Genomic DNA, 1,153,433 nt, shown 5'->3' with positions numbered 1-1,153,433 from the left:
TCCACTACTTCCTATGCTCTGTATATATATGCTCCTTCTAACTGCTCTTATAAATGAGAAAATTCATATGAGTTATCAATATCTTCTTCCCTTGGAGGAATACATGCAGTTCAACATCATTAAGTTCCTCATAGTTAGTCTTTCTTGTCTACCCCCCTCTATGGTTCACCTAAGAGTCCTGTACTTGGAGATCAAACTTTCTGTTCAGCTCTGGTTGTTTCAATAGGAAAGTTTGAAAGTCCCCTGTTACATTGAAAGTCCATCTTTTCCCCTGAAACTGGATGTTCAGCTTTGCTGAGTAGTTCATCCTTGGTTGTAAACCAAGATATTTTGCCTTCCAGAATATTATATTCCAAGTTCTTTGAGCCCTTAATGTAGATACTGCCAGATCCTGTGTAATCATGACTATAGATAGAGGCACGTATTTTTGGCAGCTTTTAATATTTTCTCTTTGGTTTGAGAGTTTAGGAATTTGGCTATAATATTCCTGGAAGTTTTTCTTTTGGGATCTCTTTTAGGAGGTGATTGGTGAATTCCCTCAATTTCTATTTTATCCTTTGCTAGGATCTCAGGGAAATCTTGCTATATTATCTCTTTAAAAATGAAGTCTAGGCTCTTTTCCTAGTCATGACTTTCAGATAGCCCAATAATTTTTAAATCATCTCTTCTGTATCTGTTTTCAAGGTCAGTTGTTTTTCCAATGAGATATTTCATATTTTCTTCTAATTTTCCTGAGTTCTTGCAAAGTCATTAGTTTCCATTAGTTCCATTCTGCATTTGAAAAAGTTACTTTCTTCTGAGAGCTTTTTTAAATCTCTTTCAGCTGGCCAATTCTGATTTTTAAGACATTCTTCTCCTCATTTGTCTTTTATGTTGTTTTTTCCATTTGCCTAAACTGGTTTTTTCATATTATTTTCTTCAGTATTTTTTTGTATTTCTTTCACTGCTGATTTGGTTTTCATGATTTATCTGCATCACTCTCATTTCTCCTCCCAGTTTTTCCTCTACCTCCCTTAATTGCTTTTCAAAGTCTTTTTTGAGTTCATCCATAGCCTGAGAGTATTTTCTCATTCTCTTGGAGGTTTGGGGTACAGAATTTTCAAGTTTGTAATATTTTCTATGGTCACATTCTTCTTTTTCTTTTGTTTGCTCATTTCCTCAGTCTATCATTGATTTACTGCACTTCCAAGGCTTTGGGGGGTTTTGGGGACACCCCATTAGGACCTTAATTTCTCCAAGGTCTTATGAGAGGCTCTTACTGCTCTCTTGCCCGTGTTCAGGCCCTCCTCCCTGCCTTGCAGTTGTGACCTGGGTAAACAACAGAGTCCTGCCCCAGGGAGAGCAGAGAGACCTCTGCAGTCTCCCCTGACCCCCTTAACATTTGTGAGCTGCACTCTGGAAGATACAGGCTGGCTTCCCTGATTCTTGCTACAGGTTCTCACCACAGGGCTGCTCTCTGGTGCTCCCTCCACACTTACTCTGGTGTGGCAGAGTTTTCTCACCATCCCTTCACGCTGTTCCCTGTGATTCCTGGGCTGAGCTGCGCTGTGACTGTGGCTTTTTTCCAACCCCCAGTCCAGGTAAAACAGATCTTTCCTGTGGAACTGCTAAATTGTCTTGGACTGAGATATTGTATCACTCAGTCTTTCTGTGGGTTCTGCCCCTCTAAATTTTGGCTAGAGTCATAATTTTACACCTTTTGGAGTTTTTTAAGGAATGACTTTCCAGGAATTCCTGCCTTCATGCCATCATCTTGGCTCCTTATAAAAAAAATTGTTCCCTACTCATTGGTTTGATAAAGGGATGATGCTGAACTTCTCTAGTACATCAGAGAACTATTATGGATTGAGTTTGTCAAAAAGCATTCTATTAAATGCACCTCAGAGAATTCAGTAAATATTTCAACTGGGATAATGTCTCATTAGGACATACTTGGGTAGCAATTCAGATGAGCACATGGGAACTTGGACTGGGTTTGCTCCTGGGTATGAGTGATAAATCCTTCCCCCTTCTTACCCTACTCGAACCACCATAATTTCATAGCATGAACAAAAATCCTCTAACTCCTCCTGATAACCATTTGATGACTTAAATTTATGTGGTGTGAAGTAAACCTATTATAATTGGCTGCTGAGCCTGAATTTTGTGAGTGATTGATGCCTCTCAACTTTCCCCTTCTGGCCTCTTTTAAGTGAGCATTGGCCACCTGGCCTCAAAGCTTGAGGTCATGGATTCCTACATAAGATTATGCCCAGGATGAGATTGTTTCCCATTTATGGATTCTTTCCTTGGGTATAGGGCCCTAGAAGAATTCAGAAGGTCTTTTCTGGCCCCTGGGAATCATGTTACCAGAGTAGTTTCAGGGTCAAGAGCAGGAAAAGTAGACAGCCTGAAAGTCTCTCACCGAGACTCCCTTTAGAAAGAAAAGAGCACATCAGATTGCACTTAGGAAGGGAAAATATTAAAAAAAAAACTAATTAACCCTTGCTATGAAACTATTTGCAAATATACCAATGAGTCTTAATATCTACCTCTCAATTCATTATTCTATTAGAAATATGTCATTAGAATATTTCATTCCATGCTATACTATTGTTTACTATCCCCTTTTCTGTGTGAGAATAAAATCACCTATTCCATATCTTATTTATGTTTGTACTCATGTTTATACTTTTTTATTTTTAACTTTTCCCTCTTTCAGGGGAAAAATCATAGTCTAGAACCAAAAATAGAACTGTCCCAAAGAAGTCAGAGTAGGATATGGTAGAATAAAAAGTCTACCTTCCTTATTGAGGGATCCCAGACTTCAACTCGGCAAATCACAAAGTATGTAAAGAAAGGGATTGACATATGTTACCAGTCCCTGGGACTTCAGTCCAGTGATACATGTCTATTTGCCACTAAATACTATCAATAATTTCAGATACTATGGTTCCCTACTTATATTTTATGTTGCTGAACTTATACACAGATTCCTTTGCCTTAACAAAAGATAGTCACATTTATCAAAACTTGAATAATAAAACTACCTTTGCCAAATTTAATGCTAACTTTCTAACATCCACAATATTACTATTACTATTACAACATTAAAATTTGTGATGCAATTAATTTATTTTACATTTTTTTACATTTTACATTATTTACATTTTACATTATTTACATTTTACATTATTTACATTTTACATTATTTACATTTTACATTATTTACATTTTACATTTACATTTTACATTTATATTTTCCTCCCTAAAGTCATAACAATGCTATGTATCTATAGGGAAATGTCTTCATAGGAGAGTTAATTGGCACTCAAGAAATGACTGAGATATGACCAGTCACAGTTAGAATCATGAATAGCTGAGTTCAAATCCTTCTTTGTACATTTACTGGCCACACATGTTTACCCTTGGGAGGTCACAACTTCTCTGAGACTCTTTTCTCTGATCTGTATAATGGGAATAATGGTACCTACTCTCCAGACTTGTTGTGTGGGTCAACTGAGAGAATATTCAAAGCATCCTGAAAATTTCAAAAGACTCCCAAATCTTCAGATATGATTTATTGAATTTAATTTGTTAAGAAATTGTTCTTTCAAGAAAGGCTTATGGATAGTACAGTCACAGTGATACTAAATATACTTGTCACTATTACATAGAATCATTCAAGTTGAAAAGAAATAATTCAATCCTTTGGGTAGAAGTACAGAAAAAGAAACTTCATGCTTTTGTCAAATGTACCTTTGTTAATATCTTTTTCCAAATTTGCAGCATGTTAAGGTTGGTGCATTCCTTAGTCTTCTAAGGACCAAGAATGCCTGATCGTTGTTCACAGTTAGTTTCCACTGGCATATGACAAAAACAGCTAGCTGGCTAGTCAGCCTCCGTCAGTGTCTATTTATGGCAAAATGTAAAAAAAAAAAAAAAGAATGTCTTGCATTTATGGTTACAACAATAAAGAACATGGTTAAATCTGAAAATTTAACAAAAGAAAGTGAACAGCTTTTTAAATTCTGAAGAACATTAGATTCTGGTGTCCTTTTTGTTCTGATTGTTGTGGCTTTAACACTTTGAAAAGACCACCTGTTGGGCAGCCATTTTGTGATTGTATTAAATGCAGTGATTGCATAAAAGAACACTTTTCAAAATAACCCAGCATTATTATTCACTTATTTTATAGTAAATCTACATTCAAAACCTGTAGTAGAGTCTGAGACTTTTTTCTTTAGTGAAATTTAAAGCTGTAAGTTTGCTGCAAATGGATATTTAACTGAAGATGTAGGATTTTGTGGTATTATACTTGCACTCAAAAAAATGAGATCAAATAAACTTTTGATAAGGCAATAATTAGGGTATCTGCATGTCAAAGAAAAATAAAAGTATTAAAAATGATGTGTAGAGGATAAAATCCCATAGGAAGTAACACAAATTGATAGCTAATGATAATCAGACTAGAAATAATATTATATTATACATACATATGTGTGAGTGTGAGTGTGAGTGTGAGTGTGAGTGTGTGTGTGTGTGTGTGTGTGTGTGTGTATGCATGTGTTTAGTTGTCCATTAAAGAACAGATTTCTCCTCAAGGACTATTTTTCAATATGAAAAGACTATTTAATTTAAATTTTTACTAGTAAAATAATGTGGAATTTGTGAATAAAAGAAAATCCATGTTCAAGCACATAGGCTTAGATAATCATATATGTTAGAACTTCATACTGATTCCAATGTAAGTAAAAATTTCCAGTCAATTTTAGTTGATTAAAGTTAATGAAAATTAAAAATAAATTAGTAAAAGAAATAATAGGAACAGAAGATAAAAAGGCCTTGGAACAAAGAATATGAACCATGTTAATGAGTTTAAAAATAAACATGGTAAATATTTATATTTTCTTAATCATTAAAATGAATGTACATATTTGTCATATGATTTTCTCTATTTTTAGACTAGATTATTATAAAGATTAGCATTAAAAACTAGGATTTGTAATAGGCTCAAAAGTAAAATCAATGGGATAATGTATATAGAATGCTTTGCAATCTTTAAAGTATAATCTACTTTATAATTATCAATAAAACATTTTCTGAATTTTGATAAAATAAAGAAAATTATTATCCATTACTTTTTTGTTTTAATATACTTTATCACACCTAAAAATAGACTTTATCATAATCATTCCTAAGTTTTCTGAGATGGTTTAATATTTTTTTTAGTGATGTTCACTTTCTTCCCTCTGTAATGAAGAACTGTGAGCTTTCTTTCAATTATTTTACAATTGCATTGTTTAATGGTTAAAAATATAGTTGGATTGACAAACTAAAGCTGTTTCTATATATTATATTATATTATTGGGATCAGTCTAAAGAGAGATTGTTTTATTTTGTTCCTATCAATTTGACCTTTATATTTCTTTTGATTTTAAAGAATAATGCATTTTCTACATTGTTATATTAAATGAGAATGACTAAAAAAATGAAACAACAACTGTAAGCTTTTTAAAGTAAAAAGACTATTTAACTTATATATGTTTTAAAAACATCACATTTGCAAAGAAAATCTATTTTGATACTTGTAAAATTCTTGGCCTAGTCTTTTTCATGATTGGGGATGCAGGAGCAGGGATACATTCAGACCTAGAATGTTTCTTTGTCACAAATTAAATCAGTTTTCAGAACTTCAAAAAGATTTGTTCAGGATAATTACAGATCTTACATGTTATAAATTCTGAAAATTGATTCTAGTCTTGAATAAAGACAATTAAATGCAGGAGACATAAATTAAGATTTTATTTCTAATAAAGCTATAGATTTCTATATCTTTTCAAGTTTTATCTTAGTAAAATAGCATTGGATGCCTTCTGTTTTTTTGCTGTCATCATAAGAAATGGGAGGCAGGGGTGGGGCATAGCAAACCTTAGAACTTGAAAATCTGGATTCAAGTCTCATTTGATACACAATGGTTATGTGAACCTGGGTCCATTTCGCTTCTCAGTACTCTAGGTAATTTTAAGTACAGAGAAGATGTTAATCTGCACTAGATACTAGGAAATTCCTCTATTGGTAAAATCATAAGTCAAATCATTTTCCCTGTCATAAGAGAAAATATTTCTGGATTTTTTAGCAATGTTATAGATTTTTTTTCATGCTTCAGAATTACTAACAGAGAATGATAATTTCAAAATATGATCAAGTGAAATAAGTGCAGAGATAGAAATGAATTAGTAGAGGGAGAGGGAACTAGAGATTAATAACTTCACAAATATTCAAAATTTTCAGAGCATCAGAAAGGCATATAAAATGCATATAAAAGTAATGAGCATTTTCTCAGCCAGATTCAGATGCTCAAAATGCAAATCTTTCTCTATTCCCACATATATGGAATCATAGAGATTTGTTTATATTTTCTAGTTATAAATGCCATTTAATAAAATAGTTCTTATATTTAAAAGACAAAAATAAAAATAAAAGGTATAATTCCATATTGAAATCTTGTTATAAACTGATGCTAAACAGTCCTCAGAAATCAGTGACTTTGTCAAGAAAATATCTAATTTTGCATATATATATATATATATATAGTTATTTCAAAATATAAAATGCAAAACATGTCTTCTGCAAAGGAAAAAATTTCTTTGCAAATAAAGACAAAATTGAAATAATTTAGGGTAAATTAATTCATGGGATAGTTATTTTCTAAAATGATAATGGTACAATCTAATCAGAATAATAGAAACTTAAGTCTATAAGGTTAAAATGACTCAGGTTCAAAAAAAAAAGAATTATATTTTCAAAGACTGACACAATATACCTGGAGTCCCAAGGGTTAATGAGAGGTAAGCAGGTGAAGGGGAAGATGAGATAAAAGAAATAAAAGAAACTGAATAGATGAAAGAAATGATTCAGTGGGAGGTATTGTTGGTCACAGATAGTTATCAAAAACAAAACAAGAAAAATGGGAACTGCTTTATCATGAGAAGAAATTTTTTTTAAATGAATGTATACCACATACTAAAAAGAAAAAGAAACTAAGAAATAATAAAAAGGCTTTCAGGCTTACTACAGAACATGTCTATGAAGAAATAAAGCAAGCAATGAAGAAAGGAAACAGTGAAATTGAAATTTCCTCCAAAGGTATCTCATGTAGAGGCGTCATTGTATCTTCCCTTTCACATCAAAAATTTAATTTTGCATTCCCTTTGTCTGTCTCAAACTCAAGACACACTTCTAGTTTATTCCACATTGATTTCTTTTTCTTTAAAGTCACTATTATTGGCTAAGAAAAAAGGATAAAAAAAAAAGAAGTCCTTGCCTAATCTCATTTTTGGCCTTAAATTGAGGCAAATATGGAGACCCAAAAGAATTTCGATTGTTTACTTATTATCTTTTCCTTTACCACACCAGTAGCAACTATCTTCACATTGGATTCCTAGATGAATGCAAAGTATGGAAGTAAATAACTCTATTATAGTTTATCCTCTACCATAAATTGAAGTAAATAGGCCAATTTGTAGAGGGAGGTCAAACATTATCGTCAGTCCATAAAATAGAATCTAGAAAGTTGAACTGTTCTTATATCTGCAGAATCATGAATGTCTAAACTGGAGATTTCTCATTTCTGCTCCAAAAGATGCCAGGAAGATGAGATTGACTCTTTGGCTAAACAAGGATCCTATTCAGGGTAAGTTTATTGGTTTAATTAAATCCACAACCAAAGACCTATCCCTAATCTACATTTTAGTAGACTTGGTCTTTAGTTTCATTGTCATAACCCACTCAGGATCCTTCAATTTACATCAGATGGTCCAAGATTCTTTAATTCTAAAATCTTGGGTTTGGACCAGAACAGAGTTGGACAGGACAGATCATTTACCTCTACAAATATAGAATATACAATGCTTTTTTCAGCTCAATTATTACTTATTGAAATTCTCTGTGCGAAAAATGACAATCATAACTGGAACTAGAAGTAATTATATTTGCTTAGAGGGTAACTCTCTGGCTGTCATATTACCCTATTGGAATCTCACTTTATTCACTTATAAAATGGGAACAACAACCGTCAATTACTTCAGAGGTAAACTGTCAGGATTAACTGTCAATATAGCAGGTGCTAGTGACCTAGACTTTGAATTACATGTAGTATTTTTTGATTCCTGTGGAATGAAACACTATAATTCAGTTTTTTTTAAGAACAGAAAATTGTATTTGTACCCATCCTCCACAAATTTCTCAGGTCGTATTCCCTACCCTACTCTAAGTTGCTTTCTGGTACCCATAGCAACCTTATCTGAATGTTGAAATAATACTGTAGGATTTTTTAGAGTTTGCACATCCACTTGTGCAGAATTCTCAATCTGAGCCACAACATTGGAATTAAATCAGGTGCACCAAGACATCCTGATTTTATTAACCATTTTTACTGATTAAACTCAACCCTTCCTAGAGGTGCATTACAGAAATAATATTCTTGTTTTTATCATTTTCTCCAAAGTGGTAAAGCAGCATACTACATTTTGGGAAGGGCAAAATAGCCATATGTTCTTTATAAGTCATTTTACTATTTTTGTCTATACAAACATAAAGCATTCATCACATAAACATATCAGCAAAAACTATTTGCAGAATTATATATATATATATATATATATACACACACAAAATTATAATAAACCTTTTCTTTTTAAAAATACTCATATCTTAGACCATTTTATTTATTAAACTGAGGGATCTTCATTAAAACATTAAGGTATATTCAAGTTTAATATATTTAATATTTGTTTTTCATACTTTGTGGATGGCTCATAGATGGAGGTTCACTGATACGAAATATAAATTGCAGTTCTAAGGAAAATCACTTGGGGGGGTGAAATAGCTAAGAATTTAAACTGGTTCTACTTTGATAATAGTTTCTGCCTCAACTTTCTTTTCTTCTCAAAAAAATCATCCACACTGTACCTTGACATTTTCACCTTATCTCAACATCTCTATCAGTATTTTTTACCATTCACTTTACCTCTTACATCTTTTCATTCTAATGGGGATCTTTGAAAGTTAAAATTGCACTTGTCCCTTCATTTGCATACTAAGATTTAAAAGAATTGCTCTAGAATATCAAGTCAATTAGAAGAACTATTCTCTATTTCAGCATCCCTGAAATACAGTTTCTTTTTGAATGAAAAGCAATGGTTATGGGATAGCATCAAGCAGCTAACACTACATACTTTCTTAGGATTGGGATAAAGGAACACTTTTTAAACTATAGGGCAACTTGGAAATAAAGGATTTAATTGACCAAATGGGAATTTGTTCCCCAGTCTTAGGGCTTTACATCTGTTTCATGAAAAAAAGAACCCTGTCTTAGGTAAAGAGATAGTAAAGACCTGGATTTTATTCCTTTTCCAAAAAGTAGACTAAGACTTGAAAGAGGGGAGTAGGAGAAAAGACAGAAGCTACAGTATTTTATTAGAGGGTATTGAACAATCTCATTTAAGTCCTGAGCCAGGTTGGTGAGGGAAGGCACTATCACTTTGTCAATGAGCTCCTGTTCTCCTTATGAAAACAAGCACAAATGCTATGGGGAATTTAGGAATGAAATATAAAATTTATCAGTTTCCTATAAGAACTCTGGGTTATGGTAACCCCATGCCCTTTTCATATGAAGTGTTAATTATCTCTGAGACCATGACTTATTTATCCCAAGCAAATACTAATGTAGATATTCAAACAGTAAATGAAATTCTCCCTTTTCAAGTGCCAAAGGCATTAGTTCAAGACATTTGGCTTTAAAAACAAAACCCCACCATCCATCTCTCATTCTTTGACACGTACTGGGTATGTGACCTTAAGCAAGTCACAGTGACCTTTCTCCCAAAGCAACTCTCTAAAACTATAAATTTCAAATTCTTGTAGATCTGCATTGGCAAATGTGAATTTGTCTACTGATGATTCCTTACACCAAGGAAATCAGAGATGTGGTCCTTCCCCATCCTCTTCCTTCCCCTCACCCCCCCCCCCCCCAAATAGACAAAAGATATTGTAGCGTATATAGAGAGAAAAGATTCTAGTCTATCATTAGGGCAGTGAAGAGAACAAACTAAGAAACTTGGGTTTATACTAAATTATATGATTTCACATCAATTCTAAATATATTCTCATTTGTTGCTTATGCTAGGACCTTATCTTGATTGATTAACAGTATCACTTGTCATGAGAGAGGGTGATATGGTAAATAAATGATAATTCATTATTTACTTACATAACTCTTTGGAGTTAATTTCTTCATCTGTAAAATGGAGGGAATAATACATTGTCCTATATCATCTAGCTAATGTCAGAAACAAATGAGATAAAAGGCTTGAAAGAACTTTGTAAAAAGCTTTATACAAATGTTATTTGTGTTATCATGAAATGCATCACACCAAGGCTTTTCTGTGATAAAAATAAACCTCCGATTCTTTCTTAACTATTCCACCTGCCCAGTCCCATTTTACAAATTATTGTATTATTGATGCACTAACAAGGTGTCTAGGGTCTTGCCTCTAAATGGTGACTTTCCCTGACAGGTGTGATATGTACTAATGAGGAAAGAAAGCCATCACTCAGCAGGAAACTTTTGCAATATGGCTGAAAACAGAGGTGGTATGAATTGAATTCTTTGATGAAGCATTGTTTGTTTACTAGCATTTTATTGGGTTTATGAGGGGGGGGGAAATTAGGAAAATTTTAAACATTGGAAAGTGAGTGAACTTCCATAGGGGAGTGAACAGTTCAGGACTTTCTCTTACATTACAGAAGATTGACCCTGATCCACACCTGGGAAAGGAAAATATCAGTAAGCATTAATAGAGCTAATGAGCAAAAGCAGGGACACCTGGTCTATAAAGACTTAAGAACCCCCCCCCAACAAACTACCTGTTAGTCTGGTGGCATGTGATGACTCAAGAAGTCTAAACAGGTTTTGGGGTTTGTTTTTTTGTTGTTGTTGTTTTGTTTTTGTTTTAAAGCAGACCCTAGGAATTTTCTCATGCATTCTTTTCTTTAGGTTGCCCCCTCCTCGTTCCCTCCCACGCCCCTACCCGCTTTGTACTTAATGGAGATCTTGAACTGCAGCAGTGTCAGAACTCAGATGGTTAACATTCACTTCGTGCTGTTTTATTGCATATTACTGCGCGCTCCGGAGCAGCAGGAGCAGATTCAGGCAATTACAATCAAGTCAGGGCACACGCCGAGGCTGAGCAACACGATCATGATGAGGATACTGATGAGGCACTTATCGGAAACCCCACATCATCCACACTCATCAGCCACAACATGTCACCCCAAATGAGGCATCAGCTGCCTTCAAAAGGCTCATTGCACAGTGTTTATCGCTTCCCTCGGACCCACTTTTTATTTTACGGTCAGGTCTGAGTTCAAATAGCAGCTGACTAGCAAGAGGCAGCTTCCCCTGGAATCAGGCTTTTGTCCCCTGGGATCTTGGGGGTGGGGGGTGGCAGGACTGCAGGGAATGGGCTGGCAAAGCAAGTATCCGATTCTATCCCTCTCAAAAAGGATTCTCCTTCGGAGAAGGGGCCATTGATTAATTTCAAGCACTAGAGCACACAAACAGTATTGAGAAATGGGAAACACAAGGAGCATTCCACAAATATTTCATATTCTTAAAATAGCAACAGGGTGGGACTAGTATACCTTTCATACCTCAAACTTCCAAGAAGGTCAATCTCAGATCCAGCCCACAAGAGAAGCCAAGAACCATTCAGCTGATGACACTGGTAACACTTTTTTCAAGCTTTGATTTTTAGTTATTTCTTAAGCATTGTGAGGGAAATGGTCTTTAAGGATTTAAAATCAGATTTAATATTAGCTTGGAAGGCTCTGATATTCAGTCCCTTTGCTTCAGGAGGTCATAGTACATTGGATTAATGAAGCTTTCGAAATAGTCCCCTGCTTAGATCATCTAATTATTTTTGGTATTTTTTTTGGATCCAAAATATACCAAAAGTGAATATTCCCCTCCTAGTGCATATTTTATTCTATGAAGTTTTTGTCCATGTTTTTCCATAAATCTTTCATAAACAACTCAACAACCTGGAGTTCTTCCAGTTTATGGAGAATATCATTCTATTCACTATGTTTATCTTTTGTTTCTTATTCAGGACACATGACCAGCCTATCCATATTTTATTCTGGTATCACTTGTCCTTGATAATGTTCTATATATCACATCTTTTGCATAAGTCATTGTTGGTAACAATTTGCAGCTTACATGAACCATGAATTGTTATTGCTCTTTGTGTTAATTTGTAATAGCTCTTCTGAGATGGTGGTGAATCCTCATTCATAACCACATAATACTGGAAGAATGTTGGCATTCAATATATGGATTTTTGTAGCAAGGAACCCCCTAAAATGAACATATTATTTATTCTGACCAAATTGTATGCAATATTGAAGCTGGGAAAAACACCTTTTTTACTTTTATGGATCAGCAGACTAATGCATATTTTGTATTTATTAGCTTAGTTCATTTAAGCAACATGAAAGTCATCTAAGCATACTAAAAATAAGTTTTTTTCTCTTTGATTTTTTTGTAATTTTGAACTTAAACATAGACGTGTTCATATACAAAGAACAGAAAAATGTTAAATATGAAAGTATGAATCTCTTTAAATAAGCTTTTAAAATATATGTTAAACACACTAATTCCAAATCTGTCCTTTCCTTCAAATTTTCTTCTATTCTCTGTGCATTTTTAAAACTGTGTCAATGTCATATTTTCCTTTCTATTCTTTTTGTTGTCATCACTATTACTAATCCTATATCCCACATCAATTTCCTCCATAAAATTTTTTAAAAGACCAACCTTTCTTAAAGACAAATTAGCATTGTCAAGAAAACAAAACCACACATTGACTATGTCAGAAGGTCTAAGTCCCCTGTCAGTAGGTGAAAAACATGGGTCATCCTGGTCTTTTGAAATAATGGTTGGTCAAGAGTGAATTAAAAAAAAAAACTAAGCTCTTATCCAAATGCTTAGAAAACTAATACAATACCAAATGCAATTCATTTATTCAAGGAAATCATTCTAAAAGCAGAAGAAATCACATTTAGGGTACTAGTGTCCAATAAAGAATATTTTGGTCACTAAAGTTACAGTGGCAAAAAGAGTAAAGCAATAGAAGTATATATTGACATACTTTTCTTAGTAACAGCTACAGAGTTCATTTGACTATGGTTCTAGAATTGAAAAGGGGAGGGAGGTGTAAGAAGTGAATTACACAAAGTATTGCCTAGCCTCAGGGTAGCTTATGAGAAGTGGACATGTCAGATAAATGAAGTGAAGGATGAGTTGTCCTAGATGTAGTGGACAACTGGAACAACCACTAATTGAGACAGTGGGGCCCCAAGGAAGTCCTTCAGGTCTTAGTTTATAAAACAGGTATAAGAAATGTAGAAGTTGGGGAAATGAAGGTGTGTTATTACATTAATCAATTCTCATCTTTCAAAGTTATTTTCTTTACAATATTGTATTCACATAAATTGAACTGGTTCTATTTACTTCACTTGGGATCAATTCTTATAAGTATTCAGGTTTGTCATTACTTTTGGTGCAATAATCTTCTATTATATTCAGATATAATAGTTTGTTCAACATTTCCTCAGTGGATGGTACTCCCTTGGTTTCATTCTTTTCTTTTTTTTGGAAATATAAGGAAATGCTTATGATTTATGTGGATTATTTTATATTCTCTTCTCTGTTGAAGTTACAAATTGTTTAAATAAATTTTTAATTGAATCTCTATGAAACTTCAGATTGGCTATTATATTTTTCTGTAAAATGTTCATTTGTTTTCCTTTTGCTTTTTTAGTTTCTCCCTTTTCCTCTCCATTTTCTTTCTTCTCTTAAGACATCCCCAGGCCCTGTGATCTTTGAAGACATTTGGATTTTGAGACATTTCCTTTCTATAATGTAAGTACAGAATCATTGTATAATCCCTTCCCATTGGTCATATATATATTGATCAGTTTAGGTTTCCATTTTCCTTTTTTTCTATGCTTTCATTTTAGAATTTCTACTGAATTCTGGTCTTTTCATCAGATACTTTAAAATTCTTTTTTCTATCAAAAATTCAATTATTTCCTAGGAGGATTACATTCAGTATTGCAAAGCAAGTTATTCTTGGTTACCTTTGGAAATATTATATTTATTCTCCTTTAGTTTTAGATGTCAAGTTTTGTGTAGTTTCTTGGCATTTAAACTTTTTCTTTTTTGCTGTTGGCAATATTGTTTCTTTTACTTGTTTGCTTTGGATTTTGAATATGACTGTCTTGGGACTTTCCTTTTGGTAATTTACTTCAAGAGATGACCAGTAGATTTTTTTTCTATTTTCACTTTGTTCCCAGGTTCTAAAAGATATGAGAAGTTTTTATTTAAGATTTCTTGAAGTCTAATATCCAGGCTTTTTTGATCTGGTGTTTCAGAAGTATAGTGATTCTTAAATTATCCCTGCTAAACCAGTTTTTTTAGGTCAAATTATTTTTATTGTCAATATTATGCATTTTCTTTTGTATTTTCAGTCTTTTGATTTTGTTCAAATAATTAACATTATTTCATGAATCCATTGATTTTCTATTTGATCCATTACGATTTTCTTTTCTTTTTTGGTCCCTTACCTGGGTGAGTAAAATTTACTTTCCTGTGTTAAGCTATTTCATTTCCTAGTTATTGTCTGTTGTAGATGAGAATTATGGGTCGCCAATAGAGATACAAGATTGAGAGTTTCTTTGAATAGAGAATGAATTCACATGCCCCCTGGATTTTAAAACTGCTCAGAATTTATTATAAAATTTTGCAAAGTATACAAAAAACTTTTCTCCTCCTGGAGAAATGATAGGCACTTTGAGGACAGAAGTGAATAACAAAAGACTAGGTGAGGTTGCTGGGAGACAGAGGGAGATAAGGAGAGAGAGAAAGGGAAAAAAAGAGACTGGGCAGAGCTGACAGCCTGAGAAGAGACTGGCCCCCACCCAGAATTAGTTCTGTTTTTTTTATAGCTTTGCCCATTATCTGGGCACTGAGGGCAAAGAGGAAATCCTCCCCCCGCCCCCTTATGTGACCAAAACCATCTGGAAGGTTGGAAGCTGGGGGTTGGGAATAAGGAGCCTGATACAAATTTTACATTTAACAATGGAAACATAGGAGTCAATTTATATCTCAGGAGCACAAAATTTAACAGCCATAAAAGATTACAAAAATCAGTTTCCACCACAAATGTCCCACATTCACAATTCTCTGCATCAGATCCATGTAATTTCTTCCTGTGGATTTAGGGAGTTTATTTTAAACAAAAGTTAGAAATAATTGCTCTTGGCCACAATTAGGAAAACTCCTAATATTTAGGAAGATGTTTCTGCTTTAATTTATTTTTACATTTATCTCTAGATAATTCTTCACTCCTATGTGGTTAAGGCAAGATTCCGGGTGCAATAAATGTTTGAAAAATGAAATGCCAGATTATGAGTGTCATTGTATTGTCGGTCTCTGGGAAGGGAAGTTGGGGCAACATTTTTTCCTTCTTCCTTGAGTAGGGGAATTCAGTTGGTAGCATCAGTCTTTTTTCAGATGCCTTAGAGCCAATGGCTCTTCTTAATGACTCCCTTCTTTGTCACAGCTATCTTCTACTGATTCTTTTGCTGGTTTCCCTGAGTTACTGGTTCATTTTGACTCAGTTCAGAAGCTCTGCTTTGAATCTTGGAATCTCTACCCATTTTGAAATAGCTCCTTTTATTACTAATTTATTAGAGTATAACTGGGTCTCCCTCACACAGACTGTGTGATTCAACTGAGTTGTACATTTGCTATTCACTTCACTGATTGATTAAATCAAGAACTATTTTTTTATTTAACAAAGTTAATTACTTCAAGGTGGGCAGAATAATCAATGTAGTTCCATATTTAAAACTGCTTTAAAAAAAAATCTTTTGCTTCATTGAGTCTTTGGGACCATGCAGGTTTTGGCCTCTTTGATCTGTCAGGGTTCAGAGTTCTGCTGCTTTTAAGGCCTTCTGTAAGTCTCTCAGGTCGGAGTGCTTCCTTTACTGGTTCCAAGGCTAAGTTCCTGATCAAAGAGGTGAAGGCTTCCAACCACCTCAAAGCTCTGTCTGGGTCTGGCAGATTTTTTTGCCCTTTTACAGAGTGCTGCATATTTCAATTTTTCCAGAAGTAGTTTTGTTCATCCTGGGAGGATTCTGATTTGTTTGAGCTGTCTTTTCTGGTGGAAAAAGAGTTTGCCTCATAGGTTTGTAATCTTGATATAATTTTGGATTCCTTACTCTCCCTTACTCCACTTATCTAATTCATTGTCAAATGTTCTTTCACATACTCTTTTCCATATTCAAAGAGTTACCTGCTTGTTTCAGGTCTTCTTTACTTCTCACCTATATTACTGCAATAGCCTCCTTACCTCCTACTTTAAGTATTACTCACTCTAGTCAATCCTATACACTGTTGTCAAAGTGATTTTCCTTATGACTAGCAACTCCTCTACTCAGCCAACTCCAGTGGCTTCCAATTTCTGTTTCCCTTTTTTGCCTCTAAGCTAAATTTTATTCTTCTTTATAGCTTTTGAAGCCCTATACAATCTATATCTCTAACATGCCTCTTTAGACTCATTGGACATTACTATTCCACTGTCCCCTTTACATATTCTCCAGGCACTCTGCCATCTCTAATTCCTTATTCATAACACTCCATCTCCTATCTGGAGTGCATTCCCTCCCTTTAACTTCCAGAATTGATTGTCGTGTCCTTTAAAACACATCTTAGCCACTATATTCTTCATGAAGTCTTTCTTGATCTCTATTTCCCCTCACCCTCCTCCAAGTGCTACAGCCTTCCCTCTCAAACCATTTTGCTATTTTGTATTTATTCACTATACATACATACATACATATATATATATATGTATATATATATATATACATATATATATATATATATATATATATATGCTATACTTGTCTTCCCTATTAAGTTATAGGGATTGTTTCAGTTTTAGTATTTATATCTTCAATGTCTGTGACAATGACTTGTACTGTGCTTAATTTAAAAACTTGGTATTTGATTCATGACTGTTATTTTTAATTAAATTCCTTTGGCCTGGAAATCTTTATTGATCTCCCTTGTTGGGAATTATCTTTCTCCATTCTTGGATCCTAAGTAGCATTTAGTTTGTACCTCTTTTATTCACTAATTTCATCTCATTTCATGTAAAAATTAACTGTGTATGCATTGTATCCCTATTACCTAATTGTAAGATTCCTGATTCCAGAGAATATTTTATTTAATCTTGTTGTCATTCTCTTCAGTCTGCCTTTACATTTAATATGTGCTTAAAAAAACAGAAAACATGTGGATCCAAAGATTACATATACCCACAAACATATATGTATACATATATGTATGTATACATGCATGCACTATGCATCTTATATCTATAATGTATGCATAGATGCACATGTATGCACATTTAGGTCACATACATTTACATATACATAGCCACATGCTGATAATATAATTTGCTGCACATGTCAATACTCCTCAACATACATGTGAGGACACAAGTATCACCTAATGAACATATATTACAATGCCCTGGCTTAATGAAACACCTATACATATATGTGTAGACATATATTATGCACACCATGCATAAATAGTCATATAGGCATTTACATGTATATATTTTTTGTGTTAAAACCTGTGACTTTTATCCATGAATGGAAACTTCCAAAGCAGAAATTCTCTCCATTGACTGGTAATTTCTTTGTAACTTAATCTGAGAGTTGTCAGTTTCACTCAATGTTTAAGTGACTTACCCATGATCAGATAACTTGTAAGTCTTAGAGGTTTGAATCTAGGGTTTCTTGAGTCCAAGACCAGTCTTCTAAATCATTATGAAATAGTGTCACATTAATTGCCAATGCTTCCTCTTTTGATGTTTTTTTTTAAATCTCACTTCTGAACTTGAAACTTGGGTCATCAGTCATCTTTACCCCTGCATGTCATCCATAGGCCACTTAGTCTAATTCAAATCTCTATGGAAACCCTTATAATATTTCATCAAGGGGCATCTAGGTGTTACAGTGGATAGAGCACTGGCCCTGGAGTCAGGAGTACCTGAGTTCAAATCCGACTTTAGACACTTAGTAATTACCTACCTAAGTGCCTTGGGCAAGGCACTTAACCCCATTGCCTTGCAAAAAAACCTTAAAAAAAAATAATATTTCATCAAAATGGAACCCAGTGTTTGCTTGAAAACTTACAATAAGGAGATGTTTTTCTTTACTTCCAAGAGGCAGTTCTCTTTCAGACAGCTTTGATTATTGTTTCTTGACACTGAGCTGAATTTCTGCTTGTTTAAAATTTTTACCCATTGAACCTGGTTTTGGGGTAAAGTAGAAAATGTTTAATTATTCTTCCCCTTGACATTTTTCCCTAATCAACTGAGAAAAAGGAGGATGTCTCTCATGTCTCTGTTTTCTGTAAGTTAAATATCTTCAGTTCTTTCAGCCATTTCTTACAAGTTATTTTCCTAGTTCCCATTTTCTGGAAAAAAAAAAACTATTTTTTTATGATCTTATTCCAAGGGATAGTAGGAAAGACATAAAAAGGGATCAGGTAGCACAGAGGATAGAGTGTTGGATGAGGAGTTAGGAAGAGCTGAGGTCAAATATGGTCTCAAATACTCAATCCTACCTGTATGATCCTAAGCAACTCACTGTTTTCCTCAATTCCTCATCTGTAAAATGCTCTGGAGAAAGAAATGATAAATCACTCCACCATCTTTGTCAAGAAAATCCCAAATGAGATCATAAAGCATTGGATGACTGATTTGACTAAAACAATAACAAATTAAACTTCCAACTAAAGTTGGAAGGAATGTTAGAAATTTCCTAGTCTAACAGTCTTCTTTTGTAGATAAGGAATTAGACTTAAATAGTTTTACTCAGAATTACACCAGTATATTTGAACTCAGGTCTTCTGACTCATATTGGCAATAATTCCACAATATCACATTGTCTTTCTGTTTCTCACTGTGTATATAATGTATGGTCCAGGTTACTCCCAAACTCTCACATAGATAAACACAATCTTTGGGAGCTTACCCATAATTCTCTTTGGATCATCTGTCCCCACCAGGAGTTTGCCTTGGGAAATCAGTGAAAATAGCTTATGTCTTTGAGTCTGGTAAATGTGGGTTATCGGGTTCTCAGAATCTGTACAAGCACTCAAGGAAACAAATGCATGTCAGTTAGAAGACTGATTATTATATCTCACAGAAAATATAAACATTGAAAATAGCTCATAGGATCCTTTGTGTTTACATGCATATGCGTACATAATCTACAATCAATAACATAATTTTCTTTCCCCTGTAATGGATCTGCTTTTCAACTAGAGTTACTGGTAACAAAGTCCTTCTTGCTTGAAATAAAGTCTTTTTTTTTCATCATAAGCGAAAGCTATGATCTGTTGTGTGTGTAAAAATTCAGTAAAAAAGATAAGGGGAGCAATAATGTAATCATCTGTAGCCCTAAATGAAGAAATACATCTGTGTGAACTTAGTGGGAACTTATTAGATGTTATAATTAACAGTGTTTATGCTCTTCCTCCTAATTCTTTCTAGCAATAAATTCATCATCTGCATTTTCTTCTTTTTCTTTTTCTCTTTCTTCTTATATATTCAAGCTACTCTCCAATGCCCTGAGAAATCCAAAAAAAATGTTTTGGGGGTGGGGGAAGGGAAAGAGGATGTGTGTGGAGTATATAATATATCAAGATGCAGCATCATAATGTCCAACCAATTGCCCTAACTAAATAAAAAAGAATTATTCATAAAGAGAAGGGGAAAAAAAAATCACTAAATGGTCAGATGACTATTGCAACTCCAGCCATCATTATGTTTGCTTTATGCAAATGCACTAAAGATGCATATAGAAAAGGTACTGTCCACAATTCCCTTCTGGTAGTTCTGGAGGGATCCTTGGTCAAAAAGGAAAGGTTTACATTTGTGTCTATGCACTGCATATAATCTTTTGGTGTGTGTGTGTGGGGGAGGGTCATCATCTAATGCTCTTTGTGATGCACATTCTAAATTAGGGAAAAGGGATGCATCTTTCAAATGCAGATCATGTTTGCTTTAGAAGAGCAATGAGAACACTTGTCACTTTCAGAACATTTATGTGCTAGAAGTACTGTTAGCAGAAGAGCAGTTTAGATAAATTCAAGACTTTTTTTTGCTGATCACAAACATTAAGCTTCACACCTGAAGCCCTCAAACCCCTGCTGTGCTCTAATCCTAGCACCATTCACCCTTAGAGACTCAAAAGTGCTGTGTCTCAGCTCTCAAACATTTGATTGCCCTTAGTTTGAATGCCACCACCTGCAAAAATGCCTTTTTATTCCCTTTGAGCCTCTTGAGAAGGAAGTAAAAATGATAATTCATGACAGACATTAATTAATTGTTTACAAGATGATCTTTTCTTTTTCTAACTTCTGTTCAGCAGACATGTTGAACTGCAAGATTCCACTCTGATGCCAGGGTTAGTCAAGAGGTTTGCATTGTTGTTTAGCACTGAGGCATAGGATATAGACTGCAGGTCATTGTTTCTGCAGTTCAAGTAGTCCTGTCTGGCTTTTGCTTGAAGAATAGAAGTGACATGCATGAGTTCCTAAGCATAAAAGGACTATGGGTTCTAGGAAGGAACAAGAGTTTAGCCACTAATGCATAGTAAATAAATATTTTTCACCACCTCTTGTTCTATGTGATTTTTAAAGGTCAAGAGCTACTATTACAGTATTTTAAAAGCTTCAAATTATGTTTAAAGACCATATCACTAAACTCACAGAAATCTTATCAGAATTTAGGAACCTACTGTGATTGTTTAGGTCCTTGAATTTATCATCACTGAAAGGTGTATTTCTTTAAAGGAATGCAGATCCCCTGTTGTTTCTGATGTCTTGCAATTTGCTCTTCTATATTTTTTCCAAACTAGGAAAAATGTTTGATCCTCTTAGATTTTAGAGTCTTCCATAATTCATATTGCAAATAAAATCATTCAGATAGACATTTAAGTAATACAAAGAAGCCATTGAAAATTCTAATCAATGTGAAATCTCCTGTCTAGAATGTATACATGTTTATGTATATCCATATCTATAGCAACATTATCCATATATGTCATCTATAGCTATGTCCTCTTTGTTCATAACATTTATTTTTATTTCATCTGTGTGTTAAAGAAATAAAAAGCTTACTACTAGGAAATAAAAAGTAATAGTGGCAAGATTTCATCAGCAACTGAGGCTTTCAGATTATAAATTAGAAGCCCTTAGATCATGGCTGCTAGACTAAAAATCAATTCTATATTTTCTGAGTTAATACTAAGTATTGCACTTAACAGACATGGAGACTAATAAAGTATGCAGAAGGAGTAAAAGCCACACACACACACACACACACACACACACACACACACACACACACACACACACACACACACACGGCCTTAGTCTTGGCCATGATCCAGCACAATGATGTTTCAACCAGATTTGAAAAAAAAATCAATAACATCTGTGGTATAATGGTTAATTAAAGAAGCTCTTCAGTAGAGCTCAAGATGAGAGGCTCGGCCTGAAATTCAGACAGCTGAAGCTTGATTATCAGGAAAGAATGCTTTTTTAGCTAAGAGTGGATAGGCCAAAAGCTGCAATGTGCCGAAATGGGGAGAAAAATGGCTTTTATTTTAACTTTTTTTTTAATAATCAATACATGCCTTTCACTAGCATTAGGACTCTGTTCAGCACCAAAGTCTATTTTTTGCACTTCAGCACAAAATTCTAGTCACCACCTTTCGAACCTGTAAGTACTAAAATGAAATTTAAAAAAAAAAATGCAAAACAAAAAGCAGAAGACTTGTCCTGTCAAGTTTGGGTGCATGTTTAGGCTTTCCAGACAGTCACTGGGAGAATTTACCTGCAATGTGCCATAACCTTAGGATGTTCAAAGATCATGTCAGAATACAAAAGCTACATTGCAGCACTATTAAAATTTTCTCAAGATGTTTAATGAATACCAAGGATAGATTTTTTCCCCCCTTATCTTCTTGGTTCAATCACAATAATGATGATGATTCCTCTCTTTAAAAGGAGAAAAGAAGTCAATTTATGTGACTACCTCAATAGGTATGGTTAGTGAATTTTCATGGAGATTCAGAAAAACACATTTTTATTACTATTTATAACACATCTTGCATTTTAAGAAATTAAAAGAGAATTAAAACCATTATTCTTCAACATATTTATTTTTGAGAAGAATTTCTCTCATTTTAAAAATGAGAGAAAACTAAAGTACAAAGTACAAAGAGATACTTGATTAGAAAAATTTCTGATATGCTTAAACTCATATTTGGTCTGGTGCTATGTTTTGGTGCAAACATTTCCTTTTACTCAATCATTTCTTCACCACAATCTGATTCCAACCTACCTTTGCAGTTCTATTTCATATAATTCTTTTTCACAAACTTAAACTCCGGCTAAACTGCATTCCTAGCCATTCCATATATATAATATATATAACATCAACTTTCATATCTGAGTAGTCACATAAGACAATTCTCATTTCAGTATATGGTTGCTCCTCATTTCCAGCTCTCAGAATTATTTCTTCCATTAAGACTTAACCTACTTTGGTGATACAGATATGGTACTAAAATCAAAACAAAGAAGAGTTCAAACAAAGAAGGAAAATTATAAACCAATTTCCCCTATGAATGCATTTTAATGCAAAAATTTTGAATAAAATATTAGCAAAGAGATTGCAGGATTTTATTACTAGAATAATTCACTATGATCAGGTAATATTTATACCAGAAATGGTTTAATATTAGAGAAACAATAACAGTTGACCATATTAATAGCAAATATAACAGAAATCATATGAATATTTTAATGCTGGAAAAAAGCTTTTGACAGAAGATAGCACCCACTCCTACTAAAAGAAAATATTAGAGAGCATAGAAATAAATGGACTTTTCCTTAAAAAGATAATCAGTATATCTAAAACCACTAGCAAGCATGATATGTAATAGGGATAAACTAGAAGCACTCCTAATAAGAACAGGGGGAAACAAAGATGCTTATAATCACCACTATTATTCAATATTGCATTAGCTTTAGCAATAAGAGAAGAATAAGAAATTGAAGGTATTAGAATAGTCAATGAGAAAACAAAACTTTCTTTGCAAATGAGAACCCTAGAAAATCACAATTAAAAAACTACTTGAAACTTTAGCAAAGAAGCAGAATATAAAATAAACCCACATAAATCGTCAACATTTCTATATATTACTGACAAAACTCAAAAGCAAGAGATGGAAAGTTTAATTCAATTTAAAGTAAAGTAATAAAATACTTGGGAGTCTACCTGCCAAGACAAACCAGAAACTATATGAAAACAATTCAAAACACTTTTCACCCAAATAAAGTCATATCTAAACAGCTGAAAAAAAATGCCAATTGCTTATGAATGAGTCAAGCCAATATAATAAAAATAACAGTTCTATATAAATTAAATTATTCATTGTCATACCAATCGAATTTTCAAAAAAATTATTTCATAGAACTAGAAAAAGTAGTAATAAGATTCATCTGGAAGAACAAAAGATCAAGAATGTCAAGGAAATTAATGAACACAATACAAAAGGAAGGTGGCTTAGCCCTACCAGATCTAAAACTCTATTTTAAAGCAGCTGTCATTACAACTGTCTGGTACTGGCTAACATTAGGTACAAAAGAAACAGTAATAAATTACAATAGTAATTTTCTGTTTGATAAACCCAAAGACTCCAGCTTCTGGGATAAGAACACATTATTGGAAAAAAGTTGCTGGGAAAACTGCAAAATAGTATGGCAGAAACTAGCCATAGACCAACATCTCATACTTTACACCAAAAGTGTGCTAAGATCAAAATGGGTACAGAATTCAGTTGTAAAGTATGATACCCCAGAGTGGAGTTTAAACAAAGACCAAAGACTATTACCTTCAATTTTGGGGAAAAAAATTATCTTATTATGTAATTTTGCTATTTCTTATACTTTATTTTTTCCATTAAGGATATGATTTCTTTCTCATCACACTCAACTTGGATCAATGTATATATACCATGGAACCAATGGAAAGGTTAACAGACTATCTTCTGTTGGGGGGTGGGGAAAGAAGCAAGAATCGGGGGGGAAATTGTACGATTCAAAATAAATAAATAAATAATATAAAAATATGAAAAATAATAAAAGAAAAAAGAAAATGTGATACCATCAGCAAATTTAGAGAAAAAGGAATAGTTTTTTGTCAGATTTATGAAGAGGAGAGGAATTTATGAACAAATGAGCTAGAGAACATTATAAATTGTAAAATGGATAATTTAAATCAATGCAACCAAAATTAGAAGAAATACAAAAAGCTGTGAGACAATTCCCATAGCTAATGTTTCTGATGAAGGACTCACTTTTAAAATACATAGAAAATTGGGACAAATTTATAAGAATACAAGTCATTCTCTAATTGATAAATGGTCAAAGAATATGAACAGGTTGTTTTTAGATCAAAAAATTAAAGTTATCTATAGTCATTTGAAAAAAATGTTCTCAATCATTATTGATGAGAGAAATGCAAATTAAAGCAAGTGATGTATCACTTCCCACCTTTCAGATTGCCTAAAATGATTTAAAATAAGGAAACTAATCAATGTTAGAGAGCATGTGGGAAAACTTGGATACTATTGAGTAATTTGGAACTATGTCCAAAGTGCAATAAAACTGTTCATAGCCTTTGATCCAGCAATACCACTATTAGGTCTGTATTCCAAAGAGATCATAAAAGAGGGGAAAAAACTAATATGTACCAAAATATTTATAGCAGGTCTTTTTATGGTGGCAAAGAATTGGAAATTGAAGGTATGCCCATCAATTGAGAAATGACTGAACAAATTATTGTTCTCTTTCTATTTTTCCCCTTTCTGATTCTTTTTTTTTTTAGGTCTTTGCAAGGCAAATGGGGCTAAGTGGCTTGCCTAAAGCCACACAGATAGGTAATTATTAAGTGTCTGAGACAGGATTTGAACCCAGGCACTCCTGACTCCAAGGCCAGTGCTTTATCCACTACGCCACCTAGCCGCCCCTTCCGATTCTTCTTGAAATAATTCACTTTATTAATATAAAATAGGTTAAGGGGGCGGCTAGGTGGTGCAGTAGATAGAGCTTCCTGGAGTCAGGAGTAGCTGGGTTCAAATCCGACCTCAGACACTTAATAATTACCTAGCCATGTGGCCTTGGGCAAGCCACTTAACCCCATTGCCTTGAAAACTCAAAAAATTAAAATAAAATAAAATAAGTTAAGCAGGATTGTTCATGTATAACCTTTTTCATATTACACTGTCATGGGGAGGGGAGAGGGAAGGGAAAGAAATATAAAAATGTGGACTTCAAAATCTTACAAAAATGTATGTTGAAAACTTTTTACATGTAATTGGATAAAAGAAAAAGAATTAAGGAAGAAAAATAAAGAAATGATGAGCAGGCAGAGTTCAGAAAATCCTAGAAAGACCTATATGAACATCATGATGCTGAATGAAGTGAACAGAACCAGGAGAACATTGTACACATGAACAGATGATTTATGTGATGATCAACTATGCTTAACTCCTCTCAGCAGTTTAATGGGCAAAGACAATTCTAAATGACTTGTGATGGAAAATGCTATACAAAATCAGAGAAAAAATAATGGAGCCTGAATGTAGATAAAAAACATACTATTTTCACTTATCAAAATTTTTTCTATGTGTTTTTGTTTCTCATGGTTTCTTCCCTTTCATTCTTATTCTTTTCTCACGACATGACCATTACAGAAATATGCTTAACATGATTGTACACATATAACATACATCAAATTACATGCTGCCTTAGGGAGAGGGAATGGGAGAAAGATAAGAAGAAAAATGTAGAATTCAAAATTTTACAAAACATGTATGTTGAAAACTATAATTTTGTCTAATTGTAAAAATATATTAAAATAAAAAATAAGTAAAACTACTTGTATTGCTCATCCATATATGATTTTAGTGTTGACTTATTTCAACAGGTGAGCAAAGCATACCAAGTAGAAATCAAAAAGTCAGAAAGCCTTTCTCATTTATATTTATCTATCCCTGAACTTTTTGTGGTTTAGATAAAACTCAATTTACTGGAAACACCAGAATTTATTATTGTGCCTGTGGATAAACATACATCTGGAGGGAAAGTTAGGAAAAGAGGAACATCTCTTTGGGACTTTCTGGAGCCAGGATCCTCCACTTCAAAATATTTGTAGAACCAATATTTCCAGCTAAGTGGAGACTGGGACAGAGCCCTGGTCTTGGAGTCAGGAAGATGGGAGTTTGAATCCTGCCTCAGACACTTGACATTTACTTAGCTGTGTGACCTTGGGCAAGTCACTTAACCCTGATTGCCTCACATTCAGGGCCATTTCCAGTCATTTGATTTATATCTGGCCACTGAAATCAGATGGCTCTGGAGGAGAAAGTGAGGCCAGTACTTAGTTCAGAACCCCCTCACTCAAATCCAATTCATGTACTTGTCATGTCATTACCTCCCTGATATCATGATCTTTGAGAATAAAGGGCAAACATCATCAGAGTTTTCCCTCTTCTGTCATTGCTCATTCTGCGGTTTGTCCTCAACAATGTGTAGACATGCCATACTTGCTCCAACATCTGGAATCTGTATCACAGAATTTTTCCCCTGGTCCTGAGATAGTTTCTTCTTTTCATGTAAGTTGGTTAGGGCATTGCCCAGTTTCTTATACAGTGGCTTTCGAGGTGGAGAGACTATTTAAATAATCAAAAAGTGTTTGCATATTGTCAAAGTTACCAGAGTCAAAATTGGGTGATTTTAACCTCAACTTTACAAAGGAATTCTATCAAGGATAGAATAGGGGAAGGAAGTAGTAGGGGATAGTAGGGGAAATGAAGACTTTCACAAGAAATATTCCAGGGTAAATCATATCTTTATCATCATATAATTGACTGAAAGGTCCCAAGAAAATACTTCTTAATTATATATATTAAATTTATTCACAATTCCTTGAATTACATAATAGAGGCAGTCAGTAATCTTTAGATTATAAATAATTGGTAAAACATCAAAAAAGGATTCATATGTGTTCCATGGATGACAAGAAAACTTCAAGTTGAGAGATTCCCTATAGATAGTGAGGCTCTGGAAGAGATCTATAATCATTCAACCCTGATCTCTGTCTCCCTTTCCCTCCCCCCCCCCCCCCCACCAGTTACATTGCTAGTTCTCAACTTTAGATTCACCCTTTGTCCTGAATCATTTTCACTCTGGTTACCTCCACTTTCATTTCAGTTTTTTGTTCCCTTAGGGATGTCTAAACTCTTAGGTCAGCTTAATGGCTGGTAAATCCCTCCAAGTAATCTCCGTATTATAAGAAGGTACAATCACAGTTTCCTCTCCTTCTAGTTCATTCCTATCACTCCCTGCTTTCTAGACCTCCTCCCCTTTTTAAATGATCTTTCTTCTTCTAATTAGAATGTAAGTTGCCTGAGAGGAGGGATCAGCTTGTTTTTATTCTCCATTCTTTATACAATGAATGCTTGGTATTTAGTAAGAATTTAATAAATGCTCCATCATTTATCATATCAATATTCAATAAGCCATTTTGTTTGGACTAGTTGCAAAGAAACACCAAGTGTATGAAGAATATATTGCTCAGATTTCAACCTGTAGTTAGATGGATAATTTATTAAGCTCATCTACCAAGTATATTTATTGGAGGCACAAAATTCAAATTGACAATAAGTTGATCTCAGAATTAAACAGGAGAAAGACAATTGACTTTACTGCCTTTGAAAACTGCAGACTTTCTTTAATCACCCTAAACTTTCCCCAGGGTATCCTACTATCATTGGCTAATATGAAATACAATAATTTCATAAGAATTAAAAATTTGTAGCATTCACAGGACAATGGAGAGGCATATAGTGAGTGTGGAGAGACCAAACATATAAAACTATAAATATAATATATAAATATATAAAAATATTCTACCAGAATTCTTTATAAGATAAAAATAGTCATAATGTGGAAAAGGGGGGAAAATAAAGCACAAAGATTCAGAAAAAAGAGGATATATTATGGAAATTGATGAAATGATAAAAATCATTTAAAATCAAATGTATAATATAAAAGGAAAAGAAGAAAAAAGGTAGAGACAGCACTTCCACACTTCAAGCTATATTTTAAGGCAACAATTACCAAAATTATCTTGCATTAGTTAAAAAATAAAGAGATAAATTGAACAGATTAAACAAGGGGGAATTAGAAATAATACAACTCAGTAATCTTGGTAAAGTAGAAAACATAAATAACCTTAGGGAAAAAAAACAACCTCCTTATTTGATAACAACTTCTGGGAAATCTGTAAAGCATTATAGCAGAAATTGGGCTAATTTCTAAAGGTATATGTGATTTTAATGTTAAAGATCATACTATAAAATAATTAGGAGAGAAATAGATCATATATGTATTCTTACCCAATCAAGAGATAGAGGCAATTACCAAGGATTAAATAAATAACTTTGTTTACTTAAAACTGAAACACTTTTGCACAGATAAATTTAATGAATCTGGAAGAAGGGAAGTTGTCAATTTTCTGAAAGGATTTGGTATCCAAGACACAAACACATGTATGTATATGTATACATGTGTGTGTATATGTGTGTACAGATATATTCATATATATATGAAAGTAGTACTAATTTTCATATGTACTACAAACCATTCATCATTAAAATGATTTAGTACTGTTTTGTAAAAAAGAAAGGTCAATCTTTAGAAGATTAGGTATACAATATATAAAACAAATAAATATAAACAACATAGTATAGTGGCCAATAAACCTAAAAACCTTAGTTAATTTGACAAAAATTGCTGCTAAAACAATTTAACAGTCTGACAGAAAGATTATTTAGACCAAAAGCTCAACAAATAAAATTTTGACAAAAAGCAAGCAAAAATTTAGAATATATACCAAGATGATAATAATAATTAATAATAATAATAATAATCTTTTGTCCTTTATTTTTGAAGAAGACCACAATATCAGATAGGTGATGTCTATATATATAGATATATACATATACATATATATAGATGTATACATCTATATATCTATATATCTATATATCTATATCTATCTATCTATATATATATATATATATATATATATATGTATGTATATGTGATGACAGGCACATGAATTGGATTTGAGTGAGGGGGTGCTATGCTAAGTCACCAGGCTTACTTTCTCCTCCAGAGTCATCTGGGTCCAGTGGCTAGATATGAATTAGGACATCTGGAGATGACCCTGGATGCAAGGCAATCAGGGTCAAGTGACTTGCCCAAGGTCACAGAGCTAGTAAGAGGCAAGTGTCTGAGACCAGATTAGAATTCGTATTCTTCTCACTCGAAGGCCAGTGCTCTATCCACTGTGACACCTAACTGCCCCAGAATGACTTGCTCAGCGTCACATAGCTAGTATCTGAAATCAAATTTGAACTTAGATCCTCCTGATTCCAGGGCTGATGTGCTATTCACTATACCATCTAGTTGCCCCTACACACCAAAATAACCTCCAGATGAATATCTGTCCAGGATAGAAAGGTCACACCATAAAACCAATTGGAGAATCAAGGAAGAAATTGTTTTTGAGATCTGTATATAAGAGGAAAATTCATAATTTAACAAGTGTCAGAGAGGTTGGCACAAGATTAAAATGGAAAGTTTTCATTATATAAAATGTCAATTTTTGTTTTGTAAAAACACATTAAATGTAGAAAATATATTTGGAACAAGTTTATCTGATAAAAGTCTAATCAAGATACATGCAGAATTCATTCAAATTTATAAGAAAAGCTATTCCCCAAAGGTTAAGAGATACCAGTCTGTTTTCAAAGGGGAGAAAATTCAGATTATTAAAAATCATTTTAAAATGTTCTAACCCAGTAATAATTAGAGAAATGAAACTGAAGTAAAATTGAGGTTCTATCTCAACATATATCAGTTTGACAAAAATAACCAAAAAAGAAAATTCCAAATAATGGAGGGTTGGCAATTTCCAATTCTGGAAAACAATTTAGAATTATATCCAGAAAGTTGCTAAACTTTGAATATCTTTAGACCAAGTTATGCATCTACTAAACTTGTGCCTACCTCCCAAAAATCAAAGAAAGAGTAATTTTAGTAAATATATATATATATATATATATATATATATATATATATAAAGAAAGAAAGAGAGAGAGAGAAAGAGTCTGTAATATTTATAGCAGTTATTTTCATGTTAACCAAAATTACATATTGGCATGGTGTTCTCATATTTAAGGAGACCAAGCAAATTGTAGTATGGCCATAATAAAGAAAATAATTGCATAAAATTATGGATAATTTTAGAGAAAATTGGGGAGACCTCTATGACCTCATGAATAACAATGTGAGCAGAATTAGGAGCAGAGTTTATATAAAAACAAGAAGTTAAAGAAAAATAAAAACTTAAAAAATAAAGACTTAAGAATTCCAGGAAGGGGCAGGCAGTGATTAGAACACCAGCCCTGGAGTTAGAAGGACCTAAGTTCAAACCTAGCCTCAGAAACTTAATAATTACCTAGCTAAGTGACCTTTGGCAAGTCATTTTGCCTTACAAAATAAAAAAAAACCAAACCCCCCAAATTTTAATTGGCAATGATAAAACACAATTCCAAAAAAAATCAAGATGAAATATATTCAGGGATTCACCTTCTGACAGGGGACGATGACTTCAAGATGCCAATGTGGGCATTTGCTTTACTGAATTATGCAATGAGAGTCTTATTTTTCAGCTTCTAAATAAATTGTGCTCTCTCTCTCTCTCTCCATACATATATATATATATATATATATATATATATATATATATATATATATATATATGTTATAAGGGACAGATTAGTTTTTTAAAAATAAAGAAAACAAAGAATATTTATGATCATAATATGCTTGTTTATGTCAATAAAAGTATTGATATATGCAGATATTATTCTAAATTAAAATTTAGGAACTGAACAACACTTCTGAAAATAGTGAAAATATACTGTCTCATTTTGCTACCAAAAAAATAGTTTTCTAATGTCCTGTTTTAATGAAGAAGGCTGATAGTCATATTGGAATTGAATAAAAAAATATTAATTAAAAAACTAAGTGCATGGGATTTAAATCTGACTATTTGTATTTTTAAATCATGGTCTTGCTAAAACAATGGTCTGTAAATAAAATAAAAAATAGCAAAAATCAATAAACCATTTAATAATACAATCTAGAAAAAAGAGAAAGGATAATCAAATTACTAAATTAAAGAATTATTTAGACAAATTCACAACAAATAAAGAGAAAATAATAATTACTAGAAATTTTTCTATATAATCATACTTTTTAAAAAATTCCCGACAGTTCAATGGAATTTGAATATCTTTATTTTTTAGTAACTTAGACAAGTCTTTTATTTTATTATTTACTTACAACATTCATTGTTTTAAAAAGTTCCAAATTCTCTCCCTCTGCACTGAAAGAGCAAACCTTATATCAGTTATAAATGTGAAGTCATAAAATGTATTTGCACATTACTCATATTGAATTTGACTATCTTTAAAAACATAAAATGCTCTTTCAAACGAAGAATAGAAATTTCAAGCAATCCAATCTCATAAAAAGCAATTGAATAAGTCAAGAATAAACTGTCAAAGAAAAAAAGTAGTGGTCGCATAGATTTCCTAATGAATTTTATAAAATATTTAAAGAATAATTAATGCTTACAGCAAAAAATTAATTTAAGAAGAAAAGAAATAGAAGATAACTTTCTAAAAACTTTTTATGAAGCAAACATGGTCATATTACCCAAATTAGCAAAAAGAGAACTAGTGGCAAATCTCAGTGGATATTTATATAATCTAGCAAAATGCACATAAGAATGCTACAGCAATATAAACAGAAAAATTTACTATGATCAAGTTATATGTATATACGAGATGCAAAGATAACTCATCATTGGAAAAACAATTAGAATAATAAAACTTTATAAAGACAAAATGACCATGATTGTTTCAATGGATGCAGAATAATCCTGACAAAATGCAGCCTAAGTTAAAAATGTTAAAAATAATAGGGAGTAGCCTTCTTTAATATCATTAAAATAATGTTATTATAACTAAGAACTGATTTTTTTTGCAATGGAGAACATAAAAAATTTTCCAAGTACCATTGGGACATTAATGGACATGCCAATATAATTGCACTAACAAGAATTATTTATTCCACTAGCAAAATTTAGTACTAAGCTATATATTTTTATATATCTAGACAAATCAATAATAAAATTTGAAGAATAAAAGGCATATAATCTAAGGCAGATAATGAGAAAAAGTATGACTGAAAGGAGCAAAATATTACTAAATCTTTAATTATGTTATGTACATAGAATTCCTTTCTATGAATATTTGCTAAATAAGACAGAAATCTTCACTGAATTCTGATTTAAGTATAGAACAGGATCTGACTATGCTTCTAAACTCTTATAAATCCTCACACTGATAGAATGAATCCCCAAAATTTGGTTGCCTACTTATGCCCTCAGAATTTTAGGAATAGCTCAGGGGATGGAAGGCAGTTCTTTAGGATCATTATTTATGTATCATTACTAGTGTGTTTCTCTTACCATAGGGAAAATTAATATAAATTAGTGAGCCAGACTTTATTAACTTTGCTAAGGTAGCATTATAAGAATTGGAGGTACAAACATCCCCTCAAAAATATGAAGCACACTCTTCCACAAATATATGGTGAATTCAGGGGAAAATGGGCTCAAGTTTTGAGTACATGTGGCAAAAAAGAAGCATTTGGCTCCTGGTTGGATGGAAGACTTTTGTCCTTTTATGGAGTCCTTGCTGCTGAACTCCATGGAGAGTACTTTCTATTGGTTCTAGTTTGTGCTTGTCTCAACTATACTGTCAATCCCTGGTATTTTGGTGGCACTGCTAGGACACCTGTGGAAAGTCCAAAATCTTCTAACCCTTCAAAATTCACAAACTTATCCAGGTAGGGAAAGATAGTGATCCTCTTCCTCCTCTCCTTAAGCTGTTCTCTCTCAGGGACTTGGCCAGGCTTCTATCATAGAACTAATCTGCTACATAATCTGCTAATCTTATCAAGGGCTATCAGTCTAGAATGAGTCTTTTTTTCAGCCCCAAACAACTTGGAAGGTAGGCAAGGAAGGTCCTAGCAAACTAGGAGTAGGCCTTGGGAGCCACTGAATTGGAATCAGCAGCTGCTGCTGCTTGCAAACCTCTCTGCCCATAAATGGTAAGGGAGTTAAGCACCTGGTCAGAAAGAGATTATAGGGGTCTCTTTGCTAGTACTGAGGCAGGACTCTGTTGCTTTGTTGTAGTTTACCAGGAAGAGCAGTAGTTGTAGCATACCAGAGTTTACTGCCCCATGGGAGTAGGGACCCTGCCAGAAAAGTAGACCCTGCTTGTGGTCACTCACAGAACAGAACACAGATTAGGAGAAGAGTAAACACCTTTTCTTAGATCTTACCATTTGGGAAGAATTGAAAATTTGCAGTTTCCTAGGTAAATCTCTGAATACAGCTGCACAAAACCTCAGAAGCTTGGAACAGTGCAACCTCTCCCCTGGAAGTAGAGCCCTTATTTAACAAAGAATTAAAATCAAATCATAGACTGGGAAATTGAGCAAACAATAGAAAAAAGTCTGATCATACAATGGTGACAAGGAAAATCAAAACATATGCTCAGATGAACTTAGAAAAGTCAAAGCTCCTACTTTCAAAACCTCCAGGAAAAAATATGAATTAGTCTCAGGCCATGGAAGAACTCAAAAAGATCTTGAAAATCAAGTAAGAGAGGTAGAAAAAGGGTTGGGAAGAGAAATGAGAGTAATTCATGAAAATCATACAAAATGAGTCAACTACTTGTGAAAGGAGACACAAAAAAATACTGAAGAAAATAACACCTTAAACACACTAAGCCAAATGAAAAAGAGATCCAAAAAGTCAATGAGGTGAAGAATGCCTTAAAAAGTAGAATTAACAAAATGGAAAAGGAGGCACAAAAGTTTACTGAAGGACATAATGCCTTAAAAATTAGGATGGAGCAAATGGAAGCTAATGAGTTTATGAGAAACTAAACATAACCAAAAGAACAAAAAATTAGAAGACAATATGAAGTTACTTTTCCAATTCTTATTGGAAAAGCAAGTGACATGGAAAATAGATGCAGGGGGAGATAATTTAAGAATCATTATACTGCCTGAAAACCAGAATTAAAAATAAACTCAGGACATCATATTTCTTGAATTTATGAAGGACAACAGCCCTGATATTCTACAACCAGAAGTTAAAATAGAAATTGAAAGAATCCATTGATCATTTCCTGAAGAGATCCCAAACTGAAAATTCCAGAAAATACCATAGCCAAATTCCAGACCTCCTAGGTTGAGAGAAAATATTACAAGCAACCCAAAAGAAACAATTCTAGTATCATGGATCCATAGTGAGGATAACAGAAAATTTAGTGAATTCAACATGCAGAAAGTCAATTCCAAATCCCTAAGTCACTCAGTACCTCTTCCCCTTCTATCAGGGCTATACAAGCAGACACACATGCTTACAACAGAACTCAACTCTTTCCCTGTGTCCACTTCCTTGTGTAGCTGATAAAACAAATTTCTTCTGACTGGAAAACTAATGTGGCAGCCTCAGAGGTCAGACAGAGGAATGAACAACTGAGGGAACTGGAGCAGAATATCAGCTTTTATATGACAACAGGCATCTCTCTAGCTGTTGCTAATTCTTCCCACAGATGTCACCTGCATAGAGACCAAGACTAGGGAAATGTGACTACTTCCTCCTAGGTCAAGACTGAGAAAGTTTTGACATTCAATCCCTAGGGAAACCACCATCAAAGGAGAAAGTGTCAGAAATTGGAAGATAGAACAACATAAGAAAAAAAATTACAGGACTTCTGGTCAAAATGGTGAAGAGAAGACAGGCCAGTTCTAAAGTCTCCCAGTCTTCCCTCATAAATAATATGAAACAAACCTCTTAACAGAAATCCGATTGACAAAACCCAGAAAGAAAAGCCAGGAGAAGAACATCTACCTTAGGATTTGTCTTCCAAAGATCATGGGTAAGTCCAGCTGTAGAGGGAAGACTCTGCCAGGAGCATGGGATTCTGTGACAGCTTGGAAGTCTGGATTAACTGTGGATTAGCCTGATCAGTGGCGGGCTTGAGGGCCTGAGAACCGGACCAGCTTGATCAGCAGCAGGGCTAGAGCCTGGTCAACCACAGGGGCTTGGTTCAACTAGGGAACAGAGGCATTGGTGGTAGCCCTCATCCTCTGGAGCTCACCATCACGGCTGGAGGGAGAGTTCTGGTGTAGAAGAGCTGCAGACATTGATCCCTGCGCTCCTCTGGTCAGGAGGAACTCAGAGTTCACACCTCCATTTCAGCTGAAGCCTCTTCCCAGAACAAACACAATTACAGACTACTTCTGCCCCAGGCACAGGTGTGTGATCAGTAGAACCACTTCAGATGACAATAGGGAGAGTGATAACCTCACTACAGGGTATAGCCCACCACTGATCAAAGACAAAAGTATTTAACAGCTTCAATCACTCCCTCCAAGCCATGGGAGAGGGCCTCAATCAAGGTCACAGACACTCCAGAGAAAGCAACCAGAACTCCCTACTGGCCAGCTGGAGCTACAACACTCAGTGAGTAAAGAGTAGGAACCAAACCTCTGTGAACCAGCTCTTCCCCAGCACAAGGACTTAGTAAAATGAAGAAAGGCCAGAAGAAGGGGGATCCATAGAACAATTACTAGAAGGAGAAGACTCAAAGTCAGAGAGACCTAGAACCTCTGAGGATAATATGATCTGTCCTCTAACACAGAAAGACTTCCTTGAAGAAATCAGGAAGGAGCTTAAAAATCAATTGGAAAATTTAGGAGAGACAATTGACACCTTGCAACAAGAAAACAAATCATTGAAAAATACAATTGGACAAAGGCAAAAAGAAAATAATTCTCTCAAAAACCTCAATTGGTCACATGGAAAACTCTTTCAAAAATAGAATTGACCAATTAGAAAAGGAATTGCAAAAGGTAAATGAAGAAAACTCTTCTCTCAAAAAAAGGAGGAGTCTGTGGAAACTAATGACTTCATGAGAAAGCAAGAATCTGTTAAACAAAACAAAAAAAAATCAAAAAAATAGAAGAAAATGTAAAATACTTCAAAAGCAAAACCAATAACCTTGAGAATAGATCAAGAAGGGACAACCTGAGAATTATAGCTCTTCCCATAAACATTGAAGAGAAAAGGATTTAGTGATGGAAAATTGCCCTGATATAATGGAACCAGAGGACAAAATAGTTATTGAAACAATACATCGATCCCCTCCAGAAAGAGATCCTAAAATTAAAACAGCAAGGAATGTTAAATTCCAGTACTATCAGATAAATGAGAAAATCCTGCAAGGAGCCGGAAAGGAACAATTTAAATACCAAGGAGCCACAGAAAGAATTACATAGGACCTGCCTGCATCAACATTAAGGAATCAAAGGACCTGGTACGAGTTATTCTGAAGAGCAAGGGACCTTGGATTGCAGCCAAGAATCCAATACCCAGCAAAGCTGAGCCTTCTCTTTCAGGGTAAAAGATGGACATTTAATGAAATGGAAGAATTCCAACAATTCCTGATGAAAAGACCAGAACAAAATAAAAAATTTGGACATCAAATAGGAGGTTCAAAAGACACAGTTCACAGCTCCACCAACAATGCATTAGTGGCCCAGATTTCACACAACACTTCCAACATGATCATTGACCTTTCTGGTCATATTGGCCAGTCTGAGAGGTGTGAGGTGGTACCTCAGGGATGTGTTAATTTGCACTTCTCTAATAAGTAATGATTTAGAGTAATTTTTCATATGACTATGGATCTTTTGATTTCATCTGTAAATTGTCTTTGCATATTCTTTGACTATTTGTCAATTGGGAATGGCTTTTTTAAAATTTGAGTCACTTCTCTATATATTTTAGAAATGAGTCCTTTGTCAGAAATACTATTTGTAAAGATTGTTTCCCAGTTTTCTACATTTCATTTGATCTTGGTTACAGTGGTTTTGTCTGTGCAAAAGCTTTTTAATTTAATGTAATCAAAATCATCTAGTTTGCTTTTAAGTGATGTTTTCCATCTCTTCCTTGGTCATAAACTGCTTCCCTTTCCATAGATCTGACAGGTAAACTACTCCTGGATCTTCTAGTTTGCTTATAAAATTGTTTTTTATGTATAAATCCTGTACCCATTTTGATCTTAATCTGGTATAGGGTGTGAAGTGTTGGTCTAATCTAAGGTTCTTCCATGCTAACTTCCAATTTTCCAAACAGTTTTTATCGAAGAGAGAGTTTTTATAGCTGGACTCTTGGGGTATATCAAACAGCAGATTACTATAATCATTTCCTACTATTGCACCTAGTCTATTCCACTGGTCCACCACTCCATTTCTTAGCCAATACCAGACAGTTTTGATGACTGATGCTTTAAAATATAATTTTAGATCTCGTAGGGCTAAGCCACCTTCTTTTGCACCTTTTTTCATCAAATCCCTAGAAATTCTTGAATTTTTAATCTCCATATGAATTTACTTCTAACTGCTAACTTTTCTAACTCATTAAAGTAATTTTTTTAGAATTTTGATTGGTAGGGCACTAAACAGGTAGTTTAGTTTGGTAGATATTGTCATTTTTATTATGTTAGCTTGACCTATCCATGAGCAGTTGATGTTTGCCCACTTACTTAAATCTGATTTTATATGTGTGAGAAGTGTTTTGTAATTGTTTTCAAAAAGTTTCTGAGTCTGCCTTGGCAAATAGAATCCCAGGTATTTTATGTTGTCTGAGGTTACTTTGAATGGGACTTCTCTTTCTAGCTCTTCCTGCTGTATCTTGCTAGTCATATAAAGAAAAGATGAGGATTTATGAGGGTATATTTTATATCCTGCAACTTTGTTGAAATGCGAATTGTTTCTAGTAGTGTTTTGGATGATTTCTTGGGATTCTCTAAGTAGATCATCATGTCATCTGTAAAGAGTGAGAGTTTTGTCTCTTCCTTCCCAATTCTAATTCCTTCAATTTCTTTTTCTTCTCTAATTGCTGAAGCTAGAATTTCTAATATGATAATGAATGGTAGTGGTGACAATGGGCATTCTTGTTTCACCCCTGATCTTATTAGGAATGCCTCTAGCCTCTCCTCATTGAATATTCTAAGGAACAGTCCATTTATTCCTATTCTCTCCAGTGTTTTTAACAGGAATGGGAGCTGTATTTTGACAAAAGCTTTTTCAGTATCTACTGATATAATCATAGTTTCTGAAAGGTTTGATCTTGATATAATTAATTATACTAATAGTTTTCCTAATATTGAACCGACTTTGCATTCCTGGGATGAATCTTACTTGGTATTATCCTAGTGATAACTCGTAATCCTTTTGCTAAGATTTTATTTAAGATTTTTGCATCTATATTCATTAAGAAGATAGGTCTATACTTTTCTTTCTCTATTTTAACTCTTCCTGGTTTAGGTATCAGCACCATATTGGTGTCATAGAAAGAGTTAGGCAGAGTTCCGTCTTTCCCTATTTTTCCAAAGAGTTTATATAGAATTGGAGCCAATTGTTCCTTAAATGTTTGGTAGAATTCATTTATGAATCCATCAGGCCCTGGAGATTTTTTCTTTGGGAGTTCAATGCTAGCTTGTAGAATTTCTTTTTCTGAGATAGCATTGTTTAGGTATTTATTCTCCACTTCATTTAACCTAGGCAACCTATATTTTTGTAAATATTCACACATTTCACTTAGATTGTCAAATTTATTGGCATAGAATTGGGAAAATAATTCCAAATTATTATTTTAATTTCCTCCTCATTGGTGGTGAGTTCCCCTTTTTCATTTATGATACTAGTAATTTTGTTTTCTTCTTTCTTTTTTTAATCAAATTGACCAGAGGTTTATCAATGTTACTGGTTTTTTAATAAAATCAACTCTTTGTATTATTTATTACTTCAATAGTTTTTTTGCTTTTGCTTTTATTAATTTCTCCTTTAATTTTATAATTTCTAATTTGGTATTTAATAGAGGGTTTTTAATTTGTTCTGTCTCTAATTTTTTAGTTCATTGATTTCCTCTTTCTCTTATATATTCATGTAAGCATTTAAAGATATGATATATTCCCTGACAGCCACTTTGAGTGAATCCCATAGGTTTTGGTATGTTGTTCCATTATTGTCATTATCTAGGATAAAATAATTAATTCTTTCTATAATTTGTTGTTTGATCCACTCATTCTTTAAAATGAGGTTATTCAGTTTCCAATTAGTTTTGGTTCTATATATCCCTGGTCTAATATTGCATATGATTTTTATAGTATTATGATCTGAGAAAGATGTATTCACTATTTCTGCTTTTCTGCAATTGGTTATTAGGTTTTTATTTCCTAGTCCATGGTCAATTTTTATGTAAGAGTCATGTACTTCAGAAAAAAAAAGGTGTATTCCTTTCTATCCTCCATTCAATTTCCTCAACAATTCTATCATATCTAGGTTTTCTAACAATCTATTTACCTCCTTAAGTTCTTTCTTGTGTATTTTATGATTCAATTTATCTAAATCTGAGAGTGAGAGGTTGAAATCCCCCAAAAGTAGAGTTTTACTTTCTATGTCTTTCTGTAGCTCTTTCAATTTCTCTAAGAGTTTGGATGCTATCCCATTGAGTGCATACATATTCAGTATTGAAATTACTACATTGTCTATGGTACCTTTTAGGAGGATATAGTTTCCTTCCTTATCTCTTTTAACACTATTTTTGCAGCTGCTTTGCCTGAGGTAAGGATTGCTACCCCTGCTTTTTTCACTTTCACTGAAGAAAAATATATTTTGCTCCAACCTTTCATCTTTACTCTATCTGTATCTCTGTGCTTCAAATGACTTTCTTGTAAGCAGCATATTGTAGGATTCTGGTGTTTAACTCAGTCTGCTATTTGCTTATGTTTTAAGGGAGAGTTCATCTCATTCACATTCAAAGTCACAGTTACTAGCTCTTTATTGCCCTCCATGCTATCTTCCCTCTGTTTGTATTTTTCCACTTTTCCCCCTTTATCCGTATTCCCCAGTATTTTGTTTCTGAATACCACAACCTTCAGTGTGTTTGCCCTCCTATATCTACCCCTACCCTTTCTTTCCCCTTTCCCTTTTTCCCCTTTTACCTTCCCTTCCTTCTGTTAGCTTATTTTTTTCTCCCACACCCTGTCTCCATCCCCCTCCCCTTTTTTCCATTTTAATACTTGAAAGTTAAGATGCTTTTTAATTTAACTGAGTGTGTGTGTAAGTTAACTTTGCTCCAAGTCTGATGAGAGGAAAATTCATGTGTTTCTCATCTCCTCCCTTCTTCCCCACTATTACAATACATCTTTTGTACATCTTAATGTAATGAGGTTTGCCTGGTTCAGTCACCTCCATCCTCCCATCTCTCTAATAGTTACAATTCTTGAGAGTTACTAGAATCTTTCTCCCAAGTAGGGTTATAGCCAGTTTCATCCCATTGGGTAGCAGTCTCATGGATAAGTCATGAGTGTCTGTCACTTCTGGTTAGTTATATTCTCTCTGTTAGAGTTATAATTCTCAAGAGTTATGAGAATTTTTCCCATGCTGGGATATAGCCAGTTTCATCTTCCTGGATAGCAGTTTTTTTTACCCTTTTCATGTGTCTTTTGAACCTCCTATTTGATGTTGAAATTTTTTATTTCATTCTGGTCTTTTTCATCAGGAATTGTTGGAATTCTTCCATTTCATTAAATGTCCATCTTTTACCTTGAAAGAGAAGGCTCAGCTTTGCTGGGTATTGGATTCTTGGCTGCAATCCAAGGTCCCTTGCTCTTCAGAATAACTCGTACCAGGTCCTTTGATTCCTTAATGTTGATGCATGCAGGTCCTATGTAATCCTTACTGTGGCTCCTTGGTATTTAAATTGGTCCTTTCTGGCTCCTTGCAGGATTTTCTTATTTATCTGATAGTAATGGAATTTAACATTCCTTGCTGTTTTAATTTTAGGATCTCTTTCTGGAGGGAAACATAGAATTATGCCCAAAATGCAAAAAAGTATGCATACCCTTTGATCCAGCAATACCACTACTGGTTCTATACCCTGAAGAGACCATGGAAAGGGGTAAAAAATCACTTGTACAAAAATATTTATAGCATCCCTGTTTGTGGTGGCAAAGAATTTGAAATCAATAAATGTCCTTCAATTAGGGAATGGCTCAACAAACTGTGGTACACACACACACACACACACACATACACACACACACACATATATATATATGTATATATATGTATATCTATACATATATATACATATATATATATATATATATATATATGTATGTCATGGAACACTATTGTTCTATTAGAAACCAGGGGGATTGGAATTCAGGCAAACCTGGAGGGATTTTCCTGAGCTGATGCTGCTGGAGATGAGCAGAACTAAAAAAACATTGCTCACCCTAACAGCAACATAAGGGTGTTGATCAACCTTGATGGACTTGCTCATTCCATCAGTGCAATAATCAGGGACAATTTGGAACTGTCTGAGATGGAGAATAATACCATCTGTATCCAGAGAAAGTACTGTGGAGTTTGAACAAAGATCAAGGACTATTACCTTTAATTTAGGGGAAAAAACCTGATATCTTATTGTCTGATCTTACTATCTATTATACTTTGTGTTTCTTCCTTAAGGATATGATTTCTCTCTCATCACATTCAATTTGGATCAATGTATGCCATGGAAATAATATAAAGACTGCCAATTTGTCTTCTGTAAGGGGTGGAGGGAGGGAAGTAAGATTAGGGGAAAAATTGTACAACTCAAAATAAATAAAATCTTTAAAAAATTATCTTCAACAAGCAAAAAAGAAAAAAACAATTACAATTTTAGAAATTCTCAGGATGAAGAAAACTCAATTAACTTTAAGTGTGAGACAACAAACTACCAGGGAAGATATTAAGATGTGATGTTTACAACCAGATCAGATAATCTCTTCTAGATACCTATGAATAAATATTTTAAGATAAAAGAAAATGAATCAGCACTTGAGAAGGTGGAAGATTCTCTTGGTTCTCCAAAGAACATGGAACCATGGCTATATGTTACTAAGTGACTGAAAAGAGAAATAAGAGTGTGAAAAGAAGAATTTATCACCTGCACAGGAGAAATGATTGATAGAATGCAAAAACAAATCTGTGGTAGAAAATTTCACTAAAGAAAAAAAAGAAGGAACAATTGATTAGAAATGAAAATAAATAGAAATGAAGGACAATCTGGAAGAAGAGAGAAAGCTATAAAGTTAAAAGTTAATATGACCTCTAAACAAACAAAACATGCTAATCTCAATGGTAGGATGAATAGAGACAAGGGAAAGATTAGAAGTCTCAGAAGAACACATAAAAAAACAGAACATTAGGGGCAGCTAGGTGGCACAGTGGATGGAGCACCGGCCCTGGAGTCAGGAATTCAAATTCAGCCTCAGACACCTAATAATTACATAACTGTGTGGCCTTGGGCAAGCCACTTAACACCATTTGCCAGGCAAAAGACCTAAAAAAAAAAAGACAGAACACCATTATGCAAGATTTAATACAGAAAAACTTCTTAGCACTTGAAACCCTCATAAAAATATCAATTCAGGAGATTCTCCAGAAAACAGAGAAACAAACTATGCTAGAAACAGTTTTTAAATTTAAAGAGAAAGACTTTCACCCATAAATTCAAATAATATGTCATTCTGAACACACTAAAAACCTGTAGAAGGGAATGGAACAATATTTTCCAAAGAGGAAAGGAGTAGGAGTTCAAGATATAACTCAAATGGATATTCCCTGGCAATTATTTTAACTGTTAATGGAAAAAAATGAACATTCAATAAAAAAGAGGTATTTGAAGCATTTCTACCAAAAATACCACCCCCCAAAAAAAACAAATACCAGGGAAACACAGATAATGTAATAACTTACTTCTGGGGGAGGAGAATTAAAAACAGAGCTAGATCTATTTTATTAACAACAATTAAAAAAAACATGATATTATGAGATTTCTAAAAGTGCAAATGGAGACAATGGTGAAGGAAGAAGTGATGATAGAGGAATAGGCCTGAAATATCATGGGCTATAAATGATTCCTTATTTTTTGTGAGATTAAACTATAAAATGGATTGGCACATAATGGGAGAAGAGGAAGAAAGAATATAGAGTGGAATATGTGCTGTACCTCAATTAAATCAATAGTTTACAACGAAAGGTAAAAGTAATTTCTATAGTTTCTAAGAAGAGAGTCTGTAGGAAAATGGTCACAAGGAGAAAGAATGGATTGAAAAAGGTAGAAATGAAGGACATTTCACTGCAGAGGTTGCTGAAGGTCACAATGAAGAATATTTCCAAAGAGAAAGAGATAATTTTGTAATGGGGGTGAGAATGATAATCTGCAGAGGTATGGTGCTTATAGAAACCATGTATCTTGCCTCATGGACTTCAGAGTTGTTATGGTCGATAAGTTCCTAGAAAACTAGGAGAATATGGATCCAGAGAGTAGATTTCAGGGCAAAATGAGTAAAAGTGATTAGGGGAAGGGTAAAGGGTAGAAAGAAGTAAACAAACAGGGATAAAGGAAATGTCCTAGAATGGTGAAATTGTTCTCTATTAACTGTGGGGATGAGTATTTTAAATTGTAGGGCATAGCAGAAAACAAGGGTTCATGGGGCAAGAGGGATAATTATAAAAGCTATGAAACAATCTGAAAAAGCAATAACAATGAAGAGAAATAATGAATATCAAAACAAAATAAATCTGTTTAAGAGAAAGATAAAGAAAATGAAAAATTTAAAGCCAACATACATAACAAGTTCAATGGGAGAAGAGAGAAAACTTTGCTTATAAAAAAGAAAGATACAGGAATTAGTGAGTGAAGTAAAACTTTGAAACTGTAATTAAAGGGGATATGTGGGAGGGAGTTAAAAATACTAAATTACTGCCTTTAAGAAGACAAAAAAATTATAGTTAAGAAAAACAAGAGTTGGGAGTGGGAGAAAGGGAGAGAATTTGGAACTCAAGATTTTGGAATTGAATGTTGAAACTTGTTTTTGCATGTAATGGGGAAAAATAAAATCTGTATTCATAAAAACAGTATTAAATATTAATGTATGTGAATATAAACCTAATTCTTATAATTTTAAAGATGAATAAACTCCATAGTTCAACAAAATGAAAAGGAGTAATAGATTAGAAATTAGAAAATAAAATTCCATAACCTGTTGGTTATAATAAATATACTTTTAAAAAAGAAATAAAGATATATAGAGTATAAAAATGAGAGCTGAAATAAAATTTTTTATATGTCAATTTAATTTTTTGTTTTTTAGTTTTTGCAAGGCAATGGGGTTAAGTGGCTTGCCCAAGGCCACATAGCTATGTAATTATTAAGTATCTGAGGCCATATTTGAACTTAGGTACTCCTGACTCCAGGATCAGAGCTCTATCCACTGTGCCACCTAGCTGCCCCTGTCAATTTAATTTTAAAAAGCAGAGAGATCAAGCAACAAGGCAAAGAATTGCCAAACATTCATAATATTAAAAAAGGAAAAACAAAGAAATTATATTGCCATTTATATTAGCAGATTTCACACAAAAAAACAACATTATGCTTACATGATCCAAAGGTTTTAATATTTGAATCATATAGGAAAATTAATTGAGTTACAAGGAGATATAGAAGTTAAAAGAAGAGTAACTTAAGATTTTGCTGCTCCTTTCTCCATTTTGGAAAATCTAACCTATAAACAAAAGGGAAAATGTAAAAATTAACAAATTGCTAGAGAAAATAGAATTAAAAGACATGGCATCATCTAAATGGTACTACTAAGGAATCTGCATATTTCCCAGCACAATAAAAATTTTTAAATAAAAACATGATTATATATTGGAATGGTATATATTTTATTTATTATATTATATTCTTATGATGTATATAAATATAAAAGACATGTAATATAATAATATAAACACATCCTTTATAAACAACAATGCAATAGTAAATAGTTCAAGGAGCACAAATGAAAGCAAAATCATTCAGTTGTGCCCAACTTTAAGTCATCCCATGGAACATAGCATGCCAGGCTTTTTTATCCTTCACTATCTCCTGAAGTCTGTGCAATCTTATTTTCACCACTTCAATGACACTCTCTTCTATGACCTTCTAGATAATGGTCTGAATTAATTTCTTTAAATATTTACTGATTTGATATCCTAGCTGTTCAAGGGACTCTAAAAGTCTATTCCAAAACAACAGTTCAAAAGCTGAAATTTTGTGGAGTTCAGTTTTCCTTATAAGCTCTCATTGTTATCCATTGCTATTGGGGAAAAATAAAACAAAACATAGCTTTTACTATATAGACCTTTGACATCAAGGGGTCATGTCTGCTTTTTGAGATAGTATTCAGATTTGTTCTAACTTCTTTTAAGGAGCAAGTATCTGTTAATTTCATGGTGGCAGTCCCCATCTGCTGGTGATCTTTGCGCCCTCGAATAAAAAATCTTATATAAAATATCAGATCATGTTGCCATGACCTTCATTTTTTTCTTGTTAAGATTCAAGCCAACCTTTACATTCTCATTTTACATCCTCATCAAGAGATTTCTTAATTCTTCTTCACTTTCTGTCAATCAGAATGGCATTGTTTGCAAATCTGAGATTGGATTTATATTATATTATAATTATGTCATACTGTTAATTACATCACATTTATATTAATTCTCTTATATTTCTTCCCACAACTTAAATTATAGATTTTGATTTATCCAGCCTATCATTTTACATGATGTAATCTACACATAACTTAAATAAATCAGACATCTGCCTCTTTGAAAACCAGCCTACTATTCTGATAATGAAAGATATAGACTGAAATGAAGACTTAACAATGAAAATTTTTATAGTTGTAATGGAAATACCAAGAAAAATAATGAAAACAATTGGTTCTGATGGGTTCACAAGACAATTTTGTCAAACTTTTATAGAACAATTAGTAACAAAACTACAAAAATTATCCTCAAAAATTTATAAAGAAAACACTGTCAGAACCCTTTGGTGAAAAAAGACTTTATACCTAAATTGGGGAAGGATAATGCAGATTAGGGAATCAGAGACTAAGATTATTAATGAATAGCAATTCAAATATTTTAAGTGAAATCTTATCAAATAGACTGCTCTAATTCATCCAAGAAATTATTCATCATGATCAAATTGAATTTATAGTATTGTCAAAAGCATTCAATAAATCAGCATAATTATTCATACTAAAAGCAAAGGCTTACAAAATTACAATATTTTCTCAATTGGTACAGAAAAATTGTTGACAAAGTAAAACACTCATTCACTTGAAAAAACCTTAAAAATATTGGCAGGGAAGAACCTTTTAAAATATCATAAAAAGTATAATTAAAAACTAAAGTATTATTTAAAAATAAGCCTCGTGTGCAATGGAGATGTATACTAGAAGTTTTTCCAATAAATATGAGTAAAGCAAAGATGCACACTTTTGCCCATTATTATTTAGTAGAATTCTGGAGATGCTAAAAATACCAGTAAGGCAAAAAAGAAATGATATAAAATCATAAAGATACAAAAAAAGAGTAGTAAAAGTCATCCTTATTTGGTGATGATCTATTCCTTTATTTAAAAATTTTATGGAATCAAAAAAGATAGGGAGACAGTAGGAATACAATTTTAGCTTCAGTAAATTTGCAGGCTACAAAATAAAATCCTGACAATCAAACAATATTTCTTCATAACAATAAAATCTAGGAAGTCATAATATGGACATTTCATTTCAAAAATTACAAAATACATAAAATATTTATTTTAAAAAATCTTTTATCTGATAAAACCTACCAGGAAAACTGGAATGAAGTCTGGAAGAAATTAGACATCTTACATAATATTCTGGAATAAATTTTATATTGATACATGACCTTTAAATTAAAATTTATTATATAAAAGGTTAGAAGAGAAGTAAATCACATAGCTTTTTCAGCTTTTGGTAAGAAATATCTTCTTTTTTAATGACATTCTATTTTTCTCCCCAATTATATGTAAAAATAATTGTGATTTATTTTTTTTTGGTAAAGTTTTGAGTTCCAAATTCTATCTCTTTTTTCCTTTCCTCTACCATCCTTGAGGTAGCAAGTGATCTGATATAGGTTGTATATGTGCAATCATGTAAAATATTTCCATATTAGTCATTTTGTGCAAAAATGTTTTGTCCTTCATTCTCAAAGACCACAACATTAGGGAAGTGATGCCATGACATATGAATTAAATTTGAGTGAGGGGATGCTGTGCTAAGTCACTAGTCTCACTTTCTTCTCTAGAGTCATCTAGCTCCAGTGGCCAGATATGAATCAGGATGACTTGAGATGGCCCTGGATACAAGGCAGTAAGGATTTAAATGGCTCATACAAGGTCACACAGCTAGTAAGAGTCAAATGTCTGAGCCTGGATTCGAATCCCTGTCCTCCTGACTCCAAGGCCATTGCTTTGGGAAATTCAATCTGCATTCAGACAAGATCAGTTCTTTCTCTGCAGTCAGATAGCATTTTTCATCCTTTGAGATTGTCTTAGATCAGGAGATATGTTCTTAACCACACAGGACTTGAGGAAGTTACAAAAGATAAAATGCAAAATTTTGATTTCAGGAAACTGAAAAAACTCTTGTACAAAAAAAATAATGAACGTAGGTTAGGAGTGGAATTGATAAAATGTGAAAAAAATATTTTGATCAAATTTCTGTGATAGAGGTTTGTTATCGTATGTATCTGTGAATACACACTTTCATAAGCATATATGCAAAATTAATACTTGTTATGTTATGCATGTGTGTATATATGTAAACAAAAGCTATTCCTCTGAATTGTCAAATGTTGTTTGCTAATTGTTAACCACATGCGGACAAAATGCTCTAAATTACTAATAATACGATGAATGCAAATCTAAATAATCCTAAGGTTTTATTTCACATTGTGTAAATTGATACATATGAGAAAAAATGAAAAGTTATTGTTAAAAGAGTTGTGGGAAGTTAGGCTGTGGTGCATTACTGGTCAAATTGTGAATTACTATAACCTTTATGCAATTTAGAATTATGCCTATAAAGTGACAAAAAGTCCTCAAAGTATATATATATATATATATATACACACACACACACACATATCTCCAATATCTCCATCCAAATCTTTATAGCTGCATTTCTTTGTGATAATAAAGAATTGGAAATTAAGTAGATGACCAGTGATTGGGAAATAGCTAAACAAATTATGGTACATGAATGCAAAGCCATATCAATAGCAGACATAACAAAAATGATGAATACAGAGGATGGATTTACATGAATTGATGTAGTGTTATGCAAGCAAAACCAAGTAAATAATGATGTTAACGATAATACACAATGATTGCAACAATTTAAATGGAATCTCAAGATAAGTGAATGTTGAATTGTACAAAGTACAAGCATTATTCAAAAGAAGATATATGAAGAAATAGGAAAAGAAAGTTTTACTACTAATAGGAAAAGAAAGGTCCACAAGTGTGCTACTACATTCTCAATATTTTTCAAATTTTTTTGTGGAAAGGCTCAGCTTCACTAATCCCCCCCCCCTCAATTTTTTCTTTTTCTTTCTTTTACATTATTTATTACAAGGCAAATGTTCTCTGATAGAGAATTCTGGGGAAAATCATGGTGATATCAAAAAATCACTGGTATCAATATAAACTTATTTTTCAAAAATTCTAGGTAAACAATATCCAAGTGTTTCTCTTGTCTACTGTAATTCAAAAAGGAAATGAAGTTAGTCTGTCATGAATTGTTCTTGATGAAGTCATGCTCATTTTTTGAAATTACTGATTTCTTTCTTAGTTGTTCATATGCATCCTTCACCTTTTTTTAAAAAAACAAATTAAAATCTCTTTAGGATATATACCTAGTAGTCGTCTTTATTCTTTGTTTCAAGAGGACAAATGACAACATGACATGATGCCTTGGCTTGGGTGCAAGTTGGATTTAAGGGAGACAGAGTCATCAGCCTCACTCTTCTTTCATACTCATTCAAATTCAGTGATAAGACCAAAGTCAAAATGAGTGGGTAGGGCCCTGGATGCAGTGGATGACTGGGCATCTTTAATGTCTTTCCAAGCTCTAAGCACTTAATGCTTTAGCTGCCCCATGACCATTGAAAGCTCCTGGGGATAAACTTAATAGTATTGCTGGCTCCAAGCTGTGGCATTGCATAATTTCAAGGCACCTTCCAGAATGCTTCAATCAGTACACAACTCCACCAGTAGTGAGTTAGTGTCCCAGGTTTTTTCACATCTCTTCCAATATTTGTCATTTTCCTTTTCTGCCATATTATTCATGTAATGTATGTGAGGTTATACCTCAGAGTTGTTATAATTTTTCATTTGTCAGTTGTGATTTAGTGTATTTTTATGTGATTATGGGTAGGTTTGATTTCTTTTTCTGAAAACTACTTGTATGAGCATGAACTTGTATAAATATACTGTGGTCATTTTTCAATTGGGAAAAGGCTCTTATTTTTTACAAATTTGACTCAGTACTCTATATATTTGAGAAATGAGACTTTTATCAGAGAAACTTGCTGTCAAAAAATTTCAGTTATGTTTACTATGCATTTCCCTCTATCCTATTTCCTCCTGTTTATCCCCTACCCCCCTTTCTTCCATCTGTCACCTTGGCCATCCTCAAAAGTGTTTTGCTTTTGACCACCATCTCTTTTAGTCTGCAAAACCATATAATAACATTCCCTTCCCCCCCCCCCCATAGTATGACAGATCTCTTTACCCTACTAAGAGTAAGATTCAATCATTGTTCTTTCCCCACTTTCCCCTGCACTCTAACCTTTTGATACCTCTTTGACATGAGTTAATTTACCCCAATGTACCTCTGCCTTCCCTGTTCCCCCACCCTTTTTTCACACTCTTTTTATTTTTATAAATATAACATCTCATCATATTCCACTCACACCCATGTCCTCTCTCTGTGTATACTACTAACTTTTCTGATAATGATAAAGTTCTTAAGAATTACAGGTTATTATCTTCCCTTGTAGCAATTTTAACAGTTTCATCTTATTGAATCTCTTATAATTTCTCTTTCATGTTTTCATTTTATGCTTCTGATATTTGATAGATTCTCAATTTGGCTCTGTTCTTTTTTTTCAGAAAATCATGAAATTTTTTTTTTCATTGAATACTCATTGTTTCTCCTTAAGGATCATATTCAGTTTTCCTATATAGGTGATTTTTTTATTGTAATCCTAGATCCTTTAACCTCTGGAATATCATATTCCAAATCTATCACATTCTTTATCCTTTAATAATAAATCTTTTGTTATTCTGACTATGGGTTCACAATATTTGAATTGTTTCATTCTGCTTGCAACATTTTCTCCTTGTCCTGGGAGTTCTGGAATTGTATATTAATTGAATATTAATTCCTTGGAGTTTTCACCTGGAGATCTCTTTCAGATGGCAATGGATTCTTTCAATTTCTGTTTTACCCTCAAGTCTAGAATATCGGGGGAGTTTTTCTTGATAATTCCTTGAAAGATAGTGTCTAGAAATTTTTATGATGCCTTTCAGATATTCAATGCTTCTAAAATCATCTGGAGTAGGAGAAATTTCTAGTTGTTTTTCCAATGAGATACTTTACATTTTGATCTTTTTTATTCTTTTGATTTTTTTTTTAGGTTTTTTGCAAGGCAAATGGGGTTAAGTGGCTTGCCCAAGGTCACACACAGCTAGGTAATTATTAAGTGTCTCAGATCAGATTTGAACCCAGGTACTCCTGACTCCAGGGCCGGTGCTTTATCCACTGTGCCACCTAGCTGCCCCTTGATTTTGTTTTGATTGCTTTTTGATGTTTTATGAAGTCATTAGCTGCCACTTGCCCAATTATGATTTTTATTTAGTATTTTATTTTTTCACAATTACATATAAGAACAATTTTTAACATTTTATTTTTAAAATTTTGATTTTCAAATTCTCTCTCTCCTTTTTTCATATCCTTTATTGAGAAGGCAACCAATTTGATAAGAGTTTTACATGTGTAGTCATGCAAACCATATTTCTATATTTATTATATTTAGAAAGAAAACAAACCAAAAATAAATTTCAAGAAAAATAAAGTTTAAAAAGTATGCTTCAGGTAATGGTACAGTGGCACAATGAATAGAGCACCAGTCCTAAGTCAGGAGGATCTGAATTCAAATCTTGCCTCAGACAATAGAATCTTACTTGTGTGACCTTGGACAAGTCATTTAACCCTATTGCATTTTTAACCCCTCTCCCCCCAAATTTTCCATCTATATTTGACTCCATCAGTTCTTTCACTGGAGATGAATAACATCTTTCATCATATATCTTTTAGAGTTTTAGAGTTTTCTTGGATCATTGTAATGCTGAGAATAACTAAATCATATACATTTAATAATCTTGTAATATTGTTGTCACTCTATACAATGTTCACTCATTTCACTTTGCATCAATTCTGTCTTTCCAAGTTTTTCTGAGTGCATTGTGATCATCATTTTTTTCTTTTAGTTTTTGCAAGGCAATGGGGTTAAGTGGCTTGTCCAAGGCCACACAGCTAGGTAATTATTAAGTGTCTGAGGCCAGATTTGAACTCAGGTACTCCTGATTCCAGGGCCGGTGATCTATCCACTATGCCACCTAGCTGCCTCCATCATTTCTTACTGTAGAAGAATATTCTATTTTAATCACATACACATTATTCAATGATTCTCCATTTGATGAACATCCCTTCGATTTTTAATACTATGCCGTAAGAACAAAAGTTGCTATATTTTTGTGCATAGAAGTCTTTTTTCCTTTTTGTTTTTCATCTCTTTTGGATTACAGACCAAATAGTGGTATTGTTGAGTCAAAGAGTATTCATGATTTTAATAGTCCTTTGGGCATAGGTGCAAATTGCTTTCCAAATGAATCAATTTTCAAATGCACCAACAATGAATTAGGGTCTTTATTTTCTCACATGCCCACCAATTTGTCATTTTTCTTTTCTGTCTTACTAATCATTTAGTATGTTTGAATTAATACTGTTTTAATTTCCATTTTTCCAGTCAATAGGGATTTAGAACATTTTAAAAATATACAACTATTTATAACTTTTATCTGAAAATGGACTTAATATTTTTGATCATTTGTTAATTGGGGAATGGTATTTTTGTAAATTTGTCTCATATAGGTTCATATTTATAAAAAGAGACCCATATTAGAGAAACTAGCTTCAAATTTTTTTCATGTTTATATTTGATAACTGTATTTCCCTCAATTTTATTCCAATCTTGTTTTTTCTAGTTTCTCTCTCCCTCTCAAGTGTATTTGGCTTTTGGTGAAAACTTTCCCCCAATCAGCTTTCTCTTGTATCAAAAACTGCACTTTTTTTATATATCCCTCCCCTCCTGAAAGTTAAAAGAGGATTTCTATACCTAGTTGGGTGTTATTCTCTCTTTGAGCCAATTCTGATAATAGTGAGGTTTAAGCATTTCCTACCATATCCTTCATCTTCCCTTCTATTGTGAGATAATTTATCCATTCTGACTCTCCCTTTTCCTTTCTCTTTCCTCCCCCTTAATTTATTTTAGATATAATCCCATCATATAAAATTTACACCTACATGTTCTCTCTCTCTTTACATACATACATATATATGTGTATACACACACACACACACACACACACACACACACACACATTCCTACTGTCCTAGTAATGAGAAAGTTCTTAGGAGTTACATGTATCATCATCCCATGTTGGAATAGTTTAATTTTATTAAGTCTTTTATGATTTTCCTTTCCTGTTACCATTTAATGCTTCTCTTGAGACTTTTGTTTGAAAATCAAATTTAATACTCCATTCTGTTCTTTTCAGCAGGAATGCTTGAAAGTCCTCTATTATGTTGATTATACATTTTTTTCTCTGAAGGATTATATTCAGTTTTGCTTGGCAGGTGATTCTTGGTTACAATCCATTTCTTCTAGAATATCATATTCCAAGCTCTCCAATTCTTTAATATGAAAGCTGCTAAATTATGTGTTAACTTGACCATGACTCTATGATACTTGAATTGTATTTCTCACTGTTTGCAATATTCTCTCCTGGACCTGAGAGCTCTTGAATTTGACTATAAAATTCCTAGGAGTTTTGATTTAGGATTCTTTCAGGAGATGATGGGTAGATTCTTTCAGTTTATACTTAATTTCTTATTCTAGAATATGAGGTCAGTTTTCCTTGATAATTTCTTGAAAGGTGATGTCTAAGCTCTTTTTTTTTTCTGCATATGGCTTTCAGGTAGCTTAATAAGTCTTAAATTATCTCAATGGTATTATTTTCCAGTTGTTTTTTTTCAATGAGATATTTCACAATATCTTAAGGGTATTTTTTCCCTTTTGATTTTGTTTCATTTATTCTTGATGTCTCATTAAGGTATTGGCTTCCACATGCTTAATTTTAATTTTTAAGAAATTATTTTCTTCAGTGAACAAAAGCTTACCTGCTTTTTCATTTGGTCAGTTCTTCTGTTTTAGTTCTTCTCTTCAATGAATTTTTGCCATTTGACTGTCTTCTTTTCAATGTTATTTTTTCATTTTTTCAATTTTACTTATTTAATATTTTTTAAAATTTATTTATTTGGGTTTTTCAAGACAATGGAGTTAAGTGACTTGCCCAAGGTCACACAGCTAAGTAATTATAACATATCTGAGGCCCAATTTGGACTTCAGGGTTCATGTTTTATCCACTGAGCCACCTAGCTGCCCATACTTATTTGGTATTTTGTTTTTCCCCAGTTACATATAAAAACAATATTTTAATGTTCATTTTTAAAACTTTGAATTACAGATTCTTTCTTTTTTCTCCCTACTTCCCCATTCCCCAATGAGAAAGCAAGCAATTTGATATAGGTAAATATATGTAGTCATGGAAAACATTTTTGTAATGGTCATAGTAAGAAAGAATGAAGAATTTGCCACCCCCCCATGAAACCTCAATAAAAATAAAGTTTAAAAAGTATGCTTCAATCTGTATTTTTAAATTTATTTATTTATTTTGAAATTTACAAAATTTCCCCTAATCCCACTTCCCTCCCCCCACCCCCCTCAGAAGGCAGTCTGTTAGTCTTTACATTGATATACATTTATCTAAGTTGAATGTGATGAGAGAGAAAACATATCTTTAAGGAAGAAAAATAATGTATAACAGATAGAAAAATTGCATAATAAGATAACTTTTACTTTTTAAATTAAAGGTAATAATCTTTGCTCTTTGTTCAAATCCCACAATTCTTTCTCTGGATACAGATGGTATTCTCCATTGGAGATACCCCAAAATTATGTTGCCTGTTGTATTGATGGAATGAGCAAGTCCATTAAGGTTGATCATCACCCCCATGTTGCTCTTAGGGTGTACAATGTTTTTCTGGTTCTGCTTATCTTGCTCAGCATCAGTTCATGCAAATCCTTCCAGGCTTCCATGAATTCCCAACCTTCCTGGTTTCTAATAGAACAATAGTGTTCCATGATATACATATACCACAGTTTGTTGAGCCATTCCCAATTGAAGCCCATTTACTTGATTTCCAGTTCTTTGCCACAAAAAAACAGGGCTGCTATGAATATTTTTGTACAAGTGATGTTTTTACCCTTTTCCATAATCTCTTCAGGGTATAAACCCAGTAGTGGTATTGTTGGATCAAAGGGTATGCACATTTTTGTTGTCCTTTGGGTGTATTTCCAAGTTGCTCTCTAGAAAGGTTGGATGAGTTCACAGCTCCACCAACAATGTAATAGTGTCCCAGATTTCCCACATCCCTTCCAACATTGATCATTGTCCTTTCTGGTTTTATTGGCCGGTCTGAGATGTGTGAGGTGGTACCTCAGAGATGTTTTAATTTGCATTTCTCTAATAATTAGTGATTTAGAGCAATTTTTCATATGACTATGGATCTCTTTGATTTCCTCATCTGTAAATTTTTGCATATCCTTTGACCATTTGTCAATTGGGGAATTGCTTGTTATTTTAAAAATTTGACTCAGTTCTCTGTTCAATCTGAATTTTTAAAAATTGTTTTTCCAAATACATGCAGTGATAGTTTTTATCAATTATTTTTGCAAGGTTTTGAGTTTTACATTTTTCTCCCTCCCTCCTTCCCTCCCTCTGCCCCTGAGAGAAAGCAATCTACTACAGGCTCTGCATTTAAAGCCATTCTAAATATAGATCTATATTGGTCATATTGTGAGAGAAGAATCAAATCTAAATGGTATAAAGAAAATATTAGAGAGAAAAAATGACAATGCATAAGACAACTTTTAAAAATTGAAGATAATAAACTTTGGTCTTCATTTAAACTCATCAGTTTCTTCTTTGGATATAGATGGTATTTTCTATCACAAAGCTGTCTTTGATTATTGTACTGCTGAAATTAATAAGTCCATCAGAGTTGATCATCACCCATGTTGTTGTTAGTGTGTATGATGTTCTTCTGATTCTGCTTATTTCACTCTGCATCAATTCATCCAAGTCTTTTCAGGCTTTTCTGAAATCCCATTCCTCATCATTTCTTATGGAACATAGAATTTTATCACATACTTATACCTCAATTTGTTTTGGCATTCCCCAATTATGGCATCCCCTCAATTTCCAATTCATTGCCACTACAAAATGAGTTGCTAAGAATATTTTTGTTCATGAGGAATTTTTACCCTTTATCATTATTCAGAAGAAGTAGCAGTATTACTGGATCAAAAGGTATACACATTATTTATTCTCCTTTGGACATAATTTCAAGTTGTTCTCCAGAAAGTTTGGATAAGTTCATAACCCCATCAACAAAGTATTAGTGTTTCAGTTTTCCTATATCCCCTCCAACATTGATCATTCATTTCTATTCATATTGACCGATCTTAGAGGTGTGAAATGGTACCTTAGAGATGTTTTAATTTGCATTTCTCTATTCAATAATGATTTAGATCAATTTTTCATCTGACTCTAAATAGCTTTCATTGTCAAATGAAATTCCATATCCTTTGACCATTTGTCATTTGGAGAATGACTTTTTAAAAAAAAATTAACATGACTAAGTTCTCATTTATCAGAGATACTAATTGTAAGAATTGTTTTCCAACTTGCTACATTCCTTTTAATCTTGGTTGCAGTAGTTTTGCATGTGTAAAACCTTTTTAATTTAATGTAATCAAAATTGTTCAGTTTGTTTTTTTATAATGTTCTCTATCTCCTCTTTGGTCATAACTTACTTCCCTTTCCATAGATCTGACAAGTAAACTCTTCCTTGTTTTCCTAATTGACTAATTATATTACCTTTCATGTCCAAATCCTGTACTATTAAGACCTTATCTTGGTATAGGGTCTGTGATTGTTGGTCTATGCCTAGTTTCTACCATGCTATCTACTAGTTTTTCCAGCAGTTTTTATCCTGGAAGCTGGAACTTTGGGGTTTATCAAACAGTAAATACTATAAACATTTACTACTGTTTCTTTTGCACCTAATCTATTCCACTGATCCATTACCTTTGATGACTAATGCTTTATAATATAATTTTAGATTGAGTATGGCTAGAAAATCTTCCTTTGCATTTTTCTATTTATTCCCTTGATAATCTTGATCTTTTTTCCTTCATATGAATTTAGTTACTATTTATTCTGGATCACTAAAGTAATTTCTTGGAAATTTGATTGGTATGGCACTAAATAAGCACTTTAGATAGAATTGTCATTTTTACTATACTATCTTAGTCTACTCATGAGCAACTGACATTTGCCTAGTTATTTATATCTGATTTTATTTGTGTGAAAAGTGTTTTATAGTTGTTTTCTGAGTCTGCCTTGGCAGGTACATTGCCAAGTATTTTATGTTATCTGCAGTTATTTTAAATGGGATTTCAATTTTTTACCTCTTGCTACTGTATCTTATCAGTAATATATAGAATTTATGTGGATTTATTTTATATATGTTTGCTAAAGTTGTTAATTGTTTCGAATATTTTTAGAGGTTTTTCTAAGATTCTTTAAGGTATACCATCATATCTTTTTCAAAGAGTGAGAGCTTTGTTTCTTTTATACCAATTCTCATTCCTTCAATTTCTTTTTCTTCTCTTATTGCTAAAACTAGCATTTTTTTTTAGGTTTTTGAAAGGCAATGGGGTTAAGTGGCTTGCCCAAGGCCACACAGCTAGCTAATTATTAAGTGTCTGAGACTGGATTTGAACTCAGGTACTCCTGACTCCAGGGCCAGACCTCTATCCATTGTGCCACCTAGCCACCCATAAAACTAGCATTTCTAATACAATATTGACTAATTTCAGTGATAGCAATCATCCTTGTTTCATCCTTGATCTTATGGGTATATTTCAAGCTTATCCCCATTACATATTGTTGATGGTTTTAGATAGATACCACTCACTGTTTTAAAGAACATCCCATTTATTCCTATGCTCTCTAGTGTTTTTAATAGTAATGGGTGCTGTATTTTGTCAAAAACTTTTTTTAATCTATTGAAATAATCATATGATTTTCTGTTAGATTTATTATTAATATGATTAATTATGCTGATATTTCCTAATATTGAACCAAACCTCCATTCCTGGTATAAATCCTGGTGGATCAAAGTGTATCATCCTAGTGAGAATTTGTAATATTTGCTAATATTTTATTTAAAATTTTTGCATCCATATTCATTAGGAAAATTAGTCATTAATTTTCTTTCTCTGGACTTTTCCTAGTTTAGGTATCAGCACCACATTGGTGTCATAGAAGAAATTTGGCAGAACTTCTACTTCACCTGTTTTTTCAAACAGTTTATATAGAATTCAAACCAATTGTTTCTTGAATATTTGGTAGAATTCAATTTTGAATTCATCTGACCCTGGAAATTTTTTTCTTAGGGAGTTCATTGGTGGCTTATTCAATTTCTTTTTCTGATATTGGGTTAATTTATACATTTAATTTCCTCTTCTTTTAACCTGGACAGTATATATATTTAAAAATATTCCTCCATTTCACTTAGATTGTCAAATTTATTGGCATAGAATTGAAAAATAGTTCCTAATTATTTAATTTTTCTCCTCTTTGGCTGGGAATTCACATTTTTCATTTTTGAGACTGGTGATTTTCTTTTCTTCTTTTTTAAAATAAAATTAACCAAAGATTTATCTATTTTATGTTTTTTCATAAAAATCAATTCTTAGTTTTATTTATTAGTTCAATAGTTTTCTTGCTTTCAACTTTATTAATTTTGTCTTTAATTTTTCAGAATTTCTAATTTGTTATAAAATTGAGGATTTTTAATTTGTGCTTTCTCTACCTTTTTTAGTTACATGGCCAGTTCATTAACTCCCTCATTATTTTATTCATGTTAAGTATTTGGAGATATATTTCCTCTAATAACGGCTTTGACTGTATCCCTTAATTTTTGGTATGTTGTTTTCTTATCATTGTCTTAGATAAAATTATTGATTCTATGATTTGTTGTGTGATACACTCATTCTTTAAAAATTAAAAATCCATGGCCCTTTATTCTATGTCATTTTTTAAAAATTGCATCAAGATGCATTCAGTATTTTCTGCCTTTCTGTATTTGAGCATGAGGTTTTTATGCACTAATATATGGTCAATTTTTGTATAGGTGCACAGAAAAAATGTATATTCCTTTCTACACTCATTCTATCATATCTGTTTTCTTATATTCTATTCACCTCCTTAACTTCATTCTTGTTTATCTAATTCTGAGAGAGGGAGGTTGAAAGCCCCACCAGGGGGGGACTTGCTGTCTATGTCTTCTTGTAATTCATTTTGCTTCCCCTCTAAGCTATACCACTTGGTGCATCCATGTTTAGTATTGAAATTACTTCTTTGTCTATGATACCTTTTAGGATGATATAATTTCCTTCTTTATCTCTTTTAATGGAATCTCTTTTTGCAATTGCTATGTATGAGATAAGGAATACTAACCCTCCTTTTTTCCCTTCAGCTGAAACATAATATATTCTACTCCAGTCTCTTAGCTTTATTCTATGTGTATCTCTGTTTCAAATGTGTTTTTTGTAATCAGCATATTGTATGATTCTATTTTTTTTATCCACTTTGCTTTCTGCTGTTTTATGGAAGAATTCATTCCATTCACAGTCATAATGACTAACTCTTTATTACCCTCCATGCTATCAACCTTCTATTTGTATTTTCCCCCCACATTTCCCCTCCTCCCCAGTGTTTTGCTTCTGTATACCACCTCCCTCAATGTATCCCACTTTCTAACCACCATGCTCCCTTTTCTTTCCTTTTTTCCTTTTCCCCTTCTTTCTCCCTTATATAGGTCCCTCCTTCCCTCCCACCCTTTTCCTTCCTAATACTTAAAAGGTCAGAGAAATTTCTAAACTCATCTGAATGTGTGTGTTAATCCTTCTTTAAGTCAAATCTGATCAGGTGATTCCCACCTCCTCCCTTCTTTCCCTCTATTTCAGACAGTCCTTTGCACCTCTTCATGTGATATAATTTACCCCTCTCTATCTCCCCCTTCCTGCAGTCTCTTTATAATCCTTCCCATCCTGCTTTTTAATGTCTTAATTTACAAAATATCATTCAATCAAAGTCATATCATGAATGTTCTTACCTCCAATCTAAGTATACTTACAATTCTCAAGAGTCATGAGAATCTTCCTCCCAGATGGGGATGTAACCAGTTTAATCTTTTTGAATAGCATTCTTTTTATTGGTTGTAAACCAAATTTCTTTGTTCTCCAGAATATCATATTCCAGGGCCCTTTGATACTTTAATGTAGATGCAACTAAGACCTGTGTAATTCTTTTTTTTATTCTTTTATTTTTGAAAGTCAATGGGATTAAGAAACTTGCCCAAGCTTATACAGCTAAGTATAAAGTGCCTAAGGTCATATTTGAACTCAGGTCTTCCTGACGCAAGGGCCAGTGCTCTATCCACTGTACCACCTCACTGCCCCAATCCTGTGTAATTTTGACTAATTCTTCCACATTTCAATTGCTTCTTTCTGACTGCTTCCAGGATTTTTCCCTTGATTTGATAAATTCTGGAATTTGGTCACTATTTCTTGATGTTTTCATTTTGGGATTCTTTTTCAGTAAGTGATCAATGGATTCTTTCAATAAATATTTTGCCCTATGGTGTCAGGATATTAGGGCATTTCTCCTTAACTATTTCCTGTAAAATGTTGTCCTGACTAAGTAGTTCCATGATTTTTAGATTGTCTCTTCTGGATTTTTTTTTCAGGTCAGTTGTTTTACTAATGAGATATTTTACATCTTTTATTTTTTTCATTCTTTTTAATTTTTTAACAGGTTCTTGATGACGTATGATGTCATTAGTTTCCAGTAGTTCCAATCTATTTTTCAGGCAGGTATTTTCTTCCTTTAGCTTTTGCAGCTCCTTTACCATTTGGGCAATTCTGTTTCTATATGAGTTGTTATCTTTTTTCATTTACCCAATTGTATTTTTGAGAAAATTACTTTCTTTTTGCATTTGTCCAATTATATTTTTGAAGTATTTGTTTTCTTCTGAATTATTTTTATGATTCATTTACACATTACTATGATAATCTTGTTGTGAAAGTAAACAACCCTCCTGTACCCCCAGAAGATAGAGAAGTTCAAGAGAAATAAAGTGAGAGAAAAAAGTATATTTCAATCTGTGTTCAGATACCAATGGTTCTTTCTCTGGACTGGGTTGCATGATTTATCATAAGGACATCAGAGAAGTTCAATATTTTTTCCCCAATATATTGGCCACTATCCTATTCCTCCCCACTCCCATTTATTTAATTTCTCTCTCTCTCTCTCTTTCTCTCTCTCTCTCTCTCTCTCTCTCTCTCTCTCTCTCTCTCTTTCATTCTCAGAAGTGTGTAATGTTTGACTACCATTTTTGCTCTCTGTTACCTACCTCCACTCCCCTCCTCCCCCATCCCCTTTCTCCTATTCCTTTCCTCTCCTTTTTCCTCAGGGTAAGACACATTTCTATACCCTATTAAGTGTAAATGTTATTTCTTCTCTGGGTCATTGTTTTTAATAAAAGATTTTATTTACTTTGAGTTTTACAATTTTCCCCCCAATCTTACTTCCCTCCCCGCACCCCCTACAGAAAGCAATTTGTCAGTCTTTACATTGTTTCCATTTTGTACATTGATCCAAATTGAATGTGATGAGAAAGAAATCATATTCTTAAAGAAGAAACATAAAGTATAAGAGATAACAGGATCAGACAATAAGATAGCAGGGTTTTTTTTCTAAATTAAAAGGAATAGTCCTTGAACTTTCTTCAAACTCCATGATTCTTTATGTGGATACATATTATTCTCCATTACAGACAGCCCCAAATTGTCCCTGATTGTTGCATTGATGAAATAAGCGTATCTATTAAGGTTAATCATCACCCCCATGTTGCTGTTAGGGTGTACAGTGTTTTTTTGGTTCTGCTCATCTCACTCAGCATCAGTTCATGCAAATCCCTCCAGGCTTCCCTGAATTCCCATCCCTCCTGGTTTCTAATACAACAATAGTGTTCCATGACATACATATACCACAGTTTTCTAAGCCATTCCCCAACTGAAGGACATTTACTTGATATCCAATTCTTTGTCACCACAAACAGGGCTGCTATGAATATTTTTGTACAAGTGATGTTTTTACCCTTTTTCATCATTTCTTCAGGGAAAAGACCCAGTAGTAGTATTGCTGGATCAAAGGGTATGCATATTTTTGTTGCCCTCTGGTCATAGTTCTAAATTTTATGAGTTCACAACTCCACCAACAATGTAATAGTGATCCAGATTTCCCACAACCCTTCCAGCAATGATCATTATCCTTTCTGGTTATATCTGTCAGTTTGAGAGGTGTGAGGAGGTACCTGAGAGAAGCTTTAATTTGCATTTATCTATTAAGTAATGATTTAGGGCAATTTTTCATATGATTATGGATTGCTTTGATTTCCTCATCTGTAAATTGCGTTTGCATATCCTTTGACCATTTGTCAACTGGGGAATGGCTTTTATTAAATATGAGTCAGTTCTCTGTATACTTTAGAAATAAGTCCTTTGCCAGAAACATTAGTTGTAAAGATTGTTTCCCAGTTTACTACATTTCTTTTGATCTTTGCTACAGTGGTTTTATCTGTGCAAAACCTTTTTAATTTAATGTAATCAAAATCATCTAGTTTGTTTTTAGTGATGTTTTCCATCTCTTCCTTAGTCATAAACTGCTCCCCTTTCCATAGATCTGACACGTAAACTAGTCCTTGATCTTCTAATTTGCTTATAGTATTGTTTTTTATGTCTAAATCCTGTATCCTTTTGCATCTTATCTTGGAATAGGGTGTGAGGTGTTGGTCTAATCTAAGTTTCTTCCATACTAACTTCCAATTTTCCCAGCAGTTTTTATCAAGGAGAAAGTTCTTATCCCAATAGCTGGACTCTTTGGGTTTATCAAACAATAGAATACTATAATCTTTCCTGCTATTGCACTTAGTCTATTCCACTGGTCCACCACTCTATTTCTTAGCCAATACCAGGCAGTTTTGATGACTGATGCTTTATAATCTAATTTTAGATCGGGTAGGGCTAAGCCCCCTTCTTTTGCACTTTTTTTTTTCATTAAATCCCTGGAAATTCATGATTTTTATTTCTCTATATGAATTTACTTACAACTTTTTCTAACTCATTAAAGTAATTTTTGGGAATTTTGATTGGTAGGGAATTAAACAGGTTGTTTAGTTTGGTAAAATTGTCATTTTTATTATATTAGCTCTACCTATCCATCAGAATTTTATGTTTATCCAGTTATTTACATCTGATTTAATTTGTGTGGGAAGTGTTTTATAATTGTTTTTAAAAAGCTTCTGAGCCTACCTTGGCAAATAGACTCCCAAGTATTTTTTATATTGTCTGAGGTTACTTTGATTGGGATTTCTCTTTCTAGCTCTTCCTGCTGTATTTGGCTAGACATATATAGAAAAGTTGAGGATTTATGAGGGGTTTACTTTATATCCTGCAACTTTGCTAAAATTGCTAATTGTTTCCAGTAGTTTTTTGGGTTATTTCTTGGGATTCTCATCTGCAAAGAGTGAGAATTTTGTCTCTTCCTTCCCAATTCTAATTCCTCCAATTTCTTTTTCTTCTCTTATTGGTGAAGCTAAGATTTCTAATATAATATTGAATAGTAGTGGTGATAATGGGCATCCTTGTTTCACCCCTGATCTTATTGGGAATGACTCTAGCCTCTCCCCATTGAATATAATGCTTGTTGATGGTTTCAGATAGATACTGCTAATTATTCTAAGGAACAGTCCTACACTCTCTAGTGTTTTTAGAAGGAATGGGTTCCATATTTTATCAAAAGCTTTTTTCAGCATCTATTGATATGATCATATAATTTCTGATAGGTTTGTTATTGATATAATTGATTATACTAATAGTTTTCCTAATATTGAACCAACCCTGCATTCCTGGGATAAATCCCACTTGGTCATAATGTATTATCCCAGTGATAACTTGTTGTAATTGTTTTGCTAAGTTTTTTATTTAAGAGTTTTGCATGTATATTTATCAGGGAGATAGGTCTATAATTTTCTTTATCTGTTTTCGCTCTTCTTGGTTTAGGTATCAGCACCATGTTGGTTTCATAGAAATTGTTAGGCAAGTTCCATCTTCCCCTCTTTTCCCAAAGAGTTTATATAGTATTGGAACCAATTGTTTCTTAAATCTTTGGTAGAATTCACTTGTGAATCCATCAAACCCTGCAGACATTTTCTTAGGGAATTCATTGATGGTTTCTTGAATTTCTTTTTCTGAGATAGGGTTGCTTAGGTATTTAATCTCCCCTTCATTTAAGCTGGGCAGCTGATATTTTTGTAAATATTCACACATTTCACTTAGATTGTCAAATTTATTGGCCTAGAGTTGGGCAAAATAATTTCAAATTATTACTTTAATTTCCTCCTCATTGTGGTGAGTTCACCTTTTTCATTTACGATACTAGCAATTTGGTTTTCTTATTTCTTTTTTTAATCAAATTAACTAGCTACTTATCAATTTCATTGGTTTTTTCATAAAATCAACTTTTGGTTTTATTTATTAATTCAATAGATTTTTGCTTTTGATTTTATTAATTTTTCCTTTAATTTTTAGAATTTCTAATTTAGTATTTAATTGGGGAATTTTTAATTTGTTCTTTCTCTAATTTTTTTTCTGTAATATATTCCTGTAATCATTTAAAGATAGACTGTAGCCCCTGATAGCTACTTTGAGTGTATCACATAGGTTTTGGTATGTTGTTTCATTATTGTCATTATCTAGGATAAAATGATTAATTTTTTCTATAATTTGTTTTTTGATCCACTCATTCTTTAAAAATAAGCTCATTCAATTTCCAATTGGTTCTGGGTCTATATCTCTCTGTCCCAATATTGCACATGACTTTTATTGTATTGTGATCTGAGAAAGATGTATTCACTTTTTTTGCCTTTCTTCAGTTGATCATTAGGATTTTATGTCCTAGTACATGGTCAATTTTTGTATAAGTGACATGTACTGCAGAGAAAAAGGTATAATACTTTCTATCCCCATTCAATTTCCTCCATAAGTATACCATATCTAGTTTTTCTAACAATGTATTTACCTCCTTAACTTCTTGCTTGTTTATTTTATGATTCAATTTATCTAAATCTGAGAGCAGGAGGTTGAGGTCTCCCACTAGTAGAGTTTTGCTGTCTGTGTCTTCCTCTAGTTCTTTTAGCTTCTCCTATAAGAATTTGGATGCTATCCCATTGGATGCATATATAATCAGTATTGAAATCACTTTATTGTCTATGGTACCTTTTAGGAGAATATAGTTTCCTTCCTTATCTATTTTAACGCTATCTAGTTTTGCAGTTGCTTTGTCTGAGATAAGGATTGCTACCCCTACTTTTTTCACTTCAGTTGAAACAAAATATATTTTGCTCCAACCTTTTATCTTACTCTATATGTATCTCTCTGCTTCAAATGAATTTCTTTTAAGCAGCATATTGTAGGATTCTGTTTTTTAATCCACTCTGCTATTTGCTTACATTTTAAGGGAGAGTTCATCCCAATCACATTCAAAATTATAATTACTCATTCTTTGTTGCCCTCCATGTTATCTTCCCTCTGTTTGTATTTTTTCCCCTTTTACCCCACCTGTTTCCATATTCCCCAATATTATATTTCTGAATACCACCCCCTTCAGTGTGTTTGCCCTCCTATATCCACCCCTCCCTTTTATTTCCTCTTTCCCTTTTTCCCCTTTCCCTTCCCTTCCTTTTGTTAGTTCCCCTTTTTCCCCTCCCCCTCCCTTTCTCCAACCCCCTCCCTTTTTCCCCTTTTAATACTTGAAAGGTTAGATATTTTTTAAGTTAACTGAGTATCTATGAAAGTTGACTTTAAGCCAAGTCCGATTAGAATAAGATACATGTGTTTCTCATCTCCTCCCTCTATTACCATAGGTATTTTGTACCTTTTAGTGTAATGAGATTTAACCCCATTCAATACCTTTCCTCCTCCTGTCTCCTTCCTTTCCCCCTTTTTAAGGAGGCAGTATTTTTTAAAATGATTCTATTTCAGTCATAGAAAATTCTGAGTATCTGTCACTTCTAGCTAAGTACATTCTATCTAATAGATTTATAATTCTTGAGAGTTATTAGAGCCTTTCATCCAACTAGTTTTATAGCCAGTTTCATCACATTGGATAGCAGTCTCATGGATAAGTCATGAGTGTCCATTATATTTGGTTAGGCTTATTCTCTCTGTTAGAGTTACAATTCTCAAGAGTTGTGAGAATCCTTTTTCAACTTATTGGATAGCAATTATTTTTGTCTTTACTCCCCATTTTTTATACCTTTTTATGTGTCTCTTGAATCTCCCATTTGATGTCCAAATTTTCTAGTTAGCTCTGGTCTTTTCTTCAGGAATTTTTGGAATTCTTCCATTTCATTAAATGTCCATCTTTTCCCCTGAAAAAGAAGGCTTAGCTTTTTGGCATAGTGCATGCTTGGCTGCTTTCCAGGCTCCCTTGCTCTTCACAATATCTCATTCCAGGCCCTTTGATCCCTTTATGTTGATGCAGCCAGGTCCTGTATAATCCTTATTGTGACTCCTTGATATTTAAATTGTTTCTTTCTGGCTGCTTGAAGGATTTTCTCTTTTATCTGATAGTCCTGGAATTTGGCCACAATATTACTTGGTGTTTTCATTTTAGGATCTCTTTCTGGAGGGGATCAATGTATTCTTTCAATAACTACTTTGCCCTCTGGTTCCATGATATCAGGGCAATTTTCTATCACTAGATCCTGCAATATTAAGTCCAGGCTTTTTTCCTCTCTTCAGTGTTTTCAGGTTGCCCCTCCTCAACCTATTCTCGAGGTCAGTAGTTGTGCTGATGAGGTATTTTACATTTTCTTCTATTTTTCCTATTTTTTTTTATTTTGTTTAACAAGCTCTTTCTGTCTCATGAAGTCAATAGTTTCTACAGACTCCATTCCTTTTTTAGGGAGGAATTTTCTTCATTTACCTTTTGCAACTCCTTTTCCAGTTGGTCAATTCTACTTTTGAAAGAGCTTTCCATTTGATCAACTGAAGTTTTGAGAGAATTATTTTCTTTTTTGCATTTGCCCAACTGAGGATCTAAGAGAATTATTCTCATTTTATATTTGTCCAATTGAGAATCTCCGAGATTTAGTCCCATTTTGCATTTGACCAATTGTATTTTCCAATGATTTGTTTTCTTGTTGCAAGGTGTTAATTGCCTCTCCCAAATTTTCCAGTTGATTTTGAAACTCCTTCCTTATTTCTTCAAGGAAGTCTTTCTGTGCTGGAGACCAGATCTTATTGTCCTCAGAGGTTCTAGGTCTCTCTGAGTTAGGATCTTTTCCTTCTAAATATTTTTCTATTGATCCACCTTTTCACTAATCTTCCTTCATTTTGCTAAGACCTTGATTTGGGGAGGGGCTGATTCACAGAGTTTTGGTGTTGGGATCCCTAGAGGCTTTACTCACTGAGTGAAATTTCTCTGGCTGGCCAGTAGGAGGTGCTGGTTGCTTTCTCTGAAGTGTGTAGCCTTTGATTGAGGCCTACTCTCTTAGACTGAAGGGAGTGATTGAAGCTGTTGAATACTTTTTCCTTCAGTCAATGGTGGGCTCTACCCTGGGGTCAGGTCATCCCTCTCCCTATTGTCAGCTGAGTTGGTTCTTCTTTTCACACACCTGTGCCCCAGGCAGAAGTAGTCTGTAATTGTGTTTGTTCTAGGAAGAAGCCTCAGCAGCAATGGAGGTGTAGAGCCAGAGTTCCTCAGACCGGAAGAGCCCAGGGATGGTGTCCATAGTTCTCCTGTACCAGAACTCTCCCCCCAGCTCTGTCAGCAAGCTCCAGAAGATCAGCACCAACACTAATGCTTCTTCTCCCTAGTAGACCCAAGCACAGCACCCCACCCAGTTGAGCCCTGTCAATGATCAAGCATTTCTGGGTCTCAGGTCCTCAGGCTCCCAGGGCTCCAATCCAGCTCCTAATCAGGCTGATTTGCAGCTGATTCACCCTCTGCCCCTGGACTCACCCAAGGCTGCAGAATGTTCTTTCTACTGGCTTTTCTTTCTGGGTTTTGTGGGTTGGATTTCTGTTAAGAGGTTTGTTTCATATCATAAATGGGGAAACATCAGAAGACTTTAGAACTGTGCCTGTCTTCTCCCCATCATCTTGGCTGGAAGTCCTCCTCTGAGTCATTTTTGATGAGAATGAATGCTCATTCATTCCCCACTCATCTTGCCCCCTTCCAATCCACTGCAAAAACTTTTTCTTGACTTCTTTTTGGCAAAGCAATGGAGTTGAGTGATTTGTCCAAAACCACACAGCTAGGGGGCAGCTAGGTGGCATAGTGGATAAAGCACCAACCTTGGAGTCAGGAATACCTGGGTTCAAATCTAGTCTCAAACACTTAATAATTACCTAGCTGTGTGGCCTTGGGCAAGCCACTTAACTGCATCTGCCTTGCAAAAAAACCTAAAAAAAATCACACAGCTAGGTTATTATTAATTGTCTAAGGTCAGATTCAAACACAAGTCCTCCTGACTCCAGGGCTGGTATTCTGTCTACTGTAATATCTAGCTGCCCCTTTATTGTTTCTTTTACCTGAAATATCTTAGCCCATTTTTTCTCTCCTTTCTCTTTCTCCCAATACATAACTTTTTCACCCATTGACTCCATCTTGATAATATATTTATATGATTATGTTCGGCTCCCTCTTGTTCCTTGTCTATATATGTCCTTTCTAAATGCTCTTATAAAAGAGACTAGACTCCTACTCCCCATGCCTGGGGCAGGATCTAGGCTATGCCCAGACAACTCAGTCACTGCCATTAGGACTGGAAATGCCAGAGGTTCTCTCTAAATAGTCAGCACTAGGAAAGTCTACTCCCTACCCCTACATCTTTGGAAAAGGTGTGAATACCTAGGCCTGTTTCTGTGCTTTTTGCACTGGAGAACAAGAGTGCACAGAAACAACTTCTCTGGGAAAGCCGAGTATTTGTAGTTTGAGTTGTCTAGACCAGTTGTCCTGCTGGGTATCCTGATCAGGTAAGCTCTTCCAGTTCATACCTTGGAGCTCCCCAAGGCCACCCTCTATACATATCACAAAGGCTTCTTCTCTTATCACAAAGGTTCTCAGGTTAGTCCTTCATCTTTCCTTGCCAGTATGCTAAATCTCTGGTTTATCTCTGCCCTCTCTCCTGGGTATAGTTATGCTTTCCATGATAAACCTTGCTGGGAGATGTTCCATGCTATTAATAGAAACTTGATTCTTGTCAGTTCTGAGGGAAGGCCAAGGGAGCTCAAAACTGTCTGGTTTCTCTCTTGGCCAGAAGTCCCTCTGTATTTTGAAAACCATCGACCCTTTTGCTGAAGATGGGTAGCTTCATTATAAGTTCTTCAGAGTTGTCTTGGATCATTCTATTGGCTGAGAATAGATTAGTCATTCACTAGGTTGATCATCCTACAAAATTGAAGCTACTTTGTACGGAGTACCTTTCACTTTGCATCAGCTCATGTAAGCCTTTCAAGATTTTTTTCTGAGCGCATCCTTTTCATCATTTCTTATAGCAGAAGAGCATTCCAACATAACCACATACCACAGTTTACTCAGTGATGGACATTCCTCAATTTTTGATTCTTTGCCACCAGAAAAGAGCTGCTATGAATATTTTGTATATATTTTTTGTATATATTTTTGTATATATTTTTTGTTTTTCTTCTTTTGGGGGATTCAGATCATGTAGTGGCATTGCTAGGTCAGAGGATATGCATGGTTTTTAAAGCTCTTTGACACAGTTCCAAATTGCTCTACAGAATTTTTGAATCAGTTCAGAATCATTAATGTTTCATTTTCCATACATCCCCTCCAACATTTATCATTTTGCTTTTCTGTCCTATTAATCAATCTAATAGGTATAAAATACAATCTCAGAGTTGTTTTAATTTGCACTTCTCCAATCAATAATGAGTTAGAACATTTTAAAAGAGCTAAAGATAGCATTGATAACTTTTGTTCATTTATCATTTGGGGAATTGTTCTTATTTTTATAAATTTAATTTAGTTTTCTATACATTAGAAAAATGAGATCTTTGTTATCAAAATTTGTTTCAAAATTTTTTCACAATTATTGTTGCTGTTTGTATTTCCCTCCTATCCCCCCCCCCCGATTCTGTTTTCCCCAACTCTCATTTATTCTATTTTCTATCTCTTCTTTTATCCTGTCCCTCTACTTTTAAGGAATTTTTTTCCTTCAGTGAATTTTTGTACCTCTTTTTTCCATTTGACCAATTATGCTTTTTAAGACATTCTTTTTTTCATTGACTTTTAGGACTTCCCTCATCATTTGACCTAGTCTGTTTTTAAAGTGTTATTTCTTCAGCATTTTTGTGTTTCCTTTCACAAGTTTTTGACTCATTTTTCATGATTTTCTTGCATTACTCTCATTTCTATTCCCAATCTTTCCTCTACCTCTCAAATAATTTTCAAAATCCTTTTTGAGCTCTTCCATGGCCTGAGACCAATTCAAATTTTTCTTGGAGGTTTTGGATGTAGAAGTTTTGTCTCTGTTATCTTCTGAATGTGTAGTTTGATCTTCCTTATTACCATAGTCACTTTTTATCATGAACTTATTTCCTTCTCATTTTCAAAGCCTATGACTTCATTTTAATTCTTTGTTAAAGTAAGACTATGTTTCTGGGATGGAGGGTACACTGTTCCAAGATTTTGTGGACTTTGTGAATTACAGATACTTCTGGGGAACTTCAAGTTTTAGTTCTTCCAAGATGATATGATCTAGGAGAGCTGTTTACTATTCTCCAGGCCTGTATCTATGAGTCACCACAGGCACTCTTGTGAGGATGGTTTCTGTTCTCCTGTAGCCCCAATCTAATTACTGTCCTTTCTTTCCCAGGACTTCCAGCCAGAGTCCTAAGAAGGAGACCCCTGTAATCTCCTGACATATTCCCTTAATTTGTGTGCTCTGGAGCTTTGGAAGCATGTGCTGCTGCTGATTCATTGTCTCCAAGACCTGTTCCTCATTTGCTGGGAGCAGGCTGTGCTAGACTGGGCTCCTGCCCTATCCTGGCACAACAGACATTTCTGGCAGCCCTTCTATGTTGTCTTGGAATGAATTTATTTAGAATCATTATTTATAGAGATTTGGAGAAGCTTGTCTAAGTCCCTGCCTTTAGTCTACAATCCTGTCTCTGCCTCCACTAATTCTCTTTTTTTAATTGATATTTTATTTTTTAAAATACATGTTATGACAGTCGTTCAACATTCACCTATATGTATATGTATGTTTTTAAGCTACATAATTTACTTTTACCTTCCCTTCCCACCTCCCTCCCCTCAGAGGTGAACAGTCAGGTTAATATTGTACAAACACATTTGTGTTAAACATGATTACAGATTAGTCATTTTCAGTATGAGGAATTAGGATTAAGGGGAAGAAGCACAAAAGAGAAATCTTTTTTTAGGTTTTTTTGCAAGGCAAATAGGGTTAAGTGGCTTGCCCAAGGCCACACAGCTAGGTAATTATTAAGTGTTTGAGACCGGATTTGAACCCAGGTACTGCTGACTCCAGGACCGGTGCTTTATCCACTGCGCCACCTAGCCACCCTGAGAAATTTTTAAAAAGTGAATGTAGTGTTCATCAGATTCTGAAGGGTTTTGGTTTTGTTTTTGTGTTGCTTTGGTTTTCTTCCTCTGGAGGGGATAACATTGTTCATAGCCAAACTAATAGGGTTGTCCTAGCTCTCTGAACTGCTAAGAGGAGCTGAATCCATCAAAACTGATCAACTCACAATGTTGTTGCTTATGTGTAGAATGTTTTCTTGGTTCAATTTCCTTCCCTCAGGATTGGATCCTATAATTCATTCCATGTTTCTCTGTAGTCCAACCATTTATAGTTTCTTATATAACAATAGTATTCTATAATATTCATATACCATTACTTGTACAACTATTCCCCAATTGATGAGCATCCCCTCAATTTCCAATTCTTGGCTACTACAAAAAAGAGCTGTTGTGAATATTTTGGAATATGTGGGATTTTCCCCATTTTTATGATTTCTTTTGGATTTAAGCCAAGTATTGGAATTGCTGGATTAAAGGGTTTGAGCAGTTGTATTGCTCTTCACCAATTCTACTTCTCAAGGCACTCTTCTTTTCACTGGATTTTTGTTTCATTTTTATTAATCATTTGGCTTTTCTATTTTTGAAGATGTTATTTTCTTCAGTATTATTTTTGTATATTGCATCTTGTATCTTTTTCCATGATTTTCCTGCATAATTATTATTTCTCCTCTTAACCTCTATTTAATTTTTTTATATTTAACTTCCTTTTTTGGTTTATTTATTTTATATTATTACAATAATCTTTTTTTGTAAGAATAAACATAAACCCCTTCTTCCCCCAATAAAGATGAGAAACCTCAAGAATAATGAGAGAAAAAAAATGTACTTCAGTCTGTGTTCAGATTCCAATGGCTCTGTCTCTGAGATGAGTTGCCTTCTTTATCATAAGTCCACCAAGGAAGTTGCTTCAATATTTTCCCACAGTTGCTTTTTACTACTTCTATTTTCCTTTACTGTATTCCTTTCCACTCTCATTTCTTCTATTCTCTCTTTCCTTTCACTCTGTCCCTGTTCAAAAGTGTATTGTATCTGAGCACACTCTCCCACCATCTTCCCTCTCTTCTATCACCTATTTCCCCCCCCTTCCTTCCTCCCACTCACCCATATCCCATCCCTTTCTTCTCATTTTTCTCTAGGGCAAGATATATTCCTATACCCTATTAAGTGTGTATATTTATTTCCTCCCTGAACCATTTCTGATGAGAATAAAGACTCACCCATTACCCCCTCACCTTCCCCTGTTTCACTCCATTGAAAAGGCTTTTTCTTGACTCTTATGTGAAATATCTTAGCCCCTTCATCCTCTCCTTTCTCTTCCTCCCAGTACCTTCCTTTATCACCCATTGAATCCATCTTTTTACTATATTATATCATTATATTCAGCTCCTTCTTGTACCTTGTCTATATATGCTCCTTCTAACCGCTCCTATAAATTAGAAAGTTCATATCAGTTATTAGTTATTCCCATGCAGGAATACAAACAGTTCAACCTCATTAAGTTCCTCATAATTAGTCCTTCTCGTCCACCCCCTCTATGGTTCCCCTCAGTCCTGTACATGGAGATCAAACTTTCTGTTCAGCTCTGGTTGTTTCAATAGAAAAATTTGAAAGTCCCCTGTCTCATTGAAAGTCCATCTTTTCCCCTGAAAGAGGATGCTCACTTTTGCTGGGGTATTGATTCTCAGTTGTAAACCAAGATCTTTTGCCTTCTGGAATATCATATTCCAAGCCCTACAGGGCCTTAATGTAGATACTGCCAGATCCTGTGTAATCCTGAATATAGATCCATGGTGGTTGAATTTTTTGTTTCTGGCAGCTTTTAGTATTTTTTCTTTGACTTGGGAATGTTGGAGTTTGGATATAATTTTCCTGGAATATTTCCTGGAATTTTCCTTCTGGGTTATCTTTCAGGTGATTGGTGAATTCCTTCAATTTCTATTTTATCCTCTTCTTCTAGGATCTCAGGGCAATTTTGCTGCATTGTTTCTTGAAAAATGAAGTCTAGACACTTTTCCTGGTCATACTTTCAGGTAACCCAAAATTTTTTCAATTATTTATCCTGGATCTATTATTTTTTTAGTTTTTTTGCAAGACAATGGGGTTAACTGGCTTGCCCAAGGCCACACAACTAGGTAATTATTAAGGGTCTGAGGCTGGATTTGAACTCAGGGACTCCTAACTCCAGGGCCAGTGCTCTATCCACTGTACCACCTAGTCACCCCCAATCCTGGATCTATTTTCAAGGTCAGTTGTTTTTCCAATGAGATATTTCACATTTTCTTCTAATTTGGATATTTTTAGGGGTATAGTTTTATTTATTCCTGAGTTCTCACAAAATCATCACTTTCCTTTAGTTCTATTCTGCATTTGAAGGAGTTATTTTCTTCAGAGAGCTTTTTTTATCGCCTTTTCCAGCTGGCCAATTCTGCTTTTGAAGGCATTCTTCTCATTATTTACCTTTTGTGTTGCCTTTTCCATTTGACCTAAACTGTTTTTTTTTGTTTTTTTAGATTTTTGGAAGGCAATGGGATTAAGTGACTTGCCCAAGGCCACACAGCTAGGTAATTATTAAGCATCTGAGGCCAGATTTGAACTCAGGTATCCACTGCACCACCTAGCCACCCTAAATTGGTTTTTAATATGTGATTTTCTTCAGTATACTTTTGTACTTTTTTTACCAAGTTGATGAATTGGTTTTCATGAATTATCAGCATCACTGTCATTTCTCCTCCCATTTTTTCCTCTACCCCCCAATTGCTTTTCAAAGTCTTTTTTGAGTTCATCCATTGCTTGAGCCCATTTTCTATTTCTCTTGGAGGTTTTGGATACAGAAGCTTTGATTTTGTCATCACCTGAGTATGTATTTTAGTCCTCCATGTTACCAAAATAATTTTCTATAGTCAGATTCTTCTTTTTCTGTTGTTTGCTCATTCCCTCAGCCTATGCCTGATTTACTTCACTTCCAAGGCTTTGGGGGGGGGCTTTGGGACACCCCACAGGGACCTTAATTCCTCCAAGGTCTTATGGGTGGCTCTGACTGCTCTCTTGCCTGTGCTCTGGTATGTGGATTACCACAGACCCTCCCTCCTGCCCTGGAACTGAGAGAATGGTTCCTGCTCAACTATGGTGGTATGGGGTCTCAGACGGTAACCTGGATCTCAGTGTGGGCAGACAGCTGACTTCTGCCCCAGGGAGAGCAGAGAGACTTATGTAGTCTCCCATGACCCCCTTACCATCTGTGTAGGCTGCACTCTGGAGTTGCAGGCTGGCTGCCTTGATTCCCACTTCTCATCACAGGGCTGCTCTGAGGTGGGTTCTGCCCCTCTAACTTTTTCTAGTCATAATTTGATGGCTTTTGGAGTTTTGGGGATGAGTTTCCAGGAATTCCTGCCTTCATGCCACCATCTTGACTCTGCCCCCTTAAAATGCTTTTTTAAGCTTCCATGCCCTGAAACCAATTCACATTTTCTTTGAGGTTTTGGATGTTGGAATTTTAGTTTTGCTATCTTCTACTGAATATATTCAATGAAAAGCATCTATTCTGACCTTAGATACTTACTAGTTATGAGATATTGAACAAGTCCCTTAACCTTTTCTGCTTCAGTTTCTTCATCTGTAAATGAGAATAATAATATGCTTCTCTGGCATAAAAATAGATAATACTTGTAAAATACTTTCTGAACACCTAAGTGTCACATAAAAACTAGCAATATATACTCCCACTCAAATTCTTCAGAATCAGAGGGCTAAAAGGGAAAAAAAGGAATCCAACCACTTCTTGAGATAAGCCCCAAAGTTGAAACTTCTAGAAATATCAAACCTGAAACCCAGAGTTTCCACATTAAAGTATAAAATAATGAAAGAAACCAAAAGCATGGAGAACTATTGTCCTTTACTGAGAACAATACTATAAATATTATATGCAATGGATAACCTTCAAAAAATAATTTTAAAAGTTTAGGAAATAATTTTATCCTACATAATTGTAAATAGACAACAAATCAAAGAAAGAAGAGAAAATTTCATCGAAGAAAATTACAGCAATGAGACAAATTATAAAATCTTGTAGAATGTTGCTAAAACATTCCTTAGGGGAGAGTATATATTTCTAGACCTTTCATGAAAAAAACAAAAACAACAGATCAATGCCTTAGATATACAACTATAAATATGATTTAAAAAATAATAATCCTAAAACCCAGTAAAGAAAAAATAGAAATTCAGAAAATAAGAAATGAGATTTAAAAAATTGAAAGCAATATATACATGCATACAGACAAGCATAATAAATAATTTAGGGACTTCAAAATAATAAAATCAGCAATTTCTATGCTTTTTAAGAGATGGGAAAACACATTTTAGCAACATGAAAGAGAACAATTCAAAACAATTAAAAATATGAAACTATAGGGGAGTCAGGAGTACCTGAGTACAAATCCGGCCTCAGACACTTAATAATAATTACCTAGCTGTGTGACCTTGGGCAAGTCACTTAACCCCAATGCCTTGGAAAAATAACCCCCCAAAATATGAAACTATTTTGCTAACTAGCAGGCCCAGCCAAAAAAAATGCCACTTAAAAATCAAAGAACACTTATAAAAATGCAAAATGTCAAATAGAAAAAGCTTTGAAGTAAGCCATAAAATTTCCAAAGGGGAAAAAACTCAGAAGTATTAGTTTAGAATTGAAGTTTATCAAGTATTCAAAGCATATTTACAAAAATAGAAAAGATTTTTCCCACTCTTTTACCTATAAAAACAGGGACTTGAAACCTACACCAAAATAAGGGGAAAAAATTTATAGACTAAGTTCCATAATGAGCATTAAAACAAAAAAAGTACAATTTAATAATTATAATATTAGCAAAATACAACAAAGAACTTAAAAGATTAAATACTATGATCATGTTTTATTTATATTAGAAATAGAGGTTTATTCAAATTATCAAAGGATTACTTTTTAGTCTAAAATAAAAAAAAGAAAAAATGATCATGAAGAGGACTTTGCAATACCAAATTTCAAATAATATTACAAAAAACTAATCATTTTATATGTATTTGATACTGATTAAAACATAGACTTGGATTAGGTTCATAACATAGAGAAGGAAGCAAAAAACCCTGTGTTCAATAAACCCCAAGAGCTTCACTACTGGCAAAAATATTCATTAAACAAAAATTTGGAAAACTTGGAAAGTAGTCTGCCAACAAGGTGTGATACCACCTAAAAATATAATCAGATAAGGTTCAAAATGATGCAAAGATTGGATATAAAAGTTCATATAAACAAATCATGAAATATATATATATATATATATATATATATATATATATATACACACACATATTTTACAACTATGGATAGAAGATAAGTTAAAAATTTTTGATTATTTATAATTGATGGGTTTTTATGTAAACAAAATTAGTACATTAAACTGACAAAAACAATCATTGAAGTAAGTTGCTCTGACAAAGCTGTAAGATCTCTATACATAGAGATATATATACAGACATATCTATGAAGGTATAGATACACACACAGATACACACATACACATATTGAAACAAGAGCTATTCCCCAATGAATAAATAGTGCAAGTATATGAATCAAAGGATAACAACAAGCAATATACAAAGAAATACAAAATATTAATGGTCATGAAAAATTTCTCTAAATAATTAATAATTACAAAATGTTAATTAAAACAGTTCAAAGGTTCCCTTTCATACCTATCAAAATGGTGAAGGTGAAAATGTCATATTTTGGATGTTTGAGAAACTGTGAGAAAATATGGAGTTATTGGTGTATTTATGAATTTTTCCACCTTTCTGGAAAGAAATTTGAAAATATGCCTCAAAGTGCACTAAATTATCTATACCCTTTGACCCAACAATATCATTACTAGTCATATGTCCTAAAGAGATCAAAGAAAGAGGAAAAGGACATATATGGTCAAAAGTAATTGTGGCTTCTCCTTTTGCATTGGCAATGAACCAGAAAATAAGAGGTGCCCATTAGCTAAGGAATTATTGTACTAATTATGATATGTGAATGTAATATATCAATAGAATAATAATACATGATAAGAAATTATAAATATTGGAAAATGTTGTTTGTATTAGAAAATAAAATGAGCAAGATCAGTAGTTATTCAATAGTGTCAAGAAAAATGACTATGAAATTCTGAAGAACTGTGATGAATGAAATAACCATTTCCAAATAAAAAAGACTGATAAAGGAACATGCATACTTCTCATAACAAAGAGGTAGTGGACTCAGTATATGAAAAAGCCATACATACATTTTTGGACATGGTCAATGTGGAGATTTGTTTTGTTTAGCTATTCCTATTTGTTATAAGAATTTTATTTCTTTTTTAAAAAAAGAATATGAAGTTTGTGAGATGGGACTAGAATAGGGTTTCTCCTCCTCCTTCCTCAGAGGACAGAACAAATCTGAAAAGAGAATGATAACTTTGATGTTGATAACTAATATGGAAATGTTTCCATATATATGATAATCTGTATATATATATATATATATATAATATACATATACATATATATAAATAATCTGTATCAGATTGTTTATTGTTTTGGTGTGGGAAGAGGGATGGGAGAAATATTTGAAACTCAAAAGCTTATAAAAATGAATGTTGAAAACTAATTTTGCATATTATTGGAAAAATAAAATGTTATTTACAAAAAAGTTACATATTGAATTTATTATTTGCTTAAAAACTAATTTATATTACAGTTTTATGACTAACCCTCTCCTCCTTCATGTCTGTGGAAATTATCATTTGATGTTTGTAAAGTTCAGAATAAAAATAAAATTAATTGTAAATTAATAAAAACAAACTTTGATAATGAAAGCCTAGTTTGAAATCTTTAATTCCTTTTTATGAAGCCTATAAGCACATAAAACTAGCAAAATTACCAATTCAACTTCAATCCTCTTATTAAGGACTTTTTCAAGTACCAAGAACTTGTGAAAGAGGTTTTTTAAATGTCCATGTACATTTTTCTAATTATATATACACGAATCTATTTTAATTAGGCTTAAGATACTCTGAAAGGAAGTGATGACTATGTACAATAAATCTCTTAATAGAAATCCTTTTTACATGGAAATTTACTTGATAATATTCTCAGTCCCCCAAATTTCCAAATAAATCTTTTCCTTTCTCTGATTCCACTCCACTCACACAACTGATTGGGAATCTTTTCCCATCTGTGAAATCTGCCCCAATGACACTCTTCATACAATAACACTAATCATCCTGCCCCTCTGTGTAATTTTCCTACAAATGTCTTCCTAGTTGATGATTTTGACGGTCAACTAATCTCAAACTCCTCAGCCATAGACTATAATCAATTTGTGACCTTTTGAACTCTCCTTCTTCTCAAACAGAAGAAAGGAGAAAGCCTTTCCATTCCATACTGCTTTTCATAGCTTGGACATGTAGTTTCTACATACATTTTGTGAAAAAACTTTTCTTCATAATTACAGTAGACTTGAAGAATAAAACTCTTCCATTATACTGCTACTACCTTCTAAATCATGAACTATAATTTTGTTATATATTTTACTTTTATTCTCATTTGACTTATGAATGACAATCAATTTTAGTTGTGGGTATCACAAGAATGCTTTAGGATAATGTATCTCAAGCCTGTTATAAAACAATTATGTGGAACATCATAGTAATATGAAGAATGCTCATAATGAGTTAGTGTTACCACTAGACTGGAAGTTCTAGCCTTTTGTATGTTATTTATAGGATCTATCACCTTCAAACCATTCTTGACAGTCAGACCTTAATCATTCTTGAATTTGTTGAGAAAATTTCTTCATCAATTTATTCATTCATTGAAGAAATAGTTATAAAGTGATTTGTACAAGCAAGCTATTAATGTAAATTCAGGGTAGCCATAAATAAATCAACACAAATATTAGAATGCATTAGGGAGACTTTTGAGTTATGTGACCAGTATGTCACATTCTTCAAAACTAAAAAAATATGAATTTTTCTTCCAGATATAGAGTAATTACAGCTGAATACATAGGAAAAAGAAGACAATGTCTTCTTTACCTTAAAGAAATAAGTGAAGGGGGAGAAGAGGAGGTGGGGAAAGCTCTTTGAAAATTGAGAAGAAATTTAATTCAATGTCACTTATTTTAGAGTTCAAGCCTGCATTTTAAAAGATACTTTATCATAAGTGTGTCCTTCACAAATGTTTGGTTCCAAATAAAGAGATTTGTAGTGCTTAGGACCCTTTGATAATTGTTCAGAAGATAACAGCTGCTACCTAGGCTCATTGGATAAGGAATAAATTGCAACCTTTGGTGAACCAGAAGGAAAAATAGACACTAAAATATCAGATGCAAGCTAATCATACCAAAACTAAGAATATATAAGATTGCCAAAACACAAATTAATAAACCCTTCAAAATGCTATTTTATTATCAATAGAAGCTTCTGGAAAGCAGGAGAGATTTGTGTTTATGTTTAAGGTACTCTTCTTTCTCCCTGTTCTTATTACTCACAAACACAAACACAATCTCTCCCTACCTACATTATAACATACACATATTTTTTACTGACAATATGCTGACCATGACACCTCCCACATCTCATTTTCCTTTCAAGCCTTTCCACACAATACATACTCTGTATTCTACTTCAGAGTTCAGTTTTTCACATAAAGTGCAATTCATTTTCATTTCTGTATTTTTTAAATACTTGCTACCTGAGAATTATCCCTGTTGCAGTTACTCACAAAAATTTAATTTTCTTATTTTAAATAAGCAAAGATTTCCAATTCTATAGTTCTCCATATCCTATGACTTTACTAATGTATAAATAAGCCTAAGGCAACAAGTCACATTTGACTTATCTCCAATTCACTGTTATTAATCATACTTTGCATTAAATGAACACATTATGAGTACTGTTTTTGTTCAGAATGACAAACTTTCTCTTTGTTATCGATATAGGAAATACTAAAAATCACAATATCTCAAAAACTGGCTGTTAGTTTACTGACTGAATTGTTTTGGAACCCAGACTCATTATTGCTTTATAGAAAATGTGTCTTTGGCACTGAAAACATATCTGCCTACAAACCATACTTAGTTTTTGAAAAACATATAATAGGAACTTATAAATCCAAACAAATGTTAAACTTAGAAATAGAAATCACGGTAGGCTGATAATTAACCCAAGGGTGTGGCTATTTTCAAACTAGTTTCAGAACTTCTTCTTTTGGAATTGCTTTCACAGATAGTTACGAGCCATATGAGAAAATCCATGCTAATATTTTATAATTACTCCTACTTTTTAGCCTTAAACAAGATTTTTTTAAAGGAATTATTTTTTTATTCTCATTTTGTACAAATTTTTTTTTACATTAATAAAATATTCTTGTTTAAGAATAAACAAAATACCCCTCCCCCGATGAATATAGACTTGTATAGACTTGCTTGGGTGATAAAGTAAAAGGGAGAGAAAAAAATTAAAATTAAAAAAATAATAATAGTAATAATTGTAGGTATGGCCAGGTGGCCCAATGGATGAAGCACCAGCCCTGGAGCCATGAGCAACCAAGCCCACATCCAGCCCCATAGACCCAACAGTCACCCAGCCGTGTGACATGCAAGCCACCCAATCCCCACTGCCCTGAAAAAACCAAAAAGAAGAAAAAAAAGGACCTAAAATAAAATAAAATAGTAATCATAATAGGGGTGTCTGGGTGACAGAAAGAGCATTGGCCCTTGAGCCAGGAGCACCTGGGTCCAAATCCGGCCTCAGATATCCAAAGATCCCCCTGCTATGCGGCCCCAGGCAGGCCACCCAGCCCCATTGGCCCTGCACCCCCCCCCCAAATAATAATAATGAAAAATGTGCTTTAGTCTTTGGTCCAACACCAACAACTCTGTCATGGGAGGATCGCATTCTCCATGGTAAGTCCATCGCAAAAGTTGCTTCCATATTTTTCCAACATTGCCATTGCTGCTTGCAACTCCCTCCTTTCTTATTTCTTCACTACCATGTACTATATTTTCTTTCTCCTTTCACTCTGACTCTGCTGTAGGGTCGCTCAGTGGCCCAGCAGACAGATCCCTGGTCCTGGGGCCAAGAAGCCCTGAGCCTCCATATCACCCCTTAGACCCAGAATCCACCTGGCCCTATGGTCCTGGACAGGCCTTCCAATCCCAGCCCCCTGCAAGAAGTAAAAAAGAAAATGTGTTATATCTGACCACTCTCCCACCATGGTCCATCCTCTCCTCCATCATTCACATCCCACCCCTTCCCCCTGCTCCCCCCTCCTTCTTACTCCAGATGTCTATACCCCATTTAGTATATATGTTGTTTCCTCTCCTAGCCACCTCTGATGAGAGCAAAGGTTCCCTCATTCCCCCTTGCCTCCCCCTTCCATATCATTGCAATAGCTCATTGTAATAAAGAAAAAAACTTATTATATGAAATATCTTGGCCTATTCCCCCTCTCCTTTTTCTTTCTCCCATTATATTTCCCTTTTTTTCTATTGACTCCATTTTTACACAATATTTTATCTTCAAATTCAGCTTTCTCCTGTGCTTCAACTATAAAAGCTCTCTCTACCTGCTCTATTAACTGAGAAGGTTCATACGAGTATTATCAATGTCATTTTTCTATGCAGGAATACATGCAGTTCATCATTTTTAAGTCCCTCATGTTTCCCCCCTCTCCTCCAAGCTCCATACTTCACCTGAGTCCTGTATCTGAAGATCAAACCTTCTGTTCAGCTCTGGCCATTCCAAAAGGAACCTTTGAGATTCCCCTGGTTCATTGAAAGTCCATCTTTTTCCCTGGAAGAGGACATTCAGCCTTGCTGGGTAGTTGATTCTTGGATGCATTCTAAGCTCTTTTGCCTTCCAGTATATTATATTCCAAGCCTTACGAGCTTCCAATGTAGTTGCTGCTAAGTCCTGTGTGATCCTGATTGCAGCTCCACGATATTTGAACTGTGTCCTTCTGGCTGCTTGTAATACTTTCTCTTTGACTTGGGAGTTCTGGAACTTGGCTATAATATTCCTAGGGGTTGGTTTTTTGGGATCTCTTTCTAGGGGGGATCGGTGGATTCTCTCCATTTCTATTTTGCCCTCTGCTTCTAGAATATCAGGGCAATTTTCCTGTAGTAATTCTTTGAAAATGATGTCAAGGCTCTTTTCCTGATCATGACTTTCAGGTATTCCAATAATTTTTAAATTATCTTTCCTAAGTCAGTTTTCCATATCAGTTGGTTTTTCAATGAGATATTTCACATTTTCTTCTAATTTTTCTTTTTTTTTTTTTTGGTTTTGAAGTATTGATTCCTGATTTCTGGTAAATTCATCAGTCTCCCTGAATTCTATTCTTTGTCTGAAGGATTTGCTCTCCTCAGAGAGTTTTCTTATCTCTTTTTCCATCTGGCCAATTTTGCTTTTTAAGGCATTCTTCTCCTCAATAACTTTTTGAACTGTTTTATACATTTGACCTAAACTGGTTTTTAGCATGCTAATTTCTTCAGCATTTTTTTGGATTTCCTTGACTAAGCTGCTGACTTCATTTTCATGTTTTTCCTGCATCTCTCTCCTTTCTTTTCTCAGTTTTTCTTCCAACTCCCTCATTTGATTTTCAAAGTCTTTTTTGAGCTCTGTCATAGCCTGAGCCCAATTTCTGCTTTTCTTTGAGTCTTTAGATGCAGGAGCTTGTGCTTCCTCATCTGCAGACTGAGTGTTTTGATCCTTCTTGGGCTGGTATGCAAAATATTTCTCAATGGTCTTCCTCTTATTTCCCTGCTTGCTCATTTTCCCAGCCTGGGCCTGGTTTTGGGGTGCTTCCTGAGCTTTTGGGACACTCCCACAAGGGTCTCAGTGTGTGAGGCTCTGTCCTCCCTCCTGGTCTGTGAATGACCATAAGCACCCCCCCTCTGCCACGGGGCTGAGATGGGGGGGCCCTGCTGTTCTATGGGGGGGCCTAGACTGTGATCAGGATTTGAATGTGGACAGAGCCCCACAACCCTGTCCCAGGGACAGAGGACAGAGCTCTGCAGTCTCTCTTCGCTCCCCAACTCAGCTCAATGGGCTCATGCCCTAGGGGCTCCTGCTTACCAGCTCCCCCTGCTTCTGTTTCTGGATCTGGGCTGCTTAAAGACCAAGCCGCTTGCTGTGTGCCCTGAGGGCTGGGCTCCACTGCTCTTGCAGAGGTCCCCCACTGTTCCCCCACTTTGTGCCCAGTGCTCCCCAGGGTGCAGCTCAGGAGACGCCCCCACTGCTGTGAGCCTTGGCTCCCAGCACCCTGGGGCTGCCTCCGGGAGGCTGAAGTTCTTTGGCTCTGGCGGGCCACCCCTCTGGTGGTCTGCCCCTCTATCCCCGGGGAGCAGAGCCTTTCTGCTCTTTTCCAGGTTACCTTGAGTAGGAGAACTGCCTCACTGGGTCCCTTTGTGGGTTCTGTCTCTTGAAAGTTTAGTTAGAGTCCTTAGTTTCAAGTTTTATCAGAGAGCGCCTAAGACTCGACCCCTTCTTGTCGCCATCTTGGCTCTGCCCCCCCTTAAACAAGATTTTGAAAATTTTGTTTCTCTTTGTGCTTATTCCCCAAACATTTGCCAACTTAACTGAAGTACTCACCATTTCACATTGAATGATTTTTTTGGACTGTTTCCAAAGACCAAAAAGATCCAAAACACATCATCACAGATGATATTCCAAAAAACTGAGCTTTAGTTTCTACTGTTGCCAGAATTCTCAAGTTTCCAAATAAAACAAAAACCTTAGTCAGGGAAATGCTTGGCAGCTAAAGTTTGCCCAAAGGATCATGTGGGAACAGTCATTGAGTTCCTAAACATTAGACATTAAAAGAAAAGGGAGGTGATCATTAAACCAAAATGGAAAGTGCATCCCTCTTGGAAGACTTAAATATGTTTTAGATATCTGCTTCTTTGGATGCTTTCTAACTCTGGATTATGTTTTTTGACCATTAGTATCATGAAATTTCCAACTATTTAGACCAGATTTCCAAACATTGGATACCCCTGCTGCCTCTGTTTCCCTATTTCATTTTAACTTGAGGGTAACTGACCTTTGACCTCTGTTAACTCTTCACATATTTCTGACCCCATGAAAATAAACTTGCTATCATTATATCACATGCCACAATTCTTTTTTTTTTTTTTTTAGTGCTTCCACTCAAGGAGTTTACATTTTATTGCAGGAATATACAATGTACTTAGAGTATATATATATATATATATATATATATATATATATATATATATATATATATATATCATCATCATCATCATTTGAGGAGAGCGAAAACTACCTTCTAGGGAGATGAGGAGGGGTCTCCTGTAGGAAGTGATACATGAGTGCATCTCAAGCATAGAGAATGGCCTTTTAAAAGACTCAGAGGTTGAGAAGTCAAGTTCAGGAAACTAAGTAGGACAATTTGACTATAATATTGACTGCATGTAGGAGAAGAATATAGGAAGACTGGAAAAACAAGTTGGAATCATATAGTAGAGTTTTAGATAACAAACTTAGGAGTCTACATTTTATCTTCAAATCAATAGGGGAAACTGAAAGCTCTTGGTTAGGAAAGTAACCTAGTTACATCTATGCTTTAGGAATATCACTTTGGAATCTGAAAGGAGGATATATTGGATTGGCTATAGGTCTGAACAAGATTGGGGAACATGCCACAATTCTTAACCAATTTAGTCCACACCTGGGTCAGGAGGAATAACAACCTCATTAAAATGAGCAAATAACTTCATCAAGTAATACTTTGAAGACACCAAGACTAAGTTGAAGATATAAATACTGAAGGATTTTTAAGCAATAAACCTCATCATATGTTTTCTTTGGTGATAGTCATTGATTGTGCATAGTTTCTTTTCAGTGAAGAATTTATTTGTTCATAAGAAGCAACAAAGCTTCCAAAGCAAGTGACTTTTGACTATTTTTATAGCCCTTATCATCTTGGAATCCTTTACAATGAAAGATGACCAATAGTAGGTAAGTTCATTCTTAGCCAGGTGAGTTTGGAAACTGGGTTTTGTAACTTGACTTAAGGAAAAATATTTGAATTTTCAAATAGAATAGTTAATATTCCAGAGTTGACCCCCTTAGATAATTAATCAATCCAAAAATGAACTATTGTAAAATATTTCTGCCCTAAGATTTCAAAGAAATATAAGAAAACATTAATTTATTCATTCATAGGCTTTGGTCCTATTACACAAATTTTAATTTTAGCTCATATCTACTATGCACAGAATATCATACTATGCATTTGGAGAGATACAAAGATTAAGTTAAATAGGATCCCTCTCCTTACAGATTTCCTAAACTGGTTGAGTTTCATTTTGAGCACTTGTAGAACATTTAAATGTCTTGTTTAGAATAACTAAGGGAAAGTTGAAATTGTAGACCTAGAATTTAAGAGAAAGCTTGTAGATATTGATAAGGAATTCATATAAATGGAGATAAAAATTGAAGCCAATAGGACAAGATGAGATTGTAATTGTCAAGAGAAGTTTGAGGGCATAACCTTGGACAACACCTATTCTATTTAGGGGATGAACAAAGGAATTGTAGTCATCAAAGGAGATAAGAGAATGAGGAGGCAGAGTTGAGGTAAAAAACTGGAGAGAGCCCTATGACTGAAATCAAAGAACGAAGGAATTCAAAAGGAAAGAGTTGGTGACTAAGAGGTAAATGGCAAACTTTTTCATATCAAGATGACAGGAAACATAATATATCAAGGAATTGAGGAATAAGAACAAGATGAGAAAATAAGTTATCACTTTTAAGTTATTCTAATTAGTTCATCATTACATCTCTCATATTTGTGTTCACACATATGGAAAATATGTCAAGGCAACTAACACTGAAGGTTGGTTCTCTTGGTTAGGAAAGTAACCTAGTTACATCTATGCTTTTTTGGTGGGGTTTGTTTTTTGCTAGGCAATGAGGTTAAATGATTTGCCCAAGTTTACACAGCTAGGTAATTATTAAATGTCTGAGGCAAGATTTGAACTCAGGTCCTCCTGGCTCCAGGTCCGATGATCTATCCACTGAGCCACCTAGGTGCCCCCACCCCTATACTTTTTCTTCTTCTGGTTTCTTTATGCTGTTCTTCTTCAGGGTTGCTGTACCTTTGTACAGCTTAATTCTAGGTTGTCAAAGCTGGATCTTCTCAACTCACAGAAGTCACACCCTTCAGACTCCTTTTGTCTCCTACCTCTACCACCAGAATTATTTACAACCTAGATCTTCTGGAAGATGTTGAGGGATAGTCTATCTCAAAAGTTTTTTTTTCCTTCTAAACTTAGCTAGGTTGCATAGTCCAGAGTCAGATAGATCTGAGTTTGAATTTGACCTCAGATACTTAATTTGTGATCCTGGATAAAAACACTTAACATTTGTATACCTCTGCTTCCTCAACTATAAAGTAGGGATAATAATAGTACCTAGCTTTTAGGACTGTTGGGAAATAGCAGTTGTAAAGAACTTAGCACAGGGCTGCAAATCGAAGATATAAATGCTGGTTCATTTTCCTCGTCTCATGCTCCCTTCCCCACCCCCCATCTCTGTCCTTTCTTATGTCCTTTCCTCTCGCTCTTCTCTTCTTTTTTCAACTTGCAGAGCTCACATTCCTTAGAACATTCTTTGACTTGTGTGTTTGTTCAAATCTAACTTTTTAAAACAACATTGAGGATGTGTTTTTTTAACTTTTTTTTTCTTTAGCTAAACAATGGCAAGCCATCCTCTAATTGCATTCATTGTGATGAGAGAATTTCTTCATACTTCAAAGTACACATTTCAGCATAAATATTTACACTTTGTTGAAGAACTAGGTTTCTAGGTTACAGAGCCCTACCTTCTATTATTTCATCATCTGTTCTGGGGAGAAAACAACTCATCAGGGATGTCTTGCAAAAATCCCTTATTCAGCTCCCACATATTATTTTTAAAATTGTGCTTAGATAGGGAAACAATGACCACAAAACAATAACATGATTTCATTAAGTATAACCATTCAAGATTGACCTAATTTCCTATTTTTATTCAATTATTCAAAGATTCAATGATAATAGTATATATAATATAGAGTTTAGCAAATAGTTGAAAATAGAAGATTCTCCAGTATCCTTGTGGAAATATAACATGAGCTATGTATGACCAGACTCAAAAAATTACATTAATAATTCCATGTAAACTTGAAACAAGTTCTCCAGCGGATTGCTCAGGCATCTATACTTGACTACATGAGAGTTAAAATTTTTAAATTTTTTATTTTATTTTCCCATTACATGCAAAAACAAGTTTCAACATTCATTTTTAAAACCTTGAATTTTGAATTTTCTCTTTCCCACTCCAATCTTCCTCATTGAGAAAGCAAGTTATTTGATATAGGTTAGAAATGTGTAGATATGAAAAATGTTACCACATTAGTCATATTGTTGGGGTTTTGGGTTGTTTTTTTTTTTAGGTTTTTGCAAGGCAAATGGGGTCAAGTGGCTTGCCGAAGGCCACACGGCTAGGTAATTATTAAGTGTCTGAGACCAGATTTGAACCCAGGTACTCCTGACTCCAGGGCTGGTGCTTTATCCACTGCACCACCTAGCTGCCCCCACATTAGTCATATTGTAAAAGTAAATATAACCCACCCCTCAAGAAAAATACAGTAAAAAAAAAAGTGTATATCAATCTGTATTCAGACAGCAACAGCTCTGTGTCTGGCATGGATAGTATTTACTATAAGTCCTTTAGAGTTGTCTCAGCATTCCTGAGAAAAGATAAATTATTGATAGTTGATAATCTTACAAGACTGATGTTACTTTGTATAAAGCACATTTCCCCTTCTATCTGCTCATGTAAGTTTTTTACTGAGATCATCCTGTTCAGTATTTCTTATCACAGAAAAGCATTTCATCATAATCATCTACTAGAGATTATTCACCCATTTCCCATACAATGGGGGAATCCCAAGTTGCCTGCCACCTGAAAAAAATTGGTATAAATATCTATATACATAAAAGTCCTTTTCTTTCCTCTTTTTTTTATCTCTTCTGGAATATGAACCTGATAGTGGCATTATTAAGGTCAAAGTGTAGGCATGGTTTTATAAAACTTTAAGCATAGTTTCAAATTACTCAACAGAATTGTTGAATCACTTCATAACTCCTCCAACACTGCATTAATCTCATTCTCCCTCATCCCCTTCAACATTTGTCACCTTCTCTTTCTGTCCCATTAATAAATACAAAATGTATGAGGTAGTATCTCAGATTGTTCTCCTATAAATAATGAGTTAGTACTTATTTTAAAAAGGTGAAAGCACTGATAACCTCATCTGAAAATTATTCTTATCTTCTGATCATTTATCAATTGGGGAATGACTCATATTTTACTTGTTTCAATACTTTTTATCATAGTTACTAATACTATTTCCCTACATCCTATTCCCCCACCTCCATTTAGTCTCTCTCCTATCCCTGCCTTTCCTCAATAGTGTTTTTTATCTGACTACCCCCTACCACAATTTCCCTCCCTTCTATCACCTGCCATCCCCTTTTTTCCCATCCCTTTACCTTTGACATTCCTCCAGGGTAAGACAGATTTCTATACCCAATCAAGTCTGTGTATTATCCACTCTCTGAGTCAATGCCATTGAGAGTAAGGTCCACTCACTACCCCCACCCCTTACCTCAACCCTCTTCTATTCTACTGCAAAAGCTATTATTATTGACATTAGTGTTTTCCAACATATTTTGTTTCATTAACACCCTTAAATATATAGTCAGTCTCTAAGATATTTTAACATATTATTTGCAATATTCTTTTTAATTTATACATTAAGTAATTACAGCAACTCATAATTATATGCAATTATAATTTCTGTGCTCTGAAATGTTCAAGTTAAAATTCACATTATACAAGTAAAATTGATAAATTTAATTCTACTTGTAATTATGAAATTTCAAAGAGTAAAATTATATAACTATGAAATAGTCATCAATATTTTGTATATGATATTTTATGAGAATTAAAAGAAGAAATTCAGGGAGAGAGAAAAGTATAAACAGGAAGGAGGATAGGATGGGAGGAATATAGGGTTAGTAATCATAATTGTGAATGGGTTGAATTCTCTCATAGCAAAGTGGATTAAAAAACAGAATACTACATTATGTTTGTTTACAAGAAAAACGTTTGAAGCAGAGAGATAGACACAGAGTAAAGATAAGAGACTGGGTCAAATGATATTATGCTTTAGGCTGACCAAAAAAATACAGGGTCAGGAATCCCAGTCAATAGACCTAATTAAAAAGAGAAATAAAAAAAGGGAAGGCATCAATATCTTGCTAAAAGATACCATAGATAATGAAGTAATATCAATACTAAATATATATGGACCACTTGGTATAGCATCCAGATTCTTAGGGGAGAAATGAAATGGGTTACAGAATTACAGAAAGAAACTCATTAATTGGACACTTCAATTTCTGTCACTTAAAATCATAATTGCAAATGTAATCTCAAAATAAAAAAGAAAGAAGTTAAAGTGGTAAGTAGAAATTTGCAAATAGAATTTTAGATATGAAAGACCTCTGAAGAAAATTAAATGGGAATAGAAAGGAATATACATTTTTCCCTGTGGTATATGGCACATACACAAAAATTGACCTCATATTACGGTTTAAAACCTTGCAAGGAAATGCAGAAAGATATAAATATTAAACTTATCCTTTTCAGATAATAATGCAATAAAATTTTGTATAATAAAAGACCATGGAAAGATAAATTAAAAATTAATTGGAAGCTAAATGACTTAATTCTTAAGTGTGCAAATAATAGAAATAATCACTAATTTCATCCAAGAGAATGACAATAATGAGGCAACATACCAGAATTTAGGAATCATCCAAAGCACTTCTTTTTATTTATTCCAAAGATTTTATTTATTTTGAGTTTTACAATTTTTCTCCTAATCTTACTTCTCTCCCCCCCACCCCCACAGAAGACAATTTGCCAGTCTTTACAATGTTTCCGTGGTATACATTGATCTAAATTGAATGTGAGGAAGAAACATAAAGTATAAGAGATAGCAAGATCAGACAATAAGGTAACAGTTTTTTTTCCTAAATTAAAGGTAATAGTCCTTGGTCTTTGTTCAAACTCCACAATTCTTTCTCTGGTTACAGATGGTATTCTCCATTGCAGGCAGCACCAGATTTTCCCTGATTGTTGCACTGATGGAATGAGCAAGTCAATCAAAGTTGATCATCGCCCCCATGCTGCTGTTAGGGTGTACAGTGTTTTTCTGGTTCCGCTCATCTCACTCAGCATCAGTTCATGCAAATCCCTCTAGGCTTCCCTGAATTCCCATCCCTCCTGATTTCTAATAGAACAATAGTGCTCCATGACCAAAGGACTTCTTAAGGGAAACCTCCAAATATTTACATGAATAAAATGGAGAAAGAAAAATAAACTGGGCATGCAATATAAAAGCAATAAAAATAAATTGAAATTCTCAATTAAATACCAAATTAGAAATTGTGAAAATCAAAAGGAAGATCAATAAAACTGAATATAAAAATACTGTTGAAGTAATTTAAAAAACCCTGAGTTGATCCTTAAAAAATTAGATAACCCTTTATTTCACTAAAAAAATGAAGAAGAAAATCAAATTTCCAGTATCAAAAATGAAAAGGGTAAATTCACCAACCACGAAGAGGAAATTACAGCAATAATTCATAGTTATTTTGCTCAAATGTTTGTCATTTAATCTGACAGTTTAAGTGGAATGGATGTACTTTTACAAATATATAAATTACCCAGATTAATAGAAGAGGAAAAAAAATACTTAAATGATCACATTATAGAAAAAGAATTGAATAAGTCAAAGATAAACTTCCTAAGAAAAAAATTCTCCAGGATCAGTTGGATGTTTAAATATATTCTACCAAACTTTTAAAGTACAATTAATTCCAATTCCATAAAACTATTTAGGAATATAGGCAAAGAAGGAATTCTGACAAATTCTTTTTATGGCACAAATATGGTGCTGATACATACACTAGGACAATCCAAAACAGAGAAATAAACCTACAGACCAATTTTCCTAATGAATATGAATGCCAAAATTAAATAAAATATTAAAAAAGAGAATACAGCAATTTATTTCAGGTTAAAACACAAGTGGGATTAAAACAGGGATAAAGTACTGGTTCATTATTAGAAAAATCATCAGCATAATTGACCCTATCAAAAACAAAACTAACAGAAAGTATATGTTTATATTAATGATGCTGAAAAAACTTTTAGACAAAATACAATGTCCATTCCTATTAAAAACACTAGAGCACATAGTAATAAATGGAATTTTTCTTGAAATAATAAACACTATCTAAAAGCATCAGCAAACATTAATGGAGATAAGATAGAAGCAGTCCCAATAAGGTCAAGGGTGAAACAAAGATGTCCATAATGACCACTATTACTTAATATTATACTCAAAATGTTAGCTTCAGCAAAAAGAAAAGAAAAATAAATTGAAGAAATTAGAATAGGCAATGAAGAAACAAAAGTCACACTCCTTGCAGATGATATAGTACTGGACTCAGAGAATCAACTATGAAACTACTTGAAAGAATTTTTCAACTTTAGCAAAGCTGCATGATATAAAATAAGCCACATACAGCAACACCATTTTTATATATGTCCAACAAAGTCCACAGCAAGAGATTCCATTAAAGATACCTTTAGACATTAGAAAATATCTGAGAATCTTCTTGCTAAGAGAAACTCTTGGACTACATGAACACAATTATAAAATACTTTTCACACAATTGGAAAGCTATGGATGGCTCATGGATAGACCTAATATAATAAAAATGAAAATTTTCCCTAAATTAATATACTTAATCAGCACCAAAACAATCAAGCTACAATAAAATGTGGCTTTTCTATAATCATAAAAACAACGATAAAATTCAGATGGAAGTGAAAAGAATATCAAGAGAATTACCAAATAGGATGCAAAGGAAGGTGACCTAACTGTATCAGAACTAAAACTATATTTTTTATTTTTAAATTTTATTTATTTATTGAATTGATATTTTATTTTTCTAATTACACATTTTGAAAGTTTTTCACATTCATCAACATGCATATTTATAACTTACATAATTTCCTCCCACCCACCCTTGCCCCCTCCCCTCAGTGTAAAACTGTCTGGTGAACTGTGTTTAGCATGTTTACAGACTAGTCATTTTCTGTATGAAGAATTACAACTAAGGGAAAAGAAAGAAAACCATGAGATAGGAAGGAAAAAACATAAAAGAAGTTTTTAAAAAAATGGACATAGTGTTCATTCAGATTCTGTAGTTTTGTTTTGTTTTGTTTTTTGCTTTGTTTTTTTGGTTTGATTTGGTTTTTCTTCTTCTGGATGTGGATTGCATTGTTCATAACAGATCTCCTAAGATTGCCCAAGTTCTCTGAACTGCTGAGAGGAGCTGCTTCTTCCTTCTTGTTTATTTTATGGTTAGATTTATTGAATTCTGAGAGAGGGAAGTTGAGGTCCCCCATTAGTAGAGTTTTGCTTTCTTTGTCTTCCTGTATCTCATCCAACTTCTTCTCTAAGAATTAGGATTCTATACTGAATGGTGCATACATGTTTAGTATTGAAATGGATTCATTGTCTATGGTACCTTTCAGGAAGTTGTAGCTTCCTTTTTTATCTCTTTAAATATGAGATCTATTTTTTCAGCTTCTTTGTCTGAGATAAGGTTTGCTAATCCTGCTTTTTTTCACTTCAACTGAAGCATATCATTTACCTTTACTCTTTGTGTATATCTCTGCTTCAAATGTGTTTCCTGTAAGCAGAATATTGTAGGATTCAGGTTTTCAATCCACTCTACTATCTGCTTCCATTTTATGGGAGAGTTCATCTCATTCACATTCAAAGTTATGAAAAACTCTTTATTGCCTTCCATGCTATCTCCCCTCCCATTTGTATTTTCCCCCTTCTTTCACCTTATCCCTCCTTCCCAGTGTTTTGCTTCTGAATACCATCTCCCTCAATATGTTTTCTCCTTTTATCAACCACTCTCCCATTTCTTTCCTCTTTCCCTTTCCTCCTTCTTCCTTCCCTCCCTTCTCTCAATCCCTCCTTTCATCCACCCCCTTTTCCTCCTAATACTTGAAAGGTAAGATATATTTTTAAAGTCTACTGAGTATGTGTTAATCCCTCCTTGAACCAAATCTGACAAGAGTAAGGTTCAGGCAGTTCTCACTTCCACCCTTCCTTTCCTTCTTTCCTTTATTCTTCCTCATGCGATATAATTTCCCCCATTCAATCTCAGCTCTTTATAGTCTCCCCCACTCCTTTTTTAAATAAATTTTTCTTTTAAATCATCCTGTCAAAATCATGGACATGCTATGAATTTCATACCTTCAGCATCATTATATTCCCTCCATTTGAGTTACAACTCTCAAAAGTTATGAAGAATCCCTTTCGCACTGAGGACATAACCAGTTTGATCTTATTGGATCTTATTTCTTTTCCCCTATTTATCTTCTCATGTATCTCTTGAATCTTCTATTTATAGATCAAATTTTCTGCTTTGCTCTGATTTTTTCATCAGAAAAGTTTGAAAACACCCCATTTTGTTAAATGTTCATCTTTTCCCCTGAAAGTGAAGAATCAGTTCTCCTGGATAGCAGATTCTTTGTTGTAATCCAAGCTCCCTTGCTCTCCAGAATATCCTGTTCTAGGTCCTTTGATGTTAATCAGTCAACATTAATGTTAATCCAGTCAGGTCATGTGTAATCCTGACTATGAATCCTAGTATTTGAATTGCTTCTTTCAAACAAAAGATTAATTAGAAACCAAATAACCTAATTTTGAAGAATGAATGAATCAAACAACAAAAAATAGAAATAATCAATAATTTCATCCAAGATAAGAACAGTGATGAATCATCATACCAAAACTTATAGGATGCAGTCAGAACAGTTATTGGGGTATATTTTATATATTTAGATGTTTATTTAATAAAACAGGGAAAAGGGAGATCAACAAATTGGGCATATAACTAAAAAACTAGAAAAAAGAACACATTAAAAAATCCTCAATTATATACCAAATTAGAAATTCTGAAAATAAAAGGAAAAATTAATGAAACTAATTATAAATTCTGAAATTAATAAAACTAATGTATTGAAATAATACATAAAACTAAGAGTTGGTTTTATTTGAAAAACAATAAAATAAACTTTTGATTAGTCCAAGTTAAAAAAATAAAAGAAAACCAAATCACTAATATCAAAAATGAAAAGGATTAATTCACTACCAATAAGGAAGAAATTAAAATAGTATTTAGAGTTATTTTGCCCAAAAGAATGCCAAGAAATCTGAATTATATCAATATTAACAAACATATAAATTGCCCAGATTAACAACATTAACTCCATTTCAGAAGAAGAAATTGAACAAGCTATTGATAAACTCCCTAAGGAAAAAAATCCAAGTTCAGATGGATTTACAAGTGAATTCTACAAACTCTTAAAGAACAATTAATTCCAATTCTGTATAAACTATTTGAAAAAATAAGTGAATAAGTTTTTTTATGACACTAACATAGTGCTTTTATCTAAACTCAAAGAAAATTATAGATTAATTTTCCTAATGAATATTGATGAAAAAAATTTAAATAAATTTTTAGCAAAGAGATTACAGCATGTTTCACTAGGGTAATGTACTACTGTTGGGATTTATGCCAAATATGCAGGGATGGCTCAATATTAGGAAAAGAATTGGCCTGATTGGCCATATCAATAGGAAAAAGAAATGAAACCAGGTGATTTTTCTCAATAGAGGTTGAAAAAAACCCTTAAGAAAATACATCATCCATTCCTATTAAACACACTACAGACTACTGGAATAATTATAATTTTCCATAAAATAGTAAACAGCATCTATCTAATACCATCTTCAAGCATTATATGTAATAAGGACAAACTAGAATCATTACAGTAAGATCAGGAGTGGAAACAACCAGTGATACAACATTGAGCTAGAAATGTTATTTAAGAGAAAAGAAATTGAAGGAGTTAGGATAGAGAATGAGGAAATGACAGGCTCCTCAATTTGGAAATGACTATCTAAATTGTCCTATATAATTGTGATATAATACTATTTTACTATAAGAAACGATACCAGGATGGTATCAGGAAAAACCTGAGCTGACTTATATGGACTGGTACAAAATGAAGTGAACAGAACAATGAGAACATTTTCACAATGACAACAATATTGTTTGATGCACAATTTTGATCTCAGCTATTCTCAGCAGTATAATGATCCAAGACAATAATAAAGGATAGAAAATGTTATCTGCAATCAGGTAAAAAAAATGAAGGAATCTGAATATAGATCTAAGCATATAAATTTTCAGTGTCTTTACTTTTTTCATGCTTTCTTTTAGTCTTTAACTTCTTTTATGTCATGGCCATTATGGAAATATGGTTTTCATATTTGAATATGATAACATCAAATTATCTACTGCCTTAGTGAGTGGGAGGGAAGGAAAAGAGTGAATGAACTAAGAACTCAAAAAATTTTTAAATAAGAATTAATATTTGTCTTTACACTTAATTGGGATAAGTAAAGTATTAAAAAGCAAATATATTTGGCAATTTCTTTGACACATAAAATTAATTTTTCTTTAATACTATGAGCGTTACCATTTTTGCTTCTAATTTCATATCTTTGTAAATGTGTAACTTAAATTCCTTTTCTTCTCTCTTGTCTATTCACAGAAATAAGTGATTCAGACTTGCACAGTTTCAAAACTTATTTCCATTTAAAAATAAACAACAGGTTTATTTGGCTTTATATTTTGATTTTAAATATTGAGACAAAAGAGGATGTAAGAATTTCTTCACAAAATACACTTTGAAATCATGGATATTCAGTGTCTCCAAGAAATGAAAAAACAAATTGAATAATTTCTTATATTACTCTTTCTTGTAATTATAATACAGGTATTTGAAACACTTTTGTATGTGATTTCATAAATGTAACCAAGCAAATTTTGCTACATTTTGGATACCATGTATTGAATATGCAACTCCAAAGGGATTTTGCATCCATTTTTAGCATCCTTTTTACACACCAATGCACACTCTCACAAGATTATTCTTCCTACTACTCCACTTTGTTCATGAAATTCCTCTGCTTTTAAAAACAAACAAATGAAAAAAATGCGTCCGTCAGTTAGCAATCATTGTCCAAAAGAATGATCTCCAAATAAGATTCCCTGGGATTCAGGAAAATGTGAGACTTATTTATATATATTTTTTAATTAAAAATTTGTTATCGCTCACTTGTGTCCAACTCTTAGTGATCCCATTTGAGGTTTTCTTTGCAAAAATACTGGAATGTCTTGTCATTGGTTTCTACAGCTCATTTAAGGAAATGGAGGCACGCAAGTTTAAGTGATTTGCCCAGGGTTGCACAGTCTGATGTCAAATTTGAATTCAGGTCTTTATGACTCCAGATTTAGAATCTATTCACAGTTCTAGCTAGCTCAATTATCATTATAAGTTGTAATGCTTAGATTCTACTTCCTTATCTCAGTCTGTATGTCAAATGCTCCTGTCATGTCAGTCTTCTCTCAGCATCTATCAAATCACTCTCTCAGAAGTTATGAAAAACTTAGAGAAGTGCTGTGAAATACCGTGCTATTTCTTCATAATTTATGGTGGAACTGATTATCATCAGGAGGTGTTGGCAGGTTTGGGTTTGAATAGGGGGTCATTTTGCTAGATGTCCCACTGACCTAGGAAATTAGAGTGTCTACTTGTTTCAGGTAAGTTAACCCTATTCCCCTGGTCTCATTTGGCAAGAGAAGGAAATATTTCCAGGCATGTTGTTATTGATATTGCTGGATACATTGAAAATGCTTAATGAAGTTTTATTGGCTTAGTCTCATACTTGGGTCTCTCCTCTTTATTCATTCCCATTATTATTCCCTTTATTATTTATTCCCATTCATAGTAAACTAATCAGCTGAGGTATACTAGTCAAGACTGGGCTGACTCTGGGCATAATTCCACTTGCTTAGGTACAAACAACTCCAGTAAGGGAGGTACAGTAAGTCCTTTGGTCCAGAAGCATAGTTATTTGCAGTAGTAAAAATAAGCAGTTACATTTCACTTGGAGTGGGATAAAGAGGGGATATTGAAAGTTCTAGATATGAATTGAACTATGACACTCTTGTTTTTCCTGCTCCTGTCATTCCCTATATCAATACCCTTTATTCTTCCATCTTTCTTTCTCCTTCCTTCATTTGGCCCACTTTAATTGAATGTTACCTATTTAGAAAGATGATTTTGGATAGTCAAAATGATTTAATAACCCAAACCTATCACATTTCCTGAGCATGCTTAGTTTCACTGCAGTCTCATAGGTTTTCTGAGATCCATTTCCAAATTAACAATTTTTTTTATTTCAACATTAGAAACTGCATAACCTGAGGATATTTTAAATTCAGTATTTTTGATTTGTAATATCTGATTTCACCATTTTCCCCTTAAATCATCTTCTCTTCCTATTTCTGTGAAAGGTACCAAAATCCTCTTAGTGTTTAATATTACTTTCTCCCTCTCTCTCACCCTACATGTACTAGTAGCCAAATATTGCTGTTTATTTTTTGATTATTTATTTTATTTTTTCATTTTATTTAATTTTCAGTCTTGTGGTAAATCAAGTCATATAGAAAAACCTGAAGAAAAACAAAATAAGAGAAAAAAACCTTCCCCTTCTTCCACTCCACTGCAAAAGCTTTTCTTTGCCTATTTTATGTGAAATAACTTAGCCCATTCTACCTTTCCTTTCCCTTTCTCCTAGTACATATATTTCTCACCATTAACTCTATCTTTATATTTTACCTTAATATTCAGCTCCTTCCTGTGCCTTGTCTATATATGCTCCTTCTAACTGCCCTAATAAATGAGAATGCTCATATGAGTTATCAGTATTATATGCCCATACAATAATATGGTTCAACACCATTAAATCCTTAATTTGCCCTTCCTATCCACTCTCTTTATGCTTCACTTGAGTCCGGTACTTAAGACCAAACTTTCTGTCCAGTTCTGGTCATTTCAACAGGAAAATTTGAAAATCCCCGATTTCATTGAATGTCCATCTTTGAAAGAGCATGTTCAAATTTGCTGGTAGTGATTCTTGGTTGTAATCCACCCTCTTTTTGCTTCCAGAATATCATATGCCAAGTCCTACAAACCCTTAATGTAGACACAGCTAAATTCTGTGTAATCCTAACTGTAGCTTTGTGAATTTGAATAGTTTCACTTTAATTGCTTATAATATTTTCTCTTTGACTTGGGAATTCTGGAATTTGGCTATAATATTCCTGGGAATTTTTATTTTGGGATCTCTTTCAGGAGGTACTTGATATATTCCCTCAATTTCTATTTTACCCTCTTCTTCTAGGATATCATGAAAATTTTCCTGGAGAATTTCTTGAAACATGAAATCAAGGCAATTTTTCTGGTCATGACTTTCACGTGGCCCAATAATTTTCAGATTTTCTCTCCTGGATCTGTTTTCCAGGTCATTTGTTTTTCCAATGAGATAGTTCACATTTTTCCTAGTTTTTCATTCTTTTGGTTTTATTTTATTGTTTATTGATTTTTCACAAAGTCAACAGCTTCCCTTAGCTCATTCTACATTTGAAGGAATTATTTTCTTCGGAGAGCTTTTGTATCTCCTTTTCCATCTGGCCAATTCTGCTTTTTAAGGCATTCTTTTTCTCATTGATTTATTGGACTGCTTTTTTTTCTATTTGACCTAAACTGGTTTTTAGGATGTTGTTTTCTTCATTATTTTTGTACCTCCTTCACCAAGCTACTGACTTGGTTTTCATGATTTTCCTGTGTTGTTCTCATTTCTCTTCCCAATTGCTCCTCTACCTGTCTTACTTGATTTTCAAAATCTTTTTCGAGGTCTTCTATAGCCTAGGACCAATTCGTATTATTCTTGGAGGCTTTGGATAAAGAAACTTTGACTTTTCCTTCTTATGAGTGTGTATTTTAATCCTCCATGGGACTCAAGTCATTATCTGTGGTCAGATTCTTTTTCTTCTATTATTTGCTCACTTCTCTGCCCTATGATTTGATTTTAACTCTTTGTTAAGGTGGGGCTCTGCTTCCAGGGTGGAGGACACACTTTCCTAAGTTTTGACCCTTTTTGCTGTTGTTTTCAGCTCCCCCCACCTCAATTCCTTCAAGGTCTTCTGAGAAGCTCTGATTACTCTCCTGACTTGTGCTCTAGTCTCTGGACAAGATTCCCCTCTGCCCTGGAGCTGTGAGGAGAGTCCCTGATCCTCAGTGACAGTATGGGGGCTTAGACTGAATCTGGGTATGGGAAAAGCAATAGAGTCCTGCCCTAGGAATAGCAGAGATATCTCTGCAGTCTTCCCCAAACCTCTTACCATCCATGGACTGAGTACTCTGGAAGTAGATGCTGGGTGGCTTGCAGGCCTGTTTTTGGTTTGCTGAGGCCAGAGTTGGCCTGGGCTCCACATTCACTCTGGTGTGGCAGAGTTTTCCTGCTGAAAGATTTGGAAACCACCCTGCTGCCATGGACTCATGTGTCCCAGAGACCCAGATGCCCCAGAGGCTATTCCTTGATGGCTCCATTAAGTTTGCTTCAGCTGTAGTCCTTTCTAACCCCAGTGGAACAGATCCTTCTTGTGGATCTTCCAAGATGTCTTGGGTCAGAAAATAGTTTCATTCAGTCTTTCTGTGGGTTTGGGTTTGTTAGAGTCATCATTTCAAGGCATTTGGAGTGGGTTGGGGGAGAGCTTGTGGGATTTCTTGCCTTCACTCTTCCATCTTGGTTCTGTCTCCTGTTGCTGTTTCTAACACTTGTTTTTATGATCCTTTCTTTCCATTCTCAAAGCTATCAACTTAGTTTCACTCACAAAATTGCAAAAATTTCCTAATTAGGAATTCCTTGTTTCATCATTCCAGTCCTACACATCCAAAGTGAAGATCTACCCAATAGATTCACTCACTCAATCATCTTTATGAAGAATACAAACTATATTTTCTATAAGAGGAATATAAACTAATATAAATTCTTCTGTTTAGCTTTTAAAGCCCTATACCATATGGCTAAAACTTGTACTCTGTGAGCAAAGTGGCTTCTTTTTTTCTCATACATGACCTTCTATATTCCATCTCTGAGCCTTCAAATTAGTCATTTCCCATGCCTAAAATGTGCTCCATCCTTACTTTTACACCCCCTCTCTTAAAGCATAGTTCAAGCACCATGTTTTTTTTGGAACAGCAAGGTTGCATGTGATTTGCCCAAGGTCACACAGCTAGACAATTATTAAGTATCTGAGACTGAATTTGAACTCAAGTGCTCCTGACTTCAAGGCTGATGCTCTATCCACTGCACCACCTAGTTACCCCTAAGCACTTTATTTTGGATTAATTTTTTTCCTTCCCTGTGAGCTTTTTGAGGGAGGGATTTTATTTTGCCTTTCTTTGAATTCCTAGTGCTTGGCACAGAATAAATCAATATTTATTAATTTTTTTGGCAGACTGAGCTAACTCTCTCCCCCTCAAATGCTATTTTCTTTCCTTCCCCAAGTATCTTAGATTTAGCCTTGTATACATTTATATTTATTCACTTTGTTATATTCATTATTTGATATTTATTATTTATATTCTTATTTTATACTTTGGAATAGATATGGCCAGCCTACAACCTAAGGGCTGCATGTGGCTCCTAAAACCATTATTACATTTTAATATTATACTTATTGGCATTATGGGTTACATGGTAGTTATAAGTAAATATTAAATTCTATATGTGTCCCCTAACAAGTTTTTGTTGGGTGATACAGTCCAAAACAGCTAAAAGGTTGAACATCCATTATTTTAGATTATAAGCTTCTTGAGTTGTTTGATTTTTTTGTGCTTTTATTCCAAACATGTAGTATTGTGCCTAACACAGAGGTACTTAATGAATTGTTGATTGTTGTGGTAATGATAGGGTAATGGAGTAAAGGAAAGTAATAGATAGGGAAATGCAAAAGATTGAATGGAAAGAGATGAAAGAAATTGAGAATTAGAATTCTGACTTAGTGTGTGAGAGAAAAGAAAAACTGAAAGAAAAAGATAAACAATCAAACTCCTTAGAGATTTCAGCAAATGAATTGATCTAAAAGCCATGCTTAAGTGATTCAAGAAAATGGAAAATCTTGGAGTTAGAAGAAGAGATTCTAGTCCTATCCTTTTCCACTCACCATATAAGTCATAAAAACTTTGGGTCTCAGTTGTCTAGCTAAAAGGTTGGACTAGAGGATCATCAAGAATACTCCTATCTGGGGCAGCTAGGTGGTGCAGTGTACCAGTCCTAGAGTCAGGAGGATCTGAATTCAAATGTGGCCATGTGACCTTGGGCAAGTCACATTACCCCATTGTCTTGCAAAAACTAAAAAAAGAAAGAAAGAAAAAATAAAGAATACTTCTATCCTATGTTTCATAATTCCATGAAATCTTTTGACCTAACTGAAGCTGAGTGTGTGTATATAGTTTCTACTCAGATTTTCAGCATAATAAAATAGTTTCTTGCATTTTGTAAAGCAGACTAAATATGATGTGCTTTGTGATTCACTAGTGATTTTAAGTCCTAACATTTTATGTTATCATGTAGGGGAGGCAAGTTTTTTTTTCATCTCAATGTCTCCATATTCCTGATAGATTTCTCAATGTTTTTCAGACAGAGTTTTCAAAGAGATTTCTTATAATTCTTCCCCTGACAAGTTTAAGATATTTTTAATATATTATTTTATTTTTTTCAATTACATGTAAAGATGGTTTTCAACATTCATCTTTTTGTAAGCTTTTGAGTTCCACATTTTTCTACCTCCCAACCTTTGCTTCCCTTTTCTCATGACAATAAGCTATTTGATAACAGTTTGTACATATATAATCATTTTTGACATAGTGACATATGAGTAAAGGTGTGAAAGAAGAATCAGAACTAAAGGGGAAAAACAAGAAAACAAGAAAAAAAAACAAATTTTTAAAAAGTGAAAATATTATGCTTTAGTCTGCATTTCATAGTTTTAATGTCTGTATGTGGATGGCTTCTTCCATCAAGAGTCTCTTAGAATTATCCTTGATCACTAAGTCTATCACAGTTGATTATCACCCAATATTACTGAGTCCTTTTTCTTTATTTTTTCTATTTTTGGGGGGAATGAGTAGTTATGGGGCAATGAGGGTTAAGTGATTTGCCCAGTTCACACAGCTAGTAAGTATCAAATGTCTGAGGTTGGATTTGAATTCAGGTCCTTCTTCCTTCAGCACTGGTGCTCTATCCACTGTGCCAACAAGTTGCCTCACTTGGTTATTTTTAAGTTAAAAAATGTATGCTTCAATCTATATTGAGACAGTTCTCTCTCTGGAATTGAAAAGCAATCTTTATGTTAAGTCCTTCAGAATTGTTTTGGGTCATAGCACTTCTGAGAAAAGCTAAGGCATTTACAACTTATCAAACTACAACAATGCTTTTATTTTGTATACAGTATGGTTCACTTTGCATCTGCTCATTTAAGTCTTTCCAGGTTTTAGTGAGAGCATCCTGTTCATCATTTCTTATAGTAGAATAGCATTTCATCACATTCACATTCCAAAACTTGTATAGCCATTCCCCAACTGATGGGCATCTCTCTCTTTTTCTTAAATTTTAGGGCAATGGGGCTAAGTGACTTGCCCAAGGTCACACAGTTAGGTGATTATTAAGTTTCTGAGACTGGATTTGAACTCAGGAATTCCCAACTCCAGGGCCAGTGTTTTATCCACTGTACCACTTAGCTGTCCCCTGATAGATATCTCTTCAGGAATACAAAGCTTGTAGCTGCATTGCTAGGTCAAAGGTTTTTAAAGCCCTTTTGGGCACAATTCCAAATTACTCCACAGAATATTGAATAATTTCTCAATTCTCAATTTCTTAATGTCTCATTTTTCTTACATCCCCTCTAATATTTGTCAATTTCCTTTTCTGTCCTATTAGCCAATCCTATAGGTAAAATGTAGATTGTTCTCAGAATTGTTCTAATTTACATTTCTCCAATCAATAGTGAGTTAGTACATTTTTTTAAAAAATTGGACATAGGTAGCTTTGATAACCTCATTTGAAAACTGGTTCTTTTGATCATTTATCAATTGGGGAATGGCTCTTATTTTTTTTATAAATTTGACTCAGTCTTTATGTTTGAGAAATAAGGTCTTTATCAGAGAAACTTGTTTCAACATATTCCCCCCCCCCAGATTTACTATTACTAACTGTATTTCCTTCCATCCTATTCTCCCCCCACCCTGTTTATTCTGTTCTCTTTCATTTCACCCTGTCTCTCCTCAAAAGTGTTTTGCGTCTAACAACTTCCACAATCTGAGCTCCCTTCTATGCCCTCCCCTTTCTCCCATCTGCTTTCTTTCCTATTTTTCTGTAGGATAAGATAGATTTCTATGTCAAATTGATTCTGATAAGAGTAAGACTCACTCATCTCCTCACCTGCTCTTTCTTCCACTCCACTGCAAAAGTTTTTTCTTGCCTCTTTTATGTGAAATAACTTATCCCATTCTATTTCCCCCTTTCCTTTTCTCCTAGTACATTCCTCTCTCACCCTTTAGATGCATCTTTTTAATAGATTATCCCTTCATAATCAGCTCTTACCTGTGCCCCTATCTATATATACTCCTAACTGCTCTAATAAATGAAAGCATATTGAGATATCAGTATCATCTTCTCATGAAGGAATTTAAGTAGTTCAATATCATTAAGTTCCTTATGATTTTCCTTTCCTATTTACATTTTTATGATTCAGTTGACTCTTTTATTTGAAGATCAGATTTTCTGTTCCACTCTAGTCCTTTCATCAGGAAAGTTTGAAAATCCCCTATGTCATTGAATATCTGTCTTTTTCCCCTGAGAGAGTATGCTCAGTTTTGTTGGATAATTAATTCCTGGTTTAAATCCAAGCTCCTTTGCCTTTCAGAATGTTCTATGATCCTTTAATGTAAAAGCTTTAAATTTTGTATGATCCTGACTGTGACTCCATGATAAATGAATTTTTTCTTTCTGGCTGCTTTCAATATTTTCTCCTTGATGGCTACAATATTCCTGGGAGCTTTTGTTTTGGAAACTTTCAGAAAATGGTAAGTGGATTCTTTAAAGGTCTATTTTACCCTCTGATTTTAGAATATCAAGGTTATTTGTTAATTTCTTGAAAGCTGATGTCTAGGTTCTTTATTATATCATGGCTTTCGGACAATCCAGTAATTTTAAAATTATCTCTCCTGGATCTATGGTTATAGTTTTTCTCTTTACTTTGTTCATTTCCCCAGTCTATGAAGGGTAGTTAACTCTTTGATGAGGTAAGGCTCTGCTTCCAGGGTCAGGGGAATGCCCTATCTCAATCTTTCTGCTCTGCTGTGGCAGCAATGTCTGTGGTGCTATTGCTCTTCTTCTTCCTGGGTCTGTAACCTAGAACTGTGACCCAGGTCAGAGTATGGTCAAAACATAGAGTCCGACTTCAGTGATAGCTTCAGTGATCTCCATCCAACCCTTTATTGTCTATGGGATGAGAGGTCCAGAAGCAGTTGCCATTGTTGATTCATTCCTTTTGGTCTGCTGGGATCAAATCTGCACTGCTGAGACCTACATTGGACTCTACTCCACTGACCCTGGGTGAGGAAGACTTTTCCTTCCAAACTTCCTTGGCTATCTCTGGACTATAAGGTCTGAAATCTGCCACCCAGGGCCCTCACTTCCTGTTCATAGATTGCTGAGGCTAGATTCGTGCTGACTGGGGCCAAACACTGAACTATGTTTCTCTCTCATGGCTGGAGAAACAAACTTTTTCTGGCTAATGTTCCAAATTGTCTTGAACTGGAAAATTGTTTTGCTCATCTTTTCATGGTTTCTGCCAAATTGTCAAGAATCATTATTTGAAGGTATTTGGGGTGATTTGGGGGAGAACTCAGGCAAATAGCTGCCTTTATCATTTTGTCTCTGCTCTTCCCTGCTCTACAAGTTCCAGATTTTAATATAAGCTGAAGTTTAATGAGTATTTTAAAAAGACTCTATGAATATATAATTTAGATAAATCAAACTGAATTAAAATATTTGGGATTATATGAGTTTTCAGTTGCTTGTTACTTTTTTGCTGTTACTGAAGTAATGAGAAAGACTGAGAGACAAAGACAACTTCATTAAAAATCTAAGGCTACTGGTCAATTGATTCTGCTTTAACTTTACCTTCATTTATAGTAAACATTTGCTCAGAATACAATAAAATCTTTTTATCTTTATTTAGAGACAAAATCCATTATGAAAGTTCAGATAGCAAATAAGCAAGATTTAAAGAAAGTAGGAAACTGGCAGATGGCAATGAAGCAGGGAAGGGGGAAGATTCATGCATAGCAGCAAATTCTGCCCAAGCAGAATTCTGTCCAAAAGAAAATTAATGAATCAGTCAAGGTTGAAATTGTTCATTGTATTCAACTCAGAGTTAGCAGTTTATGTTCCTAAGCCCTAACTCTAAGTATTGTATAATTGAGGGAAGTTGCTATTACATTCAAATTCTTCCTCCATTATTTATTACATATATGGCATATACTCTGGTCTTACTCTATCAAATGTCAAGTCACAAATAGCAGTCCAGGTCACCAGGATGGAGGTATCTAATACTCATAAGATGTTATATGTGTGTGTTTCACTCCATGATTACCACTTGATATCAATTAGTCAGATAATTAGCAAGTAGATATAGGTTTTTAGAAAAGTGATATGTTGGTACAAAGCATACCCCCCAAAATTTGGTGACTAGTGCCATCTAAGTAATTTCTTCTCAGAGGTTGGGCTGGAAGGTTTCCATGCTAAGCTGTTGTAGGCTCAATTCTAAATTAGCTTTATATATGTCCCATAGGTAGTCCTTCAACCAAATAAAAAAAGATTTCTTTTATGGTGTCATTTCAATCTATCTACAATGTTTGGAAAGACTCCTAAAATGATCAAGGACTTTGGGAATCTGACTGATTCAGTGAAGATGTTAAGGCCTTGTTCACACCTATTTCAAATTTCTGTTTGAATGCAGGATTCAGTAATTTTTGTGGTTGGGTTATTGGAAATTCCCACTTATAAATTTTAGGTCTTTCTGGTTTTTTTCATCTATGAAATGAAGGGGTTGAATTTTTGTTGTCTCTAAAATTTCTTTTGACTCTAGAGTTATTTTTGCAAGTAGTATGAATGTGGAAATATCACTTGACCACTTTGACCCCCACAATGCCAAGCACTGATGAAGTTAAAGAAAAATTTTATGAAGACCTGGAGACCCTTTATATAAATGTACCAAAAGAGGACAAACTAATAATTCTGGGTGACTTTAATGCTAGAGTAAACCCAGATTACCAGACATGATAGGGAGTCCTTGGAAGGAATGGAATTGAAAACAGCAGCAGCAATGGTTACATACTACTTAAAGCTTGCATTTCTCATGACCTCATCACAAACTCTGTCTTCCATTTACCCAAAGACCTGAACTTCCTGGATGCACCCTTGTATCAAACATTGGCATCTATTAGTAAGGAGAAGAGATAGACAGGATGAGTGGTTCAGAGTGCTGAACTGATCAGACTGATCCTGTCTAAGCTAGATATTCATAGTCAACTAAAGTGGTGGCCCCAAGGCAAAATAATACTAGAAGAATAAATGTCAAGAAATTAGTGTCTCTCTGAGCAGGAACAGTTTGTTATTAACTTGGAAGGAAAACTGAGGCAATACACAGTCGACAACAGTGGAGCAGAAAAAGAGTGAACAACTTTCAGAGATTTGGTGTACAGCACTGCCTTTGCTCATCCAGGCCAAAGCATGTGCAAACACCAAGACTGGTTTTATGAAAATGACGGAGAAATACAGAATCTGCTAAAAGAAAAATGATAACTCCACAAGGTTTACCAGCAGGATAGTTCATCCATTTCTAAGAAGGCAGAATTTAATTCCATCTAAAGTTAAGCACAAGACTTCTGGCCAAGATGGCATAGAGAAGACAGGCACTGTGATAAGTGCTCCTCTTTCCCCTCAAAAACAACATGAGAGAAACCTCTTAACAGAAATTCGATCAACAAAACCCAGAAAGAGAAGCTAGGAGAATACCTACCAAGAGGGTCTATCTCAGGGCACTGTGGGTGAACGAGGCGGGGTGGGGGGGCAGCAGCTAGGGAAAGCCAGAGGGCCAGCCTCAGCTGTAGAGACTTCACTGAGTGGCGAGTGTGAGATCCAATTTTAGCTGCAGTCTTTGACTAGGGGGAGGGGAGCTATGGGAGGGTGAATTCCAGGCCAGAGTTTCACTGCATGCCTGGAAATCAACCAGCTGGGCTGGGGATCTGAGTTCCATACTTTCAGCAGAGCTTTTTGCCCAGAACAAACAATAAACAACCCCCTCCACCCCCTCAGGGAAACAGAGCTCCCGCAATGGGAAGATATTAACTCCCTCACCCAGGGCCCAGCCCAATGTTTAAGGTCAGCTCAGACCCTGCTGCTGAGGACCTCAAACAATCCAGAGAAAGAAACCAGCACCTCCTACTGACTGGCCCTTGGAATTACTAAGCCAAGTGAACAGAGCCTCTAGGATCTTCAAAAGCAAACCTCTGAGATCCAGCTTCACACACACACACACACACACACACACACACACACACACACACACACACACACATAGACACGATGACAAAAGGCTGGAGAAGAGGGAGGGCCCATGGAGAAATACTTAGAACAGACAGATTCTAACCCAGAGAGATCTAGCACTGCTGAGGAGAATATCAATTGGTCTCCAGTCCAGAAAGACTTCCTTGAAGAAATCAGGAAGGAGTTTAAAAATCAATTGGAAAAATTGGCAAAAGAAAACATGTTGCAAGAGAAAAGTAACATCTCACAACAAGAAAACAAATGCTTGGAAAATACAATTGAACAAATACAAAATGAGAATAATCTCAGAACTTCAATTGGGCAAATGCAAAAAGAACATGATTCTCTCAAAACTATACTTGAGCAAATGGAAAACTCCTTCAAAAATAGAACTGACCAACTGGAAAAGGAGTTACAAAAGATAAATGAAGAAAAATCTTCTCTTAAATAAAAGAAAGGAATTGGTGGAAACTAATGACTTATGAGATAACAAGATTGTGTTAAACAAAACCAAATGATTGAAAAAAATAGAAGAAAATGAAAAATACCTCATCAGCAAAATCACTGACCTTGAGAACAAATCAAGAAGGGACAACCTGAGAATTATAGCCCTTCCTGAAAACACTGAAGAGAAAAAAAAGCCTGGACTTAATATTACAGAATTCAGTGATGGAAAATTGCCCTGATATCATGAGACCAGAGACAAAATAGTTATTGAAAGAATACATCAATTCCCTCCTGAAAGAGATCCTAAAATGAAAACACCAAGGTATGTTGTGGCCAATTCCAGAAGTATCAGATAAAAGAAAAAAATCCTGCAAGCAGTCAGAAAGAAAAAATTTAAATACCAAGAAGTCTCAGAAAGGATTACATAGGATCTGACTGCAGCAACATTAAGAGATTGGAAGGGCCTGGAATGAGATATTCTAAAGAGCAAAGGATCTTGGAATGCAGCCAAGAATCCATTACCCAACAAAGCTGAGCCTTCTCTTCCAGGGGAAAAGATGGAAATTTAATGAAATGGAAGACTTCCAAGATTTTATGATGAAAAGCCCAGATTTAAATAGAAAATTTGAACATCAAAAAAGAGGCTCAAGAGATACATGAAAAGGTTAAAAAAACTGCTATCCAATAAGATTAAACTGGATATATATATATATATATATATATATATATATATATATATATATCCACCTGGGAGAAAGAGTCTCATAACTCTTGAGAATCATAACTCTATTAGAGAGAATTTACATAGCCAGAAGTGATAGACACTCATAATTTTTTTGTGACTCAGATAAAATGATTTAAAAACAATACCTCCTTAAAAAATGGGGACAGTAAGGAGAAGGTAGGTTGGAGGATGCCTGAATGGGGTTAATCTCATTACAACAAGAGCTAAAAGAGACTTATTGTAATAGAGTAGAAGAAGGGAGGAGGTGAGAATCACCTGAATCTTCCTCTCACCAGACTTGGCTTAAAGTTAACTTAGACACATTTAATCAGGTTAAGAAACTTATCTTACCTTTCAAGTATTAAAGGGGGAAAAGGGGAGGGGGAGAAAAAGGGGAACTAAAAGAATGAAGGGAAGAAGGGGAAAAGGAAAAAGGGAAAGATATAGGAGGGGTTGATATAAGAGGGCAAACACACTGAAGCTGTTGGTATTCAGAAATAAAACATTGGGGAATATGGATAAAGGGGATAAAAGGGGAAAAATTCAAATAAAAGGAAGATAGCATGGAGGGCAATAAAGAATTAGTAATTATAACTTTGAATGTGAATGGGATGAACTTTTTCTTAAAACATAAGCACATAGCAAAGTGGGTTACAAACCAGAATCCTACAATATGGTTCTTACAAGAAAGTCATTTGAAGTAGAGAGATACATATAAAGTAAAGGTAAAAGGCTGGAGCAAAATATATTTTGCTATAACTGAAGTGACAAAAAGCAGGGGTCGAAATCCTTATCTCAGACAAAGCAGCTGCAAAAATAGATAGCATTAAAAAAGATAAGGGAGGAAACTATATCCTCCACCATAGGCAATAAAGTAATTTCAATATTAAATATGTATGCACCCAATGGTACAGCATCCAAATACTTAAGAGGAGAAGTGGAAAGAGCTACAGGAAGACACAGATAGCAAAACTCTACTATTTAGAGACCTCAAGCTCCCACTCTCATATTTAGATAAATCTAATCATAAAATAAACAAGAAGGAAGTTAAGAAGGTAAATATATTGTCAGAAACCTGAGGTGTGATAGACCTATGCAGGAAATTTAAAGGAGAAAGAAAGGAATATACTTCTTTTTCTGCAGTACATGGTGCTTACACAAAATTCAACCATGTACTAGGACATAAAAACCTAATGATCAATTGAAGAAAGGCAGAAATAGTGAATTCATCTTCTTCAGATCATAATACAATAAAAATCATATGCAATACTGGACCAAGAAGATATAGATCCAGAAATAATTGGAAACTAAATAACCTCATTTTAAATAATGAGTGGATCAAGCAACAAATTATAGAAAGAATTGATTATTTCACCCTAGATAATGAAAGTAATGAAACAACATACCAAAACCCATGGGATACACTCAAGGCAGCTGTCAGAGGATATATTAGGTCTTTAAATGCTTACATGAATAAATTAGAGAAAGAAGAAATCAATGAACTAAATATGCAACTAAAAAAGAACAAATTAAAAACACCCAATTAAATACCAAACTAGAAATTCTAAAAATTAAAGGAGAAAGTAATAAAACTGAATACAAGAAGACTATTGAACTAATATATAAAACCAAGAACTGGTTTTATGAATAAAAAAACAATAAAATTGATAAAACTCTGGTCAATGTGATTTTAAAAATTGCTAGTATCATAAATGAAAAAGGTGAACTCACCATTAATGAGGAGAAAATTAAATTAATAATTCAGAATTATTTTGCCCAACCACATGCCAATAAATTTGACAATCTAAGTGAAATGGATGAATATCTGCAAAAATGTAAGTTGCCCAGATTAAATGAAGAGGAAATAAAAAACATAAATAACTCTATCTCAGAAAATGAAATTTAACAAGCCATTCTTGAACTCCCTAAGAAAAAATCTCCAGAGCCAGATGGATTCAAAAGTGAATTCTATCAAACATTTAAGGAACAATTGGTTCCAATTCTATATAAACTCTTTGGAAAAATAGGTGAAGATGGAACTCTGCCTAACTCTTTCTATGACACCAAATAGGGTGCTGATACCTAAACCAGGAAGAGTTAAAACAGAGAAAGAAAATTATAGACCTATCTCCCTGATGAATATAGATGCAAAATCTTATATAAAATTTTAGCAAAATGATTTACAACAAGGAATTCCCAGGAATCTAGGATTGCTTCAGTATTAGAAAAACTGTTAATATAATTAATTATATCAATAACATACCTATCATAAATCATATGATCATATCAATAGATGCTGAAAAAGCTTCTAACAAAATACAGCATCCATTTCTAATAAAAACACTGGAGAGTATAGGAATAAATGGATTGTTCCTTAGAATAACAAGCAGTATCTATCTGAAACCATCAACAAGCATTATACGCAATGGGGATAGGATTGGGATATGCCCAGTAAGATCAGGGGAGAAACAAGGATGCCCATTATCACCACTACTATTCAATATCATATTAGAAATGTTAGTCTCAGCAATAAGGAAAGAAAAAGAAATTAAGGAATTAGAATAAGGAAGGAAGAGACAAAACTCTCACTCTTTTCAGATCACATGATGGTATAGTCATCTAAAAAACTACTAGAAACAATTAGCAATTTTAACAAAGGAGCAGGATATAAAATAAACCCTCATAAACCCTCAACATTTCTATATATGGCTAGCAAGATACAGCAAAAAGACCCAGGAAAGAGAAATCCCATTTAAAGTAACCTCTGACAAAATAAAATATCTGGGAGTCTACCTGCCAAGGCAGACTCAAAAACTTTTTTAAAACAATTACAAAACACTTCTAACACAAATAAAATCAGATTTAAATAACTGGGCAAGCATCAACTGCTTATGTATAGGTCAAGCTAATATAATAAAAATGATAAATCTACCAAAACCAAACTACTATTTCAGTGCCCTACCAATCAAAATTCCATAAAATTACTTTAATGAGTTAGAAAAAGTTGTAAGTAAATTTATATGAAAAAAAGTACAAATGAAGCTGGCTTAGCCTTATCAGATCTAAGATTATATTATAAAGTATCAGTCATCAAAACTGTCTGGTATTGGCTAAGAAATAGAGTTGTGAATCAGTGGAATAGACCAGGTGCAATAGTGGAAAATGATTATAGTAATCTGTTCTTTGATAAAAACTATCTCTTCGATATAAACTTCTGGGAAAATTGGAAGTTAGTATGGAAGAAACTTAGATTAGACCAACACATCACACCCTATACCAAGATAAGATCCAAAAGGATACAGGATTTAGACATAAAAAACAATATTATAAGCAAACTAGAAGATCAAGGAGTAGTTTACCTGTCAGATCTATGAAAAGGGAAGCAGATGGAGAACATCATTCAAAACAAACTAGATAATTTTGATTCCATTAAATTAAAAACCTTTTGCACAACCACTGTAACCAAGATCAAAAGAAATGTAGTAAATTGGGAAACAATTTTTGCAACTAGTATTTCTGACAAAGGATTCATTCCTAAAATGTATAGAGAACTGATTTAAATTTTCAAAAAACAAGCCATTCCCCAATTGTCAAATAGTCAAAAGATAGGCAAAGACAATTTACAGCTGTGGAAATCAAAGCAATCCACAGTCATATGAAAAATTGCTCTAAATCATTACTTATTAGAGAAATGCAAATTAATACATCTCTGAGATACCACATCATGCCTCTCAGACTAGGCAATATGACCAGAAAGGACAATGTTCAAGTGGTAGAGATGTGTGAAATCTGGGACACTAATACATTGTGGTGGAGCTGTGAAGTCATCCGACCTTTCTGGAGAACAATTTGGAATTATGCCCAAAGGGCAACAAAAAATGTACATAATCTTTGATCCAGCAATACCACTACTGGATCTACACCCTTACAAGGTCATGAGAAAGTGTAAAAACATGACTTGTACAAAAACTTTTATAGCAGCCCTGTTTTTGGTGGCAAAGAATTGGAAATTAAATGAATGTCCTTCAATTGGGGAATGGCTTAATAAGCTGTGATATATGTATGTCATGCAATAGTATTGTTCTATTAGAAACCAGGAAGTTTGGGAATTCAGGGAAGCCTGGAAGGATTTGCATGAACTGATAATGAGTGAGATGAGCAGAACCAGAAAAACATTGTACACCCTGACAGCAATATGTGGGTGATGATGATCAACCTTAATGGACTTGCTCATTCCATCAGTGCAACAACCAGGGACAATTTTGAGCTATCTGCAATGGACTATACCATCTGTATACAGAGAAAGGTTTATGGACTTTGAACAAAGACCAAAGACTATTACCTTCAAATTAGAAAAAAAATCTTTTATTGTGTTATGTAATTTTGCTATCTCAGACTTTACTTTTCTTCCTTAAGGATATCATTTTTCTGCCATCGCATTCAACTGAGATCAATGTATACCATGGAAACAATGTAAAGACTCATGGAATGTCTTCTGTGGGGTGTGGTGGGAGGGAAACAAGAATGGGGGAAAATTGTAAAACTCAAAATTAATACAATCTTTCTAAAAAACCCAAAAAACATAATTGGAAAAAAAGTTAAGTAAAAGGAAATCTTATAAAGATGCAGGACTCTTGGCTCATTAAGAATGCAGATGACATTCTATTTTAGGCAGACAGTAACAAACCAAAATGCTTTTATGATTCCTTGAAGGTTATTTATGGACCAAAGATATATCAGCATCTCAACTGCTCAGTGTTGATGGATCCACATTGACAATAGGGGAATGCTTCTAGAGAAATGGGCTGAACACTTCCATAGAATTCTTAACAGATCATCTTCAATCAATGCAGAAGTCATTGACTGTCTACCTCAAATTGCAGTCAATCAGTCCCTAGTTGAAGTTCTAACTGAAGAAGAGGTTTTTAATGCTATTAAACTCCTTTCAAATGGAAAAACAACTGGTGTCAATTCTATTCCAGCTGAGACCTACAAAGTGGGGTCTATTGCTCATCCAAAAACTGACTGAAATTTTTGAGTTTATATGGCATGAAAAAGTTATTTCCAAAGAATTCAAGAAAGCTTCCATTGTCACAGCAAATAAAGTTTTGAGTGCTGTGAACAAGTTCACTTTCTTTGGCAGTGTCCTTTCCAAGGAGGTACACACAGAAAAGAGCTTTGTTATACTATGATATAGCATTGCAATAATCATTTATTTCTGCATCTTATATTCCTAACTTATATAGCTAATAAAAACACTCATTGCCATAGCTAGCTCAGTATTTGGGAGACACTGAAAGTGTGGAAAGTGGAAAGACCTTCAGTGAAGTTTCACAGAGCTACTATACTAACCTCATTGCTATATGCCCGTGAACAGTCTCCCAGCACCATGTCAGGGAACGGTATCACTTCCATTTAAATTGTCTTAGGAAGATTCTGAAGATCAACAGGAAGGAGAAGATACCGGACACTGAGGTCTTTTCTCGAGCTAAGCTGCCTAGTATTCCAACATTATTACAGAGAGTGCAGCTATGATGGGTTGGATATGTTGTTAGAATGCCAAATGTATGCTTGCTCCCCCCCCCCAAAAAAAAGAAAACCAAACTATTTTTATGGAGAACTCACACAGGGCAAGTGATCGTAAAGGGGACAGAAGAAGCTATATTGAGACACCCTGAAGGTTTCATTGAAGAACTTTAGAACTGATTGTATAGCATGGGAGACACTGGCACAGGAGCGCCCAGCATGGCATGCCCTCATACGTGAGGATGCTACACTCTATGAGGAAGAAAGAATTGAAGCAACTCAAAGGAAATGTGACATGTATACCCACCCCACATGGATTGTTTGAACATTCTAAGCTGATCAGTCATAATAGGACACACTATTTGTCTCAAGCATAGTGATGTCATTTTGGTCTTCTTCAATAACAAAGGACAAGAACCAAGCAACTAGAAATGATAGCTTTAGAAATAAGAGAAGAAAACTAAATTGAAGGAATTAGAATAGGCTATAAGAAAACAAAACTCTGAATCTTTGCAGATAACATGAGGGTTTGCTTAGAGAATCAGCTACAAAAACTAACTGAAGCAACAACTTTAGCAGGATATAAAATAAACCTATTTAAATCATCACTTCTATATATATAAAACTAACAAAGCCCAGTAGCAAGAGAAAGAGAAATCCATTTACTATGATATTAAAATATACACATATAAATATACAATATTGTTGTCTTAGGTAGGGAGAAAAAATTTGAGAGAGGAAGAATGCAACTCAAAATCTTACAAAAATGATTGTTGAAAGCTATCTTTACATATAATTAGAAAAAATAAAATACTATTAAGTTAAAAAAAAAGAAAGGAAGGTCACTTTTCCTTTATCATTCCCTCCTCTCCACCAAAAGAAAAGAGTTTTCCATCAGATAAAGGCTTGTTTGTCCTTGGAAACTATCCAAGTCTAGGTATGGCAATCATTACTATATGATTTATAATGTACCATACTTCATCATATTGCTGAAATTCAGCAATTATACAATCTGCTTTATATCTCAAGGAAATTAATATGAATGGAAAAAAACAACAATGACCAAACAATTGAAAATGAATGCCACCTTTCTCCAACTCTTTAGTGGGCTTGGGAGATCCATGAGAGTGGACATTACATGTATTTAAAGATTTTTTAAGCATCTTTAAATTAATTGATTTTTCCCCTTGATTATTTTATCTATTTTTCTTCTTTTTTCTCTTAAATATATTTTTGTAATTTATAAAAGACAACAATGTAAATAGATTAAACAATAACTGATGAAACATTTTAGTTACCCCAGATAGTAAAATTTTTTTTTTAAAAAACTACTATAGTAACAGAAGTTAACATTTTTAAAAATATAACTGTACTTTTTGCTCAATTATGGGCAAAATTATGATCAATTTTCATTGTGTAAATTTGGGTCACTTTTCATTCATGTCCACATCATGTTGCCTCCACTCTGCATTCCTCTCTCTTACTATTGCAAGCATGAAATCATTCCTAGGTCCTCCAGCTTCGAAAGGTGATCCTGTGCTTTACTTTGTCTCAGAATTAGACCTTCCACACCACTTTCCAGTCATTTCTATATCATATTCTTGTCCTTATCAATCTCATCCCAACTTTCTTTTGTCATCTCTCATTTGAATGTGTGCTCCTTGAATACAAAAACTTTTATTTATAATTTTATCTAATACTCTCTCATCACAGTCTGATATAGAATAAATAAATGATATATCATTATATAGTCATGATTGAATCTAGCTCTTACTCTCTCAAACTCAGACCTTTTACAATTCACCCTCAAGGTTTTCATTGTACCCTGAGGTTTTTGAGGAATCTTTTCCCCCCCACAACTTTAATGGTTTTCCCATTTTGAGGGACTAATGACTATCACTCCACTTCCTTAAGCACTTACAAAAGGTAACTTTTTGTAAAATATGATATATATACAAATCTTGCTCCTAATCCTTGAAATCACTGCAGTTGAGATAAAGAAGACAGATTTACCATTCAGCTCAGGTCCTACTTTGTACCAACTAGAGATTCAACTTCCTGAAACTACAACAGAAAAGAATAAACAAAAGGGAAAAGACCAAGAGCAGCTGCAGAGGTGGGGGTTAGAAGAAATATCAGGGAAGGGAGAGCCCAAATTTCTTACTCCTACATCATGGTCCTCTCATAAGATGTTATCTTGCTGTCTTAGACACAGATACAAGACCCACGTCCAGGTCAAACAGGCTACTTTGAAGATGATGAGCATTCCAGTTATCTTGGAAAAGGTACTTCCTATATTTGACATGTTTTAGTCCTCATGATTAGTCCAGAAGTATCTTCAGAAGTAGAAAATAATACTACCTCAGTAAACTGATAGTATTTGCAGTAATTTTTAATAAATATTTGTTTTATATTCTTTTGAATATTTTTTCTTTTGTCCTGCCCTGAATCTTTAAATAGAGGGGAATTTCTTTGAGCACTACAGTGTGTAATGTAGAGAAAAATTTCAATTTTCTGGAAATTATGTATAGTTTAATCATGGTATGGCCTCCCTAATTTCCCACTCTACTTTCTCATGCTCACTCAATCTGTGCCAGATCTGAGATTCCCAGAAAACTCATACTATTACTACGCATTAGTCTTTCTTAGACTCCTAAGGATAATGAAGATAAGGTAAAAAGGTAGAGAGCTCACCATTATACTACTCAGTTTACAAGGTTCTAACCAGCATGCTTACTATTTACACAAAATCTGTCGCTGTGCCACTATTAATTCAAAATATTTACTAAGTGGTAAGACAAAAACAACAATACTAATTAGAACATTTACTAAATAATGATGCATATATTACATTCATGAACTTGGGTCACAGTCACTTACAAATTATGCAATTTGAGGAAGAATAAGTATATATCATTATTTCTTACTTTATCTAGAAATGTATCATATGGAAGCATGTATGTGCACGTGTAATTGTATATTATGTGGTCATATGATGGTATTATGTATTAAATAATATGTATGAATCTTTACATACTATGTGTGTTTGTGTATATAGGTCTGTATCTGTATTTATATATTCTTATATATACTCTTCCTGTGGAAGGGAGACAAACAATAAGTGCAAAGCAATTAACAATTCAAGAAGTCTTTGATATTTTTAATCCCTTCTGGAAAAATTTGCACCACACAAAACTGCTTCTCTCATTCTTGTGACTCTCATGCCAAATAAAGAGTTACTCATTTTCTGCTCTTAAGCTGATGAAAAAAACAGTAAACTCTATTTGTTTCCAGATATCTCACTAGGTTGTAAGGAAAACTGTTTAGTGATAAGCAGTTTCTTTAAGCCAGAGAACTGTCATACTCCTCAGAACTGCAAAAGAGCAAGACATTCCCTTTTGCCAAATCAGGTTCAAACTCATTCTCAAAGCAGCTTCACCTCCCCCTCAGACTGGAAAGGGTAATAAAGGGTAATAAAAATTTTCCTTGCTCACCTATAGATGGTACTAACAGTTCTTCAAGCATCAGCAATATCCTTAAGGTCTTCCTTCAGCTAATCATCAAAAAATGCCTCCCTTCCAATAAAAAAAAATCTCTAATAAAGTAGTTGAATATTCAACTAGGATGGAGTCTTTTATGGACTTTTGTTGTTGTTGTTGTTGTTGTTGTTATGACCTTTCTATTCATTTCACTATATTGATTTTTCTGTCAAGGTGCTATCAGTTAGAAACATTAAAACTCTAACAAGTTGCATAAAAATTAGTTAATGAAACACATACTGAAACTATTGTTTCCACAGTTATTGTTCATTCTTAAAACAAGCCCTCTTCTTTTTAGTAGTCCTCATAGCAGTCAGTGTCTCTCCACTGTTAATTCACAAGTGAATTTTACTGTTTTTCTGTTAAACAAAAGATTTATTTTTTGCCTTTTTGGGGGCAAGCCAACAAATGAAAGAGGGAAGTGACCTATACATATTTCTAACTTTTTTTCCTCTCATTCTTCAGTCCTAGACACATAGTAGGCATTCCACAAATCTTTATTTTACTCAGGTTTTAACATGCAAGAAAAGGTAGAAAGAGTAGCTAAAGAAAGTCACTGCAGAACTTCAAGGACAGAAGCAAAAATACAGGATGTTGTCTTCTCAAGTAGATGACAAATATGTGGTTACATGACTAAAAGAGTTCATGAGCAGTTTCTACTATTTCTATTCCTGAAATATATTTCATCAAATGTTTGATCTTCCAGAGATTTAGAGGGCTGATAACAAAACTTAACTTCTTGACCTTACTTTGAAATAGAGAAGTTAATCATTACTCACTGGAATTCTTTTTCAGAAGTCAAAGAATGTGAACATTCAGTCAAGAGACATTAGGGACTATTTGCTTGTTTGTTCTTTTTATTCATTTAAATTTGCACAAATAAACTTCCATACTCTTCAGCAAAGGATATCAAATCTATACATCAACTTTCTCATGTAGATTAACTCAGTTGCAAGCCATGTACTATTCACCAAGGATTAATGGAATGATATACAAGCTAGTCATTTTGAAAATGAAAATCAGAGAAAGAAAAAAAACAGAAAAATAGAACTAAATTTGTGTGTATGTGTGTATTATACATAAAACACATCAGAAAAGCAGATCTAAATTTATATCTATGTATGTATATCTAAACATATATAAATACATGTACATTTATCATTATCAAGTCCCTTTATTATCCTTTAAAGAAATTTTATTTTTATCTAGGGATCTCAAAGATGTCTCTAACATTCATGTCTTAAAAATCTCTATTTTCTCACTACCTTCTCATCAGGCAAGTTGTTCTTCATTCATGAATGAAAACTATTCAAGATTCCTTGAGGATTATAACAGATAGTTTCAATGACTCTTTCTAATCATAAGCATTAGGGAAGGCATAAAATAGGCACATATATTTTTTGCAAAAATATATTCAGCATTAGAATCCAACAAGTTAAATAGGGATTGAGTTGTGAGGTCCTCCTTGGCAAAGAAATTATGATGGTTACATTAAGTTCTACAACAATGCGGATCTGGAAGAGATCTGTCATGCATTGCTCAAAGAAGTCTGCCCTGGCCAATTACATGGGGATGATAATATTTTCTCCTTTATTCTTGAAGAGGACCATGACAGCAGGCAGGTGATGCACTGACAAGCACATGAACTGGATTTGAGAGAAGGGTGCTGTGCTAAGTCACAAACCTTACTTTCTCTTCCAGAGTCATTTGTGTCTAGTGAATCAGATCAACTGGAGATGACCCTGGATGAAAGGCAATCAAGGTTAAGTGACTTATCCGAGATCACACAGCTAGTAAGTATCAAGTATCTCAGTTGGATTCAAGCTCCCATCCTCCTAATTCTGAGGTCAGTACCTTACCTACTGTACCACTAGCTGCACTTGAATAACAAATTCATATTACCTAGTTTACAACATATAGAGAGCTTGCAATCTAGGATAACAATACAAATTGGAAAGAAGTTGAATCCAATACTGAATAAAAGAAAAAGAATAGACTTCACTGCCTTTGGGAAATTGAAAAATCCCTTTAATGACTCTAAGTTCATGAAAAGAAAGGCCCACCATCTTAATACCCAAATTCTACCTCTCCTGCTTCATGGTTGAAAAAATATGTGAAACAATAATATTTGAGGAATTAAAAGTAAACATAATGCAGAAAGCAACCACAGGGGAAATTGCTTGATAGAATCTAGACAATTTAAAAGAGGAATAGAATAGGTAGCACATTCTAGTTATGGGGAAAAGGATAGAGAGGGGGAGAATGGACAAGAAACATCAACCAGGACAATATGCTTGGAACAATATTATGAAGAGAGACAAAGTTTAATGAGCTTTAAAAGTTAGACATTAATTTATAAACTGAGGAATTAAAATAATTGTACAATTTCCTAAACACAACCCCATCCATTCTCCTCCTCCTATTCAATTCTTATTTTCCATCTGCAGTCAGATTATTCTCCCTCTGCAGTGTCTATTTGGAATATAGTGATGAGCCAGGTTTATGGGCTCCTCAATAAATTATTTACCTTAGTTTAATAATAGACTTTCTTTTTCCATTTTCCCTCTGTGGATAATTAGTTTGAGCTCTTTTGAGTGAATTTGAATCTTATTTGTGAAACTATATAATATTCTAACATGATGCAAAAATTGTCATAAACAAACAAGCATTTTGAGAACTTTGTCATCTATGGGGAAATCTCTCATTTGGAGTCTATTACAGTTATTTTTGTACATATAAAATAGCCTATAGAAATTAATGTAGCTCATTGTTATCAAAGCAGAAAGTTAAAACAGATTAAACATGCAAACCTAAATTTGAAAAGTATTATGGCATATACTCATAGAAGATATGACTTTACTTATTGAAATAGCAAATTGAGGCAATAGACAACATAATAGTGTAGCTGCTGGCTACTTGGGTTCAGTTCTGCCTATGAGGAATAATTATTCAGACTTGGGAAGGCAAGGGTGAAAATAAAACGAAAAATTACTAAAAAGGTTACAAGATACAGGAAGGGCGAGAGAGAGAGAGAGAGAGAGAGAGAGAGAGAGAGAGAGAGAGAGAAAGAAAGAGAAAAGAACAGCCAAACCATTTGTCAGCAAAGATTGAGGTGGCCCTGAGCTGGATTCCAGATCAGATTTGTATGTCTTGCCTCTCATCCAGAGAGCAAAAGGTAAACTCCCTTTCTCTTACTAGAACTGGAATTAGGTAGAGGGTAAAGCTGAAGGAGATCAGGATACAAATTTTACATTAAACATTGAATCAATGTTACTTTAAGAATGGAAAGGGTCTCCACCCAAGATTACAATTGTTTGTTACAATAATAATTCTCTACTTCAAGTCAATTTATATCTCAAGAGTCTATTTACATCTCCACCCAAATTCTTTCTGTTACATTGAAAAGTCTCTTCATCTTTCCCCTGCATCAAGAGAATTACATTGTATGTACATGTATAATATATTACATGATATGCACATACATAGTAATGTGCTTATCAAGTTTATTCATAGTAACAAAGTACAAACTAGTCTAACAAAACACACATACATTGTAAATATATATATATATATATATATATATATATATATATATATATATATATATACTAAGCTTATATATACTTCAGCAATGAGCTTTATCTGGCTACATATGTTACTACTTTTGTAATTTTTTACTATTTCATACAGCATAAGTACATTTGTTCATTGGTCAGGTTATCCTGAAACTTCTATCATGTTCTCCTAAAATTGTGACTGGCACAGGCTATAAATCTCTATTTCCTCTGGATGTCTTATGTTCCTTAAAAATTTCCAGAAATGTATTTCACTCCTCCTCCTACCTTGGAACAGAAACTACATTTGGGTCATTAATAAAATGTTGTCAGTGTTGTAAATGGACTTTAACAGTCATGACTTGACAAGTCATTTTTTTCCTAGAGCCTTTCCAAGTTGAAGCTAAACCTTCTTTCGTTAAATATTTGCCTGAATTTGTTATGAGTCTCCATACTTTCTCCACTACCTAAACTAATATAAACAGACCAAGATGACTGAATGGATTGCTCAGACTAGATAATGATCAAGAAATCTAATGAGGAACTATAGAAAGTGACTTCTATTAAGAAACTAAGAAAGTGTAGAAAGCAATGACAATACAGGAGCCTGAATCTCAAAGATTCAGAGAGGCCTAACCCCAGGAGGTAGACAATAGTTCAAGAATCTAGGTGATTTCAGTTAATAGTAAGTAAGGCCAATTACATCACATAATAAGACAAAGTCAAAAGAATGAAAATAGAACAAATTGTGAAATATCTTATTGAAAAACTACTGACCAAGAAAATAGACCCAGGAGAGATAATGTGAGAATTATTGTACTATCTAAAAGACATGATTAAAAAAAGAGAACCTACACATCACATTTCAAGAAATTAACAAGGAAAACTGCCCCAATCTCCAGTAACCAGAGAAATGACTTACTGATCACATATTAAAAGAGTTTCTAAAATGAAAACTCCCATAAATATTATACCTAATTATCAGAGTTTCCAAGTCAAGGAGAAAATATTGTATGCGAGACAGAAAGAAACAGTTAAAATGTCACAGAAGCCACAGTCAGGATCACAGTCGGATTTGGTGACTTTCACATATAAATGACAAAATGAAATGAGATGCCTGGAGAAAAGAATTCTGGAAGACAAAAGAGTAAGGATTGCAACTAAGAATAATAACTTTCTCAGAAAAAGTGAGTGAAATACTTCAGGGAAAATTGACATTTAATAAAATAGATGACTTTCAATCAGTCCTGATAAAAAACCAGATTACAGAATATTTGACATACACAAGATTCAAATAAAATGTGTGAAGGTAAACATAATTATAAGGAACTCAACAAAGTTAAATTTTTCTTTTCTGTATAGAAATACGATAAAAGTAACTTTAAAAATTTTATCATTATTAAGGCAGGTATAAGACATAAACACAGGACATGAGTGTGATTTGATTATATTGGGATGATCCCCAAAATGAGAGGAGGGGAGATGCACTTTTGGAAGAGGGGAGAAAGGAGAAGAGTGGTGAAAACTATCTCATAGAAAAGAAGCATACAAAGAAAAACTTTTTACAGTGGAAGGACAAATATAAGGGAGAGGTTGCAAAACTTGAACCTCATTCTTACATAATTGATTAGAAGAGGAAAAAATTTATATACAAACTCAGTTGGTTATAGATAGCTGTCTTACCCAATGAAGAAATAGGAGGGCAAAGAGGATAAGAGAAAGTGGGACTGGTATAAAAGATTAATGAAGGCAGTAGTCAGAAGCAAATAGAGTTTTGAGGTGGGACAGGGTAAATAGAAAGAGAAAAGAATAAATAGAAGAAAAAGTATAAAAGAAATGCACAGTAATCACAGTTACGAATGTAAGTGGAATGAACTCACTCAAAAACAGAAACAGATAGAATGGATGAAAAACCAGAATTCTACAATACGTTGTTTACAGGAGAAACACAAAACAAAGAGACACACATAGAGTTAAAATAGAGGAAGAATTGAATATTCTTCAGCTGAAATAAAAAAGGAAAGGGTTGCAGGAAATCAGACCAAAAAATTGATCTAATCAGAAGAGATAATCATAGAAACTATATTTTTCCAGAAAAGTACCATAGACAATGGAGTGAAATATAAAAAAAATTACTACAAATTTCTCTGAAAAAAAATCATTTCTCAAATATATAGGGAACTAATTCAGTTCTGTAAAGGAAGACTGTGCATTGTCTTACCTACAATTTGATAGAGTGGATATGATAGCAATAGCAATTAGATGAGAAAAGGAAAATGAGGAGATAAGCACAGGAAAAGGAAAAAAACTACACTTTTTGAAGATGACATGTTGGTTTACTTGGAGAATTCTAGAGAATTCTAAGATTTCAAATAAAATTAATTAAAACAAGTAATGTAATCAAAATTTCAGGATTTTAAACAAAATCACATAAATCATTAATATTTCTCTATATTACCAACAGAACTCAGAAGGAAGATATAGAAAGAGAAATTCCTTTTATAATAATAATAATAATAATAATAATATGTATTTTATATTTGGGAGTCTATTTACAAGGTGTGTCTTCACAAACAGATACACATACATGAGTTTAAATATATATGCACATAACACTTTTTACTTTTGTAAAGACAGATCTAAATAACTAAAAATATTGTTCATGAGTAGACAAAATCAATAAAATAAAAATGACATTATTATCTAAATTAATTTATTAAAGGCCATACCCACAAATTAGGTATAGACCAATATCTTATACAATTTATCAAGAAAAGTAAGTCTGAGTACAGGATTTAGACATAAAAGTGGTATAAACAATGTAGGGAAGCATGAAATATTTTATCTGTCAAAGCTGTTGATAAAAGAATTTATGACCAAATATGACCAAAAATGGATAAAATGAATAATTTTGATTACATTAAATTTAAAAAGACTTAGTCCAAACAAATTGAGCACACTCATGATTAAGAGGAAAACAGAAAACTGGTGGTGGTGGGAATAGAGAACTGAATCAAATTTATAATTTATAATAAAAACTTATAATAAATTTATAATAAAAAAGTCATTCCTAGTTGATAAATGGTCAAAGAACTCTATTTATATAACTACATATGGAAAAATGTTCAAATTCATTAATGATTAGAAAAATTCAAATTTAAACAACTCCAAATTACCATCTCACACCAATCATATTAACTAATATAGAATAGTCGACTGTGAATGACTAATTTCAGAACTATAATGATCCAAGAAATTTCTTTTTTTATTAAAGATTTTATTTGAGTTTTACAATTTTCCCCCAATCTTACTTCCCTCCCCCACCCCCACCCCCATGGAAAGCAATCTGTCAGTCTTTACTTTGTTTCAATGTTGTACATTGATCCAAGCTGAGTGTGATGAGAGAGAAATCATATCTTTAAGGAAGAAACAAAAAGTATAAAAAAATAACAAGATCAGAAAATAAGATATCTGTTTTTTTTCCAAATTAAAGGGAATAGTCCTTGAACTTTGTTCAAACTCCATGGCTCTTTATCTGGATACAGATGGTATTCTCCATTGCTGACAGCCCCAAATTGTCCCTGATTTTTGCACTGATGGGACGAGCAGGTCCATCAGGGTTGAACATCACCCCCATATTGCTGTTAGGGTGTATGGTGTTCTTCTGGTTCTGCTCATCTCACTCTGCATCAGTTCATGAAAATCCCTCCAGGCTTTCCTGAATTCCCATCCCTCCTGATTTCTAATAGAACAATAGTGTTCCATGACATACATATACCACAGTTTGCTAAGCCATTCCTCAATTGAAGGACATTTACTTGATTTCAAATTCTTTGCCACCACAAACAGGGCTGCTATGAATATTTTTGTACAAGTGATGTTTTTACACTTTTTCATCATCTCTTCAGGGTATAGACCCAGTAGTGGTATTGCTGGATCAAAGGGTATGCTCATTTTTGTTGCCCTTTGGGCGTAGTAATGATCCAAGAAATTTCAAAGAACTTGTACTGAAAAATGTTAGAGAAAGAACTGATCAAATTTGAATGAAGTTCAAAGCATATGTTTTTCCATTTCTATTTTTCTTGTTATTGCTATTATTGTTTTTGTTGATGTTTGGTCTGTGTTTTCTTTCACCATGTAGTTAATATGGAAATATGTTTTGCATATGAGTACATGTATAATCTCTTTAAAATGTCTTTCTTAGAGTGGGGAGTACAGGAACAAAGGAGAAAATTTGGAACAAAAAATTTTTAAAAAGAATGCTAATGATCTTTTTTTACATATAATTAGAAAAAGTAAAATACAAAAATTTGTTAAAGGTTATACCAAAGTAACTTCCAAAGAATTACTTTATAGAACTAAGAAAAAAATGGCAAAAAAATAAGTTGAGTAAAATGTTAAAAATCTCAAAATAAATAATGAAAATATTTATTTTTTTCAGGAAGAAGTTCATCAGTACCACTTCTTTTTTTTTTAGGTTTTTGCAAGGCAAATGGGGTTAAGTGGCTTGCCCAAGGCCACACAGCTAGATAATTATTAAGTGTCTGAGACCAGATTTGAACCCAGGTACTCCTGACTCCAAGGCCAGTGCTTTATACACTATGCCACCTAGCCGCCCACCCACTTCTTAATTAAAATGATTTGCTGGATTGAAAATTAGGTAGGCAGCAAGGTGACCCAGTGGATAGAATGCTAGATCTTGAAATAGAAAGGCTGATTTTCCTGTATTTGAATTCAACCTTAGATACTTGTTAGCTATGTGAGAACATTACCTCAGTTTCTTCATTATGAGCTGGAGAAGGAAATGGCAAACTACTTCAACATCTTTGCCAAGAAAATACCAAAATGCAGTCATAAAGAATTGGACATGACTGAAAAATAACTGAACAACACAATAAAAATCAGTGAAATATTATGTACTCAATATTATGAAATAAATGAACCTAATAGCTTATTGTTTGATAAGCCCCATTCAGTACTAGTAAGTATTCACTATTTGATATATATTTCTGGAAAAATTGCGTAACAGTTTGATAGAAATTAAACTTAGTTCAACGTTTCATTTTATATATGAAAATAAATTCCAAATTACTGGGATCTAGATATAAAAGGTATTTTCATAAATTAGTGTAACAAAGAACAAAATATCTCTCAGGTATATGGGTAGAAGAATAATTGATAAACAAATAAGAACAAAGATCACAGAAGCTAAAATGGACTATTTTTATTGCATAAAATTAAACTCTGAACAGATCCTTGGCAGCTAACTTCATATGGAAGACAGTTAACTGGAAGAAAAATCTTTACACCAAATTTTTCTTATAAAGTTTTCTTTTCCAGAATATATGAAGTACTAGTTCAAATTTAAAAAAAAAAGAACTCTTTGCTAATTGATAAATGGTTGAAGCATATGAACAAATAGTTCTCAAGGAAAGAAATATAAGCTATCATAACCATTTGGAGAAAAAAGCATCCTTCAAATCACTAATAGAGAACTGCAAATTAAAGTAACTCTAAGATTTCATCTCCTATTATCATATGGATAATTCTGACAAAAAAAGGAAAATAAATGTTGAAAAGGTGAGAAGACTGTGGGAAAATAAGGCCATTGATGTATTCTCAATGAAATTGTGAATTGGTATGACTGTTCTGGAAACTAGTTTGATACCATGCCCAATAGTTGCTAAATTGTGTGAATACCTTAACATAGAACCAACTTACTTACAAAAAAAGATTAAAGAGGTAAAAGTCTTATGCAGACAGAAATATTTACAGCAACTCTTTTTCTGATGGCAAAGAACTTAAAACTAATAGAATGACCATTAATTTTATAATGACTGAACAAATTATGATATATGAATATAATGGAATACTACTGTACTGTAAGAAATGATGAAAGAGACTATTACAGAAAAAGTTGGGGTAACTTTATCAATTGATAAAAATTGGAATAGAAAGAGAAAAACTTATACAGTAACAACATTGTATATATGAGCAATTTAGAAAGTCTTAACAATGTTGAATGTTAAAAAAATGCTAGTCATCTGTTGACAGAGTTGATAGATTAATTTAAAGAATGAGATACATTTTTAGATGCTGTCAATATGGAAGTTTGTTTTGTTTGTTATTTTTGTTCATTTATTTGTTATAAATTACTGTTATTATATTTTTCTTGAAGAAGGGGAGATATCTGTTAAGATAGGAAATTCTTGATATTTGGATAAAAATATAATCACCAAAGACAAAACAAAAATAAATTTAGATCTATTAAAACCAGAAGACAATGTTAAAAATATAATCAACTTGTCACTTACTGAAATAAACTTCATAAAGGTAAATCCCAAGAACGTCTTGGTCAAAATATAGGGTTCCCAGATCAAAGCAAGAGTTAATCTTCCAGAAAGAAAGCATTCACTCTATCAAGATCAGAGATTAACAATTTCCTTGTATAAAAGAGATAAAATCTTAGAATACAATATTCTGAAATGAAAAAAATAAGATATAGTCTTTTAACTGAGAAAAATTTATGCTGAGAAGCTTATTGTAATTCTACAGCAGAGAAAAATAGAACTTTAATGGAATAGAAGATTGATAGTATTCCTGATAGAAAGCTAGAGCTGAGCAGGAACTTTTAAAATTAAAACAAAAGACTCAAGAGAAACACAGAATGACAAATTTATTTGAGCAATTGGAAGGAATTGCATGGTGCTTCAATGTTAACATTCATAAACTTATTTGTTTTGAAGGGGATTAAATAGGAAAAACAGAGGATCTGGTGAAGAGAAAATGAATTTGTTCTGGAACAAGAATTTTAAAAAAGGAAACTGAAATACCTTAGAATAGAATGGAGGAAAAAGGGAGTGTGAAGTGTATACAAGCATAAAGCATAAAGGAAGTGGTAGGAACAGCAGGAATCCTATGAATCTTAGACTTAAATGAAACAGAAAAAGAACACATAGAGTTTAGTGCAGAAATATATCCAGCTCAACAGGAAAAGAGACAAGTATAGGAAGTGGTGGGCAAAGTTCTGGGTCCGAAAGAAGGGATTTAAAAATTGAATAAATGATGAATAAAGAAATGGAAAACAAAAGGTACATCAACTGTTATATAAGCAGATATATATATATATATATATATATATATATATGAACAGAATACATTGTTATATATTGATATAATGATATGATTATTATAATTATCCTATATTATACTATACTATACTATACTATACTATACTATACTATACTATACTATACTATACTATACTATACTGTAAAAATTACCAGAGATTATTTCAGATAATCTTGGGGAAGAGAGTGACAAAAAATCATAACAAAATTTTATATAATGACAACACTTCAAAGAAACTCTGAAATATTAAGGAATTCTAATTTTTTACAAATGATCGTTCCTTTCTCTAATGTATCAATGATGAACTTTATTAACCACCTCCTGACAGAATGGTGATTATCTCAAGATGTGGATAGAAATATAAATTTTTGGTCATGCCCACAAGTGTAAATTTATTTTGCTTGGCTAAACCTGGATTTTGTTCAAATATTATCAAGTGTGAGGTGAATTCCATTCCATCTTTCTTGGTAGCTTTGTTATATAGCTGAATTCATTTGGGAGACTTGGTGAATTAGACCAACCTGTGAGTTGATATTCCTAGTGTTCCCAAATCCAGGGATCAGTATCTGTCCTTGAACCTGAATGGACTTGTGAGAAGGCATATTCCATGAGCTGTCACATTCCAAACGTTAACTGTAAACTAGACAATCTCTGTGGTTCACCAAAGCTAATCTGGACAGAAGAGTTGGTGATCTCTCCCTTACTTATTTCTTTTTTTTTTTCCCAGAAAGAAGCAACTGGCTACTGCTCATTTCCTCTCTCTCTCACTAGGTCTTTTTGACCCAGAGAAGATTTATTATTTTCTCAAAATTTTGTTTTCTGTTTTAATTTCAATACTTCTTGTGGTTTTTCTTTATGCACCTTCTTTTGGTACCAGTTACCTAATGACAATATTAATATTTCAACAATTTTCAGAAGGAATTTTACCTATTCTTAGCAGGGAAAGTATTGCATTGATTAACTCATTAATATGTGCATAGCTTTTCTTTGCAAACATTAATCAAGCTGGTCTGCTGGTCAAAAGTCTGAGGAAACTATCCTTTGTGCTATATAGGTCTAAAGAAAGCTATATCAAACAGCCTCAAGCTCAATCTGCATTTGAGTTTCAAGTTTGGTTCAATATCTTTTAAGAATAAAATTAGCATATCCTTCAAGATATTCTTAGGCTATTATTACTCCTACCACATCCCACTCCTTGGTTACAAAATCCTAAAGATTTTGTCAAGCAGAGATATTTAGACACATGGCACAAAGGCCATCTTGTGGAAACAACACTCTTGAGTATGGTCCAGATCAGATTAAAATGTAATTGAGAAATATCTAACAAAATAAATAAAAATACAATAGGACATTGATAGATGTCAACCTTCCATTTTCTAAGACAATTCATGACTTTGGGGATCCTTATTATGGTTTAATGATCCCCATTTATATTTTAGTGTAACATGTTCTAGAAAACTTCTTACATAGTGTTTATAACTGTTTCTGGAAACTCCTAATCACATGGAGTAAAGAGCCTGGCAGAGGCAACACTGGGGGGGGGGTGGGGGGGTGTAACTAACCCAGAAAGATAGCAAAATTAAAACTCAGAGGAAAAATAAACATCCATGAAGGAGTGACTAAGCATGAAATAGAACAAAGACCAGAAATTCCAGTCTTTTACTTTCTCTCCTTTTCCTCACCCATCAGTATTCCCAAATTCAAGGACCTTAATGATATGGTCCGTATAGTAGGTGATGCCAAATACTTGCAGTTCATAAAGATATCCCAATATAAAGTAGTATTTATGAACAGGAACAGGGAAGGATCCTCAAGACTATAGCATAGATGATGGCACTTCTTACACAGTCACCAGTTTATTATGGGTCAGTAATAATAATATGTCAATAAAACCCTTATATAAAGTTAGTCCCAGTGCCAGGCCAGTATTTCCCTAGCCTTAGGTGAGAAATATTCCATCTGAGTAGATGGTTTCATTCCATCCACCTCTTGTCATAAAGCAAGTCATTTGAAATTAGCAGTGATATCTTGGCCATCTCAGTCCTCTTGGGGAAGGACTTGTCAAGATGATATCCAGTATAATGGTAATGTATACGGACCCCATCAGTTCGAGTTTATAGTGATTCACTGGGTTTGCCATGGCTGTTGCCTATGTCCATCCTTAGTACTTTGAGGCCCCTGTTGTCTACTCTGTCAAAACTGAAAGATGCTTCCTTGTGGTAGGGCCTTAGAACTGCCATTGTCCTGTCTATGACAAGTGCTCCCATTGTTGGGATCTTAGGATTAACTTTTCTTCCCACCATGTCAAGTGTTTTTCTTTCCCCTTCACCCCCAATGTGATACCCATTGTTGTGTCAATGGTCAAGGTATCATTGACTTCTGTTCATCCATTACTTTAGGAAAAGCCATACAAGATAGCTCAGGTAACACTCAGAGGTCCTGTACAGTCAGATCATCATTTATGTGCCTCCTCACAATTTCAATCATCCTCTCTGATGCAGGAAATTCTTTTGCTGCTATTAAGTTCCAACTGGGGCTACCAGAATTTCTGAATATTTCAATCCTTAGCTATCAAGGCTAGGAATGTCCCATTTAGCATCACTTAGGGAAAAGAGACATAAAGTGTTTGGTGACTTGTCTTGGCTTGTGTATATGTCTTTGTTGCCATATAGTCATAAATGCTATTCCTGCCATAGTAGGTTTTAGCATTTAGGGCCCACTTTGCAGGAGCTCTTGTCTGGAGGTAACAGGAAGAGAGAAGGAAAGAGATGGACAATGGTGCTATACCTTTAAAACTGTGATGTGATCTATATAAAGCCATGAATTTTTAAAGATTCCAAAATAAAACAACAAAAGGGTCAGAGATTTTCATGGAATACTTTATCAATAGAGATAACAATATTAATAGTGATAGATAATTAGTTAAATTTTTAATAAAAATTTTACTGACATTTTACCTTTTAATTTCTTAAAGTCATTCAATACAACAAATAATATTTTAAATGAAAAAAATAAAAAGAAAGAAGAGGAGAAATAAAACCAGTAAAACTGATTAACATATTGAAAAAGTTTGAAAATATATGCAATGTTCTACATTTCTGTATCTCCAAACTCTGCAAAGGAAACGTTTTCTCTTTCTTTGGGACTATGCTTCTTACTCTAAGTCTATAGCATTCACTTTTGATTGTTTTGTGGTTGTTCTTTTCATTTGCCTTGTTTTAATTATTGTGAATATTATTTTTCTTTCTTCTTACTCTGTTTATTTCATGTCATTTCAATTCATTTGCCTCTCCATAATCTCCTATATTCACTACCTTCATTATTTCTATATAGCATAGTAATATTCTATTGCATTCATACACCACACTTTATTCTTTGCCACCACCATAAATGAACATCTACTTTGTTGTTAGTGATATTTCATTTATATATCATCTCTTCAATTAAATTATAAATTCCTTGAGTTTGACAATCCCATCTCAAACTCTAGATATTTTGTATTTGTTGTGGTCCCAAGCTCAGAACTTTGAAAATGCTCATGGTTGAGCAAATTTACTCACCATTTTATGGGGCTTGGGAAGGCTAATTTGATGGCTACACCCAGGGTAGCCTTCTCCAAATCAACCTTATTTGCCTCCCTGACACCACACTGGAACTTGCATTCAGGTCACTCAGTCTCCCACTTCAGCATGAGGGCAAAATATTCTACTTCCTAAAGGGTTGCTCTTCTGGATCTAAAAACTGGGTTTTATGACTCTGGAACAAGTGGCAAAGAGAAGAGAAGCTGGCTCAAGGACAAGTTCCTATCTATTCTCACCTTGAATGTCTTCTTTTCAGAAAGAAGTAGATTAACTGAATCTAGACCACAGAGTAGAAATAATACAGCTGAGGCAGAATTGGGCTGAGAAGACTGCACACATACACACACACACACACACACACACACACACACACACACACATACAAACACAGAATTCGCAATTTAGGGCTCTGTCGAGACAAATTTCCCACAATATAGAAGTCTTGATGTACACACATAGAACCACTAAGTTTAAAAAAAGGATTTTCAAGATTTAACTCAATGACTGACTCAAAGTTTCCATGCCAATCATTCTCCTGAAGCAAACTGAAAAATTCTTTTTTGATTTCTGCTTCATCCATAGAAAAAAATAATAAATACTAGAGATCTTCTCAGAGGAAACTTTCATTGACACCAAGCATAATAGAAACAAATTTTTAAATGTAAATTTCTATAGCTTGATGTGACCTTTTATCTGGCTAATCAGAGTTGTTAAAACTGATAAGCAGATTTTCTTTCCAATAAAATAAAATAGCTGAGACTACGTGGAAAATGTGATCTGCTTATCCTGTTGTTTAATCAAATAAGACTTATTTTTTGTTTCTCTCTCACAAAGCTGATTTTGATGTATTCTTCTCTTCTCATAATCAATTCAGCTTATTTGCCAGCAAACTACTGATCTGACAGCTTATACAGCTGTATCCTGCTGGCTTTCAATATTTACCCAAACAATGGTTCTTTGTGTAATTAAAACCTTATTATAGTGGTACCCAAACAGGGTATTACCATTGTCTAAAAGAGATACAAAATATTTTTCTTTTGTAACAGAAAAGGTTTCCTGCTTGACTTTCTTCTCTCCTATATTACCCTCTCTGTAGTCACTATAGGTAAAAATTTCTCTTTTTGTTCTCATTCTGTATAAGTTGAAGGTGTGTGTGTGTGTGTGTGTGTGTGTGTGTGTGTCTGAAATAAACACCCCCCCACCCCATACCAATGGATTAGACTTTCAAGCAGTTGCACTGAAAGCACACTCTATATTATAATGTAGCAATTGATTTCACTCTGAACATGTCTTCTGGAAAACAGAGAAAATGAATCTAGAAAGAAAGTTTAGGAATTACTGTTAATAAACTATTTCTATTCAGAAGATTTTGCTCTTACATTTCAAAAAAGGGAGAAATTTCAACCACTTAAAATTTAAACTATGAAGGTTGATAAGACTTCTCAGATTTTTTTTATAGCATAATTGCCTTTAAAAATTAATGGAAAATTGTGAGAAAAGACACTAATCTAGGAAAGGCTCTATAAGTCAAAAGTAACATCCAGGTGAACAGTAGCTCCTCAGGAATGACTCACATCAGCAGACAAAGCCTCCTAAACCAGCAGAAGAAATGGGGAAGATGTTATATTTAATTATTATGAGAAATAATTAATTATTATTCAATTCAACAAACAAGATTCTTTTCTAAGCAGAGTATAAAAAATGAAAAATAATGTTGCATCCTTGAGCTCAATTAGCTTAAAATCTAGAAGAAATGTTTGCAGTGTAGACAAAGATAAACAATTAATACTGTACTCTTCATTGAAGTTCAAGCTTACCATAAATATTTTTAAAGACCAAATAAAGATTTGAACTTTAAGTAACAGCTCAGTGAATAGCTATTAAACAGAACAATAGTCTTATAATTATGAGAAAACCTTTAAAGAATCATTTTCTTCCTTTGACCACTCCCTTCAAGGATTCTACTTTCCATCAATTCATGCAAGTCTTTCCAGGTTTCTCTGAAATCCCATCCCCCTTGGTTTCTAATAGAACAGTAGTGTTCCATGACATACATATACCACAGTTTGCTAAGCCATTCCCCAGTTGAACAACATTTACTTGATTTCCAATTTTTACTACCACAAACAGGGCTACTATGAATATTTTTGTACAAGTGATGTTTTTTACCCCTTTTCATGATCTCTTTAAGGTACAGACCCAGTAGTGGTATTGCTGGATCAAAGAGTATGCACATTTTTATTGCCTTTTGGGCATAGTTCTAGATTTCTTTCCAGAAAAGTTGGATCAGTTCACAGCTCCACCAACAATGCATTAGTGTCCCAAATTTCCCACATGCCTTCCAACGTTGAACATTGCCCTTTCTTGTCATACTGGCTAATCTGTTAGGTGTGAGATGATGCCTCAGAGCTTCTTTAATTTGAATTTCTCTAATCAGTAATGATTTAGAGTAATTTTTTGTATGCCTATGATAGCTCTGATCTCCTCATCTATAAATTGCTTTTAACCATTTGTCAATTAGTGAATGGCTTGGTTTTTTTTTTAAATAAATTTGACTCGGTTCTCTATATATTTTAGAAATGAGTCCTTCATCAGAAATACTGGTTGTAAAAATTGTTTCCCAACCCACATGATTTTTTTTACAGAAGCCTATTAGTGTTTCATATTGCACATATATCTTGGGCTTTTTCAATATATTGGTCACTTATACTAATTTTTTTCTTTTTTGTTTTTAAAAATGATATTTCTTATTTGAGATAGCTCTTTAGAAAGAGCAGGATACTGGAGGAAATTATGATGACATAAGAGCCTTTTTTTTTTAAAACATCAGTGTGTTATATACATCAAACAGGTATTACAGATCAATTTTTCCTAACGGAGATTTAAGTAAAACATCTAGAGAAACATCTAGAATCTGAATCTCTAATAATTATTCATATTTGTAAAATACTTCAAAGTTTGAAAAGCATTTCCCTGCTGAGAACTTGTGAGGCAAGAAGAATAAATAAACATTATTCCATTTTTATAGGTAGGGAATCAGAGTTTTAGAGAATTTAAGCATGTTATTGTACAACTAGTATATACAACTTATAAATCAAAGTCTGGGTGCTTATGACAACATTTTACTTATGTATTTGCCATTATGCTATATTTACTTTTTTTAGAGAGATTTTATTTATTTTGAATTTTACAATTTTTCCCCTAATCTTTCTTCTCTCCCTGCCACAGAAGGCAGTTTGTTAGTCTTTCCATTGTTTCCATGGTATGTATTGATCTAAGTTGAATGTGATGAGACAGAAATCATATCCTTAAGGAAGAAGCATAAAGTATGAGATATAGCAAAATTACATAATAAGATAACTTTTTTCTTGTTAAATTAAAGGTAATAGTCTTTGGTCTTTGTTCAAACTCCACAATTCTTTCTCTGGATACAGATGACATTCTCCATTGCAGATAACCCAAAATTGTGCCTGATTGTTGCACTGTTGGAATGAGCAAGTCCATTAAGTTTGACCATCACCCTCATGCTACAATGTTCTTCTGGTTCTGCTCATCTCTCTAAGCATTAGTTCATTCCTTCTTGGTTTCTAATAGAACAATAGTGTTCCATCACATACATATTCCACAGTTTATTAAGCCATTTCCCCAACTGATGAACATTCACTTGATTTCCAGTTCCTTGCCACCACAAACAGGGCTGCTATCAATATTTTTGTACAAGTGATGTTTCATAATCTCTTCAGGGTATGTACATTTTTTTTACCTTTTGGACATAATTCCAAATTGCTCTCCAGAAAGGTTGGATGAATTCACAGTTCCACCAACAATGTATTAGTGTCCCAGATTTTCCACATCCTTTCCAACATTGATCATTGTTCTTTCTGGTCATATTGACCAGTCTGAGAGGTGTGATGTGATACCTCAGAGATGCTTTAATTTTCATTTCTCTAAGAGTTAGTGATTTAGAACAATTTTTTATATGACTGTGGATCACTGATTTCCTCATCTGTAAATTGCCTTTGCATATCCTTTGACCATTTGTCAGCTGGGGAATGGCTTGTCTTTTTTTTAAATTTGACTCAGTTCTCTGTCTATTTTAGAAATGAGTCCTTTGTCAGAAATACTAGTCATAAAAATTTTTTCCCAATTGACTACATTTCTTTTGATTTTGGTTACAGTAGTTTTGTCTGTGCAAAAGCTTTTTAATTTAATGTAATCAAAATTGTCAAGTTTGTACACTTACATATTTTTAGGCTTTTTGCAATGCCATGGGGTTAAGTGGTTTGCCCAAGGCCACAAAGCTGGGTAATTATTAAGAGTCTGAAGCCAGATTTGAACTCGGGTACTCCTGCCTCCTGGGCCAGAGTCACACTGTGCTACCTAGCCACCCCCTGTACAGTTACTTTTAAAAGAAGTCAAGGAATTCAAGAGAAAGAGAAATATACATTATATTTATATAACTTATATGTTAATTATATATTATATATATATATATATATACACGTGTGTGTGTGTGTGTGTGTGTGTGTGTGTGTGTGTGAGATACATTACTTAGAACTGAAAAAAATATATAATCTGCTCTCCAGGCCCCTCCAGGAATGAATTATTCTAGATAGGCAAGTTATCTGGAGAGTCTGCCTTAAGTAATCAAACTTTGTTTTCTTCATCTTTTAAAAGAGATTTTCCTCAAATGAATGATTTATGTCCCTGTGATCTATTATTATCATTGTTATAAAAATGATTTTTGTTGTTCAGTATTGTTTGACTCTTGGTGACCCTCTTTTAGGTTTTCTTGGCAACAGGACTGGAATGATTTGCCATTTGCTTCTCCAGATCATTTTTACAGCTGAGGAAACTGAAATAAACAGATGAATTGACTCCCTCAAGGTAATACAACTACTAAGTATCTGAGGTTGGATTTGAACTCAAAAAGATGGGTCTTCTTGACTCGAGGGTCAGCACTCTATCCACTATGCCACCTAACTACTCAGTTAACATAAGAGGGATACATAATTGAGACCATTATTACTTTGGATTATTTGGGAGTATACAGGGTGTTCAAGTAGGACTAGTACCTCTGGTGTAAAATCTTGCCTAATCCTTTTCAGGGCTACCCATTCTATTTTCCTGTCTGCCTTTTACTCAGCTCTTACCTGTAGCTCCAAGAAACTATATAGCATGCTACAACCTCATCCTGGTAAATAAGGTTTCAAATCCTTCAATGGATTAGGGGAGTCTCTACTCAAGCATGTTAACACTCTTCCACCCCCACACTGAAAGAATGGGTGATTGAGACCAATTTTTTCAAAGACCATGAAGGTAGTTGAAGCATACTTTGTAGAGCACTTAGAGCTTGAAGACACCAAGATCATCCATTGCATCTGAGGTCATTGACAGTTGTCTTGATCTGTGTCTTTCCACTGGACTTTGATATCTCTGGAAGAGAGAGGCAATCTAATGACTATGCAACTCTTCCTTACTTAAATCCAATTTATCCAGGAATCAAAAAATCACCCCAAAGAAGAAACAACAGTTTTCATTTCTATAAGGGATTGCCTGGATGTTGTATTGCAAGTAATGTTAAAGGTCTGAAGAATTTTAGAGACAATTTTGACAAACTATTTTATTTAAAGATCAGAAAACTGAGGCTTGGAGAGGGCAATTATTTAATCACTTCTTTCGAGTCCAACAGCTTACAATATTTGCCATAATAACTTCCCAAGTCACTAGGAAATAACAATAAGAATTATATCCATTTTATAGATTGACTTCACAGGCCTTAGTTTGCCCAGGTTAATAAGATCAAGAATATAGCAAGTCATCGGTAGAGAAGATGCTAATTCAGAATGCCCCACAGTGGGCCATGTGATTTTTGGAAGTTTATTTTTCTCTCTTATTTTTCTCTATAGAACAAGCTTTAGGGAACAAACAAGCTAAACTTAAATATCTTAAATATTCATACCATATTATTTCCAATGTTCTATTTCTCAGTGAAAATGACAATATCTGGTAGACTCAAATTTTTCTATCACTTTGTGTTTGTCAGATTGTCACTCACCTTGTAATAAAATGAAATGATCCAATTAGAATCACTTTTAACATAGGGAGAGAGCAGCCATGCGAAAATTGCTTTTTGAAAATTCCATTAATCAAAGTTACTTGGTATATTTCATTTTGAAAAACTCTCAAATTAACTGCCCTCTAAAAATTACAAAAAAGAGAGTATTTTTTCCTTAATAATTGAGCCTAAGGGACATATCCACAAAATCCATTTACATCTTAATACTTTAATAAAAGAAATGTTGTTAAAAAAGAAAATACATTTTGTATTATTTACCTCTTCTGAGAGGGATTGGGCTTGTTTCAGTGATGGAGAAAGAATGGGAAATGGACAGTTAGTCATCTCTATGGTACCCTAGTCTTGACTTAGAATTATTGAGTTCCATTTCAGTTTGACTCTTCCCAAGTACCAGAGAGATGGTAAGAGTTTCAAAATGTGTGGGGTGGCTAGGTGGCTCAGTGAATAGAGCACCGGCCCTGAAGTCAGGAGTACCTGAGTTCAAATCTGGCCTCAGACACTTAATAATTACCTAGCTGTGTGGTCTTGGGCAAACCACTGAACCCCATTTGCCTTACACCATTTGACTTGCAAAAACCTATAAAAAAGAGTTTCAAAATGTGCTTCTTGATTTTGGCAATGAAAAACCAATGTACCTGAAAGATATTCTGAGATGAATCAATATACGCTGCTAATCTGAAACCATACTCCCAAGATATTTTCAACCATTGACCCAGCCCACACATTCATTTTATTTGTGCTTATATATTTGAAAAAAATCTGTTTACTTTCTAAAAACTAAATAACATTGCCTTGTGGCACTTATATTGTATCTATTACACATTTCACTTCAAAACCTCATCTCTCCTAAACCCTCTTCAATGCGTTTGAAGGAGCACAGTAAAAGGAAAGGAATTTTCTATTTAACTAGATCACTGACATTCTGTTACACAATTCGATTTTGTCTATTTATCTGCTCTCAAAAACACAAGGCACTAAACACAAAATGCTGAATGCATCAAGTCTGTGGTGCCATAGGTATCTGAATGCATCTGTAGCTTCCCTCTCACTCATCTGTGTAATTGTTGTCATGTTATTCCATTTTTTGATTATCTAGTCCCTCCAAGCTCGATGCTTTTTCTGGCCCAACGTTCTTCTGCTGGTTGTCATGGTGACTGAATTGTTGGAGAGGAGAAAGGCTCTGTTGTCTGTCATTGTTCTGTTGTGGTTTAGGTAACGCAGGAGGCAACACAAGTAAAGTGGATGGACCTTTTTAGCTGTGCATCATTTCAAAGTATTGAAAAAAATTACATAAAAAAGGAGCAAATAGGACCAAAGAAATAACCAAGCTCTTTCTGAAAGTGCACATTATTAAAAAGAGAAAAATCGGCACTAATGATGAACTGAGTGATCTATGAGAAATACTTCTGAATATTAGATTTATTATTAGAACAATTGCAGCACCTTAAACATTATATGCAATACCTATCATTTTATAATTTTAGAGTGAATAGAGTTTTTATCTATGCTGTTGGAACATCACCCCTCTTTGCCTACTTTGAAGCTGTACAATTTTAACCTTTCTGCTTAAATGACTATTTCACTGAAATAAGTAGAATTAAGAGTGTCCTACCCTGCAATTACCTGGAATAATTTTAAAATGGTTAGTGACTCTTATATGAATCTAACACACACACACACACACACACACACACACACACACACACACACACACACACATATATATATATATATATATATATATATATATATGAGACTTATTATAATAAGTTCTGGTTTCAAGTTACAGTGAATTTTGTGACACTTATACTTAATGATCAATACCAACCAGCATTTATACAATTATCCAATACCAATATCCATTATCCAATATATACCAGAATTGCTATCCTTACTTTTATTGAACTCTGTGTCACTTTATTTTTATGCACATTCAGCTCCAATATCACTATTTTGCCATTAAAAGAAAAGAAGCTGGCTAGGAGAGGGCTATTTCCCATCTGTCAATTCTCTATGAAATGAGTTATAGTAGTGCATTCATAAATGCCAGCTTTATCATTACAAGGTAGTTGATAGCAACTGAAGTCTATGAAACATGTTCCTCTTGCCTTCCAAGGGAACTAACCACTAAAGAGTGGTTGAAAGGGCACTTAGTATTTAGACCCCTGTAAATATATATTTTGTTTTTTTCTTTTATTTAATAGTATAATATTCAGCTAAGCTCTGTGAAAACCAACTAGCAATCACAAAAGAGACACTTTAAAGAAAAGTACCAACACTTCCTAAATTGTACTTCATTCCCCACATAAGAAATGCTGCTGACTGAATTCATCATCTTGTCAAATATTCTCATACTTGTATTCTAGTTTTGGTTTAATATATTACATTCACTCAGGTTGAAGTTGATTTTCAATAAAAGCCTATCTTTTTGACTTTCAAGATCAGCTTTTTCCCTCCCATTCCCTCCTTTATATTAACTATTTCAGTCCTAGAATGATTAATGTACTTGATATAAAACGATGACTTTTGATGTTAAAAATACCCAATAATCAAAAGTGACATGAAAAAGTAGAGCAAGTGATAACAATTCGTATTAGCATAACTGAAAAAAGGATAGATGATTCTGTCCTTTTGCTTAAAAAATGCCCAGATCATTCACTGAAGGCAGCATGTAGTTACTAATGATAGCTCTGAGACCTTTTATAAAAGGTTGGCACAATGGAAAACTCCCCTCCACAATTAATTCAGATTAAAATCAACTTTTACACATGGATCATTGCAGGATTTGCTTTTTTTCTGATGATAATACTATGAAAATACTTTTTTTTTCCAAATGGACTTTCCTATCCATTATTTGCCATGGTAACTTTTGAAAAACTTCTTAAGAAAGAAGGAAAGAAAAAATAAGAGAAGAAGAAGAAGAAGAGAGAGACAGACAGAGAGAGAGAGAGAGAAACAGCGAGAAAGAGACAGAGAGACAGAGACAGAGACAGAGACAGAGACAAAGGAGAAAAGGAAGGAAAGAAGAAATAAGCAATACAATAGACCTACCACCACATACCAACTTCAAGCTACCTAAACGCTTTCTTTTTAGACAAGCAGAAGGATAGTCTATGAAAGAGTATATGTAAGGAAAAAGGACAATTGTGATCACTAGGTGATTATACATGCATACCTTTTTGACTTTATCCTTGAGACTTGTTTTGATAGCCCTGTGCACAACTAAATGAGATGGGGGTTACATAAGTAGCTTAAAGCACTAAGTGACAAGAGATAGTTTACTTCAGTTATTCCTTAGCAATAATAAAGTAAACTCTATGTAATAATAAACTTCTAATTTGAAAATACAAGAAGACATTTGAGTCTCCAGAACAACCACTGTACTTATTATATGAATGAGAGAGAATTGAGAGTAAAGAGAGGTTGATCAATCTTTAGGAAGAGAGACAGAAGTAGAAACAGAGACAGAGAGCCAAAGAGATAGGAAGACAGTCAGACAGAGACAGAGGAGAGGACTTGGGCAATTTGGGGGTAGGGCAGGAGGGGGAGAAAGGAAAAAAAATTCTTTTTTTGTCTTCATTTCAATGATTTTTCTGTATTATTATTTTTATTTTTTTATCTGGACTTGTGATGTCAGTGAAAAGCACACTCATCAGAGGAATACTCTCTATTAATACAGATCATGAAATCTTATAGAGTTGGTTGGTTATCCTATTCAACCTCCTAATTTTACAAATGAGGAAAATAAGATACAAATTTGAAGTGACTTGTGCAGGACCATAAAGCCTGAAACAATAATTGAATTCTAGATCTTTTCAATGTAATACCTTATCTAGCATGCGTAACTGAATATCATGCACGAAATTGTGCTGGTGATGATTAAAGACTATCTCTGAAAACTGAAATAGCACCTGTGAAATTTAAATAACATAAACAGCTTTTCTAGATAATCTTATACAGAATGAATGATAAAGTAGTTTAAAAACAATCCATGAATCTTATTTTTGCAAGATAAAATGTCTGTGCATATTAATTATGTATAGCTAAGGACTCTTAAAATTTTTAAATGCCCTGGAATTCTGAAAGTTGAAAAATTAGGTTTTTTTTAGAGAGATAGATATCTAATGGGATCCATTTTGAAGAAAGTACATAATAGAAAATATCAAACACATTGGATATAGAAATGAAATTTCCCCAAAATAACATATAACACATGTGAACAAATTTATATCAAGTAGGTGAAGTGTATTTTTATAGTTCCAAAACCTTTCACATTTTAAACTTTAGAGTAAATTGAACAAATGACTACTCATATTTCTGTCCGTTGAAGAAAATAGAATTTGATGTCAAGATATTGTACATGTATGTGTGTTTATATACATATATATATATATATATATGTGTGTGTATGTGTATGTGTTCTTCAGAAAAATTCCTGTTATCTCAATCCATAATACATTGAATTTCATTTGGATATAGTTTAGGTATCTTGAAAGTTTCACTACAAATTCCTTCAAATCCTAAGGAACTATAAGAAAATATTGTTAGACTATGAACTGCTTAATGCTTCTTCATGTAACAGCATCTTTGAAATTCTGATTTTGACACTCAACCACTTGATAGTCTTGATACAAGAAAGATGAGAAAAGCCATGATCAAATATTTTCTGACTTCATTCCCATTGCAGCTCTGCTCTTATACCAAAATTAGGAAGTGAAGTGATATTTGTTTTAGAAAATACTTATCAGACACCTGCTTAATGCTATAAATGTTATCCAGCCAAAGCAGTCTCTCACAAAGAAAATATTTCACTGGAAAGTCAATATCTGTAGTCTCCTGAAAGAAAGAGAACTGTTCCAAAGATGCAAATAAAACCTCCTGTCTCAACTCTCATTCAACCTCTTTTTCCCCCTTTTGGTTTTGTTTCCCCTGAGCATATTTTAGGAGCTAATCAGCTTTATAAAAGGTAGCATGGTTAATCTACTGTTTGTCTTGGTCTTCACTGCAGCTACTTAAAAGAGAGCAAACAAAACTAGAATTAAGGTCATTCCATTTAAATCCTTCAGAAAAGGAGACAAGGAACAAGTTATTACTGAATGCTACATAGAAGGCAGTTGGAAAGTATCTGGGATTAATAACCAATGAGGTGGTTGTGTTTTTGGTCAGACTCAGAACTGCATATATTACCGTATTTGAAATGGAATTACATTAGCATCTTTAAAGATTAATTGGTAGAAGAAAAAATTCCCTGACAGTATCAGTACTACTCAAAAATGCCTTCTGAGGACTACCTTCCTTCTTAGGATCCTCCATGTATCATAGCACTTTGACAATTACCCAAACTCATGCTACAGGTCACAAACATATAAATACTTTACAAAATACAAAATTCTCTCTCTACTGACCTCTCATAAAGTCCTGTCCTAGGAAAATGAAAATTTGATTTTTAGAAGGTGTTAAATGTCTTAGTATATATATATATATATATATATATATATATATATATATATATATATATACATATATATGTATGTATATATCACAAGTCAAAATAAAGTTTTAAAAAAGTTGAGACTTTACCTGTGGGCAGGCTTTTTCTTTAAAGCTTGTTTGGGTCAGAAACAACAAATTATAAACAAAATAATCACTCCATGTTACAAGATACCTTTGACCACTAGAGGTCATATTTCTTGATTTCACTTTATGAAACTTTCATAATGTAATTATTTTTATTATTATCTTGTTAGATTTCTCTTGAAAATATTGTAGTCCTTCCCTTTGACTCTCTCATGCCATTGTGAAGCTAAATTCTTTAAAGACAGGAGCCATTAATTTTTGTCTTTGTGGAGTATCTAGATATGGTAAACCAACTTGATTTGTTTTTTAATTGAGCAGAAATAATTCATTCAACACACATGGGTTAGAGAGAAAAACCTCATTCAATGATGAAAAGAACTACAGAAATTTCTTTTCTAACTCCTTTGTTTTATAGCAGCCCAGAGAAGAAAAATGATTTGAAAAATCTCACTGCTAGTATGTGACAGACATAGGATTCCAATCCAGGTCACTTGACTCTTGGTTTGAAAGGTCAAAATATTAGCTTCAAATTTTGCTAAACCAATCCTACACTAAACTTAAGAATATAAACTTTTAATCTAAACATTTTATCTAAATATTCCTAAATGCTAACATTTCCAAAAAGTCGTCTTTTTTCACTTTGTAAAGTACCACATAAAATAGATCAAAACAAAGGAGCAGTACTCTTCTTTATTATCATTCATAATCTATACCCACTTTTGCACTGGAATAATATGAGCTAAATTGTTAATTATTTGTGTCACCCTATTCAAATTGTAGGATTGTCTATATGTCTGTAATGTTTATTTATAATTGGTCTAGTAAGATTCCTAATATGTTGGAAGACACCTTTGAGATCATCTAGTTCAATTCCCCTATTTTACAGAAGATATTCAGAGACAGAAAACTAACCTCCCAAGGTAACATAGCTAATGATTAGGAATTAGAACCCAGATCTCCTAAATCTTTGTACATATATACATCATCATCATCATCATCATCATCATCATCATCATCATCATCATTAATTTTTCCACAGTACTACTTTTTATACATTTTATAAGTGCTATAGTAATCTTTGAAGATTATGTGGACTAAAATTGTTATTTTAAAAGATGATGAACTCTAGTCAAGTTCAAATCAATACAAAAATTGAGTCATTTTGAGGAGAGAAAGCAATAGGAAGGTTAATAACAAACAGGATGGTAATAAAGAATTAATTTTAAATGACTAGTAAGAAGAGTAAGCTTCCCCAAAGAATCTTTCTCCTTGTTACATATCATTTTTCTCCTTGTTATAGAAATCAGAATCAAATTCCTAGAAATCAGAATCAAATTCCAAGAAATATCCTATATGAAACTAGGCATTTTTTTTATTAATTTAGATTTTAAAATAGCAATCAATTTTAGAATTAAAAGGGTTCTTGGGACCTAGAGAGAATAGATATATGAGAAGGGTAGGTGGAGTGAGGATCTGGAAAAAAGAATGAAGGAAACCAAAGAAGAATGCAAGTGATCATTGCTAGTATCTTTTAATTGCCAGTTGAGATAGGAGAAAGAAGATACTGTAACAATAAACCTTCAGAGAAGCAGCCTGCATGCTTGACACACTGCTCTTCTTCACTAACTTCTGAGTCACAAGCACCTTCATATCCTGGTTCTGCCAGTGGTGGAGTCATGATCTTTATAATTTGAGTCAAATCTTTTTTCATACTATTGTACTTAGTGTTTCATCTTTGGTCAGGGATATGCTATTTATTGACTAAAATAAGAGACCTGGAAAAAACAAATAAGGACTCCAACTGCATGAAAAATTCTCTTAAGTCAAATTTTGAAGACAATTTTTTTTGGTAGGAACAGAGGACCTTGAAGGGGATGGGAGATAAATCTAAGGTCACTTTCCTCCCCTCACCTGCTTGCTTGAGGCATAAGAAGACTGATTCTAAATCAAACATCCCAAAGAAGGAACGATCCCAGGAAGAGTTCACTTTGTAGGGATTGTGGAAAGAGACTTTGAATTTATCTAATTATTCCTATTAACTAGATATTGAGTTAATAGGTTCTTGAAATCTCTAAAGTTGCCTTGGGACAAAGTAAATTTTTTCTTGTATTAGTCACAGTTCAGTATTCATTAAAGTGGGTCTTTTGTTAATTCCTGTGTCTATTTTTGTTTTCTTAATTTTTTTCCTTGTCTTCTTAAGTACTAGAGACTTTGAAATAACATATAATGGATAACTTGCTGTTGTGAGGAAGGGGAGAGGAAGGAAAGAAGATAGAAAATGTGGAAATTGAAATCTTACACAAAGATGAATGTGAAAATTATATTTTCATGTAATTGGAAAAAAATAAAATGATATTTTAAAAAAGAAAATTGTCTCATGCTAATTAACATCCAGTTTTCTGCTACTGGAAAAAATAGCTTATCCTCAAATGTAGATTGGCACAAAATACAAATGCCAATCAATGAAAAATTCTGTTAACATTGTCTTTTCAGTGGAAAATTTAGAGGGAGCTGTTTCATCGTAGATTTAAGAAGGTTTAGGAAATCTCAAAGGATAGTACAAAGACAAGGCCAGCAGTCTCTCCTTTAAATTGCACATTGAAAAGCCCAAAGAACATTCTGTTTGACCAAGGCTTTCTGATATTGGGCAGAATGATAAAGGCCACATTGTCAGGGGCACATAATTTCAGCATCAGGGGCACGTAATTTCAGATTCAACATTTGCATTCTATACTACTTAAGTCAAGACAGAGGAAAATCACTTTGACATTAGAGTGGAGGATTAATTGGTGCAGGCAAACTTGAAATTATGAGACCAATTAGAAAACATCATTCTAGGATGCAGGGTAACTAGAATATTTAGTGGAAAGATCTCTAGAATTGGAGCAAGGAAGATCTGAGTGGAAATTCAGCCTCAGATACTTACCTAGACAAATCACTTAACCCTAATTTTTACCAGTTCCTCATTTGTAAAATTGAGGCACACTGGAGGAGGAAATTGCAGTATTTTTTACCAAGAAAGCCCCATGGATTTTCACATAGATTTGGACATGATTGGATGACTGAACATAAGCAACACAGAGGTGATGAATTAAGATGGGAGCTACAAACATCATGAGCTTAGGCCCCTAAGGCTCATAAACTTCATAAAAGACAACATTCCATCATAATCATATTCAACAATTTGCTCAGTCATTCACCTGGAAATAAAAAGACAAGGAAAGAAATGGTCCTTGGGAAAAAAGTCTCATAGTCTACTTCCAAAGTAGAGGTAAGGTGCCTTGGGTGGATTGTGGTTTGACTCTAATGAATATGAGTAACCAATCCAATGATGGGATGATGAATGGTATCTCACACTCACTGTAATAACCAATTATGGGGTTTATCTCCAATATCACCCAATCCATCTTTATCTTCCAATGATTCCCAATTCTATACCATTCCTCCACTGGTCCAGTTCTTCTCTTTCTGAATCGGGTATCCAACCCTCAATGTATTTATATATAACTTAATGGCTTCCTGGGCATTCAGGTATCTTCACTGGGCACCAAGACACCACTGAATACCCACTTAGCACCTCATAGTTGAAATCCCTTGGAAGATGGAGCACCAATAAATAAGAGTCCTGTTTCCATTCTTTTCATTTTAGTTGGGACATGAATATAAAACGAAATAACTAACCTCCATTTATACCTTCTCATATAAATTCACAAAAATTTATAACTTGTCATCATGTTACAATTACACCAAATCAAATACTGTAATTCTTGAAAGAAGAAAAAACAAAGTAAGATAAAAGAAAATATTCAATTTATATACATCTGAGGAAAGAAAAATAATTTCTTAAAAATATACCAGACTCTTGAAAAGGAAGTTTCCTACTTGGTTTCAATGAAATAAAAAAGTAGCATAAAGAAGGTTTTATCACTGAATCATGCAAATATTGACTAACTTAGCTAATCAGCGGCTGTGTATAAACAATCTCTCTTTCCCCTTGGAGTCACCAGCAGACAGCTTTGTGTACTCTACAGTCTCTTGTGCCTGAACCAACAACTGACAGAGTACCAGATCAAAGCCTTGATGTAGATATGCCAAGCAATTTGAGTATTAAGCCAGTGATAAGACTACAAAAGAAGTCTCAATGAACTTGCATCATATCTTGAATGGCAAATAGTCAATTATATTTATAATAGCCAACATTTCATATAATGTAATAGTTCTGTAAGAGAGATGATTTTTTTTCCTCAGTTGGGTGAAAACAATGTTTTTCCTTTAAAAATTAAGCAAAAATTTAGACAATTGCATTACTTATGATTTTTCTGAACTGAAGCATTTTGTTAAACATGGTTTTAATTATTTGTTCAAGCTTTTTTTTAAAAGAACAAGATATAATTTTTGTCTGCATAATTTAAGTGAAATGTTTAAAAGGTGATGAGCCAGGAAAGGTTTGCATTAAATGCAAATAATCAAGGACTGAATTCATTAAAGCTATCCTAGTTCTTTCAGATTTTTGATGTTTTTATCCTTTATATAATACTCACAAATACTAACTTCAAAATACCACTAAAAGGCTTGATATCTTAGTAAGAAATTATATCTTTATTTAACAGACACATACACACAAAACATCATCAATTATCTAGTCATTTGTAAATTCGTGAATTTAGGATTGGTACAGATAAAACATCAGGATGATATGATGAATTGTTAATTTTTTTCTTTGGATTTTTAGTATCATATAGATATGGGCAAAATCTGTATATATTATATTCCTTAATAAGGAAAGATGGAAATACTATATAATTATGAAATATTAGAGTAGAAATGAAACACCCCAATATAGTACAATACTGGGTAACAAATATAAATATATATTTATAAATAAATCAATAAAGATTTATCCAAAATTTATTACGAGCACTGTGCTGAACATGAGAATACAAAGCTAGAAATGCTCTCAAATATGCAAATGATAGATGGATAAAGTAAGCATATATTAAGTACTTTCTACATGATCAGACACAATGACAATGTTTGTCCTCAAGGCTCTTGCATTCTACTAGAGAAAGACAATACATAAAAAAAAATCATGAAGCAGAGGAGAGTGAACCATTTAAGGACAAGTTGGAAAAGTCAAGAGTGGAGCTGGAAGAAAAATGAGCAGAGATAACCCAGGCATTTGATGAAATGGTGATCATGGGCAGAAATTCATAAATCTGAAAAGGAAATTGTGGGAGGGAAGACATCTCCAGGATGAGATGGTGGTTGAAAAAGAATTTTTAAAAAAATCTAGAGAGTCCAGAAGCTAGTACCATTTTAGTTTTATTATTTACATTTACAAAAACATGATGGTTGGGAGAAAGAAGGAAAAACAAAGCTTATATTAAAGCAATTTTACTAAGAAAAGCAATATGAAAAAAAATATTTGTATAGACTATATAACCTCTCAGAGTATTTCTCACTATTCCTGACAAGTCCCACATGATAAAATCTTTATGCACCCCATTTAATTTGGGAAGTCCTTATTTCATCTTCAACTTTCATCGGCAAGTCTGATTCCATGACAATGCCACCTACGTCATGCATTTTTGAGTTCTTGGGGTACACAAGCAGTAATATGGTATCTTTCTAATGCTATCAATTCAAATCCATATTCCATTGTGTCCACTTAAAATATAAATTGTCAGTTATTGTTACATTATATCTAGCCAATTACTCAATATCACCAATACCATTGATTACATTCTTATTTCATTTAACAAATTAATACCAGTTTTTTAAAAATATAGCCATAGTTAAAATATTTTCTCTAAACCAGGAGACAGACTCTGTGGGGAGAGTTAGCTCACATTTAAAATAGGTTGCTTTAAAGCATTCGTCCCTCTAAATTTACTTCTACATGTAGCCGTTAACTACATTATTCCATTGCTTGCAGAAATCAATATGACTTATGGCTCTTGTGCAGAATTAGGTCATTCATCAGAATTGATTCATTCTTTGCTAGACTTGTCTGCCTGACAACTCTGGCATGAATTTCTCTACCTATTGTTTTCTCCTAAACTTTTGAAGCCCATAAAGTCACCACTTTGTCCATTCAGTCAGTCAATAACATTTTTTAAGTATGTAAAATTCCAGGCATTGTGGTAAGCACTGAGGATACAAGGAAAACTAAAAGATTGTTTCCTGCTATCAAGGAGCTCACAGTCTGATAGGGAAAGCATGCAAACTCCTAAAAACAAACATACTTTATGCCAAGAATATCAACAGAGGGAAGAGGTTATAAATATGGAAGATTTGGGGGAAAGTTCCTGTGAAAGGCAGGATTTCAGGTGGGACTTAAAGAAAGGCAGGAGGTAAAAATAAAAGGAAATTATTCCAGGAATAGGGGTATTCCAGGAATTATTTCAATATCAATTAAGTGACAGACCACTGTGACTAGATCATGGGGTATACAGTGGGGCATGAGGTATAAAGTTGGATATTTGTGTAACAACTTTTAAATTTTTATGTAATCAAAATTAACCATTTTATCTTGTATGATGCTCTACATCACTTAGATATTAATGATTCTTCCCCTAGCCATAGATCTTAAGATAGTTTCTCCTTACTCTTCTAATTTATGTAAGATTTGACTTTTTAAAAATCTAAGTCACGGATCTACTTCATGTTTAAGTTGTTATATGATATGAGGTGTTGAACTATACCTAATTTCTGCCAGATTGTTGTTGTTTAAGGTTTTCTTGACAGTCATACTGGAGTAGTTGACCATTTCCTTCTTCAACTCATTTTACAAATGAGGAAACTGAGACAAATTGGGTTAAATGATTTACCCAGAGCTGCACTAGTTAGTAATAATCTAAATATAGATTTGAATTCAGGTCTTCCTGATTCTCATGCTGGTGCTCTCTCCACTGGGCATCCAGAATGCTTTCCGATTATCTCAGCAGTTTTTGTAAATAATGAGTTCGTGCCACAGTCAGTGACATTTTTATGTTTATATAACACTATGATATAATGTTTATTTATTGCTGTATGTTAAGTAACTAATATATTTCATTGATGTCTTTCTCTTTCTCTCCCTCTCTTTCTTTTACATATACACACACATACACACACACACACACACACACACACACACACACACACACACACAAACACAGACTTCTCAAATAAGTTCTTAGGGGCAGCTAGGTGGTGTAGTGGATAGAGCACTGACCATGGAGTCAGGAGGACCTGAATTCAAATGTAAACTCAGATACTTGATATGTACTAGCTCTGTGACCTTGGGCAAGTCACTTAAACCCATTGGCTTATTTAAAAAACCCAAAATAAGTTTTTAACAATTAATACTTCATTTGACAGAACACAGGTTGAGAGATCTTTCCTCACTGAGAGACTTCTTTGCTTTCCTCTTGGGATTCTTTATTTTTTGTTACTCTAAATTAATTTCATTTTTATGTGAGTTTGTTATGACAGAATAAATAAAATTATTTAGGTAGTTTTTTCATTTTATTAAACTTTTTTATTTATTGACTTTCCAAGACTAATTCAATTATTTTTTTATTATTTAGATTTTTCTTTTCTGCAATTATTGTTTGTTAGCTAAATTGATATAATCCTTGGGTGAATTTTAGAATATATACTCTTGGGGGGCAGCCAAGTGGTGTAGTGGATGGAGCACTGACCCTGGAGTAAGGAGGACTGAAGTTCAAATCGAACCTCAGACACTTAATAATTATCTAGCTGTGTGACCTTGGGCAAGCCACTTAACCCTATTGCCTTGCAAAAAAAATCATTAGAAAAATATTCCTAACTATTATATGATTTTTAATAGAATTTCTTTTTCTATCCATGGATATAGATGATTTATGTTAATTTAGCTTATATCCTGCAACTTTACTAAAGTAATTATTTCAACTTAATTTTAGTTAACACTCCTAGTTTCTCTAATATGCTTTCATGTCATCTATAAAGAAAGTAATCACTTTTTCTATGCTTAATGCTTTAATTTCTTTTTCTTGTCTTAGTGCTATCACTAACATTGTCAGCCTAATGTTAAGTAATAGTGGTAATTATGAACATTTTTGGTTTACCTTCAACCTAATTTAAAAAACCTATAATTTTTCTTCATTAAATATATTTGCTCTTGGTTTTATAGAAATGCTATTTACTCTATAAAGGAAAGGTCCATTTGTTCTTAAAATATCTAAAATTTTAACACAAATTAATATTGGATTTTGTCAAAAGTCATTTCAGTATCTATTGACACATTCATACGATTTTTATTGTTTATACAATTAACACGATTTGTTAACTTGTTAATTTGCTATTCTATACAGTTGATGACTCATTAAAACTAGATACCATGGGAATCAAATATTGCATATATTCTCAAATATAGCTGAGGTGCTGACTGCTTTTGTTGGGATTGTTTTCTCTTTCATTATAAACTAATTGGATTGGTGGGGGAAAATTCAGAAATTTAAAAAGATCTAATAATAAAAGAGTTCACTAAAAATAAAAAATAAAATTTTATAGACTAGTCCAATCTATATAGATTTGTATCCATGTTGACTTTTCAAGTGATTAACGAGCAGGTTTGTTTTCTTCTTAATTTTCAGGATATTTTTAAAATGAGAAACATACAAAATGAAATTTATGATTTTATCAACTTATTTTCCATACTTTTGACTTTATAATATGTCTTTTTTGGACCAGAATGTGACTTTAAGGTCCTTACTCTGAGTTCTTTGAACCACATAGTTTTTCACAAATACTCATCTTCTCTGAGTTACTTTCACCATTTCGTTCTCCTATTCATGGGTTAAGTCCTCTGAAAGTGATTGTTATTTTAGGCTTTAGGATAAGACTGCATGTTGAACATTATGAGCTCCCATCAGTGTGCTTTCAATGAACAACGATCCAATAGGCATAATTATAAAAATTATTTATTTATAAAAATTATTTATTAAGAATAGCATAATAAAATAGCTACTAAACATTTCCTTTGTAAACTAAAATTGGAAATCAATACCTCAACCATTTAGAGGAGAAACCAAATTGATTTGTCTTGGTCTTTATGTAATAACACAGGCCTACTTTGTGCCACTGGGGCTTGGGCAATCAATCATCCTCTACAACTAAGGGGATCATCTGGTCTGAACCCACCTGTCCCCAAAAAAATTTAATCCTGGGAGGTTATGTGTGTGAAATCCCTGTAGATCTCTTGAGCATGTAGGATATCCACAATTTCTCCAGTTCTCATCAAACACATTGAGAATAGAATAATAGATCCCAAAATCACCTCTCATCATAATAAACTTTGGTTTTCTTTTTCAGTCATTTCAGTCATAGCCAACTCTTCATAACCCTATTTGGGGTTTCCTAGGCAAAGATACTAGAGTACCCTGTGATTTACTTCTCCAATTAATTTTTCAGATGAGGAACTGAGATAAACAAGTTTAAGCAATTTTCCCAGAATCACTCAGTTATTAAGTGTCTGAGGTCAGATTTGAATTCAAGAAGATGAGTCTTGGGACAGCTAGGTGGTGCAGTGGATAGAGCGCTGGCCCTGGAATCAGGAGTACCTGAGTTCAAATCTGACCTCAGACACTTAATTACCTAGCTGTGTGGCATTGGGCAAGCCACTTAACCCCATTTGCCTTGCAAAAAAAAAAAAAAAACCTAAAAAAAAAGATGAGTCTTCTTAACCTCAGGTACAGTATTCTTTTATCTCTTATCTACTGCATTGTGTTTATCTCATCTACTGTATTATTAATATTTAAGCATTCAATGGCACAAAATTTATATCAAAGAAACTGATCTGACTTCTAATAGAGACTTTCCAATTGCAGTCTAAAGTAAAAAAAAAAGAAAAAAGAAAGAAAATTCTAATCTTCTTTAATGCATCCATGCAAAACATTGTCATACAAGAAAGTCTCAATGGAGAATCACTCCACTGGATCTCTAAAAATTCCTAAGTGACTTAACTTGACCCAGGGACAAGCTCTCCATGTAGCATCTTCTCTCAGCAACTTACATTTAAAAACTGGATTCCCAGAAGATGACTGCTATATCATATTCTAGGAGAGACTGTGGACTCATTCTTCTAAAACCCTAGATGGTTTTTATCCCCAATCATTTTTCTCCCCTCAGAAACACTCTTCAACAAAAACAGCATCTCTGCAATGACATTTGGCTAAGTTACTAGAGTCTAAATTTTTCTGTAACAAATTCTCTTCTAAGAATCTGGTTTGTTAAAATTGCTTCCCTCCTTTCTGTATCTTTCTGTATCTCTGTTTGTCAGATCTGTGTCTTTACTCTCTCAAGTTGTAATACAAACCCTCTCAAGCCAATAAATTTAAGACTTCACAGGAATATGATTAAACAGGTGTCCCCCCTCTCCACCAGGATATGAGGTTACTCCCTTTAGGTCATTCAAAGGATATGTTCTCATCTCATAAAAGGATGACTAGGAGTTCATGCCTTATTAAGCCATTAACAGTTCTTTATCTATTTTATCAATTTAAGAGGAGGAGAGGCAGAAAATAAAATCCTTCCACTTATATATACCAGTTTTCTGTGTTCTGCCCATGCCATTTCTCTCGGTTTTACATTTCTGTGAGATAGGCAATGCATATCATATTGTACACATCATTCATCTAGACATCAAAAAATCATGATTTGGACACATTTTAGCTATGTGTCCTTGGGCAAGTAAATTATAGCTCAATATGCTATGCAGCTTTCTAAAATTATAAATTGCAGAGAAATTTCCAACTTGGGTTGAAAAAGGAAAATACAATCACAAGTCCATTTCCTGTGCTCAGAGAAACTCTTTTGCCTCCATCTTGCTATACAGTTTCTCAAGGAAGTTTCCTTTCTTTTTATTGGATTATTTCTATACAGCTGATGACTCTTATTAAAACTAGAACAACTATGTTGTCCTCACCCATATTTCTTGTTATAAGAGATTTTCTATGAAACCTACAAAGTGTCAAGATTGTATGGAGAGGAATATTTTAACTAGTGCTCATTTCATCATATCTATTAAACTTCATTAGTGCAATGTCCAAAGCAATTCTATCACATTATATGATTTTTCCTTAATGAAAATATCTCAATTATATTGAAATTTTATCTTTTGTGATAAACAAAATGATTGATTTTGTAGGACTAATGATTAAACATGATTATTTTGCCTGACTATGCATATATATTAAAAGACTTTTCTTCAGGGGAAGGGAAGTATCAAGAAGACAAAGACTTTTGTTAATTAAAAATAATTTAATTTAAAACTTTTTCTCTGTAACATTGATATTGATAGTTTTGAAGATTATCCTTAATAACAGTTTCAATAGTACATCGTATTTATATAATCCAATCTATATCTTCAATTGCATCTTTTTACTTTGCTTTCAATGTAAAATAATGAGTTCCTCAATTAATTGATCGTGAATTTCTTCAGATGTATAAATATTTATCCTCCCTACTTCATTATCTGCAGTTGAAACCTTTTAAGCAATTGCATATGATTGACTAAATATAGTTTTGGTCATATCAATAGCCAAATGTAGCAGTAATACTTGTTCTATTGAATAAGAGTTTTTTACTTAACAATTGTAAAAAACTGATGTTCAAAACAACTATTCAAAGATCTTGTTTTTGTTTTTGAATTGTCTGATTTACTCTGTTAAATTTATCTTGTATTTTCAATGAATTCTTCATTTGCACTTCTGAGATGTTTTAATTTAATAGGTTTCAAGATTTTTTTTTAGTTAAATAAAGCATTGGAACATCTATTTGTTTCTCTCCATCAGTAAAAATATTTGTAAATTCTAATGATAAATATAGTGTAACTTATTTTATGAATCTAGGCCTTTTTTGCTTTATGATTCTGCTACTTAAATTGTCTCTATTGTTATTGCCTGTACTAGTTTCACTTGTTCCAGTGAAATCATAATCTATGAAATGTTTTTATTTTACTTTAAAAAAGACAAAAAATGCAAGAAAATTAAATTCTAATTTACTATTTGCATTTTCATATCATTATTTATTATCATTGGCATTTCAATTTTGAAATTTTTACCTTTTTGGAAAGCCAACTTATTATATCTCCTTTATCAAAATGGGTGCCACTAAGAATAGCTTAACTTACTCATAGATATTTTTTAACTTCAAGTTTGTACATTTTATGTTCAAATATAACAAGTAGTGAAGCAGCAAAACTCATTTGTGTCATGAAACTATATAGACTCAAGAAAAGATGTGAAGTGATGCCCATCCAAGCCAACTCAATTGGACCTTTATTGTTCATACAAAATTAAATCATTTCTGTGCTGTGTTCACATCACTTGGAGATAATTTGACATTTTTTGTCTTTGATGTAAAATTTGTTATCTTTAAATAGATAGGGTTATACCTACAGGGTATCATTGACTAAAAGTTCCCATATACCAAAATATTTAAAACAAAACTTTTTTACATAGCAAAGAATTGGAAACAAAATAAATGATTCAGAAATAGTAAATCAATTGTATGTAACTGCATATTATTGTGCTGTATGAAATTATAAGCATGATGCATACAAAGTTGCATGTAAAAATACAGGTAAGCAGAGAAAAAAGCATCAACTAATGTAATACAAAGATCTAGGAAAACAATATGCGTGATGACTAAAATACTGAAAATGGAAAAAGAAAATCACCACCAACTAATAGGAAATGAATGTTATAACATTACAAAGAACAAATTGAGCCCCAAAGAAAAACTTTTGAAAAAAGACTATAGAGAAGGACTATGAGTGTAGGACTTTGCATACAATATCTTGTTTGAGGATAATAAGAATCAGTTTAACTGATTTTTATCTCTTCCTTTTTTCTTTCAAAAACTTATTTGTAATATGAATTGATCCTTTGGGGACAAGAAGAAGGATATGGAAGAAAATTTAGGTGATATAAAAACAAAGGAAATTGAGAAAAATCTTTTAAATTTCTGAAAATAAAAAACAGTGAAATTGATGTATTTATTGTACTTGTACTATCCAAAAATCCTGATCATTGTTTTTTGTCTAACTTAGGAAAGACTCAGGCTCTCCTCTATGCTGGAAGTTAATAGTTTGTCTAACTCTAACCTACATACATCTTGAAATTAGGATGTGTCTCATGCTTATTACCAAAAAATAATCACAGTATTTTTTCAAAAGGAAGAATTCCATTATATTTATCATAAGCATGAAACTCTTCCCATTTATTTTATTTATTTTGTTTTAGTACATACCCAAAATGAACCTGGTTATACATTGTAATAAAGAACAAAGAAAGGTGTGAAGGTACTCTGATGCACCACCTCCTTCAACATCCTCTCCCCTCTGATTAAAGGGCATAAAAACAAGTGTCTCAAAATGCCATCCTTTATAGAGAGCAGCAAATGGACTCTCTGCTCTCTCCACTTTGTACCTGCTCCCTTCCAAATTTCATCTCCATAGAACATTATCTTCCTGTTCTGGATACTCCTTCTTGTCCCCCTTTCCACTGTTTTCTGTCTCCTTTATGTGTTGTTTGCCTCCCCCCCACCCCTTAGACTGTAGTTCCTTGAGAGTTATATCTTCAGTGCTTAGCACAGTGCCTGGCACATAGGAGGTGCTTAATAAATATTGTTTGGAATAGATGGGATTAGAATTTCACAAAGTGCACTAGGCAGACTGTACTACCTGCTCCCTCATGTCACTTAATTTCAGGACATTTTAAAATGATCTGCATATTTTAAAACAAAATTGCATAAATATGTGCTCTATATTGATTGTTGGACTATAGTAGTGAAAAATTATATAAGTAAAGACAATAAGAATAATTATTAGAATCCCTCAGTCTATTAACTCCCATAGGCTTGATCTCCACAATGTGGTTTGAATATTTCTCCTTTCAGAATTCGAAGAACAAACTAGAGATGTTGTGGTTCCTAATACTATTGATTTGCTCTTTCTAAAATTAAGCAAACATTTGGAATCAGATTTTAAAAATGAATATTAACTGAAAAGTTAATATTAAATGAAAGAAGTGACAAAAACATCCAAAGCAGGAATGCTTTCTTCCCACTGTATACACTTGGGTCCTAGGGGGAATAGTATCAGACTTCATTTGTAACAGTAGTTGGGGGGCCCAGGGGAGAGTCAAGTTGGCTAAGTAGAGGCAGGGACTCTCTGAACTCTTCCCCCAAACCACTGCAAATATCTTTAAATAATGATTCTAAACAAATTCTAGAGGGGCAGAACACAAACAGAGTCAGGGAAATAATTTTCCAGCCCAAGACAACACAGAAGATTGTCCAGGAAAGGTCTGATGTATCAGGGTGAGAGAGGAGAGCAGTGTTGTGTAACCTCACCAGCATGGACCAGGCCCAATCATCCGGGAACAGAAAGTCAGTTAATGGGTTGGTGACAGCTGAAAGTCTCCAGTCCTCCCATGACATTAACTGTCAAGGACAACTTAAAAGTTCAGCAGGAAAGATCTGTCTCACCAGAGTGAGAGTGAAGCACAGTGGGCCTCAGCAGCCCACACCTGACCCCAGCAGAGCAGGAGTAGTGCCTGGGAACCAATGCATAAGCAGTAGCAACTGCTTCTGGGGCAATGGACCCCAGACAGTGAGAGGGCAGATAGTGGGATGGCAAAGAAGATAACTAAGAATAAAGTGAAACTTGGCAGGGGCTGTTTAGATGTACACTACATTGGGATGAGATGGGGAAGGAAAGGATCTGTCTATTCTACACAACTTAGACTAATATATGCTACATGATCGCACATGTATAAATTATATCAAACTGCTAACCATTTTCAAAAGAGGGGAGGAGAAAAAGAGTAAGAATTCAAAATCTTATAAAATGAATTCTAAAAATTTTCTTGATAAATATCATTTGGAGTAAAATAAATTAATAAAACATTAAATAATTATAAAAAGAGTAGTCAGACACAAGTATAGAACTCATGGACCAAAATGTATTTCATGACTTCTAACCTTGAAAGGTCTTTTCTTCTTGTTCTGACAGTTTGCTTCTTGGTGCAGCATTGATAATGGAAGTCACTACCTTGTTAAGTGGGGGTAACTCCTTATTTTATTTGATGTCTTGGTTGAGAGACCAATGTATTGTTTGACAGGGTCCAAAAGGTCATTTCTTGGAGCTATTATCTTACTGAATTTATCTACTGCTGAGTTCAGGTAGCTTTTGCTACCAATTTCAGTTGATGAGGACATCTAATGGCTCTTCTAACCCTTTGAAATCTCTCCATTAACCTAAAATCATCTCTTCTCAAGGTGATGCAAAGATAACAGAGGGAATTAAGAAAGCTCCCAGAATTTTTTGTGAAACAACTTTAAATGAAACCTCTAAACAGGCTCTAAAGTGACACAACCCACAAAAAGGGGTCAAACAAGTGTTCAAATCAAGATACTATGGAGAAACTTCAGAAAGGTTCTGTTTTACATGAGTTAAGGGGAAGTGTAGAACAGAATGGACAGGAAGGCTGGGAAACCATGAGAGGTTCTTAGCCACATCATAGTTCAGGTCTTATCTCAGCAGGTCATCGACAAGGATTCCAACTCTGTCTCAGAAGATAAAGTTTGAGTCTGGAAATACTGGTGTAACAAGTGAGTTGGGCTACTCTAATACCATCATATCCTAATACTACCTTAAAAAACCATAAGCACCTGGGATGCCTGAACAGAAAGCCTGGGACCAGACCACAGGCCCCAGCACAAAAAAAAAAAACTTGAAACTATAGCCCCTCTGCCCCTGAGACAGAGCTCAACTATCAAAATGAGCAACAATAATCACACCATTTCAAAAGAGGAAAGCAGTTACAAAATGCCTGCAAAGTCTCAAAGGAATTTATGAATTAGTCTCATATTCAAAAAGACCTCTTGGTTGAACTCAAAAGAGATTTTAAAAACCAAAGAAGAGAGGAAGAAGAAAAATAGAGAAAAGAAATGAGAACCACATAGGAAAATTATGAAAAATTGACTGAAGAAAGTAATTCCTTTTAAATGTAAAATTGATCAAATGGAAAAGGAAAACTCTTCCTTTAAAAGTAATGACCAACTAGAAAATGAATATAACTCATCAAATAGTAAAATTAACCAAATGGAAAAGGAAACACAAAAACTAACTGAAGCAAACCCTAAAATTTAGAATTGGATAAATGGTAACTAATTTCTCTGTAAGACAAGCAAGATTCCATCAAACAAAATCAAAAGATTAAAAAAAAGAAAATGTAAAATAACTCTTAGAAAAAATAACTAGAAATACATCCAGGAGAGAAAATTTATGAATTAGTAGGGTATCTGAAAGCCTCAATCAAAAAAAGAACCTGGAAAAATATCTTTCAGGAAATTATCATAGAAAATTGCCTTAAAATCCTAGTTCAAGAAGATAAGTTGTCCTTGAAAGAATCAACCAATCACCTCTAGAAAGAGATCTCAAAATAAAAACTCCAAGGAATATTACAGTCAAATTGAAAAATTCTCAGTTAAAAGAGAAAACACTACAAGCAAACCAGAAGAAGTAAAGATTATGCAAGACTTATTAGCTTCAACATTAAAGATTCAGAGGGCTTGGGATATGATATTCTAGAGGACAAAGGACCTTGGATTACAATCAAGAATCTACTACTCTGCAAAATTCAGCATATTCTTTCTGGGAAAGAGGTAGAATTTTAACAAAATAGAGGACTTTGAAAATTTCCTTCTAACAAGACTAGAACTGAACAGAAAATTCAATCTTCAAATACAAAACTCAAGGTAAACAAGAAAGGGGAAAAAGCATTAGTCAATAACATTAAACTGTATACATCCCTACATGGGAAGACAATACTGGTAACTCTTGTGAATTATATTTCTCTTAGGATAGTTGAAAGAAGCTTATTTAGAGAGAGGGCATGGATATAGATTGATCTTAAAAATTATAATACTCTAGCTCATGAGGTTTGTATTTCTATTGGGATAGTTGGGGGGTAATGTACCCAGAGGGAATGATTATATATGGATCATGAAGAGTTTTTACTTTATATGATACCTTAGTTCATGAGGATTATATATCTATGGAGGGTATTTGGAAAGAGGGTGTGATATAAATTGATTATATTTTGATGATGCTTATGACTCTTGCTGGGACAGCTAAGGGGAATGTATATGGGCAAAGACTATGCACATGAAGTGATTATGAGGTAATCATGTCTCTAAATCAACCCTTCAGAGTTATACTTCTATCAGGACAGATAAAAGGAGTATATCTTGACAGAGCTTGGGGGTATAACACAATTAAGACATGAGAAGAAGGATTATACTTGGAGAAGGAGAGGCATTAGAAGATAAATAATTCCACAAGAAGAGGCACATAAACCTTACTTTAGTAGAAGGAAAGAAGTGAGTGTATGTGAACACTCACTAAATCTTACTCTCAATAGATTTGGCCCAAAGAAAGGCCAAATTCTCAAATGAGTTTAAAAACTTACCAACCCTAGAAGGAAGTAGTGGGGGATGGGGAATGAAATGGAAAAAAGAAGTGATATAAAGGAGGTCAAAAGTAAAAGTAAAGATTAAATTTTTTAAAAAGTAAAGTTAAAATAAAAGTTTAAAAGATAAACGGGAAAAGGACTAATAGAAGGGAGTAGTCAAAAGCAAAACACTGGTAGTAGGGATAAGGAGGAAGGAAAGAGAAAAATATAAACAATGGGAAATTAGTATGGAGAAAAGTATGACAGTAAATGTAAATGGGATGAACTCTCCCCTAAAATAGAAGTGGATGCAGAAACCAGAATTCTACAAATGTTATTTAAAAGAAGCACATTTGAAGCACAGATATACATACAAAGTAAAGCTAAAAGACTGGAACAGGATATATTGTGCTTTAACTAAAGCAGAAACAAAAGCAAGGACAGCAGTCCTGATCTCAAACAAAGCAAAACCCAAACTAAATCTCATTAAAAACTATAAAGAAAGATATTACATCTTCTTAGAAATTGCCATAGGCAATGAAGTAATATCAACATTAAACAAAAATGCACCAAGTGTTTTAGGATCCAAATTCTTAGAGGAGAAGCTAAACAAGTTACAGGGAAACATGCATAGTAAAACTATATTAGTGGGGGAACTCAACCTCTCTTTCTCAGAATTAGATGAATCTAATCTAGACACAAAACAAATAAGAAGGAATCATGAAAGTGTATCGAATTTTAGAAAATTGAATGTGAATAGAAAAGAAAATTCCTTTTTTCTCTATGGTACAAGCTGATACACAACAATTGACCATGTATTAGTGCATTAAAAACCTCACAATCAGATTAATAAAGACAGAAATTTTAAATGCATCCTCTTTAGAATTACAAATAATGAAGGACCCTGGAAATAAAGATTAAAAATCAATCAGAGGGCAGCTAGGTGGCATAGTGGATAAAGCACCAGCTCTGAAGTCAGGAGTACCTGGGTTCAAATCTGGTCTCAGACACTTAATAATTACCTAGCTGTGTGGCCTTGGGCAAGCCACTTAACCCCGTTTGCCTTGCAAAAACCTAAAAAAAAAATCAATCAGAAACTAACTTAATTTTAAGCAAGTAATAGAAATATTCAACAATTTTATCTAAGGAAAAGACAATAATGAAGCATCATATCAAAATCTGTTGGATGCAATCATAGTACTTAAGGTTAATTAGGGCAAATACTTATATGAATAAATTAGAGAAAGAGGAGATCAATGAATTGGGCATACAATTTAAAAAGTTAGCAAAAAAATTTGAAAATCCCCAATTATAAACCAAATTAGAAATTCTGAAAATTGAAGAAGAAATTTATAAAATTTAAAGTTAAAAAAAGAATACTAAAATAAAGAACAAAATTAAGTGTTGGTTTTATGAGAAAAAAACAGCAAACTAGATAAACCTTTGGATAATCAGATTCAAAAAAAGAAAGAGGAAAACCAAATTACCAGTATCAAAAATGAAAAAGGTGAACTCATCCTCAATAAGGAGGAAATTAAAGTGTTAATTTGAAACTATTTTGCTCAACAAATTGTGTTAAATTGATGAATACTTTAAAAAACTATAAACTTTCTAGATTAACAGAATTGGAAGTAAAATTCTTAAATAACCCCCATTTCTCAAACAAGAAATTAAAGAAGTAATTAATAAACTCCCTAAGAAAACAGAGCCAGATGGAAAATTTACAAATGAATTCCACCAAACATTAAGAACAATAAATTTCAAACAATAGAAACTATTTGAAAAAATAGCTGAAAGAGTTCTTCCAAATTCCTCTTATGCTATCAACACGATGCTGATGCCTAAACCAGGAAGAGCCAAAATATAAAAAGAAAATTATAGGCAATTGTTCCTTAATGAAAATTGAACAAAAAATTTTAAATAAAATTTTGGTAAAGAGATTACTAACAATTTTTACTAAGATATTGCACTATAATCAGGTAGGATTTATACCAGTTATGCAGGGATGATTCAATATAAGAAAAGTAATCAACATTATAGACCATATTAATAAAAAAAATTAACAGAAATCCTATGATTATATCAATAGATTCTGAAAAAGCCTTTGACAGAACAACACCCATTTAGAATAAAAAACACTAAAAAGCATTGAAATAAATTGAATTTTCCTTAAAATGATAAGTAATATCTTTCTAAAACCATCAGCAAGCATTATATGTAATTTGGGATAAACTACCAACATTTCCAATAAGATTAGGGCTGAAACAATGATGCCCATTATGCCACTGTTAATTGCGTATGGTTAGGCAAAATCAATATAATAAAATGACAATACTATCCAAACTATATTACTTATTTAGTGTCTTACCAATAAAAATATCAAAAATAACTTACAGAACTAGAAAAAATACTAGTAAAAGTAATCAGGAGCAATAAAAGGTCAAGAATATCAAAAGAATTAATATAAATGCAGAGGAAGGTGGCTTAGTTGTACTGGCTCAAAAACTATATTATAAAGCTGCAGTCATTAAAACTAACTGGTACTGGCCAAGAAATAGAGAAGTGAAGCAGTGGAATAGATTAGATACAAAGTGATCCACAGTCATATGAAAATTGCTCTAAGTCATTACTTATTAGAGAAATACAAATTAAATCATCTCTGAGGTACCACCTCACTATTCTCAGACTGACCAATATGACCAGAAAGGAATAGTAAATGACAATAGTAATTTGCTGTTTGATAAACCCCAAAACATTAACTTCTAGAATAAAAATTCACTATTTAACATTTCAATTTTCTCATCTGTAAATTGATTTTGCATATCCTTTGACCATTTGTCAATTGGGGAATGACTTGTTTTTTTTTTTAATTTGACTCAGTTCTCTGTATATTTTAGAAATATGTCCTTTGTCAGAAATACTAGTTGTAAAAATTGTTTCACGATTTGCTACATTACTTTTGATCTTGGTTACAGTGGTTTTGTCTGTGCAAAAGTTTTTTTTAATTTAATGTAATCAAAATTATCTAGTTTGTTTTTAATGATATTTTCTATTTCTTCCTTGGTCATAAACTGTTTCCTTTTCCATAGATCTGACAGTTAAACTACTCCTTGATCTTCTAGTTTGCTTATAATATTGTTTTTTACATCTAAATCCTGTATCCATTTGGATCTTATCTTGTTATAGAGCAGAATAGATAATTTAAAAATTCTTTGGCTACCTGAAAATTATGAGTAGAAAAAGAGCCAAGACTTCTATTTTCAAGAGGTAATCCAGCAAAATTGCTCTGATATCTTAGAAGCAGAGGGTAAACTAGAAATTGAGGGAATTTGCTGATCACTTCCTGAAAGAGATCCCCCCCCCCAAAAAAAAAAAAACCTCTCAGGAATTTATAGAGAAATTTCAGAACTCCTACATCAAAGGGAAAATACGACAGACAACCAGAAAGAAACAATTCAATTACTGTGACTCTGCAGTCAGGATTACACAGAATTTGGCAGCATCTACATTAAGGGCTCCTAGGGATTGGGATATGATATTCTAGAAGGCAAAAGAGCTTGGGATACAACTGACAATCATCTAGCCAGAAAAACTGAAGATACTCTTTCAGGGGAAAAAATGGATTTTCAATGAAACAGAGGACTTTCAAACATTCCTGTTGAAATGACCAGAGCTGAACAGAAAGGTTGATCTTCAAATACAGGACTCAAGTGAGGCATAATGAGGTAGAGAGGAAGATAATGATGAGAGATATGAAGAAAATGAAGATAATTATGAGAGAAGAAGATAATGATAACTCATATGAACCTTCTTGTTTATAAGAACAGTTATAAGAAGGCTATATAGACAAAGCACAGGAAGGAGTTGAATATAATTGTATAATACAGGATAAAGGTGGAGTCAATAGGTGAAAAGGGAATGTACTGGGAGAAAGGGAAAGGAGAGGTAGAATGGGCTAAGATTTTTCATGTAAAAGAGTCAAGAAAAAGCTTTTGCAATTGGAGTGGAAGGGGGGAAGTGAGGGGGTATGAGTGAGCCTTCATTCTCATCAGAAATGGTTCAGACAGGAAATAAGCAAAACTCAATACTATACTCAATAAGGTATAGAAATCTATCTTAATCTAGAGCAAAAAGGAATGGAAAAGGATGGGAGAAGGAGAATAGGGTGGAGGGGTATAGCTGATAGGAGAAAGTGAAGTTCATGTGAGAGGATACTCATACAACACATTTCTGAGAAGCAATAGGGTGAAAGGAGAGAGAGAGAGAAAATAGAATAAATGGGAATAGGGAGGAATAGAATGGAGGGAAATACAGTTAACAATACCAAGTATTGAAAAATATTGAAGCCCCTTCTCTGATGGACTTATGATAAGGAATGCAACCTATTCCAGAGACAGAGTCAATGGCATCTCAACAAAGACTGAAAAACACTTTTTTTTCTCTCACATTATTTCTCTTGAGGTTTCTTTATCTTTTTTTGGGGGGGGGGGGTTAGGTTTACTTTCACAACAAGTCCATTGTAGTAATGTGAAAATAAATAAATCATAAAAATAAAAATGAAAAAACTGCAGTCAAGAAGGAATGCAGAAGCTAGAAAACAATTGTCAAGGCTAAAACTGTGCATACCCTTTAATTCAGCAATACCATTACTAAGTCAATCCTAAAAGAGAGCATAAAACATATGAAAGACTCACATATACAAAGATACTGATAGCAACTCTTTTTGAAGAGGCAAAGAATTAAAAATGGAAATGTGGCATCAGGAAATGCCACAATAAGATATGGTGTATATAAATGTTAGGGAGTCCTCTTGTTCAAAAAATCATGCTCTGGACTTAGGAAAATCATGGAAAAACTTGTATGAACTGATGCTGAATGAAGTGAACAGAACCAAAGAACATTGTAAACCATTACTAGCAACATTGTGAGATGATCTGCTATGATGGAGGCAGCTCCTCTCAGCAGCTCAGTGACTAAGGACAATCCTGAGAAACATGTTATAGAAAATGTTATACACAACCAGAAAAAAATACACCAAGGAATCTGAATGCAAAGTAAACCATATTAGGTTCACTTTTAAAGATTTCTTTTATATTTTTTCTTTCTTTCTTTCTCATGGATTTTTCCTGTTATAATTCCTCTTTCACAGAATGACTTATATGGAAATATGTTGAACACAATTGTACATGTACAACTTTTACCAGATTGATTGCTGCCATGGATAGAGAGAAAGGAAGGGAGGGTGGTAAAAGAATGTAGAACTCATAAACTTTCAAATGTATGAATGTTGAAAACCACTTTTACATGAAATTTAAAAAGTAAAACAATAAAGAAGCAGAAAAAATAAAATTAGCCAAATGTAAAAAAGAAACCAGCTCCTTCAAAAGTAAAATTGACAAACTGGAAAACAAAAGAAATACTAAAAGTAAAACTGAATTGTAAAAGAAAATAAAAAAGAAAACAAAATCTTAAAAATTACAATTGGAAAAATAAAACCTAATGATTCAATGAGATATCAAGATTCCATCAAACAAAACCAAAAGCCTAAGGATCTGGAAAATAGATTCAGAAGAGATGGTATAGGAATTATTGGTCTACCTGAAAACCATGATCATAAAAAGAACCTGAACAATATGTTTCAGGAAATTATCATCAAAAACTGCTCTAACATCCTAGCATAAGAAGAAAAAATAGTTCTTGAAATAACTTATCAATCACCTCCCAGAAAGAGATCCCAAAATAAAAACTCCAAGGAATATGTAGTCAGCTTTAAGTTGATAAATCCTGCATAATCCTTACTTTGGCTATCTGGTATTTAAATTGCTTCTTTTTGACTGCATTTTCTAGTTTAACTGAGAATTCTTAAATTTGGCTTCAATATGCTTTGGTGTTTTTATTTTGAGATCTCTTTTTGGAGGGTGAAAGATCATTTCTTTCAACATTCAGCATATTCCTTCAGGGGAAAAGATGGTTTCAAACTTTTCTGGCAAAAAGATCAGAACTGAACAAAAAATTTGATCTTCATATACCAAACTCAAGAGATGCACAAAAAATAAAATAAAAAGAATAAAAAAGTCAATAAGAGCAAACTGTTTACATCCCACACTGAAAAATTATGCTTGTAATACTTGAAAATTGTGTTTTCCTTAGAACATTGAAGGGAGCATAATTGTGCAGAGACCGTGGGTTTAAATTGGTCATAAAGTGATTATACTTAAGCTCATGAGGCTTCTTATTTTTGGAATAACTGTAGCTAGTGTACCTGGACAGATGTTTTGGATATAAATTGATTACATTGTGATGGTCCTTGTTAGAATAGCACTCCTATCAGCACTATTGAATGCAGTATACTACAATAGAGGGTATGAGTACAATGCTAACCAAACTTATATGCAAAATGCTCCAAATCATTATTGAATAGAGAAATGCTAATTAAAACACTTTGAGGAACCACCTCACAACTAACAAAATTGGTAAATGACAAAAAGGGAAAATGATCAGTATTGGAGAGGATGTTGGCAAACTGGGATACTAATGGTAGAGTTCTATAGTGATCCAATCATTCTGAAGAATTATTTATAATTATACCCCAAAGGCAATAAAACTTTGCATACCCTGTGATCCAGCTCTACTATCCAAAGAATATATACCAAAGAGATAATTTAAAAAAACTGGAAAAGGCCCACATGTCTGAACGTATTTATATAGCAGCTCTTTTGCTAATGGCAAATAACTGAAAATTGAGGGGATGTCCATCAATCAGAGAATAATTTAATAAGTGTTGGTAAATTAATTTGAGAGCGTACTATTATTGTGAGCTGAAAAAGGTAAAAAAAAAGGCTGGTAAAGAAAAAAATTGCTATCCAATAAGTTGAAACTGGCTATATCCCAGCATGGGGAAAAAGATTCTCATAACTCTTAAGAATTGTAATTCTAACAGAGAGAATATACCTAACCAGAAGTGATGGACACTCATGACTTCTCCATGAGACTGCTTTCCAATGATGAAACTGGCTATAACCCTAAGGGAGAAAGATTCTAATAACTCTCAAGAATTGTAACTCTATTAGAATGTACTTAGCTAGAAGTGACAGATACTCAGAATTTTCTATGACTCAGATAGAATGATATTAAAAAACACTACCTCCTTATAAAGGGGGACAGGAAGGAGGCAGGAGGAGAGAGGAGATTGAATGGGGTAAATCTCATTACACTAAGAGATACAAAATACCTGTGATAATAGAGGAGAAGAAGGGAGGAGAAGAGAAACACCTGAATCTTCTTCTCCTCAGACTTGGCTTAAAGTCGACTTACACACATACTCAGTTAACTTAAAAAACATCTAACCTTTCAAGTACTAAAATGGGAAAAGAGGAGCAGGGATGGAGAAAGGGAGGTGGAGGGCAAAAAGGGGAACTAACAAAAGGAAGGGAAGGGAAAAGGGGAAACAGGAAAGAAAGGGGAGGGGATGGATATAGGAGGGCAAACACACTGAAGGGGGTGGTATTCAGAAACAAAATACTGGGGAATATGGATAAGGGAGGAAGGGGGAAAAATACAAACAGAGGGAAGAAAGCATGGAGGGCAATAAAGAATTAGTAATCATAACGTTGAATGTGAATTGGATGAACTCTCCCTTAAAACGTAAGCAAATAGCAGAGTGGATTAAAAACCAGAATCCCACACTATGCTGCTTACAAAAAACTCATTTGAAGCAGAGAGATACATATAGAGGAAAGGTAAAAGGTTGGAGTAAAATATATTTTGCTTCGGCTGAAGTAAAAAAAGCAGGGGTAGCAATCTTTATCTCAGACGAAGCAGCTGCAAAAATAGATAGCATTAAAAGAGATAAGAAAGTAAACTATATTCTCCTAAAAGGTACCATGGACAATAAAGTGATTTCAATAATGAATATATATGTACCCAATGGGATAGCATCCAAATTCTTAGAAGAGAAGCTGAAAGAACTACAGGAAGACATAGACAGCAAAACTCTACTAGTGGGAGACCTCAACCTCCCACTCACAGATCTAGATAAATTGAATCATAAAATAAACAAGAAAGAATGTAAATAGATTGTTAGAAAAACTAGATATGATAGACTTATGGAGGAAAATGAATGGGGATAGAAAGGAATATGCCTTTTTATCTGCAGTACATGGCACTTATACAAAAATTGACTATGTACTAGGACATAAAAACCTAATGATCAACTGCAGAAAGGCATAAATAGTGAATACATCTTTCTCATCACAATTCAATAAAAATCATATGCAATATTGGGCCAGGGAGATATAGACCCAGAACCAATTGGAAATTGAATAACCTCATTTTGAAGAATGAGTGGATCAAAAAACAAATTATAAAAAAAATTAATCATTTTATCCTAGATAATGACAATAATGAAACAATTTCCCAAAACCTATGGGATCCACTCAAAGTGGCTATCAGGGGATATATATTATATCTTTAAATGCTTATGTGAATAAAGCAGAGAAAGATGAATCAATGAACTAAATATACATCTTAAAAAATTAGAGAAAGAACAAATTAAAAATCCCCAATTAAATACCAAATTAGAACTTCTAAAAATCAAAGGAGAAATTAATAAAATTGAAAGCAAAAAACTATTGAATTAATAAATAAAATCAAAAGTTGGGTTTTATGAAAAAAAACAATAAAATTGGTAAACATCTGGTAGATTTTATTTAAAAAAAAGAAAGAAAACCAAATTGCTAGTATCAAAAACAAAAAAGATGAACTCACCACCAACGAGGAAGAAATTAAAGTAATAATTTGAAGTTATTTTGCCCAACTATATGCCAATAAATTTGACAATATAAGTTAAATTGATGAATATTTACAAAAATATAAGTTGCCCAGGTTAAATTAAGATGAGATTAAATATTTAAACAACCCTATCTCAGAAAAATAAATTCAACAAACCATCATTGAACTGCCTAAGAAAAAAATCTCCAGGGCCTGATGAATTCACAAGTGAATTCTACCATTTAAGGAACAATTGGTTCCAATTCTATATAAACTCTTTGGAAAAAATAGAGGAAGATGGAACTCTGCCTAACTCTTTGTATGAAACCAATATGGTGCTGATTCCTAAAGCAGGAAGAGTTAAAACAGAAAGAAAATTATAGACCTAGCTCCCTGATGAATATAGATGCAAAAATCTTAAATGAGATCTTAGCAAAATTATTACAGCTTATTACTGGTATAATACATTACGATTGAGTGGGATTTATCCCAGGAATGCAGGGTTAGTTCAATATTAGGAAAACTGTTAGTAAAATCAATTATATCAACAACAAACCTATCAGAAATTATATGATGCTGAATAGATGCTGAAATAGATGCTGAAAAAGCTTTTGACAAAATACAGCACCCATTCCTACTAAAACACTAAAGAGTGTAGGAATAAATGGACTGTTGCTTAGAACAATTAGCAATATCTATCCGAAAGCATCAGCAAACATTATATTCAATGGGGAGAGGCTAAAGGCATTCCCAATAAGATCAGGGGTGAAACAAGGATGCTATTATCACCACTACTATTCAAGATAGTATTAGAAATGTTAGCTTCAGCAATTAGAGAAGAAAAAGAAATTGAAGGAATAAGAACTGGGAAGAAAGAGACAAAACTCTCACTCTTTGCAGATGACATGATGGTCTACCTAGAGAATCCAATGAAATCATCAAAAAAACTACTAGAAACAATTAGAAATTTTAGCAAAGTTACAGGATATAAAAATAAGCTCTCATAAATCCTCAACTTTTCTATATATGACTAGCAAGAAACAGGAGGAAGAGCTAGAAAGAGAAATTCCATTCAAAGTAACCTCAGACAGTATAAAATACCTGGGATTCTATTGGCCAAGGCAGACTCAGAAACTTTTTGAAAACAATTATAAAACACTTCTCACACAAATTAAATCAGATTTAAATAACTGGGCAAACATCAACTGCTCATGGATAGGTAGAACTAATATAATAAAAATGAAAATTTTACCAAAACTAAACTACGTGTTTAGTGCCCTACCAATCAAAATTCCAAAAAATTCCTTTAATGAGTTAGAAAAAGTTGTAAGTAAATGCATATGTAGAAATAAAAAGACAAAAACTTCCAAGGATTTAGTGAAAAAAAATTGCAAAAGAAGGGAGCTTAGCCCTAACCGATCTAAAACATCAGTCATCAAAACTGTCTGGTATTGGCTAAAAAACAGAGTGGTGGACCAGTGGAATAGACTAGGTGCAATAGCAGGAAATGATTGTAGTAATCTGCTGCTTGATAAACCCAAGGAGTCCAGCTATTGGGATAAAAACTCTCTCTTTGATAAAAACTGCTGGGAAAATTGGAAATTGGTATGGAAGAAACTTAGATTAGACCAACACCTCACACCCTATTCCAAGATAAGATCCAAATGGATACAGGATTTAGACATAAAAACAATACTATAAGCAAATTAGAAGATGAAGTACCAGATCTGTGGAAAGGGGAGCAGTTTATGACTAAGGAAGAGATGGAGAATGTCACTCAAAACAAATTAGATGATTTTGATTACATTAAATTAAAAAGGGTTTTCACAGATAAAACCACTGCAACCAAGATCAAAAGAAATGTCGTAAACTGGGAAACAATCTTTACAACTAATATTTCTGTGATAAAGGACTCATTTCTAAAATATACAGAGAACTGAGTCATATTTTTTTTAAAAAAGCCATTTCCCAATTGACAAATGGTCAAAGGATATGCAAAGGCAATTTACAGATGAGGAGATCAAAGCGATCCAAAATCATATGAAAAATTGCTCTAAATCATTACTTAATAGATAAAAGCAAATTAAAGCTTCTCTGAGGTACCACCTCACACCTCTCAGAATGGCCAATATGACCATCATTGTTGGAAGGGTTATAGGAAATCTGGGACAGTATTACATTGTTGGTGGAGCTGTGAACTCATCTGTGAACTTTCTGAAGAGAAATTTGGAACTAAGCCCAAAAGGCAACAAAAATGTGCATACCCTTTGATCTAGCAATACCACTGCTAGGTCTACACCCTGAAGAGATCATAAAAAAGGGTAAAAACACCACTTGTACAAAAATATTCATAGCAGTCCTGTTTGTGGTGGCAAAGAATTGGAAATCAAGTAAATGTCCTTCAGTTGGGGAATGGCTTAGCAAACTGGTATATGTATGTCATGGAACACTTTTGTTCTATTAGAAACCAGGAAGGATGGGAATTCAGGGAAGCCTGGAGGGATTTGCATGAACTGATGCTGAGTGAGATGAGCAGAACCAGAAAAACACTGTACACCCCAACAGAAACATGGAGGGTGATGATTAACCTTTATGGACACATTTCTCAGTGCAACAATACGGGATAATTTGGGGCTGTCTGCAATGGAGAATGCCATATTTATCCAGCTAAAGAACGTAGAGTTTGAATAAAGTTCAAGGACTATTCCTTTTAATTTAGGAAAAAAACCTGATCTCTTATTGTCTGATCTTGTTATCTCTTATACTTTATGTTTCTTTTTTAAGGATGTGGTTTCTCTCTCATCACATTCAATTTGGATCAATGTACAACATAGAAACTGTAAAGACTGACAAATTGCTTTCTGTGGGGTGGGGGGAGGGAAGTAAGATTGGGGGGAAATTGTAAAACTCAAAATAAATAAAATCTTTAATTAAGAAAAGAATATGGATGGTAAAGAAGAGGTATTTGGTTTTTCTAAGGATACATCATTATTTAGCTTTTCTAGCTGATAGTTTAGAATTATTTTGTTTATTGTGTTTATTATGTTTATTGTGTCCTTTGGTAAAAAGGAAAAAATAAAACAAAACAACTTGAAGAGTGTCAGTAATCTCAAAAAAAAATAATGTGAGTTGCTAGACTTTAAAAAAAGCCTGGAAAGACTTGCATGAACTGATATTGAGTGAAGTGAGTAGAATCAGGAGAACATTATATTCATTAAGAGCAACACTGTGAAATGTTTAACTATGATGGATGGAGCTCCCTTAGAAGTTAATGATTAAGGACAATCCTGAGAGATCTATTATGGAAATTTAGAAGAAAAAACTATAGAATCTGAATGCAGGACAAATATACTATATTTATTTTTTAAAAATTCCTTTATGCTGTTTCTTGCTCATGGTTTTTCCCATTAGTACTAAATTCTTCTTTCACAACTTGACTAATTTGAAAATACATTAAAAATGATTGTACATGTATAACTTATATCAGATTGTTTCCTGCCTTAGGAGGTTGGGAGGAATGAGAGGGTAGTAGAAAACTGTGGAACTCAAAAGCTTACAAAAGGATAAAGTTGATAACTATCTTTGAACTTAATTTAAAAAATAAAATAAAGATTTTGTTTAAAAAACAAAAAACTTAACACCATAAAAGAAGCAACACAAAAGATACAAAAGAAATTGAATTTGATACATTCTTGAACACATGACAATGCAGTGAGAGATAGGTCCCCTTCCTCTTTCCCACCTAGACACTAAACTTCCAGGTAAGAGGGGAAGATCATCCACTCAAACCCTTATAGAAGAACTTTCACTTCCAGCTCCTCAATCAATTAGAACCCCATTACCATTGCACCAGGTTCTGTTACTCATGGCCTATTCAACTTCTCAGGGTAGGTTCAAGCCTCCAAACATTGGATTTGAACCAGACAGGAAATACAGTGCAGACTCTCTATATGGACAAATCTTACTATGCTTGAAAGACTGGGTCCCATTAATTCATTTCTTTGCCCCCACACTTCTTCAATATATATCTGTTTAACAAAATAATTTGATCAAACTATTGCAAAACTGGATTACCTTTGTGCTCTGAATTAGCACAAAATAACCATAGGCATGGTTATTTTAATCTTTCCAAATTCAGCAGTCAATCCTTATGTGACATCAACTTCACACTTCCCTGTACACAAATTGGCAGTCAATGTGTAAATTAAGGTCAGTTTATATGCATTGTCATATTGCATGTTTCAGAATGATTTCTAAACATATGGTAGTGATTGGCTCTTTTTTTTTTATCAATTATTTATCTCTTTTCTCAGGAGGATGTCTCTTAGCTGACCATAGTTGCTGCAGTCCAGCCTCTACGGTGTCCTTGGAACTTGACAGGAGGGATAGAGTCAGTGAAATGAGTTGAGTCAACAAGTGGGTATAGGCAGGAGCAGGTTGACTGACTGTCAGCTGCTTAGATTTATTTTTATAGTCTTAGAATCATATGAAACAAGCAAACTAAAATCATTTCCTTGGTTACAAAGGTATACGATTTTAATCATTAATCATATAGTCCATATGGTTACAAGTTTGATCATGTAGTGGTTACAAGTGTGATTATCAATCATGTAGTTAATTTTCTTGTCCCTGCTCAGACCATGATGACCTCAAACTGCCTGTTGCCTAGTTTGTTGCTGCATAATAAAGTTATTGATTAAACAGAACTTTCCTTAGAATAATCTTTGATATAATTTGTTTAATGGAATGCTTCTATGTTTTTGTACTGCATATGTAATGTTTTTTATATGCTCCCTTGACAACCTATAATGAGGGTAGTTATGTTTGTCCACCTGTCCGTTGACTCCTTCAATAACTAATTTTCCTTTCAGCCCTTGTTGGTAGATGCTACAGTTTCTATGACTTTTTATTCTTTCCCAATAAACTAAGGCTGTTAGAGTTCATATATTGGTTACCTATACTAACTATTCTTTCACCATCTTTATCATATCTTCCTGTGTATGATAAGGGGGGCAAAGCTGTTAATTTCCCTGGAATTCTATCTGACCCATCTTGTATCTGGTTTCCCTGTATATATTCTGACATCTCCCTGGAACTCCCAGTGCTGTGTCTTCCAAAGATTTCATAATGCTGAAGCCTTTTGTATGTCTCAGAGAGAGGCAATCCTGTTAAATTTGGACAGAGTTCACAATCTGTTTTATTCAAGGAATTTCTCTGAAATCCTTCCTTTATAGTCATTCCACTATTAGGATGAGTAAGTTTTGCAATCAATAATGGACCTATAAATATGGGTATACATGGAATCCCTATATATATTGAAGAAGGAAATGGTGTTCCATCAGGCAGTGTGACTTCCCTGAGTCTTCTTGCCGTGACTCTGTCAAACAGCTTAGAGACCCTGGCTCCCAACACATAGTGATATCAGTTTTGTTTATTCTATTATTTGTAACATTCAATGGAATTTTCCTACATATCCATGTGAATATCTAAACTAGTAAAAAAAGTAGGAAAAAAGAGATGGAATATCATTAAGCTAAATATCTAGAAAAGATGTTATTTTTCTTATCATCTGTATTGTTATTCAAATGGTAAATTTCCTATACCACATTTTCAAAAAAAAAGACCAATAACAGTAACATCTCATTTTAACAATTGATGAAGTTTTCCCACCTTCAACACTCCAAAATTATTTCATCTGAAAAATTAAAAGGGTCCTCACCTGGTTACGAAAAACTAGAAATGTTTGGTTTAGATCTCTTAACTCAGAAAAATAATGAAACCAATATTTTGGAGAAAGCTGCTGCTAATAAGTACATAAGCTTACACCACTATTTGACAAAAGCAGTAAAATTAATATAGGAAAATTAGAACTGCTGGACAAATGTTTACTTTAGGTTGGATCATTATGCTCATATTAGTACAACTGCTAAGTTGGACTGAGTACCATTCTTGTCTTTCTTTCTTTCTTTCTTTCTTTCTTTTTCTTTCCTTTGTTTCTTTCTTTTTCTTTCTTTTTTGTTTTTCCAAGGAAATGGGGTTAAGTGACTTGACCAAAGTCATATAACTAGGTAATTATTGAGTGTCTGAGGCCAGATTTGAACACAGGTCCTCCTGACTCCCCAGCTGGTAGACTATCCACTGTGCCACCTAGCTGCCCCAAGTACCTTTCTTTTGCAGAGTAGTGCAGATCAGGAAATCTCATATTAGGGACACTTTTTACTGAGTCTTTGTCTCACATTGTATGTTAGAAAAGATTTATGGGCCATAATCTGCCTGAGTTATTGTCCACAAAGAATACTGAAGAGCTAAATTATAATAATCATGTCACAAGGTCTAAAGAAAAGCACTTTCTAAGTGTTTCCCTAGTCTCTCAGGAATTCCTGTCAGGGGTTAGGAATTGGCTATCCACTGGATAAGGTAGACAAGCTACTTCCAATCTCCATCTTCTACTTCATCTATGTATTTTCTCCTGATTACCTCAGGCAAAACTCATCTATATCTCAGAGATTATTATCCAATTCTTATATGACATTCAACATATAAAATTCTGCTATAGATATTTATGTAAATATTTTAAATTCTTATTATAATGAATACATCATAAAATGAAGGCTATGAATTTTATATCAATTTATACTACATAGTCTTGCTTCCACTGAATTGTCAACTACTTCTGGAATAAATGAATAAAAATTGATAAATAAATATCAAATACAGTATATCTTCAAGAAAAACTTTGGTTATTGGGGGGAAAAGCAAATTCATTAAGTTAGATAATGATATGAAAGTGAGTAAATATGGCCAATAAATTAGAAAAATAGCAAATACAGTGAAATTATTTCAGTTTAAAACCACTAAAAAGGGAAAATAATTTACATATATCTCCTTCAAAATAAACCCTGCTTTTTTCAGTTTAAAGAAGTATCTTGGGGCAGCTAGGTGGCGTAGTGGATAAAGCACCAGTCTTGGAGTCAGGAGTACCTGGGTTCAAATCCAGTCTCAGACACTTAATAATTACCTAGCTGTGTGGCCTTGGGCAAGCCACTTAACCCCATTTGCCTTGCAAAAAACTAAAAACAAAAAGTATCCCTTTTATTTTAATTTATATTTAATTTCCCCCCAGTTCCATGCAAAAACAAGCTTCAACATTCACTTTTAAAACCTTGAGTTCTGAATTCTCTCTCTCTTCTACCCACCCCAATTTCCCTTATTGAGAAAGCAAGTTATGTGATATAGGTTAGAAATGTGTAGTCATAAAAAAACATTGCCACAATAGTTATGTTTTAAAAGTAAACATACTTCCCCCCAAGAAAAAGAGAAATTTTAAGAAAAAGACAGTAAAAATATTTGCTTAAATCTATATTCAGATATGAGTGGGACTATAACTTTTTCTCAAAGCCATGTCAATAAGAGTTGCAAAGTTTCCACTTCACAGTCAGGTGGCAACAAAGATTATACATAACTGTGCTGATTGACACCTATATATGGAAGAATACTGAATTATCTCTGTGATAAGGTAAAACAAATCATCTCTCTTTGATAGAGTAAAACTGAATCTGAATAATTAAGCAAATAGGACTTGAAAATGTTTTTCACCCACTGGCTAGATACCCAGAAAGATTGTGAGCCAGGGGGTTAGAACTGTGTTAGGGGCTAGGATAAAAGGGTTTTTGCACACCTCGTCACTTTGCACTCCTCCTAGAGCTGTAACTCATGTCATGGAGGTTGTGCTCTCCTCTTGAAGAGCAAATGATTTTTTGTTCTCTAGTCTATTGTTCTGTTTAAGGAGGATCCAATGCCTTAACACATGATCCCACAAAGACCCCATCAGCTCTATCTTTGGGATGGATAGTACTCTTTATCATAAGTCCTTCAGAGTTGTCTTGGGTCCCAGTATTGCTGAGAAAAGGTGTCATTCACAACTGATCATCCTACAACTTTGCTGTAACTTTGGATTTAGTATATTTCCCATTGCATCTTGTCATGTAAGTTTTTTACTGAGAGCATTCCGCTCATTATTTCTTTTAATAGAATAACATTTCTTTATAATCACATACCCAATTTATTCGGTCATTCCCCAACCATACATTTAGCTTTGATCTCATTCCTCTCACATTTTCTCTGGAAGATCATCCCTTCTCTCATTAACATCAATCTTTATCTAGCTACTTGATCTTTTTCCTGCTATAGTCAAAAATGTTCAAGTATGTCCCATCCTTAAAAATCTCATTAGGCCCCAAACAATGGTGAGAGTCAAATAAATTTAAAATGGTACTCTGTTCTAATGATCTTTTTAAGTAAGAAAAAGATGAACATCTCATACATTAATACTCAAATTAGAACAATAAAGGATGTAGAAAAAATTCGATTATTACTTGCAGTAAGCAAACATGTCCTTATGGAGCAAAAGCAGTCATGAGACCACAGCAGCCAATGTTAGAACATAGCAGAACTAAAACACATTCTACCTATTCTAACTTTTTTTTTCTTCTACTTCCATGGCTTCTGAAATGGATGATAAGATAACCCTTGAAATCTATCTTTCTATTATTTCCTTATGTTCCAGTTTTCTATTGATTTTACTATTCAGGGAACACTAGCACACTTATAATATATTGGGGAAATCTGGGCGTAACACAAAGTGGAAATAAATGACTGCTTGGTTTTTTGGCATCTTTTTTCTTTATGTTACAGTTTGTTTACTGAAGTAACAAAAATGAGGGAATTAAAATGTAGTATTTCATCAAAGGCATAATGAGTTTTCATTTTTTCACCCATGGATGGAATGAATATTACTATGGGTGCTTAGAAAACACTAATGTGCAAATGAATGTTAAACAAGAATAAGAAATGTAAATTTTGATTTTCACTTTGGGTGGCTGCTGAGGCACACCCTTAGAATGAACCCTGATTACAAGTATCATTTTAACAACCGGTTTGCTGAACTCAATATAAAATTAGGTATCGTTTCTACTGAACTGGTGTGACCCAGCTGAATCCAAGCTGTGATCTTATCATTCTCTCAAGATATTATCCTGTCTCTTCTCCATTTCTCAGTCACACACCCTAAAAAAAAGCAGCCTAAAATCATTGTCTTTTCTTTTACTCACAATCCTTTTTAATTTGGCTTCTCAGTTCTTAAATCAACTGAAATTGCTTTCTCCAAATTTACCAGTGTCAAATTTCATGTTCTTTTTCAGCTCTCATTTTCCTTGACATCAAAGAAGAATTTGACAACTTCCTAAATATTCTTTTATCTATTTTCATAGCATGACTATCACGTGGTTTTTCTCTTGGCTCTTTTCTTGGATCTACATTTTCTATGTGTTCTATAGATATGATCTCACTTAGCAATTTCATCAATTTATATGAATTATTGGAAGAGTTAGTACTGTGAATTAAAGTGCTGGAAGGAATCAGGAAGGTCTTCTGACATTTACTAATAACAGTGACTCTGGGCAAGTTATGTAACTTCTCCTTACCTTGGTTTCCTCATTACAGATGAGGATGATAAAAACAGCACTTACTTCCCAGGGTTGTTTGAGGATCAAGTCAGATAATAAAACTGTTTGCATTGTGACTGATACATAGCTAACACTATAAAAATATTAGCCATTACTATTACTATTAATCATCTCTAAGTATATTTAGCCAATACTACTAACTAGAACATCTCTGTCTATTTATGATGACTACCCAAATTATATTTTCTAGGTTCTTATTGGGGTATTTTTCACATGCAGCACTTATTTTTCACATACAGCAGCCTTTCCTCTATTTTAAACCCTTCCTCTTTATTCCCTCAATCCTTTTCCCTTTCCTTTCCTTCTTTAAAAATTTTTACAGATATTTTCTGGTTTTTGCATCACTCTAGTGGCCCTTGTATTCCTCTTCTTCTCTTCCTTAAGAGACTTTCTATATGAAAAATAATGGGTTTGGGTTTTTTTTAAAGAGGAGAAACACATCAGCATAAGTGATCAATATGTTCAAAAAGTTAAAAAAGTGTGATATGTAATAACTGTTCATCTTCCACTTCTACCAAGGGATAGATTGGTAACATCTTTTCTTATCTCTACATTTGAGTCCTGCATGATCCTTATACGTTTGTTGCATTTACTTTTTTAAAAAAATTGGTCTGTTTTTTATTAGTGCTTGTCTACTTGCTATGCATATTGTTTTCTTAGTGCTTCTTACTTCACTTTGCATTGGTATATATAGATTTTTTTAATGCTTTATATTCATGACACTCCTCATTCCCTAAAATGCAATCATGATGAAGGAGCTAGCAAACAGGGTATTCATTTATTAATGAAGAAATCACAAGGCTCTTTGACTCAGGGGTGTCAGAAAAGACCATAAATTTTAATTCATAGGATACTATAAAAAGTTACAAGTTGGGATGGCTAGGTGGCACAGTGGATAGAGCACTGGCCCTGGAGTCAGGAGTACCTGAGTTCAAATCCAGCCTCAGACACTTAATAATTACCTAGCTGTATGGCCTTGGGCAAGCCACTTAACCCTATTTGCCTTGCAAAAACCTAAAAAAAAGTTACAAGTTAATTCACAGAGTTCTTAATTGGTCCTTGCTAGAACTGACAATTCTATCTATGACTTAATTACAGGCTCTGCAGTCCCTACCTCTATTTTGCCCAAGCCTTTTTGTTTTCTGCCCACTGCTAAGGGTCATACCTCTCATGTGAGGATCAGGGTCTGGTCTACCTAGAAACTTAGTCACTTATTATTAATACATGGGGTCTTCTTTGATATACAAAAACCCACCCTACCAAGCAAATTTATAACTTAATTTTAGTTCTGTCCCTTAGTGGTGCCAACTTCTGAGGTCATTTTTCTTTTTTCTTCCTTCTTCTCTCCCTGTATAAATGAGAACATATATCCTTCTTCACTAGAATATCTACCAACTTTCAGTCCACATTGCTATCACAGTGTCCAATAAAATGCCTACTTAGTTGGGAGAGAGCCTGCATCTAATGAATTCTTTCTCAGACAACCAACACTGAACCCCAATTTTGTGAACTTTATTCCCCTTTTTCATGTGGTTTACCCCATGGATTGCCCTTTTCTATTGTGCCTCATTCTGAGAACACTGACAATACAGCAGATGTCAGAGAAGACACTAACAAATGGAAAGGTACCTCCCTTCCTACTGATCTCTGCTGTGCTTTCTTACTCCTTACTCCTTACTCCCTCTGCTAGTAGCACAGGGTTCCAACTGCCTCTTCCCTTTCTGAGGACAAAAATTTTTTCAGTCATTGAAATCCTTCTACCTCATCTCTCACCCCCCACCCCCTCCACAGGAGCATTCTTCAGTGGAACTCACTTCTACCTGCAAAGTAAGGCCTCCTTCCTTTCCTTACCTTTTCAATCTTTTCTTCCTCCTCCATATCTACTCTTTTGTAGGTTCTTTATCTGAGACCACAGAGGTCACCTTTTCCTCATTGCTAACCTTTGCTTTGATCCCTGTATAAACTAACTTTTCTAGGTTTCTTCCCTATTTTCATGTACCCTATATTGTAAAGTAACCCCACAAAAGGATTATTTATCTGACAGATTGTACTGAGATATTTCCATAATACCACTTTGAGTAACAGGTGGAAAGTTAGGCTACACAGTGCCTCTTCCCTCCCTCCCTCCCTCCTTCCTCCCTCCCTTCCTTCCTTCCTTCCTTCCTTCCTTCCTTCCTTCCTTCCTTCCTTCCTTCCTTCCTTCCTTCCTCCCTTCCTTTCTCCCTTCCTTCTTCCCTTTCTCCCTTTCACCCTTCCTTCCTTACTTCCTCCTGTTCTCATATTTATGGCTACTTTGCAAAAAAGGCTTAGTAAGATTTTTTTTTAGGTTTACAGGATCCAAATCAATCTGGCTCTCCTTATTTCCCCAACAGCAGGTCCTAGTCTAAGTCCATTTGGTCTTGTATGGACCCTAATTGGTTCAGAATGAGTTCAGAGTGAGTTCAAACAATTACTGTTATTGTTTTTGCCTGAAACCCTGATGTTTCTCCTGAAAAGAAGCTCCCTACTTCTTTTCTTTCTCACCTGCCTTAATCACTGAGACTGAGAGTTAATTTTTTTTGGAAGTGGTCATTCTTTGCTCTCTCTCTCTCTCTCTCTCTCTCTCTCTCTCTCTCTCTCCTTACCTTTATGTCTGAATGGGGATTATGCCTTAGTTAAATGCCTCAGGTAAAATGTGACCTTGGATTTCCAGGGTGGAGCCAAGATGGTGGTTTGAAGCTAGTCTGCTCCTGGAGACTTTCCCTCCCAAAGATAAATGAAGCCTCTTCTCTGATATTCACACTACAGTTCCCACCAAGAAAAAGAGAAGATTAAAAGAAGTTTTCAACTGTAAACATTGTGGAGGATCTTCAATGGTCTGTCTCTTTGGGAGAAAAGGAGAAGTAAAGTCCAGGAGGCAGGAGAGTAGGGGAAAGCCAGCAGGAGGCATTTAGCCACAGTGCAATGTAGGTCCTTACAGCTTAATAATAACAGAAAACCCTTGGGTAGATAGCAAGCCAGCAGGGAGGATTCCAACCTTAAACAAAGTCTGAATCTTGAAACTAGGATAAAAGACAGGACTGGGTCAGGAACAATCCTCTGTTAAGTCAGAAACTGGCCATAAAGGAGGAAACAACCCTCTGTAAAGGCAAGGCCTAGATTGCATAAGCAACATCTTGTCCAACAACAAGTCAGGGACCAGACCCCAGCCCCAGCAAAATAAAAGCTTGTATCCATACCCCATGTACCCCAAGAGCAGAACTACAACAACAAAAATGAATAAAAATGCTAAAAGAATGCTCACTATAGAAAAGTATTTCACAGATAAAGATTTCAGCAATGCCATGTCTGAAGAAAAAGTATTGAAAAATCACTCACAGGAGAAGTAACAAAACAGTCTATAAATTGGACTCAAATACAAAAGCTCATCAAAGAGCTTAAAAAAGAATTTAAAAACCAAAGAAGAGAGGAAGAAGAAAAATGTAAAAAAAGAAATGAAAGTCATGCAGGACAATTGTGACAAGTTGACCACAGAAATCAACTCCATTAAAAGTAAAAATATAATCAAGTGGAAAAGGAAACAGACGATAATTGAAGAAAATAAAATATTAAAAAATTAGAATAGCACAGTTAGAAACTAATGAATCTACAAGGCTGCAAACAAAACAAAAAGACTGAAAAAAATTGAAGAAAATGTAAAGTACCTTCTAGGGGAAATGAATGACCTGGAAAACAAATACAGGAAAGACAATCTACAAATCATTGGACCACTAGTAAGCTTGAACTAACAAAAGAACCTGGAAAACATCATGCCAGAAATTATAAGGGAAAACTGTCCCAATCTACTAGAACAAAATAACAATATAGCAATTGAAAGAGACTCCCCCCAGGATAAAAACTCCAAGGGCTGTAATAGCCAAATTCCAGAACCCTCAAATAAAAGAGAGAATATTGCAAGCAGCAAAAAGAAAACAATTAAAATACAAGGGGAACACAGTCAGACTAATTAACAGGACCTATCAACCTCAACATTGAAGGACCAGGAGAACTGGAATAACATATTTTGGAGAGCTAAGGACCTGGGATTACAACCCAGAAGTACTACCCTGCAAAATTCAGTACATACTGTCAAGGAAAAAATGGATATTCAATGAAATGTAGTTTTTTAAAATAAGTACAGTTTTTTAAAAATACAAAGATCAGAACTGAACAGAGAATTCAATCACCAAATATACAACTAAAGAGTCACATAAAAAATGGTAAGTGAAAAAGGGGATTGAAAAACAAAATTGTTTTAAACAAATTTTGGTCCCTAAAAGGGAAGATATAATATTTCTAATTCTTTAGAACTTTACTTCTCTAAGGAAAATTAGAGGATAGAATATAATTGAAGAGAATGAACCTTCACTTAGCAAGTGGTTAAGAACCCTGGGGTGGGGGGAGTAAAGTGTGAAAGAAAATAAGCTTAGGGGAGGGGCACAAATAGTTCAAGAAATGATAAGGCTTTGGATGATACTGTGGCTGGTGAAGAGGATTGTGTGTACTTGAAAGATACTTGAAAAGAGGGTAAGGTAAAAATGATCATAATTTGAGTCAATGCTACTTATTAAGCAATCAAGTAAACAATCTGTGATGATATCTTGATAAAAATAGGAGCTTATCAAGCAATCAAATAATTGAACTTTGATTGATGATACCTGATTAATAATATTAGAGCACCAAGGGAAGAGGCATAAAGATTTATCATTTTAGAGGGAAAGAAGGGAGAATGTGAATGATGAATAATTTATATTCAATAGATTTAGCCCAGTGAGGGAATAAGATACATTCCCACTTGGGTTTAAAAATCTAACCTAACCTACAGTGGTGGGGGGGGGCAGGGAAAGGGAAATAGAAGGGAAGAATAGACTGATAAAAAGGAAGGGAAGTTATGAGTGAAAATAAACTAAAAGTTAAATTTCTAAATAAAATGTTGGTGAGGAGGAATAAGAGAAAAGGAAAGAGATAAATGTAAATGGAGCAAGATAGAATGGAGGGAAATGCAGAATTAGTAATCTTAACTGTAAAGGTGAATGGGATGAACTGTCCCATAAAACAGAAGCAAATAGCAGAATCGATTAAAAACCAGAATCTTACAATATGTTGTATACAAGAAATACATTTGAAGTAGAGAGATACACACAGGGTAAAAGTAAAAGGCTGGAGAAAAGTATATTATGCCTCAGTGGAAGTAAAAATACCATGGTAGCGATCTTAATCTTAGACAAAAATTAGAAACAAAAATCAATCTCATCAAAAGGAATATAAGGAAGGAAACTACTTCTTAAAAGACATCATTGGTAATGAAGCTATATCATTACTAAATATGTATGCACCTAGTGGTATAACATCCACAAGTTGAATGAATTACAAGGAGTAATAGACAGCAAAACTTTAATGGGAGACTTCAATCTCTCTCTCTCTCTCTCAAAACTAGATAAATTTAAAAACAAAATAAACAATAAGAAAGTTAAGAAGATGAATGAAACCTTAGAAAACTTAGATATGATAGACCTCTGAAAAAAATTTAATGGGGGATAGAAAAGAATATACCTTTTTTTTGGCAGCACATGGCACCTTCACCAAAACTGACCATGTACTAAGGCACAAAAACCATAAAATCAAATGCAGAAAGACATAATAAATACATACATACTTCTCAGACCATGATGCAATAAAAATTATATATAATAAACGGTCAGGGAAAGATAAACCAAGAACTAATTGGAAATTAACAAAAAACAAGTAATAGAAATAATTAATAATTATATCCAAGAAAATGATGATAATGAGACATTATACCAAAATGTATGGGATGCACCAGAGGCAGTGTTGAGGGGAAATTTTATATCTCTAAATGCCTATATGAATAAAACAGAGAAAGGAGGAATTGGGTATGCAACTAAAAAAGCTAGAAAAAGAACAAATAAAACAACCTCAATTAAATATCAAATTAGAAATTCTGAAAATCAAGGGAGAGATTACTTAAATGGGAAAACCAATGATCTCATAAATAAAACTAAGAGTTGGTTTCATGAAAAAACCAACAACATAGACAAAATTTTGGTTAATCTATATATGATATGAAACAAACCCCTTAACAGAAATCCAGTCAACAAAACCCAGAAAGAAAAGCCAGGAGAAAGTGTATCTACCTCAGGATTTGTCTTCCACAATCATGGGTGAGTCTGTACTCAGAGGGCAGATTGTGTGGGGAGCACTGGACCAGTGAGAATCTGGGAGCCTCGATTAGCCATGGGTGGATCCAGGGAGCCTGAGGCCCTGAGAATTGGGGTTGACCATCGGGGCTTGGGTCAACTAGGGAGCAGAGGAATTGGTGTTGGGACTGATCCTTAGTCACTTGCCAGCAGGGCTAGAGGGAGAGTTCTGGTGTGTGAGAGTTGCAGACCTTATCCCTGGGCTCCTCTGGTCCAGAGGAACTCAGAGTCCACACCTCCATTTCAGCTGATGCCTCTTCCCAGAACAAACATATTTACAGACTACCTCTCCCCAGGCTAAGGCCTAGCAGCAGAACAACCTCAGCTGACAACAGGGAGAGTGATCACTTCACCCCAGGGTATAGCCCACCATTAATCAAAGACAAAAATATTTAACAGCTTCAATCACTCCCTCCAGGCCAAGGGAGAAGGCCTCAATCAAGGTCACAGACACTCCAGAGAAAGCAACCAGCACCCCTACTGGCCAGCTGGAGATATTACACTCAATGAGTAAAGCCTCTAGGGATCCCAAAACCAAACTTTTGTGAACCAGCCCCTCCCCAACTCAAGGTCTTAGTAAAATGAAGAAAGGCCAGGAGAAAGGAGGGTCCATAGAAAAATTCTTGGAAGGAAAAGACCCTAACTCAGAGGGACCTAGAACTTCTGAGGAAAATATGATCTGGTCTCCAGCACAGAAAGACTTCCTTGAAGAAATAAAATCAATTGGAAAATTTGGGAAAAGAAATTCAAGTTCTTAGAGGAGAAGCTGAAAGAACTACAGGAAGACATAGACAGTAAAATTCTATGAGTGGGAGACCTCAACTTCCCACTCTCAGATTTAGATAAATCAAATCACAAAATAAACAAGAAAGAAGTTAAGAAGGTAAATAGATTGTTAGAAAAACTAGATGTGATTTACTTATGGAGGAAATTGAATGGGGATAGAAAGGAATATATCTTTTTCTTTGCAGTACATGGCACTTATAAAAAATTGACCATGTACTAGGGAATAAACACCTAATAATAAATTGCAGGAAGGCAGAAATAGTGAATACATCTTTCTCAGATCATAATGCAATAAAAATCATATGCAATATTTGGCCAGGGAGATATAGACCCAGAACTAATTGGAAACTGAATAACCTCATTTTAAAGAATGAGTGGATCAAACAACAAATTATAGAAAGAATTAATTACTTTTACCTAGGTAATGAAAATAATGAAATAACATACCAAAACTTATTGGATTCACTCAAAGCAGCTGTCAGGGAATATATTAATTCTTTAAATGATTAAAAGAATAAATTAGAGAAAGAAGAAATCAATGAACTAAAGATGCAACTAAAAAAATTAGAGAAAGAACAAATTAAAAACCCCTAAGTAAATACCAAATTAGAAATTCTAAAAATTAAAGGATAAATTAATACAATCAAAAGCAAGAAAACTCTAGTTAGATTTTTTTGAACAGCACCCTCACTTAAATCCGATTTACTTGTATATCATGGCATCACTTCCCTGATGTCAAGGTCTTCTTTGAGAATAAAGAATAAACAATAGCAACAACAACCAGAATTCCCCCTTTGATCTCTTCACTGTTGTCTCTAAAGATTTATGCTTTTTCCCTTGTCTTCTTCTTCATATTTATAAAGAGGTCTCTTACTCATATTTTTTTGTTGCTTCATTTGTTCAACTTCAATATTTCTGGAGTTTTGGGGGGGTGTTTAAGATAAAAAATAATCTCTAAAGTTCTGATTACTTTTCTAAAAGTGTCTCAAACCTATTTTATTGTTGAACACTCCTCTTTTAGACTCAGATTTGTGGGTAGGGAGACTCTGGGCTACATCCAGAGTTCCACTGTAAACTGGGACATATTCCATTGCCTCCTTCTTTTCCTCATGAATGGAAAATAATTACGAGTTGTTCAAATGTCCTTTTCATTGTATTTATAGATCTTTCTACTGATGGCTTACTAAACTTTTTGTTCCTGTACTGAATTGCAAAATTTATTTGCTATGTGTTTGCAACCTTGAGGTATTTTCCTCAAATCAATATATGAAGTCTTTCAATTGCAATTTCATTTTCTATGTTTAGAAATTCTGGTCAGTTTTCTCTTATTATTTTCTTTATTCTAGTATTAATGTTCTTTGTCCTGTCTTGGAGATCTATGATCCTTAGGTTGTCTCTATGCATTCTGTCTTTGAGATAGATTGCTTTTATAGTAAGAATATTTTCTTTAATTGCCCTTGATGGTTATTTCTCTTCTAGATTCACCAGCTATCCCCCATTATCTAGAATCAGTTTTCCATTTATTACATACTCTTGAAATTTAGTTTAATTTAAAACTCGATTCTGGCACCGCTGTCTTTATGAAGTATTTTATGATATCTCAGCCACAAGTGACTTCACCTCAAATGTCTTATATTAATTACACAGATCCTGTGGGGTGTGTGTGTGTGTGTGTGTGTGTGTGTGTGTGTGTGTGTGTACTGCCAGGTTGGTTTCTTTGCTGTCTTGGGTTCTAGGGTTAACCCTATGAAAGATGGGGGAGATCTAGCTTCTCTTTTTTGCAACAATTCTTCATGGATCAGAGAAAGTTCTCTCTTTTTGTTTTTTTTAGTTTTTGCTAGGCAATGGGGTTAAGTGCCTTGTCCAAGGCCACACAGCTAGGTAATTATTAAGTGTCTGAGGCCAGATTTGAACTCAGGTACTCCTGACTCCAGGGCTGGTGCTCCATCCACTGCGCCACCTAGCCTCTCCGAAAGTTCTCTTAATGAGGGAATTTTACTTTTGTTGACCATCCCAGTTTTATATATTCCTGTTGTGTTCTTATTCAAATGTGTAGCTCACTTGTCCCATCACTTCCTCAATATTCAAATAGTATTCTTAAATAGACTAATTATATAGACCATTTCTTCCCCAGTGAATTCCTATTTGCTTCATTTTTCTTTTTTGTCTTAAGGTCATTGAGATATATTTAAAAAAACCTTTTCCCATGTCCCTTCATCCCTTATTTACTCCCTAATTGTCCTTTAACAACATTTTGTTTCTGAAGGAGACCTTGTTTCTTCTTTCCTTATTAAAATATAAATGCTTTATTTTTATTCAGTGCTCTAAAGAATCTAATTTTATTGCATTTCTAGATTTTCTATTTTGAAATGGTAAAAAATTGAAGTCTTTTATTTTAAGAAATCAAAACTATTTAATACCACTAGAACAAGAGAACAAACCAAAAATGAATATCACAAAGCTTATAACACTTGAATATAAAAAAAACCAGAAGTCATAATCATTCTGTCAAATAAAAGCAAACAAGGAGTCTGTATTATACTTAAAAGATAAAAAGGCAATGAACCAATGTCAGTTTTTTTTCTGAAATATAATTTAAAAATTGCTGGTGCCAGTCCAGAGAACAAAAGAAGGGAGTGAGTAAGACAGGCCCTAGAACATGTACATGTGAAGAACTGTGCAGCAACCCATCAAGCCCGAGGAAAGAGGACAAAATCAATCAGGGTTCATTTCTGTCCACCCAAAGAAATTTCAGTTGGTGACCTGTGAATTTCAGTCAACTGAAAGAAACCCCAATTTGAGCCCAAGTTAAAAAATTCCATGTAAAATTAAGGACTAGTTTCAACAAGGAATTAAGGAGAACAAGTACCAAGTCAGGGTCACAAGACAATAAGTTGCAAATATAATAAAGGAAAGGAAAATTTTGGACATGAAATTCCAAAAGAATAAATCCTACAACTAAGAAAAATATTGTGCAAAACAATGTACAATCTTATAAGGCAAAAGAGATCTCAAACAGAGCTGAGGATTTTCAAGCATTCCAGTAAATAAAAAGACAAAATGATTGCAATCTGTGAAAGACAAGCACAAGTGACAAGGAAATTAATTTGAGCAGTTTGGAGGGGGTTAATGATGAAGACTTCAAATTGTAACTGGGGCAAAATTGTCCTTTAAGAAATTCTTTGCCACCAAAGTTATGTAGGAAATAAATACAAACTCAGAGAATAAGTATAATTTTTTGCTACTTTTTCCTTTAAAAGAATGAAAAGGGGGGGAGGAAAAAGGAAATAGGGGAGAAATTAGAAAGAAGATGGAAGAATTTGTTATTTCTCATAATTGGAGAACAATTGAAAAATTTGCAAAATGGATGAGTATATGATGGTAGAGAACATCTGATTACTTCTCCTCATCGACTTTTTATAGTTTGTTATTTTTCTGTATATTTTTCTAAATGTTCCTTTCTATTGTCCCTTTAATGAATAATCTCATTTTATTCTCTTCAGTTATTTTTTTCTTAAGTTTGTTGTCAGAAGAATCTTATAACTCTAAGAGTAGACTAAATAGATAAAATGAAAGAGTGAAAAATTGGACAAGGAAAAACTCTTATAAGTCTGATGTTTGCAAAAAATCATACTTGAAGAGCAAAGAAATACATAAAATCAAAATGAGATGCCATGATATGTCATTTGAATAAAAAGAATCTAAAACTACAATCATTTTATCAAATAAATTAAGCATTAATAAATAAGGAAACAAAAGTAGTCATTCTTTTCATCTTTGCCTCATCTTAAAGGGTCCAAAGACAATAAACTGTTTTTTTAAAAAATACATTTGTATATTTGTTTTTAACATTTCCCCCTTTTTAAAGCTTTGAGTTCCATAATCTCTCCCTCCCACCCTTCCCCCTTGCATTGAGAAGGAAATGAATGTAATGCCAGCCAGGCATTTGAATTATCATGCAAAACATATTTCCACTTTAAGATGAAAGATAAGAAACATTAACAAATAATAAACTATTAGCTATAGTTTACATTAAATCCTTTGCAACTGTTTAACAAAAATCATTTGGAAATAGGATCAGTATATATAGCAAGTCATGAAATAGAATTAGCTTCCTCTAAAACATGACTAAAGTGCCACCATCTACCTATATAAACATTTCTGTTCCCTCCATTTATTTCTATTAGCATTCTGTTCCTCTTAAAATTACTTTATATTATTTTACCTATACTGTGGTTCTCTGATAGTTGTAAATGTCATAATTATCAAACCCATTTCTTGTACCATTTTGATAAGGGAAAAAAATGCTCCAGCACCCCAAGCTTGCTTATAGCTGCACTTCCTAGAACTTTGTGTGAATTACCATACCATCCCACCACCACCCCAAATGATGAAATGCTTCATCATTAGTCAATTGATGGATAATTGGTGACTCTCTCTTGCGATGAAAAAGAGGTTGACATGAAACTCACAGTAGCTCACAAATAGTGTAGAACCCCAGACTGAGCCCACTTGCTAATTGTTTGAGCCTTGATTGATTCAGAATAGATGTAAATAGCAATTGTTTCTGTTTTGGTCAGAAACTCAGAGGGCCTTCTCTACAAGACTGATTTTTTTGACTATCAAAAAGGGTTAAAAAGAAGATTTTTGTTGCATTTCTCACTTACCTGCCTTAAATACTAGGAAGCACAGAGAGTCTTTCTCTCCTAATTTAATTTTTTTTTTTTTGAGGGGAGAAAGCTAAGCAAAAGTAGTCATTCTTTTCCTCTTTGCTTCATCTCTCTTACCTAGGCTTTACTGAATGAGTTTTGCCTCAATCAAATTATGATCTAGGAAGACCTTAGCTTTAAAAGACCAAGGTTTCACTGCATCCAAGGCCATCTCCAAATGTCTTGGTCCAAATCTGGTCAATGGACCCAGATGGCTCCAGAGGAAAAAGTGAGTATGCTGACTTTGAATGAAACCCCTCATTTAAATCCAACTCAATTGCATGTGTTAGCATCACTACCATGATGCCATGGCCTCTTTGAGAACTAAGAACAAACAATAACCCCATTATGAAAGGAATTCCTCTTGATACATGTATAATTAAATTTTATTTTATTTTTATGGAATTAATTGCTCTTTTATCTATGTCTATTAGTTTTAAGATTCTATAGTTCAAAACAACCTCATTAATTAATACAATTCTGGAGAACTTTCAGAAATTATTTCTATTTACATTATTTCTAATGGAAAAAAATTCATTCCGTACTCTTTGGTTTCATCACTCATTTAGAGTTCCAGAACTAACCTAATGAATAGTATCTTAGGTACCACTGTACTTTGTTTTTGTTAACTGAGGGAGATGTATCCTTCCAAATATGCTCTTTAGGCAAAAACTGTTTTGTTTGTATCTTTGTATCTCCAACATCTAGCAGCACAAAATTTGTTGAGGTATGTATGGCCCTGTTCCACCCCTGTCCTGGCCTAGAAAAATATATAAAGTGAAATTGGTCATTGAATATACCCTTATTGACCACTACTCCAGATTCATCTCTAAAAAAATAGAAAGAAAAACCTTGCTTTGGAAGTATCTGTGGTCTCTTCAGCATTAGATTTTTTCCTATTGGAAAATCAAATATTCTCATATTCTGCATAAGATCAGAAAAAAAGACATTAAAAACCTAACAATATTAGTGAATTTAGGAAATCAAGCATCACGTGTCAAAAAAGAAGCCTGATTTAGACTCTGATATCTTATATTTATATGATGCCTGCACTTAAAATGTGGATGAAAGGATTTGTGCATACCATTTGAAAACAAGTAATCTTTAGGCTTAGGGAGGCATAATAAACATCTTCAGGCATTACCACAATATTCTATAAATTTTTAGTGGTTCAAGTAGTTGCAGAGTTATTTACATATTTTATGTCCTGAAAATTAAGTGATATATATTTTTTATTTTCCTGTTAATTTAAGAAAGGAACTAATCAAAGATCATTGTAAAAAAAAAATTGAGCTAGACACTGATACAAATTTTAAAAATTCTAATTACTAAATATCAGAATTAAATCCCTCTATATTTTTAGTTGCTGGGACAGATGATCACAATAACTGCTTATACATTTTCATGAATTTGTGGGCTATGTAAGAATATTAAAAAAACCTGCCTAACTATATAGTTATTCGCATCTATGAATATCATATATGTGCTTTATATATTTACTTATCCAATTTAATCCTAGAAACTCACTAAAACACAAATTTAGATTGCAATCCAGTTACAATGTAAGCCAAGCACAAAAGCCTTCTAATGATCTTTGATTAGTTCTTTATTAAATTCATCAAGGGAGCAAGGAAAATTTAATAATCGCTACCATTTGTCATCTTTCTGATTAGAGTTTTGATTAGAACTTTCAGCTTTTATGTTCTTCCTTTTAAGCCCTTGCTAGGGTTTTGATATGTTTCTTACCTCTACTTTAAGGAGCTGGCAGGGCAAACACATTAAATAGCCGACATTTGTGCATATCTCCTACAAATGCTCATGCACGTCAGTGGAAATTCATTCTTCACACTGCTAGACCTGGAAGGAAAATCAGAGATCAACTAGTCCAACTTTTTCATAAGACAGATGTGGCAGATAGAATATAAGCTCCTGGGGGGTGGGTGGGTGGGGGGTGGGGAAGACACTACACCATTCTGACTAGATATTCCTCTTATGCATACTGTTTCACCTATTTTCTATGTAAGAATAGTATTTCCTTACTCTCATATGTGTTTGTCTTCTAAAATTTGTTAGATATGTTCTAGAGCTGCTTGATTTATTCCTTCCTTTACTCTTATCAATTATAGAAATAATTCAATACATTTAGGCTGAAAAGACACTTCAAGAATTAAGAATTACTATTTTACCAACTTCATTATTTTTGTCAGTGACATCATTCACTCAAACTCCCTTTCAAAACCCTGGTATTGTCTTTAATTCTTATTCTTTTCTTACTTCTCATAGCAGTTGGGTACCATCTGAAATAAAGCAAAATTTTGAAATTTTTTGAAATTTTAAAACATTTATTAACTTTCAATTTATCATTGTCATCATCATCCACATTATCATCATGTCTCAAATTACTTTTACCTCAGTTAGTAAACTACATCAAGGAACTCTCTAAGAATAAATCTTCAAGGTCAGATGGATTTGCAAGAGAATTCTACCAAATATTTAAAGAACAATAAATTCAAGTCCTTATAAACTATTTGAAAAAAATAAGCAAACAAGGAGTTCTAACAAATTCCTATTATGACACCAATATAGTACTGATACCAAACCAGGAAAAACCAAGGCAAAAAAAATTATGGACCAATTTTTCTAATGAATATTGATGCAAACAAAGAAACCATAGCAAGTTATCCCTACACTATAATCAAGCAGAATTTATTCCAGGAATGTAGGACTGTTTCCATAAGAGTAAAACAATCAACATAATTGACCAGATAAGTAAAAAATGATTTTGGAAAATCTTTTGGTAAAATACAGCACCTATTACTATTTAAAAATTCTAGAGTGCATAGGAATAAAAGGTCTTTTCCTTGAAGTGATAAGCAGTATCTAAAACCATCAGCCAGTATTTTATGAAATGTAGAAACATTCCAAATAAAATGAGGGATGAAACAAGGATGCCCATTATCATCACTATTATTCAATATATTAGAAATAATAGCTTTCACAATAAGAGAAGAAAAAGGAATTAGAATAAAAAATGAGCAAACAAATCTTTCATTCTTTACAGATGAGATGATAGTACACTTAGGGGTAGCTAGGTGGTGAAGAAGATAGTGCAATAGAGCATTGGCCTTGGAGATAGGAGGACCTGTGTTCAAATTTGACATCAGACCCTTAATGATTACTTAGCTGTGTGACTTTGGCAAGTCACTTAACCCCACTGACTTGCGAGAGAGAGAGAGAGAGAGAGAGAGAGAGAGAGAGAACTCTAGAAAATTATCTAAAAAACTATTTGAAATAATTAACGATTTTAGCAAAGTGTAAGTATATAAAATAATCCTACATAAATTATCAACATTCATATATATATATGTATGTATGTATAAAGCTCAATAGCAAGAAATTGAAAGAGAAATTCTATTTAAAGTCAACATAAAATACTTGGGAATCTTCCTCCCAAGGCAAACCCAGAAACTATATGAACACAATTACAAAATACTTTTCATATGAATATACTCAGATCTTAATAATTGAAAAAATGTCAATTCTAATAGTAGGCCAAGCTAATATAATAAAAATGACAATTCTCCCCAACCATACCATTCAAATTACCAAAACCTATTTTACAGAGCTAGAAAGAATAGTGGCAAAATTCATCTGGAGCAACAAAAGGTCAAGAATATGAAAGAAATTAATGAAAACAAAATGAAAAGGCAAGTGACTAGTCATACTAGATCTAAATGCAGTGATTATCAAAACTGTCTGTTTTTGAAATAGAGTGGTGTATCAAAATAATAGATTAGGTACCAAAAAAGTGGTGAATGATTACAGTAATCTCCTGTTTGATAAATGCAGAAATCACTATTTTTAAAAAATTGTTGGGAAAAACTGGATAATAGTATGGTTAATACTAGGCATAAATTCACATCTCAAACCCTCTAACAAAATAAGGTTGAAATGGGTACAGGATTTAGGCATAAATGATAATTCTAATAGTCTATTTGTCTGATCTTTGGAGAAAGTAGAATTTTATGACAAAACAAGAGATAGAGAATATTATAAATTGCAAAATGCATGATTTCATCTACAATAAATTAAAAAGGTTTTGAACAAATAAAACCAATACAACCAAGATTAGAAGAAATTAGAAAGATGGGGAACAGTTTTCACAGCTAGTATTTCTGATAAAAGGAATCATTTCTAAATACATGGAGGATTGACTCAAATTTGAAAGAATACAATTCATTCCCCAATTGATAAATGGTCAAAGGAAGTTTTCAGATAAAGAAAAGGCTATCTATAGTCTCATGAAAAAAACAGTCATTATTGATTAGAGAAATGCAAATGGAAACAACTCTGAGGTAGCATCTCATACCTTTCATATTGGTTAAAATGGTAAGAAAGGAAAATGATCAATATTGGAGAGAATGTGGGAAAACTGGGGTACTCCACTGTTAGTGGAGTTGTGAACTTAGCCAACCATTCTGGAGAACAAGTTGGGACTATATACAAAGGTAATAAAACTATGAATATCCTTTAATTCCACAATAACACTATTAGGGCTGTATCCCAAAGAGATCATTAAAAAGGAAAAGAAAACACAAGAACAAAATATTTATAGCAGCTCTTTTTGTAGTGGTAAAGAGTTGAAAATTGAGGGAAATCCATCAATTGGGGATTGACTATATAAATTATGGTATATGAGCTGTGATAGAGTACTATTGTTCTGTAAGAAGTCATTAGTCGGTGAACTTCAGAAAAGCCTGTAAAGACTTGCATAAACTGTTACTGACTGAAGTAGGCATTGTATAAATTGTACAATTAACCACAACACTGTGATTTCAACTATGATGGACTCAGTTCCTGTCAGTACTTCAGTGATCAAAAGTAGTTCTTAAAGACTTGTTATGGAGAATTCCATCCACATCCAGAGGAACAAACTACGGAGTTTGAATTCAAATCAAAGCATGCTATGTTCATTTTAAAAACTTGTTCTCTGTTTTTTCTTTCTCACTTTTTCCCCAATGATTAATATAGAAATATGTTAAACATGATTGTATATTTACAATGTACAACAAATTACTGGCTGTTTTGGAGGGTAGAAGAAAGAAAGGATGATAGAAAAATTTGAAACTGAAAAGTTTGATAAAAGATGAATATTAAACATATTTGCATGTGATTATAAAAAATATTTACAAATTAAAAAGTACTTAATAAAACAAGGTCAAAATGAATAACAATAAAATTTGAAATATCAGGAAAAACAAACATACTGGAAAATAGAAGAAAGATAATTTAAGAATTATTGGAGTTACATGAAAGCCATGATTAATGAAAAAACCCAGATATCATATGCCAAGTAATTATCAAAGAAAACTGCCTTGACATATAGGACCAGAGGCAAAAACAGAAATTGAAAGAATCCACCAATCAGCTAATGAGAGATTCCAAAATGAAAATTACCAAGAACATTATAAACAAATTTCAGGGTTTAAAAAAGAAAACACTTGAAACAATCCGAAAGAAAACAATTCAAATATCATGGATCCACAGTCAAGGTCACATAAGAATTAACAACTTCTAGACTAAAGAAGCAAAGGGCTTAGAGTGTAATATTCTGAAAGGTGGAGGAACTAGGATTTCAACTAATTGTAACCTGTCCAGAAAAATGAATACAACACTTCTGGGTGCAGGTGAAGAGAATGTATATTTGATGACATTAAAGACTTTTGAGCACTTCTGAAGATCAGAGTTGCATACAAAAATTTACATTCATACCAAGACTCAAAAGAAGCTTAAAAAAATAAACCATGAAAATGTAATCTATATGGAACTTTAAGAATTTCATCATTATAAGGGTAGTTAAAAGGAGTTCACAAGACTGAAGGAATAAATGCGAGTTAATTATGTTGAAAAAACTGAAGACAAGAGAAAAAAGAGTGTCCTAGCAGAAAGGAAAAAGGAGAGGTGGAATGGGGAATGTTTTTTTTTTTATATAAAAGAGGCACACAGAAAGAGCTTTTACAGTGAAGTGGGGAAACAGGTGGTGATAGGCAATGCTTGAGCTTCATTCTCATGGGGATTGTTTTCAAAGAAACAAGAATACACACTCACAAATGCACACACACACACACTCAATTATGTATAGAAATATAACATGAAATAGGGAATTAGATGAGGAAGGGGCTAAGAGAAAGTGAGGGGTAATTAAAAAGGAGGACAGATTAAAGCATGCAGTGGTTAGAAGCAAAAACAGACATTTGATGAGAGAGAGAGATTAAAAAGAGAGAAGAAACAGAAGAAAATGGAATGGAGGGAAAATACACAGTTAGGTAGCACAGTGAAGAGAGTGCCAGGTGTGGAGTCAGGAAGAATCATCTTCCTGAGTTCATATCTTGCCTCAGACAAGTTCTAGCTATGTGACCCTGGGGAAAATCACAGAACCCTATTTACCTCAGTTCCTCACCTATCAAATTATCTGAAAAAGTAAATTGAAGGGGAGGCTAGGTGGCACAGTGGATAGAACACCGGCCCTGGAGTCAGGAGTGCCTGAGTTCAGATCCGGCCTCAGTCACTTAATAATGACCTAGCTGTGTGGCCTTGGGAAAGCCACTTAACCCTATTGCCTTGCAAAAACTAAAAAAAATGTAAATTGCAAAACATGAAACCAAGAAAATCCCAAATAAGGTCATATAGAGTTGGACATGACTGAAACAACTGATAAATAGACCATACTTTCCCAAGTCTCAGAATGAAATATGTTTGATTCAACAACTATGAATATCAATAAGATGAGCTCACCCATAAAGCAAAAACAGATAGCAGTAAGGATTAGAAAACAGGATCAAACAATGTGTTGCTTATAAGAAACACACTTGAAACAGAATGGCACATTCAGAATTAACATAAAGGATTCTAACAGAATCCAATATACTTCTGCTGTACTTGGCAAAAAAATAGTGATAATGAGCTCCATGCAAAAGCAAAAACAGATCTAATTAAAAGGAATAATCAAGGAAAGTACATATTTTACCTCCCCCCCCCCCAAAAAAAAAGGAACTCTCAAGAAAATTGAGAAAGAGATAGGAAAAAAATGTATGTCAGTCAGTGTTCAGATTCCAATGGCTCTGTCTCTGGGATGAGTTGCCTTCCCCATCATAGCCACCAGAGAAGTTGCTTCATCATTTTTCCCACAGTTGCTATCACTAGCTGTATTTCCCTTCACTCTATTCCTCCCCACTCTCATCTATTCCATTGTCTCTCTCCTTCATCCTGTCACTACTTCCCCTTTCCCTCCCCCCTTATCCCATCCCTTTCCTCTCACTTTTCTCTAGAGTAAGATAGATTTCTATACCCTATTAAGTGTATATGTTATTTCCTCTCTGAGCCATTTCTGATGAGAATGAAGGCTCACTCAAAGACCCTCACCCACACCATTGTAAAAGCTTTTTCTTGACTTTTATGTGAAATAACTTATCCCCTTCTTCCTCTCCTTTCTTTTCCTTCCAGTACTTTCCTTTATCACCTACTGACTCCATCTTTTTACTATTTTACACCATTATAATCAGCTCCTTCTTGTGATTTGTCTGTACATGCTCCTTATAACTGCTCTTATGAATGAGAAAGTTCATATGAGTTATCAGTATCTTATTCCCTTGCAGGAATACAAACAGTTCCACATCATTAAGTTCCTCATAATTAGACCTTCTTGTTCACCACCTCTAAGGTTCACCGGAGTCCTGTATTTGGAGAACAAACTTTCTGTTCAGTTCTGGTTGTTTCAATAGGAAAGTTTGAAAGTCTCCTCTTTCATTGAAAGTCCATCTTTTACCCTGAAAGAGGATATTCAGTTTTTCTGGGTAATTGATTCTTGGTTGCAAACCAAGATCTTTTGCCTTCTGGAATATCATATTCCAAGCCCTACAAGCCTTTAATGTACATGCTGCCAGATCCTGTGTAATACTGACTATAGAGTCACAGTAGTTGAATTGTTTGTTTCTGGCAGCTTTGAGTGTTTTCTCTTTGACTTGGGAGTTTTGGAATTTGGCTATAGTATTCCTGGAAGTTTTTCTTTTGGGATTTCTTTCAGGAGGTGATTGGTTAATTTCCTCAATTTCTATTTTATCCTCTTCTTCTATGATCTCAGGACAATTTTGCTGTATTATTTCTTGGAAAATGAAATCTAGGCTCTTTTCTTGGTCATGACTTTCAGGTAGCCCAATAATTGTTAAATTATCTCTTCCGTATATATTTTCAAGGTCAGTTGTTTTTCCAATGAGATATTTCACATTTTCTTCTAATTTTTGTTTTTGGGTTTTTTTTTTTGGTATACTTTTATTTCTTCCTAAGTTTTCACAAAGTCATCAGCTTCCTTTAGTTCCATTCTGAATTTGAAGGAGTTATTTTCTTCAGAGAGCTTTTTTATCTCCTTTTACAGCTGGCCAATTCTGCTTTTTAAAGTATTCTTCTCATTTGCCTTTTTGTGTTGTTTTTTTTTCCATTTGGTCTAAGCATATTATTTTCTTCAGTATTTTTTAGTATTTCTTTCACCAAATTGACTTGGTTTTCATCTGCATCCCTCTCATTTCTCCACCCATTTTTTCCTCTACTTCACTTAAATACCTTTCAAAGTCTTTTTTTGAACTCATCCATAGCCCGAGTCCATTTTCTATTTTTCTTTGATGTTTTGGATACAGAAGCTTCAATTGTATCATTATCTGAGTATATATTTTGATCCTCCATGGGCCCAAAGTAATTTTTTATGATCTGATTCTTCTTTTTCTGTTGTTTGCTCATTTCCTCAGCCTTTGAATGATTTACAACACTTTTCAGTGGGTGGACATTTGATGGACATTCACTTGATTTCCAATTTGCTGCCACCACAAACAGAACTGCTATGAATATTTTTGTACAAGTGTTGTACCCTTTTTCATGATCTCTTCAGCATATAGATCTAATAGTGGTATTGCTGGATCAAGGAGTATGCACATTTTTATTGTCCTTTGGGCATAATTCCTAATTGTTCTCTAGAAAGTGTGGATGAGTTCATAGCACCACCAACAATGTATTAGTGTCCCATATTTCCCACATTCCTTCCAACATTGAACATTGTCCTTTCTGATCATATTGATGAATCTGAGAGTTGTAAGGTGGCACCCCAGAGATGTTTTAATTTGCATTCCTCTAATCAGTAATGATTTAGACCAATTTTTCATAACTATGTTAGCTTTGATCTCATCTGCAAATTGCTTTTGCATATCCTTTGTCCATTTGTCAATTGGGGAATGGTTTGCTTTTCTATAAATTTGATTCAGTTCTATATAATGAGTCCTCTGTCAGAAACACTAGTTGTAAAAATTGTTTCCCAATTTAATACACTTCTTTTGATCTTGGTTATAGTGGTTATATGTTTATTCAAAATTATCTAGTTTGTTTGTAATGATATTCTCCATCTCTTGGTCAAAAACTGCTTCCCTTTTCATAGATCTGACAGATAAACTAGTTCTCTTAGTTTGCTCATAATTTTGTATTGTGTGTTTAAATCCTACACTCAGTTTGATCTTATCTTGGTATAGAGTGTGGAATGCTGGACTAATCCAAACATTTAACTTCTGCAGTAATTGCATTCATTTTTTTTCAGTGGAAACCAAATTTAACTCAGTCATTAAAAGCAATACTAGGGCAGTAAATTCAATCCAGATAGCAATAAATGTGTTCTTGCTATCACTTAATATGTTATAAACAAATGAGGTCAAATCTGAGGTGATGAGTGTTAAATCTTATTGCCACTGTTAGTTGCTTTAAGCTTATAACACAGATGAGTTGGATTATGTCATTCTACTTGTTGCACTGGAATGTGTAGTATATAAACTTTAACCTAAAAAATGTGTAAATGTTAGAAGTATCAAAAAGGCCCAAATATACTTCTTAAAATAATTTATCTTATTTTGGAGTTGTTGTGAATTTATTTTATAGTGAATTTAATAAATATTTCCAAAAAAACCTAAAATTTTAGTAAGAAAGTTTATTGTTAATTTTTTTAAATTTTGTCAGTAGCAATTTAAATTTAATTGTTTTAAATCTTTTGTTGCCTTATTTTGTAAAAAGTAAAAACTATTCCTTTCTGATAGACAATCACAGACTTGATTTGAAGAGAAAACACCTTGAAGCAGTTGAAACTAGAATAAGAAATGAAATTTGAAGACCTTTTAAGTAGCAGAATGCATAAAGGAAAAAACAAATCTAAGAAATATGATCCATTATTTTTATCATTGACATTCAAAATATTGAAAGAAAGCAGTTACAGTTTCTTTTTATGGATACTACTGCTGCAAATGTCATGATACCCAAAAATTGAGTGGCATCTTAAAAGTATACACAAAGAATATATTGTCAAGAAAAATATTTCCAGAAAATTTTTGGTGTTTTGGTAATAAATTGTTCTTACATTTTGATTCTTTTATTTTGCATTTAACAGACACCAAAATAATGTGTTTCCACATCTACCATAGAATAGAAAATATCTGATTGCATATGAAACCCCAATATTTTTAAGATGACATAAAAATTCAAAATTATCCTGATTATATATTTTTGGTCTTCCTTTTTCCTGTGTGTATTTTCTTTTATTCACTTCAAAAACTTTTTTTATTATTTTTAATTTTCATATTTTGTTTATATTCTCTCTAGTACTCATCTACTACAAAACCCTTCACCAATAAAAAACAAGAAAGCAAAATTCTTGCAATGATACACATTGGCAAGAAGCATATATGCATATATGCATATATTACATATGTGAGTATATATACATATTGAGTATATACACATATGTGTGAGTACATACACATATGTGTGAGTACATACACATATGCCTTTTCTTCCAACCTGAATTTATCCTTTATTCTCAGGACAAGGGGAGCTGCTTCAAATTTCCTGAAATTATGGTTGGTTATTTCATTTATCAGAATTTTGAAGTCTTTCACAAAAAGTTTACAATGTTGTTATTATATATTATTCTACCATTCTTGCTCACATCACTCTGATTCAACTATCTCTAAAATTATCCCTTTTGTAATCTCTTACAAGACAATAATATTTCATTGCATTTATATATTAAAATCTGTTCAATCATTCTCTAGTTAATGATCTATTCTTTGTTTCCAGTTTTTTTACTAATAACAAAAAGACCTACTATAAATATTTTCATATTCATGAAATTATTTCTTTTTTATATTATTTAGAGTATAAGTATAATAATAACAATGATAATAATAATATCTCCATGTTAAAGGGTTTGTAGAGTTTAATGACTTTTGATATAATTACAAATTGCCTTCCAGAATGCCTGGACCACTTCACAATTAAACTAATAGTACATTTATATGCCTATCCTCCCCAAACCATTCAACATCTGTCATTTCTGTATTTTGTTATCTTTGTGAATCTGATGGACACAAAATGGAAACTCAGAATTGATTTATTTAGCACTTCTCTAATAGTAATTACCTAGATAATTATTTCATGAGTATGGTGATAGTTTAGATTTCTTCCTTTAAGAATTTCTTTTTGGGGGCAGCTAGGTGGCGCAGTGGATAGAACACTGGCCTTGGAGTCAGGAGTACCTGGGTTCAAATCCGACCTAAGACATTTAATAATTACCTAGTCATGTGGCCTTGGGCAAGCCACTTAACTCCATTGCCTTGAAAAATCTTTTAAAAAAATTTCTTCTTGATATCCTTTGACTATCTACCTATTGAAGAATGACAATCTCCATTTTAAAGCATTCTTCTCCTCAATAACTTTTTGCACACTTTTATGCATTTGACCTATGCTGGTTTTTAACATGTTATTTTCTTCAGCATTTTTTTGGATCTCCTTGACTAAGCTGCTGAATTCTTTTTCATGTTTTTCCTGCATCTCTCTCATTTCTTTTCCAAGTTTTTCTTCTATCTCCTTCACTTAATTTTCAGCCTTTTTTGAGCTCTATCATAGCCTGAGCCCAATTTCTGTTTTTTCTTGGAGTCTTTAGATGCAGGAGCTTGTACTTCCTCATCTCCAGATTGAGTGCTTTGATTCTTCTGGGGATCATAGGCATAGTATTTCTTAATGGTGTTCCTCTTTTTTTCTATGCTTACTCATTTCTCTAGCCTGTGCCTGGTTTTAGGGTGCTTCCTGACCTTTTGAGTATTAGTGGGACACCCCCCACAAGGATCTCAGTGTGTGAGACCTCCTGGTCTTTGAATGACCATAAGCGCACCCCTCTGCCACAAAGCTGAGGTTCAGGGGGGTCCTGCTGTTCTATGGGGGGCCTAGACTGAGATCAGGATCTGAATGTGGTCAGAACTCCAGAGTCCGTATTGAATTTTTTTAAAGAAAAGTCAATAAATTTTAGAAAGGGAAAAATTATGAAAGGGTAGTAAATTCTTGGCTTCACTACAAGTTTCCTTGCTCTCCAGAAAATCATATTCTAGGCCCTTTGATCCTTTAATGGTGATGCAACCATGTTCTGTGTAATCCTCCTTGTGGCTCTTTGGTATTTAAATTGTTTCTTTTTGGCCATTTGCAGGGTTTTCTCCTTGATTTGATAGCTCTGGAATTTGGCCACAATATTCCTTGTTTTTTTTTTTTTTCAATTTGGCATCTCTTTCAGGAGGGCATCAATGAATTCTTTCACACCTGCTTTATGATAAGACTTTTTAATAATTAGGAGGACAGTAGATTATTCTAAGAAAGATCTTGCATTCTTAGAATTTCTTCATTTAGATAGGCATAGAAGGTCATTAAAATCTTTTTTTTTAAATATTCTCACCATTTGGACGGTGAGGCATTATTTTATGAAAACATTTCATCCTTTTCTTTGTTACTGGGTAGATTTTTGTGTAGAGTCTGTAACTCTGGCAGAATTTTCCCACTGACTTTCCAAGCTGTCCTTGGTGATCCCTGGATTGGGAGGTCTGGAGATCACTTCTGTTGCCATGAACCTTGACACCCCCAGGGAGCCAGGTACACTGGAAGGCTAAAATTCATTTGTTCTGATGTAGCTTGGCCTTAGCTGTGCTGAGGCTCCTTCCAACCCCATGAAACAGCCTTTCCCTGGATCTTCCAAGTTATCTTGGGTTGAAAAATTGTTTCAGTTGGCCTTTTTGTGGGTTCTACCATTCTAGAATCTAGTTAGAGTCATAATTTAAAGTTACTTAGAGTATTTGGGAAGAGAGCTTCTGGGAATTCCTGCCTCCACACCGCCATCTTGTCCCACAACTAATTTAATCAGAAAATTTTGTAAGTCCTCTATTTTATTGAAAATTCCTCTTTTCTCAAGAGAATATGCTGAATTTTTCAGGGTAGTTAATTCTTGGTTGTAATCCAAGATCCTGTGCCCTTCAGAATAACATTTTAAAAACCCTCCAATTTCTTAATGTTGAAGTTGGTAAGTACTGTGTAATTCTGATTGTGCTTCCTTTGTATTTAAATTGCTTCTTTATGATTACTTTTAGTATTTTCTCCTTTAGTTGAGAATTCTGGAATTTGACTTGGAGTTTTTATTCTGGGGTCTCTATCTAGAGTTATTCTTTTTTGTCTTCTTGATCAGTTTTCCATGACAATTTCTTGAAAGATATTTTCCAGGCTCTTTTGTTGATCTAGGCTTTTGGGTAGACTGATAATTCATAAATTATCTCTCCTGGTTCTATTGTTCTTTTTGTTTTTCCTAAAAGGTACTGTAAATTTTCTTCTATTTTTTTGAGCCTTTTGAGTTTGTTTATTGGAATCTTAGGGTCCCAAAAATTCATTAGTTTCTATTTGTCCAATTCTGAGTTTTAGGGCTTTATTTTCTTCAGTTAGTTTTTGTGTTTCCTTTTCTACTTGGTCAATTTTATTTTTAACTGACTTATTTTCAATTTCCCAGTTGGTTAATTTCATTTTTTGGTGAATTGCATTCTTTTTCCAGTGGGTCATTTTTACTTTTAAAGGAGTTTATTTCTTTGGTCAATTTTTTTCACTATTTTCCTGCATGACTCATTTCTTTTTTCCATTTTTCTTCTTCCTCTCTTCTTTGACTTTTGAAATCTCTTTTAAAGTCCTCCATGAGGTTTTGGTTTTGAATCCAATTTATAAACTCCTTTGAGACTTCCTATGTAGGTATTTTGTCACTTCTTCTTTCTTCTAAGGTAGCATTTTTTTCACCTCTATATGAATAGTAGCTTTCTAGAGTTAGTGATTTTTGTGGGTTTGGGTGGGATTTGCTCTTTTTTGCTTATTTTGATAGTCAAATTCTGCTCCTAGATTATAAGGAATAAAGTCCCACTTTTTTTTGTTCTGGGACTGGGATTTGGTCCCTGGCTTATTTCTTGTCAAGGTGTTGCCTAGGCAATTCATCTGTTGCAGAGGTTTGTTTTCTCTCTTATGCCCAGACTTTGCCTATGCAGTGGTTTGTTCTCTAACCAGGCCTCTTAGATTTTTATCTAGGATTGGGACTCTCCCTACTAGCCTGCTCTTTAGTTGCCAGGACCTGGGCTGCTATTTATGTACTGGGATCTGGGCTGCTATCTAAGCTGAGCCAGTAAATGGGCTACACTGTGGCTAGAACCTCCCACTAACTTTCCTGCTCTCCCACTTAGCTGGGCTACACTTTCCTTTTATTCCTGAAGAGATAGACCTTCACTGGAGATCTTTCATAATTCCCAGAGTCAAGAACTTATTTAGCTCTTTTGTTGATGGGTTCTGTATCTGTAATGCCTATATAGAGGCTTTATTTCAATATTTTTTGGAAAAGTTCCAGGAGCATGCTTGCTTCACCCTACTATCTTGGCTATATCCCAGAAGTTACTATAAGATTTCTTGGCCTACCTGAAAACTAGGGGGTGAAGCCAAGATGGCAACAGGAGAAGAGCCTCTCTTAGGTGCTCTCTATATATTTCAAACATCATAAAATAATGACTCTAACTAAATTTTTGAGAAACAGAACCCACAGAAAGATCCAATGAGGCAATTCTCCAGCCCAAAGTAACCTGGAAAATAGTGGAAAGGCTCTGCTCCACATGGGTTAGAGGGGGGCCCACCAGAGTGAAAGAACTTCAGCCTCCTGGAGGCAGTCCCAGGGTGCCTGGGAGCTGTGGCTCATGGCAGCAGGGGCAGTTTCCTGACCTACATCCCAGGGAACACTGGGCACAACTTGGAAGATCAGTGGGGGAACCTCTGCCAGAGTGAGCATGTGAAGCCCAGCCTTCTGGGCACTCAGCAAGCAGCCCAGAACCAGGAAACAGAAGCAGGTGGAACCAGTAAGCTGGAACCCCCAGGCAATGGAACCTTGAGTGCTCAGGCTACTAAAGGTAGGGAAGTAGAGGGAGACTTCCAAGGTCTGTCCTCTGTACCTGGAACAGGACTCTGGGGCTCTGACTACATTCAGATCCGGATCACAGTCCAGGCCTCCCATAGAACAACAGGACCCCCCCCCCCACCTCAGCCCTGTAACAGAGGGGTGTACCTGTGGTCATTCACAGATAAGGAGGGAAGACAGAGCCTCACACATTGAGATCCTTGTGTGTGTGTGGGGGGGAGGTCCCAATAATACTCAAAAGCTCAGGAAGCACCCCAAAACCAGGCACAGGCTGGAGAAATGAGTAAGCAGAGAAAAAAGAGGAACACCATTGAAAACCACATTGTCTATGATCCCAAGAAGGATCAAAATATTCAATCTTAAGATGAGGAAGCACAAGCTTCTGCATCTAAAGACTGCAAGAAAAATGGAATTTGGGCTCAGGCTATGACAGAGCTCAAAAAGATTTTGAAAATCAAGTTAGGTAGATAGAAGAAAAATTGGGAAAACAAATGAGAAAGATGCAGGAAAAACATGAAAAAAAGTCAGCAGCTAGGGGTGGCTAGGTGGCATAGGGGTGGCTAGGTGGCATAGTGGATAAAGCACTGGCCTTGGAGTCAGGAGTACCTGGGTTCAAATCCGGTCTCAGACATTTAATAATTACCTAGCTGTGTGGCCTTGGGCAAGCCACTTAACGCCATTTGCCTTGCAAAGAAACCTAAAAAAAGAAGTCAGCAGCTTAGTCAAGGAGATACAAAAAAATGTTGAAGAAAATAACATGTTAAAAACCAGCATAGGTCAAATGAATAAAAATGTGCAAAAAGTTAATGAGGAGAAGAATGTTTTAAAAAGCAGAATTGGCCAGAAGGGAAAAGAGGTAAGAAAGCTCTCTGAGGAAAACAAATCCTTCAGATCTAAAATGGAACTAAAGGAACCTGTTGACTTTACTAGAAGTCAAGATACAATATTTCAAAACCAAAAGAATGAAAAATTAGAAGAAAATACAAAATATCTCATTGAAAAAATAACCAATCTGGAAAACAGACTCAGAAAAGATAATTTAAAAATTATTGGTATACCTGAAATTCATTATCAGGTAAAAAGCCTTGATATCATTTTTAAAGAATTCCTACAGGAAAACTGCCCAGATATCCGAGAAGCAGAGGGCAAAATAGAAATTGAGAGAATCTACTGATCTCCCCCTGAAAGAGATCCCAAAAAAAACCAACCCACAGGAATATTATAGCCAAGTTCCAGAATTCTCAAGTCAAAAAGAAAATATTACAAGCAGCCAGAAGGACACAATTCAAGTATCATGAAGCTGCAGTCAGGATCACAGGACTTAGCAGCAACTATATTAAGGGCTCATAGAGCTTGGAATATAATATTCCAGAAGGCAAAAGAGCTTGGAATGCAATCGAGAATCAACTACACAGCAAAACTGGATGTCTTCTTCCAGGGAAAAAGATGGACTTTCGGTGAACCAGGGGAATTTCAAATGTTCCTGTTACAGTGGCCAGAGCTGGACAGAAAGTTTGATCTTCAAATACAGGACTCAGGAGAAGCATAGAGAGTGGAGGAGAAGGGTAAAATATGAAGGTCTTAATGATGATGAACTGCATGTATTCCTGCATAGAAAAATGATACTGATAATACTCATATGTACCTTCTCATTTAATAGAGCAGATAGAAGGAGCTTTATTAGATGAAGCCTAGGAGAGAGCTGAATTTGAAGATATAATATATTGTAAAAATGGAGTCAATTGGCTAAAAGGGAAATGCAGTGGGAGTAAGAGAAAGGTGAGGTGGAATAGGTTAAGATATTTAATATAATAAGATTTTTTTATTGCAATGAGCTATTGCAATAATATGGAAGGGGGAAGGTGAGTGAGATTGAGGGAATCTTTGCTCTCATAAGAGGTGGCTCAAACAGGAAACAACATATATAGTCAATGAGGTATAGACATCTAGAGTAAGAAGGAAAGAAGGAGGAGAGGGGGGAAGGGGGGGTATGTGAGTGATGGAGGAGAGGGTAGGCTGTGAGGGAGAGTGGTCAGACATAACACATTTTATTTTTTACTTCTTGCAAGGGGCTGGGATTTGATGGCCTGTCCAGGTCCACAGGGCCAGGTGGTTGCTGGGCATTACGGGTGACAAGTGGGCTTGGGGCCTCTTGGCCCCAGGGCTGGTGATCAGTCTGCTGTGCCACTCAGCTATCCTACAACACATTTAAGAAGAGGGACAGAGTGAAAGGAGAGAGAAGACATAGTGTATGGTAGTGGGGAATTACGAATGGAGGGAGTTGCAATCAGCAATGGCAACAGTGGAAAACTATGGAAGTAGCTTTTGTGATGGACTTATAAAGAATGTGATCCACCCATAACTGAGCTGGTGTTGTTGGAACATAGATGGAAGCACATATCATCATCATCATCATCATCATCATTATCATTTTCATTATTATTTTATATCATTTTTTTCAGGGCAATGGGATTGGGATGACTTGCCCAGGGTCACGCAGCAGGGTGATTATTGGGTGTCTGGGGCTGGACTTGAACTCGGGTACTCCTTCCTCCAGGGCTGGTGCTCTCTCTGTCCACTGAGCCTTCTAGCTGCCCCTATTATTTTTTAATTTTAATTTTAATTTTTTCCTCTGTCCTTTACTTTATTGCTCATGAAGGTCTATATTTTTTGGCTGAGGGGGTATTATGTTTACTCTTTCTTTTTAGGGTTTTTTTTGCAAGCCTATGGGGTTAAGTGGCTTGCCCAAGGCCACACAGCTAGGTAATTATTGTGTTTGAGGCTGGATTTGAACTCAGGTACTCCTGACTCCAGGGCCAGTGCTCTATCTACTGCACCACCTAGCCACCCTATATTTACTCTTAAACAAGAAAATTTTAGTAATTAATTGTGAAATTTATTGGCATTTAATTGGGAAAATAATAATAATAATAGCTTTAATTTCCTCTTCATTGGTGGTAAATGCACTGTTTTCATTTTTTGATCCCATTAATTTGGTTTTCTCTTTTATTTCTAGTTATTTTTTAAGTGAAATATAACTAGACATATTATAGATGGGTGACTCTGTGATCTTAATCTGACTTAGCAGGAGAAAGAAATTGCCATTTCTTTCAAAATTATTTTCCCTGGATTGTATACATAAAATCATACTTAAAAGGGGGTAAGGGGATGGGAATAATAAACTATAATCTATAAAAAATATTTATTGGACTATCTGAAAACTACAATTACAAAAAAAAAGAATCTTGGTACCATAATACAAGAAATAATTAAAGAAAATTATCCTAAACAAAAGGGCCCAGTTGAAATTGAAAAACAATTCACAGATCACCACCAGGAAGGCAACCTAAGAGGAAAACTGACAGGAATATCATAGCTAAATTATAAAACCCCAGATTAAGGAGAAAATTTCAAGAGCAGTAACAACAACAACAATAAAATTCAAATATTGTGGAGCCACAATTAGAATTACACAAGACCTAAACTAGACCTAAAGTATATGTGAGTCTTGGAACATTATGTGTAGAAAGGCAAAAGAATTGAGGTTGTGAGTGAAAATATCACAGCCAGAAAAGTAAATATAATTTATTTATTATTAAGGTTTCATTTCCGTCCAGCTCCAGGGGCTTGGGACTATATTCCCTCTGGCTCAGAAACAGAGCTCAACTGTCAGATAAAAAAACAAACAAAAAAAACCCCCCACTAACCACAGATTGCTATTATTTTTAAAGGGACAATAAAAATGGCATCTCAGAAGAGAAAAGCAATGATAAAATATATATGAAGCTTCCAAGGAGTATATGAATTGTTCTCAAATCCAAAAAAACCTTTTAAAAGAGCTAAAAATGACTATAAAAAGCAAAGAGGAAGAAGAAAAATTGAGAAAAGAAGTGAGAGTCATGTAGGAGAATTATCAAAAATTGAATGAAGAAATCAACAAATTTAAAAATAAAATTTGGCCAAAAAGAAAAGGAAAACTATTCCTTTAGAATAAAAATGATGAACTGGAAAATAAATTGACTGATCAAAAATTAAAACTAACCAACTGAAAAAGGAAAAAAATTCACATAAAAATAAAATTAACCAACTTGCAAAAGGAAACACACAAACTAAATGAAGGAAATAAAACCCTCAACATTAGAATTGGGCAAATAGAAATTAATGACTATATGAGACACCAATATTCCATAAAACAAAACCAAAAGGCCAAAAGATAGAAGGAAATGTAAAGTACCTCTTGAGAAAAATATGACTAACCTGTAAAATAGATCTAAGAGAGATAATTTATGAATTATTTGTCTAACTGAAAGCATCAATCAAAAAAGTACCTGGAAAATATCTTTCAGGAAGTTATCATGAAAAACTTCCCTGATATACTAGATCAAGAAGACAAAACAATCCTTGAAGCAATTCACTGATGACCTCCAGAAAAAGATCCCAAAATATAAACTCCAAAGAATATTGTAACCAAATATCAGAATTCCCAGCTAAAGGAGAAAATGCTACAAGCAGTCAAAAATAAAATTTAAATACCAGGTAGCCACATTTAGTCAGTATTACAAAGGTCTTATTAGTTTCAAGGCTAAGGGATTGGAGGTCCTGAAATATGATATTCCAGAGGGTATGAGGACCTTGGATTACAACCAAAACTCAACTACCCAGCAAAATTCAGTATATTCTTTCAAGAGAAAAGATGGACTTTCACCAAAACAGAGGATATTCATATCTTACCTAAAAACCAGAACTGAACAGAAAATTTGTTCTCCGAATACAAGATTCAAAAGACCCATAAAAATGTCAGTCAACATCATTAAACTGCATGCATCCATTCACAAAAAGATAATGCTTGTACTATTGAGAATTATATTTCACTTAGGGCAGTTAAAAGGAGAATATATAGGAAGACAGTGTGGGTATAGATTGATCAAAAAAGTAAGGATGCTTTAGTTGGTACTTTAGCTCACAAGGGTTAATAAAGTTGAAAGTGTACTTAGAAGGTGTGGTTATAAATGGATCTTAAAATGATTTGTTTTAAATCGTATTTTGGCTTATAAAGGTTGTATTTCCATAGGAACAGTTGGAGGGAGTTACTTGGAAATTGTGAGTCTAAATGCATCATAAAGTGATTTTTGCCTTACATGATATGTTAGCTCATGAGACTTGTATTCCTTCTGTGACAGTTGGAGGGAGTGTACTTAGTGAGTGTGGTTATAAATGGATCATAAAATGATATTTTCATGATACTTTAGCTTATGAGGATTTATTTCTATAGAAGGTATTAGAAATAGAGTGTGTTATAAATTAATGATATTTTGATGATGGTTCTTGAGAATTGTATTTCTAATGGGACAGGTGACAGAGACTGTGGATATGAAGTGATGATCAGATAATGACGCTTATAAATCAATCAAGCAATCCTTCAATCATTCTACCCTTGGCAATTGTACTTCTATCAGAACAAACAAAAGGAATATCTTGACAGAGGTTGGGGCACAAGACACATTTAAAACAATTAAAAAAAAGAGAAGAGGTAATAGAAGATAAATAACACTACTTGAAGAGGCAAAGAGGCAAAGTCAAAAGTAGAGGGAAAGAAGGGAAGACATGAGCAATGTGTCCATCTGAATCTCAACAGATTTGATCCAATTGGATTTAAAAATTTATCCTCTAAAGAGAAGTCCAGGAGTTGGGGGGGGAGAAGGCAAGTGAAGGGGAAAGAGAGCAAAGAAGGGACCTCTAAGAGGAAGATATAAGTAAAAGTAACAGTAAAATTAAAGAAAAATTAAAAAAGAAAAGTAGAAGGGGAAAGGGAGAAGGAAAGGGGAAAGGATTGAAAGAAAGAACTAATCATAGGCAGCAGTCAGAAGAAAAACATTGGTGAGGAGGGATAAGGGGAAAGAAAAGAGAAAAGTACAAATGGAGAGAAATAGCAAGGTGGGATGAGGAAGAAAATTTATTTTAATGGTAGCTTATAATTAGGAAATACTTAAGGCAATGAAATAATATCAATATTAAATATATATGTACAAAGTAATTTACCATCCAGATTCCTAGAGGAGAAGCTAAACAAGTTATAGGGAAACATAGAGAGCAAAAGTATATTAGTGGAAGACTTCAACCTCCCTTTCTAAGAACTGGATAAATCTAAACACAAATAAGCAAGAAGTTAAGAAAGTGAATAGAATTTTAGAAAAGTTAGATATGATAGATCTCTGAAGAAAATTGAATGGGGATAAAATGAAAATAAAAATGAAAATGAAACATTGAAATGGGGATAAAAGGAATGTATATTCTGTACAGTACAAGGCACCTGAACAAAAGTTGACCATATACTAGAACATAAAAACTAACATTCCAATGCAAAAAAGCAAAAATATTAACTGCATCCTTTTCAGATCATGCTGCAATAAAATTATATGTAATAAAGGACCATGGAAAGATAAATCAAAAATAAATTAGAAATTTAAAAATCTATATAAACTGAATCAAACAACAAATCATAAAAATGATAAAGTTTTTTTACAAACCAATGACAATGATGAACTATCATACCAAAATTTGTGGTATCCAGCAAAAGCAGTTATTAGTGAAATTTTATATATCTAAATGCTTATATGAATAAAATGAGAAAGAGAAGATCAATGAATTGGACATGCAAACAAAAAACTAGAAAAAAAGAAAAAATTCAAATTTCCCAATTAAATACCAAATTAGAAATTCTGAAAATCAAAGGAAAAGAAAACTATTAATAAATTAAATTAAGAGTTGGTTTTATGAAAAATCAATGAAAGAGATAAACCTTTGGTTAATCTGATTAAAAAAAGAAAGAAGAAAACCAAATTACCTATATCAAAAATGACAAGGGTGAAATCACCACAAATGAGCAGGAGATTAAAGTAATAATTCAAAGCTATTTTACCCAACTATATGAAATAAATTTGACTATCTTAGTAAAATAGATGATTTACAAAATATAAATTGCCTGGATTAACAAAAGAGGAAATAAAATATCTAAATAACACCAGTTCAGAAAAAGAAATTGAAGAAGTCATCAATGAACTCCCTAAGAAAACATCTCCAGGTCCAAATGGATTTACAGGTGAATTCTAACAAACATTTAAAGAACAATTAACTCCAATTCTATGGAAACTATTTGAAAAAACAGGTGAATAAGAAGTTCTGAAAAGTCTTTTTTTTGACATTAACACAGTGCTAGAAGAGCCAAAATAGACAAAGAAAATTATACACCAATATTGATGTAAAAATTTGAAATAAAATTTTAGCAAAGGGATTAAACAGGTTATCATTTGAACAATACACTATAATCAGGTAGGATTTATACCAATTATGCATAGATGGTTCAAAATAATCAACATATTTGACAATATAAATAACAGAACAAATGACAGAAATCACATCATTATTCCAATAGATGCTGAAAAAGCTTTTGACAAAATACAGCAACCATTTCCATGGAAAATACCAGAGAACACAGGAATAAATGAAGTTTTCCTTAACGTGTTAATTATGAACAAGCTTGTAATGGGAGCAAACTAGAGCCATTCCCAACAAGATATAGGGTGAATCAAAGATGCCCATTAACAGCACTATTACTCAATATTGCAGTAGAAATGCTAGCTTTAGCATTAAGAAAAGAATAAGAAACTGAATGAATTGGAATAGGCAAATAGAAAACAAACTCTCAGTCTTTGCAGATATATAATGGCATACTAGTGAACCCTTGAAAATCAACAAAAAACTACTTGAAAAAATTAACAACTAGCACAAAGCTTCAGAAAATAAAGTAAACTCACATAAATCATCAGCACATGAGTGCTGGGTTTACTTTATATCTTCTAGTTATACCAACAATGTATAACAAAAAGAGATAGGAAGAGAAATTACATTTATAACTATAGTCAGCATAAAATATTTGAGAATCTATCTCTCATGGTAAACCCAGAAATCATATGAACACAATTACAAAATACTTTTTGCACAAAAATTGGAAAATATCGATTGCTCATGGGTAGGTCAAGTTTATACGATAAAAATGATAATTTTACATAAATTTAATTATTCAGTGCCAAACCAATCAAAGTGCCAGAAACTACTAGAAAAAGACAGTAAAAGAATTCATCTGAAGGAATAAAAGGTCAAAAATATCAAGGGAATGAAGAAAATGTAAAGGAAGGTGGCCTAACTGTACCAGATGTAAAACTATAATTATTAAGCATAAGTTATCAAAACTGTCTGGTATTGGCTAGAAAATGAAGTGCATAAATAGAATATATTAAGTACCAAAGAAGCAGCAGTAAATAACTATGGTATCTTAATGTTTGATAAATGAAAGACTCCCAGGATAAGAAAAAGCTCATAGGATAAGAACTCACTATTGAGGAAGAACTGTTGGGAAAAACTGGAAAATAGCATGGCAAAAACTAGGCATAGACCAGATAAGACCAAAATTTATTTAGGTTATAAAGAGTGATACCATAAGCCAATTAGGAGAACAAAGGGTAATCTATCTGTCAGATCTAGGTAATAGGGAGAAATTTATGATCAAAGAAGAAATAGAGAGTAAAATAAATTGTAAAATGGATAATTTCTGCTATCAAGTTAAATTTCTTTTTGCACAAATAAAACCAAAGCAAGCAAGATTAAAAGGAATGCAGAAAAATGGAAATTTTCATAGCTAATGTTTCTGAAAAAGAAGTAATTTCTAAAATATATAGAGAATTAAGACAATTTTATAAGAATGCAAGTCCTTCTCCAAATGATGAATGGTCAAAGGCTATGAACAAGCAATTCTCAGATGATGAAAATAAAAAAAATGCTTAGAGAAATGCAAATTAAAACTTTCCCCAAACTATTATTTCACACCCATGAGATTGGCTAAAATAATCAAAAAGTAAAATGATCAATGTTGGAGAGAATATGGGAAAACGGGAGCTCTAATTGGTGGAGGTGTTGGTGGAGTTGTAAACTGAACTAATCATTCTGGAGAACAATTTGGGTCTATACCCATAGGACAATAAAACTTTACATGCTCTTTGATTCCACAATATCACTACTAGGTCCACTACTCCATAGAAATCATAAAGAATGGGAAAGTATCCACATCTATGAACAATTTATAGCAGCTCTTTTTGCAATGGGAAAGAGCTGGAAATTCAGAGGATGTACATCAACTGGAGAATGACTGAATAAATTAGACTAAATGATGTGATGCAGTATTGTTGTTCTATAATCATAAATAGTCCAACTTCAGCAAAAGCATGGAAAGGCTTACATGAAGTGATGCTAAATGCAATTAACAGAACCAGAATATTATATACACTATACACATCATTGTGAAATGATCATCTACACGCCATACATAGTTCAGTTTTGAGAGATATGTTACAGAAAATGCCATCCACATCCAGGAAAAAAAAAACGATGGATTCTATATGCAGAGCAAAGCATATGTTCACTTTTTTAAAACTCATTTTATTTTTATTCTTTATTTCTCATGCTTTCTCCCTTAGTTTTAGTTCTTCTGTCACATTAATATAGAAATGTGCTAAACATGATTGTACATGTACAGTCTTTATCAAATTGTTCGGTGCCATGGGGTATAGGAAGGGAGGATGGTGGAAAACTGTGAAACTTAAAAACTTATAAAAGGATGAATGCTGAAAACTATCTTGCATTTAATTGGAATATGAATAAATAAATGAGAGGGGAAATTTGTTTTATTTTTCCATTTGCTCAATTTTAATTAATAAGAATCTTCTTTGTCCATCAGTCAATTGTATTTTTTTAGGGTATTTTTTTTGCAAGAAATGGGGTTAAGTGGTTTGCCCAAGGCCACATAGCTAGGTAATTATTAAGTGTCTGAGGCTGGATTTGAACTCAGGTATACCTGACTCCAGGGCTGGTGCTCTATCCACTGTACCACCTAGCCACCTCAGTCAATTATATTTTTAAAGGAGTTATTTTCTTCAGTCAAGTTTTGCCCCTCCTTTTACAAGTTGTTGACTTTCTTATGTATATCTTTCATTCTTTTTTCCAAAATTTTCTACTTGAATTTCAAAATTCTTTTTGAGTTGTTCCATGTGGTCTTTTTGGTCTTGAGCCCAATTCATTTGTCCCTCTGAGTTTTTACATTTACGCCTTTTTTCATTATCCCTTTCTAAGATAATGTTCTGATCTTCAAAATTTGCTACAGTAGCTTTCTATGATCAGGATTTTTTTTTCTGTTTCTTACTCATTTTTTTAGCCTAGCTAGTGGTTTTTAAACTGTAACTGCTCCTTGGGTCACAGAGGGTATGGAACAACATTATGTGCTAAGAACTGGGGGGCTTACTCACTGACTTTCTGCACTTGAGCCTAAGGTGTCAATGGTTTCCCTACTGCACTGGAGTTGTCAGGCCTAGTAGAGTTGGGAGTGCATGGGTTCTGGAATTTGCAATTTGCCTTCTGCACTGGGGCTAGACTGCCTAGCTGTGCTACTGGTGTGCTGAACTGGGACCAAATTTGCTGATCTTTACTGTAGTTGAGATCCTTCTCCCAGTTTCCCTGCACTGAGGCTCTGCTACACTGGGCTCTACTCTCCCTACACTTGAATAAGATGGACCATCCCTAAAGTCCTTCCAAGATACCTAAAGATGGAAAATTTCTCTACTCTTTCTTTTTGTGGGTCCTGTTTCTCCAGAATCTATTTAGAGGCTTGTTTCTGAGGGAAGTTGGGAAGTTGGGAAGAACTTAAGTAACTACTTTGTTATCTTGGCTCCACCTTGACTTAATCCTGAAATAGAAAGATGAAGGCTGGAATTTTTTATCTTTGTTCTTCACATTATGTCATCATTTTTCAAGGGAATATTGCTGTTTATTTTTTAAAAATTGGGGAGGGAGGATATAGATTTTATAGAGTTTCTATCTTTTTATTTTAGTTTTTCTTCCCCACCACCTCCCTCCAGGTCTGCCTATGCCAGGCCTCTCACCTTTTCAATATTAGGGCTGCTTTCTCTGATACCTTGTCATCATTGGGTGGGATTTTCATGTTAATTAGTTTTTCCTTAAATGATATTGGAAATGTCCTCAGGATTCAATTAGCTCAGGGGTCTTGAGATGTTGAAATAGCTTTCTAGTAGGCTAAGACTAAAAGTTAGTGAGGAGCCTGTCTTTCTCAGGCTTTGACTGATACTAATATAGACAGCCCAAAGGTAAAGAAATTTTTCTTTGATAACTGGACAAATTGTGGCATTTCTATGTCAAAAAAAGAGGATGCACAGCTAGTTATCTTTTTTGTCAAGAACAATGTACTAAATTTCTTATTATGGTTGGGGTCACCTTGAGGTAAAAATTTTGAATCATACCCTCATCCAGTGTTTCCCTTTAGAACAATAGAATTTGGCTTGTATCTTTCCCTAAAAGGATTCTCAGTTCTTATACAAGTACACAGGCTAAGAAGCCATTGAATAAACAGATTTGTTTAACCTGATAGTAAATGAAATAACCAAAAACAAACCCCATAAACATTCAAGAAAACTCTCTTAAAAAAAGACTTCTTTATGGAGAGTATCAGGCAAATCACCTCCCTTATCATGATTGCATTTTCTCTTAGAAACAATACAGTCTATATGAATTAAAGCATCAGCTTTTTGTTCAACAAATTGTCATTGATTTCCATTGTTGAAGAGGATAAATGACATTACGGATCATTGATGACCCATGACTTTTGCTTAAATTGAATTTAAGTAAGACAGAGTTGTTAAGAGTTCAGTAAGTTATCAACCTCACCTTTACTTCCGGAGTTACCAAAATCCAGTGACAAAACAAAAGTCAGGATGACTGGCAATGACCTAGAATGAATGTCTGACCAAGCTCCAAACACTCCATAATGGAACCTGCAATTCAGGCACCTTCATGGTTATTTGAACAAAAGTTTTCACAAGCTTGGAGTAGATATTCTCCTAACTCACTGACAAGTTTTGGGCCTGTTTGTTTCCCTTAACCTAGATTATCCCATTCACAATGCTACAGCTTCTTGGGACTAGAGGTAAGAGTTGCATGAATTAGGTGGGTACCAAACACAGAAGGCAAACCTGAAAAGGAATTGACAAGCCCTCACATCAGAAGTGCTAGTCTTTCTGAATACCCCATAAACCTCTCAACAAATAGGATTCCCTGATATGCCGGTGATCCTTTGAGCTTCCCCACTGACTTAGAGTCAGAAAATCTGGATTTGAGTGATTCATAATATCTATACAAGTCCAATAACTTCTTTAAATCTCCATTTTCTCACTTGTAAAGTAGAAGAAATAATATTTTCCCTAAAAACCTTAGGGGCTGTTACATGGTGCAGTGGATAAAGTACTGGCCCTGGAGTCAGGAGTACCTGAGTTCAAATCCGCTTTCAGACACTTAATAATTACTTAGCTGCATGGCCTTGGGCAAGCCACTTAACCCCATTGCCTTGCAAAAACCTAAAAAAAAAAAAAACCTCCAGCTTTTCAGCTCTTCAGAAATAACCGTATGGTCTTAAGGTCCTATGTGTTTTTTTTTTTAATATCCTTCTATATCTTCATTCTTTCCCTTGAACCCAAGAAAAATGGGAATTTTTTTTTTGCCTTTCTTTTTATCTATATAATCAGAAATCAGCTTACTGGGTTTGAGATTGTTACAAAAGCTAACAGATTTTACTCTCTGGTTTCCTATTCTAGGTATTGGCGTTGTTCTTTAGCTATTCATTATGACACAAATGCTTAATTCAGTTGGGGGAGGGGAGGGATTTGGCACAAATCTATAAGATCAAGGTTTAAAAAACTATAGACAAATATGATTTTGAATAAAATTAGAAAGTACACCCCCATTATATACTTTTAGGATATTGATACTTATTTGTATCAGCTATATTTCTCTAAACATACATTTGATAAATGTGAAAGAATTAGCTGAAGTTTTACAAATATAATAATTATTTTAAATTAAATATAATCTTTTAAAAACAGCAGAATCTAGGTAATATATAATAAACTTTCTTGACAAGGTGATTTTGTGACAGTCATTATCACTCACATTGAAGCAACTTACTTATGATCCAATTTTCCTTTTAAGTTTAAATAAAATATGTGAGGAACAAAAGGTCTAGCATACTAATAATAGTTTCTAACAATATTAGATAGCAATAACACCACTTTTTCTTAGAGTATGTTGTCAGAATATTGTCTGACATCTAATGGCAGTAAAAGGAAATTACTAATTGATTTTGCAAAAGAGGTAGTAACCAGTGGTTTTTAAGCATGTTTTCCTCTGACAAAAAATGTTAAAATTTTTAAAATTTTAAATTTTAACGTATGTTTTGGATAGTGGTTCTATTCTAAGTATCTAATTCCTATGTCTAAAATTTTATCTAATTTAAGTATCAACTAAAAGAATTATTGATTTTAAAAAGTAGAGTTGGATAGTTCCATTCATTTCAAGAGAAAAGGGCACAAAAATGAAATTCCTAATTCCAACATAATACTTTAATAGCACTTAAATTATAGAAGACTTTCTATCATTCAGCACTGAAATACATAACCAGAAGACAGGCTATCATTTACTTTAATAAAGCACCTCTATTTAAATAAGTGCTCTCACCTTAGTATTTTATACCCCCTTCTATTACAAACTCTTAAGGAAACATCTACTTCCATGATAGGCATTTATTGAAAATATTGTAATTCATTTGGGCTGTCTCATTCTAACTACATGGCTTCTAAATCTTAAGTGTATTGGTGAAAATTGTCCATAGTAAATTATTCCTGTCTACACTTCCCTGAATATCTCAGCGTTCAATTAACCATAGTTTAAATTAATCAGAACATTCAGGAAATGAATACTGGTGAGACTGAATGAGGCAGAAAATTTGATTGTGTTATACATGGGATTCAGCTGTTCAGTGAAATTCTTCAATTGTGGTAATTCCCCTGTCCTGATTACAATTATTTCAATTTACGTAATGCATATACATTTTCATCTTGCCCTGGTACTGGCTATTGTTGTGACTGAATTTGTCTCCCCAGATATTCACAAACAGATTTCCATTTTTAGGGTTATAGCTGACCATTCATTTTGGATCTGGACTTTAAACAATACCATAATCTTAGTTCCTTTAGTCATTTTTTGCATTAGCAGGTTGGTGAACCATAGAAAAATAAGTATGCTTGATTATTAATGAGACTGATAGAGTAGTAATCACCCACTCCCTTTTAAAAAGACACATTCTCTGGCCTTGATTATATTATGAAAATTTATTATATTATTAAACAATCATATTAGAGGGCTAAACCTCAACCACAGAGCCCCAAACTGCTCAGAACATGTTCAAAGATTCACTAGAATTTAGGATTTGAATCTGATTCTGGAAGCTACTTTTGCCCCATCTCCCATTCACCCTAAAGTCTTCCCCTCATCCTTCCTACCCAAAATATCCCTGTTATGCTTCTAATTCCACTGGGGTGAAAAGGAGTCTATTTACCAACTGTGGATAAAATTACTATCTCCAAGGTGACTAGTGAAAAGGATGGTAACAAAAGGAGGTGAGAATGGACAGGGAAAGGCAAGTCTAAGATGAAAGTTCAGAGTGGACAGTTCTTTCAAATACATTCTATTCATTTATAGAGTGTTCTGGAAAGGAAAAAGAAGGAGACAGAGAGGAACAGAGTCTGAAAGGAAGGACAGTACTTTCCATATCAAGAGAAAGAGGCCTGCAGGGTGATTCAGTTTCATAGACTTATTTCCTCTCCAGTTCTTGCATCTAAAAGCCTAGGAGAACCAATGCGTAGTCACTCCTGAGATAACTGTGGAATCACATTAGACTAAATCAAATTTGTGTAAGATCCTCCCTCTCCCCTATGCCCCAGAGATGTTCTACTTTCCCCATGGCTCTGAGCCAAGGGATAAGGTTGTCCCTTCTCCATTATCTGAGTCCATTCCTTTCCATATTTCAACTTTCCTGATGATTTTCCTGATAATTTCACTCCATCAATGAGTGTTTTTTTGTTTATTCATCCCTCCCTGTTCTTATTTGTTGTTCTTGATTCATAAAATTAATTTAGCACAATTACTTTGGTTATGTGAGTACTAGAGGTGAAGAAGTAGAACAGGAGTCAAATAGAAGCAAAAAGTGTCCAGTGCTTTTTTAGCAGAGAAATAGCCTATTAAATTGCAGTTGCAAATTGGGAATTTGTCAACATTGAGGATTGTGGTTACCACTTCCTAAATCAGCCCAAGCTTATAAATGGAAAAAATAAAGAACAGAAAATGTGGTTTGTAATTAAAACCTAAATGCCTTCCTACATATAAACACACAGAAATTTGTAAAATACCTGTGTGTTCCATAAATAGACATGGCTTGCATGTATCATGGACAGAGATCCAGGATCTGACTTAACTTAGTGGAGGATTACTAGCAGTAACATAGCTAAGGATTCAGGATTGCTGATACTGGGTATTCCTTTTTATCTTCAAGATTGCTATCAGACAAGATAAGATTTATATACCCCTAAAATATCTTTTGTGTATGGATATGATAAAAATATTTTGAAGATAATGGAAATAGACCTTAAAAGTCAACCAATACATCACTCTCACTTTTATAGCTAAAGAAACAATTTTCAAAAAAAGCAAAATTTTGTCTAGCCTTACCATGAGACTAAGTATTATATTTGTCCCCTAATCCCATTATTATAAAACAAATCCCATGCCATTTTTCACTGCACCATATCCTTTCCATTTTTCCAATCCTTTTCCTTGGAACCTGAAATACTTTTCAGATAGTTCATTCAGGACAAAGGCTTCCAAACCTCTGCTGGATCCTTCTAGGAACAGCAACAGCAATAACAACAGCAACAGCAACAGCAACAGCAACAACAACAACAACAATAACAACAAAATTACTTTCAAATGATTGTTTCATTCCTGAGAAAAAGAAAAGTTCATTTCTGACTCATGCCTCTTTACATGTTTGTGTAGGTTGTCCTTGGCTAATTCAGATTTTTTTTTTTAATGGTCAGCAGGTAGTGGGTTGACCCTGGAGTCAGGAGGACCTGAGTTCAAATCTGACTTCAGACATTTACTAGCTTTGTGACCTTGGGCAAATCACTTAACTCTGATTGCCTCACATTCAGGGCTATCTCAGTTGTCCTGATTTATACCTGACCAATAGACCTAGATGACTGCAGAGGAGAAAGTAAGGTTGGTGACCTAGCACAGCATCCCCCTCACTCAAATCCAATTCATGTACATGTCAGTGTATCCCCTCCTTGATGTTCTGGTCATCTTCAAAAATACAAAAGACAAACATCAGATGCTTATGATGAATAGACGTTGTGAGGGAATGTAGGTGACTAGAGCTTCCCCTAAGATTTACCACTTAAAGATTAAATCTTTCATTCATGCTCAACTTGTTTTTGAATGACTGGGAGGTAACAAATAGAGAGTGAACTAGGGGAATAGGGGGATTTCATCCATGACTATTAGTCAACTGCCTGGAGCAAAAATGTGCTCCTAGGAGGATGTGTATCAGGGCAATCCAGTCCATTCCCAGGATCCCTCTCACCCAATCTTTTGAGACTCTTCCTTCAGTTTAACCTATACCATCACAAATTCAGTCTACCTCCTTTAACAACCCTCCTCTATTTAACAGTGAGAGCAATTTATTGAACCATGAGATGGGTTTCTGGGAAAAGAAAAAGAACCATCACTGCAGGCTTCCTTCCCAGTTTCAAAGACTGGTTATTCAATTACCCCTGGACCCTGTCAGTTTAGACTTTCAATATCCTGGACAAATTGTGCTCATACATTGTGCTAATACAGCTCTACATCTGGTTTCTCAGGTGCAATCATTTGAAGAGACTTCTAAATTCACCAAATGGCTAGCACAACAGTACCAGTTTGTGTGTATTCATGAGGACTAGGCTTACTTGCCTTTATACTTGTACATAATAGTCTGGTAAATAAAATGGCTTGCACCATCTAATGGGGACACAATATGCAACTATGTACATGCAAAACATATATTATATATATTTGTGTGTGTGTGAAATAAATCAGAGGAAATCATAAAAATAATTATACCAGCATCACAATATCAAGTGCATTAACACATAATAAACACAGACCAATGAAAAGCATTAGTTGAAAGACTTTTAGTTTTCCAAGATCTCCAAAATCTCCAAGATGTCCATTTATTAAACCAAATGCAATATTTTAATAATTTAATAGCTAGAACTAAAATTACATGGAGAACATATAATGAGCATACACAGAGATGTTACTTAATCATAGTGCATAAACAAAATAATCAAATTCAAATTTAAATATGTTAGTGCATCTGTGTAGAACTGACTTCATGGTGCCAGGGTCATATAACTAGAGCTCACTGAAATGCAGCAAGTTGAATTAAGAAATCAGGGTTTTTCTAATGAATGGGAGCTCAGAAATAAGTTCTAATTGGATAGTTCTATAAATCCATATACCCCTTGACCTAAGTCCATGCTAAGCCATAAAGAGAGTAAAGAGATGAAGGATACAATGTCACTAATTCCCTGGAAATCATAGATCACTTTTGTTCAGCAATCCATGCATAAATCATCAGGATTAGCATGAGACTCCCCAATGACTGGCTACCAAGGCCATCTGATTGCCATGATTAAATATCAATACCTCATCTGGAACAGATATTTCTTGCAAGGTTTTTTTCATTTTCAAAGCCGCTTAAAGCCTTCATAGAATTCTATGTATTTTCCTACTCTTTCATCTGATAAAAGAATTGTGAAAGTTATAGGGAATTTTTCCTTTCTCTACTTTATTCCCCTTTTGAAAACCCTATCCTGAACTTAAACAATGGTACAGTTCTTCCCAAGTCTGAGTAAGATCTCATTTCCCTTTTTTATTTCTCATTCAAAGGCCACAAATCAGTACAGCAAGGATATATAAAAAAAGAATATGATACAACAGCAAACATGCAGAGTTTAACAAAACAAATTCTCATGAAGGAAATGTCCAAAAAAAGTGTATAACTTTTTTATTTAAGTTCATCTCTTTGTCAAGAGATTGGAAACATGAATCATCTTCAGCTCTCTGGTCTATGATAGCATTAATCAGAGATCTAAACTTAAAGCTGTGGGTTTTTTTCAAAACTGTTATTTTCATAGTGTAAAATGTATTCCTAATTCTGCTCCATTCATTCTGTAGTAGCTTTTGGAGGTCATCTCAGTTTCCTTTGAAACTGTATCTTTTATCAATTCTAATGGCAAAATGATATTTCAATACTTTTACATATCTCAATTTGTTGAAACCGTCTTCCATTATTTAGGTACTCTCTAACTTTTCAGTTCAGGATTACTACAGTGAGCTGCTGTAAATAATTTTGTACAATGTATATTTGTATATTCATCCTTTTTCATAATTTGGGAATAGGTCTAGTAGTTGTATAATTGAGTCAAAAGGATGCACAGATTAGTAACTTTGTGGACACAGTAACAAATTGCTTTCTAGAATTGTTGAACTAATTTAGAACTTCTGTAGGAATGTCTCATTAATGTGCCTAGTTTCTCAAAGTCACTCCAAGCATTTGTCAGTTGTCTATTCTTTTTGTCAATCCAATGAATGAAAAGTAAAATATGAATTGTTTAGCTTGCATTTTTTCTAATTATTTGTTATTTGGAGCATTATTTCAGGTAGTTATTAATAGCTTGGATTTCTTCCTTTGGAAACTATATTTTGAAATCCTTCCACCATGTATCTATTGTGGAATGGGTCTTGTAATCAAGTCCTTCTTGGAAATGAGACCTTTATCTGAGATAATTTTTCTCCCCAATTACTTGCCTCACTTCTGACTTTAAAAATATTAGGTTTTTGTGCAAAAAAAATAATTTTATATAATAATGAATTCTTCCCCTATTCATATAACCAAAATATACCATTTTATTTCTCCTCTACATTCATTATGCAGTAGTAGTATTAGTACCATGACACCAGGAAGGTGATGGATCCTTCTGGATCCAGTGGCCAGATATGAATCAGGACAATTGTAGATTGTTAAGTTCCTTTGGGCTAGCTGCTCAGGAAGTGTTAGGTTTCTGCCAGCTAGCCCATCCTTACCCAGGCAAATGTTGAAGGGGTGGGAGACAAGTTCTTCAAGATCTCCAAGATCTCCAAAATCTCCAAGATGCCCATTTATTAAACCAAATACAAGTGCTTAAATATCCTCCCCAGTCCCTGGTCCACTCCCACTCCCATGGCACTTTACAATCAACCAGTTAATAACACTGTGGTGCTGAACACCAGATGATGAAATTTTACAGTACTCCCACACACAACATTCCTTACAGGAGATGACCCTGAATGCAGTGTGAGACCTTAGTTTTTTTAAAACTAAGTCTTTCCCAGGTCATAGTTTGACTGAGACAACATCTATCCAGTGATTAAGGTTAGATAATAGAGATGAGGAAAAGAGGCCAAGAATTACCACTTCAAGAAAAATGAAACTGGAAGGGTAAGATCATCAGGGGTTTTTCAGTGATTAAGACAGATAAGAATGAAAAGAAGCTTTTTTTGCATAGTCAAAAAGAAGAAAAAATCAATCTGGGAGGGAAAGATCCTAGGAGTTTTTGGCCAAAAAAGAAACAATTGCTAGTTACATTCATTCTGAATCAATCAAGTCCTTGAGATAACTTCCAGAGTTTGGGGTATAGATTTTATAACAAAAAAGTATTGAATAAAATTTACATATCTCTTCTTTCTTATTTGCAGGAATTCTAATGATTTTTTTCTTTATTTACATGATTTACTCTTGCAAGTATGCTGAATTTATAGCTTCAATTAATTATTTGACTGACTTTAGTATTTTCTAACTAAATAATCACAAAAAGTGATCATTTTCTTTCTTATTTATCCATACTCATTATTTCAATTTCTCTTTCTTGTTTTTTTAGTAGCTAGCATTTCTGAGACTATTTTAAGCAGTATTAATGAGAATGGACATTATTGTTTTATTCTTGATTTTATTAAAAAGGTCTCTAAGTTTTCTCTACTATATATAATATTTGTTTTGGTGGAGATTATTTTCTATATTAAAGACTATTCTATTTATTCCTATCCTTTACAGAATTATTGATAGGAAAAACTATTGATTTCACCAAAAACATTTTCTGTGTCTATTGATGGTTTTAGTACATATTAATATGATTGATATTATTTGTAATTTTTCTTGTGGGATATAAACTCTAAATTTCTAGTAATAATTGCAACCTGATCTGATGATTTGCTAATATTTTAATTAAAATTTTTTGCAGCAATTTTCATCGGGAATATTACTTTATACTTTTCTTTTTCTACTTTGTTTCTTCCTGGTTTGGGTAATAAGATCAATTTGTACCATAGAAAGAGACTAAAAGGGTGTCCTTTTTGTACAGTTTGAAATAGTTTGTGCAAAATTGAAATTAATTGTTCTTTGAGTGTTTAATTGAACTCACTTGCAAATTCATCTGGTCCTTAAAACTTTTTTGTTTGGGATTTCCCAAATAATTTTTAAAAGAAGAATATTTAAATTCCTTATAAGTATTCATTATTTGATCTAAATTATTATTTATGCTTGCATGTAATTGGGTAAAATAAATTCTTACAATTTCCTTTATTTTTTCTTCAAATTTGAATTCTGCTTTTTAACTTTTCATGTAAACAATTTGATTTTCCTTTTTTCTTTTTAAATAAATTACATGGTATTAAATTGATTAGTTCAAAATACTTCCCAAATTTAATGTAAATTGTCTTTTACTCTACTTGCTAATTTTCAGAATTTTACTAATGTCTTACTTTTGAGAGCTGATCTGTCATCCTTCAAGTTTTTTGAGTTTTGCATTTTTTTCTTTTTCTCTTTAATTAATGAAAGCATGTAATAATATATTTTCCCCTAAGAAATACCTTAGCTACATAAAAAACTCAAAATCAAATGCAGAAAAGCAGAACTATTAAGTAAATCCTTTTCAGATCATGAAACAGTAAAATTACAAATAATAAAGGGTAAACTAAAAAGAAATTGGAACCTAACCTAATTTTAAAGATGTCTCTCAAAAAAACAATACACAGAAATAACAGTTTTTAATCCAAGAACATGACAGTGCTAAAATATCATTCCAAAACTCATGGAATGTAGCCAAAGTACCCATTTGGGGAAATTTTATAACTCTTAATGCTTACATGAATAAAATAGTGAAAGAAGAGATCAATGAATTGGGCCTGTGACTGAAAAGCTAGAAAAAGAACAAATAAAAATTCCTAGTTAAAGACCACATTAGTTCTGAAAATCAAAGGAGAAAATCATAATAAAAGTAAGGAAACTATTGAACATAAATAGAAATAAGAATTCATTTTGTAAAAGATCCAATAAAATAGAAAAACCTTTGATTAACTTTATTTTTTTTTTAAAAAAAAGAAGAAAACCAGTATCAAAAAAGTGAAATAACCACCAAATGAGGAGAATTTGAAAGTAATCATTTGGAGCTATTTTGTCCAAAAATATGTCAATAAATCCAACAATTTAAGTGCTATAGATGATTTTTTTGAAAAAATGCAAAATGCCCTGATGCAGAGAAGAGGAAATAAAATACTCAAATCATTGAAATAAATTTCAGAAAAAATAAATTGCTCAATCAGTCAATGAACTCTCTAAGAAAAAATCCCTAGGACCAAATGGATTCATGAATGAATACTCCATATTAAACTAAAATGTTATAGAGAAATAAATGTCAATTCCCTATAAACTATTTGCAAAAAGAGATGAAGAAAAAGTTCCATCAAATTCTTTCTATGACACCAATATGGTACCATATATCTAAGCAAGGAAGAGTCAAAACAGTTAAAGAAAATTAAAAACCAATTTCCCTTATGAATATTGATGGAAAAATTTTAAATAAAACTTTAACAGGGATTACAACAAGTTGTCACTAGGCCCAGGAAGGACTCATACCAGGAATGCAGGACTAGTTCAACAGTAAGGAAATAATCAGCATTTCTTCTTTTGTTGTTTTTGTTTTTATTTGTTTTCTTCCATTTACACATGCATATCTTCAAGTTGCACAATTTCCTTAAACCCTCTCTTCCCACCCCCCCTCCCCTCAGTCAGGTTAGCATTGTACATGCATATTTTGATAAACATGTTTACAGATTAGTATTAGTTACTTTCAGTATGAGGAATAAGGATTAAGGGAAAGAGATATGTAAGAGATAATTTTTATAAAGTATTCATCGAATGACATAGGCTATAGTTGGTGTAATACATTAATCCTACTTCTCTGAACTGCTGAGAGGAGCTGCTTTCATCAAGTTTGTTCATCTCATTATATTGTTGTTGATGTGTACATTGTTCTCTTCGTTCTACTCCCTTTGCACAGCATCTGATCCTATAAGTCATTCTATGCTTTTCTAGAGTCTGACTATTTATGGTCTCTTACAGAATAATAGTATTCCATAGAGTTCATGTATCATATTTAGCCATTCCCCAATTGATGGGCATCCCCTCAATTTGCCACTACACAAAGGGCTACTGTGAATATTTTCGAACATGTAGGACTTTTTCCACTTTTTTATAATTTCTTCTGGATATACAATTTGAATTGGAATTGCTGCATCAAAGGGTAAGAATTTATTGCTCCTTGGGCATAGTTCTATATTGCTCTCCAGAATTGTTGGATCATTTTGCAACATCATGCATCAATGTCCCAATCTGCCCACAACCTCTCTAACATTGATCATTTTTCCTTTTTCTCATCTTGGCCAATCTGATAAGTGTGAGATGATACCTCATTGTTGTTTTAATTTGCATTTCTCCAATCAATAATGATTTTGGAGCATTTTTATATGAATATATATGTATATATATGTACATATATATACATATATATATATATATATATATATATATATATATATATATATAGCTTCAATTTCTTCATTTGAAAACTGTCTGTTCATGTTCTTTTGACTATCATTTGGGTAATGATTTGTGACCTTATAAATTTTATGCAATTCTCTATGTATTTTAGAATTTATACCTTTATCAGAACTCCAAATTGTGAAGATTGTTTCCCAGGTTTCTGCTTTCCTTCTGATTTTGGCAGCATTGACTTTATTAGTACAAAAACATTTAAATTTAATATAGTCACAATTATTCATTTTTCAATTTATAATGTACTCTCATTCTTGTTGGGTCATAAATTTGATCCCTTTCCTTAGATCAGAGAGATAGAGTATTTCCTGGTCTATTGATTTATCTGTAATGTCACTCTTTATGTCTAAATCCTGTACCCATTTTGAACTTATTTTGGTATAGCATCTGAGATTGGATCCTGGTCTATATTTCATCATACTATTTTCTATTTTTCCCAACAATTTTTGTCAAATAATGAGTTCCTATCCCTGAAGCTGATATCTTTGGGTCTGTCAAATAATAGATTGCTGTAGTCATTTACTGCAGTTTCTTTTGAACCTGTCCTAATCCACTGATCCCTTACTCTATTTCTTAACCAGTACTAGGCAGTTTTGATGACTGCTGCTTTATAGTATAGATTTAGATCTGGTAGAGATAGACCGCCTTCCTTTACATTTTTTTCATCAGTTCTCTTGTTATTCTTGCCCCTTTGTTGCTACAGATGAATTTTACTACTAATATTTCTAGCTCAGTAAAATAGTTATTCGGTACTTTGATTGGTATGGCACTGAATAAGTAATTTAATTTGGGAAGAATTGTAATTTTTAGTATATAAGTTTGACCTAACTATGAATGACTGACATTTTTCCAACTATTTAGATCTGACTTTAATTGGGTGAGAAGTGTTATATAATTGTGTTCATAGAGTTTCTGGGTTTGTCTTGGGATGTAGATTTCCAAGTATTTAATGTTTTCTATAGTTATTTTAAATGGAATTTCTCTTTATATCTCTTGCTCTTGGGCTTTGTGGTTCATATATAGAAATGCTGATGACTTATGTGAGTTTATTTTATATCCTGCTATATTGCTGAATTTGTTAACTGTTTCAAGTAGTTTTTTAGATGATTTCCTTGGATTCTCTAAGTAGATCATCATATCCTCTGCAAAGAGTGAAAGTTTTTCTTCCTCATTGCCAGTTCTGATTCCTTCAATTTCTTTTTCTTCTCTTATTGCTATAGCTATCATTTCTAATACAATATTCAATAGTAATGTTGATAATGGGCAGCCTTGTTTAACCCCTGATTTTATTGGAAATGCTCTGAATTTATTCCCAGTACATATAATATATGTTGATGGTTTTAGATAGTTTATTATTTTAAGGAAAATTCCATTATTCCTAAACTTTCTATGGTTTTTAATAAGAAAAGAGGTTGCATTTTATCAAAGGTTTTTTCAGCATTTATTGAGATAATCATATGATTTCTGTTGGTTTTTATACTGCTTTGTTTAATTATGTTGAGTGTTTTCCTAATGTTGAACTAACCCTGTCTACTTGGCATAAATCCAACCTGATCATGGTGTATTATCCTTAGTAACAACTTTATTGTAGTCTCATTGCTAAAACTTTAAGATTTTTGCATCAATATTCATTAGGGAGATTGGTCTATAATTTTCTTTGTCTTTTTTGGTTCTTCCTGGTTTAGGTGTCAGCACCATGTTGGTGTCATAAAAGGAAATTGGCAGAACTCCTTCCTCTCCTATTTTTTAAATAGTTTATGTACAATAAGAATTAATTGTTCCTTAAATATATGGTAGAATTCACTTGTAAACCCATCAGCACTTGGAAACTTTTTCTTATGGAAATTATTGATGATTTCTTCAATTTTTTTCTGAAATGGTGTTATTTAAGTAATTTATTTCATTTTCTGTTAATCTGGGCACTCAATATTTTTGTAAATATTCATTTATTTCTCTCAAGGTATCCAATTTATTGTCATACAGTTGGGCAAAGTAGCTCCAAATTATCTCTTTAATTGCCTCCTCATTGGTGTTTAGTTCAGCCTTTTCATTTTTGAAATTGGTAATTTAATTTTCTTCTTTCTTTTTTTTTAACAGATTAGCCAAAGGTTTGTCTATTTTATTGATGTTTTTTTTTCATAAAACCAACTCAGTGTTACTTATGAGATCAATGATTTTCTTACTTTCAATTTTAATAATCTCTCCTTTTCTGATTTCATAATTTCATATCTTTAATCTGTTCTTTTTCTTTTTTTAACATTTTATTTCTTTTCCAATTATATACAATAGTAATATGTACCCATCATGTTTTGCAAGGCTCTGAATTCTACAATTTTCCCCCCTCCTCCCTTCCCTCCCCCATACAGAAGTCTGTCTGACCATCTCTACATTGTTTCCATGCCATACATTGATGTAAACTGAATGTTATAAGAGTAAACATAAGAATAAACATACCCCCCCCCCCAAGAAGATGAGAAACTTCAATAATAGAGAGGGAAAAAAATTGTACTTCAGTCTGTGTTCATAATTCAATGGCTCTGTCTCTGGGGTGAGTTGCTTTATTTATCATAAGTCCACCAGAGAAGTTGCTTCAATATGTTTCCCACAGTTTCTGTTACTAGCTGTACCTCCACTCTATTTCTTCCCACTCTCATTTATTCCATTCTCTCTCTCTCTCCTTTCATCTTGGCCCCGTCAAAAAGTGTATTGAATCTGAGTACCCTCTCCCTTGATCTTCCCTCACTTCTATCACCTATTCCCCCCTACCCCCCCATTCCACCTCATCCCTTCCCTTTCCTCCCATCCTTCTCCAGGGCAAGATAGGTTTCCTCACCCTATTAAGTGTGTATGTGATTGCCTCCCTGAACCATTTCCAATGAGAATGAAGGCTCACTCAATCCCCCTTGCCTTCCCCACCTCCACTCCATTGAAAAAGATTTTTTCTTGACTTCTATGTGAAATCTCTCAGCTTCTTCATCTCCTTTTCTTTCCTCCCAGTACTTTCCCCCATCACTCATTGACTCCATCCCTGTACCAAATCATACCATTATGTTCTATTCCTTCCTATGTCTTGTCTATATATGCTCCTTCTAACAGCTCTTATAAATGAGAAAGTTCATATGAGTTATCAACATCTTATTCCCACACAGAAATACAAACCATTCAACATCAACTTCTTCATAGTTAGTCTCTCTCTTCACTCCCTCTATGGTTCACCAGAGTCCTGTACTTGGAGATCAAACTTTCTGTTCAGCTCTGGTCATCTCAATAGGAAAGTTTGAAAGTCCCATGTTTCATTGAAAGTCCATCTTTTCCCCTGAAAGACGATGCTCAATTTTGCTAGGTAGTTGATTCTCAGTTGCAATCCAAGATCTTTTGCCTTCTGGAATATCATATTCTAATCCCTATGAGCTCTTAATGTAGATGCTGCCAGATCCTGTGTAATCCTGATTATGAAGCCTCAGCAGTTTAATTGTTTGTTTCTGGCAGCTTTTAGAATTTTCTCTTTGATTTGGGAGTTTTGGAATTTGGCTATAATATTCCTGGAAGTTTTTCTTTTTAGGATCTCTTTCATCAGGTGACTGGTGAATTCTCTCGATTTCTACTTTACCCTCAGCTTCTAGGATATCATAGCAATTTTGCTGTAGTATTTCTTGAAAAATGAAGTTTAGGCTCTTCTCCTGGTCATGGCTTTCAGATAGCCCAATAAATTTTAAATTATTTATTCTGAATCTATTTCCAAGGTCAGCTGTTTTTCCAATGAGATATTTAACATTTTCTTCTAATTTTTGCCTTTTTAAAAGAGTTTTATTTCTTTCTGATTTCTTGCAAAGTCATCAGCTTCCTTTAGTTCCATTTTTCATTTGCAATAGCTATTTTCTTCAGAGATATTTTTTATCTCCTTTTCCAGCTGGCAAATTCTGCTTTTTAAAAGCATTCTTCTCCTCATTTGCCTTTTGCTTTGCTTTTTCCATTAGGCCTAAACTGGTTTTTAACATGTTATTTTCTTCAGTATTTTTTGTATATCTTTGACCAAGCTTTTGATTTGGTTTTCATGATTTTTCTGCATGGCTCTCATTTCTCCTCCCAATTTTTCCTCCACCTCCCTTAATTGCTTTTCAAAGTCTTTTTTTGAGTACATCCATTGTCTGAACCCATTTTCTACTTCTCTTTGAGGTTTTAGATCTGGAACCTTGGGTTTTGTCATCACCTGAGTATGTGTTTTGATCTTCCATGAAATTAAGTAATTCTCTATGGTCATATTCTTCTTTTTCTGTTGTTTACTCATTTCCTCAGCCCAAGACTAATTTACAGCACTTCCAAGGCTTTGGTGTTTTGTTGGGGGGGGGGGGGACACCCTACTGGGACCTTTATTCCTCCAAGGTCTTGGGCTCTCTAGCCTCTGCTTTGATATGTAGATGGACCAGTACTTCCCTCTGCCCTGGGGCTATAAGGAGGGATACAGCTTAGTTATTTAGTATGGAAGCCCAAACTGCAATATCTGAGTGTAGGCAAACAGTAGAGAAATCTCTGTAGACTTCCCAGTCTCTGGGGGTGCAGGCTGCTTTCTCCCAATTCTTGCTGCAGATTCTGCAGCTTGTGCTCCCTCACTCCTCTTTCATTCTGGTGGAGCAGAGTTCTCTCACCGCTCCTTCAAGCTGTTGCTGGTGATCTCTAGGCTGGGCTGTGTTGAGCTGGGCTGTGTTGAGCTAGGCTGGGCTGCACTGGGCTGGGCTGTGCTGCAGCTTTTCTTCCAACCTCTGGCCCTGATGAAACATACCTTTCCCGCAGAACTTCTAAGTTATCTTGGATTGCAAAAATGTATTACTCAGTCTTTCTGTGGGTTCTGCCCCTCTAAAATTTGGCTAGAGGCATCCTTTGTTTTTTGGGGGTTTGGGGGGTTGGAGTTCCCGGGAAATGTTGCCTTCACGTTGCCATCTTGGCTCTGCCCCTAATATGCTCTTTCTCTAGGGTTTTTAGCTGCATACCCAGTTCATTGATCCCCTTTCCTCTATTTTATTCTTTTCTTTTTTTTTTTTAGATTTTTCAAGGCAATGGGGTCAAGTGGCTTGCCCAAGGCCACACGGCTAGGTAATCATTAAGTGTCTGAGGCCAGATTTGAACTCAGGTACTCCTGACTCCAAGGCCAGTACTCTATCCATTGCACCACCTAGACACCCCTCCACTGCGCCACCTAGATACCCCTCTCTATTTTGTTCTTATAACTATTTAGAGATATAAAGTTTAACCTCAAAATCACCTTGACTATGTCCTGAAAATTTTGGTATGATGTGTCATTAGTATCATTTTTTGGATATAATTGTTGGTTGTTTCTACTATTAACTGTTTTTTACATCCAGTATTTATGACAAAGTTATTTGATTTCCACTTAGTTCTTGGTTTATCTTTCCATGACCCTTTATTACATGTAATTTTTATTGTATCATGGTATAAGAAGTGTAAATTTATTATTTCTGCCTTTCTGCATTTGACTATTAATTTTTTGTGCCCTAGTACATGGTCAATTTTGTTGTAGGTTTCATGTCTGCTGAGAAAAAGTATATTCTTTTCTATTCCCATTAAGTTTTCTACAGAGGTCTATCATATTTACGTTTTCTAAGATTTAATTCAACTTCTTAACTTCCTTCTTGTTTATTTTGTTTTTAGTTTTATATAGTTCTGATAGAGGGATATTGAGGTCTCCCATTATTAAAATTTTGCTATCTAGGTCTCCTTGTAATTCACTCAGTTTTTCCCTCTATGAATTTGGATCCTATATCACTAGATGTATACATGTTTAGTAATGATATAGCTTCATTACCAATAGTGCCTTTTAAGAATTAGTTTCCTTCCTTATCCTTTTTAATGAGACTGACTTTTGTTTTTACTGTATCTCAACATCCCAGATTTTTTTACTTCAGCTGGGGCATAATATATTTTGCTTCAGCCTTTTAACTTTTTCTTGTATGTGTCTTTCTGCTTCAAATGTTTCTTGTAAACAACATATTGTAGTATTCTGGTTTTTAATCCATTCTGCTATCCACTTCTGCTTTATGGGCCAGTTCATCCCATTCACATTTACAGTTAAGATTCCAGATTCTTTATTTCCCTCTATGTTATCTTTCTCCATTTTTATTTTTCCCATTCTTCTTCTCTTATTCCTTCTAACTAAAATTTTACTACCTTTCCCCTTTGACTTTTCTTTTAAAATTTAAGTTCAGTTTATTTTCACTTATACTTTTCCTTCCCCTTTATGAGTCCATTCTTCCCTTCTCTTTCCCTTTCCCAGTCCCCCCCTTCCCTGTAGATTAAGTTAGATTTTTAAACTCAAGTAGAAATGTATCTTATTCCCTCTCTGGACTAAATCTATTGAATAGAATTTACTCAGTTTCACATTCTCCCTTGTTTCTCTCTAAAATTATAAATCTCTGTGCCTCTTCCCTTGGTGTTATTTATCACTCTAATACTATTAATCAGGCATCATCAATCACAGTCTGATTATTTGATTGCTTGCTAAGCTCATATTGTTATCAAGTTATCATCCCAGATTGTTTGCTTGATAAGCAGCATTGGCTCAAATTGCATCAAATTATAATTACAATAATTTTTACCTTACCCCCTTTTCAAGTATCTTTTAAGTACATGCAATCCTCCTCATGAGCCAAAGTATCATTCAAAGCTATATCATTTCTTTAACTATTTGTGCCCCTCTCCCCAGGCCTATTTTTTTCTCACACTTTACCTCCCCTCCCCCTCCCCCACCAAGGTCAGGGTACTTAACCCCCTGTTAAGTGAAGCAAGGCCTATTCTCTCTCCCATTTTGTCTCCCCTTTCTCACCCAGGGTATTTGACCCTTTGTTTTTTTTTTAGTTTTTTTCAAGGCAATGGGGTTAAGTGGCTTGCCCAAGGCTACACAGCTAAGTAATTGTTAAGTGTCTGAGGCCAGATTTGAACTCAGGTACTCCTGACTCCAAGGCCAGTGACCCCTTGTTAAGGGAAGCACCAGTTAAGTAAAACCTTTATCTTATTAGCTTCATGAATTTTAAAGATATCTACTTGCTGGGAGCCTCTGGAGATCTTTACAAATGATTGTAAGTTACAGAGACACTGACTCAGGTCCTTGAAGTTTATGACTCCCTCATAGTGGAATTAAAATGGGTCAAAGGATAATGAGACACTTAAGATTAAAGTTAACACCCCCTTCTTTTCTTCAGGGCTTTTTGTCTCAAACTTAGTGATTTCATCTTGGGACTCTTCAATGGATAGATAAGATCCAATTATACGCATATCTTTTAGGTTAATTCTCTACAAGTATATTCTACCCTTTAATTATCTTAAGAGAAGTAAAATTCTAAAGAATTAGAAGTGTTATATCTTCCCTTTTAGGGTTGTATACAATTTGATGGTCGTGACTAACATTTCTTTTCTTTTGTTTTTTCCTTCCCCTTTTCATTTATCTTATTTTTATGCAACTCTTAAGCTATGTATTTAATGATTGAATTCTCTATTCAGTTCTGATCTTTGTGTCAGGAAATTCTAGAAGTGCTCTATTTCATTGAACATCTATCTTTTTTCCTGACAGTGCTGAATTTTTCCAGGTGGTACATTCTGGGTTGTCATCCCAGGTCCTTTACCCTTTGAAATATGCTATTCCAGGTCTTCTGATCCTTCAATGTTGAGTCTGATAGGCCCCATGTGAGTGTGATTGTGTTTCCTTTGTATTTGAATTGTTTTCTTTTTGCTGCTCACAGTATTCTCTCCTTTATTTGAGAGTTTTGGAATTTGTCTATTACAGCCCTTGGAGTTTTTATCCTTGGGTCTCTTCCTGGAGAGGATCTATCAATTCTTTCAATGGTTCTATTGTTTTCTTGTACTAATAGATTTGGAGAGTTTTCCCTCATAATTTCCTGCATGATGTTTTCCAGGTTCTTTCTTGATCCAGGATTTCTGGTAGTCTGATGATTTGTAGATTGTCTCTCTTGGATCTATTTTCCAGGTCATTCATTTTCCCTTAAAAGGTACTTTTTATTTTCTTCAATTTTTTTCTACCTTTTTATTGTGTTTGATGGAATCTTGCTATCTTGTAGATTCATTGGTTTCTATTTGTTCAATTCTAATGGGGGGGGGGTATTTTCTTGAATTAGTTTCTGTGTTTCCTTTTCCAGATTGTCATTTTTTACTTTTAAAGGAGTTGATTTCTTTGGTCAATTTTACATAATTTTCCTGTATGACTTTCATTTCTTTTTTCCATTTTTCTTATTCTTCTTTTCTTTAGTTTTTTAATTATTTCAAGCTCTTTGATGAGCTTTTGTATTTGAGTCCAAAATATAGATTGTTTTGGTACTTTCCCTATGAATTATTTTTCCCTGTTTCTTCTTCAGACATGACATTGTTATCATCTTTGTAAAGTAGTTTTCTATAGTGAGCTCTCTTTTAACATTTTTGTTCCTCTTTGTTCTTTTATCTCTGCTCCTGGGGCATATAGATCCAAGCTTTTTTTGGCTGAGGCTGGGGTCTGATTCCAGGCTTATCATTGGCCAAGATGTTGCCTAAGCAGTCCAATCCTAGCCTTTGCAGAGTTTTTCCCCTCCTTTATGTCCAGGTTCTGATTTAACAGTTTTTTTTGTTCCCAACCCAGTCCTGTCTTTTACCCAAGTGTTCTCAGGGTTCAGCTGACTCGCTATCTAGCTGCTGGGATCTCTGCTATTGTTAAGTTGTCAGGAACTGAACTGCTCTGTGGCTAAAAAGCCTCCTGCTGGCTTTTCCACTCTCCTGCCTCCTGGACTTTATTTCCCCTTTTCCCTCAAAGAGACAGACCTTCACTGAAGACATTCCTCAATGTCCAGAGTTGAAATCTTCTTTGAATCTTCTCTTTTCTTGGTGGGATCTGTAGTTTGAATGTCAGAGTAGAGGCTTCATTTATCTTTGGGAGGGTAAAGCCCAGAGAGATGTTAGCTTCATGCCACCATCTTGACTCCACCCCAGAAGGCTCCCATAATTGAAAGTTTCAATAACAAATGTAATGGAATTCCTGTAATTATCTCAATAGATGCTGCACTAGTTCCTCAAAGAACTGCACTAGTTCCTATTAAAAACATTAGAGAGCTTAGGAATAACTGGTTTTACTAAAAATGATAACCTATATATCTAAAAGCATCAACAAGCATTATATGTAAAAGAGATTGGCTAGAAGTTTGCCCAAAAAGATTAGGGGTTAAACAAAGATGCCACTATTATTCAATATTGTATTAGAAATGTTAGCTTTAGCAATAGGAGAAGAAAAAGAAATGGAAGGAATTAGAAAAGACAATGAAGAAACAAAAATTCTCTTTGAAAATGATCAAGTTAAAAATATTTAAACAATTAACAACTTTAGCAAAGTATCAGTTTTTAAAATAAACTCACATAAATCATCATTATATATGACCAACAAAGTCCATCAGCAAGAGATCAAAAGAGAAATTCTATTTAAAGTAACTGTAGACAACATAAAATGCTTGAGGGTCTACCTTTCAGGACAAACCCAGAAACTTTTTGAACACAATTACAAAACAATTTTCACACAAATAAAATCAGAACTAAATAACTGGAAAACTGGCAGTTGCTCTTGGCAAGGCTGACAGTTTAACCCAAATTTAATTACTTATTCAGTGCTATACCAATTATAATGCCAAAAATTATTTTACAGAGCTAGAAAGAATAATAACAAAGTTCATCTGGAGGAACAAAATGTCAAGAATATCAAGGGAATTAATGAAAAAATGTAAAGGAAGTTGTCCTACCCATAACAGTTCTAAAAGTGTACTTTACAGTAGCAGTCATCAAAACTATCTGGTACTGGTTAAGAAAGAGAATCATGGATCAGTGGAATGGATTACAAAAAAAAAAGTAGTGATAAATCCCAAAACTTCAGTTTATATAATAAACAAAAAATTGCTGGGAAAACTGAAAAAATAATATAGCAGAAATTAGCCATAGATTAACATCTCCCACTCTATACCAAGGTAAGTTTGAAATCTTTGCAGAATTTAGTTATAAAATATGATACCAGCAAACAATAACGAGAATAGTTTATCTCTCAGATCTATGGAGAGGCAAAAAGTTAATGACTAAACAATAGAGAACTATATAAAATGCAAAATGGATAATTTTCGTTGAATTAAATTAAAAAGATTTGTACAAATAAAATTAATGTAGCCAAAATTAGAAGGAATGAAGAAAAGATGGGAAATAATTTTCATATTTAGTGTTTCTGATAAAGGGCTTATCTCTAAAATATATAAAAACAGAGTCAAATTTATTAAAATACATATCATTCCCTGACTGATAAATGGTCAAAAGGTTTGAGCAGACAGTTTTCAGGTGAAGAAATTTAAGCTATTATTAGTTATGTAAAAAATATTCCAAATCATTATTGATTAGAGAAATGCAAATTAAAACAATTCAGAGGTATCACCTCATACCTATCAGATTGGCTAAATAACAAAAAAAGGAAAGGGATCAATGTTGAAGAGATTGTGGGAAAACTAGGATATTAATGCATTGTTGACAGAGTTGTGAACTGATCCAAGCATTCTGGAAAGAACTATACCCAACAGCAATAAAACTATGCATTTCCTTGATCTTGAAATATCTCTATTGGGTATGTATCCCAAAGAAATGATAAAAAAAATGGAAAATGTATGCATGTGCAAAAATATTTATAGCAGCTTTTTGGGTTGTTGTGACAAAGAATTGGAAAATGAGGGAATGCTCATCAAGTCATGAAAAGACGGAACATATAATGGAATGTAAATGTGATGGGATAGTATTATTCTATAAGAAATCATGAATGGGAGGGCTTCATAACTTCCTTTGTTCTTTTTATTCATGATGACTAATGGGATGCTAATGCTGGGTCCACAAGAAATATATGAAATTAGAATGAAGAAAGCTAGAAGTCATCTAGTTTAACTTCTTTAATATATATGTGAGAGAGCAGAAGTTTATAGAAGTCTCCCAAAGTCAAAGAGATTGAAAAAAATTTTCATGTTTCAAACTTATGGTCCTCTGATACCATATTCAAATTCCATTCTACTTCTCTACACTGCTTCTTCACAAAGTTATTTGATCCAGGAATAAGACCATGAATAAAAACTTCTCATTCTTTCCTTCCCATTTTTATTTTTATTTTTTATCGGTTTACTTATTTGTCCAATTGCAAAGATAGTTTTCAATAATCATTTTTGTAGGATTTTTGAATTTTACATTTTTCCTGCCTTCCTCCCTTCCCTCCCATCTCCCCCAAAAAGAAATCAATTTAATATAAGGTTATTCATGTATAACTATATTAAACATATTCATATTAATTATGTTGTGAAAGAAGAATCAAATCAAAAAGGGAAAACTCCATGAGAGGGAACAAAAACCACAATACATAAAACAAATTTTAAAAATTTGAAATAGTAAACTTTGATCTACATTCAGACTTCACAGTTCCTTCTCTGGTTTAAGATGGTATTTTCCATCATAAAACCTTTAGAATTGTCTTTTTAATTTTACTGCTAAGATGAGCAAGTCCATCATGGTTGACCATCACACACTGTTAGTGTGTACAGTGTTCTTCTGGTCCTGTTCATTTCACCCAGCATCAATTCATGTAAGTCTTTTCAGACTTTCTGAGTCCCATCCCTCATAATTTCTTACAGAACAATAGCACTCTATCACATTCATATATCATAATTTGTTCAGCCATTCCTCAATTGATGGGCATTCCCTCAATTTCCAGGTCATGAAAAGAGCTGATATAAATATTTTTGAACATGTGGATTTTTTACCTTTTTTAGTAATCTTTTTGAGCTATAGATCTAAATAGAGATATTTCTGGATCAAAGGGTAAGCACAGTTTTACTGACCTTTGGACATAGCTCCAAAGACCTCTCCAGAAAATTTGAATCAGTTCATACCTCCTGTAATAATGCATTAAATTTCTCATATCCCTATACAACACTGATAATTTTACTTTTTTTTCAATATTAGCCACTCTGATAGGAAGACTTCTGATTCTTTCTGATCTTTCCACCACTTCTCTTACTTAAAAATAATATTCAGATTGCTCTTAGTTTCCTAGAATAGTTCATGTGGCCATTTTCCAATTCAATCAGAAATTGGGTTATGATAAGGGGCAAGATAACAAAGGCAGATAAGTCATCATAGCATAATAAGCAAAATGATAAATAAGTTAACTCTAATTCAATAATATATTCCAATTCAATAATCTTCACCAAGAAGATTCACTGGCACTTATTAAAATTCTACCATACTAGAAACAATTTAATGGTTTACAGTTACTGAAGCAAAAAAAATGGAATAAAACCTCACTCAGACTCAAGTTATATTCAAAAGTCTGGCATAAAACTGGTTAGAGAGGTAAGATCCATATTGCACTATGATGGGCAAGAGTGATTATGATCCATATTCAGATGGAGAAGAAAAAGAAGTCAAAAGATTTGATTTTAGTTGTAATTCTGGTGACTACTTCTGGGCCACTGTGAGTAAGATATTTTTCTTTGTGTGTGTGTGGGGGGGTGTTCTAGTTTCCTTATTTGTAAAATGAAGGCTTTGGACTAGTTGCTTTCTATGATCATTTTCATGTATAATATTCTATGACTATTCTGGACAACCCCAAATAATGAAAATCTTCCAAGGTAGGGAACAGGAAAAAAAAAGTTAGATAATTTTTTGTTCCCCATACAAAGCTAGGAACTCCTTCCTCAGTTATGTCACTTTATCAAGACTTACTATCCCACAAGATGGTTTTGATAATTACCATCTGATAAGACAGTTTATGTTCTTGTGCAACTACCCCTTATTCCTTTAAATATTTTCCATTAAAATCTCTGATTTTTCTTGACCACTTCTTGTTCCAAATGAATGTTTTCTAGGTCAATAAAATAATTTTGTAGTAGGCTATTTTGAATGGCATTAAAAGCATAGATCAGTTTAGGTAGAATTATCATTTTGATTATATTGACTCTGTCCTCCATGAACAATTAATATTTCTCTAGTTATTTAAATCTTACTTCATTTATATAAAATATCTTGTAATTGTGTTTATGTTTGTACTTGGATTTACCTTGATAAGTATACCCTCAGATATTTATGCTATCTATAATTATTTTAAATGTAGTATCTCTTTTTGTCTTCTTGCAGGTTTTTGTTGGTTATATATAAAATGCTGATGATTTATGTGCATTTATTTTCTATTTTATAACTTTGCTAAAATTATTTACTGCTTCTACTAATTTTTCAGTTGAATCTTTAGGATTTTCCAAGTATATCATTGTATCATCTACAAAAAAGAGATAGTTTTATTACCTTAATGTGCTTTCTTGGTCCTTTAATTCCTTTAATTATCTTATTACTCTTGCTAGCATTTCTAGTATAATAATGAATAATATTGATGATAATGGGCATCCCTGTTTTACTCCTGATATTACTGGTCATGTTTCTATCATGTCCTCATTATAGATAATACATGCTCATAGTTTTTGGTAGAAGCTTCTTATCATTTTAAGGAAAAATCCATTTATACCTATGCTTTCAAGCATTTCTTTTTTTTTAGATAGGTAGTAGAGTTTTATTTTGTTAATAGATTTTTCTGCATCATTTTGTATAAATACATAATTTTTTTACTGTTGATGTAATCAATTGTGATCACATGTTTTTCTTATGGCAAACCATCATATTTCTTACATAAATCCCACTTGGTCATATTGCATAAACTCCTAATTAGTATTTTATTTAGGATTTTTGCATCTATATTCATTAGTGAATTGGTCTATAATTTTCTTCTCTGTTTTTTCCTTTTCTTAATTTAGGCATCAATAGAATTTTTATTTCATAAAATGAGTTTATTTAGATAACTTATTTCCTTTTCTGTTAATCTAATCAATTTATATTTTTGTAATATTCTCCCAATCCACCTAACTTGTTAAATTTATTGACATATATAATTAGGCAAAATAACTCCAAATAATTTTTATTTCTCTTTATTGATGGTATATTTACTCTTCATTTTTAAAGAATAAGCATGAATTACTATGACATTCTCTGTATTATAAATATACAAATCAACTACAAAGTACCTATGTACTCATAGAGAAAGAATTGATAAACAGAAAGATAGTAACATTTTGCATACATGTATACATGTGTGCATGAAATGGTATTCTCTAGTGAGGGGGACAATTCAGAACTTTTAAAAGTTACAAAGTAAATAAATTTTAAAAGCTTACTATTTCTAAATATCACTTCATTTTCAGATTTGATCCCACTTCAAAACTTCTTCATGTTCCTCATTTCAGTAAAACCCTGTTCTCTGCTTATTTGAGGTTGATCTGCATAGGGAATACAGTTCTGAACTTTTTGTGCTGCAGCTGGAGTCTTATCCCTTGCTTATGATTTGCGAAGACGTTGCTATGCAGCCCAGATGCTGACTATGCAGAGATGTGTTTCTTCCTCCATGTTCAGGCTCTACCTATGTAGTGGTTTATTTCCAATCCATTCTTGCATGTTACCCTAGTGTTCCCAGGGTTCAGACTTTGTCTGGGAATGGGACCCTCCCCCTGACACCCCTCCTCCTGCCCCCCCCCCAGCCGCTCTAGCTGCCGGGACCTAGAAGACTTTTCCTGGGTTTGTTCTCCTGTCTAACTGTACTTTTCCTTTTCACTTAAAGAAACAGAGCTTCACTGAACATCATCCATGATGTCTATAATTGAAAACTTGTTTAGATCTTTTATTTTTTATTTTGTTAGGATCTGTACCATTGATATCTGTGTAGAGGTTTCATTTAATGTTGTATAGGGAAAAGTTCTGGGAGCATACTACCTTCATACCACCATCTTGGAAGTCTGATGCTTTTTTTAAAATTAGCATTTTTTAAGACTACAAAATTATTCCCTGAATCCAATTTTCTGCATTGCTTCTGATGCTGGAAGTCCTTGTTGTGGTCATTGTTCAGTTTCTTCAGTGACCCTGTTTGAGATTTTCTTGGCAAAGGATTTTCTATTTTCTTCTCCAACTTATTCTACAGATGAGGAGAGGCAAACAGGGTGAAATTACATGCTCAGGTTTCCATAACTAGTAAGTGTCCAAAGAGCTAGATTTGAACTCAAGGAAGATGAATCATCAAATTCCCAGTGTGCATGCACAGGTTTTGTCACAGTAGGTCCAGTTTTTCTCATTTTCCTTTTCTATTACCTTGGTCAATCTGATAGGTGTGAAGTGGTACTTCAAAATTGTTTTAATTTTAATTAACATTTCTCTGTTATTTGTTATTTGAGCACTTTTCCCCACATGATTATTTTTGGTTTGGATTTCCTCCTCAGAAAACTGTATTTTTATAACCCTTCACCATTTATTAAGTCAGAAATGGATTTTTCTCATATATTTGAATAATTTCTGTAATAAACACTAGAAATATTTTCTTTGTAAGGCAAACTTGCTGCAAGAGTATTTTTGTCATTTACCTACTACTTTTTAAATTTTACTTGCATTGGTTTTGCTTGTACAAAAACTTAAATTTTAGGTAATCAAAATAATTTATTTTATCTTCTGCAATCCTGTTTGGTCATAAATTCTTTTCCCTATGCATAGGTCTAATAGGTAAATTCTTTCATGTTTTAATTTGTTCATATCACCCTTTATTTCTAAATAATATGCCCTTGTGGAGCTTATCTTTGTATATGGCATAAGATCTTTTGTATATCTAGTTTCTGCCATACTTGCTTTCCAGTTTTTCCCAACAGTTTTTTTTTTTTATCAAATAATGAGTTCTTGCACTAATACTGAAATCTTTGGCTTTAACAAACCCTAGGTTATTGTGTTTGTTCTTTTCTGTAAATCATGTGAGTTATAAGTCCCAGTGGTTAATCTATTTCTTATTGAATTATTTTAGTGATTATTCCTTTGCAGTTCAGATGTGATATTGAAATGCCCACTTCCTTCCCGTTTTCATAAATTCCCTTGATATTCTTGACTTTTTTGCTCTTCTTGATGATTTTTTAATTTTTTTCTGTCTTTGACACCAAATAGCACATTCATTTATCTTTAGTGTTTCTCTTTGCTCTTTACCAAAGACATTATCTCCCATTGGTTCAGTCTCTCTGATCATATCTGGATACATTGAGGATCTATTATCTGAAATTGATTTTCCTTTCCGATTATATACTCAGTGGTGAAAGAAAAAGAGGAGATAGGAGGGGAGAAAAGGAGAACGTGGGAAAGAAGAGGAGAGGAAAAGGGGAAAGAGAAAAGAGGAGGGGAGAAAAGGGAAAGAGAAAGTAGAGATATGCTCAATTATTGAGAGGATAATGTTCAAGTTTATGAATTATTTATTTTTTTATTTTTATTTTTTTAGCTTTTTGCAAGGCAATGGGGTTAAGTGGCTTGCCAAAGACCACAGAGCTAGGTAATTATTAAGTGTCTGAGGCCGAATTTGAACTCAGGTACTCCTGACTCCAGGGCTGGTGCTCTATCCACTGTGCCACCTAGCTGCCCTCAAGTTTATGAATTATTTAGGTACTTTCCTTCTTCTTCACCTTTCCTCTGCTGTCCCTTGGATCTCAAACAAAAACAGAGAATAAAATTCAAATAAATCAAAGGTTATTATTGATTTTTAAAAGACTTTCATATGAATTTATGGAGTTTAAAATGAATAAATGACAGTGAAATGTTCTCTGTAATTTTTTAGTCTTCAATATGCAAAGAAAAAACTGCGTTCTCAGAGGGTTATCTTTTTATTGCATTTTATATTCATTGTCAAAGAATAATATTTCCTTTACTAATTGCAGACATTATAGACTCCTAAATGTGAGCCTTCATTTTCCTCCTAGTTATTGCATATTTACAATCTAGTTTGATTTTGTTATTTTTATTGACAAGGTCTTCACCTGGTTTTGCCTTGATTAGATAAAAAAAAATTGCATATTATCCCTTTTCCCTAAGATCTCAGTGATGTTCTTTTTTTTCAATGACATTTTTGGCCTATGATGGTAGTAGGTAAGTGAGTGAATAGTTGGCTTATTTGTAGAAACCCTGGAAATACTACTTTAGGAAATAATCTTTCTTTGCTTTGCCATGGATGAGTTGTGGTACCTAGGAGGTCTTTACTATATATAATTTCAATGATTTCTTCCTCCAAGTAGTGAGTAAACAAGTTTAAAAGTCTATTTTATTCCTAGAGCATATGGTGCTACATTTAGAAAAACATTAATAATAAGAATGGTTGCTTATGTGATAATAGTGACCTTTTAAAATTATAGTAATTTTAGCACCCAGTAGTAGAATGCAAAATGTGATTTTCATCTGAGAAGATACAAAATGAAATATTTTCCTTCTGCTTTAAAGCCTAGAGCAATTTATTAATGATTTTTTCTGAAAGAAAAAGTTAATATTAGTGCTCAAAATTTTAAATATTTTCATCACTTTAATTACTCTTTTAAAATAGCACTTCAGCACAGCAATATTCATACTAATCTAATAATTATGTCATTCATTAGCACATTATACTGTTTTCCTGAGTAATTGAGGATATTAGACTATTATAACTATTATTATTATTATTATTAGATATTAGAACTATAAACCCTAATATACTGGGGCTATTTAAGTAATTTTATTAATAATTTAAATGAGCATGCCAAGAAGTCACAGCTTAAACTGAAGTCTGTCTTGATTGAAGTATAGAATGGACTGTGTTCCTGCTATCTAAAACTGTTGCAGTTAGACTATCTTTGATATACTTTAATAGTAGCAATACTTCACTACTTCTGAATGGAAATTAGTTGGTGAACTCCTTAAGGGCAAAAATTCCTTTTTATCTTTCTTATGTTCCCAACACTTCGTTCTTAATAAGTGCTTGATCAATGTTTATTGACTTTCAAAGGAAATGTTCTGACATTCCACAGAATATCCTCCTTTATTTAATTCAGGATTCTAAGCCTTTGTGGAGTAACAATTAATTTAACTGAAGAATTAAATATTTAAAATGTCACTTATTTCCAGGGTCTAAGAGGAATATTAGCCTAGCATTATATTCCATCCTCCTCAGATTTCCCATATATAAGGCAATGAATTTGAATTTATAAAGAAAACCATCTCCTTAATTGATATTAAGAAGGAAGGTGACCCTTAGATTACACTCAGTAGCTTATCTCCTTCCCACCAAATACTGATTACACAAAAGACTATTTTTCATAAATAGCAAATAGTAAATAAGCAAGTCTAAGCAAAACAGTACACAAAAACTGGAGAAGTTAAAAAGATTAGAATATAACAGGAAATGCCCAAGAATAGGTGAATTCTTCAACTGGAACTCAAACACACCTCAAACCAAGAGAGACCTTGCCTCCAAAGACATCCATTCTAGCACTCTAGGGAGAAGAGTGGAAAACTGAAAATAAATTAAGGAGTGGCTCCTCCTTCCTGCCTATTGCTTCTTTATCTGAATGTCTTAACCGAAGACTCTCTAGTATCACATATGTCTCTCACTCATTTCTCTGAAGAATACTTAGTCAATTTAAGAAATCTTGTTGATAAAATATGCTTTCTAAAATACAAAAAGAGGCTATTTTTGGGAAATGGACACACTACCCCATAAAAAAACGAGCATATACAACTAGTCTATGTATACATAATTAGAAGATCAAATATAAGAAAATTCAGAACTCTTTAATGCACTTAAAATCACTGTCACAGAGCAAAAGATGGCAAATTTGCATGTGAAAAGACTGAATAGCATCTATGAAAAATTGTGAAACTACTTTGGTATTTATTATAACTTGGTGTCATGGTAGTCTCATTTCAAAATGAACTATAAGAATAGATTAAATTAGTGCCATTTTCTTTTCTTGTTAACATCTTTGTCATAAGAGCAAGCTGTCAGAATTTTTGTATCTAAAATTGGCTGTATAATATAACTGGCACTAGTTGGTTATTTCCATATTCTGTGTTTTGATTGGCTCCTCTCACATAGTTCTTGTCTCCTTTCAAATATGTCAGCCTTTTCAAGAGAAATGATTATCTACCAAGATTCTAACTAGTTATGGACACACTGATAAAGGAAGAAAAGTCATTATAATGGTTTTAATTTTTAAGAAATCCTATTTTTAATATTAAGCAATCAAGTTGATCATAAATTAACTTCCCTAAAAATATGCTTTTGACTGTTGTAGGAAAATACTACATTCTAAAAACAGATTACTTTTTAGATTAGGCTTTCTTAGTAAAACAAAATTTTAATAGCTTTTTTCTGAGATGTCTCAGTGTCATAAAGTAATAAGCCATGTGTATTTATCCAGGGATTATTGATTATATAGCATAGAAGCACATGATTTGGTCAATATAAAGCCTAATGGGAATCAGAAACCTTTGGATCCTGAAAATAGTGATAATAATAGCTATAATAATTATGCTAAAAACATTATAAAAATAACATATTACATATGAATAATCTTTTATAGTATACCAAATACATTCATTGACATTATGGTAATTATTTTTTCACCTGTCCTATATGTACCTTAGTTTCTACATTTTAAAAGGAAGTTGTAAAAGAATAATAAATCAAAATAAAGTTCAGCCATAAACACCAGAGATTTGAAGGAACAAAGGGTGATATGAGAGTTTAGAGGGATTGTTTTTAATCTTCACTGTATTCTCATAAGCAGATGTCCTCAAAATTTTTGCTCATTATCTATAAAAATCCTTTAAATTATTCACATTCCTTAAAGGAAAAGAACTATAAAAATTATCATAGCCTCTCTCTAAGGCTTAGGTAAAAAGACATGGTTATATAAATAAATTCTATTTATATGAAATTTGGAATACTAATAATCTGCTCCTCCAAATTTACAAACATAAACTTATTTGTGATTGACTCTGTTCACCCTAAAACTCTAAAATTTCCCCTTTTATTTTTAGGAACCCTTATATTATAAGCTAATAAACGTTAAAAATAATTTTAGAGAATTTTCCACAAGGTTTTCCAAAGTCTTATTTAATCTAAGAGCTTCTACCACTTTAGAAAAGTTTGTTTATTGATACTCCTTCCTTTTTCCCTTCCTCTTTCCTTTCTTCCTTTCCCCCTTCTTTTTTCTTCTTTTTCTCTCCTTCCTTCCTCCCTCTCTCCTTTCCCTTCTTCCTTCACTTCCTCAATTGCTCCTTCCTTTCTTCTCTCTATCCCTTTCTTTCCTTCCTCCTTTTCTTTCTGTCTTTATAATTTTCATCTTTTTTTCTGTCATTTCCATTTTTTTTTCTTCTTCCATACTTTCATTCTCCCTAGCTTGAAAGTACACTAGTGCTTCATTGACCCAATACTGATACTGATCAGCATATAAACCTTAATCTGGTGAGTGTGTTGTTGTTTTCCTACCTGGATTGTTTCACTCCTTCGGATGGCTATCTGTTCCTGGGAGCGATGTTTGTCTTTCATCCTTGAAGAAGACTGGGAAGTCAGGGAGTGATGTCAAGACAAACACATGAATTGAATTTGAGTGAGGGATGTTGTCCTAAGTCACTGGTATCACTTTCTCCTCCACAGCTATCTGGGTCCAGTGTCCAGATAGGGATCAGGAAGCAATCAGGGTTAAGTGTATTGCCCAACGTCAGAGAGCTAGCAAGTTTTAAGTGTCTGAGGCTGGTTTCAAACTCCTGTCCTCCTGAAACCAGGGCCAGTGCTCTATTCACTGAGATACTTAGCTGTCCTAGGTTCCAGGATTAGTATGGGTACCCAAAAGGCTTTATCCTTACCAGAATCAGCTTCCTTAACAGCTTATAAGCATGTATCACCATAACTAGTTTCTCTCTCTCTCTCTCTCTCTCTCTCTCTCTCTCTCTCTCTCTCTCTCTCATTAAAAATGTTATTTTGATTTTTGCTTTTTTTAATCACCAGAGTTTATCCCTGTATCTCCCCCTTTTTCCTTCCCAAAGACAAAATATCTTATATAAAAAATAAAAAAGAGGAATAGAAAACCATTCAAGAATACTAAAGAATACATTGAAAAATTATGCAATGTTCATTAAAAAGGAATATAAAATGTTCAGTCCTTATGAGTCTGATACCTACAAAAGAGTTGGGGAGAGTTACCTTCTCATAAATCTTACTTAGTGCCATATTTATTCTTCATGATTTTGCACAATTAACTTTTAATTGTTTTTTGAGGTTGCTCTCACCAATTCAGTGCTGTAATTATTATGTATTTTGCTAACTCTGCTTACTTCACTCTCCATAAGATCAGGAAAATATTTCCATACCTCTCTGTATTGATTATTTCTTTGTCACAATAATATTCCATTATATTTATTGCCACATTTTGTTTAATGATGCCTCAATTAATGGGCTATACATATTTTGGTGAGATGGAGATTTTTTTTATTATCAGTGAGGTACATGGGTTTAAAGTGAGATTAATGGACCTTTAAGTCACCTTTATGTTGTATAATTCCAAAGTGTTTTCTAAAATGGGTTTTACTATTTCATATCCATTAAAAATGCACTTTTGTACCTTCTTATACAGGCCATCCAACCTTTACCAATTCTCTTGGTGTGAAGAAAAACCAGAGAGGTGTTTTATTTTGTATTTTAATTTTTTTTCTAATTACAAGCAAATATAATTTTCAACATGCATCCATTTGCAAACTTTTGAGTTCTGCATTTTTCTATCACCCTCAATTTCCTTCATTCTCAATTCCTTCAATTCTTCCTATGGAAGTGAATAATAGAAATATGCCACTTTTTCATAGGTAATCAGAGCTAATATAATAAAAATGATAATTCTATCTAAATTAAATTGCTTATTCAGTTCCATCATGATCAAACCAGTAAAATGTATTTTACAGAGCTAGAAAAATAGTAACAAAATTCATCTGGAGGAACAAAAGGTCAAGAATATCAAGGGAATTAATGAAAAAATACAAAGGAAAGTGGATTCATCATATGAGATTCAAAACTATATTATAAAATCAAGAGAAAACCATGAGAAAGAAAGAATGGAAAATACAAGCTAAGTTTTAAAAAGTGAACATAGACAAAGAGAAAAAATAAAATATCTTATTTAAAAAATAAAGGATAGAAAAAATTCATGCAAAAAATTGCATGTAGTTCATGCAAGTCTTTCAAGGGTTTTCTGAAGTCTGCCTGCTCATGATTTCTTACAGAATAATAGTACTCCATCATATTAATATATCATAATTTATTTGGTTATTCCCCAATTGATGAACATCTCCTCAAAATTCAGTTCTTTACTATGACAAAAAGGACTACAATAAATATTTTTGTACATGTGAATCTTTTCTCCTTTTTTCTCTTTGGTATATACACTCTTAATAGTGATATTGCTGTATCAAAGGATATGCAGTTTTATTGCCTTTTGGTCATAGTTCCAAATTGCTCTCCAGAAGGATTCAATCAGTTTATAATCCATGGGCAGTGCATTAGTGTCCAAGTTTTCTCACATCCTCTCCAACACTGATCATTTTACTTTGTTGTCATTTTTGCCAATCTGATAAGTAGGAGATGGTTCCTCAGACTTGTTTTTATTTGGTTTTTTTATATCAATGATGATTTGGAGTATTTTTTCATATGCTTATAGATAACTTTAATTCTCTTATCTGAAAACCACCTAATCATCTCCTTTGACCATTTATCAATTGGAGAATGACTTGTACTCTTGTAAATTTGATTCAATTCTTAGAAATGAGTCCTTTATCAGAAATACTAGCTGTGAAAACTGTTTTCCAGTCTGTGGTCCTTCTAATCTTGGTTTATGCAAAACCTTTTTAATTTTACATTTCAAAATTATACATTTGTATTTTTATGCAAAAAGTACACATTTTTCGATATTTTTTATATTCTTCAACTTTTTTTCCTCTGGATGAATTTTGTTACTATTTTTTATCTCTGTAAAATAAAGTTTTGGTAGTTTGATTGTTTTGGCCTTCAATAAGTAATTTAATAGAGGTTGAATTGTCATTTTTATTATTGACCTACCCAAAAGTAATAGACATTTTTCTAATTGTTTAAATAGGACTTTATTTGTGTGAAAAATGTTTTGTAATTGTGCTTATAAAAGTTTCTGGAAGATAGACTACAAAGTAGTTTATGTTGTTTGAAGTTAGAAAAGAAATTTCTCTTTCTCTCTATGACTTTTGGGTTTCATTGGTTATATATAAAAATGATGATTACTTATGTTGATTTATTTTATATTCTACTTCTTTGATTTATATTCTACTTCTTTGATAAAGTTAATTGTTTCAAGTAGTTTTTTAGTTGATTTTCTCTAAGTTGGTCAGTTGATTTTTTCCTCTAAGTAAACCACACATCATCTGGACAGTGAGAGTTTTGTTTCCTCATTGGCTATTCTAATTACTTTAATTTAATGTTAAAGCTACCATTTCTAATATAATATTGAATAATAGTGGTAATAATGGGAATACTTGTTTCATCACTGATCTTATTGGAAATTATTCTAGCTTATGCCCACTACTGATGTTGATGATTTTGGATAGATAGTGCTTAAAGGAAAACTCATTTTATTCCTCTGCTCTCCAGTATTTTTAATAGGAATGTGTTTTATTTGTCAAAGGCTATTTCAGCCTCTATTGACATAATCATATGGTTTCTATTAGGTTTAGATTTCTAATAGAAATGATCAATTATGCAGATAGTTTTCCTTACAATGAACCATTACTTCATACCATCTTATCCTAGTGTATTATCCTGGCTATAACTTGCTATAATCTCTCTGATAATATTTTATTTAAAATTTTTGTATCAATATTGATTAGAGAGAGTGATCTATGATTTTCTTTGTCAACTTTGGTTGTTCCTGGTTTAGGCATCAGCACCATATTGGTGTCACAAAAGGAATTTGACAGAACTCCAGTTATTTTTTCAAATAATTTACATTGAATTGGAGTTAATTGTTCTTTAAATGTTTTGGCAGAATTTACTTGCAAATCCATCTGGACCTGGAGATTTATTTATTAGGGAGTTTATAGATGACTTATTCAATTTCTTTTTCTGAAATGGAGCTATTTCCTCTTCTGTTAATATGTACAATTTATATTTTTGTAAATATTCATTCATTTCACTTATTTTGTTAAATTAATTGCAAACAGTTGGACAAAATAGCTCCAAATTAACCTCTTTGATTGTGTGTTCAGAACTTTTCATTTTTGAGCTTGATAAATTGGTTTTCTTCTTTTATTTAATCAAAATAACTAAACATAATTATTTTATTTATTTATTCACTAGTTTTTGCTTACAATTTTATTAATTTCTCTGATTTTCAAAATTTCTAATATGGTATTTAATTGAAAGTTTTTTAATTTGTTCTTTTCTAACTTTTTCAGTTGTATACATGCTCAATTCATTGATCTCTTTATTTTATTCATGTAATCATTTAGTGATATAAAATTTTCCCTAATGACTGCTTTAACTGCATCCCACAAGTTTTCGTATGATGTCTTATCATTGTCATTGTCTTTGATGAAACTATTGATTATTTCTATTATCTGTTGTTTGATTCAGTTATTCTTTAAAATTAAGTTATTTAGCATCCAATTAATTTTTAGTTTACCTTTTTATGATCTTTTATTATAAGTAATTGCTATTGCATTATGATCTGAAAAGGATGTATTTAATATTTCTGCCTTTTAGCATTTGATTATGAGATTTTTATGCCTTAAAACATGCCCAATTTTTGAATAAGTACCTCATACCACAGAGAAGAAGGTATATATTCTTTTCTATCCCCATTAAGTTTTCTCCAGAATTCTATTATATACAACATATACAACAAACTCTATTCACCTTCTTAACCTCTTATTAATTTGATGATTAGATTCATCTAGTTCTGAAAGAGGGAAATTGAGGTACCCAACTTATAGCTTTGTAGTCTATGTCTTCCTGTAAGCCATTTATCTTCTCCTCTAAAAATTTGGATGTTATACCACTTGGTTTAGTTCATGTCCTATGTAATCTTTTAGAAATATATAGTTGGGGCAGCTAGATGGCACAGTGGATAAAGCACCAGCCCCGAAGTCAGGAGTACCTGGGTTCAAATCCGGTCTCAGACACTTAATAATTACCTAGCTGTGTGACCTTGGGCAAGCCACTTAACCCCATTTGCCTTGAAAAAAACCTGAAAAAATATATAGTTTCCTTCCTCATAACTTTTAATTAGATCTATTTTTGCTTTGTCTGACATCAGATTTGCTCCCTCTGCTTTTTTTTTGTTTCCATTGAGACATAATATATTATGATCCAGCCTTTTATCTTTACCTTCTGTGTATTTCTGTTTCAAATGTTTCTTGTAAATGACAGGATTCTGGATTTTTTTCCCACTCTGCTATCCACTTCCATAGTATAGTAGAGTTCATCCCATTCACATTCACTGTTAAGATTTTTTCCTTCCCTTCTATCAATCTCCCCTTCCTCTTTTTTCCCCTTTTCCCTCTGACTTTCTTATAGGGTAGAATAAATTTCTAAGCCTATTTAGGATTGTATACTATACCCTCTTTGAGCCAAATATGCTGAGAGTAAGATTTATTCAATGTTCACATCCTTGCTTCTTTTCCCTATAGCATAATAGGTTCTTTGAGCCTTTTCATGATTGCTCTCTAATGCCTCTATTTTCTCCTAGTATAATACTTTTTTATCAAATTTTAATCATTTTATACCTCTCATACTACCCTATATCAAAGTATGTGTGCTTCAGAAGCCTTAATTTGAAGGGGTTATTAGTATCATCATATCATAATCAATTTATACCCATACCCTCTATGTAAGTATGGTCCTTTCAAATGTCCTAATAGAAATGCAATTCTCAAGAGTTACAAGTATGATCTTATCATGTAGGAATGTTTAATCTTACTGATTAACATTTTTTCTTTCATTTACTTTTCTATACATTTCTTGAGTCTTGTGTTTAAGGACCAGATTTATTGTTCAGTACTGGTCTTTTTATCAAGTAGGTTTGCCCTTCAGTTGATTCTTTGTTTTCATCCAATCTTCTTTGCCCTCTGAAATATCATCTTCCATGACCTCATTTAATTGCTGAAGTTGACAAATCCTGCATAATCCTGATTTGGACTCCCTGGTATTTAAATTTCATTTTTTTTTAGCTGTTTGCAGTATTTTCTTCCTTCGGTGACATTTTGAAATTTGAATACATCATTCCTTGGAGTTTTTCATTTGGGCTATCTTTCTGGAGGTGATTTAAGCTTTCTTTCAAGTATTATTCTATCTTCTTCTTGTACAATATAAGGGAAATTTTCTTTCATTATTTCCTGAAAAATAATGTCCAAGTTCTTTTTTTATTGTGGCTCCAGGTAGAAGAATAATTCACAAATTATCTCTCCTGAATCTATTTTCCAGGTCTACTATTTTTCCTCAGAGGAAAAAACATTATCTTCTATTTTTCTAGTCTTTTGGTTTTGTTTCTTGGAATCTTGATGTCTCAGAGAGTTCTTCATTTCCACTTAAATTATTTTCTTCAGTTAATTTTTCTGTTTTCTTTCCCTGTTGATTAATTTTACTTTTAAAGCATTTGTTTTCCCTTTTCAATTAGTAAATTTTATTTTTAAAGGAATAATTTTCTTTTTCCATTTGGTCAACTTTAGTTATTTTTTACCATTCATTTTTCGGCTTATTTATTTTACATTATTACAATAATCTTGTTGTGAGTGTAAACATAAAACCACAACCCCCCAAAATGATAAGAAACCTCAAGAATAGTGAGAGAGAGAGAAAAATTGTACTTGAGTCAGTGTTCAGATTCCAATGGCTCTGTCTCTGGGATGAATTGCCTTCCTTATCAAAGCCACAAGAGAAGTTGCTTCAATATTTTTCCCACAGCTGCTATCACTAGCTGTATTTCCCTCCACTCCATTCCTCCCCACTCTCATCTATTCCATTCTCTCTCTTCTTTCATCCTGTCCCTGTCCAGAAGTGCGTTGTATCTGAGTATACTCTCCTACAATTTTCCCTCTCTTCTATCACCTACTACCCCCTTCCCTCCCCACATTCCCCCTTATCCCATCACTTTCCTCTCACTTTTCTCTAGGGTAATATAGATTTCTATACTCTACTAAGTGTGTATGTTATTTCCTCTCTGAGACATTTCTGATGAGAATGAAGGCTCACTTATTCCACCTCGCCTTTCTCTGTTTCACTACATTGTAAAAACTTTTTCTTGACTCTTATGTGAAATGTCTCAGCCCCTTCTTCCTTTCCTTTCTCTTCCTACCAGTACTTTCCTTTATCACCCATTGACTCCATCTTTTTACAATATTATAGCATTATATTCAGCTATTTCCTGTGCCTTGTCTATATATGCTGCTTCTAACTTCTCTTATGAATGAGAAAGTTCATATGAGTTATCACTATCTTCTTCGATGCAGGAATGCAAACAGTTCAACATCATTTAAGTCCCTCATAATTACTCCTTCTCATTCACCCCCTCTATGGTTCACCTGAGTCCTATATGTAGAGATCAAACTTTCTGTTCAGCTCTGTTTATTTCAATAGGAAAGTATGGAAGTTCCCTGTTTCACTAAAAGTCCATCTTTTCCCCTGAAAGAGGATGTTCACTTTTTCTGGGTAGTTGATTCTATGTTGTAAACCAAGATCTTTTGCCCTCTGGAACATCATATTCTAAGCCCTGTGAGCCCTTAATATAGAGGCTGCCAGTTCGTTGTAATTCTGACTATAGAACCACAGCAGTTGAATCACTTGTTTCTAGCAGCTTTTATTATTTTCTCTTTGACCTGGGAGTTTTGGAATTTGGCTATAATATTCCTGGAAGTTTTTTCTTTCAAGAAGTGATTGGTGAATTCCCTCAATTTCTATTTTCCCCTCTGCTTCTAGGATCTCAGTGCAATTTTGCTGTATTATTTCTTGAAAAATGAAACCTAGGCTCTTTTCCTGGTTATGACTTTCATGTAGTCCAATAATTTTTCAATTAGCTCTCTTGGATCTGTTTTTGAGGTTGATTGTTTTTCTGATGAGATATTTCACATTCTCTTCTAATTTGGGGTTTTGGGGGGGGAATATTTTATTTCTTCCTGATTTCTCATGAAATCCTCAGCTTCCTTTACTTCCCTTCTACATTTGAAGGAGTTATTTTCTTCAGAATTTTTTTCTATCCCCTTTTACATCTGGTTAATTCTGCTTTTAAGGCATTCTTCTCCTCATTTGTCTTTTGTGTTTCTTTTTCCATTTGGCCTTAACTGGTTTTAGACACATTATTTTCTTCAGTATTTTTTCTGTTTCTCTCACCAAGCTGCTGATTCGGTTTTTATGATTCATCTGAATCACTCTCATTTCTCCTCCCAATTTTTTCTTTTTTTTTAGCTCATCTGTGGCCTGAGCCCACTTTCTATTTTTCTTGGAGGTTTTGGTTACAGAAGTTTCAAGTTTGTCACCTTCTGAATTTCCCATGGGACCAAAATAATTTTCTATGGTAATATTCTTCTTTTTTCTTTTGTTTGCTCATTTCCTCAGCCTAAGACTAATTTACCACACTTCCAATGCTTTAGGGTTTTTTGGGGACAATCCACAGAGACTTAATTGCTTCAAGGTCTTATGAGAGGCTTTGACTGCTCTCTTGCCTGTCCTCTGGTTTTTGGTCATACTCTGATTCAGGTTACAGTCTTCACCCAGGTATCAGGAAAAGGAGCTTTAGTTCCATAGCAGAGAAAGGACTCTTCTCAAAGTTCCATGGTAAACAGGAGTACTTGTGGTCATCCAGACCAAAGCAGAAGCCAAGAGAGTACTCAGAGCCTATCATAAGACTTTGGAGGAATTAAGGTTGCTGGGATATGTCCCTGAAAACAGCTGCAAAAACCCTCAAAAGCTTGAAACAGCATTTCCACCACCCTGGAAGCAGAACCCACACCTTAACAAAGAAATAAAATAAAATTATAAATGGAAAAATAAACAAACAGCAGAAGAAAAAAACTCTGGCCATATACAATTAATTTGGTCCCATGAAGGATGACAATTCACACTCAGAAGATAATAAGGTCAAAGATTCTGTATCCACATGAGCTAAGGGAATTTAATGATTTTGTGAGAAATTTAGAAACAATAAAACAAAACCAAAAATTGAAAAGCTAGAAGAATATGTGAAATATCTTTTTGGAAAAACAACTGACCTGGGAAAAGATCCAAGAGAGGTAATCTAAAAGTTATTGGATTACCTGAAAGTCATGACCAAAAAAATCCTAGACTTCATTTTTCAAGAAATTCTCCAGGAAAATTGCCCTGATATCCTGGAAGCAGAGGGAAAAATAGAAATTGACAGAATCTACCAAACACCTCCTGAAAGAGATCCCAATATAAAAACTCCCAGGAATATTATAGGCAAATTCCAGAACCCCCAAGTCAAGGGGAAAATAATATAATGCACAGAGTCAGAAAAAAAACAATTCGAATATTGTGGAGCTACACTCAGGATAATACCTGATTTAGCAGCTTCTACATTAAGGGCTTTCAGGGCTTGGAATATGATATTCCAGAAGGCAAAAGAACTTGGAATGCAACCAAGAATCAACTACCCAGCAAAACTAAACATCATCTTACAGGGAAAAAAATGGATATTAAATGGAATAAGGGACTTTCAGATTTTTCAGATGAAGCAACCAGAGCTAAAGAGAAAGTTTAATCTTCAAGTACAGGGCTCAGAGGGTTAATGACAAGGGAAAATTATGAGAGACTTAATGATGTTGAACTGCTTGTATTCCCACATGGGAACATGATACTGATAGCTCATATGAACCTTCTTGGTTATTAGAACAGTTAGAAGAAGCATATATAGATAAAGTACAGGAGTGAATTGAATTTGAAGGTATCAAATATTAAAAAGATGAAGCTAATGGATAAGAAAGGAATGTACTGGTAGAAAGGGAAAGGAGAGGTAGAACAGGGTAAGTTATTTACAAAAAAGAGGCAAGAGAAAGCTTTTTCAGTGGAATTAGTGAACCTTACTCTTATTAGAAGTGGCTCAAAGGGGACTACCATACACACTCAATTGGATATAGAAATATTTCTTACTCTAGAGGAAAATAAGAAAGGAAATGGATGGGAGAAAGGGGGTGGTGAAAGGGGAGGAAGGATATAAGTGTTAGAAGAGAGGGAAGATTGTGGGAGATGATAATCAGAAACAAAAAGATAATCAGGAACAAAAACTTTTGAGTAGGGACAGGGTGAAAGGAAAGTGAGAAAAGAATAAATGGTGGTGGGGGGGGAATAAGAGGAAAATACAGCTAGCAAGAGCATCTGTGGGGTAAAAAAATGTTGAAATGGTGGGGCAGAGCCAAGATGATGGCATGAAGGCAACATTTCCCAGGAACTCCTTCCCCAAAATACTCCAAAAGCCATCAAATTATGACTCTAGCCAAAATTTAGAGGGGCAGAAACCAAAGAAAGACTGAGTGATACAATTTCCCAGTCCAAGATAACTTAGAAGCTCCACAGGAAAAGTGTGATTCACCAGGACCAGGAGTTGGAAAAAAGACCCAGCCGCAGAGCAGCCTAGCCCAGCTCAGCCCAGAGATCATCGGGAGCAGCTTGAAGGGGTGGTGAAAGAACTCTGCTACACCAGAATGAGTGTGGAGTGAGAAACACTGGCTGCAGAACCTACAACGAGAATCAGGAGAAGCTAGCCAGAGCATAGCCCACAGACAGTAAGGGGGTCAGGGGAGACTGCAGAAATCTCTCTGCTCTCCCTAGGGCAAGACTCTGCTGTTTGCTCTCACTCAGGTCCAGGTTGCAGTTTGGCATTCCATACTAAGATAGCAGGGATCCTCCTCATAGCTCCAAAACAGAGGGGAGTGCTGTGGTCATCTATATCAAATCACAGGCAAGAGAGCATAAGACCTTGGAGGAATAAAGATCCTGGTAGGGTGTTCCCCCCAAAATACCCCACAGCCTTGGAAATGCTGTAAATTAGTCTTGGGCTGAGGAAATGAGTTAACAACAGAAGAAGAAGAATCTGACCATAGAAAATTACTTTAGTCCCATGGAAGATCAAAACACATACTCAGATGATGACAAAATCGAAGCTTCCATATCCAAAACCTCCAAGAGAAATAGAAAATGGACTCAGACTATGGATGAGCTCAAAAAAAAGACTTTGAAAGTCAATTAAGGGAGGTGGAGGAAAAATTGGGAGGAGCAATGAGAGCAATTCAGATAAATCATAAAAACCAAATCAGCAGATTGGTGAAAGAAATACAAAAAAATACTGAAGAAAATAAGATATTAAAAACAAGTTTAGGCCAAACTGGAAAACACAAAACAAAAGGCAAATGAGGAGAAAAATGCCTTAAAAAGCAGAACTGGCCAGCTGGAAAAGGAGATAAAAAAGCTCTCTGAAGAATATAACTCCTTCAAATGCAGAATGGAACTAAGGGAGCTGATGACTTTGTGAGAAACCAGGAAGAAATAAAACTCTTCCAAAAAAGCCATAAATTAGAATAAAAAGTAAAATATCTCATTGGAAAAACAACCAACCTCAAAAACAGATCTAAAAAAATAATTTAAAAATTATTGGGCTACCTGAAAGCCATGACCAGGAAAAGAACCTAGACTTCATTTTTCAAGAAATAATACAGAAAAATTTCCCTGAGATTCTAGAAGCAGAAGGTAAAATAGAAATTGAAGGAATTCACTGGTCACCTCCTGAAAGAGATGCCAAAAGAAAAACTTCCAGGAATATTATGGTCAAATTCCAAAAATCCCAATTAAAAGATAAAATTGATTACACAGGATCTGGCAGCATTTATATTAAGGGCTCATAGGGATTGGAATATGATATTCCAGAAAGCAAAAGATCTTGGTTTACACCCGAGAATCTACTACCCAGCAAAATCGAACATTGTCTTTCAGTGGAAAAGATGGATTTTCAATGAAACAAGTGACTTTCAAACTTTCTTATTAAAACAAGCAGAGCTGAACAGAAAGTTTGATCTCCAAGTACAGCATTCTGGTGAACCATAGAGAGGGTGGACAAGAAGGACTAACTATGAGGAACTTAATGATGTTGAACTGTTTGTATTCCTGCTTGGGAAGAAGATAACTCATATGAACTCTCTCATTTATAAGAGCTGTTAGAAGGAGCATATATAGACAGGGCACAGGAAGGAGAGAGGAATATAATGGTATAATATAGTAAAAAAGATAGAGTCAATGGGTGATAAAGGAAAGAGCTGGGAAGAAGGGAAAGGAAAGGAAGAAGGGGCTAAGAAATTTCATATAAGAGTTAAGAAAAAGCTTTTTCAATGGAATGGGGAAAGGCAAGGGGGATTGAATGAGCCTTCATTCTAATCAGAAATGACTCAGAGAGGAAATTACATACATACTTAATAAGGTATAGAAATCCATCTTACCCTAGAGAAAAATGAGAGAAAAGGGATGGGATAAGGGGGAATGGAGGAGGACAGGGGGAATAGGTGATAAAAGAGAGGGAAGATTGTGTGAGAGAGTACTTAGACACAACACACTTTTGAACAGGGCCAGAATGAAAGGAGAGAGAGAGAATAGAATAAATGAGAGTTAGGAGGAATAGAGTGGAGGAAAATACAGTTAGTAAGAGCAACTGTGGGAAAAATATTGAAGCAACTTCTCTGGTGGACTTCTGTTAAAGAAGGCAACTCACCCCAGAGACAGAGCCATTGGAATCTGAACACAGATTGAAGTACATTTCTCTCTCTCTCTCTCTCTCTCTCTCTCTCTCTTCTTTAGGTTTCTTATATTCTTGGGGGGGTATTTTTACTTATAATAAAATTATTGTAATAACAAAATAAAAGAAAGCAATTTGGGGGGAAATGTTGAAGTAATTTCTTGGATGGATTTATAAAAAAGAATGCTAGATGATATCTGAATATAGACTGAGGCAGGCTTTTTTCCTCACTTTATTTTTCTTGAGGTTTCTCTTTCTTTCTTTGTGTGTGTGTGTGGGGGGGAGGATAATGTTTACCTTTAGAACATGACTATTGTAGCAATGCCTTTCATGGCTATGCATTTTTAACTGACACCAAGTAACTTGCTTTCTTAATGTGGGGGGAGAGTTCTGAGAGATAGGGAGAGAATTTGGAACTCAAGAGTTTGGAAGTAAATGTTAAAACTTGTTTTAGCATATAACTGGGGTAATAAATTTTAAAATAAAAAGAGTCCTTCCAAAAAAGCTCCTCAAAAAACAAAAATAAAAATAAAAATAAGGAAAGATATAGTAATTAAAAAAAAGAAATCATGAGCAAGTGGACTTCAGAAAAACCTGGAAGACATGTATGAACTGATGCTGAGTGAAGTGAACAGAACCAAGAGAACATTGTTCACCTTAGCAGCAACATTTATGTGATGATCAACTGTAATGGGCTTTTGGTAATTCAGTAATTATGAACATTTTTAAAAGACTTGTGATAGAAAATGCCATCCACATTTAGGGAGAAAAAACTATGGCATCTGAATAACAAACCAAAGTATACTATTTTCCTTTTTAAAACTTGTTTTATGTTTTTTTTATTTTTCTCATATTTTTTCCCACTAGTTCTTATATGGAAACATATGAAACACATGTTTAAACTATGTCAGATTACTCACTGTCATGGGGAAGGGAGTGAAGGGAATAAAGGGAGTTAGAAAAATGTGTAACCCAAAATCTTACAAAAAGGTAAATGCTGAAAACTATTTTTGCACATAATTGAAAAATAAAATAACATTCAAAAAAGATGTGAAAGAAAAGAAAGAAAAGAAAAACTAGAGTAGCATGAGATAATCCATACAGCTCAGAGTAGAAAAATACTAAGGGCAAACAAAATCTCACATTGAGTATCCAAAACCCACTGAGAAATCTATTTGACCAGTTTAATACTTTGTATTCTTCGAAAGGATGAAAAAGCTGGACAGTGTATTAGCCTTAGCAGCAGCTTTTACTATGGCAAGTAGAAGAATCATCAGAGTAGCAGTGTTTGCTAACATCTGTATCTAGAGCTGGAAGGACCATCAAAGACCAAATAGATATATCAAGGAAATTAGCTTCAGCACAATCACTCAAAGCTCAGAAGAAACCTACACCTAAAGGGAAATTTATGAAGAAAAAGGAAAAAGAAAATGCTTCCAATGACCAAGACTTTAAGAGTTCCTTTTGTTTCATGAAATCCTCCTGTATATCCTTTATCATATTTTAAAAATAAATTTGAACCCATTCTTCCCTGGGACCTTGTGTGGACAAAGTGAGTTTCCCTCACTCTCTCCTCCCCCTTAACGCTATTGTTGCTATACCTGCTTATGTTTTCTCAAAAGCTAATCAACTCTTACTGATAATCAATAGGAACACACAAGTCTGAATTACTGGGGAACAGTATTAGAAAGCCTAATGCCTCAGGATTACACTCAAAGACACTAAAGTATATTAGTCAGCTGTTCTCAGCATCCAGCTCAATAATTTAAATAATAATTGGGGTAAAAGCCACAAAAAGGGTCTTTTAGAAAACAATCTTTTAGAAAAAAAGATTAACTTGGCACATATTTATTAAAGTCTAGCCTCTGACTCCAGCCTTCATTACAATTAATCCATTTCACTTCGTTCTGGGAGAGACAGAAACAATTTAACAGCATTCCAAGAAACACTACTCGTATCTTGATATGCTGAAATGGAGTATTTTATTTGGAGGACTGATTCTTTGTCAACTAATTACTAGCTTATTATTTGATTTATATTATCATTTTCTATCTTATTTCCTTAATTTATAGGTTATTTTAGTTGAAACATGTACAGACTATATTTGAACCAAATCACAATAACTAACCAACATACCCGGTGTCCAATTATCAATAATGATTGTTCCTCCAATCATGCCAATCACCATCCAACTATGCCTATTACTTAAGAGTTTTTTTTCTAATCCTCTCCCAAATACTCCAAATCTGAGCTCCAAATCTAAAGGCCATTATAAAGCCTTATATATATGCAATTCAATTTAAAAATTGTATTATGAGCCTACTGAGTGTTAGGCACAATGTATACAAAGGCAAAAATAAAATAGTCCCTATCTTTAAGGAGGATATATTCTTCTGATGGAATACAACATGTACCCAAATAAGTGTACCTTGGGTTTCTAGTCGAGTTTGGGACATTTTGCATGGTACTCTTAATCAATGTAAAGAATTCTAACATGGTGCATAATTGAGCATCAGGAATTGGTACAAAAATTATTGGAAATGGAGCAGCTAGGTGGCGCAGTGGATAGAGCACTGGCCCTGGAGTCAGGAGTACCTGAGTTCAAATCCAGCCTCAGACACTTAATAATTACCTAGTTGTGTGTCCTTGGGCAAATCACTTAACCCCCATTGCCATGCAAAATACCTAAAAAAATTATTGGAAATGAAAAACATTATTTGATAGAACATATAAAACTTCAAACTCCCTTGGGGACTTATTCCAGACATGTTGGGAGAGAGAGACAGAGACAGAGACAGACAGACAGAGACAGAGAGAGAGAGAGATAGAAACAGAGGCAGAGAGACAGATAAAGACTTTGGAATATAGAGATATTGGAAGATACCAACTCATCCACATGTCTCGTATTTCCAGATGTCTTCTAGAGACTGAAGTATTTGACTTTGAGTTATTTCTTCTAAGGTTAGTTGTTCTCTCTCTGTCTCTCTGTCTCTTTGTCTCTGTCTCTCTCTCATTTTCAGTTAGGAATTAGGACATTTTGTTTTTCAGTGAGAAAATACACTCATTCTACATAATTCTGCTTTTGGGGGGCATAACTTCTGGTTTAACTTTGATATAACTTCCAGGGGGCAGCTAGGTGGCCCAGTGGATGGACTACCAGCCCTGGAATCAGGAGAACCTTGAGTTCAAATCCAGTCTCAGACATTTAATAATTGCCTAGCTGTGTTACCTTGGGTAAGTCACTCTTAATCCCACTGCCTTAAATAAAGAAAATTTTTAAAAAGATATAACTTCTAATAATAGCTAAATAATAATTGCATTTGTTAAGATGGATGACTTTTTTTCAATATTCACTCTTCTAATGATCTTTTATGAAATTAAAATTCAGTGGGAAAGAGTCAAACTGGTTCAAAGCAACCCTTCGCCTTTTAAGAGTATTTTAGAAAGTTAGCTGGTTTTTTTAACATCTAAGTCAGCAATATTTAGGAAAGAAAATATATTTCGAGTTTGGTATTCCTTAATAGACTGGAGGTCTGCACATTCAATCTGATAATATTCTGGAGCTTGCCTACGCTTCCCCCAGCTATTATGCAGACTCTCTTCTACTCCTCAGAGTCAATCCAGATCCCTCATTATATCTCTCCATACTATATATATTTAGACATTTAGACAATGTATATGGAAATACATATGTTACATGGCCATGTACCCACTTTACATAAGTGAAAGCAAAATATAACCAAAGTAATTTAAAGTAAGAAAGGTTGCTAATAACTAGGAAGATCAGAAAAAGTCCTGTGGAGGAAATGACATCTAAATTGTGCTTTGAAGGAAGCTAGGGATTCAGAGAGATAGAAGTTAGGAAGAACTGCATAAAGAAAAGTGGAAGTACTTGTATAAATACAGAGTTAGGAGATGAAATGTTATAGGACCATCAAATAAATCAATCCGAATGAACAGATAGTGTGTGAAGGGGAGTAATTTGAAACAAGACAAGAAAGGTAGGTGAGAGTCAGACTGTGAAAGACTTTAAATGCCAGAGTGAAGATTTTTCTATTTTCATATAAATGAAAATGCCTCCTGGTAGAATGCTTTTTGGAAATGCACTTGCTTTCAATGTCTTATCAGTCTATTGATGAATATTTATTCAGTCCTTATTCTGTGCAAATCACTGTGCAAAGTGCTGAAACTTTGCTTCCCAAAGAATTATTTTGTGTGTTAGGAAAATGATTATTGTATTGGGAATATGAAGGGAAATGATGATTATGCTAAAGAAACTGAATGACCATGTATAGTAAGAAGATACTTGACCACTAACCCCTGGGTAGGCATTTATTTAAATATATCTGTGTCCTACAAAACACCAGAGCCTAGAGATGACTAGGTGGCATAGCAGGCCTGGAGTTAACAAGGCTTGAATTCAAATCTGTCCTCTTATTCTTTCCAGCTATGCCTCAATTTCATCATCTGTAAAACGGGGAGAAGGAAATGTTAAATCAATCCAGCATCTTTGCCAAGGAAACCCCAAATGTGATCATAAAGAATCAGACATGAAGGAACAACAAATAGAAGCATCAAGTTATAGGAAAACACTAATCTCTTTAAAAAATGAGCAATCAATAACTAAAATTCTTTAGCTACTAAAATACTAGGATTTGAATCTACTTCAGTTTACAAGATATCTAGTTTCCTAATTCTTTTTCTGGGTAAAAGCAGATTTTTTTTAACCAGTACAGTGATTTCCTTGATGTGAGAAACTCCCATTAAGAAAATCCTCTACAATGAAGTCAGAACCTGCAACCAATTAATGAAAGAGCTGTTTGAACACTGAGAGGATAAGTGACTTATTCTGAGTTAGAAAACTAAATATTCCTGACTCTCATGCTATCTAGCTAGCATCCTGCCTCATACCCAGAGTTAATAGCAATAGCAATCATTCCATTACTGTATAGCAGAGATAGAGGTCTATAGGGCTTATGTTAAAACAATAAATGAAAAATTTTACCTAAAATAGATGTAAGTATGAAAAAAATGGAAAGGCTGTTGTTTTTCTAACTAATTATGACCCCAAATGGGATTTTCGTGGCAAAGAAATTGGAGTAGTTTCCCATTTCTTCTCCAGTGAAGTAAGGTGAACAGCTGGTGGGTGTCTAGGTTCAGATTTGAACTCAGGTCTTCCTGACTTCAGACTATCTACAGACTTATTTAGCTACCTTCAAGGTAAATAAAGATTAAGCTCAGGGTCACAAAATAGTGTCTAAGGCTGGATTTGAACTCAGGTCATCCTGAGTCCAGGCCCAGTGCTCATTGTCAACTATTGAGGCTTATTATAGGTATAATACAGTATATAACTGTATCCTCACAATAGTGCAAAAGGATGTAGTTCAAATGGTATCCCTGGTCCCTCTTAAAAATTATTCTATAAACTAATTTGTTAATAATTCTGAGGTGCCATTTGATAGACTATACAACAACTAAGCTAGTAATCAGAATTAATCAGAGGAGGCAAGATGGTATATTAGCAGCCCAGGAAAAGAGATGTCAGTTACACAATCAGAATGCATTAATATCTTGCACATTACAATTTCTTCTAAAGAAAAAAAGTCAAACTTGTTTTATAGATCATAGATAACATGCTCTTCAAATGAATCTAATTTAATGCCTCTTGCAAGATCAGATCAAGGGTGATGAAATGGGAATTGGCTAAACATTAAAACAATTCCCAGCTAAATAAAAAGCTAGATATTCCTTTCTTCACTAAAAACAGAAAATACAGAGAGACAAGAAAGGTTGATCATTGATGCCAAAAATGTACTGTTCATTCTTTGAGCTTTCTAAAGTCTCTTCTTTTATCCATTTTCTATTTCCTTATATTGCCATTCACCTTTTTTTTTCTTGTCAATGACCTTCCTTCAATTCAACTCAGCTTCTGTCTAATGGCCTGAAGAGGACTTCTTCATATGATGGAAAGCTTTAGATTCAAGATTCCCCCCTCCTTCATTAGAGAGAAAAGTGAACAGTCTCTATGTGCTGGGTGTTAATGAATGTGAAGAAGGAGGTTTTTTTGTATGTATTTTACACATCATGTTCTTGACTCTGAGAGATGATACAATAAATTGCCATGCTTCATTTACAGGGAGAGATAACAGAAGCAAAATGAGAATCTGGTGACAAATTGTTTCTCAGTTACTCTGGGTCAGACTGTTGGGGCTAATGAGAAGAGGTGCTCTAATTTTAAACTCCTCCTCAACCAAGTCATTCTTGCATTAATTTTCAGTGTTATAAATTGTAAAGTCAAATGAAGGAGCATTGTTAAAAAAAATAGCCAGCATTTTTATCCTTTCAGTATCCAATAGTGAATATTTTGATTTCTAAAACTGATGGTTATTAAAATCAGCTCAGCTCTCTTCCTCAACATATTACTGTTTCTATTTCTTTTACCCTCCATTTGAAAAAAAAATCAACCAACAGAGATAATATAGATTTTTCAAGGAGATCTTAATTCAGTTTGAAGGGGAAATGTATAAAACTAGTCTGCTTGTTAGTCCATTTAACATAACACCCTACACAGGCATTAAAATTATACTACACATTTAATCCTCTTGCATGCTAAATGAATTGTTAATTGCAAATATGGAAGAAGCACCAGTAAATCGCTGACCCATTGAGTTCTATAAGCACTCCCTCACTGGAAGCCCAAAGCAGGATTTGAACAATAATGAGAATCTAATGCAGCACCTGCCTCTCATAAAATATCTCCCTAATCCCGCATTATGCCCATTTACAAAATCAAACAGCAGGCAAAATAGAATCCCAGGAGAAAAGATTTCAGTTTAAAAAGACAGTGCCCTAAATTTCCATCCTCAATCAATGCCTAAGCAATCACCCAAAATCTAGGTTGGGTTTTTTTAAGTGTGTTTTGAGTGTATATTAATAAAATGAAGTTCCTCTTGTGTGTAACGTGTCTGTCCGGGTGCATTCTTCCATGAAATGACTACATAAAATACAAATTAGCCACACTACCCTAGTCTAATCATTGTAATCAGTTATGTTTTCATGTGTACATTACTGATATATAAGGCTGTTGTAGTTCTTGTGTGTGGTTTAATTGCTTGTTTTTGCATATCTTGTGTGATTGATGATGTTCTAGAAATCTTTTCCCCTAAAGGAGACTTTGTAAATTACTTTGTTTAGATGCTAATGATTGTATTTCATTAGTGGCCCTCTCATCCAGAATCATCTTTAAATGAATGAATATGCCATAATTAAAAATCTGAATTATGAATTACTTTGAAAGGAGACAACATTGTCCCGATTTCCCACTGTGACACAGTGTTATTTCAATTATGTAAATATGTTTAATCATTCCCCTTTTGTTTTTCTAATTATTTAATATTAATGTTGCTTTACCCCTTTATTGCTACAAGAAGGGATATGGCATCTTAAATGAGAGTACTTAGACAAGTGATACACAGATGACTGGATTAAAGCAGACATTTATCAGAATGCATAACCCATCTCAAAAACAAACATGCTATTAACATTCATACTAATATAGCAACACTGCAATAATTGCACTTCATGAATGCTTTGTCTATACAAATCTAACATTCACAATGAACAATGTCTAATTATTGTTTCTTCTAATAGAAAAGTCCACAATCACTGTTGAAAGTTTAAATTATCCAGAGTTGTAAAATCTGAACTAACCAAAGAATCATCTTTTTTTTAACTTGTGGAGTTTCTTTTCTGCAAAAAATCATAACTATAAGATTTTTTCCATTTACTCACCTTTGTACATTTTTTTGAGTTCTAATCTCCAATCAGGAACCCTTGATTCACACAAAAAAATTTCGTATCCCAGTTCCTCTCCCTCGTGCTTCAAACTCTCTTCCTTATCTGCTCCATCTCCTCACTTCCCTGGCTTCTTATAAGAACCAGATAAAATGCCATCTTCGACAAGGATTCTTTCCCAATATCCCTTAATGTCTTCTCTCTGTGATTATCTTCAATTTATCCTTTATATATTATGTTTATATATAGCTGTTTACATGTTATCTACTCTATCAGAATGTGAACTTCTTTTGAGCCAGAACTATTTTTTGCCTGTGTTTGAATCTTCTGTGATTAGCAGAATTCTTGCCATATAGTAGTCTCTTAAGAAATAAATGTTAAATGACATTACTAATGGGGAGATGATAGTCACACTGTGCTCAGCTCTCATTATGTTTTATCTGGAATATAGTTTTCAGTTCTGGGCACCACGGTTTAAGGAGATTTATACACTGGAGAGTATCCAGAAAATGGAAGCCAGGATGTTGAAAGACCTTGAGAGAGTTAAACCTGTTTAGCCTAATAAACAGAAACTCTGAGAGAATATAATAGAATTTGAAGAGAGGTTAAACTCATTCTATTTGATCCCATTGGCCAAGAGGTAAATTTAGACTTGATATTAGAAAAAACCCTCTAGCAATGGAATGACCTTTCACCAGAAGGTTCCATAGAGCAGAGGTATATAATAGGGATTCTCTTAGTATATGGTTTGAACTAGATAGCTTCAGGGGCACTTCCCAGCTCTCAATTCTATGATTCCATGACATATTTAATAGGGGAGACAGCATATCCATGCATAGATAATGAGGTAATCTTAAAGAATATGTGATAGAGGTAAGAGATAATGCCTACTGAAGAAGGCACTTCAGTAGAAAAATATGTTGAGAGATTAATATTAGGAAGGATAACATTCAAGACATAATTCTACTGAGTGCTAAGGCATGAAGATAGAACATATAGAGCACTTTATGAGAGAAATAGCAAATAGGCCACTGGCTAGAACATTAAAGTACAGAAGGGTATAATATTTAAGAAAACTGGAAAGGTAAGAGGCAATCAGGTTGTGAAGAGTTTTAAATGTCAAACAGAGGAGTTTATATTTAATCCTCGAAGTAGTAGGGAGTTAGAGTTTATTGAGTAAGGGTATGACATGATTAAATCTGTGCTTTAAGAAAATCACTTTGGCAGCTTGTGAAGAATAGACTGGAGTGGGGAAAGACTTCAGGTAGGGATAGCAATTACAGAAAGGTTATTGCAATAATTCAGTTAAGTGGTAATGAGGACCTGAAATAGACTTCTAGCTATATGAATGGAGAGAAGGGAACATATATGAGAGATGTTAAATAGAAAGAAAAAAATAAGATTTGGAAACTGCTTAGTTGTATAGGAAGGTTGATAATATAGTATCAAGATTACAAAGGGTGTAGGGGCAGCTAGATGGTGCAGTGGATAGAGCACCAGCCCTGGAGTCAGGAGTATGAATTTGGGTCAATAGCAGTGTTCTCAACAGCTATAGGGAATTGGGAGGGGGAAAATTTGAGAGAAAAAAAGATAAGTTATTTTTTGTCCTGTTGAGTTGGAAATGTCTAATAGTCATTTGGTAATATGGACCTGGAACTTAAGAAAAAGACTAGATATGGGGGGCGGCTAGATGGCGCAGTGGATAGAGCACTGGCTCTGGAGTCAGGAGTACCCAAGTTCAAATCCGGCCTCAGACACTTAATAATTACCTAGCTGTGTGGCCTTGGGCAAGCCACTTAACCCCATTGCCTTGCAAAAAAAAACCTTAAAAAAAGTATGTTAAAAAAAAAAAGACTAGATATGGTTGTATAGAATTGGATGTCATCTGCATAGAGATAATAACTGAACCCATGGGAACTTGTTTGGTCATTAAGTGACAGCATATAAAGAGATAAATGAATGGGGTGTGAGTAGTATGAATGAAAATTCAAAAACGGAGATAGAAGGGATGGTCAGAATCAGAGAAGCACCAGGAAACAAGAATGACACACAAAAAAATTTGAGAAATGAAATAATCATGGAGGAGATGGTGATACCAAATGTCAAATGCTATAGAAAGAATAAGGATAAGAAAAGAGGAAAAAAGGCCATCAGATTTGACAGGATAACCTTGGTAACTTTAAAGAGAGAAATTTTAGTTGAGTAATAAAGACAGGAACCATATTGCAAAGTACAGAAAAGAGTGAAAGATGCAGTGCAGATTTCCTGGGTGAAGTCAAGATGGTCTATGAAACTCCCAGAACTTTTCCCTAAAACAATTTTAAATGAATCCTCTAACAGACCCTACCTAAAGCAACAGAAGCCCCCCTCCCCAACAGTAAAAGTTTTCAACTCAAAAATCTTAGAATAACTTAAAAACTTGGTAAAAAGTGGGTTATAGCCCAGCATAGACAGGAGATCAGAGAAGCCAATGGGAGGCACTTAGCATCAGCACAACTAGCTGAGCAGTAGTATAGCAGGCCAGAAGCAATGGTCCCAACCATACCTCAGAAGACATAGTTTAAGCACCAGGAGCACTGATGGAGCAGGCAGGACTAGATTGGCTATTGTAATAAAGGGAACAAAATGCAAATGCTTGAGAAGCCAGAGACAGTCAGGGACCAGACAGTTGAGCTCTAGCACAAAAAGCTTGGAACTATCCATCTTGAACCCCAGGAGAAGAACTCAGCTATCAAAATGAGCAAAACATAAAAAAGATCACTACCATGGAAAGGTTCTATACTGATAGGTAAGTTAAAAATACCATCTCAGCAGAGAAAAACAGTATCAATAGGCTACATATGAAGCTTCAAGGGAGTTTATGAATTAGTCTCAAATCCAATAAGATCTCTTGGAAGAGATCAAAAAGGATTTAAAAATCTGAAATAGAGAGGAAGAAGGAAAAGTGGGGATAAGAAATGAGAGTCACAAAGAAGAAATGAAAAATTCACCTTTTCTTTTAGGAGAAATGAACTTTTAATCTTTAAATAGAAGACTCTAGAGATGCATTAAAAAGGTAAATGAAAAGGGAAAAAATGTTAGTTCAGTAAATCAGTAAGTCAGTTTACATCTCCTCACATAAAGAAAATATTTATAACTCTTCATTGATCAATAGACAGAAGGTAATAGATATAAACTGATATGATGAAATGTTTAGTTCTTGAGAATTCTATTTCTAATGGGACAGTTTTGAGGAGTATACTTAAACAGAGGTATGAATATGAAGTGATTATATGATGATACTGATAATGTTTGAGAATTGCACTTCTATTAACACAGTTGACAGGAATATACTTTAATATAGGATGTGGGCATAAGACAGGTATAAAGCAATTAATTCATGAAATAAGGGATTATATTGAAAGAAGTATATGGAGGCATTAGATGATAAATTAAGCCTTAGGAAGAGGTACAAAGAACCTCATAGTAGAGGTAAAGAAGAGAGGGTGTAAGCACTAAGTAAATCTTGTCTTCAACAGACTTGGTTCAAAGAGGGGAAAATATATTCTCAATTGGGTTTAGAAATTTATCCTCCCCTACAGGGAAGTAGAAGAAAGGAAAAGAAAGGGAAAGGGGGATGAAAAAGGGGAGGGGAAAGTAAAAATAAAAAGATGAAAGGCAGAAGAAAAGAGAAGTGAGGGCAGATTTGATGAAGGTAGTAGTCTAGAGTAAAACATTGGTTAGAAAAGAAAAGGGAAAAGGAGAGAATAAAGGAACAACGGGGATGATAGGAAGAAGGGAAATATAGAGTTAGCAATTATAACTGTGAATGTGGACTGGAATGAACACTCCCATAAAATGGAAATAGAGTGAATTAAAAACTAGAATTTGAAAATATGCTGCTTACAAAACAACATTTGAAACAGAGAAACACGGGGTACAGGTAAAAGATTAGAGCAGCATGTATTTAAAAAAAAAAGCAGGGGGTAGCAATCCTATTCTCATACTAAGAAAAACCAAAAATAGTTCTCATTAAAAGAGGTAAGGAAGGAAAATACATCTTTCTTTTTTCTTTTTTTTAGGGGATCTAGATTTATTTTATATTATTACAATAATTTTGTTATAAGAGTAAACATAACCACCCCCAAGAAGATGAGAAACCTCAAGAACAGTGAGAGAGAGAGAAAAAAAATGTATTTCAATCTGTGTTCAGATTCCAATGACTTTGTCTGTGGGGTGAGTTACTTTCTTTATCATAAGTCCACCAGAGAAGTTGATTCAATATTTATCCCACAGTTGCTATTACTAGCTGTATTTTCCTCCACTCTAGTCCTCCCCATTCCCATTTATTCTATTCTCTCTCTCTCTCTCTCTCTCTCTCTCTCTCTCTCTCTCTCTCCTTTCTTCCTGGCCCTTTCCAAAAGTGTATCTTCTCCTGCGATCTTCCCTCTCTTCTGTCACCTATTCACCCCTTCATTAGATTTCTATTCCTATTTAGTTGTTCTCTCTAGCTTCTTTGGAGAGACTCATCTTGGATTCAAGGTTTTCTGCCTTTTGTTCTCTTCGCACTTTTTTGGTCAATATTTTTACCTCTTTTTGAACCATCTGGGAAAATTCTGCTATAGTTTCATACACTCTTGGAAATTTAGAAAGTCCTGTGCATGATCAGGTTGAAGTACTATATATACATTTGTATTTCTTTGGGTGTCTTTGTGCCCACCTTCTCTTCTATTTTGACAGTTTTCTTGTTTATTTATGTGCTTGTGCACTGTTTTTTGACAGAATGAGTGAGCTTTCATTCTCATCAGAAATGGCTCAGAGAGGAAATAACATACACCCTTAATAGTGTATAGAAATCTATCTTGCCCTGGAGAAAAATGAGAAGAAAGAGATAGGGGGACTGGAAACTGGTGATAGAAGAGAGGGAAGATCAGGGGAGAGGGTACTCAAATGCAGAACACTTTTGAACAGGGACAGGGGTGAAAGGAGAGAGAGAGAGAGAATAGAATAAATGAAAGGGGAAAGGAATAGAGTGGAGGGAAATACATCTAGTAATAGCAACTATGAGAAAAAAATGAAGCAATGTCTTTGGTGTACTTATAATAAAGAAGGCAACTCATCCCAGAGGTAGAGCCATCCCAAAGGAAGAGCCATTGGAATCTGAAAACAGACTGACCTACATTTTTTTCTCTCTTACTATTCTTGTTTCTCATCTTCTTGTGGGGAGAGGAGGGTTAATGTTTACTTTCAAAACAAGATTATTGTAATAATATAAAATGAATACCCCCCCAAAAAAAGAAAAAAGAAAAGCCATATAGACTCTTGGAGAAAATTGATTGGGCATTGAAAGAAACATACTTCTTCTCTGCAATACATTGTACAAAAACTGAGCGTGCATAGGGCCAAAAACTTCACAAATGTAGGAAAGCAGAAATTTTAAGTGCACCCTTTTCAGATTATGGAGTCATAAAATTTACACGTGATAAAAGGCTTTGGAAATATAAGCTAAAATTCATTGAAAACTAAATTACTTGATTTTATAATATGAGTGGATTAAACAACAAATCATAGAAATATTCAAAATTTCATCTTAGACAATAACAGTGATGAGACATCACACCAAAAGTGGAGTGATACAAAGAAGTTATGAGAGGAAATTCCATATCTCTAAATGCTTACATGAATAAAATAGAGAAAGAGAAGAGTAATAAAATGGTCATGTAACTAAAAAGGAAAGAAAAAGAATAAATTAAAAATCTCCAATTAAATACCTAAGTAGAAATTCTGAAAAATCAAAGGAGAAATAAATCAAATTGAAAGAAGGAAAACTATTGAACTAATAAATAAAACTATTAGTAGGTTTTATGAAAAAAGCCAGTGAAATAGATAAACCCGAGGTTAATTTAATTTTAAAAAAAGAAGAAAACCAAATTACCAATATAAAAAATGAAAAGATAGAAGTCATCACCAGTAAAGAAAAAAACAGTAGACAGGGAGAACTTGGAGATTAGAGAAAGAGACTTAATGATAGGGGAAAAAAAGATTATAGGAGATGGGTTCAAGGGTCCATTTGGAGTACTTATCCTTGGCAAGATTTTGAAATACATTGTTAGGTGAAAGTCGTATTTGCTCTTTAGAAAATTTTGACTTCAACTTAAAATTTTGCATTTCAGTACAACTAGAATGCATAGGAGTATATTGGAAGATGTTCAGTAATTATTGCTAAAGCATAAGAGCATTTCTTCAGTAATATTTTCTGTTTCTATTCGTAAAATAAAAGTGAGAAATGGTAATACTCCCATTTTCTTTTCTCATTTCAGAATTATAATGTAATCTGTAATTGTTAATAATTTAGAGAATACTATGAGAATTTATCAAAATTTTACTAAAATCTTTGACTATATCTACAGAATATTATGCATATACTCATTTAACACTTCTGTCAGAAAGAAAATGAGTTGTCTGAGAGGGCATGTTTTGTAATCATCAATTCACTTAAATTAGATTTATCTTTAAAAGTTCTTTCTAAAGAGGACAAATTTATGACTAAAGAAGAAATAGAGTACATTATAAACCGCAATGAATGATTTTGACTATATTAAATTAAAATATTTTTGCACTAATAAAATCAATGTTGCCAAAATTAGAAGGAAAGCAGAAAACTGTGAAACAATCTTCACAACTAGGAGTTCTGATGAAGCTCTTGTTTCTAACATATATATATATATATATATATATATATATATATATATATATATATATATTTGAATCAAATTTATAAGGTTACAAGTCATTCCCCTATTGGTAAATTTAAAGCTATATATAATCATATGAAAAAATGCTCCAAATCATTATTTAATTAGAGAAATGGAAAATAAAACAGTTATGAGGTATCACCTCTCACCTATCAGACTGGCTAAGATGACAAAAAAGGGAAAATGATCAATATGAGACAGGTTGTGAGATTAGTATATTAATGTATTGCTGGTGGAGTTGTGAACTGATCCAACCATTCTAGAGACCCATAAGGAACTATGCCCAAAGTACAATAAAACTGAGCCAGCAATTCCAATTCATGGCCTATATCCAGAAGAAATAATAAAAAATGGAAAAAGTCCTACATGTTTCAAAATATTCACAGCAACTCTTTTTTGTAGTGGCAAAGAATTGGAAATTGAGGGGATGCCCAGCAACTGGGGAATGGTTAAACAAGTTATGGTATATGAGTATTATGGAATACTATTGTTCTATAAGAAACCATAAATGGTCAGACTCTAGAGAAGCATGGAATGACTTGCCAGATCTTATGCTGAGTGAAGGGTGCAGAACCAAGAAAACAATGTACATATTAACAACATTGTGAAATGATCAGCCTTGATGAATGCAGGTCCTGTCAGCAGTTTACACAATCTACCCTCCCTTCTCACACCCTTCCCCTTGGCAGGGAACAGTCAGGTTAATATTGTGCATGCTCATTTGTGTTAGACATTAGTCATTTTTGGTATGAGGAATTAGGAATAAGGGAAAGAAATACATGAGATATTTTTTAAAAGTTGAATGTAGAGTTCATCAGATTCTGAAGGGTTTTATTTTGTTTTGTTTTTCTTCCTCTGGATGGGGATAGCATGATCCAAAGCCAGTGAGAAAGGAGGGTAGAAGGAAATTTTGTAACTTAAAATTATACGTATACATATGGATGAATGTTGAAAAACTTTCTCAGTATGTATTTGAAAAAATAAAAATCAATTAAAAATAAAATAAAAGTTATTTTCATGGTTTTTAATACAGATTACAATTTTTCAGTATTATTAATTCATATCCTTTGATCATGTTATGAATTGGTGAGTGGCTTTCATTTGAACATACATACACATTATCTCTCTAGCTTTAGATTTATAGGGATATTTATTAGTTATCCATATATCTTAGATATCAATTTCATATCTGAGTAACTTGATACAAAGATTTTTCCCCATTTGACCACTTCCCTTCTTATTATAGATGAAATACATTTGAGAATCTTTTTTAGTTTCATGCAATCAAAATTATTTGTTTTACCTTTTGTACTTTCCTCTGTCTCTTGTTTGATTAAGAATAATTTCCTCACCTATAGCTATGAGAGGTATTTAATTCACCTCTAATTGATTTGTGTTGTCATATTTAATATCAGGTCACGTATTCATTCTCAGATTTTTGTGTATCATCATGTAAAATCCTAACTTCAAATGAACTGCTTTCCAGTTTTCCCAACAGTTCTTTTTAATCATGTTGAGAGTCCTTTCCTGATTAATCTATATTTGGAGGTTTGTAGAACACTAGGTTTTTAAATTCTATTATTTCTGTTTCTCTCTTAGTCTAGATTTTAATGACTGATCATATATAATATTCTTTTCTGGATGAAAGTGCTAATTGTCCTTCATCCTTATTTTTTCATACTTTCCCTTGATTTTATAATTATTTTATTAATGTTTCTGATTTTTGTGGGTTTATTTCTATCCTACAACTTCCTAATACAATTATGTCTACTGGTTTCTTTGATAATTCACTAAAATTTTTATTGACACCTATTTTTTAAATCATAATATCTATCCCAAGTAGTCCGCTTTTTTCCCTCTGTCTCTACTCTGAGACAACTTCTCTACATAGCATATAGGCATTTAGAGAGAGAGAAAAAAGAGATCAATACATTGGAAAAATCCAAAAACCATGTCCAATATATAAATTCTGTGAAACCCCCAATAACATAAAATGGTGGATTGTGGTACATCTTCTTATATCTCTTCATCTGAGTGTTGCTTCCTCTTTTCAATTTTATTACATTTATTTTTGATTCTTTGCTGTTTTATTTACATTCTTATAATTAGTTCATATTGTTTTCTTGTCTGCTTTTGTCAATCTACATCATTGCATATAAATACTTCCATTATTCTCTATATTCATCATACTTATCATTTCCTACAGCATAGTAATATGGCATTACATGCATGTACCACAATTTGATCACCATTACCCAATTTATAAGCATCTCCTTTTTTTTCAATGTGGTGTGATTTAAAAAGAAGTGTGTTTAAGGAGTAGTTCGTAAGTGATTAAATGCCCTCTTTTCCACACTAAAATATAACATAGGTCCCTTTCCACTGTGGTACAAGCTTTGATATGCTAGTGCTCCTCCTCACCCTGAGATCATGACCAGGATCTGTGTATGAACAATACTCCCAGAACTAAAGCTGAAAACAATACAAAAACCTGAACCTTGAGACAATGTACCCTGTGTCCTAGAAGTAGAGTCCAACTTTAATATAAAGTTCAAAGTCAAAAGCACTAGAAAATGTCAAACAACAAAAAGAACCTTACCATAGAAAGTTGCTATGGCGAAATGAAAAATTACAAAAACATGAAATCAGAAGAAGACAGTGATGTCATAACATTTAAGCCTCAGAGAAAAGTGTAAATTAATATCAGGATCAAAAAGAACTCCTAGAAAAGTTAAAAAAAAGGATGTTTTAAATCAAATAAGAGAGGTAGAAGAAATGACAGTAATACAAGAAAATCAGAAAAAGTAAACAATTTGATAATAGAAGCACAAAAATTACAAAATAATACTTTAAAAACAGAATAGATTAAATGGTTTCTTAAAAAGCACCCAGATCCACCAAAGAGAATAATTGCTTAAAAAGCAGAACTGTTCATATGAGGAAAGATATAAGAAATTTTTCTCAAGAAATCCTTAAAGAGTAGAAATGGCTAAATAGAAAATAAGTGCAAAAGTTTATGGAAGAGAATAATTTCTTAATAATTAGGGAAGTGGAAACTAGTGACTCAATGAGACACTGAAAAAATGAAAATAGAAAAGAAAATATGAAATATTTCATTAGAAAAGTAATGGATATGGAGAATAGATCAAGAAGAGACATTTGGACTATCTAAAATTTATGATAAAAAAAGAACCCATATATCATCTTTCAAGAAATTATAATGAGGAAAACTGCCCTGATATTCTAGAACCAGAAGGTAAAACAGAAATTGAAATTCTCCTCCTGAAACAGATCACAAACTGAAAACTGCCAGGAATATTAGTGCCAAATTCCAAAGCTCTCATGTCAATGAGAAAATATTTTAAGTGCTTAGAAACAACTAGGATATCATTGAGCCACAGTCTGAATAACAAAAGATTTAGCAGCTTCTACAATAAAGACCAAGTGAGATGGGGTGGGTGGGGGTACAGATTTGGAATATGATATTCCAGAGGGAAAAGGAACTAGAATTACAGCTAAGAATCATATGCCCAGAAAAACTGACTATAATCTGTCAGGGAAAAACATGAATATCAATGACATAGAGGACATGATGACATGATGACATGACCAGAGTTGAATGGAAAATTTGACTTTTAACTATACAATTCCCTAATTTCATAAAAAAACTTTGTGAATTTACCAAATTTTTAGTTCAATTATAACTTAAAACATAGAGAAAATTTTGTAGAATGTCCAACTGTCATGTCATATAATTTATATGATACAATTTCTTCACTAGTTTTTTATTTATTTTTTATTCTTATTTTGTACAAATAATGTTTTTATACATTACTAAAATATTCTTGTTTAAGAGTAAACATAATACCTCATCCCCCAAAGAAAATATAGACCTTCATAAGCGATAAAGGGGAGATAAAAAATTAAAGTTAAATAATAATAATAAAATAATGATAATAATAACAACAACAACAATTGTAAGCATGGCCAGGTGGCGCAGTGGACAGAGCACCGGCCCTGGAGCCAGGAGCACCCAAGCCCAAATCCGGCCCCAGACACCCAACAATCACCCAGCTGTGTGGCCTCAGGCAGTCCACCCTGTCCCATTTGCCCTGGAACACCCCCAAAAAATAATAATAATAAAAATTGTGCTTCAGTCTGTGTTCTAATACCACCAGCTCTGTTGCAGGTGGATCACATTCTTTAGGATAAGTCCATCACAAAAGTTACTCCCATATTTTTCCACTGTTGCCATTGCTGATTGCAACTCCCTCCATTCATACTTCTCTACTACCATGAACGATATTTTCTCTCTCTCCTTTCACTCTGTCTCTGCTGTATGGTAGTTGACTGACACAGCAGACAGATCCCTGGCCCTGGGGCCAAGAGGCCTAGAGCCTACCTACCACCCCTTATCCAGCATCCACCCGGCCCTATGGTCAAAGACAGGCCGTCCAATCTAAGCCCCTTGCAAGAAGTAAAAAAGAAAATGTGTTATATCTGACCACTCTCCCCCCCCCATGGTCCATCCATCCTCTCCTCCATCACTCATATTCTCACCCTTCCCCCTGTTCCCCTTCTCCCTTCTCTCCTTCTTACTCCAGATGTCTATAAAATATATATATATATATATATATATATATATATATATATATATGTATATATACTGTTTCCTCTCCTAGCCACCTCTGATAAGAGCAAAGATTCCCTCATTCCCCCTCACCTTCCCCCTTCCATATCATTGCAATATTGCAATAGCTCATTGTAATAAAGAAAAATCTTATTATATGAAATATCTTAGCCTATTCCTCCACCTTTTCTTTTTGTTTCTCTCATTATATTTCCCTTTTATCTACTGACTCCATTTTTAAACAATATATCTTCAAATTCAGTTTTCTCCTGTACTCCATCTATAAAAGCTCCTTCTACCTGCTCTATTAAATGATAAGGTTCATATGAGTATTATCAGTATCATTTTTCTATACAGGAATACATGTAGTTCATCATCAAAAAGTCCCTCATATTTTCCTCTTCTCCTCCATTCTCTATGCTTCACCTAGTCCTGTATTTGAAGATCAAACCTTCTGTTCAGCTCTGGCCATTCCAACAGGAATATTTGAAATTCCCCTGGTTCAATGAAAGTCCATCTTTTTCCCTGGAAGAGGACATTCAGTTTTGCTGGGTAGTTGATTCCCAGTTGCATTCTAAGCTCTTTTTCCTTCCAGAATATTATATTCCAAGCCCTATGAGCTTTTAATATAGTTGCTGAAAAGTCCTGTGTGATCCTGACTGCAGCTCCACGATATTTGAATTGTGTCCTTCTGGCTGCTTGTAATATTTTCTCTTTGACTTGGGAGTTCTGGAACTTGGCTATAATATTCCTTGGGGTTAGTTTTTTTAGATCTCTTTCTCAGGGAGATCGTTGGATTTTCTCCATTTCTATTTTGCCCTCTGCTTCTAGGATATCAGGGCACTTTTCCTGTAATAAATCTTTGAAAATGATGTCAAGGCACTTTTCCTGGTCATGACTTTCAGGTATTCCAATAATTTTTAAATTATCTTTCCTAAATATGTTTTCCATATCTGTTGCTTTTTCAATGAAATGTTTCACATTTTCCTCTAATTTTTCATTCTTTTGGTTTTGAAGTATTGAGTCCTGATTTCTCGTAAAATTAGCAATCTCCCTGAGTTCTGTTCTTTGTCTGAAGGATTTGTTTTCCTCAGAGAGCTTTCTTATCTCCTTTTCCATCTGGCCAATTCTGCTTTTTAAAGCATTCTTCTCCTCAATAACTTTTTGAACTGTTTTATCTGTTTTACCTATGCCGGTTTTTAACATGTTATTTTCTTCAGCATTTTTTGGACCTCCTTGACTAAGCTGCTGACTTCATTTTTCATGTTTTTCTTGCATCTCTCCCATTTCTTTTCCCAATTTTTCCCTCTATCTCCCTCACTTGATTTTCACAGTCTTTTTTTGAGCTCTGTCATGGCCTGAGCCCATTTTCTGTTTTTATTGGAGTCTTTAGATGCAGAAGCTTGTACTTCCTCATCTTCAGATTGAGTGTTTTGACCCTTCTTGGGATCACAGTCAAAGTATTTCTCAATGGTGTTCCACTTTTTTCTCTGCTTACTCATTTCCCCAGTGTGTGCCTGGTTTGGGGGTGCTTTCTGAGCTTCTGAGTATTAGTGTAATACCCCCCACAAGGATCTCCATGTGTGAGGCTCTGTCTTCCCTCCTGGTCTGTGAATGACCACAAGCAAAGCCCTCTGCCATGGGGCTGGGGGGGGTGCTGCTGTTCTATGGGGGGGCCTAGACTGTGATCAGGATCTGAATGTCATCAGAGCCCCAGAGTCCTGTTCCAGGGACAGAGGACAGAGCTTAGCAGGTTCTATTAACTCCCCTCCCTAGGCTCAGCAGCATATTCATGCCCTGGGGGCTCCTGTTAATGGGCTCTGCCTGTTTCTGGTTTCTGGTTCCTGGATCTGGGCTGCCTGACCATGCTGCTTGCTGTGTGCCCTGAGGGCTGGGCTTCATGTGCTCACTCTGGCAGAGGTCCCCCCCCCCAAATCCCCCAAGTTGTACCTGGTTCTCCCCAGGGTATAAGTCAGGAAACTGCCCCGCTGCTGTGAGCCACATGCCCTGGGGCTTCCTCTGGGAGCCTGAAGTTCCTTTGCTGCTCTGTCATGCCACCCTTCTGGTGGGCCATCCCTCCAACCCCATGGAACCCAGCCTTTCCGCTCTTTTCCAAGTTACCTTGGCTTGGAGCATTGCCTCACTGGATCCCTCTGTGGGTTCTGTCTCTCAAAAATTAGTTAGAGTCCTTAGCTTATAAGTTTTGCTCCAGAGCACCTAAGAGACGGTCCTCTCTTGCGGCCATCTTGGCTCTGCCCCCTCTTCACTAGTTCTCACTTCTTTTGCTTTTGACTTCTAAAAGATGTTGGAAAGTGGTATTAATTTGAATATAAAGGTTCAACTACATATCCATTTAAGCTTCTAACAGTTGACCTTGTGTGAAGGAATTTGAACACAAACTGATTTCTAAATACTTGAATTGATTATTCATTTTTTAACAATTCAGGTGATATTTGAGTTCCCCAACTTATCAACTCAATCCTTCTTAAATACACCTTTGAAGTCAAAGATCAGCAGTAAAGTTCAATAAGTACCTGCCCTGCAATATACAGATAAGGAAATCAAAGCAATCCATAGTCATATGAAATATTGCTCTAAATCTTTATTGATTAGAGGAATGCAAATTAAAGTATCTCTGAGGTACCACCCCACACCTCTCAGACTGGCCAATATGACCAGAAATGATCAATGTTGTAAGGGATGTGGGAAATCTGGAACAATAATGCAAAGTTGGTGGAGCTGTGAACTCATCCAACCTCTCTGGAGAGCAATTTGGAATTACACCCAAAGGGCAAGTGCATACCCTTTGATCCAGCAATACCACTATTGGGTCTATGCCCTGAGGAGATCATGAAAAAGAGTAAAAACATCACTTGTACAAAAATATTCATAGCAGCTCTGTTTGTGGTAGCAAAGATAATTGAGTGAATATCCATCAATTGGGGAATGGCTTAACAAACTGTGGTATAGTATGTAGTGATTGAACAGTATTGCTCTATTAGAAACCAGGCTGGATGAGAATTAAGAGAAGCCTGGAAGAATTTGCATGAACTGATACTGAGCGAGATGAGCAGAACCAGAAAATATTGTACACCCTAACAGCAATATGGGGGTAATGATCAACCTTATTGGATCTGTTCATTCTATCAATGCAATAATCAGGGACAATTTGAGCTATCAGCAATGGAGAATACCATCTTTATCCAGAAAAAGAACTGTGGAGTTTTAACAAAAGACCAAAGATTTATTATCTTCAATGTAAAAAAAAGGTGTTGTACTACATAATTTTGCTATCTCTCATATTTTATTTTTCCTCAAGGATATGTTTTTTTTCTCTCAACTCATTCAATTTTGGTCAATATGTAGCATGGAAACAATGCAAAGACTATCAGACTGCCTTCTGTGAGCAGTGGGGTAGGGAAGCAAGATTAGGGAGAAAACTGTAAAATTAAAAAAATTAATAAATTTTAAAAAATAATTACCTACCCTGGAGCCCTCATCTATCAATTTGACTTACTTTGAAATGAGTTTCAGTTTATTTACTATGCAATAGATATTCATCCCTTTATATTCATCTAGACTTTGTTTAATTTATCACCTCTTTGTTTTCCTGATACTTATGCAATATTTTAATTTCCTTTCAACATGTGCTGTGCCATTTTGATTTTTACTTTTGTTGGTTGAATAAACTTGTGACACTCAAAAAATTTGAGGAGAGATTTACTAAAATTATACCACTATTATTCAGTTTCATCTCAAATATGAAAAACCTGAATATTTTAGATGTTCATCACAGGTCTTTTATTGGGAACAAAATAAATGTATAAATACATGTGAGACAGTTATGTATAACATTTGCACTAAACAAACATTTAAAAACTTAGTTGATAATTTTTTTAGGTTTTTTGCAAGGCAATGGGATTAAGTGGCTTGCCCAAGGCCACACAGATAGGTAATTATTAAGTGTCTGAGGCCGGATTTGAAATCAGGTCCTCCTGACTCTAGGGCCGGTGCTCTATCCACTGCACCCCCTAGCCACCCCTCTAGTTGATAAAATGTTGGATCAACTTTTAAAAAGCATGACTTTTGAAATATCAGTTTGTTTTGGTTTTCAGTATTATCATTTATTATTGTATTTATATCTTACTTAAATTTAATAATATAATATATATAATATTATATAACATATAATGATAATATAATATAAGTATATACTTTATAACAGGAAGGCAGGTATGGTTCAATATTAGGAAAACACTCAACATAATTGAACATATCAATAATAAATTCAACAGAAATCATATTATTATCTCAATAGATGCTGAAAAAGTCTTTGACAAAATACAACATCCATCCTATTAAAAACACTAAGAGTAGGGGGCAGTTAGGTGGTACAGTAGATAGCATACTGGCCCTGGAGTCAGGAGGATCTTAGTTCAAATCCAGACTCAGACACTTAATAATTATCTAGCTGTGTTACCTTGGGCAAGTCACTAAACCCCATTGCCTTGCAGAAAAAGAATAAAATAAAATAAAAATACCTCAAAGTATAGGAATAAATGGAGTTTTCCTTAAAATAACAAGCAGTATCTTTCTTAAACCATGAACAAATACTGTATTTAATGGTGTTTTTCTAATAAGATCTGGGGTGAAGAAAGGATGTCCATTATCACCATTACTATTAAATACAGGATTGTAAATTTTAGCTTTAGCTCTAGCAATAAGAAAAGAAAAAAGAAATTGAAGGATTTAAAATTGGCAATAAGGAATCAAAACTTTTGCTCTTTGCAGATGATGTGATGCTATACTTAGAAAGCCCTAGAAAATCATCTAAAAACTATTTGAAATAACTAGCAAATTCAGCGAAGAAGCAGGATATAAAATAAACTACCATATATCATTAGCATTTATTTATATGAACAATAAGACCTAAGGAAAGAGTTGGATAGAGAAATTCCATTTGAAGTAACTGCAGACAACATTAAATACTTGGGAATCTACCTCCAAATACAAACCCAGAAACTATATGAATACAATTGCAAAGTACTTTCCACAATTAAAGTCAGAGCTAAACAAATGGACAAATGTCAATTGCTCATGGTTAGGTCAAGCTAATATAATAAAAATGACAATTTTACACAAATTAAATTATTTATTCAGTACCATGCCAATCAAACTATCAAATAATTATTTTACTGAGCTAGAAAAAAATAGTAACAAAATTCATCTGGTGCAACAAAAGATCAAGAAAATCAATGTAACTATTGGGGAAAATGTAAATGAAAGTGATCTAGCTCTACCAGATCAAAAACCAATCTAAAGTGGCAGTCATCAAAACTTCCTGGTACTGGTTAAGAAATAGAGTAATGGGGGCAGCTAGATGGTACAGTGGATAGAGCACCAACCCTGGAGTAAGGAGGCCTTGAATTCAAATCCAGCCTCGGACACTTAATAATTACCTAGCTTTGTGACCTTGGGCAAGTTACTTAAGCCCACTTCCTTGCCAAAAAAAAAAAAAAAAGAATGAAATAGGGTAATGGATTAGGATGGGTTCAAAAGAAATAATAATAAATGACCATAATATGAATATAAATGACCCAAAGACAATAGTTTCTGAGATAAGAACTCACTATTTGACAAAAATTGTTGGGAAAACTGGAAAACAGTATGGTAAAAACTAGGCATAGTTCCACATCTCACACCCTAAACCAATAAGGTCAAAATGGGTATAGGATTTAGACACAAAGGGTAATATCACAGACCACTTAACAGATCTAGAAATACTCTATCTGTTAGATCTATGAAAAGGGGAGAAAATAATGATCAAACAAGAAATGGAGTACATCATAAATTGCAAAATGGGTGATTTTTACTATATTATTTTAAAATGCTTTTGCATTTAAAAAAACCAGTTCTGCCAAGATTAGAATGAAAACAGAAAGTTGAGAAACAATTTTCATAGCTCAGGGTTCTGATAAAGATCTCATTTCTAAAATATATAGAGAATTGAATCAAATTTATAAGGTTACAAGTCATTCCTCAATTGATAAATGGCAGTTTTCAAACAAAGAAATTAAGCCTATATATAAAATCATATGAAAAAATGCTCCAAATCATTATTGATTAGAGAAATGCACTTAAAATGCCTGTCAGATTGGCAAAGATAGCAGAAAAGAAAAACAATCAATGTTGGAGAGGTTGTGGGAGGATTGTGACATTAATGCACTGTTGGTGGAGTTGGGAACTAATCCAAGCATTCTGTAAAGCAATATTTAATTATGCCATAATACTCTTTCACCCAGCAATACCAATACCAAGTCTATATCCAGAAGAAATCAAAAAATAGAAAAGTCCTACACGTTCCAAAATATTCACAACTGCCTTTTTAGTAGAAGCAAAGAATTGCAAATTGAGGGGATGCCCATCAATTGGTGATGACTGAATAAGTTATGGTATATGAATGTTATGAAGTAGCATTGTTCCATAAGAAATCATGAATGGTCAGACTCTAGAGAAGCATGGAAAAAATTACAGGAAGTGATGCTGAAGGGAAGAGAGCAGTATACAAGATAATGTTGTATACATTAACAACAACATTGTGAATTGCTCAACATTGATAGATGGAGCTCCTCTCAGAAGATAAAAGAGATAGGATAACCCTGGGAGATCTGTTACAGACAAAACTGTCAACACCAAGAGGAAGAAAAACAAAACAAAACAAAAACAATAACTCCAAAAAACTACAGAATCTGAATGAATGCTACTTTCACTTTTTAAGAAACTTCTCATATGCTTTTCCTTCCTATCTCATGATTTTCCTTCTTTTCCCTTAGTCCTAATTTCTCATTCAGAAAATGACTGATCTGTAAACATGTTAAACAGAAATGCACATTGTTCACCAGACTGCTGCTGAGGGAAGGAGGGTGGGAAGTGAGTGGAAAAATTATGAAACTTAAAAATAAGCATATATGTGGATGAATGCTGAAAAAATTTCATAATATGTAATATTAAAAATAAAATCAATTTAAAAAAATAAATGAAAAGTGAGAACTCCACAGGATTTACCAACAGGATAGTTTCAAAGATGGCAACATTTAACTACATCATAAGTAAAGTACAAGTGATGCTTAGAGAGTTGCAGGATTTTTGACTCAGTAAGAAGGCTGATGAAATTCAGTATTATGTTGATAGTAATGATTTAAAGCAATTTTAAAATGCCATTAAGGTTATTCATGGGCTCAAGACCTATGATGCATCTCAAATACTTATTGCTAATAGATTCACATGATCCTAGAAAGAAAACACTTCCAATGTGCTTTTATTAGATTGTCATCAATCAATGTTGAAACCATTGACCATTTTTATCTCAGGTTGAAGTCTATAGTTCCCTAACTGAAGTTCCAACTGAAGAAGAGATTTTGAATGCCATTAGACTCTTTTCATATGGCAATGCACCTGATGCTTACCAGTAAGAATGAATAGTGACACAGAACCCCTGAGAAGTCCTTCAGTGGCAAAATGGAAGCCAAGTGTTACACCATTTCTCCAGTTAGAATTTCCATGAGAAAAAAGAAAAAGAATTGTTGAATCTGCATGTTAAGATGGATTGTTTCTATTCTATACTATTCTAGATGAGATTTACAAGTAGGGGAGTCCATTGCTGATACTGAAATTTTCTGGGTTTATGACAAGAGGAGGTTATCACTCAAGGACACCTCCAATGTCCATCTCTACAAAAGTAAAGGGATTAGATTGTCCTGTGATAATCACCTGGAGGAGAGTAGAGGATGCATTCCTCTCTCTCTCCTCTCTCTCTCTCTCTCTCTCTCTCTCTCTCTCTCTCTCTCTCTCTCTCTCTCTCTCTCTCTCTCTCATTGTTCACAGTATTTTTACTACACTCTTCTTTAATTCTTCACCTGGCAGATGGTTGTTTACCTGAGATCCCGTGTTGCTTCAGAAAGGACAAAGAATTGTGTTTGCTGCATAAAATCTTCAGGAGAAATTCCAGGAACATAACAGAGGTCTGTACACTGTATTTATAGATCTGATAAAGTCTTTTGAAACTGTCAGTGGCAAGGTCTTAAGGAAAATTATGTCAGATTTTGGTTGCCCAAAGAAGTTCATCAGTATTGTATGTCAATTTCATGAAAGGGTGTTAAGGGCAGATTTGAATAATAAATGATGCTCTTGACTTTCTCAGTCATCAATGGAATGAAAAATGGCTGTGTGCTTTTTCCCATGCTTTTTAGCATAATGTTTTCAGCTGCATGAAGAATGCAGAATCAAGGTTAACTACCACACTGATAGTAAATTTTTCAATTTGAAAAGGTTACAAGCCAGAGTAAAGTGGAGGGAGTATTGAAGCATAATTTTTTGCAGATGATTGTGCACTCAATACAGTCTCTGAAGCTTAGGTGTAACAAAGTATGGGAGGCTACAAGGGAAGATAAGGGAGAGAAGAGGTATTAGACTGACTACCAAACTGAGTCTATAGAGGTTTTGAGCTAAATTCATTGTTGCATGCCTGTGAAACCTGGGCAGCATACCAGCACTTGCCAAGAATCTGAATCACTTCCATTTGAATATTCTTAGGAAGATTTTGAACATTATCTGACAGGATAAAGTCCTGTCTCAGACTAAACTGCCAAGCATTCAAACTCTACTGCAAAGAGCAGAACTCTGATGGGCTGACATTGTTGTTTGAATGTATAACCTTGAATGTATAACCTTGCCAAAATGCCTATTTTTAAGAAGAACTCACTCAGGGTTAGCATTCACATGGTGATCAGATGAAGTGATACAAGAACACTTTCAAAGTTTCTCTTTTTTAATATAAATATTGTATTTGTTTTCAAATCATACACAATAGTAGTTTCTAGCTATCATTTTTTGTAATGATACTTTTACAATTTTTCACCCAACCTCACTTCCCTCCCCCCACTCCACCCCCCTACAGAAGGCAGTCTGATAGTTTTTACATTGTTTCCATGCTATATATTGATCAAAATTGAATGTGTTGCGAGAAAAATCATATCCTTAAGGAAAAAAATAAAAGAGATAGAAAAAGTATGTAATACATAAGACAATTTTTTTTAATTGAAGGTAATAGTCTTTGTTTTTTTCTTTAAACTCCACAATTCTTTCTTTGGATATAGACGGTATTCTCCATTGCAGATACCCTAAAATTGTCCCTGATTATTGCACTGATGAAATGAACAAGTACATTAAAGTTGATCTTTGCCAAAACAAACAGAGCTGCTTTGTATATTTTTGTACAAGTAATGTTTTTACCTCAAGGTCTCTCTTAAGAACATTGGAATTGTTTATGTGACATGAGAGATACTGACACAGGATCACCCAGTAGGGTGTGCCATCATCAGAGAAGGTGCTGTGCTTTGTGTGCAAAACAGAATTGCAGGTAGCTCAAAAGAAACATGAATTATGCAAATTTAAAGAATCCATTCCAAATATTTATATTGCCTATTTGTGCCCTCAAATAGTAGAGCATTCTGAACTCATATTGGTCTAATCAACCACAGTCAACCACAGTAACTTGATTCTAACATAATGATGTCATTTTGATTCTCTTCAAGAAAGACAACAATCACAACACAATACCATATCTATGTAATTTATTATTGCTGGTAATTGTTTATACTATCCTTGATAACTGATTTTGTTTTTACCTCATGCATCCCTTTGACAATTCATTTTCCCTCTCCTGCCAATATTCCATTATTTCATTAGATTTCTATTCCTATTTAGTTGTTCTCTCTAGTTTCTTTGGAGAGACTCATCTTGGATTCAAGGTTTTCTGCCTTTTGTTCTCTTCACACTTTTTTTGGTCAATATTTTTACCTTTTTTTTTGAACCATCTGGGAAAATTCTGCTATAGTTTCATACACTCTTGGAAATTTAGAAAGTCCTGTGTATGATCAGGTTGAAGTACTGTATATACATTTGTATTTCTTTGGATGTCTTTGTGCCCACCTTCTCTTCTATTTTGACAGCTTTCTTGTTTATTTATGTGTTTGTGCGCTATTTTTTGACAGAATGTTTTGTCTTTTATAATCATTCACTTTCTGATTTCTTCCCCTTTTATTTTGAATCACTTAATACTGTACCTCTAAACTGCTTTAACCTCACCTCATGCTGAGGAATTTGCTTTTTCACCAATCTATTTTTTTTCCAAACTGACTTCTGGAAAAATAGACCTGGCACCAGCAAAATCTCAGTCCCCTTTCCTTCAACTCTGATACAGCCCCAATTAACATTCTGATGCCTCTCTGTAGCTCCTTAAATTATTTATTTTTCAAGCCGAGTGCTGTTGCAAATGTGCTCTACCCAAGGCAAACACACTTCTGCTTTCTGAAACTTTCCTCTTCCTCACCAAGGAGATGAGCAAAGTTGAACTCTAGAGTCATATACCACTGGGATCTGAGTAAAAACCATGCTGGTTAGCATTCCAGCAGAGGTTACAGTAAATGAAACAAAATTGTTGAGTAAATTCCAGAATAGAAGCTCATAAATCCTTTATTTCTGTTCTTCTAGAACACTAAGACTGGGGAAAAGGGTGATGAGTTAAATACTTTAGTGTTAGAGATTCTCATTCTCTAACCTTGCTAGAATTCTTGGTCTTTTGCCTTGTATAGGCTGCTACAAATAAAGCAAGTCTTAATCTGTTGAAAATAATTTCTTTTGGGGGAGACTATGATAGCTTGAGAGGACTGTAGAAATATCTGAAGATAGGATCACACCCTCTTATCTTGTCTACCACTAACTATATCAAAGTATATTAATGACATTACTTGATTTAGTATATAAACTTTGGATTACTGTGTTTAACAGATGACCTCAGAGACAGAAAGCTTAAATCCAATCTGTGATCCTGGGCAAATTATTTAACCTCTCATTGCATCCAAGTAAATCTCTAAAACTATGAAACAACTGCCAATATGCTCTGATATAGGGAGAATTCCTACTGACCACTCATTATAAAGCCTATATAACAGGGTAGGACAATTGATATCTGTATTGTATAGTGTTCTACCTTTTTGGTGATCTCTGGTCCTTTCGGGAGTTAAGCTACTTTAGGGCAAAGACTATCTCCATTTTTGCTAATTTATTCCCAGTATGTATAAGGCACAGTGACTGGCACACAGTGGTTTTATATTTTGTTTTCCCCAATTGCATTATTTTTGCAAATTTTGAGTTTCAAATTCTCTCCCTCCCTCTTCTCTGGGGAGGCAAGCAATTTGACATTGGTTATACATGTGAAGCCATACAAAACACATTTTCATGCAAGTCATGCTTTGAAAGAAAGCATAAATGTAATAAAAAGAAAGAAAAAGTTTCTTTAATTTGTATTTAGGCTCTACCATTTCTTTCTCTAGTGATGGAGACCACCTTTCATCATAAGTCCCACAGAGTTGTCTTGGATCATTCTACTTTTGAGAATAGCTAAATTATTCACAGCAGGTAATTAAGATACACAAATACATACATACATATATATATATATATATATATATATATATATATATATATATACTATATAATATAGCATTACAATATTACTTTGTACAATATTCTCCTGGTTCTGCTCATTTCTCTTAGCATCAGTTCATGTAAGTCTTTCCAGGTTTTTCTGAGAGAAACCTGCTCATCATTTCTTGAAGCACATTAGTATTGCATCATAATCATATACAATTTATTATTCAACCATTTCTCAAATTAAGGACATCCCCTCAATTTGTAATACTTTGCCTCTACTTAAAGAGCTGTTATAAGTATTTGTGTACACAGAGGTCTTTTTTCTTCTTTTGTTTTTAACCATTTTTGGATACAAACTTAGAATTGGCATTGCTAGGTCAATTGTATGTTATATAGTTCTTTGGGCATGGAATGGTTCAATAAATATACAACTGCAAATTGTACATTAGAGTTTCAATTTTTCCCACATCCAACTTTTGCAATTTTTCTTTTTTGCCATATTAGCCAATTTGTAGTGGTAGCTCAGAGAATGGTTTAATATGCATTTCTCTAATCAATAGTGATGTAGAACATTTCTTTTTTTAAAAAAATTATTTATTTAAGGCACAGCTAGGCAATTATTAAGTGGCTGAGGCTGGATTTGAACTCAGGTCCTCCTAACTCCAGGGTCTCTATCCACTGTGCTACCTAGCTGTCTCCATGGAACACTTCTTCATATGAATATAGATATCTTGGATTACATTGAAAACTACCTGTTCGTATCCTTTGATCATTTATCAGTTGAGCTATTAATCATTTCTATAAATATGATTCACATTTCTAAATGCTTGAGAGTATATATCAGTGAAAATCACTGAAAATTTTTTTCACAATAATGAATTGCCATTGTGTATTTCCCTCCATTCTATTTCGTCAATTTATCCTATTCTTTCCCATACCATTTATCCTGTCCAATCTCAAAATTGTTTCTTTTTCTACATTTTCACCTTCCACAAACTGCCCTCCCTTATGTCAGTTCCTCTTCTCTTTCTTTTATCTCCTTCCCCTCCTAAATTTCAATATGGTAAGATAAATTTCTACACCCAACTGAAGACATGTTATTCCCTCTTTGACCCAATTCTGATGAGTAAAGTTCACATGGTCTTTCCTCACCCTCCCTGTTTTTCTCTCCACTGTAAAATCTCTTTCAGGTTACTTTTATGTCAGGTAATATATCCCATTCTATTTCTTCATTTCCCTTATCCAAATGCATTCTTTTTTCTCATCTCTTAATTTTATTTTTTTAGATAACCATGCCATCATATTCAACTCATATCTGTGCTTCCTTATTCCTTTTAACTGCCCTAATGATAAGAAAATTTTTAGGATTTTCAAGTATCATTTTCCCAGGCAGTATTATAAGCAGTTTAATCTTTTTTACCCTTTTCCTTTTTTTATTTTTTTTTATCTTTTTTTTAGAAAAATTTTATTTATTTTGAGTCTTAAAATTTTCCCCCATTCTTGCTTCCCTTCCCCCACCTTCCACAGAAGACATTCTGTTAGTCTTTGCATTGTTTCCATGGTATACCTTGATCTCAGTTGAACGTGATGACAGAAAAATCATATCCTTAAAGAAGAAAAATAAAGTATAAGATAGCAAAATTACATAATTTTTTCCCTAATTTGAAGGTAATAGTCTTTGGTTTTTGTTCAAACTCCACAATTCTTTCTCTGGACACAGATGGTATTCTCCATCACAGATACCCCAAAATTGTGTCTGATTGCTGCACTGATGGAATGAGCAAGTACAATAAGTTTGTCATCACCCCCATATTGCTGTTAGGGTGTACAATGTTCTGGTTCTACTCATCTCACTCAGCATCAGTTCATGTAAATCCTTCCAGGCTTCCCTGATTTCCCATACCTCCTGGTTTCTAATAGAATAATAGTGTTCCATGATATACATATACCACAGTTTGTTAAGCCATTCCTTAATTGAAGGATATTCACTTAATTTCCAATTCTTTGCCACCACATACAGAGCTGCTATGAATATTTTTGTACAAGTGATATTTTTACCCTTTTTCATAATCTCTTCAGGGTATAGACCCAGTAGTGGTATTGCTGGATCAAAGGGTATGCACATTTTTGTTGCCCTTTGGGCATAATTCCAAATTGCTCTCCAGAAAAGTTGGATGAGTTCACAGCTCCACCAACAGATTTCCCACATCCCTTCCAACATTGATCATTGTCCTTTCTGGTCATATAGGCCAGTAGGCCAGTCTGAGAGGTGTGAGGTGGTATCTTAGAGATGCTTTAATTTGCATTTCTCCAATAAGTAATGATTTAAAGCAATTTTTCCTATGACAATGGATTACTTTCATTTTCTCAGCTGTAAATTGCCTTTGAATATCCTTTGACCATTTGTCACTTGTGGAATGGCTTTTTTTTTTAAATTTGGTTCAGTTCTCTGGATATTTTAGAAATGAGTCCTTTGGGAGGAGCCAAGATAGCAACAGGAGAGGACCATTTCTTAGGTACTCTCACTCAAAACTTATAAACTAAGGACTCTAACTAAATTTTGGAGAGACAGAATACACAGAGGGATGCAGTGAGGCAGTTCTCCTACCCAAGATAACATGGAAAGGAGCAGAAAGGCTCAGCTCCATAGGGTTTGAGGAGAAGCCCACCAGAGCAAAGGGATTTCAGCCTCCAGGAGGCAGCCACAGGGCACTGGGAACCATGGCTCACAAGAGTGAGGGCAGTTTCCTGACCAACACTCCTGGGAGCACCAGGCACAACTTGGGGGATCAGCGGGAGTGCCTCTGCCAGAGTGAGCATGTGAAGCCCAGCCCTCAGGGCACACAGTGAGCAGCATAGCTGTGGCAGTCCAGATCCAGAAACCAGAACCAGAAGCCGGTAAGCAGGGGCCCCCGGGGAATGGGTGCTGAGCCTAGGGAGGAGAGTGGAGAGAGAATGTTGAGCACTTTCCTCTGTCCCTGGAACAGGACTCTGGGGTTCTGACCACATTCAGATCCTGATCACAGTCTAGGCCCCCCGATAGAAGAGCAGCCCCCCCACCTCAGCCCCATGGCAGAGGGGTGCTCTTATGGTCATTCACAGTGCAAGAGGGAAGACAGAGATTCACACACAGAGGTCCTTGTGGGCTTGTCACACTAAGCACCCCAAAACCAGGCACAGACTGGAGAAGTGAGTAAGCAGAGAAAAAAGAGGAACATCAGTGAGAAATACTTTGCCTGTGATCCTAAGAAGGATCAAAACACTCAATCTGGAGATGAGGAAGTACAAGCTCCTGCATCCAAAGACTCCAAGAAAAACAAAAATTGGGCTCAGGCTATGCTAGAGCTCAAAAAAGACTTTGAAAATCAAGTGAGGGAGATAGAAGGAAAAATTAGAAAAGAAATGAGAGATAAGCAGGAAAAACATGAAACTGAAGCCAGCAGCTTAGTCAAGGAGATCCAAAAAAGTGCTGAAGAAAATAACATGTTAAAAACCAGCATAGGTCAAATGGATAAAACAGTCCAAAAAGTTATTGAGGAGAAGAATGCTTTAAAAAGTAGAATTGTCCAAATGGAAAAAAGAGATAAGAAAGCCCTCTGAGGAAAACAAATCCTTAAGACAAAGAATGGAACTGAGGGAGGTTGCTGATTTTAGCAGAAATCAGGACACAATACTTCAAAACCAAAAGAATGAAAAATTAGAAGAAAATGTGAACTATCTCATTGAAAAAACAACTGATATAGAAAACAGATTGAGGAAAGATAATTTAAAAATTATTGGAATACCTGAAAGTCATGACCAGGAAAAGAGCCTTGATATCATTTTCAAAGAATTACTACAGGAAAATTGCCCAGATATCCTAGAAGCAGAGGGCAAAATAGAAATTGAGAGAATCTACCGATCTCCCCCAGAAAGAGATCCCAAAAAAAAAACCAACCCCCAGGAATATTATAGCCAGTTCCAGAACTCCCAAGTCAAAGAGAAAATATTGCAAGCAGCCAGAAGAACACAATTCAAATATCGTGGAACTGCAGTCAGGATCACACAGGACTTTGCAGCAACTACATTAAAAGCTCATAGGGCTTGGAATATAATATTCCAGAAGGAAAAAGAGCTTAGAATGCAACTGGGAATCAACTACCCAGCAAAACTGAATGTCCTCTTCCAGGGAAAAAGATGGACTTTCATTGAACCAGGGGAATTTCAGATATTCCTGTTGGAATGGCCAGAGCTGAACAGAAGGTTTGATCTTCAAATACAGGACTCAGGTGAAGCATAAAGAATGGAGGAGAAGAGGAAAATATGAGGGACTTAATAATGATGAACTACATGTTTTCTTGTATTGAAAAATACTGATAATACTCAAATGAACCTGCTCATTTAATAGAGCAGGTAGAAGGAGCTTTTATACATGAAGCACAGGAGAAAACTGAATTTGAAGACATATTGTGGTGTAAAAATGGAGTCAATAGATAAAAGGGAAATGTAGTATGAGAAATAAAAAAGGAGAGGAGTAATAGGCTAAGATATTTCATATAAGATTTTTCCTTATTACAACAAGCTATTGCAATGATATGGAAGGGGGAAGGCAAGGGGGAATGAGGGAATCTTTGCTCTCATCAGAGGCAACTAGGAGAAGAAACAGCATATATGTTCAATGCGGTATAGACATCTGGAATAAAAAAGAGAGAAGGGGGACAGGGGGAAATGGGGGGGGGGATGTGAGTGATGGAGGAGAGGATGGACCATGGGGGGAGAGTGGTCAGATATAACACCTTTTATTTTTTACTTCTTGCAAGGGGCTTGGATTGGATGACCTGTATGGGACTATAGGACCAGGTGGATGCTGGGCCTAAGGGGTGGTATTCGGGCTCGGGGTCTCTTGGTCCCAGGACCGGGGATCTGTCTGCTGTACCACTCAGCTATCCTACAGCAGAGACAGAGTGAAAGGATAGAGAAAATATAGTACATGGTAGTAGAGAAGTACAAATTGAGGGAGTTGCAATCAGCAATGGCAACGGTGGATAAATATGGCAGTAACTTTTGTGATGGACTTATCCTCAAGAATGTGATCCACCCACAACAGAGCTGGTGTAGTTGGAACAGAAATTGAAGCATTATCATTATTATTATTATTATTATTATTATTATTATTATTATTATTATTTGGGGGGTTATAGGCAAATGGGGTTAGGTGGCCTGCAGGGGGCCACACAGCTGGGTGATTGTTGGGTGCTTGAGGCTGGATTTGGACCTGGGTGCTCCTGGATCAAGGGCCAGTGTGTTGTCTGCCACCTGGCTGCCCCTACTATTATTATTATTACTATTTTATTTTTGTTTTGCATCCTTTTTTTTTTGGTTTTTGCAGGGCAATGGGGTTGGGGTGGTTTGCCTGGGGTCACACAGTTGGGTGATTGTTGAGTGTCTGGGGCCAGATTTGGGGCTCAGGTGCTCCATCCGCTGCCCCACCTGGCCATACCTACAATTATTATTATTATTATTATTATTATTATTGTTATTATTATTATTATTTAGTTTTAATTTTAATTTTAATTTTTTCTCTCCCCTTTACTTTATTGCTCATGCAGGTCTATATTTTTTGGGGAGAGGGGGTTTGCTCTTAAACAAGCATATTTTAGTAATGGTTAAAAAATTATTTGTACAAAATAAGAATAAATAAATAAATAAATAAAAAGAAATGAGTCCTTTGTCAGAAATACTAGTTGTAAAAATTGTTTCCAAGTTTACAACATTTCCTTTGATCTTGGTTACAATGGTATTGTCTATGCAAATTCTTTTTAATTTAATGTAATCAAAATTATCTAATTTGTTTTTAATGATGTTCTCCATCTCTTACTTAGTCATATAAGCAGTTTAATCTTATAATTTCTCTGTCCTGTTTATCTTTTTATGTCTCTTTTGCATCTTGTATTTGCAAGGCAGATTTTCTGTTCAATTCTGGAATTTTCATTAGAAATGCTTAAAAGTCCTTTACTTTATTTAATATCCATATTTTCCTCTAAAGGATTATCCTCAGTTTTTTCTAGGTAGATAATTCTTTGCCTTCCATATTTTAAGTCCTCCAATCCTTTAATGTAAAAACTGTTCTTATGTTATTCTGACTGTGGTTGCATGATATTTAAATTTGTTGTTGCTGTTGTTGTTGGGTTTTTTAGGTTGCTTACAGTATTTTCTCCTTGATCTGAAAGCTCTTCAATTTGTCTATAAAATTCCTGGGAGTTTTCATTTGGAGATCTTTTACAACAGGTGATTGGTAGATTTTTTTTTTCAATTTCTATTGTGCCTTCTGGTTCTGTAATATCAGGGCAATTCTCTTTTTAAAGAGATTATATATAAATAATGATCACATTTAGGCTCTTTTTAGGTGCTTACATTTAGGAATGTAGTCCAAGAATTATTAAATTATCTCTCCTCCATCTATTTTCTAGACCGGTTGCTTTTCCAATGAGATATTCCATATTTTCTTTTATTTTTTCATTGCTTCGAATTTGTTTGTTTCTTGGTACCTCATAAAACAGCATCTAATTGCCCAATTTTTAAGGAATTATTTTCTTCAGTGAGTTTTCCTTCAGAAATTTTTCCTTCAGTCTTCTTTTCCATTTGACCAATTCTACTTTTTTAAAAATTATTTTCTTCATTAGATTTTTTTGCCTCTTTTACCATTTATAAATGTAACAATAGCATCTACACTGTTTTAAGCTATTTTTAAAAATATTTTTGTGCCTATTTTACCAAGCTGTTGACTCTTCTTTCATGATTTTCTTGAATCATCCTTTCTCTTTCCAAATTTCTTCTAACTCTTATTTAATTTTTAAAATTATTTTTGAACTCTTCCATGTCTTGGGATCAATGCAATTTTTCTTTTGGGTTTTGGATGTATGAATTCTTATTTTGTTGTATTTTTTGAGATTGTTTTGATATTTTCCATGTCATGATAGCTTTCTAGGGTCAGAATCTTTTTTCCTGCTGTCTGTTCTTTTGTCTAGCCTATTTCATGACTTTCAACTATTGCTAAAATACGCCTCTTCTTGCAAAGGAAATGGACACTTCCAAGCTTCAAGTATTTTTATGCAACTGTTTTGGAGATACTTCTGAGAACTTATAATTTTTCAATTACTCCAAGGTGGCATGATCTAAAGAGATTTGTGTTTACCATACTCCTATTGTGTACACTGGTCATGAGAGACCAAAAACACTCTTTTCCACCCCATATGACTGGGGTCCCTACTCTACTGTTTCTACAAATATGCAAGTGCTCCTCCTTGCCCTGGGACAGAGATCCAGCTCCATGCCACAGAGTCTTGCCTTTGGTGTCAGCAAAGGGATCCCTCTAAATCTTCTTTTCATCAGTTGTTTATTATTATTATTATTATTATTATTATTATTATTATTATTATTATCATCATCATCATTAATTGCAGGTTGAGAGGCCTGAAACTGCCACTGCCACCACTAATTCAGTCATCCCTTGAGACCTACTCCCAGTTTGCTGGAACTTGTCTGCAGTGGTGTGGTTTGCACAGGTCGACACTGTCCTGCATTCCACTCTAATCCTGGTGCAACAGACTTTTCCCATTGACCTAAGATGTCTTGGGATGGAACATTGTTCCACTCTTATTAGGTGGATTCTGCTGCTCTGGAATTTTACTCTCACATCATTGAGAGAACAGTATTACCATTTTCAGTTAAACAACATTTTTCATTTGTTTAAAAAGAGGCCTCTTAACAAGTTGTTAAGAAAATATTTTCTGTTTAAAGGCATTGTTCTGAAGATTATAATATGCCCTCACTTAAAAAGAACTAAAAATCATATAAAAGGAAGCATTTGTCAAAGCTATTTTTAATCATTTTTAGGTTGCTGTTGTGATTGTAATACTGATACAAAATTGGAACTAGAGTGACATATTTTCTTCAAAGGAGTACTTATGGCAATTATGTAGAAATTGTCTAAAATTGAACATTGAAGTCTGATAATTCTTGATTTTCTATCAGTAATACTGAATCTCTAAGGAAAAAGGGTTAGAGATGAGAAAGTAGAGTTGATGAAAGAAACTAAAATCAGGGTTTATAAAAATCTTTAGTCTACCTTGTTTATGAACGGTGACTTTGGGCAAATCCTTAATTCATATGCTTATCTGGATCAATTGGACAAGATTATAGGGTCTGAGATTTTGAGTGGAATTTATATTAGGAAAAGTTTTTTCCTATGGTGGAAATGCATAGATGGCAACAAATGAGATGTAGTTGGATGTCATATGTTCTGGGATTCATTTCTAATTAATCCTTTAAATAAGAACAGAAATTTGGTGTCTATGCAAATGTTCCATCTAGATTTGTATTCTTTCACAAGAGAATAGAAACTACAACCTCCATTTACACCTTCTCTAATTTTTTTCTTTAGCTTGAAATGAACCATTCAAATATATATGAAGGGAAGATATGGTCTTAGAACTTGAATTATCTTGCTACTTTGCAAAATTTTACATTAGGCAATGTGTATAGGCAAGTCCCTTTCAAAAATTGACATCTGTATATAAATACATATACACTGATATAGATATGTATTGCAGTAAAAGAATATCTTACTTTCTCCACATTCTGCCATGGAGGCTGAGTGCTAGAAGAGCACTTTTCTTTAAGTGGGTCAAATAGGAAGACTAATATGACAAAAAAGAAAGTAGAGAAGTAGTTTTGCCCAGTAGGTGACATTTGGTGGAAATTGTTCTGTAAAAATTCAATGACAGCAAAGTCTAACTTCCAAATCTTCTGGGTTTTCTTAGTCATGTTCTTTCTTACTGGGATTCTGTAAATGTATACTTACTCTGCATTTGTGAGAAATTTTTATATGTGGCCTTTATTATGATTACTTCTTTCCTTTGTTTTGAGTAGATATTATTATTCCTATTATTAATATTAAATATTAATATTTCTTGATTTATTTTTAAATAAAATAATTTATTAAATAAAATTAAATATTAATAAATATTTCACATTTATGAGACTAGAGTGTCATTATGGCTGATTGGTTTCATGAAAACTTAGCTGGGACCTAGGAGTTATGATGGGTGGCAAGTTATAGTAACATATCTCCATAAATCAGAGTTAACCTTAGGACCCTGAAAAAGAATTTTAATTGTAACCATGCATTGGTAGTCATAGTTTACTATCCACTGGGAGAATTTCTACATGAGATGATATGAAGGCAGTTTGGAGGTATTAGCTATGCCAGAGAGAGAGAGTGTGTAGATACCAAGAAGATTTAAATGCCTGCCATTTGCAAGGCACTATGCTAAGCACTGGAGATAGAAAAAGAGGCAAAAAAGGAGTCATTCACAGGCAGTTCCACAGCTTGTTTTTATTAATTGCACATTACTTTGCCAACATGGGGTACAAAACATATTATCAATTTGATTTCAATATTGACCTTCTGATGATGTTGTATTACTATGTTGTTGAACAGTTTCCCTTGGATTCAAACATCTAACATTCTGGCATTTTTAAGTTAAGCCCCCATACTGCTTTTCTCACCCTTTTATTGACTACTGAGGACTGCTCCATTTCTTCTAAAGGATTTTTGCCCATAGTATTTTATATAAGGGGCACATTTTATATACAGAAGTTCAAATTAAACCTCTTTGCCTCATGTTCAGGGCCATTTCCAATCATCCTGATTTATATCTGGCCACTGGATGCAGATGACTCTGGAGGAGAAAGTGAGACTTAGCAGAGCATCCCCTCACTTAAATCCAATTCATGTGCTTGTCATATCATTATCTCCCTGATGATGCTCTTTGAGAATGAAGGACAAACATTAGTATATGTAATGAGCACCTGAATTAAATTCACCCATGGCTATTAATTTAAGTTCACTGATACCCAAGATGTTTATGTTTAATCTTTCCTATGTAATGTTAATCTTTACAGCATGAGACTTTTCTTCATCACAAGACCCTTATGCAACTGAGCTTCCTTTTGACTTTGGCTCAACCATTTCATTCTTCCTGGAGTTACTTGTAGTTGTCTTCTGCTCTTCCCCAGTAAACATGTTGGACAACTTTTGACATGTGAGGTTTATCTTCCAGTACTTTATCATTTTAAGAGTGTTTTGCCATTTATTTCTTCAGTTGATGACCATTTGTCAGAACTCTACACTATAACCTGTTCATCTTGGGTAATTTAGCATGGCATAGCTTGTAGTCTCATGAAATTATACAAGCTTCTCCACCATGACAAAGCAATGATCCAGAAGAAACATAAATTCATTGGTTGCTCCCATTTCCATACCAGAAGGCTTTATAAGTATAACCGTATTCATTCTTGGGCTATTAGTTACTTCTGTCCAGATCTCTGAGGTCTCTGGCTTTTCTGTTTGCAATTTGAGGTTATTTCACACTAATTTTAAAGGGAAAATAGCAATGATGTCCCTCTTTAGATAGCTAAAAACAATGGTGAGACTTCCAGGGCAGAACCAACATGTATTTAGAAGCTCCCAGAGTTTTTTCTAAAACAATTTTGAATTAAGCCTCCAAATTAATCCTAAAATGATAGAACAAACCAAAAAAAATCAGTGAAAAAGTTTTTCAGCAATGAGGAAACAAATGCAGAAACAAATGCAAATTGCAGATAACATGAGCTGAAAAACTACTTGAAACAATTAACAACTTTAGCAAAGTTATGGGATATAAAATAAGCCACATAAATCAACATTTCTATATATTATCAACAAACCGAACAGCAAGACATAGAAAAAGAAATTTCACTTAAAGTAACTGCAGATAACAACTTGGGACTAAACCTCAAAAATAAATCCAGAAACTATATAACACAATTACAAAGCACTTTTCATATAACTAAAGAAAGATCTTGATAATTAGAAAAATATCAGTTGCTCATGGGGTAGGCCAAGATAATATTAAAAATGACAATTCTATCTATATTAAATTATTCAGTTCTGAACTAATAAAAGTCCCCAAAAGTTATCTTATAGAGCTAGGAAAAATAGTAACAAAATTCATCCAGAGTATCAAAAGGTCAAAAATATCCAGGAAATTAATCTAAAAAAATGCAAAGGATGGTGGCCTAACGATACAAAATCTACAGTTATATTATAAAGTATCAAAACTATCTGGTACTGGCTAAAAGATGGATAAATGGATCAAGGGAATATAAAATTAGAGTAGAAAAGAAACTATAATGAATGATAATAGTTATCTTCTGTTTGATAAATACAAAGATTCTACCTTCTAGGATAAGATCACACTATTCAACAAAAATAGTATGGCAAAACTAGAACAATATCATACATTATGTAACAAGATAAGGCTTAAATGGGTACAGGATTTAGCTATGAATGGTGATACTACAAGCCATTCCAGAACAAGGAATAGTCTATGTGTCTGATCCATGGAGAGAGGAGAAATTTATGACCAAAGAGATAGGGAACATAATAGATTGCAAAATGTATGATTTCTACTCTATTAAATTAAAAAGCTTTTGCACAAACAAAACTAATGCAGCCAAGAGAAGTAATGCAGAATGATGGGAAAAAATTTTCACAAGTGGTGTTTCTGATAAAGGACTCATTTCTAAAATATATAGAAAACTGAATCAAATTTATAAAGATGCAAGTCCCTCTCCAACTGATCAGAGGTCAAAGGATATGAACTGGAAATTTTCAGATGAAGAAATTAAAACAATCTATACTCATATAAAAACAATGGTTTGGAATCATTATTGACTAGAAAAATGTAAATTAAAACAACTCTGGGATACCACCTCACAGTTATCAGATTTGCTAAAATAGCAAAAGTGAAAAATGATTGATATTAAATGGGATGTAGAATAATCTAATGCACTGTTGGTGGAGTTGTGAACTGATTTTGGAGAACAAGTTGGAACAATTCACACACTCCTCTTTCACCCCCATCAAAAAGGATTCTTAATTTTTCACCTTCTACCATCAGGGGGTATCATTTGCATATCTGAGATTGTTGATATTTCTCCAAGCAACCTATATTCTGGGTTTTGATTCATACATTTTGACATTTTAAATGATACTAAATGATACATATAATATTACATGATGACAGGTTTCATCCTTGTCCTACTCCTTCCCCAGTTTTAAGTCAATCAGTTGTTCTATGTTTGATTTTTACTGTTGCTTCTTGACCCATATAATAGATTCCCAAGGAGATAAGTAAGATTATCTGATATTATCAATTCTTTGAGGATTTTCTTTATTTTGTTGAGACGAAATTATCAAAGCCTTCAGTGAAGTCAATGAGAAGCAGAATTTTCTTGATTTCTCCATTATCCAAAGAATATTGATAATTTTGTCCTCAGATTCTCTGACTCTTCAAGAACCACCTTGCATGTCTGACTATTTTTGGTTCACATAATACTGAAGGCCAGTTTTCAGAATCTTAAACATAGATTTGCTGGCAAATGAAATGAACAAAATTGTTCAGTAAACATGAGCTTTGAACAAGGACTATCTGTCAATTGCTATCTATCAATCAACTAATTAAATTTATTAATTGCCAAAAAGCAATAAAACTGTGAAAATCCCCTGATACAGCAATGTCATATTAGGTTTATCCATGGGCAATTTTTCCTATTATTTAAATTGTATTTATTTGTATAAAATTGTTTATATAATTTTTGTCCATATAATTTTTGGGTTTTTTTTGCCAGGTGTACTTCAGAATATTTTATATTATCTAGAGTTATTTTAGATGAGGTCTCTCTTCCTGCCCCTTTTTGTAAGGTTTTATTACTAATGTATAAAAATGCTAATAATTTATGGAGGTTTGCATATCTTGCTACTTTGCTAAAATAATTGTTTCAACTAAATTCTATGCTATCTTTTGGTTTTTCTCAAGTATAACATCATATCACCTGCAAAAAGAGATAATTTTATTACCTCTGATTCCTTCTAATATTGTTATTGCTAGGATTTCAAATTTTCATGTGACTATGGATTGCTTTGATTTCCTCATCTGTAAATTGTCTCAGCATATCTTTGTACCATTTGCCAATTGGGGAATGGTTGACCTTATCTTTCTTGACTAAACTTTTCTGACTTGAACTTTCCTACACTGGTTGCTGTAAATCATTACTGATTAGAGAAATGCAAATTAAAGCATCGCTGAGGCACCACCCCACAACTCTCAGAGTGGACAATTTGACCAGAAAGGACAATGATCAATGTTGGAAGGGATGTGGGAAATCTGGGAAACCAAGGCATTGTTGCTGGAGCTTGAACTCATCCAAGCTTTCTGGAGAGCAATTTTGAATTATACCCAAAGGACAAAAAAAATGTCCATACCCTTTGATCCAGCAATACCACTACTGGATCTATATCCTGAAGAGATGAAAAAGAGTAAAAAACATCACTTGTACAAAAATATTCATAGCAGCCCTGTTTGTGTTGGAAAAGAATTGGAAATTAAGTGAATGTCCTTCAATTAAGGAATGGCATAACAAACATTGGTATATGTATGTCATGGAATACTATTATTCTATTAGAAACCAGGAGGGACGGGAATTATTTGCATGAACTGATGCTGAGCAAAAGGAGCAGAACCAGAACATTGTACACCATAACAGCAACATGGGATTGATGATCAACTTTAATGGACTTGCTCATTTCATAAGTGCAATACTCGGGGACAATCTTGAGGTATCCCCAAAGGAGATTACCATCTGTAATCCAGAGAAAAAAATTGTGGAGCTTAAATAAAGACCAAAGACCTTTAATTAAAAAAACATAATCTTATTATGTAATCTTTATATCTCTTATATTTTTTTCTTAATGATATGATTTCTTTCTCAATACATTCAATTTAGATCAATGTATAGAATGGAAATAATGTAAAAGACTAATAGACTGCCTTCTGTGGGGATGGGGGGAGGGAAATGGGATATGGGGAAAAACTGTAAAGTTCAAAAATAAATTTATTTTAAACATTTTAAAAAAGAATGAAAGACAAGGTCAGAAGTCCTTAAGATGCATTGGGTGTTCACCTCCCCACTCTTGGGGGAAAAAGAGTATCTCTAAATTTGGAATGGAATGGGAATTCTGCGTTTTCTTTGGAATCAATGTATGACTTAACAAAGAGAAGAAGAAGGGAGTCACTGATAGAAATGTTGAAGGTGAACTCTGAAGGGAAGAAATATTGTCTAAATTGGTGCCAACACTATCATAAACTTACATTTATCCTGTATGGGATCTGGGAGCAGTTTGCTACTGCAGGGTAAGGAAAAGGAAAATCTCACTTTGGTATCACCCTCACCTAAAATGTGTTTTTTTATTGTATTAACAGCTAAGGTAGCTAAAGATATTTAAAATAAAAGTAAATTCTATTATCTAAGCAACTTATTCTTCCCTTTAAATCTCCCTGTAAACATTTCTGTTTTTTTGTAGAAATTTATTTTCTTCTATTAAGTTTTAAGCTTTTAATTGATATTAATTTTGTGTATGTAAAACATAGCTTGTTAATTGAATTGCAGTTCTGAAATATTTGGCTATTTCAATATTTTAATAACTGTTCTACCATTTACAAGTTGACTTTAAGAAAATACAACCAAAAATGTCACTGCCAGAAATGCCATGAGGAGGCTTAAAGGAGGTAAATAGTTGTTACCATGGGGCAAACTGACTTGTCCCAGAGAACTATTCTAGGACTCTTAGGAGTAAATGTCAAAATTGCAGAGGTTTCTTGAATAAAGAAAAAAATAGTTCTCAAAAATTAAATAAAAAGACAATTAGGTGGCATAATAGATAGACTATGGGTCCTGGAGTCAAGAACCTGAGTACAAAACCAGCTACAGGCATTTGACACTAACTGTATGATCTTAGGCAAGTGTCCTAACCCCAAATGACATGTACACATACACAAACAACCCAGCATCACTAATCCCTTCTGTTTATTCTTAATTACTTCTTATTTTCTCATTCCTTCCTTATCATCTCAAAAAATAATATCCTTCCCATATTTAAGAAACCTTCACTAGAACTTAGCATTTGCTCAAGTTATCATCCAGTAGTTTTCCTCTATTTCTCGGTAAATATCACAAAAAAAAATTATCTCTCCTTTAAATTTCTAATAATTTGCTGTCTGGCATTAGGCATCACTCACAGGAATTGCTCTTTTCAAAGTTAACAACTATTTCTTAATTGCCAAATATGATGATCCTCCATCAGTTGTCTTCCTTTCTGACTTCTCCCCTGCTTTGTGTACTGTTAAATATAGTCTGCACCTGGAAATGATTATTACTCTGGGTTTTCACTTATTCTCTCATCATTCTCCTTTTACTTGGCTTACAACACCTTTACAATGGACTTTACTGTTTCATTAACTGCATCATATAATATAAATGTTCTTCAGAGATCTTTCCTCTGTCCTTTTCTCTCTCTTCTGGTTTCTTGGTGATCTCCTAAGTTCACTTTGGTTTCACTACAGTCTGTACGGATATAACTCCCAGATCTATATATTCATTCCCATTCTCTCTCTTAAATTTGAACCCCACAATACCAGTTGTCTACCAGATATTTAAAATGGCATATTTTAATTTAAAATATATTTTTAATTCGTATGATTTTTATTACTCTGAACTTGTCAAATGTCAAAGAACTTGAGTATTTCCATATACAAAAAGAAAAAAAACATTAGAAAAAGAGTCTTGAGCATGAAACTATAAGTAAATTAAATATATTCTGCATATAAGACCAACATTTCCAACTTATTTGTGCTTTTTTCTGAATCTCTTTCTATCTGTCCTGAGAACAGAATAGAGATTTTTGTGATTTTTCAAAATACCTCATTGATACTTGTATCATTTTTTAAATTTATACTTACCTTCCCTAATATCAATAAATAATAAATCTGTCTTGTAACAAATAAGCATAGTCAAGACAAATAAATCTACACACTAGACAGTAGTATGTCTCATTTTTCATCTCTAGTCTTTCACATCTAATCAAGAGTATGATGCTTCACCATCAAGCCTCTGGAATCTTGATTGAACAGAATTCTTAAGTATTTCAAATTGTTTTACTTCACAGTGTTGTTTTTATTTTTTCTCTTTTTCTTACTTAAAATAATATTTAATATTTTATTTCTATACCTTTAAAAACAAGCAATTTCACAAAACAAAACAAAATAAGGTTGCATATGAAACTGTGAACCTTTATAATATACACATTATTTTAAGTATATAATAAACTCAACATGCTACTTTCAAATCTTTTCTGCTTGTTAATGACTCTCCATCTTAAATATGATCTATTCTCATTTGTATTTTGTCTTTTAAATACTTCCATGATCATATTTTTTTCTTTTTTTTCTATCTTTGATTTTTTTTCTTTTGGAATTCTATAATTGTTCCTACTTTGTTTAGGGATTTTATTATACACACATATACACATACACACATATACATATATGAACATGTATTCTTGTGTATTTGAAGTAACAGCCTCCATATTGAATATCAGGGGTTTTTTATTACGGCAGATTATGTTTTCTCTTTTGTTAACTGTTTTTCTCTTAATTTTAACTGAATTGATTGTATTTGTGTAAAAACTTTTGAATTTTATGTGATTAGAATTGACCATTTAATCTTCAGTGATCCATCAATTCTTTGCTTGATCAGGAACACTTCTGTCAATTATTATGGAAGGTATCTCCTCAGTTTCTCCAATTTTTTTTTTCTGTTGTGCTTTTTCATATCTAGGACACATTTCCATTTGCAGTACTGTGGTATATTGGCCTAATTTCTGCTGGACTTCTTTCTAGTTTTTCCAACACTTTTTCTTGTTTAGTAAGTCTTCACTCTAAGTAGTCAGAAGCCTTTGGATTTTTCAAATTATATTCTATTTGCTTTTGAATCGTTCATTCCTAAATTATTCTTCTAGTCAATTAACTAATGTTTAAACCAAGTGGTTTTTATCAACACTGCTGTGCTGATCTGATGCTACCAATTATTTCCTGTTTATTTTCATAATTTCTATTGAGAATTATGATATTTTGTTTCTTAAGATGAATTTTTAAAAATTTCTAGCTCTACAAATGTTTTTGGCATAAAATGAATATTTGATTTTATTTAGACAATAGTATTATGTCCTAATCACAAATAATATCTAATTATCAAATAATGCCTTTATTTCTATAAAGAATATTTTGTAGTTGCATTCATATAATTCTTTTATAAAGAGAGGGTTCTGGAAAGATGACAGAATTAGGCAAAGAATTATCTGGTTCTCCCAAATTCCCACATGAATAATTTAAAATAAAACCCCCAAGTCAAGTTTCAAGTGACAAAAATAATTAAAAGTCAGGATAAAGCAGTTGTCAAACCCCAGACATCTTAGAAGGATATTAGGAAACATCTGATATCCTGAGATGGGGGTCTTTCCGATTGGAGATAATAAAGCTGTATTGGTGGAAACTTCAGATTAAGGAACTTTTGCCCCACAGACAGTGTGGGGATTAGGTAGTTGATCCAGGAAAAATTGTGGGATGCTCCCAACACAACCCAAGTGTGCTAACCAGATGTAGTGTTAACATGTGATGGTGAGAGAGGAGGAACAAGCACATGCCAGTGAGTGCAGTAGCAGAGGGATGGGAATCCTACTGGCTATGGTCATTCATAGAACAAGAATGCCAAGTTTTGATTCCAGAATATAGGGATGAGTTGAAACTTACAGCCACCAGAAGGACACCAGAAGGAGTATTTGTTAGGACAGTGTTGCTGGTCACAATTCAGGAGCAAAGAGGTGTACCTAAGACCCCCAGCTAGAGTTCAGAGAACAAAAGCTTCAATAACCTGAACTTGAGAAATCATTCTCCATGCCTCAGAACTAGAACATGACTCTAAAATTAACAGTCAAAAAATAAGCCATTTTAAAAAATGATCAAGTTAAAGAGAAAAAAAGTTAAACATAGTTAGCTGCTAATGGTAATGGAGAAGATCTGATTTCAGACTCAGAAGTCAGTGAAAAAAAGAAAACTTATTATATGAATATATCTGCACTTTCAGCAGGGATATGAAGATGGGGGGGGGAATAGCAGAGAACAAAAGAAGACCTATAAAGAAGCAAAGAAATATGGTCAGCTTTGAACACAATGTGTAATATTTATTACGTAGGTTTTCTTGTAATAGAAGTGTATTACTTTATATTGAGTCCTCTCTTATGTTATGCTGTGTACATGACAATGTCTATTTTTTTCTTATTTTGCATTTAAGCTTAAAAGACATTTTTAGAGGAATAGAATATATTTTGGAAGGAAGGTGGTACCACTTTAATGGAAATGAATATTTTTCCTTATCACAGGCTATGCATTTATGAGAATGAACTTGCTTTCTCTTTTGGAACTGGATTTTTTTTTCCTGAGAAAGCAAAAGTTTTCCTCAGAAGACAAAAGGGAACCAAATTGTTTTCCTGCAGAATGGACATATCTGAATAGGGACTAGAACACTGGTACAATTCCAAGTTCCAGAAGTATTGATGGTTCTTGTGGTAATCAGGATGGTGAACCTGACACATTGGAGGGCCCTCAGTGCTGACCAGAAGGTTCTTTCTTATGAAGGGTAGTAGTGTTCCTTGTGTTCCAAGTTTTCTTGCCTTCCTGTGTTTCTTGTTTGCAGAGCCTTTAGCTGAAGGGCAGGATCAACACTCCAGCCCAAAGGAAAGTGTGAGATGAGTTCTGCCTATTAAGTTTTTTTTTCCTGGACACTGAGCTAGTGAAGGAAGGGTTTTATCTTTTCCCTAAAGCTGTTTTCTAAAGGGAGTTTACTCTGGGAAGAATAAATTACTCTAAGATCTGCACAGTTGTTGCTCTTAGGGTCACTGTGATGGGATTTTTAGGGTCCCTAGATTAAGAGAGTTTAGGGTCCCTTGTTGAAGGAATTGAGTCCTTCGACTTTCTTTGGGTGCCTTTGTAGTCAATTCTCTCAGTCTTTTTCCTCCCTGGCACTCCAGAAATTGCCCCTGAATCCTTAGCTTTGGGAAAAGATTGGTAAAGCTTCTGGAGAACAGAATTCTGTGGGTCCTGTTCATTGGAGACTTTATTGGTCTTCTGGGCTTGAGGGTATGGCTCCTTTTAAGAGAACATGTCCTCTACCCTGCATCCCCACCCACCCACCCACCCTGATCTCCTTTGGAGCCTTCTACTTTGTGTGGGATTGAGCCAATGGCAATTCCAGGGTGTCTGTGGTTCTATGTTCCAGTACTCCCCTTGGTCTGGGCTACTCTGTTCTGCCTCCATATGAACACAGAGCTCTTGGGCATCAGTCATGTCCCCAGTGGGCTTTCTTTGGGGGTGTGGCTGACTAACTTTGGAAGCCTGAAGGCCTGGGTTCTGGGAGGGTATCAGGGGAATGACTGTGGGGCAGTTTTGAAAGTGATTTTCTGATATCCTCACCAAACTGAGTTCCAGTTCATTGGAGAGCTATTCCTTAAAACATGTCCAACTTGGAACCTCAGCATCTAGAGAAACTGGTAATAAGCTCATTTCCAGGAGCTCTTGTTTCTCTGGACTGCTAAGAGTTTCTTGTAGTTCTTTGAGACTTTCTATACTCACAACTGTGGGAACATGTCCCAAGTCTCAGGTAAAGCAGATTCCAGAGCTTCAGAGAGTTCCCTAGAAACTAAAACTTTCTTGGGATGCCTGTTATTTACTTCTAATATCTTCTTTCTTAGGTGGGAATCCATCTTGGTCAAGATGAAAGACTTGCTTGGTGAATAGGGACACTGTGGCTAGTCTCTTTTTTCATTTATTCTCTCTGAACTTTCCTTATCTTCTCTTTCTGGTTCTGCCTTTGAGACTTTTATCAGTTGGGAAACTCATAATTCATTTTTTGTGTCCCCAGAATTCATGGTGGAATCATTAACCTCTGCTTTGGGAAGAATTAATTGTTCTTCAGCCCAAATCCTGTAGTTCTTGGGGCCAATTAGTTCCTTTATGACCCATTTCCTTTGTCAGCCATATCATTTTGGGAAATAGCTTAGAGGGGACATTTCCCTATAGAGAGTCACATAATACAGAGCAGGTAATCCTCATAAGAAGACCAAGTACTTATCATTTCCAGTTTCTCAATCATGCTTTGTGGGAGGGTCACAGTCTGATCTAATTGCTTAATGGTTTCACCCCATGGTGTTAATGTCTGTTGGTCCATGCTCAGCTCCATCCATACTCTTGCATTATTATCCTGGAAAGTCAGGCCTTCTGACTCCATATTGGAATGGGCAGCTTCCAAAGTTCTCTGGTAGGGAGATCTCCAGCTGACAATTGTTTCTTAGTGTCTCATGAACAACATATGATATCAGGAAAGAATTCTTGTTTGATCTGTGGACATTTTTTCTTTATGTGTATTTGTGCAGTCTCCTTGGCTTTGGAGGTTTAAGACTTCATGATGCAAACATAAGTCATCTTGGGAGTTGGTCCTTGAGCCCTTTTAAGTTGAGGATTCTCATTCTGGTGAAGTCTCCTCTGAACTTTGGTTGAGGTGCTTTTAGGGACTTGTAGCTGGTTAGTCAGGGACTGAAGCAGGGCCATAGATTCCTGAATAGACTGAGGTGGCCCCAACTGGTGCTGGAGGAGCCACCTCTGTAAATGGAGCTCAAGGAGCTTCCTGGCATGGTCTGGGAAGAACAAAATCTCCTTAGTGAAGACAGAGACATATATTTTGAACCATAGAAGAATAAGGGTCTTATCTGCCTCACCAGGTCCATGATCAAGGGAGTTCTGGGACAGTGGTGGAAATTACATTAGGGAGGGCAAACCCCACAGTACCTGGAACTGTCTTTGTAGTAGATGCCACTTCTAGGTTTCATATTCATCTACAAAGAGAAATGGGACTCTAATTTGAGTCTCTTCAGGGGCCTTGATGAAGCTCCTGATTGAAGCAGATGAAAAATATATGACAGAATGTAGCAACCAGGGAAGGTAGGATAGCTCATTGAAGAAGAGAGTATTGTCCATGGGGAGAGCTTGTTGGTGGTGGTAGGTGAGGAGAGGGAATCATGCCTCTTAAAGGAGGCTACCAGAGATTCACTGTGCAGAGAGGGAAGATCCCAGAAAAACTGACTGTACTTCTCTTCTAGACATCTAGTTTTGACTCCACTTGTTCCCCCCTTCAGGAGACAGAAGTTGTTCAAGACTAGGATGGAAGGAGAAGGCAGATCCATGATTATGGGTTTTAAGGACTCTTCAGAAGTTCTTTTTTAACTCTGCTTTTCCCAGTTCATCAGGGAGCAACTCAGAGCACAAGAAGGAAGGCCCAGTTTGGTCTACCTCCCATGCTGTCAAGTTATAGAGGTCTGTAGTCTTCATCTCTGCTGTAGATCTCTTGGAGACCTCCTCTGGGATGAAAGGACCTATTTGCTTCACAGTGTAGTAATGTATAGGGTGTTGTGGCCTAAGTTGTTTGAGTGACTCTTTTATTCTCTTGGGGAAGCCTCATCTCTGGAAATGTACTCTTTTTTCAATGTGCTTCTCTAGAATCTTCTGGACTTCATGGTTAAGGAAGGAAAGGGTGCTTGGCAAAACTGTGAGGGATTGCCTAAAAAGGTCAACTGAAGGAACTCAGTATTCAGCAACATGTCTTTTGATTTAAAATCCTTGGTCTGTTTACTCAGTTTGATAGACAGGTCCCCATCATCAATGGCATCATGCTTTGTTCCTAGGTTTTTGGGTTTCTCAGTCTGAAAGTAGAGGCCAGATAGCAGGTTCTTGGTTTCAAACATGCAAATTACAGGTGGAGCAGGTGGGGTCCTTATACAGTAGTTTCCGAATGCTGCTTTCTTTGAAAATTCTGGTTTGACTCCTTTTCAGGATGGACAACAGTTCCAAGGGGGTCTTGGGGTCTTCCTGGCAAGATCTCAAAACTCTTTGTTCTGAGCCTTTGAGATACCTTTTGACTTTTCTTTGAAGCCAGCAGAAGTTCTGATTAGCTGTTTTCCTAAGCCCGCAGCAGAACCTGCACAAGAAGAATCAAGGGGAAGTTACAGATACAGATCCCCTGACTAAACAATGTACACATAGATGAGAGGTGGTAGAGATGAATTGGTCCAGTGTTTCCTCTGGCCTCTCCTTCAGGACAGATCTCCCACCTAGAGGACTTCTCAACCAGTCCAGGGTAGTTCTGGCCACCAGCATAAGCCTGGAAATAGCCCTCTTACCACAGTTCTACCCCCAGACATTTTAATCACTCTTGGCTCCAAACCTGGGCCAATCTACCCAGAATTCTTTTGAGATACTTCCCCAGCAAAGAACACCAAGAAAGTGGGCTTGAAATCAAGCAATTTGCATTCATTATTTTCTTGTGTTCTTCCTGGAAAATATCGGGAAAAGAGATTTACATTAATATCTTGAGACTATGCCCCCATATTGTTAAAAATGGCTCAAGAATGCTTAGTCCAGAGTGATTAAAATGGTTTTTATTAAGAAATCTTGACAAAAATGACACACCTCTCTCATGGTGGGAGAGAGGGGTCTAAAAGAATTTTTTTTAAAAAATTAAAACAAGGTGGCACCTAGGTGGCACAGTGGATAGAGCACTGGCCCTGGAGTCAGGAGTATATGAGTTCAAATTCAGCCTCATACACTTAGTAATTACCTAGCTGTGTGGCCTTGGGCAAGCCACTTAACCCTGTTTGCCTTCTAAAAACCTAAAAAAAATTAAAATAAGTGTAAAATAGTTACAATCCCCAAAAGAGTTCTTAGAAAAGCTTACAAGGGACTTTAATATCAATTAAGAGAAGTTGAGAAAAAAATTAAGAGAAAAAATGAGTCAGCCAGGAAAATCAAGAATATTATGAAGTTGACTAATTATAAAAAAAGAAATACAAAAACTTATGGAAGAAAATAGCTGGTTAAAAAAGTTAGAATTGGGGCAGCTAGGTGGCAGAGTGGATAGAGCACCAGCTGTGGAGTCAGGAGTACCTGATTTCAAATTCAGCCTCAGTCACTTAATAATTACCTAGCTGTGTGGCCTTGGGCAAGCCACTTAAACCCATTTGTCTTGCAAAAACCTAAAAAAAAAAGTTAGAATTGAGCAAAGGGAAGTTAATGACTTCATATAATACCAGGAAGTAATAAAACAAAATCAAAAGAATGAAAAATAGAAAATAATGTGAAACATCTCTTAGAAAAACAACTGACCTGGAAAACAAATTGAGGAAGGATAAGAATTCTTGCACTACTTGAATGCTATGATTTTTTTAAAAAGAATCTAACACAATACTTGAAAAAATTATTGAGGAATATTGTCCTGAAGGGTTTAGAATTAGAGGTAAAAATAGAAATTACCAAAGTATGCCATCACCACCTAAAATAGGTACTTAGATGAAAACTGACAGGAATATTATAGTTAAATTTCAAACCTCCCAGGTCAAGAAGAAAGTACTACGAAAAGTCTGAAAGATAGAACTCAAATACTGTGAAGCTACAGTCAGAATAACACCACTTCTATATCAAAAGAGTGTAGGGCATAGATTATGTCCTGAAAAGCAAAGAAATAGGATCTGAAACCCAGAATAATTTACATGTAAATGTAAAATATAAATTACATGTAAATGCATGTAATCCTACATGGGGGGGAAATGGATTTTTAATGAATTAAGGCCTTTCATAAGTATTCATAAAGAAAAATAACAAACTGAATGGAAAATTTGGCCTATAAGATTTAGGAGAAAATAAAGGTAAACTTGAAAGATGAATTATAAAGAATTTAATAAGGAAAACTTTATTTCTTTTTTGGGAAAATATTATCTGTATGTCTTAAGAATGTTATCATTAGGGGCGGCTAGGTGGTGTAATGGATAAAGCACCAGCCTTGGAGTCAGGAGTACCTGGGTTCAAATCCGGTCTCAGACATTTAATAATTACCTAGCTGTGTGGCCTTGGGCAAGCCACTTAACCCCATTTGCCTTGCAAAAACCTAAAAACAAAAGAAGAAGAAGAAGAAGAATAATGTTATCATTAATAGGATAGTTTCAAAGTACAAACTGTATGATGGGATGATCACAAAAAAATAAAATTGGATAAGAGAAGGAAAAATGGATCATACAAATGAGGAATGAATGCACAAACCATTACAGTTTATTATATAGGTGTTCTTTATTATATAAGTTTTCTTGTATTGAAAATGTATTGCTTTGTATTGAGTCCTTTCATGTTCTACTGTGTACATGACAATGTCTATTTTTGATTTTCTTTTTTTGTATTTAAGCTTAAAAGAATTTTTTATAATATAGGTTTTCTATATAGGTCAGGAAAGGATGAAGGAAGGTATTAGAACCTTATTTTCATCAAAACTAGGTTAAAGAGAGAATAGCATCTACTCTAGAAGGATATAAATGCCTTCTTAATTTAAGAGAAATTGAATGGTGGGGAGGACAAGGAAGAAATTCAAATGAGTGTGCAGATCAAGAAATAAAAGGGCAGGGTGAGAGGATAAGGGAGGGATTCTTAGAAAGGACATCTGAGGTAAATAGGGAGAGAAAGAAGTATAAACAGTGAAGGAAAATAGAATGGAGAAAAAAAATACAGTTAGTGATTTTAACTTTGAATGTGATTGAGATGAACTCACCCAGAATCTGAAAAGATGTTGTTTACAAGAAATATATTTTAAAAATGCGAGCTACACCCAGAATTCAAATAATAGACTGGAGCAGATTTATTATGCTTCCAATGAGGTTAAAAAAATTTTTTAAAGGAAGGGTAGGAGGGGCAGTTGGTGACCCTGGAGTCAGGAGTACCCAAATTCAAATCTGGCCTCAGACAGTTAATAATTACCTAGCTGTGTGGCCTTGGGCAAGCCACTTAACCCCATTTGCCTTGCAAAAACCTAAAAACAAAAGAAGAAGAAGAAGAAGAAGAATGTTATCATTAATAGGATAGTTTCAAAGTACAAACTGTATGATGGGATGATCACAAAAAAATAAAATTGGATAAGAGAAGGAAAAATGGATCATACAAATGAGGAATGAATGCACAAACCATTACAGTTTATTATATAGGTGTTCTTTATTATATAAGTTTTCTTGTATTGAAAATGTATTGCTTTGTATTGAGTCCTTTCATGTTCTACTGTGTACATGACAATGTCTATTTTTGATTTTCTTTTTTTGTATTTAAGCTTAAAAGAATTTTTTATAATATAGGTTTTCTATATAGGTCAGGAAAGGATGAAGGAAGGTATTAGAACCTTATTTTCATCAAAACTAGGTTAAAGAGAGAATAGCATCTACTCTAGAAGGATATAAATGCCTTCTTAATTTAAGAGAAATTGAATGGTGGGGAGGACAAGGAAGAAATTCAAATGAGTGTGCAGATCAAGAAATAAAAGGGCAGGGTGAGAGGATAAGGGAGGGATTCTTAGAAAGGACATCTGAGGTAAATAGGGAGAGAAAGAAGTATAAACAGTGAAGGAAAATAGAATGGAGAAAAAAAATACAGTTAGTGATTTTAACTTTGAATGTGATTGAGATGAACTCACCCAGAATCTGAAAAGATGTTGTTTACAAGAAATATATTTTAAAAATGCGAGCTACACCCAGAATTCAAATAATAGACTGGAGCAGATTTATTATGCTTCCAATGAGGTTAAAAAAATTTTTTAAAGGAAGGGTAGGAGGGGCAGTTGGTGACCCTGGAGTCAGGAGTACCCAAATTCAAATCTGGCCTCAGACAGTTAATAATTACCTAGCTGTGTGGCCTTGGGCAAGCCAATTAACCCCATTTGCCTTGCAAAAAAAAACTAAAAAAAAGGAAGGGTAGCAATCATGATCTCAATCAAAGTGAAAGTTGAAATAAATTTAAATAAAAGAGATAAACAAGGAGATGACACTACAATAGTAAATACCATTTAATATGTAATAATGGAAGATTTTTCTTATTAAAAAAAACCTGGCTGGGATGAACTGGTGGGAAGAATGGGAAATGGAGGGTGGAAATGTGAGTGTGTATATGATGGGCAGTTTTTCTGAGAATTGATGACATTTAAGAACTGATCGGGGGTAGAATGAGGAGAGATAAAATCAAATTCTCAGGCTACTTTGATTATAAGGAAGGGCAAACTGGGGGGAAGGAAGGGAATTTACTTCAGAACCACAAGTTATGTTGATGGACAAAGTCACCACCAACCTTGAACGCCTAGCAAGAAGGGCAGCATGACAGATGCTGCTAGGGTATTGACTTACCAATTGACATTTTCACTTTCAAGGCACTACCCAAAAGTTGTAATACTTAAAATGTGATTTAAAATATTGTCTTCTCCTAAGGTTCAACAGCTGCTCACATGATATTCAGGCATGCTGAAAAGAGCACTGGATTCATTATCAGAAGATCCTTCCCTTTACAACTCTTAATATTCTATTAAACCATTATTCTTTTCTTTGACCACATAAAAATTTTTATGGGAAAATAGAAAGTACCTTTAAAAATCAAATCTTAAATGTCAAAGCTTAAATGTTTCAGCATTTATGTCCTCAGTTAACAATGTAAAAAATTAATAAAGAAAAAATTACAAAGAAAAAAAGAAAATGAAGCAACGTCATTACTAAACCTATATGTAGCAAATGCTAGAGTATCCAAATTTTTAAAGGAAAAGTCAAATGAATTACAGGTGGAAATAGATAGCAGAACTGTAACAATGTGAGACTTCAAATATCTCCTCTCATAACTAAATAGATCCAACCAAAAAATAAATAAGAAAGAAGTAAGGAAATGAATAGAATCTTAGATGAGCTAGATATGATAGATGTATAGAGAAAATTAAATAAGAAAAGAAAGGAATATACATTTTTCCTCAGTTGTATATAATACCTTTACAACTATTGACCAGATATTAGGGCAATAGGTGTTGCAGTTAAATGCAGAAAGAAGAAAGATTAAATACATCTTTTTTTCAGATCATTATGCAGTAAATATATTGAGTAAGGGACCATGGGAACAGACTAAAAATTAAAGGGAGAATAAATAAAATTTTTTTTAAAAAAATTAGTGAATTCAGTCATAAAGGCAATAAATGTCATTAAAGATGATGCTAATGAGACAACAAACCAAAAATTTCAGCATGCTACAAAACCAGTAACAAGAAAACAATTTATATCTCTACATGCACACATGAATAAAAGAAAACATAGAGTGCAAAGACTGCAAAGGAAGAACTAATTAAAAATCCCTATTTAAAACCAAATTGGAGGGACTTCCAGCCAAGATGGTGGAGAGAAGACAGGCACAGTTCTAAAGTCTCGTGATCTTTCCCTGTCTATGATACAAAACAAACCTCTTAACAGAAATCCCATCCACAAAACCCAGGAAGAAAAGCCAGGAGAAAGAACATCTACCACAGGATTTGTCTTCTGCAGCCGTGGGTGACTCCAGGCACAGAGGGTGGATCAGCTGCAGACCAGCCTGATTAGTGGTGGGGTTGGAGCCCTGGAAAACTGAGGGCTCAAGAGACAGACCTGTTTGATGAGCAGGGCTAGAGCCTGGTCGACCACCGGGCCTTGGGTCAACTGGGGAGCAGAGGCATTGGTGTTGGCACTGACCTTCTGGAGCTTGACGACAGGGCTGGAGGGAAGTTCCGGTGCAGGATAGCTGCGGGCACCATTCCTGGGCTCCATTGGTCTGAGGAACTCTGAGTCCACACCTCCATTGTGGTTGAGGCCTCTTCCCAGAACAAACACAATTACAGACTACTTCTACCCCAGGAACAGGTGTGTGAGTAGAAGAACTAGCCCAGCTGACAATAGGGAGAGGGATGACTTAAACCCAGGGTAAAGCCCACCACTGATTGAAAACAAAAGTATTTAACAGCTTCAATCACTCCTTCCAGGCTAAGGGAGTAGGCCTCAATCAAGGTCACAGATACTCCAGAGAAAGAAACCAGCACCTCCTACTAGCCAGCCAGAGAAATTGCTCTCAGTGAGTAAACCTTCTAGGGATCCCAACACCAAAACTCTGTGAACTAGTCCCTTCCCAACTCAAGGTCTTAACAAAATGAAGAAAGGTCATCAGAAAGGTGGAGCCATAGAAGAATTCTTGGAAGGAAAAGACCCTAACTCAGAGAGACCTAGAACCTCTGAGGAGAATATGATCTGGTCTCCAGCACAGAAAGACTTCCTTGAAGAAATCAGGAAAGAGTTTAAAAATCAATTGGAAAATTTAGGAGAGACAATTAACACCTTGCAACAAGAAACCAAATCATTGGAAAATACAATTGGACAAATACAAAATGAGACTAATTCTCTCAGATCCCTCAATTGGACAAATAGAAAATGAGAATAATTCTCTCAGATCCTCAATTGGGCAAATGCAAAAAGAAAATAATTCTCTCAAAACCCCAATTGGTCAAATGGAAAACTCTTTCAATAGTAGAATTGACCAATTGGAAAAGGAGTTGCAAAAGGTAAATGAAGAAAACTATCTAAAAAAAAGAATGCAGTCTGCGGAAACTAATGACTTCATGAGACAGCAAGAGCCTGTTAAGCAAAATAAAAAAATATATAAGAAAATTTAAAATACCACATCAGCAAAACCACTGTCCTTCAGAATAGATTGAATAGGGTCAACCTGAGAATTAATGAACTTCCTGAAAACCATGAAGAGAAAAAAGCCTGGACTTAATATGACAGGATCTAGTGAAGGAAGAGACCTGATAGCATGGAAACAGAGGGCAAAGTAGTTATTGAAAGAATACATCAATCCCCTCCAGAAAGGGATCCCAAAGCCAAGGAATGTTGTGGCCAAATTCCAGAACTATCAGATAAAAGAGAAAAATCCTGCAAGCAGCCAGAAAGAAACAAGTTAAATACCAAGGAGCCACAGTAAGAATTATGCAGGACCTGGCTGCATCAACATTAAGGGATTGAAGGGCCTGGAATGTGACATTCCAAAGAGCAAGGGATCTTGGAATGCAGCCAAGAATCCACTATCCTGCAAAGCTGAGCCTTCTTTTACAGGGGAAAAAGATGGACATTTTAAAAAATGGAAAAATTCCAAAAATTCCTGATGAAAAGACCAGAGCTAAGTAGAAAATTTGGACATCAAACAGGAGGTTCAAGAGACACATGAAAAGGTTAAAAAAGGGGGAGGTAAAGGAAAAAAACTGCTGTCCAATAAGTTGAAACTGGCTATATCCCAGAATGGAAAAAAGATTCTCATAACTATTGAGAAATGTAACTCTAACAGAGAGAATGTACCAATCCAGAAGTGATGGACACTCATGACTTATCCATGAGACTGCTAGCCAATAGAATGAAACTGACAATAACCCTACTTGGGAAAAAGACTCCAATAACTCTCAAGAATTGTAACTCTATTAGATAGAATGTACTTAGCTAGAAGTAATGGATACTCAGAATTTTCTATGACTCAGATAGAATGATTTAAAAACACTACCTCCTTAAAAAGGGGGACAGGAAGGAGATGGGAAGAAGGAGGGGATTGAATGAGATAAATCTCATTACACTAAGAGGTATAAAACACCGGTGGTAATAGAGGGGAAGAAGGGAGGAGATAAGAAACACCTGAATCTTCTATTCATCAGATTTGGCTTAAAGTCAAAATACACACATACTCAAATAATTTTAAAAACATCTAACCTTTCAAATATTACAAGAAGAAAAGGGGAAGGGGGTGGAGAAAGGTGGGGGAAGAAAAATGGGAAGTAACAAAAGGAAGGGAAAAAGGAAAGGGGAAAGAAAAGGGAGGGGTAGATACAGGAGGGCAAACACACTGAAGGGGGTGGTATTCAGAAAGAAAATACTAGAGAATATGGATGGGGGGAGGGGAAAATACAAACAGAGGTAAGATAGCATGGAGAGCACAAAAGAATGAGTAATCTGGGTGGCTAGGTGGTGGGGCAGCTAGGTGGCACAGTGGATAAAGCACTGGCCCTGGAATGAGGAGTACCTGGGTTCAAATCTAGTCTCAGACACTTAATAATTGCCTAGCTGTGTGGCCTTGGGCAAGCCACTTAACCACGTTTGCCTTGCAAAAAACCTAAAAAAGAAAGAATTAGTAATCATAACTTTGAATGTGAATGGGATGAACTCTTCCTTAAAACATAAGCAAGGGGCAGCTAGGTGGTATAGTGGATAAAGCACCAGCCCTGGAGTCAGGTGTACCTGGGTTCAAATCCGGTCTCAGACACTTAATAATTACTTAGCTTTGTGGCCTTGGGGAAGCCACTTAATCCCATTTGCCTTGCAAAAACCTAAAAAAATAAGCAAATAGCAAAATGGATCAAAAACCAGAATCCTACAATAGGCTCTTTACAAGAAACTCATTTGAAGCAAAGAGATACATATAGTGTAAAGGTAAAAGATTGGAGCAAAATAATATCAGACCTTTTGTATGGGGAAAAAAAGCAGGGGTAGCAATCCTTATCTCAGACAAAGCAGCTGAAAAAATAGATAGTGTTAAAAGAGATAAGGAAGGAAACTATATCCTGTTAAAAGGTACCATAGACAATAAAGTTATTACAATGCTGAATACATATATGCACACAATGGGATAGCACCCAAATTCTTAGAGGAGAAGCTGAAAGATTACAGAAAAACATAGAGAGCAAAACTTTACTAGTGGGAGACCTCAACCTCCTGCTATCAGATCTAGATAAATTTAATTATAAAATAAACAAGAAAGAAGCTAAGGAGGTAAATAGATTGTTAGGAAAAACTACATATGATAGACTTATGGAGGAAACTGTATGGGGATAAAAAGGAATATACCTTTTTCTCTTAAGTACATGGCATTTATACAATAATTGACCATATACTAGGACATAAAAACCTAATGATCAACTGCAGAAAGGCAAAAATAGGGAATACATCTTTCTCAGATCACAATGCAATAAAAGTCATGTGAAATATTGGGCCAGGGAGATATAGACCCAGAACCAATTGAAAAGTGAATAATCTCATGTTAAACAATGAGTGAATCAAAAATCAAAGTATAGAAAGAATTACTCATTTTATACTAGATAATGACAATAAGGAAACAACATACAAAAACCTATGGGATTCACTCAAAGTGGCTGTCAGGGGAAACATTATATCTCTAAATGCTTACATGAATAAATTAGAGAAAGAGAAAATAAATGAACTAAATATGCAACTAAAAAAATTAGAGAAAGAAGAAATGAAAAATCCCCAATTAAATACCAAATTAGAAATTCCAAAAACTGAAGAGTAAATTAATAAAATTGAAAGCAAAACAACTATTGAATTAATAAATAAAACCAAAAGTTGGTTTTATGAAAAAAACAAAAAAATTGATAAACCTCTGGTTGATTTGATTTTAAAAAAGGAAGAAGCAAACCAAATTGCTAGAATCATAAAAGAAAAAAGTGAACTCACCACCAATGAGGAGGAAATTAAAGTAATAATTCAAAATTATTTTCCCAAATCTATGCCAATAAATTTGACAATCTAAGTGAAATGGATGAATATTTGCAGAACTATAAGTTGCCCAGGTTAAATAAAGAGGAGATTAAATACCTAAACAGATCTATCTCAGAAAAAGAAATTTAACAAGCCATCTTGAACTCCCTATGAAAAAATCTACAGGGCATGATGGATTCACAAGTAAATTCTACCAAATATTTAAGGAAAAATTGGTTCCAATTTTATATAAACTCTTTGGAGAAATAGGGGAAGATGGAACTCTGCCTAACTCTTTCTATGAAACCAATATGTCACTGATACCTAAACCATGAAGAGTTAAACCAAAGAAAGAAAATTATAGACCTATCTCTCTGATGAATATAGTTGCAAAATTCTTAAATAAAAATCTTCGCCAAATGATTACACCAAGTTATCACTGGGATAACACATTATGATCAAGTTGGATTTATCCCAGGAATGCAGGGTTGGTTCAATATTAGGAAAACTGTTAGTATAATCAATTATATCAATAATGAACCTATCAGAAATTATATGATGTGCCCATTCCTACTAAAAACACTAGAGAGTGTAGGAATAAAGGGACTGTTCCTTAAAATAATTAGCAGTGTCTATCTGAAACCATAAACAAGCATTATATTCAATGGGGAGAGGCTAGAGGCACTCCCAATAAAATCAGGGTTGAAATAAGGATGCACATTATCACCACTACTATTCAATATCGTATTAGAAATATTAGCTTCAGCAATTAGAGAAGAAAAAGAAATTGAAGGAATTAGAGTTGGGGAGGAAGAGACAAAACTCTCACTCTTTGCAGATGACAGGATGGTATACCTAGAGAATCCCAAAAAGTCATCTAAAAACTACTAGAAATAATTAAGAACTTTAGAAAATAGTAAGATATAAAATAAACCCTCATTAATCCTCAATATTTCTATATATGACTAGCAAGATACAGCAGAAAAAGCTAGAAAGAGGAATCCCATTCAAAGTAACCTCAGACAATATTAAATATCTAGGAATCTATTTGCGAAGGCAGATTCAGAAACTTTCTGAAAACAATTATAAAAACTTCTCACACAAACTAAATCAGATTTAAATAACTGGGCAAATATCAACTACTCATGGATAGGTAGAGCTAATATAATAAAAATGACAATTCTACCAAAACTAAACTACCTGTTTAGTACCCTAAAAATCAAAATTCCAAAAAAATTACTTTTATGAGTTATAAAAAGTTGTAAGTAAATTCATACAGAGAAATAAAAAAGTCAGGAATTTCCAGGGATTTAATTTAAAAATTGCAAAAGAAGGTGGCTTAGCACTACCCAATCTAAAATTATATTATAAAGCATCAGTCATCAAAACTATCTGGTATTGGCTAAGAAATAGAATGGTGGACCAGTGGAGATAGACTAGTTGCAAATAGCAGGAAATGATTATAGTAATCTGCTGTTTGACAAACCCAGAGTCCAGCTATTGGGATAAAAACTCTCTCTTTGATAAAAACTGCCTGAAAATTTTAAGTTAGTATGGAAGCAACTTAGATTAGATGAACACCTCACACCCTCTACCAAGATAAGATCCAAATGAATATAGGATTTAGACATAAAAAATACTATAAGCAAATTAGAAGATCAAAGATTAGTTTACCTGTTAGATCTATGGAAAGGGAAGCAGTTTAGGACTAAGGAAGAGATGGAGAACATCACTTAAAAGCAAACTAGATGATTTTGATTACATTAAATCAAAAAAGCTTTTTCACAGATAAAACCACTGTAACCAAGATCAAAAGAAATGTAGTAAACTGGGAAACAATCTTTACAACTAATGTTTCTGACAAAAGACTAATTTCTAAAATATATAGAGAACTGAGTCATATTTTTTTTTAAAAGCCATTCTCAAGGTGACAAATGGTCAAAGGATATGCAAAGGTGATTTACAGATGAGGAGACCAAAGCAATCCATAGTCATATGAAAAATGCTCTAAATCATTAATTATTAGAGAAATGCAAATTAAAGCTTCTCTGAGGTACCACCTCACACCTCTCAGACTGGCCAATATGACCAGAAAGGATAACCACCATTGTTGGAAGGGTTGTAGGAAATCTGGGCACTTACATTTTTGGTGGAGCTGTGAACTGATCCAACCCTTCTGGACAGAAATTTGGAACTACACCCAAAGTGCAACAAAAATGTATATACCCTTTTCCAGCAATACCACTGCTGGGTCTATACCCTGAAGAGATGATGAAAAAGGGTAAAAACATCAATTGTGCAAAAATATTCATAGCAGCCCTGTTTGTGGTGGCAAAGAATTGGAAATCAAGTAAATGTCCTTCAGTTGGGGAATGGCTTAGTAAACTGTGGCTTACGTACCTCATGGAACACTATTGTTCTATTAAAAATCAGGAGGGCCGGGAATTCAGGGAAGCCTGGAGGGATTTGCATGAACTGTTGTTGAGTGACATAAGCAGAACCAGAAAAACACTGTACACCCCAACAGCAACTTGGGGGTGATGATCAACCTTGATCAACATGCTCTTTTCATCAGTGCAACAGTCAGGGACAATTTTAAGCTGTCTGCAATGGAGAATGCCATCTGTATCCAGATAAAGGAACATGAAGTTTGAACAAAGTTCAAGGACTATTCCGTTTAATTTAGAAAAAAAAACCTGCTATCTTATTGTCTGATCTTGTTATCTCTTACACTTTCTGTTTATTCTTTAAGGATATGATTTCTCTCTTATCACACTCAATTTGTATCTATGTACAACATGGAAACAATGTAAAGACTGACAAATTACTTTCTATGGAGGGGTAGGGGAGGGAAATAAGTTTGGGGCAAAATTGTAAGACTCAAAATACATAAAATCTTTAATTAAAAACATATAAAAAATAAATAAAACAAATTGAATATCTTAAAAATAAAATCAGAATTAATAAGATTAAATGTAAATAAAACATTGAATTATTAAATAAATTAGAAATTATTTTTACAAAAAAATATAATAGATAAATCATTGTTCAATACAATTTTTAAAAGGAGTCAAGTGAACCAAATCACCAGTATGCAAAGTATACAACTAATGAGGATGAAATAAAAGAAATTTAAGGAGTTATTTTGTCCAATTGCATCTTAATATATTTAATAGTTAAAGTGAACTGAAAGAATACTTATAAAAATATAAATTGTCTAGATTAACAGAAGAAGAAATAGATGATCTAAACAAAATGATTTTTTTAAAAAGAAATTGAACAAAATATAAATTGGCTTCCTAAGAAATAGGTATCAGGACAAGATAAAATATACTAAATTTTTCAAGATCAACAGATTTCAAATTCAAATAAATAATTTGAGTTATTAGACAAAGAATGAGTCCTATCAGACTTCTTTTGTGAATCAAATATACTGCTGATACCTAAACTAGGAAGAAAGAAACAGAAAATTGTGGATCAATTTCACTAATGAATATGCATGCAAAAATTCTAAATAAATTTTTAGCTAGAAGCCTTTCAGGGAAAGTGAAATTTATATCAGGAATGCAGAGATGATTTATTATAAGTAAAACTATTAGCACAATTGATTATATCAATAGCAAAAATAGATACAGAAATGCTTTTAAGAAAATATAACACTCATGACAATTTTTAAAATCACTTGAGAGCATATATGTATATATATACATATATATAAAGATTTTTCTATAAATGGTAAGAATAATCTATATATCTATCTATCAGTAAGCATTATATGTAACAATAAAACCAGGATGCCTATTTCACCAATATTATTCAAAATTGTACTAGAAATAAGTAGTAATAAGAGAAGAAAAAGAAATGAAGGAAGCATATGGGTCTTTATGCAGATGATAAAATGATATACTTGAAAAATTCTAAAAACTTAACTAAAAATCTAGTCAAGATGAATAATGTTAACAAAGTAGCAGCATCTAAAATAAATCTACATAAATCATCAAACACTCATTTCTTATATTATCAACAAAACCTGTCAGAAGAGATATGCCATTTACAATAATCATAAACAATATAAAATACTTAGGAATATATTGGCCAAGACAAACTCAGCAATCATATTAACATGATTATAGGAGACTTCTGACCAAGATGGCAGAGAGAAGACAGGCACTCTCTTTCCCCTCAGAAATAACATGAGAGAAACCTCTTAACAGAAATTTGAACAACAAAACCCAGAAGGAGAAGCCAAGAGAAGAACACCTACCAAGAAGGTCTGGCTAAGGGGACCCTGGGTGAACTGGAAGATGAGAGCAGAGGGAGCAGCAGCTAAGGGAGGCCAGAGGGCTAACCTCAGCCATAGAGTCTTCGGTGAGTGGCGAGTGTGAGATCCAACTTTATCTGCCGAATCTTTGGCCAGGGAAATGGAGTTACGTGAGGGTAAGTTCTAGCACAGAGTTCAGAGAACACCTGGAGAACAATGAGCTGGGCCAGGGACCAGAGCTCCATACTTTCAACAGAGCCCTTTGTCCAGAACAAACAATAAACAATCCCACCACCACCACCACCCCCTTTGGGTAACAGAGTTCACTCAATAGTAAGAGATTAACTCCCTCACCCAGGGCCCAGCCCAGAGTTCAAGGTCAAATCATACCCTGCTGCTGAGGACCTCATTCCAGAGAAAGCAACCAGCACCCACTATTGTCAGGCCCTTGTAATTACTAAGCCAAGTTAACAAAGTCTCTAGGATATTCAAAAGCAAACCTCTGAGAACCAGTTTCCCCCCACACACATACACACATGATGAAAAAAGGCCAGAGAAGAGGGAGGCCCATGGTGAAATACTTAGAACAGACAGATTCTCACCCAGAGAGATCTAGCACTGCTGAGGAAAATATGAATTGGTCGCCAGTCCATAAAGACTTCCTTGAAGAAATCAGAAGGGAGTTAAAAAATCAATTGGAAAAATTGGGAAAAGAAACTCAAGAGAAAATTAACATGTTGCAAGAGAAATTTAACATCTCACAACAAGAAAACAAATCCTTGGAAAATACAATTGGACAAATACAAAATGAGAATAATTCATTCAGATCTTCAACTGGACAAATACAAAATGTGAATGATTCTCTCAAATCTTCAATTGGGTAAATGCAAAAAGAAAATGATTCTCTCAAATCCTCAATTGGACAAATACAAATAGAAAGTGATTCTCTCAAAACTACACTTGGAAAAATAGAAAAGTCCTTCAAAAATAGAATGGACCAACTGGAAAAGGAGTTACAAAAGATAAATGAAGAAAAATCTTCTCTAAAAAAAAAGAATGGAATCCCCAGAAACTAATGACTTCATGAGACAGCAAGATTGTGTTAAACAAAATCAAAAGATCGAAAAAATAGAAAAAAATGTAAAATACTTCATCAGCAAAACCACTGATCTTGAGAACAAATCAAGATGGGAGAATCTAAGAATTATCAGCCTTCCTGAAAACAGTGAAGAGGAAAAAAAGCCTGGATTTTAGATTACAGGATTTAGTAAAGGAAAATTTTCCTGATATCATGGAACCAGAGACAAAATAGTTATTGAAAGAATACATCAATCCCCTCCTGAAAGAGATTCAAAAATAAAAACACTAAGGAATGTTATAGCCAAATTCCAGGACTATGAGATAAAAGAAAAAATCCTACAAGCAGCCAGAAAGAAAACATTTAAATACCAAGTAGCCACACTAAGGATTACACAGGACCTGGCCACAGCAACATTAAGGGATCAAAGGGCATGGAATGAGATATTCTGAAGAAAAGGGGAGATTGGAATGCAGCCAAGAATCCAGTACCCAGCAAAGCTGAGCCTTCTTTTCTAGGGAAAAAGATGGACATTTAATGAAATTGGAGACTTCTAAGATTTCATAATGAAAAGACCAGAGTTAAATAGAAAAATTGGAATCAAACAGGAGGCTCAAGAGACACATGAAAAAAGTAAAAACAAACAAAAAACCACGCTATCTAATAAGATGAAACTGTTATATACCCACTTTGGAGAAAGAGTCTCATCACTCTTGAGAACTGTCAACTCTGTTAGAGAGAATATACATAGCCAGAAGTGATGGACACTTGTGGCTTGCTTCCTTGGGGCCCACAGTGGGGACCTCCCTCCCAGAGGGTAGCTGAAAATAAGGAGTCAAGCCACTACTGCCTTATGCCTCCAGCTCCCATCCGGGAGGGAGGTCGCTGCTGTGGGCCCCCAAGGAAGCAAGCCACAACAGAATGGTGTTGAAACTCGGGATCCCCCCATTCTGAAAGACACTTCAGGATTCGCACTCATCCTTGCTGGCCAAGGTAAGTGCCCCATACAGACCGGTCTCTTGACAGTCCCCCACCCCAGCAGCCCCACGGCTTCTAGAACCCCTTGTAGTCCCTTATCCTAATGGGGAATCCTCCCCCTTCTTCCCAAGATGCCCCAGGACAGGTTCTTAAACAATTCCTAAGTTCCCATTGCCTGAAATGCTCTGAAAAAGAATGTAAGATAACACTCCAGGCGGTTTTTGTTTTGGCTCCCTGGATTGAAGCTGGTCACATCCTGGATCCTGATGTTTGGGGGTGTGTTTTGACACTTGCCCGCAGAGCTGAGGTCCATGGTGACTTTTCTCCCCCACTGCCCTTCTATCCTATTGTCACTGCAATACATGCCTGCCTTTCAGGGAGAAAGGAAAAACCTCAAGATATTTTACAGGCAGCTTTAGATGCAGAAAAGTCCAGAGCAGAGAGCCCGTACCACATCACTAAGGTCTGCAATGAGGGCACTCAAACTGATCAGAAATCCACTCATCCCCCTCCTCCTAAGCCCTCCCCAAATCCTCCGCCAGATAAACCACCCTCCCCCAAAACCTCGTCTTCTCCACCCTGAGTTGCCTCAGGAAGACATCTGGATCCAGCCTCCCCCTAAACATCAAGATGCTCCCCCTGCTCTGTCAGCAGCTACTAACGACTTCATGGATGCCTGTCAGATGAGAGAGTTTTGCTGGGTCTATTGGTAACCATTACCCACTCTCTCCTCTCCTCAAGGGGATTTCAGCACTTCCTGTCAACACACTCCCCTTCTTGTTTCCCTCCCCTTGACCCATTCCACAGATTTATGTAGCCTTTACAGATGCAAACAGAAAGTACTTGGGCTATATAATCTATAGTAATGGATCAGTTTTATTCACTCACAGGAGCCCTCACACCCAGTCTGTGCAATGGGCAGAATTGCAAGCCCTAGCCTTGGTCCTTGCCCACTTCCCTTCCTCCCCCTGCAAGGGAGAGGGTTTGTTTGTGTTTTTTCCCACAGATTGCACCACCCCACTATAGATTCCTGACCATCTGATCTGATCCGAACAAGCAGCAGCAGTCCCCCCGACTCCAGCTTCCAGATCACCTAGCTCTGTAGCAGCCCTGACCAAAGGAATGCAAAGAATGTCTCTAAATAACAGTAGATGAAACCCAAGAGGCAGAGGACAGAGGGGGAAAAGACGATACCCCAACCTCCCCGCAGCACTCTAGGATGAGCTCTTTACCTTGGCAAAAAGAGCAATGGACTTTTAACCCCAGAGTACATTTGTCTCTTCACCAACTCCTTATTACTATGCTGTTCCTGCTGAACACCCCCAAAGTATAGGCCACCCACCGATGGGCACTTATCCCCTCCCCCCCAATTCTTTTACCCATAAGTTATGATGCATCTCTCTTCCCTGCTCTCTTTGCCAGTAGTGGAACCGTGGGTCTCCCCACACTCTCAATGGAAGAACAAGAAGCCACAACAGACACTCATAACTTTTCTATGACTCAGACAGAATGATTTAAAAGCAATACCTCCTTAAAAGAGGGAGCAGTAAGAGGAGGGAGGTTGGAGGGAGACTGAATGGGGTTAATCTCATTACATCAAGAGAAACAAAAGAACTATTGTAATTGAGGTAAAGAAGGAAAGAGTTGAGAACCACATGAATGTTCATTTCACCAGACTTGGCTTAAAGTTAATTTAGACACACTTAATCAAGTTAAGAAACTTATCTTACCTTTCAAGAATTAAAAGAGGAAAAGGGGAAAGGGGAACAGGGAGGGGGAGAAAAAGGGGAACTAACAGAAAAAAGGGAAGAAGGGGAAAAGGGAAAGATGGAAAAAGAGGAGTGGGGTTGATATAAGAGGGCAAATACATTGAAGGTGGTGGTATTCAGCAACAAAAAACTGGGGAATATGGATAAAGGGAAAAACAGGAGAACATAAAAACAAAAGGAAGATAGCATGGAGGGCAATAAAGGGTTAGTAATTATAACTTTGAAGGTGAATGGGATGAACTCTCCCTAAAATGTAAGCAGAAAGCACAGTAAACTAAAAACCAGAATCCTACAATAGGCTCCTTACAAGAAACTCATTTGAAACAGAGAGATACATATAGAGTAAAGGTAAAAGGTTGGAGAAAATGCATTTTGCTTCAGCAGAACTGAAAAAAGTAGGGGTAGCAATTCTTATCTGAGACAAAGCAGCTGCAAAAATAGATAGTGTTAAAAGAGAATAGATAGTGTTAAAAGAGATAAGGAAGGAAACTATATCCTCCTAAAAAGTACCATAGACAACAAAGTAATTTCAATACTAAATATGTATGTACCCAATGGGACTGCATCAAAATTCTTAGAGGAGAAGTTGAAAGAGCTACAGAAAGACATAGAGATCAAAACTCTACTAGTGGGAGACCTCAACCTCCCACTCTCAAATTTAGATAAATCTAATCATAAAATAAACAAGAAAGAACTTAAGGAGGTAAATAGATTGTTAGAAAACCTGGATATGATAGACCTATAGAGGAAATTAAATGGGGATGGAAAGGAATATATATTTTTTTCTGCAGTACATGACACATAAACAAAAATTGACCAAGGAGTAGACATAAAAACCTAATGATTAATTACAGAAAGGGAGAAATAGTGAGTATATCTTTCTCGGATCATAATGCAATGAAAATCATATGCAACACTGGGCCAGGGAGATATAGACCCAGAACTAATTGGAAACTAAATAAGCTAATTTTAAAGGATGAGTGAATCAAGCAACAAATTATAGAAAGAATTAATTATTGCATTCTAGATAATGACAATAATGAAACATCATACTATAATTTGAGGGATACACTCAAGGAAGCTGTCAGGGAATATATAATATCTTGAAATGCTTATGTGAATAAATTAGAGAAAGAAGAAATCAATGAACTAAATATTCAACTAAAAAAATTAGAGAAAGAACAGATTAAAATGTCCAATTAATTACCAAATTAGAAATTCTAAAAATTAAAGGAGAAATTAATAAAATTGAAAGCAAAAAAACTATTGAACTAATAAAACCAATAGCTGGTTTTATGAAAGAAAACAATAAAATTGATAAACTACTGGTCAATTTGATTAAAAAATGAAGAAAACCAAATTTATAGTATCAAAAATGAAAAAAGGTGAACTCACCACCAATGAGGAATAAATTAAAGTAATAATTCACAATTATTTTGCCCAAGAATAAATTTGAGAATCTAAGTGAAATGGACAAATATTTACAAAAACATAAGTTGCCCAAGTTAAATGAAAAGGAGATTAAATACCTAAACTACCCTATCTCAGAAAAAAAAAAAACTCAACAAGCCATTCTTGAACTTCCTAAGGAAAATATTCTCCAGGTCTTGATGGATACACAAGTGAATTCTACCAAACATTTAAGGAAAAATTGGTTCCAATTCTATACAAACTCTTTGGAAAAATAGGTGAAGATGGAACTCTGACTAACTCATTCTGTGACACCAGAAAATTATACACCTATCTCCATGATGAATATAGTAGCAAAAATCTTAAATAAAAATCTTTGCCAAATGATTACACCAAGTTATCACTGGGATAACACATTATGGTCAAGTAGGATTTATCACAGGAATGCACAGTTGGTTCAATATTAGGAAAACTGTTAGGATAATCACTTATATCAACAACAAACCTATCAGAAATTACATGATCATATCAATAGATGCTAAAAAAGCTTTAGATGAAATACAGCACCCATTCCTACTAAAAACACTAGAGAGTGTAGGAATAAATGGACTGTTCCTTAGAATAATTAGCAGTGTCTATCTGAAACCATCAACAAGCACTATATCCAATGGGGAGAGGCTAGAGGCACTCCCCATAAGATCAGGTGTGAAACAAGGATGCCCATTATCACCACTACTATGAAATATTGTATTAGAAATATTAGCTTCAACAATAAGAAATTAAAAAGAAATTGAAGGAATTAGAGTTGGGGAGGAAGAGACAAAACTCTCACTCTTTGCAGATGACATGATGGTATACCTAGAGAATCCCAAAAAGTCATCTAAAAACTACTAGAAATAATTAGCAACTTTATCAAAGTAGCGGGATATAAAATAAACCCTCATAAATCCTCAAAATTTCTATATAAGACTAGCAAGATACAGCAGGAAAAGCTAGACAGAGAAATCCCATTCAAAGTAACCTCAGACAAAATAAATTGCATGGAGTCTACCTGCCAAGGCAGACTCAAAAACTTTTTTAAAACAATTATAAAACTCTTCTCACACATATAAAATCAGATTTAAATACATGGGAAAACATCAACTGCTCATAGACAGGTGGAGCTAATATAATAAAAATGACAATTCTACCAAAACTAAACTACTTCTTTAGCGCCTTACCAATCAAAATTCCAAAAAATTGCTTTAAGAGTTGGGAAAAGTTGTAAGTAAATTTATATGTAGAAATAGAAATAAAAAATCAAGAATTTCCAGGGAGTCAATTGAGAAAAAGTACAAAAAGTGGCTTAGCCTTATTAGATCTAAAATTATATTATAAAACATTAGTCCTCAAAATTGTCTGGTATTGGCTAAGAAATAGAAGTCATGAATCAGTCGAATAGACTAGGTGCAATAGCAGGAAATGATTATAGTAATCTGCTGTTTGATAAACCCCAAAAGTTCAGCTATTGGGATAAATACTCTCTCTTCGATAAAATGTTTTGGGAAAATTGGAAGTCAGTATGGAAGAAACTTAGATTAGACCAACACTTCACACCCTATACCAAGACAAGGTCAAAATGGATATAGGATTTAGACATAAAAAAAATAATATTATAAGCAAACTACAAGATCAAGGAGTAGTTTATCTGTCAGATCAATGGAAAGGGAAACAGTTTATGACCAAGGAAGAGATAGAGAACATCATTCAAAAAAAGCTAATTTTGATTACATTAAATTAAAAAACTTTTGCACAGACAAAACCACTGTAACCAAGATCAAAAGAAATGTAGTAAATTGGGAAACAATTTTTGCAACTAGTATTTCAGACAGAAGGCTCATTTATAAAATATACAGAGAACTGAGTCAAATTTTCTAAATAACAAGCCATTTCCCAATTGACAAATGGTCAGAGGCTATGCAAAGGTAATTTACAGCTAAAGAAATCAAAGCAATCCATAGTCATTTGAAAAAATTTTCCAAATCATTATTTATTAGACAAATGCAAATTAAAGCATCTCTGAGATACTACCTCACATATCTCAGACTAGCTAATATGACCAGAAAGGACAATGATCAATGTTGGAAGAGTTGTGGAAAATCTTGGACACTAATACAATATTGGTGGAGCTCATCCAACCAGAGCCGTGAACTCATCCTACCTTTCTGGAGAGAAATTTGAAATTATGCCCAAAGGGAAACTAAAATGTGCATATTCTTCAACGTAGCAATACCACTACTAGGTCTATACCCTGAAAAGATTATGAAAAAGGTAAAAACATCACTTGTACAAAATCATTTATAGCGGCCCTGTTTGTGGTGGCAAAAAAATTGGAAATTAAGTGAATGTCCTTCAGTTGGGAAATGGCTTAACAAACTGTGGTATATGTATGTCAAGGAACACATTTGTTCTATTAGAAACCAGGATGGATGGGAATTCAGGGAAGCATGGAAGGATTTGCATGAACTGATGCCAAGGAAGATGAGCAGAACCAGAAAAACATTGTACACCCTAACAGCAGCATGGGGGTGATGATCAACCTTGATGAACTTGCTCATCCCTTCAGTGCAACATCCAGGGACAATTTTGGTTTATCTGTATACAGAGAAAGATTTATGGACTTTGAACAAAGACAAAAGACTATTACTGTCAAATTAGAAAAAAAAGTTATCTTATTATGTAATTTTACTCTCTCATATATTATTTTTCTTCCTTAAGGATATGATTTCTCTGTCATCACATTCTACTGAGATCAATGTATAACACGGAACCAATGTGAAAACTAAAAGAATGCCTTCTTTAGGGAGTGGGGGGGAGGGAAGCAAGAATGGGGGGGATTGTAAAACTCAAAATAAATAAAAATTTTTCTTAAAAACATGATTATAGAGGGGCGGAGCCAAGATGGCGACAAGAAGGGATCGAGTCTTAGGAGCAATCTGATAAAATTCATCAGCTAAGGACTCTAACTAAACTTTCGAGAGACAGAACCCACAAAGGGACCCAGTGGGGCAGTTCTCCAACTCAAGGTAACTGGGAAAAGAGCAGAAAGACTCTGCTCCCTGGGATTGGAGAGGCAGCCCGCCAGAGGGGTGGCCTGCCAGAGCCAAAGAACCTCAGCCTCCCAGAGGCAGCCCCAGGGCGCTGGGGGTCTTTGCTCACAGCAGCATGGGAGTCTCCTGAGCTGCACCCTGAGGAGCACCGGGCACAAAGTGGGGGAACAGCAGGGGACCTCTGCCAGAGAGAGCACATGTTGCCCAGCCCTCAGGGCACACAGCAAGCAGCATCATCTTTCCCCAGCCCTGATCCAGGAAACAGAAGCAGGCAGAGCCAGTAAGCAGGAGTCCCCAGGGCATGAGCCCATTGAGCTGAGGGAGGGGAGAAAAGAGAGACTGCCTAGCTCTGTCCCCTGAAACAGGACTCTGGGGCTCTGACCACATTCAGATCCTGACCACAGTCTAGGCCCCCCCCCAATAGAACAGCAGCCCCCCCACATGAGCCCCTTGGCAGAGCGGTCGCTTATGGTCATTCACAGACCAGGAGGGAGGACAGAGCCACACACACTGAGACCCTTGTGGGAGTGTCCCAAAAGCTCAAGAAACACCCCAAACCAGGCCCAGGCTGGGAAAATGAGCAAGCAGAGAAACAAAAAGAAGACTATTGAGAAATATTTTGCAAATGAGCCCAAGAAGGACCAAAGTACTCAGTCTGAAGATGAGGAATCACAAGCTCTTGCATCTAAAGTCTCCAAGAAAAACAGAAATTGGGCTCAGGCTATGATGGAGCTCAAAAAAGACTTTGAAAATCAAATGAGGGAGTTGGAAGAAAAACTGGGAAAAGAAAGGAGAGAGATGCAGGAAAAACATGAAAATGAAGTCAGCAGCTTAGTCAAGGAAATCCAAAAAAATGCTGAAGAAAATAGCATGCTAAAAACCAGCTTAGGTCAAATGGATAGAACAATTCAAAAAGTTGTTGAGGAGAAGAATGCTTTAAAAAGCAAAATTGGCCAGATGGAAAAAGAGATAAGAAAACTCTCTGAGGAGAACAAATCCTTCAGACAAAGAATAGAATTCAGGGAGATTGATGAATTTACCAGAAATCAGGAATCAATACTTCAAAACCAAAAAAATGAAAAATTAGAAGAAAATGTGAAATATCTCATTGAAAAAACAACTGATATGGAAAACAGACTTAGGAAAGATAATTTAAAAATTATTGGAATACCTGAAAGTCATGATCAGGAAAAGAGTCTTGACATCATTTTCAAAGAATTACTACAGGAAAATTGCCCTGATATTCTAGAAGCAGAGGGCAAAATAGAAATGGAGAGAATCCACCGATCCCCCAGAGAAAGAGATCCCAAAAAAACCAACCCCTAGGAATATTATAGCCAAGTTCCAGAACTCCCAAGTCAAAGAGAAAATATTACAAGCAGCAAGAAGGACACAGTTCAAATATCATGGAGCTGCAGTCAGGATCACACAGGACTTAGCAGCAGCTACATTGGAAGCTCGTAGGGCTTGGAATACAATATACCAGAAGGCAAGAGAGCTTAGAATGCAGCCAAGAATGAACTACCCAGCAAGGCTGAATGTCCTCTTCCAGGGAAAAAGATGGACTTTCAATGAACCAGGGGAATTTCAAAGATTCCTTTTGGAATGACCAGAGCTAAACAGAAGGTTTGATCTTCAGATACAGGACTCAGGTGAAGCATGGAGATTGGAGGAGAGGGGGGAAATATGAAGGGCTTAATGAGGATGAACTACATGTATTCCTGCATAGAAAAATGACACTGATAATACTCATATGAACCTTCTCAGTTAATAGAGTAGGTAGAGAGAGCTTTTATAGTTGAAGTACAGGAGAAAGCTGAATTCGAAGATAAAATATGATGTAAAAATGGAGTCAATAGAAAAAAAAGGAAATGGAATGGGAGAAAGAAAAAGGAGAGGGGGAATAGTCCAAGATATTTCACATAAGATTTTTTTTATTACAATGAGCTATTGAAATGATATGGAAGGGGGAGGCAAGGGAGAATGAGGGGAAACTTTGCTGTCATCAGAGATGGCTAGGAGAGGAAACAGCAAATATACTCAATGGGGTATAGACATCTGGAGTAAGAAGGAGGGGGGAGCAGGGGGAAGGGGTGGGGATGTGAATAAAGGAGGAGAGGATGGACCATGGAGGGAGAGTGTCCAGATATAACACATTTTCTTTCTTATTTCTTGCAAGGGGCTGGGAATGGAAGGCCCGCCCAGGACCACAGGGCCAGGTGGATTCTGGGTCTAAGGGGTGGTATGGGGGCTCAGGGCTTCTTGGCCCCAGGACCAGGGATCTGTCTGCTGTGCCACTCAGCGACCCTACAGCAGAGTCATAGTGAAAGGAGAGAGAAAATAGAGTACATGGTAGTGGAGAAATAAGAAAGGAGGGAGTTGCGATTAGCAATGGCAACGGTGGAAAAATATGGAAATAACTTTTGTGATGGACTTATCCTAAAGAATGAGATCCACCCATGACAGAGTTGTTGGTGTTGGAACAAAGACTCAAGCACATTTTTTGTTATGATTATTTGGGGGAGGGTGCAGGGCAAGTAGGGCTGGATGGCCTGCCTGGGGCCACATAGCGGGGTGATCTTTGGGTGTCTGGGGCCGGATTTGGACCCAGGTGCTCTTGGCTCAAGGGCCAATGCTCTGTCTGCCACCCAACCACCCCTACTATTATTATTATTTTATTTTATTTTGGGTCTTTTTTTCTTTCTTTCTTTTTTGTTTTTTGCAGGGCAGTGGGGATCGGGTGGCTTGCATGTCACACGGCTGGGTGATTGTTGGGGGTACAAGGCTGGATGTGGACTCGGGTGCTCGTGGTTCCAGGGCTGTTGCTTTGTCCATTGCGCCACCTGGCCATACCTACAATTATTACTATTATTATTTTTTATTTTAATTTTTTTCCTCTCCCCTTTACTTTTCTCGCCCAAACAAGTCTATCTATATTCATGGGGGAGGAGGGGTATTTTGTTTACTTGTAAACAAGAATATTTTATTAATGTAAAAAAAAAATTTGTACAAAATGAGAATAAAAAAATAAATTTAAAAAAACATGATTATAAAAGACTATTTAAACAAACAAAATACAATTTAAATTACTGAAGAGATGTTAATTGTTCATGGATTGACAGAGTTAATATAATAAAAATTAAAACTCTACTTAAGTCAATCTACTTATTTGATACCATCCCAATTAAATTATCAAAAAATCATTTCCTTGATTTAGCAAAAATAATAACAAAATTCATTTGGGAGAATAAAAGGTCAAGAGCACCAAAGGAATTAATGGGAAAAAAGTAAAGGAGAGGCAGCAGTACTAGATCTTAAACTATATTATAAGATGTTAATTGTTAAAACTATCTGGTACTAGTTAAGACATTGAAAGTGGAACAGAGAAATACATATATAGTAGTAAATGATTATAATAATCATCTTTTTGACAAATGTAAAGATTTAACTTCACTATTTGGAAAATATATATATGTGTATGCATATCTGTGTATATTTAAATTTATATATATATATATATATACACAAATATTTTTACACACACACATATATATTATATATACTGGAAAACAATATGACAGAAACTGTGTATATATTAACTCTTGCACTATTTATCAAGATATCAAAATGAATACATAACCCACATATAAAGGGAGATCTCATAAGTGAAGTAGAAGAATATGGAATATATTACTTATTAGACTTATGGATAAATCAGTAATTAAATTTAAAATGCTTTAAACAAATAAAACCAATGTGAAGGGGACTTCCAGTCAAGATGATGGAGGGAAGCCAGGCACTGTACTAAGGTCTCCTGGATTTCCCTCAGAAATAATATGAAAGAAATCTCTTAATAGAAATTGTTCCCTGTGGACTGTCTCAGGGGAACGTAGGTGAGCTGGAGGCAGAGAGCAAAGAGCCAGCCCAGGGTGGTGGAGTTACCCTAGAAGACCAACCTAAGCTGCTTTGGCTGTGGGAACAGTTTTCTGGGAAGCCCCAGCAGGGCTGGAGGGCAAGTTCCAGCATGCATAGTTGCAGAGTACAACTGGATATTGATCCATTCTGCTCAGGGAATTGTTATCCATACTTTCAGTGGAGCCTTCTTCTCAGAACAAACATAGTAACAACCCTTCCCTTCCCAGGCTCAGGTGTGGGTAGCAGAGATCCCTCAGCTGAATAGGAAGATTGGCTTAATCTGGACTCTTGACCTAGAGTCCAGCCCACATGTTCAGGAGTAACAGTATCCAGCTATGCCCTTTCCACCTCCAGGCCTAGGGAGAGGGCCTCAAATCAAGGTCACAGACACTCCAGAGAAAGCAACCAGCACCCCCTACTGGCCAGTCCACTTGGAGTTACTAAGCCCAGTGAGCAAAGCCTCTGGGATTTTCAATACCAAAGATCTGTGAACTTGCCCCACCCACCCCCAACACAAGATCATAGGAAAATGAAGGAAGGCTAGAAGAAGGGGGGGGGTCCATTGCTAACCACCTTGAAGGCAGAGTTCTTAACTTCTCAGGAGAATATGATTTGGTCTCCAACCCAGAAAGATTTCCTACAAGAAATCAGGAAGGAGTTTAAAAATTAATTGGAAAAACTGAGAAAAGAAAGTCAAAAGAAAATTAACAACTTGCAAGAAAAATTAATATCTTGCAACAAGAAACCAAACTCTTGGAAAATACAATTGGATGAATGCAAAAAGAAAATAATTCTTTCAAAACCTCAAATGGGCAAATAGAAAACTCCTTCAAAAATAGAACTGACTAGGGACTTCTGGCCAAGATGGTAGAGATAAGACAGGCATTGTGCTAAGGTCTCCTGCTCTTCCCTCATATATGATATGAAACAAATCATTTAACAGAAATTCAATCAACAAAACCCAGAAAAAGAAGCTAGAAGAAGTGCATCTACCTCAAGGTCTGTCTTTGGGGATTGGGCGCAGAGAGCAGAGAGCCTGTGAGGGCAGGGTGAGAGCAGGACTAACCTAAGAGATCAGCTGCAGAGGCATTGACTAAGGGAGCTGCAGTCCAAGAGCCAACTGTAGCATCGAGGCTTTGGCTGTGGGACTGATGGTCTGGGGCACCCTACAGGGCTGGGGTGAATTCCAGCATGGAGAGTTGTGGAGTGGGGCTGGACATAAATCAGCCTAGGCTCCTCTGATCTGGAGGAACTCAAACTCCATACATTCACTTCAACTGAACACTGTAAGGGACTGTTGTGTGTGGGAGTACTATAAAACTTCATCACCTGGTGTCCTCTAGCACCAGAGCATTATTTACTGGTTGACTGTAGAGTGCCACAGGAGTGGGAGTGGACCATGGACTTGGGAGGATATTTAAGCACTTGTATTTGATTTAATAAATGGAGATAATGGAGATCTAGGAGATCTTGGAGAACTTGTCTTCCTTATCTCCTGCCCCTTCAACATTCACTTAGGTAAGGACAAGCCAGTCTGGAAAGGAACTCAACATAATGGTATCCAAACAGGGACACAAAGGTGGAGCTATCTGAGTGGATGGAGTCTTGGATAAGGACCAGCAGATACAAGCAACATCCAGGTGACATTCCAAAGCAGTGGCCTTCAAAGAGGTAACAGATTGTTACCATGGGTTGATTTTAAGTTGGAACAAAGAGGTGTGAAGGAAAGCAAAAATGAGAAGAAACAAATAAGTATGCAACATTGAGGAGACAGTAGGAAACGGAGTCTCCAAGGCAGTGCTGCAGGAGACAAAGCTTCTTCCTCAACAGCAGTCTGTATCAGCCTAATGAACAGTATGCGGAGGACCTGCTTGCTGTTCCTTTTGTCCACTGTTGCCTGCTTGGCTGCACTAAGTGTGACCCAAACCCCTAAACCTACAATCAACTTTAGAGACTTCTCATCATTGCCGAAAGCCATAAAGCCTACAATGAAAGCCTACAACCAAGCACACCACAACTCTTGCTCCAGCACCAGAAATCCATGAAGCACACACTAACTGCACTTCCTGTATTGAGAGCAAAAATGTCACATGCTATTGGACAATTTGTGATGGTGTTGACTATTGTTTAGAAAATGCAACAACTTCAAATTGTACTGTTGTCAACAACTCAAGTAATTTAAAATGCTCTCTCTCATTCTCTTCCGCTCATAACCTTTGCTGGGGGGTGGGGTAGAAGGGAAATCTTACTTTTTGGAACTTCGAAATTCAAGCTTATGTCTCAAAAAGCTTATTTTAGATATCAAGGGACCCCCATGCCTTCTTCCTGGTTTGGGGAAGGGGGTTCAATGACTATGTTTTTCTTAGGCTTTTGATTGGGAAGCTTCATGGTCAATTAGTTAAGAAAAAAGAGGAAGAAGACTTTTTTTCTGGGACTGGGAAATTCAGATTTTGAATGAAACCTGTGCTCGTGGCTAATATTTTGGTGTGTTATATGTGTATATGTGTATTTAATCATCAACAGGATATTTTCACATCTCTCTACTAGCCTGGAGAGGTGGGGAAATGTTTCTATATTCTGAAATCTGGTACTGGCCAGGGTATCAATCTCAGCTTGGTAAATGTGTTTCAAGAGAGCTGTTTCTGTTGTTTGTATCTGTGTATGTGTGTAATTCAGAAGGAAATTATATAAGGATAATTTGTATTGCTAGGAATTTGGGAATATTGAATCATATAATTTAATGATTTCTTTTGGGAAAGAGATATTTGTACTATCTGATCCGTTTTGATGTTAAATTGCTACAATTGTCAAAGTTACTTATGTTATATATTCTTTATCTCAACTAATCATCACACGTTTTTGGTAAGGGAAATATCACAAATCATGACTCCCTTCTGGGATGAATCTGAAGATTCATGCATTCATTATTTAACTGAGTTAAGGAATTTTGCTTACAAACAAAAGGGGAGAGGGGATATGTAAGGGACTGTTGTGTGTGGGAGTACTGTAAAGCTTCATCACCTGGTGTCTTCTAGCACCAGAGCATTAGTTATTGGTTGATTGTAGAGTTCCATGAGAGTGGGAGTGGACAAGGGACTGAGGAGGATATTTAAGCTCTTGTATTTGGTTTAATAAATGGAGATCTTGGAGATCTAGAAGATCTTAGAGAAAATGTCTTCCATATCTCTCACCCCTTCAACTTTCACCTGGGTAAGCATAAACAAGTCTGGAAAGGAACTCAACAGAACCCTCTTCCAGGAACAAAACATTAAGAGCCCCTCCCCACCCCCAGGCATGAGCAGCAGAGCTCCCTCTGAGAAAGAGCTATCTAAGGGAAGAAGCAACTTTAAGGTACATGAATCTTGCAATCTAGATTCAATGTGAATAGAGGATAAGAACACAGAACCCAAATATGAGTATTCAACAAAAAGACCATACAGAATTATTTTTTTTTGCAAGGCAAACAGGGTTAAGTGAGAATTATTTTTTATGTTTATATCTTATATGTGTGGATTACTGCCACTACCACTCATGTCAGGAATGATTTGTGCAATTGTATATGCCAGGATAATGTGTACCAGGTGAATTTTTTGCCTACTCTTTTTACTACACCAGTTTGGATTGATACTTTACTACACTTTTGCTAAATATTAACTGAATATTCTGCCTAATTATGTATTGGAACACTATTGAAGACTTGTGAACTCTAAGAGTAATGCCACCATCCACAGAATTATAGTAATATCTGTTGATAATTGCTTCCCTCTTAAAATTCAACCTACAGGCATTGGGGGCAGAGCTAAGGTGGCAAGAAGCTAGAAAGTTTCCAAGCTTTTCCCAAAATGACTTTTAATGAAGCCTCTAAACAAATTCTAAAACAACAGAAATCACTAAAGGGAAAAAAAACAGTGAGAGAACTTTTTAACTAGATATCTTGGAGAAACTTCAGGAAAAGATCTGTCCCATGGGTAGAAGGGGAGTATAGCCCAGTGCAGGTGGGAGATCTGGGAAACCAGCAAGAGGTCCTTAGCCATGACCCATTTTAGCAGTTCAGTGGTATAGCAGGTCAAGAATAGGATCCCAAACCCAGCTTTGAGAGCAGGATTTGAGCCCCACAACACTGGTACAGTTTGGGGTTAAACTAGCAGGGAGAAAACTGAAATGCCAGAGTGCAAAACCAGGGACAAGACCCAAAAGGTCCAACACAAAAAACTTGGGACTATACACACTATACCACAGGAGCAGTGCCCAACTAAAAAATGAGCATTAAAAAAAGGCAATAACTTTTTACAGTGACTATTCTGATAGGGATGATAAAAATGCCATTTCATAGGAAACAGTGACATATTACAGCTCAAAGGAAGTGATTAACTGGTCTCAAATTCAAAAAAACTCTTAGAAGAATTACAAAAATATTTTTAAAAACTAATGAAGAAAGGAAGAAGAAAAATGGAGAAAGGGAATGAGAGTCATGCATAAGAATTTTGAAAAATTAACTGGGCTTTTGTGGGGGGTAGGGGCAGAGCCAAGGTGGCAGCGTGAAGGCAGCATTTCCCGAGAACTCTGACCCCCCCGACACCCCCAAAACAAACAAAGGATGGTTCTAGCCAAAATTTAGGACAGAACTCACAGAAAGACTGAGTGATACATTTTCCCAGTCAAAGATAACTTAGAAGTTCCGCAAAAAAGATGTGTTTCACCAGGACCAGGGATTGGGAAAAAAGCTGCGGCACAGCCCAGCCCAACTCAACACAGCCCAACCCAGAGATCACCAGCAACAGCTTGAAGGGGTGGTGAGAGAACTCTGCTCCACCAGAATGAATGAAGAGTGATGGAGTACAAACAGCAGAATTTGCAGCAAGAATTGGGAGAAAGCAGCCTGCACTCCCAGAGATGTTAAGGGAAGTCTGCAGAGATTTCTCTGCTGTTTGCCTACACTCAGATATTGCAGTTTGGGCTTCCATACTAAGTAACCAAGCTGGATCCCTCCTTATAGCCCCAGGGCATAAGGAAATACTTGGCCATCTACATATCAAAGCACAAGCTAGAGAGCATAAGACCTTGGTGGAATAAAGGTCCCATTGGGATGTCCCCCCCTAAAAAAACACCAAAGCCTTGAAAGTGCTTTAAATTAGTCTTGGACTGAGGAAATGAGTAAAAAAAAGAAAAAGAAGACTCTGACCATAATTTAGTCTCATGGAACATCAAAACATATACTCAGATGATGACAAAACTGAAGGTTCCATATCCAATACCTTGAAGAGAAATAGAAAATGGAATCAGACTATTGATGTGCTCATAAAAAGACTTTGAAAAACAATTAAGGGAGGTGGAGGAAAAATTGGGAGGAGAAATGAGAGCTATGCAGAAAAATCATGAAAAACCAAATCAAAAGCTTGGTGAAAGATATACAAAAAAAATACTGAAGAAAATAAGATGTTAAAAACCAGTTTAAGCCTACTGGAAAAAGCAAAACAAAAGGCAAATGAGAAGAAGAATGACTTTAAAAAACCAGAATTGGCCAGCTGGAAAAGGAGATAAAAAAACTCTCTGAAGAAAACAACTCCTTCAAATGCAAAATGGAACTAAAGGAAGCTGATGACTTTGCAAGAAATCAGGAAGAAATAAAACTTCCAAAAAAAACAAAAATTAGAAGAAAATGTGAAATATCTCATTGGAAAAACAATCAGAAGAAATCACTTAAAAGTTATTGGGCTATCTGAAAGCCATGAGCAGGAGAAAAGTCTAGACTTCATTTTTCAAGAAATAATACAACAAAATTGTGCTGAGATCCTAGAAGCTAAGGGTAAAATAGAAATCAAGAGAATTCACCAGTCACTTCCTGAAAGGGATCCCAAAAGAAACACTTCCAGGAGTATTATAGCCAAATTCCAAAACTCCCAAACCAAAGAGAAAATTCTAAAAGCTGCCAGAAACAAACAATTCAACTACTGAGGCTCCATAGTCAGGATTATCAGGATCCGGCAACATCTACATTAAGGGATTGTAGGGATTGGAATATGATATCCCAGAAGGTAAAAGATCTTGGTTTACAACCAAGAACCAAGTACCCAGCAAAACTGGACATCCTCTTTCAGGGGAAAAGATTGACTTTCAATGCAACAGTGGATTTTCAAACTTTCCTATTGAGATGACCAGAGCTGAACAAAAAGTTTGAACTCCAAGTACAGGACTCTGGGGAACCATAGAAGGAGGGGAAGAAAGGGACTAACTATGAGGAACTTGATGATGTTGAACTGTTTGTATCCTGCATGGGAAGAAGATATTGATAACTCATATGAACTTTCTCATTTATAAGAGCTGTTAGAAGGAGCATATATAGACAGGACATAGGAAGGAGCAGAATATAATGGTATGATGTAGTAAAGGGATGGAGTCAATGGGCAATGGGGGAAAGTACTGGGAGGAAAGAAAAGGAGATGAAGAAGAAGAAGCAGAGATTTCACATAAGAGTCAAGAAAAAGCTTTTTCAGTGGCGTGGAGGGGGAAGGCAAGGGGGATTGACTGAACTTTCATTCTCATTGGAAATGGCTCAGGGAGGAAATCACATACACACTTAATAGGGTGAGGAAATCTATCTTGCCCTGGAGAAGGATGAGAGGAAAGGGATGGTATGAGGGAGAATTGGGGGAGGGAAAGGGGAAATGTGATAGAAGAGAGGGAAGATTGAGGGAGAGGGTAGTCAGATTCAACACACTTTTGAACAGGGCCAGGATTAAGGGAGAGAGAGCGAACAGAATAAATGAGAGTGAGGAGAAATAAGGTGGAGTTACAGCTAGTAATAACAACTGAGGGAAAAATATTGAAGCAACTTCTCTGGTGGATTTATCATAAAGAAAACAACTCACCCTAGAGACAGAGCCATTGAAATCTGAAGTGCAATTTTTTTTCTTTCTCTATTCTTGAGGTTTCTCATCTTTTTGGGAGGGAGGGTTATGTTTATTCTTATGTTTACTCTTATAACATTCAATTTACATCAATGTATGGCATGGAAACAATATAGACACTGTCAGACAGCCTTCTGTGTGGGGTAGGGAAGGGAGGAGGGGGGAAATTGTAGAATTCAGAGCCTTGCAAAAAGTGATGAGTACATATTACTATTGTACATAATTTGAAAACAAATAAAATGTTAAAATGTTGAAAAAAAAAGCTTTTACACAGACAAAACCACTGTAACCAAGATCAAAAGAAATGTAGAAAATTAGGGGAAAAAAAGAAAAATCAACTGTAAGAAATCTATTTTAAAAGTAAAATTGACCAACTGGGAAAGGAAATCAACTCATCTAAAAGTAGAATTAACCAATTAGAAAAGAAAACACAATAAGTAACTGAAGAAAATAAACCCTAAAAGTTAGAATTGGGTGAATAGAAATGAATGACTTCTATGAGACATCAAAATTCTGTCAAACAAAGGCACAAGGTTGAAAAAATACAAGAAAATATAAAGTATCTTTTAGGAAAAATGACCAACCCATAAAATAGATCCAGAAGAGATAATTTATGAATTAATGGTCTACCTGAAAGCCAAAATTTCTTAAAAGAAATTATCATGGAAAACTGCCCCAATATACTAGGAGGTAAAATGTTCCTTGAAAGAACACTAGAGTAAATGGGAATAAATGGAGTTTTCCTTAAAATGATAAGTAGCATTTACCATCAGCAAGCAATATAAGAAATGGGGAAAAAACTAGAGGCTCCAATAAGATCAAGGGTAAAACAAGGGTGATCATTATCACTGTATTAGAAATGTCAACTTTATCAATAAGAAAAGAAAAAGAAATGGGAGGGATAGAATATGTATGAGGAAACAGAACTCTTACTCTTTACAAACTATATGATGGCACACTTAGAGAATCCTAGAAAATAAACTAAAAATTACTTGAAATAATTAACAACTTTAATAAAAATTGCCAATCTACATAAACTATAAGCATTTCTACATATAAAACCAAGAAAGTTAAACAACAAAAGATAGATAAATTCATTTACAGTAACTGTAGACAACATAAAATAGCTTAGGAATCTATCTGCCAACACAAATCTAGAAATTATATCAACACAGTTGCAAAATTCTTTTCACAGAAATAAAGTCAGACCTAAACAATTGGAAAAAATGTCAGTTACTCATGATAAGGTTTAGTTAATGTAATAAAAATGACAATTCTACCTAAATTAATGATTCAGTACCAAACCAATCAAACTACCAAAAATATTATTTAACAGAGGAAGAAAACCTCCAGTAACAAAATTCATCAGGAGTTATGAAAAATGAAGACTATCAAGGGAATTAATAAAAAAAAAATGTAAAGGCAGGTGACCTAGCTGTACCAGATCTAAAACCATATAAAAAGTGGTAGTCATATAAACTTCCTGTTAGTGGCTAAAAATAGAGATGTATATCAGTGGAATAGACTAGATACAAAAGAAACAGTAGTGAATGACTAAGGAAATCTGTTGTTTCTCAAACCCAAAGACTTTAGTTTCTGGGATAAGAATTCACTATGACAAATACTGGAAAATAGTATGACAAAAACTAGACAGAGACCAACATCTCATCAGAATAAGGTAGAAATGAGTGATATCATAATACAAACAGGAGAAAAAGGTATGATCTATCTATCAATTCTATGGAAGTTGGAGAAGATTATGACCAAAAGAAGATAGAGAACTTAATAAATCCCGAAATTGAGCATTTCAGCTGCATTAAATTTAAAAGATCTTTTGCAAAAATAAAACCAATATAACAAAGATTAGAAGGAAGCAGATAGAGGAAACTATTTTTACAACTAGTGTTTCTAATAATAAAGAACTCATTTCTAAAACATAGCAAGAACTGATAAATTGATAAGAATAAAATAATTGTTAAATGGACAAAGGATAAGAACAGGCAGTATTCAGATGAGGAAATTAAAGCTGTCTATAGTCATATAAAAAACACTCCAAATCTTTATTCATTAGAGAAATATAAATTAATCAGATTGACTAAGATGACAAAAAAGAAATATGATCAATGTTGCAGAGAATGAAAAAAAACTAGGACATTCAAACACTGTTGGTGGAATTGTGAACTAATCCAGCCATTCTGGAGAGCAATTTGGAACTATGCCCTGAGGAAAATAAAACTCTACATACCCTTTGATGCAGAGACTGCTAGGTCTTTATTCCAAAGAGATCAGAAAAAGGGGGAAAGATCCACAAGTACTCTGTAATAGCAGAAATTTGGAAATAGAGGGGAAGCCCATCAATTGGAGAATGGCTAAACAAGCTAAGGTATAAGAATGCTTCTATTGTTCTGTAAGAAATTATGAGTGTCCTGACTTCCAAAAAGCATGCAAAGGCTTTCATGGACAGATGCTGAGAGAAGTTAGCGGAATAAGGAGAACATTATACACACTAACCACCACATTGTGAGATGATTGGCTATGAATGATGCAAATCTTCTCAGAAGTTCAGTGATCAAAGACAATCCTGAGTAATCTGTTAAGAAAATGTCATTCACATCTTGGGGAGGGGTGGGGGAGACTATGAATTCTGAATTCAGATAAAAGCTTACTATGTCCACTTTTTAAAACTTAGTTTATGTTTTTCTTTCACATGTTTTTCTCCCCTTAGAACTAGTATGTTAAACATGATTTTACATGCATAATCTATATCAGATTGCTGTCATGGGGATGAGGGTGTGAAGAAAGGGTGATAAAAAACTATGAAATGCAAAAGATTGCAAAATGATGAATGTTAAAAACCATCTTTGCATGTAATTAGAAAATCAATATGGAGAAGGAAATAAAAGATCCAACTTGCAAGTCTATGTATAAGAGAATTCTTTTATATTATTCTTCTTTTATTCTAATATGCTTCCTAAAATGATGTGTGCATACATATCAGATAGAGAAAAAATTCAGTAAGAATATAAATCCTATCATTGCATCAAGTAATTCATAATAAACCTAAAAAGTATTTCTTAAAAACAAGAAGCATAATTCTAAAACTTGTCTAGATTTGAAAAGGGGTACACTGAAACCTTCCACAATTGCAGTCTTTTTTAGAAAGATTTTATTTACTTTGAATTTTATAATTTTCCCCCTAATCTTGCTTCCCTCCCCCGACCCCGCACATAAGGTAGTCTATTAGTCTTTACATTGTTTCTATGGTATACATTGATCTAAGTTGAATGTGATGACAGAGAAATCATATACTTAAGGAAGAAAAATAAAGTATAAGAGAGCTAGCAAAATTACATAATAAGATAACATGAATTTTTCTAAATTAAAGATAATAGTCTTTGGTCTTTGTTCAAACTCCACAATTCTTTCTCTGGATACAGATGGTATTCTCCATCACAGCTAGCCCAAAACTGTCCCTAGTTGTTGCACTGATTGAATGAGCAAGTCCATCAAGATTGATCATCACCCCTATGTTGCTTTAAGGGTGTACAGTGTTTTTCTGGTTCTGCTCATCTTGCTCAGCATCAGCTCATGCAAATCCTTCCAGGCTTCCCTGAATTCTCATCCCTTTTGGTTTCTAATAGAACAATAGTGTTCCATCACATACATATACCACAGGTTTTTAAGTCTTTAACCAAATGATGGGCATTCCATCAGTTTTCATTTCTTTGCTACGACAAAGAGAGCTGCTATAAACATTTTTGTACAGATGATGTTTTTACCCTTTTTTATAATCTCTTCTGGGTATAGACCCAGTAGTGATATTGCTGCATGAAAGGATATGCACATTTTTGTTGCCCTTTGGGCGTAATTCCAAATTGCTCTCCAGAAAGGTTGGATAAGTCCATAGCTCCACCAACAATATATTAGTGTCCCAGATATTCCACATCCCTTCCAACATTAATCATTGTCCTTTCTGGTCATATTGGCCAGTCACAGAGATGTGAGGTGGTAACTCAGAGATGCTTTAATTTGCATTTCTCTAATAAGTAATTATTTAAAGCAATTTTTCATTTGACTATGGATTGCCTTGATATCCTCATCTTAAATTGCCTTTGCATATGCTCAGAAAGATAATTTTTGTAGTTCTTAATAGTATAGTTTATTCTTATTTTTGTACAAACATTTTTTAAACATTACTAAAATAAGGGTAAACATAATACCCCCTCCCCCAAAAAAATATAGACCCACATGAGCGATAAAGCAAAGAAAAGAGAAAAAATAAATTAAATTAAAATAATAATAATAATATTACATGCAGTCGGGTGGCGCAGTGGACAGAGCACTGACCCTGGAACCAGGACCACCCAAGCCCATATCCAGCCCAGGACAACCAAAAATCACCCAGCTGTGTGACCCTAGGCAAAATAAAAATAAAATAATAATAATAATAACAACAATGATGATGATGATGATGATGATGATGATGATAGTAGGGGAGGCCAGGTGGCACAGTGGACAAAATCAACCCTGGAGCCAGGAGTACCCAGGTCCAAATCCAGCCTCAGACATCCAACAATCACCCAACTGTGCAGCCCCAGGCAAGCCACCCAGCCCCATTTGCCCTGCAAACCCCACCCCACAAAATAATAATAATAATAATAATAATAATAATAATAATAATAATAATAAATGTACTTCAATCTGTGTTCCAACACCTCCAGCTCTGTCACAGATGGATCACATTCTTTATAAGTCCATCACAAAAATTATTTCCATATTTTTCCACCGCTGCCATTACTGATTGCAATGCCCATCATTCGTACTTCCCAACTACCATATACTATATTTTTTCTCTCTCATTTCACTCTGTCCCACTTCTTAAATGTGCTATAGGGTAGCTGAGTGGTGCAGCAGACAGATGCCTGGCCCTGGAGCCAAGAGGCCCAGAGACTACATACCACCCCTTAGACCCAGCATCCACACAGCCCTATGGCCCCTTGCAAAAAGCAAAAAGAAAATGTGTTATATCTAACCACTGTCCCCCCATGGTCCATCCTCTCCTCCATCACTCACATCCTTCCCTTTCCCCTGTCCCCCTTCTGTCCTTCTTACTCAAGATGTCTATACCCTATTGAGTATATATCCTGTTTCCTTTCTAGCCACCTCTGATGAGAATGAAGGTTTCCTCATTCCCCCTTGCCTTTCCCCCCTTCTATATCATTGCAATAGCCCATTGTAATTAAAAAAAATATTATGTGAAATATCTTAGCCTTTTCCACCTCTCCTTTTTCTTTCTCCCATTACATTTCCCTTTTAGTCATTGACTCCATTTTTACACTATATTATATCTTCATATTCAGTTTTCTCCAGTGCTTCATCTATAAAACATCCTTCTACATTGTCTATTAAATGAGAAGGTACATATGAGTATTATCAGTAACACTTTTTTATGCAGGAATACATGTAGTTCATCATCATTAATCATATTTTACCCTTCTCCTCCACTTCTATGCTTCACCTGAGTCCTGTATTTAAAGATCAAACTTATTGCTCAGCTCTGGTCATTCCAACAGGAACATTTGAAATTCCTCTGGTTCATTGAAATTCCATCTTTTTCCTTGGAAAAGGATGTTCAGTTTTTCTGGGTAGTTGATTCTCGGTTGCTATCTGAGCTCTTTTGCCTTCTGGAATATTATATTCCAGGCCCTATGAGCTTTTAATGTAGTTGCTGCTAAGTCCTGTGTGATCCTGACTGCAGCTCCACAATATTTGAAGTGTATCCTTCTGGCTGCTTTTTAATATTTTCTCTTTGACTTGAGTGTTCTGGAACTTGGCTATAATATTCCTGGGTGGGGGGTTGGATCCCTTTCTCAGGGAGATAGGTAGATTTTCTCAATTTCTATTTTGCCCTCTGCTTCTAGGATATCTGGGCAATTTTCCTGCAGAAATTCTTTGAAAATGATGTCAAAGCTCTTTTCCTGTTCATGACTTTCAAGTATTCTAATAATTTTTAAATTATCTTTTCTGAATCTGTTTTCCAGGTCAGTTGTTTTTTCAATTAGATGTTTCATATTTTCTTCTAATTTTTCATTCTTTTGGTTTTGAAGTATTGTATCTTGATTTCTCATAAAATCAGCAGCCTCCCTCAGTTCTATTCTACATCTGAAGGATTTATTTTCCTCAGAGAGCTTTCTTGTCTCCTTTTCCATCTGGCCAATTGTGCTTTTTAAAGCATTCTTCTCCTCAATAACTTTTTGGACTGTTTTATCCATTTGACCTAAGCTGGTTTTTAACATGTTATTTTCTTCAGCATTTTTTTGGATCTCCTTGACTAAGCTGCTGACTTCTTTTTCATGTTTTTTCTGCACCTCTCTCATTTATTTTCCCATTTTTTCTTCTATCTCCCTCACTTGATTTTCAAAGTCTTTTTTGAGCTCTGTCGTAGCCCGAACCTAATTTCTGTTTTTCTTGCAGTCTTTAGATACAGGAGCTTTTACTTCCTCATATTCAGATTGAGCATTTTGATCCTTCTTGAGATCACAGAGAAAGTATTTCTCAGTAGTGTTCCTCTGTTTTCTCTGTTTACTCATGTCTCCAGCCTATGCCTGGTTTTGGGGTGCTTCCTGAGCTTCTGAGTATTATTGGAACCCCCCCCCATAAGGATCTCAGTATATGAAGATCTGTCTTCCCTCCTGGTCTGTGAATGACCACAAGCACACCCTTCTGCCACAGGGCTGAGGTGAGGGGGGGGCCCTGCTGTTCTATGGGTGGCCTAGACTGAGATCAGGATCTGAATGTGGTCAGAGTCCCAGAGTCCTGTTCCAGGGACAGAGGACAGACCTCTGCAGTCTCTTTCCACTACCCTACCTAGACTCAGCACTCATGGCCTGGGGGCTCCTGCTTATGGGCTTCTGCTTCTGGTTCCTGGATCTGGGCTGCCACAGCAATGCTGCTTGACGTGTGCCCTGAGAGCTGGGCTTCATGTGCTCTCTCTGGCAGATGTCCCCCGCTGATCCACCAAGTTGTGCTCGGTGCTTCCCAGGGTGTAAATCAGGAAACTGCCCCCACTGCCATAAGCTGTGGCTCCCATCACCCTGGGGTTGCCTCTGGTTGGGTGAAGTTCCTTCACTCTGGCAGGCCACCCCTCTAACCCCATGGAGCAGAGCCTTTCTGCTATTTTCCAGGTTACCTTGGGCTGGAGAATTGCCTCACTGGATCCCTCTGTGGATTCTGTCTCTCAAAAATTCAGTTAGAGTCCGTCCATAAGTTTGGAAATATCAGAGAGAGAGAGCACCTAAGAGATGATCTTCTCCTGTCCCACAGTTATAGTCTTAATGTTGATTTACCACTATAATTTATCTTCTTTTTTTTTAAGAATTTAGATGCCATGCTATTCACTTCCAGGACTATCACCAATTGTCCTGATTCATATCAGGACACAAATGGCCCTGAAGGAGAAAGTGACTGGTGACTTGAAAAAGATTCTGGTGACAACAAAGCTCTCCCCTTGCTTAAGTCCAATGTACATGCATGTCTTTACATTACCTCCCTGATGTCATGTTCTTCTTTGAGAATAAAAGACAGGGGCAGCTGGGTGGCACAGTGGATAGAGCACTAGCCCTGAAGTCAGGAGGACCTGAGTTCAAATACAGCCTCAGACACTTAATAATTATCTAGCTTTGTGACCTTCAACAAGTCTCTTAACCCCATTGCCTTGCAAACCCCCCCAAAAGGAAGAAAATAAAGAAAATACAAGACAAACATGATCATCAACATTAAGAATTGATTCATTTTATATGGTTTCTTTAAGCATTGTATAATTTCCTTACTTGTATCTTTTTTCTCATTTCTATTTTTTCTGTGATTCTATGGAAAATCATGATTAATACTCCTGTTTTTTTTTAACTTTACCTGAAGTGTAATAGATTCTGCTCCAAATTCTCATTTTATACTATGTAAATCTTTATACTTTCAGTGTGTTTCTCATTAAGTATATATATATATATATATATATATATATATATATATATATATATATATTAAGTATGTATGTATATATATATTATATATTACAGGATTTTACTTTCTTAACCCATAATATTTTTTTGTTCTATAAATTATTTTGTATTTTCTCCTTTATCTCCTTCTTTACAAATTGGATGATTGTAAAAAAGAAATAATTTACCCAATACTTATAAGTTATAAAGGAAGTTTTCTATTTCCCTCCACTGCTTATCACCTTCCTCTAGCCTTTCTTTGATCATAGCTTTTATTCTTTCATATGTAAAAGGGACTTGGCACACATATGCAGACCACTACAATGTTGCTCCCCATATGAAAGAGACTGGTGAGTCCATTTCTCAAAAAAGTCATGACAACATGTATTGCAAGTACTTTGGAGTGATTTGGGAGCATATATAGATATTCAATAACTTGTCCTGGACTGCTAAATACATAGCCATTTTGGGTTGAAATGTTCCTGGAATGAGAAGAACCTTCAAAAGGCCTCAGTCCATCAGAGATTTTGCCATTCTCTTTAGCATCTATCTTTTAGAGTTTCTCTGCTCTTGATTTGATTCCCTCATTGATGGTGTCTGGTGAGAACTATGATATTAGAAGAAAGCCATTGGACCCTGTCCTTCTGAGGACAATATGAAGAGAGTGAAATAGTCTTTGGGATAATAGTTGAGGTAAATATGAGCAAAAAAAAAATGTTTAGGGTCTTAAGAACATAACCTAAAGCTAGATAGTTAAGTAAAATTGTTGTTTTTTGTTTGTTTTGTTTTGTTTTAGTAACTCTAGCTAAAATTCTGCTTGCTAAGTATTTTGAAGTCAATGGAACAAGAAATGTTCTAAGTCATCTCAAAAGATGACTTAGAAAGGCATGCAATGAATAAAGTAAGATAGCTATTTATTACCTTTACATGACAAGAAAGGCTAAATACAAAGGATCTTCTGGTTTCACTAACAAAGAGTTATAACAAAAAGTACCAGTAATGTAGCTACAATTATTTTCTACCATGATTATGAAGCAAAAATGATACCATTTTTATTCTGAATAAACTACTTAACACTGATTGCACTGTTCAAATAATCCCCACTGGCTCTGTGTCTTCTAGCCAATCAAGTCAGAAGGTTAAAACTCTGACTTATGAATATTTTTTCTTCCAATAAGCCGTGTACTAGGGGCAGCTAGGTGGCGCAGTGGATAGAGCACCAGCCCTGAAGTCAAGAGTACCTGAGTTCAAATTCGACTTCTGACACTTAATAATTACCTAGCTTTGTGGTCTGGGGCAAGCCACTTAACCCCATTTGCCTTGCAAAAACCTAAAAAGGAAGGAAGGAAGGAAGGAAGGAAGAAAGAAAGAAAGAAAGAAAGAAAGAAAGAAAGAAAGAAAGAAAGAAAGAAAGAAAGAAAGAAAGAAAGAAAGAGAAAGAAAGAAAGAAAGAAAGAAAGGAAGAAAGGAAGGAAGGAAGGAAGGAAGGAAGGAAGGAAGGAAGGAAGGAAGGAAGGAAGAAAGGAAGGAAGAAAGAAAGAAAGAAAGGAAGGAAGAAAGAAAGAAAGAAAGAAAGAAAGAAAGAAAGAAAGAAAGAAAGAAAGAAAGAAAGAAAGAAAGAAGGAAAGAAAGAAAGAAAATGAAACAAAAAACACTGTACTGTTTTTATAATATCCAAAATTTAATCTTCTATCCTTCCACATAAGTAAATAGGATATGAGCCTATTCTAAGACATTAGAAATTGAAACAGAATTGAAGATTTAAAAAAGGTTCAAAAAGCTAATTTGGGAAAATAATATTGCTATTTGTGATGGGTAACTTTTACCCACAAAAATTATAGACAGCATTTAGGAAAGTTGTTCTTTGTTGTTTCTCCAAGTGCAATTCTGACCTTCTGGAGAATAATTTTGAGAATTAACTGATCATGAGTGCTCTAATTTGATTTAAAAACACCAAATTAAAAATGTACCTCTTCCCTACTTAATAAAAAGGGAGGGGGACAGGGTGTGAAACTGATGGGGGGAAAGCTATAGTATGTCCTGAAGACTTTATGTAAGTTAGCTTTCATTGGAACATCATCCTTCCTATAAGGGTATATAGAGCACACCCTAGAATCTTAGAAATTTTGACGAAGTTTCTGCTTATATGGGACAATGGCTTTCTATCAGACAGTGTCATAACACTCTATCAGAGAGTGTCATAACAAAGACCTTTCTAATTGGTGTGGAGAGCTCTGCAAGGGCATATTAGCTGTAAGCAATTGCATCACCTCTTTCTAAGAAAAGGGAAAGAAATTTAAATATATAAAAAAGACAGATAATTAATCCTATTCTTAGCAACCCGCCACTATACTGCCAGATGATTGCGACAAGTTATGAAATTCAAGTCAAAATATTTAATTCAACAATTCCTGTGAGTGGTAGACACAGTTTTAGGCACCCTGCAGTTAGGGTGCTGCACAAGAAAAGTCTTTTTTCCCCTCTCCCCTGTATTCACACACACACACATACATACATGCATACATATATATACATATATATGTATGTATATATATATACATATATATATATATATATATATGAAGCTATTTCAAAAGCTGACCTACAATTGAAATAAGTTCTTCACAGAGGATAAGGTTTATGCTATCCCCAATCCCTCACTCTTGCTATTAAACCCTGAAAAGTTTCCTAGGATCTATGTGCCCACAGAGTGTGATAGAAACCTCATAAAGTCAACTGACCTTAATACTAGAACATCAAGTAAAAGAAAAATGGAAGATTCTGAAACAGTTTATAGGTGGCATAAACTGATACTTAACTAAACCAAATGAATTAAATTAAATTAATTAAATATCCTTAAGATAAAGTCTTAAGGGGCGGCTAGGTAGCACAGTGGATAGAGCACTGGCCTTGGAGTCAGGAGTACCTGGGTTCAAATCTGACCTCAGACACTTAATAATTACCTAGCCATGTGGTCTTGGGCAAGCCACTTAAACCCACTGCCTTGGAAAAAAATCTAAATAAAAACAACATCTTAAGTGTGTATGTTGGGATACGGCTAAGAGTTTCTTAATTTTTTAAAGGTCTTAAGTTTCATAGGCATTAGCTTTTCTTCTTTGTGATTAGAGCTTTTAGTTCTCATGTTTTTTTCTGAACCTCTTTAATAACATAAAGCTTACTTTCCAGTTCAGGTTCTTTATCAGACCCTTCTAATCCTCAGTTTAGTCAGTTATCTAGTTGATTCTTTGAATAGATCTTGAATTTTATTTTTATTCATATTGAAAATCCAGTGTCTGTTATTTTTTGACAGGGAAGAAAAGAAAGAAATGAAGGAAGGAAGGAAGGAAGGAAGGAAGGAAGGAAGGAAGGAAGGAAGGAAGGAAGGAAGGAAGGAAGGAATATGAAGTCAAGAAATGAGATAAAAGAAAGATTAAAAAGTAGTAAAGAGAGAAAGGATAATGGCAAATGAAAAAAATAGTTTTTCCTGTTCCTTCATTTCTACTTTCTATAAATTCAAAGATATCCAAAGGAATATATTGAATTAAATACTGATAACAATACCCATTTACTTCTTTAGAGAATAAGATTTCATTATTCTATTTGTATTCTTTTTCTTGTGTATTTCTAAAACACAGTCTCTTAATGGTACTACATGGTCTTTTTCATTTGATTTACAAAATCTAGTTCGAACTTAGGAAAATTAATCTTCCTCAAATCAAAACTTGTGAACCCTTTTTCTACTCCCCAAAAAATGTAGTATGGTAGAAAGAGCTGTGAATTTGGAGTCGTGGGACACAATTCAAATCTCAAAGGTTACTCTATATATTTTATAGCACATGAAAGCAAAAGCAACAACAAAGACCACATATTCAACTTCTTCAAGACTTGAATGAAGTTAATATGACAGAGTCTAAAGTAATCTGATGACTTTCCCTATAAGATCATCTTTTTTCACATTTACAAATAAATTTTTTAACTGCCAATAATCATTAATGCCCAATTACCTGATCTTTTTCAGTGATGGTGACCAAGATTTTTGTAGTTCTATGTTCACTCCAGTGTTTATGCAAACTATGCAATATTGAATGTATTAGAGGGAAATAAGGGATTCTTTTTGGTTTTCCCATTAGGCAAATTGAGTAATGGCAGAACAAATTTTGGTTTCCGTATGTGATGGAACACTATTATTCTATAAGAAATCATGAAGGACAGGATTTTAGAAAAACCTCGAAAGACTTACATTTATTGAGGCAGAGTGAAATGAGCAGAAGCAGATGAACATTATACACATAAGTGGGATCACAATCAACCATGATGGACTTGTTCATTTCAGCAGCACAATAATCAAAGATAATTTTAAAAGACTAATGATGGACCATCCACATCCAGAGAAGGAACTGTGGAATTTGAATGAAGACCAAAGCTCATTATCTTCAATTTTTAAAAATTGTCTTTTGTATTATCTCTTTTTTCTTTCTAATGTTTTCTTTCTTCCATTTGTAGCTAGTTCTTCTCTCAGAACATGTTCAATATTGATCTATGGTTAGTATGATTATGAATATAAAGCTTGTATCAGATTTCTTTCCGTCAGGAGGAAGGGCGGAAGGGAGAAAAATTGTAGAACTCAAAACTTTGTAAAAAAATGGTTGGTAAAAACTAGCATTGCATGTGGTTGGAAAAGTAAATAAATAATATATATTTTAAAAGATAATAATTTGGAGTTTGCTTTCTTATGGTTATTAATAATTTGAGATTCTTCCTTTGAGAGCTATTTGTTCTCATCTTTTGATCATTTATCTATTTAGGAATGACATTTAGATACATAGACAGATACATAAATACACACCATGTATACATATATTCACACATAGTACATATAATTAAAGTATAATAAACTATAAATTATATAAATATATAAATTATTAAAAATAGAATATATAAATATAAAATAATTAATATGAAATTACACTTTAGCGTCAGGAGAACCATTTCTGTTACTGTTTTCCTCTAAGGTCTTCTGAATTGGCCATGATTCAGGTCAGTCTTCTAGTTTAATATTGGAAGAAAATTAGACATCTGTAAATCATTCAATTGTTTATGGAAAGCAATTTACTTAGTCATAGCAGGCAGATACTTTACTAAGAATAGACATTTAGGATCCCAAAATTGATTCTGCTGGGTGAAATTTTCATGCCTCAGTTAACCATGGTGCTCCATAAAATAAACATCAGATCAAACCTGGAGATTCTTGTGGTTGCTTTATACTCAGAAAATAAGGAAATTATTTCAACACTCTGCGTCTTTATTCCCCTGAGTCAAATCTTGAGGAAAGTCTCAATATCTTTTAAGAAAAAAAACTAATTTAACCTTCAGTAGATATGAGGGGAAGGTGATAGGATATTTCTCTTCACCAAAAAGGTAAGAAAGATAAATGGACTGTGTTATCAATTTTGTCCTCTTGATGGAGTTAATCTAGAAAGAACTTTGAAGAAAATAATTGCTTTAGCCTCTCTGATAGAGGCCTCATTTCTAAAACATAAAGAACTGAGTCAAATTTATAAAAATAGGAGACACTCCCCAATTGATGAATGATCAAAGAATATGAACAGTTTTTAGATGAGGTTATCAATGCTTCTATAGCTATATCAAAAAGTTTTCTAATTCACTATTGATTTGAGAAATGATATTAAAACTATTCTGATACCTTATACCTATTAGATTGACTAATAGGAGAAAAAGGAAAGTAACAAATATTGGAAGAGATGTAGGGAAAATGAGACATTAATGCATTATTGGTGGAGTTTGAACTAATTCAACCATTTTGTAGAGACATTTCGAACTTTGTCCAAAGGGTTATTAAATTATGTATGCCCTTTGACCTAACAATGCCACTACTGTGTCTATATCCCAAAAAGTTGAAAAACAAATAGAGAAAGAGCCAATATGTTTCAAGGATATTTATGCAGTTCTTTTCTGGTGGTAAGAAATTGGAAATTAGTAAATGAAGGGATTTCCATCAGTTGGGGAATAGTTGAACAAATTATTGTTTTTGATTATGATGGAATGAGAACATGACTAGAATTTGACTTTATATTCACCTAATTTTTAAATATGAACCTGAATAGGTTTTGGGGGGACTGGACACAGTGAAGTAGCTTTACACATTAAGAAGATATATTCATATAAAGAAGTCCAAGGACTGAGGAGAGAATAAGAAGTAAGAAGCATGGCTGAGAGCATTGAGTAAAAATCAATAAAAATGTAAATAAAAATGACACTTTCACTAAAATCAACATCCCTTAGGCAGAAAAATAAAATGATAAGTTCAGGAATCAAATTGCAAGCATGATATTTGTATTGTATAATCATAATGAAGGACTTCAAATGAAGAGTATCTGCAAGAGATGAAAATCAAAGAACTTTGTATTTCTTAACTTAATGGCAATTTAATCATTCACAAGGTGAAGGAAAATTATATTCTGCATCTCATTCTCTGCAATATGAAGGAACTAATTCTAGAGAGGAAATGATGAAAATATTCAGAGGAACTTACTGTAATAGAAAATGAGAGGAAACAACAGTCAATATCTGAAATGTACCTTGAAATCTATGATTTAGAACTTTAGGAGTTGAGTTGACACTTTGTTTTTTAGATTTTTTGCAAGGGTTAAGTGGCTTGCCCGAGGCCACACAACTAGGTAATTATTAAGTGTCTGAGGTCGGATTTGAACTCAGCTACTCCTGACTCCAGGGCCAGTGCTTTATCCACTGTGCCACCTAGCCGCCCGGAGTTGACACTTCTTAAGGCAAAAAGTAAACAATTCCAAAGAGGAGGAAAGGTGAATGTTGCATAAAGAAAACATTGCAAATGTTCAACAAATTTAAAAAGTCATGCAGAAGATGAAAACTAGGGCAGGCAGGGAAAAATGAATACATAAATGTGGCATTGTTATATAAGAATAGTGTCAAGTATTAAATCTCAAAATGAGCTGAGTCCAAAAAGAGAAGCCAATAACAACAAAAAGATTTATGTGAAAAAGATTCTACCTTGGAAAGATCACATATATAATAGATTTTTGTTTAGTTCTGAGATGCGCAGTTCAGAAACATTACTGCATCCAGAGGAAGGCAAAAAGAATGATGGAGAATCATATCCATAGTATATGAATATTGCTTGAAGAAATGGTGATGTTTTGTTTGAGACTCAGTTTATATAATAGTTTTTAAAAGACTTAAGCTCTTATATTAAAAAGGGATTAGACAATTTTCACAATGATATTATAGAGAAAACAGTTTTGAAATATTATAGTACTCTGATCATGCAGGGATAATAAAATATTTAGAAGATATTTACCTTCTGATAGAAAAATAATGACCTTAAAAAGCAGAAAAATGCATACATTTTGAACATGGTTAATATGGGAATTTTATTTTGTTGATCAATGTAGCTATTTCTTGGGGGATTTGTTTTTGGGGGGATTGCTTATTTTTTTTAATTTGCTGAGAGAGAGAATAGGAGGAATATGTTAAAAGAAAAAGTCTTTACTCAAAATAGACATTTTTAAAAGGTACTGAAAATATTACAAATAAATTGTCTCAAAAGTAGTAGGGGCTTTGGCACTGGAGGTCTTGAAGTGAAGGCTAGATTAACTATATCATAGAAATAAACTGCAATGGTTTTTTTTTAAGAACTAGATGGTCAGCGAATCCCTTTCTTCCTCTGAAATTCTGTGAAATTGTGGCACAACAGTTATATCCATTTTGCAGATGACAAATCTGAAACATTAGTAAATAGTATTTGAACTCAGGACTTTTTTTACTCTATTATTCCACTAAAAATATTCCCATTATTTTTCTTCCAAAAAATAATATACTCTTGAGCCATTTAAATATTTGAAACTCATTAACCATTGAGATTCTATAGTTTCATTTAAATTCCTTATTATTGGTTGCTTTTGCAGAATCTTCCTTCCCAAAATTGAGAAACACTTTGTGAACATTGTTAATATTCACATGCTCTAACAGTATGATTTTAATTCAGATTTCTTCCTAAAAAATAATATTGATGTGCATTTGGAAAATGTTTAATACAAAATATAATAACAAAATGCAAAGATATTCTTCCTATTTGAATTTGACACCAGTACTTTTTTAAAAAAAAATGTCCCCATTTATATTTCTGAAAAGTTGAAAGAAGTTCCCAGAAAGTGGTGCTTTCTAGTATAACAAATGGGCAGGAAAGGGGACGTGTTATTTGACCATTTTAGTTAATCACTGCTTTGATGCTGCAAGAATTATCTAAAATGAAGAGATACAGTTTTGTCAAGCAGGATAATTGATAATAGTTGTAAATGGATGATGCTTTGCAGAGAACATTCAGAGTGATTATGTGGATCCACAAATGTTGATCCTTCACTTAATCTAGACTTAAGCTTTCTTTTCTATCATTTTAAATTTTAAAGTTCAAGTCAGGAACACATCTAAGGCATCTAAGGCACAAACCAAAAAACTTGTTATCTAACCCATTTTTAATTATTTTCAATGAATATTTTCGAACTTCTTTGATAATATATGCTAATACTTATTGCCATGGCATGTGGCCATTACTATTCTCCCATATATCTCTAAGAGGATACTTTTTTTTCAAATGTGGACAGTTTTATTAGTTTAAAGGGGAAAAAAAAGCAAGGGCAATTTTGAAAGAATTGCTGAAGAAGTAGTTCCACAAATAGCACTTAGATATAAAATGGTTTAAGTGAACTCTATTTCTCAACATATAATTTGCATATTACTGACATGAGGACTTTAACATTAATGTGTGGGAAATCTTGAGTTCTAGAACTGTTTGGTAGCTATTGAATGAATGCAAGTTCCTGATTGTATATTGTCTGGTAAAAATTGGGTTTTAATTTATTACCATTCAATGAAGAGATTTTGCTTTGCTGTGGTAGTAGAAAATTGATACTGTCCTTAAAGTACATAGAGTTCTCTTCTTGGGTCTGGAAAAGGATATCAGAGTTTGCACTGTCACATGTAACTTGGAAGAGCTGTCTGGATGAAGAAAAGACTTTGATTTTGTTGCTTGGAAGAAAGCATTACAGGAAGGATAATTTTATCTTTGCCTTTCTCTGTACCACCACTTACTGCCTGAGAAGTGGAAAACCATCAGAGTCTCACCCAAAAGACAGGGATTTCTGTTTTGACTTCAAGGACCACAGCCAAGATCATAAATTTGTAAAAGGAATCAGGAGATTCCAGGTTTAGAGTTTCTGCTCTTACTAAAAGAGTATAATGTTACTTTAGCAGCCTAGAAAAAATAATTTTAGTGGAGCAGTGTTTATTATAAATTAATATCTAGATCAATGCTGAGGGAGATAAGGAGTTGCTTTAGGCACGTGAATTGTTTATACATATTATTGCTATTGTTCTATAAATTTTTGCTCACAGTCCCACAGTAGACACCATGCTTCAGTGAGAGAATGTGTCCCTGATTTACTAAGGCACTATTATCTTAATATTCGTGCTTTGTCTTCTGTTTAGTGAATGTTTATGACTGAAAGTGAATAAAGTTCAGCTGACTGATTTATAAAATGAAAAACACACCAATGGGGGCTCAAGAGTTATGTAACTAAGAATGCCTTTCCCCCACTACAGCTACCTCTAGAATTCTTAGAGGATGACCCACCTTAGCATCAAATATAGCATTTTTCTATTATAACAAACAGATTTGTAGAGGTAGCCTAGTGTAATGGAAAGACCTCTGCTCTTAAGAGTAAGAAAACTCAAATTTTACCTCCTTTTTTTAGGTTGGTTTTATTTGCAAGGCAAACAGGGTTAAGTGGCTTGCCCAAGGCCACACAGCTAGGTAATTATTAATTGTCTGAGACCAGATTTGAACCAAGGTACTCATGACTCCAGGGCTGGTGCTTTATCCACTAAGCCACCTAGTTGCCCCAAATTTTACCTCTTAATACTCTCTGAGCTTCATTTTCCTGTTATATACAATGACAATAAATGAAAGTTATTGACTTTCACTTCTTATTTCATCATGTTTCTGTGGTAGTTGCTGTCCTTCATTCTCAAAGAAAACCATCAAATAAATGTCATCATGGCATGCATGTAATTTAAATTAAAGTAAGGGAATATTGTGCAAAGACACTATTTTCACTAACTCTTCCAGAACCATCTGAATCAAGTGACCTGATAACAAAGGAACAGTATGACAATATAGTGGGAGTCTTTGACCTTTAAAATGTAGGTCTTTCCCTTGATGAACTTGCTTATTCCATCAGTGCAACCATCAGGGACAATTTGGGGCTATCTGCAATGGAGATTACCATATGTATCCAGAGAAAGAATTGTGGAGTTTAAACAAAAACCAAAGACTTTAATGTAAGAAAAAAACTGTTGTCTTTTTTATGTAATTTTGTTATCTCTTATGCTTTATTTCCCTTCCTTAAGGATACAATTTTTCTCTCATCACATTCCATTTAGATAATGTATACCATAGAAAAAATGTAAAGAATAACAGACTGCCTTCTCTTGGGGGTGGAGGAGGGAAGCAAAATTAGGGGAAAAATTGGAAAACTTAAAATAAATAAAATCTTCCTTAAAAAAAAAAAGATGTAGGTCTTTCCCATATCACCAAGACACCCTGCGTTGCAGTATATATTCCAAAGTAAAGTATGATCATACTTAATTATACTTCTTTGATTTCTATATTCTTTCCATTTCTAAGGAGCCTCTCTTTTTTTATATGGGCTTTAAAAGTCCCTTATTTTCAAAACCAGAAATCTCACAAGCTGATATATTCAAAGCTGACACGAGCAAATTTTCCAGTTTCATTAGAACAGCCTATGGTACAGAAATGAACATACTTCAGAACTTGTTACCCTAGAAAAGAGATAATCAATGACTATCAAAGATTTGTTATTAGTCATTTTAGTTCCTATTTTACAGGATAAAACAGGATTCCCCAAGATGGGAACCAAGAGTACTTTAGACATGCTAAATATAAGGAAAGAGGAGCAAAATGGAAGATCACAGATCAAAAAGTCTTAAGCATCAGAAATGTCATTTTAAAAGATTATATCATACTCAAGGGATAAGAATCATCAAATTACACATCTTCTCCTCTAAGGTTTGGAAACCAACAGTTTATGTATTACCCTCTTCTCCCTCAATCATATTATTCAAACCTGAATGGTACAGGATGCATTGTGTGAATAATGTTGGACAGCCGTAATGGTTGCAACAGAAGACCTAGATTCTGTTCCTTTCTCTTACCATTTCTATCAATGTGAGCAAGTGATTCATCCTCTCTAGATCCTAGTTTTCTTATCCATAAAATTAAGGGATTGAATTAAATGGCCCTAAGGTTCCTTCCAGCTCTAGCTTTAGAATCCTATAATTTCACTTTCTAAGGTTTCATTAGAAGGCAGTATAGTAAAATAGAACAAATCCTGATTTAAGAGAAATTATTTTAAATTGCAGCTTTTTTTCCCCCTTAAGCACTCTAAGTCTCAGTTTCCTTATGTTTAAACTGAGAGAGTAGGATTAAAAAATCCCTAAATTTCCCTTACTGCTTTAAATCTAAGAACATAGGAACTCACCATAGTTTCTTGAAATTAGGGCAGTTGAGGGGTGGGGGAAGGATAAACCAGGTGGTTAGAGTACTGGCCCTGTAGTCAGGAGAACCTGAATTGAAATCCAGCCTCAGATACTTGATACTTACTAGCTGTGACCTTGAAGAAGTCACTTAACACCATTACCTTGCTAAAGTCAGAAAAAAAGAAAAAGAAAAAAGAAATTGGGACAGTTTTGTAAAGAGTGTTTGATGTTTAGGGGAAAATAAATTATTTTTGGAAAGTATTTTAAAAAGTCTTCCTGAATACCTTTAAATATAAGTAAAGGCAACAGTTCCAAAAGTACACTAGTTATTTTTGCTAGTAAATGTTAAAAATATTGCCATTTACTTCAAGAGTAACTAGTTCCTGGACTCTAATCAATAGCCTCCAGGGAATCTAAAGGTTATGTCAATTGTGTAAGTGTGCCATCTGCTGGCCCAAAAGAAATTATACAAAGAGTTCATTCAGAATTCTTTATAGGTTAAAATTAATCATTCAAAGCTGCTCCCAGTGCTTTTTAACATAATGTCAATTATCTCAATGGACTCCTTTCCCAAAATGTTATAAAAATAGTGTTTATGTCATATGTTCCCTATACTGATATTAGGAGGAAAAGGAAGATTCTTCCTTTTACAAACGAGGAACCCAAGGTCGAAAGAAGTTATCTTGTTGGCTCAAGTCTATCAAAAGAACATAGGTCTCTTGATTTTTGGACCCTACTCTTAGTTTCCAAAATACTCTTATCCTTAATAGCATGAAATCAATTTAGTTAGACTGAAAATTGTTTTTACCAAAACAAATACTAGAGCAAACTAAAAAGCAGTTTATCTAGGCATGCTGTATAAATCTGACTGGATGGACTTTTTTTTCAAATATGGTTTGCAGAGAATCTTGGAGTCTCATCTTGATAACAAAATAAAAAATCTGCTATTTCCCATTTCTGGTAATGTTCAAATGAAAAGGAGGAATTACATTCTTCAATGATGTATAGCAATGTATGTGGAGGGAGAGGAGAAAGAAGTAACAGAATAGAGTTTAATGTTGCTATCTCAGGGAATATTTCACTTATTGGAAAGATGGAGAGATCTAGCAGTATAAACAAATAGTATATGTCAAGCCAGAAACCTACAGGAATCTATTACATTACCATGGACATAGCAAGTATTAAAGTTAGGAACTTTAATGTTAAAATTCTAAGCCTCTATTGATTTAAAAGAAAGTTTCCTTAGCTTGCACAGTGAACCACAGAAAATTGATTCTAATCCAAGCATTCACAGCAGACTATCTTCACTGGTCACCCACTTGCCTCCATCAGAAGACCTAATTTGTTCACATGTCAACATTATCCAATAGAGGGCAGTGTCACATATAGGTCTTTAATTTGCTCATCCTTAATATAAGAAAAACTGTGTGATTATTGGCAACCTGAATCTGATTTGAAAGTGGATTTAGCTCTTGCTTGAGGAAAACCCTGACCTTAAACCATAAGCTCACACTAAAGGCTTTAGGTTGTCTTACTTTTTCTCCACCGAGGTTTCAGCATCTTCCAGATTTGTACACTCCCTGACAAGGATAAGCCTTGTCTTCACTGGAAAGCAAAATTGACAATCTTCCCAGTCACCACTAAAATGAAAAACACCAAAGTCCAAAACTCCCCCTGAGGAAACACGCTTCAAGAATCTTGAAAAGCATACCTAGCTTTGTTTGTAACATATGAAATTATAACAAGTATATTCACTATGAGTACTATTGATGGATGACTCATAATTTAGCTAAATTCAATGAATTACACACTGTTCCTATCCCAGTAGGTGACTCATGTATTTTTTATTTCAAGTATCAAATGTTTGCCAAAAACAGTATTTTTGAGAAATAATGAAAATTGTTCAAAAAGAGTGCATGAATAGGTTAAACTACCCACCAAGAGCTTCATTTATGCCCTGACCACTTACAAGGGATTTGGTAGGACTACTATAGTAGTTTAGAAAGTATTTATCACAGGATAGACAATCTCAGTAAGGGCATATTTGTTCTGTTTAAAATGTATTGTTGCCTCCTTTTAAATACAAACACATATCAGTGGATGCTTTGTAGCCTTTTGGAAATGTGCCAGTATTCTAGAGTAAAAACAATGGTGCTAGGGATAAAAAATGTTTGACAAAAGGGCTTTTTAAAACAGAATGATCCCAGATCAATTCCCAGATCTCCTTTTTGTTATTTAATTTAAAAATCAAAGCAATGGGGAGATAAAATTCACCTGAGGAATTAGAAAAAATAGTTTTTATCCAGGGAAAGTTAAAACATGGTCAAATTAATTATTCTAACCATGATTGTTTCATATTGACACTAATAGTGATTATTCTTAAATGTTTTTATGAAGATCTATCCTTTCTAGAACATGTTCCTTTCATCAGACTCTGATAAAGTAGCTAAATGAATATGTTGGAGACATGTTCCTTTTCTTTCAAAGGAAAAGAAAATGAGACAGTCTTTGGGTAAATTATCTGGTCTAGTTCAGAAAATTTTGAATATTTACTTGTTATCAATAGATATTTCTCTTCCAAAATTAACTTTATTTTTACTTATTTTTTTCAACCAGCAAAAATTTGCCCCTTTTCCCTTCCACCCCAACACTCCCTCCCTAGGGAGAACAAAAGAAAAAAGATCCTTCTTACAAATATGTATAGCAAAACAAAAGAAATTTTCACTCTCATATAAGTTCAAAAAAAAGTCTCATTCTGCAGATTTTAGTCTCTATCAGGAGATATTAGCATATTTCATCACTAAACCTCTAGAGTCATGGTTTATCATTATGCTAATGAGAGATCCTAATTTCTTCAAAACTGTTTACCATTACTATATTGGTGTTATTGTATGAATTGCTCTTCTGGTTCTTTTTTACTTCCCTCTGTATCAGTTCACACAGATCTTCCCAAGTTTCTTTCAAACCATCCTTTTCATCAAATTCTTACACAGGAATGGTATTTCATCAGTTCACAGCATTTACTCTTCTTTAGTCATTTAGTCCTATTTGACTCTGTCCCCATTTTGTGTTTTCTTGGCAAAGACACTAGAGGTTTTACTATTTTTTTCTCCTGTGGATTAAGGCAATGAGGGTCATATAGCTAGTGAGTGTCTGAAGTCAATTTTGAACTCATCTCCTTGTCTCTGATTCCAGCACTCTGTCACCTCATTGCCTCTATAACTTGTCCTACCATTCCACAATTTTGGGGCACCCATTCAGATTCCCATTCTTTGCTACATCAAAAAGAATGTTTTTCTAGATCCTTAGTTATAGTTGGTTTTGCTCAAGACTAATCTCTTCCTTAATCTACCTTCTCTCTAATTCTCTTTTCCATTCTCTCCCATTTCCTCATTAAATGAAATTTATTTCTGTACCCAAATTAGTTCAAATAAGAGATTCAAGTGTCAGCCCCCCCACTTTCTTCGTCTTTGTAATTTGTTTAATTTTGCAACCTGATTATGTGACATATTTTTTTTCAAACTTCCCTTACCTTTCCTCTTCACTTTATGACTCCTGATGATTATAGGATTCAGAAGAAACACTTGAGTCATCTTGTTTTTTTCATGTAAATGTTTTTATGCTTCTTAGTCTTCCTTGATTGTTCATTTGTGTTTACCTTTATATTTCTCTTAATTTTTGTTTTTAAACCTCAATATTTCTATGAAATTCTGATTTTTTCATCAGAATTGCTCAGAAGTTCTCTATTTCATTAATAATTCATTTTTAGGGGAAACTATAATCCATTTTTTGCCCAAGGTTTTTTTGTATATAAACATATAATTATGACCTTCTGGAATACTACATTTTAAGCTTTCTCCATTTCTTTATAATGGTGGCTATGAAAATGTCAAATTCTTATTGTTACTCCTCTGGATTTTAATTCCTTCTTTCTGGCTGCTTCAGACTTGGAAGCTCTAGATTAAGACTATAATGTTCCTGAGTGTTTTCATTCATTTCATTTCATTCAGTAAATTCTTTCTACTTCTGTTTTGCTTTCTGATTCTAAATGATATGAGAATAGGCTTTCTGGCTCCTTTTTTGGTCAAAGTTTTTCAGATAAATCAAAAACTCTTAATTTTTTTTCTATTTCCAGAAAAATAGTTTACTTAATTGAGATACTCTGCATTTCCTTCTTTTTTGATTTTTTGATTTTGTTTTAATATTTCTTATGACCTCATGGAATTACTTCAGCTAGGTTTTCTATTTCTTGTGTCACATTGTTAATCTGCTTTCCAATTCTTCCTTTTATAGTTCTCATTTCTTTGCAATTTTTCCCTCTAGTATTTTCATTTCACTTATAAAAATGTTTTATTCTTTTATCAAATTTTATCTTCAGTTTCAAATTCTCTTCCTTCTTACATCCCCTAAATTGAGCCACTGAGAAATGAAGAAATGCAAACCCCATTACAAATATGAAGTCATACAAACCAAATTTCTACATTAGCCTTCTCCCAACCGCCCCCCAATAAAAACAAATAAAAGAAAGCGATAAAAATTGCTTCAATCTATACTCTGAGTCCATCAGTTCTCTATCTGGATATGAAGAATATTATTCATTTTATTCATTATGGGACCTTTGGAATTATGGTAATACTAAGTTAAACTGAATTACTAAATTTTTTCCAGTTGATTTTCTTTACAATATATCTGTGTTACTTTATAAATTGTTCTCCAGGTTCTATTCATTTCATTTTGTTTCTGGGTTTTTGTTAAACCATGTCCTTTCATGACTTCTTAAAGCACAATGATTTTCTTTTCTTTTCTTTTGCAAGCCAATGGGGTTAAGTGACTTGCTCAAGGTCACACAGCTAGGCAATTAAATATCTGAGTTCTGATTTGAACTCAGGTCCTCCTGACTCCAGGGCCAGTACTCTATTTACTGTGCCTCCTAGCTGCCCCCAAGAAAAATGATTTTACATCATATTTGGTTATTCTCCTGTTGATGAGTACCTCCTCAGTATCTAATGCTGTGCCACCACAAAAAAGAGCTACTATAAATATTTTAGTATCTATGATTCCTTTCTTTAAATCTTTCTATAAAAATATTTTAAATTCTTTCTTGTAATTCTGACTTCATCTCTTCCAGGAATTCTAACTGAAACTGCACCCAAGCCATGTGTTTCTTTGAAAATTTTCTGGTAGATGTTTTGGAGTCATTCTCTTTTTTTATGTTTGTATTTTGAACATCCCTTTCACTCCAGAGTTTTTTTTTAATGATGGAATTTTTGTTTGTTTGTTTGTTTGCATTCTTTCAGTCTGTTTCTTGACTTTATATATAATGTCAACTTCTGGGTCAACTTCTGTATACTTATAGAGAGGAGGTCTGGGTTGCTGTTTCTTGGGTTAATGAGGTTTTTTTGGTTTTCTGGGATCTCAAGAATAGCAGATTCAGGACTTTCAAGATTTCTGTACTTCCAAAGGAGTTTGATCTAAGACAAAAATCTTATTTTCCAGTTAGGAAGCTCTACTCTCAGAATAAGAGAATTTCATGTTCATTATTTGTCTGAGACTCCAGCTCTGGTTGTTCCTCTACAGGTTTCAGATTGGTCTAAAAACTAAAACTGAGACTTCCTCTACTGCTGGGGTTGTTTGTTTTTGTACTTGTTCCTCTTTTCATATATACCTCCTGAATTTAAACGAATAGTTCATTTTCCTGAACATCACCCTTGGGTGTAGGACTCTTCTTAATCTTCCCAGAACATGAAATTGCGTCAAAAGCTAACATGCTTATAACATTTAACATGCTGGGATCTGGGACCTCTTATTTTATAGTACAACCTCTTCCTTGGTGCTAGGTACTTTTATCCTCAGTCATTCTGTTCAAACTTCATCACCTGTGCCCATGGCCCTCTCTAATTATCTCTCTATGCTGACTTGGACCAGGAAAAAAATGATTTATTGTAATTTGTTTTCTTGAATTTCCCCATTAATATTAGTTTGGTGTGTTTTCTGTATATTTGGAAGTTTTGGAGGGAATAATATTATATATATATATATATATATATATTGCTTACTACTTTATCATCTTCCACACACATATGCATACACACATGCACATGCACAGACACACATGTACTGCACGTACCAAAAAAGAAAAAATGTCAGAAACACTATCACTATTCCCTAATTAAATTAAGGTAAAGAGGAATTATAAGAGTAGTTCCCTCTCTGGGTTAATCCTCTAAATTGCACTTATCTTTCACACTTAGAAATTGGGACTCCAGAAGGTGGCTATTATTTCAAGTACAAGGGGCAATCATCTGAGTGGCTGCTCTTGTTATCATAGCCTCCATTCATGTACATGCTTCTACTTAACAGTCAACAGAGAATTAGCATGTAGCACAGACATTCATCAATGTAATATACTTAAAAAAGGTGATGCAACTTTGGGGTTCCCAAAAAACATGGCACATACTATCCAAAAACATTAGTACATACTTATTATATATAATTATATGTATATTATATAAATATTAGTATATACTATCAAGAAAACATTAATGGGAAGAGGGGGTTTAGTTTTAGTTTTAATTGTAGAAGACATGTATAGGATGCATGTGTAGCAAAGAGTAACCATAACTCTCAAGATAGCATGGTCTAGGTATAATATCTCTCCTTATAGAGTTTAACTCAGCTAAAGTCAATTTCCCCTTGGGTATATCATTTCCTCTGGGTTGGTCATGCAGCTGAGCTCTGAGAGTCTGCTTTTCTTGAATCCATAATCACATATCTTCTGTACTTCAAGAAGTCATGCTCTTTGAAGCTATTTTTTTCTCTCTGGTGACTATTTCTCTTCTTTGGTCCACTTTGCTTATGACAGGAAACATTGTCTCCTGCAGGTCCAGAAGATTTAAAGACAAGGTCATTTTGGACAGGGAAAAAGAAAAAGTTTCCTCCACTCCCCAAAGGGATCTTTCTAACAAAGTGCTCCTGAGTCTGGACTACTTGATTATTGAAATAGAACTTAAAATACTGAAATTTATCCAAAATGGCTACTTGCTTGCTCACCTAGTTATCTTGTTACCTTCTTCACATAGTCACCTAATAAAGAGAAAAATCACATCATGTGTCATTATATTCTTGGTTGATTCTTGTCCATTATTGAAGAAGACCAAAATGACATCACTATGTTTGGGAAAAATCCCAGCATGTCCAACTGTGACTGAACAGACCAATACAAGCTCAGAATGCTCTCACACAGGTTGGGCACAAATATTCCATGTGCACACCTGGGGTGCTTACTGTAAACTTACATATGTCACATTTCCTTTGAGCTACTTCAATTCTGCCTTCTTCATAGAATAAAGCCCCCTCACTGGTGAGGGTACCCCATACTGGGAAGTCCAGTGCCAGTGTCTCCCATGCTATATAATCTGTTCTAAACTTCTTAAGACCTTCAGGGTGTCTTGGTATCACTGGGAACTCTTGACCTGTTTGAGTTCTCCATAAAATAGTCTTTTTGGCAAGCATATATCTGGCATTCTAACAACATGTCCAGCCCATCATAGTTGCATTCTCTGTAGTAATATTGGAATGCTCAGCAGTTTAGTTCGAGAAAGGACCTCAAGTGTCTGATATCTTCTTCTGCCAGGTGATCTTCAAAATCTTCCTAAGACAATTTAAATGTAAATGATTCAGTTTCCTAGCATAGTACTGGTAAGCTACCAAGATTTCATAGACACATAGCACAATGGTTCTGTAGACCTTCAATTTGGTAGTCAATCTAATATCTCTTCTCTTCCACACTTTCTTTTGGAGCCTCTCTGGCAAAGCATATGTCAAGCTCATTGTCAATGTTTACCTCCTTGGAAAGGACACTGTCAAGGTAAATGAATTTGTCCACAATACTCAAAACTTCTGTATTTCCTATAAACCATGATTTCATCTATGGATGGTGTGGTGTTGGCTGATGGAGTACCTGTGTTTTCTTGGTATTAATTATTAGACCTAAATTGGCACAAGCAGAAGAGAATCAATCCATATTTTCTTGCATCTTTTTTGCTTCACAGGCTGCATTAAGTGTATACAACCATCTGCAAAGAGAAGATCATGCACCATTTTGTAACCTTTTCAAGTTGAAGAATTTGCCATCAGTGTGGCATCTTGATGCTGTGTTCAAACTCAGTGAAAGAATTTGCTAACATGGTTGAAAGTATAATGCTCAAAAGCATGGGAACAAGGACACATCCTTGTTTCACTCCATTAGTGACCAGGAAATCTCAAGAGTTTCATCTACTATGCAGAACCTGAGCATACATGCCATCATGAAATTGATGTATAATATTGATGAACTTCTCTGGGCAACCACAGACATAATTTGACATAATTTTCCATAAATACTCATGACTGACAAGGCCTTGATCACATCTACAAATGTTGTATATAGAACTCTGTCCTGTTCCTAGCATTTTTCCTAAAGTTATTGGACAGTAAATAGCATGTTGACTTTTTCATTTAGCAGCTTCTGTATTTCTCCATCCTTTTCATCAAACCAGTCTTGATGTTTGTGAGTGTTCTTACTCAGATGATCAAATGCAGTGGTGTACACCAGATCTCTGAAAGCTGCCCATTCTTTTTCTACTCCACTGCTGCCAATATATTGACTTGGTTTTCCCTTCAAGCTAGCAACAAACTGTTCCTGCTCAGAGACACTCTAAACTCTTGACATTAATATTTCTAGTAGTCTTTTTTGCCTTGGAGCCACCACTTTGGTTGAATGTGAATATTTAGCTTAGAGAGGATGATTCTGTAATCAGTCCAGTACTCTGCACCACATATTGCCTTAGTCATGCTTACATACTGTGTCTCTCTTCTCCTTACAATCACATTATCTATTAGATGCCAATGTTTCCTATGAGATGCATCTGGGAAGTATTATTGTGTTTAGTATTATATCCACTAAGTAGAAAGTGATGTGTTGAATCACATTCCACTTGTGAGAATACCAAGGTCAATGTCATCTATTTTTGTTTGTTCAAAATATGTTTTTACCAGTTTATTGAAATGGTGACTATTGAAGTGATATCATTTTCTTTTGGTGGTAGTGGTATGACCAGAAATCTTAATCTATAAGCAAAAATTTTAGAAAGAGCCCTCTTTAAGTTTGTAGAACCATATCTAAAAGAAATATTTTACATTATGAGAATGTTAAATGATACCAGATTAAATATTGAAAAAACATAAATATGAAAGGCATTAATAACAAAAACAATATGAACCAAATATGTCAATAGATACAGTAAAAGATATTAACAAAATATACAATCTTATTATGTCTAAAAATACAAGAAAGCAGAAGAATAATGGATCTTTGCTTAATATAGCAAATATTAGCTATTTAAAGTCAAGGGCAAAACTTTCATAGATAGAGACAAGGTGGTAGTGCAAAGCCAGGAAGCTTCTGGAGCTTTTCCCAAAACAACATTAAAAAACAGACCTTAAAGTGACAGAACCCACAAAAAAAGAATGAAACAAGCTCTCAACTCAAGATATCATGAAGACACTTCAATTTCCACTGAAAATTACTATAGACAACCCAGAAATAATATGAATTCAATTGCATAAAAAGTCAGACCTAAAAAACTGGGATAATGTCAATTGCTCATGAGTAGGCCAAATTAATATAATAAAAATGACAATTCTACTAAATAAATTTGCTTATTTAATTTCAATACCAAACTTCTAAAAACTTACTTTATAAAGCTAAAAAAACAGAAGCAAAATTCAACTGGAGAAAAAAAAGGTCAAAAATATCAAGGGAATTAATTAAAAAATGCAAAAAGTTGGGCAGCTAGGTGGTGCAGTGGATAAAGCACCAGCCCTGGAGTCAGGAGTACCTGGGTTCAAATCTGAGCTCAGATACTTAATAATTACCTAGCTGTGTGGCCTTGAGCAAGCCACTTAACCCCATTTGCCTTGCAAAAAAATGAAAAAAGTTGTACTAGATCTAAAACTATATTATAAATCGATGGTCATCAAAAGTATTCAATATTGGCTTTAGAAGTGGATCAGAGGAATTGTACAAAAGAAACAATATGATATGACTACAGTAATCTGTTGTTTGATAAAACCAAAGATTCTAGCTTCTGAGAGAAAAACTTTGACAAAAACCTGCTGAGAAAACTAAAAAATAATATGGCAAAAATTATGAATAGACCCCACCTCATACCCTTGACCAAATAAAGTAGAAATGGGTGCAGAATTTATACATAAAGTGAAATGCCATAAACCAATTAAGAGAACAAGGAATAGTCTATCTTTCAGATCTATGGAGAGGGGAGAAGTTCATTACCAAAAAAGAGATAAAACATTATGAATTGCAAATGGATAATTTTTACTACATTAAGATAAAAATATTTTGCACAAATAAAACCAATAAAACCAAGATTTAGAAGGAAAAGAGAAAGCTGGAAAACAATATTCACAGCTAGTATTTCTATTAAAGGAATCATTTCTAAAATATAGAAAACAGAGTCAAATTTATAAGAATACAAGTCATTCCCCAGTTGACAAATGGTCAAAGAATATGAACAGGAATTTTTCAGATGAAGAAATTAATGCTATTTATAATCATATGAAAAAATTTGCCAAATCATTATTGATTAGAGAAATGTCAATTAAACAACTTTTAAGTACCACCCAACAACTATCAGATTTGTTAAAATGACAGAAAAGAAAAATAATCAATATTGGATAGGATGTCAGAAAACTAGAACTCAAATGCATTGTTGGTGGAGTTGTGACCTGGTCCAACCATTGAGAAGACCACTTTGGAGCTATGCCCAAAAGAAAATAAAATTCTACCTACCCTTTGATCATTACTAGATCTATATTCCAAAGAGATCATTAAAAAGGAGGGAAAGATCACATATACAAAACTATTTTAGCAGTTCTCTTTGCAATGGCAAAGAATTGGAAATTGAAGGAATTTCCATCAATTAGGGAATGGCATAACTATTTATAGTGTGTGGATATTATAGAGGACTATTGCTCTATATGAAATCGTGAGTGGTCAGACTTTAGAAAAGCATGGAAAGACATGCCTGAACTGATGTTGAGTGAAGTGAGCAGAATCATGTACAAATCAGTAACAACATTTTAAGATGATCAACTATGATGGATGCAGTACTTCTCCACAGTTCAATGATCAAGAACAATCCTGAGAGACGTGTTATGGAAAATTCCACCCAAATTCAGAGAAAAAAAATCTATGGAGTCTGAAAACAATAGGGTTTATTTTTTTTAATTTTATTTAACTAATACAATGGGGTGACTTGCCCAAGATCACATAGATAGGCAATTACTATGTTTCTGAGTCCAGATTTGAACTCAGATCCTCCTGACTCCAGGACTGGTGCTCTATTCATTTTGCCACCTAACTGCCCCTAAAGTTCACTTTTGAAAAGTTCTTTAATAGTGTTTCTCTCTCTCTCTCTCTCTCTCTCTCTCTCTCTCTCTCTCTCTCTCTCTCTCATCCCCCCCCACATACCTTATTTCTAATTCTTCTTTCACAACATGAAAATAAGTTAAACCTGATTGCAACTTGCACTACCTAAATTAGTCTGTTCACTGAGGAGAGGGGTAGGAAGGGACAGTGGTCAAAAAACTGTGGAACTCATAGGATGAATGTTGAAAATTAATTTTTCATGTAATTGGAAAAATAAGTGATAAATAGCTAGAGAAAGCATATTTCGGCATTTGCAGGTGGCAAATCTGAGCCATCTCTGAAAACCTGAAATTTATCAACAGTTTTTTTAATCTTTTGAATTTGTTTTACTATAATTTGTGGTCTCATGGAGTGGTCCATTCTAATTTCCAGGAAGTTTGTTTCTTGGGAAAGGATCTTATACCAAGCCATTAATTCTCTTTCCAGTTCTTTCTTCCATAGTTCTCATATATTTTTCAATTGTTTTGCCTAGCATTTTAGTTTTATTGATAAAACAAAAACTTTCTAAACTCTCTATTTTAATCCTTGCTTCTTCTCTTCCAGGAATTCTAATTGAATTTGCACCCAAACTGTGTTTTTCTTTGAAGTTTTGCTTGGAATCATTCTCTTCAAGGTTTTAATCTAAAATCTGTCAGTATGATAGATTTTTATGGCATTGGCATTAATTCTACATAAGGTTTCAAGAAGTAGTTTATGATACCAAACATACAAGGTCATAAAAATGTGGGTCAAAAAAGGGCCCAAAATTTACTTAGAAACAAATTTTACTAATCCAATATGACTGCAAACACCAAGAAAAGACAGGCATACATATCTGTTATAGGAAGAGAACAGAACTATCAACTGATGTTGTATATTTAAAAAACACTAATGCAAACAAGTCTTTGGAATGTGTCTTCATTTAATTGTTTATATTTTAAAGCAGATAGTGAAAGCACAAGTCATATATCAATGGTAACTGATCACTTTACAAGCATAGACATTCAATCAGACATTGGAAGTCAAGCACAGACATATTCAATCAGAAATCAGAAGTCTTCCATGGTTGCTATAGTACTGCAGAAGTATTTAGTATTAAGATTTATTCAGAGCAAGTCAGAGACTTTGAAGGTATATTCCTAAAGGGAAAGTTATCCTTGTCTGACATCAAGAAGTGTACTGTACCTTATTCAACTCAAGAGATCAACATACTAAATATTTCAATCACATACTGTGATTTTCCTAGTAAATACATACAATTCTATCATGTTTGATGCCAAGATATTTAGACCCTATCTGCTGATATTTGGCATCAATTGTCTTGAGTGTTGGAGTTCTTGAAAACAGAAAATGGTAGGGATATGAATATTTACAACTAATATGTATCTGTGCTTAGAAAGAGCTTGACAAAATTTACCACCTAACTGCAATCTTAGCTCAAGAGAATATTGAAAAATAGTGGTATGGTGTTCCTTTCATTAGCAAGACATTCCACAAGATTAAAGAACTGTGATGAAAACTCCAAGAAGTGATGGGACACAAATCAGCAAATCAACAGAAAACTACTCCATACTTATTTGTAAAGGAAATGAGAAACTTTCCTGTTTAGAAAACAGTCCTAGAGATTGGGAGGGAAATTGAACCAAAGACACTTGCTGTCAACTGATGAATTAGTTAATCTCCCTGATGTTCAGGTTAGGTTTGATGAATATTCACCTAAGCAGACTCTTAAGCCAAAGAAATTACCTGCCAATTATGCAAAGACTATCTGGCCCAAACTGTAGCTTAAAAATATGTATTTCAAATGAAATCTTCTCTCATTAGTCTAGATATTAATTTTTCTCATATTATTAGAAATATTTAATGACCAATATTAAATAGTAAAGAAAGACATTTGATTTCACAACATCTATTGGAATAATACTCTCATGATAATTATTTTGATAATGTATCAACCCAAGGAGACCAGACATTAAGAATTTCTATGAGTCTCTTGTAACTAAGAAAACATTTTATTTCAATAGCAAATGAATTTTCTTTAAAACGTAATCTCGGGTGGCTAGGTGGCATAGTGGAGGGCGGCTAGGTGGCATAGTGGATAAAGCACCAGCCTTGGAGTCAGGAGTACCTGGGTTCAAATCCGGTCTCAGACACTTAATAATTACCTAGCTGTGTGACCTTGGGCAAGCCACTTAACCCCATTTGCCTTGCAAAAATCTAAAAAAAAAAAAAAACAAACTTAATCTCACATATTTTAAAAGAATACATGTTATTTCACAAGAAAAGAAATTACCAAAAAGTTATTGCAGAAACAGAAGGAAAAGTCTATTAGACAGATCACTTAACCTATTAAAATAATTATATAATTGCTTAATTATAAGAAACAAAATTATATGTTCCTAATGTCATTGTGTCAACCATATTAATTAGCATTAGATGCTACCAGTGAAATGCATTATGCTTTAAAGTTTAAGGAAAAACAAAATGCTTTCATTTAAAAATTCCAATAAAATCAAATATTCCAAATCTCAGAGTTCCAATTGTCCTAAGCATTCCCATCAGGAAACATAAATTTTAGTTCAATTCTAGATACAACACATAATTTTCTTTCTTTTTTTGTGAAGGCAATAAGAATTAAGTACCTTGCTCAAGGTCTCATAACTAGTAAATGAACAAGACTACATCCATTTGAACTCGGATCCTCTTAACTCCAGGGCCATTTTCTGTCCTTCATCTCTACCTTTCTGTGAAGTAGTTCTGACTCATTGTGTGGAGATTTCTAAATCTTCCCCAATCAAAACTAACATCTCAGTCTTCACTCACTGGTCAAACTCTATTCTTTTCTGAATTCTTAGTATTTTAGTGAGCAAAAGACAGGAGAATTTGGTATAATGTCATTCCCTATCTAGAGAAGCAGATATGCTTGCATATGTAACAATAACTCAACATGGAATTGTTAAACAAATAGGCAATAAATACAAAAATAAGAAACAATGGACAACAAAACTATAAAGCATTTAACCAAGCAGAGAGCCCATCTCTGTCCTAAATTCTAGAAGTTTCTATATAGGGGACTTTCAGATTCACAGATATCTAGATTCAAGAGTTCTAAGAAATCGACAATTTGAGATTATTTAGTTCCTTATATCAGTGCCCTTGTGAGTGGATATAGTAGGCGAATTACCTATTTTTGTGTAGCAGGTTTGGTGCTGGTAAATGTATAACTGACTCTTTGAAAAAAATTACATATTACATACTTTTATACTTAGTTTTTATTAATATTGTCTATCACTTTCTTAAGTGTAGACAGTCAACAAAGCAACTATCAAGTCCTGATTTGTAACATTTGTTGAGTTAAAAGATGCAAAAGTTCATAATAAAAAAACATTTTATTTTCCCGGTGCCTGACATGTGTTTTCTTAGTGCCCAGCTCAAAAGGAGTTGTCAGAAATTTAACCTTGCTTCTTTCTGACCTGCAAATATTTTCCTGGCTATTTGTTCTATTGATTCGGAGGGAGGACCTAAATAGTATTTCATTTTTAACTTTGTATCATCTCATTTTTTTAATTCCTAGTTACAAAATGTTTTAATTGGTCTATAGTACATGAATGCTTATTACATTTTCAAACTTGTTGAAATTAAGTATAATTCAGATTTATAGTAGACTTTTAAAACAATATGGTCTCTACTTGATGTTTGACTCATACTTCTACTCAGTCATGAGAAAAATGGAAGGGGTAGCTAGGTGGTACAGTAGATAGAGCACTGACCCTGAGTCAGGAGGACCTGAGTTCAAATCTGACCTCAGACATGTAATAATTGCCTAGCTGTATGACTTTGGGCAAGTCACTTAACCCCATTGCCTTAAATAAATATTTTTTTTTAAATGACAGAAATGTGGGAGTAAATTCAAGATCTCTTGTGAACTCAGGAGGGTTCTTCCTTCATTTCAGTTGTTCTCTGGCCACTGACCAGCATGCCTACAGGGTGAGTGAACTCAGTAGAGTCACACACAAAATACTCAGTGATTTACTATTTGTAAATTGGTACAATGGAAATATTTAGACTTCTCAATGCAGGCAACCAAATTTTATTAATATGTTCTGATAATATTGTCCTCTAAGAATAAACCACAAAAATCTGAGTTTTGGAGATTCCAGTAAATTTCTTTCTACTGACCTCTCTGACCAATTGGAAATCTTGTGCCTTCCTTCAAGATTTCAATTCTTAATCAATCAATACTACTCAAAAGCAAACACGAACTGTTCCAATCTCAAATATGGAGCACATAGGAGTTAGTACCAGTCAGAAACTAAGAGGAAGATCATGAGTTTCTTATAAGTCTATCCATAGTTGTTCCTAATTTATTTACCACATAATTTCATTTCATAAATTATTGAAAAAGTTGGTCATATTTTTATATATTCATACATATTTATATATAGATTCGATTCTATTCTAAATATTTTTATTCTATTTTTTTCTATCAGAGGGTCTGTATACTTTTATCAATTGTTTAAGAACTCTCACATTTACTTTACCACATCATAAATGTATTTAGAATAGAAAAAAATTTACTAAAAATAATAAAAAAATAGAAGCTCAAAATGAGAGCAAATTACTTATGCTTAAATGACAAATTTATCTCTACTATCTTCATGACAATAAAAATTATGCTAGCTATAAGCATTCGCTCCTGAAAAGAATAGGATCATCATTGTCAGTTATAGTTTCCCTTTTATCTTTGAAATTTACTAATACAATGCTGTCTATTGTTTCACTTTCAATTTTAGCTCTTACTTGGGAAACAGAATTTCTATTTTGGTGTTTAATAGTATTTTTAAAAATAACTGAGAGGGGTGGAGCCAAGATGATGGAGAGAAGCCAGAAAGTTGACTAAAGTCTCTCCAGTTTCCTTCAGAAACAATGTGAAACCAAGCATCTCTTTAGATTCTGAAATGACAGAATCCAGTCTTAGAAGATTTCAAGAAAAGTCTGTCTCACTTGGATAAAAGGAGAGAGCAGCCCAGTTCAAGAAGGATGCTTGGAAGCCAGTGAAAGGATCTTAGCCACAACACAATCAGCAACTGAAACCCCTGAGGAAACTTGCTCAGCAGGTCAGTAGTACAGCAGATCAATTATGAGACCTCCTGCCCCAGCACAGGGGGCAAACTGTGAGGCCCAGAAACCAGATAAGCATATTTGTTAACTCTGGTCAACTCCAGCACAGAGAGCAAGCCACTAAGATCTAAGGTCTTGTACAAGTAGTCAGTATCCAGGTTCCTGGATCTGCACTATAAGAAGTTTAGGACAGTGCCCCTTGTGCCCCAGGAGCAAAGTTCACTTTTTTAAAAAAACAAATAAACCATAACCATAGAAAGCTAGGGAAGAACAAAATGTAAACTCAAAGGAAGGAAATGGCAAAAATTCTTTCATGTGAAACCTTAAAGAGAAATTTAAATTGGTCTCAAAAAGTTCTCCTGAAAGAGTTCAATTTTTTTAATTAAGTAACAGAAGTAGAAGAAAATTTGGAGAAAGAAATGAGAAATATGCATCTTTAAAATGCATTTTTAAAAAGAGTAAAAACAGCTTGAAAAAAAGCACAAAAATTGAGTAAAGAAAACTACTTAAAATAGAATTGGACAAATGGAAACTGAAGATACAAAAGTTAACTAAAGAAAATAATTTATTTAAAATTGGAATTGGGGGCAGAGCCAAGATGGCAACAAGAAAGGATTCAGTCTTAGGAGCTCTCTGATAAAACTCATCAGTTAAGGACTCTAACTAAACTTTCGAGAGACAGAACCCACAAATGGACCCAGTGAGGCAGTTCTCCTACTCAAGGTAACCTGGAAAAGAGCAGAAAGGCTCTGTTCCCTGGGATCGGAGAGGCCAGAGGGGTGATGCGCCAGAGCGAGAGAACATCAGCCTCCAGGAGTCAGCCCCAGGGTGCTGGGAGCCACAGCTCACAGCAGCGGGGGAGTCTCCTGAGCTGCACCCCGAGGAACACTGGGCACAAAGTGGGGGAACAACAGGGGACCTCTGCCAGAGCGAGCACATGGAGCCCAGCCCTCAGGGCACACAGGGAGCAACTTGGTCTTTAGGCAGCCCAGACCTGGAAACAGAAGCAGGCAGGGCGGGTAAGCAGGAGCCCCCAGGGCATGAGCCCATTGAGCTGAGGGAGGGGAGTGAAGAGAAACTGCAAGCTCTGTCCTCTGCCCCTGGAACAGGACTCTGGGGCTCTGACCACATTCAGATCCTGATTGCAGTCTAGGCCCCCCCCATAGAACAGCAGGGCCCCCCCACCTCAGCCTCATGGCAGAGGGAGGTACTTATGGTCATTCAAAGACCAGGAGGGAGGACAGAGCCTCACACACTGAGACCCTTGTGGGAGTGCCCCAAAAGCTCAGGAAGCACCCCCAAACCAGGCCCAGGCTGGGAAAATGAGCAAGCAGAGAAGCAAAAGGAAGACTATTGAGAAATGTTTTGCAAATGAGCCCAAGAAGGATCAAAATACTCAGTCTGAAAATGAGGAAGCACAAGCTCCTGCATCTAAAGACTCCAAGAAAAACAAAAATTGGGCTCAGGCTATGACAGAGCTCAAGAAAGACTTTGAAAATCAAATGAGGGAGTTGGAAGAAAAACTAGGAAAGAAAGGAGAGAGATGCAGGAAAAACATGAAAATGAAGTCAGCAGCTTAGTCAAGGAAATCCACAAAAATGCTGAAGAAAATAGCATGCTAAAAACCAGCTTAGGTCAAATGGATAAAACAGTTCAAAAAGTTATTGAGGAGAAGAATGCTTCAAAAATCAAAATTGGTCAGATGGAAAAAGAGATAAGAAAATGCTCTTAGGAGAACAAATCCTTCAGACAAAGAATAGAATTCAGGAAGATTGATGAATTTACCAGAAATCAGGAATCAATACTTCAAAAACAAAAAAAATGAAAAATTAGAAGAAAATGTAAAATATCTCATTGAAAAAACAACTGATATGGAAAACAGACTTAGGAAAGATAATTTAAAAATTATTGGAATACCTGAAAGTCATGATCAGGAAAAGAGCCTTGACATCATTTTCAAAGAATTACTACAGGAAAATTGCCCTGATATTCTAGAAGCAGAGGGCAAAATAGAAATGGAGAGAATCCACCGATCCCCCAGAGAAAGAGATCCCAAAAAACCAAACCCTAGGAATATTATAGCCAAGTTCCAGAACTCCCAAGTCAAAGAGAAAATATTACAAGCAGCCAGAAGGACACAGTTCAAATATCATGGAGCTGCAATCAGGATCACACAAGACTTAGCAGCAACTACATTGGAAGCTCATAGGGCTTGGAATATAATATACCGGAAGGCAAAAGAGCTTAGAATGCAGCCAAGAATCAACTACCCAGCAAGGCTGAATGTCCTCTTCCAGGGAAAAAGATGGACTTTCAATGAACCAGGGGAATTTCAAATGTTCCTTTTGGAATGGCCAGAGCTGAACAGAAGGTTTGATACAGGACTCAGGTGAAGCATGGAGATTGGAGGAGAGGGGGGAAATATGAAGGGCTTAATGAGGATGAACTGCATGTATTCCTGCATAGAAAAATGACACTGATAATAGTCATATGAACCTTCTCATTTAATAGAGCGGGTAGAGAGAGCTTTTATAGTTGAAGTACAGGAGAAAGCTGAATTCGAAGATAAAATATGGTGTAAAAATGGAGTCAATAGAAAAAAAAGGGAAATGGAATGGGAGAGAGAAAAAGGAGAGGGGGAATAGTCCAAGATATTTCATGTAAGATTTTTTTTTATTACAATGAGCTATTGCAATGATATGGAAGGGGGGAGGCAAGGGGGAATGAGGGAACCTTTGCTCTCATCAGAGATGGCTAGGAGAGGAAACAGCATATATACTCAGTGGGGTATAGACATCTGGAGTAAGAAGGAGGGGGGAGCAGGGGGAAGGGGTGGGGATGTGAATAAAGGAGGAGAGGATGGACCATGGGGGGAGAGTGGTCAGATATAACACATTTTCTTTCTTACTTCTTGCAAGAGGCTGGGATTGGAAGGCCTGCCCAGGACCATAGGGCCAGGTGGATGCTGGGCCTAAGGGGTGGTATGGGGGCTCAGGGCTTCTTGCTTTAGATCATTGTATTGATAAGAATGGCTAAGTCATTCACAGATGGTCGTTGAACAATGTTGCTATTAGTTGTACAATTTTCCCTGTTTCTGCTGATTTCACTTCATATCAGTTCATATAAGTCTTTTTCAAGTTTTTCTGAGAGTATCCTTCACATCATTTTTAATTATACAGTAGTATTCCTTCACAATCTTATATTATAACTTGTTCAGTCAATCCCTAATTGGTGGGTATATAAAAAGTATTCTTAAACAAACTAGAGATAAAGGCAAATACAAAAAGTAAAATATATAACTTTAATTACAAGCAACTAAAATGCTTCTGCACAGACCAAAATTGATTAATCTAGCATATGAAGGGAAGAGGTCAAATTTGAAAAAAATCTTGGTATCATATTCCTCTGATGAAGATTTGGTATCCAAGATGTAAATATACATATGATTAATAGTCATTCTGCAATAGATAAGTAGTCAAAGGATATAGGCAAATAAAAATCTCCAAACAAAAAAGTGAAAAGTATTCACAAACATATGAAAGAATGCTTTAAAATGCAAATTAAAACAATTATGAAGTTTCACCTCATGCCCTGCATAGTGGGGAAAAGACTAAAAATGGCAACATCAATATTGGAAGAATTGTGTAATGATAAGCACACTAATTAATACACCATTGGTAAAAATAGAAAATAGTACAACATTTTTCAAAGCAATTTGGAACTATGCAGATAAAATTATTAAAATTTTCACATCCTTTGAAACAGTGGTTCCATTAATGAACTTAGACCCCATTTACAAGAGAATTTTTGTGGTAGCAAAGAATTAAAAACATAGCAAGTATCCAGTGATTGGGAATGGTTAAATAAATTATGATATGTTACTATAATGAACATAATTTGTGATAAATAGAAAATGATGCAGTAAATACAGAGTAGCCTAGAAAAATCCACATGAACTGATGCACAAAGAAATAGAGGAGGGACAAGGCCAAGGTAGTAGAATAAAGGTAGTGCCTCATCTAGCTCTTCCTTCAGCCCCAAATACTTAAAATAATGGCTCTGAAGAAATTCTAACCCACAAAAGGAAGGAATAAAGCATAGAAGATCAGCTGAGAAAAGACCACTGAGGATGAGAGAGAAGAGCATGTAACACAGGTCCTGTTAGTACAGTCTGATGCACAGCAATGCAGGATCAGGCAGAGAGGCAACTGAATCAGGGGCAGCAGTGGCAGTTTCTAGACCTCTCTACCCACAGATACCAAAGACAACTTAAACAGCATCACCTGTTTAAATGTCTGCTTCACCTGGATGAGAGGCAAACACAGTTCAGTGCAGATTGTGCCAGCACAGCCCCCTAAGCCCAGTAAACTAGCACACTCCAGGAGTCACTGAATCAGCTGCAAATGCTTCCAAATTGCTTCCAAAACTCTTTGCCCACAGTTGATAAAAGGCTTAAGAGGAGATTATAGGGGTCTCTTTGCTAGCACTGAGGCAGGATTCTTGCTTTGCCTATATTTAGATCTGGGTCCAGTCCTGGGTGGCAGTCAGAGTGAAGAGGAGCAGTAGCAAACAGAACTTGCTCCTGCAAGGGAGCAAAGGCCCTCAGTTCCAGGGAAGAAAAGAGGTTTGGGGTTCATTCTCAGACCACAATACAGGACAGAATAGTAATCACCTCTCCTTAGATTATACCATCTTTGGGGAACTGAAAACTTGCAGGTCTCTTAGAAGTATCATTGAAAACAGCTTCACAAAAACCCAAGAAGCTTGAGACAGTGCATCCCTCATCCTTGAAGCAGAGTCATACTTTAGCAGAGTTGAAATCAAGTCATGGAATGAGAAAATGAGCATGCAGAAAAAAAAACACTGGCCAAAGAAAGTTACTAGGTTGGCAAAGAAGTTCAAAACACATATTCAGAAAAAAGATAGCAAAGTCAAAGTTCCTACATCCACAGTCTCCAAGAAAAATATGAATTGATCTCAAGCCATTGAAGAGCTCAAAAAATATACTGAAAATCAAATAAGAGAGATAAGGAAAAATTGGGAAGAGATATGTGAATTGTGCAAAATAATTATGAAAAATGAGTCAGCATCTTGGAAAATGAGGCACACACAGAAGAAAATAACACTTCAAAAACAAGACTAAGCCAAATGGCAAAAAGAGGTAAAAAGAGGTGAAGAATTCTGAAAAAGCAAAATTAGAAAACAGAGGTACAAAATTTCATTGAAAAAAATCTCCTTAAAAATTAGAATTATTCAAATGGAAAAGGAAGTACAAATGCTTACTGAAGGAAATAATTCCCAATTGTGGGGGCAGAGCCAAGATGGCAACAGGAGAAGAGCCTCTCTTAGGTGCTCTCTCTATATATAATATTTCAAAAATCATAAAATAATGACTCTAACTAAATTTTTGAGAGAACCCACAGAAAGATCCAGGGAGACAATTCTCCAGTCCAAGGTAACCTAGAAAATACTGGGAAGGCTCAGCTCCACAGGGTTAGAGGGGTGGCCCATCAGAGTGAAGGAACTTCAGCCTCCCGGAGGCAGCCCCAGGACCAAGGCGTGGTGGGGGAAGGCAGTTTCCTGACCTACACCCCGGGGAGCATCAAGCCCAACTTGGAAGGTCAGTGGGGGGGCAGGGCTCTGCCAGAGCAAGCATGAAGCCCAGCCCTCAGGGCACTCAGCTAGCAGTGGCTGTGGCAGCCCAGATCCAGGAAATGGAAGCAGGTGGAGCTGGTAAGCAGGAGCCCCCAGGCAACTGAGCCATAATTACTCAGTCTACCAAAGGTAGGGGAGTGAAAGAGATTTCTGGGGTCTATCCTCTGTACCTGAAACAGGACTCTGGAGCTCTGACCACATTCAGGTCCTGATCACAGTCTAACACCCCCATAGAAAAGCAGCCCCCCCAACCTCAGCCTGGTGGCAGAGAGGTGTACTTGTAGTCATTCACAGACCAGGAGGGAAGACAGAGCCTCACACACTGAGATCCTTGTTGGGGGGAGGGTTTCCCAATAATACTCAAAAGCTCAGGAAGCGCAGCCAGACCAGGCACAGTCTGGGGAAATGAGTAAACAGAAAAAAAGAGGAATATCATTGATAAATACATTGTCTATGATGCCAAGAAGGATCAAAATACTCAATCTGAAGATGAGAAAGTACAAGCTCTTGCATCTAAAGGCTGCAAGAAAAATGAAATTTGGGCTCAGGCTATGACAGAGCTCAAAAGAGATTTTGAAAATAAAGTAAGGGAGATAGAAGAAAATTTGGGAAAAGAAATGAGAGAGATCAAGGGAAAACATGAAAAAGAAGTCACCAGCTTAGTCAAGGAGATCCAAAAATGCTGAAGAAAATAACATGTTAAAACCAGCATAGACCAAATGGATAAAACAGTTCAAAAAGTTATTGAGGAGAAGAATGCTTTAAAAAGCAGAATTGGCAAGATGGAAAAAGAGATAAGAAAGCTCTTTGAGGAAAATAAATCCTTCAGATCTAGAATGGAGCTAAGAAAGCTGTGGACTTTACAAGAAGGCAGGACACAGTACTTCAAAACCAAAAGAATGAAAAATTAGAAGAAAATGTGGAACAGCTCATTAAAAAAAACAACTGATTTGGAAAACAGATTCAGGAAAGATAATTTAAAAATTATTGGGACACCTGAAAGTCATGATCAGGAAAAGAGCCTTGACATCATTTTTAAAGAATTCCTACAGGAAAATTGCCTAGATATCCTAGAAGCAGAGGGCAAAATAGAAATGGAGAGAATCCACCTATCTCCCCCAGAAATAGATCCAAAAAAACAACCCCCAGGAATATTATAGCCAAGTTCCAGAACTCCCAAGTCAAAGAGAAAATATTACAAGCAGCCAGAAGGACACAATTCAAATATTATGGAGCTTCAATCAGGATCACACAGATCTTAGCAACAACTACATTAAGGGCTCGTAGTGCTTGAAAGGCAAAAGGGCTTGGAATGCAAATGAGAATCAACTACCCAGCAAAACTGAACATCCTCTTCCAGGGAAAAAATGGAATTTCAGTGAACCAGGGGAATTTCAAATTTTCCTGTTAAAATGACCAGAGCTGAACAGAAAATTTGATCTTCAAATACAGGACTCAAGTGAAGCATAGAGAGTGGAGGAAAAGGGTAAAGTATGAGGGACTTAATGATGATGAACTGCATATATTCCTGCATAGAAAAATGATCCTGATAATACTCATAAGAAACTTCTCATTTAATAGAGCAGGTAGAAGGAGCTTTTATAGATTGAAGCACAGGAAAGAGCTGAATTTGAAGTTATAATATATTGTAAAAGTGAAGTCAATAGATAAAAGGGAAATGTAATGGGAGTAAGAGAAAGGAGAGGCTAAGATATTTCATATAATAAGATTTTTTATTAAAATGAGCTATTGCAATGATATGGAAGGGGGTAACGTGAGGGGGAATGAGGGAACCTTCGCTTCTCAGAGAGGAAACAGCATATATACTCAATGGGGTATAGACATCTAGAGTAAGAAGGAGAGAAAGGGGATGGGGGAAGGGGGGATGTGAGTGATGGAGGAGAGGATGGACCATGGGGGAGAGTGGTCAGATATAACACATTTTCTTTTTACACTTATTGCAAGGCGCTGGGATTGGATGGCCTGTCCAGGACCACAGGGCTGGGTGGTTCCTGGGCCTTAGGGGTGGTAGGTGGGCTTGGGGCCTCTTAGTCCCAGGGCCAGTGATCAGTCTGCTGTGCCACTCAGCTACCCTACAGCATTTAATAAGAGGGACAGAGTGAAAGGAGAGAGAAAATATAGTGTATGGTTTTGGGGAAGTACAAATGGAGGAAGATGCAATCAGAAATGGCAACAGTGGAAAACTATGGAAGTAGCTTTTGTGATGGACTTATCATAAAGAATGTGATCCACTTGTAACAGAGTTGGTGGTGTTGGAACACAGACTGAAGCACATTTATTATTGTTGTTGTTGTTGTTATTATTATTATTTTTCTTTTGTTTTTGCAGGGCAATGGAGTTGGGCTGGCTTGCCCAGGGTCCCACAGCTGGGTGATTGTTGGGTGTCTGGGACTGGATTTGAGCTCAGGTGCTCCTGACTCCAGGGCCAGTGCTCTGTTTGCTGCACCACCTAACTGCCCCTATTATTATTTTTTAATTTTAATTTTAATTTTTTCTCTTTCCTTTATTTTATTGCTCATGAGACTCTACATGTTTTGGGGGAGGGGTGTTATGTTTATTCTTAAACAAGCATATTTTAGGGATGTGTAAAAAACATCATTTATACAAAAATATAAATAAATATATAAAGAAAAAATAATTCCTTAAAATTTAATATTTAAAAAAGTGGAAGCTAAAGACTTTATGAGAAATCAAGAAACAATAAAACAAAGTCAAAAGAATTAAAACATAGAAGACAGTATGAAATATCTCATTGGAAAAAACAACTGACCTGTAAAATAGATCAAAAAATAGATAAAAAGAAAATTGGACTACCTGACAGCCATGAAAGCCTAGACATTATCTGTCAAGAAATTATCAAGGAAAACTGACATGATTTTCCAGAAATGAAAAGATACGGTAAGAGAGAAATTGAAAGAATCAACCATTCACTTTCTGAAAGAGATTCAAAAATGAAAACTCCCAGCAATATTATAGCCAAATTCCTGAGTTACTAGCTCAAGGAGAAAATATTGCAAGCACTCCGAAAGAAACAATTCAAGAATGTTGTTACCATAGTCCCAATAATATAAGTGAACTAAAAAATTATAGGGCTTGAACTATGTTATTCCAAAAACAAAAGAGATTAAATTACAACCAGAAATCAACTACCTAGAATATTTGTACATATTCTTTCAGGGGAAAAGATGGTCATTTAATGAAATAAGTGACTTTCAAACTTTCCTAATGAAAAAAGCAGAGCAGAACAGAAAATTTGATCTTCAAATATAATACTCAAGTGAAGGATAAAAAGGAAAACAGGAATGCAAAATCAGAAAGGACTTGCTGAACTGTTTATACTCCTACATGAAAAGATGATACTGATAACTCAAATGAATGTTCTCATTATCACAGGTGTGAGTTAAATATGAAGGGATGTTATCTTAAAAAGAGTGAAAGAAGAATGTACTAGAAGGAATGGAAAGAGGCACATAAAAGAGGCAAGAAAAAGTTTTTATAGAGGAGTGGAAGAGAAGAAAGATGAAGGGAATGAGTGAAACTTATTCTCACCAGAATTGATTCAAAGAAAAAAAATAACATCCACACTCAATTGGATATAGAAATCTATCTTATCTTACAGTAAAGTATGAGGGGAAGGGTATAAAAGAAGAGGCAGTGATGGAAGAGAAGGCAGACTGGGGGAGTAAAAGTAAAACATTTTTAGGAGGAACAGGGTGAATGGAGAAAGAGAATAATAGAAATAGAAGTACAGAGAATAGGATGGAGAAAAATGCAGTTAGAAATATAAATATAAACAATTTTGAAGCAAATTTCTCTGATAAAAGTCTATTTCAAATATGATATATTGATAAATGATTTAAAAAGATATGAACAGTTTTCAGAAGTTATCAATGCTATCTATAACCATATTAAAAATATTCTAACACTAGATTGGAGAAATGCAAATTAAAACAATTCTGAGATACTACCTTATATCTGTTAGATTGACTAATAGGACAGAAAATTAAAATGACAAATATTAGAGGGGATATAAGGAAATTAGACATTAATGTACTGTTGGTGGAGTTGGTGAACTGATTCAACCATTCTGTAGAGCAGTTTGGAACTATGCCCAAAGTGCTTTAAAACCATGCTACCCTTTGACCTGCCAAAACACTACTAGGTCTATATCCCAAAAGAGATGAAAAACAAAAAAGAACTGGACTTCTATATTCAGGGATAATTATAGCAGCTCTTTTACAGTGGATAAGGAATTGGAAATTGAGGTAATGGGAATGGCTGAACAAATTATTGCATGTGATGATGATGGAATGCTATTCTGCTATAAGAAAAGATGCACATGATGCTCTCAGAAAATCTGAAAAGATTTTCACGAGTTGATGTGAAGTGAAATATGCTGTGTACAAAGCAACAGCACTATTCAGCTGTGAATGACTTTGCTTTTCTCAGCAATGCTGTAACCCAAGACAACTCTGAAGAATTTGTAATGAATGTTTGCTAACCAAACCCAAAGAAAGAGTTGATAATATCTAAATACAAATTGAAGCAAACTTGGTTTTTACTTTTTGGATGGGAGGGGACTTTGTTTTCTTACACTATATCACTATTATGGAAATGTTATAAATATATTATAAATATGTTAGGCTGGCTACACATTTATAAACTATCAAACTGCTTGCTTTCTCAATGAGAGCGTGGGGCAGGAGGAAGGGAGAGAATTTGGAACTCAAAGTTTTAAAAACAAATGTTATAAATTGTTTTTACATGTATTTGGGGGGAAAATACAATATTAAATAAAAATATATTTATGCCCCCAAAAAAGAATGAAGTAGAGTCAGAAAAATAATGTTAATGAGAAAAAGCCCACACATCAAAAAAAAAAAACAAAAGTGAATGCAACAAGATTATAAACATCACATATGACTTTAAATGAATTAAGAAATATTAAAGCACATCCCCAAACTATTCTATGTGGAGATGGGAAGTCCACAGGCATTACACATTGCACATGTTTGCAGACATTTTTAATATATTGATCAATTTGTTGATTGTTCCTCTTAAAAAATACAATTTGTTATATGAGATGGTTCTTTATTATATAAGAGGAGAGGGAATAACTATGATAATGTGAGAAATACTATATATCAATAAAATTTTATTTTAAAAAATACTACAATTATATTGCAAGTAACATTCAGACCCAATGATTCTGCACTTTGACAATCCATATAGCTTGTTTAAAGGCCTACAAGAGAATAGAAGCAATATACATCATGATAGATTTGGCTTTTCAAATCTTAACAACAGAACCTAAAGTATTTGACTTTCTTGACTCCCAGTACAGATGAGTGGAAAAATTGATTGAGGTAGAAGCTAAATAAGAAGACAGATTCTTAATCCATAAACAAAACTGAGGATTTTCATATACATAGGATCCAGTTCAACTCCCACTTGTTATGGAAATAATCTATTGAAGATTCTTTTATTTGTGATAGAAACCTCAGAAACCCTCCAAAAGAATGGCAGTATTATAAATTCTAGCAGCCCTGAGCTCTTAGAAGAAGGCATCTCACTCCCCAAGTATCTACAACCAGTTAAGGGAACATGGAAGCAATAATTCAGTATGGAGCTAGTTTTCCTATAAGAATATGGTTTGCTTAAGAAATATAATTGTGAGAAAACTTGCATCTTTTTTTGAAACCAAATAGGTTTCTGGTCAGCACAACTTAAGTCCTTGGTAAAGGGTCTCTAAAGCATCAGGAAGAAGTGGTTCAGTTTCCTAATCTTGCAGGACTAGCTATAAATAATATAATAACTTTTTTCTTTCTATTCTCAGAAATAAAATAACTTCCTACAAATCAAAAGTTGAACTAGATCCATATTTTAATAGAAAAGGAACTGAGCTAGCTCTGGAACTGTCACAAGATGGAACCACTGTGATTCATTCAATTTCTACAATTAATCACCTGCTATCCTAAACTCTGATTCCCTTTTACCTCTATAGTGTGGGCCTCTATAGATCCAGTGGACAAAGTTCCCTTCCTATGGAACTTTTCCCCTCTTTTGTCCTATTTTTCTTACCCTTATCCCATCTTGATCTCAGTTATTATTACTTGTTCCAATTTTTCTTTTGATCAGCCTTTCACATTCAAACATCTAATGCTAAATTTTATTTTGCTAATGGTCATTCTGTTACCTCTCCCTGTTTTCTGTTTTAAATAAACCATTCCACCCCTTTCCCCCTCTTTAACCTTGAATGCATTCTTATATTTCAAAGTGTGTGTGCGTGTGTGTGTGTGTGTGTGTGTGTGTGTGTGTGAGTTTGAGTGGGTTTGTGGGTAGGTGTAATTGATTTTTTTTTCATTATCTACTGCAGAAAAATGTAAAGGTCTTGCAATACGGATTCTTCCTACTTACCACAATTAAGTACTCTTCATATAACTCTATTATATATCATAGTGATTTCTGTTTCCTTCCTCCTTCAATTCTCAGTAGTCTCCTATGCTGAAGAAACAAACCTCTAACTCTTTGCAGATGATATGATGGTATACCTAGAGAATCCCCCAAATCCTAAAAAACTACTGGAAACAATTAGCAACTTTAGCAAAGTTGTAGGATATAAAATAAACTCTCATAAATCCTCAACTTTTCTATATATGACTAGCAGGGTACAGCAGGAAGGGCTAGAAAGAGAAATCCCATTCAAGTAACCTCAGGGGGTGGCTAGGTGGCGGCTAGGTGGCGCAGTGGATAAAGCACCGGCCCTGGAGTCAGGAGTACCTGGGTTCAAATCCGGTCTCAGACACTTAATAATTACTTAGCTGTGTGGCCTTGGCCAAGCCACTTAACTCCATTGCCTCGAAAAAAAAAAAAACAACAACCGAAGTAAACCTCAGACAAAATAAAATACCTGGCAATCTATTTGCCAAGGCAGACTCAGAAACTTTTTGAAACAATTACAAAACACTTCTCACACAAATAAAATCAGATTTAAATAACTGGACAAACATCAACTGAGTTCATGGATAGGTTGAGCTAATATAATAAAAATGACAATTCTACGAAAACTAAACTACCTGTTTAGTGCCCTACCAATCAAAATTTCAAAAAATTACTTTAATGTGTTCGAAAAAGTTGTAAGTAAATTTATATGGAGAAATAAAAAGTCAAGAATCTCCAGGGATTCAATGAAAAAAAGTGCAAAAGAAGGTGGTCTAGTCCTACCAGTTCTTAAATTATATTTTAAAGTATCAGTCATCAAAATTGTCTGGTATTGGCTGAGAAATAGAGTGGTGGACCAGTCAAATAGAGTAGGTGCAATAGCAGGAAATTATTATAGTAATCTGCTGTTTGATAAACACAAATTGTCCAGCTATTGGGATAAAAACTCTCTCTTCAATAAAAAAAACTATTGGGATAATTGGAAATTACCAAGATAAGATCAAAATGGATTCCGGTTTTAGACATAAAAAACAATGTTATAAGTAAACTAGAATATCAAGAACTAGTTTACTTGTCAGATCTATGGAAAGGGAAGCAGTTTATGACCAAGGAAGAGATGGAGAATGTCATTAAAAACAAACTAGATAATTTTGATTACATTAAATTAAAAAAGGTTTGCACAGAGAAAACCACTGTAACCAAGATCAAAACAAACGTAATAAATTGGGAAACAATTTTTATAACTAGTATTTCCGAAAAAGGACTCATTTCTATAATATACAGAGAACTGAGTCAAATTTTCAAAAAAAACAAGCCATTCCCCAATTGACAAATGGTCAAAGGATGTACAAAGGCAATTTACAGATGAAGAAATCAAAGCAATCCACAATCATATGAAAAATTGCTCCAAATCATTACTTATTAGAGAAATGCAAATTAAAGCATCTCTGAGTTATCACCTCACACTTCTCAGACTGAGCAATATGACCAGAAAGGGCAATGATCGATGTTGGAAGAAATGTGGGAAATCTGGGACACTAATACATAGTTGATGGAGTTGTGAACTCATCCAATCTTTCTGGAGAGCAATTTAGAATTACAACCAAAAGGCAACAAAAATGTGCACACCCTTTGATCCAGCAATACCACTACTGGGTCTATACCCTGAAGAGATGATGAAAAAAAGAATAAAAATATCACTTGTACAAAAATATTCATAGCTGTCTTATTTGTCTAGTGGCAAATAATTGGAAATCAAGTAAATGTCTTCAGTTGGGGAATGGCTTAACAAACTGTGGTATATGTATGTCATGGAACACTATTTTTTTTATTAGAAACCAGGAAGTATGGGAAATCAGAGAAGCCTGGAGGGATTTGCATGAACTGATGCTGAGCAAGTGTAGACCCTAACAGCAACTGGATGGACTTGCTCATTCCATCAGTGCAACAATCAGGGACAATTTGGGGCTCTCTGTGATGAAGAATATAATCTGTATCCAGAGAAAGAATTGTGGAGTTTGAATAAAGACCAAGGACGAGTACCTTTAATTTAGGGGGGAAAAAACTGATATCTTCTGCAATCTTGCTATCTCTTATACTTTTTTTTTTCTTTCTTAAGGGTATGATTTCTCTCTCTCATCACATTCAATTTGGATCAATGTATACCATAGAAACAATTGTAAAGACCGGCAAATTTCCTTCTGTGGGGGGTGGGGGGAGAGAAGTAAGATTAGGGGGGAAATTGTAAAACTCAAAATTAATAAAAACTTTAAAATGAAAAAAATTGTCTCCTGTGCCTTCCTATTTTGTCTTCTGAAATCAACAACAGAACATCACCCATAGACCCTGCCATTTATTTTTCTCTATGATTTTTAAAAGATATTACAATTCTAATTGAAACAATTAAAATTCTGTTTCTTATTCTTCTATTAGCATATAAATAATTCATAATCACATAGTCCTTTCCCCTTGTATCAATGTGAATTTTTTTCTTTATTGACTGCATTTTAATTTTAAATTGACTCTTCTCTTATGTTCTTTTAATTAGGCATGCTTTAAAATCTTTTTCATTAAAAATTAATTTTCTCCCCAAAATTGGAAATTGGAGGGATGACAATCAATTAGGGAATGGTTGACCAAATTGTGACATATGTATATGATGGAACACCTTTGTTCTATAAGAAATCATGATGGGGGCAGCTAGGTAGCGCAGTGGATAGAGCACTGGACCTAAAGTCAGGAAGACAAGAGTTCAAATCTAACCTCAGACACATAATAATAATAACCTAGCTGTGTGACCTTGAACAAGTCACTTAACCCCACTGCCTTGCAAAAAAAATCATGAAGGACAGAATTTCAGGAAAGCCTGGAAAGACTTGAATTAATCAATGCTGAGTGAGATGAGCAGAACCAGAAGAATATTATGCACACCAACAACAAAATGGGGTGATGATCAACCATGATGGACTTGTTCATTTCAGCAGTAACAACACAATTTTAAAAAACTTGTGATAAAAAAATATCACCCATATCTAGAGAAGGAGTTGTGGAGTTTAAATGAAGACCAAATCTTATTACCTTCAAGTTTTAAAAGTTGTCCTATGTATGATGTATTATGTAATTTTGTTATCACTAATGTTTTCTTTCTTCCATTTAAATCTGATCCTTTTCTCCCAGAATGTTCAGATTAGACCTATGTTTAGCATGGTTACAAATCTCAAGCCTATACCAAATTTCTTTCTATCAGGAGCAGGGGGAAAGAAGGGAGAAAAATTGTAAAACTCAAAGCCTTACCAAAAACAATGATTGGTAAAAACTACCATTGTATGTAGTAGAAATAAATAAAATATTAAAGAAAAGAGAAAAATAGATTAATGTCCTCCCTATAGATTATACTTGTCAGATAATTTATTCATGCTTTTAATTCTTTATTGTTTTCCTTTTAAAATATTAAATTACAAGGTTTCTTCCCTTGTTCAACACCTCCCCCCACCCCCTGCCCCATGCTTTTCTAAACCTAGACTGGAGATCCTCTAACTCAACTGATTGGCAACTTCTTCAAAGTCCATCTTAAGTGTCACTTACTCTAGGACTTCTCTTTTATTCTCTCCCATCCCCTGCTAATAATTAACCTTTCCTTCCTGGATTGTTACAGACATGCTGTTTGACTTTTGTATGACTTTAATAATTCTATTATTTATTTATTTATTTCAGCCATATATACATGTGTATTTTTAATTTATAAAATTCCCTTCCATCTTCCCTTCCCACCCCCCCTCCCCACAGTGACAGTCAAGTTAGCACTGTACATAGATATTTTTGATCCATATTTACAGATTAGTCATTTTCTGTATGAGGAATTAGGATTAGGGAGATACATAAGAGATAATTTTTATAAAGTGTTTATCAGATTCTGAAGGGTTTTGTTTTGATTTGTTTTGTTTTTCTTCCTCTGGATGGAAATAGCGTTGTCCAGGACCAGTCTAATATGGTTATTCTAGTATTTTGATCTTCTGGGATGAACTAATTCCATCAAGATTGATCATCTGATAATGTTGTTAATGTGTATTTTGTTCTCTTGGTTCTACTCCCTTTGTTCAGCATTATATCCTGTAAATGATTCCATGTTTCTCTAGAGCCCTACAATTTATAGTTTCTTGTAGAATAATGATACTCCATAGTATTCATGTACCATAACCTGTTCAACCATTCCTCAATTGATGGGCATCCCCTCAATTTCCCATTCTTTGCCACTACAAAAAGAGCTGCTATCAATATTTTGGAACATGTAGGACTTTTTCCCATTTTTTATGATTTCTTCTGGATGTAGACCTAGAGCTGGAATTGCTGGGTCAAAGAGAATGAACATTTTTATTGCTCTTTGGGCATAGTTCCATATTGCTCTCCAGAATGAGTGGATCAGTTTACAACTCCACCAGCAATGCATCAATGCCCCAATCCTCCCACAAGCTCTCCAACATTGCACATTTTCCCTTTTACTCATCATTGTTGTTTCAGTTTGCATTTCTCTAATCAATAATGATTTGGAGCATTTTTTCATATGATTATATATATAGCTTAATTTCTTCATTTGAAAACTGTCCATTCATATCCTTTGACCAAATTTATCAAATGAAGAATGACTTGCAACTATATAAATCTGATGCAATTCCCCATATATTTTATAAATGAGACCTTTATCAGAACTCCTAGTTGTGATGATTGTTTCTCAGCTTTCTGCCTTCCTTCTAATTTTGGCAGCATTAATTTTATTAGTGCAACAACTTTTTAATGTAATATAGTCAAAATCATTCATTTTGCAGTTTATAATGTACTCCAGTTCTTGTTTGGTCATAAATGCATCCCCTTTCCTTAGATCTGATAGAGCATTACTTGTTCTATTAATTTATCTATGGTGTCTCCTTATCTATTTCTAAATCCTGTACCATTATGACCTTATTTTGGTATAGGATGTGAAATATGGGTCTATGCCTTGTCTTTGCCATACCATTTTCTAGTTTTCCCAACAATTTTTGTCAAATAGTGAGTTCTTCTCCCAGAAACTGTCTTTGGATTTGTCAATCAGTAGATTACAATAGACATTTACTGCAGTTTCTTTTGAACCTGTCCTAATACATTGATCCCTTACTCTATTTCTTAACCAGCACCAGGCAATTTTGATGACTGCCATTTTATAGTATAATATTAGATCTTGTAGAGCTAGGCCACCTTGCTTTACATTTTTTTTAATCATTTCCCTTACTATTCTTGACCTTTTGTTGCTCCGGATGAATTTTGTTGCTGTTTTTCTTGCTCAGTAGTTATTTGATGGTTTGATTGCAATGGCACTGAACAAGTAATTTAATTTGAGTAGAATGGTCATTTTTATTATATTAGTTAGACCTAACCATGAACAACTGACATTTTTCCAATTATTTAGATCTGACTTTATTTGGGTGAGAAGTGTTATATAATTGTGTTCAAAGAGTTTCTGGGTTTGTCTTGGGAGGCAGATTCCCAAGTATTTGATGTTGTCTATAGTTGCTTTAAATGCAATTTCTCTTTCTATCTCATGCTCTTGGACTTTCTTGTTCATATATAGAGATACTGATGATCCATGTGGGTTTATTTTATATCCTGCTACTTTTCTCAGTTTGTTAATTGTTTCAAGGAGTTTTTTAGATTATTTTCTCAGGATCCCTAAGTATACCATCATATCATCTGCAAAGAGTGTAAGATTTTCTTCTTCACTGCCAATTCTGATCCCTTCAATTTCTTTTTTTTCCTATTGCTAAAGCTAGCAATTCTAACACTATATTGAATAGTAAGGGTGATAATGGACATCCTTGTTTCAGCCCTAATTTTATTGGAAATGCTCTGAGTTTATGCCCATTACATATAATATTTGTTGATGGTTTAGATAGATACTATTTATTTTTTAAGGAAAACTCCATTAATTTCTTAACTTTATAGGGTTTTTGATAGGAATGGATATCAAAGGCTTTTTCAGCATGTATTGAGATAATCTTATGATTTCTGTTGGTTTTGCTATTGACATGTTTAATCAGGTTGAGTGTTTTCCTAATATTGAACCATCCCTGCCTACCTGGTATAAACCCTACCTGATCAAAGTGTATTATTCTAGTAATAACTTGCTGAATATTTTCGGTGCTAAAATTATATTTAAGGTTTTTGCATCAATATTCTTTAGGGAGATTGGTTTATATTTTTCTTTGTTTTAGTTCTTATCAGCAACATGTTGGTATCATAAAATGAATTTGAAAGTACTTCTTATCCTAATTTTTTAAACAGCTTATGTAGAATAGGAACTAATTGTTAATAAAATGTTTGGTAGAATTCACTTGTAAATCCATCTGAGCATGGAGATTTTTTCTTAGGGAATTTATTGATGGTTTTTTTCAATTTCTTTTTCTAAAATAGGGCTATTTAAGTAATTTATTTCCTCTTCTGTCATCTTGGCAGTTTGTATTTTTATAGATATTCATCCATTTCACTCAGATTATCCAATTTATTGGCATACAGTTAGGCAAAGAACTTTAATTTCCTCCTAGTTAGTTCACCCTTTTCATTTTTGAAATTGGTAATTTGGTTATCTTCTTTCTTTTTTTAAATCAGATTAACCAAAGGTTTGACTATTTATTGGCTTTTTTCATAAAACCAACTCTTAGTTTTATTTATGAGAGCAATGGTTTTCTTGCTTTCAATTTTATTAATCTCTCCCTTGATTTTCAGAATTTCTAATTTAGTATTTCATTGGGGATGTTTAATTTGTTCTTTTTTCTAGCTTTTTTATTTGCATAACAAATTCACTGATCTTCTCTTTCTCTAATTTATTCATATAGGCATTTAGAGACTTAAAGTTTCCCCTCAAAACTGCCTTGACTCCATCCCATAAATTTTGGTATGATGTCTCATTAGTATCATTTTCTTGGATATAATTGATTATTTCTATTATTTGAAGTTTGATCCACCCATTATTTAAGATAAAGTTATTTAATTTCCAATTAGTTTTTGTTTTTTTCTTTCCATGACTCTTTATTATATGTAATTTTTATTGCATCATGCTCTGAGAAGTGCGTATTTATGATTTTTGCCTTTTAGCATTTGATTATAAAATGCTTTTCTATCCCTGTTAGCTTTTCTCCAGAGGTCTATCATATCTGAGTTTTCTAAGATTTCATTCACCTTGGACAGTTTTCCCTAATAATTCCCTGCATGATATTTTCCAGGTTCTTTTTTGGTTTAGGATGTGCATGCTTCATAGATTATCTTTCCTGGATCTATTTTCCAAGACATTTGTTTTCCCTAAAAGGTACTTTACATTTTCTTCCATTTTTTCAGTCTTTTTTTTTAATTTGAATGAATCATGTAGTCTCATAGATTTCATAGATTCATTGATTTCTTTTTGTTCAATTCTAATTGTTAGGGTTTTATTTTCTTCAATTACCTTTTGTATTTCCTTTTTAAAAGTGTTGAATTCTCTGGTAAATTTTTCATAATTTTCCTGCATAACTCTCATTTCTTTTTTTCCATTTTTTTCTTCTTCCTCTCTTCTTTTGATTTTAAATTCTTTTTTAAGCTATTCAATGAGCTTTGCTATTTGAGTCCAATTTATAGGCTGTTTTGATACTTCCCCATGAGTGATTTTTCACTATTTTCTTATTTAGACATGGCACTGACATCCTCTTTTTCTATAAAGTAGTTTTCTATGGTGAGCGCTCTTTTAGTTTTTTTGCTCACCTATGTTGTTTAAGCTCTGCTCCTGAGGTATACAGAGTATAGATCCAAGCTTTTTTTTTTTTTTTTGCTAGGGCTGGGGTCTGATCCCTGGCTTGTTGTAGGCCAAAATGTTGCCTATGCAGTCCAGGCTTTGCCTTTCTAGAAGTTTGTTTCCTCCTTTAAGTCCAGGTTCTGACTTAACAGTGGTTCATTCCTGACCCAAATCCTGTCTTTTGCCCTGGTGTTCCCAGGGTTAAGATTTTTTATGGGCTTGGGATCCTCCCTGCTGGCTTACTATCTAGCTGCCAGGACCTCTGCTGTTGTCAGACTGTTGGGACCTGGATTGCTCTGTGGTTAAGAGCCTCCTGATCTTTGCTGATCTCCCATCTCCTGGACTTTACTTCCTTTCCCCCCCCCCCCAAAGGACAAACCTTCACTGAAGATACTCCACAGTGTCTTCTACTGAAAACTTCGTTGAATCTTCTCTTTTTCTTGTTGGAATCTGCCATTAATAATTTTCTAACTAACTTTATCTAAATTAGCTATACATAAATAGATAGATAGATACATATATACATATGTAAATAAACATATGCATATTCCTATATATGTAGATTATATATTTGTAGGCATTTGTGTGCAAAAGGACCAGTATAGACCTTCAGTTCCAGCTTCCCTGATGGCCTCAATTTCTTTGATATAATTTCCTCATCTAGGGGCATAAAAATTTCCAGACACATGAACTCAGGTCCTCTCTAACTTGGTGCATTGTGGAGATCATGTGAGCCAACATTCTCTGATAACTTACAGGCCATATTAGTCTCCAGTTGGAAATAAAAGATCTATATAAAGAGAATCACTGTGTTAAAACAAACCTCCTTTGCTACATGTTCAGTGACTCATTTTGTTTCAACACTGAACCTGAACCAAGATGATACTGACTGGCTTTTGTGCTTTTTCTCCAAAGTCTTGACACTTCAGGATGAGAGGAGATAATTTTGTGGTTTACCTCATGATTTAGTTCTGGAAAGAAATTAAAAATATGTAGAAAGAGGATGGTATGACCATGTGACATGAGATTGTCTGATTCCCAGTTATCAGAGCCCTCTTAATTACATTTGGGGGAGAGACTGACTTTCTGTGAGGCAGGGGGATTAGCTCACTGAGTACTACACAATTTTGTTTTGATTTATTTTACTTCAGTTTTGTCTTTTCCCTCTCTTAGTGTTACTTATTGCATCAGGACAGTATAGTAAAATCTATGTAAGCATTTAAATGATAAAATATCCTTAGGTCCTTGACACCAGAGTGGAAGGTAAAAAGGACTAGCATTTTTCCTGAAACAATTTCCTTATACCTTAGCAACTTTTCTCTCTGTTCTTTTGACAATCTGTTGGTTCTAGCTTTCCTGATGCAGTTTTCTGATTTAGGAGCATAAAAAGTCCCAGTCATGTGTATTTGGGTTCTCTCAAATTTGGTGGACACCTGAAACCATGTGATTGCTCTGATTTTTCAGTGCTTCATTTCATTTCACCATAAACTAAGAGGATGCTAGCATTAGAGTCATGCTCCTAATGAATGCCATACTACAACATAGTATATGATTTTTCCTATTTATATCCTGAGCATCTGACTCCATTTCTTGCATATAATAGATCTTATGACTGAAGAAAATCTAATAAAGATGTCTTTAATTAGTTAGTTATCACTAATTTCATACACAAGTAGACATATTGACCTCAGGCCCTAAATTCTAAAATAAATCAGATTTTGTCTTAAGGACCTCACAGATTATGGCTTTGATGACTAATGTTTTCCAACCAGGACTCCTAAGATAATTAGAATCTTGCCTTGTGTTTTTCAAAGATCTCTAACCTACCCTAATAACAATATTAAAAACAGAATGAAAAGGAATGGAAATCAGGCTAATAACAATATTAAAAACAGAATGAAAAGGAAAAATCAAAATAATATTAAAAACAGAATGGAAAGAAAAATCAAAACAGGCAAAATAAGAGGACGCAGTACAGCCTAGCTCCCTACTAAATCTTTTCTACAATAATCTAGAAAATTTACCAGATTGAATTCTAATCAAGAAAACCTAGGGAAAAAATCACAGTAAGTTATTTCCCAAATGGAGGTGGTTATGGACACTCCAGGTGGGTCTAATCAGGAGTGTATATGTTACAAAGCATTCTACATCTCAGGAACTGAGAAGGATAAGAGAGGGCAAAAAGCAACAAGACAGAAAGTGATCCCATGGAGTACCTAAAGTTATTCTGGGTCAAAGAACAGATACAATTAAGAAACTCTTAGCCAAGGCAGTTGTAAAAGTTGTGTACAAAGTAAGGAAGAAGTTCTATAAAAATATTTATGTGCTTCTGATCTTTGAAGAAGAACGTTGATGACTCAATTCTAGCCTTTAATCAAGACTGTAAACCTACAGTGGAATAATGAATTGAAGAAAGTAAAACCCTAAAAGTTAGAATTAAACAAATAAAAATCAATGAATCTATGAGCCTACAAGATTCCATCAAACAAAATAAAACAACTGAAAAAAATGAAAAAACATAAAGTACCTTTTAGGGAAAACAATTGATCTGGAAAAGAGATCCAGGAGAGACAATCTATAAATCATCAGACAATCATCATAGACCAGAAAGTCTAGATCAAAAAGAGAACCTGGAAAATTATTAGGGAAAAACTGTCCAAATCTGCTAGAACAAGAAAACAATATAACCATTGAAAGAATACATAGAATCCCTCCAGAAAGAGACCCCAGGATAAAAACTCCAGGGACTGTTGTAGCCAAAATCCAGACCTCTCAAATAAAGGAGAGAATACTACAATCAGCAAAAAGAAAACAATTCAAATAAAAAGGAAACATAATCAGAACTCACACAAGACCTATCAGTCTCAACATCATCAAAAGATTAAAGGACTGGAATACCATATATATCAGAGGGCAGAGGACCTGGGATTACACCCCAGTATTTTATTGCCCTGCAAAATTCAGCATATACTGTCAGAGAAAAAGATGGATGTTCAATGAAATAGAAGATTTTCAGAATTTCCTGACACAAAAAGCAGAACTGAACAGATTTCAATCACCAAATATATGACTCAGGGGTTATATAAAAAGGTAAAGGAAAAGGGGAAGGAAAAACAAAACAAAAGTTGGTCAAGACCATCAAATTGTATACAAGTCTAAAAGGAAGATATATTTCTAATTCTTGAGAACTATATTTCTCTAGGGATAATTAAAGGATCTAATTTAATTGAAGAGCTTGGACTTAAAGTATATGCCTATGGTTGGGTCTTGTTTCTCCACTGAAGAGTCCAAGATGACATCATTATGTTTGAGGCAAAAAGCCCTGAAGAAAAGCAGTGGTGTTAAGTTAAAATGTAACTATTTCATTTTCCTTTGATCCACTTTAATTTTGCTGTGTTGAAAAAGCTTAGCACTTTGTCTGATGAGGGCATCATAAACTGAGCAGTCCTGAGTCAATGTCTCCTATAATTTACAATCATTTGAAAAGTTCTTAAGTGAGACATCCAGAGTCTCTCAGAACTTAGAGTCTTTTAAGATTCTTGTAGTTAATTAAATCAAGGTTTGACTTAATCCATACTTCATTTAACAAGGGAAAAAAATACCCTATGTGAGGACAGTGGGGGTTAAGGTTTGAGAGAAAATAGACCTGGGGGGAGGAGTACAAATAGTTCAATAAATCATTAGGCTTTGAATGATACTTTGACTTAAGAGGAGGATTGTGTCTCCTTGGAAGGCACTTGAAAATAAAGCAAAGTATAAAGCGATTATAATTATAATTTGATGTAATTTGAAACAATTCTGCTTATCAAACAATCAAGCAATCATTCTGTGATGAAACTTTGATAACAATATGACCTTATCAAGCAAATAAGCAAACTATGATTGGTGGTGCCAGATTGATAGTACTTGAACAATAAATAACAACAGGTGAAGAGGCACAAAGATTTATAATTTTAGAGGGAAAGAAGTGTGGGTGTGAATACTGAGTAAATTCCATTCAATAAATTTGGTACAAAGAGCAGAATAAGATACATTCTCACTTAGGTTTAAAAATATATCATAATCTAGAGGGGAGGGGAGACAAGGAAAGGGAATGATAAGGGAAGGAGGGACTGATAAAAGGGAAGGCAAAAGAATAAGTGAAAAAACTGAAAGTTATATATTAAAAGAAAAGTTAAAAGGGAAAGAGAATAAAATTTTTGTGAGGAGGAATAAGAGGAAAGGAGAGAGAAAAATATGAATGGAAAAAGATAGGAAATACAGAATTAGTCATCTTTACTGTAAATGTGAATGGGATGAACTGTCCCACAAAAAAGGAAGCAGATAGCAGAATGGATTAAAAACCAGAATCCTACAATTTGTTGTTTACAAGTGGGGGGTATATACATTTCAAATGTATTCAAAAGTGTATACATTCTACATCTGAAGCAGAGAGATGCACACTGGGTAAGGTAAAAGGATGGAGCAAAATATATTGTGCCTCAGCTGAAGTAAAGAATCAGGGTAATAATCCTGATTTCAAACAAAATAAAAGGGAAAATCAATCTCATCAAAAGTAATAAGGAAGGAAACTGCAGCTTAAAAGACACCATTGGTAATGAAACTATATCATTACTAAACACGTATGTACTTAGTGGTATAGTATCCAAATTCCTAGTGGAAAAGCTAAGTGAATTACAAGGAGACATAGACAACAAAACTTTAATAATGGGGGACTTCATTTTCTTTTTCAGAACTAGATAAATCTAACCACAAAATAAATAAGATGGAAGTTAAAGTGAATGAAATCTTAGAAAATTTAGATATGATGGACATCTGGAGAAAAATGAACGGGGATAGAAAAAAACAAACCTTTTTCTCAGCAGCACATGGCACCTATACTGAAATTGACCATGTACTAGGACACAAAAAACCTAATAATAAAATGCAGAAAGGAAGAAATAATAAATACACACTTCTCAGATAATGATGCAATAAAAATTACATGCAATGAAAGGTCATGGAAAGATAAAACAAAAACTAATTGGAAACTCAATAACAAAATTTATGGGATGCAGTCATGGCACTTTTGAGGGGAAACTTCATATCTCTAAATGCCTATATGAATAAAATAGAGAAAGAGGAGATCAAGGAATTGGGTATGCAAGTAAAGAAGCTAGAAAAAAAGAGAAAATTCAAGATCCTCCCACTAAATATTAAATTTTCAATTCTGAAAATAGAGAGAGATTAATAAAATTGAAAGCAAGAAATTGCTTTTGATCTCATAAATAAAACTAAGAGTTAATTTTATGAAAAAGACAATAAAATAGATTAATCTTAAAGGAAAAAAATAAGATAACCAAATTACCAGTATCAAAAACAAAAAGGGCTAACTAACCACCAATGAGGAGGAAATTGAAGAGATTATTTGGAGCTACTTTGCCAAATTGGATGCCAATGAATTGGATAACCTGAGTGAAATGGATGCATATTTGCAAAAAGACAAACTGCTGACAAAAGAAGAGTAAACAAATTACTTTTAAAAAAACCCATTTCAGAAAAAGAAATTGAAGAAACCATCAATAAACTCCATAAGAAAAAGTTTCCAGGTCCAGATGGATTTACAAGTGAATTCTATCTTACATTTAAGGAAAAAAATTAATTCTTATTCTACATAAACTATCTAAAAAATAAGAGGAAGGAATTCTTCCAATCTCCTTTTATGACACCAACATGGTGCTGTTACCTAAACCAGGAAGTACCAGAGCATACAAAGAAAATTATAGACCAATCTCCCTAATCTTAAATAAAATTTTAGCAGCAAGCAAGTTGTTACTAGGATAATACACTAGTTACACAATAACAAACTATTTGTTACTAGGATAATATGATGGAGTAGGATTCATACCAGGTAGCCAGGGATGGTTCTATATTAGAAAAACACTCAACATTATTGGAACATATTAATAGCAAGGCCAACAGAAATTATTTGATTATTTCAATAGATACTGATAAATCTTTTGATGAAACACAACATTCATTCCTATTAAAAACACTGGAAAGTTTAGGAATAAACAGTTTTTTTTAAATAAAATAATAAATAATAATAACATAAAATAAACAATAAATGTAAATGAACAATGAAAATAATAATAAATAATAAAAAAATAAATAGTATCTATCTAAAACCACCAACAAACATTATATGTAATGAGAATAAACTTGAAGCATTTCCAATAAAATTGGAGGGGGGGAAGGATGTTCACTATCACCACTACTATTCAATAAAGTATTAGAAATGCTAGTTTTAGCAATCAGAGAAGAAAAAGAAATTGAAGAAATCAGAACTGACAATAAAGAAGCAAATCTTTTACTCTTTGCAGATGATATGATGGTATATTTAGAGAATCTGAGATGATCATCTAAAAAACTCCTTGAAAAAATTAACAAACTGAGCAAAGTAGCAGGATATAAAATACTCACATAAATCATCAGCATTTCTATATATGAACAACAAAGCCCAAGAATAAGAAATAGAAATTCCATTTAAAGTAACCATAGACAACATTAAATACTTGGGAATCTACCTACCATGACAAACCCAGAAACTGTATGAACACAATTATAAAACACCTAAATAAAGTCAGATCTCACCCTAAATAAAGTCAGATCTAAATAATTGGAAAAGTTTCAATTGCTAATAAAAGTGACAATTCTACCAAATTAAATTTCTTTTTCATGTAATACCTCTCAAACTATCAAAAACTATTTTACTGAACTAAAAAATAGTAGCAAAATTAATCTGCAGCAACAAAAGGTCAAGAATAGTGAAGGAATTGATAAAAAATTGTAAAGGAAGGTGGCCTAGTTCTACTAGATCAAAAACTGTACTATAAAGCTGCAGTCATCAAAATGTCTGGTACTGAATAAGAAATAGATGGATCAGTGGATTAGCATAGGTTCAAAAGAAACCACAGTAAATGTCTACAGCAATCTAATGTTTGACAAAACCCAAAGACATAAGCTTCTAGGAACTAAGGACTCACTATTTGACAAAAATTGTTGGGAAAACTGGAAAATAACATGGCAAAAAATACTCATAGACCTCCATTTGACCAAAGTAAAGTCAAAATGGTCACACAATTTAGATATAAAGGGCAACATCATAGATCAATTAATATAACAAGAAATACTCTATCAGATCTATGGAAAGGGGACAAATTTATGACCAACTAAAACAATAGAATACAATAATAACTGAAAAATAAATGGTTTTGACTATATTAAATTAAAAAGGTTTTGCACTAATAAAATCAATGTTGCCAAAATTAGAAGAAAAGCAGAAAGCTGGGAAACAATCTTCACAATTAGGAATTCTGATAAGGTCTCAGTTCTAAAATATACTGCATCAAATTTATAACAAGTCATTCCTCAACTGATAAATGGTCAAAGGTCATTTATCAATAGACAGTTTTCATATGAAAAAATTAAAGATATATATATATATACATATATATATATATAATCAAATAAAAATGCTCCAAATCATTATTGTCTAGAGAACTGCAAATTAAACAACAATAAGTAATCACCTCACACCTATCAGATTGGCCAAGATGAAAAAAAGGGAAAATGATCAATGTTGAAGAGGTTGTAAGAGAATTGGTACATTGATACATTGCTGATGGACTTGTTAATATATCCAACCCTTTTGGAGAGCAATATGAAATTATGCCTGAAGAGCAATAAAAGTGTTGATTACCCAGCAATTCCAGTTCTAGGCCTATATCCAGAATAAATCATAAAAAATAGGAAAAGTCCCATTTGTTCCAAAATAGAGATAGCATCTCTTCTTCTAGTGGTAAAGAACTAGAAATTGAAAGGATGTCCATCAATTGGGGAATGTCTAAAGTCATGGTATATGAATATTATGGAATATTATTGATCTATAAGAAACCATAAATTGTAGAACTCTAGAGAAGCATGGAATGACTTACAGGATCTGATACTGAGTGAAGGGAGAAGAACCAAGAGAACAATATACACATTAACAGCAACACTGTGAGATGAACAACCTTGATGGATGCAACTCCTCTCATCAATCAGTCCAGAGAGCTAGGACAACCATATCAGACCAGCTGAGGACAAGGTTATCCCCATCCAGAGGGAAAAAATAAACAAAACAAAACCCTTCAGATCTGATGAACACTTTATAAAAATTACCTCTTATGTATCTCTTTCCCTTAATCCTAATTCCTCATACCGAAAATGACTAAACTACAAATATATGTACCAAAAATCTCCATATATAATGTTAACTTGGCTGTGTGCTGCTGAGGGAAGGGGATGGAGAGGGAGGGTAGAAGGAAATTTTGTAACTTAAAAATAAACATATACATATGGATGAATGTTGAAAAAAATGATAGATAAATAAACAAATAAATATAGACCTGAAAAAACAACTTAATAGCTGCAAACTTGCAAGTTAGGAATTTGCAAAGCTCAGACCAGGAGAGCAGTGAACAGACCTTATTCCAGATCACATCACTTTGAGAGCACTGAAAACTTCTAAACATCCCCCGCTGCAATCTGAGCTCTGAAAGCAGCAATGTGGCATAAAAAACCTTAAATTCAATATCTTCCCAAGAAGTCCACAGAGCCCAGAACTAACATGAAGTTCAAAATATAAAAGTAGGCTAGAAGTAAACAAATAAAAAAATACTGACATAAAGACTAATTACAAAGGCAGGCAATTTCAAGACATTAACACAAAGAAGAAAATGACTTTAAAAACCCATGTGTAGAGACTTCTGGTCAAGGTGACAGAGAGAAACTAAAATCAGTGATAAACTCTACTGAGTTTCCCTCAGAACCAACATTAATCAAAACTCAACAAATTTTGGAGCAACAGAGCACAGCAAAGGTCAAAATGAAGCACCTTCTAGCAAGATTGGTCATGGGGAGAACATGGGTGTTTCTAGGGCAGAAAGCAGAGACCCAGAGCACTTAGTGCTGGGTGAGTAAGGGCACTAACCTGAGATTTTTGGCTGTGGAAGCAGATGCTTTGAAGGTGAGACTTGGCAGCATAGTAGGTGACTCAGTCCTTTGGGAAAACTCCAGGGCAGGTGCTCAGGACCCACATTCAGCCACAGTGTCTGAATAGACTGACCTGGACTGCATGGACCTAGCATTCCTAGCCAGAGACCCTGACATTCCCCTACAAGTGGGTCTAGGTAACTGACTTTCCCCAAGCTGACAGTTCAGAGAAAAACTCTGGTGTTTCCATTCCCAACACTCTAGCCCAATGACGGCGACCAACAGACAGCCCAGACTGCCCCAGGCACTTCCAGAATTTCTGAGGCACAAAGATGGGGCAGCAGACATCCCCAACCCAGACAATCCAGAAACAGAGACCCTGGTGTTCCTTACCAGTCTGTCTAACTGAGCAACCCCTTGAGTTCATGATATCAATGACCCCAGGCCAGTAATCAAGCTTCTAGGGTTCTTGACACTAAAGATCTGCAAGCAAGCCCACTCCTCCAACACAAGAACCTTGGAATGAGTAACAAAACTCAAAATGAATAAGAAAGGTCAGAGGTCCATTGAAAGTTACCTTGGAGATAAAGATGGGCAAAATGCATACTCAGAAAAGGGTGCTGTATGTGAAGATATGGAGGAGAAAAATGAATTGGTTTCCAGTTGGGAAAGACTCCTTGGAAGGACTCTAAATGGATTATTAAAAGTCAAGTGGAAAAATTGTGAAAAGAAATGCAAGAGAAAATTAACATCTTTCAACAAAAAGTGACAGAAGAAAACAAATCCTTTAAAAATACAATTGAGCGGGGCAGCTAGGTGGCTAGTGGATAAAGCACCAGCCTTGGAGTCAGGAGTACCTGGGTTCAAATCCGGTCTCAGACACTTAATAATTACCTAGCTGTGTGGCCTCAGGCAAGCCACTTAACCCCATTTGCCTTGCAAAAACTGAAAAAAAAAATACAGTTGAGCAGTTCTTTTAAGAATAGAATGACTAAACAGAAAAGGAGATGCAAAAACTGAGAAAAATATCTCATTGAGAAATAGAATTGGTTTAATAGAAGCTAATGATTTCATGATAAATGAAGAACTTTTAAACAAAAAAATAGAAGAAAATGCAAAATACCTCTTTAGTAAAGAAAAAATGACTGGAAAATAAATCCAGGAGAGATAATTTAAGAATAATTGCACTATCTGAAAACTATGACCAAAAAAAAAAAAGTTTGGTTACAATTCTTCTAGAAAATGTAAAGGACAGCTGTCCAGATATCCTGGAACAAGAGGGCAAAATAGTCATCAAAAGAATTCACCTTCTGAAAGAGATCCCAAAAGAAAATGCTAAGGAATATTGCAACGAAATTTCAGAATTATTAGATCAGGGAGAAAATCCTGCAAGGAGTCAGAAAGAAACAATTCAACTATCTAGGAACCACAATCAGGATTCCACAGGACCTGGATGTATCAATGTTAAAGGATCAAAGGGCCTGGAAAATGATATTCCAAAGGGCAAGGGAATTTGAATTACAATCAAAAATCAATTACCCAGAAGAGCTGAGAATGTTCTTTAAGGGGAAAAGATGAATATTTAATTAAATTTTATTCAATGAAATAGATGACTTCCAAACGTTCCTAATTTTCAGTCCTCTATTTAGAGGGAGTATATTTAGATTGAAGATAAAGACCTAAGTTGATTCTGACTAAATTATTTAAATAGTAAAATAGTTAAAAAGAGGATGGATATAATGAGATTTTAGGAAGGGGGGGTGTAAATTGCATAACATGAACACAAATGACCAATTGCAGCCTAAGTAAAGAAGGGAGGGAGTAAGAACTACTTGAATCTAGATCTTATTGAATTTGACCTAAAGAGGAAATAACACATATACTCAGTTAAGTTTAGAAATTTATCTTACCCTTCAAGTATTAAGAAGAGAAGGGGGTGGGGGGAAGAGGAGGGACTGATAGAAGTGAGGGAAAGAAGAAGGGGAAAGGGAAAGAGGGAAGAAAAGGGAGGGTGACTGATTATAGAAGGTGGTCCAGATTGAGGGAGGTGGTATTCAGAAGCAAAATATTGGTGAGGAGGAATCTGGTGAAGGAAGGGAAAAAATACAAAAGGAAGTGAGATAGTATCCAGGGTAATAGTAATTATAACTGTAAATGCGAGTGGAATGAACTCTCCCATAGAGCAGAAGCAGATAGCAGAGTGGATTAAAAATCAGATCTCTACAATATGCTGCTTACAAGAAACACATCTGAAGGGACAGCTAAGTAGTGCAGTGAATAGAACACCTGTCCTGAAGTCAGGAAGACCCAAGTCAAATCTGGCCTCAGATAATAATTACTTAGCTGTGTGCCCTTGGGCAAGTCACTTAAACCCATTGCTTTGCAAAAAAAAAAAAAGGAACACATTTGAAACAGAAATAAATACACACAGAATAAAGCTAAAAAATGGAGCAGAATATATATTGCTTCAAATGAAGTAAAAAAAAGTGTGGTTAATACTCCTTATCTCAGACAAAGTATTTCCAAAAAAAAAAAGATCTCATTAAAAGGGGTGAGAAAAGAAACTATGTCCTTGTAGAAGGACATAGAAAATGAAGTAGTTTCAATAACAAGTGGTAAAGCATCCAAATTCATAGAAGAGAAGCTAAAGAAGATATGGACAATAAAATTCTACTGATGAGAGACTGTAACCTTCCTCTCACAGACATTGATAAATCAAACCATAAAATAAACAAGAAGGAAGTTGAAAAAGTGAAAAGTTAGAAAATGTATATATGATAGACCTCTGGAGAAAATTGAATGGAAATAAAAAGGAATATATCACTTTTCTGTGGTACATGGTACCATACAGACCACAACAACCTTATAACTAATTGCAGAAAGGAAGAAATATTGAATGCATCCTTTATAGATTATGACGCATTAAAAATCATATGCAATAAAGGGCCATAGATAGATAGATCTATAATTAATTGGAAACTAAATAACATAATTTTAAAGAATGAGTGTGGGTAAACAACAAATATGGAAATAATTAATAATTCCAAAGACAGTTATAATAAGGAGACAACATGCCAAAACTTCTAAATGCATGAATGAGTAAAATAGAAGGGAAAAAGGAGATCAATAAATTGGGCATGCAAGTAAAAAAAGCTAGAGAAAGAACAAATTTTAAATCCCCAATTAAATAACAAATTAGAAAATCTGAGAATCAATTTCTCCAAACTGGAGAAATTAATAAAATTAAAAGTAAGAAAGCTATTGAACTAATAAATAAAAATAAGAGTTAGTTTTATGAAAAAAGCAATACAATATATAAACTTTTGGTTAATTCGATAAAAAAATAAAGAAAAAGGGAAACTAAATTACTGGTATCAAAAATGAAAAAGGTGAATTCACTAGCAATGAAGAGGAAATAAAAGTAATATTTCAAAGCTATTTTTTTCAATTGTATGCCAATAAATTTGACAATCTAAGAGAAATGAATGTTAACAAAAATATAAACTGCTCACTTTGAAAGAAGAGGAAATTAAATACTTAAATAGCCCCATCTCAATAAAAGAAATTGAACAGGCCATCAATGAACTCCCTAAGAAGATGTCACCAGGGTCAAATGGATTCACAAGTGAATTCTACCAAACACTCAAGAAATAATTAGCTCAATTCTATATAAACTATTTGAAAAAATAGGTGAAGAAGGAATTCTTTGATATAACTGCTATGTGATACCTAAACCAGGAAGAATCAAAACACAGAAAGAAAAAACTCATTACAACAAATTATCACTAGAATAATACTTTATGATCAAACAGGTTCAAATGCAAGGTTCATTATTAGGAAAACTATCAGTATAATTAACCAAATCAATAAAAAATCAAATAGAAATTATATGATTAAAGGATGAAAAAGCCTTTGACAAAATACACCAATTTCTATTAAAAACACAAAAAAGCATAGGAATAAATGGAGATTTCCTTAAAACAAAAGGCAGTGTATATCTAAAACCATCAACAAGCATTATATGTTATGAGGATAAGTTAGAAGCATTCCCAATAGGATCAGGGTGAAATAAAGATGTCCATTATCACCAATATTATTCAATATAGTATTAAAAATATTAACTTTAGCAATAAGAGAAGAAAAAGAAATTGAAGGAATTAGAATAGATAATAAAGAAACAAAACTCACTCTCTGCAGATGATATGAGGATATACTTACAAAACTTTAGAAAAATCATCTTTAAAATTTCTTAAATTGATTAGCAAATTTAGCAAAGTTGGAGGATATAAAATTAACCCACATAAATCACCAGTATTTCTATATATTATTAACAAGACCCAGAAGCAAGAAATGGAAAAAGAAATTCCATTTAATCTAAGGTACTTGGGATTCTATCTGCCAAAACAGACTCAGAAACTATATGAAAACAACTAAAAAACACTTTCTTTTTTATTGAAATTTTATTTTTCCAAATAAATATTATGAAAGTTTTCAACATTATTCATATATATATGTTTATTCTTAAGAACAAAATTTCCTTCCACCCTCCTTTCCCACCCCACTTCCCTCAGTAGCAAACAATAAGGCTAATATGTACATACCCAGTTGTGTTAAATATGTTTACAAACAGGGCGGCTAGGTGGCACAGTGGATAGAGTACTGACCCTGGAGTCAGGAGTACCTGAGTTCAAATCTGGTCTCAGACACTTAATAATTACCTAGCTGTGTGACCTTGGGCAAGCCACTTAAACCCATTGCCTTGCAAAAAAAAAAACTAAAAAAAAAAATATGTTTACAAATTAGTCATTTTCAGATTGAGGAATTAAGATTAAGGGAAAGAAATACATAAGAGATATTTTTTAAAAAATATGAATGCAGGAGATTCTGAAGGGTTTTTTTTTTATTTTGTTTTGTTTTGTTTTTCTTTCTCTGGATAGGGATAGCACTGTCCATAGCTGATCCAACAGGGTTGACCTAGCTCTCTGAATTGCTGAGAGATGTTGAACATCGAGGTGGATCATCTCACAATGTTGTTGTTGTTAAAGTTTAGAATGTTCCCTTGGTTCTGCTCCCTTCGCTCAGCATCGTATCCTGCATTTCATTCTGTTTTTCTAAAGTCTGACCATTTTTTTCTTATAGAACAATAGTATTCAATAATATTCATATACCTTAACTTGTTCAACCATTCCCCAATTGATGGGTACCCCTTCAATTTCCAATTCTTTGCCACTAAAAAAAGAGCTGCTATGAATATTTTGGAACTTGTGAAACTTTTCTCATTTTTTATGTTTTCTTCTGGATATAGACTTAGAATTGGAATTGCTGGTTCATAGGTATGAACAGTATTTTTGCTCTTTGGACATAGTTCCATATTGCTCTCCAAATGGTTGAATCAGTTCACAACTCCACCAGCAATGCATGAAAGTCCAACTGCTCCTATAACCTCCTCAACATGGATCATTTTCCCATTTTATCATCTTACCCAATATGATAGATGTGAATTTTTAAATTTGCATTTCTCTAACCAATAATAATTTGGAACTTTTTTATATATAACTTTAATTTCTTCATTTGAAAATTGCCTGTTCATATCTTTTGACCAATTAACAATTGGAGAATGATTTGCAACCATATCAATTTGATGCAATTTTAGAAATGAGACCTTTATCAGAACTAGTTGTGAAGATTTTTTCCCAGATTTCTGCTTTCATTCTAATTTTGGTAGCATTGATTTTAATAGTATAAAAATTTTTTAATTAAACATAGTCAAAATCATTCATTTTGTAATATACAATTGACTCTGTTTCTTGTTTGGTCACAAATCTGTCTGCATTCCACAGCTCTAATAAAGTATTTCTTTCTCTATTAATTAATCTATTGTGACTTTATTTTGGTAGGGTGTGAGATATGGGTCTATGCCTTGTTTTTGCCATACTATATTCCAATTTTCCTGACAATTTTTGTCAAATAGTGAATTCTTATCCCACAAGTTCATGTCTTTGGGTTTCTCAAACAGTAGATTACTATAATCAGTTATTATCTATCCTAATCCACTGATCCATTATTCTATTTATTAACCAGTACCATGTAATTTTGATGGCTGCCACTTTACATTATAATTTTAGATCTGGTAGAGCTAAGCCACCTTCTTTTTTCATTATTATCTATAGTTCCCTTGCTATTCTTGACATTTTGTTGCTCAGATGAATTTTGTTACTATTATTGGAAATGTTTCTGATTTATCCCCATTTTGAGCATACATACTTAATAATGATGTAGTTTCATTTCCTATGGTGCCTTTTAAGAAGATGTAGTTTTCTTCCTTATCTCTTTTTTTCCCTTCTTTTCTTTTTTTGCAAGGCAATGGGGTTAAGTGGCTTGCCTAAGGCCACATAGCTAGGTAATTATTAAGTGTCTGAGGCCGGATTTCAACTCAGGTACTCCTGACTCCAGGGCCAGTGCTATATCCGCTGTGCCACCTGGGTTCAAATCGGCTATCAAACACTTAAAAATTACCTAGCTGTGTGGCCTTGGGCAAGCCACTTAATCCCATTTGCCTTGCAAAAACCTAAAAAAATATAACATGAGAGAAACATCTTTTTTTTAAAGAAAGATTTTATTTATTTTGAGTTTTACAATTATTCCCCCATTTGGACTTCCCTCCCCCCACCCCCCACAGAAAGCATTGTGTTAGTGTTTACATTGGTTCCATGTTATACACTGATCTCAGTTGAATGTGATGAAAAAGAAATCATATCCTTAAGGAAGAAAAATAAAGTATTGGATAGTAAAATTACATAACAATATAATGCTTTTTTCCCCTAATTTGATGGTAATAGTCTTTGTTCAAAGTCCATATTCTTTCTCTGGATACAGATGGTTTTCTCCATCGCAGATACCCCAAAATTGTCCCTGGTTGTTGCACTGAAGGGATGAGCAAGTCCATCAGGGTTGATCATCAAACCCATGTTGCTGTTAGGGTGTACAACATTTTTCTGATTCTGCTCATCTTGCTCAGCATCAGTTCATGCAAATCTTTCCAGGCTTCCCTGAATTCCCATCCATCCTGATTTCTACTAGAACAATAGTGTTCCATGACATACATATACCACAGTTTGTTAAACCATTCCCCAATTGAAGGATATTGACTTAATTTCCAAATTTCGCCATCACAAACAGGGCTGCTATAAATATTTTTGTACAAGTGATGTTTTCACCCTTTTTCATAATCTCTTCAGGGTAGAGACCCAGTAGTGGTATTGCTGGGTCAAAGGGTATGCACATTTTTGCTACCCTTTGGGTATAATCCCAAATTTCTCTACAGAAAGGTTGTATGAGTTCACAGCTGCACCAACAAATATTAGTGTCCCAGATTTCCCACATCCCTTCCAACATTGATTATTGTCCTTTCTGGTCATATTGGCCATTCTGAGAAGTGTGAGGTGGTATCTCAGAGATGCTTTCATTTACATTTGAGAGAAACTTCTTATCAGAAATTTATCAACAAAACCTAGAAAGAGAAGCTAGGAGAACACCTACAAAGAAGGTCTGTCTCAGGGATGAACCAAAGAGGAGAGCAGAGGATCAGCACGGGGACAGCAGCTGAGGGAAGCCAGAGGGCCAGCCCCAGCCATGGAGACTTGGGTGAGTAAGGAGTGCAAGATCCAACTTTAGTTGTGGAGTCTTGGGGGGGGGGGGGGGGTTAGGAGGGGAGGAGCTATGGGAGGGTAAGTTCCAGCAGAGAGCTTTGCCCAGAACAAACAGTAAACAACCCTACCACCACCACCACCTCAGGGCAACAGAGTTCACTCAACAGAAAGACATTAACTCCATCCCCCAAGGGCCCAGACCAGTGTTCAAGGTCAACTCAGAGACTGTTGCTGAGGATCTCAAACATTCCATAGAAAGAAACCAGCACCCCCTATTGACTGACCCAAGGGTCAGTTACTAAGCCAAGTGAACAGAGCCTCTAGGATCTTCAAAAGCAAACCTCTGAGATCCAGCTTCACACACACACACACACACACACACACACACACAGACGAAGAAAAAAGCCAGATAAAAGGGAGGGCCCATGGAGAAATACTTAGAACAGACAGATTCTAACCCAGAGAGATCTAGCACTGCTGAGGTGAATATGAATTGGTCTCCAGTCCAGAAAGACTTCCTTGAAGAAATCAGGAAGAAGTTTAAAAATCAATTGGAAAAATTGGGAAAAGAAACTCAAGAGAAAATTAACATGTTGTAAGACAAAATTAACCTCTCACAAGAAAACAAATCCCTGGAAAATACAATTTGACAAATACAAAATGAAAATAACTCTCTCAGATCTTTAATTGGGCAAATGCAAAAAGAAAATGATTTTCTCAAATCCTCAATTGTGCAAATGCAAAAAGGAAGTGATTCTCTCAAAACTACACTTGGAAAAAGAGAAAAGTCCTTCAAAAATAGAATTGACCGACTGCAAAAGGAATTGCAAAAGATAAATAAAGAAAAATCTTCTCTTAAAAAAAAAGAATGGAATCAGTGGAAACTAATGACTTCATGAGACAACAAGCTTGTGTTAAACAAAACCAAAAGATCAAAAAAATAGAAAAAAAAAGTAAAATACCTCATCAGCAAAACCACTGACCTTGAGAACAGATCAAGATGGGAGAACCTGAGAATTATCAGCCTTTCTGAAAACATTGAAGAGAAAAAAGACCAGGACTTAATATCATAGGAGTTAGTGATGGAAAACTGCCCTGATATCATGGAACCAGAGGGCAAAATAGTTATTGAAAGAATACATCAATCCCCCTCCAGAAAGAGATCCTAAAATGAAATCACCAAGGAATTTGTGGCCAAATTCCAGCACTATCAAATAAAAGAAAAAATCCTGCAAGCAGCCAGAAAGAAAAAAAAATTAAATACCAAGGAGCCACAATAAGAATGACACAGGACCTCGCCCCAGCAATGTTAAGGGATCAAAGGGCCTGGAATAAAATATTCTGAAGAGAAAGGGAGCTTGGAATGCAGTTAAGAATCCATTACCCAGCAAAGCTGAGCAAGGGGAAAAGATGGACATTTAATGAAATGGGAGACTTCAAAGATTTCATGATGAAAAGACCAGAGCTAAATAGAAAATGTGGACATCAAACAGGAGGCTCAAGAGACACATGAAAAGGCATCCAATAAGATGAAACTAGCTATATACCCACTTGGGAGAAAGAGTCTCATAACTCTTGGGAATTGTAACTCCATTAGAGAGAATAATATAGCCAGAAGTGATGGACACTCATAACTTTTCTGTGACTCAGATAGAATGATTTAAAAACAATACCTCCTTAAAAGGGGGGGGCAGTAAGGAGAAGGTAGGTTGGAGGGAGACTGAATGGGGTACATCAAGAGGTACAAAAGACCTATTGCTATTGAGGGGAAGAAGGTAGGAGGTGCGAACCACCTGAATCTTCTTATCATTAGACTTGGCTTAAAGTTAACTTAGACACACTTAATCAAGTTAAGAAACTTATCTTACCTTTCAAGCATTAAAAGGGGAAAAGGGGAGGGGGAGAAAAAGGGGAACTGACAGAAGGAAGGGGAAAAGGGGAAAAGGGGAAAAGGGAAAGGGGAAATAAAGGGGGTGGATATAAGAAGGCAAACACACTGAAGGTGGCAGTATTCAGAAACAAAACACTGGGGAATATGGATAAAGGGAAAAATAGCAAAAAAAATACAAACAGAAGGAAGATAGCATGGAGGGCAATAAAGAGTTAGTAATTATAACTTTGAATGTGAATTGGATGAACTCTCCCTTAAAATGTAAGCGGATAGCACAGTGGATTAAAAACCAGAATCCTACAATAGGCTCCTTACAAGAAACTCATTTGAAATAGAGAGATACATATAGAGTACAGGTAAAAGTTGGAGCAAAATATATTTTGCTTCAGATGAAGTGAAAAAAGCAGGGGTAGCAATCCTTAACTCAGACAAAGCAGTTGCAAAAGTAGATAGCATTAAAAGAGATAAGGAAAGAAACTATATCCTCCTAAAAGGTACCATAGACTATAAAAGTAATTTCAATACTAAATATATATATGCACCCAAAGGGACAGCATCCAAATTCTTAGAGGAGAAGCTGAAAGAGCTACAGGAAGACATAGACAGCAAAACTCTACTAGTAGGAGACCTCAACCTTCCACTCTCAAATTTAGATAAATCAATAATAAAATAAACAAGAGAGAAGTTAAGGAGATAGATTGTTAGAAAACCTGGATATGATAGACCTATGGAGGGAATTGAATGGGGATAGAAAGGAATATACTTTTTTTTCTGCAGTACATGGCACTTAGACAAAAATTGACCATGTACTAGGACATAAAAAACTAATTCAGAAGGGCAGAAATAGTGAATATATCTTTCTCATATCATAATGCAATAAAAATCATATGCAATACTGGGTCAGGGAGATATAGACCCAGAACTAATTGGAAAATAAATAACCTCATTTTAAAGAATGAGTGGATAAAGCAACAAATTACAGAAAGAATAAATTATTTCATCCTTGATAATGGCAATAATTAAACAGCAAAACAAAACTTATTGGGATGATGCACTCAAGGTGGCTGTCAGGGGATATATCATATCTTTAAAAGCTTACAAGAATATATTAAAGAAAGAAGAAATCAATGAACTAAATATGAAACTAAAAAAATTAGAGAAATAGAAAATTAAAAACTCCCAATAAAATACCAAATTAGAAATTCTAAAAATTAAAGGAGAAATTAATAAAATCAATAGCAAGAAAACTATTGAACTAATAAATAAAACTGAGAGCTGGGTTTATGAAAAAATCAATAACAATGGTAAACTTCTGGACAATTTGATTAAAAAGAAAGAAAAAACAAATTGCTAGTATTATAAATGATACTACAATATCACCAATGAGGAGGAAATTAAAACAATAATTCAGAATTATTTTGCCCAACTATATGCCAATAAATCTGACAATCTAAGTGAAATGGACAAATATTTCCAAAAATGGGACTTACCCAGATTAAATGAAGAGGAAATTAAAAACCTAAATAACCCTATCTCAGAAACAGAAACTCAAAAAATCATTCTTGAACTCCCTAAGAAAAAATCTCCAGAATCAGATGGATTCATCAGTGAATTTTATCAAACATTTAAGGAACAATTGGTTCCAATTCTATATAAACTCTTTGGAAAATTAGGTGAAGACAAAACTCTACCTAACTCTTGCTATGACACCAGTATAGTACTGATACTTAAACCAAGAATAGTTAAAACAGAAAAAGAAAATTATAGACCTTTCACTCTGGTGAATATAGATGCCAAAATCTTAAATAAAATCTTAGCAAAATGATTACAAGTTATTACTAGGATAATACATTATGATCAAGTAGGATTTATCTCAGGAATGCAGGGTTGGTTCAATATTAGGAAAACTGTTAGTATAACTAATTATATCAATAACATACCTATCAGAAATCATAAGATCATTATCAATAGATGCCAAAAAAGCTTTCAACAAAATACAGCACCCATTCCTACTAAAAAACACTAGAGAGTGTAGGAATAAATGGTTTGTTCCTTAGAATAATAAGCAATATCTATCTGAAACAATCAGCAAACATTACATGCAATTGGAGATAGACTAGAGGCATTTCCAATAAGATCCAGGGTGAAACAAGGATGCCCATTATCACCACTACTATTTAATATTGTATTAGAGATGTTCGTTTCGTCAATAAGAAAAAAACTTAAGGAATTAGAATAGGGAAGGAGGAGACAAAATTGTCACTCTTTGCAGATGACATGATTGTATACCTAGAGAATCCCAAAAAAGTCATCTAAAAAACTACTAGAAATAATTAGCAACTTTAGCAAAGTAGCAGGATATAAAATAATCCCTCAAAAATCTTCAACAGTTCTATATATGACTAGCAAGAAACAGAAAAAAGAGCTAGAAAGAGAAATCCTATTCTAAGTAACCTCAGGCAAAATAAGAGTCTACCTGCCAAGGCAGACTCAAAAACTTTTTGAAAACAATTACAAAACTCTTCTCACACAAATAAAATCAGATTTAAATACCTGGGCAAACATCAACTGAGTTCATGGACAGGCCAAGATAATATAATAAAAATGACAATTTTACCAAAATTAAACTGCTTTTTTAGTGCCCTACCAATCAAAATTCCAAAAACTTACTTTAATGAATTAGAAAAAAGTTGTAAGTAAATTTATATGGAGAAATAAAAAGTCAAGAATTCCCAGGGATTCAATGAAAAAAAAGTGCAAAAGAAGGTGGCTTAGCCCTACCTGATCTAAAATTATTTTATAAAGCAACTGTCTGGCTTAGAAATAGAGTCGTGGATCAGTAGAATAGACTAGACGCAATAGCAGGAAATGATTATAGTAATCTGCTGTTTGATAAACCCCAAAAGTTCAACTATTAGGATTAAAAAGTCTCTCTTTGATAAAATTTTGGGAAAATTGGAAGTTAGCATGGAAGAAACTTAAATTAGACCAATACCTCACACCCTATACCAAGATAAGTTCCAAATGGATACAAGATTTAGACATAAAACAATATTATAAGCAAACTAGAAGATCAAGGAGTAGTTTACATGTCATATCTATGGAAAAAGAAACAGTTTATGACCAAGGAAGAGATGGAGAACATCATTCAAAACAAACTAGATAATTTTGATTAAATTAAATTAAAAAAAACTTTTGCACAGAGAAAATCACTGTAACCAAGATCAAAAGAAATGTAGTAAATTGAGAAACAATTTTTGCAACTAGTATTTCTGACAAAGGATTCATTTCTAAATACACAGAGAACTGAGTTAAATTTTCAAAAACACAAGCCATTCCCCAATTGACAAATGGTCAAATATGCAGAGGCAATTTATAGCTGAGGAAATCAAAGCAATCCATAGTCAAATGAAAAATTGCTCCAAATCATTATTTATTAGATAAATGAAAATTAAAGCATCTCTGAGATACTACCTCACACCTCTCAGACTGGCCAACATGACCACAAAGGACAATGATCAATGTTGGAAGGAATGCGGGAAATCTGGGACACTAATATTTGTTGTTGGAGCTGTGAACTCATCCAACTCTTCTGGAGCAATTTGAGAATATGCCCAAAGGGCAACAAAAATGTGCATACCCTTTGATCCAGAAATACCACTACTGGGTCTATACCCTGAAGATATTATGAAAAAGGGTAACAACATCACTTGTATAAAAATATTTATATCAGCCCTGTTTGTGGTGGCAAAATTTGGAAATTAAGTGAATGTCCTTCAATTGGGGAATGGCTTAACAAACTGTGGTATGTGTATATGTCATGGAACACTATTGTTCTAGTAGAAACCAGGAGGGATGGGAATTCTGGAAAGCCTGGAAGGATTTGCACAAACTGATGCTGAGTGAGATGAGAAGAACCAGAATAACAGTGTACGCCCTAACAGCGACACAGCAGTAATAATCAACCTTGATGGTCTTGCTCATGCTATCAGTGCAATAACCAGGGACAATTTTGGGCTATCTGCAATGGAGAATACAATCTGTATCAAGAGATAGAATTATGGACTTAGAACAAAGACCAAAGACTATTACTGTCAAATTAGAAAAAAAAGTTATCTTATTATGTAATTTTACTATCTCATACTTTATTTTTCTTCCTTAAGGATATGATTTCTTTTTCATCACATTCAACTGGGATCAATGTATAACATGAAACCAATGTAAAGACTAATAGATTGCCTTCTCTGGGGAGTGGGGGGAGGGAAGCAATAATGGGGGAAAAATTGTAAAACAAAATAAATAAAATCTTTCAGAAATAGAAATGTAATTGGGAAATATTTAACAAAATAAAAAATAAAATAGAAAAACATAAAGAGACTGATTTTTAATTTTGTTTATCTGAGATCAGAATCATTACCCCTGATTTATTTTTGGGTTCTGCTGAAGCATAATATATTTTGCTCCATCCTTTTACCTTTACCCTGTGTGTCTCTTTATGTTCAAATGTGTTCCTTATAAACAATATATTGTAGAATTCTGGTTTTTAATCCATTCATCTATCTATTTCCATTTTGGGGACAGTTCTTCCCGTTCACATTTAGTTAAGTTTACTAATTCTGTATTTCCATCCATGTTATCTTTTCCCATTCATATTTTTCTCATTCTTTTCCTCTTAATTCTCCTCACCAAAGTTTTACTCCCTTATCCCTTTAACTTTACTTTTAAAATTTAATTTTCAGTTCATTTTCACTTATACCTTTACCATCCCTTTTATCAGTCCCTTCTTCCCTTCCCCTAACTCCCCTCCCCCTTCCTTGTAGAGTAGGACAGATTTTTAAACCCAAGTGGGAATATATCTTATTCCCTTTTTGGACCAAATATATTGAATAGAATTTACTCAGTATTCACACCTCCCTTCTTTTCCTCTAAAATTTAAATCTTTGTGCCTCTTCACCTGCTTATTTATTACTCATACTATTAATCAGGTATCATCAATCACAGTTTGATTGACTGATTGCTTGCTAAACTCAAAGTGTTATCAAAGTACCATCACAAATTGGGATTGAAGGATTACTTGATTGTTTGATAAGCAACACCTCAGTCACTAAGTACCCTCATATCTTCTATCTCATTAGAAGTACTCTTCTCAAAAATTTTGAATTATATCAATTTATAATCATTTTTTTTACCTTACCCCCTTTTCAAGTAACCTCCAAGAACACACAACCTTCATGAGTCCTGGAATTTTACCTTTACTAAATAGAAAGCTGTTATCAATTCTAATGAAAAAATAGACCTGAGTAGCAAATCTAACATGCAAAAACAGGAATACAGGGAAGTATTAAAAAGTAAAGTGTAAACTATCATTCTTATATGGGGAGATGATACATGTAGTTGTTCAGAACTCATCATCAGTATTTCTTTATCTTTGAAAAAGACTTATCTTTGAGTCATTTCTATGGCTTCTAAATACAGTAAGAAAAGATGATGATGTTTGTCCCTTGATCTTGAAGAAGACCATGATATTAAGGATGTCATGCCATAACAAGCATGTGAATTGGATTTGAGTTGAGGTGGTGCCATGCTAAATTACAGAGCCTCACTTTCTCCTCCAGAGTCATCTGGGTCCAGTGGCTAGACATGAATCAGGAGGACTGGGGATAGCCCTAGACTTGAGGCAATCAGGCTTAAGTGACTTTCCCAAGGCCACACAGCTAGTAAATGTCAAGCATCTGAGACTGAATTCGAATTCCCTGTGCCTAGTATGAAATAGGAACTCTGAGAATGAATTGATTTTTTACTATCACTGCCTCTTCTACCTTCAGATAAAGAAAAACAGTTAAACAAAACTAATGACATGAAGAGTGTAACTGTTTGCATTTATATCAATCTGCAACTATAGTGTAGTCATAGTTATGGTTCTTTAAGTACTTAAACTCCATCAGTCTCATATAGGTTCTGCAACCAGCTAGAGGAATTGCTGTTCTGTAAAGTCTAGAAATTAGACCACAGTAGAAACTGATCTTCTATGTGAAATAATATTAGATGATCTTTATTTCAACATACAAAAATAATTCCGAAACTTAATGATTGCATATTTTCCCTTTGTTAACTTTCTTATAAAATTTAATTCAAGTAACTATAGTTTTTCCTAATTAAGTTAATTTTCTTTTATTAATTTAGAAACTAAAAAATTTGGGGAATAGAAGTTTAATATAGATATTGGTTTCCTTTTTGTGATTCCTTTTAGCATTATTCAATTTATTTATTTATCTCTTTTTAGACTATGAATTTATTTTTGACCTGCTTTTATTAATTCACCTGAAGCATAATAAATTTTGTGCCAATCTCTTATTTTTATTTTGTGTATGTCTTTGTTTTCTATAATTTTCTATACTTTCTATACTTATTTACACAAATTCACTATCTGAATTCTTCATGGAATTTAAGTTTATAAGGTAACTATTTTGAGTTCCTGCTTCTGAACAGATTCTATCTTACTGACCTAGATCTTTCCCCGTCTCCTTTTTCTTTTGTACCTCATTCTTAACATCTACCTCTTTAATAGCAGTGCAAACAAAGCAAAATGTAATTTTTAAAACCTATTTTTAAAATCTGGTTTTCATTTCTCATAGAAATAGCTTTTTTAAATGTTTTGATTAATCAATAGACATTTATTAAGCACTAATTCGGTGTCTGACATTTGGCAATATAAAGACAAAAATGAAAATACTTTTTGCTTTCAAGGAATTTAAAATATAATCTAGCAAGTAAGTGTATGTAACATATATATATATATATATATAAAGATAGGTAGATATATGTAAACACACACATAAATATAAATATAATATATATATATATATATATATATATATATACACATGGATAGACACAACAGTTATTCTGATTTAAACAGCAAAGCATGGAAAGATGGGGCAATTAGAAAAACTTCATGTAGAAAGTCAGTCTTGATTGAAATTAGATATGAGGTCACCAAGAAAGAAATTATAGAGAAAGAAGAGAAAGGGGCCCAAGAAAAAGACTTGGGATTTAAGTAAAAATAATGTTGTGGCTAGTAATCCAACAAAGGAAAGAGGAATTGTCAATATAGTTAGGAGAAAAACCAAGAGAGAGATTTGTCATGAATATCCAGATTGGAAAATGTAGAAAACAGTAAAGAGTATCAAATGCTGAAGAGAGATCAAGAAGGATGAGAATTGAGAGAAGTCTTCAGATTTGGCAATTTAGAGTTCACTATTGATTTTGGAATAGCACTTTTAGTTGAGTGATGAAGTTTGAAGTCAAATTGTAGAGGATTTAGATTGTAGGAAGTGAAAGAAATGAACATAAAGCATTATCAAGGAATTTGATTAACAAACTAGGAAGAGATTTAGGATGACAACTTGCTGGTATAGTTGTTTCTAAGTTGTTCTTTCTCAAACATAATCAAATAAAAGGGGGTCAGATAATAAGATTTTAGTAAAAATAAGTATGAAATTGTGGCCAAATAACCCCTTCATGAGATGTGAATGAGTTCCTTGAGTGAATCAGAAGGGAAGCATGCCAAAGATGATATATGACAAGTTAGGCCTCTGGATCACCCTTGTTGTTGTTGTTGTGCTTTGTCCTTATTCATAAAGAAGACATACTTTCAGAGAGGTGATCATAACATGCACATAAATTGCATTTGTGCAAAGTTAGCCTCACTTTCTTCTCCAGAGTCATCTGGATCCAGTACATCTCTCCTTATCTTTCAATCTTCTTCCACACTTGCCTCCTTATTCTGAGTCAGGAGTTAGTCTATCATGACAATTAAAATCTAAACTAACTGCTACTCTTCTCAGCTACACAGATGCCATTGGGAAAATTCCATGCTATCCCTTATTCCCAGATTATCTTATGGTTGTAATTGACATGTATGATCAGATTTCCACCATAGTCGCACTCCTCCTTATCTTCCAAATTTCTTCCACTCTTGTCTCTTTCTTCAGAATCATGGATTAATATATCATGATAACTACTACTCATATTAGCTACACAGGTGTCACTGGAAAAATTCCTTGCCATACCTTATTCCTAAATAACCTTATACAGTTGTAATAGACACCACTCAAAAGATCATCTCTGTGCTTGGATAAGACAGCCATAGAATACGATTTAGCACAAATAAATTGTGGTGGTCTAGTTCAAAGACCACTTTAGACCATAGTCTCCCTAAACCCAGCCATTTTCTAAATATCCTTCATACTGTGAAGGGTACTACCATCCTTCCTGGCACTCCTATGTCATGCTTGATTTCTCACTTTCAGTGTATTTTTTAAGCACCTACTATATGCCAGAGACTATGCTAAGTGCTGGGATTACAAAGAAAAGCAGAAACCAGTGCCTAATCTCAGCTATCAATGCAGATTATCAAATCAGGTGCTAAACCTGTCAGTTCTATTTATACAATTGCCCCTTCACTTTACCCACATAACAATTAGCCTAGTCCAGGTTCTCATTACCTCTTTCTTAGATATAACCTTCCCCCTTCTGCAAGTCATTCCCCAATCCAAACTTTGTTACAAAAAGCTGGACTTGACCCCTTTGTACTACAAACCCCAGAATCCTGAGATTCAGAATTAAATCATATGACAGATTCAGCCATCTTCTGTAGGCCTAACTAGATACAAATAATCAAAGAGCATTCTCACTTCATTACCACTCTCTAATAAATACAAATACAGCTTCTTAATTACTTCTTCAGTTGTTGGAATTTTTGATATGCAATACTATTTAAAAACAACATTTCAAATCATTTCCATCTTAGTTGAGTTCTTTTTTGTCTGTTGTCTACCATTATTTATGAATATTAAATTGAAAATTCTAGGAATAAACACCTAGCTATATTTTAGAGACTTGCTGTTGTTTACTTAGATTCTAAAGATAAAAATTTGATTTTTTTTTGTTTCTTGACTTTTTGCAAGGCAGTGAGGTTAAGTGACTTGCTCAGGGTCACATAACTAGGTAATTATTAAATGTCCAAGGGCAGATTTGAACTTGGGTCCTCCTGACTTCAGGGCTGGTGCTCTATCCATCATGCCACCTAGCTGCCCCATTCTAAAGATTAAAAAATGGACTTGATTTGTATTCTGTAGTGAAAGTGAAAAAAACTAATGTTTTTCATAGATTCCTATACATAAATGCATAATAGCCTTTGTCTATTGCATAATCTTGAGACAGTCATATGTTTAGGTCTCTGATGATGACCCAAATTCTGGTATGAACCTTCAGAATTTCATTTAAGATTTCAGAATAATCATTAGGAAGTTCTCAGAATAGTTTGTCTTTTTTTAATCATGATTTTCACAATGATTTTTTATATTATTTCTCCTTGACATTTTTTGTAGGTGAGTTGCTTTTGATAGTATTTATATCCTCTTCTGTAACTTTTAGATTTTAGATTTTCTTTTAATATTGCTTGCTACTTCAGGGAGTCATTGCTTTCTCTTTACGCAGTTTTAACTTTCAGAGAGCAAATGGTTGGTAAAATTGTCTATTCTATTAATTATCCTTACTATTCTTTCCTCCTTAGCTGTCATTGCTTTAACATGACATTTTGTAGCTCTTGCTTCATTTCTTCCTGGTACTCTTATCCTTGTAGCCAGGATATTGTTTTCTCTGAATCACTATTTGGTATTGTTAGAGATTTACTCTCTTATTCTGCAGCTCTCTTGGGCTTCTCTAAGCCTTAGCATTTCTTCACTGTGCTCAGCATATTCATTAGTTTGCTCTTATTTCTAGCCTGTTTCTGGATCAGAACTTTGTGCTTAAGTAGAGCAGACTCTGTTCTATCATATACTCTTTAATGGTGAGGCTAGAGGCAACCAGAGCCTAGACTCTGGGCTTCCTGGGAACTGCTGACCTTGTTTCTTACTCCCTTTCTTTGTGGCTCACACACTTTGCTTTCAGCTACCCTGAATCACCTCCATTTGGAGTTTCTTCAAGATTCTGGCAGAATTTTGTGCAAGTCTAAGACAGACTTATAACTCTTTTCAATTTTCTTTAACACTGTGTTTTTAAGGTATATTTTTAGAACTTCACTGGGTTATTTGCAGATGGCAATTGATCTGGGGTCCTCTAGTTCTTAATACAGAACCATCTGCCCACAATTCTTCCCTGGTTCTTCTTCTTGGTCAGTAGTATGACCTTAGATAATTTACTATTTTATGACCATTATTCCAGAACCAGAGGGTACTCATGTAAATAAATATATACTTATGACATATTCAAACAACTAATAAATTCTTTGCATAATAAGCTTTGCATTCTGTTCCATCCTCTTTAAGCTGATAATTAAAACAGTGACCTTTTGTTTCCTTTTTTATTTTTTATACTGAAATATGTACTTAGTGGGGCAGAATTGGGGATTGACCACATTTTTTTCTTTGACCATCGTTCTTAAGGGAGAAAAGGTTAAGAATTGCTTCAGTGATCACAGTATAATCATTAAATTATGAATCAAGAGATTTTAATCTGAATATTAATTGCATGGGGTTTACATGTGGCTGCAGTATTTTCATTTTGTTCTGTCACTAAACTGAAATTCTTCCCTTTTTGCCTCTTTACCAAGTCCTGAGAAAAGGCCTTATCTGTTTTGGTACAGCTATGAGAAAGACAAGGTTTTAAGAAGCTACATCTGCAGAGAGTGTAAACCTAAGTAAAATCAGAAGTAAACAACACCCATTTTCTCTTCTACCCCCAAAATCCACTCAAGAGGGCCTACCACCGGGTGAGAAAAAGGAGACACACCTGCACATTTATCTGGAAGTTAGAATCTGCAATGAGGATTGAATTACTAGTAAGTTATGCACAATGATTTCTGTTTTTTTAAATTACTGCATCTGTGCCACCTGTTGATGACATGATTGGAGCATTAGTTCTTGTTCAACCTCCACATTGTTGATAACTCTGCTTAACATCACCAGAGGGGAGGCTTTGTTAGATGCTGTAATCACTGTGCCTGAGCAATGGTGTACATTGGCTCTCCTATTCAGTCCCTCCCCCTCCTTTTTCCTAACATTTGCACATTTAAATGGGCCACCAGTGAAGCCATTCACAAAGAACATGCAACTGGGACTTCTGGGTGGCCTAGGGCTGAGCTGAGAATTCTTGTTAATGGACTGCAAAGTCTTAGCCTATTGAGGTATATGAACTCAATGACCAAAGAAAAATGAGACAAAGATATCCCTCACAGGAACATGTAGGTCAAAAGTGGACAAAAGCAGACATGAACCAGTCAAAGATATGTGATTACTGAACTGAAAAGGGAATACCTATCACTGTGGGAGAGCTATTCTGACTGATTTGACAGAAATCTTTAAAATGCCCATGCACCATGAGAATGAGACATTTACCAGAATTTCAAGGGATAGAAAAAGAGAGAGGATATGAAGTTATCTTAAAATTAGATTGATATTTTTTCCTTCCTCTTGTCATTATAAAAAATTTTTATTTTGCAATATTTATGAAAAGACCCACACAATGAGAATTTAGCAAAAAGGTGGAAAGTTTGAATGACAAACTTTATATATCTTGTTGAAAAGTGAAAAGAAATGCTGACTTGAGCTCTTATTTTTGCTAATACACTAAATCCCAAATGTCCTATGCAAATTAAATGGTGCTTTTAAAACTCTAAGCTTGCAAATTTAAAAAGAAAATTTTAAGATGATGCAAAAGATTTTCATTTAATTTCCCCCTACAAAAAGGAAATAAAATAAATCAAAAAATCAAATATTAAGGAAAAAATCCAAGTAATTTACAAATAGTAAAAGTTTGTATATAACAAATGACTAGTATGATTAATTTTAGTTAGTTCCATGGTGGTGTTTCTCATTTATACTTTCTCTGAAATAAATGAATGACAAAAGAGAATTTTAGAAACTAAACAAAATTACAGGATAATTATGGTAGACAAACATATTACTGTGGTATAAGAAATGATGGAATAAAATTAATATAGAAGACTTTAAATTTTAACTGATATTATATAATTTTTTATAATATATATTCACTCTCCTTCCTTCTCCCAGAGTTCCCTGATAATAAAGATAGAGATGAGACAGGATTTCACTGATCTAAGGAACCCTTAGATGTAGAAACTTCCTCTATCAATACAGGATTTGCCTAGGGCACTGACATGGTCAGTATATGTATATGTATATGTAAGTGGAAAAATTTGACCCAGGTCACACTAGTTCTAAGGCTGGTTCTCTACCCACTATACTCCATTGCCTCTCTACTTGTCACAATAAATAATTTAAACAGACAGTGGTATAATAATTAAGCTAAACTAACACATTGAAAAATATATTATATAAATTATATATTGTTATATATAAATACTAAAATATATATTATGTATATAACATGTTAGAAATATGATTTTATTTAAAAGTAGCAATACTGCCTAAATTAATTTTCCATTCCAATTAATGTGTTAGCAATGAGACTACCAAAGTATTTTATCAAAATAGGAAAAAAAATTTAAAAGAAAATAATGATAAAATTCACCTGAAAGAATAAATGTTCAAAAATATCAAGGTAAATGATGAAGTAAGTGTGAAGGAAAGGAGTTTAACAGTACCAATTCCCAAACCACATTAAAAATGTAGTAATCATCAAAACAATTTGATACCACTAAAAAATAAAAAAGTCAGTGCAGAAGATTAGATTCACAACATTCAGAAACAAACGTGTTTGATAAACCCAAGGACTACAGGAGTTAGGCAAAGGATTCACCATTTGACAAATTCTCATGGGAAAAACTGGAAATTGGTCCAGCTCCAAAAAGGTATAGACCAGGACAGTACTTCATACTATATACCAAGATTACATCAAACACAAATTTGAGAAACAAGGAAGAAAGTTACTCTGGGATCTCTGGATAGGGGAAAATTTCAAGTACAAATAAGGGGTAAAAATAAATAAAATGAATAATTTTAATTAAATAAATTTTTTAAAAAATTTCCACGAACAAAATAAAAGCAGTTAAAATTACAAGAGACACAGTTAACTGGGGGAAAATATTTTTACAAGATACTCTGTCAAGAGTCTAATTTCAAAGGTAAATGATGTTTTAGGTAAATAATGTTTTTTAATGTTATAATAAGTCATTCCCTTCTAAGGAATGGAATAGGCATTTATATAACATATATAATAGCTACTATGTGGCAGACATTCAATCCTCATTGCAGATTCAATACTTTTATTTTTAGCAAAAATTTTCTAGTTTTTATCTTCAAAAACAGCATACAAACTAGGTGCTATTACTATCCCTATTTTAAAGTTGTGAAAAATAAAGTAAACAGAGGTTAAATATTAATAAGTTCTGAGGCTTTATTTGAACTCAAGTCTTCCTGATTTCAGGTTTGGTGCTTTATCCAACAGTTGCTTCATTAGCTAAATAGTCAAAGATCATTTATAGGCCTTTTTCAATGAAAGAAATCTTAAAATATCCACCACTAATTGAAAAAAACTCCAAGTCAATAACACTGAAATATAAATTAAAGTAATTCTTTTTGTTTTCATCAAATTAACAAAGATAGTAAAAAAGGAAATGGTAATTGCTGAAGAGGCCATGGGAAGAATAAGGTCATTAATGTTGTTAGTATAACTGTGAATTAGGTCAGCCACTCTGCAAATCAGTTTAAAAGTATGCCCTAAATTCACTAAACTGTGCAAACCTTTTGACCAAGTATCATTTGATAGTATGCAAAGGTCTCTCCTTCCAATAGCAATTTTATGAGATAAATAGAGTAAAATACATTTTATAAATCAAATGACCAATATTGCCTAGGTTTATAAGACAAAGAGATCAAAGAAAAAATAAAATGACAGAAAGATATTTAGTAGTTCCTTTTTGTGGTGGCAAAGAAATAAAAACCACAAAGGTGTGCAACAGTTGAGTAATAACTGAACAAATTATGAAATATAAATATAATACAATGTGATTGTGGTTTAAGAAATGATGAAATGAATGATTTTAGTAGTGGTAATAGTAATAGTAAGTAGTAGTAGTAGTAGTAGTAGTAGTAGTAGTAGTAGTAGTAGTATTCATTGTCTTGATGTTCAATGTCCTCAGGGATCCAGTGCATAACACAACAAGGAGAAGTCAGAGAGAGAGTGTCGGGAGAGATTTTGTAAAGGACAGGGTCACCCTGGAATGGGTTCTCCCCTAGAGAGAGGGTCTTACCTTGGAAAGCTTTGAAGTTCCAGCAGCATGCAATTGGTTTTAGAAAAATTTAGGGAAGACTTAAATGAACTGGAGAGTTGAAATGTAAAATGAGAAGAAATGAGAACAGTTGATACAACTTTGAAAGACTTAAGAACTCGAATAAAGGTCACAATTTGAAAGGAGAGAGGGATGATTGAGTCAAGATGAAAAATCAGAAATACAACTTCAACACAGCCAATTTGCTTTGCTTGGCTATTCGTATTAGTTACAAATTTTTTTTTATTTTTTTCAATTTATGGAAGGATAGGGAAAAAAGAGAAAAAGTGCTTGTTGATGCAAAAAGTAGATTAAATTAAAAAAGAAATAGTCTTGATAGAGTTATGAATTGGTTCAATCATTCAGGAAAACACTTTAGAAGGATATCCCCCAAAGAGAGAAAGAATAAATGAAGGACAGACAAGAATGCAGACACCAGTTGTACCCAGCAGCATGCTACTTTGTATTTGTGCAATGTATTTTCTGCATAGCTTAACTATTGCCTTTGTTTTAGCATCTTCACATTCTCCCTTCTTCACCTTACTTCAAATTCACAGTGATGGCATTATCAGTGGCAGTAGCAGTTCTCCATTGTCATACTGCATTGTTTAAAGGAGTAAAAAATATTTACAATCTTGCAAAATTAACTTTGATGCACTGATGTTTGCAGTTATACATCACAACAATATTAATAAACAATATTGCTAAACAATAAGCATAGAATAGGGAAAAGCATTGGTGGACAGGTTGTTTCAGTAACTGCAGGTCCAAATTGCATTTGGGATATATCATTTTCATTGACAGTAGTAATACATGCATATCCATAGAATACAAGCAAGTAAGCCCTAGGGAACATTTGTCTCCCAGGTTAGAAACAACTCCCATCTTCCTACTGGGGCATAATCTCCATCCTTAGATAAGCTTATGGCTGTGTAAGTACCACAAGGTTTTACAAGGAGTAGAGCAAAGAAATTGCATGTGGCTAAGAAAAATATCTTACGTGCCACATGAATGGGAGAAAAAAACTTCTTGAACCATGAACTGTGAGTAATTCCTTTGCCACATGCTCCCTCTAAAAAGAGTCCATTTTTCTTTGTAATCTTTTTATACTTGTGGAAAAGTATGTGACAATTGAATTGGGAAAGTTTTATATCAACTGTTATTATTATAAATGCCCTTTTTCTAAATAGATTATTTACTATGTGAATAAAGGTTGATTTTTCAAGTGAGAATATGGCATTAAAGAATAACTTCTTATACCTGGGACATGCCCTTCTTAGACCCCAAGGAAGAATTGTACCTAAATGAGCTTTGAGGAGCTGATTCATATGGACTACATAAAGTGTTACCTAATCTGATTTTTTTTTTTGGTTTTTGCAAGGCAATGGAGTTAAGTGACCTACCCAAGGTCACACAGCTAGGGAATTATTAAGTGTCTAAGGTTGCATTTGAACTCCTGACTCCAGAGTCAGTGCTGTATATATTGCATCATAGTTTCCTCCCCTACTCTTAATTTTTAAAAAGAGAGAAAAACTAAATTGAAAATATTAAAAATGAAAAAGAGAATTTACTTTAAATTTAGAGGAAATAAAAAAATCAACAGAAACTTTTACCTTATTATTATTATTATTATTATTATTATTAAAGAAAAAAATGCTTTTCAGATTTATGGATAGGTAAAGAATTATTGAACAAACAAGATATAGAGAGCATAATGAGATACAAAATGCATATTTTCAATTACATTTAATTAAATATTTGTACAGAGAAGCAGAAAATTGCAGGAAAAATTTTATAGACACTTTCTAAGATAAAAGTCGCAAAAGAACTTTGTCAAATCTATAAGAAAGCAAGTCATTCCTCAAATGATAAATGGTCAAATGATATGAATTAGTAGTTTTTAGATATAGAAATCAAAGCAACTTACAGTCATATGGAAAGTGTTCTAAATCATTATTGATTGCAGAAATGCAAACTGAGATAACCTTGAACTTTATATTTATCAGATTGATTAACATGATTGAAGAATAAAATGACAAATGTTGAAGAGGATGTGGAAAAATTGAGACACTAAGTCATTGTTAAAATTGTATAATTGCCTATACCCTTTGACCTAGTCTATCTCCAAGATAATTAGGAAAAAAAGAAAATAATCTATATGTTCTAAAATATTTATATCAATTCTCTGTGTGGTGGCAAAAAAAAACTAGAAATCGAAGGGATGACCATCAACTGTGGAATGGCCAAACAAGTTGTGGTATATAATTGTGATGGTATTCTACTATGCTATAAAAAATGATGAGCTCAGGGGCAGCTAGGTGGTGTGGTGGATAAAGCACCAGCCTTGGAGTCAGGAGTACCTGGGTTCAAATCCGGTCTCAGACACTTAATAATTACCTAGCTGTGTGGCCTTGGGCAAGCCACTTAACCCCATTTGCCTTGCAAAAACCTAAAAAAAAAGATGAGCTCAATGATCTTAATAAAATGCAGATTTGCATGAAATATTGAAGAGCAAAATGAACAGAACCAACAGAATTCTGTATATGTTAACAGCAACATTATTTTTAAAGTAAGCCATTCTGACTTAAATACCCAAAAAAGACATATGAAGGAAGATAATACCTGCAAATAAAAAAATTAAGTATAAAATGATTTTACATATATGACACATACAAATTTGTGCCTAATGTTAGTCATCTGGGATGTAGGGGCAGGGAGGAAAGAAGTTGTACAAAAGTTTTGCAGTTTCATGTACAATATCTTTTTTTATTCTACTATGTTATAAAAGAATTTATTTTATTCCATAAATTAAAAAGAAGATATTTTTTTTTAAAAAGAAACTATTTTGGCCAGATTTGTTCCAATAAAAAAAGTGATCATGAGGTAGCTACCTGTTGTCAAATGTCTTCAGAAAGAGTGACAAATGGCTCTCACTCTCTTAATGACCACTTAAGCTCTCTCTTCATCAGTTTCCTCAACTGTAAAATAGGGATGATAATAATAACTCCTACTTCCCAGGGTTGTTATGAGGAAGAAGCAAAATAATATTTGTAAAGCATTTTTAAAAATGTCTGACAGAGAATAAAACTTAATAGATGTTTGATCCTTTCCTTAATTAAAGAAATGGATGAATATTTACAAAAATATGAAATACCCAAATTACAAATTATATTGTCTAGTTCTAAGAAAGAATTGGGTTATTTAATAATACAATTTAAGACAAAAAGATTAATAATCCATAAATTCTAACAAAAAAAAGATTAATATATAGATTTACAAGAGAAATTTATAAAAAAAAATGTAAAACAATACTAATTATATAAGAATGCTTTAAAAACAAAGGAATAAATATTTTTAAGTAAAGTTGGGGGGGAAATCACTTTTTGCTTGTACATGGTGAATTGTTTTTAGAATCATAAAAATTAAACTAAAAATTAGTTGAAAAAATCAACAACTTCAAGTAAGCAAGGAGAATATAAAATAAACTTCCATAAATCATCCAAAATTCAGTAGGAAGTCATGGGAAAAAAGTTCCTTACAAAATACATAAAAAATTCAGGGGTTCATCTTTCAAGACACACAGAAATTATAGGAACAATACACACTTCATAGAAATAAAAAGCAGGTACTTTATTGCTCCTCTAATTCTTGTGATTTTTTTGTTGTGACATGTTCATGATGTGACTTTTTTTAATACATACAATACTTACAACTATTGATAGAAGAGTAATTGGCTGGTAGGAGAACAGCCTTTCCTAGGAGCTCTCTCCAAAATGTTTCAAAAACCTTAAAATTCTTAAAATTTTTGAGAGAGAAAACCTACAGAAAGATTCAGTGAGGCAATTCTTCAGCCCAAGTTAACCTGGAAAATCGTGGGAAGGCTCTATTCCACGGGGTTGGAGGGGGAAGCAGTGCATCCAGGATCACTGTGCTAGAGCAAAGGAGCTCCAGCCTTTTGGGAACAGCCTGTGGGGGGGGGGGGGGTGCCTGGGTCCCTGGGAGCACCAGCTCCTGGCAGCAGAAGCAGTTTCCTGACCTGTCAATCCAGGGAACACCAAGCACAATTTGGAAGATCAGCAGGGAAGCTTCTTCCAGAGCTAGCACAGAGTGCAGAGCCCCCAGCATTGATCTCAGCACAGCCCAGATTCCAGGAAACAGAAGCAGACCTGTGGAGCCACCCAGCAGGAACCTGCCAGGCAACTGCTTCCAGAGCACTCAGTCCAAGGAAGGTAAGGTGGTAGGAGAAGACTGTGAAGGTCTCTCCTTTGTCCCTGGGAGAGGGCTCTGGTACTTTGTCCATACTCAGATCCTGGTCACAATCTTGGCCCCCCCACCTACTGCCATAGCAGAGTAGGGACCCTCCTCATAACTCCAGGGTGGAGGGAGGGCCTGTGGTCATCCGCAGACCAGAGCACAGGCAGGAGAGCAGTGAGAGACTCTCATAAGACCTTGAAGGAACTGAGGTCCTTTTGGAGTGTCCCAATAATACTAAAAAAGTCAGAAAGTACCACAAAACCAGGGTACAGACTAGGGAAATGAGTAAACAGAAAAATGCACACTCAGAAGATGAAAAAGTCCAAGTTTCTTCATCTAAAGACTCCAAGTAATATAGAAGTTCGTCTCAGGCTATGACAGAGTTCAAAAAAGATTTTGAAAATCAAGTAAGAGAGGTAGAGGAAAAATTGGGAAGAGAAATGAAAGAGACGCAAAATAAAACATGAAAACAAAGTCAGCAGCCTAATCAAGGAGATCCAAAAAAAAATGCTGAAGAAAACATGTTAAAAACCAGTTTAGGTAAAATAGAAAAAGCAGTCCAAAAAATTAATGAGGAGAAGAATGCCTTAAAAAGCAGAATTGGTCAGATGGAAAATTTGATAAGAAAGCTCTCTGAGGAAAACATATCCTTCAAATGTGGAATGGAGCTAAAGGAAGCCAATGACTTAGCAAGGAATCAAGACACAATAATTCAATAACAAAAGAATGAAAAACTATAAGAAAATGTGAAATATCTCATTAAAAAACTGACCTGGAAAACAGATCCAGAAGAGATAATTTTAAAATTATTGGGCTACCTGAAAGTCATTACCAGGCAGAGAGACTTGACCTCATTTTTAAAGAATTTCTACAGGAAAATTACCCTGATATCCTGAAGCCAAGGGCAAAATAGAAATTGAGAGAATCCACCAATCTCCTACTGTGGAAATCCAAAAAAAAAAAAAAAAACCAACACCCCCCTCCCCAGGACTATTACACCAAAGTTCCAGAACTCCCAAGTCAAAGAGAAAATATTACAATCAGCTAGAAGGAAACAATTCAAATATCATGGAACTACAATTACGATTACACATGACTTGGCAGCATCCATATTAAGGGCTCATAGGGCTTGAAATATAATATTCCAGAAGGCAAAAGAGCTTGGAATGCAAATGAGAATTCCCCAGCAAAATTGACACATCCTCTTCCAGAAAAAAAAATGAACTTTCCATGAAATGGGAATTTCAAATGTTCTTGTTAAAACAACCAGAACTGAACAGAAAGTTTGATTTTATATATATATATATATATATATATATATATATATATATATATATATATATATTAATATATATATATATATATATAGACAAGACACAGTTGGGAGCTGAATTTGAAGGTATAATATATCATAAAAATAGAGTCGATTGGGTGAAAAGGAAATGTACTGGGAGAAAGAGAAAGAAGAGGTAGAATAGGCTAAGATATGTCATGTAAAAGAGTCAACAAATAGCTTTTGCAATGGTATGGAAGCAGAGAAGGTGAGGGGGAATGAGGGAGCCTTTATTTTCATCATAAATGGCTCAGAGAGGGAACAGCATACATCCTCAATAGGGTATAGAAATCTAGAAGAAAAAGGAGAGACAGGGGACAGGGGAGGGTAGAATATAGGTGATAGAGGAGAGAGTAGGTAGATCATGGGAGAGGATAGTCAGATATAACACATTTTCTTTTTTTTTACTATTTTGCAAGGTGATAGAGTTCAGTGGCCTGTCTGGGACCAAGGGGGTGGGGGGTGGAATGTAGGCTTGAGGCCTCCTGGCCCCAGAGCCAGTGCTCTGTCCACAGCACCACTCGGTTGCACATTTTTGAAGGGAGACAGAGTGAAAGGAGAGAGAAAATATAATAAATGGTAGTGAGGAGGAATGGATGGAGGGAATTACAATCAGCAACAGCAGCTATAGAAAAATATGGAAGTAACTTCTCTGATGGACTTATGATAAAGAATGTGATTCCCCACCCCAGGGACAGAGATGATGGTATCTGAACACAGATTGAATCACATTTTTTTCCTCTTTCTTTCACTTTATTTCTCATGAGATTTTTTTTTTAATTTTTTTTGTGGGGGGAGGAGGGATTGTGTTTACTCTTACAACAAAAATATTTTAGTAATGTATAAATATATAAATTTAAATAAAAAAAGAGTTATTGGTCAATTGATCAATCATCACAGTAGGTTAAATGACCAAATTTGATTAGCCTTAAAGTTGAAAATTCTTTTGCAGTAAAAAAAAAAAATATTGAAATTTAAATAAAATTATCTCTTAGGTATCTCTTTCCCTTAATCCTAATTCCTCATACCAAAAACTTTTTTACTAATGGTTTTGCTAATGTTTATTAATTTGTAAACATGTTTATCAAAATATGTATATACAATGCTAACTGACTGCTGCTGAGGAGAGGAGGGTGGGAAGGGAGAATAGAAGGAAATTTTTTAACTTAAAAATACATATGTGCATATGGATAAAATAAATAAATAAATTTTAAAAGTAAAAGTAAATAATAACAGAGCAGCTAGGCGGTGCAGTGCATAAAGCACCGGACCTGGAGTCAGGAGTACCTGTGTTCAAATCCGGTCACAGACACTTAATAATTACCTAGCTGTGTGGCCTTGGGCAAGCCAATTAACCCCATTTGCCTTGCAAAAACCTAAAAAAAGAGTAAATAATAATGATAATAATATTTGTCCTTCATTTTCTAAGAAGACTATGACATCAGGAGAAGTGATGACATGACAAGGATATGAATTGGATTTGAGTGAGGGAATGATGTCTTAAGTCGCCAAGTCTCACTTTCTCATCTGGGTCCAATGGCCAGCTATGATCAAGACAACTGGAGATGGCCCTGGGTGTGAGGCAATCAGGGTTAAGTAGCTTGCTCAAGGTTACACAGTTAGAACCAAGTGTCTGATCAGATTCAAACTCTTGTCTTCCTGACTCCAAGACCAGTGCTCTATCTACTGCATCACCTTGCTGCCAAAATATAAATCATTAATTTAGGAGTGGAATTTTTGCAACAAACTTCCTTGATAAAGAAAACTAATATATTAGAACAAATATATACGTATAATATAATATATTATATAATATATTAGAACAAATATTATTCCCCAAAAAATATAAATGGTCAAAGACTAGAAACAGTCAGTTCTCAAAAGAAGAAAAACAAGTTCTGAACAATCACATGGAAAATTTCTTCAAAACTCTATTAATTCGAGAAATGTGAATTAAAATAATCTGAGGCTTCACACTTGTTAGATTAACAGTTGACAAAAAAGATAATAATCATCACTGAAGGAAATATGAAAAGACAGGTACCCTAATGCACAATCTTGATAGAACTATGAATTGGTTGAACCATTGTGGAAAGTAATTTGAAACTATACTCCTAAAGCAATGCAAAACACTTTTAAATCCAATAATGCTACTTTTGTTTTGCCTTAAAGAAATCAAAGATCAGAAGAATCTATTTTCACAAAAAAATTATAGCATCACTTTTTCTTATATTAAAGTACTGGAATCAATGTGGATACCCATAAATTGCAGAATGACTGAATTATTTGTGGTATATGAATGCAAATTTGTTTGATCTGATAAATAATTAAATGAAGTGAAAGAGAATTTTATGCAAATAACAAGACATTACAAAGGAAAATAACCAAAAAACTTAAGAATTTTGATCAATGTAATGAGTACTCTTAACTACCAAAAAACTTATGATGAAGCATGATGCCCAACTCTTGGTAGAGTATGCCATTCTAGGTGGGAAGACTGACCCCTACACTTCAAACATGCTAATATGTGAATTATACTTAATTATTATAAGGAAAGAATTTTGTTTTTAGTGAGAAAGAATTCTCTAGAAATATCAAGAGTAATTATAATTATATAACTAACAAAACATATTAAACTAGGTAGCATGTGGTTGGCAACTAGTAAAAGAAATCCTGAGGACACCAGGAAAATAAGAGAGCAAGCCTATGAACTTTATTCTTCAATAAAACATGAATATTTGAGATACAAAATATTTCTTTTAGTTGTCTTGTAATTACTCTTATTAAAACAACATTAAAAATAAAATAAAACCATAGAGCACCAGAGAAGGCAAGGTCTCATGATGTTAGAGATATACATTCTAATGGTATCCATTCCATCTGACTTTCAGGGCATAGCATACCCCTGAACACAAGAAATTGTGATAAAAAGAACCTATGACCAAGGCTTCCTCAATTTCCATCCGTCTCTACAGAAACTATTAAATAAGATTTCAGGGTTAGTGAAAACAAATGAGAAACTGCTGGGTAGGAATTTCACCTCTATCACCCTGCAACGGCTTGTATTATATCTATTTTTCTTGTTATAAATTGGATTGGATTGTTTTTTAATAGTTTCTTGACAAGTAGAATTACAAGTATTTTATTTCATGGTATTTATTTTAAATAGAATTTATCTCTTTCTACTTAGTTTTGTTGGTAATACACAGAAGTACTGATGATTTGTTTTTTATTTTGCAACATTTTAAATGATTATTCCAATTAATATTGTTTAGTTTTAAAGTAATTCATAAAATATGCAAAAAATTTATTTTCTCCTCCCCTTAATTTTTTTCTTGCTTAATTTTTTACCTAGCATTTCTAGGATTGTGTTAAATAGTAGTGGTAATAGTGGACATCCTTTCTCATCCTACTCATTAGACTTAGGATCTCTGAATTTCTCAAATATAGAAGATTTCCAGCTGTGTGGCCTTGGGCAAGCCACTTAACCCCATTTGCCTTGCAAAAAAAAAAACAAAAAGATTTCCAAGTCTGAACACATCTATCTCAAGAACAACCTTTAATGACCTAGTTTGGACAAAAAAAAAATTGAAAAAGGAAACCTGTGTCCAAGGAACAAATTTATCTTAAATCTGAGTTGGATCCCACTTTCTACTTGACATGTAGATGCAGTTGCCATGATGCCAGGGTGAATCAATGATAGCCATTCCCTAGTCCCCTCTGGAAATCTTGGAGTAGCATAATGCTACCTAGGTGGTTGAGGGAAAAGTCAGAGCAAGAAAATACCTCTCCTTTAAATTGATGCTTCATAAGGAAAGGGAAGGGCATGGAATCACTGAGAAGATTCTTAATCATGCCAAGACAAATGCTTTCTGTACTGTCGTATCACGGCTTCAAGTAACTAGGATATTTACTATCTTCAAAAGGCCCAAATGTTGAGGTGCACATTTGGTCAGCTGGAAGTAGGAAGGAAGTAGCAATTGTTTACAGGTAGGCAGAGACAATATAGTAAAAATTGTAATCGTTTCTAAATTTATCTATTTAATGCTGGAATCAAACCACCAAAACCATAATTTTATAGATCTACAAAAGGAATAATAAAATACATATAAAAGAATAAAATGTGCAGAATCTTAAGTGAAACAGTTAGAACCATAAGAGCCCTCCCCCTAGAAAAACAGCTTTCAAATTACAATGTAAACTAGTAATCATCAAAATGATTTAGGACTAATTAAGAATCATAAGCATCATAAGCAAACACAGGTGCTTACCATTTGATAAACCCAAGGACTCCATTTAACTAAAGATGTACTATTTAATAAAAAACTTCTGATGGGACTAGAAAACAATACATCAAAAATTAAGTATGCCAACATTTCACAGGCTCAAAATACAGGTGACAGGCTCAATTTCTCATTGCCCCTTACTCTTTAAATATAATCTTTTTTTAAATTTATTTTTATTCTCATTTTGTACAAATGTTTTTTTACATTAATAAAATATACTTGTTTACAAGTAAACAAAATACCCCTCCCACCATGAATATAGATAGACTTGCTTGGGCAAAAAAAAAGTAAAGGGGAGAGAAAAAAAATTAAAATTAAAAAAATAATAGTAATAATTGTAGGTATGGCCAGGTGGTACAACGGACGAAGCACCAGCCCTGGAGCCACGAGCACCCAAGTCCATATCCAGCCTCGTAAACCCAATAGTCACACAGCCACGTGACATGCAAGCCAACCGATCCCCACTGCCCTGCAAAAACCAAAAAGAAGGGAAAAAAAAAGACCCAAAATGAAATAAAATAGTAATAATAGTAGGGGTGGCTGGGTGGCAGACAGAGCATTGGCCCTTGAGCCAGGAGCACCTGGGTCCGAATCCAGCCCCAGACACCCAATGATCACCCTGCTATGTGGCACCCAGCCCCACTTGCCCTGCACCCTCCCCCAAATAATAATAACAAAAAATGTGTTTCAGTCTTTGTTCCAACACCATCAACTCTGTCATGGGTAGATCACATTCTTTATGATAAGTCCATCACAAAAGTTGCTTCCATATTTTTCCAACGTTGTCATTACTGATCGCAACTCCCTCCTTTCTTATTTCTCCACGACCATGTATTCTATTTTCTCTCTCCTTTCACTCTGACTCTGCTGTAGGGTCACTGAGTGGCACAGCAGACAGATCCCTGGTCCTGGGGCCAAGAAGCCCTGAGCCCCCATACCACCCCTTAGGTCCAGAATCCACCTGGCCCTATGGTCCTGGGCAAGCCCTCCAATCCCAGCCCCTTGCAAGAAGTAAAAAAGAAAATGTGTTATATCTGACCACTGCCCCCCCCATGGCCCATCCTCTCCTCCTTTATTCACTTCCCCGCCCCTTCCCCCTGCTCCCCCCTCCTTCTTACTCCAGTTGTCTATACCCCATTGAGTATATTTGCTGTTTCCTCTCCTAGCCATCTCTGCTGAGAGCAAAGGTTCCCTCATTCCCCCTTGCCTCCCCACTTCCATATCATTGCAATAGCTCATTGTAATAAAAAAAAATCTTATTATGTGAAATATCTTGGACTATTCCCCCTCTCCTTTTTCTTTCTTCCATTCCATTTCCCTTTTTTTCCTATTGACTCCATTTTTACACCATATTTTATCTTCGAATTCAGCTTTCTCCTGTGCTTCAACTATAAAAGCTCCCTCTACCTGCTCTATTAACTGAGATGGTTCATATGAATATTATCAGTATCATTTTTCTATACATGCAGTTCATCCTCATTAAGTCCCTCATATTTCCCCCCTCTCCTCCAATATCTATGCTTCACCTGAGTCCTGTATCTGAAGATCAAACCTTCTGTTCAGCTCTGGCCATTCCAAAAGGAACCTTTGAAATTCCCCTGGTTCATTGAAAGTCCATCTTTTTCCCTGGAAGAGGACATTCAGCCTTGCTGGGTAGTTCATTCTTGGCTGCATTCTAAGCTCTTTTGCCTTCCGGTATATTGTATTACAAGCCCTACGAGCTTCCACTGTAGTTGCTGTTAAGTCCTGTGTGATCCTGACTGCAGCTCCACGGTATTTGAACTGTGTCCTTCTGGCTGCTTGTAATATTTTCTCTTTGACTTGGGAGTTCTGGAACTTGGCTATAATATTCCTGGGGGTTGGTTTTTTGGGATCTCTTTCTCTGGGGGATCGGTGGATTCTCTCCATTTCTATTTTGCCCTCTGCTTCTAGAATATCAGGGCAATTTTCCTGTAGTAATTCTTTGAAAATGATGTCAAGGTTCTTTTCCTGATCATGACTTTCAGGTATTCTAATAATTTTCAAATTATCTTTCCTAAGTCTGTTTTCCATATCAGTTGTTTTTTCAATGAGATATTTCACATTTTCTTCTAATTTTTCATTTTTTTTGGTTTTGAAGTATTGATTCCTGATTTCTGGTAAATTCATCAATCTCCCTGAATTCTATTCTTTGTCTGAAGGATTTGTTCTCCTCAGAGAGTGTTCTTATCTCTTTTTCCATCTGGCCAATTTTGCTTTTTAAAGCATTCTTCTCCTCAATAACTTTTTGAACTGTTTTATCCATTTGACCTAAGCTGGTTTTTAGCATGCTATTTTCTTCAGCATTTTTTTGGATTTCCTTGACTAAGCTGCTGACTTCATTTTCATGTTTTTCCTGCATCTCTCTCCTTTCTTTTCCCAGTTTTTCTTCCAACTCCCTCATTTGATTTTCAAAGTCTTTTTTGAGCTCTATCATAGCCTGAGCCCAATTTCTGTTTTTCTTGGAGTCTTTAGATGCAGGAGCTTGTGCTGGGAATTAAAAGAAAGTAAAAAACACAGTCTTTGCCCCATTAAAAACTCATATTCTAATAGGATAGACAAAATGCAAGCCATGTACATTCAAGATACACATGGTATAAAAAAGGAGATAATCCCAGAGGAAAGGAAATAATAGAGATAAGAAAGAGAGTGAAAGACTGCATTTACCCAACAAAGAGAAAATCCACAAAATCCAGAAAATTGACCTATATGACAGAGAAACTGAAACATATGTGTCAGAGTTATCTGTTCATCACATTCCATTAGGAACTTCTTGGTAGCAGTGGTCTACCTGGTTCCATATGGCAATAGCAGTCAAATGGTAGATCTTTATCCTAATCTATAAGTTAAGCATTCTGACTGGCCCAGCCCAGAAGGAACTATGACTATTGATATATCAGGAAATGAGATATTTGACCCAGTTGGGGTACAGATTATTAGAAACAAACACAGTTGAGTAATCTGTATATAGTAAATACCATGTCCTTTGAAATGTCATCTCAACTGGATGATGCTACACCCTGAACAAACTTCATGTAGACACCCAAAAGGATAAAGGATATTGAGTCTATAATTCTATATCTGTGAGTTGTTTGAGTCATGCTTGTTCTCCACATGTGTTACTTACCACCATTGTATTTAAAGTTTTACTGCACTATTCATACTTCCATAGTGTACATTTTATGAAGAGTTTACAAGTTGGGGAGGGAGGTGAGAAATATTTTTAACTGCTGTTCCTACTATGCAATTTGAATAAATATATTTGCTAAAGACCATCTGAGCCAACCAACAGATGATTAAGGAGAAGTTTATTGGTGAAGGCTCATGAGGTTAGGTACCCCTTAGAATACTAAAAGTATTACCAATTCCATCTGAAGATCCAACCTACCAGTACCAATGAATGATGGAGGAGTGAACCTGCAAGGGGTGTTACATTTTAATTTTAACTCACCAATGAACTTAAATCACCTTAAAAAATCACCCTGTTTTATACAATTAGATTATTCCAGAAATATATATATTTCTGTGTCCATTACACATAACAACTATATAATTTATATCCTATAGTCCTTATGAGGTTGGGATAGCAACTTTTTCACTTTGATTTAAATTATATGTAGTATTAAAAAGGACAATTAGACATTTAACTGGCCTCAAACTTGTATTATTTTTAAATTGTACTAAACTTATATTTGAAGGCCTACATACTATTTAATCAAATAGTTAAAGTGATGGCTGTATCACTAAAATTAGCCAAAGCAACAGTCATCATTTTATGTAGTACTACTGAAAGTAACATAGCTAACAAGCTGTCTTAAAGTAATTGTTCATTCTCCTCTGTTTCCCTGAGTTAGGACAGTGAAGAAAGAGGAAAAATAAGCATAACAACATTTTTCCATTCAGATTTTCTTATAGAAGTAGAACTCAACTGAGAAAACTCTCCTTTCACTTTAATAAAAGGGGATTATCCAGCAGAACCAGAGTCAAGGACTAAATAGGGAAGCTGACAATAGGGAATATTTAGGTGTTCTTTTCTCACTTTAGAAAGATGGTCATCGTATTCTGACTTCGTAAATACATCCAAAAGTAAGGAAAGATATATAATTTCAATTGTCCATAAAAATAATTTACCTTCATCCTTAAAAAATAAAGGTATTGGACTAGTTAATCTCTTAAGGTCCCTGAAAATAATCATGCTGGAAAAAAAATATTAAGGAAAGTGTCATTAAAAATGAAAATTTATTCATGTGACCAAGGTCAAACAAATTCAGTACTTTAATTGAGTACAATCCCTCTTTAGTCAGTGGATCAAAACAAACTGAAGATTTTCATCCTGATAAGCTGGTTTCATCTGTGCTGCTCTAAATCCTTTGATAGAGAGCCTCTATACTTAGTCACCAAGCTTTGCAACTTTCTTGGATCTTGAGAAAGTCTAATGACCAATCTTTTGACACACTATGGCTTTTCTTCTCCATCTTAGATTTTCTGGGATATTTGATAACTTACATGAAATACTTAAAAGATCTATTTCCCCTTTTAAAAAATCTAGTTGTAGATTTTACCTATATGAAAGCAAAACTGGCCCTGGAGTCAGAAGGACCTGAGTTCAAATTTGGATTCAGACACTTAATAATTGCCTAGCTGCATGACTTTAGGCAACTCACTTAACCCCATTGCCCTAAATAAATAAAATTTAAAACATTGATAATAACACAGATTTCAGTATTCTTGACAATCTTGTATATTTATCATTGTGAGCAACAGGATTCAGCTAACAGCAACTTCCTGAGGATGTATTTGCTGTCGCAGTGCAAAATTGCATTTATATATGGTAGCCCATTTCAGGAGGTGATTATCAGTAGTTGAAGAGGGTTATAATTTCTCTCTCTCTTCTCTGCTTTGCTTTTTCTCTACTTTGGACCTGAGAATGAACTCTTCTAATCCCCCAATGATCTTAGAAAACAAGAAGTACACTTCAACTACTTCTGTTGTGAATAATCTATTGAAGCCAAAGAGTATTATACTAGCTCCATCAGTGCTCACACTAAGGTCATATCTTTACTTATTTCTTTGAATTTGTGGGGCACATATGGTGTGCCACTTCTAAGGAAGGAATATTTTCATTTTAAAATTCAACTTCTGTAACCTTTGGCAACACATAGTATCAATAGCTCTTTGTTGTTTAAAAAAAAGTGAAACTGTAAGCTATCCCCAAGGATATGCAGTGTGTTGCTATAGCAACAGAATCTGCCTCCCATCCACAGAAACCATGAATAAAAGATGGTGTTCTAAGGATAGCAGACTAGAAGGGGTTGCTTCAGTGCCTCTAATACCTGAAATTTGCTGTTGTTTTGTTAAATGTAAAATAAAAATATTGGGAAAAGGTCCAGTCTGTAAAAGAATGAGTTTCCATATTGTACTTCAGGTGTCAGAGAGGAAAACACATTTTCTGAACTGAGCAAACTCAAAGTAAAGTTACCAAAGGAGATCCACAGTATTTGATTTATCAATCTTTCTCATTTGGTTTATTGCCTCATCTGAAAATATTTAATGTCAGATGAGTTATTCAAGCAAAGAAGAAATGGGAATATTTTGAATTCTAAAATAGTTTAATCTTCTAGATCTATATTTTAATATAAATTCATGGAAAGCAATCTGTAATATAAAACAGAGTCCAAATTTAAAGTTGTATTGCATTTTCTCTCTCTAGATCTATCAATAGCACTCTCTTTTTATTCCTGTATACTTTCCTCAAACCACAGGATTTTGTTACTAATTCCTGTATCTTCAGAGTTCTTCTGTTTAAAGTTATAAGATAATTGGGATTTTGATATTTTGATATTTTCATAGATCTGTGATTTCAACTTGAATGAAGTGGAAAGTCATATAGGAAATAGCTAACAAATTGATTTCATTCCAGTAATAGGGAAAAAACACCCTTATATGAAGTACAAAGTTTTGTCAACAATCTGTTACTCCTTTATAAGGTATAAATGTTTTTATAATTAAAATTGATGAGATTAGTAGGGAGCTGGCCACTGGCTCCCAAAAGACAAGTACCACCCCTAGTGATCCTTTAAAAAGCAAGGTACTTCTGACAGAGTAATTTCAAAGCATATGATCTTCAGAACAAGTTAAGAGAAGAGTTAGCTATAGCCATTGAGAGATTCACCCAGGGAGCCTAACTGAGAGACCCACATTGTCCCCCTCCAAAAAAAAAGGAAGAAGAAGAAAGAAAGAAAAGGAGGCTGTTTCTAAGAGGAAAATCATGATGAAAACATATCAAAAAAAGTCAGTCATTTCTGCAGTGCCAGAGATGTGAATTGTCTTGGGCACATGAATTACCTAAATATTTTCCTGTCACTAGAATACTCTAAGTGTGTGTTCATTCAATCTTCTCACTGATACTATGTAATTTCAGAGGTGTTTACTCCAAGTTTATGGAGTAAATGTTTTACTAACATTACTGTTACAGAATGGTATCGGCAAATGTTTTTTCTAATTATGTCTATAACACTGGTGAATGTTTACAAGCAATTATTTTTAAGAGGACAGACACAGGGTACATTGAGCTTGTGGTCATTGCTCCTCTGAATGACCAAACTGGAAATGTGAGATGAGGGTGCTGTATATCAGAAGCATCAAATTCTTGACCCATAAACCTCTTTGAGTACAGTCCAAGTCAAGCTAAAATGTCATTGGAAATGTTTAATTAAATAAAACTACAATATAGATAATGTTAATTTGTGGTTTTTCTAAATCAATGTGTGGCCCACAATTTCTATTGGTTTACCACCTATACTATGCTACCTACATAATTTCTCCATTAGTAAATGTTTTCATACCTTCTCATCCTATTTAATTCTTGTTCATGTCCTGCAAATCCTCCAGACGACTTATTATAAAGAATCCTATCCATTCCCAAAGAAAGAGTAGAGGTGTCTTAATACAGATTGAAATGTACTTTTATTTTTATTTTTCTTCAGGCTTCTTTTTTAGGAAGAATACTATATTTTCTTTCATAATATGAAAATTTTGGAAATATTTTATATGAATACACATTTATAATCTTTATCAAATGGCTTATTTTCTCAATGGGGCACAAAAGGAAGAGAGAGAAATTAGAAATCAAAGTTTTAAAAACTGTTTTTACATGCAATGAAGGAAAAATAAAATACCAGATAGAAATAAAAAAAGAAAAAAGACTTCTTGATTTTTATTATTGGGGGTTGCAGAGGGGTTGGTGGAACCAAAATAAGGAAAGAATTCAGGAATTTCCCTAAACTTCTTTCAGGTTCCCTCTGAAACAATGTTAATCAAGGCTCTAAAAGGATTCTGGAGTAACAGAACCTACAAAAAGATGGAATGAACTAATTTTCCAACTTAAGATATCTTAAAAAGACTTCAGTCTTACTTAGGTGTTTAGGTGTAGGGGAAACGCTGCAGGTTGAGATAAGAGAGGCTTTCAACCACAGTGCATTTTAACAAATAAGGCCCCTAGGTACTAACTCAGAAGCCAACAGCACATAAGGTCAACTAGCCTAAAGGCCTATCATAGAAGGTCAATTGCAAGCCATAGTACCCTAGCACAGCTAAAGCAACTAAGCCAAGCAATTCTAACACAGTGGGGAAGCCACTAACACCTAAGTACCCAGCATAGAAGTTCAATGATCACACTTTTGGCCCCAAGTATAAAAATGTTGGAGCACTGCTCCCCTATAGTTAAAGAGTAGAGCTTAACATAAAAAACCATGAACTAGGCTAAACATGAATAAGAAACAGGAAAAAAATACTTAAGCATAGAAAGGTACAATGGCAATAAGGAAGACTTCAACACCTTTTCAGAAGAGAACTTTGGATAAAGGACTCCATGTGAAGCCACACAGGGGAATAGGAATTAGTTGCAAGTCCAGAAAGTCCTCTTGGAAGAACTCAAAAAGGATTAAAAAAAAAAAAAAACAAGGAGAGGGAGTTAGCTAGATGGTACAGTGAATAGAGCACCAGTCCTGGAGTCAGGAAGACCTGAGTTCAAATCCACTCTCAAACACTTAATAATTATCTAGCTGTATGACTTTGGGCAAGTCACTGAACCCCATTGCCTTGCAAAACACCTTAAAAAAAGGAGAAAAATTGTGGAATTTAAGAGGTATGCTAGATAAAGCTTGCGGGGGGGGGAGCACAAAAATTGAATGAAGAAAATAACTGCTTTTAAAGCACAATTAGCCAAATAGACTTTAAAAAACTCTTCAAAAAAGTCAAATTGGGCAAATGGAAAAAGAAAACACCTACTTTTAAATGGAGGAGATGTAAAATCTAATGAAGGAAAAACTCTTTGCAAATAAGAATTGGGTGTGGTGGCTAGATGGCACAGTGGAGAGCACTGGTCCTGGAGTCAGGAGTACCTGAGTTCAAATCTGACCTCAGACACTTAATAATTGCCTAGCTGTGTGACCTTGGGCAAGTCACTTAACCCCATTGCCTAAAATTTTTAAAAAGTAAAAAAGAAAGAAGCAAATAATAATTGGGCAAGTAGAAGTTAATGATTTTATGAGACATCAAGAATCAGTAAAGCAAAATCAAAAAGGAAGAAAAAATAGAAGAAAATGTATAATAGGGGCACCTAGGTGGCTCAGTGATTAGAGCACCAACTTTGGATTCAAATCCAGCCTCACTCACTTAAAAAAATTGCCCAGCTATGTGTCCTTGAACAAGTCATTTAACATAGTAGTAATAATAATAATAATAATAATATAAAATACCACATTGGGAAAAAATTACCTAGAAAATAGATTCAAAAAATATCATAACAATTAATGATCTATCTGAAAGTCATGCTCAAAAAAAAGAGTCTGGAAAACATCTTTCAAAAAATCACCCAGGAATACTGCCCTAATTTGTGGAACGAGAGGGTAAGATAATCATCGAAAAAAATCCACTGACTATCTCCTGAAAGGGATATGAAAATGAAAATGCCAAGGAAAATTGTAGCCAAATTTCAAAATTATTAAGTCAAGGAGAAAATATATCCAGAAGGAAACATTTCAAATACCAAGCAGAGTAAGGTTTACATATAAATGGCAAGTTCAACATTAAAAGATCAGAGGGCTTGGAATACCATATTCCAGAGGGCAAAGGAATTTGAATTACAATCGAGATCAACTAACCTGCAAAATTGAGCATTTTCTTTCAGGGGAAAAAGATGAACTTTCAATAAAATATAGGACTTGTAAAATTTCCTGATGAAAAGACCAGAGATGGATGGACAGAAAATTCAGTCTTCAAATACAAGAGTCAAGAAATGCAAAAAAAAAAAAAAGTAAACAGGAAAGAAAAATAATGTTATGCAATCAGATTAAATACCTTACATCCTTACATGGGAAAATGATACTTGTAACTTTTGAGAATAATATCTCTTTTAGGAATATACTCAGACAGGGTGTGGTTCCTTGTACTGGAACTGTTGCTTTCTAAGTGCCTACAATATTTTCTCCTTGACTTGATAATTCTAAATTTTGATGTAATGATATAAAAAATTAATTAAGACATTAAAAAAGGATTGAAGTGGGGAAAAGCAGGAAAGGGGAGGCAGAATAGGGCAAAGTACATCACATAAAGAAATGCAAAGGGCCTAGTATAATAAAGAGAAAGAGGGCAGGGGTGAGAATTGCTTGAATCTTACTCACCTCAGATTTGGCTAAAAGAGAAAATAATATGAACATATAATTGGTTTTAGAAATTTATTTTAACCTTCAGGGAAATAAAAAGGATGATGGGGTTGAAAATGGGAAAATCAGATTGAGAGAGGTGGTGGTAAAAAGCAAAACTCTGGTGAGGAGGGATATGCTGAAAGGAGAGAGAAAAAGCAAAACTGAGAGAAAATAAGATGAAGCCTAATACAGTAATCAAAACCATAAATGTGAATGGGATAAACTCTCCCATAAAATAAAAAAGGATAGTAGAGAGCATTTAAAACCAGAATCCTAAAATATTTTGTTTACAAGAAGCACATTTTAGTAGAGAGATGCATGCTGATAAAAGGCAGAAGCAGAATATACTATACTTCAGATGAAAGGAAAAGGACAAGATCTTAGACAAAGCAAAAGCAAAATAGATCTAATTTTAAAAAGTAAGGAAGGAAATCACATCTTCCTATAGATAATGAAGTAATATCAATAGTAAACATAAATGCACCAAATTTATGGTATTCAAATTCTTATAGAAGTTACATAAGTTAGGGGAAGACATAGACAGCAAAACTATACTAGCAGGGGACCTCTCTGATTTAGATAAATCTACTCACAAGATAAAAAAGAACAAAGCTAAGGAAATGAATAGAATTCTATAGAAATTAGATAAAGTGGACTTCTTTAGAAAAATAAATGAGAATAGAAAGGAATGTACCTTTGGATATTTTAATTTTAAAAAAAGAAAGAAAAAAAATTACCAGCATCAAAAATTAATGGGGTGAATTCATCACCAAGGAAGAGGAAATTAAAGTAATAATTAAAAGATATTTTGCTAAACAGTGTACCAATAAATCTGACAACATGAGTAAAATGTATGTTTATCTAAAATATATAAATTGCCCAGATTATTAATAGAGAAAATAAAATACCCCAATTCAGAAAAAGAACCTTCCTAAGAAAAAAACTCAAGGGCCAGATGGATTCACAAGTGAATTTAAAGAACAATTAATCCCAATCCTAGGTAAATTATTTTAATAAAAAGACAAGAAGGAATTCTGCCTAATTCCTTTAATGACATGTGCAGATACCTTTATCAGAAAGTGCCAAAACAGAGAAAGAAAATTACAGATCAATCTCCCTAATGAATATTGATACAAAAATTTTAAATAAAATATTGCCAAAGAGATTACAGTGAGTGAGTCATCTCTAAAATAATACACTGTGATTAGGTAGGATTTACACCAGGAGTGCAAGAATGGTTCAATATTAGGGAAACAATCAGCAAAGTAGGTCATATCAGTCACAAATGATTATCTCAATAGATGCTAAAAATCTTTTAACAAAATACAACACACATTCCTATGAAAACACTATAGAGAATGGAAATAAATGGAGTTTTCCTTAAAATGATAAGTATCCAGCTAAAATCATCAACGAGCATTATATGTAATGCGAATAATCTAGAAGCATTCCCAATAAGATCAGTAGTGAAATAAGGATGCCTCATTAATACCACTATTATTGAACATTGTATTAGAAATATTCACTATAGAAATTGAAGGAATTAGAATAGGTAATGAGGAAAGAAAACCCTCACTCTTTGCAGATGATATGATGGTCTATTTAAAGAGTTCTAGAAAATCAACTTAAAAACTACTTGAAACAATTACTTACTTTAGAAAAGTTACAGGATATAAAATAAACCCACAAAAATCTTCAGTATTCCTCTATGCTACCAACAAAGCCCAGGAACAAGAGAAAGAGAATTTCCTTATGTAGACAGCATGAAATATTGGAAAACTATCTCCCAAGACAAACCCAGAAACAACATTAGAAAAACTTCAAAATACTTTTCACGCAAATAAAGTCAGATCTTAATAATAAGAAAAATGTCAATTGCTAATGGGTAGGCCAAATTAATATAATAAAAATGATAATTCTACCTAAATTAAATTACCAATGCCACACCAATAAAACTACCCAAAAATTATTTTATGCAACTAGGAAAAAATAATAATATAATTCATCTGGAGGAAGAAAATATCAAGAATATTGAGGGAATTAATAAAAATGCAAAGGAAGTACCCTAGCTGTATGAAATTTAAAGCTAAAGCATAAAGTGGTAATTATCAAAAAAGTCTGTTACTGGGTAAGAAACAGAGAAGTTAATCAGAGTAGGTACAAAAGAAACAATAATAAATGATTATAGTAATTTACTGTTTGATAACCCCAAAGACTATGGCTTCAGGAATAAAAAACAAAAACTGTTGGGGGAAACCATAAAATAGGATTGAAAAACCTATGCATAGAGGTGGCTAGGTGGCGCAGTGGATAGAGCACTGGCCCTAGATTCAGGAGTACTTGAGTTCAAATCTGGCCTCGGACACTTAATAATTACCTAACTGTGTGATCTTGGGCAAGCCACTTAACCCCATTTGCCTTGCAAAAACTTAAAAAAAGAAAGAAAGAAAGAAAGAAAGAAAGAAAGAAAGAAAGAAAGAAAGAAAGAAAGAAAGAAAGAAAGAAAGAAAAAAGAAAGAAAGAAAGAAAGAAAGAAAGAAAAGAAAGAAAGAAAGAAAGAAAGAAAGAAAGAAGAAAAATCTATGCATAGACCAATATCTCATATAAATAAATAAAATGAGGTCAAAATGGTTGCTGGTTTTAGCATTAAAGGATGGTACTATAACCCAATCAGAAAAATGCAGAATAGTTTATTTGTCAGATCTATCAAAAAGGGAGAAGTTTAATATCAAACAAGAGAAAACATTATAAATTATAAAATAGATGACTTTGACTATGTTAAATTAAAAAGATTTTGCACATGCTACTACTGGGTCTATACCCTGAAGAGATCATGAAAAAGGGTAAAAACATCACTTGTACAAAAATATCATGGCAGCCCTGTCTGTGGTAGCAAAGAATTGGAAATCAAGTGAATGTCCATCAATTGGAGAATGGCTGAACAAATTTTGGTATATGTATGTTATGGAACCCTATTGGTTTATTAGAAACCAAGAGGGATGGGTTTTCAGAGAAGCCTGGAAAGACTTTCATGAACTGATGTTGAACAAAATGAGCAGAACCAGAAGAACATTGTACACCCTAACAGCAACATGGGAATGATGAACAACCTTAACGAAATTGCTCATTCCATCAATGCAATAATAAGGGACAATTTTAGAGTACCTGCAATGGAAAATACCACCTGTATCCAGAGAAAGAACTGTGGAGTTTAAACAAAGACTATTACCTTCAACATAATTTTGTTATATCTAATATTTTATTTTCTCCTCAAGGATATGATTTCTTTCTCAATACATTCAATTTCAATCAATGTATAGCATGGAAACAATGTAATGATTATCAAACTGCCTTCTTTGGGGGAGAAATTGCAAAATTCAAAACCTTGCAAAAATGATAGGTAGAAACTACTATTGTATATAATTGAAAATTAATAAAATATTTTTAAAAGTTTTATACAAAGGTTTGCACAAAACCAATACAAACAATATTAGAAGTGCAAAGAATTCAGAAAAAAATACATAGCTATGCTTTGGATAAAGAAGTCATTTCTAAAATATTTAGAGTACTGAGTCAAATTTATAAGAATATCAGTCTTAATTAATTAATGGCCAAAGGATTATGAACAAGCAGTTTTCAGATAAAGAAATTAAAGCTATCTTTAGTCATATGAAATACTCTAAATCATCATTGGTTACAGAAACATAGATTCAAACAACTCTGAGGTATCATCTCATACCTATAGATTGGCTAAAAATAACAAGAAAAGGATCAACGTCGAAGAGGATGTGGGGAAAATTGGGACATTAATGCATTGTAGTGGAGTTGTGAACTGATTCAACCATTCTGGTGAGCAATTTGGAACAATACCCAAAGGACCATAATATTGTATATCCCCTTTGATACAACATCACTACTAGATCTGTATCCCACAAAGATTTTAAAAACGAGAGAAAACCCACATATCCAAAAATATTTATAGCAGCTTTTTTATAGTGGCAAAGAATTGGAAATTGAGGGAATGTCCATAATTTGGGGAATAGCTGAACAAATTATAGTATACATGATGGAATACTATTGTTCTGTAAGAAATGATGAACAGGGAGATTTCAGAAAAATCTAGAAAGACTTGTATGAACTGATGAGTGATGTGAGCAGAACCAGTAGTAGATGTTAATAGTAACATTGTATGATGTTCAACTATGCTGGACTTAGCTCCTCTCAGCAATTCAGTAAGCAAAGACAATTCTAAAAGAGCTGCAATGGAAAATATCATCTACATCTAGAGGAAAAACTATGGAATCTGAATGCAGACCAAAGCATGCTATTTTCAATTTTTAAAATTTGTCTTGTTTTTTTCTTTCTTAGGGCTCTTTCCCTTTTGTTCTGATTCTTCTTTCTATGACTAATATGTACATGTATAGACTATATCAAATTATTCAATGTCATAGAGAAGGAGTGAAGGGAGGATGATAGAAAAATGTGTAACTCAAAAGTTTACAAAAAGGTGAATGTTGCAAATTAACTTTGCATGTAAATGGAAAAAATAAAATAACATTCAAAAAAGAAAACAATCTTTACATGTAATTGGAAAAAATAAAATGATAAAAAAGAAAGAAATGCAAACTGAATGAACATCAAAAGAATAAATAAATAATAAATAACTCAGGGGAAAAGAAAAAAAGACATCTGGATTTTGAATATAAATAGAGTAATCCATCCATTATCCAAAATTCCACTTTCTTTTTCAGTATTACATTTGTCAGATAATACAATATTCCATGCTAATGTACAATATTCAATTGGTAATATAGAGGTAGAATGGAATAGTGGATAAAATATTGTACTTAGAGACCAAAAGAACTTTATACCTCCTTTTGCTTTAATTCCTTAGAATTAATTTATTAAGTCATTGATGATTTGCAGTGTTTGTTGGTAGGGTGAGTTTCCACAATGATAAAATCATTTTTTAAAACAGTATAGATTTACTCAGTCTTACCACAAACCTCTTTCATTGTAATTTGGGTAATACAAAACTCTAATTCTTAAGAGATTGTGGTATCACATTACCAAAAAAAAATACAAAATCCAAGAAGAATATTTTAGTTAATAGGGAGTTATTGTTTAGGAAATTGTGAAGCTATAAAAAGATTTTATGAAATAGTGAAGCTTTGGTATTTTTGATTTTTATCTTCTGCTAAAGGTTAATGAGTCTTAGTAATTGGCAATTCAATTGTTCACTAATATGTTTCAGAACCATTCTTTTGTACTGGGCCTCTACAAAATGAGATGAATTGCAGTCTCTCCCTGTCTTTAAGATCCTTAAAGAAGAATCAGTGTTGATTTAAGAAACTATAAATCTCAGAGTTTTCACCCTATATCCCAGGAACTATTAAAGGGATAGGGATACGTGGAAGTATTATGTGGTTTTACCCAGGCAATCTGGGAGTATATCTTATTCCTGGTCTCAACCAAAAAGCATGACAGGAGTATACATACTCTTAAACCTACAGCAGTAATAAAGAGCACAATCACATTATTTAAATAATAATTATTTCTGAGCTTCATCCTTTTGAAATTAGAAGGGTGGAGTTCTTGGACATCATGATTCCAGAATCCAGAATCCAGTCTGAGAAGAAAAAGGAAATTCTTGGGTGACACAAGTTAGTAAACCCCAAATCTGAACGTTGTACACCCTGTTATTTTGTTTTGTGTAGTTTTGAATTACTGAATTTTAATTACATGAAAAAACAATTTTAACATTATTTTTTAAATGTTTGAAGTTCCAAATTCTCTTCTTTCCTTCCTATCCTTCACCTTCCTTAAGAAGGCAAGCAATTTGATATGTCATTCATACATGTACAATCATGCAAAACATACTTCCATATTTTTCATGTTAGAAAACAAACCAAATAAATAAATAAATAAACAAATGAAAAAAATCATGAAAAAGCAAAGTAAGTTTTCAAAAGTATACTTTGATCTGCATTCAGACTTCATCATTTCTTTCTCTGATGTCCATAGCATTTTTCATCATAAATCCTTCAGAATCATCATACATAATTCTGAGTGTTGCTGAGAACAGTTAAGTTATTCACCATTGACCATCATCCAATATTGCTGCATTCAGTATTCTCCTGATCTATTCACTTTGTTCATGTAAGTCTTTCTAGGCTTTTCTGAAAGCAACCTGCTCATCAATTCTTGGGGGGGGGGTTCGTTCATTTTATTCTTATTTTTCAATATTTGTATTTTTATTTTATTTTTTCAATTGCATGTAAAGGTAGTTTTCAGCATTTATTCATTTCCAAGATTATGAGTTACACATTTTTCTTACTACCCTCTTTTCCATCCACCCACCCATGGCAGTGAGCAATCTGGTAAAACTTATACATGTACAATTTAACATACTTCCATATTAGTCATGCTGTGGAAAAAAATTAGGACTAGGAGGGGGAAAAAAAAACTTTTAAAAGTGAATATCGCATGTCTTATTCTGCATTCAGACATTATAGTGCTTCTTTGGTTGTTTTGTTTGTTGTTTTTTCTGAATGTGAATGTCATTTTCCATAACAAGTCTCTCAGGGTTGTCTTTGATCCCTGAAATATTGAGAGGAGCTGTGTCCGTCATAGTTGATCCATCTCACAATGCTACTGTTAATGTGTACAATGTTCTCCTGGTTCCGCTCTTCAGTCAGCATCAGTTCAGTCTTTTCCTGGCTTATCTAAAGTCCAGTCACCCATGATTTCTTGCAGACAATAATACTCTCTTCACATTCTTATGTCATAACTTTGTTCAGTCCTTCCCCAATTGATGGGTATTCCCTCAATTTCCAATTTTTTGCCTTTGCCTTTACAAAAAGGACTGCTATGAATATTTTTGTACGTGTAGGTCTATGACTTTTTTGGGGTTATAGACTTAGTAATGATATTGTTGGATCAAAAGGTAAGCATAATTTCACTACCCTTTGAGAATAGCTCCAAATTGCTCTCCAAAATGATGGATCAGTTCACAACGCCACCAACAGTGCCTCAGTCCCAAATTCCCATATTCTCTCCACCTTGCTCATCTTTTCTTGCCATCATAGCCAATCTGATAGGTATGAGGTGGTACTTCAGTATTGTTTTAATTTGTATTTATCCAATCAATAATAATTTGGTACAGTTTTTCATATGACTATTGGTAGCTTTAATTTCTTCACCTGCAAACTGCCTAATTATATCCTTTGACCATTTATCAACTAGATTATATTTATATATCAAATTATATATTTGACCCAGTTTTCTACATATTTTAGAAATGAATCTTTTATCAGAATCCAGTTGTAAAAATTGTTTCCCAGCTTTCTGCATTCCATCTAATGTTGACAGTATTATCTTTGTACAAAAAATTAATGTAGGCAAAATCATAAGTTTTGTAATTTATAATGTTCTCTATCTCTTATTTAGTCAAAAATTTCTACCTTCTTCAAATATTTGACTATTTCTTGTTCTCTTATTACCTTTTATGTCTAAATCATGGAGCCATTTCAACCTTATGTTGGTAAAGTCTATGAGATGTGGGTCTATGCCATACTAATTTCCAGTTTTCCCAGCAGTTTTTCTCAAATAATGAGTTCTATCCCCAGAAACTATTTACCATTGTTTTTTCTGCATCTGATCTATTCCATTGATACACTTCCCTACTTCTTAGTCAATATCAGGGAGTTTTGATGACTGTCACCTTAAAATATAGCTTTAGATCTGATATAGCAATGTGATTTCCTTTTCATTTTTTTATTAACTCATGATCCTCTTGAACTTTTGTTGCTTCATATGAATTTCGTAATATTTTTTCAAACTCTGGAAAAAAATTTTGGTAGTTTGATTGGTATGGCACTTTGAAAAATTTAATTTGGGAAGAATTTTATTATATTTTTATTATATTTTACATTTATATTATATTATTATTTTATTATATTTTGTTATATTAGCTCAGCCTACCCATGAGTAATTAACATTTTTCCATTTTTTTAGATCTGACTTTGTGTGAAAAATATTTTATAATTGGGTTCAGATAGTTTCTGGGTTTGTCTTTTCCTATTATTGAACCATCCATGTACACCTGGTATAAATCCTGTGTTATCATGGGGCATTATCCTTTTAATAACTTGTATGCAATTTCATTGCTTAAAGGTTTAGGTATCAGCACTAAATTGTCATAAAAGGAATCTGACAGAATTCATTCTTCATTTATTTATTCAAACAGATTATATAGAATTAAAATCAATTGCTCTTTATATGTTTGGTAGAATTCACTTGTAAATTCATCTGACCCAGAAGATTTTTCTTAGGGAGTTTATTGATTGTTCAATTTCTTTTTCTAATATGGGATCATTTAAATATATTATGTCTTCTGTTGATTTCGATTTGTTCTCTTTCTAGCATTTTTAGCTACATGATGAATTCATTGATCTCCTCTTTTTTCTATTTTATTTACATAAGCATTCGGAGATATAAAATTTCCCTTAGTAAATGTTTTGTCTGAATTCCATAAGTTTTGGAATGTTGTCTCATCATTGTCATTGTCTTGGATGAAATTATTGGTTATTTCTATACTTTGCTGTTTGATCCACTCAATCTTTAAAATTAGGTTATTTAGTTACAAATTAATTTTCAGTTTATCTTCCCAAGGCCTTTTATTAAAACTAATTTTTATTGCATAATTATCTGAAATGGATGCATCTAATATTTCTACCTTTCTAAATTTTGAGATTTTTATGCCCTAATACATTGTCAATTTTTCTGTTGGTGCCATGTACTGCAGAGAAGAAGGCATATTCCTCTCTAGTCCCATTCAATTTTCTCCAGAGTAACTTTAAAAATTCTATTCACCTTCTTAACTTCCTTCTTGGTTATTTTGTGGTTATAACTTTTCTTATTCTGAGGAATGGGAGGTTGATATCCTCAACTAGTATTGTTTTGCTGGCTATATCTTCCTTTAACTCCTTTTACCTCTCCTCTAAGAACTTGGCTGCTATACCACTTGGTGTATATATGTTTAATATTGATTCATATCTTATGGTACCTTTTAAGAAGTTGCAATTTCCTTCTTTATTCCCTTTTATGCAATTAGTTTTGCTTTTGCTTTATCTGAGATCAGGATTTCTATCACTGCTTTGTTTACTTCATCTGAAGTAAAAAATGTCCCAGCTTTTTTTTCTTGTACCCTGTGTGCTCTTCTTCAAGCATATTTCATGTTAACAACATATTGTAGAATTCTGATTTTTAATCCACTCTACTATTCTCTTCCATTTCAGAATGATCCCAATTATGTTTACAGTTATGATTACTAACTCTATAGTTCCTTCTATCTTATCTTCCCCCGTTTGTACTCTTCTCTTTCCTTTCCCCTTCTCCCTCATCAGTGTTTTGCTTCTGACTACATATCTCAATCAGCCCACCCTACTATTCCCCTTTTCACTCTTCCCCTTTTTATCTTTTACTTTACCTTTGATTTTACCTTTTCTTTTACTTTTCCCCTTCCTTTCATGAAACTCTTCACTATCCCTTTCTTTCCCCCCCACCCCACTTCCCTGTAGGATAGGATAAATTTTTAAAACAAATTGGGAAAGTAAGTTATTCTCTCTTTGAATCAGTTCTGTAAGAGTAAGATTTATTCAGTGCTCATACTTTATCTTCTTTTTCTCTACCATAAGTCCTTTGTGCCTCGCCTTTCTTTTCATGTCTTAAACATTTTATACCTGTCTGGAACACACAACCTCTATCAAAGCATACTCCTTTTACATGCCCTAATAAAACAACAATTGTGAAGGGTTGGATGAATGACTAATTGCATGATTTAAAAACATCATTACCTCATAATTGCTTCATACCCATAGACTCAATCCAAGTACACTCCCTTCAACTGTCCCACTAGAAATAAAGGTTCAAGTGCTAAAATCATCATCAAATTATAATTAACTTATATCCACATTTTCTAAGTACATTCTCTCCAGCTATCACTGTAGAAATACTTGAGCTCATGAGCACAACTATCATACAAAGCAAAATCACTTTCATGTTCAATCTGTATCCTTATCCTCAGTCTAAGTAGGCTTCTTTTAACTATCCCAAGAAAATACAATTCTCATGAATTACAAGTATTGTGTAATACTGTGTAAGGATGTATACAAGTTTAATATTTTTGAGCAACATTTCCCCCTTTGTTTACATCTTGAGTTTTTTATTTGAAGATCAAATTTTCTGTTCTTTTCTTTTATCAAGATCTGGTCTTTCATATATATACATATATGTGTATATTTTATTGAAAATCCATTTTCTGAGCTAGAAAAAATAGTAAGAAAATTCATCTGGAGCAACAAAAGGTCAAGAATAGCAAGGGAAGGGGTGGCTAGATAGCACAGTGGATAGAACACCAGCCCTGGAGTCAGGAGTACCTGAGTTCAAATCTGGCCTCAGACACTTAATAATTACCTAGCTGTGTGGCCTTGGGCAAGCCACTTAACCCCATTTGCCTTGAAAAATCTTTAAAAAAAAAAAAAAAAGAATAGCAACTGATGAAAAAATGTAAAGGAAGGTGGCCTAGCTCTACCAGATCTAAAAATATACTATAAAGTGGAAGTCATGGTTAAGAATAATGATCAGTAATGGATCAGTGGATTAGGATAGGTTCAAAAGAAACTGAAGTGACTACAGCAAATATACTGTTTGACAAACCCAAAGACATCAGTTTCAGGTAATAAGAAACTCACTATTCGACAAAAACTGTGGGGAAAACTGGAAAACAGTATGGCAAAAATTAGACATAGACCCACATCTCACACACTATGCCATAATAATATCAAAATGGGTACTGGATTTAGACATAATTGGTAACACCATAGATAAATTAATAGACCAAGAAATTATCTATCAGATTTATGGAAAGGGGATAAATGTATGACCAAACAAGAATTAGAGTATATTATAAACTGCAAAATGAATGATTTTTGACTAGATTGAATTTAAAAGTTCTTGCAATAATAAAATCAATATTGCCAAAATTAGAAGGAAAACAAAAACCTGCTAAATTATCTTCACAACTAGGAGTTCTGATAAAGGTTTCATTTCTAAAATATATAGAGAATTGCATCAAATTTATAATGCTACAAGTCATTCCCCAATTGATAAATGGTCAAAGGATATGAATAGATAGCTTTCAAATGAAAAAAATTAAAGTTTATATATATATATATATATAAAATATATAAAATCATATGAAAAAATACTGCAATTCATTATTTTTGAGAAATGCAAATTAAAGAAAATATGAGGTATCACCTCACACCTATCAGATTGACCAAGATGAGGAAAAAAAATGATCAAAGTTGGAGAGGTTATGGGAGGATTGGGACATTGATGAATTGCTAGTGGATTTGTGAATGGATCCAGACATTCTGGAAAGTAATGTGGAACCTTGTCCAAAGAGCAATAAAAATGTTCATTCCCTTTGACCCAGTAATTCTAGTTCTAGGCTTCTATCCAGAAGAAATCATAAAAAAGGAAAAGTCTCACATGTTCTAAAATATCCACACCAGCTATTTTTGTAGTGGCAAACAATTGGAAATTGAGAGAATGCCCATCAATTGGAGAATTGCTAAAGCTATGGTACATGAATACTATGCAATATTACAAATGTTCAGATTCTAGAGAAGCATGAAATAAGTTACAGGGTCCAATTCTGAGAGAAGGGAACAGAACCAAGAGAATAATGTACACATTAACAACAATATCGTGAGATGATCAACCTTGATGGAAACAACTCCTTCCAGTAATTCAGAGAGCTAGGACAACAGTATGGACAATGCTATCCCCATTCAAAGAAAGAAAAACAAGACAAAACAAAACAAAATGACCCTTCAGAATATAATGAACACTTTATAAAAATCTCTTCCCTAAATCCTAATTGCTCATACCAAAAAGGACTAATCTGTAAACATGTTTATCAAAAATATATACATACAATGCTAACCTGACTGTTTGCTACTGAGGGGAGGGGGCCTGGGAAGGAAGGAAGGAAGAAATTTTGTAACTTAAAAAATATCTGTTTTTATATGGATGAAAAACAAAAATAAATAAATAAATAAAGATAAAATCCATCTTTTCCCTTGCAAAAAAGATGCTGAATTTTGCAGGGTAATTGATTCTTGGTTATAATCCAAGTTCCTTTGTCCTTCAGAACACCATACGTCTTTTGAAACTTTAATATTGAGCCTGGTAAGACCTGCATAATCTTGACTATAACTCCCTGGTATTTGAATTGCTTCTTTTTTGGCTACTTGCAATATTTTCTCCTTTAACTGAGAATTCTGAATTTTGACTGAAATAATCCTTGGAGTTTTTATTTTGGAATATCTTTCTGGAGGTGATAGATTCTTTCAAGGACTATTTTTTGCTATTGTCTAAGGATATTACAGTAGTTTTCCATGATAACTTTCTGAAAGATATTGTTCAGGCTCTTTTCCTGATAGTGACTTTCAAGTAGACCAATAATTCATGAATTACATCTACTGGAAAATAGTCCATGTAGGCAAATTTTTGTAAGAGATGCTTTTACTTTTTCTTCTATATTTTCATTCTTTTGGTTTTGTTTGATGAAATCTTTGTCCAATACTAAATTTTAGAGTTTTATTTTCTTCAGTTAGTTTTTGTCTTTCCTTTTCCAGTTGGTAAATTTTACCTTAAGGTAATTTTACCTTAAAATAAGATTGTTTCCCTTTCCCATTTGGTTAAATTTAATTTTTTGATGTGTTACTTTGTTTTTCCATTTTGCCAGTTTTATTTTCAGTCAATTTTTCATAATTCTCTTAGCATGTCTCTCTTTTCTTTTCTTCATTTTTTTTCTTTCTCTCTTCTTTGGGTTTTAAATTCTTTTTTAAGTTCTTCCTAAAGGTTTTTGGATTTGAGACCAATTCATAAATCCCTTTAAGCCTTCAAATGCAGACACTTTGTGTCTGAGATGATGTTGTTATTATCTCAAAATAGTAACTTTCCATAGCATTTTTTGTTTTTTGTTAATTTTGATAGTTGAGCTCTAATACATGGGCACAATGGTTATAGTTCCAAGCTTTCTGTGGTGCTCTGGTTGAGTATTTAACATTTACTTGGAATTGCCTTTGATATTTTAGGAGCTAGTGATTTGGTCCCTGTGTTAGGATTTGTCAACTCAATCTCACCTGATTCACTAATGATCCTGGGCTCGAACTTTGCCTTCCAACTTGGGGTTGGGGCCTTCACTGCCAACCTGCTTCACCACTGGCTTGCTGAATCAAGACCTGAGCTGCAAAATGGCTAAGAGGTCCTCTCTGACTTCCTTATTCTCTCAACTAGGCTATACTCCTCTTTTACCCACTTAAGACTGACTTTTTCTGAAGTTCCTCCATGATATCTTGAGTTGAGATTTTGTTTCACCCTGTCTTTGTGGGTTCTGTTACTTTAGGGTCTGTTTAGAGGCTTCATTAAAAGTTGTTTTGAGGGGGCAGCTAGGTGACTGTGAATGGAGCACTGGCCCTGGAGTCAGGAAGACCTAAGTTCAAATCCAGTTTCAGACACTTAATAATTGCTTAGCTATGTGACCTTGGGCAAGTCACTTAACCCTATTGCCTTGCAAAAATTAAAAAAAAAAACACAGAAAAAAGTTTTTTGGGAGCTTCCTTAATTTTGCACCACTATCTTGGCTCGACAGTCTCTATTTTTCCCTTTTATAATTGTATTTTTCCCAAATACATGTCAAGACAATGTTTAGTAGTTTTATATGATTCTGATTCAAAATAGATGACAATTACAGACTAACCTCCCTAATAAATACTAATGCAAAACTTTTAAATAAAAATTTAACAGAGGTTACAACAAGTAATTACTGCCATGATCAGGTAAAATTTATATCAGGTATAGAGGGATAATTCAACATTAGAAAAACAATCAAAATACCAACCAAACTACCACAATCTATTTTATAGGGGTAGAAAAAAATAGTAGCAAAATTCACCTGAGCAACGAAAGATCAAGAATATGAAGGGAATTAATGAAAAAATACAAAGGAAGGAGGTCTAGCTGTACCAAATCTAAAACTCTATTATAAAGTGGCAGTTACCAAAACTGTCTGGTACTGGCTAAGAAAAAGAGAAGTGGATCAGTGGAATAGTTTAAGGTACAGAAGAAAGAGTTGTAAATGACATTGTAAACTACTCTTTGATAAACACAAGAACACTAACTTCCAGAATAAGAACTCATTATTTGACAAAAATTAGAAAATAGTGTGGCAAAAACATAGATCCACGTCTCACACCCTATACCAAGATTAGGTCAAAAATGGGTACATGATTTAATCATAAAACATGATATCATAATCCATATGGAACAAGGAATAATCTATCCACCAGATCTAAGAAGAGGGGATAAGTTTATTCCCAAATAAAAGATAGAATGCAAGATATAAATTGTAAAATGAATGATTTTGCTGCATTAAATTAAAAAGATTTTGCACAAATAAAACCAATGTAGCCAAGATTAGAAGAAATACAGATAGCTGGGAAACAATTTTTACAGCTAATGTTTCTTTAAATAATTCATTTCTAAAACATGTAGAGAACTGAATCAAAATAATAAGATTACAAGTTATTTTCCTGTTGATAAATGGTCAAAGGATATGAACTGCCAGCTTTCAGATGAAGAAATTATGGTTTTCAATACTGATATGAAAAAGTCTCCAAATCATTGATTAGAGAATTGCAAATTAAGACAATTCTGAAGTACCACTTCATAGCTATAGGATTGCTTAAAATAACAAAAAGAAAAATGATCAATGTTTGAAAGAATGTGGAAAAAATCAGGATATTAATGCACTGTTGAAATTGTAAACTGATCCAACCAAACTGGAGAGCAATTTTGAACTAATTATTGTCCAAAGGGCAATAAAACTTTGCATACCCTTTGATCCAGCAATGCCACTAGTATAATTTATCTCCCGAAGAGATCATAAAGGAGAAAACACCCACGTGTACAAAAATATTTAGATAGCTCTTTTTGTAGTGGCAAAAAATTGGAAATTGAGGGGATGTCCATCAGTTGAGGAATGACTGAACAAGAATTATAGTATGTGAATGAAATGGAATATTAATCTTATATAAGAAATCTTCAGCATTAGGACTTTAGAGAAGCTTGGAAAGACCTGTAAGAACTGATGCTGAGTAAAGTGAGCAGAACTAAGAGAATATTGTACACATTAATAGCAACAGTGTGATATGATCAACTATGAGGGACTTAGCTGCCCTTATACCATCCACATCCAGAGGAAAAAACCATGGATTCTAAATGAAGAACAAAGCATTCTATAGTGACTTTTTGTTTTAGGTTTTTGCAAGACAAATGGGGTTAAGTGGCTTGGGACCACACAATTAGGTAATTATTAAGTGTCTGAGGCTGGATTTGAACTCAGGTACACCTGACTCCAGGGCCAGTGCTCTATCCACTGCACTACCTAACCAGCCCCTATAGTCACTTTTGAAAACATGTTATTTTCTTTCTTTGTCATGGTTTTTTCTTCCTTATGGAAATATGTTAAACACCAATGTACATGCACAACTTTTAAACAGCTTATTCACTGCAGTGGGGAGAGTGGAAAGTGGTAGAAAAATGCAGAACTTATAAACTTGCTAATGGATGAAGGTCCAAAATTATCTTTGCATGGTACTGGAAAAAATAATAAAGGAAAGAATAAATTGTTTTGTGAAGAGATCCAGGAACTTCCCAGCTTTGCACAATGATCTTGGACTCCACCCAAAGTCTCTATTTTTCCTATTTTTAATAGTATAGTATTTTTCCTAAATACATTTAGCATTCATTTTTACAAGATTTTGAGTTTGAAATTTTTCTTCCCCCCCCTTTCTCTTTCTAAAATGGTAGGCAATTGGATAAAGATTATACATATGCTATCAGGTAAAACATATTTCCTTATTAGTCACAATTATGAAAGAAGAAACAGACCACAATGGGAAAAATCCTGAAAAAGAATGAAGTGGATAAAGTTTGCTTCAATCTGCATTTTCCTTTGTCAGTTCTTGGAGTAACAGAAAGAGCTGAGTCATTCATAGTTATGATATAATGTTGCCCAACTGGATACAGTGCTATTCTATTTCTCCTTATTTACTTTTGCTGCAAGTCTTTCAAGGTTTTTCTGAAATCTGTCTATTCATCATTCTTTACTGTACAATAGTATCCTATTTTACTTATATATCACAGCTTTTTAATCATTCCCCAATTGATAAGCATCCCTTTAATGTTCAATAATTTGCCATCACAAAAATGATGGCTATAAATATTTTTGCACATGTAAGTCCTTTTTCCTTTTTTTATGATATCTTTAGGATACAGACTTAGCTGGATTTAAGGGTATGCACAGTTGGGTAGCCCTTTGGGCATAGTTCCAAATTGCTCTCCAGAATGGCTGGATTCATTTATAATTTTACCAACCGTGCATTAATGTTCCAATTTCCCCACATTCTCTCCAACATTTTCCAATATTTTTGTCATTTTTGTCCTATCTGATAGGTGTGAGGTGGTACTTCAGAGTTGTTTAAATTTTCATTTCTCTAATCAAAAGTAATTTACACACTTTTTCATATGCCTATAGATAGCTTTGATATCTTCACTAAAAACTGCCTGTTCATATTCTTTGATATTAACATTTATCAATTGGGGATTCAAAAATTTGATTCAGTTTGATGCCTATATCTGAGGTCTTCATCAGAGACACTTGGTGTAAAGATTATTTCCCAGTTGTTTGCTTTCCTTCTAACCTTGGTTGCATGGGTTTTCTTTGTGCAAAAGTTTTTTTTTTAATTTAATATAATCAAAATTATCTGTTTTATATTTTACAATGGTTTCTATCTCTTATTTGATCATGAGCCTAAAACTCACTTAACATCCCCCTAAAGAATTTGGATGCTTACTTCTGATGCATACATGTTAGTAGTGATATTGTTTCATTAATTTTAGCAAAATGTGCTTTTATTCCTTATCTCTTTTTATTAGACTTGTTTTTGCTTTTGCTTTATCTAAGTCAGAATTGCTATCCCTGATTTGCTACTTCAGCTGAAGCATAGTAGATTCTGCTCCAATCCCTTACCTTTTCTCTGTATAAATGTATCACTATTTCAAGTGTTTTTATTGTAAACAACATATTGTAAGATTCTGGTTTTTGATCTATTTTGCTATCTGCTTCCATTTTAGGGGAGAATTCATTCTATTCATATTCACAATTATGATTACTAAACATTTATTTCCTTTCATCTTATTTGTTCTCTTTTGTCCTCTCTCTTTTTTCACCCTGACACCACCTTGACAATGTTTTGTTTCTATTACCTACCAAAATCTGCCCTCTCATCTGTCAGTCACACTCCCCACCTTTATTTAATCTCCTCCTATTCTACTTTTCTGTCAGGTAGATAGATTTCTATATTTACTTGGTTATGAAATATTGTTGTCTCTTTAAGTCAATACTGATGAGAATAAGGTTTAGGCAATGTTACTGCCATCCTCTCATCTGTCTCTCCACTATAATAAGTTTTTTACATCTCTTCATGTGAAATAATTTACCTCAGTCTACTTTTCCTTTCCATCTAAACCCAATATACTCTTTTTCTCATCCCTTTATTATTTTTGTCATTTCCTCAAATTCACCTTTTCCCCATATCCTCTGTGTGTGTGTGTATGTATATGTAAGAATAAAAGGATCATCTTTTGACATAGGTATATATTCTTGAAAGATGCTGTCCAGATCCTTCTTTGGATTCTTTCAGGTAGTCCAATGATTCTGATGTTGTCTCTTCTGGATCTATTTTCCAAGTCAGTTGTTTCTCCATGAGATATTTAATATTTTCTTCATCTTTTTTCATTCTTTTGTATTTGTTTGATTGATTATTATTGTTTGATATCTCATAGAGTCATTAGCTTCCATTTGAACAATTTTAATTTTGAAGTTGTTTTCCTCAGTTAATTTTTGTACTTTTTTATCCATTTGATCAATTATACTTTTTAAGCAGTTGGGTTTTTTTGCAAATATTTTACTTTTTCATAGATTCTCTTGCATTACTCTCATATCTTTTCCTAATTTTTCTTATACCTTTCTTATATGATTTTTAAAGCTACTTTTTGAGCTTTTCCATGAGTTCTTTTTGGACTTGAGACCATTTCCTCTTTTTGTTTAGGGCTTTGCCCATAGATGTTTTGCCATTTGATCTTCCCTGTCACTATAATAACATTTGATGGTTAGATTATTTTTTGCTATTTTGGGCCACCTTTTTAAATCTTTTTCTTTTCTTTTATTTTTTAACTCTGCTCCAGGGTGGAAAGGACATTGACTTAGGTATCTTGTATCAGGGGCTGCAAGCACTGAACTGAGACCCAAAGTGAATGTTTGAACTGAGGTGCTGGGGTGAAGTGGAGGGTGACTGGTACTGCTGAAAACCATAGGGGTCTGGCAGCTTATCTCGTGCTGAACTGGGGTCCTAGTGTTTGGGTCTGGTATGTGCTGAGGTTGGAGGACTTTTTCTTTGTTTCCCAAGAGCTACACTGAAACACAGCAAATCTGGACAATGGAAGTTGCCTCTTTGCCCAGGGCTATGCTGAAGAACATGCTAGTTCTCAGACCTGGAGTCTGCCCATTCATTCCTCTGATTATGCTGAGGCATGTTCCAGGTCCTGGTATTGGCATCTGCCAGTTCCACTTCACTGGGGCTTAGAATATAGAACTGGTTGTAAAAGAGGCATTCCTGCTGGATTGTTGATATGCTATCTGTCCTGGACTGCACTCTCCCTTTATCAGAGTGAGATAGACCTTTACTGCTGATCTTCCCAGTTTTGTGGGCTCAAACTTGTTTCACCTCTTCTTTTTGCTAGTTCTGATATTCCAGGATTTTTTTAGGTGCTATTTTATGATTATTTGGAAGGTGAATAAAGTAGAGGTTCAGTGATTTACTGCTTACTCTGCCATCTTTCAAATCCTGTCTTCTAAAGATAGGAAGGGAGTTCTTTTTCTCCAATCCTTTGGAGAAAAAAGAGAATCAATTGTATAGATACCCAAGCTAGAGGATCATAAACTATGATCCAGACAAACAAAAGGCATAGTCTTTACTCTCCACTAATAGGATTTTGAGAGAACAGGTCTGATTGGCATGGAGTTGTTTGTTTAGTAATCCTTAAATGCCTTTCTCTTCTAAATTAAGAAGCCTAAGAACTATCCCAAGAATTCAGGTCTTTAGCATACCAAAAGCCTAGATGATGTTCTGATCTCTGGAGTGAAATGGGACTTAGTGGAATTAGAGAAATTTCCACAAAAACTTCATTTTCATTTCCTTTCTGAATGAATCCAAACCACAGGGTGGTGCTATGAGTCTGCTGCACTAGGAGAAAGGCAGGACTAACTGGGCGGGGGGGGGGGGGGGGGGGGGGGGGGGAGTATATAAATTATTTACAATCTACTGAGTTCATTATGTGTTTTCTGCATTTTTGTGGGGGTGGAAAAATTGTTCTCTCACAATTAATGTGCATTATTATCTTGAGTCCTTGAACCAAAAATTCATTCATACACATACACACACACACACACACACACACAGTGTGTGTGTGTGTGTGTGTGTGTGTGTGTGTGTGTGTGTGTGAGAGAGAGAGAGAGAGAGAGAGAGAGACATGTTCTGAGATGCTTTCAAAAGCTAGTATAGGAACCAAAAATGAGTTAAGAAGAAAATTATTTGGGTGGAGGTTTAATATCAAGTTTATACTTGATCTAATTATAAATCCCAGAGTTTATGATCTTAAGTCATAGATAATAAAGAAAATGAAAGTAACCTTTGTACCAGATAGAAACTTGGAATCACTCAATGTATTGTGCGTCCCAACTGTAATTCATTCCATTCTTCTATTCTGCTTGAAAGCTGGAACAACGGAGATAATTTAATTTTCTAACTCTCTAATTATTAATATCAAACAGGGCCTGAAATTGCTTTGCACATGTTCACCGAAATTATTTACCTTCATATTGGAAGATGTCCAATGCAAAATCTAAGAGGATGAGGATTCTATTTAGATATTAAGGTGTTCTTATAATCCTAAAGATTCATAACTAGTAAATTTGTTGACCAAGAAATGTAACAATAAAGGTATCGTCAAATAAATTTTGGGTAGGAAGAAACTATGTTACCAGTCTCATGGAAGAGATCCTAGGGCATTGAACCATTATGAGGAAATGTCTCCTTCCCATAGACAAAGAATATGGGACATTATTGGGCAGCTGCTTGTCAAACTATCTCCTTGGAAGAAGCAAAGTAGGATAGCACCAGGAAGCAATTGGCCAGGTGTATGACTACCAGGGGATGAAAATACAACAAGTGGTAGAATCCTAGCTTAAGTATTCACTAGAATTAACTAATTATTTTGCTATCTAGTTAAAATGCTACTGAAGGAGCAGAAGAGCTGTCAGAAAAATAAATGAAAAGTAAGAAAATTTAAAATTCTATGCTCATTAAAAATAATTATTTTAAATCTTTGTTCCCCACTAAATTTTGGTTTCCTTTGGCAAAGTCCAGGTTAGCCCTTCTGGTTATATTATTGTGTTCCTCTTTTTAGACACTTTGTGTTTTGTTACATCAAGCTCTTTTTTGCAGTGCTTTCTTTTCTTTTTTTATTTTTTTTAAGGCAATGGGGTTAACTGACTTGCCCAAGGTCATACAGCAAGCTAATTATTAAGAGTCTGAGGCCATATTTGAACTCAGGTCCTCCTTGACTCCAGGGCTGGTGCTCTATTCACTGGAACACCTAGCTGCCCTTGCAGAGCTTTCTTAATGAGATCCATAATTATTTAAAAGAATTTACCCTAGGGGCAGCGAGGTGGCAGTGGATAAAGCACTGGCCTTGAAGTCAGGAGTACCTGGGTTCAAATCCAGTCTCAGACACTTAATAATTACCTAGCTATGTGGCCTTGGGCAAGCCACTTAACCCCATTTGCCTTGCAAAAAAAAATTTAAAAAAAAAGAATTTACCCTAAACATCCATAGTGGAAAAAAAAAAGATGAAGAATCCTTATCCTACAAATTATAATAATATATGAAAACCAATAATAATTCATGGACATATTGTAGAGATAATACTTATATAATCTATAAAATAACCATTGTTCTGTTTTGCCCACTGTTGATAATTCAAACACTTTTTGTCTGACCTAATAATTGAATGAACATCCTAAATCATTGGTTCATCAGGACATATATTTTGAACAGATATTCTGGTTTCAATTAATGTTTTTACTTTCTACTGTACTTTACTGTTGTTAGTTTGTTTCAAATAAGAAGTATAATGTAGTAGATAGAAAGCTGCCCTTGGAGCCATAAAGTTTTGAATACAAGTCCTACCTCTGACACATATTTACTATATGGCCCTGGGTAAAAGAAGATGATAAATTGAATGAATAATTCCTTATACTAATGAAACCAGAATTCCAAGTTGCTATTTTTTAATTTTCCAAAGATATACAATATTTGAAAGAAGTTTTGTTTCTACATTAGTTAATTTCTATTATTTGTCTTATATGTTATTGGTAGTTTAATATCAAAAATATTATTTGTGGGAATAACCAAAATGTCAAAAAGAAGCCAGGAAATTTCCTTAACTCTCAAAAGCTTCTCTGAGAAACCTTATTCAAACCTGTAAACAGAGTTGGAGTGACAGAAGCCACAAAAAGACAGTGGTCCATTTTCTAGCTTAAGATATCTTGAAAGAACTTAAGGAAAGGTCAGTTTCATTTGGATGTAGGAAGAGCATGGACCAGAGAAGGAAGAAGCAGGGAAGGCAGTAAAAGACTGTCACCTGCAATACAGATCACCAACTGAGGCCTCTAGATGCTAGTTCAACAGAACAGAAACAACAAAAGCGAACTTTAGGCTCAAAATAAATGGCAAATTGTGAGTCCCAGAATACAAGCACAGTGGGTGTAACAAGCCAAGCAACTCCATCACAGGAGAGAAGTTATTAATACCTGAGGTCCCAGCATGGAAAGTTAGTGAATGGAAGCTTGGGACATTGTCCCACTGTGATCCAAGAGCAGAGTTCAACTTTAAAAAAAACCACAAACTAGGTTCAACATGAATAATAAACAAAATAAAACCCTAATCAAAGAAAGTTATTATGGCAATAAGGAAAGTCAAAACACCATCTCAGATGAGGACCTTGGGAAAAGGGCTAAAGCCACTGAAGGGAATATGAATTGCTTTCAAATCCAAAAAGTACTCTTGGATGACCTCAAAAAAGGATTCAAAAAATCAAGTAGATATAATGGGAAAAGAAATAAGAGGTATGCAAGAGTCAACAATTTGAAAAAGGAAACACAAAAATTGACTAAAGAAAATAACTTCTTTAAAAACACATTTGTCCAAATAGACAAAGAAAATAACTCTAAAAAATATAATCAGGCAAATGGAAAAAAGAAAACAACTCCTTTAAAAATAGTATTGTCCAAATGGAAAAGGAGATGTAAAAGCTAAATGAAGAATATAAATCCTTGAAAATAAGAAATGGGCAAAGGAAATGATTTTTTGAGAGTCAGTCAAGCAAAATTTTTTAAAGTAAAAAAAAAGAAGAAAATGTAAAATACGTCAATTTGAAAAACAACTGATCTGGAAAATAGATCTAGAAAAGAGAACAAAAATTGTTGAAAGCCATGGTCAAAAAAAACAGCCTTGAAAATATCTTTCAAGAAATTATCAAGGAAAACTACCTGATATACTAGAACTAAAGGATAAAATAGTTGCAAAAACATTCACTAATCAGCTCTTAAAAGGTATACCAAAATGAAAATGTCAAGGAATAATGTAACCAAATTCTAGAATTATCAGGTCAAAGAGAAAATACTTTAGGCAGTCAGAAAGAAACAATATCAAGGAGCCACGGTCAGGATTAAACAGAATTTGGCAGCTTCAACATTAAAGGTTTTGAGGTCCTGGAATATCATATTCCAGAAAACAAAGGAGTTTGGATTAAAACCAAGTATCAACTAACCTACAAAACTGAGCATATTCTTCTGGGGGAAAAGATGTACATTTGGCAAAATAGGGGACTTCCAAACTCTCCTAATAAAAAGACTAAAGATGGACAAAAAATTCAGTCTTCAAATACAGGATTCAAAGAAATGCATAAATCGGTAAATAAGAAAGGAAAAAAACATTATACAATATAATTAAACTATTTATATGCCTACACAGAAAGATAATACTTGTAAATCCTGAAAACTATGTCTCTATTAGAATGAATATTCTTTTTTTTTAGGCTTTTGCAAGGCCATGGGGTTAAGTGGCTTGCCCAAGGCCACTTAGGCAATTATTAAGTGTCTGGGGCTGGATGTGAACTCAGGTACTCCTGACTCCAGGGCCAGTGCTCTATCCACTGCACTACCTAGCCACCCTAGAATGAATATTGTTAGAGAATGTGATGATATAAAAAATTAACAAAGATATGGAAAAAAAGGATTGTACTAGGAAAAGAGGAATGGAATTGAGACAGAATAATGAAAGGTATATCACATAAAGTGGCACAAAGGACCTGTTACATAGACAGAAAGAAGAAGCATGTGAAAACTGCAATCAAGCAATTATTCCCATCAGATTTGACTCAACAAGGGTTTAGAAATGTTTCTTATCAGGGAGGAATCAAAATCATGGAATAAAGACAGGTACTCCCATAAGCTTGCTTTAAAACCACTCCAAATACCTTTAAATAATGATTCTAAACAAATTTCTAATGCAAATTCTAGAGTGACTGAACCACAAAAAGACTGAGTGAAACAATTTTCCATTCCAAAACAACTTGGAAGATCTCTGAGAAAGGTCTGTTACACCAGAGTTAGAAAGAGTCCATAGCACAGCCCAGGTCAGATCAGAGTGCACCAGTTCCAGTCATCCAGGAACCCTCATGGCAGCCAAAGTGGTTTCCAAACCTCTAAGCCCAAGGACAATAGGGAAGGTTGGGAGGAAAACTGCCACACCAGAGTGAAAGCACAGCTCACTCTACACCAGCCTTTATTCAGACCCAGTCCAAGGGGATCAGGAGCAGCCCTGGGGAGCCACCCAGTACCTGCTTCCAGAGTACTCAACACACAGAGGGTAAGGGGATTGGGGGAAGATTTCAAATGTCATTTTACTATCCCTGAGATAGGACTGTGACTTTGCCCATACTCAGATCCAGGTTGCAGTTTGGGAATCCAGTCCCAAGAAAAGGAGCAGAAGCAAAGCAGAACTGACTGCCTGCAAACAGAGTAGGGACTCGCCTCATAGTTCAAGGACAGAAAGGAATGCTTGTGGTCATCCACAGGCACAGGCCAGAAGAGCAGTCAGAGCCTCTCAGAAGACCTTGGAGGAATTGAGAACATGAAAGTCTCTGGGAAGTATCCCTGAAAACAACTGCAAAAAATCCTCAATAGTTTGGAAGAGTGTGTTCTCCATCCAGGAAAAAGAACCTCATCCTAAACAAATCATAGGCTGGGAAATGAGCAAACAACAGAAGAAAGGAAATCTGGTCATAGATAGTTACTTTGGTCCTATGGAGAATCAAAATACATACTCAGAACAACAAAGTCAAAGCTTCTGAATCCAAAACCTCCAAAAAAAAAATATGAATTGGTCTTAGGTTATGGAAGAGCTCAAAAAAGATTTTGAAAATTAATTGAAGGAGGAAAAGGAAAAATTAGGAAGAGAAATGAGAGCAATGTGGGAAAATCATGAAAACATGAAAATTAAGTCAACAGTGCAGTGAAGGAGATACCAAAAAGTATTGAAAAAAAAAATCTTAAAAATCAATTTGGGTCAAGTGGAAAAGTAGTCCAAAAGGCCAATGAGAATACCTTAAAAAAGCAGAATTTGCCAGATAGAAAAGGAAATACAAAGGAAGAAAATGATTCCTTCAAATGTAGAATAAAGCTAAGGGAAACTGATGACTTTGTGAGAAGTTAAGAAACAATAAAGCAAAACCAAAAGAAAGAAATGCTAGAAGAAAATGTGAAATAGTTCACTGGAAAAACAACTGACCTGGAAAACAGATCTAGAAGAGATAATTTAAAAATTATTGGATTACTTGAAGGTCATGACCAGGAAGAGAGCACAGATCTCATTTTTTAAGAAATTCTCCAGGAAAATTGCCCTAGTATTCTAGAAGGAGATGGGAATTCACCAATCACCTCCTGAAAGAGATCCCAAAATTAAAACTGTCAGGAATGTTACAGCCAAATTTCAGAACTCCCAAGTCAAGGGGAAAATATTACAAGCAACCCAAAAGAAGAATTTAAATATTGTGAAGCTACAGTCAGTATAACACAAGATTTATCAGATTCTACGTTATGCTCTCATAGGGTTTAGAATATGATATTTCAGATGACAAAAGAGTTTGGATTACAACTGATAATCAACTACCAGTAAAACTAAATATACTCTTTCAAAGGAAAAGATGTACATTCAACAAAATAGGGGACGTTCAAACTTTTCTGATGAAATGACCAGAAGGAACACAAGTTTGATCAGATGAAACATAGAAAGGGCAGCCAGAAAGGGCAAATCATGAGGGATTTAATAATATTGAACTGCTTGTATTCCTGCATGGAAAGATGATATTGATAACTCATATGAAATTTCCCATTTATTAGGGAAAATAGAAGAAGCATAAGGCACAGAAGGAAGATGAATTTGGAGTTAAAATATATTAAGAAGATGGAGTTAATGAGAGAGAAAGGAATATACTGGGAGAAAGGGAAATGAGAGATTTTGAATGGGATAAGTTATTTCAGGGAAAAGAAGCAAGAAAAAGCTTTTGTAGTGGAGTGAAAGAGGGGAAAGGTGAAGAGGAATGATTCAGCCTTTATTTTCATCAGAAGTAACTCAGAGAGGGAATAATATACACACTCAATTGATTATAGTAATGTATCTGACTCTAGAGGAAAATAGGAGAGGAAAAGAATGGGATAAAGGGGACAGGATGAATTCACATGTGAATTCTGCCAAATACTTAATGGACAATTCATTCCAATCTAATATAAACTATTTGAATAAATAGGCAAAGAAAGAGCTCTACCAAACTCTTTTTATGACACCCATTTGTTGCTGATACCTAAACCAGGAAGAACCAAAACAGAGAAAGAAAATTGTAGGCTAATCTCCCTAATGAATATTGATGCAAAAATTTTAAATAGAGACATTAATAAATAATTTACAACAAATTTCTACTAGGATAATACACTATGATCAAACAGTACTTATACTAGGAATGCAGGGATGGCTCAGTATCAGGAAAAGAATCAACATAATTGATCATATCAAAAACAAAACTAACAGAAATCATATAATTATCTAAAAAGATGATGAAAAATCTTTTGACAAAATACAGTATACATTCCTTTATAAAACACTAGAGAAAATGGAGTTTTCCTTAAAAAGATAAACAGTATCTAACTAAAACCATCAGCAAGCATTAAGCTAGAAGCATTCCCAATAAGATCAGCAGTGAAACAAGGATACTCAATTATCACCGCTATTTTAAGAAATATTAACTTTAACAAAAAAAAAAAGAAAGTTTTGCTTGGATCTGCATAAGTCAACAATGGTGAATGTTTGTGGTGGTTGACTGAGCTTCTTAGAGCTCGATAAAATTTGACCATCAATTGATCTCAAATGACTGAATTTCAGAGAAATTTGGTATTTCTTATATGGACTTGGAATCAGAAAGACCTGAATTCAAATACTGCCTCAGAGTCTAAGTAGCAGTGTGAACATCAGCATGAAACAACCTTTTTCTGCCTCTGTTTCCTCAACCATAAAAATAGGAATAATAGTAGTACCTATTTTATAGAATTGTTATCAGGACTGAATGTAAAGTACTTAGTACAAAGCTAGACATAGGAACTTTTACAAATGCTTACTCCTTTCTCTACCCTTTACCCCTTTTCTTCCTCCATGTGAGATCATTTAGTACTCTGGCAATAAAAGCATAGTTCTTGACAAATGTTTTATTATATTGCCAAATCCTGGAGAAATCCTTGGGTCTTGAAAAGTCTCTAGATGTGCCCTATGTACTTACAGAATACACTTATTTAACTGAAGAAGTAATATTGGATCTTATTACTTGACAACTTCAGATCTGGTTTTCATAATTCAATACATTAACTTGTCTCTCCTCATGTTCTTAAAAACATCTTCCCCAAAGACATGGAATGGAGATTTATCAACACTTTCCATGTAGTTTATTCTCTGACTGCTTAATTATCAGAAAGTTGCAGGTGCCCTCAAGACTTAAGGCAGTCTGTTAGTCTTTTCATTATTTCCATGGTATGCGGTGATCTAAGTTGAATGTGATGAGAAAGAGAAATCATATGCTTAAGAGAAAAAAATAAAGTATAAGTGATAGCAAAATTACATATGAGATAGCAGTTTTTTTTAGTTAAAGGTAATATTCTTTCTCTGGATACAGATAATATTCTGCATCTCAGATATCCAAATTGTGCCTGATTTTTTCACTGATGGAATGAGCAATTCCATTAATGTTGATCATCACCCCATGTTGCTATTAGGTGTACAGTGTTCTTCTGGTTCTGCTGATCTCATTAAGCATCAGTTCAGGCAAGTCCTTCCAGGCTTCCCTGAATTCCCATCCCTCCTGGTTTCTAATAGAACAATAGTGTTCCATTACATACATATACCACAATTTATTAAGCCATTCCCTAATTGATGAACATTCACTCAATTTCCAATTCTTTACCACCAAAAACAGAGCTGCTATGAATATTTTTGTACAAGTGATATTTTTACCCTTTTTTCATAATCTCTTCAGGGTATAGACCCAGTAGTGATATTACTGGACCAAAGGGTATGCACATTTTTGTGGCCCTTTGGGCGTAATTCTAAATTGCTCTCCAGAAAGGTTGGATGAGTTCACCAACAAAGTATTAAGGTCCCAGATTTCCCACATCCCTTCCAACATTGATCATTGTCCTTTCTGGTCATATTGGCCAGTCTGAGAGATGTGAGGTGGTACCTCAGAGATGCTTTAGTTTGCATTTCTCTAATAGGTAGTGATTTAGAACAATTTTTCATATGACTATGGATTGCTTTCATTTCCTCATCTATAAATTGCCTTTGCATATCCTTTAATAATTTGTCAATTGGGGAATGGCTTGTTTTTTAAAAAATCAACTCAGTTCTCTGTATATTTTAGAGAATTCTCTAAACTTACGCATCTCACATTTCCTTTGAGCTACCTCAATTCTGCCTTGCTTATAGAACACAGCACCCTCTCTGATGAGGGCATGCCATATTGGATGGTTCTGTGCCAGTGTGTCCTGTGCTATCAATTCCAAAATTGTCAGGCAGAAAACACTATATTGGTTGTTCCTCAACCCTTTTTTGAAGCTACAGTGGTTCTCAGGTAGGTGACCATTTTCCAGGTGAAGGATCAATCTATTAAAGGGGACTCTTGCAAGAATCTTGCCAGTAATGACTAAGAAAGAAACACCCCTGTGATTGTTATATTCCCTTTACTTTTATACAGATGAACAATGGAGACATCCAGGAGGTAAGCAGTGTAATCCTTAAAGGGTTGCCCAGACAGCCAGGAGGTAGCTGAATCCCACTTTTGCTTCCAGTAAAGAAAAGACTCTATGACCTGAGTCACCTGTGTACAGAATTGTGATTACAGCTCTTAATGTATATGCACCTGATGTTTTATCAATTGCCTGTTGCCAGGTAAAAGAGATAGGTAAAAATGGTAAACTGTTATGACTGATGTCTTTTAATATTTTTTTTACATTTTTCCAAGGCAAACAGGGTTAAGTGGCTTGCCCAAGGCCACACAGCTAGGTAATTATTAAGTGTCTGAGGCTGGATTTAAACTCCGGTGTTCCTGACTCCAGGCCGGTGCTCTATCCTCTGCCCCACCTAGCCGCCCCAATGATATCTTTGAATCTTGAATAAATTAGATTTAAGTGAGGCAGAGTCATTCTCAGACTCATTCTCCCTTCCAAAGTTATCAGAGTCAAGTGATAAGACAGTCAAGATAACTAGTAATGGCTTGAGATATAGTGGAAGTCTTGGTGCCTTTGATATCTAGCCAGGCCCTAAGTGCTCCATGGTGCCTTTATGGCTATTGGAATGAATTACTCATTTACCTATTCTACTAGGGGAAGTCTTCACTTACTTATGTAGACATCCCCTAACTCACTAATGGATTTGAAACCCTTTGTTTTCCCTCAACCTGGTTTAATTTGTCAAAATGGTTTACCTGATTATGGCCACTACATGACACAGCTTCTTGGAATCACAGGTGACAATTGGGTGGCTAAGGTGGAAATCAAAGAAGGAAAGCAATCCTGAAAAGGACTCCACAGCCCTTTCACATCTGTGCTACATTCAACTATGAATACAGTTGAAATAATGCTCAGTGAAGTTTATCCAAATCATCTTTTTAATGTTTCCATTTGTAGATAAAGTACAAAAGATTTTGAATACCTTTTGAACACCTATGTGATTGATTAAGAAGTTCAATTCTTATTTTATATTCCTAAGTACATGAAGCAACAGATATAGTTAAAATTGCTCATCTGTTTACATATGCATTTGATATTAAAATAGATGATAGTGAAGATTTGATGCCTTGGAAACCTAATGATACTAATCAACATCAAGTGAAATTTTTAAGCTATTTATTTGATTTTTTAAACATAAACATTACATAAGATAGGAAAATTACATTTCATTTTCCCACAGACAGACACACTATATTTTTACCTCAGCATTGTGATTTCATTTTGGTCCTCTTCGAGAACAAAGGACAACCAACCAACCATTACTAGGTCTGTATCCAGACAATCAAAAATAAAAAAAAGTGACAGAGGGAGAAGGACCTATTTAAAAAAATATTTATAACAACTCTTTTTGCAGTGGTGAATAATTGGAAATTGAGTGGTATATGATTGTAGTGAAATACTAATGTTCAATAAAAAATGATAAGAAGGATATCTTCAGAAAAACCTGGAAAGACTTACATGAACTGATGCAGAGTGAAGTGAGAAAAACCATTGTACACAGTAACAGCATAATTATACAATGACCAGCTGTGAATAATTTGTCTATTCTCAGTAATACAATGATCCATGATAGTTCTAAAAGAGTCATGATAAAAAAAAAATCTATCCATCTTCAGAGAAAGAACTGATGGAGTCTGAATGTGATCGAAACACACTATTTTTCAACTTTGAGTATGTGTTTTATTTTTAAATATGACCAATATGGAAATGAACAAAAATAAAATATGCATATCTGTAAAATTGGGGTGATAATAATAGCTTACAAGGTTGCTGTAAAGATAAAATGAGACAATGTTTTTTAAAGCATTTATGATGTTTGTCCTTCATTTTCAAAGACCATGAAAGGAGGTAATGCCATGACATTCATTTTAACTAGATTTGAGTGGGGGGGGGGGGATTCTATGCTAAATCACTAGCCTTACATTCTCTGCCAGAGTCTTTTGGGTTCAGTCGCCATATATGAATCAGAATGACTGGAGATAACCCTGGATGCGAGGAAATCAGGACTAAGTGATTTTCCCAAGGTTAATACAGCTAACAAGTGTCTGAATCCATATTTGAACTCAGATCCTCCTGACTTTAGGACTGGTACTCTACCCAATGCACCAGTGTCTAGAACATAGTGAGTACTACACAAATATTTCACTTTCCTTCCCTCCTCCCTCCATAATAATGAGTTCATTACTTCAAATAGAGATAAAATAGAATCCTTTCCAAAAAATTCAGAGTGAAACAAGGATATCCACTGTTACCACTTCTATATGACATATTACTAGAAATAATGATTATAGTATTAAGAAAAAAGAGGGAAATGAAATGGGTGGAAGAGAAAGCATAGCTAAATAACTATAATCTGGAAAGCCTGCAAGCACTTTTGAGGCCACTGTGAAAAATCTCTCAGAGTAAGAGTTATCTGTAAATGTTTAGAGTGTAAAAACAAAAGACATCAAAAGAACTTTAGAATGAAAAGCAAATTGTCTGATCACTTGAATATAGTATTAAAGATGTTAGGGAGTACCCAGAATGAGAGGTGATCAACTATGATGGACTTAGCTCTTCTCAGCAATCCAGCAATCAAAGACCATTCTGCAATGGAAAATGTTATCCACATCCAGAAAAAGAAACACGAAGTCTGAATACAGACCAAAGCATACTATTTTCACTTTAAAAAAAAATTTTTTTGTCTTTTCTTTCTTTTGTTCTGATTCTTCTTTCATATAACTAATATGAAAGTGTGCTTAACATGACTGTATCAGATTACTTGTTCTCATGGATAGGAGAGAAGGAAAAAAATTTGGAAATAAAAATCTTATAAAAATGAAAGTTGAAAACTACATACAATTGGAAAAAAATAAAATACTATAAACTGGGGGGGAGAGAGGAGGGAAGAATATTGGCTCTTTTTCCTCTACATATATTCTAAATTGTTATTTCTAAAACCTATCTTCTCACCAACCCTTTCTAGATTGTCACTCTTGCCACTGAAACCTCATAATGGATGCCCAGCTCCCTGTTTGGCACAGTACTGACTGGTAAGATCTCTGATTAGTGGGTCAACTACTTTCTATCATGCCACTGCTGAACTCTATTCCCCTTTTCCATCTTTTGAGCTATAGACAGTAATGTTATTGCTTATAATATATATGAAATATATATTATATGATATATAATATAAATAATAGTCAGCAATATTATTGGAGGGTTTTTTTTAGGTTTTTGCAAGGCAACCGGGGTTAAGTGGCTTGCCTAAGGCCACACAGCTAGGTAATTATTAAGTGTCTGAGGTCGGATTTGAACCCAGGTACTCCTGACTCCAGGGCCAGTGCTTTATCCACTACGCCACCTAGCCGCCCCTAATATTATTGTTTCTGAAAAAGCTAGGTCATTTGATAACCCTATGTTTTTACTCACTATCACTATGACTACCCTTTCCTCTGGTCAACACAACTTTATATGTTCTTTTCCTGAATAGAATGTAGCTTCCTTAGGCAAGGATTATTTCTCTTTTGTATTCCTATCCCCAATATTTAGAACAATATAAAGTCCTGGTACATATAAAGTCCTTAATAATTTTTTATCCTTGTGGCAGCGGTGAAACCGACGCCAGTGGCAGTGGCGGCAATCTGGGCGAGGCTGCACACGGCCGGGACAGGACCATGGTGTGCTCACGTGCCCGCGTGTGGCCATGGGGCACCTTCATTTCAGGCGGGACCCCGTCTCCAAATCTGTAAGGAGCAACATGTTGCATCTGAACCAGCTCGGCAGTTTGCAAAGCTGACTGAAGTGATTTTCTACTTTTTGGTTCAACCCAAGGAGGTTGAAACATTCCTTGCTTAACTGTCTGATTTTGCTGCCACCAATCAAATCAGCCTCGGGCCCTTAAAGACTATTGTGAAAAGCCTTCTCCTAATGCCTAATTGTGCCTTGAAGAAGAATATGAGTGCTGAGCAGGTCAGAGCAGATTTCATTACTCTGGGGCTCGGTGAAGAGAAAGCCACTTATTTTTCTGAGAAGTGGAAACAGAAATCTCACACTTGCAAGATGGGCAATAGAGCAGACATTGATGATCAACCAGCTTATAGATATGGAATGGAAATTTGGAGTGACTTCAGGGAGCAGTGAACTGCAGAAAGTGGGGAGTATTTTTTTAAAATTGAAGTTGGTGGTTAAAAAAGGAAACCAAACTGAAAATGTGTATATAGAGTTAACCCTGCCTCAGTTCTATAACTTTCTGAGTGAGATGGAATGTGTCTGAGCCATCATGGAGTGTTTCTGCTGAAGGAGAAGGAAGAAGAAGATAACCAGTTTATCCTTGTGGCTTGCTCTATAACAGCTTAGGGGCTGGAGTATCTCCAAAAAGGGTCACAGTTCTGTACTAGGAAGTCCAATACAATTACCATATAAACTCAAGATTCATTCCACAGGCCATGTCTAAAATATTTAAACCATTGGGAGGGGGAGAAATCCAGCCAGTCTGTGATACACTCCTCCTTTTCTGCCTTCTAGAACTCCCATTTCTCAAACTTCCAAGATCAACAGTCTAACTACAAAACAGAGTTAACCTGAAATTAGACAGGGGAGCCAGAATCTGCAAGAAGCAAACAAAAATGTCTTTCCTTCTGCATCTACCCTGTGAAGGTGATCTTCTGAGCCTCCTTAGGAGTCTTTTTCCCTGGCCAAGTACCCGTTGAACAGAGTTCTGCCTTATCTAGGTGTCTAATACAGGATTTGAAGGAAAAAATAATAATAATTTTTATTCTTAAACCTATAAGTCTGAACTTAACAACTTATCAAGGCCCAATATGAATAGCACCTCCAATATTTTCATTACTTACACTATAGATAATAGAAAAAAGTGAAAACTTTTACATGGAACAATTGGATTAGGGAAATTGGTTTGCCTCCAATAAATAAGGAAATGTCTTAGATATATACCATCACTCTGGATTGAATCACTTCACTTAAAATTGAGTTAACTATTCATGTTTTTGTATGGAGTTTTTTTTTAAAAAGGCTCTTCTCCCCATAAAATAATCTCATGGATAAAGTATTCTAGGAAACTATTTGCTTTACTTTCACTGAATATTTTGGATGAGTTGAAGCTTATCTCACCTTTTGAAGTATGGTGTTAGATTGGGATAAAGAAGAATAAGGGATCAGAGATTAAATATTGTTCTCTCAGTAATTTTACAGCAAACTAAGCCAAAGAGAGCCTGTTTCCTTTTGAAATGAGGATGATTTTTCATAGGGTCACTAATGTTCTGTGACATTAATAGAAGATCAACTGATAGGCAAGGTAAATTATTCACTACACTACAAGAATGGAGGTTTCTGCATAATTTGATAAATTTGGATTCTACAAGCTGAATGTCTGAAGAAATAATGCTTTTCATGGAGAGAAAACTGTTTTAATATCATTATGAACCATAATAATTCCAATTCATTTAATTACTACTGTTGATGGGTAACTCATTGAAATGAGTTTAACTGGGGGGAGAGGAGGAAGCCAAGATGGCTGAATAAAGGAGGAAATCCTGACAGCTCTCCACAGACTACTCCAAATACTTCTAAATAACAATTCTAATCAAATTTTAGAGTGGTAGAATCCACAGAAAGACTGAGAGACAATTTTTCAGCCCAACTTGGATGATCCATGAGAATTGTCTGTTACAAAGGGGTAGTGCTGACCACTGAAGCAAACCCTTTCAAGCTATTCATGAACAGCCTGTGGGGTACCTGAAACCCTGAGTGCACCTGGTCCATGGCAATGGAGTGGTTTCCACACCTGTGTGCACAAGGATTGCCAAGGACAACTTACTACCATAGTAGAGCAGGGAACCTCCTTATAGTTCCAGGACAGAGGGAAGTCATCCACAAGACCAGAGCACAGGCCAGGAGAGTGATTAGAGCCTCTCATAAGACCTTGAAAAATTAAGGTCCCTGGGGGGGGGGGGTGTCCCTGAAAACAGCTGCAAAATCTCTCAAAAACTTGGGAAAGTGCATTCTCCACCCTGGAAGCAGAGTTCTACCTTAATAAAAAAAGTTAAAATCAAGTCATAATTTGGAGAAATGAATAAACAACAGAAGAAAAAAACCAATTTGGTCCCACAGAGGATCAAAATACACATTCAGAACATGATATTTTTGTATGAAAAATCTCCAAGAAAAATATGAATTCATCTCAGGCTATGGAAGAGCTCAAAAATATTTTGAAATTCAAATAAGGAAGGTAGAGGAAAAATTGGGAAGGGAAATGAGAGTGATGTGGGAAAATTATGAAAATCAAGTCAGAAGCTTGGTGAAGGAATTATCAAAAAAAATAAAATAAAAATAAATCTTAAAAACCAGTTTGAGTCAAATAGAAAGAGCAATCCACAAGACCAATGAAGAGTTGTCTTAACTTAACTGAGTATTTGTGTAAATTGACTTTAAGCCAAGTCTGATGAGAGGAAGATTCAGGTGGTTCTCAACTTCTTCCTTCCTCCCCTCTATTACAATAGGTCTTTTGTACCTCTTAATGTAATGAGATTTACTCCACTCAATCTCCTCCCTCTCCCTGTCTCTTTACTGTTCCCCTTTTTAAGGGGGTATTGTTTTTAAATCATTCTATCTGAGTCACAGAAAAGTCATGAGTTGTCCATCACTTCTGGCTAAGCATATTCTCTCTAATAGAGTCACAATTCTCAAGAGTTATGAGAACCTTTCTCTCATGTGGGTATGTAGCAAGTTTCATCCTATTGGATAGCAGTTTTTTCTTTACTCCCTTTTTTTTAAACCTTTAGATGTGTCTCTTGAGCCTCCTGTTTGATGTCCAAATTTTCTATTAAACTCTAATCTTTTCATCAGGAAATGTTGGAAGTCTCCCATTACATAAAATGTTCATCTTTCACCCTGGAATAGAAGACTCAGCTTTTCTGGGTGGTGGATTCTTGGTTGCATTCCAAGCTCCCTTGCTCTTCAGAATATCTCATTCCAGGCCCTTCGATCCCTTAATGATGCTGCAGCCAGGTCCTGTGTAATCCTTACTGCAGCGACTTGGTATCTAAATTGTTTCTTTCTGATTGCTTGCAGGATTTTCTCTTTCATCTGATAGTTCTGGAATATGAGCACAACATTCCTTGGTGTTTTCATTTTAGGATCTCTTTCCAGAGGGAATTGATGTATTCTTTCATTAACAATTTTGCTATCTGGTTCCATGATATCAGTTTTCCACCACTAAATGCTGTAATATTAAGTCCAGGCTTTTTTCTCTACAATGTTTTCAGGAAGATATTTAATTCTCAGGTTGTCCCTTCTCGATTGGTTCACAAGATAATGGTTTTGCTGATGAGGTATTTTACATTTTTTTCTATTTTTTCAATTTTGGGGTTTTGTTTAATAGGCTCTTGCTGTCCCATGAAGTCATTAGTTTCCACAGATTCCATTCTTTTTTTTTTAAAGAAGAATTTTCTTCATTTACCTTTTGTAATTCCTTTTCCAATTGGTCAGTTTTATTTTTTAAAGAGTTTTCCATTTGACCAACTGAAGTTTTGAGAGAATTATTTTCTCTTTGCATTTGTACAATTATATTTTCCAATGATTTGTTTTCTTGTTGCAAGGTGTTAATTGTCTCTCCCAAATCTTCCAATTGATTTTTAAACTCCTTCCTGATTTCTTCAAGGAAGTCTTTCTGTGCCAGAGACCAGATCACATTCTCCTAAGAGGGTCTAACTCTCTCTGAGCTAGGATCTTTTCCTTTCTTCTGGCCTTTCTTCATTTCATCTTACATTTACTGGCAAGGGGTTGGTGCACAGAGGTTTGGTGTTGAAGTCCCTAGAGGCTTTACTCACTGATTTAGTAACTCCAAGTGGGCTGGCCAGAAAGCTGTTTTGGTTGCTTTCTCTAGAGTGTCTGTGACCTTAATTTGAGGCCCTCTCCCTTAACTTGGAGTGGGTAGATGAAGCTATTGAGTATTTTTATCTTTGATTAATGGTGGATTTTGCCCTAGGGCAAGGTACTTGCTCTCCCTATTCACATCTGAGGGAGGTCTTTTGCTCACACTCCTGGAGCAGAGGTGGGCTATAATTGTGTTTGTTCTGGGAAGAGGCTTCAGCTGAAATAAAGCACTGGCACTCTCCCTCCAGCTCTGCACTGGAACTCTCTCTCTTCAGCTCTGCACTGGAACTCTCTCTCTTCAGCTCTGCAGGTAAGCTCCAGACCTTCAGTGCCACAACCAATGCCTCTGCTCCCTAGTTAGCCAATCAGGCTTGCCCTGCTTTTAGGCTTTTAGTCCACCCCACTGATCAAGCTAGTGGAGTTCTCAGACTCTCACCCACCCCGTCTCCAATCAAACTGGTTACACTTTCAGAGTCTCAGACTGGTTACACTTTCAGGGTCTCAGATCTTGCCCACCCCGATGATCAGGCTAATTGAGTTCTCGGGCTCTGACCCTGTCCTGTGCTCCTGGCAGAATCAGCCCTTTGCACCAGCTCACCCATGATCCCAGAGGACAAACCTTGAGGTAGATCTTCTCCTAGTTTCTCTTTCTGGGTTTTGTGGATTGAATTTCTGTTAAGATGTTTGTTTCATATTATTTATGAGCGAAGATCAGAACATTAGCACTGTGCCAGTCTTCTCTTCTGCCTTCTTAGCCAGAAGTTCCAAAATTATTTTCACAATAATACAAAGATGTTTTCTAATATGGTAAATATCAACTGCTATAAAACACATAAACAAAATGCTCCTTTCTTGAGGGAAGTACCTCAATGTTATTTTTAAGAAGGTAATGAGACTAAAAAGTATGAAAATCATTGGACTGAATGGACTTTAAGGTCCTTACAGAGCAAAACCTCTGATCCTCTAAGACTCACTTATTGTGTTAATTTTCTTGATATACAACAGTGATATATGGACTAGTGCTGAAAGGAAAAGAGGACCAGGTTTGGAGTCAGAAAGACTTGAGTTTAAAGTCAGCCTCAGATACTTAGAGGCTAGCTATGGCCCTGGTGGAGTCATTTAATCATGTTTACCTTAGTTTACTCATCTGTAAGGCAAATGCACTAGTATCTTTGCCGAGAATGTCCAAAATTTAATCATAAAGTAAGTCAGACACAATTGAAATGAGAGGACGACAATAAGTCCCCATGTACTTAAACAATGATTTTCATAGAATTACAAATTTATAAATTGAAGGAAATTTGGAGCCCCTTATTTCTTCTCACTCTCCACTACCTCTTACATATTCCATGTTTCTATGACATTGACTTCTGAGTTGTTTACAACACAAAACATTCCATTTCTCCCTCCTTGTTTCTAACTTCTGACTTCCTTAGCTTCCTTCAAAACTTAGACAAAATCTTAGCTTCTACAAGAAGTCTTGTTATTCCTTAAAGGTTCTTCCTTCCCACTGAGACTACCCCACATTTATTCTTATATTGTTTGTGCATCACTATTGCATGTCGTCTCCCAAACAAGACAGGGACTGTTAATGTTTCTTTTTGTTCCCAATATTTATCATAGTGTTTGGTATATTGTGAGGCTTAATAAATGCTTCTTGATTATTAAAAAAAAGAAATGAGTTTAACTTCCTAAAAGCTACACTGAAATGAAAACATATGCTTCCAAGGGTTAATTAGTAAAACATTACATGTACACAGGAAAATTTCCTCACACTATTCTTCTTTATAATGTTGCTATACCTGGCAGTTATAAAATGTTTTTTGTAATTTGTAGGAAAATCAGTTTGTTGGTTGGTTGGTTGGTTGGTTCAGAAAAACAGTACCTCTGAATTATTTGTATAAAGATTGGACAAGGAATCAATTAACTCACTGATTTTCCCATTGTGTATATAATATTCATTATTTTTTTGGAACTCCTATAAGTTTTGAAGTGACTATAGAATTTTATTCCTATTTCACAACTGGGATAAAAGGATAAAAATATCTTTTGTTTTAATAAAAACATTAATCACCACCATCTTACCTAATCAAGAGGATTTATTGTTTGCAAAATGATTCTATTTAGAGGTTAAAGGGTGTTAGTACAGACTTAGCATGGGTTCAAGTCCCAGATTGCAATAGAGTTAGTCCAATATTACTCTGACATGTTCATAATTAAAAAGTATTTTACAATATTTCACTAGTAATATCCCACAAATAGTTCTAACAAATTGCCCTGTAATTGTTTTGGTTCAAACTTAATTCCTAGCAATCATTGAGAGAAAGTAACTAATATGAGAGAATTAAGTGACTCTGTGACTTAGTACTAAAAAAAATGCATATGTACATAAGTACATGTGTGCAAATATATATGAGGCTAGTCTACTACACACACCCTTCAAGGTCAGCGAATTAATGAACAAATAAATAAATTTAGGTAGAATTTTCATTTTTATTATATTGGCACAATGTGCCCATGATCAATTAATATCTCTTCTGTTATTTAGAGCTGACTTTATTGGCACAAAAAGTGTTTTGAAATTGTTTTTATAGTTCTAGGATTTATCTTGTTAGGTAGACACAAGAATTTAATACAGTTTACTATTATTTTTAATGGAATTTCTCTTTCTGTTTTTTTTTTTTGCCACAGGCATACTATAGAAATCCTAATGATTTATTGGGATTTGTTTTAAATCCTTCAATTTTGCTGATCCTCTTAATTATTTCAAGTATATTTTTAGTAGATTTTCAAAGATTCTCTAAGTAAAACACCATATCATCTACAAAGAATAATGAGAAAATTGAATGGGAATAGAAAGAAATATGTTTCTCATGTACATAGTACCTACACAAAATTTACCACTGGGGCATGAGAACGTCAACCAAATACAAAAAAAGCAAATTATTAAAAGCACCTTTTTCAGACTGCAAGGCAATAAACTTAATTCAATAAAACTCTCTCTCTCTCTCTCTCTCTCTCTCTCTCTCTCTTTTAGTTTTTGCAAGGCAATGGGATTGACCTATCAAAGGTCACATAACTAGGTAATTATTAAATATCTGAGGTCAAATTTGAACTCAGATCCTCCTGTCTTCAGGGTGGCATTCTATTCACTGCACCACCCAGTTGCTCCTAAATAATCTAATCCTAAAGAACAAGTGTGCCAAAGAATAAATCATAAGAAAAAATCAATACTTTAATAAAAAATAATAATGACAATGAGGAAATATAATAAAATTTATGAGATGCAATCAAAGCAGTAATTAGGGGGAATTATATATCTAAATGTTTAACATCAATAAAATAGTGAAAAAGCAGATCAATGAATTGCATATGCAACTAAAACAAAATTAAAAAAGAAGAAATTTAAATCCTCAATTAAACATCAAATTAGATATCTAAAAAAATCAAAGGAAATATTTAAAAAATTGAAATAAAGGAACTGGCTTTAAGGGAAAATAGATAACAATTAGTATGATTTTAAAAAGAAAGAAAATATATTACCAGTATCAAAAATGAAAAGGGTGAATTCATCACCAATGAAGAGTATGTTAAATCAATTACTAGGAGCTATATGGCCAATTTTATTTCAATAAATTTGATAATCTAAATGAAATGGATGAATATCTACCAAAATATGAATTGCTGAGATTGACAGAAGAGGAAATAGATAAAATACTTAAATAACTCCATCTTAGAAAAAGAAATAAAGCAAGTTTTCAATGAACTACCTAACAAAAAAAATACTTAGGGCCAAAGGGATTCACATATAAGTTCTGCCAAACATTTAAAGAACTATTAATTCCAATACAATAAAAAAAAACTATTTGGAAAATACAAGCAAAAAAGAGTCATACAAATATGGCACTGATAATTAAATCAGGAAGAGCAGGAAAACAGGAAAAGAAAACTAATTGACCATTTTTTAATTGACATAATTTAAATGACATAAAAGTTCAAAATAAAAGCAAGATGAATAAATCAATATATCACAAGAATCACATGCTATAAGTCCAGGTGAGATTTATACAAGGAATGTAAGTCTTCTTCTCTATTAGAAAAACTAAAAGCACAGATGACTATATCAAAAACAAAATCAATAGAAACCATATGAATATCTCAATGAATGCTGTAAAAGTTTTTGATAAAATGCTACTTCTATTCCTTTTCATAACTCCAGAATTCAAAGGAAGAAATGAAGTTTTCCTTAAAATGATAAGTAGAATCTAATGGTTTACATTAGCAAACATTATCTGTAGTGATGATAAGGTAGAAGCCTTCCCAGTAAAATCAGAGGTAAAGCAAGGATGCCTATTATCACCATCTCTATTCAAGAAATGCTAGCTATAGCAATTAGAGAAGAAAAATAAATTGAAAGAATTGGAATAGTAGTGAAGAAATAAGACTATCACTCTTTGGAGATGATATAATGGTATATTTAGAAAATCCTTGAGAATCTACTAAAAAACTCTAGTTGGAATAATTTTTGCAAAGTTTCGGGTCATAAAATAAATATATCATAAATCATTAGTATTTTTATACTCTACCAGCAAAACCTAGTAACAAGAAATAGAAAGAAAAATTCTATTTAAAATAACTAAAAATAATATAAAATACTTGGGAGTCTATCTTCAAAGACCACCCAGGGAATTATATGAATATAATAACAAAATACTTTTCAGATAAATAAGATCAGATCTAAACAACTGGAAAAATGTTAATTGCTCATGGGTAGTATTGAAGCAATAAAATAAAAATTACAAAATTACAGTTCTACCTAAATTAATTTACTTATTCAGTGTCATGCCAATTGAACTATTAAAAATTATTTTATAGATTAAAAAAAGCAAAATTCATCTGAAGAACAAAAGGTTTTCAAGGGAATTAATTAAAAAATATGAAGGAAAGTGGTCCAGCTGTAACCAGATCTCAAACTGTATTATAAAGCAGTAATCATCAAAATTATTTGGTACTGGCCAAAAAATAGAGTGGTGAATCAGAGGAATAGATTAGGTACACAATGTCCATTCTACCTGCTGACTATAATAATTTAGTGTTTGATAAACCCAAAGATCCAACCTTTGGGAACAAGGACTATTTGACAAAAACTGCTGGGAAAACTGGAAAACATTGTGGCAGAAATTGGATAGAGACCCATATCTCATACCATATAACAAGATATGGTCAAAATGGTGTTTTGATTTAAACCAAATGGTGATACCATGGGGAAATTATTAATGTCAGATCTATAATTAAGAGAAAAATTTATAAACAAGCAAGAGATGGGAAATAGTATGAAATGTAAAATGGATTATTTTTTGTTACTATGAACATAACTATTCTAAAAGCAAATTATAATGAAGAGGTTTTACACAAACAAAACCAATAGCCAAGATTAGAATTAAAGCATAAAGCTGGGAGGCCGTAGGTGGGAGAAACTTTCCATCAAGTGTCACTCTTAAAGACATATTTTATCAAATATTTCAAATATAAATTTAAATACAAGTAATTCCCCAATTCATAAATGATCAAAGGATATAAATAGGCAGTTTTCAGATGAAGAAATTAAAATTATCTAAAGTTATATGAAAAAAATGCTCTAAATCACTATTGATTAGAGAAATGAAAATTAAAACAAATCTTAGATATCATCTCACATCTATCAGACTGAATAATATAATAGTAAAAGAAAATCATAAGTGTTGGAAGATATGTGGGATAATTGTGACACGAATGCATATTTGTGACAAATTCCAAGGATCCCCAAATATAAGTACTATCCACCACCAGAGAAAGAAGCATTCTATTATTAACTTTATTTTTTTGTGCAGTTTTTGGGGAATTCTTTTTTTGTAATAATATGAAAGCATGTTTTGTATGATTATATATATATGTGTGTGTGTGTGTGTGTGTGTGTGTGTGTGTGTATGTGTGTGTATGTATGTATGATTGTTATATATTATATATTTAGGTATAAATGTATATATGTAAGATTGATAAATAACCCATATCAAACTGCTTATTGTCTCAAAGAGAGGGAAAGGGATAGAAGAACAGCAAGAGAGTTTAGAATTCAAAATTTTGAAAACATCTTTACATGCAACTGGAAAAAAAGTAAATGTTAATTTTTTTCAAGAATATGCTTTGTTATATTTTAATGACATCCCTGATTTAAAAGAGATAAATAAAATAAAATAGTAGACAAAAGACATTGTCACAAGACCAATTGTTATTTTCATAAAATAACAGCTAGTTTGTATACATCAATATGAATATAAAATTTTTTCATATTTTTGTGAGTAAACTCCATTTTAACACAGAAGGGATAGGGATAGGATAGAGTTTTATTGAAAGAGGAAATGGGGACTTAGTCAAGTGTCTCATTTATTAAATTTAAATTATTTTAAAATTATTTAATCTAATAATCCTTACACTAATGAGATAAGTACTGACAGCAGCAAAGGAGTGGAATTAAGGGAGGCAACCAATTCCCAGAGATCCAGGGGAAAGCTTTCCCTAGACACCCTTTTGTGTTATTGGAGCACAAATCTGCTAAAGGTGACATGACAATCCTAGATTCTTATTAGTGAATAATCTCTGAGAACTAGTCCCTTAGTGGTTAAAATTTTATGATACAAAATACAGTGAAACTAGACAATCATCCTAAATAATTCTAGAACTCTTTTTTTGGGGGGAGGGGTGGTTTGCAAGGCAATGGGTTAAGTGACTTACCCAAGATCACAAAGCTAAGTAAATATTAAGTGTCTAAGGCCAGATTTAAACTCAGGTCCTCCTGACTCCAGGGCTAGAGCTCTATTCACTATAATACCTAGCTGTCCTAATTCAGGAACTCTTGATAAGCGATAAAACCTATGGAAAGCAAAAGAATATTTTCCATAAAAAATAATGTAAGTATAAAAATTCTTGAAAATCCCCCTGAACTTTCATATTTGACTTGATTAATATTAATGAGCTTGTTTTGTAATACAGAACCTTAGAATTAAATAGTTATGTATAAAAAAGCAATTAATTATATAAAAACAAAAAAAAATTAACTTCACTTTACCTATATAGGAAAGAGTTCCTGGCATAATGTGTTGTTTTGTTTTGTCCTTCATTCTCAATGAGGAATATGATATTAGAGAGGTGATTCCATGACATGCACTTGAATGAGATCTAAATGATCCCTGATGTCAATTTACTTGGGGCAAAGCCCATTCAGTGAATTCGGGTAAATAAGAAAGAGAAGAAGCAAAAGAGGTCAGGAATGGTCGCTTTTGCTTAAATTGAGAGGGTTTCTCAGTGATTAAGTAGGTAAGTAAAAAATGAAGCAAAGAAGAATCTCTTTTTAATTAAAAAAAAATCAATATGAGAGAGGCTCTCAGATTTTCTGGTCAAAACAGAAACAGTTTCTATTTTCACCCACTAAACCAGTCAAGGCCCAAATAATGAGGGGGCTCAGCCTGGAGTTTTGCCTTTTGTATGAGCTACCAAGGTTGACTTCTGTTTATCAAGAGAGAGGAATAGAGTGTCAAGTCACAAGTGACAAAGCATTTTCTCACTCAAACAAATTCTAGTAAGTGAGTCCAAAATGCAACAAGTAATGGGTTTGATAAGTTTTGAAGCTCAGGAATAGTAAGGTGCCACTGTAATACAAAAGGTAAGATTTTGAACTAATCTTTTCCTTAACTATAATATAGGTATAGATAGCTATATTCTTCCAAACGTTAAATTTGTTATTGCTTACTTTAGCTCTTTTTGCAATACTTTTTTCTCTATTTGCCTTATTTATGTTTATTTTTCCTGGTAATTTGCCTGATGTTCAATTTCTACCAACACAGTTCATCTTTTATGGTAAAGATAATTTTCATGCCTCAAAAGCAAACGTTCAAGTTCTTTTAAAGTAAAACATTGAAATTTATTGATATCCATGTAGTATGCATAAAGCAGTTCTGAAGGTACTGTGATTCTATACAAGTTGGAGTTTATAGGAAATAAAACATTTAAATTGAAATCTATGAGAAAAACACAAGCACAAATTGAAAGTCTGAAATAATTGAACTCAACTTCTTCCCTCTATATAAAAAATTAAAATATTCTGCATTTTATATTCTTTTTGCTATCAGTATATTTTTAGATTTCCAGGGAACAGAGAAAATGCTTAAACTGAGGGAAAAAATAAGTAAAATCAAGGACATTTCTAACAAACAAGATCAATTCAAACTATTATAATTTATCAATTCAAGGAGAATGTACTTCACTTGATAATTTAATGAACAAGTAAGGGTTTTGAGAAGGTATTAATTTAGGCAATAATATGAAGAATGCCAGAAGAATAAATTAATACAGACTATTCTGCCATTGTAAGAATGCAATATAATAAATACATGCTTAACGTGTGAGTGAATTTTGGGTGTACTTAATCAAAACAAAATATTCACAAAACTATAACCAACCTGGACTAGATTTCTGGGAATTAAAAAAAAAGAATCTTTCATTCTAAAGCAGGAAAACAAAAGAAAACTGTTACTAAGCCAAACTGTTACTAAGATAGCTTCTTTTGGTTATTATGGTAGAAAAAAGAAGTTCAGTTTTGCAGTTTACCCATTATTGGAAGTGTTTGAAGACAACAAAGTAGAGGAACATAAAGAAGTGGAAATGTGAAGATGAATCTGAAAAAGATCAAACTAATGGTTATATCCAAGGCAAAAGAGGTAGTAAACAAGCATAACTGCAAACCAGAAAACAAAAAATTTCATTGATTTGGAATGTTTCTGTAAAGCAAAAGGAGGAAAAAGTAATTGGCAATAAGGACAAAGGAAGCACCATCTGCAATACAGCAGGAAACAAGGAGATAAAAAGAGAGTCAGATAAAATTATAATGATCACCAGCATAAATTTACTCATGGCATTCATTATTATGTTACATAACATAATGGCATTTTAAATTTCATTCCCCAAGAATCCTTGTTTTGCACTAATTTTCCATCCTATTCTATGTGAATTTTTTCCCTTTCTCTCCATAAATTCCCCATACAAAAGTTACCAAAGCACTAGAGGCCTTCTTCTAGTACTTCTATTATTTTTTTAATTTAACAATGCAGTCCATGGGTTAACTAGCTTGAGGAAGTATATTCACTATGGCTTTATTGTAATATTGACATGAAGCAATAATATTATGACAGTTTCTTATTCTAAAGTCCTTGGAATTACTTGAATCAAATATCTAATCAGTCTTCTATGAATAAAAGAAAATCATTTTCAGTGAGGGATTTTGATTCCTTGTAACCTAAGAGTTTCTCTTGTTTGGGACCTTCAGATTGGGAGTGGTTTCCTTCTCTTCTGATTAACACAAAAAAAAAAAAATAGTATCTAACTCTTTGCCTTTTACAAAACTAAAGAGCCAGGATTCAAGAGAAATAAATGATTTCAGGAAGATATTTGATCACAGATACTCCAATATTGACATTACTATTATTCTATTTAAGCAAATTAAAAGCTGTTTTCAAGGTTGCTTATCTACCTTTCGTGCTCCTGTTGCTCTAAGAAACTATAGCTTGAGCAGTGGTAAAATTGTCTAGGCAGAAAGGCAAAACCAAGTTACAGGTAATGGAAAACCTCAAACCCATAGGTGAGTTAGGGAGATGTCTACTCCAAATATGTAAAGACTTCCCCTATGGAAAAGGTGAATGAGGATAATTTATTCAGTTGTGAAGGGAACTCTTAGGAAGTACTGTGGTTTGGTGTCTAGCCCAATACTGAAGTCATTGAAGATCAATATTGGCAGTCATTCCAACTTTTGTCTTATCTGTGGACCTGCATGAATGACTCTGACTCTGGAAAAGAGATTGAGGTTAAATCTACCTCATTTAAATCCAATTCATGCACAAATCAAGATCCTGAAGAAATATAAGGAAAACATTAAAGACTAATATATAATAAGGAACTCACTGGGGCCAACTTGTTTACTTCTTATATTAATGGTCTTAAAATTGTCAAAGAAATGTTAGGATTGAGTTGAATGTGATGGGTTGATTCTAGAAAACAACTGGGTAGGCAAAGGTAAAAAGGAACATGAAAGGAAGAATGGAAGAAGCAGGTGGGAGTGGAGATCTGGTAGTGTAAGGTCTGAAAACTTGTTCTCATCAGATCTGAGTTAAAGAAGGTACAGTACAAAAAATCTTCCAAACTTATAAAAAATGAGGAGTAGGGGACAGGATATGAAAAAGACTTTTAGAAGAGTGTGCCCAGATAAATATTAGCCCCACAAGATTGGACTATGATAGCAAAAATTGCTGTTATACCAGGAGATTACTTAATATAGTAAACTGAATTTTTTGAGAACCATACTAGTCAAGCTAAAAGAAATGAAGCAGCAGGGTTAAGAATAACATTTGAAATGCTCTCTAGCACTGGCCCATGGGTAGGAGTAAATAAACAAACTGGGTATATATCAGCAAATAGCCATTGCCACAAAACAGGCATGGCTGATATTGCCTGAAAAGAAAGGAGGCAGCATTTCATTCACAAAACTAAAAGAAGGAGGTAATGGAGATTTTGCACAATTTCTTGCTAGGTTGCAACAGGCTGTTTAAAGGAGTATGAGAGATTAGTCAGCTTGTTTGCTCATGGCTCATTTTTCTAGATCTTGAAGTTAACTGAAAGAGGAATTAAGAAAAAGCACTATCTATGAGAGAGAATTGTTTCATGAAGACTTGATAAAATAAAATGTTAAAAAGGGAATTTATTTGAAGTTATAGAAACAGAAAACTGACAGTGAGTATGTGTTAAATAAACAATCACAAAAGAAATGCTATTTGACATTAAGAAATCTTTGAAATAGGGGTGGCTAGGTGGCACAGTGGATATAGCATCGACCCTGGAGTCAGGAGTACCTGAGTTCAAATCCAGCCTCAGACACTTAATAGTTACCTAGCTGCATGGCCTTGGGCAAGCCACTTAACCCCATTGCCTTGCAAAAACTTTTTAAAAAAGACTTTGAAGAAATTAATTTCAGATAAACAAGATAATCAGGTCCATTTTAAGGTACATAATTTAATTATTACAGGAAACAATGGGACAACTGAGGGTTTAAAAACAGAAGACTCCCCTCCCAGAAAAGATTTAAGGCTGTTCTCTTAAAAAGAAGTTATTTGGTTTACTCTAAGCTGAAGGGGGAAAGGGGATATTCCAATTAGGCTGGGGGATTTTTGAGTGACTGAATTCTCAAAAGTTATAGTTATTTATAATTAAAATCAAGAAGTGTTAAATATTTAAACCTTTGAATGGAAAAAATGTATTGTGAAAAAAAGGAATGTTCTCTGCATTTTTCCTCTAGCTTCTTGGAGATTTGTCACCTTTGGGGGTATTTGTTTTGTTTTCCAGCCAGAGTGTGTGTGTGTGTGTGTGTGTGTGTGTGTGTGTGTGTGTGTGTGTGTGTGTGTGTTAATCTGGTATCCTGTTGTCTTTTGTCTTTGTGTAATGTTTAGAGAACCCTCTAGTATGAGAGCAAGGTGGAGTTTCTCCAGATTTCGGGGGCATCTCTGGTTCTAAATGCTCTGACTCCATTTATGTGTCTATATGTATTTGTTTTAAAATACAGGCAGAGGGAAGCTCTCAGCTGTCTCTGTATGGTTAGGCCTATTGTTCTTTGTGTCCTGATTGGACAGTCTTCAATTCTTTCTTTTCAAAATTATATCTTCTTTTTTTCCAAAAACTCATGATTTGGCACCAAAAAGATTTTCCTGAATATCGCTGTTTTTGTAGAAGACGGGGTTCTCTTATTTTCTCTTATTTTCTATTGTTTCTTTTCTGGTCTGATTGACTAACAGTTTTATTTACTAATTTGGCAAATTATACTTATAAGGGACCTAGAAGAAATTGAAATTGTCCCTAAAATTTTTTTTGGATTGGTATAAATTAGCATGTTAAAAAACAATTTTTTGATTATAATGTTTTATGGCTCCTCCAGAGTTTTAAAAACAAAAACAAAAAAGATCAAATGATATGCTAAAATAGATAGGGGTGGAATGGCCTTGATAGAGGCTGGGAGTCTACCAAAACCATTTTCAGCACATACTTCTGAGTTATGTGCTCTTAATCAGGATTTAAAATTTCTAAAAAGGGCAGAAATAATTTTTTACAGATTCAAAATATGCTTATATGCTTTAGTTCATATAGAAAAAATAAATTTAAAAATTGGGGGGGGTGAGCAAGAAATGATAAACAGTAAAGGTAAATAATTATTGCATACTACCTGATATCTCAAAATGTGAGAAATCTCCAATTCCCAGAACATCATTCTGTCAGTGAGGATAGAAAGTTCTTATAAATTAGAGCATTGAGAAGTTAACATAGGTCTGATATAGATAAGAAGAATTTGCAAACTTTTATACTTTGAAAAGGAAAATAAATTAAGGTAATCCTGAATATGAGTTTGGAATTTATAAGATTATTAAGAGAATTATAAAGAAAACTTTGTAATCATAAAAAGGAATTTTTAGAAATATCTGGTCTCAAAAAATCTGCAAAAACTTCTTCAAAGAAGATTCCACTCACCATCAGTGCATGGAATGTGCCCAAATTCATAAGACAACACAAAATCCAATAGATCTGAAAGATGAATAGGTCTTGCTGTGAAAAAACTTAGTAGATATGGTATCCAAATAGCAGCCCTGAGTGAAACAATGAATGAAGGCTAGTTTAATGAAGTCAGAGCTGTTTCTGGAGTGGTCACAGTGAAAGGGAGCTGGTGTAGGTTTTACAATCAAAACTAATCAGGTCAATGTTATTGAATGCCTACCAAAAGGAATGAATGACAAGTTCATGACAATGAGATTGTCACTTTCAGGAAAGAGACTATGTTCAATAATGAACACTGATGAAGTTAAAGAAAAATTTCATGAAGACTTTATCATGAATGTACCAAAAGAGGACAAGCTTATAATTCTGGGTGACCTTAATGCTAGAGTACCAGACATTGAAAACAGCAGTAGCAATGGTCACCTTTTACTGAAGATTTGCCCATCTTATGACCTTCTCATCACAAGGACTGTCTTCAGTTTCCCTGTACTCAATAAAACTTCCTGGATGCACCTTCCTAACAAACAGCAGCATCTATTAGACTATGTCATTGTAAGGAGAAGAGACAGAAAGGATGTGAGAGTGAGAAAGGTCATATATAATACAGAGTGCTAGACTGATCACAGTCTCATCCTTTCTAAACTAAATATTCACATTCAATCAAAGTTGTGGTCCCAAAGCAAAAAAGATTACTAGAAGAATTTATGTCAAGAGATTAGAGTGTCTTTCTGAGCAGGAACAGTTTGTTGCTAATTTGGAGGGAAAATACACAATCAGCAATAGCAGATCAAATAATACATCCCAGATCTTTGAAAAAAAGGACTTTGAGGCAGTACAAGAGTAATAAAATGAGTTGTAATATTCCTGTAATAATCTCTTGTTGTGAAACTCTGCCCAATATGTTATCTTCATAAGCTGAACTCATCTCAAATTTTCAATATTAGGATTTGCTATTTAAAGACCTTATAAGACTCTAAAATAGCCTACTTTCTGAGTCTGGCTCCCTGTATCAAGTAATGCTATTTGGATCAATGGTCAATGATACCAGCAACTTATGAGGTTTATGACTTGCAATATGCAGGTGATGTTCCCATAGGAAAGGTCAGGAGAATTCCTGTTTAACAAGCTCCGAGGTGGGTTTCTCCTGATTTGACTTGTCAAGCATGAGAGATTTGCAGTGTTTCACCTAGCAAACCATGGAAATAATATAAAGACTAACAGAATACCTTCTGTGGGGGATGGAGGGGGAAAGCAAGAATAGGGGGAGAAATTGCAAAACTCAAAATAAATAAAATCTTTCTAAAAAAGAATAGCAATTACTATGATAGCTATAAGCTTACAGATTGAAAATTTAATATGAACTTTCCTCTTAAATGTAGGTTAAAACTGCAGTTCTCTGGATGGCAGGGATAGCAGGGCTGATATATAAACTGAGCAACAGTCTATAAGCAGCTCCTATTCAGTTTATTCTACAAGTAATTCTACACTGGAGGACCTATGAGACAACATCCAAAGTCATGGAACTATATCAAATGTATCATGAAAAGAAAAAAATGGGCTTGAATTTTACTTTTCATGCTTTTTATCTATACAGTCTACATAATCACAAGGGAGCTGCTCCCTTTGACACTGTAAATGTTATACCCAACTTTGTGTACTGTTATAAATCTTACAGTGACTACCCATAACTCTTGACAACCCTAGGTCCCCAAGATGTGCCATTTCTCACCCTCCACCTTCTTGTGGCTACTGATTTCTATTAGTCTTTCTTCCACCATGATTATTCTTATCACATTATTTCATCTCCCTCTCTGTGTCCTTCTAGACAGCCAGAGGCCTTCTTAACACTACCTCTTGGAGTAAGTACAAAGGTACAACCATGGCACATGCACTGACACTGTTGAGAGCAGTAATTGCTACCTTGTACCCAATGTACTTTGACCACACCTCCATGAGATACTTATAAGACTGCTTTACTAGTTGGAAACCCTGGTTCCCCTCAAGGTTCTCTAGTTCTTTTCCTACCTGGTCTATCCCAAGGGAGCAAGTGAACCACCTGTTGCATCTTGCATGGGGTATCCAATAGGACTCATTCTACTTGCACACTATGTGTCCCCTTAACCTCTTGGTTAAGTTTGTTTCTTCCAGTCTACAAGCATTCCATTTCCAGTTGATCATTTGTGATGGCTATCAGAAAATTCCAACAGCTTCCTTTGATTCTGCAAGCCAGTTCAGATCTTTCTCTAGAGACTGGACCTGAAAATCTTCTTCTCCCCATTTTCATCCCTGTGTCATTTTGGAGACATTACAGAAAAATTTATCTTCAGCCCTTCTTCCCAAGAAAAGCATTTCATTCTCTTGGGGTCCCAATGAGATCTACTCAGACTATTCCTGAGTCCTTGCTAAAACCAGGAATTGTATCTATGACTGGCCATACTACAACCCCTATCTCCTACCTCTTGCCAAGGTCCTGGTCTCCTGTGTGTTTGTAAGCAATAACCACTGCTAGGGATTATTTTTACCTATTGACCTTTCTCAAGGGTCTGCTCAAGACTTATTCATTTACTCAAAAACCCTTCTTGGTCCCAACTTCTGATCTTCAGACTCACTCTAGATATTTATCTGAGATCATTTTTTTCTCTATTCTTCCTTCTTCTCTCCCTATATAAACAAGGATGTGTCAGATTCATCTTTCCTAGAGTATCTCCCAACTCTCAATCCAAAATGCCAGCACAGTGCCTAATAAAATGCCAAGGGAGGGAGAGTTTCACATCTCATTAATTCCTTTTGACTTCCAGTGCCAAATTCCAATATTGTGGAGGTACAAAACCTAACAATCTGAAAACCTCACCTCATACTTCACCAAAAATGGGGGGGGGGGGAGGTAATAAATATTTTCTCAAAACTATACCCTGGTAAAAAGATTGATTTCTTTAGAAGATACTCAGGCTTCATATCAGTCACTCTGCCAAACCAAGTAAGAAATTAAGACTCCAAGGTATCTCTTTCTCTGTGTTAATTGCAAATTTAGGAGGACAATAAACAGGATGATAGAGACTGTCCTTTCAGGAAGAGACAAGAGTTTCAGATAATACTGTATCAAGATGCTAATCTTTGAAGAGCAGATTTTGACAGAGATATTATACAACTTTTCATGATTGGTTCACAAAGAAAAATTATGATTTTCCCTATTCTTAGTTTTTTCTTAAAAGTCCAACTAATTCCTCATCTAAATGTGATCATTTCTGCAGAATGACCTCCACCTATAGGTTAGAGGTAAGATTTAAAGCTCATTTTGAGCTGATCAGTCAGACACATTGCAATTTGTCTAAAATGTGATGTCATTTTGATCTTCTTTCATAACAAAGGGCAAATAGAACAGAGGTAAGATCTTACAGAATGAAACTTGAAAATGTCTAATCTATATTTTTCTGTTATGTTACTTTGACACTTTTTTTTAGGTTTTTGCAAGGCAAATGGGGTTAAGTGGCTTGCCCAAGGCCACACAGCTAGGTAATTAAGTGTCTGAGACCAGATTTGAACCCAGGTACTCCTGACTCCAGGGCCAGTACTTTATCCATTACTCCACCTAGCTGCCCCTTGACACTATTTTTTTAAAGGTTTTTCTATAGTTTGGGGGTTGACAAAAAAAAATAAAAATCCAAGGTCATTTTTCTTCTCCTTTTTTTTCTAATCTCATTTCCCACAGACATCACCCACTAATTCCTCTTCTTCAATCTCTAATGAAGTGATTCATCTCCTAAACAAGACCAGCATTTTCACACATAACTGATTGTAACCACTCTTAATTCTAGTGTCTTTCTTCTGAGATATCTTCGTGTGGGGCGGGGGGGGGGAGGTGTAGAGTTTCTATATATTTATTTGCTATATATTTCTATATATTTATTTGCAACATTAGGTCATGAGCTCCTTGAGAGCAGGGAATACTTTTGCCTTTTTCATGTATCCTCAAACTCAAAGCAGTGTCTGGCACAGAGTTGGTGCTTAATAAATGCTTCCTGATTTGACACCACTTCTGTATCTGAATCCATGTCCTTTCGAATATCCTAGCTCCACAGATGTTTACGTTGTTAAACCCCTAGAAACACAGCTGGTAACTATATCTGCAGAGTCACTGTCTGTAGAACCAGGTGTTAAATGATGAACAGTGAATGTTTAAAGAATAAAGTCATTTTTTAGAGTTCCAAGGAACCTTCTTTCAACTAAAGAAGAAGCTTTTCTCCCTTTGCATCAATTTCTCACCTCCATTACATGACTCTGAATTTAGATTGTTTTAATGCCTCATACTGTGTTATTACTTACTGATTTATAAAAACAGCATTGAATCTCAGTGTATTCAACATTGTCTGACCATAATGATTTTATTATCTAGGTTTTAAAATTGGACAATTGTCATTTTTTGCATAAGTGCCTCAAGTTGATTATATATGAAAAAGGTTTGCATATCTTTTCAGAAGGTATGCAATACCTATACCCCCACTAACTGGTTTTTCTAATTATATTTATTTCTCTTTAATTTATTTCAAAATCTATGGAGTTCAATAAAGTTCAAGGAAAGAATTGTGGTTAAAATCATAGCTTAAATATGAGCAGTGTAAAGAACATCAGCTCACAGAAATATTGCTATAGATACTAAGCCCTTATCCTGCCTTGGTACAGAGCAAATATAATTGAATCATGTTCAATAGCAGGCTATTACAAAACAGAGTTTATTTGCAATGCTAATGTGGTGAAGGCAGCTGTCACAGGGAATTAGACAAGATCATTCAAAATCTGAATAAATGAGGTATCCATTATCTTCTGGCTGTATTGCAAGCTTCTCAGAGAACACAAATAAATGATGCTGTCACAGGAACCAGCTCATAGTTTTAGTCATACAAATATGGGAATGACTTAAGTGGAGATGGGGATTCAGAAATAGAAGAAAAGAAGTTTGACAGATAAGTGTGGATGAGTAGAAGAAAAGGATTTTTCAAAGAGATCATAGTTGTAAGGACAGAATCAAAATGGTATTTTTGGTGACAGAAATAAATTTTAACTGTCAAAGATTTACCAAGACCAGTCAACAAAAGCAACTGAATTTAAAAGGGAATAATGGGATGTAAACAAGGCTAATTTCTTTTCCCCTCTTTTTCTACAACCTAATGGAATTAATAATAAAGACAACACAGGTTGCTTTCATTCTGAATCACTTTTTCAACAAAATGAATCAGAGCTTATATTTCAAATCTTGAGAATTTACTAATTATGAAATTTGAAAGACAATCTTTCTTCATGAAATAAAGCTATCAGGATAATTTTGTTAATAAATTGTCAAATATAAGCTGAAATGGTTGTCATTGTAGAAAAATTCAGTGGAAATACATAATAGCATATATATAGAAATCACATCTGTGCAAAGACATTCCAAAACTTTTTTTATATGGTCTGAGAGCAGAAATAATATTGTATATGACATAAAAAATATATTGACTCCATGACTGTAATATTAAAGGATGAAGAGAATGCTGTATAATCATACTGGGCAATGCTCTAGTTAGCATTTAATTATAAATACAACCATTAATCTTCTAGAGATTTTGTCATACTGAAATGGTGAAATGATACTTCAGAAGTAAATAAGATTCTTGAAAGAACTAGAAAAGGCTTATCTTTCATTACCTAGGAAAATAAGTGGTACTCAGAGAAGGAAATTGTAGTAAAGTGAATGGATTTAGATAGTGAATTAACATTTAGTCCTAAGAGTGTATATACACACACGGTCCAACTGTGTACTTTGTATTCTGTGGTTTATCACAGAATTTGATTCTAAAAGTGGTGACAAATATCTATTCTAGACAATAACCTAAAAAGAACCCCCTTCTGCACTTAGGGGAGGAATAATGGGGGGGGGGGCAGGAATTGGAAGCAAGTCTTTCCTTGAAAACAGTTAGTGAGGTGAGATCTATTCATTACCTTCTGAAACAGCTGTTAGGAAATATTTATTTGAACCAAACCAAAATTTGTCTTTTTATACCATCCACCTATTTCTTCTAGTACAAGAAGACATTTATTACTTTTTTTACATGGTACCCCTTCAGCTACTTGAAGAGAGTCACCTATCTATTTGTCTCCCAATTTTGTAATTTTGGTAGTATCTTGGGTTTCACACTCTTCCTCATTCCACATAATCATTCAGTTCCTTATAGTTGCTATCATCACATTATCAATCATATCTAACCCTTTTTCTCTACTTTCATAGCTCCTACCTTTATTCAGGCCTTTAGCACCTCTTCCCTAAATTATTGCCACACTCCTAATTGGTCTTCCTGCCTCAAGTCATTCACCATTACTTTCTGTCCTACATGCTGTCAAAATATTTTGGAGATATCCTATTTCCCAGAGTTAAGGCCTAGCAAGAAGACTGCACCCTGAGTTTGGCAAAACAATAATCCTTTGAACCTGGAAACACAATCCTTATTCCTTACAACTTTCAGCTATTGCACTTTTCTTCCTCTCATTTTGCTTTTTTCTTCCAGATTTTTTTTTAGGGTTTTTGCAAGGCAAATAGGGTTAAGTGGCTTGTCCAAGGACACACAGCTAGGTAATTATTAAGTGTTTGAGGTCACATTTGAACTCAGGTACTCCGGACTCCAGGGCCAGTGCTCTATCCACTGCGCCACCTAGCTGCTCCTTCCAGATTGTTTTTTACATCCTCAATATTTGTATCCAAAATCAATTGTTCTCCCTAATCATTCATTATTCCTAAAGGGCAAACCACTTGTAAATGTAGTGACTGTTTCTCTTTCAGTTTTTGCCTTCAATATTCTTAGATCATTCAGAAATATACTGCTTTGGTTCCATATTTTGGGGGGAATTTATAGAGGCCTCTCTCATCAAATGATTGTTCAAATTCTCTTTTTTTTTCAATATTTACTTGGAGATGTTTTGATTCATTTATATGTGTCCATCTTTCCTTTTAGCTTTATAGATGATTTTTCTTTTTCTACTTCAGGCTTTTAACTAAATTTTCTTTCTTTTGTGATATTCAAGTTATTTACTCTTATTTTATTTATTGTTCATTGTATGACTCCTTCCCATTTAATCCTCTTCCAACACTGAGGAATTCAATTTTCAATGATCTCAGTGACTTATGGGGGGGGGGGGAATAAAAAAGACCCTCTGAATACAATTTCCTTATTTTTAAATACCAGTGAATTCTGCCTCTTGTTGCTGCAGAATGGTGTGTTGAGGATAAGATAAATGTTTTCTAGTAGTTAAAAAAACCTCCTTAAAGTACAAATCTGTTGGTTCAGTTATGCTGCCAGGCAAGAGTGTGAGGACTGCTGGAAGAGAGAATACTTAATGAGTTAAGTTCTTTAAGGAGTAGTCTTTTCTGATGTTAATCTTTGGATATTAACTGAGGAGATAACTGCAATTGCTTTATCTCTTGTTCATAATTCCACCAGGTAGCAAAATCTGGAAAGATTTGTAGATTGAGGCAGAAAGTAAATGTATAAGGAAGAGATACTCCTCTCCTCTTGATCCCACTTTTTAAGGTCTGGGAGAATGACTTTCCCTTGATATCTTTGATACATCTACTTTACTGATAACTATAGAGACTGGAAATATCACTGTCATGGAGACTGGAAACATCAGCTGTCAGTCTATGCCATCTGAATCTTGCTTATTTGCAACTCAGAAGCCTACTGGGAAATGATCCTGAACTGCATGGTTCATTTATCTTTGTTGTTTGGCAGCTTATAGGAGTTATTAATAAAAAGCATACCACTAGATTATTTTTTATTTGACTCATTCCCACCTAGAGAAGAAACTCTAGCACTTTAGATTGAGAGTAAGAACTCTGTCCTATTTAATTCAGAACTCTACAGTGACAATTTCCATTATTATCCTTTTATAAGCAAATAATTAACAGATATGAGTGACAGAACACTTATGGCTATTCCTGGTTTGTATGAGACAAAATCAATTAGGAACTGCTTTAAAAAAAATAGAGAAGTCATAGAAATAGATGTTCATGCATGCACAGGGGAAAGGGAGAAACTATTCTTTTGTTAATACCAAAACAACAGTGAACAACTTCAAACTATTCTAGCCATAACTACAAGAGATTTTACTTTGTTTAATTTGTTTTGTGTTCTAATAAGTAGAGGCCAATGGAATAAAAATCAAAAATTCCCAAAGTTTAGTCTCTGAACAGAGACTTTTCCTTTTACAATTCCCATTGTGTCACTACTGTTCTTTTTTCCTCTCTAACTTCAAACTTCATCTAAACTTCATCTTCAATCAGTTTTCCTCAGCAGTTTCTCTTTACAAAAACCATTATTCTTACATTTTTGTAGGTAAATTTTATGTCCTAGAACTTCTGAGTGCTAGCTTTATCGATAATGATGATGATGATGATGATGATGATGTTGATAATAATGATGGTTAGCATTTATATAATACTATGTGCTAGGCATTTTAATTTTTTATCTCATTTTGATCCTCAAAACCACCTTGGTATGTAGATGCTATTATTATGTTCATTTTACATATGAGGGAAATCAGGCAAGCAGAGATTAAATGATTTGCTCTAAATTAACCAGCTGTCTGAGGCCAGATTTGAAGTCAGGTCTCCCTGCCTCAAGGATCAGCTTCTATCTACTTTGCTGCCTTGCTGGTCAATAATGTAGTGAGAGTAAATTGTTCTGTTATAGTTAATTTGTTTTAATTATGTTTTGAGGTTTGTGTTTGCAATGTGGGAATCTGTTTTCAGTTAATTAAGGAATAGTTATGAGCCTCTGATTTACAAATCTAACTTCTTGATTATCCCTTCCTAAGTATTCAAATGGTGCTAAATATCTGTAACCTGCAAAGATATGTTGTAAAGATACTATCATGTCCTTACAGAGTCTTTCCTGGAGTAGTCAGGTAGTGAAGCAAATACAGCAGCAGCACTGGATTCAGAAGAATTAGATTTCAAATCCAACTTCAGATATCTGACACAGATGTGTGACCCTGAGCAAGTCATTTAATCCCAAATGTCTTGCAAAAAGAAAAAAAGAAAAAAAGAATTAGTTCCTATAGCTTCTGATGGCAATGATCTGATCTTATAAAGCTAGCATTTCCTCCTCCACTTCTATAAGCAAATCTTTTTGATTCACCCATTTCTTTGACATTTCTCTGTTGATATGTTTTTGATTGAGGTTATGTGTTGCATTTGGATTTTGTTTTTGCCTTCATTCTTAGATCAACCATTTCATGGGCCCCATTTTATAGCAAATGTGTAGCTATATTCTTTATAAATTTAATGTCATATACCTATTATCAAGTGTTACTATATTTTTGTAGTTCCACATGCATACCCAAAATAGTTGTGTAAATTTTTCAACTGCTTGTCATGCTATCTTAGGCTATCTATTGGTTCTCTTCTTTTTTAATTAGGAAATTTTCCATAATCATCCTAAAGTAATGAACTCTGTATTTTGTTAATATATAAATTTTTGTTTCTAAAATCTATTCTAAACTCATTTCTTTCTAAATCCATTCTTGTTCATTTTATTATTCCAAACTATATGTTGACTACTATTGTAAATGACTATTCCTTGATTATCCTGGCCCCATTGGCTAAAAACCAGGAATTTCATTTAAATTTAATCTCTACTCCAGCGTTCTCTTAATGTAGTTAAGGAGGTTTGGGACTATCTAGTCTTTGTGCCATTGGCTCTACTCCCCTCCAACAGTTTCCTCAATTTTAGGAGGCCCCTTATACCCCAGTTTTACTTAATTATCAGTCTGATTAGCTTACAAAGGAATATTTACTTCAAAAAAATAGAAAGAATAAACATATAAATATCTTTCCCTAATATCTCAGGTAATAATTCCCTACTATTCTACATCCTCTAGAAAAGGGAAGGGACTAGGTTCACAGCTAAGCTTAGTTCCTGTACAACAAATCTTTGGGCTCAAATCCCAGACACCATACCTTTGTTGTTGGACTGGTTGACTGAATATCCCCAAAAATTCTCTCCAGTCTCTATGTCTTCATTACAGATTCAGTGGGGATTACATCTGCCATGCCTACAGGTACTCATTCTTTTTTGTTTCTTTTTTTTCTGAGAGAGCTGAACAAAAAACAAAACAAAACAGCCTTGAGCTTTTCTCTTGAGACCACAGAATAAAGAGGAGAGGAATCAAAGCAACCTTTTTTTACCCCTTACTGGTTCATTTCATGGTGTTTCCATGACCACAAAAAATAAACTTAGATATCCAATTTTTGTAGACATAGAGAAGATATTCTAATATGGTAGCTTTTAAAGTCTAAGCTATTTTGGTTACATGGCCAATAGAAAGAGGCTATTCCCACCCACGTGGTAGAAAAATGCAAGATGTCTTCTCCAGAATCAGGGTAGCTCTATTTGTTTATCCAGGAATGTAAAAAGCTCTGTGACAGTCTGAATATATTCTTCCCATAAAACTTTGACTTCAAAATCCCAAAAATCTTTTCACATATCTAGTCACTACGTTATCTTTTATGAATTTGTACTCAATGTGTCTTCCCTGAAGAAGATGTATGCAAGTATTAATTTATATTCAGTAGCTTTTCCTTGGAATAGAACAAGATGTTTACAATTATTATCTTTATCCATTGTTCCTATTTGACTCCCTGTTTCAAACTCAAAGCCTTCAGTATCAATTTTTCCATGGGATGAATTGAATTTTATATTTCTAAATTAAATTTTTATATTTATCAATTCTAAATGACATTTCATTATCACTGGAGAACATTTCTGAGGTGAAGAAGTTGCATAATACATTTTTCATTTGGAACAATACTATATCACAGAGAAATAGAATTTAAGAGGTGAAAGGGACTTCAATGACCCATTCTTTAAAAGAATTTCCACCGTGACATATTTAACAAATTTAACCTCTTCTAAACAACTTACAAAGAAGAGTACCTTCCACATTCATAATACCTCATTCCACTTTTGTACAGTTATAATTGTTAGAAAAGTTTTGGAGGGGGTGGTTTCTGAGAGTGAATCTAAATTTGCCTCTTTGAAAATTCAATCCCCTCCTTGGTTCAGTCTTCTAGAACCAAATTACACAAGTATAGTCTTTGTTACCATCTTTGTTACCAAGCTACCATCCTTCAAATACTTGAATACAAGTAGCACTTCCTTCCTAAGTCTTCTTTTTTTTGAGGCTAAAAATCTCTACTTCCTTCCACTAATTTTCATAAACTCAAAGCCCTTCATCATCCTGAATTCCCACCCTCTAAAAATTCCTCTTAAATCATTAAATGCTTCTTAAATTATAAAAAAAAAATTAGAATATTGTTTGGGTGGAAAAAATTTCTTTTATTTGGAAGTCACTTTTCCCTTTCCTTTAGAGAAAATATACTCTATACTAGTATTCTGCCACTTCTAAATATAGATTTACTAATAGAAAATGGCTTTTCCACCTCAAATTTCCTTATTTCTCTTACTATTTATTGATTGATTTTTTTGCAGAAAATAATTTACTCTATTTGAACTCTCTTTGCTTTCTCATTGTCTATCAAACAATGCTTATTTTTCAAAATGAATTCAAATAAACAAAAAGTAAAACCTATTCTCACAATTCATGATCTTGTTCAGGCAGGAGAGGATGAGAGACTGGACAAGTGAGATGACAGTACCAAAAAAAGGCAAATGTCTGAAATGTTATAGTTAGAAACAAAAGAACTTGATAACTGATTGATTATGGAAGATGAGAAAAAAATGAAGAGTTGAGGATGCCATCAAAATTGAAGACCTGGATGACTGAGGCAAGGATGAATTAGGAGATGAGAGAGGAAGATATCTGAGTGATATACAATATAGGGATAAGGAGATGGAATCTGCCTATTAGGGGTATCCAACCTATTTCCTCAATTCTGAGGAATTCCTCCTCTTTTTAAGGGATCAGAAACTTTGAGGCAACACAGAGGATATTTTAAAGAAGGGCTAAAGAAGAATAATTAAGACTATATCCAAAAGTAACCTCCTGATCAGGTAAATCTTCCAGCACGATAGATCCAAAAAAAAAAAAAAAAAAAAAAAAACACTGGATTAGAGAACATTCCAACTTTAGGTAAACACTAGTTTATTCTTCAAAAGAAAACACAAGGGGCGCCGGGTAGCTTGGCCCTGGTAGCTGCAACGAGGACAAAGCTCGAAACCTGGGGGACCAGTGGATGATCCCCGGCCTGGGATTCGGGGCGTCCGAGGGAGCCGCCCCGGCAGAAATGTCAGGGCCCTCCGTGAGCATCACTGTCACCTACAACAATGAAAAACATAACATTCAAGTTGTAGCACAGCAAGAAAACAGTGAACCAACCCTTCAGGATATGGCTTTTCTTATGGAACAAGTTACTGGAGTTCCACTTGCTTTTCAAAAATTAATATTTAAAGGAAAGTCTCTAAAAGAAATGAAACAGACATTGTCAGCCCTTGGAGTGAAAAATGGTTGCAGAGTTATGTTAATTGGGAAGAAGAACAGTCCAGAAGAAGAGGCTGAATTAAAAAAATTAAGAAACTTGGAGAAGTCAGTGGAAAAAATTGCTGACCAACTAGTAGGTGTCAATGAAGAACTTGTTGGTATCCAGAAGGGGTTTCTAGCCAAGGACTTGCAGGCCGAAGCTCTCAGCAAACTTGACAAGAGAGTGAAAGGTACTGTTGAGCAGTTTATGAAGATCTTGGAACAGATTGATTCATTAACTCATCCAGAAACTTTCAGAGACTGTAGACTGAAAAGAAAGGGATTGGTCAGAAAGGTTCAGGCCTTCCTAGCTCAGTGTGGCATGGTTGAAAGAAGCATTGGACAAGAAACAGATAAGCTGCAGTCAAAAATTCTGGCCCTAGCCAAATGAGAGTTTTGTATAAATTAGAGGGTATGATTTCTCTGAACACAAAGAAAAGTTTACTCCATTTTGTAACACATGCCTACCTTTGTTTTTAGATTATGCCTGGTTTTACTGGTCCCCATTGGGAGTTATTTTCTAAATATCAAATTTATTCCTGAAACCCATTCTCCATAGGTCCTTGAATTGTTTTCTATGACCTGATCCCATCAATTATTTTACTCTACATAGTTATCCTTTTTCTATAGTGTCTCCAGGAGGCAGCAGCATCCACAGGATGATGGGAAAGTTGTTTGTTTGGTTGGTTTTTTTCCCCAAACTGAATATAAGTCAGAAGTTGGTATAGATTTCAAGACACTTGACTGGGTTATTTGGTTTATCTCCTATCAGACTCATACTTAACTAGGCAGGTACTGACTAGGTCATATTGAAATTCTAATTAACCTCTACACTCCCACATAGATGATTGTAAAATCACATGATTAGTGTAGCTAACAAGTCAAATCAGGCATTTTGTGCCAAATAGGTTGAATTACAAGCTGACTCCTTTATAACATTTTTTCAATGGACTGTTTTGGTATTCAATATATACCACAGAAAGAGCATTAAGAATTGTCATTCCACATGGCCCTGACACCGTAGAATAATGGATATGGAAGCCAACAGCTGCACAGAGACCAGTCTCCAAAGTCTAGAAGCCTATTTCCAAAAGAGAATTTGGGAGAGGGTAGAGTATGTAGTATTGTGACCTTTGGAGCCAAAAAAGGAAAAATTGGGCAGATACTAAGAAATGTAAAACTCTCAAAAACAGGCAACATGTATTTTCTTCAAGGACATCTATTTTGTTCCAATTATATCTTTTGTGATATGTGTTTTTTTCACTTCTCATGATATCATTTTTATTATTATTAAAATACAAGTTCAAACAACAGGCCAAACAAAAAAAAAAGAAAACGCAGACTTCTGGGGCAGAGTCAAGATGGTGGCATGAAACTAGAAAACTCCTGGAGTTTTTCTAGAAACAACTTGCTATTAAACCTCTAAACAGATCCAAAGGTGACAGAAGACACAAAAACACAGTGGAACAACTTTTAAGTGAGATATTTTGGAGTAACTTCAAGAAAAGATCTGTCTCATATGGGAAAAAGTAGCCCAGCATAGATGGGAGACCTAGGAAGCCAACAGAAGGATCTTAGCTCACCAAGGTTCTCGGGTGCAGTCTGATCAGGTCAGCAATACAGCATGTTAGCAATGAGGGGTCCCTAGTCAAAAGGCAAAGTTCAATCCTGGGAACACTTGTGAGGCACTGGGTTACCCTAGCACAGAGAGCAAACCATCAACAACAGAAACATTAGTACAGAAAACCAAAGACTAGACTCCCAGTCCTCAGCACAAAAAAAAAAAATTGAGACTATATACCCTGGACTTTGGGTGTATCAAAATGAGCAAAAAAAAAGTGCTAGAAAAACTGTTACAATGGAAATTAAAACACCATTATCAGAAGAGGAAAGTCATGGCAAAAATGCCTATGTGTGAAACATATAAACTTTTCTTGAATTCAAAAACTAAAGTCTTGGAAGAACTCAAAAAATGAGAAGAGCTTTAAAAACAAAGAAGAAAGGAGGAAGAAAATTGAGAAAAGAAATGAGAATCATACAGGAGAATTATGAAAAATCAACTAAAGAAAACAGTACCTTCAAAGGTAAAATTAGTCAACTGGAAAATGAAAACCACTCCTTTAAAAATAAAGCTATGAAAAAGTATAGGGAACTCATCTAAAAGTAAAATTAACCAACTGTAAAAGGAAATATGAAAGTTAATTGCAGAAAATTTAACACTAAAAACTATGAGACACCAAGATTTCATTAAACAAAATCAAAAGGCTGAAAAAATAATAGGAGAAACTGCAAAGTACAATCTAGGAAAAATGACCAGACAGGAAAATAGATCTAGGAGGGATAATTTACAAATTATTGATCTATTTGAAAGTTACAATCAGAGAATCTGAACAATACCTTGCAGGAAATTATATTGGAAAACTGTCCTAATATCTTAGAACAAGAAGAGAAAATAGTCCTTCACAGATCCATCAATCACACTCAGAAAGAGATACCAGAATAAAAACTCCAAGGAGTATTGCAGTCAAATTTTAGAATTCTCAGCTATAAAAGAAAATCCTGCAAGCAGCCAAAAAGAAATAAATTTAAATACTAGGAAGCTACAGTCAAGATTACACAGGACTTGTTGGTTCCAACACTGAAGGATCAGATGATGTGGAATGTAAAATTGCAGAGGGCAAAGAAACTTGTATTACAACCAAGAATTAACTGCTCTTAAAAATTCAGTATATCTTTCAGGGGAAAAGATGGATTTTAATTGAAATAGAGGACTTTTAAACTTTCCTGATCAGAAGACTAGAACTGAACAGAAAATTTGATCTTCAAATACAAGACTTAAGACATGCATAAAAAAGTAAATGGAAAGGTAAAGAATCGTTAGTCAATAAGACTAAACTGTTGACAGAAGATAAGACTTGCGAAATTATATTTCTCTTAAAATACTTGAAAGGAGTGGAGGCAGTAAGGTGGCATAGTGGATAGAGCATTGGCCCTGGAATCAGGAGGATCTGAGTTTAAATCTGGCCACAGACACTTAATAATTACTTAGCTGTGTGACCTTGGGCAAGTCATTTAACCCCATTGCCTTGCCAAAAAATAAATAAATAAAAATAATAATTGAAAGGAGCATACTTAGACAGAGGGTATGGTTATAAATATATATATATATATATATGTATACATGCATATATGATGTGATCAAACTTTAGCTCTCAAGAGCTGTATTTATATTGAGAGAGTTGAACAGAATATATTTGACAGAGGGTATCACTATAAATTGACTGTGATGAGATGATGTTTTATGACTCTTAAGAACTGTTTTTCTAAAGCCTGGAAAGACTTGCATGAGTTGATGCTCTGTGAAATTAACAGAAGTAGAAAAATATTGTACACACTAATAACAATATGGGGTAATTATCAAACTTGATGGATCTGCTCATTCCCTCAGTAAAATAATCAGGGACAATTTTAGAGGATCTTTGCTAAAGAATACCATCTGTATCCAGAGAAGGAACTGTGGAATTTAGACTAAGACCAAAGCTTATTATCTTCAATTTTTAAAATTGTCTTATGTATTATGTAATTTTGCTCTCTCTCTCTCTCTCTCTCTCTCTCTCTCTCTCTCTCTCTCTCCCTCTCTCTCTCTCATCTCCTTTCTTCCTTTTGGATCTGATTCTTCTCTTACAAATTCAGTTTTGATCTATGTATATCATGGAGGCAAATGTAAAGATTATTTCGGATTGCCTTTTGAAAGGTAGTCTTGGGGGGGAAAGGGAAATGAAGGAGGGAGAAAAAAATTGTAAAACTCAAAACTTTGCAAAAAAAGTGATTGGGGGGCAGCTAGGTGGTACAGTGGATAGAGCACCAGCCTTGGAGTCAGGAGTACCTGAGTTCAAATCTGACCTCAGACACTTAATAATTACCTAGCTGTGTGGTCTTGGCCAAGCCACTTAACCCCATTTGTTTTGCAAAAACCTAAAAAAAAATATGATTGGTAGAAACTACTAATACATGGAATTAGAAATCATAAAAAAATTAGATAATGGTAAAAAAGAACTGTATTTTTAATGGAACAATTGAAGGGAGCCAAAGTGGATAGACATTTTGGGTATAAAGTGATGATGCTGTGATGATGCTTTATAGCCTTGAGAATTATGCTTCTATGAGAAAAAATGAAGGAATATGCTTAATAGATGGTGTGGATACAGCACATATAAAAAAATAAGAATTAAATAAAGGATTATTCTGAGAGAAGGCAAAGACATTAGAGGATAAATAATATCACATGAAGAGCCACAAAGGACTTATTATAGTACAGGAAAAGAAGGAATGGTATGATGATTGAGACAATCTCTCAACAGATTTGGATCAACGAGGAAACAACATAAATTCCCCATTGGGCTTAGAAATTTCTCCTATCTTACAGGAGAAATTTTAAAATCCAATTTGTCTTATCTTATAGAAGAAGAGCTAGGTGGCACAGAGTAAAGAGTAGTACAGAGGACAACAGCTAGAATCTAACCTCAGACATTTGATAACAGCTGGGTGATCTTGGGTAAGTCATTTAACCCTGATTGCCTCACATACAGGGTCATTTCTAATCATCCTGATTCATTTCTGACTGTTGGATACAGATGACTTTGGAAGAGAAAGTGAGGCTTGTGACTTAGCACATCATCCCCTTATTCAAATCCTTGTGCTTGTCATGACATCACCTCCCTGAAATCATGGACTTCTTTGATAATGAAGGACAAACATCATCATATTACAGGAAAGCAAAGGGGAAGGAAAAATTAAAGAAAGGAGAGGGTGTTAAAAGGGAGGGGAAAAGTAAAAGTAAAGTTAAAGTTAAAAAAGGAGTAAAGGGAAAAAGGGGAAATAAAAGGGAAGAGGGCTGAAAAAGGGAAAACAATTTGAGGAACACAGTAGTCAAAATCAAAACATTGGTGAGGAAGTCATAAGGGGGAAAGAGAAAGAAAAGTTCAAACAGGGGAAGATTATTAACAGTTAATAATCGTAATTGTGAATATGAATGAGATAAACTCACTCTTAAAACAAAAATGGATAGCACAGTGGATTAAAAAATAAAATCCCCAGAAACACATTTGAAGCAGAGAGAGAGAGACACACACACACACACACACACAGGGTAAAAATAAATAGGATATTATGTTTTAGTTGAAGTAAAAAAAAAAGATTTCAAGATTTCAGACAAAGCAAAAGAAATAGATGCAAATAAAAGGGATGAGGAAAGAAACTACATCTTCCTAAAAGGGACCCTAGGCAATGAAATAATATCAATATTAAGTATATTAAGCACCCAAAAAATTGCCTTTGGGGCAACTAGGCTGCACAGTGGATAGAGCACCAGTGAATTCTTAAAGGAGAATGATTTACAGGAAGACATAGACAGCAAAACTATAATAGTGGGGTACCACAACCTTTCTCTCTCAGAATTAGATAAATCCTACCACTAAATAAACAAGTAGGAAGTTAAGAATGTGATTAGAGTTTTATGCAAGATAGATATGACAACATTTAGCATTTTAAATTATATACATATATATTTTTAAATAGTTAATATCAAATAGAATTTTTAGTTTCCATCTTTTATTCTGAGACTTAAGGTTCAATTACTCCTTGAGAATTCCTCAAATTTACCTGAATATGAGCACATTGTTTTAATCTGGTTTCCAAATTCCCAGAACTATTTCATAACTTGACTTCTGGAGCAGAGTCAAAATGGCAGCACAAAGCTAGCATGCTCCTGGAACTTTGCCCTTCATAATGATAAGTGAAACACCTATATAGACATTAAAGCTAAAGATCCCACTTAAAAGGAAAAAAAAGATCGAAACAAGTTTTCAACTGTAGACATCATGGAGAATTTTCAGTGAAGGTCTGTCTTTTGGGGGGGGGGGTTGTTTGAAGGGGAAGTAAAGTCCAACTAGGTGGGAGAGCAGGAAAGCCAGAAAAAGGGTTTTTTGGTTTTGTTTTTTTTTTACCACAGTGGAGCCCAAGTTCCAGAAACTAGACAGAAATGCAGATCCTGGCAGTTAGATACCTAAACCAACAGGGAGGGTCCTAACCCCAGAAAAAATCTGAATTCTGGGAATACTGGGACAAAAAGCAGGACTAGGTTGAGCAAAAAAAAAACACTGCATAGAAAGAGCCTGGGCATAAAAGGAAGAAATGAACCTCAGCATAGACAATAACTGGACTGTATAAGCAATAGCTTGGCCAGTGATAAGCCATGGATCAAGCCCCAGCCCCTGCACAAAAAGTTCAGGACTATACTCCCTATACCCCAGGAGCAGAGCTCAACAAGCAAAAGGAGCAAAAAAACCTGAAAGAGTGCTAACTATGCAGATAGAAATGATTAAAATGCCATCTCAGAAGAAAAAAGTAGAGAAAAATTACCTATATGGGAAGTCTCAAAGGAGTCTATGAGGTGGACTCAAATTCAAAACCATGTAGAAGAGCTTTAAAAAGAATTTTAAAAGCAAAGAAGAAAGGAGGAGGAAAAAAAGGCGGGGAGAAGAAATGAGAGTCACACAGGAAAATTATGAAAAGCGATGCAAGAAATCAACTCCCTTAAAGGAGTTTTTCTTTTAAAAATAATTAAAAATAAACATCTAGAAAAAGAATGTAACTTTTCAAAAACTAAAATCAATCAACTGGAAAAGAAATGAAACTCAAATTGACCAACTAGAAAGGACATACAACTCAGCAAAAAGTAAAATTAACCAAGTGGCAAAGAAAGCACAAAAGCTAACTGAAAAAAATAAAACCCCCAAAATTAGAATTGAGCAAATGGAAATTGATGAATCTATGAGACCAAGATTCCATCAAACAATATCAAAAGCTGAAAAACTTGAAGAAAATATAAAGTAATTTTTAAGAAAAATAAATGACCTAGAAAATAGATCCAGAAGAGATAATTTATGAATTATTGGTCTATCAGAAAGCCATGATCAAAAAAAGAGCATGGAAAATATCTTTCAGAAAAGATCAAGAAGACTAAATAATCCTTGAAAGAGCAAACAGAGCACCTCCAGAAAGAGACCTCAGGACAAAAGCTCCAAGGACTATCATAGCCAAATTGAGAATGCTCAAATAAAGAGAAAGTACTGCAACCAAGCAAAATACAAAGGAAGCACAATCAGAATTACACAGGACTTATCAACTTCAACATTAAAATATTGTAAGACTATAATATGATATTTTGGAGGGCAAAGGACCTTGGATTACAACCGATAGTTCACTAGCACAAAATTCAGCATATTCTGTCAGGGGAAAAGATGGATGTTCAATGAAATAGAAGACTTCCAAAATTTCCTGATTAAAAAAAAATATCAGAACTGAACAGAGAATTCAATCTTCAAATACAAGACTCAAGAGATTCATAAAAAATAAACAAAAAGGGGGGCAATATAAATGTTTGTCAAGAACATTAAATTGTATACAGCCCTACAAGTAAAGGTAACACTTGTAACTCTTGATTGTATTTCTCTTAGGTTAGTTAAAGGGTTGAATATAGTTGAAAGGATTGTACTTAGAGGATATGGGTATGGTTGGTTCTTGTCATTCTATTGAAGAAAACAAAAATGACATCACTATGTTTGAGACAAATTACAGTCTGACTGATCAGACTAATATGGGTTCAGAATGCTCTACCACAGATTAGGCACAAATAGTCCAGTTGAATACCTGGAGTGTTTACTCTAAATTTATTTATCTCATGTTCTGTTGAACTACTTTAATTCTGCCATGCTCATGGAGCTCAGAACTTTTCTGATGAGGACACTCTATGCCAGTTATGCCAGTACAATCAATTCTAAATATTTTAAGAGAGAGGCTCTTATTTTTCTAGATACTTAGAGGTTTGTAGTACAATAGGGGCAGAAAGTGGGAGTGTACTTAGAAGGGTTGGATATGAGTAAAATAAGGAATTAATATTATCTTAATCCATATTTTAATTAAGTAGGGATTTAGTACCATGGTTGGAGTGCTAAGGGACAATGGAAGAGATTATACCCAATACTTTGATTGGGAAGGGTTGCAGAGTTATGGTTTGGAGTTCTATAGAGATGGAGGGAGAGCGTATAATTAGAGGAACTATACTTGAAAATATGAAACGATTTTACTTTGCTTGATGTTTTGGCTACAATTGGAGGGAGTTTGCTTGGAGGAAGGAGGGGGTAGTATAAATGATTCATGAAATGATTTGGCTTTGCATGATACTTGGACTCATGCAGATTGTGTGTCCATGGAAGGTACCTGAAGAGGGAATAAGGTATAAAGTGATTATAATTTGATGTGATTGATGACTCTTGATAATGGTATTTTCTAATGAGACAGAAGAGGGGAAAGTACTTAGTGACTATGAGGCAATGTAACTTAGCAATCAAGCAATCAATCAATCAAGTTAAAATTTAAGAGAAAAATTAAAGGGGAAAGGGAGCAAAATACTGGCAAGGATGAATAAGGGAAAGGAAAGAGAAAAGTACAAATGGGAGGTAAATACAGAATAAGTAATTTTAACTGTAAATGTAAATGAGATGAACTCTCTCATAAAATAAAAGTCAATGGAAGAATGGATTAAAAACCAGAATCCTACAATGTTGTTTACAAGAAACATATCTGAAGCAGAAAGATATACACAAAGTAAAGAAAGATAAAAGGCTGAAGCAAAATATATTATGATTCAATGGAAGTAAAAGAATCAAGGGTAGCAATTCTGGTATAAGACAAAGAAAAGGAAAAATAGATCTCATTAAAAGGGAAATGGAAGGGAAACTTTGTCTTCTTAAAAGTCACCCTAGACAATAAAGTTACATCATTATTATAATACATATATGCTCCTAGTGGTATAGTGGTCAAATTCTTAAAGGACAAGCTGAATGAATTACAAGGAGAAATAGAAAACAATACTATAAAGGTAGGGAACCTTGAACTCCCTGTCTTAGAACTAAATAAACTAAACACAAAATAAACAAGAAAGAAGTTGAGAAGGTGAATAAAATCTCAGAAAAATTAGATAAGATAGACCTCTGGAAAAAACTGAATGGGCAAAGAAAAGAATGTACTCTGCAGTAAATGACAAATATACAAAAAGTAATCATGTACTAGGGGCATAAAAACATTACAATCAAATGAAGGAAGGTAGAAATAATAACAGCATATTTTTCAGATGATGAGGCAATAAAAATTACATGTAATAAAGGGCCATGGAAAGATAAACCCAAAATTAATTGGATATTAAAAAACAATGTTAAAGAACTGCTAGATCAAACAACATATCATAGAAGTAATCAATTATTTCATCAGAGAAAATTATAACAATGAGATACCAACTGAAGAAAATAAAACCCCCAAAATTAGAATTGAGCAAATAGAAATTGATGACTCTATGAGACCAAGATTCCATCAAACAATTGTTCAGTTCTGATAACAAAATTTATAGAATGCAGTCAAAGAAATTTTTAGGGTAAATTTTATATTGCTAAAAGCTTATATGAATAAAATAGAGAAAAAAGAGATCAATGAATTGATTATACAACTTAGACAGCAAGAAAAAGAACAAATTAAAAATTCTCAATTAAAAACCAAATTAGAAATTCTGAAAATCAAAGGAGAAATTAATGAAATTGAAAGCAAGAAAACTATTGACCTGACAAAGAAAATTGTCGGTTTTATGAAAAAAAAATCCAATAAACTAGATAAATTTGTGTTGAAAATCATTTTTAAAAATTAAATAGTATCAAATTTTACCAGCATCAAAAATGAAAAGAGTAAACTCACCACCAATGAGGAGGAAATTAAAATGATAATTGGGAGCTTTTTTTGCCCAACTGTATACCAATAAATTTAATAATTTGAGTGGAAATGCATGAATATTTCCAAAAACACAAACTAGCCAGATTAACAGATGAGGAAATAAGATACTTAACCCCATTTCAGAAGAAGAAATCAAAGAAATGATGATTTAACTCTCTAGGAAAAAGTCCAGATGGATTTGAAGGTGAATTCTGCCAAACATTTTTACATTAATTTTATTTATTTGTTTGTGTGCTTATTTATTTCTGAATTTTACAATTTTTACCCTAATCTTGCTTCCTTCCTCCCACCCCTCACAGAAAGCAGACTAATAGTCTTTACATTGTTTCCATGCTATACATTTATTTAAATTGAATGTTTTGAGAGAGAAATTATATTCTTAATGAAAAAAATAAAATATAAGAGATAGCAAAATTATATAATAAGATAATGTTTCTTTTTTAATTAAAGATTGGTCTTTGGTCTTTATTTAAAACCCACAATTCCTTCTCTGGATACAGATGGTATTCTCCATCACAGATACCCCAAAATTGTCCCTGATTGTTGCACTGATGGAATGAGCAAGTCCATTCAGATTGATCATCAACCCCATGTTATCATATACGATGTTCTTTTGGTTCTTCTCATCTTGTTCAGCATCAGTTCATGCAAATCTTTCCAGGTTTCTCTGAATTTCCATCCCTCTTGGTATAGTATTCTATAACTTCCATATACCACAATTTATTCAGTCATTCCCCAACTGATGGACATTCCCTCAAATTCCAATTCTTTGCCACCACAAACAGAGCTGCTATGAATATTTTTATACAAACAATGTTTTTACCCTTTTTTCTTGATCTCTTCAGGGTATAGACCCAGTAGTGGTATTGCTGGATCAAAGGGTATGCACATTTTTGTTGTCCTTTAGGTGAAGTTCCAGATTTCTCTCCAGAAAGGTTGAATGAGTTCACAGCTCCACCAACATATTAGTGTCCTAGATTTCCCACATCCCTTCCAACATTGATCATTGTCCTTTCTAGTCATATTGATCCATCTGAGAGATGTGAGGTGGTACCTCAGAAATCCTTTAATTTGTCTTTCTCTAATAAGTAGTGATTTAGAGCAATTTTTCAAATGACTATGAATCGCTTTGATTTCCTCATCTGTAAATGGCCTTTGCATATCCTTTGGTCATTTGTCAATTGGGAAATAGTTTGTTTTTTTTATAATTTTGACTCAATTATATATTTTAGAAATGAGTCTTTTATCAGAAATACTAGTTGTAAAAATTGTTTCGCAATTTACATTTCTCTTGATCTTGTTATAGTGGTTTTGTCTGTGCAAAAGTTTTTTAATTTAATGTAATCAAAATTATCTAGTTTGATTTTAATGATGTTCTCCATCTCTTCCTTGGTCATAAACTGCTTCCCTTTCCATAGATCTGACATGTAAACTCTTCCTTGCTCTCCTAGTTGGTATATAATATTGTCTTTTATGTCTAAATCCTGTATCCATTTTGATCTTATCTTGGTACAGGGTGTGAAGTGTTGGCCTAATCCAACTTTCTGTCATACAACCTTACAATTTTCCCAACAGTTTTTATCTAAGAGAGAGTTTTTATCCCAAAAGCTAGATTCTTTGAGTTTATCAAACAACAGATTACCAAAATTATTTCCTGCTATCTCTTTTGTACCTAGTCTATTCCACTGATCCACCACTCTATTACTTAGCCAATACCAGACAGTTTTGATGACTGATGCTTTATAATACAATTTTAGTTCTGGTGGGCTAAACCACCTTCTTTTGTGCTTTTTTTTTCCATTAAATCCCTGGAAATTCTTGACTTTTTATTTTTCCATATAATTTTACTTACAATTTTTTTCTAACTCATTGAAGAAACATTTTGGAATTTTAATTGGAAGGGCACTAAATAAATAGTTTGATTTAGGTAGAATTGTCATTTTTATTATATTTGCCAAACATTTAAAGAACAATTCCAATCCAACATAAACTATTTAAAAAATAGGAGAAGAAGGAGTTCTGCCACATTCCTTTTATGACAATGTGGTATTGATACCTAAAGCAGGAATAGTAAAAATGGACAAAGAAAATTATAGACCAAACTCCCTAATTAACATTGATGCAAAAATGTTTAATAAAATTTTAGCAGAGATTACAACAAGTTATTACTAAGATGATACATCATGATCAGGTAGAATTTATACCAAGCAGGGATGGTTCAATAATATGAAAACATAATTGAATAAATCATTAACAAAACAAACAGAAATCATATAATTATCTTAATACATGCTAAAAGCCTATGAAAAAATACAACATCCATTCCAATTAAAAACTATGGAGAACTAAGAGGACAGAACCAAGATGGTGGCATGAAAGCAGGAATTTCCAGAAACTTGTTTCCCAAAACCTGCAGAAGAGATCAAATTATGATGATAGCCAAAATTTAGAGGGATGGAAAGACTGAGTGATACAATTTCCCAGTCCAAGACAATTTAGAAGATCCAGATCCGCAGGAAAGGTCTGTTTCACCGGACCCAAAATTGGAAAGAGCCACAGCATAGCCACAGTGCAACTCAGCCATCCCAGAGCAAACCAGCTCCAGCCTTCCAGGAAGAGACCATGCTGTGTCTGGGTCCCTGGGGGTGTCTGGGTCTGTGACAGAAGGGACAGTTTCCAGATCTCTTGACCTAGGGATCACTGGGGACAACCTGAAGGGGTGGTGAGAGAACTCTGCCACACCAGAGTGAGCAGGGAAGGCAGAGTGCTGGCCTCAGAACAGTCCGGCAGTGAGAACTTGCAGCAGGAATCAAAGAAGCTACCCAGCATTTCCAAAGGTCCCAATCCACAGATGGTAAGGGGGTCAGGAGAGGCTGCAGAGGTCTCTCTGTTCTCCCTGGGGCAGGACTCTGCTGTTTTCCCATACTCAGATCCAGGTGACAGTCTGGGTCCCCATGCTACCATAGAAGAGTAGGGACCCTCTCACAGCTCCAGGGCAGAGGGGAAGGTCTGTGGCCATCCACATACCAGAGCACAGGCAAAAGAACCATCAGAGACTCTCATAAGACCTTGGAGGAATTACGGTCCCTGTGAGGTTTCATCAAAAAAATGTGGTAAATCAGTCATAGACTGAGGAAATGAGTGAACAACAGGAAAAGAAGAATATGACCACAGAAAATTAATTTGATCCCATGGAGGATCAAAATACATACTCAGAAGATGACAAAGGTGAAGCTTCTGTATCCAAAACCTGTAAAAGAAATAGAAACTGGGCTCAGGCTATGGGTGAGCTCAAAAAAGACTGAAAAGCAATTAAGGGAGGTAGAGGAAAAATTGGGAAGAGAAATGAGAGTGATACAGATAAATCATGAAAAATCAAGTCAGCAGCTTGGTGAAAGAAAGAAATACAAAAAAATTACTGAAGAAAATAATATGTTAAAAACCAGTTTCAGCTAAATGGAAAAAGCAACAAAAAGGCAAATGAGGAGAAGAATGCCTCAAAAAGCAGAATTGGCCAGCTGGAAAAGGAGGAAAGAAAAGGTCTCTGAAGAAAATAACTCCTTCAAATGCAGAATGGAACTAGAGGAAGCTGATAATTTTGTAAGAAATCAGGAAGAAATAAAACTATTCCAAAAAAACTCAAAAGAAAATGTGAAATATCTCATTGGAAAAACAACTAACCTCAAAAATAGATCCAGAAGAGATAATTTAAAAATTATTGGGCTACATGAAAGTACGACCAGGAAAAGGGCCTAGACTTCATTTTTTTTTTTAGATTTTTTCAAGACAAATGGGGTTAAGTGGCTTGCCCAAGGCCACACAGCTAGGTAATTATTAAGTGTCTGAGACCGGATTTGAACCCAGGTACTCCTGACTCCAAGGCTGGTGCTTTATCCACTGCCACCTAGCCGCCCCTAGACTTCATTTTTCAAGAAATAATACAGCAAAATTGCCCTGAGATCCTAGAAGAAGAGGGTAAAATAGGAATTGAGGAAATTTACCAATCACCTCCTGAAAGAAATCCCCCCCAAAAAACTCCCAGGATTATTACAGCCAAATTACAAAACTCCCAATTCAAAGAGAAAATACTAAAAGCTGCCAGAAACAAACAATTCAGCTACCATGTCTCTATAGTCAGGATTACACAGGATTTGGCCTCATCTAGATTAAGGGCTCATAGGACTTGGCATATGATATTGAAGAAGGCAAAAGAGCTTGGATTATAACTGAGAATCAAACTACCCAGCAAAACTGAACATCCTCTTTCAGGGGAAAAGATGGACTTTCAATGAAAGGGAGGACTTTCAAACTTTCCTAATGAAATAACTAGAGATGAACAGAAAGTTTGAGTTCCAAGTTACAGTACTTAGGTAAACCATAGAGGGGGTGGACGAGAAGGACTAATTATGAGGAACTTAATGATGTTGAACTGTTTGCATTCCTGCATGGAAGAAGATACTGATAACTCATATGAACTTTCTCATTCATAAGAGCGGTTACAAGGAGTATATATAGACAAGGCACAGGAAGGAGTTAAATATAATACTATAATATGGTAAAAAATGGAATCAGTGGTGATAAAGGAAAGTACTGAGAGGAGGGGAAAGAAGAGGAAGAAGAGGCTAAGATATTTCACATAAGAGTCAAGATAAAGCTTTTTCAATGGAGTGGAATGGGGAAGGCAAGGGGGAATGAGTGAGCTTTCATTCTCATCAGAAATGATTCAGGGAGGAAGTAACATACACACTTAATAGGGTATAAAAATCTCTTACCCTAGAGAAAAATGAGAGGAAAGGAATGGGATAAGCAGTAGTGGGGGGGGGGGGGAGAAGAAGGGAGTAGGTGATAGAAAAGAGGGAAGATCATGGGAGAGGGTATTTAGGGTACAGCACACTTCTGAACAGAGACAGGGTGAAAGGAGAGAAAGAATAGAATAAATGAGGTGGGGATGAATAGAGGGGAGGAAAATACAGCTAGTAATAGCTACTGTAGAAAAAGTAGTGAAGCAACTTCTCTGGTGGACTTAGGATAAAGAAGGCAACTCATTCCAGAGACAGAGCCATTGGAATCTGAACACAGACTGAAGTACACTTTCCTTTCTCTCTCACTCTTCTTGAGGTTTCTCTATCTTTTGGGCAGGGGGGAGGGGGATTTATGTTTACTCTCAAAACAACATTATTGTAATAATATAAAAATAAATAAACCCAAAAAAAGAAAAAAGAAAAAACTATTTAGAAATAAATATATAGAAATAAATGAAATTTTCCTTAAAATAATATGCAGTATCAGGAGCAGATAGGTGGCACAGTGGATATTTGTTTAGCTGTACGACCTTGGACAAGTCACTTATGCATAGCATTGACTGATAGGAAATGAATGAGACAAGAAAATCGATTTATATTAAACCAATAAATTTGGAGCAGGAATCTAGAACAAAAAGAAACTCTTCCAAAGTAATAAAAGAAAGAGTAAAGCATTTCTATGTATGAACAACAAAACCCAAGGACAAGAGATAGAAGGAGAAATTCCATTTGAAGCAGACACAATTAAATATTTGGAAATCAACTTCTCAAGACAAACTATTTTTTCTAGTTCAGTAAAATGGCTATTTGGTAGTCTTATTGGTATGGCACTGATTAAGTAATTTAATTTGGGTAAAATTGTCATTTTTTTAATATTAGCTACACATAACCATGAATAATCAACATTTTTCCAATTGTTTAGATCTGACTTTATTTGTATGAAAAATGTTTGTAATCATGTTCATATAGTTTCTGTGTTTGTTTTGGGAAGTCAAGAATTTCCAAGGAACTAATGAAAAGAAATGTAAAGGTAGCTGGTCTAGCTGTACTCTACCTAAAACTGTATTATAAAGCAGCAGTAATCGAAATTGAGTAATAGACCAGTGAATTACAATAGGTACAAAAGAAACATTTGTATATGACTATAGTAATCTTTTGTTTGAGAAACCTGAAGACTTTAGTCAGGATAAGAACTCATTATTCGACAATAATTGTTTAGAAAACTGGAAAATAGTATGGCAAAAACTAGTCATAGAACTACATCTCATACCATATACCAAAATCAGGTCAAAATGGGCACAGGATTTAAACATAAAGGGGGATATCATAGACCAATTAACGGATCGCAAAATACTCTATTTGTCAGATCTACGGAAAGGGGAGAATTTATGACCAAACACGAAAGAGAGTACATTATAAATTGCAAAATGAATGATTTGATTAAATTACATTAAAAAGGTTGTGCTGCCAAGATTTGAGGGAAAACAGAAAGCTGAGCAACAATTTTCACAGCTAAGGATTCTGATAAAGTTCTCATTTTTAAAATATATAGAGAATTAAATCAAACTTATATGGTTCAAGTCATTTTCCAATTGATAAATGATCAAAGGATATGAACAGGCGCTTTTCAAATGAAGAAATTAAAGTTAAAATCATATGAAAAATGTTCCAAATCATTACTGATTAAAGGATGCAAATTAAAACAACTATGAGATGGATTCTCTTAAATTTGTACTTCTTGCATTTCTTTTGCACTGCTTCAATTCTGCTTTGCTCATAGAGCACAGCACCTTCTCTGATGAAGGCACACCATCCAGGATGGTCCTGTGCTAGTGTCTGATATGTAATAAGTAATCAATCCCAAAGTTCTTAAAAAATATCTTGAAATTGTCCATGTAGAGCTTTTTCTGACTACTATGTACTTGTGTGAGTTCTCCATAAAATAGTCTGTTGGCAGTTAGTTAAAGAAAGAACCTCGGGGCAGCTAGGTGGCGTAGTGGATAAAGCACTGGCCTTGGAGTCAGGAGTACCGGTGTTCAAATCCAGTCTCAGGCACTTAATAATTACCTAGCTGTGTGGCCTTGGGCAAGCCATTTAACCCTGTTTGACTTGCAAAAACCTAAAAGAAAGGGAAAAAAAAGAAAAAAAAAAGAAAGAACCTCAGGTTCTGGTATCTTATCTTGCCAGATGATCTTCAGAATCTTCCCAAGACAATTCAAATAGAAGCAATTCAGTTTCCTGAATTGGTACTGATTTATTACTGTCTACCCATAAGCCATGAATAAGTATTCAATTTCCATATTCAAAATCCATTATAATGGAATTTCTTTATCTCCTGTCTGGTAGGCTTCTTACAGTTCATCTGGTATTTGAGATGTAACACTCATCCATCAGGCTTTGGTTACTTCTAAAGTTATTTTAGGAGACATATCATATTTCCTGGTATACACAATTAATTGCTCTCCCAAGTCAGATATTACAGACTGTCCTTCATTCCATAATTCTATAATTTAGCCATTTTCTTTCCTTTTTCCTAATCCTTTGTGCTCAGCAGTCAATCGCAGAAGATACTTAATAGGAAAGCAGAGGGCCAAGTTGGGGACTTAGTCTTTTTTGTTTCTCTTTTAATATCTTATAAAATAAAAATTAGAACCAGAAATCAGGCCTAGCCTCACTTTCTATACAATAAAGTCCAAACTCTTTAATCTGTCATTCAAGAACTTCCACATTCTTATAATGATATCATTGAATTTAGGATTTTCTAACCTCATCTCTTATCTTAAGCATCCTATAAAATAGTCCCTACTCCTACGTTTTCAATACAAAAATGTTCAAAACTTCATAATTCTCTATTAAAATACAACTCATCATTCTGGACCCAGTTCAAATCTTACTTTTTCTGAAATATTTCTGTAACACTCAACATTGTTGAAAAGAACTACACACAACAATGTGATTCTTCAAAATTCTTCTGGGAGCTGAATCTTTATCTTTTTTTTTTCTTTCCTGTCTCAGAAGAGATAATAGTATTTCCAACAAAAGTTAATTCCTCTATATGTTTACATTGTTAATTTCCCCCTTTCTCCCTTTCTCTATCTCTTTTCCCATTTATTTAGCTCTTAGCTAACTGTTTAAAGTGTTGCATCTGAAGTCAGGAAGACCTGAGTCAAATGCTGCCTCAAATACTATCTAAATGAACTTGAGCAAATCACAAATTTCAGTTCCAATTTCTTACCCTTAAAATGGGAATAATAATCTGACTCTGAGTTCTTTTGCCAGAGCACTATCTCTGGCTAAGGACTCAGAGCTTTACAGAAGAACAAGATGTAAAGAACTGCTGATAAAACTTTCCTTTGATACAACTTCTCAGAAAGAAGTATTTATAATGGGAAAAACTATCTATGCAATGAATGTGGGGGAAGGCAGATAGGATTGATTGATAAATCCTATTACCCAAACCTCTCTGCCACTGCTATGAGTAGAGATTTATTTGAGAATTTTTGTACCTAAATTTATTTTTTCTATGATTGCAGAGTTTGAAAAGTCCTTTAATTGTTCCTTTCTGCTTCCCTTAAGCACAATTCTCTAGCATTACTATCACATTGATTTAGCAATTGTTATATTCTCAGCTTCATACATACATGACACTATATTGTCATCATGAAATTTCAGTAGTTCTTTATGACTATTGATGTCTCTTAAATAGCAAATTACATGGATAACATATGTGGTTTCAAAATATTGATCCATAATGACAATAATTGGCCATAGAAAATGAACTTGCAAACCATAAAGATATTATACAGTATTCTTAATAGAATGAAATGTGGTTAAACTTGAAATAGGATCTAGAAAGAGGATTTGCAATGGCTTAAACATTTGCCTGTCTCAGTGCACTCTGCAACCATTAACAATCCATCTGGAAGCTACTCTCAATTCCATTAGGCTCACTTCATCCAAGTGTTATGAACCACAAAGTATTGACGTACAAACATTTTTTCCTTTCCCCAATCTTACTTACATTCACCTCAGTTCTATCCCTATAATGTTCCACTTCAGACCTTTCTACTCCTTTCACTGTGCTCTTTTGAATGATTGCTTAGTAATTAACAAATGTTTTTTCATGTTAATTCTCTTCCTTTCTCTCTCCTCTCATGTAGTACTCACTGGGGCATGACATTTTCCTGATGACACTGCTTCCCTCATCCTCCTTTCAAAATAATGTCGACTAAACTTTATTTCATAGTACCTGAACCATGGTTGAAGTGCTGGTGTCCATATCTTTCTTTGCTTATTCTCTCCTTCTATCATTTAGCAACCTCTTCTTTGAGGCTCATCTTTTGCAAATTTATCACCCAAATCAGATCATGGTGGCTGTCACTTATCAGCTTCCAAGATATTCACATTAAAGCTGACTCATAACAATTCTCTTTCCCAACTCTTAATTTTAGGAGATACACACATTTTGATTTATATGTTCCCTCAACTGCCCTAACTTTTCAATTCCTTAATCTACTTAATTCCTATAACCTACTTTTCCACTTTGCTTTAGCTAGATACAATGATAATCTTACCCTTTATCTTAAATGCTCATGAACTCTAATATTCTTTTAACAGATCAACATCATTTAGTATTCTATTTTTTGCATGTTTTCTAAGCATACCTATTCTGTGATCCAGTCACAACTTCAAAAAAACAATGATCATATGTATACTGGATGTACTGATGAAGAGAATACATACAGCTTTAACATTTCAGAAATTGAAATTTATAGGATCAACTCTGTTGTTCTAGCCCCCTAAAACAATAAGCATGACAGAGGTGATGGCAAAGGCTGATGATATGAAATACATTGCTATCCTGGACTTCACAGAGAGATGATGGTTAATATTGATGATGTGGAATACATTACTATCTTGGAGATGTGACCTTAATTTTCCAGGTATTTAAGAGATATTGAAAAAGATATCTTGCAATCTATGGAAAGCCTTGGACTGAGAAGACTGATTGATAGATATTACATCAAAAAAAAAATCCTAGAGCTTGGTAAAGTGGTTGAGTATCAATAGTGTGTCAAAAGCTATAGAATATCTTCAGAGTGTCAATACTGATTAAACTCAATTTTAGTCTATTCAAAATATGGGTAACAATAATCTAGAATCCAATGTCTATATACTTTGTCCATCTAAGCACCTTGAAACAGAATGAACAGATAGTGACAATGAACTTCTCAAAAACACTTTCATTTCAAATTCAAAAGTTAATCTTAAGATATTTGACTTTGGGGGCGGCTAGGTGGCATAGTGGGGGCGGCTAGGTGGCATAGTGGATAAAGCACCAGCCCTAGAGTCAGGAGTACCTGGGTTCAAATCCGGTCTCAGACACTTAATAATTACCTAGCTGTGTGGCCTTGGGCAAGCCACTTAACCCCATTTGCCTTGCAAAAACCTAAAAAAAAAGATATTTGACTTTGGTGATTCTCCATTGCCAGAAAAATGAAAGGAATAGTGGAGAAAGAAGTTTGGCAAGAGAACAGGTGTGTTATAATTATAAAAATGGTACATGAGACGAGTGCAAAGAGCACTCAGTTTCTAACTTACTGAGTCCCTAATTGTTTTGGTAAAAAAAAATTTATCTATGGCAGATAATCTTAAAAGTATTAATCAATGGCATTTTCATAGAACCCAGGAGTCCATATGTGCATCACTTATAATATTAATACTAAAGAAGAATGAAAAGATGTATATCACTGAATTATATACATGCCTTCAAGGTATCTCAGTTAAACTGCTCATTTTTCTAGGTCTGATAGGAAAAGTAGCTGGACATATGGAAATGTATGTGTATCTTGATACTGTCATTGTCTCTGGGAAGATCCTGGAACATAAGAACTGACTGATAAAAAGTGTTGCAAATTGATTATAAGAAAACCATCTAAAGCTTTCAAAAGACACAGATCTTTTCTTTCAGATGCCTTGTCAATTTGCGTCACATGTTATTTCATCAGGGTGTGAGTAGTGACCTAGAAAAGATAAAATGCTCCTCACAGTCAGATCTATAGAACCTTTATGATCTAAGAACTTTTCTTGAATTTGATATTATCATCACTTTTTTTAAACAATCCATCTATTTCTAAATGATTAAGTAAAGAAGCAATAGTACATGTCTATAGTAATCTACTGTTTGATAACCCAAAGACTGCAGTTTTCTGGAATAAAAACTCATTATTTGATTAAAACGGCTGGGAAGACCAGAAGATGGTATGGCAGAAACTAAGCATAGACCAACATTTCACACCCTATACCAAGATAAGATTGAAATGGATACAGGACGTAATGATACCATAAGCCAATTAGGTGAACAAGGAATAGTTTATCTGTCAGATCCATGGAAAGGGGAACAGTTTATGACCAAAGAAGATATAGAGAACATTATAAAATGCAAAATGGATCATTTTGATTACATTAAATTGGTAATATTTTGCACATAAAGAGCCAATGCAAACAAGATTAAAAAGAATGCAGTATTAAGTACTCATTTCTAAAATTTATAGAAAACTGAGTCAAATGTTCAAAAATACAAGTCATTCTCCAATTAATAAGAGATATAAACTGGCAGAAAATGATCAATGTTGGAGGGATCAATGTGGGAAAACAGGGACACTAAATTCTTGGTGAAGTTGTGAATGGATCTAACATTTCTGGAGAGCAATTTGGAATTACAATAAAACTAGGTATCCCAAAGAGATCACAAAAAAGGCAAAAAACCCACATGTGCTATTTATAGAAGTTCTTTTTTTTGTGGTACCAAAGAATTGAAAATTGAGGGAATGTCCATTAATTGGGGAATGACTGAAAAAACTGTGGTATATGAATGTGATAGAAAACTAATAATCTGTAAAAAATCAGGAGTGGCAGTACTTCAGAAAAGCCTGAACAGATTTGCATTAACTGATTCTATGAGTGAAGTGAGCAGAACCAAAAGAACATTGTACATACTAACAGCAACATTGTATGATAATCAACTATGATGAACTTACTCATCTCAGCAGTACAGTAATCAAGGACAATTCTAGGGAATGTGGAATGGAGAATGTCATATTTATCCAGAGAGGGAACTATGGAGTCTGAATGCAGATCAAATGTTGTTATTTTCAATTTTTTCAATTTGCTTTTTTGTATTATGATTTTTTCCCTTTCATGGTTTTCCCCCCTATCTGATTTGGTTCTTCTCACACAACATGCTTAATATGGATATATGTTTAACATAGTTATACATGTATAACCTATATTACATTTTTCACTGTCATAGGGAGAAAAATGTGGAATAAAGCCTTTCAAAAAATAATTGTTGAAAAACATCTTTTCATGTTATGGAAAAATTAATTAATTAAGAATAAATTAATGAATTAATAAAATAAAATGACTGTACATAACATAAAATATTTGGAAGTCTACCTCCCAAAACAAATCCAGAAATAAAACAAATACAATTACAAAATACTTTTCACACAAATAAAGTCAGATCTAAACAATTGGGGAAATTGTCAATTGTTCATGGGTAGGCAGAGATAACAAAATAAAAATTCTACCTATTTTAAATTACTTATTCAGTACCATACTAATCAAACTATTAAAAAGTATTTTACAAAGCTAGAAAAAATAGGAAAAAATCATCTGAACAACATCAAGAATCCCAAAGAAAGTAACAAGATAAAAAAAAATAGAAAGAAAGGTAACCTAGCCATGCAAGATCTAAAACTGTATTATAAAGCAGTAGTCATCAAAACTGTCTAAATACTGGCTAAGAAATGGAGAAATGAATCAGTGAAATAGATTAGATACAAAAGAAACAGTATAAATAACTATAGTAATTTACTATTTGATAAACCCAAAGAGTCCCACCTCTGGGAGAAGAATTCACTATTTAGCAAAAATTGCTAAAATTAGTATGGAAAACAGTATGGAAACACTAGGCATAAGTCAACTTCTCACACCCTATAGCAAGATAAGATTGGTTAGAAGCAGGATTTAGACACAAAGGATGATACCAATTAGTGTAACAAGCAATAGTCTGTCAGATCTATGAGAGGGAAAGGGGTTGATGACCAAATAAGAAAAAGAGAACATTATAAATTACAAAATTGATTAAATTAAAAAAATTGCACAAACAAAACCAATGCAATCAAGATTAGAAGGAATGCAAAAATATGGGGAAAAGTTTCTACAGCTAGAGTTTCTGATAATTTCTAAAATGTATAGAGAACTGATCAAATTTATAAGAATACAAGTCATTCTCCAATTGATAAATGGTCAAAGGATAAGAACAGTTTACAGATGAAATAATTAAAGCTATCAATAATCACATTAAAATGCTCCAAATCTTTATTGATTAGAGAAATGCAAATTTAAAAAACTCTGAGGTACTCTGAAAATGATCAATGTAGAAAAGGTTGTGGGAATATTGGGACACTAATTGATCATAACATTCTGGAGAGCAATATGGAACAATGCTCAAAGGAAAATAAAATTGTACTAGGTGATACCAGAGCAATGGTAAAGAAGTGTGGTGAGTGGAGTCACTCAGCAAATCTTAACTTCTCCTTCCCCCTTAATACAGACTTATTACTTATATAGGAACCGTAATAAAGAATCTATAGGTCTTTTTTATCTTTTTTAGTTCTAAACCTCCACCCAGAGTTAGCACTTATAAAATACCTTAGTGCAGTGGTACTGTGAGGCTCGCATGATGTAAAGGATATAAATCCCTTTGCAAACCTTAAAGAACTTTATAAATGCTATTTATCATTATTAGCCTTCAGTCATCAACCCTTTAGTCTGGTGATACAACAATACCATTAGAGATCATTTTTAAAAATGGTAAAAGACCCACATGTACAAAAATATTTATAGCAATTATTTATGTAGTGGCAAAGAATTGGTTATTGAGGGGATGCTCATCAACTGTGGAATGTCTGAACACATCATGGTATATGAATGTGATGGAATATTATTGTTCTGTGAGAAATCATGAGCAGCAGACTTCAGAAATGTCTCGAAAGATTGCATAAATTGATACTGAGTGAAGTGAGCAGAACTAGGGGAATACTGTATCCATTAGTAACAACACAGTTAGATGATCAGCTATGATGGATTCAGCTCCTCTCAGCAGTTCAGTGATCAAGCGCAATCCTGAGAGACATATTATGGAGAATGCCATTCACATCCAGGGACAAAACTAGATTCTGAATGCAAATTAAAGCATACTATGTTAATTAATAAGATAAAAAAATAAAGAATAATAATGCCAACTTGTTCTGTATAATTGATGAAATTCTTAGAACTTATCTTCATTAACTTTTTATCTCTGAAAGGAAATAATAAAAAGATATATTCTGGTGATGATTGACCTAAGATTGCTATGCAGTAGTCTTCTATCTCCTTTTGGACTTTCTGTCTGTCTGAGTATGAGGCAAAGGCTGCTTACATTTTTATTTATCTTTATTAACAATGTGAATCAAAGAGTTTTGACAGCCTGGAAGGACTTATTGGAAATGTGGTCAAGAGAAGATAGCTAAAGGTAGAATTCTCAAAGCAAGAACTAACACGGTGACAGGTTATGCTGTAGTCAGTTCCAATCATTAAGAGTCAATAATTAAATTTTCAGTGTGAATATTTATACCTTGAGGCATTAGGTAACTCAAGAGGATAAAGCACTGGGCATGGAGTCAGGAAGGCCTGAGTTAAAATTCAACCTCAGAAACTTACTAGTTGTATGATTCACTAAACCTCAGTTTGCCCTATTTCACTGAAGAAGGAAAGAGCAAATAACACAAAAATAAACAAGTTCTACAAAACAAAGTTCAATTGATTATTTTGTAAATTACATAGACTTTCAAAAGCTTAATAATGTAGATTAAATTTAAAAGTATGGTATACAAAGATTTTTTCCATACTTTTCTTCCCTACCACAACCCAACCCTCCCCTCCAAGGTTATTTGCTCTATAAGCTCAGCAGGAGCAGAGTAGAAAGATCAGGAAATGAAGTCATCACCAGACTAGAGGCTTGATGATTGAAAGCTAAGAATGATGATGATGATGATGATGATAACTAGCATTTATATAGTTCTTTAAGGTTTGCAAAGTGATTTATATCCTTTACATCATGTGAGCCTCACAGTACCACTGCACTAATGTATTTTTAAAAAAGATAAGGAATTATAGATCCTTTATTAGAGTTCCTATATAAGTTATGTCAGTACTAAGGGGGAAGGAGAAATTAAGATTCGCTAAATGATCCCACTCACCACACTTCTCTACCATTGCTCTAATATCACAACTACCTCATAGGGCTATTATGATGTCTCATATTATTGAAATGGCTTCCAAATTAGTCTCCTTGCCTCAAGTCTCTCACCACTGAGGTCCACTCTACATATTGCTGGCAAAGTACTATGAAATTCCTTTACTCTACCAACTCCATTATTAAATTACAACCAGCTCTTACTACATCTAGCGTCAAATAAAAATTCCTCTGTTTAGTCTTTAAAACCCTACATGTCCTTGCCTAAGCATGCCTCAGGGTACAGGCACTCATAGGAATGAGACATGTATGGGAATATATCAAAAGAAACTAAAAAAGATTGACTAGATTGATAGGAGTAGTAGGAGAGAACAACTATAACTAGATCAGGGAAACTAGAGTTTACACTGCACTGATTTTAAAGAACCTTGAACTTCAAAAAGGTTGATAGCCATAGTCATAATAATAATATTTATATTGTGTTGTAAGTGTCATATATTTTTTATTTGATTTAATCCTTTTTTTAGTTTTCTGCAAGGCAATGGGGTTAAGTGGCTTTCCCTGAGGCCACATAGCTAGGTAATTATTGTGTCTGAGGCCAGATTAGAATTTAGGTACTCCTGACTCCAGGGCCGGTGCGCTATCCATTGCGTCACCTAGCCACCCCTGATTTAGTCTTGACAGATAAAACAATAGAGATATAACACCTGGTTAACAAGAATGATAGGAAATATATATATACATATATATAATATTTATTATGTATATTATATTATATATTATATATATATATATTACAAAAATATAGAGGCTGGGGGGGTGGAGCCAAGATAGCAACAGGAGAAGAGCCTCTCCTAGGTGTTCTCCATAATATTTCAAAAGTCTTCAAATTATGACTCTAAATTTTCGAGAGACAGAACTCACAGAAAGTTTCAGTGAGGCAATTCTCCAGACCAAGGTCACCTGGAAAATAGTGTAAAGGCTCTGCTCCATGGGGTGAGAGGGGCAGCCTACCAGAGAGAAGAAACTTCAGCCTCCTGGAGGCAGCCCCAGGGCACCTGGGAGCTGCATCTCATGGCAGCAGGGGCAGATTCCTGACCTACAACCCAGGGAGCATCAGGCGGAGGGGACATCTACTAGAGCCAGAGCTTAAAGCCCAGCCCTCAGGGCACTTGGCTGCCTTGGCAGCCCAGATCCAGGAAACAGAAGCAGAAGCATGCAGAACAGGAGCCCCCAGAAAACTGAGACTTAAATACTCAGCCCATGGAAGGTAGAGGAGTGGAGAGAGACTTCTGAGGTCTATCCTCTGTACCTGGAACAGGACTGTGGTGCTCTGACCACATTCAGATCCTTATCTCAGTTTAGGCCCCCCATAGAACAGGGACCCTCCCCATCTCAGCCCCATGGCAGAGTGGTGTACTTGTGGTCATTCAAAGACCAGGAGGGAAAACAGAGCCTCACACACTGAGATCCTTGTGCAGGGTACCCCAATAATACTCAAAAGCTCAGGAAGCAACCCAAAACCAGACACAGGCTGAAGAAATGAATAAACAGAGAAAAAAGAGGAACACCATTGAGAAATACATTGTCTCTGATCCCAAGAAGGACCAAAATATTCAATCTGAAGATGAGGAAGTGCAAACTCCTACATCTAAAGACTACAAGAAAAATAAAAATTGGGCTCAGGCTATGACAGAGCTAAAGAAAGATTTTGAAAATCAGGTAAGGGAGAGAGAAGGAAAACTGGGAAAAGAGATGAAAGAGATGCAAGAAAAACATGAAAAAGAAGTCAGCAGCCCTGGTCAAGCAGATCCAAACAAATGCTGAAGAAAATAACATGCTAAAAACTAGCATAGCTCAAATGGATAAAACTATTCAAAAAGTTATTGAGGAGAAGAATACTTTAAAGAGCAGAATTGGCCAGAGGGAGAGGTAGATAAGAAAGCTCTCATAAGAAAACACATCTTTCAGATCTAGAATGGAGCTAAAGGAAGCTGATGACTTTATGAGAAATCAAGACACAGTACTTCAACACCAAAAGAATGAAAAATTAGAAGAAAATGTGAAACATCTCATTGAAAAAACAACTAATCTGGAAAACAGATTCAGGAAAGATAACTTAAAAATTATTGGGATACCAGAAAGTCATGATCAGGAAAAGAGACTTGACCTCATTTTTAAAGAATTCCTACAGGAAAATTGCCCAGATATCCTACAGGCAGAGTGCAAAAATAGAAAATGATAGAATCCACCAATCTCCCCCAGAAAGAGATACAAAAAAAACCCAACTTCCCAGGAATATTATAACCAAGTTCCAGAAGTCCCAAGTCAAAGAGAAAATATTACAAGCAGCTAGAAGAACACAATTCAAATATTGTGGACCTGCTGTCAGGATCACACAGGACTTAGCAGCAACTACATTAAGGGCTCATAGGGTTTGGAATAAAATATTCTGGAATGCAAAAGAGCTTGGAATGCAACCAACAATCAACTACCCAGCAAAACTGAACATCCTCTTCCAGGGGAGCAAGTAGACTTTCAATGAACCAGGGTAATTTCAATTGTTCATGTTCAAACAACCAGAGCTGAACAGAAAGTTTGACCTTCAAATACAGGACTCAGGTGAAGCATAGAGAGCAGAGGAGAACAATAAGAATATGAGGGCCTTAATGATGATGAACTACATGTATCCCTGCATAGAAAAATGATACTGATGATACTCTTAAAAAAAAACTTCTCATTTAATAAAGCAGGTAGAAGTAACTTATATAGATGAAGCACAGGAGAGAGCTAAATTTGAAGATATAATATATTTTAAAAATGGAGTCAATGACTAAAAGGGAAATGTGCTGGGAGTAAGATAAAGGAGAGGTGGAATAGGCTAAGATATTTCATATAATAAGATTTTTTATTGCAATGAGCTAGTGCAATGATCTGGGAGGCGGAAGACAAGGTGGAATGAGGGAACCTTTGCTCTCATCAGAGATGGCTCAGAGAAGTAACAGTATATACACTCAATGGGGTATAGACATCTAGGGTAAAGAGAAGAGAAGGGGGATGGGGGAAGGGGGAAGGGGGGATGTCAGTGATGGAGGAGATGGTGGATCATCAGAGAGTGGTCAGTTATAGCACATTTTCTTTTTTACTTCTTGCAAAGAACTGGGATTGGGTGGCCTGTCCAGGACTATGGGGCCAGGTGGTTGCTGGGCCTCAAGAGTGGTATGTGGGCTCAGGGCCTCTTGGACCCAGGGCTGCTGATTGGTCCACTGTGCCACTTGGCTACCCTACAGCACATTTTGGAGGAGGGACAGAGTGAAAGGAGAGAGAAAATATAGTATATGGTAGTAGGGAGGTATGGATGGAGGGAGTTGCAATAGGTGGCAGCAGTGGTGGAAAAATATGGAAGTGACTTCTGTGATACAGAATGTGATACACCTGAGACAGAGCTAGTGGTGTCAGAATACAGACTGAAGCACATTTTTTTTCTTTCCTTTACTTTATTTCCTCATGAGGTTCTATATGTTTTGGGGGGAGGGGTAATTAGGTTTATTCTTGAGCAAGAATATTTTAGTAATGTATCAAAAAACATCATTTGTACAAAAATAAAAATGAATAATAATTTTAAATATATATTTTATATATACATATAAGCTAAAGAAAAATATATATTATTTTACCCACTTGACTTTCTCTCTGAGAATATTCTTTATATCTTTTGCCTTTACATATTCTGGGTGCAGCTGACAGTACTGACCCCCTTTGTAAAATTTCTAATTCTGGCTCTGAAAAAGTGAATAATGTCACAAAAGCAGTAGAAGAAAGAAAATTCAGGAGTACAAAAGTAGTCAGCAGTATCAAAAGTGGCAGAGAAAGCAAAAATATTAAGAATTTATTTAGACCATAAAATTTAGAAATTGCAAACTTAAAAGGAGCAGTTTCAGTTAGATGGTGGGGTCAAAGCCAGATATGAATATCTAAAAAGTAAATTAGGAGTAAAGACTGGAGATAATGAGTATAGAGTTTTGCTTTTGTTCTTGCTTTTTCCGTACTCTGTGTCTGTTTTTAAAAGGGAAGAGAAATAATGGATAGTAGATCTGTAATTATCATTCCCTACTTGTTATTATAAATGAACTATGTATACACCATTTCTCATCAGTCACAATAATGATTATTAAAAACATTTATATAACGTTTTAAAGTCTGCACATTCATTAAAAGACATTGTTATTATAGAGACCAACAGAGTACATTTATTTAATTTTTTTTTCTTTCCAGAGGAAAAAAGAATGGACAAAATTATCACAATTACTGACTTTTTATACCTTGGTCAGTAATGCAGGTCTGTTACGATTCTGGGCTCACATTCTAAATCCTTTCTGTTGTCAGCCTTCCTCCATATTTACACATTCCATTATGACCTTCCAAAGCTCTACCGCATGACTCTCCTGAAGAAATCCATCATGGGTTTTTTCTTTTCCCAAAAATTCTACCTATGATCAAGATTAAAACCACAGGAACTTGGGAAATTCTGGGTGAACAATTCAATCAGCAAATTCCTACTTGTGTCCTCAGTACTTCTCTGTCATTGCCCCAGTGGGCAGGGACAAGCCCACATTACATATACTAAAATCATATTGGGTCGGCTAGGTGGCGCAATGGATAAAACACTGGCCCAGGAGTCAGGAGTACCTGGGTTCAAATAGGGTCTCAGACACTTAATAATTACCTAGCTGTGTGGCCTTGGGCAAGCCACTTAACCCCATTTGCCTTGCAAAAAAAAAAACTAAAAAAACTCATATTTCAGTTCTGACTTTATTCACCCAAACTACACGTGCACTAGTAGATCTAGGCACCCATACACCTACGTATGTTCCTTAAATTTCTAGAAGTACTCCAAAACGAGCAATGGAGTTCTTCTAGTGCTATTGCCTCAAGCCCTTATTCATATATGTTCTCCCCTAATATCCATAAACAGTAATTATTACCCTAATATCATTTGCCAGTACTAGTTAGTTTATACTCCCAGAATCATTTCACCAATTTTTTGGATTTTATTAATAAGCAATTAAAACCAATTGGCATTTACCAAGGATTATTTTCAGGGAATATATAACAAGAACAAATGCATTCCCCCAAAGTAAGAATATGCTAACCCCTCTATCGCCTTCATCTCTGGAGAGAATGAACTCAAATTTAGCATGGCTACTACAAACAGTCACTCCCAGGTTTGCCATAACAAATAGACGAATTGCACTCTTGCTTGCTTCATCATGCAGTAAACAGACAAGAACAATCACAAAACACTAGTGCATGTTTTGAGGTGGAGTACAGGTGCCAAAGTCCCCTCATGCCCAGAGAAGATTGTGTAAACTTGGAGAATTTGGCCCTCATTGTCTAGTTCCGTTTTTATATTCTTAGCAATCTTACTTTCAGTCATTTGATTACAGAATGCCTAGTATACTTTTTTGTTAACTCAAAACACTGAAAATCATTCAATATTTTAAGAGTATTTAAATTATTTTAATTTAAACAATTTATTAGTTTGGGGATGTTTGGATTTGTTAGTCTAACTGTAAATAGAACCCACATATTTAATAGATATTCTAAATAGAACATTTTAAAGTGAGATTCAAATTTCCCTTCTGAACAAGATATTTAGAGAAGAAAACTACTTTAAACAACAACACAAAAAATTTCCTGAACTCCTCAAGGACAGACTCCTAAAGAACATTCTCTAATATTTAGGGAATTATTTCCAAAAACCTGAAATTTTAGCATGGTCTTCTCTTATAAATCTGCTGGCACTTAACCATATTGGTTGTAGGAGTAGTATTGAAAAGTGTCTTTTACTACTCAGTATTTTAACCAGAATGCTTTATAGCATTTTGCTGTATGGCGTGATTCATTTGAATAGAAATGAGCACATAACAACAGAATTATTCAAGAAGATGTATTAAAGGCTAATATGAAATATCTGGAGTTTTACATCCCATCACTTCTTTTTTATGCTATTTCACTATACCAAATAGAATCATTGGCCTATTCAATTTGAATGAAACAAGGACTTCATGTCTACCAGCAGCATCAAATTATCCACATGTCTTTTGAGCTCTATTTCTTTGATTACTGTGCAGTTTTGTATGATTGATAAATTACAGGTATGATACTCAGAAAGAAAAAGGGGAAGTTCAGAGTGAACTTAGATGCTCCTGGGTGAGATTCATACTTGGCCTTGTCTACTGGCACAATATTATTTTGGATTTAGGATTTTAGGATTAAAAATAAAATGAGATAGGAATTATTGAATTTTTAATCACAATAAATGCATAAAAAGCATATGAAATTATTATAATAAACAATGTCATCTCTGTAAGACTGGACACAAAAATCAAAACTTGTCAGACAAAGATGTTTATATGACATGGAATCTGAAAAATGAAAATAAAAATATTATAATAATCATAAAACAATCATACACAAAATATGTGTAATAGCTAATAAAAATTAATAATTTCAAAAAATCACTTAAATTTGTTTTCTACAATTATATCAAAACCCTAATGTTTTAACCATGTCAGAATAATTTTTGTGGGGGGTTTTTTGCTATTATTGTCCTTTCAATTTATTTAACTCTGTCTAACTTGAAAGAACAATGTTAAGTGGGGAAACAGATGTGATTAAATAGCCTGTAATTATGTTTTTAGTCAACTGCTACCATCACAGACTCCTCCTGCCACTCAGAAGAGAAAAAAAATGACCTAACTGATTTCACCAACAGCTTTTGCCAGGCTCTGATACAGAATAGATGGCCTTATTAAGTAATCAGAAAATCAGCCATTACAGTGGGATAGTAATCAACTGTGTTTATACAGCTCAGATACTAGCCCTACAATACACAATCAGGACCATGAATTCTACTAATTGGGTACCTTCTGTGTCCAGAGGTGCCTGTGAAGGGAAACAAAAGAGACTTGAAAATTAGTGTTTGTAGCAATTAGTTCCTGCCTAAGGATTAACCTAGTTCAAGAAAGCCATGATTCAAATGGAGATTATTATAGTAACTCTGGTATTTAATGTCTTCTGTCATTTAGCTTGGCAAAATTAATGTGGATCTGTTCTCTTTTCTATTTTTTAAATGATTCTTATTTCTAACTTTTCAAAAAATCAAAACCATTAAATCATTTGCTACTTTACAATTTTTAGTGTTCTATATTTTTTTTAACAAACCTTATGATCTTGCTCAAGACCAGCTTGATGTCTAGGAGCTAATCTCCCAGGAAAAATACAGTTGAGTCTGTTGTGCCATTATTTCTCCCAGAATGATCTGTAATTTAGTGAAAAACCAAGAGGCTTAATACTTGGTTGGGAGGAGGAAGGGAAACAGCAAGTATTGTATTTTTGAATTTATGTACAAATTCACATCCTAAGTAGCAGCAATAAAATACTTTATCTAAGAAGTCAATGTAGGGCTTCTGTGTGTATTTTATCAGAGTAATATAGAAAAGCATTTACAAATGGCCCCCAATGAAAGCTCAGTGGATTATATCAAATTGGTTACAGAAAAGCTTTTTTACCTTTTTCTTTTAGTCTTTAGAATTTCAGTTGTAATAATCTAATAGACAACTCTATGCTTTGCTCTTTGTCATTTATAAACTCCTGCTGTAGATGCTCAAAGGGCAATTTAGCAGTAGCACAATTGGAGTAACCTCTTCGCCTCTTTTACAAAGAATCCACTGTGTATTCTTGCTTCCCTGAAGTTCTCCATATAGTTATAGGAGAAAGACTCAAACACTAAAACAAGAAAGAAAACTAGAGAAAGTAAAAAAAGAAAGAAAGGGGTTGGAGAAGGAAGAAAAAAGAGAGGAAGAAAGGAAGGAAGGAAGGAAGGAAGGAAGGAAGGAAGGAAGGAAGGAAGGAAGGAAGGAAGGAAGGAAGGGAGGGAGGGAGGAAGGGAGGGAGGGAGGGAGGGAGAGAGGGAGAAGGAGGGAGGGAGGGAGACACAGAGAGAGAGAGAGAGAGAGAGAGAGAGAGAGAGAGAGAGAGAGAAGGAAAAAGGAAAAGAAAGAGGAGAAAAGAAAAAAAAGACCATAATTTTCCAAATCAGGAATAAAATTGAAGAAATTCAAAAGAAAAAGAAGTCAGTCTGTTTTATTTTCTGTGCTTTGAAAACTACATTATAGAAATAATAATTTGCTTTCTGAAACTGATCAATAGTTTGACATCTCTCAGTAGCTAATGCTATTTAATCAATATGGCAACAAGTGGCAGAAAGAATTCAATTATTAATATCAAATTCTACATTATTAAGACACAAATTATAGAAAGAATATTGGTATTTTAAAGACAATCAGAATGATAAATGTGATAGTTTTAGAGACACTGTATCAACATTTTACTCCTGACTGATTACATTACATATTGATATTACTAAGTATCAGTATGTAGTGTAATCAGTCAAGAGAAAATGAGTGAAATATGAGCTAATGAGAGCTAATTGTATCAGATAATAGCAAAGACACAGAATTCTATCAAATTAGTTTGAGATGAAATAAATATGAATATAATAATGTTTATAATACTAGGGTAATTAGATTTATTGAAATAAATGATATATTAAAGACCAGGGTCCTTAACATTCTACCCTATTCACTTGAGATTCCTACAGACTTCAGGTTGAATTCTAAGGATTTTGCATGTCCATTGAGTAATATTTTAAACATTTTTTACTGTGTCAGATGTATATGTCAGGATAGTCACTGAATACAAGTGTAAACACATTCCATCATCATTTTCCCTACCTATACAGAAACTTCCATTTCCTGACTTTCATTACATCATAGAAGCAAATCTTTCCCTCAAGTGATTTAAGTATGTCAAAAATTCTAAATGTCAGAATTCTATTTTGAAAAAAATATTTTTCTTGTTCTGATTAGAAAATTCACATTTTGGGGAATAGATTTTGTGCATTCATTGGACACTTGCCACTCATATCTAACCTTTCTTTGTTCTATCCCTAAATGTGTCTATTTCTAATATCTCTAGTATCCAAGTTATTGAAGGACTCAGAGAAATGATTCAAAGATAATAATTAGAACTTAGACATGTGTATTTGAGCTTATGTCAAATTCCCACTTTGTTAGAATCCTAACTATGGATGAACTTAACAGGGGTCAATATTTAAACAGTCAGTTTGAGAGTTGGCTAAATGTGTAAACTCAAACCCAGCTAGTCTAGAAGAACAATTATTACCAGAAGAACAAGCTTTAAAGTTAATGTTTTATATATAAAAAGTTATGGATTAAGCTCAGTTCGCTTCTTGGAATGAAAAGAGGTGCATGAGTGGAAGAATGAAAACAAACATGATTTGAAAATGTCACTAACCTTTAATGGACCCAGAGAATACCTGAACCTGCATAACAGGAGGCTTTACTATTTTCAGTAGTATAAAAAAGATTGAAACAAAACAATACAGATCTTTGCTAGTTGCATTTTTTGAATGAATGCATTTGGCTTTCTTTGCCAGTCTCCCAGATTTGGATATTTAACTGTGAAAAATACAAATAATATCACATATTCTTATAAGCTGTGAAAAAGACATCTGCCTAAGATATTTTTCCTCTCCAAATAATTCTCAGTGTAAAGAGTTATATTTTAAGCTTCATTTAGTCATAAATGTACTAGTAGCTAGTTATTCAGTCTGAGTGTTCATTGGGAGAGTGTTAGTAGAAATTTATTGCCAAATTCTAGAACCAATATATGTGTTTGTGTAGTTGATGGGAGAAATGGTAAAGATAAAAGAGTGAAAATTTATTAAATTTTATGGGGTTATTGGTCTTGAAGCTGATAGTACTATCACTGAAAGGAAGATTTAATGCTAAAATGAATTCTCATTCTTCCAAAGTGTTCAAAGATCTCATTTAAAGATTCTACTATGTGAACTTCGTGGCAACCTATTTGAACTCATAATTTAGAAAATAAGGAATCCAAGAGCAAAGACTCATTTCAGTTTCAGTTTTACCCAATACTTGATATCATCTTTTTTTATATGTCTAAGAGATTTTTAAAGTTACTCCTTAAGATTGATTATTCTTTTTTTCCTCTCAGCGTTCTTCTCTGCCACGCCCTTCTTTCATTTCTAGTGATGTAAGTGGATAGAGTGCTAGACCTAGAGTCAAGAAGACCTGAGTTCAAATTCAACTTCTGTGTTATCCTGGGCAAGTTTGCTCAATTATAAAATGGAAATGATCATAGTATATACCTCCTATAGATATTGTGAAGATAAAATGAGTTGCTATTTTAATAGTACTGATTTAAGTACTAATTCAGTACTTGGATTCAAGTACTGATTCAGCATCTGAAATATAGGAATATTCTCTAAATGCATGTTTCCTTCCTCTTTTCTGTCCTAGGTCTAAGGGTTATATTATGATTTAAGTTTTTATGTTATTTAATTCATGAGTAACTTGAATTATATTAGCAATTATAATCATGATACATCCCTCCTGCTTACAAGACCAGAACACAGTCCAGGAGAGATCACACCACCCTAGAAGAACTGAAAACTTATAGTCCCTAAAAGTGTTACTGAAAACAGCTGCACAAAAGTCCTAAAGTTTGGGTCAATGCACTCTCCACCCTGAAAGCAGAACCCCATTACTACTGTGTCAAGGAAAATCAAAACACATACTCAGAATAAGATTTTAAAAAATTGGAAAAAGAAATGAGAATGATGCAAGAAAATCTTGAAAAAAGAATTAACAGTTTGCTAAAAGAAACACAAAAAAATACTGAAGAAACAGCATCTTTAAAAAAAATACAATAGTCCAAAAAGAAAAGGAGGCACAAAAATTCACTGAAGTAAAAACCTCCTTAAAAAGTAGAATTGACCAAATGGATAAGGAGGAATAAAAGTTCACTGAAGAAAATAATTCCTTAAAAATTATTTTATTGAGCAAATAGAATCAATAAACAACAACAACAAAATGCCAAAAGAATGAAAAAAGAGAAGACAAGTGCAATGCATCATTGGAAAAACAACTAACCTGGAAAAGGGATTCAAGAGAGATAATTTAAAAATCAATGGATTACCTTAAAAATCTTGATCACAAAGACAAGTCTAGAAATCATCTCTCAAGAAATTATCAAGGAAAACTGACCTGATAGTCTAGAACTGGAGAGCAAAATAGAAGTAGAAAGCCTCTTCCAATTACTTCCTGAAAGAGATCCAAAAATGGAAACTTCTAGGAATATTGTAATCAAATTCTATAGCTACCAAGTCAAGGAGTAAGCATCCAGAAAGAAGCAATTCAAGTATTGTGGAGCCACAGTCAAAATTCCATAAGACTTAGCAGCTTCTGCTTTAAAGCAAATACTGAGTGTAGTCCTTCAGGAGGAAAAGATAAATATTCAAGATCAGGGATGAATTAAAAAATTTGACTTTCAGAAACAAGATTCAAGAAAAGCATTAAAAAAAGAAAAAGGAATCATAAGGGGGGTTAATAAGGTTAAGCTCTTTACATTCCTACATGGAAAGATGATAATTTGCAATTCATAATAACTCTCTTGGTATTAGAGCAGTTAGAAGAAGTATACTTAGATAGATGACACAGGTATGAGTTGAATATGTAGGGCTTATACCTAAAAAAAGAAAACTAAGGGATGAGAAAGAGGAATAAAGGGAAAGGGAGAGGTAGAATGAGGAAAGTTATCTCACATAAAAGAGCCTTTTCAGTGGAAGGGAAGACGGGGGAGATAATGGGGAGTGAGTGAACTTTACTCCTATCTGAATTAGCTCAAAGAGAGAATAACATTCACACTCATTCAGATACAGAAACCTATCTTACACTAGGAGAAAAGTAGGAGAAGGGAATAAGAGAAGGGGGTGTGAGTGATATATAGCGTGGAAACAATGTAAAGATTATCATACTGCCTTCTGTGGGGAGTGAGGTGAGGGAAGCAAGATTAGGGGGAAAATTGTAAAATTAAAAAAGAAAAAATTAAAAAAAAAAACAAAGAATATTCCTCCATCAGGACTTGTGCTTTCACATGGTTCACAAGATGGAAAATTCCTGATTCTCTTTCCTACAAGTCTCAATTTCCAAATTCAAAAAATTCATCAAACTGGTAAATTTTAAGTTTGGAATTTGACATCTCCTTGGCAGTGCTATCTGGGTAGTGATTGTCCTCCTCAAAACCAGAAATGTTGCAGATCCTCACAAAAATCAGCCTGGACATAATTGAAAACTGCAAGTAAACGTACTAGCATTAAACATCAACATGTTTAAAATAACAAGAGTGATTTTTCTAGCATACCAATTAATTCTCCTACAATAATGTTCTTTGAAAATGCTTATTATTGATGGGGCAGAGAAAAGATGGTAGCATAAAGGCAGGAATTCCTGGAAACTTGTTCCCCAAAAATCTCCAAAAGCTGACAAATTATGACTGTACCCCAAATTTAGAGGGGCAGAACCCACAGAAAGGCTGAATGATACAATTTCCTTGTAGAAACAACTTAGAAGTTCTGCAGGAAATTTCTGTTTTATGCAGCCGGGCTCAAGTGTCTAGATCACTGGGGGCACCTGAGTCCATGGCAGAGGGATGGCTTTCCAGACCTCCTGGCACAGGGATCTTGGGAACAACTTGAACAACTTGAAGGTGGTGAGAGAACTCTACCACACCGGAGTGAGTAAGTAGCAATTGCTGGCCTAAGAGCAGCACTGTGGTGAGAACCTGTGGCAGGAATCAGGGAAGCCAGCCTGAACCTCCAGAGTGCAGTCCACAGACAGTAAGAGGGTTGGGGGAGACTGCAAAGGTCTCTCTGCTCTCCCTGGGGCAGGACTCAGCTATTTTCCCACATTCAGATGCAGGTTACAGTCTGGGCCCCCCTACCATCATAGCCAAGCAGGGATCCTCCTCACAGCTCCAGGCCAGAGGGGAGAGCCTGTGGTCATCCAAACCAGGGCACAGGCAATAGAGCAGACAGAGCCTCTCACAAGACCTTGGGGGAATTAAGGTCCCTGTGGGTGTCCCCAAAACTCCCCAAAGCCTTGGAAGTGCAGTAAATCAGTCATAGGCTGAGGAAATGAGCAAAAAGAAAAAGGAAAAAGAAGAATCTGATCATAGAAAACTACTTTGGTCCCATGGAAGATTCAAAAGATGTTAAAATTGATGCTTCTGTATCCAAAACCTCTAGGAGCAATAGAAAATGGGCTCAGGCTATGGATGAAATAAAAAAAGACTTTGAAAAGCAACTAAGGGAAATAGAGGACAAATTGAGAGGAGAAATGAGAGCGATGCAGATAAATCATGAAAACCAAATCAGCAGCTTGGTGAAAAAAATACAAAAAAAAAATACTGAAGAAAATAATGTTAAAAACCAGTTTAGGCTAAATGTAAAAAGCAACAAAAAAGGCAAATGAGGAGAAAAATGCCTTAAAAAGCAGAACTAGCCAGCTGGAAGGGAGATAAAAAAAGCTCTCTGAAGAAAATAATTCCTTCAAATGCAGAGTGGAACTAAAGTAAGCTGATGGCTTTGGAAGAAATTAGGAAGAAATAAAACTATTCAAAAAAAAGTAGAAGAAAATGTGAAATATATCATTGGAATAACAAGCAACCTCAAAAACAAATCCAACAGAGATAATTTAAAAATTATTGGGCTACATGAAAGACACAACCAGATAAAGAGCCTAGACTTCATTTTTCAAGAAATAATACAACAAAATTGCCCTGAGATCCTAGAAAAGGGTAAAATAGGAATTGAGGAAATTCACCAATCACCTCCTGAAAGAGATATCAAAAGGAAAACTTCCAGGATTATTATAGCCAAATTACAAAACTCCCAATTCAAAGAGAAAATACTACAAGCAGCCAGAAACAAACAATTCAACTACCTTGTCTCTATAGTCAGGATTACATAGTATTTGGCAGCATCTACATTAAGGGCTTGCCTTAGAATATGATGTTCTGGAAGGTAAAAGATCTTGGTTTACAACTGAGAATCAACTACCCAGCAAAACTGAAAATCCTCTTTCAGGGGAAAAGATGGACTTTCAATGAAAGAGAGGACTTTCATACTTTCCTATTGAAGCAACCACAGCTGAACAGAAAGTTTGATCTCCAAGTACAGGATTCAGGTAAAACACAGAGGGAGTGAACGAAAAGGTCTAATTATGAGGAACTTAATAATGTTTAACTTTTTGCATTCCTGCTTGGAAAGAAGATACTGATAACTCAAATGAACTTTCTCATTCATAAGAGCAGTTAGAAGGAGCATATATAGACAGGACAAAGGAAGGAGCAGAATATAATGATATGATATATAGTAAAAAGATGGAGTCAATGAGTGATAAAGAAAGTACTGAGAGGAAGGGAAAGGAGATGAAGAAGCAGCTAAGATATTTCACATAAGAGTCAAGATAAAGCTTTTTAATGGAATGGAACAGAGGAAGGCGAGAGGGAAGGAGTGAGCTTTCATTCTCATCAGAAATGGCTCAGAGAGGAAATAACATACACACTTAATAGGGTATGGAAATATCTTACCCTAGAGAAAATGAGAGGAAAGGAATGGGAAAAGGGGTAATAGGGGGCAGGGGGAGGGAAATGGGGAGTAGTCATAGAAGAGAGGGAAGATCATGGGAGAGGGTACTTAGATGCAACACATTCTTGAATAGGGACAGGGTGAAAGGAAAGAGAGAATAGAATAAATGAGAGTGGGAAGGAATAGAGTGGAGGAAAATACAGCTTGTAATAGCTGTGGGAAAAATATTGAAGCAACTTCTTTGGTGGACTTATGATAAAGAAGGCAACTCATTCCAGAGACAGAGCCATTAGAATCTGAACACAGACTGAAGTACATTTTTTTTCTCTCTTACTATTCTGAGGTTTCTCATCATTTTTGAGGGGAGGGGGGGTTATGTTTATTCTCACAACAAAATTATTGTAATAATATAAAATAAATAAAATGAATGCTAAAAATTTTTTACATATAATTGCAGAAAAAATAAAATATTCTTTAAAAAAGAAAAAAGAAAATGTTCATTTCTGATACTTACAAAATATATATCACAATACAAAGAATCACTTAACAGTTTGCTTCAGAAGCTAAATGTCTAAATTTCATGCATAATATATACACACACCTAAAAAATGCATGTATCCATAAAACATAAGTAAATAATCATAAATAATCTTCAAATAGAGATGAATAAATAAACAAAACAAAACAAAGCTAGTCACAAAATATGAAGAGGCCTAAAAATATTAACATTATAATCATTAATGAAAATATAAACAAGCAATAACAACAAAAACAATGCATGACTAGCAGATAGACATTACTATACTATATACATGGTATTAGTAATAAGCATATAAACCTAGCAAATAATAAACAATAGAAATATCTCAAAGCATGCACTAATCAACATGTACATTAATTTTGTTGTTCAGTCATTTTTCAGTCATGTCCAACTCTTCTTGATTTCATTTGGAGTTCTCTTGGCAAAGGTGATTTACCATTTACTTCTCCAGCTCATTTTACAGATGAAAAACTGAGGCAAGCAAATCTGCCCTCAGACACTTAATAACTATATGACCTTGGGCATGTCACTTAACCCTCTTTGCCTCAGGTTTTTGTAAAATAAGCTAGAGAAGAAAATGGTAAATTACTCTAGTATCTTTGTCAGGAAGCTCCAAATAGGGTCATGAAGAAAAAACAACTGAACAGTAATAACAATGTTTTACGTGGAAACATCTAACAATCACCTGGATATATGTGTTAAAGAAGTTAGTTTCATGTTCTAGACCAGGTTTCATTTAAGTCAGTCTAAAAGTTCATGACTTAGAACATGATAAAACACTTTTGTTCTGTAAGAAATCATGAGAGGCAGGATTTCAGAAGAGCCTAGAAAGACTTATGTGAACTGATGCCAAGTGAAATGAGCATAAATGAGCAGAACTAGAAGTACATTTTATATACTAACAACAACATTAGATGATGATCAACTTGTTCATTTTGGCTGTACAATAATCAGAAAATTCTAAAAGACTTGTGATGGAAAACACCAACTACATCCAGAGAGAGGGAACTGTGGAGTTTAAGTGCAGACCAAAGCCTACTATCTTCAATTTTTAAAAATTGTCTTATTTATTATCTCATTTTCCCCTCTAATGTTTTTCCTTTTTGTTTGAATCTGATTCATCTTTCACAAGATTGATAGGAATTTATGTGTAATTATACATGTAGAACCTATATTAGATTACCTTCTGCCACAGGAGACAGAGAGGAATGGGAGGGAGGGAGAAAAATGTAAAACTGAGAACTTTGCAAAAAAAAATGATTGGTGAAAACTATTGTTACATGTTGCTGGAAAAACAAATTATACACACACACACACACACACACATATGTATATGTATATATATACATATATATGTATATATATGTATATACATATGAAAGACAATGGGGTTAAGTGATTTGCCCAAGATCACACAGCTAGGTAATTATTAATTTTCTGAGGTCACATTTGAACTCAGATCCTTCTGACTCTAGGACCAGTGCTCTATCCACTGTGCTACCTAGCTGCCACAAAAAAAATTTTTTTTGAATTGAATTTGTCTCATGGAAAAAGAAGTACCAAAACAAATCCTAAAACAGTAGAATTGCCCAAATGGAAAAGGAGTCACCAAAGTTCAATGAAGAAAATAATTCCTTAAAATTCAAATTTGGGGGTCAGTTAGGTGGTGCAGTGGATAGAAGACCAATGCAGGAATCAGAAGGGGTTGAGTTCAAATCCAGACTCAGACACTTACCATAGTTCCCCATGTACGAGGCACACCCTTTTTTCAAAAAAATTTGGGGTCTAAAACCTGGGAACATCTTATACAATGGCTGTAGAATTTTTTACTTGCATTTACCACTTTGTCAGCACTTTTGTGCTCATTGTTGCAGACTTTTATATTTCCATTTTCTGCTTTTTTTTCAAGCTTGTTGTCTTTGTACTCATTGTTTCACATTGTTACTGGTATATTAGGTTGCATTTTGCCACATTCTGCCCAGAAATGGCTCAAAAAAGATTTTCATTCAGTGCTGAATTCAAGTTAAAAGTGATCCAGTTTTCAGAAGCAGCTAGGTGGCACTGTGTATAGAGCACCAGCCCTGGAGTCAGGAGAACATGAGTTCAAACTCAGCCTCAGACTGCCTAGCTGTATGATCTTAGGCAAGTCACTTAACTCCAGTGCCTTCAAATAAATAAAATTTAAATATAATAATAAAACTATAAGTTCCTATAAAAGGAGAGAAAACAATAGAAAGGAAAAGACTTTCAAAAATAACTTCCACATGTGAGTGCTACATATATAATGGAGAAAGGCTTAATACAGGCAAAGATTTTATCTGTGTCTTTGCCAGATAAACCCCAAATGAGATCACAAAGTCAGATATAACTGAAAAAGATGGAACAATAACAATGTGTTAAGATTCTCATTAGCAATAGAATATTGTAATAAGATAAGAAAAAGAAACTGAAAAGAATCAGAATAGGAAATGAGAAAATAATAAGTAAAACTTCATTTTCTGCAGATGATATGATGGTATACTTAGAGAACCCTAAAGAATCAGCTTAAAAATTACTTGAAACGATAACTTTAGCAAAGTTATTGTATATAAAATAAACACAAATTGCAAACAAAATATTCCTGGAAAAGAAAGAAGAGAAATTTGACTTAAAATAACTGCAGAAAGTATACAATGCTTGAGAGATTTCCTGGCAAGATGCATAAGTTAACTATATGAACACATTTTCAAGACACTCATACAAATAAAGACAGACCTGAACAACTGGAGAAATGCTCATTGCTCATGGGTAGATCAAGCAATTATAATAAAAAATATAATACTATCTAAATTAAGTTATTTATTCAGTGTCATGCTGATATAACTACCAAAGAATTATTTTGCATGTTTAAAAAATATTAAAAACAAAATTCATCTGGAAGATCAAAGGATCTAAAATATCAAGGGAATCAATGAAAAAAGGTATCAAAGAAGGTGACTTTTAGCAGGGCCAGATTTCAAACTATATTACAAAATGATAATCATCAAATCAATAGATAATGACTAGATCATTATAGTAATCAAGTGTTTGATAAAGCTAACGATCCAAATTTTGGAGGCAAGAATTTGACCAAAATTAATGGGAAAACCCAACAGCAGTTTGGCAGAAATTAAGCAAAAACCATTATCTTGCACCATATAGCAAGATAAGATCAAAATGAATACATAATTTACACATAAAGAGTGATAGCATAAGCAAATTAGGGGAATGTGGAAAACAAGGAAAGAATTTATGACCAAATAAGAAATAAAGAGTATGGCTGTAGAATTTTTTACTTGCATTTCCCACTTTGTCAGCACTTTTGTGCTCATTGTTGCAGTATAAGTAGTATAATGGAGTATAATGGAGAATTATGATTACATAAAAATAAGATTTTTATCAAAAAAAAAAACACAGGTAGAGTAAGAAGAAAACCAGGAAACCAGGAAGGAATTTTACAGCAAGTTTCTCTGATAAAAGACTTGTTTTTCAAACAAAGAAAACTGAGTAAAATTTATAAAAATAGCAACCATTTCTCAAACAATAAAGCAGTTTCAGATAAAAAATAAAAGTTATTTATACTCATATGGGAAAAAATGGTCTAAATCAGAACAGCTTACAGAAATCTAAACTAAAACATCTGATTGGCTAATGTTTCAAATGACAAATACTGGAGGAACTATGGAAAAATTGGGTATTGTTAGTGGAGTTGTGAACTGGTATAACCATTTTGGAGGACAATTTGAAACTATCACAAATTATACAAACTTTCTGACCTAGCAATACCCCTACTAAGTCTGTATCCAAGAGATCTAAGAAAAGGGACTCATATATACCAAAATATTTGTAGCAGTACTTTTTATTTATTTTTTATTTTAGTTTTTGCAAGGCAATGGGGTTAAGTGATTTTCCCAAGATCACACAGCTAGGTAATTATGACGTGTCTGAGGTCAGATTTGAACTCAGGTCCACCTGATTGCAGGGCCAGCGTTCTATCCATTGTAATAATGAACAATTGTGAAAAATGTAGCTATTTTGATCAACATAATGACCCAAAACATTTCCAAAGGGCTTATTTTCTTTTATTTTAATCTATTTACTTTTTTAAACTTCCTTTTATTATTTCTAATGTATTACAGCTCTTTGTTCCAAAAGCATCTCTGTCATTTTTAAACTTGTATAATTTGTCCTTTAACAACATCCCTCCATCCTCTCCCTCCTTTTTTAAAAAAATTTTCACATTACTACAATAATCCTGTTGTAAAACTAAACATAATCCCTCCTCTCTCCCCACAAAGTTAGAGAACCTCAAGGGAGAGGAAAAAAAGTATACTTCAGTCTATGTTCAGATACCATCAGCTCTGTCTCTGGGATGAGTTGCATTCTTTATCATAAGTCCATCAGAGAAGTTGCTTCAGTATTTTTCCCCACAGTTGCTATTGTTAACTGTATTTCCCTCCATTCTATTTCTCCCCACTCCCATTTATTCTTTTATCTCTTTCCTTTCACCTTGTCCCTCAAAAGTGTGTTGTATGTGATTACCCTCTCCCACAATCTTTCCTCTCTTCTATTACCTAAATCCTCCCTCCCCCTCATCCTCTTTCTCCCATCCCTTTCCTCTCATTTTTCTCCACGGTAAGATAGATTTCTATATCTATTGAGTGTGTATGTTATTCCCTCTCTGAGCCACTTCTGATGAAAATCAAGGTTGACTCATTCCCTCACCTTCCTCCCTTCCACTCCATTGCAAAAGTTTTTTCTTGACTCTTTTATGTGAATATTTTAGCTCATTCTACCTCTCCTTTCCCTTTCTCCCTTTTTCGCCCATTGACTCCATCTTTATAATAAAATATACCTCCATTTTCAGCTCCCTCCTGTGCCTTGTCTATACATGTTCTTTCTAATTGCTCTAATAAATGAGAAGTTCCATATGAGTTATAAGTATCTTCTTCCCACACAATACAAGCAGTTCAAAATTATTAAATCCCTCATAAATTACCCTTCCCTTCCATGCCATCTAGCTTCACCTGAATCCTATACTTGAACTTTCTGTTCAGCTCTGGTCATTTCAATGGGAAAGTTTGAAAGTTCCCTATTTCATTGAATGCCCATCTTTTCCCCTGAAAGAGGATGTTCAGTTTTGCTAGGTAATTGATTCTCGGTTATGATTCAGGCTCTTTTGCCTTCTGGAATATCATATTTCAAGCCCTACAAGCCCTTAATGTAGATGATGCAAAATCCTTTGTAATCCTGACTATAGCATCATGGTAATAGAATTGTTTCTTTCTGACTGCTTGTAATATTTTCTCTTTGACTTGGGAGTTATGGAATTTAGCTATAATATTCCTGGGAGTTTTGGGGGGAGGATCTCTTTCAGGAGGTGATTGGTGGATTGGATTCTGTAGACAGGGGACTTGGCTCATCCCTAAGTGTTTACCACAAGACATCTGGAAAAAGTCTTTGAACTCAGGATCTGAAGTTGTTTTGTACAAAACTCATGGATCAGAGTTAAGGCTTGTTAAACCTTTTAACCTATGCCACTTTTCACTATAAAAGTTGTACTCGGGAAAGTGGACTTTGGATGTCTCCCCCAGAGGATGCTAAGCCAAAAGGGACTTTCCCAATCAAGACCCTGAAAGCTGCATTGTGACTAGACTTCCTCTAGTCAGATTTTCAGGTCTTGAAGCTTTCTCAGATTGGATGAACTGTTTCTTCTCTTTATCTCTTATCTTGCCTTTTCACTATCTATTTTTGATGTTTTTCTTCATATAAATGCATATAAGTAATCATGTATCTCTTGGGTTATAAGTACATAATCTTGGATTATAAGTATATTATCATTAAATTCTCATTTAAAGACAAGGCAGAGTGAGGGTGTCATTGTGGGGACAGATATGACCTGATCAAACATAAAAATCTACACAGTTTGTAACCCTTTCTGTTACCATGTGAAACACAAATGTACTTGTACAATGTTCATTACACTGTTTACCACAGCACAAAGTATAGTGGGAAAGGAGGGTGGAAGAAAATTGTGTAACATAAATATGCATGGGGATAAATGTTGAAAATTTTTCATAACATGTAATTGGGAAAGTAAAATAAACTATCAAATAATTAAAATGTTATTGATTAGAGAAATTCAAACTAAAATAACTCTGAGGCACCATCACACATTTATCAAAAATGACAAATGCTAGAGAGAATGAGGAAAAAACAGATACACTAGTGAACTGTTGATGGAAAACATTCTGGAAAACACAAAGGGCTATAAAAGCCATGCATATTTTTTGACCCAACAATACCACTATAAGGTCTGTATCCCAAAAGAAATCAAAGAAAAACAAAAGTAAACATAAATACAAAATTATTTGTATCATCTCTTTGTGTGGCAAAAAGTTAGAAATCAAGGATATGTTCATCAATTGGGAAATGGCTGAACAAGTTGACATAATCATAATTATATGATTATGGTGGAGAACTATTTGTGCTACAAGAAATAAGGGAGATTATTTCAAGACCTATGTTGGAAAAAGTGAAGTGAGAACTGGAAGATCAATGTTCACAGTAATGACAGTATTGTAATGATGATCAACTTTGAAAGACAAGGCTACTTTGATCAATTGGTTCCAAGACAATTCCAAAGGACTCATAATAAAAAAAAATGTAATCAATCTTCAGAGAGAGAACTAATGAACTCTTTGTGCAAATTAAAGCATAATTTTCTTACTTTATTTTTCTTGCTAATGGCTACTTTGAAAACATTTTGCATAATTTCACATGTTTAATTGATAGCATATTGCTTGAATCCTCAATGGGTAGAAGAGAATGGGGGAGGGAAAGAGAAAATTGGAAAATAAAAATTTAAATAGATTGTTTTATATAAATAAACAATGAATTTCTTTGTTCATTCCTCTCTTTTGACCACCTATCCATTGAGGAAAGACTAAAGCATATATTGTATTGTACTGGTTGTTTTCAAAATGTAGAATAATCCTTCTCTGGCATAAATCCAGCTTGGTCAGAATGAATGAATCTGAAAGAATTTTCTAAATGATCTATTTGATAGAGTTTTCTTTAAAATTTTAATATTAATTAAGGGATGGAAGAAGGAAATAAGATTTTACATAGCACTGTGCTAAGTGCTTTACAAATATTATTTCACCTCATCCTCATGACAACCTTTCAAGATGAGGTGAATGAAGATTAAGTAACTTTTCCAGGGTCACATAGATATTTAAGTGTCTCAGGCCAGATTTGAAATCCAGTCTCCTGACTCCATTCACGAAAGATATTAATCTATAATTTTCCTTTGCTTGCCTTGAAAAAGGAGATGGAACAAATACATAAAAGCAAAAAAATATTGAACACATCCTCTTTGGTAATAAAAATTAAAATCATAATTAATAATTGAAATTTGAATGTAGTATCCCATGGAGGTACACTCTTCCAACCCTTACTCTCACTGTAGAGTTGGTTCCTCAGAAGGTAATCTGCTACTTCTCTCCTCAATATTCTTGAAATAGTCCTGATGGATTATATCTTCTAATACTAATGTTCACAAATTTCTACCCATTGTGAATAAATAGAAGTCCCTCAGAAAAGAGGTTTACTGAGAAGGTAATTAAAACAACAAAAATAGCATTCATGTTACACTTTATGGTTTTCAAATCACTTTTACAAATATCTCATAGGAAAAATAGTTGTTACAAACCTAAAGTGTCCCAAACCTAAAGTGCAATGGTAATGAAGTTCACATATGGAAAAAATGTGTGATCATTTGGATATCTCCAAACTCCTGGCCCCAGAAATTCTTTCTTCCTTTCATGGAGATCTCAATGAGGTTTTCCTTAGGAATTTCATCTTGTGTGTCTTAGATATGTTTTGGTGTGTTGATTATTGCCTTTCTAGAATCCATAGTAAGCATGTCTCTTTCTCACAAGAAGCTACAATCCCTGATATTGTTGCCATCTTTGGAAAAATATCTTTCCATCTTGATCTGCTGGCACTTCCTTTGTCATCAGCCATTAGAGCTCCAGTTATATTCCTTCTCCTTATACAGGAGAGACATAACAGACAAAAACAATATCAGGGTCATGTTTTATGACTTTATATTAACTTAAATGGATATAGCAGCTGTCTGTGTGGAAAGAATAGTCTTTACCCCTCTTCTTCCCCATGCAAGATAGATTAGTTTAATCTTAAAAGGTATAGATACCATATTAAGATCCTTAGGCATTCTCTGATGCTTAGCTAGTAAATCATGTTGGCTAACTCAAGGAATGGAATTCTACTCAACTGTGTCAGGGGTTCTCACTGCCTATTCTAGTTTTAACTAAGTCTCACTTTTTATTAACTTATTAAATAACTTATGAGGGTCTCAGGCTTACATCTCTATTGAAAGCAATAGAGATGAAGACCAGAGATTCACTTTGTCCAGTTAGTGATTTTTGAATGAACATCCATTTCTGCTTCAGCAGTCAATCAAAAATCCATTTCTTTGTCATATAGTTAATAACCAAAAATAATCAGAATTAAATAATTGTGAATGCTCTAAATTGGAAAATAGAACTCTTGAATTTATCATGCACTTCTAGATAAAGGTTCACCAAGCCTCTGCAAATGGTTTGGTAGTAAGCATATTAAATCTTCTCTTTTCTCAACTTATATTATTAGGTGGCACAATTTGTTGGATCTGGCATTAAGAACTAAGTTTAAATCCTGCTTCAGATGCTTCCTACACATGTGACGCTAGATCTGTAACATCTCTCTGCTGCAATTGTTCATCTGCAAAATGAGAGAGTTGGCCTTGGTCTCTTTCCAGGTTCTTTTCCAGGTCTAAATCTCTAATCCTGTGCTACTGTTTCCTCTGTCTTTGATTTAGTTATAAAATTCAAGAGCTTACTATTCTGTTCTCATCCCAAAATAGACTGAGTGATGTCAAACTGAAACAGAAATGATACCACTAATCTGTACATAACTGCATAATAACTGAATTTTAAAATGAAATGTTATCAATTCTGTGTTATATTTTTTATTTTTGTTAAATATTGCCCAATGACGTCTGTCACAGGTTATGGAGTGACAGAAAAAGGTAAAATTCAGATTAGACCATTGAGTCACTTTTTCTTTCCCTTAGTAAACAATTATATGTAAAACATAATTATAACTAGAGAACATTATATTTGGAATAATTTATAAGATTTCCCATATATACCATCCATGAGTAATTGAAATTTAACTGTATTCATAAAAATTAAAGCTAAGTTTGAGAAAGGATAAAAATGAAATAAGATTGTGAGAGAAGATTCCAACCTCTAGATTTATAATTTTTCAATTCTAAAATTCAAATTTATATGAAATGGCTTGAAAAGGAGAGACAACTTTGGTTTTACATGTGTGTATGTCTATTATGTGAACGGGGAGGGGGAGAATCTATGCCTGCTGTATTGAGTAACAAGATAGATCTGAAAAAGAGATAATAAATAAAAACAAACTTCCTCAGAAAAGATTTTCTAGGTTGATTTAATTTTTCCAAGTCAGTTGGGTTTTGTTTTATATTATTTTGTTTTTAATTTTGAGGCAATTGAATTGGCCCATAATCTCACAGCTAGTACGTGGCTGAGGTTGGATTTGAAATCAGGTTCAAGCTAAAGCTCTGTTTAGAGATCTAATTCTAATATTGTTTTCTAATTTCTTTTTTATGAATTGTATTTCTCTTTTGATTTATTCTGGAGTTGCTTGTTCTATGCTCCCTGAAGAGTCCATAGAATTTAAACATCATAAACACTATAATATTTGCCAAGAGATTTATATATTTTAACTTTTCTTTTTGCTTTATGATCCTCTGGTGATTTATGATAATAATAATAATAATCACTAGCATTTATATACAATTTTAAGGTCCTCCATTTGCTTTACAAATATTATCTCATTTTGTTCTAGGTAATATGATCTACAAGTTGGAGGACAAGGCATTTCCTCTGATTCCCTTCAAACCTCTCCAAAACAGAAAGTATGTCACCAAAGATAAAGCAACTTCAGCTGTATTCATGATTTAGGACTCCCAGAATCGAAAAGAATGTTAAAACAAACAAGAAAATTCATGAACCAAATTCTATTTGGTGCTCTCGCAGCATCCCTCCCTCACTTTACTAGTAGCAAGTCTGCCCTTAACCAACCCAAAGAATCCAACACTTGGATTTGCAATGAACCCACTTCAACCCATTCCTGGTTCCCCCTTCCTTCTTAGAAATACAGTGTAGATCTCAATTTTGAGTTCTAACTTAGAGCCAGACAGAGTCATAGCAGTCCTCATGCTGTGGCAGCTCTCTGGGGCAGAATCCTGTAAGGAAATCCTGTAATCTGAGCTGCAGAAAACCCCTGCAAGATAGTCAAAAACAGAGGGCAGGCCAGAAATAGAGCTAAAACACTCCACCTAAAAGCACCCCCTAATTCCCATCCTCCAAAGACTCTTATAGAAAAAAGCCCTGTTGCATCAACACAAAAGGTAGCTAGATGACTCAGGAGTCCCCGCTAAAGTGACTTGAGGCCAGAGGCTTAGGCTGATGAATCATGAATTTCCCAACATGGGAAAAATCTGAGATTTGTCAATATCAAGGGCCCAGGAAAAAACTCCATCAAAGGTAGGAATCAGACAGTGGAAAAAAAAGGCAAAAATAAAGGGAGAAAACTGAAATGACCAAATATCTCTAGAAAAAGAAATCTCACAGTCTTTGATTGTAAGCAATTCAAACAGCAAAACATTAACAGGAGAAAGAAATATGGCCTCCAGATCTTAGCAAATGAAGTTCAGCTATTTGCAAATGAATTCTACAATACAAATGAAAATGATTCAGCACTTAATGAGACAGAGGACCTGTGGAATTTGAAGAGAATTTGAAACCACAGCCTACTGTTCCTGAATGGTTTAAAAGAGAAATGAAAATTATCAGAGCAGAATTTAATCTGATTAAAAAGAAGGCAGACAATTTAAAAATAGCATATGAGTAAGATGAAATTGCAGAAGAAATAAAGATAATAATTTGAATATATAATGCACAATTATATAATTCCCCCCCAAAAAAAACCCTGAGGAATACTTTCAAAATATAAAATTATCCAAAATATTAGAAAATCAAATAAATATCTTAAATAATACAATCTCAAAAAAAGAAAAAGAGATCTAAATGTAAAAGCATTGCCAACGAAAAAGAATTCTATCAGTCTCTTTTAAAAAATAAATACCAATTCCTCACATATAATTCTCAAAAATTTAGAAAAAAAAGCACTTCGCCAGCCTCCTTTTACAAGATAACTATAGTCCTAATACTTAAACAAGGGAAAGATCAAATTCAAAAGGAAAACTATAGGCCAATGTCATTAATTAATATTGACTCAAAATTTTAAATAAAATCCTGTCAAACAGACTGTAGCAATTCATCCAAGAAATAATTTATTACGACCAAATGAGAGTTGACAAGGATGGTCAGCATTAGGAAAATAATCAATATAATTAATACAAATTTAAGCAAAAGTCAAAATATTCAAAGCAATAGCCTCATCTCAAAAGATATTGGAAAAAAAACCTTTGACAAAATATAGTATTTTTATGCTAAAAAAAACTAACAAAGCAGAAACCATTAAAACCAAAAGTGGGGGGCAGTACCAAGATGGTGACAGGAGAATAGTCTCTCTTAGGTGCTCTCTCAAAACTTATAAAATAGGGATTCTAAATTTTCAAGAGACAGAACCCACAGAGAGATCCAGTGAGGCAGTTCTGCAACCCAAGGTAACCTGGAAAATAGTGGAAAGGCTCGGCTCCACTGGGTTAGAGGGGCATCCACCAGAGTGAAGGAACTTCAGCCTCCCAGAGGCAGCCCCAGGGCACTAGGAGCCATGGCTCACTGCAGCAGGGGCAGTTTCCTGATCTACACCCTGGGGAGCACCAGACACAACCTGTAAGATCAGCAGGGGGACCTTTGACAGTGCAAGCTGTGAATACCAGAGCTCAGGGCACTTAGCGAATAGTGTGGCCTTGGCAGCCTTGAGTACTCAGCCTATATAGGAGAGTGGAGAGAGACTTCTGAGGTCTGTCCTCTGTCCCTGGAAAAGGAATCTGGGTCTCTGACCACATTCAGATCCTGATCACAGTCCAGGCCCCCCATAGAACAGCAGGCCTCCCCCCAACTCAGCCTCGTGGCAGAAGGGTGCACTTGTGGTCATTCACAGACCAGGAGGGAGGACAGAGCTTCACATATGAAGATGCTAGTTTAGGCGTGTCCCAATAATACTCAAAAGCTCAGGAAGCACCCTAATACCAGGCACAGACTGGGGAAATGAGTAAACAGAGAAAAAAGAGAAACACCATTAGAAATACTTTGTCTATGATACCAAGAAGGATCAAAATACTCAATCAGAATATGAGGAAGTACAAGCTCCTGCATCTAAAGACTGCAAGAAAAATGGAAATTGGACTCAGGCTATGAAGGAGCTCAAAAAAGATTTTGAAAATCAAGTGAGGGAGATAGGAGAAAAATTAGGGAAAGAAATGAGAGAGGTGCAGGGAAAACATGAAAAAGAAGTCAACAGCTTAGTCAAGGCAATCAAAAAAATTGCTGAAGAAAATAGCAATATTAAAAGCCAGTTTAGGCAAAATGGATGAAACAGTTCAAAAAGTTATTGAGAATGCTTTAAAAACAGAATTGGCCAGATGGAAAAAGAGATAAGAAGGCTCTCTGAGGAAAACAAATCCTTCAGATCCACAATAGAGCTGAAGGAAGCTGCTGACTTTATGAGAAGTCAGGACACAATACTTCAAACCCCAAAAAAATGAAAAATTAGAAGAAAATGTGAAATACCTCATTGAAAAAACAACTGATATGGAAAACAGATTCAGGAAAGATAATTTGAAAATCATTGGGACACCTGAAAGTCATGATCAGGAAAAGAGCCTTGACATAATTTTTAAAGAATTCCTACAAGAAAATTGCTCAGATATCCTAGAAGCAGAGGGCAAAATAGAAATTGAGAGAATCCACTGATCTCCCCTGGAAAGAGATCCAAAAAAAACAACCCCCAGGAATATTATAACCTAGTTCTAGAACTCCCAAGTCAAAGAAAAATATTACAAGCAGCCAGGACAGAATTCAAATATCATGGAACTGCAGTCAGGATCACACAGGATTTAGCAGCAACTACATTAAAGGCTCATAGGGCTTGGAATAAAATATTCCAGAAGACAAAAGATCTCAGAATGCAACCAAGAATCAACTACCCAGCAAAAATGAATGTCTTCTTCCAGGGAAAAAGATGGACTTTCAATGAACCAGGGGACTTTCAAATGTTCCTGTTAAAATGACCAGAGCTGAACAGAAAGCTTGATCTTCAAATACAGGACTTAGGTGAAGCACAGAGAACAGAGGAGAAGGGTAAAATATGAGGGATTTAATGATGATGAACTACATGTATTCCAGCATAGAAAAATGATACTGATAATACTCATAGGAAACTTCTCATTTAAGACAGAATATAGAAGGAGCTTTTATGGATGAAGCACAGGAGAGAGCTGAGTTTGAAGAAATAATATGTTGTAAAAATGGAGTCAATAGCTAAAAGGGAAATTTAAGGGGAGTAAGAGAAAGGAGAGATAGAACAGGCTAAGATATTTCATATGATGAATTTTTTTATTATAATGAGCTATTGCAATGATATGGAAGGGGGAAGGCGAGGGGGAATGAGGGCGCTCTCATCAGAGGTGTCTCAGAGTAGAAACAGCATATATACTCAATGGGGTATAGACATCTAGAATAAAAAGGAGAGAAGAAGGATGGGGGATGGAGGAGAGGGTGGACCATGGGGGAGAGTGGTCAGATATAACACATTTTCTTTTTTACTTCTTACAAGGGGCTGGGATTATATAGCCTGTCTGGGACCACAGGGCCAGGTGGTTGCTGGGCCTTAGGGGTGGTAGGTGGGCTCAGGGCCTCTTGGCCCCAGGGCTGGTGATTAGTCTGCTGTGCCACTCAGCTACCCTACAGCACATTTAAGAAGGGGGCAGAGTGAAAGAAGAGAGAAAATATAGTGTATGGTAGTGGAGAAGTACGAATGGAGGGAGTTGCGATCAGCAATGGCAACAGTAGAAAATTATGGAAGTAGCTTTTGTGATGGACTTATCCTAAAGAATGTGATCCACCTATGACAGAGCTGGTGGTGTTGGAACACAGACTGAAGCACATTTTATTATTATTATTATTATTATTATTATTATTGCTGTTGTTGTTGTTGTTGTTATTTTGGGGGAGTTGTGGGGCAGATGGGGTTGGGCGGCTTGCCCAGGGTCACACAGTTAGGTGATTGTTGGGTGTCTGAGGTCGGATTTGGACCTGGGTGCTCCTGACTCCAGGGCCAGTTTTGTCCACTGTGTCACCTGGCCACCCCATCACCATCAATCGTCATCATCATCATCATCATCATCATCATCATCATCATCATTATTATTATTATCATTTTTTCAGGACAGTGAGGTTGGGGTGGCTTCCTCAGGGTCTTACAGCTGGGTGATTGTTGGTTGTCTGGGGCTGGATTTGGACTTGGGCGCTCCTAACCCCTGGGCTGGTGCTCTGTCCAATGTGCCACTTAGCTACCCCTATTATTATTATTATTATTATTATTATTATTATTATTATTATTTAATTTTAATTTTTTCCTCTTTCCTTTACTTTATTGCTCATGAGGGTCTATATTTTTTGGGGTGAGGGGTATTATGTTTACTCTTAAACAAGAATATTATAATAATATATAAAAAACATCATTTGTACAAAAATAAAATAAATATGAACTAAAACCAAAAGTAGGCATTATATGAATGGGAATTCACTAGAACTTTTCCTGATAAATATGGGAATGAGGCTGTTCTCTCCACTATTACTTTATATGATATATCTAGAAATGCCAGCAACAGCAATACGACAAGAGAAAGAGATAAATATTTTATTTGGCAATAATACTTGGAAAATTACTAATTGCTAATTAAGACAATAATTTCAGCAAAGTTGCAGACTACAAAATAAATACACTATTATTTTGATAATAACAACAAAACACAAGAAGCAAAAGTATAAAGGGAATTTCATCCCAAATAACTACAAAATTTATAAAATATCTAGTAATTAAACTACCAAAATATCTAAAAAACTTGTATAGATTCAATTACAAAGTTCTCCCTAGAAGAATATTCAGGACTTTTTTCTAGGCAATGACAATATAGTGAAAATTAACAACACTTCCAAAATTAACTTAAAACTTTAGTGCTATAAAAAATACAAAAAATCCAACAGATTATGATTTTCTTCCCCTTCCAATAAGGTCAAACAAAAGTATTAGTAGTTCAACCAACAGGTTCCTTAAAGAGGAAAAATAAATGAATTCTGTGGTCTCTAGCACCAAGGATATTTTTCAGAACTCCAGGTAAAAGAATGAAAAGAAACACAAAGAAAGATCTTTAATCCTTTCTAAGTGTTAAGACCTGCTTTCTGGGTCAACTTTGAAGATTCAACTTCCCAAAAAAGAGTAGATAGAAGGCAAATAAGTATTCAAGATATCATTAACAAGGAATCACATTAAAAATATTATTTTTCCAGCAATAAAAACTAAGTTGTGGCACACACCAAAAACAAAAAACAGCTAAAAAGCTTGATTCTTTTTTATTTGATAAAGGGCCTGGGAAGAAAATTCATAGTGTTGGAAAGAAATTGGAAGAATGCAAGAATATAAAAGTGAGCAGACCTTGAAAACATGAATCTTTTTGACCAAGGTCTTTCCATAGTTCATAAAGAATTTGTGGTTACAAATTGGAACTAGTTCATGAAATATGCTAACTTTCCTAGGTTTCTTGCAATTGTGTATCACTTTTTCCTTTTTTAAATGTGAATAGTATTTTATTTTTTTCCAGTTTAAAAAAAAATAAATAATATTTTAGGACTATAGCAATCAAATTACCAAGAGGTAATTTTTAGAATAACAAAGGAAATGAAGAAAAGGAATAGGGATGAGGAAGAAATACTTCTTTCAGACTTCAAACTATATCATAAAGGAGTAATCATCAAAGTCATTTAGTTTTGTTTTTTTAAAAATCATCAATGGAACAAACAAGACATTAGAATCAATTGAACTCAATAACCCAGTATTTGATAAAGTGGAAAATACAAGTTATCTAGGGAAAAAACTCCTTATTTGATGTTTTTTAAATTGCTGGGAAAATTGGAAAGTGGTCTGGCAGAAATTTGGCTTATACTACTATCTTATATTATTGTGATCTAACATTCTAAATGGACATATGGCTTTAACCTTACTGATAAAACTATAAAAAAAATTTTAAAACAATTCAAATACCTTTCTTATAACTAAGGGAAGGAGATGTATTCTTTCCTATAGCCAAAAATAATTACAAGAGATAAAAAATATAACCTTAATTACTTGAAACTGAAAAGCTTCTGCACAGACAAAATTAATGCACCCATGATAAGAAGACAAGTTGTTGAATGGGAGAGAAACTCAATGTTAAATTTCTCTAATAAGGATTTGGCATCCGTGATATATAAATAAATAATAAATATGTACAAAATTAATAGCCATTCTCTACTAGACAAAGGATATGAACAAAGAGTTCCCAAAAGAATTGCAAAGTATTTATAACCACATGAAGAAATGTTCCAAATATTCTTAATAAAAGAAATACAAGTCAAAACATCCCTGAGGCTTTAACTCACTCTCTGCAAATTGAAAAAGATGATAAAAAATGGTAATACTCAGTGTTGGAGGAGCTGTGGAAGGGTAGGCAAACTAATATATTGTTGGTGGAGCTGTGAGAAGGTACAACCATTTTGGAATGCAATTTGGAATTATGTGTGCAGCTAAATTGCTTAAAATGTCAAGCAGGACACAAAAGAACAGATGAGAAGATAGTCCCAATCTACTTCTTTGTGGAGGTAGAAGGTTTACAGATGTTACACATTGCACATAGCATTTTAACTTTTTCAATATATCAGTCATTTGTCCTGATTTTTTTAACTCCTTTAAAAAATTATTATTTGTTATATGGGATGGCTGTCTAAGGGAGAGAGAAGGATACAGGAGATGATGACATAAGAAACAGATGATATCAATAAAAATTATTTTTAAAAACCAAGCATCTCACTTTATGATCACTAAAAATTTAGAGATGATGAAAGTGAAGTTGAGGGAAGTTACATGACTTGCTTAGAATCACATAGAAATTGTCTGGGGTTTGATTTGAACTCAGGTCTTCCAGACTAATACTCACCCTTTCCTTGAAACTTCATATAGTCATCAATGTTTGCTCTTCTCTCAGGACTTCCCCCACTTTCCTCTTTTTTTTCTTCCTGACTGGACAGAGTTCTTATGTGTTGATTCCTGTGGAATGGAGGAAGTAGAAGTATTCAGTCAATCACTGTAGTCTCAGGGGATCCCTATCTTACAGTTTCCCAGTCACAATGTAATATATTTTTTAGTCTACCTGGTTACTTCCTCCAATTTCTTTCATTCAGGTAATTGAGGTGAATCAACCTCTTCCACTTCTTAGGTGGAGTATAGAGGTAGGTAGTGACTATAGCAAAGTGACCATAGAATTGGGCATCCCCATTCATTGGCTGAAAACACTTATGGCTCAATGCTGCAGAGTGGAGTCTGGTGGGGGAGGGTGGAGAGTGAGTACTCTCAAATTTTAAGGTTCTCCAGATTTGATTGACAAAGAATTGTGCTTTTCCAGAACTTGGCTGTATTATTATTCTACATCTTGTGCAACCAAAAAAAAAAAAAAAAAGAAAGAAAAAGAAAGAAAGAAAGAAAAGAAAAAATGCCCTACTCTTTAAGTCAAGAAGTTTGCAGAAAGTATCTGAACAACCATTTTAATCCCAAGATAAATCAAACAAATAAAACAAAAATTGTAAATAATATAGTTTAAGCCAATTTCTCCACCTCTCTAAAAAAATTTCCTTTAAAAAAAAAAAGAAAACCTTTGCACTGAGATGAGAATGAATAAACTCAGGGTACTTTTTCCTTTAATTGAAGGGACTTCTGGAAAAGATGGCAGAGAGAAGAAAGACACAGTTCTAATATCTCCTGATCTTTCCCCATATATAATATGAAACAAGCCTCTTAACAGAAATCCAATCAACAAAGCCAGGAGAAAGAACATCTACCTCAGGATTTCTCTTCTGCAATCATGGATGAGTCCAAGCACAGAAGGTGGATCAGCCACATATCAGCCTGATTAGCAGCAGGGCTGGAGCCAGGGAGCCTGAGGGCCAGAGAACCAGACTGGCTTGATCAGTGGCAGGGCTAGAGCTGGGGGCTTGGGTCACCAAGGGAACAGAGTCATTGGTATTGTCACTGACCATCTGGAGCTTGCCAATAAGGTTGGGGCAGGGAGTTATGGTGCAGGAGAGCTGCAGACATCATCCCAGGGCTCCCCTGGTCAGGAGTCCATGCCTCCATTTCAGCTGAAACCTCTTCCCAGAACAAACACAATCAGACTACTTCTGCCCTAGGCACAGGTATGTGAGTAGAAGAACCAGCTCAACTGACAATAGGGAGAGTGATGACCCCACCCCAGGGTAAAGCCCACCATAGATTGAAAACAAAAGTATTCAACAACTTCAATAGAAGGACTCAATCAAGATCAAAGACAATCCAGAGAAAGCAACCGGCACCCTCTAGTAGCCAGCTAGAGAAATTGCACTCAGTGAGTAAGGCCTATAGGGATCCCAACACCAAACCTCTGTGAACCAGCCCCTACCCAACTCAAGGACTTAGCAAAATGAAGAAAAGTCAGCAGAAAGGCAAATCCATAGAAAAAATTCTTGGAAGGAAAAGACCTTAACTCAGAGAGACCTAGAACCTCTGAGGAGAATATGATGTGGTCTCCAGCACAGAAATATTTCCTTGAAGAAACAAGGAAGGAGTTTAAAAATCAATTGGAAAATTTGGGAAAAGAAAACCAAGAGAATATTAACACATTGCAACAAGAAAACAAATCATTGGAAAATACAATTACACAAATACAAAATGAGAATAATTCTCTCAGATCCACAATTGGACAAATACAAAATGAGAATAATTCTCTCAGATCCTCAATTGGGCAAGTGCAAAAATAAAATAATTCTCTCAAAAGCTCAATTGGTCAAATGGAAAGTTCTTTCAAAAATAGAATTGACCAATTGAAAAAGGAGTTGCAAAAGGTAAATGAAGAAAACTCCTCTCTAAAAAAAACGAATGGAGTCTGAGGAAACTAATGACTTCATGAGACAGAAAGAGCCTGTTAGACAAAACCAAAAAATAGGAAAAAAATAGAAAAAAATGTAAAATACCTCATCAGCAAAACCTTGAGAATAGATCAAGACAAGAGAACCTGAGAAGTATTGGACTTCCTGAAAACATTGAAGAGAAAAAAAAGCCTGGACTTAATATTACAGGATCTAGTGATGGAAAAATGACCTGATATCATGGAACCAGAGGGCAAAGTAGTTATTGAAAGAATACATCAATCCCCTCCGAAAAGAGATCCTAAAATGAAAAGACCAAGGAATGTTGTGGCCAAATTCCAGAACTATCAGATAAAAGAGAAAATTCTGCAAGCAGCCAGAAAGAAACAATTTAAATACCAAGGAGCCACAGTAAGGATTGTGCAGAACCTGACTGCATCAACATTAAGGGACTGAAGGGCCTGGAACAAGATATTCTGAAGAGCAAGGGAGCTTGAAATGCAGCCAAGAATACATTATTCCACAAAGCTGTGCCTTCTTTTTCAGGGGAAAAGATGGACATTTAACAAAATGGAACAATTCCAAAAATTCCTGATAAAAACACCAGAGGTAAATAGAAAACTTGGACATCAAACAGGAGGTACAGGAGACATATGAAAAGATAAAAAATAAAAGGGGGGGAGGGTAAAGGAAAAAACTGTTATCCAATAAGATGAAACCAGCTATATCCCAGCATGGGAAAAAGATTCTCATAACTCTTGAGAGCTGTAACTCTAACAGAGTTAGCCAGAAGTGATGACATTCATGAATTATCCATGAGACTGCTATCCAGTGGGATGAAACTGGCTATAACCTTATTTGGCAGAAAGAGTCTAATAACTCTCAAGAATTGTAACACTGTTAGATACAATATACAAAATTTTCTATGACTCAGATAAAATGATTTAAAAACACCTACTCCTTAAAAAAGGGGGACAGGAAGAAGACAGGAGGAGGGAGGGAGGGGATTGAATGGGGTAAATCACATTACATTAAGAGGCACAAAGGGCCCATGGTAATAAAGGGGAAGAAGGGAGGAGATGAGAAACACCTGGATCTTCTTCTTATCAGACTTGACCTAAAGTCAACTTACACACATACTCAGATAACTTAAAAAACATCTAACTTTTCAAGTATTAAAAAGGGAAAAGGGGAGGAGGTGTAGAAAGGAAGGGGGAGAGAAAAAGGGGAATTAACAGAAGGAAAGGAAGGGAAGGGAAAAGGGAAAAAGAGACAGGGAAAAGAAAGTGGAGGGGTGTATATAGGAGGGAAAACACACTGAAGGGAATGGTATTCAGAAGCAAAATACTGAGGAATATGGATAAAGGCAGGGGAGGAAAGGGGTAAAATACAAACAGAGGGAAGATAGCATGGAGGGCAATAAAGAGTTAGCAATTATAACTTTGAATGTGAATGGGATGAACTCTCCCTTAAAACGTAAGCAAATAGCAGTGTGGATTAAAAACCAGAATCCTACAATATGCAGCTTACAAGAAACTCATTTGAAGCAGAGAGATACATATAGAGTAAAGGTAAAAAGTTGGAGCAAAATATATTTTGCTTCAGATGAAGTGAAAAAAGCAGGGGTAGCAATCCCTCTCTCAGACAAAGCAGCTGCAAAAATAGATAGCATTAAAAGAGATAAGGAAGAAAACTATATCCTCCTAAAAGGTACTATAGACAACAAAGTGAATATGCTGAATATGTATTCACCCATTGGTATAGCATCCAAATTCTTACAGGAGAAGCTGAAAGAACTACAGGAAGACATAGACCCCAAAACTCTACTAGTAGAAGACCTCAACCTCCCAATCTCAGATCCAGATGAATCATAAAACAAACAAGAAAGAAGTTAAGGAGGTAAATGAATTGTTAGAAAAACTAGATATGGTAGACTTATGGAGGAAATTGAATGGGGATAGAAAGGAATATAACTTATTCTGTCCAGTACATGGCACTTATACAAAAATTGACCATGTACTAGGGCATAAAAACCTAATGATCAACTGCAAAAAGGAAGAAATAATGAATACATCTTTCTCAGGTCACAGTGCAGTAAAAATTATATGCAATATTGGGCCAGGGAGATATAGACCCAGAAATAATTAGAAGCTGAATAACCTCATTTTAAAGAATGAGTGGATCAAACAACAAATTATAGAAAGAATTAATGATTTTATCCTAGATAATGACAATAATGAAACAACATACCAAAACCTATGGGATTCACTCAAAGGGGATATATTATATCTTTAAATGTTTACATGAATAAATTAGAGAAAGAAGAAATCAATGAACTAAATATGCAACTAAAAAAATTAGAGAAACAACAAATTAAAAATCCCCAATTAAATATCAAATTAGAAATTCTAAAAATTAAAGGAGAAATTAATAAAATCAAAAACAAAAAACTACTGAATTAATAAATAAAACCGAAAGTTGGTTTTATGAAAAAATCAATAAAATCGATAAACCTCTGGTCAATTTAATTAAAAAAAGAAAGAAGAAAATCAAATTGCTAGTATCATAAATGAAAAAGGTGAACTCACCACCAATGAGGAGGAAATTAAAGTAATAATTCAGAATTATTTTGCCCAAATCTATGCCAATAAATTTGACAATCTAAGTGAAATGGATGAATATTTACAAAAATATTTTGGCCAGGTTAAATGAAGAAGAGACTAAATACCTAAGCAACCTTACCTAAGAAAAAGAAATTCAACAAACCATCATTGAACTCCCTAAGAAAAAATCTTCAGGGACTGATGTATCCACAAGTGAATCCTACCAAACATTTAAGGAACAATTGATTCTAATTCTATATAAACTCTTTGGGAAAATAGGGGAAGACAGAACTCTAACTAACTCTTTCTATGAAATCAATATCGTGCTGATACCTGGACCAGGAAGAGTTAAAACAGAGAAAGAAAATTATAGACCTATCTCCCTGATGTATATAGATGCAAAAATCTTAAATAAAATCTTAGCAAAATGATTACAAACATGTTATCACTAGAGAGTATTTTTAGTTTTAGTTTTAGAAGGTGGCTTAGTCCTACCAGATACAAAGTTATATTATAAAGCATCAGTGTAGAATAAAAAGCAGTATCTATCTGAAACTATTGACATGGGGAAAGGCTAGAGGCATTCCCAATGAGATCAGTGCTGAAACAAGGATGTCCATTATCACCACTACTATTCAATATTGTATTAGAAATGTTAGCTTCAGCAATTAGAGAAGAAAAAGAAATTGAAGGAATTAGAACTGAGAAGGAAGAGACAAAACTCTCACTCTTTGCAGATGACATGATGGTCTACCTAGAGAATTCCAAGAAATCATCCAAAAAACTACTGGAAACAATTAGCAATTTTCAGCAAAGTTGCAGGATATAAAATAAACCCCTCATAAATCTTCAACTTTTCTCTATATGACTAGCAAGATACAGCAGGAAGAGCTAGAAAAAGAAATTCCATTCAAAGTAACCTCAGACAATAGAAAATACCTGGGAGTCTATTTGCCAAGACAGACTCAGAAACTTTTTGAAAACAATTATAAAACACTTCTCACACAAATTAAATAAGATTTAAGTAACTGGGCAAACATCAACTGCTCATGAATAGGTAGAGCCAATATAATAAAAATGACAATTCTACCAAAACTAAACTACTTCTTTAGTGCCCTACCAATCAAAATTCCAAAAAAAAATTATTTAATGAGTTAGAAAAAGTTGTAAGTAAATTGATATGGAGAAATAAAAAGTCAAGAATTTCCAGGGATTCAGTGAAAAAAAGTGCAAAAGAAGATGGCTTAGTCCTGTCAGATATAAAGTTATATTATAAAGTATCAGTCATCAAAACTGTCTGGTATTTGCTAAGAAATAGAGTGGTGGATCAGTGGAATATATTAGGTGCAGTAGCAGGAAATGATTATAGTAATCTGCTGTTTGATAAACCCAAAGAATCCAGCTATTGGGATAAAAACTCTTTCTTTGATAAAAACTGCTGGGAAAATTGGAAGTTAGTATGGAAGAAACTTAGATTAGACCAACACCTCACACCCTCTACCAAGATAAGATCCAAATGGATACAGGATTTAGACATAAAAAAATACTATAAGCACATTAGAAGATCAAGGATTAGTTTACCTGTCAGATATATGGAAAGGGAAGACTAAGGAAGGACTTATGACTAAGGAAGAGATGGAGAACATCACTAAAAACAAACTAGATGATTTCAATTACATTAAAATAAAAAGCTTTTGCAGATAAAACCACTGCAACCAAGATCAAAAGAAATGTAGTAAACTGGGAAACAATCTTTACAACTAATGTTTCTGACAAAGGACTCATTTCTAAAATATACAGAGAACTGAGTCATATTTTTTTAAAAAAGCCATTCCCCAGTTGACAAATGTTCAAAGGATATGTAAAGGCAATTTACAGATGAGGAGATCAAAGCAATCCATAGTCATATGAAAAATTACTCTAAAACATTAATTATTAGAGAAATGCAAATTAAAGCTTCTCTGAGGTACCACTTCACACCTCTCAGACTGGCCAATATGACCAGAAAGGATAACAATCATTGTTGGAAGGGTTGTGGGAAATCCCGAACACAATTACATTGTTGGTGGAACTGTGAATCCATCCAACCTTTCTGGAAAGAAATTTGGAACTTCACCCAAAGGGCAACAAAAATGTGCATATCCTTTGATCCAGCAATACCACTACTGGGTCTATACCCTGAAGAGCTGATGAAAAAGGGTAAAAACATCACTTGTACAAAAACATTCATAGCAGCCCTGTTTGTCATGGCAAAGAATTGGAAATCAAGTAAATGTCCTTCATTTGGGGAATGGCTTAGCAAACTGTGGTATATGTATGTCATGGAGTACTATTGTTCTATTAGAAACCAGGAGGGATGGGAATTTAGGAAAGCCTGGAGGGATTTGCAAAAACTGATGCTGTGTGAAATGAACAGAGCCAGAAAAACACTGTACACCCCAACAGCAACATGGGGGGTGATGATCAACCTTGATGGACACACTCATTTCATCAGTGCAACTATCAGGGACAATTTGGGGCTGTCTGCATTGGAGAATACCATCTGTATCCAGATAAAGAACTGTGGAGTTTGAACAAAGTTCAAGAATTTTTCACTCTAATTTCACTCTTATTGTCTGATCTTGTTATCTCTTATACTTTATGTTTCTTCCTTAAGGATATGATTTCTCTCTCATCACACTCAATTTGGATCAATGTACAGCATGGAAACAATGTAGAGACTGACAAATTACTTTCTCTGGGGGAGTGGGGGGAGGGAAGTAAGATGGGGAAAAATTGTAGAACTCAAGATAAATAAAATCTTTAAAAAAAGAGGAAAAAAACAAAACAAAAAAATTTTTATAAGCAGACCATCTATATCTTTATCCAAGAAATGTATTATTTTGATAGAAAATGTTGTAAGGGGGCGGCTAGGTGGCATAGTGGATAAAGCACTGGCCTTAGAGTCAAGAGTACCTGGGTTCAAATCCGGTCTCAGACACTTAAAAATTACCTAGCTGTGTGGCCTTGGGCAAGCCACTTAATCCCATTTGCCTTGCAAAAAAACTAAAAAAACACTGTTGTAAAGAGGACAAGATTTAAGTAAATTTACTTTAATTTTTAAAATTTAATTAAATAATAAAACGCAAGTTAAAAAAAAAAGAAAAGAAACCAGGAGGGATGGGAATTCAGGGAAGCCTGGAGGGATTTGCATGAGCTGATGCTGAGTGAGATGATCAGAACCAGAAAAACACTGTACATCCTAACAGCAACATGAAGGCAATGATCAACCTCAATGGATTCACTCATTCCATCAGTGTGAAAATCAGGGACAATTTGGGGCTCTCTGCCATGGAGAATACCATCTGTATCCAAAGAAACAACTATTTAATTTGAACAAAGACCAAGGACTATTACCTTCAATTTAGGAAAAAACTGATATCTTATTGCCTGATCTTGCTATCTCTTATACTTTATTTTTTCTTCCTTAAGGATATGATTTCTCTCTCATCACATTCCATTTGGATCAGTGTATACCATGGAAACAATGTAAAGACTGACAAATTGCCTTCTGTGGGGGGGGTGGGGGGAGGGAAGTAAGATTAGGGTAAAAATTGTCAAACTGAAAGTAAATAAAATCTTTAAAAAAAAATAAACTAATCCCAGCATTTATTGAGGTTATTTCTCAGTAAAATGAGTAAAAATTTCATTCCAGTAATTTCAATGGCAGGTGGCCTTTCATAAGCACACACACACACACACACACACACACACACACAAAATTATAAAATTTAGCTTATGGGGATAATTCTTAAGTTGATCATCTTGGCTGGTTCATAGGTGTGCTCTTGCTTCTTTGCTAATTTAATTTGGTTCTAGCCTATTGTCTAGTTTAAAAAGCAATTAAAGGAGATAGCACTCCACATTTCCTCCTATTTCCTCCCTTGATAAATCATGTTTGAACCCAATGCCAGATAGTTAGGGGAGTGTGAAAAGATGGTATTGGTGAAAGGCATGGGTGAAAATATCTGACTCAGACCTGATAAATCTGGAAAGAAGTCACCAGCATTAAAATTGGGTGTATACATGTTTGTGTGTGTGTGTGTATATAATGTTAAGCCAATTTCTCAGGAAATGTTTTTTTTCACAGATGCAATAAGATAAAATGTTCCTTATATTCTGAAGTTTCTGAAGGACAAAGGAAAAGTAGATTCATTTTGTATTAATGATATTAGCTGATGTGTTATCCAAACTGAATGTAACTAGTTAAAATAATGTGAATCTTTATCCTCTCAATTATGCTCTTTTGAGTCTTTTTAGGTATTTATTATTTAGGTTTTCATTATATTTATTATTTCTAATTTACTAATCATTAAAACATATCAGTCCAACATTATAATTATAACTAACAGCATCCTGTTTATCAAAGTTTATCAAATTTATTTCATTTGATCCTCACAATAAACCTGTGTAGTTGTTGATGTTATCCCCAATTTAGAGATGATGAAACTGAAGTGAGGAAGGAAAAGAAACTTGTTCAGTCATACAGCTACTAAGAGTCTGAGATAGTATTCAAATTGAAGTCTTCAAACTCCAAAGTTAAAATTCTATTCACTATACTCTCTCTATTATCATCATCTCTATCATCAAAAAGCATTAGTCAAAAAAAAAGTATTTGTCAAATGCCTATTAGAACAAGTTTCTCTGCTAGATATTGTATTGAACAATGCAGAAACCATGTAATCTTAGGATCAAAGGTCCTTTTATTCAACTCTCATTTTATAGATGAGGAAACTAAGGTTCAAGGAACTTAAATGACTTACTTAAGGTCATACAGGTAACAATAAACATTTTTAAGTGCCTACTCTGTCCCAGGCACTATCTTATCTGTTGGAGGATATAAAAAGAGACAAAAGACAGTCCTTGCCCTCAAGGAGCTCACAGACTAATGTGGATATTATTATTAATATGGATAGACAAGCTATATAGAGGAAAAATAAGAAATAATTAACAGAAAGGTTTAAAAAGATTTCCAAGAAAAGATGAGATTAAGTTGGGAGTTAAGGGACAAGCAGTATGTGTCAGAGGCAGAATGTGAACCCAGGTTTTGCTACTACTAAGGATAACTATTTAATCACCAAGTCATGACCAATCATAACCTATGATACCTTGGCCAAATCACTTTAAGTCCTGGGCCTCAGACTATCACCTTTAAATTGCAAAGGCTGGTCAATGCAATAGGCTAAAGAACCCAGTCAGTTCCCATGGTAGTTTAGGTTTTATTTTTGTATGAAATTTGACACTTACATTCAATAGTTAATAAAAGGAGGTTTATTTAATCTGATCATGGGAAAAATACAAAACAAAAATACAACACTCAGCTCAGCTATATAAGGAAGCCCTTATTCCATATTCCATATGGAAATATATCTATTCAGTGAGGTGTGATGACTTGTGTAGTCTTGGAAAATCACCAAGTGTGAAGAATTCCAGCCTTAGGTGACCAAAAAGCTACATTTATATGACTTCATTCTAAGCAGAAAGCTGTGTCAACAACTAAATGCTTAATTCTTAGCTTCCTGAACCAATCAATATTTAGGAACATCTTCCTTGTTTTTTACTCTAATTAACAGAGGAAGAAGGGAAGAGAAGACATTAACTTATCATATATTAATCCTCATATAAGACCAAAAGATCTTATAAAGAACTTCCCATCATTTAAATTAATTTAGAGAGATGTGAAGTGCTCAGCATAGGTAATACTTGGATAAAAAAAGAAGAGAAAAAAATAGCAAACAGAAATAAACAAAAGATTTAATAGAGGAAGGACTAAATATAGAAGAGAAAGAAAAACAGATATACTGGACTTTGCTTCCCAACTTGCTCTCATTGATCTGGGTCCTGTGGTCAGTGATGCCAAATTTTTCCAGTTCGTCCTAGATCTCCAGGTAAGGTGATGATGGGCAGTAGTAGAACCAGTAGTACAACAAATGATGACTCCCTCAGCATGAGTCAGAGTCATCTACAGTAAAGTAGCTAAGAGGTTATGAATCTGGCATGCAGCCTGTCCCAGTGCCATTGTTGAATCAAAGATTTATTCTATACTGCCACTCTTTTTTTATTCCTCAACCCTTGACCTGGACATTCTCCTCTGTCTTCTGCCTCTTCAGAAGCATCTGCTAACAAACTACTCTTCTTTCTTAAGGGATGAAAAAGATCTTTCTCTCACCTTTATCCAAGAACTCTGTGAGCAAAATGATCAAAAGCAAAGTTTTATCTCCTCTATACTATTAGAAATATTATCTTTTGATATTCTAAGATTCTGGGAGATTTATCCAAACCATTATCCAAATCATCATTTTGTAAGCTTTTGAGTTCCACATTTTTCTACCTTCCTCTCTTCACTCCCCCCACTTCATGATAGCAAGTAATTTGAGATAATATATACAATCACATTTAGCATATTTCCATATTGCAGTCCATCCTATTGAGTCATTCTTCCTGGAGACCAGATCCAATAAACTACTGCTAATGGGCTAAAGAATTCTCATCCTTCCTAAGATGATGAAGTTTGGCAAGCCAAACCCTGAGGTGGGATCAATATACCAAATGGGGATAGTTTGAATGCTTCACAATCTACATATATACTCTTATTAGGTAGGACTGATTGTTTGTCTTTACATAGGGTATCCTATGGCCCCAGGCCCAGCACCATGCCAATATTCAGACTGGCAAGGTATCTACTGTTCAGACTCTGCCAATCTTATAATGACTTTGTCTTAGTTACTTAGCTCAGATTACAGCATTTATTACATCTGATTGTTGTTAATATGCCCCCACAAATATCTGAACATGATAAGAAACACTGACAAAATTTATTCATTAGTCTTGACCTCAAGGAAAATAGTGTCTTTAATTATTCAGTCCTCCTCTCTCCAGATCCCACAGCACTGAATCAGATACATAGCCACTGCCCACGAATTAGTATAGATAATCATATCTGATACAGTCTTCAAAGATCTTTCATATGTCATTCATATGACCCACAGCTCAGCCTAACAAGGGAACCTTCACTCCTTATGATGTTATTGATAAATTAAGCAAAATAGCATTATTTAAGAGTCATGTTTTCCTAGGAAGAGATCCATTGAACTAGCTGAGGAAAAAAAAGTGCCAGGACCTGGCATTAAGTGAGAATAAGTCTCTGGAAGAATTGCAACCTGTTTGAGAAGGGCACTAATGCCTGAGGGATGTAAGCATGCTTTTGAATGCACCATTTCCATTTAATGATACAGATCTCTCCTGTATCCTACCCATATGGTATAAGAAGTGACTATTTGAAGGAACTCTTGACTTCAGAAGCCTATCGTCATTTGTTCTGGCCACCTCTAGGTCCTTGCATAGGTATCATTCAGTTTGTCCTTTATGGACAAGACCACCAAAAGCACGGGCCCACAGAATCAGAAAAGGCCAAGGGAAGAAACCACTAGATGGCCCTCTTTAGATCTTCCAGGGCTTTATATAGCCTGTTCTGGGACCCACTCAAAAAAGTCATTCATGTGAGTTACTCAGTGAGATCTACCAAGTAAGTCCTTATCAAGTAAGGACTATGGTTTCTTCCACATCCAAAAAGTTCAATTTGTCTCTAACCTAACTTTTTAGTCTGTGGAGGATCTAGGATCAGTAACTACATTTTAATCACCTGGGTTCCCTTCATTCAATGTGTTCCCCAAAACTTAACTGAATGATATGAACTTTGAATATTCTTAAGAACATCAGTTCTTTCTCTTGTCTCACATATCAGTAACAATCCAATTGAATGCTCCTGCCACCAGGGACTCAGCCAGTCCAATCAACTTTACATTGTCAATATAGGGGTAAAAATCAATGTCCTCATAAAATGGTACCTCTCAGGTCTCTAACCACTAAACTGTGGCAATATAAAGGAGAATTCAAATGTATTGAGAGGGAGATGATTGAGTAAATAAATATGCAGATAAATGATAGATGGATAGATAGATGATAGATAAGTAGGTAGATAGATAGATAAGATACTATGTCTTAAACATTTATTAGTTGAGAATACATCTCAATGGAAGATCTATTTGTATTGGTAATGTTCTCTGAGGTTTATATAAAAGCAAGGAGTTAGTCTAAAACTCAAGAGAATTAAGTATCTGATCACAGAAAAGAGAGGGCCACCCCTGGGAAGGAAAGCCTTGTATGAATGAATAAAGAATATCTCTTAGGCCTTGCCTTAGGTCTTCTCCTTGATTAGAGGAGGACCTTTTGAATTCTGAAAGATCTGTAGTATTTTTGGATTTACATCTTGGACTTGCATCCTAACAGTATTCCTAAAAGAACTGTTCACAATGTCTTATCCAGAGCCAAGGGAAAAAAAATGCTGATTTAAGGCTCTACAAAGAGTATCTCTGCGTAACATTGAGGTGTCCATAGATGTCCATCAAAAGAACTTCCAGGAGCTGTGACTTTTGTTACATATGGCCTCAAAGTATGAACTTACTTTCACTTAGCCTTTGAATGTACTGAAGAAAAGAATGTTATAAATTTTGGAGAGGAGATATTCATTTGTACCAGTGGTTCTTAGAAAATATCCCATTGTATTGATATAACATATTTTGTTCAATCATTCATCAACTAATGGGCAACATTCTAAGTTTGCAGATTTTTGCTGTAGCAAAAATAGCTGTCAGAAATATTTTTATAAATAAAAGGCTTCCCTCTTCTTATGATCTCTTCCAATTATACATCTAATTCATTTGATTTGCATAGTTTTAGTGATATTCAGGTTCCAACATGTTTTCCAGGATGGCTAGGCAAATTCACAATTTTATCAACTGTGCATGGTATGCCTGGATCACATGTGCCATATTCTACAACACTTCTACATATATGGTACATAAACTTCAATGACTGATCTGCAACAGATTTATATCACATAACCTCAACTGGACCTTTGCTATTACAAATCAATTCTTTTCATCTTCTAATTACCTTACTACCACATTCATTACAAAAAGTCTTCCAAACATTTTCATCTCTCCTCAAACTTCCTGTGGTCCCCCCTCCCACCATCTGCTTAGCTGAAAATCATGCCTCATGGTTCAAGAGCTTCCTCTTCTCCACTGCTACTCATTTCCAGTCCCCAAGATTACTTTATCTCTGTCTCTCTTATAATGATGTGACCATTCTCCTTGTCAAATAAAACTTCTATTCCTGTTTAAGCTATTTAATTCTATCCCTCTCTCCAGAATGTTGCCCCCCTCTATCTTAATTACTCTCTCATGTGTTTTCAATCTCTCTGGCTGCTTCCCTACTGTCTGTAAACATGATTGTGTCTCTCCATCCTCAAAAACCCTCAAGTTGATCTGTAAATTCCTGATAGCTGCTATCCTATATCTCTCTTCCCTTTTTTGACAAAAATTCTTGGAAAAAATACATTGTTGGGGCGGCTAGGTGGTGTAATGGATAAAGCACCCACCCTGGAGTCAGGAGTACCTGGGTTCAAATCCAGTCTCAGACACTTAATAATTACCTAGCTGTGTCGCCTTGGGCAAGCCACTTAACCCCATTTGCCTTGCAAAAACCTAAAAAAAAAATACATTGTTAACATGGAAATTCTATCAAATATCTAGAGAAAAAATTCTAGTATTTTATCAGTTGGTTTTAAAAAATTAAGATGGAATCCTATAAAACTCCTAATATGACCCTAATAACAAACCAAGGAGAGATAAAATAGAAAATTGAAACTATAATAGATCAACATATTCAATTAATATAAATACAGAAATAGTTAATAACACATCAAATAGCTTACAATAATATATTTTTAAAATTAGATACTATGACCAGAGTGGATTTATTACATAATTTAAGAGTTAATTCAATAGTAAGAAATCAAAAAATAGAATAAAACAAATAGAACAAAAACAAAATAAATATCAAAACAATTTTTGACAAAATGCCAAACTCCTTTGTGCTCAAAAATATATAAAGCATAGGAATAAATGGATTTTTCTTCATATATCAATGGTTATTCACCTAACAGTAAAAAACGTCATTATTGGGATGGAAACAAGTTAGAAGCCATACTAACAAGATCAGGGAAAAGGCAAGGATGCACACTGTTAGTACAGTGATAGAAATGCTAGTTATAAGCAATAAAACAGAAAAAGAAACATAAGGAATAAGTACAAAGAAGAAATTAAATGATCACTTTTGAAGATAATAGTATATTTTATTTAGAGAACCCTAGAAATCAAATAAAAATTAATTGAAATCATTGATAACTTGGAAAAAATTGACAGGGTAAAATAAATGGAAAAATAAATAAATAAATAAATGTGTGTGGATTAGCTACCTTTTTCATTATTACCAATAAAACTCAGAAGGGAGAGAGAAAATGAAATGCCTTTTAAAATACTTGCAGAATACCTGGAGGTCAACATAACAAAACTCATGCATAGATTAAAGGAATCCAACTAAAGGACTCTTTTTTACATAAATAAATTATAGACAAATAATTGAAATTATATTAATTATTTATGGTTGAGATATCAATAATAATCATTATAGTTATCATTTATAATGCCATAAGATATGAAAAATGCATTTCATATAATTTTATCTTCACAACAATTCAGGTGTTAATTTTTGATTTCGTTGCTGCATAAACTGACACAGACAAAAGTTAAATGGGCTTGCCCAGAATCATAAAGCTATTAAGTATCTGAGTCTAAATCTAAAACCAGATTTTCCTGACTCTAAGTCTGGCAGCCACTTTCTTATATTTAATAAAAATGAATTCTACTTATATTTCTAGAAGAAATGAAGCAAAAGTTTAAAACTATAATGTAAATAAATTGAAAATGCTGGAGGAAATAATTGGGAAAGAATTGAGAATTCTAGAGAAAAGAAGAAGAAAGAAAATTTAAGTTCTCAAAGAAATAATTGGAAGAATAAAGAATCTAGTACCCAGGATACACAACTTTATTCAAGTAATAAGTCATTTGAAAATTAAGTTGGATCAGAGATTAATGACTTCATGAGACAGTAAATGCTAGAAACAAATCCAAAATATTGAAAAAACATCATAATATATAAAATATCTCCTATCAAAAAACAACCTTCAGATAAAAAAGCCGTGGGGGGGGGGGTTAATTGAGGAATCATCAGTCTACCTGAAAACCGCAACCATCACACTAGATACAGTATTTCAAGAAATCTGTTTAGATCTATTTTTTTAGGGGGGGTTTTTTGGCAAGGCAATGGGCTTAAGTGGCTTGCCCAAAGCCACATAGCTAGGTAATTATTATTAAGTGTCTGAGGTCAGATTTGAACTCAAGTACTCCTAACTCCTGGGCCAGTGCTCTATCCACTGCACCACCTAGCTGCCCCTGCTTAGATCTATCAAAACAAAGGTGAAGAATCACTTAACTGAAAGAAATCCCAAAATAAAATTTTCCAGAAGCATCATAGCCAAAATTGTGAACTTTCAATTCAAAGGAAAAAATATTGCAGGAAGCCAGAAAGAAAGAATTCAAGAACCAAGAAACTACAGTCAGGATCACAGAAGAACTGTTATATACCACCAAAAAGAAGAGAACTTATAATATAATCTTCTAGAAAGCAAAAAAAATTGAAGGCTTGTAACCAAGAATAACTTTACAAGCAAAGATGAGTTTAATGAGGAAAACTGAAGGTTTGTTGAAATAAAAGACTATGAAATATTTCTGATGAAGACACCAGAATTAAATAAATATTTTGGAACAAAAGCATAGGAGTCAAGAGAAGCATAGAAAAGTAAATGCACTGGAGCAATTGAAAGGGAACATAAGATGATGAAAAGTTTAAGGGGGGAAAAAAAGTATCTCCTCAGAACTCTACCTCCAAGGCTCACAAAGGGAGAAAAGTCCAAAAAAGTCTGGGAGCAGTTTTGGCATATGTTAGTGATGTAAAGAGAAAAAAAGAAAAGGGATGAATAAAGGAATTTGGTGAGATGAAAGAGGAAGGACAGAGAAGAACTTTCTATCTCACATAACTGAGATACATGAGAAAACCACAGAAATAATAAAATGTGATTGGAATTAGGCTACTCATTGATGAATCATCACTATTTTGTCCTGCCACTGGACTTCAATGGCTCAGGAATAGAGAATGAAGCTGCTGACTTTGCAATTTTGCCTCACTTAAATCCAGTACTCATGATGTCATTCGTCCTCTTTGCAAACAAAGGACCATGACTTAACATCAACTTGAAAAGTTCAAAGACTATTTGTATGCAGCAAATCTCCAAGTGTGAATTTGCAACAATTGATAGATGGATTTTTTGATCTTTGTCAAGTTGGATGTTGCATTCAAGAAATAGACAATTATGACTTCCAACATACATTAGAATTCAAGGCAAAAAAAAAAATGGCTACAGATGTTCTATCCTAAAGATCATATGACAGGGGCGGCTAGGTGGCGAAGTGGATAGACCACCAGCCCTGGAGTCAGGAGTTCAAATCTGGCCTCAGACACTTAATAATTACTTAGCTCTGTGTGGCCTTGGGCAAGCCACTTAAGCCCATTGCCCTGCAAAAACTTTAAAAAAAAAAGAGCACATGACAGTAGAACTTTCATAATATTGAAAGTAGGTATAAAAGTTATACATTATATCTGGGAAGCTGGATATCATTCAAGCTAAAAAGTTAGCACTTTCACCAAATGATATGCCAGATACATATGTGTACTTTGTTTTATTGAAATATTCTTTCTTGTCTCACTTTTCTACTGATGACTGGAAGGAATAATAAGATAGGTCTATAATAGAATTATAAAACTCTGAATTCAATGATATCTCAAAGGGATAGCAGAGATCATCATCTAGATGATGCTTACATAGCATGTTATATTCCCTTAAAGCATTCCTGACTTCTACTTGAAGACCTCAAGATGATATCTTAGAATAATTTTCTAGTTTTTGTACAACATTCCTGTGCTTGTAAACTTTTTTTAAATCTAAGTTTTCTTTGGTTATGTACTATCAACTCCTAACTAAAGTATTAAAATTGTTAATTTCCATATAATGCCAACTGAAGGTGGTCAATATAGGCTAAAATGCAAATGATAGAAAAATATGTAATAAATATGCTCTGGGTCAATTATTCCATTTTCCAAGGCTCTAAATTTATTACAATAGTAAAACAAAAATGTGAGAATCAGGTAATACCTATAGTGAATAAAATTTTTAAATCCTAGGCTTAGAATCCAGAGATCTAGGTTCAAATTTTGGTTTTGACACCTACAGAACACACTTTCTGTATAACTGGTGAAAAAATTATTTAACATCTTGAGATCACAGATTTTGAACTCAAGGAGTCCTGAGAGATCATCTAATTGAAACTCCTTCATTTTATAGATTGCAGCCCAGAACACTCAAATAACATGTCCATGACCATACTAACATTAAATGGCAGAATATACAATGGTAGGAAATAAACTCAAGTCCTCTTAACTTTCTAATCTGTAAAATGAGAAAAAATAATGCTTGTACTACTAAATACACAGGAATGGTTACAAGAAAAATACTTTGTGAACCTTAAAGTGGCAAGCAAATCATTATTACTATTGTTGTTGCTAAAATACTTTATTTCAGAGGCAAAAATATTGCTAAGCTCAAAAATTGTGTATTTCATATATAAAAATAATATAACCTCATTATATTTTTATATATAATAAAAATTATATGACCTCAAAAATTATGTGTATTTCATACTGATATACAGCAATGAGTTAGGGAGAGGTTACACTATAGGGTATCCTAGTGGGAAAATCCCCTGCTACTTGCTCTACAGTTTATACTTTTACAGAGTCATTTAGAATATTAAAGGATGAAGTAGTTTGTCCAGAGTCATGCAGCTAATATTCATCAGAGGCAGGACTTAACCCAGACCTTACTGACATGGAGGAAAACCCTGTTCACTGATCCAGTGGATAGCATGCTGGGCTGATCGTCAGGAAGACCTAAGTTCAAATCTCCCTTCAATTATTTACTATCTGAATGACTTAAGTGAGCAAGTCATTTAACCTCTTGGCTATTTCATTTTTCTCATCTATAAAATGGTTATAATAATAGCATCTGTTTCCCGGGGGAGAGTTGTGAGAGTAAAATGAGATAATATTTGCAAAAACCTCTTACAAACTTTAACATGCTATATACAACCCAGCTATATTCATTATTATATCTCCAACAGGTAAATAATATCTATCCAAAATGAAAATTCATAGGGCAGCTAGGTGGTACAATGGATAGAGCACCAACCCTGGAGTCAGGAGGACCTGAGCTCAAATCCAGCCTCAGACACTTAATAATTGCCTGTGTAATCCTGGGAAGTCACTTAACCCCATTGCTTTAAATAATTTTTTTAAAAAAACTGAAAATTCACTATTGATTCTTCTGAATAGTGTCATTGTATTCCTAATAGACAGCTTTTCTTATCACTACTAAATGAACTGTAACTCATTCAGATATAGCAACTGAACAGAAGGTATACAAGATTTGTTAAAATAGAATTGTATATTTTAGGTGACTAACACATATTATAGAAGGATGGAGAGCCTGAGGAATCTATTCTTAATCATCACTTCCACAGTTAAGACATAAGAGAGCAACTGGTGCTCTGTGGACAAACACACACTCTGTTGCACTATCAATCAACAACACAAAATTCCTTCTCTGGGACTCTAGAGCAAACTTATTTGTTATATTCATGGACATCACATATTTGTTTATGAATCAGTTGCTTAGGTGGGCTTCTTACCTTGCTAATTCTATGTATCATTACACCTTTTGTTTATGTTTGATTTTCTTTTAGTGTCTAGTTAACTAGTATCACAGATACTAAAACAAAGACATGGCTCATATTTAGAGGAAACTACAACACAGTCAGAGGTAATGATTTGCTTTATACAAGACAGAATTTAGTAATAATGAACACACAGAAAATACATTTGTATTTTCTGAACTGGAACAGGTCAATATTTCTGAATTGGGTAAAGCAATGAATGAAAAAAAAGAAATACATTCTAATTGCATGCATGAATAAATTAGAAGGGAAAAAAAACAAAAAAGATTCCAGATGCCTGTTTTTTAATGACTATGGTTCTATATTTAGGAAAGTAGGGGAGGAAACTTCTAATTCTCATTCATGATTGATTCAAAGCCTTTTCTGAATTCTGGTCAATAAACTATCCAGTTTGTCATTATTTTTATCTTTTGCTTTTTATTTTAGTAAAATATACTTAATGTGGCAGAAAATTAGAATTAAATATTGAGAGAAGTACATATATGATATATAAAACTGGTATTCTAAGGTCAGATTTTCTGATTCAAAAGGAATGTTCAGTTTTTACCTATAAAAGTGTGATTTCACATACCTCCTGTTATAAAATTCATTTAGTTTTTCAAATAGCCACTAACAGGAGCAGCAATTTATTTCAGACAAGCAATATTTTTCAGGAGGAAGCACTGGTGCTTCCCTATGAAGAGTTAGGCTTGGGATATTTTCTGAAAATTTTATTTATCTTAATTAACACTCTGAAAGTATTGAGAAGTTCTAGCATATGTTAGTCAAAAGCACTAACTTCAGATCAGTTATAGAACACTGTTTTGTCCTTTCTAGAACAAATCTACCTATGCTGTTTCATGATTTCCTTGTGTTTTGGTTTTTTAGTATTACTACAAATTTCTTTTCAAGTTTCCATCTCAAAAACTAGGATAAGGGAAAAAACTAGTTATTATTCTTAAATGTATTGAATTGCATTTTTTTCAAGCAAGATGTCAGATTGAAGGAAAAACTGCTTGTTGCAACCAACAAAAGCAAAATTTAATAACAGACCAAATCAAAAGACAAACTATTGGTTGTGCACACCCAGAGCAAATTGACAGGATTTAGAGAACACTTTTATCTCTTCAAGACTAATTACTGCTCTGTGGTTTGACTGTTTTGTGTATTAGTTGCCCTTCATATAAAACTGAAAGGGATATGATATACAACAGTAAAACTAATGAAAATTTGATATTCGGTAAACAAAGCATAGCAAAGGTCATTCTTTCAGTACAATAACTGCATAATACAATTTCAGAAAACCTTTTGTATAGAAAAAGAAATGATTCATTTATGATGGTTTTGAATTCCAACTAGGCAGTCAAGGCTATATGGATTCGATGAAAAAATTGCTCTCAGCTCCAATCTATAAGTATAGATTGAAAATAGTTTCCTTCAAAAGTAAATGAAATGAAGGTTTTGATCCCCATGTCTAAAGATAGATAGGATAAGGAAAGAGTATTCTCCACCTGCCTGGTAGAAAATTTATTTTGGTGTCCTTCATTGATGAAGGCTGATATAGCTCCAGTTAGTTTGGAAAGCTATTCTAATTGCATCAAGTACCTGCTGCTTAACTCAGGTCCAGACTCCTCTAGGTTTCATCAAAAGATTTAAAATGTGAAATGAACCACTTGCAAATAATATTTCTGAAATGTGTCAAAAGTTTAGCTTCTCACTTTGCCCCTTTATGGAGCTTATTCCATATATAATGAGAATCTCATCTATCCTTAAGATATTTATTTCCTTCTCCATTCTGTGTGACCCAGAAGAAAACAAAGTAATAATATTGTATAAAATAAGTGTAATATATATAACAGAAAAATAATAAAACAGACTTGAGACTCCTGAACAATTGCCTCTTTGCCTCATGAAGTTCAAATTTTCAATTAAGTTTGAAACTTTACTCTTCCCAAGGGAATAGAAGCTCCCAGACAGTCATTGATAGAGGAGAGTTTACATTCATTCTTTCCCTCTCCCACTCCCAATATCAAAATAATATAATATTGGAAGATGGATTCATCCTGCTTTATGAATATATAGCTATAACTATTATATACATATACACATGTTTTATTTATACATACGTCTATGTGTATGTGTATCTGTTTATATGTATCTAGTCCAACTCTTTTAGATACAACTGTTAATCTCTGACTAATTGTCACCACCAGAGATCTCTGATATCCCCTAAAGTTGCCAAAATTCCATAGACTCACCCTTTAGGTTCATAAATTACCCAGGTCAATCTCTCACAACAGTATGCCTCCTGTAGTCTGATGTCACTGCTTCTTGTTAGTGTCCAGTGGCTCTCCTTTGCCATTCTCCTCTATTTAAAAAAAAATTCAGCAAGAAAAAAAAATCACAAAATTTCTAATACTTTCACAGCTTTCATTACTTCCTCTCAACTCTCTGATTTTACTTTCTGAAAAGTACAGCTTTAGCACAAAACCAGAGAATTACAAAAAACAAATCCATTAACCATGAACACAGACTACAAAAATTATGAATTATGAATTTTCATATTTCCATAATTTGTCAACATTTTATTTTATTTTAAATTAATTTTCTTAAAAATTCCATTTGAATCATTTTATTTTTCTTAGGTTTTGGTCTGCATTATCTTTGTTGTTCAGTCTCAGTAGCATCTGATACTTCCTAACTCCACTTAGGGTTTTCTTGGCAAAAGTAATGGAATGGCTTGCCATTTCCTTCTCAAGTTCACGTTACAGATGAGGCAAACAGGGTTAAGTAATTTACCCAGGGTCACCACAGTTAGTAAGTGTCTGAGTCCATATTTGGACTCAGGTTTTCCTGACTCTGGGCCCAACTATCTATTCACTGTGCCACCTGGCTGCCTTAGCTGCATTTTCTTTTGCAATATGACTAATATGGAAATGTTTTTCATCACTATGCATTTTTAATCATTTTCAAATTGCTTCCATTCTCAAAGACAGAACCAGGAAGAGGAAGGGAGAAAATCTGTAACACAAAAACAATTTTTTAATAGTTTCAAAAAATAAATTTTTACATTATTTATGGAAAATAATAAAACCTGTTTGAAACAAAAAGAGCTATGACTCCATACATAGCTGATTCCAAGTTTGCTTCTTTGATAAATCAAATAATTTCCCATGTATACTTTAGAAATATACAATTCATTTAAAGTTTTCACTTTGATTTTAAATCAAAAATATTAAAAAAAATATACTTTTGTCTCTATAACAATCAATTGTAGTACCCTTAAAAAAGTGTCTTTTGCAAAAATTGGATTGTGTATTTATCTAAATGTGGGAAGGGGAAGCAGGGTGGCCAGGGTCACACAGTTATTAAGAGTCTGAGGCTGAATTTGAATTCAGGTTGTCCTGACTACAGGACCAGTGCTCTATCCCACAAACTGCACACCTCCACCCACCCCAATTCCCAACCCCCATCTCTTTTTCTTAGTGGGATCCAGGGATATGAGAGGAGTGATTTACCCAAGATTACATATGGAGCTAGGAGAAGTTAGGGAAAGAGAGAAGTTAGGAGGATGAATGATTTAAGGAAAAAAGATAAAATGAATAATTTATATTAGTTTTGAGATAGCTAGCGTAAGCACATTGAATCCAGGGTATCCCACACTGAAATTCGGGGAAGAGATAAAGATATAACATGTGGATTTGGGAGTTAACTACAGAGATGATATATGAACTCACAGGAATTAATGAGATAACCAAGAAAGAGAATATAAAGATGAGAAAGTTGATGACCCCAGGAAATGAGATTGTGATTATCAAGGAGGAGGCAGTGATGGATTCACCCCAATAAACACGTATCAAGTACCTGCTATGTACCAGCCACTGTGCTAAATGCAATGGACACAAATAGGAAAAAGAAAAACACTCCTTGCCCTCAAAAGGCATAAATGTAATTGCAGAAGACAACACACAAAGGAAACTGGAAAGCCAGAAAGAAGGAAAATACTCAGGGGCATCTTGTTCAATGGCACTGAGATAAAGCAGAGTTACAGATCGATAGTGGAGTAAACTGGAATAGAAAGACCAAATGCTATCCTCTATCCAAAGCAAAGTTTTGGGTGAAGTTTAATTCTCCATCCTTCTTCCCTCCCAACTGAGGGGAAAGCAGCCTGAGGAAGTTGGGTAGCCGTTGGGAATCCAAGGCTAAGTTAAACAGCATGATGAAGAGGTTTCTGGTAATCAGTTTATCCTGAGAAATGTATCAACAGTTTTAAAAATTGAAAAGAATTGAACAGAAATATGTGCACTAAAAAATAACTTTTGCATCCCAAGAGAAGGTAGTTTCAGTTAAGTAAGTGAAGCTGAAAATAAAATGACAAGGGGCCAAGAGTTGAGAAGGAGTTGAGGACTTGGATGCAGAATTATGGGTGTCTTTACAAAGTGTCACTACCCTCTCAGATTACTTCCCCTTCCCTCTTAAGACAGTCAAGTAGCATTCCAGGCAAGCATTTGGAAGCCTGAGGTGGACTTGTAAGCATGTGAGACTGCAGGACCTTATCACCCAAGACTCCTCACTTCAGAGCACACAAAGAGACTTTCCGACTGCTTCCTATCAGTCAGGATGAGGCAAGGACTTATATAGTGGCACAAAGTCTTTGAAGCAGAATATCAAGGATATATATATATATATATATATATATATATATATATATCAGGACTCTTCTTCCTACTGGCCTTTAATTGCAAGGATGATCGATACCACAAGAGGATCAGATCGGGGTGAGATGCATTTTCCCTACGAGATCAAAATCTCTAAACTAAGGTAAACCTGTTTGTGGGATGGGGTGATTCCCATCTTCTTTTCTTTAGTATAAAATCTTGTGACATTTTAATCGGCAGCTGGATTCATCTTCTTCCCTTGAAGAAGCATGGCAACAGCTGCAGTAGAAACAGACAGCTGGAAAAAGAAAAAGTAGCCAATAGAGAAAGAGACCACTGAAAAGAGAGAGCCAACTCAGTGTTAATTGGACTTCGCACAGTGGAGATGAAAATATAAAATGACAAATTAATAGCCTTCACAATTAAATTATTTGAAAATATTTCAACAAAATTTAAATAATAGCCTCTCAAATGATTATTCCAGTGAGACAGTTCTGACTTTACATAATGCGAATTTGCCGGGAAACTTTGGGGAGGGAGGCAGGGGCTGAGTTTGGGTGGAAAGAAAGGCCAGCTCACGGTTCAAGGACTCTTGGGAGTTGGAGAGAGAAAAATGAGACACACGAAGGATGGGCTAGGGCGGGGGCAGAGGGAGGGGCGGAGCGCTTTGCTGGAGGTTGGAAGAGGAGGAGGACGGGGACAGATAGGAGGCATCCCAGCAGTGGCCTGGAAACAGAAGCTCAGTGGCGTACACATGGCGACTGGCCATAAAAGGAGTGCCCTTATCGGCAGCTGTGGCAGAGGATTGTTGTTGCATTTTTTAATGGTTGGTTTTGTTTCAGAATTCTTTAGGTAAAAACGAATTTAAGTAATAATGTAATTTAGGCAAAGCAAGAATTGTTACTAAGATAGTCATGATCAGTCTCTGTGTCTTCACATGAGTTTAATGCACATCCTCTCTATGTGCACTTTCTACTTGAATATCAAGCTAAGAATATAATTAAATCCTCACATCATAATATAAAAGAATGATCCCTTGTGTTAAAAGGGCATACAGAAAGAATTTAGAACTTTAAATTTGTAGATATCAATACTGTTAGACTAATTTGAGGTCTGAACTTATTTAAACAATTTCCATATTTTGTTAATCACAAAAAAGATATAGTAACACAAGTTATAACACAGGTACATATTGGGAATTTCTACAATGTAGTTTCAATTCTCTTGGAAGCAGAGGGAGACTCCAGAAATTCCCAACAAAAGGAAATACATTGATGGAACATTGGTAAAAAAACACAAATTTCTCAAATTCTGTTTCCTTTTCCTTTTCCCTTTAGAGTCCCTTCTTTTCAGTCACTTTTGGGAATGAGATAGTGAAAAGAAAGAGTGGCATACAATAGAGAGACTGAGGTTTCCAGTCAAATAGGGGGCAAACTTTGAGGTTGTGTTCTTATGCTACCAAAAGTCACAACCAACACCTTTATCTACTAAAATTGGCATTGACAATTGGAGAACTGGAACCAGAATGGGACAGTATCAAAAGTTGGGTATGAAAGTGACATTGGAGCCAGAGACAAGGACTAGCAAGCTGGGTAGCCTTGGTCCAGAAACATTTAGAATCAAGCATTGCAGTTACAAGGTCATACCTAGGGTAGCATCCATTGAGAATCCTATGAGTTACATGTAGGAAGTATTGTCCTAATACTCTGGACTCAGAAACCAGTACCCATATTTTGTTTTTTTTTAAATATATGCAAAGATAGTTTCCAATGTTCATCTTTTGTAAGCTTTTGAGTTCCACATTTTTCTACTTCTCTTTCTTCTCTCCATCCTCCTCATGACAGTGAGAAATCTAATATAGCTTACATATGAACAATCATGTTTTAACATATTTCCATATTAGTCATAAACATCCCATGTTTATACTCCTGTACCTGGGTGGGGTTCAAGGTAAGCACCCCTTTTCCCTTAATATTTCTTGCAGGAGGCAAAGGACTTCCAAATTAATTATATATGTTGTATATGTTTATGTATATTTATGTGTACATATATATGGATATGTATTATATATATGTGTGTATGTGAGTATATATATATATGTATATATATACATATATATATATATATATATATATATATATATATGATGTATATGTAACCAAAGCTTCTCTGGGCATGTTTTGAGTATGCCCAGTTTACCTAATGTAGGTATCTCCTACCATATGAATGAGGGCAGCAGTGGGCTTATGTTAGACAAACTAGACAAGCTCAAAATACACCCAGAGAAGGAAAGCTATACATAAATACATAAAATATGTTTATGTATGATATATAATTTAAATTAATGGTTTATATCATATGTATAAAATGCAATTATTTCTGATTTTTTTTATTTTTATTTTCTTTCTTTTTAACTTAAGATTCATGCTTTCAAATTCATTTTTAGGATGAATATTTATCAAGACATTTTAGTCCCTTACACATACTTTCTAAAACTCAAGTTTAACATCATGTATACTAAGGATCCCCAACTAATCTAGCATACACAACAGAAAATTAAGGGGGAAATTGCTCAATTTTAAGGTTATTCCGTGATTTCAACCCCTTTATTAAAATAAAATTTACACCAGTTCACAACAATGAAACTAAATTTTACAATCACTAGAAATCTCTCCAAAATCCCTAGAAAAGAAATAGAAATATTAGAAATAGTCTGTGACGTAGATGCTTTTCTGTGGCTTTTTTTATTTCCTTGACTTTGATCTTTATATTCAGTTTTGTGAATTCCTAAACAGTTTGAAATTAGCTTTTGACCTTTTATCTACTAAAGAATGTGCATGTGTGTGTTTTTCTGTGCATGTGTATGTGAAATTAGGACCCTGGTCCTAATTCTATTATCATTCTAGGGGGTGTTGATATCATTGCAAAGGCAATGTTTAAGTTTTATGTATTTCTTTTTTGCCCTTGTTTCCACTTTCCTTGAATATAAAATAATGTTTATTTCTTAACTTTAAACATTTCTGCTTCCAAATCATGTGTCATGTCTTAATTGCATCATTTATTTCATTTTTTTCCCATTCCCTTGATACTCTTGTATTTGGCACAAAGCATAAATCTGCCTCTTAAGAACTTCTGCCCATTTCTCTTATTTCTAACTTCTGGGGTCAAACAGAACAAGTTTAATTCCTATCCCATGTAACAGTCTAAAAAATTCTTTACAAGAACAAATGAACATGGGGCAGCTAGGTGGCGTAGTGGATAAAGCACTGGCCCTGGAGTCAGGAGTACCTGGGTTCAGATCCGGTCTCAGACACTTAATAATTTTTTTTTTGCAAGGCAATGGGGTTAAGTGGCTTGCCCAAGGCCACACAGCTAGGTAATTATTAAGTGTCTAAGGCCAGACTTGAACTCAGGTACTCCTGACTCCAAGGCCAGTGCTCTATCCATTGTGCCACCTAGCCACCCCTGAGACACTTAATAATTACCTAGCTGTGTGGCCTTGGGCAAGCCGCTTAACCCCATTTGCCTTGCAAAAACCTAAAAAAAAAAAAAAAAAAGAACAAATGAATAATTTCTTATGATGTGATTAACTTGGAGGAAAGATATTACGGGAATAAAAGATTTCAAGGGAAATTTGTAACAATATAAAAAGTCTTTATGAAAAATAAGCTTGTAGTAAATTGACAAGAGTTTGAACCTGACTCTGATACTATGTGATACAGGACAGTAACTTAAATACTCCTAGCTATTATTTCTTCACTATAATATAAAGGCTTTGGCTTATGATCAGTAAAGTCCCTTCTGGCAAGAAATTCTATGTCGTTATAATTCTACAAAGCTATAGTCATTTGAAAATGCCTTATTTTCTCAACTTCAAAATTTTCTGCAAATTTCTCTTCTAGTTTTGTGGTAAGTTGAGGAAAAGATTAGAAAAAGTGCTTTGAACAATCTTGGTGTAAACTTTGCTAACAATGATACAAATAATTTTTTAGAATACTCTTGGAAGAAATTACAGTATTTCATGTAAAATGGTATCCACTTAGGACCAAAGTAATTGCTGACACTAAGACATGAAAATCTGTATTCTCTTTCTAGTATAAGCCTTTAAGAACTCACCAGATGAATGATTTGCATTTTGGAACCTTTACTTTTTAAAAAATTTTCTTCACTCTTCTATTTTTAAAGTGATACTTAGTTTTAACTAGATGGAAATTTTCATTTTAAAAGAACTGAACAGATTTTCTAGAGTTTAAAAATTAGCCATTGAAAATATTTAGGGAAGATGCAAAGATTTAAAAAGGTATATCTTGATTTAATGCAGATAAGATTTTTCACTTCAAGATATCATCAGTGTAATTGCAGTCAGGAGTCAGGCAAGCATTATGAGACCAAACCTCTCTTAATATTTCTATCATGAAGTAAAGCTTTCTTTTTAGAATATTATTATATAAAAAAAAGAATTATAGGCATTATTGATGAATTTCTCATGCACATTCTGGTAGGGAATCAACTTTATCAATTGCTACTATATTCCATATTTTTGGAGTAGGAAATGTGAATCAAAACAGTATTCAATGGTTATCCATTAATCTTCATATCATCTCTGGGAAATAAGAGATAGCATATCTTCTCTTTAACAGTATAAACACTGAAACCTTGAGAGCAAGGACTTATCCAAAGTAACTGAGGAGCCAAAGGAAAAACTATGAACATTATCACCACAATGTATGTAAAACATTTTGCAAACCTTAAAGCACAATATAAATGTTAGTTATTATCATGGTTGTTTTCATTTTTTATTACTATTATCATTATTACTTCTGAGATCTGGAGGGACAATTTCATCTTCATTCACTCTGCCTCACCAGAGAACCTTATCATGCAAGCAACCTCGCAACATCATCCCTTTGTTCCCTAAAAGTTATCCCTGGGATAATAGGGACTACAGTAAACAAAGAGACTTGCCTTTACCACTAACTATGCCAGGGTCAACTCAAACTTGTAAAGTTGCTGTCATTGAAGCCTGTACCACTGCTCTGTCTACTGCCCACTGCCACCAGGTTCAGTACTGCTGCCCAGTATTACTGGGGTCTATTCCCTTTCCCATTATTCCTAGGGCCTGAACCACTGCCCACTTCACTGCTACCTCTGGGCTTGTCTGTTTCTGCTTGGTCTTATATTGCCATTGCTGTATCCATTCCTTTACTTAATGCTGCTGGTGAATCCCAATGCCTACTCTGCAAGGGCCAAGCACTATTCCATAAGTCAATAACTAGCAGTGCCCAGTATACTGAGTACTACTCAACTTGTGCCAGTCAATTCCCTAATCTGGGAAGTTCATCCTTTCTTTTTTTTTTCAGTGATTAAAATGGTTTTTTATTAAGATATTTTATCAAAATGGCACACCTCTCTCATAGTGGGAGAGAGGGGTGGGGAAAACCCAAAATACAAGCTCTTTTATGCAGTTTGAAAGGCTTTGTTCCCATCCCTTCATGCCAATCATAGACTAGGGTCACAAATCTAATTGATACATTGGTTCCTATACATTTCCCCACCCTGCTCATTATACTAATGAGCAAGTACAGCTAGATCTTCTTAAGCATGCACAAAGGAGAAAGTCCAGAAGGTGGGGCAATCTCATCAGTTTTTGATCAGATTTGAGGTCATCTGCCCATAAGGCATTAATAGGCAGAGCCCAGTCTTTATAATGTAAACTTGCAATCCTCCCTTCACATTCTTTTGGAACCCAAACACTGGCATTATCCTCACAATTTCCCCCATTTCTTTTATAATAAAAATTTGGGTTCCACACTTGTGATTTCTTTCTTAAATTACAACCCTTGTTACTGACATAACTACTGACTTTTCTTCTATTAAGATTTTTACTTCCTCATTATCAGACATGGACCTGTCCTATTTTCCAGGTTTGTGAGGGAGCACAACATCAACTTATTACTTTCCTATTGACATCTATCTTGATAGATTCAATTTACCACAAACTCCTCCTTCTCTAATCAACAGATTTGTTTGCATGGCTTAGCCAGCCAGGAAGTCAAGGCCCTAGCTGTCTAATTGGTAATTTTTCACTACAGCTTAGAAGCTAATCAGGATATAAATTGGGGTTCCAAGCCCTAACTCCCATCCTGTGCCCTTAAGGTAGTAGGTCCTTAGATCTAGAAAACAACTCTCTGACTAACTCTTTAGACAAATGAGTATAGGCAGTAGTCCCAGGAATCCTTTTAGTGCTAGTTGGTCTTCCAGGAATATAGTTTCCTGGGTTTCCAACAAATGGATAATACAGTTCATCCTCACTTCTGAAGGGCCCTCCTAAATAGGCCATATAATCATCATGATAATAGGTACATTTCCAAAGTTGCTGCACCTCCTTCCACTGACAAGTTTTTATACCAATGTCTTTAGACAGGGCTTCCTGACTCCAAAATAGATCAAAATAAATCCCTGATTTTGTGCCATTGTACTAATCCCAAAAATAGCTAATATATCTAGTGATGCTCCTTAAATTATTTTTCTTGCGAATGGACATTTCCACACTTTCCTTGCATGTCCATACTAACTCATAAATCAGTTTCCCTTAACAAGTGCCTCAGTTTGTGCATCTTTACAGGGGATCTAGGTACTATCATTACATCTCACATGAGTCTCAGGCCACTACCTCTTCAAGTTGTACAGTCCAGAATATATGTACCCTGCTTCTGGACATGTCCAGACATTTACTACTCCCCAGGAAAATACCCTGGCCAGTCACTTATAAACAATAATCACCCTAAACTGACTCAGTCATATGCCACTGGTATTTCTCTCCTCTGGATCAGAGTTCTATGCCATAGAACACCTCTGACCAGGAACTGAGAACCTAGGTCAGACCCAAAGGGACTGGCACCCAAAGCCAATTCCCAAACTGCTGTGAACTACAGCAAGACCAATAGTTAGCCATACCATAAGATTGAACAATGACTTCTGTCAACTAGATTCTCCTCCCACCATTACTAATACCTGTTCTCTAAATCAGAGATAGGATTCTCCCTAGATAGGATATACAGACTCATGTAGGATATAATTATGCCACCCAATAATCTCCCTCTTGTTCTCTCAGTGGAGAACATCTTCACCCTGTTTCTCCTCCTCCTTTCGATAAGAAGAGGGGCACAAGTAGGTGCGTCACACTTACAGAGTCAAGGGGAAGTTACAGATAAACAATGAACTGGTCCAGTATCTCTCCTTTCTTCTCTTCTCCCCTGGAGACATCCAGCGACTTCTGCATCTTCTGAGTCTGTTCCAAAAAAGTCCTCTCCAGCTCTGGTGACTCATTGAGACCTTGTCTTTTGTTTAAAAAAAACTGCTTAAAATTTTACTCAGATCAAAACACATGTTTTCATCACAGATTCTGGAGCTTACAATTTACATTTTGCCTTATTGCCATATTGATGTACATACTTCACTTTAACACAATAAACTTCCATTAGTGTTTTACTATATGAACAAACTCCCAATGAGAATTATCACATTGACTTAAAGCTTGTAACATACACATTCAACAATCAACTTAGTTCAAGGAGTACCCAGCATATGGTTTAAAAATAAAACAATCTTGGGGCAGCTAGGTGGCGCAGTGAATAGAGCACCAGCCCTGGAGTCAGGAGTACCTGAGTTCAAATCCGGCCTCAGACACTTAATAATTACCTAGCCGTGTGGCCTTGGGCAAGCCACTTAACCCCATTGCCTTGCAAAATCTTAAAAATAGATAGATAGATAGATAGATAGATAGATAGATAGATAGATAGATAGATGAATAAATAAATAAATAAAACAATCTTAACCTTTGCTCTCATTACAATAATGACTCAAACATCCTTAACCAAAATGAATTTTTTCCCAAAATATTCCCATATTTTCTTTTTCCTGTTATCTAACTCACATTCCTTTCCTTAAAACTAGACCTTGAAATTGTAATTATCCTAAGAATTTGCCATTCTTCTTCTTGCCTAAATATCCCCTCTAAAAAATTAAGGGAACTTAATTTCTATCTTAACAGGTAGCTGAAGACAGGTGTCTGAGCCAGACACCTAACCTATCTCTGGTATTAGATCCAATTCACCTAAAACTTCTTTTTCTGGTTTGCTTAGTAACTAACTAACAGATCCAGGACATTAAAGGAAAATTCCTCTACAGATATAAGTATTGAATGTGTGTTCTGGTGGAGGTCATGTGGGTAAGTCAAATATCTTAGGCCAAATTTATTCTTCCAGGTGAGACATCCAAATGTTATTTTGAGGAAATCAAATCAAAAGGGTCCAACTTCAGCCATACTGAGGAGATGCCCCTTCAGCTGCATATCCCTGTCACCTGACATCTTTATCCCATTGCCTTCCTTAGCTCCAAGAACATGATATTGACCTAGTAGCATTTCCTAACTCTCCTGGTATCTGACATAAGAGAAAATTGATTAAAAGTCCTGTACTCTAAAATAGCTGCTTTACCTAATTAGAATTTCCAGTGAATACAATTCACTAAATTCCAATTATAGTCTTAATGGAGTCCCAAATAATGAAACTCATACCTAAAACTCTGAGTGTCCTTCCTGGGTCTTTGTTAAAACCAGCTATTCTAACTATAACTGGCCCTACATGCCTCATCTCTTATCTCTTATTAGAGACACCCCTTTGTCTGAAATCATATCTACTCTATCTCTATATAAAGATGATATATCAGATTCCCCTTGGCTAGAGAAACCTCCTTCTAGCCTGTTGTATTTTACAAGTAAAATTCTCCTTTGTCCAGGAGATTGCCTAAACTGAATATTGTCACAGAAAAATCTCAAATTATCGCTTTTATGTATATCTTTCTCATTTTACATAGGTGCTTTTACTTCAAATCAAACAACCACAGCTTTGGAATGTGTGTGTGTGTGTGTGTGTGTGTGTGTGTGTGTGTGTGTGTGTGTGTATGTGCCCCCAAAATATTCCCAATTCATTTATAAAGCTAGAAACTTCTATACATAAACTTGTTTAGCTACTAGCCATCCTCAACATAAAAATTGTTATTTTTGTTTCAGCAAGGCAATTGGGGTTAAGTGACTTGCCCAAGGTCACACAGCTGGGTAGCCATTAAGTGTCTGAGGCGCAATTTGAACTCAGGTACTCCTGATTCCAGGGCCTATGCTCTATCCACTGTACCACCTAGCTGCCCCTCCTAATATACAAATACTTTTCAGAATTCTTTAAAACCATTAGAACATCTTAGGTGGCTTTAAATTTTCAACATGTTATTAATATCAATAAAATAGAACAGCAATAAGAGTAACACATAAATTACTAGATTGTACCAAGCAATCCTTCCATTATTACATTATTCATGAACCCATAGATCTATCCCAGAAAAGGTAATACTTTTTGATATTTCCCATAACATTAGTCCCAAGCTTTAACAATACAGTATCTAAATAACATATTCACAAGAGAACTAAATATTGCAAATATAATTTCTTTGCAGTTACAAAAGAATATCACATAACTGATAAATGCATCATATTCATCAATAAGTTACCTTACAGTGGGGCCCACACAATTGCTATTTGTTCAGAGTCCCCCCCATCAGCTCTCTGCAGTTACCAAGAGAGAAGTCTACATTCTTGACTTCTTTAAAATTAAACCAACATTCTCATTCCCCTTAGAACAAAAGAAAAGTGAATATCCCACTATCTTTACACTTTTATCTTCCAGACCTCTTTACCCAGATCCTCTAAGGCTCCAATCTCATACATATGATACATTTAAAACCATAAGTTCATCCTTTCATAGGCACTATCACAGACTGGGTTATCTCCCCTTGCCTAGGCCCTGGACCAGGTCCAGCATTGCCCCTGCTAAGTTCAGAGGACTACCCCATTGATGTCACACTGGCCCCTATATCTGGATAAGCACGCCTCCCAAATGTTTATACCTGTAATGAGACAGTCTGAATTACTGTGCTCCATCCTGCCTCATTTGACTCTCCTTGGGGCAGCTTAGTCAGAGACTACCCCCTAGTCTCACTCCCAAACTTTGCCTAAGGGACTGAATCAGTTAGCTAAAGCTCTACTTGGTAAGTACAGTCTTTGTTTTCCAGACTAAACATTTTTAACTCATCTTTCAATCATAAAATCACATTTGATCAAGTGAAACTTCATGGGAGGAAAAAAAGACCTGTGTTATCCAGGGAAGACTCTAAGTACATTCTCTTTTCAAGAAATATGTTTTGCATGCTGGGCTTCAGAAAACTGACATTCTGTTTTCCATCAAGAGACAAAAACTATTGCTAAAAGTTTTAGTGAAAAGAAACCCGTAATTCATTTACAAACATTTATTTTGTGTATGTGTGAAAACTTGGGATTTTCAGTATTCAAACTTTTGTTCACTTTTTAGAATTCTAAAAACACACATGCTATCAGGAGCAGGTTTGAAAGGAGTGATGTCAGCAGCTAATGAACCAATTTCAAGTGTCTTCAAATGCTGTCAAAGTGAATGTTGGAAAATGTTTGTCACTATTATTTATATAACACTGGAAGTTAAAAAGATTTTGAAATTTGTCATTGGTCTAGAACATTCCATAAACATTCTACAGATAATAACCAAGGGATAATTGCACAGTGATAATACAGTATTTCTTTCAATGAACCCCTTAGAGAAAATGGTTTCATGCCCTCCTGTGCTCCCAAAACAGTTTATATATAAAAATTAGCTCCAAATAATCACTTCTGAGGTTTTCATCTCAATTATAGCACAATTCTATTTAAATAATAAAAAGTAATTGCCATAGTATCTTTATTGCCTCATGCCATAAACATATACCCAACCCATTCCCAAGAATCATACTAATATACATACAAAAACCAAATGTGCATTCTGTTCAGGAAAATTATAGCAGCATCTGAGAAAAGGAGTTGGAAAAAGTAAATAATATTTTTTTACACATCTAGGGTAGTGACAATCCTGAGACTTACTAGGTTGAGGCTACAGATGTGGTCACCCTTTCCCATCAGTTTTTCTGCCCTCCAAGTTTGCCTTGTTCTCTCTATTCTGGGGCTTCTTATCTAAGAACATGAGGAAAGCTAGGATTGAAATAATCCATTCTATTCCCCTCAGATTTGTGAAAAACAATTCTATTTTTTGACTTTGGTTTTCCCCTATCAGTAGGAGAGGGAGTAAAACAGTACCCATAGTTCAAGCATGAATCAGGATTGTAATTAGTCCAACACAGAAATTACAGAATGAATGCAATCACTTGAGAGACTAGTATTGGGTAAGTAAACTTCATATTTCACTTCTACTGAAGAACTCCTAAACAATATCAAATGAACTCTTCCTTCCCATGCATTCTCTTTCTGTGAATGATTCTCTCCCTCAGTCAGTTTCCCTCTGCCACTATTGCCATTTCAATGGCTAAAGTAGCCAATACCCAACTGCTCAGTGGCCCAGAAAGGAGAAAATATCAGTTTCATTTTGAGATCATGCAAGGTTATTTACCAAAGGAAGGAAACCTTGTAGTCTCATCCAAGACATAGGCTCACCTAGGAGGATATGAGTTCATGGTTTGCCTAGTAAGAGGAAAAGACATCTGTCCATTGATCTTTCAGTACTTAGAAAGTTACCTGTACATATAAAAACCAATAGGAAAAAGACATCTGAGGGATAAAGAACATCTTTTTAGCACATAAACAATTTTGAGCTTAACAGCCAGCTGAGCTAACATGGTCAAGAGGAAGCCATGGATATCTGTGCCATTTCTGAAGCAAAAGAGATGGAAGAAAAGGAATGATTTCTTCTCTCATATCTGTTCAGCAACAGACCCACTACAAATTTCCATAGAGCTGACTGTAATTCCAACTGAGCATGCTCCAGAGGGGAGGGATAATTGCACAACAGGATACACAACAAAAGTGCTTTCAGGCAGTGAATAGAGTAAAAGAGCCTAGCTCTACTCCATAACTAGCCTAGCAAAGATTTTTTTTAAATACAAGAATGAGTAATGATCAAGAAATATAAAATAAATATCAGTAAGTACATTTTTCAAGACCAGTTTACACAAAGAGACAGACAAAAGCCTATGATCAATAAACTATTACATATAATATAATGCATGTTATATATACTTGTAGAGTCCTGATTGTGTAGTACAGAAAAGTCTTTGACCAAATAGACCAGAGGTAAAATAGGGAAACCTGGAGCCTGAAGTTTTATAACTAGGTATAAGAAGGGTAAGTAGGATTACAGATGAACCAGAGGCATTTGGAGCTTTTAGTTGTGTCACTCTTAAAACAGAGAAGTCTGGAAGTCAGGGATCAAAATAGGTGGCATAGTGGATAGAACACCAGCCCTTGAGTCAGGAGGACCTGAGTTCAAATCTGTCCTGAGACACTTAATAATTGCCTAGGTGTGTGACCTTGGGCAAGTCACTTAACCCTTTTGCTATAAATAAAATTTTTTTAAATTCTCTTTTTGATCCATTTTATACACCTGTTACTTGTGATTGGTGATATCTTACATTTTTCTAATTCTTTTAGTCTTCCATAATGTATTTAGTGTATTTCTTTCTATTTTATGATATTGTGGATTTCTGTGAGTTCTGATTTAATTTTCAGGGATCTATTACTTTAGTAAAGATTTGCCTTTCCTGTATTAAGATGTTTATTCTCTTTAAAAATTCTTTTCTCTAGAGTTTTCATTTCCCACTCTTTTCTCTAAAGTTTTTTTTTATTTATATTATCTTTAATAAAGTTTTCCATGAATTCTAATAGAGCTTATAATAAACTTTTTTTTTTGGTTGGAGGCTTTGCTTACAGATATTTTGAGTAATTCTCTTTTACATTTATGTCTGAGCCATCCCTGGCACCATAATATATTTTCATCATTGATCTTTTTTTTTTTTTGCTATTTTTCAGCCTTTCTTCTTGAATTGAATCACAGTATCAAGAACAAACTTTTGGCGTTTCTGGAAGGAATAGTGAGGCCATATTTAAGCATGAGCCCATATAACTGTTTCTTCTAGGTATTGAGCTCTATATTCTTGTTTTATTTTTTTTTGCAAGGCAATGGGGTTAAGTGACTTGCCCAAGGTCACACACCTAGGTAATTATTACATGTCTGAGGTCAAATTTGAACTCAGGTCCTCCTGACTCCAGGGCTGGTGCTCTATCCACTGCGCCACCTAGCTGCCCCTGAGTTCTATGTTCTTAAAGAACTTCTGGGATAATTTAGCACAGTACACTGCCTTCGTTTGATCCAAAATCTATTTTGATCTGCATTCTTGTTCCATTCTTGTGAATGTCATTTTCCACTACCATGTTATTTAGAATTATCTATTGCTGAGAAGAGCTAAGTCCTCCATACCTGATCATTATACATTGTTACTGTTAAGGTATATATTGTTCTCCCTATTCTGCTCGTTTCATTCAGCTTCAGTTTGTGTAAGCTTTTCCAGGTTTTTCTGAAATTTGTTTGCTCATTGTTTCTTATAGAGCACCAATATTTCACTATAGTCATATGCCACAACTTGTTCAACCATTCCCCAATTGATGAGCATCCCCTCCATTTCTAATTTTTTGCCACCACATAAAGAGCTTCTATGATTATTCTTGTACATGTGGGGTTTTTTTTTTTTGCTTTTTTTGTGATCACTTAGTAGGGGTATTGCTGGATCAAATGAGTAACTATTTTAAATTCCTCTCTCCTCTCTTTTCCCTTTTATTTCCCTATTAAATCTAGTATGTCTTTCTACCAAACACTGTGTGTATCCTGCTGTTCTTTTGACTTCTTCAGATATAAGAGAGATTCATATGTAGCCCATCTCTTCATCTCATCTTTCATATTTGATTAGTCTTCTCAATGCCTCCAATTATGTGAGATGTCATCCTTTCCTCTCCCTCAGTGCATTATTTTTTCTTTCTTTTAAACTATTAGTTAACTAAGAATATTTATCAAAAAGATTTAGTTTTTGCTGCCCCCCTCACCGAAATCAAAGAAAGAAGCTGGGTCATTGACACATTGTTTAAAGGCACACAAGAGAACCAAAAGAAATCTAGAAGTAATCAGAGAAGTCAGATGACTTTGAAATTTACAATTTCAAATTATTATATACTTAAAAGGAAAAACAAGTTTTATGCAATATAGTTTCATTATTAGATTTGCAGTCCTTTATTTTCTATTCTACTTTTTAGATGAAAATAAGTATTTCTTTTGGTATTTATTAAGTTCAAAGAATTAATTATTTTTTTAAAAAGAGAAAATGACTGTATAGTACTTTCAAAAATCTATGCAAAAATCCTCTAAAGGCAGAGGGAAATCTAAATTTGATTATCTAAGGAGTGGGGGGGTCAAATAAACAGGAATGCAAATGTTTATGAAAATGCCTATGGCAACCAAGAATGATTTTAATTAGGACTTAGCTTTGTATAACAAAATGTAACTATTTCGATTTCAATTTGTTCCTTTTATTTTAAATAAGATTTTCTTTATTTCTTCAGATTTTTAATCATCCTAGCTATCCCCTTTAAAGAGCTATTTAAGAGAACATATACTATTTTTGCTCTACTTACTATACATCCAAAAAAGAGGGGGGAAATTAGCATACAGATTCACACATTTAAAAAGTCCTAAACTTATATAATGTGTTAATAGCTATAGATCCATGAAAGAATGAATTAGGATGATCCTCTCACATCTCTACATTTGAGTCTTACTTAATATTTATAATCTTGTTCTATTCAGTTTTTATTTTTGTAGTTATTGTGTATATTGTTTTTTGGCTCTTCTTAGTTAAATCTGCATCAATTCATCTAGATCTTTCCAGGCTTCTCTGTATTCACTGTATTTTACACATTCAGCATTTCTTAGAGGATGGTGATATTCATAAGATTCATGTACCACAATTTGTTCATCTATTCTTCAATGGATGGGTATCTACTTTCTTTCTAATTCTTTTCTATCACACACCCACACCCCCCCACACACACACACACACACAAACACACACATGCAAACACACAGAGTTGATGTATGTGGGGCTTCCCTGAGATATATAAACCTAACAATCGAGTCTCTGGTTCAAAGGGTATGAACATTTTAGTCACTCTATATGCATAATTCCAAATTGCTTTCCAAAATAGTGTACCATTTCATGGCTCCACCAACAGTGGATTATGGTATCATGGGGGAGCTAGAAGGAGCAGTGGATAGAGTACCAGCCCTGGAGTCAGGAGGATCTGAGTTAAAATGCAGCCTCAGAAACTTGATATTTTACTAGCTCTTGGGCAAGTCACTTAACCCCTTTGCTTTACAATTCTCCCACCCCCCCATAAAAATGTATTATGGTGCCAATCATTTCCACAACACTTCCCAAAAGTAAACATCACAATTGTTCATCATCTTTACCAATTTGCAGGGTGAACTCTACATCTATATCTATATCTATATCCATATAATATTTCAGTTCCAGATAGAGAAATAGACATCAGGAAATTGGCCATTTGCAAAGAGAACATCTCTAGATCAATGAAATGAATAATTCTATGCCATTAGAACACTACATCTCTAGACTGGTGCTTTAGCATAGCACCTCCATCACAATTCATGTGCATGTCATGGCATCCCTTCCCTGATGTTATGGTTTTCTATGAGCATGAAGATGATAGAGATAGAGATAGAGATAGAGATAGAGAGAGAGAGAGAGAGAGAGAGAGAGATGATATAGATTAGATAGATATAGATATAGATATAGATATAGATATAGATATAGATATGGATATGGATATGGATATGGATATGGATATGGATATGGATATGGATATATAGATATAGATAAGATATAGATATAGATAAGATATAGATATAGATATAGATGATATAGATATAGATATAGATGTAGGTGATATAGGTGATATAGGTGATATAGATGATGTAGGTGATGTAGGTGATGTAGATGATATAGATGATATGGATATAGATCTGGATATAGATTAGATATAGACATAGACATAGACATAGACATAGACATAGACATAGACATAGACATAGACATAGACATAGACATAGATATAGGTGATATAGGTGATATAGGTGATATGGGTGATGTAGGTGATGTAGGTGATGTAGGTGATGTAGATGATGTAGATGATATAGATGATATGGATATAGATCTGGATATAGATATAGGTATAGATAGAGATAGATATAGATGATAGATTATATAGATGATAAGGATATAGATCTGGATATAGATTAGATAGATATAGATATAGGTATAGGTATAGGTATAGATATAGATACAGATACAGATACCGATACAGATAAATATAGATATATAGATATATATTAGATATAGATTAGATAGGTATAGATATAGATATAGACATAGACATAGACATATAGAGATAGAGATGCAGATGGAGATGGAGATAGAGAGAGAGAGATGATATAGATATAGGTGATATAGGTGATATAGGTGATATAGATGATGTAGATGATGTAGGTGATATAGATGATATAGACGATATGAATATAGATCTGGATATAGATTAGATATAGATATAGATATAGATATAGACATAGACATAGACATAGACATAGACATAGACATAGACATAGACATAGACATAGACATAGACATAGACATAGACATAGACATAGACATAGACATAGATATAGGTGATGTAGGTGATGTAGATGATATAGATGATAAGGATATAGATCTGGATATAGATTAGATAGATATAGGTATAGGTATAGATATAGACATAGACATAGACATAGACATAGACATAGACATAGACATAGACATAGACATAGACATAGATATAGGTGATGTAGGTGATGTAGATGATATAGATGATAAGGATATAGATCTGGATATAGATTAGATAGATATAGGTATAGGTATAGATATAGACATAGACATAGACATAGACATAGACATAGACATAGACATAGACATAGACATAGACATAGACATAGACATAGACATAGACATAGACATAGACATAGATATAGATATAGATATTTTATGTGTCTATATACTTTTTAATCTAAGATCTTTTTGATTTTTTGAGAGTTGGAGTATATTTCTGAGAGTATTTTTGTAATTTTTTGTGTGCTTGTGTTCTCTTTTGTCTCTTGGGTTTTCTTAGCATATAATTGCATAGTATGCTCTGATTATCTCTTTTATTTCTTTTGATTGTGATGCAATTTTATTTTGTTGATATTTTAGTGATTTGATTTTAAGTCTTTTTTAGCTGGATTAGCTAAAGGCTTTTCAATTTTATGAGTCTTTTTTAAAAATTTGGTTTCCATTTTATAAATCATTTCTTTGGACTTTTTTGTTTCCACCTCCTACTTGATGCTTTACCTAAGCCTACGCTCATGTGGTTATCTTTGCAATCCTTTATATGCATACTGTTGCCTAGCACTATCATAGGACTGTACTCTGAGGTCAAATCTCTTGACAGATTGATAATCAAACTCATTCAATGATTAACAAACTCCAATTCAGCCATACTTTCTCTATGCCCCCAGTGATCCTAACCCTGAGCTGTCATTATTCAAATCCTCTTCTCTCTTCCCTAATTCTTATCAATTCCATTCTAATCCCTTGTTCAATCCAATTCTAACCTCTTATTCAATCCAATTCTAACCTCTTATTCAATTCAACTCTAAAGCACATACATGGATAGAATAAGGATACCTGTTCCCCCTACCATAATTTGATATGATTCTGGAAGTGTTCACAGCAGCAAATTGGCAAAGTTGACCAAAAAAAAGAAAGTGACAATTATTGAAAGGCTGAAAGGAAAAAGGCATATTAATACATTGATAGTGGAAAAGTGAATTGGTTCAATCATTCTGGAAAGCAACTTAGAACTATTTGCCAAGTTACTTAATCCTGAATGTCCCTTGACCCAGAAATACCAGTACAAGGTTTATATATTAAGATTTTCAAAAAAGAAGAAAACATGCATGTATAAAAATATTTATAGTTACTCCTTTTGTAAGACTTTTTGCCTTTGGTAGGAAATATATGTAGGAACTAAAGAGAATAAAGAACCAAAGTTGCTTGCTTTACACTTTTATCTAATAAAATAAAACAGCTTATTAAGATAATGATCATTTCTGCAATGTTGAGAAGGGAAGGAAAGGGCAATAAGTACGGTGGAGAATGAACCAGAAATTGAATGAATCATGTTACTGAATAAAAAATGTCCTGGGAAAGGTGAATGAAAAGGGTGAAGCACTTGAAAAGAGGAATGGTCTTGATAGTGGAAGGGGCCAGGCCATAGGTCACAGAAATTCCTTACTTCTCTACAGCTTCATTTGTAAAACAGGGATAATAATACCTATGATATTTGTTCCATAGAATTCTAATGTTCCATTGGAAGATGAAATTAAGTAATGCATATATAAATTTTTAAATCCTGCATTCATATCAGCTATCATTAGTAACATAACTTTTCCTTTATCATTTTTCTTTTTTCTATTTTAACTATAGTATTGTAGTATCATCTTTGTGCTTTCTTCTAATGTAGTGAACTTTAATCTAATTGCATATGATCACAAACAAATCATATCTTCTTAATGATCATGTAACTGTGACTGAATAGAGTTGGATGTATAAAGGTAGTGATTCAGTTAATACTAATTATCTTTTAACAAATTAATCTAGTTTGTTACTTTTTGTGTACTGATAATGTTCTCTTTTTGCAATACCTATTCACTTCTTCAGTGCTTTAGAAATGGCTTGATAAATTTATAGCAGTTCTTTTTGTGGTAGAATCGGAAATTGAGAAGAAGTTGAAGGAATTATAATTGGGAAGGAAAAAGCAAAACACTTTCTCTTTGCAGATAATATGATGGTATACCTAGAGAACCCTAAAAAAATCATCTAAAAAACTACTGGAAACAATTAGCAACTTTAACAAAGTCACAGGATATAAAATAAACTTACATAAATACTCAACATTTCTATATATTACCAACAAGATACAGCAGAAAGAGTTAGAAAGAGAAATCCCATTTAAAATAACCTTAATCAACATAAAATATATGGGAGTCTACCTGCCAAGGCAGACTCAGAAACTCTATGAAAACAACTGTAAAACACTTCATGCAAATAAAATCAGATCTTAATAATTGGGCAAATATCAATTGCTCATGGATAGGCCTAGCTAATATAATGAAAATGGCTACTTATTTAGTGCCATACCAATCAAACTTCCAAAAAAATAACTTTAATGAGCTAGAAAAAATGGTCAAGAATATCAAGGTATTCAAGATAAGATCCAAATGATTACAGGACATAAAAAAACTACTATAAGCAAATTAGAAGATCAAGGACTAGTCTACCTGTCAGATCTATGGAAAGGGGAACAGTTTATGACTAAGGAAGAGTGGGAGAACATCACCAAAAACCAATTAGATGATTTCGATTACATTAAATTAAAAAGCTTTTGCACAGACAAAACCAATGTAACCAAGATCAAAAGAAATGTAGTAAATTGGGAAACAATCTTTACAACTAATGATCCTGACAAAGGACTCATTTCTAAAATATACAGAGAACCGAATCATATTTTTAAAACAAAAAGCCATTCCCCAATTGACAAATGGTCAAAGGATATGCAAAGGCAATTTACAGATGAGGAGATCAAGTAATCCATAGCCATATGAAAAAATGCTCTAAATCATTAATTATTAGAGAAATGCAAATTAAAGCTTCCCTGAGGTACCACCTCACACTTCTCTGATTGGTCAGCATGACCAGGAAGGATAATGATCATTGTTGGAAGGGATGTGGGAAATCTGGGACACTATTACACTGTTGGTGGAGCTGTGAACTCATCCAACCCTTCTGGAGAGCTATTTGGAACTATGCCCAAAGGGCAACAAAAATGTGCATACCCTTTGACCCAGCAATAACACTACTGGGTCTATACCCTGAAGAGATGAGGAAAAAGGGTAAAAACATTACTTGTACAAAAATATTTATAGCAGCCCTGTTTGTTGTAGCAAAGAATTGAAATCCAGTAAATGCCCTTCAATTGGGGAATGGCTTAGCAAACTGTGGTATATGTATGTCATGGAACACTATTGTTCTATTAGAAACCAGGAGGGACAGGATTTCAGGGAAACCTGGAGAGATTTGCATGAACTGATGCTGAGTGAGATGAGCAGAACCAGAAAAACAATGTACACCCTAACAGCAACATGGGAGTGATGTTCAACCTTGAAGGACTTGCTCATTCCATCAGTGCAATAATCGGGAACAATTTTGGGCTGTCTGCAAAGGAGAGTACCATCTGTATCCAGATAAGGAGCTGTGGAGTTTGAACAAAGTGCAAGGACTATTCCCTTTAATTTAGAAAAAAACAGATAGCTTATTGTCTGATCTTGTTACCTCTTAGACTTCTCTTTAAGGATATAATTTCTCTCTCATCACACCCAATTTGGATCAAGGTACAACATGGAAACAAAGTAAAGACTGACAGAGTGCTTTCTGTGGGGGGGAGGGGGAGGGAATCAAGATTGGGGGAAAATTGTAAAACTCAAATGATATCTTTAATAAAAATAAATTTAAATTAAAAAATAATATCAAGGTATTTAATAAAAAATATTCAAAAGAAGGCTGCTTAGACTTGTCAGATCTAAAATTATGTTATAAAGCATCAGCCATCAAAACTTTCTGGTACTGGCTATGAAATAGAGTGGTGGATCAGTGGAATAGACTAGGTGCAAAAGAAAAAGCAGGAAAAGAGTATAGTAATCTACTGTTTGATAAACCCAAAGAATCCAGCTTCTGGGATATGAATGCACTCTTCGATAAAAATTGCTGGGAAAACTAGAAGATATATAGTATAGCAGAACTAGGAATAGACCAACATCTCACACCCTATACCAAAATAATATCAAAATGGATGCAGCATTTAGATTTATAAGCAAATTAAGAGAACAAGGAATACTTTACCTGTCAGATCTATGGAAAGGGGAGCAGTTTATAATCAATGAAGAGATAGAGGACATTATAAAAAAACAAATTGGATAATTTTGAATACATTAAATTTAAAAGTTTTGCACAAAGTCACTCTAACCAAGATCAAAGAAATATAGTAAATTGGGAAAAAATACTTTCAACCAGTGTTTCTGACAAAAGATTAATTTCTAAAATATATAGAGAACTGAGTCAAATTTATTAAACAACAGCAAAAAAAAAAAAAAACAAGCCATTCCCCAATTGACAAATTGGTCAAAGGATATGCAAAGGCAATTTTCAGATAAGGAAATCAAAACTATCTATAGTCATAAGAAAAATTGCTCTAAATCATTACTGATTCAAGAAATGCAAATTAAAGCATCTCTGTGGTAACACCTCACATATCAAGAGTGTGTGGGAAATCTGGGACACTGATGCATTGTCAGTGGGGCTGTGAACTGATTCAACCTTTCTAGAGAGCAATTTGGAATTATGTCCAAAGGACAATAAAAATGTGCATACCTTTTGATCCAGAAAAACCACTACTGGGTAGATACCCTGATGAGATCATGAAAAAGGATAAAAACCCTAGATGTACAAAAATATTTATAACAAATGTTTTTGGTGGCAAAGAAATAGAAATCAAAGGGATGAATTGGGGAATGGCTGAACAAATTGTGATATATATGTGTGTGTGTGTGTGTGTGTGTGTGTGTGTGTGTGTGTGTGTGTGTTATGGAACATTATTGTTCTCTTAGAAATCAGGAGGGAAGGGATTTCAGAGAAGTTTGGAAAGGCTTGCCTGAACTGATGATGAGTGGGAACATTGTACACCCTAACAGCAACATGGGGGGTGATGATCAACTTTAATGGACTTGCTCATTCCATCAGTGCAGTGATCAGGGACAATTTTAGGGGATCTGTGATAGAGAATACTATCTGTATCCAGAGAGAAAGAACTGTGGAGTTTAAATGAAGACCAAAGATTATTATCTTCAATTCTTAAAAAAAAAAGTTTTCTTATATATTACATTATTTTGCTATCTCCAATATTTTCTCAAGGACATGTGTTTTTCTATCAATACATTCAATTTTGATAGATTATATCATGGAAATAAATGTAAAGACTCTCAGACAGCCCTCTGTTGGGGGGGAAGTGGGGAGAAGAGGAGGGGAGAAATTGTAAAATTCAAAACCTTGCAAAAAATGATTGGTAGAAACTACTATTGTACATAATTGGAAAACAAATAAAATATTTATATTTAAAAAAAATAAATTGAGGAAATGACCATCAGTTGGGAAATGGTTGAACAAGTTCTGGTATATGAATGCAATTGAATAACAATTGTTCTGTGGGAAATCACAAGCAAGTGGATGTCAGAAAAACCAATAAAGGTATATGAACTGATGTTGAGTGAAATGTGCAAAACCAGGAGAACATTGTATAAGTTAACATCCACACTGTGTGATGATCACTTATAATAAACTTTACTCTTTTCAGCAATACAGCAATCCAATACAATTCCAAAAGACTTGTGATGGAAATTGCCATCCATATTTAGAGAAAGAGGTATGGAGTTTGAAGGCACATTGAAACATACTATTTTTGTTTTTTAAATTTTTTCTTTTTTCTGCATGTGGTTTTTCCCTTTTGTTCTGATTCTTCTTTCATGATATGACTAATGTGGACATATGATAAAGATAATTGTATATGAGATTGATTGGGGAACCATGAAGGAAAAAGGAGAGGAGAAAAATTTGGAACCTAAAATCTTACAAAAATTGAATGTTAAAATCTATCTAAGGATATTGGGAAAAAAAGAAATGGCAAGGTAGATTTTTATGTCTTTACTTAAAGATGTCAGATTTCATTCATGTAGGCATTTCCTTCATCCATGTGCATCACAACAGCTTCATGCCTTAGTAGAATATTCATGAGCTGCTAAAAAGCTATTGTCTCTTCCATTACCCCCCACCCACCCAAAAATCACCTGATGATCAGTCACTGGAAATTTAGCTATGTGCTCCAGCTATCTTTACCAATCTTGTACTTTATAGTTTGAAAGATCACAGGGTCACCTCCACTCCACTTTACAGCATTAAAATAGGACATTAGTCAAAGATAGTAGTTGTCTTCTTCCAAATACATAATTCCATGTGTGTATTCATTGTAATCATCTGTGCCAGCTGAAATGCTGATTTCATAAGTTCATAAATCCAATTTAGGTAATTATGCAAAATATAATCGAATAATTTAGTATTCAATAAGAATTCCATTTTCATTCATATTATCAATATCCATGGTATCTAAAGTGAATTCTCCATCAGAGATTTCTGATTAAAATAACTCTACAATTATTTTTATTAATAAATCAATTTTAAGAGCTCAAAGTTCATGAGATAAAATCAGAGGGAAAAATAGAAGCCAATAACATGCGAAGAAAACACTTTGTAAATCATAGAGCACTATAGAAAAGTGAGATATTTTTATTAGTTTAATATCCAAATATAAACTACTCATTCATTATCAGATTTCTTCAGAGTATTTTCAGATATGAAAGAGTTGTAATGTTTCCTTTTGCTTAAATACAGTCTTTGTTTCTATAGTAACTCTAAAGCTTATAATCAGTTTCAATGTTCCTAAGTCCTTGTACAGTGATTTCTTTTCAGTTAGTATACAGTAGCAAAAATGTATTACTTCTTTAGAATTCTCTCTTCTTCCTGAATATCCTATAATTAGTATGCAATGGGATTAAATCCAATTATGGTTCAACTCAATTATAAGAGTCTAAATAATAGAGGGAAAAAAGCACAGCTACTATACCAAGCAGAGAATTTTTAAATGATGACCTAAATCCTGCAGGAGTTTACTGCCACCTTCAGGCTTTAATCAAAATCTCTTCTCTTCTTGCCCTTTGTGATGAAGGTTTACTGAGAAATAAATGTCAAATATAAACAGAAGCTGTTCTTTTTTTGCTGCATAACAATGCAAAGTAGAGTTCAAAGTGTCTCACCACATATTTTACACTTACATTTTTCTCTTAGTTCCTACAAAAACTAGGCTGATAGAATATTTTAAAAAAACAAAAAAACTTTAAGCTTTACTCTTTGCTTTGTGTAGGTTGAAAACATTCTTAAAATGATCCATTTATAATCTATTATATTCCTTACCCTGACTCATCTTGGCATTTGAAGATTGGTATTTGAGCCCGCAACTTAAATGTCATCTTTGATTCTTCACTATTTTTCTTGATTAGTTATGGAATATACCCCATATTCAATCTGTTGCCACTGCCTGTCAATTTCACCCTTTCAACATTGCAATATACTCCTCTTTTCCCCCTCTGATATTGCCACCAATCTGGTGGATCTGTCTACATCAAGTCCATACCAACTCTAATCCAACTCTGTTCAGCTACCAGACTGATTTTCCAAAGTACAGATCCAAATATGTCACCCCCTACTTAATAAATTTCAATATCTCACTACCTCTAGAATCAAATACAAAATGTTTTGTTGGAGTTCAAGGCCATTCAAAACCTTGCCCCTCCTATCTTTTCAGTCTTTTTGTATCTTGTCCCTTACCATGTTCTCTTTAATTCAGTGACATTGGTCTCCAGGCTATTCCTCAAAAAAGACACTCCATTTCTTGGCTCTGGGCATTTTCTCTGGGTTGTAATTTTCCCCAAACTTATAATGCTCTTCCTCATCTTCTGTACCCCCTGGTTTCCCTGTATTCTCTCAAATTCCAACTAAAATCCAAATTCTATAGAAAGCCTTTCCTAAGTTTTCTTAATAATTTTTCATTTATCTTGCACATCATTTGTTTTTATACCTTTGTTTGCTTGTTGTCCCCCTTGTTAAATTGTGAGTTCCTTAAGGGTAGATACTATCACTTCTTTTCAGATTCCCCAGTTCTTAGTACAGTACCTAGCACATAGTAGAACCTTAATAAATGACAATTGGCTGATTGGTATGTCTCTCTCTGTCTCAAAAATTTCCAGTAGTTCCTTGTTACTTCTAAATGAAAATGAATCAATAAATTTGTTAATACAGTATTTATTAATCACTCACTTTGAGCCAGACCCAGCACTAAAGCAAAGGAGATATCAAGAAAAAGTAAAAATAACTCCTCATTCTCAAGGTGCTGATCTGAAGAAACAACATACATAAATTAGTATGTACAAGATAAATACAAAGTAGGTGGGAGAGAGAAGGCACTAGTCAGGGGGCCAGGAAGGGTTTCATAGTGGTGGCAATTGAGCTAAGTCTTAAGGAAACTAGGAATTAGAAGAGTCAGAGGTAAGGAGAGTATTCCAAGTATGAGGGACAGCCATTGTAGTATAGAGACAAAAAATGGAATTAAGTGTTGAAGGTATGAAGAAGACAGTACCATTGGATTATACAAGATGCCTGGAAAGGTGAGAAAGGGCTGGAGTTTTAAATGCTTAGAAAAAGAATTTATATTTGATCCATCCTTTCTGTTACTGGCTGTACTTTCACCCAGTCCCATCCATTCAATAAAGGAAAGTTGGAATTTTCCTTGGTCTTCATAGCCACTTTTAGATTTTTTCTCCCCTGTCACTATAAGTAACTACTCCCACTTTGAAGTTCAGACATCCATATCTCCCATTCGATCAAAATCCCTAATAGCTAATGTCTGTACACCTCAGGACATAATGCATTCAATACTGGCTCATAATCCTTTTCTCCTTCCCAACTCTTGTCCTCATACTTCAAACATATATATTTATGTTCCCTAAACACACTGACATCCCAGTTCCTCAATCTACTCATTTATTCCTCCACTGAAGACATATTCAAAGATTAATCAACAAATAAACAGTTGTTAAGTACCTACTATGTGCCAGGTGCTATAAAGATATAAAAAGAGGTAAAAGACAATTCTTGCCCTCGAGGAATTTGCAGTCTGATGTTGGGGGGCGGGGGACACATACAAACAAATATATAAAAAGGAGCCACATAAAAAATAAACAAAAAATAATAGAAAATAAGAGAGCAGTCACTAGAATTTAGAGGAGTTAGAGTAGCATTATGGGAAAAGGGGGAAAAAAGGAAGCAAAGGAAGATAGTAGGAAGAGATAAAGAGGAAGAATATTTCAGGTATGGTAAAGCACCAGAGAAAAGAAATGGAGTCAAGAGATGAAAAGTCATATTCATAGAACAGTCAGCAGGCCAAGTGTCATTGAATTAAAGAGTAGGTGTTGAGAAATAAGGAGTAAGAAGACGAGAAAGGATGTCTAGGACAGAGTGGCAGCTTGAAACTAGCAAGTTCCCAGAGCATTTCCCCTACACAATGCTAAATGAAGCCTCTACACAGACAAAGCTACAGATCCCACCAAGTTGTAGTTTTCAGTTGTAGACTTCATGAGGGATCTTCAAAGAAGATATATCTCTTTGGAAGAAATGGGGAAGTAAAGCCCCAGCTAGGCAGGAGAACAGTAAATTAATAGGAGGCTTTTAGTCACGGTGTAGCCCAGGTCCCAGCAGGTAGATAGGAAGCCAGCAGGGAGGGTCCTGACCCCAGACAAAGACTTGGAAAAACTGGGGCAAAAGACAAGATTGGGTTGTGAACAAACCACTGCATAGGCAGAGTCTAGACACATGAGACCTCTTCCCAGGCAAAGCCTGCGCTGCATAGGTAATATCTTGGCCAGCAATAAGCCAGACATCAGCCCCTGCACAAACAACTTGGAACTATACTTCCAAAACTAAAAAGCAGAATTCAACAATCCAAATAAGCAAAGAGCACTAACTAGAGCAAGCTACTATGCAGATAAAGATGATAAAAATGCCATCTTAGAAGAAGAAAGCATTGACAAATTGCTTACATGGAAAATCTCAAAAGTGCCTATGAATTGGACTCAAATCTAAAATCTCATTGAAGAGTTTAAAAAGAAATTAAAGTGAACTCATTCAACTTTTTCTGGAGAGCAATCTGGAATTATTTCAAAAGGGCAATAAAAATGTGCATACCCTTTGATCCAGCAATACAACTACTGGGTCTACCCTAAAGAGATCATGAAAAAAAGGGTTAAAAACATCACTTGTACAAAAATATTCATAGCAACCCTGTTTGTGATAGCAAAGATTTGTAAATCAAGTGAATGTCTATGAATTGGGGAATGGTTAAACAAATTGTGGTATATGTAGGTTACAGAACATTATTGTTCTATTAGAAATCAAGAGGGATGGGATTTCAGAGAAGCCTGGAAAGACTCACATGAATTGATGCTGAGCAAGATGAGCAGAACCAGAAGAACATTATACACCCTAACAGCATCATAGTGGTGATAACCAACTGGAAAAGGGAACACAAAAGCTAACTGAAGAAAATTAAACCCTAAAAATTAGAATTGGACAAATAGAAATTAATGAATCTATGAGGTATCAAGATTCCATCAAACAAAAACAAAAGGCTGAAAAAATGAGGGGAAAAGTACCTTTCAGGAAAACCAAACAACCTGGAAAATAGATCAAGGAGAGATAATTTACAAATTATTGTTCTACCAAAAAGCCTAGAAAATATATTTCAGGAAATTATCAGGGAAAACTATCCAAATATGCAAGATTAAGAAAACAAAGTAGCCCTTGAAACCTCCAGAACACCTCCAGAACAAGATCCCAAGATTAAAACTCCAAGAATTATCTTAGACAAATTTAAGAATTCTCAAAGGAAAAGAAAGGGAAAGAGAAGCAGGGAAAAAAAGAATATAAATACAATATAAATACAAAGGAAGAACAATCAGAATTACATAGGACTTATCAGCTTCAACATTAAAGGATCAGGAGGCCCAGAATATAATATTTCAGAGGACAAAGAACCTTTAACTACAAACAGCATTTACTACACTACAGAGTTCAGCATATCCCATCAGGGAAAAAAGATGGATGTTCAGTGAAAAAGAGGACTTCCAAAATTTCCTGATCAAAAGACCAGAACTGAACAGAGAATTCAATCTTTGTATACAAGACTCAAGAGATACATAAAATGGTAAATGGAAAAGGGGGGGCGGAGTTTAAATTCTATACAAACTTCAAAGGAAGATAACACTTGTAACTCTTGAAAATTGTATTTCTCTTAGGATAGTTAAAGATTGAATATAGTTGAATATAGTACTTAGAGGATATGCGGATGATTGGTTCTTGTCCTTTTTTATCAAAGAAGACCAAAATGGCATCACAATGTTCGAGACAAATTACAATGCATCCAACTATGGCAATACAAGCTCAGAATGCTCTACCACCAGTTGGGTACAAATAATCCAGGTGAACCCCTGGGATGTGTACTCTAAACTTTTGTATCTCATGTTTTCTTTGAGCTACTTTAACTCTGCCTTGCTTCAGCCACCTTCATGGCCATCTACCCATTCCACCAGAAATCTTCACCAGGGTCTTCACACACTTGGAGTAGACATCCCCCTAACTCATCGACAAGTTTGAATGGGAATGAGAAAGAGAAGACAAAAGAAAGCTCATAGTGAATGGATTCATTTTTTTTTGTAAAATATGAGGCAAGGCTTGGGGGAGGGGGGAATTATAGGAGGTTGGAGGATGGTTGAAAGGGTTTGAAAATGGTGCTGTGGAGAGAATGGAATAGTGAGTCAATAAAGGAGATATAAAAGAAATGTCTAGCAGCAGTAAGGGCCCATTTAAGGTTGTATAACATAAATTTGAAGTGAACTCAGAATGAGTGCAAGATTTTCTCCATTTATGATCAGCAACACATGTGTAGAAACAAAAGTGGCATACTGGGAATAAACCAAGGCTGAGGTTTGCCTAGGAATAATTAGTAATATGACAAAAGAGCCAAGGAATCAAAAGCAGTGGATAATGTAGGGTTGGAGCTGAGGAAAATATGAGTTGTTAGTGTAGGAGATATGGTCTGGAAGAGAATTAAGGAGTCAAGAGATTAGAGATCACAATGTTGTCAGAGAATAGAATAGCTGAAAAGTTTGTTTGAGAGAGGAATATATATGTTGAAGCTCCTTAGTATGAGGGCAGGAGTTAGGGAGGAGAGAAAAATTTATGATCTATATACTGAACTCATTGATGAAGAAAAGGGAGTAACCTGGGGGGTTTATAGGCAATAACTAACAAAATTTTGATTGGGCTCTAGATAGAACTTCAAAGATTGTGTGATGATGGGAAGAAGCTGGAAATAGCAGTGAAGAGCAAGGAGTATTCTAACTCCCTCCTTTTACCAATGAGTTAAGGAGAATGAGTAAAGATCCAGGTAGTCTGGGGGCCTGTGTCATGAGGAAAGAATCAGGTTTTAGTAACAATTAATAGATGAGGGCGGCTAGGTGGTACAGTGGATAGAGCACCAGTCCTGAAGTCAGGAGTACCTGAGTTCAAATCTGGACTCAGACACTTAATAATTACCTAGCTGTGTGGCCTTGGGCAAGCCACTTAACCCCATTGCCTAGCAAAAACTAAAAAAAAAATCAATTAATAGATGAAAGAAGTGGAAGAGTAAAATATTTATAATGAAGGGAAATTTCTTGTCTGTGGAATAGACATTGCAGAGGGCAAAGGGAAGAACTTTCAGAGGGAAGGACTAGTGCTGTTTGGTTGAAACAGGTGGGATAGAATTGAGGTGGGGGTGTGAATTAGATTTAGATGATGATGTATAGGAATTCAGAGTCACTGGGATATGAAGGATATAACCAGATGTGAGAATGTTCATCATTGAATGGAGGGTACTACTCCTCTTCCCAATAGAGGTTGGAGCGCCTATATGAAATGGGAGGCATAAGGTCAGATGGAAGACCCTACTTATCCCTCCAAAGGGTGGAAATTAGATAGGAAAATGGCACAAATGAAGAATAAAGTGATACTTGCACAGGAGGAGAAAGAAGTCCCCATTTCCTTCTAGCTTTCCCCTTCTACTTCCCTCGAAGGAAAGGTGCAGTAAGAGATGGAAAGTATGAAGTCAAAGGTTTTCTTTTTACCATTCCTCTTCTTCATTGGGAGTAATATTAAGATGGTAATAGGAGGTAGAGGTTGCTTTGTACTTACTCAAATGGAAGTCCTTGTTTTTGGGTAGATGGAAGCGGCCCAAACCCTTGCAGTCTTCCTTCTAGATACATGTTGCACTAAACAGGAGATGGAAAATCATTACTACCTGATCATAAGGTCATACTGTTGACTTTGCCATCATCCATAAATGTCCCATCTCTATAGTCATGAACTGTGAAATTCCTTTATCTGATCATTAGCTATTAGTTTTCCATGGGCTGAGAACATGATCATTGTTTTATTGAAAAAAATTGAGACCATTCATTGAGTTCTTCCTTCTCTCCTTTTCCTCATCATACCACTCATGTCTCTCATGAAGAGGTAATCCTGTTCTCCCTTCTCTTTCTAAAGGCAAACCTGCTCTTTGTCTATATTGTCACATTCAACACCTCCATTCTCAACAAGACTATCACCCCTTCCCAAAGCACAGTCTTTATCCATGTTGACCTTTGGGTGTGCCTGTTCAGGTCCACATTATATTTTTAAGTTTCTTGATAATATTAGATCCATAATTGTGGGCTGCCAAGCCTCAATCTTTATTCTTCCACTATTTGCTGCCCTTGTTCCTACACATGTGCTACTGGATAAAGTGAAGAAAATGATGGAACTGCTCTAACTTGGAGCACTATAAATTTATATTACATGACCTCAAATGGGCCTTTACTGCTTCTAGTCAATCTTCTATACTTCCCTATTCAACTTACTATTGCACAGAACAGTGACTCTTCCAAACTTTTTAATCCCTCCTCAAACTTTCGACAACTCTTGCTCACCACACTCTCTCAGCTAAGAACCTTGCCATATATTTTACTTTAAATATTGAGACCATTTGTGGAGAGTACTTACTTCTCCCTTCTTCCTCATCACATCACTCAGACACCTTCTACAAGAAAATAATTATCTCAAAAACACAATTGGGCAAATGGAAAGCTCCTTCAAAAATAGAATTGATCAAGTGGAAAAGGAGATGCAAAAGGTAAGTGAAGAAAACTATTTTCTCCTATGTCACATAAAGCGGTACCTTCTCCTTGAAGCATTTTTTCATATGATTATAGAGATAGCTTTAATTTCTTCAAGTGAAAACTGTCTATTCATATTCTTGGACCATTTTTAATTGGGGATTGGTGTGTATTCTTATAAATTTTATTCGGTTCTCTATTTATTTTTAGAAATTAGTCCTTGGCCAGCTAGGTGGCACAGTAATAAAGCACTGGCCCTGGAGTCAGGAGTACCTGGGTTCAAATACGGTCTCAGACACTTAATAATTACCTAGCTGTGTGGCCTTGAGCAAGCCACTTAACCCCATTTTCCTGGCAAAAACCATAAAAAAAGAAAAAAGAAAAAAGAAAAGAAATGAGTCCTTATCACTAGCTGTGAAAATTGTTTCCTTAGCTTTCTATATTCTTTGTAATCTTGGTTTGTGCAAAAACTTTTTAATGTAATCAAAATTAGGCATAATTGTTCATAATTGTTTTCCTAATTGGGTTATAGTATTGCCATTCATGTCTAAATTCTGGCCCATTTTGACCTTATCTTTGTATAGAGTATGAGATGTTGGTCTATGCCTAGTTTCTGCCATAGTATTTTCGTTTTCCCAGCCAGTTTTGTCAAATAGTGAATTCTTATCACAGAAAAGAAGTCTTTGGGCTTATCATCAGTAGATTACTATAGTAACTTGCTGTCGTTTCTTTTGTACCTGATCTATTCCACTGATTCACCATTCTATTTCCCCCACTACCAGAAAGTTGTGATGACTGCCACTTTATAATAATTTTATATCTGGTATGGCTAGGCCACCTTTATTTGAATGTTTTTTCATTAATTCCCTTAATATTCTTAACCTTTTGTTCTTACAGAAGAATTTTGTTTCTATTTTTTTCCTAGTTCTAGTAAATAATTTTTAGGTAGTTTGATATGGCACTGAATAAGTAATCTGATTTAGGTAGAATGTGCATTTTTATGGTATTAGCTCAGCCTGCCCAAGAGCAATTGACATTTTCCCAATTGTTTTAATCTGACTTTATTTGTAATTGTGTTCATGTAGTTTCTGGGTTTGACTTGGCAAGTAGTCTCCCAAGTATTTGCTGTTGTTTGTAGTTGCTGTACATGAAATTTCTCTTTCTACCTCCTACTGCTGATAATATATAGAAATGATTATTTGTGTGAGTTTCTTTTATATCCTGTTATTTTGCTAAAGTTCTTAATTGTTTCAAGTAGTTTTTTAGTTGATTTTTCTAGGAGTCTCTAAGTTTAACATCATATCATCTAAAAAGAGTGAGAGTCTTGACTTCTGGCCAAGATGGTGGAGAGAAGGCAAGTACTGTTTTAAATTCTCCTGGACTTCCCTCAGAACTAACATGAACTAAGCCTATTAACAGATTTTGGAACCACAGAACCCAGAGAAGAACCTAAGAGAAGAATATTTACCAACAAAATCTGTCGCACAGGTACACTGGCAAGCCTGGGGTAGAGAACAGAGGGCCAGCACAGGGGCAGCAGGGTGAGGCCAGGGAACTGAGCTGAGAACACAGGCAGAAGCATTTGTTGCATGTGTGGTAGACAGGAGAGCTCTAGTGCAGCAGCCCAGACATCTATCCAGTCAGCTCAGCTGGTCTGGAAGATCCAGGCCATAAGCACCAGTGTTTTCAGCAGAGTCCCTATGTTGCCAGTTGAGTCCCCTCCCCACCTCATTCTTGTGAGAGAACAAGACTTTCTTCAGAGCAAATAGTCTTCCATTGGTATATGCACCTTGCCCTGAGGCTCAGGTGTGGACAGAAACCACTCCCTCCCCAAATGCTGATTGGGGACTAAGTGGATTAACTATCTAGTCCAAGGGTGCAGCCCACACTGGTCCAGGACAGCCCAAATACTCCTACTTCCACCCCCAATCTCCCTTAGGCCTAGGGAGTGAACCACTAATCACAGACAAGTCATAGAAATCATCTGGCATCCCCTACAGGCTGACCATTTGAATAACACCTGAAGTAGGCAAAGTCTCTAGGGATCTCAACACCAAAGATCTGTGAACCAGTGCTTTCCCTAGCTCAAGTCCTGAGGGAAAGGATCCAAAATGAAGAAAGGCCAAAATAAATGGGGATTCATTGAATGTAACCTTAAAGACAGGGAATAGAGCTTCAGAGGAGAATATGAATTGGTCTCCAGCCCAGAAAGCCTTATTATAAGAGATCAAGAAGGAGTTTAAAAATCAATTGGAAAAATTGGGAAAAAGAAACCAAGATAAAATTAACACTTTGCAAGAGAAAATTATCATCTTGCAACAAGAAAACAAAAATACAATTAGACAGGCACAAAAAAGAAAATAATTATCTCAAAACCACAATTGAACAAATGGAAAACTCGTTCAAAAATAGAATTGACCAATTAGAAAAGGGGCAACGTTGCAAAAGCTAAATGAAAAAAATTTTTCTCTTAAAAAAAAAAGAATAAAATCTGTGGAAAGTAATGACTTCATGAGACAACAAAAATCTGTTAACAAAACCCCAAAATCAAAAAAGTAGAAGAAAACATAAAATACCTCATCAGGAAAATGACTAACCTAGAGAATAGATCAAGGATAGACAACTTAAGAATCATTGAGCTTCTTGAAAACAATGAGGATAAAAAAAGCCTGGCTTGATATTTAAGGATTTACTGATGGAAAATTGCCCTGATATCATGGAACCAGAGGGAAAAATAGTTATTGAAAGAATACATCAATCCCATCCTAAAAGGGATCCCAAAATAAAAACACCAAAGAATATTGTGGCCAAACTCCAGCACTATCAGATAAAAGAGAAAATCGTGCAAGCAGCCAGAGAGAAACAATTTAGAAACCAAAGAGTCACAGTAAGGATTACATAGGACCTGTATACATCAACATTAAGGGATCAAAGGGTCTGGAATATCATATTCCATAGAGCAAGGTAGCATAGAATGCAGCCAAGAATTCACTACCTGGCAAAAATGAACCTTCTCTTCCAGGGGAAAAGATGGACATTTAACAAAATAGGAGACTTCCAACTTTTAATGATGAAGAAGAACAGAGCTAAACAGAAAATTTGGACTTCAAATAGGAGATTCAAGAGACACATGAAAAGGTAAAAAGGGGAAAAGAAAAAAAACTGGCTATATCCCCACCTGGGAGAAAGATCCTCATAACTCTTAAGAATTGTAACTCTATTAGAGAGAAATAGATACACATGATTGTTTTTGTGACTCTGATAGGATGATTTAAAAACAGCATATCCTGACTTCTGGTCAACATGGCAGAGAGAAGACAAGCACTGTGCTAAGGTCTCCTGATCTTCCCTCATATATAATATGAATCAAGCCTCTTAACAGAAATCCAATCGACAAAACCCAGAAAGAGAACCTAGAAAAGAACATCTACCTTAAGGTTTCTCTTCCAGGATCATGGGTGGGCCAGGCCCAGAAAGCAGAGAATCTGCCAGGAGAACAGACCAGGGTGAGAGACTGAAAGCAGGACTAGCCTGGGTTCAGCGGCAGAGGCATTTACTGTGGGAGCTGTGGTCTGAGAGCTACCTGGGGAGCAGAGGCATTGGCTGTGGGACTGATGGGCTAGGGTTTTTCCAGCAAAGCTGGAGGATGAGTTCCAGTGAGGGTTACAGATATTGATCCCTGGGCTCCTCTGGTTTGGAGGAACTCAAAGTCCATACCTTCATTTCAACTGAAACCTCTTCCCAGAACAAAGACAATTACAGCCTACCTCACTCCGCAGACTCAGGTGTGAGCAGCAGAGCTCCCTCAGCTGTGAATAGGAAGAGGAATTACCTGGGCTCAGGGGATAGCCCACCACTGTTCAAAGATAAAAGTATTCAACAGCTTTGCCCACACCCTCCAGGCTAAGGGAGAGGGCCTCAAATTGAGGTCACAGACACTCCAGAGAAAGCAACCAGCACCCCTTACTAGCTGGCCCTCTAGAATTACTAAACCCAGCAACTTAAGCCTCTAGGGATTCCAACACCAAACCACTGTGAACCAGTCCCTCCTCAACACAAGGTCTTAGGAAAATGAAGAAAGGCCAGCAGGAGGAATGGCCATAGAAAAATTAATAGAAGGAAAATACCATAACTCAGAGAGACCTAGAAGCTCTGAGAAGACTATGATTTGGTCTCCATCCCAAAAAGGCTTCCTTGAAGAAATTAGGAAAGAGTTTAAAAATCAATTGGAAACTTTAGAAAAAGAAACCCAAGAGAAGATTAACACCTTGCAACAAGAAAAAAAATCCTTGGAAAATACAATTGGACAAATGCAAAAGGAAAATAATTCTCTCAAAACCTCAATTGGTCAAATGGAAAACTTTTTCAAAAATAGAACTGACCAATTGGAAAAGGAGTTGCAAAAGGCAAATGAAAATTCTTCTCTAAAAAAAAGAATGGAGTCTGTGGAAACTAATTATTTCATGGGAAAGCAAGAGTCTGTTAAACAAAACCAAAAAATTGAAAAAATAGAACAAAATATGAAATACCTCATCAGCAAAGACACTGACCTCAAGAACAGATTGAGAAGGGACAACTTGAGAATTATTGGTCTTCCTGAAAACACTGAAGAGAAAAAAAGCCTGGACTTAATAATACAGGATGTAGTGATGGAAAACTGCCCTGATATCATGAAACCAGAGGGAATAATAGTTATTGACAGAATACATCAATCCCCTCCAGAAAGGGATCCCAAAATGGAAATGCCAAGGAATATTGTGGCCAAATTCCAGAACTATCAGAGAAAAGAGAAAATCCTACAAGAAGTCAGAAAGAAACAATTTAGATACCAAGGAGCCACAGGAAGGATTACATGGGACCTGGTTGCATCAACATTAAGGAATCAAAAGCTTCTGAAAAGCAAAGAAGCTTGAAATGCAGCCAAGAATCAACTACGCAGAAAAACTGAACATCTTCTTCCAGGGGAAAAGCTGAACGTTCAATGAAACAGGGGAATTTCAAATGTTCCTGCTGAAACTACCAGAGCTGAAAATTTGGCCTCCAAGTACAGGACTCGGGTGAAGCACAGAGAATGGAGGGGAAGGGTAAATTATGAGGAACTTAATGATAATGAACTGCATGTATTCCTGCATGTAAAAATGATACTGATAATACTCATATGAACCTCCTCTATTATTAATAGAGCAGGTAGAAGGAGCTTTTATAGATGAAGCATAGGAGAGAGCTGAATTTGAAGATATGATATTTTGTAAAAAAGGGAGTCAAGGGCTAAAAGGGAAAGTAAGAGAGAGGTGGAATAGGCTAAGATATTTCACATAAAAGATTTTTTTTGTGATGAGCTTTTGCAATGGTATGGAAGTAGGGGAAGGCAAGGGGGAATGAGGAAACCTTCACTGTCATCAGAAATGGCTCAGAGAGGAAACAGCATACACACTCAATAGGGTATAGACATCTAGAGAAAAAAGTAGAGAAGGGGAACAGGGGGAAGGGGGGTATGTGGGTGATAGAGGAGAGGGTAGATTATAGGAGATAATAGTCAGATATAACATATTCTTTTTTACTTTTTGCAATGTCCTGGGATTGGGTGTCCTGTCCAGGACAATAGGACCAGGTGGTTGCTGGGTCTCTGGGGTGAAACATGGGCTTGGGAACTCTTAGCCCCAGGGCTGGTGCTCTATCCATTGCACCACTCAGCTACCCTACAGCACATTTTAGAAGAGAGACAGAGCGAAAGGAGAGAGAAAATATAATAGATGGTAGTGGGGAGGAATGGATGGAGGGAATTACAATCAGCAACAGTAACTGTGGAAAATATGGCAGTAACTTCTGTGATGGACTTATGATAAAGAATGTGATCCACCCAAGAGAGAGCTGATGGTATCAGAACACAAACTGAAACACATTTTTTTCTCTTTCTTTTACTTTATTCTTCATGAGGTTGTATATTTTAGGTGGGGAGGGGGTATTACATTTACTCTTAAACAAGAATATTTTAGCAATGTGTAAATAAAAAAACAAAGACAGATAAATAAATAGATAGATAGATAGATAGATAAATAGATAAATAAATAGATAAATAGATAAATAAATAAATAAGCAAGTAAATAGAATAAACTGAGCCTTCACTTCCAGGGCAAAAGATGAACATTTGATGAAACAGGAGGATTCCAACTTGTCTTGATAAAAAGACCAGAGCATAAGAGAAAATTTGGACTTCAAATAGGACACTCAAGAGACAAATGAAAAGGTAAAAAAAGGGGGGGGGGGTAAAGAAAGAAAAAATTGCTATCCAATAAGATGAAACTCTGGAGAATTCTAACTCTATTAGAGAGAATATATTTAGCCAGATGTGATGGACACTTATGACATATTCATGAAACTACTATCCAATAAGGTGAAACTGCTATATATCCTTATGTGAGGGAGAGTCTCTAATAACTTTCAATAATTGTAATTCTATAAGAGAGAATATACTTAGCCAGAAGTGATGGACACTCATGACTTTTCTATGACAAAGATAGAATGATTAAAAAGCAATACTTCCTTAAAAGGGGGGCAGACAGTAAAGGGATGGAAGGATGAAGGAGACTGAATGGGGTAAATCTCCATAAATTAAGAGGGATAAAATACCTATTGCAATAGAGGGGAAGAAGAGAGGAGGTGAGAACCACCTGAATCTTACTCTCATCAGATTTGGCTTCAAGTTAACAAACATAGTTAAGAAACTTATCTTACCTTTCAAGTATTAAAAAGGGAAAAGGGGAGGGGGGAGGAAAAGGGGAACCAACAGAAGGAAGGGAAGGAAGAAGGGGCAAAGGGAAAGGGGAAAAAAGGGGAGGGGGATTGGATATAGTATACAGAAACAAAATAATGGGGAATATGGATAAAGGGGAAAAAGGGAAAAATACAAACAGAGGGAAGATAACATTTAGGGCAATAAAGACTAAGTAATTTTAACTTTGAATATGAATGGGATGAACTCTCCCTTAAAATGTAAGAGAATGACAAAGTGCATTAAAAACCAGAATCCTACAATATACTCCTTACAAGAAACTCATTTGAAGCAGAGAGATATACATATAGAGTAAAGGAAAAAGGTTGGAGCAAAATATATTTTGCTTCAACTGAAGTGAAAAAAGCATGGATAGCAATCCTTCTCTCAGACAAAGCAGCTGCAAAACTAGATAGTGTTAAAAGACACAAGGAAGGAAACTGTATCCTCCTAAAAGGTACCATAGACAATAAAGGAATTTCAATACTAAATATGTATGCACCCAATGGTACAGAATCCAATTTCTTAGAGGAGACATTGAAGGAACTAATGAAAGCTATAGACAGCAAAACTCTACTAGTGGGAGACCTCAACTTCCCACTCTCAGATTTAGATAAATCTAACCATAAAATAAACAAGAAGGAAGTTAAGGAGGTAAATAGATTGTTAGAAAAGTGAGACATGATAGTCCTATGGAGGAAACTGAATGGGGATTAGAAAATAATATGCCTTCTTTTCTGCAGTACATGACACACAAAAATTGACCATGTACTAGGGCAAAAAACCTTATAAGCAAATGCAGAAAGGCAGAAATAGCAAATACTTTCTTCTCAGATCATAATGCAATAAAAATAATGTGCAGTAATGGGCCACGGAGAGATAGACCTAAAACTAATCAGAAAGTAAATAAACTCATTCTAAAGAATGAGTGAATCAAACAACAAATAATAGGTATAATTAATGATTTCTTCCTAGATAATAACAATAGCGAGACAGGATACCAAAATTTATGGGATACAGCCAAGGCAATTATTAGGGGATATATAATATCTTTAAATGCTTACATGAATAAGATAAAGAGGAAATCAACAAATTAAGCATGCAATCAAAAAAATAAGAGAGAACAAATTCAAAATATCCAATTAAATATCCAATTAAAAATTCTAAAAATTAAAGGAGAAAGCAAGAAAATCAAAAGCAAGAAAACTAATAAACTAATAAAAACAAGAGCTGGTTTTATGAAAAAAACAATAAAATTGATAAACCTCTGGTCAATTTTATTTAAAAAATAAAGAAGAAAACCAAATTGTTAGTATAAATGAAAAAGGTTAACTCACCACCAATGAGAGGGAAATTAAAGAAATAATTCAGAATTTTTTTGCCCAATTGTATGCCAATAAATTTGATTATCTAAGTGAAATAGATGAATATTTACAAAAATATAAGTTGCCCAGGTGAAATGATGAGGAAATTAAATACCTAAATAACCCTATCTCAGAAAAAAAGAAATTCAAAAAGCCATCACTGAACTCCCTAAGAAAAAAATCTCCAGGACCAGATGGCTTCATAAAATGAATTCTATCAAACATTTAAGGAACAAATGGTTCAAATTCTATATAAACTCTTTGAAGAAAAATAGATGAAGATGGAACTCTGCATAATTCCTTCTATGACACCAATGTGGTGCTGATACTAGGAAGAATCAAAACAGAAAAATTTGTAGACCAATTTCCCTAATGAATATGGGTGTAAAAATCTTAAATAAACTATTAGCAAAGTGATTGCAACAAGTTATCACTAGGATAATGCACTATGTCCAAGCAAAATTTATTCCAGGAATTCAGGGTTGCTTCAGTATTAGGAAAACTGCAAGCATAATTGACAATATCAATAACATACTTAAGAGAAATCATATGATTAACTCAACAGATGCTGAAAAATGTCTTTGACAAAATACAGCACTCATTCTAACTAAAAACACTACAGAATATAGGAATAAAGGGATTGTAGATTTCTACCCTATCCTTTCATTTTGTTTTGGGTTTTTTTTTAACTTTAGCTTAAGTGCAACAGATTCTGCTCCAGTCTTTTACCTTTACTCTGTGTGTATCCCTCCTGTTCAATGTGTTTATTGTAAACAATATATTGTGGGATTCTGGTTCTTAATCCACTCTGCTATTTGCATCTATTTTATGGAAAATTTCATGTCATTCATATTCACAGTTATTCTAACTTTATAACTATATTTTCCTCTATCCTATCATTCCCATGTTTATATTTTTCTCACTCCCGTCACTTTATCCCTCCTCATCAATGTTTTCTGATTTGTCTCTCCTTAAATTTGTCCTCCCTTCTACCAGCTTCCCTTCCTTTTCTTCTTCCTATTCCCTTCTACTTCTACTCTTCCTTCTGCTTTCTTTCCCCTTTCCTCATCTACTTCCCTCAAGTAAATACATTTCTAAATGCAACTGAGAATGTATTCCCACTTTGAATCAAATCTGTTGAGTAAGATTAACTCATTGCTCACACATCCCCTTCTTTCCAATAGCTCCTTTGTGTCTCTTCATGTGATATTTACCCTCTTCTTCTTCCAAAGAATCTTTTTGTACTGTCTTGTTTTATACCTGTCTTATACTATCCACTCTAAGTATATTTCTTTCAACTGTACTAATAGAAATACAGTTCTCAAGCATTATAAATAGAACAACCTCCAATCAAGATAGCAGAGAGAAGTCAGGTACTGTTGTAAGGTCTCCTGGCTTTCCCTTAGAACTAACATAAACCAAGCCTCTTAACAGAATTGGGATCTACAGAACCCAGAGGAGAACCTAGGAGAAAATTGGGCAGCAAGGTCTGTCACAGAGGAGCATGGATGAGTCAGGGGCAGAGAGCAGAGAGCCAAGTACAGGGACAGCAGGGTGAAGCCAGAGGACTAACTTGAGTACAGAAGCTGAAGCATTTGCTGAGTACGTGTTGGCAGGGAGAGCTCCAGCATGGAAGTGTTTACTGTGTGAGGCAGAAGAGCTCCAGTGCCATAGCTAGTCATCAATCCTGTCAGCTCTGATGGTCTGAAAACCAAGGCTGCAAACCCCCATATTCTCAGTGAAGTTACCATATTTCCAGTTGAGTCTCCTCCCTCCCTATTCCTGTGGGAGAAAGTAACTCTTCCTAGAACAAACACAGTAACAGCCTCTCTGCCATCTGCCTTGGCTCAGGTGTGGAAAGCAGATCTCCCCCTAGTGAAGATGGAGGATTAAGTAGATTAACTATTTTCTCATATTTTTCCAGGATAATCCAGATATTGATGTCTCTCCCCACCCCCTGCCCCCATCTCACCCCAGGCCTAGGGAGTGTGCCACTAATCAAAGTCACATATACTCCAGAGAAAGTATTTAGTAACCCCCACTGGCCAGCTCACTTGAGGTTACTAAACCCAGTGAGCAAAGCCTCTAGGGACCGCAACACCAAAAGTCTGCGAACCCACCCCTCCCCCAACACAAGATCTTAGGCAAATGAAGATAGGCCAGAGGAAAGCATGGTGCATTGAATGTGACCTTGAAGACAAAGATCCTAACTCAGAGAGAACTAGAACCTCAGAAAAGAATATGACTTGATCTCCAGCCCAGAAAGACTTCTTAGAAGAGACCAAAAAGGAGTTTAAAAATAAATTGGAAAAAATGGGGAAAAGAAAAACAAGAGGAAATTAACACATTGCAAGAGAAAATTAACATCTTGCAACAAGAAAACAAAAATACGATTGGGCAGGTGCAAAAAGAAAATAATTCTCTCAAAACCACAATTGGGGGTGCAGCTAGGTGGCATAGTGGATAGAGCACCGGCTCTGGAGTCAGGAGTACCTGAGTTCAAATCCAACCTCAGACATTTAATAATTACCTAGCTGTGTGGCCTTTGGAAAGCCACTTAACCCCGTTTGCCTTGCAAAAAAAAAAAAAAAAAACCTAAAAAAAAGTCATTTAAAAAAAAACACAATTGGGTAAATGGAAAACTCCTTCAAAAACAGAATTGACCAATTGGAAAAGGAGTTGCAAAAGGTATATGAAGAAAATTTTTCTCTAAAATAAAGATTGGAATCTGTGGAAACTAGTGACTTCATGAGACAACAAGAATCTGTTATAGAAAACCAAAATAATTTTAAAAAATACAAGAAAATGTAAAATACCTTTGGCAAAACAACAGATCTGATAAATCTAGGAGAAACAGACAATTTAAGAATCAGGGCTTCTTGCCTGGAGGGATTTGCATGAACTGATGCTGAGTGAGATGAGAACCAGAAAACCATTGTACACCCTAACAGCAACATGGGGGTGATGTTCAACCTTGATGGACTTGCTCAGTCCATCAGTGCAACAACAATCAGGGACAATTTTGGGTTGTCTGCAATGGAAAATACCATCTGTATCCAGATAAGGAGCCGTGGAGTTTGAACAAAGTTCAAGGACTATTCACTTTAATTTAGAAAAAAAAACCAGATATCTTATTGTCTGATCTTGTTATCTCTTAGACTTTTTATTTCTTCCTTAAGAATATGATTTCTCTCTCATTACACTCAATTTGGATTAATGTACAACATGGAAACAAAGTAAAGACTGACAGATTGCTTTCCATGGGGGTTGGGGGGTGGGGGATAGAAGTAAGATTGGGGGGAAAATTGTAAAACAAATAAAATCTTTAATAAAAAATAAAATAAGGATATTGTAAAAAAAAATCAGGATTTCTTGAAAGCCCTGAAGAGGATAAAAAGCTGGACTCCATACTTCAGGAGATAGTAAAGGAGAATTGCCCTGATATCATGGAACCAGAGAGCAAAATAGTTCCTAAAAGAATACATCGATCACTTCCCGAAAGAGATCCCAAAATGAAAACCCAAAGGAATATTATGACCAAAGTCTAGAACTATCAGATAAAAAAGAAAATCCTGCAAGCAGCCAGAAAGAAACTATTTAAATACCAAAGAGCCATGGAAAGGATTACATAGGCCCTGACTGCTTCAAAATTAAGGGACTGGCTATGATATTCTGAAGAACAAGGGAACTTGGAATGCAACCAAGAATTCATTATCTAGCAAACCTGAGCCTTCTCTTCCTAGGGGAAATGATGGACATTTAGCAAAATAGGAAACTTCCAACTTTTCCTGATGAAAAAGATCAGAGTTAAACAGAAAATTTAGACTTCAAACAGGAAATTCAAGAGATACATGAAAAGTAAAAAAAAGAAAAAAGAAAAAACTGTTAACTAATAAGATGAAATTGGCTATATCCCCACTGGGAGAAAGATTGTCATAACTCTTGAGAACTGTAACTCTATTAGAGAGAAAATACTTAGAAGTAATGGACACTCATAACTGGTCTGTTATTCTAATAGTATGATTTAAAAATAGTACCTCCTTAAAAGGGGTTGGGGAGCAGTAAAGAGATAGGAGAAAGGAGGAGATCTGAAAAGCTGCAAAGGGCCTATTGCAATAGGGGGGAAGAGGGGGAGGAGGTGAGAAATGCCTTAATCTTATTCTCATGAGATTTGGCTCAAAAAAGGATTAACACACACACACATACACACACACACACACACACACACACACACACACACACACACACAAAAGGTAAAGGGGTGGGAGAAAAAGAGGAACTGACAGAAGGAAGAGAAGGAAAAGGAAGCAAAGGGAAAGAGAAAGGAAAGGGGAAGGGGGTTGGATATAAGGGGGCAAACACACTGAAGGAAGAAGTATTCAGAAGTAAAATACTGGGAAATAGGAATAAGGTGAAAAAAGCAGAAAAATACAAACAGAGGGAAGATAGTAATAGAAGGCAATAAAGAGTTAGTAATTATAACTTTGAATGTGAATGGGATGAACTCTCCCACAAAACAGAAGTGAATAGCAAAGTGGATTAAAAATCAGAATATGCTGCTTTCAAGAAATTCATTTGAAGCAGAGAGATACATACAGGGTAAAGGTAAAAGGTTGGAGCAAAATATATTATGCTTCAGCTGAAGTAAAAAAGGCAGGGGTAGCAAACCTTATTTCAGACAAAACTGCTGAAAAAATAGATTTCATTAAAAGACATAAGGAAGGAAACTACAGCCTCCTAAAAGGTTACATAGACAATGAAAGAATTTCAATATTAATATGTATGTACCAAGAGGTATAGCATGCAAATTCTTAGAGAAGTTGAATGAGTTACAGGAAGACACAGACAGCAAAATTCCTCTGGTGGGAGACTTCAACCAGAACTGGATAAATCTAACCATAAAATAAGCAAGAAGGATGTTAAGGAAGTAAATAGAATGTTAGAAAACCTAGACATGATAGCCCTGTGGAAAAAATTGAATGGGGATGAAAAGGAATATACCTTTTTTCCTGCAGTATATGGCACCTACACAAAAATTGACCATGTACTGGGGCTTATAAACCTCAAAACTAAATGTAGAAAGCAGAAATAGTAAATACTTCTTTTCAGTCCATAATGCAGTAAAAATCCAGTGCAATAATGGGCCATGTGAAGATAGATCTAAAACTAATTAGAAACTAAATAACCTCATTTTAAAGAATGAGGGGATCAACCAACGAATTTTTATAGATAGAATCAATGACTTCATCCTAGACAATGACAATAACAAGACCACATACCAAAACTTATGGGATACAGCCAAGGCAGTTATTGGGGATATATTATATCTTTAAATGCTTACATGAATAAAATGGAGAAAGAAGAAATCAATGAACTGAGCATGTAACTAAAAAAAAATAAAAGAGCAAATTAAAAACTCCCAAATAAACACCAAATTAGAAATTCTAAAAATTAAAGGAGAATTTAATAAAATCAAAAGAAATAAAACTATTGTATTAATAAATAAAACCAAGAGTTGGTTTTATGAAAAAACCATTAAAATAGATAAATTTTTGGTTAATTTGATTTAAAAAAAGAAAGAAGAAAATCCAATTCTAGTATCAAAAATGAAAAAAAGCAAACTCACTACCAATGAGGAGGAAATTAAAGTAATAATTTGAAACTATTTTGCCCAACTGAATGCAATAAATTTGATAATGTAAGTGTTTGCAAAAATATAAGTTGCCGAGGAGGAGGAAATTAAATACCTAAATAAACCTGTCTCAGAAAAGGAAATTCAACAAGCCACCAATGAATGCCCTAAATTATAATTCCCAGGGCCAGATAGATTCACAAGTGAATTCTATCAAGCATTTAAGGAACAATTGTTCCAATTCTATATAAACTTTTTGGAAAAATAAGTGAAAATGGAACTCTGCCTAATAACTTCTATGACACCAATATGATGTTTAATTTTTCACACTAAGGCAACACAACTCTGTGAGGCACAGTGGAAAAATTTGGACTTGAGTCTTGTCTTACTCTGGTACTTAAAGAGCTATGGAAATTTGGGTATATCATTGAAAATCTCAGGGTCCTATTTGTTAATAGAAATGACAGTTCTAACTCACTGTGAGGGCTAAATGACAGAATATATTTAAGTACTTGATAAACTGTTTAGACTATACAAATGTAAGTGATTACTCTTATAATCACATCATCTTTAAAGTTCTTAGAGATATGTTAATTGATGAAAATATTTACTTCTATATTTTAATTAAAGATCTTTATAAGCATGTTTTCTTAAAGACAATTTCTAAATGAATATATTTTTAACTGAATATAACAGGAGCAACATCAAAAGATCACTGCAACAAAATTTATGTACAATAGGTATTGCAAACACACATCGGTTGTTAAACATGGAAAGGCATACTGTAAAATGGTACTCTAGCACAAGTTCATTTTATTATATACTAAATTAAAAAATACAAATATCTTCTTACAAAAATGTTTTTCAAACACCTGTGTATGTAAGTACTGTCAAAGACTAACCATTGTTTTGATATTATATACATTTGGCTAACATTTATGAGATACATACAGTAGCAATTTTGTTAATAATGAACTTTAGAGATCAAATATTTTAAAATTTGGCAATTGTCAAGTAGGAATCTGCACAGAAAGACATTCTGAGAGGCAAAGAATGTGTTCATTTGAACTGCAGATTCCATTCTTGCCATAAGTTTCAATAACTAGGGTTTCCATCCACTCAAATCTCATAATAAAAAGTAAAGTGCACAGAAGAAACAAGAATACAAATTTTGGTCACATCATCTATAATACAGTCACAAAAAGTGTGCTGTCAATATTTAGGATTCTGACTGTTCATTGTTCCTAGGGCTTTGAAGACAAAATCTCAATATGACTGAAGGGAAGGAAACTAACACTTTCTAAATCTCATAAAATGAACTTAAAGCATATAAACGCTAGTTAAAGGGAAAAAAATATTCTTTTGAGAACATGGACTCAAACAAATTTTACTGTCTTTGTTTTGTACCAAACATACAATTATCATAAAGGCATATGAGGCAACAGACCAGACAAGTACAGCATATGCCACAATACTGTCAGTTATTGATTATCACTTACATACTGCAGCATAAATACCAGGCATTCATGGCCTCCACAAGTCATAAATAGTACAGGTAGAAGCAATGTTTTTATCCGTTGATACTAATATTTCTAATTAACATCAAGTGTAATCTGGGAAAAAATATCACTGCTACACTATTAAGGGGGAGGAGTGCTGGCAGTCTAGGCAAGTATGCCTTTTAGGACTAGCTTAACCCAATAGCTTAATTTAAAGAAAATAAATAATAAAGTAAGGCAAATGATGCAAGAATAGCTATTAGGGTTCCCCTCTCCCCCAACAAGTATGTGTACACGCTTATGTACTTATAGTTTTCATACTGATTTAACAATATATATCCTATTATAAACCATCTACATGTTTAATCAGGTTTATTTATGAGTAGACAAGAAAAACTAATTAAGTTGCAAAAAAAATGTAGCAGTTTTACAACCCCACATAGTACAAATGAAAAGTCAAATTTGCATAATTTTTAATAAAACAAAAAATATTTAATCATAAAGCATGTGCCTTATTTTGGAAGGCCAATCTCCATATACTGGGTGTTGGACCCAACTCAGGAGGTAAAATATCTTGGTCATCATGATTAAGCTTTTCTCACCATTTAAAAAAAAGTATATATACATATATGTATAAATATATATGTATATATATGTGTGTGTATACACACATACATATAAATACACATATATATAGACACATATATAAATATATACACACATATATATACATATGTATTAATATGAAGTATATATAATACTACTTACAAATATGAATACTCTCATAATGTTATGACAATGTAAAATTATTAAATACATTTTTACTTCCATGGTACACCACGCTTGCTAACATTAATATGGGTAGGTTCAGTTAACAATAATAGTGATTATGAATGTTTTATTGAATATTTTCCTTTCTGTAGCTGGGAAATATAAAGTTTAGATTTGCTTCCATCAGATCTCTTAAACCAAACTTCATCATGGTTGATTGTTGTAATTATGGCACTAAAAGAAAAAGAAGAAGAAAAGGTTAATCTAGGAATTGACCGTGCTATTAGAGTACTTGCAACAGAAATTACCTCACTAAGGATCTATGTCCTTAAAAATGAAATTAAAAAGAGTACAACAGAGTTAATTGACCATCTTAGCTACCAAATCAGATTGATGCATATTCAAATGGAAAGAATGTCAAAAATATTAACTAAATATAGCAGAAACTAGGCATAAACCAAGATCTCACATCCTATACCAAGATAAGGTGAAAATGTATACAGAATTTAGACATAAAGGGTGATTTCATAAGCCAATAAGGAGAAAAAAAGAATATTTTATCTGTCAGATCTAGGGAGAGGGGAGGAATTTATGAGAAAACTACAAATAGAGTAACATTATAAAATGAAAAATAGATAATTTTGATTACATTAATATAAAAGTTTTTACACAAATAAAATCAATTTAACCAAAATGAGAAAGAACATAACAATTTTTATAACTAGTATTTCTGATAAAGGACTCATTTCTAAAATATATAGAGAACTGAATCAAATTTGTAAGAATACAAGTCATTACCCAATTGATAATGGTCAAATGATAAGAACAGGCAGTTCTCAGATGAAGAAATTAAAGCTATCTATAGACATATGAAAAAATGTTCTAAATCATTACTGATTAGAGAAATAGAAATTAAAATAACTGATACTACCTTATACCTATCAGACTGGCTAAAATGACAAAAAAAGGAAAAAGATCAATGTTGGAGAGAATGTGGGAAAGCTAGGACACTAATGGAACACTGCACTGTTGGTAGAGTTGTGAACTGATCCAGTTATTCTGAAGAGCAACACCTCTAATAGATCTATATTCCAAAGAGATCATAAAAAGGAGGAAAGATCCACATGTACTAAAATATTTATAGTATCATTTTTGTAATATCAAAGAATTGGAAATTGAGGAAATGTCCATCAATTATGGAATGACTGAATAAGTTGTGGTATGTGAATGTGATAGAGTACTATTGTTCTATAAGAAATCATGAGATGCTGAACTTTAGGAGAAACATGGAAAGACTTGCATTACACATGAATTGATGCAGAGTCAAGTGAGTACGAATTAGGAGAACACTACACACATTATTGGCAACATTGTGTAAAGATAAACTCCTCATAGTAGTTCAATGATCAAAAACAATTTTAAAGGACTTGTGATGGAAAATGCCATCATAAGCAGAGAAAGAACTAGGGACTGAATGAAGAGCAAAGCATGATATTTTCCACTTTTAAAAATTTGTTTGTAGTTTTTCTTTCTCATGGTTTTTTCTTTTTTGTAATGATTCTTCTTTTTCCATATAATTAATATAGAATTATATTACACATGATTGTTTATATATGATCTATATTAGATTACTTTTGCTATCAAGGGGAGAGGGAGGTAGAAAAACATGGAAGTCAAAATCTTACAAAAAATGAATGCTGAAAACTATCTTTACATGTAATTGAAAAAATAAAATTAAAATTAAATACATATATCATATATATATATATATATATATATATATATATATATATATAAAATAAAATGTTTCTCTTTAACATTTAAAAATATATATTGGAGGAGCAGCTAGGTGGTGCAGTGAGTAGAGCACCAGCCCTGGAGTCAGGAGGACCTGAGTTCAAATGTGACCTCAGACACTGACTAATTTCCTAGTTGTGTGACCTTGGGCAACTCACCCCATTGCCTATATATATATATATATATATATATATATATATATGATAGATCAGCAGATTCAGCTGTTCCCTAGAGGTAAAATGTGATCTTCTCTTATTTACTGAATTTACTTTTCATCAGGTATAATTTACAGGTGAAAATAACAACAATAACTCTTTAATAATAATTATAATATATAATAACAAATAATATAATAACCAAATTTCAAAATACTAACTAATAACTCCCACTTCCAAAAGGGTTTCAATAAAATATAGAAAGGACCTAGGTTTTACCAAAAAAGTATCCATTTTGATCATAAGGTTACTGCACATGGATGATGTTCTTCACATTAGCCTAAATTTTCAATATCAATTCAGACTTGGATCACATTTTACAGGCAGAAAAAACAAAGTGAACTTAGTTATGGTATTTATATTATGAGATACATCTTATTATAGACTTCTTCATGTATTTTTATAGTAACTACTGATATTTTTATGTGTCAAGGATCTAAGAACTCTGACTCTACTAACATGTAGAACACAACTCATCTAGAACTTTAAGTCTTTTTTTTGTATTTTAATTTATTTTTAGTAAAGATATTATTTAAGTTTTACAATTTTCCTCCAATCTTACTTACCTCCCTCCACCCCCCCCCCCACAGATAGCACTCTGTCAGTCTTTACTTTGTTTCCATGTTGTACCTTGATCCAAATTGGGTGTGATGAGAGAGAAATCATATCCTTAAAGAGAAGAGATTTCTCAGAGGTAACAAGGTCAGACAATAAGATATCTGTTTTTTCTAAATTAAAGGGAATAGTCCTTGCACTTTGTTCAAACTCCACAGCTCCTTATCTGGATACAGATGGTACTCTCCTTTGCAGACAGCCCAAAATTATAGAACTTTAAGTCTTAAGAAAGAGTTAATGGAGGTTCAGCGATATAAAGAGATTTTGCCCATTTCTACAAAATCAGAAGGTATCCTAAGTGGAATTTGAATTCAGGTCTTCCTGACTCCAAGTCTAATACTCTGTATACTCCACCTTGCTGCCTTTAAATATCATCAAAGAAATGGAAAAATAAATTGACTTAAATATGATGTCTCTTTTTAAAATGAATGTTCTTTTCATGGTGATGCTAAGAAGCATTTAGAACTAGGCAATAAGATTTTAAAATGTTATTAGTTATACTAATTTATATAACTTTATTAGTTATTGACTATAATTATACCAGAATTTCCTAAAACAGTAAAGTACAGAATTGGCATTGATGTTTATACTACATTCTCAAAGAAGATCATGACATCAGGGAAGATGATGCCATAACAAGTTCGTGAATTGGAATTGAGTAAGGGGGTGCCGTGCTATATCACCAGTTTCAATTTCTTCTACAAAGTCATCGGGGTCCAGCCAGATATGAATTGGGACAATTCGAGATAGTCCTTGATACAAGACAATTAGGGCTAAGAGACTTGCTCAAGGTCACTGACTGAGGCTGGATTTAAACTCCAGTCTTCCTGACTCCAAGGCCAGCACTCTATCCACTGTGCCACCTAGCTGCCCCACAAAATTTCCAAGTGCCAAGTCAGCAGAAATCTTCTATGGGTCAGTTCAAATAAAATTGCACTAAATAAGAAAAACAATATCTTCTAAAAATTAATCAACAGGATCATTTACCAGTCCATGCAATGGCAGCACTTTTTTTAAATGTCTATTGATATTTATGTCTACATATTATTGAAACATACATTCATATTAACTCATTTTTAATTTCTGATTAGAATTAATTTCTGATTTTAGGAAAGAAAAGGAACTAGATTTAGGATTTATGAACATGATAATTCAGTTTTATATATATGCATATATATATATATATATACACACATTTAGGGATACTCAAATATATATTATTAGAAATGACATGTTATAAAATTGCAGATTTCTAGAGGATTCATGACTAAATTTAAGATGAAATGGAAAAATAAGAGGAAAAAAACCAAATTTTTACCTTGTAGGGCATTCATCTTTCTTATCAATATATATTGTTTGTCCACGTATATACCATTCACCATCATAATATAATCTTCCCTCTTCAGACTTAGCACTGTGCAGGTGTTTTTCCAATTTCACAGGTGCTAAAGGGATCAGTTGAAAAACTGTTATATTAATAAAATATTGTCAGAATAATAAAAGTATCATAACATTAAGGTTAAATTTTTAAATACTATATGCACTATTTTTTCATCTTTGTATAAATACAATGTTTTAGAATATTAATTTATATTTTCTATAGCTAATTCTACAGTTCTTTACAATACAACCTAGGAAAAATTTTCTGGGATAAATTAATTTATTTTTTAACAAATGAATAATTTTTTAAAAAGATAAAACTAAATATGTGCCAAGAATAAAAAAAAGGAAACAAAAAAGGCTACTGAATAATGAGTAAAGATTCAAAAGTAAGATTCAAAAACTGTCATCACTGGAAATATTCCTTTTCCCTCAAATTGTGACAATAGACATATGTTATAATACTTACTATATCATCATTTAACCATATAATGAATGCCTCTGAAACTTCAAGTTAAAAATTAAAAATAGCAGGTTCTGATTCAGAAAAGCAGGATGCTATGATGGGAGTTTCCATTTCCAAAATCTTCAGAGAGACCCTTGATAATCCTTTTGGCTTATCAAGAACATGCTATGGCACAAGCAATTCCAAAAAACTGAACATTAAGGCTTACAAACTCTGGGCACATGAATAAATTATTGACCTAACTCTAAGATCATATCAAGCTGTAGCTGTTGGGCAAACTGTAATGCTAGGTTCTATAAAGAGCCTAAGCTAAGTGATTATATATATATATATATATGTGTGTGTGTGTGTGTGTGTGTGTATATATGCATCACTTTTGTTATATCTGATTGATAAGTCTATGAATGTAGGTTAAAACCTCTTTTTCACTTTGGTACTGACAGTCTTCATGAGAGGTGATCAAAAAATGCACAACCTCAGTGTTAACTTTTTAAATTAAGCATCTCTAAACTTAAGCTGGCTCTTGGATATCAAATCTAAATCTGATGTTAGTCTTTTCTAGATCTAAAGAAACTATCAGAGTTTGTACTGTGCTGAAATAAGAATGGAGAATATAGGGTCATCTCTAAACCACACTGAGACATTAGAGTAAGATTTTGGTAGAGAGGGTACTATATTATATAACTATCCTTTCCCTTTTATCATACTTTCTTTGACTATAAGATTTCCAAATTTTATTGTATGGTTAATATACATTTTACTTAAGTTCACTGTTTTCTCAGAGGAAACTGAACAGGCAATTGAAGAGAAAGAAAGGAGAGAACTATATTGCCTTTGAGAAATTGTAGTGCTTTCAATGATTCCAAGCTGCTCTCTAGCCTAAACACATCTTTTTAAATTTCCCTGTGATGCTATCTGGGTTCAAGTATGGAACAAAATAATCTCAAAAGAATCAAAGTTACAGATAATGTAACAGACAATGGAGAACTGCATGATGGACGTGAGTAAGCTGCAATATATTTCCAAGGATGACCTACACTCCAGTAGTATGGTACAGCTGAAATAACATGAAATTTTGAGCCAGCAGACTTAGGTTCAAATCTGAAAATGACTATTTCTGTACATCTGAGAAAGTCACTTAAAATTTTCTAAGTTTCAGTTTCCTCAACTATATAATGAGAAGGGTGGGCATGATTTCTAATGTACTCAATGTATTAATTTGTGATCTTAACAAGAGGCAAAAGGAATATCTCTTCATAAAAGTATGACTGGAAAAGCAGAAAAGACCAACATCTAATTACAGCAAGAAGGATAGAAAACCCAAGTATATATTGCTACACAAAATATAAATCCTCTGAGGATAATCCAGAGGTTAATATGGACAAGAATTACATAGAGCAAGAATTACATCTATTTAATTATTAATGTTTATTTTAAGAGGAATTTCTGGTCTTATATCCAGAGATGAACAAATAATCTGAAGTCATTTAATTCTACATATAATCTGTTAACATAACTGTTGTTCCCCTCAAATTTGTATATCATATCAGGAAATTCTATGCTTTCTATATCTCTTTGAAGATTAGCTAGAGAAGAAGCTGACTAATTCTCTAGACGACTCTTTTTTGAATGCTTGCTACAATGAATAATAATGAAGATATAAGAAGACAAAACTAAGACTGTGTGTCTCCCTTACATTATATCTAGAATCCTAAAATTTTACATCCATACAGAATATAATGGGAAGAAATAGATCTCATTGGTATGGTTCCACCAAATTACTAGGTCCAGTGGTAGCCTTATTGTACTAATGATTCTATCAGCACTGATGGTAGAGTCCTATGTAGTAACATAGAAGAGAAATGGAGCAACTTACGTTCTGGTTTTACTCTATGTGGACCAAGTGTAGCCATTGCCTTAAAGAAAGGAAAGAGAAATTTTGTTATCTGAAGACAATTTTAAAGTCATTTCTAAAAAATTAAATGTAAGCTGATTCATAGTTTCATAAAAGTTGGATTTTTTCTTTCATATACTAAACATATTTCTTTATGATACTGAATGCTCAGCAACTATAAAAGTTAATGATGTTGCTTTTTTTTGTCTTTTATTTTCAAAGAAGACCATGACATGCACATGAATTGGTTTTGAGTGAGAGGGTGTTGTGCAACATCACCAATCTCACTTTCTCCTCTGGAGTCATTTGAGTCTAGTGGCCAAATAAGAACCACTACTTTTGGAGATGACCCTGGATGTGAGACAATGTGTGCCAAGGTTACACAGCTAGTAAATGTCTGAGACTGGATTTGAACTCAGGTTCTCCCAACTATCTACTGTGCCATCTGGCTGCTGCACAATGAAAAGTTAAATGAAGTGGAATGAAATATTCCATCAAACTGCTCAAATGGTCTTTCAATTTCTAATAACAGATTATTTCGTTAAAAGATCTATGATTTAAGATTACATAATTCTCTTAGTAAGGAAAAAAACCCAAAATTACTCTCAGAATATTCCATGTGTAATAGATATGTTTTGCTAAAAGTAAAAGTGGAAGGAGCCCATCATTTTAAATATAAAAACTCCTATAATTCTAAATTGTATATTTAGAACTTCATTTGTATTAGACTTGATTCTTCTGCTAGTAACCTCCTATGGTATGACAAAAATAAGAACCATAATGGGTGGCTAGGTGGCGCAGTGGATAAAGCACTGGCCCTGGAGTCGGGAGTACCTGGGTTCAAATCTGGCCTCAGACACTTAATAATTACCTAGCTGTGTGGCCTTGGGCAAGCCACGTAACCCCATTTACCTTGCAAAAAAAAAAAAACTAAAAAAAATAAGAACCATAATGGAATTAATGACATGTATATGTCCTACAATGCTCTTCGAGTTCAGTAATATTACAAAAGTAATATTGTAAGTAATATTACAAAAGCAAAGAAATACTGCAACATTCATACCAGGTTACCTTAATGAAAATCTTACCTTTCTAATTGTTGTCCAATCTTCAAGAATATCTAGGTCTTGTAACATATAAACTATATAGGGGCGTTGAAAAGTTAAGGACAATTTTGCTATCAAGTGAGAATAACACACTAATCATTCATATTTTCTTTTTCAGGCTTTTAAATATTCTTAAATATTCTTCAAAAATTATATTATGGGACTTCTGTCTAAATAAAGACAGGCAGATAGTTTTCTCATACCTGCTCCAGTGAAAAAACTAAAAAATGCATTGAAATAAAAAAAAATGATCAAGAAATTCAATGAAAAACTATAGTTTGGTGACTTTATGCCCTTTTAATTCTGAACAAAAAAATCAGCCAGAAGCTAAATAGTAATAGGAAAGGAGCCCATCAGAAAAATCAATGCCTGAGGTCTAGCAAATTAGATGCAAAATTAGAGAATTCCAATGGCTACAAAGAACATCCTTCCTGGTCCCAAAACCAAAAAGAGAGAAATGGGACAGAGGATAACATGTGAACTTGGAAAAAAAAGGATATTATAATCTAGTTTAGGCCAATCTTATTCCCCCAGAAACTATTTGGAGAGATTGAAGTTAATGAAAACTAAATTTGTTGATGAGGCTCAAACAGAGTTGGAGTACAACTCTAGGAATATGCCCACCATCAAAAAGAGAAGTCAGATTGTGAGCAACAAGAGAATATAAGGGGAAAAGGCTAAATTCACCAAAGATTCCAAGGGGGGGGGGGGGGGAGATTAAAATTAATTAACATAGAACACAGAAAATTAGACCATCAATATTTTCTAAAATTAGAAGAGAAGTACTGAAACATGGAAAAGAATTAACAAACCTCAGTAAGTCAATATTTTAAGACAAAAGAAACAATTAATATAAACCCTTTAGATTCCAAAAAGAGCACAGAATGGTAGTAGAATATTCTGTAATAAATCAAAAGAGAATTAGTAGTTGAATTTTAAAATTCCACTAAAAAAATTATGTTAACAACCAGAAATGATCTGGACATATAAAAAAATTAGAACACAAAATTATTATAAACTCAATAGAAACTACATAGGAAAATAGAAAAACATATTCCAAAAGGGAAAGGAGCACAAGATGAATACAAATGGTGGGACAGCTAGGTGGCGCAGTGGATAGAGCACCAACCCTGGAGTCAGTAGTACCTGAGTTCAAATCCAGCCTCAGACACTTAATAATTACCTAGCTGTGTGGCCTTGGGGCAAGCCACTTAACCCCATTGCCTTGCAAAAAAAACTTAAAAAAAAGATTAATACAAATGACTACAGATGTGAACTATCATATTTTTTTAAAAATTAACCTTCTCTTAAAGGGAGGCATTTAAAGCACTCAAAAAATATAGAAACCACAACCAGATAAGAACAGATCATTCAATTTGCAAACATTCTGAATAATAGAATATAAGAAAGATAAAGAAATACAACCAAGTTGGGTGGCTAGGTGGCTCAGTGGATAGAGCACCAACCCTGCAGTCAGGAGTACCTGAGTTCAAATCCAGCCTCAGACACTTAATAATTACCTAATTGTGTGACCTTGGGCAAGCCACTTAACCCCATTGCCTTGCAAAAAACTAAAAAAAAAATACAACCATGAAGGAAAAAATAATAAAACAGATTACTTCATCTTTAGATACTATTAAAAAACAACAAAAAGGAAAAAAGATGTCTTTTGCATTAAAAAAACCAATAGTAACAGATTATCCAGAGATTTTTTTAAAAAAAAGATCATAAGTTTTCATAAAAACTAATATGGAATTGAAGGGAAAAAAATCTATTTCTAAGAAGGCAGCATTTAATTCTCTCAAAAGTAAAGAACAAGTGAAGCCTAGAGAGATATGGGACTCTTGGCTCAGTAAGAAGGTAGATGAAATTCAGTTTTATGCAGAGAGTAAAAAGCCAAAGTTCTTTTATAATGCCCTGAAGGCTATTATGAGCCAAAGACCTATGGTGCTTCTCATCTAATCAGTGCTGATGGATCCACAGTGATTAACAATAGGGACACTATCCTAGAGAGATGGGCTAAACACTTCCATAATGTTATTAACAAACCATCATCAATCATTGCAAAAATCATTGACCATTTACCTCAAGTTGAAATCAAGTCATCCCTAGCTGAAGTTCAAACTGAAAAAGAGGTTTTGAATGCCATTAAGCTCCTTTCAAGTAGCAACACACCTATTCCAGTTGAGACGTACAAGGTGGGGGGGGGGGGGAATACATTGCTCATCCAATAATTGACTGAAATTTTCCTAGATTATATGGCATGAAGAAGTTATCCCTTAAAAATTCAAGAATGAGGGGTGGCTAGGTGGCGTACTGGAAAAGCACCGGCCCTGGAGTCAAGAGTACCTGGGTTCAAATCCAGTCTCAAGACATTTAATAATTACCTAGCTGTGTGGCCTTGGGCAAACCACTTAACCCCGTTTTCCTTGCAAAAACCTAAAAAAAAAAATTCAAGAATGCTTCCATCATAAATCTCTATAAAGGTAAAGGGAATAGATTATCACCTGACAATCACAGGGGTTTCTCTTTTAGTCACTGCTAGTAAGACTCTTGCCAAAGTCCTTCTTAATAGAATAATCCTTCACCTGGAAGATGGTCATGTCCCTGAGATCCAATGTGGCATCCAAAAGGGTCAAGAAACAGTCAATATGGTGTTACTGTCCAACAACTCCAGGAAAAATGCCAGGAAAAAAACAGAGTTCAGTAAACAACATTTGTGGATCTAACCAAGACCTTTGATACTGTCAGTGATTAGAGTTTATGGAAAAATATGTCAAAATTTGGCTGCCGGAGAAGTTCATCAATATTGTACCTCAATGTACCATGCTCACCTGGGTTCTGGATAGTGGGCAATGCTCTCAAGATTTCCTGATGACCAATGAAGTGAAACAAGGATGTGTACTTATTCCTATGCTTTTTAGCATGATGTTTTCAGTCATGCTATCAAATGCCTTCATCCTCATGGCATCATTGGTTGCTACACTGATGATAAATTATTCAACTAGAAAAGGCTACAAGCCAAGACTAAAGTGAAGAGAGTGTTAGTGCATGATCTTCTATTTGCAGATGAATATGTGCAGCCTCTGAAGTTGAGAGTCAACAAAGTATGGATTGATTCTCTGCTACTTATACTAATTTTGATCTAACAATTAACACCAAGAAAACACAGGTGCTCCATCAGTCTGCATACCATTCATAAATGAAACTATTGATTACTGCAAATGGAGAAGTTTTGAGTACTTTTGAGTGAAAAACAATTCATCTAAAAGTAAAATTAACCATCTGGAAACACATAAGCTAACTGAAATAAATAAAACCCTAAAAATTAGGATTGGATAAATGGGAACTAATGACTCTATGAGACCAAAAGACTGGGAAAAAATGAAAAATGTAAAATGCTTCTTAGGAAAAAACAACTGACCTGGAAAACAGAATTAGGGGAGAAAATTTAAAAATTATTGGTCTACCCAAAAGTCAGGATATTATCTTGCAGGAAATTATCATGGAAAATTGTCCTAATATCTTAGAACAAGAAGACAAAATAATCCTTGGAAGAATACATCAGACACCCTCGAAAGAGATCCCAATATAAAAGCTCCAAGAAATATTTAGGTCAAATTTCAGAATTGTCAGCTAAAGGAGAAGATCCTACAAGCAGCCAAAAAAGAAGCACTTTGTAAATACCAGGGAATAACAGTCAGGATTACACAGGAATTATCAGCTTCAATATTAAAGGATCAGAGGGCCTTGAATACGATATTAAGGTGGGCAAAGGAGCTTGGATTACAACCAAGAATCAGCTATCCTACAAAATTCAGTATATTCTTTCAGGGACATTCAATAAAACAGAGGACTTTCAAAATTTTCTGATAAAAAGACCAGAATTGAAAAGAAAATTTGATCTTCAAATACAAGACCCAAATGATGCAAAAATAGGTAAATGGAAAGAAAAACATTTTAAGTTAATAAGATTAAGAGAAAACAGATTAAATAGAAAGATAATACCTGTAACTCTTGAGAATTGTGCTTCTCAGGATAATTAAAAGGAGCATACTTAGAGGGTGGGGGGTTTTCTATTGGGACAACTTGAGAGCAGGTACTGGGACAGAGGGTGTGAGAATAAATTGATTATTATGGGATGATATTTATGACCCTTGAGAACCTTATTTCCATCAGGACAGTTGAAGGGAGTATTCTTTCACAGAATGTGGTAAAACAGGTAAAAAAAATAATTAAGACTTGAAAAAGGATTATACTGGGAAAAGAATGTAGAGGCATTAGAGGATAATTAGCACCATATAAAAATGCAAATGGACCTATAGTAGTAGCAGGAAAGAAGAGAGAGTATAAACACTGAACAATTCTTACCCTCAACATATTCAGTTCCAATAGGGAATGACATATACATTCCCAATTTGGTTTAAAATTTTATCTTTCCCTATAGGAAAGTAGGAGGGAACAGGGGAAGGGACAGTGTGAGGCAGGCCACAACTAAAAGCAAAACATTAGTAAGGAAGAATAAGGGGGAAAGGAGAAAGAAAAATTCAAATGGGGGAAGATGGAGGGAAAGAAAGTTTTTGCACAAATAAAACCTATGCGACCAAGATTGGAAGGAATGCAAAAAAGCTTGGAAACAATTTTCACAGCTTCTGTTTCTGTAAGAAATAATGAGTGAGGGGCAGCTAGGTGGCACAGTGGATAGAGCACTGGCCCTGGAGTCAGGAGTACCTGAGTTCAAATCTGGCCTCAGACACTTAATAATTACCTAGCTGTGTTTTTGCAAGTAGACAGAAAGTGGTGTATAGGAAAGTTGATGTGAGGACAAACACAAGATCTCACAATGAAAAATTAGATAAGTGGTGTTACTTTTTAAAAGATCTTTTATGCTTTTTTCTTTCTTACTCATGGTTTTTTTTTCCCCCGTAGTTCTAATACCTATTTTACAACATGACTAATACAGAAATATGTTAAATACAATTGTACATGTACAACTTTTAAAATATTAGTCACTGCCACAGGGAGAGGGGAGAGAAGGCAGGGTGGTAGAAAAATGTGGAACTCACAAACTTGTAAATAGATGAATGGTGAAAAACTATATTTAATTGGAAAATTTAAAAAAAGTGGTGTTAGAGTAAAAAGACAAGAATGGCACTGACAAAATGGGAGGATGATGATGATGCCCATAAAATCAATAGAGAGATGTGGAAGAGGGGAACATTTGGAGGAGAAAATTATGAGTTCTGTTTTGATCATGTTGAGTTTGACCAAAAGGCAAATGGTAACGTGAACTGTATCCCTGGAATTTCTTCTACCAATAAAATTATAAGTCAAGTCTAAAAGAAATTCTAAAAGAAAAAAAAATTGAATCACAAAGATTCAAAAGCATTAGTTTATAAATAAACAAACTAACATGTTAGAAAACCATTGATTTTCATAATTGAGGCTCCATAAGTGAAATTATAGCATTCCTGCTTAGCAGATATCTTTCAGAACTCAAAAATATAATAATCCATATCAGAGAACTTATTACATCCAATGTCAATATACATTAAGAAAAGTTATTAAAAAGTTGTAAAAACACTTCAAAGTCCAGAAAACAAGAAAAGGATATCTGAAACAACAACTGGCTTCTTTTTGTCTGGACTGAATGGATCCTTTCTTTTTTTCCTTGACTGAAGTTCATCATTCCACAGTTCTGAAAAACAAATCAAATAATAAATATTAATTTACCTTTGAGTTTAAAAATAAAAATATTCCATATACTTTAGAATATCCTTGTACATTTAGTTCTGTCATTACTATACTTGCTGAAATTCCTGAAACCACAAAATCTCTTTAATGTGACAACTTTATAAGAAAAATACATTAATTTCAGTAAAAAAATTTTAAAAATTATGATACATTTGAGTACTTTTAAAACCTGAATTAATTAAAATGAAAATTAAAGCAAGTATACAAAATTATTATGATTACAGTCACAAAATTACAAATTCTTAAAATTAGAAAAGATCCCCAAAATAAACTAATCCAATATCCTACCCAAAAACAAAATCCTATTTTATATCCTAGAGATAACAGGCAACACTGTAGTTTCCTAGGTCAGGGTTCTAATTTGCTTTATTAAGTGGCAGTTTTATAAAGAATGAGAGAGTCCTAGTCAATATATTTTCTTGTGGGGCGGCTAGGTGGCACAGTGGATAGAGCACCAGCCCTGGAGTCAGGAGTACCTGAGTTCAAATCCAGCCTCAGACACTTAATAATTACCTAACTGTGTGGCCTTGGGCAAGCCATTTAACCCCACTGCCTTAAAAAAAAAAAAGATATTTTCTTGTAAATGGAAGGAAATTAAATGACCCAGTAAAAAACAAAAAAATAACATCAGGTGATTTCATCCACCCCAAAAGAAAGCAAAAAGGCATCTAGAAGTCCATTGGCTCATCAAAAAAGAGAACACAAGTGGAAGGAAACAAGACAAAAACCTTCCAGAATCATCAGAGACTTACCAGACACCTAAAGTCTATAAGCCTCAAGGCAGAAGGAGCAGAAGGCTGCCATGACAAAGTCCCAGGTTTAGTACATACACACAATATGGATCCTGGAATCATCTAGGAGTAGCAGCCATCATACATAAACACAGGAGAGCTCAGACTTTGACAACCCGGGATCAGGGGTTATAAAGTAATTAGCACTCTCTATTGAGAAGCCTTGAAGATTCAATACTCTGGGATTAAGATCTACTAGAGAGTTGAAAAATGCAGGTATGTTAAGATCTAAGGGCAATAATTAGAAAGGAAAATATAGAAAACCAAAAAGAAATAGAACTTATCTGTCCATTCCAAGACTACACAAAAGGAATGCCAAATAAGCTGAGAAAAGACAAGTATAGGTAGACTTAGACAAAAAATATAAGCAATAAGAACTCAGTGTAGTTGGCATATCTAAGCAGCACAGGACCTATGTAACCCTTTAGTAAGACATTCAAGATATAAACAAATATGTGTGTGTGTGTGTGTGTGTGTATAAATAAAACTGAAAACTATCCTCCTATAGAAAGTAGCAAAGGATATAAAGTTTTTAAAATAACAATTACAAACTATTAAGAACCACACGAAATAATATTCCAAATCAATAAAAATAAAAAATAAATCAAAACACACTTGAAGTTTTACCACATTCTCAGCAAAATGGCAAATATGACAAAAAACATTAATGTGAATGGGTAGGGAAGGCAGGCATGCTACTGCAAGGTTGGTGGAGTTATAAATGAACACAACCATAATGAAAAGCAATTTGGAATTATGCAAACAAAGTGACTAAAACATCTATATGCCATTTGTTGCAAAGAGTTCACTGTTAGGTATATAAACCCAGGAGGTCATTGACTAAAAGGAAAGTTCCATATTTACCAAAATAGCAGTACTTTTGGGAGGAATTGGAAATAAGTAGATGCCTATGAATTGGAGAATGGTTAAATAAACTGACTATAATGGAACTATTCCTGACAACAAGAAGTATAGTGAATGAAAAGTCTTATATGAATAGATGAAAATTAAAGTTAGAAGAACTTGGAAATATATACACAATGATTACTTTTAAATGGAAAGAGTAACAATAATAAAACAAATAAAGAATGTTGTGAAATAACTGAGAAGATACTGCTCCTCATTTTTTTTTGAAGAAATGAAGGTTCCACAGATATGGAACAAAATATATAACGTCAGATTTTAAAAAATGCTTTATTCAGTTTTGCTTAATATTTTTCTTTTCCTTTTTTCTTAAAAAAAAAACAATTCTTATTAAAAAGAATGACTTTATGGGAGGGAAAATGGGAAGGAATAAAAAAAGAAAATTTAGGCAATAAAAATATGTCAGTAAAAATTTATTTTTTATAAAAGAAATAGGAGCTGGGCAAGCAAGAGACCCAGTCAGATCAACAGTCAGGGAACACAGTCCCTTAGTATTTCATGTCAAATCCAGAAGAGTCAGGACAACTCCTAGGGTCTTGCAAAAGGCGGCATGACATCAGGAGGACCTGAGTTCAAATCAGACTTCAGACACTTAATAATTATCTGGTTGTGTGACCTTAGGCAATCCACTCAACCCCATCCCCCTAAATAAGATAAAAAAATTTTTAAAAATTTACTCCAGAATTGAAGTCTGAAAATTTAGAAGGGGTCAAACAGAAAGCAATGATTTAATGAGACAAAGAAAAATATTATTTTTAATATTATTTTACTTAAAGCAGCCAAAAGGAAAAAATTCAAGAACCAAGTAAGTAGAATAAGGATAACATTCTCTAAAGATGAGAAATTAGAATATGATATTCCAAAATTAATCTGAGAAAATCAGGAGGAAAAAAATGACCCTTAATGAAACCAGACTTCCAGATATTCCTGTTGAAAAGATAAGAAAGTGAGTAGAAATTTTGAGATGTAAATGCAGTTTAAAAAAAGCACAGAAAGGTGAATATATTTAATTGGAAGAGACTATAAAACCATAAGATGATAAACTTATTTAACCTTATAAAGTGGAGAAGAAACCTGTTATCCACAATTGTTGCTGTTCAGCTGCATTTCAATTGTGATCAGTTCCTAAAGGCCTCATTTGAAAAAAAAAAGATATTGGAGGGGTTAAGTGACTTGCTCAGGGTCAGACTACTAGTAAGTGTCTAAAGTCAGATAAGAACTCAAGAGGGGGGGGGGGGGGCTGAGCCAAAATGGCACATAAGAACAGCCTCTACAAATTATTTCAAAAAATCTGAAAATTATGACTAACTAAATTTTCAAGAGACAGAGTCCACAGAAAGATCCAGTGAGGCAATTCTCCAGTCCAAGGTAACCTGGAAAATAGTGTGAAGGCTCTGTTCCACGGGGTTGGAGGGGCAGCAGAGCACAAGGGTGAAGGAGCTTCAGCCTTCCAGGAACAACTCCAAGATGCCTGGGTCCCTTGGAGCACCAGCTCCTGGCAGCAGAAACAATTTCCTGACCTGCCACCACAGGGAACACCAAGCACAACTTGGAAGATCAGAGGAGTGACCTCCACCACAGCAAGTACTAAGCCCAGGACAGCATGGCCCTCCTCACCAGGGCCTTGGCACTCAGCTCAGCCCAGATCCCAGGAAATGGAAGCAGGCCCATGGAGCTGCCCAGCAGGAGCCAGCAGCACCCTGAGCTCTCAGCCCATGGAAGATAAGGGAGTGGAGGGAGACTGCCAAGATCTGTCCTCTGTCTCTAGGACAGGACTCTGGGGCTTTGACCACATTCAGACCAAGGTCACATTCTGGGGTCCCGGAGGGGAGAGCTTGTTGCCATTCAACAGTCCAGGAGAGAATACTAAGGTCCTTCCAGGGGTGTCTCAAAGATATTCAAAAGCTTAGGAAGCAACCCAAAACCAGGTACAGGCTGGGGAAATGAGAAAGAGGGGGAAAAAAGGAACCTGACCATAGACAATTACTTTGGTCCCATGGAAGACCAAAACATACAATATGAAGATGAGAAAGTCCAAGCTTCTGCATCTAAAGATTCCAAGAAATATAGAAGTTGGGCTCAGGCTATGACAGAACTCAAAAAAGATTTTGAAAACCAAGTAAGGGAGGTAGAGTAAACACTGGGAAAAGAAATGAGATGCAGGAAAAACATGAAAACAAAGTCAGCAGCTTAGTCAAGGAGATCCAAAAAATGCTGAAGAAAATATGTTAAAAACCAGTCAAATGGATAAAACAGTTTAAAAAGTTATTGATGGAAAGAATGCTTTAAAAAGCAGAATTGGCCAGATGGAAAAGGAGATACAAAAGCTCACTAAGGAAAACAAATCCTTCAGATGTAGAATAGAGCTAAAGGAAGCTGATGACTCTGCGAGAAGTGAAGGCACAATAATTAAACACAAAAAGAATAAAAAAACTGGAAGAAAATGTGAAATATCTCATTGAAAAAAACACCTGATCTAGAAAAGAGTTCCAGAAAAGATAATTTAAAAAATAATGGGGCTACCTGAAAGTCATGATCAAGAAAAGAGCCTCATTTTTAAAGAATTTCTAGGGACAGCTAGGTGACACAGTGGATATAATAGTGGCCCTGGAGTCAGGAGGACCTGAGTCTAAATCCAGCCTCAAGACACTAAATAATTGCCTAGCTGTGTGACCTTGAGCAAGTGACTTAACCCCATTGCCTTAAATAAATAAAAAAAATTTTAAAAAGAATTTCTACAGGAAAATTGCCTTGATATCCTAGAAGTAGAGTATAAAATATAGATTGAGATCATCCACCAATCTCCTCCGGATAGAGATCCAACAAAAAAACAACACCCAGGAATATTATAACCAAGTTCCAGAACTCCCAAGTCAAAGAGAAAATATTACAAGCAGCTAGAAAGACAAAATTCAAATATTATGGAACTACAGTCAAGATGAACCAGGCTTCAGCAGCATCTACATTAAGGGCTCATGGGGCTTGGAATATAATAATGCAGAAAGCAAAAGAGCTTGGAATGCAACCAAGAATCAACTACCCAGCAAAACTGAATATCCTCAACTATATACAAGTAAAAGGTACCATAGACAATAATGTAATTTCAATACTAAATATGCTGCTTACAAAAAACTCAATTGAAGCAGAGAGATACAAATAGAGTAAAGGAAAAGGTTGGAGCAAAATATATTTTGCTTCAGTGGAAGTGAAAAAGCAGGGGTGGCAATCATTCTCTCAGACAAAGCAACTGCAAAAATAGATACCATTAAAAGACATAAGGAAGGAAACTGTACTCACCTAAAAAGTACCATAGACAATAAAGTAATTTTAATATAAAATATGCATGTGCCCAATGGTGTATCATCCAAATTCTTAGAGGAGAAGTTGAAGGAGTTACAGGAAGACATAGACAGCAAAACTCTCTAGTGGGAGACCTCAACCTCCTACTCTCAAATTTAGATAAATCTAAGCATAAAATAAACAAGAAGGAAGTTAAGAAGGTAAATAGATTGTTAGAAAACCTACACATGATAGAGCTATGGAGGAAACTGAATAGGGATTGAAAGGAATACGCTTTCTTTTCTGCAGTACATGGCAGTCGCACGAAAACTGATGATGTACTGGGGCATAAAATACTAATAATCAATTGTAGAAAGGCAGAAATAGTGAACACATCTTTCTCAGATTATAATGCAATAAAAATCACATGCAATATTAGGCCAGGGAGATATAGACCCAAAACTAATTGGAAATTAAATATTCATTTTAAAGAATGAGTGGATCAAATAATAAATTATAGAAAGAATTAATTATTTCATCCTAGATAATGACACTAATGAAACAACATACCAAAACCTATGAGATACATTCAAGGCAGCTGTCAGGGGATATATTATATCTTCAAATGCTTGCATGAACAAATTAGAGAAAGAGAAAATCAATGAACTAAATATGCAACTAAAAAATTATAGAAAGAACAAATTAAAAAACCCCAATCAAATACCAAATTAGAAATTCTAAAAGTTGAAGAAAAAATTAAGAAAATCAAAAGCAAGAAAAGTATTGAACAAATAAAAAAAAAACACAGAATTGGTTTTATGAAAAAAGCCAAAAAAACTGATAAACCTCTGGTCAATTTGATTGAAAAAAGGAAGAAGAAAACCAAATAGCTAGTATCATAAATGAAAAAGGTGAACTCACCACCAATGAGGAAGTTAAAGTAATAATTCATAATTATTTTTGTGCAACTTTATGCCAATAAATCTGATACTTTAAGTGAAATGGGTGAATATTTACAAAAATATAAGGTATCCATGTTAATGAAGAGGAAATTGAATACCTAAATAACCATATCACAGAAAAAAAAATTCAAGGAGTCATTATTGAAATCCCTAAGAAAAAATCTCCAGGGCCACATGGAATCACAAGTGAATTCTATCAAACATTTAAGAAACAACTGGTTCCAATTCTATATAAACTCTTTGGGAAAATAGGGGAAGACAGAACTCTGCCTAACTCTTTCTATGAATGAATAAAGATGCAAAAATGTTAAGAAATTGAAAGAATTGGAATTGAGAACAGATGACATGAGAAGGAAGAGACATGAGGAGGAAGTTAAAGTAATAATTCAGAATTATTTTGCCCAACTTTATGCCAATAAATTTGATGATTTAAATGAAATAGAAAATCCAAAAAATCATCTAAAAACTACTAGAAATAATTAGCAGCTTCACAAAGTTGCAGGATATAAAATAAAGCCTCACAAATCCTCAACTTTTCTCTATATGACTAGCAAGATACAGCAGGAAGAGCTAGAAAAAGAAATTCCATTCAAAGTAACTTCAGACAATATAAAATATATAGCAGTCTACCAGCCTAGGCAGACTCAGAAACTGTTTGGAAACAATTATAAAACACCTCTCACACAAATTAAATCAGATTTAAATAACTGGGCAAACATCAACTGCTCATGGATAGGTCGAGCTAATATAATAAAAATGACAATTTACCAAAACTAAACTGTTTAGTGCCCTACCAATCAAAATTCCAAAAAATTACTTTAATGAGTTAGAAAATTGTAAGTAAATCCAAATGGAAAAATAAAAAGTCAAGAATTTCCAGGGATTTAATAAAAAAAAAGTACAAAAGAAGTCTACCAGATCTAAAATTATATTATATAGCATCAGTCATCAAAACTGTCTGGTACTGGCTAAAAAATAGAGTGGTGGATCAGTGGCATAGACTAGGTGCAATAGCAGGAACTGGTTATAGTAATCTGCTGTTGGATGATCCCAGAGTCCAGCTATTAGGATAAAAACTCTGTCTTCAATAAATCGGAAGTTCATATGGCAGAAACTTGGATTACACCAACACCTCACACACTATACCAAGGTAAGATCAAAATGGATACAGGATTTAGACTGAAAAAACAATATTATGAGCAAACTAGAAGATCAGGGAATAGTTCATCTGTCAGATCAATGGAAAGGGAAGCAGTTTATGATCAAGAAAGAGATGGAGAACACCATTAAAAATAAACTAGACAATTTTGACTATATTAAATTAAAAAGGTTTTTGTACAGACAAAACCACTGTAACCAAGATCAAAAGAAATGAAGTAAATTGGGAAAAAAAATTTACAACTAGTATTTCTGACAAAGGATTCTTTTCTGAAATATACAGAGAACTGATTCAAATTTTTAAAAAGACAAGCCATTCCCCAATTGACAAATTGTAAAAGGATATGCAAAGTCAATTTACAGATGAGGAAATCGAAGCAATCCATAGTCATATGAAAAATTGCTCTAAATCACTACTTATTAGAAAAATGCAAATTAAAGCATCTCTGAGGTACCACCTCACAACTCTCAGATTGGCCAATATGACCAGAAAGGGCAATGATCAATGTTGGAAGGGATGTGGGAAATCTGGGACACTAATACTATGAACTCATCCAACCTTCCTGGAGAGCAATTTGGAATTACATGCAAAGGGCAACAAAAATGTTCAAGCCCTTTGATCCAGCAATACCACTACTGGGTCTATACCCTGAAAAGATTATGAAAAAAGGTAAAAATATCACTTGTACAAAAATATTCATAGCAGCCCTGTTTGTGGTGGCAAAGAAATGGAAATTAAATGAATGTCCTTCAATTAGGGAATGACTTAACAAACTGTGGTATGTATGTGATGGAACACTATTATTCAATTAGAAATCAGGAGGGATGGGAATGCAAGGAAGTTTACAAGGAGTTGCATGAATTGATGCTGAGTGAGATGAGAAGAACCAGAATAACACTGTACACTCTAACAGCAACATGGAGGTGATGGTCAACCTAAATGGACTTGTTCATTCCATCAGTGCAACAATCAGGCATAATCTTGGGGTATCTATGATGGAGAATATCATCTGTATCCAGAGAAAGAATTGTGGAATTTGAACAAAGACCAAACACTATTACCTTTAATTTTATTATGTAATTTTATTATTTAATTTTGTAATCTCTTATACTTTATGTTTCTTCCTTAAGGATATGATTTCTCTCTCATCACATTCAACTTAGATCAATGCGTACCATGGAAACAATGTAAAAATTAACAAACTGCCTTCCCTGGGGGGTCGGGATAGGGAAGCAAGATTAGGGGAAAAATTTTTAAATTCAAAATAAATAAAACCTTTCTTTAAAAAAAAACTGAACATCTTCTCACAAGGGAAAAAAATGGACATTCAACAAAACAGAATTTCAAAAGTAACTGTTGAAACAACCAGAGCTGAACATAAAGTTTAATCTTCAAATACAGGACTCAGGTGAAGAATAGAAAGGGCATCTGAGAAGGGTAAATTATGAGAGACTTAATGATGACGAACTGCGTGTATTCTTGCATGGAAAGATGATACTGATAATACTCATATGAACCTTCTCATTTAATGGAGAAGAGAGAAGGAGCTTTTATAGACGAGGCACAGGAGAGAGCTGAATTTGAAGATATATTGTAAAAATGGAATCAATGGTTAAAAGGGAAATGTACTAGGAGTAAGAGAAAGGAGAGATAGATTAGGCTAAGATATTTCATGAAAAAGATATTTCATGTAGCTTTTGCAATGGTATGGAAGGGAAGAAGACGAGGAGGAATGAGGAAGCCTTCATTCTCAACAAAAATGGCTCAAAGAGGAAACAGCACATACACTCAATAGAGTATAGACATCTAGAAGAAAAAGGAGAGAAGGGGACAAGGGGTGGGGAGGGACGAATGTGGGTGATAAAGGAGAGGGTAGATCATAGTAGAGGATAGTCAGATATAACACATTTTCCTTTTTTACTTTTTCGCAAGGTGCTGGGATTAGTGGCCTGTCTGTGACCACGGGGCTGGGTGGTTGCTCGGTTTCTGGGGTGGGATTTGGATTTGGGGCCTCTTGGCCCCAGGGCCGGTGCTCTGTCCACTGCATTACTCAGTTGCCCCACAACATACTTTTGAAGAGGGACAAAGTGAAAGGAGAGAAAAAAATAATAGGTAGTGGAGAGGAATGGATGGAGGGAAAAACAAAGAGCAATAGCAACTGCAGAAAAATATGGAAGTAACTTTTATAATAGACTTATGATAAAGAATATGATCCATCTGAGACAGAGCTGATGGTATCAGAACATAGACTGTAACACTTTTTTTTCTCTTTCACTTTATTTCTCACGAGGTTTTATATTTTTGTGGGGGGAGGGCATATTATGTTTACTCTTAAGAATATTTTAGTAATGTTTAAATAAATTAAACAAAATCTTTTTTAAGACTGTTCACTAAGATGGTAGGTAATAAAGATGCTCACTAAAATAGTAAAAAAAGAAAAAAATTCAGGAAGATTAGTTTCCTGACTCCAAATCTAGTACTCTTATCCATTTCAGCACCTTTGCAGCCCTCTAAAAATCATAGGAAAAATTAAATAAGTCAATGACTCTCTCTCTCTCTCTCTCTCTCTCTCACACACACACACACACACACACACACACACACACACACACACACAAACGGAATAGTTTCCAAACTATTCTAATAGTTTGCTATTTGATCTTCCACAACAGTCCATTCTCCACTCAACTATCAAACTGATCTTCCTAAAGCACAGATCCTTTAACTACTGTCACCTTCAGAATCAAATAAAAATTCTATTTGGTTTTTTAAATCCTTTATAACCTAGATTTCTCCCATATATTCAGTCTCCTTATAACTTACTACAATTATAGATGATTCAGGAACAGTGGATTATTTGCTTTTCCCCCCAATTCCTGAAAAAGACATTCTATCTCCATACTCCATACATTTTCTCTAGCTGTCTCTTACCCATACCTGGAAGGTACTCTCTCCTTGTTTCTGCCTCCTGGCTTCTTGGGCTTCAAGTTCCAAATGCAAAAAGCCATTATGGTCCTCCTTATATTATCCAACTTATCTTACATATATCTTATTTGGAAACTGTTGTTTGCAACTTTCCTCCTTTTAGGAGAAAGCTCTTTGAGAGAAGTGACTGCCTTGTCTTTCTTTATATTCCCAGCACTTGGCAGTGTATGGCACACCTAGTAAGTGCATAATAAATTCTTATTGTCTTGATTTGAAAAAGGATCAGGATTGATTTTGTTCTGTTTTGATAGCTTTAGAAGAAAAGAGGAATATATTGGGGGGGAAAGGAAGAGAAATAAGAAGGCACTTAACTATCTCAATAGGTAAGAATCAAATGAAAAATACAAAAAAACAGAAGAACATTTTATATAAAATGGAAAAATAAAAAATAAAACTCAAACAGATTCATTCTCTCTCTCTCTCTCTCTCTCACACACACACACACACACACACACACAGTAAAAATACATTAAATTTAAGAGAAAATGGACAGGAGAGTAAGATCCAAAAGGAAAAGGAAAGAAAGAAAGAGTTAAAAACCCATGACTGGAAATGTGGCAAGAAGAAGAGAATAGGAGGAATGGAACAGAAGCAGATTGCCACAATTATAATTAGTGTTAAGCAAACTCTTTCATCACCTTCATCTGTGTAAATAGAAGACAAGAAATGTACAAAAAGACAAGTCAGGGGGATAAAATACAATAACCATCCTAATTGTGCACCTCAAAGACATAACTTCAGCCATAAAGTAGCAGAAGAGGACAGCAAAAGGAATAAGGAAATAGAATACAATAATGTGGAGTGAACTAGAAAAAGGTGTGAAATAAAGATTCATAGAGCATTATAGAAAGGGTCAAGTAATAAAACAGACATGAAGTGTTTATTTGAAAGCATTATTGTGATATGTACTTTTTGTGATTCACCTGAAGCATAAAGGATTGTTTCTATTAAAAGAAATAAGAATAGAAATTATATTTTGTTTAAAGTCAGATTAGATAATGAATCTATATCAGTACTTCTTATATACATATTTATGCCCTGAATGTCATAGCATTTAAATAATTAAAAGAAAAACACAACAAACTTTAGGGAGAAACACAATAAAAGTTTAATAACCTTGCATGACCTTAATATATTCATTTTTTACATGTCTATATATAAAGATAAAACAAGAAATAAATTAAGGAACTGAATTGAACTTTAGAATTCAGAGTTGTGGTGATTACTAAATAGGAAAAGCAAAAAGGTTAGGTGGACTTTCTGGGCCGAGCCAAGTTGGTAGCATGAACCTAGAACTTTTCCTGAAACAACTTTTAATGAAGCCTCTAAACAGACCCTAAAGCACCAAAAAAAGGAGGGGGGAGGAAGGGGGTGTGAGTGAGGAGGAGCTTAAATAAAAGTCAGTCTCACGTGAGTAAATGGTGATTATAGCCCAGAATAGGTAGGAGAGTTAGGAAATCAGTCGGAGGCTTACAATCACAGTACAGCTGAGGTCTAGGCTAAGCCAGCAGTATGGGAGGGCCCCAAACCCAGCTCAGAAGGCAGAGTTCAAGCCCAAGAATGCTAGAGAAAAATGGAGTACTAGATCAGGCAACCCTAACACAAGGAACAAACCATAAGCAAATGAGATAACAGAATGGAAAACCAGTGAACAGAATTCCCCACTCCTCACCTCCTCCAAACAAAAAGTTTGGGACTGTACTTGTTGTGCCCCAGAAGCAGAGCTCAACTATCAAAATGAGCAAAAAAAAAAAAAAAAGACAAAAAAGAGCAATAATGACACAGGAAGGATGACAATATCATCTCAGAAGAGCAAAGCAGTTGACAAAATACCTACATGTAAAGCCTCAAAGGGGTTTATGAATTGGTCTCAAATCCAAAAAGACCTCTTTAAAGAGTTAAGAAAGGATTTTAAAAATCAAAGAAGAGAGGAAGAAGGAAAAGGAATAAAAAATGATAATCATATAGAATAATTATAAAAATTTAATAAAAGTTAAAATGAATAAAGGGAAAAAGAATCTAATTTATCAAAATGTAAAGTTAGTCAAAATGTAAAGTTAGTCAAAAAACAAAGAAATATAACTCATCAAAAAGTAAAATTAGGGGGCAGCTAGGTGGCACAGTGGATAGAGCACCAGGCCTGGAGTCAGGAGGACCTGAGTTCAAATCCAGCCTCAGACACTTAACAATTACCTAGCTGTGTGACCTTGGACAAGTCCCTTAACCCCACTGACTTGCAAAAAAGAAAAAGTAAAATCAACCAATTGGAAAAGGAAAACAGTTCATCTAAAAGTAAAATTTGGAAATACAAATTTGGAAAATGAAATAAAAAAGCTATTTGGAGAAAATAAAACACTAAAAAATATAATGGGACAAATGGAAACTAATGACTCTATGAGACACCAAAATTCCATCAAACAAAACCAAAAGACTGAAAGAATAGAATTAAATGTAAAATCCCTCTTAGGAAAAAAAATCAATTGACCTGCAGAATAGATTTAGGAGACAGAATTTATGAATTATTGGTCTACCTGAAAGCCTTGATCAGAAAAAAGGGCCTGGACAACACCTTGCAGGAAATTATCATGGAAAACTGCTCTAATATCCTAGAATAAGAAGACAAAATAATTCTTAAAAGAATTCATCAATCTCCCCAAGAAAGAAATCCTAAAATAAAAATTCCAAGATTTAGGCCAAATTTCAGAATTCTCAGCTAAAGTAGAAAATCCTACAAGCAGTCAAAAAGAAAAAGATTTAAATACTAGGAAGACACAGTCAGTATTACACAAGACTTATCAGTTTCAACTTTAAAAGATTGGAGAATCTGAAACATTTGCCCATGGAGGGCAAAAGGATCTTGGATTACAACCAAGAATCTACTACCCTGCAAAATTTAGCATTTTCTTTCAGGGGAAAAAATGAATTTTCAATGAAATAGAGAATTGTCAAAGCTGACCTTATAAAAAGACCATAACAGAACAGAAAAATATCATCTTCAAATGTAATATTCAAAACATGTGTAAAAAAGTAAACAGAAAAGGGGTAAAAACATTAGACACTAAGATTTAACTGTCTGCATACAAGACAACAACTCTTGTGAATCTTGATAATTGTGTTTCTCTTAAGATAGTTAAAAGGAGCATACTTAGACAGAAGGTATGGGTATAAATTGATCATGAAAATGATGGTTTAGCTCATGAGGGTTATATTTCTATTGGGACGTTGGAGGGAGTGTACTTAGAGAGCATGGGTATAAGTGGATCACAAAGTTAAAATGGTTTACATGATGCTTTACCTTATGAAAGTTGTATTTCTCTAGGGACAGTTGGAGGGCATGTACTTGGAAACAGGGTGATTATTATTTGATGATGCTAATGACTTTAAAATTGTATTTAAAATAAGATAGTTTTGAGAGGAGTTTTGGACAGAGAGAGTATTTGGACAGAGGCTGTGGTTATAAAATGATGAGATAATGATGCTTATAAATCAAGCAAGAAAACTGTAATGAGTCCTTGAGAATAGTATTTCTATCGGGACAGATAAAAGGAGTATATTTTGATAGAGGATATGGGTATAAGAAAGGTATAAAACAATTAGGACATGCAAAGAAGGATTATAATGGAAGAAGAAGGAGAAGGCATTAGAGGATAAATAAAACCACATTAGGAGGCACAAAGAGGGGTGGCTAGGTGGCGAAGTGGATAAAGCACCGGCCTTGGAGTCAGGAGTACCTGGGTTCAAATCTGGTCTCAGGCCACTTAACCCCATTTGCCTTGCAAAAAAAACCTAAAAAAAAAAAAGAGGTACAAAGGAACTATAACAGTAGAAGGTAAGAAAGGAGGCTATAAGCACTGAATAAGTAGCACTCTCAAAAGATTTGATTCAGAAGGCTGCTAAGTTTGAAAGAGGCAGCAATCAGAAACAAGACATTGGTAAGGAGAGATAATTGGAAAGGAAAGAGAAAGGAACAAAGAAGACAGGGAAGATAGAATTGAGGGAAATTAAGAGTTAGTAACCCTATCTGTAAATGTGAATGGTATGCACTCTCTAATAAAATGGAAGCAGAAAGCAGAGTTGATTAAAACTCAGAATCATACAAAATGCTGTTTACAAGAATCACATTTAAAGCAGAAAGATAAACACAGGAAAAGGAAAATCCTAGAGCAGAATTTATTTTGCTTCAGTTGAAGTAAAGCAAGAACAGGTAGAGGCAGCTAGGTGGCACAGTGGAAAGACTACCAGCCCTTAAGTCAGAAGGACCTGAGTTCAAATTCGACCACAGACACTTAATACTTGCTTAGCTGTGAGACTTTGGATAAGTCACTTAACCCCATTGTCATTCAAAAACCAAAAGAAAAAAAAGAAAAGAATAGAAAGAATGGGCAGCAATCTTGATCTCAGAAAAGGCAAAAACAAAAATAGCAAGGAAAAACAGAAATTATATCTTCCTAAAAGGTACCACAGACAGTGAAATAATATCAATATTAAGAGTAGTGGTTGGTAAGCTCAGCTGGTTAGAGCATGATGCTAATAACAGCAAGGTCACAGGTTTGATCACCATATAGGCCCATAGGCAAAAGGAAATATTTAGGGCAGTTAGATGGCATAGTAGATAGAGTACCAGCCTTGGAGTCAGGAGGACAGGAGTTTGAATCCGTCTCAAACATTTGACTCTTACTATGTGACCTTGGGCAAGCCACTTAATCCTGATTGCCTCATATCCACAGCCATCTTCAGTCATCCTAATTTATATATAGTCACTGGACCAAGATGGCTTTGGAAGAGAAAGTGAAGCTGATGACTTAGCAGAGATACCCTTCACTCAAATCCAATTCATGTGCTTGTCATGGCATGACCTCCCTAATTTTGTGATATTCTTCAGAAATGAAGAACAAACAATATTATCAATATTAAACATATATGGAACAAGTTCTTAGAAGAGAAGCTAAATGTGTTACAGAGAGACATAGACAGCAAAACTATATTAGTGAAGGACTTTGACCTCTATCACAGAGAATTAGATAAATTTAACCACAAAATAAATAAGGAGGAAGTTAAGAAGGTAAATAGAATATCAGAAAAGTTAGATATGCTAGGCATCTGAAAAAAAATTTTATGGGGATAGAAAGGAATATACCTTCTTCTCTGCAGCACTCGGCACCTACCCAAAAATTGACATATATTAGGGCATAAAAATCTCACAATCAAATGCAGAAAGCCAGAATATTAAATGCATCCTTTTCAGATCATGATGCAATAAAAATTACATGTAACAAAGGATCATAGAAAGATGAACTAAAAATTATATGTAAAGTAAATAACCTAATTTTAAAGAATAAGTGGATCAAACAACAAATCATATAAATAATCAATAATTTCATCTAAGACAATGACAACAATGAGATATCATACCAAAACTTGTGGGTTGCAGCTAAAGCAATTATTAGGGGAAATAAATCTCTAAATTCTTACATGAATATAAAATATAGAAAGAGGAGATCAATAAATTGGGCGTGCAACTAAAAGAGATAGATAAAGAGCTAGAAAAAGAACAATTTAAAAATCCCCAACTAAATGTCTAATTTAATTCTGAAAATCAAAGGAGAAATTAATAAAATTGAAACTTGGAAAATTATTGAACTAATAAAACTAAGAATTCATTTTATGAAAAAAATTAAAATAAATAAACTTCTGGTTAATCTGATTAAAAAAAAGAAAAAACCAAATTACCAGCATTAAAAATGAAATGGGTGAACTCCCCATAAATTAGGAATAAAATAAAGAATAATTCACAGTTATTTTGCCCAAATATATACCAACAAATCTGAGTATATAAGTGAAATGGATATTTATAAAAATATAGATTACCCATATTAGCAAAAGAAGAAATAAAATACTTAAATAACGCTGTTTCAAAAAAGGAAATTGAAGAAACCACTAACAAAATCCCTAAGGGAAAAAATCTATAGGATCATAAGGATTCACAAGTGAATTCTATGAATTTTAAGAACAATTAAAAACAAATTCTGATTCTAGATAAATTATTTGAAAAAAATAGGTAACAGAGTTTTGCCAAATCCCTTCTATGACACTAATATAGTACTCATACCAAACCAGAAAGAATCAAAACAGACAATATTAGGGGAAAAAATCAGCAATATTGAATTTATCAATAACAAAACTAACAGAAGTCCTGATTATCTCAATAGATGCTGGAAAAGATTTTGACAAAATAAAGCCCACATTCTTGTTAAGAACACTAGAGTGCATAGGAATAAATGGAATTTTCAAAACCATCATCAAGCATTATAGAGTAATGGGGATAAAGAAGAAGCATTCCCATTAAGAGAAGGGGGTGGAACAAGGATGGCTATTATCACCTATTATTCAGCACTATATTAGAAATGTTAGCTTTAGTAATAAGAGTACAAAAATAAATTGAAGGAACTACAATAGCAGTGAGGAAACAAAACTCTGTTAGCAGATAATATGATAGTAAACCTACAGAATCCAAGAAAATCAACTTAAAAACTACTTGAAACAATTAACAACTTTGGTAAAGTTGCAGGATAAAATATAAACCCATATAAATTATTAGGATTTCTATATATTACCAATAATGCCCAACAGCAAGAGGGAGACAGAGAAATTCCATTTAAAATAACTGTAGACAATATAAAATATCTGTGACTCTACCTGCCAAGACAAACCCAGAAACTAAATGAAAACAATTGCAAAATATTTTTCACGCAAATAAAATCAGGTCTAAATAATTGGAAACATGTCAAATGTTTATGAGTAAGCCAAACTAATGTAATAAAAATGACAATTCTAGCTAAATTAAATTACTTAATCAATTCCATACCAAGCAAATTATTAAAAAACTATTTTACAGAGTTAGAAAAAAATAATAACAAAATTCATCCTGAGTAACAAAAGGTCAAGAATATCAAAGAAATTAATGAAAAAAATGCAAAGGAATGTGGCCTAGTTGTACCAGATCTAAAATTATAATAATAAAGTAGCAGTCATCAAAACTATCTGGTCCTGGCTAAGAACTAGAGAAATGGATCAGTGGTTTAGATCAGGGATAAAAGAAGTAATAGTAAATGACTATTATAATATGCTATTTGATAAAATCAGACTCCAGCTTCCAAGCTAAGACTCACTATTTGACAAAAATTGCTGAGAAAACTGGAAAAAAGAATGGTAGAAACTAAGCATAGACCAACATCTCACATCCTATATCAAGATAAGGTCAAAATGGGTACAGGATTTAGGGTAAAAAGGTCAATACCATATAGCTAATTAGCAGGCAAGGAATTATATCTGTCAGATCTGTGGAAAAGGAAGGACTTTATGACTAAATGAGATAGAGAACATTGTAAAATGCAAAATACTTGGACAAGTCACTTAAACTCATTGCCTTTAATAAATAAAAAAATTTAAATAATAAAATAAAATGCAAAATAGATAATTTTGACTCCATTAAATTAAAAAGTTTTTTTCCACAAACAAAACCAATGCAACTAAAATTAGAAGAAATACAGAAAGCTGAGAAACAATTTTCACAACCAGTATTTCTAATAAAGGGCTCATTTCTAAAATATATAGAGAACTGAATCAAATTTGAAAGAATATACAAGACATTCTCCAATTGATAAATTATCAAAGGATATGAACAGTTTCAGATAAAGAAATTAAAGTTATCTATTGACATATGACAAAATGCTCCAAATCATTATTGATAAGAGAAATGCAAATTAAAACAAATCTGAGGAACTACCTCATCTCGTCCAAAAGGTTATAAATCTGCAATATCACTCCTAGGTCTATATCACAAAGAAATCATAAAAGAGGGGGAAAGATTCACACGTACAAAAAACAACATTTAGAGCAGCACTTTTTGTAATGCCAAAGAATTGGAATGTGAGGGAATGCCTATTAATTGGCAAATGGTCTTACAAGTTATGATATCTGAATGTTATGGAGTATTATTGTTCCATAAGAAATCTTGTGTGACTGAACTTTAGAAAAGTCTAGAAAGACTTGTATGAATTGTGGTTTAATGAAGTTAGCAGAACCCAGAAAACATTGTACACATTACATGCAACATTCTGAGATGGAAAAATCTGTAATACAGAATCTAAATGCAGAGCAAAGCATACTAGATTCACTTTCTTAAGTCTTTTATATTTTTTCTTTCTCTCTCATGTTTTTTTCCCCTTAGATCTAATTCCTCTTTCACAACAGAACTAATATAGGAATATGTTAAATGTCATTGTACATATACAACATACCACATTGTGAACTGCCATGGGAAGGAAAGAAGGAAAGGTGAGTGGTACAAAAATGTGGACCTTATAAGCTTGCAAATGAATGAATGTTGAAAACTATATTTGCATGTTATTGAAAATAAAATTAGTTTGGGAGAAAAAAAATTAATATATTTCCCAACAACTGATCAAGTAATGCAACATAAAATTCTAAATCTATCAGAGTTCTTATAACAGAGAAATCCAGGGAGGTAGAAATCTACACAAGAATACAGGTCTGGACTAGGCAAGACCAACCACTCTACTCAATGGCATCAATGATGGAAATATGAGTAAACAGAAGAAATTGACCAATATAAAGTTATATTACAGATCCTGTAATACCCAAAAATCCAACCTGAAAGAAAAGAGTAGCTTCATAATAACTGTAGATAAACTATAAAAGAAAAAAAAATTCCACACAAACTAGGCAAAGAAAAATATGAAGCAAATGAATTAGAAAGTAGTATATTTTATAGAAAGAACAGATTCCCTAAAAATTATAATAGACCAAATCAGTGAAAGACTTCCTGAGATTGTAAGGAATGTTACAACAAAATCAAAAGACTGGAAAAAAAAAGAAGAAAATGCACTGTCTATTATTAGAAATAACTTTCAAGTCCCAAAAAAAGCATAAATAGCTAAAAAAAGAAAAAGAAAATAACGGGATTCAATGGAGCTAAACTGTTTGCATCCTAACATGGAAAGATGATACTATAATTCTTTAAAACTGTATCACTCGGGGCGGCTAGGTGGTGTAGTGGATAAAGCACTGACCTTGGAGTCAGGAGTACCTGGGTTCAAATCCGGTCTCAGACACTCAATAATTACCTAGCTGTGTGGCCTTGGGCAAGCCACTTAACCCCATTTGCCTTGCAAAAAACCTAAAAAAAAAACTGTATCACTCATGCTACATCTAGATATGGATATAAGATGAACTCAAGGAAATGACATAAAAAAAATAAGGAATGGGAAAGAGGAGTACAATGGGTGCAGAAGAAAGGGAGAGATGGAATGGCTATGTTATTTCACAAAGGTACAAAAGATCGATTACAATTGGGGGAAGATGGGCATTGCTTAAACCTTATTTACTCTTATTAGAATCGGCTCAAAGAGAAAATAAAACATATAATCAGTTCAACATAGAAATCCATCTTACCCAACAGGGAAGTAGGAGGGGAAGAGATTAAATCAAGGGAATGGAGAATGGGGAGGGGGGGGACAGACAGAAGGGAAGGCAGATCTGGGGAGGCCACCAGTGAAAAGGAAAAGAAGAAAATAGAGAGACAATGAGAAAGAATATGATGAAGGGAAATGCACAGGTAGTAATCATATAACTATGATTGTGAATGAAATGAACTGTCCCATAAGAGACTTGGATAGCAGAACAGATCAAAAACCAGAATCTTTCAATATGTTGTTTACAAGAAACACATTTGAAACAGAATAAACACACAGAGTAAAGGTAAGGAGTGGGAGCAGACTCTATTATGCTTCATCTGAAGTAAAAAAAGCAGGGCTAACAATCCTGATCTCAGATAAAGTAAAAGCAAAAGCAGACCTACATGAAGAAGATAAGGAAGAAAAGCACATCTTACTAAAAAGTACCATAGACAATGAAATTATCAATACTATACATATGTGCACCAAGTGGTATGGCATCCAAATTCTTAAAAGAGAAGTTGTGAGTTAAAGGAAGAGTAAAACTACACAAGTAGGGGACCTCAATGGTCCCTTTACCAAAACTCGATGAATCCAAACAAAAAAATAAACAAAAAAGAAGTTAAGGAGGTAAAAATACAGTATTAGAAAATTTAAACATGACAGTCTTTTTCTCAGTAGTACATGGCATATACCCAAAAAATGACCATGAAAAGGGGTATAAAAACCTCAAAATCAAATGTAAAAAGGCAGAATCATTAAATGTATTCTTTTCAGATCAAAATGCAATAAGAATTACATTCAACAAAGGGCAGTGAAAAAATAGATCAAAAATTAATTGAAAACTAAATAATCTAATCCTAAAGAAAAAGTGGGTCAAAGATTAGTTGATTGGTTGAATGGTTCTTATCCTTCCTTACTGAAAAGACCAAAACAACATCACTATATTAGCAGACAACCAGGGGGCTGCTGAATCCTACTGCTGCTTCCAGGAAGGAAACAACCCTATGACCCAGATCTCCTGTATGCAGGGTTGTGACTACAGTTTCCAGTGTATCGGCACCTGCTGCTTCATCATTTGCCTGTTGACACAGAACTTTGAGCTAAGAATGGTAAAATGATGTCTTTTGATTTGTGCATAAATTAGATTTAAGTGATGCAGAGTTGCACAAACCTTGGCTTCACTCACTCTTCCAAAGTTATCACAGTCAGGTAGCAAGACAGTCAAAAAAACTGGTGAAGGCTCGAGATGCAGTGGATGACCTTGGTGTCTTCAATTTCTAACCAAACTCTAATTGCTCTACAATGCCTGCTTCAGCTGCCTTTATGGTTGCTAGAATGATTGTTCTCATCTTCCCATTCCACCAGTGGAAGACTTGGTGCAGACATTCCCCTAACTCACCAACAGATCTGAGATCCCTTCAGTTACCCTCTTCCTGGTTCAGAACACTCTGAATCTTGATTCTGTCATATATCAACTGCATTCTGGTCAGAAAAATTTGGCATAAATATAATTTTGTGTATTCAATTCAAATATTAAATTAAAATCTATTAAATTATTACAGCTTGCAAGGCATTGTGTCAGGTGCTAAAAACTTATTCAATAATAAGTAATAGATACATTTTAGGGAAAGATATAAAGTTAGGAAGAGATTATCTCCTGCTTTCATATCCATAAAGAACAAGTGAAAAAATAACTATAAGACAAGGGAGAATAAATGAGGTCAAAGCAAAATGCTTTGAAAAAATTAATAGATGCTAAAATAACAATAATAAAACAAAAAATAAATAAAAATGATCAAGCAAAGAAGAAAAAACTCAACCACAGATAGCAACTAAGAGAATATGTGGGTTCATATTCAGAGGAAGATAAGGAAGCTAAAAGAGCCCTATTTTTTTCATGAGAAATGTCAAATGGTCTCATATACAAAAATATTTTCTAGAAGAACTTAAAAAGGACTTTTAAAATCAAATAAGAGTAATCAAGGAAAAATTAGGGAAAAAAGCAATCCAATAAAATCAAGAAAATTGTACAAAAGGCAGTTGACCAAAGAAAAGAGACAGTCGAGCAACTGAAATAGAGAATCAAAAACCTTGAAAAAAAATGCCTTGGAAACCAGAACTAGACAAAGAGAAACTAATGATGTTCTAATACACAAATAAATAATCAAACAAAAACAAAAGAATGAAAAAAAATGAAGAATATGTGAAATGTTAATCAGAAAAACAATTGATTCTGGAGAATAGATCAAGCAAAAAAATATAAGAATTAGACTGCCAGAAAAAAAATTATGATTTAAAAAAATCTTAATATTACAGGAAATTATGAAGGAAAATTGTCTTGAAGCACTAGAACAAGGAATGTAAAGCAGAAATTGAAAAAAAGACACTGATCACCACCTGAAGGAGATTTGAAGAGGAAAAAATACAGGAATATCATAAGTGAAAATATTGGAAGCAACAAGAAAACAACTATTTAAATATCATATGACTGTAGGTTTTGGAATACTATATTTTGTTGAGCAAAAGATGTGAGATTATGACAAGGATAACTTTCCCAGAAAAGTTAAGTATAATTGGAATAAAAAAAAATATGGACACAATGAACTGAAAGACTTCCAAGTATTTGTGACAAAAAAAGCAGAACTTAAGGAAAAACATTCAGAAGAAATATAAAGTAAATGTTAAGGACAAATTATAAGGACCACAATAAGGACAAATTGCTTATTTTTTATATATGAAAATATTAGAAGCAGCTAGGTGGCGAGATGGGTAGAACACAGGTCCTGGAGTCAGGAGGACCTGAGTTCAAATCCAGCCTCAGACACTTAATAATTACCTAGCTGTTTGACCTTGGGCAAATCACTTAACCCCATTGCCTTGCAAAAAAGAAAAAGAAAAAAGAAAACAAAATATTATTAGTGGTTTGATTGTCATTTTATTTTGGTATTCTGAAAGAAAGACTTGAGCTGAGCTGAGTATAATGGAGTGAGTCTAAAAAAAAATAAAACAGCATAGGGAGATACAATGAAACAAATGAGGCCAAAAAAGGAAAAAGATAACAAGAGGATAAGAAGATAGGATGGGGGAAGAGGGAAGAAGAGCAGAGAGAGATTCTAGAAGGGGTGGGTAAGAAAAGGAACAGGAGAGCAAGGTATAGGTAGAAGTAAAATGAGAAGAGAGGAAAGATATGAATAGGGTGAGGACAATGAGGCAAAATAGAAAGGAGAAAAATATACAGGTAATTATAGTTTAGAATGTGGAAAGCCTGAATTCACCTATAGGGTGGAAAGTAACAGCAGATCAAAGACCTGAATTCAAAAATATGCTGCCTTCAGGAAATGCTATAAAAATGAGAGATATAGACAAACATAAAAAAGGTAAAAATTTATTGTTAAAAAAAGCAGGGGTAGTAATCATGATCTCAACAAAATTAAAGCTAAAATATATTTAATCAAAAGAGAAAAATAAGGAAATTACACTATATGACAGTCATATCATTCAATGTTGTTTCAGACCATTTAAAATAACTAGACAAAAATAAAATACCTGGGAGTATACCAGTCAAAACAGACACAGGAAAATATGAACAAAAACATAAAACACTTTTTTTTATACAAATAAAGATCTAAATAATTGAAGTATTATTTACAGTTCATGACAAAATCTGGCCTCAAACCAGTCAAAATAATAAAATAAATAAGACAATTTTACAAAATGTAATGCAATTAAATTATGAAAAAATGAAAATAATAACAAAGTTCATTTAGAAGAACAAAGGGCCAAAAATTTAAGAGACTAGGGGAAGAAAGATGTAAAGGAAACCAATTCAGTAGTATCAGACCTTAAACCAAATTATAAAGTGAGAACATTGCTTAAGTGTAAAATGAATAATTTCATTATTTTAAATAAAGTTATACCATTTGGGGTATTCTTAGCAAAGACACCAGAGTGTTTGCCATTTCCTTCCCTAGTTTATTTTATAGATGAGAAAACTGAGGCAAACAGGGTTAAATGACTTACCCAAAGTCATACAGCTTGATCTGAAGCTAGATTTGAACTCACAAAGATGGACTTTACTGATTCCAGGCCTCATAGAACATCCAGTGTACTACCTGGCTGCCCTCTTATTTTAGTATATGGAATCCTTTTTTCTGCCTGTTAAAGGCAGAGGTTAACTCTAAGGATTACGGGATCACTGAGTCAAGGCCTTGTTCAATTTATTTTTAGCATAATTCCAAATTACTTTCCAAAAGAGTAAGGTCAAGTCATAGCTAGGAGGCAAAACCTCAAAAATTATATAAACATTTATTAAGTGCCCATTTTCAGATGATATTTAATAGTATTCAATTCTTTTTTGAGAACTCTGTGTTCATACTGTGCGACCACAAAAATGAAAAATGGCTCAAGGTTTTGTTTATTTGTGCTAATTTCTCATGTTTCTTGTATATCAAACCCTTATCAGAGTTTTCATCTTTAATGCAATGATTTTTTTTAGGTTTTTTTTTGCAATGCAATGATTTTTTTATCATTTGATGACTGTCTCTAAAAATATTTTGCATTTAATGTAATCAATACTATTTTCTATTCTGTTATTTTATTTATTTTTTATTTAGTAAAAAAATTAGCTAAAGGTATAAGAAGCACCTCATCCCATTTTCTTCTAATCATTAGTAACATGTTTGAGTCTCAAAACCAGGAAGACCTAGGTTCAATTTCCATCTTTGATACAACCTCATTAACAAGTCATTTAGCCTCTAAGTTCCCTGAACCACTCTCTAAGACTAAAATCACAGAGAAGATAAAAACCTGCAATGGTAAATGGAATTTCCTTTTTTGGGAGATTCATAAAACCAATAAAATTTACATGTTCAGTCTCTGTCCTTCTATTTTGAGACTATTATCGGCCTTTTAGGATTCTTCTGTTATATGATGTAATCAAGTTCACAGATGTAGGATAGGATAGCATCTCAAGGACCAGCTATTCAAACCTTCCAATCCCCTTCATTTCACATTTGAGGAACATGAGACAAAGGGAAACTTGTGTGGCAAGACAGGACTTGATCTACTCTAACTGGCCATTCCAGTCCAAAGTTAGGAACTGTACCACAGTGACCTAAAGCTAATTTCTGTCAAACTGATTTACAATTTTCAAAGAAACTCTAATGTTTGTACCTTCCTTTTAAGATAATCAACTGTATGCACATTGTTTCTCTCATTATATTGTGAAGTCATTGAAAGGAGGGACTAATTTTTTATCTTTCTCCATATCTTCAGCACTTAGCATTGTGCTTGGCACTTAACAAATGTTTACTAACTTAACTTGAACACTGAGTTCGTCTCCTAGTCATTTATGGACTCAGGTTTATCATAAATCAAATTATTGAGTTCAATTGACTCCGATTCTTGCTTTTCTTGTATGTTCTACCATCCTGGGTTTTCTATTTTTTTTAACCAAGACCAAATAATTTTGATTAATAAGGAATGTAAAATTATCTGAGGTCTTGGAAAAGCTATTCCTCCTGCCTTCTTGCTTTCTTCATTATTTTTCTTTTTTGCCAAGACTTATTTTATTTTCATTTTGTTTAGCTCTATATGATCTTCCATTGGTAGTTTGTCATGGCATTAAATATGTAAAGAACTTTCATAATATATATTATCTTGGTAAGTTCCAGCACCCTGGAATTATTATTCCTTTAATTATTTAGGTAATTTAAAAATGTTTTTAAGGAGTATTTTTTAATTTTACATACATTTGGGTATTTCTTGGTATATTAACTCTCATATTATTTTATGCATTTTATAGTTATTTTAAAAGATACTTCCTTTTCTATTTTCGTTATGGATTATGTTATAGCTATCTAGAAATACTGGCAAATTTTGTGAATTTATTTTGCATACTGATACTTTACTAATCAATTATCTCAAATGATTTCTTTTGCTGATTTTCTTCCTGCAAAGTGGGATCACTTTGTCTCTTCCTTGTCAATATTTTTGCCTTTATTTTCTTTCTCTGGTTCCACTTTTGCTGCTAGCCTTACCAGAAGTATGTCAATAATAGAGGAGGATATTTGTGTTTCATTTATTCCTTTCTTATTGGGAAAATTTCAATAATGGTAACTTTTGAGTATTTATACACAAAAGTAAAGCAATTATATATATATATATATATATATATATATATATATATATATATATTATCTGTAAGATCCTATTACATTATATATGTGCTTTCTATTCATTTTATTTATTATATTTATTATATTTCAATTCCCTCTTAATATTTATTCTGTGAGCACCTAGGTGGTGTAGTGGATAGAGCACTTGGAGTTAGGAGGACAGGAATTTGAATCCAGCCTCAAATACTTGATTTTCACTACATGCATGACCTTGGGTAATTCAATGAATTTTGATTGCCACGTATCCAAGGACCTCTCCAGTCATCCTGATTCATATCTGGACACTGGATCAAGATGGCTATAGAGGAGAAAGTGAGACTGGTGACTTAGCACAGCACCTCCTCACTCAAATCCAATTTATATACTTGTCATGGCATCACAACCCTGATGTTGTGGTCTTCTTCAAAAATAAAGGACAAAACATTATTAATATTCTAATTTTTCCAGTTTAAAGAAAATTTCCCTTTGATGGAGAAGAAACAAAATGGAAAATGGATGATTCCCTTTCTACAATATTACAATCTTTCTCAAGAAGAGGGCCTCTAGCTTTCTCATTATTCTTTTTCTAAATATAACAGTGAGATATTTTTATTATCTTTAATATTTTTTGCAAGATACAACTCATTCTGCTCTATTGGCCATCTTGACATTATTCTTCCAGAGGCAGCTCATCTGACATTTCAGCCAACTTACATTATTCTTCAAAGTTTATGCAACCTTCTGTAGTTGTAAATCTGTGATTTTTTAAAATCAGTTTGTTAAAAACATTCCTTATTCAGTTGCACTATTTTCTCCTTTATTTTCCTTTATTTTCCAGTGGAAAAAATAATTTCTGTTAATAAATTCAGTAATTTTAAAAACAATATCTTAGAATACACTAAAGTTAGTGGCAATCCAGTGCTTCATAAACCAAACATTTGGTTGGCAGGAATTTTTATAATGGAAAAAGTTTAAATTAACTTTACCTGAGGTAATGTCAATGCTGTGCCTATCTTCTTCAAGTCTTCTAATTTTCTCTTCTAGTTCACTCTGTACAGTATCATATAATAAGAGCTTTTCACTCTGAAACAAACCAATAGACAAACAAACCATGTTGCAAATAATTAGCTAAATAAATAAGTAAATAGTGGGATGGATAGCTGGATAGATGAATGAATAAATAAGTCAATTTTGTACTCACCACTCTTAAATAATATAGAGAACATTGCATTAGAGCAGAATATTATCAAATGTCAGCTGATGCTACAAAACAGCAGGACCAAAACCTATATCCACCTGATTGCAAAAAGCTCCTTATAGAATTTGGGTTTTTTTAAGTATATAGAAGAACATATATGTATTTATATTGTATATATATATATACATATATTTATGTTGTATTTATACTGTATATATTTATATATGTATATACATATGAATACATATACACATATGCATATACACACAAATATAGGTATATAAATTTTATGTTATATATTATATAAAATAGTATAGAATATATATAAACATATAAAGAAAAAAATACCATCTGATAAATTTTAGAAGAATGCTATCAATGAAGACCAAAGGGTTAAATATTAAAACTGAAACTTCTGATAATTAGTGCACAAAATTTGAAAAAATCTTAATTTATCCAAATAGGGGACTGATGGCTTTCAAAAAAAATTACTTTAAATAATTTTTGGGGATAATTTTAAAGTACAGCAGTTACCAGATTCCAGGGAACCATTTCATAGATTGCAACCAAATCAGATCATATTTTCCTCTGAAAACAAGGTCACAGTCAAAGAATAATAGATTTTAGGTCTGGACAAGACCTCAGTACAACATAATGGAAAAGCATTGGCCTTGTAGTTTGAAGAATCAAATTCAAATTAATACATCTAACATTTACTAGCTGTGTAAACTTAGACATGTTACTTCACTTAGACCTCAATTTCTTCATCAATAAAACGTGAGGATTACAATAAATTATCTCAATGATGTCTTCCAGCTCGAACATCCCATAATTTTTTCCACTAGCCAGATCACTCAATACTATATATTTTATATGATCCCAATAAAGTATATTTTTGCATACATAAATCTAACAATCAACAAACATTTATCAAGTACCTATTATGTTCCAAGAACTATACAAGGTTTTTCTCCTCACATTCCCTCTTCTGGAGATCTTCATTGACTTTCAAGCAAATTTAATTATCACTCTGTGCTGGGATGTAATTCCTTTGGAAGTCTATGGACCCCTTCTCAAAACAATGATTTTAAACTCACAAAATAAAATATACAGGATTACAAAGGAAATCAAATATATTGGAAAAAAAAATCAGAGCCAGATTAAGATCTCTTGTTCTATGCAAGGAACTTCTAGTTTAGGGGGAGGAGCCAAGATAGGAGAGTGAAGACAGGACATCCTGGAAGTTCTTCCCCAGACCACCCAAAATACCTTCAGTTAATACCAAATTCTAGAGTGGCAGAACTCACAGAAAGACTGAGTGAAACAATTTTCTAGCCCAAGACAACATGGAAGATTCAAGCAAAAGGTCTGTGACACTTAAGTTGGAATGGGCTACAGCACAGTGGGGTAGCACCAGAACAAACTGACTTCAGTCATCCAGGACCAGCCCTGGTGCACCTGAGTCCCTGGAGGTACTGGGCTCAGTGATAGCAGGGGGTGATTTCCAGACCCCTCAGCCCAGGGATTGCCAAGGACAACTTGGAAGGTCAGCAGGAAAACCTGCCACACCAGAGTGACAGTAGAGTCCAGTCCAGCACAGGTCTCAGCACAACCCTGACCCCATAAACCAAGTGCAGGACTGAGGAGTCACCCAGCAGGGAGCCACCCTGCACCTGCTTCCAGAGCGTTGAGCCCAGGGACAGTAAGAGGGTTGAGGGAGACTATAGAAGTCTTTTTGCTCTCTCTGAGGCAGGATTCTTTGGCTTTACCCATGTTCAAATCCAGTTTACAGTCTTGGTCCCAGTCTCAGGAAAAGGAGTTTTAGTGCCACAATAGAGTAGGGACTCTTCTCCAAGGCAGAACAGAGTGCTTGGGTTCATCCACAGACCAGACATCCACAGAGCAATCAGAGCTTCTCATAAGACACTGAAGGAACAGAGGTTCCTATGGGGAGTCCCTGAAAACAGCTGCCAAAAAACTCAAGTTTGAGACAGTGCATCCTCCACCCTAGAGGCAGAGCTCCACCTCAACAAAGAGTTAAAATCAAGTCATAGGCTGGGGAAATGAGCAAACAACAGAAGAAAAAAAAATCTGACCACAGACAATTACTTTGGCCCTATGGAGGATCAAAATACACACTCAGAAGATAACAAAGTCAAAGCTCCTGTATCCAAAGCCTCCAAGAAAATTATGAATTGGTTTCAGGTTATGGAAGAACTCAAAAAAGATTTTGAAAAGCAAGTGAATGAGGTAGAGGAAAAATTGGGAAGAGAAATGAGAGCAATGTTATGAAAACCAAGTCAGCAGTTTGGTGAAGGAATTACTAAAAATTCCTGAAGAAAACATCTTAAAAAACAGTTTAGATCAAATGAAAAAAGCAGTCCAAAAGGCCAATGAGGAGAATACCTTAAAAAAGCAGAATTGATCAGATGATAAAGGAGATACAAAAGTTCTCTGAAGAAAATGATTCCTTCAAATGCAGAATGGAGCTAAGAGAAGCTGATGACTTTGTGAGAAATCAAGAAACAATAAAATAAAATCAAAAGAATGAAAAACTACAATAAAATGTAAAGTATCTCACTGGAAAAACAGCTGATCTGGAAAAACAGATCCAGGAGTGATAATTTAAAAATTCTTGTGCTACCTGAAAGTCATGGCCAGGAAAAGAGCCTAGACTTCATTTTTCAATAAATTCTCTAGGAAAACTTCCCTGATATCCATGAAGCACAGGGCAAAATAGAAATTGAGGAAATCCACCAATGACCTCCTATAAGAAAACCCAAAATTAAAACCCCCAGGAATATTGGAGCCAAATTCCAGAACTCCCAAGTCAAGGAGAAAATATTACAAGTAGCCAGAAAGAACCAATTCAAAAGAGATGGGATTACAACCAAAAATCAACTACCCAGTAAAATTGAATATATTCTTTCAAGGGGAAAAGATGGACATTCAATGAAATAGGGGACTTTCAAACCTTCCTGTTGAAACAACCAGAACTGAACAGAAAGTTTGATCTTCAAATACAGGATTCAAATGAAGTATGGAGAGGGTAAATGGGAAGGGAAAATTATAAGGGATTTAATAATGTTGAACTTTTGTATTCCTGCATGGGAAGATGAGACAGTTAACTCATATGAACTTCATTTGTTAGAACACTTAGAGCATATATAGGCAAGGCACAGGAGAGAGCTGAATATGAAGATATATTATAAAAATGGAGTTAATGGGCAAGAAAGGAATGTACTGAAAGGAAAATGAGAGGTAGACTGGGTTAAGTTATTTCACATAAAAGAGGCAAGGAAAAGCTTTTGCAAGAGTGGAAGGGGGAGAGAATGAGCCTTCATCACTCTCATTGGACACAGCTCAGAGAGGAAATAACATACACACTCAACTGGGTATAGAAATCTATCTTACTCTAGAGGAAAATAGGAGAGGAAAGGGATGGGAGGGGAGGGGAGAGGGGGTAGGTGTTAGAGCAGAGGGAATATCGTGCGTGAGGGTAGTCAGATTCAACACAGTTTTGAGGAGGGACAGGGTAAAAGGAGAGAGAGAACAGAATAAATCAGGGTGAGGAGAAATAAAGTGGAGGGGAAATACAGCTAAAAATAGTAGCTGCGGGCAAAATATTATATATTGGGAAAAATACAATTGTAGTAACGTGAAAAAAATTTTTTAAGCTGATAATCGAAAAAATAAGAAAAAAAAGAACTTCCAGTCTATATCTTTAGCCTTAGTTCATTAGTTTAACTCCAATCTCACTTCCTATAAGCACCTCAAATCCAACATGTATAAAGCAGAACTCTTGATATCTACCCTGATGCCCCCTCCCCAACAACAAGCCTTCTCCTCTTCTGAACTTCCTTATTTTAATGAGAACTTGTATTCTTTTAACTTTTACCTTCATAACATCTCTCCCACATATCCCCTTCTTTCCACTCATATGGTCACCACTCTAATTCACCCTTATACCATATCAACTAGACTTACTGTAACAGCTTCCTAAGAGATCTCTTCCCTACTCCAAACCATACTCTATACAACTTACAAAATGCAAGTCTGACCATGTCACTACTACAGTCAATAAACTCCATTGGCCCTCTATCATGTATAAGACAAATATAAAGTTCACTTTATATTTTATTCAAATTCCTCACAACTTAGCCTTATTCTTTCTGTACATATTACTTCCCTGCTTATCTCTCTAAAGAAAGGTTTTCTTGTCTGTTCTTTTTTATGGAGAGTTAATGTATGCAATCAAAAATGCATGTTTGCATTTCTCTTATTTGGGCAAAATTCCTTATGTCTAATCAATAAAAGTAAAGAGGATGATTCTCAGAAAAAAAAAAAACAGGGAGAAATAAGTGGGAGTTTTTTTAAGCACAACAGTTTCCTTTTTAGAGCTTTCAAAAGATAGGGACTTTTCTCTATTTCAATTTTAGATAATTTGGAATGGAGAAAGAGTAGAATAGATAAAAGAAAGGAAGAAAAGGTTTAATTGGTGACTCAGGATGAGTCAGGAATATTTTTTTTTCAATATGGATTTCCAAACTGTAATGGGGATGATTAAAGTGGAAATGTTATAAAAGTTGTGAACATATGTACCCTAAATCTCTCCTCCCTGACTCAGAGACTAAGGAATGAAATATTGAAGGTTAGGGAAAGGTTAAATTGGACACATGATTTATAAGTTTGCTTTATCTCTGAGTGCAGAAAACCCTCTCATAACCAGAGTGTTACTAGATGATCTGGGAAAATCAAATGCTCACAGACATTATAATCTATTACTATTGTTCCGTTGTTTCATCATGTCTGACTCGTCATTGCCCCATTTGTGATTTTCTGAGCAAAGACAGTGTTTCATTTTCTTCTCCACCTTTTAAATGATTTCTTTTAAAAGCTGTCTCATGATAGTTACTATATTAGTTGGTTTTGTCTAACAACTCCTCTTTGGTATAAAAGATCAATCTTGGAGAGACAGCAGGATGATGTTTTCCTCAGAAATGATTAATTGGGGGGGGGGAGCCAGGATGGGGCATGAGAACAGGAATTCCCAGAAACTCCTTCCCCAAAAAAAGACATTTCAAAAAAGCCATCAAATTATGACTCTAGCCAAAATTAAGAGGCGCAGAACCCACAGAAAAACTAAGTGATACAATTTCCCAGTCTAAGGCAACTTAGAAGATCTGCAGGAAAGGACTGTTTCACCAGATAGAGGGGATGAGGCTGACCAGCTGCACCAGGCCAGAGCAAACCTGTTCCAGTCTTTGAGGAACAGCCCACGGGGCACATGGATCCTTGAGGGTCCTGGGTCCATGGCAGAGGGGGAATTTCTAGATCTCTTGGCCCAGGAATCACCAAAGACAGCTTGAAGGGGCATTGAGAGAACTCTGTGGCACTCAATTGAGCATGGAACACTGGCCTCAGAGCAGCCCTATGGTGAGAATCTGAAGCAGGAATCTGCGGAGCCACTAGCACTTCTAGAGCACCCAGCCCACAGATGGTGAGGGGCTGGGGAGAGATCTCTCTGCTCTCTTTGGGGCAGGACTTTGCTGTTTGCCCACATTAAGATCCAGGTTGCAATCTGGGCCTCCCAAACTACCACAGGGCAGAAGATCCTCACAGCTCCAGGGAAGGGGGGAAGAAATTGTGGTCATCCACTTACCAGAGCACAGGCAAGAGAGTAGTCAGAGCTTTTCATAAGACCTTGGAGTAATTAATTAAGGTCACTGTAAGGTGTCCCAAAAATCTCCCAAAGCCTCGGAAGTGCAGTAAATAGATCATAGGCTGGTGAAATGAGAAAACAACAGAAAAAGGAGAATCTGATCATAGAAAATTACTTTGGTCCTATGGAGGATCAAAATACACATTCAGAAGATGACAAAGTCTAACTTTCTGTATCCAAAGCCTCCAAGAGAAATAGGAAATGGACTCATGCTATGGACAAGTTCAGGAAAGACTTTAAAAAGCAATTAAGGGAGGTACAGGAAAAATTGGGAAGAGAAATGAGAGCAATTCAAGTAAATCTTGAAAACCAAGTCAGCAGCTTGATGAAAGAAATACAAAAAAAATACTGAAAAAAAATAAGATGGTAAAAACTAGTTTAGGCCAAATGGAATAAACAACCCAAAAGGCAAATGAGGGGAAGAATGCCTTAAAAGGCAGAATTGGTCAGATGGTAAAGGAGATACAATAATTCCTTCAAATATCGACTAGAGCTAAAGGAAGCTGATGACTTTGCAAGAAATCAAGAAACAATTAAACAATACCAAAAGAACAAAAGATTAAAAGAAAATGTGAAATATCTCACTGGAAAAACAACTGACCTAGAAAACAGATCCAGAAGAGAGAATTTAAAAATTATTGGGCTACCTGAAAATCATGACCAGGAAAAGAGCCCAGATTTCATTTTTCAAGAAATAATGCAGCAAAATTGCCCTGAGATACTAGAAGCAGATTTGAAAATTGAGCAAATTCACCGATCATATCCCAAAAGAAAGCCCACAAAAAAAATTCCCAGGAATATTATAGCCAAATTTCAAAATTCCCAAGTCAAAGAGAAAATACTACAAGCTGCCAGAAACAAACAATTCATCTACCATGACTCTATAGACAGGATTACACAGGATTTGACAGCATCTACATTAAGAGGAGCTCGTAGGTCTTGGAATATGATATCCCTGAAGGCAAAAGAGTTTGGTTTATAATCGAGAATCAACTACCCTGCAAAACTGAACATCCTTTTTCAGAGGAAAAGATAGATATTCAATGAAACAGGGGACTTTAAAACTTTCCTATTGAAATGACCATAGCTAAACAGAAAGTTTGATCTCCGAGTACAGGGCTCAGGTGAAGCATAGAGAGGATGGATGAGAAGGGATAATTATGAGGAACTTGAGGATATTGAACTGTGTATATTCCTGCATGGGAAGAAGATACTGATAATTCATATGAACCTCACTTATAAGAGCAGTTAGAAGGAGCATATATAAGGCACAGGTGAGAAATGAATATAATGGTATAATATAATATAAAGATGGAGTCAATGGGTGTCATACAGGAAAGTACTGTGAGGAAGGGAAAGGAGAAGAATGGGCTAAGATATTTCACAAAAAAGAGTCAAGAAAAAATTTTTACAATAGAGTGGAATGGGGCAAGGCAAGTGGGAATAAGTGATCCTTCATTCTCATCAAAAAATGGCTCAGAGAGAAAATAATATACACATTTAAAGGGTATAGAAATCTATCTTACCCTAGAGAAAAATGATAGGAAAGGGATGGGATAAGGCGAATGAGGGGAGAGGAAGGGGAATAGATGATAGAAGAGAGGGAAGATCATGGGAGAGGGTAATTAGATACAACACACTTCTGAGCAGGGAAAGGGTGAAAGGAGAGAGAGAGAATAGAATGCAAGCAGGGGGGGAATAGAATGGAGGAAAATGTAGCTAGTAATAGTGACTGTGGGAAAAGATATCAAAGCAACTTCTCTGGTAGACTTATGATAAAGAAATCAACTAACTCATCCCAGAGACAGAGCTGTTGGAATCTGAGCACAGACTAAAGGACACTTTTTTTCCTCTCTCACTATTCTTGAGGTTCTCCATCTTGGGGGGAATGGGGGTTTATTTTTTTCCACAAGACTATTATAATAATATAAAATAAATAAACCATAAAAGAAAAAAAAGAAATGATTAATGTAAAAACAAAAAGACACTAATTAAACTTTTAAAAATATTTCTTAAACTCTAGATTCCTATATAGCTTTTTACACACTTGCCAAATACTCATAATCCTGGAAACATTTCCACTGCTGCATAATCCCATGGCAAGAAATTCTTCAAAGTTTACCAATGATCTGCTAATTGGCTCAAACCAATGATCATTTTTTTCAGTCCTTATAGTCTCTGAAGGGTATAGGATACATTCAGGTATCTCTGGTGTGAGGTCTGCCAAGTCTTTTTCAGGACTGCTTTTCACCTTTAATGTCTATTTGATCCATCCAAATCCCACCTATGGCTTCAAGAAGTTATAGCATGCATAGTTGCCACACCCCAGTAAACCATTTCAGCTGGGCTAAACTAGGTTGAGGGTAACAGAGGGACCTCAAACTCTTTACTGAGTTGATGCTGGGGTGGGGGGGGGGGGGGGTGTCTATTCAAAGCATGTGAAAACTTCCCCACAGATGAGAACAATTTGTTCCAAGGACTATGAAAACAGCTGAAGCAGATGCTGCAGAGCACTTAGAGTTTGGTTAGACATCAGAAAAACCAATGTCATCTACTGTATCCTAAGCCATCACCAGCTGTCCTGCCGGTGGAAAAGACAGGCCAACAACTTCCTGCAACTCTGCCTCACTTAAATCAAATTTATGCACAACTCAAAAGACCCATACCATTTTAACATTTTTACCTATCTGAACATCCTGTGGCAACAGTCAAGTGATGAAGCAGCAGGTGCAAAAACACTGGGAGCTGTAGTCAGAACCCTGCCCACAAGGAACCTAAGGTCATAGGGTTGCCATCTCACAGGAAGCAGCATTGGGATTCAGCAGTCTCCTGGGTGTCCGAGCAGCCTTTTAAGGATCCTACTGCCCATCTCCTGGTGTGAGGAAGGGACTAGAAAAGGTGCCCTAAAAATTGCCTGCTTTACCTACCCTGGTCTATTTATTGCAGCAGGTGAAGATCCTGTGATAGAAAAGATGTATAAAAAGATGAACAAAAACTCCTGCAACAATGATTTCATACTTATGGACATGAAATTCAGTAGACCTGAAAGAGGAATACTTCTTGTTGAAAGAGAACTCAATAGGAATCACACTGAAATAACAGCCTTATTATATAACAATAGATAGAGTACTGTCCTTGGAGTCAGGAACATTTGAGTTCAAATTCAGCCTCAGACACTTAATGCTTTCTACTTATTAAGTTGTGTGATGTTGGGCAATTCATTTAACCCCTTTGCCTTATAAAAATCAAAACAAACAGAAAGAAAGGCTAGGTAAATGAAGGCCAGCTTACTGAAATCAGGGTTGGATACATGTTGGGGTTTTTTTTCCTGGAGTGGCTGCAATGAAGGGGAACATGAAGTTGGTATAAATTTTGCAATCAAAACTAATCTAATCAACAAGCTTGTATGCCTACCAAAAGGAGTGAATGATAAGCTGCCATCGCCTCTTGTAGGAAAGGACCACACCACTATCACCATACTGAACCCTGATGAGGTCAAAGAAAAATTTTATGAAAACTTAGAGAATTCTAATTATCAATGTACCCCCCCCCAAAAAAAAGCTTATGATTCTGGGTTACTTCAATGCCAGAGTAGGCAAAGACTACCAGATATAAAGGGAGTAATTGGGGAAAGAGAATCAGAAACAACTACAGCAATGGTCACTTACTACTGAAGATTTGTGCATCTCATGACTTTCTCAGCACCAACACTTTGTTTACTTAAATGCAATAAAACTTTCCTAGATGTATTACTATTAGATTGGTGTCAACATTTAAGATTGAGAGTTGGTGAAAAGTGAATGACTTCACATTTAGCTTTGAAGTGTTAAAACCACTGAGTATTTATTTTACTAGCCTGCCAAGGAGAGACAGTAAGCTGCTTGAGGACAGGGGTGAATAAGTGGCTTACAGTAAGCCTAGGTGAAGTATCTAAGGGAAAAGAGAGAAAGAAAGGCAGCCAACAGACCTGGCTGAGCTGCGCTGAGGAAAGTTTAAGTCAGACTTTTAGTCTTTCCCACTTCCTGGGCAGAATTTGGATGGGGGGGGATTCCTCCTCTTCTTTGTGACAGGTCAGGTGAAGACTGGATGCTAAAAGCAGGAAGAGCTGAGGCTGCTCTTATCTAAGGGGAATTTACATTTAACAATGGAGTTACATTGAATAAAGTAAGTCAATGATTAGGGTCAATGCCCTCAGACAGGCCTATATATATTTTTCATTCTACACATTCCCCACTTAGAATTTAACAGTGTAAAAGATTACAAAATTTATTTCCAATCACAATATTCCCTCAGATGTACCCTGGCAACAAACACTGGCATTTAAGAGGCTATATCAGGAGAAGAAACAGGCAGTATTGACATTGATGACAGCAATGTGTGGCACAGAATGCTGGATTGATCATAGACTTATCTTCTCCAAACCTAATATTTGCATTTGATGGAGGCCCCAAGACAAGACGGCTAACAAAAGATTTAATATCAATAATTAGAGCATTTTTCTAAGTAGGAACTTGTTTTTTGCTAACTTGGCAGGATCAGTAGAGTAGAAAAAGAAGTGGGCAGCTTTCATGGATCTGATGTACAGCATTGGATTTACTCATCTGGGCTGGCACATTTACAAACATCAAGACTAATTTGATGAAAATGATGAAGAAATTCAGAAGCTGCTAAATGAAAAACAAGAACTCCATAGGATTTAGGCAGCATTTAACTCTCCATCAAAAGTAAAGTGCAACCAAAGGTTAGAGAGATGCAGGATTATTGACTCAGACAGAAGGAAAATGAAATTCAATTTTATACAGATAGTGGCAATCAAAAGTACTTTTATGATACCCTGAAGGGTATTTATGGGTCACAGACTAGCCACACTGATTAATAATAAGAATATGATCCCAGAGATTTGGGACTTCAATTGTGTTCTCAACAAAATGTCAGCAATCAGTGCTGAAGTCATTGACCTTTTACCTCAGATTGAAGTCAATCCCAACTTCCAACTGAAGAAGGTTTTGAATGCCATTAGACTATCACATGTGGCAAAAATTTAAGGCTAATTCTATTCCAGCTGAAATTTACAAGGTTAGAGAGGGAGTGGGAGTAGGAGTAGGAGTTCATTGCTCATCTAAAAGCTGACTGAATTTTTCCATGTTCTTATATGGCAAGAGGACAGTAACCCCCACAAATACTTCCATTGTCTATCTCTATAGAGAAAATAGATTGTCCCATGACAATCATAAAGGATGTCTCTTTCTTAGTCACTGATGGTAAGATTCATGCTCAAGTCCTCCTTAAGAGGCTATTCTCATCTACCAAAGAGTAGTGTGGTTTCAGAAAGGGTCAAGGAATATTCAAATGGTGTTTGCTGCCCAATAAGTCCAGGAGAAATGCCAAGAGCTGTAACAGAATTGTACACAAAGGATTCACCTTTGATATTATTAATTGTGAAAACTTATGGAAAATTATGTCAAAATTAGCCCAGAGAAGTTTATCAGCATTGCACATCAATTTTGTAACAGCATGCTTACCCAAGTTCTGGAAGGAATAATGCTATCTCGATTTCCTAGGAAAAAATAGAAAGAAGCAAGTTTGTTTGCTTTCCTCCCTTGCTTTTTTTAGCATGGTAACAGCATGCTTGCCCAAGTTCTGGATGAAATAACGCTATCTCGATTTCCTAGGAAAAAATGGAAAGAAGCAAGGTTGTTTGCTTTCCTCCCTTGCTTTTTTTAGCATGGTGATTTAGGCAATGTTCAATGAAGACTAAAAATGGTATCAAGGTCAACTCCTGCACTGATTGAAAATTATTTAATCTGAAAAGCTACAAGCCAAGATTAAAATGAAGGGAGAGTTGGTGTATTATTTTTTTGTTCACAGATGATGGTACACTCAAGGCAGCATCTAAGGCTAAGATGCAATGAAGTGTGGATTGATTTTAACATCAAAATACACAGGCTTTCCAGTTACAGCAAAAAGGGAAGTTTTGAATACTGTGCATAAAGTCACTTACCTTGGCAGTATATTTTCCAGAGATATACACATTGATAATAAGGTTAACATCTGCATTGCCAGAGCTAGCTCAGTTTAGGAGGCTTCAAAGCAAAGTGTGGGAGAGAGAGAGAATATTAGACTGCCTACTAAGCTAAATGTTTATAGAGCTGTTGTGCAAACATCAGTTGTATGCCTGTGAAACTCTGGAGGTACAACAGCATCATGCCAGGAAACTGAATTGCTTTCATTGGAATTCTTTTAGGAAGACTCTGAAGTTCACCTGGCAAAATAAGGTAAGGCATTGATATCTTTTTTCAAGCTAAAAGGCCAAGCATTCAGACTCTACTACAGAGAGTGCAACTCTTATGGGCTGGTGATATCACTTGAATGCAAAAAGCATACTTGCCTAAAATGCTATTTTACAGAAAACCCTCACAAGTCAGAGCTCTCATGGTGGTCAGAAGAAGTGATACAAGGACACTGAAGGTTTATTTGAAGGACTTTGGAATTGATTGCATGACAAGGAAGTTGCTGACAAAAGATCACACAGCATGGTATGCTCACATCAAAGAAGGTACTGTGTTCTATGAGCAAAGCAGAACTGCAATGGCTCAAAAGAAATATGAGATGTGTAATTTTAGAGACATTGTCACTCCAAATGTTCATATAGACTATTTGTTCCAGAAACATTTCAAACTCATTTTATTTTAGTCTAATCAGCCACAGTCAGATACACTCTAACCTGATTCCTGATGAGGTCCCAATTAAAGAGCCCCCTTTCTAACATTCAGATCTGTTCTGAGTGTCCTTCTGGGTCTTGGCTAAAACCAGAAATTCTATGACTAGCCCTACATCCCCTATCTCCTACCTCTTCCCCAGGGCCTTTGATCTCCTGTGTCTTTGTTACCAGAATACATGGAACCTTATGCAGAGGTTGGTCAAGTGCTTTCAGAACTTGGAACATTCTTTGATATGCAAAAACTCTTTTTTACAAGCATGTGTTATAACATTAGAAGGTCTATTCTTTTGGTGGGGCCAACTTCTGACTTCCAGACTTACAACCAATTGTCATATTATTTCTTCTCTCTACCTTCCTCCTCTTTTCCTATATAAAGGAGAGTATGTCAGATGACTCTTAGACAAGAGTATCTCCCAACCCTTGGCCCACTGGCCAGCACAGTGCTCAATAAAATGTCAACTTGCCTGAGAGAGAGCTCATGTCTCATGAATTCTTTCTCAGACCAGTGCCAACCCAATATTATGGAGGTGCAAACCCCAACATTTCCCATGTAGAAAAGTCTTTTTGGTCCTCTTGAAGAATGAAGAGCAACAACCAACCCGAGTTTCTGACTTCTGCTGAACAACATTGGATCCTGACCAACAAGCAGTTCCAAGACATCTCCACCAGTAAGTTAAACAGATACCTCAAAATCAACACATTTAAAATGAACTACTGATTAAATATTGGGAAGATCCAGGATTTTTTCCCTTCCTCATATGGAGATTAGGTCAAAGATTAGTTCTCCGATGGGCAGGGCAGATGCTGAGATGAAATCTTGGAATAGTTAACCCACTCAAGTAGAGAACCTTCCAAAGAACTTAATCTAAGATGAATTCCTGCCCACTGTATTCTGCTCAGCCAGCTAGGAGCTAAGGTAAACTACCTTTTGTATAGTTTGCCCTGTACAGGAGTAGATTTAAGTCTCTTTGTCTAAGATTGAGGAATCTGAGTCAACCTCTCATTAGAATAAACTTACCTCTTTATAATATTCATTCTCTCATTACTCAATAACCAATCAGAGTTGATTGCCATCCTCAGGAATACCCACTCTTCTAAGGCTCCATGATGGTCTTTGACATTTGAGAGGGTCCCTGATCCCTTTTTAATAATTATCTGTTAGCATGATAAATAAAATGATTAATTATCCATAACTAAGTTTTATACATAATACTAATTTTATAAGATTATACAAATCTTATAAGATCCATTAGATATACATTAGAAAACATTTCCTTCTCCCTTATCTCATATCTAATGGATTACTGTTACACTTTTGTTCATATTCAACTTCAACTTTTTAGTGACTGTAGCAGCCTGTTATTCATAGATTGTTCAATATCAATTAAAAAAGAGTTTTAAGAAGGGCTTTTGTCAAGGGAGAATCTTGAGGTCAATAAAAGAACCATATAATCTCCCAAGAGCAAGTCAGTCAGCCTTCTCTCTTCTTCTATCTTAGCCCAAACTCATTCTCTCTTTGCAGAATCTATTTTATATATATATATATATATATATATATATATATATATATATATGTGTGTGTGTGTGTGTGTGTATGTATGTATATGTATACGTGTATATGTATATGTATATGTATATGTATATGTATATGTATATGTATATGTATATGTATATGTATATGTATATGTATATGTATATGTATATGTATATGTATATGTATATATTGATGGACCAATTGTGGGTTGTCAGTGTAGACAATTTGGCATTCATTATCCACTTGCTTTTTCCCTGAGTGGATATATAGCTCAAAATACTACAGCAATTATGAGTATCATTTAGGAGGATCTAGTGTTCTGGAATTTAAGGAAATCAACACAAAGTCATCTGCAAAGAGGAACATCTGGAAGCTTTCACCAATTATAGTTAATGCCTTTTGGCTATCATGCTGGATCTTCTCCATGACAGCATATAGCTCAAACACAGATACTCAAGAGCATAAATTTCTCAATGCTGTCAAAATTATACTCCCTATGGTATAAACCTCTTTAATGTACATTGCTTTTCCCATATTTTTTCTCTTCAGGGCCATTTATACCTCTTCTGATGGCAAACTGGACATTCTGATGATGAGTCCAAGTGGAGTGTCTCCAGTTTCTATAATATAAAGGGTTTGCTATAAAAATCCTAGGCACAGTGGATAAATGTACCAGGCCTAGAGTCAGGAAGAAATCATTTCTGAGTTCACTTACTAAATATGTGACCCTGGACAAGTCACTTAACTCTGTTTGCCTCTGTTTCCTCAAGTATCAAATGAGTGAAGAAGGAAAAGGGCAAACCATTCCAATATCTTCATCAAGAGAACCCCAAACATGATCACAGCAAATCAGATGGGTCTGAAAACAACTGAACAACACAGCAATAAAAATCTTTGTAGATCTTTTAAATTTTTATTTGTCTATTGTTCTCCTTAAGGCCCTCAGAATACATTATTTAGCTGAGTTGATCCCCAAATTTCTTTAAACTGTTTTTCCCTCCAATGGGTCTCATTACCTCATGAAACAATACTAAAAGAAATAACAACTACCTCTAATAGTTTTCAATTTACAACATGCTTAGCAAATTTTTCATTTTAAACATCTTACTTTCATAGCCTTTCATTTTCTGACAACCTTTAATACCTGGTTCCCTCTGACAACAGTGCTAAGTAACTCATTTCAGGGTCTATTTAACTTAATCACCAAAACCCCTGATAATCTTAGACTTACACCATCCAAATTTATCACACAGTACAGCTTCTAGTACTGAATAATAATAATAACTATAATTGAAAACTAACACATCACATTTACTAGGAATTGATCTTCACAACTACTCCGGAGATTATTGTGATTATTAACTCTGTTTTATAGATGAGGAAATTGAGGCAGAGATCAAAGAGATCAAAGTCACTTGACTTGCCCAGGATCATATCAGTCAAACTAGAACTTAAGTATTCCTGACCCTAGGTCCAGCATTCGATATACTGAATCTTCCAATTGCCCCATGACATTCTCCTTATTCCTCAAGGAGTTCAGTGCCTGATTCTAAGTCTCTCCTCAACCCAATTCCAATTCCTCAACCCAATTTTTTTTACAAGGCAATGGGGTTAAATGACTTGCCCAAGGTCACACAACTAGGTAATTCTTAAGTGTCTAAGGCTGGATTTGAACTCAGGTCCTCCTGACTCCAGGGCCAGTGTTCTATTCACTGTACCATCTAGTTGCCCCTGCTCTTTTAATATATTAATATTCCTACGATAAATTCTCATTAATAAGAAGGAAGCAGTTTCTAGGGTAGAAATAAGAAGAAGACTAGAGGAAAATTTGTAACATGATTAGCAAATGTTTCCTTATAAGCATCTTTTTTTTCATAGTCCTTCCATTTTCTGACAATAAACTAAATAGTTATTTTTTTCAATCTAAGTCTCATGATGATGCTTTCAATCAGTCTTTATTGAGAATATACTATGGGCTAGGCACTATGTTAAGCACTAGGGATATAAAAAAAAGATGAGATAGTCCATGCCCCCAAAACCTCAGCCAAATGGGAAGAAATATACAAAAACAACTATTTACAAAAAAAGCTATATATAGGCTACAATGGATATAATCAACAAAGGGAAGGTATTAGAATTAAAAGGGAATTTGAAAGGCTTCCTCTAGACAGTTGGATTTTAAGTTGGGATATGAAGGAAGATAAGAAATATATGATGAAAAAGAACATTCCAGTTGAGGTGGAAAGCCAAGAGAAATGCCCAGAATAGGGAGATAGGAAAGTCTTGTTCATGGAGGTTAGATTGTCTTATTCAAGGTGGTCCACTCATGAAAGAGTAAATGGGAAAGTATGAATTAAAGTGTAAAAAAGAAGGGAAAGGTAGTGACAGAGAAAGTAATGAAATATTACTCTGAAGCAATCATAGAGTAATAAAGACTTTATTAAAGTGAGTTGGGAAGGTTGCAAGATGGTCTAACACTTGCTTTGGGAAGATCACTAAGAGCTAAATGGAGGGTGACTAAAGTAGGGAGTGACTTCAAGCAGAGAAATCATCTAAGAGGTTATTGCAATAATCCAACTGTGAGATAATAAGGACTTGAGTCAGAGTTGTGGCAATGAAAGGGGGCATATAGGAAAGATGCTAAAATTAATAACAGACTAGATATGGTAGTGAGTGTGAGACTACATACACAGGGGCAGTCATACACTAGATTTTTCAATCACCCACCTTAATCTTTTAATATTTTACTTAATCTCTAGACCGGGGTGGAGAACCTCTAACCCTCAAGCATTATTGGTATGGTGTTGTCCAGATATCTGTGGGTAAAACTTGAAATTCAATAAATCAAGCAGTTTTAGGGGTGAATTAATTGTTTAACCAAATATAACCTGTGAATGATGTTATAAATATCCAAATGGTCCTTGGCAGAAGGACCATAAACCTTACAACCCTAATCCCAATTTTCATCATCACCATGCCCTTCAATCCCTCCATCCATTAGCACTGAGACCATAACCCTTGACCAGTTATGTCTTTCTTTCCCAGTTCTTTCCTTTCTCATTTGATGAACCAGTTTAATCATACATTATCCTGTATTCTAGAATTCATTTGCCTCTTGTTCTATTAATGATACTGCCTTGACAAATCACAACCTTTTGCTGATTGGTGTTTTACTACTGTCAACACAACTGTGTCCAACTTTTCATGATCCCATTTATGATTTTATTGGCAAAGATCTAAAGTACTTTGCCATTTCCTTCTACAGTTAATTTTACAGATGAGGAAAGAAGGCAAACAAGATTAAGAGGCTAGCCCAGGATCACACAACTAGCCAAGTGTTTGAGGTCAGATTTGAATTCAAGAAAATGAGTCTTCCAAACTCAGGCCTGGCATTTTACCTACTGTTCCACCTAGGTACCCTGAATGGTGCTAAAAGTGAGAGACTACTAATTGAAATGAGTAAAAATGTACATGGACCCTCATCAAAGGAAGTTACTCCAATTCCTCTGACTCTTGATTCCATTCAGCAGCTACTGCTCCAAGCTTTCTGATTTTTTCTTAAGACACACACACACACACACACACACACACACACACACACACACACACACACACAGAGACACCCTCTACCTGAGCCTTTTTTGCCAAGACTTTTGATTCTATATTACCCATTATCTTGTTTTTCATTCTAGTTCAGGCTTCTTCAACAAATTGTCCCATTATCTTTCTTAAATCTTTACTGTTCTTCTCTTCTACAAGATAAATCATTCAACCAGTCTTCATATGTCATAAACTTAGGACCCTTTATTATCAGGGTTGCTCCCTTCTAGATACAGCAAGTTGACTGAAGAAAATAGAATTAAATCATCATTAATAAAATGGAGTACCCAGAATTGAACACATTACCCTGGGTGTGATATGTCCAAAGATATTACTGTTTTGTTTTTCAAGGCTGACGAGATTGACTTTAGCTTTCTTCTGTCCTTGATCTGGTTCCATGGTCTCTATCATCATCTCTATTTAGATGATTTCAACATCAGTATATCTTCTCCTATCTCTCCCCTAAGTTTAATCCTGTTAAGGCAACTGTTTTTTTGTACATCTCAAATTGGACTTCCCACATGTATTTCAAACTCACAGGTCCAAAAGAGAACTTATTACCTTTCTCAAGTTTCTCCCCTCTTCAAACTTCACTATTACAGATGAGTATGTCACCATCCTCCCAATTTCCTAGACTTCATAAATTCATTGTCATCCTTAACTCCTGACAATCATTTATCCTATATCCTACATTCAACCAAATTTTCTTATTTCTAAATTTACTATATTTCTCCATACAACTTCTTCTCTTCATTCATATAGATACCACCCTAGTATATTGCAATAGTCTTTTTTAATTAATCTCCATGCCTGAAGTCTCTCCCTACACTGTTCATTCTCCCTTGGCTGCCAAAGTGATTTTTCTACAGAACTAATCTATTCTTTTCAACCCCTTATTCAATAAACTCCTGTGGTTCCCTATTATCTTTAAAAATCAAACATAATCTTCTTTCTTTAGAATGTAAACTCTTCATAACCTAGGCTTTTCCTGTTTTACCAATCTTAAAAGCTTTACCTGCCTCCACATTCATTCTATAACCAGCTGCACCGGCCCATTTCATATCTCTGTGACTTTGAACTGGTTGAAACCTATGCTTGGAACTTTCCTTCCTCACCTCTGCCTTAGTTTCCCCAATACTTCCTTTAAGTCTTAGGTCAAATCACACATTCTAAAAGTAGCATTCCTCTTTGTAACTGCTTCCCATCTACTCAGCATGCATCTTTTTTTTTGGTACATAGTAATTTACAAGGAAACTCTCTTAATTAGATAAGCTATTCGAAGGCACAGACTGTTTTTTATTTCCCTTGTCCTGATGTAGACCTTGCCACTGGAAGCAGATAGCTCCAGAGAAAACAGTTAGGCTGGTGACAGAGGCAGCTAGATGGTACAGTGCAAAGAGCACCAGCCCTGGAGTATAGAAGACCTAAGTTCAAATCTGGCCTCAGACACTTAATTCCCTAGCTGTGTGACCTTGGGCAAGTCATCTAACCCCACTGCCTGAAATAAAAATAAGAATGAAGGACAATCAACCACCATTTTTGACACATAGTAAGTACTTAAATACTTCTTAATTGACTAGAAACTTAGGTAAAAAATTCTCATCTTCCATCTAGATTACCAAACTCTTTGAATTGGTCTTCCTATCCCAAGTCTATTTTCTGCAGAATGACCAAAATAACATACCTAAACCACAGATTGGATCAGATTATTTCCCAACTCAAAAGTCTTCAATGCATTCTTGATAAATATAACTTTGCTCAGACTGGTCTTTAAGGAACATCACAATATTTTTCCAACCTATTACTCAGACTTGATTCATACTATTCTTTAAATAATCTGAATCCCAGTCAAATGTAACTATTTAGTGTTACCATAATTTGACATCAAATTTTGTGACTTCATACAGTTGAGCCTCATGCTTTTCCTAATCTTCGGCTCTGAAAATCCTCTTTTCTTCAAAATTCAGTTCAAGTGCCTTTGAGGAATTATTTCTAATCCTCTTTATTAGTGTCTTTATGACCTCAAAGGAAGAGACATATATTACCTTGCATTTACTTATCTCTACATAAAGATTCATAGATTTAGAGATAGAAGTGAATTGTCATTAAGAGGTATAACCTACTCATTTTACATATGTGAAAACTGAAACCCAAAAAGCTAAGAAAAAACTTTCCAATAGTCATACAAAGATGCAGCTAAGTATTTGAAATAAACTAATTTGGGGCAGAAAGGGAAAATGTTGAAGCTCCATAAGATTTTTACAAATGAGTTTGTATTTTAATCCATATTGTTCAAGATTAAGAGAGGAAGATTGCTGGCTGAAGAGATGTCTCAATTCTTTTGGTCTTCTTGTTAAGACAATTCACTCATATAGGTTAAATACTCTTTGGAAATATTGAAACTGTCTTAATATCTGTTCTTTTATTTATTTACCTTCTGGAGAAATATCTACAACAAGAAACAGTGCAAAGAAAAATAAGGTTAATTATCCTAGATGAAATTCAATTTGGAACTGGAAGCAGGAAAACAAAAAAGTGAAAAGATTTCATAACAAACTTTTTTTTTCTCTAATAAGGAAATTCATACTCTAATATGTCTAGAAGTGCGGCATAAAGGAAAAGTGGTAGAAATAAATGACTAAGTACAGTTGTACTAGAGGGAGTATCCATAGAATAGCTCAGTGTTTAGGATCACACATTTTTTAGGATATTGGGGGACTCATTATCATGGCATATGAAAGATGGGAGAAAACCAAGTGCTCAGAACAAACTCTCTGACCAAAATTAATTATTCTATCCATATAATTTTTACAAGTAAAATCTGTAGTTAGACAATAAAGCAACTCTAAAGAAAGGAAACAGCAAGCTTTCACAAATAACATTTCATATAAGAATGAGTCTTTAAAGTTACAAACTCGTTGAAAAGTATAAAGATTACAAATAGAAATAATGATGGTCTCAAATATAACTACTCTTATTCTTATCCTCTAACACTTTCTCACTTTGCCCACTCCCTCTACTATGTAAATTCCCAAACTCTCCCTTTCCTAGCCAGGTCAATGCTCTGCAGGTCCATTATAGCCTAACTATCACAGGAGCTCCTCCAGGTGCTGCTAGAAAAATTTCCCTTTCTTAAGTCCCCAGCCCCACCCCCTGGTTCACTGGATCATCTCAACACAATTGGCATACACATGGCAAACTCTGCAGGAGCAAATCAAGTGAATAAAAGACCCACCTTTAACTTCATTTTGGGTGAGAGAATAAATTAATAGTACAAGATGGAGATATAGAATGAAGAATACTGCAAATCTTTTTATCTTTACCCTGAAACCTACTCTTTTAATTTTCCTATTATCAGTTATTCCTATTATCAGGCCACCACAAGAGTTAGAATCACCAAGTTCAAAAATTGATATTATCTTCAATTCTTCACCCTCCATCCTCCAATATAGCCAATGAGCAGCAAATCTTTCCACTTCTATTTAAATAATATCTTGCAACATGTTTCCCTATTTCTACATAGCCACCTAGTTCAAATGGTCCCCTAAATTGGCTCCTTGCCTCAAGTATTTCTCTTCAATACATCTCCCACACAGTTGACAGAGTTATTTTTCTATAACATAGATCTGATCATGTTATTCTCTAGCTATTCTCCCTGCTGACTTCAGAATCAAATATTACTTAATGATTAATCTCATTTTTCATGCCTGTTTGGATAAAATTTAAAATATATAAAATTTATTCTAGTATCATATGAATTATAAAGAAGTAAAACTATGCATTTGGGATTTGTATTCAATTTTTTTATTGAAAGGGAAGAATGAACAAAAATGTTTATTTTATGAACACAAATGACACAGTGAACTTTCCCTAACTGAACAAAAATAGTTAATAAATCACTATGCTATATATTGTAATAAAATATTAAAACAGGTATTTTAGTAATAATGAATTTTACTATTAATCTGTAGTGTTTACTTCTGTAATATAAGGCTTTGTGATGTAGTATAAAGAAAAGTTATGACTAACAATATTATCAACAATACATTTTAAGAAACACTTCACAGAGAAATAAATCTACTCATCACATTTAAATTAGCACAGCATTTAACACAGTGACTTGCACAGAGAAGGTTGATTTGACTTGACTATTTATGGTTATTACTTTCATAAGTCACAAACATGAAAATTATAAAATTTTTAATCAATAAATATCTTTGCATTCTTACTGTATTTAGAATTTGTATGATGCTACAAAAATTATAATTTTTAAAGGCTATTTGAATTTTTGTATAATACCATAATGAAAAGAGAAAGGCAGTTGAAAAGGAAAGGAATCACAACGTAAATTTAAAAATCAATAATGTATTTTTTTCTGTCTAAAAGAAAGCATATTCAATAGAACATAAAACAACCTTTTAGATATGCCCACAAGTACCTTCAATGTATATGAAAAAATCATAAAAGATTTTCTGAAAGATGAAACAAACAAAGCTTTTCTCAATAGTCCTCTGATTACAAATCTCAATGAAGGTATAAAAATAAGATGATGCATGTTTGCCAAAGGTAGCTGTTATTATCACAGAGGAAGACCAACACACAAGGAGAGATTTCTTATATGTGATGAGATCTGTTTGCAGATACCATTTTACAAATAGCTTTAAGCCCTACAACACAGCTGAGACTCCTAAATGAGATTCAGAAACTCTCAAGAATTCAGCCTAACTAGAAAGGAAAAGCAAGTGATTGAAGAATGCCATATTTTCATATTGGGAATGTTCTCCATAAATCTTTTATGAGGGTTCTACATAAACTAGCCCAGATATAACTCATGCTGCTCTCTAGTGACCAAAGGTTTTTATCCCACCCACCTTCCTCTGTGCCCCTCCTCCTCTTCCACCTCTACCTTTGGGAATATTAATCAAGTCCTAATTATCATTTCTGGAAGGATCAATACATTGTTGTATGGCTCTATCTATAATCCCAATTACTTCCTAATCTAAAAGATCCCTCTAACCATCACTTCTATGTGGTACATTCCTGTGGATAGAATGTCTTTCTTTTTGTATTTGTATTGCCAGTGTTCACTTAGCACAGTGTCTGGCACACAACAAAGGTTTAACAATTTTTTTTTTATTCATTCATTCATTCAATTCCTTTACTCTTCAAGCTCTGATACATAGTTGTATGTACAAATTACAGAGACTGACCAACAGCAAAATTCCTTGGACACTTCAGAAGGGAAAGGAACTGGGTACAGCAGACAACTGGGTTGGATTTATTTGTGGGAAACTCCTCCATACTTTTAATGAATTTATGCTTCTTCCTAAAAACAAAGACCCATCTTCTTAACATCAAAACTTTTACAATAATACTATAATACTATAATTCCTGTCACAGAAGAGCAAAATCTTCAAATGATTGAAATTGCAGGTCACTCAGAGAAATAGAAAGGAATCCAGGAAATAAGAGATTTTCTTTGCTTTATGGGTTGTGATAACATAGTAATTCTTGTCAAGTGGCCAGAATCCAGATGATACATACAAAACCTCTCCATACTTAGCTGGACTTGTCCTCACAAAGCTACAGTACTATTACCAAAGACAAAATGTGTTAAGAGAACGAGTGTAAAAGACTAGTCCAACTGAAATGGGGTGGTCTATTCATGTTATAAGAACAAGACTTGATAAATTTTGAATAACTCTTGTACTTTGATGGTACCCACACAGTGTCAGATATCTAGAGGCAGGCCCTCAGAAATCTTGGTGGCTCTTCCTATGGAGGATTTATAGTGGACAAAAGTTATATGGGACAGCGAAAGCATTGATGGGCTCCAGTCTTGTCATCGATGTGATGACTCCCTCCAGTAGTGAGCATCGATCCATCCAAGTACTAAAGTAAGTGAAAATAAATGGATATAACAGGAGAAAATAACTGACTAGGAAATACAGATTATCTTATCTAATCAGATCATTATAATGACTACTACACATATGCATAGAGTCAATGAAAAGGTAAGTGAGAAAGTTCAATATACTCAATGACCCTAAAAATGAACTTTCTATCATTCAATTTTCACATAAATTAAACTAAGATTTTCAGTGATAGTGAATGATTTAATGCAATATTTTACAAATAATCATGTCACACAAATTTTATTATTTTTAACTCATTTCTATAGTCCTTACTTTTTTAACTTCATTCATCCCACTTCTTACAGTTTTATTATGTACTGATTACAAAAGTGATGTGTCAAAATACTTTATAGTTTTAAAATTAGGCTGGATGAAAATAAACATTAAACAAATTTCCAATACCTCACAGTGTTGGCGAGAAGCTTGGATTTCACATTCATATTTGTTCTTTACAGATTCTAAGCAGAGTTCTCTATAGATTCCTACAATCAAACAAAAGTTCTATGGTTACTTTAACAATAGTTTATTTGTGCTCATTTCCCTAAAATATTCTTACTTTCAAAAATTTACAATCTAAACTTGGAAGAGGCTGAAAGATCATTTTAGTTTTCCATTAAAAAAATACCAAGTACAAAAATAGTTACCAAAAACAAATATAGGTACACTATAAGGAATGATGAAAAATACAATTTTAGAGAAACTTTCAGGTTTCTTTGAGTCAATTCATGTTTCAGACTGACTCAAAGTGAAATAAGCAGAAATCAGGAAAGCAAGTAGATCAGTTTTGAAAGTAATATGTAGAATCTATCATAAATTTTTTAAAAAACAAGCAATGTGAAATGTAGATTCATATAATTCTCTTTTTGTTTTGCTATACATTTTATGGAACTACTCTCTTTTTGATGAAGTCATACAGTTTAGAGTCAGTGTTCCAATTACTTCTTTTTTAAAATGTCTACAATCCACTTAAAACAATGTACTTTGAATATTCTTCTGTTTCCAATTTCATAAAAAGAGAATAGTGTGTAGTCTCTAAAATATAGAATATTATAATGGATAAAAGAGTCAAGATACAAAAATGTTGTGAAAGGTTTAGAATGAGGAAACAAATCTAAAACAATAAAATTTAATGAAGATAAGTATAAAGTGCTATACCTGGGAAACCACAAGATGTGCTGTCTCCCCCTTCACTCAGAATCTATAAGTGAAGGGTGAATCACTACCTAATGATAACCTTAGGAAACTACTCTCCAGGTAGAATAAATGGCCTTAGAAATCCTTTCCAACTTTGAAATTCTAAAATTCTGGAAAAGCAAACAATTCTTTCCTTAAAAAAATTCTATAATCTAAAAATTTGTTTATAAATATATGATGTGATAATCAATAAGAATGTATTAAAGGGGGAAGCTGGGTGGCACAGTGAATAGAGCCAAGGGCACTGGAGTCAGGAGAACCTGAGTTCAAATTTGGCCTCAGACACTTAATAATTACCTGTGTGATCTTGGGCAAGTTACTTAACCCCATTGCCTTGCAAAAAAGAAAAAAAAAAGAATGTATTAAAGCATCTACCCTGTAACAACTACTATGACAAACAATGGGAAAATAATGATAAAACCACCTGTATATAAAAAAGCTTCAAAATTTTAAAACAGAATTAAAACTTTGAGGATAACCTCAATAAAAATGTACCAAAAAAAAAGTGTTATATTGGTAAGGAAGATACTATTAGATGAGAAGATTAGCAAAGGACTCCATGTAGATGGTGGCTTTTGAGCCGAGTTTTCAAAGAAACCAGGACATTAACCATAATAGGTGAGGTCCAAATGTATTTGAAGCATGAGAAAAAAAGTCTTTGCAAAGGTATAGGGAGTTGAAATGTCAAAAGAAGACCAAGACAAGTTTGGGAAAACTATAATGCTTGAAGGGGTCTCAAAGTAAAAAAATGTGCTCAATCATTCAGTAACATTATTAACAATAAAATACATTCGGTAACATTATTAACATTATTAACAATAAAATACATATAGGTAACCTTTAAGTGGAAATCAAATGGAAATGAAATTTTCATATCCCTACCTGCTACTTTTGTTCGAATTTGCATATTTTCTTGCAAAGTTGCCAGTGGTTCCAAATATTCTGGTGCTTTCCCAGCTATTACTTCTTGTAGCTTTGCATCCACTTGACTTAATCTTTCTTTATAAAGCCTTAACATAGGAAAAATTATTAAACATATAGATAAAAAAAGGCTAATATTAGTTCAAAAAATAGTTCCTACATCATCTTTGTCTAGTCTCATACACATTTAGCCAACCAAATTCATTGTTTTAACTTTATCTTAAATGTAAAACTGAATTTTTTTTACTTGCTTGCATGGATATATTAGTCACTACAAAATTTATATCCCTCTCTTTTTTTAAAGAACTATGATATGCTTAGTAAAATTTTGCTGAGAAAACTAGTAAAGCAAGTAAAGTCTTACAGGTTTACCAAGTCCATAAGAACTAAGACTATAAGAGAAAAAGTTACACAGAAAAGGAAGCTTTAAAAGAAACTAAGAAAAAACACAAATATGTAAACACTAGGATTTATTTTGATGCTTTTTAAACAAATTTTGTATTTTCTACTGAACAAGTCTATCTGACTATCTAGTGTTTGCCCATTTTAAAAATTAGCAAGAAAATAAAACATTAGCTTGGCATCCCTGGCTTATCCAGGTTGGAAATTAACAAATTATGAATTAAGTTGAAAAATCATCTACTGAAAGACAAATGAGTCTACCAAATAACATATTCACTCACACAAACTACTCCATTATGCTAACTGCTATATAATTTTGCCATATGAAATAAATTCTGGTATCTTACTGTCAATTAAGTGTTTAATTAAAAGTCCAAATTCTTTAGCCAATCATTAAAAATTCTCCAATCTGACTTTTCTAATCTTATTTTATTTCTCAATCTCCTGCTCTCTCCATGCCAACAAAATTATTCACATATCCTCCGAACTTCTACTGGCCCATCATATTATTTTCTACATCTAGAACATTTCTTCATTTTTCCCCACTTAGTAAAACACCACTTTCTTTGATCCCCATCGAATAAAGATGATTGATCTGATTTCTTGGCACTCAAAATATCTTTATTTCTACTATATTTACCTACACACATGCCTAACTATTACTACTCCTCGAAGGAAGCTCCTTGAAGGAAAGAATCATGTCCTAATAATGACTCCATATACCCTGGTGTCTATTCAAACTGAGAGCGATTTAAAAAAAACTGTTTATTAAAAAAGAATGAAGCACTCAGTTTTATTCTGGTTATCAAAGATATTATATTCAGAAATGACCAATTACTCTTAGAAGTACTGTTTGTAGTGTGCAGCTGGGTGGTACAGTGCATAGAACACCAGCCCTGGAGGAGTCAGGAGGACCTGAGTTCAAATCCAGCCTCAGACACTTAATAATTGCCTAGATACGTGACCTTGGACAAGTTACTCTTAACCCCATTGCCTTAAATAAATAAAACATTTTTTAAAAAAAATAAAACATTTTTTAAAAATTAACTTAAATATGTATTATTGTCCTTTTTTGCTACAGTCAACTAAAATTAGCTCAATATGGTTTCAATTTAGTCAAGATCAGACATCATGAATGATCAATTATACCACAAAACAAAACTGTGTCAAAAATATTGTTTTTCTCAAGCTTCCTTTCAGTTCCATTTTTGAGGCTGTGAATTATGAACTAGAAAGGAAAGGCATGAATCAATGATTCAGATGACTGTTTAGCCTCAATTTAGTCAATAATTCTTTGCAAACATTCTACCTATTAGAAAAAACATGTGTATCACAAAATCAGGCAAATTTCACAGTGTTTAAGACTGAGATGACGTAAAATCTCAGAGGCTTACATGTAATTGAGGGAATCTGGTTTTTACCATTATTGAAAATGCATAACAGAGATTCTTTAAATGTGCCCTATAAACAGAAAGAGTTTGTACACAAAGAAAGAAGCAGAAAATGAAATATCAATTTTGAGAAACTGCAAAGAGGTCACACAGTATTGTGAAGTGATATGAAATCAGTATAGAATTATAGGTGTTAAGTTTTTGACATCTTTAAAAAGTAATTTAAATATGCATTAGATCCTCTTTTTGCTAGTCATTGCTACAGTCAACTGATTTGGCACACAAAATAGATAATCAATGCCTGAATAAATTCTGCTGGATACAGTCACTGAGAGGCTGTTTAATGCAATAGACTACAATAGCTAACCTTAAGATCAAAAAAGTTGTGTTCAAGTTTTGCTTCAGGTACATAGCTGTAGACTTTAAATTACAGAAAAATTGGAATTTCCTCACTGGTGATTCCATACACCAATGAAATCACAGTTCAGACAAAAAATATAGTATTTTTGTTCTCCCACTCTATCTAAATTAGACACTTTTGGCTATTCTAAAAAGAATTAGGACAACACTACTCAAAAATGATACTCTGTGTCTCCTGCATTCACTTGGATCATATTCTGTATTCAATGGACAATATAAAGTATTCTACTGTCAAAACAAAAAAAATATTAGCTGAATTTATTTTTCATATTTTTGCACTGATTTTATATATAATTTCAGGTTTTGTCAACCATTTATGATTTTCATTGGAATCACAATTTCATACATTTAAATTTTAACTTTGCCAAACAAAATTGTGTTCACTTGATTCACCTAAGTCAGCTAGCTGGCCTGGAGTCAAGAGGACTTGAGTTCAAATTTGAACTTAAGACACTTAACCAGCTGTGTGATCCTAGGCAAGTACCTTACCCCTGTTTGCCTGAGTTTCCTCATCTGTAAAGTGAACTGAAGAAATAGCAAAGCACTTCTGTATCATTGCCAAGAAAATCCTAAAAGGGATCACAAAGAATCAGAAATGTCTGAAAAATGACTAAACATTTAACTTAGCTAAAATATAGCTATGGATGATTTGTTGTTGCATTTTGCCTGTAGGACATCCCTCTTCAATATCCAAAAATAATCAGTCAATATGCTTAGACTCTACTTGCCCTGGTATTGTTTTCCATTGTGGATGTTATTTAATTTTTTTGTAAATGACATTTTATTTTCTCCAAATTTAAGTTTTCATCCTTCATTTTTTATAAGATTTTGAGTTCCAAATTTTTCTCCCTCCCTCCCTCCCTCCCCAAGATGGAAAGCAATCTGATTATACATGTGCAATCATGTTGAACATATTTCCACATTAGTCATTTTATGAAAGAAATAAAACAAAAAGGACAAATAAGCAACAAAAAAGTGAAAATAATAATAGTATGCTGTGATCTGCATTTAGACTCCACAGTTCTTTCTCTGGATATAGATGGCATTTTCCATCAAGAGTCTTTTAAAATTACATGTATTGATGAGAAGAGTTAAGTCTGTCATAGTTGATCATCATACAATGTTGATACTGTGTACAATGTTCTGCGAGTTCTCACTCAGCATCATTTCATGTTAACTCCTTCCAAGTTTTTCTGAAATCTGCCTGTTCATCATTTCTTATAGTACAATAACATTTCTATTATATTCAGATAGCACGACTTGTTCAGTCATTTCCCCAATTAAAGGGAATTGCCTCAATTTCCAATTTTTTGCCACCTCAAAAAATTTTTGTGCATTTAGGTCCTTTTCCCTTTATTATGATCTCTGTGGGATACAAACCTAGGGACAGTATTGCTGGATCAAGGGTATAGACAGTTACTGGCTGCCATTTGGGCATAGTTCCCAATTCTCTCCAGAATGATTGGATCAATTCACTCTTACACCAACAATGAATCAGTGTCCAGATTTTCCCACATCCCCTCCAATATCTATCATTTTCCCTTTATGTAATATTGGTCAATCTGATAGGTATGAGGTAGTACATCAGAGTTGTTTTAATTTTTATTTCTCTAATCAACAGTGATTTAGAGCAATTTTTTCATTACTATAGATAGCTTTCATTTCTTCATCTGAATACCATTCATATCCTTTGACCATTTAATGGATATTTCTTAATGCAAATATTGTTGGTCATGCTCAGTACTGATAGCACCTAGATTTCTTGAAAGAAATCCAAATATGACTCCAAGAAATGAATCTTAAGTGAAATATTATATTCCATAACTTAAAAAAAAGAATTTTGAGATCATAGACAATTTCTTGGTAATTTTCTACTTTGTTTTTTTCTCATAAAGGTTTTGGTCATTTAAAAAAAATCTTTTAACATAGTTCCTTCAATTTCATTCAACAGTTCTTCAAAACGTTCATCTTTGAGGCTGGGGCTTTTCAATGTATTGATTTTTGTTTTGTTTTGTTTGTCTGAAATACTAAAGCTGTAAATAGAGAGGTAAAGAAGCAATCATGCTTATATCCCCCAGCCATGCCAAAAATACTTTTCTATATTTAATTCTTTTCTAGAAAAGTATTGTGTTTTCAACATATTTTCTCACAAGAGATTCCATATTTTTTTCAACCTAAAAGCAAAGCTCATTCTGGTTAACCTCACAAACAAAATTAAATGAAACTGGGAGGCTGATGTAAAAACCACTTTCTTTGCTTCCTATATTAATCATGATAAACTTGCTGGTACAATCTGAATTACCAAACGCATCCTTATTCACTCAAATCCAAATATCTCCAGATTCTGATACAGGTAGTTTTTCTATTGCATAAACAGGAGCCTTAGATAATGAAAAGGATGTTTAAGTTTTAATTACTGATGTATTTTTTAAGCAAATAGTAATATGTTAAATGATCACTTTGCTTTCTCTATATAACAGGAACTGCAAATAGAGAACAACTAAAGGTTATTGAGCCAAAAAGTGAGATTGTCAGCCTGTACTTTAGGAAAATCACCTTAAACTCATTATATAATAATTATATATTTATAATAATTATAATATTATTGTATATTATATATTATATATATAATATTATAATATTATATCATTATAATAATGATTTTAAAAGCAATAACATACAAGATTATAAAGAAAATTAATTATATGGAAATAAAAGGTTTTTTCCCAATCCAAGGTCACAGACTTCTCTGAAATTGAACCATAGACTACAGGCTAAGTATCCCTGGTACAGAAAGAGGAGAAGAGAGTCCTAATACAGTGTCTTAACGTATAAGGATAGATAGAGGGCATGATATGGCACATGAACCAGCAAAGGATACTGGGATTAGTCAGGGACTAAAGGCAAGGCATAAGAGTTGAAGAAATGATAGAGAGAAGATGGCATTAGTGAGATGGGTTTCTTGATCACAGATTGGAGAAAAGGAAAAGAGAATGCTGTATGACAATACAAAGTTCTGAGATGTAAATAGAAGAGGCTGTACACTGAAAAATTAATTCTATTTCTTCTTAGGGAAACAAAATTGTGAATTTGTGTGGCAGTCAAAGGACCATTCCTGTGTGGTGCTGAAGTGCAATGTTGAACTTGGTAATTGGAGCTGAAAAAAAAGAGAAATTAGGAGAGATGGGTGTCTGTGGACACAATAAAACTCATGTTGAGGGTGTATCAGTAGGTAGAGGGAAGAGAGGAGGGAAAGAAACAAGTATTTATTAAATCCTACCATGTACCAAGAACTGTGCTGAATGTTTGATAAATATTATCTCACTTGTTTTTTATGACAAGACTGTGAAATAGGTGCTATTATTAGCCCTATCTTTCAACTGAAAAAAACTAAGACACCATAAGTGGATAAAGTGCTAAGCCTGAATACAAAAATATTTGAATTCAAGTACAGTTTCAGATGCTTACTACCTATGTGATCCTGAGCAAATCACTTTACCTCTGTCTGACTCAGTTTAATCAACTGTAAAATGGAGATAATAATAGCACCTACCTCATAGGTTATCATGAAGATTAATATATAATATTTATAAAGTGCTTAGCAAAGTATCTGGTGCATAGCAGGCATTTAATTAATGCTTATTCCCTTTTATAAGGGCATGTGATGGGAGCAATATCTTAAAACCCTACCCCTTTCAGGTTATATCAGTTTTTTCTTCGAAAGTATTGAAATTGTCCTCAAAACTTAACTGACTCAGAGGGCTAGAGTTCAGGCCATTGACAATAGCTTCCTAGTTACCAGGATACAAAAAGAGACAGGATGTGATGGGTTGGAAGTCCTCCCTGAGATTTCTGACTATAGACCAATAGCATGACCAACTAAAGTACAGGAAAGTAGTACAAAAAGAAATCAGTGTCTCATTTCATACTGAGATACTGAATCAAACTGGTTCAGACCTGGTCTTCAATAAGGTTGGAAGTAGGAAGTTAAAAAAAGACTGTGATCCAGTTAGTAAACTCCTTGAGAAATGATAGAGAATTACTCTGGGGTGGATAGATAATTGCTACAAAGCAGTAATATGAAGCAGACAGAATTCTAGGTTTCAGTATTCACAGACCTACATATAAATCTAGCCTCAGACATTTGCTACTGTATACCTGGGTAAATCAGATATAACCTTTTTGGATTCCAGTTTCCTTCTCTGTAAAATAAGAATATGACTCACGGACTTCTAAGATCCTTCCTTGTAAGCTCTAACTTTATGAAACTTTCCAATATTATTTAAATGTAGTACACTTTGAAGGAAGAAATTGCTGAGTAATGACACCAAAGGAAGAATGTGGAAGTAGCGGTGAGGAACAAGTAGTATTTTTATTACCCCACCTGGTAGTATGGTCAGAGGGTAGGAGCAGAGGTACAGATACAGTTAGAAAGTAGCTAGGGATGAAGTACCAAATGGTGAGAGATAGTTTCTCTGAAGCAGCCCATAAAGAGGTCAAAAATGAAGAGAAATATATTAATTATTGACAGGAGTTACACAGGACACATAGGAAAGGTTGAGCAGATCATAGAGATCTAGAAAGGATAGATATAGGTAAAGGATGATGGAAGAATGAACTTAGAATAAATGGAGATGTAAGATGTAGATGTAGCTTATCAACAAGCATGAACATTTCCTTAAAAATGGTAAGACAGGGGCAGCTAGGTGGCACAGTAGATAGACCACTGGTCCTGGAGTCAGGAGGACCTGAGTTCAAATGACTTAAGACATTTAAAAATTACCTAGCTGTGTGACCTTGGGCAAGTCACTTAACTCCACTTTTTATTATATCCTTAAAAATTCTTCACCTTTTTCCTTTTAACCTCTAGATGATTTTGTTACTATTTTATCTAATTCAATAAAGTAACCATTTGGTAGTTCAAATGGTATGCAATATATCTCTAAATTAACTTGGTAGTTTTGTAACTTTATTCTATCAAAATAACACAAATACAAGCAATTAATTTCTATCTCATTATTTGTTATCTTTTATTTTTGTAAAGAATGAATTTAGAAGCATTTACTATGGGAAAGCAATACATGAAATTTTGGAGAACCAAATAAAAAAGAAAACCAGTCCCCGTTCTCATGGAATTTACACTCTAATGGGGAAAAGGACACAAAATTTCAGCTACAAATGTATGGAAAGGTCCAACAGACATTGACAAATCAGCCAGCAATGCATAATCTTTAATTCTCTAATGTTTTATAATTATATTCGTATAATTTCTGCATGTCTTGGCAGATAGTCTCCAAGTATTTCATACTGTAGCTATTTTAAATCAAATGTCTTTTTGAAAATATCTTTCTGCTAGGTCTTACTAAAGGCTTTACATAAAAGGCTGAAGATTTATATAAATTTTTTTGATATAAAACTGGTTAACTAATTTCTTTGTAGAATGTACTCATAAATCCATTTGACTCAGGGTTTTGTTTTTATTTTTCTTTTGCTAAGATCTGGTTATTTAAAATATTTCATTTTCTGTTAACCTATATTTGTAATATCTTTGTTTATATATACACAATCCTTTCTGAATTTGTGATTTCATTTATTTCTCTGAGTGAGTTCTATGTTTGGAAGGGTTATTTTTCTCAAAGAAGGAGTTTCATAGAATGACATCTTCCCCTAACTTTGTAAAACCTGACTAATTTCTTTATAGAATATACTTGTAAACCCATTTGGTTCAGAGTTTTGTTTTTATTTTTCTTTGCTAAGATTTAGTTTTTTCAAAATCTCTTATCTCCTTTTCTGTTAACCAGGGTATTTTGTAATATTTGTAAATATATAAATATTCCTTTTCTTTACACTCAGTTTTGTTGGAATATATTTGTCCAAAACAATTTCCTACATTTCCACTGTTTTGAAATCTTTTCAGTTTTCATTTTGGCAATTTGATTTTTGCTCTCTTTCTTGGGATCAATATAAATAAGTTGTGAGAAACAGTTAACTCTCATTATGTTCTAATCTTGCTAGACTACATTTTTTATTCAGGGACAGCACTTACTCAAGTCAGAATCTAGGTAGTTTATAATGACGTTGTTAAGAAAAAAAATTTACTTTTCATGACAGAAGGATATTCAACAAAAATAGGCACTTCCAGTTGATTTAACTGAGCAAAGCTCCCTTGATAGCTTCCCATCTTGATCCATTACTTCCTCTCTCCACCTCCCATTCCTTATAGTTGCTTTTGTATCTGGGTTTTGTATCTATAGGAAAGTAAATCAACAGTCTGAATCCTTAAACCTCTCAGTCACAAACCAAAAAATCAAAAGTGAAAAAAAATTAAAATCACAATGATCAAAAAGGACTCAAATGAAGAAAGAAGAGACAACATTCTCAACCTACCCTTTATGGAAATGAGAAATCCAAAGGTGTTAAACATTACAGACTTTTTCAATGCACTAATTACTTGCACTAATTTTCCCCTCTCTTTAAAATAAATACTATTAGTCATATGTGATGACTCCCTTAAAACTTGGGATAACTACAGTGAAACAATAAACAAAAATATCAATAAAAAGTTTCTCGGGGTGGCTAGGTGGCACAGTAGATAAAGCACTGACCCTGGAGTCAGGAGTACCTGAGTTCAAATCTGGCCTCAGACACTTAATAATTACCTAGCTGTGTGGCCTTGGGCAAGCCACTTTAAACCCATTTGCCTTGCAAAAACCTAAAAAAAAAGTTTCTCAAAAAAAAGAAAGATTGCAATACAAGACTTAAAATTTATGGATAACTGTAGGTATTATAAAGAGAAAATTGCTAATACACCATTTTTAAGACTATGCATTGATACAACCATTCTACAAAGTAATTTGGAATTATGCTTAAAAAGTGAACAAAATGTCCATATATTTTTTTTTACAAGGCAATGGGGTTAAGTGGCTTGCCCAAGGCCACACAGCTAGGTAATTATTAAGTGTCTGAGGCCATATTTGAACTCGGACTCCTGACTCCAGTGCCAGTGCTCTATCCACTGCGCCACCTAGTTACCTCTAAAATGTCCATATCTTTTGACCCACTGCTAGGAAAAAACTGTAAGAACAAAGACAGAACATTCCACAGGCACCAAAATATTCATAGTAGCAACTTTTGGTGGTGGCAAAGAACTGGAAATAAGACTAGATGCCCACGGGGGAATGGCTAACCAAATTATGGTACATGAATGTAATGGGATAGCACTGTCCCAGAAGAAATGATGAACATGAAAAATTTAGAGACACTTGAAAAAAATGCTATATGAACTGAGGCAGTGTGAAACAAAATCAAGAAAACAATACTTGCAACAATATAAACAGGAAAAACACTATCTAAGTTATAACAGCTAATGTTGGCCACAGAAGAAAGCAGCTAAGAAACTTCATTTCCCTATATTTATTATAAAGGAAGGAGATAGTTATGGAATAGTAATAGATTCAATTGGTATTTTGATTGGTTTTGCTGAATTCATTTTTTTCTTCCCAGATAGAAAAAGGGAGAGAGTATATTAAAAAATTAATATTAAAAAGAATCAATAAAGATCAAATAAAATTTCAAAATAATAAAAAAGGAATGGTGAACAGAGCAGATCAGAATTGAATTAATTTGTTTCAAATCTGTCTTTCTGGATTTGTTTGCTTTTTAATGTTGGGTGATCCACAAGGTAGAAACCCTAATTGAAAAACCTCAATTTAGCTAATCAGTGGAAAGATAATAGTAGCAGTCTCTTTTCAGAGCACAGTCTATTTTATAATAGGCAAAAATAAAATTTATTTGAATATAATTTTAAGGTCTCTTTTCAGTTTTAAATCTAGGATCCTACAATTGTACTTTTTACTAGTGTATGGAATCAGTAGAAATGATCTTCTTGGAGATCTACTACTTACTGATCTTTGAGGTCTGTAAACTGTTTTTCAAGATTTGACATTTCATCTAAGCACTCCATTCTTCTTCTTTCACAGTCTTCATCATCCATTTCTGTTAATAAAAGCATGAACATTACTAATTATAGTGAGACATCAAAAAGTTGATCAGATATTATATTCCATATCACAGAAATTTATAGAGCAGATTAAAAAAACTTATATGAGCTTAAATGCAGAGACCTCATATACAGTCTTAAAAAAAACTGTTCTACCTAAAATAATTACTACCAAGAATATTTATCTGAAATAGGGAAAAACTGAAATATAAAATTTCATAAATTTTTTATGTGATCTGGCTCTCAATATTAACAAGAAATGCTTTCCTGAAAAATTATATAAAGAACTTGGAAAATCTCCTTCAGGTATGGTTTGAGTCAGGTCTGAAAGGATTTTGGAAAACAGCCAGTTATTCCTAAGAAATTGCAAGGTCAATGGAGCATGATCATAGGAAGGGGAGTAAACTGAAAGAAGATAAGAAGAATGGGTAGGGGTATTTAAGCCCTATTAGGGCTTTGTCAAGAGGATTTTATTTTTGATCCTGGGAGTAATAAGGAGTCAGCTGAGTTTATTTGGGGGGGGGGGGGGAAGGAGTGGTGTGTGGAGCAATAGCCTCAGGACTTTGTTAGGAAATCAATGTGGCAGCTTAGTACAAAATGAATTGGAGCAGGAAGGAGACTTTCCAGAAGATTTTCTGCAAAGGATCAAAATCATTCAAGAACTATCCTGGCCAACTAAAAGAAGTTTCAACACCATTTGGTAAATTTTTTTTGATGAAATTACTGCTGAAGTTACATACTCAGACTGAGAAAGGTTTTGATATATATTACTAGACAGAGTATCTCCAATGATGAAATCACTTTCACTTGACCCTACCATTCCTTCAAATTATGATGACTCACCTCCCATTTAGAATCAAACAATTACAGAAGTATTTGGGGTGGGGAAATCTGAGGAGGAAGCAAGTGTGGTTACTTGGGTGACAAAATCACTGAACCCTCTGACTCAGTAAGAAAGGCTTAGACATTAATTCACAAGTTGCACAAATGATTTACAAGTTATTAGAAAAAGTTCATGGGGCAGCTAAGTGGCTCTGTGGATAGAGCACCAGCCCTGGAGTCAGGAGTACCTGAGTTCAATTCCAGCCTCTAACACTTAATAATTACCGAGTTGTGTGGCCTTGGGTAAGCCACTTAACCCCATTTGCCTTGCAAAAACCTAAAAAAAAGAAAAGTTCACGTATTAGGTTCTTTGAAGAAGCAGCTAAAAAGTAAGTTTCAGTATTACTCTAACAGGTAGGCTATTAGCAGAAGTTGAGGGAAAGAAAAGCTAAAGTGAAGGTAGGAAACCTAATGAGGAAGAATAGTCATGTGGGAATCAAGTTTAGGTACTTTAATGGGGGAAGAATAGCAAAAAGGATAGTAAAGATAAAGAGACTGAGGTTTTTAAAAAAGTAATAAAATTAAGCAAAAAGAGACAATGACAAGCTAAGAAAGACAGTGAGTTTCTAAAGAGATGGTCAAGTTAAAGAAACAGTTGGTAGCAGAACCAAGATGGTGGCGTGAATGCAGAATTTCCCAGGAACTCCTTCCCCGCAAACTCCAAAAACCAACAAATGACTCTAGTCAAAATTTAGAGGGGTAGAAAGACTGAGTGATACATTTTCCCAGTCCAAGATAACTTAGAAGTTCTGCAGGAAAGGTGTGTTTCACCAGGACTGGGGGTTGGGGAAAAAAAAACTGAGGCCGCAGTTCAGCCCAGCCCAGTCCAGAGATCAGCCGCAACAGATTGAAGGGACAGGAAGAGAACTCTGCTACAACGGAATGAGTGTAGAGTGAGGAGCAGCATAGAACCTGCAGTGAGAATCAGGAGAAACCCCCTTACCCCCAGAGGTAAGGGGTCATGGAAGACTGCAGAGATTTCTCTGCTCTCCCTCAGGATAGGACTCTGCTGCTAGCCTACACTCAGATCTAAATTGGAGTTTGGGCTTCCATACTAAGATAGCAGGATCCTCCTTATAGCTCCAGGGCAGAGAGAAGTACAGGACCCATCTACATATCAAAGCACAGGCAAGAGAGCATAAGACCTTGGAGGAATAAAGGTCTCAGTGGGGTACCCCCCCCAAAAAAAGGAAAGTCTTGGAAGTGCTGTCTTGGGCTGAGGAAATGAGTAAACAACAGAAAAAGAAGAATCTGCCCATAGAGAATTACTTTAATCACATAGAAGATCAAAACACATATTCAGATGATGACAAAATAGAAGCTTCCATATCCAAAAACCTCAAAGAGAAAGTACTGGGAGGAAGAAAAGGAGATGAAGAAGCTAAGAAATTTCACGTAAGAGGCAAGAAAAAGCTTTTTCAATGGAGTAGAAAGGGGGAAGGCAAGGGGGGTATGAGTGATCCTTCATTCTAATCAGAAATGGCTCAGAAAGGAAATAACATACACACTTAATAGGGTGAGAGAATCTATCTTACCCTAGAGAAAAATAAGAAGAAAGGGATGGGTTATGCTTACTCTTATAACACATTCAATTTATATCAATGTATAGCATGGAAACAATGTAAAAACTATCAGACACCCTTGGCGGGGGAGGGGAGTGAAATTGTAAAATTCAAAACCTTACAAAAAATGATAGTTACATATTACTATTGTATATAATGGGAAAACAAATAAAATGTTACCAATACAGCCCACAAAATACCCAAATGCAACATGAATCAGATTAAAATGTAACTGGGAAATATTTAATAAAATAAATTGTGTCCAGTAGCATGGAACTTAGAGAAAGCATGAGGAAAGGGAAGGGGGGCAAGCTGAAAATCACACAGCAAAGAACCCAATGAGGAAATGACACCTTAGATATTTTCTGTGACAGGAAGAACAAAGTCAGTGCTTGTGGAGTGGTTTAACACTTAGTAGATTTGTGGTTTTCCACTGAGCATTCTTACAGGGGCAGTCCTTAAGGAGTGGCTAATACCTGATGAAAGGCACCCAAATGTCAAGTTTACTGTTAAAATTCAGCTAACTTAGGAACTCCCTGGAATATTATAGCCAAATTCCAAAACTCCCAAGTCAAAGAGAAAATACTACAAGCAGTCAGAAAGAAACAATTCAAATATTGTGGAGCTACAGTCAGTATTACACAGGATTTAGCAGCTTCTTTATTAAAGTTTGTAGGGCTTGAAATATGATAATCTGGAAGGCAAAAGAGCTTGGATTGCAACTGAGAATCAACTACCCAACAAAACTGAACATCATCTTTCAGGGGAAATGATGGACATTTAATGTAACGGGACTTTTTTTTTAATTTTTTTTTTTTGCAAGGCAAACGGGGTTAAGTGGCTTGCCCAAGGCTACACAGCTAGGTGTCTGAGACCGGATTTGAACGCAGGTACTCCTGACTCCAGGGCCGGTGCTTTATCCACTATGCCACCTGGCCGCCCCTGGCCACCTGGCCGCCCCTGTAACAGGACTTTCAAACTTTCCTGTTGAAATGACCAGAGCTGAGCAGAAAATCTAATGTTCAAGTATAAGACTCGGGTGAAACATAGAGAGGGTGGACAGGACGGACTAATTATGAGGGATTTAATCATGCTGAACTATGTGTATTCTTGCCTGAGAAAATGATGATGATGACTCATATGAGTCTTCTCATTTACAAGAGCAGTTAGATAGGGCACAGAAGCGAGCTGAATATAGTGGTATAATATAGTATAAAGATAGAACCAATCGGTGATAAAGGAAAGTACTGGGAGAAAGAGAAAGGAGAGGTAGAGTGACTATTTCACCAAAAAAAAAAAGAGGCAAGAAAATGCTTTTGCAATTAAATAGAAGGAGGACTGAGTGAGCCTTCATTCTCATCAGAAATGGCTCAGAGAGGAATAACAGACACACTCAATAGGTTATAGAAATCTATCTTACCCTAAGAAGAAAAATGAGAGGAAAGGGATGGGATAAAGGGGACAGTGGAAAAGGGGGGGGGGGGGAGAATAGGTGATAGAAGAAGGAGAAGATAGTGGGAGGGTAATCAGATACAACATACTTCTGAGAAGGGACAGGGTGAAAGGAGAGAGAGAGAGAGAGAGAGAGAGAGAGAGAGAGAGAGTAGAATAAATGAAATGTAGGGAAGAATATAATGGAGGGTAACACAGTAAACAATAGAAACTGTAAAAAAAGATATTGAATTGGCTTTCTATGATGGATAAAGAATGCAACCCATCCCAGAGACAGAGCTGATGATATCTGAATGATATCTGAACATAGACTGAAGTACACTTTTTTTCCTCACTTCATTTCTCTTGAGGTTTCTCTACCTTTTTAGGGGAAGGAAGGCTTATGTTTACTTTCACAATAATGTAAAAATAAATAAATCAAAGTAATTTAGGAAATAGAATTCAACTTAACACAGAATGGAGAATACCCCCACAGTACAGAAAAAAAATCTCACAAGATTTGTTTCCAGTACAAAAAAAACTATAACATTTCTGTGTCCAGAGTTCCCCTTCTCCAAAACTACTAGATAAAATACATGTGTATTGCCTTTGTTCTTCATACTTTTCAAACCCTAACAATCCAATCTTCACACTTAGCTGAACCTGAAATCTCTTTTAATTTCTAATCTCTGCCCCTTGACTCAGCAGTTTTTTGTGTGTGTTTTTTAAAGTTGCTAACTACTACCCCTTTTCTCCTAGAATACTCTCTCCTTTGACTTCCAAAACACTAGTCACTTTTGATTTATTCAAACCTATTTGATAGCACCAGGACCAAAGTTTTCCCCTAATCCTCTTCCCTAGCAAGGGTTAGAAAAAAGCCAGTAATTAATTGTCCTGCACAAGAACCCAAACACCCTGGACAAAACTTCCTGGTGGCCTTTGGCTGTACTGACAAGGCTTCCTAGTCACTTGGAAAATAAAATGTCCCAGCCAGATTGGGTTGGGGGAAGGGTGCTCTAACCACACAAATCATCACACTTTCCCCTACTGAAAAGACATATTTCCAGGTCAAGTTGCTTCTAAAGAAGTGCTAATTAGATCCTTATCATAGAGTGTCTAATTTGATATTATTTAATTAATTAATTAGTTTGTTAAATTAATTAATATTTCTGATCTATATTTCCCGATTTAAAATTGGTCTATAAATTCCTTGTTGATGTTGATCCTGTAAGTCTGGAAGGTAGGCCTGGATGCTGACCTTTGTCCTAGTCAGGAATTGTGTTCTTATCAATAGAGATTTAGCAGTGGACACTGCATCTCTGTCTCATTCACCTATTTCCTCTTATTGAGATATATATATATTTGTAAATTTGAGTTTTTATAGCCGTGGAAAGACAATGATCTAAATATGCTAAGTTTAGTGGGAATTGATCTGTGATCCCAGAATAGGATAAAATGGTCTTTCTTCTACACTAATTCTTACCTTACAATGGAACAGACTTCGTAAAACAAGATACAGAAGGTATAAGTCAAGATCTGTAACACGTCTATGAAAGATATGAAACCTGATTGATTAGCCCATCAAACTTCTTATGGTTCTTTGTTTAAATCTTATAAATATTTATTATTCATTTCTATGTTGGCATTCAGAAGGATGTCATCTACCATGGGTTTTTGGTGAGATCCTAGAGAACAGAATTTCATTTACAAAACTTTGTTATTTCCTTTTTAGCCTAAGTATGACTAACAATATCCTTGCTATGTAGTTCACCTTTCATTCTCAAATACAACTATGACATAAGGGAGGTGATGCCATGATAAGCACATTAATTGGATTTGAGTGAGGGAGATGCTGTGCTGAGTCACCACCTTCACTTTCTCCTCTGGAGTCTACTGAGTCCAGTGGTCAGATATAAGTCAGGACAACTGGAGATGGCCCTGAATGCGAGGCAATTAGGGTTAAGTGTTTTCCAAGGTAACAACTAGTAGGTGTCAAGTGTCTGAGGCCACATATGAATTCAGGTTCTCCTGACTCTTAAGGACAATGCTTTTTCCACTGTACCATCTAACTGTCCTCCTTACTATGTGAGGGCTAAGTAAACTTCCTTCTGTTAATTTCAAAGATTTAAGAGTACCTCATTTAGTCCCAACATCAAAATAGAAGTAACAGTACCTTTAAGGCCCTGGCCTAACATTTGATTTAACTGGTAATTGGGATGAGTTGAGATGTTATGGCCAAATGAGTATGCTGGTAAATATCTCAGATTTTCTGAGAGGAAAAAAAGTACACACAATAGAGTTTTAAATTTAATCTATATTATTAACATTTCCTCCATCCCTTTAAGCTTAGGCAATCAACAAAACAATTGATCAAACCTTGATTTGTAGCTTTGTCAATTTCCAAGGTGTAAATGCTCACATTGAAAATTTAATAATCAGCTCAGGAGCTAGTCAATAAGAACTAACTTCAGCATGCCTTTGCTGCAAAGCACACAACATTGAATTGAAGTAAGGATTAAATCTGGAAAACAATGTAACCCAAAACATGTGGCCATTCCCATGGCTGTTGGTTAGTATGTATATGATACCTGTCTCAATGGTTACAGTGAGCAGGTTCAAATGAAGTGATTAGCTCAATGGATGCTGGAAAAAGACTATCTGGGTAGTATTTTCTTAGTTGACCATGGTGCAGCAGAAGTATGTCAATGTAATAAGACAAGAACAGTAGAAAAGACCATTTACCAAACTAAGACAGAATTATTAGCTATTAAACACTGTGCAATAAAGACCAAGTTGTAGTCAGTGAAGCTGGTGACAAAAAGTGAAAAGATTCCCCCTAATGCAGATTGACAGGATACATCAGAAATTCAGTCTAGTTAGCAGAATTATAAGATGCATGTCTGGCATATGAAAAAGTCTTAAAAGGGATGAGACAGAAAACAGTCCTGAACTGTAGCCATGGGGATGGTCACATGTTTCAAGGCCTGACAAATAAAAGACTGGACAAGTAAAAATTCTCCCTTTTGAATTTAGGACCAATGGAAGAATTTTGTCAATACTTCCCACTACAATTGTTTGTGGAGCATATCATAACCAATCATTAGCATATTACACTAAATAGTACTTATAACCATATAGCAGAAGTTGAGGAATAGGCCCACCCATTGCCAATATATACCCAATCGGAAGGTGATTCCATGTTTGGTAGTTCCTGTGCAATTAGGGACCCAAATGGTCCTCACCCTGTCCTCCCCTTTCAAAATGGTAATCTTACATCTCATCTTGGGACAAAAAGTTGCTGCTACTAATAATCAACAATTATTATATTTCTGACTGCCCAAGTCATGTGTTCAACATTTGAGAAGTCAAGTCTGTAGCAAATCTTAAAGAAAGGGCTCTTTTGTTTCAGGGATCCAGTCTATTTGGGGTTATAATTACAGCAGATCCTCTCTAGCCCTTTATCATTTCTCCCCCAAGACAAAATCACTTTGGTTTCAAGGTCTTTACCTCTTTTAAGAGCTCCATATTCCTTGGACAAATAGCTCAAGTCCAATTGGCAGGCTGCCTTTCCTCTGGGATAGTTCAGACAATTCCATCTCAGAATGCTTGAGGGGACCAAGAGGTGGTATTAGAAGGCATTCTACTTTCAAAAATATGGGGAGAAATGAAACTCATTTTTTAACTATGTTGAATGTATATTTACTTGGAATAAAGGGATTCTGTAGATAATTTGGTGGTAATTCTGAGCTGCTAGATAGGAGTAAAGGAGATTACTTATGTAACCCCTGAAAGGGAAAAGTAGTCCCTTGACAGACGCTTTCAAGAGAGTGAAGATTTCCTATCATTCCCCTGATGTGGCTCTCAGGAAGGGAGAAGTTTTGGTTGATGAGTCAGGATGGATGACATGAAAGAGGTTTAGTTTCTTTATTACAGATGACTCTGATAAGATGAAGAACTGTTGAATGTCCTCGAAATGTCAGCTATGCTATGGCCCTGGTGTTCCTACTCATATTTACCACCTTATATCAGCAGAAGAATCTGTGCTATTAGTGTCATCATCCTGAGCTATGTCCCTAATTCCTGGTACTGCTCCAGCATATTGTCACCACCTTCAGAGACTCAATGTGACTGTAAAGATTTCATATAACTCTATTTCACAAAATCCATTTTACTGAAATTTGAGACTTGGTCTTTCTGAAGGAGGGCAGAAAAGCAAAAAGTTTTCTGGCTTTTGTTTTCTTCCACATTCTTCTTTTTTAATGATATATTTATTTTCACATTACTACAATAATCTTGTGAAAGTAAACATAAACCACCCTCCTCTCTCTTCTTTTTCTTTATGCTGATTCTTGGTAACAAGAAGGAGTGTAATTTTTTTTCTTTTCCTTTTCTCTAAGTATTGTCTTATGCCAAGATGATTGTCCAATAAAATCCCTGGAAGTATGTAAATGAAGAAAGTCTTCTAGAAGATACTTAGGACCCTGACACCCAGGAGTGGCATATGAAAGTGCCAATCTTTCCCTTCAGATTCCCTTCTCCCAGATATGAGTTAGAAAAAGGCACCTTGATAGCTCTGGGTAGAAGAAAGTGCAAGATGGATTTTTAATGGAGCTTCCTGGTGGCTGCTGGCTATGTTGATTTGTACATAAAAGGTTCCACCTAAATGGGTATGAGGTTTCTCTAACTTAGTAGATGTTTGAAGACCACACAAGTCATCACACTCTGTCTGGATGACCAGGTGCATTTCCATAGAGACGAATAGGACCTCATTATAGAAGCTAGGTGCTACTGGATCCTTATTGCATATTCTTGCTTTGTCAAAGCAAACCTCCTTTTATTAGCTGTTTAATGAATTACAATTGCCTTATTCTCACAAAACAAAACTGAATAAAAGCCTACCCTTCACAGTGTAAAGAAGTGTCATTTCAAGGCTCTTGCTGTTAAGTCTTTCCTCTATATATACTCCACATTAATGATTTTATAAATTCTCCTGAGTTCAATTTTGAGGGTTTTTTCTTTAAAAAAAAACCAATTGGCTCAAATAATATCTTTAATAAAAATAAAAAAAACAATTGGGTGAGATTAACAAGAGGGAGAAAAAATTACTTGATAATTTTAAAAAGTTAAATTTAATAGATTACTGCAATAGCTAGCTGATTGGTTTCCCTGCTTCCAGGCTCCATTTTATCAAACCATCTTCCAAAGATCTTTCAATGAAGCTGACAGAAGAATCAACCAAAAACATAGATCTAATCATGTCAATGATTCATGTTCAAAAATCTTCAGCAGTTCAATTCTCCCTTCAGTCTAGCCCCATTCTACCTCTTCAGATTGATTTCATATTACTTCAAAAGCTTAACTCCATCGCTCATTTGTGTGCCCCATCGCCAAGATACAGTATTTCTTTAATTGCTTTCCAGTTTCAGCTCATTTACCTTTTCTGATCCTCCCTAATATAACCACTATCTTGCTACTAAAATTATCTCATACTTATTTACATATTGTTTCTTAAGAGCAATGAATATTTTTAAGTTTTCCTTTTATGTTCTCAGTGCCTATCCCCTACCACTGTGCCCTGTAAGCCCTTAATATTTGTTATGTTGAATTACCGGAATATTTGGTTTAAAATTTTAAAAACTGATATGACCTGTTTGAAAAACAAGTCTCATACATTAGCAAAATTACTCCTACAAGAAATAGTAATAAGAGTTTTAAAATGTTTGGTCATATAAATTTATTTGTTTCTAATGCTTCATTAATGCTTCCTATAAAAAATGAGAGGTATACAAACCTTGGGTTTTTATTTATCAAAAACAGTAACCATCCCAAGTTATTTGTTAGAATATAACTAATTTCATAGTATAAAAATATTCATTTAAAATTGCATTAAATGTCTAAAAACAAATCTTTCCAAACCTAAATTAATTTAACATGCAGAGTTTATCTTTTGATTAGGGGCTAGGAGATGAAAACAAGCATTTAAATAGGCCATCTTTCTGCTTCTTTAAAGCTGGACCAACACAAAGTACCAGCAATTTCACCCTGCATTGTAATAAAAGGTATACCTTCCTTTAAAATACATTAACCAATTTTTACATGTTCTAATTTCTCTACCCTTTACCATACTATCCCCTCATGTAAGAAAAACAAAAACAAAACCCATTTTTGGTAGTTCGCCTTGTAGTGGTTTTTTGTTGTTTTGGCTCAGGTAGCTTGCCTGCCCATAATGGCAATTGATTGAGTGCTATTTTCATTTTACTGTTGTTTAAAGTAGTAGGGTATGAGTAAAAAAGACATCTTTGTTTATTGTTACTTGTTAGGAAGACTAAGTACTAAATCTCATATACTTTACTAATAACAACTATTATAGCTTTTAATTAAATAATTCTTTACTGAACACCTAATTAGATGTAAAGAACTATCCTGCAGTTCGTGGAATAATAATGAAAACAACAACAGTAAAGTTTGGCAGGCACTTTCTTTATACCAACCCTGAAATATAGTAAAAGTATTTCTTTCTCCTTATTATAGATGAGAAAATAAAGAGTTTCCTTTGTTGTTGCAAGAGGAAAAAGAAGCAACAGTACCCAAAGCCTAAAAGCCCTATTAACAGTATTAGGGGTTCTACCCATCTGTTACCATTACCACTAAGCCAATAACCTCACTCTGTCATTGTTCAGGAGAATAACTCCAATGAAGAAGCTATACCTCTGACAGAATCATCTCCTCAGCAGCAAAGAATTCTAAAGATCTTAGAAAATAAAGTCATCATCAAAGTACTTGTTTGATACCATCAAATTATTCAATGTCAAAAACAAATATGGTTTTCTCAAAGTAACACTAAAATATTTCCTTGCATATAAACTTTATCTCCCCCCCATTCCAATCAAATTAGGTGACATACCATTGAAAAGCCAATGACATACCATCTGTCTGATCACACTCTACTTTCCAAACATCCAATGTCTGCTAAAGCCCAGACCTCGCCATCTAGCTTTCAGTTCAATCCTCCTGTTAAAATCAAAGTTCCTTGAGAAGAGAAACTGATCCCCATGTGCATCCCATCTTAACCATATTAGACTGCAAACAGTAAACACTTAATAAATGTCTTTAATATATTTATTTATTTATTTGTTCTTGGCTAAAATAACAGAAAAGTCAAGTCAGCAAGCATTTATTAAACTTTATTTTTATATTTGTTATATTTATTTTATATTCATTAGTTATGCTAGGTATTGTGCCAAATACTGAGTATACACAGAAAGGCACTTACAAGGACATTACAGTTAGAGAGATAACATGAAAACAGATATGTACAAACAAGAACTATATAAGATAAATAGAAATAATCAACAAAAGAAACCATACCAGGTTAAGGAGATCAGAAAAGGATTCATGTACCACAACTACATTAGGAAGGGAGAAAAATTTCAAAACAAGTTTACAAATTATTTTAACTCATGTTAAAATAGAATTAAAGTTTCAAATTTTTTCATAAAACCCTCACTCTATTTAAATGAGAAAGGACTCGTATCACTAGAACATTTCTCTTTACTCACATAATACGGTTTGAGAAATAAACCTGATTCAAAGTTAAGAGTTGTTTCTCGACTATTGTTCTATTAGAAACCAGGAGGGATGGGAATTAAGGAAAGCATGGAAGGATTTGCATGAATAGATGCTGAGTGAGATGAGCAGAACCAGAAAAACACTGTACACCCTAATGGCAAGATAGGGGTGATGATCAACCTTGATGGACTCACTCATTCCATCAGTGAAACAATCAGAGACAATTTTGGGCTGTCTGCAATAGAGAATATCATCTGTATCCAGAGAAAGAATTGTGGAGTTTGAACAAAGATCAAAGATGATTATCTTCAATTAAAAAAACAAAACATTATCTCATTGTGTAATTTTTCTATCTCATATTTTATTTTCTTAAGGATATGATTTCTCTGTCATCACATTCAACTTAGATCAAGATATACCACAGAAACAATGTAAAGACTAACAGACTGCCTTCTGTGGTGGGTGGGAGGAGGGAAGCAAGAATAGGGGGGAAATTTTAAAACTCAAAATAAAATATTTTTTAAAAAAAAAGTTGTTTCTCACAAGTGTGAAAGCCTAAGAGGACTCAAGGGTAATATTTATATGACTGTCATACTCAAATAGGATTACAGCTAGTAAGAATTTGTCCTGAGGCCTATGACCATCATCAGCAAATACTGCCTGATTCATGTGGACTTTGAGTACTTGAAGTATAAATCATGGCTCCAGCTTTGCTTACAATCTAGTTGCAAAAAGAAAAATTAAAATAAAAGATCACATATTATTATTACCATATAAGTAGTACAGAAAAGAAATGAAAGACTCATGATGAAAAATGTGATCCAGAGAAAGAGCTGATGGCTAAATACAAACTAAAGCATACTATTTTTCACTTCCTTTTTCTTTTTGAGTCTTCTTGTACAAAATGAGTTATACAGAAATGAGTGGAATATTCCCAATAAAACCATTTCAGGGTTAATACTCCTAGTGAAATCATCTCAGGGTTAAGAAATATTAAAGAAAAAACAAACTATTATTTTTAAACTATTTCTAGAAGAAAGCCCCTTGTATTCCAAACAGGTGCCTCACTCTCCTAACTTTTGATAAGGCTACTTTTACTGACTGCTAGAAGGATAGTAGACTTTTTCCCATGAGAAAAACCTTGCATTCCAAAGAAGCTCATATAAGCCTCCTCTTGTTTGATGCTGAATGGGAGGATAGTAGACTGTTTCTAGACCTTGCATTCCAAGACAAGTTATATTACTTCAATAAGATAGTTATAATCTTGAAGGGTATTCTCTCCATCTGAATGGTGAGGTAATATTTTATGAAAACGTTTCATTCTTTTCTTTGTTGCTGGGGCAGATTTTCACAAGTAGAATGTGACTCTGAAGACTAACCAATGAGTCAACAGAGAGAGATGATGGGGGGAGGAGGGGATCACTTTAGGCCATATAATCTTGCTTGACTGTCAAATCAGGGCAACTTCTTCATCTTCACTACCTTTGTGAGGCTTGGAGTGTGCCCTTTCCTTGAGAAAAGTCAAAATAAACTTTTTTTTTTGCTCAGAGGAGTCTGCATTTTTTTTTAGGTTTTTGCAAGGCAAATGGTCACACAGCTAAGTAATTATTAAGTGTCTGAGGCCAGATTTGAACTCAGGTACTCCTGACTCCAGAGCTGGTGCTCTATCCACTGCGTCACCTAGCCGCCCCTCTCTGCATTTTTTTAAGTGGATTTTTATCCCATACAGAAATGTTTTACTAGATTGTACATGTATAATCTCTATCAAATTGCTTATAATCTCAGGGAAGTGGCAAGGGAGAAAGGGAGATCTCAAAACTAAAAAAAAAATAATGTTAAAGATTTTTTTATATATAATTAGGGAAATTAAATATTTAAAAATAAACATACATAAATTTTTCAATTAAACAATGTGATTTAAGGTAAACCTTGGAAAAAGACTTGGTGAAAGAGTACATTTGAGTATATTATTCCAGTCTGAATGCCATATTTAAGGAAGGATATAGACAAACTCAAATGGAAAGTAAACAGGATGGTGAGAGCATTCAAAGTTTTGTTATATAAAAGTTGGGTGTGTTTTAGACTTTGAAAGTGTTTAAGATTCTTCAAACTATAACACTGGTAAAAAAAAAAAGCTTTCTTTAGATTGTAATCTGCCTTCTTAACAGTCACCTTGTCAATTAAGACTCATAAGTATCCTCTCCTCTGTTAATTACAAACTCAAGAAAAGAATGATCAGGATGCTGGAGACTTGACCTGCCAGGAAGAAACAACAAGAGATCACATACAACTGTACAAGGATGATAGCCTTTGGGGAACAGTTTGGGCAATTTGATATTGTGCAACTTTCATGGACAGGCACAAAAGGAGGTTAATGATTTTCCCTATTCTCTGTTTTTGTATAAAATTTAAATTATTTCCCAATTCAAGTGTGGTCATATTCTGGATGGTCATCGCCTATAGGGTAGAAGTAAGATCTCAGAAAATAAAACTTAAAATCTTTACTTTCTGTCACTTTATTTTAACCCTGTATTTTTACAGTTCTTACAGTTTTTGCTCAGTTTTTTGTGCTGTGACTTAGATGGATGGGAATTTTGAGAAGGGACAGGTCTTCAGTCTGTACTCAGACATGCTACTTGGAAAGAAAGAGGTCTGAAACTTTTCAAATCCCAGTTCTACTCCAAACCTGTATTTTAGTTGATAGATGTGGGTTTGAGATAATTTTGACTTGAAAATAAGGTAGACTACCTTTTAACAGTGTAGATATGGAATCCCTAAAAAAAAGCTAGGATATATTTTGAGCCTAGCCAAAACTGGCCTTGAAATAGGATGAGATTACCACTTTTTCAATTTAATTGTTTTATTTTGAAATTAAATATCTGGATTTTACTTCTGGTTTTAGGTGATAATCACCTGTTTTCAGCTGGGTGGGTATTCAGGACTTGTCCCAAGACCTAATTGTGGCACTATTTTTTTTTAAATGGACTAGTATGGTATTACGTATGTTTCTGGAACCTTAGTAGAGTGTCTGGTAATAAGGGGTTTTGTCCGGCATTCCATTGTCTTTTGCTGTGTTCTGTCTTGGGGATCCTCTAGTGTGAGAGCAATGTGGGTATCTCTGGCACCTCTCTGGTATGAGAATTTGTTTAAAGATTCTCTGATTCAGTTTATGAGTTTTGTAGGGTGTTTGTTTAAATTGATATTCTGTGGTACAAGCAGAATCAAACTCTCTGCTATCTCTGCTTCCTGATTTGCCAATCTTTGTTCCTTCTCACTCCCCTTCCCTGATGCGCTAGCATTGCACTGCCTTCTTCTCCCTTTCTCTGTTTCACAGCAAGGAAATAAGGGAAACTGGATTTTTCTTCCTTTTCCAAAAACTCACAATTTGGTGCTATAAGACAGATTTTCCTGAAAATTAAACTGTTTTTGAAAGAGAAGAGTGCTGTTTTCTTCTTCCTTTTTTTTTTTTAAAGTTCTGGTCTGACAGTCTTGTGACTGGCACTGGAAAATTTTATCCTTTCCTCTTTCTCATTCTCTGTGACTTGACTTTTCAGTAGTTCTGATTGACTGGTCAGGGTTTGTCTCTCTTTTCAAGCACTGTGAGCAGGGAGCAAAAGGCAAAAGCTGTTGTTTGGATTGGCTGGCTATGGCCTTTCTGTACATGTATTTGAAGTCCCCTTTCCATTTCAATCTGGGAGAAGTGAGTCTCCCAAACCAGTATTTTGTTGAAAAAGTGAGTCTCCCAGTTGAGTGGTTACTATCATGTCTGTTGTTTGGATTAGCCAGCTGTAACCACCTGTCTGTCTCTATAAGATGAGAAAGGTATTTCTCTACTTGGTTTTTTACTTCAATGATATTTTTTTTGTAAAATGGGGAAAATTTAGAATTTATCTCTTAGAATAAGAGAAATTCTTGTTTTTTTTCCTATTTCTAGTTTGTATAAGAGTTTGTTTTAAGAAAATAGAATTCAAAATAATATAGAGTTACTTAGGCTAAATTTGGCTTTTTAAAAACTTTAAAAGTTTACAAATTGAGGATTATGAAAAACATTTTGTTGGTTTGAATGTTATATTGTGGATATTTAGAATTTAGATGCAAATTATTTATGAAACATTTTTAAAGCCAGTATTTTAAATTTTAAAAGAAATGTCTTATTCCTCACCATTCACGAGGAAAATTAACGTGAAAATGTTTTGTTGCTGGGTTATGAACAGTTTAAAGGGCTAAAAACATATTTAAGATAATTTTGTTGATTTTTTCCTTTAAAGGGATTTGTAAATTATAACAAAGAAAAATGTAGTGTTACAGATAAGTTTCAATATTTGACTACTGTTTGGTTGCAAAAGTCAGATTATTAATAACTATATGTGCTAAAAATATAAAAAGGAAATTCATTAAAAAAGAATCATCTGAAATATGGTTAAATGGACAATATATTATAAAATGGATTACAAAACTTATCAACTGGATTTTGAAAGACTTGGAAAGAGAACAGAAAAAGGTTAAAAGGAAAATGGAAGTTATGACAGATTGAGTTTTCTAAAATCATATTTAATAGGTAAGATGGTTTTAAGAATGTTTAGAAGGTATAAGAAAGGAGGGTAGCTAAGTAGCACAATGGATAGAGCACTGGCCCTGGAATCAGGAGAGTTTGATTTCAATCCAGCCTCAGACACTTAAATTACCTAGCTGTATGACCTTGGGCAAGTCACTTAACCCCACTGCTTTGCAACAACAACAAAAAAAGAAGGTATAAATAAGATTTTAAAATATGTGTATGAGTATATAATTATATAGTGTAATTATAATACATGCACATATAACTCAAAAGTTATAAAATCTTTCTGGGAGTGTGGAACCCAGATTTGAAATGGATTGGGATGTGCTTATGTTTGAGATAGATTGAATTCTAGCATCATGAAAAAGAGCATTGTGCTGCTTTTGATGAGTTCTCATGAAATAATCAAGTGTCTGATTTTAGAATAAAGGATGGAAGCTGAAAATCCTATCTTGATTGTAACTTGGCTTCAGTTAGAGACTAAAAAGATAAGCTCTCCTTTTAGAACTCAAGCTAGTAAATTGGTTTGAAACTAAAGATTTGAGATAAATATCTGTAGGAAGCTTTTTGAAGTCAGCCACACCTTTTAGGAGCAAAGCAAATAAGTTTGATTTCAGAACAAAAATTTAGTCTTGAAGGGAAAAGGAAAACTATATAAAGTAAAAAATGTATTAAAATATACAGTCTCTTTTAATTAGATAACCACATATGGGCTGATCTTTGGAGCATTACTAAAAATGTATCATATTAACTTGTGAAGTTTTTAAAATACATAATTGTAATCATGTTATGTGGTGATTTTCTTAAGTATTCTAACATTAATTGATCAATAATTGTATCAGCTATCATTATTAAAAAGGACAAAGGAGCATAATAAACTATTTGGAAGTTTTAAATGGTGCTATTAACAAACAGAATGAAAGAATTAAGAAAATTTAAGTAAATTAAATCTCTTATGAATTATTATTGCTTAATCTAACTATATAAATTAATTTTGAGATTTAATGTGGAATTATTTCTAGTGATGAGATAAAAACAAAAAAGAATATATTGAGCAATTTTGAAGCCTTGGTGTTTGGGTAGCTTTTCTTTGCCTTGAACAAACAGACCCTTCCTTTTGTAAACACATGTTGACTCAGTTAAAGTGGTACTTAGAATTTTGTGACAATTAGAGGTGGGGTTTTTTTTAATTGTATGTAAAGAACTTTTGGGGATTTATTTATGATACTCAAAAATAAATTTTTATACCAACTGAGGTTTGATAAATTCTAACTTTAAAGATTTATTTTTGCTTTAAGAATAAGAAATAAATATTCATTACTTTACAAGTTCATAACTAATGTATTTCTTGAAGGTTTTTGGTATTGTCCTTACTGCTTTTCAAAAAAGGAAAGACTTAGAAAAAATATTTGTAAAATTTTTGTGTGATTTGTATAAGAATTATTAAATTTTCAACTCTGTAAGCTAATTGATTGCTTATAGTTTTCACAGAAAATTTTAAGTTGCCATTGCAATATTAGAATAATTAGCCGTTGGGTTAATATTAAAAGCATTTCAAGTTACCGTAATAATTGCAAGCAGAAAAGTTCTTGCTGATTTGATCCAAATCTGTTGCCATTCCATGGCATAAGCAAAAGTTTGAAAGTATCATGTATAAGATTAAATTCCTGAAGAATCTCATTTTCTTTCTGAGACTGATCTGCATATATTTGGGTAGATGTGAATAAACTTTTGAAATAAAAATTAAATTAAAATAATTAAAGTTAAGAAAGCCCTTTTTGTTTTATTTCTAAGAAATCTAATGTATTTGATGTTTGTTACTTCTGAAATTCAGAACACCTGTAGAACTTTATGCAGTTTATCTGAAAGTCACCTAAAGAACAACTAAAGATGTTCTAATTATTTTAGAAGGATTCTGGAAGCAATGGATTGTTGCTCATATTTTATTTGAATATGTATTAAATAATTTTGAGATTTTTTTCTGTCATGCTCTCTTGTACCAATGTGAAATGATAATCAGTATTTGATCCTTATTAAATCATAAACTCAACTAAAGTTCTGATTATTTGGAATTTTCTATTTAAGATCTTATGAAATTGTTGAATTAACATTATTCTGTCTGATTCCAGGTATCATCAGCAAAGGAAATGCTATTGGGTCAATATTTTATTGATGTCAGTAACCCACAATGTGTTGGATATGACACCGCAGTTGACAGGCTCCTTGAGACAAGGCTAAAAGAGCAGCTGGTCAGCACAGGTTGGACTAATTTGATTTGATGTCCTAAATATATTTGGAAATGTCTCACCTGGCAGACTTGAAAGCTGACTTAACCTCTGTCTGAAAACTGCCATCGAAATAAATGAATTTTTCCTTTTTTCTTTATGTCCCTGACCTTCATGGACATTTCTATAATTTCTATAATCATGCCAAGTAATTTATATTAAAATCAGATAAAAATCCAGACTCAGACACTTTAATAGACCTTGGACAAGTCAAGTCAATTTACCCTATTGCCTTTCAACAAAAAAAGAAAGTTTAGAGAGATTGTTAGTTTACATTACAAAGACTAGGGTCGGCCTGTATTGTTGCCTCCCACCTAGTACTGAGTTAACCTAGGATTTATCCTTCTCCTTTGAGCATGCTCATGGAGATTACTCTTACCTCCCCTGTGCTCATTAGTATAATGAACAGGGCAGGGGAAAATGTATGGGGGTGAATGTAACAATTTGATTCTGAGGCCAGCCAATGACTGGCACAAAGGGATAGGAACAATCCTTTCAAAGTCCATTTCCAGAATTTAGTGCCCCTCTCCCCTTGGGTGAGGTAGTCCTTTTGTTAAGATATCTTAATAAATCATTTTTAATCACTCTGGACTAAGTATTTGCAAACCATTTAAACAATTTGGGAGTTCATTCAGGATTTTATAATGTAAATCTTTTGGATATTTTCACAGAACAACACAAGAAAATAGTGCATGCAGACTAAGTTCAAGCACACTTTCTTGGCATTCTCTGTGGGAGGGGAATATCTCAGATTCCTGGTAAGGCTGGCCCAGACCAGGAGTCAAATGATTAAAATGTCTGGAGATAAAAGCAGCAGTGGAGTGGAGTGATCCTTAAAATGGTAAGGGGATGGGGGAACTGCCTTAATCTGGTGAAGAAGTCCTCCTACCAGGCTGGAACCTGAAGAAGAGACCAGGGAATTTGATGATATTAGGGTAACTCAAAAGGGGAAGAAGTTGGGGTTCCCTCTCCAGAAATTTCCCCAAAACTTAAAGCCTACCATGGGGAAAATTGTCCATAGACTGGGGGGGGGGGGAGACAGGAAGCCTTGTGGCCAGTAGCTAGAAGGAAGAAGGAAGGAAGCCAATTAGATCCAGTGTGGTGCATAAGTATGTGTGATCCCACGGGCATGAATTTAATATGTTCTGTGTTCCAAATTGTCTGGGTTACCTCTAGTCTTGGGGTATTTCTGGGTCTGGGGACTCAACTTAAGTTTTAAACTGTGGATGAGATGGAAGTTGAGTAGAGGAGTTTCAGAAGGTGGGAGAAGAGGAAGTCGATTTGCAGTGTCTCCCTCTTGGGAGCTGAGCCCTTCCCTTCTGGGCAGCTGGAGATGAGAAAGGAGGGGAGGCTCTTATAGAGAAAGCTGTGGATGCAGGGAGAGTTTAGGAGAGAAAGAACTTTTAAAGGAAATGATTCAGATTGAGAAGTTATAGGAGGGAAGATGTTTTATTCTTCTTATGACAGTCTGGGAAAGGTCCCATGCTTGGGGGGTTGCACACATGATAGTTTGATTGGCCATATTGTTAAAACTTTAACTCTAAAATTAAGTTCAGCTGGAGGAGTGCCAACCGGGGAAGGAGGAGTGGGGCAGGAGACTTCAAGTGCTTAGCTTTAAGAGGGAAAGCAGCCACAGGTGAGGTGGTGAGTGGTTGAGAAAGGAAGAAAATTAAAAAAAAAAAAAACAGGTTGGGAGACACACTTATTGAAAAGAGATAATGTTTAATGAGTGCCTCTGCCCTGAATACGTGGACTAAAGTACTGTACTCCTGACCCTCACTCTGTTTTTAGGGTTGACCCATTTCTGAATTGAAGTTTTGGGAAACACTTAAAGGGAATTAGTTTTGTTAAATTCTTTTTATTAAAGATTTTACTTATTTTGAGTTTTACAATTCCCCCCGCCAATAGTTTTGTTAAATTCTGACAAAATATTTGAACTAAGAAGAAAAATATATAATTATGTTATCAGGGATATTTACTGATTTTTTTTTAGGAAAAAGAAAACAAGAGGAAAGAGTTTTGTGAAGGGCATTTATGGAAAGGACTTATTAATTATTTAATTTGTTTTATATTGTTTTATTTGTTATATTTATTATATTTTATTATTTTATTTATTTATATGTTATTTATTATTATATTATATATTATTATATTTATATTGTTATATTTGTTTTACATTGTTTATAATGATAATAATTGCATTATTTTGGATGGAGTTTTGGCATGTGTGTATGGCGCTAGGTAATCTAAAGCTTATATCAAACTAAACTAATGGGAAAATTGGTATTGTTGATAATAAACTAAATGAAGTGAGATTTCTTCAAATGATTTAGTTCTTTGCCACTGGATTAACCATGGCACAAATAAGAATTGCATTTGGGGTTTTAAATGTATCATATAAAAGAGATTGGATTCTAAGAGGATCTGGGTAAAGAAGGCTTGGAAAAAAATATTGGGATATTCATTTTGTTCTTGTTCTAAAGGAATGAGATATTAGAATAAGAACCTTATATTTGATTTAAGTTAATAATTGTATGTTTAATTTTAAAGAAGTCAAGAAGACCTAGCATTTCCAGGATTCAGGACCCCTCTCCTCTTGAGCAAGCTAACCCTTTTATTATGACATCTTAATAAAAGCCATTTTAATCATTCTGGATTAAGTATTCACGAACCATTTATAACACACCCTGATTTTTAAAAAAGAGCACCTAGATATCATTTTCCAAAAAATTATGAAGTAAACTGTGATATCTTAGATCCTGAAATGGAAAGGATCCACTGATCACCTCCCGAAAGAGATGTCCAAATGAAAATTCTCAAGTAGCCAAATTACAGAGCTCCCAGGTCAAGGAGACCGAAAACAGTCAGAAAGAAACAATTTAAATACTGTGGAGTCACAATCAAGATAACAGAATATATAACAACTTCTTCTTCAAAGAATTGATATGATATTCTGAAGGGAAAAGGAATTAGCATTACAATCAAGAATCACCTTCCCAGCAAAACTGAGTATAATCCTTTAGGGGAAAATAAATGGATTCCTCAAAAAAAAGCATTTTCAAATCTTCCTGATGAAAAGACTAGAAATTAATAGAAAAATCTGACTTTCAAATACAAGAATCAAGAAAAGCATAAAAAGGTAAACAGTAAAGGAAAATCATAAGGGACTTAAGCTTAAACTGTTTAAATTCCCACATGGGAAAATAATAATTGTAACTGCAGTTAAAAGTAAATATAAAGGGTACAGAAATGAGATGAATATGTTAGAATATCTAAAAAAAATTAAATTAAGGGATGAGAAAGAGGAAATGCCTGGGGGGAAGGGAGAAGGCAGAGATAGAAAAGGATAGTTTCTGTAATATAAAATGCAGGAAAGAGCCACTACAGTGGAGGGGAAAAATGAGAAAGCCAGGGCAGGGCTGACCTTATTCTCAATAGAACTGACTCATAAAGGAAATAACATACACACTCAGTTGGGTATAGAAACCAACTTACCCTATAGGAAAGTAGGAAATGGGATAATAGAACATTGTGTGGGGGAGGTGGGGGTTGGGGGGTCTTGCTGATAGAAGGGAGGGAAAATTAGGAAAGATGGTAGTCAAAAGCAAAACACAGAACAGGAAGAGAATTACAGTTAACAATCATAACTATGAAAAAAATTTTGAAGCAAGTTTTTTCTGATAAAGGCTTCATCTATCAAATATAGAGAGAAATTATTTATAAAAATAAGATAAATGGTCAAAGGACAATCAGGAAATTTTCAGATGAAATAATCAAAGCTATGAAAAAACACTCAAATCACTATTGATTAGAGAAATGCACATTAAAACAACTCTGAGCTTTTGTCCCACGACTATCAGATTGGATAATGTGACAGAAAAGGAAAATGATAAATGTGGAAGGAATATGAGAATATTGTGCCACAAATGCATTGTTTGTAGAGTTATAAATCAATTCAACAACTCTGGAAAGCAACTTAGAACTATATACAAAAGTAATAAAACTGCATACCCTTTGATCCAGCAATACCATGATTAGATCTAAATCCCAGAAAGATTTTAAAAAAAAAGGAACTATATGTACAAAATTATTTTCAGTAGCTCTTTTTATGGTTGAATTGAGGGACTGAATTGAATTGAAAATTGAGGGAATGCCTATCAATTGGGAAATGGCTGAATGAATTATGATATATGATTGTGATAGAATATTATTGTGTTATAAGAAATAATGAGCAGAATGTCTCAGAAAAACTTTGAAAGACTTAGAGAGACTGATACAAAGTGAAATAACTTGAACCAGGAAAACAGTGCACATTGTAACAACAATACAATGTGTCAGGACTATAATGATCTAAGAGAATTCCAAGGACTTAGTAAAAATGTTTTTATTTTTTTTAGTTATTTTTTTTTTAGTATTTTTGCTAGGCAATGGGGTTAAGTGGCTTGCCCAAGGCCACACAGCTAAGTAATTATTAAGTGTCTGAGGCCAGATTTGAACTCAGGTCCTCCTGACTCCAGGGCCGGTGCTCTATCCACTGTACCACCTAGTTGCCCTGACTTAGGAAAAATGTTATTCAATTCCAGAGAAAAAATTAGAGACTGAATGTAGATGAAAGCATATTTTTTGAAACTCTATTTCTCTTGGTTGGGTGTGTGTGTGTGTTTTACAACAGGATTTCTGTATTCATGACTGTATGTGTATAGCCTATATCCAATTATTTGACTTCTGAGAGAGCAAAAAGGAGATAAAGGAAAACAAAGAACCTGGAACTCAAAATTTAAAAGTATAGATAATTATTGTCACATGTAATGGGAAAACAATAAAATACTAAAAACAAGAAAAAAGAAAAAAGGTAAAAATCATGTTCAGTTCAGTGTACTGTTTAAGAAAACAGGGAAAAGTATAATTTATGAACTATTCCTTCAAAAACGATTAAGGGGAAGTCACCCTGGAGTCAGAAATCCAGCATCAGACACTTAATACTTACTTAGCTATGTGACCTTGGGCAAGTCACTTAACTCCATTGCCTTACATAAGCAAAAAAAAATTAAAATTACATTCCAATATTTAAATAGTTAACTTTAAATTGACCAAAAAAGGACTTCAAAGAGAAGCCAAGATGGAGGCTGGAAGCTAACATGCTCCTGGAGTTTTTCCCTATACAATGCTATATGAAACCTCTACAATGAACATTAAAGCTAAAAATCCCACCAGAAAAATAAAAGATCAAAATAATTTTTCTGCTGTAGACATCATGGAAGATTTTCAATGAAGGTCTGTCTCTTTCAGGGATGGGGGAAGCCCAGATTGGGGGGGGGGGGGGCCAAGAAAGCCAGCAGGAAGCATTAAACCATAGTACAACCCAGGTCCCAGCAGCTAAACAGCAAGGCAGCAAGGAGGGTCCCAACCCCAGACAAAGTCTGAAGTCTGGGAACACTGGGGCAAAAGACAGAAGTGGGCTGAGAACAAACCACTACAAAGGCAATATTTTGGCCAGCAATAAGCCAGGGATAAGACCCCAGCCCCAGCACACAAAGCTTGATCTATACTCCCTATATACCAATGGAACAGAGTTCAATCAATCAAAATGAGCAAAATAACTTAAAAAGATAGAAAGATATTATGCAGAGAGCTGATAACAATGCCACCTGAGAAGTTGAAAGCAGTGAAAAATTACCTATTAGGAAGTCTCAAATCCAAAACCTCAAAGAAGAACTTTAAAAAGTATTTAAAGGAGAAGCTAGATGGCTTAGTGCATAGCATACTGGCCCTGGAGTCATGAGAACCTGAGTTCAAATCCGGACTCAGACAATTAATACTTATTTAGCTGTGTGACCTTGGACAAGTCACTTAACCCCTCTAAAAATTTTTTTTAAACCAAAGAAGACAGGAAGAAGAAAAAAGGAAAAAAATATATGAGAGCTATGCAGGAAAAATATGAAAAATTGACCAAAGAAATCAACTCCTTTAAAAGTAAAAATAACCAACTGGGAAAAGAATGCAACTCTTCAAAAAATAAAACTGATCAACTAGAAATGGAATGCAACTCAGCATAAAGTAAAATTAATCAACTGAAAAAGAAAACACAAAAAGCTAACTGAAGAAAATAAAACCTAAAAATCAGAATTGGACAAATAGAAAGTAATGAAACTATGAGATATCAAAATTCCATCAAAAATCAAAAAAAAAATCAAAGAAAATCTAAAGTACCTTTTAAGGAAAAAACGAATGACCTGGAAAATACAATCAGCAGAGATAATTTACAAATTATTGGTCTACCAGAAAAGCAAAAAAAGAACCTGGAAAATATCTTTCAGGAAATGATAAGGCAAAACTATTCAAATATGCTAGACCAAGAAGACAAAATAACCCTTGAAAATATACAGAACACCTCCAGAAAGGGATCCCAGGATAAAAGCTCCAAGGACTACCAATAGCAAAACAGCAGAATCCTCAAATAAAGGAAAAAAATGGCTGCAAAGAGCCAAAAAAGATCGATTTAAATACAAAGGAAGCACTATCAGAATTATACAGGACTTAATCAGTTTCAACATTAAAGGATCAGAGGGACTGCAACACGACACTTTGAAGGGCAAGCCAAGAATGTACTACCCTACAAAATTCAACATAATCTCTCAGGGGGAAAGATGGATCTTCAATGAAATAAAGCACCTCCACAATTTCCTGACCAAAAAAAAACAGAAATGAACAGAGAATTCGATTCTCAAATACAAGACTCAAGAGATATATAAAAAGGAAAACGGGGGAAAGAAAACAAATGTTAGTCAAGAACACTAAATTGTATACAAATTTATAAGAGAAGATAACATTAGTAACTCTTGAATTGTGTTCTCTTAGAAAAATTAAAAAGTTGCAAGTAATTGAAGAGATTATACTTAGAGTATATGGATATGATTGGTTTTTGTACTTCATTACAAAGATGACCAAAATGGCATCACTATGTTTGAGATACTGTGGCTGATCAGACCAATAAGCTCAGAATGCTCTACCACAGGTTGGACACAAATAGTTCATCTGAACACCTGGGTGGGTCCTTTACACCTAAGTTTCTTTGAGTTGCTTCAATTTTGCCTTCCTCAAAGAGTGCAACACCCTCACTGATGAGGGCATGCCATATTGAATGGTTCTGTGTCAATGTCTCCCATGCTGCATAATCAATTCCAAAATTCTTAAGAGATCTTAAATTCTTAAGATGATCTCTTAAGAGAGATCATCAAGGTGTCCATATACCATTTCTTTTTGATCCCCTTGTGAGTGCTTACCCTGTCTGAGTTCTCCAGAGAATTGTCTTTTTGGCAAACATACTTCTAGCATTCTAACAATCTGACCAGTCCATCACAGTTGCACTCTCTGTAGTATTATTGTTGGAATGCTAGGCAGTTTAGCTCAAGAAAAGATCTCAGTATCTGGTATCTTCTCCAGCCAGGTTATCTTCAGAATCTTCCTAAGACAATTTCAATGGAAGACATATTCAATGGAATACTGTCCAGATTTCACAGGCATATAGCAATGAGGTAAGCATAACAGACCTCCTGGAAAGAACACTGCCAAGGTGAGTGAATTTGTCCACAGTACTCAAAACTTCTCCATTTGCTGTAATCAATGGTTCCACATATGGGAGATGTGATGCTGGCTAATGGAGCACCTGTGTGCAAGCATCTTATTGGTTTTGCGTACTTTTTTGCATCTCAGCTTCAGAGGTTGCATTGAGTGCAAAATCGTGCACCAACACCTCCTCCACTTTGGCTTACAAGTGAAGAATTTGCCATCAGTGCAGTAGCTGACCTGTTCATCCTCAGTGAAGGCGCTTGATAACATGGCTGAAAACATCAAGCTAAAAAGTATGGGAGCAAGGACACATCCTTGTTTCACTCCATTAGTGACTGGAAATCTGGGCAGGTAGTTAGCACAGTGGGTAGAACACCAGTCCTGGAGTCAGGAGGACTTGAGTTCAAATCCAGTCCCAGGCACTTATTTTTTGATACTTACGAGCTATGTGACATAGGGCAAGTATTAGTCATTTAACCCCATTGCCTCATAAATGCTGGGGGGGGGGGGGGGAGAAAAGAAAAAGAGGAGAGTCATAGAAGTGTAACTGAATTTTTGACTGGATAGGGCTGTAGAGCTATAGTTGGAGTTCTATAGAGAGGGAGAGAGAGGGACTGGGCATGAAAACATCATGTATAGATATGCTTTGTTTGAAGTTTTGGCTACAATTGGAGGAAGGGGGCAGTACAAATGGTTCATGAAATGATTTGGCTTTGCCTGATGCTTTGACTCATGAGGATTGTGTGTCCATGAAGAGTACTTGAAAAGGGGGTAAGGTATAAAGTGATTATAATTTGATCTGATTTATGACTCTTGAGAAGTGTATTTCTAATGAGACAGAAGAGAAGGTACTTAGTGACTATGAGACAATGGTACTTATCAAGTAAGCAAGCAAGCAATCAATCAACTTTTGCACTTTGATAGATAGTACTTTGATTGACAGTACTTCTATTAATTAGATCAAAGGAATACATTTTGACAAAGGGGATGTAAGTACCAGACAGGGTTAAAACAATAAAAATATAAAAAGAAAAATTATACTAGAAGTATAGGCATTGGTGGATAAATAAGAGGCACAAAAACTTATGATAGTAGAGGGAAAGAAAGGAGGCTATGTTCAACAGATTTGGCCCAGAGAGGGACTAACATACATTCCCAATTGCATTTAAAAATTTCTTCTACCCTACAGGGAAATTGAGTTGAGCAGGGTATGAAGAAAATAGAAGAAAGCACTGATAAAAGGGGAGGTGAGGGTATAAATGGAAGTAAATTTAAAGTTAAAATTTAAAAGAAAAGTTAAAGGGAAAAGGAAGCAAAATATTGGTGAGGAGGAATAAGAGGAAAGGAAAGAGAAAAGTATAAATAGAGAAGGATAACATGGAGGGAAATAAAGATTTAGTGATCTTAACTGTAAATGTGAATGAATGCATGAGCTTTCCCATAAAATGGAAACAGGTAGCAGAATGGATTCAAAACCATACTCCTACAATTTGTTCTTTCCAAGAAACACATTTAAAGCAGAGATACATGCAGGTTAAAAGTATGGGGAACTATTGTTCTACAAGAAATCATGAATGGTTAGACTCTAGAGAAACATGGACAGAATTACAGGAACTGATGCTGAGCAAAGGGAGCAGAACCAAGAGAACATTGTACAACATTGTATAACATTAACAACAACATTGTGAGTTGATCAACTTTGATGGTTGCAGTTCCTCTCAGCAGTTCTGAGATCTAGAAAAAGCCTGGGATACCTGTAATGGACAATTCTTTTCACATCCAAAGAAAAAAACAAACCAAAAAAATCCTACAGAATCTGAATGAACACTATGTTCATTTTTTTTAATTTCTCTTTGTTTTTCCTTTCTATCCCATGGTTTCCTTCTTTTCCCTTAATCCTAATTACTCATACACAAAATGACTAATATATAAAAATGTTAAGCATAAATTTACATGTAGAATGTTCACTAGACTACTCACTGCTGAGGAGAGGGGAATGAAAGGGAGGGTAGAAGGAAACTATGGAATTTATAAATATGAATGTGGATGAATGTTGGAAAAATCAAATAAAATATCAATTAGGGGAAAAAATTAATTTTCCAGAAAATTCAAGTAATCAGAATGACCCTTTCTCCTAAGAACTTTTAAGCAGTCAAATTGTAATTGTAGTTTTACAAATCAGATAGAAATAAGAGCAAAAAAATCCTAACAAATGAAAGCAGAGATGTTTAGTAATTTTTCAGTTGTGTCTAACTCTTCCTTATCCCATTTGGGGTTTTTCCAGCAAAGATACTGAAGTTTTCTATTCCTTCTCTGAGGAAACTGAGGCAAATAGGGTTAAGTATTTTGCCCAAGGTCATATAAATAGTATCTGAGGCAATGATTGAACTGAGAGATGAGTCTTTCCAACTTCAGGCCCAAGATTTTATATCCACCCTGCTACTTTGTTGCACATATCAAAATGATATTAAATAAAGGAACTTTGAAATAAAGATTAAAAATTAGTTGGAGACTTCCAAGGTAGAGCCAAAAGTGGTGAAATGCAACTAAGATGTTACTGGAGCTTCTCCTAAAACAACTGAATAAAGCCTCTAAACAGATCCAAAAATGACAGATATTTTGGAGAAACTTCAGGGAAAGTCTGTCTCCTGGGTAAAAGGGGAATATAGCTCAGTGTAGGTAGGAGCTGGAGCCAGCAAAAAACTTCTATCTACAATGCAGCTTAGTCCCAGCTCAGCAGGCTAGCAGTGAGGGCTCCAACCCCAGCTCAGAAAACAAAGTTACAAGCCCTGGAATGCTGGTGCAGCATTGGGCTACCCTAGCACAGGGAGAAAATGGTGAAACAGGAACTACCAGAGAAAGCAAGGGACCAGACCCTTCCTCCCCCAGGCCCCAGGATAAAAATAGCTTGGGCCCATACACCATATACCACCAGAGCAGAGTTCAACTATAAAAATGAGCAAAAAAAGAAACATTAACCTCTTAGGAAAAATGACTGACCTGGAAAACAGATGCAGGAGAAAGAATTTATGAATTATTGATCTACCTGAAAGTCACAATCATAAAAAGAGCCTAGATAATATTTTGCAGGAAATTATCATAGAAAATTGCCCCAAAATCTAGCACAAGAAGATAAAATAGTTCTTGAAAGAATCCATTAAACATTCTCAGAAAGGGACCCAAAAATAAAAACTGCAAGGAATAATGTAGTCAAATTTCAGAATTATCAGCTAAAGGAGAAAAATACTGCAAGCAGCAAAAAAGAAGCAGTTTAAACACCAGTGAACCACAGTCAGAATGACACAAGGACTTCTCAGTTTCAACATTAAAGGCTCAGAGGGCCTGAAATACGATATTCCCAAAGGAGCTTGGATTACAACCAAGAATTAACAATCCTGCAAAATTCGGTATATTCTTTAAGAGGAAAAGATGAAAGGTGAACTTTCAACAAAAAAAAAGAGGACTTTCAAACTTACCTGAAAAAAAGACCAGAATAGAATAGAAAATTTGATCTTCATATATGACTCAAGAGATGCATAAAAAAGTAAATGGAAAGGGGTAAAAATGTTAGTAAATAAGATTAAACTGTCTATATCCCTACACAGAAAGATGATACTTGAGAGTAGTATTTATCTTAGGACAGCTGAAAGGAACATACTTAAGACAGAGGGTATAGGTCTGTGATCAAACTTTAAGCTCTTGAGTGTTGTATTTCTACTGAAACAGTTGAAGGGAGGATACTTAGAAAGGGGTGATGGGATCAAATTTATAGCTCTTGAGGATGGCATTCATATTAGGACAGTGGGGAAAACTGTTTTTGAAAAGTAGGTATCACTATAAATTGATTATGAAGTAAAGATATTTATATCTCTTAAGAACTATACTTCCATCAGGACAGTTTAAAGAGGTAATAACCGACATTTCCAACTCAGTTTTAGAAATTTACCCTACCCAACAGGGAAGCTAAAGAGAGGGCATGAAAGGGGAAAGAAAAGGGAAGAAGGGGGTGATAGAAGAGAGGAAAAGTATAAGTTTAAAAAAAAAGGAACAAAAGGGGAAAGGGGAAAGAAAAGGAGGTAGGTTGATAAAAAGGAGGGCAAATTGACTTACACAGTAGTCAAAAGCAAAACATTGGTGAGGAGAAATAAGGGGAAAGGAGAGAAAAGAACAAGAGAGAAGACAAGATGGAGGGAAATATAGTTATTAATCTAAAGTTATCAAACTTTGAATGTGATTGGGGATGAACTCTTCCATGACACAGAAGCTGATAGCAGAAGTGACGTAAAAATGAGAATTTAGAAAAGTAAGCTATGATAGACCTCTGGAGAAAACTGAATGGGGGTAGAAAGGAATATACCTTCTTCTCTTAAGTACATGGCACCTATACAAAAACTGACCATATATCAGGGCGAAGAAATCTCACAATCAAATGCAGAAAGGGAGAAATTTTAAGGCATTCTTTTCAAATCATGATGCAATACAGTTACATGTAATAAATGACCATGAAAAGATAAGCTAAAAATTTTAAATGGAAACTAAGTAATTAATAGTAAAGAATGAGATCAAACAATAAATCATAGAAATAATCAATCATTTCATCCAAGACAATAACAATGATGAAATATACAAAAACTTGTAGGATGCAGTCAAAGTAGTTATTAGGGGAAATTTTATATCTCTAAATGCTTATTTGAATAAAATAGAAAAAAAGAGGAGACCAATGAAATGGGCATACAACTAAAAAAACCTAGAAAAAGGAATAAATTGAAAATCTCCAATTCTGAAAAACAAAGGAGAAATAAAATTGAAAGAAAACCATTAAACTAAATTTACTAAGAGTTGGTTTCATGAAAAAAAACAATAAAATAAAATGAACTTTTTGGTTAATCTGATTGAAAAGAATGAAGAAAACCAAATTACCATTATCAAAAATGAAAAGGCTGAAATCAGCACCAATGAGGAAGGAATTAAAGTAATAATTCAAATCTATTTTGCCCAACTGTATTCCAATAAATTTGACAATCTAAGTAAAATAGATGACTATTTACCAAAATATAAATTGACAAAAAAAGGAAATAGATATTTAAATAATCCCATTTCAGAACAAGCCATAAATGAAGAAAAAAAAATCTCCAGGGATAGATGGACTTAAAGTAAATTCTAACAAACATTTAAAAAATAATTAACTCAAATTCTATATAATTTTTTTAAATATAGATGAAGAATGAGTTCTGCCAAATTTTTTCTATGACACCAACACGTTGGTGATACCTAAACCAGGAAAAGTCAAAACAGACAAAAAAATTAGACCAAGCTCCCTAAATGAATACTAATGCAAAAATATTTTATAATTTTTGGCAAAGCGATTATAATAAGTTATCACTAGGATAATATACTATGATTAGATAGGATTCATGCCAGGTATGCAAGGATGGTTCAATATTAGGAAAACAAACACATAATAGACCATATCAATAACAAAATTAACAGAAATCATAGGATTGACTCATTAGATGTTGAAAAGCCTTTGACAAAAATAAAGCATCCATTCCTATTAAAAACACAAAAGAATACAGAAATAAATGGGAGTTTTCCTTAATGATAAGTAGTATCTACCTAAAACATCAGAAACCATTAGATGAAATTGAGACAAACTAGAGTCATTCCCAATAAGACCAAGGGTGAAACAAGGATGCCCATTATCACCACTACTCTTCAATACTGTATTAGAAATGTTACCTTAAGCAATAAGAAAAGAAATAGAAATTGAAAGACTTAAAACAGGCAATGAGAAAACAAAACTCTCGCTCTTTGCATTTGCTATGATGGCGTACTTGGAGAACACTAAAATATAAACTAAAAAATTACGGGAAACAATTAAAATTGTGGGATGTAAAAAAATTCACATAAATCTTCAAATTTCTATAAATTGCCAACAAAACCCAGAAGCAAGAGATAGAAGGATAAATTCCATTTAAAGAAATTGTAGACAATATATAATTCTTAGGAATCTACCTCCCAAGAAAAACTCAGAAACTAAATGAACACAATTATAAAACACTTTTTAAACAAATAAAGTCAGACCTAAACAATTGGAAACATATGAATTGCTCATGGGTAGGCCAAGTTAATACAATAAAAATGACTAAATTATTTATTCAATGCCAATTCCAACAAACTACCAAAAAAATTATTCTATTGAGCTAGAAAAAAATAGTAACAAAATTCACCTGGAGGAAAAAAATTTCAAGAATATCAGGGGATTAATGAAAAAAATGCAAAGGAAGGCAGTCGATTAGATTACCAAATCTAAAACTATATTATAAAGTGGCAGTATTGGCTAAGAAATAGAAAAGTGGACCACTGAATTAGATTAGATTAAAAAAGAAATAATAAGGGGTGGCTAGGTGGCACAGTGGATAGAGCCCTGGCCTTGGAGTCAGGAGTACCTGGGTTCAAATCTGACTTCAAGACAATTACCTAGCCGTGTGACCTTGGGAAGCCACTTAACCCTATTGCCTTGAAAAATCTAAAAAAAAAAAAAGAAAGAAATAATACTAATTGACTATGGTAATTTCCTGTTGGATAAACCCAAAGACACTAGCTTTTGGGATAAGAGGTCAATATCTGACAAAAACTGCTGAGAAAACTGGAAAATAGCATGGCAAACACTAGGTATAGATGAATATCTCATACCTTATTCCATGACAAGATACTGAATACACACAGAATTTAGACAAAAAGTGTGCTATCACACACCAAATAGGAAAATAAGAAATAATCTGTTAGATCTACGGAGGAGGGGCAGAGCCAAGATGGCAGCATGAGAACAGCCTTTCCTGGAAGCTCTATCTAAAATATTCCAAAAGCCTTAAAATTATGACTCTAACTAAATTTTCCAGAGACAGAACCCACAGAAAGATTCAATGAGGTAATTCTTGAAAACTGCTCCACAGGGAGGGAGGGGACAGCAGCACAGCTAGGAGTATCTCACCAGAGCGAAGGAACTCCATTCTTCCAGGAACAGCCCACTGGGCACCTGGGCTCCTGGGTCTCAGGGAGTACCAGCTCCCAGCAGCAGAAGCAGTTTCCTGACCTGCAACCCAGGGAGCACCAAGCACAACTTGGAAGATCATTGGGGAAATGTCTGCCAGAGCTAGCATGAAGCCCAGGCTAGCGTAGACCTCATCAGCACAGCTGCAGTCATCAGTGCAGCCTAGATCCCAGGAAATGGAAGCAGGTCCATAAAGTCACCCAGCAGGGAGCCGCCTGGCAGCTGCTTCCAAAGTGCTCAGGTCACAGAAGGTAAGGGAGTGAGTGGGGGGGAGATTGTCAAGGTCTCTCCTCTGGCCCTGAGACAGGACTCTTGTGCTTTGTACATATTCAGACCCTGGTCGCAGTCTGGGACTACCCATTGCCATTGAGCAGGGACCCTCCTCACAGCTCCAAGGCAGAGGGGTGCACTTGTAGTCATCCACAGACCAAAGTACAGACCAAGAGAGCAGTCAGAGTCTCCCATATGCCCTTGAAGGAACTGAGGTCCTTGCTGGTGTGTCCCAATAATACTCAAAAGCTCAGGAAGCACCCCAAAACCAGGGCACAGGCTGGGGAAATAAATTAGTAAACAGAAAAAAAAAAAGGAACCTAATCATAGACTTTGGCCCCATGGAGGATCAATGCACACACTCAGAAGATGAGAAAATTCCAGCTTCTGCATCTTAATCCTCCAAGAAATACAGAAGTTGGTCTCGGGCTATTTCAGAATTTAACAAATTTTGAAAATCAAGTAAGGGAGGTATAGGAAAAAATTGGGAAGAGAAATGAGGGAGATGCAGGAAAAACATGAAAACCAAGTCAACAGCTTCATCAAGGAGATCCCAAAAGATGCTGAAGAGAATAACATACTAAAAACTAGTTTAGGCCAAATGGATCTATGGAATGGGGAGAAGTTTGTTACCAAAGAAGAGATAGAGAACATAGTAAATTACAAAGTTGATCATTTTGATTACATTTAATTAAAAAGTTTTTGTACAAATAAAACCAATGCAACCAAGATTAGAAGAAATGCAGAAAGATGAGACAATTTTTACAACTGGTGTTTCTGACAAAAGACTCATTTCTAAAATAGAGAGAACTGAGTCATATGCAAAAATGCTCCAAATCATTACTGATCAGAGAAATGCAATTTAAAACAACTGTGAGGTACCACCTCACACCTATCAGATTGGCTAAAATGACAAAAAAGGAAAATGAATAATGTTGGGGGGGGATGTAGGAAAATTGGGACACCAAAGTACTATTAGTGGAGTTGTGACTGATCCAATCATTCTGGAGAGAAATTTTGAACTATGCCCAAAAGGTAATAAAACTATACATATCCTTTGATTTAGCAATAGCACTCCTAGGTTTATATACCAAAGAGATCATTAAAAAAAAAAACACAGGAAAAGACTCACATGTTCAAAAATATTTATAGCAGCTCTTTTTGTTTTTGGCAAAAAATTGGGAATTGAAGGGATGGCCATCAAATAGGGAATGGCTAAACAAGTTATGGTTCATGAATGTTATGGTGTATTATTGTTCTGTAAGAAATCATGAGAAGGCATACTTTAGAGAAGAATGGAAAGACCCAAGAGAGCATTGTACACATTAATTACAACTTTGGGGGATGATTTACTGTTATTGTATTGAAGTACCTCCTCTCTCAGCAGATCAGAGATCAGAAAGAATCCTAAGGGAAGGAAAAAGCCATTCATACCCAGGTTAAAAAAACTACAAATTCCAAATGCAAAGCAAAGCATACTATGTTCACTTTTTAAAATTCTTTTATGTTTTTCTTTCTTTTTTCATGTTTTCCCCTTAGTTTTAATTTCTCTTTCACAATATGACTACTATGGAAATATGTTAAACATGACTGTACAATGTTTACCAGATTGTTCACCACCATGTGGGGGGGGGGGGTGAGGAAGGGAAGGTAGTAAAAACATATGGAACTCATAAACTTGCAAATGGATGAATTTTGTTAAAAACTATCTTTGCATGTAATTGGAAAAATTAAATGAAATTTCAATTAAAAAAAAGAAAACCATGATCACCCTGACTTCAGAAAAGTTTAGAAAAATTTGCATGAGCTGATGCTGAGTGAAATGAGCAGAACCAGGAGAACATTATATACACTCTCAGCAACATTGGGGGATGATTAACTATGATCGAAGTAACTTTCTCAGCCGTTCAGTGATCAAGGACAATCTGGAGAGATGGTATTAAAGAAAATGGCATCCATATCCAGAAGGAAAGAGCTATGGATTCTCAATGCAGAGTACAGCATACTATACTCACTTTTTAAAACTTCATTTATGTTTTTCTTTTTATTTCATGGATATTTTTCCCCCTTAATTTTAGTTTTTTCATAGCTTGACCAATGTAGAAATATGTTAAACACAATTTTACAAGCACATACAAACATTGTGTTGCTTGCTGCCATGGGAAGAGGGGTGGGAAGGGAGGGTGATGGAAAAATGTGTAATTCAAAAACATGCAAAAGGATGAATGTTGAAAATTATTTTTCCATGTAACTGGAAAATAAATAAATAAGGAGGGGGACAAAAAGAAAAAAATTAATTGGAAACAAACTTTTTTCTTAAAGAATAGATGGGTCAAAGTACAAATTAGAAAAAATAAGAAATTTATTAAAGATAATGAGAAGAATAAAACAAGACACAAAAATCTGTGGAATGCAGGCAAAACATTAGAGTAAAATTTATAACTCTAATGCTTTCATCAATGAAAGAACAAAACAAACTTGGCATGCAACTAAAAATAAAATATTACAGAACTAACAATTAAACTTTAAAATAGAATTCCTGAAAGTAAATAAGAGATTTAAAAATTAAAATACCTACTGATTTAACAAAAGAGCTGGTTATTTGAAGAAAAGAAAAAACAGTGAATCTAGAAAAGTCACTAGTTAACAATATCAAAAAATCGGGGCAGCTAGGTGGCACAGTGGATAGAGAACCGGCCTTGGAGTCAGGAGTACCTGGGTTCAAATCCAACCTCAGACACTTAATAATTACCTAGCCGTGTGGCCTTGGGCAAACCATTTAACCCCATTGCCTTGAAAAAAATCTATAAAAAAGATAAATAAGAGTTTTTAAAAAAGAACAATATCAAAAATGAAAAAGGTGAATTCATAACCAATGAAGAAAAAAAAAGAAATTTTAAAAGCTATCTCCCTCAACTATATACCAAGGAAATTGAAAATCTAAATGAAAGAGATGGCACAAATATGGTCATAATACGTAATCTATCAAGACTCAAAACAGAGAAGGAAAATTCTAGACCTAATTCCCTAATTACTCAGTAACTGACTACAGCAATATAGTACAAAGATTGTACACTTGAACCAGGATAGTTTTACACCAGAAATGTGGGGCTGGTTCAATCTTAGTAAAATTATAAAGATAATTCTCCATATTAATAGCAAAAAAATACAAATTCTATGATTATTTCAATTGATACAAAAAAATCTGACAAAATACAACAGCCATTCTTGTTAAAAAAACAAACATTAGAAAACTTTGGAATAATGAGAACTTTCCTTTAAAAGATAAATAGTAACCATCTAAGACCAAAAGTCATTACAAGTAATGGGAATAAACTTTTCATGAAGATTAGGGATAAGGCAAGAAAATTTACTTTATCACAAATTCTATTCAATATTGTACTAGAAATGTAAAGTATAAGGAAAACTGAATAAGCATAGGTAAAAAGAAAACAAACTATCCCTTTTTTGTAGATGATATTTACTTAGAAAACCCTAGTTGTTGTTGCTATTGCTGTTCAATCATTCAATTATGTCTTATTCTTTGTGATCCCACAGACCACAGTGTCCATGGAGTGTCCTTGGCAAAGATAATTGAGTGATTTCCCATTTCCTTCTCCAGAAAACCCTAAGGTCCACTAAAAAACTAACTGAAACAATTAACAGAAAAATCCATACAGAATCATAAATTCTATATAAACAAAATCAAGGACAAAGAGAAAAAGAAATTCCATTAAAAATAACTGCAGGGGCGGCTAGGTGGCACAGTGGATAAAGTCCTGGCCCTGGAGTCAGGAGTACCTACCTGAGTTCAGGTCCAGCCTCAGACATTTAATAATTACCTAGCTGTGTGACACTTGGGCAAGCCACTTAACCCCATTTGCCTTGCAAAAAAAAATAAAATAAAATAAAAAAATAAATAACCGCAGATTAAAGAAAATACTTGGGAAACTACCAGTCAAGACATTCACAGGATCTGTATAAACACAATTACAAAATGATCTTTATGAATAGGTCTAAATAATTTGAGAAACACAAATTATTAATAAGTAAATAGAGTTAATAATAATAATACTACCATGGAGCAAAATATATCAGAAGTCAGCATAAGATAGATGAGAGATGCTCAAGAATGGAAATTTGAAGATACCAAAAAAAATAACAAATGAAAAATAAAAATTAGATATTTCTGAAGAAATCACTGTAAATGCACAGGGAACACACAAGTCAACTTAGTTGTAAGAAGAAATGTAAAGATAGAAACAAAGGAGATAATACAAGATAAATATAAAAGGGTGATAGAAGTCCTTTAAAAACCAAGTCAGGAAGGTTAAACCTGAGCGGAGGGAAGTTAGCAACAATGAAAAGATTTTTATATACATTGGGAGAAAAAAAAAAGAGTCAAAGAAGAGAGAAAAGATAGGGCTATTTCATTCTTTCCATTTTTTTTTGTTTTATCTAAAAGGAGAATGATTTTTACAATGAATATGAAGACTAGAAATGAACCTCCAGAGAGTTGACATCCAAAGTAAGGAAACACAAAGAGAGCACCTATCTTCTCTTGATAAAATCACATGACCTACATCATCAGGTCTTAAAATAATAGGAAGATGTCATTGATAAGCTACTGAAAATTTGATTTGAAAGATCATGGGAAAGTTACTACAAGAATGGAGAAGGACAAATGTATTTTCAAGACAGGGGGAAAAGCAGTCTATAAACTATAGGTCAATGAGCTTAGCTTCAATTCCGGGGAAAAATTCTAGAAAAGGTCACAAAAGTGATGGTTAGTGAACATCAAGAAAGAAGATGTGATTACAAAGAGCCAGCTTAACTTTATCAATAATAAATTATGCCTCTAAAAAAATAATAATAAATTATGCCAACTAATTTTATATCTTTTCACAGGATAATTAAACTAGTAGATGAGAAAAATGTTGTAGATATGATTTACCTGGATTTTTGATAACATTTTTAGGAAATTATGTAATCTTTTTTAAGAGAGGAAATTGGGGAGATATGAATTAAATGGTATTTTAGTCAGATGGTTTTTTGTTAATGGTTTAATATCATCTTGGCAGGAGATCTCAAATGGAAAAACCCAAACATCTTCTAGGTGACTTGGATACAGGCATAGTTAGCATATTTATCAAATATGAAGATGACACAATACTGAAAGGACTAGTTAAATGGAGGATAGAGTAAGGATCCAAAAGGATCTTGACAAATTAAGAGTAATAGACTAAATATATAAGATGAAAACAATGGGGGTGAGTGGTACATACATGGGGTGGGTTAGAGGTCTGTAGACTTAAATCAGAAGTATGATGTCTGACAACAAAAGGAGCTACTGCAGTCTTCATAAATAATAGGCCCAGCAAATTGCAAACTTAATCTTTATCTCCCTTCCCTCTCTAATCTTCTCAAATCTCTCCCACACTAGCTCCTTCTGAGTTTATCCCAAAATATTCACCCTTTCTTTCTCTGACAAACTCCTAAAAAAACTGTCTACTAATCATTGCCTCCACCTCCTCTACTCTCAATTCTTCTCAATTTGGCTTCCAACATCATAACTCAATTGATTAATTGATCTCTAAAAGCTGAATCCAATGGTCTTTTTTTTCCACTCATTCTTCTTGAACCTCTTTGCAGCATCTGACATTGCTAACCATCGTTTAGCTCCTGAATACCTTTCCTAGCTGAAATTTTGAAACATTATTCTATCCTGGTTCTTCCCTTAGATATCTACTGCTGCTTTTTCTTCTACTATTTAGCTAATCATAGCCCCTGACTGTGGGATGTTCCCCAAGGCTCAATCCTGGGTTTTTCCTGCTCTTTCTACAAGGTCATTTAGAGACCTCATCCACTTGCATGGCTTTTTCCTTTCTATGCAGATGATTCAGACATCTATACACCTAGTAGTAGCTCCCCCCGAACTTCAGATCCTGCATAACAAATTGCTTATTTCCAAAAGGATTATACCTTAAACTCAACAAGTTCAAATAGGAACTCATTATCTTTCCTAACTCTCTCCTGAGGTTAATTCTTCACTTTCCCTCAGAGCATATATCCAATTAGTTGCCAAATCTACATCTCCCACATTTCTCATTTCTGACCCATTCTCTCTAATCACACAGCCTCCATCTTAGTTCAGGACCTCATCACCTCTGGGCTAGATTGTTTCAACGACCTCTTAATTGGTCTCCCTGCCTCAATCCCCTTCTCAACCACTCCTTTACTCAATACTGAGGTCTAATGGTTCCTATTAATTACTTCCAGGATCAAATATTAACTACTCTGTTTGGCCTTTAATGTACTGTCTCACAACCTGACCCTCAAACTACCTTTCCAACTTCATTATGTAATAATGTGCATTATGGCCTAGCCAACATGTTTTTTGTTACTGTTCTTCGTACAGAACACTCCATCTCTTATTTCTGTACCTTTGCTTATGGACATTCACCATGCTCTTCCTTCACCTCTACCTCTCAAAAAACCCTATTTACTTTTCAGGCACAGTTAGAGTGGCAACTTGGTATAATGGAAAGGGTTTTGTGGTCAGAAAATCTAGGTTCAAATTTCTGGCCCTTATGTAAAGTGAAGGATTTATACTAGATGGGCTCAAAGGTTCCTTCCAGTTCTAAATCTATGATCACTGGGTAGCACAAATGGACAGTGTCAGACATGGAATCAACAAAACCTGAATTTGAATCCAAAGCAAGTTAACTCTCAGCCTCATCTGTTTCCTCATCTGTAATAAAAGCATCTATTAACAGGGTCATTGTGAGGATCACATGAAAATAATATATGTGAAGTTCTCTGCAATCGTTGAAGCACTATAATATTAGCAATTACTAGCAAGTATTTTATTCTTTCTACATGAAAACTTTCATCTCTCCCTCTCGTGACTTCTTCCAAATTTATCTTGTATCTAGTCTAAATATAACTGTATATGTATTGTTTAAAATGAAAGTTACTTGAGAGAGGAGCTGTTTCATTATTTAACTGTATCCCTAACACCATGCTTGGCAAAAAGCTGGAGATTTAATAAATGCCTGTTGATCACTGTTTAACTATTTAGACAACATTGTATTTTTCCATATCTCTGCTGCCTTCTACAACAATAACAGTCACCCATCAATAAAAATTTGTTCCTTTATTAAAGGGAATTAATGTAGTTTTTATGAAAGGGAAACCAAGGAGACCAAGGAATAGTTTACCTTTCAGATCTATGGAAAGGGAAGCAGTTCATGACCAAGAAAGAGATGGAGAACATCATTAAAAATAAACTAGACAATTTTGGCTTAAATTAAATTTTGACATTAAATTAAGAAGCTTTTGCACAGACAAAACCACCGTAACCAAGATCAAAAGAAATGTAGTAAATTGGGAAACAATTTTTACGACTAGTATTTCCAACAGGACTCATTTCTAAAATATAAAGAGAACTGAGTCAAATTTTTAAAAACACAAGTCATTCCCCAATTGACAACTGGTCAAAGGATATGCAAAGGCAATTTGCAAATGAGGAAATTGAAGCATCCATAGTCATATGAAAAATTGCTCTAAATCACTAATTATTAGAGAAATGCAAATTAAAGCCTCTCTGAGGGACCACCTCACACCTCTCAGACTGGCCAATATGACCAAAAAAGGGCAATGATCAATGATGGAAGGGATGTGGGAAATCTGGGACACTGATACATTGTTGGTGGAGTTGAGAACTCATTTAACCTTTATGGAGAGCAATCTGGAACTACACACAAAGGGCAACAAAAATGTGCATAGCCTTTGATCCAGCAATACCACTACTAGAAGAGATTATGAAAAAAGGGTAAAAACTATCACTTGTACAAAAATATTCATAGCAGCCCTGTTTGTGGTGGCAAAGAATTGGAAGTTATGTGAATGTCCTTCAATTGGGGAATGGCTTAACAAACTGTGGTATATGTATGTCATGGAACACTACTGTTATATTAGAAACCAGGAGGGATGGGAATTTAGGGAAGCCTGGAAGTATTTGCATGAACTGATGCTGAGTGAGATGAGCAGAACCAGAAGAGAATTGTATACCCTAACAGCAACATGAGGGTTTTGGTCAACCTTAATGACTTGCTCATTCCATCAGTGCATCGATCAGGCACAATTTGGGGGTATCTGTGATGGAGAATACCCTCTGTATCCAGAAGAAGAAATGTGGAGTTTGTACAAAGACCTTTAATTTTTTTTAAAAAAAGTTCTATGAATTTTGCTATCTCTTATACCTTATGTTTCTTCCTTAAGTATATGATTTTTCTGTCATCACATTCAACTTAGATCAATGCATACTATGGAAACAATGTAAGGACTAACAGACTGCCTTCTGTGGGTGGGAAGCAAGATTGGGGGAAAATTGTAAAATTCAAAATAAATAAAATGTTTCTTTAAAAATAAAAAAGGAAGGGACGGCTAGGTGAGCGCAGTGGATAGAGCACCGGCCCTGGAGTCAGGAGTACCTGGGTTCAAATCCGGTCTCAGACACTTAATAGTTGCCTAGCTTTGTGGCCTTGGGCAAGCCACTTAACCCCATTTGCCTTGCAAAAACCTAAAAAAAAAAAGAAACCAAAAGAACAGATTTAACAGATGTGTGTGTGTGTGGAAAATCAATAAGTTATAGGACCAAGCACTGTGCTATGAGCTTTTTTACAAATATTATTAAACTTCATATATAACCCGTATCTTATTCTGCCTTTTCAAGAAAAAAAAAATGAGTCGGGTCATCTTATCAAATATCTGGGCAGCTAGCCCAATTAGAGCCATAATACCCAGGTCCTTTCTGCATCAAGTTTCAAAATGAATTTAAGTTAACACATAAATGAAAATAACCAATGGTAGAAAAAGATAAATTTAGAATTTCCTAATTAACCAATTTACAAAAGTAAATAACCTCTTATCTTTGAGACTAAGTGCCCTTAATGCGGATAAGGGGAGGAAAGGTTATGAGGTAGGAAAAGTCTATTCTGCGATTTTTTTTTAATATATACTTTTGTATAAGGGATGAAACCGTGGGCAGCATTTGAAAGGAATATATGTTTTTGTAAGCTTAATAAACGTTAGCTGGAAGGCTGGCTGATTTGGAAGTAGTTGCAAAAGAAAGGGCAGAACGAGAGAAGTGTGTCCTCTCAGTCCCGTGGCACCCACCAAAAGAGAGGCGGTCGGAGCACTTCAGGGGCAGGCGGGGGTCTGCTCAACACAACGAGGCCGGGCGGGGCCGAGGACCTCCCCGGGGACCGGCGGCGGCCGAGGGCGTCAAAGCATCCCCGGCCGCCGGAAGGGCCCGGCGCCCCGACCACGGCCCAGGCCCGGGGAGCCGGGCCAGCGCGACCTGAGGTGGGCAGCGCGGACCTGGGCTTCCGCTAGCCCAGCCTCCGCCCCTTCCCGACCCCGCGGAGGGCGGAAGGACGCAGGGACAGGGTGCGGGACGCAGTTCACAGGCCCAGGAAGAAGTCTCCGCCCCTTCCCTTCCTCTCTCCCCCCCACTTTCCGGGGCGAGTGGAGCCCGGAGCCAGGCTTGGACGGAGAGGCCCGGCCCTGCCTCGGGCAGCCCGAGTGACCTACCTGAGCTGTCCCCATCCTCGGACACTGACGAGCTCTCGGTGTCCTCGTCCTCCGAAGTGCTTCCCTCGTTCTCGGCATAGTCCACCTCCATCTCATCGTGATGGTTCGTCTCTTTCTTGTCCCCGCGGGAATGGACAGGCATTTTCCAGTCGCGCCCTGCGCTTATCCCTCTTCCTCGAAGGCCACAGCCTCTTCCGTGGCCCGGCGCGGCTGTTCCCACAAACCAACCAGAAGAGACCCCCGGCTTCTCCCAGAATTATCTTTTCCCTGTCTGGAACTCACAGCCTAACCCGCCGGCTCCGCTACGGAAGCCCTGCCATTGGAGAAGCTCTTCCATGAAGCCCAGGAGGCGGGGCTTGGTCGCACGTTGGGGGTTCCAAGACCCGTTGCCTAACGGGAGTTGTAGTCTCTGTGAAGGAGACCCGAGTTGCCTGGATTTCAAAAATCTGAGCTCTTGTTATTTGACTTAACTGAATTCAAGTCCCGATAAAGCACCAATCACACGCACTCTAATGTATAGACAAAAGCTCATATTTAAGTAACTAAAATTTTCCGCAGAATTGTTTCCTTCCCCTTTTGGTTGTCTTCTTTCCAGAATCTCCGCGACATCAGTAATAAATAATAAATTCACCTAGACTAATCCTAATTTTTGTAGAGACAAGTAAAAATAAAGTCCTACCGAAATTGATTTGATAAAAATCACACAGTAAGGAGACAGCTAAGTGGCTCAGTGGACAGAGCCCTGGAGTCAGGAGAACCTGAGTTCAAAGACGATTTCAAACACTTAATAATTACCTAACCTGTGTGACCTTGGACAAATCACTTAACTACTGCCTTGCAAAAAAAAAATTCACACAGTAAATTAGCTGAGTGAGGACTATATTCAAACTTACCATCTACCTAACAGTGGAAACAGTATTAGATTTGAAGTCATGACAGATTTGAAAGTGACACTTTGTTCTGTCATTGGAAAAGTCTTTTAAGCTCTGTATGACCCAGAACAAATAGCTCAATAACGTTGGCCTTAGGTCCTTCGTGTGTAAAAGGAAAGGCTTATAATTAAATGATCTAGTAAGGCCTACCAGTTTTAACCAAGTTCCGTATAGGAAGGGCACTGCTTGATCCACTATATTACAATTCTAATGAAGTAGTAAATTTGTATTATACGTTCTGTATTAATTTATATGATTTTCATTTTCAGTGTGACACAATGTATAAAATTATGTAAATTGTATTTAATATATTAGATTTCATTAAATGTATTTAAAACTTTAATTCTGTTCTCTGGACCAGATAAAACAAGAAGGGATAGTGAGGGAGGGTACTTGAGTCTGAGAGCAAAACTGGAAAGAGAATAATCACCAGCTAAACAAAATTTCTGTTCCTGAAGAGGAATCTAAAAGAGAAAAAGAAAAACAATTAGAATTTAAGGGGTGTGGTGCCTATCAATTAGGAAATGTCTAAACAAATTGTGGAAGATCAAGATAAATTATTATTAAATTACATTAATATTACTGTATCTTTATGAAAAGAAGAGAGAGAATTTTAGAGAATCCTGGCATAAATGAAGTGACAAAAAAATGATGAACCAAGAGAACAATTTATTTATGGACAACAACATTGTAAAGAAAGACAATTTTCAAAACGTTATTATTCTTATCAAGGCAATGACCCACCATATCATTCTTTAGAGGCTATAGATGAAACATTCACTTCTTGATAGAGAGGACTCAACCTGCAGAAGCGGACATGCCTTTTTGACATGGCTACTGTGTGTTTTTTATTTTGCTTAATTGTTCTTATTTATTTTGTTACTCTTTCTCTTTTTTTAATTGAGGGAACTGGTGGAAGACAAAGGGGTTGGCTAGCAAGAAAAAAAGCCAAAAGAGGGACATCAAAACATTTTTAAAAGAGCAGAACTTAAGTTCAGAAGCATTAATAGACACAAAGAACTTTACGAAGTATTTGTGAAACTATGAATGTGTGTGTAAACGTTTTTAAAACAAGTGGCATCCAATAGAAATCCACAATTTCATATATATTTTTTGTCTTCTACTGTATATGTGAACATTATCTTTGTTGTTTAAGTTCAAAATAAAATAATTTTTTTTAAAGTTAAGCTTAGGGTAAAATGATATTAGTTAAACAATAAAGAGTTCAATTAGTGGAATAGTCTAGATTATATAACATCCAGAAATAAATTAACATAGTAACCCAATGTTTGATAAATCCTAAAACCATAGTAACTAGAGTAAGGATTATTTGACAAAACTGCTGGGAAAATTGGAAGTTAGTATGGAAGTAATTTAGATTAGACCAACACCTCAACCCTGTACCAAGGTAAGATCCAAATGGATACAGGATTTAGACATAAAAAACAATACTATAAGCTAATTAGAAGATCATGGACTAGTTTGCCTGTCAGATATATGGAGAGGGAAGCACTTTTTGATTAAGGAAGAGATGGAGAATATCACTAAAAAAAAAAAAACTAGATGATTTCAATTACTTTAAATTAAAAAACTTTTGCAAAGACAAAACCACTATAACCAAGATCAAAAGAAATGTAGTAAACTGGGAAACAATCTTTCAATTAATGTTTCTGACAAAGGAATCATTTCTAAAATATACAGAAAACTGAATCATATTTTAAAAAAATTCATTCCCCAATTGACAAATGGTCAAAGGATATGCAAAGGCAATTTACAGATGAGGAGATCAAAGCAATCCAAAGTCATATGAAAAATTGCTCTAAATCATTACTTATTAAAGAAATGCAAATTAAAGCTTCTCTGAGGTACCATCTCACAACTCTCAAACTGGCCAATATGACCAGAAAGAATAATGATCATTGTTGGAAGGGTTGTGGGAAATCTGGGACACTATTACACTGCTGATGGAGCTGTGAACTCATTCAACCTTTCTGGAGAGAAATTTATAACTACACACAAAGGGCAACAAAAATGTGCATACCCTTTGATCCAGCAATACCACTACTGGGTCTATACCGTGAAGAGATGATGAAAAAAGGGTAAAAACATCACTTGTACAAAAATATTCATAGCAGTCCTATTTGTGGTGGCAAAGAATTGGAAATTAAGTAAATGTCCTTGAATTGGGGAATGGCTTAGCAAACTGTGGCATATGTAATGTCATGGAACATTATTGTTCTATTAGAAACCAGGAAGTATGGGAATTCAGGGAAGCCTGGAGGGATTTGCATGAACTGATGCTGAGTGAGATGAGCAGAAGCAGAAAATCACTGCATACCCTAACAGCAACATAGGAAAAATGATCGAACCTGATAGACCTGCTCATTCCATCAGTGCAACAATCAAGGACAATTTGGGGCTCTCTGCAATGCAGAATACCATCTGTATCCAGAGAAACAACTAAGGAGTTTGAACAAAGACCAAGGACTATTACCTTCAATTTAGAAAAAAAAACATGATATCTTATTGTCTGATCTTGCTATCTCTTATACTTTATGTTTCATCCTTAAGGATATGATTTCTCTCTCATCACACTCAATTTGGATCAATTCATACCATGGAAACAATGTGAAGACTGACAAATTGCCTTCTGTGGGGGAGGGGAGGAAAGTAAGATTAGGGGAAAAATTGTAAAACTCAAAATAAATAAAATCTATAAAAATAATAATAAAATGATATTAGTTAAACAATAAAGAGGTCAATTAATGGATTAGTCTATTAGAGAGAATATGCATAGCCAGAAGTGATGGACACTCATAACTTTTCTATGACTCAGATAGAATGATTTAAAAACAAAAACAATACCTCCTTAAAAAGGGGGACAGTAAGGAGAAGGGAGGATGGAGGGAGACTGAATGGGGTAAATTTCATTATATCAAGAGGTACAAAAGCCCTATTAAAGTTGAGGGGAAGAAGGGAGGAGGTGAGAACCACCTGAATCTTCATCTCATCAGACTTGGTTTAAAGTAAACTTATACACACTTAGTTAAGTTTAGAAACTTGCCTTTCAAGTATTAAAAGGGGAAAAGGGGAGAGAGGACAGGGAGGAGGTGGAAAGGGGGAACTAACAGAAGGAAGGGAGGAAGGGGAAAAGGGAAAGGGGAAAGAAAGGGGGGTGATATAAAAGGGCAAACATATTGAAGGTGGCAGTATTCAGAACAAAACACTGGAGAATATGGATAAAGGGAATAAAGGAGAAAAATAAAAACAGAAGTAAGATAGCATGGAGGGCAATAAAGAGTTAGTATTTATAACTTTGAAGGTGAATGGGATGAACACTCCCTTAAAACATAAGCAAATAGCAGACTGGATTAAAAACCAGAATCCTACAATAAGCTGCTTACAAGAAACTCATTTGAAGCAGAGGGATACATGCAGAGTAAATGTAAAAGGTTGGAGCAGAATTTATTATGCTTCAGCTGAAGTGAAAAAGGCAGGGGTAGCAATCCTTATCTCAGACAAAGCAACTGCAAAAATAGATCTTATTAAAAAAAAGATAAGGAAGGAAACTATATCTTCTTAAAAGATGCCATAGAGGCAGCTAGGTGGCGCGGTAGACAGAGCACCATACCTGGAGTCAGGAGTACCTGAGTTTAAATCCAGCCTCAGAAACTTAATAATTACCTAGCTGTGTGGCCTTGGGAAAGCCACTTAAACCCATTGCCTTGCTAAAAAAAAAAAAAGTACCATAGACAATGAAGCAATTTCAATAATAAATATGTATGCACCCATTAGTATACATCTAGATTCTTAGAGGAGAAGTTGAAAGAGCTTCAAGAAGACATAGATAGCAAAACTCTACTAGTGGGAGACCTCAACCTCTCACTCTCAGATTTAGATAAATCTAATCATAAAATAAACAAGAAGGAAATTAAGGAGGTAAATAGATTGGTAGAAAACCTAGATATGATAGACCTATGAAGGAAATTGAATGGGGATAGAAAGGAATGCTCTTTTTTTCAGCAGTACATGATGCTTACACAAAAATTGACCATGTACTAGGACATAAAAACTTAATGGTCAATTGCAGAAAGGCAGAAATAGTGAAACCATCTTTCTCAGATCATAATACAGTAAAAATCATATGCAATACTGGATCAGGGAGATATAGACCCAGAATCAATTGGAAACTAAATAACCTCATTTTAAATAATGAGTGGATCAAGCAACAAATTATAGAAAGAATTAATTATTTCATCCTAGATAATGAAGATAATGAAACAAAATACCAAAACCTATGGGATACACTCAAGTTGGCTTTCAGGGAATATGTTATATCTTTAAATGCTTATATGAATAAATTAGAGAAAGAAGAAACCAATGAACTAAATATGCAACTAAAAAAATTAGAGAAAGAACAAATTAAAAATCCCCAATTAAATACCAAATTATATATTCTAAAAAACAAAGGAGAAATTAATAAAAATCAAAAGCAAGAAAACTATTGAACTAATAAATAAAACCAAGAGCTGGTTTTATGAAAAAAAAACAATAAAATTGATAATAAAAAAAAACTCTGGCTAATTTGATTTAAAAAAAGAAAACCAAATTGTTAATATCATAAATGATACTACAATATCACCAATAAGGAAGAAATTAAAACAATAATTCAGAATTATTTTGCCTATCTATATGCCAATGAATTTGACAATCTAAGTGAAATCAATGAATATTTACAAAAATATAAGTTGCCCAGATTAAATGAAGAGGAAATTTAAAATCTAAATAACCCTATCTCAGAAAAAGAAATTCAACAAGCCATTATTGGTCTCCCTAAGAAAAAATCTTCAGGGACAGATGGATTCACAAGTGAATTCTATAAAACATTTAAGGAACAATTAGTTCCAATTCTCTATAAACTCTTTGGAAAAAATAGGTGAAGACGGAACTCTGTCTAACTCTTTCTATGACACCAATATGGTGCTGATACCTAAACTAGGAAGAGTAAAAACAGAGAAAGAAAATTGTACACCTATCTCCGTGATGAATATAGATGCAAAAATCTTAAATAAAATCTTAGCAAAAGAATTACAAGTTATCCCTAGGATAACATTATGAGCAAGTAGGATTTATCCCAGGAATGCAAGGGTGGTTCAATATTAGGAAAACTGTTAGTATAATTAATTATATCAATAACATACCTATCAGAAATCATATGATCATATCAATAGCTTTTGACAAAATACAGCACCTATTCCTACTAAAAACACTAGAGAATGTAGGAATAAATGGATTGTTCCTTAGAAATAATAAGCAGTATCTATCTGAAACCGTCAACAAGTATTATATGCAATAGGGATAGACTAGAGGCATGCCCAATAAGATCAGGGGTGAAAAAAGGATGCCCATTATCACCACTACTATTCAATGTTGTATTAGAAATGTTAGCCTCAGCAATAAGAGAAGAAAAAAAATTACTACAAATAATTAGCAACTTTAGCAAAATAGCTATATATATATTTAAAATATATATAAAAATAAACCCTCATATAAAATAAACCTTCATAAATCCTCAATATTTCTATATATGACTAGCAAGATACAGCAGAAAGAGCTAGAAAAAGAAATTCCATTCAAAGTAACCTCAGACAATATAAAATACCTGGGAGTCTACCTGCCAAGGCAGACTCAGAAACTTTTTGAAAATAATTACAACACACTTCTTACACAAATAAAATCAGATTTAAATATCTGGGCAAACATCAACTGTTCATGGATAGGTAGAGTTAATATAATAAAATGACAATTCTACCAAAACTAAACTACTTGCTTAGTGCCCTACCAATTAAAATTCCAAAAACTTACTTTAATGTGTTAGAAAAAGTTGTAAGTAAATTTATATGGAGAAATAAAAAGTCAAGAATTTCCAGGGATTCAATGAAAAAAAGTGCAAAAGAAGGTGGCTTAGCCCTACGACATCTAAAATTATATAATAAAGCATCAGGCATCAAAACTGTCTGGAATTGGCTAAGAAATAGAGTCATCAACCAGTGGAATAGACTAGATGGAATAGCAGAAAATAATTATAGTAATCTACTATTTGATAAACCCAAAGAGTGCAGCTATTGAGATAAAAACTCTCTTTGACAAAAACTGTTGGGAAAATTGGAAGTTAGCCTGGAAGAAACTTAGATTAGACCAACACCTCACACCCTATACTGAGATAAGATCCAAATGGATATAGTATTTAGATATAAAAAAACCATATTATAAGCAAATTAGAAAATCAAAGAGTAGTTTGCCTGTCAGATCTATGGAAAGGGAAGCTGTTTCTGACTAAGGAAGAGATGGAGAACATCATTAAAAACAAACTAGATAATTTTGATTACATTAAATTAAAAAGCTTTTACACAGACAAAACCCCTGTAACCAAGATCAAAAGAAATGTAACAAACTGGGAAACAATCTTTACAATTAATGTTTCTGACAAAGGACTCATTTCTAAAATATACAGAGAACTGAGTCAAATTTTTTTTCTTAAAAAAAGCTATTTCCTAGTTGACAAATGGTCAAAGGATATGCAAAGGCAATTTACAGCTGAGGAAATCAAAGCAATCCATAGTCATATGAAAAATTGCTCCAAAGCATTACTTATTAGACAAATGTAAATTAAAGCATCTCTGAGATACCACCTCATACCTCTCATACTGCCCAATATGACCAGAAAGGGCAATGATCAATGCTGGAAGGGATGTGGGAAATATGGGACACTAATGCATTGTTGGTGGAGTTGTGAACTCATCCAACCTTTCTGGAGAGAAAATTTGGAATTATGCCAAAAGGAAAACAAAAATATGCATACCCTTTTTGATCCAGCAATACCACTACTGGGTCTATACCCTGAAGAAATGAAAAAGGGTAAAAATATCACTTGTTCAAAAATATTTATAGCAGCCCTGTTTGTGCTGGCAAAGATTTGGAAATCAAGTGAATGTCCTTCAGTTGGGGAATGGCTTAATAAACTGTGGTGTATGTATTTCATGGAACACCATTGTTCTATTGGAAACCAGGAAGTTTGGGAATTCAGGGAAGACTGCAATCACTAGCATAAACTGATGCTGAGATGAGCAGAACCAGAAAAACCCTGTACACACTAACAGCAACATGGGGGTGATGATCAACCTTGATGGACTTGCTCCTTCCATCAGTGCAACAACCAGGGACAATGTTGGAGTATCTGCAATGGAAAATACCATCTGTATCCAGAGAAAGAATTATGAACTTTGAACAAAGACCAAAGTCCTTCAAATTAGGAAAAAAATACCCATTATCTTATTATGTAATTTTACTATCTCATACTTTATTTTTCTTCCTGAAGGATATGATTTCTCTGTCATCACATTCAACTGAGACTAATGTATACCATGGAAACAATGTAAAGACTAACAGAATGCCTTCTGTAGGGGTGGGGGAGGGAAGCAAGAATGGGGCGGGAAATTGTAAAACTCAAAATAATTAAAATCTTTCAATAAAAAGAAAAACATAGTGAAAGAGTTCATGATCAGACAAGAGAGAGAGAAGATCACAGAAGATAAACTGAGCAATTTCCTTTATATAAAATTTATTTATATAAACTAATGTAGTTAAAATTAAATGGGAAAAATTGTAAACTGGGAGAGTGAAGGGGAAATCTTTGCAGGTAGTTTCTCTGATAAAGGTCTCATATCAAGAAGTATAAAGACTGACCTAAACAAAAGTCTTTCCCAATAGATAAATGGTCAAAGGATATGAACAATTTTCAAAAGATTCAAAGTATCACCAACCATATGGGAAAAAATGCTCCAAACTGCAATAAAGAAATACAAATTAAAGCAAATGTGAGGTTACACTCAAAGTTATTAATAAATAATACAGCTTATCTATTGGCAAAGATAACTTTTGGAGGGGTTGAAGGGAAATAGGCACATTAATGTAGCATTGATATGGAACTATAAATTTGTCAAATCATTTTGAAAAACAATTTGAAACTATGTCCTAAAAGTTACTATACTATGCACACTTTGGAAACCCACCCCAAAGAGAGGGAAAAAAAGGACCCATATATGCAAAAACATTAATAGAAGTGATTTTTGTATGGCAAAGAAATAGAAACCAAGAGAATGTCCATCAACAGATTATGATACATAAATGTATGATTATACTGTAACAAAGGATCAAAGGGACACCTTCAGAAAAAAACTAGGAAGACTAATAGGAACTAACTCAAAATAAAATCTATAGAACCTAAAGAAAATTTACACAACAGCATTGTGAAGAAAAGCAAATTTAAAAGACTTGGCATCTCTGATCAATGAAATGACTAAGTAATCATTATTTGAGAAAAGCAGTGAATTTGATACTGATATCTTTTATCAATGAAGCAATGTGTCCAAGATGAGGAATGAAACATTTCTGGACATCTCCAATTTTAGGATTGCTTTGCTTGATTATTCATAATTGTTACAAGCATTTTGTTTTCCTTTTCTTTTTTTCATTTCAGTGTGGGAGTTGTTGAGAGTAAGGGTAGGGCTAGAAATTGGATCCCCCTAAAATAAAAGAAACAAGAAAAGTTAGAAGGAATCACAAAGGAAAGCAAGATAGCTTTGGAAGTTACATGTTGAATTTATGTTATATATTATATAATTTTTTAAAAAAGCAAATTCTATCTAATGAAAGTTCAGAGTTTCATGTACATCATTTGACTTCTTTTCTATATATAGATGGAAACATTCATTTTATTTTTTCTATCATGTTCAGAAGAAAAATTAAATTAATTTTTTGTTGTTTGGTATACAAATTAGTTTCAGTAGTATTATCATTTTTCTTTTATTGACACAGCCCAACCATTAATAATTCATTTTTTTCTAATTAAATAGATCTATAAAGAATCTTTGATAATTCTAAATTTAATGCTGTATGCTTCTTAGATTCTAGAATCTTAGTTTCTATAATCATATTTGTTTTCAATGAAATTTCAGTGGATTTTGTTGATTATTTGTAAAGGAGATGATTTTGTGAAATTGTTATCTTTCTGCTTTACTAATATTTATTCAATCATCAATTATTTTTATTTGCACCTAAATAAGTAATATTTTCATCTTCAAAAAACAATAATTGTTTCTTTTTCACCAGTGTTTAGTACTTAAAATTCATTTTTTCATCTTATTGGCAACAATTAGCATTTTCAATTAGTACATCAAATAATAATGGGGATAATGGAAATCCTCTGATCTTTTTGGAAAGGCATCTAGCAACCCACTATTACAAATAATTCTAGGGGACAGTCCCAGGGCGTCTGGGTCCCTGGGAGCACCAGCTCCTGGCAGCAGAAGCAGTTTCCTGACCTGCCACCCCAGGGAGCACCAAGCACAACTTGGAAGACCTCTGCTGCAGAGAACACAAAGCTCAGCAAGCGTGGCCCTCCTCAGTGTGGTCATGGCCCTAGTTCAGCCCAGATCTCAGGAAATGGAAGGAGGCCTGTGGAGCCACCCAGCAGGAGCCTCCAGGCAGCTGCTCCCTGATTGCTCAGCCCATTGAAGGTAAGGGAGTGGAGGGAGACTGCTGAGGATGTCTGTCCTTTGTCCCTGGGACAGGACTCTGAGATGTTGACCATATTCAGACCCTGGTCACATTCTGGGGCCCCAGAGGGGTGAGCTCATGGCCGTTCAATAGACTAGGAAAGCAGTCAGAGCCTCACATACTGAGGTCTTTGTGGGGGTATCCCAATAATACTCAAAAGCTCGGGAAACACCCCCAAAAGAGGCATAGGCTGGGGAAATGAGAAACAGAAAAAAAATAAGAACCTGATCATAGACAATCACTTTGATCCTATGGAGGACCAAAATACTCAATCTAAAGATGAGAAGGTACAAGATTCTGCATCTAAAGACTCCAAGAAATATAGAAGCTGGGCTCAAGCTATGATAGAGCTCAAAAAAAGATTTTGAAAATCGAGTAAGGGAGGTAGAGGAAAAATTGAGAAAAGAAATGAGGGAGATACAGGAAAAACATGAAAAGGAAGTTAGCAACTTAGTCAAGGAGATACAAAAATGCTGAAGAAAATAGCATGTTAAAAACCAGTTTAGGTCAAATGGATAAAACAGTTCAAAAAGTTATTGAAAAGAATGCTTTTACAAAATAGAATTTGAACTTCAAATGTAGGGTCATGCAAAGTCAATAAAACTTCATCTCAAATTTAAATTGGGCAGAAAAAACCACCAATCTGAAGAATTAATTCCCTAGACAATTTGATTTAGAGCAATTTTGCATACTTGCTATATCTGAGAAAAGTAATAAAATATTTTTAAGAAATAAAAAAATAGAATTGGTCAGATGCAAAAGGAGATAAGAAAGTTCTTTGAGGAAAACAAATCCTTCAGATGTAGAATGGAGCTAAAGGAAAATGATGACTCTATGAGAAATCAAGACAATAATTCAACACCAAAAAAAATGAAAACCTAGAAGAAAATGTGAAATATCTCATTGGAAAAATAATTGACCTGAAAAACAGATCCAGGAAAGATAAATTTAAAATTATTGGGCCACCTGAAAGTCATGATCAAGAAAAGAGCTTTGGGGGTGGCTAGGTGGAGCAGTGGATAAAGCACCGGCCCTGGAGTCAGGAGTACCTGGGTTTAAATCTGGTCTCAGATACTTGACAATTACCTAGCTGTGTGGCCTTGGACAAGTCACTCAACCCCATTTGCCTTGCAAAAAAATTTTTTAAAAAAGGGCTTTGACCTCATTTTTAAAAAGTTTCTACGGGAAAATTGCCCTGATATCCTAGAAGCAGAGGGTAAAATAGAAATTGAGAGAGACTCTACCTATATCCTACTGAAAGAGATTAAAAAAAAAAAACAATCCTCAGGAATATTGTAGCAAAGTTCCAGAACTCCTAAGTCAAAGAAAAAATATTAAAAGCAGCCAGAAGGAAACAATTCAAATATCATGGAACTACAGTCAGGATTACCCAGGACTTAGCAGCATCTATATTAAGGGCTCATAGGGCTTGAAATAAAATATTCTGGAAGGCAAAAGAGCTTGGAGTACAGCCAAGAATCAACTACCCAGAAAAACTGAATATCCTCTTCCAAGGGAAACTATGGAATTTCAATGAAAAGGGGAATTTCAAATGTTCCTGTTCAAACAACCAGAGCTGAACAGAAAGTTTTATCTTCAAGTATAGGACTCAGGTAAAGCATAGAGAGAGTGGAACAAGAAAGTTAAATCATGAGGGACTTGATGATAAACTGTGTGTATTCCTGCATGGAAAGATGATACTGATAATACTCATATGAACCTTCTCATTTAATAAAGCAGATAGAAGGAGCTTTTATAGATGAGGCACAGAAGAGAGCTGAATTTAAAGTTGTAATATATTGTAAAAATGGATGAAAGAAAAATGTACTGGGAGTAAGAGAAATGAGAGGTAGAATAGGCTAAGATATCTCATGTAGCTTTTGCAATGGTATGGAAGGGAGGAAGTCAAGGGGGAATGAGGCAGCTTTCATTCTCATCAGAAATGACTCAGAGAGGAAACAGCATACACACTGGATAGGCTATAGACATCTAGAAGAAAAAGGAGAGAAAGGGGACAGGGGGAGGGGAGGGGGGATGTGGGTGATAGAGGAGAGGGTAGATCATAGGAGAGGATAGTCAGATATAATACATTTTCTTTTTTACTTTTTGCAAGGTGAGGACCACAGGGCCAGGTAGGTGGTTCCTGGGTCTCTGGGGAAGGATGTAGGCTTGGAGCCTCTTGGCCCCAGGGCTGGTGCTCTGTTCTCTCTGCCATTCAGCTGCCCCATAGCACATTTTTGAAGAGGGACAGTATGAAAGGGGAGAGAAAATATCATAGATGGTAGTGGGGAGGAATGGATGGAGAGAATTACAATTGGCAACAACAACCTTGGAAAAATATGGAAGTAACTTCTCTGACAGACTTATGATAAAGAATGTGATCCACCTGAAAAAAACCCAAATAATTCTATATTTTAGTTTTAGAGAATACTATTTTGACAAAGCCAAGATGACAGGGTAGAGAAAGGAATTCCCAGAAGCTGTCCCCCAGACCACTCTAAATGCTTTAAAATTATGATTCTAACCAAATTCTAGAGTGGTAGATCCCACAGAAAGACCGAGTGAAACAATTTTCTGACCCAAGACAACTGAAATATTGTTGGAAGGTTCTGTTCCACCAGGGCTGGAAAGAGTCATGGAGCAGTCTGGACAACATGCAGAAGCAAAAGAGCTCTAACCTTCCAGGAACTGCCTGTGGGGAGCCTGGGCCCTTGGGGGCACTTGGGTCTGTGGCACCACGATGGTTTCCAGACTTCTCAGCCCAGGGATTGCCAAGGACAACTTGGAAGGTCAGCAGGAAAACTCTGTCAGAGTGAGTTTGGAATCCAGGCCTGCACAAGGCCTCAGAGTAGCCCCACCCCAGGAACCAGAACCATCTAGCAATTGCTTCCAGAGTACTCAGACCATGAACAATAAGGGATCCTCAGAAGTCTGCAAAAGTTTCTTGGCTATCCCTGAGGCAGGATTCTCTTTCTTCGCCCATATTAAGATCCAGGTTGCAATCTGGGGTCTCAAACTGCCAAAACAGCAAGGATCCACCTCACAACTCCAGGACAGAAGGGAGTGTTTGTGGTCATCCACAAACCAGAGCACAGGTGAACAGAGAAATGAGAGCCTCTCATAGGATCTTGAAGGAATTGAGATCCCTAGAGGGGGTGTTCCCCCCAAACAAACTTCCAAAGCTTGGGAAAATGCATCCTCCACCCTGGAAGCAGAGACCCAACTTAACAAAAATGTTAAAATCAGGTCATTGACTAAGGAAATGAGCAAACAACAGAAGAAAAAGAATTTAAGCATAGACAATTACTTTGGTCTCATGGAGGATAAAAATGCACACTCAGTAGATAATGAAGTCAAAGCTTCTATACTCAAAGGCCTTCAAGAAAAATATGAATTGGCCCTAGGCTATGGAAGAGCTCAAAAAAGATTTTGAAAATCAAGTTAGAGGTGATAGAGGAAAAATTGGAAAGAGAAATGAGAGTGATGCAGGAAAATCATGAAAACCAAATCAGCACCTTGGTGAAGGAGGAGATACACAAATACTAAAGAAAATAACATCTTAAAAACCAGTTTAGGTCAAATGGGAAAAAACAGTTCAAAAGGTCAATGGGGAAAAGAAAACTTTAAAAAGCAGAATTGGTCAGATGGAAAAAGAAATACAAAAGCTCTCTGAAGAAAATAATTCCTTCAAATGTAAAATGGAGCTAAAGGAAACTGATGACTTTGTGAGAATTAAGAAATAATACAACAAAATCAAAAGAATGAAAAACTAGAAGAAAATGTAAAATATCTCATTGGAAAAATAATTGACCTGGAAAACAGATCCAGGAGAGATAATTAAAAATTCTTAGGCTATCTAAAAGTCATGGCCAGGAAAGAGCCTAGATTTCATTTTTCAAGAAATTCTCCAGGAAAATTACCTTGATATCCTAGAAGCAGAGGGTAAAATAGAAAATGATCACCTCTTGAAAAAGATCCCAAAATAAAAAATCCCAGGAATATTATAGCTAAATTCCAGAATTCCCAAATCAAAGTGAAAATATTACAAGCAGCCAGAAAAAAACAATTCAAATATCATGGAGCTACAGTCAGTATTACACAGAATTTAGCAGCTTCTACATTAAGGCTCATAGGGCTTGAAATATGATACTCTGAAAGCAAAAAAAAACTTGGATTACAACTGAGAATCAACTATCCAGCAAAATAGAACATTCTCTTTCAGGGGAAAAGATGGACATTCAGGGGCAGCTAGGTGGTACAATGGATAGAGCACCAGCCCTGGAGTCAGGAGTACCTGAGTTCAAATCCAGCCTCAGACACTTAATAATTACCTAGCTGTGTGGCCTTGGGCAAGCCACTTAACCCCATTGCCTTGCAAAAGAAAAAAAAAGAAAAATTAGACATTCAATGGAAATAGGGGACTTTCAAACTTTCCTGTTGACATGACCAAAGATGAACAGAAAGTTTGATCTTCAAGTACAAGACTCAGGTGAAGCATAAAGAGTATGGATGAGAAGAGCAAATTATGAGGGATTTAATGATATTGAATTGCTTATATTCCTGCATGGGAAAAAGATACTTATAACTCATATGAAACTTCTTTATTAGAGTAGTTAGAAGAAACATATAGAGACAAGGCACAGGAAGGAGCTGAATATGAAGATATCATACATTATAAAGATGGAGTTTGGGCAGCTAGGTGGCACAACGAATAGAGCACTGACCCTGGAGTCAGAAAGACCTGAGTTCAAATCCAACTTCAGATACTTACTAATTACCTGGCTGTATGACCTTGGGTAAATCACTTAATCCCATTGCCTTGCAAAAAAAGAAGGTAAAAAAATGGAGTTAATGGGTGCAAAAAGAATGTATTGGGAGAAAGGGAAAGGAAAGATAGAATGAGCTAGGATATTTTACATAAAAGAGGCAAAAAAAGCTTTTGCAATATAGTGGAAGGAAGGAAGGATTTTGAGGGGCAGATGAGTGAGTCTTCATTCTCATTGAAGTGACTCAGAAAGGAAAGACCACATTCAATAGAATATAGAAATCTAGTTCTTTATTGTAAAGTCCCACTTCTGTACTCTCTCAATCTTCCCCAGGTGAGTGTTGGAGGGATGGGAGATAAGGATTATAAAGGAGACAAGTACTGTATCAAGATCTCCAAGTGCTCCAAGTGCTCCTTTTATTCACCAAAACACCAGCACCTAAGTACCTTTCCAGTCTCTAATCCATTCCCACTCCTGTGCACTTAGCAAGACAAGACTCTGGTGTTCAAGGACACCAAGTGAAGGTAAATCACAATACTCCTATACACAATGATTCCCAACACTTTATTGTATTCTCAGCACTTAGCACAGTGCTTGGAAAGTATTTTTTTATTCCTTAACTGAATAATTTTTTCCCAAAAATTCAGGGAAATTATTCCAGATTTGATCTAGCCATTGACATAGTTTCCTGGTAACCTAGGACATAAAATGGCCTGATTCATGAAAAGCTGAAGTGTCTCAGAATTTATAGATAACCTATTGCTGTGCAAGTCAATCCTTTTTTCTGACTTTGTAGATAAAAGCAACATCTACCTAAACTAGTGCTGAATTCTTGTTGAATATTAAATTAATTTCCTTTTTATTAAAGCCCTAAAAAATGCTTGATTGCTAGAAGGGAAATGGAAATTTATCTATATGCCTTCAGTAACTAGAAACATAACTGGTAAAGACTTTGAGCTCAAGTCAGAACTCATCATTTTTAATATAATATAAGGAAAAAGGATAATACTAATAGTCATGGAGATTAACAGGCCATGAATAGGAACTATGGACTCAAGCTCAGAGATATTGCTGGAAAATGTATTGAATCTCAGTGAGATCAGAACTATAAAGGAAGAGAATGGGAATGAGATTCAGGATGTGAAATAGAATAGCTGGGCTTGGAATCTTGAAGACTCATCTTCATGAGTTCAAATCTGGCTTCAAAGACTTTCTGTGTGATCCAGGGCAAATCACTTAATCCTGTTTGCCTCAGTTCCTCACCTATAAAATGAGCTGAAGAAAGAATATGAAGAGTTGGATATGACTGAAAAACAAATGAACTGAAGGATGAGAACTGAACTCATATTTTTAGTAAGAGAGTCTCAGGGGGAAGTTATTACCTCCTTAGTAAGGTATTGAGATGTTCCCCCCCACACACACAGGGAGTGGGTTGACTTTCACCACAAAGGAATTTGGGAGGCTGCAAAAGAAGTTTAAACAGCAAGTTGATGAATCACAGGAAAAATGGTTGATGAGGTTTAGTCTAATGGAATTAAAATGGAGCTCCTCCTGGTTGCAGAATTACATTGACTTAGGGATCTCATGGATCACTTGTTTTTGCAAAGCCCATTAAATCAGTTTAAAGTCCCAGATAAGAACCCTCCTTATGACCAATTTGTATTAGATATAATTAGATCCCACATGAATGGTAGCAGACTTTTTCTAAGTACTACTTACAAAATACAGCAAATAAGGCTGTCTCTGAGGTTCATGAAATGATGCATAGTTTCCACAATTCCATTTTTTAGACTGAGGGTGATGATATTCTCCTTTAAGGATTTTTGGGTGAGTACTGAAATATGGATCAAGGACAATCTTTGGGTTTACTAATAAAAACCAGCATTGGGCAATAAGACTCTTCAGCTCTGCCTATGCTCAAAGTAATCCCTAAAGTACATGTGTGTATGTCTGTCTGTCTATCTATCTATCTATCTATCTATCTATCTATCTATCTATCTACCTACCTACCTACCTATTATCCCTTGCTAACAGTTTTCTATTCAACTGAAGTGTCTTATTCTGAGTAATCTTTTTATGTCATAATGGCTGCTCCTCTTCTGCTGAAAGTTTTACCCTTGCTTGCTGCCTCTCTGCTAGGGGGAACAAGAACAAACACAGGCCTCTACTTTCTTTTTTTTAATTAATATTTTATTTTATTTTTCCAGTTACATGTTATGAAAGTTTTTCAACATTCATCCACATGCATATGCATATTTTTAAGTTACATAATTTCCTTCCACCCTCCCTACCCTCCTCCCCCAGAGATAAATAGTCAGGTGAATATTGTACATATACATTTGTGTTTAACATGTTTACAGATCAGTCATTCTTAGTATGAGGAATTAGGATTAAGGGAAAAGAAAGAAAGCCATGAGATAAGAAAGAAATACATAAGAGAAATTTAGAAAATGTGAATATGGTGTTCTTTCAGATTCTGTAAGTTTTTGTTTTCTTTGGTTTTTCTTCTTCTGGATGGAGATAGCATTTATACATAGCTTGTCTCCCAGGGTAGTCCTAGCTCCCTGAATTATTGAGAGGAGCTGCACCCATCAAAGTTCATCAACTCACAATGTTGTTTTTAATGTTTAGAACATTATTTTGGTTCTGCTCCCTTCCCTCAGCATCAGTTCTTATAATTTATTCCATGCTTCTCAAGAGTCTAACCATTCATGGTTTCTTATAGAACAATAATATTCCATAATATTCATATACTATAACGTGTTCAGCTAATAGTAACATGGGGGTGATGATCAACCTTAATGGACTTGCTCATTCCATCAGTGCAACAATCAGGCACAATTTTGGGGTATCATTGGAGAATATCATGTGTATCCAGAGAAAGAATTGTGGAGTTTGGACAAAGACCAAAGACTATTACCTTTAATTTAAAAAAAAAGTTATCTTACTCTGTAATTTTGCTATCTCTTATACTTTTTTCCCCTTAAGGATATGATTTCTCTCTCATCACATTCAACTTAGGTAAATGTAAATCATGAAAACAATGTAAAGACTAACAGGCTGTCTTTTGTGGGAGATGGGAGGGGGAAGTGAAATTGGGGGGAAATTGTAAAATTCAAAATAAATTAATAAAAATTTAAAAAATACTATAACTTGTTCAAGTAATTCTCCAATTGAGGGACATCCTCTCAATTTCCAATTTTTTTGCCACTACAAAAAGAACTGCTGGGGCAGCTAGGTGCCGCAGTGGATAGAGCACTGGCCCTGGAATCAGGAGTGCCTGAGTTCAAATCAGGCCTCAAACACTTAATAATTACCTAGCTGTGTGATCTTGGGCAAGCCACTAACCCCATTTGTCTTGCAAAAAAAAAAAACCCTAAAAAAAAAAAAAGAACTGCTATGCATATTTTGGAACATGTGGAACTTTTCCCCATTTTTTAATGATTTGTTCTGAATATAACAGGCCTATACTTTCACAAGAATTTCACTATTGATAGTTTCTGTGTCAGGACTATTATGATAAACCATTCTCCATTGAGAAGTTTAAAAATAAAGGAGTAACAGATACTTTAAAGAGTTCATAAATGCTTTAAGGACAAGTTCTTAACAGTATCTGGATCCTCCCATGAATCCCTTGAGGAAAACTACTTCCAGGGGAGGCTTGCATGGTATAGATCAATGAAAGCAGGGGTAATCTGAGTTCTTAAAAACAGACACCTAGGGGCTGTTTATGGCAAGTTCTATTCTAGTTACTGTGACTAAGATAACATGAAAACCTTTTGGAGTTTTCTGAGACATCCTGTTGACACCAATTAATATTGTGTCATAGAAGGTTAAATGCTACTTTCAAAAATACTTCAGACAAAAATACTTCACCAGTCCCCTTACAATAATATTATGTGGAGGTAAGGAAGATCACTGATATCTGACAACTTATTTGTAGCTGATCAAAAATGTTGTGCTGATTTCTAACTTTGTTGATGTGGTATACTAAGTAACTCAAGTTATTGTCCTCACTAATGCCTTTTTCTCTGTTCTTTTAGCTGAGACTAGTCAGGAGAAACTGTTAGCTTTCACCTAGGAAATACTAGATACCTTCATTCTTTTTCAAAGCTAACCTTGAAATCTTGCTTAAACTGCCACAGCCTAGTGGGTAAAGGACATGGGTAGCTTTGCTTTACCTAGTATTCTGAAATATACTGTTATTCTCCCAGGCCATCTCCTAGGGTTGTCCTAGCTCTCTGAACTGCTGAGAGGAGCTGCATCCATCAAAGTTGACCAACTTTGGGCCTTTGGGAGTTATCAGTTTTCTAAAGTGGGAATAAAAGAGGGCAAAAATTCTCGGTAAATTGTTCCAATGAGTCATTTTTGTTTGTTTCTATTCTTATTTTTTAACATGCATTTAAAAATAAAACTTTCTTTCACAGTTGCAGAGAAAAGCAAAATGAATTCCCACATTACCTATATCTGAAAATGTCTGTTCTGTCTCTTATATTCAATACCTCTCAAAGGAGGTGAGTGGTGTTTTTCAACTTCATTCTTTTGGAATAATAGTCATCATTGCATTGAACAGATTTCTAAATTATTTTTCTCTAAAATATTAAATTAGTTTAGTTCTGCTCTTCTTTATTCCACATCAAATCATGTATCTTCCCAGTTTTCTTTGAAACTGTCCATTTCATTATTTCTAATGGCACAATAATGTTCCATTACATTTACATGCCACAATTTTCTTAGCCATTCCCAATAAGAGAAATCACTTTAGTTTTCAATTTTTGACCACCACAAGAAGAATAGTTATAGATGTTTTTGTACATATAGATCATTTGCACATATAGATCATTTTTCACTTTCTCTAATTTCTTTGGGGGTATAAGCCTAGTAGAGATACAGCTGGATGAAAGGCTATGAGCATTTTGGTATGTTTTTATAAATAGTTACAAATTGCTTTCTAGAATGGCTGGATCAATTCATAATTCTACCAGTAGCATACTTATGTACCCATCAATCCACAATCCCCATGTAACAGTCTTGAAAAATGGAGGCAAGATAAGTTGATTCCTGTATGGTGGTCATAGACTTTGCAACATAATCTGGGGTTTGAAGAGAAGTAGACTGGTTAATGACCTTCCTCTTCAGAACCAAGAATAATGAAAGGATTTAGCCAATGCTTCTGCTGCATAGCTGCCTTTTGTATAAAATGCCCTTTGCTTATTAGCTAAACTACTAAATTGAGTCCTTAAAAAAATGAGAGTAGGTTCATTGTAAATTTGGACATGAGGACTGTGATGCCATGTTGTGTTGGGTACAGGACTGTGAGAATCTTCTAACAAAGGACAAAATAGCTACTTCTCCTCAACAATGTATTCTGTGCCAATTGGAATATCCAGCTCTGAAAGACCAGTTTGGCATGAACTTGAAACAATCAACTTCATGATAATTTCCCTTTATTTTATACATATATGTATATGTATTTTATACATTTATTTTAGTATATTTTATACATATATTTTATTGTATGTATATAAAATATACATACATTTTATACACACACACACATATATATACATATATATGTGTATATATATATATATATATATGCATATATATATATATATATATCTATATATGTCTGCAAGGCAGTTAAGTGACTTGCCCAAGGTCACAAAGTTAAGTAAATATTAAGTGTCTGAAGTTGAATATGAACTCAGGTCCTCCTGACTCCAGGGCTGGTACTCTATCCACTGCACTACCCAGCTGCCCCTCATTTCCTTTTATTGAAGTTATGTGTTTCACCTTTTAGAAACAATTTCTGCATCAAATCACTGCCACTCATGACAAGTAGAAGACTGTAGTCCATGGTTTTTAGAATTAACCTCTAGGAAAACTCAACCAAAAATACACAAACTGATTTTTTATTTTTGGTAGATTTTTGGTTGACTTTTTCTTCCCCTCTTCCTCAGTTTTTCCATCTCCTGAGCAGAGTCTTTTAGTCCTGGAGAAGTTCCTTCCCTAGCCTGATAAAGCCATATACCTGGAAACGCCTCAATTAGTAGTGCTCCTTTTCTGTAAAATTTGAATAATCCTTTCATAGAAAAGGCTTGAGAGACTAAGAAGTGACATTGTTGAAAGGTATTCAAGCAGGTGAACTCTGGGCACAGAGTAATCTTTTTGTATTGGATTATATTGTAAAGGTACCTGTAATCTTTTTGTGTAGGAAAAAAAATGTTTTTTCTGTACAATGACAGTGTTCTCTAGTCTATGTTGGCTCTTGTGAACAATACTAACGAATGCTACTCATTCATAGTGAATCATGATGTTTGTCTTTCATTTTCATTTTTCTTTTTTTTTTTTGTTCTTCATTTTCAAAGAAGACCATGACATCAGGGAGATGATGCCATGACAAGTACACGAATTGGATTTGAATAAGGGGATGTTGTTCTAAGTTCACCAGTCTCACTTTCTTCTTCAGAGTCATCTGTACCCAGTGACCAGATATGAATCAGGACAATTGGAAATTGAGCCTGGATAGTTAATGTCAAGTCTCTGAGGCCGGATTTGAACTCCCATTCTCCTGACTGGCCACCCATTCACAGTGAATACTACCTTACCATCAGGTATTAGCCACTCCTTAAGGAGTGGCATGCATATTGGAGATTACCTGAAACCAGATATTAAACCACTTCTTAAGCAAAGCCCTTGCTCCTCCCACAAGAGAAATATATTTAAGCAAGTTCTTCTTCAGGTCACTCTGTTTTCCTACTTGAGTCAGGCAGGGCAGAATGCTGCCTTTTCCCTTCCTTTCTCCAGGCTGGATTCATGTGATCCCAACTCCAGGTTCCTAGACCCATGTGATCCTAGCTTCTTGTGGCTGGATTCAGGTTAATCTAAGCCCAGGCACTGTCTAGTGGCTGCCTCCTTCTTCTTTCTATTTCCCTTTGCTATTTTTCTCTCAGCTGTCTCTTCTTTGCTTACTGTCTCTCCTACCTTTTAAGAAGGTCACTTTCTCAGCCTGTAACTGTCTTTTGCTTAACCATATTATCTTCTTAGAAGCTCACCTTTTTTTTTCTTGTCAAAGTACCTAAACTATGATTACTGCATAACTACTCTCCTTCATTAGGAAACAGTGGTTTCTTACCTTCACCTTAGCCTTTCTTTCCTTTGGCTTTTGCTAATCACCCTGTCCTTTTAAGTTCCTATTAGCTCACAGCAATATTGAACTCATTACCTTGCTGCATCTCTAAGAAGCTTAGCCTGTGAATTTTTGTAGTAGCTTGTAAATGTTTTGTGTAACCTGTGAATTAAAGTTTAAGCCTTTCTTAACTCCCTGAATCAGTTTGGGGATTTTGTCACTCAAAATGAATGGACCACAACTGTCCCCCCTCAGATTTCCCCATCCCAGGTACTCTAGCAACATTGTCTTGCTTTTTTTTTTATCTATGAAATTGTTTTTGAGTAAGTATAGTGAATGTCTATTTATCTAGACATATCTAGAAGGAAGGTCTTGAGTTCTTTGAAAAAGGTACAGGAGAGTCCTTGCTCTGGATCTTGTGCGGTACATAAATTACTACTCAAAAATCAAAACAAAGACTTAGATATCTTGAAAGCAGAAAGGAATTTATTACATTCTCATGAGAAGGCAGTAACACCCTCCCCAGCTAAGGAATAAAATACTAGGGAGTATAAGAAGCAAGGTCTATTTATGCCCTAATCCAAACTCCTTCTCCCTAGCCCCCGGGGCTTCAAGGGGTATAATCAATCAATCCTTAGAAATCTTAACAAAAAAGAAAATAGCAAAGACAATACAAACAAGATCTGGGTGGGGTAGGGTGGAGCACAGAACATAATGTGTTTTTTGTAAATTTAGCTAGCTCCAGGTATTGCTTTTGCAGGAGAGTGCATTCCAATGGAATAACAACAATAATGATAACAGCAATGATAATAATGTTAATGATAATAATAACAGTAATTATACTATTAACCCTTTTGAGGAGGCTTCACTTTTGGGGAACCACCTCTTACAACCCTCAGAAGAAGGCTCTAAGAGACAAAGATTTGGTATAACATCCCATCCCTTGCAAGAGGAAGGTCCCAACTAGTGAACTAAAGCACAGGACAAGTTTTGCTATTTACTCTGGTACTAGAACAGGATGCCTGCAAAGAAAATAGCAACCAAATTAAGCTACCTATGTTCAGGTGATCCTGAACTATAATTAAAATCAGTGGCTTTGCTGGGTATGTCATCAAATTGCATTATGGCTTTGTTGTTCTTTGTGCTGCTCTTCATCTCTGCTTTAATTTAGGAGATCCACTGTGAAAAGAGTGATTGAGATTTCAAATTGTCCTGAAAAGGAGAGGTCTTGATTTTCCTTATATTGAATCTTCTTTCAAGAGGTTATTATACTGCCTTGTTTCTATTATGCCTGAATTAAGTTCTTCCTGTATGAAGTAGATTTCTTGCATTCTTGAAGGCTATCTAATAAAAGTCACAAGACTATTTGAACAATGGAAAGTTATCTAGAAGACATTTAACACTCTTGACATTAAGGGGTGAGGTGTATAGGAGAAACATTTTCTTATATAAGACATACAGAATTAGTTTTCTCCTAAAATAAGTCAAAATTTCAGTTAAGATAGTGACTTGAAATATCATAGAGGACCCCAGCACTCCACATAAAATCTAGGAAAGATTTCAAAAGATAAATGAAAGAAAATAACACATACAGTTGTCATATAGAAGACAAGTCACCAAAAGCAGTCTGAGAAGAGGAATCAGATAGAAGTATCTTTACTGTGGAAAAGTTTCAGAGAAGAGAGATCCAAGAAGAGAGCAGTGTAAAAGTTCAACTTAGATTTGGCAATTTTGTGTGGGATATAAATCCACTTTCAAAAAGAATAGAGACTGAGCAAAAATAAAAAGTTTATTTTGGCTTTTCTAAAGAGAAGAGCACACTCCACATCTCACAAAGGTAGTGAAGATCAAAGAGCTGCCTAGAACTGACAGTCAAGCAAGATTATATGGCCTAACACAATCCTCTCCTCCTTCCTATCATTCCTCTGTTGACTCATTGGTTAGTCTTCAGAGTTACATTCTTCTTATGAAAATCTACCCCAGGGGCGGCTAGGTGGTGCAGTGAATAGAGCACCGGCCTTGGAGTCAGGAGTACCTGGGTTCAAATCCCACCTCAGACAATAATTACCTAGCCCTGTGGCCTTGGGCAAGCCACTTAACCTCACTGCCTTGAAAAATGTAAAAAAAAAAATCTACCCCAGCAACAAAGAAAAGAATGAAAGGTGAGAAAAACCTTCAGAACTATAACTATCTTATTGGAGTAATACAAGATGTAGGAACAATCTACTTCATCAAACAAGAGGAGTCTTATGAGCTTCGTTAGAATGCAATGTTTTTTCTCATGGGAACAGTCTACTGTTCTCCCAGGTAAGATAGTTTTATCATCAATAACTAACTAAAGTATACAAGGTCTCTTTGGAGAGACACTATTTCCACCCCTAACAGAATTGGGAGTCTACCTTGCTTGGAATGCAAGATCTCTCTCCCTCTTTCTTCTAATAGTAGTCTAAGAGTAAGTCTGTCTTTGTTTTAATGATTTTTAACCCTGAGAGGACTTCACTAAGAATATTAACTCTTTTTTTTAGTTTAGTTTTTTTTTTTTTTTGCAAGGCAATGGGGTTAAGTGGCTTGCCCAAGGCCACACAGCTAGGTAATTATTAAATGTCTGAGGTGGCATTCAAACTCCTAACTCCAAGACCGCTGCTTTATCCACTGCACCACCTAGCTTCCCCAAGAATATTAACTCTTTTTTTTTTTTAAAGGATTTTGCAAGGCAAATGGGGTTAAGTGGCTTGCCCAAGGCCACACGGCTAGGTAATTATTAAGTGTATGAGACAGGATTTGAACCAGGTACTCCTGACTCCAAGGCCAGTGCTTTATCCACTATGCCACCTAGCTGCCCCAAGAATATTAACTCTTAAGAGGGAATATTCCACTCAATTTTAACTCTGGAGAAATTTAGTTGACTGATTTCAAATACAAAGGGTTGAGAGAAAAATGAGTGAAGAAGTGAGGTTTATGTGTAGAAAGTTTTGTTTTTATATCTTTTTAGTGTTCTGTATGTATGTATATGTCATAATTTGCTTTAGGCAGACTCTACTGCACTCAGCACCAAGTTGTTGCTGTTTACATAGAATCAGGAAAATGTTGTATGCTTAGGGTTCAGTCACACAGTTTTTGATACTTGCCCAAGTGACCTCTGGTTGATGTGGTATGTAACATTTGTGGGATAAAATCACATTTGAATGGGATTGGGCAAAGCAATTGAGTTTTTTTTTAAATGAGAGGTGATGTGCAACTGCTATTAGAATGAATCTCTGAATAAATTTTCCGAAGGATAAAGAAAGGTACAATTAAACAACTGACACATTTTTTTTACTGCTATTGCATCATGTATCTTTAATTGCTAATGTTCTGAGACAATCAAACTGATTCCACTTAGAATCATTACTGATACATACAACTGGAGGGAGCTAAGTCTCATTTTCCTGAGCTGTTTAGTTTTCCTTTGATGGGAAGAAATCATTATCATGCCACTAACTATTTTGCAGGATGTAGGTCAATGCAACTAGAGTCCCTGAATGCTGGAAAGCCCCAAAATCTAAAAAGAGTAATGCTAAAAATGGTAACTGCTTTACTATAAAAATCTTTGTAAATCTCTTATTAGTATCCTTGTGCCTACTGAGAGGCCTTGAATCTGACTTGTCCTGCAATTTCATTAGTTGCTAATAAATCATATAGCTGTTTTTGTTTCCTCTGTTATTCTAAAATTATTTATGAAACTTTTTGATGAGCCAGCCAGGAGGTCCAAATAAGACACCCCATCCACCCCTTTCCAGGGAACTCTTAGAATGTTCTGGTTGATTTTCTCACCAAAGTATTTCTCTGGAGAAGGATACCTTAGAGGTCAGACTCCCCCTTGATATCAATCCCCAAACTAAGACAAATCTCCACACTATTGGGGAAGTTCTTTGGAACAGAGGTAGCTGATAATAGCAAAAGGAATATCCATGGAAAAATTTCTTCTAGCATGGGAAACTCCCAGTTGAGCCAGGAATAATCAAGAAGTGCACTATTAGATTATGTGAAATTATGAGCCAGGAATGATCAAGAAGTGGACTATTAGGTTATGTGAAATATGTGAGATTAATCTGATACCTGAGGGTATCTTCTATCCTATCTTGCTTGCTTCCACTCTGTTCTCCTTTGAAACCACTTTAGCTACTTCATTATTGACACCTCCTCTTTCCTGTCCTCTGCACTCCCATCTTATTCTCCTCCTGAATTAACTAGAAGTTTTATTTCTCTTGAGCAAGAGGTATCCACAACTGATGTTTTCCATCTGTAAGAAAGATTTGTCTATAATCTAGTGAGGTCTGGTCAGATAGTCAAGAATAGAAATAATCAGCCATTTAATCCCTCTAATCTTTCTACCTGGAGAAGAAGCACCCTCACATTTGAAGAAGATACAGGAACAGTTAAAATCCAATTTTATTCCATCTTTAGGGTTATAATGGGATAGAAAACTTTCTGTCATCCAGTAAAAGAATACCATTATTGAAGTTGCTATAATTGGCAAGTTCTGGTTGGGGTGGGGAGGATCTTTCCCTTCAGGTCTCCCAAATTGGCCATTTCAGGACATAAAATGGAACCCAAATAATCTTGCTGATTAAACCATATTTCTTCAGACTAGAGTCTTTTTTCCTTGGATTTTTGGAAGGTAGTGGGGTTAAGTGACTTGCCCATGGTCACACAGCTAGGTAAATTTTTTTTTAAGTGTTTGACGCCCGATTTTAATTCAGGTTCTCCGGACTTCAGGGTCAGTGCTCTGTCCACTGCGCCACCTAGCTGCTCCTAGACTAGAGTCTTAATTAGATACATGAAGACTTGGGTTGTCCATCCTGAAAACTGGAATAAATTTCAAGAGATAATACAAGAAGAAAACTAAGCTCCCTAAGTATTTTTAAGATAGGTTATATAAAACTCCAAGTGGTATGAGGACCTAGTTTACCTCAACTCAAGATGCAATAATTATATATTTGGGCTTTTCATAAGCGTTGTCATGGGTGGCATGAAATGCCTGTAAAGTGAACTTCAGAATGTGAGGAATATGGAATGAGATTGTTAGTTTACATTACAAAGACTTGGGTCTATCTATATTGGTGCCAATGGGCAGGTATGTGAGTGTAAGACAAAAGACACCAACCTGATCAAAACTTGAGATTGATTCTGCTTCTCCTATTTCTGAGTTAACCTAGGGTCTGTGTCCTTCTTCTTTTCCCATACCCAAGGAGATTACTGTTCCTTCCCCATGCTCATTTGTACAATGAGCAGGCTGGGTGAATGTACCAATTAGATTGTGACCTCAGCCAATGAGTGGCACGAAGGGGGAAGAACAAGCCTTTCAAAGTACATAAAAATGACCTATAATTTTTGGCATTCCAGACCCCTTTCCCCTTGAGAGAGGTGGTCCTTTTATTAAGATGTCTTAATGCCATTTTAATCACTCTGGCCTAAGTATTTATGAGCCATTTATAACAATTTGGGAGCTTGTACAGAATTTTATAATGTAAATCGTTTCCATATTTCTCTGGAAGAACAAAAGAAAATAGTGCACAAAAGAGGCTTGATATCAAGAACACTTTCTTGGCATTCTCTGTGGGGGGGGAATATCTCAGAGATTCTTAGGAAGACCAGCCTAAGACATTGAACTACCCAAATGACCTCTGCCTGGAGACTGACATTCAAAAATTATATCTATAAAGGAATGTTCCTTTGATGTCCTTGATCTTTATAGTAAACTAATTGGAACAAAACAGATAAAGAAGTTTTAGGTCAATTGGATTTAATAACAAAATAGGTTAAATATGAGATTCTGGCACCTGCTGTCAGCCACATGTTTATAAAGGAATTTAAAATTCCTTAATTTTTATGTTAGGGGAGATATTTAAGTAAGAAGAAGAAGAATGGGAAATTTTTAGGATAATTACAGTTTCAAGGTCTAGTTTAAGGAATGTGAATCAGATTAGTAAATCAGGAAAAAGAAAACCTATGGTATATTTGGGAATAGAGCAAAATGTTAAGATTTTTTTTATTTTTAAGTCATATGCTGGGTACTCTTTGTACTAAGAGGATTGTCAAATGTATATGTTACAAGCTTAAGTTAATTTGGTATATCTCAGTGACTTCATTCATGTTGAATCATTTATGAAAGTTTATTGTGTTAAAGTATGTATTATGTCAACATGACAGTAAGGCAAAATGAAAGTTTGTAATAAGCTCCAGAATCTTATTGTCTTGTGATGAATATGTGTTTTAGTCTTGAGTAAAATGTAAAGCAGTTTCTTCACCAGAAGAGAAGGTCTCAACTAGTCATCTGAGCTAGAGAGGACTTTTTGGAACAGATTCAGGAGATGTAGAAGGATATCAGATGTCTCCACTGGAGAAGGAAAGAGAGGAGAGACACTAGACCGATTCATCTCCATCTCTTGCCTGTGTGTACTTTATTTAGTCAGACGATCTGCCCCTTTTGATACCTGTAACTTCTCCTTGAGTCTGTAAGTTATATTCCTACTTATGCCCCTCCCCTTATAGTTAAGAAACCAACAAAGGGATGAAGGTTTTGATGGAAAGGAGGAGAGGCAAGGTGAAAATGAACTCCACTGAGAGAAAAGGAGGTCAAGATTATTGGGTGGCATGATTATATTTTTACACAAGTCTGTATATCCTATCTAGGGAGAGTCCTATCTCTGATTTAGAGAATGAGGTATTAGTAACTTTGGGAGGGAAATCCAGCTGACAGAAGTCATTGCCCAGTCTTTTGATGTGGCAGTTTGAGAACTGGCTTTGGGTGACACTCCCCCTGAGTCCAGCCTAGATTCTCAGTTCTTGGTCAGGGGTGCACTGTGGCACAGGATTCTGGTCCAAAGGAGAGAAACACCAATGGCATATGACTAAGTCAGTTCAAGGTGACTATTGTCTATACCAGTCTGGACAGGATATTTTCCTGAGGAGTAGCAAATATCTATGTACTTATGTCTGGAAGCAGGATACACATATTCTGGGATGTACAATTTACATAAAGAAGTGGACTGAGACTCAAGTGAGATGTAATGATAGTACCTGGATCCCTTGTCCAGATCCATTAAGGTAAAAAAACAAATTGTGATAACCACTGCATATATCCGTCTGCTAATGGCTGATCAGGGAGTTGTTATCTAAACTTATTGGGCCTGCTACCTGGGCACAGGATAGGAATTGGGGCTATGGGACCACAATTTATATCCATTAGATTCTAAGCTGTAGTGGAAACAATTACCAATTAGACAGCTAGGGCCTTGAATTTGCTGACTAAGTCATGCAAACAAGAGAGACAAGATTTGTATTAGATTCTTTGTTAGTTGGAGAAAGAGGAATTTGTGGTAAATTGAACCAAGTTGTTTCCCAAAGATAGATGACAATAGGCAAGTAGTAAAAGAAGTAAGCAGGGACATCAGAAAGTTGGCATGGGTTCCCACACAAACCTGGAAAATAGGATGGGTTCATGTCTCTGATAATGAGGAAGTAAAAATCTTGATAGAAAAAGTCAGTAATATCATGTCAATGTCAATAACAAGGATTGTGATTTAAGAAAGAAATCATTAATAAGAGATAAAACCCAAATTCTTATTAAAAAATAAAATGGGGGAATTGTGATGAATATGGGGGTGTTTGGTTTTCACAAGAATGTGAAGGGAGATTGTTAGTTTATATTACAAAGACTGGGGTCTGCCTGTATCGGTGTCTATGGGCAGGTATGTGAGTGTAAGACAAAAGACTTAGCCTCAACCTGATCAAAACCTGAGATTAGATCAGGTCTGCTTCACCTAGTTCGGAGTTAACCTAGGGTCTGTGTCCTTCTCCTTTGAGCATGTTCAAGGAGATTACTGTTCCTTCCCCTGTGCTCACTGGTATAAAAAAAGGAAAATGTATGGGGGCAAATGCATGAGATTATGGCTCCAGCAAATGAATGGCACAAAGGGGGAGGAATAAGCCTTTCAAAATACATATAAAACCTAGCATTTCCAGGATTTGGCACCCCTCCTCCCCTTGAGAGAGGTGGCCCTTTTATTAAAGACATCTTAATAAAAGCCATTTTAATCACTCTGGACTAAGTATTTATGAGTCATCTATAACACACCATAATTTTTTAAAAAGTGAGCCTAGATATCATTTCCCAAAAATATTATGAAGTAAACTGTGATATCTTAGATCCACTGATCACCTCCTGAAAGAGATCTCCAAATGAAAACTCCCAGGAAGCCAATTACAGAGCTCCCAGGTCAAGGAGACTGCAAACAGAAGAAACAATTTCAATACCGTGGAGCCACAATCAAGATAATAGAATATATAGCAACTTCTAATTTAAAGAACTGAAAACCTGGAATATGATATTCTGAAGGGCAAAGGAATTAGCATTACAATCAAGAATCACCTTCCAAGCAAAACTGAGAATTATCCTTTAGGGGAAAATAGACTTATTAAATAATCCCATAATTGCTCTACAGAAAGGTTGGATCAATTCACAACTCCAATAATGCATTAGTATCCCAGTTTTCCTACATCCCCTCAAACATTGATCCCTTCTAGTCATATTGATCAATCTGAGAGGGGTGAAGTGGTACTACAGAGTTGCTTTAATTCACATTTCTCTAATCAATGATTTAGAGCAATTTTTCATTTTGCTTCAGCTAACTTTGATTTCTTTGAGAATTGCCTTTTCATATCCTTTGACCCTTTATCAATTGGGGAACGACTAGTTTTTTTTTTATAAATTTGACTCAGTTCTCTATAAATTTGATTATAAGTCCTTTGTCAGAAACACTAGTTGTAAAAATTGTTTCCTAATTTACTAGATTCCTTTTAATCTTGGTTACAGTGGTTTTAATGTAATCAAAATTATCCAGTTTGTTTTTTTATAAGATTCTCTCTCTCTTCTTGGGTCATAAACTGCTACCCTTTTCATAGACCTGACAGGAAAACTATTCCTTTTTCTATTTGTCTTTAATGTCTAAATCCTGCACCCATGTTGACCTTATATTGGTATAGGGTGTAAGATATTGATCTCCCCCTAGTTTCTGCCACACTATAAGTTTTTCTAGCAGTTTTCATTGAAGAATGAGTTCTTATCCCAGAAGCTGTAATCTTTGGGTATATCAAACAATAACACTATAATCATTTCCTTCAGTCTCTTTTGCACCTAATCTATTCCACTGATCCACTACTGTATTTCTTATCCAGTACCAGACAGTTTTGATTACTGAAGCTTTAAAGTATAATTTTAAATCTGATGTGGTGGGCTGCGTTCTTTTGCATTTTCCCCCCATTAATTCCCTTGTTATTCCTGATCTTTTGTTCCTCCATATGAATTTAGTTACTTTTTTTCCTAGCTCACTAAAGTAATTTTTTGGAAATTTGGTTAGTATGGCACTTAATAATTTAATTTAGGTAGAATTGTCAATTTTATTAGCTCTGCCTATCCATGAGCAATTTAAATTTCCCCAGTTATTTAGATCTGATTTAGAGCTGTGAAAAGTATTTTATAGTTATTTTCATAGAGCTGAGTTTGCCTTGGCAGATAGACTCCCAAGTATTTTATATTACCTGAAGTTATTTTATATGGGATTTCTCTATATCTTGTTGCTCTATTTTGATATATAGAAATGCTAAAGATTTATGAGGATTTATTTTATATCCTGCAACTTTGCTAAGTTTGCTAATTGCTTCCAGTAGTTTTTTTTGATGATTTTTCTAGGGTTCCCTAGGCATACCATCATATCATCTGCAAAGTGAGCGAGTTTTGATTCTTTATTGCTGATTCTAATTCCTTTAATTTCTCTTTCTTCTCTTATTGCTAGTTAATATTTCCAATACCACATTGAATAATAGTGGTGATAACAGACATCGTTGTTTCATGCCTCATCTTACTGGGAATGTTTCTAGGTTAATTCCATTACATTTAATGCATGTTGATGGTTTCAGATAGGTATTATCATTTTTAAAGAATAATATATTTATTCTTATACTCTCATGTTGTTGGAATGGGTGCTGTATTTAGTCAAAAGTTTTTCCAATATCTATTAAGATATTTCTGTTAGGATTGTTATTGATGTGCTCAATTATGTTGAGTTTTCCTAATACTGAACCAATCTTGCATTCCTGATATAAATCCTGCTTGAACAAAGTGTAGTATCCCAGTGATACCTTGCTATAATTGCTTTGCTAATATTTTATTTAAAATTTTTGCATCCATCTTCATTGGGGAAATAAATCTTTAATTTACTGTGTTGACTTTTTCTGGTTTAGGTATCAGCACCATATTGGTGTCTTAGAAGGAATTTGGCAGAGTTCATTCTTCATCAATTTTTTTTCAAATATAGTTGAATAATATAGTTTATATAGAATTGGAACCAATTGTTTGATAAAATTCACTTGTGAAACTATCTAGCCCTGGAGATTTTTTTCTTAGGGAGTTGAATCTTTTTTTGAGAAAGGGTTATTTAAGTATTTAATTTCCTTTTCTTTTAACCTAGGCAATTTATATTTTTGTAAATATTTATTTCACCTAGATTATCAAATATATAGGCATACAGTTTGATAAAAGTTCCAAATTATTACTTTAACTTCCTCCTCATTGGTAATGAATTCACCTTTCTCATTTTTGATACTAATAATTTATTTTTTAATCAAATTAGCCAAAGGTTTATCTATTTTATTGTTTTTTTTATAAAAGCATCTCTTGGTTTTATTAGTGCAATAATTTTCAATTTTATTAATTTCACCTTTAATTTTCAGAAGTTCTAATTCATTTTTAATTGGGGATTTTTAATTTGTGTTTCCTCTAACTCTTTTAATTGCATGCTCAGTTCATTTATTTCCTCTTTATTTTATTAATTTTAACCTTTAGAGTTATATCCCCTAGTAACTGCTTTGGTTGTATCCCATAAATTTTGGTATGTTGTTTCATTGTCATTGTCTTGGATGAAACTGTTAATTCTTTCTATGATTTGTTGTTTGACCCACTCAATTCTGTAAAATTAAGCTATGTAGTTTCCAATTAGTTTTAGATCTCGCCAAGGCCTTTTAATACATGTGATTTTTATTGCATCATGGTCTGAAAAGTATGCCTTCCCTATTTCTGTCTTTCTGAATTTGATTATGAAGTTTTTATGTCCTAATACATGGTCAATTTTTGTGTAGATGCTTTGTGCCAAGAAAAATAGTATATTCCTTTTTATTCCCATGCAATTTTTCCACACGTCTATCATATCTAAGTTTTCTAATATTCTATCCATCTCCTTAATTTCCTTCTTGTTTATTTTATGGTTAGATTTATCTAATTCTGAGAGAGGGAAGTTGAGGTTCCCCACCAGTTTTATCTCTGTCTTTCTATAACTCATTCAGCTTCTCCTCTGAGAATATGGATGCTATACCACTTAGTGCATTCATATTTAGTATTGAAGTTATTTGTTATCTTTTAGGAGGTTATAGTTTCCTTATCTCTTTTACTGAGATCTATTGCTGTAATTGCTTTGTCTGTGATAAGGATTATTACCCCTGCTTTTTTCACTTAAATTGAAACATAATATATTCTGCTCCAGTCTTTTACCTTTACTCCCTGCTTCAAATGTGTTTCTTGTAAGCAGCATATTATGGGATTCTGGTTTTTAAATCATTCTGATATCTGCTTCTGTTTTATGGGAAAGTTCATCCCATTCAAATTCAATGTTATAATACAAACTCTTTCTTGCCCTCCATGCTATCTCCCCTCCACTTGTATTTTCCCCCTTCTTTCACCTTATCCCTCCCTCCCCAGTATTTTGTTTCTGAATACCACCCTCCCTCAATGTGTTTACCCCCTTCTATCCAATCCCCCATAACCCTTTCTTTCTCCTTTCCCTTTTCCTCTTCTTCCTTTGCTCCCTTATTTCAGTCCCTTCTTCCCTCCCCATCTTCCCTCTTCTAATATTTGAAAGATAAGATAAATTTGCAAACCTAATTGTGTGTGTGTTAATACTTTTTTGAGTCAAATCTGATGAGAGTAAGATTCAAGCTGTTCTCACCTCCTCCCTTTTTCCCCTCTATTGCAAGAGATCCATTGTATCTCTTCATGCTATATAATTTGTCACATTGCCCTTCCTCTCAACTCTTTACTGAAATATAAATATGAAATGAAAATATATAAATTTTATTGAAATATATTTCATTAAATATATATATGTGTATATATATATATATATATATATATATATATATATATATATATATAATTAAATCATTCCATTAAAGTCATGAACATACTGGGGTGGCTAGGTGGCGCAGTGGATGTGTGGCCTTGGGCAAGCCACTTAACCCCATTTGAACATATTATGAACATATCATGAATGTCCATACCTTCAGCCTAAGTATATTCCCTCTAATAGAGTCACAATTCTCAAGAGTTATGCGAATCTTCCTCCCAGGTGGTAGCCAGTTTAATCTTATTGGATAAGTTTTTTTTTCTCAATTAGCTTTTCATGTCTTTTGAGTTTCCTATTCGGAGATAAAATTTTCTGTTTAGCTCTGGTCTTTTCATTAGGAAAGTTTGAAAGTCGCCTATTTTGTTAAATGTCAATCTTTTCCCTGAAAGAGAAGGTTTAATTTTGCTAGATAGTGGATTCTTGGTTGTAATCCAAGCTCCTTTGCTGTCTGGAATATTATATTCTAGATCCTTCAGTCCCTTAATGTTGCTATAGCCAGGTCCTGCTCCAGACATTTCAATCCCTTAGTGTAATCCTATGGTTCCTTGGTATTTGAAACGTTTCTTTCTGGCCACTTGCAAGATTTTTTTCTTTGATCTGATCATTCTAGAGTTTGGCCACATTTCTTGGTATTTTCATTTTGGGATCCCTTTCAGGAGGGGATCAATATATTCTTTTTTTTTTTTTTTTTAGGTTTTGGCAAGGTAAAGGGGTTTGAACTCCGGTACTCCTGACTCCAGGACTGGTGCCCTATTCACTACACCACAATGTATTCTTTCAATGACTATTGTCTCTCCTGGATCTATTTTCCAGGTCAGTTATTTTATCAATGAGGTATTTTACATTTTCCTATTTTTTTCATCTTTTAAATTTTGTTTAACAAATTTTTGGTATCTTATGTGGTCATTAGTTTCCACAAATCCCAATTTTATTTGAGAAGAATTTTCTTTATTTACCCTTTGCATCTCCTGTTCCAATTGGTCAATTCTATTTTTAAAGGAGTTGTGATGTTTTTCTATTTGCCCAACAGGGATTTTAAGGGAATCATTTTCTTTTTGCATTTGTCATTTGTATTTTTAAAGGATTTAATTTCTTCTGCCCTCTTGTGTTGTAAAATTTAATTTTCTCTTGCATTTTTTCAAATTTTCCATTTGATTTTTAAACTCCTTTCTGTTATCTTCCAAGAAATCTTTCTGGGTTGGAGACCAATTTATATTCTCCTCCTCTGAAGCTTCATCCTTTTTGTTCTCCTTTTCTGAGCTAGTATCCTTGTCTCCAAGGTAACATTCAATAGACTCTGTGCATTAATTTTTCTTTATTATGAGATGCTAGCTTTCCCTAGGGTCTTGTGTTGGGGGAAAGGTTGGTTTGCAGACCTTTCAGTGTTAAGAGCCCCAGAGGCCTTGCTCACTGGAGTTAAGAACTCCAGGGTTGTTAGTCTGTGAACCTTCAGGTAAGGAACCTGAAGCTTTCTCTGGATTGTCTGTGTTGGAGGTATCATCTGACTACTCCCTAGGCCTGGGGCTGGATTTACCTGAAGGCTCTCTCTGAGTAATTCCATGGGGGAAGATCTGCAGCTCATACCAGGAACAAGAGGGGCTCCAGATAGAAGCGTGAAATGTGGAGGCTCTGCTGACTGGAAAACTCTGGGACTAACAGCCTGGGTCTTCCAGACCTGGGTGTCTTGGACAGCTATGCTGAAGCTCTCACCAAAGGTTTTTTTTATTTTTTTAAATTTTTTTCTTTTATTTATTTTTTCTTTTTAAAGATTTTATTTGAGTTTTACAATTTTCCCCCTAATCTTACTTCCCTTCCCCACCCTCCACAGAAGGCAATTTGCCAGTCTTTACATTGTTTCCATGGTATACACTGATCCAAATTGAATATGATGAGAGATCATATCCTTAAGGAAGAAACATAAAGTAAAAGAGGTAGCAAGATCAGACAATAAGATATCATTTTTTTTTTTCTAAATTAAAGGTAATAGTCCTTGGTTTTTGTTCAAACTCCACAGTTCTTTCTCTGGATAGAGATGGTATTCTCCATCACAGACAGCCCCAAATTATCCCTGATTGTTGCACTGATGGAATGAACAAGTCCATCAACGTTGATCATCACCACCATGTTGCTGTTAGGGTGTACAATGTTTTTCTGGTTCTGCGTATCTCACTCAGCATCAGTTCATGAAAATCCCTTCAGGCTTCCCTGAATTTCCAACCCTCCTGGTTTCTAACAGAACAATAGTGTTCTATGACATACATATACTGCAGTTTGCTAAGCCATTTCCCAATTGAAGGACATTTATTTCCAATTCTTTGCCATTTCAAACAGGGATGCTATGAATATTTTTGTACAAGCGGTGTTTTTACCCTTTTCATCATCTCTTCATGGTATAGGCCCAATAGTGGTATTGCTGGATCAAAGGGTATGCACATTTTTTGTTGCTCTTTGGACATAGTTCCGGACTACTCTTCAGAAAGGTTGGATGAGTTCACAGCTCCACCAACAATGTATTAGTGACCTAGATTTCCCACAACCCTTCTAACAATGATCATTGTCCTTTCTGGTCATATTGGCCAGCCTGAGAGGTGTGAGGTAGTACCTCAGAGATGCTTTAATTTCTGCAAAGGTTTTTGCCATGGTTCTCAGGCTAGTTCCCTGCCTCATGCTGCTGCCCCTGTGTTATGTCTCTGTTCTCTGCCCTGGGCATGCCCATACATCTATATGACAAAACTTGCTGGGAGATGTTCCCCTCTGTTTTTCTGTGGGTTCTGTCTATCTAAAATCTGTTAAAGAGGCTTGATTCATGTCAGTTCTGAGGGAAAGCCAGGAGAGTTTAAAAGAGTGTCTACTTTCTAATAAAGGTATTATTTTTCCATGTAAATCCCCTTGTAATACTTTTTTTTAGGTTCTTTATTATTTTTTTTTATTATTGTCTGAGACTGGATTTGAACCCAGGTACTCCTGACTCCAAGGTGGGTGCTTTATCCACTACGCCACCTAGCCACCCCAACTCTTTGTTTTCTTAGCAAAGATACTGATGTGCTTTTTCCTTTACCAGATGAAAAAATAAGGATCACACAACTGGTAAGCCTCTAAGACCTGATTTGAACTCAGGACTTCCTGAAGCGTCTATCCACTCACTATCTAATTTTCCAATAATGTTCCTGTCCAAATGTACTGCATAATAGCTCGAATCCTATCTTCCCTTGTCCTGTACTCATGTCCTAGGGTTGAAATGGAATCCTCTAATACCTCAACTCTGCTTGCTGAAATTCCTTGATTTCTTCAAAGCAAAGCTTAGATGCTGCCTCCTCCATGAATTCTTTATTGATTTCCATCTATCCACATATATTTTCTCCTATCAAAAATGCCATTTACAATATGGCATTTCAGTTGTAGTTCTTTATACTTGTTATAATCTGCCTTGTATCACTGTTATGTGTACTTTATTCTCTGCTCCTTGCTCCATTAAATTATAAGTTCCTCTTGTGTCTTATTTCACTTTTATAGCTTGTCTTCCTTCTTTTGAAGTTCTGTTCCAATGTCTAATAATGATATAATAATTACCCTGGTTTCTCAAAGGTTATAGAGAGGGTGGTGCTACCAAGTTGGAAAAGTTTTGAATACAGGCAACATCATCACTGGTCTCTGACAAAAAGTGAGAGATATGTGTCATTACCTTTAGTTTGGCCACTAGATTTTCCAATTTTTTGAGAAGTGAACTGAATTATTATCTCATTAGACATCTTTAGAAATTTGACATAGGAAATTATCTAGTCTGTCTTGTTTAGACATCATTTTACAGATGAGGAAATTGAGGCAGAGAGCAATTAAATGACCTTCTGAGGATCACATAGTTAATAAGTATCTGAGAAAGGATTGTGAATGCAGATATTTTTGACTCCAAGTCCATCACTTTGTCCACTATATCACAGCTGCTTCTCATGTTGCCTTCACATTTTACAGAAATGTGCGTTTGTAATTTGTGCTGATTCAAATCACTGAACTGTTGAAATATTGAAGTATATGTCCAGCATTTGGCACACTATCTCACATTTCTCTTTAATTGAATGATCCTAAACTGAATAAAAATCAGTCAATTATTAAACAGCTTCAATATCCCAGACACTGTGCTGAGCAATGGGCATAGAAAAGGTGGGGCATTGTGTAGGAATTTTGAAAGACCAAAGATTTTATATCTGGAGCTAAGAGATAGAACCACTATAGGTTTTTTTTTGGGGGGGGTGGAATGACAAGTTTGGACCCTGCTTTAGGGTGGCTGAGTAGAGGATAGATTGGAAGGGGGAGACTTGAAGCAGGTTGACCCACCAGCATTCTATTTGCAATAGAATGAGGGAGAGGACGCGAGCACCTTCCCTGGGGTGATGACAGTATTAGAGGGGAGAAGATATCAGAAATAATTAAGAGACATGTTACAAAAGTAAAATCAATAGGGCATTGTAACATTTAAGGGATGAGAGAAAGTGGTCAAGAATGATACATATAGGTTGAAAACTGAAGAGACAGGCAGGATCTCAGTGCCCTCGGGAATAAGGAAGTTGTGAAGGAAGAATAATGAGTTCAGTTTTGTCATTTTATCTTCTCTAAAATGTAAAGGCAGCATGAGAAGCAGCTGTGGTATGGTGGACGGAGCCATAAATACCTGAGTCCACAATCCTATCTCAGATACTTATTAGCTATGGGATCCTAGGAAAAGTCATTTAATTTCTCTCTGCCTCAATTGCCTCAACAAGACAGACTAGATAATTTTCAAGTCCCTTTTCACTATTAGAGTTCCATTGCTCTGGCAACATGATTATGACTTGTAAAGTATTTTTAATCAGTCTATTCTAAAAATGTTCAAAATTGTGAACTTTGAAAAAAAATTCTCATTCTGAGCAAGATAGAGTTGTAAACCTAATCTACGTAAAAGGACGGATCAATCGGTATTCTTTGATTTGCCATGCAGTATATACTCACATTCTGCTTTGAGATTTTGGCCAGTAATCTTTTGCCTGGAAAGCATGAAGACAGTGAAGAGATCATTTCCTAAAGTAATGTACCTGTTTTGGTCAGGAGGCAGTAACCTATTTATCTTCCAGCAATCTTTGTTTTTCCTTTGGCTGGGCACACCGCCACAGAAAATCAGATATGAAGAAAGGGCTGATATGACCTCATGCGGGCATGATGTCAGAGATCAGTGACGGCAGAAGGCTGTTGCCATGGGCACCATTCGCCACGGACGGCAGCGTCGTGAAGCCCTACTGCGGCTCCTAGTTTCCAGTTTGGGTGATGCCCGGGAGGCGGTACGGAAGAAGCCTTTAACCTTTAGAGGGCCCTAGGAAGAGCGGAGGGAGGGGAGGGAGGAGGGCTGCGGACATTTCGTCTCCACCCCTCCCAGGTCTCAGCTTCCCCCCCCCCAAACCCTAACCGCACCCCTCCCCGACAGCCCCTCCCCCGCCCCCAGCCCGAGGCGGGCCACTGCGGTAGCCGAGAGGAAGAGAAGGGCTTGGGAGAAACGGGAGCAGCCGCTGCTTGCAAGCCGCCGCAGAAGCGGCGGGGCGGCGGCGGCGGCGGCGGCGGCGGCGGCGGCGGCGCCGAGTCTGGCCCGCCTCTCTAGATTTGTTCCGGGCCTCCAGGGCCGGGCCGCCATATTGGGGCCGGTGTCGGCAGTCTCGGGCCTGCGGCGGGACGCCCCAAGGAGGCGGAGGCCGCGGAGCGGGGAGCCCGTCCCCGCAGCACCCCCGGCCCCGCCGCCGTGAATGAGCCCCTGACGCCTCGTCTCCTCCCCGCCCTCCGCCCTCCACTTCCCGCCGCCGGAACCCGAGCGGGCCGGGGCCGGCGCAGCGGCGGCATGTTCTCCAAGAAGCCGCATGGGGACGTCAAGAAGTCCACGCAGAAGGTGTTGGACACCAAGAAGGACGCGCTGACCCGCCTAAAGCACCTGCGCATCGTGATAGGTGAGACGCCTCGGGGGCAGCGTGCCCCACGGCCGGGCCCCCAGGGGCGCCCCGCGGCACAGCTCCGGCGTGAGCCCGGTCTCGGCGCCCCAGGGAGGTGGGGGTGGGGTGAGCCATTTCCCGGGAGAAAGGGACGCGGGGGCCGGCGGGGTGGGGGGACCTCATGGGGGAAGGGAAGACTTGGCAAAGGCTGAAGTTATGCGGGGCTAAATTGACATCAGGTGACTTTTGTTCTGTAAAGGGCATAATGCCTTTTTGGTGTAGACTTATGTGGATGACTTTTGTAAAGTAATGCATCATCTTAGAGACTGTCAAGAATACTTTGGAGGTGTGAATATTTATTTGTTTACCAAATGTTCTAATTGTTGTCTGTTCTCTTACAAGGGGAACGCAATACTAAAATAATTTCTTTTAATATCCTCCAAGGTAATAATCATCCTTTAGCTCCCCTTTTAAGCTTCTAAACTGAGGGGGATCTCAGACGGGGGTCTCCGATAAGTGAAGAATACCCACAATTCTCTTGTGAAAGGGCTCCTCCCAATTGCTGATTCTGGGCACCTTGTTTCACATCACCCCTTAGCCTTTAGAAAGAAAACTATCATTCCCCTTCGAAATCGAGGAGATCCGCAGTCCGAAAGAAGTTTGAGTTAATGAGATATTTTAGGAATTTTTGTATTTTGTAGTTTATCTTAAATTAGATAGTCTGTCAAGTCATTTGCCCTCTTAACATTACCTTTGTTAGTGCTGGGGCATCAAAGGGGTGTTTTGGATTAAATCCTAACTTCTAGGTGTTCCAGGGACATTATTTGACCCAGTTTTTGAAAATAAGGTTTTCTAGTATAATATGAACAATGCAATACTTACTGCTAAACAGAGTTAAACCTCACTTTGTAGGTAGTTGTCTCTTGTGGCCTTCATTGTTACAGTAAAAATTTATACTGGGAAATTTAATGACCAATTATTTAATAATTAAATAAGCAATTTTTTTTACAGACGATAGGTGATAACCTGTACTTAAAAAAATCTGAATTCCAGAAAGCTTTCAGGGTGAAAATGTAAATGAGATATCAAACATTTTATAAATTAAATCTCTCTAGTAGGGAAGGCAGTGTGATTGCCCCTGAAAATATTTAGCTTGTGGTATTGAGAAGTTAAATTGCTGTTCTAGAATCAGTTTCCTTATTTTTAAAATAGGATCTTGATGAGATCAGATAATAGGATCAGATGAGACAATGAATACAATATTCTTCAAGCCATAAAGTGCTTTATGAAATGTAAAGCTGTTATTACTAATAGAACAGATTTAGTTCATTTTTGAATCTGTTTCCTTCCATTTTAATATTGTCTTGTTTTTTGCCTATGAAGGAATATTTTGGGGAAAAAAATGTAATAAATGGTTAAATATAAGAAGTTATTTCTATCACACATTGGAAACTTAGGAAATTGATACTTACTAGGGGCAAGATGAACCAAAAAATGTATAGCTTTTGAATTGCAAATTCCATAATGCCTCATTTCTGTTAGTGACAGCATTATTAAGCTTTTCTTAGTCAACTGCCTCAGTTCTTCAGTCATAGACAAAAAAAAAGGTTATGATAGAGAAAAGGTCAATTATTTAATTCAAATAAGACCATAATTAGGAGTCATTGAAAAATATTTTGTGTTGAAGGTCTAGTTTTTCCCTAAAAAAAATTTGTTTCCTTGTTTCCTTTGTTAAACTGTTTTGACTAGTTTAAAAAATTTAATCTAAGTGAACTTGGTAAAAATATTTAGTATTTTGTGTATCTCTAATGGAAAATATTGTATATTTGATCTTCTTGCTAAGAGTGCATTGATAATTTCCAGTCCCTTGGATAAAACATAGGGTTCAAAAAGTGATAGTGCAAGTGTGCAATATCTTTTATAAAATGTTTGCACTAGGAATAGATTTTTTAAGACATTCATAGATAATTATATAGATATGACTGTTAGTGTTTCCTGTTTTCAGACTTCTGAAAATTGTTGGGGCAGTTTTTGTAAAATGTAAGAACTCTGATACTCAAATAAGGCCTAAAAATTCTTGTAACTTGACAAAATTCCCCTGTACCCTTTGTACACTTGAATGTTTCTTGATTAGTTTCTTTTTTTTTAGGGTTTTTTTTTTTTTTTGCAAGGCAGATGGGGTTAAGTGGCTTGCCCAAGGCCACACAGCTAGGTAATTATTAAGTGTCTGAGACCAGATTCTAGCCCAGGTACTTCTGACTCCAAGGCCAGTGCTTTATCCACTGCCACCCAGCTGCCCCTCTTGATTGGTTTCTATAAACTAACAAGGAGGATATAGATTTGGGCAAATTGACCTACTTAGAAAAGAAAAAATTGAGTTTGAAATTTTGACCATCTTCTATTACTGGGCCCTTTATTCACTTGTTCATTTAAAATATGTTTCCTTGCCATAAGTCTTTATAGACTGAATAGGATGATACAAAGTACAAATAAATTCAGGTGAAAGAGATGTTATTTATTTCCCTTCTCATTTGAAACCCCTCATGGGTTTTTCTGATCTTAGTGCTGTTTTTTTAAACTTGTCCATTTCAAGGACACACTCACTCCAATATACATTTTCCAAGTTCCTGAGATCACAATAAGTATCAGATGAAGATCTAATGCAATTTTTGCTCCTGAATCTTGTCCTTACTATAGGAAAGTATTTAATAGAATTTACAGAAGTTGTCTTTGGAAGAATTAAGAAGATTAAAACTTTTGGGACTTAAACTAATGTTGTTGCAGATGAACTTTTTCTATTGGTTGGAAATTGAAATTATTTTAAGCTCAAAACAAAGCCCTTTTTGGTTTATGTATGTATTTTTCTTTAAATGATTTAAAAAATGAATCTGAATACATCTTTAAAATGTTTGATAAAAATTTTAATCATTTAATCATTTAAAAATAATAATTAAATTAGATTCATACTGTCATTGAAGTAGAATATTAATAAGTTGAATAGTTTAGTATCATAAAGAGCTTGAAAGATACTTGAGAGGTCATTCTATTTTACAGGTGATAAAACTAAATACGCAAAGAAGTTAGAGGACTTTATAACCTTGAATAAGAGTTAGACCTGGGATTAGAATTCACATTTTCTTACTCTTGACTCAGACTTTTTTGTTTGACTTTACTCTAGTTTCAGATAAAAGTATTCCTTCTCCTTTCCAGGTGTACATTCTTATTCTGTAGCAAATTACTCTCATTTTCTCATCTTCAACCCCGCTATCTATTGGCTGTAGTTCTGCAGCTTTCAAACAAGTTTGTGTCTCTTCTATCTTTAAAAACCTTTCCTTGAACCTCTTCTCCACAAGTTGTCTTTCTATATCTCTCCTTTTTATGATTAATTTTTTTAGAAGAACTATACTCATATGTTGCCTCTTTTCCTTTTTTGGGGGAGGAGTGCAAGGCAATGGGGTTAAGTGGCTTGCCCAAGATCACCCAGCTAGGTAATTATTAAGTGTCTGAGGACAGATTTGAACTCAGGTCCTCCTGACTCTAGGGTTGGTGCTTTATCAACTTCCCCACCTTGCTTCCCTCTTTTCTTTCTTTTAAACCTTCTGCAGTCTAGTTTCCAACATTGTCTTTCAATTAAAACTGTCCTCTACATAGTTAGCAATGATTTCTTGATTGACAAATCTGATGGTCTTTCATTTTAGATACTGTCTTTTTTTGCTATTCTCTCACCTAGGATTTTGTGACTGATTTCTTTTCTTTGGCCTGATCTTTGAAAAAATTTTTTTCTCTCTCTGTACATTTTCATTTGGTGATTTCTGTTTTCCCTGGGTTCAATCATCATTTTTCTCCTGATGATTCTCAGATCTATCATCCAGCCTTATACTTTATTTTTTTTAGGTTTTTGCAAGGCATATGGGGTTAAGTGGCTTGACCAAGGCCACACAACTAGGTAATTATTAAGTGTCTGAGGCTGGATTTGTACTCCTGACTCCAGGGCTGGTGCTCTATCCACTTCACCACCTAGCTGCCCCAAGACTTATACTTCTGAGGAAATGGTCCTTTTGACATCTTGAACTGTATGTCCTGGGGATACTTCAAACAACATCTTCAATCTTCTTCTCCCTTCTACTTTTCTTAAAGGGGGAAAAATCTTTTAACAAGTAAGTATTATCAAATGAAATGAATCCAGACAGTTTACAAATCCACAAAGGGATGTCTATGTTTGCACCTTGAGTATCATTTATTTTCAGGAGGTAGGATGTAATACTTCATATATCCTTTAAAGAAATGGTTGATCATTACATTGATATGGGTTCTTAAATCTTTTAAAGATGCTTTTCTTTATAGTGTTTTGTCCTTGTATTAATTGTTTTTCTTGTTAGGCTTACTTCTGTCAGTTTATACTCCCCAGGATTCTCTCAAATTGTCTCATTGGTTATACAGCAAAATAATATTCTGTTATTTTTGAGATAGTAATCTCCAAAATTAGCCATTTCCAATTTCCTTTTTAGACTCTTGATCTCCCCCCCCTTTAATCACTCTTTTCAGGATAAAGAAATTTGTTTTAGTTTTGCTACTCTCCCTCCACTATTATCCTCCCTCTTATTGCCCTATCCATCCCTGCTTTTAATTAACAGTTGATATTGTTGTATTTCTACATCAAACTCTTTCTTTGTTTAGCTCTTTGTTTCAGATTTATATGATGTTTGATTTATATGCCTTCTCCCCAAACCCTTCCTCCATTGTTTATCTTCTCTCACACATCAGTTATGAAAACTAGCAAATTCTATATCCTTTTCACTCCTTTGTATTATTTTCACCTTCTTTTCCCTTTCCTCTTTTAACACCCTTAGAACAGAACCAGCATATTTACTCATTCAAGGTTCTAAAGGGACACTTTTCTTTTTTCTCTACCAGAATGTTAACACTGCATCATTATATAACTCTTTCCAGTTGCTCGAATAAATTTACCTTAGAAGAGTAAATTAGAAGTTTCTGTTGATTTGTGTATTTATATTTTTCACCTCCTTAGCTCTGGATTTTAATTAGAAATTCTTGAAAATTTTGTTTCATTAAAAATTCATTTTTTTCTTCTATTGTATTACATTCAACTTTTCACAGTAAATTATAACCCTGTCTTGGTTGAAAGTCTTTCACCTTTTGGAATATTGTATTTATGATAGAAACCACCAATCTTGTGTGGTCATGCACACTGTGGTTCCTTGGTATTTAAACTTAAAGTAATTTTTATTTGATGTTGAAGTTTTGAATTTTGGCTATGGCCTTGTTGGGACTCTTCTTGTGGGGGTTTCTTTTAAGAGGGGATTGATGGATGCTTTTTTCCTTCACTTTTTGCTCTATGTCTGATAACTTGGGGCAATTTTCATTTATGATTTCTTAATATACTTAATATACCTAACAAAGTCTCAAGCCTTTTTTTTAATCATAGCTTCCAGGAGTTCATTATTCTTACATTATCCCTCTGATCAGTTTTTTTGCTTACTTTTTTAATATCAGATAACTGACATTTGTCTTTTCTTTTTTCAGTCTTGATTTTGTTCCAATATTTCTTACTGTCTCATGTTTTAGTCACATAGTTTTCAGGAGTTCATTATTTGGGTATATGTTCTCCTAATTCTTTACGCCATAACATTTCTCTTATTTAATTTCTTGTAAGTATTCATGTAGTCCTTGAGGGGGGAAAAAAGCAACATTTTTTTCCCTTGAGTCTCTACTTGCAATTCTTGTAAAGTTAGTATTTCCTTTTGGGTAATTATTTTTAAAATTTTTTTTTTATTTATTTAAGGCAATGGAGTTAAGAGTAACTTGCCCAAGGTCACACAGCTAGGCAATTATTAAGTGTCTGAGGCTGTATTTGAACTCAGGTCCTCCTGACTCCAGGGCTGGTGCTCCATCCAGTATGCCACCTAGCTGCCCCCTGGGTAATTTTTTAATACTGGTTATTATCTTTGATTTGATCATTTCTCCATCTTCCATTTTTGAATTGGAAGTTTGTGCCATAGGGAGACTTTGCCTAATATTATGGATGGGATTACCAACCTTCAAATCACTGTTTGCAGTTCTACTCATAAGAATCCTCACCTCCCTCTCCAGTTTCATTGGTCATGATAGTGGTGTTGGAATACTTCTTTCCCTCTTCCTATATTCAGACTTTAACTTTATAGGCATTACTCAGTATCCTTTCCTTCTTTGATGTTTTTTCAAATACATATTTATCATTCAATCTCCCTTACACTTTGTTCTTCCTTCCTCAAAAGAGTTCAGTGCCTGGCTCATTATCTTTCTTCCTCGAGTTTCTGTCTTTTCATATTGGAGGACTTTAAAAAAATCCTATTGATATTCCCTCAAGTATCTTAACCTCTCATTTCTTCAGCTTAATTATTATTCCCATGAAATAAAGACTCTGCACCCCACAACTACATTCAAAGGTGGTCACCCAGCCTTGAAACCTAAATTGTCATCCTTGACCCTTCACTCTCTCTCATCCCCACTTTATTCATTCATTTGTCAAGTTCTTGTTTCTACCTGCATAACGTTTCTTCTGTTGTCTTCCTGCCCCCTTTTCTCCTCTGCATCCACCATAGTGACATGCCTTATCACCTCCTGTGTGGATAATTATTGTTGGTCTCCCTGCTCCCCTTACCCCACCCCCCACTTTCCCCAATCCAATCTAACCTCTACACTGCTATCAAATCAGTCTTTTTAAAGCTCATGTCTGATCATAGCGCACATATATACATGCTCCTTCAATAAGGGATTCCCTTTTACCTCTAATTTCTGCTTCCTATCTTCTTACACCCCCTCCACATCTATATGCTTTAGTGACTCTGGTCTTCTTACTGTTTCTCACATGTGACAGAATATCTCCTGACTGAATTTTTTCATTGGCTGTTCCCCATGCCTAATATTTTTCTTTCCTCATTTCTGCCTCCTTGCTTCCATGGCTTCCTTTAAGTCCTTAGTATAGCCTTACTTTCTTTAAGAAGGCTTTCCCAGTCCTTCATAATCTTAGTATGCCTTCCTTCTAATTGACTCACCAATTTCTGCTGTATAGATATTATTTTTACTTAAGTGTTTGCATGTTGTCCTTAGTAGATTGAGAGCAGGAAATAATTTTTTTAATCTCTAAAGCTAGGAATAGTTCCTGACACATAGTATGTATGCAATAAATAAATACTATTTGATTCATTATCTTGAAACAGGTGTCAACTTAATGTTTTAGGTTTTGTGAGTCAAGGGACACAATTGAAGCTATGTAGGTACATAAAGAACAAGAGATAAACAAATTTTTTTAATTAATGAAATTCAAAACAATGAAATATAATTTTGCAACATTGTTCTGCTGCTGAGAATGGATTTTTTTTTGTGTAACATTTTAATCTATTAGGATTCAAAATGAACCTTCCCAGTCATCAAAATTGTTGGCAAATGGTAATACTGATCTATATTGAGATTTTATGCAGTTCATCTTTGAAAAATGTCTTTTCATAATAAAGACTGCTGTTCTCTTTGTTTTGATCATTTCTTTTTGTATCAGTTCACATATCTTCCCAGGTTTATTGCAAATCATCTCTTATTATTTTTCACAGCACATTAGTATTCTATCACATTCATATGTGGTAACTAGATAAGGACTCCTAAGGACTGATGTCAGTTTATGTTGATATGATTTTATTTGAGCATATTCATTGCTTGGAAGGCAATTGTAGATTTCTATCATGGTCTTTTCTTGATATTTTCCTTTTAGTTGTTATTACATTGCAGATTGGTGGAAGTTCCTCAATCTCACAGTTAAATGGATTTTGAAATAGGGCTATTTCTTTTACTCTTTATTGAGTTCTGAAAAAGGCTGTTGATTGAGCTTGAAAAATATCCACTGCAAATTTACACAGAAAGGAGATCCTGCTTCTCTTTTTAACTTTTGATGGCATGGGAAGTATTTGTGATTTCATATGTGTTTGTGTGTGTGTGTGTGTGTGTGTTTGTAATTTCAGTTTGAATTCATCAAGGAATGTTAACTAAGTTTTCAATAGAATCTACTTTCCATAGCTATTTAATCTTTTATAATAATCCTTAGTTGAGGACTGTTTTTCTTATTCAGAAAAATTTCAAACTCAGCTCTGAGCTAAAAAATTTTTTTTTCTGTTTTTTTGTTTTGACATAATGGTTATACACTGATTTTAAAAAAGGTAAAATATCACACTTGAAGTATTGCCAAGTTATAACAGTGTCATTGCAGTTTGTAGTGGATCAAGCAGCTGTGGAGAGTGTTAACTATCTCTGCAGTTCTAGAATGAAGGTAGTAGGTAAATGAGTGAGTGTGGCTTTGTTCCAATAAAACTTTATGGACAGTAAAATTTAAATTTATATAATTTTCATGTGTCTTATTCTTATGCATGTGTCATATTCTTTTGATTTTTTTTCCCACCTTTTAAAAATGTAAAAATAAGCCTTAGCTCACTAGACCATACAAAAATCGACACTATCCTGGATTTGACCCAAAGACATTAGTTTGCTGACCCCTGAAGAGTCTAGGATCACTTAACTTAGATGTCTTCTTAACTGAGTTCAACACTCTACCTACTACACTAACCTGCCTTTCATCTTAAACACTTGGACTTGCAACAAGATAGAATGAAATGATATAAACAACAAAGAAGCACATAAGATCATTTTTTGGTTTCCTTCTAGACTTGTCTGAATAATGATAAAAATAATAGCGTTAGCTCTGAGAGTTTTAACCTTTGAAGTTTTCTTTACAAACTTTACAAGCTTCACAAACATCTCATTTGATCCTCTCAACAATCCTTTGAGGTAGTAATTATTAATTATACTTGACAGATAAAGAAAAATTTTTGAGGCTCAGACAGTTTGTGTGACTTGTTTAGGGAGTACTATTAGTAGGTCTTGAGGTAGAAGTTGAACCTTCTTGACTCTGGATTGCAGCATTTTTGTTCACCAAATTGTTTCCTATCCATCACAGGAATGTAGTGTAATTTATTTAGCCATTCTTTAATTGTTAGACATTTTTTTTAGGTTTCTGCAAAGCAAATGGGGTTAAGGGCTTGCCCAAAGCCACACAGCTAGTTAATTATTAAGTGTCTGAGACCGGATTTGAACCCAGGTACTCCTGACTCCAAGGCCGGTGCTTTATCCACTACGCCATTTAGCCGCCCCAGACATGTTGTTTTTATACTTTCTTTTGCTATTATAGAGTGGAAATATTTTTCCATAGGTGAGTTTTTTCCTTTTTACTATTTTTCTTGAATGTACATAGGTAGTATTAAGTCCCAATAGATCATTATTTTAACATTTGAAAGTTTTGTGAGGCGACATCAGATTTTTACTTCATAACTCAGATATTTTACTATTAACATTATTTTTGTTTTTGGTTTTTTTTTTTGGAAAACAATGAGGTTAAAGTGGTATTAACATTTTTTTTTGTTGAAAAACTAGCTATCTCTTCTTAAGACCTTTCTGTCTGGCTTATTGATGTCCTTTCTAAAATATAAGATCTCAGTTATACAGAGTACTCCAGATGTAGTCTGGTAAGAGCAAAATAAAGTGAGATTATATTATCACTTCCTAGCTTTGCACACCTTACTTAGTGCAGTGGTTTTTTTTTAAAAGCCCTGAACTCTTAATTTAATTTTGAATTTTACAATTCCCCCCCCCAATTTCTCTTCTCACCCCCCCCCCCCCCACAGAAGGCACTCTGTTAGTCTTTACATTGTTACCATGCTGTACAATGATCTAAATTGAATGTGTTGAGAGAGAAATCATATCCTTAAGGGGAAAAAAATATAAGAGACAGCAAAATTACATAAGATAACAGGTTTTTTTTTAATTAAAGGAAATAGTCTTTGGTCTTTGTTCAAATTCCACAATTATTTCTCTGGATACAGATGGTATTCTCCATCACAGATACCCCCCAAATTGTCCCTGATTGTCACTGATGAAATGAGCAAATTCATTAAGATTGATCATCAACCCCATGTTGCTGTTAGAGTGTACGGTGTTCTTCTAGTTCTGCTCATCTCACTCAGCATCAGTTCATGTAAATACTTCCAGGCTCCTTTGAATTCCCATCTCTTGGTTTCTAATAGAACACTATCGTGTTTCATAATTTGTTCAGCCATTCCCCAATTGATGGACATTCACTCAATTCCCAATTCTTTGCCAGCACAAACAGGGCTGCTACGAATATTTTTGTACAAGTGATGTTTTTACCCTTTTTCATGATCTCTTCAGGGTATAAACCCAATAGTAGTATTGTGGATCAAAGGGTATGGACATTTTTATTGTCCTTTGGGTGTAATTCCAAATTGCTTTCCAGAAAGGTTGGATGAGTTCACAGCTCCAATGTATTAGATTCCCCAATGTCCCAGATTCCCCACATCCCTTCCAACATTGATCATTGTCCTTTCTGGTCATATTGGCCAGTCTGAGAGGTGTGACGTGGTACCTCAGGGATGCTTTAATTTGCATTTCTCTAATAAGTAATGATTTAGAGCAATTTTTCATATGACTATAGATAGCTTTTTTTTCCTCATCTGTAAATTGCCTCTGCATATCCTTTGACCATTTGTCCATTGGGGAATGACTTTTTTTTTATGAATTTGACTCAGTTCTCTATTTTAGAACTGAATCTTTTATCAGAAACACTAACTGTAAAAATTGTTTCCCAATTTACTACATTTTTTTGATCTTGGTTACAGTGGTTTTGTCTGTGCAAAAGTTTTTTAATTTAATGTGATCAAAATTATCTAGTTTGTTTTTAACGATGTTCTACATCTCTTCCTTAGTCATGAACTGCTTCCCTTTCCATAGATCTGAAAGGTAAACTGTTCCTTGATCTCCTGTTTTGCTTATAACATTGTCTTTTATGTCTAAATCCTAAGATCACTTTGATCTTATCTTGGTATAGGGTGTGACATCTCTTCCTTAGTCATAAACTGCTTCCCTTTCCTTAGATCTGAAAGGTAAACTATTCCTTGTTCTCCTGGTTTGCTTATAACATTGTCTTTTATGTCTAAATCCTAAGATCACTTTGATCTTATCTTGGTATAGGGTGTGAGGTGTTGGTCTAATCTGAGTTTCTGCCATACTAACTTTCAATTTTCCCAGCAGTTTTTATCGAAGAGTTTTTATCCCCCAAACTTGACTCTTTGGATTTATCATACAGCAGATTACTATAATTATTTTCTGCTTATTGCACCTAGACTATTCCACTGATCTACCACTCTATTTCTTTCTTTTAAATTTTTTTTATTTTAGGCAATGGGGTTAAGTGACTTGTCTAAGGTCACACACAGCTAGGCAATTATTGAGTGTCTGAGGCTGGATTTGAACTCAGGTCTTCCTGAGTGTTCTATCCATTGAACCACCTAGTTGCCTCACACCACTCATTTCTTAGCCAGACAGTTTTCGTGACTGATGCTTTATAATATAATTTTTGATCTGGTAGGGCTAAGCCACCTTCTTTTACATTTTTTTCATTAAATCCCTGGAAATTCTTGACTTTTTATTTCTCTATTTACTTATAATTTTTTCTAACTCATTAAACTAATTTTTTGGAATTTTGATTGGTTGGTCACTAAACGAGTAGTTTAGTTTTGGTAGAATTGTCATTTTTAATATATTATTTGTTATATTTATTATATTAGCTCGACCTATCCATGAGCAGTTATTTAAATCTGATTTTATTTGTGTGAGAAGGGTTTTGTAATTATCTTCATAAAGTTCCTGAGTCTGCCATGGCAGGTAGACTCCCAAGTATTTTATATTGTCTGAAGTTACTTTGAATGGGATTTCTCTTTCTAGCTCTTTCTATTGCATCTTGCTAGTCATAGATAGATATGCTGAGGATTTATGAGGGTTTATTTTATGTCCTGTGACTTTGATAAAGTTGCTAATTGTTTCTAGTTGTTTTTTAGATGATTTTTTTGGATTCTCTAGGTATACCATCTTGTCATCTGCAAAGAGTGAGAGTTTTGTCTCTTCTCAACTCTTAATTCCTTTGATTTCTTTTTCTTTTATTGCTGAAGCTAACATTTCTAATACAATGTTGAATAGTAGCGATAATAATGGGTATCCTTGTTTCACCCCTGATCTTATTGGGAATGCTTCTAAGCTATCCCCATTGCATATAATGCTTGTTGGTGGTTTCAGATAGATATTCTAAAGATTTATCCATTAATTCCTACACTCTCTAGTGTTTTTAGTAGGAATGGGTGCTGTATTTTGTCAAAGGCTTTTTGATATAGTTAGTTATACTAACAGTTTTCCAAATATTGAGTCAACACTGCATTCCTGGGATAAATGCTACTTGGTCATAGTGTGTTATCCTAGTGATAACTTGTAATCATTTTGCTAAGATTTTATTTAACTCATTCAACTTCTCCTCTAAGGATTTGGATTCTATACCACTTGGTGCATACATATTTAGCATTGAAATTGCTTCATTGTCTGTGGTACCTTTTAAGAGGATATAGTTTCTTTCATGATCTCTTTTAATGAGATCTATCTGAGATAAGGATTGCTTAAAGCTTTTTTCACTTCAGCTGAAACAAAATATATTTTGCTCCAACCTTTTACCTTTCCTCTCTATATATATCTCTCTGCTTCAAATGAGTTTCTTGCAAGCAGCATATTGTAGGATTCTGGTTTTTAATCCACTCCGCTATTTGCTTATGTTTTATGGGAGAGTTCATCCCATTCACATTCAAAGTTATAATTACTAACTCTTTATTGCCCTCCATACTGTTTTATCTCTGTTTGTATTTTTCCCCTTTTTTCACTTTATCCATATTCCCCAGTATTTTGCTTCTGAATACCACCATCTTCAGTGTTTTTACTCCCTTATATCAACCCCCTCCCGTTTCTTTCCCTTTTTCCTTTGCCCTGTCTTCCTTCCCTTCTGTGTTAATTCCTCTTTTCCTCCACCTCCCTCTTTCCCCCTTTAATACTTGAAAGGTAAGATAATTTTTTTAACTTAACTGAGTGTGTGTATGTTAACTTTAAGCCAAAGCTGATGAGAGTAAGATTTAGGCGATTCTCACCTCCTCCCTTCTTCCCCTCTATTACAATATCTCCTTTGTACTTCTTAATATAATAAGATTTTCCCCATTCATCTCCTCCCTCCTCCTGTCTCCTTACTGTTCCCCCCTTTGAAGGAAGTATTTCTTTTTAATCATTCTATTGTAGTCACAGAAAAGTCATGAGTGTCTTTCACTTCTGGTTAAATATATTTTCTCTAATAGAGTTACAAGTCTTGAGAGTTATTAGAGTCTTTCTCCCAGGTAGGGATATAATGCCAGTCTCATCTTATTGGATAGCATTTTTTTCCTTTACCTCCTTTTTTTTTTTTAGGTTTTTTTGCAAGGCAAACGGTGTTAAGTGGCTTCCAAGGCCACACAGCTAAGGTAATTATTAAGTGTCTGAGGCCGGATTTGAATCCAGGTACTCCTGACTCCAGGGCTGGTGCTTTATCCACTACACCACCTAGCCACCCCCTTTACCCTTTTTAAAAAAAAATCTTTTCTTGGGTTTCTTGAGTCTCCTGTTTGAAGTCTAAATTTTCTATTTAACTTTGATCTTTTCATCAGGAAAAGTTGGAAGTCTCCTATTTAATTAAATGTCCATCTTTTCCCCTGGAAGAGAAGGCTCAGCTATGCCGGGTAGTGAATACTTGGCTATATTCCAAGCTCCCTTGCTCTTCGTAATATCTTATTCCAGGCTCTTTGATTCCTTAATGATGATGCAGCCAGGTCCTGTGTAATCCTTACTGTGGCTCCTTGGTATCTAAATTGTTTCTTTCTGGCTGCATGCAGAATTTTTTCTTTCATCTGCTAGTTCTGGAATTTGGCCACAATATTCCTTGGTGTTTTCATTTTGGGATCCCTTTCCAGTAGAGATCAATGTATTCTTTTTGCCTTCTGGTTCTATGATAACAGGACAATTTTCCATCACTAAATCCTGTAATATTGAGTCCAGAGTTTTTTCCTCTTCAATATCTTCAGGAAGCCCAGTGATTCTTAGGTTGTCTATCCTGGGTCTATTCTCGAGGTCAGTAGTTTTTGTTGATGAGGTATTTTACATTTTCTTCTATTTTTTTCAGCTTTTTGTTGTCTCATGATTCCTTTTGTCTCATGCAGTCATTAGTTTCCACAGACTCCATTCTTTTTTTAGAGAAGAATTTTCTTCATTTACCCTTTGCAACTCCTTTTCCAATTGGTTATTTCTATTTTTGGAGTTGTTTTCCATTGTTCCAATTGATGTTTTGAGAGAAATATTTTCTTTTTGCATTTGTCCAATTGTATTTTCCAGTGATTTATTTTCTTGATGCAAGGTGTTAATTTTCTCTCCCAAATTTTCCAATTGAATTTTAAACTCCTTCCTGATTTCTTCAAGGAAGTCTTTCTGGACTAGAGACCAAATCATATTCTCCTCAGAAGTTCTAGATCTGAGTTAGGATCTTTGTCCTCTAGGTAGTTTGCTATGGACCCCCAATTCTGTTGGCCTTTCTTCATTTTCCCAAGATCCTGTGTTGGGGGAGGGACTGGTTCACAGTGGTTTGGTGTTGAGATCCCTAGGGTCTCACTGGGTTTAGTAACTCCCAAGTGGGATGGCCAGTAGGGGGCTCTGGTTTCTTTATCTGGAGTGCCTATGACCTTGATTTGAGACCCTCTCCCTAGGCCTGGAGTGGGTGGGGGGTGGCAGCTCAGTACTGTTACCTTGAACAATTTGGGCTGGGCCCTGGGGCGAGAATGTAAATCCTCCCTAATTCCTCTGTGGGATCTCTGCTGCCTGTGACTGAGCCTGGGGGGAGGGGGGACTGTTACTGTGTTTGTTTTGGGAAGAAGACTCCACTGAACTGAAAGTATAGAGCTCCAGGTCCTCCAAACCAGTGAGCTCAGTGGATTGATAGCTAGCGGCACTGTGTAGCTCTCTGTGTAGAAACTCACCCTCCAGCCCTGCTGAAGCACCCCAGACCTCCGCTCCCATAGCCAAAGCTTCTGTGCTGGTCTTTGTTTAATCTGGGTCTCACCTCCTAACCCACCCCTAGCTGTTCTCTGCTCTCTGCCCCTGCTCACTCACAATCCGCAAAGACAGACCTTGTTGCTAGATGTTCTTCTCCTAGCTTCTTTTTTTCTGGGTTTTGTCAATTGAATTTCTGTTGAGGTTTCTTACATATTATTTATGAGGAAAAATCAGAAGACCTTAGTACAGTGTCTGTCTTCTCTCTGCCATCTTGGCCAGAACTGCCCCAAACTCTTAGTAGTAAACTCCAGTGGCTCCTTATTATCTTCATGATCAAATTTAGAATCCTGTATTTGACATTCAGAGTCCTTCATAACCTGACGTGCCCTCCAACCCCTACCTTTTCCTGTCTTTTAAAATATTATAACCCCTTCTTATTTGCTTTTTAAAGTTATCACCTGGCCCATTCTTACCTTAGATTTCCTGCATCTTTTCCTTAACATACTCTGAAATCCACTGACCTCATTGTTTTTCCTTGAACAAGACACTCCAGTGACTGGGGATTTCCCATGACTGGAATTCTGTCATCTCTGCCTTCTGGCTTCCTTCAAGTTTCCCTAAAATCCCATCTTCTGCAGGAAGTGTTTCCTGATCTCTCTTAGTAATTTCTCTGTGTTGATTATTTCCATTTTTCCCAGCATACAGATTGTTTGTACATAGTTTATTTGCATGTTGTCTTTTTCATGAAACTGTGACCTTGAGAGCAGAGGCTGCCTTTTGCCTTTATATTGCCAATGCATAGTGCCTAGTCTGCCCAATAAATGTTTATTTTTTATAGGTTGTTGATCATATTATTGACTCTGCAATCCATTAAAACCCTTAGTAAATAATTTTCAGACAAATTTTGATTATATGCTTTTTTCTCAGACTTTACTTTGAAATTTTTTTTGATCCAAGTGCTTAATAAATTTCAGATTAATTTTGGTTAAGTATTTTGTAACTTGTTTTTTGTATCCTGTCTCTATTATCCAATCTATGAACTCTTTTTTCTGAGTTTTTGCTTTATCTGCTAATTTGATGAGCATACTAAACGTGGAATAACCCAGAGCCAAGTACAGATTCTTGTGGACCCACTGGAGACCTGTCAGGTTGTCTCATTGAGCTATTAATGATTGCTGACTATTTAGCAGTTTTGAATGTGCCTAATTATACTGTCATCATTTCTTTTTCTCCAGTTTTTTTTCCAAGAATTAAAGTGTGAGAAATTTCATTAAATTATTTGCTAAAATTTAATAATGATGCATATGTATATGTGTTTATGTGCACATAGGTATCTATCCATATCATCGTTAATGATCTCTCAATATCTATTGAAATCTATCAAAAAAAAGGGAAATAATTTATTTCCTTGTGATTACCTTTGTAGAAGTTCACTAGCCATCTTTTTTTTAAGGATTTTTTTGCAAGGCAAATGGGGTTAAGTGACTTGCCCAAGGCCACACAGCTAGGTAATTATTAAGTGTCTGAGGCCAGATTTGAACTCAGGTACTCCTGACTCCAGGGCTAGTGCTCTCTCTCCACTGCGACACCCAACCGCCCCTAGCCATCTCTTTTTTTAAAATATTTTGTTTTTCCAGCTTATGTGCAATGGTAGTTTTTAACGAATCTTTTTTTTTTTTTGCAAAGATTGAGTTTTACAGTTTTTCTCCCTTCCCTACCCTCCGCCACCCCCTGGCAGAAAGCAATCTGATAGAGGCTCTACATTTATAACCATCCTAGCCATCACTTTAACAATATATTCTAAAATTTTGCTAGGAATTACAGTCAAGTTTTTTAGACAATTGCAGACAATTGTCTTATTTTTGGAAAAAAAAACGTGAACAAATTTTGATTGTAAAAGACCTTAGACTTGTGTAGTCCACATGAGAGGCTATGAAGTGACCTCAGCAAGGTTGCTGACCTTGTCATTAAAGAGAATGGAACAAATTTGAGAAGGGTAGAAGATGTGGAAACAACAAAATCTGGCAGTTACTTGATATGTAGATTTGAAGATTAGTGAGGGGATATTATACTGAGGTTTGGAACCTGGATAATCAGAAAGATGGTGATACTCTGGAAGAAGGGAAGTTTGAAAGAGGATTAGATTTTGAGGAAAAGATAATTATGTTTTGAATGCATTGCATTTATAATACTTACAGAATATACAGTTGGAAAAATCTAAAAGGTATTTGGAAATGTGGGATTGGAGAGATTCTAGGGACTTTGAATTTTCAGCATTGAGAAGATAATTAAACCTTTGGGAGTTGAGTTGATAATGTCACAGAATTAAAATATAGGGAGAGAAGAGAAAAGATAGAATCTGGGAGAATACCCACAGTTAGAAAATATGGTATGGATGATGATCCAGCAAGAGAGACTGAAAAGAGATTAGAGTAGAGGTGGGGAGAACTGAAAGAGAGAGCAGTGTTAGGAGAATTCATAGATGATAAAGTTTTCAGGAATGAGAAAAGGCCTTCAGATCTGGTAATTAAATAGATAGTTGGTTACTTTGTAGAGAGAAATTTCAGATTTTGAAGGAAGTCAAGCCAATGAGAGGAGATAAATGAGATGAGATCTAGGATACAAAAAGGTTAAGATGCAATGATGAAATGTTTTGATTTCAGAATACTTGAAGTTATTTTGTTATTATTCACTTGTTTCAGTCATAGATGACTATGTAATCCCATTTAGATTTTTTTTTGTCAAAGGAGCTGGAGTGCTTTGCCTTTTCTTTTCTTTTCTTTTCCTTTCCTTTCTTTTCCTTTCTCTTCTCTTCTCTTCTCTTCTCTTCTCTTCTCTTCTCTTCTCTTCTCTTCTCTTCTCTTCTCTTCTCTTCTCTTCTCTTCTCTTCTTTTTTCTTTTTCTTTTAGATTTTTGCAAGGCAATGTGGTTAAGTGGCTTGCCCAAGGCCACACCGCTAGGTAATTATTGAGTGTCTGAGGCCGGATTTGAACTCAGGTGCTCCTGACGCCAGGGCTGGTGCTCTATCCACTGTGCCACCTAGCTGCCCCCTGAAGCATTGGTTTTAATTTAAATTCCCTTCTCTATTACCTCACATTAGAAGTACTTGGTGATTCTTAGACACTTTAAATCTAGTGCAAGTTTTTTTCTTTCTTAGAAATGGTAAGTTGCAGAAGCCATTCTTTTACAGAATGAACCTGTTTTGTCCACGTTAACAATTTGACTCAAGATATCAGGATATTCATATTGACTAAAATTGCTAGAGGGGATGTGGAAAAATAGGGACTGTAATGGCCCTATTATTGACAGAGTTGTGAACTGAGTCAATCATTCTAGTGAAAAGTTTAGAACTATGCCCAAAAGGCTATAAAACTGTACCTGATTTTAACCTATCCATATCAGTATTAGTTGTGCATGCCAAAGAAATTGACAAGGAAAAAAAAAATATGTTTAGGACTATTTTTTGTGGTGGCCAAGTATTGGAAATTGAGGGGATACCCATAAACTGAGGAATTTCTGAACAAATCACATTACAATTGTGATTGTAATGGAATATTATTTTGCCATAAGAAATAATGAGCAGTATAGTTTCTGAAAAACTTAGGAAGACTCATATGGACTATTTGCAAAGTGAACTGAACAAAACTAGGAGAACATTATACACAATTAATAGCAATACTGTAATGATGATGAATTGTGAAATATTTTACTATTGTTCTGTCAGTAGACTGATCCACAACAATTTTAATGATTCTGGAGGAGAGAGTAAGGCTGATGATTGTGCACAACCCAGCCTCACTTAAATCCAAAGCTCAGCAGGTCAAGATATCACCTTCCTTCTATCATTGATCAAAAGAACAAAGTATAAGCAGCACCAAAGGACTCATGATAAAAAAAATTGCTGTCCACCACCAGAGAGAGAGCACTGAGAGCACTTTTGAACTCTTGGGCATATATTGAAGTATATTATTTTTCACTTTTTTTAATCTTTTTATTTTCCTTCCCCCTCTAGAATTTTATTTTTCCCCAATTACATGTAAAAATAATTTTCTGAACTCATTTTAAAAATTGTGTTCCACATTCTCTTCCCTCCCTCCCCATTCCCCTCATTGAGAAGGCAAGCAGTTTAATACAGGATATATGTATGTGTGGTCAAGCAAAATATTTCCATAAATATTGTGAAAGAAACATAAGACCCAAATAAAAATCCAAGAAAAATATAGTAAAAAAAGCATACTTTGATCTTTATTCAAACATCCATCTCTTGGGGATGTATAACGTGTTTTAAAAATACTCTTTCAGGGGCGGCTAGGTAGCGCAGTGGATAAAGCACTGGCCCTGGAGTCAGGAGTACCTGGGTTCAAATCTGGTCTCAGACACAGTAATTTCCTAGCTGTGTGGCTTTGGACAAGCCCTTAACCCCATTTGCTTTGCAGAAACCTAAAAAAAACAAACCAAAAAAACTCTTTCAAAGTTGTTTTGGGTCATTTTATTATGGAGAGTAGTTGAGTCATTCATAGTCGATCATCTTACAGTATTGCTGTTATTGTGTACAATGTTCTGTTTCTAGTCATTTCCCTTTGCTATCTATTCATATGTTTCTAGGTTTTCTGAGAGCATCTAGTCATCATTTCTTGGAGCACAGTAGTATTCCATCACAATCATAACCACAACTTGTTTAGGCATCCCCCCCAATTTCCAATTCTTTGCCATCAGAAAAGTGTTGCTGAGGGCAGCTAGATGGCACAGTGGAGTGACTCCAGCCCTGGAGTCAGGAGGACCTGAGATCAAATCTGGCCTCAGATACTTAATAGTTATCTAACTCAGTGATCTTGGTCAAATCACATTGCCTTGCAAAAACTAAAACAAAAACCAATAAAACGATAAAAAAAAGAAAAGGGTTTCTATCAATATTTGAGCATAGTTCCAAATTGTTTTGCATAATAGTTGAATCAGTTGACTACTCTACCAGCAGGACATTATTGTCTCAATTTTCCCAACATTTGTCATTTTCCTTTTCTGTCACATTAGACAATCAAATAGGTGTGAGGTAGTACTTGAGAATTGTTTTAATTCGAATTTCTCCAATCAGTAGTAGTTTAGAACCTTTTTTTCCATATGGCTATAGATTGCTTTGACGACTTCATCTGAAAACTAATAATTGGGGAATAGTTTTTATTTTTATATAAATTTGATTCATTTCTCTTATTTATTTGATGAGTCCTGTGTCAGAGAAACATGCTTCAAATGTTTGTCACAATTATGATTGCTAACTATATTTCCCTCCATTCTGTCTTTCTCCTGTTTATTCTGTTCTCTCTCTCCTTTTACCTTGTCCCTCTTCAAAGGTATTTTGCTTCTGATCTTTCCCAATCTATACTCAGTTCTATGAACACACCTCTTCCCTTCTACTTTCCTGTAGGGTAAGAAAGATTTCTCTTCCCATTTGTGTGTGTGTATGTTAGTCCCTTTTAGAGCCATTTCCAGTGAGAATAAGGAAATCTTCCTTTTGTCTTTAAAACAAAAATAACTGCTAATAATATGGTGTGTAGTAACATTTCACATCCATGTTAAATCATAGGCCAAGTGCCCACTGACACTGTATCAATTGGCATATTCTTGGAAGTTGCATTAATTGACTTTTACCTCATTAAATATGACCTGGATTTTATAATTTTCACTAATTCAAATTTAGCATTATTTAAACTCACATTAATCATGATCTACAGTACTAGGATAGTAGTACTAATGGGACAATGAGTGTTTTTTCAGGATGGGGGAAAATTTAGGTATGTTTAAAGGTAGTATGAAGAAGATAGGGAGAGATTGAAAATAAGATTGAAAATCAGAGGGGATGAGTGGAGAATATTGGCAGGGAGACTAAAAGGGTTATTTGCCTTGATAAGAGGTTACTTTACCATCTAGGAGTATGGGAGGAGGGGATGACTTGAGAAGAAATGAAAAGGTTTTGTGGGAAATGGGATAGAGAATTAGGAAGGACCATTGAGATTAGGAGGATGGGAGGGGGGAGATGACTTGAGAAGAGATGAAAAGGTTTTTGGGGGAAATGGGATAAGACCAGGCTTTGGGGGAAATGAGATAAGACCAGGCTTTGTGGGAAATGGGATAGAGAATTAAGAAGGACCATTTACATTAAATGACATTACTTTTTACTGAATCCAGTTTATTAAATTGTATATTTTCCTCACTCTTTTTAATCAGCATTTGAGAAGAGAGCATGGGAAATGAATGGTGTGAGTAAACTAGGGTTGGAGTTTGCAAGATTTGAATACCAATAGGATGACAGTAGATTTGAGAAAAGACTAGAATTCAACTAAAGCTGAACTAGTTAACTTAAGGGTTAATCAGGGAGTGTGATTGGATTCAAAGCCCTGCTGAAGATGAAGAATAGGGGATAGGGTAGTGATTAACTTGAATTAATTTTTTTGCGTGTTGACTGATCTCCTTCCTGTCCAAGGGACTTTCAAAAATCTTTTCCGGCACCACACTTTGAAAGCATTGATTCTGTAGTGCTCAGCTTTGCTTATAATTCTCACAGCCTTACATTGCTACTGGAAAATCCATAGCTTTGACCATACAGATCATTGTCAGCCAGGTAATATCTATCCTGGTTAGTATGTTGTTCAGATTTGCCATAGCTTTACTTCCAAAGAGCAAGCATCCTATAATTTCATGGCTGTAATTGTTATCTCCAGTGATCTTTGAGTCCAAGGATATGAAATCTGGTGCTGCTTCCCTTTCTTCTTCTTTTCTTTGGATGTGATTAGACCAGTCGCTGATACCTTTATGTTTTTAATGGTAAGCTTCAAATCAGCTTTTATACTCTTTTCTTTCACCTCATCAAGAGACTTCCTATTCCCCTTCACTTTCTACCATTAGAGTGGTATTTCTGCAATCTTAATTCTGGTTTTTGATTTGTCCATTTTGCATGATCTGCTTTGCAAATAAAATAAGGTGATAATACACAGCCTGTTGTACTCCTTTTCTAATATAAAACCAACCAGTTTTTCCATGTTTGATTCCGATGCTTTTTGACCCTCATACAGCTTCTTCAGGAGAGAAGTAAGATGATCTGATATTCTTATCCTTTGAGGACATAAACTGCATTTTGTTGTGGTCCACGTAATCAATAGTGAAGAAGTAAAGCAGTAAATTTTTTTTTTAGAATTCCCTGGTTTTCTCCATAATACAGCGACTATTGTCATTTGGTCTCTAGTTCCTTTGCCCCTTAGAAAACCAGCCTACTCTTCTAGTAATTCTCAGTTCACATATTACAGGCAGTTATCTTTATAAAACTCTGTTATTCACTCTGTACTCCATGGCCAAATTTATCTGTTATTCAAATTATCTTTTGATTTCCTATTTTTTTTTGTGCATGTGTGTTATTTTTTTTTTAGGTTTTTGCAAGGTAATACTTAATAGTTACCTAAGTGGCTTGTCCAAGGCCACACAGCTAGGTAATTATTAAGTATCTGAGGCTGGATTTGAACTCAGGTACTCCTGACTCCAGGGCTGGTGCTTTATCCACTGCGCCACCTAGCCACCCCGCATGTGTGTTATTTCTAAAAGATGTTGTTTGTCTTCGTAGAATTGGTCAATTTTGGCTTCTTTGGTATCAGTGATTAAACATGCACTTGAATTACTTTGATATGGAATGGTTTGCCTTGGACTTTCTTTTTGTTATTTTTGAGAATGAACTATATTACTACTTTTCTCACATTTTAATTCACTTTGAGAATTACCCAATTTATTCTAAGTATTCTTGCCTACTGTAGAATATGTAATGATCAACTTGAAATTTACCATGCCTGTTCATTTTAAGTTCACTTGAAACTTAAGATGTTGATGTTTAATCTTTTTATCTCCTGTTTAACCATATCCAGCTTACCTTGTTTTATAGAACTTATATCCTAGGTTCCTGTGCAATATTGATCTTTATCATACTGGACTTTTATTACCAGATGCATCTGCATTTTCCTTTGGACTTCAGTATAATCACTTCATTGATACTGGAGCTACTTGTAGTGGTCTTCCATTCTTTTCCAGTAGTATATTGGACACCTTCCAACTTGAGGGTCTCATTTTCTTATATCTTTTATCGTTTTAGTACTGTCCATGGTGTTTTCTTGGCAAAAATGGAGTAGCATGCCATATCCTTCTCCTTGGATCACTTTTTGTCAGAACTCTCCACTATTACTTGTCCATTTTGGGTAACCCTGTATGACATAGCTCATAGTTAATTGAGCTATACAAGTCCCTTTGCCATGACATAATATCCTTTAGAGGGACCTAGATCTCAGTAAGAAGGTGGAAGGAGCTATAGAGGAAGAAGAAGGGAAGGAAAATTTGTTATCCTTGGAGGGTTTCAGAAGGCATAGTGGAAGTGATAGGCAGGACTAGCATGGGGCTTGGGAAGACTAGGATTGATATTAACAGGACAAAAGAATAAGAGTTACAAGAGATTCATATACATAGGGTTTGAGAGAGAAAGAGGGTAGTATGCTTTCATTAGATCTAACGGTAGAGTATATTCTTAGCTGATAATGGAAAACTGTCTAGAATCTGTTCTCAGATCCTTGAAACTGCTAGGTAGTTTTATGGAGGGGAGGGAGGCTGAGGAAATTAAATGTATTAATTTGCACATGGGGCAGTTTTAATTGTATGGAGAACAAGTTAGCATATTAGATTAATCTGTCTTTGAATGATTAAATGGACATGGAGAAAACCAGTTCAGGATACTTAAACAAAAAACCTCCTTCAGAGCCATTTGCTTTTACTTGAGAACTAAGTAGAATAAGCAAACTTCTGCCCCAGTGGGAGCTATTTAAATTATCTTCTCTTTAAAAGTCATTAAAGCTCTCTTAACATGCTTATCTAAAGTACCTTTCTGTAGGGTTTGTTTTATGTCAAATAATGTTTTGTCCTTCATTTTGGAAGAAAAACACCATATCAGGGAGGTGATACCATGACAAATATGTGAATTGAGTTTTGAATAAGAGGAGTATGGTGTTCAGTCAGTCACTAGCCTCACTTTCTTTCTCCTCCAGAGCCATCTGGGTCCAGTGGCCAGATATGAATCAGGATGACTGGAGATGGCCCTGGAAATGAGGCAATCAGGGTTAAGTGATTTGTCCAAGGTCACACAGCTAGTAAGTGTCAAGTATTTGAGGCTGGATTCGAACTCCTATTCTCCTGACACCAAGGCTTATCCAGTACATCACCTAGCTTCCCTTATACCCTGTATTATGCCACATACTCCAGTTTGAAGTAACCTGATAGACTTTAAAGCTATTGACATTGTTTTTTTAAGCTTCTGATTATACTTTGGTTGGGTTAATTTACTCATTAAGAGTTAAGTTCATGTCTGAAAATTGTCAGGTTCCCATATATAGATTGTTCCTCTTTGTGAAATGGGGAGAAAAGTACATTTTCTATTCTCTTCTCTGGAGGTAAACCTTGTCAATTCCACTATCTTTATTAATGTTGTTCTTCCCATTTATATTGTTGCATTATTTGTGGTATATTGCTTTCCTGGTTAATATTCAGTTCATTTCTCATTAGTTCATATAATTTTTTCTATGTCATATATGAATTTTTATGATGCAGTAATAGGCCACAATTTATTTAGTATTTTTCAGTCCGTGGGCATCTGCTTTGATTCATGTTCTTAACTACCACAGAAAGTTGTGCTATGCTTATTTCCTTTTTTATGGAAGCTTTCTACTTCTCTTTTAACTCTCTGTGGTATATAAACTATGGGATCTCTGGATTTAAGGGATGAATATTTTAATCACTTTTGCATAATTCCCAGTTGATTTTCCCTTTTCATTGTTTACTAAATATTTCTGGGTAAATTATAATTCAAGACTGTTTTCTTTATATTTCACCTGTGTTCTTATAAATATAGCTGTAAAAAATACATTTAAAATAAAAGTAAATGAAACTTGAGCTGAAACCATATTAAACCATATGTAACTTTGATTGGGAGAAGAGAATTTTAACTTTTTCATTGAAAGAATTTTGGCATTTTATCCATAGAATATGTGCTAATTAATGGTTAAATTTGTGGATTATAGAAATAAATTGATCTTCTTTATTTATTTTTACAGAAAATGCTGAGTCTATTGACCTTAAACAATTTTTTGATCAACATTTTTCACATATATATTATGTGTTCTTTGAAAATTTTGTGACCATTGAAGTTAGTCTTAAACAAAAAGGTAAGACTCCTAAGAAATATCCACCTAGACTTTTTATTGTCTTTTTAAAGTGCTTATAAATTTGCCCCTGAGATTTAGTTTCGATATCAAGTGATTTGCTTTCTTCTGGCAGTTGTCAGCTACTTTTCTTACCTAATTTCCTCTTGTGACCAAGAACTTGGCATCTGTGAAATAGGCAATAGTTAGTGTGGTAGTATTGTCATGTTCACTTTTCTGTTTACTGGTCTTACTTCCTACCCTCTTTGTCTTCTAACTCTCCATTCTACTACTACTATTCTACTATATTCACGGATAACTTTTAAGACTTTTTTCCATTAAAAATATATATATATATATTTATATGTATATACATGTATATGTCTATAACATTTGGTAGGAGAAAAATATTTTCTAGAAAACTAAAAGCTTCAGATTTTATTAAAGAATCAGTGAAAATTTGTTTTTAAAAGAATACTGAATGCTTATAGAAATACAAATTTACTAGTTGTATATCTCTCACTAATTTCCTAAGTGATGGTTACATTTTAATTCTTTTACTTTGATTACATTTTAGGTCACAAGTCTCAGAGGGAAGAATTAGATGGTATACTTTTTATTTTTGAAGTAAGTACCTACAAAGTATTTCCTTACCTGAAAAATATATCATTTCTTTCAGCCATTTAAAGTCTGTTTTAAGTATAAGTAAAATTACATTTTAATGATCTGTTAAAATTACTTCATTATACTTAAACTGGACACATTATGAACCCAGTCTATGAAGATTTTTGTTCCTTACTGTATACCTGATCCCATAACTTTTCTTTTCCTTTACATTCTCCTTTAATCCTTGAGCTCTAGTTACACTTCCTGAGAGGCTCCTGAATAGGTTTCCAGACTTGAATAGAATGAATTCAGTCCAATTCAAGAAACATTGTTTAAGCATCTGCTATGTGCCAGGCACTGTACTAATTGTAAGGGATATAATTAAATAAAAGAAAGACAGTCCCTGCCCTCAACAATATTACGATCTAATGGGAGGAAACAACACTCAAAAGAAGGCAAGAATGCTGGGAGGCTTGGGAGGGGGTATCAGATACTAAGGGCTATCTTGTTCATGGAGTTGAAACCAGCTGAAAAGGGTGTTGGTATGAACTCAAGTGTTCTACCCTTCAGTCCTTCAGTCAGAGGAGGAGACCAAGGGAGGTAGTATCCATCAAGGTTTGTGTTAACAGCTTGGTGATAAGATTAGAGGTAATGAAATTAACTTTGTAGGGACTTCTTGTTTGCTGGATTTGAAATCAGCCAGGGCAGCAGATGTATAGTGGAGTTAACTGAAAAGCCCTCTAATGAATATTCACTAGAGTATTTAACTGTTAACCTAAAGAAATTTAGTTAACTTTAACTTGGAAAGGATACATCTATCTGACATTCAGTAGAGGGAGAAGTTGCAATTTACTGAAAGGGAAGTAGAATATTTAGGTAGATCCCTGCCGGGTTGAAGAGATGTACACACACACACACACACACACACACACACAAAAGAAGGGATGGCCTTAGGGGTACTAGCATAAATAAGAGGAGGGCAGCCACACCTGGTGGCCCTTTTATAGAAATTAGGTCTTATTGTGAGTGCACCACATCAGGTAAGGACAATTTTGAATCAAAAAGCTGACGGGTTAAAGGACTCTCGCATATTAAAATATGCGAGATGATTTGATACTAACTCAGGATCATAACTAGAGTCCAGCCGAGTTTCTGTCTGCTTCCCCTGAGGATTCTCAAGCAATTAGAACACAGTTGTTTGGAAGATGTGAATTTTCAGACTTAAGTGAGAGAGGACTTACAGGAATCATCCATTCCAGGTGGGGAAGATTGGTGTGTAGATGGATCCTTGAGGGTAGTGGAAGGAAAAAGGATGAATGGATATGCTATAATAGATGGGAATAAAAATATAGTTGTTCAAGCGGGAGACCTTCCAAAAGGATGGTCTGCTCAGACTTGTGAACTGTATGCACTGAACCAGGCATTAAAAGGATTGGAAAGCAAAGGAGGGACTATCTATACTGATTCCAAATATGCTTGGGGAGTGGTACACATAATTGGGAAAATATGGGAGGAGAGAGGAATGATAAATAGTAAAGGGAAAGATTTGGCCCATGATGCCATAGTAAGAGAAGTTTTAAATAATTTGCTTAAACCCCCTGTTATTGCAGTAGTACATGTCAAAGGTTGTCAATCAGGGAACTCATTTGAAGCTAGGGATAACCACTTTGCTGATGAGATGGCTCAGAGATCTGGGGAAGGAAAGCTTGGAGGACTGAAAGGTATGTTATTAGTAATATCAAAGATCCCTTCATACGTCTCTTCAACATCCTTTACCGATAAGAAAAAGCATAAATGTTGGACTTGGGGGCTAAGGAGTCCAATTAGGGACACTGGCATTTGCCCGATGGATGGGAATTGCTGAACAAAGCAAGTAGGAGGCAAGTCTTGCAGACTTTACATCAAGTCAGTCATTAGGGACTCCAGAATCTGTGCAATGCAGTCTTAGCCAAGTACGTATCTCCTAGCCTCCATACAATAGCCAGGCAGTTGGTAGATGGGTGTCTCATTTGTGAAAGGACAAATAGAGCTGCCCAGCACCAAATGCTGGCAGGGGGACGGCCTCTGGGAACTCGACCCTTTCAGAGCATACAGATGGATTTTACTGAGCTGCCTCCTGTTGGCCGCCTCAAATACTTGTTGGTCATAGTAGACCATTTGACCTTAAATGAAAGCTATATGACATATAGTCATATGACAAATCATTAAGGTGAGAGACTTACTGAGTTTCATCACCTAGACAGTAGAAGAAGAAGAAGAGGAGGTATAGGAGATAGTAGGATTGAATCTCAAGTTTATGCAGTAGCATTTTGATGATTATAGTGACACCTTAACCCACCATACCAGAATAAAAAGATTTGTGAATCCACCAAAAGAATGGACTGTGGACTCTGAACCTACGAATAAATTGAAACTGCATTTCAGGCGAATATAGGACTAATAGACTCTCCAACACCTTGCCCAGGAGGTGGAGGATTCTTGGTATTCTCCCCTTTGTTATAATTTTGTTATCACTTCTTTGCTTCCTAGCTGGTATAATTGTATATAATATGAGGGATTTCCATGTGGGACCCATTCCTGGGTGCAATTACAGTGTCACATCCTGGGATGGCCTCCTTCGCTTTCTAGGCACTGGTCAAGACTACAGTCCTGCAGAAATGTGCTTTAGATATCATGTTCTGAGAGTGTCCCTCTTAAATTTGAGACTATTGTTATATCAGGCCTCAGTTTTAGACACCTTCTTTGAAGAGGAAAACACTTTTCTTTTCAGAACTTAATTTAAACCATTGGTAATATTGTCAATGTAACTAACTGCTGGATTTGTGGGGGGCCTCATTAAGGATTGAGTACATGGTCATGGGTGCTGGTTCCACTTGAACCTGTTTTAACCAGTGGAACTGGATTTTGGAATGAGAAGGAAGAACACTAATGGCCACTGGCAGAATCTGTGACAGGGAGGTATTGCCTTAACCAAACTGGGAAGGGACTTGACTTAGACAAAGTAGTTGCAGGTGGACTTTCTCTGCTAAGGTTGACAACATACAATTAGTGCCAGATTGCAGTAGGTACCAGGCCTTAGGGATAGGACCCGTGTGCAGTGTAATGCTGAAACCTGGGTTTTTAAGAAAAGCTGTTCTTTGACAGATTCTATCTCTCTCTCCACAGACCATGTCTAAAACTGAATGAAGCCTCTTTCTTTCCCTCCCAAACTCATACTATTTACTTCCCCATGTCCCTCAGACCATCTTCTCCCTCCCCTCAGCTGAGTACCTTACTTCTTTTATGAGAAAAACTGAGACCTTTTGTTGTGAATTCCCCCTTCTCTCTTCCTAAACTCAAACCACCTTGACATCATTTCCCACTTCTATACCTGTTCCCCAGGCTCTGACAAAAGAGTGGCAAAGAGATATAAGCATCTACTTTGTACCAGGCACTATCTGTGCTCATTCCATCAGTGCAACAATCAGGGATAATTTGGGGCTGTATGTGATGGAGAATACCATCTGTATCCAGAAAAGGAACTGTGAAGTTTGAACAAAGACCAAGGACTATTACCTTTAATTTAGTAAAAAAGAAACTGATATCTTATTGTCTGATCTTGCTATCTGTTTTACTTTATGTTTCTTCCTTAAGGAGATGATTTCTCTCTCATCACATTCAATTTGGATCAATGTATACCATGGAAACAATGTAAAGACTGGCAAATTGCCTTCTGTGGGGGGTGGGAAGAGGGAAGTAAGATTAGGGGAAAAAATTGTAAAACTCAAAATTAATAAAATCTTAAAAAAAAGAAATGTTCTGGATCACTGAACTGCTGAGAGGAGCAGGGTCATCATAGGTGCTTACCACATACTATTGATATGTACAATGTTCTCCTGGTTCTGCTCATTTCACTCAACATTAGTTCATGCTACTCTTTCCAGAGTTTTCTGAAGTCCAGTGGCTCATGATTACTTACTGAACAATGGTGTGCTATCACATTCATATACCATAACTTAATCATTTCCCATTTGATGGGGGATCCTTTTTGTAAGTGTGGGTCTTTCTCCCCCCCTCCCCTTTTTTTTTTAGTTTTTTTTTTGCAAGGCAATGGGGGTTAAGTGGCTTGCCCAAGGCCACACAGCTAGGTAATTATTAAGTGTCTGAGACCAGATTTGAACCCAGGTACTCCTGACTCCAGGGCCAGTGCTTTATCCACTGCTCCACCTAGCCGCCCCCTTTCCCCCTTTTTTATGATGTCTTTTGGATATAGATCTAGTAAGTGTATTGCATAGTTTTATTGCCCTTTAGGGGATAAATCTATATTACTCTCCAGAATGATTGGAACAGTTCACCACTCCACCAGTAATACATTAGTATCCCAGTTTTCCCATATCCCCTCCAATATTGATGATTTTCCTTTTTTTTATATTAGCCAATATAATGTAAAGTGTCAAGAGCTGTTATAATTTGCATTTCTGTAATAATGATTTAGAGCATTTTTCCCATGACTATAGATAACTTTAAATTTCTTCATCTGAAAACTGCCTCCTCATATCCTTTGACCATTTATCACTTGAATAATATTACTTGTCTTATAAATTTGGCTCAGTTTTTATTTTTTTAGAAATGAGTTCTTTATCAGAAATAAAATTGTTTTGCAGCTTTCTGTGTTCCTTCTCATCTTGTTTGTGTTTGTTTCATTTATGCAAAAAAACTTAATTTATTGTAATTAAAATGATCCATACGTGTCATGTTTGGTCAAAAACAACTTTATGTTTAAATCCTGTATCCATTTTGACCATATCTTGGAATAAAGGGTATGAGATGTTGGTTTACGCCTAGTTTCCAATTTTCCCAGCAGTTTTTGTCAAGTAGTAAATTCTTATTCCAGAAGCTAGAGTCTTTGGGTTTTATCAAACAGTAGATTGCTATGCTCATTTACCACTGGGTTTCTTTTTTGTACCTAATCTATTCCAGTGGTCTATTACTCTATTTCTTAGTATCAAACAGTTTTGTTGACTGTCACTTTATAATATATGTTAGATCTGGTATGATTGGGCCATTTTCCCTTGCATTTTTTTCATCAGTTCCTTTGATAGTCTTGTTTTTTTGTTTTTCCAGATGAATTTTGTTAGTATTTTTTCTATTCTCTAAAATAATTTATGGTAGCTTGATGTGGTGCTGAATAAATAATTTAATTTAGGGAGAATTATTTTCATTTTATTAGCTTGACCTACCATGAACATTTGACAATTTTCCAGTTGTTTAGATCTGACTTTATTTATATGAAAAGTGTTTTTGTACTGTCACTCTCCTTTAGAACTCAGAGGTTCTTTCCACCCCACGCTTTTCCCCATCAATGAGGATCTACTCTTTCTTCCATTGTATATTCTGTATTCTAGCAGAATTCTTTTCATCAAGTGTCATGCTACTATATGTAGCTATTTGATCATCCCATTCTCTGCATTTTCTTTGACTTTTCTTTGCTTCAGATATGATGTGAATCAAAGCGTAGCAGGAAGAGTATGGATCAGATGCCAGGGGTAGGGTGAAGTCTTAGTTCCAGCATCTAGCCCAGCATGCATGGTTACCTCCCTCCAAGTGTGTACTCAGCCTTGTTCTTTCCTTTTCCCTCCCTCTTTTCTCTTTTTTCTCATGACACATATGGAAATTCCCCCCCCCATAACTATATATATATTTGTAATCGGTTTTGTGTTCTTCTTAGTGACTGAGGGAAGGGGAGAGAATTCAGAATGGAAAACAAAATTCTCTTCAGAAAGAATATAGGGTGCCTAGGTGGCGTAGTGGATAAAGCACCGGCCTTGGAGTCAGGAGTACCTGGGTTCAAATCTGGTCTCAGACACTTAATAATTACCTAGCTGTATGGCCTTGGGCAAGCCACTTAACCCCATTTGCCTTGTGAAAACCTAAAAAAAAGAAAAAGAAAAAAAAGAATATAAAGGAGGTTGTTTTAGAAGCCTGGGAAGGCATATGAACTGATATAGAGTGAACTGAGCAGAACCAGGAGAGCAGTTTATTCAAAAAAATGATAACATGGTAAAGGTCAGCCTTTTGAAAGACTTAGCAACTTTTATAACTAAGCAATATTACAGAGGAATAATGATGAAACATAACACATCTTGATATCAAGGAGGTGATGCCATGACAAGCATGTGAATTGTATTTGAGTGAGGAGATGCTGAGGTTGGTAGTCACCAACCTCACTTTCTCCTCCTCATCTGGATCTAGTGGCCAAGTTTGATTCAGGACAACTGGAAATGATCTGGATGTGAGGTAATCAGCTTTAAATGACTTGCCAAGGTCACAGCTAGTTAAGTGTTAAGTGTCTGAGGCTGGAATTGACCTCTCATTCTCTTGTCTCCAAGGCAGTGCTCTCTATCCAGTGACTACCTAGCTGCCCATGCTATATTATACCATATTATAATATATAATATTATAATAAATTACTAGGGCTAAAAAAGTATCAAATAATAGGCAGATTAACTTGAATGCTTTTTAAATTTTTATTATTTGTGTCATATCTTTACACAAGGAGCTCTAAAAGCTTAATATTTCCAATGCGTTTTTCATTTTATAGTGTTTCAAGCATGTCTTTTTCATAAAGTTTCTTACTTTGTTTTCTCTATTGATTTTTAGAAAATTTTACAACTTCTTCCAGAAAGGATTCACCAGCGATGGCAGTTTCATAGTATTGGTAAGTGACCTAAATTACAACTCTTAAATTTCAAATAGCTAATTAAAAAAAAGACTTGTTAGTACTTTCTATTTTTTGGTAACTTGTTTAAAACTTATTTGCAGATTTTCTTTGAGAAGCTATATATAGAAAAGGAGTGATATTTTACTTGCAACAAACAAAGGTTAAATGTGAAGTTATACAGGAACAGGTTAAAGGTATACAGGAAGAGGTTAAATTCATTTTGAAAAATTAATTGGAAGTAGATATTTTAAATTTAATGTGGTTGTAATTTTTGTAAGAAAGTAGGGAAAATAAATTTCAGGAAGTTGGGAAAGGGTAAAAATATTTACTGAACTTTTCAGGAGATTAATTAGGAAGGTGGAAATAGCAAATTATTTGTGACATTCCATTTACAGTATGGTCTGTTTTATATACTCTTCTTTAGGTTAAGAAATTATATTTTATAGGTGATCTTTTTGATTCTCCATTGGCACTGAGATTATTGCCAGATGGATATCAGGGTCACCAAAATTAAATTTGAGTTTGCCAAGGACTTGTTTAAAAAGTTTTTATTAAGTCTGACCGAGAACTCTGACATTTAGAATTAAATAATTTAATTCACAGAAATATTTACTATTTTCAGATCACAGTTGAAGATACAGCAGAAATAAAAGGAGATCCCTATCCTTTTGGAGCTGATAGTTTAGTAGGAAAGATAAAAAATAAGTAACAATAGTTACATATCCATATATGCATATCTTTTTCTCCTTTTTTTTTCCCTTCTTGACTTTTGAGTACCTCCTGGTCCTTTAGATCAGAGTAGATTAGCACCTCTTTTGCAAATCTTAGTGGATTGCCTAGAGGCACTAAGAGTTTTTTCTAATTTTGACTTTTATCCCAAAATAGAAAAACAAAATTAAGTTCTTTGTGAGATTTAAGGAGGGAAAGAGCATTTACTTCTGATTAGGGAATAATTCACATTTATATAGTACTTTAAATTTTACAAAGTGCTTTACTCACAGTTACTTTCAAGGATTATTATTATTCCTAATTTATCTGTCAGGAAGGTGGAGTAACCAAAGTTATGTACCCAGGAAGCCTGGATTTGAGTCAGAGCCAATATTTAAATTTCAACATTTTTACCTTTTAAGTCCATTGCCCACTAAGGATTTGAGTTTAAATTGTGGGAACACCAGGATGATGAGAACCACAATAACTAAAAAAAACTTTTATTAACTATCAGATTAAATGTGGGAGTACATGTTTCCAAAAATAAAAGGAAACTCCCTTAAAACCTGCACAATGACTATTTTAATAGGATCCTTCCAGTAATACAATGTACATTGTACAGTAATACAATCTGGATTAAAAACTTCAGTGAACAAATTAGTCCAATCTCTTTTATTCAGTCTTCCTGTATACTACCTGGATTATTTTTTTAGGCCTATAGACAGGTGTGGTTGATAAGTGAGTTTTCCTAGCCTCCTTCACCTGCAGATGAATAGCTAAAACCATTTACCCTCCTTTTTCACCTAAAGTCTGCAAATCCCCACCTCCTATAAAATCTACTGCTTATTTACTGCACCATGCTGTGCTTCTTAAAGAAAATGGTATTTGAATCAGACCATGAAAATTGGAAAGTTTTTCATCTGCTACAGAAAAAAAATAGAGGATTGTATTCCAGACAGAGAAATATGTAAACAAATAAAAACTTAGTATAAGAATGAGGAGAGTGGCAAGTAATACAATTTGCCTGGATACTTATTGGAAGATTGTAAGAGATGGGGGCTAGAGATTTAGGATTGTATTGATTGTGTTAGGCTTTTAATACCAAATGAAGTGGTATTTTACTTAGTAAACAAGAGTTTTTAGGATTTTCAAAAGATAAATTTGTTAAATAATCCTTTGATAATGATTAACAAGTGAAGCATTGAGTTTAGAAAGTATAAGCTCAGTAAAGTCTGCCATTGATATGAAGAGGAAGTACAGAGCTTAATCCAAATTGAAGGATTCCTGGTATATGCTATTGTAGATGATATTGTGCTGGCTACATCAAGCCCTCGAATATTAGAGCTGCCTAAATGGGATCTCTTTTAACTGTCAAAGAAAATTTGGCTTAAGAATCCACATAGGAAAAACCAAGAGATGAAGAATTTTTACTGTCCAGATTATTCTATGTGGTTGAGTTGATACATTCACTCAATGGATCGTGATGGTCTATAATTATATAAATGTCAGATGCTGCAGAGGACAATCAGTTTTGTATAAAATTGAATAGTAGAGAAAGGGTTGGTTAGATTGCATATGGGATATTATATAGCACTTTGATTTCAAAACTTTCTAAAAGAAGAATATGAAATCTCTCTTCAAAGAATCAAAATTCAGAGGGACCCAAAGAGCAGTGGAATGACAGGCTATAGAATATTGCCCAGATGATAATGTGCAAGGAATGACTTAAAATATAAAAGTGTGCTTATAAAACGAAGCGTATTAGTTATATTGGAGAGATTGGATGAACAAATTGTGTGGTATCCTAGTAACCACATAATTGTAAAAACCCTTTGTAAAGAAGCCTTCAGTATGATAGGTGGGTTTCCCCATGAAAGATTCATTGGAGTGTATGAACACAGATTGCATAGAATGAGCTGTAGCTAGATTACAGTTTAAACCTTTTGGAAGTATATAGTACATCTATGACCTCATGAACCCATTTAGTCAATGTGTTGTGTTGTTCTTCCTTTTTGAAGAAGTCCATGATGTTAGGTGATGCCATGACATTAGTACATGAATTGGATTTGATTGGGGGGGGTGCTGTGCTAAGTCACCAGCCTCACTTTCTCCTCCAGAATCATCTGGGTCCAGTGGCCAGATATGAATCAGGATGACTGGAGATATGACCCTGGATGTGAGGCAATCAGGGTTAAGTGACTTGCCCAAGCTAGTAAGTGGCTAGTGTCTGGATTCTAACTCCTGTCATTCTGACTCCCAAGGCCAGTGCTCTATCCACTGCATCACCTAACTGTCCTAATTTATTTAGTCTATAAGCATTTATTAAACAATTATAAAGAGATATTGTGCTAACCTCTGGGGTTACAGATTTAAAAAAAAAAAGTAGTTCTTGCCCTCATGGAGTTTACATGAAAGTATGTTTATATCTATTGAAAAAACAACATAAAAAATATAAAGGATTTTAAAGTAATCTTTTAGGAAAAGAGGAGACTAGCATATTGGGGGTATTAGTTAAAGCCTTAAATTCAAGGCTACCTTGAGTTAAACTTGATTTGAGCTTTAAAGAAGGGAAATTGAATTCCAGGTCTGGAAGGATAGCCTCTGCAAAATACTTTAAACTACTTTGTTTGAGACATGCTAGTAACATATTTAGTAACTAGTTAAAATGAAAATTTGCAGTCTAGTTTTACTGTATGTACCCTTTGCATTGTTCACACACAATACTCCATCTCCTACATACTTTTGCACTAACCAGCCTCTCTTCCTGAATTCTTTTCTTACTTCAAGAACCATCTCAATGCCACCTTTTGCAGAAGGGCTTTTGCATTCTTATCATCTAATAACTCCTCTAAGGTTATCTTGCCATCTATTCTACATCTCCTCTATGCCTATTTGTGTATTTGTTGTCTTCCCTAATTTAAGAGTCTTGTAGGCAGGGACTGTTTTTGTTTTTTCTTTGTATCTCTAGTACTTAGCACTATATTTTATTATGAAGTAAATTCTTCATAAATGTTTATTTGTTGATTTAGAATCCATGAGAACGGTGAGGAAATGGAAATTTGGTGCTTATTTTTCTAAAGGAGATAGTTGAGTTCAGCGTTTCAAATTCATGTTTCCTAGAACTCAGATTTTCAGAAAGAAACTGAAGAGAAAAAAATAAAAGAAAATCAAGGAGACAACTTTGGGAAACATGAGCTCTGAAAAAAAGCTCCTACAAAGGAGGTATAGAATGAGTTATCACAGAGAAAGGAGACAGGAGCTTTTGAATTCAAGGAAGCCAAGGGAAGAGAAAGTATCAAGAAAGAGGGGTAACCCTGTAGGTAGGGCAGGAAGAATGCAGTTTGAGAAAAGGCCATTAGTTAGGAATTGATAACCTTTGAGGGAAATGTGAATGGAATCATGGCATCAGAAGCTAGGTAATGCAATGGGTTGACAAGTGGAGACAGTAGGGTCATTTTATTAAAAGAAAGTTTGATGGTATATGGTGTAAGGGAGAAAAGATATGGAACTTTAGCTCAAGGTTGTAGAAAGGTCCAGAGCAAAGTTGCTTTTTTTTTTTTAAGCACTGGAAAACACCAACATATATTTGCAATATGAACATTAATTTTATGTTCATGACTTTGTTAAACCTAAGAAGGATATAAAGAGAAAAATAGTATATTTTGTCCTGAAGAAATTTAGTTGAAATTGGGAGGTTACATCATGTATGTGCAAAATGCATGCAGAGACAGAGAGCACTAATTAGTGAGGGAATTAGGAAAGACCTCATGTTGGAGATGTCATCTGGACTGTGCTTTGAAGGAAGCTGCTGTAGTTTGTCCTTTATTGTAGAAGAAGACCTTGACATGAGGGAGGTGATGTTATGACATGCAAATGAATTGTATTTAAATGGGGTTTCTAGGGAAGGCAATGCAAAGTCACCAGCCTTTCTCCTCTGGAGCTATCTAGGCCTCAGTATTAATCAAGACAACTGGAGATGGCCCTGGATATAGTGGGAGGCCTTGGTCTTTTAAAAAAAAAAAACTAAGGTCTTTTCCAGGTCACAGTTTGTTTCTGACATTGCCCATTCATTGATGATTAAGGCTAGGTAAGAGAAATGAGGCAAAGGGGGTCAAGAAGGACCACTTTTATTTAGTCCAAAAAAAGTCAAACTGCAAGGGCAAGAGCCTCAGAATTTCTCAGTGATTAAGACAGATAAGAAAGAAATAAAGGAAAGAATAGTCTCTTGCATATGTGAGAGGAAGATCCTTTGTATTTCTGTTCAAAACAGAAGAAAAGGCTATGTACATTCACTCTGAGCCAAATAATGATCAAGTTAAGTTTAACCTGAGACCCACTATTGGCCAATTAAGGAAAACCAGAATGGTTTGGGGCATGTAAGAAATCTTATCAGGCCTTTGGGCAGAGAACCTGTAGCAAGAACAGGAAAGAAAGAAAAGAAAAGGAAAATAAAGAGAAGACCTTGTGTGATTCTTAAAGGGAATGCAAGGGGATAGCTTATTCAAAGACACAAAGGTAAAATGGCATCCTGTGTTCAACAGTGATTGACTGGTTTGTGGGACAAATGCCACTTAAGGCTCAAGAATCACATTTATCCTAACTTGACCCCCCCCCAACTGACCCACCCTTGTTAATGAGGAATGTGGTTTTACAATCCAAACACTAAAACTACCCTAGGGAAAGGGGCATAGAATTCAAACAAAGCAAACAAATCTAGGGAAGAGAACATAAAATTCAAACCTAAACCAGATTATCTCTGTAGTCCCAGGAATTGAGTGATTCTCTGAACATCTACAGATAAGATGAAGTCAGTTGACTCTTCAACAATATCCCAGAAGTTTGCTTTGTCAAGGGAGGAGGAGTACATGGTTAACCAATTTCAATCTATAATATTTTACTGAAGAAATCTCAAAACTTTATCCCACATACTGGAATATAGAGTGTCAAGGATAGTGATATGAAATGTTAATTATAAATTAGGTGATAATGAGCTTGTGGAGTTCTTTTTTAAATGTAAGTCTGAGGAATTTGTAATTTATAACTGAGGCAATAGGGAACCTTTGAAGATATTTGAGTAGTAGAGTGACAAGATCAGATCAGTGTTTTAGAGTATTTGATTTAGCAGCTTGGAGAGGGGAACAGAATAATTATGAAGATGGAAATTGAAGGCTCTTGCAGTATTTTAGGTAAGAGGCTTTGTGGTTAGAGAGTAGGATGGATGCAAGAGATATTGTGAAGTGGCTACAAAACTACAAGGAAGGAAAGAATCAAGGATGACCCTGAGATTGCAAAACTACTGGTTCCTACATAGAGTGATGATTCTTGATGTTCTTAAAAGAAATAGAAAGGTTTGTAGAACAAATAGATTGGCTGAAAATATGAATTCTATTTTAGACTTGTTGAAGATTCTTGAGAGGAGATAATTGAAATCACATTGTTTTAGAGGAGGTGGGAGAAATGATACTGCTGCATAAATAGGAATTTTTTTCACTTGGCAAAGCATATTTTTTTTTCCTCTCAGGAGAACATAACTGACATTAAAGTTTTCTTTGCCTTTTAACATTTTCTCATTTAAACTTCATGATAGCCTTGTGAACCAGTTATAATTCTTGTCACCATTTTATAGATAAGCAAAACCAAGGCTTAGAGAGATTAAGTGACTTTTTTAGAATCACACAGTTAGTAAGCATATTTGAGTCCAGGTCTTTTGGATTCCAATGTAGCACTCTTTTCATTCTAATTATGGATTCAGACACTACAGCAGTGTTAAGTCACAGAAGAGAATATTGGAGAAAATTAATGTGGTATGGCCAGTGAAATAAGAGTTTAGTGGGGAAAGAGTATTTGGAAATTTAAAGTGAGGATTCAGCAGAGGTTTTGAAGCCCAGGTGAAAAGATAGGGACCAGACCTTTCTTCATAGGTTTAGTGACTTTCTTTGGTAAAAAAAAAAAAAAAAAGTTCACTCTCAATTCAGGTCATGGTCTTCTCTGAAACTTAGTTTTTTCTTCTGGTTGTGGATGGCACTGTCTATAACAGGTCTCCCAGAGTTATCTCTGAAGTGCTCAGAGGAGAGGCATCCATCAAAGTTGATCAACTCATAGTGTTGTTAATATATATAATGTTCTCATGGTTCTGCTCCCTTTGCTCAGCATAAGTTCATGTAATACTTTCTATGCTTCTAAACCACTCATGGTTTCTTATAGAGCAGTAGTACTATGTAACATTCATATATTGTAACTGGGTATCCCCTCAATTTCCAGTTCTTTTCTTTGTAACTTGCAGTCTTAAGAAATTTTCTTGTGCAGTGGTTCTGAAAGTCTGGTCTAGGGACCTTGGAAGTTATCAAGGTCAAAACTTATTTTAATAACATTAAGGCATTTTATCTTCTATTGTGGTAAAATCTATGGATATTATCCTCATACACAAAAGTTCTTTGTGGGGTACATAATCATATCCAAGAGTATAACTTTAGCTCCTGAGACCTAAAAGTTTGAGAACTGCTGTAGGTTAAATGACCCAGTGTCTTAAGCCAGGATGAGTCAGAGGGGAGGCCTGAGCCTGGATTTTCTTGGCATTCAGTTCAACTGTTTAACAATTTGTTGCTTTTCTTCACATAAAAGCATAATGGTTGGAATATGAATAGGAATGAAAATCCTGGATGATGGGGATTACCTTGAGTTGAAGTTTAGTAGGACAGAATAGCAATAAGTACAATAAGTAAAAGCAGTAGGACAAGTAGAAAAGAAATTTTAACATGGCTATTGAATCACTTGAAACGATAAGTGTTTAAATTAATGTTCTCTTTGCAGGATTGATTTTAAAGAAACTCCTTCACACAGGAAACTCCTTAAAGGTATATAAATGTATTTATTTTAGTAGGATGACTTTTAAAAGCATTTTAGATTTGCTTTGTGACAGAAGAGATGTGCACTTATGTTTTTCTATGCAAAATACTTTTCTGGATTTGTAAAATATACACCTGCAGTCATATTTAATTCTGATGTGTGGAAAAAATTTGAAACAAGCATATGACTTCTACTTAATATCTCCTTCAATTTCTCTTCTTTTTTTAAAGGTGCTGAATTGCCTTTTTTTGGATTATGATTATATTTAAAAGTACAATAGCATCCTCTTTAATACTTGGGTGCTACTCCCCCCCCCCCAATACCAGGTCCCTTAAATGCATTTGTGATTTGAAACTACACTGCCCTATTAAAGATACTCCATTCTGAACTTTGTTTAGAGGAAAAACATTTTCCAATGACAGCAGAAGCAATTAAATTGTGACTGCAGCCATTCTGAAATATAAATGACACTAAAAACTCTGTACTAATTTTCACTTTTCTGATTTGCCACTTTTTTTGCTTTGTAGAAGCTGTCCACCTGTTGTAGGGAAGGTAAATTTCACTTGATAACCTAGTGCTGCAGTGACCTAGAGATAACAGCAATGGGAAAATAGAACCTCTTTTATCACCTATCTGTTGTCATCTAAGCCATGGTAGTAATAATAACAACTACAATAATAATAAAATTGGCAATTTTAAGGCTTGTAGAGGTTCCCAAACATTTTTATTTGATACATCTCTGTGAAGGAGGTAATTATAATATTATTATTTTACATGTTACAGATAAATAAATACACTGAGATTTATCGAGATGAGATTACCTCACCCAACAAGTATTTGCACTCTCTGCTTATTGTGCCATTGTTTATAGCAAATGAAACTTGAAAGGATTTTTATTTTATATCTTGGGGAAATAAAGACAAATTAAGCTTCCTATTTTATCAGTTCCATTGACTCAGGTTTTGGTGAAATGAAATGTATTACTTCTAGATCTAATATGGTGACAGTTATAACTTTTGGCAATCATTAATTTTTTTGTTTCTTAGAGAATTTTGATCTCCAAAAAAAAAATCTTTCATATCCTTTTATTTCTGTTTGGGTAAAAATTCTGTGTGTATTTAATTGTTTTGTGTTTTCAGATCAGGCGTGAAGGTGTCCGTCTCTTCTTGCTATGGTTACAAGCTCTTCAGAATAACTGTAGTAAAGAACAGCTCTGGATATTTTCTTGCTTAGTTCCTGGATTTGCCTCACCACTGTCTGAATATGGACCTCGGACTTTAGATAATCTCATTAATCCCCCACTTAACCTTCAAGAAAGTAAGATTATAGGATATTAATTAACAGCATTTTTTTTTGTGTTGTGATTTGAAAATTTACTAAGCATTCCAAATCCAGTGTAACACTTCTTTGATTTCCCTTTTCATAGTATACTTATCTTTTTGCTCATTTGGATGTGTCAAGATATATTTTTTACATTGTATTACTTTATGGAGGAGATACACACACACACACACACACACACACACACACACACACACACATATATATTATGGAAAAGGAAATCTAAATTTATTTAATTTTTTATAAATCAGATATTTTCTATTTTACTTTCATTATACTTTCAAAATTTAAAAAAAAATTTCTGATTGCTTTAGTTGCTCAATTGTTATTATTTGTATTTTAAATTTCCACCTCTACATGATATCTTTTTTTAATACCTTCTTCCCTTTTATGTTGAGAAAATTCTGGGTAATTTTTAATCTCATGAGTTATTTAACTTTCTTTGTTTGGTTTATGTTTAGATTTTTTCATAAAAGTGTGTATGTGCATGTGTTTTAAAAATCAAAATACATTTATGATATAAAATTCTTTAAAAGGGGAACAAAACATGTTTTAATTAAAATACTATATTTTCTGTGATTATTAACATTTGTATATAACTGCTTTTTTCACAAGGATCATAACATGCCAGATTACCCAAAATTGTCTTCTTATTTTTCTCTCTCACAAAAGACATTAATGAACAACTGAATGTAGCAAGTTCCTTATCCTTCCTTTGCCTAAATGCCATATGCAGCTCTTTGGAAATGGTTTAGATAAGTTTTAATCTTTAGGTTATCCTATTAGAGCATTTAAAATCTCCTTTGGATATATTTGGTGATAAGGAAAATATAACCCCTTTTAGTCGACAATAGTAGTATTCAACAGAGGTACTAATTTCAGTTTCCTTACTTTGATCTTTAATGGGAAGTAAAATATATAGTCTCATCCTAAGTGAGTATGATTGAATGAAAAGAATATTAATTTAGTCCAGATTTTGTTATTCTTTCTCATGTGCAGATTCCTTCCTTTATAGCACTTAACTGGCTTATACTCCAATTGTGATGTTGTGGAAAGAGTAATTGATTTGGAAACAAATATATATCTGGATTCATATTCTTGCTCTGTGACCTGTGACACCTTTGGACAGGTCACTTATCTGTCTGGACTTCAGTTTTATAATCTATAATATAATGAGTTTGGATTAGATGACTGCCAAGATCTCTGTACCTATAAATCTGGCATCCTAAATCCTAGACCAGGGAGAAAAGGGAGAGAAACTGAATAATTAACCTAATGATACACAACTTTTAAGAATCTCTCTTGATTATTTTAAATTAATAAAAAGTTTCCTAGGCAGAAATTCTCCAGTGAAATGAAGTGAAACCAAAAAATTAGGGTTGGCTGCCTGGATTGATCACTGATGAATAATTGGATATTTAGTTGATTTTTTTTTTCACCTACATTTAAGCGAGTCTTTGAGTGAGAGAGAGACAGACAGACAGACTGTGTGTGTGTGTGTGTGTGTGTGTGTGTGTGTGTGTGTGTGTGTGTGTGTGTTTCCCTTCCCCCCCCAAAGAATGCTGCACTATTTTTTTTTTTGGTCCCAGAATGAAGTAAAAGGCCATCCTTTTCCTTACAAAGTTGTACAAGACAATTAGTTTCTACTGAAATCAAGATTAATTAATTTCTTATCAAAATCATGCAAAATAAGCAATATTAGAAGCAAAAAATAGCTATTCTGACTATATGATTTGTAGTGATACTCAGCAAAATGGATTTTCTCCCTTAAATTCAAAATAGACTGCTTAGGGAATATTTTATCACTTCAAATAAACTGAATATATTCATATGATTGGGAGGAATAAAATTCATAATTAACTTTTCTTAATCTTAGTGAAAATAAAGTGATATTAAAACTGATTTGATGAATGCATAAAATGCTAATTTTACTTGTCTTGCATGTGCATATATGTGTGTGTGTGTGCGCGCATATATAGACACAGAAGTCCATATCCTACCTAAATTGTTTATGTAGCCCCCTGAACTATACACTTAATATATACATTTTGTAGTGACTGAAGTCTCTTGACTTTTTGCAGTTTTTTGATTGAGGCTATGACTTAAGAACCTTTGGCACTTCTTTAAGTCTTTTCAGGAGCAAATTGAAGTAATAGATAATGCATGTAACTGTCTTTTTTAGGGAAAATTATAGGACTCAGAGAATTTTGCATGACTTCCCTTATTGAAGTAACCTTCAGTGAGATTATATCACAGTGGCTAAAATTTCTCTGTTTCTTTTGGAGCATTGCTATATTTAGGATCATGTGTAGCCTATGAAGCAGAGAATCCCTAGGATTTTATATAATACTGTTTATCTAGAGTAGCAGTTCTAAAAGTATTGTCTGGGAACCCTGGATGGGGTGGGTTGGGGTGGGGTGGGGTTTCAGACTATTTCAGATGGTCCTTAAGGTTTAAACTATTTTCAAAATAATATTGACATTTTAATTTTCAATATGGTAAACATAGATAGAACAAACATAAACAAAAGCTTTTTTGTGGAGTCTTCAATAACTTTTAAGAAGGTAAAATGTTCTAATCTCCAAAAAATTTGAGAATCACTCACTAGAATGTCTTCTTCAAGATGACAATTATATTTTATATTTATATGCTATTTTTCTTATCATAAATCTGTGAGGTAGATTGTGAAAGTTTTTTTTTTATTTAGGAGAAAACTTAGAATCATAAAAGTCACTGCTGATACCTGAACTCAGGTGTTGTAAATCTAAGTCCAAGTTCATTATATTGTGCCATATTACTTAGTGACTAAAAGGAATACATTCATTCAGAACCAGTCAAATAGTTACAATTTAGTTTTTCTTTCTTGGAGAAATATTTAAAATCAGTGGGCTTTTAAGTAGACTTACTGTCTTTACATTAATTTATTGAGAGTGAGTCATTCTATGATTTTTAGGATAGAAAATTATTTGGAAACTTCTTTTGTTCATTGAAAACTTGTATTAAAAATGAGATTTTTTTGTTTATATCTTTGGTTATAAAAAATTATTTGATGACTATTAAACTCTTCTTTTATTTCTGGATAGCCCAAGTGACAATAGAAGAAATCACTCCTCTTGTTCCTCCACAATCAGGAGATAAAGGTCAAGAAGACCTCACAAGCTATTTTCTAGAAGCACTTTTGAAATATATGGTTATTCAGGTACATTTTATTTTTTTAAACTTTTAATCTTCCTTTTACTGTCTTGTCTGTCTTGTGTGGGTGCATTTTTCTTCAAATAATCCTATAAGATAATTTGTGGAATGATAGGACATAATTTGGGAGCCACAGGGAGGAAGGGGGAGGGAGGGAGAGAGAGAGAGAGAGAGAGAGAGAGAGAAAATGAATGAGAATGTGAATGTGGGTAAAGATAGTTCATGGAGGAAGTGACACCTCAGCCAAGCCTTAAAGAATAAAGATTCTTAAAAACTGGAGATAGAGAGAGAGAGTGACTTATAATTTGTATAAGTGAATATAGGTAAGAGATAGAAATCTGAGTACAAGGAAAAAGCCAATAGTCCTATTTTTGTGGGAGTAATCTAAAAATAAGGAACCAGACAGTAGGGGACTTTAAATTCTAGACTGATTAATTTTTCTTTTATGCTAAAGAGAGTAGATTGACACTAAAGACTTTTGAGATTAGGGGAGTAACATGGTCAGTCTTATATGTTAGAAAGTGTATTTGGCTAGTGTATGTATAATGATTTGAAGAGGAGAAAAGACTAGACAAGAAACCCAATTTGAAATCTATTGCAGTAGTCCAGATGAGACATGATAGAAAAACTTTTAAAAATATTTATTTATTTTTCCAGTTCATGCATTGGTGATTTTCAATAAACTTTTTTTTTTGCAAGATTTTGAGGTTTACATTTTTTTTCCTCTGGTCCCTTCCTTCCTTTCCTCCCCCTGATAGAGAGCCATCTAATATGAGCTATACATTAATCATGTTGTGAAAGAAGAATCAACTCCAAACGGGACATTAGAGAGAAAAAAAAGATAATACTTAAGACAATTTTTAAAAATTGAAGTAAGTTTTTGTCTACATTTAAATTCCACTGTTCCTTCTCTGGATATGGATGGTATTTTCCATTGATAGTCTTTTAGAATTGACTTTGATTATTGTACTGTTGAAATGAACAAGACCATCATAGTTGATCATCAACCATTACTGCTGTCAGTTTGTATAGTATTCTTTTGGTTCTATTCACTCATAATAAAAATCAAATAGAAATCATTGCTATATATGTAATGATAAAAAGTACAGTTCAGAGAAGTCTGGAAGGACTTATATGTATGATGTAGAGTGAAGTAAACAAAACCAGGAGAGCAATTCATACAATAATTAACACTGTAAAGGAAAGCAACTTAGAATAGTGCAATGACCCATCTTGACTTCAAGAAACCAATGATGAAACCTTCTAGATAAAGATGTTTTAGACTTGTAGAAAGTATATCTTGTAAGACATGGTAGATGTGTTGATTTGTCTCATTCAGGTTTTTTGGGGGGAAGCAGGAAGAGAAGAGCCTTCTAAAAAAATGAAGGCTAGTGATAAAGATGCTAAAAAAAGAAGAGAATGTCAAATGAATCTATTAAAAATGCATAGAGGAGTAATGAAAGAAGAAGGCAGGAAGCTCAAGGAGACAACTTTGGAACTAAGATATTGTCTTTGTTTATATACTTAACAAAACAAGTTCTAGATATCAGATATTTGTAATTTAATATGCAGTACTATTTTTCTTTTTTCTCTTTTCTTTTTATAGGTTCATAATTGTTGATGTTTTTCAAGTTCATAGTATTAAGAAAGAAAACAAATTAAATTAGAGGGTATTGATAAATGTAGAAAGAACAGTTTCAGTGGAGTATATGAAGCAGAAACCAAGAGTCTAAGATATTGAGAAGTGAGCTGGGTATGGTTTTTAAAAAAGAAGAAAATGAAAGGGGTGGGGGATTCAGGAGGGATCCTATGGATGAAAGAGAACAAAGGAATGATTTATGATTTGTAAAATGAGGGTGTCATAAGATTATGTAAGGGGGAGGGGTTTTCATGCATATAATTTGACCCATGTAAGGGAAAGGGAAAGAATGAAAATGTATGATACAGAAATACAATAAAAGACTTAGTCTAGGACAGGGAGAGGGCAGATTTGGGGAGAGAATAGTCATAAACAAAACAAAATTCAGTTAAGGAGAGCTGGTTTTTATAAAAGAGGAAAGAGAGAACCCAGGAAGGCCTAATGATGTACAGGTGCATCTGGACTGAGTAAAGAGGATGAGGGAAGAAAAACTGGGATTCACAAATAACATTTGTGAACTTCACTTTCTTCCCTTTTTCCTCTTGAATTGAATGGAGGGAGTAAAGAGAAGAAGCATTACTTTGAGAAATAATTAAAGGAAAAACGGTGCTAACAATTATAACAGTAAATGTGATGAACATTACAAGGTTGTGGCAGAATAAATCAAAAAGCAAAATACATCAATTTTTTTAAGTGTTTTTCTTATAAGTTGTTATATAGTCTTAAAATGAGGAATTGGAGTACAAAGCATGGTGACTTTTATGAGCCTAGAAAAGTATCAGCATGGTTAAGAAAAGTAATAAGGAAGCTGCATTATACATGACAGATATCACGTGTGATGAAATGATGAAATGATCAATTTCCAAATTTTATTTTGTATAATGAACTTATTAATCAAAGCCACAAATTTATTAAGAATGAGAGATTTCTATAAGAAATTGAGCTGCTTTATATAGTTTATTTAAATGTGTTAAATTTAATATTGTAGCAGCTAAAAAGTTCTATTTGTGTCCCCTTTAATACCTTTGTTTTCCTCTCATTTAACAAATATTTTGTTGATGTTCTGATTTTATTTTATGTTTATCACTATTCACTAATCCATGTCCCCCCATCCCTGCACCTAGGTATAATTAATTAGGCAAAACTATACCTTGTCTGAAAATGTGTGCCTTATTTTACCTCTCTAATCTATCATCTCTTTGTTTAAAGAAGTATATTTAATTAATCTTTTTTTTGAAAGGCACATGGTGGGGTTAAGTGACTTGCCCAAGGCCACACAGCTAGGTAATTATTAAGTGTTTCAGACCAGATTTGAACCCAGGTACTCCTGACTCCAGGGCCGGTGCTTTATCCACTGCACCACCTAGCCATCCCTTAATTAACAATCTTTTGAAGTCACTGCTAAATTCAGAGTTTTGAAGTAAATAATAAAAATATGCACCAAATGATATAGTCCCTAAGTGCTAAGTAGAAGTTTACCAATCCATAGGAAGAGTTAGATAAAAAACAGTGATAGTTGAAGATGTCAGTATGCTCTTTTCAGACATAGATAAACCTAACAGAAAAATTAGAAAAAGAAATTGATAATTTGAGAATATTAGAAAATTAGATTTTTGACAATTTTTTATATTATAAAGAGTAACTGCTTTTCAACTTTAATAGTACTTTGCAAGCACTGACCATGTGAAGTTACAACCAATGCCACAGAGCAGAAATATTAAATACTTCTTTATAGTCCGCAATTCAATACGGATTTTGAATAATCCTTGGACTCTGAAGAAAATATTTATGTTTAACAGGAAACTTGGTAGAATAATTGTAAAGACTGAATGAATTTAGCAGCATTATTGGATGACAGCATTTTAGAACTTATAATATGAAAGCAAATCATATTAAAAAAAACACGTTTCTAGCTACTTATGCAACTAAAAGAAGGAAAGTAGAGATTAGTTGATTGAACCTATAGCTTAAAAAAAACCCCACAGTAACAAATTAACAATCCCCATCTAAACCTCAAAAATAAAAACTCTGAAAATCAAAGAAGACATGCAATTTACAGCAAAAAAATAAAACTCTTGAAATGACACATAATTAAAAAACTGGTAAATATAATATTGATTAAGTTTTAAAAAGAGAAAACCAAATCTCTAAAATAATAAGAAAGGGTAGATTTAGAATAAACAAAGAGGAAGGAAATTACCAATGCTACTATACTCAATTAAATCCCAAGAAAACTGAATACTTAATCAAAATGGTTGAGTGTTGTTGAAAATAGAAAATACTCAGACAAATTAGATATGAAATAGGAATATAAACAATCCTGTCTCAGAAAAAGAAATTGCACAAACCATGTAAGAAGAACTTCTCTCCCAACCCCTACCAAAAAAAGTAATAGCTTGTGGGTCCAGATGAATTGCCAGTTTTATCAAACATTATTAGAAAAATTAACAAAGACACATAAACCAGAGAGAGGAATAGCAAGAGAAAGAATTCGATAGGCTATTAATAATGAATATTAATGCACAATTATTAGCTAACATAATTGCAAACAGGTTACAGCATTATATTTTTTAAATCACATTTATCAATTAAATTCTACCAAAAGTATATTGGTTCTGTTAGAAAAGCTCTAATAGATCATACTGATAAATGGAATTTAAAAATGTAATTGTATCAATAGATGAAGAAAAAACCTTTGGCAAAATAGATACATGTTTATTTCATATTAGAAATACTATAAAGTATGCTGTTTAAGAGAAGAAAATGAAATTGCAAGAATAAACAGGCAAAAAAAAATCATTTGTTTAAATACTTAATAGGTTACCAGTTGCTGTGGTAAGCATTAGAGATATAGTTAAAAAGCAAATTCAGCCCTTGCCCTTAGTGAGCTTATATTATTGTTTTCTTTTTATTTTTCTAATTATATATAAAGATAATTTTAAATATTCATTTTTGTAACCATTTGTAAAGTTTTTCCACCCTTCCCTCTCTCTACCCTAGGAATGCAATTTGATATAGATTATACATGTACTGTTGTGTTACACATATTTCCTTATTAGTCATATTGTAAAAGAAGAATCAGAACAAAAAGGAAAAAACAATGAGAAGGAAAAAACAGAAAACAAATTTACAAAAGTGAAAACAGTATGCTTTGATCTGCATTCAGGTTTCCTAAGTCTTTCTAGCATTTTCCTTAGCAGGTCTTTTAAAATTGTCTTTGATCACTGTATTATTGAGAAGAGCTAAGTCTGTCATAGCTGCTTGTTAAAGTGTGCAATATTCCCATGGTTATGCTCACTTGATTCAACATTAATTCATGCAAGTATTTCCAGGTTTTTCTGAAATTTGCCTGGTCATTGTTTTTTATAGAACAGTAATATTTCATTACATTCATATGCCACAGCTTGTTTAGCCACTCCCCAGTTGATGGGCATCACTTTAATTTCCAGTTCTTTGTTACCACAAAAAGAACTGCTGTAAAAATTTTTGTTTATATGGGTCTTTCCCCCTTTTTGAGATCTCTTTGGGATACAGACCTAGCAGTGATATTGTTGGATCAAAAGATACATGCACAGATTTATTGTCTTTTGGGCACAGGTCCAAATTGCACTCTAGAATGGTTTGGAGATTATATTTTAATGAAGGTCACATGATGTACATAAATAGATATATACAAGAGACACAGAGTAAATGGAAGGTAATCTTAGCAAGATGACAGTTGTGGTTGGGGGTGACTGGCAACGACTTCCTATGTAGTAGGTGGGTTTTGAGTAGAATCCTGAATGAATCTTAGAATTTTAAGGGATGAAGATGAGGAAGAAGAGCATTTCGGCTTGGGGAGAGCCGATGCAAAGGTTTGGAGATGGGACATGGTGTGGATTTATGGGTGGATTAATAGCAACTAGATCTATGTGACTGAAATATAGAATATGTGGAGGAGAGTAATATGAAGAGCAGTAGAAAGTTAGAAAGGGGACAGGTTTTATCTACATCTGTCTTTTGAAATACTAATGTGTAAATATGAATCAGAGGAACTTATATTTGATCCTAGAAGGTTAATAAGTAGGGAGTTGCTAGAGTTTATTGAAAATGTTGGATGATATTGTTAGAATCACTACTGGACAAGAACTCTGACAGCTCTGTAGAATGAATGGGAGCGAGGAAAGATTTGAGTCAAGAAGCTCAATTTTGGACACTAGTACAGAAGTCTCCACAGGACTCTTATCTTTAATTTTTTATCTACTAATTGCTTTCTTGCTGCATATAGTTTCAGATACTATAAACAGTATAGAATCTCTGCAGACCGAGATTAGTGGGAAGATATCTTTTGTCTTAAGGAATTTTATGAATACTTAAACAATTTTTAATATATTTAACTTTTTTCCTATTAAAGTGGGGAGACAATGAAAATTCTAAAGAGTGGGTAATTAATAATCAATTTGAAATTAGACTAAACTAATAATCAATAAATTGTTGGTCAGCAGTTTATTTCTGTAGTCCAAGATAACCTAAAGGAGATACTGAATGCCTTTAATATTTGAGAGATTGCCCCTGATAGAAGAAATCAACCCTGATTGGTAGACATTTAAAATGAGGAAGTGGGCTAAAAGTCTTCACCTCTTCCTGTTGAGACTGTGGATTGTTCTTGAGATCCAGCAGGATCTAGTAATCTGGATAAAGGATTCCATTTCTACCCCAGACTGCTTTGATTGTTGATTTTCTCCTTTATAAGCTGGGTTATTTTAAACTCTTGTAGTGGGACACAAGGACAAGTGCTTAATTCTTTGGGGTTAGAATTCACCTAGATTAGATTCTATTTATACTCTTAAGTAGAAATAAAGTCTCCTGGTTGAGTGGGGACCTTTCCTAACCCAAGATAAAAGAGCATGCTTCCTGATTTGGACAATCTCAACTATCTGTCTTAAAAAGTGGCTGAGTGACCTACTGGGGTTATCCCTGAATGAAAAAATAAAAAAACTTGAATCCCAATTAATAATAGGTTATTCATATAATAGGAAATAATTTCACTTGTGGTGCTTAAGTAGTCAACATTTGATATTTTTTGGGGGGTGGGGATAAGGCAGTGATGTTAAGTGACTTGCCAGGTCACACAACTAGGTAATTATTAAATGTCTGAGACTGGATTTGAACTCAGGTCCTCCTGATTCCAGGGCTGGTGCTCTATCCACTGTGCCACCTAGCTGCCTCATGTTTACAAATTTTTTTTAAACTCTTTATTTGGTTTGCATATATTTTTCACTTAAAAAGTACAAAGATAAATTTCAACTCAAAATATTTGCATAATCCATTAACTTTATTTTTGAAATGATCTCTTAGATATCAAAACTAAGACAAAATTATTAATTTCAGCCTTCTGTTTAATAGTGTGTAGGATAAAGTTAACCTGAAAGAAAATTCTGAGATTGGGTCTGAGCAGTAGAAAGTCTTTGTTTGCTTTCTCTAGAGAGGGCATACTCACTGACATACCAATAGTGTAAATCAGAGAACCATATTTGAAGCATAGTTAAAGCAGGTTTATATAGATTCTAACTGCAGTTCCCCCACCTTAACCCCCTTCACCTTTAGCCCATTGGCTGGATTTTAGAGGGTACAAAGTATTCGCAGAAATCTATCCTAGCAAGTGATGAAAAGAAAGGAATGTATATTTTCACATATTTCCCCACCAGATGGTGAGGTGCTCTAGTGGTTCTAATGACCTTCATAACTATTTTGACTAGATAAAGTAGGAGTCTCATGCTTATTGCCCCAGTCAGCAAAACAGTCTTATTACAAAAGCAGGATGTCTTGGGTCCCTTGGAATGCAGGGTTTTTCTTGATATAAACATTTCTTTAACCCTGAGGATTTTACCAAAAACTATCCCACTCAATCTCCCCTATTTATTTCAATATGTATGTATGTGTGTCTGTGTGTGTGTGTGTGTGTGTGTGTGTGTATACAAGATCTCAAATAGATACAGTTTCTTCTTAAATGACAGATATTGAGTTAGCTACTTTGATCTTAGATATAAATTGTCCTTCCATAATATAAGTATCTGGACTCTTCTCACATTATCCTTGATACAACCCCTTAGCAAGATTCTCACATTCATCAGCCCCCTCAGGTTCTGTTCTCTCTTCCTGTCTAATTGGGACCCATCTTCTTCTTGGCAATGGACAGGCAACAAACATAAGATTGGTCAGCAAGGAGGAGGCAAAAATAAGGGTGATATATTTATAGAGTCACAGGGGAAGTTATAGATATTAAAAGGGCAGAACCCCCTGACCAAATAACCCATATACTCATAAACGTAAGATGGAGAAGATGAACTTGTCCAGTTTCTTTCTTTTCCCCCTGGAGATATTCAGTATCTTTCTGTATCTTCAGAGTTCATTCCAAAAAGTTCTTTCCAGTTCAGGTGACTTATTGAGATCTTCTCTTCTAGTAAAGGAATTTCTTAACACAACATCTTATCATACTTCTGTTTTCATCATTAGACAATAGCTAAAATTTCTTTATCAAATTTGCTTATAGTGGTTTGCTATAAAAATCTAGGACATCAAAGGAAAATTCCTTTATAAATAAATTTTGAGTGACAGTTTCCATACATGTGAGTGGTCAGATCCCTTAAGCCAAATTTTAGGTTTATTTGATGAGGTATTATTTGAATGTCACATTTGGGGAAATCAAGTCAGGATGGTTCTAACTTCATGTTGCACTGAAAAAACTGCTCCTTCAACTTTTTATCCCAGTGCACCTGTCACCTGTGTAACCTACAAATCTCCATTGGACTTTTGGGCTTCAAAAGAACATTGACCCAAGAATACTTACTTTGCTGGTCATACATGATATCATACATGATATCAGACATAGAACAAAAAAGTCAGTTAAAAGTCCCATGATCCAAAATAGTAATTCTATCTAATTAGACCTCCAAGTGAATTTACTTCTCAAAGACTAAATACTAATTTTAATCTGGGCAATCAACTAGCCCCTTTCCCTACACATATATTTACCCTGAGCTCCCTCTAGTGGTACCAGTTTCTAATCTCCAGACCTATATCCTTTCGTCTGAAATCATATCTGCTTTATTCCTAGATAAAGATGGTATATCAGGGGGCCTCTTGGCTAGAAACCCCTCCTTCTAGCTTGCTGTATTATGTAATAGATCAACACCTCCTTTGGCTAGGGGATCATCTCTAGAATTCTCACATAATAATTAGCCAGAGATTGTCACAGAAAAATCTCAAATTATCATTATTTTCATCTTTACCATATTACTTGGGTGTTTTCACTTTATAGCAAACAACCATAGTTCATGTGTGTGTGTGTGTGTGTGTGTGTGTGTGTGTGTGTGTATATATATATCCCAAATAATCCCAATTAATATATATAATTGGAAAGTTCTTATGCAAGCAACTCTTTATAATAAATTTTTTTAAATTATTAGCCATATTTTAAATACAAAGCAATACTTTTAGAATTCTTTTAATTCATTAGAATATCTTAGGTGACTCTAAATTTTTCAATGTGTGTTATTGATTTCAAATGTAACAAAACAGTAATAAGAATACCACATTAATTACTAGATTTTACAAAACAATCTTTCCATAATGCATTCATACATGGGCTTACAGATCCAGAGTAAGGTCCAACACATTGTTTAAAAATTTCAGAGGGTCATGACTTTTAATGTTTTTCCTCATTATCCTTACAAAGCAATCAGTTATTAATTTCAGACTTTACATCATTATAGTAAAATAGCTTATATTTACAATGGTAGATCATATAACTGATAAAAACTTTTCAACTTCTTACTCATCATTAAGTTAGCTAACTACCTAACTATGGGTTACATACTTTTTAATTTTCTGAATCATTTTTCAGTCCCCTCACATTTATTCAATATTATTGGAAGGGTATCTTCCAGTTAAGACATAGTTCCCAGTTGAAAATAGAAACTACTCAGACGAATTAGTTATGAAATAGTAATATAAACAATCCTGTCTCAGAAAAAAAAGAAATTGCACAAACCATGTAAGAAGAACTTCTCTCCCAACCCCTACCAAAAAAAGTAATAGCTTGTGGGTCCAGATGAATTGCCAGTTTTATCAAACATTATATGCTATCCTTCTGAGTTTGCAATCAACATGGGGGGAAGAAATTTGCAATTTTACTTCTCTAAAATTGAACATTTAATTCTTAACTTACATAAAACATAAGGTTTCCATGTTGACATTTCATTTTCTTAAAACAAAAAAAAGCAAGATTCTCTTACTTAAACCTTATCGCTGAATATCTTTTACACACAAATTTCTTTTACATCTTTGTTTTATAAGCTTATTTGCCTCTTATTCCAAATTCACTTCTATTTTCAAAAAGAAAATAAAATTCTCCATGAATTTAATCTTACACATATGATAATTTTTTTTTTTTAGGTTTTTGCAAGGCAATGGGATTAAGTGAATTGCCCAAGGCCACACAGCTAGGTAATTATTAAGTGTCTGAGGTTGGATTTGAACTCAGGTACTCCTGACTCCAGGGCTGGTGTGCTCTATCCATTGTACCACCTAGCCACCCTCAATGTAAACATTTTACCTATGCTGAACAGTGTTACATTTACATAGAACAAGATCTCAAATAAATACATTTTCTTCTTCTTAAATGAAAGATGTTAAGTAAGCTACTTTGATCTTACATATAAATATTTCCTTCCATAAACATGAGGTGGAAAAGAAAGTTTTCACAAACTTTTTGGGCCAAAAAGACCTTGAGAGAAATAGACTGTTGACAAGATATTCTCTAACATTCTCATATCATAAGAAAGCTTTATAAATGCGACAGATGAGACTACAATTCATTATTTGTTAAAGTTCTCAAAAGTTTAGTTTGAATTTGTTCTTATACAAAGCTTACTAATTATACATAACACATTTTAATTCCATGTATATCCCCTTTACTTCCTAGAATTTTTGCAACACAGAAAATTCTTAAGACCAGATTTTCTAAAAATCTTTATGATTATAAGATTTTCATTACACTTCTTAACAGTGTTGTAAATCCCCCAAATCATATCCAAAATATCCTTAAATTATTTTCTTTTTAAAACCTAAAAGTTTACAAATTTTTCTTATCTTTATCAGTGCAATTATAACTTCTCAGTGCTCATAATTTATAAGAGCTTTTATCCTCCCTGACAGAACATTTAGGAACAGCACATCCTATTCATAATTATTTTCAAATTACTTTGCACAGAAGATTAACCAATTATAGAATTAACTAATTGAAGAAACACTAATAAAATAAAAAAATTAACATTTACCTAGCAATTATGTTCATATCAAATTTTTCATATTATATGGTTTATTATTTTCCAGTCCATTCACTGCCAGATATTGCAGAAGTGGCACTATAATGCAATTTTCAAATTTCCCCAACCTCATTTAAAAACATATCTCAATTTAGCAGAAACCAGGATTATACAAAACCAAAAGACATTCCATACCTTATCAATTGACTTCATGCTCTCTATACTTTTTCCCTTCCCACATCACTTTTCAAAGGTCCCAAATCCATCTTTTTACTTTTACAAAGGCAAACCTGCTTGCACCTTCTTTTTACATGTTTTCACAAATAGTTCAAAAACTGCCTATTCATTTTTCCTTTTGTTATTCTCTTTACAAGTCTTTCAAACTCGTTACTCAGACTATACAACTTGCAATCGCCCTTAATATTCTGTTCCACTATTCTTTTCCATTTTCAGAAATTTTTAGTACATACTATTCTTACTAGACTAGACTGACTTATTTTAAAACTTTATTCTTTTTTACAGCTATATAGACCATATTGTAATATGGATTATTCCACTTTTCACAATACACCTTTCCATTCAAAGGTTTTAATATTTAACTCTTCTTGGTTTTAACTGGTATGACTTTTGAGAAGGCAAAACAACCACTCAAAAATCCCACAGCCTAGTTAGAATATCCCCTGTGCACCCCCCCCCCCCCCCCCCCCCCCGCCTTCAAATAGAGTAAACCAAATAGCTTCTCTTGTAAAGGGATAATCCTAAATGTTTTTTTTGGGGGAGGAGCTCTTCTCTTTTTAAATCCTCATTTGTCCCATTATTTGAAACTGAAATAATTAACATTATCAGAATCTATATTTTCACTAATAAACTCTTAAAGCTATAATGTTGGCATAGAGTACATTTTGATTCATTCTGTTAAATGATCAACTATTTCCAGCACATACTTCAGTTTCCCTTTTTTCCTGGCATTTCTATATAATCAATTTATGCATTTTGGAATGAACATAGACCTGACTCTCTTGTCCTCCTGGAATTTTCTTCCTCAAAGACTTTTCAATGTAAAATAACATTTCTTTTGTGATTTGTTTATTTCTATAACTTCAAATAAATTCCCTTTTTTAACACATTTTAACAAGTCTTCTTGAAACAATTTCCTCTCTCTCTCTCTCCTATTATTAATCCTTTTTCTTACTTTTCAAGGTTGAGATAAGAAAGAGCCCGTGCAGTCTGCAAGTTGCAAGCAGCAGAGAAAGTAGTGAGGGGAGGGAGGGAGAAGACAGAGAAGAAATGGGGGGGGGGGGGGATCAACAGTATTTAATCATTTTCTGCACTTTACCTTTTTATTTTGGTATGTCTTCCCAATTACTAAGTTTAAACCTTAGGTCTATCAGCCAAGACTTTGGGGAGTGTTGGTGGCTCTTTGCCATTTTGTTTCGAATTTGCCCTCCCCATCTCGAATCACTTGAGATTGCCTGCCCAACATTTTCAAACTGCTTGAGTTCATGCCATTCCCCTTTACCTCCATGGCAGGGTCCCTCTCCTCTCCCTGCCTTTAGGCAAAGTGAAAAGGTGGGTCATTCAGGGGCTTACTGGTTTTATCTGGATCAGTTTTATGACCTCTGGTCAGTTTTATCACCTCTTATGCTTTCCCAGGACGCACAGGTCTTGTCTGCCTGGGTTTGTGTACACAAACTTATATGACCCTCATGACCTTTCAAATCACAAATCTGCTTTTTTTGGAGAGGCCCCTCTCCTCTGTCTCTTGTTATATTGTCTCCAGAGGTTTTTGGACTTTCAATTTTGCTTGAACTGAGTCTCTCTTTGGGGTTCTTCCCTCACTCCTCAAGGGATCTGCCTGGGCCCTGCCCAGGAATAGCTGCCAGAATAGTTGGCATGGCACCTGCTTGCATTTATGTCCAGGAGAGTCTTAAAGGAGGGGTTTTGTCCTGGGATAAGCCCCCAAAACTGTGGGATAAAATTACCCTAAAAGAAAATTCTCAGGGACTGAGTCTCAGCAAAAGAAAATATTTACTCTCTCTAGATAGGACAAACTCAGTGACACCAATAGGTAAATCAGAGAACCACACTTGAAACATAGTAAAGCAGGTTTATATAGATTCTAATTGTAGTTCCCCCACCCTAACCCCCTTCACCTTTAGCCCATTGGCTGGATTTTTGGGGTATCTATTCGGAGAAATCTACCCTAGCAACAACAGATGCAAAGAAAGGAATGTATGTTTTCACAGTATGTTTCCCACCAGGTGGTGAGGTAACCTGGAGGTCCTAATGACTCTCATAACTGTTTTAACTTGAAAAAGTAGGAGTCTCATGGTCAGGTCTCAGTCAGCAAGATAGTCTTATTGCAAAAGCAGGATGTCCTGGGTGCCTTGGAATGCAGGGTTTTTCTTGACATAAACATTTCTTTAACCCTGAGGACTTCACTAGAAATTATCCCACTCAATAGTCATGTTGAAAACAGTTTTTAAATTCACACTTAGATATCTATTTTTCCTTGAAATTTTTAAAAACTGTCTAATTTTCAGGAACAGTGATTTAGATCATTAGGTACTATCAAAAAATATGTATATTAAAATTTCATGTAAATGTATTTTTTTTAAGGTAAAGAGCTTGGAATGGAAGAACAAAGAAAATCAGGAAAAGGGATTTTCATTCTTGTTTTCACACTTTAAAAAATATTACTTGCCTTATATTTTCCCAAACATCTGCAAGGAGAACACCTTATATCACCCTGTACTTGGTATGTATACTTTAGGGTTTTCTAAAATTAGTCTGAGAACAGAAAATCTCACATTGGAAAAATGAAGATTATTATTTTCAGAAAACTCATGAAAATAAAAATGATTATATAAAAAATTGATAGTGATGCTGCTTTGATATTAATAGACAACAACCTGACTAAGTTGACTTAATCAGTCATGAAGAGGAGATTTTAAGTATCTAAGGTCTCATTCAGTTTGAAAATAAGATTGTAAGATTATAGCTTTCAAGTTGATAGTTTCCAGAGGTCATCTAGTACACTTCCTACCTTTAGTTTACAAATAAGGACACTTAAACCTCTTGATTTATTTGTCATTTTAGTAAAATTTTATTGTTTTACCTAATCTGTGTTAAAATATGAAGATTTATTACCAAAACATGTTAATTCCAAAGGATATGAGCTAAAAGCATTCAAAATTCTGAAGTAATTTAAATTATCCATTATATATAACATAATCATTTTTTTTTGTATAATTTCCAGTACCCAGGTTTGGGAAGCCATTTGGAATTATTTAAGACCATTTTAGCTATTAGCTTTTATTTAACCAAGTTGAATAAATAAGAGGTAGGAATTATATTTTGGATGAGATGACTCACAAAATATTTCTCACCTTTAAATTTGGTTTATTTGGTGTACATCTATATATATTGTCGTTTGTTTACGCTTAGCCTTTTTTTCACTTGAGTTGATATAGTTAACATTGCTCTATGAATTCTTTGTAATTGTAATTGAAATCAAACTGCAAATAGATATATTTCTATGTGTACCCCCTTTAGAATTTCATGCTGACATCTACTTAGTTGTAGCCATATAGGTACTATTTATTTATTAACCCCAGTGAAGTAACTCTTAAAATTATACCATTACAGACAGAAAAATCTTTAGGTTTATCTGTACTAATATCCTTTTATACTTTAGTTTAATCTTTTCTTCATTTCTTTTGAATAGATATTCCTCAGATGAGACCAAAGCCACATTATATGATGATAAAGAAAGATGTTGAAACCAATGAAACAATGTATTGCACGAAGGAGCCTTTTCTCAAGGCTCGAGTCATAGTTATTCGTTGGCTGGTTTCTTTCTGGCTTGAGCCAAAACCTCATACAGGACCTCATATTCCTGGAATAGAAGGCGAAATATTGCCAAAGAATATTCAGGTAATATCTGTATTATATTTCAAGACATTTATAGTAGGCACTGCTTCTTAAGTTCATAACATTGAAGGATCCTGTCTTTAACTTTTGCACAGGCTCTCTACCATACCTAGATTTCATTTTCTCCAGCCTCTTAAAATCTTTATCTTTCTTCATGGCTCAGTCAAAGGGTTGCTTCTTTTTAAAAATTAAAAAAAAAGTTATTTATTTTAAACATCCATTTTTTTTGCATTTTTATTTCTAAATTTTGTCTTTCTCCACCCCCCCCCCTTCTCACCTATTGAGAAAGCAAGCAGTGTATCAGTTATATATGGGAAGTCATATAGAACATATTTCCAAATTAGCCATGTTTCCCAAAAAAAGTTTAAAAAAAATAAAGGGAAAAAAGTATGCTTCATTCTGCCTTAAAAAGTTCATCAGTTCATTGGAATGGTCATGAATCATTGTATATTGATTAATGTAACTATCTCTTTCACAATTGATCATTGTTAAAATATTACTGTTATTTTTTACAAATGTTTTTCTAGTTCCTACTCACTTTACTTTTCATGAGTTTATAATAAGTCTTCTCAAATTTTCTGAAAGCTTTTTCTATCATTTCTTGAAGTATTACTCTTACTAGCTGTGTTATCTTCAGCAAGTCATTTAACTCTGATTGCCTCGCATCTGGGGCCATTTCCAGTCATCTTGATTCCAGTCATCACTAGACCCAGATGTCTCTGGAGGGAAAAAGATTTAGCACAACGCCCTCTCACTAAAATTCAATTCGCATGTTTGTCATGACATTACCTCCCTGATGTTATGACAAATAAAGGACAAACATTAGTATTCCATCACAATCATATACCATGATTTGTTCAGTCATTCCCTAGTTAATGGACATCCCTTCAGTTTCCATTGCTTTGCTACATAGAAAAAGCCACTACAAATTTTTTTGATTTCTTTGGGATACAGAATGGTATTGCTGAGTCAAAGGTATACATAGTTTTATAGCCTTTTTGTCATAGTTCCAAATTGTTCTCCAGGCATAATTGGAAGCAAGCACATCAGTAGAATATCCTTTCATCCCTCTAATTGTTCATTCTCCCTGCCTCAAATTCTATACTCAGGTAAGTAAATGTATATTGTTTCCTCCTGAAGAGTCTTAAGTTTCCTAAGGGCATTATATCTCTTTATATTTACAGGCAAAGGAGATATAACCCAATTGGTTTTTATTAAATTGTCTGTTGATTTAAAGTAACAAATCTGGTATTTTTTTTTCAATTTTTTTTATTTTTAGAAGGCAGCTGCTGGTTTGGCTTCTAGAGAAGAAAGCAAAAATGACAGTTCTGATAGAGCAGAAAGAACTACAGAGCCTGAACAGTCCCATTCTAATACAAGTACCCTCACAGAACGAGAACCAAGTTCATCTAGTCTCTGTAGTATTGATGAAGAACATCTCACAGACATTGAAATAGTTCGAAAAGTATTTTCTTCTAAAAGAAGCCATGTTAATTTTGTCACAGAGATCTTTCGACAGGTAAATGCATCTTGTTCTAGAAAGAATTTTTAGTTATTTTTGACTAATTGATTAATATTTTAAATATTCACTTTGACTAATATTTAAAACAGTTGCTAGTTTTTGTCCATTCTTTGAAATGCTGTGTGGTTTTTTAAATTTTTTTTAGTTCTTTCAAAGGATACTTGAAGAGATAAGAGGTCATATATATGTTATAAATGCATGCTTATAATTTTTGTTGTTTCTCCATGTTATATTTTGTCATAAATATTCAGTTTTTTTAATTTATAAAAAACCCTTCCTTTTCTGCTTTATTGAAAATATCTTTAAAGATAGTCATATTTTAGGTTTTAGATTCTACTGTAACTCAACATTTGCTTAACAAATTAAAGTAATGCCTTTTTATTTGATGCTTCTAGGTAACTGGGACTGCTACAAAGCTAATGAAAAAAATTCCAGTCGATTAAGTGTTAACTATTCACAGATAATGATCTTACTATTATTTCTTTTGTCTTCTGTTCTTTGCTCTGCAAGAAGATGCACCAGTTTTTTCAGTGCCCTGGGTAGATTGTTAAACTCTGCCTGGGAACTTGAAACCCTAAAGGCAGGCAGTTGCTCTGTTATGGTTTCCTGCTTGGTTTTGTTATCAACTCCCTTTTGGCCATTTTGTTTTTCTCCTTTTAATTTAAAAAGTGTTCTCTATAGAAACCTCCAGGGTAATTACTCTTTGAGTACTGAACTGAAGGCTTATCTTTCTTTATCCTTCTCTTTACCCCATCATAACTCTAAAACTTTTGTTGCCCTTTCCTTTCTTTGGGAGTCTCAATTCATTTTGAGCATTATCATTCTGGAGATAGAGCTTCACTTTTGTATTTTTTTTTTTTGCAAGGCAGATGGGGTTAAAGTGGCTTGCCCAAGGCCACACAGCTAGGTAATTATTGAGTGTCTGAGACCGGATTTGAACCCAGGTACTCCTGACTCCAAGGCCGGTGCTTTATCCACTATACCACCTAGCCGCCCCCTTTTTTGTATGTTTTTTTAAAATTTGAAGTTGTTTTGGTAAGTTCCCTCCTTCTCTTCATAGAATTCTTTCAAAACTCCTTCCTTTAATCCTAAGAGTTGTTTCTCATTGTGTCTTTAGAATTTCTTTTGAGGTGCTCACACCTCTTTACTGATTCTTCTATAGAATGTTATTCCCTGAGATCCTAGAATCACAGTTTCAAGGTAGAAAGGACTCGAGCAATTCTCTATTCCAAACTATATTCAAGAAAGAATACCATTGGAATATCCTTCTAAAGTGAACATCTGCCCTTTTCTTGAAGCATTCCTGGGACTGAGGCAGAGGAAGCCAGGGCAAATCATTCTAATTTTAGATAGCTGTTGGGCAGTTTTCTTTACATCAGTTCTTTTTTTTTTTTTTTAAAGGCAAATGGGGTTAAAGTGGCTTGCCCAAGGCCACACAGCTAAGTGATTATTAAGTGTCTGAGACCAGATTTGAATCCAGGTATTCCTGACTCCAAGGCTGGTGCTTTATCTACTTCACCACCTAGCCGCCCCTTTACATCAGTTCTAAATGTGCCTCCCGCTGCCAGGTCCTGAGTAATCCTTACTGTGGCTCCTTAGTATTTAAATTTTTTTCTTTCTGGCTGCTTGTAGGATTTTTTCTTTTATCTGATAGTTCTGGAATTTGGCCACAACATTTCTTGGTGTTTTCATTTTAGGATCTCTTTCTGGAGGGGAATTGAAAAAATACAAACTATTTTGCCCTCTGGTTCCATGATATCAGGGCAATTTTCCATCACTAAATCCTGTAATATTAAGTCCAGGCTTTTTTTCTCTTCAGTGTTTTCAGGAAGGCCTATAATTCTCAGGTTGTCCCTTCTTGATCTATTCTCAAGGTCAGTGGTTTTGCTGATGAGGTATTTTACATTTTCTTCTATTTTTTTGATCTTTTGGTTTTGTTTGTTGTCTCATGAAGACATTAGTTTGCACCAAATCCATTCTTTCTTTTAGAGAAGAATTTTCTTCATTTTACCTTTTTGTGATGCCTTTTTCCAGTTGGTCAGTTCTATTTTTGAAGTTTTCCATTTGCCCAAGTGTAGTTTTGAGAGAATCATTTTCTTTTTGCATTTGCCCAGTTGAAGGTCTGAGAGAGTTTTTCTCATTTTGTACTTGTCCAATTGTTTTTCTTGTTGCAAGGTATTAATTTTCTCTTGAGTTTCTTTTACCAGTTTTTCCAGATGATTTAAACAACTTCCTGATTTCTTCAAAGAAGTCTTTCTGGGCTGGAGACCAATTCATATTGGCCTCAGCAGTGCTAGATCTCTCTGGGTTAGAATCTGGTCTTTCTAAGTATTTTTCCATGTGTCCCCCTTTTTGCTGGCTTTTCTTCATATTTCTAGTATCTTGTTGTTGGGGGGGGCTGGCTCTCAGAGGTTTGTTTTTGAAGATCCTAGAGACTTTGTTCACTTGGCTTAGTAATTCCAAGGTCCAGCCAGTAGGGGGCGATGGTTACTTTCTCTGGGGTGTTTGAGGCTTTCAGCAGGTTCTGAGTTGACCTTGAATAATGTGCTGAGCCCTTGGGGGAGGGAGTTAATCTCTTTTTGTAGGGTGAACTCTGTTGTTCACTTTTAGCCTGAGGGTGTGGGGAGTTGTTTATTGTTTGTTCAGGGCAAAGGGCTCTACTGAAAGTATGGAGTTCAGGTTCCCAGCCCAGCTGGTTGTTTTCCAGGCATGCTCTGAAACTCTGTGCTGGAACTTACCCTCTCTTAGCTACTCTCTGGGCCAAAGACTCAGCAGCTAAAGTTGGATCTCGCACCTGCCACTCACCAAAGTCTCTATGACTGAGGCTGGCCCTCTGGCTTCCCCCAGCTGCTGTCCCTGAGCTGACCCTCTGCTCTCATCTCCCTGTTCACCCAAGGTCCCCTGAGATACACCTTCTTGGTAGGTGTTCTTCTCCTAGCTTCTCTTTCTGGATTTTGTCCATGGAATTTCTGTTAACAAGTTTCTTTCATGTTGTTTTTGAGGGGAAAGAGGAGCACTTAACACAGTGCCTGTCTTCTCTCCTCCATCTTGGCTGGAAGTTTAAATATGCCTCTTTACAACTTTCATCTTTGACTCCTAGTTTTGCCTTTTGGGACCAAATAAAATAAGTCAAATTCCTTCTTTCTACACTATGGCTTTTCAGAATCTTAGAATTTTGGAGTTGGGATAAGGTCCTTAGTAGAAGAAATCTGATCCAGCTAGTACCTGAATAAAAGGAGTCTTGTTATCATATACCAATAAGTGGTCATACATCCTTTGCTTGAAGATCTCTGGAAAGGCAATCCATTGTTCTAGATACCTCCCTTTCTCACATCCGTCTTTCCCAATACCTTCCATTCTAGTTGTGCATAGCTCTGATGATTTGGAACTTTTTGATATCATGACTAAATATGCATCTTGCAATTTCTAGCCTTTATTATTAGTTCTGTACTTTGGGTCCAAACAGAACAAATTTAGCCTATATTTAGTATCACAGGCCTTTACATATCTGAAGATGGCAATTATGTTCCCCTGAACTTTATCATTTCTAGATGTATACCCTCTATCCATTATATTCTACCAGTCCTTATATTATTCAGTCAGCATACATTTGTTAAGTGTCTTCTCTATGTCTGGCATTGTACTAATCTCTGGGTTGAACTAAGTGTTACTGTTAAAAATGATTCATAATTATAAAAGCTTAGCCTGGAGTGATAGAATTAACTTTTAACTTTTTCTGCAGAAAAGGGCTATCTCCCCTAATGGGAAAAAGCCCTAAATTTTGACAATGTCCAGTCTTAAACCTAATTTGAAAGGCTTTCTCTTCCCCCCTGAGCAAGCCTTCGGTCTGAATCATCAGGGGCTTGATATATCACAGAGGAAATATATAGCAGTAATATGTATGGACCTCATTAAGCAAGAGCACTTGCAGAGTTCAGAAACCCTGAGTCAGTCCAGGACTAGTGGGAATAGGCCTGGTCTAATCTCAGGTCTGGTCAGGTTGGAAATTCAGTGATTACTGGGGTCAGGGTCAGTTCCTTTATTTTCCCTTTTGTCTTTCACATACCTGCACATAGGCACTGTAGCCACAGACTGACTTAGTCACTCATGGATTCTCACATTATCAACAGTGTACCAGTATAGCTGTCCCCACTTAACTTCTTATAATTGTTATTTCTTTTTATTTCTTCTGTATTTTGTGATATTTGCCAGTCTGACAAGATGTCATCTTTTCCAGTTAAAAGTTTCTATGCAACATTTCTCTTATTCACAATCTTACAACATTTTATTTAATCATTCATAGCTCATATTATTTTTTTTATTATGTTTATCTCACTAGTTTGGATTATTTTAAGATTCTTTTTTTAAATCAGTGCATCAGTTCCAGAGAAGTCTTTGCAAGTTTTTCTGAAATCACCCTGCTCATCGTTTCACCCAGCTTAAACAGTATTACATGATAATCATAAATCATAACTTGTTCAGCTATCCCTTTAATTGATGGACATCTTCTCAATTTCAATATTTTTGTGCAAATATTTGTGCAGAATATTTTTGTGCAAATGGATCTTTTTCTCCAATCTCTTTGGGATACAGACTTATTAATGGTAATGCTGGGTCAAAGAGGGGGCAACACTATTTTGTGATAGCTCTTTGGTTTTCAGTTCTAAATTATTCTCTTGAATGGTTGGACTAATTCCCAACTTTTGCAGCAGTGCATTAATGTCTCAATTTTTTTTGCATTCTCTCTAGCATTTATGGTTTTCCTTTTGTCATGTTAGCCAATCTGATAGATGTGAAATTTTATCTTTGAATTATTTTAATTTGCATTTCTCTGATCAATAGTGATTTATAGCATTTTTTCATGTGACCATTTATAGCTTTGATTTGTTCTGAAAACTGCCTGTTCATATCTTTTGTCCAGTTATCATTGGTGAGTTGATTCTTAAATCTTTTTCTCCTCAATCTATTTTCCAGGTCAGGTATTTTGTTTTACAAATACCTTTTTTTTCAATTTTTTTACTTGATTTTAGTATTTCTTGTTATCTCATGGAGTCATTAGCTTCTGTTAGATCCGTTTGAAATTGTTAGAGAGTTTTTTCTTGGGCAAAGTTTTTTTTATTTCTAGTATCATGCTGTTAATTGCCTTTCCAAATTTTTCTTCCTTAACTCATTTTCTTTCCAGATTTTTCCTTAAGGGACATATAATAAGTCTTTAAAATTTTTAAAAATTATATAAATATTTTATTTGTTTTCAATTATGTTACATATAATGTAGTTTCTACCAATCCTTTTTTTTTTTTGGCAAAGCAGTGGGGTTAAGTAACTTGCCCAAGGTCACACAAGTAATTATTAGCCAGTCTGAGGCTGGATTTGAACTCAGGTCCTTCTGATCCCAGGGCCAGTACCCTATCCACTGTGCTACCTAGCTGCCCTGTCAATCTTTTTTTCGTGAAGTTTTGAGTTTTATAATTTTTCTCTCTCCCTCTCTTTCCTCCCCCTCCCTCCAACAGAAGGCTTTACATTTGCATCTATGATAAGCATAGATCAAAATTGAACTTGTTGTGAGAGAGGAATCAGATCCAAAAGGATAAAAGAAAGCATTAAAGATAGCAAAATTGCATATTACAAGATAACTTTTAAAAATTGAAGATAAACTTTGGTCTTCCTTAATCTCCACAGTTCCTTCTCTGCATAGATAATGTTCTCCATCACAAATTCCCTAAAATTGTCCCTGAGTATTACACTGCATGGAATAAGTAAGTCCATCATGGTTGATCATCACCCCCGTGTTGTTGTTAGGGATATGATGTTCTTCTGGTTCTACTCATCTCACTCAAGTATCAATTCTTACAAATCTTTCCAGGCTTTTCTTTTATTATCCCCCACCCAGGCTTTTCTGAAATCCTGTCCTTCATGATTCCTTATAGAACAATAGTATTCCATCACACATATATACTATAATTTGTTCAGCCATTCCCCAATTGATGGGTATCTCCTAAATTTCCAATTCTTTGCCACTACAAACAATAACTCTTTAAAATTCTTGCTAAAATTCTTCCTTTTTTCTCTTCCATGGAGAGTTGTACTTTTGCCGAAGTTTTTTCTTTTCTTTTTTTTTCCAGGCTTTGGTTATAGATGCTTTGGAATCATTTTCTTCTTCTGGATTGGTGTCTTTAACCTCTCTGTCACTCTAATAGCTTTTTATGGTATAATTCTTTTTCTTTTTTCCTTTTGGTTTGTTTGCTCATTCTTGCATGCTACTTCTTGATCAGTTTTGATTTTGAAGCCAGGATCTGTGTATTTCTGGAAGGTCTAGTCTGATCTTGTTTCTCTTTTTTGGAATGTTGAATGTTGTATTGTTATGATTTCTCAGAAACAGCTCATTCTGGTAATATTCAAGATACTGATATTCCCAAAAGATCTGATCCAATGCAGATCATAGAGATCATAGACTCATAGTCAATTATCAGTCCCTGTGCTTGAAACCGTTCCACCTTGGTGTAGGACCTATCATCCCAGCATACTGCTGGAGTAGTTTTTGAAACCTTGAAGGGGAGGAGGTCACCTTAATTCCATGGTGAATTGATGTAATAGGACTTTATTGGATAATATTTTATATGAGATACCATTATCATCTTGTGATTCAGGAATACAACAATTCATCATCATTCATTCCCTCATTATTTGTCCTTCCCATCCACCCTCTCTGTGATTCACCTGTACTTGAAGGTCAGACTTTCTGTTCAGCTCTGGTCATTTCATCCAGAAAGTCTGAAAGTCCCCTCTGTCATTATTGAATGTCCATCTTTTCTCCTGAAAAACTATGTTCAGTTTTGTGGGGTAGTTAACTCTTTTGCCTTCTGGAGCCCTATGAGCCCTTAATGTAGAAACTGCTGAATCTTGTGTTATCCAGACTGTTGCTCCATGATGTTTGAATTTTTTCTTTCTGTCTGCCTGTAATATTTTCTACTTGACTTGGGAGTTCTGAAATGTTATATTTCTAGAAGTTTTCTGAATTCTTTAGGATATCGGGAGTTTTTCTGGAGAATTTCCTGAAAAATGATGTCTTGGCTCTTTTTTTTTTGGTCATGACTTTCAGATAGTCCAATAATTTTAAAATTATCTCTTTTGGATTTGTTTTTTAGGTTAGTTTTACCAATGAGATATTTCACATTTTCTTCTAGTTTTTCATTCTTCTGATTTTGTTTTGTTTCTTGATTTATCACAAAGTCATCAGCTTCCCTTAGCTCCATTCTACATTTTAAGAAATTATTTTCTTTAGAGAGCTTTTGTATCTCTTTCCATCTGGCCAAATCTGCTTTTTAAGGCAGTCTTCTCTTCATTGGCCTTTTAGACCGCTTTTTCCATTTGACCTAAATTTGTTTTAAGATATTTTCTTCAGTCTTTTTTTGTATCTCTTTCACCAAGCTGCTGACTTGATTATCACGATTTTTCTGCATTGCTCTCATTTCTATTTCCAGTTTTTCTTTGCCTCCTTCATTTCATTTTCAAATTCTTTTTTTGAGCTCTTTCATAGCCTGAGACCAATTTATATTTTTCTTGTAGGCTTTGGATTCTGAAATTTTGATTTTGTTACATTCTGAATATATATTTTGATCCTCTATAGGACTAGAGTAATTGTCTATGGTTGAATTTTTTTTCTTCTCCCAGTCTATGACTTGATTTTAATTTTTTGTTAAGGTGGGCTCTGCTTCCAGGATAGAAAAATGCACTTTCCCAAGCTTATGAGGGTCTTTGTAGCTGTTTTCAAGGACACCCCCCAGGGTACCCTGCAATTTTTCAATTCCTCTAAGTCCATGACTGCTCTCCTGGCCTGTGCTCTGGTCTGTGAATGACCACAGGCACTCCCCTCTGTCCTGAAATTGAGGAGAGACCCTGCTCTGTTGCAATCATGAGGAGAGACCCTGCTCTCCTGCAGACAGTTCTGTTGTGTTTCTGCTTCTTTTCCTGAGACTGGGGCCCAGACTGGGAGCTAGATTTAAGTATAGGCAAAGCAACAGAGTCTTGCCTCAGGGATAACAAAGATACCTCTGCAATCTTCCTGCACCTCTTTTACCATCATGGGCTGAGCTCTGCCCCGTGGCTTCTCAGCCCCGTCCTGTCCCCTGGGGCCGGGTCTGTGCTGAAGTCTATGCTAGACTGCTCTGTTCTCACTCTGGTGTGGCAGAGTGTTAATCCTGTTAACCTTCCAAGTTCTCCTTGGCAATCCCTGGATGAGAGGTTTGGAAACTGCCACCACTGTCAGGGACTCAGGTGACCTGTGGTTTCTTCCCATATGAATGGAGCCAGTTTGCTCCCATGCAGCCTGGGCTGTGCTGTGGCCCCCTTCTAACCATGGTGTTATAGAACCTTCTACATAATCTATCCTTCATTCATCTACCAAAGTGATTTTCTTAAAGTGCAAGTCCAACTAGATTGTCCTCTGTTCAGTAAATTCCAAGGACTCCCTGTCACATCCAGGATCAAATGCAAAATCCTATGGTGTTCAAAGACCTTTATAACCTATTATCTATTATTAGTTAACCTGTATGTAACTTTTTATTAGTTAATAATAGACAACTTTACCCCAAGTTGTCTTGGGCTGGAAAATTGTTTCACTCATTTTTTTTTTTGTGAGTTCTGCCACTCTAGTCATTATTTAAAGGTATTTGGAGTGGTTTGGATAAGAGCCCAAGGGAGCCCCTATCTTTACTCCCTCATGTTGGCCTCCGCCCCTGATACGTTTTACATTAAATGTAATTTTAAATTCTCTTGAGGTGTTATTTCCCCATCATTGATATAAGTGAAAAAATAAAAATAAAATCCTTTGAATGTATTTTTTGAATGAACTATGATTCATTGGGATTCCAACATAGATGATTTGGTTGGTGAACCCCAACTACATCTGTTGTTGTTTTATGGGGAGAAAAGATTCTGGAGTCATTTGCCATTTCCTTGTCTAGTTCAGTTCACAGATGAGGAAACTGAGGCAAAGAGGATCAAGTGACTTGCCTAAGCTCACACAGTTAGGTCAGAGGCCAGATTTAAATTAGGGAAAATCCTTACTCCGGGCCTGGCAGTATATCCACTGCTGCTCATTTCAATATAACTAACTAGTCTCAGATCCAACCCTGCTTTTTGGTTCTTGACACATGAGTATTCTCCACCTGCTTTGCATCCTTGCTCTGGGAATTTTCATTCAATTAATACTACCATTCCTTTTACCAAAAAAACCTGTCCGTTGTCTGATCTACTGTTCAACTTCACAGTCTTTGTGATTTTCCAGAGTATGTCACCTTTTCCTGCTACCATTCCTTCCTTCTATGTGTTGTCTCCCATTGCTAGAATGTAAACTCTTTGAGGATTGGTATTTATCTTGCTTTTATATCTATCTGCAGAGTGTCTCGATATGATAAGAGCTTAACAATTCTTTCATTTATTCATTAAATTCGTGATTCTGCTTTACAATCCTGTTTGAAGATGGGATAAGAGGGAATGTTATTCAGAAAACAACTTTTTTAATATTTGAGGAACATTATGAATCTGTATCAGAATTAATATACATTTACTACAAAGGAAAATATAGCAAATCTTTTACCATGGTAATGTTTTTGTGTTTTTAACTAGGCACTTCTATTACCAATTTGTGAAGCAGCTGCTATGAGGAAAGTGGTAAAGGTGTATCAGGAATGGATTCAACAGGAGGAGAAGCCTTTGTTCATGAAAGAGCCTGAAGAAACTGAGGTTGTTTCTATAAATTTAACCTGCATTGAAAGTGTTGTAGAACCTGATGTTTTATTAGAAGAAGGAAAAGAAAGAGAGGAGGTAATATGAAATTATATGTGTGTATATATTTCATCATGTGTAGAACTTAATCACTTGTCAGAAAGTTTTGCTTCTTTTTGCCAGTTTGGAAGGTAAAAATATAATTCAATTATTTATAATTTAGTTAATAAAATTTTTGCTCACCCATGAAATTTGTGGTGTTATTGCTTATTAGATGAAAAAGGAAGTTTTTTAATGGTGGTTTAAATGATACTTATAAATTCAAGTGCACATTAAAATTATGATCTTGAAATGCAGTACAGCTTTATTATATAGTTTGTAGAGTTATTAAAGAAAGAATGATGATATCTTGTTGCAACTCATGTTTTCTGTTAAGTATAGTTTCTGATTCTCTTCCTCATTTCCTTTTGTCTTGTATCATTCATTTGGCAGATAAATATATACTGTTTGTTAAGTTGAATTACAGTCATATCATTTTAAAAAGCTTTTCAAATGCCAGGTCTTTTATCCCCATCCCCAAGTTCCTTGAGGGCAGAGAACATGTCTTATACTTTTTTGTATCTGTGTATGTCTAGCATAGAACTTCATACTTTGTATTTTATCAGTAAATATTTATTAGTTAATGAGCGAATTGAAGAAATCATATTCATTTTTTAGGTAGCTTGATCACTTAGGCAATTGATTCTTATTATCTAGTGGCTCCTCTATCTCTTTTGCCCATCTAGATCATTCCTTCTAATCATAGGTATTCTACAGGGCTTTATTCTAGGCTTTTTTCTCTTTTATTTCTACTTCACTTGGAAGTCCTATCAGCTTCCTTGAATTTAATTATCCTTTCTAACCTCCCTGCTGACCTCCAGTCTTGCATCTCAGACTGCTTTTCAGACATTTTTTACTAGATGTGTGGAAGACATATTACACTCAACATGTCCAAAATTGAATTCATTGTTTTTCTCCCTAAGCCCAACCTCCTTCTGACTTCACTATTACTGTCAAGGGTGCCACCGCCCTTACAGGTCACCAGGCTTGCAACCTAGGTATCATCATTTACTCTTCACTGTCTCTTAACTCCCATTTCTCATCTGTTAACTGAGGCCTGCAACATCTCTTGAATATACCCCTTCTATTCTTTCCTTTGATGCTGCCACCATTTTGATTTGGATTCTAATCACCAAATGCCTGAACTGTTGCCATATTCTCTTGGCAGAGTTTTCTCCATGTAATCTATCCTTTATTCAGCATCTAAAGTGATTTTTTTTTTTTTAGTTTTTGCTAGGCAATGGGGTTAAGTGGCTTGCCCAAGGCCACACAGCTAGATAATTATTAAGTGTCTGAGGCCAGATTTGAACTCAGTTACTCCTGACTCCAGGGCCAGTGCTCTATCCACTGTGCCACCTAGCTGCCCTAAATTGATTTTTCTTAAAGTGAAAGTCCAACTATACTGTCCTCTATTCAGTAAATTCCAAGGTCTCCCAATCACACCCAGGATCAAATACAAAATCCCTTGGTGTTCAAAGCCCTTTATATCCTATTAATCCCTGTGCTTCTCCCAGTGCAAGCAAGTTCTCTCCCCCAAAAACATTTGATCTCACAGTTCATTTTAAAACTAATACATGGTGGGGGTGGGGCAGCTAGGTGGTACTGTGGATAGAGCACTGACCCTGGAGTTAGGAGGCCCTGAGTTCAAATTTGGTCTCAGACACTTAATAAGTACCTAACTGTGTGACTTTGGGGCTAAAACCCTATTTCCTTGTAAAACCCCCAAAATACATGGAGTTGGAAAGTTCTAGAAAATTCCCAAATTCAGGAAAATACACTCCTAAGTTATATGATTTGGCAAACAAAATATATATACATGGGCACATTATATGGCAATATAAACAGAAACTAATTCTGATAGATACAAGAAACTCTCAGTATGAGAGAGGGGGACAGGGAGCACACATATCAGGGAGAAAACACTCAAAATTCAGGTTTTCATGACAAGATTTAGATACCTTAAGAATGGGCTTAATTGAGAACAGGTAATCATTGCTAGAGGAGGGGGCATTTCTAATCAGACCCAGATGTGCTGGAAAAGTTCTCAGGGTTCCTTATTGATATCAGGTTTGGATATATGTCTTTAATCCATCACCTTTCTGTCAGTGAATAAATTTGCTTCATCATCAGTCCTTTGGAATTATGATTATCTTTGCTGGCCAGAATAGCTCTCTGACAAGAATTATTTGGCAAACTGAATAGAAATCTAGCAGAAATTATTTCAAGACCAATATACTATAATAAATTATAAGTGTACTGAGTAAAAGTCATACTATAAAGAAATCAAGAGAAACAGCTCATGTAACTTTCACCATTATCATTAGAGAGTAAATTTTTAACCAATGTTTAGAGGTGAATATTTTGATATATATACATATATTATATTTCTTTTTGTGATTCATGTTATTGTATTATATTACTAACTGTGGAATCTCTTCGTCATGGTTATAGCTAATTTTTTAAACTCTGAATAATTGCAAATTGCTTCCAGAATGGTTCAACTAATTCATAGATTCAGTAACAATGTTTTAAGTATTCCAATTTAAGGGTGGGTGGTAAATCCTTAGGAGTATTTTGCATTGAATTTCTTTGATGGTTATTAATTTTGAGTAATTTTCCATATGTTTACTAGTTTGAAATTCTTTTGAAGATAATTTCTTTTTATCCTTTCAGTTAGTCAATAAAGCATCAAGTGCCTATTATGTGGCAGACACTTTACTCACCACTGGGAAAATAAATAAAAGTAAAAAGATCCTTGTCTTCTTGTAGCTTATATTCTAAGGACTTGTATGCTGTAATGAATATAATAAATTGAATATGTTGGAGCCATAAGCTCAAGTTCAAATAAGCCAGGCAAAAACCAGAACTATTTTTAAGGTTCAGAGCTGCTTGACATACCATTGATTTTTTGTGAAGTAAAGCACCACTTTTGACCAAACCATCCTTTTGAACATGTTAAGGGTGATTTTGAGCAATAGCTGCAGACTCAGGACTTGGCATATGGTATCTATAGATAGCTTCTTCCTTAAACCCCCCCCCCCTTCCTGCTCCCCCCTGTGAAAGCCTATAAAAACTATATTATCTCCCTTTTCCTACTCCCCTTTGAGCAGCTGAGTATTCTCTCTCCCTCCCTGCTCCTTCACAGGATCTTCTCTCTTTTTCACATACAGTAAGTGCATTTAATTGTGTATTAGTTTGTTTCATTTTGGGCCCCTTTAAGAGCTTGGGAATCTAACAGGAAGGTAATATAAAAAAAAAAAAAACAACGTAGGGCCTGATAGAGACATCCAGAGAAGTACAAACTTGTAAGAAATGAAAAGATGGCTAAAACAACTTTTAAAAATAGAAGATAGTAAACTTTGGTCTGCATTTAAATTCCAAAGTTCCTTCTCTGGATACGAATAGTAATTTTCCATCACAGGTCTTTTGGACTTGTCTTTGATTATTACACTGCTAAAATGAATAAGTCTATCATAGTAGATCATCCCTAACATTACTTTTAGTGTGAATAATGTTCTTTGGGTTCTTCTCATTACATTCAGCATTTCTTTTCCTAATTTTTCTACTTTATTTTTAAAATCCTTTTTGACTTCTTCCAATAAGTTTTTTTTTTTTGGCAAGGCAATGGGGTTAAAGTGATTTGCCCAAGGTCACACAGCTAGGTAATTATTATGTGTTTAAGGTTGAATTTGAACTCAGGTCCTCCTGACTCCAGGGTCGCTGCTCTATCCACAGTGCCACCTAGCTGCCCCCCACTAAAGTTAACTATTTGCTCAAGACATATACTTTTGAACTTGAGCTATGTGCATATTTGTTAGAAAGATTTTTATTTTTCTTTAAGGGGATAGTACAAAGAGGGGTACAAAGGGGCTTGGGATAAGAGATCCAAAAAAGAAAGAAAAGAGGATCATCAGAACATGTTGTTTTTTTCCCCATTCATCTGTCTATTCATTATTTTAAGTACAGAAGTGAAGAGAAGACTGGAAGGAATCACAGATAAGGACAGTTTTTAAAATCATTTCCTAAATATCTGAAAAGAAGAGCAAGTTGTGCATAAAGAATGACTTATTTATAGTGTTTTCTGTTTATGTAAATGTATATTTTAGATGGTATTTGTTAAATTCAGAGAAAAACATTGTTTCCAATGTTTCCATTCATCTCTCCCTTCTCTCTTCCTTGAAGAGGTAATAAATTATACATGTGAAATGAAAATCCTTTTTTCTATGTTGTTGTTCAGTTGTTTGACTCAAGTTTGACACTTTCTGACTCTATTTGGAATCTCCTTGGCAAAAATACTGGTTTGCCATTTCTTTTTTGTAGCTCATTTTAAAGGTGAGGAACTGAGGCAAATGGTTAAGTCACTGGCCCAGGGTCACATAGCAAGTATCTCAGACTCTGATTTGACCTCAGGAAGATGAGTCTTCGTGATTCCAGGCTCAGTACTCTTTCTGCAGTGACACCTAGCTACCCCATTTCCATATCTCTATTAACACAAAACAAAAATCAAAAGAAAATAAAATTTAAAAATTATGCTCTGCAGTGACACCTAGCTACCCCATTTCAATCTCTATATTAACCATGTTGAAAAGAAAAACACAAAACAAAAGTCAAAAGAAAATAAAGTTAAAAAAATATGCTTTGATAGGCAATTTACATGTGTTCAATTCTTTTTCTGGTGCTGAACAGTATTTTTTATCATAGTCCTTTAGAATTATTGATCCATATAGATATTCATAATTTGTAATTTTACAATATTGCTGGTACTGTGTATAAAGTTTTCCTGGTTTTGCTCACTTTACTTTGCATGAATTCATAAGAGTTTTTTCAGATGTGTCTGAAACCCTCCTGTTTATTGCTTCTTTTATAAATACAGTAGTGTTATACTGTTATAATTATCAGTTTTGTCTAAACCAAAAGAACTGCTAAATATTTTTGTGTGTATAGTTTCTTTTTCCTTGATCTCTTTGACCTGCATACTTAGTAGTGGTATTGCTGAGATAAAGGTCATTGCACAATTTAAAACCCTTTGGGCATAATTCCAAATTAATCTCTAGGAAATTTAGCTCAATTTACAACTCTACCAACAGTGCTTTAGTGTTCCAGTATTCCCACATACTCCCCAACATTTATCATTTTTCTTTTCTGACATAGTGACTGATCTTATAGACATGAAGTGGTACTTCAGAGTTTTTCATTTTACTAATCAATAGTGATATAGAACATTTTTTCATATGATTAATTAACTTTGATTTATTAATCTGAAAACTGCTTTTTCCTTTTCCTTTGGGAAATGGTTCTTATTTTTCTAAATTTGATTCAGGTCCCTATTTATTTGGGAAATTAGGTCTTTATGAGTGAAACTTGGTGTAATTTTCTTTTTGCCCAATTTAGTGCTTTCTCACTAATCTTGGCTGTGTTGGTTTTGTTTGTGCAAAGTCTTTTCAAATTATAATAATCAAAACCATCTATTTTATATTCTTTAATGCTGATTTATCTCTTATTTAGTTTTATGTATATCTATGTGTATACAGACACATACACATATACATACACACACATATTTCCTTAGTTCTTTCAGGTAACAATTATCATGCTCCTTAAATTTGTTTATAATACCATTTTTATGTCTAAATCATGTGTTCATTTTCCCCTTATCTTGATTTACTTGTGACATATTGATTTATATCTATTTTCTGCCAAACTGATTTCTAATTTTCACACAAAGTTTTCTCAAATATTGAATTCTTGTCAGAAAAGCTTTCATTTTTTTGTCTTTTGAAATACTACAGATTATGGTCAATTACTATGGTGTATACCTAATCTGTTTCACTGATTCACCACTCCATTTTGTTAGATCACCTTCTTCACTTTTTATTTTTGTTTATTCCCTTGATTTTTTTTAATTTTTTAAGAAATATTTTAAATTTTATTTACACATTACTAAAATATTCTTGTTTAAGAGTAAACAATAATCCTTCCCCCCACAAAAATGTAAAACCTCATGAGAAATAAAGTAAAAGAAAGAGAAAAAAATGTGTTTCAGTCTGTATTCTGATACCAACAGCTCTGTCTCTGTCTCAACAGAGAAATTACTTCCATATTTTTCCACAGTTGCTATTGCTGATTGTAATCCCCTCCATCCATTCCTCTCCACTACCATATATGATATTTTCTCTCTCCTTTTACTCTGTCCCTCTTCAAAAGTGTGCTGTGGGGTAGCCGAGTGGTGCAGCGGACAGAACACCAGCCCTGGGGCCAAGAGGCCCCAAGTCCACATACCACCCCAGAGACCCAGCAACCACCTGGCCCCGTGGTCCTGGGCAGGCCACCCAATCCCAGCACCTTGCAAAAAATAAAATTGAAAATGTTATATCTGACTATCCTCTCCTATGATCTAACCTCTCTTCTATCACCCACATCCCCCGCTTCCCCCATCCCCCTTTCTCTCCTTTTTCCTCTAGATGTCTATACACTATTGAGTGTGTATGCTGTTTCCTCTCAGAGCCATTTCTGATGAGAATGAAGGTTCTCTCAATCCCCCTCGCCTTCTCCCCTTCCATACCATTGCTAAAGCTACATGAAATGACTTTTATATGAAATATCTTAGCCTATTCTACCTCTCCTTTCTTTTATTCCCAGTATATTTCCTTTCACCCACTGGCTCCATTTTTTTTTTTTTTTTTTTTTTTTTTTTTTTTTTTAGGTTTTGGCAAGGCAAATGAGGTTAAGTGGCTTGCCCAAGTCCACACAGCTAGGTGTCTGAGACCGGATTTGAACCAGGTACTCCTTACTCCTGACTCCAGGGCCGGTGCTTTATCCACTGCGCCACCTAGCTGCGCCACTGGCTCCATTTTTACAATATATTATATCTTCAAATTCAGCTCTTTCCTGTGCTTCATCTATAAAAGCTTCTTCTACCTGCTCTTTTAAAAGAGAAGGTCCATATGAGTATTATCAGGATCATCTTTCCATGCAGGAATACATGCAGTTCATCATCATTAAGTCCTTCATAATTTACCCTTCTCATCCACCCTCTCTATGCTTCACCTGAGTCCTGCACTTGAAGGTCAAACTTTCTGTTTAGCTCTGGTCATTTCAACAGGAACATTTGAAATTCCCTGTTTCATTGAAAGTCCTATCGTTTCCCCTGGAAAGAGGATGTTCATTTTTGCAGGGTAGTTGATTCTCACTTGCATTTTAAGCTCTTTTGCCTTTGGGAATATTATATTCCAAGCCCTTTGAGTCCTTAATGTAGTTGCTGCTAAGATCCTGACTGCAGCTCCACGATATTTGAATTGTGTCCTTCTGGCTGCTTGTCATATTTTCTCTTTGATTTGGGAGTTCTGGAACTTGGCTATAATATTCCTTGGGGTTGGTTTTCTTTGAATCTCTTTCCAGGGGAGATGGGTGGATTCTCTCAATTTCTATTTTGCCCTCTGCTTCTAGGATATCAGGGCAGTTTTCCTGTAGGAATTCTTTAAAAATTAGGTCAAGGCTCTTTTCCTGATCATGACCTTCAGGTATCCCAATAATTTTTAAGTTACCTTTCTTGAATCTGTTTTCTAGATCAGTTTTTTTTTTCAATGAGATGTTTCACATTTTCTTCTAGTTTTTCATTCTTTTGGTGTTGAACTATTGTGTCTTGATTTCTCACAAAGTCATCACCTTCCTTTGGCTCCATTCTACATCTTAAGGATTTGTTTTCCTCAGAGAGCTTTATTTCTGTTTCCATCTGGCCAATTCTGCTTTTTAAAGCATTCTTTTCCTCATTAACCTTTTGAACTTTTATCCATTTAACCTAAGCTGGTTTTTAACATTTTATTTTCTTCAGCATTTTTTTTTTGAATCTCCTTGACTAAGCTGCTGACTTCATTTTCATGGTTTTCCTGCAACTCTCTCATTTCTTTTCCCACTTTTTCCTTTACCTCCCTTACTTGATTTTCAAAATCTTTTTTGAGCTCTGTCATAGCCTGAGCCCAGCTTCTATCTTTCTTGGAGTCTTTAGATGCAGAAGCTTGGACTTTCTCATCTTCAGATTGAGTATTTTGGTCCTCCATTGGACCAAAGTAATTGACTTTGGTCAAGTTCCTTTTCTTTTTTTCTGCTTACTCATTTCTCCAGCCTGTGCCTGATTTTGGGGGTGCTTCTTGATCTTTTGAGTATTATTGGGATACCCCCACAAGGACCTCAGTGTGTGAGACTCTGACTGCTCTCTTGGTCTGTGAATGACCACAAGCTCACCCCTCTGCCACGGGCCTGTGAGGGGAGAAGGATCCTTGCTCTATTTGGGGGGGGCCTACACTGCAACAAAGGTCTGAATATGGTCAAAGCCCCAGAGTCCTGTTCCAGGGACAGAGGACAGACCTTGGTAGTCTCCCTCCAGTCCCTTACCTTCAGTGGGCTGAGCGCTATGGCACAGCTGCTTGGAGGTTCCTGCTGGGTGACTCCATGGGCCTACTTCCGTTTCCTGGATATGGGCTGTGGTGGCCCCGCTGATTGCACTGAGGGCCTGGGCTTCATGCTTGCTCTGGCAGAGGTCTCTATGCTGATCTTCCAAGTTGTGCTTAGTGCACCCTGGGGTACAGGTCAGGAAACTGCTTCTGCTTCTGGGAGCTGCTCCCAGGCACCCTGGGGCTGTTCCCAGGAGGCTGATGTACCTTTGCTCTGGCGCAGCAGCCCCTCCAACCCCATGGAACACAGCTTTTCCCACTATTTTCCAGGTTAGCTTGGGCTGGAGAATTGCTTAACTGGATCATTATGTGTGGGTTCTGTCTCTTGAAAATTTAGTTAGCATCATAATTTTAAGGTTTTTTGAAATATTTTGGAGGGAGCACCTAAGAGAGACTCTTCTCCTGCTGCCATCTTGACTACACCCCATATTCTTTTTTTTTTTTTAAGTTTTTTCAAAGCAATGGGGTTAAGTGGCTTGCCCAAGGCCACAGGGCTAGATAATTATTAAGTGTCTGAGGTCGGATTTGAATGCAGGTGCTCCTGACTCCAAGGCTGGTGCTGTGTTCACTGCACCACCTAGCCGTCCCTCATATTCTTTTTTTTAAAAAATATTTTATTAGTTTTCCAATTATGTGCAATGGTAGTTTCTACCTATCATTTTTTGTAAGGTTTTGAATTTTAAAATTTCCCTTCCCCCATTCCCCCACAGAAGGCAATCTGATAATCTTTACATTGTTTCCATGTTGTATACATTGATTGAAATTGAATGTGTTGAGATCCTTGATACTCTTGCTATTTTTTCCCTTCCTATTGAGTTTTTTCCCTAGCTCTATAAAATATCATTCATTTTAATTGACGTGACACTGAATAAATATACTTTAGATGGAATTATCATTATTTTATTATATTGCCTTCATGTCTCATTAATAGTTCTCTAATTGTTTAGATCTGTCTTTATTTATGTGAAAAGTCTTTTGTAATTATGTTGATATAGTTCTGAGTTTTAGTAAGTAGACTCATTAAGTATTTTATATTGTCTGTGGTTATTTTAAAATGAAATGTCTTTTTTTGCTACTGGATTTTGTTCATAATATATTGAAACCCTTATGATTTATGTCAGTTTATTTTATATCCCATAACTTTGCTGAAATTGTAAATTATTTAAACTACTTCTTGAGTTGATTATCTGGGATTCTCCAAGTATACCATTATATTGTCTGTAAAATTGATAGTTTGTTTCCTCATTGCTTATTCTAATTCCTTTAGTTTCTTTTATTAGTACAGTATTGAGTAATAGTGATGTAATGAAACATGCTTGCTTTACCCCTGATAACCTTCTAGTTTATTCCCATAATAAATAATGTTCGGTGATCATTTTAGGTAGATATTACCTATCACTGTGAGGAAAACTCCATTTAGTCCTGTTTTTTCCCAGCATTTGTAATAGGAATGAATGTTGCATTTTATCAAAAACTTTTTCTGCATTTATTGAGATAAACATGATTTTTGTTGCTTTTGTTATTGATATTGTAGATTATGCTGGTAATTTTTCTAATGTTGACTCAGCCTGCATTCCTGATTTTATTATTTTAGGGATTTTTTTTGTGTTTTCTTTTTTGCAAGGCAATGGGGTTAAGTGGCTTGCCCAAGGCCATACAGCTAGGTAATTATTAAGTGTATGAGGTCAGATTTGAACTCAGGTACTCCTGACTCCAGGGCAGGTGCTCTATCCACTGCACCACCTAGCTGCCCCCATTCCTGATTTTAAATCTCACCTGGTTTTAATGTGTAATCTTTGTGATATATTTCTCTAATGTCCTTGCATTTTATTTAAAATTTTTTCATTAATATTCATTAGAGAAATTGGTCAGTTTTCTTTCTTTGCTTATGCTCTTCCCGTGTTAAATATAAGCTCTATATTTTTTATTGTGAAAGGAATTTGATAGAATATTTTCTTTGTTTATTTTTCCACATAATTTATATAGTATTTGAATTAAATTCTTTATTTATTTGGTAGAATTCACTTGTGAATCCATCAGGTTCTGAGCATTTTTTTCTTAGGGAATTCATTTATGGCTTTTCAATTTCTTTTTTAGGTTTTTGCAAGGCAGTGGGGTTAAGTGGCTTGCCCAAGGTCATGATGTTAGACAATTATTACCTGTCTGAGACTGGATTTGAACTCAGATTCTCCTGACTTCAGGGCTTCTGTCCACTGTGCCACCTAGCTGACCCTCAGTTTCTTTTTTCTAAAATTGGATTATTTAAGAATTCTATTTCCTTTTATGTTAATTTGGGCAATTTATTTTTTATAAATATTCATCCATTTTACTTAGCTTGTTAGATTTATTTGCATATAATTGGGCAAAATAGTTCCTTTGATTTCATCTTATTTGGTGGTGAATTCACCATTTTCATTTTTGATACTGGTCTATTTTCTTTTTCTTTTTAAATCAAATTAACCATTTCTTTTTTAGTTCAGTTATTTTTGATTGTCCATTCTGCTTTTCTATTAATTAATACCAAATGATTTCAGTGATTCCTACTATATAGCATGAGTTCTGGAAGTGCTAGTCCTTCTTTCCCAACCTCTCTTCATTATTTTCCTTGATATTCTTTATTTTATTTTATTTTTTTTTAGGTTTTTGCAAGGCAATTGGGTTAAGGGCCTTGCCCAAGGTTACACAGCTAGATAATTATTAAGTGTCTGAGGCTGGATTTGAACTCAAGTATTCCTGACTCCAGGGCCGAGTGTTCTATCCACTGTGCCACTTAGCTGCCCCTCCTCGATATTCTAAAACTTTTGTTCCCTCATGGATTTTATTATTTGTCTAACTCTGGAGAGTATTACTTTAATATTTTGAAATGTCTAATAGTAAATCTGTACATTAGATTTTGATTCTGTTGCAATTTTTATTATATTTGATTGGAATAGACAAAACTTTGACTATCACTTTATTTAAATAGTTTTATTTCTTTAAGTAGAATTTCATAATATGGAGCTATAGATTATGTTTTGGTTAAGTTGCTTCATATATTCTTAAATTTTATAATTATAAAATAGACTTTTCCTTTTTTTTTTAAGGTTTTTGCAAGGCAAATGGGGTTAAGTGGCTTGCCCAAGGCCACACAGCTAGGTAATTATTAAGTGTATGAGACTGGATTTGAACCCAGGTACTCCTGACTCCAGGGCCGGTGCTTTATCCACTGCGCCACCTAGCCGCCCCTAAGACTTTCTATTATTACTTTTGAGATTTTTTTATTGCTAGATCATATTGACTGTTTGGAATTCCTTATGTCATTTCCTTTGCCTTTGCATTTGGCTCATTGTCCTCCTCTCCTCAGTTCTGCCTTTTTATCCAGTTACTTAATCATCCATATGGATGCTGTCTCACAGTTCCCTTTCTCAGGTTCCTTAAAATCTTTTGGACTTCAAACCTTTGATCATGATAGCCCATCCTCTTTAGCAGATTGTTTCTTCACTCCCCACTCTCACTCAAGCTTCAGTCTCTCCCCATTTACTGAATGCTTTCCTTCTGCCTACAATTATGCTCACTTTATCCATCATTCCCAGATAGCTTTCCTCCCGTATATGTGAAGCCTGTCTTACAGTCCTTTCCTTCAGTTGTTTTATTAACTCTCTACAATCTAGCTTGTGACATTCAGCTGGTCTCCAAACTTACCAATGATCTCTTATTTGAAATCCTTAATGACCTTTTTTCAGTTTTCATTTTTTTCACGATCTTCAGCCTTTGACATTGGGTTATCACTTACCTCTTCTCCTGGTTCTGTGACACTGCTCTGTCCTAGTTCTCCTACCTCTCTACTACTTGTTCTCATACTCCTTTGCTTTATCTTTATTCGGGTTGTGCCCATTAACTATGGGTGGCTCCCAAAGGTCAGAAGCTCCTCACTCATATTCAATTCATGTGCTTGTCATGGCATCATCTTCCTGCTGTCATGGTCTTTTTTCGAGAATGGGCAAACATCATCATCACCATTATCATCATCATTATACTATTCTTTGCTCTCTAAGTATTCATTCCTTTATCTTGTCATGACTTATCCTTTGTCAGACTTTAGCTCTGGATTGCTTCCACCATCTGACCTTCTTTCACCAGTTAAAAGATTCAGAAAGGAGTTGGAGGAAAATCGCATTATAAATATATGTTATCCTACTTCAGTGTATGTTTTCAGTATAGCCAGGCAGATCTTTTTATCTCTCCCTAATTGATTAAGTATCTCATTTTCCATAGAAGCTATTAAAAATCTTTTCTTTTAGTCCACGTTGAGTAGTATAACAGATAATTTTTATATTTTATTACATTTATATATTTTTTCTATTTGTTTCACATGTGTTGAACCTGTAGAACTCTTGTAACTTATTTGACTTGCCAGTAAGTTAAATGAAGACTTCTTGATTGAGACATTTATTTTATCCTTCAGGAAAAAGTGCCCAAAGCATCTAGTCATTTTCGAAATTCCAATTGGATTAAAAATGATGCCTATCAAAATAGCCTATATAAAGGTTCTGATATGGAAGATGCTGACCAAAATATACAAGCTGGTGCCCAGTTAGTATTTCAGGTAGGTCATTTTGCTGGTCAAATTTTTCAAATATCTTTCACACAATAAAGATTTTCTAAAATTTTTATTGATTAATATATTAATTGTACCATTTTGGATAAGAATCTATTCTTGATTGATTCTGACAAAAATCTTGTTGAATGAGTTGAGATGAATAGAATATATATTTTTAATTATTTTTTAGAAAATTCTGTCTTATTTATAATTCTTGAAAGTTAAAATTCCATAATTATTACAATTCTCTTATTGTAGCTTACCTAAAGGAGCTTTTGTAACTCTTTTGTTTTGTTTTATTTTGACTTTTTTTCCTGATATGTGAAATTACCTATGTCTATTATTTGGTTCAGTTCTCCATTGTTTGTATAGGATGAAACAAAAAAATAGAAAGAATAACTTAGCTATACTGGATATGATAAATATTGCTGGTCAGTCAGCCAACAAGCATTTATTAAATACCTTTCAATGGGCCTGCCCTCAAGGAACTTGCATAATATACAAAATAAATATAAAATAAGTATAAAGTAGTTTAATATACAAAATAGTGAGTGAAGGTACTTGTAGGTTTGGTTATGTTTCTTGTTGTTTTGTTTCTGATTTGCTGGAAGGAGCTGGGGAAGGGGAGAGAGGGAATCATGTTGAAAGTGATACTTAAGCTGTCCCTTGAAGGAACCTAGTGATTCTTTGTGGCAGACTTGAGGAGCAAATGCATTTTTAGATATTTGAGACAATCTGCACAAATATGGAGAGGAAAGATAGAGTTCCATGCCATTGGCAAAGAACAGAGTAAAGTGCAGTTTGACTGGATCATAAAGTTCTAGCAGGGAAGTAATGTATTAGGAAGATATTAAGATAAGGGCCAAGTTTTGAAAGACTTTCAAAACTAAAAGTTATGTAGCTGCTTGGAGTTTATTGAGTAGGGGAGTGACATGGTCAGATCAGTGCTTAGAGAAAATCATTTTGGCATCTATGTGGAATGGGTTAAAATGGGGAGATTTGAATCAGGGGGATATTTAAGAGGCTATTCTAATTGTCCGATAGGGAGTGGGAATAATAACATAAAATAAGCTGGTACCTATGTGAGAAATATCTTAAGGATCTCCACATTTTTATAAAATATCTCTAAACACCTATTTGACCTGGTGAATTTAATGAACAATGACTTTGGTTTAGTACATTTATCGTCTTGCAATTTAAATTCCATTATCAGCATTTATTGTCATTTTTGATTTGTCCATTCATTTTTTTCTTCTAGGTTTTCATAGTCAATTCATCAAATATATTTCTTCTTGAACCTGCAAATGAAATTAAAAGTCTTTTGGATGAGCACACAGATATGTGTAAACGTATTCTTAATATTTATCGATTCATGGTTGTACAAATATCAATGGATAAGAAGACTTGGTAAAAAGTTTCACTGTCTTTTATATGCTTTTAATGTCTTTAGAAATATGTCTCTTTTGAGAGGTGATTAGCATAGACTTATTTTGACAATCTCCTTTAACAGTATTGGAGCACCAAAAAGTTATTCTCCTCTTTAGTTATTTCTTCATGTTCTAACCTCTCTGTATCAGATTTTAAACGGTCAACCAGATTTGGGGTGAGAGGCAAGTTGTGATGTAATGATTTAATTGAGAATTTTTTGTGTCTTTAATCAGTTGAATTAAAAATTTCTCACTTGTCTTCATTGAACTCTTTTTCTTAATATGAACATATTCCACTCGAATGCATTTTGAAAATTTTGACCAATACTTGGACCATTTTTAATTTAACCACAAAACAAGTAATGTTAAAGTAGAAAATTTTGTCTTTGTTATCTATGTAATTGACTTCAAAAGTCATATTGTTCTGCATTTTCTTTAAGAAAAATCCTCCTTTGTAAATATAATTCTTTAATTTTTTAAAAATCTTTTTTGAATTCAAAAGGGCTCATGGTAGAGGATTCAGTTAATTGTTGGCTGGTTTTAAACTTCAGACTTTAAACTCCTACTGTCCTCATTTTCTCAAAATTATTGTTATTTGAGATCTTATAGAAGCAAATAGGGTAATATCATGTTCATAGCTAGGATGCTAATGTACAGCAGTCTTAAGGTTTACAAAGTGCTATATATGTATTTTCTCTTTTGATCCTCACAACAAACCTGTAAGGAACTGAGACAAAGTAGTTAAAATGACATTCCCAGAATTACACAGCTGGTGAGTCTGACTCCAGACCCAGACCCAGAACTAGATGCCACCTATCTGCTTCTATAACAATAATCTTGAAATCAAATATATTCAATTTGAAAGTTTTGCTATTAAGCATGATTAATTATTCATAAGTAGGAAAGGTTAAAATTTCATTTTTTTCCTTTTAAGGGAACAGATGCTACTTGTATTGCTCAGAGTCACGGAATCTGTTCTGAAGATACCATCACAAGCTTTTCTGCAGTACCAAGGAAGAAAAAATATGACACTAGCAGGTCGACTTGCAGGACCTCTTTTTCAGGCAATAAAAATTTTTTTTTTCCTTAAAGTGTAGTTTAAACTTTTGGATTAGTTTCTTAGTTTCAACTCAACAGCATTTTAATGTCATTTGAGAAAGTTTTTATTTGGAATATATCATTTAAAGAGCTTAGTAGTGAGATTGTAGCTTAAAAGACAAAGTTATTTTCTTCCTCGAGATCTATAGTTATATGATAGTATATATAATCTATATGTACATAAATGTAGAATATTGTTTTATGAATAGAGTTTATCTTATCTTTAATATTCTTGCTTTCCACTGTTGAAGGAAAAAAAATATTGATAACGGACTCGTTTTTTAGGCATAAGTCTCCCTATGGTCCAAAATGGCAAATTCTCTTTGTGTTCTCCAACATTTCTCTCACACAAGACTTTTTTGAAGTAATATTTATAGAAATCTTGAAAAACTTGGTTTTGGGTCAATATTCCACTTCATCTAAAGGAACAATAATTACTGAATCTTTCCAGAACTGTCCCTGGAGAATCATCCTCTTCTAAGACCACTTCCCCCACTTTTTGACCTCTTTCCCCTCCAAAGGCTTTTTGATAATAAAGTGAACCCCTCCCCTCTGATCAAAGACCTTATTCCTTCAGAATGGGGCAAGAAATACTGTCCTTAGGTGGATCATAGCTAATCTTTTCTGGGAATGGAGAATGCAATAATCTAAGCTAGACAAGAGGTATTTATTGTTCTAAATTTGGTAATCACTTTTAATCCATTTTCCAGGGCCTTAGTGTTTTATTTTTGACTTTTTTTACATTTAAAAGGTTTAATTTTTAGTATAAATTTTTGTTTAGTCATGCTAAAATTATAAATTGTGAAATGTTTGCATGATCATTACATATAGTGAAAGCAGATCTTCCATCATTGAATGGAGTGACAAAAATAGTTGTCTATAGTACAGATCTTCCAATTCTAGTTATTCATATAACCATTAACATTAAGTTTTATCTAGAAAAAAAAGTCTTAAACAGCAAACTTTTTTTGCATATATCTTTTAATCCTGTGCAAAATATATATACTCAAGCCCTTCTTGAAATGATTTAAAATCCTTTGAAGTAAAGCATCTTTTCTATAGGTGCATTTTAAAAGTTTTGTTGTAGTACATGTCCAATAATACCTGTCAATTATAGAAAATAATCCATTCTTCTTATGGAATTTTAAAACTAAGCTCATTGTTCAAATCCGTGCTTCCTTTAAAAGGTTTCTAACAAGTGTGAAACTTGTTCAGGGAAATATATATTGGATTAAACTTATGTATATATGTATTTATATACTCTTTATATAGACTATATATTCTGTAAATCTTAAGTTTTCATATTTGGTTTATTTTTAACTATATATGGTATACATCTTTACTATATAGTTCTTATATGCTTATTAGATATATGAGACATTTAGATGTTAATGTCTCCTATATCATACTCAGTAGATAACTATGAATATTTTAGCTCTTAATAAATTTCAAACAAATTTTTATGGAATTTTTACCCTTTACTTCATATAACAATATCATGAAACATTTAATGATTTTTTATACAATGTGAATGCTCATTTTTGAATGATTGAATGAAAGGTAAAAATTCCATCAAAGAAATTTCTTTTCAATATTGACAGCATGCCAGTATTGCTTGTGGTAAAATAGGGAATAACTTTTTATTACTGAAAATGTTTGGTAGGCATTTTATTGATAAAAGAGTAACATCCTCTCTACTTCCCTGATTTCCCACAAATAATTACTAGGTAAAAAAATGATAAAAATTATTTTGTTTTTAGTTGAATAGTTGATGATTAAACATCTCTCTAAAATCACAAGCTGTCCTTGGTTTACTTATTTTTTGCTTTTGACTTTTTTTTTTAGACTCTTATAGTAGCCTGGATCAAAGCAAATCTAAATGTGTATATCTCCCGAGAACTCTGGGATGACTTGCTATCTGTGTTGTCATCACTCACACATTGGGAAGAATTGGCCACTGAGTGGTCTTTGACTATGGAGACACTAACTAAAGTGTTAGCTAGAAATTTATATAGTTTGGATCTAAATGATTTACCATTGGATAAGCTAAGTGAACAGAAACAGAAAAAGCACAAAGGCAAAGGTAAGAATTATAATCTAAACAACAAATTAAAAATAGACTCTCCCTTTCTATTAGCAGAATTTGAAGCCTATCTTATCTTGAAAGAAAATACCTTTGAATTATTGGATCCTTTGTTTAAAACAAAGAAAAAGAAAACCTGAGATAAAGTGAAATAGGAATAGTATTATTTTAATGAATTGAAAATCATAAAATTTTTAAGTCAGCATCCTTTCTAAAATCTGGGAGATTTTAGTTTGCTTTAATGGTTTTGTTTGGTTTTTTAAGTTAGCCATACAGAATGTAGTAAAAATGGTATTTCCTTTTGTTAATATTTCAAGTACAAGTCCTGCCCTGATATTGACTGATATTTGCAAAATGAGGGAGTTGGACTAAATGTCTTTTGATATCCCTTCCAGCTCTTTAAGAGTATGATTCCTTTTGTTATATTTCATAATCCTTATATTCCCAAGCATCTTTAAGCATGTATTATGTCTCTCTTAGTTTTGCAGAAGGACTTGGATTTTTTTTTTTTTTTGGTTTTTGCAAGGCAAATGGGGTTAAGTGGCTTGCCCAAGGCCACACAGCTAGGTAATTATTAAGGGTCTGAGACCGGATTTGACCCCATGTACTCCTAACTCCAAGGCTAGTGCTTTATCTAAACACTGCGCCACCTAGCCGCCCTAGGACTTAGATTTTTGTAAACTTAAATACAAAAAAAAAAAGCATATCCATAAACATAGAACATAAGAAAGGTCTATATATAAATTTAAATATCTAATAAATGATACATGTTAATCTTCAAAATTGTTTTGCTTGTCTATTCTTCCTTCTGGACTGTCGTATATTCTCTTCTGTGCATTTTTTAAAGATAAATGGAGTTTAGTGACCTGCCCAGGGTCACACAGCTAGCAACTATATGAAGCAGGATTTGAATTCAGGTCCTCTGGATTCCAGGACCAGGCCTCTATCCACTAGGCCACCTAGCTGCCCCTTTGATCTGTGCATTTTTAAAGATAGGTAGAACATTTATTAAATGTATGCTCTGCTCTTGGCTCTTTGGCTAGCACTTCAATTATAAACACAAGCAAAAAGAAACACAATTGGTACTCTTAAGGAGATTCATTAAAGAGAACTGAAAAGTATGTAGAGGCAAGATGTGGGACAGTAGGGTAGATGCCTGCCAAGGGGGTCAAGTGTGAAAATCTGAAGAGTTTGGAACAGATAAAGTAGAAAAGTGAACAAGGCTGGCCCGAGTACCTCCTTAAAGTGAAGATTCTCTTCAGTTGGAGGAGGAAAAAGAGGCATTTCCAGGTTTGGAAGATAGCTGGCGTTAGAGTAGAAAAGTTTATAAAGTCAGAAGCAGAGCACGGAGAACAATGGGTAAAGTATTTTATTGGCTCTCTTTTGGGTATATGTGTGTGGGATCACTATTGCTTTCCCCTGACTTAACAGAAAGGGAGGAAATTATCTCTTGCAATAAATATAGTTAAGCAAAACAAATTTATTCAATGGCCTTTACTCAAAATTTATGTCTCTTAATCCTGTGACTATCACTTTCCTGTTAGGAAGTGATTCACATGCTTCATCAATAGGTACTCTCAAGATCTGTATTAGTCAGAATTATTAAGTTTTTCAAAGTTGTTTTTAATTTACAATATTATTATCATTGTATAACCTATTCTGGTTCTTCTCATTTCACTGTGCATCATCAGTTCATTCTCTCCAGGATTCCAATTTGTCTTTTTACAGTGCAATATTAATCTGTTATATTTGGTAACACTGAAACTAACTTTGTTTGCCTTTTCCTATTTTACAGTAGGTTTCTTTAATCATTATTCAGTCTAGTGCAAAATTCAGGATTTTGCTGGAATTATTGTATATGAATTAGACAGCTGCCTCCCAATTTAGGTGGTATCTTAGCAGTAGGTCCTGTGAAGATTTTTTGAAAAAGTTTTCTCCAAGGCATTTAATTCATTCAGGTTACTTAATTTAAAAGAACATTGAACATTTGCATAAAATGATAAAAGAATAGTTGCCAAGACCTAATCAAATAATCAAAGAGTGGTCATTTTTTTTTCTTAAGATTTTATTTATTTTGAGTTTTACAATTTATCCTCTAATCTTACTCCCCCCCCCCCCCCCACAGAAGGCAATTTGCTAGTCTTTGCATTGTTTCCATGCTATACATTGATCCAAATTGAATGTGATGAGAGAAATCATATTCTTAAGGAAGAAACATAAAGTATAAGAGATAGCAAGATCAGACAATAAGATATCAGTTATTTTTTTCTAAATTAAAGTTAATAGTCCTTGGTCTTCGTTCAAACTCCATAGTTCTTTCTCTGGATACAGATGCTATTCTCCATTGCAGAGCTCCAAATTGTCCCTGATTGTTGCACTGATGGAATGAGCGAGTCCATCAAGGTTGATCATCACCCACATGTTGCTGTTAGGGTGTACAGTGTTTTTCTGATTTTGCTCATCTCACTCAGCATCAGTTCATGCAAATCCCTCCAGGCTTCTCTGAATTCCCATCCCTCCTGGTTTCTAACAGAACAATAGTGTTCCATGACATACATATAAGAGTGGTCATTTTTAATGATATATTTGCCTGCTTTGTAAAATCAAGTGGCTAAGTACCTTTTTCTAGTACTTTGATTTCCTTAGCAATCATGGCAATGAAATCATGTTAAGCAGAATGATTTACTTATGTTTAGTTATCATAGTAATTTCATTACCTCCCTTATGGTCATAGCTTTCTTTGAGAATGAAGGACAAACAATAACAATTATGGCAATGCAGAGATAGTTGTAATTTCTATTTCTGGTACAAGTTAGTCAAACATAAAGATGAGATTGATGGTGATTATTTTTCTCTTCCTTCACAATTGTCCTTTCTTCCTTCTTTCCTTCTTCTCTCCCTCCCTTCTAGTTGTAGAGGACAGTATAATCTTCATAATAAAATTGTTTATTTTTAAAGCATTGCTTTTGGTGGGGGAAGGTATAGCACAAGGAAACTTTATAATGACAACACACATTGTTTTACCATGCAGCATATAATGATCTTTCTATTTTCCTGAGTCACATGAAATTTAGAAATTTGCTTTTTCAATTGATGGCAAATTGAGAGATTGAAATTATGTTTCTAGGAGTTGGACATGAGTTCCAGAAGACATCTGTTGACAAGTCCTTTTCCAGAGGGTGGAGCCGTGATCAACCTGGACAAGCCCCAATGAGACAGCGAAGTGCAACCACTACTGGATCTCCAGGAACTGAAAAGGCAAGAAGTATAGTTCGACAAAAAACTGTTGGTATGTATACAGTTGAAAAAAAGCAAAATATTGTAGACCATCCTTAATGGTCCTGGGTTTTTCAAGTTGAAGCTTGAATGATTTTTGTTTTATTATTGTACCTAAAGAATCTTTCAGCACTTTATATAAATATACCTATTTGCTTAAACATTGATTTTGATGGCAAATAATAGTAGCAATATTTTTTCCACTGGTTTAATAGAATTCATATTATGTCTTTTTAATTATTTTTGATAATTTTTGCAAATAACTTTTCACTATAGACATCCCTAATTTTAATATAGTTGTGTTGTAGAATTTTGAATTTCTAAGCTGAAACAGTGGAACCCTTGGATTTTTACAGGAACTCCCATGTTAAAGTACTTTTTATGTGAGTATGTATGTCAGTTGTGGAAATATAATGTTGCAGCTTAGTTCATCTGAACATGATAAATATTCCCCCATACCTAAAAAAAGAATAAAGGGAGTATTTAGCGTTCAAGAAACTGTAGAATAAGGCTGGTCCTAGAAACTCCCACTAATGAATTCTCTTTCCTTCCCAGTAGGCAGGACCCTTAAAAAACAGCGATATTCTATGTCAGTTTTAATAAGCAAGGGGAGGGGGCATTCCTTTGATCTGAGAAATTATAGAGGGGAAACAATAATGGAGATGATAAAGGGACAGCCACTGTGGCTATCTTTTGTGGAACACTGTAAAGGACTTTCCGGTAGGTCTTGAGAAATTTTGGTTCTAAATCTTGGTTTCTTCCACCATTCAATTGTTATTTTACATATAAAGGAGATTATGATATCTTACCTAAAAGCTTGACCAGATGATATTTAGATACCTTTTGCAGCTCTGGGATTCTATAGTACAGATATTTTTCATTGGAATTTTTTTTTAAATGTTTGTCAGTGGTGAAAGTAGGATTTTTTTTAAAGAAATTCAATATAAATTCATTTTTCTAGAATGCATCTGTTTACCAAAACTGCATAAGTTAGGAATAAAAGGAGAGGTAAAAATAAAAAACAAAGGAAAATTGTAATAGGCAGTTAATATTTTTAAAGTTGAGATGTCATATATTCACAGTGAACACAGAATACACTATTATATTTGTCACCGATAGGCCTTGAATTAGAAGATACAGAAAAACATATTACTAATTTAAAATTTTAAGTGTATGTAGTAGTTGAAGTTTGGTGGATTTGCTTTGTGAATATTGTTAAATCTGTAAATGCCTTCTTAGCCTAATTTCTTAATAATTTTACTTTTCTATGTATTCCAATGTATTCTTTTCAGAAAAACCCTTATTAAAACATTTAAAGTAATTTCTTAATAATTTTATTGCTATATCAAACATTCTAATGTATTTTATGGTAGTAATTATTTTTACTTTTCAGAAAAAATCCTTATTAAAACATTTAAACTTCAGTGTGGTGATTACCTTTGAACTCGTAAGAAAATGATAAACTTTCCTACTGCTTTTTTATAGAAAGACACAGTACATTTCTTCTTGGCAGGTAAACAGTCCTATCAAAGAATTATTAAACTAAAAATATTGTTAATAAAGGAGTCAACATAATTGTCATCGCCATCAGATGATGAAAATTATAAGTATTCTGAACAAATTGCATTACTATAATTTTAAAATGAGGTCAAATTCCATATTTCCTTTGTTTATAAATGTATGTCATCAAATGTAAGTACCTTTGTTGTTGTTATAGCTGAAAATAGCAAAACCATAATGAACTCATTCACACAGTACTTCTGTCCCTTAGCTTAATACTTTATTAATGCCTAATTAAAATTTATGTCTATACTCTAAGTCTTTGTATTTTGAATTATTTAGATCTTCTATTCAGGTTTAATAGATTGATAACTTCATTTTTTATGTCTAGTTCTTTTTTTTCCCCAACTGTCTCCATAATTTTCCTCTTTTGCCTGGAATATTGGAATATTAAGGAAAACAATTTTTAAAATTAGGGTTCTATAGCATTTGTTTTATCAGTTTAATTTTTTTAATTGCTAGATTACTAGCAATCCGTCATTTTAATTCATTTTAATTGTATTTCATTATTGAAATAGACAAGGCTATATTTAGTAAAGTAACTATGTAAATTGGATTATAATATAGCTTATTTTTAATGCAAAAAGCTAATAGTGAAAGTTATTAAAAGATTTTCAGTCTTAATTCCTTGGAAAATTTTCTCAAGTAAAGACATGGTACAAACCTAAAGATATAAATCCTTAACTTTGTGCTCATTCTTCATCCTTCATCTATTTTCCATTTTATATTTCTTTCATTAAGCTATGACAATAATATTTATTAAGAATAACATTCTTGGAGGCAGCTAGGTGGCACAGTGGATAGAACACTGGACTTGGAGTCAGGGGACCTGAGTTCAAATCCAGCCTCAGACATTTAATAATTGCCTAGCTGTGTGACCTTGGGAAAGTCACTTGACCTCATTGCCTAAAATAAAAATTAAAAAAGAATTAAAAAAATTAACATTCTTAAGATGGTTTGAATACAATTCTTAGGTTTTTAGATGAATTCCCGTGGCCTAGAATAGTGAGGAATTTGCCCAAGGTCCTGCAGGTATTTGGAGGCTAGAATTAGAATCATGATATCTGACTTCAATCCAGCTTTCTATTAGCTTCTTTAAAAGCAAGAACACTTAATAAAATGATTTCATGAAAAAAAGGATTTAATGAAAATAAGCCTACCATCATATCAGTAAGTTTAATAGAATTGTACTTAATGGGTACTTGCTACGTTCATTGGCTTGCTATATCCATGTTCTTATAAATTGAAATATTCTCTAAACCAGTACAAATTACAACCCATCCATTCCTCCTTATTCTTGTCCATGACCTTCAATTAGTCTTTCTTTTTTTTTTCACTCATTTATTTTATTATTTTTTTTGGGGGGGTTACAAGTAGTGGGGTTAAATGACTTGTCCAAGGTCACACAGCTAGGTAATTATTATGTTCCTGAGACCAGATTCAACTCAGGTCCTCTTGATTCCAGGGCCAGTGCTCTAACCACTGTGCCAACTACCTGCCCCCAATTAGTCTTTCACAGAGTATATATTCATGTGTCATGGAAGCCTTCTATTGGATTTTTGCCGTTTTTTCCCCCTTTCTCATGTTTGCTGTGGGATTGGCACATATCTTTTTCATTCATGATTTGATTATATGATACTTCTTATGCACAAACTATGTTAAATAAAGATGTTAAAATGTCAAAAGCTTTTTCTCCCCCGTTCTGTTCAGTTTTGAGAGTAGCAGTTTGTTTATCTATCTTGTGTGTGTATGTGTGACTGACTGTGTGTTGTATGTATGTGGGTGTGTGAGTATATGAAAGAGGAAGATGAGAGAACAAACATACATACACACCAATTAACTTACTGGGCTTCTTCTATTGTATTTCATAATTTGGGCAATATATAATTTATATCTACTTGACTTATATGGGTTATTATAAATTTTTTGGTTTAATAACTTTTATTTTGTATTTTCCCTCACAGTGTGGCACTGAAGAGAAATTCAGCACACTTGCCTTTGTCCTTTACATATTTCCATGAAGAAAAATTCATTAGTGAATCATAAACCATTCTCACAAAAATTTCCTATCAATAGTAAAGCAGAAATATACTGTAGTAGCCCTTGTCTTTTTTTTTTTTAAGGTTTTTTGCTAGGCAATGGAGTTAAGTGGCTTGCTCCAGGCCACACAGCTAGGTAATTATTAAATGTTTGAGGCTAAATTTGAACTCGGGTACTCCTGACTCCAGGGCAAGTGTTCTGTCCACTGCACCACCTAGCCGCCCCCACTGTGCCACCTAGCTGCCCCAGTCGTTGTCTTTTTGATCACCATGATTTGGCATTATCAACTATGTGCTTTTAGTTTTCCCTTCTCAGGGTGTTTGTTGTGCTTAGCATGATTTTCTTTGCTATTTGGTTAGGTCTGACTATTACTGAGTATTCAGACTTTCTTATATACTACATGTGGTTGTTTCATTGTCTGTGATGTGAGAGAATGAAGCACTGTAGAAATTCTGATATATATACTTCATTTCATGTTTATTTCTTGCCATTTTTTTCCAGTTTAATTTCTGAATTTTCTTAGAATTTTCTAGTTTACTGGAGTCTCATCAAATCTCTGTAGAGTTACTTTTCTCCTGTCCTGCTTTATGCTGTTTTATTGGTAATTTTGCTTGTAATCTTCATTTTTCATCATAATGTTGTTTGCAATGAATTTACTTATGATTCTTCTTGTCAAGGAGAGCAACTAAGACAAATTCTGGGCTCTCTTATTTAGCATCTTTTTAGTGATTTATCCTAAAAATGTAGTGTTCTTGGTAACTAGATTTTATCTTTACTAGTATCTATTTCCTGTTTTTCAGATTCCTGAACTTATATAGATGGTCAGATTAGATCTTTTTTTAATTGTATGGAATGACTTTTCTTCATTTTCCTTCTGATTTGGTGTTAATTTTGACCTGACAACACATAAGCAAATAATGCCCAAATCAGTAACCAGCATTTTTGCATTTATCTAGTGCCTTCAAAGTTTTTTCATGAAATTTTATAAAATTCAGAGACTTCGGAGTGGTCTATAAACTTTTAACTTCTTTCGTTAATGCTCAGTGGTTTTTTTCAATATTTATTAGTGTCTGTCATGTCTAATTTCTTGTAGAAGCCATCAAGTACACATGATGCATGTTGACTTCCTTTGGGTTCTCTGGTTATCTTTGTAGAATTTCCTTATTGCCTGGATTAGGTACCATGTACTGGAGGAATTCATTCTCTTTCCACAAATTCCAGTCCTGGAGTCTTCACAACTTTTAGGCATAACCTTGGCTTTACTTCACTTAATCTTGACCATTTACTAGTATCTGTCTTGCCATTATACATATAGACTTCTTTTAGCCCTTCCCTCTCTCCCTCATTCTACAGCAGAGTAGAATCTCTTTGATGACTGGGACTGTTTTAGGTTTTGTCTTAGCAGCCTCGTGCTTAACTCAGTGTTTGATATGTTTAGTACTCAGTATGTGCTTTATCATTCATTCATTCATTCATTCATTCATCTTTAACAGATGATGTTAAGCTTATAATTTTCTTTATGCCATTTTCCTTGCCTAAGCTTCTTGTAAGACAGTAAAATGGACAAGTGTCTGATTAAATCTTTTTTTCATGACTTTGAGAATACAAAAAAAAGCTACCACCTTCAGTTTCCTTCTCGTTTGGAATGTGTATGCCATCTATCTGTTTAGCTGTAAAATCATATATCATTTATTTACAGCAAAAATATCTATCCCATTTAGAGCCAGGAGGAAAATTATCCAGTTAGTCTGTCATTTTCATTTTACAGTTGATGAACCTGAGACCCAGAGAATGGAAGTGATTTGCCCAAGGCCAAACAGAGTAGAGATATGGGATATGAATCCATATCTTTTAATTGCAACTCATTGACTATTGGACAAGGATTTCTCATTTGAAAATAGCCCTTGTTGACTGTTAAACAAGGATCTCATTTTTGAAAATAGTGTGGTTTTTGGTGGTCTACAGCAGTAGCCTTCAAATTTTTTGATTTCATATTCCTGTAAAAAAAGCTTTTTGAGCATACATACCTAATATTTGTACATTTATTAATTTGTTGTATATGTGTATGCATAACTATATAATATATATATATATATAATATATATATATATAATAAATACCACCCTACTAACAATTCTATACATTATGAAACTCATGAAAATTTAAAAAATAGATAAAGATGAGATCATATGCTCTATATTTAGTAGGAACCAGTAGACTTTATTTTTTTAAGTTTTTTGCAAGGCAGTGGGGTTAAGCGACTTGTCCAATGTCACACAGCTAGGTAATTATTGTGTGTCTGAGACCAAATTTGAACTCAGGTACTCCTGACTCCAGGGCTGGTGCTCTATCCACTGTGCCACCTAGCTGTCCCCAGTAGACTTTATTGAGTAGAAAAATGACATGATAAGGACTGTGCTTGAGGAAAGTCACAGGAGTAGCTGTATGAATGATGAATTGGAGAAGGGTGAGATTTTAGTCAGAGAGACTAATTAGAGCTATTGTAGTAATCCAGTCTAGAGATTCCAAACTAGTGGGTCTATAAGTGGAAAAAAGGGATTAATGCAAGCGATTTTATGTAGGTAAAATCAACTCAACTTAGCAGTTTTTGGATGTGTAGAGTCAGTGTGAATAAGCATTAGGAAATGACTGAAATTGTGAATCTGGGTAAGTGGAAGAATAGTGGTGACTATCAAAAATGAGGAAGTTTAGACTGTGAAGGAAGGATAATATAATGTTATCTATGATGCAAAGCATAGTTGATCCATACCTACTTATCCTGTGTGTTTGACTATTATCCCCATCAAAACAAATAGGGAAGACAGAGCATTTATACAGTGGTGCCTTCACGTATCCATGAGATTTAACTTGGAATCAGGGTATAGCTATGTAGGGCTAGCGCAATTTTGTGGAATGGGAAAAGTTGGGAGTTTGCATATCTACTGGAGTCTAGAAGCAGTATAGGAAATGGAGAGAGAGGGGTCGAACTTTTTGGGGGGGGCCTAGATTATTGTGAATTCACCTTGACCCCTTGGAATCATGCCATGGTCTACTAAGAATGCATAGCACTCTCTTTTCCTCACCCTCACATGGGAGACCATGGTTTTGGGACTGTGACACTTAACAATTCAATATCACATTTTTACAATCATTGCAGAAATGAAAGCCAAACAAGATTGGAGACCATTTTGTATTTTATCTGTTTCATGTGTTACCATTACCAAAAAATTTATCAAAGAGAAGGGGAGGGAGACAGAGAGATACACAGAGATTGTGACTGTAGGATCTTAACATTCAGTTTTAGGAATAAATATCTTAGTAATCCTTTTGACTACATCTTTTTTTAAAGTTCTAAAAAGATTTTTTATTAGACTCTCCAATCAGTTGGAACCTGATATTACACAAACAGTTCAACTAGGAAAAAGGAAATTAGAAAATTGAATTGCCACACAGGTCCATCCAAATATGTATCACTAATCATAAGGCAGATATAATGCTGACATTTCAAAATTCATTGGAAAATCCATTATAGGTACTCATGGAGCAAAACTTGGACCTGGGTTCTTCGTCTTCCCAGTGACATGTACTGCTCGGGTTTTCACAACCCCCTACTACCTCATTTGGAATTTAATAGTATATGTTTGAGGCCATTCAGAGCCATTAAACTCTGACACACTGATCCCATGAAAGGTAGTGTGGACTAACAACAAGGTATCCAACGTAAAAAAAAAAAAGCCATATGAGCTTCACTTTTGCATACATCTGCTCAATCTGTTTTTTCCTTTCACCTTCTCTGCCCCAAAAGCCTTGAAAATGGTCTGTTAATATTTTTTGGCTCCATATCCCCGATGTATTGATTTTTTTGGTAGCTCTCAATTTATTAGCCAAATGTTTTTAGGTTTGTCAAGGCAATGGGGTTAACTGACTTGCCCCAGGTCACACAGCTAGATACTTAGTAAAGGTCTGAGACCAAATTTAAACTCAGGTCCTCCTGATTCCAGGGCCAGTGCTCTATTCACTGCACCAACTAGCTATCCCAGTCTAAATGTTTTGACAGGGACATATGCCATCCTATCCTTTTGATAAATTTTATACATATCTCTCTCTCTCTCTCTCTCTCTCTCTCTCTCTCTCTCTCTCTCTGTGTGTGTGTGTGTGTGTGTGCACACACAGTAAGAAATCTTTTAGTTAGAAAATGCTCCATTTTCTTTTGCTTTATGTATATCTTTGTGCCTTTTTAGACAAGCACATATAAATTCTTTTTTTTGTTGTTTTTTTTTTAAAGACTGTGGAGTGTTGGCCCAGTACATGATGTTTATTTCTAGTCTAAGATTAACTTATATCAAATTGTTTTGGAAGTTTATATTAACATACACATTTTTTTGAAAATAGGGTTTTTGTTTGTTTTTATATTCTCTATATTTTACTAATTCATTTTCTCCCTTTTCCCCAGAACATATGTGTTTTTGAATGAGGTCTTTAAAAATTGGCATCCTTTCAAATATAAATTTTTTTTGTTTTTTTTCCCCCTATATTGAACAACTTTTCATAAAAAGGTAGACATAAGGGATTGTGAAACCTGTTAGTATGCATGCCAAAAGGAATGTTAGTAAATGTTTTTATTGTAACTGTTTTGTTTTTAATTAATCTGCCATAGAACATTGAATGAGCCAAATTAATCCAGTAACTTCTGTTGAGAGAGAAACTAGCTTAATTTGATAAATTTATGAACATAAAGAAATATTTTAAAATATTGTTGCCATTTGTAATTAGAGTTAGGAAAGGTTTTTTTTGCTAAGTCTCAATAATATAAAAACAAAATTTTACAGATATAGAAGAAGATAAGAATAAAATCATGATTTTTTTCCAGTAAAAAGGGAACAAATCTGAAGACATTTGATGCTGATATTTAATAGATCTGTTGTTCTATTTCTCAAGGAAGATATTTTAGATCTATTTAAGGTCCCACGATATGAAGAAGAGAATTGTAAAACATCTAGAGACTATAAAATTTAACTGACAATTTAATCATAGGAAGGAACTTTAAAACTCCAAATACAATTTATAAATAGATCTAAAAGTGATTTTTTTTTCCCTAATAGAGAAAGTGCTGGCTAGAATTTGGGAGGCATGGACTGGTTCTAATCTTTTTTTTCCTAACTTTTAGTAGTGGGACTAGGGGTCAATCAGGGCAGCTAGGTGATAAAGTGGATAGAGCATTGTCCTTGGAGTCAGGAGGATGAGAGTTCAATTCCAACCTCAGAAAGTTGACATTTAATTGCTGTGTGACTTTGGGCAAGTCACTTAACCCTGATTGCCTCACATCCAATGCTATCTCCCAGTCATCCTGTTTCATATCTGGTCTTTGGACCCAGGTGTCTCTGGAATGTGAAAGTGAGACTTCCAGTCAAATTCCTGAGGGGACAGTTCTTAGAAATAGAAAAAAAAAATACATGGAAGTACAAAAAAGTCCTTAGTCTTTCAAGGAAACAATGAAACAAAAAATGACTAGATTGTTCATACTTTTTGACCTAACCATCCTACTACTAAGAATGTACTCTTTTGTCAGAGTAGAAATAAAGTCGGATTAAATGAACCTTATAAGGTTCAAGAATGAAGGGCAAACATCATTAGGGATCAATCATTTAACCCTCTCTATTTCCTAATGTCTTGAGTATGTTACCTCGTCTATAAAATAGGCATTATACTTATACCATACTAGATTGTGCTGAGGAAAGCAATTTATAAATCTTAAATTTATCTTTCAATTTGCAAATTAATATCATTTACCTGAATAATAAATATCTTTAAATACGTGCAGTTGGAGAAGTTAGTCCAGTTTGCATTTTTAAAAAATATGTTGTAATTAAGGGGCGGCTAGGTGGCGCAGTGGATAGAGCACCAGCCCTGGAGGCAGGAGTACCTGAGTTCAAGTCCAGCCTCAGACACTTAATTACCTAGCTGTATGTATGGCCCTGCGTGAGCCACTCAACCCATTTGCCTTGTAAAAACCTAAAAAAAAAAATGTGTTTACAACCAGTCATTTCCTGTTAATTATAATCTGTCAATATCTGTTATTAATATCCGGGCCAAGTAAAATTTAATCTCAATGCCTTTGGTTTCTTCATCTATAAAATGAGAGAGTTGGAGCTCTTGGATCCCTTTAAACATTTTAATTGTTTGTGAAGTTGTTTTCTTGTACTATAAACCTTTATTTTGTTCTACAAAATATCATCTTTATCTTTAATATGGATTGTTAAACTAATTTGATTAAGACATCTTTTCCTGTTGGGAACAAACACTAAAGATGAAAATTTGACCTTTTTAATTGTGGTATACAAAGATTGGGACAGAGAATGCCTTTTCATTGATTGGAAAGTAATTTTTTTTATTTCTTGGCAAATAGTAAGTTTTAGTTATAAGAGAATTCTACCAGAGAATTAATTACCTCATATTTTGCTTTCCAGAGAAGTGGCCAATAATGATATTAATAACTTGCTTTCTCATTTGAAAAGACTGTACTGAGACATTTTCAAAGCATCTATTTGATGACCTTACTGATTTTTCAAACTTTGTTGCTGTGAAAATAGTGTTAATTTAATTATTTGTTTTTACTGCAACATCATTGTAACTGCTATGAAAGTAATTTTTCTTCCTTTACATTAAAAAAAATTAAATCCTGGATATTGTTTTTAATGTGTCCACTGATTTTTTTTCCCTTACAGCCTTGCCAATATCTGCCATGCTGAAATGTTTTAATTTGAAGTTTTCTTCTTTTGTACCTTTTAGTTTTCTCTGTTGCTGCTTTTTTCTGTGAGACAAGCCTTTCATTATAGTCACTCTTCTTTATTCCCTCCCCACTTCTTTCTTTTCCTTTTTTTAAAGCCATGAGAAGCCGATCCATTGGTGAATGTGCTCTACCATCGGCCTATATACGCAGTGCTAAAAGTGCTCCTGTTCTGATCCATACTTCCAAACCCTTCTTGCCTGATATTGTTCTCACTCCCCTTTCTGATGAGCTTTCAGGTAGTGCTACCTTTGCTAATTTCTGCATTCCCCTTACCTCTTTTTGATTCTTCTTCTTTCAAAATTTGCTTAATCAGTAAACACCTTAAGTTTAATTATGAGGGGGAGGTATGGGAATTTGATAGTCGTGAAAATAACCATTTTAACTTATGTGAACTCTCATGTGATGTCTTCATAGTTTATTCGGAAGTGTTAAGTTAGTGCTGTGCCAATATCCAAACTTTAGTTAAAATTTTTTACTTTTTTTAGCTTGTCCTTGTGTTTTTTCCCATATAGTTAAGGAATGCTAATTTGTATTCATGTCCTTTGCAGATGCTTGCTCAGAATTTATGTAGAAAAACATTCATTTGATTTCTAAACTTCTGACTTCTAATAAATATAAATGTTACTGAGAAAATAATATAGAGGCCAAAAATATTGTACCACTATACAAAGAAAAGCTTTTTAAAATAACATGTATTTTATGAATAGTCAGCTCTAATTTTTTTAAACTAATAGTGATAGTAATACAAATGATCCCGAGGAATAAGTAATTAAAAATAATTAAGATTTTTGGTGACTTTTTTGTTCTTTGGTTAATAATGATATTGCTGTAATTAACTTAATTTAAAGTAAAATATTTATATTATGTAAAGCTATCTGGAGAAGAGCTAGAAAATTGATGAGTTTTGATTCCTAAATCTTTTTCAGTTCTTTTATGTTTCTTACTCTGTGATTGGGGTAGAAATTCTTATCTTTTAAGACAATTATATATATACATTCTTATGCAGGATCTCTCTTCATTTTCATCTTATTATTAGCTTTTATCTTACTTTGGATGATCAGAGATTGATTTTTTTTTAATAAACTATGTCAGAATTTAGGTTGGGAACCTCATCTGTCCTTTCTTTATTTCCTTATTGAATAGCAACAGTATTCAATTTATAAGTCAGTTTTGCTTTAAAATCTTTTTTCTGATAATAATCTTTTAACTTCATTAATGAGATCTAAGCCTTGGTAGAATCTCAAGTAAAATGTTAGATAATTAATAGTTGAAGATTTATTTAAATAGAAAGAAGCCCTTGTTTGCCGTTTAAAATTGTTATTTAGGAAAGCTTTGCCTGAAATTTGTGAAACAACAAATCACTATCTAAAATTATTTTATATGTGATATATGTTTGTATTGTTTCCTTCAGGATGTCCTGTTGGGAAAAACATTGTCATATTTTCATAATGTTTTTGAGTGGAATATTAAAGTATTTTTATGGCTTCTTTTGCCTGTAAGTAACTTACAAAGTAGAGTGATTCTATTATGTGATTTATAATTTAATCATCTTCCTTCCTAATGATTTTATTTTATTTTTTCTATTCTTAACATATGGTTAAAATCTGTTGTGATAAAGTATTTTAACTAAAAAAATTCACACAAATGTAAATATGTTAACAATCTCAATTCTAGAATGGGACAGAAGAAAAATCATCTTAAGTAGTAGCAGTAGGAGCTAGAATTTCCTCCTCTGAACAATTACTGATGGGAATTGAACTGTCAGTTTAATAGGATAATCTTGTTAAATGGAGAGGAGAAATTCTTATTCCATTTAGGCTTAAGCAAGAGTCTTGTAATCAATATTTTCTCTGGTTATTTTATTCATACTTAGATTCTATGCAAAATCCATTCATTTGAAATATGGAAACAAAGGATGCAAAGCTTAGGGAAAAGTTATAAATTACATAAATAGAATTTTTAGAATGATTATTTCTAATTATATATTTCATTTCAGAATTTTTGTATTTATATTTACCTAAATCATGTATGTTTTTGATAGGTTAATTCCCAGAAATTTTATGCAGTTTGCATTTATTTTGAATAAAATTTCTCTTATCATTTTTACTTTTATATTTTGGGGTTAGTTTGTACCTTTTTACTTAAGCTAACTCTACAGAGGTAAAGTTAGATGGTCAAAAGGTTAAAACTAATTTTATCTCCATGTAATAAAAATATAGAGATTATGAAAATAAGCTTATATAGCACTATTAAGTTCTACAAAGCACTTTACATACATTATTTCATCAGATTCTTATGACTTTGTGACATTGATGCTGAATTACCCTAATTTTCCAGATGAATAAATGTAAACTGATTACATTTTATGGTACAGAAAACATAGTCCAGTGTATTTGAAGTAGAATTCAGATTCAAGTCTTTATGACATCCAAATCTACTATAGAATCAATAAACTAACTAAATGAATTAATTAAATGAACTAATTAAAAAAGGGAAGAAATGATAAGAGAAATTCTATATATAAATTAATATTTCTTTATGAATAATATAAAACCACAAAACAGCCTTTACAGAAATAAAGGTATATTTAAGTAATTGGAGAGATAATCACTGTTCATGGATACACTTTACCAGTATAATTAAAAAAAGCTTTGCAGCCTGTTAACTTACTGATTTGGAACTTTGCCAGTCAAATTCCTGAGGGGACAGTTCTTAGAAATAGAAAAATGTAATACATGGAAGTACAAAAAGGTCCTTAGTCTTTCAAGGAAACAATGAAACAAAAATGGCTAGATTGTTCATACTTTTTGACCTAACCATCCTACTACTACGAATATACTCTTTTGTCAGAGTAGGAATAAAGTCAGATTAAAGGAACCTTATAAGGTTCATCACCACACCACAAACAGTATTTTACAGAAGTAGCCATCAAGACTTTTCTGGTACTAGCTATAAAACAGAATAATAGCTCAGTGGAAAAGACTAGATGAGCCACAAACAGAAGCAATATAAAGCAGTAGTTCTGTGTTTGATAAAGCTGAACTTTTTCATAAGAGTTTCTTGGAAAATTGGAAAGAAATTTGGCAAAACTTACTAAACCTAATTTCTAGCACAGTAACCTGAAAATAAAATTAATGAGAGATCAGGATCAGGGGACTTTCACAACTATACCTAGAAAAGAATTCTTAATCATACAAAGAAATGAGAGCATAGAAAATAAAATTTCCACTTTTACACAAGGGAATTTAAAAAGCTTTTTTTTATCAGTAAAATTAATGAAGGTATAATTAGAAGAAAAGTAGTATAGTGAGATAATATTTTAATGAAAAACATCGATAAATGTGCGGTTAATTTATTGATAAGTATTAAGTTTCTACTGTGTGCTCAGTATAGAAGATGCTACTAATACAATACAAAGAAAAAAATTATCCCTACTTAGGAATATATGTAGCTCCAAGAATCATTTCTCAGAAAAATATTTGTCAAAAGATATGAACAATCAGTCTTCAGGACAAGATTTGCAATATTAATGAAAACATCTTCAAAATTACTGTTATTAGTAAGAGAAATGGAAGATTAATAACTCTTCAATGTTTCCCCTTATACCATGCAAAACTTTGTGAAGACTACAAAAACATGGGAATAATTTGTATCAGAGGAACTGTGAGAATATAAGCACATTCATGCACTTTTGGCTTCAGTTTGAATTGATCAGGAAAGTAACTCCTAGACCATTTATACTTTTTGATGTATCTATACTGCTGCTAATGATGTTCTCTTAAGTCAGAGACAAAAACCAAAAATCCAAAATTACCAACAGTCTTAAATTGCTAGTAACTTTTATCTGCTTGTTGACTTGACTGTTAGAAAATTGATAAAAAATAGGGGAAATTGCAAGGCAGCTAGGTGATAGCATGGCACCTAAGTAGTGCAGTAGGCAGAGCACTGGCTGTGGAAATAGGAAAATTTGAGTTTATTGACTCACCAAAAAAACAAACAAAAAATAAACTAGGTGATGATAGTTTAAAATCATAACAAGAGTTTTGAGAGTTCCATATATTAGCACAAATAACAATATTCTTTAAAAGTGGCAACAAAAGAATAAGAAGAAATGAAAAAGATGAGAAACTCAGAGAAACATTTTTATGAACTGATGCAGAGAGAAATATTAAGAGTCAAAAGAACAAGATATGACTATAGCAGTATAGGTGGGGAAGATCAGTAAAACAAAAGTTGAATAGAGAGAATGCAACATATCTCGTTCCTCATTTAAGACATGAGAGCCATCAGACCAAATGTTAGCAAAATCCTCTTGCTTAATTATTTTCCTTTATCTGAAGGGAGGGTTCATTCTGAAGGGAAGGTGGACTGTAAGAAGTAATTGTGATACAAAAATGAACATCAGTAAAATGCTCTTTTTAAAAAATAAAAAAATCAATATTTATTTTCCATATATGAACGAACATATTTTAACTGATCTTTAATAGATTGAAGTTCATTGTTTCCTAAGAAAGTAAGAATATTTGAGAATGTTCTCTTTGTTTTAAAAAGCACAAAAGTTTATTCCATCTGTTCTGTAAATGCTTTATCAAAATAATGAGCACATTCCTGAGTTTCCTTCACTTGTAAAAATTTAAACTTTGAGATAGAAATCATGGAGGATTAGTTTTTCCTGAATATCTTGATTGATTTGCTCATGTCCTGTAATGAAATTCCTTTCGCTTTTATTACATAAATTTTCTTTTTTTGTTTGTCTTTTGTTTTTGCAAGATAAAGGGGTTAAGTGACTTGCTGAAGATTACACAGCTAGCTAATAAGTATCAAAGTCTGAGACCATATTTGAACTCGGGTCCTCCTGACGTCAGGGCTGGTACTCTATCCACTGTGCCACCTAGCTGCCTTAAATAAGTTATCTTTATGATATAATATGATGGACTGTATATTTTCAAAGGGTTCTAATCTCTTTTATCTCCTCAGGTTAACTGGGTGTAATACAGTGTGACATTGTATATTGAATCACAAGTTGAAGCTTTCCTAAACTTACAGTGTCTTGTGTTTGCAGGCCAAGGAGGCTTTTCACTAAATGTTAGATATTTAACCTCTTTATAACTAAATTATGAAAAGTTTCATTAGATGTCAAACTGATGATGGAGAATGGGTGGTGCTGCCACAAAGATCAGGGTTCTTGGAAGTGAAAAACTCAGAGTAGCCCTAGAGGTGGGAAAGCTCAGGATTTTTATTTTCCAAGTCTGTAAAGTTTACAGATTAAACGTTTTCCTGGAGAGACAATTAAATTGCTTGATAACAGGTAGGAAAAACAAAGGTCTAGGCTAGAATGCCTGAGAAAGGAAAACAGCCATAAGAAGTGGCTGGACCAAACTTTACTTACTTCCTGTACAGGGAATAGTCAGGGAAAAGCTGTAAAAGAGGGACCTATCCCCTCTATGTGACTGGGGTCAAATACCCAGTTTGGAAGACTGAGAGACAGGAAACTGGAGAAGGGGGTTGAGGGATGAGCTGAGGTTGCTCTTAGCTTGGTGAATTTACATTTAACCATAAAATTACATTGAACAATTGAAGGTAATTTGCATCTGATTAGGGCCTATTCCACCTAGGGAAGTCCTCAGAAAACATGGCAGGCACAAATAACATTTTCTTAACATTAAAAACTAGACAGATATTTCTCCTTCAACAAAAAACTATAAAAGAACATAAGAAATAATTTCCATATAGTTGACTTTTGCCTATTTTTATTCATTTTTCTAATAGCCATAGCCAATCAACAAGATTTATTAAGTGTTTTATCATATGCTAGATATGACTGTGTACAAAGACAGACAAAAACAAAAGCAATGTATACCCTTAAGAAGAGCACATTCTTTTTGACTAGATAATGTGTAATACTGCATATATACAAGATTTATACTGGGTAAGTTGATAGTAATCTCCGAGGGAAGGCTCTAAACTATAGGGGCTGAGTGTGTGTGTGTGTGTGTGTGTGTGTGTGTGTGTGTTGGGGGTGGGATTTGTGTTGAGAGTTGAAGAGAGCCTGGAGGGAGAGTTTTCTAGTGGAAATGTATATAATTAGGAAGTGAAATGTTCTTTGTGAGGACAAGACTGCCAGTGTTGCTCAAGTATGTGGAGTAGGGAGTAAAGTGTAAGAAGACCGAATGGTTAGGAAGGGACCAAGTTATGATGGACTTTAAAAGATTTAGATTTTGCATTTTGGAAGTTATGGGGGCAGTTGGCATTTGGGTGGGAATAGAGATTCTTAAAACTTTAGCTTCTTCAATCTTAAAATTATAACCGTACTTTGAAGTATATAGCCTTAAAATTTCTCTGGCAGTCTGACATTGCTTTAGCTATTTTTTTTGCTGACTTCCTGCTGGAGCTACAGATGAGAGCTTGTTGGTACTTGAGTACAATCATTCTAGTAATAGTTTGAATCTAGCTGTGTAACAGAACCTTTTTATCCTATAGTTCTTTCATGTTTTCAACTGATCATCTAGAACAATAGTTTCACTCAAATAGAAATGGATCCCTGTCAGCAGAATAATGATATAGCAAACGATAAATTAGCATCATTTATCCAGTATTTTTATTTATTTTGTTAAACATTTCCCAGTTCCTTTTTTTTTTTTAAGTTTTTGCAAGGCAGTGGGGTTAAGTGGCTTGCCCAGGGCCACATAGCTAGGTAATTATTAAGTGTCTGAGGCTAGATTTGAACTCAGGTCCTCCTGACTCCAGGGCCACTGCTCTACCTACTGCGTCACCTAAATGCTCCCCCTCCCAATTACATTTTAATAGAATTCACAGGACTTAAGAATTTTGCTGGCTACTTGACATTTCTAGTCTAGAGAAAAGTATCTGTGTTACTGTTTTTTTTAAATGTTATTTTATCTAATTCATGCAAAGATAGTTTTCCGCATTCATCTTTTTGTAAGTTTTTGATTTCTACTTAGTCATTTTTCTTAAGAACAATCATCTTGGTAGATATATTGGATTTGTAATCAAGAAGACTTGACTTTGTCACTTGGCAATTGTGTGACCTTAACCACCTCAGTAAAATGGGGAAACAATACTTGTCTCCTGCAACTAATCCTTGTCCAGGAGCAGTCTGGTAAATGTTTAACAACTGGTTCTCCAAAAAATAAATACACAGAAACACAGAAACAGACTTTTTTTAGTTTAAGCTGCATTATTAACATTTTCTCCCATCACTTTCTTGAATCCAGACAATTAAGAAAAAAGAAAAACTTGATTTTTGAAGCATTTGTTGATTTTAGGGATGCACAAATGCTTACTTAAAAAATTAACAGTTGTCTGATTTCAACCAACTCTAGCTCACCCCTGCTTGTCCTCACAGGGATTTTTGTGAGAAAAATACTTTATAAATCTATGAAATAGTAAATAAATATGAATAGTTACTGTTGGGAGTTTACATTATTGTAGCCTAGGTTGATTTCTTTTTTAATTTTTATTTAAGGCAGTGGGGTTAAGTGACTTGCTCAGTCACACAATTAGGCAATTATTAAGTGCCTGAGGTCAAATTTGAGCTCAGGTCCTCCTGACTCCAGGGCTGGTGCTCTATCCACCACCTAGCTGCCCTACCTAGGATTGATTTTTTTAAAATACCCTGTCTTCCTATATTTTCAGCAGACTGTCTACATTTTTAGCACAATTTTTGTTTGGATGAATAACCCACTTTTTCTTTGTTTTTAAAGGGAAAAAATTCTTTTCAACTATTATAAAAAGTAGCTTATTTAATATAATGACATTTAAAAATGGTAGAAGTCAGATATTTTCTTGTACTTGAATCTGTTGAGTAAGACATACATTTTGAAATGAACATTTCTTTATATATTTTATTAACCATTCAGAGTAATTCAGGTTAAGATATGACATTTTAGTAATTAGATTGTAATTCTTTCAAAATAAGTAATAGAATTAGTTTTAATTTATTATTTAGAAATAAAGTTACATTCAGAGTTTCATTAAGGAAATTGAGATTTCTAACTTATTTTTCATTACTGAAAAGAACTTTGGAATAAGTATGCTATGGTTTCATGCTTTCTCTTTGACTTGTTTCACTTAGAAAACAGTTTTAAGAGTTTAATATTTATTTCAAGGTTATATGTTTATATAAGAGCCTATCTTTTATATTTAATAAAAGGATTATTATTACCTAAGTTATTTCAAGGAAATATCAAAGCTTCACTAAGCCAAGATTCTTCTGTCACTTGGGATGTGGCCATGCATAAGTAGGAGCTTCAATTTCCTTATTTCTAAAATAGAGTTAACAGTGCCTATAATGTTTACCTTAAGGTATTTTTGTGAGGCTAACAAGAGATTATATATGTAAAGTACTTTGCAGAGTTTAAAAAAATATGAAAATGCCATTTTTATTTTGTAATGCATTATTCTTTAGTACTTATAAAACCAAATATTTCCATTTATCCTGTTATGATCTGCAATTTGCTAATAAACTTATATTTGTAATGACAAATAGCAAACCAAATTTTTATGCCAGATATGACATAACTTTTGTTTAGTACAAATGTAGGTTTTTTGGCATTAAGGTTTTTTTTTTTCAGGTTTTTGCAAGGCAAATGAGGTTAAGTGGCTTGCCCAAGGCCACACAGCTAGGTAATTATTAAGTGTCTGAGGTGGAATTTGAACTCAGGTGCTCCTGACTCCAGGGCCACTGCTCTATCCACTGTTGTACCTAGCCACCCCCAGTCATTAACATTTTTGATGCCTTTTTATTTATATCAGCTTGATTTCTGACTATATCTCTTTCTACATCTACCCGACAGGTTTTTGTTTATAATATTTAAAAAAGAAAAATTTCAAAACCAAACAATACCAACTATATGTGATAAAATATATAGTGTTATATCCTTAAGAGAAATTCACGATTGTTAATTCTGTAATTAATTTTTATCAAGTTTTATTTTTAAATGTGGATAATTCCTTTTGTGTTTAATTTAAAAAATTTGAGATAATTTTATTTTAAATCTGTCAATTTAACCTAGCTATAACTTTATTGTAAATAGGTTTAATATAATGCAATTAATTAAAACTCACCAAATATCAGGAAACTTAATCCTTGAATCTCCTTGCCCTCATTTCCATTTTTAATAATAGTATACTGACTAATTTTTATAATCATGCATTAACTAAATTTAATGAGAAATATATTTTAATATTTATTTATTTTCTCATTTCAGAATTCTGTATAAGTTAGAATTTTCTTGTGGGAAACGACCAAATATGCTTTTGCATATTTTTAATGTTCTAGTATTTTTACCTCTTTTAGGAAAAAATTCTTTGATTTTATTTTTGCTACTAATTATTATGATTAAAACCTTTTAACTTTTTCTGTTATGAAAGGATATTTATCATTACTCAGATTCTGGTATTCGTTAACATTTTTATTCAATTAAATAATCCCTTCATATTTCTAAGGAACTTTATTTTCTAATACTATGCAACAATCTCATAAAAAAATTTAAAAATTAACATTGAGTCATGTAAAGTAACATGAGTAATGAAAAGCTGGATGAAAATAAAATGAAAAATCTTAAAAATAGAACTTTTATTTCTTTATTTTTTACTAATACTTTCCTTACTGTATTTTAGAGTTCAGCAAACATTGTAAAGGACATAATATATGATTTCTGCCCTTAAGAAGTTTTTAGTCAGTTTGGAAAAATAAGTCAAATCCAAACATATGCACATTAAGCATTCTTAAGCATATAGGTACTTTTGCAGACATAAAGATACAAAGACAAAAGTGAAAATATTTATCACTTCAAGGAGCATAAATTCTACTTAGAGAAGATAACATGAGTGTATACAAAAATAAATACAGCACAACTTTGAGAAGAAGAGCATTACAAACTAGGGAGATCAGGAAAGACTTCACGTAGAAAGGAATGATTTGAATTGAATCTTTAAGGAAGCGAAGTTAAAGAGAGGCAGAAATGAGAAAAGTATGTTTTTGGCACTGTGTGAGAAGATGAAGGTAGAAACAAAATTTTGCTACTGATCAGTTATGGAGAATGAGGGAGGAATTCTAGAATATAATATTTGAATGCCAGATAGAGGATTTTTGTATTTAATCCTGTGGTCAAATCACCTCGGTTGACTCAGAAAAACTTGTAACAAGTGTAAAGTGATAAGGGACTATACCAGGGTCATATTATCAGAGGGAAAGGAGCATATTGGAAAGGTTTTGCAAAAGTGAAATGGGGAGGAGGAAAGGAAGATTGGGGAAAAATTGTAAAACTCAAAATAAATAAAATCTTAAAGAAGAATAAAAAAAGTGAAATTGAACGACCTCAGTAACAAATTAGATATTGGATATGAGAAATAATGAAAAGCTGAAGATGGAATCTAGATTGTGAGTCTGGGTGATTAGGAATATGATAGTGGACTTACTGAATTTAAGATGTCTGCAAGACAAAATGGGAAAATGTTAAGATTAGAGGTCAGTAGAGGGATTAGGGATAAATTGGTAGATTTGAGAATCTTTAGTTTAGAGCTGATAATTAAATCATCCATGGAAGTTTGTGAGATCATGAGATCACTAAGTGAAGTGGTATAGAAGGAGAAGATGGCCCAGCACAGAACCTTATGGAATGATTAGTGGGAATGATCTGGATGAGAATATAGCTGAGCAGACTGAGGAAAAGATAAGATAGAAGGATAATCATCAGGAGAGATGGTGTCTCTAAAATCTGGAGAGAAAAGAATATCAAGGAGAAAAGAGTCATTGACAGTTTCAAAGACTAAAGAAAAGTAAAGTATAATGAGGACTGAGAAAAAACTATTTGTTTTGTTAGAGAAAGTAGATAGGGAGAAAAGATTAGAAGGAGTATGATCATTGGCAGAGTAAGAATGAAGTTTGCTGGAGAAGACAGAAAAAAGGAAGATTGGATAAAAATATAGAGGAGTTGACCTTGCTAAGTAGAAGTCTTTCATCAGAGAATAAAGAGACCTTTATGTATGAATATGAAGGGATTAGAGGAATATTACTTAAATTTAATTTCATAATTATTAAATATATGCTATTTTGCTAGATGCTAGATATTAGGTATTAAAAAACCCACCCCTCAAGGAATTGACATTACAGTAGAAGGAATACAACACCTACAAATGAGAATAAATTCAATTCAGGAGAAAGCATAAACAACTGACAGATTATGAAAGACTTTATGAAAAGTAGAAGGTAGAAATTATAAGGGACTGAGGTAAAGATGATATGTATTCTATGTAAGGTGGAACAGCTTAGGCAAAAGCATATTTGGCGAACAGGTTGTGTACTAATTTTATCTTAATATTATCAACTTAATTTATTGTAATGCACAAAGAATATAATTTAACCGTTTCTGTGGAATGGTGGCTTGGTGCAATGAAAAGAACCCTCTGTTTAGAGTTGGAGGGTCAGGTTTGAATCCTGGCTCAGATGACCCCAGGTACCTCTCTAGGTTGATTTGAACCAGCGAAAAGGAGTTTCTTTACAGGGATGTTTCTACTGTGATGAAATCACAGATCTGCATCAAAAAAATTAAGAAAGGGGAGTAGAGATTATTAGATGAGCTCTAAATCTAAAATCCTATGATTTGAGAATGTGTTTATGTGTGTATGCATATAATGGATGTGTGTGTATACAAACCCATAAAATGTATATATTTGTATGTATACATTCACATACATACATACATGCATACATGCATATTATAGCTAGAACTAGAAGAGGGATCATAGTAAAATTTATATAAAATTAGTTATTTCATTTGGATAAATTTCTATGTAGAGAATTGTATTGCAAAAATAACTCAATGAAAAATAAATCATTAGTGTCAGAAATGGAAAGGGACAATTCATTACCAATGAAGAGAAAACTAAAGTACTTGTTAGGAGTTATTTTCCCCAATTATATGCCAGTAAATCTGACAATCGAAGTGAAATGGATGAATATTTACAAAAATGTTTCCCAGATTAACAGAAGAGGGAATAGAATATGTAAATAACCCTATTTTAGAAAAAAAGAAATTTAACAAATCATAACCGAATTCCCCAGCATCTGACTTCTACCAAAGAACAATTGAAATAATAATTCCATTTCTCGGTAAACAGGTAAGGAAAAAGAAATTCTTTTAATGATATACCTAAGGAAGGAAGAGCAAAAATAGAGAAAGAAAATTATAGAGCAATTTCCCTAGAGAATATTGATGAAAAAATTTAACTGGCGAATAGATTACAGCATTGTATTATTAGATGGATTTTATATCTGGAATACAGGGCTAGACTTGTTTAACATTAGGAAAACTATCAGCATAATTAACAATATTAGTAACAAAAGTCATATAATTATCTCAATAGATGAAGAATAAACTTTGACAAAATGCACCACTCAGTTCTATTAAAAATGCTGGAAAGCATAGAAAGAAATGGAACTTTTACTCAAAATGACTAGTAGTATCTCCCTAAGTATTAGCAAGCATTCTCTTTAATGGGGATAATCTCAATACGATGATGGGTGAACAATAAGAGAAGAAAAAATATTGAAGGAATTAGAATAGTCAATGAGAAATAAAAATATCATTTTATGGATAATATGATTGTATTCTTGGAGAATTCCAGAGACTCGACTAAAAGAAAGAGTTTAAATAATTAACAGCTTCAGCAAAAATCACAGGTTATAAAATAATCTCACATAAATCATCAGCATTTCTGTTACTTCCCAAGAAAGTCCAGCATCAAAAGATAGAAAGAAAAATTCCATTTAAAATGACTACAGACAATATAAAATACTTAGAAGTCTACTTACGAAGACAAATCCAGGAAATATTTGAACACAGTGCCTTTTTACACAAATAAGGATAGATTTAAACAATTCGTTTATTATTAATTGCTTATGGTCAAGCCAATATAATAAAATAACAGTTCAATCAAAACTAATATCCTTATGCATTGTTATCGCAATCAAACTACTAAAAAATTTTTGTAGAAAAAGTTAATCTGGAAAATCGAAAGATTAAGAGTATCAAGTGACTTCATGAAAAAGTATAGTCTAGTAATACCAGATCTCAAATTTATTACAAAGCAGTAATCTTTAAAATAATGAGAATAGTACAAAATATACAGTAGAACATGTTTGTAATTATCTTGTGTTTGATAAATTCAGATGTCTAGACTTTTGGGACATTAACTCAGTATTTGCAAAAACTGCTGGGAAAACAAACATAGTTTGACAGGAACTAAATAGAGCTGAATACTTCACATCATATACCAAGGTAAATCACCAAATCTTAAATTAAAATGGGTACATTCTTTAGACATAAAACATGATAACATTATCAAATTAAGAGAGCATAAAATAATTTGCCTGTCATATCTATGGATAAGGGAAGAACTTAGTATCAAATAAGAAACAGCATTAAGGGATATTAAAAAGGATATACAGTAAACTAAAAAGATTCTGCACAAACAAAAGGAATGCAGCTAAGATAAGAAGGGAAGTAAAAAACTGGGTAAAATACTTTTTAGCTAGTTTCTCTCATCTCTCAAATATAGAAAATGATTCAAATTTATAGTAATATGAGCCATTCTCCATTTGACAAATGTTCAAAAGATAAGAACAATTTTCAGAAGAAGAAATTAAAATTCTATAGTCACATGACTCTAAATCATTATTGATTAGAGAAATGCAAATTAAGACAGCTCTGAGGTATAACAACACATCTATCTTATTGGCTAATAGAAATAGAAAAAGAACAAATGTTGAAGTGGGTGGGAAGATTGAACAATACTGCACTGATTACAGAGTTGTGAATATTTTGGAAAGCAGTTTGGAACTATGCCTAAAGGTCTATAAAAAGTATGCCTACCTTTTGATGTAGCAATTCCACTACTAAGTCTGTGTCCCCCCCCCAAAAAAAAAACACCTTTTTTTTTTTTAAGAAAAAGAACCTATATGTATAAAAATATTTATTACACTTTTCTTTGGGATGTCAAATAATTGGAAATTAAGAAGATGCCCATCAATTAGGGAACGACTGAACAAATTGTGTTATATCATTGTGATGGAATACTGTTGTGCTATAACATATACTGAGCGAGATATTTTCAGAAAATTCTGGAAAGATTTGCATGAAGTGAACAGAACCAGGAGACCATTGTACATAGTAACCCCAATTTTATACAATGATCAACTGTGAATTGCTTGATTATTTCCAGCAATACAAGGATTCAAGACAATTCTGAAGGACCTAGAATAAAAAACACTATCCAAATCCAGAGAGTGAATGGATGGTGCCTGAATATGGATCAAAATACTGTTATTTTACTTTGTTTTTTGTTATTTTTTTTACTTTGTTTTCTTCCCAGCATGACTAATAAGGAAATATGTTTTGTGTGACTGCATGTATATATGCACATATATAATCTTTATTATATTATATGTGTATTAAATTGTTTACCATATCAGTGATGGGGGAGGGAAAGGAAAGTGAGAGCATTTGGAATTCAAAAGTTTTTTAATTGTCAAAATATAAAATATTAAAATTCAAAAATAAACCAACTCACTGAATACATGCAGAAAGTATTATTAAAATGACCTTTATGTTTGAGCAAAATTAGTTATACATATTTTTAGTAGGCATTAGAACACTAGAATATATAATAATCTCCATAGAATTTGGTACAGAGTTAATTCTGCCTGGTCTATTTTATCCAAAGGAATATTTTTATTACTTCGGAAACCTCTGTCATGTATCTCAGGCTGGCCCACATTTTGACACTTAATAATTTGATTAGGGTATGCCACACTAAATTTTCTGGATGACTTTTTGTTGTGTGTTGCTAAGAAGGGTTGATTGGATGACTGCTCTACTTTATTTAGTTGAATAGTAAGTTGAAAGCATATTTTGTTTTTAAATAGACCCTGTTGTATCTGAGGACTTGGAAACAAAGTAGGTGTTCTACATAAACAGACCAGCTTTTGCATGTGAATCTCCTTTTGCTTTTTTGGAGTAAAGCTTCATATCTGGTACTGAAGATGGCTTCATCCCAATTCCAGAGGCCCATTCATTACATTTTCCATCTGACACTTTTATAAAAGCATTGTTTTGCCATAAGGTTTTTATGTCTGTAAGATCTTGAGAGTCTGGGAACTATAAACAGTTGAGGGCTTGTAGGATCATTGCATTCATCTGAGGTCTTAAAAACAGATTCATCAGAGTGTCCTCATTATCAGGATACCAAAAGTACTACCAAATTGACATTCCTAAAAAACATTAATGATTATGTAACTCCCCTGCACAAGATTTAGTGTCTTTTTCCTCTGTGATAAAATGCATTCTTCTCTGACATTTGAAGCCTTTCATAATCTGATTCTAGCCTATCTTTTCAGGTTAACTGCAAGTTTGACTCCATCAGATGTACTATATTCTAGCCAAATTGGACTACTCTCGCTTCCCTAAAAATGGAATTTTCTGTCTTTTGGTCTTTAAACAGGCTATTTTTTTTTATCTATAGTCTCTTTTTTCCCCACATTTTTGAATCTTTTGCTCCCTTTAACTTGATTGAAATGTCATCTTTACCAAAAGGTCTTTGTGATTACTCTTGTTAATGTTCCCTCTGCCCCCTGAAATTTCTTCATGTAAATTTTTATTTATAGTGAGTTTTGGTCTTTATTTCCCAAGTACCTTAGCACAATATCTTAATTAATATGTGATGAATTGGGTTGCCACATTTTCAACATCACCAAAAGTTTCATAGCAAGTGTGAGTCTCTCTGGAGACACTTGAATATCAGGGATATATTGATCCAGGTACCCATTGGTTGTTCTACTGTCAGTTCTTTAGTGATTAAAGTCGTGGAGGTTAAAAGCTGATAGATAATACTCTTCCCATAGTAAAGCAGTCTTCGGTTAAAATGAAACTCAGCTGCTTTCTCCTCTCTTCACAATCCCCCAGTGCCTGAGATCTCTTAACCCTTTAACCATTCTTCCATTCCACCTATCTCCTTCTTCCATTGGTCAGTTGAGAATAGACCCAGACAAGTTGTGTTTCATTCCGCTCCTGATTGTGCCTATGATTCTTGGCTTTGTACCTTCACTTATCTCCCCCTACCTTTTAGCTCACCTTTATGTGTTGCATTCCTGTGCCTCCCCTTCCCCTCCATCATAACGTAAGCTCTTGAGAGTAGAGACTATTTTTCTTTTTGCATGTATTATTCAGTATTTAGCAGAGCATTTGTCACATAGTAAAGGTTTAACAACTGACCATTGCCATACCTTTTCTTGCCAGCAGATTTAGGATTTGATCTCCTTTCATTCTAGATTGGATTGGAAAACTTTCACCTCCTTTTCTCCATATTACAATGATTCAAAATCATTGATAGCTTAGATGACTGTTCTTACTTAATATCTGTGACCATCTTAGTCCTACTTCTTGACTGTAACATATCTCCAAGGAATTCCCATTCCATGTCCTTTGGACTTTTTTCATTATCAGCAGATAGCCATTTTTTTTCTGTGCCTCTTCATTTCATGCTATTTAGTCTGTTCACTAAAGACTACTATCCTTTCCAGGACTGGGTACTCTTTTGCTCCTGATACATTGAATCAGGAAGACTAGGTGGCATACTTTTCATTCTCATTTTTTCCCAGTCATCCTTCACCACCATCACTCAGTAGTCTTTCCTTCTTTGAGATTAATTTCATTGGTCTATACCAACTACTTCAGATTTTTGTTGCAGTTATATGTTTGTCTCTAGGCCATTTTCTATGATTTTTCAACAATTCAGTATATATTACTCTTTTTCACTACCACCCCCACCTCTACCTTCATATCCCAGTCCTTCCTCTTGAACTTCCTGCCTTTTGTCCCACTTTCTCAGCCCCCAAATCTTATAACTTATATCTTCATTATATTTCATTCCCTTATTTTGATAAACATTTTACCATCATCCAGAATTCAGCCATGATATTGGACATTCCTCTTTTCTGATCCTGTCTTTTGATCTTTTTTTCTTCTTCATTCCCCCCAAACCTTTTGTTTTTTCTTGTCATGGCCTCTAATCCTTTTTTACCCATTCCTTTTCTTCCAGTTTTGTCATCTCTACTGTGGTCTCTACCTTTTTTTGTAATCTGTTCATGAATCCTTTGCTGCTTCATTTGCCAATCACACTGTTCCAAATTCCAATTCCAAGTTTACCTTCAATATTTACCATTCTTCTACTTGAGTCTTTTATCAGGCCTCCTACAGCTAGCTACTTGCTAATCTTCATTCCTCATTGGCTGACTTTCATTCTCTTAAAAGCTATTCAAAGTCTTATTACCTTTTGAAATCCCCTACAGTATCTGCAATCATTTCCCTCTCAGCAAAGAATATCACCCCTTACTGAGGAAACACAGATTTTTGGACTTGTATGTATGCTTTTCCAATCCACTATCCCTTGCCACTCTGCTACATGATATCATATCCTTTCATTTTTTGCTTCATTCCAGTAGTTTTCATTACCTACTCCAGGCTTCCTTGTTCACCCCATCCATTCTTTCTATTATCTTCAGTCTGTTCCTATTCTCTGTCTTTTTCTTTACTGTCTAGAACTGTCTCAGTTCTCCTTCCATCCCTTTCCTTACAGAACTTTCACTTGATCCCCCTTTCCCCTCCAACTATGATCCTGTATCTTCTATACCAGCTTCTTAGAATGTTTTCTAACACTTGTTACCTCTTTCTTTTTCTCTCACTTCTCAGTTTCTTGGAATTTGGTTTCCAAATCTTATTACTTAACTGAAAATGATATCTTCAAGGTTCTCAAAAATGTCTTAATTTTTAAAAATTTCTTGGTCTTTTTTGAGTCCTCATTCTGCAGAGTTTGCTGCTATTGACCATCCTCTTTGTGATATTCTTTCTTTCCTTAGATTCTGGGACACTGTTCTCTTTTGATTTTTCTCCTATGTGTCTGATCTCTACTTAGTCTTCTTTGTTGGATTGTTATTCTTTTATCCATTAAGTTCGTGATTCCTCCCTATTAACTCCCATTGTCTTAATTTCCTTGTTTTTTTTTTTTCTATTTTTCTCTTGATGATTTTATCAGTTCCATTGGGGTCAGTTATCTTGTCATTGGTGATGATTAAATCCATATATAGTCTCTCCCTGAACCCTAATCTTTCATTGTTGAATATTGATATCTGGTTGTCTTTTAGGGATTTCAAATTTTAGATGGCAGCTACATCCTTGTACTCTTATTATAATCAGAAGACAAAGTTTTTAAAAAATGGTACATTTGTTCTCAAAAAGGAAATTATGTAACCTAGAAATTGAGAAATCCAAAATCTTAAGATAGTAAGAGAATTTTTTATAAAAGCATGTTACTTTTATTTTTAGTGGCCATAACCTTGTCATAAAGCATATTTTGCAATTTTCAGAAATTTGGGGGATAATGGTTTCTAGTATTCATATATGGTAACTAGATACTGAAGGAAAGTACATTAAATGTGGTGTTTGGTTTTTGCTTTCCTTTTCTGGAATGTTTATCTGTGAACTTTCCAATATACTTCCATATTCTTTACTGTAATGTTTCTGTCTACTTTTTATATTAAAAGATCTATTAAAATTTTGATTTAGAACTAGTCTTTCTCTTTTTCTCTGCTTTAGAACCTGAACATGAGGAAAAACTTATTTTTAATTGCTTGACTTATTGGCACAGCTCTATCATTTAATTGCACTTCCAAATATTTCATGTCTATATTATTTCCATTCATATTTAACATTTAAAACCAATTCATTGACAATATATCATACTAGTATGTTGTATTTACTAGATTGTATCTCATTTTTCATAGGCACAAAAATCTAAACTCTTCGTTTTAGAGCATATGTTGAGTATATGAATGGATCTAGTAGTTGTTTTGTGTATGTTGTGCCCACAATACATAATTTTTCTATTTTACAGACATTGATGATGCCCAAGTACTTCCCCGAACAACTAGAGTCAGACATTTTTCACAGAGTGAGGACACTGGAAATGAAGTTTTTGGTGCTTTGAATGAGGAGCAGCCACTGCCCCGTAGTAGCAGCACCTCTGACATCTTGGAGCCATTCACTGTTGAACGAGCCAAAGGTGCAGTTCCTGTCATTGACAGTTCATCCCGTCATGCGCCAAGCTTGCAGAGTTCCACAGAGGCTTCTTCAGTATCTAGATCCACTGAAAGCTGCATCCTTGATTCTAATAGTAGAGAGTCTTCTCTGGAAGTCGGTGATAGCATTTATGACCATCTTTGTCATTTAATAGGTCCAGTAGAATTTGCAAATACAGCTTTTGAACAGATCGAGTATAATGACCTTGAAGGAAATGATGATCTTCTTTCTTCTCTGAAAGAATATTTTAGGGAAAAACAAGAAAATCATAATAATTATGATGTAGGTAGACTTTCACCTTCTCAGGAAGTAATTACAGGATTAAGTAGGGATGAGAGATTATTGGGTAGATTAGATTATGTAGATCAGACAGTTAAACTAGGAGATAACACCCCAGTAGCAATGATGGAGAACATAGAGTTTCAACTAGAACAAAATCCACGTGATTTCATAAGTAACATTACACACAATCAGTCATACACTTTCACAAGATCTCAGGCTTTTGATAGATCCAAGCAAGTATACACTGAACCTGAATCCAGTTTTTCCTATGGTAAAGAACAAAAAAGGTGTCTTCACAGACAAACAGCAACTGAAACAGATTTAGGTATGGATTTAACATTAGCTGAAAAGCTTAAAGATGTCCCTGTTCATGAAAAAATTACTGTACCATGTGTTATGAATGTCAAGAAAGTTCCACTCAAATCTCCAGTTAATTATGAAATATCTCACATTCTGGATGCCTGCAAACTCTCTCCAACCAAAAGAAGCCTTTCAGAAACAGTGAGTTATAAGGCCAAAATCATGAAAAATAGTAAGAAGAGAAATAGTGTCCATGTTACCTTTAGGCCATCTACTGAATCCATTCAGTTTTACAATCCTCTAGAAAATAAAGAGGCTACATGGAAGGCGAGGCTCCGTAAGCTCAGTGGCTTCAGTAGTAGCAGCAGTACTAATACTAGTAGCACCAATATTAACATTAGTTCCAGTATTGCCACAGAACTAGTCAAACCTGGTATATATAGACCTTTGGATGTAATGAGTACAACAGTGTCAATAGAGAATAAAACAGTTAAGGAATTCACAGAGATACATGCAACCAAGTTACAGAAAGAAGGTTTTACAGTTATTCATTCAAATAATCGTAGTGCTCTTAGGTCTTCAAGTCCTGAGTTAGGACTACAACAGGGATCCCTGGGTGGCGTTTATAAAACTGTTGTACATGCTCTTTCGAAGCCGAAGGCAAATGTTTCCCCACAGAGGCAGAACAGAGTGCCACCAGAGGCTCCACTGAGGGATCTGTACAGTCATGTAATGGGCTATTTTGGAAGGAAAGCTGCAGGTGAGCACTAACTGTGCAGAATGCAAAAGGAGAAAGACAGCATCAGTTTGGCTTAATGCAACAGAAGCAAGCTATAAGCAATCAAGAAGCTTTGGGATGGTCACTGCTTTCTCTGTTTGGTTATGCATGCATCTTTACCCATCTGAATTTCCCAGCATAAAATATCTTTATTTAATTTATAAATTACTAATTTCCTTTTTAAGGCATTTAGTTGAACCTCTTTACTGCTGAGCATCAAGTTAAGGAAGAGGAAGAGACAGGAAATTATTAATTCAGAATTAAGGCAAAAATATTGTTGCCTTTAAAATGATTCTATTTTATACTTTTTTTCCTTTCCAAATGACTTGTTATTTTTACTTTTAATTCATTTAGTTTTCTTCCTCCTCCTGCTATTCCTCCTTATCTTTGGGAATAAAAATACTTTGAAGTTTTTTGACATAATAGATAATTTTGGTTAACATTTATTGAAGCTATTATTTATTTCTTTAAAACCTTAATATTGATTTAGTTTCTCTTCAAACCATTTTTAAGGATTCCTTAGACTTTTCAGTTTTACATTCACTTATGTGAATATAAGTGGTATCTTAGCAACATTTCATCATTGCTTTTTATTGAAATTTTGGATGAGCACAAAAGTTTTATGAAGTTTTAAACATTGATGTTTATTTTTGCAGACAAATTAAATAAAAAGATTATGGTAACTGGTTTCTCTGATCTTAGTTCAAAGTTAAAATAAATTCACCAGTACAGAAAATAGAAGTTTTTAAAATATTTATTAATTTTGCTAACTTAGCCTGAATAACAGACTGTTCTATGAATCACCTTACATTGAGGTATTAATGACACCTGAGGGAAGTCTTGGAAAAACTCAGTCACAGATAGCCAGTACAGTAAGATAATTATGTTTCACAAAAGATTTCTGACCAGTTTATTTTAACCTAAAATGTTTTATCTAGTTCATTAGAAATATAATGTGCTGATTTTTTTAAATGTTTAAAGGAAGAATTTTTAAGTGTATAATTCTTAATATTCAATTTTAGTAAAATTTTCTCATAAAAACAAATTCCTATGGGCAACAAAATATACCTATTAAGTATTAAATTTTAAAATATAAAAAATGGTATCTTAAAAGATCTATGTATGAGTAAATAAACAGCTTTTCCATAAAGCACTGGTCATTTTGGCTTTGTAGAGAGGCTAGTTTCTATAATGTATCTTAGTAATAGAATTCTGTTTAAAAATATACTAATTTAAAAATCAAGTCATTTTTAATATAATAAAATGATGTGATTTCTGTGGAGATATTTATAGACAAAGGGAAATAAAGGAGAATAATTTTTTATATTTAAGGCAATGGGGTGTGACTTGCCCAAGGTCACACAGCTAAGTATCTGAGGTCAGATTTGAACTTAGGTACTCCTGACTCCAGGACCAGTGTGCTATCCACTGTACCACCTAGCTGCCCCTAGGCAAAGGGAAATAAATTATTAGGGCTGTTTTCAAAAAAAAAGAGGTCGGGAGGAAGAATTGTATGCTGGTATCTTTACAGCCAAATATTAACCCAACTTCAACTAGTGCTTATCTGTAAGCTTTCTTGCTATTTAAGATCATACTGGAGATTGACTAACATCTGCTTACTTTAAAAGTAAGTGTCAGATTTACTAATCTTATAATTAAATCTAAGAAAAGGGAAACTATTCCTAAATGCATGTTTGGTGAGTAATTGATATAGCATTGGAATTTTAAAAAATACTTTTATTTTAAATTTTAAAAAATAAATTGCTTCTCCTTACTATATTTAGTTATTTATTTACTTTTAGCTAGTAAAGTGGACATGAGTCAAAAGCTGCACCTCCTTAACAGTGACATTGGCAGCAGCAATGCCAACGTTCCTGACCTGATGGATGAGTTTATAGCTGAAAGACTCCGAAGTGGTAATATATTGGTAAGTTTTTAAAATTTATTTAAAATTTATTTTGTTTATGCTAGTAGGACACAAAGGTCTGTAAAATTTTATTTTATTAAAGAAGATATTAGGTGTGATCTTGAAGTTGATAATTTTAGAAATTTTATATTTTTTAGTCTTCTATTTCTTTTTAATTATTTTCATCCAAATGCACAAGTATATTTTTTTAGAAAGATTTTATTTATTTTGAGTTTTACAATTTTTCCCCCATTCTTGCTCCCCCCCCCGAAGGCATTCCATTAGTCTTTACATTGTTTCCATGGTATACATTGATCTCATTTGAATGTGATGAGAGAGAAATCATACCCTTAAGGAAGTATGAGATAGCAAAATTACATAATAAGACAATGGTTTTTTTTCCTAAATTGAGGGTAATAATCTTTGTTCTTTGTTCAAACTCCATAATTCTTTCTCTGGATACAGATGGTATTCTCCATCTCAGATGGAGAAATTGTCCCTGGTTGTTGTACTGAAGGAATGAGCAAGTCCATCAGGGTTGATCATCACTCCCATGTTGCCATTGGGGTATACAATGTTTTTCTGGTTCTGCTCATCTCACTCAGCATCAGTTCATGCAAATCCTTCCAGGCTTCCCAGAATTCCCATCCCTCCTGGTTTCTAATAGAACAATAGTGTTCCATGACATGCATATACCACCATTTGTTAAGCCATTCCCCAGTTGAAGGACATTCATGTAATTTGCAATTCTTTGCCACCACAAACAGGGTTGCTATGAATATTTTTGTACAAGTGATGTTTTTACCCTTTTTTCATAATTAGAGTTTTCTATTTCTGTAATTTGAAAGACAAGCTGATATATACTTTTTATCAGATAAAAGATATCAACTTGCTAAAGGCAAAAGTCATATAAGGAATAAAGATTCTGCTCTCCCAGTTTCAAGTTGTATAGGCTATCTATGTAAATAAGATACTGATCTCATCCATCTCCAGTAATACAGGAGTCAGAAGGTCTGGTTTTGAATCTCTTAATCAGATAGCGGTTTATTAAATGCTTTCTTTGTGAAGAACTGATAAATCTGGGGATTACTCCATTCCTTGGAGTTCCACCTTGCTCATGTGGAGCCAGTTAGTTTATACATGGTCATAAATATACCAGTGGATCAGATTTGGGACCTGAGTGAGCTTCCCAGAACAAATTCAGGATAATGCAACAATTATGCCACTTGTGTTCATCCAAGGTAGGAGTCCTGTGGGAATGACTGGGTTGATTGTATAATTTTTGGGTTACAGTATAGTACAAATTATCCTAATACACTTCACTTTTAACACAGGCAAACACAATTCAGGACAGGACCTATCATGATTGATGGATAACTTCTATTTCTTTGTTTTCACTGTTTTCCTAGGCCCAGAGCCTGCCTCTGAAACTAGATTATTTATTATTAAATTGATTTCACGTATTACTAATCCATATAAAATTATAATTTTTGACAAATCTCGTCTTTTCCAATTACTAGTTCTGTGATCTTTGGCAAATAACTTAATCTCTTTATTCCTCAGATGTAAAATGAAATTGTGAAACTCAATGACCTTTGAAATATCTTACAATTCTAAAACTATATTCCTAGGTAACACCACATATGAACACTATTGGAAGAAATCACATGACTGGCAACTGGGTCCACTACAGTATTCTCTATGACAATGCTTTTAGTCTTTCCCTTTAACACTGATCCTTGTATTTCATTCCCTTCAAGTATTCTAAACCAGCTCTCTTGTCTCTGTCATTGGAGGATTTTGATTTATTGAGAAAAGTTTATTTTTCTGGGGAAAATAGAGCATCCTGTTGAGTTCCCTTATCTCTTCTACTACCTGCTTCAACTTCATACTTAAATATCCCTTCTATTCTCTCATTTCTTGCTGTGGGCTGTCTGTTTTTAATGCTCTATCCCATCTCTTTCCTCTTCTGGGAGGAGCTTGTTAGCATGTTCTCTCTCTCATTCAATTTTTTTTATGCCATGCTGACTACTCCCATAGCCAGATATTTTCTCTATAATTAAAAACCTTCAACTTCACAGCTTGATCTTGCCATCTCCTCAAGTTATCATTTTCTGTCATCTTCCTTTCATAGCCAAACTACTAGAAAAAAGTCATCTGTACTCATTACTTCTACATCATCTCCCACTTAACTCCTTGTAGTCTGTATCCAAGATCACATTATTAAACTGAAAGTGCTCTCTCTAATATTACTGGTGATTTCTAGGCTCTTGACTCCAAGGACCTCTTTTTAGTCTTCAATCCTTCTTTACCCCATTTACTTTTGATACTGTCAATGACATCCTTCTTATGTTAAGTGTTCTTTCCTGATTCTTCTCCTTTGACAAATATGCAAGGGACTTTTCTAGGATCTCTCTAAACAATGACAAAAAAGAATAAACCCCGCTCCCAAGGAGCTTTCTGTGGGAGTAAAGAGTTGCAACAAGTATAAAGATAAATATATTCAAAATAATTTCAAGTGAGACTAGAGTGCCAACATCTAATAGGAGTAGGGAAGGCTTCCTGTTAATTATTGAAGGAAGTTAGGAAATTAGGGATTCTAACTAAGGCTTGAAAATGAGAAGGATATAGATTTCAGGCATAAAATGACATCTTGAATTGTGTGAACAGTTGACTGACCTTTTTGGATTGAATATTAAATTTTAAAGGATAGTAAAAAAATAAGTCTGGAAAGGGAGCCAAATTGTGGCTATAATATAATAGCTATAGTAGTGGCTCTTGCTCTGCAACTTGGAAGAATATTTTGACCTCTTTATTCAGTCAAGATGGCCTGGAACAGAAAAAAACAGAAGCAGGGACAACTATCACAAGGCAACTGTAGTAGAAGCAAAAGGTAAAGAAATTCTGAAGTAGCACAATGGCCATCTGCATGAAAAGAGATGGATATATGCTAAAGATGTGAGTATAGAATCTGCTAGACTTGACAACTCATTAGACAGTGAGGGGGGAAAAAAGAACTCAGGAATGATTTTGGTCATTCTGATCTAGGTGACCAGAAGAATAGTAGTAACCTTGATGCAAATACTGAAGTTTGGAGAAGAAATATGTTTAAGGGAAAATAAAAATTTTGTTTTGGCCATGTTGAGTTTGTTTCAGGTGCCAATATGGGCCTAGAGTTTATTAGTACAGAGATTAAAACTTACATTATAATCGAAGAGCTATAAGATCATAGATTTAAAGTCATCTCCATAGAGATAAGTGAACCCGAAGAAGTTTAAAAATAAAGTTTAAAAATGTTTTGGGGTGTTCTAATTTCTGTTTGAATGTGTGATAAATTCACAAAAGGACTGTTTATTCATGTATGTTATCAGTTGCTCGCAATTATAAATACTTAGTTCAAAGTGATTAAAATGGCTTTTATTAACTCTTTTTTGCAAAGAAGGACTTTCTCTCCTAGTGAAAGAAGGCCCTGAATTGCGACAGTGTCCAGTTTCATATGCAGTTTGAAAGGTTTGTTCCTCCCTTTTGTGCCTATCCTTGTTCTGGGTTACAGTTTAATTAATACATTAACCCTATATGTTTTCCCCACCCTGTTCATTATACTAATGAGCACAGAGAGTGAATAGTAATATGCATGAACTTCTTTGAGCAGGGGTACTTGAATTTTTTATTTTTTTAAGAAAGATTTTATTTTGAGTTTTATAATTTTTCCCCCATTCTTGCTTCCCTTCCCTCACCCTCCACAGAAGGCATTCTTTTAGTGTTTGCATTGGTTCCATGTTATATATTGATCTCAGTTGAATATGATGACAGAGAAATCATATCTTTAAGGAAGAAAAATAAAGTATGAGATAGTAAAATTACATAATAAAATAACGCTTATTTTTTCTAATTTGATGGTAATAGTCTTTGGTCTTTGTTCAAAGTCCAAAATTCTTTGTTTGGATACAGATGGTATTCTGCTATAGAGCAGATAGCCCAAAATTGTCCCTAGTTGTTGCACTGAAGGGATGAGCAAATCCATCAGGGTTGATCATCACCCCCATGTTGCTGTTAGGGTGTACAATGTTTTTCTGGTTTTAGCAGGGGTACTTTTGTTTTGTTTTTTTTTAGATTTTTCAAGGCAATGGGGTTAAGTGGCTTGCCCAAGGCCACACTACTAGGAAATTATTAAGCGTCTGAGGCTGGATTTGAACTCGGGTTGAACTCCTGACTCCAAGGCCAGTGCTCTATCCACTGTGCCACCTAGCCGCCCCAACAGGGGTACTTTTAAAGGACAAGGACCCTAGGACAACTGGGAACCAAATGGGGCAGGGCTGATCTGATCTCAGGTTTGATCAGGTCAGGGTCAATTCCTTTATCTTACACTTATATATCTACCCATAAGCACAATCTCAAGGCAGACCATAGTCTTTGTAATGCATATATGTACACACACACACACACACACACATACACACTAACAATCTCCTTACATTTTGTGGAAGCCAAACACCCATATTCCTCACAATGTATTATTGTGATTGGCAGAAGCTTAAGGAGAGAACAAAGGCAGTGGACTAATTCCCTTACTGGGATTAGGAGGACAGTTAGTAACAGTAGCAGCATCAAGCAGCTTCATCAACCAATAAGGAGAGAAATTAGGGACAGTCACAAGCCCAACTGTACTGAAAACAGCAGCAATCATCAGAAGTAAATTCTGGTTTTATATTGAGAAACAGGACATGTTGTATGTGGGAAAGGAGTTGGGGAAAGGGAATTGAGGCAATTCACATCTCAGTGGATTTGAATCCCAGAGGGACTCAGATAATTCCCATCAAGTTTGTAGTTTTCTGTGGGAAGAAGTTTAAAGCATTTCCATTAGAGTTGGATTTGTAGTGCTAGACAACAATGGGATAGGAATCAGCACATTTCTCTCAATATTTCCTCATCAAACCCATAAAACTTATTACACTAGAGGATCCTTTTTAGGAGTTGAATTATCAAGAGGACTATGGATTGAAATGAAGGCTTTTTAAGTCAGACAAGATCTGAGAATGTAGGTTTTGTAAGCAAGGAGGGAAAGAGTCAATTCATGTAGAATGAAATGCTGTAAGGGATTGATCTTGGAGGAGATGAGATTAAGAGTGCAAGTCGGAAAAGAATGACCTTTACTTTCTAAGAGACAGAAAAGAAATTGAGTATGATGTAGAAAAGTTTTGTTGTTGTTTGTCCTTTGTTCATTTTTTTTTAGATTTTTTTTTTCAAGGCAATGGGGTTAAGTGGCTTGCCCAAGGCCACACGGCTAGGTAATTATTAAGTGTCTGAGGTTGGATTTGAACCCAGGTACTCCTGACTCCAAGGGCAGTTCTCTATCCACTACACCACCTAGCCCCTCTTTGTCCTTGAAGAGGACTATGACATCAGGGAGATAATGCCATGACATGTAAAATATATTTAATTGAGAAAGGTATGTAAAGTGTATAAAGTCAGGAGCCTCACTTTCTCCTCTGGAGCCATCTGGGTTCAGTGGCTAGATATGGATCTGGGCAACTGGAGATGACTGCATGTGATCTTGGGGGAAATGACTGGTGCACTGCAGCAACAAAGATCAGGATTCTTAGAAGTGAAAAACTTAGAATTAGCTAGCCCTGAAAATATAAGAACTCAGGATTTTTATTTCACAGACTTACAAAGTTCACAGATTAAACTTTCCTTTCAAGACAATAAATTGCTTGAGGATAAGTTAAAAAAAAAAGCTCTAGATGAGAATGCCTGAGTTAAAGAGAGAAAGGAAAACAGCCATAAGAAGTGGCTAGACCTAGACTCTGGTGAGTCTGGCCTTGAGGTTGTTTGCCAAAATTTTATAGTCTTTCCCACTTCCTGTGCAGGGAAAAATTGATTAGAGAGGAACCCACCTCCTGTATGTGACTGGGGTCAGGTAGCCCCGTTTCAGTGGAGTTTTAGAGGAATGGACTGTGGTGGCTCTTATCTTGGCAAATTTACATTTAACAGTGAAGTTATATTGAACAACAGGAATTTATATCTGATTGGGCTTGTGGAATCCCTCAGAAAACAGATAGGTATAATTAACATTTTCTTAATATTAAAAAACCTAAACATTTCTCCTTCAACAGATGTAGTGGGAGACTTTTAACAGGTCTCAGTTTGACTGAGGCAACAAGGCTAAGTAAGAAAGAAATGAGAGAAAGAATCTGAAAGGGAAAGATTGAGTTTCTGACCTCAACAGAATTAATGGCTATTTACATTCATTCTGGACCAATCAAACAGTGACCAAGTAGGGCTTAGCCTGGAACCTGTTGTTGTTCAGTCTATGAGAGTCAGAGTGATTTCAGGCCTGTAAAACCCAAGATATCTTGCCAGGTTTCAGGGATCAATTTACATTCTTTTGGGCAGTGCACCTGCAGTTAATAGTGTGATTACCCTATGTGAACAGAAAGAAGGCAAAGGCCAGTCTGTCCAACTGTGGTGTAGCTCACATTCGCTATAATGAAAAGAGCTCTGGATTTGGAGTCAAAGGACCTTGTTTAAAATCCTAACTCTGTTTAGATGATGTAAGATTGTTAGAGAGGTTTTAAAGAAAAGAAGAATGGATTAGTCTCTTCTGAATAAAGTAGAGATGATGTTCTTTGCTGAATTGGAGGGGGGCTACAAATAGTGGGCTTTGGATAGAATGTGAAAGGAATCTATTCAATCAGTCATCAGTCTTTAAGTGTCTATTATGTTCCAGGGTTTAGGCTAAATGCTTAGAATTAAAGGAAAAACAAAAGATGGCCCCTGTTTTCTAGGAATTTTAACTAGGGAGGCAACATGCAAACAATGATAAAAACAATATATATTGGAGATAGCTTCTGAAGGAAAGAACTAAGATTAAGAAGGACTAGGAAAGGCTACTTGCAGAAGATAGGATTTTTAACAAGACTTCAAAGAAGCCAGTAAAGTCAGGAGGCAGAGATGAGGAGGGAGGATGTTCCAAGAATGAAGTGGCATTGATTTTGGTCTCATGAAGTTTGCTATGTTGGATACATAGAAAGGAGGTCAGGGTCACTGGTCAGGGGTATCTGGATGTAATTAAAGCATAAAAAAGACTGGAAAGGTAAGAAGGAGTCAAGTTATGATGAGTTTTGAAAGTCAAATTGTTAGATTTTTATATTTGACCTGAAAGTGATAGGAAGCTACTAGAGTATATTGTGTGGGTATGTGTGTACACACACATCATTGCCAGCCCTATTTTAGGAAGGTCATTATGACACCTGAGTGGAGGATGGCTTGGAATGGGGAGAGATTTGAGACAGAAAGACTAACCAAATCATTAAGTTATTCTTTTTTTTTTCTTATATGTTACTTAATAGCTGAGAGAATTGCTCTGGGGAGGGGACTTGCAACGATCACTGGGGGTTTTTATTTTATTTTTTCAATTTCATTCAAAGATATTTTCAACTTTAATTTTTTTGGAAGCTTTGGAATTCCACATTTTTCTACTTCATTCCTTGTTCCCCATGATAGTGAGTGATCTAATATAGGTTCAGCATTTATAATTATATTTAACATATTTCCATATTAGTTATGTTGTGAAAGAAAAATCAGAACTAAAGGGAATCAAAACATGATTAAAAAGGGGAAAAAACCCATAAAACAAGTTTTAAAAAAGTGAAAATAGTATGCTTTGGTTGGCATTCAAACTCTAGTTTTTCCTCTGGATGTAAATGGCATTTCTGTCACAAGTCTTTTAGAATTGACCTTGGTCCTGGAACTATGGAGAGGAGCTAATTCATCATAGTTGAGCATGTTAAACATAATTTTCTTTTTTTTTTTGTTTTAGGTTTTTTGCAAAGCAAATGGGGTTAAGTGGCTTGCCCAAGGCCACACAGCTAGGTAATTATTAAGTGTCTGAGACTGGATTTGAACCCAGGTACTCCTGACTCCAGGTCTGGTGCTTTATCCACTACGCCACCTAGATGCCCCCTAAACATAATTTTCTTAGGCTGAATTTGAAACAAACAAAAGTTAGTTTCATCCATAAAGTTTTATTTTCTAGGACCATATCAAACTCATGGGTATAAAAATGCCAATCCTGCTAGAAAATTTGGGGGTCATTTTATACAGAAAGGACAAAGAATCATAAAACTGAAGTTAGGCAATTAGAGATTTCATATATATGACAAAGTTCTACATTATGACCCTTTTGTTTCTGCTGGGATTTTTAGGGTTATCTATTAAAGATAGAATTTAGGGTAACCGAGAAATCAAAGACCACTGAAAGGATGAAAGAATTCGAGCTCTCTGGGATTTTAAAACTGCTCAGGATTTTAATATAGCAAATTATTACAAATAGGTTAAAACTTCTAGAAAAGCAGTAACCACTTTAAGAATAGGCTAGATGAAGTTTGAGTGAAAATGAGAGAGAGAAAAGCAGGCAGCCATGAGACTTTTCTAAGTCTAACTCAATAGCATTGAGGAGGCCCATGGTGCTTCATGTGGCTTAAGAAAGAGCATGAGAAAAATCTATCCTGCTAGAGTCAAAAGAAGGCAAGAAAGGAAAGAAGCAGTGGCACTTCCTGTTAAATACTCTTCTGTAGTAGGTTGGGCAAGGGGTGATGTTTGGTGAGTGTTCTTAGACTTTGGACGAGGTATCTTCCAATCGCAAGCTACATACTGGTCCTTCCTCTCCCAAGGTGCTTGACCCCCAAGTTCAACATGCCACTTCCTGTCATGCCATGCCATATCTACAGTCAAGATTAGATGAAGGGCAAGAGACAAACAACAGGGTCAAGGAAAGGCGATACAATAAACAGTTTATAGCTCAGGAGCAAGCAGCTTTCCACAATTAACAAGATTTTAGCATAATTAAAGCTATATTCATAATTCTCTACATCACTCTCATAAGTTATAATATTTACTTCAAATTCCCAATAAGAAGAATCCCACTTAGGCTAGAGAGGGAATATTTAAAAACATAGAATTTCTTTCTCCTTATCCAAGATATCTCTTATCTTGTGATTTGTTGACCCAAGTAAAGGAATTTATTGGTACTATTACAAAGCTGACCAGGTAGTATTAACACAGGCCAAGTCAACATTCAGATGGAGAAGAACAGGTCTTGACATGGCAGATTGACATTTTTACACACAGAGTCAACATTCAGATTTATAATTCTCAGCTAGACTGAGAAATTTTTTGATTGAAAATTTAGAATAAGAGTTGATCATAATTGTGTATATTATTCTCCTGGTTTTGCTCACTAAACTCAGTATCAGTTTATCAGCAAGTTACTATAATAGTTTGAGCATGATTTTTTAAGGACTTGCACCAAGAATGATTGTAGTGTTAGAGGAGAAAAGAGAGTATAGGAAGGAAATATTATGAAGGTAGAAAGCAGAGGACTTGATATCTGATTGGTTATGGCAGGGTGAGAGAGAGAGAACAAAGAGTCAAAGATGGAAGGAGGTGGTATTCCTGACTGTAAAATTTAAGTTAGAATAAAAGCATTTCTATATGCAAATTAAGATCCTAATCAGTTTAGTTAAAATAAATTTGTAGTGGGTCTGCTTGGCATAGTTTTATGACTTTACCCAACAGAATTGACCATTTTTAATCAGAAATGGAAGGTTTAAGGATTAAACTTAGGGAATTGTGTATATTTGTAATGGTCAGCCTTTGGGTTGTGACTGAAAGGAGGAAAGGAAATTTAGAAATAGGGGTAAAGGACTAGGAGAAGACAGGGTTAAGAGCTAGAGGTTGTAGTGAAGATGAAGAAGAGAATTAGAGGTCTCCTTCAAGGCAACAGCAGCTTTTGTGACTCCTCAGTACTCCAGCAACCATGGTGAAAGGACAATTGGCATTGATCTTGGTCTCATTTATTCCTGTTTTTCAACATGAGAAAGTAGAGATCATTTCTAAGACTTAGAGTAAGTAACAAAGCTTCTCCAAACTATGTCATCTTCCCTGACTCAAAATTGTTGATTGGTTATGCTGAATTCAAAGAGGCAAGTTGCAATGAAATTCACCAATACAGTTTTGGATACCAAATGTCTGATTAGTCACCAAATTGATGATGAAGTGATACAATTCAACTGAAACTTTGGCCTTTCAGTGGTGGTCAGGGATTCAGACAAAGGTCCAGGGAGGAGTTCAAAAAGGAAGCCAAAAGTTTTTATCCAGAGGAAACTGACAACCTCATGGTCAATAGTTTTATTTATTGATTTCAAGTACAAGTACAAAAGAACAAGTGAAAACAGAGGCTGTTCTCTGCTTCTACATCACACGTGAATATAAAAATCACATCATCTCTTCTGGTACCAAGGTCAGTGGTTATTGAGGTTGACTTTCTATAAGAAAATACTGACTTCTGGGGCAGTTGTTTGGTACAGTGGAACTTGGCTCTGGAGTCAGGAGAATCTGAGTTCAAATCCGACCTCAGACACTTAAGAATTGCCTAGCTATATGACCTTGGGCAAGTCACTTAACCCCATTGCCTTGCAAAAAAACCCCAACAACAAAAAGAAAATATTGACTTCCATATATCTTTGTGCTCATTTCAGAAACTGAATGTGGACTTTTTTTCCTATACTTTGGAAAATGGCCATAAAGGAATGCCAGGCTAGATAAGTGATGGAAACATGAAATCATCTGAATGGGGATACTTGTTACCTCCAAGATCCAGAAACTATTGCAAGACTTCTTCATTGTTAGGGAGTTTAATGAATACATGAATTCTGAAGATGATGATATTTATGGTTCAGTTATTCAGGAATCCAGCTTGTTTGGCTATGAATATGAGAATGTTTAGGAGTGGAATGAAGATATAATCCAGGGATGGAGGAGATTGATGAATTGAGAAGCAAGAGTTTTAGGAGCTATAGATCTTTTTACTGAAGTCCCTGAGTCTTAAGACAAGGATTGGGGGCAGAGAAAGACTGTTAGGTACAGACAAACTTCTTGAAAAAGGATAAGAAATAACTTAAAATATGATCAGTTGCTGTGACAAGGATCTAGACTGCATGATGTTATGAATTTCAATTTCTACTCTTTCACTCTCTTAAATTTCTGGAGTATGTAGCTTCTGACTTCAACATTCAACTGAAGCTTTTTCTCTTGAGTCTTTGATATCTTAATTACCAAATTTAGTGCCTTAATGGAGTTGAATTTTCTAATTGTGTTCTTATCTCTGGGTTTTTGAAGTGCTGCTTGCTCTTGCTTCTCTTCTTTACTCTCTGTCCTTCTTAGACTTTTTTACTGGGTCATCATTTATATCATGTCCACTAATTGGATATAACCCAATTAGTGAGACCTCAATCACTCTATCTTAGTGACCTACTACAATGTAAATGTTTTAAATTTCTTTCTCAACATATCACTAGGACTTTCCCACAGAAAAGTACTGGGTTATTGGGGATCATTTGAGTCCCTCTGGGAAGTAAAACGTGCAACTGTCCTTAATTTCTCTTCCTTATACTGCTCTCCTTTTTTATGCTTTGTTTATCTTCTTTAGATAGTGTTACAGAGCTTGTTGAGGGTATCAGTCTTTTTTTTTTAAGGTTTTTGGCAAGGCAATGGGGTTAAGTGGCTTGCCCAAGGCCACACACCTAAGTTATTATTAAGTGTCTGAGGCCAGACTTGAACTCAGGTACTCCTTACTCCAGGGCCAGTGCTCTATCCATCTACCGCCCTGAGGATATCAATCTTGATGAGACTTTTTCAGTATGTAGAGTTGCTCTATAGAGAATATTTTTCTTTCTGTCCATCTTTATATATACACATATGAATATGTATGTATGTACATCACATATCTGAAACACAGTTATCTTTTTCTCCAAACTTTCAAATTCAAGAATATCACCAGGGACAGCTGGGTGGGGCAGTGAATAGAGTACCATCCCTGGAGTCAGGAGGATCTGAGTTCAAATTTGACCTAAGATACTTAATAATTGCCTAACTATGTGACCTTGGGCAGGTCACTTAACCCCATTGCCTTAAATAAATAAAAAAATAAAAGAATGTCACCATCCATCTAACTTTCCATATTCACAGATTCATTGTCATCCTCAACTCCTCACTCTTACTGCACATAGTTAAAAAATCTTATTCTATACATCTCTACGTCTGAATGTCTTTTTTCTACTCACTGCTCAGTTCTTTTTGATCATCTCTTGCCTGTACTGTTGCAATAATCTTCAAATTGTTCAGACTGCTTCAAACTTCCCTTCTCTCATCCTTCTCACAGTAGACAAAGAAATTTTCCTAAAAAGTAGGAATATGTTGCTTTATCTCTTCTCTAGTAAAATAAAAATCTAGTTGCTTCCTGTTACCTCTAGAATCAAATGTAAATTTTTCTATTTGATGTTTTAAGTTTTGTAACTTCTGACCCCTTTTGACATTTACCAGCTCATTTTACAATCCCTCCACACATTCTATGATTTCTCTATGTTGCCCTAATTTAGGTTTCTCTTATATGATAGTGTGTCATTTATAGAAATTGTTTTTACACATAGACACTGTAATATCAAAATGGAAAAAAATTAGCTAAAAATCTTGAACGTTTCTACATTAATAAAAATATTACAGTTCATTGTGTTATATCAAGTGAACTCTACTAAAAGTTCCGATTAATTATTAGATGTCTCATCTCCCATGTACTAGCTGTCTCCCATACCTGAAAAACACTCTCACTTTACACAGAAGTGCCTAGCACATTGTAGATCATCAATAATTGCTTACTTGATTCATTGATGGTCTAGGAGTAACAGTGGGGACAAAATCAAAGAGTTTGTCTTTTTCATTTTGGCCCAGTATGTTGAGGATACTAACAAGAATCACCTTATATTGGAGAGTAGCTGAAGCCTTTTCTTTTCTCTTTACTCTCTGTCCTGGTGATCGTATCTAATCCCACAAGTTCAATTATTAATGTCTGCAAAAAAGCCTTCAAAATCTCTGTCTTTGCCACCATCTATCTGTCTGTTGGACACCTGTACCTGGGCTAAAGAATGTGTTATCTTACCTCTGCTCTTTCCTATAGACTTCCCTGTTTCTGTTGAAGATACAACCATGCTCTAGTCACTATTTGTAATCATGGAGTTATTCTTGACTCTCCATATTTAATTAGCAATGAAAACCAGTTGATTCTGTTCTAAATATCTCCCATATTTATGGATGAATTAGAGTGCTTAACTTGGAGTCAGACTCAATTCAAAATTGACTTCTCAAGCTTTAAAGATGTGATATCCTATACTAGTCACTTAATTGTTAGTTTTCAGGTTTCTCATTTGTTTTATGAGAAAGTTGGAGTATAGTTGACCTAAAAGTTGATCTTTTACTTCCGTCTCTATGATCCTCTGATCCTAACTTACTCTCTTTGTTGCTCACAGCCACCTCCTTAGCACTCTGTCTCACTGGAATTAACCCTATAGTTTCTTAATTCTGCTCCTTCTTTCTTCATATTCTGATCTGCCCACCTTATAGCTGCCAAAATAATCATACTAAAGAAGAGTTTATTATGGAACCTCTCAGTACTCAGGCAATTTCAGGGGCACCCTATTGCTTCCAGGATAAAAATACAAAATTGTCAGCCACAGGAGAAGTTGATTATAAATTGCAAAACAGTTGCTGATCTGCAATGGCAAAAAATTTATATATTTAAAATTTTAAATCTATTTAAATTTATATATTTAAAAACTAATTATTTTTTAATTACCAGCTAGAAAGACATTCATAAACATGAACATTTTCAAATGTAAGGAACAAAAAAAAAGAATAGTATATGAAACCATGAATCTCTTAATGCTTTGTTTTGTTTTTAAATTTTACATGATACTGTACATATTTTCCTGATTGTTCATTTTGCCTTCTGAACTTCTTTTGGTTTGATGGAGGGAATTTCATCATTGAATGGTTCCCTAAGCCAGTGAATTTATAGGTCCAGTTTTCTTAAAAAATGAAAAGAATGAAAGCTAATCAATACCTGTTGATTTTTTTAATAATGCAAATTAAATAGATTATACAACTTTTGAAAATGTTCATATTCCTATTTGATTTTAGTGGCTCAAAAAAGAATGTAGAATGATACGATAATCTAATTCTTTTTCTTAGTTTATTTCACTGCTTCTGAATTGATCAGTCATTTTAGAATTTTTTTATAATTTTGGCCTCAAACTTAATTTTTTCCCCCTCAATTTTGCCTTTCCCTCAGAGTTTTTTACTTCTCCCAATTCTTTTTCCTTGTCCTTTGGGTTCATATGTTCTCCTGACACAAATAATTTTCAATAAGAAGGGAATAATTTATTTTATTTTTATTCCCTTCTCTTGAACTCAACTACCAGGGGCTGGTAGTTGACTCAGATAATGATAGAGTGCCAGGCCTGAAACCAAGAATTCTTATCTTCCTAAGTTCAGATCTGGTCTCAGACACTTAAATAGCTGTGTGATCACTTAACCCTGTTTGTCTCAGTTTCCTTATCTTTAAAATGATCTGGAGAAGATGGCCAACTACTCCAGTATTTTTGACAAGAATACCCCAAATGGAATCATTTAAAGTAAGACATAACTGAAAAACAATTTTACTATAGAATAATGATAATAATAATAATAATAATAATAATAATAATAATAATAATAGTAAATTATAGGATAACATTTTTTGATTATGGAAAAATTATGATCTTATATCCTATTAAAATATCATATTATAAATGATCCTGATTTCTTGAAAGGTTTACCAGCAAGACAAAAGCCCTGGATAGTCCTACCCAAATGGAAAGTCATTGTATTATAGACTGACTGTCTGCTGTCCAAGGTTCACAACTAGTTACCCGTTGAGAAGCTTATCACTAGAGGGTTGTTTATCAGATGATGAAACCTTTTGACTGTGAAATTCATGAAGATACCTAATAAATTGGATGGATTCAAATCTAGGTGTATTGAAGAAGAATATTCACACATTTAAATCAGGGATCATTTTGAAATATCCTAGAAAAATTGTCAATTAACTGATGTGAATGAAAAATATTTTTCAGATGGAACAAACATGATGTTCTTTCATTTCCAGAATATGACAAGAAGAGGGAGCAGTCCAGGCAGCCTTGAAGTCCCAAAAGACCTCCCTGATATACTAAACAAGCAGAATCAAATGCGTCCTATAGATGACCCAGGTGTGCCCTCCGAGTGGACCTCTCCTGCCAGTGCAGGCAGCAGTGACCTTATCAGCTCAGATAGCCATTCTGATTCTTTCAGCGCTTTCCAGTATGATGGCCGGAAATTTGACAGCAAGTATCTGTTTATTTGCTTAGCGTTATAATTCTCTGTTAATTTTTCCTGTTTTCCCACTGTTAATTTCCTAGAGTGGGGGTGTAATTATACCAAAGTATTATATGAGGTATCTCAAAAGTGTTCTTTTTTTTAAGCGATTAGCACTGGGAATGAAGCAGATGGAAATATGTAAGAATAGAAAGTTATGATCTGTGTGAGAATTTTATCTAACATTTACTTATTTATTTATTTGTGTACTTATTTTTTATTTAAGGTATTGGAGTTAAGTGACTTGCCCAAGGTCACACAGCTAGGTAATTAGTAAGTTTTTGAGCCCGGATTTGAACTCAGGTACTCCTGACTCCAGGGCCAGTACTCTATCCACTGTGCCATCTAGCTACCCCATCGTGTGAGAATTTTAAAAACTTTTGCAACACCAGAAGTACTTCTGTTTGAATGACAGATTTCCTAAATGAAATTATGTTTCAGTTTGTTAAAACCAATTATCTATAAATTTTATGTAGAATTTGGCTCATTACCAAGGAACATTTTAAGTAAGTATTAGAGTCACTTAGCAGAGTAAATAGAGTTCTGAATTTAGAGTGAGAAAGCCCTTGGAATCAGGGATATCCTGGCAGGCTGAGGAGGTATAGGGGTTTTTTTCAGTTATAACATGTTAAGACCTTGTGTCTCAGGAAGATTATTTTGGAAACTATGCAAAGTGAGTTAATATTTTCCTTTCAATTACTTCATGGCCCAAAGTAAAATAGCACAAGGTAGGGAATATGGTATATTGTGATATTCTTGTCAGAATTCAGGATCACTAAAACAAGTGCTGTAGTAGAAGCACAAATTGGGAAGTGATCATGTAGAAAACTTGGGCAGTTAGTTTTTGTTATTACATCAGAACCAAAAACTATTCTGTCATTCTGCACTAACACATTTGACATATATAGCATATAAAACAAAATGAAAGTATTGAGATACAAGTTTTCATGTGTGACAAAAAACACTCCTTAATATGAATTTCCAAGAATTTTACTCTTTTGGATATATTTCTACTTCTTTTGTCCAGATTATCTTGGGTCTTTGCCAAGGCTTCTGGGATTTGAGCATAACTTTTCTTAATATGTGTCAGAGTTTGGTAGACATCAAGGATGCCAAGGTCATCCACTATTCAAGTTTTCTTGATTCTGGGATTACTTTGGAAGAGAGGGTGAGGCTGATGACTTTGTGCAACTCTGCTTCACATATATCCAATTTTTGCTCAAATCAAAAGACATCTTCCTGTACCATTTTACCATTTTTAACATATCTCAGACTCCTGTCCAGGAAGTAACAAAGCAGATGTGGATGCACACAGGTGGCCCTAACCACAGGGTAATCTCCCTGGAAGCAGCAGTAGAATTCAGTAACCTTTGGGTGTTTAAGCAGCCTATTAAGGATTGCACTACTCACTTCCTAGTGTGAGCCTAGTGTGAGGAAGGGGTTAGAAAAGGTGTCCTCAAAATTGTCTGCTTTCCCAATCTTGACCTGATAATTTCTACAGGACAGGGATCCCATCCTGTTATCAAAACACCAAGAAATGTACAAAATCTTCGTCAAAGATGATTCCATCTTTATCAGAACATCAACATGCACATACATAGGTAGCACATGATCCAATAGATCTGAAAGACAAATGGCTCTTGTTGTGAGAGAACTCAGCAGGTCTCAAATACAAATAGCATCCCTGAGTGAAACAAGACTGGCAACTGAAGGTCAGCTTACTGAAGTTAGAGCTGAATACATGTTTTTTTTTGGAGTGAAGGATAGCCCCATGAAACTGAAGTAGATTTTACAATAAAAATTAATCTAGTCACAGGTTTGTATGCCTACAAACAGTGAATGATTGATTCATGATAATGCAATTGCCACTTGGAGGAATATGCCACACCATCATCATCAGTGCCTATGCCCCCACTGTGATGAACCCTGAAGAGGTCAAAGAAAAATATTATGAAGACCTTGGGAGAATTCTCATCATAAATATACCAAAGGAGAAGCTTATAATTGTGGGTGACTTTAATGTTAGAATAGGCTCAGACTCCAGACATGGACCTTGGAAGGAATGGAGCTCAAAACGACAGTGGCCATTTACTATTGAAAACTTGTGCATCTCATGACTTTCCCATCACCTCCACTGTCTTTATAACCTAAATGCAATAATGCTTCTTGGATGCAACATTAGAATCTAATTGATTATATGATTGTAAGGAGAGGAAACAGGACATGAATGAGAGTGATGAATGTAATGTGTGCCATAGAGTGCTGAACTGATCACAGACTTATCCTCTCCAACTAAATAATCACATTCAACCTCTGTGGTAGCTCAAAAAGAAAATCACAGACAGAAGAATCACCATCACATTCAACCTCTGTGGTAGCTCAAAAAGAAAATCACAGACAGAAGAATCACCCTTCTCTGAATGGTAACAGTTTGTTGCTAACTTGGAGGAAAAGTTGACCCAGCACACAGTTGGCAACAAGGGAGAAGAAAAGAAGTCAGCAACTTACAGAGATTTTGTGTTCAGCACTACATTTTCTCATCTGGGTCAAAACACTTAATTGGTTTGATGAAAATGATGGAGAAATGCAGAAACTGCTAAATGAAAAATGAGTACTCCACATGACTTACTACCAGCAGAATAATGCTGCCATTTCTAAGAAGGCATCATTTAATGCCATTAAAAGTAAATTACAAATGAAACTTAGAAAAATGCAAGATTCTTGACTCAGTAAGAGGGTAGATGAAATTCAGTTTTATGCAGATAGTAACAATCCAAAGTGCTTTTTTTGATGCCTGAAGGCTATTTATGGACCAACGTTCTATGGTACATCTCAACTATTCAGTGGTGTCACATTAATTAGTGATAGGGACATGATCCTAGAGAGATCAACTGAACTTCTGATTCTCAAGTAATTTCTTAAGAGATCATCAATCAATGTGGAAGCCATTTAAATTCCTACTGAAGAAGAGGTTTTGAATGCCATTAGTTTCCTTTCATGATGCTTTGTTACATGAAAGCATTGTCCATGCAATCAATTGATCCTCTTCAGTTGGGATTTACAGGGGTTCATAGAAAAGCTGACTGAAAGTTTCCTGGTTATATGGCATGAGGAGTTTATTCCCCACAAGTTCAAGGTTGTCCACTATATAAAGATAAAGGGATAAGTTGCTTTGTGCAGATCGCAGGATTGATTTTCTTTTAGTCATTGATGGCAACATTCTTGTCAGAGTCTTGCCTAATAGGCTGATCCTTCACCTGGAAGATGGTCACCTCCCTGAGAACCAGGGTGGTTTCAGAAAGGATCAAGGAGTAGTGCCTATGGTGTTAGCTGCCTGACAACTCTGTGAAAAATGCCAAGAAAACAGGTCTATATACAACCTCTGTAGACCTCTGGCCTTTGCTATTATTGGATTTGTGAAGGCTTATGGACAATTATGTCAAAATTTGGAATCCTGGTGAATGAAACATTCTAGTGAAATGAAACTAGACTCATCTGCCACACTCGTAGTAAATTCTTCAACTTGAAAAGGCTACAAGCCAAGGTCAAAATAGGAAAAACTATTTGTGTATGATTTTCTGTTTGTAGATGATTGTACACTCAGTGTAGTCTCTGAAGATGAGAAACACCAAAGTATGGATAAAATAATAAAGTAAAGTTAACAATCAAGAAAACACAGGTGTTCCATCAGCCAGCACCACATTATCTATATGTGGAATCAGTAGTCACAGTAAACACAAGTTTTGAATATTGTGGATAAGTTTACTTACCTTAGTAGAACTGCCCAGGGAGGTACACACTGATAATGAGGTTGAAACTCAAATTGCCAGTTACTACAGTATTTGGGAGGCTCCAAAAAAAAGTGTGGGAGAGATAAAGGTATTAGTCTGAATATCAAACTGAGGTCTACAGAGCCATTGTTCTTAATTCATTGTTTTATGCCTGTGAAACCTGGACAGTCTAACAGCACCATACCAGGAAACTGAATGGATTCCATTTAAATTGTCTTAGGAAGATTTTGAAGGTCACCTGACAAGATAAGAAAGGGATACTGAGATCCTTTCTCAAACTAAACTGCCTAACATTCAAACTTCGATATTATAGAGAGCTCTACTTTGATTGATTGGCCTTGTTTTTAAAAACAACGTAATGTATGTTGTTTTTCTGTTTGGCATTCGAAAACCATGGCCATAATGTGAATGAAATAAACACTAATAGTGGAACATTGCATAATTATAATTGACCAGTCTTGACTCCTAAGAAAAAATGGAAATTCCTTCCTTTCCATGGAAAAGTAGAGACTGTTAAGAAAAAAATGAAGGTGAGGAATTAGAAAAAGCACAAAATGTGAGAAATAATGCAAAAAAGACTACGTGCTTGCCAAAAAGACTATTTCTTGGTGAACTCATACAGGGTAAGTTATATGAGGACAGTTTCAGAGTTTCTCTTTAAGAAACTTTGGACTTGATTGTGCAACATGAGAGACACTGGCACAGGCCCAGCATATCATATGTTTATCAGAGAGGGTGCTGTATGAGCAAGGCAGAATAACTCAAAGGAAATGTAGGATGTACAAGTTTAAAGAATTCACTCGAGGTGTTCACATGAAGTATTTGTGCCCCACCTGTGGAAGAATATTCTGAGTTTGTTTTGTTCTGAGCAGCCACAGTCTGACACACTACAGCTTGACTCTTAAGATAATGATGTCATAGGACAAGAACTAATGTATAATTTTCTTTAGACCTGTGTATTAATAAATTCTATGCTTAAACTTCTTTTGACAATCACAGTTCTGTATTTTGTGTGAATTATGCCACCTGTAGATTTATCCTTAATAGTTTACTGCATCCACTTTATTTGAAATTTCCATGCTTCTTAACTCTGTACTTGTATCCCTATTCCTATATCAAATGATTTTTATTCAGGAAAAAGCACAAACATATTTCTGAAACTTCTGCAATTTCTATCAGAATTAAGTTTACTCTAAATCAGTATATACATTTTGTAGAATGGGATGTTTACTTCACTATATCTCATCCTTCTTGTGACTGTTTAGAATTTTAAAATATTTTGTTAAATTTTATATGTCATAATTTGTTCAATCATTATTCAGACAGTGAAGACACTTATTTCTTTACTTTGTTTTTTGGGGGGCTATGATAAAAAATGTTATAAATATTTTTTGTGTGTGTTTGTGTGTGTGTGTGTGTGTGTGTGTGTGTGTGTTGTATGTGTGTGTGTGTGTTGTGTGTGTGGGTATTTGCTCTCTTTTTTTTAAAAGTATTTGACTCCTTTGGAGTATATGCCTAGCAATGGAATCTCTGAATCAAAGATTAGCAACAATTGAGTGACTTGTATCCCACAATTAAACCCCCCCAGAGTTGTATCATATCTCAGTTATTACCCCAACATTATATTGATGTGACTCTCTTCCCACAGCCTTTCCTACATTACTTTTCTTGCTTTTTTGTCTTACCTTTCAATTTTTAATAGTAAAATTAAAGTAATAAAGTAAAATTGCATTTCTTTTACGATTATTGATTTAGAGCAGTTTTTCATGTCATTGTTGATAGATTATTTTACAGATGAGGACAAAAAGCAATTCTTTTGAAAATCTTTGATATCCTTTCAACACTTTGTAAAATTTCGCAACAACTCTAATAATTGTGTGGTTATTATTCATTTGTTCAGTCATGTCTTTCTCTAAGTGACATCATATGGGTTTTTTTTTTGACAAAGTCTTACGATTGGTTTGCCATTTCTTATTCTAGTGGATTGCCTACATATAAAAGTTAAGACTTCTCCCCAGAATCTCATAGCTAGTGAGTTTCTAAGGGCAGATATGGATTCAAATCTTCCCGATTCCAGGCCCAGTGCCCTATCCATTGAATCATTTTAGTTGTATTAGTTCCCTCTTAACAAAGATTTGATAAAAGATTTTTTCCCCCTGGTTGACCATTTTCCTACTTATACAGCACTGATTTTGTTTATAGAGAAGTTATTTAATTTTACATAGTAAAAGTTGTAACTTTTCTATTATGATCTCTGATATCTTTTTTCAAAAAATTAGGATTTATCCCCCTAATCATAGTAATAAAAGTTATTTCTTTCTCTTCTAATGTTTTTTATATTTATATTTTATATTTGCAATTTAAATTGATTAGTGTGCTTTTCAGTTTTTCTTCAGTTATGGTCAAGTACAGGGGAGTCTTCTCAAGGACTTCTCTGAACAGGTTAATTGAACAAAGCAGGTTTATTGAATGCTGGGCTACTCTATCTGATCATTTCTAAATTTTATCTAATATCTTCCACTGTTCTGTTCTACAAACTTTTGTTTTATAGTTTATTAATTTACATTTGAATCTTTTCTATTTATAGATTTTGGCTTTGGAGTTGAAGCTGGGACACTGTCTTCTACTGAAGTTGATGCAAGTTTAGGACATCTACAAAGTGCAGAAGAATTAGATGTGGCAAGTTTGACAACATTGCACATAGATTCTGAAACAAGCAGTCTTAATCAACAGCTGTTTTCTGCTGAAGTTGCAACTATTACTGGTAATTATATTTATATAGTACTTTAAGATTAGAGATGCATTCTACTTTCATTTGACATGTAAATACTTGCATAAATTATCTCTTTCTTTTAAGAAAGATTTAATTTATTTTGAGTTTTACAATTTTTCCCCCATTCTTGCTTCCCACCCCCCACAGAAGGCATTCTCTTAGTCTTTACATTGGTTTCATGTTCTACATTGATCTCAGTTGAATGTGATAACAGAGAAATATCATATCCTTAAGGAAGAAAAATGTGTGAGATAGTAAAATTACATAAGATATTGGGTTTTTTTTTCTAATTTGGAGGTAATAGTCTTTGGTCTTTGTTTAAAGTCTATAATTCTTTCTCTGGATACAGATGGTTTTTTCCCATTGAAGATAGCCCCAAATTGTCCCTGGTTGTTGTTTCACTGAAGGGATGAGCAAGTCCATCAGGGTTGATCATCACCCCCCATGTTGCTGTTAGGGTGTACAATGTTTTTCTGGTTCTGCTTATCTCACTCAGCATCAGTTCATGCAAAACTTTCCAGGCTTCCCTAAATTCCCATCCCTCCTAGTTTCTAATAGAACAAGAGTATTCCATGACATACATATACCACAGTCAATTAAGCCATTCCCCAATTGAAGGACATTTACTAAATTTCCAATTCTTTGCCACCACAAACAGGGCTGCTATGAATATTTTTGGACAAGTGATGTTTTTACCCTTTTACATCATTTCTTCAGGGTATAGATCCAGTAGTAGTATTGCTGGATCAAAGGGTATACACATTTTTGTTGCCCATTTGGCATAATTCCAAAATGCTCTCTAGAAAGGTTGGATGAATTCACAGCTCCACCAACAAATATTAGTGTCCCAGATTTTCCACATCCCTTCCAACATTGATTGATCATTGTCCTTTCTGGTCATATTGGGCAGTCTGAGAGGTGTGATGTGGTATCTCAGAGATGCTTTATAAATTATCGCTTTTAATAAAATCACTTGTGAATTGTTAATTAATTATTTTTCAAATGTGTATGTACACAAATAATTACTGTCCATACTGGTATGTCTATAAGCTTCATTGTCATTCTGTTTTAAAATTCAAATGCCAGAATTGGAATGAACCTCAAAAGACCAATGTAACTTTCTAGAGTGCTCCATTTTACCTATATGCAATTTTAATTGATGATCTGTTGACATCAAACTCAATGTTTCCTGTCCATAATTTTTACCATTACTAAGTTTTGTCTCTGTTCTCCACCACATCTGTCCTCCTCACAATCCCCTTCTAAGTGATTATTCTCAAGTACTTGATGGCAGCTATCATATTTCCTTCCACTCACATATCTTCTTTTAAGCTAAACTTTTCCATATCTTTCAGCTTTTCTTTTCTGGTATACTCTAGGCTTTCTACTGTGCTGTTTTCCTTCTTTTGGTTGTTCACCATCTTATCAATGGCCTTTGTAATATGTGTTACTTAGACCACATTTTGTGAAATAATTGGATTTGGAGATTTTATCTTTGTTCTTTCTCTTGTTGTTCAATTATTTCCTGCTCTACCCTTCCTCCCCCATCCTCCCATCACATGCAAAAACAAGTCTCTCTCTTCTTCTCACCCCATTCCCACTCATTGAGAAAGTAAGTTATTTGTTATAGGTTAAAAATGTAGTCATGAAAACATTACCACAATAGTTATATTGTAAAAGGAAATATAATACCCCCCCAATAGAAAAGAGAAACCTCAAGAAAAATAAAGTAGAAAAAAAAGTATGCTTCAAAGTGTATTCTGACACCATCTGTTCTGTCTTTGGGATGGATAGTATTCTTTATCATAAATCCTTCAAAGTTCTCTGGAGTCACAGCACTGCTAAGAAATGATAGGTCATTCACAGCTGATCATCCTGTAATATTGCTATTAGTACATTGTTAATAATACATTTCCCATTGCATTTGCTCATGTCAGTTTTTTCATCAGTTCCCATAGCAGATGAGCATTTCATCTCAAACACATGCCACAATTTGTTCAGCTGTTCCCCAATCAATGGGCATCTCCTCAATCTCCAGCTCTCACCACTAGAAAAGAGCATAAATATCCCAATACACATAAGTCCTTTTCTTCTCAATTTCATCTCTTCTAGAATATAGACCTAGCGATGCACTGCTTTGGCCATGATTTTATAGCCCTTTGAACATAATCCAAATTGCTCTACAGAATTGTTGAATCATTTCACAACCCCTGTAGTATATCAACATCTCAATTTCCTTACATGCCAACATCCCTGTTAGTCATTTTTTCCTTTTGCCCTATTAGCCAATCCAGTAGGTATGATAGTAACTGAGAATTGTTCCAACCTGTACTTTTCCTATCAATAATTAGGACAGTATAAAAAATAATTTAAATTGATTGCTTTGATAGCCTCATTTGAAAAACTGTTTATATCTCTTCATCATTTAACAGTTGGAAAATGACTTATTTTTTATAAATTTGACTCAGTTCTCTATATTTGAGAAATGTGTTCAGTCTTTTAAGTCATGTTTGCTTTTTGTGATCCCATTTGGGGTTTTCTTGTTTTAGATCTAGAGTACTTTGCCATTTCCTTCCCCAGTTCAATTCACAAACGAGGAACTCTGACAGTAGGGTTAAGTGACTTGCTTAGGGTCACATAACTAGTACGTGTATATTGATTGATCAACTGATTGATTGATTGAGCAATCAGTAGACACTTAATTTAAATTCAGAAAGATAAATTTTTCTGTCTTCAAGCCTGGCATTTTATCCATTTCACCACCATTTGTTATTATTCAGATTTTACAAACCATATGACTAATAATTATTATAGTTTTTTCTATATATTAAGAAATTTGGGGAGAATTTCAAGTTTCTGTCATTAAAGATACATGCAGTAGTATATAATAAGGGCATTAAAATAGGTATGCCTGGCTATTCTATGACTTTTTTTAAACCTTCAAAAGATTATGAGTGAATGAAAAAGCATTTTTTAAGCTCCCCCCCAACTTGCAAGTTTATTTTTTAAATTGCTATTTTATTTTTTTTCCCTAATTAACATGTTTTGTTTTTTTTTTTGCAAGGCAAATGGGGTTAAGTGGCTTGCCCAAAGCCACACAGCTAGGTAATTATTAAGTGTCTGAGACCGGATTTGAACCTGGGTACTCCTGACTTCAAGGCCAGTGCTTTATCTACTACGCCACCTAGCCACCCCCCTAATTACATGTTTTGAAAATTTTTCAACATTCATCCACTTGGGGTTTGATTTGACTTGGCTCAGAGTGGATCAGGGCGTAAAGCTGGTCTGGGTTACCCTGGGCCTTGTTGCTGCTGGCACCACCCTTGGTGCATATGGTGGAGCCCATCAGCCTAGGACTGACCCTGCCTGGTTTGCTCATGAAATCTATAGTCTACCCATGCCTCCTACTGCTTTTTCAATGAGTACTTTGTCCAAAAGCAGAGTCCTAGTCATGAGGGGAGTAGATACTATTTTTGTCTCCATTTAACAGATAATAGAAACTGAGGGATTTGCTCAGGATTGCATAGATTTTAATTATCTGACCCAGAATTTGAATTCTGTGTTTCCTGACTCCCAAGTCCTGAACTTTCTGCATGGAGCTACCCAGAAGCTAAAGTAACAGGCACCATGTGGGGTCCTGGGATGAAACCCACAAAACTTACTGATTCCTGCCCTCCAGGTGTTTCCTTTCTAACTGGAGTGGTGACAAGCAAAGGTAGTAAATGGAATGATAGCATTGTTGGCTATAGAAGGCACAACATCATTGGTCTTCAGCCCAGAGCATCTCTGTCTCATAGGGTCCCCTCTCTTCCTTCAAGCATTGTAGGGGGACAGAGCCAAGATAGCAGAGTGGAGGCAGGTATTCCCACAAACTCTCCCCCAGACCACTTCAAAAACCTTTACATAATGGCTGTAACCAAATTCTAGAGTGTCAGAACCCACAAAAAGACAGAGTGGAAACAATTTCCCAGTCCAAGACAACTTGGATGATCCATGGGAAAGGTCTTTTACATGGCACCAGTGGATCCTGGGCTGCAGTGCAAGAAACCAACTTCAGCCATCTAGGAACAACCTGCAGGGCTCCTAAGTCACTGGGGATGCGTAGTTCCGTGGAAGCAGTGACGGTTTCCAGAACTCTCAGCCCAGAGATTGCCAAGGACAACTTGAAAACTCAGTGGGAAAACAAAAGTTTTCTCTCACAGACTGAGAGGAGAGCCTACTCCAGTGCAGGCCTCAGCATAGACTTGGCCCCCAGGGACCTGAGAGCTATCTGACTGGGCAGCTGCTTCCAGAGTGCTCAGCCCATGGTCAGTAAGGGGATCAGAATACATATACTACTATCTTTGCTTAAGGCAGGATTCTGTGGCTTTGCATTACTCAGCAGTCTGGATCCTAGTCTCAGGAAAAGGAACATTATTGCCAGCTCCAGGGCAGAGGGGAGGCTTTGTGGTCATCCACAGATCAGAGCAGAGGCAGGAGAGCAGTCAGAGCGTCTCATAAGAACTTGAAGGAATTGAGGTCCCAGGGTGGGGGAGTATCCCTAAAGACTGCTGCACAAACCCATAAAAGCTTGGAATATTGCATCCTCCACCCTGGAAGCAGAGCCTCACCTTAAGAAAGAGTTAAAATCAAGTGATGGTGTTAGGAAATGAGCAAACAACAGAAAAAAAAAATTTGACCCAAGGCAATTACTTTGGCTCTATGAAACATCAAAATGCACACTTACTAGAAATCAAAGCTTCTTCATCCAAAGAAAAATATGAATTGGTCTCAGGCTATAGAAGAGCTCAAAAGGGATTTTGAAAATCAAGTGAGGGATGTAGAGAAAAATTAGGAAGAAAAATGAGAGCGCTGCAGGAAAATCATGAAAGCCAAGTCAATGGCTTGGTCAAGGAGGCACAAAAATACTGTAAAAAATAATTTCTTAAAAAGTAGTTTAGGTCAAATGGAAAAAAGCAGTCCAAAAGGTTGATGAGAAGAATGCCTTAAAAAGCTGAATTGGCTGGATGGAAATGGAGATATAAAAGTTCTCTAAAGAAATTAATTCCTTCAAATGTAGAATGGAGCTCATGTAAATGGATGATTTTGTGAGAAATCAAGAAACAATAAAACAAAACCAAAAAGAATAAAAAGCTAAAAGAAAATGTGAACTATCTCATTGGAAAAAAAAAAACTGACCTAGAAAACAGATCCAGGAGAGATAATTTGAAAGTTATAACCAGAAAAAGAGCCTAGACTTCATTTTGCAAGAAATAATCCAGGAAAATTACCCTGATATCCTAGAAGCAGAGGGTAAAGTAGAAATTGAGAAAATCTACCAAGGAGATCGCAGAATAAAAACTCCCAGAAATATTACAACCAAATTCCAGAACTCTGCAGGTCAAGGAGAAATATTACAAGCAGCCAGAAAGAAACAGTCCAAATATCATAGAACTTGAATTATAACCAAGGATCATCTATTCTAGGAACAGCCTGCAAGGGCTCCTAGGTCCCTGGGGGTGCCTGGCTCCATGGAAGCTGTGGTTAAGACCTCTTAGCCCAGAGATTGTCAAGAACAACTTGAAGCTCAGTGGGAAAACTGCTGCGCCAGGATTAGAGGGGAGAGGGGAAAAGAGGGGGAAAAAATTCAATGAAATAAGGGACTTTCAGTTTTTACTGTTGAAATGATCAGAGCTGAACAAAACATTTGATCTTCAAGTACAGGACTCAGGTGAAACATAGAGAGGGTGGACGAGAAGAGCAAATTATGAGGGATTTAATGTTGAACTGTCAGTATTCCTGCATGGGAAGTTGATACTGTTAACTCATATGAACCTTCTCATTTATTGTTCAGTTAGGAGGAGCATTTATAGACAAGGCACAGGAGGGAGCTGAATATGAAGGTATAAAATAATTATAAAAATGGAGTAAATGGGCAGGAAAGGAATGTACGAGGAGAAACAAAGGAGAGTTAGACTGGGCTAAGATATTTCATGTAAAAAAGTCAAGAAAAATCTTTTGCAATGGAGTAGAAGGGGAGAAAGTGAGGGAGCAATGAGCCTTCTTCACTCTCATTGGAAATGGCTCAGAGAAGAAACAACATACAAACTCAGTAGGGAATAGTAATCTGTTTTACCCCATAGGATAGGAAAGAGGCAAGATGATGGGTTGAGTGTATTCAGAAACAACACATTTTTGAGGAGGGACAGGGTGAAAGGAGAGAGAGAGAACAAAATAAATGGGAGTTGGGGAAGAATAGAATGGAGGGAAATACAGCTAGCAATAGCAGCTATTAGAAAAAGTATTGAAGCACTTTCTGTGATGGAATTATGATAAAGAATGCAATTATCCCAAAGACAGAGTTGATAGTATCTGAATACAGCCTGAAGCACACTTTTTTTTCCTCTATTTTTCTTGAGGTATTTTTTTCTTTGGTTGTTACATTTCCTTTTACAATATGATTATTGTAGTAATGGGGAGAAAAATTTTTAAAAATATAAAATTATTTTTAAAAAAACATTGCAGAAGGACCTGGACAGCAAATCCTTTGACCAACACCTTGCACAGAAAATAATATTAAATGCTGCATCTGGGTTTCTAAATTACCCTCTCCCTGCATAGATGAACTGGCACAAAGAAAAATTTTGTTGGCAGAATCATAGTTGAGTGTATTTATGAGAGTGAACTTAGCAGAGAGTGAACTTAGCAGTGAGTATGTATACCTATTTGTGACTACATTGTATTTTCCATATGCTAGAAACCTCACACAATATAAGAACCAGTTACAGTTTCGGATCCAGGGGAATGTGAATTGCCTGTGCAAGGTCCATCTTCAATTTTGATGAAATGGATAAGATGTATGTAGGGCTTATAGATGCTATTAAGTCTATATTAGAAAGCCATCATCCTCTTTCTTAGAAGTGCAGGAACAAAAAGAATAATAGATGTGTTTTTAGATTTCTGGAGGAGTAAAAGGCACAGAGAGGAAATCAAGTTGAAAGACATGGAGTAAACATTATGTCTGTCTTCAATAACAAGAATAGTGACTGGGGGCTGGGGCAGAGCCAAGATGGCGGAATGAAGAACAGCCTCTCTTGGGAGCAGAATTGTCATTTTTATCATATTAGCTTAACCATGGGCATTGACATTTTTCCAGTTGTTTGGATCTGACTGTGTGAAAAGTATTTTGTAATTGTGTTCATATAGTTTCTGAGTTTTTCTTGAGAGCTAGATTCCTAAGTATTTTACGTTGTCTATAGTTACTTTCCCTTTCTATCTCTTGCTTTTGAGCTTTGTTATTCGTATATAGAAATGCCCATGATTTTTGTGGGTTTATTTTATATCCTTCTAATCTGCTGAAGTTGTTCATTGTTTCAAGTAGTCTTTTAGTTTATTTTCTAGTGTTCTCTTAGTAAACCATCATATTATCTGCAAAAAGTGAAAGTTTTGCTTCCTCACTGCCTATTCTATTTCCTTCATTTTCTTTTTCTTCTGTTATTGCCAGAGCTAACGTTTCTAATTGTATATTAAATAGTAGTGGTGATAATGGACATCTTTGTTTCATCCCAGTCTTATTGGAACTGCTTCAAGTTTATTCCCATTACATATAACATTTGTTGATTGCTTTAGATAGATACTGCTTTATTATATTATTTTAAGAAAAACTTCATTTATTCCTATACTCTCTAGTATTTTATAAGAATCGATGTATTTTGTCAAAGACTTTTTCAGCATCTATTGAGATAATATGATTTTGTTGGTTTTATTGATTTTTTTGATATTGATATTGATAAGTTCGATTATGTAGAGTATTTTGCCTACTTGCTATAAATCCTACCTGATCATGATTGTATTATCCTAATAATAACTTGTAATCTCTTTGCTAAAATTTTATTTAAGATTTTTACATCAGTGTTCATTAGGAAGATTGGTCTATAATTTTTTTTTCTTTTATAACTCTTTCCAGTTCTGGTATCAGCACCATAATGGTATCATAAAATATTTGACAGAATTCCTTCCTCGCCTATTTTTTAAAAAGTTTATGTAGAATTGGAATTAATTGATCCTTAAATGTTTGGTAGAATTTATTTGTAAATCCATCTGGATCCAGAGACTTTTTCTCTGGGAGTTTATTGAAGGTTTCTTAGGTTATTTTAAGTATTTTATTTTCTCTTTTGTTAATCTGGGTAGTTTATATTTTTCCCATTTCCCTCAGATTATTTGTTGGTACACAATTGGACAAAATAACCCTGAATTATCTTTTTAATTTCCTCATTGGTGGTGAGTTCAGCCTTTTCTTCCCTTTTTTTTTTTTTTTTTTTTTTTTTTTTTTTTTTTTTAGGTTTTTGCAAGGCAAATGGGGTTAACTGGCTTGCCCAAGGCCACACAGCTAGGTAATTATCAAGTGTCTGAGACTGGACTTGGACCCAGGTACTCCTGACTCCAAGGCCAGTGCTCTATCCACTACGCCACCCAGCCGCCCCATGCCTTTTCATTTTTGATACTGGTAATTTGGTTTTCTTTTTTTAAAATCAGATTAACTAAAAGTTTGTCTATTTTGTTTTTTTTTCATTAAATTAACTCTTAGTTTAATTTATTAGATCAATGGTTTTCTTCCTTTTCAGCTTTATTAATTTGTCCTTTCATTTTTAGAATTTCTCTTTTGGTATTTAATTGGGGATAAAAGTCTTTGTTCTTTTTATAGTTTTTTAGTTACATCCCCAAGGAGAATAAAAAAATTGAAAGCAGGAAAACCACTGATCTAAATAAATAAAACTAAGTTGATTTTATGAGTAAACCAATAAAATAGATAAACTGGCTAATCTGATTTAAAAAAAGAAAGAATTACCACCAAATTACCAGTATCAAAAATATTCATTTACTTTTATGGGAAAGATTATTCAGAGAATTTTCTTGAGATGAAATTTATTTTATTCTCATAAGCATGTCTAAATTATAAATCTCTGTGCCAGATAAACATTCGTAATATAATTTTTGATTAAATTAATTCTATAAAAAATATGGTTTGCAAAGTCTTTTGCATACATACCTCTCTTTTTGTGGGAAATAGGTACTGTTATTATATGTCTTTTATGGTTGAGGAAACTGAGACTACAGGTTAAATGATTTGCCCAGGGTTACATAGCTAGTCATTGTTTGAGGCTGGATTTGAGCTCACATCTTTCTAACCCCAGGACCAGTGCTCTCTCTACTACACTACCTAGCTGATCTATATAGACCAGAGTTTTAAATTAAAAATCTCTTTCAGTGCAGCAAAAGTAATTATTTTAGTTGAACATTTTTGAGTATTGTTGTCAGCCATTTTTCTCTTCTTTATGGAAGCTCAATGCAGTTCAACAAGCATTCATCAAGTTCCTATGTACAAAGCACAGATATAGGCAGTGAGTGTACAAAAATAAAAAAGAAAGCAACCCTTGCCCTCCAAGAGCATTAATCCAGATTGAAGGAGGAAGAAATCATTAATTAAAAAAATCAGAAAAACTTCTATCCATCTCAATCCTCTTCTTGGAATTTGTGTCAGTCTCATTATCTCTCATTCCCTTTTTCCCTCTGGCAGCCCCTTAATGTTAGCAAACTCCCCTTCAGCTTAGATCTCTCCATTTCCTACTCTTTCCAATTTCTTATAGTAAGGGAAGCTTAACAGTGCCAGTGCTCTTCATGTACCCCTTTTCTCATGTCCTCCTAAACTAAAGAGGGGGAATTAGATCTACTCACTTCTCAGTGCTAATTTAAGACCATTTCTTTGCCACCATCACTAAGTAGCCTCTTTTGAGGTTCAATTCATTTTCTGTTCCAGATTCTTGTTGATGTCATCAGCTGTGTGGGTCATTCTCTGTCCTTTCTCAGGGAGTTATTTTCTTCTCTTCCCTAATGACCCTGCAACCTCTACTGTTTTTCAGCTACTTCGCTGTACATAGTGACCTCTTCAAGAATATCTGACTTCCTAGTTTATCAATCTTTTCAACAATCATGACCCACATTTTCCTTCCATCTTGGCAACTAATAGGAACAGTCATAATTTAATCCCATCATGGCTCATAATTGTGCTACCTTCATGATACTGAATACTGAAATTCCTTTCTGTGATGGTAACTTCCTATTCCTCCATTTCTCTCTGCCCCACTTCTTAAGCTTCTTCTATATCCTTATTTAACTTTCCCTTGATTCCATCCTATTGTCCCCATCCATTGCCTTTACTCTTACCTCCTTTCTCTTCACATTCCTGATCATGTGGTAGACCATTTTGTATGTTTTCTGCACCCTACACTTGGATTTCCCCAACTCTTTGTAATATTGTTAAGCATATCTTGCCAGAATTTAATCCTGAATTCTCTCTTAACAGATTTTCATTATCAAGAAAAAATACATATAATATCTACAATAGTGCAATTGAAAACAATGCAACTGAACTAAGCTTAATTATAATGAACAGTCTTGATTCTTGAAGAAGGAAGAAAACAATCCTTGCACTAAGCACTTTCACAAGTGTCATCTCATTTGATTCTCATAACAACCCTGCTATTAATATCCCAATTTCATAGCTGAAGAAACTGTGACAGACAGAGGTTAGGTGACTTGCTCAGGAACATACATCTAATAAGTTTCTGAGATCAAATTTGAACTCAGGTCTTTCTGATTCTGGGCTCAGTACTTTGTATACTGCCCCACTTAATTTGGAGGAGACATGAAAGCTGTCTTCATGATTGAAAGAATTCTTACATTGGAAGAGAGATTAGAAGTTTTCTCCTTAACCTTAGTGGGAAGGACCAGGAACAGAACCCAGGTTTTATATCCACCCTAACCTCATTCTCATTCGTATGGAAGATATAATTTGATCCCACCTAATTTTAAAAATAATATATTTAGTAGAGCTTCTTTTATCTAGTTATTATTTGCTCATTAAGTCAGATAATTTGCATGATGTCCTTGTGTAATCCCCAATTCAAAACTACCTTCTAGGGTTGCCTCTGCCATACATCTTTAATATCCCTTTATGAGAGTATAATCTTATTGAAAGCAGAGATTGTCTTACTTTGATTATGTATTTCCTATGTTTAACATAGTACCCAAATTATTATAGGCACTTTAAAAAATTAATATTTTATTTTCCCTTTATTATATGTTAAAAACAATTTTAAGCATGTTTTCTTCAAATTTTGAATTCCAAATTCTTCCACCTTCCCTTCCTTTCCCCCATTGAGGAGGCAAGAAATTTGAAAAAGGTTGTATATATGTGGTTATACAAAACACATTTCCAGGTAAGTCATGCTGTGAAAGAAAATACAGGTAAAAAAATATGAAAAATGAAGAAAATAATGTATATTTCAGTCTGTTTTCAGACTCCTCCAGTTCTTTCTTTGGAAAGTCCTATTATCTTAAGTCCTTCCAAATTTTCTTAGATCATTTTTCTGATAATAGCTAAGTTATAAGTTATATTAGGGTCTTAATAAAGACTTGTTTTTTTTTCAACTAGGGATTTAATGTATGCTTTTTAAAGTGACTTCATGAAATTTTATTTACAGGTTCAGAAAGTATATCCCCAATCCATTCTGCTCTGGGATCCAGATCACAGACACCATCTCCTGCTAATCTGAGTGCAGATAATATTGAACAAAAAGACCTGCATTTGGATGAGAAGCTTCAGCAGTCTGTTTTGCAAACCCCAGATGATTTAGGCAATTATTTGGAAATTAAACATTTTCCATTTTTTCCCTTTGCATTAGAATTAGAGAGTGTTAGTAATATAATGTATATATTTTTATGGTTATTGCAATAGTCTTGAAATCTTTAAGAAAGTTAAACTTGACCTTAATATTTTCCTTGCTCTTTAAAAGCAGTATTTATTTTAAATTGTGACTTAAAAAATTTCCTACTAATTTCCATTCCATACCTTTGATTTATTACATTCTTCATACACATAAAATTTTCCTTCTTTGTTGTTTACTGATACAAGTAACAAATAATACAGTAGAGATCCTTACCAGTACTTTGTGGTCAATCAGAAATTTTTGATAGCTATCCTTTAGTAATCAAACTTTAGCAGAAAGTTGGTTTATTCCTCTTCGGTTGATTTCAATTCTTTTGGTTATCAAATTTGTATTTTTAAGTGCATATAGAAAGGAAAAGTGACTTTTATTTATAAATACATATATATTTAAAGCAGTATTCTCAGAACTCCACTGTAAGATGTAGGTATTGCACACCTTCATTTTTCCTAGTTTGCAGGTGAGTTTCCTCATGGTGACTCATAGATTGAGATTACATGATTTGCCTAAGGTCATATAACTATTCAATATCAGAGATCAAGGTCAGAAAGGTCTTTCCTAACTCCAGAGCTGTACAACAATAATTCAGCCTAATTCCTGACAATTTCTTTGAAATTCAGATAGGTAATTTTCAGAATATGTTAAGCACTTGTACACAGAGTATTATCATCATCTTGATAATGGCTAACCTTATATAGCACTTTACTATGTGCCAGGCATTAGACTAAGCATTTTACAATTATTATTTCATTTGATATCCACATCAACCCTGGAAGGTCAGTGCTATTATTATCCCTATTTTGCAGATAAGAAAACTAGGGTGGACAGAGTTAAGAAATTTACTTAATTATCAGAGGTTCTATTTAAATTCAGGTCTTCCTGATTAGGCCTAGCCCTCTATTCACTGCACAATCCCAAATCATGACATTTATGACAATTGTGCTGTTGTCAGCATGCCAAAAATGTTTTTGGAAATATATTGGATAATTCTGACAAAGGAAGATATTGCAAAAAGTCACATAGAACCTTGATGACTCTAGTCATGAATTTCATTTACTAACAAAGTAAAAGCAAATTAAATTCTTTCATTGGGCAGTCAGTTAACATTTGGTTAACCCTCACTTCCCACTGTACCTCTTACTTCTCCTTTAAAAAAAAATTACTCTTTGATTGCTGAGTTGATCTTTAGCTTCACTTAAAATGGATGGATTTAAAGAGAGAAAGTAACTTAGGTGATTTTATTTCTTCTTAGTTTAATAAAGATGTTGATGAGTCGGCTGATTTATTATTATTTTATCCAGAATCTAAACATTTCCCTAATAGTCTTTTCATTTTCAATTAAGAAAAAAACAAAAAAAATTTGAGTCAGGTCTGAGATTTGTCTGATCATTATTCCACTGTTTAAATGGTTTAAAGGTCTGCTTCAGTAGTTTATCATAGCATTGAACCTGCTATTTATTGTTTTTCAATATTAATCTTGTGTTATGAAAATATAGGATCACCTTGAAAATCACCCCTAACTTCTTTAGTTGGGAGCAGGAATGGTCTTTAAAGATTCAAATCATTTGAGAAAATACAAGGAAAAAGGAAGTTATACTTCTAAGCATCAGATGTCTTTGCAGCCAACAAAAAGTTATTGTGTGCTGTATATAAAAATAAAGGAAATTTTTTATTAATCTTATCGACCACATTAAAACAGTTAAAATTTTCTGAGAACACTCAGATGAAGCAAAAAACTTGATAGGGAAAATGTGTCATGTTGGAAATGGAAAAATCAACATGATAGGAAAAATAATAATTATGTAATGTTTGGTTTGTAAAGGCCAGAATATAACTATTTTCAAGAGATAAGGTTTTTTTGTTTTTCAAGAGTGCAAGGCCAATGATTTGTAACCTATTGACCAGCTTCCAACAAAAAGAATAGAGAGAACATTGGCTCAAATTGTAAGCACCACAAATAATTCAAATTACGTGTAAGGAAGAATAAACTTTAACAGTAAAGAAAGTTGTAGAATTGTAAATACATTTAGTCAAAATTTTTAAAATGTTCTGGTCTGTTAAATAATTTGGTTCAAAGAGTCTTCATGGTCTTTAAGGTATTAATGATTAAAAAGTGCACTAAATTTTTACATTTTTGCAGATGTTTCCAAACATAATAGTAACAGAAATGTCACTGATACATACATTAACAACCCAGTAATAGTACTAAAATTATTTTTAATATTTTTTAAACTTAAAAAAGAATTAATTTGCTAATAGTAGCTAGCATATGTGTGCATAAATACACACACATATATATGTAAAGCAATTATCTATACTACAGACTCATACACACACATAGACACATAAACATTTACTATGGACCAGACACTCAATCCAATGCTATTTTTATGATGAAAATGAGACAGGAAGAAGTTAAATGATTTGCCCAGCATCACATTAAGGGTCTTCCTGACACCAGGCACAGCACTTTATCTAATAATGCTTTTAAAAAACCTTTTAGGGGGCAGCTAGGTGGCGGCAGTGGATAGAGCACCTGCCCTGAAGTCAGGAGTACCTGAGTTCAAATCTGGCCTCAGACATTAATTACCTAGCTGTGTGGCCTTGGGCAAGCCACTTAAACCCATTGCCTTGCAAAAAACAAACAAACAAACAACTAAAAAAACCTTTTAGGTTAATTGTAGAATAAAGAGATTTTTTTTTACCACATGTAAAGAGATTACTAGCCTAAGACTGTGACTCATATGTAATGTAAAAAAAAAAAAATAAGAAAAGATACATAAACTGCTAGTGATATAAACTTTTCTTAGAAATTATTTCTGAAATTTTCATCATCTTTATAAGTACAAATTTGTCTATATTGAGCCACATCATAAAGGATGACTTGTGTATGATGTTTCTCAAGTTTCATTTTTTAAGGTGATATTTACAGTACACAAAAGAAGCATTTAATTAATGAGTTGCTGGTCTGAATTGTTGGTATATCAGGATCCTTGGTTTTTTTGGGGTTTTTTTCCTAAAATACTAAGAAATTTTACTTACGTAATTGTTGTATTAACTTCTAGAAACAAGTGAGTTCCCGTCTGAATGTTGCAGTGTGATGGCAGGAGGTACTCTCACAGGATGGCATGCTGATGTTGCTACTGTAATGTGGAGAAGAATGCTAGGCATTTTGGGAGATGTTAATACTATTGTGGATCCTGAAATACATGCCCAAGTATTTGATTACTTGTGTGAACTTTGGCAGAATTTAGCAAAGGTAAATTAGGGGAAAAGAGAAAATGAGGTAATCAAATTTATCATAGAGGAAAAAAAACACCAAAGATGTTTTGCTTTTGAGAACTGCATAAATTTCATAATTATATTCTTTACCCTTTAAAAAAATTGCAGATTAGAGATAATCTTGGCATTTCAATTGATAATATGACTTCACCTTCTCCACCAGTTTTAATACCTCCTCTGAGAATCCTTACTCCTTGGCTTTTCAAGGTAAATTAAATTTTTACTTTTGAAATAAAAGCTAATGTTTTAAGTAGATATATTTCACTGTTTCTTTCTATGACATTTCTTTTTTTCAGCTAGTTATTTTTGAATGGTACTGCTTATATACTGTCGTCAGAATTCTATAGAGACTAGTTTGCATTAAAGCAACTATAATTAAAGGCATTCATAAAATAGATGTAATTGAAAATATTAAGTTACACTTAAAAAGATAAATATCTTTACTACCTTCTCCATTTTTCTTAGAAATTTAAAATTGACTTTTTAATTGCAGGCAACCATGTTAACTGATAAATATAAACAAGGTAAATTACATGCCTATAAACTTATTTGCAATACAATGAAAAGAAGACAAGATGTATCTCCAAATAGAGACTTTTTAACACACTTCTATAATATAATGCACTGTGGACTACTCCATGTTGATCAGGTAAATTTCTTAGAATTCCTAACCATTTGATTTTGATTCTTGATTCTTTTTACTTCTTTTTTAAATTAATATTTCAAATAGTTCTAGAGATCACATTTCATAGAAATTTTTTTTGTTGAATATGATATATATATATTTAGGGAATATTAACTATTGAAAGTTCATTGTTTATTACTAAAAAAGAAAAATGGTTTTTGAATATTGCATATTCATCTACTGTCCAACAATTTGTAAACTCAAATTTAATTTTATAATAAATTCTAAGATAAATTAATTCAGTATTACTGGCATTACAGATAAAATTGTAGTTTGTGATGTATTCATTTTCTTATAAAATAATTAAATCTGGGAAAAACCTTAAAAGCCAGTTTTTGTGCCAAATTTAGAGCTTTCCCCCACATCTCATTTGTATGGGGCCTCTTTGCAAAAATCTGAGCTTTCTAAAGTATCTACTTTCCTTTGAGTTTTAGAACTTAAAAACTTATTGCTTAGAATAGCATATTGAAGTAAATGGGACCAGGAAATGAGTTTGTGATTCACAGGCTTGAGAAAGTTGTCTATTATATCAAGTATCCACTTGTAAATAGTCTTCCTTTTGACTATATGGGTAGAAGCATCCTATACTGGTACTGTGAAATAATAATTTTTGCTCCTACTTTGCTCTAAGCATAGAATATAGAAATTGCTTATGTGGACACATTAAAATTATTTTTAAATTCAGATTTCTGTCAGTTTTCCAAAGACCTGACTTAGTTAGTAAAACAAAGTATGAAACTATTTTTCTTTGTGTGTATATGTGTGTGTGTGTGTGTGTGTGTACAAATATATATATATATATTTATATACATACATACATATATAAACATATGTGTAATACTCTTTTCCTTGTTCTTCCTCCTAAGGATATTGTCAATACAATCATCAAGCATTGCTCCCCTCAGTTTTTTTCACTTGGTTTGCCTGGTGCCACAATGCTTATTATGGATTTTATTGTAGCAGCTGGTAGAGTAGCTTCTTCAGCATTTCTTAATGTAAGTTTTTTTCCTTTACAATTCAGCAAACTTTAATTATACCCTAACTAGTTGGAACTCCAAGTTTAGGTGAAAGAAAACTTAAGAAGCTCTTTTGTTCAGAAGAAAACATTTAACCTATTAACAGACCAGTGAATCATCCATTTAAATAATATTTCAGTACTGTGAACAAAAGATGCAAAAATACAAAAGATGAAGGAAGCTGAAGTGTAGAGAGGAAGGTTAAAAGATGGCTATCAAAGTAGCAAGCAATGGTGAGACAACACAGAAAAAAGTATATAGAGGAATTCTAAATGAAAGAACAAAAGTATAAAAGTAGAAGTAAATTGAAACAGAAGTAAAGTTCATTTAATAGTATACTTAAGCTACACAGGAGAAAAACTACATACCATGCCTTGTAAGACTATAAGGCAACATATAATTATTATTTCTCTTCTATCACTATAGTTCTTAGTGAAAAGCAAAGGAGAATTCAGAGCAAATTTAGATCAGTTTTTAATCTTCTGTGTTTAAAATTTTCTAAGTTCTAATTTAGTTTTGTGACCTTGGGGCAAATCACTTAATCTCTAGGCTTCAGTTTTCTCATATTTAAATTTAAAGGTTTAAACTATTTGACCTAAGTCATTTATATGATCTAAGTTTATAGTTCTATTGTCTATGATTCTATTTTTTGCATGCAAAAACTGTGTCTTTCAGGAACACTATGTCTAATATTGTGGACTTTTGTGGAGAAAACATTTTGTAAACCTTTAATTTCTGTACTTATTATATATATATATATATATATATACGTATATATATATATATATATATATATATATAAATCAACTATGATATTATTATTACGAAATTAGTGCTTTTTTACCCTGGAATGTATAATGAATATTTTCATAACTTTATTATGAAAATATTTTAATAATCTTATTTCACTTAATTGGCTTTATTTTGTAATCCTATTTATTTTATTTTATACATTATTTTAAAATGGGTGAAAGCTTCATAAGGAAAAGAAATTCGAAGTGGCCTTTAGAGAATGGATGGGATTTCTGAATTCTGTGCCTGCTTTAAAGGATCTTTTTAAGGTTACAAAAATAGCTTGAAGAGAGATCCAAAACATAGCCAAAGAAAGGATGAGTAGTCCAGCTTGTCTAGAATGTAAAGTATGTAACAAGAAGGATTTGTTTTTAAAATTGTAATTCTAGGTTGGGATTAGATGGTGGAGGACCTTTAAAATAGAAGACTGAAGGGTTTAGACATTAGTGAGTAAACTTTAATGGATGACTTTTGAAGTAGGGGAATAAACCAGGATGGTTTAAATAATCATAATCATAATCATAATAATCATAATCAATAGTGCCCATTGTTATTAAGAGGATAAGGAACATTAAGGACTGAAAAAACCTCCATTGAATTTGATTATTGTTTCAGGAACAAGATTGGAAATAAAAGCTACATTTTCAAGACTTGGGTAGTTAATGAATGGTGAAAAAATCTAAGAAACTGTTCATGTTCTACCTTTTGAAAAATTTGATAATAGACAAAAACTGAGTGTAATTGTTTTAGACTAGAGAACCTGATTGTTGACAGAAAGGAGAAATTTAAGAGTCATGATAGAATATAATTATGTAACAGAATTCCAGAGGAGGAAATAGAATTAAAATCATAGGTAGAGGCTTATCTTTCTTTGGAAAGTGACTTATCTTCTTCCTTCAGGACAAAAAGGACTATTTTTTGGGTTGTATCATCCTACAAATAACCTCCCATGCTTTTATAGGTCTCTGTATGCTGCTTATTCCCCTACTGTTGTTGCTCCTAATCCCTTAGTGGATCAGTGGCTTCCAAGTGCCTCTCCTCTTTTTTAGTTTCCATTAATCACAGCAATACTTGAATAAACTTTTTTTTGACCATAAAAAAAAAATCACAGGTAGTCAATCTTATGCTAGAGGAAGAACACTATTTTATCTGAGGAATGAGAAGATTATGGGAATAGATAAATTGTGAGGTAGAGAGGTCAAGTAGATGCACGTTTTGTACCTGTAAAGGAGGAAGCAAGATTATCTGCAGAGATCAAGAGGTCTGAGGGAGTAGAAAATTTTTAGAACAGTTACTTTGGAAATTTTAAGGGAATGTGAGCAAAAGATACTTGGAGGTATGAAGGCTCAATTTTACTTGGGTATTATGAATTTGTAGTCATCCCCATTAGGTATAATTTTATAACATCTTCTAGGCCTACTCTACCTGGAAGCTGGAATAAATTAGATAGTTGGAGTAACCCAGCATTGGAGAGTGACAGAAATCTGAGGAGCAGCAGATGATCCAAAGGACAATGAATTCTGTGATGTTAGCTAGCACCACTAGAGAGGCTGACCCCATGGTCCAGGCTGGAATAGGGAGGTGAGTGAAATTAGACTTGATAGATGGGAGAATCCTAAGAACTGAAGGACTGAAGGTTTTGCTGAAGATAAAGAACATTGATTTAGTGATTGAAGTGTGACAAGTCATGATTTAGTGATTAGAAAAGGAATTTTTAAGAATTTAATTATGAAGGGAGATGACCTAGACAGCTAGAATTTCAAATTCTGAAGTTTTATACATATTTTAAATGTAGAACAACTTATCAAGTAGATAAATTAACACATACCATCATTCCATGGGGTGGTAGGGGGGAAGAGAAATTTTTATTGGAAAAAATAAAGTATGTTAATGATGGTCAAAATAATAATTATATCTGTTTACGTTTTATGGTTCTATAAACCATATATGTTTCCATTTGATTCTTCAAAAACCCTTTTTCTTATTATTCCTGTTTTATCAATGAGGAAATTGGAGTTCAGAAAGATTTCTTGAATTGCCCAAGGTCATATGGCTATTAAGTGGTAGAGGTATGGGGATTTCATCCTCAGATCTTTTGTGTCTAATTCCATTATTCTTGCCACTTATATCAGACTATTTTGCTATAGTTATATTCATCACTGAATATGTGTAGGATTTTGTATTAAGATCATTAAAAATATTATATTTTAAATACTTGGACATAAATTTTACTCTTTAGAAATTTTGTGTTATGCTATTCAGATTCATGTCTTCATTTTTTGTTACAGAGTACAGCATTGGCTTGATATTTTTTATCTTAATACATACTAATACTATTAAATGCAAGTTTATGTTCTGGATTATTTGATACATAGGCACCAAGAGTAGAAGCACAAGTTCTCCTCGGGTCCCTTGTCTGCTTTCCCAATTTGTATTGTGTACTACCGGCTCTTCATCCAAACATGCCTGATATTGCTGTATCTCAGTTCACAGATGTTAAGGTAAGCTATCTATCTATCTATCTATCTATCTATCTATCTATCTATTTAGTTAGTTAGTTTTTGCAAGGCAGTGGGGTTAAGTGGCTTGCCCAAGGCCACACAGCTAGGTAATTATTAAGTGTCTGAGACCAGATTTGAACTCAGGTACTACTGACTCCAGCGCTGGTGCTCTATCCATTACGCTACCTAGCTGCTCCCAAGGTGAGCTCTCTTAATCAGTATCACAGACTTTTCTAAGCACCTCCCATAATGTCATTTAATCATTATATTAACTGTAGTTTTCATATTTAAGTGATATAAATAGTTCTTATTCTTTGTTTTTTATAGACTCTATACTCTGTATAAATATTCTTTTAAAAACCTTATTTTAAGTTTTATCAAGCACTCTGTCTTAAGGAAAATAAGCATCAAGTCCTTGAGGGCTACTCTGTGTGTCCTCTGTATTAATTCTCCACAACTGTATTTATGGTTCAAGTTAATTTAAAAATATCTTTTCTTCACCCAAATTTACTTTTTGGGATTATTCTAAGGTTGTGGAAGATTTCTCTAAAGGACATGTATGCCCAAGTATCATGCATAACCTGCTTGAGATATAGCTTGAAAATATATGGAAAATAATTACTTAAATTTAGTTTTTAGTCAGGAATGTTGCAAAGCAGAAATGTTGTTATATCTGATATGAAGATAAAAATTTCAGGTATGATATAAAAATCACTATTATTTTAACACTTTTATCTGGTTGTAATTATATTGTTATATTACATTTTTTCTGGAACTCCAGAAAGACCTACTTTTGTTCTTATTGCAGAATACCACTGATAACTTATTGGGCATTATACTATAAATAAAAATACTTTTTGGAAGAATTTAAGTTTTCCATGATATAGAGTAGGCTATTTAATAAAATTGCATAGAATAATATTACTTTCCATCCTTTGAAGTAACTAATATGTCCTCCAGACTCCCTGATTAGTTATTGAACCTTTAAAAACTAAGAAGCATTTTATTTGGTATCATCAAGCCTCATAAGCATAAGAGTAAATAGACAAAGACTGCTTTTTGATTTTTCAATAACAAAATAAAATTGAAACTTAGACATATAGATTAGTTTTTATCTCTTGGTGAAGTTATTTTTAATCACAGGATACTGCTTATCATTTTAGGCTATAGTAGTTAACTTAATTATTTTGAGATTAGAAAGCATTTTAATGAAAGTCATTGGATTAAAACATTAATAAAAATGATGCATGCAGTACTGCTTGCTATATATAGCCAAACTAGTGAAGCTAATGAAAATTATATTTTAATGAGAATAATTGAATACCAGTTCTATATTAACCATCAAACTGTATTTAAATTAATGGGTTTTTTAAATGTACCACAGCATCTGGGAAAAGGTAAATCCTTTGAGATTTTGCCTACCCTTTGGGTTGATTGAAAACAACTAGTAAAGAGGAATAAACAGAAAGAAGGTAGTAATATTGTTGTGGCCCTGAAGACCAAGCTGAAAAGAAACAGTAGTGTTTTTTGACCCAAAACAACATAAGAAAAATGTTGTAATTTAGAAGTCCATTATGATGAAACTGTTGTTGCAAGTTCATTGTGAGTTGATGGGGACCTGGATTGAGGTTTGATGACAGCCAAAGATACACAGTAGAGAGATACTTGTTAATCAGTAAACTATTATGTATTAGGCTCTGGGGATTATACATAGGCAGCAGCATGTTTCCTTGTTAAAGGAGAAAAAATAGCAAGTGCACTCTGTGTTTGAAGTTTGAAATAGTTGTGAGATGTCAAAATAAATATTATGGTAGTTCAACTCCATAATACCATTCACAAGTGAGAGAGAGAGAGAGAGATTGAAATCGATTAGGATTAACATGTTTAATTTTATAAGTTTATAAAATACTAAAAATTTCATGTAGTGAAACCATTTTTTATATTCATTCATTTGAAATTTCTGATGATTTATCTATTAGTCTTTTTGATTCCAGCTTTTGATATATGATATTTATCCTGAAAAATTTTGTTTTTCTTTTAATACCAGACACAACGGTTAAAATATATAAGTTTTGTTGCCTTTTTTAATCTTATTCAGAGTAAGTTTTTATTAAGCTATTATTGTCATTTGGAGAGTGACAAAAGAATCATTTCAAGGAAGAGACAGAAAAGTAATTGAAAGTTAAATTTTGTCATATAAGCAGATAAGTATTCTGATACTTGGAGTAAGGAAAGTTAGAAATCAGGAATGACTCAGTTTTTGAAACTAACAGGAAAATTTGTGTTTCCAGCAGAATTAGGGTAAATCTGAAAAGGGGAAGGTAAAAGTTAAGATCAGTTTTTTTATTTATTTTTTTATTCTCATTTTGTACAAATGTTTTTCTTTACATTAATAAAATATACTTGTTTACAAGTAAACAAAATACCCCTCCCCCATGAATATAGATAGACTTGCTTGGGCAAAAAAGTAAAGGGGGGAGAAGAAAAATTAAAATTAAAAAAATAGTAGTAATAATTGTAGGTATGACCAGGTGGTGCAATGGACGAAGCACCAGCCCTGGAGCCACGAGCACCCGAGTCCACATCCAGCCTCGTAAACCCAATAATCACCCAGCCATGTGACATGCAAGCCACCCGATCCCCACTGCCCTGCAAAAACCAAAAAGAAGAAGGAAAAAAAGACCCAAAATGAAATAAAATAGTAATAATAGTAGGGGTGGCTGGGTGGCAAACAGAGCATTGGCCCTTGAGCCAGGAGCTCCTGGGTCTGAATCCGGCCCCACACACCCAATGATCACCTTGCTATGTGGCCCCAGGCAGGCCACCTAGCCCCACTTGCCCTGCACCCTCCCCCAAATAATAATAACAAAAAATGTGTTTCAGTCTTTGTTCCAACACCATCAACTCTATCGTGAGTGAATCACATTCTTTATAAGTCCATCACAAAAGTTACTTCCATATTTTTCCACTGTTGGCCATTGCTGATCGCAACTCCCTCCTTTCTTATTTCTCCACTACCATGTACTATATTTTCTCTCTCCTTTCACTATGACTCTGCTGTAGGGTCGCTGAGTGGCGCAGCAGACAGATCCCTGGTCCTGGGGCCAAGAAGCCCTGAGCCCCCATACCACCGCTTAGGCCCAGAATCTACCTGGCCCTATGGTCCTGGGCAGGCCATCAAATCCAAGCCCCTTGCAAGAAGTAAAAAAAGAAAATGTGTTATATCTGACCACTGTCCCCCTATGGTCCATCCTCTCCTCCTTTATTCACATCCCCACCCCTTACCCCTGCTCCCCCCCTCCTTCTTACTCTACTTGTCTACACCCCATTGAGTATATTTGCTGTTTCCTCTCCTAGCCATCTCTGATGAGAGCAAAGGTTCCCTCATTCCCCCTTGCCTCCCCCCTTCCATATCATTGCAATAGCTCATTGTAATAAAAAAAAAATCTTATTATGTGAAATATCTTGGACTATTCCCCCTCTCCTTGTTCTTTCTCCCATTCCATTTCCCTTTTTTTCTTATTGACTCCATTTTTACACCATATTTTATCTTCGAATTCAGCTTTCTCCTGTGCTTCAACTATAAAAGCTCCCTCTACCTGCTCTATTAACTAAGATGGTTCATATGAATATTATCAGTATCATTTTTCTATACATGCAGTTCATCCTCATTAAGTCCCTCATATTTTCCCCCTCTCCTCCAATCTCCATGCTTCACCTGAGTCCTGTATCTGAAGATCAAACCTTCTGTTCAGCTCTGGCCATTCCAAAAGGAACCTTTGAAATTCCCCTGGTTCATTGAAAGTCCATCTTTTTCCCTGGAAGAGGACATTCAGCCTTGCTTGGTAGTTCATTCTTGGCTCATTCTAAGCTCTTTTGCCTTCTGGTATATTGTATTCCAAGCCCTACGAGCTTCCAATGTAGCTGCTGCTAAGTCCTGTGTGATCCTGACTGCAGCTCCATGATATTTGAACTGTGTCCTTCTGGCTGCTTGTAATATTTTCTCTTTGACTTGGGAGTTCTGGAACTTGGCTATAATATTCCTAGGGGTTGGTTTTTTGGGATCTCTTTCTGGGGGGGATTGGTGGATTCTCTCCATTTCTATTTTGTCCTCTGCTTCTAGAATATCAGGGCAATTTTCCTGTAGTAATTCTTTGGAAATGATGTCAAGGCTTTTTTCCTGATCATGACTTTCAGGTATTCCAATAATTTTCACATTATCTTTCCTAAGTCTGTTTTCCATATCAGTTGTTTTTTCAATGAGATATTTTACATTTTCTTCTAATTTTTCATTTTTTTGGTTTTGAAGTATTGATTCCTGATTTCTGGTAAATTCATCAATCTCCCTGAATTCTATTCTTTGTCTGAAGGATTTGTTCTCCTCAGAGAGTTTTCTTATCTCTTTTTCCATCTGGCCAATTTTGCTTTTTAAAGCATTCTTCTCCTCAATAACTTTTTGAACTGTTCTATCCATTTGACCTAAGCTGTTTTTTAGCATGCTATTTTCTTCAGCATTTTTTTGGATTTCCTTGACTAAGCTGCTGACTTCATTTTCATGTTTTTTCCTGCATCTCTCTCCTTTCTTTTCCCAGTTTTTCTTCCAACTCCCTCATTTGATTTTCAAAGTCTTTTTTGAGCTCTGTCATAGCCTGAGCCCAATTTCTGTTTTTCTTGGAGTCTTTAGATGCAAGAGCTTGTGCTTCCTCATCTTCAGACTGAGTATTTTGATGCTTCTTGGGCTCATTTGCAAAATATTTCTCAATGGTCTTCCTCTTGTTTCTTTGTTCAGTTTCCCAGCCTAAGCCTGTTTTTGGGGGTGCTTCCTGAGCTTTTGGGACACTCCCACAAGGGTCTCAGTGTGTGAGGTTCTGTCCTCCCTCCTGGTCTTTGAATGACCATAAGGGCCCCCCTCTGCCACATGGCTGAGGTAGGGGGGGCCCTGCTGTTCTATGGGGGGGCCTAGACTGCAATCAGGATCTGAATGTGGTCAGAGCTCCAGAGGGCAGAGGACAGAGCTCTGCAGTCTCTCTTCACTCCCCTCCCTCAGCTCTATGGGCTCATGCCCTGGGGGCTCCTGCTTACCCGCTCCACCTGCTTCTGTTTCCGGTTCTAGGCTGCTGAAAGACCAGGCTGCTGGCTGGGTGTCCTGAGAGCTGGGCTCCACGTGCTTGCTCTGGCAGAGGACCCCTCTGTCCCCCCCACTTTGTGCTGGTGCTCCCTGGGGTGCAGTTCAGGAGACTCCCCTGCTGCTGTGAGCTGAGGCTCCCAGCGCCCTGGGGCTGCCTCTGGGAGGCTGAAGTTCTTTGGCTCTGGCGGGCCGCCGCCCGGGGAGCAGAGCCTTTCTGCTCTTTTCCAGGTTACCTTGAGTAGAAGAACTGCCTCACTGGGTCCCTTTGTGGGTTCTGTCTCTCGAAAGTTTAATTAGAGTCCTTAGTTTATGAGTTTTTATCAGAGAGCTCCTAAGACTCGATCCCTTCATGTCGCCATCTTGGCTCCGCCCCTTCGAAAGAGAGCACATGTAGACTTTAAAATGCTTTTTGGATACCGAATTTGAAACATTCAGTAGTCATTTGGTGGTGTGCTTGTATGAGAGAGAATAATCTGGCTATAACTATTTATTAAACACCTGTTTTCTTCCAGGCTATCTACTGAGCATTAGAGACTAGGATTTGACTATATAAATCTTGGACTCATTCATAGAAATGGTGAAGATGATAAATTCTAGTTAGAAGTTTTAATTTTCATTTTTGTTTTGTTTTTTCTTACCTCTTAACCTCCCGTTAAGAAAACAACAAAAACAAAATCTGATTTAAGTTGAGCTAAATAAATGTCTGCATTGACTATATTTTTAAAAAAAAGTGTCTCAATCTACAACTTCGATTCCTTGGAAATTGTAGTTTACCATTGCCTTTTAAAGAGTGCTTAAGTCTCTCTCTCAGAGTTGTTACAAAAGTCTCAGAGTTGTTTTTTTAAATTTATTTTTATTAAAGATATTATTTGAGTTTTACAATTTTCCCCCCAATTTTGCTTCCCCCCCCCCCCACGGAAAGCACTCTGTCAGTCTTTACTTTGTTTCTGTGTTGTACCTTGATCCAAATTGGGTGTGATGAGAGAGAAATCGTATCCTTAAGAGAAGAGAAGTCTAAGAGGTAACAAGATAAGACAATAAGGTATCTGTTTTTTTCTAAATTAAAGGGAATAGTCCTTGCACTTTGTTCAAGCTCCACAGCTCCTTATCTGGATACAGATGGCACTCTCCTTTGCACACAGCCCAAAACTATTCCTGATTGTTGCACTGATAGAATGAGCAAGTGCTTCAAGGTTGAACATCACTCCCATGTTGCTGTTAGGGTGTACATGGTTTTCTGGTTCTGCTCATCTCACTCAGCATCAGTTCATGCAAATCCCTCCAGGCTTCCCTGAAATCCTATCCCTCCAGGTTTCTAATAGAACAGTAGTGTTCCATGACATACACATACCACAGTTTGCTCAGCCATTCCCCAATTGAAGGACATTTACTTGATTTCCAATTCTTTGCCACCACAAACAGGGCTGCTATAAATATTTTTGTACAAGTAATGTTTTTACCCTTTTTCATCATCTCTTCAGGGTATAGACCCAGTAGTGGTATTGCTGGGTCAAAGGGTATGCACATTTTTGTTGCCCTTTGGGCATAGTACCAAGTAGTTCTCCAGAAGGGTTGGATGATTTCACAGCTCCACCAACAGTATAATAGTGTCCCAGATTTCCCACAACCCTTCCAACAATGATCATTATCCTTCTTGATCATATTGGCCAATCTGAGAGGTGTGAGGTGGTACCTCATAGAAGCTTTAATTTGCATTTCTCTAATAATGATTTAGAGCATATTTTCATATGGCTATGGATTGCTTTGATCTCCTTATCTGTAAATTGCTTTTTCATATCCTTTGACCATTTGTCAATTGGGGAATGGCTTTTTGTTTTAAAAATATGACTCAGTTCTCTGTATATTTTAGAAATGAATCCTTTGTCAGAATCATTAGTTGTAAAGATTGCTTCCCAATTTACTACATTTCTTTTGATCTTGGTTACATTGGTTTTATCTGTGCAAAAGCTTTTTAATTTAATGTAATTGAAATCATCTAATTGGTTTTTGGTGATGTTCTCCAACTCTTCCTTAGCCATAAACTGCTCCCCTTTCCATAGATCTGAAAGGTAAACTAGTCCTTGATCCTCTAATTTGCTTATAGTATTGTTTTTTATGTCTATATCCTGTAACCATTTGGATTTTATCTTGGTAAAGTGTGTGAGGTGTTGGTCTAATCTAAGTTTCTTCCATACTAACTTCCAATTATCCCAGCAATTTTTATCAAAGAGGGAGTTTTTATCCCAGTGGCTGGACTCTTTGGGTTTATCAAACAGCAGATTACTATAATCATCTCCTGCTTTTATACCAAGTCTATTCTACTGGTCCACCACTCTGTTTCTTTAGCCAATACCAAACGGTTTTGATGACTGATGCTTTATAATATAATTTTAGATCACGTAGGGCTAAGCCACCTTCTTTTGCACTTTTTTCATTAAGCTCCTGGCAATTTTTGGCTTTTTATTTCTCCATATGAATTTACTTACAATTTTTTCTAACTTGTTAAAGTAATTTTTTGGAATTTTGATTGGTAGGGCACTTAACAGATAGTTTAGTTTTGGTAGAAATGTCATTTTTATTATATTAGCTCTACCTATCCATGAGCAGTTGATATTTGCCCAGTTATTTAAATCTGATTTAATTTGTGTGAGAAGTGTTTTATAATTGTTTTCAAAAAAATGCTGACTCTGTCTTGGCAAATAGAGTCCCAAATATTTTATATTGTCTGAGGTTACTTTGAATGGGATTTCTCTTTCTAGCTCTTCCTGCTGTTTCTTGCTAGACATATATAGAAAAGTTGAGGATTTATGAGGGTTTATTTCATAACCTGCAACTTTGCTAAAATTGCTAATTGTTTCCAGTAATTTTTTGGATGATTTCTTGGGATTTTCTAGGTAGACTATCATGTCACCTGCAAAGAGTGAGAGTTTTGTCTCTTTCTTCCCATTTCTAATTCCTTCATTTTTTTTCTTCTCTAATTGATGCTAACATTTCTAATACAATATTGAATAGTAGTGGTGATAATGGGCACCCTTGTTTCACCCCTGATCTTATTGGGAATGCCTCTAGCCTCCCCATTGAATATAATGCTTGTTGATGATTTCAAATAGATACTGCTAATTATTTTAAGGAACAGTCCATTTATTGATACACTCTCTAGTGTTTCTGATTGGAATGCATGCTGTATTTTGTCAAAAGGTTTTTCAGCATCTATTGATATGATCATATGATTCCTGATAGGTTTGTTGTTGATATAATTGAGTATACTAACAGTTTTCCTAATATTGAACCAACCCCGCATTCCTGGAATAAATCCTACTTGATCATAATGTATTATCCTAGTGATGACTTGTAATCATTTTGCTAAAATTTTATTTAGGATTTTTGCATCTATATTCATCGGGGAAATAGGTCCATAATTTTCTTTCTCTGTTTTAACTCTTCCTGGTTTAGGTAACAGTACAATATTGGTTTCGTAGAAAGAGTTAGGCAGAGTTCCATCTTTCCCTATTTTTCCAAAGAGTTTATATAGGATTGGAACCAATTGTTCCTTAAATGTTTGGTAGAATTCAATTGTGAATCCATCAGGCCCTGGAGATTTTTTTTTAGGGAGTTCAGTAATGGCTTGTTGAATTTCTTTTTCTGAGATAGTGTTGTTTAGGTATTTAATCTCTTCTTCATTTAACCTGGGCAGCTTATATTTTTGTAACTATTCATCCATTTCACTTAGATTATCAAATTTATTGGCATAGAGTTGGACAAAATAATTTTGAATTATTACTTTAATTTCCTCCTCATTGGTGGTGAGTTCACCTTTTTCATTTATGATACTAGCAATTTGGATTTTTTCTTTTTTTTAAATAAAATTGACAAGAGGTTTATCAATTTTATTGGTTTTTTCATAATACCAACTTTTGTTTTTATTTTTTAATTCAGTTTTTTTGCTTTCGATTTTATTAATTTCTCCTTTAATATTTAGAATTTCTAATTTGGTATTGAATTGGGGATTTTTTATTTGTTCTTTCTCTAATTTTTAATTGCATGTTTAGTTCATTGATTTCCTCTTTCTCCAATATATTCATGTAAGCATTTAGAGCTATAATATATTCCCTGAGAGTCACTTTGGACGAATCCCATAGGTTTTGGTATGTTGTTTCATTATTATCATTATCTAGGATAAAATGGTTAATTCTTTCTATAATTTGTTTTTTGGTCCACTCATTTTTTAAAATTAGGTTATTCAGTTTCCAATTTGTTCTGGGTCTATATCTCCTTGGCCCAGTATTACATATGACTTTTATTGCATTGTGATCTGAGAAAGATGTATTCACTATTTCTGCCTTTCTGCAGTTGATCGTTAGGTTTTTATGTCCTAGTACATGGTCAGTTTTTGTATAAGTTCCATGTACAGCAGAGAAAAAGGTATATTCCTTTCTATCCCCATTCAGTTTCCTGCATAAGCCTACCATATCTAATTTTTCTAACACTCTATTTACTTCCTTAACTTCTTTCTTGTTTACTTTATGATTCAATTTATCTAGATCTGATAGTGGGAGGTTGAGGTCTCCCACTAGTACACTTTTGCTGTCTATGTCTTCCTGTAGTTCTTTCAGCTTCTGCTCTAAGAATTTGGTTGCTGTCCCACTGGGTGCATATATGTGCAATATTGAAATGACTTTATTGTCTATGGTACCTTTTAGGAGGATAAAGTTTCCTTCCTTATCTCTTTTAATGCTATCTATTTTTGCTGCTTCCTTGTCTGAGATAAGGATTGCTACCCCTGCTTTTTTTTACTTCAGCTGAAGCAAAATATATTTTGCTCCAACCTTTTACCTTTACTCTATATGTATCTCATTGCTTCAAATGAGTTTCTTGTAAGCAGCATATTGTAGGATTCTGGGTTTTAATCCACTCTGCTATTTGCTTACTTTATAAGGTAGAGTTCATCCCATTCACATTCAAGGTTATGATTACTAATTCTGTATTACCCTCCATGCTATCTTCCCTCTGTTTGTATTTTTTCCCCTTTCACCCCCTTTATCCGTATTCCCCAGTATTTTCTTTCGGAATATCACCCCTTTCAGTTTGTTTGCCCTCTTATATCACACCCTCTCCTTTCTTTCCCCTTTCCCTTTTTCCCTTTTCCCCTTCCGTTGCTTTTGTTATTTCCCCTTTTTCCCCCACTCCCCTTCCCTTTCTCTGTCCCCCCTCCCCTTTTCCCCTTTTCCCCTTTTATTACTTGAAAGGTTAGATGTTTTATAAGTTAACTGAGTATGTGCAGGTTGACTTTAAGCCAAGTCTGCTGAGAAGAAGATTCAGGTGTTTCTCCTCGGCTCCCTTCTTCCCCTCTATTACCATAGGTTTTTTTGTACCTCTTAGTGTAATGAGATTTACCCCATTCAACCCCCTCCCTCCTCTAGTCTCTTTCCTGTCCCCTTTTTTAAGGAGGTAGTGTTTTTTTTTAGATCATTCTATATAAGTCATAGAAAATTCTGAGTATCTAGCCCTTCTAGTTCAGTGTATTCTATTGAATAGAGTCAAAAATCCTGGGAGTTATTAGAGTCTCTCTCCCAAGTGGGGTTAAAGCCAGTTACATCCCATCAGTTACATCCCATTAGATAGCAGTCTCATGGATAGGTCATGAATGTCCATAATTTCTGGCTAGCTGTATTCTCTCTGTTAGAGTTACAATTCTGAACATTTATAAGAATCTTTTTTTCCCCCATGCTGGGATATAGCCAGTTTCAACTTACTGGATTGCATTTTTTTTTCCTTTTACCGCGCACCTTTTTTTTTTTAACCTTTTCATGTGTCTCTGGAACCTCCTGTTTGATGTCTAAATTTTCTGTTTAGCTCTGGTCTTTTCAGCAGAAATTTTTGGAATTCTTCCATTTCGTTAAATGTCCATCTTTTTCCCTGGAAGAGAAGGCTCAGCTTTGCAGGAAAGTAGATTCTTGGCTGCATTCCAAGTTCCCTTGCTCTTTGAAATATCTCATTCCAGGCCCTTCGATCCCTTAATGTTGATGCAGCCAGGTCCTGTGTGATCCTTACTGTGGCCCCTTGATATTTAAATTGTTTCTTTCTGGCTGCTTGCAAGATCTTCTCTTTCATCTGATAGTTCTGGAGTTTGGCCACAACATTCCTTGGTGTTTTCATTTTAGGATCTTTTTCTGGTGGGGATCTTTTGATAACTACTTTGCCCTCCGATTCCATGATATCAGGGCAGTTTTCCATCACTAGATCCTGTAATATTAAGTCCAGGCTTTTTTTTCTCTTCAAAGTTTTCAGGAAGTCTTATAATTTTCAGGTTTTCCCTCCTCGATCTATTCTCGAGGTCAGTGGTTTTGTTGATGAGGTATTTTACATTTGCTTCTATTTTTTCTATTTTTTGATTTTGTTTAACTGACTCTTTATTGTCTTATGGAGTCATTAGTTTCTGTAGACTCCATTCTTTTTCGGGGGGGAGGAGTTTTCTTCATTAACCTTTTGCAACTCCTTTTCCAATTGGTCAATTCTACTTTTGAAAGAGCTTTCCATTTGACCAATTGAGGTTTTTGAGAGAATTAATTTCTTTTTACATTTGCTCATTTGAGGATCTGAGAGAATTATTCTCATTTTGCATTGGTCCAATTGAGGATCTGAGAGATTTATTCTCATATTGTAATTGTCCAGTTGATGATCTGAGAGATTTATTCTCCTTTTGTATTTGTCCAATTGTACTTTCTAAGGTTTTGTTTTCTTGTTGCAAGGTATTAATTGTCTCTCCCAAATTTTTAAGCTCCTTCCTTATTTCTTCAAGCAAGTCTTTATGTGCTGGAGACCAAATTGTATTCTCTTCAGAGGTTCCAGGTCTCTCTGAGTTAGGGTCTTTTCCTTCCAGGAATTTTTCTATGGATCCATCTTTCTGCTGACCCTTCTTCATTTTGCTAAGACCTTGAGTTGGGGGGGGAGCTGGTTCACTTGGGCTTGGGATCGCTAAAGGCTTTACTCACTGAGTGCAGTTTCTCTGGCTGGCCAGTATGAGGTGTTGTTTGCTTTCTGTGGAGTGTCTGTGACCTTGGCTGAGGCCTTCTCCCTTTGATTGAAGGGAGAGGTTGGAGCTATTGAATTCTTTTCCCTTCAATCAATGGTGGACTCTACCCTGGCGTAAGGTCATTCCTCAGCTGGGCTGGTTCTTCTGCTCACACACCTGGGCCTGAGGCAGAAGTAGTTTGCATTTGTTTGTTTGGGAAGAGGCCTCAGCAGCAATGGATGTGTGGACTTAGAGTTCCTCAGACCCCAGGCCCCAGGGATGGTGTCTGTAGCTCTTCTGCACCAGACCTCTCCCCCCAGCCCTGTCCCCAAGCTCCAGGGGGACGGCACCAACACCAGCGCCTCTGCTCCCCCGTGGACCCAAGCCCCTGTCGTCCAGCCCTATCCCTGATCCAGTAGGTCAAGGTCTCAGGCCCTCAGATTCCTGGTTCCAATTCAGCTGTTAATCTGGCTGATCCTGGGCTGATCCTCCCTCTGAGCCCAGACTCACTCACCCAAATTCTGCTGTTGCTGGAGACGAATTCTGAGGTAGATGTTCTTTCTCCTGGCTTTTCTTTTTGGGTTTTGTGGGTCAGATTTCTTTTAAGAGGTTTGTTTCATGTCATAGATGGGGTCTAAGAGATCAGGAGACTTTAGCACTGTGCCTGTCTTCTCTCTGCCATCTTGGCTGGAAGTCGTGTTGTTACAGTATTGCTGTCATTATATAAATTGTTCTGGTTCTGCTCACCTCACTCTATAGAAATTTCATATATGCCAGTAAAAGATTTTAAGAATATAGTGTGGGGAGAAGAAATGAGTCCTTTGTCAGAAACATTAGTTGTAAAGATTATTTCCCAGTTTATACCTTTTTTTGATCTTGGTTAGAGTGGTTTTGTCTGTGTAAAAGCCTTTTAATTTAATGTAATCAAAATCATCTAGTTTGTTTTTTGATGTTCTCCATCTCTTCCTCAGTCATAAACTGCTTCCCTTTCCATAGATCTGACAGGTGAACTAGTCCTTGATCTTCTAGTTTGCTTATAATGTTTTTTATGCCTAAATCCTGTATCCATTTTGATCAGTGTGAGGTTTTGGCCTAATCTCAGTTTCTTCCATACTGACTTCCAATTTTCCCAGCAGTTTTTATCGAAGAGAGAATTTTTATCCCAGTAGCTGGACTCTCTGGGTTTATCAAACAGCAGATTACTATAATTGTTTACTGCTATTGCACCCAGTCTTTTCCACTGGTCCACCACACTATTTCTTAGCCAATACCAGATAGTTTTGATGACTGATGCTTTATAATATAATTTTAGATGAGGTAGGGCTAAACCACTTTCTTTCGTACTTTTTTTCATAGAATCCCTGGAAATTCTTGACTTTTTATTTCTCCATATGAATTTACTTACACCTTTTTTTTAACTCATTAAAGTAATTTTTTGGAATTTTCATTGGGAGGGCACTAAACAGGTAGTTTAGTTTTGGTAGTATTGTCATTTGTATTATATTATCTTGACCTATCCATGAGTAGTTGATGTTTGCCCAGTTATTTGAATCTGATTTTATTTCTGTGAGAAGTGTTTTGTAATTGTTTTCAAAAAGTTTCTGAGTAGGGGTGGCTAGGTGGCGCAGTGGGTAAAGCACCAGCCCTGGCGTCAGGAGTACCTGGATTCAAATCCGCTCTCAGATACTTAATAATTACCTAGCTGTGTGGCCTTGGGCAGGCTACTTAACCCTATTTGCCTTGCAAAAATCTAAAAAAAAAAAGTTTCTGAGTCTGCCTTGGCAGGTTGACTTCCAGGTATTTTAATTTGTCTGAGGTTACTTTGAATTGGAATTCTCTTTCTAGCTCTTCCTGCTGTATCTTGCTAGTCATATATAGAAAACTTAAAATGAGAGTTTATTTTATACCCTTCATCTTTGCAAAAGTTGCTAATTGTTTCCAGTAGTTTTTTGGATTATTTCTTGGGATTCTGTAGGTATACCATCATGTCTTCTACAAAGAGTGAGAGTTTTGTCTCTTACTTCCCAGTTTTAATTCCTTCAATTTCTTTTTCTTCTCTTATTGCTGATGTTAACATTTATAATATGATAATGAATAGTAGTGGTGATAGTGGGCATCCTTGTTTAACCCCTGATCTTATTGGGAATGCCTCTAGTCTATCTCCATTGCATATAGTGCTTGTTGATGGTTTCAGATAGATACAGTTTATTACTCTAAGGAACAGTTCATTTATTCCTACACTCTAGTGTTTTTAGTAGAAATGGGTGCTGTATTTTGTCAAAACCTTTTTTCAACATTTGTTGATATGATCATGTGATTTCTGATAGGTTTGTTATTGATATAAATAATTTTACTAATAGTGTTCCTAGTATTGAACCAACCCTGCATTCCTGGATAAATCCTACTTAACCATAATGTATTATCCTAGTGATAACTTGTTCTGATCATTTTGCTAAGATTTTATTTAAGATTTTTGCATCTTATTCAATGGGGAAATAGGTCTATAATTTTCTTTCTCTCTTTAACTCTTCCTGGTTTATGTATCAGCACCATATTGGTGTCAGAAAGAGTTAGGTAGAGTTCTGTCTTCCGCTATTTTTTCAAATAGTTTGTATAGAATTGGAACCAGTTGTTCCTTAGATGTTTGATAGAATTCACTTGTGAATCCATCAGGCCCTGGAGATTTTTTAGTAGGGAGTTCAATAATGGCTTGTTGAATTTCATTTTTTTTTTTTTTGCTAAGATTTTTGCGAGGGAATGGGGTTAAGTGGCTTGCCCAAGCCCAAACAGCTAGGTGATTATTAAGTGTTTGAGGCCAGATTTGAACTCTGGTACTCCTGACTCCACTGCATCACCTAGCCACTGCAATTGAATTTCTTTTTCTGAGATAGTGTAATTTATGTATTTAATTTCCTCTTCATTTAATCTGGGCAACTTATATTTTTTTAAATATTCCTCTATTTCACTTAGATTATCAAATTTATTGGCATAGAGTTGGGCAAAATAATTGCAAATTATTACTTTAATTTCCTCCTCATTGGTGGTGAGTTCACCTTTTCTCATTTATGATACTAGTAATTTGATTTTCTTCTCTTTTTAAATCAAATTGACCAGAGGTTGATCAATTTTATTGGTTTTTTCATAAAACCAACTCTTGGTTTTATTTGTTAGTTCAATAGTTTTTTTGTTTCAGTTTTATTAATTTATCCTTTAATTTTTAGAATTTCTAATTTGGTATTTAACTGGGAATTTTTACTTTGTTCTTTCTCTAATTTTTTAGTTTCATAGTTCATTGATTTCCCCTTTCTCTAATTTATCTATGTAAGCATTTAAAGATATAATATATCCCCTAACAGCTGCCTTGAGTGTATTCCATAGGTTTTGATATGTTGTTTCATTATTGTCATTATTTAGGATAAAATAATTAATTCTTTCTATAATTTGTTGTTTGATCTACTTGTTCTTTAAAATGAGGCTATCCAGTTTCTAATTAGTTTTGTTTCTATATCTTCCTGGCCTAATATTGCACATGATTTTTATTGCATTATGTCCTGAGGAGGTTGTATTCACTATTTCTGTCTTCCTGCAATTAATTATTAGGTTTTTATGCCCTAGTACATGGTCAGTTTTTGTGTAAATGCCATGTACTGCAGAAAAGAAAGTATATTCCTTTTTATCCCCATTCAGTTTCTTCCATAAGTCTATCATGTCTAGGTTTTCTAACATTCTATTTATCTCCTTAACTTTCTTCTTGTTTATTTTATGGTTAGATTTATCTAAATCTGAGAGTGTGAGGTTGACATCTCCCGCTATTATTGTTTTGGTGTCTATGTCTTCCTGTGACTCCTTCAACTTCTCCTCTAAGAATCTGGATGCTATACCATTGGGTGCATATATGTTTAGTATTCAAATTTACTTTATTGTGTATGGTACATTTTAGGAAGATACAGTTTCCTTCCTTATATTTTTTAATGCTATCTCTTTTTGCAGCTGCTTTGTCTGAGAGAAGGATTGCTACCCCTGCTTTTTTTCACTTCAGCTGAAGCAAAATATATTTTGTTGATGTCTTTTACTCTATATGTATCTCTCTGCTTCAAATGAGTTCTTCTAAGCAGCATATTGTAGGATTCTGGTTTCTGATCCACCCTGCTCTTCACTTACATTTTAAGGGAGAGTTCATCGCATTCACATTCAAAGTTATAGTTACTCTTTATTGCCTTCCGTGTTATGTATGTTGCCCTTTTTCCCCATTATCCATTTTCCCCATTGTTTTGTTTCTAAGTACCACCATCTTTAGTGTGTTTGCTCTCCTTTATCCAACCCCTTCCCATTTTTCTTCCCCTTTCCCTTTGCCCCTTTTTCCTTCCCTTGTTTCTGTTGATCCCTCCCCCCTTCCTCTCCCTCCCCTTTTCCACTTTTAACACTTTAAAGGTAAAATAAGCTTCTTAACTGACTATGTGTATGTTAACTTTAAGCTAATCTGATGAGAGTAAGATTTAGGCATTTCTCACCTCCTCCCTTCTTCCCCTCTATTGCAATAAGTCCTTTGTACTTCTTAATGTAATGAGATTTTCCCCATTCAGTCTCCTCCATCCTCCAATTTCTTTACTGCCCTCCTTTTTGAGGAGATACTGTTTTTAAATCATTCTAAGCCACAGAAATGTCATGAGTGTCAATGATTTCTGGCTATTCTCTCTGTTAGAAATACAATTATTGAGAGTTATTAGAGTCTTTCTTCTCCCAGGTAAAGATTTATCCAGTTTCATCTTATTAGATAACAGTTTCTCAAATAAGTTATGCTTATCCATCTCTCTTGGCTAGTTAAATTCTCTCTAATAGAATTACAATTCTTGAGAGTTGTTTAAGTCTTATTTCCAGATAGATATTTGCCAGTTTCATCTTATTTGAAAAGTTTTTTCTCCCCCCCACTATTTTTTTATTTTCCTGTTTCATGTGTCTCTTGAGTCTCCTGTTTGAAGCCAGATTTTCTATTAAGCTCTCGCCTTTTCACCAGGAAAAATCAGACGTCTCCTATTTCATTAAATGTCCCATCTTTTTCCCTGGAAGAGAAGGTTCTGTTTTGCCAGATAATGGATCCTTTGGCTGCATTCCAAGCTCCCCTGCTTTTTGGAATATTGCATTCCAGGCCCTTCGATCCCTTAATGTTGATGCTTTCCGGTCCTATGCAATCCTTGCTATGACTTCTTGGTATTTAAATTGTTTCTTTCTGGCTGCTTGCAGGATTTTCTCTTTTATCTGATAGGTATGGAATGTGGTTACAATATTCCTTGGCATTTTGGGATCCCTTTCTTTTTTTTTTTTTTTTTTTTTTTTAGATTTTTCAAGGCAATGGGGTTAAGTGGCTTGCCCAAGGCCACACAGCTAGGTAATTATTAAGTGTCTGAGGTCAGATTTGAACCCAGGTACTCCTGACTCCAAGGCCCGTGCTCTATTCACTGCACCACCTAGCCACCCTGAAGTTTGTCCTTCATTTTTTTTTTAGGTTTTTGCAAGGCAAATGAGGTTAAGTGGCTTGCCCAAGGCCACACAGCTAGGTAATTATTAAGTGTCTGAGACTGGATTTGAACCCAGGTACTCCTGACTCCAGAGCCAGTGCTTTATCCACTGCGCCACCTAACCGCCCTTTGAGATCCCTTTCCAGAGGGGATTGATGTATTTTTTCAATAGCTATATTTGGCCTCTGCTTCTGTTTTATCAGAGCAATTTTCCATCACTAAATCCTATAATATTGAGTTCAGGTTTTTCTTTCCCCTCTTCAGTGTTTTCAGGAAGACCAATAATTTTTAGGTTATATTTTCTTGATCTATTCTTGAGGTCAGTGGTTTTGCTGATGAGGTATTTAACATTTTCTTCTATTTTTTAAATATTTTGGTTTTGTTTAACAAATTCTTTTTGTCTCATGAAGTCATTGGTTTCCATAGACTCCATTCTTTTTTTTAGGGAAGAATTTCCGTCATTTACCTTTTGCAACTCCTTTTCCAATTGGTCAATTCTATTTTTGTAAGAGTTTTCTCTTTGATCATTTGAAGTTTTGAGAGAATTTTCTTTTTTGCATTTGTCCAATTGTATTTTCCAAGGATTTGTTTTCTTGTTGCAAGGCATTAATCTTCTCTTGGGTTTCTTTTTCCAAATTTTCCAATTGATTTTTAGCCTCCTTCCTGATTTCTGAAAGGAAACCTTTCTGTGCTGCAGACCAATTCATATTCTCCTTAGGGATTCTACGTCTGTCTGAATTAAGGTCTTTTCTTTCTAGGAATTTTTCTATGGTCCTCCTTTTCCGCTGGCCTTTCTTCATTTTCCAAGATATTGTGTTGAGAAAGAGTCTGGTTCACAGTGGTTTGGTATTGACATCCCCAGAAGCTTTACTCTCTGATTGTAATATCTCCAGCTGACCAGTAGTGGGTGATAGAGGCTTTGCTTACTGAGTGGTTAGTAGTGAGTGTTGGAGGCTTTTCTCACTGAATGTAATATTTCCTCCCTGCCAGTAGGGAGTGCTAGAGGCTGGGACATACCCTCCAGCCCTTCCTGTAAGCCCCAGACTGTCAGTCCCATGGCCACTCTACTCTCTGGTTGTTTCCCAGAGCAAAGTATTTCCCCACAACAAAAGCCCCCAGGGCTGATCTTAGATTTAGTCTTTCTCTGCCCCTCCCTCACTGGCTGTCTGCACTTTGCACTCACCCCTATCCCTGAAGACAGACTTTGAGCTAAATGTTCTTTTCTTAGCTTCTCTTTCTGGGTTTTGTCCATAGGACTTCCATTAAGAGGTTTGTTTCATATTTTTTATGAGGGAAGATCAGGAAACCTTAACACAGGACCTGGCTTCACTCTGCTATCTTGACCAGAAGTCTCTGATATTAGTCTTTCTGAATGAGTTACCTTTCCTTCCAGGAGTTAACACTACTTCTGTAAGGAAATTCATCCACAAATTTAATTCACAGGTATGCAGTCAAAATTAAGTTAGAGAAAGAGAAATAAATAAGTACTGGGCACTAATACAATATATCTCCAATGCTTCCATATATGTCTGGACCCCAGTTTGGAGTCATTATACATTATTTGCTTTGATGTGATCTAGGACTTCCCTAACCAATTCTCATGTGAAAAACCCCTTCTGTCCCATTAAGACTTTCTTTAGTACAAGAAATGACCCCTGCTTTACCCTTCATGATCAGGCTTCCACATTAAGCTGAGCTTCCTGGGGATCTTACAGGATAAACTATTTCTGTAGGTTTAGCCTTAAGAAAGGAGATGTAGCAGTGTTATCTTTTAGCTCAGTATAAAGCCCTCTCTCCAACTTTTGATAATTTGCCATACTGAGAACACTCCCATCTCCTTATACTTCTTCAACTCATTGATTCCTGGCTGCCAATAATCAGACTTTGTTCCCCCTTCATTTCACCACTTATTTATGGATATGTTTATTAATCTTTTCCCCCTTCTCCATTGTCCTACTCATTCCTGACAGTCTTTTCCATTGTAACTCTTGGAATGCCTGCTCCATAATTGACATAAAATGACATAATTGCTTTCAACTTAAAAGTTTTTCCTTCTTGCTCTTTCCATCTTCTGACCCTTACATAGCTCTGTCCTGACGACTTAGCTTATATTGACATCCCTCCCAGTTCTGACTAAAATTTCTTAGTTTCTCTTTTATCACCTTCTTCCTTACCCCCCATCCCATTCGTTTTTATGGAAGTGTAAGAATGCTTCTTTCTCCCTTTTACCTTTCCAGACTATTTCAGTCATTTCAAAATGACTTTTCAAATTTGTTGTTTAAATTTATCACCTAATCTAGAATATAGAAGCTGTCTTATGTAGACCTTCCTCATTACCTGGATGACAGGATTTCATTCCTCCCCATTGTGACCTCATACTAGGATATTTACATATAGGTATTGTTATCACCTTCAATACTTTACTTTCCAACCTATTCTTTTCCTATGATCATCCCTCAAAATGAGCTTCATATTGAGATAATTACCCTTGGTCTTCTCACCTTCCTTATTCATAAATCCTGAAGTTCCTTTGTCTAATTCTTAACTTTTACAGGGAGATTTATAGTTTTTTTTTTAAATTTTTATTCAAGGCAATGGGATTAAGTGATTTGCCCAAATTCACACAGCTAAGCAGTTATTAAGAGTCTGAGACTGGATTTGAATGCAGGTCCTATCTCCAGGCCAGTGCTCTTATCTACTGTACCACCTAGCTGCCCTTAAGATTTATATTTTTATATCACCTGGTTTTCCATCTGCCTATCTCTTCTGCCCCTCCTAGAGAGCCATCCCTTATAATAATAATAATTTTTAAAAAAGGAAGAAGATATAACCATTTTCTGCTTAACTATAATGAGTAGTCTTATTCTTGGAGAAGAGAAAAAGAAATATTGCATATTAACAACTACTCTGAGTTTGAATTCATTATTGTATTCCTGTCTATGATAAAATCTGGTTTAACTATAGCACCTAAACTATTCCTTTACTAGATTAGTAATAGTGTCAAAAAAGGAAATGAAATCACTCTCTCATGAACTGTTTGTGATGAAGTTTCATTATCTTCCTAGCTGTGTTTCTTCCACATTTCTTTGGTTGGTTGGTGAATTTCCTGGTATCAAATCTCTTTCTTTTTTTTTTTTTTGAAATGATTATTTATATTTCTTAAGAGTTTTCTTCTTGAACACCTCCCAAGTCTCCCCAAGCCCTTCCTTTTAAGTTTTGTGCTCTATGGGATTCTACCATTAGTACTATTGCACCTTGTAAAATTGTACTCCTTTCTCCAATCTCCAGTTGCCTCTGAAATTTGTAAAATTTGACTTAGAAGGATCTGATTAAAATAGTTGTATGAACCTGTTCCAACAAAAAATGAAATTTGCAACAAACCAAATAATGATTGAGAAATCCAACAACAAATTAGAAGACAAGATTTTTTCTACTTCAAAATAAATCTGAAACCCATGGATAATAGGAAAGGCAGCTTACCAGCATAGCCAATCAAGCCAGTAGTTGGCTCCTAGTACAACCATAGATGGTCCAGAAACATGTGTAATCTGCACCCCAGGGTGAGGGTCTTGGAAGCTTCAGAGAACAACAGTGACCCTGAGAGTGTAAAAGCACTCAGACTGGGATACTCCAGGCCATGGGGGTTCTGAATTCCTTAGCTCTCTCTGTCCTTAAATGCTGTAGAGAAACTGAATTTCAAAGTGCTCTGAAATTCAAAGATCTGGGATATTTTAACTTGGCTATAGACCTCATCACGGTTTTCCAGGTGATCCAGGATGAACTCAAGCAGACCAAAAGGACAGCAGGAGATAGAGCTTCATCCTATTCAGGAACCAAAATTGGAGATATAAATAAAAAAAGATATTGTAGATCTAGAAGAGCTCCCTCAAAAGATGATGAGAATAAGTTCTTAACAACTACAAACAATAATTCAAGGGGGAAAATGGATTTTCTATAATAATGACATATTCTTAGATGATATGAAACAGGATATTAAAAAATAAAAGTTATGGAGAAAATTGGAAGGGCTGTAGTTTAGAAGAGAAAGTTGTAAACCTTACCCTAATCACAAATGCCCCAATAGTTGTAGTATAGACCAAGCAAGTCAATATTTCCACAATATAGAAGTATTAGACAAAATCACAAGACTGATAGAAAGAAAATACAAGATATTTGCTGTTAAAAAAAAAAACTTGATAAAAAAATCCAACTGAAAATATAGGTCAAGAAGAGATAATTTAAGGTCCATTAGATTCCCTGAAAAAAGACTTGGAAACTATATTTCAAGAAGATACAAAATGAAAATTGCCCAAAACTCTTAGAACCACAGGGAAAATAAAGAAAAAAGTATCTCTTAAAAAGTAACCTACAAAGGGTGGCTAGGTGGCGTAGTGGATAAAGCATCTGCCCTGGAGTACCTGGGTTCAAATCCGGTCTCAGACACTTAATAATTACCTAGCTATGTGGCTTCGGGCAAGCCACTTAACCCCGTTTGCCTTGCAAAAACTGAAAAAAAAAATAACTTCCAAGGAAAAGTCCCAGGAAATACCTTAGCTAAAATCCATAGCTCCTAATTCAACTTAACTATAAATATACAGGGTGGGAAAAAAGCAATTCAGCTACCCAGAAACCACAGAACACAAGTTTTGGCAGTTTCTATAAGTAATAGAATATTGTAGAATTAAATATTCCAAAAAACAAAAGATTGATTTACAACTAAGAATAATGTACTCTACAAATCTCTGCAGTCCTTCAGATTAAAAAATGTTAATAAAGTTTTTCCTCACATTTATGATAAAAAAGACAAGAGTGTAGTAAGAACTTTGAAATGTATGCATAATATTCCAGAGTAACATGAAAAGGAAAATTTGAGTAAATGTAAAGGTTATAAAATGCTACCGTGCTAATATTATGAAAGGAAGAAAAGAATCAAGTGTCCCATTATAACCTTAATACTTTCAAGATGTGTTGTAGGAATTACATAAGAAAAAAATTCCTGCAGAGTAGGGGTGGACAGATTGGTTCTTTGCTGAGAGTTTCAATAGGGAAAAGAGAAGGAAGAATAATAAGAATGTAACATTGAATGAGGAAGAAATGAGGTAGAACGTTTTATAGTTCATAATTAGGGTTTTAGTAAAACATGGAGAAAGGGTGGGTAGCTAAGCATCAAATTAACCACACTTTTAAATGTGTGTGGATGGATAGATAGATACATAGATAATTAGAATATAGAACCGTACTGTTTTATGAGATTTATATACATATAAATATGTAAAAGCAAACACAAAATAATTTTAGTCCAGAAATGCATCAAACTTAATAGAAAAATGAGTATGGGTATGGGGGTAGAGGGAGGAATTGAAAATAGGAAATACAATATATTTCAGAAATAGTTGCAAGTCAAACAGAATTCCTGAAAATGAAGCTGGGTTTCAGAGACATAAAAAAAGCCTTGGAGTCAAGAAGGCCTGAGTTCTAATCTGGTCTCAGAAAATTATAAACTGTGTGACCCTAGTAGATAAGTCATTTAACCTTGTTTGCTTCAGTTTCCTCATTTGGAAAATGAGCTAGAAAACCAAGAAAACCTCAAATGAGGTCACAAAGAGTCAGACTCAACTGAAACTACTGAAAAACCAAATAATTAGAATTTTAGAGGAGGGTAACTTAGATTTCTTCTTAGACAATTGGGTGCTGGTTGAACAAATTGTGTATATAACTGTAATATAGAATGATGTCATTCTATAATAAATCATGAAAGAAATTATTTTAGTTGATCTGACATAGTATGAAATGATAACAAGAACTAAAAGGACAGCAATATTGTAAATAAAAATACCATTAAAAGATTTAAGAACTCCAATCAATGCAATAACCAATCATATCTCTAGAGCACCTGTGACTAAAACATGTTTCCTTTCGTCTGACAGAATGGTGATAGACATATGATCCAAGAGGGATGTACATATTGAGACCTGACCATTTACATACATTTGGTTTGATAGATTGTACTTGTATATATGATACAAGGGTATTTTCCCCTCTTTTTTTCTCTCGGATTTTAATTGAATTTGGATTGAAGGCAAAGGGATTGTTAACAGTAGTGATACTCCTCAAAAAAAATAGATCATTGAAATATTTTTTAAATGTATAGAATGGAAGAGAAGGAAATTCAGAAGGAAGAAGAAAGATAAGTAGTTCAATTTTGAAAACAATTTATATATATTTAAAGAATATTATTATATGCTTTTTAAAAAATTAAATCTATTTTTTCAGTCACCAAAAGTCTGTCTTCAAACTTTTTAAAAAAAATTTAAATTATTTTAAATTATTTTTTAAAAATAAATAGCATAAATGTTTATGAATTCATGAAGATTTCTCCTTTGTGTTGTTTTGTATATTAAAATTTTGATGTTTAAATTTCAGCATAAAATTTTTTTAAGTTTTATGTAAATCTAGGCTTGATAATTAGTTTTCCTCATATCCTGTGTTTCCAAATTCTTTGCTGGATGAATGTATTTTACACATATACATACATATACACATACATACACATACATATACATACGTGTGTTTGTATATATTATATGATTCTTTTTTGTAATCTATAAACTTTTGGACCTCTTATTTCTTACTCAACTATTTCACATTGTGATTTCTTCAGTCCTATACTAATGCATATCTTAATATTTTTAAAGTTGAATTTGCATTATTTTAAAAATTATATTTTATCTCCCTGCCTTCCCAATTACATAGAAAAACAATTTCTAACCTTTGTTTTTTTTCTTTTAATTTTGAGTTTCAAATTCTATCCTCCTCTCCTCCTTCTCCCTACTACCTGAGTGGTATATAATCTGATATAGTTTATACTTGTACAGTCATGTAAAACATTTCCACATTAGTCATATGTGAAAGAAAACTCAAAAATGTGAAAAAAAAAGGAAAGAAAGTGAAAAATGATTTGCTTTAGTCTATATTCAGACACAATCAGGTCTTTATCTGGAGGCCAATAGCTTGTCTCATCTTGAGTTCTTTGGGATTGTCTTCAATCATTGTATTCCTCAGAATAGCTTAGTCATTCACAATTGTTCATCATACAATATTGCTGTTAAATCTTCTGCTGGTTTGCTGACTTCACTTTCATGTAAGTTTTTTCAGGTTTTTCTATAATTATCCTGCTCATCATTTCTTCTAGCACAATAATATTCCCTCACAATCCTATACTACAAATTATTCAGTCATTCTCCAATTTGTTGATAGTCTTTTAATTTCCAGTTCTTGGTCACTGCAACAAGAGCTGCTATAAATATTTTTGTACAAATAGGTGCCCCCCCTTTTTAATCACTTTGGGATATAGATTCTTAAGAGTAGTATTGCTGGCTAGATTAAAAGTATGCATGGTTTCATAATACTTTGGGGGCATAGTTCCAAATTGCTCTCCAGAATGCTTAGATCAGTTTACAATTCTACTAAAAGTATTTTCCTGTCCCAATTTTCGTTCTCCAACTGTCATCATTTTTTTTTCTGTTATATTAGCCAATCTAATAGGTATGGGATGATCCCATAATTGTTTTCATTTGTATTTCTCTAGTCAACATATTTAGAGTCTTTTTTAAATATAGTTTTTATATATTTTTGATTTCTTTGTCTGAAAACTGCCTGTTTATAAAAATTTGATCATTTGTTAATTGGAGAATGACCTGTATTCTTATAAATTTGACTCAGTTTTCTATATAGTTGATCAGAAGAACTTTTTATAAAAATTTCCCCCCACTTTTCTGCTTTCCTTTTTTTTTTTAACATTTTAACATTTTATTTGTTTTCCACTTATATACAATAGTAATATGTACCCGTCATTTTTTGCAAGGCTCTGAATTCTACAATTTCCCCCACTCTCCCCTTCCCTCCCCCCCAGAAGGCTGTCTGATCATCTCTACATTGTTTCCATGCCATACATTGATGTAAATTGAATGTTATAAGAGTGAACATAAGAATAAACATACCCCCCCCCCCAAGAAGGTGGGAAGCTTCAAGAATAGAGAGAGAAAAAAATAATAAAAAAAATAAATAAATCAAAATGTACTTCAGTCTGTGTTCAGGTTTCAGTGGCTCTGTCTCTGGGGTGAGTTGCTTTCTTTATCATAAGTCCACCAGAGAAGTTACTTCAATATTCTTCCCTCAGTTGCTATTAGTAGCTGTACCTCCACTCTATTTCTCCCCATTCTCATTTATTCTATTCTCTCTCTCCTTTCATCCTGGCTCTGTCCAAAAGTGTGTTGTACCCCCTCCCTCGTTCTTCTATCACCTATTCCCCCCTTCCCTCCTCCCATTCCCCCTTATCCTGTCCCTTTCCCCACATCCTTCTCCAGAGCAAGATAGATTTCCTCACCCTATTAAGTGTGCATGCTATTTCCTCCTCAGCCATTTCTGATGAGAATGAAGGCTCACTCATTCCCCCTTGCCCCCCCCACTCCATTGAAAAAAGCTTTTTCTTGACTCTTATGTGAAATCTCTCAGCTTCTTGTTCATCTCCTTTTCTTTCCTCCCAATACTTTCCCCCATTGCCCATTGACTCCATCCCTTTACCACATCATACCATTATATTCCGTTCCTTCCTATGCCCTGTCTATATATGCTCCTTCTAACAGCTCTTATAAATGAGAAAGTTCATATAAATTATCAATATTCCCATGCAGGAATACAAACAGTTCAACATCATCAAGTTCCTCATGGTTAGTCCCTCTTTTCCACTCCCACTTTGGTTCACCAGAGTCCTGTACTTCGAGATCAAACTTTTGTTCAGTTCTGATCATCTCAGTAGGAAAGTTTGAAAGTCCCCTGTTTCATTGAAAGTCCATCTTTTCCCCTGAAAGTGGATGTTCACTTTTGTTGGGTAGTTGATTCTCGGTTGTAAACCAAGATCTTTTGCCTTCCCGGAATATCATATTTCAGTCCCTTATGAGCCCTTAATGTAGATGCTGCCAGATCCTGTGTAATCTTGACTATGGAGCCTCAGTAGTTGAATTGTTTGTTTCTGGCAGCTTTTAGAATTTTCTCTTTGATTTGGGAGTTTTCGAATTTGGCTATAATATTCCTGGAAGTTTTTCTTTTGGGATCCCTTTCAGGGGGTGACTGGTGAATTCTCTTGATTTCTATTTTACCCTCCGCTTCTGGGATCTCAGGGCAATTTTGCTGTGTTATTTCTTGAAAAATGAAGTCTAGGCTCTTCTCCTGGTTGTTGCTTTCAGATAATCCATTAATTTTTCAATTATTTCTTCTGGATCTGTTTTCAAGGTCGATAGTTTTTCCAGTGAGATATTTCACATTTTCTTCTAATTTTTGGCTTTTTTTTTTGGAAGAGTTTTACTTCTTCCTGATTTCTTGCAAAGTTATCAGCTTCCTTTAGTTCCATTCTTTTCCAGCTGGCCAGTTCTGCTTTTTAAGGCATTCTTCTCATTCACCTTCTGTTTTGCTTTTTCCATTAGGTCTAAGCTGGTTTTTAACATACTATTTTCTTCAGGGTTTTTTTGTATATCTTTCACCAAGCTTTTTTGATTTGTTTTTCATGATTTTTCTGCATCGCTCTCATTTCTCCTCCCAATTTTTCATCCACCTCCCTTTAATTGCTTTTCAAAGTCTTTTTTGAGCTCATCCATAGTCTGAGCCCATTTTCTATTTCTCTTGGAGGTTTTGGATACGGAAGCTTCGATTTTGTCATCATCTGAGTATGTGTTTTGATCTTCCAATGAGACTGCCATATGACTCCATTCTTCTTTTTCCATTGTTTACTCATTTCCTCAGCCCAAGACTAATTTACAACACTTCCAAGACTTTGAGGTTGTTTTTTGTGGGCGGATACCTCACTGGGACCTTTATTCCTTCAAGGTCTTATACTCTCTAGCCTGTACTTGGATATGTAGTTGACCACAGCACTGCCCTCTGCCCTGGGGCTATAAGGAGGGATACAGCTATCTTAGTATAGAAGCCCAAACTGCAATATGTGAGTGTAGGCAAACAGCAGGGTCGTGCCCCAGGAAGAGCAGAGAAATTCTCTGCAGACTTCCCTTACCGTCTCTGGGGGTGAAGGCTTCTTTCTCCCAATTCTCGTTGCAGGTTCTGTGGCTGGTGTTCCTCACTCCACACTCACCCAGGTGCAGCAGAGTTCTCTCCCCACCCCTTCAAGCTGTTGCCAGTGATTTCTGGGCTGGACTGGGCTGGGCTACTCTGCAGCTTTTTTTCCAACCCCTGGTCCTGGCAAAGCACACCTTTCCCGTGGAAATTCTAAGCTATCTTCGACTGGGAAAATGTATCACTCAGTCTTTCTGTGGGTTCTGCTCCGCTAAATTTTGGCTAGAGCCATCCTTTGTTTTTTTTAGGGTTGGGGGGGGTCCGAGTTCTTGGGAAATGCTGCCTTCACGTAGCCATCTTGGCTCTGCCCCTCTTTGCTTTCCTTCTAATTTTTGGTTGCACTGGTTTTGTTTGTGGAAAATCTTTTTAATTTAATATAATAAAAATTATATTTTACATTTAATGTTCTATTTTGTTTGGTTCTGTTATTTTTTCAGTTTCCATAGATCTGATAGGTAAAATATTCTATCCTCTCTTAATTTGCTTATTGTATCATTCTTTATGTCTAAATTATGTATCCTTCTTTCATTCTTGAGTTCTTTCCAGATTCTCCCATTTTGAGAAAGGATTCTGACCAAATATGCTCCATTCTGCATTTTTCCCCCATACTCTACCTTGCCTTTTCTCTCTGTTCCTGTGGTCCCTTCTCCCATTTGTGTATTCCTCCTGGAACCTCCATTTTGAGGAAGGCCTAGGCTAGCAATTATTTATTTTTCATCACTGTTTCCCTGCCCTGATATCTCAACTCATAATGTCTGGCATATAGTAAACGGGAAAAAAATTTGTTGTCTTGAAGTGGTCAGTCTTAAAATTCTCCACACCTAGAATGGTTGGTCCTTTGAAGGCAGACATATAATCTGTTGACTGAATCGTTCTCAAACAATTTATCATGTGGTAGAATCTGTCCAGAACTTTTTGTTCCATAAGAATATAGGGTTACCTCCACATTTATGCCACATTGAAATAAGACTAAAACTTGTAGAATAAACAATTTATTACATATATGGGCAATCCTTTTATAAAAGCAGATATGTTGTTGACTTTTAAAAAACATTACACTTAAACATAAATCAACAAATAACAAATACCATATAGAATAACTGCTAGAATGTAGCAATATGAATATCATTATTCTCAGGAAGGATTTGCATAGGGGAATTAAGAGAGAATACAGTATATAAAGAAAATATATCAGTAGATGCATTAAAACATTTTAATTAACATCTATCTATTCATTATAAAATCACTAAAAAAATTAGAGGACTTTTTTTCTTCAACATCTTCTCACATTCTAGTTACATTACATCCCTCATCCTTGCCACAAAACTAACCAATTACTTCTTTCTATCCAAATTTCTTTTTTTTAATTAAAGATTTAATTTATTTTGAGTTTTACAACCTTTCCCCCATCTTACTTCCCTCCTCCACCAGCCCTGAAAGCAATTTGTCAGTCTTTAGATCTTTTCCATGTTGTAATTGATCCAAATTGAGTGTGATGAGAGAGAAATCATACCCTTAAGGAAGAAACATAAAGTGTAAGAGATAAGATCAGATGATAAGATAGCAGGGTTTTTTTTCTAAATTAAAGGGAATAGTCCTTGAACTTTGTTCAAACTCCACAGTTCTTTATCTGCATACAGATGATATTCTCCATTGCAGACAGCCCCAAATGGTCCCTGATTGTTGCACTGATGAAATGAGTGTGTCCATCAAAGTTAATCATCGCCTCCATGTTGCTGTTAGGGTGTACAGTGTTTTTCTGGTTTTGCTCATCTCACTCAGCATGAGTTCATGCAAATCCTTCCAGGTTTCCCTAAATTCCCTTAACCTCCTGGTTTTCTTTGTAGAAAATCTTTTTAATTTAATATAATAAAAATTATATTTTATACAATAGTGTTCCATGACATACATATATCACAGTTTGCTAAGCCATTCCCCAAATGAAGGACATTTACTTGATTTCCAATCCTTGCCACCACAAACAGGGCTACTATGAATATTTTTGTACAAGTGATGGTTTTAACCTTTTTCATCATCTCTCTTCAGGGTATAGACCCAGTAGTGGTATTGCTGGATCAAAGGGTATGCACATTTTTGTTGCCCTTTGGGCATAATTCCAAATTTCTCTCTAGAAAGGTTAGATGAGTTCACAGCTCCACTAACAATGTAATAATGTCCCAGATTTCCCACAACCCTTCCAACAATGATCTTTATCCTTTCTGGTCATATTGGCTAGTCTGAGAGGTGTGAGGTGGTACCTCAAGAGAAGCTTTAATTTGCATTTCTGTAATAAGTAATGATTTAGAGCAATTTTCCATATGACTATGGATCTCTTTAATCTCATCTGTAAATTTCCTTTGCATATCCTTTGACCATTTGTCAGCTGGGGACTGGCTTTTTTTTTTAAATATGACTCAGTATTCTGTATATTTTAGGAATGAGTCCTTTGTTAGAAACATTAGTTGTAAAGATTGTTTCCCAGTTTACTATATTTCTTTTGATCTTGGTTATAGTGATTTTATCTGTGCAAAAGCTTTTTAATTTAATGTAATCGAAATCATCTAGTTTGTTTTTAGTGATGATCTCCATCTCTTCCTTAGTCATAAACTGTTCCCCTTTCCATAGATCTGAAAGGTAAACTAGTCTTTGATCTTCTAATTTGCTTATAGTATTGTTTTTTATGTCTAAATCCTGTCCATTTGGATCTTATCTTGGAATAGGGTGTGAGGTGTTGGTCTAATCTAAGTTTCTTCTATACTACCAATTTTCCCAGCAGTTTTTATCAGAGAGAGTTTTTATCCCAATAGCTGCACTCTTTGGGTTTATCAAACAGCAGATTACTATAATTGTTTCCTGCTATTGCACCTAGTCTATTCCACTGGTCCACCACAGTTTTGATGACTGATGCTTTATAATATAATTTTAGATTAGGTAGGGCTAGGCCCCCTTCTTCTGCACTTTTTTTTTTCATTAATTCTGTGGAAATTCTTGACTTTTTATTTCTCCATATGAATTTACTTATAACTTTTTCTAACTCAAATAATTTTTTGAAATTTTGATTGGTAGGGCACTAAACAGGTAGTTTAGTTTTGGTAGAATTGTCATTTTTATTATATTAGCTCTACTTATCCATGAGCAGTTGATATTTTCCCAGGTATTTACATCTGATTTAATTTGTGTGAGAAGTGTTTATAATTGTTTTCAAAAAGTTTCTGAATCTGCTTTGGCAAATACACTCCCAGGTATTTTATATTGTCTGAGGTTGCTTTGAATGGGATTTCTCTTTCTAGTTCTTCCTGCTGTATCTTGCTAGTCATATATAGAAAAGTTGGGGATTTATGAGGGATTGTTTTATATCCTGCAACTTTGCTAAAATTGCTAATTGTTTCCAGTATTTTTTTTGGATGATTTCTTGGGATTCTCTAAGTATGCCATCATGTAATCTGCAAAGAGTGAGAGTTTTGTCTCTTCCTTCCCAATTCTAATTCCTTCAATTTCTTTTTCTTCTCTTATTGCTGAAGTTAACATTTCTAATACAATATTGAATAATAGTGGTGATAATGGGCACCCTTGTTTCACCCCTGATCTTATTGGGAATGCCTCTAGCCTCTCCCCATTGAATATAATGCTTCTTGATGGTTTCAGATAGATACAGCGAATTATTCTAAGGAACCGTCCATCTATTCCTACACTCTCTAGTGTTTTTAGTAGGAATAGGTGCTGTATTTTGTCAAAAGCTTTTTCAGCATCTATTGATATGATCCTCTAATTTCTGATAGGTTTGTTGTTGATATATTTGATTGTACTAAAGGATTTCCTAATATTGAACCAACCCTTCATTCCTCTATCCAAATTTCTTGAATAAATGTACTCATACCTGCAATCTCATGTTTGCCACAAATCTATTTTGTTCTCTGTGATACTTAATTTTTAATGCCTCTTAGAATTAAAGTCATATGGCAGTGAGACAAGAAATAATTTGTGGAATCAATAATGTAAAAAATTAAGAATTCCCCAAAATTATATATTTAGTGAAATTTCTAATAAAATTTCAAGGGATAGTTTTCATTGAAATTTCACACTCATATGCCAATTATTTGGGTAAATAACTGGATTTATTAGCACTTAGGTCTATTAGTACTAGGCAGGAATGTTATTAAAGGTTTACTTGCAGTGGCAATAAAATATTTTGCTATGATCATAATTTTCTGTTACTAGGCAAAAAACTGTGAAATAGATCAATAGAATTGGCCAAAAATATTATTTGTCCAAAAAACATTTATAAAGCTTCAGTATTAATTATCAAAAACAAGATCTTGGAAATAGGTTCATTTTTTTCTTTTTTATTTATTTTTATTTTTGTGCAAATGATTTTTTTATATGTTACTAAAATATTCTTTTTTAAGAGTAAACATGTTACACCTCCCCCCAAAAATATAGACCTTCATGAAAAATAAAGTAAAGGAAAGAGAAAAAAATGTGCTTCAGTCTGTGTTCCAACACCACCAGCTCTGTCTTAGGTGGATCACATTCTTTACAATAAGTCCATAGCAAAAGCTACTTCCATATTTTCCTACCGTTGCAGTTGCTGATCACAACTCCCCTCCATTCATACCTCCCCATTACCATATACTATATTTTCTCTCTTCACTCTATCCCTCTTCTAAAATGTTCTTTAGGGAGTTGAGTGGCACAGCGGACTGATCACCAGCCCTGGGGCCAAGAGGTCCCAAGCCCACATACCACCCCTAAGGCCCAGCAACCACCCGGCCTTGTAGTCCTGGACAGGCCACCCCATCCCAGCCCCTTGCAAGAAGTAAAAAAGGAAATGTGTTATATCTGACCACTCTCCCCCACAATCCACCCTCTCCTCCATCATTCACATCCCCCCCCTTTCCCCGGTCCCCCTTCTCTCCTTTTTACTCTAGATATCTATACCCCATTGAGTATATATATATATACTGTTGCCTCTCTGAGCCACCTCTTTTGAGAGCAAAGGTTCCCTCATTCCCCCTTGCCTTCCCCCTTCTATATCATTGCAGTAGCTCGTTACAGTTAAAAAACTTATTATATGAAATATCTTAGCCTATTCCACCTCTCCTTTCTCTTACTCCCATTACATTTCCCTTTTAGCCATTGACTCCATTTTTATAATGTATTATATCTTCAGATTCAGTTCTCTCCTGTGCTTCATCTATAAAAGCTCCTTCTACCTGCTCTATTAAATGAGAAGTTTTATATATTATCAGTATCATTTTGCTTTGCGGGAATACATGCAGTTCATCATCATCATTAAGTCCCTCATATTTGAATCTTCTCCTTTGCTCTCTATGTTTCACCTGAGTCCTGTATTTGAAGGTCAGACTTTTTCAGCTCTGCTTGTTTCAATAGGAACAATTGAAATTCTGCTGGTTTGTTGAAAGTTCATATTTTCCCCAGAAGAGGTTCTTCAGTTTTGCTGGGTAGTTGATTCTCGGTTGCATTTAGAGCTCTTTTGCCTTCTGGAATATTATGTTCCAAGCCCTACGAGCCCTTAAAATAGTTGCTTCTAAGTCCTGTGTGATGCTGACTGCAGCTCCATGATATTTGAATTGTGTTCTTCTGGCTGCTTGTAATATTTTATCTTTGACTTAGAAGTTCTGGAACTTGGTTTTAATATTCCTGGGTTTTTTTTTTTTATCTCTTCAGTAGATCAGTACATTCTCTCAATTTCTATTTTACCCTCTGCTTCTAGGCTATCAGGGCAGTTTTCCTGTAGGAATTCTTTTAAAATGAGATCAAGGCTCTTTTCCTGATCATGACTTTCAGGTATCCCAATAATTTTTAAATTATCTTTCCTGGGGGTGGCTAGGTGGCACAGTGGATAAAGCACTGGCCCTGGAGTCAGGAGTACCTGGGTTCAAATCCTCTCAGACACTTAATAATTACCTAGCTGTGTGCCTTTGGGCAAGCCACGTAACCCTGTTTGCCTTGCAAAAACCTAAAATAAATATATATATATATATATATATATATATATGTATGTATATATACATATATACATATATATGTATATATATATTATCTTTCCTGAATCTGTTTTCCATCTCAGTTGTTTTTTCAATGAGATGTTTCACATTTTATTCTCATTTTTCATTCTATTCGTTTTGAAATATTTTGTCTTGACTTCTCATAAAGTCATCACCTTCTTTTAACTTCATTTTAGATCTGAAGAATTTGTTTTCTTCAGAGAGCTTTCTGATCTCTTTTTTTCCATCTGGCTAATTCTGCTTTTTAAAGCATTCTTCTCCTAGATAACATCTTGAACTGTTTTTATCCATTTGACCTATGCTGGTTTTCAACATGTTATTTTCTTCAGCATTTTTGGATCTCCTGGTGACTTCTTTTTTCATGTTTTTCCTGAGTCTCTCTCATTTCTTTTCCCAATTTTTCTTCTATCTCCCTTACTTGATTTTCAAAATCTTTTTTGAGCTCTGTCATAGCCTGAGCCCAATTTCAGTTTTTCTTGCAGTCTTTAGATGCAGGAGCTTGTACGTCCTCATCTTCTGATTGAGTATTTTGATCCTTCTTGGGATCATAGACAATGTTTTTCTCAATGGTGTGCCTCTTTTTTTCTCTTTTTACTCATTTCCCCAACCTGTGCCTGGTTTTGGGGTGCTTCCTGAGCTTTTGAGTATTATTGGGACAGCCTCCCCCCCCCCCCACAAGGATCTCAGCATGTGTGAAGCTCTGACTTCCCTCCTGGTCTGTGAATGACCACAAGCTCACCCCTCTGCCATGGGACTTAGCTGGGGTGGGGGCCTAGACTGTGGTCAGAGCCCCAGAGACCTGTTCCAGGTACAGAGGACAGATCTTGGAAGTCTCTCTCTACTCCCCTACCTTTGGTGGGTTGAGCACTCAAGGCTCAGTTGCCTGGGAGTTCCTGCTTACTAGCTCTTCTCCTGCTTACTGGCTCCATGCCTGCTTCTGCTTCCATTTCCTGAATCTGGGCTGCCTTGGGGCCACTGCTGAGCTGACCATGCTGACTTTTGCAATTGCCCTGAGGGCCTGAGGTTCCTGGGCTTCCTGGGTTTGCTCTGACAGAGGTCCCCCCGATTCTCCAAGTTGTGCTCTGTGCTCCCTGGGGTGTAGGTCAGGAAACTGCCCCTGCTGCCTTGAGTTGCGGCTTCCAGGTGACCTGGGGCTACCTCTAAGAGGCTGAAGTTTCTTCACTCTGGTGGGCCGCACCTCTAACCCCACAGAGCAGAGCCTTTCCATTATTTTTCAGGTTACCTTGGTCTGGAGAATTGTCTCACTGGACCTTTCTGTGGGTTCTGTCTCTTGTCAATTTAGTTAGAGTTATAATTTTAAGATTTTTTGAAATATTATGTAGAGAACACCTAGAAGAAGCTCTTCTCCTGTTGCTATCTTGGCTCTACCCCCCTGGTTAATTATTTTTAATGTAATTATCAGCACTGTTATTTTTATAGAAACAAAAAAATTTAGACTAACCCATACCTTAAATTATTTAGCAGTCCCAGGTATATGATTTACATAAACCTTAAAAAGTACATAAAAAGATGTCAGAAAATAAAATTTTTCTCTAAACTATGGAGGTAAGAGATAATATTGTTTTAATGCAACAGAGTTCATTTGGGAAATATTAAATTTTTTAAAAAATCATCAAAATCTTTAAAATAAGCTATGTGAGGAGAATGCAAAACTCAATTGCTCTAGTAGTCAAAGGTTCCAAACTGACAATTTACAAAAGAGAACACATACAGTTGTGAGGCAACACATATCAGAAGCTAGGCAGTAGGAGCAGAGAAGACAGATAATTGAGATTTTTCATAGAATTAACATTGAAAGGACCAAAGAACAAGAAGTTGTTGGGCAGAGCAATGTGTATTTGTGTATATATATGTTTACATGTGTGCGTGTAATATATCTGTGTGTGTTTGTCCTAGATTCAATGGTGTGCTGGAGCCACCTCAAACCAAAAACTTACAAAAACTTATTGTTAAATTTTCTGTGTGAGCACTTAAACATTGGAAATGAGCAAACATTACAAATCATAATTTTTATTGTTTTAATTTCATAAACTCAAAGATAGAAAAATATTAATCATGTAGAATAAACATAAGAATGTACTTCCATTGAAGAAACTCCTCTGCCTATGCAGATCATCATTTGTACTTATTTGTACTTATATAATTTTCAAAAGTAGACAGGACATTAAAAAGTTAACCGACTTTTTACAAGAGTCTAAAATCCAGTTATCAGTTAGAGGTGGGTTTTGAAACCAGTTCTTTCTGACTGGTTCACTGGCCATTGTGCCATACTACCTCACTCTCTCAATGTATGAATGCATTATAAATGTTGAATATTTATTTATAACATGGAGTTCAATAGACCCTAAGTAGAACATTTTTTAGAGAAAGGTAATTATAAGAATGGCACCTTTGATTTCATTGGTATAATGAGCTCTCTGGATAAAAACATTATATCAATGTGAAAATTGATTAACTTGGAGTCATATATTAAATGTTACAAAGGTGAGACTTGAACCCAAGGCTTTCTCGATTCTAAGACAAATTCTCTTCATTATGCCATACTTATATTGCTTTTCTTTTAAAAGACGGTTTTCATGAATATATATACTCTTATGTATATATCTCTATATATCTCTTGTGTTATACAATCTCCTTTCAATGTGTTTGTATGAGTATATGTGTGTGACTATGATGTATATGAATACTCATTAGCAATAAAATATTTCATTTTATTATAGCAAGCACTTACCATTTTTTCTTTTATTTTAGGAACTCATAATCAAAACTGTGTTAAGTTCAGCAAGAGATGAACCCTCTGGTCCTGCAAGGTCAGTCAGATAGTTACTAATTAACAATTCTTAATTTATTTTGAACACTCCATTTTAAGAATTGACTCATCATAGTTTGAAATGTTCCATAATGAGCCATCCTGCATTATAAATTTAAGTCATTGTGAATGCTTAATTTACTATTAATCTTTAATCTATATATGACTCTTTACTAAATTAAGAGATTAATTTGGTTATTAGTTTATGGATTCTTGTAGCATTTTAAATTCTAATTCTTCAGGGATTTTTCAAATAATCAACTTTCTTGTTTTCTTGATTGGGTTGAAGATTTTCATATAGTATAACCCTATATAAATTTTATTTCTATGAATTATATTTCATAAAATATATAATATTACAATCAATTGCTGCTTCTTAATTGCTCTTGATCCATATAGAGTGAATTGCTCAGTCATACAACTATTAAGTGCCCAAAGTGAGATTTAGTTCTTCCTGAGTACAAATCAAACAAGAAATATATCCACTTTACCTCCCTGCTTCTCAAAACACATATAATATAGGGCCTAAACCCATGCCATGAAATTAAGACTGTCATGCTATACTGCCTGAAGTACCTAGTATTTGGAAATGAAAAGGATAAACAGGAATTTAAAAAAATAGAATGTAGGAAAAGGGAAAAAAAGATATGTTTATATAAGGAGTAGTTTATGGTATTGTCTTGGATTAGCAATATAATGTACAAAAAAAATTCAGTTGAAATTTAAATCAACAAATTGCTAGCAGTTTTCCTTTATCTCTATTTTTCATACTTCTTAATTTTAGACTATTAAAGACCTCATTTAATGATTAAAATTTATTACTAACCCTTTTGTACTTTCTGAGGCACTCCTCCTCTGGCTTCATGCAGACATGATCTACATCATCTGGACCAGCAAATTGATCAAATTAAATTTCATAGTGTCTTTGACTTTCAAGTCTCTTTCCCTCTTGTATACTCATGCCTTGTCAGACTCCAGACTTGGATTGCTCCCAGCATCCACCTATTCTGTTTTATCCATATGCTGCTGAATGGAATTGGAGAACATCAAGCAACTATGCTGACTAGGTACATTGTAAATTCATGTTCTCCATCCTCAACTTAGGCAGCTGGGTGGTGCAATGGATAGAATACTAAAGGGAACTAAAATCAGGGAATCTGAGCTTCAGTCCAGCCTCAGACATTAGCATGTTTTCCAGGGAGATTAAATGAGAATAATATTTGTGAAGAACATAATATAGCACTTCATTCTGAATATAGCAAAACTCTTTTACTCATCATTGATAAGTAAATGTCATATGTTTGGGGGGAAATCTGTTTTCTCAGTAAGCATATATATTTTGTCAGATTTTGTTGATTTTATAATTTTAAGTTTTCTCCAAGAAAAGTTATTTAACACATATTAAAATTAGGTTATTTAAAAAATCTTTTCAGAAAAATTTCTCATGAAAAGCCATTAAAATAAATTTATTCTGTAGTGCTTCATAATAAAGGGAATCTTATTTCCTGGAGGTGCTAGATTATTTTAGTATAGAACTCTCAATTCACTCTCCACAGAGACCATTCCCATCCTATCCTCTACTCTCTCAATTGAGGACGTCAACTTCTTACTTTACTGATCCTAAATTAAGGCTATTTACCTCTTTTTTGCCTCTGAAATTATTTGGCTCTTTTTTTCCCTCTCAGAACTCTCTGACACCATTCCTGACTAACTTGTTTTTTGTCTATTCTCTGATAATGAGGTGGTCCTTTTCTGCCAAGGATAATTCTTGATTCCATCTTGTCCTATCCTTGGCAGATTTCTGTCCTAGTCTTCTCCAATTCTTGTGCTTACTCTCTTTAAATTCTAATGTCTCCCTAATGACTGGTTCTTTCCTGAAAACCTTTCCCTGTACCAATAATTATACTTGTTATCATTGCATATCTCTCATTTTCTCAGCCAAGCTTCTTCAAAAAGCTGTTTATGCTTTTCTTTTCTCTGTTCTCACTACTCAGTCCTTTAAAATCTATCAGCCTCATCAATGGCCTAAAACCATTCTCTCCAAAATTGCCAGTGGGACCTCTTAATTGCCAAATTTAATGACTTTTTTTTAGACTTTATCCTTCTTGACCATTGTCTCCCTGGATGCTCTTATTTCTGCATTTTCATGACAACACCCTTTGATGTTTATCTTTTCACTTGCCTTAAGAGCTCCTTCATCTCCTTTGCAGGTTCATCATCTAGGTCATACTCTGTTACTGTGAATGTTTTCCAAGCCTTTGTCCTAGGTCTCCTATACTTTTATCTTAGTGACCTCATTTAATCCTGTCGTTTTATGGATCATTTCTGTGTCAGTCATTTCTAGATCTCAATATCTAGCCTGTCTTTAACTTGAGATTCATTATCATATCACCAAATACTTATTGAGCATTTCAAATTGGATGTCCTAGAAATATCTGAAACTGAACATTGTCTAAAGCAAAAACTATCTTTTCTCCAAACTCACTTCTCTATTTCTATTGAAGATATCCCCATTCGTCTTTCCTCACACATGTAATTTCAGTGTTATTCCTTATTCATTCCAGATCTTATTTTTACCTCCACAATATCTTTTATATCTGACTCTTGCTCTGTATTTATAACACTACCACTATTTACCATCTGGCATTTATCAGATCTCACCTCAGTTATTTTAGAGGCCTTCGGTGAAAAAAGTCAATGTATCCATCATCCTTAATTGCAGCTATGACCTTGTCACTTTCTTATAAATGATTCTTTTAGCTTTTAAAGCCTTTCACAATCTGGACCCAATCTATCATTCTAACCCTCCTACTACTCTTTTGCAGTCTAGCCATATTTTCCTTTTCTTCATTCTTTATACTCTATTCTATCTGTATACTTTTTACTAGTCATTCAATAGCATACTTGTCTCACTTTCTGTGTCCTTGAACTTCAAGGAACAACTCTGGAACTATTGTTTACATTGAACCTTTATGATCCTCTCAAGTCTCATCTCTTTCCAGATTCCCATTTTCAGATTCTCATTATCTCAATATTCTCACTCAATCTTACTCCTCTTATACAATAATCATTTACCTCCTTTTCTCTACTAAGATTGCTACTAGTTAATTTAGAGTCCTTATCACTTCTAAACTAGATTATTGTAAAAACCTTCTGACTTAAGTTATTTCCCAGTTCAAACTAACCTTCAATCTGTTTCCAAGGTAATTTTTGTGAAGCATAGGTCTTTAACGTATAACTTTCCTACTCAAGAAATAGTGACTTCCTAACCTTCTATGACATCTCTCTAACTTTTCAAAACGTATAGAACCTAAGTTCAATTTACCTTTCCATTCTCATTCTTACTTCCCTACCCACACTCAGCCACCCTTGTTATTCTTTTTAAGATGAAACGCAAGCATTGTCTTGTGCATTAAACCTTCTTCCCTCCTCAACTACTAAGCAGTATTTAACTGCTTTATGTATTTATTCTCTTTAGGTTTGTCTTGAAACTATTTTTTATATATACTTCGTATTTCTCCAATTAGAATGTAAATTCCTAATATAAAGTAGTTTCCATTCTTTGAATTTGTATCCTTATATCCTAACATAGTACCTAGCACAAACTCGGTGCTTAATAAATAATTTTAATTTATTGATAGAATTCTCCCTCCTCATCTTGTATTCAACTAACTTGTATTTCTTCTCTTTATATGTATATATTGTTGTGTATTCATTTATAGTACATTACTGTCATGCATGTATACATATTCATGCTACGTGCATGTGTGTATGTGTGTTTGTATACAGGGTTTATACAATTTTATAAGTGTGTTTGTGTATGTTTATATCTGAGCAAGCATAGTATAATAAATAGAAAGATTGCCTTGGAACCAAGAAGACCTGTGTCCAAATCTTTCCTCTGATAAATACTGGATATATATGACCCTAGATAATTCACTTAACATCTTCTTGCCCATGGAAACTTTATAATATTAAAAATTTCAAAGAAGGAACTAACTTGCTTTGATAAAAAATGGTTTCCTCAACTACAGATGTCAGCTATACTAGTGAAATCTCAAGTTCTTTCCTCATTCATATACATATTTGTGTGTCTGTATGTGTGTGTGTGTGTGTATGTGCATGTGTATTGTCTTTGCATTTATATCTCAAGTTTTAGCACAGTGATTGGCATATAGAAGTTATTTAAGAGATGTTACCTGATTGGTTGACTTGTTTTAATTTGTAACATTTTTTTTTGTTTTATACCTCTGTCAAGTCTAGATTTTTTAATAAACTAAAAGCTTTCGAATGGACAAACAAGTAAAGGAATGAATAACTAGGTTAAGAGTAATATGTGTATGACTATGGATGTGCTTAAATTAAACTATAACAATTACATCTAGTTCTTAGCCCAGGTGTACTTTTCTTCTTGTTGCATTTAAAAATAAGTCATTTCAGCTCTTTGACTAATATTTCCAATTTTCAATTTGACTTCAGATCAATAAATAGTTGAATACCAGCAAAATTAGCTATGAAATTTTAAAAAAAATCTAATTTTTTTAAACTTATTTTAAAATTTCAGTGTATGTTTCAAAACAACCACATTTTCTTTCCAGTTGACAACATTTCTTTTCCTAGGGATTTCAGTTTAAGAAATTTTAACAATACCTTTTTTATATATTTTCTTTTTCTGATAAATGTACCTGACAGTTGGGGGGCATTAATAAGAATGAATGAGATAATAACTCTTACTGGAATTGTGATATTTTTATCTTATGGATTAATGAAAAAGAAACTGTCATTGGAGTTAGAGGGCCTGGATTTAGATTTTTTCCTTGTCAGTTACTATTGCCTTTGACAACTTGAGCAATTAATATTATCCTCTAAGCCTCAGTTTCTTTATTGGTAAAATTAAGATGTTGGGCATTATATCTTCCAAAGTCTTTCTGCCTTTAAATTAAATAATCCTATTAAAATACATTATGGCTACAAAACTCTTCATATATTGATTTCCCCTAACAATCCTGTATTAAAAGTATTATCCTCATTTTGCAAATGAGGAAATTGAACCTCAGAGATAAACTGTTTGAAAATTAAGTTGAGATTTAATATTCTCTTTATGGTATCACTGTTATGGTAGAAGTAGTAAAATTAGTGGAAAAAAGAATTTTCAAAATTAACTTTCCATAAGATAATGAGCTTTAGGCATTGGTTTTTTTTAAAAATAAATTCATTATAATTCCTTAATATTAAATGATTTATATATGCTTAAGGAGAAGATTTGATATATCAAGGGCTGATAGGGCACCCAGCTTGGAATCTGGAAGACTCAACTTTATGAGTTCAAACTGAGTCTCAGACTTTTAATTGTTGTGGGACCCTGGGAAAATCACTTAACTCTATTTGCCTAGGTTCCTCCTTTCTAAAATAAACTAGAGAAGAAAATGTCAATCTACTTCAGTATCTTTACCAAGAAAACCCCAAATGGGATCATTAAAGAGTTGTACACAATGTAAAAACAACTAAGCAGCAAATGATATACTAGTACACTAGCACAGATAATAGAATAGTTTGCGAATTGCTATTTGTAGAGTACCATTATGAACTTCATCATAGTTCCAGGGACAATAAAATATCAGAAATTCACTTGGTAAACTCCAATTTGGTTAAAATAGAAATAAAATGCTAAAGTTCTTGTGTATTTTCAGGGAACAGAATTTACACTCTGAATGCTTTTTTTTCTTGAACTTCTAGCCATAAAAATATAAGAAATTGCCAAGTTCTAATTTTATTCATTAACCTTATATTTTGATTTAAACTATTTTGAGTATAGCATTGTAGTCTCTCTTAAAACCAATTTACCTGTTTGTGGTAAAATTAAAATATTTATATTTAAATGTTATAAAAATTAACAATCACTTAAAGGTTTTGGAAATATCTTTTAAATTATTGTAATCTGTAGTCCTGTTTTTTCTAAGGCCATAAAAGAAAATGTTTACTTTGGTTAATATATTGTCCTATATAGGTCTACCTCTCTAAAGGACAAAATAGCTTCTCTCAGGCTGCTGTAATTTTTAGATGGTTTTGTATTTATAGTTTATCAATCTGCTTAATTTTTTACATGGTTCAATTTCATACAACATATTTGTTCACCTAATTTCTGATAACATAGAAATCATAAGTCATTTATATATCATAAGTTCTCTTGTAGTTTTTATTTTATTTAAAGTCATATTTAGTTTTTTACTAATACCAGTTACCTTTTTTTCAGATGTGTTGCTCTCTGTAGCTTAGGAATTTGGATCTGTGAAGAATTAGTTCATGAATCTCATCATCCTCAAATTAAAGAAGCTCTAAATGTAATTTGTGTTTCCTTAAAGGTGAGACACTTTTCAAAAACATTTTATCCTATAACTAACTGTGGGAAACAGATTTTATTGCTATTGTTATTGTTTGGGGCATGGGGAAAGCTTTGTCTACAAACACTTTTCAAACTGGAATTAAAGGAACTACATTTTACAAAATGATCATTATCATTTTATCATTATAGTAAATCTTCAATACTACTTCATCCCTTAACAGTAACCCCAGCCCTTATATAATCAAGTTGTATCTTTTTGAGGACCAATTTTACCTTACCTTTCCTAACCTTCTGCTACATACTCAGATTACTTGTGAATGATGACACAGTAGAACCTAGCTATTTGGAATATTGGTAAAGCGTGATCATTTTTTTTCATATTTCTTTCAAACTTTCTTTTTCATATATTCACCTTCTTATATGCCATTCTTTTTTTCTAATCTCAGTTCAATATTGACATGAATGACTTCTCATTAAAAGATCATAAATATAATATTTCTATTTCTATTTGACTCAGTAAAGCTGAATTCATATGATAGCCAGGGCAAATTTTGATCACAACTGGGAACATTCTTCTAGAATTAATGTCATTGAGAATAGCAATGATTTTTTTTAAAAGTTATTGATACTTTGTTTTGTCATGACCTTAATTTCTCAGTTTCCCTCCTGCAACCACCCCCTAGAAGACTTATCCCTTTTGTTTCCTCCTCCTCTGCAAAAAAATGTCTGGAAAGAGGAGAAATATCTTATATATCTTACTTTGACAAATTAAGTTTGGTCATTATTTCATAGCATTCTGCTTGATTGTGTTTTTTCCATTCATTGTTTTATAATATTTTCCTGATTTTATTTACCTTACCTTTCATTAATATTCATTGTAGTCTACCCATGCATCATTATATGCATTGTTTGTTATGACACAGCAATATTCTACCTATTTCTAATAATTTAATTTATAGGTTTAGAAAAAACTAATTGAATGAAAACAGTTAATTTTTTCCCCATTATCATAGATAGGTTGTAAAGACTATAAAATGGTTCATAATCAGCAGTTGTTTATTTTTGGCTTAGTTGCACATTGTGTATATTTTTTGCAGCATCAGTCTTGTTAATAATAAGATTATTTTACAATTCCTGAGAATGTATGACTTCTCAGATGGCAGTTCAGAAACATATACTATAACATCCACATGTCAGTAGAGGGGAACAGTTCCTTAATTTTTTTTTTATTTTTCAGTTTCCTAATAAAACTGTAGCCCATGTGGCTTGCAACATGCTTCATATGCTGATTCAATATGTACATAGGCTTCAGATTTATCAACCTGATTCCCCCTTGAAAATAATTCAAGTAAGTATTTTTCCATTTACTTTTTAATCATGGTTTAGAAAATCTTGGGGTAAGGAAATGTCTTGGTTTGTTTTTCTTCAATTGAATAATTTAATTTTCTCTATAAAAATGACAAATCATTGAGGCAAATGAGTCAGGAATCTTATATTTACATTCCACTATGGATACTTACTAAATCTTATCTGTGGAAAACTCATGTAATATCTCTTAGCTATTACAAGTTTTCCAAGATTCCTCTACTAAATTTTAAATGGGTCATAATCTGTGTTAATCCTTGGATTTCCCACACACTACTTAAATAAATTATATCTATTGGATATTTTTGATCATAATGAAAACTGAAAAGTCCTTTAGGTTTTTTTTGCAAGACAAATGGGGTTAAGTGGCTTGCCCAAGGCCACATGGCTAGGTAATTATTAAGTGTCTGAGACCGGATTTGAACCCAGGTACTCCTGACTCCCAAGGCTGGTGCTTTATCCACTACGCCACCTAGCCACCCTGAAAAGTCCTTTTTGTAGTTTTTCATAAACAGTTTAATAAGTTGAATAAAGAGATTAAAAAGAACCTTTAGTGGAATAAATTTTATTTCTGAAATCAAAGGATTGATTATCAAATATCAGTGTGAGGACTTCTTCCACTGATGCAAATTAAAACTTCTCTACAACTTAATAGATGATTTTCCCAACTTTATATTTTAAGTAGTGAATGAAAATGTTTTAGCAGGAGAAAACAACCCCCTCCCCCCAAAAAAAACAAAACGATTGCAATATAGATCTAAGAAGTATCTGAAATCAAGTAGTAAGTCATTTTTTTTAATAAGTCAAAGGAGAAATCCCTGTATCTAGCCCAGGATCACAAATTTGGTCTACATGCCAGGGACCAGGTCAGGAACTGTAAAACACAGATAGTAGGGATCTTGTATTCAGTCTTCTGAACAGAGTTGAAGCACTGTTATAACAAATAAATTTAAATCTTAGCATATTTAGAAGAGGTCTAAGCAAGTAATACTATCAGTCTCTGAACCACTTCCAGCTAGCTATTTGGAGGGAGGCCTAGTAACTGTCTATTGGAGACCTTTCCAGGGGCAAGTTAGAGTTGTATTCTCTAGGCCTACACTAGGATCTGGAACTTGAAAAGTTCAGGAAGGCTGTGATCAGACCACTGAAAATTTGTAGCTCCCTTGATCTTTTAGTAACCTGTGAATGTGATACCAAGAGCACTGAAGATCATGCAGAGATGGTGTGGGACCACAACAGTCCCTCTAGAAGTGCACAAAATCCTGTTGTCAGAAATAAAGATAGAGAACAAAAGAGCCACTATGATACACAAGACACAAACTCAGAAAGAATAACTTTAAAATTCCTATGGAGTAAAATCTCAAGGAAAAACAGCTTGGCCACATTAGAATTCCTAGAAGAAATTAATTGAGACTTGAAATTTGAAGTTATAAATTAAATAAAAGCAATAGGAAAAAATACATAGAATAGAGATGAAAACTTTTGGGAAAAACCTTAGAGTGAGTATTAACAGTTTAATGCAAATCTGGCTGCATTACTTTGATACTTCTCTGACTTCTACCGTGCCCTAAGAAGCTGATTATTGGAAAGACATAATTTTGCAAGATCCCATCAGTCTTATTATTCTGCCTCGTTACTATCCACCACCATAAGTGTCTCTCTCATTGGAAGGTGGAACCATGAAGTCCAAAAACCTTCATTTAAGCAGGAGCCTTAGAAAATCATCTCATTCCTTACCCAACTGCATATTTTGGGATCTCTCTTCCCTCCCCTCACCCCCCACAGAAGGCAGTCTGTTAATCTTTACATTATTTCCATAGTATACATTGATCTCAGTTGAATGTGATGAGGGAGAAATCATATCCTTGAGGAAGAAAAATAAAGTATAAGAGATAGCAAAATTACATAATAAGATAACTTTTTTTAAAAAAAATTAGAGGTAATAGTCTCTGGTCTTTGTCCAAACTCCACATCACAGATAGCCCAAAATTGTGTCTGATTGTTGCACTGATAGAATGAGCAAGTCCATTAAGTTTGATCATCACCTCCATGTTGCTGTCAGGGTGTACAATGTTCTTCTGGTTCTGCAGATCCATCTCAGCATCAGTTCATGCAAAACCTTCCAGGATTCCCTGCATTCCCATCCCTTCTGGTTTATAATAGAACACTAGTGTTCCATAACACACACACACACACACACACACACACACACACACACACCACAGTTTATTAAGCCATTCCCCAGAAGGACCACTTAATTTCCAATTCTTTGCCACCACAAACAGGGCTGCTATGAACATTTTTGTACGTGATAATTTTTAGCCTTTTTTCATAATCTCTTCAGGGTACAGACCCAGTAGTGGTATTGCTGGATCAAAGGGTATGCACATTTTTGTTGCCATTTGGGCATAATTACAAATTGCTCTCCAGAAAGGTTGATGAGTTCACAGCTCTGACAAACAATGTATTAGTGTCCCAGATTTCCCACATCCCTTCCATTACTGATCATTGCCCTTTCTGATCATAGTGGCCAGTCTGAGAGGTATGAGGTGGTCCATCAGAGATGCTTTAATTTGCATTTCCCCTAATAATTAGTGATTTAGAGCAATTTTTCATATGACTATGGATTGCTTCAATTTCCTCATCTGCAATTTGCCTTTGCATATCCTTTGATGATTTGTCAATTGGGGAATGACTTCTGTTTTTAAAAATTTGACTCAGTTCTCTGTGTATTTTAGAAATGAGTTCTTTGTCAGAAATACTAGTTGTAAAAATTGTTTCCCAATTTACTACATTTCATTTGATCTTGGTTACAGTGGTTTTGTCTGTGCAAAAGCTTTTTAATTTAATGTAATCAAAATTGTCTAGTTTGTTTTTAATGATGTTCTCCATCTCTTCCTTGGTTGTAAACTGCTTCCCTTTCCATAGATCTGACATGTAAACTATTCCTTGATGTTCTAGTTTGCTTGTAATATTGGTTTATTTTTTGTTTTGTTTAGTTTTGTTTTAGTTTTTGCAAGGCAATGGGGTTAAGTGGTTTGCCCAAGGCCACACAGCTAGGTAATTATTAAGTGTCTTGAGGCCAGATTTGAACTCAGGTACTCCTGACTCCAGGGCCAGTGCTCTATCCACCGCGCCACCTAGTTGCCCCATAATATTGTTTTTTCTGTCTAAATTCTGTATCCATTTTGATCTTATCTTGGTATAGGGTGTGCGATGTTGGTTTAATCCAGGTTTCTTCTAATTTTTTCCCACTTTTTATCCAAGAGAGAATTTTTATCCCATTCAATAGCTGGACTCTTTGGATTTGTCATGCAGCAGATTACTGTAATCATTTCCTGCTATCGCACCTAGTCTATTCCACTGGTCCACCACTCTGTTTCTTAGCCAATGCCATACAGTTTTGATGACTGTTGCTTTATAATATAATTTTATATCTGGTAGGACTAAGCTGCCTTCTTTTGTACTTTTTTTCATTAAAACCCTGGAAATTCTCGACTTTTTTTTAAATTTTTTTTTTAGGTTTTTGTAGGGCAAATGGGGTTAAGTGGCTTGCCCAAGGCCACACAGCTAGGTAATTATTAAGTGTCTGAGACCAGATTTGAACCCAGGTACTCCTGACTCCAAGGCCAGTGCTTTATCCAGTATGTCACCTAGCCGCCCCAACTTTTTATTTCTACATATTAATTTTCTTACAATTTTTTCTAACACATTAAAGTAAATTCTTGGAATTTTGATTGGTAGGGCACCTAAACAAGTAGTTTAATTTTTGTAGAATCGTCATTTTTATTATATTAGCTAGACCTATCCATGATTAGCTGATATTTGCCCAGTTATTTAAATCTGATTAAATCTGAGAAGTGTTTTGTAATTGTTTTCAAAAAGTTTCTGAGTCTGCCTTGGCAGGTAGTCTTCCAGGTATTTTATATTGTCTGAAGTTACTTTGAATGGGATTTCTCTTTCTATCTCTTTCACTGCATATATAGTCTCACATAGATACAGATATAGATATAGACATATAGATATATAATAGTAAATTTTGAGATTTTATGAAGGTTTATTTTATATCCAGCAACTTTGTTAAAGTTGCTAATTATTTCTAGTACTTTTTTAGAGGTGTTTTGGGGATTCTCTAGGTATACCATCACGTCATCTGCAAAGAGTGAGAGATTGTCTCTTCCTTCCTAATTCTAATTCCTTCACTTTAACTGGGGGTTTTTAATTTGCTCTTTCTCTAATTTTTTTAGTTGTATATTTGGTTCATTGATTTCCTCTTTCTCTAATTTATTCATGTAAGCATTTAAAGATATAATATATGCCTTGACAGCCGCTTTGAGGAATCCCATAGGTTTTTAGTAATTCTTTCTATAATTTGTTGTTTGATCCACTCATTTTTCAAAATAAGGTTATTCAGTTTCCAATTACTTCTGGATCTATATCTCCCTGGCCCAGTATTGCACATGATTTTTATTGCATTGTGATCTGAGAAAGATATATTCACTATTTCTGCCTTTCTGCAATTGATTATTAGGCTTTTATGCCTAGTACATGGTCAATTTTTGTATAAGTGCCATGTACTGCAGAGTAAAGGTATATTCCTTTCTATCCCCATTCAATTGCTTGCATAAGTCTTTCATATCTAGGTTTTCTAACAATCTATTTACCTCCTTAACTTCTTTTTGGTTTACTTTATGGTTAGATTTATCTAAATCTGAGATCAGGAAGTTGAGGTCTCCCACTAGTAGAGTTTTGCTGTCTATATCTTCCTATAGCTCCTTCAACTTCTCTTCTAAGAATCTAGATGCTATACCATTTGGTACATAGATATTCAGTATTGAAATTACTTTATTGTCTATGATACCTTTTAGGGGAGGATACAGTTTCCTTCCTTATGTCTTTTAATGCTATCTATTTTTGCAGCTGCTTTGTCTGAGAGCAGGATTGCTGTCCCTGCTTTTTTCACTTCAGTTGAAGCAAAATACATTTTGCTCCAACCTTTTTTACCTTTACTCTATATGTATCTCTCTGCTTCAAATGAGTTTCTTGTAAGCAGAACATTGTAGGATTCTGGGTTTTAATCCACTGTGAAATTCACTTTGGTTTTTTAGTTTTTACAAGGCAATGGAGTTAAGTGGCTTGCCCAAGGCCACACAGCTAAGTGTCCACCGCCGGATTTGAACTCAAGTACTCCTGACTCCAAGGCCTCTGCTCTATCCACTGTGCCACCTAGCCGCTTTCACATTCAAAGTTGTGATTACTAACTCTTTATTGCCTTCCATGCTGCTATCTTCCCTCTCTTTGTATTTTCCCCTTTATCCATATTCCCCAGCATTTTGTTTCTGAATACCACCCCTTCAGTGTGTTTGCCCTCCTATATCCAACCCCCCCTCCCCTTTTTCCTCTCCCCTCCCCTTTCCCCCCTTTTAAGACTTTAAAGGTAAGATAAGTTTCTTAACTTTACTGAGTGTGTGTATATTAACTTTAAGCCCAGTCTGATGAGAGTAAGATTCAGGTGGTTCCCACCTCCTTCCTTCTTCCTCTCTATTGCAATAGGTCCTCTGTACCTCTTAATATTTACCCTATTCCATCTCCTCCATCCTCCCATCTTCTTACTTTCCCCTCTTTTAAGGGAGTATTTTCTTTTAAATCATTCTATCTGAATCACAGAAAACTCATGAGTGGCCTTCACTTTATTCTATTAGAGTGAATAAGTATATACTCTCTAATAGAGTTACAATTCTCAAGAGTTATGACAATCTTTCTCTCAAGTAGGAATATATCCAGTCTCATCTTTATTGGGTAGCAGTTTTTTTCCTTTACCCTTTTTTTTTAACCTTTTCATGTATCTCTTGAGCCTCCTGTTTGATGTCCAAATTTTCTATTTAACTCTGGTCTTTTCATCAGGAAATGTTGGAAGTCTCCCGTTTCATTAAATGTCCCTGGAAGGGATTTTTTTTAAATTTAAATTTGTTTTTTATTAAAGATATTATTTGAGTTTTACATTTTTCCCCCAATCTTGCTTCCTTCCCCCCCACAGAATGCACTCTGTCAGTCTTTACTTTGTTTCCATGTTGTACCTTGATCCAAATTGGGTGTGATGAAAGAGAAATCATATCCTTAAAGAGAAGTCTAAGAGGTAACAAGATCAGACATTAAGCTATCTGTTTTTTTTTTCTAAATTAAAGGGAATAGTCCTTGTACTTTGTTCAAACTCCACAGCTCCTTATCTGGATACAGATGGTACTCTCCTTTGCAGACAGCCCAAAGTTGTTCCCGATTGTTGCCCTGATGTAATGAGCAAGTCCTTCAAGCTTGAACATCACTCCCATGTTGCTGTTAGGGTGTACATTGTTTTTCTGGTTCTGCTCATCTCACTCAGCATCAGTTCATGCAAATCCCTCCAGGTTTCCCTGAAATCCCGTCCCTCCTGGTTTCTAATAGAACAATAGTGTTCCATGACATACATATACCACAGTTTGCTAAGCCATTCCCCAATTGAAGGACATTTACTGGATTTCCAATTCTTTGCCACCACAAACAGGGCTGCTATAAATATTTTTGTACAAGTAATGTTTTTACCCTTTTTCCTTATCTCTTCAGGGTATAGACCCAGTAGTGGTATTGCTGGGTCAAAGGGTATGTACATTTTTGTTGCCCTTTGGCCATAGTTCAAAACAGCTCTCCAGAAGGGTTGGATGAGTTCACAGCTCCACCAACAGTGTAATAGTGTCCCAGATTTCCCACATCTGGAAGGGATTTTTGGCTGCATTCTAAGCTCCCTTGAATTTTGGAATATCTCATTCCAGGCCCTTTGACCCCTTAATGTCGATGCAGCCAGCGGGGTGGCTCGGTGGTGCAGTGGATAGAGCACCAGCCCTGGAGTCAGGAGTACTTGAGTTCAAATCTGGCCTCAGACACTTAATCATTACCTAGCTGTTTGGCCTTGGGCAAGCCACTTAACCCCATTCCCTTGCAGCAAAAAAAAAAAACCAACTAAAAAAAAATTTTTAAAAAATTGATGCAGCCAAGTCCTGCGTAATCCTTACTGTGACTCCTTGGTATTTAAATTGTTTCTTTCTGGTGGTTGCTTCCCAGATTTTCTCTTTTATCTGATAGTTCTGAAATTCGGCCACAACATTCCTTGCTGTTTTCATTTCAGGATCCCTTTCTGGGGGGATTGATGTATTCTTTCAATAGCTATTTTGCCCTTTGAATCCATGATATCAGGGAAGTTTTCCATCATTACATCCTATAATATTAAGTCCAGACCTTTTTTCCTCTTCAGTGTTTTCAAGAAGACCAATAATTCTTAGGTTATCTCCTTTATCAATTCTCAAAGTTAGTGGTTTTGCTGCTGAAGTATTTTACATTTTCTTCTACTTTTTCGATCTTTTGTTGTCTTATGAAGTCATTAATTTCCAAATATTCCATTCTTTTTTTAAGAGAAGAATTTTCTTCATTTACCTTTTGTAACTTCTTTTCCAAATGATCAATTCTATGTGTGAAGGAGTTTTCCATTTGCCCAAGTGTAGTTTCAAATGAATGATTTTCTTTTTTCATTTGTCCAATTGAGGGTCTGAGAAAATTATTTTCACTTTATATTTTCCAAGGATTTGTTTTCTTGTTGTGAGATTTTAATTTTCTCTTGAGTTTCTTTTCCCAACTTTTCCAATTGATTTTTAAACTCTTTCCTGATTTCTTCAAGGAAGTTGTTCTGGCCTGGAGACCAATTCATATTCTCCTTAGAGGTTCTAGAGCTCTCTGGGTTAGGATCTGTGCTTTCAAAGTAATTCTCAGTGCCCCCCCCTTCTAATGGCCTTTCTTCATTTTCCTAGGATCTTTTGTTGGAGGAGGGGGCTGGCTCTCAGAGGTTTGGTGTTGAGATTCCTAGAGGCTTTGTTCATTTGGGTTAGTAATTCCAATTGGGCCTGCTAGTAGGGGGCACAGGTTGCTTTCTCTGGAGTGTCCCTAGGCCTGGAGGGAGTGAGGGGCAGCAGCAGTATCTGAATTGTCCTTGAACAATGTGGGCTGGGTCCTGGGAGAGGTAGTCAATCTCCCTTTCACCTGAGGGAGCTTTGCTGCCTACACCTAAGCCTGAGGCAGTAGAGGGGCAGTTACTGCTTTGTGAAGAGGTCTCCCCTAAAAGTATGGAGCTTAAGCTCCCAGCCCAGCTATTCAATGTCCAGCCAAACTCTGCACATCTCTTTGCTGGAACTCACCCTCTAGCCCTGCTGGGACTCATCAGACTTCTGCTCCCCCAGCCTAAAGTTGGTCCTCGGACCCCCCACTCACCAAAGTCTCAAAGGTTACAACTGATCTTCTGGCTTCACCTTGCCCCTGCCCCTTTACTGGCTTTCTGTTCCTGGTTCACCCATGGTCATTGAGACAGACCTTTGGCTAGGTGTTCTTCTCCTAGCTTCCCTTTCAGGATTTTGTAGATCAAATTTCTCTTGAGAGATTTCCTTTGTCTTATTTTTTGGGGGAAACCAAGAGACCTTAGCACAGTACTTGTCCTCTCTCCACTATCTTGGCTGGAAGTCCCAAGAACTCTTTAATTTCATTTTTTCCTATTGCTTCATTTCTTCATATATTCATAAGAGTACTTGAGACCAAGTCATTTATTTTGAGATTCTATTTTACTTATGGAGTTCTCTTTTTTCCTAAACCTGCTATATTTCTTTACCATATATGTAACAATAATAATAATAGATAAATAATTGAAATAGTAACTTGGACAGGACCATTGTGAAAACTTGCTTTGCTTAAGTAGGCTTATGTTAGAAGAGTTTTAATTTGTTGATGTTGTGTTTGTTTGTGTGTGTGTGTGTGTGTGTGTGTGTGTGTGTGTGTGTATGTTCCTCTAAAAATGTTTAGAATCTTCTGCTATTTAAGGTATCCTGAGAAATGATTCATCAAAGTTGTAACCCTCAATACAGATCTCTTCTCTTTTTTATACTTTTGTCTAATCCAGGTACTCTTTTCATTTTTTTTTCTTAGTGCCATTTCTACTTTTGAAATTTTTATTGGAACCATGATGTCAGGTTTCAAATATGGCTGTCCCAATTTCATTGCTGTGGAAATTTTGACACATCTTTTTCACAATTTTTTTCTGTTCATTCTCCATCCAGTTTCATCTCTAATGCTCTCAGAATGATCTTGCTTAATTAAACTTTTTTTCTCCCCACTGTATTTTGCTATTTGATGGTGATATTTTCTTCATAATATTCAACTAACTTCCAAAAAATTGTACAAATAAACTTACATTCTAAATTGGTGTTGCCCTTTCCATATTTTCTACTTTTTCAACATCAAATGTTTGCCAAAGGGTTCTTTTTGGCATTTTCATTTGGTTTTTGTTTACTTCAATTAAGCTTTCTTAATTCTTAGGAATAGTTATGTTCTATGTTAATGTCTGCTTTATTCCTGTTGTCATTTTCAGCATTAAAGGCTTATTTTAATGGATTAGGTTGAAGTTTTCTTAGTTGCACACCACATCTCAATTAAATTCTCATTTTATTTTTATTTTGTACTTTGCTTTAACAAGTCAGTAGTCTGACTTTATACTGAAAACAAATTCAGAAATTACCCTCCCATACAGGTAACTATTTATATCCTGTCAGAAGGATCAAATAATTTTTTTTGTGCTGTTTTTCACTGCTTATCTTTCTCTCTTTTTAAAAAGTATTAATGGGGCAGCTAGTTAGAGCAGTGGATAGAGCACTGGCCCTGTAGTCAGGAAGATCTGAGTTCAAATTTGTCCTCAGACACTTAATAATTACCTAGCTGTGTGATCTTGGGCAAATCACTTAATCCCACTGCCTTGTAAAAGCCAAAAAAAAAAAAAAAGAATTCATTATCTATAGGCATTGTTTCTCCTTAAGTTTGGTTTCTTTTTGTACCCTGATATATTTTTCATCGTCCCACCCTAAGTTCAGCTTTACATTCAAGCCACCAAGTATTAAGCTGGTTGTTGATTTGATTTTAAGGGTTTTAATAAAATCTTTATAGAATTTCTCTGACTTTTCTTCTACTATTATAGATACATGGAAGTTACATGAATCTTATGTTTGTATTATTTTTATTTATGCTCTTTATGAAAAATGAATAAGAAGATGATCAAGTATCTTTGAAATTGATATTTATCATCTTGAGATGCATAAAGAAACCAACTCCTTTATTTCTTTTGCTTCCTCACGGAACTATCTTTCCATTTGTCTACGATTTGCATATTGTTTCTGGTTTCCTTGATATTTTTTGATATCAATAGGATATTTTGTTTTAAAAAAAATGGTACGGCCATTTTCAGAGAACTCCAGCTTTTCCTCTCCTCATTTCATCTCTGTCACTATCTCTTTCTTCATACCTACCTCACATAATGAGTTTGTCCTTCTCCTTGCCAAAGCAAATGTGTCTACTAGTGCTTCAGTTTTTCTGAGCATCTAGGTGGTACAGTGGATGGGAGCACCAACCCTGGAGTCAACTATCTGTTTTCCCTGCTCCCCACAACTATTCATGTCTCCATCCTCAAAAAATTACTATTTCATCCATTCATCTTTGCTAGCTTTTATGATAAATTTCCCCCTCTTTTGTGGCTAAACTCCTTGGGAAGATCATCTTTCTAGACCTCCAATTACTTTCCCTCTCACTTTCTTACTTCTTTGCCTTTTAGCTTCTGATTTCCTCAGTCAATTGAGTGTTCTCTCCTAATTTTTGTTCTGTTTTTATGACCATTTTCTGTCTTTTTTGCAAGATCTTTATCCAGGACACATCCATTAGCTGTTTCCTACCCCCCCATACAAAAACACAGTTTTTTCCCCTGTATTGCTTCACCCAATAATTTCATCTGTCCCCATGGAACTGACTTTTATATAGAGATAATTATTATCTCTTTATAGATAATTCTGAGATATATTTGTCCAGACTTTATAACTTGCTGTCTCACATTTCTGACTGTCTTTTAGTTATCTTGAACTCAGTGTCTCATAAACATTTTAAACTCAACTTGATTAAAATTGGATTCATTGTCTTTTCCCTGAAATTCCACTCTTCCTAATTTCCCTCTTATCTTTGTCTTTACCCTGAAATTCTACTCTTCCTAATTTCCCTTTTACCTTTGATACTTTCAACTTCCCAAGTCATTTAGTCTCATAACCCAGGTGTCATTCTTAGTTCTTCACACTCTCACTCTCCATATCTAATAAGTTGCTAAGTCTTTATAATAGCTTGGGCCGCTAAATGGTGCAGTGGTTAGAGCACTGGCCCTTAAGTCAGGAGGTCCTGAGTTCAAATGCAACCTCAGACACTAACTCTGAGACCTTGGGCAAGTCACTTAAACCTGATTGCTTCATCTCCTGTCCTATTTCCAGTTGTCCTGATTCATATCTGGCCACTAGAGCCAGGTGGCTCTAAAGGAAAAAAGTGAGACTGGTCATTTAGCACTGTACCTGCCTCACTCAGGTCCAACTCATTTGTAATGGCATCACCTCCTAATGTCATGGTCTTGTTTGAGTTTGAAGGACAGGTATCATCATCATCATCATCATATCTCTTATATATCCCCCCTTTTCTTGTCTGAGAGTGCTACCAACTTTGTAAAGGTCCTTGTCACCTCACATTTGGGCTATATATAATCTGTCTATTGTTGTTTATTCTACACTCAGATGTTAATTTTCCTAAAGTACAAGTGTGGTAATGTCATCCTTTCCCACCTCTTTCTACTCACTTAAGAAAGAAAAGAAAGGAAGAAAGATATTTCATATAAATTTTATATAAGGGAAAAAACTCATTTGAGCATAGTCAAGTGAAGGAAGTTTTTACACTGGACATGTCCATAACTTCATTTCTCATTGTGTTAATTTGAAATGGAGAGACAAACTAGTTTAATTGGATAGAGAGCTGAGATTCATATCTTACCTCTGATACATGTTGATTCTGTGACCATGTGCATGCTGCTCAGTGCACTAGACAAGAAGTTTCAAAGAACGTGCTGTCTTTGATTGAAAGGAGGTGTTTCCTCATGTGAATGAGTTTTCTATACCAATTAAGTTAAAAGCATAATCCCTGTTTAGAAAGAAAATTACACACATTTCCATTTTTGTTATTGTTATCATTAAGTTATTGTCTGTCATGTCCAACTCTTTATGTGTCCCCATTTGGGGTTTTCTTTGACATAGATCCTGGAGTTTCCTTTTCCAACTTATTTTACAGACAAGGAAATACTGTGTTACATGATTTGCCCAGGTTCACACAACTGTTAAGTGTCTGAGGTCATATTTGAACTCGGGAATCTACCAGATTCCAGACCTAGGACTCTATTCACTACATCACCTAGCTGCCTTCACATTTTGATTCAGTTGAACTTAAAAAAAATGCAGTAATCTCACCATAACAAACATATACTCAGTTTTCAGGGCTTTTGTTTCTTCTTTAAAGGTTAAAAATCCAAAAATTTGATTTCGTGTGATAGTAGGAGAAAGAAAGAAGGAATTTTGTCGTAGGGGTGTCCTAGTGATATCAAAACAACTGTCTATACCATATCAGCCTACCATATATAATATGATATATTTCCAGATAGTATTTTCCCTGGGTAAAAATAAGTTATTTTTCAAATGTGTATGTACATGAATACTTAGTGTCCATACTGGTACATATATAAGCTATATTGTCATTCTGTTTTAAAATTCAAATGCCAGAGTTGGAATGAACTTCAAAGATCATCCAATGTAATTTTCTGGAGTGCTCCATTTTACCTATATGCAATTGTAATTGATCTGTTGACATCAAACTCAAGTTTCCTGTCCATAATTTTTACCATTACAAAGTTTTGTCTCTGTTCTCCACCACCTGCTGTCCTCCTCAAAATCCCCTTCTAAGTGATTATTCTCAAGAACTTGATAGCAGCTATCATATTTCCTTCCACTCACATATCTTCTTTTAAGCTAAACTTCTCCATATCCTTCGGCTTTTAGGCTTTTATTTTCTGGTATACTCTAGGCTTTCTGCCATGCTGTTTTCCTTCTTTTGGTTGTTCACCAGCTTATCAATCTCCTTTGTAATATGTGTTACCTAGACTACATTTTGCGAAATAATTGGATTTGGAGATTTTGTCTTTTGTCTTTCTCTTGTTGTTGTTCAGTCATTTCCTGCTCCACCCTTCGTCCCCCACCCTCCCATCACATACAAAAACAAGTCTCTCTTCCTCTAACCCCACTTCCACTCATTGAGAAAGTAAGTTATTTGTTATAGATTAAAAATGTAGTCATGAAAAACATTACCACAATAGTTATGTTGTAAAAGTAAATATAATTACCCCTGAGAAACATCAAGAAAAATAAAAGTATGGGAAAAATAGTATGCCTCAAAGTGTATTCTGACACCATCTGCTCTGTCTTTGGGATGGATAGTATTCTTTATCATAAATCCTTCAAAGTTCTCTGGAGTCACAGCACTGCTAAGAAATGATAGGACATTCACAGCTGATCATCCTGTAATATTGCTATTAGTACATTGTTAATAATACATTTCCCATTGCATTTGCTCATGTCAATTTTTTCATCAATTCCCATAACAGATGAGCATTTCATCTCAATCACATTCCCATAGCAGATGAGCCTTTCATCTCACATACCACAATTTGTTCAGCTATTCCCCAATCAATGGGCATCTCCTCAATCTCCAGCTCTCACCACTAGAAAAAAGCATAAATACCCCCATACACATAGGTCCTTTCCTTCTCAATTTTATCTCTTCTAGAATATAGACCCAGCGATGTACTGCTTTGGCCATGATTTTATAGCCCTTTGAACATAATTCCAAACTGCTCTACAGAATTGTTGAATCATTTCACAACCCCTGTAGTATATCAACATCTCAATTTCCCTATATGCCAACATCCCTGTTAGTCATTTTCTCCTTCTGCCCTATTAGCCAATCCAGTAGGTATGATAGTAACTGAGAATTGTTCCTACCTGTACTTCTCCTATCAATAATTAGGACAGTTTTTAAAAAATAATTTAAATCAATTACTTTGATAGCCTCATTTGAAAACTGTTTATATCTCTTCATCATTTAACAGTTGGGAAATGACTTATTTTTTATAAATTTGACTCAGTTCTCTATATTTGAGTAGTGTGTTCGATCTTTTCAGTCATGTTTGCTTTTTGTGATCCCATTTGAGGTTTTCTTGGCCTAGATACTAGAGTGATTTGCCATTTCCTTCTCTAGTTTAATTCACAAATGGGGAACTCTGACAATAGGGATAAGTGACTTGCTCAGTTACATAACTAGAAAATGTCTATTGATTAATCAACTAATTGATTGAGCAATCAACAGACACTTAATTTAAACTCACTAAGATGAGTTTTTCTGTCTTCAGACCCAGCATTTTATCCATTGCACCACCATTTTTTATTATTCAGGATTTTAGACACCATATGGCTAATAATTGTTAGAGTTGTTTTTCTGTATATTAAGAAATTTGGGGGGGGAAATTTCAAGTTTTTGTCATTAAAGATACACATAGTAGTATATATTAAGGGTATTAAAACAGATATGCCTGGCTATTCTGTGACTTATAACCTTCAAAAGATTATGAATGAATGAAAAAGCATTTATTAAGCTCTGCCCCCCATTTGCAAATTTATTTTTTTAATTGTTATTTTATTTTTTCCCCCTAATTACATGTTTTGAAAGTTTTTCAACATTCATTCACTTGGGGTTTGGTTTGGTTTGATTTGGCTCAGAGCTGGTCAGGGCTTGAAGCTGGTCTGGGTTTCCCTGGGCCTTGTTGCTGGCACCACCCTTGGTGCATATGGTGGAGCCCATCAGCCTAGGACTGACCCTGCCTGGCTTGCTCATGGAATACATATTCTACCCACCCCTCTTACTGCCTTTTCTCTGAGTACTGTGTCCAAAACCAGAGTCCAAGTCATGAGGGGAGTAGGTACTATTTTTATCTCCATTTAATAGATTTAGAAACTGGGGGACTTGCTCAGGATTACATAGCTTTTAGTTGTCTGACCCAGAATTTGAATTCAGTGTTTCCTTACTCCATGTCTTACAAGGAATCAAGACACAATAAAACAATATCAAAAGAATGAAAAGCTAGACGAAAACATGAAATATCTCCTTGAAAAAAAAGAACAGATCTGGAAAACAGAACCAAGAGAGACAATTTAAAAATTGTTGGGCTACCTGAGAGTCATGATCAGGAAAACAGACTTCATTTTTAAAGAATTTCTATAGGAAAATTATCCTGATATCCTAGAAGCAGAGAGCAAAATAGAAACTGAAAGAATCCACCAATTTCCTACTGAAAGAGATCCAAAAAAAAATAATATAACCAATTTCCAGAATAATATAGCCAAGTTCCAGAATTCCCAAGTCAATGAGAAAATATTACAAGCAGCCAGAAGGAAACAATTCAAATATCCTGGAACTACATTCAGTATCACACAGGACTTAGCACATCCACAGTAAGGGCTCATAGTGCTTGGATTATAATATTCCAGAAGGTAAAAGATCTTGGAATGCAATTGATAATCAACTACCCAGCAAAACTGAACATCCTCTTACAGGGGAAAAGATAAACTTTAAATGAACTTCAGATGTTCTTGTTGAAATGACCAGAGCTGAACAGAAAGTTTGATCTTCAAGTACAGGACTCAGGTGAAGCATAGAGAGAATGAATGTGAAGGGTAAATTATGAGGGATTTAATGATTTTGAATTGCCTGTATTCCTGCATGGGAAGATGATACTGATAATATTCATTTGAACCTTCTCATTTATTAGAGCAGGCAAAAGGAGAATATGTAAACAAGGCACAGGAGAGAGCTGAATTTGAAGTTATAATACATTGTAAAGGTGGAGTCAGTGGGTGAAAGGGAAATGTACTGGGAGAAAGAGAAAGGAGAGGTAGAATAGGCTAAGATATTTCATGTAAAAGAGACAACAAATAGCTTTTGTAATGGAATGGAAGAGGGGAAGGTGAGGGGGGAATTAGGGAGCCTTCATTTTCATCCACAATGACTCAGAGAGGAAACAGCACACACACTCAATAGGGTATAGAAATCTAGAAGAAAAAGGAGAGGAAGGGGACAGGGGGAGTGGGAGGGGGAATATGTTGGTGATAGAGGAGAAATCATGGGAGAGGATAGTCAGATATAACACATTTTCTTTTTTACTTTTGCACAGTGGTAGGATTGGATGGCCTGTCTGGGACCAAGGGGCTGGGTGCTTGCTGGGTCTATGGGGTGGGATGTAGGCTTAGGGCCTCCTGACCCCAGAGCTGGTGCTTTGTCCACTGTGTCACTCAGCTGCCCCACAGTACATTTTTGAAGAGGGCCAGAGTGAAAGGAAAGAGAAAATATGATAAAAGATAGTGGGGAAGAATTACAATCAGCAACAACAGCTGTGGAAAATATGGAAGCAACTTCTCTGATGGACTTATGATGTAGAATGTGATCCACCCCAGAGACAGAGCTGATGGTATCAGAACATAGACTGAAGCACATCTCCTTTTCTCTTTCTTTCACTTTATTTCTCGTGATTTTTTATATTTTTGTGGGGGGGAGGAAGGATTATGTTTGCTCTTAAAACAAGAATATTTTAGTAATGTGCAAATAAATAGAAAATAAAGACAAAAAAGATCTTAATAAAAAATCATTTTAATCACTGAAAAAAATGTGACTTATATACAGATTATTCTGCATTGTAATGGAAAATTTTCTTTGAATCTACATTTTGTTTTCAAGTTACATAAAGTCAGTTTTTCTATTTCACTAAAATAGAGTTAAACTATGCAAAGAAGGAAGCAAAAATTATTCAGCAGGGGAACTGAAATAAAATACTGAAACAGTTCACTAATGGTTATCTAATTACAGGACTGAAATTAGGCTTTTTAAAAATTTTGGCCTTTAAGGAAGTATGTATATTTTTATGGATTAAAAAATATACTATGTTCTCCCAGATTTGTCAATTACACTAGCAATAATTTATAAAATTTTGAATTCTCCTTTAAACTTGAACCCATTAGAGCAAATCAGATCCATATATTTATATGTCTAGTAGAATTGAGAAAGTTAAATGATATGGAGTTATTGAGGAAGGGGATGGATTTGAAGCATTTCATCTTATGTTTTGTTTTTTTTTTAATCACCAACAATGATTTTTGTTGTAAAATTAGTTTTTCATTATTGCAGTGGTGTAGTGGATAGTGTACTGACCCTGCTAGTCAGGAAGATTCATCTTTCTGAGTTCAAGTCTGGCGTCAGATTCTTAATAATTGTGTGACTGGGAAAATCATTTAACCCTGCCTGCCTAACATTTCTCATTTATAAAATGAACAGTAGAAGGAAATGTCTTTTCTCTGACTTTCTTCACTCCAGTATCTTTGCCAGGAAAACCTCAAATTAAGAGTCATGAAGAGTCAGGCATGATTGGAAAAAAAGACTGAACATAAAAATTAATTTATACCTTGAGAATTTTAGAGATATAATACTCTGCTTAGTTTAATTTTATTTGTGTATGTTTTATTTGTACAGAACTTCAAAAATAGATTTTATACTTGAAATTTAAAGGTACTTTTGAAAATTGCCTTTTTAAAAGTATTATTTGAACTGATTGAATGCCCATATAATTGTGATACATATTAATAATAATTTTAGAATAATTATATTTAATCTTTATTTTAAGGATTTTCATTAATAAGATTTTAAAAGAAAATTAATTTTTCTTTGCCTATAGATACTGATAGCCACTGTTACTCATCTATTACCCAGTACAGAAGCCTCATCATATGAAATTGACAAAAGGGTAATTGAACACAGTTAATTTTTTAATGTTATAAATTGAAGGTTGAATTTTTAATTTTTACAAATACTTTGCATATCTCTGTATGTGGGTTTGTCCTCTTATAAATCTATAGTGTCCAATGTATATACTTAATATCATTTTATAATTTTTTTAGTATAGTTTAATTTCTCTTTATTAATTATATTGATTTTCATATCAAGGTTTTTGTTCTTAACTTTTACAAAATATTCAAATTATATTCAGGAAATTTGTAATACATTGGACTATATTTTAAGGACACATTCTTCAAAATATTGACTTTTAGGGAATGAATTTAGTAACTTGGTTGGTTAAATTAGACATTTCTAATTAGAAATACCAATGTGTTACGTATTCATTGAATTTGAATTCTAACTCTGAAGACCAAAAAGTTTTAGTTTCCAAGGTTATAAGACTAGTTGTGATCTTAATTTGCCATATGAGGGTTATTATTTCATATTCTACATTTGGTAAGGAAAAAAAATTTATAACTTCACTTGTTTAGAATTTAAAAGGACCAATATTTTAAAGGATTAGTGAGGCTTCTTTGCTGAAAATTACATTTGAAAAATACTGGAAGAGATTTGATGTTTATGAATCAGCATGTTAAAGACAAGTAATTAAAATGCATAAGAAAATTTTTTTAGATAAATGACTTGGGTATTTATACACATACCTGTCCCATCCCCATATCTGTGCACTGGCCATCATTCTCTATACTTGCATGTACTCTCTCCTCATTTCCACCTTATAGAAATCACTGACTTTTTTCATGACATATTTCAATGCTCCCTTCTTCACAAAGCTTTCCTTAATTCCCCAACTAGCAGAACTTATCTTCACCTTTTATTTGTCTACTTTATACAATAATTTTTATTTATTCTGCATGTATTTATTCTGTACATATACTTGCATATATGTATGTATTTTGTTGATCTTTGTTATGTTTTCAGTGCACAGTAACAGCCTGGAAACAATTAAGCACATAATGCTAATGGTGATTCATTTTAATGATTTTTTTACATAATATGGACAACTTTAATATTCTATTCTACCTTTCATCACTGTCTTTTGATGAATTTCATCTCTATTGGGCTTACTAGAACTTTTAAAATTCATTTTTCTAAATATTCTTTTTGGAGCTTAATTTATTTTTATGAAGACTGAAGCATTACTAACGAAAATTTCAAGATCCTGTTATTTATAGAATGTATAATGAATAAAATCCTCTTTTACAGTTGGTGGTATCATTGCTTTTGTGTTTATTGGACTGGATCATGGCCTTGCCTTTAAAGACACTCCTCCAGCCAGTCCATACGATAGGAGCTGAAAATGATAAAACAGAGAAGTCTATCCTTAATTGTATTTATAAGGTATTCCTACTTGAATCTCTTTTGTTATCCTAAACATATTATGTCTAGATCTAGAGAAACAAAAGTTTGTTTTGCACATTTTGAATGAGAATTTTAAAATGCTATTTTTTTGTTAAAATTTTGAGAATTTAGTCTCTTATTTGATACTAAAAACATGAATTAAATTTCATTCCTATTATATTGAAGCATCCCTTTTTACCTTGCTTGATAAATTTGTTGGCTCATGAGCTAAATTAAAAAATTTTTTAAAAGAGGGACTAGGAGAAAGGTCTCTGTGTAGCATATATACATAGGTTAGAATTCCATTCATCTCTTTTACAATATTGATATAGGTATAGAAGATATTTAGATTCATAGATATTTAAAAATTTATGTCTAAGATTCCTTTTAATCAAATTCGGTCATCCTATATGCTGTCAAGATAGTTCTATTTTCTTACAGAATTGATTCTTTTTTTTTTCCTTCTTTTAATATTTAAGTTGAAAAGTAAAAAGTGACTTATTGATTTTCTGTGCTTTCAGGTTCTTCATGGATGTGTTTATGGAGCTCACTGTTTCAGCAATCCTAAGTACTTTCCCCTAAGCCTGTCTGATTTGGCTTCAGTTGATTATGATCCTTTCATGCATTTGGAAAGTCTGAAAGAACCTGAACCTCTTCATTCTCCTGATTCAGAACGATCTTCAAAACTCCAGCCTGTTACAGAAGGTATAATGATGAATTTTCAGAACACATTTGCTTTCTCACAGTGCAATTTTAGGGAATGAAGTAATAGAATGAAAATTTGGGGCTGTATTTCATGATTAATCCAAATGTATTATAGCATGAGTTGTTCTTATTTAATTTCAAAAGATGATACTTAAAGTAGATGTTTTGGCCTAGATCTGTGATTTCACCAATATAGTATAATATAGAAAGTTATTACAATGATACAGATCATCAATTCCTGTAGCTTATTTAGTTTTTCCTAGTGGGGCACAAAAATGTTGTACAGTGGGAGCAGTTAGATGGTGCAGTGGAGAGATCACTAGCCCTGGAATCAGGAGTACCTGAGTTCAAATCCAGCGTCAGACACTTAGTAATTACCTAGCTGTGTGGCCTTGGACAAGCCACTTAACCCCATTTTGCCTTGCAAAAAAAAAACAACCTAAAAAAAATGTTGTGCCACAAACAATCTTAAATACTCAGAATAATTCCTTTTTTTAAGAAGCTGATATAACTTCATTTGATAAAGAGTAATGTATGTCGCAATTATCTTACCTCTTAAGACTTTTGGTATGAAGCAGTAGTTAAACTTTTTTAAAGCTGTATTTGATTATCTTAAAATCTTAAAATCAAATGAATTAGCAAAGATTTATTATGTAGAATGTTGAAATAACTATATTCAATATAAGGGAATACAATGATATATAAAGATATATACTTTTGAGAATCATATGATTTCTTTCTGGAGAAACAAAACCTATCTGGTTATAAGAAATATCTAGTTAATAAATATTTAAATATCACTTTAGCACATTAAGAAAAGACAGTAAAAGCAGTACATAATTAAATAACACAGAAAATAATTGTCATAGACAACCTTTCAGTGATCTCTTAGATTAACTTTGCAAAATTAAAAGTGACTGTTGATTGCTGATGTTGGTCTATGGGGGGAAATGGGTTTCTGTAGTTTGAGAGGGTAGAAAATTTAATTTTGTTCAAAAGAGTATCCAGAACCATTCCTGGAGTTGAAATATTTTTAAATTGATTTTGTTTATTTAATAAGACAGTTTTTAATTTTGTACCAATATTATGCCATTATCAGACAGCTATAGTAAAGAGAGAAGATAAAACTGTTAATGTTATTATCATTTTTACCTTATTACCTTATTATTACTTATTACTACCTCTGTTTAACTAAAGCCTTTAGGTTACCTTAAAGGTATTAAAGAAAATAAAAATGCAGAACCATTTTTTAATAGCCCTCTTCTAATAGCAGGTGATCTATGATCTGTAATGATGTTCTGGATTGTTTGTTAGGGAGTTATTTTTTGTTGTATTTTTTTTTAATATAGAAGAAATGGCTAATCATCCTGCTAATAATCATTGTCATGCCATGTTTTGTCATCTTCAAGTGCCTTTTGGGTAGAATAATTCTAAACATAGGTGGTACAGTGGATAGAGACGGACCCTGAAGTCAGGAGTACCTGAGTTCAAATTCAGTCTCAGACACTTATTACAGGGACTGAACTTATTGCTCAGTATTGCATTGAATGAATGCTATTTGAGAATTAATGGCAGGAATAACTTTAATAACTAAATTTAATGAAAAATATAGTTGTAGTTGCCTTTTTGTTACTTAGTAGTGGAGATATTAGTAAAAAGTTATCATGTTATGTTCATGGACAGAATAAAAGAGATTACAGAGATTATTCTTGATTATAATTTCACCTAAATGTGTATGTATATGTTTATAGCAAATGCTATAGTGTTTAACTACCTCAAATGACATTGAATAGACTTTCTTAAATGAATGCTTATTTTACAAACCCTTTGTAGTATTGATATCTGTATTTGGGATTTTCTTAGAATTTTTCTTTTGAAATTAAATTTGGTATATTGGGAAAATCATTGATTTTTTGATTCAGAGGACCAGCCTGCAAATTTTGCCTCGGACCTTAGGAAAGTTATTTATTTTCCTTGGATATCATTTTTCTTCATCTCTAAATGAAGGAGTTAGATCAGATGACCTCTGATATCTCTTCCAGCACTAGATTTTTGATTCTTATTCATTTCTAAGTGTCTAATTTATGGCTTGAATATCTAAAGAGTTTAAATGACAGATTAACACTATAAATAAATGTTAGGGGCAGCTAGGTGGTATAGTGGATAAAGCACTGGCCCTGGAGTCAGGAGTACCTGGGTTCAAATCAGGTCTCAGACATTTAATAATTACCTAGCTGTGTGGCCTTGGGTAAGCCACTTAACCCCATTTGCCTTGCAAAAAATTAATAATAATAAACAAACAAACAACAAACAAACAAACAAATAAATAAATAAATGTCTTCGTGTGTGTGTTTCACTCCTAGATATTTGGGTGCCTTCTCTAAATGTACCTAAATTTTATATTAATGTGAGATGCTATTTTTGTTAAGCATTATTTAAACTGTACTATTAACATGCCTAAGCAAACAAATTATTTAGAAGACAATTCAATCATAAAATTTTTAAAAGGTTGGCTTGACTTGTTTTCTTCCATCTCTAATTGGTAGGGAAAAGATTAGTAGTATAGCAGGGTTATTCATTTTTAGATAGTTGGAATATTTTGGTAATTTGTGGAAGCAACTCACTCAGGTATTGACATAACTAGAAAGCAGCTTGTCATATTTTGAAAAAAAAGCTAATTTGAAACCTTATGTTTCATAGATTGCTACCAAACACAATCACTTAAATATACTATGTTACTTGGTATTCATTTGGAGCTTGGTAGTTATGACCATTTCCACAAATAATAATTTCATTAGTAATAAAAGAAATACTTTTGTCCTTACTGAGCCTTCTGAAAAAAAATTTGAATTCATTTTGGAAATAGGCAGGAAACCAAAAAGTTTCAGTGATTGTCTTTGGCTGTGCAATCATGAAAAAAGTCAGGGATTTTTCACATTTCTGTGGTCCTAATTATAATATATTATTTTTCTTTATTCCTGAAAGAGAACTTACATTTAAATAAAAAAGATCTACTGCTCAGAATAATGTCACTTGCTGAATTACGTAGAAGAAAAGAGAAATCAATTTAATTTTGGTAATTTTTAAAAAATAATTACTATGGTTTTGCATTTATTCTTTTTGAAAACTTTCATCTGACTTGTGTCTGTAATTGTAAGAATGTGTATTTCAGTCTTTTATTAGATATTTAATGCAAAAATTTTCCCCCAGGTAGATTTTTTCTTTTGATTTTACCTGCTTTGATTTTTATTTTTTGCAAAAGTTTTTTAATTATGTGCAATCATAAATGTCTCTTCAGTAATCCAATTCAATAAGCATTTATCTAATTTCCTTTCTTACCTATTTCTAGAAAATTTTTATAATTATTGATGTTGATATTTACTTGTATATTTTGTATTTTAGTAGAATGAATAGATAAAACATTTCATACTTGAGTTAAATTAAAAACTCTTCAATCTATTTGAGGAGGCATGAACTAGACAGCAGCAGTTCATCTGAAAAATGAACTGGGAATTTTATTCACTGTAAGCTCAGTAAAAACAAATAGTTAAAAGACAGCCAAGGAAAACTAATGGGAGTGACAGTGGCCAACTGATTTTCTTTCTTTTTTTTTTTTGAGGTATAAAGATTTTATTTATTTTGAGTTTTACAATTTTTCCCCAGTCTTACTCCCCCCCCCCCCCCAGAAAGCAATTTGTCAGTCTTTACATTGTTTCCATGGTATATACATTGATCCAAATTGAATATGATAAGAGAGAAATCATATCCTTAAGGAAGAAACATAAAGTATAAGAGATAGCGAGATCAGACAATAAGATATCAGTTTTTTTCTAAATTAAAGGTCATAGTCCTTGTTCTTTATTCAAACTCCACAGTTCTTTCTGTGGATGAAGATGGCATTCTCCATTGCAGACAGCCCCAAATTGTCCCTGTTTGTTGCACTGATGGAATGAGTGAGTCCATCAAGATAGATCATCACCCCCATAATGCTGTTAGGGTGTACAATGTTTTTCTGGTTCTGCTCATCTCACTCAGCATCAGTTCATGTAAATCCCTCCAGGCTTCCATGAATTCCCGTCCCTCCTGGTTTCTAATAGAACAGTAGTGTTCCATGACATACATATACCACAATTTGCTTAGCCATTCCCCAATTGAAGGACATTTACTTGATTTCCAATTCTTTGTCACCACAAACAGGGCTGCTATGAATATTTTGGACAAGTTAACTGAGTATGTATGTAAGTTGACTTTAAGCCAAGTCTGATTAGAGGAAGATTCAGGTGTTTCTCATCTCCTCCCTTCTTCCCCTCTATTACCATAGGTATTTTGTACCTCTTAGTGTGATGAGATTTACCCCATTCATTCCCCTCCCTCCTCCCATCTCCTTCCTGTCCCCCTTTTTAAGGAGGTAGTGTTTTTTAGATCATTCTATCTGAGTCATAGAAAATTCTGAGTATCTGTCACTTCTAGCTTAGTACATTCTACCTAATAGAGTTAAAATTCTTGAAAGTTATTAGTCTTTTTCCCAAGTGGGGTTAAAGCCAGTTACATCCCATTGGGCAGCAGTCTCATGGATAGGTCATGAATGTCCATCACTTCTGGCTAGGTATATTCTCTCTGTTAGAGTTACAATTCTCAAGATTTATTAGAATTTTTTCCCCATGCTGGGATATAGCCAATTTCAATTTGTTGGATAGCAGTTTTTTCCTTTACCCGTTTTTTACCTTTTCATGTGTCTCTTGAACCTTCTGTTTGATGTCCAAATTTTCTATTTAGCTGTTTTTTTCAATCAGGAATTGTTGGAAGTCTTCCATTTTGTTAAATTTCCATCTTTTTCCCCTGAAAGAGAAGGCTCAGCTTTGCCACATAGTGGATTATTGGCTGCATTCCAAGCTCCATTGCTCTTTGGAATATCATTTCAGGCCGTTTGATCCCTTAATGTTGATGCAGCCAAGTCCTGTGTAATCCTTACCGTGGCTTCTTGGGATCTAAATTGTTTCTGGCTGCTTTCGGGATTTTCTCTTTTATCTGATAGTTCTGGAATTTGGCCACAACATTTCTTGGTGTTTTCATTTTAGGATCTCTTTCCGGAGGGGAGCAGTGTATTCTTTCAGTAACTATTTTGCCATCTGGTTTCATGATATCAGGACATTTTTCCATCACTAAATCCAATAATATCAAGTCTAGGCTTTTGTTTTTCTCTTCAGTGTTTTCAGGAAGACCTATAATTCTTGAACTCCGATTGCAGAACCAGGACTGCTGGGTGAAGAGGCAAATGTAAGCTTTATAGAAGGAAACTTTTGAACAATTAGAATGCTCTAAAAATGGAATAATCTGCCTCAAGTATCAATGGCTTCCTCCCTGGAGAATTTCAAATAAGACTGAATAACTATTTCTCCAATATTTTTGGAGAGAATAAGTTTTTTTTAGGTATGAGTTTCCCAGTATGATCTATGGAGAGCTCTTGAAAACTTTAAACTGTCATTCTCTTAAACCTAACGTTTTCAGGTCCCTCCTCTCCTTCATTCTATTCTTTCTTTAATCTGCTGTAGGCAGTATGATATAGTAGAAAGTGCTTCATTTGTGATCACTGTAGCTAGCTCTGGAAGTTACTACTTGGGTAAGATATTTAACCCTTTCTGGGCCATAAAATTTTTTTTCTCCAATTTAATAATTGGGAGACCAAAATAGGTCTTCTATTATTTGTGTCATTATATATTATTATTATATATATTTGGGCATTTTAGTTCTGTCTTAAATGTAATTGTTTCTATCTCCTCCAGTGTGTCTGATTGTAGTGTATAGAATAATAATTATTTTTGTGACTTTATTTTGTTTCTTATTTCTTTAGTGAAGTTACAGATATTAATATTATTGTTGATTCTATATCATGATGTCTGCAAATAGAGATAATTTTGTCTCTTATGCTTAGCTCCTCATTTTCTTTTTACTGTACTGTTGTTACAATAATAATGTCATTCACCAAGTAATTAAACATCCTTATTTTACTCCACAAATGTAGGAAAGATTCCATTGTTTATCTGTTACAAATAATACAATTATATGGTTTTGGTAATATTTTAAAAAAAAAGTTACTGGTTCATTGATTTAGAATTGGAAGGGACCCTCAGAAATCACCTTGTCCAAGAAATTATTGCTTAGTTACTTTAATTAACTTACCCCCCCCAGTCCTACAGGTAGTAGAACAGGACCTCTGGCTAATCTTTCCATCAAACTACATTGCCTTTAGTTGCTGTCAGGCATTAACATGGATAAGAAAGCCTTTTATTTCTCTTTTTTTTGGTACTTTTAGCAAAAATGAGAGATGCATTTTTTGTATCTGTTTTAAAACAAGACAGAAATGAGAGAATAGTATGGTAACTAGGAAATAACATGTCTTTTACTCCAACTTTGTTTCTTATTATTAGTCTTTTTCTTTCTGTAAGCCCAGAAATTTTGTTTCTCACCCCTAGCTCTTACTCTTTCTTTTTTTGTGTCTCAGCATAATTGAACAAGGCCTATTTCCTTTAAGAGTAAAATGGACCAGTTGGAAAACTGCTCCAGGGTGACTGATTGGTCATTGCAATTGGACCTGTTTTCTTTAACACTTCCACTCTCCTAAGCTTTAGACTTTCTTCACTCTCCTCAGCAGCCATGGGAAAACTGGCTGAAAAGGACACTACTGAGCGTAGATTGGGGAATGGGGAGAAGCTGCCTTTAGAAACCTTTTTAGGTGGATCTTCCTTCCTTCTGCTTTTCTTATATATTACACCAGGGATAGAACTTTGGATTTGGACTCAGGAAGATAAGAATTCAAGTTTGACCTTAGACATTTGCTGACCAGGTAACCCTAGGCTAAGTCACTCAATTCAGTTGTAAAATGGAGATAATAATAGCACTCACTTTCATAGGGTTTTTTGGAAGATCATTGGTGACAGTAATTGTAAATTTTAGTGTAAAGTGCCTAGCATACAGTAAGTACCATAAAAATACTTATTCCCCTTCCCCCTTACACTCTTATTGTAAGTTTTTTGCTCTCTCTTCCTTTCTGTACCTTTTGTCTCCTTCAGATCCCCAAGGGTGGATGGAGATATATATATATATATATATACATATATATGTATATATATATATATATAAAACATATATATACATGTACATATAAAATAACTACTTTATGTCCTGTCTACTAATTTCAGGCTTCTTTTTATCCTATCCCATCTTTAAAACCTCCTTTTTAACTTGGTAACCCATCTAGACACTCATATATCATTATCAGTAGAATTTATTTCATTGCCTTATTTTGCAATAGTTTTGTTACTCATTTTAATTTTTAACTTATCTCTCTTTGCAATCATACCATTTTCCTGGAGTTAGTAATGTAAGTTTAAATTTGAGTCCCTTAAACAAAGACATTGAAATAATCCTGACTTACTTTTTATTGATTGCAAAGTTATCATACAGCATCAAAGAAATTTCATTTTTCCTCTCTTCGCTTTCTTAATGCAAAAATGAAATAAGTAGTATTTAAATCAATTATTGATAGTGGAATTTTTTGTCAATTTGCAAATATGATCTTTTAAATACAAATAGTTTGCTAGACACTATGCTTTGAGCATCAGTCTATACATTCTTTTATTTTTTTTTTACTTACAGTAAAAACACAGATTCAGCAAGGATTAATTTCAGTTGCAGCTCGTACTGTTATAACACACCTGGTAAACCACTTAGGTCATTATCCAATGAATGGTGGTCCTGCTATGCTAACAAGTCAGGTTTGTGAAAATCATGACAACCATTACAGTGAAAGTTCTGAACTTTCTCCTGAGCTTTTTGAGAGTCCAAATCTCCAGTTTTTTGTATTGAACAATGCAACATTGGTGTCCTGTATCCAGATAAGGTCAGAAGAGAGTATGCCTGGAGGAGGATTATGTGCTGGACTCACATCAGCTAATTCAAATGTCAGAATTATAGTTCGTGATCTCTCAGGGAAATATTCATGGGACTCTGCTATCCTTTATGGACCACCTTCTGTAAGGTATTCCTCTGAACCAGTGTCATTTAGGCTTTCATTGTCTCATCAAGAGAAGCCAGAAGATATTCCAACTTCTAGTGACTGTGTGGAGGATATAACTGTTAAAGATGGACTGGCACTCCAAATTAAAAAGAGAATCAGAGAAACAGTGCCAACTTGGAATACAATAAGAGATGAAGAGGATGTTCTTGATGAACTTCTCCAGTATTTAGGTGTTACTAGTCCTGAATGCTTACAAAGAACCGGTGTCTCACTCAACATTCCTGCTCCACAACCTGTTTGCATTTCTGAAAAACAAGAAAATGATGTTATCAATGCCATCCTTAAGCAATACACAGAGGAGAGGGAATTTGTTGAAAAGTACTTTAATGATTTAAATATGAAAGCTGTGGAACAAGATGAACCAATACCTCAGAAGCCTCAGTCAGCATTTTATTATTGCAGATTACTCCTCAGTATATTGGGAATGAATTCCTGGGACAAAAGGTAAGAATGAACTAGAAATAATTGGGATTTTACTTTCAAATACTTTTTAGTTTATAAGAGAATCTTTTTTGGTGGTTCCCCCTGTTTCCCCTTTTCCCCACTCCCTAATCTCTAGACAGAAATGGATTTGTTAAGACCAGGGAAACATAATAATACTCAGGAAAGAAGTGGATATAGATTATTATAGAAAAAAAAAAGATAACTCTATGCCATTAATAGTATGTGTGTGTGCATCTATATTGTGTGTCTGTTGTGCTTTCACATATTGTCATTTAGGTCCTATATTCTTAAATTCCCATTGCATTAAGTAAAGACACTAAATAAAAATGGACTCATAAAAATCATAGATTTTCAATTCATTTATTCAGTCTGCCTCTAAAACTGACTTAAATAATAAATGTAGACTTTTCCTGTCAAAATACTAAAAATTTTTAGGTAACAGCAAGGTAACAGTTTTAAAATTTGAAGCTTTGGATCCAGGATCTAAATAAAAAAAGAGCATCAGATTTGATCTAAATTTTATCCATTTAAGGAAAGTGTAGTTAAATTTTTTCATTAGCTAACAATATATCTTTGATTAAGATAAGTATTGATTAATATGCATATTTTAAATTTTCTACTTCAGGGTGGGGGAAATGTAAGGCAAAGATTAGCATATTTATTATTATGTTTATACTAAGGCAAAGATTAGCATATTTATTATTTTTATTCTTAATTTATAATAGAAGGATAGTTCTATTACTGCTTCAACTCAATCACTTAATAAACATTTATTAAATTTATACTGTATAAGACTCTAAGAATTCAAATACAAAGAATGAAATAATTCCTATACCCAAGTAACATTCTAAGGAGGGTGATAACAGGGACATCAAACTATAAAATAGTACAAAATGGTTAAATGGTTATTTCAGATGGAAAACACTAGCAGTTGAAGGGATTAGGAAAGATTTCATTTAAGAAGTGATACTTAAGTTTCATTTCAAAGGAAGAGAAGCAACTATGAGGAACAATTTGCCTAGCTCTCAGATGCCAATGGGACAGTAATGTTCAATGAATCTGAAAGAACAGGTCGGGAGAAATTTTTTAAATATAAATTGAGGAGTTTCTGTTTGATTCTATTGGCCATAGAAAGCCCACTGAAGTTCATTAAGAAAATAACATGCTTAGATTGGGCTTAAGGAAAATCACTTTGATACTGTTGAGCAGGACAAATTCAAATAGAGAGAAACTCAAGTCAAGGAAGTAATTAGAAGACTATTAGAATCATTTGATTAACTTCAGATGCCTTTCCACACTGACTGCCATTTTAATTGGGTAACTTTGTACATATCATTTTACCTCTCTCAGCTTTGAATCCCCAGACTTTTTGACCTTCATAGGTTTTCCTCAGTGATGTAGTAGAAGGTAGGAAGAAAGCTGAATTAAGTCAATCCAAATTCTGGATTTACTGTACAAATCTAGGTGACATTGAAGAAATATCTTAATCTCTCTGGCTTGTTTTTTCATTTATAAAATCAGTGATGGATTAGATAATCTCTTAGTGATTTTTCAACTGTGTATTATCTTCCTTTAATTCTAAGGACCCTTCCAGCTATTATACTGTTATTTTCAGATTTGCAACTGCAGCCCATAGACCAATTTAGAACCACTTATTCTTAATTATCACCTAATGGGCAAATGGTGTTATATATTAAATGTCATTTGATTTATGGCATATTCAGTTGTTTCTGAATTGTTGTAATTTTTAACAAATTATTTTGGTTTTATAAATAATTTACTTAATCTAAAAAATCTTCTGACTTAATTTTTAAAGCTATGTATCATAGATGAAATTTATTTGTAGTCCTGTCTCTTCCTTTTGAAATAACATTAGAGAACTGTACATCATCTATGAGAATACAATTTTAGAGTCCAATAGATATGATCTTCTAATGGGAAAATACCAGGTCCTTAATGTAGAAATAATGTGAATATCCTTTAAAGTTTTTTTAGAATCAGTTCATCTTTGTAGTAGAAATATGAAAAAACAAAAGAAATATAAGCACTCCATAAGGAAGAGTAGACACAACATTCTGGAATGTCATTCATTTATAAAGGTGATGAAAATGTTTATCCATCCTTCCTCAGGAGAAGCTTTCATCTCCTGAAGAAAAATGAAAAGCTACTCAGAGAACTTAGGAATTTGGACTCAAGACAATGGTAAGTACTAACAGTTGTCATTTGTAATAGCTGTAGTCCATTTTCCCCATATATATTTAAATGTGATATCTAAATTTGAAAATTAAAGCAATGTTAATCAAAATTATAATCTATTAAGCTTAAAAAATATCCACTAAAAGTTTCTGTGAAAAGTTTTCATTTTAGCATGATGTCTCATTTTAGCTGAGATGTGAATCCTATGTTAGATACTTAGTAGTTTTGTGGCCCTGAGCATATCATTTAAGCTATTTAGTTAGTTTTCCTAATTGGTAAGATGAGACAGTTTTCACAAAGATTTTCTTAAGTTCTTTTTAAATCTTTATCTATGATTGTGTAATCTATCCATTCTTAGTTTTAAGGAATCCATGTTTTTCTTTGAACTTGATTTTCTTCTCAAAAGGAAGACATTTTGCAAAAAGTGATACCAATGACTTTAGAACAAGACATAAATGTATTAGTGTTTCAAAAAAGAAGGAATAAAGAATGAGAATGGAATTGAGTGTGTTTCCCCACAATTAAACTTGTTCTTTGCCCTGATCACCTCTTTGCTATTCCTATCTAGCCAGAACCCTATAGTCTTCTATTTCAAAAATGCCCTTATTTGCACACAGTTTTTCTATATACCCTTCATACCTTTCACTAAACCTTGAGATTTTCCGCTAGTATCATCATATATCTCTGCTTCAAAGCTAAGAAGATTTACTAGAAAAATTCATGAAACCATATTGATTAGGTCAAGTAGTCCAACTTTAGTTGGGCCTTTTATTCATTCACATTGCTTTCTAAACATTTTCTAAAGGTAACAGGCAACATACTATTATTGTGACATAAATGTCTGATTTTCTATATTAGCTGTTCCATACTTTAATGTAATAAAATCACACCTCTCAAAAATAATCGTGCCTCCTACATTGCTGAGGGATGGGGGCAGGGGGTCGAAGGTTGAGGCTATCTACTCCTTTCCTCCCAAATCTATCTTACAGTCTCAATGGCCTTAAGCATCATCAGTTCTTACATATCTTGAACTAATTCCCTCTGCCTCTGGTCTACCCTTATTTTGCAAAATGCTTATTTTCCCTATACTTAGAAAAGAGAGATCTTTCCCTTAATTTTATCCTGATGTCAGACTACTAGAGATTTAATCAAAGAGAAAGATGATTAATGAGGAAAGAAAGAAACAAAATATTTGAGGTATTTGAAGGGCTGTTGAAATGCAATTAGTCTTATTCTGCTAAATCATAAAAAACAAAACTTAGATAAATGAGGTAGAAGTTAGAGAAAGGTAAAAGGCAAAAACATAGTGCCTTTTGTGTCTGAGTCAAAAATCAATTCGAAAGTCAAATGTCAACAGGAACAGAATCAGTGGTTTCAGAGCATTTTGCTTGGTTCCCACTCATTGTCCAATATTCCTTGTGGAAATTTTAAAAAGGATCAAGAGTTCTTCTTCCCTTTAGCTTCCATCTTTCTTTTTTGAGTTTACTTTGTGAGAGCCAATATGGCCATACCTATACTTTTGGAAGACCAATTTGACAACTGAATGATTGGAATGGGGAAAGCTGCAGCAGTTCAGGCATGAGGTAATAATGACCTGCTTCCAGAGCAGTTGTCAGAGAGCCATTGGGAAGGTTAGAGCAACAGTGTTGCTGCTGATTTGTTTCTTGGGTTCGGTTCTGCCCCATGATAAATTGCGACTCAGACTCAGGAATACAGGTTTTGGAAAGAAAATAGATTTAAAGGAAGTTACAACATATTAAGAAAGTAATCGAAAAGTTAAAAAAGAGTTTAAAGAGAAGACCACATGGATTGCTGATTGAATTGACCAGGCCACCTGACCAGGGTTTAGCAGGAGGCTAGAAGGTAGATCTCCTTAAATTCTCCCTCAGAGTCTATGGGAGGGGTGGTGACCTGGGAGTGACCCAAGTCCCACATTGGATATTTTGCCTTTTGGGGAGGGATCTCTTTTGGGTGGTCTTGGGTGTTTCCAGGGCATAAGCTTCCTGGCTACCACACATCCAGTGAAGACAATGCAATCAAAATCAGGTTGAAGGTCAGGTCCTCCTCTGGTGTGGCCTAAATTAGATGATAAAGAAGGAAGATTACCTTTACAATGCAAATAAAAGATTTACAAGGTTTGTCACCAAACTGATCTCATCACTCCCAAACCCAAATTTCTCTGCATCAACAGGACTTAGCAACTGCTTCAATATTGGGGGATAAGGAAGCAGTCAAAGATGATACTTAGATGGTAAACCTTGGTGCCAGGGAAAGTGGTAGTATTTTGAGGAATAGTGATGGGTTTGAGAGTAAAAAAAAATCAATTTGACACATGTTGATTTTGATCTATTTATGAGACATCCATTCAAGATGCCTTATAGGCAGGTACGGGGATTGAACCCCTAACCCAAAATGACTACTTGGAGTCCTCTCAAAGTGGCAACAAAGAGTTAAAATTTAATTTGGTTCTTGAAAGAAGCAGGGCAGTTCCTAACTCTCTATGAAAGAGAGCAAGGAAAGCCAAATTACAGAAGTTGAAGCAGGGTTAAAAAAAACACAAAACCACAACCCATTCCCCTTCCTCTTTTCTGAAACTTGATGGTCTGAAGAGAAGGGGAGAGTATACCTAAGCTTTCCCAGGAGGGTCTGTCTTTGTTTACATCTTATAAGGTTAGGGTGACATAATTTTTCTAGCCAGAGATCTGGGTTCTCACTCTCACCTGATTCTTAAGAAATAGAAACTGAGACCCTATGGCTTAGACTGATTTAGCACTGTTTTTGAAAAGTCAGCACTTCTGCCCCTTACAATCCCTCCTCTTTTTATTATATTCTCTGCTGACTTTTTACCCATTCTGTCCCCTGTTCTGCTTGAATTTTTGTAATAACTCCTCACAGTGCTGTTCAATTTCTTCATCTCCACTATCTCGGCTTACAGGAGTCCAACCTGCTCTCCTTAACACCAGCATTTGGGCTTGGTCTTCAGCCAAAAGTATTTGAAGGAGGATTTTGTGAACTGTACTAGTAACCAACCGTATCATGCATGGTATACAGGCAGGAAGGATTATCAAGACTCCTAATACTAGAAGTCTGTACCCCACTAATTGATGCCACTAGCTCCCTCCAAACCAAGCCCACCATGAAGTATCAAAGGGACAGTTTCAAGTCTGGACAGGGGCATGGGCTATTTTTCTAATTTCTGTAGTGATCTTCTTCACCAATTTTCCATTGTCATCAGTTTTCATACCATAAGTGGACAAATTCAATTTTCCACAAACATCTCCTTCCTCAGACAACAGATAATCTAACACTAGTCTGTGTTGTAGTACAGCTTCCCTAGTTCGGGTGATCTCATCTGCCAATAAGTCCAGTGCCTTTGCCATTTGATGAGTTATAATTTCCACTACAGCCTGAAGTCTAATGACTCTATTTAACATATAAATTGGTGTCCTATATCCCCAACTGGCATCTTGTGCATGCATAACAGGGCCACACTCCTTAATTATCCTTTGTGGGGACCAGACATTCCCCTAACCATTAGCATCTCCAGTTATTGTTAGAGAAGTATTTATACTCCGTTTCTGGTTTCCTATGTCATCATATAATTGAACACCTAAAGAACTTCTTATTTGATCTGGGAGGAAAAAGAACTTAGGTCTAATTAATCCTATATAGCTGATCCCTGTCCAATTTAGTGGGAGGTGTATATAGGCTGTTTGCCCGCATACCCAATAATGCCCTTTTAGAGCCGGATTCTTTTTCTGGAAAATTTGATTATATTCTGTTACAGGGTAATATTGAGTATCCTGATCCCCTAGAGGGCCTCCATCACACCTCATCTGCCCATCATTTTTGTACTGGCATTTCCACAATTGTGGCCCTTCCTCCCAGCTACATCTCTCAATGCAAGGTTCTCCAACTTTGGAGCTGAGTAATCAAGGGACCATTGTTCTGATTATACTTTTTGCATTCTGCTATGGATAGGTCAACCTTTATACTTTCCCACTCCACTAAATATATATATCAGCAATGATTCTCATCCATTTTTCCAGTATGACATCTAACCCAGGTGCCATCATTACACTGTACACAGGTCTTATCCCAATGGCCCTGATACTTCCCCGCAATTTGGCACTAATTGTATATTGTCAACCTTAGCAGAGAAAGTCCACCTGCAACTACTTTGTCCTAAGTCAAGTCCCTTCCCAGTTTGGTTAAGGCAATAGCTCCCTGTCACGGATTCTGCCAGTGGCCATTGGTGTTCTTCCTTCTCATTCCAAAATCCAGTTCCACTATGCACTAAGGACTTCTTACTCAATAACCAAACAGGTTCAGGTGGAACTGGGACCCATGACCATGTGCTCAATCCCTGAGGCTCCCCCACAAATCTATCAGTTAGTTACAGTAAAGGTATTAGCAGTGGTTTGAATTAAGTTCTGAAAAGTGTTTTCCTCTTCAAGGAAGTTGTCTAAAACTGAGGCCTGATACAATATGCTCAGATTTAAGAGGGACACTCTCATAAGATGATATCTAAGGCACATTTCTGCAGGATTGTAGTCTTAACCATAGCCTAGAAAGTGAAGGGGGTCAACCCCAGGGAGTGACACTGTAATTGCAACCAGGAATGGGTCCCACGTGGAAATCCCATATGATATGTGATATGTGATAACAAAATTATAACAAAGGGGAGAATACCAAGAATCCTCCACCTGCTGGGCGAGGTGTTGGAGAGTCCATTAGTCCTATACCCGCTTAAAATGCAGTTTCAATTCATTCATGGGTTCAGAGTCCACAGTCCATTCTTTTGGTGGATTCCCAGATCTTTTTACTCTGGTATGGTGGGTCCAAGCTCGCTTCTGGGTTTGCACAGCAGTGTCTGGGGTCAGGAGAACCTGAAACAGCCCTTTCCAATTCAGAGTCAACTTTTCCTCCTTCTAGGTCTGGATCAACACCCAATTGTCTGGTTCAAATTTGTGGACTTCAAACCCTAAAGGAGGAGTCTGTGCAATAAGTCCTTTTAGTTGAATGTCTTTCAAATGTTGGGCCAATACCTTTATATATATTCCCTGAAAAATTTAGCCTTATTATCTAAACTAGGATTCCATTGTTCAATTGGGTCAAGAAATGGATGGCCATACAACATCTCATAAGGAGATAACCCGATGTCCTGTCTAGGCTTTGTCCTGATCCTTAACAATGCAAGGGGCAGGCATTTGTTCCAAGGTAATTGTGTCTCAAGAGACAACTCTGTTAATTTCCTAATTCATTCTTTCCACCTTGCCAGAGGAGGGTGAATGCCAGAGAGTATGTAATTCCCAAGAAATTTCCAAGGCTTGAGTCAGGGACTGGAGAACCTTGGAGGTAAAGTGTGTCCCTTGATCTGAATCAATCCTGTCCACCATACCATACTGGGGAATTACTTGTTCTACCAAAATTTTGCTGACCATAGGGGCAGTTGCCCTTGAAAGAGGGAAGGCCTCTACCCAGGAGGTCAGATGGTCTACTATGACCAACAAGTATTTGAGGTGGCCAACAGGAGGCAGCTCAGTAAAATCCATCTGTATAATCTGAAAGAGTCGAATTCCCAGAGGCTGTCCCCCTGCCACCATTCTGCATTCTGTGCTGGACAGCCCTATTTGTCCTTTGACAAATGAGATACCTATCTACCAATTACCTGGCTATTGTATGGAGGCTAGGAGATACATACTTGGCTAAGGCCACATCACACAGATTCTGGACTCCCCAATGACTACCTTGTTGTAAAGTCTGCAAGACTTGCCTCATACTTGCTTTGTTCAGCACTTCCCATCCATTGGGCAAATGCCAGTGTCCTTCATTGGCCTCCTTAGCCCCCAAGTCCAGCATTTTCTGCTTTTCCTTATGGTTAAAGGATGGTGGAGAGATGTATGAAGGGATCTCTGATATTAGTAATAACATACCTTTTAGTCCTCCAAGCCTTCCTTCCCCAGCTCTCTGAGTCATCTCGTCAGCAAAGTGGTTACCCCTAGCTTCAAATGAGTTCCCTGATTGATGTCCTTTGACATGTACTACTGCAGTAACAGGGGGTTTAAGCAAATTATTTAAAACTTCTCTTATTACAGCATCGTGGGCCAAATCTTTTCCCTTTACTATTTATCATTCCTGTCTCCTCCCATATTTTCCTAAATATGTGTACCACTCCCCAAGCATATTTGGAATCAGTATAGATAGTCCCTCCTTTGCTTTCCAATCCTTTTAATGCCTGGTTCAGTGCATACAGTTCACAAGTCTGAGCAGACCATCCTTTTGGAAGGTCTCCCGCTTGAAAAACTATATTTTTATTCCCATCTATTATAGCATATCCATTCATCCTTTTTCTTTCCACCACCCTCGAGGATCCATCTATAAACCAATCTTCCCCACCTGGAATGGGTGATTCCTGTAAGTCCTCTCTCATTTTAGTCTGAAAATTCACAACTTCCAAACAACTGTGTTCTAATTGCTGAGAATCCTCAAGGGAAGCAGGCAGAAACTTGGTTGGATTCTGGTTATGATCCCAAGTTAGTATCAAATCATTCCTTTCTAAGAGAATTGTTTCATATTTTAATATGTGAAAGTCAGTTTCTGTTGTTCATCATCCCTTCTAATAAAAACTTTAGTAGCTTCCTTCAGGAGGGTTCCATAAGTCTATCTTCTGTAACTTTCTAGCTATGTCCAGCCAGGCATTGGTTACAAAATGAATTTTCCCATTCTGGAGTATAGGGATCTATCCCTGAATATTTCTAGATCCCTGCCTTTATTCTCTCTAGAAATGCTTATGGGGACTCATCTTTAGTTTGCTTAATCTCAAAGGCTTTCTTTAAATTTTGCATCTTTGGGACCACGTTCTTAATTCCAATTATTATTAATTCCCTTAAATCCTGCATAAGAGCTTGTTGCACTAGGTTCTTGTTGTCCCATTGGGGATCCCAGATAGGAAACTTGTCTTCCCCAGGGGGTACCCCTCCCACTCCTAATTCTTGGGGGTAGTGAGGGTCCCATTCTAGACTAACATATTCATAATATGCGTGAGCTCTCCCTAGGTATTCAAACTCGACACACCCAATCCTCAGTGGAGCCATATTTGGGCCAAATTACTCCACCACCCAAATTTTTATCCCCCCATATAAAACAACAATACTTAATCATCTTTTTCTTATCCTTACTTTGATATTTTGTTTATTGGTCCCAATCTTGCAACCAGCTGCCTAATGGACTGTCCTTTGGTATTTCCTAATCTCTTGCTGCAGCTTTAACTTCAGATTGTTCTTTTCCCCCATAATTTAGCATGAGGTCCGTCACCAGCACCTCTGAGTCCATGACTCAACGAATTGTCCTAGTCTCTACTAGGCTCACAGAGGGGGTCATCCACCCACCAGCAGTCACCCTAGAGCGCTTGGTGCTCCGATGAGCCAACTACCCTTATGATTCACCAGATTGCATACTTCTGGATTATACAAGTATAAATTGCCTGACAGCAACTCCACCAGTGGGGTTTCCTTCAGGGACATTTCTCAGATCAGTTCCGGGTCTTTGCTTCCACTGAATTACTCTGCTTCCGGTCAGTTGTCTCAGGGGGAGACTCTGCAACCAGCATCAAGGACTGCTGGAGTAAAACTCTCAACAGGCACCTGCCCTTGAGCTGAGTCAGGGGTCGTCTCTCCCTGAGACCACTATCCCGAACGAGAGCCCCCCAAAACTGGGGTATTGAAACCCTAACCCAAAATGACTACTCAGGAGTCCTCTCAAAGTGGTAGCAACGAGTTAAAATTTAATTCAGTTCTTGCAAGAAGCAGGGCAGTTCCTAACTCAGTATGAGAGAGAGAGAGAGTGAGTCTTCTGTTTTAAAAAATAAATTTGTAAAATAAATATTAGTTGTTTGAAGTATGTGATAAATTCACAAGTAATTTCGTTTTTCTGCAATTTTTTTCCCTAGAGCAACTATTTCATTATTTGTATGATTTCTTTTCTTCAGTTTGGGTACTTTAAGACTCTTGTTAGTTTGGATAGTTTATTTAAATGTTAATTTCCTTTGAATTTTTACGTTTCTTTATTATTTTTTTTTTTTAGATTTTTGCAAGGTAATGGGGCTAAGTGGCTTGCCCAAGGCCACGTAGCCAGGTAATTATTAAATGTCTGAGGCAGGATTTGAACTCAGGTACTCCTGACTCCAGGGCCAGTGCTCTATCCACTGCGCCACCTAGCCGCCCCAAATTTTTAGATTTGTATCTAATAGTTTTGAACACTTCTAATACTTAAAGGTCATAGTGTTATAAATGGCTCGTGAATACTTGGTCCAGAGTGATTAAAATTTTTTTTATTGAGACATCTTAATAAATAGCATACCTCTCTCAAGGTGGGAGAGGGGCAGGGAATCCCAAAAATTTTAGGTCTTTTATGCAGTTTGAACGGCTTTGTTCTTGCCCCTTCATGCCAATCTTTGGTTCGCAATCTAATTGATACATTGGTCCCCAAATGATTTCCCCTCATTATACTAATGAGCAAAAACAGCTACCTCCTTGAGCATATGCAAAGGAGAAGGTTAATTTAGAGCTAGGGTGGGAATATCTGGCCTAATTTCAGTTTTTGATCAAATTGAGGATAAATTTTTGACTTTAATTCAGTACCTGCCCACAGGCAGATCCCAGTCTTTGTAATGTAAACAATTCTCCCTTCACATTCTTTTGGAACCCAACCCCCCCCCCCCCATATTTTTCACAATAGAATTAAAGAAACAATAGATTTAGAACTAAAAGGGTCCTTAGAGACCATCTAGCCCAACCACTTCTTTTCTTTTCCCGTGTTGTGAATCTTTCTTGTTTTACCTTTTTTTAATTGATCATCTTTTTTTTAATGTTTTTTTTTTAAACTGGAGTCTGATTTCATTGGAATCAGACTCACCAAAGGAGGGAACTGGGTGGGGGGGGCAGGGAGGGCAGAGTAGGAACTCTTTCCCAGTATAAATTACATGACATAGAGAGATTGTCAGTCATTAAATTCCACATAATCCAAAAGAGGAGTCAAAATGTTAACAAATATTTAAAAAACAATATAAGAGATAGGAAATAAGGAAGCAATAGAATTTAGAGGGATTGGGAAAGATTTTCTATAAAAGGTGGTATTTTAGTTGGGCTTTAAAGGAAGCCAGGGAGGTGTGTTCAATGCATGAGGTGTTCTACAACAAGAGAAAATTCCTCTAGGTGACAGTGCATCTTGTTTGAGGAATAGTAAGGGGTTGGGGCACAGTATCATTATATCAAAGAGTACAAGTCTGGGATTAAGATATAAAAAGAATGGAAAGGTAGGAGAGTTTAAATTATAAAGGAATTTGCAGGTCAAACGAGATGAGAGAGCCACTAAATTTGTTGAATAGTTCAGTGATATGGTCTGACATATTTTAGGAAAATTATTTCAGTGGCTGAATTGGAGGATGGATTGAAATAAGGAGAAACTTAAAACAGGCAGATTCATACTGAGATGATTGTAGTAGCTGAGGTGTGAGGAAATGAGAATCTGCATTAGAGTAGTAACTTCAAAAGGGAAAATGGGAGCACATTTGAGAAATGAAAAGGTGAAATTGACAGGCTTTGGCAAAAGATTTTATAGGAGAGGAGTGAGGAATAAAAGATGAATCATATATTAACAAAAGTGCTTGGGTGAGTGACTTACCCACTATCACATAGACAATATGTATTAGAGATGGGACTTTTATCTAATATTTATATAGTGTTTTGCATTGATTGGCCATTTGATCCTCATAGCAACCCTATGAGATACATTCCATTATTATCTCTATTGTACAGAGGAAGCATATTTAATCCACACAACAATACTATGAAATAGAGGTTGCTATCCTCATTTTATAGGTGAAACTTTGGTTGAATGCCTTTTTCAGAATCTCATAGGCAGTTAGAGAAGCAAAATTTGAACGGAGGTATTTGTCTCCAAATGTAGTACTCTTACTTGCTCTAGAATTATTAATTTGTTTTTCAATCTTTTAGTTCATTTATCCTTTCTTTTCCCATTTTATTAAGAATATTTCTTAAGACAAATTTTTACAAATATAAATATAAGGACTGTTTTGATTTTATCTCAGGTGTTTTGGTACATTGTTTCACTATTATCATATTTAACATAGTTATTTTTTGAGATATTCTTTATTCTATATCATTACTTCCAATTACCTTTGTTTTTTTGCTATTATTTATCCCCCTTATTATTCTACAGAATGATTCCTTGATGCCATAATATATAAGTTTTTGTAAACATATCATGGAATGTTTAGAAATAAGTATTTTTCAGGTATTTCTATTCATATGTTCTCTTCTTGAATAAAATTTTGTTTATCCGATAATTCATTTAATTCTATATTTTATTTTTTGTTTTTGTTGAATTTATCCAATTCTGCAAGTGAAATATTAGTCTCCTAATATTACTGTATTACTCTTAATATCCTCTTGAAGTTCACTTAAATGCTTTCCCTAAAAATGTATGCACCATGCCATTTGGGGTGTGTGTGTGTGTGTGTGTGTGTGTGTGTGTGTGTGTGTGTGTGTAACACTATTATTATTTTGATTGTTAATATTAAATAAATACTTGGACCTGACATACCTACTAAATCTGTATATCAGATGGATATATGTCAACCATAGTAAATGGTGTATCTTGAAGGGGAACAGTTGGAGTTCTACAATGTATAGGGGTTGATGGTCATTCAGTTTCAGTATATTTTATTGTATTACCTTTTATATGTTGCTCAGGTAAATATATTTATATTTAAATCTAAAGTAACCCTTCCAAACCAGATAAATTATATTTAAGAATCCCTGAATGAAATAATAATTTAAAGATACTAAGTAAAAAAAGAAGAAAATAGCAGAGCTGACACTTCTTCTATAAAGTTAAAACAATGATGATCTTTTTTTCTTTTTTAGAAAAATTTTATGTATTTTGAGTTTTACAATATTCTCCCCATTCTTGCTCCCCTCCCCCACCCCCACAGAAGGCATTCTGTTAGTCTTTACATTGTTTCCATGGTATATATATTGATCTCAGTTGAATGTGATGAGAGAGAAATCATATCCTTAAGGAAGAAAAATAAAGTATAAGAGATAGCAAAATTACATAAGATAACAGGGTTTTTTTTTCTAAATTTTAAGTAATCATCTTTGATCTTTGTTCAAACTCCACAATACTTTCTCTGGATACAGATGATAGTCTCCATTGCAGATAGCCCCAAATTGTCCCTGATCATTACTCTGATGGAATGAGCAAGTCCATCAAGATTGATCATCATCCCCATGTTGCTGTTAGGGTGTACAGTGTTTTTCTGATTCTACTCATCTCACTCAGCATCTGTTCATGCAAATCCTTCCAGGCTTCCTGAATTCCCATCCCTCCTGGTTTCCAATAGAACAATAGTGTTGCATGACATCCATATACCACAGTTTCTTAAGCCATTTCCCAGTTGAAGGACATTCACTTAATTTCCAATTCTTTGCCATCACAAACAGGGCTGCTATGAATATTTTTGTGCAAGTGATGTTTATACCCTTTTTCATAATCTCTTCAGGGTATAGACCCAGTAGTGGTATTGCTGGATCAAAGGGTATGCACATTTTTGTTGCCCTTTTGGCATAATTCCAAATTGCTCTCCAGAAGTGTTGTATGAGTTCACAGCTCCACCAGCAATGTATTTAGTGTCCCAGATTTCCCATATCCCTTCCAACATTGATCAATAATGATAATCTTAATTAGATCTGACAAGTCATAATAATAAGAATGAAAACGTTTTATATCAGAAGTTTGCTGGTCTTCTCATGGCAAAAAGCTTAAAATAGGCATCATATTTAAATATAAGTTTAAATTTTTTTTGTTTTTGTTTTTGCAAGGCAGTGGGATTAAGTGACTTGCCCAAGGTCATACAGCTATGTGTGTCTGAAGCCAAATTTGAATGCAGGTCCTCCTGACTTCAGGTCCAGTGCTCTATCCACTGTACCACCTAGTTGCCCTTAAATATTTTTCTTATACAAAAATATACATTTTCTAAATTTGCTATTTTTTTCTGTGATGACAGGTTAGTAGTTTGCTATTTAGTAGAATTTAAAAAAATAAACACAACAATCTATGTCTTCAAAATAAAGGTGCCTTTTAATAATAATTAGTACTAATTTTAGTAATAGAATATTTTTTGAAAGAAAAACATGTTTGTAAGAGAGAACATTTTTGCAAATGAATGTTTTATTAGTTGTGTTGCTAAAAAATAATGTGTTATCTATAAAAACTCTTAGACAGTTTTAAAAATTGGAAATGGAATTTATTAACCTTAAGTTTTTTATTGTTTTTTTTTAAGTTTAATGAGTAATGAATCTTCAAAATGTCAAAATGCAGCCTCCTGATTATTTTGTAATAACTAGTTGATTTCTGGAAAGACGGAAATTTCATCAGTAACCTTAGCAATAGTTGGAGGGAGACAATATTGAAAAAATATGATTAAGTAATCATATTGAGGAATACACTTCTTCCATTTGATCTAAATATCTTTGTGATATTTAGCTAAGACAAGCATTAAAACCAAATATTAAAACTAAAGCCTTCAAATCACTATATCCCAAAGTGATTAACCATAATTTTCTAAAATAATTGAAACATGTTTTTCTCTTAAAATTGTATTAAACATTTTGGGGCGGCTAGGTGGCGTAGTGGATAAAGCACCCACCCTGGAGTCAGGAGTACCTGGGTTCAAATCTGGTCTCAGACACTTAATAATTACCTAGCTGTGTGGCCTTGGGCAAGCCACTTAACCCCATTTGCCTTGCAAAAACCTAAAAAAAAATTGTATTAAACATTTTTTACTATAAAAGTTTTTAGCTTAATTTTAAAAAGTCAATTATTTTTAAATTTTCCTTGTTTATCACATCTTTTTATATATATTTTGTATATTTTAATATTATAATATTTTTATTATATGTGCATATAATTTATAAATAAATATGCATAAATTTAGATTGTTGAAAAATAGATATAGTAGTGCCCAACCAAATGGTAGCATCTTTTAGGCATAACTAATTTCCTTAATTGTCTTTAATTACTTTATCAGTTTTTTATTTTTGCCTTATCTGAGGTTATGACAGTGACTTCCAATTTTTCTGGTCACCTGAAGCATATTTTTTATTCAGTTCTATTTTCAATTTTTTAATGTGTATTTTCATATGAAGTAAATTGTATTTTTTCTTATCCATTCCTAATTCTTTAAAATGGTGAATTTAATTATCATTCTTTATTATTAGTATTAACATTTATTAGTATTCTAAATGCCTGTCAGAATTCTAGGCTTAAGTACCTTCCAGGTACTTAATAATAAGTAATGGATTGCCTGAAGATCAGAATGGAGCAAATTGAACTCAAATATAAGCTATTTACTAGCAAAAATAACTGGCCAGGTAAATACATCAAGGAGGGACCATTCAAGAATTAAGAAATCCTAATCTTCCAGATCAGGAGAATATAATGAAAATATAATCTACCAGTCACATCTTGAAAGAAAAATTCAAAAAGAGTGCCAAGTTACCACTGTCAGGATCACATAAGATTTGGCATCTTGGCAAGATCCGAGAAATATTCCAAAAGGCAAAAGGTAAAATCTTAAAACCAAAAGTAAGGGTAGCTAAATGAATCTACCATAGAATAGAGAACTTTAATATCATTCCTGAATAAAAAACTAAAGCTGAATAGAAAGTAGAAAACACCAAATAACAGCTTATTTGAAATCTAGGAAAGCTAATACATTTAAAAAATAAGTAATTAAAATAGAATGACAGAAAGTACTTGCATTATAATAGGAGTCATGGACATGGTTAAAATATAAACATAGAATATACATTATTTAAAAGGTACCATAGATACCAAACCTAATATCAGTACTTAATGATTGGTTGGTTCTTGTCCTCTGTTATTGAAGACCAAAATGGCATTACTATGAAGACAAATGACAGAGTGTTTGACTGTGGCTGATCAAACCAACACAAACTTGGTGGTCACAGATTGGGCACAAGTAGTCTATGTGAACACCTCTGGCATTCACTATCTCACATTTCTGTTCAGCTGCTTCAATTCTGACTTGATCATAGAGTGCAACACCCTTTCTGATGGGCAGTCCTGTGCCAGTGTTTTCCATACTGTATAATAAATTCTAAAGTTCAGGGTGTCTCAGTATCATTTCTTCTGACTCCCTTATGAGTTCTTGCCTTGTTTAATAAGTTCTCTATAAAATAGTCCTTTTGGCAAGTATACATTTAGAATTCTAACAATGTGACAAACCCATCATATTTGCACTCTCTATTTTCTCTGTTTGAATGCTTGGCAGATTAACTTGAGAAAGGACCTCAGTGTCTGGTATCTTCTTCTGCCAAGTGATCTTCAGAATCTTCCTAAGACAATTTAAATGGAAATGATTCAGTTTCCTGCCATGGTGCTGGAAGACTGTCCAGGTGTCACAGGCATACAATAATGAGGTCAGCACAACGGCTCTGTAGACGTTCAGTTTGGTAGTCAATCTCATATCTTTTCTCTCCTACACTTTCTTTTGGAGTCTCCCAAATACAGTGCTAGCTTTGACAAATGCATATGTCAACTTCATTATCAATGGAAAGTACATTACCAAGGTAAGTGAACTTATCTACAGTATTCAAAACTTCTCCATTTGCTGTAATCAAGGGTTCCACATATGAATGGTGGTGTGGTGCTGGCTGATTGAGTACCTGTGTTTTCTTGGTGGTGTTAGGCCAAAATTATAATAGAGAATTGATCCACACTCACAGGCTACATTGAGTGCAGAATCATCCGCAAACAGAAGGTCATACACCAGTAACACTCTCCACCACTTTGATCTTAGCTCGTATAGAATTGTTTTTTCTTTGCAAGGCAGTGGGGTTAAGTGACTTGCCCAAGGTCATATAACTAGGTAGTTATTAAGTGTCTGAGGTTGGATTTGAACTCAGGTCCTCCTGACTCCAGTGCCAGTGCTCTATCCACTGCACCACCTAGCTGTCCCTCATATAATGTTTTCAAGTTGAAGAATTTACCATCAATACGATAACTGACCTTGGTGCTGTGCTCATCCTCAGTGAAGGCTTTTGATAACATGATTGAAAACATCATGGACACACCCTTGTTTCACTCCATTGGTGACTAGGAAATCTCGAGAACACTGTCCACTTTCCAGGAAAGCATGGGGTCATGAAAATGACATACAGTACTGATGAACTTCTCTGGGCAAAGACTTTGGTTAGATCTACAATAATGTATGTAGACCTCTGTTCTTCCTAGCACTTTGCTTGGAGTTGTCAAGCAGCAGATACCATCTTGACTGTTCCTCAACCCTTTTGAAGCTGTGCTGGCTCTCAGGTAGGTGTCCATCTGCCTACTGATAAAGATTCTGGCAAGTAGCTTACCAGCTATAACTAAAAGAGAAACACCTCTGTCATTGTCACAGGACAATCTATTCCCCTTACCTTTTTAGAGATGGACAGTGGAGGCATCCTTGAATTCCTGGGGGATAGTCTCTTCATGCCATATAACCTGGAATACAGTCAGCTTTTGGATGAGCATTGGATCCCCCTACCTTCTAAATCCCACCTGGAAAAGAATCATCACCAAGTGCTTTGCCACATGATAGGAGCCTAATGGCACTCAAAACCTCTTCTTCAGTTGGAACTTCAACTAGGGACATATTGACTTCAACTTGAAGTAAAATGTCATTGACTTCTGATGATAGTTAACACTGGAAATGTTGAGACCATCTCTGTAGGATCATGTCCCTATCATTAATCAATATAGTTCCATCAGCACTGAATAGTTGAGATGTACTGTATGTCTTTGACCCATAAATCACCTTCAGAGTATCATAAAAGCACTTTGGATTGTTACTATCTGCATGAAAATGAATTTCATTTGCTTTCTTACTGAGCCAAGAGATTTTCATCTCTCTACACTTCATTTGTACTTTCCTTTTGGTGGTATTAAGTGCTTTGCTGGTAAACCTCATGGAGTTCTCATTATTCATTTAAAAGCTTCTGTATTTCCTATAATTTTCATCAAACCTGTCTTGATGTTTGCAAGTGCTATATACTAAGTCTTTGAAAGCTGCCTTTTTCTGCTCCACTGTTGCTAACTTGTGTTGGCTCAACTTTCCTTCCAAGTTAGCAACAAACCCCACTCAGAGAGGCACTCTAATCTTAATTCTTCTGGTAGTCATTTTGCCTTTGGGTCCACTTTGGTTGAATGTGAATATTTAGCTTGAAAAGAATGAGTCTGTGATTAGTCCAGCACTCTGCATCATACATTGTCTTTGTCATTCCCAGGTCCTCTCTGTCTCTTCTCTTCATAGTTACATAATGAATTAGATGCCAGTTTTTGCTACAAGGGTGCAGCCAGAAAGTTTTATTGCATTTAGGTAAATGGAAGACAGTGTGTTTGTGATGAGAAAGTCATGTGATGCACAAGTTTTCAGTAGTAGCTGACCATTGTTGTTTACTGTTTCCAATTCCATTTATCCCAAGGACTACTATGTCTTGTAGTCTGAGCCTGCTCTAGCATTTGTCACCCAGAATTATAAGCTTGTCCTCTTTTGATACATAGATGATAAATGTCTCCAAGTCTTTATAAGATTTTTCTTTGACTTCATCAGTGTTCATCATGGTGGGAGCATAGGCACTGATGATGGTGGCATGGTGTTTTCCTGGAAGTGGCATTCTTATTGTCATGAGCCTGTCATTCACTCCTTTTGGGCACTTTCTGAGCGTGATTAGATTTGTTTTGATTACAAAACATACACCAACTTCACAGCACTCTCCTTCACTGTGACTACTCCAAAGAAATATGTCTCAGCTATAAATTCAGTAAGCCGGCCTTCATTTGCCAGCCTTTTTTTCATTCAATGCTGCCATTTGACTATGATACTTACTGAGTTCTATTACAAAGAGAACTATTAGTCTTTAAGGTCTTTCAGATCTGGTATTGTCTATGAGTATGCATACCTTCTATATACCAATGGTGAGTGGAATCTTAATATACATGCACCAGATGGTAGTATCTAATTGTTTAAAGGAAAAGTTAACTGAATATTTTAGATTTATAATAATATAACAAAATCACACAAGAAAGCTTAGAACATAAATACAGTTTTTTCAAGAAGTTACACTCTAATGGAGGAGTACATATACACATACCTGTAGAACAAATAAATATAAAAAGAATATTACAAAAGATATAATTAAATATGTGGTAGTTCAGAAAAGTTGACACTACTTGCATCTGAGATGAAGAGGGATCAAGAAAAACTTTATGTACAAATTGACACTTGATCTATGCTTTGAAGGAAGAAAATTATTCTGTTAGGTGCAGGTGAGTGAGGAGTGTGTTCCAGGCATAGATGGAATATTATGTGTATGAGGTACTGAAAGAGATCCAGTTTGGCCTAATTACAGAGCATGGAAGAAGAAATAATGTGCAAAGAAAGTGAAAAGTGAAACTGGGACCTTTTTGTTTTTTATGATTTTATTTATTTTGAGTTTTACAGTTTTCCCCCTAATCTTATTTCCCACCCCCTTATTTCCATGTTATACATTGATCCAAACTGATTGTGATGAGAGAGAAAGCATATCCTTAAGGAAGAAACATAAAGTATAAGAGATAGCAAGATCAGATAATGAGATATCAGGTTTTTTTTTCTAAATTAAAGGTAATAGTCCTTGATCTATATTCAAACTCCACAGTTCTTCCTCTAGATATAGATGGTATTTTCCATTGCAGACAGCCCCAAATTGTCCCTGATTGTTGCACTGATGGAATGAGTGAGTCCAGCAAGGTTGATCATCACCCTCATGTTGCTGTTAGGGTGTACAGTGTTTTTCAGGTTCTGCTCATCTCACTCAGCTTCAGTTCATGCAGATCCCTCCAGGCTTCCCTGAATTTACATCCCTCCTGATTTCTAATAGAACAATAGTGATCCATGACTACACATTTGCTAAGCCATTCTCCAATTGAAGGACATTTACTTGATTTCCAATTCTTTGCCACCACAAACAGGGCTGCTATGAATATTTTTGTACAAGAGATGTTTTTATCCTTTTTCATCATCTCTTCAGGGTGTAGACCCAGTAGTGGTATTGCTGGATCAAAGGGTATACACATTTTTGTTGCCCTTTGGGCATAGTTCCAAATTTCTCTCCAGAAAGGTTGAATGATGGGACCTGATTTTAAAGAACTATAATAGCCAAACTATTCATATTTTATGCTAAAGACAATAGGGAACCCCTGGAGTTAACTATGAGAATGACGTGATCATTAAGGAAAATTGAGGAAAAAAACTTTAGTTATCTGGAGGATGAACTTTAGTGGTTAAAGTCTGAAGCAGGGTTTCAGGAAGCTATTGCAGTAATCTATTTAAGAGATAATGAAGACCTGAATCAGCATTGTGACTGTGTTAAGAGAAGGTGGATATGAGAGGTATAAGGGAGGTAGAAACAGGAAGATTTGGGAACTGATTAAGTGGAGTGGTGGAGAATGAAGAGTCAAGGATATTATGTATATTACTAAAGAGAGAGTCTAGAAGATGTTGCCTTTGGCAAAAGTAATGAAAAATTTGTGATTAGCACAACACTAAGTGCTAATATGCACTTAATCTTTGTTAGATAAGATTCTTTGTTAGATAAGAATGATATCAGGTAGATGATCTCTAGCCCCCCCCCAAATTCTTGAATGAGTTCAATGAATGTAGCAAAATTGGGAAAAGAAATACAAGAAAAATCAATTTTTTGCCAAAGGAAGCACAAAAATAAATTTAAGAAACTAACTCCTTCAAAATATGGTTGGACAAATGGAAAAAGAACTACTCTTTAAAAACTGGTCAGTTGAGGGGTGGCTAGGTGGAGCAGTGGATAGAGCACCAGCCCTGGAGTCAGGAGTACCAGACTCAAATCTTGCCTCAGACACTTAATAATTACCTAGCTGCATGGCCTGGGACAAACCACTTAAGCCTATTTGCCTTGCAAAAACAAAAAACAACAACAAAAAAACTGGTGAATTGGAAAAAGAAAGCAACTTCAAAAATACATTTGGGCAAATGGAAAACAGCTCTTTAAAAATAGAATCCAAATGGAAAAAGAAAGCAACCTTTAAAAAATAGAATTGGGCAAATGAAAAAAGAAATCAACTTTAAAAACTAGAGTTGGGCAATTGAAAAAAGGAAACACCTTTAAAAATAGTGAAATGGAAAAGGAAATACAAAAGTTAACTGAATAATAAATTCCTTGAAAAATAGAATTGGTCAAGTAGAAGCTAATGACTTTGAGACATGAAGAATTAGTTGAGCAAAATTTTTTAAAAAATGAAAAAAATAGAAGAAAATGTAAAATAGCTCAATGGAAAAAAAAAAAACTGACCTGGAAAATAGATCCAGGAGAGATAATTTAAGAATAATTGGACTACTTGAAAGCCGTGGTCAAAAGAACCTGGTCAGCATCTTTCAAGAAATCATCAAGGAAATACCCTGATATAGTCTGGATCCAAAGGATTAAAATCATCCCTGAAAGAATCCTTCAATCACTTCCTGAAAAGAATCCCAAAATGAAAATGTCAAATTCCAAAATTGTCAGGTCAAACTAATACATTGTTGGTGGAGCTGTGAATTCATCCAACCTTTCTGGAGAACAATTTGGAATTATGCCCAAAGGTCAACAAAAATGTGCATACCCTTTGATCCAGCAATACTACTACTGGGTCTATAACCTGAAGAGATCATGAAAAAAGGGTAAAAACATCACTTACACAAAAATATTCATAGCAGCTCTGTTTGTGGTGGCAAAGAATTGGAAATCGAGTGAATGTCCATCAATTGGGGAATGGCTGAAAAAATTGTAGTATTTGTATATTATAGAACACCATTGTTCTATTAGAAACCAGGAGGGATGGCAATTCAGAGAATCCTTAAAGGATTTGCATGAACTAATGCTGAGTGAGATGAGCATTACCAGAGGAACATTGTACATCATAACAGCCACATGGGGGTAATGATCAATCTTGATGAACTTGCTCATTTCATCAGTGGACAGTCAAGGACAATCTTAGGGTATTTGACATCTGTATCCAAAGAAAGAATTGTGGAATTTAAACAAAGACCAAAGACCTTTAATTTAAAAAAAAAGTTATCTAATTATGTCATTTTGCCATCTCTTATATTTTATTTATTTCTTAAGGATATGATTCCTCTCTCAATACATTCAATTTTAATCAATGTATAACATGGAAACAGTGTAAAGACCATCAGACTGCCTTCTGTGGGTTGGGGTGGTAGATAAGGGAGCTGAGATTAGGGGGGAAATGGTAAAATTCAAAGAAAAATTTTTAATTAAAAAAAAGAAAAAAATTATCAGCTCAAGTTAAAAATACTGTAGGCAACCAGAAATAAACAATTCAAATACCAAGGAGCCAAAATCAGAAATATGCAAGACCTGGCAGTATCAACTTTAAAGGAAAAGCTGGGGTAGCAATCCTTATTTCAGACAAAGTAAAAGGTAAAATAGATAAGGGATAAGGAAAAAGGGATAAGGAAGGAAACTACATCTTCCTAAAAGAGAAACCATAGACAATGAAGTAATAAAAACACTAAACATATGCGTCAAATGATTTAACAAATCAAATTTTTAAGAGGAGAAGCTCAGTGAATTACAGAAAGACATAGACACCAAAACTGTTTTGGGGGAGACCTCAAACTCCCCCTCTCAGAATTAAATAAATCTAAACACAAAATAAACAAGAAAGAAATTAAGGAGTTGAATAGAATTTTAACAAATATATGATAAACCTCTGGAGAAAATTGATTGGGAATGAAAATGAATATATACCTTCTTTGTAGTATGTGGCACCTACACAAAAATTGGCCATGTATTAGCCATAAAAATCTCACTATCAAATGCAGAAAGGCAGAAATGTTAAATGCATCCTTTTCAGATCATGATGAATTTAAAATCACATGTAATAAAGGGCCACGGAAAGATTGACTAAAAATTAATTGGCAACTAATATCCTAATTTTAAAGAATGAGTAGATCAAATAGCAAATTATAAAAATAATAATTTCATCCAAGTCAATGACAATAATTTCCTATGTATTTTAGAAATGAGACTTATCAGAGAAACATCTTTGTAAAATTTATTTCCTAGTTTCCTGCTTTTCTCCTATTTTGAGATGCAATGTTTTTGTTTTGTGCAAAGACTTTTTAATTTTATGTAATTAAAATTAATGTACTTTTACCTTCCTCTTCCCCACCCTTCCATTGTTCTTTTAAGATTTTCCAAAAATAATACAATCATGTCTAGGTTCTTTGTCTAATTAAACACCTTCTAAGACCCCTGGTGATGATAATGTTCTGAGAGGTAGCATTTTAACATTTTAAAGAGAGGTAACATTTTAAATAGCTTTACCTTGTTTTGTCCTTTATGATTTCTCAGTCTTATTAATTTTTTTGTTTCTCTTAAGACCAGTGTTTAAAAGTCATATTTTCTATTCAGCTCTGGTGTCTTCGTCTGGAATGTTTGAAAGGCCAAAACTTGTAGAATTCAACAATAAAGAGAACTCTCAAAATTTGAGATATATGTATTGCCCACAGTTGGGCTGTTGCACTAATTTGTTTTTTAAATTCAGTGTTTCAGTTTCAGATTCTCTATTGAGAAGACAAGAAAAACAAACAAAAAAAGTAAATATTTATAGTTGTGCAAAACTTTCTTCACAATGAAGAAAGAGAATCAAATATGCCTCAATATGTACTCTTTAATCTTTTTTTTTTCTTGTTTTTTTATTTTACAAGGCATTGGGGTTTGTGATTTGTTCAAGGTCACACAGCTAAGTATGTATTGAGTATCTGAGATTATATTTAAACTTGGGTCCTCCTGACTGCAGGACCAGTGTTCTTTCTATTGTACCACCTAACTGCCCACTCTTTAGTCTTTTAACTCTATGTGGAAGTGGACAGTGAGTCCTTTGGAATTGTGGTTTGGTCATTTTGTTAATCAAAATTGCTTAGTCAAAATGCTTTATATTTTCAATATTTCTGTTACTTTGCAAATTATTCTCCTTGATATGCTCAATTCACTTTACATAGGTTCATATGTGCCTTCCCAGATTTTCTGAAATCACAGTAGTATAACACAGTACTCTATCACCTCACTTCCCAATTCTTTGCCACTACAAAAAATCTTCTATAAATATTGCTTTCCAGAATGTTTGGAATGGCTCATAGTTCCTCCAACAGGATTTGTCAGTTCCCATATTTATCAACCTTTACCTAATCTGGTGTGTGAAATGGTACCTCAAAGATGTTTTAATTTGCATTTCTCCCAAAAATCATGAAATAGGTAATTGGTTTCTTATTTGAAAAAGGAATACAAGGCTATATATTGCCGCCTTATTTATTTAACTTATATGCAGAATACATCTTGCAAAATACCAGGCTAGATGAATAAAAAGCTAGAATTAAGGTTGTTGCTGGAAGAAATATCTACAATCTCAAATATATGGACAATACCACTTTGATTGCAGAAAGTGAAGAAGAATTAAGAAGCCTCATGATAAAGATGAAAGAGGACATGTAAAAGCTGATCTGAACCTTAACATCAAAAAGACTCTGATTTTGGGAAAGATTGAAGGCAAAAGAAAAGGGAACAACAGATGATGGGATGGATAGATAGAATCATGGAAATAATGAACATGAACTTGGACAGACTTCGAGAAATAGTGCCATGATCCATATGCCATGATCCATGGAGTTACAAAGAGTTGGACACAACTGAACAGCAAAGTAATCTTTGATTTAGAGCATTTTTTAATATGACTATTAATGGTTTGAATTTCTTCCTCTAAAAATTGTCTATTTTTATGCCTTGACCATTTATCAACTGGGGAATTGTTCTTATGTTGTAAATTTGAATTAATTCCCTATGTATTTTAGAAATGAGACTTATCAGAGAAACATCTTTGTAAGATTTATTTCCTAGTTTCTTGCTTTTCTTCTATTTTGAGATGCAATGGTTTTGTTTGTGCAAAGACTTTTTAAGTTTATGTAATTAAAAAAAAAGATTAAGAGGTTCACTGGAGGTAATCCAGTGAACCTCTTAATCTTTTTTTTTTTGATCATGAACTTTTCCCTATATCTGACAGGTTATTTCTTCCATATTCCACTAACTTGCCTGTAAAATTACCCTTCCTTGTATACATCATTTAATGAGATAATTTTCTATTTCTTTTTCTCCCTTTCCCCTTCTCCCAATGCCTTCCTCTTCCCCACCCTTCCATTCTTCTTTTAAGATTTTCCAAAAATAATACAATCATGTCCAGGTTCTTTGTTTAATTAAACACCTTCTAAGACCCCTGGTGATGATAATGTTCTGAGAGGTAGCATTTTAGCATTTTAAAGAGAAGTAGCATTTTAAATAGTTTTACCTTGTTTTGTCCTTTGTGATTTCTCAGTCTTAATAATTTTTTTATGTTTCTCTTAAGACCAGTGTTTAAAAGTCATATTTTCCATTCAGCTCTGGTGTCTTCATCTGGAATGTTTGAAGGCCTCTCTCTCATTTTTGTCCCCTTTAGTATAATAGTCAGTTTTGTTGAGTCTGTTATTCTTAGTTATAATCCTATATCCTTTACCTTTTAGAAAATAATATTCTTCTGCTCCTTTTCAATGGTAGCTGCTAAATCTGTGTGATTCTGACTGTGGCTCTCCAATATTTGAATTCTTTCTTTCTGGCTATTTAACAGTATTTTTCCTTGACCTGGGAAAATTTTGGCTAGAGTATTCTTGGGAGTTTTCATTTGGGGAATTCTTTTAGGAGGTGACCAGTTGTTTCTTTCAGTTTCTGCATTGCCCTGATTCTAAAATATGTGGACAGTTTTCTTTTATAATTTCTTGAGCTATAATGTCTAGGCTCTTTGTTGTTGTTGTTGGTCATGGCTTTCAGGTAGCCCAATGATTGTTAAATTATTTCTCCTAGAACTATTTTGTAGGTCAGTTTTTTCCCCTCTCAGATTCATTCTTTCTTTCTTTCTTTCTTTCTTTCTTTCTTTCTTTCTTTCTTTCTTTCTTTCTTTCTTTCTTTCTTTCTTTCTCTTTCTTGTTTTCAAGTCATTTTCTCCTTATCTAGGAAATCGTCATCATATTTATGATTGGGTTCTTTCTATGTTTCTTCAATATTTCAGACTTTGACTTTGGAATTTATGTTCGTGTTGGGCTCTACTTCTTGCTAGGATGGACTGACCCATCCCCTTTCCCCTTTCATAATTATGTCTGGGAATCTGCAGGTTTTCTGTGCTACCAAAGTGGTTTCATTTGGGGGGACGTCTATTCACTGCTTTCCTGGTTTGTGGTCTGTAAGTTCCTCTTCCAAGTTTGGGTCTATTTGGCTTTTGTGTGGTTGAGTTCAGTTAACTGCTATTAGGCACAGACACTGGGGGATTTTGCAGATTCAGAGCACCCAAATTTCTGGTCTTGTTCTGCTGCCCTGGTTCTAATATTCAGGCTTATATGATGAGGTAAAGGCTAGAACTGAGATACCAATTTTTCTCATGTACCCAGAGCCACATATTTTTAGAACTTGTTTTCTGCTAATATTCAGCATGGACCTGCACTCACTCACAACTGCTCCTTTCCACCATGATCCAAAACTTAATACTGGACAGCAGAGCTGTCAGATGGCAACTGTTTATGCTTCCAGCATAAGTTCAGAGGTATTCTGGGATCTCTTTCTGTCTCATTTCTTCCTGCCCCTAGTTCTCTTGTCTTAGCTATCTTTCTGTCTTTGGATGCTGGAATGTTCCCCATCCTATGGCCCACACCATAGTTTCTCAGACCTCTCTCTCTGTCAGTCTCCCTAAGCTTTCTTGGACTGTAAAAATAGCTCACTATGACTTTTTTCTTGACTTATTTTAAATCAGAATTTGATGTCACTTTTTTGGCATATAACTAGGCAAAAAAGCTTCCTCTCACTTCATTATCTTGACTCCAATAGATTGCCTCAGTCTAAGAAAAATAATGCTACTGAAAAATATTCAATGCCATGCCAATCAGATAACTAAACTATTATTTCATAGACTTGAAAAAATAAATGCAAATTAATATAAAAATATCAAGAGTAACAATGCAAGAGGACCTAAAACACCTATAATGTTTCAGAGTACTTTTTTTCATTGAATAAAAACCAGAAAAAGTTGATGAGTTGAACAGATTAGATACATAAGATACAGTATCAAATGAACTAGTAGTATATAATGTTCAGGAAAGGACCTCAAATAATAGTAATAGGGTTAAGGTGTCACTATAATCATCAAAATGCTACTGCATAAACTTGAGATTCAATCCTACTATCTCCTATACCTCCTCTTCTTCTACTGTCTAGGTGATGAACCTCACTTAGTAAGTCTCTCACCTTAATGATTTGTCATATGACTATATGTCATATAGCTTTCATTTAAGAAAAGCTGTTCTTTGACAGATTCTATCTCTCTCTCTCTCTCTCCACAGACCATGTCTAAAACTGAATGAAGCCTCTTTCTTTCCCTCCCAAACTCATACTATTTGCTTCCCCATGCCCCCTCAGACCATCTTCTCCCTCCCCTCAGCTGAGTACCTTACTTCTTTTATGAGAAAAACTGAGACCTTTTGTTGTGAACTCCCCCTTCTCTCTTCCTGAACTCAAACCACCTTGACATAATTTCCCACTTCTATACCTGTTCCCCAGGCTCTGACAAAAGAGTGGCAAAGAGATATAAGCATCTACTTTGTACCAGGCACTATCTGCGGTAAGAAACACATTTTTACAAATATTATTTTATTCAGTGTTTCTTCTCAATTATGTCTTTTCTCTCTCTTAATTTTCAAGCCCTCCCTTTCGTATTCATATATATGCACAATTAGTCTGCCTCTCTGAAACTCCTCAACCTTTTGCAGTTTGACTTCTTATCTTATGAGTTGCCCTCAAAGTGCCAAATCATCTTGTTGGCCCTCTGCCTTACTAGGCTCATTTCACATCACTTTCTCCTAGAGATTTTCCTTTTTGGACTTTTATGATATTTTTATTTACTGGTTCTCTTCTATCTCTTTAACTATTCCTTCTCAGTCTCTCTTCCAGGCATAAAATTACCCTTAACTGTAGATAATCCTTATATATGTATCCTAATTCACTTTAATTTCTTTCTTTACTTTCTCAATGATGTTGGACATCTAGGTAGTATAGTGCATTGAACACTGGACAGGAGTTAGGAAAACCTGAGTTCATATCTGTTCCCAGACACTAGCTGTGTAACCAGGTCACACAGTCATTTAACCTATGCTTCTATTTATTCATCTGTAAAATGGGGATAGTAATAGTACCTACTTACCAAGGTTTTTAGGATTAAAAATGGCAATACTGTATAGGATGGCCAGGAGTGATAAGAGATTTGAGGTGGGATTAATTTCTTCTTCTGAAAATTGCCTTTTCATATCCTTTGACCATTTATCAATTGGGGAATAACTTGTAAAGTCCCATAAATTGACTCAGTTCTCTATTTTAAAAATGAGTCCTTTGTCATTAACATTGGTTATACAAAGTTTTTCCCAACTCAATGCCTTCCTTTTAATCTTGGTTACATTGGTTTGATATGTGTAAAAACTTTCAATTTAATATGATTAGAATTATCCTTTTTGCATTTATAATGTTCTCTATCACTTTTTGGACATAGTCTGTTCCCTTTTCCATAGATCTGACAGGTAAACTATTTCTTGTTATCCTAATTGGCTTATGATTTTCACCTTTTATGTCCAAATTCTGTATCTATTTTGACCTTATCTTGGTATAGGGTGCAAGATGTTTGTCTATGCCTGGTTTCTGGCTGGCACCATATTTTACATTTTAAGATTCCCAGAACTATTAGAGCCCTGCCTCTTAAATGTCTTTGTATTTGACTGCTTTGTATATATTTGAATTTATGCTTCATATATGTGTTAGACTATAAATTCATTCTAAGTAAACTGTTTCTTTGCACAGTACAGAGTAGACACTTTATAAATGCTAGTTGATTGATTTAGAAATATATGAAAAAATCCTCCAAATCATAAATAGTAAGAAAAATGTAAATTAAAACAGCCTTGAGGTTCTACCCTACATCCTTCAGATTGGTTCAATAACAAAAAAAGGAATCATGAATTAATGAAGCCATCCTAGATATCAATTTGCAGCTTTCTACCAAGAGTTACTAAACTGTGTATAATTTCTGGATGAATATACCACTGCTCATCATATAATTTAAAGATAAAAAAAATGATCAAAGAAGGAAATGGCCCCGTATGTACAGAATTATTCATTGTAGTAATTTTCTGTTTTAATTAAATACTGGAAATCATGGAATACCAATTAATTTGGGGGGAAAATATATAAAAGTAATATATAAAAATAATAAAAAATATTTTATTTGTGCTATAAGAAATGACTAATGGTATGGTGTTATTTGTATGATCAAACATACACATAAGCAAGCAGAACTAGGAGAATGCTGTACAATGACTACAACCTCATAAAGAAAAACAACTTTGAAGACTTAAGAAAACTTTGATCAGTTCAGGTGTAGTTCCATAAGACTAATGATGAAATATGCTTCTAACCTCCTTACAGAGAGATGATATACTGGAGGTGCAAAATGAAACACGTGGCCAACATGGGATTTGTTTTTCTTGATTATGCTTATTTATTAAAATGGAAACTTTTGGGCAGCTAGGTGGCGTAGTGGATAAAGCACCAGCCTTGGAGTCAGGAGTACCTGGGTTCAAATCTGGCATCAAATCCGGTCTCAGACACTTAATAATTACCTAGCTGTGTGGCCTTGGGCAAGCCACTTAACCCCATTTGCCATGCAAAAACCTAAAAAAAACAAAACAAACAAACAAACAAATAAATAAATAAATGAAATGGAAACTTTTAAAGAATTTGTGATAGGAGAGATAAGTAGAATTGATGAGGAAGAGAATAATTCTTTTAAAATGTTCAGAGAACAGGAGGCAGTTTAAATGGAGTCACTGATTAATGGGGCAATTTGAAACTGACATGAGAGTTTTATTAGTATACTTTAAAAAAACAAGCTGTATGACATGGATATTCAGTCCTTTTTTTTTCTTTGTATAAGGTAATGAAAAAAATACAAATTTTAAAGTGTGATCTCTAAGTACTAAATAAGTTGAAGAATGAGCATAATATAACAGCTCTGGAGTTGGAATCAAGGAAACCTAGGTTTAGCTCCTGGTTCAGTTCTCTGTGCCTCAGTTTCCTTAGGTTTGGATATAATGACTTTTAAGTTTCCTTCAGTTTCTAAATCTATGATTAAGGGCAGCTAGGTGGCACAGTGGATAGAGCATCAGCCCTGAAGTCAGGAGGACCTTAGTTCAAATCCAACCTCAGATACTTAATAATTACCTAGCTGTGTGACCTTGGGCAAGTCATTTAACCCCAATGCTTTGACAAAAATAATAAATTTATGATTATATGACCTTTAAGAAGTTTCAGCTTTCTCCTAGGACAATAATTGGCATAGAATCAGTATGGTTAAATGAGAAGAACATTTGACTTCATCGAGAAGACTTGAATCCTTGTGATGGGCTATAATTAAGAAGACCTAGATGCAGATCTCAAACACTACCCATAAGTCACTTATTCCATTAACCTCTGTTTACTTATCTGTTAAAGGAGAGATGGTGGTTTGACTCATTAACCTCTCTAAGCTATTCTCCCCACCCCCCCAAATCTGTGGCCTATGACCCTATCTTCCAATCTTCTATCCTTCACTTAATAGTTTTGTGACCATGGGGAAATCATTTAAACTCCTGGAACTTAGTTTTGTTAACTGTAAAATCAGTTTATACTTTATAGGTCAGGGCTAGGAATAATAGTCAAGATCCAAAAGACAGCTTAGCCTAGAATATTGGATTAATCCAATAAAATTATATGCAACAGAAATAAATGTAAAATCTTTAGTTTGGACACAAAAAAATCAGCTTCACAAGTATAAGGGAAGGGAAACACAGTAATACAGTAACTATTCAGAAAAAGTCCTGGAGCTTTTTGAGGATTGCAAGCCCATTATGAATCAGTAGTGTGACAAAATAGCCAAAAGAGTATGCATTCTTGGGCTGTAATTAGAGAGATATTGCTTCTTTGAATGGGGATATGATACTCCCATTATTCTGATGTCAGACCTCAGTTGGAAAAAAGTATTCACTTCTGGGCATCATAGTTTAAGAAAGACAGTGATAAGTTGGAGATTGTCTTAAAGAGTGCTACTAAATTGGTGAAGGGCCTCACTATCTTAGAAGATATGGTTGATGGAAGTGTCTATATGTTCTGTCTTCAAGTATTTAAAAGGTTGTCTTATGGAAGAGATAATATACTTATTTGAGGATAGAATGAGGAACAACAGGCAGATATCCCAAAATATCCAAGTTAGGCTTTATATCAAGAAAAGCTTCCAGTTGCCCCAAAGTAGACTGATTTGCTTCCCCACCTTGGAGATTTCCAGATGGGTAAGATTGGCTGCTTTTTAGGTTGTGTTATAGTGGGGATTCAAGTATGATTAGACAAGTTGATTATTCAAGTCCTTTCTAACTCTATTTCTTTGATTCTTTCCCTCTTCATGTTTAAGTTGATATTGTAAAATCTAGGACAAATTGAAATTTTTTGGACTATCAGAGCAGTCTAATTAATAAATAAAATAGATTTCCAACAAAAATGGTTGCCTAAATGTCAGCAGACTTACCTTCTCTCACATGCCTATTCTACCAAAAACTTGAAAATCACCTTAGACTAAATGCTTAAGAAATCCAATGAGAAATCTTTAGATACTACTTAATAAGAACTGTACAAAAAGTCAGCTACAACTCTGTAACCCCTAACCACCACCAGATGCTAATTAACAATATGTATAGCTTTCAGACTTACATCTGGAAGTTGGGAGAGTGAAGCCCCCACCCTACCCCACCCCACCCTGAGAAGGTTGCAGAAGTGATCAGAAATTACCAGGATAGATAGATAGGAACTAGTACAGCAATGCAGTACTCAAACTGGAACAGCCCAGAAAGCTCTACAAGTTATTTAGTGTTCTGTTTTGAGACACCATTAGAGGGCTCAGAAAATAGAACACTATAAATCTAAAAAATTCATATAGGATTAAATCCAGGAGGGTAGAGACCAATACAAGAACTCAGGAAATCCACTTTTAAACCATCATAGTAGGGAGTGTGACTTGGCCCTGACACAAAGCTTCAATCCAGGAACTAAAGCTAGAGAAATAAGTAAACAAAATATGACACAGACCAAAAAATATCATAGGTCAGTAGATGATTATGAAAACGGTCAAGATGAGAGAATACAACTGTAATCAAAGATTCAAAGAAAACAATGCATTTTCCACAAGGACCACATAAATACCTGAAGAAATTATAGAGATAAAAAATTAAATATAAGCTCTAGAGGACAAGCAATAGCATAGAACAATGCTGTAGTTTTAAAAGTTTTTATTGAAATGATAGACAATATGTATATTGATTTGCCATTTTAGTGAGAGCTCTTGTTGACTAAAGCATTTACACGCACTGTGGGCTGCATGTGGTCCACAAGCTGAATTTTGGACAGCCCTGGCACAGAAATTGTATGCACAAAATATACTTCCTTAAAGATCAAACAGAAATCAATGACTACATGTAACAACAAATCACATAGAACAAAATGAAAATTATTGGGAACTACTTAACATATATCTAATGAATAATAATACACTTAACTTTTTTTTCAACCTACCTGGAAATTAGGCAAAGGAGAAATAATTTTTAAAATAGTGAAAACTGGATCACTGAAACTTATGGTGGTTATTGTTTTTTTAAAGAAAAAGCCTGAACTCTATATTTCAAGAAATCATAAATAAAAATTATCTAGTTCTATTTGAACCAAAGGGCAAAGTGAAGCTACAAACAATCTACCTGGAAGAAACCCTAAAAGGAAAAATGCTAAGAGATGTTATAATTAAAATCTAGAACTTCTAAGTCTAAGGAAAAAATACTTCAAGCATCCTCCAAAACCTCAATCATTATCACACTTGACCTGGCAGTTTCTACAGTACATGATAGAAAATCTTTGAACATCATTCTAGGGCATAGCTAGGTGGCAGTCCAGAGAAACTTGGAAAGGTACATTTATTTGCACAATTGTAAAGACTTGTCTGATGCTGATGTGCTAGCATTCCATAAGGATTAGAAGAATCAAGTTTCCCATCAGACCTTAATGTCTACAAAAGGTATTAAGGGAGTTTAAAAACCAAAAAGAGGACCTGGGGGTGGGGAGGGGTGGTGGATGAGAACCATCCTGAGATTTTCAAGAAGAGAAAAAGAAGGGAGAAGAAAAGGAATACACCAATGTAGGAAGGAGGAGAATGTTCTTTTCTTAGAATTGGAGACTATGAGATACATAGTATACAGATATGGAGGAAGGGTTGAGGGGAGCAGATATCAAATGCACTTTAATCTTATGTAAGACAGGTTGACATATACAGTCACATAAAGAATCTATTGTAGAAATACACCAACAGTAAAACTCAACAGTAAAACAGTTGGGGATAGGGAGAGAAGAGACTACTACTGAGCAGGGAATCGTTGCAAGCAAAACCAATGCTTTGATCCCAAAGAGGGAATGAAAAACTGGAATCTAAGGTAATTCCTTCAGTTTGGGAATGACTGGATAAATATGTATGTGTGTATATATATATATATATAATACGTAAGTATAAATGAACATAGAATATTAAGCCCTAAGAATTGATTTCAGATAATCCTGGGTACAATGAACTCAAGTAGAGTGAAAGTGAGAAGAACTGTATAAATAATTTATAGAAAGATAACATCAACATCATTGTAAAGTAAAGCATCTGTTAAAAATTTAAGAACTCTTTTATTAAAGCAGTGATTAACCACATCCTCTAATAAGGATGAAACACTTTCTTATTGAGAGGTATTGGACTAAAGCTACAGAAAAAGACATACATATTTGGACTTGACCATGAATTCATTTTTTATGGCTATGCTTTTTTTTAGTGTTTTGTTGTTTTAATTTTTAATGGAAGAGAGAAGAGAGTTATTAGAAGGTAGGAAGGAAGAGAGTAAGGCATTTAAATTTTTTTTTTAGTTCTTAAGAGTACAGAAGGAAGTTAAAGAAATGCAAGCAAGCCAAATTGGTTTTGAAATTAATGTAATGCGCACAATTTATTATATACTTTTAAAAAGTGAAATAAAATTGAGATTCATGGTTTTGAGTAGTATTAAATGGAAATTTATAATTTGAAAAAGAGAGGTAGCAATAACAACTTGCTATTTGTGATGAATTACCAAATCTTGCTGATTTTTTTTCTTCTTGAAAGAGTAGTGTTATGAAGAAGGAAGGTAAATGCCTTTTATTATCCATCTCAATTTAAATTGATTAAACTACTGATAATGTTATCCATTGGCTCTCTTTGCTTGATGTTCTAGCAGTAAAGAAAAAAAAATGCTGCCAGTAATAGTTTGTTTCAGATTTATCAAGTCAATTTGATCCTGTCAGGAAATGCCTTGGTCAGGATCAAGAACCTTTTTTCAAACACATAAATTAGATGATCTTAACTACTAAGTTAAAGCTCTTTGAAGGCAGTGAGTGATGAAGTCTTCATCTTTACATCAGTCCCAGGACTTATTGATTCTTTATAAATTGTATAGTTATACTTTTTAAATGAATAATATTTTTTTTTTCTTCCTACAGTCGAGAGACTCACAAGATTGCTGTATTTTATGTGGCTGAGGGACAGGAAGATAAGCATTCCATTCTCACTAATACTGGAGGAAGTCAAGCATATGAGGATTTTGTAGCTGGTCTTGGTTGGGAGGTATTAGTTTTAAATTTAGTCTCATAAGAAAATTTCTTGTTTGATTTCTTATAGGAAGAAAATGTGTTTTTTCTCCATTGTTATGATACTTATTTCTTTATATTACTAGGAAATTGTTCTGGAAATTAAGCTTCTAAACCTCAGGGACTTACTGGGACTAATACTAAAATCACTTTTGATCTTCCGGTGGCATTTGCTCTGAGTCTCTTTTGTCAAAATAGCAGTTACTTAGAGTGTCAGTAGAGTGGGGTCTCTTCCCATCTTTCTCAAAGTTGTACATATTAGGTATTTTAAGTATATATATTTTTTCTTTTTTTTTAAGATTTTATTTGAGTTTTATAATTTTTCTCCCAATCTTACTTCCCTCCCCCCACCCCCACCCCCACAGAAAGCAGTGTGTCAGTTTTTATTTTGTTTCCATGTTGTACATTGATCCAAATTGATTGTGATGAGAGAGAAATCACATCCTTAAGGAAGAAACAAAAGTATAAGAGATAACAAGATCAGACAATAAGATATCTGTTTTGTTTTGTTTTTTTCTAAATTAAAGGGAATAGTCCTTGAAATTTGTTCAAACTCCACGACTATCTGGATACAGATGGTATTCTCCATTGCAGACAGCCCAAAATTGTCCCTGGTTGTTGCGCTGATGGAATAAGCAAGTCCATAAGGTTGAACATCACCCCCATGTTGCTGTTAGGGTGTAAAGTGTTTTTCTGGTTCTGCTCATCTCACTCAGCATCAGTTCATGCAAATCCCTCCAGGCTTCCCTGAATTCCCTCCTTGTTTCTAATAGAACAATAGTGTTCCATGATATACATATACCAGTTTGAAGGACATTTACTTAATTTCCAATTCTTTGCCACCACAAACAGGGCAGCTATGAATATTTTTGTACAAGTGATGTTTTTACCCTTTTTCATCATCTCTTCAGGGTATAGACCCAGTAGTGGTATTGCTGGATCAAAGGGTATGCTCATTTTTGTTGCCCTTTGGGCGTAGTTCCATTTCTCTCCAGAAAGGTTAGATGAGTTCACAGCTCCACCAACAGTGTAAATAGTGTCCCAGATTTCCCACAACCCTTCCAACAATGATCATTATCCTTTCTGGTCATATTGGCCAGTCTGAGAGGTGTGAGGTGGTACCTCAGAGAAGCTTTAATTTGCATTTCTCTAATAATTAAGGATTTAGAGCAATTTTTCATTTCTTATGTCTTTTTAAAAAATTTAATATGTCTATTAAGCAGTGATAATTATATCTATCACCTAGTTCTATTGTATTTCTTGAAGTAAATTGTATTTCTTGAGGTAAAGTATACAAAAGTACTTTGAACATTATAATTAATCATATATAATCTTGAACAAATGAATTAGATTATTTAAAAGATTATCCAACATTAACTTGGGTTTATTAGATTATCCAACATTAACTTGGCTTTATATAATCTGTATCTTTATGAAGTGAATGTTAGCTTCATTTTATCAGTAGTTATATTTAAAACTTGTGCACAAATTAATTTATAATTTATCATGAGAATATTATTGTTAATATTATTATTATTTTCTATTTCTGGTCAAGGGCGAAGTAATGATACAAAGTGAGGAATAATTTTGGGCTGATTAAATATCACATACCAAATTATATCAAATTGGCATTATTTTATAATTTTTTTTACCCTTAAGCCTTTTCCAGTCTTTTTTTCTTCCTAGTGATGATCTTTCACTTGCTTAAGCTCAGCAGTTGGTTTCTTTCCTAATTAGTTTCTACTAATTAAGTGTCCAAAGCTTAGAATAAAATAATTTGTGAATTAAATGATTTCTGACTTAATTTCACTATAATTTTTTAATAATTGAAAAATGTTATTTTTGCCATTAAAATGTCTGTAATTTGACATTTTTATATTATGAAAATTTGGAATGTTTTTATTTTTTCTCACAGGTAAATCTTACAAATCATTGTGGTTTTATGGGAGGATTGCAAAAAAACAAAAGCACTGGATTGACCACTCCATATTTTGCTACTTCTACGGTAGAAGTAATGTTTCATGTCTCAACACGAATGCCTTCTGATTCTGATGACTCTTTAACCAAAAAAGTAAGTGTTTTTTTGCTTTTTGATTGAATTATAAACCTTAGTAAAAGCAGATTGCTACTTAAAGGAATACTGTAAGCCTACATTCAGATATAAAGTGTTATTAATAATAATAATAAACAACCAGCTTAATGAGTTTTTTAATATAACTCCCCATCTTTTTTTTTAATATGATTCCTGAGTATATTACTAGAAAATGTCATTGTGTAGTGTTATAAAGCAGTTCATGGTTGATTGTAAGAGAAATATCATAATTAGGGGTTGAATTCCTGAACAGAATCTCAGTATAACATAAAATATTGTTTTGGCCAGCAGTATGTCATAAAAACATATACAACAGCTATATTTCTTAATATTAATTTAAGATAGTAAATATTTTGCTAAAAGTGCTATAAAGGCAATATTTATTTGCCAGTCTTTTCTTTAAGCATATATAATATACTGTGCTAGGGATAAAAAGACAAAAATTAAACAGTTTTTTCCCCTCAAGTAAATTACATTCAGAAGGGGAGATAGAATATGCTAGATGTAAGGGTCTTTAAATTCCAAACAAATAATAGTTTATATTTTATTGACTTCCCAGACATGTAAGCTCCTCTATTTTGTTTTTGTATTATATACATCAGTGGATAAAAATATAACCATGCCATTTAAAATACTAAATTATTAATAAATTTGTCATCTTAAAATTAGTTATCTTTGTAATGATTTAGTTGATTTATCTCTTTTAAAAAGTTCACCAAGGAAGTTTGAGTGGATAAGTATTTTTTTCCCAGATAAAATTTCTTATAGTAAGAAGAGAGGCATTCACAGTCCTTTCACTAACCATAGAACAGTCTTAAAATGTTATTTTAAGTACTGATTTTGTTTTTGATAAAGGTCATGTTGGTAAATGTATTCACCCAGAGAAAAGTATTTTAAAAGTTAACATATACAAACAGAATTTCTCTTTTTTACCTTTTTCTGTTTATTCAAAAACTGTTCCTGAATAAAACAAAATCATTCCTAGCGCTTTCCACAACTCTTAAATTTTTACTGAAAGTTATTAAATCAATTACCAAGCCATTAGTTCACAGTATAAAGATAAGTGTGCTAGACTTGAAATCAACCAAGATCTCAGTTCTAATTCCATTTCCAATACCTACTGTGGGACCTTGGGATTCTCAATGTTTCAGAATTTCACTTGTACATATTTCTGAGTTGCTGTAAGTTATAAAATATAACATGAAATGTTTTTGTAGCCTCAAGACTTATAAATCAACAACTACAGTAATAATGAAACTAACATTCATATCATGCTTATTGTATGCCAAGCACCATGCTAAGCACTTTATAGTTTTTAATTTCTTTGATCCTCACTAACATACCTTGGAGGATTATTAAATTGAAGTTAAGTGATTTGTCCTAGGCCTCACAGTGATGCCACATTTGAATTCAAGTCTTCCTAAAATTGTGGTTGGTACTTTATGGTTATCTAATGCAACCACATAAATATGCATATTTTTTTAAATTTAAAAACCTCTATCAAAGATTTTCCAAGAAATAGAACAATACTCTGGTTTGCTGTTGTTTCAAACATTGACAGTCATGCAAAATCATTAGTGAAAGACAACAAAAGTGAGATTTAGATTATAATTAGAAAGTTCTAAACAAGGGGCAGCTAAGTGGTACAAAGGATAGGATGCTAGGCCTGCAGTCATCTTCCTGAGTTCAAATTTGGTCTCAGACATATATGAGCTTGGACAAGTCATTTAACCTTTCTGTTTCCTTATCTGAAAAATAAACTGGGGGTGGGGGGGAGCGGCTAGGTAGCATAGTAGATAAAGCTCCAGCCTTGGAGTCAGGAGTACCTGGGTTCAAATCTGATCTCAGACACTTGATAATTACCTAGCCATGTGGCCTTGGGCAAGCCACTTAACCCCATTTGCCTTGCAAAAAACCTTAAAAAATAATAATGAAAAATAAACTGGGGAAGGAAATGACAAACCTAAGTAAAAACCAAGAAAACCACAAATAGGGTCACAGAATCTGAAACAATTAAATAACAACAAAGTTTCTATCAAAATTTAGGGATTGCGGGGCAGCTAAGTGGCACAGTAGATAAAGCACCGGCCCTGGAGTCAGGAGTACCTGGGTTCAAATCCGGTCTCAGACACTTAATAATTACCTAGCTGTGTGGCCTTGTGCAAGCCACTTAACCCCACTGCCTAGCAAAACCTAAAAAAAAAAAAAAAAAAAAAAATAGGGATTGCCATTTGGTAATTTTGATTAGTAAAGTGTATTCACTACCATATATTCTAGTATGTTGGGTGCTTTTATTAAATTTTTTAAAAAAATCTAAAAAAGCACATATGAGAGCAGTTATCAAATCTACCCTACCCAGGGTGATTAATTAGAATCAGAAGACCTGGTTCAAATCCTGACTTTGGTTCTGACCAGTCACTTTGGGGCTCATATTCCTCATAAGTAAAATTAAAGAATTGGTCTAAATTATAAATCATATTCCTTCTTGCTTTAAATCTGTAATCACATGATTTTATGAAATATTTTGGTGTCGTAAAAGGAAAATGTTTTCTTTGTTAGAAGATAAAACACTAAAAATATTTGTAGCTAATTTTTATACTAATTCCTTTCAACAAAAAATGGCTTACTTCATTTTTTTTAACCAGAATTTAATAAATTCCACATTAGTGATAATAAGTTGAGGCACTGAATGTGTGTCCTGTTTCGAATGAACAATTGGATATCATTAAATTGTCCCCTTTTCCTTTGTACATATATCTTCAGATGTGCTAATCCATTCAGTAGACACATTAATGAGCACTGGTTGAAGTGTAATATTGGAGGAAGTAAGACTTGTTGACCTCAGCATGGAGTTTAATACCTTTAAATTAAATTAGATACTTGACAGTGAGTAAAAAGAAATAGCCATGCCTCTGGCAAACTAGAATTATTGATGTCTTTCTTGTTTCTGATGTTAAACTTGGCTGGGAGGAGAGTATGGAAGGAATTATTTATGTCTATTTTAAAGACACTAATTTTAGTTCTGACTTTTCTTTTGAAGTGTTGTATAGTAATTTTCTAAAATGATTTTTTTAAAGACCTTATGAAATAAGTGTGGCATGTAACTTTCTCTAGAAATTTTAAAATACAACTTTTTTCCCCTTAGGAAGAAAGACTTCACTTTTTCAGTAAGATCTGAATCTTTCCTTAGCAGTGACTTTTCTACAGATTTTGTCACAAATTGTCCAGTAATAGTCAAGTTGGGTCATTCATATGATTTCTTACATCCTGGTGAAGTGGTACTGGTCAGCCACCGGTCTAAAGCTCTATAAATTGTCTTTATTTATATAATGGAAAAATACTTAAAATAATTTCCTTTTCAATACCTAAAAAATAAGAAATGTTTTAAAACTGACATAAAGTGTTCATTTCTTTTTTTATTTTTAGACAGATTTTTATTGATGTCTTTTGGTTTCATATCATTATAATTCTCCCCATTGTTCCCTCTTTTCTCCCTCCCAGAGATCAATCCCTTGTAATAGATAATATTTTAAAGACAAAGAAAGAAAAAGAGGAAAATATCCTCACAAATGATTGACACACTGAAAACCTCTTTGATTTCCTAAAATAGAGATATAATCATGTTGTTCCCTATTGCTTGCAGGATAAAACACAAACTCCCTAGTCAGGCATTTTTAAAAATCTTCACAACCTGGTTTCATCTCATCTTTCTACCTTTATTTCAGAATATTCCCTTTCACCAACCATATGTTTAACCCTTTTGGAACTCTTACTGAGTCTTTGCTTTCACTCTTTCACTTAACATTCATTCATGTAAGCTGTCATCTATACTTAGAATATCTTTCTTTCTTTATGCTCCTGTTGAAATCTCTTCTCTTCACTCAAGAAATGAAGTACTCATATGTCACTTCTTCAGAGTCTTCCCTAATCACTCTCCCTAGAAGTGATTCAATCCCTATCTCTTCTAATACTAATGCTCTCATAAGATTGTTTTGTTTTATATTTATTTGTACATTTATTGTTAAGTTTCTTGAGGGCTGGGACTCTGACATTTTCTAGTATTGATTTCTTAGTAGTCTACTTTGTAATAGTGCTTAATAAATGCTTCTTCTTGTTCCCCAGTTACCTAGAGGTCACATTCTTAAACCCAACTTTATAGATGTTAAACAGTTCTTCAATATTTAGCTTTTACTAAATAATCTATCTGGGATAATTGTAGTTCTCATTCAATTTTACTTTCATAGTAAATTGATTCTCTTTCACATTGTTCCTCTTGAAGGGACATTACAACCACATATATGTCAATTTTGAATCAGTTCTCTCTGAAATTCTGTTAATAGCAATTGGAAAACAGTTTGATTTTTCTTTCAAACTTTGTAAAAACAATCTACATGAGGTTCAGGTTTATAAATAAGTTATATTCTGTTCAGTTCAGGCATTTAATGTTTCTATAAATAAATTTAGAAAAATAAAATTAGACTCCATGGAAATCCCTAAGAAACTACAGGCTGAATATAACCTCTGGAAAGTAAACTCAAAAATATCTCATTATAGAATCTGGTGGAACTACAATGAGATATTAACCCATCCTCACATTTTTTCAATAATGTTTCCAATTGATTTGTTAAGACATGATACTAACAAGACTGTTCAATTCTAGAAACACCAGAGGAAAGTAAGTCATATGTATAAATAAATAACCAAAGAGGCAGTGAATAAAGCACTAGCCCTGGAGTCAGAAGGATCTGAGTTCAAATCCATCCTCAGACACTTGATACTTACTAGCTGTGTGACCTTGGGCAAGTCACTTAACCCTGATTGCCTCATATTCAGTGCCATCTCCAGCCATCCTGATCTGGGCCATTGGACCCAGATGTCTCTGGAAAAGAAAGTGAGGCTGGTGATTTTGCACAGCACCCCCTCATGTCATGCATGGCCCTTCTTTGAAAATGAATGACAGGGCGGGCTAGGTGGTGCAGTGGATAAAGCACCGGCCCTGAAGTCAGGAGTACCTGGGTTCAAATCCAGTCTCTGACACCTTGCTGGTTGGGCAAGCCTCTTAACTCCATTTGCCTTGCAAAAACCTAAAAAAAAAAATGAATGACAAAACAACAAATAACCAGAATAACTTTTTCCTACTCTACCATTGTTCCTTTAAGCCCCAGTTGCAAATAGATGTGATTTCATCAGTTTAGTAGTTCAGTTTAAGCAATCCATATCTGCCTGTCCTTTAGAACTCTTGTCCATTTAAATTACAATCTACAGACTCATGTGCATTCTCTCCCAAAAGTTTGTTATGGAGGATCCAATTTGTGAAATAAAAATTATAAAAGTGATATGTTTGCTTCATTTTTGCATGCACAGTTCTCTTTGGACTGAAGGAAATTTGCCATTGTATATGAAGTCAGAGGATCTGAGTTCAAATCCCACCTCTGCCACTCTATGTGGTGCCATTGAACAAATCACTTAACATATGCGGATCCCAATTTTCTCATCCTTAAAATTAAGGGATTAGAGTAATTGGTCTTTGAGATTCATTTCAGCTCTGATTCTAAAATCCTATGGAACAGTAGGAAAAGATTTAGTGAAAAGAATAATGTTACATTGAACAATGAGAAGTAAAAGAGAAATAGCATTCATCTGTAGTTACATTTTTAAAAAAAGAATAAATTGCAAAATTACTTCATTCATAAAATGGATGAGTTAGAATAGTCTGTTTAGAGAAGAATCAAAAATAATTAATTTGATTAACCTGAAATATAATTGGAGGATGGGAGACAATTAAGGATAAGTTCCTTTGCCCAGGATCACACAGCTTGTAAATTTCTGAGGCTACATTTGAACTCAGGTCCTCCTAATTCTAGGGCCAGGTAATTTCTAAGAAAACTGGAAAGCAGTTGGCACAAGTTAAGCCAGCTTTTTATATCATAGACAAATATAGACAGATATTCAATATATAAAGGAACTAACACAGCAAACCAAAAGTACATTTCTTACCTTAACTAGAGTCCCTCCAAATACTCTTAAGCAAACAAGGGATAGAGAAAATTACAAAAAGTTTAAAAATTGTCATTTTGATTGTGTAAAATTTCATAGTGATAGAACATTAGACTTGAAGACAAGAAAACGTGGGTTAAAATCCTTAGACACTTCTTAGTTATATGACACTGTAAAATCAGGGCAATGGACTCATGGGCTTCTTATGATTCCTTCTAGCTGTAAAACCAGGAATCCAATGAAATTTTTGCATAGATAAAATTAAATTAACTCTGGTAGGAAGAGAAGCAGTGATTGGGGGAAAAATTTGTATCACTATTTGATAAGAGTCTGATATTTTGCATAGGACACTACAACATAAGACCCAAAATGATTTTCTGATGGATAAATAAACAAATGTCATCAACAATCAAGGATGTATTACTTTTAAGTGTCACTTTGTTTCTGAAGATGCAAGTACAAAGAATAAAGCAGTCTCTACTCTCAAGGACTTTATATTCTAATGGAAGAGATAAGTACATATAAAAATTTAGTTTATGAATACAAATATATAGAAAATAATTGAAATACAAGGTAGTTAGAGGAGCCAGGTGGCACAGTGGATAGCATGTTGGACCTGAAGTCAGGAAAACTATTTTCTTGAGGTTAAATCTATCCTCATATACTTACTAGCTATATGACTTTGTTAACCCTGTTTGCTTCAACTTATCCAATATCTTTGTGAAGAAAACCCCAAATGGGGTCACAAAGTGTCAGACACAACTGAAACAACTAGGAGGATCAGATCATGCTTGTCCTCAATCTTACAGAAAGAAGGGTACTTAGACTAAATTTAAGTTTGATTGTCTCAAGAGAAGAAACTTCTCAGGGAAAGAATCACCAACTTTACAACCATATGGAAGATTGTTCTATATCATAAATGATATTGTTAATGCAAATAAAAATGCAAGGTTCAGAAAATTGACAAAAATGATAAAAGATTGGAGTTGTCAATTGGAGGTTAAAAGTAGAAACACTAAAATACTATTGTTAGAACCATAAATTGATCTAACCATTTTGAAACTATGCTAAGAAAGTGACTAAAATGTCTAACCTTTAACTTAGAGAACCACTGCTAGGTTTGTACCTAAAGATCCCATATACATCAAGATACTTATTGCAGTATTTTTTTTGTAGTTGCAAAGAATTATAAACAGAGTAATTACTCATTGATTAGAGAAATGGTTAAACATTGTGATATGTTAATATTTTATTTAAGTCACTGAAAGTTGTCATTGCCTACCTTTTCTCATATATTTCCCCACCTTTCCACCCCAATGAGAGAAGAAGAAAATAAAGACTCTTTTATCAACATGTATGAGTTAGAAAAACAAAGATCCCCTTTGGCCACATCAAAAAAAAGGAGAAAAAATACTTCAATATTTCATTCCTTAGTACTCTAGAATTGTATTGCATTGATCAGAGTTGCTATGGCTTTCAAAGTTATTTCTCTTTTCAGTATTTTCATTATATAATTATTTTCCTGGTTCTCACTTAACTTGAATTAATTCATTCCCGTCTTGCCAGGTGTGTATGAAATTGTCTCCCTTTCATCATATCACATTCATATGCCATAAATTCTTTATTCCTCAATTTATAGTCAACCCTTCATTTTCCAGTTCTTTGCCATGGAAAAAACAAGCTGCTACAAACATTTTAGTACATCTGAATTCTTTTCCTCTTTCTTTGATCTAATGAAGACCATGACATAGCAGGGTGGTGATGCTTTGACAAGCACATGTATAGAATTTTGAGTGAGGCATGTGCTAAGTCACCAACCTCACTTTCAGAGCCATCTGGGTCCAGTGGCCAGATTTGACTAAGGACAAATGGAGATGGTCCTGGATGCAAGGCAGTTAGGGTTAAGTGACTTGCCCAAGTTCACACAGCTAGTACAATTCAAGTGTCTGAGACTGAATTTGAACCCCTGTCCTCCTGAATCCAAGACCAGTGCTCTATCTACTATGCCATCCAGCTGCCTTTCTTTGATCTATTTGTAGTATAGATCTATTATTGTTATTTCTGGGTCAAAGAGTATGCATAATTGAATAATTTTTGGACATATTTAAAAATTACTTTCTAGAGTGACTGAACCAGTTCACAGTTTCACCAACAGCACACTAATGTAATACCAGCCAATTTGAAAACTGCAGTTTCAGTGACAGGATTTCAGGCTCTCCTTTGGTTTGGGATTCTTGCTCTAGTTCTTCCCCTGAAAGCTTCAGGCCGGGCTTGAGGCTAGAAATAAGACTACAATACACTTAGAACACAGTTATATGATAAGATGAGCCAGCAAAGGAAATTGAGGATTTTCAATCTATTGATAAAGATAATTGCCAATTAATGTTTGTTCATTGTATGTGACTCTCATCCATGTCTTTTAATAAGTTCAGAGGGACTCCATCTAAGATGAAGGAAGGCTTCTTCAATTTCTTGACATTGCAAATAACGTTCTGATTCATGTATCATTTTTTCCACACTGTTTGACTAGTCTATCTTGCTCTTCTTTGTATGCATTTCCATGACATCTTTTAGTCTTTTTCTTCAAAGTTCCTCAAGTGGCTTTATGTTGCAACCTGATCACACCCACCCTGGACTTCACTATTATCTTTTTTGTTATATTGATTTTTAATTCTTTAGAACACAGTATGACTGTATTGATATATGAAAATGAAACTGGAACTACAACATTAAAAATAGGGGCTTCTGTTTCCATGAAAAACTTGGTATTATTAAGATTATTTTATTCTTCTCCCATCCTCTTCTTCAGTTCCAAGCATAATTCTTATTTTTCTGTACTGTCTACCTTAAGTATACTTCCTAATAGATTAATTCTTTGTGTTATTCATCCATATGCTTGAACATTCTTTATCTACCTCATTTTTCCTGTGTGAATAGTCAGATCATAATGTTTTGAGTGGCCCCAGCTCTCTTTCAGAATGAATTTTGTATTGAGCCTTTTACTTTTAGCATACCACCACATCCCAGTGAATCATTTTTTTTTTTGTGAGAATAAATTACTAAATGGGCAGTGGACATGGAAGGATAGGGGAAAGGTAAAAGGATAGAAGTGATGTTGTTATCCCCTTGTTAAGTTGAGGGTTAGTAATGCAGAAAAGGTGATTTCTTTGGTCTCTTTGAAAGAGGAGAGGCAGCAAGGAAATATGAATAAGGATATAGAAAAGAGGGGAGAATAAGATAAAAGCCATGGAGACCTTGTTTTGATGATAGGAGGGAATACTATTAATGAATTCTCTGTGGGGAAAGAGATGTTTTGTGAATGGAAATGGAGCCTTTGCATCAAATGTTTGGACTTTAGAGATACCTTTCATCCTGTCTTGGGGTGCTCCTAGTTCCTAAGATGGTGATAGGGTATGGATTCAGGAAAAGAAGATGACCAGAGAAGAGCAAAAGTCAACAGTAATCTGCATAATAGGGAATGTGGGAACTGGGAATTCCGGAGTCCTGAATTACCTCAATATCCTCTCTATCCTTCGCAGAAAATGGTATTTATTTGAGAATGCTGTACAATGGAAAGAAAAAGCAAGCCTTCTGGAGGGCAGTTCTTCTAGGCAGTGGTAGAAATTTAAGCACTGGATTGTTAGAAATTTTGATTCCATGAGGAATAGAGAGGAACTAGATAAGTTTAGGAGCCATAAGCAAGAGAATGAGAAATCTAGAGTCAGAGGGACAATGAATAGTGAACGGATTAAGGGAGCAAAATCTTCTTTGGAAAGGGGCATAGGAAATGAAATTTATTAATGAATGAAAATAGTTGAAGAAGAGGAGAAAAAGGAAAGTTCCACTTGATTTATTGAAGAGGAAAAATCAAGGGGAAAAAATTAACCAAATAATAATTTCAAAATAAATAAGCTAAAGTAACTGAAGAGACATAGTATTGCATTTACAGCAGAAGAGGGGGAAAAAATAAGGAGCAAGAACTCCAATATTAGAGAGAAGTGGAAAAACATAAACCTAAAATAATGTTAAATAACTTTAAAAAAACAGGAGTTGCACATTATGCTCTCAAGGAAAAATAAACATTCATGCTGAAAAGAACTGTAGATAAGAAACTAATATCAGTATTAAATTTATGTATTTTATTTTAGGTTTTTTTGCAAGACAGTGGGGTTAAGTGACTTGCCCAAGGCCACACATCTAGGTAATTATTAAGTGTCTGAGGCTGGATTTGAACTCAGGTACTCCTGACTCCAGGGCCAGTGCTCTATCCACTGTGCCACCTAGCTACCCCAAATTTATGTATCCCATATGCCTTAGCATCCAATTTCATAAAGGAAAGACTAGCTAAACTATCAAAAGACATGGTAACAACATAGTGACAGGAGATTTCAGTGTCTTTTAAATTTGAATAAGTCTAAGAAAAGGATAAACAAAAGGGAAAATGTAGCACTGAAGAGATTGTTAGAGAAACAAGACATAGTATCTTTAAATGGAACTTGGGGGGGAAAAGTTTATTTCCTAGTACTACATGGAACTTTAAAAAAAATTGTCCATGTATGGGGGCAGAGAGATATTCCAAAAGTATAAAGGTGGAAATGAATCTTTTATAGACTTAAAGCAATAAAAAGAGTGTTTCAGATACTGTAAACAAAACGTACAGACCCCAGATATAGAGCCAGATGGAGACCTAGCAGTAAGATTGAACAAAGAAATCTTTGAAGTAATAATTAGGTAAAACCCAAATGCTAATGATGAAACCGTATACCAGAATGTCTGGGAATCACCCAAAATAATCTTCAGGAGAAAAATATTCCTTTAAGCATCCATTAACAAAAAAAAGAAAAACTGGATTAATGAACTGAATCTTTAAAAATTAGAAAAACCCAACAATTAAAATCCTTAAAGAATCACAAATTTATAAATTTTGAGGAAAAATAATAAACTGAAAGGCAAAAAAAACCCCATGAAAATGATAAATAAAACCAAAAACTTTTTCTTTGAAAAGATTAATGTAATTAAACTTTTAGTTAATTTATTTTAAAAGACAGCAGAAAATCAAATCCATAAAGTAGTCTAGGTGAAATCATAACAGTGTAAATAAGTATATTTTTATAAATGAATAATCATGAACTGTTATGCACATGTTTTTAAAAATATTAAATATCTAAAATTGACAGAAGACCAGATAGATAACCCAGTCTAAGAAAAATAAATATATCTAGCTTTAAAGGAATAACAAGGGGGGGGGGAAGACTACTGGTCTTACTTGATTCACAGGAAAATTCCATCAAATTTTTGGAGACCAGTACCTATACCACACAAATTGTTATCAAAACCTGGAATATAATTTTATTTTTCTCACCAATTTGGTGTCTACTAATCATTTTTACAAATAAATTGTCTATGACATATGGGCCAGGTATTGTGTATTGTGTTAAAACCTGGAAATACAAGAAAAGGTGCAAAATCAACCTTGCTTGCAAGGAGTTTATAGTCTCATAGGGAGAACAACATATGTACAACTCTGTACAAACAAGATATATCCTGTATATTGGAGATAATCGACATAGCAGGTAATGGAGAATCTTTACTACACCCTAATTCAGATCCTTAATATCTAAACTCTTTTAGTAGCTTATTAATTGATCTCTCTTCTTCACATCTGTTTTCCATACAGTTGCTAAATTGATATTTTTAAATTACTAGTTCAATTATATCACTCCTTTTTCTGCTAGGAACCTTCATTGGTTCACCTACTCCTAGGATCAAAATCTAATTCAACCTATCCTGTCAGGATGATAATAAAATACTCTTCCCCCACCCTCCATATCCCAGCTAAACCAGCCTATTCACTTTCCTCCTACCCAACACTCCAATTTCTCTCTTCATACCTTTTTATAGGCCCAGAATGGACACTGGCCTTTGTTAGTTTTTAGTATCTATTTTTCTAAAGGAAATTTTTTTTGACCAAAGTTTATCTTGAGCTGTCTTACCTACTGAAGAACAAATCTATTACTGAGGTTTTATTGAAAAAGATAATACAAGAGCAATATACAAAGCTATACTAAATATTTTCTAATATTTTAAATAAAGAGCTTTTTATGAATTTCTATATGATGAATTTTTTAAAAAAAATTTTTGTAAAAAGTTTTGCTTTGTCTTTTATTTTTATGCTGCCAATTTCTTCTCCACCTCCCCATGGAGAAGACAGAGTACATCAGTTCTCTAGTCATGAGATTACACAGAATGATGTATTTTTACAATTAAGGGCAAACAAATTAATCATTACAAGTTATGTTAGATCTTTTGACCTTAAAATCTAGTGTATATATATATATATATATATATATATGTTTATGATTTATGTACTAACTAGAAATATTGATCACAATCTCTAGAAGAAAGAATTTTAAAAAGTCTTAAAAGAATGATTTTTGCAACTTTGATGTAGTTAACAATCTGTCTGTGTGTGTGTGTGTGTGTGTGTGTGTGTGTGTGTGTATGTTTTTTTCCTCACTAAATTATGTGACAACTTTTGGAGTAAGCATACTAAAATAAGGTCTAGATTTCCATGTAAATTTGGCTCTACTTATCAATTGTCTAGATACTGTAAGATTAGCTAGGTAGGTTGGCAACAAAGAGAAAACATATCTGGGCATTCAAATTTATGATTCAAATATACTTTCATACCATCTAAGGACTTTAAAAAGACTTTCCATCCATCTGGTTTTGGACCTAGATACAAAATATACAAAGGTTTCAGGAAAATGAAGAGATTTGTTCCATAAAATTTTAAAACTTATTAACATGATTCACATGTTGATCTCACATGCTACTTAAACATTTATGGAATTTAAAGTACATTTATTATTAAACACCTGCCAGGTGCTTATTAAATATTTGCCAAGTACTGTGTTAAGGGTTGAGGATATCGAGACAAAGAACAGTCCCTATACTCAGGAAGCTTAAAATCTATTGTGAGAGACGACGAGCAAATAAATATGTAAAAATAAGTTGTTTACAAATAAATAGGAAATGATTAAAAGAGAGCCAGGCATCAGAATTAAGAGGGGTTGGCAAAGGCTTTCTGAAAACATGATATTTTTATTGGGACTTTAAAGGAAGCCAAGGGAGTCAGTTGGCAGAGTTGAGGAGGGAGATCATACTAGACATGAGGAACAACCTGAGTTAATGCTCAGAAGTGGAGAGATGTTGTGTCTTGTACAAGGAATAACCAGGAATGAGGGTTACTGGATCAAAGAATATAAGAATAGGGATAAGGTATAAGAAGATTGGAGGTATAAGAGGAAGCCTAAGTTCTGGAAGTCTTTGAAGGTCAAACAGAGGATTTGATATTTGATCTTAAAGGCAACAGGAAGTCACTGTACTTCACTGGGTGGAGAGGAGAAGCATAGGAACATAACTGGTGACTGAATGGAGGATGAATTGGAATGGAAAGACTTGGCAGGCTGAACTACCAGCAAGTATGAGTATGAGGTGATAAGAGACTATGTCAGAGTGGTGGCAGTGAAAGTGTTGAGAATGGTGAAATCAAGAGGCCTTGGCAACAGATTGGATTTGGGGACTAGTGACATCTAAATTTTGAAACTAAGGGTTTGGAGGATGTTACCCAATACAGAAAAAGGCAAGAATGAGTGGACAGAGTTTAAGAGAAAGATAATTTCTGTTTTGGACATGTGGAACTTAAGATATCTACTAGACACCCAAATTGAGATGTATAAAAGGCAATTGGAGATGTGAGAATGGAAGTCAGCAAAAAGATGGGGGTCAGGATATGTGGATTTGAGCATCCTCAGTATAGAAGTAGTGATTATTTCTAGAGGATTATATATATAGAGGAAGAAGTGAAGAGGTCCGAGAAAATAACCCCGAGGGAAATCTGCAGTTAGAAGGGCATGATCTGGATAAGGATTTAGCAAAAGAAAGGAAGTGATCACATGAGTAGAACCAGGAAAAAGTAGTGTCCTGAAAAACCTAGAGAGCAAAGAGTATCAAGGAGAAGAGGGTGATTAACAGTGTCAAAGAGTATAGAGAGGTTGAGGAGAATTAATACTGAGAAAAGGTCTTTGGATATGGCAGTTACTGGTAACTTTGGAGAAGGCAGTTTCAGTTTTGTGATAAAGTTGGAAGCTGCCTTATAAGGGGTTAAGAAGAGTGAAAGAAAAGTGGAGGGGCTAATTGTTAGATGGCCTTTTTTCAAGTTAAGCCACAAAATGTAGAAGGGATATAGGACAATAATAGGGATGAAAGAATCAATTGAAGGCTTTTTCAGATTGGATACACAGGCATGTTTACAGGTAGTAAGGAAAGATGGGGGTAGTGAACACAGGGATAGAGTAAGGGTAAGAAGCAATCTTTTGGAGGAGAAAGAATGAAATAGGATGGTTTGAATAGAATAAGCCCATTTCATTGGTGAGACAGGTGAAGGAAGAGATAGTGGTAGAAAATTTTTGAATGCTATGAGATGAGGAAGAGAACAGGGAGCTCATGGTGAATGACTTCATTTTTTTCTATAAATATGAGAAACTAAAAGGTTGAGAGAAGGAGGAGGCATGGAAGGTTTGAGGAGGGAGGAAAAGGTTTGGAAAAGTTGCTGTGGAGAGTTGGCATAGTGAGGTAATGAATAGCAGCAGTAAGGTTGTGTAACAAATTTGTTACAGATCAAGTGAGACAAAGCAAAACTTTTTTTTTATAGAAAGATTTTATTTTTTTGAGTTTTACAATTTTCCCCCCAACTCCCACAGAAGGCATTCTGTTAGTCTTTACATTGTTTCCATGGTACACATTGATCTCAGTTGAATGTGATGAGAGAGAAATCATATTCTTAAGAAAGAAAAATAAAGTATGAGGTAACAAAATTACATAATAAGATAATGGGTTTTTTTCTTAATTTGAAGGTAATAGTCTTTGATCTTTGTTCAAACTCCACAATTCTTTCTCTGGATACAGATGGTATTCTCCCTCACAGATATACCAAAATTGTCCCTGATTGTTGTACTGATGGAATGAGCAAGTCCATCAAGGTTGAACATCACTCCCATGTTGCTTTTAGGGTGTACAGTGTTTTTCTGATTCTGCTCATCTCACTCAGCATCAGTTCATGCAAATCCTTCCAGGCTTCCCTGAACTCCCATCCCTCCTGGTTTCTAATAGAACAATAATGTTCCATGATATCTATATCTATATCTATATCTATCTATCTATCTATCTATCTATCTATCTATCTATCTATCTATCTATATATACCACAATTTGTTAAGCCATTCCCCAATTGAAGGACATTCATTTAATTTCCAATTTGACAAAGCAAAACTTAAAAAAAATTATAAAAATTCATCATATAGAATTTCATGAAAAGCTTTTTACTTAGAATGTTTGAAAATGTTTGGTATATTCAAAGCTAGGTACATTGCTCTGGGTCTAAATCTTCCCTCTTAACTGCTTTGCCATTATTTTTATTTTCAGTAAAATCTTAGTAATAGACTTACTCTTCAGTAGATAAGACAGCTCAAGAAAAACTTTGGTCAGAAGAGAACAGTGTATTTATCTTGTTCTTTAGATAATGGATACTAGAAACGAGATTATTTTGGCAAGAGTTCAAGGGTTAATGCAGTAGATAAATAAAAGGAATTTTCTGTAAATTGAGACCTGCATTATTTCAGTTGTCTTGTCTTTCCAAACCTAACTCGTTTAATTTTTTAAACTAAATACTTAAATTCTTCCTGACATTGTGCTCAGCTTTTACTATCATTTATTACTGCAATTATACATAGTATCACTTACAACAATCTACCATTTGGAAATCTCAGTTTAGCCTGAAGCTTAATATTCAGTCTGACTGGTATTGTAACATGTACAGCATATGACATTAATGTATCAAAATTAGATTGGATCATCCCTTCTGGTTGAATTTATTTCACTTTTTTATTCAGTTAACATAAACCTACAAAATTGACACATGGTAATGGTTGTTATAGGAAGGATATTTTAAAGTATTTTGATTAAAAAATGAAATTTCAGAGGATATGAATTTAAAAATTATGTGATCTTTCTCACTTTTTAAAAAAAAGTTCACAAAGAAACTTAAGCTTCATGTTTATATATTTTAAAAATAGAATATAATGTCATACATTGGGATCAATGTCCTTCACTAAAATAAATTCTATATTTTAAATTTTTAGTCCTAAAAGTATCATTTATTTCTGAACACTAAAAAACTATTCTGGCTGCTTAGACTATTGAAGCCTAAAAGTATCCTCAGAGAATTCACTGTACTTAAATTATTAATCTATCTTTAAAGCAACCAATCTATATTCTAGTAGTTGTCTATAGATCTCGAGGCCACTCTCCTTTATTCTTCTTTCTTTCTCTCTTTCCCAACTCCTACTTTCATACAAGAGAACTTCAGCATTTATTGATATTCTCTTAAAGACCCAAACTCAACAATTTCTCAAATTGCTCATTTCCAATGGTCACCACCTCCTCCTCCCTTAAGCTTGCCTTCACCTACAAATATTTCACATCCATGTTTATGAGCTCTCATGTTCCTTTATCTGATCATAATCTGTTGTCATTCTACCTCTGTATCACCAGCACCTCCAATCCTTCCACGTTTCTCAGTTCTTTCTCAAGCCATTTCCCTTGTACTGGATTACCCTTCCTTTCCTTCCCTAACTTGATCCCTTCAATTCTACACTGTCATATTCTTTCAAGTTTTTTGCCCCTTTATCTATTACAGATCTTGCCCTTCCAAATCTGTTTTACTGGTTTAATCATCTGTTGCTTATACTACTACTACTATTCACACTGCTGAATAAAACTGGAGAAAATCATGAATCCCTGGTGTTGGGGTCCACTATAAATTTATGGTTATATGATTTCAAGTAGGCCTTTACCGGGGAAATCTTATTACACATTCCTAATCAATCTTTTCTATAAACATTTTCATCCTTCCTCAGATCTCTCCTGACCATTGCAGTAGAGATCCTTGTCTTACAATTGACTGAGGATATTTTTGTGAGCCCTCTCCCCTCTTCCTCATCTCATTTTATTTTGTTTTATTTATTCCTTATCTTCTTTATCCTGGTTTCAGATGAAGAAATAGCCCTTGTCTTGACCAAAACAACTTCTCCCATCCCCCACAGGAGCCCAAATGATCTCATTCCATACTGTTTTCTCCAACAGATTTTCTCCTCTATTATCCCAAATTTCTCACTAATTCCTACTCTTAAAACTTTTCTTGACTGTTGTCTGCTTCCTTACTATATTTACAGACATGGCCCTATCCCTTTCTCTTTATCTCAAAATCCTGACAGCCTATCCCACTCACTTTTCAAAGATATGACTTTTCTTGCCAATACTAACATCTCTTTGACTCAATTCCATCTTGTCATCCTCACTTTCTCACGTCCCTCACCCTCCTTTCCTCCTCCTCCTTTTCCCTTTTCCCTCTCCCTCTACACTTTTCTTCTTTTGCCTTCTCTTTCCCTCCCCTGCTTCCTACTGGCTCTATCTACATTGCCTTCAGATATGCCCAAGTATCCCCCTTCCTTAAAAAGTCTTCACTAGACCCTATAATTCCTCTCAATATACTCTCATATATATTCCATTTTTTAGTCATACTCCTCAAAAAAACTGGCCAAGACCACTCTTCTCTCTCATTTCTCAACCTTTGCAATTTGACTTCCACCTTTATCATTGTACTGAAATTGTGCTTTTTAAAGTTACTAAAGTTGCTTTCAGTTGTCATTCTTCCTATTGCATGTTATACTTTAAGGCTTAGAGCAGTAATTTATACCGAGCCAAGATTTATCTCCTTATATACCTTGTACTCACTGGCTATAGTTCTTTCCTCCTGAGTAAATCAAATATAATTCTTCTTACAGATGTCTATTCTTCAAGTACTGAACTTCATGCGCATTGTCACTGAATATGTGTCTTCATTTTTCCAATTTATATTTATTTGTAAAGTTGCTCTCTTTGTATGTTTATGATTATATTTTGTAATTACTTATCTGTCCTTACCCTCCTAAGTTGTAATCCCTTGTGAATAGGAATGATTTTCTTTGGCCTGTAGTAGATGATTAACTACTTGTGATTGATGATGGATGGAGTGAGAAAAATTTGGGTTTAAATCCCATCTCATTTACTAACTGAGGGGCTCAGGAAGTCATTTAACCTCACTATGCCTCACTTTCTTCATCTATAAAATGAAGACCTTGAATTTGGTAGTATCTAAGTTTTCCTTCCAGCTCTGTGTCATCTTGTGAATTGAAAACCTTTACAAGATCCCTTTATCTATCCCTTTAACTCCCTCTGTTGTCCCTGGGATTTTCTTGGCAAGGATACTGGAGTGGTACTATTTCCTTCTCCAGTGAATTAAGGCAAACAGAGGTTAAGAACCTCAGATCAGAACTCAGCTCTTCCAACTCTAGGCCCAGTGTTGTATCCTCTTACCCATTTAGCTGCCCCAAGAAATTTTAATGCTCAATTTGGAAGAAAGATTGCTGGTAAATGGATGAACTATGTATGCCGTAGTGATCTCATCCCTCTCATCATTCAATATGAACTTCTCTTAGTCAGTGGTGAATCTGTGGGGAGTCAGTGGAAACATGAAATGGAGTGGAAGACAGCAGCAGGGAAAAGGCAGGGTATGGGCCAGACCAACAAGACCAGGGAGTCCCATCTGAGTCCCTGAGCACTCCTTGGTTTTTATTCAAGTCACAAATAGGAAGAAAAGGAGTAGTTGAATAGGAGGTAGTCCATCTTGTATAAATTAAAGAACCTTCTTTGGTAGAAGGGACTGATCCCCTCAAAGTAGTGGACTAGCTTCACCATCTATAGTATAACAATTAGTGAACAATATAAATGAAATGAAATCTCTAGAGGCTAACACTTTTTAGTAAAAATTTAGGAGAAAATTATAAGATGATAAAGTAAATGAGCCAATAATAAATTTGTTAAACCTAAAGTGATAAATCTTTCTTATTCAAAGAGAGTATTCAAAAAAGAAAATGAAACTCAAATCTATCTATTTTTCTACCTTTTAATATTATTTGTATGTAATCATTGTAAAGGAAAAAATTGAAATTTAACTAAAAGATAACATATTTTGATTATGTTACCCATACTTTCCTTTTTATTATAGTTTTTAGTGTTTCAAATGTTTTATTGATACATTAAGAAATTTTAAGATCTTATTTTAAATTTTCTTAATATCTTTACTTCTTAAGGCAATTTGATATAATAGCACAATTTGGATTGATTGGTATCCTATGTGTGTTTATGTATCTTATGTACTGGTTTGCTAATATCAGTCTCTTGTTTTCCTAGTTGCGACACTTAGGAAATGATGAAGTCCACATTGTTTGGTCAGAACACTCTAGAGACTATAGAAGAGGAATTATCCCTACAGAATTTGGTGATGTCCTTATTGTAATATATCCAATGAAAAATCACATGTTCAGTATACAGATCATGAAAAAACCTGAGGTATGTGGATTGAATTTTCTTTAATTTTAAAAAAAAAAGCATGTTTACTAAATAATTCCCATTCAGATTCAGGAAACCTCTGAATGACCAAGACAGTTTCCCCATTACCATATTTATTTTCCAAATAAGAGAAGTTGAAGCAAGAAAAGGCTAAAGCCATGCAATCAAAATCAAAGTATTAAAGGTTGTAGAAGTGAATATTCTCTGCATAAGCAGTCTCTCCAGATCTTCGTACTAAGAAAGTGATGTGGAAAATGTCGAAATTCACAGTAAAAATTTACTCTCGTTTTAGTGATACAGACCTGAGTATGGAAAATGTCATTCTTGATCCATTTTCCACATCAGTTTACTCTGTGTAACTACCATGTCTCTTCCAAATTCTTTTTCCCCAGTCCCATTGAAAAATCTTTCAACTTTTTATCCCCCCTTATGACTTTAAAGAAACAGAAAACTGAAAAAAAGCACTAGACTTGTCAAAATTTCTTTATCTTCAAGTATTTTAAATGATCACTTCTGATCCTTTTTCCTTATCTATAAAATGAGATGATAATATTTGTGCAACTCATCTCATAATCATAGCTTTTAAATTAAAATTGGAATGTCCTGAGAGTTCATCTAATTATAACCTCTCCTTCTAAAAATAATGAAATTAAGAACCAGAGAAATTTTTGTATATTCATAGATATATCTATATAGCTAGATAGATACACACTCACTCTCTCTCTCTCTCTCTCTCTCTACATATATATATATATATATATATATATATATATATATGGAACTTTTTTGAAAAATTTTTATTTATTTAAGGCAATGGGGTTAAAGTGACTTTCCCAAGGTCATGCAGCTTGGTAATTATTAAGTATCTGAGACCGAATTTGAACTCGGGTCCTCCTGACTCCAGGGCCAGTGGTATAATCCACTGTGTCACCCAGCTGCCCTATATGACTTTCAAAATTCATGCCAGATACTAAATAGTAGGTTGGAATTAGAACATGGGAGCTCTCATTCCACATTCAAATTTCTGCTATATCACATTGCCTTTACCAATGGTGGAAGATCAAATGAAATTGTTTATTATTAAAATGCCTTAGAACCACAAAGTACCACATAAATGTAACCTTTATCTAACCATCACAGAGTTTGTATTTTTTGAGTGCCTATGTCCCCACTAAGTAATATACAAAGTTTAAGAAAATTGAACTCTTTTACTATATTTCAGTACCTTTTGTCATCATATTATCTCTAATTATCAGGATAAGAATTACCTGTCATAAAGATCATCTCCCTTCAGCTGTTATTGGAGATCAAAATTTTCAAAGGAAATTATGAAAATTTAATTTTCAACTAATTAAATAAAGATGGCATTTAATTTGTAAACAACAACAGCATAATAATAATAATAATAATCAGCATCATCATTATCAAATAATCTCTAAACTCAAACTTTCTTCCAAAAAACTGGAATATAGCTCATATCCTTGATTTTTTCAATTTCTCCTCATTCTAGTGGTATTTGGTTTTCTTCTAAAGAAACATTAGTGTAACTTTTTTAAATAGGTGTGATAAAAACTAATAAGAAACAAGTAAGAAAGCTAATAACTTTCTGTCCCTAATGATTGACATTTCTATCCAGTGCTCGTTAGTTTCATCTTTGTTTCTAATCTTGAATTTTCATCTGCTACAAAATTCTTAGAAAAGGGTATGAAAATAACTCTACTATTTACATAGAGCACATATGCAGTACTATGAAAGGTAGGTAGGTAGCACAATGGCTATCATAGCACAGAACCTAGAGTCAGGAAGGCCTAGGTTAAAATCTTAATCTCAGACATTCATTAAACTATGACTCTAGAAAAGTCATTTAATCTTTTTCAGTCTTAGTTTCCTCATCTTGGGGACAGCTGAATGGTGCAGTGGATAGAGCACCAGCCTTGGAGTCAGGATGACCTGAATTCAAATTCAGTCTCAGACACTTAATCATTGCCTGGCTATGTGACCTTGGGCAAGTCACTTAATCCCATTGCCTTAAATAAATAAAATATTTAAAAAAAGAGTTTCATCATCTGTAAAATTGGATATAGTGGGAGCACCTATTTCCCAGGTATTTTTTGAAGATCCAGTGAGATAACATTTATAAAGTATTCTACAAACCATAAAATGTTATATAAATGTTCGTTATTATTATTATTAGTACTATATTTTTGCATGGATATTTTAGAGAATTCTTCCCTTTTTTTTGTTGGGAGGAGGATTGTTGTCTTATTAACAGTACCTTTCAAAGAGCTTCACAAATTTCTTTGCCACAGTTGTTCTGTAAAGAAGTCCTTAAGCAATTTCCATGTGCAGATGAGGAAACTGAGGCCCAGAAAAAAGTGATTATATAGAACTAGCATTATAGCTGAGATTTGAAACCAGGACACCTAAATCCAAGTCCTGTTGTCTTCTCATTATATAAATATATGTATTATTATTAATATTAGTTATTATTATAGAATATTAGTTATCATAGAATACAATTGAAATAACAGACTAATATTCCTAAAAGAATTGTATGCAGATAATTCTGTTATCTCCTTTTTTGATAATATTTTAGTGAATGAGTTAAATTCTAAAATAACTTTTTAATTTCTGATTCAGGTTCCATTCTTCGGTCCACTCTTTGATGGTGCTATTGTAAATGGGAAAATCCTTCCCATTATGGTTCGAGCAACAGCTATAAATGCAAGTCGTGCATTGAAATCACTGATCCCACTGTACCAAAATTTGTATCCTTTTTTACAGTATTTCCTTTCTTTAAACCACTTTCTAAGGTAGATATTTCTTATGTGTTTCTAAAAATATTTGATCTAATTATTCAGTATGAATTTTTGTACTTAATAAGAATAGTGGGTCAATCAGAAGAATGCACACAAATGTATATTTACTATTTTATAATTGTTTTCATATTTAATATTTTTAAGTGTACTCCACAATAAAATTCAAGACAGTTCCATAAAAACAAAGACTGAGCTTTACAAAATAGTTTTATTAGGATATTTTGTTTTGCTGTTCAGTCATGGTGGTCATGTCCAACGCTTGAGGGTTTTGGGGGGTTTTCTTGTTAAAGATACTAAAATGATTGGCATTTCCTTCTCTAGTTCATTTTATAGATGAGGAAACAGGCAAACAGGATTCTGTGACTTGCCCAGGTGACACAGCTAGTAAATATCAGAGGGCAGATTTGAATTCAAGTCTTCTGACTCCAGGTCCTGAACTCTGTCCACTGAGTAACCTAGCTTCCCTATTAAGGACATTCACCTATTTGTTTTCATTGGTTCATAGTTTATTTTGTATCTTACTTGTTTTTAAATAACCAGTTAAGAGATTTTTAAATTATTCCCACTCTCTGTTCTAACATACTAGCCTGCTTTGCTATTTGTAATTATACAGTAGTCCATTTCCTTCTTCCATGCCTTTGTAATCAAGGAATGTTTTCCATCATTAAAGTATGATCTGCAACTCATTTTACAGATGAGGAAACTGGAATAAACAGGTGTAAGTGCCTAGCTCAGGGTCACACAGCTAGTAAGAAAATGAGGCTGAATTTGAACTCAGGTCTTCTTGAGACTTGGCCTAAGCCAACTGCACCACTCATCTGCCCTTTGGAAGTCTGGAAGTGAAAAGATTCTTTGTCCTCTTTTTTTTTATTATTTCCCTTAACAACCTAGATTTCTAATTTTTCAAATGAATTTTGTTCATTGTTTATCAAGGTCTGCAAAATATCCCTTAGATAATTTGACTGTTATTGCATAAAAATTAAATTAATTTTGGTAATATTGTCATTTTTATTATATTGGTATGGCCTAACCATGAAAACTGGATATTCTTCCAGCTATTTAACTTGTTCTTTTTTTAAGAAAACCTTTGTAATTGAATGTCTATAAGTAAATCAAGTCATCTTTTAAAACAGGGCTGTCCAAAATGCTGTGATTTTATGTGGTCACCTGTAGCTTTACTAATTGCTTTAGTAAACAAAGGCACTATTGCAGAACTCCCATTAAAATGGCAAATCAAAATATGGTGTCTGTTGTTTCAATAAAAATTTTTAAAAGTAAGATTGGACAGCCCTGTTCTAATATGTTTTGGTAGTTGAATCCTGGCTATTTAATGTATTTCACAGTTATTTGGAATAGAGGCAGTTAGATGACACAGTGCATTCGGAGTACTGTCCCGGGAGTCAGAAGGACCTGAGTTCAAATTTGGTCTTGATAATTACTAGCTGTATGATCTTAACCTCATTGCCCCCCCCAAAAAAACCCAAAAAAGTTAAATGTATTTTTAAAAGGCATAAAAATCACCATACTTTTTAATATTATCTTTTAATTATTAACTTAGTTTAATTAATTTAATTATTAAAATTGACTAAGCTGATCTAGAAAATGGTAGTTCATAATAAATTATTTGTAATTTGAAAATTGCTCATACTCAAATAGTCTAAATAGGACATGGTATATATTTTTATAAATTTTTCATATTCCCTAAATGCTCTCTTATACAGTCTATCAAGAATACTCACTATAGTAGATTTTTAGTGGGACACACTGCATGGTTTTCCTTTTTATTAATTAAAGATTTTATTTAAGTTTTACAATTTTTCCCCATCTTACTTCCCTTCCCCCCACAGAAAGCAATTTGTCAGTCTTTATATTGTTTCCATGTTGTACATTGATCCAAATTGAGTGTGATGAGAAATTATATCCTTAAAGAAAAAACATAAAGTATAAGAGATAACAAGATCAAACAATAAGATATCAAGTTTTTTTTCCTAAATTAAAGGGAATAGTCCTTGAACTTTGTTCAAACTCCATGGTTCTTTATCAGATGGTATTCTCCACAGCAGACAGCCCAAAATTGTCCCTGATGTTGCACTTATGAAATAAGTGTGTCCGAGGTTAATCATCACCCCCATGTTGCTGTTAGGATGTATAGTGTTTTTCTGGTTCTGCTCATCTCACTCAGCATCAGTTCATGCAAATCCCTCCAGGCTTCCCTGAATTCCTGTCCCTCCTGGTTTCTAATAGAACAATAGTGTTCCATGACATACATATACCACAGTTTGCTAAGCCATTCCCCAATTGAAGGACATTTACTTGATTTCCAATTCTTTGCCACCACAAACAGGGCTGCTATGAATATTTTTGTACAAGTAATGTTTTTACCCTTTTTCATCATCTCTTCAGGGTACAGACCCAGTAGTGGTATTGCTGGATCAAAGGGTATGCACATTTTTGTTGCCCTTTGGGCATAGTTCCAAATTTCTCTCCAGAAAAGTTGGATGAGTTCACAACTCCACCAACAATGTAATAGTGTCCCAGATTTCCCACAACCCTTCCAACAATGATCATTATCCTTTCTGGTCATATTGGCCAGTCTGAGAGGTATGAGGTGGTACCTCAGAGAAGCTTTAATTTGCATTTCTCTAATAAGTAATGATTTAGAGCAATTTTTCATATGACTATGGATTGCTTTGATCTTCTCGTCTATAAATTGCCTTTGCATATCCTTTGACCATTTGTGCATGATTTTCTTTAAAAGGTGTGAACAGATTTTATGTACTTAATGATAGCTTATTGCATTTTTTTACAATCTTGAATTTGTTATCCTTACTCTAATATTAATTACGGTTTTATATCTTTTAATCAGGATATACATAGGATCATAGATTTAAAATTGCAGGGCCAGAAACTAGTACAAAACCTGAATGTTAAGGAGAAAACTGAAGCCTGCTCCAGCCTACAATGTATAAGTTAAAAATAAATATTTAAAATTTAAAATACTATAGCCATAATCAGATCTTTTTATGATATATTTAAATATCAAGCCCTGTATTATAAGAAAATAAACACTATTAAATCAGATTATTAGGCTTACAAAGCTAGTAAGGGGACTAGAAAAATCCTATTAGTGACAAGCCAGGTGTTCTAAAGCAAATATATAAAATATAATAGTATTGCCACAAAATACACTAGAAATTAATACAGTGCTACATTCAAAAAAATTACAGTAGCTAATACTTTAATCTTTTAAACAAAATTATTTTTTAAAAAGAACTATGTAAAAATTTCAATTAAAAATGCATTACTGTTGGATCAGTTTTCCTCTGTCCTATAAAAACACTAATTAAAACTACACAGCATAAATTGTGCTATTCATGTTCATTAAGTACAGTTTGAATTTTACCTTAGGAACATCTTCTGTAACTATGTATCTGCTGTTCACTAAATGTCAACAGTATTGATCACTATATGCAACTCAAATCAATCATCCTGACAGCCAAAATTACAGTAATCTGTCAGTATTGATCACTCTTTCAAGTTTTGATACTTCCCCTTCACTTGTCGTCTCTGGCCTCACTGGTATTTGAAATACGTTTTCTTGCAATTTCTGGTTTTGTCAGGGTAGGTATTTTAGAGTGCTTTATGTCCCTTGATCCCAATTTACTAGGTTGAAAAGTAACACTGGGAAGCAAGAAGATGCAGTGGTATAATATAGTAAGAAACAGTTCTAGATTTCTTGAAAGAATTGCAGACTTAATTTCAATCATCATTTATTAGTTACTTGTTGAAAGAATTTTTTTCAATGAAAAATTTCAAGTCATTTTAAATGCCTTTGATATTAACTGCTAGAAACTACTGATAAAACTAAACTACTACTTAAAATTTTGTTTTTTATTATGTAAGACATATCAGTTGTGATTAATGAAATTATTTACAGGTTAAGTATATAATGCTACTATTGAAATACCAATTTTAAGCTTTTTGAACTGTTAAAATTTTTTTATCTACAATTTGCCCTTTTCTTTAAATATTTAATTTTTACATATATAACTATATGCTAAAAGCAGTTATTTTAAGATTGCGGCTTTTCTACCAAAATCAGTACAATATTTTTAACTTTTAGAGTTGATGCTTATTCTTAAATGCTTGAATTAAATTTTTTTGATGTAGCAGACAGAACTCAATGCTAGGTTCTTAACCAATTAACATGAGTCATTCAAAGCAATTTTCTTAGATTGCTCATCTCTCCTATATTAAGTAAAATCCAGTGGCTGACTATTGCTTCTGGGATTAATTTTACAATCTCTTCTGTCTGATTTTTAAAGACCTTCTCAATCTTATTAAAATTATTCTCCTTTTCTTCTGCCCCTACCCTTTTACACTGCCATCCCCCCCATACTGACAGTGTTCTTTAAGTCCCTCATAAATTTTAATTTTACCATATATTCATTTTGTATTTACATACTCAGAATGTAACTACTTGAAAGCAAATAATACTGTTTGGTTTTTGTCATATCTTCAATGCTTAGCACAATTCTGAATATTAGACACTCAATAAATATTTTTGTTGACTGACTCTACTGTCCAGAGATGCAAAAATATGCAAAGCAAATTAAATGAAACAAAAAATGGCATTGCAACTACATTTTGCCATTTATTCAAACACAGATTTGCATCCTTTTTAAAGAAGGTTTGTCACTATTATTGCCATTTCATCTTGCAAGAAAGTTTTTATTTTATATATATTTTTATATTTTACATATATATTACATATAATATATAATTTATATATGATATATAATTCATATTCTTTATATAATATATAATTATATTTAGTTTATATATAAAAGTTTATTTAAAATACATTTATATATTTTGTATGATGTATTCCTATATTAATATATAAATATATAGATATATGTAATATCATTATATATTTTAAGTAATAATTGCATATTTACTACAAGTAACTAGTTTCCAACTTAAAGTTTATTTGGAAAAGCACTTATCTGAACTTTTAAATGATTTTTGTCAATTAGACTTGCTAAGCCTTTCTGTAAAAGCCTATTTAACTTTTGATGTACTTGAAATTGTTACTCTGTAGTACCAACTATAGAGAACTGAGCTTTTATATATAATTATCTTTCCATTTGGAAATATATTCAGAGACCCAACTTAGGATATCAATGACATTTCATCCTTTACTACAAAACAAACCAGGGACTCCTCTTAACTTCTTTAGTGGAGAGTTCAAGAAGGAACAAAATAGTTTCTGGGCTTCATTATTTGGAGTTAAGAACACTACCTTTTTAGGGTTTCTTTTCTATTTATCCCCAATTTACAAAGACAGATTACAAAAATAATTTTTGAGGGAGAATACTCTCCATCATGGCAGATTGACTTATCTTTAAATTATACATTAGAGGGGCAACTAGGTGGTGCAGTGGATAGGGCCTGGCCCTGGAGTCAGGAGGATCTGAATTCAAATGTTTCCCCAGACTCTCTTAATACTTACTTAGCTGTGTGACTTTAGGCAAGTCACTTAACTCCATTGCCTTTCCAAAAAAAAAAAATTACAAAAAGAGTAGAGAGTAGTGTGACTTGATCTCATTACATAAACAATATTAGTATTGTTATTGTTATTAATATTAGAAGTAGTTATACCAAGTTCTGAGGATACTAAGAAGAGCAAAGATAATCCTTGCTCTGAAAAGGTTCATAATCAAATCCTTTCATCCTGGACACTTCACTCTCTTCCCCCATTTTTCAATCAGTGATCAAGTTGTGCCATGTGTACCTTCATAACAGTTCATGTGGACTATTGCAGTAGCCTGCTGATTGAGCTCTCATGTCTCTCTACTCAGTATTCAAATCCTAAAGTTAGCTCCCTATATAGTAAACTCCAGTATCTTCTTATTAATTCTTAAGATCAAATACATAGTTCAGTTCTTCACAGTCTTACCCTTTTCCTTCCTTTCCAGTCTTAAAACATTTTCCTCCATGTGCTCAAGACCAGCAATACTCCTGGCTATCTTGAAGTTCCTCAAACAACACCAAACATTTTCACAGGTTCTTCATGACTCAGCTTCTCTCCTTCCTCATCTCTACTTCTTGGTTTCCCTGGCTTCCTTCAGACCTCAACCGAAGTCCATCTTCTGCAAGAATCCCTTCCTAGTCTTTCATAATCTTAGTGTCCCTCAGAAATCACCTCCAGTTTATCCTGACTATATCTTGTTTGTTCTTGGTTTGCATTTTGTCTACACCATTAGACAGCAAGCTCCTTGGTAGCAGGGACTGTTTTAGGTTTAGTTGTTGCTTAATTTTCTTTGTTTGTCCAGGGGTTGGCATAGTCCCTGGAGCTATGTCAGTATTTAATAAATGCTGGTTGACTGACTACAAGACTGATTTTATGAAAATGAAATGCATAGAAAGTAAAACTGAAATAAAATGGTAAATAATCTCAGGAAAGGCCTCTTATGGAAGGTCAAATTTTATCATGGACTTTAAGAAATCCAGAGAAGTCTGGAGATAGAAATATGTAGCTAACTTTTCTCTTTGAAATATTGTTAGACAAGCCCCTTATTAAAGAATACCAAAGAAGATAAAAAGCAATGGAACTAGAGGAAATTTTGTATTTGTAGTTTAAGTCCAGTTTGACAGAATGGTTCCATATATGTCAATCTAGACGATTGAATTATATTACAATGAGCCACCAGGGTGATAATGTAATCTATAATTGATAAAGTGTACTTTATCTGATGTGATAAAGCAGTGATTTTTAAATCAAAACCCTTACATTATTGCCTTTTTATTTATAAGTAAAAATTGGATAATTAAATTTATGCTCATATTATTTGTACCTCCCAATACAGTTAAATTAATGTTTACAAATGACAATAAAACATCTCTTGAAATAGGGAGATTTTGGTGACAGAAGATTGAAATAAAAATAGAATTTGATGGTGCTGTTTGGGAACTGACTTAGACTCATGAAAATGAAATGCATAGAAAGTAAAACTGAAATTAAATTGCTAGTAATGTTCATCCTAAAAATTGAGCTTTAATCCAAGGTGATTTTTTTTCTTTTCACTCTGCTTAAACTTCTGATGATAAATTTTTAATAGCTAAACAATGGAAATAGAATTATTATGGATCACATACACCAGAATACTGTTAGAATCCAAATTTGTGCTTGCCACACCAATGTAACCACCCATTTGTTCATGCTAATTATGAAAAAAGGTTCAGTTTTCAGGGAAACCTTGCATTTCACATAAGATATGTGAAGTGAAATTTCAAAGGAGACATGATGAATCCTGATTTTTAATGATAAAATTTTTGTTGCTCCTAGGGTTTGGAATATAGTTCAGTATGATATGAAAACTTGGGCTCCCTGACTTTACTTCTTTGGTGTGGACTTGACAAAACATGGTTCTTCAGCATTATTTCAATGGACAATTACAGGAACTGCCCATTTAACTCTCTGTGGGAAGGAAGCCCAAACAGCATTCACAATAGTGCCATTGTAGTGTTGCAAACTACTCTGAACATTAGCTTGAGAGCACTGGGGGATAGGAGGTAAGATGGGGTTGCTTTTCTAATTGCTGCTCAAAATAGAAAAGGGTCAAAAATAGATATTTAAACTGGTGTATCTACATTTGTTTATTTGTTTTAATAACGCATGAAGTTCAAACAGGATAAAGATTTTTAGTTTAGAACTCATATATGTATCCCTTCACTCTTGAAAAATGAAAATCTCATATAAAAACTATTAAATATGGAAAACAAATTATTTTTAGCATAATAAATTATCACTATTTGAAAGATAAACCATTAGCACCTCATAAATACTAAACAATGGATTTTACAGTAAATGACAATGATTCTAAGCAATATTTACTTTACATACTGGATTTTGTTTCTTAGCTATCTTGCAAAGTTGTTTTATTCTTTTCTCTTTCTAAAGCAATGCTTGCCCATAACGTTTGTTATAAACACTGCTTCTGGGTTTTTTTGTTTTCCTCTTGGTCAATTTAGCCAATCAGTAAGCATCTATAGAGTTGAGTATTGGTGTTTTTCTTAATGAGAACCTGTGTTATATTGTGTGGGTTTTTTTTTTTTTTTAATGGTGACTTATTTTTGTATACCTAGAGAGTCTGGTGCTGCTCTCATACTGCAGAGATTTACATAGAGAATTTTTAAGTTGGGTTAAATAGTTGATTAATGTGTACCATGAAAAGGGTTCAGGGAGAGATATTTAAAGGAAACTTCCATACTCAGAGAGGAGAGATAAAGAAAGAAAAGGAAGAAACTATACTAAACTGATACTTGGGTAACCTTTGGTTTTATTAAAATTACTGGTATTACATCTCCTTTTAAATGATTTAACAAATGTGCCTCCCAACTATATTTCAGAAATAATTCATTAAATGACCATTCTTTTTGCTACAAAGTAGCAGATTATATTTAAGTCAAGATTAATGGAAAGATTTTAATGTTAAAGGCCAATCCCTGAGTCTATCATTCCCTGAAGGTATATAGTGCATTAGTTTAAGGCACTGTGCTGCTTATCTTAGTTTGCTGTACTTTGTTACTACGTACTCTTGGCAATAAAATCAATTTTTTTTGTTCCCTGATAATTATAGTATTAAAAAAATCTTAATTAAATTAGTGTATAATTAGGTTAGTGATAATTCTAAAATAATTGTATACTATAAAATTTATTTTTCCTATTACAAGTCTTCTAACAGGATTTTGACTTTTAATATTAAATCCCAATAGATAGAGTTTCTCCAACATTGGATCTTTGAAATTGTTATTAAAAGAAGGAATACAGTATTATATTCTTTCATTACATAAAGCGTCATATCTTTTAAGAAATTTTGCTCTTAAATAAAAGAACTTACTCAGAGTCATCTTATAATGATGCTGACATTAACAATATAAATTTCAGTAATAGCTTTTAAAATAGATATTGCCAAATTAGAGTACTGGATTTTAATTTCTTCACAGATTAATTGAAATCCAAGTTTTTTTCCTTCTGGTTGTATTATTTACATCTTCTATGTAAGTCCATTTAATAATTTAATAATTGTAGTTATTTTAATTTTCAAGAATTATTAAAATACTTATAATAGCAAGACTTTTCAGAATGTTTCAATTTGATTTCATATCTCAAATCTTTTGAATTTAACATTAATCTTAAGTTAGAAAAGCTGAGTGCTTAATTTTCTTAAATTTTTCACTTAATAATTAAGTGATTTATAAACAGTTAACAACTTAAACTTGAATTGATGGAACTACTGTCTCATTGCCTCATCACTTGATATGGATTTTGAGTCATCTGGCAGTCTATGCTACTTAAAGTACCAGGTATCCTGCCTTTCTCTTAATTGACAAGCAGTGTATAAACAATATGGTCAAAAGGAACGATTCAAATCCTGTTCTGTGTTCTCTGATAAATTACAATTTTTCGTTAAGATGTCAGATTCTTCAGAATTATATTATAATGGGAAACTTTAAAGTCATAGAAAATGATGAATCCAATAATTAGCCCTTTAATAACTGCAGCAGTAGCAGTATACAAAGTATACAGAATTAATGACAGAATTGTGTTTCTTTGTTCAGTGAATTAATTGTTATGACTAACCACATGAAAAAATATGCTACTCTTTTTTAGAGTTATTTCTTCTTTTAATAAAGTATCATAATTATTTTAATTCTGTAATCCAGAATCTAATCTAATACTTATTGTGTATTTGCAATACTGGCTTGTAGTGCAGTAGATCTAGCACAAGTACACAATTTTAAGCTTGATTCTTTTTGTCAAAATTTGAATATTATTTCCTAGAAATAATAATTGAAGATACCTACTACAAACTGTTTTAAATATTATCAAAACTCTTATATCTTGAGCTGTTCCTATAAAATTGTTACCTCAGTGTGTGTTTTAAATTTAATGATTTAATCGATGCATTTTTCATGAAGTTTTCCTTTCATACCCATAATATTTAAAGCCCTTGTATAAAAGTACAAAGCAAAAGCATCTGCCTAAAATGATTTTGAAATGTACTTTCATCTGATTTTTGTCTTTTGACTTTTCTTTAGAGATTCTTCCTCCTCCTACCTTATCATTTTCTTAGACAAATAGGATCAGTGATGTCTATGTAGGGAACAATATTTAGAGGGGTTTTTGTATTTTGATATTACTGCTTGGAAAATAGTGCCTTAGTCCCCAAAATACTTTGATCTAGTTTCACTGGCCTACTTGCTCTTCCTCTCAAATGACTGGTCTTCATGACTATCCTTCATTCCTGGTATGCTACCCTACTCACCTCTTAATTTCTTTGGCTTCTTTCAAATGTCAGCCCAGAACCCATTTTCTTTGGAAGATATTTTCTGTTCTCTGAAATTATGTCCCATCTATTCCATGTGTAGTTCTTATACTTCATACCTCTTTTAGAATATAAGCTTCATGAAGGCAGAGACTTTATACCTTTTTCTGTATCTCTAGTACTTATCATAGGACCTGGCACAACTGAAATGCTTTTCAGTTGATTGACCATTTTATTTTCTCCTAATCTAGCATCTCCTTCATTTAGACACAGGACTTTATTGACTTACTTTGTGTGGCTTCCATAAAATAATATTTTGTATTATTCTGTATATATTTATTCTATATATTTCATTATATGTTCCTTATACAAGTGTTGTTTCCATTAAGAGGATGTGAGGGTTTTTTTGTCTTTGTATTCTCTGCACCAAGCACAGTGCTATTAAGTAGACACTTAATAAAGTGTTTGCTTTGTAAATTAGTTGAATAGCAGCACAATACACATAACTTCCCCAGAACTAGACTCTACCAAAACTCAATTTGGGAAGGAATAGATTAACTTGGGGGGGGGGGGTGGCAAAAAAAAGGAGTTGGATTAAAAGTATGTAAATATATAAGTTAGATAATATATGTTGCAAAGAAGGTCCTAAGCTGCATTGGTAGAGTGAATTTCTTCTTCCAAAAGTTCCCTCCATCAGTGACATCAGAGGACATGTTCCTATCTTCTACTTAAAATTTATTCTAATAACATGTCTTAATTTCCATTTATACAAGATATTTTGTTGTGTATTTGTACATAAAGCAAAAATGTATCTTAAGTCCCAGAATGCCCAAATTACAAACTTTGACAATGGAACAAAATAACCAAATATTCTGTATAAGATATGATGAGGCTAGGTCATCTCTCAAACCCTTTTTGCCTTCAGATGCATTCAATGAGGCCATATTTTCTGCTCGTAGCCAGTTTTTTTAAAAAGGCTTTATGTGGGTTCCCTGTGTTGATTATAGGAAGACCTAAACAAAAATAATATAAAATGAGCAGTTCCAGATAAGTTGTAATCTGTGTCATTGGTGGGAATATACCCATATATCATTGTGAACACAGATCCATGGAACTAAATGGGCATGAAATTTGATATAACAAGAAGAACACTAAATAATACTGCCCAATATCACACAATTGAGGCTGGATTTGAACTCAAGTCTTCCCTGACTCATTGTTTCCACTGAGCCACCTGAGTGCCTTCTAGAGGTAAAGATTTGGGTTTAACCTGGACTTCCTGCAAAGTTATTATCAACATGATCTTGAAAATTTCACTTCACTTCTTAGAAAATTGTCTAAATATTTTTGAATTTATTTCCTTGCACATAAAATGACAATAATACTACTTGATCCAAAGTCTGTAAGAATCCAAAGTCTTCTATCATACCAATAAAATCTGTCTACATATTGTTTTTAGAGTCATTAAAAGCTCATATGCCTTTGAAAGTTTCATAACCCACTGGCTAGACCAGATAGTATAATTCATTAGGTGAAATATATATATAGATAAAGATGATTTTTTTCAGACCTCAGACTGATATAGTTCATGACTATAGTGCACTAATCTAGGAAATAATTCGTGAAAAGAATAAAGGAATGCTATCTCTTACAAGGAAATCAACCTATTTATGATCTTCATTAGGATTTAACAAACTATATATTAATCAAGTATCCATTATATATGGACAAAATAAATAAATATTTGCAGCTAATTAATCTTTGAGTTTTATAGTGCCACTTCGCATGCAAGGGGAATCCAAAATAACTCTGCACTTATAATAGAGGTAACTATTGATCTTACTTAAAATGAAAACAAATATATTTTTATTGTCATGAAAATCATCATATACAATATATGATATTTGAAAATACTTGAAACAAAGGTCGAAAAGATGCCATTTTTAATGTAGATGGAACCTGTATGTAGTACCGAAAAGTCATACTACTACTTGAAGCAAAACTGCAGTTTCTTTACTACCAGAATAGCATTGTTACATAATGTTGTTGCCATAAATAATTATATTAAAACATAAAATGGAAGTGTTTATTAATAATGTTTGTAATCCTAAATTCATACTACAACATACAAGTCAGGTTATTAAAATTGCTGTAGCTTTTCTGTTATAGAAGTTGCTCTTTCCCCTTATTTTAGAATAGTAATACCCTTTTCAACTTTTTTGCTATTTCTGAAAGTAGATTTGGGGTGGATTGATGGATAATTCCACTGCTGTGATTGTAGCATCTATGTTATTTCTTTTGATTGGCACGTTCAGTATTAAGAATTCCTACCAGCTAAAAATCTTTACTTTTTTTTATATTTTTATTATTATTTGCCATGAATTGCTTTTGATTTAAAACAAAAAAAGAGGTCATAAATTACAATTTTGAACATTTTCTTAAATTTCTATTAATTGATTTGCCTTTTATCTTTTTATCTACTTAACCCTTTCACTTGTTTACTTTGACTTTTACTGGCAACTTTTACTTTTTTGTTTATTTATTTTATATTATTGCAATATTCTTGTTGGGAGAGTAAACATACCCCCCCCAAAAAATAAAGATGAGAAACCTCAAGAATAGTGAGAGAGAGGGAAAAAACTGTACTTCAGTCCGTGTTCAGATTCCAGATCTGTCTCTGGAATGAGTTGCCTTCCCCACCATAGCCACCAGAAAAGTTGCTTCAATATTTTTCACACAGTTGCTATCACTAGCTGTATTTCCCTCCACTCTATTCCTCCCCACTCTCATCTATTCATTCTCTCTCTCCTTTCATTCTGTTCCTGTTCAGAAGTGTGTTGTATCTGAGTACCCTCTCCCACAATATTCCCTCTCTTCTATCACTTACTCCCCCCTTCCCTCTCTCCATTCCCCCTTATCCCATCCCTTTCCTCTCATTTTTCTCTAGGGTAAGATAGATTTCTATACCCTATTAAGTGTGTATGCTATTTCTTCTCTGAGCCATTTCTGATGAAAATGAAGGTTCACTCATTTCCCCTTCACCTTCCCCCACTTCACTCCATTATAAAAGCTTTTTCTTGACTCTTAAATGAAATATCTTAGCCCCTTCTTCCTCTTTCTTTTTCCTTTATCACCCATTGACTTTTATCTTTTTACTGTATTATAGCAATTATATTCAGCTCCTTCTTGTGCCTTGTCTATATATGCTCCTTCTAATAGCTCTTATAAATGAGGAAGTTCATATGAGTTATCAGTATCTTCTTCCCTTGTATTCCAATACAAGCAGTTCAACATCATTAAGGTCCTCATAATTTGTCCTCATCCACTTCCTCTATGGTTCACCAGAGTCCTGTACTTGGAGATCAAACTTTCTGTTCAGCTCTGGTTGTTCCAATAGGAAAGTTTGAAAGTCCCATTTCTGGGGGCAGCTAGGTGTTGTAGTGGATAAAGCACCAACCTTGGAATCAGGAGTGCCTGGGTTCAAATCTGGTCTCACACACCTATCTGTGTGGCCTTGGGCAAGCCACTTAACCCCATTTGCCTTGCAAAAACCTAAAAAAAAAAAGTCCCATTTCATTGAAAGTCCATCTTTCCCCTGAAAGAGGATATTCAGTTTTGCTGGGTAGTTGATTCTTGGTTATAAACCAAGATCTTCTTTAAAAAGGGGGGGGGCAGCTAGGTGGCACAGTGGATAGAGCCCCAGCCCTGGAGTCAGGAGTACTTTGAGTTCAAATCTGGCCTCAGACACTTATTAATTACCTAGCTCTGTGGCCTTGGGTAAGCCACTTAATCCCACTGCCTTGCAAAAACTTAAAAAAAAAAACCCTTCCAAAATATTATATTCCAAGCCCTACGAGCCCTTAATGTAGATGCTGCCAGATCCTGTGTAATCCTGACTATGGAGCCACAGTAATTGAATTGTTTATTTCTGACAGCTTTTAGTATTTTCTTCTTAGACTTGGGAGTTTTGGAACTTGGCTATAATGTTCCTGGAAGTTTTTCTTTTGGGATCTCTTTCAGGAGGTGATTGGTGAGTTCCTTCAATTTCTATTTTACCCTCTGCTTCTAGGATCTCAGAGCAATTTTGCTGTATTATTTCTGGGAAAATGAATTCTAGGCTCTTTTCCTGGTCATGATTTTCAGGTATCCCAATAATTTTTAAATTATTTATTCTGGACCTATTTTAAAGTCAGTTGTTTTTCCAGTGAGATAGTTCACATTTTCTCCTAATTTTGGGATTTTTTTTTGGTATAGTTATTTCTTACTGATTTCTCACAAAGTCATCAGCTTCCTTTAGTTTCATTCTGCATTTGAAGGAGTTATTTTCTTCAGAGAGCTTTTTTATATCCTTTTCCAGATGGCCAGTTCTGCTTTTTCAAGGCATTCTTCTCCTCATTTGCCTTTTGTGTTGCTTTTTCTTTTTGGCCTAAACTGATTTTTAATATGTTATTCAGGTTTTTCAGTATTTCTTTCACCAAGTTGCTGACTTGGCTTTCATGATTTATCTGCATCACTCTCATTTCTCCTCCCAATTTTTCTTCTACCTCTCATAGTTGTTTTTCAAAGTCTTTTTTGAATTCATCCATAACCTGAGCCCATTTTTCATTTCTCGTGGTTTTTTCATCATCTGAGTATGTATTTTGATCCTCTATGGGACCAAAGTAATTTTCTATGGTCAGGTTCTTTTTCTGTTGTTTGCTCATTTCCTTAGCCTTTGGCTGAGTTCCTGCACTTCCAAGGCTTTGGGGGGGGGGGGGGGTTGGGACACCCCACAGGGGTCTTAATTCCTCCAAGGTCTTATAAGAGGCTCTGACTGCTCTCTTGACTGTGTTCAGGCCCTCCCCTCTGCCCTGGGACTGTGAGGAGGGTCCCTGCTCAGCTATGGTGGTTGGGAGCCCAAACTGTAACCTGAATCTGAGTGTGAGCAAACAACAGAGTACTGCCCTAGGGAGAACAGAGAGACCTCTGCAGTCTTCCCTGACCCCCTTACTGTCTATGGGCTGAGAACTCTGGATATGCTGGTGGCTATGCTGACTCCTGCTGCAGGTTTTCAAAGGGTTATTCTGAGGCCAGTGCTCACTCCTCACTCACTCTGGTGTGGTATAGTTCTCCCACCACCCATTCTGGCTGTCCCTGATGATCCCTGGGCCAAGAGGTCTGGAAACTGCCCCACTCTGCCACAGACCCAGGCACCCAGCCAGGTTGTGCTACGACTTTTTCCAACTCCTGGTCCCAGTGGAACAGACCTTTGCTGTGGAACATCTAAGTTGTCTTGGACTGGGAAATTGTGTCACTTAGTCTATCTGTGGACTCTGCTCCTCTAAATTTTGGCTAGAGTCATAATTTGACAGCTTTTGGGGTTTTTTAGGGAATGAGTTTCTGGAAATTCCTGCCTTCACACTGCCACACACCCCTGCAATTTTTGCTTTTAGTGGCAACTACTACTTATAGTAGGAGTATAGCTTGAGTTTCCCCATTAGCCATTGAACTTGTTTATATGCTATTCAATGTATAGGCTCTAATGACTCTTCCCTAGAGAGCAGCAACCTTTCTAAGGATGATGTAGGAATTAACTGTTTTGGGTTATGATTACAATTATAGATGTTTACAGCCCTGGAATTTTTACTGTCGTCTCAACAGGACTCAGGAGTATGTCTCTTTAATGATTATTCATTATTATTTATTTTTGCAAGGCAATGGGGTTAAATGACTTGCCCAAGGTCACACAGCTAGGCAATTATTATGTGTCTGAGGCCAGATTGGAATTCAGGTATTCCTGACTTCAGGGCCAGTGCTCTTATCCAGTGTTCCACCTAGCCACTCCCAAGAATATTCATTATTTAAAAGGGGAATATATAGAGTAGTCGTTTACTGTTCAACTTTAAGAAACCCCAATCCACACATAATTTAACTTTTAAGAATTTTCTTGAAGTAGCTGCTTGCAATATTTATTAAACTAAAAATTTTCTGTGGCTGAATTCAAGTCAACAAACATTTCAGTAAACAATTAGGGGTTAGATCTGTATAAATACTATTATAATAATATTTGTTATTATTGTTATTAGAACTAGGATTGGAACTGAATTTATGATGTCATTGATAATAGGGAACTCCCAAATAGGAAATCTACCCAATACAGTCTGCATCTTCTCCACAACATGTAGTTTTGAGAATTCACTTGTCCAGGGTTGCAGAGTCAGCATGTGACTGAAGGCAGAGCTTTAGCTCATGTCTTTTTCTCCAAGACTGACTTTCTTGTCCACCATATCACAACACTCTCAAACTGATAATTTGTTTCAAAATTATCAAAAAGTGACCCATAAGTACTATGTGATATATTTTATTTTCAAGTAGTTAAGATTTGGTCGCATGCATGCTATAACAAACTTCTTTGTGATGTTAAAAGTACAGTTTGGAAAATACAGTTTGTTTCAACCAAAAAGAATTTATTATTTTGTATAAAACAAAATTAGCTTAAATTCTTTTCCATGTTTTAGATCTAGCTTTGACATTTCTTTAAGCTTTTCACAGATCTTCTACCTTTGTGTTATAAAAACATGTATTGCCTTCCATCTGGCATATTTGATTATTAATTTTCTTGTTGTGATAGGTTTTATATTTGGGAGTGTGCTTGTTTCAGATGTATCCAGGTTTGCTTTAATTCTGTCTAATTTGTGTATAAGCTTTATATATGTAATAAGATAAACAAAAAGATTTCATTTATAGCCTTCTGAAAGTAGAGCATTTTTAAAAGCAGGAAGGTGTCTCCACCCTACTTTTCATGAAGCATTTTATCCATTCAAGCAGACTTTTAAAAACAGCTTGTTTTGATAGCAGACTGTTCTCCTGTGGGCCTTCAGCCTTTGCTTCCTGGCAGCACCTTTGGTGTGAAAAGAGAGTGATCAATTGGGAGACTATCAGTGCCAGCATGCATAGAGTGATAAGTTAACACACCACTGGGAATTTCTAGGGCCCACCAAGATACTTCACTTCTAATGTGCTAACAAGCTCATTTTTCTACCTCTTGCCTCTTCAGTTATTTTTTTTTTCTCAGAAGAGCTTAGAAGTTGAGTGCATCAGGCATAATGAAAAGCTCTGTAGGAGGGAGAAGCAATAACCCATTTTTCCCTTTTCAGCCAAATAGAAAATTAGTTTCTGGTAATACACAAAGGCCAGTATTTTTTGTACAAGGGGCACTGCTGTGAATCAAAGGACTCTATTAACTGCGGAAAATTCAGCAGCTGTGAATCTCCCTCAATGAAAAAAAGTACTTTCTAACAAGTTGTGAGATATGTAGTATTATTTAGATGGAGCCATCAGTCTCTTCAACTTATTAACTATGTACTTTTAAAAAATATTATTTTCCTATGTTAAGGTTTAATTCTATCATTATCATAAAATCCTTATTATTAAACCTTTTTATACAGTTCCTTGTCCCACTATTACAACTACAACCACTACAGATACATTACTACTACCACCAACAATTGCAGAAATAGAATTCTCTTAAAGTTTCATTATTCCAGTAGTCAGAATTCAAAATAATAGAAATTCTAATTATTTCAATATTTGTTACATAAAATAACATGAAATATTAATGGTGACTTCTCTTTACTTCTCATTTAAAGGGTAAAAGACATGTCAAAACTTCTTAAAATGAATATGTAGTTTCACCTTTTGCCTTTTTTTGAAATTTAACTTAAACTACATAAATAGCTCACATGGTTTTCTGTTGAGTTCCTAAATCTGTTTCAAGATTAAAATTTTTACTCTTTGTCCATTACTGAAAGTTAGCATGATCACCAAAATTTAAAATATCTTAGCTGGTAATCAGCAAGAAAAGAAAGTATTAAAATGCTTAAGTTTTTGTTGAAAAAATTCATTATGGCAGACCAGTAGGAGCATTTTTATTATCCTTTTTGCTTATTTAAATGTCTTTATATAAGACCTGCCTCTGTACACATAGTACAGCAGGACAACATTTAAGAGTTGTAGGAGAAAGGTTAACTGATTTCTCAGTTCAGGAACTATATGACATGAAATCAGCATGCTAGTTTTTCCTGATAATTGTATGGTGCTGCCTGCTGTTCTACAGTTTGACAGCCATTTCCATAGTTGCTTTCATGAACAACAGAAATATTCTCTCCTTTTCTTGCCCTTTCTATACTAACAAACGGCACAGTCAGGCCTGCTGAAATAGGAAGCCTGGAGTGGATTGTTCAGAAGCAACACTTCAAGATACCGGTCTCTTGTCAATACTATCAGGGAAGAGAATGTAGTGAAATGGTAGTATGGTATTTTTCTGTCAGTTCCAGTACCCTGCAGATATTTTGTTAGCCAATGTTTAGGGATCCTGTATACTCTATAAAGATTTAGTTGGGTATTTATCTTAACTGTTTGCAGTTTAGAGATTATGGCAGTATTAATATTTTCATTTAAAATGTGAAAAGTAATTGAGGCAGAAAAAGGGGTTTTTTTTAAGTTTGCAAAAATTTTTTCACAGTAGGTCTTCACAAACAAATGTTAAACTTTTGGACAAGCTATTTTAAACACTTATTATTATAAAAATTAAATGTACTACATTTCCAGTTTGTCCTGAAATTATTTGAATTCTTTTTCAAATTACCTTATCTTTTAGTACTTTTGTAATTATTTAATGATGTGGGCCTTTCCATTTATGTTAGTGTGTCAAAGAGTAGCCTTGGAATAAGAACTATACCTTTAATCTCAAAAAGTCATCATTTTAATGTATGAATGGTCTGAAAATTATAGAATAGGCTTGGCCATGATTATTATATTTATTACTTAAAAGAAATATGTTAGCATTAAGAGGCATTATCTGTTTAAGTGAGCTGCATTTGAGTTCTTTCTTAACTAGAGGAAATAGCTATGAAGAGAGAGCTCGCTACCTGCAGTCAATTGTCCAGCATCACCTAGAACCAACCACATTTGAAGATTTTGCTGCCCAAGTCTTCTCTCCAGCTCCCTATCATCATTCAACATCTGATACAGGTAAGAATGCTAGAAACTATGGGTCCTCTTTTTTATTCGAATTTGAAATGTAATACCCTTTTTCTAAAATTCTAAAGATAATTGAAAACTTTACTTTGCCTGAAATAAATGACAATTATTGAAAAACCGTGAGTAGCATATATCATAATATTGACCTTTAGATTTCACATATGAATTTGAATATTTGGAATGAAAGATAAATGGTTAGAGGGAACATTGATGTTTATTTAATATTTCATTAGTACAGCAGAAAAGTTCTGTGATAGCTCTAAGTTTCTGAAATTATTTCATAAAGCAGCTGCTTTAACTAGCTCACCAGAATTTTAAAAGTCCAAGCACCATACTTCTATCTAGTAATCTCTAATAGAGAAACAGTGAATTTTATGAAATAATTATTAAGGTCTCTTTAAAAGAAACATAATTTGAGCATGCAATCTTACATAATTTATAGAGGGTCAAATTTGTTAGTCCAAAAATAATTCAATTATCATTCTGTGTATTTTTTAGTTCATAAAGCCAAATATAAAACTAGCCTCAACTTAGTTTTCAGTTTAATTTTTCTCTATATTAAATTGTAAGAGGATAACTGCATTTTTCAAAGTTAACTGTTATTTTAAAAATCAATATGAAAACAAATAGCACATCAATAACAGGCCACGTCCTATTCTGATAATACTCTGCACTCCTTATGATTGTTTCATTTATTTTATTTTCCCTCTTTAGATCATTAAATATCAGTTCTGTTTGTCTAAAGGTAAGACAGTGTCCAAAACTCACCTTCTATTCTTTTACTCTTGTGGGGGTTTTTTTTGGTTTGTTTTTTTAACTTAGAGCACTAAGCTATATAACTCAGGTATTTACAAACTAAATGTTTCCCTTGTCCACACTAAATATTTCAAAAGTTTTTACTAAATTTTCTCCAGAGTTAGTTTTTTACTAACCCCAGGTCTGCATGAAACACTAACACTGGTTCTGGGGAAAAAAAATAACTAATTATGAAGTTTTGGTTGGAATTATTTTTGTATTTCATTAGTGAAATTATCATGTTGACCTTTTTGTTTCTCAGCATGAACAAGTAGTCTGAATATATGGCATTGGTATACATGTCTTTGCATCATCAGTAGAAATCCTACAGTGACATCCAAAAGGAGCAGAATATTTAAAAAAAAAATTGAAATTCCTCACTAATAAACTTTTTTTTAGGTATCAAAAAAATTCAGCTGATATGCTATAACTAAGGGGAGATCTAAGGAGGAAAATAATATAGTTTGCCAAAGGATTTCTAGAACTACTAGATTGAGATTTAGCACATAAAAGTGCTCATTAAAATGGTCATTAAAAGGATCTGAGGAAAAATTTTAATAATTTTTAAATAAAAATCTGAGGGAAATGGTAAAGTATCATCTACCTGAGAAGAGATATTTAAAAAGATTGAGATTAGTTTTGAGCATCTGAAATTTTTCTGTTTTGGTGGTAGAGAGAAGGTAACTGGAAGAAAATTATAAAAATAAATTAAATGGAGTCTTGAATACTAGTCACATTCTGAGCTATTTTGTTGCTTAGTAACAGAAAAAAATTTTTGATAAAATATCAAATCATCTTATTTAAAATAAATAATGGTTTTGGGCATGTCAGATATTTAATCCACAATTTTACCAAAATAAAATTTGATTGGAATTTTTAATGGTTCGTTTAAAATACAAAATAGACAAAATAAAAAATATTCCATTTTAGAAGACTTGGGGAACAGAACCACAAACTGTTTAGTGAAACAAAAAAAATTCTTCATATGTGAAAAGGTATTTTTCATTTTAATATTAACATTGCCAAAAGAATTTTCACATAAAATATTCTGTGTTTTAAGCCAATAAAATTATCCTGGAAGGCTAAACATTTATTTAAAGCAATTAATTCTTGTTCAAAATAATGAAATAAAAATTAAGTAAATTACTCCTTTATTCCCCCCCCCCCAAAAAAAAAGATAATGACAGAACTTGGATTTTTTTTTCTTTTGATCCTTACTCACCCCTTTAGAATTGTCCTACCATAACACTTAACGAGCTTCCTCCTGAAAGTATAAGAAATGGTGCAAGAGGATACACATAATAAAAATGAAGCCAAAATAATGGCTACCTATCAGCCTCCAAATTTCAAAAGCAGTGAATTAGCTGAGGTATTTGAGATTTTTGTTTTATTTTAACCTAAAATTTGAGTGTATACATAAGTGAGATTCATAAAGATCTTTATAATACCATATTCTTTTTTTTTTTTTTTTTTTTAGTTTTTTGCAAGGAAGTGGGGTTAAGTGGCTTGCCCAAGGCCACACGGCTAGCTAATTATTAAGTGTCTGAGGCCGGATTTGAGCTCAGGTACTCCTGACTCCAGGGCCAGTGCTCTATCCACTGCGCCACCTAGCCGCCCCACAGATGACAATTTTTTTAAGTATTTAAAAATTAGTATAAAGTTATCACATGGGGATAGTTAGAAATTAAACATCACAATGAATTCAATTTTGACAGGATTTATAAAACACTTAGTAATTACCTAGCTGTGTGGCCTTGGGCAAGACACTTAACCCCACTGCCTTGCAAAAACCTAAAAAAAAATAGTCATCTTTTATGATTTCTCTCATCACATTCAATTTGGATCAATGTATACCATGGAAACAATGTAAAGCCTGGCAGATTGCCTTCTGTGGGGGTGGGGGGAGGGAAGTAAGATTAGGGGGAAAATTGTAAAACTCAAATAAAATCTTCAAAAAAAAAAGAATATCTATCCATGATAAAGGCAGTCTGGTAGACAGAGTACTAAGCCTGCATTAGGGAAGACCTGAATTTAAATCTGGTTTTGGAAATTTGCTAGCTGTGTGACTCTAGACAAAGCATGTAAGCTCTTTCTGGCTCAGTTTTCACATCTGTAAAATGGGGATAAGAGCACAGTTATTGTGCTCTGTTATCAGATGCATAACTGACTACTTTAATATTGCTGTTTACCCACTGGATTTCTCTTCCTCCTTGGCTGTCAGAAAATTTGTAGCTGAAAAGGACCTCAAATATCAACTGGTTTTACAGATGAGGAAACTGAGGGCAGAAGGGATGAAGTGATTAGCCTTAGGTTGAGCAAGGAAGATATAGCAAATTTGGAAGGAATTCCAATCTTGATCCTCTGATTTCAGGTTTATCATTCTTTCTATCATGGAATACCTCTTCTTTACATGTGAAATTTCCTCCTAAAGTTTTGTAGAATTTAACTCTCTGATTCCATTTGCTATGTGCTTCTTACATCCTTCAGATGTAAGTTAATCTGTTTGGTTCTTATATGTTTTAACTTGGTTTTTGTTTAATTGGAAGTAACTTTAAACCATTCCTAAAATACTCACATCTTAAAAATGCTTTAAAGATTACAAAATGCATTCATTTTCCACAACCCTGTGAGGAAGATAATGTCATCCTGATCACACCTATTTTAAAGAGTACACCTATTTTAAAGTTTTGTTGCTAATCACAACAAAATGAAATAACTTATTATGGACAATATTAAAAAAATAGTCACCTTAAACATTTAAGTTCAAATCAGTACTTTAGCCTAATTTCTCAAAATGTGCTTTTCTAAGCAGTAGCTTGCTTTTTAAAAAAAAAATTAAAAAATAAAGTCATTGAGGAACTCGCGTAACTCAGTTAGTCTTCCAGTGGCTAGATTATTAGATTATTAGATTTTTTTCTCATGAATGGAAATTCTCAGAATCTTTGATATTTCTATTTAAAGAATCCACTAAAATTTTTTAATGTCAAAACAACTAATTTCTATACCAATTTCTAAATAGACTTTTTGATTACAATAAAATTTAATATGCCATTAGAGTAACTAATATTATTTGGATAAAAAAGTTTTATTAATTTTATAATGAGATATTTTTATATATAATAGTGAAATGGGACAAATTATCCTATTCAAAATTTTCAACTTTGATATTTTTCTATATTTTAAGAAATATGGTGGCTTGCTATCTTGTAGCAGTACTTTTTCTGATGGGTTTTAGTGCTAAAGAATACTAAACATTTTTTGTTTTTCATTTTTGAAAAATTCTCAAATTTCAGTTTAGATCAAGAGTTTTTAACCTTTTTTGTGTTATGGTCTCCTTTGGCAATCTAGTGAAGGTTTCATAGGGCTATAAATGAAGCTAAATGAATTAAAATAAAGATATAATTTTTTTCCCTTCTAGTTCATAGACCCTCTGAAATCCATCTTCAGACGCAGCTTAAAAAAATAATCACAGAATTTGAGAGTTCAAAAGCTTCTTCTTCAAACTTCAAACTTCAAAAGCCATCTACATAAACAAAAAGAATCTCCACTATGATACATCCAACTTTTGCAATTATTAGAAAGTTCTTCTTTTTATTGAGCCTAAATTTATTTCTTTGCAACTTCTCTTATAATCCCTGGTTCTGCCCCTGAGACAAAAGAGACCAAGACTAATCTTCCCCATCCATGTCCCTTCAAATACTTGAACACAACTATCATATCCTCCATTCAGGTCTTCTTTTCTTCACATTAAGCATGCTCAGTCTGATCCTCATATGTTATGCACTCAGAGCCCTTCAACATCAAGGAAATTCTCAAGTTTATTCTCTCTAGTTCTTAAACAGAAGTGCCAAGTTGAGACCAAAATACTGTGGGACTTATCACCTCCCTCATCCTAGAAACTATGCTCCTCAGTGCAGCCCAGTATCACATTAGATTTTTTTTGGTTGTCACATTTTATTATTAACTCCTATTGAACTTGAAGTACAATTTTTTAAAAAATCTAGATCCTTTTCAGCACAACTGATGTTTATCCGTGCCCTCTCTCTTATATTTGTGGTTTTTTTTGTTTATTTGTTTATTTGGTTTTGGTTTTGAGTGCAAGAATTTATATTGATCCATTTTGAATCTCATCTCATTAGATTGCATCTAATACTCTTGTATTGGGTCCTTACTGTCACCTACTTTGTTGTCTACCTTATCCTTTCCAGCTTTTGTCATCTACTGATTTGTTTAGTATAGTAAATATCATCTATGTGCTATGTAGTATATGCTGCCTTTATTCAAGTCATTGATAAATTATGGTAAACAGCAGAGGCAAGGATGAGGAAGTGGACTGCCTTATGGACATTAACAACTACTCATTGAACCCAGACATCAAGTCAGTTCTAACTCTGTCTATTAATATTATCATCTAATCCAGATCCCTTCATCTTTTTTACCAGAAGAATATAAGATATTTTATCAAATATGTTGCTAAAATCTATACATTTACTTTTAACAACTACTTTTAATAATCCTATCAAAAAGGGAAATTAGATTATTCTGATGTGACCTATTCTATATGGAACCATGCTGACCCTTTGCACTCACTTTCTATATTTTGGGCATTTATCTTTAGTGATCTTATCTAGATCTTTCCAAAGAATCAAAATTATACACAAGCCTCTTGTTTGCAGACTCTTCTCTCGCCTTTTTTGAAAATTGGGACATTTGTCCTTTTGCAATCTTGTGGTACTTTTACCATATTCTGTGATCTTAAAAGCATCATGGATATAGGCTCTGCATTCATGTCAGCCAGTTCTTTCAAGACAAGAATTAGTATTATCTCAGCTTGTCTTCTTGCAGTCATCAAGGACAGGTAAATGTTCTCTTACTATCTACATATTTATGTTGAGTATCACCAACTCCCTGTTAGCCATTTTTATGCTGTCATTTCACTTGAAAAGATCATTTTCCTTTGCAGATGAAAGAGACAAAATAAGAGTTAGCTTTTCCCTTTTTTCTGTTATCAGTTGTCTCTCCAATCTCCCCAACTCCCATCCTTTTTATTATCTTTCTCCCAAAACAGTATTTTAAAAATCACCTTTTGTTTCTTCAGCCTTAAATATAATTCTGAGACAGCAGAGAGATCTGTTACCTGAGCTCTTCTATCTTTTTGTACCCTTTTTAAAAAATCTAAGTTGCTCAATGTCTTCCCTATACATTCACATTAACCTCTTTAGACAAATCACATTTTTTATTAAATATTTTTTTCATTTCTGTTTCCAAAATTTTATTCTTGAGCATCTCCCATCTCTCCTTGGCTAACTTCTCCTAAAATATGGGATCCTTCCTATTCATTCATTCATGGTCTACATATTCATATTCACTACTAAGAAGTTTTCACTCCCTTATATTCACCTTAATTCTTAATTTATGGTGTTCTGAATATATAAAGTGAAATATTTGAAAACCAACTTTTCAATTCCTGATTGATATAAATAAAAAAAGAATACTACAAGATATCTTTAGAAGTATCAACAAAAAAGTTGTTCAACTGCATGGAATTTTATCAATGTTCTAGGGTTATTTTTACAAGAATAATTATACCATTGCAGTTTATACCTAAATGAGATTTAAAGTGCTGTATTAATTTACTTAATAAATTAAGTTGAAATTTGAAACACCAAGATTATTTCAGCCTGGTATATTTTCTTAGCTTCATTTTTTTCCCTCACTTTTTTTGAGCTAGCTTGTTGCTCACTACCATCATGCAATGCATATTGAATGAATGCCCATTCATACTATCTTATTTACAAATAAGATATATTAATATTTCATAAACTAAGAAATTGACCTCTGTTGATTAGATGAAATATTTCTAATATATAAAGCTCTCATATGGAGTTAATACTTGGTCATATTTCAGATTTCTATTTAAAAATTATAAAATACTGTGCAAGTTACATCTGGGGGCAGCTAGGTGGTCAGTGGATAGAGCACTGGCCCTGGAGTCAGTAGAACCAGAGTTCATATCCGACCTCAGACACTTAATAATTACCTAGCTGTGTGGCCTTGGACAAGCCACTTAACCCCATTGCCTTGTAAAAAAGGAAAAAACTTACAACTGTATTATAGTTTAAATACTATTAGAATTGTTGTTAATTCATTCAAAGAAATAGTGGAAAGCCCTACTTGAGGCTTTAACTATAATCTCAGATTTGCCATTTTCTCTCAATCTGATCTTCTTCCATAAACAACCATATACAATTTCATGATGATTCAATAGATGGTTCAGTAGAATAATCACAAGTTGATTGCTGAACCAAAATTTTTGCTTGGGTGGGCCATCAAAGCATAAGTAGTATAACTTTTAATCTTAGCTGTCTCAGTTTCCTACTCTGTAAAATATAATAAAAGTCTACCATTGTTCAATTCACGGCATGACTTAAGGCTTGGTTTAAATATCTTAAAAGAAAGTCATTTTAGGGGCAGCTAAGTGTCACAGTGGATAGAGCCATCAGCCTTGGAGTCAGGAGGACCTGAGTTCAAATTTTACCTCAGACACTTAATAATTGCCTAGCTATGTGACCTTGGGCAAGTCAATCAAAACCCCATTGCCTTAAATAAAAAATTTTAAAAAGAAAGTCTTTTTATAAAGAACATAGTATTTGGAAATGTCAGCAGAAAAATTCATTCTGTAGGCTTGTATTTCTACAATTTTAAACTATAACCAAATGTATTGTACTTTTAATGCTATGAGCTTTGTGTTTTACTAATTTTTTTTGTAGCTTCAGCTTTTAACACAGTACCCAGCACATAGTATTTACTTAATAAAATATTTTGTTTTACTGACTAACAGTGTTTGCTGACTGACTGAACGTTGTGGTTATTCTGTACTGGCTAATTAAATTTTCTGTGACAGTGATCATTTGCTTCCATTTCTACACAATCTTTGTACTCTATTTGAGTCATTCTTTAAAGTAATTCTTTAAAAATTAACTTCTGAGGATATTACATATTTACAAGATCTAGAATTTTAAAAATGATACCAAATAATTTGAGCTTCTCAACCTAGGTGTTATTTTATAGCTTTGCCATTACCAAAGATTCTCAAATTCTTACATTTCATTTTGTGAAAGTCTAAAATTAGACTTTTTTTGTCTGTCATAAAATGAGTTTATTTTACTTACTTGTTTTTCAGCACTGCATTATTTTTAATGACCTGTTATTTTCTTTATCTAAATTCAGTTGTTTTTCATATCATCTTAACCAGTTGTTGCAATGAGTCCTAGAAATTATTCATCATTAAATGCTATAGTATATATCTTTCACCAGGATCAACTCCTGTGTTTGTACCTTTGATCCCTCCTTTGGAAGATTGCCCCCACAGTCATTCTCCTCACTCTAATTCTAATATCTAATGATACTTTCTGGCTGTCTTCAAACATGCCTGTCTCCCTCAACCTTAAAAAAAAAAAAACCTTCACTTAAATATTCCTCATATAACCAAATTCCTAGTACAAGTTGTCTATACTGCTTCCTACCCATTTACTATTCTTACTCATCTCTCAACACATTTTTCATTCTACTGAGATATCTTTCTCCAGAGTTACAAATGATCTTACCAAATACAGATATTTCCTAGTTTTTTTAAGCTGTGTTTTACCTTTTGAGGATACTTTTTCCTCCCTGAGTTTTCATAATAATGTTTTCTTTTGGTTTTCCTAATTATATGTTCACTTCTCAGTCTCCTTTGTAGGATGTTTATCTATGTCTTACCCCCTAATTTAATAGTCTCAAGATTCTATCCTGGGTCTTCTTTTCTTATCTCTCCTTACACTTTCTTGATGATCTCATCAGTTCATATCTTGATAAATGACTTCCATAGATCTACATCCAACCTTCTCTTCTCCACCCATGTCTTTTGGACATTTGCAACCTAGTGACCCATAAACATCTCAAAGACAAGTCCAGAATTCATTATCTTTTCCCAAACTCTTCCCCCTTTCTTCTCAGTTTTTGTTAAGAGCACCACCAGTAACCTTGGTTCATACATTCTTAACTCTTTAGTCTAATACTCCCTGCTCAGTTGCTAAATCTTGTCAGTTCTACCTTTATAGCACCTCTCGTAATCCTTCCCCCTTTCATCCTCAATACCTTGATTAAAAATAATAATAATATAGAGCATTTTAACATTTGTATTAAAAAAAAAACTTATTCCATTTGATCCTCACAAAAAGGCTTACAAGTCTAGGAAACTAGTCTTTGCCAGTAACTTTGCAAGTCATTTACCTTGATCTCACTACTAATAAATGCCAGATCGAGATTTGAATTCTGGTCTTCCTGACTCCAAATCCACCACTATTTGCTGTGCCAACCCAGCTGCAGTATTCATTGGCCTCCTTGACTCAAATTTCTCCCAGTCTCTAATTAATTCATCCTTCATGTACTTACCAAAAGCACAGATTTTACCATCTCACTCCGCAACTCAAAAAGTTTCTGGGATAAAATGCAAATTCCTTTTCTTTGCATCCAAAGCCCTTCACAGTCAGCTCTCAGCTTACCTTTACAGTCTTCTTGCACATTTATAATCTATATCATATACACTCCAGCCATACTGGCCACCTTTGCTGTTTGGGGTACAAGACAAGTAGTCTCCCATCTATACATTCCTGGACCCCATGCCTGAATACTTACATTAAGGTTCAATCAAGCACCATCTCTTAATACAAGGTCAATTCTGCTCTCTCCCCTAATTATTGGTTTTGTCTCTCTACTCCCAGGGTCTAGCATGAGGTTTGGGACATAACAAGTACTGGTCCCTTTCAGAAAAGCATTGCAGATAAATAAGTAGTAAAATAAATAAATAAATTTATTTACCTCAGACTACAAAAGTCATGCTTTACTCGAAAGTTAAAGTCATCTTATATATTTCTCTTTTTGTGCCTTTGAAATTAGGAAATGCCAATTGCAAATTATTCTAAGTTTGAATTTATTGTAAATCATTCCATAAAACCAGAGGTCATTTGTGGGGTCATTCACATGACATGTGCTAAGAGTAAGGACAACCAATTATTAAAGAAGCTTGATTCAGTCCTCAGTAGATTTGGTGGGGTTTCCTTTAGGGGAGATGTTTATTTTTGTTGCATTTTGTATAGATTGAGAGTAAAGCGGTTAAGATAACATGCCATGAGTTCACGAGATGCGTTAGAAGGCCAATGGGTTTGGACTGTTTTATAGACTTCTTTTTTTCTTCTTCTTTTCTGTCTTCCTGTGTAACTGTTAGTTGGTAAGTACAATATATTGGATTTACAAAACTACTCTTGAACTATGAAACCATTCATCACCCTGACCATGCTCTTAATTATGTTATATAACCAAAACCTGATTTATTTTCTTCTCTGTTCCTCAGTTAACTGTCAAACCCTGCAGTGTGTCTCATATCTATTGTATCTATCTTCTCTCCTGTTTCCTCACTTCTCTCTACTCTTTCATCATTTCTTCATTAACAACAAAGAAAGAAATGCAGTGATAGTTCTCTTCCTCCCCAAACCTCCACTAGAAAACATTGGCCATCTCAAGGTAAAAAGCCAAATAAAGCCCTCTCATTTTTGCTGGGAATGGTGTGCTCTAGCAGACAAGCATGGACTCCCATCTACCCTCTATCTGCCTTCTGTCTGCAATGCTTTTCTGAAGGGGACCAGTGATTCATGGGCTGTAACAGCTGGCACTAGTTAAATATTTCCTTACATTTTGGGGTGTGAAATTCTAATTAAGACAGAATGAATGTTGAAGCACCCCGATTGAGAAGGAAGAGAAGACCTGAATTTTGCTTGACCAAACTTTTCTTAAATAAATGTGTATTTGTTCTTCAATACATTTATGATATTTGACCTCAGTACTCTAACTACTCAGTTTCTGACTTGTGATGAGATTTACCAAATACATTTAAGTTTACTAGCATCTCAATAGGACCTTCATCCCTGGGGAAAAAAAAATTTGCTTTACCTTATAATATACTTTCAGTTTTACAAATGAATAAAGGCAAAAATAAATTGAGAAATAGATTATAACGAGGAAGCTTAAAGCAGTAGTAAAAACCTGAGACTGTCATTTATTATAATACCTGAATTAGGAATTGTGTTCTTTATCCAATACACTAGTTGCAATTGATAGTTTTTATAAATATCAGTAGTCAGACATTTCCATGCTAGGCAGTATGGCATTTATAGAATGCTATATTTGAAGTCAGAGAATCTGATTCAAGTACTGGCTCTGCTGTTGACATGCATGAGCTTAATCTTTCTGGGCCTCAGTTTCCTTATCTGTAAAATGAGGGGGTTGAACTAAATTTCTTAAGGTTCTTACAACTTCAAATCTATGATCTTGTGATTATACTGGAGCACTATTACTTTTAAAGAATGATAATGAAGAGTCTAAACAAATGCCTTGGGAATTACTTGCAACTTTTTCTTTGTTGTCTTCAAGTTTTTTGGTGAATTTTTGTTTTTTGCTTTCTTTGGAAGAGAACTATGCTCTATAGAAACATTTAAATGGGAAGAATTAACTTTGTTAAGAAGGGATTTAGTCTCAATGGCTAGATTATGTTCACTTATTTGCCTGTTTTTTTTCTTTCCTTGCACTTTCAGATCTGTTTTCTGTGGTTATCTTTTGTTTTCTGTGGAAGAACTGGAAATCTCAAAAGAAATAATATTGTTGATCTGACCTAAATCATGGCATTTTTTGGAAGAGTTTTTCCATTTAGACAGATTTTGATTTTAGAATCTATGTTGTACAAGCATTCACTTTCCTTCTTTACATAAAAGAAATTATTTAAATACCTTTAATGACTTTAGTTTGACCTAGCTTTTTAGGACTATTTCAGAGTATTTAATTTAAGCTGTGAATACCTTTACTCATAAGCTTTTACTGTAAAGGTCCTATTCATTTGCATCTTGAACCCTGCATGTTGATGATACCTCCCCTTCCTTTTTGCAAGGAAATTGCTTCCCATTGCTGCTCCTCGGGATATTCTGGTTGGTTCTCCCTATGATCTGATGACATATGGTGACTCTCAGTGAGTTTACAATACTTAATTGGACATTCTAGTGAATAAGTATTGTTTATCAGAAAGGTTCTTTTTTTTTTTTTATGGAGTACATTGCTGGAGCATTGTTACTGACATGTTTATCTCTTACTGCCTCACACAGGCTCCTACCCGGATACTCTACCCAGTGAAACTCCAACAGCATCGAAGATAGATGGGACTGACTTAGCTTCTCCAATGTCTCCACGAACCAGCAAGAACCGAATGTCTATGAAGCTTCGCCGCTCCTCTGGCTCAGCCAATAAATCCTAAGGAGACAAGCAATTCTGCAGCCATTTTGAACAACAAATATTAGACTTGAGCAGTTGAATTAGCACTGACAGTTTAGCCAGATGTATATCTGCCATCATGCACCCTTATTTTAGAAAACAACACCCATGTTTTATTTGTAACTTACTATTTTAGCTTTGAGATTTGTGAGGTTTTTAGTTATACTCTAAGCTTCTTTTTTTTGGTGCAGTTTATATACTGTACCCTTTTATTTTCTTGATAATTATATCTGAATTGTCACTTTTAACTCCATGGTTAATATTGAACCAAAATATAATTGGAGAAAATTGTCTCACATGTTTATTGTGCCTCTGTTAACTTCCCTACTAAACATTTTTTTTAAATGTACAATTTTAAATTTAAGCATTTGTAAAGTCCAAGCAAAAGACAAAAATTTGTTAATGCACAGGATATGTATAAATTATTTATGTTACAAAAATAAAATAATTATAATAAATGGTCTTTTAGTATTTCCGTTTCCACTTGAAAAAATTTTTAGATTAGGTATTCTTTCCCAAAACGGTGTCTCATTTCTTAGCTATGTGGGTAATACCATGACAGATTAAAAAAGAAAAAAAATCACTGTGCTGCACTCTTGACTTATGCTTGCTTTCTACTTATTTTTTATACATTTTCCTTTTAAAATGGTATCACTGTTCAATGCCTTTCTGTTTTGAGATTGTGGTCCTTATCATCAGCCACAGGATTTTGGTGGATCAATAGTTTTTTTCCTAGATATGGAAAAAGAAGTATTTTTCCAAAAGTAACTTCCTTGCTCAAAATTATGTGTACTATTAAAGAAGATAAGGGAATATTATAATATTATACAGGAGTTATACTTTAATTTATTATTAATATTGAACTTAGAGGTGTGGATCAGTACACAATTCACTCCTCCAGAGTTATTTTCCTACAACAGATGAACTCATTTTGTGTTGAGTGGCATCTCTCCTAAGGAAATGTAGCATGGCATTGGTTCTAACCGCATGTGTAAATACATCACACAGGCAACCACAGAAATAAATATAAATTATGTATGGTTATTCATGTAGTATCTACAGATTTGTAATTGTAAAAGAAAAGATGACACAATATTTAATAATACAATAAAAATTATTCTTACCAATTCCTGTTCTTGAGTATTGATTGAACTTTAGTGTTTTATACATTTTAGGTATCAAGTAAAGGTGATCTTATTTCTGTGATTAATAGACAGTTATAGCATGAATTTGATTTATCTTTCAATTCTGTTTCTGGGGGTATACTTTGAGCTCAGTTCATAATATATCACCCTTATTTAAGCTTGCCCCCAGTGCCTTCTTCCCTGCACAATTTGAGTTATGCCGGTAATTATCTCAGTTGCTTGACACTTTAATTTCTCAAATAATTTTTGATAAACTTTTTAGAAAAAAAGATGTTGATTGAGTTTTTAAGGCAATAATTCAAATCTTTCTGGTCAAGAGTCAAGAACTGCTTTTTTTTGCTGGTACGTAGAAATACAGATCCTATTTAGCTGTGGAAAGTAGCTTTATTAGAGGAAGTCCATTAGATTGTATGAAGATCAAAAAATTAAAGAGCAAACTGAAATAATTCAGAAGACAACTTAAGGCAAAAAGTTATAGAAAGAAGTCTTTTTCTAATTTCTTTAAAACATTGTTTTTAAAATGTAAAGACTGACAAATTGCCTTCTGTGGGGGTGGGGGAGGGAAGTAAGATTAGAGGGGAAATTGTAAAACTCAAAAATCTTCAAAGATAAAAAAATTGTTTTCAAATATTAGGCAGCTAGGACAGGAAATAATGAAATATTTGTTTTGGATCAAATAAACCTCATAAAGCTTTTTAAAAGTCTCTAGTCTGAAAAAAAAATTCAAATTAAGACCAAATTTAAACCTAGTATTAGCTGTTTTTTTTAAAAGGAAGGTCAAAAATCAGTATTCCAGGGGGAAATTAGCTTACCCAATATTTAATGGGGAAGAAGTGTTTACAAAACAAATAGTATCTTTTCTCCAGGAACTTAGACTATTTAAAAGGAAATTTATCTAAGCCCCTTTTAAAAAGTGATTTCTCCTTGCTCTCTTATCCGCTGTGACTTTCATTGGGTTTCTAGATGTTACACGTGAAAGTAAAGACAACACAAAAGACAAAGGATAAGCACATTTATTTGGTGAGCACCATACACCTCTGGCAAGGACAAGAATGTATAGCATGTACATTGATCATGGTTTACAAAAACCAATTCAAAGGTCACTGTACTATGAAAAAAGTATTTTAAATAAATTTCCTTTCAGTTTGATGATCCATTACATGTTTTTGTAGGTTCATATTTAGTACAAGAAATGAAATAACCAACAAAAGTGTTGCACAAATTGAGTGAAACATTACTAAAAGGGTAAAATTTTAACTTCAGGAAAACCAGTTAATGGGTTCTTTTTTTTAAAAAAAAAATTATTTTTAAATAGTTTAAACAAGTTTACCTTACATAAAAGTGAAGGGTGGAAGAGTACCTCAAGTCAACAATCCTGGTTGCAATTAACATTTTCCCCACCTGAAACAAAAGCCCTCTGAATTTCATTTAAACTCGGTTTTACTCACAGCCACATCTTGCCTGAAACCTTGCTCCTTTATTGTTTTCTGTAAGTTTGGCACGAATCACGTCTATTTTTCTATTCACAGAATGAAGTGAAAAATATATCTGAGCCCAGTAAGAGAGAAATTACATGCGTGCCTGCAATGACAACGGAACTAGGTTGAGTGATTTTAAAAAGAAAAATCCTTTCTAGACGCAAGTCCTCATTGAGACTTTCCATATGAATTAACAAGTCACATTGAATTTTTTAGGATCTTTAGGGATTGAGCATTTGGGAAAGAAAAGGAGGTAGGGAAAGAGAAGGTGAGGGAGGGGCTCTTTTACCCATTGGTCCCGCCGTTGCTCACACAGTACTTTTTTATTTCCAGTCCCCGTTCTAATCTCGTTTCTCTACGTACTTAGCAACCGGGTCGGAGTGGCATCTGGAGCAGCAGCACTTGCCGGCTTTCCGAAGGGTGACATTTGTTGATGTGTCTGGTTAGACCCAAGGAACTGAAGAAGGTGGACGGACAATGCTTGCACTGAAAAATCTGTTGAGTATCTCCGTCACCTACTCTGCCTACACTAGGCCCCTCTGGAGGCGCCCCAGCTAAAGCGGGCAATAACATTTCCTCCCGCACTGCGTGCCACAACCGGTGCTTGTCTCTGATGTCGGTCGAGGGGAAGTGCGCCCCGCAAAGCGGGCATGGGTAAACAAACTGCAAGCCCTGCTCAGGGCCGTAGGCAGGGGTCAGCGCCCTAGCTGAACCAGCCTGATGAGTGCCTAAGTGTTTCCGCAAGTAAGCTTGACGGCGGAACTTTTTGTGGCAATAGGGACACAAGAAAACCTCAGAAACACCATCTCCACTTCCCCTCCCTGTCCCCAGGACGAGACGTTCCGACGCCCTTTCAGTGTAATGGCCCTGTGATAGCTGGGGCTCGGAGTGCGGAGCGACTTTGACGTCCTGGCGGTGGGTAGTGGTAGAGTTGGAACAATCTTGTGGCTTCTCAGCCCGGGAGCTGTCCCGAATAAGCGGGTGCTGACCTTCAGTCCGTTTCTCTCTGTTGTTCTCCTTACCCTCCGGAAGAAAAGGTGCGATGGTGCTGCAATCAGGAGACAATGAGGAGGAAGAGGAAAACGAGGGAAGATCTTTCCCATCCCCGGGGTCAGTTGTGGCAGCATTGGCAGGACGTGGCTTATGCCACCGGCGGTGGGAAGCGAGATTGGCTGGGCAGCTGAAGACCTTGTCGCATTCAGGACAGCGGTACTCCACTCTCACTATGCGGGAGCAGCGATGCTGGGCCAGTGCAAAAGGGTCTGCATATTCTTCCTTGCACAGCTGGCAAATGAATTCACCCAGGGGTGTTCGACTGCCTTCAAGGCCTTGAGATGAAAGCCCAGGAGCCTCCTCCTTGATTTTCAGCCCCAGGACTGGGGATGTGGTTACTTCGTCAGCGAAGCTCAGCCTTCTCATAGTCTTCGTCTTCTTGGCACCAGGCACTGCTGTCCCAGACCCTGACACTGACACCAGTCCAGGAGGTCCCAGGTCACGACGGTCGTCTCCGGGGCCCCGTTTCATGTCCTGAAGAGTGACCGTGAGGGGAGCTGAGTCCAACTTTGGAGCAGCTTCTGGGAAAGGTACAAGAAGTGGCATCAAAAATTTCTCCACCGAAGATGGGGTGGATGCGGGTGCCACTGTGGAAGAGAAATCAACGGTGGCTGTGGTGCCTCCCGGGAAGGACTCAGCCGAGGCAGGAGAAGTGAGGCAGCGCTCCTGGAATGTCTCTCGCAACTCCACACCCGCTGGCTTAGCTGGACTGGGACTGGGACCCAACCCCGACTCAGCTCTTTCCCGCCTACCTGGTCCTCTATTTCCTCTGGTACCCAGAAAGGACGAAGTGCGCACGGGCACTGGCAGCTGCGAAGCCGTCTCCCTCTCCTCCTTTTCTATCTTTTCCAATGAGTACTCCAACTGCTCCATATTCTTCACGCTTCTTTGAGGACTTGGGGAAGCCCCTATGGGGAATGGAGGCACCTCTTGGGGTCCCAACAACTGAAAATCCCTTTCTACCCGACGCACGCGATAAGAACTCCCCAGCTTCTTGTTTCGTTTCACCAGAAAGCCCCTCGGCATGATGGGGTTGGGAGAATTTGAGAATTAAATTGAGAGTGAAGGAGAAAAGTGAAGGCGGCTGCAGTAACCGAGACTGCAGCAGGACGTTGCTATTACGGTCATGTTCGGGCCTTTATAGCTGAGACGCCAGCTGGGCAGAGGGGGCAGTCAACCTCTCTCTGGAATGGAAGGTGCCGCCCAATCAGGACTAGAAACCTGTGCCGGAAAAAAGGGGGGCGGGGGGGGCGCTAAACGGACAGGGTCTCAGCTAGCAGCTGCCCAGGCTGGCTACCCTGGTAGTTGGATAAGCCCCGGAGGGGAGGAGGAGAGGTAGACTGCTTCGCCACGCCTTCCCCGAGTTCCAACAGTATTATCTCCCTCATCTAGCAAAATCATCTTCTTGTCCTTCTAGGGTTAGAAAGGATACCGATCTAGGTCGGCCTGTCCTAATTTGAGCAAAGCGAAGATGCAGGAACCACGCCTGTCAATATTTGTGGGAGGCACTACACCTTAACCTTCCTCACTTTTCAGCCCGCCCACTTTATACCCTCGGGTTTCTTCGCCTCGCTCCCTTCTTTCTCCCAGACAAAGAGGGAGTCTTAGTTAGCCACTGACATCAGAGCCTCCTACCACAGACTGACCCGGAGAGAAAAATGGAAAAATTTCTAGAGACAAGAAAGCGACTGGAATTCTCCCTCGTCTTCCAGCAACTCAGGCCCCTGAGAAAGAATTGGGGTGTCGGGCAGAGACAAAAGAAGCCTGAGAGATAAAGTAGACAGATTTTTCAGTCATGGGCAGGATTTGGGTTCCTTTTTGTGATTGTTAGGAAGACCTAGTCAGCCCAGAAGGTCGCTTTACTAGGAGTGAGTAGAGCATTTGGTGCTCTCTATAAAGAATAAGCGAAGGGTAACCAAAAGGAGATCACAAGGTATTTGTGGGAAGTTTAATTGATGTGTAAATTAGTAACCGTGAGACATCTCTCTTCTTTCACTAATAGTAAAGGCAACAACAGCAAAACAAAGTGAATTTGTCTACTTATCTGTTTCTAAATTTGCTATTGAAGCAGTTCTTACATCTATCATCAATCGAAACTTCCAGTCTCTGGCAGCATAAGTATTCATTTGTGATTAAGGGTGCTCAGGATGGAGATTGTCCTTCCTAGCAATCCATTAAGGCTCAAGAAACTAGACATTTCAGTGAGGAGTTTGCATAGCTTTCTTCCTTTCTCAGATAAAGTAATTACCCTGTTCACACTACTCTTGTTCCACACAATGATATGGCTTAGTACCTCAGTCTGCCTTATAGTTCCAGTTTGTCAATAAACACTTATTAATAACATTTGTACAGATAAGATATCTCTAAAGGACAATCAACTGAGGGAAGACACTAGGAAGGAAGGAAGCATTTATTAACTATTATATACCATGAACGCCACAATATTACCTCCTCTGATCCTCACAATGCCCAAGGTGATACAGCCAGTTTATGTCTGAAGCTAGATTTTATTTATACTTTCTCTGACTTACAGGCCCATTGCTCTATATTCACTGCACCACCTAATTACCACTAGAACTCTAATGATAATGTTTTTGTCCTTCATCTACACCAAGGAGGTGATGCCATGACAAGTACATGAATTTTTTGAGTGAGGGAGTGCTGTGCTAAATCACCAGGCTCCCTTTCTCCTCTAGGTTTATCTGGATCTAGTGGCTAGATATGAAACAGGATGAAAGGAGATGGCCCTGAATGTGCAACAATCAGGGTTAAGTGATTTACCAAGGCTGCACAACAAGAGTCAAGTGTCTTGAGTCAGGATTCAAACAGGCCTATCCTTTATACCACTTAGCTGCACTAGAATTAAGGGGAATCATGGAAAAACTTTCTGTAGAGGGTAGGATAATTGGGACTTGAAGAAATCTAGAGAAATCAGAAGACAAAAGATGATGTGACAGTTAATGAAATTGCCTGGTCAGGAGATGAAGGACCTTGTTCAAGAAACCTTAAGGGGCAGCTAGGTGGCATAGTGGATAAAGCACCTGCCCTGGAGTCAGGAGTAACTGGGTTCAAATCCAGTCTCAGACACTTAGTAATTACCTAGCTGTGTGGCCTTGGGCAAGACACTTAAACCCATTTGCCTTGCCCCCCCAAAAAAAACCTAAAAAAAAGAAGAAACATTAAGGAAGGCAGTGCCACCAGATTGTCTTCAATTGTAAATGAGAGAGATAAGGTAAAAGAAAGATTAGAAAAGTTGAGAGAGGACATTCTGAAAAGTTTTGAATGTCAAATAGAAGTGACAGGAAACCAGTGGATTTTATTGAATGGTGGAGTAGCATAGACCTGTGCTTTGGGAAGATTTCTTTGACAGTTGAGTAGAGTGATAGACTGAAGTGGGAAGAGAGTTGTGATAGGCAGACCAATCAACAGCTGAAATGTTCCAAACAAGAAATGATACTGGCCATCACAAGGATGGCAGAAGTATCAGAAGAGAGGAGGGCTAACATGAGAAATGTTATGAATGTAAAATTGATATGGGTAGGGTGGGATAGATAGAATGAGAGTGAGTAGTTAAGGATGGCAACTAGTTTGGGAGCATAGGTGACTGAGAAGATAGGAATACCTTCAAGCTTGTAGTTGTAAATCTTGTTCAAGGAACAGCAAGGAAGTCAGTGGTCACTGGAAATTGTAGAACATGCCCTATGGCTTTCATTTTGCAGATGAGAAAAATTTAGTCCTAGAAAAATTTAAGTGGCCACACAGTTCAAGTGAGTGATTTAAGAAGTAAAAGAATATCTTTTTACTCCAAATTCAAAGTTCTTTATACTATACCAAGCTGACTTATAAGGAAAGAGATTATGTACTGGAAAACTATAATAGAATAAAAAAAATGAAAAGCTAAATTTTAATTACAAAAAAAATTAGCTGTTGGTCATGGACAATGTATTATTCCCAGTGAAGGTACTTTTTCCTACCAAGTAGTATGATTAGAGGTGTTGAAGAATTAAAAATGTGCAAATTTGAATATTTTAGAGTCAAAATTATTTTGGAATCAGGACATCAAATGACCAAGTAAATTGATTTTTTGTTTATTTTTTAATATTCTTTTCAGCCTCCTTTGCTGGATCTTCATCCAGGTCACATCAGATAACCTTGGATCTCACAGAGCTATGCCTCTTTTTTAAAAACTATTTCACTTCTGATCTTCTCAGCTCACATGAATTCAATTACCATCTTTATGCTGATGATTTTCAAATCCATGCATCCAACTATTCTGATTTCTTTTTTTCTTTTTCTTTTGTTTTTTTTTTTGGGGGGGGGGTTGCAAGGCATTGAGGCTAAGTTACTTGCCCAAAGTCACACAGTTAAGTAAGTATTAAGTGTCTGAGGTCAAATTTGAACTCAGGTCCTCCCGACTCTAGGGCCAGTGCCCTATCCACTGCACCACCTAGTTGCCCCATAGCTTCTGATTTTTGACAGCCTGTTGAACATCTCAAACCATATGTCATACAGACATCTTTTTTAATTAAAATTTATTTTCAAACAAAGCTTGCCCTTTCTTCCCTCAGAGAAAAAGAATATTCCTGTTGCAAACATATATAGTCAAACAAAACAAAAATTTTCTTTGACTATCTAAAATTATGTCTATCACCTTTCTTTCAGGAGATGGGCAACATGTTTCATCATGAGTGTTCAGGAAGTTTTATGTGTATGTATATCTATATCTATGTATATGCATGTGTATATGCATATGCATATGTATATGTATACATGCATGTCTGTGTTATACTTCCAAGTTTATATATATTTACCTATACATGTATCTGCATTTTTTGGGTATAGTTCTCAAGTTTTATACACACACTCATCTAGCATCCATCTTCTCACCTTTTCTCTCCCACCCCTGTCAATTAAGAACATAAGAGAAACAAAACCCTTTACAAATGTCAAGGTTTTTAGGGGACATCCTGTTTTCTGGAGCTAGGATCAACCACAGCAAAATCCTAGAATTTTTTTCTATAATTATTGTATTGCTTCACCTGCTACATTCATGTTCTGATCATGAAACTCTGCCATGAATCAAACTTATTATGTTGTTGTTATTGTCAGGATTAACAGCTCATTTCATAGCCATTGGTAAAAGTATTGATTTGACCACACCAAAGTGGATCCCCAACATTTGCAATATGTTTCCCTCACTTTGAAATTAACCTTCTTTTTGATTCCTGACTTTTCTGTCTCTATCCTATTTTGTTCAGCTTTGGCCTGAAAGATTAGAGGCCAGTTATGTCTAGTTGACATTAATTGGTGTCAGAAGTTGGCGTATACAAGAAAGCAAGTCAGTACCAGTAGAAACAGACGATATTACTGAAGATTTAGTTCCCCGGAGTTCTATGCCCACTCATTATCTGCCCTTAACCGTGCTCCAATCCTCCAAGCTCTCACATTGGTTGAACTTGTTGTTCTTTGTGAGAAAAACGCCCTGTTCCTCTGGTGACCTAATTTGTCTTGAGTTTCTCTAGTAAAGATATCCTTTCTGCACACTCTCTTTCCCTAACCAACTGTTCCTGCCTGCTCTGTTTGGTTCCAACCTCAGCAGGCCAGGAGGCTCTTACACTATTTTTACTTCAGGCCCCCTAAAGTTAAGAGTATGTTCAATTAGTTCCCCACTACTGACTGTTACTGCTCATTATTTTAGAACTGTTTATATCTATCTTTCTCATTTTGTCTGTTTGTATCTTTGTAAAATGTCTATGTCATGTTTGTGTTGTGAGCTAGATTCTGTTATCTTGAAAGAGTTAAAATGCAGCTGGTCAGAGAAAACTCTGGGAAAGATTAATGAGCTTTCATAGCTGAAGCTACAGCAGAAAGCATTGGTTTTCTGCAGGAAATTAAACCTAATAAGAAAAGAGGGGGGAAAAAACTGTAAGACAGCTTTTCCCCTGTCATTTCAGCTTTGAATGAAGGGATTTATACTTTCTGAAATGGAAAATTCTCACCTGGTTAACATGATTGATTCTTAGATACAATTCATGACTAAAATCAAACAGAGCTAAGGGAGTTTTTTCCATCTGTTATGATACTTTATAATATGCTATTATAACTATGTCTCTCCTTTTCCTTTTATAGAAAATTTCTATAATAAAGAAGTTTTATATAGATTGACCCTGAAACATCTCTGAGTTATTGTAATAGAATTCAAAAATGAACATCTTGCAATTTTAACCTATATTTGTGGTCAAATTATAATATAGGAATGATATCCTCCTAAGAGGGAAATGATTTAGCAAAATAATAAGTCAAGATTAATGTAAAAGTTTTCTAATTGAATAGAACAGCAAATTTTGAGAAAGCAACAGGATTAGACTGTTTTCTCCAAGAACTATATACAGAAGTATCTGATTGGCTTCCAAAGTATAACTATAATGGAAATTCAGGCTTTGAGCATATTTTGCTTCTAACTTCTCAAAACTGGACTTTACATGTAAATCATATGGATAATGGTAAATTATTGTCCCATTATTAAAGTATATCTGGTAATTTTAAGTCAGAAGGGTTCATTTTACAATTGGACCCTTATAATTTTTTTAATTCTTATATCAGGTATAGAAATTAAATAAGGATAGAAATAGTAAATTGTATATAAACTGAAATTAGAGAACCAAATTTCAATGATATTACTAGTAGAATTATCTAGGATTATCTGGATTTTGAATCAGAAAAAAGAGTTCCTTTTAGAGTTGTCCTAAGAATAAACTTATTGTCCAAGAAAAGATATCTAGGGACCAGTTAACCACATTAAACATATGGAACTCAAAATGTGCTGATTAACTGGATATTGTGAACTAGGATACAAGAAGACTTGATATTAACTAATATTGGTGATATTAACTAATTGGTGATAACTATTGGATTGTTTCTGTCTTTTGTTTTAAGATCATTTTATGAAGTTTTCTTGTCTATTTTGGTGACATATGAATCTCCCTTCTCAAAACATTGTGACACCTCTAAGTAGGTTGATCTGTGCCTGACTTAATGAATTATGAAATTATGGGAATTATGAGAAAAACTTTATTGCAATGTTTGAACCTAACCTTGTGTACCTGAGAAACTGAATCATTTCTATGTTCTGTTTAGACTCTTAGAGGTCATTTCAGAGAACAGGGTCAGAATTTTTCAGACAATTATAGTATGATTCTGGTACAATTCAAACTGCCTCTCTCACTTCTTCGATAATCTGAGATCAAAACCAGAGTCAATTTGGTTTATTACTTTTAGGTATGATCTTTATGATTTTGTTGGGTGGCATTCAAGGCCCTTTACCACATATTTAAACCAATACAGTCCTTCACCATTGTTAGAATCTGAAACTAGACTGATTCTGTTTTTTTTTTCCCTTGGGTCATACCATGAATAATAAATATTTATTCCTTTTTTGCTTATACGACATAATTATTTGCTCAGCTTTTTTTTAATTAGAGAAAATATTAGTCCAAAAACATAACAATCTGGATCTTGATAATAGTGTTGTCTTAAAATATCCTCTTTTCTGTTTTTTTAGAAGCTAATCACAGAATTTTAAATCTAAATTCCATTTTATAGATGACTAAACATTGAAATAGGGAGATTAAATTATTTGTCTAAAGTCACTCAGTTTATCAAACAATAAACATTTATAAAGCACCTCTTTTTGTGCGAGGTAGTACACTACCTCTGTACTGGGAATACAAACACAAAAATAAAATAGTTCTTGCTCCTAAATTTAATTATCATTTTAATTTTCACTTCCCTTCCACTTATTTTACCAAAGGAAACAAAATGTATAATTATATACAAAATGCACACAGAATGAATATGTCACTAGAAGAAGAAAAAGAGAAGATGGCATTTTAACTGAGCTTTGAAGAAAATGAAGGAGCTTAAGATTCCTGCTCTCAAATTAGGAACTTCAAGCTATATACTGATACTCCCTCAAATAACCTAACTCATCAGCTTCCCATTCTCAATCAATTCCCAGGACCTATCCCTCCACTTCACCTCTGAAGATAGTCATACCCTTGACCTTGCCATGACTCACACATATTCCATTTCCTTGTTCAGGAACCATGAAATTCCTTTATCTGGTCATAATTTTTTATCACTCCATCTTTTCTTCAGTAGGTACACAAATTCTAACCATATTCTTTGTTCTCACTTTGATTTTCAATCCCTCCACCTTTCAGTTCTTTACTAGGCCATCACCCCTACAGTGACAACAGTCTCTTCTCTTCCTTATCTTGATCTTAGTGAATCAATTTAAGTCTAAACTATCTTCTATGTATTTGAATTCCATGGCCCATGGATTTTCAATCATGACTTGCCAAATACAATCTTTTTTTTAAAAATTTTATTTATTTTGAGTTTTATAATTTCCCCCATCTCACTTCCCTTCCCCCACCCCTCCACAGAAAGCAATTTGTCAGTCTTTACATTGTTTCCATGTTGTACATTGATCCAAATTGAGTGTGATGAGAGAGAAATCACATCCCCAAAGAAGAAACATAAAGTACAAGAGATAACAAGATCAGACAATAAGATAGCAGGTTTTTTCCTAAATTAAAAGGAATAGTCCTTGAACTTTGTCAAACTCCATGGTTCTTTATCTGGACACAAATGGCATTCTCCATTGCAGACAACCCCAAACTGTCCCTAATTATTGCACTGACGAAATAAGCGTGTCCATCAAGGTTAAGTATCACCCCCATGTCGCTGTCAGCGTTCCTCTGGTTCTGCTCATCTCACTCTGCATCAGTTCATGCAAATCCCCCCAGGCTTCCCTGAATTCCTGTCCCTCTTGGTTTCTAATAGAGCAATAGTGTTCCATGACATACATATACCACAGCCAAATACAATCTTAATTAATGAATTAATATCACATCATCTACCTACTTCGATGCTATTCAAATCTTGCTGAACAAGAGAAAATTATGCAACCAAGCTATGTCTACTAAAATTTATTACATAATCTCAAATGTACCTTATTACAGAAAAGCAATTTTGTACACATCCCTCTAATCCCCTATCTAATCTGATATTCTATTCTCTATAGCAGTTGTTTCAAACTTCATTAGCTATTTAAATCTTATCCATCCTCAACCCTTTCAAAGAACCCCTTACCCTTACCTCATATTCTACAAAGATAAATTGATACCATTCATATAGAACTCTCTCTTTCACCTTTCTCTTCAACTCAAATTACTCTTCCCTAATTATATCCTCCTTCATCTCTCACAAAAGAGATAACTCCCCCCACACCAATATGTGCCCTTGAGTCCATTCTCTACTGTTTTTTCCCCATCAGACTTCACCTACAATTATCTCCACTCTCTCAATAATATTCATTTCCTGTCTACTTGCTGCTTCCTTGCTGCCTACAATCCTGTGTCATCCCCATGCTTAAAAAAAAATCCCTTACTAAACCTGACCATCCCTATTAGTTTTCATTCTATTATCAATCCACTGTTTCTCAGCCAAATTACTTAAGAAAACTGCATATTCAATGTCTCTTTCCTCTCATTGGATTCTAAAACCTCTGTAATCTGACCTTCATTCAACTCAAATGACTCTCTCCAAAGTTATCAATAATACTTCATTGCTAAATCTGTTGGCCATTTCTTGGGGGTGTTTGGGAGTTTAGAGAGGACTAACACCTTTCTCAGCCACCTTTGGTGTCCACCTGTTTGTTGCACTGATGAAATGAACAAGTCCATTAAGATTGATCATCACCCCCATGTTGCTGTTGGGTGTACAATGTTCTTCTGGTTCTGCTCATCACACTCAGCATTAGTTCATGAAAATCCTTCCAGGCTTCTCTGAATTTCCATCCCTCCTGGTTTCTAATAGAGTAATAGTGTTCTGTAACATATATATACCACAGTTTGTTCTTCCATTCCCCAATTGATGGACATTCACTCAATTTCCAATTATTTGCTACCATAAACAGGGCTGCTGTGAATATTTTTGTATAAGTGTTGTTTTTACCCTTTTTCATGATCTCGTCAGGATATAGACCTGTAGTGGTATTGCTGGATCAAAGGGAATGCACATTTTTATTGCCCTTTGAGTGTAATTTGAAATTGCTCTCCAGAAAGGCTTAATGATTTCACAGTTCCACCAATAAAGTATTAGTGTCCCAGATTTCCTTCATTCCTTCCGAAATTGATCATTGTCCTTTCTGGTCATATTGGCCAGTTTGAGAGGTATAAGGAGGTACCCCAGAGATGCTTTAATTTTCAGTAATGATTTAGAGAAATCTTTCATGTGACTATGGATTACTCTGATTTCCTCATCTGTAAATTCCCTCTGCATATCCTTTGACCATTTGACCATTGGGGAATGGCTTGTTTCTTTTTATAAATTTTACTCAGTCCTCTATATACTTTAGACATGAGTCCTTTATCAGAAACACTAGTTGTAAAAATTGTTTCCCAATTTACTACATTTCTTTTGATCTTGGTTACAATGGCTTTGTCTTTGCAAAGACTTTTTAATTTAATGCAATCAAAATTACCTAGGTTTTTTTTAGATTTTTCAAGGCAATGGGTTTAAGTGGCTTGTCCAAGGCCACACAGCTAGGTAATTATTAAGTGTCTGAGGTTGGATTTGAACCCAAGTACTCCTGACTCCAAGGCCGGTGCTCTATTCACTGTGCCACCTAGCCGCCCCTACCTAGTTTGTTTTTAATGATGTTCGCCAACTCTTCCTTGGTCATAAACTGCTTCCCTTTCCATAGATCTAACAAGTAAACTATTCCTTGATCTCCTAGTTTGCTTATAATATTGTTTTTTTATGTCTCACCTCCACCCATTTTGATCTTATTTTGGTATAGGGTGTGAGATGTTGGTCTAATCCAAGTTTCTGCCATACTAACTTCCAATTTTCCCAACAGTTTTCATCAAACAGAGAATTTTTATCCCAGAAGCTGGACCCTTTGGGGTTATCAAGCAGCTAATTAATCGTTTTAAAGAAAGCTTTTAATTTTCTTTTTTTAAAAATCAGATTGACCAAAGATTTATCTATTGTATTGATTTTTTTCATTAAATCAATTCTTAGTTTTATTTATCAGTTCAATAGTTTTCTTGCTTTCAGTTTTATTAATTTATCCTTTGATGTTCAGAATCCCTGATTTGGAATTTAATTGGTAGTTCTTAATTTAATCTTTCTCAAACTTTTTTAATTGTGTGCTCAATTCATTGATCTCCTCCATCTCTATTTTATTCATGTAAGAATTGAATTATTTAAAATTTTCCCTAATGACTGCTTTGGCTGTACCCCATAAGTTTTAGTATGATGTTTCATCATTGTCATTGTCTAGGATGAAATTGTTGATATTTCTATGATTGTTGTTTGATCCACTCTTTCTTTCAAATTAGGTTCTTAAGTTTCCAATTATTTTTCATTTATGGTCTTATGGGCCATTACATTATATGTGATTTTTTGAATCATGATCTTCTTTTCTTCATTTGATTGTGAGGTTTTTATGTCCTAATACATGGTCAATTTTTGTGGGGATGCCATGAATTGCAGATAGAAAGAGATATTCCTTTCTATCCCCCATTCAGTTTTCTCCAGAGGTCTATCATATCTAACTTTTCTAAAATTCCATTTACCCTCTTAATTTCTTTCTTGTTTATTTTGTGGTTAGATTTATCTAATTCTAAGAGAGGGAGTCAAGGTCCTCTATTACTATAGTTTTGCTAGGTTTTCTTATAATTCATTTAGTTTCTCTTCTAAGAATTTGAATGCTAAACTGCTTGTGTTTAGTATTAATATTATTTCATTGTCTATGGTACTTTTTAGAAAGATTGTCTAAATCCTTATGCCTTCTAATTAGGCTTACTTTTGTTTTTGCTTTATCTGAAATCAGGATTCCTACACCTGCTTTCTTTACTTCAGCAGAAGCATAATATATTTTGTTCTATTCTTTTAACTCTATCCTGTGTATGTCTCTCTGCTTCAAATGTGTTTCTTCTCTTTCCTTTTTTTTTTGTGAGACAATGGGGTTAAGTGGCTTCCCCAATGGCATACAGCTAAGTAATTATTAAATGTCTGAGGCTGGATTTGAACTCAGGTCCTCTTGACTCCCAGTTCAGTGTTCTATCCACTGTGCCACCTAGTTGCCCCTCAAATGTGTTTCTTGTAAACAACATATTATAGGATTTTGGTTTTCAATCCACTCTACTATCTATTTCCATTTTATGGAAGAGTTCATCCCATTCACATTCACGGATATAATTACTAACTTTGTGTTGAGTCCCTTTCCAGACTCCCTTATCTTTCCCTAGATGAGCTTTAAAGGGGTTGAAGGGGCAGGAGACAAGGAAGACAAGTTGTCCCTTTGTACACCAAGGTCTTCGTTTATTTACCAAAATACAAGTGCTTAAATATCCTTCCCAGTCTCTAATCCATTCTCATTCCTGTGGCACTTAGTAAACAAGGTTCTGGTGTTCCAGGGCACTAGGTGATGAGGATTTACAGTATTCCCACACACAACAGTCCCTGACAACTTTGTATTTCCCTTCATCCTATCATCTTCCTATTTGTACTTTCTTTCTCTTTTCCCCTTATCCTTCCTCACTAATGTTTTTCTTCCCATTACTGTCTCCCTCAATCTGTCCCTTCCCCTACTATTTCTCTGAATGGTAGGATAAATTTCTAAACCCAATTGTGAAAGAATGTTATTCTCTCTTAAA

General features: G+C 34.5%; 3 protein-coding genes and 4 pseudogenes across 12 annotated transcripts; 4 read left to right on the top strand and 3 right to left on the bottom strand.

Moving 5' to 3' along the window:
- Positions 1–312,195: 312,195 nt before the first annotated feature.
- LOC141504498 (protein SPATA31F1-like) lies at positions 312,196–321,494 on the bottom strand (annotated as a pseudogene).
- A 168,014-nt stretch (positions 321,495–489,508) lies between these two features.
- LOC141519069 (COMM domain-containing protein 7 pseudogene) lies at positions 489,509–490,112 on the top strand (annotated as a pseudogene).
- A 28,481-nt stretch (positions 490,113–518,593) lies between these two features.
- On the top strand, positions 518,594–519,217 carry LOC141519058 (BAG family molecular chaperone regulator 1 pseudogene; annotated as a pseudogene).
- Positions 519,218–645,038: 125,821 nt separating this feature from the next.
- BRMS1L (BRMS1 like transcriptional repressor) lies at positions 645,039–805,994 on the bottom strand. Of its 5 annotated transcripts, none has more exons than XM_074213389.1 (10): positions 805,777–805,994; positions 723,173–723,263; positions 713,017–713,144; positions 711,343–711,422; positions 687,237–687,333; positions 660,377–660,460; positions 654,745–654,809; positions 653,639–653,678; positions 651,235–651,382; positions 645,039–647,523 (listed from the first exon to the last, which is right to left on the bottom strand). In XM_074213389.1, exons 2-10 carry the CDS (start codon positions 723,259–723,261, stop codon positions 647,406–647,408), a joined length of 849 nt encoding a protein of 282 aa, XP_074069490.1. In that variant the 5' UTR covers positions 723,262–723,263; positions 805,777–805,994; the 3' UTR covers positions 645,039–647,405. The 5 variants fall into 5 exon arrangements, with proteins under 5 accessions (XP_074069490.1, XP_074069488.1, XP_074069489.1 ...); XM_074213387.1 differs by having other exon boundaries at positions 805,694–805,782; XM_074213388.1 differs by lacking the exon at positions 805,777–805,994 and adding an exon at positions 765,628–765,754.
- Positions 805,995–806,395: 401 nt separating this feature from the next.
- RALGAPA1 (Ral GTPase activating protein catalytic subunit alpha 1) lies at positions 806,396–1,138,175 on the top strand. 6 transcript variants are annotated; one of them, XM_074213379.1, is made up of 42 exons: positions 806,504–806,673; positions 831,786–831,896; positions 832,450–832,499; positions 839,118–839,175; positions 846,697–846,740; positions 847,872–848,049; positions 851,157–851,272; positions 864,832–864,970; positions 865,940–866,148; positions 867,425–867,664; positions 877,295–877,492; positions 890,387–890,527; positions 891,780–891,928; positions 892,883–893,012; positions 894,892–895,129; positions 898,257–898,418; positions 908,891–909,031; positions 927,768–929,294; positions 931,115–931,239; positions 946,259–946,475; positions 952,885–953,061; positions 964,593–964,745; positions 967,901–968,094; positions 968,226–968,324; positions 968,611–968,766; positions 969,669–969,797; positions 972,986–973,111; positions 1,009,694–1,009,752; positions 1,016,005–1,016,113; positions 1,017,332–1,017,442; positions 1,035,203–1,035,271; positions 1,036,528–1,036,662; positions 1,037,184–1,037,367; positions 1,045,024–1,045,888; positions 1,048,019–1,048,090; positions 1,080,952–1,081,075; positions 1,083,014–1,083,169; positions 1,102,541–1,102,699; positions 1,105,340–1,105,467; positions 1,124,740–1,124,864; positions 1,125,588–1,125,618; positions 1,136,861–1,136,948. In XM_074213379.1, exons 1-41 carry the CDS (start codon positions 806,568–806,570, stop codon positions 1,125,593–1,125,595), a joined length of 7,617 nt encoding a protein of 2,538 aa, XP_074069480.1. In that variant the 5' UTR covers positions 806,504–806,567; the 3' UTR covers positions 1,125,596–1,125,618; positions 1,136,861–1,136,948. The 6 variants fall into 6 exon arrangements, with proteins under 6 accessions (XP_074069483.1, XP_074069480.1, XP_074069482.1 ...); XM_074213382.1 differs by lacking the exon at positions 1,125,588–1,125,618 and having other exon boundaries at positions 806,396–806,673; positions 1,136,861–1,138,175; XM_074213383.1 differs by lacking the exon at positions 1,125,588–1,125,618 and having other exon boundaries at positions 806,505–806,673; positions 927,768–927,935; positions 1,136,861–1,138,175.
- Positions 959,566–964,586, top strand: LOC141506540 (torsin-1A pseudogene; annotated as a pseudogene).
- A 991-nt stretch (positions 1,138,176–1,139,166) lies between the features above and the next one.
- Positions 1,139,167–1,141,891, bottom strand: INSM2 (INSM transcriptional repressor 2). Its single transcript, XM_074231521.1, has one exon. It carries the CDS (start codon positions 1,141,726–1,141,728, stop codon positions 1,140,013–1,140,015), a length of 1,716 nt encoding a protein of 571 aa, XP_074087622.1. The 5' UTR covers positions 1,141,729–1,141,891; the 3' UTR covers positions 1,139,167–1,140,012.
- Positions 1,141,892–1,153,433: the final 11,542 nt, after the last annotated feature.

This window comes from Macrotis lagotis, chromosome 1, assembly GCF_037893015.1.
Source record: "Macrotis lagotis isolate mMagLag1 chromosome 1, bilby.v1.9.chrom.fasta, whole genome shotgun sequence".
Taxonomy (NCBI): Eukaryota; Metazoa; Chordata; class Mammalia; order Peramelemorphia; family Peramelidae; genus Macrotis; species Macrotis lagotis.
This window is presented reverse-complemented; position numbering and strand designations above follow the sequence as displayed.

Bases quoted from the DNA above. Each gene is read 5' to 3' on its own strand.
- BRMS1L (XM_074213385.1), bottom strand. From the start codon at position 766,186: ATGCCTGTCCATTCCCGCGGGGACAAGAAAGAGACGAACCATCACGAT. The intron at 711,423-713,016 runs GTAGGGATATGA...GTTTGATTGTAG, and splicing joins AATTCGAACAAAAGTAGCAG to GAATCTATAGAGAACTCTGC. The intron at 660,461-687,236 runs GTAAAGTTAATT...TTTGTTTTTCAG, and splicing joins CAGCATTGACATTACCTCAG to AACTGTGGAATGATGAACTT.
- RALGAPA1 (XM_074213382.1), top strand. From the start codon at position 806,568: ATGTTCTCCAAGAAGCCGCATGGGGACGTCAAGAAGTCCACGCAGAAG. The intron at 831,897-832,449 runs GTAAGACTCCTA...ATTACATTTTAG, and splicing joins AGTTAGTCTTAAACAAAAAG to GTCACAAGTCTCAGAGGGAA. The intron at 1,102,700-1,105,339 runs GTATGTGGATTG...TTTCTGATTCAG, and splicing joins AGATCATGAAAAAACCTGAG to GTTCCATTCTTCGGTCCACT.
- INSM2 (XM_074231521.1), bottom strand. From the start codon at position 1,141,728: ATGCCGAGGGGCTTTCTGGTGAAACGAAACAAGAAGCTGGGGAGTTCT.